Here is a 1153433-nt window from a genome sequence, read left to right as displayed (position 1 = left end):
TTATGTAATTAGTGAACAAAAGCAAAGATGTCCCAGGCAGAGATAATGTCATGGAGGCAGTAGTTAGTGAGCTGAATATAAAGCATGGTAGGTAGGTTTACTGATCTTAGCCATAGGAAGTCATTAAATATTCTTGAGGGAAAAGTAGGTGATGGAACTGCTATTTGAGAAATATTGTGGTATTTTTTTATATGATGGATTGAAGCAAGGAAGAAAGAGTCAAATATATCCATAAGCTTTACCACCAAAGAATGTCAGAATGTCACCTTCCAATATTTCTCATTTTTCTACCTCTCACTCTCCTTGTGACTGTCTCCAAGACTAATTATATGTCTCCCTAGTTTAGGTTCTTTCTCCTTCAGTCTATGCTATACTTTACCACTAGACTTCTCTCCCTAAATTTCAGTTACTTTTCTCCCATTCATCTAATAAGAAATCTCCAGCTGTTCTCCACTTCCTAATGCATCACGTGAAAACCTTGAATCTGCTATAAAAGGCTGTCAATATGATGCAGTGAAAAAGGTTCTATATTGGAGTCAGGATAAAAAAAAGTTCAGGTTTTCAGAATCAGCTACTTTTTAATGAATTTCTTCAACCAAATGTCAAACTAGACAGTTCTTAATGGCCTTTCTAACTTAGCATTTTATATTTTGTTTGATCTTATCTTTGAGGATATTCTTTAGCACACTAAACCAGTGCTTCTCAAATTTTCCTTTATATATGAATCACCTTGGAACCTTGTTAAAATGTAGACTCTCATTCAATGAGACTGAAGTTACTCTGAGGCTTCTGGTCCGTGGACCACACTTTGAGTAGCAATATCCTAAATTATAGCTCTGATGTAGAACTTCATGTTGGCAAAAAAACCCCACAAAAAGTATCTTATTTTTTTCCCAAATTTTCCTGAATCTATCAATCAACTTAAAATGTCCCCCGGTCCATGCACATTCACTGGTCAGAAACTGTCTCTTCTTTCATTATTTATCTCATTCCAGCTAGAATATGGTCATCTCAGTAAAGCTTTTCTTAATCCAATCCCTTATCCACAGGGGAAGCCATCTTGTTTTCTCTGATTTCCCCCAGATCAGTGGTTCTCAACCTTCCTAATGCCGAGACCCTTTAATACAGTTCCTGATGTTATGGTGACCCCCAACCACAAAATTATTTTCGTTGCTACTTCATAACTGTAATTTTGCTACTGTTATGAATCGTAATGTAAATATCTGATATGTAGGATGTATTTTCATTGTGACAAATTGAACATAATTAAAGCATAGTGATTAATCACAAAAACAATATGTAATTATATATGTGTTTTCCTATGGTCTTAGGCGACCCCTGTGAAAGGGTCGTTCGGCCTCCAAAGGGGTCGCGACCCACAGGTTGAGAACCGCTGCCCTAGATCTTTGTGTGTTTCTTCTAGCATCATGAAAACCTTGAGTTACAGTTATTTGCATGTTTTGTCTCTCTTCTCTAGCTTGTAAGCCTCCTGAACTTATAAGTGATAGCTGCCACTTTTTTTTAATTAAATCTTTAATTGTTCAGATTATTACATTTGTTCCTCTTTTTTCCCCCCACAACTCCCCTCCTTCCAGTTCCCACCCCACCCTCCGCCCTCACTCCCCACCCACTGTGTTCATCCATAGGTGTATGATTTTTGTCCAGTCTCTTCCCGCACCCCCCACACCCCTTTTCCCCCCAAGAATAGTCAGTCCATTCCCTTTCTATGTCCCTGATTCTATTATAATCACCAGTTCATTCTGTACATCAGGTTATTTATTTACTTGATTCTTAGATTCATTTGTTGATAGATGCATATTTGTTGTTCATAATTTGTATCTTTACCTTTTTCTTCTTCTTCCTCTTCTTAAAGGATACCTTTCAGCATTTCATATAATACTGGTTTGGTGGTGATGAACTCCTTTAGCTTTTCCTTATCTGTGAAGCTCTTTATCTGACCTTCAATTCTGAATGATAGCTTTGCTGGATAAAGTAATCTTGGTTGTAGGTTCTTGCTATTCATCACTTTGAATATTTCTTGCCACTCCCTTCTGGCCTGCAAAGTTTCTGTTGAGAAATCAGCTGACAGTCGTATGGGTATTCCCTTGTAGGTAACTGAGTTTCTTTCTCTTGCTGCTTTTAAGATTCTCTCTTTGTCTTTTGCTCTTGGCATTTTAATTATGATGTTTCTTGGTGTGGTCCTCTTTGGATTCCTTTTGTTTGGGGTTCTCTGCGCTTCCTGGACCTGTAAGTCTATTTCTTTCACCAGGTAGGGGAAGTTTTCTGTCATTATTTCTTCAAATAGGTTTTCAATATCTTGCTCTCTCTCATATTCTGGTACCCCTATAATTCTGATGTTGGTACGTTTGAAGCTGTCCCAGAGGCTCCTTACACTATCTTCGTATTTTTGGGTTCTTTTTTCATTTTGCTTTTCTGGTTGGGTGTTTCTCGCTTCTTCGCATTTCAAATCTTTGACTTGATTCTTGCGCTCCTCTGGTTTGCTGTTGGGAGTCTGTATAATATTCTTTATTTCAGTCAGTGTATGCTTACTTTCTAGATGGTCCTTTATCACACCATCGAGGGTCTCATTAGATTTCCTGTACATCTCATCAAGTTTATCAACAGACTCTAGAAGCCTCTTGAGAGACCTCAAAAGTGTGGTTCTGAACTCAATATCCTCCCTTGATAGTTTTGTCCTGTTTCTTTGTCTCCGAATTTTTTACGCTTTCTTGGTACACCCCCAAGTGGTCTTTGTGCGCAGTCTTGTTGTAGTTAAGCCTTGATTGTTGTAGTTAATACTAGAGGGATTTGACCTCCAGGCCGACTGGCTGTGATAATCAGCTGTGTCTGCAGTGGAAGAACTTGTGTCCTCTAGGGAGGTGCTAATCTAGCCTTTGCCTGAGGCTATCCGGCAAATGGCTCTGTGCAGGGCTTGGGAGGGGCAGGTCCCACGGGATCAACAGGGCAGAGGAGGGAGCAGTTATGGCTGCTCTCAGTCCATCCCCAGGGGCTCTGCCTCTCTGTCCCAGCAACAGCTGCAAACCTTGGAGGGACCGTAGCCAGACAGTCCTGCTTCTCCCTTTTGAGTCTGGGTCCCTAGAGACTAGCCCGGATCTGGAGCTCTGAGTCTGAGGCTCCCTCCGGATTGAAACAGACAACCACACCCTCAGCCACCAGCCCGCGCCGCGCGCACCCCGCACCTTAGTATTTTACTTCAGCACTGCGCCTCCTCTGATTCTGGGTTCCTCCTAGTTGTATAACTTCCATTCAGCCAGCCTTCCTGTGGTTCTGGATGATGTCCGTTCCGCCTTTTAGTTGTATTTTTGAAGTGGTTGTTCGAGGCAGCAAACTCCGGCATTAACCTATGCCGCCATCTTGGTTTCTCCCTGACTTTTTTTTTTTTTTATTTGCATTCTATAAAAGAAAAATGTAAGTATAGTGTTTTTCTGAGTTCTGTGAGTCATTCTAGTGAATGATAAAATCTGAGGGCATCATTGGAATCTCTGAATGTGTAGACAATTTTTCAGAAGTTGGGTGGCCTGTGTTAGGTTGCCGAAGGAGGAACGCATGAGGCCAAAGTGGTGAGGGATACGAATTTATTTGATCATCCACACACCAGGTGGCTGAGCCTGTATCGATAGCTGCCACTTTTGACTAAGGAGTAGGAGGAATATATTCTGAAGGAAGGGGACATGGTCACACTAGTGTCAGGGAAGTTCAAACTGAGTACATCTGACCCCAACACTTTTACTTCTACTACACCCGGCAGGCACTATAATATGTACCAGAAGAGAGAGCCTGGTACATTGCTGGGTTTCCATAATTGCTTATTGTTTGGCAATGGAGACAGAGTAGAGTAGAAGTGACAGCCCTGTTTTTGCATGCTTAACTTTCAGATGTTGGCAAATAATCCAGTAGAGAAGTTCTCTGTGCATCTGAAACTTGAGAGGAGACTAATCCAGAGCAGGGCAGCTGGGAGCAGTCCATTTGCAAAATAAGTTGCCTCATTCCACCTGTAGAGCTGCAAAATTATGTACTTACCCTCATTGGCTCAGAACATTTTTATTTCTTGTAACACAAGTGCAGTAACACAATATATAAAAATGCCCTTTTAAATTGCTGAGTCCAAGCCTCTTCAATTTGGCATATTACATAAAGGCAAGAGGCAATTTGATGTATTTTTTTAGGATGATGCCAGTTACATTTAAAACACCAGTCAGGGCAATATGATGTTTTACAAATCATGAAAAAATGTATTGCATTTGTAACCTGACTTTACTCCATGATCTCTTGCTTTTGCAATATATTTTATTGCTTGGGATTTACAGCATCATTTTTCTGCATGGCTTATGCAACAACACACATCAATGTGTCTGCCTTCAATCATCAAAGGGCAGAAATTCAGGTCAGACATCAGTTGTTTGCTAAGCTCATCTGGATTAATGAAGGTCTAGAGCTTGCATTCAGCATACACAGAGAGCAATGTAAGGTATGTCTGTAAGTAATGTCAACTTACTTCTGAACTTGTAATGCCCAGATTTATGTCTGCCATGTTCTTAAATCAAAACAATATTGACTATTGTGATAAAAAATAAATCCTTTCCACTTGGAGCTGTCGTTCCAACTATAGCCCTGGTAGTTTTACAGAATAATCAACCAATAAACTGCCTCATAAATCTTATTCATTAATTCCTGATTTGGGTCTGAGGTGGGGCTTCTTTGGGTGACATTGAATGGAGTAAATATGCTCTTAAGTGAAAGTGAGTCTTGCTGTCTCTGTTGGTTCCATCCTACACACGGAAAACGGAAAGCTGTTGAAAGGCTGCAGAGGGACTGCCCAGTGAAGTAAAAGCACTGTACAGGAAAGCTCTTTGCACTTTTCCCCAAAGCACATAGTGTAGAACATTTAATTTTCACAATCACCTCGTGAGGTCAGCAGAGCAAGTGACACTAGGTCTAATCAACACATATGCCAACTGAGCCCCTGTGATTTGGTGTAAAAGATTAGAAGCCACTAAACAAAGGCAATGCAGGTTTCTATTATTATAAACATGTGCCCTCTACATACCACGCTTTTCATTTTTTATTTTTTAAAATATATTTTTATTGATTTCAGAGAGGAAGGGAAGAGAAAGAGACAGAAACGTCAATGATAAGAGAGATTATTGATCGGCTGCCTGTTGCACTCCCCACACTAGGAATGGAACCGCAACCCAAGCATATGCCCTGACTAGGACTTGAACCATCAGCTCCTGGTTCATAGGTCAATGCTCAACCACTGAGCCACACCAGCCGGGCCATACTATACTTTTTAAAGATAATATAGGCCAGAAAGGAGTAAGTGAATGGTAACTTAAAGATTAAGAATGAGCCCCAAAATTCCAAAAGGATTAAATTCTCATTGAGGAATAGACTTTTCTTAGCTGGTGAGATAATTGTAGAAATGGGTTAATGAATAAACATTATTCTACATCCTTACTGAAAACAAACAAGAAAAAGAATGATTAGGATCATCAAATCCTCAATGAGTGCCTAGAAATTAAGTTCACCTCCCCAGTTTTATTAATCATCTCAGAAGCTTCTAATAAGGAACTTGAGGTGAAAAAATACCCAGAATTGGTAGTTAATGAAAATATATTCAGGTAATGTTGATCTCCAAGTGAATCATTCTTTAAATGTTTACTCAAGTGATGACTACATTGGTACCTTATAGAAACAAAAGCAATATATAAGAGGCAACATATCAAAGAGCATAAATGTATAGATTTACTTTTTAGAAAGATATTCAAACTCTCTAGGTGTAAAATTTCAGATCTATAAAATGGAGCTGGTATGAGATTTAAAAAAATTATTGCACATATACTTTTCTGTTTTGTCTGGCTGACAGTCAGTATGCTATGAATGTTAACCATGGAGTCTTGTACCTCTGACTTTCTTACACATGTCCCTGGAACTGAATCAGTGCTATCTATCTTATGGCACAACACGGAGAAAAGAAAACCAGATTTCAGTGAGTGCTTTCCCTTCTCTACTGCTGGAGAACTGTTTGATAAGCAGCACTATCAAACTAAAGCTCCTTTGTATGGCTTTTTTCCAGAAGAAGTTAGAAGCAGAGTCCCAGGGTAATCAGCAGTATAAATGAAATCTTGAATGGTGTCCAAAAAAGGAAAGGCATTTGCCATAACTATTCATTAGAAATAGTGGTGTCCTGCAGGAACCCCTTTTAATTAAATTCACTTTAATTAAAACCATTTCAAATTGATTCTAGAACCAAATTGAAAGAGAAAGAGAAGGCAGGGAAAAGGGGAGGGAAGGGAAGAGAAGGAAGAGAAAAGAAAGAAAAAGAAACAGGGTAAATTTGGAAAATTAAACAGAATTTCATTGATTCTTTTAGGACAAGAGCAGTAAATTTTCCAAGAGAAGTTCAGACAAAGCCAGAAAACAAAAACAAACCATACAAACAAGGGATATGAAAGGGAAAATGTATTCATAACATTCTTTCAAACCTATTTTGTCAGTTCTTTTCTACTGACTCTAATAAAGTAGCAACAAAAACAAATAACACTCTAGGGCCAACTACTTCCTCCTGTGATGTGGTCAAGGCTTTTAGCCACACATAGACCACCTGTTCTACTGAGGTAGTTAGCACTAGTGTTGGCAGGTGAGGGCCATCTCATTTGGCTGTGAAGGATGGAGAAAAGTTAGAGCTCCTTGCTTGATATGGAATTTCATTCTATTTTAAAAATATTTTTATTGATTTCAGAGAGGGAGAGAGAAATAGAAACACCAATGCTGAGAATCGTTGATCAGCTGCCTCCTGCACGCCCCCTACTGGGGATTAGCCTGCAACCCAGGCATGTGCCCTGACCAGAATTGAGCTGGGAGCCCTTCAGTCTGCAGGCTGACGCTCTATCGACTGAGCCAGACCATCTAGGGCTGGAATTTCATTCTTGAATGACTGGTTTGGGGATTCTGTGTGGCTTTTTGCATGATGTGTGCATAGTCTGCTCTTCCTTTAGAGCAGCGGTTCTCAACCTGTGGGTCTCGACCCCTTTGGCGGTAGAACGACCCTTTCACAGGGGTCGCCTAAGACCATCCTGCATATCAGATATTTACATTATGATTCATAACAGTAGCAACAATACAGTTATGAAGGAGCAATGAAAACAATTTTATGGTTGGGTCACAACATGAGGAACTGTATTTAAAGGGCCAGAAGGTTGAGAACCACTGCTTTAGAGACTTGAGTCTCTTTGACATGTTTTTGAAACCATCTCATGCCATTACAAAGTAGAAAGAGGTAAATGGAATTTGGAGCCAGGGCCATGAAGAATTCTTTTTGAAGACCAGGAGATTGTGATTATTTGCGATGTGCTTTTTGAGCTAGGAATGCTTTTATTAAAGAGGTTTGATGAACGTGGCTCCTCTTCCTAATGTCCTTTTGTTTAGGCTGTCATAGGAAGGATGCAGCAAACAGGTGCTTATGTTTCTGGAGCCCACATATGGCACTATAGCAGAATGTTTTCTAGGGTTTGGAAAATTGAAATAATTATTTAATGCTCTATTAACCAGGGCCCATCCATAGTAATAAGGATGATAATGATGGTGATGATGATGAAATAGCATTTACTGGTGGCTTATATCATTTTCAGGACTTTTTATGCAATGTATCATTTAACCCTCATAAAAACCCAATGACATGATCTTATTAACTTCATATTAATAACTCCATGTTGATAGAGATGAGAAAATAGAGCAAGGAATCATAATGCAAACATGGCATAGGTCTTTGCCATGGTAGAAGTACTACCATCAAAGTAAGGTAGTAAGGCAGAAGTACTAACAGAAAGATAGACAAAAAAATGGTCCACTGTACAATGGTCCACTTCACAGCTTAATCCTCAAGGGTGTTTTTGGTGTGGCATGAGTATGAGAATACATCAAGAGTTGAAATTGAGGCTGTAAATGAACCTGGACAACCTGCTCAAAGACGTACCACCCATGACAACAGTGGTGTTTTTGCCAGATAATCACGATGATGATACTAACAAAAATATTAAAATAAGATTTACTATTACCAGAATATAATTTTTCCTTTCCTCTCTCTTCTTTCTCTTATAATCCTTTTATTTTCCTTTTTTTATTTACAACCATATGTTAATTATTTTTATGAGTTCATTTGCATCTAGACAATTAAAATTTTCTGAGTTATCTTTTAAACATATTTTTATTGATTTCAGAGGAGTTAAGGAGAGGGAGAGAGCGACAGAAACATCCATGATGAGAGAGCATCATTGATCAGCTGCTTCCTGCACACCCCCTACTGGGGATCAACGTGGGCATATGCCCTGACCAGAATCAAACTGTGACCTCCTGGTTCAGAGGTTGACACTCAGTCTCTGAGGCACACCAGCCGGGCTCTGAGTTATTTTTTGAAATGGGTCCTAGAGAGTTTAATTATTTTACCTGAGTTCACACTTAGTAAGTAAGGGAACATGTATTTGAATCAAGGCTATCTTATTTGCACTAGATAAACTTCTTTCCTCCAAAAAAGATCTGAATTTTATGTGCTATAATTGGAATATAAAGGAAGTTCCAACTGAGAAAAATGGTGGCAAGCATTGGCCCCAGGACAGCAAAATTAGTTTCATTCTTTCTCTCTCCCTCTCTCTCTTTCTCTCTTTCACTTTATGTGACACCCCTTTTGTGATCCTTATTCCATTTCAAGGATTCCTTTGGTATTTGTTTCAGAAAAATTCTGCAAAGACAAATATGTTCATAAAATAGAGGGTGAACTTTTAATAGCGAAGGACAGCAACAATTCCCATAATGTGCAGGAGTGCTGATTACTTTTTTCCATTCACATACATATTCCTGGTGACCTCTCAATCAATGTCAGAGAACATTCCACAAAATAAAAAATTGCCAAGATACTTCCAGGTGAAGCAGGAATAAGAAGGAAACTTGTGGGAAGGCAGATAAATCAGCATGGGGGTTGACTTGATGTTTATCTACAAGGCTGAACAGAAAGTTTAAAAATCCACCAGGTAATGGTCAACACTGGGTCAAGTTAGAATAAAATGTTTACCCTAGACCAGTGGTCAGCAAACTCATTAGTCAACAGAGCCAAATATCAACAGTACAACAATTGAAATTTCTTTTGAGAGCCAAATTTTTTAAACTTAAATTATATAGGTAGATATATTGTTATTAACTTAATTAGGGTACTCCTAAGCTGGCCTTTGCTAAAAACGTCCTCAATCTGATTGAGGTACGTTCACTGAGGTCGACTCCTTCCAACTTTCCCATCGTGGATGGGAGAGGTGGAAGGGTCGACCTCAGCGAACATACCACAAAACAATGAACCTCCTCCGCAATGCGTATCCTGCGGCCCGCCTGTGCCTCGTCTCCCATCGTCCGACCGACACCCCCCACTTCTTTTTTTTTTTTAAATTTCTTTATTGGTTAAGGTATTACAAATGTGTCCTCATTTCCCATTAACCCTCAACCTCCCCACTCTCCCACCCCCTTCATGCTCTCATCCCCCTGTTGTCCGTGTCCATTGGTTTGGCTTATATGCATACATACAAGTCCTTTGGTTGATCTCTCCCTCTTACCCCCACCCTCCCCTACTTTCCCTCTGGGGATTAATAGTCTGATCGCAGTTTCTCTGTCTTTGGATCTGTCCCTGCTCATCAGTCTATGTTGTTCTCTATAATCCACAAATGAGTGAGATCATGTGGTATTTATCTTTCTCTGACTGGCTTATCTCACTTAGCATAATGCTCTCCAGTTCCATCCATGCTGTTGCAAATGGCAATAATTCCTTTTTTTTTACCACACCCCCCACTTCTTCTAAAGCCACTTTTTTTAAAAATATATTTTATTGATTTTTTACAGAGAGGAAGGGAGAGAGATAGAGAGTTAGAAACATCGATGAGAGAGAAACATCAATCAGCTGCCTCCTGCACACCCCCTACTGGGGATGTGCCCGCAACCCAAGTACATGCCCTTGACCTGAATCGAACCTGGGACCTTTCAGTCCACAGGCCGACGCTCTATCCACAGAGCCAAACTGGTTTCGGCAGAAAGCCACTTCTTCAAAATAGACTCTCCCAGGCCAAAAACTGACTTCTGCTCACGGGCCACAAAATTTCAATCGAACTGTACTGCGCGCCCGCACGTGGTATTTTGTGGAAGAGCCACACTCAAGGAGCCAAAGAGCCGCATGTGGCTTGCAAGCCGCGGTTTGCCGACCACTGCCCTAGACTTTGCAATTAAACATGCTTTTAGAGAAACCTAATTCAACTCCTTATATAATTCTTTTCTTTAGCCAAATATCATCCCTTTTAAAACTAATTTGATAATAGCCTAAGTAAATATGGCAGGGCACTCAGGATCTTCCAAAAAGTGTGATTTAAACTTTCTTTTATTTAAAATTAAGAGTGAATAAATTAATCCCATGAATTAATGACAGAGCTGGAAATGGAATTTAGGTCTTCGGAATTACAACTTGCCACAGCTCTCCTTGTGACTCTCTCAGTATATCTCAGCTTTCTGAACACCACCCTGATGTTTGGTCAGCCCATGTTCTGGGACCTCTACCTATGGGGTCCTTCTAGTGCTCAGTTCTATTCTTACTGGAGGCCTCTTCTTTTTTTAAAAAAAATATATTTTATTGCTTTTTTACAGATAGGAAGGGAGAGGGATAGAGAGTTAGAAACATCGATGAGAGAAACACCAATCAGCTGACTCCTGCACACTCCCCACTGGGGATGTGCCTGCAACCAAGGTACATGCCCTTGACCGGAATCGAACCTGGGACCCTTGAGTCCACAGGCTGACGCTCTATCCACTGAGCCAAACTGGTTAGGGCTGGAGGCCTCTTCTTAACTGACATGTCTCTCTCTTCTGATTTGTCCTCACCCACTAAGGTCTTGGATGCTTACATGGCCATGTCCTTTTGAGTATTAGGTACATTTACTAGCATCTTCAAGATTAACACAATAATTACAAATGGACTTATTGTTATACTGCCCCGAGGATTAGCACAGCAAGGTCCACATTCTGCACCTGCAATAGAAAATTTTCTGAGGTCTAGGATAGCAAGATTTCAAGAAAGATATTTTTATGACCTCTGGTTTTTCAAAATTACATAATCAATTACAAATACTAATATAAGTATTAGTTCTATTAAAAAGACATATTCCTTCTCTTCAGAAAGATACCTAACTGTAGTTACACCGAGAAACAAAAAGCCCAGCCTAAAGTGTGCTAAATGTTCTGCAACTATTAGTCTGCCCATTCAACTCTAAATCAATGAGGGGTTTGTGGGTGAGACATGAAACCATAAAGAGCTTTTAATTCACTCATAGGTGTATGAGCTCAATCTGGCTGTCTGAAAGTCAAATTAGGCAACAAAATCACAGAAAATTACATATACAACACACAGAATCAGATATCAAATTTCTTCTTTAAAAGGCCTGCCAACACTGGGTTCGCAGTCCCACAAAGCTACCAGTTTGTAGTAGCTGACGTATTTTGGTAAAGTCTGGGCTTCGGAGTATGCCACAGGCTATACCACTCCCAACTGTCTTAAATTCACTGGTTTGAGGAACCTGCCTAACCCAGAGAGCCATTAAGTGTGGGACCTTGTCACTGTTTATATATGTATAGTGTGTGTATATAGGATATATTTTTTATTCCAAACTATAGTTAGTTATTCTAACGTTTGCCAGTTTTGCTGTTTATGCCTCCACAGCCTAACTACCCCTCCTTTGTACTCAAAATACTTCACTCCTTCGGCTTTGTGCTCAACCTGAACAACAGCAAATTCAGTACTTTAAAGGAGTGAGCAGGGAAAGGGTCAAGTGCGCCTGAAGCAGCCCACGGCTGTTTATGCTGGCATCGTTTCTCCCTGAAGATTTTTCCTACTACTTTCTGGAATCGTTCTAACGTAAAGCATTTTTCTGGTTTTCAGATTCAAACACATTCTAGCCTAACCACCTGTGTATGCAATTGATTTGGTTTTAACTTTGAGCTTCATCCCTGAACCAGACCTGGCACCTGCGGAAGAAAATACCGGGGGCTAAAATAGAGCAAGTGAGGCCACAAAATAGTGTAATATCCTCCCACTGTGGTTCATAGGGGATGCTGTTTCTGGGTGTGCATTTCATCTCACGAGACTCCAGACAACAGAAGAACTAGACAAAAGGAAAACATGTGATGGAGCACTATTTATACTGCAATCTTTCCAACATTTCAGAAGGGAATGGTTTACAGATGTATAGCCTCCAATGACATTTACACATCTATTGTTTTCTTAACCTCCTTCCCCATCCTATTACAAGATTCTTTTGGTGAAAAAGATTACACACTTCCCCGTGCTTTTCTATGATAAAGAACACATTTCCTCCTGATTACAAGGGAAGATGTGATGAGCTATATGATAGGCTGAGTGTTAATGTACAATCAGCTTCAGAAAATGGAATACTTTTATGATTACTTCAGCATTTGTATTTCATGCCATAAATTCTTCCCTGTCTGAAACAGACCACTTACCCCAGTCTTAGAACATCAAGCTGCTAATTTACACAGTATTCTGACAGGAAACCATCTACAGCAATGAGTGCACGGTAGGGGATTTTAACAGAAGCCCATCTGGACTTTTAGCTATTGAAGGCAATTTCTTCTTTAAAATCTATTAAAGAAAGACGCTGTAAAGATGAGTTACCATCTATTGGCCATAAATTTCTGAAGAGACTTTATGAAGAGCCTCTTCTTTCTTTCTTCTTTTTTTTCCACCTATTTTCAATGACTTAATTCATCAACATTTAATTTAGTGTCTTTCTGCCTTATTATGAATCTCAAAGATTTTAAGGTGCTGTTAAGGTCATAGTTGTGGCTTTTGGTAAGGGATATCTGTCTTGGACACGTGTTTTCTATTAATTTAGGCCTCTGGATTCCTTTATGATGAAATATATCTTTGAAAAATCAGATTTCAGAGTTGTGGGGTGTTTAATTTTCATTTCAAGATTTTTTTTTCAAAATAATCCTTTTCTAGTCAGCCAATACTCAAATAATACAAATGAAAGTCTGATTATTTGGCAAACTTGGAATTTTTGGTGTTGAGAGAGATTACTGTAAATAACTAAAAAATATGAGCATCTGAAGGCTTCTTTCTTTCCTCTTGCCTCATTCACATCTTTGTTAGAAACACCATCTCAGAAAGGCCTTCCTTGATATACCCTACTTTATATTATAATTTTGTCCCACCCCCAGCTCTACTGAGTCCTCTCCCCACTTCATTTCATTCTGAAATACTATGTATTTAATTATTAATTTAAAGTCATGTTTTTGCACCTGTTGGAATGAGAGCTCCATGAGAAGAGAGGTTTTTTCCATTGATTCCCCCACTTCTGTGTCCCTAGACTAGAACAGTGCATGACACACAGTAGGTGTTGAAAAGCATTTGTTAATAAGGGAATAGATAAGAGAAGATGACTAGTTTGGCAAATAAAACAAAACATAATAGTGATGACAGAATTAGAGCAAGAATGGTGCATGACACATAGTAGGTGCCAAATAAATTTTTGTTAAGTGAGTGATAATTGGATGCAAGAATAATAAAAATTTAGGGGAAAAACACAGCTAAAGAACTAAAGTGAATGAGTGGAATAATTACACTTCCCATTGCTCAAAAGCAGCTATTTGAGATAACTAAGATGGCGTTTTTAACACTGGGGTTTTCTTTCAAGAGCAAATCTGCTAAGAAAGAAATGGAGAAAAATAGAAAATCAAATGGAAGAAATGTTTTAATGTTAAAATAGTGTTTCAAAGCTGTTTAAAATATGTTAAATATGATTGCCAAAAAAAGTCTACTCACCACCATAGCCAGTTTGGCTCAGTGGATAGAGCTTTGGCCTGGTGATTGAAGGGTCCCAGGTTCAATTCTGGTCAAGGGCACATGCCTGAGTTTCAGGCTCAATCCCCAGTATGGGGCATGCAGGAGGCAGCTGATTAATGATTCTCATCATTGATGTTTCTATCTCTCCCTCTTCCTTCCTCTCTGAAATCAATAAAGATATATTTTTTTAAAAGTCTACTCACTTGGAGAGATCGAAGATGGCGGCATAGGTAAACACCGGAGATTGCCGCCGTAAACAACCACTTCAAAAATACAACTAAAAGTCGGAACGGACATCAACCAGAACCACAGGAAGGCTGGCTGAGGAGAGACTCTTCAACTAGAAGCAAAAACAACAGCATTCCGACGCTCAGAGGAGGCGTAGTGTGGAAAATTTAAAGGTACGGTGGTGCGCGCGCAAAGCGGGCTGGCGGCTGAGGGCGCGGTTGTCGTTTTCAATCAGGAGTGAGTCTCAGACTCTGGGCTACAGATCCAGGCGAGTCTCTAGGGACCCAGACTCAAACGGGAGAAGTGGGACTGTCTGGCTACGGCCCCTCCGAGCTTTGCAGCGGTTGCTGGGACAGAGAGGCAGAACCCCTGGGGACGGACTGAGAGCGGCCATAGCGGCTCCCTCCCCGCGCCCTGTTGATCCCGCCCGCCCAAGCCCTGCGCACAGCCATTTGCCGATCGCCTCAGGCAAAGGCTGGATTAGCGCCTCCCCAGAAGACAGACGTTTTCCGCACAGCTGATTCCTACAGCCAGTCGGCCTGGTGGTCAAATCCCTCTAGTGTTAACTACAACAATTAAGGCTTGGCTAGAACAAGACTGCGCACAGAGACCACAAGGGGGTGCACCAAGAAAGCATAAAAGATGCGGAGACAAAAAAACATGACAGAAATGGAGGATATGGAGCTAAGAATCGCAATTTTGAGGGCTTGCCATAAATTTGTGCAGAGCCTCATGAAAACTAATGAGACCCTCGATGCTACGATAAAGAAATTAGAAAGTAAGCATACACGGACTGAAATAAAGAATATTATACCCAATAGCAGACCAGAGGAGCTCAAGAATCAAACCAAAGATTCGACAAAAAACACCCAATTGGAAAAGCAAAATGAAAAAAGAATCCGAAAGTGTGAAGATAGTGTAAGGAGCCTCTGGGACAGCTTTAAGCGGTCTAATATCAGAATTATTGGAGTGCCAGAAGATGAGAGACAGCAAGATATTGAAAACCTATTTCAAGAAATAATGGCAGAAAACTTCCCCCACCTGGAGAAAGAAATGGACTTACAGGTTCAAGAAGCGCAGAGAACCCCAAACAAAAGGAATCCAAAGAGGACCACACCAAGACACATCATCATTAAAATGCCAAGAGCAAAAGACAAAGAGAAAATCTTAAAAGCAGCAAGAGAAAGAGGCTCAATTACCTACAAGGGAATACCCATACGACTGTCAGCTGATTTCTCAACAGAAACTTTGCAGGCCCGAAGGGAATGGCAAGAAATATTCAAAGTGCTGAATACCAAGAACCTACAACCAAGATTACTTTATCCAGCAAAGCTATCATTCAGAATTGAAGGTCAGATAAAGAGCTTCACAGATAAGGAAAGGCTAAAGGAGTTCACCACTGCCAAACCAGTATTATATGAAATGCTGAAAGGTATCCTTTAAGAAGAGGAAGAAGAAGAAAAAGGTAAAGATACAAATTATGAACAACAAATATGCATCTATCAACAAATGAATCTAAGAATCAAGTGAATAAATAACCTGATGTACAGAATGAACTGGTGATTATAATAGAATCAGGGACATAGAAAGGGAATGGACTAACTATTCTTGGGGGGAAAAGGGGTGTGGGAGATGCGGGAAGTGACTGGACAAAAATCATGCACCTATGGATGAACACAGTGGGTGGGGAGGGAGGGTGGAGGGTGGGGTGGGAGCTGGAAGCAGGGGAGTTATGGGGGGAAAAAAGAGGAACAAATGTAATAATCTGAACAATAAAGATTTTAAAAAAAAATAAATAAAAGTCTACTCACTTAAAATGGTTAAGACTGTACAATCAGTGCTGCTTAATTATGGGGACATACTCCAAGAAATGCGTCCTTAGGCAATTTTGTTGTGAGATCAACATAGAATGCACTTGCACAAACCCAGATGATATAGCCTACTACACACCTAGGTTATCTGTCAGAGCGCATTGCTCCTAGGATACAAGCCTGTACAGCATGTTACTATATAAAACAACATGAGATTAAATCAAGAACAAGGGAAAATGATGTAATCAAGATATATAGTAAACACAAGATGTATGAGGATGCTGTAGGCATAATGCAGCATACTATGTTAAGGCACACTTTATTTTTTATAAGTAGAAAGAGTACACTCTAAAATAAGGATTAAAAGTCTAATAAACACATAAACCAGGAATGTAATCATTATCTTTATCAAGTATTATAGAACCAGGAAATACAGAAGGTAATTGTATATGCTACACTTTTATATGATTGGCAGCTCAGTAGGTTTGTTTACACCAGCATCACCACAAACACATCAGTAATGTGTTGCCCTACAATGTTCTGACACCGCTAGGTGACAGGACTTTTTCAGTTCCATTACAATCTTATTGGACCACCCTTGGATATTTGGTCTGTCTTGACTGAAACTTCATTATGGGGGACATGACTCTATATAAATGACCAAAAAAGAAAAAAAAAAGGAAATAAAATCACCTATAGCTACATCCTTTAAATTCTAGCACTGTAAGTATTTGGGTATACCAAATATATGTCTGGTATTTTTCTATGAAGTTACAAATTTTAATAAATAGGCAGTAAAAAGTTCATCTGCTGTGATGGTTAATTTTATATGTCAACTTGACTGGACTAAGAAATGCTCAGATAGCTGATAAAACGTTATTTGTGGGTGTGTCTGTGAAGGTGTTCTAGATTAAATTAGTATTTGAATCAGTAGACTGAGTAAAGATAACCCTCACCAATGAGGGTGGACATCATCCAACCAATTTGAATGCCTGAAAATAACAGAAAAGGTGGAGAAATGGTGAATTCTCTCTCTTTGCTGGAGGTGAGACATCCATCTCCTCATGCCCTCAAACATCAATGCTCCTGGTTCTAGGGCTTTCAGATTTAGATGGTCCACAATTCTCAGGCCCTCAGAACTCATACTGAGTATACTTCTGTATTTCCTGGTTCCAAAGATTGTACTTGGCAGGTAGTGGGCCTAGTTGGCCTCCACAACAACATGACATCTATATCTACATCTACATCTACATCTACATCTATATCTATATCTATATCTATACCTACATCTACATCTATATCTATATATCTATATCATCTATATCATCTATATCTATATCTATCAATACCTATACCTATACCTATATCTATACCTATCTATTCTATTAGTTATGATTGCCTGGATATCCCTGAATAATACATATGCATGTCAATATGTCTTTTTCCTTACAAGGCAATATGTTATGGTCTTAGGATAGTCTTCCATGCATCCTATCAACTAACTTTTTGCTATTCCTTTCGGCATTGGTGCACCTTAATTTTTCTAGGCAGTTTATCTTATTAAATACAGTAGTCCCCCCTTATTTGTGGAGAATTCATTCCAAGACCCCCAGTGGATTTGTGAAACTGTGGACAGTACCTAATCCTATATATTCATGTACATACCTTTTCACTTAAAAGAATCACTGCATGGCTTCTCTCTGGCATATCCAAATCGCCAGCATCACTACTCTTCCTTTGGGGTCATTATTAAGTAAAATAATAATGGTTACTGGAACACCATTATGTCAATGCCATGACAGCTGATCTGATAACCAAGAAGGCTAATAAGTGCTACGAGGCATGTAGTGTACACAGTGTGGATATGCTGGACAAAGGGATGATTCCAGGTGGGACATTGGTGAACAACATGAGAGTTTATCATGCTACTCAAACTAGCATGTAATTGAACACTTATAAATTGTTTATTTCTGGAATTTTCCATTTAAAATTTTTTGACTGTGTTATGATTATTCTTCTAGACCAGCTATTTTCAACCTTTTTTTTTTAATCTCATGGAAACATAAACTAGTTATTAAAATTCTGCCTCACACATTTTTTGCCAATCTGACATCAAAAAATAGGTGTCATTTTTATTCATTCGCACCAGACAGCTATAGTTGTGTTGGTTGTTATTTTCTTATTTGACAATCTAAGGGAAAAGAGGCCAGTGCCCCTGGCTAAGTAGTTTGTATCCCATGCCACATCATACTGGTTGAAAATCACTGTTGTAGACAATTCTTTGTCCATATCTGTTATAGTTTCCTTAAATTCTTATAAATAAAACATAAAATATATTTAAATTTTTGACACAAATTGCTATGCTTCCTCCAAAAATACTGAACCAATTTGAACTTCCATTTGCAATGTTTGAGAATGCCCAGTTTCTTGCTATTTTTAAATCATCATTTAAATATATATCCTATCTAATAAAAAGATAATATGCAAATTAACTGTCACCCTGTCACAAAGATGGCGGCACCCATAGCCACAAGATGGCAGTGCCCAGTCCTCTCAGCCCTGCTGGAGTCACCCAGTCCCGGGGGGGCGGACGCTGAGAGTGGGGAGTGTGAGCGGCCTGGCGGAACGCTTGCTTCGTCGCCATGGCGACAAGGCAAGCGTTTCCACCCCGGCCGCGGAGGGCCTCTGTGCAGTGGGCATGGAGCAGCGAGGTGGGGGACACTTGTGTCATCACCCCAGCGACGAGGCAAGCATTCCGTGCCCAGCCTCGGATGGGCCTCCGTCCAGGCCAGGGTGCGGATGGGCCTCTGGGCTACGGAGAGCCTCTGGGCAGCAGGCACAGAGCGGCCAGGCCCCACAGAGATCTACTGGCGCACGGATTCATGCACAGGGCTACTAGTGTGTGTGTGTGTGTGTGTGTATAATATATATATATTATATATACATAATATATATATAATATATATATTTATGTATATACTTGCCATTTTGATAGATGAAAAATAAAATAGAAATTTGGTTACAGCATGGTGGTGGAGAAATGGATATTCATGGAGACAAAACAACACAATTTGGAATGAAATTCCACAACAGTACATTTACTTTGCACTGTTGATGTGGTTACTTTATATCTTAAATATACCATCAATGTTAGCAGCCCCTCTAGACTGATTTGCAATCATAAACTATGTCAACTGTCCTATCAGTGTCTTGTGCATATATAGATATTTTATGTAACAAATAGTCCTCTACTTTTCTCCAGATCATCTGGGCCATTTAGAAACATTAATTCAATCTCACGCTTCCCTGTTTTAAAACCTCTCTGCAGAAGGACAGAGGAAATGCAAGAGTGTGAGCATGCTAGGCCAGAAGAGAGTCAAATGTAATAGATCTATATATATTCTATATTTAAGATAACCTCCAATCTTAACAGCAAATGGAATCTGCAAACAGAGGATAGATTTATTTTTTAGTATATTATGATGATATTCTTGATATTTAAGAAATTTGCTATGATTATTGGTAATGAACAATTTAATGTAATAAAATTTGACTCATGATAATCATTTACCTGTTGGTGAGTTACTTTTCCTCCAAGAGTAAAACTTATCTCTCTTTGTATTACATTTCTACTTCTCTTTAATTGTAGGGTCCCCTAAGGCCATGTTCTTGAAACTGGACCAGTAACATCAATATCAATTGGAAATAGAAGAATAGACTCTCAGAAACTACCCCAGAACTACAAATCAGAATTCATATTTTCACCTGATCCACAGTGATTGATATGCATATTGAATATTGAAAAGCATGGAGCATTAATTTCTATTGGGAATGGAGTGCAGACATGGTCAAACAGCCAGGCCCTAGCACATTGCTATGTATGCCACATATGCTTAGATGCCAAGGGAGTCCATCTTTAGAAGGTGAAGAACAGAAAAAAAAATAAGATTTGCAAAAAATGATCTCAGAAATAATTTCATAAGGAAAACTGCCAAGCAATTTTTTTTTCTGAAAATAAGAATAGCCCTGATTTGGAGGGTCCATAAACTTATCATTAAATTTTTTCTAGATATTTTGGATAAAAATATTAATTTGAAACTACATCCTAAAATTGTTTCTCCAAGTTAGTGATAGCATAAGTGACCACTGGTTATTTTTCTCCAGCCTTTCCACAAAATGAAACTATTTCACTGAGGTTTTTGTCCACTTTGTTGCTGGGTAACAAACCATTCCAAAACATAGTGGCTTAAACTACAATTCATTATTATCTTTTATGATTCCATGTGTTGACAGGGCTCAGCTGGGACACTGTTATTTGAGGCCTCCCAGGCAGCTGTGGTCAGGTGGCCAATATGGCTGCAGTCATCCCAGTTACACATCTAAGATGCCTGACCCTCATGGCCGGGAGTTGCTGTGGGCTGGTGTTGACAGCGGGGAAGTTTGACAAGAGTACCCATGCATGGGCTGCACATGGGGCTTGGTCTTCCAAAAGTGTGGCAGCTGCATTGGAGAAGGAGGGTCCCGAGAGAAAATATTCTAAGAGACCCAGGTGAAGGACACAAGGCTTCTTACGTCTGAGCCTCAGAAACTTCAAGCATACCTTCTGCAATGTTCTACTGGGCCAGCAAGTCTTTAAGTCCAGCCAACATTCAAAGGGGAAAGGACATCAGTACCACCTCACAATAGGAGGAACAGTACATTTTTTTAAGTCATCTTTAACCCACCACAAGATTTCTAAGTTAGAATGATTTTGACAAGCTCCATTTTCTGCCTGCCACAGCACACCCAGATCCACCACCCATGTAGAGACCACTGAAAAGTTGCAAGGAGTCGGAACCTTAGTCCTATATAGTCCACTTCCAAAAGTATCACTCCTCATCCCATGTTAGATGAAGTAGGCCTTTGTCTATATATTGATACCTGAAAACTCAGAAGTGTCCTTAAAAGATTTTTCCCTTTGGGATGACGATCTTCAATTTCACTCTTCCCCAAGATCCATTCTCCACACTCCTCTGATTGACTCTGTCAGCTGGGCTGCAGATTTTACCATCTGGGCTCCTTTGCTCTTGTTCTGCTAATTGCCTTTGACCAATGGCAGGCACTTGCCTATCATTTATCCCCCTCTCCCTCCCACTTTCATCAATTTTCATCATGCATTTCTAGCAGCGACCGCACACTCTACTCATATCCCAGCCTTTCCTTCACGTTCCGCTTCTGACTGGACTTGTGAATTCTCTTTATTTCTCTTTATTCAGCTCTAGGGGTGATCATGACTTTCTAGTATTACTAGATTCCCACCATCCAGATTTTAGAACTTTTGAATTTTAAAAAAATATTTCTTCTCAAAAAATATTTTTCTGGTCACCTAAGAGTCAAATATTAAAGAGAAAAGTGTGATATTTGATTAATCTGAAACTTTTGGTGCTTGGAGAAAATTTAAAATTTTATGCCAGTAAAATCTCATCCCTTAAGAGAGAAGACCAGAAAAATCACTGGAGACTCTCTTCAGTTCTGTGACTAACAGGCTCTGAGTTTTGCTACAGGATATTCAAAGAGAAGCATTTCCTTCTGAATATTGTGACAGAACCCATTAGTGGCTCTCAGAGGCCCAAAATTGCCACGACTAGCAAATTGGTTCATTCATCTATTTGACCAGTTATGTTGCTAGACTCTTTAGTAATAACGGGATTTAACACTCTATTTTCTAGACTACCTCACAGATAGATAGATGATCCTGTAATAAAATGAACACTAAAGAGTGTCGTTAGCAACATGATGAAACAGGAGGTTCCTCTTCATATTGCCCCTCAGCAACAATAATGCGACAGCCACCCATGGACAAGAGTGCCTTTGTGAAAGCTTTAAATTCCAGGGAGGAGACTGTGAAACCCCAATGGAGCCTAAGACCAAGGAGCTGTACTAAATAAAGCTCATGTTTTGTGGTCTCTCCTGCAGATGTGGGTCAGCTTTCTGCACATGTTCAACAGCCTTCTGCCAAAGCTGGGAGCACACACAGGTGCAGGGGAAGATGTTGGTGAGGGAAGTGGAGTGTTAAGGTCCTGTGGGCACACTGGGGTATCCATGGGCAAGGTGTCCTCAGGCTTGCTAGAGGGCTTCTTGATGGAGTCTGAGACCTAGTTAGTAGGATCTGTGTCCCTGCAAGAGTCTCATCTGCCACTTTCCCAGCCTCTTCCCCCACCTCAGTCATGCAGCTAGCTACTCAGTACTCTGGAAGGGATGAGAGAGAAATGAGCCTCTTTGGCAGAATCCCACACAGCTGTGGGCTCACTCACATGCTCTCACTTACTCCCTGTGGAGGAAATCGCCAGCCAAGATGGTTTCTCTTGGCCCTGAGCAGTGCTACCTTGGGGGAGGGGTGATATAGGTTAAGTCAAACTGTTCCTCCTGCTCTCTCTAAGATATATAACTCATATACATTTTTTTTTTCTTTCACTCCAGTGGTATACTGGAACTTCTTCCCTGGAAACCTGGAATTCCACAAAGGCTCTCTCATCCACTGAGGATGGTCTGAGACAGTTGTACCCCAGGGGCTGAGGGCCTGGCGCTGGTTCACAGGCCTGGATTGAGATCTGTATGCCTATTAAACAAAGCACTGGTGGCTGGGACTTCACCTAGGTCCCCTGCATATGGTACTGGATCCCACAAAGGCATGTTTTTTTGTCCATGGATGGATGCCAAATTGTTGTTGGTGAGGAGGGGAATATGAATGAGCGACATCTTCTTCAGCATCTTGCTGACTGATGTCAATCCCAGGTAAAAGTGGGATGTTTCTAAGTCTATTCCTCTGTGAGTTGGTAATGGTGATACCACTTCTGTAGGGTTGCTCTGAAGATCACTGTGTAGGATTCTAGGGAAGGCTAGGGGAAAGCAGAGACACTCTGCTGAGGTAAAGCCTGGAGTTCTGAGTTAGCATTTAGAGAAAGGCCATTCAGTAAGTAGAGCTACATGTGCCACATGATACTATGATGTGAGAATGAAATACTGTTTATTCCAATAGCCACTGTAAGGTGAGAATTGTTTGTTATAGCAAGTATCATTAATAACACAGAAAAAATATTTTTTTTTCATTTTATATCATGCTTGCTGTCTATATTTCTATCTAGGGAAATAATTAAATTAAAGATGAATGAAATACAATGCATCGACCCAATTATTTTAATTTAGGAGTCAAAATCAACCTGGAAATATTTTCTAAAAAGCAGTTTATTTACTTTTCTCTTCATTGCAAGGAACTGTGCATATAGTGAAGCATACTTATAAGGCGTATTGTACACACTTTAAAATATCACCATCTCACCTGTTTATATTTAACTTTAAATGATATGTAAAATACCTGAGCTCAAGAATTTTCAGGCTCTCTAATCATGTCCCTCTGTTTGGATTTGAAAAGATACGATGAAAATTGTGAGTAGAAATTATTCCTCCTACAAGTCCTCCCTCTCCTTGCCGCAGATTATTTCAAGTACTTCTTGACTAAATTCAATCAATAGTTATTATTTTTTAAGCCATCATTTTTTAAAAAGCTATTATTTTTTATAATTCATATTTAACATTAATGGAATGAGCTTTAATTATATTGGTAAGCCCTTAATATTCTCACTATTAAATACTATATAGAAGATATGCACAGCCCTGGCCAGTGTTGCTCAGTGGTTGGAGTATTGGCCCACTCACTGAAGGGTTGTGCGTTTTATTCCCAGTCAAGGGCACATACCTGGGTTGCAGGTTTGAACCCCCTCCCTGATTGGGGTGCATGGGGGAGGCAACCAATACATGATTCTTTCTCACATTGATGTTTTTCTCTCTTTCCCTCCCTCTCTCTGTTCCACTCTCTCTAAAAAGCAATGGAAAAATATTCTCGGGTGAGGATTAACAAACAAACAAACAAAAAGACATGCAGAGTAAATAATCATCATACTCATAACTATCATTATTATTATTCCTTGTTCAGATTATGTTCTAAGAATCTGTTTCAGTTATGGTATACAAAATGAAACCACAGAAGTGTTTATGCTTTAATCACAGAAGAAAATAGTATATAGAAGACAGGGCAATTATAATTAATGCTATGTTTAAAAATATATTTTGTGGTTAAATAACCTCAATATTTTGTCCATTTTAATATGGAAATTAAAAAAAACACAATAAATTTCTCACTCATTTTTCTTTGGCATATTCTATATTCACAGATGGTACAGATATTCAGGCATTCTAAACTAAAGCATCTCTATGTATGATTTTGTCTTGGAAGTCTCTTTCATGGTTAGACCACATTTTGTATACTTCCGATGATGAACATATGAGCTGAGCTAGCCAAAGCATGGAGTAGGCCACATGAAACATAATCAAGGGTGCAAGCTACTGCCGCCAAGAAGTTGGAAAAGACAGTTTTACAGGTCATGAAGAAAATTGGGACCCAGCTTAACCAACAAAGTACTCAGTGAATAGAAAAATTAGTATGTGACGCTCATACAGAACCAATATCTGGCTCAAGAGAAACTTATTTACATGGAATAGCAGGTTAGGGATTTCATGCTTAAACTATTTTTACCAAGAGGAGAATAAGAGGGTTAGGAAAGAATTAACCCGTTTTGTTTTGTTTTGTTTTGTTTTGTTTTGTTTTGTTTTGGGGGGGGATTAAAAAATAAATTTACAATTTCATTAAATGGCAATTTATTTGCATAACATTGCCAAAATTCTACAGTTTCCCCTCCTTTAAAGATATTCCCCCTTGCACCAAGAACAAATACCTTGTTTTAAAAGCATAGAAGATGATAAATTTTCATTTTTTATCTTTAAATATTTGAGTTGCAAGTTTATACATGGATTTGATGAAATTCTTGAGTCACAAATTGAAATTATTCACCAAGACAAAAAAAATCCACATCTTATTATACAGATGTAGACATTCTTAGAAAATTTGCACTGATATGGAAAATAGAAGCATTAAGAAATTCACTAATTCTGACACAACTTACAAGTTAATCTTGGTTAATACAAATTCTTCTGGGAAGAACTTAATACAGAAATCACTAGTTACAATGCAGAGATTTCCACCTTGCCATGTTAGAGTCACCAGAACTGAACTTGTCCTCCTTATAAAAACAACTAGAATATTGGACAATATATATAAAACAGTGTTTTTGGACACTAACTAGTCGTGCAACTAGCCATGCAAGACTAATTAGCCGTGCAAGACTGTGATATAAGGTAGAGGGGAAAACATATGAGATGAGCCCTACAATCCATGTTTAGATGTTTTTTTCTGAAGACATGCCACAGACTGTGACACAGCGAAGGAGAGTTGAAGCAGAGCTAGAAGGTTCCACTGAGAAGAAAAAGCAGAGATCAGATTTAGAAATATGAAGGTAGCTTAATTTTATGGGCATAATACTACAGATGAAGGAGCTGTGCTGAGAAAGAGTCCCAGAGATCAATATGTAGGATCTTTTTTAGCCTGTTTCTAATTACTAAGACCCAAATAAACAAGGTGAAATGTACTAATGCTGGGCAAAGAATCCTCAGGAAGATTTAGCTGAGCAATTTCAATGGTGTGGACAAGGCTGGAGGACATTAAAATTCTACCCAGCACAAGTGCAGTGACCTCAATGAATACAGGAAACATTCAGTAGAGAGCCTAGAACGGTTAACCTTAGTAGTAGACTAGAGTAGCACTATGATAAATGATAGTATAAACATGCTCTCTAACAAAAGTCAAAAACAAGTATGGAGAGGAGTGAACTGACTTACAAGTGATTTACCTTCCTGCCAAAACATAGTTCAACATTTTCAAAGAAAACAACAAAAATCAGATTCAAAATAATTATATTCACAAAGTATATGATTGAATAAAAAAATGATGAAACATATAAAGAAACAGGAAACTATAATATATAACCAAAGAAAAATCTGTTAATAGAAATACTAAAAACAAAGATGATAGTATTCAGAGACAAAGATTTTAAAAGGGCTATTATAAATAAGCTAAAAAACCTAAAGAAAAACATGAATATCAGGTTGAAAGATACAGAAGAAATGAAAACAAACCAAATGAAACTTCTGAAAATGGCCATTTTTCAAAAATCACAAGGTGGGTTTAACAGAAATTAGATGCTGCAAAAGAAAAGTGAACTTTAAGCCATAGAAGCCATCTAACAAAACACAGAGTAAAAACAACAAAATAGAACAGAGCCTCAGTGACCTATGAGACAATTTCAAGCACTCTAACGTACATATAATTGGAGTCCTACTCATTTATTATTGTTGCTGTAAAAAATAAAATGAAGTGTCTTAACAGTTATTATCTTAGAGTTTTAGAGGTCAGAAGTCAGAAATGGGTGTTATGGGCCAAAAGCAAGGTAGGTGCAGAGCCGCATTCCTATTTGAGACTAGAGAAGAATCCACTTCCTTGAATTTTCCAGCGTCTGGAGACCACCTGCATTCCATGGCTTTTGTCCAATCTTCTATTTTCAAAGCATATCCCTCCACCTCCTGCTCCCATCATCACATCACCTTTTCACTCTGACCCTTCTTTCTCCCTCTTACAGGAATCCTTGTTATTACACTAGACCTATCCAGATAATTCAGAGCCATTTCCCATTTTAAAATCCTTAACCTAATCACATCTGGGAATGTGAGGTTAAATGTTACCTTTTACCATGTACGGTAACTTATACCAAGTTCTGAATATTAGAGCTTGGGCATCCTTAGGGGGGTAAGGAGTGGGGGCATTAAGCAGCCTACCATAGAGTTCAGGAAAAATAAAAGAAAGTGAACAGATAGGGGGAAAAAATAGCCAACAATTTTCTAAATTTGATAAAAAAAATATAAACTCACAAATCCTACAAGATCCGTAAACCAAACATCAAGAAACATCAAAATCAAAATTCTGAAAACCAGTGACAGGAGGAAATCTTAAAAGCAAGCAGAGGTTCGGGGAGTGGGTAAGGAGGGAAAGCACATTTCTTATAGGGAAACAAAGATTAGAATTTCCATCTTTCTGTCAGAAATAATGCAAGCCAGAACACAAAGGAATCTTTAAAATGTTGGGGGGGGGGGGGAGAAGTTTCTACTATGTAAAAACCTTTACTCCTTGCAAGTGTCTCTTTAAAATAAAAATAAAGTTGGTTTCAACATATAAATACTGAGAAGTTTATACATGTTTCTATTTTGCAGTTTTTTATTTTACAGCAAAACTGCATGATAAAAAATATTAAAGGAAATTCTTCAGCCAGAAATAAAATCACATCAGATAGAATCTCAAATCCAGTCAAAGAAATAAAGTGAGCAAAAACAGTAAATGTTTTTCTTTGTGCTTTAATGTCAATAAGACTGAATTGAATGTTTAAAGCAAAGGTCAGCAAACTATGGCCCACAGGCCAAATATTCACCCTGCCTCTTTTTGTCAATAAAGTTTTATTGAAACACAGCCATACTTATTTTTTTATGTATTGTCTATGACAGCTTTCATACCACCTTGGCAGAATTCAGTAGTTTTGAAATTCTTCTAGGGACATTATGGCCTGCAGTGCCTAAAATATTTACTATCTAGCTCTTTAGTGGGGGAAAAAAGGCTGACCCCCTAGTTTAAGGAAAAGTAATAACAATCCATTGTGGAGTTTATAATATTGTAGAATTAAAATATTCGTCAAATTACACAAAGAACAGGAGAGGAGACATATATTATACTCTTTGTAATGCTTTAAACAATAAAACAATTTAAAAAAAGAGAGGAGAAATGAAAGTATTTATAAGGTTCTTACATTACACTGGAAGTCATATAATGTTATCTGAATGTAGACTTAGGTAATAATGCATATTGTACACTCTAAAAAACCATTACTCAAAAACAGAACAAAGATGCATAGCAAATAAGCCAATAATGGAAATAAAATGGAATAAGAAACATACTCATTAAGCTAAAATAAGGCAGGACCTGAAGTTCATGTACACAATTACTGAGCTTCAAATGCTTGAAGCAAGAATTAATAGAACTAAAAGAAAAGAAAATTAACCCATGAATATTAATAATTGTCAGGAATAAAGTATACAGAAAATGGTAAGAATATTGTTGATATGAACAACATTTGCAACTAATGTAACTAAATTGATATTTAGAGAATATTTCACCCAACAAGAATATGAAATTTTTCAAGTGTAAATGGGACATTAATGAAGATAGACCATATGCTGGGTCAGAGACCAGTCTCAACACATTTGAAAGAATTGAAATCATGTAGAATATAGCCTTTTTTTTTAAACTGTTGATACTATTAAAATGTCCCCCTGTCCCCCACCCCTTTAACACCTCCACCCAGCCCCACCACCCCACTCCCCGGCCTTCACCTTGTCTGTGTCCATTGGCTATGCATATATGTTCTTTGGCTAATCTCTTCACCTTCTTTTATCCAGTCTCCACACCCCTCCTCTCTGACATCTGTCAGTCTGTCCCATATGTCCGTGCCTCTGGTTCTATTTTTTCCATTAATTTATTTTGTTAATTAGATTCCACATATTAGTGAGATCATGTGGTATTTGACTTTCTCTGACTGACTTATTTCACCTAGCATAATAATCTCCAGGTCCCTCCATGCTATCTCAAAGGGTAAGAGATCCATCCTTTTTATAGCTGCACAGTATTCCACTGTGTAAATGTACAACAGCTTTATTATTTCTTCATCTACTGATGGGTACTTGGGCTATTTCCAGGTCTTGGCTATAGTAAATTGTGCTGCCATGAACATAGGGGTGCATACATTCTTTCTGATTGTTGGTTTGGGATTCTTAGGATATATTCCAAGAAGTAGGATCACTGGGTCAAAAGACAGTTCCATTTTCAATTTACTGAGGAAGCAAATATACTCTTATATACCCAGTGAAAGATCACTTTTAAAACAAATTTATTAAAGTATGCAACCAGCCCTAACCGGTTTGGCTCAGTGGATAGAGCGTCAGCCTGTGGACTGAAAGGTCCCAGGTTCGATTCCGGCCAAGGGCATGTACCTTGGTTGCGGGCACATCCCCAGTAGGAGGTGTGCAGGAGGCAGCTGATCGCTGTTTCTAACTCTCTATCCCTCTCCCTTCCTCTCTGTGAAAAATCAATAAAATATATTTTTTTAAAAAAAGTATGCAACCATTAAAATAAGTTCTAGATAATAAATACCCTATTGGGTTTGGAGAGTTTTTCTGGGGGGGGACACTAAATATTTAGCCCTTAAAATTTATCTTAACTAATAATCTCCATTCATTTAATTAATAAGTGTTTATAATATTAAGTAGAAGTACTTAATTCATGTTTAAAAGCCTGGAAGTATGTAAGTTATTTTAAGTTTGCTCTTTATTTTGACCAACTGGTAGAGATGTGTCCTTGGTAAACTGCCTCCTGATACAGCAAAAACACTCAAGTCCCCAGCCAGCAGCTTGCATTTTCGCCAGATGTGATACAGCCTAAATGTATTTATTATAAAGACAGACAGCACTACTGCCACCAATTGCAGTTCAATTATTTTACAATGTACAGACATTGCCACAAATGCAGTTGGATCTTGAGAACCATATTATTCTGTCAGGAACTATGTCATGTGGAGAAAAGAAGCCCATCAACAAATTACTCACATGTGTTCTCTCCCTCCCCCTCTGTGTCTCTCTCTGTATGTGCATATGTTTGTGTGTGTATATAAGGTTTATAACACATGTATGTGTATATGTGTGTATATGTGTAATTTCACAAAAATAAAGATATTTGGGGTAAATTAAAACATTTTTTTAATTCTAAATGGAAAAGTCATAGGGAGTCTAAGGGAGTTTAGGGAATTGCAAAGTTTAAAGAAAGAAAATAAAATAGAGTAGTATTTCTGGTCCACAAGTGTAAGTAGACATAAACTAGTGAGAAAGAAAGTAGGATCCAGCCTCAAACCTGAACATTCTGAGATGGCATCAATTAAAAAAGCCCCAAAGTTAGAATTAATGCTAATGAAGTATCTTATCCACCTCTCTCTCAAGAAGTGGTCATGTCCAAACCTAACTGAAAGAAGTTGTACCAGCCTTAACAATGAACTTAAGTTCTAGGACTTGCTGATGTGGATTCAAGCAATCATTCTTAAGGAAATTTAAAAATGTCCTCTTGTTTTATGTTTTCTTATTTATAGAAACTAATAGTCCTGCACACGAATCCATGCATCAGTAGCTCACCAGTAGCTCGCTGCCGTCCTCCAGTAGCTCCCTCCACCCCCCACGTCCCCCACAGCTTTCTGCCCTGCCCCCTTTTGTAGCTCTCCGCTGCCCGCTTGTAGCTCGCTGCCCCACCCTCCTGCTGATCCGTGATCTGGTCGTTACATGGTCGGTCCTTACACTTCATGGCATAATGACCATTTGCATACTACATCTTTATTACATAGGATTAGATGTAAGACCATTTGTCCAACTTCCTCTTCAAACCTGCCACACTTTCACCAATGTGCCATCTGGGTTGCTCAACTTTTATGAGAATTATGGTCCCCACAGCTGTTCAGGTATGCCATTAACCAGCATGGCCTAGGGGTGGAGAACATGAACTGCCTGGGTTCAAATCTCAGCTCTGCCACTTGTTAGCTGTGTGGCCTTAAGCCCTATGTTTTTGGTAATGCAGCATCATTTCTGCTGTTCTCTATAGACATAAACACTCACAGCCCACAAGACTCACTAGAACAGTGGTTTTCAACCTTCCTAATGCTGCGACACTTTAATACAGTTCCTCATGTTGTGGTGACCCCCAACCATAAAATTATTTTCGTTGCTACTTCATAACTGTAATTTTGCTACTGTTATGAATCGTAATGTAAATATCTGATATGCAGGATGTATTTTCATTGTGACAAATTGAACATAATTAAAGCATAGTGATTAATCACAAAAACAATATGTAATTATATATGTGTTTTCCGATGGTCTTAGGCAACCCCTGTGAAAGGGTCATTCGACCCCCAAAGGGGTCTCGACCCACAGGTTGAGAACCACTGTACTAGAAGGAGCCATGTAGCACATTCTGAATGAGAAGAATGTAAAAAGAATGGTAACCACACCGTAAAACAAATTCTCCTAGTTACAGAGAAAATAAAAAATATCTAAAGCTGAGCAAAATTCAAATAAAAATGCAAGGATTAAGAAACAATACAGAAAACAGTACAAATGATGTACATACCCCCACACTTAGAATTATTGCCAATGAGTAGTACAGACAATAAATTTTTCACAAGGTCTAGAGGAGGGGTGCGGAACCCTTTTTCTGCCAAGGGCCATTTGGATATTTATAACATCATTCAAGGGCCATACAAAATTATCAATTTTAAAATTAGCCTGCTATATTTGGTCAAATATTTAATTAACTCACCCCTAATGTCTGGGCAGGGCCAGACCAAATGATTTCTCGGGCCTTATATGGCCCCCAAGGGCTGGATGTTCCCCAATCCTGGTCTAAAGGGATAAACCAGAGGAAAGGTAAAGCATGGCTTCCAAAAAACCATTTACCAGTTTTATAAAAGCCAAGGTAGAGAACTATAGGGAAATCCTTTATTTCTCTCAAACTTTAAAGGAGCATGTCATTCAAGGTAGATACAAATCTACTACTAGGTGAATTCTGAACTCTAGGAGGCCAGTTCTGTCTACCTAATCTCTACGCAATTACATCTTCAGGAGCAGCCATCCGCACTGACTTCCTTCCTTAATATGAAGTTACCTTCTCTTTCTCCAGGTGTGCAGGAGAACACAGGGCCATCCGCTAGTCACATTTACACCTCTATTGCTTCCTCCTGGCTCATCCTCTACACTCTTGGTATTGGTTCTTCCTCATTCTTTCCTCCTCTCTCCTTCAACCAGCTCACACCTTGCCTTGTAGACCTTTCAGTTTGGGGCTTACATTGTGCTCTTAGCCTCAAATTCCAGTGGAATCTCTAAAGCAACTATTACATTTTTTGTAGGATGTGGTGAGTCCAGCAGTCTTTAGTTACCACTTGTAGCCCTCCAGACCTCTCTGTGGCGAGGGGAGGAGGAGCCTGGCCATTCTCTGCCTGGGACAAATGACTAAAGCAAGCACATGACCCAAATTAGCAAAGGAAGGAGCAGGGACACATGGAAAGAATTTCCTTCAAAGAAATAAATGGGTTTTTGGGGTTTTTTTTACTTTTCTTTTATGATTCAGCTCTTCTGTTGTTCAGCTAGAAGTTGAAATCATGGAAAAGAGAAACGGTTGGTGAGTAGGTGACAAAAACTTCAAAAACTGAACATGGTCACCTTTGTGTGAAGATATAAAATCAATGCGTATTCAAGAGACATTCACATAGGTTTATCATATCACTATACACAATCAAACCATCCTTGTGTTCCCTGTTTCATCTGGGTTTCTATTTTGGTTAATGCAGAAAGACTCATGTTTTTATTTTATGTGCAAAAAGAAGGCTCTGGTGTGCCCATTTGCCCTCTGTTTAACAACCACAAAGAAATGTAGCAATAAGCTTTGCTAGGAAGCAGCCTTCTACTAAATTACACACTGAGAAAAAAACTTTCAGATCTTAAAGCCGGCAAAACCACCACAATAAATTTGAAGTGGGTGATGGCTCAATTAAGATTCCTTTAGATTGAGGGATATCTGACAGGTGTCAATTGTTGGGAATAACTGTGAAGTAAGTTCCTGAATGGAAAGAAATGATTTCAAAAATTATCATATATTAAAGAAACTTAACAACATTCAGTCTATACCAGTGATGGCGAACCTATGACACTGGTGTCAGAGGTGACACGTGAACTCGTTTTTTTGGTTGATTTTTCTTTGTTAAATGGCATTTAAATATATAAAATAAATATCAAAAATATAAGTCTTTGTTTTACTATGGTTGCAAATATCAAAAAATTTCTATATGTGACACGGCACCAGAGTTAAGTTCGGATTTTTCAAAATGCTGACACGCCGAGCTCAAAAGGTTCGCCATCACTGGTCTATACTCAGCTCTTCGGAATCACACCCTCCCCACATAGAGACTCACATGTGTAAATTCTAATCCTTTACCACTGAAATCTTCTGTTTCTAATCCAAAAGTATTTCAACTCAATTCCTGGACCTTGAGAGTCTGTGTCTGGTGTCAGGGGTGGTAGTTAGCTGTGGCCCGCATGAGGCCAGGTGAAATAAAAGGGAAACATACCACTGTCTTCAACTCCATAGCCGTGTCTTTGGAGTTGTCTTACTTCCTCCTGATCGTTAAATAAACCACACTTATTTAAATGTTTAATCCTTTTGAAGAAGTGTTTCCTTGAATAAGAGCTCTCTGTTTCATTTAATATGAGGATACATAAGTTTTGTGCCTACCCTTTAACTTGAGAGGTAGGCACAAAATATCAGAAAACCCATGTGTTACATCTTGGCATGAACTGCCGATTTCTCTGTGTAGTGGCAAGCAAGGACAGCAAACACAGCTGAAGAAATCAACTGTACAACACCTCCCAATTAAATTGAGCAACAGGGAAGAGAAGCAGCCAAGCTCCAACAGAGAACCATAAGTGTCATGAAGAAAATGATCTCCAGAGGGGTTTCCATAATACATAAATTCAGGAGTGTTTATTACAGCTGAAGATGTTTCCTCTATTGGACATTGCTACACTGGTCCCTAAGGACAAATAAGACTCATAAGTTCTGAGAGCCATGAAAGCACATGGTACTCTTCTACCATGAGCACACTCAATTTTTCTCAAAGAGAAGAATAGTAGCATCGGTATCACCTGGTGGGAATCCTCACCACAGACTTATTCAGCAAGATTTCCAGGAGATCTGTGATCAGTATGCACATTAGAATTGGAGAAGCTCCGGTCTAAGAATGCCCTCCAAATCTGCTGTCCAGAGGTGGTGTAAAAAAAAATTCCCCACCTGCTGATTAAACAAAGGGTCTGCTCACCTGCAAACTGGAACAGACAGCATTACATAAACCTAGACCCCTGTTAATAGTCACTTTGGAAATTCCCAAACTATGAGTGGGATTAGTCCAGGAGCTGTGGTTACGAGGCAAGTCAAGGACCAAAACCGCCTCAGAGATTCCAAAATACATACTCTGTGTCAGAGTTTCAAAGCAAAGTTAGTAATATTTTAATCCCCTCACCACAAGGGTATGTCTAATATAGCTTGTCAGGAGGCCAGTGACTTAGAGAAAAGAACCTGGATTTTCCCTGTCATATCAGCGTTTTAATATTGAGAAACAAAAAATGTGGATCGGAACTGGTTGCAAATGAGAGCAGTTCAGATCGCAGGCCTGCCTCCAACACTAATGATAATTCAAGATCATTCCAAGGGTTTTAACATTAACCTTTCCAGATTGTTCACTTGATGATATCACCACATACTTTGAAAAGCCCTTGAAAAATTACCATTACATGGAAAAAGTAAACAGAGCTGAAAGTTATCCAGTGGATTTGAGGATTTCTAAACCCTGACTGGCCTCGGGTGCATTAGATACCATTGTTTCCCTGTGCCTCAGGATCAGGAAGATCAAAATTCTTCCCCGGAGACATTTCCCATTTTATCCATAAGAGCCTATATGAAGTCATTAATGATTGTGGCAAGACCTGATAGAGTGACAATGCCCAAGGTAAAGACAGAAGTCTAAATCATTGGTGGTGAGGAGAGACATTTGCTAATGTGGTTGCTTCCCAGTGCAGTACCCGAAATCAGGAACGCAGTACCTGATCAGCACCCATCAAACATGCCTGCCCTGTTTGCAGCTGGTCCTTGGGGTTGACTCACAAAGGGAGTACTGACTTGGGATTAAAGTCCTCATTGTACCTTACTTGAGCCTGATTATTCCGGCACTCCTCACGCTCAGATGAGAATGATTCTTTGATCACAAGTCAGAAGAGCTCCCTTTCATTGTCAGGTCTCCTTTCATGGAAACTGGTTCTGGCTTCCATCCTTAAAAGCTTTCCCATAATTTTTCCATAAGTATCACTAATGTGTCAACAATCAGTGGATTCAGTTTCTGAATCCACTCTCTAAAAACAAGCAGCTCATTGCCTTCAGTTTCTTGATACTGAATTTGGCCTGCGGCATTTCCATCCCGCCTAAGGTGACCAACTTGTCACGCTTAGCACTGAATGTCCCATGTCCCAAGAAACCCATCAGTCTCAGACAAACTGGGACTGTGGGTCATCTTCATTTCATCTTTCCTACTATCCCTGTTTTCTCCCATGTAGCACTAACTCCTACTAACAATGTGTGACACACTTTCTATTCGACATGATGTTCTCATTGTTTGATTCTGCTCTATTTCTCTTCCTCCCTCTGTTCCTCTTCATATCTTTCTTTTTCCTTTTCAATTTTGTTTCCATACCTTTCTCTATCCCTAAACAATGGATGGTGAGCAGAGTAAAGAGAGAGATATTAATTATCTAGGAATAGGGCAATGCCTAGAGTTAGGTAAAAGTTTAAAAGGAAGAGCTAATATGTGCTTTCTCCAATCAGAGTGGTGTATTTTGCACTGGATGAAATACAAATAATTTTGATGGAGAGAGGGCTGAAAGATTAGAGTAGAACATGTGAGCATGATTTTTGAAATACCTGGGTTAGGAGATCTTAATACATGCTTTCATTTTATCTCCAGATAGGAGAAGTAAGAAAGGTATGTATACAGGGGTGGGCAAAAGTAAGTTTACAGTTGTCCATATGGAAAAAGGTATGCAGGTTATGATTATTACAAAAGTTTTATTAACTCAAAAGAATGTCATAATGTAACTATAAATCTAATTTTGCCCACCACTGTACAAAATTTAGACATGGGGACTTTGAGCTGCAGAAAAATTAAGTAATCTACAATTTTTCTGATGACCATTAAGCTAAGTGACAAAATCAGAATTTTGGAATTAGATTATTAAAGTAATTACTACTTTTACTTAGAAAATAGAGGGAAGAGGACAAGAACAGCTATGAATATGGAAAATATTTAGTAAATTCTCAAAAAGATGAATCAGTTTCTTGAGACTAAATGCTATAGGGGAGATTGGTTTGCAGACCAGCAGGCAGAATGAAGGGCTGGAAGTTGTGACAGCCATGTCTGCATGAGTAGGTTGAGGTATAGTGGCCTGGAAATGTCTTGCTCAAAAGTGTGGACACACCCTGGATAGGAGCTGGTGAGATAAAGTGGCATTCTGTGTAGTAAGTCGCTGGACCAGTCATTGATGTGAATTGTCAGCATCTTTCTATCCAGGTTAAGGGACAGAGAAGTTAGACACAGCATCTTTCTTTTCTTTTTTTATTTATTTATTTTTTTTTTTATTTTTCGCTTAAAGTATTACAAAGGGTATTACATAAGTGTCCTTTTTTCCCCCCCGCCCTTGACAAACCCCTACCCTCCCTTACCCCCCAGTGTCTTATGTCCATTAGTTATGCTTATATGCATGCATACAAGTCCTTCGGTTGATCTCTTACTCCCCTCCCTCCTGCCCCCCAACTCTCTCTGGCCTTCCCACTGCAGTTTGACAATCAGTTTGAGGCAGCTCTGCCTCTGTATCTATTATTGTTCAAAAGTTTGTAATGGTCTTTATTATCCATGAATGAGTGAGATCATGTGGTATTTTTCCTTCATTGACTGGCTTGTTTCACTTAGCATAATGCTCTCCAGTTCCATCCATGATGTTGCAAATGGTAGGAGTTCCTTCTTTTTAACAGCAGCATAGTATTCCATCGTGTAGATGTACCACAGTTTTCTAATCCATTCATCTACTGATGGGCACTTAGGCTGTTTCCAGATCTTAGCTATGGTGAATTGTGCTGCTATGAACATCTGGGTGCATATATCCTTTCTGATTGGTGTTTCTGGTTTCTTGGGATATATTCCTAGAAGTGGGATCACAGGGTCAAATGGGAGTTCCATTTCCAATTTTTTGAGGAACCTCCATACTGCCTTCCATAGTGGCTGCACCAGTCTGCATTCCCACCAGCAGTGCACAAGTGTTCCTTTTTCTCCACATCCTCTCCAGCACTTGTCGTTTGTTGATTTGTTGATGATGGCCATTCTGACAGGTGTGAGATGGTACCTCATTGTTGTTTTGATTTGCATCTCTCGGATGATTAGTGACTTCGAGCATGTTTTCATATGTCTCTTGGCTTTCTGAATGTCCTCTTTTGAAAGGTGTCTATTTAGATCCTTTGCCCATTTTTTGATTGGATTGTTTATCTTCTTTTTGTTAAGTTGTATGAGTTCCCTATAAATTTTGGAGATTAAGCCCTTATCAGATATGACGTTGGCAAATATGTTTTCCCACGAGGTGGGTTTTCTTGTTGTTTTGTTGATGGTTTCTTTTGCTGTGCAGAAGCTTTTTATTTTGATGTAGTCCCATTTGTTCAGTTTCTCTTTAGTTTCAACTGCCCTAGGAGCTGTATCAGTGAAGAAATTGTTTTGGCATATGTCTGAGATTTTGTTGCCTTTGTATTCTTCTAGAATTTTTATGGTTTCCTGTCGTACATTTAAGCCCTTTATCCATTTTGAGTTTATTCTTGTGTATGGTGTAAGTTGGTGGTCTAGTTTCATTTTCTTGCATATGTCTGTCCAATTTTCCCAACACCATTTATTGAAGAGACTATCTTGGCTCCATTGTATGTTCATGCTTCCTTTGTCAAAAATTAATTGAGCATATTGGTTCGGGCTAATTTCTGGACTCTCTATTCTATTCCACTGATCTATATGTCTGTTCTTGTGCCAGTACCAGGCAGTTTTGAGAACAGTGGCTTTGTAATACAGCTTGATATCTGGCATTGAGATCCCACCTACTTTGTTCTTTCTCAGGATCGTTGCAGCTATTCGGGGTCTTTTTTTATTCCAGATGAATTTTTGGAGAGTTCGTTCTAGATCTTTGAAGAAGGCCATTGGTATTTTAATGGGAAGTGCATTGAATGTATAGATTGCTTTGGGTAGTATGGACATTTTAATGATGTTGATTCTACCAATCCAAGAACATGGTATGTTCTTCCATCTGTTTATGTCTTCCTCTATCTCTTTTTTCAACGTCCTGTAGTTTTCTGAGTAGAGGTCTTTAACCTCTTTAGTTAAGTTTATTCCTAGGTATCTTAATTTTTTTGGTGCGATGGTAAATGGGATTGTTTTTCTGATCTCCCTTTCTGAAAGTTCACTATTGGTGTATAGAAATGCCTCACATTTCTTGGGGTTAATTTTGTATCCTGCTACATTGCCAAATTCATGTATTAAGTCTAGTAGCTTTTTGATGGAGTCTCTAGGGTTTTGTATGTATAATATCATGTCATCTGCAAATAAGGACAGTTTTACTTCCTCTTTTCCAATTTGGATGCCTTTTATTTCTTCTTCTTGCCTAATTGCAATGGCTAATACTTCCAGTACTATGTTGAACAGGAGTGGTGAGAGTGGGCATCCCTGTCTTGTTCCTGTTCTTAGGGGAAATGGTGTTAGTTTTTGTCCATTGAGTATGATGTTGGCTGTGGGCCTGTCATATATGGCTTTTATTATGTTGAGGTATGATCCTTCTATTCCCACCTTTCTGAGAGTTTTTATCAAAAATGGGTGTTGGATTTTGTCGAATGCTTTTTCTGCATCAATTGATATGACCATGTGGTTTTTTTCTTTCAATTTGTTTATGTGATGTATCACATTTATTGATTTACGGATGTTGTACCATCCTTGCATCTCTGGGATAAATCCTACTTGGTCATGGTGTATGATCCTTCTGATGTACTGCAGACACAGCATCTTTCATTTTCTAGGAGCCCTGAAGAAGATAGAAGGAAAGGGAGGCTGTTGAGGTGCATTTGTTGGAGTTTGGCAAGTTAAATACATCTCTGGGGAAGTATTAAACATTACACTCGATTTATATTTAACTTTAATAAGAAAAATATTTGTGAAAACGTTAAAAATTAGGTGTGGCCATCTGAGCTAAAACCCAAATGAAATCTAAAGCATATCTCAAAAACCCAAATGAGGTATACCAAATTTTATTTTCTTAAATAGTGTCACCAAGTCTTAAATAATGTCATCTAAATGACATAGCAAAAAATATAATAAAATATAAGTTATTATCTGCTAAAAACCTTGCCAATGGTTTTAAGTGCATTATTTCACTTACCATTCATAATAGTTATAGAAAGGATGCCATTTTTCAAGGTGAGAAAATTTAGAAACAGAGAAGTTAATAATTGAGAAAGAAAGAATAACTTGTCCATGATAGACCCCTGCAACCTGGCCTCTCAGAAAGGAAACTTTCCTTCTGCATTGTTCTGTGGGAACCCTGCAATAGCTGGTGTTAAAGCCCATCAACGCTGGGTAACAGCAAGACCTAGACCCCTAACCCGCTTCCCCCAACCCTCAGTCTTGCCTGGGGGAGGGTCCATGCTTCACCCCCAAGAACACTGATATAGCTAAACATGCTCCAATTATAGGTCTTGGACTCCAGTTTCTTGATTATACCAGGGCAGGAGCTTGGGCCCCCTTCTACCCCTAGACACAGACCTGAACCAGCAGGAGAAAATCGGTACTAAGTTTCTGCCATATTTTACCATCATATCCTGGTCCCTGGTTATACAGGGAAGGGCCAGTGACTCTCTAATCATGTAGCATCAAAGCTCTACAACCCAAGGGTCAGAATACCTCTATTAAGCATCCCTATAGCCAGTGTTTTGAACTCTGCATCTAGTAGATTGCTCATCTCCATTTGTTTAGATCTTTTTCTGGAGTTTTGTTCTGTTCTTTCATTTGGGATGTGTTTCTTTATCTCCTCATTTTGGCAGCCTCCTTGTGTTTGTTCCTACACGTATGAGGTAAAATTGCTGTGTCTCTGGGGGTTTGGTAGAGTGGCTTTATGTAGTAGGCCTCCCTGTTCACCTAAACTGGCACTTCAGATGTGCACTCTCCTGTTGTAATTGAGTCTTGATTGCTGTTGACAAATCAATGGGAGCGATATACCCCCAGGCTGGTCGGCTGCAATGACTGGCTGCAGCCACCTTGGAAGATTAACATTGTGGGGACATACCCCATTGAGCAGGCCTTACTTCAGTGGGGCTCTGGTGCCCCCTGAGTGTGCCCCTTGAGTATGTTGCATGTGGAGGTGGTTGGGTGGTGCTTTGAAGTGGTTTGAAGCTGTCTACCTGGTGTGCTGGCTCTGGGGTCTCCTGGGAGGTGCAGGTCAAGATCAGTCACCACTTGTGTTCTACCTGGGACCTGCTGACATGAACTACAAAGTGATCTTCAGATGGCTGCTACTCATGCTGGGCTTGGAGGTGCCCAGGAGAGGTCAAGCTGTGAACCAAGGCCAGCTACCACTACTGCAGGGCCTGGGGTCACTCAGTAATAAGTGTGAGGCACACTGAGGCCAGAAGTCACTTGTTTGAGAGATTTTAGGAAAGTTTGAAGCATGAGCCAAGACAGGCCATTCATATGGAAAAGCCTCTGGAAACAGCTTGGGTGCTCCTACAAGTTGGGTGGGGTGGGGTCTCAGGGAATCACCAGGGCAGGGTAAACAGTGTGAGCCAAGTTGATGGAAATTCAAATATGGTGCCTGCCTACAGGCTCAGTGGGGAGAGGGTTCAGAAAAGGAGCAATGGCCTCTGCCAGCATGTCTGTCTGGGAGAAAGCTGGCCCTCTAGCCTTCACCCTGAAGCCAGGTGATTCAGTTCCTCCCTACATGTCCCTGGTGCCTTTTGAGCTGATGCTCCAGTGCTGGAGCTCAAAGGGAGTGAGTCCCAGTATATCCATGTGCAGGCCCTTTAAGAGGAATGCCTGGAACTCCAGCAGCTCTCCATCTTACTCAGCCACAATCCCCACTGATTTTTACAGCCAGAAGTTATTGGGACTTTTCCTCTCAGAACTAGAACCCTGGGCTGGAGGCACTGGTTCAGAGCTGGGACCCTCAGCTACTCAGTGGAGACATCCACAGCTCCCTCCCAATTTTTATATGCCACACATGGGTGTGGAATCAGCCCATTCTGCATCTCTGCCCCTCCTACCAGGATCCATGTAGCTTCTTCTTTATAGCCTTAGTTGTAGGACTTCTGTTCAGCTAGATTTCAGTTGGTTTTGAATGATGGTTGTTGTGTGATTTAGTGGTGGGAGGATTTGAGCACCACATTTACCTACACCGCTATCTTGACAGGCAGCCTTTTTCAATATGCTTTTACAAGTAGAATCTGTGATTTAAATATCTAAAACTGTAAAACTATGTCTGTGTAGAGTTGAGGGCTAAGATTATTTTATTTTTGAAAACATGGTTAGAACCCCAACAGCTCAATTTAATGCCAATTATATCCGCGGGACCTCTGCTGGGTTCAGCACTGCTGAACATGGGGCAACGATAACCAGGTAGACCTGACTTCATCGAGCTTATAATCTAGTGACAATCCTCAGATGACAAATACATGCTTCCAATCCGGGGTGCCAACTGCTATCAAAGGTATGGTTCTACTAATACTTCGGTAGATATATTTTAATAGAACTCCTCCCCTTTGCTTAGCTATTTTGTTTTATGCATTTAAACACTATTTTGTAAAGGGGTTAATAAGGATGACTAGATGCCAAATGGGTCCATGGTGCCAAAATGGGAAGAACCCCTGAGAGCTGGTCTCTGGCAGCTGGGTTAGTTTGTGGGGCTAGGGAGCCCATGGGGTTGCTGGAGGAGGTGGGGAAAAGGGAGACTGAGGAGGCAGGCTTCTATCCAGAGGAAATGAAGGTAGAGGGAACAGCACCTGCCACACTGGAGCAACATGCATTGGGAGAGATGAACAAATAGTCTGTCTGTCTACCCAAGAGGAGAGAAGAAGCATGGAGGGAAGAGATGCACTTAAGAGAGACAAGCATGCCGAAGCCGGTTTTGCTCAGTGGATAGAGCGTCGGCCTGCGGACTGAAAGGTCCCAGGTTCGATTCCGGTCAAGGGCATGTACCTAGGTTGCGGGCACATCCCCAGTAGGAGGCGTGCAGGAGGCAGCTGGTTGATGTTTCTCTCTCATCGATGTTTCTAACTCTCTATCTCTCTCCCTTCCTCTCTGTAAAAAAAATCAATAAAATATATTTTTTAAAAAAAAGAGAGAGACAAGCAGGTTAGAGGCCCTGGAATGTCTGCAGGAGCATTCAGAAGAATTTGACTTCATCCTAAGAGTCGTAGGTGATAAAAGTTTTCAAGCAAATTTTTCAACATTATTCATTCTGCAGTTTAAAAGAAGCTCTTCCCAAATAACATTTTATGTCTTGATTTTATTTTTTTAGTACTTGAAATGATCCTGTGGCATGGCGTCATAAATTTCCCTATACTATTTACAGATGGGCAATGTCAATAGAGCATTTTTTTTTCTGTATTGGTTTTATCTTTGTACAAGTTTAAGTACAAATTTCAAATTAAATATGACATAAAAGAATATCCCCTTCCGCCCTGGCCAGTGTGTCTAAGTGGTTCTAGTATGAGCCCACATAGGGAAGGGTCTCGGGTTTGAATGCTGGTCAAGGACACATACCTCAGTTTCAGGTTTGATCCCTGGCCCCTGTTGAGACATGTGCAGGAGGCAACCAATCAATATGTCTCTCTCACATCAATGTCTCTCTCACTCTCTCTATTTCTCCTCTTCTCTCCTCCCCCTCTTTCTAAAAGTCAATTCTCAGTTGAGAATTAACAACAAAAAAGAATATGACTTTGCCCTTTAATTTTATAGCTTCTTCTATCTATTTAGCCTGGCGCTCCACCTCCTTGCTCTCCTCTTCCCCACGATGGGGAAGCTCCCGGTGCCATAGTGACACTGAGGAGGGTGACACTGTTGAAGGGAAAGATCTTGTGATGCTGTCTGGATAGCCACAAACCACAATTAGCAACAGGTCTTATATCTTATCTTTTCACTGCTTGCCTGGTTAGCATCACTATGATATTTACTGTTTGTGATCCTGTGGTCTTATTTTCTCTGGTCTTAATCAGGGGAAGATGTTCCTTCCTGCTGAGTTAGTTCCTCCTTAGGTCTTGGCAACCCATATCTCCTTCCTCCCAGGTGTCTGACCTTATGACTACCCCATGCTAGCCAGGCCGGCAACCCTGAAACCCTCAGTTACAAAGGACCCTGTGCCTACAGCATGGTATTTTTTCTCTCCAGCTGCCATCAATAGCAACTTCCATCACATGATGGGACAAGTGGGAAATTTCAGAAGCACCATATCATGCTTGTCTACACATACACACACATGCAATCTGCTGAGTTAGCCAAAATGCACGTTTGCAATGTTGGCCTATTGTAAGAGCCAATGCTACCCAAAATCTCAAACAGAAAATGAGGAACTGAATCGTCTCTCATCCCTTTAAGTGATCTCAGATAAAACACCCTGCAGGATTTGAGACTGGACATTTAAAGGTGTAGCACATGGATCTGACCAGCTCCCTGCCTTCCTTATTGATTCTCTTTTCCTTCCCACAATCCACCCAGGCAGAAGGACTGAGATTCCCCATCCTATCCTGCTCTGACTGGTACTTTCCCTGTGTCATATCCTCCTTCCTACCTGCAACATTAAACCTCAATTTTTGTCCTACACAGTGAAACAACCTATGACATGAGTCTGCCAGGAATACATCTTGTACAGAATTACTCAGACATCCTAAAAACAGGAATATCAGAAAATGCAAATCCATTAGTTAATATTTTTTAAATAATACTCTCAGATCATCCTTTTTCTTTTTTTTAAATATATTTTATTGATTTTTTACAGAGAGGAGGGGAGAGGGATAGAGAGTTAGAAACATCAATGAGAGAGAAACATCAATCAGCTGCCTCTTGCACGCCCCCTACTGGGGATGTGCCCACAACTAAGGTGCATGCCCTTGACCGGAATCGAACCTGGGACCCTTGAGTCCACAGGCTGTCGCTCTATCTACTGAGCCAAACCGGTTAGGGCTCATCCTTTTTCTTTACAGACATTTCTTACAATGTCCTATTCAGAATGACCTTAGACTGAACTCACTCCCAACCATTGCTGCTGAAAGCCTCAAATTTGTTGGTGTCTCATCATGAGTAGAGGTTTCTGCACAAGGCATTGGTTTGATGTTCTAATCTGAGAGCAGACAGAATTTAAGCCGGCAGATTTTTATACTTTTATATTGCCCAATGCCAGATCCATAGCTGGCTTACTCTCTTTCCTCTCATTTTCTCTCTTTTCCTTTCCTTCTCTTTCCATCTCCCCGCTTCTCTTCCCTTCTCCCCTATTCAACCTAGTAGGTTCCCTAGTGCTTGTTCACACAGAAAACCCAGTTCTAGAAAACAGTACTCAGAGAGTCTTCAACTATAATGTATTACATGTGGTAATACAAAAAATTCTTAGAACAATTATGCTCTGTAAAATATGACTCCTATTCAATGCTTTGGTTTCCCTGCCTTTGTGCTTCAGGCTAAATATTACTCAGATTCCTGCAGGATTGAGTGCTTTCTCACCAATTATCTGAAAGGCCCAAAGAGCCGCACTAACATCAAAGCCGCCCCTAATGACAAAGGACACCTGGCCACTGCAAACACAGGCATCTCTCATCTCCTCACTCCATTTGGCAAAAAGCTATTTCCATCTCAGTCACAACGTAACAAAGGACTAATTGATGGAAGCATTTTTTTCCATCTTTCAAAAATAAATTGAGCCAACCCCACAAGCTCATCTAGAGGAATTAATTAGGGAATAGGAAATCTCCAAAGCCATCCTTAAATTGAGATTGAACAAAGCCCAGGGAACAGATGGCTTTTCATCTGAATTCTTTAAAACCTTTAACACTCTGCTAATTCCCCTACAGAAATGGGAAAAAAAAAAAAAAAGCGCTAAATGAATTTGAGCAAACCATTTCACCAGGTGTTCCATTCCCGTAAGGATCCTTTGGCTCTAGGAAAAAAGAAAAATACAAAACCAACAGGTATCCTCTCTACTGATATTATTATAATTTCATTGATGCATCTGAGTCCTTCCCCTGGGGCTCACTGTAAACCTCCCCAGCACTTCTGACTACCAAAGCTGGGGGGAGCGATTCCCTTCATTGATGCAGCTGATTAGAGACAACTGCTCAGACCACAAGGATTATGTCAACACACGCAAAACAAAGTCGAGAATCAGGTCATCGTTCAAGCAAAGTAGAAAAATAGGAAAAAAAATTTTTTTGTTATTCTGTAACAAATATCTGGAAATTTCTGGGGCAAGGGCTGGCAACAGCTGATTGCTTTATCCTAACAGGTGAGTAGATGTTTGCCCATACAGATTTAACATGTAGAAACACATCAAGGCAAAGGGGAACTGCCACTCATCTGCATGGTTCACAAGAAGCAACCCTACGGAGGACCCCAGAAGGGTGAACTGTTGGAATTTACACATTTTCTATTCCAAGGGTATTTCAATACTACCTCCCATGAGAATTTGGTATACATTTTTAAAATGGTGCTTTATGCATTCATTATTTACTTATGATTCACATTTTAAACTGAATAATTTTATGTAGAAATCTGATATTCCACTAGAATATCAGGACATTCTGATATCCATTTTTTAAAATAACAATTTACATTAAACATAATCTCTATCCATAGACTGAACCATGCCAGGGAAGAGCCCAATGGACCAAGGAAATGCCAGATAAATGCCAATTTTTGATACAGGTAAATTCTGAGACATGGATTTAAAATGGGATGGGGGTCATAAAGGGAAGCTGAACCCTAAAGCCAACAGCTGAAGCAGGTTAGCAAAGAGAAAGGGATTTAGGTTTCCAGTGTTTAACTCCAGCCCCAGAATACTCCACCAGCTGACCCAAAGACCAAGCCTTCATAGGCAAGAACTATCTGGGTCACTTCCTTCTCAACTGCCTGCCACCTGCCCATCACATCTACTATAAAAGTCCTTTTTCACTGTACACAGTGTGCCTGCTCTACTATTCCCTAGACAAAGTTCCAACCATACAGAGATCCACTTCTATCAAGGTGGATGTAAGAAGGATTTTAGTCCCAGAAGTCTTTGTTCTAGAGAGAAGGGCTGCTATGTGAAACATCTAGAAGCAGAAGTTATGCTAAAAATAAATTCAGTTACACACACAACCTATTGGTTTTAATACTCATTCACTCGATAAATAGTCAACAAACACTCTGCCAGGAGTTAAGAAAAAATTAGTAAGTAAAATAGAAATTATCCTTGTTCTTATAGAGTTCTGCATTCCTGTTGGGAAGACAGTCAAATTTCCCCACATGTATATAATTATAAACTATAATAAATGGTATGAAGGTTAAAGAAGTATACAAAAGTGGAAACAAGTCTAGGCAGGAATGTCAATCTACCCTAAAAAATAAAACACTGAATTAAAATCAGAAAAAAAATGAGTAGACATTAAGTGTTGTGAAGATGATAAAGGGTAGAAAGCGACCCGGGGAAGGGAAAACAGCATGGGCAAAGGCCCTGAGAGAGGACATGGCTGAGTGTATTTGAGACACTGAAATAGATCCAAGGGGCTGGAAGGAAGTGCAGTTAAGGCTCAGAGCGGCACAGGAGGATCTGGAGCTTGCAGGGTCTTGAGGGACAGTGGAAGACTCTTGTCTTTGTTTGGGGGCCCCAGAAGCAGCCCCTGAGACAAAGGTTCCAGTAGGAAGTGATCCCAGGAAGAGGAGACATAGCACAGAGAAGGGAAGGCACCAGATAAAGGATATTTGTAAGACAAATGACCACTGCAGCTTCATCCAGTTGCCAGGAAACTAGGAGACAGTGCAGAAATGTACCTCAGAAGCATCACAGCCAAGGGGCGAAGGAGCTAGTACTTTATTCACCAATTCTCATTAATTTTTGATTGAAGAGTGCGGGGGTTACATTAATTGTCCGGCACCTCAGGACCACAGTGCATGTTGTTGTGCACACTGTACTCAGAGCCCAGAGAGAAGCCCTCAGGAGTAGGAAGCCCAGAGAGAAAGCCCTCAGGAGTAAGAAGCTGGGCTATTGTGCCCCACAGTGGTGAGGCTAAAGGCACCTGGGCAGCTACCTCACCATGTTATCAGCTACCTCACCACAGATCTACACTTGTACACTTATTCCAGCTTCCAGAGTAGCACTAGTAACATCAGAAAGCAGAAAAACTTGTATCTTCATTTTTAATATTTTATTTCTACATTTAGGTAAGGATGTGGTACCTTTTGTGTGTGAGTAGTTGAGTCTTAAGTACTCATATGAGTTCTGCAGTAGGTAGAGGGTCTTGTTCCCACTTTTGTACTAAAAATTGGGGCTTACTAATTGTTCAAGGCTATATATATAAAGGAAGAGCATCTTCAATTCAATTTCAAGGCATCTATAAACCTGTTGTTTTAGGTTTTTTTAAATATATTTTAATTGATTTCAGAGAGGAAGGGAGAGGGGAGAGAGAGATAGAAACATCAATGATGAGACAGAATCATTGACTAGCTGCCTCCTGCATGCCCCACACTGGGGATCGAGCCCGCAACCTGGGCATGTGCCCTTGACTGGAATCGAACATGGGACCCTTTAGTCTACAGGCTGACACTCTATCCACTGAGCCAAACCAGCGAGGACTCTATAGATCTTTTTATTCCTGACATGCCATGATGGCAAAAGTGACATATGAGAGGGTAGTCTCCACATTTGATTAAAACTTAATCATACAATTGACCTCAAGATCCATAGGAGGGGGGGATAAAAAACAAATCCCTGTTATTTAACTTTGTCTACCTAATTCTAAAAATAACAGGATTCCATTTTGAATGATAATAAAAATCAGTCACAGGATAAAAATAAAAGTTATGAGTTCCCTCTCCAATAGTTCAATATTTAATATATTTTAAGAGATGAGCAAGAAGATTAATTATGGAAAACACTGTAAGGTAAAGAGATTGTCCAATATAACTGACTTGAGCACCATCTGAAAATCGAGGACAATTATATGAGCCCATTCTCTTAGAGTGAAGACAAAAGTCACAAGGAAGATATTTTTATACTTCTTTCAGTCCTAAATTCTGGTTCTTAAGCTTTACAGGTGAAGAGTAAATGAAACCGAATTGTAGAGAAGAATGGCTTTCTGAAAATCTGCCCCTGTATAAAAAGTTCATTTATTCTTCTCAGATCAATTTCTGAAACACACGTTTGAGCAGCAGAAAATGATTTCTCGTATGCAAGTATTGCAGGTCAAATGTTACCCTTGAGGGCATAGGTTGTGTTGTATAGATGCATGCTTCATTTAATGTGATTCTCATACTCTGCTTTATGATATCTCTTTTCAGAGTGAGTATTTCCACTCCATTGGTCAGGGTGCTGGTCCTCTTGTTGATTATGTGTTGAGTCTTGAACATCACCCCACATTCTATGAAAAATGAACCCTGCCAAGGCTTTTCACTACGCAATGTGATGAGAGCATAAAAAATAACCTGGTTCGAGAATGTCCACTATAAAAAAAAAAGGAAGAGGAGGAAATCTATAAGTAAAAAAGCAGATTTTTCCGAGTGTCTATGTTCTGGGGGAAATTTTGCTGACGGTGCAACCAAGCTCTGTAGTTCCCAACACACCTGACTCCATTTCCTGAAGTGCGCTGTTCTTAGATAATTGTTGTCCCATAAGGATGGGAAAGTATTTCTTATTTTTCTTCATGATGACAAAATATTACTTTCAGAGTAGATACGGCAATAATAAGAATTGTAGCAGGTTCTTACAAGGAGGTGTTTGGGATTGGGGGCATTCCTTAGCATGCTTTACTTATATTCACTCTAAGTTTTAAAGCACAATCCATTTTCAATGGCCTCTATACATCTGGTAGTGAAAGCAAATGTCATTGTGGTGAGAGAAATCTTATGCCATTGACAAATGTCAAAAGCCTCTCTTGGCCTCATAACAGTCTATACCAGTATTAGAAATTTTAGTTTCCTTTTAAAACAGTTTTACACTAATTTCACAAAAAGCTCATGCATGTAAAGACACCCAATAATGAAATTAAATATCTCAATCAAACCCAGATTGAGATTTTTAGAACCTGTATATACTGGGCCTATGAGAAACTCAGATGGAAGAATGCCATCTTGGAATTTATAGGCTACTTAACCCAAATCAACAGATTTTTGTTTATCTTGTCAAATATCAAATAGTTCCTTTTAGTGATTTCTTTTCCTACTGTGACTTTGACACAGTATTTGGTGAAAGGATATTTATTTTAACATGCCCCATATCAACAATGCATTGTGACTCCATATTTGTTTCCTTTAAAATTTACAGTAGGCATAATGTTTGGGGGTGGTTTCATTTTATTTTGATTGTACACAAATCTGTTCCATTTAGTTAAATGGAATGATAGCAGTGATACTCTGGGTGATACCAACAATTTACTTAACAAATTATATCCTGACATGCTATGTTGGTCTTAGGTCCTTGACTTACAAAAGATTAAAAGATTATTAAGAGATGTTATGTCCTACATCCTTGGCATCACTGGCAGAGGAGGATTCCCTCAGTGGTCCTGGGTGGTCTGTCTTCTCTTCTCCAACCCTTGTCTTTGCCACATGTAATAAAAGTGGACATCACACACAGACATTCATAAAGATAACAAAACAATGATGGATGCCCCACTTGGAAAAGAAAAAGCAGTGCCTGCTGATTTTCAATATCCTTTTACCTGTTTTGTGGGCAGATCTTTATACAATTATAGTTCTAGACATTTGCTGATATTGTAGGGTTTTGTCACTAGCCACAAACCCAAATTTAAAAAAAAAAAATGGAGACTTTTACTGTTGCTGATTTGGTGAGACTTTCAGCAAACAAATTGTTTCAGAATGTTGACGTCAGGACAGTGCACAGGATGATGAGACATTTCTCCTATAAAGGGCGCCTAGCATATTGCTCACTCTCCAGTCAGAGTTGATAAACACTTTTCCTATGCTTAGTAACAAAAAGACATACAAGTATTTTTTTTTAAATCAGGATGTTTAATATGCTTATTGACAATATGCTTATGTTCTCACTCACTGAATACTTTAATAAGAGAATATAAAATATTTTGACATTAGCAGATATAAAACTAAAGCCTATGTAAATAATTTCAAATCATATCCATTGAAAGAAAATTAAGTTTGTAGAATTATACTACTTTTCATTGAGCCCATAGTTATATATTAGAAAATAGTTTACCTTTCTTACTTAAAATATTCTAAATTCTACCTGTTTGTAAATGTGCTATTACTTCCATTTTACAAATAAGGATCCTAAATGCCAGATAAAGATATAATGTGTTCAAGTAATTATTTCTATATGCACATGAACATTGGAATCACCTAGAGGGCTTCAAAAAACACCACTGCCTCTCTCCCAACTCCAGAAATTGTAGTTTATTTGGTCGAGTGTGACCTAGGCTTTGTCATTTTAAAGAGATTCCTAGATGATTCAAATGTGAAGAAAAGTTTAAAAAATCCTTGGTGATAAGATGGAACCATGTATTCTTTTATGTTGGGGTTCTTGGAACTTACTAATTTTCTGCATTTTACTAAATATAACCTGGGCTATTAATTAGAGAATTCTAAAAATTGAGAATAAGTCTCTGGTATTCTCAATGTCACTCTTTTGCAAGGAAAGGTAGGGGCCTGAACAAAGAAACTTAAGACAAAACAGCTTCAAGGATGAATATTTTAAAGAAACAATCTCTTTTGGGATTGTTTCTTTGGCTTTGTGATCATCTCAATGCTAACTAGTACTGCTATTAGTATATGTGATAACTTCTTCTGTGTCAAGTCTGCCATATGCTGTAAGATAGCCTTTTACCCTTTTTAGAGGTGAGGAGTCAAGGCTCAGAGCACTGATGTAACTTGCTGAAGACCCCAGAGCCAATAGGTGGCAAAGACAAGATTTAGACCCAAATCTGCCAGAACCCATGGCTTACGCTCTTGACAACCACAATATCTAGTATGTCTCAAAATCTGTGGGTCACAATGATAAACTAATTATAAGTAGCGGTGAACTGCACAGTTAGTCAAATGCTCTTACCAAATTCATCCTTGAAGCCTTAAGTTTCTTTGTTCAGGCCCCTACCTTTCCTTCATTCTCCTCAAAAACCATAACAAGGTGTCTAATCTTATTTCTCTGTTTTTCAAAATACATGATGTCTCCATTTACCATTCACTCTTTCAACAATGAAAGAAAAATTGAAGGCTATTCCCTGAAATTGTTATTTAAGTTTTGTCACATAAATAATTTTTAAATTATGCATAGAATATAGAGTTAAATATAGACAAGAGTCAGTAAATACCAGGCAGGAAAACTTGATGAACAACTTTGGAAACTACACCCACAGATACACAGAGTAGCTGAGTAGAAAGGCAGTAGCCATCACATGAACTTCCCAATGGCACCCTGGATACCCACAGCTTTTCCACTATTTCCCATGGCCTATTAAATGCTTATATTTTAAAGAAACTATAAAAACTATAAACATTTTTCTCTTTGGAGATTGTTTATTTGATTGTTTTAGACCCAAATAATATCTAACAGAATGCATTTCCAATCACATATTGCATTATCATAGACTTGAGGCCTGGTGCATGAAATTCATGCATGGGTGTGGTCCCTAGGCCTGGCCAGCGATCAAGACATGAGCATCTAGCATGGAAAGGCAGGTCCCAGCAAACATCTGGGCCCTGGGCAGCACCTGGGCCCCCGGGCCTCCATGTGGCCCCCTCCACCTGAGTCACGGCACCCAAGTTCCCACACAAAGTGAGTGTGGCCAGACGCAGTGGGCTGGGGTGCAGTGTGGGCCTCTGGGCCTCCCAACAGCGCTGCACAGAAGCCGGACAGGCAGCGCACTCTCTCCCAGCCAGCCTCGCTGACCGGTTCCTGCGTGAACCCACAAGAAAGCCAATTGGCACCTGCTGTCCCAGCGGCTGTGGCCCAGCTCACCCAGAAGACGTGGTGTAGGTGTGGGGTGGGCTCCTTGCAGGCACCCAGCACCTGAGCACGGGGGCTTCCCTGGCATCCCAGGGGAAGGTAGCAGGGGGAGTGAGAGCAAGCTCGGGGGACACCCGCATTCTAATCACACCTCCGTCCCCGTCACCCCCACTGCCAGGTAGCCAGTGAGAGGTCACAGTGTCCGCACCATCCCCTTGGTGGTCAGTGCATGTCATAGCAAGCAGTCGAACTCCCGGTCTCCCGATCAAACTCCCAGTTGAATGACTGCCCAAGAGGACAATTTGCATATTAGGCTTTTAATATATAGAGTTAGCTGTATATATATATATATATATATATATATATATATATATATAAGCCTAAGCAATCATCCGACCATCCGACTGGTAGCTATGATGCGCACTGACCACCAGGGGGCAAACGCTCAACCTGGAGCTGCCAAGCTGCGGTGACTTGGCAGCTGCGGTTCTCAGGTGACACACCCAGAACCAGAGAGGAGGGAGCCCGATTCTGGAGTGTGTCACACGAGAACCGCTCTCTTGCAATCCAGGACCCCTTGGAGGATGTCGGAGAGCTGGTTTTGGCTCAATCCCCACAGGCCAGGCTTAGGGACCCCACCGGTGTGCAGATTTAGTACTCTATAATCGTACATGTGCAGAAAATTCAGTGATATGTGAAAAATACAGCAGCTTGATATACAGGATTCTTGAAAGGTCTGAGAACATGCATTATTCATGAAACAATTTTTCCTTAAGAAATCTCTGCCTTATTCCTAATCCAATCTGAAAGAATTTAAGTTTTATGAAAGGAAAGCCATATTAGGAATAATTTTTGCAGGTGAAAATGATCACCACAAAATTTTAAAAATCAATACAATAAAGAGTGGATGGTATTACACAGAATGCTGAAGGAGATATTTAGAAGGTGAAATCTAAAAATTCACCTGAAACTCAGAGGTAAAAGGATAAGTGGAGAAAGACCACAATCAAAGAACAGAAAAGCAAGGCATATAGAACCAAGAGGTTAAATAAGTATTAAGTAGAATTCTATAAAGCAAAAGGTGCAATAATAAAATTAATTTTAAAAATTTCTGAGCTGCAGAAAGTTTGAACATTTAGTCTAAGGGTCTAAGAATACCAGATATTAATAAAAATTAACCTACAATTAAACAATTATGATTTGTTTTTGTATTTCTTTGAGTGTAAATAGAATATTCTAAAAGCTTCTAGGCAGAAAAGACTAAAGTAGAACCTATGAAGATAGCATCAGACTTTTCTTCCACAACACTGCATGAAACACGGCAATGGGAAAGTATTTTCAGGGCTTCAGCAGGAAAGTTTGTGACCCAAGAATTCTAACCTAAGCCAAGTCACCATTAGTTAGTGAGGACAGAGGACCTTCTCAGACATGAAATGACTCAGGAAGTATGCTACTCAGTTATCTGTCCTGAAAAAATTACTCAAGGAAGTATTTCACCCAACCAAGAAATGAATCAAAACCAAGAAATTAACTCAATTTGAGGGCATGTGTGAATCAAAAGAAAAGGCAGTGAGTAATGAACTTAACATAGGGCTGGTGTCTGAGTAACTGCTATAAACATAGTTATGAAACTTGACAAATGTCAAAAGTAATCCTTGGATGAGAAAGAACATACCATTTAAAAATAAATTACTAAAAATACCTAGTTTCATTTCAACAGAAACAGGGTAGTGGCAGGACTGAGAAAGAGGGAAGAAATGAAGGAATTCTAAAATTCTTATTCAGATACGATAGTAAAACAATTCTGTTTTATTATCAATGTCTGTACATTTATTTATTCCTTTAGAAAATCCTTGTTCAGGATCTTCCATGTGCAAGGACCTGACTCAATGCTGATGTGGCAGAGATAAATGATCAGATCTGAGTCTCTACTTAACATTGTAACATTCTAATTAACAAAACAGATTATTTTAAATGTGGAAATAACCAAAGTGAATAAAATAGCATATGTAATTTAAAATCCTTTACGCAGAAAAGAATTAAAATCAAAAGATAGAAACAAAGATAATACAGAAAACAAGGAAGCAATAAATGTACATATCACAGAAAAAGTGAAATTCATGAAAAAGCTCAGTAAACTTTTTTTTTTTTTTAATATATTTTATTGATTTTTTACAGAGAGGAAGGGAGAGAGATAGAGAGTTAGAAACCTCGATGAGAGAGAAACATCGATCAGCCGCCTCCCGCACATCTCCTACTGGGGATGTGCCCGCAACCAAGGTACATGCCCTTGACCGGAATCGAACCTGGGACCTTTTAGTCCGCAGGCCGACACTCTATCCACTGAGCCAAACCGGTTTCGGCAAAGCTCAGTAAACTTATATAGATTTAACATCTATTAAAAGTGACTTACACTATCAAAATAGCAATGGCATTTTTCACAGAACTAGAACAAATAATCCAAAAATGTATATGGAATCACAAATGACCCCAAATATCCACTACAATCTTGAAAAAGAAGAAAAAGTTAGAGATATCACAATACCTGATACCAAACTATAATACAATAGTAATCAACACAGCATGGTACAGGTATAAAAACGGACACATAGATCAATGAAACAATAGAGAACCCTGAAATAAATGCACACCTGTATGGTCAATTAACATATGACAAAGAAGGCAAGAACATACAATGGGGTAAAGACAGTCTATTCAATAAAGTGTTGGGAAAATTGGACAAATACATGCAAAAAAATGAAACTAAACCACCTTCTTAAACTATATACAAGAATAAATTCAAAATGGATTAAAGACTTAAATGTAAGACTTGAAATCATAAAACTCCTAGAAGAAAACAGGCCATAAAATCTCAGACATTTCTCATAGCAATATTTTTTCTAATGTATCTCCCCAGGCAAGGGAAACAAAATAAAACATATAAACAAATGGAACTACATTAAACTACAAAGATTTTGCTCAGCAAAAGAAACCATCAACAAAATGAAAAGACGATCTACCAAGTGGGAGGAGATATTCACAAATGATACACACGATAAGGGATAAATATACAAAATTCTTAAAGAACTCATACAACTAAACACCAAAAAAAAAAAACCAAAGCCCAAAAACAATCCAGTGAAAAAAAAATGGGCAAAGGACCTAAATAGACACTTCTCCAAAGAACTTGCAGATTTCCAATAAACAAATGAAAAGATGCTCAATGTTGTTAATCATCAGAAAAATGCAAATTAAAAACACAATTCAAAATCACCTCACACCTGTCAAAATAGCTATTATCAATAAATCAACAAAAAAGTGATTTGTGGAAACTTTGAAGAAAAGGGAACCCTCATTCACTCTTGGTGGGAACACAGGTTAGTGCAGCCACTATGAAAACAGTATGAAGTTTCCTCAAATAATTAAAAATGGAACTGTATTAGAACCCAGCAATTCCACATCTGGGTATATATCCTAAGAAACCTATTCGAAAATATTTATGTACATATATATGTTCATGCAGCATTATTTACAATAGTCAAGATATGGAAACAACCAAAGTGCCCATCAACAGATGAGTGGATAAAAAAGTGGTGGTACCTATACACAGTGGAATATTACTTGGCCATAAATTAGAAAGAAATCTTACCATTTGTGATAGCCTGGATGGACCAAGACGGTAAGTGAGTAAGTCAGACAGAGAAAAACAAATATCATATGATTCCACTTATATGTGGAATCCAAAGAACAAAATAAACAAACAAAATAGAAACAGACTCATAGATGCAGAGAAAAGACTGATAGCTGCCAGAGGAGGGGGAGGTTCAGGGCTGGTTGAAAAAGGTGAAGGGATTAAGAAGTAAAGATTGGTAGTCACAAAATATTCATGGGGATATAGAAGCACAGCACTTGGAATACAATAAAAAAATACTGTAATAACTATATATGGTGCCAGATAGGTACTTGAAATATCGGGAAGATATTGTAATTGAAAAATAAAATTTAAAAAGTAAGTGATTTATAAATCACTTTAAAATGTATATTTAAAATATGAAGAAGAGACACTAATAAAATTTAATTACACACACACAAATTTTAAACTGTGACAGGAAACTATAGACAAACAGCAAAGATATTGATGAGAACAAAAGAGAAGTAGAATTCTAGGTAAAACTATTGCATTTTAAGAGAGGAGTATTTTATATTAATAAAGGTGTAATTCACAGAGAAAAACGTAATAGTCTTGAACTTTTAAGCATCAAATGACATTCAGAATATATGTAAAACACAAATGGTTAGACTGAAATAACATTAAAATTATAATGATACAAATTTAATTACAATGACTTGACATAGATCTACATTGTTAGAAAAGAAAGACAGAAATTATATTGCAAAGTCAGATATATTTAATGGTTTGAAAACTGAGCTCATTTCAGAGCAACATATGCTCACTATACACATGTTCATGGAACAAAAGTAAAAACAAATTCAATTGTAATTAAAAAATCATTCTTAATATGTTTGAAAGAACAGAACCTAAGCCATATACGCTGATGATACTGAAATAAAACTAGAACTTCATAACAAAGGAATAACATGTTAACAGTCAAACATTTGGAAAATGAAAAAAAAAATTTCCTAAGTAACCACTGGATAGTGATAATGGCAATTGTTAAGGTGTACATGTAAAAATTTATGGAAAGTTTTCTAAATCTATACTCAGAGGAAAAGAATATTTTTCATGATAACCAGTAATAAACAAAATAATCTAAGCATTAAATTCAAGAAGCTAGAAAAATATCAAAATCTGATATAGTGAAATACAGTACTTTTATAATCTGAACAAATAATAAATAATATATTTTTAAACTTATAAGTTTAGTCTCTGTAGATCACTAGCTGAAGCAGAATTGCCCATTTGTACAGTGTCTTTCATAACACCAAATTAAAAATGTGGTTATTTCTCAGTTCAGTGGCAATAAAATATTTTGTCTTTTCCTCAGATTTTTTAGGTTTATGGTTTTTTAATCAAACAAACTCCTCTTTAAATTTCAGGGTCAGTATATGGCTTACTTTAGTAAATTCCCCATTATCCTCAGGTTTATCATTTTATTTTGTATGAGGTTTAATTTTTAAACCAATTCCAAATGGAGTTACTGACATGACAGCGCCAGGCTGATAAATGTCTGACCATCAGTTCACAGTGGGAGGTGCGGGGAGAGAAGTCTGGAAAGAGGTGATGATTTATAGCATTTGCCACTTTCGATGGTGTAAAAAGTCTCACCATGTGTGCAATTTCAAGCTGCCACCTTGGGGGTCACTGAATGTGGAGCTGGGAAAAGATTCGCAGAATCAGCTCTCATTATCCAATGCCAGCTGGCTCCAAGCACACCACTCCAAAATACGTCATTAATGAGTCTATGATGGATGGATGGGTGGGTGGGTGCATGGATGGATGGATGGATGGATGGATGGATGGAGCAAGCAGATAAAATAGTGTTTGATTGAGATATCAAATTAATTAGTCAGCATATTTTTGTTGATTGGTTTATTTAATTATTAAGCTTTATTAAAACTTGATAGGACTCAAGAATGAGTGGGACTATCTATCTTTCAGTGCCATTTCTGAGCTAATATGATAACTTACAAAATTGTAAACAACCAATGGAGACTATGAAAGTACAGCTATCAGAAATACACAGAATAGGAATTTTGTTAAGATCAGCTATGGATTTAAAACAGATTTGGAAATTTCTGCTAACAGTTCTCATTAGTATTCTGCTCCTTCGCTCATCAACCTTAGTTCACTGGACTCTCACATTTCTTAATGAATATTTATGTGCTTGTGTAACCTCAGCTATTAAATTAGATGGTATAGCTGATAAGCTGCCCACAGTTTTTAAATGCTATGGTTCTACGATTAAAGTGAAGCTTCCTCCTTCATCATCTCATTCTCTACTTTCACTTACAACTTTTTTAAGGTCTAGCCCTGGAAATTAAAATATTTAATTAAGTGGTACATATTTTGCATTTTGTCCCCACTTTCTTCACAGGAAAACTGAAAGTTTGGAAGAGATATATTGTTTTTGATTCAAAATTGTGAGATGTGTAATCTAGTGTACATGCTTCATAAGTATTTTCAAACTGATTCTTATTAGTAAAGAAAATTATTCAGTCTATGTTATAGATATATTAAAATTAAGTTCATATATGACTATATATATATAAATCTTATACAATGTAAGCATTATAGGCTGTAATACTTACTTCATTTGTCAGGTCCTAATCCCAGTTTGAAATTTTAAAACAGTAAAATATATTGAGGTGTTCATATTGCTAAAATCTTTAAGTTCAACAAGGTAACAAAACTACGCTTTGACTGTAATATTGATTAATCTAATTCCTATTACATTATTAGCTCCTCTTAAATTTTTGTCCTCCAGATTTCCTGTCACTCTTAAGATATATCATCAAATGTGAAGAAAAGACATTCTACCATCCAAAAGACAAATCCCTAAAGCAGCAAAGTACACTACATCTTATTTTCATTTACATCTCCAGCTTCTAAATGGCCAATAGTTTGCCTGCTTTACAAGCCATGTGAAAATCTCCCAAACATGTAGAGGATTTATAGCAGCTGCACTGAATTTGCAAACTCTGAAAAGACATGGAGGAGGAGGTAAAACAGTTGCTTTGTTATTAAAATACTAGAAGCCCATTGCAGCAAGATTCCTGCAAGAATAGGGCTTCCTGCGGCTGGAGCAAAGCAGAGAAGGAAGCGAAACCCACTGAGGCGGGCTTCACTCCCACTTCCAGCTGCTGTGGCTGGGTTTCCCCTCCTGCCTGCCGCCTCCGCAGCCTTGGCTCCATTCCTGTCTCCACCGCCTCTACTTTGCTCCCTTCTGTAGCGCTTCGCTTCCATATTGTCTTCAGTTTTCGCTCCCAGCCGGTATATGCAAAGTAACCACCATCTTGGTTGGGTTAATTTGCATATAGCCGCTCTGATTGGCTGGTGGGCGTGGCTTAATGTGTAGCGAAAGTATGGTCAATTTGTATGTTTGTCTTTTATTAGTGTAGATACAGTACACTTGCTTAATCATGGCAAATCCTTGTGGTGACCTAGGCTTCAACCCTCCAGCCATATTGATGTCATCTGTTGTGTTGGACAGTTCCAGTCCCTTCCCACGTCTGGCACATTAGCTGTATCTGCTTTTCTGCATTGAAACTTTCTCCAAAGGCATAGCAGGCTTCTTTGCCTTTGCAGCCTACACATATAAGGAAGTTAACACCCATGGAAACAATCTTCAACCACTGGCTCCTGAGTTCCATCCCCCTCTTCTATGACAGGACAATTTTGAGGGGTGTGTTACACAACTCCTCAGAGGGTACCCAGCTGGATTGCTCCTCAGTTGCCCACAATGATACCCTGCTCAACAAGGCACCCCCTATGTCCCTGCCTCCCTTCTCCATCTTCCTCTCCTCACTTCCCTTCTTTCACCTACCATCTCTCAAGCTACCTCGTCTGAGTTTTCCCATTAGGGTCCACCTTCGAGAGAACTCAAACAAGACATTCTGCATGTGTTTTTCTGTTTCATTATTATAATTTTCAAACAGAAACAAAATTAGATAGAATTATAAAGCAAATGCCTATTTACTAGTAGTCATCAAGACTCAACAAGTAACAAGATTTTGCAATACTTGTTTAGTTGATCCATTTTCTGAGTATATTCTCAATAAGGTTTAGTCAGAAAGACAGAAGTATCAGAGTACCTCAAACTGAATCTTATTCATTCCTATTATAAAAGGAGGTACTTCTAATTACATTGATAGAATTTAATTACCAAATGAATATGACAATTTTCAGAAGCATTCAATAACCATTAACTGTTTTTTATTAAAATCTTCTAGGCAGAAGTAAATGGTCTGGTAAACAGATCATTTGAATAAAGCTCTAAATCCTTGAAGAAATCATCTGTAATTCAACAAATGTTTATTGAGTCTTGTCTGGTCTACGCACTGTGCTAGGTGCTAGAGATACCAAGGAAAACCTGGGTGCTGCCCGGTGAAGCCTTCAAGACAGAACCATAAATAAACAACAACCAATTCAGTAAATTAACAAGATTGTTATACATTCTCATTAATGCTAATAGAGAAAGAGAAGGTCCTGTGGAGAAGGTCTCTGGGGAGAAGGGAATGCTCAGGGGTCACTGAGGAGCCTAAATTTGTGCTGAGGCTTGAAGGATGAGAGTGAAGCAACTGTAGAAAAAGAAGGACTTAGCATGGTGGACTCATATGAGATGAGGTTGGAGAGTTTGGCAGGGCTTAGGACATGCAGAGGCTTGTAGACAAAGATAATGAATTAGAATGCTGTTCTTAAGCTGTGTAAAGTCCTTGAGAGACTTAAAATAGCAAAAACATAGGATATGGTTCTCATTTTTAAAAGGTTGCCTTTGCTGTTCAGGGCAGAACGGTTGCTGCTTTATCCCTGACCCACAAACTAAGCATTAAGGAGTATAAGCAGTTCCTTAGATTTCTCCTTTGCAAAATGTGTCTTTTAAAATCGAATGCCATGATCTGAATTCAGGCCCTCATTTCCATTTTTCTAAATAATTCTCAGAACCTCTTATCTGAATCCCCTTGCGCTTCTTTTTTACTGGTGAATATGGAACTTCTGATGAGAGAGAGAGAGAGAGAGAGAGAGAGAAACATCACACTCATCCACATTGGGCATGGAACCCACCACCTAGGTATGTGCCCTGACCTAGAATCAAACCAACTTTTGTGATAACCTTCCAACCAACTGAGCCATCAGGCCAAGGCTGCAGTTGATTTTTCTAACAAAACATCCTTCTAAAAGGTGTCAATGATTCTCTTCTATACAAAATGATACACAAATTCTTTAGAATCTTCCCCTAATGTGGCTTCTTGGGTTTTATCTCCAATTCTTTCCTTTCATGGTTTTTTGGGATATACTACCCAAATTGGACCTCTTACTAATACTTAACTGGATATACTAATGTTCAAATGAATATAGACATAGAATATGTATATATGAATGTATATACATATATACTAATATATATATATATATATAGAGAGAGAGAGAGAGAGAGAGAGAGAGATAAAATAAAAACCATATTGCAAATAACTAAAAACAACAAGTAGCTTAAAATAGGAATAAATAGGAAGTATGATGTAGCCTAAATCTACACTAATAAAAGAGAAACATGCAAATTGGTGTCACTCCACTACCCTTCCCATTGGCTAATCAGGGCGATATGCAAATTAACTGCCAGCCTGTTAATGAAGATGGCGGACAAGCAGCCAGGCAGCTTGAAGCAAACATGAGGCTTGCTTGCTTCAGTGACAGAGGACTCCAACGTTCCCCCCCTGCCACTGCCGGCCTCTGAGCTTGCAGTTTGAAACATTGTTACAAATATAGAAGCTAAACAAAACCCCAGAAACCTGCTTTTAGCCAGCTGGGATCACAGAGCTGGAGTTGAAACAGTGTTTCGATTATAGAACCCAAACAAATCAGATACCTGCTTTCAGCAGCCGAGGCCTAAGAGCTGGAGCCAAGCCTCAGAGCTAAAGCTGGCCCAGAATAAAAAAAAAAAAAAAAGAAAGAAAGGAGTGGTTGGGAGCTTCAGTCACTCGCCAGCCTGAAAACAGCCCTCAGCCCCTCACCCAGACTGGCCAGGCACCCCAGTGGGGACCCCCACCCTGAAGGCTGTGTGACCAGCTGCAAACAGCCCTCAGCCTCTCACCCAGGCTGGCCAGGCACCCAAGTGGGACCCCCACCCTGATCCGGGAAACCCTTCAGGGCAAACCAGCTGGCCCCAATCCATACGACCCGTACACCAGGCCTCTATCCTATATAGTAAAAGGGTAATATGCCTCCCAGCACTGGGATCAGCGGAGCCATGAGGCCTCCCAGCACTGGGATCAGCGGAACAGCGAGGTCTCCTGGCCCCTGGAGCAGCCTGACAGGGGGCAGTGCCCAAACCCCTGATAGCCCTGTGGCTCTGTGTGTGACAGGGGTCGGGGCCACAACCTCCCTATCCGCCCTGCTCTGTTTGTGACAGGGGAAGGCGCCTCAATTCCCTGATCATCCCTGCTCTGTGCCTGATAGGGGGGAGCTCCCCAACCCCCGATCGCCCTGCAGCTCTGTGTGTGACAGGGTGCAGCGCACCAACCCCCTGATCGGCCCTGCTCTGTGGGTGATAGAGGGCGGTGCCCCAACCCCCCGCCCCCCACGGGCCCTGCTCTGTGTGTGACGGGGTGGAGCCATAACCTCCCCATCGGCCCTGCCCTGAGTGTGACAGGGTGCGGTGCCCCAACCCCCTGATCCGCCCTGCTCTGTTTGTGACAAGGGGCGGTGCCCCAACTCCCCTATTGGCCCTACTCTGTGAGTGACGGGGGGAGCTCCTCAACCCCCTGATGGGCCTTGCTCTCTGCGTGACAGGGGGGAGCTCCCCAACCCTCTGATGGGCCCTGCTCTGTGCATGAGAGGGGGGAGCTCCCCAACCCCCTGATCAACCCTGCTCTGTGCATGACAGGGTATGGAGCCCCAACCCCCCTGATGGGCCCTGCTCTGTGAATGACAGGGGGCAGTGCCCCAACCCCCTGATTGGCCCTGCTCTATGCGTGACAGGGGGTGGCACCGCAACCTCCCCATCGACCCTGCCTTGAGTGTGACAGGAGGCGGTGCCCCAACCCCCCAATCGTCCCTACCCTGAGCGTGACTGAGGGTGGCATCGCAACCTCCCGATCCACCCTGCTCTGTGCATGACAGGGGGCAGTGCCCCAACTCCCCAATCAGTCCTGCTCTGAGCCCAACCAGGGGCTGCACCTAGGGATTGGGCCTGCCCTCTGCCACCCAGGAGCGGGCCTAAGCCAGCAGGTCGTTATCTCCCAAGGGGTCCCAGACTGCGAGAGGGCACAGGCTGGGCTGAGAAACCCCTCTCCCCCCTGAGTGCACAAATTTTTGTGCACGGGGCCTCTAGTATCAGTATAAAAATTTATTAATAACATGAGTTATCTTTGCCTCTTCTATGTATATCTATTCCATATACCAAGCATGAGCACAACTTGGTGACACTCTCCAATACAAAAATATAATCCAAATGTGACCACTTCCATGACTGTCACTTTCGTCTATGCTTTCCTCATCACCTACCTAGATTATTTCAATAGCATCTTACTTGATTTTTCTCCTTCCAAACTTGCAAGTTTCCATTCTATTCTCCTTAGAGCAGTTAGAATAATTTGTATATAACTAAAATAAGATAGAACTATTTCTCTGGTTAAAATAAATCATATTCAGAATTGAACACGTACTATGATCTAAAATGCCCTAGATGACATCTTCTTTCATTTATCTTTATGACCTCATCTCAACTATTATCTCCTTTTTTCTCTGCAATTCAGTCACATAAGCTTCCTCATGATTCCTTGAATGTACCAAAAATATTCTCTGCTTTCCATCTTTGTAACCATTATTCCCTCTTCTTGATATATTCCCCAAATATCTGTGGAGCTCACTGCCTCATTTTACTCCATTTCTGCCTAGATGTCACTTTATCAGAAACTCCTTTCCTGACTCCACAATCTAAAACAGATCAATCACTCTCTAGTTGAAGCATGTCAAATTTGCGGCCAGTGGGCCAAGGCATGCAGCCCACCGGCCTCAAGTTTGACATGCTTGCTCTATTTCCTTATTTTCTTTAAAGGACATACTAGCTGACATATGCTATGTCAATTGATCCATTACCTGCTTGCTCCCTCCTCCCAATAAGGATGTAAGCTAGATGATAGATGGAACTTTATATGCTTAGATTCACACCTATATCCCCAGAATCTGATACTTTAACTAAAGTTGATGCTCAACATACATTTGCTGAATGAAATAATAAGCAAGTGTATGTTCACATAATAGAAAACTATACAGCAATTAACATTAATGAAATCTATAAATGTTATCAGCATGGAAAAAAAAAACCCTAAAACCAAAATGTTGAGTTCAAAAAACAAGTTGAAGAATGTTATATTGAAGTTGAAGATCTTGAAGTAAAAGTCACCTATTTTGGAGACTCTTTATGACCCCTCTAGCCAAACATTCTAAATTTAAAATAATGCAAAGCAGGACTATTCTTATTTTCAAACTATGTCCCATAGAGTATTGTTGCTGTAAGTTACAGAGCCATAACTAGTGGAATGGGATAGGGATGGACAATGACCAATTTCCTGCCTCCTTTTTCCTTCCAACACTTGGAAAGTGCTAAAATCAACCTCCACCAACATACAACTTGAATGTGAGCTTTATGAGAGCTCCTCAATGAAAGCAGGACCACTACTATGCTTTATTTTCTTCTTTATCAGCATAACCATAAGTACACTGAGTATGAATATTATTCCAAAAATCTGAGTGCCTAGATGGTGAAAAACTCACTCAGTTCTTCCCTGTGCCTATCTTCATTCATACCAATGATCTATGAAGGGCTCAGGATTGGTACATAAAACAGAACATTCATGCAGGTCATCCTTGGGTAACACTGGTCACTACTGAATGGCTTACTGTCTAGGCTTGTACATTCTTTTCAGCTCCCACACTTGAGCAAAGCTCTGTACTCTGAGGAGCCTTAGAATGACTCAAGTCCCGCCCAGCCTGCGTGGCTTAGGCTCAGTAGATGAGTGTTGACCTATGAACCAGGAGGTCACAGTTCGATTACCAGTCAGGGCACATGCCCAGTTGTGGGCTCAATCCCCAATGGAGAGCATGTAGGCGGCAGCCGATCAATGATTCTCTCTCATCAGGATGCTTATGGCCCTCATTGTGGGCCTTCATGAACATTACATGTATGAACAAATGCCAAGCTACAGCTGAATGCTTAGCTTACAACTGATGTAAGCTAGGAATGAGCAGTTCACAATGCCAAGAGGCAATTTTGGAAGACCTCATGAGAAACTGTCAGGCAACAGAGACTTGAAGGATAAATTGGGGTTAAGAAGGCCCATGATGAGGGCCATAAGCATCCTGGGAGCAGGAAAAAAAGCCTTCACAATGGTACAAATTGGGAAGGGACATAGTGCACATGAATTGCTATCATATAGTAAGTGCTCAGTAAATGGACATTTTATAATAACAACTATTAATGTTATTATTAAAATACAGAGTGCTTGCCCAAACAGGGTATTTAGCTCAATTTAGAACAGAGACAGTTGGACAAGCAAAATATAAAAAGTACTGAAAACATCAAATATAGAAAGTAGAACGAGAAAGGACCAAAGCCATGCATGTAAGCCTGCCAGGTTTCACCTGGCTCTAAGGTAGGCAAAAGGCAGCATTCATGAGCAGCCAGATCAGACACAAAATATATGTGTTGTCTCTTCGAAAGCTGAGTATGTAAAGGAACGATAGGGAAAAAGAGGGATCCACGTGATAAGCTGCATTCTCACACATTTAGGATACAACCACCCTCTCAGCTCAACTTTTGGACTTCCATGAATTAGTTGGAAGGAAACTGCCACGTTTCTTCAATTCCTTAAGTTGGAGTTAAAAAGAAAAAATAGTGCTGTCTTATTTTTCTTATTATTATTATTTTTATTGCTTAAAGTATTACAGAGAGTATTACATATGTCTCCTTCCTACCCACCCCCTTGACATTCCCCCGGGCTCCCCTACCCCCAGTGGTTTGTGTCCATTGGTTACGTTTATATGCATGCATACAAGTCCTTTGGTTGATCTCTTACCCCCGCCCCCGTCCCAATCCCCAACCCTCCCTGGCCTTCCCGCTGTAGTCTGACAGTCAGTTCGATGCTGCTCTGCCTCTGTATCTATTTTTGTTCATCAGTTTGTAATGGTCTTTATTATCCATAAATGAATGAGATCATGTGGTATTTTTCTTTCACTGACTGGCTTATTTCACTTAGCATAATGCTCTCCAGTTCCATCCATGCTGTTGCAAATGGTAAGAATTCCTTCTTTTTACAGCAGCATAGTATTCCATTGTGTAAATATACCACAGTTTTCTAATCCATTCATCTGCTGATGGGCACTTAGGCTGTTTCTACATCTTCGCTATGGTAAATTGTGCTGCTATGAACATACGGGTGCACATATCCTTTCTGATTGGTGTTTCTGGTTTCTTGGGATATATTCCTAGCAGCGGGATCACTGGGTCAAATGGGAGTTCCATTTTTAACTTTTTGAGGAAACTCCATACTGTCATCCATAGTGGCTGCACCAGTCTGCATTCCCACCAGCAGTGCACGAGTGTACCCTTTTCTCCACATCCTCTCCAGCACTTGTCGTTTGTTGATTTGTTGATGATAGCCATTCTGACAGGTGTGAGATGATACCTCATTGTTGTTTTGATTTGCATCTCTTGGATGATTAGTGATTTTGAGCACGTTTTCATATGTCTCTTGGCTTTCTGAATGTCCTGTTTTGAAAAGTGTCTATTTAGGTCCTTTGCCCATTTTTTTATTGGATTGTTTATCTTCCTTTTGTTAAGTTGTATGAGTTACCTATATATGTTGGAGATTAGACCCTTATCGGTGATAACATTGGCAAATATGTTCTCCCATACAGTGGGCTTTCTTGTTGTTTTGTTGATGGTTTCTTTGGCTGTGCAGAAGGTTTTTATTTTGATGTAGTTCCATTTGTTTATTTTCTCTTTAGTTTCCAATGCCCTAGGCACAGTATCAGTGAAGAAATTGCTTCGGTATATGTCTGAGATTTTGTTGCCTTTGGATTCTTCTAGTATTTTTATGGTTTTCCTGTCTTACATTTAAGTCCTTTATCCATTTTGAGTTTATTTTTGTGTATGGTGTAAGTTGGTGGTCTAGTTTCATTTTTTTGCATGTATCTGTCCAATTTTCCCAACACCATTTATTGAAGAGAGTGTCTTGACTCCATTGTATGTTCTTGTCTCCTTTGTCAAATATTAATTGAGCATATTGGTTCGGGTCAATTTCTGGGTTCTCTATTCTATTCTATTCTATTCTATTGATCTATATGTCTGTTCTTGTGCCAGTACCAGGCAGTTTTGAGAACAGTGGCTTTGTAATACAGCTTGATATCAGGTGTTAAGATCCCACCTTCTTTCTCAGGATCGCTGCAGCTATTCGGGGTCTTTTTTTATTCCAGATGAATTTTTGGAGAGTTCGTTCTAGGTCTGTAAAATATGCTGTTGGTATTTTAATGGGAAGTGCGTTGAATTTATAGATTGCTTTGGGTAGTATGGACATTTTAATGATGTTGATTCTATCAATCCATGGACATGGTATGTTCTTCCATGTGTTTATGTCTTCCTCTATCTCTTTTTTCAACGTCCTGTAGTTTTCTGAGTAAAGGTCTTTTACCTCTTTAGTTAAGTTTATTCCTAAGTATCTTAATTTTTTTGGTGTGATGGTAAATGGGATTTTTTTTTTTTAGTCTTTCTATAAGTTCACTATTGGTGTATAGAAATGCCATAGATTTCTTGGCATTAATTTTGTATCCTGCTACATTGCCGAATTCATTTATCAAGTCTAATAGTTTTTTGATGGAGTCTTTAGGGTTTTTTATGTACAATATCATGTCATCTGCGAATAAGGAGAGTTTTACTTCTTCTTTTCCAATTTGGATTCCTTTTATTTATTCTTCTTGTCTAATTGCAATGGCTAGTACTTCCAGTACTATGTCAAACAGGAGTGGTGAGAGTGGGCATCCCTGTCTTGTTCCTGTTCTTAAGGGAAACGGTTTTAGTTTTTGCCCATTGAGTATGATGTTGGCTGTGGGTTTGTCATATGTGGCTTTTATTATGTTGAGGTTTGATCCTTCTATTCCCACCTTGCTGAGAGTTTTTATCAGAAATGGGTGTTGGATTTTGTCAAATGCTTTTTCTGCATCAATTGATATGACCATGTGGGTTTTTTCTCTCAATTTGTTTATGTGACGTGTCACGTTTATTGATTTGCAGATATTGTACCATCCTTGCTTCCCTGGGATAAATTCTACTTGATCATGGTGTATGATCTTTCTGATGTACTGCTGGATCCGATTTGCTAAGATTTTGTTGAGGATTTTGGCATCTATGTTCATGAGGGATACTGGCCTGTAATTCTCTTTCATTGTGTTGTCTTTATCTGATTTTGGTATGAGGGTGATGCTGGCTTCATAGAATGAGCTTGGAAGTGTTCTTTCCTCTTGAATTTTTCGAATAGTCTGAGGAGGATAGGTTTTAGCTCTTCCTTGAATGTTTGGTAAAACTCCCCTGTGAAGCCGTCTGGTCCTGGGCTTTTGTTTGCTGGAAGCTTTTTGATGACTGCTTCAATTTCTTCCACAGTTAATGGCCTATTGAGATTTTTAGATTCTTCCTGATTGAGTTTTGGAATGTTGTATTTTTCTAGGAATTTGTCCATTTCCTCCAGGTTGTCTAGTTTGTTGGAGTAGAGTTGTTCATAGTATTTTTTAACAATCATTTGTATTTCTGTGGGGTCTGTTGTTATTTCACCTCTGTCATTTCTGATTTTGTTTATTTGGGTGCTCTCTCTTTGCTTCTTGGTGAGCCTGGCTAGAGGTTTGTCAATCTTGTTTATCCTTTCAAAGAACCAGATCTTGGTTTCATTGATTTTCTGTATTGTTTTTTTGGTCTCCATGTCATTTATTTCTGCTCTGATCTTTATTATCACCTTCCTTCTGCTCACTCTGGGCTTTTCTTGTTGCTCTCTAATTCTCTGAGTTGTAGAGTAGGATTATTTACTACCATTTTTTCTTGTTTTTTGAGATAGGCCTGTAGAGCTATAAACTTCCCTCTCAGGACTGCTTTCATTGTGCCCCATAGGTTTGGGATTGTTGTGTTTTCATTGTCATTAGTTTCCAGGATGTTTTTAATTTCTTCTTTGATCTCATTGGTAACTCAATCAATATTTAATAACATGCTATTCAGCTTCCAAGTGTTTGAGTTTTTTGGGTTGTTTTTATTGTAGTTTATTTCTAATATTATGCCATTGTGGTTTGAAAAGATGCTTGGTATGATTTCAATCTTCTTGAATTAGGGGAGACTTTGCTTGTGACCCAATATGTGGTCTATTTTTGAAAATGTCCCATGTGCACTTGAGAAGAACGTATATTCTGCGGCTTTGGGGTGAAATGTTCTGAAGATGTCAAATAAGTCCATCTGATCTAGTGAATCATTTAGGATTGCTGTTTCCCTGCTGATTTTTTGTCTAGAGGATTTATCCAGGGATGTCAGTGGTGTATTAATACACCACTGTCTTATTTTTCTTGTTCAGTTAGTGTAGAAGTGTTGACTGACCAGTCTCCACTCAGTAATAGACCAAGCTGAGATATTTTAACTTTCTCTAATAAATACTATAAAATTTTCTCCCTTTTACCCCCAAACAACACCTACCACACCTTGAAAAATGCTAAAAATAACCTCCACCAAGATGCACCAAGGCGGGGGGGGGGGGGGGGGGGGGGACACACCACCTTATAATCACTAATTAATGGGACCTCAATCCATTCAAATAGAAAACAGTTTAGTGCTATAATTTGTAGTATAATCTGGTTAGTATAACTTTAAGTCTCCTTCTAATAGATATTTGGTTGCATTTAGGTACCCATTTGCTCTCCTGTTTGAAACTTATAGAGAATGGGGTGCAATTTCCCCATTTCCTTCTCTTGCACTCCCCTCCATTCCCTTCCCCCAAGCTTCTGCTCAGTTTCATGGCTGTGCCACATGCAACAGATGGAAGATACATTTTCAAGGGTAAATAGAAACTTTTTCATTGGTGATGTGACTCTTGCTTTCTGACTAGTTCCCTTAGATAGAACCAGAAAATGTACATTTTGACAATTCTCAAGTAACTGAAGTAGGTAACAATCTAAACACGTTAGTCTTTAAAATAGCAGTTACCATTTTGAAATGGTGTTCCTTTTGTTTCAGGACTCATATTGAATTAGATGAATTTTGCTCCGAGAATATAACTTCCCTGCCAATGGCTTCCAGCCTTCCTAAATGCTGCCTCAAGATAAAATCAAACCCCCAGATCCGGTAAAAGATCAGTATTTATATAAGATACAGCAGGGTATGTGTTTGCTCAGGATTTTTGTCTTAATTATTATTCAATCCCTGTCTCAGAAATTAGAAAACACAATTGAAATGCCACAAAGTACAAATTATTCTAAGCTTATTTGTGAAATGGTAGCTAAGGCCATAAAATTATACTGGGGCTATTACTAGATAATTTTCAAGGATATTATTTGAGAACATAAACAATGGACTAAAAAGCCATGGAATGTATTAATTTTATTAAACAAAAACAATTGTGTCATTTCTTCTAAAAGTGATATTATCATCAGATAACCCTCAATGATAACAGCAGATGGGTGGACTTTAAAAAACATATTTAAAACAAAAGGGTGGTTAACTTTGATTCAATATGAGATGTATTCAATAGTTTGAATCACTCCTATCCTTTGTCATGCCACCTATGTCTGCCACAAGAATGCTGCGAAGGAAGTAACACTGGCTACTCCCAGTGTCCTGGAATTTTGCCAAACTGTTTTTACAGAGCCATAATTCTAAGAGCTGATTCTTTGGAAAGTGATTACCATGCTACTTACTGAGTGACAACAGAGTTTATTTATAATTAAACTTGAAATAAAAATAGAAGCCTTTAAGGCAGTGGTTCTCAACCTGTGGGTCGCGACCCCTTTGGGGGTCGAACGACCCTTTCACAGACATCGCCTAAGACCATCGGGAAACACATATATAATTACGTATTGTTTTTGTGATTAATCACTATACTTTAATTATGTTCAATTTGTAACAATGAAATTGGGGGTCACCACAACATGAGGAACTATATTAAAGGGTCGCGGCATTAGGAAGGTTGAGAACCACTGTTTTAAGGGATTTCCAGTGAAAACTGGAAGTTGGGTCTAAGACACAGAAAATATATGATCACATCACCCAAAATATATATTTTAATAAATAATTTAGACATGTGATTCTACTACGTGATAAGTGCTAATCATACATTCACCCATTTCAATTCTAAATTCAACCCAAGACAAACAAAATCTTGCTTTTAAACATTAATAATTAATTTATTTGTTGACATTAACATTCAACTTAATTACTTCCTAAATTATGTTTGGATAGTTTTCAATGATTAAAAAAAATATAATAAGATTTTCCTTCCTAAAATACAAATAGAATTCCTTTGAGAAATACTGTATTACTTGAAAAAAATCAAGGTTACATAATAAGGGGAGAGGAGTGAGAAAGCAGAATTTGGGGAATATAGTGGAAGGAGGGAGATGTCTATTAAGTAGGCTGTAAGTGGTGAGGACTATAGGAGGGTTATAGAGATCGTCTAGAACTGAAATAAAAATATAACATTATCTTGGTCCAGCTGAAATCACATATTCTGTTGCTTTCTGGTTAGGAATGCTCCCTATTTGGTTCTCCAAAGGTGAATCAAAATTGAACTCTGTCATCCAATGAGTGGGATCCATCTTTATACTTGAATGCCACATATACTATGCCAGTAGCCCTGCGCACCAATCCTTGCACCAGTAGCTCCCTGCCACCCTCCTGTAGCTCTCCGCCCACTGCCCTGCCCTCCTGTAACTCCCCCACTCATAGCTTGCTGCCCTGCCCCCTCCTGTAGCTCCCCACTGCCCACTTATAGCTTGCTGTCCCACCTTCCTGCTGATCCATGATCTGGTCGTTACGTGGTCAGTCATGTAACAACCATTTGCATATTACATCTTCATTATATAGGATTGCATCAACTACACTTTTGACATATAAAATGTAATGCCTAATGTTTATGTAAATCTAATGATTACACACTTTTGTGTACTTTGTATTACATGATTATGACTTGACAGGAGTGGGTTAAAATTCTCCCACTACTAGAGTGCCATTTAATTTTTAATGTAAAAACAAAACAAAAAACAGTTTCCAGAATAAAACTGTCTGAGTTCAAATCCATACCTGTGTAATTTTAAACAAATTTCTTTAACACCAGTTACTTCCATATCTTCATATATAAAATTAGAATAAAAATTGATTAAATATACGGTTGCTGGAGAAAAATGCTTGGTTTTAATGCTGATGTTTCCTATTTATATTCTGTCTGACTGAAGGTCAGTTATCTAATTTCTCTGTACTTGAATTTTCTCACCTGTGAAATAGCAATAATAACAGTACCTAACCCAAATAGCTCCTGAATTGGATACAGTTTAACTTACATACTACAACAAACTTCCTTCCCAAAAAGATTATAATTTTTTATTAGTCTTAGGTATTATTTTTGATAATCTGATAGAAAAGAAATGGGATTTTTTAATAACCCTAACTAGGTGAACAACTTTTTATGTTTAATAGTCATTAATTGCTATTTAAATCCTTTGCAACTCTTTGTTGTTAGTTAACTTTTTCCTTGCAGTTTTTAGAAACTTGTTATATATTAAAAATAATCAGTCTTTTTCTGATTTATTGTTTATTCATTCAAGTTGTCATGATCTGACTTATTTTTTAGCAGGATTATTCTGTCTGCTATATTGAGCATAGACTACAGGGGTAAGGACAGAAGCAAGGAGACTAATTAAGAGTATATTTTTAAAAATATTTTAGCTAATTAATATTATACTTAGGACTTCTACCCAAAATGCTGTTCTAATTTTTGCCTCTACCTTGCTTGAAATTTTCTAGTGGTTTCTCACCAATCATAAAGTAGAACAAAGAATAAAAAATCACACTATTTTGTTTTTAAAAAAAGAGTTTATTATAAAATTCAGGCAAGAGATGACAGTGTTTTGGGTTATGGTAGTAGCAATGAAAATGCTAAAATAAAATATACTGTGGATATACAAATTGGATATAGATATACATACAGATTGGAGCAAAGAGAGCAATCAAGAATGACTCCAAGGATTTTTGCCTGAGCATTTAGAAAGGTATAGTTTACATTCACTTTGATGTTAAAGACTATGGGAGCCATGGATTTTAGGGGAATATGAATTTTGGATATGTTAAGATGCTTCTTAGATATCCAAATAGAAATGCTGTGTGGGAAGTTAGACATAAAACTAGTATTCAGGAGCAGCATCCAAGCTGGAGACTTACATGTGAGAGTCAACTGATATGACACTTAAGACATGATACCGGATGAGACCTCCAAAAAAGTGGGTGTTGACAAAGAAAAGATCTTGAAGACAGAGTCCTGGAGCCAGCCAACGTTAAAAGTCCAACATGATAAGGAAGAACAAGCAAAAATAATGGAGAAGGAGTGGCTAGTAAGTGAATTTGAAAACAAGTTAAGAAGTGTTTCAAGAAGAGAATGCCAATTGCTATTTAAAGGTCACATCAGTTGGGGACTGAGAACCAACAGTTGGGTTTTGTAAGACTGGAAGTCACAGTGACCTTGACAAGAGCAATTTCAGTGGAGTGGTAGAGGTAAAGGCTTGATTGGAAGGCATTTTAGAAAGAAAGGGGGAAAGAAGAATTGAGACAGTGGGTAGACAACCATTTCCAGAGGTTTTGCCATAATGAGGAGCAGAATTATGTTACAGTAGCTGGAGGTGGGTGAAGACACCTGATGATTTTTTTTTAAATGGGAGAAATTAGAGCATATGTGTTTTTTATGGAGAGTATCCAATAGAAAGGGAAAACTGAAGATGCAGAAGAGAGGTGGAAAAAAAGTTGGAGCTTTCCCTTTAGGGTATAATATAATCTACATAACTATAAGTAGAAATGTCTGTTTTGGATATGCAGACAGAAAAGTATTAGCAGTAGAAAGGTAAAAAGGTATGGCCTTTGATAGGTGGGTATTTGTGGAGGTGGGATATTCTGCAACATTTCATCTGATTCTTTATATTTTTCTAAGGAAATAGGAAGCAAAGCTTGTCAGCTGAACATGAGCCTAGAGCTTGAGAATAAAGGAAAAGTGATGATACATAGAGACCTGGGTGAGTGGGAGTGACCAATCTAAGAAAATGCAGAATGGCTCCTAAGCAAAATAAAGAAGTTAGTGGTCATGAATTAAAAGTAAAACCCATCAGTTTAGCTTGTTAGGGATTTTTCCCCTTCTACACAGTGTAGATGTGTAGAATGCAGAGAGATGGCTTTAGCACAAAACAGGCTTTTAAATAACAAAGCAAGAGAGTTCAAGGGGTTGAATGTGTACACAAGCATGTCATATCAGCTGTGGGGTTTATGTGGTATAGGAGGGAAGTGAGTGAGATTTTTAAAATGGTAAGACTGTAAGTTTTAGGTCCTAGTAGTAGTCAAAGAATGATTAGAGTTTGGACATCTTGCAGCTATAAACTGGAAAGAAATGTACGGATTAGAGAATATGTATACTAATACTCTATTCATGTGTAACAAACTGCCCTGAAACTTAGTTGTTTAAATCAACCATTTTATTATCATACTAGAGGCCCGGTGCACAAAAATTTGTGCACTCGGGTTGGGGGGGTCCCCCCCCAGCCCGGCCTGTGCCCTCTCGCAGTCTGGGACCCCTCGGGAGATAACAACCTGCTGACTTAGGCCTGCTTCCAGGTGGCAGAGGGCAGGCCCAATCCCTGGGTGCAGCCCCTGGTCAGGCTCAGAGCAGGGCCGACTGGGGAGTTGGGGCACCGCCCCGTCATGCACAGAGCAGGGCGGATCGGGAGGTTGCAATGCCACCCTCAGTCACGCTCAGGGTAGGGCCGATTGGGGGGTTGGGGCACCGCCCCGTCACACTTAAGGCAGGGTCAATGGGGAGGTTGCGGCACCACCCCTTGTCATGCACAGAGCAGGGCCGATTAGGGGGTTGGGGCACTGCCCCCTGTCATGCACAGAGCAGGGCCAATCAGGGGGTTGAGGAGCTCCCCCCTGTCACTCACAGAGTAGGGCCAATAGGGGAGTTGGGGCACCGCCCCCTGTCACACACAGAGCAGGGCAGATCAGGGGGTTGGGGTGCTGTACCCTGTCACACTCAGGGCAGGGCCAATGGGGAGGTTATGGCTCTACCCTGTCACACACAGAGCAAGGCCCGTGGAGGGGGGTTGGGGCAGCACCCTCTATCACCCACAGAGCAGGGCCGATCAGGGGTTTGGGGTGCTGCCACTGTCACACTCGGGGCAGGGCTGATGGAGAGGTTATGGCTCTACCCTGTCACACACAGAGCAGGGCCCGTGGGGGGGGGGGGGGGGGGGTTGGGGCGCTGCACCCTGTCACACACAGAGCAGGGCTGATCAGGGGGTTGGTGCGCTGCACCCTGTCAAACACAGAGCCGCAGGGCAATCAGGGGATTGGGGAGCTCCCCCCTATCAGGCACAGAGCAGGGCAGATAGGGAGGTTGTGGCCCTGCCCAGTCACACACAGAGCTGCAGGGCGATCAGGGGATTGGGGAGCTCCCCCCTGTCACACACAGAGCCGCAGGGCGATCAGGGGGCTTGGGTGCTGCCCCCTGTCACGCTGATCCTGGTGCCGGGAGGCCTCGCTGCTCCGCTGATCCCGGTGCCGGGAGGCATATTACCCTTTTACTATATAGGATAGAGGCCTGGTGCACGGGTGGGGGCTGGCTGGTTTGCCCTGAAGGGTGTCCTGGATCAGGGTGGGGGTCCCCACTGGGGTGCCTGGCCAGTCTGGGTGAGGGGCTGAGGGCTGTTTTCCGGAAGCGAGTGACTGAAGCTTCCAACCGCTCCTTGTTTTCTTTTTTTTTTTTTTTTATTCTGGGCCAGGTTTAGCTCTGAGGCCTCGCCTCTGAAAACATCAATACAATGTTGCTAAAGCCCGGCTGAATGAAAGCCGGTTTCTGGAGTTTTGTTTAGCTTCTTATTTGCAACATAGTACATAGTTGCAACTGAGAGGCTGGCAGCGGCAGGCGGGGAACGTTGGAGTCCGCAGTCACTGAAGCAAGCAAACCTCCCTGCTCACTTCAGTGCCTGGCTGCCAGCTGCCATCTTGGCTTACAGTTAATTTGCATATCCTCATTGATTAGCCAATGAAAAGGGTAGCGGTCGTACGCTAATTGCCATGTTTCTCTTTTATTAGTGTAGATCTTATGATCTTGTGGGTCAGAGCTTAGCTAGGTGATTCTATTACTCCATGTGCAGTCAACTGAGGTAACTTGACGGTGTTCAGATGATGGCTGATTTGGTCTCAATGGTCCAAGACTTCACTCACATGCCTGGTGCCGCAGGGGAGTGGGCTGCAAGGCTAGGCTCAACTGAACATTTCCCTTCTCCATGTAGTCTCAGGTCCTCTTCAAGTGGCCTCTACAGAAAGTTTGTGGCCATCTTGCATGGTAGCTCAGGGCTCCAAAGCAAATGTCCCAGGAAACATGAAGTGGAAGCTGCCAGTCTTTGAAGGGTTAGGGTTAGAGTTAGGGTTAGGGTTAGGGTTAGGGTTAGGGCAATATAATTTTGTGTGGCATAAGATCTATGGAGTTTAATCTATGGAGTTTCCTGCATATTAAAAATTATGCAGGAAAAGTTTCCTCAACCTTAGCATTATTGACATTTTTGGACCAGATCATTATTGTGGGTGGGTATCCTATGCATGGCACTGGTTTCTGTCCATTAAATGCCAGTATAATCCTTATCCAGTAGTTGTTATAATGAAAATATCTCCACATTTAGCCAAATGTCCCTAGTGTGGCAAGGGGGCAAATGTTCAGAGCCACTGGTATAGGAACAACGAATGGTAAATTTATGAAAAGAACACTGTCCACTGCCTTTCCCATACACAAAGGGATTACTGAAGTGTTTGACAGCACTATTTCCTCTTACGTCTGATTTGGCTCAGAAACTTTCTCAACAAGCACCGCAAGCAGCTACTATGAATTAATAGGAGTTGACATGTAAAACAAAATCTTATTGATATCCCTACTAGAGTTTACTTCTTCACTAGTGCCTGACTTTTCTAACTCCCAATTCTATGCACTATGCACTTCTGCTGAAACCAAACTTTGCCTTGGGCTTAAATTAGTCAAATTGGAAAAAAAAATATTCAGAATTTACTGATTCTCTAATAATTTGCTCATGACTCGTTCTGCTCCTCTCATATATTCAGGCAATAAATTGATCAGGAAAAAAATTACAAGATAGCAGGGAAGGTACAGCCAAGCTAACTGAAGCTCGAATGAATTTAACATAACGGGGCTTGAGTGCTAGGCAGTTTGAAAAGTTTGGCAATAGGGAATTAAAAAAAAAAAAGGGATAACCAAGAGAGGATAATTAAGAAAGGCTTCCAGGAGTAGTGATGGTAATGTTTTGGCAACAGAGTGCCATTTCTATTATTATGACCTTGTATTTCAAACTTTCAATCTATTATTCAAATCTATAATAGAAACCAGTAAAAACATGTATATCTCAGTTTCACAAAACTGCAAGATATCCATATATATGGCATATTCAGACATATATGTAATATACATGGTAGGGCAAAAGTAGGTTTACAGTTGGCTTTATTGTCATTATGATCAATGACTTAATAAAAACTTTTTTTAAAAAATCCTCACCTGAGGCTATGTGTGTGTGTGTTTTTAAATTTGAGAGAGAGAGAGAGAGAGAGAGAGAGAGAAAGCAAGAGAAAGATGAGAAAGAGAGAGAGAGAGAGAGAGAGAGAGAGAGAGAGATCAATTGGGTTGCTTTCTATACAGGCCTTGACCAGAAATCACATCTGCGACCTAGTTATGTGCCCTGACTGGGAATCAAAACCTCAACCTTTTGGTGCATGGGACAATGCTCCAACCAACTGAGTCACTTGGCCAGTGCTTGAAACTCTCATTTTTAATATTAAGTCAATCAATGATTTGCACAAATCATCTGAAAACTGACAAGTTGTAGGTTTTCCAAAAGCAGGATGCTTAGAAACCAGGCCATAATAAGCACTGTAAATCAATTATCACCCGTCACTGCCCAGAACCTGTGCCAGCTGTCCCTCTACACTGAGCAACAGACTGAAGGGCCAAGAGTCAACCCAGAACTGGGGGGAGAAGATGGTATGTCAATAGGTGATGGGGAGCCAGTTTCTTGTAATGCCTTCTGGCTTCTCACTAACCACTCCAGTCAAGAAGCCCTGCTGAGGCTTAATAATGGGGAAAATTGAAGAGGAAAATTGATAGAAGATGGGTTTATTTGCCATGTTACTATGCCTAGCACATCTATTATTGGTGAAAACCCTCCTGAGTGCTGATGTGAACATGTTTTAGAGAAGGCCCTCACTAATTAATTCCATTACCCAATCCATGCTAATGTATAGAGTTCTAGCTATATATTAAACTTGGCACTAGGTTCCATATCGATAGTGTAAAGAGAAAGACAATCATCTTGCCTTCATGGAAGTAAAACTTTTGTTAATTACACATTAGTGCACTGATATGTTATTATTTAAGACTCTAAGGGGAAAGATCATTTTTTCATATCACTTTATGTATGAAACTTTTAGGAAATAAATATGAAGGTCGAGGGACAACTGTCAGAACTGTTTCAAAGAACCCTAATGCATCAGTGTTCTCTAGTGTGTGTGCCATATGTCTTACCACCTGAGAGAGTCTTTGATTATGTCTTCCTGTTTGAAATACAGTTATCTTATTAGAGATGTAGATTACTAGAATAAATGAAGTAAGTAAACAAGAAAATGAAATAAAACATGTAGCATCAAAATAGAGTGCTGCAGATGGTGAGTAGAAAAATGTGACAAAGTGATAAGGAAGAAAAAGGAAAGTCTGAATAATCAATGAATGAGACATGGAACTCTATCCACAAAGAATGTATTTGATTCTAATGAGAAATAAAGGGATAATTTCCCAGCATTAGCTATTCGGCAGTGAAACAGCAGACCTCCTACAATAATCCACTTTATTCACACAGAGTCTATTTCCAAAGAATTGGGGGGGGAAAGTTGAGTGTTGACTTCTAAAATCTCAAATATCAAAATTATATTATTATAATAAAATTAAATAGAGAGACAAGGGGGAATTAGAATAATCATAAAATGTGGGAAAATTCACTATTGACCTTGAGTATGCAAAACTTTTTCTAGATTTTAACTTAATGTGGAATAGGAAATCAGACTTTTTAATCACTTTGCTCAATGATACAAATCCATGAAGATGGATGGTAAGTATAGAGGGTTCCCTGAAGTCAATTTTCTTAACAATTAATCTACATTAAATTTATTCCCTTGTGTAGAAAATGGCGGTCTATTGAAAAATACACAAATTTATGTTGTAATTAATGTATGAAAAAAAAGATGGACAATGATTAAGGCAATCAATGTGACTAGAATGTGAGGCATCTCATTAATCATAGTCCAGCCAGATTTCAACAAAACAAAATGCATCATCTTTAATTTCATAGTTACCATCCAATCCAAATAGAAAAAAACATACAATTAAGCCATTTAAAATAGTTGGATTAGGTCATTGTGTTTCTTGGTCAAACCCTTTCCTTTCAAAGACAATGGATTTCTTCATAGGAAACTCCTGTTGGCAGGCCTACTTTTGAATACTGCCCATTGATTTTTTGGGTCTTCCATATGGGAAAGAACCCAACTAGATGAAAAATAGACATTTCTTCTTGAGGTAGTACTATTAGATTATAAAATACAAGATTTCCTATTGTTCCTAAGCTCCCCGGGAAAGCTTTCAATAGCTCATCACAGCATGTTTGCTATTGGTTTTTTAAACATACACTTTATCAAATTAAGAAAGTTCCCTTTCATCCCTACCTTACTAAGAATTTCTTTCATATATAAATTTGAACTTAATTATACCTGTTTCCTCACCATATGATCATATGCTTTTTCCTTTCATCTGTTAATATGGAGAATTACATTCATTGATTTTAAAATCTGAAACCACCCTTGTGTTATTGATATGAACCCGATTTGGTGATAATGTTTTGTTTCCATAATTCAATAGATAGTGGGGATTTTTTAATCTTTTGTTTAGGATATTTTGAATCAGAGGGACTTTACTATAGATTTCCCTATGTGTATTTGTTTTCCATATCAGATATTGGTATCAAGATGATGCTGACCTCATGAAGAAAGTTGGGATGTGATGACTTTTTTCTAGATTGTTGGTGGGTTTTGCCCCCTTAATTATTTGGTAAAATTCACTGGTGAAATGTCACTATTGGGGGAAACTGGTGAATGATACACAGAACTCTAATATTTTTACAGTTTCCTATATGTGTAAATTATTTCAAAGTATTTTTTTAATTCACTAGTGACATTTCTAGCTTCCAGTTCTGCAAGTAAGGACATTGGAAACTTCCATTCCATCCTAACAAGAAGTAAAAAGTGAACAGACAACTGAAAAAAAAAAAAAAAAAAACCTCTTCTTGAATCCTTACGAGAGGGGGCATAGACCAGCCAGCATGGCTCAGTGGTTGAGTGTCTACCTATGAACCAGGAGGTCAAGGTTCTATTTCTGGTCAGGGCATATGCCCGGGTTGCCGGATTGATCCCCAGTGTGGTGTGTGCAGAAGGCAGCTGATCAATGATTCTCTTTCATCATTAATGTTTCTATATATCTCTCCCTCTCTCTTCCTCTCTGAAATCAATAAAAATAAATATTTTTTAAAAGAGAGGGGGCACACAGGGCAAACTTCTGCTCCCAAAACTGAAGTCAGCTGCATAGAGGATCATAACTTACCAGAACACAGACATCAGGGTCAAGTACAAAATAGGGAAACCTAAACTGTAATTGACAGATTGCTGGAGCCTCAGTGTAGACAATTTTGATAGTTAAAAACTCCAGAGAGACCAGTCATGGGGGCTGTTCAAGGGGACAATATTGTAAAATACACCTCCAGGAATCTGACCAGGTTCCCACAGTAAATATCAGTGAAAATTCCCCTCCTGCTTCTACCAGGTGGAGGGAAAAGTGAACCACTTTGAAATACACTAGAACAGTCTGCCCTTAGGGGAAACTAGCTAACCAGAGCCTAACTCACTAGAGTATTATCAGAGGCTAACTAACCTGGAGGAAGGGAAATATCCAATTCCAACTCACTTTAGCCAACCCACCGTATCTAAGAGACAGAAAAATATTAAAAGCACTTGTCAAGTCCACAGTCAAGAGGCATAGGCTCATTAAAAGTCTGAGGCCTAATCACAAAACTGTAGGACACTATCCCTCCCCCATAGTTCACCATCACATTACTAATTGTCTATTTACAGGAGTTCTTTTACTTTATACAGCATGTCTGACTAGCAAGAAAAAAATGCAAGGCATATCAAAAGGCAAAAAACACATTGGAAACCAGCGGTTCTCAACCTGTGGGTCGCGACCCCTGAAAATACATCCTGCATATCAGATATTTACATTACGATTCATAACAATAGCAAAATTACAGTTATGAAATAGCAACGAAATTAATTTTATGGTTGGGGGTCACCACAACATGAGGAACTGTATTAAAGGGTCGCGGCATTAGGAAGGTTGAGAACCACTGTTGGAAAGAGACAGAGCAAGCCTCAGAATCAAATATGGCAAGTATGTTGGAATTATCAGACCAGGAATTTGACACAACTATGATTAGTATGCTAAGGGCTCTAATGGATAACGCAGATAACATGCAACCACAGATGGGCAATATAAGCAGAAACATAGAAATGCTAAAACCCCAGGTGAAATATTAGTGATAAAACACACTGTAACACAAATGAAGGGCTCTGATGGGCTCATAAGTAGGCTGGGCATGGCTGAGAAAACAATCTGTGGAATAGAAGCTATCCTATATAATAAAAGACTAATATGCAAATCGACTGAACAGGGGATGACCTGTTGGCAGGGTCGGAGAGCAGGTGGCACCAGGCCAGCCAAGGTGCTTGCCAGCAGTCAGAAGGAGGGGATGATGATGGGCTGGGAGGGTGGCGGCAACCAGCGGCAGGGCGATGGGGGTCAGCGCCATCCCCTGATCGCCCGCCTGGTCGCCTCCCACAGAGGGAGGCCATGGGCAGCGGAAGCAGCGGGGTGATTCAGGGCAGGGCTGGCTGCTCACCGTCCCCAGATAGGCCTGCAGAGGGAGGCCAGACTGTGGCTTAGGCCCACTCCCCATGGACATCCCCTGGGGGCTCCCAGACTGCAAGAGGGCGCAGGCCAGACTAAGGGACCACCTCCCCACCCCGAGTGCACAAATGTGCACTGGGTTTCTAGAATAAATATAATCTTAGAAAACCCAAAAGAGAACAAAGATTGGAAAAACAGAACAGAATATCCAAGAACGGTGAGACATCTCAAAAAGGTAGAATATGCAGAAAGAAAATACCAGAAGTGAGAGAAAATGTTTAAAATAATAACTGAGAATTTCCCCAAATTAATGTCAGACATCAAACCACAGATATAAGAAGTTCAGAGGATACCAAGTAGAATATAAAAACAAAAATTATACATAGGCAAATCATTTTCAAACATAAAATAAAATAATAAATAAATAATCAAAGAATCAAAAGGGGGGTATAAAACCACCTTACCTACAGAGAAACAAAGATAAGAAATACATCAAACTTCTTAGAAATTATGAAAGCAAGAAAATACTGGAGTGAAAGATTTAAAGTATTGAGAGAGAAAAAAAAACAACCTGGAATTATGTGTCTTGTGAAATTATTCTTCAAAAGTGAAGGAAAAATAAAGACATTCTCAGACAAAAAAAAATTATGGAATTTGTTTCCAGAATACCAGCCTTGCAAGAAATATGAAAGGAAGTACTTTAGACAACAGAACCAATTACCGCACAATGTAGTATGATCACGTGATAATCACTGTTAGAACACCGAACAAGAGGTGACCCTTGGATTTAAATAGGTAGACTATAGTTATAAATATGTATTATTTATTTATGTTGGCTAAATCACTACCATGTTTTTTCCAATGTATGGTCTATTCACTAAAATTTGCTAAAAATAACAGTGAATTAATAACAACAACAACAAAAAACCTGTTAATTTAATTACAAATAAATCTTCGTTAAAAGCATTTTAAAATTAGCAGGGTGTTAATTTTCACATATAACATACAGATCAGAAATTTTGTCTGTTATATTCAAAGTCCATTAATGAAGCTATCAAGCCACCAAAAGACAAGGAAGCATCTTTAGTGAAAGAAGCCAATCTGGAAAGGATACGTCCTATATGATTCCAATTATGTATGCATCCTTGTGTCTGCATGTATATCAATTGCAGCCAATTTTTCAACACACGATCCAACTACTGGATTAGTAAGAGGGTATCAAATGTATAACCCCCTTTTCCTGAATGCTAATTTCTAAGGAAAAACCTACTGAGGAGGGTTAATATGTACTCCTACCCAATCAAATGGTTTCCAGCTAATAAAGAGTTGGGGTTGGACATTGGCCACCCCTAAATTTATTGCAGTGTGGCAGAGTTGCTTTCAAACAAAATAGATTTGAATGTGACTATTAATAAATCAGAGGCTGCCCAAAAATACTTTTGATATTTAAAAAATTTTAACTCAATTCTTTTTTTAAAAATTAAATCTTTATTGTTCAGATTATTACAGCTGTTCCTCTTTTTCCCCCCATAGCTCCCCTCCACCTGGTTCCCACCCCACCCTCTGCCAATACCCCCCCACTGTCCTCATCCATAGGTGTATGATTTTTGTTTAGTCTCTTCCCGCACCCCCCACACCCGTTTTCCCCCCGAGAATAGTCAGTCCACTCCCTTTCTATGCCCCTGATTCTATTATATTCACCAGTTTATTCTGTTCATCAGATTATTTATTCACTTGATTTTTAGATTCACTTGTTGATAGATGTGTATTTGTTGTTCATAATTTGTATCTTTACCTTTTTCTTCTTCTTCCTCTTCTTAAAGGATACCTTTCAGCATTTCATATAATACTGGTTTGGTGGTGATGAACTCCTTTAGCTTTTTTTTATCTGTGAGACTCTTTATATGACCTTCAATTCTGAATGATAGCTTTGCTGGGTAAAGTAATCTAAGTTGTAGGTTCTTGCTGTTCATCACTTTGAATATTTCTTGCCACTCCCTTCTGGCCTGCATAGTTTCTGTTGAGAAATCAGCTGACAGTCGTATGGGTACTCCCCTGTAAGTAACTGACTTTTTTTCTCTTGCTGCTTTTAAGATTCTCTCTTTGTCTTTTGCTCTTGGCATTTTAATTATGATGTGTCTTGGTGTGGTCCTCTTTGGATTCCTTTTGTTTGGGGTTCTCTGCGCCTCCTGGACTTGTAAGTCTATTTCTTTCACCAGGTGGGGGAAGTTTTCTGTCATTATTTCTCCAAATAGGTTTTCAATATCTTGCTCTCTCTCTTCTTCTGGCACCCCCATAATTCGGATGTTGGTACGCTTGAAGTTGTCCCAGAGGCTCCTTACACTATTTTCATATTTTGGGATTCTTTTTTCTTTTTGTTTTCCCGGTTCAGTGATTTTTGCTTCTTCGTATTTCAAATCTTTGACTTGATTCTTGCGATCATCTAATCTGCTGTTGGAATTCTGTATAATATTCTTTATTTCAGTCAGTGTATGCTTAATTTCTAGTTGGTCGTTGTTCATATCCTCGAGGGTCTCACTAGATTTCTTGAGGGTCTCACTAATTTTATTGGCAGTTTCCAGAAAATTATTGAAAAACCTTATAAGTTTGGTTTTGAACTCTATATCCAGTAGTTTGCTTTCCTCCATTTCTGTCATTTGTGACCTGTTTCTTTGTCTCCGCACTTTTTATGCTTCCCTGTGTTGATAGAGTGGCTTTCTGTGCTAGGTGTCCTATAGGGTCCAGTGGCTCAGCCTCCCCAATTACCTGAGGTGGATTGGTGCACCCCTTTGTGGGCTTTGTGCACAGTTTTGTTGTAGTTAATCTTTGATTGTTGTATGTATCACTAGGAGGAACTGATCTCCAGGCCAATTGGCTGTGAGAATCAGCTGTGTCTGCAGTGGGAGAACTTCTGTGCTGGAGACACCCTTCTGGGGCAAGACTTGCTTCAGTAGGGCTTTGGAGCTCACTGAGTGTGTCCCTTATGGATCTGAGGAGTTGTAATCTGGATGGTCCCACTCTGACCACTGGGTACACTGGCTCTTGGATCTCTAAGGAGGTGCTAATTTAGCCTCTGCCTGAGGCTACCCAGCAGGAGCTATGGAGAAATCTGTAGATTCCTCTTCTTTGTTTGGGATTTGGAGGTGTCCAGATCAGGTCTAGCTGTGAAGCAATGCAAGCTGCTGTGGGGCCTTGGGCCTTCTTTTGGAAGTTCTGGGTCTCTCTGACCCAGCTGCAGTTTGTTAGGTAATTTTCAGATTGCAAAGGGGCAGGCTTTTCATATGCAAAAGCCTCTGTGCACAGCTTGGGTGGAGCGGGGTCTCAGGGAATCAACAGGGTGGAGCAAACAGCTATGGCAGATCCTCAGTCTTACCCTAAGAGGCCCCGCATCTCAGTGTCCCGGTAATAGCTGCAAGCACCTCTGAGAGAAAGCCGCCCTCGAGTTCTGACCAATGCCAGACAGTCCAGTCTCTCTCCATATGAGTCTGGGTCCCCAGAGACTAGCCCGGAACTGGAGTTCAGAGCAGTCAGGAGCTTGAGACTCCCTCCCGATGGAAAAAGACAACCGCGTCCTCAGTTGCCAGCCCTTTCCACGCGCGCCTCCGTACCTCTGCACTTTACTTCTGCACCTCCTCTGAGTGTCAGTGTGCTTTTCTCTTTCCTTCTAGTTGTAGAATTTCCACTCAGCCAGCCTTCCTATGGTTCTGGATGATGTCCGTTTTGTCTTTCAGTTGTATTTTTGAAGTGGTTGTGCGAGGCAGCAATTTCCAGTGTTTACCTATGCCACCATCTTGGTTTCTCTTAACTCGATTCTTTTAGTGTCCTTTAATGTCATATTCTTCTCCCACTTCAAATTCTGATAGCTTTATATATTTCAGTAAAAAGGAGTTGAGCTAGCCATTTAAGAAAGGCATAAGTTTAGTTTATCCCTGTGTACCCACAAATAAATGTTATTAGAAACAATAACAATGAAACCACAACAGAATAAGAAAATCTTAAAGAACTATGATATAAACATGAGAAATAAAAGCTACAATTTGAAATAACCAATTGTTAAAATAAGACAAACATCATTATCCATATTCAATATGTTTAAATATGTCTTTGGGGGAAAAAAAAACACCCACAATTCATTGGACATCAAGAGATTGAAGTGATCTTTGTTGGGTTTTTTACTCTTTAATAAAACACTTTACTTCTCTTTGATTCCACTTAATTATCTACAAAATAGGATATGGTATATATGAGGTTTTAAAAATTCTTGAGCATAATTTTTAAATGCAGAAAAGATAATTTGGAGGTGTTGGCTTTTTTTAATACTTAACCAAGTAATGTTGAATTTGATGTTAAAGTTCAAGAACCTAGTTTGTCTATAATTTATTTTGTTTAGCTTGAAAATCCCATTCCCTAGCCAAGTCTAAGAATTGCTTTTAAGAGACCTTTGACTAATAGTGTTACCACAAACAAATTCATTAAATTATCTTAAACATTTTAACTGCATTAAATGTTCAGATTTTTTTATTTCACTTTTAAGTATATCAACTAGTTGAGCATCTAATCACTTTAATTCATATACATTTAAAATTTCAAATTAATTTTTTTGGAATGTATACTCTGAAACAATCCAATTCTATATATAAACTTAATTAAATAATTGCTCAACTTCAAATTTTAAAACTGGATATTTTCTTTATTCTAACAGTCTAAATATTCTTAAATATTACAGAATTATAAAATATAAACTAGTACAGATTTTTTTGTGAAATGACATTAATACTATTGTTTTGACTTTGGTAAATATTTTAAAACATCTTACACTTTGTACTTACAGTGGTTCTCAATCTTCCTAATGCCAAGACCCTTTAACCCCTAGAGTGCCGGGGAGCGCAATTGCACTCCTCCTGTCTTTCGCCAAAAGTGCCGGGAGCGCTATCAAAGCTTTGAAAAGGCATCCAGTTCTAAGTCTGCTTTTATTAGTGATGATGATATTGCTAAATATGTCAATGTAGTAAAGGTTTCCTTAAGTTTTTGAATATGTAACTTCATTTACTTGCAATTCATAATTTTTTTTCCTAAACTGCTGTAAAATCAGCAAAAATGCCTTGGCAATTTTAGCATAGTTCCTAGGATATTGGTTGGCACTCAAAGGGTTAATACAGCTCCTCATGCTGTGGTGACCCTCAATTTCATTGTTACAAATTGAACATAATTAAAGCATAGTGATTAATCACAAAAACAATATGTAATTATATATGTGTTTTCCAATGGTCTTAGGCGACCCCTGTGAAAGGGTCGTTTGACCCCCAAAGGGGTCGCGACCCACAGGTTGAGAACCACTGCTCTAGACATTATTGAAATTAAAAGATATCTAATCAGTGAGGAAAAGAACTCCCAGTCCAGTTAATTTAAGCTGTTTTCCACTAAAGATTGAGCCAAGCATAGTATTTGGAACATTATAAAATATTTCATCATGCTATATAATGTTGATTGTTGCCTCCCCAGTGTCTTAGAGGATAATAAGGATGGCAATTTTAGTCAAGGGTTTGCCTGGATATTTATTGTAGACATGAATTGGTGCTTTAAACTCTATTTATAGTTGCTATGTCAATTAACTCACAATTACAGAGAGAGAGGTCTTAGTCCAAGACATCACTGAATTCATAATATATGAAGAAGTCTACAACTCCAAACTGGGTGATTGATCTCTAGTTTAGATTTTTACCATTTCTTTGGCTCTCAAAAGATCTTCTGCTTGGCCATAAAAAAACTTTAAACTTAGCAGAGTCCAACATTCCTATCATCTTATCCTGGCACTGTGCAATCATTATAGATTTTAACTTAGAGCTTGTTAAAATCTGATTATTTTTCATGGCTTTATTTGACAATGCAGTGACAACTTCTGTGGTCATTCTAATAAGACTCAATCATCAGTATCATCCCCGCTATAGATATGCCCACCTGAATTTATTTCAGTGTAGATATTCATTAGTATGATTACATTTCTAATCATACTAATGAATGATTAGTAACTTTCAAAATCCCCCACTGAAATATCAAGATAAGAGCCAACTGCTTAATTTTCCTGCCTCACTCAACAAGTTTACACCTGAAACAAACTCAAATACGGTAGCCTAAATGCCGCTAATACTAAGAAAGTTTCCAATAGTCTCTATTTAGGCTTAACACTGGAAACCCTACACAGTGCCTTCAAGTATCCTAACTAAGGTGCATGATCTCCACACCTTACAGACAGAGGCTTATCTATGTTTCCTTGATTACGCAATAATGTATTTTATGATGATTTTCAAAGGAAATGAATTCTTGTTTAAATAAATACCCCTATTTTTATTATGGTAAAAACACACAAGATGAAATCAATCCTCTTAGCGTGTTAAGTACAGTATCGCTAACGATATGCACATTGGTGTACAGCAGGTCTCTAGAACCTTATTATCTTGCATGGCGGAAACTCTACAACCACCGAACAGCAAACTCCTTTCTCCCTTCCCCCAGCAACCACCATTCTACTTTCTCCTTCTATGAGATACCTCACACACGGAGAATCACGTAGTATTTGTCTTTCTGTGACTGATTTATTTAACTTAGCATGATGTCTGTCTCCAACGTTCATCCAAGTTGTAGCATATGACAGGATCTCTTTTTTTAAGGCTACTATTCAATTGCATGTATATATCATATTGTCTTTATCTGATCCTCCGTCATGGATATTTAGGTTGTATCAACCACTTCAGCATTATTTTTAAATATGCTTATAAGAATATACAATGAAAAATACAATGAATAGTGACAACAATGGTACCACTGGTGATGACAGTGGGTACTTGAAGCATCAAACTCAGTTGGGGGAGAAAGAGTATCATGTTCTCCGTAATTTTTAATCTGCTAAATTCTAGCAAAGCCAATGTTGTTGCCCTGCCCCACAACAATGGAAGCTGTAATTCCATTTTGTTGAAGAGCAGGTTCCTTGTTTATTTTAGGGGGCAAATGTATTTTTTAAAGCCCGATGCAGATTCTGAGGAAGCAGGGGTTCATCTGGTCTCAGTCTCCCTTACAGAACTGGGCATGCGTTTTCCCTCCCAAACAAATGGGCTTTAAGCATGAATCCAGTGTTTCTGTGGGCAGAACTTGTGGGTCATCTCCACGGCTGTTTCTGAGAAAGGAGGTGATGTGTGTTTGAGAACTGAAAACACAGGTCACACTGGACCCAAATTAAATACAAACCCTACAACAGTGAGCCTCTGTCTGAATGCAGGTCTCCTGGCTCCCACAGTGGCATTTTAGCCAGCCTGTTTTCTGTAGCTCTCCTGAGCTGCTGGGTCTGAGGCAAGGAAACAGAATTCACGCTCTTAGCTTTCAGCATAAGACACCCAGGCCAGGAGCCCAAGGCAGAAATACAGAAAACTGCTCTCTGTCTCTCTGTCTCTGTATCTGTCTCTGTCTCTATTGGTCTCTGTCCTGACACTAGCAGTATATATAAACAAACTGGTACTGGAAACTGGATCATGCCTGGGAGTCATGAGATAGTCCTGTCCTTTCCAATCAGCACACAAGGTAATTTACATTCTCACACTACCAGATAACCATTGTCAGGATTTCCAATTCTTTCTCTTGTTGAAGGAAATTATTCAAAATGTGAAACAGGCAAAAGGATAACTGTGTGTTCATGTTCACTGTTTAACAACCCAATGCAGGATGCTATCATTCTCTAGGTCAGGAGCAAAATTTTCCTGTAAAGGGTCAGACAGAACATATTGTAGGCTTTCGGGGCCACATAAGGCTCTCTGTCCCAACTATTCAGCTCTGCCTCTGAAGCACAAAAGAGCCATAGAGAACACAAACAAAATGGACATAGCTTTGTCCGTTTTGACAAAGAAACTTTATTTATATTTTAAAACTTATTTATAAAAACAGGTGGCCAGTGGCTTCTGGCCCTTGGTTTTGCCAAACTTTGCTCTAGTAAAGGAAAATGAGCCCTATCTGACTTGCTATTTGCACTTGATAAGGGCCCAGATAAGAAGTCAACTTGGTAGATAATGGTCCTATAGGGTTGTAAACTGTTCTTTTTTCTCATACCCAAATGGTTAGGGTATTTCCCAGGAGTACTTTAAACAGTTTTGACTCTAACTTCAAAAGCAAAATCTGATTTTAGTATGTCTTTCCTAATGGGCTATACATACCCTGGATGCTCAAAGGTTTGAACCAGCTGTGCCATCCTTCCTGCTTCCCTAATTAATGAGGTGTATACAATGAACTAGGGTTTATTCTATATGTATTTGAGGATCATGTTTTTTAACCATCTGAAATTCTGAGGTAAACATACCAGCATTCTTTCCTCGGCACCAAGGACAAGCAGCACAAATACTTAGGGGAGAAAAAGGCAATCGGTGTGCCAGGCCCTTCTCCTCATCACGCAGACAAGCTCATAAGCCTCCTGTTAGGTTACAGTGCACCTATCTAGATTCTTGGTGCCACCTCCAGCACTCCCTATAGCTTCAGAGTCGACTGACAAAACAACAGTCTTTTTCCGTCTGTACAATGAGACACTTTGCCAATATAAAACTCTAAGGTTTTTCCCAGCTCTACTATTCTATAATAACTACCTGCTTGTAGCAAAGATGATTGCTCAAAATCCTCCCCTCTCATCCACCCATCCACACATGAAGGAATATGGGTTTAATTAGGAAAGGCACATATGAAAATAGCCTGGAACTTTTTTTAACTTGAAAAATAAAATAATGTTAAATTGGCGATGACTGTTATATAAAAAGTAGCTCTACATTAGCTCTGACTTGTACATGCAATCAGGACCGGATCAGATTAATTTTAGGGAGCATTTCAAAGCTGCAACAGTACACATCTACCATGTCTTCAGGCATCATTTCTGTACAGATAACAGCGGTTCTCAACCTGTGGGTCGCGACCCCTTTGGGGGTTGAACGACCTTTTCACAGGGGTTGCTTAAGACCAGCGGAAAACAAATATATAATTACATATTGTTTTTGTGATTAATCACTATGCTTTCATTATGTTCAATTTGTAACAATGAAATTGGGGGTCACCACAACTTGAGGAACTATATTAAAGGGTCACGGCGTTAGGAAGGTTGAGGACCACTGAGATAGATAATGTCCCATCTCTATTTCCAGGCCATGCCATTCTTCAAAGCCCCAGTTCTCCATCTGCAAAGGCCTATGAACATCATCCTCCAAGCTTGCCCCTCTTTCTGACTTGCCCATTATGGTACTACCATCAGCTGGCCACCTTTGCTCAAAATCTTAGCAATGTTAACATGTCCCTCACTCTGACCACCACTTCTAGCATCCAATCAGTAGCTGAGATCTATCAGTGCTGCTGCACTCTCACTGACAGCTTCCTAGACAGGCCTTCATTAGCTCCATTACCTTTCACCTGCTCAAATGCATGGTCTGTTTGTTTTCTCTCTCTGAGCCCCTACCTACTCCATTATACTGTACACAATCACAGACTAATTTTCTTAAACACAGATTTTCCTGCGCCTCCCTTGTTCAGCCCTGATCAAAGCGTATTGACTATTTCCTATTATTGGGCAGATAAAAATCCAAACCCAAGATCCCATCTAACCTATATACCAACATTTCCATTATAGATTCATTTGAACTGCCTCTAAGACTTGTTCACCCCTTCATCTCTCCCTGAAATGCATTTTGACAAAGCCTTCGCTTAGATTGCTGTTTGCACCTGACCCAACCCTACCTCAAGGTCTTCCCAATTCCCCCAAAGAATCAATTTCCCCTCCTTTGACACTGATCACCTTTCCCTGTTCTATTCACATTCTTAAATTTATTAGGTGTTGGTAGGAAAGTGTCTGTTGATACAGTCTGACAGTTTTCAGTCTGTGCCCTACCACGGACATTTGTCACCTGTGTGACTTTTGTTAATTGACTAAATGGCCCCATGCCTTAATTTTTACATTATCTGTAAAAACTTCAGACAACAGCATTTACTTCTCCCGGATTTACTAGAAATAAATGAGTGACACTGGCCCGAGGTAAGAATCATTTGCATGGCTCTTAAACATTAGGTCTTGTATATCTGAGTGTGCCTTCTAGTTACAATTACTTAATGAGGGCCTAGGAGATTGTGCTTTGGCTGCCCAGCATCCTTCCACCTTCTTTCGGTAACTGCCTTCTGGGGGATTGTTTTCCCTCATTAGGTCCAGCCCTGAAGAGGCTATAAATCAAGGGGTCTGGCCTTCCCTGCCAAGCTTGCGGGCACGATACTGAAGCTGGACAAAGTGGACTTTCTAATTTGGGACTTTGGACCCTGAACTGAGTAATGCAAGGTTAAAAAAAGGATAATTGGAGTACTTTCCTTTCAACCTTAGATCTTCAACAAAACAGTTGTATAATTGATGTTACTGAGATCACTGGAATGACTGGTTTTGTCCATTCTAATTCTGATTTTTCTTCCTTTTATTCTTTTGTCTTTCCCTTTAGTCCTGTACCCACTCCAATTTCGTCCAATAAATTTTATTTCTGCTTGAGTTAGCAGAAATAAATTCTGTTGCTTGCAACTAAAGAACCCTAATATCTATCTTAAACCTCTAAGAGACAAAAACTAATGTCTAACATTTAAAGTCTTCAGTAAATGTAATATAAAAGAATGCTTCAGCCCATCCGGAGTGGCTCAGTTGGTTGAGTGTTTGTCTGGTGCACTGAAAGGTTACTGGTTCAATTCCCAGTCAGGTCACATGCCTGAGTTGTGAGTTCGGTTCCTGGTCAGGACAGGTACGGAAGGCAATGGATCAATGTTTCTCTTTCACATCTATGTTTCTCCCTCACCCTTCATCTCTCTAAGCATGACAGGTGTAGGGCATGCTTTAGTCCTCCAGTGAGGATTAAAAAAGTAAAAATTTTAAAAGAATGTTCAACTTCTGTTGACCTTATTTATGTACACTTTAATTTATATTTATTCTTTTAATTCCATTAAAATCAGAATTTTTGCATGCTTCATTTAACTTCTGTTCTAAAAATCCAAATATTAATACCCATATTGTTCCAAAAATAATTTAAGATAATTTCATTTACATTTACATAGAAAATTTAGACAATAGAGAAAATGTTAAGTAAAGGAGGTGGTCTTTTCTCACAAAGAAAGTTATAAAACAAATAAACTAAAAAATTAATTTTCTTGGCTATAAAATTAATTCCAAAAACTTTAGTCCAGTATGTTCTACCTTGGCTATCCGATAGACTCACTTGGACAATTTTTTTATATGCAGGTAACTAGCTCTCATCAAAGACCAATTTGATCTGAAGCACTAGGTGTGGGGCATGGGTGCAGTATTTTGTGCAGAATTTTTTACATGCCCCCACTTGATTCTGACACGCAATACAATTGACATATGAGACCCATGGAGCCAATCAATTATGCAAAACACTTAAATGGAATACTGATCTTCAAATGACACTTGTCCAGTACAGAAAACTTTGTGTAGATTTGAGAACAAAAATATGAGTATGAAGGATTCGGTAAAATAAACTCTCTTGAAAAACATTAATACTCTACAATTATTTTCCCATCAAAATAGAACAGTGCCAAGTACATGCCTCTTCCAAGTACCAAATCTTTAAAACCAAAGTGAAATTTTAAAACCACTTCTTCAAATAGCATCCTTCCGGTAGGCTGATGTCCTGTTTTAGTTCATTTCCCGTTTCTGCTTGGTAGAGTTCATGGGATATTTCAGGAATCAATGGGTAATTAGGAATTGGGTGCCAATTTAGGTATTTGATTTGGAAACTGAGTCTTTGAAAACCATCAAGTCCAAACACAGGGCAAGCTCTTCTTATTATGCTATCCCAGAAACTGGCAATAAGAAAATTCTAAAAACAGTTATAAATGCAGGAGCCGGGGGCTGCAGGTGGAGCATACACAGCTGCCAGGAAAAGTAAGACACCTGCTATGTCCTTGTGTACCCTTTGATGGCTGGGGAACGCAGAACAATACGGTCTGCTGTGTATAAGCCTGGGGAGTAGTTATAAATAAGTGTGATTAAGGAGCTCTGTTGGGAGGCTTTTTTTAAAGGGCATGCACAGTGGTCCCTGGTAGTAAGAAAGTAGCCATAGACAGCTTTTGTTAAATGCAAAAGACCACTGGAAAAGTTACACACCTGTCATAATCGGTCATTAACACCTTCGGAGACATTACTTCATCAGATACAGAATTAGCTGCCCGTTCTAGTCAGTTCGGCAGATGTCTATGAACACTGTGCTAGGCTGAGAGGCATCAGTCTCAACCCAGGTGTGAAAAAGGGTCACTAGAAAATCTTATTAAATGGCTTGGCTAGAATAAGGATTACACATGCTATCACATCATAAAACTGTTTAGAAATGTAGCTAACAAATAGTTTGAACTCTTTTTTCTTTCTTTTTTTTTTTTTTCAAGCAAAAGTTTATTTAGAAAGTCACAGAGGTAAAAGAAGTGAGCCATGGAAGAAGTGAGCCAATGGGCTGTGTGGGCTCAGAAAACACATTACAGAGGCAAAAAAAAAAGGGGGGGGGGGGCCCTTGGAGCTTAGGAAAAAGAAAGCAAAGGTACATGCCTTGAGGGAAGAAAAGGTGAAGGAAAGGCACTGTGTGCTCCAGAGAAAGAAAGAGACAGCCATGCTGGGTCCTCAGTCCTAAGAGCTTTATGTTGTAATTGTTGTTTTTGGCATTGAATGGTTTTTTTGGTTTTGTTTTTAATTTATTCATCTTTATTGTTGAAGGTATTAGAGAAGTCCTCCATTTTCCCCCCATTGCCCTGCTCCACCCTAGGCCTTCACCACACTATTGTCTGAGTCCATGGATTATGCATGCATACATATAAATTCTTTGGTTATTCTCTGCCCACCCCCCTTCCCTCTGCGATCCATCAGTCTGTGCCATGCTTCCATACCTCTGAGCCTATTTTGTTCATCAATTTATTTGTTCATTAGATTCCACATATGTGAGATCATGCGATACTTGTCTTTCTCTGAGCACAATACTCTCCAGGTCCCTCCATGGGCTTGTAAGGGCAGGGACTTTAGGAGAGGCCCCAGGGGAGGATATCAGTAGCTGAAATGGGAGCTAACATCATTTTCAGTCAAATCCCTTTTAAGCAGCTTCGATGGGCCAGGCACTTGGCAAGATGCTGGAATTATTACATGTACAAGATGAAGCATTCCTCACCATCTAGAATTGATAGTCAAGAAGAATATAGAAGCATGCTCACAAATCATTATCATGCTATAAGAAACACAACATGCAAGTAGTCTCTAATTTGGTCAGGATCCCATTGAGTTAGTTACCATTAGGGAGCGGCAAAGGCCATGACTGGTTTCTTTGCTACCACCCAACTCCAAGAGAAGTCATAAAAAGCTACTCTCTCTCTAGCTTCTCACCCCTATCTATTAGATATGGTTTCATCCTACATTATGTTTTGCCTACACTTAGATGCTTGAAGTTTTTATCATTCTTCCTATTATTAGCTGGTGTTTACATAGAACCTTTCTTCAAAGAGCTGCTACCACCGATGCATGTGATTACATTCCTGAGGGACTGAGAAGAGTCACTGCTGCCCTCACTTCATGGAGGGGATATGAGACGGAGAGACATTCATGTTTTCTCTCAGGGCAAAGACTCAAAACCAGAACTCTGACTGAGGGGCCCAGCACTCCACGTTCAGTTGTGTCGTACGAAGTAAAAGATATATACCACCAAGGAGCGCATGCCTTGCTCACCTCAAAGGACAAAAATTGGGAGCAAAAATAATAATAAATGAAACCTGAGGAGAAGTCTTCTTTTTCAGAGATTTTGCCTCTTCTTCTGAGAGAGGAACCTTGTCCTCTTGAGGGGGTCATCACAAACAAACTACTCTAAATAAGGATATAGATTTCAATGTTACCAACAGGATACAGCAGCTCCTACTACCTGGTTCCTGTTCCTGCCAAGAAATGTTTATCCTTACCCAATCGCCTCCCAAGTTTAACAAATGGTCTAGGCTGGACCACCCAGCTGCTGCTGCTGCTGAGAAGGAAGAAACAAGCTTTCACAGGATCCAGGCTTTTCAATGCTGACAATTTCAGGAAAGAATGAGAACTGTATGTTAAAATATCATGACTTTCCTCATTCAAAACAAATTGCATCCAGTCTTACAGCCTTCAGATTAGAAGGTGTAGAGAAGTTGGACAGAAAATCAATTGGTTGGGTTTTCCCTCTCAGATACTTTCATCTAGCAGCAAAACTATCCACTTGAATACACAGCTTACTCAGAATGAAAAAGTAAGGCCTGGGTCAAAGGCCCATCTGCCGGATGGAACTCATGTGAGGGAAATCCAAGCTTTCTCAGCTCTCAGTTTATCACCAAAAAAACAGCCTAAAATTTGGCATTTTAGCCCTGCCACCTAGAATACCTTCTTCCTAATTTGTTCATTTCTAAGAAATCCTATAAATATTTATAATCTGAGGGCACTGTGGAATAACACCTTCTAGATCAGTGGTTCTCAACCTTCCTAATGCCGAGACCCTTTAATTCCTCATGTTATGGTGACCCCCAACCATAAAATTATTTTCATTGCTACTACATAACTGTAATGTTGCTACTGTTATGAATCATAATGTAAATATCTGATATGCAGGATGTATTTTCATTGTTACAAATTGAACATAATTAAAGCATAGTGATTAATCACAAAAACAATATGTAATTATATATGTGGTTTCCGATGGTGTTAGGCGACCCCTGTGAAAAGGTCGTTCGACTCCCAAAGGGGTTGCAACCCACAGGTTGAGAACTGCTGTTCTAGATGCTCTCAGAAATTATGTCTGGTTTGATGTGACTATATCAACTTTATGGTCAAATACCATGAGAGACTCATAAAATCCAAAAACCAGAATAATTGGAAAGCTTGAAAAGAGAGTATAATGAAAGCCCAATTCCTGGGCAGTCCCGGTGTTCTACATGAATTTGCTTTTATTTAGCTATGATTACGGTAAACATTTTCTGACTTATGGTCATCCCACAGTTGAAGGAATTTTAGTATATCAGCAAACTTTCTAGATTTCTATACTATCTCCACTAAACAAAAACAAGGAATTATACCTCTGAAACCTGGCATAATCATAGGCAGCCAGCCAATACCTGCTTAAATAATCTCATAACCACAACTTTCTTGTTTATGTAATGTATAAACATTCACCAAATGCTATGAGGATCTCTGGCTAAACATCAACTTTACCCAAGTAACTCCCGACTGAAATTCTAACAAGGGAAACTGATAAAGACAACTGTCTTTTTCCTTAGATCTTCATCTGAATACCAATACCCAACCTAGAAGAGAGAAACCAAGGCATTGGGCATTGTGTCCTTTGGATCAAGATCCAGACTAATGCTCCAATATTCACAGAAGTCCGGGGGTACTCTGCAAAAGCAGGGCAATGGGTATTTTACTTCCCTGATCAGCAAATGTCACTCAGGGCCTTAGCAGTTACCCATGGCCACTGGGGGTGAGGCAATAAGTGAGAGAAAGGAAAGGCAGTTTGACCTTTAGCATCTTAGGAAATTGTATTGCTGTTATGATAGAGACATCAGGCTTACACATTCTTAGGAGGATGTATTACTTTACTCAAGGCTTCCTGGGAATAATAGGGATGGCCAAAAATTATCTCAGAAGAATATATTTCTAAGTAAAGCTGATGCAAATTACACACAAATATTTCTTCCATCACACCTATTCAAAACCCTTTCTTGGTTTTAGCCTCTCCTCTTCACCTTAATAAAAGAGGTGTTATCAGTATACCTGTAGATTAGAAAATTTCCCCCTTAATTCAGATAGCTTATAGTTGCAGGTCTTCACCAATGAGTAAGTTTTTAGCATTTTGTGACTTTAGTATTAACCCATTAGCTGAGAATGGACCTTCCTCCACATCTTGATTTTCAAGGTGTCTATGGTTCCCCACCCCCATCATGTCCCGCAAATAAATAGTATCTTATATAACCAATGGATTATGATACCAAGGAAAGGGGTTATTCTGGTGGAGTCTTGGTTTAAATAAAGAATTTGAACATAAAAGGGGTCTACAGCATTGTCTCACCTTGAAGAGCAAGATGTAAAAATACAAACCAGAGTAGCACTCCCTCCAGATTCTTTATTCCTATGCAAGATTCAGACTTGATTCCCCTTCCTGACTGAAGTTCACCATTTAGCCAAGAAGCTCATTTTACAATATTCTCCTCATACATATCACTGAGTGAGCTCCTTGTGTTTTCTCAACTGAAGGGTTTTCTACTAAACAGGAACAAAGGAGCTACTTCTAACACTCAACAATCCACTTGTTTTCTGGAGGCACTTAATTTTCTTAAGGGGACTCAGATGAAAATAGGAACAGTATCAAAGACCTATCTCAAAATGCAAGTGATAACCTCCAGCTCTTATTCCATCCAGTGACCAACAATTAGCTAACCCAGAATGATATTTCTTTTGATCCTGTTAAAACAAATGGTTCTCAAAACAGCCACACATTAAAATAAGCTAAGGGGATTTCAAAATTCATACCTATAACTCCTTGGACCATTTAAATAGGAATTTTGGGGGTAGGACTCAGGCTTCAGTGTTTTCTGAAGTCCCACTGGTGACTCCACTGTAATCCAGGATTAAAAACCAATGTCTTAAACTTGAGTGCTGAATTCAAACTTGAGTGCGTGTGTCAGAATCACTTGGAGGACATGTTAAAATACAGACCTATGGACCTCAACTCCAGAGTTTCTGATTAAGTAGGTTAGGGATGGAACCCAAGAATTTGCATTTCCAACAAGTTTCCAAGTGCCCCTGAAGCTGATGCTTTTAAGTGTGGGGACCACACCTTGAGAACCAATGTCTTACAGGAGTATGTTAATCTGTTATGCAGAAGAAATAATGCTCATTTGTTCACATTTTAGAGAACCTGGTTTAATACAAACAGCTGTTTTGAATAGCATTATATGATCTTTAATTTGACAAACTAATGGAAATACTAGTGACAGTGCCAAAGAGCAAGTCTTAATGGCTTCATTTCCTTCATTTTCCTCCCAATTATAGAAGAAATCCAACTCATAAAATATAACTGAGATGTTTAAACAAACCACTTATGTGGTACTTAGGTGAAATTGTAACCCTTGTAAAATAGCTCAGATTATAATCAAGTTCATGAAGTATCTGGTTTGTTTCACCAGCTTACTCGAAAATTTGAGCAGCTGAGCATCACAGAAAGAGAATTGTGCAACTTCACCTTGATTGGCAAAATGATAATAATTCAAGAAATTTATCTAGTTCATAATGCTTTTCTCATTCCTAAGGAAATAACTTCCTTACAATTTTTGGAAAAACCCCAAAATTTCTGACCTCTATACCTGAGGGACATCAAACTAATTCCTTCACGTGACAATCCTATGTCTTGGTATCATTGTATCAAATTCATTTCTCCCTCTTTGGGGTTTTGATTTTTACTAATGCCCTTAGAAATAATTTTCAAGGGACTTGTAGGCAAATGTTCACATCATCAGCTTTATTCATAATAGGAAAAAAAACAACAGAGAAGAACATAAATGTTCATCAATAATCAAGTGATAAATGATGACATATTTATACAATAAAGCATTTACAACAATAAAAAATTAATTAGTGTATCACATAACAACATGATGAATCCCACAGATGCAATAGTAGCAAAAGAAGCCAGTCATAAAATAATTCATATTTTATGATCAATTTATATGAAGTTCAAGAATAAGCAAAACTAACAGCCATAAAATTCAGAAGAGTAGTTGCCTTTGAGGGGAGTATTGGCTGGTAGGGGATATAAAAAAGTTTTCTGTAACACTGAAATACTCTATATCTTATTCTAGGTAGTAAAGTGCATACATGCATATGCAAATATTAATTGACCCTATGATATATGCACTTTATATGATATAACTTAATTGACCGTTTTAATTTCCAAATTGCATTAATATAAGAAACTAGAGGCTGCCGAAACCGGTTTGGCTCAGTGGATAGAGCGTCGGCCTGTGGACTGAAGGGTCCCAGGTTCGATTCCGGTCAAGGGCATGTACCTAGGTTGCGGGCACATCCCCAATAGGGGATGTGCAGGAGGCAGCTGATGGATGTTTCTCTCTCATCGATGTTTCTAACTCTCTATCTCTCTCCCTTCCTCTCTGTAAAAAATCAATAAAATATATTTAAAAAAAAAAAAAAAAGAAACTAGAGGCACGGTACTTGGAATTCGTGCATGGAGGGCGGGTGTCCCTCAGCCCAGCCTGCACCCTCTCCAACCTGGGACCCCTCGGGGGATGTCTGACTGCCGGTTTAGGCCCGATCCCACAGGGGACTGTTGGCTCCCAACTGGTCACCTGCCTGCCTGCCTGATTGCCCCTAACCGCTTCAACCTGCCAGCCTGATCACCCCCTAACTACCCCCCTGCCAGCCTGATCGACGTCTAACTGCTCCCCTGCTGGCCCAATCGCCCCCAACTGCCCTCCCCTGTCGGCCCAGTTGCTCCTAACTGCCCTCCCCTGCAGGCCTGGTCCCCCCCAACTGCCTTCCCCTGCAGGCCTGGTTGCCCCCAACTGCCTCCCCTGCTGGCCTGATTGCCCACAACTGCCCTCCCCTGCTGGCCATCTTGTGGCTATGGGCGCCACCATCTTTGAGGGTGGGGCAGTCAATTAGCATATTCCCTCCTTATTGGCTGCGGGCGCCACCATCTTTATGACTGTGTGAGGGTAATTAGCATATTCCCCTCTTTATTAGATAGTATTACTTTTTGTGAAATATTCCTTACACCCCAATTCAAAATCTGCTTACATGCTGGAACTTAACCCCTTGAGTGCCGGGAGCGCTATCAAAGTTTCGAAATGGCGTCCAGTTCTAAGTCTGCTTTTATTAGTGATAATGATATTGCTAAATATGTCAATGTAGTAAAGGTTTCCTTAAGTTTTTGAATATGTAACTTCATTTACTTGCGATTCATAATTTTTTTCCTAAACTGCTGTAAAATCAGCAAAAATGCCTTGGCAATTTTAGCATAGTTCCTAGGATATTGGTTGGCACTCAAAGGGTTAATCATTGTTAATGGTGGGTCTAATATAAAAAAGAGCCTGAAAGATTTGCTTATAAAGCCAAATGTGAAAGACTTCCATCTAAACAGTCTTTTCTCTTCTTCAATTAATTTTTAAAGATTATTTCCTCTTTTTTTGGTGGGACTTCTTTTAAATTATCACCAAAATAAAAGTAAGGTATAAAATGCTATAATTCAAAGACAAAGAGAATAGGGACGATAGAGTCTTTATCAGCAGACAAAAAATTACAACAGGTTTTAGAAAGTAGAAAGCAAATGAAAGAAGATAACTGAGTTAGCAATGCAGAAAAAAATGCAGCCTAAGATCACTGTAAAAAAAAAATAGGGAGTATGGAAAATGGAAGGGATGATTTTCACTGAAGAACCAGAGCACTCAGAGGCACTATATATGATGGTCAAAATAGACAGAAAAGACAAGATGTGAGCTTAAAAATAAAGGAGGTTATTACCTGAAAGTCTATATACAAAATGCTGGAGACCAAACTTCCAGTTCCCATACAATTGATAAAAACTTTCTTCTCTGAAGCAACTAAGTTGCCTAATATTAATAATAATAATAATAACAGTAATATAAAAAATACTTCTTGCATACTATGAGTCCCCCAATTAAATGTCTGCTTACAACCTAAATAATCACCCTAATGTAAATTCCACTCATAAGCCCTACCAAACACATATAGCTGCCAATAAGTTTTAGTGCCTCACTCTTAAATGAAAGATAACAAAGGACCACCAAATACTGTAATATGCTCCCAACATAAAAAGAAGAAAAAGATGAAAATGAGCAGGAAGAAAATAGAACCTCCAGAAAACATCAAGCAAAACTTCTTAAAAAATGCTAATTGGTGTGCAAAAATGAAAAGTGGGAAATTATTATACTTACAAAATAAGAAAAACATTTTTTTAAATATATATCTTTATTGATTTCAGAGAGGAAGGGAGAGAGAAAGACAGATAGAAACATCAATGATGAGAGAGAATCATTGATTGGCTGCCTCCTGCACGTCCCCCACTGGAGACCAAGCCCACAACCCAGGCATGTGCTCTTGACTGGAATTGAACCTGGGACCCTTCAGTCGGCAGGCTGATGCTCTATCCACTGAGCCAAGCCAGCTAGGGCAGAAAAACATTTTTTTAATAATAGAGAATAAACAATTTTTGGAAATTAAAAACATTATAATCAAAATAGAAAACTCAAAAATTAAGAAATAATGTCAAGGAAACATCTAGAAAGTATAAAAAAGAACAGAGAAATAACAAGACGTTTGGAAAATTAACATGGGAAGAAGGCATGCTAGATGGAGAAAAAAGGAAGAAAGAGGGAATGGAATTCATTAAAAAATCATATGAAAGATATTACCAGAAGTAATAGCCAAGTATTTCTTAATTAGAAAAGCTCAGGACAATAAAGGATAATTAAATAAAAATGGCATACCAATGCACATCTTCATGAAGTTTAAGAACCCAGAAATAGATAGGCTTATGGAATGGCAGAGTGAAGATGTCCAAGAACCTGCTCTCCTACCAAATCAATGAAAATACTGGTAAAACAATTAAAACTAATTAATGTTAGAACTCTTGAAATTAACCAAAACCACTGAACTGAAAAACTTGTCTGTTCAAGAGGAATGACTGACATATCTCATTAAAACAGTAGGGCTGGTGGCATTTAACTTGAGGCTATTTTAACTTTGCTCGCCCTCACCAGCTCAGTGTAGCCAGGAAAAGCCAGCAGCTGCACAGCTGAAGGAAAAGATTGGTATCTTTTGTAGCTCTGTTAAAAGCCTCATGCTCAGAGCAGTCAATATTTTGTCCAAACTGGTAGCTTCCTAGAAAATCTGCATTTCCAAGTCTGTGTTGTTCTTTGATTTGAGTCACAGCTCAGCTGAGCAAAAACAAAAGCCCTATCCCCAGGGGATTACTAGTATTTTGGTGTAAACCAAGCATGTCAAACTCAAAGGCTAACACGGGCCAAGTAAACAAGGTTTAAGTTTATGTGGGCCACAAAAAAAAAAAAGCTTCAATAAACATAGGTTTCTTTCGATAGAGACACGCTGAATACAAAGGGCTTAAATAAATGAGTAATCGTTAACATAAAATAATAGAACATTATAATAAAAATGAATATTTCGTCTTGAACATTAACTTACCACTGAATAACTGCACAAATTAATAAACATAATGCAAATAAACCTATTTTTCTTATTCTCTGAAAGCGAAATATTTCCTTTTGTGCACACCAAACAAGTCAGTCCAAGACTAATGACATGGCAATCAGCTGCTAAAATATTCTCTGCTAGTATTAGTGGAGAGAAATGGTGTGCCTTGCATAAGGCGCGTAAAGGAAATGAATGCAACATGATTATAGTAATCAGTCATTAACTAATGTTGTAGTTCATTAATAATTATGTATAACAGGATATTGTAAAAATTAAGATACAAAATTTTTATTAAAATATTTCTTACATACCGTTATATTGGCTGGGCCACAAAAATATTCTTTGTGGGCCGCAAGTTTGAAATGCTTGGTGTAAACCATAACAATCTTCTAGCACAAGCATGTCAAACTCGTGGCCTGCAGGCTGCGTGCCTCATTTATTTGGCCCGTGTTAGCCTTTGAGTTTGACATGCTTGTATCTAGCAACACTGCAGATCCTACGACTATGATTGAGTTAGGAAAAAGCTAGATCCTAGACAAAAATTTAAAAGGAAGTCCTAGAAAACTATTGAACCAAAAGAACTTTGAAAAGCTCCAACCTATTTCTGGGGATCTAAAAGACTTCTCCCATGCACAAAACTATGAGTATGCCCAGGAAAAACCTGGGAAAGTATAAGACCTCAGTCATTCACCTCCAGCTGACCTTGAGACCTTGCACAAACAGAAAGTGAAACCTAAACCGGTCTTATAAATTTGCTGGAATTTGAAGGTAGGCTTTCACACACAAATCCTCTTGACAGAAAAAGATACACAGCATAAAGGGATGGTGTTTAAGGAAATATTTTGACTGATCATTTGCTTACTACTAAATTGTACTGACCAAGTAACAACCTCTAGGAAGCCAAGACTAGTATCTGCACTTGGCTGGATTAGTCATGAATGATTTTGTAAGCTACATGAGGACAGGTACTTTGTTTTGTTTACCACAGCATTCCCTTGAATCAACATTTAATTAATATCAAGTAATAACTTTGAATTGCTATCATTTTGTAAAAAGAAAAGCAAACTAATCTTTATATTTGATACTTTTGATCATTGTTTGATGCTTTGAGATAGGAGATGGCAGAAAAAAACACATACTGATGGGTTAGAAAGTTAAGTTTTATTTAAAACAGAGTGAGGTAGTGTGGTGTAACCTGTGACGTCCAAGTTTCCCTTCGGGGATGAAGGACTTAGCCCTCCACTGGCTGGGACTGCTATGAGAAGATGCCCTCCATCCAGCTGAAGAAACTGCTTTGTCCAAGATTGCTTCCTTGCAGGGAAGCCTACATCCAAGGAGATCAAAAAGGAATGCTAGAAATACAGCCCCTCACCCTACTGGGTCAACTCTATAGGGCACTCTTAGCCCTAGGCCCACCCTGCTTCATTGGAACTGCATTCTCCCTCCGACCAACCCTGCTTCTTTTGCCTCATTTCCACAGTGTCCATCATGAGAGCATCCCTAATAAATGGATGCTGCATGAATCTCTATCATGGAGAACTAGGAGTCAAGTCTCCTATCAATCTCTTCTATTTTATAAAGCTGCCTCATGCATGAGCCCATGCATAAAGGTGCGTCTTATTATTTTAACTAGAGGCCTGTTGCACGAAGAGATTCGTGCAATAGGCCTTCCTTTCCCCTGACTGCTGGCACCGGTTTTTCTCCAGCACCCAGCACCCAGGCCTTCTCTCTGGCCGGGCTCCGGCCTGAGCTGGCCCAGGAGCCATGAGGCTTCACTGCGCCACCGGCCCCAGGGCCGTGAGGCTTCGCTCCACCTCTTGGAGCCTGCGTATGCAAATTAACCGCCATCTTTGTTGGGTTAATTTGCATAGTCTCCTGATTGGCTGGTCAGCATAACGAAGGTATAGTCAATTTACATGTTTGTCTATTATTAGGTAAGATTCTAGCATAAAGTAAGAGTTCGCCTACAGTAATACGTACTTGCTCCCTGGTCTTCCATTACTTGATATGGTTTAATAAAAATTAATATGTCTGTCCTTCTCTCAAGCCTTGGATAGAGGATTAACATGCTCTCATAAAAATATAAAGAATTGGTTCATTATAGATGTACTATGTCTATCTTCATTATTTGCTTTTAGAGATTGGTGAGTCCAGTCATGATTACCCACATTAACAAATCAGTCCCCAACTCCTCTGGCAGGTTTCTGAGCAACCTTGCTTAGAAACACCTGGTAAAACATTTTTTATTCAATTTCAGGCAACTCAAAAGCAGCTGAACATCACTTAAGTGGAAACCCAACTATGATGCTGCTTTTCAAATCAAAAGCAAGATCTCAGCTCCGCAGGATGTGGCCGATTGCCAGGTGTTTAATATTCGAGGGGCAAGTACACTGTTGGGAGCTTCTTTACATAATTGACAAACCAAAACCCAAAATACTGAGGTTAACAATTCGCTTCTCTTTGACCACAGAACTGGCACTGGGATATTCCTTCCCTGCGTATAAATCACCTTCATAGAGCTATTGGAGGGCTGTTTTCAGTCCCTAGAAGACTAGCAGTGAGCCTCTGGGTAGCAGAGCAATGTCAGAACAAGGTACAAGGTGGGTTTAGGGTCACTTTGCAGCCACCATCATTTTTCTTCCTTCTGGCTCCTGAATCTGCCAAATGATTTTGGCCCAAGGGCTGCGTATTTGAATTCTGTGCAGACAATAGTCCAGGCACGTGGTTTTCTGTGCACGGTCTTTGATGGATTGGATCAGCACATCAAACATCAGCATATCTCCAGATGTTGCAAAAAGCTTTGCAGAGACTTTGCAGCTCATGTTCTGCCAACCATCTGGGCTATGACACAGACACAGCAGACAGGGGATGTCATATGAGCTGACCAGCATTTTCACCAATCACTGGTGTCAGAGGTGGAGGTGCCTTGCGTTTCCCTGTGTGTGTGCCACGGGCACACCTGTGATCTTTTATTAGAGGAGTGATAGAATAGGAAAGCAATTCAAAAATGGATAATGCAGACTACACAACATTTCTGAAGGAAAGATTAAATTGTGAGCTGTTTTATATTATTTTGCTCCCTTTCCTTTGAAAGAAGAAAAGAAAGGGTAAATTGACATTTCTGAATGCCTAAGATGTGCCAGCGACCTCACATAATATGTGTGCCTCATTTAATTTTCACAATACATTATGAAAGGATGAGGAAAATGAAATCCTTAGAAAGTCCATAATCTGCCTAAGTTTACACAAATAATAAAGTGAAAATATGAGGATTTGAATGCAGGTTGTAGTAACTTCAAAATGTATGATATTCCCACTCTAATCCCCATTCCTACATGAGTTGTGACCCAAGCCCTAAGTGAAGATTCAAATTTGTTCTCTTTGATGGTCTGCTCAACTTCTTTCTATTTAATTGAGAAATTCTGATTCAACAGATTTTTAATTGCAGGACTTTTCAGAACATTTAATATACAGATAACTATTATGAATCTGAATAAACAAATGGGCTTTTTACTTAATTTTGCTACCTTGATCACCTATTAGCACCTCATTGTAGGCAGGAGGTAAGTGGCTGGATTGATGGCCATTTTTTTTTAAATCTCATAAAACAAGTAAAAAATGTGTTCTATTCAGTTCACATTTTTCCTACCTTTCTTCTCAATGGTGAACTTCTTGGTAGGGCTTTTTATTCATAAAATTTGCCACAGTATTTTCAATATTCTATTGGTCTGCAGGTGGGGAACAAACAGCCTGAGGGCCTTATTAAGTCTGCAAAATCATTTGGTCTGGCCCTGCCAAGGCATTAGGGGTGAGTTAATGAAATGTTTGACCAAATATAGCAGGGTGATTTTTAAGTTGATAATGTTGTATGGCCTGAGAATGATGTTATAAATATCCAAATGGCCCTTGGCAGAAAAAAGGTTCCCCACCCCTGAAAGCATAGCTGGTTATATTGAGATATAGCAGACAATGACCCTACCTTTCATTTGTGCTTAGCATGGGGCATTGTACACAAATACCTATCATCGAGAGAAAAAGCTTCATGCACATTTCAGCCAGGCTCTAAAGGATTAATTGAGAGAGGGAAAGAACATTCTAAGTAAAAGGAACATTGTGGACAATCATAGTGTGAGTACAGGAATAAATAATAATTCAAGATTACCAGGACAGAGGTTGTATGTTGTATGGAATAAATTGTAAAAAAAAAAAAAAAAAAAAAAAAAAAAAATATAAGATATTATGACCATGGCATACTGTTTCATAAAGGTTAAAACAAGAAGTCTAGGAAAGAGGAGTGTTAATGATTGAAAAGATTATCTCAATTCTTTTAAAAAAATGTTTTTATTGATTTCAGAGAGGAAAGGAGAGGGAGCGATAGAAACATCACTGATGAGAGAGAATCATTGATTGGCTGTCTCCTGCACGCCTCCTACTGGTGATCGAGCCAGCAACCAGAGCATGTGCCCTGACTTGGAGCCAAACTGTGACCTCCTGGTTCATAGGCTGATGCTCAAGAACTGAGCCACGCTGGCCGGGCAGATTATCTCAATTCTTCACCCCTCTTTGTATCCACACCATCTGTCAGGTAAGCTGAGCTCTCCACTTGCTGGGGATGTGATGACCTTCTCTCTCTCTTGACTAGGGTTCAGCCATGTGACTTTACTAAGCCAATGGGAGATTAGCAGGAGTGATACAAACAGCAACTGTAAATGGGCTTACTCATCAGGGTTTGCTTTACATGCCTCTGTCACTGCCATGAGAAAATGCCTTGAGGTAGTTTGTTGGAGGATGAGGCCTTTGAAGCACAGCCAGGGGCTCCAGCTGCCACAGTCACCCAGCCAAGCAGTCTAGATCAGCTGACAACCAGGCGTCCCCAGACATGAAAGTCCAGGACAGTTCAGCAGAGCCACCCAGACGTCCCCCAGATGAAACCAGACATGTGAGCAATAAACTCAAATTTTCACATGACACCAAAGATCTGTTGTTGGTTATACAATAGATAATACATACAACTGGCATAAGAAGTGATAAGAAAAGAGACAGGTAAGTGATACAGGGAGTGTTGAAAATTTGTGAGAACACCTACCATGGTCCATACAGATGGTATAGGCAGGATTTTTAAAAAAAACTATCTCAACAACCTGACCCTCAAATCTAGTAGTATGACAATGGGGATCCTGAGGGGGAATTTGTCAGTGATCCCTCCACACTGTCACAGCCTCCAAATTGAACCCTGATGCTCAGCAGACTTTTACTCAGCCTGCAGTGTGCTGACTTTGCCCCTCTGTGCCGTTCCTTCATTTCGTCCCTTACAGTACTTCTCTTTGTGCCTATTTTTACCTAAGAGAAATGAGTATCTTTAAAGGTAGACATTTTGCTTTTCTCCACTTTGTACCTCTTGAGGTGCCTAGAATAGATTTTCTAAATGGAAGATAAGTAAGTCTTTTTAAAACACAAAGGGAAATTGGAGGCAACAATTTCTTATCTTTAATTCCAAAATCCCAAAGGTTTTGAAAACTCATTCACAACAAAGCTCACCTGAACTGATAGGATACTTTTTATAATATTTAAAATGCAGAAGCATAGTGGCACCCCCTATGTGTGAAGAGCCAGGAAATGTTTTCATTCTGGCTTCATGGCCAGATGATTAAACTCCTCATTTCAATTGTTTCCTTGTCATCTGACAAACATTGCATGGGAAAACTTAAACTGCCTTTTCTGGGTGGCTCAGTTGGTTGGAGAATCATCCCTTACACCATAAGGTTGTGGGTTTGATTGCTGGTCAAGGCACATACCTGGGTTGTGGGTTCAATCCCCAGTTGGGGCACCTATGGGAGGCAATTGATAGATGTTTCTCTCTCACATCATGTTCCTCTATTAACAGATCCTTGGGTGAGGAGGAAAAAAGAAAGAAAACTTAAACTGGTGGTTTGCAAACTTAACTGGGATTTATAATTATCAGAAGAACCAATTTAATATGCACATTACTGGTCCTTGTCCTAGAAATCCTGAATTTTGTAGGTATGGGGTGGAGGCAAGGAATCAATCTTTTATTACAAGCTTTCTTGTGATTCTGATGTAGGCGATCCATGAGCCATATTTTGAGAAACACTGACCTAAAACAAATCAAGGACTTTTGGATATGCATTGATATGACAGACTTTTACTAGGCTTGAGATTATTTTTTCAAATCCTCTGAATTAATCTATTGTTCTTTTTTTTTTTCCTACTCAGGAATATTCCTTTCCTCTGAGAATAACACTCTAGGGAATAATTTTCTCTATCTTTTTCAGTCATGGAGTTAGAGCCTTCCAATTATAAATAATTCCTCGAGGCAGAGTTGATTAGCCTGAAGTTTAATATGTGGCAGCACATGGTCCAATCAAGAGTCCTTAACTAGGAATTTTCAATCTGGACACAAAGAGATGAGGAAAAGTCTCTCCCCCTAGTTGCAGACCTTTAACATACACCTTCAGAGACTTATCTGCCATATAGGTGGTTCACAGTGAGAGAAATGAAAGTTAAGGTGCAGGAGGGAAGCAGACTGGGGGAAAATACTTGCAAAAGATACATCTGATAAAGATCTATTATCTAAGATGTACAAAGAATTCTTAAAACTCAACATTAAGAAAACTAGCAACAGAAGCATGGTACAGAATGAGGAATCTCAGAAGGAAGGCAGAGATAGGGGGTGGGGGGTGGGGAGTGGAGATGAACCTGGGAACTTATACGCATATATGCATAGCCCATGGACACAGACAATAGTGTGGTGAAGGCCTGGAGAAAGGGGGAAAAAGGAGAAAGAAGGGAAACAACTGTAATACTTTCAACAATAAAGATAAATTAAAACAAAAAAGGAAAACTAACAACAATATTTTTAAATGGGCAAAAGACCTATTAGAACAGCCAAATCCAGGGCACTGACAATACCAAATGCTGAGAGAATGTGGTGAGAATGCAAAACGGTAACCACTTTGGAAGACAAATTGGCAGTTTCTTACAAAACTAAAGATACTCTTAACATTCAATTGAGCAATGACACCCCATGATATTTGCCCAAATGAGTTAAAATATATATCCACACAAAAACTTGCACATGGATGGTTATAGCAATTTTATTAGTAATTTCCAAAACATTAAAGCACCCAAGATGTCCTTCAGTATGTGAGTGGATAAACTCTGGTACATCCAGACAATTCAGTGCTAAAAAAAAAAGAAAATGAACTATCAACCCATGAAAAGACATGGAGGAACCCTAGATACATATGCAAGAAGCCAATCTGAAAAGGCTACATACTATATGATTGTGAAGAAGTTAAAATTATGAAGATTCTAAAAGAAGCAGTGATTCCAAGTAATGTAGGAGGGAGAAATGAGTAGATAGAGCAGAGATTTTTAGGGCAGTGAAACTACTCTGGAGCATACTATAGTGATAGACATATGTCATGATGTATTTGTCAAAGCCTATAGAACATATAACACTAAGAGTGGACCATAATGCAAACTATGAACTTTGGTGATAATGATGTGTCAATGCAGATTCATCAATTATAGTTAGGACTCCTGTGGAGGATTCTGATAGTGGGGAAGCTGTGCATATAGAGGGGTAAGGGGATATATGGGAAATCTCTGTATCTTCTACTCAATTTTGCTGTGAATCTAAAACTGCTCTAAAAAATAATGTGTTTTTTTTTAAATAACAACAAACAGAAGAACATCTGTCCTTTAAATAAATAAATAAATAAATAAATAAATAAAGTCCCACTGGGTGATACAAATGTGGTTGGTGGTATACTTGTTTTTCAGCTGGTTCCTCCCAATAGACCCCCCAAATGCTCCCATTTTCCTTACACCCAAATTGGGCTTCCTGATGCTGGATGGGAAACAAATTTTCCATTAACTGCATGGCTGGACTCTGACTTGAATCCCAAGTGTCCATGGATTATCATAGTCAGTGTCAGTCTGCTGAACTGGATGATTCAGTTCATCCTGAACCTCACATGAAACAATAATTGCTTCCACCTCTTTCTTCTCCTGAATGTTTTGCCAAAACTAATAACAAATCACAAGGATTCTACTCCTTTCTTGGTAAGATGTTAGGGAACCTGGGTATCAATTACCATAATTTCTGAAGGCCTAACTTACGCCCATCTTCTAAAAGAGACATAACTGCTAACATTTGTTGAGCAATTTGTATATGCCAGACACTGCACTAAGTAATTTACCTTACCACATAATTTCCTAGAAACATTTTGAGGTTCATATTAATATTCTTATTTTATAGATAAAGAAACTGCAGTTCAGAAGAGTTATATCACTCCCCCAGGTCACACTGTGTGGTATTAGTGGTTTCTAATTTCAAAACCCATTCTCTGGATATAATGCACTAAGAGAGACCCTGGATTACTTCTGTGGATTCCTGAAAGGAGTCTGATTATGAGGAAATGCCATGCCTAAATTAAGGGGACATTGCCAGGTGATTGTTCTATACTCTCCAGGGATGTTGGGGCCATGGAAGACCAGGAATGACTTGAAATGATTCCAAATGAGCTATCACCAGAAAGACAGGACAGTGAAGAATCTTGACTTTGATCCTAGGCCAGAAAAATAACATTGGGGGGAATTGGCAAGACCTAAAGTGGTCTGTAGATTAGATAATATTATTGTGCACATGTTGATTTCCCAGATTTTGATAATTGTACTGTGCGTATATCAGAGAATGCCCTTGTGCTTAGGAAACACACATTGAAATAATTAGAAGTAAGTGAAAATCATGTCTACAACTTACTCCCAAACATTTCATAAAATAAACATTAGTATAAATACACACAAAAGGGCCTTGTATCTTCATCCTTATCTTTGAAGGATCCTAAAACAAAAAGCAATACTAATTTTAATCTCCAAGTTAAAGTCCTTAAATGTGGCAAATGAGGAACAAAGAGACAGGGAAGTCATTCTAAAAGAGAAAGGATCCATTTTGTTTCACTTAGTTTAATACTTATTAAGTGCCTTTCAGTATAATATTAAAAGCCCCCCAAAAAATCAAATCCATGACTCCTACCCTTGAGGGACATACATAGTGTTTCAATTTTAACTGATTATGGCCTGAAATATAGCTTAGGTTTTGTCTAAACTAAATGATTTTATAAACCTCAAATAGAATTACATTACTATAAAAGATTGAAATAAGAAAATAACGCAATTCTAATTTGACCATTGTATTCATAAATAAACCAATATTTAGACTGACATCATATAAATTAACACTTTACTAATGAATGCTTATGGTGATGTCATTAAGATCAGTCATTAGAGACAACTAACTTATAGCAGCCATTCTCATATTTAAGTCAAGACCAACCTATGTGTTCAATGCTATTTCCCTAATACTTATATTAGAACCCAAGATATAGATGTTTTATGGAAACGTTCTGAATAAAGAAAGGTTGTGACAGGTGAGATCTTGTCAGAGCATCAAAGCAGACACAAGGCTTAATGCTTCTGATCACGGAAGCCAACTTGCATTCATTACATTTCAGTGGCAGACTATCCTTATTTCTGGCCTTCTGAGGTCATCCTTTGATAAGTGATGTGGGAGAAATGCAGCATTTCTCCATGTGCTGCATAGGCCAAGCTTAATTGGCACCCACCCCCCAACACTGGGCTCCACAACTGTCCGGTGACATGACACTCACATAGCATTTGGTTTAATTTGCTTTCTGAGACAAGACTGCATTCATTTTGATCCTGAATGAATGGCTTCCATTTCAGGTGTGAGCGTTGCCTCCGCTATCTTGTAGGATGGAATATAAATTCTGTTTTTCATATTTCTGCTTTTTCTGAAATCCCTTTTCTCAATGAATTGGGCATGGTTGCACTGAGGTTTCATCAATCGTCAGACTCTGCGTAAATGTGGCTAGGCTCTTGCACAGTAACCACATTAAGGAATCACTCCATCGGGTCTAGTTTCTCGATCTTCATGTAAGTAATAGGTGGCATCACCTAGCATTTCAGATAATAAATGTTATGTGACTCCTGGTGCTAGGAGGAGGTTTGGAAGCAACTGTGTAAATCCTGTTAGTCATGTGTTTCTATGGTTTTTTATAAATATTATGACCATTCTTAGTCAATATATGATGATTACAAATTATTCTTCTTTAATTGCCAGGAGCTATTTTCTTCCAGAGGTCATTTAGAAGGGCTTTCAAATTCATTAGACTCTGATGAATGTAACTTACCCAGACAGAAAATATTAACAAGGCCAAAATTTGGGTAATTAGGATGAGATTCAGACTCCACGTTACTGTGATGAACAAAAAAATAATGAATAAAAGCAGAAAGGCCTCCTCGGTTGATTATGTCTTTGAGGAGGTACTTATTTACAAGCATGGGGAAAATAACTCTCATGAGAAAATTATCTATGTATTGTAGATCAAGAGGAGATCTGTTGACTTTTGTAGACCTAAAGCTACATAAGACAGAATTTTTAAGTTTCTTATATTCTCACAGACTACATCATTGTCAAAGCTGACTATACATCCTCAGTAAAGAGTAATACTGGGTCAAATAATGGTAAGAGAACTAAGCAATGTGTGCTGAGGAATTCAGCGGGTGCTTTATGTAGAATATGCAAAGTGCTCTTTGAACCACTCACTGGCCAAGCTCAAGTTAGATCAAGGATCTTAGAACACATCTTGGAGCTAACAATGCTAAATGAATGACTAAGTAAGTATTGGAGTAAAAGCCTTAGAAGCTAGGCTTGTTTGTTCCATAAACATAAAGCAGAAAAGAAATAATTCAGTCAAAATTGAATCACATAGTGAAAAGACTCTCATGTCTATTCCCTACATATCTATTTTTGTAAATAACCCTGTTGTTGCTAATTATAACAGGTGCAACCACACTCAGTATTAACAACTTTAATAAGATGCTCTTATAAATAACTGCAATGACAATGAAACTTTTTAAGATCACAGTTGTTGCTTTTGCACATGAAGAGTTTTGACGCATTTCTTGATTGGTTGGTTGGTGAATGTTCTGACATGTTTTCCAGTAGGTTTCTCTCTTTCTTTCTTTCTCTCTCTCTCGCTCTTTCTCCCCACCCCCCCACCCCCAAGAAAATGGCCACAAAACACAAGGACTAATTAACTCTAAATTAGCCTCTTTTACCAGTTAGCCCTTACCAGCGGTTCTCAACCTGTGGGTCGCGACCCCTTTGGTGGTCTAACGACCCTTTCACAGGGGTCGCCTAAGACCATCCTGCATATCAGATATTTACATTATAATTCATAACAGTAGCAACATTACAGTTATGAAGTAGCAATGAAAATAATTTTATGGTTGGGTCACAACATGAGGAACTGTATTTAAAGGGCCAGAAGGTTGAGAACCACTGCAGCCTATATGTCTATCTATCTATCTATCTATCTATCATTTATCTATCTATCATCTATATATCTATCCATATTCTGCTGCTGAAGAAACTACAGCTCAAAAATGTTTTAATTCTTCCAATTTGGATTTGAAAGTACTAGGATTTTTAACCCATGTCTTAATATGAACTTTAACCATGTTTTTTCTATTATACCAGGCGCTAAGTTAAGGATATAATTATTATTAGAGTCACACAAATATTTTACTTAATTATATTTAATTTTAATATATTTTTTAAAAATTTAATTTAAACTCTAATTATGTCCATGAGTCTGTTGTTGTTTTTTAATATATATGGCACTGTAACCAAAAGTGAATCACTTTAAATAAATGAAGTTACACCAATACTTTTGGGAAAAATTGAATTTAGGATGTGTTTTGGATGCCATGCAGGACTAGTAAGAAGGGTTCATTTTTGACACAGAGATCTCAGGAGCAGAGTGGTGGACCACAAATTCCTCTGAGAAAATGCCAGCAAAAGAATATCTGTCACTACTAATCTTAAATCCATTCCAATCAGCAGGTACTATACAAAAAAAAATGACATTTTTTTTCTTCAGCTAAACTCTCTAAGAGTTATGCATCCAATCAAGAATTATGTTCAAAGTAGCCACTTTTGAAGACATTACTCTATATCATGTGATCCTGCTATGGTCAAAAATATATTTGGATCTCCCACTGGTCAAGGCCTGAGCCCACCTATGTAACCATGCATGCGACAAGGACCTATCAAGTGCCTGTTATGAGCCAGCACTGTGTAGGGGCTGGGGATCCCACAAAAAAAGTAAAAGATCCTGTCTTCTGAGAACTCAGATACAAATGGGAGAGGCTTATTATTCACAATTAAATACATTAATAAACAGATAGTAACTTAGTAATGCTAAAGCCACAAGAAAAATTAACAGGATATCACGGTACAGAACGAGAGAAAGGTCCAGTTTTAACAGGGTGGTCATGGTAACACCATTATGATGAAGTGAAATGTAAGCTGAGGGACTGCCATAGTGAGATCTGATCCATTGCGGGTAGGAGGAATATTCCAGGGAGAGGAGAAGCAGAAAAAGGCCTTGTGGCCTAAATAAATAGATGTGTTTTGAGGCTTAAAAGGAAGGTAGGCCTACATATTTCAAAAGAGAGAGCAGTAGCTGGAGATGCAAAGGAGAATGAACCAGTTCATGCAGGCGTTTATAGTCCATGGATAGGAGCACAGTCTTTATTCTAACGATGGGTTTAAGCAGACAATAAACATGAATTTATAAAAGATCCCTCTGGCTGTGATGTGAACAACATATTGTAGGAACAAGAGTGGAATGAAGAAACGAATCTGCAGACTATTGCAGAAGTCTACGTAAAACATGATGGTGATTTCAAGAGAGTGGGAGTTCTCAAGATTGAGAAGAATAGATGGGGATGAGGTATATTTTGGAGAGAGAATTGACAGGACTTGCTGATGAACTGGATGTGGGGATGAGGGGAAGAGAGGAGTCAAGAAGACTCTCAGGCTTCTGGTTTTGGTAACTGGGTCGATGACGGTTCCATTGACAGAGATGGAAAGGCTGAGGAGAGCCGGGCTCGAGGGGGAAGTTAAGGGCTCTGCTTTGGCCATATTGAGCTGGAGATGCCTATGAGAGATTCAAGTAGAAATGCCAAATGGGTAACTGATGCTTGAGTCTCAGGTGTATAGGAAATGCATAGCCAGGAGATAGAAAGTGGAATACTCTTGACTATAGAAGGGTTTAATGTGGGAGAGAATGTACATATATCTTCCCCAAACTATCTCCACACTTAATGCTTTCCATTTGCACTCAGATTCTAAGATGTTGCATCACTGACCTCTCAACTCTGGGCGATTCCCCTGTCCAAAATCATGTCTTATAAAAATATTCTACTTGTCCCTTCAAGCTGACCAGAAAACAAATACAGGCCCTTCTCATTTTGTTGTTTTTAACTATAGAGTGTGTGTGCCGGGAAGGGGGGGGGGGGGGGAGGGGAGGGGGGGGACTCCCCTGCAAACAACAATAAAGACACTAAGGGTGATTTTCAGTGGAAACTGAAAGGTTTATTTTTCTTATTGTAAAAGGCACTACTCCTGAGACTGATATGTACTTGGTGCTTAGAGAGAAGGTTTATTTATCCTTCATCCATAGCTCTATCATTCCTGTGAGAGTTCTAAGAGTCTTTTGATGATGGATTTCATACTGACTCAGAATTCCAGACACTGATATCTGGACAAGTCCTCAAAGACTAGTCCAACATGTTCACATTGCATGTGAGAAAACAAAAATCTTAAGTTTGGGTGACCAAAATGGTGACTCTAGTATATATTTTATATCCTCTAACTTATGTATTATCTGTGATAACTACAGCTGACCCTTGAACAATGCTTGGGTTAGGGGCAGTCAAAAAATGCATATAGCTTTTGACTTCCCAAAAACTTAACAAATTGCCTACTGTTGATGAGAAGCCTCTTCAATAACACAGTTGATTAACATATTTTGTATGTTATATGTATTATATATTATATCTTTACAATAAAGTAAGCGAGCAAAAAGAAAATGTTATTAAGAAAATCACAAGGAAGAGAAAAAATACATTTACAGTACTGTACATATTTACTGAAAAATAATCCACATATACTAGTAAGTGAGCTGCAAGTTCAAACCCATGTTGTTCAAGGGTCAATTGTGTATATACATTTTTTCATGTTTTTTTTAAATACATTTTTATTCCATTCAAAGAGAAAGGGAGAGGGAGAGAGAGATAGAAACACCAATGATGAGAGAGAATCATTGATTGGCTGCCTCTTGCACTCCCCCTACTGGGGATCAATCCCACAACCTAGCATGTTCTAAGACTGGAATTGAACCTGGGTCCTTTCAAGTTAAAGGCTATCCACTGAGCCAAACCAGCTAGGGCTAGTTTTTATTGTTGCTGAGTAAATTGTCCTTTCCTCTATCCAGGACTAGATGAATGCAGCTGATTCACTTCACCTTGTGAGTTCTTGGTCAAGGAATGACTGCAATTTGACTTCTAATACATTTTTTTAAAATATATATATTTTTTATTTATTTCAGAGAGGAAGGGAAAGGGAGAAATATCAAAGATGACAGAGAATCATTGATTGGCTGCCTCCTACACGCCCCCTACTAGAGATCGAGCCCACAGCCTGGATATGTGCTCTTGACTGGAATCAAACCTGGGACCCTTCAGTCCACAGGCCAATGCTCTATCCACTGAGCAAACCAGCTAGGGATCTAAGATACTTTTTAAAGCTATAGAGATCTGCCTGCAAGTTCACTTATTCCAGGCACCAGAGTTATCTCTAATTCAAGCTTGTCTCTTCTCTTACATATTCACAGAGATTTCACATAAGAGGACTTCCATCACACAGCTTCATCTCATTACTTTACTGTGGGAGATCTTGTCCAACAGGAAAGTGCATAAGATAATGTATATAATAGGCTTTAAAATCTTATCATATTATACATAATTGGGATCTACAATATTTTCTCCCACTTCACTCTTGTTCTTTTTAATGATTAAATCCATACGTGCTCAACTAAGAGTTTTGGAAATGTTGAAAAGTATGAAGAAAACAAAAATATAATTCCACAAGCCTTAAGTAATCACAGTTTATATTTTACTATATTTCCTTCCAGACCTTATTTTATGCATATAGGTTTGCATTTGTTTTATGTATGTGTCTATGTAGTGTTTGCATATATTCATAAATGTATATACAGGGTGTCCCAAAAAATGTATACACACTTTAACAGCTGATAGCTCAATTTTGAAAATGAAATGTATTTAATTTAATAAACATTGCCTTTGTAATTATCCAAAGTGTGTATATACATTTTTGGGGATATTCTATTTATATATATGAAGCCTAAGTGACCATTATGACTGGCCAACCTCCTGCAGTCCCTCCCACTGGCCAGCCGGGTGGTCAGTGCACTCCCACAGCCAACCTCCTGCAGCTGGCCAACCTCTCACAGTCCCTCCCCCCAGCTGGCCAGCCCCATCAGCCCCGATCCGGTCAGCCCCAACCTCCCATCGTCCCTCCCCTGGACGGCCAACCTCCCGTAGTCCCGCCTCCCGGCCAGAGGGCCCCAATTGGGACTGGGCAAGACAGCCCTGATTGGTCCCAATAGCCAGCCAGGCCAAGAGACCCCATGCAGGCATGAATTCATGCATCGGGCCTCTACTATGTTATATATGTATGTATATTCATATATATACATATATACATATATTTACATATAGACACAGATACATACAAATATATATAATATTTCTATGCATTTTTAAATTATTTATATTCTCTAATTTTTCTCCAAATATATATACACACATATATATGTATATGTATGTGTGTGCATGTGTGTGTGTGTGTGTGTGTATAAATGGCACATTATAAGTGCCCAATAAGTGTTGGCTCTGTTAGTATTATAATTAAAGATACAGAGTGAGTGTTGAAAGAGGTTAGGAGTGTTCTTTGGCCAAGGCTCTAGAATTTACTCACAGAGGAGTCAAGGCCAGCAGACTTTATGACTCTCACAATCTTGTGCTGGAACTGGCAGAGAATGGCCATAATGACTGATGTTTACATCACCAAAACCCCTGAACCAAGACCAGGAATGACAACAAACCCAATTATGTTCATATATTCCTGCTTTGAGAATGATTAGTAGTATAGAAAATGCTTGAGGGATGGCAAATCCATCACAATTTTAATTCCCATTCTCAAGGCTTTAGAATAATAAAACCAATGACTTTTTTCCTAACAACTACCATCTTCCTCCAAATATCCATTTTGCTATTAATCCCTACAGGTCTAGGTTTTGCATTCTAGAAATGGTAAGTGTTGTTCTAGAGACATAAAGGGAGTTTATTGAGGTGGGGAAGAAAGAACATTAGCCAGTGAGTTCAGGAACCTACTTTCTCATGTGATTTTTGACTGCTGGTTAAACTCCTTTCCCAGTTATAAAGCTTTGTTTTACAAAACATAAGTATAGTTAGCATCACTAAGAAAGGTCAAAATTGATATGTCAGGGAAAGCAAACGAACCTTAGATTATTTTGTAAACCAGAAGGGACAAAGGTGAAAGGTGACTAATCACCATAATTATATGGTAGCCAATTTTTTTTTTTTTTTCCTTTTCTCTACTGGGACAAAATAGTGAGGCTGACTTAGCCTCAGACTTCAGAAGTTTGACACAAAGAAGAATTCGTTAATAAGGGAGAGTTGATTGACACAAGAACGAATGGCTGAGTTTATGAAATATTCTCCATAGAGCTCTCAGAACAGGCATGGTTCTCATCTGTCTTTGGTTGACTGTGTAGATCCCACTTTTCACGGGAAAGGTTGGATTCACCAGTTGACCAGGGCTCATCCAGTCCTCTGACTCGATGAAGCAAACATCGGTCTATGGACACTGGAAACACTCAATGACGTCTTGTGATTACATGCCTCCCAAGAGTCACATTTGGAGCCAACATTGTGACAAATACCTAGCATTGTCCAGATTGTGAATATAAGCTCATAAATGTTGCTCTTTCCAATACTACATGTGAACATGTGCTTACAGATCATCTGGTGGGAATTCTCAAAGTATGATCGATGTATGGTATACCCAAATTCCCTGGAAACACTTCACTATTGTAAACACTTCACTATGTAAAAGCTTTGGGGATATGAGTCTTTATTTCCATTTCTCTTCCTTTGTTTGAAGGAATATACATATACATTAATTTACATACCATAGTACAATCAGATATTTTTGGCATTTAACAGCTATAAGTAACTTTGAGTGAGGGTGATGTATTTCTTGATATCCCAGACCATTACTGTGATTTAAAAAAAAAAAAAAAAAAAAAAAAAAAAAACAAGAAAATAACCTAACCAGTTTGGCTCAGTGGATAGAGCATTGGCCTGCGGACTCAAGGGTCCCAGGTTCGATTCCGGTCAAGGGCATGTACCTTGGTTGAGGGCACATCCCCAGTGGGGAGTGTGCCGGAGGCAGCTGATCGATGTCTCTCTCTCATCGATGTTTCTAACTCTCTCTCCCTCTCCCTTCCTCTCTGTGAAAAATCAATAAAATATATTTTTAAAAAAACAAACAAGAAAATAAAATAAATAAAAACTAAAAAGCCTCAATGTTGTCTTTTCCTATTTTTATTTCATGGCCCTCCTCATCTGTCAATTAATTCACTGGAAATAAAAGCCTGCCTTTGACACTAAAATCACACCTGACTTAAAGAGTTGTGCAGCAGATGCTTTCTTCACATTGAGTTATTTGCCATTGTTTTATTGTTTACTAGAAGCCCAGTGCACAAAAATTCACCCTCTAGCAGTCTAGGACCCCTCAGGGGATGTCCACCTACCTGCTTAGGCCTGCTCCAGGGGGGTTTGGGCCTAAGCTGACAGTCAGACATTCCTCTGGCAGCCCGGGTGTCCTCAGGGAATGTCTGACTGACAGCCAGCCATCAACCCGGCTTGTGGCTGAGCGGGGCTCCCCCTGTGGGAGCGCAATGACCACCAGGGGGCAGCTCCTGCATTGAGCATCTGCTCCCTGGTGGTCAGTGCACATCATAGTGACCGGTCATTCTGCTGTTAGGGTCAATTTGCATATTACCCTTTTATTATATAGGATTTTTCTACCTGTATGTCCTGATAAAAAAAAGTATGTAATTAGGCTTCCTATTTAATTAATGTGCAGTATCAAGTGATATTTGGTATAGAAAAGTAGAATGTAATAAGATTGAAGGCTAAATATTATCTCAAAGACAAAATGCTATTAAAAGTAATATTAAAATTTGCCTATTATACAGTAGCCACAATGCCTATTCCAATTTGGAATTTAATTTTTAAAAAATTGTATCTGCGTTCCTCTCCACTAGACTATAACTTCCATGAAGGCAGGAATCCCCAGTTTGTTCAATGCTGAATATTACCAACCACCTATAATAACTCATTAGAATGACAGTATATAACTCAGCTGAAGAAAGCATCTACTAATATATAACTTTCAATTCAGAGAGATAGGAACCTCAGAGAAAGATCTTTAATTACCAGTGAATTAATGAACAGGTGAGGAGGGCCACGAAATTAAAAAAAAAAAAATGTAAGAGTAGACTTCAGTAGACTGGCTGAGAAGAGTCCTGGGAAATCAATTACTGTTACTTGAGGAAATGATGAAACTGAGACTTAGGGAATTTAACTTTCCAAGTTCATACAAACAGCAAGTGACAGGGCATACATTGGCTCCTCAACAACTGTTGGATAAATGAATGAGATCATACATTCACAAGAAAAGTTGCCCTCATGTTGTTGGGCTATTCTACATATAATAATGTTCTTTTCTTTTTAACAATGTTGCTTTCCCAAAATTTAATATGTCAGTCCTAATTTTGTATTTATGAAACTCCAAAAAATTGATTCACTCTTCCCCTTGATATCTCTTCAATTCATTATTTCATTCATTTAACCAAGATTTATTGACTGTAGCAAATGTCAAATGCTATTCTAAGAACACAATAAAGACATCATGTCTGCCCTTATGGCGCTTAATGGGGACAGACTAATAGCAAATCATCTTATAAATGTGAAATCACCTCAGTGAAATTACTACATAATTCACAGGAGAGAAGCTGTGGGAGTTTATAATCGGGGGTTTGACCGCAAAAGGGAGATCAGAAGGATGAAAGATATTATTTTAGCTAGTCAAAGAGAGAAGAGAATGCATTCCAGCAGAGGCAAAGGCATGCGCCCTGTGATAGGAAGCACAATGTGTGTGGACGATTGAAAAGGTCCACCTGGTAGAATCAAAGAAAGTGAAGAGTGCAATGTATGAGTTAAACTGGAGATACTGGTAGTAGCCAATCCACCCGTGCAAGGCCACATCATGCAACTCTAAGAATTCTAAGAACAAAGAGGATTATCATGGAGATTTAAGTCAGAAAACAATGTTATCAGATTTGCATTTGTAAAAGATTGCTCTGACAGGTGTTCAGAGAATATAGGGGCAAAGAGTAGCAGCAGAGATAAAGAGATACTACTGCCAGCAAAATGTGATGATGGCTTGAATAGAAAGGCACTGGAGATAGAAAATGAACCAATTTAATATACTCTTGGGAAGTAAACTGAATAGGACTTGCTGATGGTTTGGGTGAAAAGGAAAGAAAAGGAAAATGACCTTTACAGGATCATTTTCTGCTAATTTCCTATCCCAACATCTACTTCCCCCTTCCTTCTTAACAGAACCTTAAATTTCTCTGGTGTTGCCAAGAGTCCTGGAAAAGATTTACATTTTTGTATATCACTTTCAGTTATATATGATTATTATATATCCCGCTAAACATTGGCTAACAAGATATAAGAGGAAGTGTTGGGAGCTTTTGAGATGTTTCCTTAAAAGATAGATGTCATGGCCTTACTCTTCTCCACATAAACCTTAATTGTCTGGAACTCAGATGTGAGGTAGTAATTTCGGCAGTCAATTTGGCCCAGGAAGACAAGAGGCAAACATTAAAGAGGGCAGGTACTCACATACCAACCACTCCTCCACCCCTCCAAGCTTCCTTTTCATGATAAAATGAAACTTTTTATGTCTAAATCACCTAGAGCCCAAAGAATAAACAGCATAATCCACTGCTTAAATAGCAGTGACATTAACCTAGAGGTGGAAAGGTGGATGAAGTTCAGGTGATGAGGAGAAACGCCAAGACTAGTGGTAAGTTTGAGATACCTCAGAGGTGACCAAGTGGGCATTTACATATATGCAAGTCTATAATTTCTAACATGTTTGGATTAAGTTTAGATATTTGAGATTCCTTGCCATATTTCAGGCATTTGCAATAACAAAGTAAAGTGGACTGATAGATTCAATGCCTATCAAAATTTCGGATTTTTTTTGTTTTTGCAGAAATTGAAATGCAGAACCAAAAAATTCATATGGAATTGCAAGGAACCCAGCATAGCTAAAGAATCTTGAAAAAGAACAAAGTGGGGGGGACTCACACTTTTCAATCCTAAAATTTACTACAAAGCATAATCAGGACAGCATAAAATGATATATTAATCAACAGAACAGTATTGCGAGTCCCAAAGTAAACCTTTACATTTGTGGTCCATTGATTTTGATGGGGTGCTGAGAAAACTCAATGGGGAAAGAAAAGTTATTTGGTTGTTTTTTTAATGGTGCTGAGACAACAAGATAACCACATGCAAAATAATGAAATCGAATGCCTACCTCACACCATGCACAGCGCTGTGTCCCCTGTAAATTCCAGTCCAGTCGGTGGCCCGATCTATCTCCTAGGCAGACTGAAGTCAGGGACGGATCCCCGGAGCCTGGATGCTGAGTCATACATCAGGCGCATGCGCAGTTCGCTCAGCGCAGCTTCCCTCCAGGCATCGGGCCCTCCTGGCCCGTTAGATAGGGCCTGTCGTTGCCCACCCCGTCATCGTCCATGGCCCAGCAGGTCCCCAAACTGCACCACTGATGAGAATATTTGAATACTGATTACTGCCAGATCTCATAAGGCTCTGCTTTCCTTACGGAACTCCGGGCCTGTCTGGCAATCGTGATTCCCAGGTGCCTTTCCTCCCGTAGGGCTTCCGAGATCCCGCGAGATCTGGCACCAGAGGAATTGGCAGCTCTGTTCTCGTGCAGGATGGACCTGGCAGCAGGATGTGCTCCCCCGAGGTCCCCACCTGGCGCCCGGCCTGTCCCCACGTGAGGACCCGGGGACCCAGGACAGGGATCCTAACTTGTGCAAAGGCATTTCAGGCACATGCGCAGTTCGCTACCCGCGCACCTGCAGTTCGTCTTGCAGGACCTCAGCCTGCGAGGATGGAGGCTGCCCCTGCCAAGCAGGCCATCTTCCTGGGGCCACCGCTTCACACGCACTGCACTCCTGAGATGGAGCAGGGAAAACCTTTTGTGCCAGACCTCGTGGGCCCTGTATAGGGAAAATACACAGATCCTCGGTGGGAGTCACCTCTCCCTGTGGACTCCCTGGCACTGCCCGGATGGATGGTAAATCTAAGGAGTTCCCATAGATCTGTCTTTGGGGAACCAGCATCTCTTTCAGAGCGCGCTGGACGTCGGCAATGCGATGCATTCCCCGGAAATCCCAGCTGGTAGCCCATCTGTCCCTGCAAGGCGGGTACTCAGGGACCTATCCCTGGGAGCCCATTTGCTGATCCATGGGACAAGCCCTGCACAGTTTGCTCCCACACACCTGCCCTCAGTCATCAGGCCCACCTGACTTGTTGGATAGGGCCTGCCCTTGCCCATCAAGCTATCATCCTGAGGCTCCCAGCTGTGCCATTGTTGCGGGGGTTTGCATAGATAGTGAAGATCAAATTGTACTTCACCAATTAAAATCATTTAGCTGGACAAGTGACTTATACCCAGATTATGGAAAAACTACTAGACCTCAGTTATAAAAAAAATAAAATAAAATAAAATAAAAGGAGGGGGGGGCGGGTATATGAATGGACTTTTCTCCAAGGAAGACATACAAATGGCCAAAAAGCACAGAAAAATATCATTAGTCATTAGGAAAATGCAAATCAAAACCACAATGAGATACCACTTCACACAAGAATGGCTACAATCAAAACAACATTCAATAATATCTTTTGGCAGAAAGTGAAGAAATTGGAACCTTCATACATTAGTAGTGAGACTGTAAATAATGCAGCCAATGTTTTTTGAATACAGTTTCTCAAATGATTAAACATAGAGTTACCATATGATCCAGCAATCCCACCCAAGAGAAATGAAAACATATGTTCACAAAAAATTGTTCATAAATATTTATAGCAAACATGATTCATAATAGCTGAATAGGAGAAACAACTCAAATATCCTTCGGCTGATGAATGGATTAATCTGTTATATCCATACAATGGCATATTATTTGGCAATAAAAAGTAATGAAGTAATAATATATTCTGTAACATGCATGAACATTGAAAACATGCAAAGTGAAAAAAGCCAGACACAAAATAAGGCAAAGGACATATATCATATGATTCCACTTATATGAAAAGTCCAGAATGGGCAAATCTATAGAAGCATAAAGCAGATTAGTGTTTGCCTAGAGCTGGGAGTGGTAAATGTCGGAATAAATGAGTAGTGTCTGTTAAAGGGTACAGGACTTTCTTTGTGGGATGATACAATGTTCCAAAAGTAGAGTGGAGATGGTTGCACAACTCTGTGACTATACTGAAAAACACTGAATTGTACACATGAAATGGGTGAATTTTATGGCATGTGAATTAAATCTCAATAAAGTGGTTAAAAAATCAAAAGAGAAGCTGACTTTTCTTTGCCCATCAGAGTGAAAAATCACACAGTCATATTCATTGGCTTGTAGATCCCAAGTGTTCAATTCCTTGCTGTCTCTGTCTGGAAGCTCCCTGCCTATTTACATTGTTGGCCATGGTTGATTCTTTGTATCTGACAGTATCCTTTGCCTGGTTCTCAGAGGCCCCAACATCTTTACCGTCTCTTTTCTTGCCTTTTATTCCCACCAAATTGTGAGCAGCTGCACAGAAGTGATGAGTGTTTAATATCAAGATTTCCAGAAAATTGATCCAGATTTCTGTTTTAAATATACTTCGTTATTTGTAAAACAATAATTTTTAAAATCAAAATAATTAATTATTTTATATACTATAAAATACCTATATTGGAATAATCATTTGCTCTCTAGTTCATTTCTTTTTTCATACAGAAATTTAAATACATCTCCTCCTGCCTCTCTCTTAGATATGTGAAAAATTCTAAATGAGCTATTAGCTATTAACAAGAATTATACTACACTAGGGCTTCTAGAGTGATGTTTTATGTCATTCCTGGCCTATGCATATCTATTTAAGTGCATTGTCCCAGTGTCTTGCCATCTGGCTCAGCACCTTTTAAACGAACTGCATCAGAGTTACACAGGCAGCTTGTTGAAGCACTGACCGCTGGAGCCTACACCCCTGGGTTCTGATTCAGTGGTCTCCAGCTAATCAGATTTTGCATTTCTGAGTAGCTCCCAGGCAATGTTAATGTTGCTATACACAGACCACTCTTGGAAGATCAAGGAGGGAGAACACCAGTATCTGTGTGTTATACTTAAACCCCAGCCAAGGCTTAGGAGTGTCCCTCAGAGGAGGCATCTGCCAGAGTAGTCGTTCAATAATAATTTCACAAACATTTAAAAAGAAAAACAAAAACACAAAATAGAAACAGACTCATACATACAGAGAAAAGCCTGATGGTTGCCAGAGGGGACAGGGTTTGAGAGGCTGAGTGAAAAAGGTGAAGAGATTAAGAAGTACAAATTGGTAGGAACAAAATAGTCATGGGGATGTAAGTACAGCATAGGGGATACTATAGTCAATAATATTGTAATAATTATGCCTGGTGCCAGGTGGGTACTTGAAATATCAAGGGAATCACTTGTAAAGTATATGATTGTCTAACCACTATGCTGTACACCTTAAACTAATACAAAATAATACTGAATGTAAACTGTAAGTGAAAAATAAAAATTTTAAAAATGGTTAAAGTAAAAACATTTGCATATAACAGTCTATAATTTTTAATTATTGTATATTGCCACTTATATGAAAAGTTTGGACTCTTTATTTTCTAACTTTCATAGTTACATCAAAGAATATAAATAATTATGATATATATTGTTTTTAATTTATAATAAAATAATTTCCTAATAATTTATTTTAGGGCTTCTAGTTTAAAGATAATCCTTTCACTATAAAACAGGGGTGGGGAACCTTTTTTCTGCCAAGGTCCATTTGTATATTTATAACATCATTCACAGGCCATACAAAATTATCAACTTAAAAATTAGCCCGCTGTATTTGGTCAAACTCACCCCTAATTCCTTAGCATGGCCAGACCAAATGATTTCACAGGCCTTATACAGCCCACAGGCTGGATGTTCCCCACCCCTGCGGTAAAACGAGGTTTAAAATATAAGTCAACATTATAATTATTATTCTTTGTGATTGAAAACTTCTTGATACTGCCCAACCAAAAAATATAAATAAATTGAATGCTAAAACATTTAATACATTGAATGTTATAACTGCCAACCATGAAAGCTAATAACCAATTTTGTGCTTATCACTACCATCCTATTGTTCTTATTTTTCAAGTAATTATTTTTTATTTGAATTTAGAAAGGAAATTATACTAATAAAATGTTATTTTTAAACATGTACAACAGGCAACTGAAACACATGATAAGACTAAGTTGAACATCAATATGGTAGGGAGACATCACAGGTAGGAGATAGGAGGAAGTTAATATTTCTGAACAATAATGTAATCTACCTCAGTTTTTAACATATGTTTAACTCATAGATGATGGTTGGTTGAAGACACAAAGCAAAGAAACGTTAATTACTATACAATGATCGCATAAATTATAGTAATTATATATTCTTTTCTCAATATGACCAGCACCAAATCAGCACATTTTAATCTGATTAAAATTCCTGCAGATCAGCCCAACCAGCGTGGCTCAGTTGGTTGAGCATCAACCTATGAGCCAGGAGGTCATGGTTCAATTCCTGGTCAAGGCACATGCCTGGGTTATAGGCTCAATCCCCAGGATGGGGTGTTCAGAAGGCAGCCTATCAATGATTCTCTCTCATCATTGATGTTTCTATCTATCTAACTCTCCTTATCCCTCTCTGAAATAAAAAAATATATATATTAAAATTTTAAAAAAAATTCCTCACCCCTAATTCCTTGGCATGGCCAGACCAAATGGCCAGATCAAATCAGCATATCTTTAGATCCCCTAAAATGAGTGATTAAAAAGAGAAAATACAGAAGTGGTTATATGCAATTTGCTTTTTCATTAACATGAGTGAAGAAGTTCCAGAGATGCCTCCTGTTTGAAAATGGAATAACAAGCACATCTTTTAGAAAAATAGGCCAGCTGATTGCTAATCCAAAATGGTAATATTCTAAACATAAGATCGCAATAGCAGTCTTAATTTTTATGATATAAAACATAAAACTAAATTTTAAAATATATGTAATGAACATCCATTCTGTAACAAAATATGATATATAACATGCCATTTTTAATGTATTTGTCAAAAAATCAGATTTTTTCTTTTATAATTTGATGTATATTTTTATAATTTTACTTCTATAAGTAAATAGCCTTTGTTCCCAATTGAAGTGGTAACCCATTTATACATTGTCTGTGTATATTAAAGATTCAATTTAAATAATATTATTAAATGGGATAAGTAACCAAATTATTATTTTTTAAAAGTATGTTACCATCTATCATGCAAATATTCCACAATGATTTTTTGAATAAATAAAGGTGACTACAAGTTTATATGTAGATTACTATGCTCAATTCTAGGGCTGCTGTAACAAACTGCCAAAAAGTTGGTGGTTTAAAGCAATAGCAATGTATTGCCTCTCAGTTTTGGAATCCAGAAGTGCAAAGGTGTCACCTGGTTGTTTCTTTCTGCAGGCTCTGAGGTGGAATCCATTCACATACCTCTCTCCTAGGTTCGGGTGGTTACTGGCAATCCTTGGTGCTCCTTGGCTTGTACACACATCACTGCAATCTCCCTCCATCATCACATGACTTTCTCTGTGTGTCTCCATATGTCTTCTTTTTGTTTAATATCCACCATTGGATTTAGGGCTCATCTTAATCCAAGATTATCTTATTTGGAGATTCTTAATTACATAAGTAAACACTCTTGTTCCAAATAAGTCATATTTTGAAGTTTTGCATAGACATATTTTTGAGAGCCACAATTCAGCTTACTATAATTGTGAAAGAAGTTTGAGAATTAAAAATAATTGGTAAAGTAGCAGCAATCCATTGTTTACCATTCCACCCATACATTGCTTCCTTCACCTATACATTTATTTTGTACAGTGATTGATTGCCTACTGTGTGCCAGGCACTGAGTTCTACCCTTGGAAGATAAGTTCCCAAAACAATTATTACCTCTGAGGAAACAGTCATATGTTGGTTTTCACACAGGTCCATGACCAAGTTTTCATCCCTGAGATAAAATAAAATACATTAAAAAAAATTAAATTTACTTCATTTAAATAAATTTTTTATTTCTACAGTATGCTCTGTTTATTTTTTTGTGTGCAGACACTTGTGTTCTATAAGTAAAAATGAATGAATGAATAGAAGATGATAATTGTACTTTGTAATATTCTTTCTTGAACTTCATAATATTCTTTCTTCAAGGAAATGAAAGATATGAACATTTTAGCCCTGTTGCACCAATGTCCTTTCTGTCTCTGCATAGAACCAAAGATAACTTGTACTCATGGAGGTCTCCATGGGGAATATCCCCACTCTAACATTTCAAAGATTAGTTATTCTCCTAGACTCAGCAGAGAGAGATTTTGATGAGAATTGGGATGGGAAAGGGATGGAGGTAGAACCTAAATTAATGTGGTCAAGAACACTGACATTTGTTTTTATAATATAAAGCATTTAATTGGTGTTTATTATTAATAATAAATATTCATATCCATAGGCTGGTAAAAATCATGGTACTGGAATGTGTACAACAAGCAGACAGAAGATTTATCTTAGAGGAGAAGATTCTTAATAAGAAAAGCTGAGAAGTAACATTTGCCCTTACAGGTGTCTTTTAGAGAGGGCTGAATTTCAGGAATATATTAATTCTGGGATAAAGTATTATGTTGATACACGTGAGGCAGAAAATGGTGAAAACTTTTCCTGAACTTTTATTTATTGTTTACAGCCTGTGTGCAAGAAAGGGTTAACTCCGCAGGCCTGAGCTGCTCAATTCCTCACGTTCCAAAGAAAGGCCTGTCTTGAGACTGGCCCTTGACAGGATCCTGAGTGATAATCGCTAAACCTTTAAAATATCCTGCTTGGGAGGGAGGGGAGTAAGAGATCAACCGAAGGACTTGTATGCATGCATATGAGCATAACCAATGGACATAAGACACTGGGGGGTAGGGGAAGCTGGGGTATTGTCAAGGGCGGGGAAAAAAAGGACACATATGTAATACCCTTTGTAATGCTTTAAGCAATAAAAAATAAAATTAAAAAATAAATAAATAAAATAAAATAAAATATCCTGCTTGATAGGAGTGTTTTTATATGCCTGAGGTCTTGGACCATGCTATGTAAGTTTGATCTCTGGGGAGGTACAGTCTATGTAGCTAAGGTCAGTGACATGGGCACTGCATTCCTACATGACTGACCAACAATAAAACCCTGGACTCATAAAGTGAGTAAGCTTCTTGGGGGAAAAATAAATATCAATTCAAAAGAAGGCACAGAAGAAGGAGGAGAAATTTTTTTCAAGCTGGAAAAATACAAAGTATAAAAAGTGATTTAAATGCCCAAACAACTCACATTATATTATGTATAAAAGGACTAAATGTTTAAAGAGGTTCATATTGGCCAAATTTGATATGATTTGAGCACCAGAAAGAATCCTGTCTATAATTTGAATACTTTGAAATGTAAAAATTCATGAGTACATAATGATTCTTTTAATGATAAAATGAAAGAGAAGACCATACCACTTCAATAATTATCTAGCATAGCAATTCCTTGCTGTGAAAATAGTAAAGAAAAGATGCACATATTAATTCTGCCTTATACATTTAGAATTGTTAACTTTCGTGTGATTGAACCTCTTTATAATAAAGTCTATTATATTTGATACTTGTATAACTATATCATTTTCTCTTGGTTTATATTTTCATGATCAATCTTTCCCCTCTATCCATTCAACCTTTTTACATATATGTTTTAGGTGGGTCTTTTATAAACAATATAGATTTTTTTTTTTAATAGAACAACTAATCAAATGTAAATGGGAGAAAAAAATAGCACAATAAACATCCTAACACCCACCAAGAAAATCATCATTTGTTAACATTTGCTGTTAAAGGATTATCTTTAAGAGGAAAAAGAAAAAAACATTAAAATATGAATAATAAAATGGCAATAAATGATATCTATCAACAATTGAATCTAAGACATAAAACTAATGAAAAAACAGAACAGAAACAGACTCATAGATACAGAGAACATCCTGACAGTTGCCAAATAGAAGGGGGGTTGGGGTGATGGGTGAAAAAGGTGAAGGAATTAAAAAGTACAAATTGGTAGTTACAGAATAGTCATGGGGATGTAAAGTACACCATAGAGAATATAGTCAATAATATTCTGATAATTATGTATGGTGTCAAATGGGTACGAAATGTATCAAGATGATCACTTAGTAAGTTATAAAATGTCTAATGAGTAATGTCTAATGATACAGCTGAAAGTAATATAATATTATATATGTCAACTGTAATTCAAAAATTAAAAATTATTTAAAGTCCAATAAAATAAAATTAGAAAGAAACCTTTTCAATTTGATATGGGAAATTAATAAAAAAAGAGCTATAGCAAACATTATATTTAATAATACAATATTGAAATTATATCAGGGAAAAGATAAAGACGACCTCTTTTACCATTTCTATTCAATTTTTCACTGTAATATCCAGTGAGGGAAGGAAGGAAAAAAGGAGGGAAGCAAGAGTGGGAAAGGAGGAAGGAAGGAAGGAAGGAAGGAAGGAAGGAAGGAAGGAAGGAAGGAAGGAAGGAAGGGAGGGAGGGAGGGAGGGAGGGAGGGAAGGAGGGAGGGAGGAAGGAAGGAAGGAAGGAAGGAAGGAAGGAAGGAAGGAAGGAAGATGGGAGGAAGGGAAGGAAAGAAGGGTGGAAGGAATGTAAGGAAGGAAGGAAGAGCAACTGGGATTGAAAAAAATTCTACCCAAATATATGAGAGAATTTAGGATTGTTGTTGAATGCATATTAATATACAAAGTGAACTTATATTCTGTTTACAAAGAACAAACAGAAAAGTAAAATTTTAAAAGAAATACTTCCAATTACAAATACTAAAACAGAAATGTAACATCAGATGGACAATATTTTTAGAAAAAAATGGTAAAAATTTATATTCAGAGATGTTAAAGAAGATCTACATAATAATGAAAGCTATAATATGCTCATGGATTGGAAAGTTCAATACTGTGAAGGTGCCTACCATCCCCAAGACAATCTATAGATTCAATACAATCATGATCAAAATTCCAACAGAGTAGTGCACGTATATATGTGAGCATTGTGCATAGGTGTATGTATGTGTTTGGATTGATAAGCTTATTCTAACGTTTATAAGAAAATGCAATGCAATGTAGCCAAAAAAAAAAAAAAAAAATCCTGAAGAAGAAACATAATGCTATGGAACATGAAGCACCAGATAGCAAGACTTCTTATAAAGATACCAAAACTAGACAGCAGGGTTTTGGTGCAAAAATAAACAAATAGGTCAATGGAACAGAACAGAGAGTCTATACTAGCTACCCATTAAAGGACAAAGGAAAGGATCTAGGCAAGAGTGAGTAGCTAAATATTCAAGGAAGAAAAGAGCTAAATAGTTAAAGTTAAGCAGATGAAAAAAAATAAAATAAAGGTAAGCAGATGGCTGGGATACAAAAGCTGGTGGAGGCACAGGACCTAAACAGGAGGTCCTATCTGAGACTAAAGAGAAGAGGTGTTGGACAATGGAGAAGAGGGAAAAAAGTTTGAAATGGTCATCAGGGAGAGTAACACTGAGCTGATCACAAACTGTAACAGCATAACCAAGCATATGGAAGAACTATTGAGACTCACGGCTAGGAATATGTAACTCAGAAAATAGCAAAATATGTCTGCAATGTTTACCGGTTCAAGTACAAGCCAAGAGAAGGTAAATGCATGGGGTCAATAAGGATTGTGATATTACTAGGTAATTATAGGTAAAAGAAGAGCAAGTAAGTATTGGCAAGGACATTATTGAAATGGCAAACTTTGGAATATACGCTTAAATGGAGAGAAAAGAAAGAAAAAAATGGATATCCTGAGGATCTCTGTGATCGTTTTTCTAACTTTGGTTGGCATTATCCTGTTACCTCGCCACCCAAGGATGTTGTGTTCTTTCTTGGCTTGAGTACAGAAATCAGGTTGCCCACTAAATATTCCCCATCGTGCCATCCACATAGTAATTCCAGTGAAATTGATTCTAATGATTTTAAATCCTTCCACTGAATTCAATAGAAAAATAAAATGAGTATAATAAAAGCAGAGTCCAAACAGAGGGCAAAAAGAAACCTAGGACCTGCTCTGACTTATAGAACTAGTAGAATATCTCCCTGAAAGGTTTGTTTTAACAAAATACCAAAACCCTGAATTCTTTTGCACAGCTTGTAAGCAAATGTTAGCATGTGAATTAGATTTACATCTTACAGAGAAAAAGAAAGGGTTGTGAGGCTGATGAGAAGGCATAACAAAGGTTTATTTTGTAGCAATGGAATCACAACTGCCTGGTTAGACATGAACTTGACTGATGGGTTTTCCATGGTAGCTTCCCAGCACTTAATCTTAGCCAAATATTAACGTGCTGAATTTATTACATGTGAGCTCTGAATTAAAAGTGACCATCTGTGGCACATGTGTGTGGTACATAGAACAGTGATATATTGTGGACTAGCAAGGGATACTGTGATTGTGACATGGCAGGCAAACCCACTCACACACCAAGAAAGCTAAATGAATCTGATGGACACTGGTGTCATTCCTCTCTGCAGGTATCTGCTTTCTGAAACAACACGTAATACATAGGTGATATAGTATTATATTCCCTTCATGCATCTCTAAACCTGAAAATGCAATTACTCCAGGGAAACAGAATAATCAACTGAACAAAAGCAAATTCTAGAGAAGAAATATCACAAGTGTCACAGAAAAGAAATACAAAAGAAAAAATTTTCCTTTTTCTAGTGAACAAGACTACAATGAAGGTCAGTATTGCAAAGTTTGTTTACTGGGATTTTCAGACAGATATTAGGGTCAAAATTGGGAGATAGATGGTGACCAAATGAAAAACAATTAGCATTTCACCAGGGAAAAGAATATATATAAAATTAACTTATACTACAAATAAAAGACAATAGGATTTCTATCACAAGGTTAATAAAAAACTAATTATTTGTAAATTTTATAGAGGACACCCTTATAGAAAAAAATGGTGCCATTTGCCAAGCAGTGGGAACAATAGAGCATGAATAAAATTATTTATGTTGAATGAATATTTATTCACGCTTTGAACTGTCTACACCCTGAGGATAGAAAACAATTAGGTTAAAGTTAATTCTTGGAAGGCAGCTATGCTCACCACTATACCACCAACGCCGACAAAAGTTAATTCTTGGAATGCCATGCTATCACTATCAGAGCAGTGATCGGGTTATTCTTTCTGTGGCTTTGAGTTGTGCATACATGATTGAGTTTAGTTGGTTTCACAGGTGAAATTCATAGCTAGATAAAATGTGCTGTGTATCAAGATTCTAAAGAATTGGTGATTTAATGATGGTTTAACAACCATAGACTCTAGAATTCTGTCGAGTTGGTCACGTGGCCCTCCTTGACTGGTTCTTGAGGATATTCTACCAAAGGAAAATTATCAGTGTTGGAATCAAAATATTATTAGCTGTTTATTATTAGCTGTTCAAAAGCTTTAATGTTCTCAAATTCAGTGATTTTGGCACTTCTAGGACATTGCAGAGGAAAGAGAGAGGAACAGAGATCCAGAGCTAAAGAGAACACTCCCTGTCTACAGAACAAGTAGAATTTACATACTATTTTACATTACTCAGGACCCTGTCAATGATAAATAACAGAAATTCAACTTCAGTTGAGAAAAGAATATTCATAGGCCATTAAAAATATAAATGGCCAATACACCAATGAAAGTATTTTACCTTTCTAGTATAAATTAAAACAGTGAGCAATAAGATCTTTTTGTCTCTAAAATTGTTAGGCTGTTGATAAAGTTAGAGAGAAAGGTCATTTGGATCCAGTGTAGTATGACATCTTTCAGGCGATTGATTGGGCTAGAAAATGACAAAGCTTAAAAATGTGCCTTAGCACATTTAATAGATAAATCCATTCACTAAACCAATAATTTATTAAGTACCTATTATGTGATTGTGATCTAAAAGACATGGTAGACATTACAAAAGTAAGCATACTAAGAAAGTAAACAATAGAAAACTACAATTGTGACAAATTACAATTATACAAATCTGAAAAGGATTTCTATAAAATTAGAAAAGCCTACAATAAGGGTAAGTGGAACAGTCCCAGAATTCTGGCAACATTTCCTAGAGTGCCCTTTGCTATAAAGAATTGCCAGAGGTCAGAGTGGGACCATCCAGTTTGCAGCTCCGTGGAACCATAAAAGACACACTCAGGGGGCAGACTCAGTGAGCACCAAAGCCCCATCGAAGCAAGTCTAGCCCCAGAGGGGTGGTTCCAGCACAGATGTTCTCCCACTGCAGACACAGCTGATTCTCACAGCCAATTGGCCTGGAGGTCAATTCCTCCCAGTGATAACTACAACAATCAAGGCTTAATTACAACAAGACTGTGCACAAAGCCCACAAGGGGGTGCACCAAGAGTGTCTACCTCAGGTAATTGGGACACTTAGCACAGAAAGGCACTCTATCAACACAGCGAAGCATAAAAAATGCCGAGACAAAGAAACAGGACACAAACGACAGAATTGGAGGAAAGCAAACTGCTGGATATAGAGTTCAAAACCACACTTTTAAGGTCTTTAAAGAACTATCTAGAAGCCGCCGATAAATGTAGTGAGATCTTCAAGAAGACTGGTGAAACCCTCGATGTTGTGATAAAGAACCAACTAGAAATTAAGCATACACTGACTGAAATAAAGAATATTATACAGACTCCCAACAGCAGACCAGAGGATTGCAAGAATCAAGTCAAAGATTTGAAATATGAAGAAGCAAAAAACACCCAACCAGAAAAGCAAAATGAAAAAAGAATCCAAAAATACGAAGATAGTGTAAGGAGCCTCTGGGACAGCTTCAAGCGTACCAACATCCGAATTATAGGGGTGCCAGAAGAAGAGAGAGAGCAAGATATTGAAAACCTATTTGAAGAAATAATGACAGAAAACTTCCCCTACCTGGTGAAAGAAATAGACTTACAAGTCCAGGAAGCGCATAGGACCCCTAACAAAAGGAATCCAAAGAGGACCACACCAAGACACATCATAATTAAAATGCCAAGAGCAAAAGACAAAGAGAGAATCCTAAAAGCAGCAAGAGAAAGAAAATCAGTTACCTACAAGGGAGTACCCATACGACTGTCAGCTGATTTCTCAACAGAAACTTTGCAGGCCAGAAGGGAGTGGCAAGAAATAGTCAAAGTGATTAATACCAAGAACCTACAACCAAGACTACTTTATCCAGCAAAGCTATCATTCAGAGGTGAAGGCCAGATAAAGAGCTTCACAGATAAGAAAAAGCTAAAGGAGTTCATCACCACCAAACCAGTATTATATGAAATGCTGAAAGGTATCCTTTATGAAGAGGAAGAAGAAGAAAAAGGTAAAGATACAAATTATGAACAACAAATACACATCTATCAACAAGTGAATCTAAAAATCAAGTGAATAAATAATCTGATGAACAGTATGAACTGGTGATTGTAATAGAATCAGGGACATAGAATGGGAATGGACTGACTATTCTTGCGGGGGGGAAAGGAATGAGGGGGGTGAGGGAAGAGATTGGACAATAATCGTGCACCTATGGATTAGGACAGTGGGTGGGGAGTGAGGGCGGAGGGTGGGGTGGGAACTGGGTGGAGGGGAGTTATGGTGGGAAAAAAGAGTAACTAATGTAATAATCTGAACAATAAAGATTTAATTTAAAAAAAAGAATTAGTGAATGTTTACTAGCTAAGGAAGAAAGTACCAGGCAAATACAATAACATCCCTAAATAGCATAGATTTATTTCTCACTCACATTTCATAGTCATTAAGAAATCCAAGTTCTCCAATCAGCTCTGGTCCTTGCTCTTCTCACTCAGGTCACTAGCTGGAATATTAGTTACCAATCACCACTGTAAGGAGAAAAAGGCTAAAAGGCTATAAGTAGTCACATGACCTCAGCCAACCACAAAAGGATCCTGGGAATTCTCTCCAGATGTCAAAATGGCCAAAATACTTAAAGAACACACTGCTCTCATGTCCAGTGTGGCTGGAGCTGAGCGAGATGGAAATATGAGCCAGAGTAAGAAAACCTGTCTTCATCCTATTAGCAATAGTCACTGAAGGCTTTACACTTTGAGGAATTTTTCCTAAGAAGAAAAATCATGTGGTTGCATTAAAGCTTAATCTACAGGCTTCTATGCCACAGTGGTGTTTATTAACATTTTTTAAACGATAGATAAACCTAAAAATTCAACAGCCAGTTCCTATTCAAAAACAGGAGGTTCATTGCATCTTTATGATGAAATACCATATAACCAGTGGAACCAAAAAATACTTAGAAAAATGTGGCATTAAAGTATATTAAGAGATAAACGTATGTGTAAGACATAGCACAAAATGAAATCTACCCATTTTTTAAAATAACCTATGTTTAGTAGTATAAAAACTCTTATATATAAATTCGGTAGACCCTTAAACACCATGGGGGTTAGAGGCCCCAACTCCTGATCAGTCAAAAATCAACATATAACTTTTGAGTCCTCCAAAACTTCACTACAGTTGTCCCTAAGTATCCATAGGGTTATTGATTTCAGGACCCCACAAAGATACCAAAATCCGCAGATACACAAGTCACCAATATAAAATGGCTTAGAAGAATGACTACAATTGGCCCTCTGCAACCATGAATCCCAACCACAGCTTGAAAATACTGAATATATATATATATATATATATATATATATATATATTTATATTTCAGAGAGGAAGGGAGAGGGAGGGAGAGATAGAAACATCAAGGATGAGAGAGTATCATCGACTGGCTGTCTCCTGCATGCCTCACACTGGGGATTGAGCCCACAACCCAGGCATGTGTCCTGTCCAGGATTTGAACCGTGACCTCCTGGTTCATAGACCAATGCTCAACCACTGATTCATGCTGGCTGGGCAGAAAATACTGTTTTCAATCTGAGAATGGTTGAATCTGTGGATATAAAACCAGGGGATACAGAAGGCCAACCATATATTTATTGGGGGGAAAAAATCCAGGTAGCCCAAGCCAGTTTGGCTCAGTGGAAAGAGCATCGGCCTGTGGACTGAAGAGTCCCAGGTTCAATTCCTGTCAAGGACACATGCCCAGGTTGTGGGTGTGACCCTCAGTAGGGGGTGTGTAGGAGGCAGCCAATTAATTATTCTCTCTCATCATTGATGTTTCTATCTCTTTCCCTCTCTCCCTTCCTCTCTGAAATCAATAAAAATATATTTTTTAAAAATCCAGGTATATGAAGACCTAAGCAGTTCAAACTCGTGTTGTACTGGGTCAACTGTAATCAGTTCTTATTTAATCTAGGATTATGGTTTGCTTGTTCTTTACTTTATTGTTTTCTTTATTATGTATGCTTTATTCATGTGATAATTTTCTGCAAAGAAGATTATTCTTTTTCAGCCGAATTTTTACAACTGGTGAGGACTTTATTGACCACTGTTCAAAAATAAATATATTTTCCTTTTAACATTAGTAAACATGACTGGATTTCCTACTAATCTCCTGTAAAGTATGGAAAAGTTAATGTTTTTTGTTGTTGTTTCAATTCACCTGAACATTCTGGAAACTGTGTTTACCTTACCACTAGTTCAAAACCTGTTTCTAGTTAGACAAAGTTCAACACTTGTTCTCTTCTTTTCAGTTCCCTCTTACCATGAGCAGCCCCAGAACTCAAGTTCTGGATCCATAACCACATGCCCCGAGGAAATGAAATGGCAAATTCTTACTGAGTCCAAAGTCACCAAATATTTTTCAGGTAGCAATTCAGGAGTCCAGTCGAGCACCCCCAACTTATTGAGCAATGATGACCTCATGAGAACCTGCTCTGCATCCACTTGTTTTGACATTCTTTTGGCTATGGCGATTGAATGGCCATAACTGCCAGTAAAAGATCAAGAATATTGCCTTATATGTATGACTGATGCCATAATAAGAACTTGTATAGCGCGGAAGAACAGGCTGCCTTATTTTACTTTCTTACTCCGTCACTAGACATTTTATCACAGTAAATTCTCTGATTTTTTTTCAAGAAAAAAAAAATTGGCACAAAAACTCAAACCGTATTTCATCTCTCCTTCACCTTCCAACAAAATAAATAATCTATTTGACCAGACTTTGCAGACATCGGCCAAATGTTGGCCTGAACTCTGAGCTTATACCTGGATTGGGTTGATACATCTGACACAATTGGGTTACCACAAACTGGGCCTTACATGAAAGGCCTGAAAATCAGGCCTTTAAAATCAGCCCCGGCTGGAAACGGTCCACTGGGAAGTGCGTTGGTGAAGGAGCAGATTTACATTTCTTGTAGGAATTGTTTTGTTGCTTTGTTGTAAGTTAGTTTCTTTTGTTTTTAAGGGGGAAATAGTTAAGCTGTGAGATAAGAGTCTTATTACCATTCTTGAAAACCAGCATTTTATCTATTCAAATTGCCATTTCTGAATGCCCACCCCAGCGGCCATTAGTATTTGCCCTTTTGGCTCTCTTGACTCTTCACAGCATTTTGGATACCAAGAGGCAATTCTGTTTCAGCTAATATTTCATGATGAAAATAATTTGATTTTGTTTTTTAATGGGAAGCTATAGCTGGTGCTTCTTTTTGCAGAGAGGTCTCCTATTTTGAATAAAAGTTGGATTTAAAAGAAAATTAAAGTCGAAATAGAAAGAGTATTTGCTAGACAGCGGCAGATTGCATTTTTAAAATAAGATCTTTGAAAATACTATCTGAATCTTCTTAGGAGGGTACTAAATAGGTCTTTACTTAGTCCTGCAACAGTAAAACAATGGGCATTCATGCATATATTTAAAAAAAAAACAAACTACTAATCAGTGTGAAAGGAGATAATGAAAGTTTGAGCCAATGGGAAAATAATAGCTGGAAAAGAGAAGTCTTCCAATTTCTATTTTCTTGCATCATAAGAATAAAGAAAAAGAATGAGAAAAACACCAAGAAAAGATCAAGGTATGGTTCACTCTATCAAATTTTTGCAGTTACTTAGAGGCTGGCTCTCCCTAAAGAGACAAGTGTAGAAGCTTCAATTGTTTGAGCTTGTCAGTTACATGCCTGTCTTATTACTGTTTCTCTGCTGCCTAAGCAAGCTAAAATCTATTGTTTTATCATACTGTTTTAAAGCCTCATTTGTATTTTATATTCATATTTTCCAAGATATTACTTGGGAGAACTTAAAATTTTAGTTGTGTATGTCTCAAAATATCCAGTGTATGTGTATACACAAACTAAAACTTCTTTGTGATAACAGCAATGAATAATTTCAAGAGACTCCAGCTATCAACCCCAAATTTTTATGGGAACATTAAAATCCTATTTACCTTAAAATCTTACCACATAGTCAATAAGATTCGTAAAGTCAGGGACTTGAAGTTGGAAGTTAAGAGGCTATCTGTGGCAGGTTTTAAAAATGTCCACACACTTTGCACACTCTTTCCATCAAAAGTGGGATCTTTGTCACCCTCTCATGTACCTACATAGGTTTCTGTCTCACTTGCAAATAGTCACAGTCCAGGAAAAGTGAGGTTTTATGATTTCTAAGGCTGCATGATAAGGGGCAATGCAGCTTTTGCCTGGTGCTCTGGGACATGTGCTTTTATATCCCGGAGCCATCAGGAACGATCAACTACCCCGAAGTAACTATGCTGTTAGGCAGTCAAGAACACAGTAAGAGGCCACATTTATGTGCTCCAATTGGCAGCCCCAGCTGAGCTCTCAGCCAACAGCCAGCGAATCCTGCCAACCAGGTGAATGACCCACCTTGAGTATCCAACCCAGTAAAGCCTCCATATGATTCCAGTCAGTACCTAACCTCTTATGGAGGCAGTCAGTATATACTGGAACCCATGAGAAACCCCAAGCAAGATCTGCCTAGGCAAGCAAGCCCTTCTGAGTTCCTGACCCACAAGAGGATGAGAAAATAAAATTGCTGTTCTACCCCTCTGAGTTTTGGAGTAATTTGTTATGCAGTGACAAATAACTGGTATACCATCTGATCCCAAATCTCCACTCTGGAATGAAGCTTTTGGATTAAATGACTCTAGTAATAGGTATCGCCCCTTTACATGTATGTTAACCATGTTTTGAATAACTCTATTTTTGTTCTTCATATTGGGCCAAATCTTCATCTCTCTAACTTCGAACTAAGATTCTAGATTTTTTATAATATATTTTGATTGGTTTCAGAGAGGAAGGGAGAGGGAGAGATAGAAACATCAGTGTTAGAGAATTATTGATTGGCTGCCTCCTCTGATCATATACTCCGGCATGCCTCCCACTGGGGATAGAGCCCACAACCTAGGCATGCACCCTGACCAGAAATCGAATCATGACATCCTGATTCATAGGTCAATGCTCAACCACTGAGCTATGCCAGCCGGACTAATATTCTAGATCAGTGGTTCTCAACCTTCCTAATGCCGCTACCCTTTAATACAGTTCCTCATGTTGTGGTGACCCCCAATTTCATTGTTACAAATTGAACATAATTAAAGCATAGTGATTAATCACAAAAACAATATGTAATATGTGTTATCTGATGGTCTTAGGCAACCTCTGTGAAAGGGTCGTTTGACCCCCAAAGGGGTCGCGACCTACAGGTTGGGAACCGCTGTTCTAGATTAACCTTCTAGTTCAGTATAAAGCAAATCTCAGATTTCTTAATCATGAAAGCTTGCCACGTAGACAAAAGCACTCTGCCAATATCTCCCTGGTCTTTTCTCCTGCAGGAAAGCAATACCCCTTCTTTCAGACTTTCTCAAAAGACATGATTTTCAGAATTTCCTGTGCCTTCCTCTGATCATACTCCCTTGGAGAAGTCTGTCTTACAATATAATGCAGGAAGTGTGATGCTTTGTTCCCTGAGTGATCTCACTAGAATGGAATTTGGCGTAATTCTTTTTTTTTCTATTGCTTTTATTGTGTTAGATACAATATTTCATTAATGCAACTTACAACTGTGCTAGTCTATTTGTCTAACAGCTTCATCATACTATTGCCTTATTTTATGGTTGTCATAAAAAAATAGAAGTCCCAGAACTTTGCCATCTATACTGTAGTCAAGCCAGCTCACTCTCATACAGCTGACTTTCTGAAGCTAAACAGAACTTGAAATTTGTTTCTGCTTAATTTCATTTTATTGGTTTGGGGCCAATATGTCTCTGTCAGTTGACATCATTTTTATCCTTGGTTTTGTCACCTATAGTTTTAGCTATGCATCCTGCCTATGCCTCATCACTTCTAAACTCTATCAAAAATATCTAGATAAATATGGAGCCAACAGCACTAAGCGTATAGTCAAATTCCATTAGAAAAATACAGAACTACGTACTAGCACACAGTAGGCATATGTTTAAAAGGCACTAATTATCAACAGCTTTAATATTCAATGCACTTTCTCGTCATGATGTTCAGGTAAAAGGGTGGATGGCTCAGTTGGTTGGAGTATCATTCTGTACACCAAAAGGTTGGTTGCAGGCTCGGTCACTGGTTGTGTGTTCATGTAATTGAACTGCATTTTATATAAGAAGTTTTCTGTTCCCAAGAGATTCTAACAAAATGGGGAAGTCATGTGAATTTAGCATAATTTATACTCAGTGAACAATTTGTGCTACCTCCTAGAGGTTATCTATAGTATCTTCCAAAGATTATAAACTACATGATGGTAATCCATTCTACAATATAGTATTAAACTAAAAAAGAAAAGGGAATAATCCCCGTAATAAAACTTTATCACCTTTTTTAAGCCCAAGATATAAAGTTCCTAGTTCAGACTTTTATCAAAAATCATATTTTCTGATCTTTTTAAAAAATTAGAATGTAACTGAATTACATTAACAGCTAATATTTATTAAATTAATTAACTAATTAATAAATGAATTAAAAGATATTAATTATTCCATTTATGTGTTTTTCTTTTCTTCATAAAACATCACTCTGAAATTATTGTGTTAATTTATTATTCCCTTCATTTATAGTTCTGTCTACCCGCTACCTAGACAAGAGTGCAGGTCTTGTCTGCCTTTCTCAGTATTGTATTCACAGTACCAAAATACTGCCCCAGGCATAACAGCCCACTGCACAGAGGCATGCTGAAAGAAGGAATAACATTTAGTCAACTGGGGGGCCTTAGGTCTCAAACTCACTCAATATTACAGTATTCCATTTACTCCTCCCAGTTAGAGAAACCTTTTCCTTTTCTTTGAAGAAGAGTGATACACATTAGGAGTTCCGTTTTCTTTCTGTCACCTATTAACGTAGTTCTAAGAAAAGCCAAATTTGTTGTTATTCTTATGCCTAATATTTATTCAAAACTAAGTGTTTTGATTTAGGTTCTCCCAGAAGCCATGTTCTAATACAAGGAGTTTACTGTGGAGGTGACCTCATGAAATACTGGGAGGGGAGGTGGAGAAGTAGCAGGCAAAGAAAGAATGAGAAGTTCAACTCTCCCATCTATCACATTGAAGAATGCATCCTGGAATCTTTGTAATTGAAACAGTCATTCAAATTGACCTTCAGAGCTTGGTGGAGTGACACATGTCTCAGTGATTCCATATTTCTAGCATTTTCCATACTTTCCCAAACAAAGTCATGTTCTCTCCTTCAGGAGACTGACTTTCCCTAGTCAGAGCAACAGGGTGACATGGATTTACATGGAACATCTGTATACTCGACTTTTATATTTATTATTTTCCCCATTTTGCCCGAAGATTTGTTAAAAAAGTAATAGACATGCTTCTGGAATTAGAATATTAGAACTGTGTGTCCTTCTACAGGAGAAGAAGGATGTCTCACTTTACACATCATCAGAGAAACTCCATATGTTTACCTGCATAGGCATTTATAGGGGGGAAATGCTCTATGTACTAGCAATTCTCAAAACTTAGCATGCTTATGAATTACCTGGGGATTTGGTTAAAATACAATTCTGAATCTATGGTGGGAACTGAGATTCTGGATTTCTCAGAAGTTCCCAGGAGAAGTGGATGTCTCTAGTCTAGGATCTAAATATTATAGAAAAGTAAGAATAATGACTACAAAGCACTTTCATCTGCCCCCTTTGATCTCAGGCTTGTCTGCAGGATTAAAATCCCCCCTTTTTCCCCTCACCCTTCTTTTTTACTGACATAGTCTATAATATTCAGAGAATTCTATTATTCTTATACTTTCAATTTCATCTGCTTTTGTTATTGAAAAAGTCCACTGAACATCTTTATGTTACAAGATTATAGATCATTTTGTGAGAGAACTGATAGGAAACAAATTAATATTATAATAAAATGTGTTCTGTTTCTAGCAAGTATTACTACATTCACTGTTGCAATTAGTCACACCAACACTCAATCCCTTCTCTTCACTCTTTGAGAAGGGGGTAAAAGTCCCACAAAATAAAATTAAATTGTTTTTACCACTCAGACTAAATATTGCACAAATATGTATTCTCTCAGAATTGTTATCATACAACACACAGGCCATAATACTTACAATACCAACATGATTCATGCCTAGTGGTATTGTGGTTACTTGTTAGTCAGGAGCACATTGAGCTGTGTTTCTTTACTTTATCCCATTAGCCAATTTATTATTCAGGTCTTTAGGACACAAGAAAAAATATGTTCATTTGAAACATAGTACCTCTTAACTTTGGGTGAAAAAAAATCTATCTGGATTCTAGTTAGCTATAATCAGAGGAATTGTTCTCATAATGTTACTATTTTTTTGAAGCACCCTTTGGCATTGTAAGTCCTTGGCCATTCCAGTGTATTATCTTCCATTGTAAACACAATGAAAAGATCTTTTTTACCTTCTCCTATAAAATAATGTCTGTTCAATGTAAAAATTACTAACATTTTGAATAATCATTTCCCTGGGCTAATAAAAAGACAGTGAATAATATTATGGCTTTATTTCATCTTTCATAATTATAGAGAAAAAAATCCACCAAAAAAGAAAGAATAAAATATTGAAAACAGCTCAAAACACACAGAATTCTGGCTACTCACTACAATCAAGTCAAGCTTTTACAAATTCTAGTTTTATTAACAAGACCCTTTTAACTTCATAAGAGGCACCAACCAAATATGGTTCAATATCAAACAAATTCTGTTGTTCTTAAAACTGTGTTATTTTAGCATTACTCCAAGCTGTTTCCAATTAATATCTCTTTAATTGATTCACATTTGGGCACAAAGGGAAAATTTACCCCAAAATTTTTATAAAAGTAGTATTGTACACATGGTTCCATTCTGGAAGAAAAAAATACTGTTTCTTTTTTCTTTTGCCTCCATGGTATCAGCCAGTCTAATAAAACAATACTTCCAAACTCCAACCCAACCCAGAATGAATAAATGTATGAAATGACATCGCAACTTGGAAGCCCAGTATTCACAAGTAGCTGACTCCTTCATTGGAGTCACCCTTACCACAATCTTTACTTTGGAAATTACATCTGAAGTGGCTGGATCAATCTATTCAAGCCACATATGTTGAAATTTTAGTCTAATGTCATGGTAACCATAGCAATGTCTATTTCATTACTAACTTTATAAGGAACATAAAGAACTTTAGACATAAATATTTGGCAGCAATAAAGAAATTGCCTAGCTCTAGTGGCTCTTCTGTTGGCTCCATGGAGAGCGTAGTGAAATATAGAGAACAAGTGACTATGTCCTCAATTAGACTCCATAGTTAAACTATGGTTTAATGAGGGTGATTTCCATTTGCCTTAAAGTTAGATGTAGATTTCTGCCCCACTTTGTCACTGGTCTATTGTTTGAATTTGAATAAGACAATCAATCAATCAATCAGAGAAATGGTTTATTTAGGTATCTCTGAAGTGCCTTTCATCAATAAAAAATATAAAATTTTAGTATATTTTAAAAGTGAAAGAAAAAAAATGTGTGCTTTGTCCATTGCCCTCTCCAAGAATTTTATCCTTGATCTAAATACTGAAGCTTTTTAGAAAATTTCAGCAACTATCTCTGAATAATTAATTAAGCTCCTGGCTGCCTGTCTCAGGCAAAGGAAATTACACCAGCCTACCAAAGTGGCAGACTAACGATTAGCCAGCAAACATTTCCTGAGAATCCACCAGAGACCGAGCGCTACATCAAGTTGATTAGTATTAGGCCCTCATTGAGAACCACCTATGGTGGAAGTGGTTGGTTGTCCCCTTTGTAAGTGGAAATATTATTAGACAGGGAAGCCCACAGGTCATGGGTCAAAGAAGAAGAGATAGGCCGAGTCATTTAAAGAGGCAGAGTCACCCCCCATCTAAACTTGGCTAGTCACCAGATGGATGGCATCTGATAAAGAAAAGTGTCTGCACCCTGGCTGGTGTGGCTCAGTGGATTGAACGTCATCCCAGGCACCAACAGGTCACAGGTTCAATATTCAGTCAGGGCACATGTCTAGTTTTCAAGCTTGTTCCATCCCCAGTAGGTGGTGTGCATGAGGTAGCCAATCAATGTTCCCTCTCCCTTCCTCTCTCTCTAAAATCAATAAAAACATTTTAAAAAAAAAGAAAAAGGTGTCTGTCAGGAACAGCATTAGTGAGCCTTGGAAATTCAGAGATATGACCTTGAGAACCTGTCTGTAGGACAATTCAGATGTACAAGCACCCCTTGGGAGAGATTCTCAAGAATAAAAGAAATAACTATCAGGCTAAACTGTAGCCAACATTTAGTTCTAACTAATCCCACTTTTACCATATCCATGTCCACTAAACTACCTTCCTATTCAAATTTAACTTCCCATGCATCTGTCACTATCAAATGAAAAATTTGTTCCCACTCCAGAATTAAAGTAATGTATATTTCTGACCGAGATTGACAGCTCTTGATGCACTAATAAATCCCATTTTTGAGCTTCTCTGCGTGTTCTAGAGAAGAGGGGCCACCTATAATAAATTTGTTAGGCTAATGACAGACTTTCCCAAGGGACACAACCTATCACAACCACCTTCTTTTCCCTCACATTTCACCACACTTATTCTTGCTCTCTGTCCTTCTCGTTCTTATCCTCCTCGTCTCCTCCAGCAAAGATAATGAACTGACACGGGTCTGGGTTTTAAGAATGTTTGGAGTTAGGCAGCTGTTAGAAAAGGACATTTTAAAGAAAGGTATGATTAATTTGGGTTGGAGGATTAAGTAGACCAGCCCAGTCAATTTAAAAAGGAATGCTAATGTCAGGTGAGATGAGACTAGAAACTTAAGCTGGATTCAGATCAGGAAGATTATCAAAGGGCAATAAGACACCTGGTCCTAAACAGTTGCCTATGGGATATTTTAAGGCTTCTTGAAGGGTGGTGACCTAGGTAAATTTGAATATTAGGAAGATTGTGCATGCTGTATATAATCATACATGAGGGAATCACACTATAAACTATACTTAACTAAAAGTATATAGGTTGGTACTTTGAACTTCAAAGAGATCACACATTTCTCCTTGGTACATGTTGGAAAGACACTTGCAGGAAAATGACTAAGACATTTACTCACAGAGACAACTGGGGTGGGGGAGGGGAAGGATGTGGGCCTGTCCATGAGTAATGAAAGGAGGAAGGGAAAGAAAGAATGGAGATCTCTCTAATTTACTCAGTACCTTTCCTCAGGGGTAGAGTTTGTCTTCCAACATGACCAGCAAGTCAACACTGGCAGCAACTCATCCACCAGAGTAATATCCAGGAAGCTACTGGAACCACAGAAGACTGTGAAACACATGAGTCTGGGTTTCACTGTTATTCCCAAGAAATGTCTGCAGTCTTCCTCCAACACCTCCCTCTGTGAGGAATGGAAACTAGAGTGACACATGGCAAGAAGAGACAACTGGACACACCAGCTGAATCATAGCATGTGGTGGTGACTTTTCTGCTATCACAGAACCTGAGATGCTAATAGTCATTCCAGCTTCCAAGAGTAGCTTTTCCTACAGGAAGGTACAAGAGCCTCCATGTTTCAGGTCAGGGAGAACTGTGTCTGTGTGAGAGAGAAAGGAAATGTGTGTGTGTGTGTGTGTGTGTGTGTGTGTGTGTGTGTGTTTTCAAAGCAGAGCATGAACACGAAATCACATAGCCCTCTGGTGTGATGGCTTCAGTGATGCAGTTTGGCACCAAAGCCTTCATCTGAGCTGAGGTTCCCTCCCTCTCTCTTTTGCTTCAGCTCAGTGTTTTGCTTGAATCTGAGTCATAAGCTCCTTAAGCTGGCAGGAAGCGGATAGTCGGTCTGGCAGCTCCCTCTCCCCCAAACAGAGGGAGTGTCTTGGCTGACACCTAAGCAACCTTTTCCATCCCCAGACTCAGGAACAGAACCAATGAACATTAGCAGAACGGAAGGCTGGGCTACACTCACAGAGCAGGGGAAAGAAGAAACTGTCCTAGAGAAATCCATTAGCTCAAGCCATGTGGTTTTTTTTTTCTAATGGTTTTATGGAATTACCTCAGCCACTCACTCAGGCCCTTCAAATGTTTTGCATTTATCCCCCGAAGCTAGCCTATAGACACTCTCCAATCTGGCCCCCACCCCAACCTCCCAGGCCTTCTTTCTCCATCAAGTTTCTGTTTGAGTCTTTCCCCTAGCAATCTCCATCTTTCCCTCTATTTCTCCTAAATCACAGCTACTCTAACAGCTACGTTCATACTCTCAGGGTTGGCCCTTACTCATGAGCAAAACAGTAATCTTAAGAAATCAAGGAACTGCCTCTTTCCTGCCCAATTTCACTGGAATTCCCTATTTACCGTGTTAGGAAGAATACAAATGTGACTACAGAGGGCGGAAACTATGAGACAATATTGGTCACTGACATCAGTTGTCAAATTCATTCCCGTGAGGATCAAGGATATGAACAAAGAAGGAACCAGATTTGGGGAGGCAGAAAAACTGAGAAGAAACATTTGGAGTAGGCAGGTTGTCCAATGATTGCTACAATGTTGGTGACTCTGCATGCTGTAGTTCAGGGGAAGGGAGTGGGAGGGTCTGAACACCTGGATGGAGAGAATCTGCCAAAAGAGCTACAGGGTGTTGAAAAGTAATGGCAGAATGTTGGAAACAACCCCTACCTCCTTCATAGTTTTCCCTTCAATCAACCTGGTTTCTTAAGTTTAGAACTAAGCCTTGGCAGGTTTTTCTGCATGCAGACCCCAACAAAAAAGTCTGTCTTGCCCTATACAGTTCCAACATTCTGCATGCCTGCCTCCCAATGCCTCTGTCTCCCTCACAACCTCCCTCCATCATTTGTCTCCCTGGCTCGCATCCACTGCATCTTCAGCTCCCTCACACCCTACTTCTGACATGTGGCAAGACTCCCAGGCCCAGGGCCCTGGCCTGTTTTCTACCCGATGGTCCTCTGTTTCTTCCTGTCTGCACCTTTGCCTGATGCCTTCTGGTTGCTCAGACCAGAGCTCAGCTGTCAATCAAGCACTTGCCCTCCAGAAGGCAATCTTCGGCCATCCAATTTAAGGAAAGGGAAAACAAAACAGAACCAAAAAAAATCCCTAAAATATTTGAAATAGGTTCTGTTTGGAAAATTAAAACTGGTAAATGCTGAGTGTATAAAATAACATCTCCCACTGTCCTAGAAAGAACTTTGCAAAGCAGATAGATTTCCCATATTAGAAATATATGCGATTTTGTTATGAATCGAGCTCTTTCTTTTCACAGACACTAGCTCTTTGTTTATTTCAGATATGAGCAGCTACACAGCTGCTCCCAGCTCAATATTTGCAGCATATTAGTTATGAGAGATAACATTGAATTATTAATATAAATAATGTGTTAATACTGCCCCACCTGTATGTGTAAGAGGTCTTGGAAAATAGTCTTCATGGCTAGTTGAAAATGACTTTCAGGACCAAATTTTCATAGAGGAAAAGAGGGCACACTCGTAACCACCAGGCTCAAGTAAGTTCACTTCTCCCTTTCCAATTGGTCCAAGAAAGATGTGCCCCTCAATCTGTTTCCATGTGTTCATTCTGAACATCTGAATGCTAGCCATCCTGGAGACAGGTCCATCTTAGAGCAACACAACCACGTTAAAGACTTTGGGATTTGAGCCTTACAGACCTTACCTGACAGCTTTGGCTAAGGAATCGAAAGAGATGGAAGCAGTCAGTCATGCAGCCAAGAGCTTAATGAGAAAGTCTAATTAAGTGGAAGTGGAAGACACTGCAAGAAAACTTCATGAATTCACAGAGTCGAGAAAAGACCAATCTCATGAAATGAGGCTTACAGAAAAAAGAGTGTCAATGAGAATCCCCTGACACTCTAGATTTTTATAATTCTGTGTCTGAGATGTGTCACTTGAAGCATGATTAAATGTTTTCTAAAGTCTTGTAATATGGAAACTCTAAGTTCCAATAAAACAGTGAGGACTAGAGGTTTTGCAACATCCTATGATAGATTATTTTACAAACAAAAATAAGAACTATTAAAAAATACCCTAAATTCTTTTTTTTTTCATTTTTTTAAAACTCTTTAATGTGGACAGAGAGTAGCCAGTAATACTTTAAGGAAAAAAATCCACTTTTTTTTTTTTTTTTGCTTCATCCACATGGAAGTCACTCCCACCCAAGGAACTTTCTTTAAAATGGCAAGAGCGTAATCCTCTCTAGGCCTCCTCCAGACAATTACTCCTAATCCCCCAATTCATCACTATATCATGACAACTGATTGACTCCTCTCGGCATTCAGGTCCTGTTCCCCTACACTCAGGCCCTGATCGTTACAAATGCCAGAAGGACTGGGCAGACCCTCCTCAGATGGCAGAAGTGAAGGCTCCAAAGTCCTCGTTAGCCTCCAGGGGCTGAGGGAGCCTGAACATGCCCAGAGGAATGGTTCTTATCCATCACCGTGATAGGTTCTGCATGCTCTTATGTAGAAACGATCTAAAAAATATGTCATGTGTACCAAAGGCTTTCCAGATATAAGTCATAAACTGTGAGGAGTGACGGTGAAGAACTGTACACGGAAGCAGACGATACTGCATTTGATGAAAATCATCGCACTCGAGCTAGATGCAGCCATGTGCGTGATTCCCACACATACATTCCGTTCTCCTCCAGTGCTCTGTCCTCTTAACACCTTGGTCTCCCCAGACTTTAGCTCTGTCTCTTCTTTTCAGATTGTTCATCAAGCTCTGCCTGGGTTCTCTCTCCATGAATTGCAATCATAGGCTCCCCACTCTTGTTTTCTATCTCTCAGGTACCATTGGCCTGCTTTACCTGATGGATAATGCTTTAAAAAACTAATTTTTCATATATTTGGTATGAATTTTTGGTTATTCTAGGCAAGCAGGTAAATATAGTTCCTCTTACTCCATCTTAACTAGAAGAAGAAATCCCATCAGCCATGAGTATATAGAAACCCAGGCTGTATTTGGTGAATTCAATTGCTGAAGGTCCACAGCTTCATACTCATACTGCCCCTTCTGCCACCAAAACCAGATCTCAAAAAAGATCCACTATACCTCATTATGCTTTGTACATTTACAACACTATATGGCCACTCCCAGGATGCATTAGCTTCACCAAGGCTGCTGTAACCAATTACAATAAACATGGTGCTTAAGAGAAATTTATTCTCTCACAGTTTGGAGGCCAAAATTTCAAAATCAAGGCTCAATTTGTAATTATCTTGAGAGCAAAAACAGGGTCTTTATTTTATTCTAACCCACAGCACCCAGCTTTGCAATTTGTCTCTAAAATAAGATCTCTAGTGTTTACATAAAGTTTAATTCTATTGTAATGGTCAAGAGGCCTTTTTATGAAAGTAATTTCAGGCACCAATTTTTTATGCAGGGATTTCTAAAGATAGTTTCAGGTAGGAAATTCCAATATGCCTATAAGTGACACCTGGCTCAGGGACAAAAAGTAATTTTTCCGCTTATGCAGAAGTTACTAGAATGCCAAACTGGAAAGATTTCACTATTTTTATACACCACAAAAAAAGACAAAATGTACCCTAACTGGTTTGGCTCAGTGGATAGAGCGATAGCCCTGGGACTGAAAGGTCCCAAGTTTGATTCTGGTCAAGGGCATGTACCTTCGTTGCTGGCATATCCCCAGTAGGAGGTGTGCAGGAGGCAGCTGATCGATGTTTCTCTTTCATCGATGTTTCTAACTCTCTATCCCTCTTCCTTCCTCTTTGTAAAATATATATTTTTTAAAAAGACAAAATGCTCTCTTAAAACTATCCACCAATTCTAAACTACCATCAGTTACAAAATGCATCCCTGATTCCCTATATAATTAAGATGTAAGAGACATTTGTATAAATAAAATATGTACAGCATAAGCATGTCTTTTGTATGTGAGCAAATATAAACATATGTATGTGCAATAAATACATCATGGGATCTCTGTCCTGAAAGTTGCCATTTAACCTGTCCAAAAAATTCCCCCAGCTTTCTACACTACGGGATTTGCCCAGCCCCTAACCCCTCCGCCCCCACACATTCAGCCACACTACAACTCACTGATCCAGGCTGGCTTGGCCAATCATATTTGAAATTTAAAACAGAAGTACCAGAGGGCACGGAATCTTTGTAGCCAAGTCACATTAAGGGCAATCATCTGACATATGGTGGAGGGATGTCTCGTAACTTTCCTTTAACCCACCCTTTCCAAAGACTAAGGGATTTAATCCTGCTTTAATTCCGCAAAATACCCCAGCATCCTTCCAGTAAATTCTTTTTTGTGGCTTAAGTCAGCCGGAGTTTATTTTTGTGGCCTGAAACCAAAAGAACCTTCACAAATGCAATGCCCTGAGAACATTTGGGAAAGATACGTAAGAAATGAACACTAATGACCTCTGAGAAATGAATGGGACTGTGGATCCTGAAGGTGTAGCGGGGAACTTCCATTGTTTCCTTTTCAGACCCTCTACCATTGAACGTTGTGTTATTGTGGTTTACTTTAGTTGGATTTGCTGTGTTCATTTTTCATCATGAGCCTGTTACATGCATGCTTTTTTAAGCTAGTTTTTTTTCTTATTGCCATATTTGAAAAGGGATAATAGGATACTAGCTTTCTAATTTTTCACAGCTCACTTTTATCTCTATCCAACCCCCCTCATTTCAGGGTTTTACATACCGAGCCTTAGTTACGACATGGCCAACCATTCTCAGGGATCAGAACCATGAAGTCACTATTTTAGACCAGCCCTTTATTATTCTATCTTGTTAGAGGACAAATGATAATTTTATTTTTGGGGGCGGGGGGCAGTAGAAAGTAATTGATTAAACATATTTCTGTTCACCTATGTTATGTTTTTTCTTTCTGTTTAACACTCCAGATTTACTAAATTTGAGATGCTTTCTGGTTAATAATCTATTTTGAAAAGAATATCAAGGTTAGATGGGTTGGTTACTGATCATTTCACACTTCAATGTGAATTGTCTTAATCAGGTTAAATATATCCAGACACTTGGGGGAAAAAAATCACTCACAGAATGAGTTGGAAGTTCTGATGCAACTGCGATGAATTTAGAGTATTAGAAGTTTCATGCAATGTTGCTAACCCTCTCCTCCACCTTTCCCCACCTATGACTACTTAAAAAAATTAATATTGTCAGAAAAATCTCACCCCCCGGAGAGGAAATTAGCACGAGTCAAGACAAATGGACCAAATTAGCCATCTGTGGAAATAACCCATCCTGGGAGGTGACCTGTAAATGCCTTGTCGTTGGGAGCAAAGAGTTTCCAGTCCGGAGAGGGAGCCGGAAAGCCGGACTGACATGTCATAATTATAAAGCAGAAAACAGCAGTTGTATTTTACCTTGCTTAGGATGATGTCATGGTGCTTCGGCGACTGGTTTTAAAATAAGAATCAGAGAGTAGGAATGTGTCAGTGTTTGTCCAGAACTGTTGTGAAAATCAGCGCCCTCCCCGGAATCAGGCTGACTCTCCGTGAGGGATCACAGGGCTGCAGACGTGGAGCAGGTGTTTCCTAGACTGAGCTGCAGGGAAACGGGGTCACAAAGAAGGAGAGAAAGGAGGGAGGGGGGGAGTGCAGGGAGGGACACCTGGCGGGAGGGAAGAAGGGACAGAAAGGGAAAGGACTGGAGGCAAAGCAAAGGAACCCAGGAGGGGGAGGCCCCCTTCTCCAAAAACAAGCAGAACTTGGTCACTGGGTGTGTTAGAATGCTCACTGGGTGAGGGCAGCTGGAGCCCCGTCGCACTCCAGGCTGGTCTATTGAAACAGCATTTGAACTGATTTTCCTGATACAAATTTACATTGTTGCGGAGTGAGATCTAAAACACCGAAGCACGTGGCTCTCCCCTGCTGAAAATGTAGGACTGTGCCTCTGCCTCCCTCAGTGTCAGCTGATTTATCAGCTAGGTCTGCGTCTCCTGTCCCAGGAGCGTCACCTCCCAGCCACAGCCCTCCCCAGAGCCCTGGCTTTTCTGTTGAGAGTTGCAGTCCCCATAAATATGCTTTGCTTTTTCACACCCTTGAGCCTTTTCATATTCTATTCCCTCTAGCTAGAATGGAAAGTTTGCTTTTTAACCTCCAGCCATCACCTACCTCTCTTTAACTGGCTGGTGAGCTTTCCATCCAGCAAGACTGCTCAAACAGGATTTCTTCTGTGGAGCCACGCATGCCCTTCCCTAGGAGAATGATTCATTAAGATTCTATTGGCGTTTATCAAACAAACTCTAGTTATCTGAGTACATCTCTCCCCTCCATCTAAATTGCTAGCTCCTAGAGAACATACACCTTCTCATGTTCACCTGCGTATACCAGTCTCTAATACGAGCTCATAACAGATCCTGAAAAGTACTCCAATTAATGAGTGAAGCAATAAAAACTCTTGTCAGGAAAATGTATCCAAGACTTGGAAATGATTTTTAATTACTTCTTGGCTATTTTAAAATTCTTTAGGGGTGGCTATTAAACCTGTAGGAAATGAATAACAATGTGAATGATTCCTGCTCATAGCAGCACAAATGAATTATATGAATCCCAGTAAGTCAAATTCTCATTTTGGCCTGTTTTAGTATCTCACTGGTCTCCTCATTTATTAATGAGCTAAATAATATCTTTGGCATACCTTCATTTTTATATTTGTATGAATCATGATTTCACTTTTTTGAAAATTTTACTTTAACACTATAACAGAATATCTTCATTTAATGTGCTTGTGCATAAACTACCAAATAGCATAGGGTGTGTGTGTGTGTGTGTGTGTGTGTGTGTGTGTGTTGGTGGGATATAGAGAATGTTTTGTATTAAACAGCTTAACATAATAGTTGCAAGGCAATATGAAAGTGAAATGAATATATCTGTTAAAATAATAGCACTAAATGAAAACACCAACAGCATAATACAATAGAGCCCTTTAAAGCAGATGGTTGCCTCGTATATATACTCATATAATATAGACACATATGCATGTACATGTGTTTAAATGTAACTGATATACTGTAGCCATGTATTTTCCATACAGTAATTCTGAGTTTATAGGTTTCTGCATCACAAGTATGTATCACACTCTATTAAACATGTGGTCATAAGGGCACAATGTTAACTGTGTTGCTTAACTGTTTTAATCACTCTTACTCACCCTTGCCTGCTATTTGCTTTTCCATCATTCTCCCTCACTAAAGCATATGTATCATCCTTTGCCTCCCCCACTCCACAGACATGGTCCCACTCATTAAAGAGGAAATAGCATTTTGTCCATAAAGGCAGTTGAGCAGACCATGGTAAGCAAAAAAATCTAATGGCCCATTAGTCATAGTCAACTGATGATCCATTGAAATGACTGACCAGGTAACTGGGTCAACTGGCTCAAGGGAAGGGTTTACTAAGCCAGTAAAGCATTTCAGGGGACCAGTCAAGAAGCCCTTCCCCAGCCTACCCCAAACATGCACAACCAGAAGATGCCTGCATTTAGTAGGACTGTCATTCCATTCCCTAGAATGGGAACAGCTCTCACTTTCCTAAACACAGTTATCCCTGGTTCAGCCTCCATCCACAAAGGCTGTAGCCCCAGGAGCCATGTGGCTCTTGGCTCCGTAGTATGAGTTTCTCATGGAGATATATGCACTTCAAAAGAAGGATAGTACACCCTCTTTTTTCCTAAGACTGACGTTCAGGTTCCCGCTAAGACAGTGGTTCTCAACCTTGGCTGCACATTAGAATCACCTGGGAATCTTTCTAAAATCCTGATTTCTGGGCCTCATCCTCCAGAAATTGTTTCTTTGTTACTAATGTTGTGGCCCCACCCCATAACAAAGAAACAGAATTTCCAGAGGATGAGGCCCAGAAATCAGGATTTTAAAAAGATTCCCAGGTGATTCTAATGTGCAGCCAAAGCTGAGAACCACTGCTCTAAGAGAAAGGCATTGCAACATCACCAGGTTAAAAAGTAAAAAGAGATACCATGTAACTTAAGATACATATTACATCTGATTAGAACTATATTCTATTTTTCTCCTTCTCTAAGCTGGCATTCCTTGGGAGTGGAAAAAAAATCAAAGGCATTCTCACACAAAATTCCACAATGAAGTATGTTTAAGGACCAGATTAAAACTAACAAAGGACAGGAAACAGAGTTAAGACCTTACCCAGTCCTGAACTCACCCTATTGTGCCTAGGTACCAAGGGGTCAGGAAAACACTTCTAGGTTCCGAATTAGCTGCTTCTGTTTCCTTTCACTGCTGAGATATTAAACTTCAAAATATATTAAATGGACAAGAAATCCCCAAGCGCCCATAACCCATTCAGGGTGGTAATCTGTGCATATCTCTAGCTTTGAAAGGCATGCTTTCGCCTTATACTTTTTCAAAATTAGAAAAACATCTGTTCCCTTTGGTAAGTTCCCTTTCCTATGTATCTGCTTTCTGGCTTCCCAAAGCCCTTTTCCTTTCACTAAATAAATAAATAATAAATAAATAAATAGATAAATAAATAAATAAATAAATAAGGAAAAGAAAAGATGCCAGGAGTAGGAAAAAGCAGGGATTTCTTATCAGACAATTACCAGCAACTTGTTTATTTTTCATACAACCAGACTTAGTTTTCTGATCCAGGATGCCCTCCAATACCAGGTATGAATGAGTCTGATTCCTCCTGGTCATTTTTTACATATGTCCTTTAGTAATCATTTTAAAATGTCTACGGCTTGTCTCCTCTACAAAGATAGACTGCTCTTGGGAACTGTCCCATGTTTGCCTAGAGCAGTGATGGTGAACCTATGACACGTGTGTCAGAGGTGACATGCGAACTCATTTTTTTGGTTGATTTTTCTTTGTTAAATGGCATTTAAATATATAAAATAAATATCAAAAATATAAATCTTTGTTTTACTATGGTTGCAAATATCAAAAAATTTCTATATGTGACACGGCACCAGAGTTATGTTAGGGTTTTTCAAAATGCTGACACACCGAGCTCAAAAGGTTCGCCAACACTGGCCTAGAGTTTCTTCACCCCATTGCTGGGACAAAACTGCTCAGGTATGAATGTGAGTCAGTTATGTGCAACTGCAAGCACAGTTTCTGTTTTGTATAAGGATCAATCATAGTTAGCTTCCACGATCAGTAATGCTGCTGAGGAAATTAGCAGGACTTAAGAATATTCCAAGCACCACGTGTAACAACAGGCTTATTTGGGGAGACGTCATGTTCTAATAACTCGGGGTCCTGAACCTCTTCTCCTTGGATGCTCTGCATGCTCTGTGACTTGAGACAGACCTTCCACTAGTAGATTTGTCTCTCCAGGTGGGAGAAACTGCAGATGCCTGAGGGTTCCTGCCAGGACACACCTCGAGGGTGAATTTGCAGAGCAAGTCTGAGCCTGTCATGCAAGAGGGAAGGGGACCAACTCTCCTTTCCCACCACTATGTCTATCAATGTATCGCCCTTTTCAACCCCCAAAAGAAGGGAGCAAATCACCTCTCTTCCTTGGGTCACAACCCCCTTCTTTCCATTTACCAACATTAGGAGCAATGTGGGGTAAAGGGATCAACATTGGGACAATCACAAAGTTTAAGTAAGATGTTAACTAGTGCCCTATCTCCCTCAGTGGGGTAAAGGTTTAAAATTGCTTCCTGCTTGCTAGTTAACACCTCCCTCTTCCCACATGCAAACACACATCTTTCATTTTCGCTTATGTCTCATAAGAGGCAAGCTGAGGCACTGAGGAGAATGCTATGTGTTAGTCTTTTAAAGAAACAGCTCCGTACTTTCAGAAAGTGATAAAGGCCACAAACAGGAAATAGTTAAAGGCATAGAGAGCGATCATGTAGTTTACCATCCAAACTGGTTTAGATTTGAGAGTGGAAAGGGGTGGGACTAAGGCTAACTGGATTGAGGCTTAAGTGGGACAATTTCAGGCAAACGTGGATGTCTCCCTATAGGAAAAGTTGTAAAGGTGTGTGGAGTCACTTTCAGGCATTTGTATTTAGAGAGGCGGTACAGAGAATGAGAATCTTGAGCCAGAGAGTGCCTGGTTGAACTGAGTTTAGAAAGAGCCTTACAGAATTCAGACAGGATGGATTTGAGGAGCCACAGGGAACAGATATATATTTAGATTCTTACATAAGACCTATGAAAAGTAATTAAAGTTATATGAGATATAATTAATGTAAAATGCATAGACTTCTGCAACTTATCAGATGTGGGAAACCTAAAATTGGGTGAATCAGAGACAATTTTTCTAGAAAACTGAGTGATGCCATTAGCAGAAATTTGGGTGAAACTAGGTCAAAAGGGTAAGGAATATGCACAAGTTTACCAACTAATAGCCACATGGCCTTCAGGTCTACCCTGCAGTAAAATATAACTACATTTCAATGTGATAAGGGATATGTACAGCAGACTCTCAGATCATAGGAATTGCCTCTATTTTTGCAAGACACGGTAAGACCCTAGACTTTACATCTGAATATGTCCCTTGAGTTTTGTTCATTTAATCTCTACCTTTATTACCTTTGGCAAATACTTGTTCTTCGATGGCACTCAGTTACAGCTTTTGAATCTCTGAAAGAGTCACACTGTTTCATTACTAAGTACCTTAGTACGTGCAGCTCTTCCTAACAGAATGCCCTTCCATCATGTCCAAGCAGAAATCTGTTGAAATGGAGATCAGGAAAACTTTTATTTCTTTGGCAAAATGGACCGCTGACCTGCCCTTTTGTTCTTTCCCCCTCCTTCTTCAAACTACCTTGAACACCATTATGACTTAGGAGATTGAGCCATCTTGTAACCATGTAGTTACCAAGAAGAGAATGAAAGCCAACAGATTAAGCAGTAGGCATGGAAGATGGGACAAGTGGGCCACTACCAGCCCTGTGCCTAATTTTACCTTCCTGTTATATAAGACAAATAAATGCCTACTTTCTAAAACTCTCTGATCAAGGGTTTTCTTACTTCAAAGCAAAAGCAAACATAACTGACATACCCTCTCTCAGCTAGCTATTGCTGGTTAACAAACAACCCCATACATACAGGTCAGCTGGCCCATTCTGCTGATCTGTGCCAGGCTCTGTAGCCATTGGCTGGCCTGCTTTTCTAGGGCAGCTCCAGCTGGGAAAACTGTTCTCAGCTTCATGTCATAGCCCACCCTCCACCTGGCTAGCCAAGACTTTTGCACATAGGAGCAGCAGGGTTTGAGAAACAGTAGAGCTTGCAGGTCTCGAGCATATTCTGTTGACCAAAAACAAGTTACAAGGCCAGCCCAGACGGAAGGGGAGGAGTGGAGAACTGGAGCCATTCCTCACTAAATCTATCTTACAATCATAGAGTGTGAGAGTTCCAGGGCTGGGATTGTGACATTATTTGTAACTCCCATATAGGAAGGCTTCCCCAAATTTATTTTTAGCCAAATGTTTGCTCTGCTTAACTCACAGGTCTGTTGAAAGAACCCTTTGTTTCTAACTCCACAGTAGATTAAAGGGGAGGCCTTTGGAGAGTCAAAGAAACAAACACTTCACCACACACTGAATTGCTGGTGGTATAATTAGATCTCTGCACACACACACTTGCAGGGCACGATTTTTCACTCATCATAGGGACTCTGGAAGGTGGAAAGGAAGGAAACCAATTGACAGAAGAGCTTCAGTTCCAAGTTGATGTTTGAAAGTTGAGTTAACACAGAGCAGCCCTTAACTTTGCCAACTAGTAATGACCACTTATTACCAGTGGGCAGCATGCTGTACTTCAATCACATAGTTGAGAGAACACTCATCTGCCTGCAACGACAACTTCCCACCTGATCCATATAGGACCTTCCAGAACCATCTTAAGAAAATTTTCCTGCTTGGAAAGCTTGTGAGATGTTCTTTAAAGTTTGGACTAGACACCAGTGTGTCCACTGTTTCAAAAAATCAAAGAACCCTCTACCCCTGATGCATTATATGTCAGAGACTGGCTAGATGCTCATTCACCAAAGAATTTCCTCTCCTTGGGCACACAGCCAAACTACATCCCTCTGATACCCTGTACCTAGGTGGGGACATGCACCTAGTTCTTGCCAATGGAATGTGGAATGGAAAACACCCCTTTTAGTTCCATGCAGGAGTCAGCAAACTATAGTCTATCGGCCAAAGGTGGATCACCACCTATCTTTTTAAATAAAGATTTTTTGGAACACTGCCACCTCCATTCATTTACATGTTGTCTACAGTTGTTCTCACAGTGTAACAGCAGAACTGAGTTGTTGTAACAGGTAGTATGTGTCCTGAAGAGCCTAGAATATGACCTGTTTGATCCTTTACAGAAAAATTCTGCAAACACTTGATTTAAGGCATCTTAAGGATGAATGCCTATTCTACTCTCTCTTTTCCTTGTCTGCTATATAGAAGATGTTAGGGCAATTTTGAAGCTATGATTGGACTTTGCAGAGGCCCGTCATGAAAAAAATGGGTCTCTGGATGACTGTATGAAGCAGAGACCACTGTCCAAGCAATCAGCGCAGTCCACTCTTTTGGGACCCAGACTGGACCATGATATGTGTAAAAATTAAAATTTTAGTATGTTATGGCACTGAGATTTGGGTCTTATTTTTCACAGCAGCCAACACTATTTACCTAAAATGGGGGAAAACAGAATCCTATGCAATTAAGATATTATAAGTTTGGATAAGCTCAACACAGAAAAATAAAATCATTGGTCCAAGGCCTACTGGTATATCAAAGCTTGGAAGAAACAGGAGTGGTACTATTTCCCCAATGAGATGAGTTTAATTGGCAGAGAATCACCAGTGACCAATTCCCAGTTATAACCTTAAGGTTTTTCCCATGTACAGTGACTTGAGGAAAACTGGAGGTTCAAGGCCAAAATATAATCTCCCTGATGTATTTTCACAAACGCCTGCCTAATTCCTTTTTTAAAAAAAAAATTATTTTTATTGAATTTTTACAGAAAAGAAGGGAGAAGGATAGAGAGTTAGAAACATTGATGAGAGAGAAACATCAATCAGCTGCCTCCTGCACACCCCCTACCAGGGATGTGCCTGCAACCAAGGTACATGCCCTTGACCGGAATCGAACCTGGGACCCTTCAGTCCGCAGGCCGACGCTCTATCCACTGAGCCAAACCAGTTAGGGCTGATTCCTTTTTATTATTAGAAGCTGCCTGGGTCAGCCAGTGTGGCTTACTGGTTGAACGTCAACCCATGAACCAGGAGGTCACCAGTTGGATTCCCAGACAGGGCACATGCCCAGGTTGTGGGTACTAGAAGGGGCAGCTAATCGATGTTTCTCTCTCATTAATGTTTCTATCTCTCTCTCCCTCTCTCTTCCTTTCTCTAAAATAAATATAGATATATTTATTTTAAAAAAGGTTGCCTCACTTTTAGTTGAAATGTGAACATCCCAGAGAAGAGCATATCAAAAATCACCAGTTACTCCATATTAAGAAGAATGTTATTATATCCATTTAAAAGGAAATCTAGATATACAAGCCAGAAATACATTTTTATGATCTCAGGGAGAATTAAAATCCTCAACACTGGAAGACAAGGCTATGAAAAGAAATGTAGGTGCATCTGGGAAAATGGAAAGTTGCCTAACTTTGCCCTCTTCATGGGTAAAGCATGGCTCTGGACTCTGATATACTGTGAACAGGTATCAGGAACCTAGCAATGGCCTTGAACTCAGAGGTCAAGCTTCTTTCCCCACCTCCAGTGTCCTTGTTCTTCACCTGCCTTGTCACCTCCCCTTCATCAGGAGTCACTTCCAGTGGGAATTCTTCACTGGCCACTCCAGATATATCCTTCTTTTGTTTTCTGCCACCCCTGCAACTAATAGATGCCTCAGGAAGCATTAATTATACCACATTACATGTATCATTTAGATCTCTCTCTCTCTCTCCTGCTGGGTATCAGGCTGGGGGACCATTTTCTGGCATACTGTCTGGAATACAGAATATACTCAAGAAATATTTGTTGGAGTAATGAAAAACTGTTTCCTAGGAGAATGGGTCTCCATATCTATTTAAGAATGGGAGAATCGAAGATGGCGGCATAGGTAAAACACCGGAGACTGCCGCCGTGGACAACCACTTCAAAAATACAACTAAAAGTCGGAGCGGACATCAACCAGAATCACGGGAAGGCTGGCTGAGGAGAGTCTCTTCAACTAGAAGCAAAAACAACAGCATTCCGACGCTCAGCGGAGGCGCAGTGTGGAAAATTTAAAGGTACGGAGGTGCGGTGGTGAGGGTGCGCGCGCAAAGCGGGCTGGCGGCTGAGGGCGCGATTGTCGTTTTCAATCAGGAGCGAATCTCAGACTCTGGGCTACAGATCCGGGCGAGTCTCTAGGGACCCAGACTCAAACGGGAGAAGCGGGACTGTCTGGCTACGGCCCCTCCGAGGTTTGCAGCGATTGCTGGGACAGAGAGGCAGAGCCCCTGGGGACGGACTGAGAGCGGCCATAGCTGCTCCCTCCCCCACGCCCTGTTGAGCCCGCCCCGCCCAAACCCTGAGCACAACCATTTGCCGACCGCCTCAGGCAAGGGCTGGACTAGCACCTCCCCTGAGGACTGAAGTTTTCCAACAGCTGATTTCCACCGCCAGTCGGCCTGATGGTCAAATCCCTCTAGTGTTAACTACAACAATTAAGGCTTGGCTAGAACAAGACTGCGCACAGAGACCACAAGGGGGTGCACCAAGAAAGCATAAAAGATGCGGAGACAAAAAAACATGACAGAAATGGAGGATATGGAGCTAAGAATCGCAATTTTGAGGGCTTGCCATAAATTTGTGCAGAGCCTCACGAAAACTAATGAGACCCTCGATGCTACGATAAAGAAATTAGAAAGTAAGCATACACGGACTGAAATAAAGAATATTATACCCAATAGCAGACCAGAGGAGTGCAAGAATCAAACCAAAGATTCGACAAAAAACACCCAATTGGAAAAGCATAATGAAAAAAGAATCCGAAAGTGTGAAGATAGTGTAAGGAGCCTCTGGGACAGCTTTAAGTGGACTAATATCAGAGTCATTGGAGTCCCAGAAGATGAGAGACAGCAAGATATTGAAAACCTATTTCAAGAAATAATGGCAGAAAACTTCCCCCACCTAGTGAAAGAAATGGACTTACAGGTCCAAGAAGCGAAGAGAACCCCAAACAAAAGGAATCCAAAGAGGACCACACCAAGACACATCATCATTAAAATGCCAAGAGCAAAAGACAAAGAGAAAATCTTAAAAGCAGCAAGAGAAAGAGGCTCAATTACCTACAAGGGAATACCCATACGACTGTCAGCTGATTTCTCAACAGAAACTTTGCAGGCCAGAAGGGAATGGCAAGAAATATTCAAAGTGCTGAATACCAAGAAACTACAACCAAGATTACTTTATCCAGCAAAGCTATCATTCAGAATTGAAGGTCAGATAAAGAGCTTCACAGACAAGGAAAAGCTAAAGGAGTTCATCACCGCCAAACCAGTATTATATGAAATGCTGAAAGGTATCCTTTAAGAAGAGGAAGAAGAAAAAGGTAAAGATACAAATTGTGAACAACAAACATGCATCTATCAACAAATGAATCTAAGAATCAAGTGAATAAATAACCTGATGTACAGAATGAACTGGTGACTATAATGAATCAGGGACATAGAAAGGGAATGGACTGACTATTCTTGGGGGGGAAAGGGGAATGGGAGATTCGGGAAGAGACTGGACAAAAATCATGCACCTATGGATGAACTCAGTGGGTGGGGAGTGAGGGTGGAGGGTGGGGTGGGAGCTGGAAGGAGGGGAGTTATGGGGGGAAAAAAGAGGAACAAATGTAATAATCTGAACAATAAAGATTTAAAAAAAAAAAAAAAAAAAGAATGGTTCAGTGGTTGAGCATCAACCTATGAAGCAGGAGATCACGGTTCGATTCCTGGTCAGGGCGCATGCTCCAGTTACAGGCTCAATCCCCAGTAGGGGGTGTGCAGGAGGCAGCCAATCTGTGATTTCCTCTCCTCATTGATGTTTCCATTTCTCCCTCTCCCTTCCTTTCTGAAATCAATAAAAAAATATATTTTTAAAAATTAACATCACTTGGGCAACACATAAAAATGTGGATTCTCAAACCTATGGAATCAGAATATCCAGGGGTAAGACCACAAAACTGTATTTTCCAAAAGTGATTGTGGGACATTGATTTATATGCTCCAGTCCTTCTAACCAGGGAATCTTTTAATCCCAGGAATCTAGTCAAACTGTAGAACTTTACTTGGTGATTCTGCCAGGGCTTTATATTATAGCAGTGAGCTGGAGACCAGCATTCAGTCCATCACTCTGTCAGTCACAGTTACTGAGTGTCTACTATGCATTGAGCATTATTCTAGGCTTTAAGAATATGATAGGGTGTAAAATGGACAATACTCCCTGCCCTCATGGAGTTTATACTCTGGAAAATTAGGGAGAATGATAAGTAAGATAAGTATAGATTATAATATGTTTGTAATAAGTGCTGAAAGGAGACATTAAACCAGGAAAGGGATAGGAAGGGATTAGAGAAGAGCTCAGTTTTATGTAGAGCTGCCAAGGAAGGCCACAGTGAGGTGACATTGAGAAATATCTGCAGGAAATGAGAAGGAAAATGGTGTCTGGGCAAGGAGCATTCAGGGAAAACAGAACTCGAATCAATCCCAAGGAAGGAGCATTCCTGAGAACTCTGAGAGAGAGGCAGGTGACCATGACTGAGTGAGAGGATGAGTGACACAAAACAGAGTTCCCAGACTACAAGCGCCTCATCACACATGGCTCAGCAGGCCACTGCAAGGTGTTTGCTCTTTTTCAGTGTAAGATGGAGAGCCTTTAGAGCAGTGGTTCTCAAACTTCTGGCCCTTTAATACAGTTCCTCATGTTGTGACCCAACCATAAAATTATTTTCATTGCTACTTCATAACTGTAATGTTGCTACTGTTATGAATCGTAATGTAAATATCTGATATGCAGGATGGTCTTAGGCGACCCCTGTAAAAGGGTCATTCGACTGCCAAAGGGATTATGACCCACAGGTTGAGAGCCGCTGCGCTAGAGGGTTCTGGGCAAAGGAGTGACAAGGTCTGATGTACATTTCAACAGCTTTACTATGGCTACTTGCTGAGATTAGAAGGAAGTGGGGACAAGGGTTGAAAGGGAAAACTGTTTCCAAATTCATGCAAGAGACGATGGTGGTCAGACCAAGGTATTCCAAGGGAAGTGGTAAGAAGTGGTCAGCTTCTGAATATGTTTTGAAGGAAGATCCAATAGGTTTTGGATCAGAAGATTAAGAAAGAGGGGTCAAGGACAACTCCAAAGTTTGGGAGATGAGAACTGAAAGGATGACATTGCCATCTACTGAGAGAGAGGAGACAGAAAATTGAGCTAATTGGGAGGGACATCAGAAGCTCAGTTTGGAATTTGTTAAATTTAAACACCCAAGTGGAGATCTAAATGAAGCTAAAGGTCTTCATTATTCTATGTGTTTCTTCTTCACCAATCTCTGGCTTGGACCTTCAGTGCTCTAACTCAAATCTCCATTTCTAAGAAGAAGGATAATTACATATGTTTGTAAAATTGTTTCTTGAAATCACAAAGTACTATAAAGTGAACGTTATTACTGTTTATACATGGAAATCCCAGTATGATGTCATCAATCCCAAAAAGGGCCTTTTATTTGGTCTTTGGAAAACCAGGCTATAGGAAATACAAGAGTCCATAATCCCTCAGGGTTTGGGGACCAGGGGAGTACAGGCTGGGTTATTTGCAAGCAAACATAGTGCCCTTTCTGGAAATCTTCACAGTTTGCTAAGCTTTTGGAAAATTAAACACCCACCGTTAAATCATAACCTGAGGGTACGTGAAGTAACAACTAACCATGCACACCCACCTCCTCTTGCCCAGGAAGGAAAAGCATTATGTGCAACTAGAGTAAATATGAGTTCAATTGAGACCATCTCAAACCCATGGATTTCCTTTTTAAAGAAACCATAGTCCATTCTTTCAATCCATCTCCCGTATCCATCCCATCTTGCAACCACCAGCTCTGCCCTCGCTCCCACCCGTCAACTCTTGGTAGAAACAGCTGTCACCACAAAAGTCATAGCTGGGCCAGGACAGCCAGCTGGCTCTGTGATTCACAAACAAATTAACCTTGGGATTTTATTTTGAGCAAAGGGGCTTCCTATCCTATGTTCTTAGCGGCCATCCATATTTTTGCTCTTGGAGAAACAAACACCAACTCAAATGTCACACAAGGCTGAGCCATAATGTGGGCTTTTAGGGACATTACCAGCCACTGCTTTTTAAAAATGTTCCTTCTTAATCTAAAGCTTTTATCTCTTGACAACTTTTCCAGTAAAAGTGTATAACCTGTTTCAGTGACCTGCTCCCTGCCTGGAGTTTCACTTCTCAAAGAGGGAAGGGTGTGAACATCATTGCTCTATTAACAATTTAACAATCATTTTGCAAAGTATAGGCATCAGGCATAGAATTAACAGATGACATAATATATTTAAAAGTTCTAAGAAACCAGCAAATATATGTGTTGCAGCACAGCACCATCTACTGATCAGATAGAGAAAGAATGAGGGAGGAAGGAAGAAGGGGAAATGGGAAGACAGGGTGAGAGCAAGAAGGTGAGAAGAAAAGAGAAGACTAGAGAGAAAGGGAGAAAAGGAAAAGAAAGGGGGGAGAAAGGGAAGGGAAAAGGAGGGTAAAAAGGTAAGGGAAGAAAAGGAAAGAACTTTATACTTCTACTAATTCAAGTTTGCCTTCTATAGATAAAGAAACTGAGCTTAGAAAGTTGCCTTGAATTCACAAGGTACAAAAGACTTCTCAGGTCATCTACTTATAAGAAAAATCACTTCCACATATTCAAAGATTAAAAAACAATTAACAAAGTGAAAACCATTAACAGTGATTATTACATCACCTTTATTTCCTGCTAACACGCATACATATTTACGTCCCATTTTATACTACTTTTATATTACAGTCTGCTAAGATAAAATGCAATACTTAAATCTATAATATGAAATGATTATTAAATAAATTGTGATTGGCACTCTAAAGCTATAAGAGGAGCTTACTTTTTCTAATATGAAAGCATTGCCTACTAATTAAAAACAAAAATTGACAAAAATTTCTACCACTTTTTACTAGACATTAAAAAGCCCCTTCCCCTTATAAATAGCTTATATAAGCAGTAACAAAACAAATATATAAAAGCAAAGTAAGTCTTCATAATTGTTTTAATTATCACCCCATATTTTTCCCAAATATCTAAATGTCTTCTTCCCCCTCTTTTATCTCTCTTTTAAGGATAACCATATTCATTTCCTTCATATAAAAGGGAAAGTGAAGAACTCATCATATTGAAGTTCTTTTGTTAACTGAGTCAGAGTAAAGGTATTTCTTAAAATAAAAAGATAAAAAAGTTTTAAAAAAATAAAACACCATGCTGTGGTATTGGAGAATGAATAGACATATCCAAAGGAATAAAATAAAGAATCCAAAAATAGAAAAACACATTAAATCTACTATTAATTGCCAAGTTAATTTATAGAGAAATTATGATTTTCTCAATAAATTATGTGGGAACAATTATACAAAACATATGCATTCTCAACCCATACCTCTCTCCTTACATAAAAATTAACTGAATATGGATCATAAATCTAAATAATAATCATAAAATTATAACATTTCCAAAAAGACACATAGAAGAAAATCTTTGTGACCTTGGGTTGGGTAAAGAAATTTTAGATATAGTACCAAAAACACAATCATTAAAGAAAGAAATTATGAACTGGACACTATTAAAAATTAATAATTTCTGTTTTTTGACACTTACTAGAGAATAAAAAGACAAACCATAGACAGGAAAACATATTTTAAAATCACATGCCTGATAAAGAACTTGTACCCAGAATACATAGTGAACTTTGAAAACACATAAGAAAGCAAAGGACTAAGCTCAAAACTGTTCAGAACACTTGGATAGATAAAATGCTCAACATCAGTACTCAAAAGGGAAATTAAAACCACAGTGAGATGCCACTGAGAAGAGGTATCTGAAAATGTTATAAGAATGTCTTAAATTTTTAAGTGACTGATAATACCAAGGAATGTAAAGAGATGGGAACTTGTTTATATTACTGGTGGGAATAAAAAATGGCACTTCATCTATAATAATAAAAGCATAATATGCTAATTAGACCGGACAGCTGAACGACCTTCTGGATGTCCTTCCCGACAAAGCCGCAGTGGGGGGGGGTGGGGGGGGCTGAGGCAGAGGCAGTTAGGGAAAATCAGACAGGCAGGCAGAGGGGTTAAGGGTGATCAGACAGGCAGGCAGAGGCAGTTAGGGGCAATCAGGCAGGCAGGTGAGCAGTTAGGAGACAGTGGTCCCAGGATCGGGCCTAAACTGGCAGTTGGACATCCCCTGAGGGGTCCCAGATTGCGAGAGAGTACAGGCCAGGCTGAGGGACACCCCCCCCCCCCCATGCACAAATTTCATGCAGTGGGCCTCTAATCTCATATAATAAAACCCTAATATGCAAATCAACTGAATGGCAGAATGACTGGCAGAACAACTGGTCGCTATGACACACACTGACCACCAGGGGGCAGACGCTCAATGCAGACGCTGCCCCCAGTTGGGGCAGGTCCTGCGTTGAGCATCTGCCCCCTAAGAGGGAGGCAACCAGCAGCAGTGATCAAGGGAGGGGGCCGACCAGTGGGCAGTGCTAGGCCACCAGCCAAGGTAGGTACCAGTGGGGGTCCCCCGATTGCCCTGCCCACCAGTCACCCTGCAGAGGGGATTGCCCTGCCCACCAGTCACCCTGCAGAGGGAAGTGACTGGTGGTGGCAGCAGTGGGCAGGGCCAGCCAGCGTAAGGCTCCAGCCTGCCAGCCAAAATGGGTGCCAGCAGGGGCCCCCTGAGCACCCCACCCACCGATCTCCCCACAGATGTCCCTGATGGCCAGCCAGGCCTAGGGACCCTACCTTATATATTGGGAACAGTCTCTTAGATTTAAAAATTAAAATCTGGCAAGGCTACTCTAACTCTGAAAAAAACAGGATGATGTAGTGATGACATGCATGGACTCTGGCTTGCACATTTGGTGGTCAGCCCTGATTCTGACACTTATAACTGTGTGACAAAGCCAATAGTTAACTCTTCTCTGCTTCAGTTTTTCCACCTATAAGATGGGGAAAATGGTATTATTGCCTCAGAAGAATCATGTTATGTACTACTTTTTATAATCAGGGCAAAAAAATGTAGCTGCCCATACAACAGCAAGATGCCTTTCACCTGTATGGAAAGTGTGGTCACTGGTGCATGCAATGTCCTGGATTATGAGAGGGATGTCCGACTGCTGGTTTAGGCCCGACATCCCCTGAGGGGTCCCAGATTTCGAGAGGACACAGGCAAGGCTGAGGGACTCTCTCACTCCCCGATGCATGAATTCCATGCACCGGGACTCTAGTTTTAAAAATAAGTTGGCAAGTTTTTTTAAGTAGCTAAATATATATTTTCCGTATAACACAAAATTCTACAAGGTATTACCCAAGCGACATGAAAATGTATGTTTAAAATAAAAGCTGTAAAAATGTTGATAGCATCTTTATTTATCATTACCAAAACTTGAAGCAAATACAAATGTTACTCAATAGGTAAATTGGTAAGCAAACTGTGATATAACAGAATGTTACCCAGCAATAAAAGGAAAGTAACTCATAAATGAAGCAGGAACACTAAAAGGGTTATAAAACCCACCGTATATACAATAAATACCAAGAGTGAACCTAATGTAAACTATGGACTGTGGGTAATTATGATGTGTCAGTGTAGGTTCATCATTTATAATAAACATACCACACTAGTGGGGGTGTTGATAACTGGGGAGGCTAAGCATGTTGAGACAAGGGGTATATGGGATACCTCTGTATCTTTCTTTCAATTTTGCTATGAAACTAAAACCACTCTTTAAAAAATATCTTTAAAAATAATAGAAGAAAATTCCTATAGAATTATTCAAAACATGCAATAGCCTGGGGGCAGGGGGAATGAAGAAGTCACTGTTTCACCTAACAATATGGATAAATCTCAAATTAATTGTTAAGTGAAATAAGCCAGTCTCAAAGAGCTACATACAGCATTCTGTATTCTATTTAATGACATTCTGGAAAAATTAAAACTACAGGGCCAGAAAATGTATCAGTGATTGCTAGAGTGGGAGGTGAGGGTGACTACAAAGATGCATAAGGGAGTTTGAGGGGTGAGTAAACTGTTTTTCATCTTGATTGAAGGGTTGATTACATAACCTTATGCATTTGTCAAAACTCTCAGAACTGTACATTAGAAAGAGTGGATTTTACTGTATGTAAATTATCTATATATATATATAAAGAGGTAATATGCAAATTAGCTGGGACACCATAGTGGGTCATGACCGGACCATTAGCATATTAGCTCTTTATTAGCTCCTATGCGCACCGCAGGGCATTGCTCCAGAGATGAGGCAAAGGCGGGGAGGTGCCAAGAGAAGGCAGGACCAGCCTGAGGCAACTCAAGGGTGGGCGGTGCCACAGGAGAAGGCAGAAGGGAGAAGATGAGAAGGCCAGTGCCATGCAGAAGCAGGCGGAAGGGAGAGGTGAAGAGGCCAGTGCAGTGGGAGAAGGGATAAAGTGAGAAGGCTGGGAGAAGGAAGAAGGTGAAAATGCCAGCATCGTGCACAAGAAGGCAGAAGGGAGAAGGCAGTGCCCCAGGAGAAGGCAGAAGGGAGAAGGCAGAAGAAAGAAGACAGAAGAGAGAAGGTGGCAGTTAGACAGGGTGATCAGGCCAGGAGAGGAGAGCAGATAGGCAGTTAGGGGGATCAGGCTAGGAGGGGAGAGCAGTTAGGCAGTTTGGGGGATCAGGCCATAAGGGGAGAGCAGTTAGGCAGTTAGGGCAATCAGACCGGCAGGGGAGAGCAGTTAGGGGCATCAGGCAGGCAGGCAGGTGAATAGTTAGGAGCCAGTGGTTCCAGATTACGAGAGGGATCCTGGATTGGAGAGGGTGCAGGCTGGGCTGAGGGACACCTCCTCCCATACACGAATTTTGTGCACTGGGCCTCTAGTACCTTAATAAAAATTGTAAAATATAATTAACCTGAAGTCCAATATGTCATTTATGTTAAAAAAGAAAAGATGGAATTAAAAGTATTTTCTACCCTCACACACTATTTGTTTAAACTAATCAACCTATTCTTAAAAGAAAGCACTTGCTAAATGAAAACAAATCCTGCCCTGTTGCTCTGTGGTTAAAGCTCCAGTCCCCATACCCAAAGGGTCATGGGTTCAATTCCTGGCCAAGGGCATATACCTGGGTTGCAGGTTCCATCCTCAGCCCTGGTTGGGGTGTGTGCAGGAGACAACCAATCAATGTGTCTCTCTTACATCGATGTTTCGCTCTCTGTCCCTCTCACCCTCCTTTCCTCCCTTCTACTCTCTAAATATCAATGGGAAAAATATCCTTAGATGAGAATTAACAAAACAACAAAACAAAACAAAACAAAATCCTAGCTCCTGTCTAAAATATTCTACATTTAAAAATTGTAAAATCTGAATTGGCAAGATTTTAGAGTAACATGAGCAGTTACATCATCCATACTTTAATGATCAAAGTTTATTATAAAATGGATTGTACTGACAGTTGATATAATCTGTGAGTATACTTTTAACTTGAATGTTTATCTGCATGAAATGCCTTTAGACATTCTGACAGCTTACATTACACAAACACATGAATAGACAGTTTTGAATGCTGTCCCTTTCTTTTCAAGCTCCAAATTACAGTTTATCTACCTTCTGTAGCCATACATCTGCTCTTATAACCCAAGTGACTTCTCAGCCCCAATAGCCACCTATAGGCAAAAGCTTTATTGTATTGGATTTATAATGCCAGGAGTAAGCATCAACCAAAGGTGTGGGATGAAGACTATTAAAAACCCTTATAGGCCCTAACCGGTTTGGCTCAGTGGATAGAGCATCAGCCTGCGGACTAAAGGGTCCCAGGTTCGATTCCGGTCAAGGGCATGTAACTTGGTTGTGGGCACATCCCCAGTAGGGGATATGCAGGATGCAGTTGATCGATGTTTCTCTCTCATCGATGTTTCTAACTCTCTATCCCTCTTCCTTCCTCTCTGTAAAAAAAAAAAATCAATAAAATATATATTTTTAAAAATGAAATAAAAACCCTTACAGGCCCAGCCAGTGTGGTTGGGCATCAATGGTTGAGCATCAACCTATGAACCAGGAGGTCACAGTTTGATTCCTGGCCAGGGCATATGCCCAGGTTGCAGGCATATAGGAGGCAGCCAATCAATGATACTCTCTCATCATTGATGTTTCTATCTCTCTCTCCCTCTCCTTCCTTTCTGAAATCAATAAAAATATTTTTTTAATAATAAAATAAAAACCCTTACAGTATCGAAGGCCATTTACCACCTTACCATCTACCTCATAAGTGGTTTGTTCACTGCTTCTCTTTTAATTCACTAATATGCTTCTTGAGTTCTAGAAAATTCATTTACTTAACAATTATTTTTTGTATTCTGTTATGTAGGCTATGGGGCTAAAAAGAAACCCTGAATATAGTGGCAGCAGAAAGACAAAGGACCTGTCCTCAGGTAGCTCAGCATCTTTGGGAGAGAGGCTATAGGTTCAGAAAGTTGAAAGTGATGGCACAATAGAACCAGAGTTATGATGGGATCGGAGGACTGCAGGGAGGAAGGCAGATTTCTCAACCAGGGAGGCATGCTTAGTAAGAAAAAAAAATGAGGGTATGGGCATTACTTATTTGATGCCTACTTACCATCCATAACCAGGGTGACTGGGGAATACGGGCAGGAAAAAAACATAAACATACGAGCAGAGCCCTAAAGCTTTAGAAGTCTGTAGCTTTATATAAGCATGCAATGAAGACTTTACCACGGGGGTGGGGGTGGGGCGGAGTTTAGGAAATATAAAGACAATACTACTTTGTAAAAATCCCATTCTATTTGACTGATTTGTAGATATATCACTGAAGGGAGCCAATGGATGCTAAGTGGAAACATAGGGAGCAAATCTAATTTGGAAAAATTCTATCCCCAAATAATATAATTAATTTGTCTTTAATTGGGGAAATATTTGGGCATCAGAGTGACTTATGCTAGGCAACTAAATTCTCACAGAATGCTGCCAATTGAGTAAGAAGCAAAGTTCATTAAAAAGCCACTATAAACCTTTCATGTTCTGAAACTGTGCACTTCGAGGGAGGTTCTGGCCAGACTGGTTTGTGATAGATGTCCTTTTAGAAATGAAGAATAATCTCTTACTTTTTATGCACTTTAGCAAGAGAGATATCTTGCACATTTAGTCTTGATATTTCTTTGCATAGAAGCTTAGTCTTCATAGGAAACCATTCATTCAACAAATTTTTATCTAGTGTCTAAAACGTGCCATGACCCAAAACCCTCATTTGTGTTATGCACTTGAGTAATGGCTCTCATCAGTCATATAAAGGTTTGAAGATACAGGCAAAATTACTTAACCAGTAGCTTAAATGCTTAGGTAAGCTCTCCCTCAAACCTCAAACCCTATAATAAAACGAGGGCTAAAATGTCACAAACCTAGCCATATTTTTTATCTGAGCCATTTTTTAAGATAGAGTTTCAATAAATATTATTCCTTTAGCATGCCATAAATTCACTTCTATAGCTTCAAAAGCTTGCTCATAGTTTTATGGTTCTCAATTTTAGTGAATTTGTCCATACTCCACCATCAGTCTTTCGCCTTCCAAAATATTCATAATAAATAATTCAGAAATAGCATCCCCTCTATTTTTCCCAGATAATGTTTTTATTTATTATTATTTTTCCTCTTCCTTACTTCAGATCTCATTCTCCCCCATTATCCAAAGAACATTCTGATGTTTAATAATGATGGTAACTTAGAAAAAAAACTGAGGCGACATTTTTGAAAGTTTAAACTCATGACCCAACAGTAACCTGGCTGACATTTGGAAAGAGTTTAAGAATCACCAAGACCCCAGCACCTTGATTGTTTTTTCAACTAACTAAGCAATGATAGAGAAAAGATTTCTCTTGTGTGCCTGTAATATTCTGCCAGATACGTTTATAGATATTTACTTGGAAGCCATTTCTAGAGTCCCTGTTTCTCCGAAGCAGCGATACAAGGTGGGCTGTCTAAGACATCCTCTCGGTGGATAATGCATTGCTTCGGGCAGAAGGAAGCTCCTATAATAAATCCTCTGGGTGAGCTTGGTCCATGAGGGTTTCGAATACCCGAGGGAAACAATGCAAGGACCAAGTTTGAAATTTGAGGCAATTGTCACTGCCAACACATTATGGTAAAATCACTCACACCATTTACCTGCCCATGTTAGTAAATTGACCAATTTGTCACTCTCATTTTTATAAGCCAAAAGAGGGACACAAGAAAAAAAGTCTCCCTTTTATGTTTATAACCCAAGAAAGGGATGCAAGAAAAAAGGTTTATTTTACAGATTATTCATTATTTACTGTATGCAGTTATTGTTAACTCTTAGAAGTTAAATCGAAAGGATGATGGGATTTCACCAATCCTGGGCCCTGGGGGAGAATGTGACCTATGTCTTCACCACAGATATTCCCGTGCACCTTCAGAGTTAGACCTCACAGCATCATGGAAGAGAGCAACACATTTGAGGAGACTCACTTATTTACAACCTACTCTTATGGCATCTATATATATAAAAGCGTAAGCAACCATTACGACCAAATGACCAGAATGACAGGAGGGACCAGTTGCTATAATGTGCACTGACCAGCGGGGGCAGACGCTTAATGCAGGAGCTACCCCCTTGTGGTCAGTGCGCTCCCGCAGCCAATCTCCCCCAGCCAGCCAACCTCCCGTGGTTCCTCCCCCTCGCCAGCCAGCAGGTCCAGATCGCCTGATCAGGGCCGGGCCCTGGACTGGGACAGGGAACTGGGGGTGGGTGGTGGTGGATGCTTCCCCTTTCCCGGGGGGCCGAGGGCCAGCTCCCTCCTCAGGGCCTGCGACCAACCTCCCATGCCCAGTCCCTCCCCTGGGCTGGCAGGCCCCGACTGGCCTGCCGCCTGCCTGCCCGCCATGGTGGCGGCACAGAGGCAAGGGAAGGAGGAGGGGGGGAGACAGGGAACCACGTGGTGGCGGCATTGGCATCAGGCGTCCGTTCCTTCTGTGCCCAGCCTGGTGACCATCGCCTCCTCTCCCAACCCCACCAGGGCCTTTGGGGCCTGATTGGCCTGGCCCTGATCACAGGCCAGGCCTAAGGACCCCCACTCGTGCAAGAATTTTGTGCACCAGGCCTCTAGTCTATAGATATTTTGTTCAAGGCCACTCTGTTAATTTTTAATTTATGGATTGGTACCATATTTCCTTTAAATATTCTCTTAATAAGCCTGTTTGTAAGTATTGACTAGTGCTGAACCTACAAGCCATGTAAGTCCCACTACATATAAGAACTTTATGTATGGGGGAGATAAATAACTTACCTGAAATTCCTGCCCTCAACCCCACATCTAAAATAATCTCAACCAATACTTAGTTGTTGCTTAGAGAACTGGTTACAGGAGGTGGCTGCTGTAGGGGACATGGCTTCATCCAATACCCTTACACTCCCTGTGCCATGTCTGTGTGCCCTTTGGTGGGCCTTGTTTCATGTGGCCTTCACCTGTGACTCCCATCAGAAGGCTGAACTTGGACTGCTGAAGCAACTTTGCTGCTCAGAGAAGCCAGAAATGCCTGGGAAATTACATCCTTCAAGGCTGACCGATCAGCCCAGTTTGCATGAAAATGAAGAGTTTCTCAAGATGTGGGATTTTCAGTGCTAAAAGCAGGAGAGGCCCAGGCAAACTGAGATGGTTGTTCATCCAATGCACCCCCAATACCACTAGTGGGCAGTCCTGAGCCAATATCAGACCCGTGCAGGAGTATGAAAGCCCAGTTCCTTTGCCTCGAGTTGGGACCAACGTTCAGGTACAATTATGCTCCAGATCTCCTTGCAGGGTTCCACTGAGGCGGGAACTTCTCTTACTTGGCATCTTCCCTCCTGTATCTGGTTCCCTGGAAGCACTTCCTTCATAAACACTTCCAATCCATCCCCATCTTAGTGCCACAGTCTGACCTCCCCACTGAAGCTATCTACATTCCCCGAGTGTTAGAAAATCATAGGCTGTGTCTGTCATGGAGATCCACAAGGCAGTTACAGATTTCATCTTAGCCACTTCTCTTGGCTTCCTCTCCCGAACAAAACCTTGTAATAGAGATATCAGCAGGTGGAAAAGTCCTCGTGTTTCCTCTTCTTGGGTCAACTTGGTCAGGATAAAGATGGCAGAAATGGCAGCAGAGGCTAATGGGGGCTCTGATGGGGGGAAAAAAAACCCCACAAAAAAACAAACAGTTAAAGAAGAGATGCAGAATATAAATAATGAACCCTGGGTCGTTAAGATTTGATTAGTTCTTGTAGAGTGGGGCTCAAGGGGTGTTTCTCCTGAAATAAAACTAAAATCTCTAGTACATTTTAAGAAAACAATTTCTCAACTATGATATTAGTAGAGTTTCGTAATGATATTTTTATGTGCCGTTCCAGATATTTTTCTGAAACTGTAACTCAATAAAATATGAACCTGATCTGGAACTGTCCATTTTTTATATATGAAAGCTCTCCATTACTAACTTGCTTTCTCTCTTTGAACCACTGACGTTACTACATGATGAGGAGCAAATTGCAATAATTTACCAAATACTACTACTAATAATAATAAGGTAGCATTACATCTCGTGTGTTTGATTTAAGGAAAAGGGTTTCCCTTTCAGGACCCCATGAATGTACAAGGTTCAAACAAAGTGCGGGCACTAATGAGCAGACTGTTTTCCCGTGCAGGGCCCCGAACAGAATGACTTCATTCAGGGCTACTGCTCGCGCATGGAAAGTGTTGGTAAGAAATCCCACAGAGTTCAGACGACCTTTTCCTAACTTTCGTTTTTTTTTCCCCTGTTTGTCTTTCGGGTCTAAGCCAGGGATAACATAAATATTCATCAGCTGATATTTGCAGTAGCTGTGAAGTTATGAATGAGGCCATGCGGCTCCCCGCCTGTCCCATCTACGGAATGGCAGCCTCTCCTTCCAGCTCCTGGCCAAACGACACTTTCCGAAATCCCCAAAGTGGACTAGTAGGCTTTTCAAATTCAGTATTTTTTTTTTTTTCCTTTAATGCTCAAAGCAGAAATGCTGTCTGCTTAATGTTTACCCTGGGATTACAGAAGAAGAAAAAGAAAAACATTCCCCTGCCAAGCTTGAAGCCTTCAGATGCCTTGACACAGCAGGCAAATGTGTTAGTAGCTCAACATATTGGTAGCATATATCAATGTTATGATCGTTGCAGGTTTCCTTTTTATATTACATACGAGACAGATACCTGAGGCATTTATTGTGTGAAGAACAGGGAAAATAGCCACAGCTTGGATCTGTTTCTGCTGTTTTGTTACTCACCTGGGCAGGTGTTGGAGAGAGATGTTGGAAAACACTTTTGAATAAGACAACTTCAAGTAGGTCCTCGATGTTGAGACATAAAAACATGAAAATTGTGCCTGTCTTAAGGCCTGGAATGGAGCTGGTCTTCCTGTAATCCAGATTTCCAACAAATCAGCACTTTAGAGTCTGGAATTTTTTTTTTAATCTTCCAGGGCCTCTCGTACAAATAAAAACTAAATACAAGGTGTGTTGTAAATGGAAACAAGAGACTGTGTGGTGACAATGTCAATCAATGAATCAATCCACAGTAGTTGATAAACATAAATAAAACACATTTTTATAGATACAGGATAAATATTGTCAACGGGAAATATTCTCCTTTTTAAGTTTGCTCATCAGTGCGTTTTATTCAAAACCCAACATTTGGTCTGTCCTTGTCTCTGTAGAAATGTTACAAGTTATCTGGGTAATTCTAGGACCCGAGGATCATTTTTTAAGAAGTGTTCCTCCAAATGCCATACTTGGAAGAATAAGTCTTAGGAATGTTCCGTGTTTCTGAATTTTAAATAACAATTGCAAATCAACATCTCCTCTAATCACTGCTCTGTATTTTGGGGGGTTTTGGCCATCTTACTCACATCTGATAGTGGAAATAATTGTCTAAACCACCAAACCATACGGAAGAACAAGCCCTCAGGTATTCAAATAAGGACCAGATCCCAGGCCGGTGAGAAATCTGACTGGAACAGATACTCATGGCTGGATGCCTGTCTCTGTCTTCATCCCAGAGTCTAGCTCTGACAGGGCTAAAGGGAAGCCAGAGGCGAGTGTTCAACTGTATTCTCCCTGGCTCCAGCCCTCTCCAGAATAAGACCTGGTGAACTCCTGTTGGAGGGAGTCAAAGGCAATGACCTTTTGTAGGAAAAAAAACAGACATTAATAGCAATGATGGATTGTCACACACACCCTAGAGACACTTGGGAGGCCAGATGAGTTAGAGCAGCCAGGAAAGTATTTCTTCTCCCTCTCATCCCTTCTCAATACTGAGCATTCTGTCTGATCCGAAGTAGCAGAGAGGAGAATTATGTGATGAGCCTTCTCTATGAAATTATGTTTTTCAAAGTACATCAGATCACAATGTCAAAAAGAATTCCAATTAGATATTCATTACACTTATATTATCGGGGAAGAAAGTAACCTGATTCAACAGTGGCTTGTAAAATCTTATGTGCAAGTGATTGTATGTTTTGATGTTGAGCACAAACAAGGAAAAATGTTTCATGTATTTTTTTAATTGATTTCAGAGAGAGAGGAAGGGAGAGAGGGAGAGAGACAGAAACATCAATGATGAGAGAGAATCATCAATGGGCTGCCTCCCACATGCCCCACCACTGTGAATAGAGCCCTCAACCCAGGCATGTGCCCTGACCAGGACTCGAACCGAGACCTCCTGGTTCACGGGTCAATGCCCAACCACCGAACCACACCAGTCAGGCCAGAAATATTGTTTTTAATTTTTTTATTTCCTTTGTACTTGAAGGACTATTTACATATTAAAGACCACTTCCTGTGGTTTAGCCTTTTTTCTTTCCTCCGGCTTCTCCAGAAACACTGTATTTTCCGCATCTCATCTTTTCAAATACACAGCTAGAATTTTCAACAGGACAAGACACTTTATTCAGATAAGTTGAGGCATATCACAAGTGCTAGTATATATATCATGTTCCATCAAAGTGGGCCATCTACACTAATAAAAGAGAAACATGGTAATTGGCATACTATCGCTACCCTTTTCATTGGCTAATCAGTGAGTACATGCAAATTAACTGTCAGCCAAGATGGCGGCGGCAGCCAGGCCGGGATCAGCGGAGCCGAGAGGCCTCCGGGCCCTGGGATCAGCGGAGCCAAGCGGCCTCCCGCCCCGGGATCAGCGGAGCCGAGAGGCCTCCCAGCCCCGGGATCAGCGGAGCCGAGAGGCCTCCCGGCCCCGGGATCAGCGGATCCGAGAGGCCTCCGGGTCCCTGGATCAGGGGAGCCGAGAGGCCTCCTGGCCCCGGGATCAGCGGAGCCGAGAGGCCTCCTGGCCGCCTGGATCAGGGGAGCCAAGAGGCCTCCCGGTCCCTGGATCAGGGGAGCCGAGAGGCCTCCCGGTCCCTGGATCAGGGGAGCCGAGAGGCCTCCCGGCCGCCTGGATCAGCGGAGCCGAGAGGCCTCTGGGCCCCAGGATCAGTGGAGCCGAGAGGCCTCCTGCCCCGGGATCAGTGGAGCCGAGAGACCTCCTGGCCCCGGGATCAACGGAGCCGAGAGGCCTCCCGGCCGCCTGGATCAGCGGAGCCAAAAGGCCTCCCGCCCCGGGATCAGCGGAGCCTGATGGAAGCCCTGTGTGTTTATGCACCCTGGGGGTGCAGAGGTCCTGTCCTAGGCAGAGGCCTATGGCGAAAATTTCGACTCTGAGAAGCAGCCTATGGGCTGGAAGGCGGCTCCTCTGACCTCAGTGCTGGAGAAGACCATTAAGCAGAAAACTAAAGAAACCGATTTTACATCATTTCCCAGGTGGAGAACAGTTGGCATGTAAGCCCCTGACCAGTGCCCAGCCTCTCCTCTGTCAGTCTATCTCACTCTTAGGTACCATGTTCTTTGTTCTGTCTTAACTTCAACTCATTTTTAAACTAGATTGCTTTTAAAAGAAGACTAAATAAAGTTTCCCTTAAGTTATTTAGGTGGTGTTGGGGCTGCTGGGGCTGCTGGGGGTCTGATAGAAGACACAAACAGGCAATGGGGGGCCTGTACCCAGCAGCCCCAAGGCCCGCCACCTTAGTGCTGGGGCTGCTGGGGGTATCAGAGACACAAACCCGCAGGCCCGGCACCCAGCAGACCCAAGGCCTTCGTGGCAGAACTAAGGAGCAGCAAGGCAAGCCGTAGGAAGCAGCAAGCAGGTGGGCAGTAACAAGGGAGGGGTCCCGGACTGCAAGAGGGCACATGCTGGGCTAAGGGACCCCCCACCCATCCCCAGTGCACGAATTTCGTGCACCGGGCCTCTAGTGTAATTTATAATTCAAATTGAGAAACTTTGGAAGTAAATGGGGCATTTACTCTGGGAGAAAGAGCATTAAATTGAGACTATTGTGGGCAAACTGAAGCATATGATCCCTTCCTCTCATTCTGAATCAGTCTTCTAGCTGATTCTCTCTACTTTTATCTTCAGTTAAAGATAAAAGTTCACTTTTGTTCTCTGGATAATGCGTTGCTTTCCTTTTTTAAAATTTTATTTTATTGTTTAAAGTATTACAGTTAGTAGCACATATGTCTCCTTTTTTCCCCCCATTGACCTTCCCCCGGCCTCCCCTACCACCCAGCACATGCCCTCACCCCCCCGCCTCCAGTGTCTTGTGTCCATTGGTTATGCTTATATGCATGCATACAAGTCCTTTGGTTTATCTCTTACCTCCCCCCTCGCAACACTCCCCAGCCTTCCCACTATAATTTGACAGTCTGTTCCATGCTTCTCTGTCTCTGTATCTATCTTTTTGTTCATCAGGTTATAATGTTCTTTATTATCCATTAATGAGTGAGATCATGTGGTGTTTTTCTTTCACTTCCTGGCTTATTTCACTTAGCATAATGCTCTCCAGTTCCATCCATGCTGCTGCAAATGGTAAGAATTCCTTATTTTTTTATAGCAGCGTAGTATTCCATTGTGTAGATGTACCATAGTTTTCTAATCCACTCATCTGCTGATGGGCACTTAGGCTGTTCAAAATCTTGGCTATTGTAAATTGTGCCGCTATGAACATAGGGGTGCATATATCCTTTCTGATTGGTGTTTCTGTTTTCTTGGGATATATTCCTAGAAGTGGGATCACTGGGTCAAATGGCAGTTCCATTTTTAAATTTTTGAGGAAACGCCATACTGTTTTCCACAATGGCTGCACCAATCTGCATTCCCACCAGCTTTCTTTTAGGAAATTTAATGCCACTTTATTTGAGTGCTATACCAAATTATCATCAATACCTATTACTCATTCTGCATCCTCCCAAGTGCTTTGGAAGATGTTATCTACCTCTTGTCTTCCCTTTGATGATGTCAATGATCTCTAAAATATAGCATGCAAACAACCGTATGCTATGCCTATATGTAGAGCCAGTACTATCTCAAGGAAAATAGAAAATTAGATTGTTTTTTCCTTTGCTTGGTAGTCTGAGATACAACTGTTGATTCTCTATACTAAAGAATGCTCAGCTCCCAATGGCAGGATCAAGATAATTAACAAGATACAAAAGGACCTCAGACTACTTCCGTGGGGTCAGTGTCAACAGATGTGAGGGAAGAGCACCTTGATAGAATGGCAACTTCAACCCATTGGTTTTGACTGGAGGCCTCCATGATGCCAGCTGATTTCTTCCTCAGTAAATTTTCTTTGCTGTTTGGTAATCTTGAGGAGCCACTGTACCTCTCTTGCTTTGTACAGTTCCTTCAGTATTGTTATGTGGAAGATAAAGCTGTACCACTTCAAAGTTTATAATTTTTTCTTTTTTTAAATTTATCTTTATTGTTGAAAGTAATACAGATGTCCCCTTTTTTCTTCCTTGACCCCTTCTAGCCCATACCAGTCCCCAGCCCCAGGCCTTCACCCTATTTTGTCTGTGTCCATGGGTCATGCATATATGCATACAAGTTCTTTGGTTGATCTCTTCCCACCCATCCATCCTCCCCCACCTTCCCTCTGAGATTCCTCAGTCTGTTCCATGCTTCAATGTTTCTGGATCTATTTTGTTCATCAATTTATTTTGTTAGTTAGATTCCACATATGAATGATATCAAGTTATACTTGTCTTTCTCTGGCTGGCTTATTTCACTAAGCATAATACTCTCCAGGTCCCTCCATGCTGTCTCAAGGGGAAGAGACATAAATTTTGAAGTACTAATCACCTGAAGTCTACAGATATTATTAAACTGATGAGGAACAGTCTGACAGGGATTTGTACTAAACATGGATTGTTATTTTTTACCATTAAACTTTAATTTGTTATTTAAACTTTATCAATTATCTCCAGCTCTGTTACCATTATTTGACTGACCTTGGATGAATCATAATCCTCCGAGTGCATTTTCTAAACTAAAGATGAAAGGGCTGTGTTTTTAGAATTTCTCATACTGCATTACACAGAATTTTAGTTTTTATTACATTAATTATAGGCATATACAAAGTATTTATGGAAAATACCTGGTTTAACACAGTTAATTAGATTCCTTTAATATAAGACTTGAGATCAATTAATAGGCAGATGTGTCTCATCAAACCATAAGACTTAACTTTAAATGTATGTGATTAATTTATGCACTTCAACCATAAAACAATCAAGAAGTTAAATTTGCAGGAGTGAACACACTAGCTTTGAAATAATATGTGAAACTTAACATCAAACATTCTGTGGTCTTAAGCTGACAGTTTGGTCCTGGGTCACTGATGTGTGGTCAAGCAAACAAAGTAAGACACTACCCACAGAGGGATCCCAGGCAATTCTCTGGCCAGCATCAAATTTCCCAGTTACCAAGTGATGCCGTACCCTTCAGGTGTTACAAGGTTATGATCAAAGAACTCATATGTTTTTATATGAATATATGACCAGACGACATTAATTTGTAAAGAGACCCACAAGTTTAGTACACACACACACACACACACACACACACATACACACACACAAAATACAAAGTGCCAAGTTAAATTTAAATATCAGATAAACAACAAATAATATTTTAGGTTAACTATGTCCCAAACATCACCTGGTATATACTTATACTAAAAAAGCATTTATTATTTCCACAGGGAACACATTGTTTTGTTTCCAGTAAGATTTCCTTACTCTGGAAAGAGTAGCACCCTTTGTCTTCCCTCTTCTACGCACAACATTTAGGATTCACAGTAGCCCCACAATCATATTGTACCTTTTATCTCTGACCATGTTTGATTGGTCAAGGGGTGCAAAAGTGACTCAAGTAGAGTTCTGCTCTCTGATAATCTTGAAGTGAAGGTGGAACAAGAGCATGAATTCTTCCTGGTTGTAGAACAAGGAGATGTGAACCTAGGGACCTGTAGGTAGCCATGTAACCCACTAAGTTGAGCATGCTGGTCTGCAGTGAGAAAGTAATAAAGTCAACATTCTGGGAGAACCAAAGGGAAGAAAAACAAAATGAGTCCTTTTTGCTTTTACAGTCCCTAGACCCAAGTTTCTAAAGGCTCAGCTGCCTTCATGTTCTTCCTGTGGCTTGGTGGTTCAACACTTCTTATGATATAGTAATATACTAAAAACCCCTCCTTCTGTTTTATTGTTGCAAGTTATAAAATCTCAATGGGACATTGTTGAGGATGCCTAAACAAAAAAAAAATATATTCTCAGAAGAACTGAAGGAATATTAATGACTCACCACATTTTAGAAACTAATTATTGCATAATTGAGATGGGGCACATCCACATCACCCAACTTGTGGGGCCATGAACCCATTAATCAGAGAGCAGATCAGAGGCCTTGCAATTGAGTAACATTCGACTACATCATCCAACATATTCCAAGAACTCTAAAATTCTATGCCTTTGTGACATTTAATAATTTATCAATCTCAGTTTGGTAGTTATTTGTTATAAAAACATCAAATAAATGTTTAAATGATGAGACCTATTCTTAAGAACATTGTACTATTTAATATTAATATCCCTTATTTTTGTTCTTAAAAACAAAGAAAATTTCCCAATAGCAATTTATGAGCATAAAATACTCATATATAAAATCAGTGTTCTGAGAATTTTTTGTTAAATATTGTGATTTTAAATTTTCTTAATTGAAATCCTTAGGCATTTGCTATATTTGATGCCAACCATAGAATGTCAGAGTTGGTTCTAAAAAAAAAATTCTAATATCCCTGACAAATGTTCACTGATTAGTTTATCAAGTATTTATTGAATAACTACTTTTTTTGTGTGTATAAGGTGCTGGTAATACAGTATAAAACAAGACAGATTCTCTGCCTTCATGAACATTAATAGGCATTACAATCCAGCATTTAGTACTATTTCCTCATACTTTTTCCTTATTTGTATTTGTTTTGTTCTTGCACATTATACACTTTTATGAATATGTTTACCTAACACATGTAAGAAAGTAAATCACTTGTTATCCAGGCATCTTTACCATATTGCTTGCTTTCCCTTAATTATGGCCAAAACTGGAAACAGTGCTACATGTGTAGACAGAACACAATGAGGGACACTCTTTCTATTGTTCTTGACACTATATTTTTGTTAATATAGTAGAGGATTCCTAAGTTTTACAGTTAGTGATAATAGAACCCAGTCCTCCCTGAGATAAGCATTGGAAGCACCAAAAAGAAGAGCAGAAAGCAGTGTGCCATAACAGAAGGAGATCCCTATCAGGAGCAGAAAAAAAATCTGGATGGCAGCTCCTACTCAGTATTCATTGTGGCATGACCTCAATGCTCATAAATATCTAATGGCATCTAGGCATCCTCTAGAAAATTAAAGGTCTTGTGCACAAAATTCTACTCCCCTACTCCTTTGTACCATCCATGTGAAACTGGTCAAAACTTGTTTAAAAATAGTATATTGTCCAGTAGCTGATATGTTATCATGCGATAGTTGGTGGCAAACATAACCACTCATTTTGCTGAACTTCTTCATTAGTGCAGACAAGGTCTGATTATGAGCATTTTTAAACAGGGTCTGCTGTTTCTCAGTTTCACCTTAACGCTTAGTTCAGTCGGAGCAAAAATATAAATGAATCTAGACTAAGGAAACCATGTTGGCTCTTACATTGAATTGGACTTCTGAGAGTACCAGACTTATACTTTGCTTCTGAATGAGAGTCAAAAACTCAGAAGGGACAGCAGTACATCAAATAAATTGAAGCTGCCGTGAAGAGTTGTGTTCTTGCACCACGTGAGCCTTATTTTGTTGTTGTTCTCGTTGTTGTTGTTCTTGTTGCAGTTCTATCACCTCTCATTCCCCTCTGTTGGACAAAGTAAAAAATACTGGAGGACCTTGTGAACCTTCATCATGTGCAAAGTTTGGATAAGCCACAGGAATGTCAACATTAATGAAAATTAGTAGAGACTAAATAATTGTAATTACTTCATCATGTATCATTTTCAATTAATTCTAAAAATATGCTTTGCTACTTCTTACTTACCTAAAGCTTTGAAGACCTTTGGAAGTAAGAGCGTTAGTGGAGGGGATATTTAGTAGAGGAGGGAGAGACTCTCATTCCTGAAATCTTGGGAGGAGGCATCTCAGATGGGGCAGCAGTTTGGGCATCGACCTCCGGTGCCCTTTTCACCACTTCCTTCCTGAGAAAGGGCCAATGACTGTGTGAGTGTCTTGCTTTCCAAAGACCGTTCTTTCTGTGTTTATTTGCCCGCACTTGCATCATTTTCTCAATTGTGTACCTGCCCAATAAAGGATGGACAAGAGATGGCAAAAGAGTTGAAATCCATCAAATCATTCTGGATAAATTGTTAGCAGACCTGGAATAAGATTAGCCAAGAAACATAAGCAAAAAAAAAATATTTTCTGGAGAAATCTGTGGATTTCATTTAGATTGTGTTTCCATGACAATAAAGCATCTGGTCGATTTAATGGAAAGTAGGCAAATTGTTTATGCAGTTGTGTAGATAAAACCATCAGTTGATCCAATAATTGCATTTTCAAATTAATGGGTTCTGGCTTTCATTTACACTGCCTTGTCCATAATCATGAATATTTAATAGTTGCACAAGTTCAATTTTTTATTTTTATTTTTGGTAGATTAACAGTTTACTATTGCCTAAATCTTCAAATATTTTTGTTGGTCTGTCAGGTGTTTTTCTCAGAGATATGTATATGTGTGGTTGGGAGTATTGCAAACAGAGATTTTTGAGACAGATTATTGAGACATTTTTTTTAAAAGAGTTTCGTCCTGACTGCTTTTTTTAGTGACTTTAAAAAATGCACTACTTGTGCTAGCTAGTTTGGCTCAGTGGATAAAGCGTCAGCTGCGGACCAATGGGTTCTGGGTTCGATTCCAGTCAAGGGCATGTACCTTGGTTGCAGGCTCCTCCCTGGCCCAGGCCCAGGAGGCAACCGATTGATGTGTTTCTCTCACATTGACGTTTCTCTCTGTCTTTCCCTCTCTCTTCTGCTCTCCCTAAAAACCAATGGAAAAATATCCTCGGGTGAGGAATAACAACAACAAAAAATGCACTACTTAAAACAGGGATGTTCATATCATGACACATATTATATTAAATTACTATAATTCAGAAAGTCTCAAAAAAGTCAGAGTAATAGTATTCATTAATATTTGAACTAAATAGCATGGTTATAATATCAACTAATATTTGAATACAAAAATACATTTTTACTAAGGCAAAACTATTTTCTACTTTATTGAGAATTTTTTCAAAAAATATGAGCGATTAGCATGTTAATATTAAAACCAGATAATATGGTATCATGCATAAAGGAAAGTCAGAACCAAAAGTGTATTCTTGACTCAAGCTCTTGGTTCAAAGAGGTGCCAAAGTTCCAGAGAGAAAGACCCTATTGGTACCAATTTGCTATTTAGGATACAGGGTTCAGGGTTCTGTCTAACTCTACACGACATGTTTCACTATGTCTAACAGACTTTGCTTCTGCTTCTACACTACATGCCATATGTTCTTTTTTTTTTAATCCTCACCCAAGGATATGTTTTTATTGATTTTAGAGAGAGGAAGGAGAGAGAGAGAAAGAGAGAGAGAGAGAGAGAGAGAGAGAGAGAGAGAGAAGACATGGATGTGAGAGAAAGATCAATTGGTTGCCACCCACACCTGCCCAACTGGGGATCATACCCACAACTTAGGTATGTTCCCAGACTGGAAATAGAACCCGCAACCTCTCAGTGCATGGGACAATATTCCAACCCACTGAGCCATCCCACCAGGGCCAGATATCCTTATTACTGTCATTTTTAGAATAGCTTACACATATCATTTCTTCTAGTTTAAAAGGGCATTACTATTCATTATTACATACATTAGTGATACACCATTCCACCTAAAGGATGAAAATTTGTATTCACAATTATTTTTTCAAGATGATGTGCTCACTAAGTAGCTGGACTGGGCCATAAACTCAAGAGTTTAGACAAAATTTTTGGAATCTTCTCCATAAACCATAACTGAAAAGATTAATAACTAAAAATCAAAGCTAGTATCAATGTAGTATTTATTTTCCAAGTAATTTAAAACATTATTTCATTTATTACTTTAATTGATGTTCCTGCCATACAGGTAAGAGCTACTACAACATTTTATGTTTTAAATTGGAAAGCTACATTGAACAGACTTTATGTGACTTGCCCATGGTAACCATTTAGCAAGGTTAGTCTTGAATCTATTCAATAAAGTTTACTCAGTGCCTAAGGTTGTTCTGAACATCTAGATCTGTGCCATCCATACAGTACACATGAGACTAAATAAATTTAAATTAATTAATAACATGAAACATTCAAAGTAGGCACATTTCAACTGCACAGTAGCCACATATAGCTAGTGGCTATGATCTTGGAGAGCACAGATATAAAACATTTTCATCATCACAAAAAATGTATGGGGCAGCATTGATCTGGATAATAGGAATCTTTAAATGTTTGTTTTAATAGAAAAAAAGTCCCAAAATTTATAATAACCACTGATATTACTATTGTTATAGCATTGCTGGTAAGGCTAACAAAGAAAAATAGAGGACAATGTAAAAGCATATGTTAATGATTGATATGAGACATATGCTGATAAAGCTTTTTTTTTCTTATATTTAAATGAAAAATAAAATAATGTGGTAGGCATAGTTTTGTTTTAAAATTGTGAATCATGTGATATTTGGTGTTATTTCAACTAAGGATATTGAAATTAAAAGATAAATAATTTTTCATGAATTCAAAGATAAAGAAATAATTTTTCAAACATCATGGTGGATAGGAGTCAGTTAACAGCAGGAGATGAAAGCAGGCAGGTCTCAATTTCTCCACATCCAAGGCAATGCCAGATGACAATCCAAAATGTCTCCAAAAAGTGTGACCCAAAAATATCATACTCATCTAACCTATCATTCAAATACAAAGCATCAGGCAGATTTTAAACACACACAAACTCAAGGAATACAACTATTCTTGAAAATACAATTTGCAATGAAATCCAGGGAACCAAGAAGAAGGGAATAAAAGTTCACTGGGGAATGGAGAAGCTTATAGTAAGTAGTGAACCCATTTCAATGGAAATTAATAATAAATGATTTTAGAAGTTATTGTTACAGAAGAGAATGTTTTATACTTTGATGATATTAAAATCAAAACATATTAACAAAATTTGGACAGAAGAGGAGGAAAGAGGAAGGAAGAGGAAGTGTAAGGCTAATTTATTTATTTTTCTAACAATGAGTGAACTGATACTGTCTAAAATTGAAACATGTATATGCCAGAAACAAAAAAAAATACTCTAACCACTGATCTGTAATACTTTCAACAATAAAGATAAATTTAAAATATATATAAAATAAATAAATAAACTCAACTACTTGTTAAAGAAAAATAAATAAATAAATACAATGTGCAGGTACTTTTAAGCTATATTTCTTTTTCAAAGAAGCATTTACCTTAATTTTAAGAATTTCTTCAATTTTACTTTATCTTCTACTAAATTCAAGTAAAACTAAATTGCATATTTTACTTAAATGTAACATTTATTGTATAGTTTATTTCAGTAAAGCCATTTCTATCTATATATACAACTGCTATTTATTACACACATGTAGCAATATCGGAAATCATATTCACCTGATACAAATAACAATGATCTCTATGTAGTAAAATCTGTGGTGATTTTTGTTTTTATTCTGTGAATTGCTTGAATTTTTTTAAATCTTCATTGCTGAAAGTATTACACATTTCCCCCTTTTTCTCCCTTTGACCCCTTATAGCCTGGCCCCGGTCCCCACCGCAGGCCTCCACCACCCTGTTATCTGAGTCCATGGGTTATGCATATATGCATTAAAGTTCTTTGGTGGATCTCTTCCCACCCACCACCCTCCTCCACCTTCCCTCTGAGATTCCTCATTCTATTCCATGCTTCTATGTCTCTGGATCTATTTTGTTCATCAGTTTATTTTCTTAAATAAGTACTGTAAAAAAAAGTACATAGTGGAACTTGTTATACTATCTCTCCTGATAATAATTCTTTGAATAAGACTTTAAATGTTGATGTATAATTCACGATATATTCTTACATATTTCACTATGCTATGTCCTCATTTCAGAGCTGAGAATCTGAGGGTCATAAGGGGAAATAATGGTTCACCCAGCTAGTCACTCAGATCTTCAGAAACCTAACCCAATGCTTTCAGGAAGATTGGCCTTCACTTCTCTTTAGTGAGGTAGTAAGGGAGGACATTATCATAAATGACTCAATAAGAAGTTCCCACTGTTAGAAACAGACTAAAGACTGCGACCATAATGGGGGGGGGGGGGGGGGGGATGGGAGGTAGGGTTAAACAGCTTTAAAGGTAGATGATCTAACCAGAAAATAAAGGCAGGAAACCAAGCCAGAATCTTTTCCCCAATGATGCTGAATCAAAGGAACAAACAAAATCAAATTTATTGCTCACTTGAATTCCAGCCCTTGTTTTGGCATTATTCAGGGTCACACAACTCTTCGTGCTCAGAAGCTCCTGGAAAATTTTCAACTGAACCTATGCTCATTACCTAAAATAATCTTCAGAAAAATTTCAGTAGAGAAACTGAAAACTGAATAAAAAGAAGCATTCTTTATTTCTCCAACCACATTAGGGAGGAAAGAAGATAAGTGTTGCTCAAGTTAGATTTGAATAAGGGCAGGAAATTGCATCTTTTAAAACAGATAAGAGCTTCCATCCGATAAGTACATAATAATAGCTTCTATCATTTGAGTTAACATTTATATTATTTAAAATAAATTCTCATCCTGGTGTCGTTCTATAATTGGCGTGTGACAGAGTACACTTTGAAGCAAATGGAAGTTCAGAAAGCATCTTCTGTCTTTATGTTATAAGCAACCTTCAGACTTTCCTAAACAGACAAACTTTGTTCTGTTGCTATGCAACTGATATGCAATACAGTCAATCAGACAGTAAATAAATTATACATTTGACAATGAAAAGTCTTTTCTCCCTGTTTGAGAGTAAGCCACAACTTCCTTTCATGTTATACTAACCACCACAGCCCTCTAAAGCTATGTCACAATTGCCAATATTTTGACAAGATAAACACATGAATGACTAAAACAGCAATGACACAGATGCAGTCAATACCATTTAATTCATTCCTGCAGGCCTGGGAACATGGGCACCCCAAACCTGGTGGAAAGAAGCAAGTTTATCTCACACCCACATTCTTCCTGGTAGCAGAATATAAGCAAATATACACAAAAGAGATTCTGGCAAATGCCGTTGGCAGTCACCCATCACTGCTAGGTCTCAGGCATGCTTCTAGGTAAGTGCATAAGAGTGATTTTAGCCATGAGAGAAACACCTGTGAGGATAAGATGTTATAAGCCTGGGGAACTTGTGACTCATGGGCTAGACGTGGACAACAACCATGTTTAACATGACCTGCTCAATATTGACAACATTATTCTCCAACATTGCAAATCTTTATTTCTATTTTGTTTGTTTATTTTGCTCATTAGATTCCACATGTGAGTGAAATCGCATGGTATTTGTCTTTCCTTACTGGCTTACTTCACTTAGCATAACACTCTCCACATCTATCCATGCTGTCACAAAAGGTAAGATTTTCTTCTTTTTTACAGTTGAGCAGTAAGTATTCCATTGTGTCAATGGACCACAGCTTTTTATATTTTCAGGGATCATTTCTATAGCTCATTACTAGCAAATCTGATCTGATGCTCCTTACTCTAGGCTAGACCAGTGGTTCTCAAAGTATGATGCCCAGACAAGCAGTATCAGCCTCACCTGGGACCATGTCAGGCCCCACTCCATACCTGCTCAATCAGAATCTATAGGAGGGGCCCAGAAATCTGCTTCAACATGCCCCCCAGTGACTATAATGAGTCCACGGGCTGAAAAACACTACTCTGGAGCACTACACATGTTGAACGACATACAAGAAAAGCAGACTTGGCCTGCATTAACTGTCCCGGCCCTACAACCCCTCCCTCAACCTATTTCAACAAACTAAAACACAGGAAAATCGGATGGCTTTCTCAAAGCATTTCTATCAACTTCAAGTAAAAAAAATCCCCAGAAATGATGTGCAACTCACACATGCCATCCCTGTTTTAGCTACCAGATAGTTTCGGATTTAGCATTGCTACAACTGGACGGGAAACACTCCCCAAAAAGGTAAAGACAACTTTACATCAGTTTGACTATGGAAACAATACAGATTACAAAACATTCAGTTATATTGCAACTCTGATGAAAAAAAAAAAGGAAATCTACATTCCAGGAGGGAGCATGGCTCTCAGAGGGCCATAAAAGCATCTAGAAATTCACAAATTAAGACCATTAATCCTATTTTCATGTAACTTGCATAAAATTTACTTAAAAGACCATATGTGGAGCTCCATTTGCTGGGAAGTTACCAGCTTTTTAGCACGTCACCATCCAACCACATACTCCAGTGTAACTAGAGTGAGTGTTCTTTGCCAACAGAAAAGTCGTTTCTAAATCCAGTTGGGGAAATCAGAGGTGCTTATTACATACCTATTAATTTATTAATATTACTTCAAAAAACATGAAATAGTTACATGATATGACAGGGATATTCCTTCTTTCTGCTTGAGCAAAACATGAAGAGGTAACTATTTCTTTTTAGAAGATTAAACAATTCTATTTTATCATATTTAAATATAATTTCAGAACAAAAGATCAATGTTTGTGTCCATCATAGTATTTATGAAATTTCTAGCATTTAAAGAAAGAGAGACAAAGAAAGTGAGATCCTTAATAATCCTATATAATAAAAGCCCAGCGACCGAATGGCGGAATGACCAGAACGACCAGTCGCTATGATGTGCACTGACCACCAAGAGGCAGATACTCAGTGCAGGAACTGCCCCCTGGTGGTCAGTGTGCTCCCACAGTGGGAGCGCTGCTGGGCTGACCGGGATGAGCAGTGCTCCCACAGCAGGCCGATCCCCACAGGCCACCCCCACAACAGTGCACGAATCCCATGCACCAGGTCTCTAGTAAAACAATAAGACATAATATAATGATCTTATTTTAAGGCAGTATTTTTCTCATTTGTTTCACTCAGTACTTCACAGTGGTGGAACAACCAGGGGATGGTGAAAAATCAATCTCAAAATTACACTGACTACCAAGTCCACCTATAATCCATCATATGACTGGTTTGGGGATAAATCTAAAAGTCACGTGACCAGGCCTCTGTGGGCAACCCGTGAAGCTGCACAGGACTCCACACTAAAAAAGGGGCCTCATGCCTGGGTTTAATGTTCTGTGGCTGTTGGCTTAAAATTCTTAATAATTTCATCTTTGAGTTCATTTTTTATAATGAACCAAAGAGATAAGCTGGGGACCTGGAGCCTAGGTTCACAATTGTCTCATCTCCCACCATCTCCTCACCTCCCCTGAATGAGTCCTTGGCTTCTTTCTCACCCAGTGACAAAGCCACCCTCTACCTCAAGGGTCCTGGACCTGTACTGAGAAGAGTTGGGGCAGGTCACAGGATCGTGTCCCAGGCACCTGTGAGGGTCTGCACTCGCCCTGTGCATATCCCCGTGCCCAAGGAAATGTGGCATTAAATGGCAAATAAAAGATACCATGACAGATTAAGAGAAAAACTGTAGAAGAAAGAAAAAGCTTTTTCTTACTTTTTAACAAGGGACTGACATTTTCATTGGGCATGATCCTCACAAATAATGTAGCTGGGTTTGCACACGGTTGTGATGGAAAGAAGCGAGAGAATAAAGAAGAGGAACTAGACGGTATGAGAAATAATGCAGCATGCATGGAGGAATAGGGAACCAATTAGCATTAAGAAAGTAAAATGGTTAAATTCCATATTGTTGCAAATGGACCAGATATAGTCTTTTCAAAATAATATTTTATTTCTTTCTGGTTAGAAAGCAATGTATATCACAAAATATTCAGATATATTCAGACACTGAGGATGGGAATGAAAATCTACATTCAAAGAAGTAGCCCAGCTCAGGGTATTAAAAAAGTATCTAGAAAATCACAAATTACCACCCACTCATCCCAATTCTATCAAGTGCTACCTCGTCAGTATTGTGAATCCAAGACTCCCAGGCATGTTGAACCTTTGGAACCTAAGCTTATAATTTAAAAACAGAGTTTTAAGGATATCTAAACACAATGCAGGCTAATAAACAGTGTGATCATTATCTTTTCACCTCAGCATTAGCTACCTTCAAGTTTACCAAAGGATATCTTTTGTTTTTCAGCACGTTAGCCTGCCAAGGGATGACGTTGTCTAAACACATTTTCAATGTTTTCTTTTTAACAGTTAATATATTTCCAGGATGCAGGTCCATTTCTTTCTAAAAGGTTCCTAGGACACCCATTGAAAAGTCAAAAGCAATGAACTAAAAGGGATTGCTATTTTGTTGGAGAAGAACGACACCCTTTGTATCGAAGTGGGGAATTACAGACTGTGGTCACCCTCTGCACAGTGTCTCTTTGTCAAGTAATACATGCTGGAAAAAAAAATAATACAGATGGGAAAATATTGTGCACTGTCAGATCTTGGAAAGGGCCAAAGGATTTTTCCTCACCAATGTCTTGTCGATGGCTTTCGCATTCTGGCACCCTGAAAAAATAATGCATACATTTAATATGAAATGAATGCAATAATAATCAGGCAGGTAATCGTTTTCCCAAGGAATGTAAAACTTGACAAATGTAAGGTTTATGATTCAAGGTAGCCTTGCCAAATCTTATGTGGCATGAGACCATTTTTATTACCTAAACAGTCCTTAACACAAAATGACTGGCACATATTTTTATTAACACAAAGAGTATATTCTTTCTGCCACATTTAATAAAGAGCCAGTGGCTGAAAGCTCTCTTTTAGGATGTGTCTGTAGCAAATTAAAATGCAGAATGAGGATTCACAGAATGGCATTCTTCTCACTGAGGCTGTGTCCACACAGGCTCAGCACAGTAGTGAGTAGACCATTGATCTTGGGGAGTCTGTCTACATAGACAATCAGGGTGATATGGATCACAGAAAAGGAAGCCCTCATTACCTTCAAAAGTTGGGGAGTTGATAATTAACTCAAGGTCATTCTTTGCATGTAGAGGTCCATCTGAGTCAAATCCAAAACAGTTTCTAGTAATAATGCTGCTTTTTTATTTATTCATTCATTCTGCAAATATTGTTTATGTGCCAGGCACTGCTCTACACACTAGAAATACTGCAGTAAAGACTATAGACAAAGATCGCTGCCTTGTGTTTCTTACATTCTAGAGAGGAAAGAAATGCTACATAATGCATATAACTTAAAAAATAAATCATAAGATAAATGATCTATAGAAGGTGATAGGTGCTATGATAAAATAATGAAAGAATGATAGGGAAAGAAAACTGGAAGCTGAGTGGGTGGGCAGAGAGCAAGTTGCCATTTTAAATAGGGTGGTCAGGATGGGGCCCTTTGAGAAAGTGCAGTGTAAGTGTGACTTGAAGGGTGTGAAGGAATCAACCATGTAAATATCTGGGGGAAGAGCCCTAAGGCTGAAACATGTCTGGCATAGCCAAGGAACAGCCGGGAGATAAACGAACCCTGGGCAGAATAAGCAATGGTGACAGTAGCAGGAGTTGAGGTCAGAGAGGTGAGAGAGGTCAAACCGCATAGGGCTTTATACACCATTGGCCTTTACTCTGAATAAACCCGGAACAGGTGGGCATTCTGTTGAGAAGAGTGACATGATTTGAAATAATCTGACTACTGTGATCAGAATGGGCTTGGAGGAAGATGTAGGCAAGGATAGACAGACAGACATGTAAGTCGCAAGGGGAGAGGAATTATGGGAAGGATACACAGAGAGACTATCGGAATATCCACGGTGAAGAGAGATGATGAAGGCTCTGGCCGGAGTGATGGCAGTGGAGGTGGTAGGTGAGGTCAGATTCTGATTACATTTTTCAGATGGAGCCTCTGCAGATGTAGGGGTGTGAGGCAAAAGAAAAGTCAAGAATGACTTGAGATTTTTCATCTGAGCACCTGAAACAATGGTGATAATGCGACCTGAGATTGGAGAGTCTGCAGGTGAAGCAAGTTTTAATAGGAAAAGTTAGCAGTTTAGTTTTGAACAGGTAGAGTCTGAGACGCCACTTAGACATCCAAGTACAGGTGTTGCCTCACCAGTTAGATTTATTGTTCATGTGCTATGAAGTGAGGAAGAGTATGATGTAGCATTCACCCTGAATGTACTCATCATTACCCAAATATCCCGAAAAGACTTTCATAGAGGCTAAGTGAGTGTTACAGACTGTGCACTCTGCAGAGTTCCTTAGTTCAGAGGGTGCATGGCACTAGAGCTATAAATATGGAGCTGACTTAAATTTAATTACAGCCCAAAATAATTCCATCTCCTTACCCCTCAAATTCACTTCTCCCCACCAAGGAGCCTTGCCTTAATGACCACTGGAAGAAAAGAAAGTTGTAGCCCAACCAGTGTAGCTCAGTGATTGAGTGTTGACCTATGAACCAGGAAGTCACAGTTCAATTTCCGGTCAGGACACATGCCCGGGTTGCGGGCTCGTTCCCCAATGTGGGATGTGCAGGAGGCAGCCAATCAATGATTCTCTCTCATCATTGATGTTTCTATCTCTCTCTCCCCCTCCCTTTCTCTCTGAAATCGACAAAAAGATACTTATAAAAAAAAAAGGTTGTAAATTGCAAATACAAATCTTACCACTCAGAGCCATGGCCAACCGGAATTCTTCCTTTAGTATCTCAAGGACATCTTGAACACCTTTCTCTCCCTAAGCAAGGAAGAGATACAGATCTTTTGGATAAGTCATTCTGGCTTGTTTCATGTACTTATTTCACTGTTGAGTTATCCTGTTTTATGTATTTATTTATTTGTCCTCCAATTACCTCGGAAGCCAAACCCCAAATGATTGGTCTCCCCACAAACACAGCCTTGGCTCCCAGGGCCAGAGCTTTCAGAACATCAGTGCCTTTCCGGACACCCCCATCCAGGAAGACTTCCACCTTCCCTTCAATGGCCTCCACGATTTCGGGCAGAGCATCAATCTGTGGAAAGAAGAGGTCAATTATGAGACAATACTCTGCATGATGCACTGTTTCCCCACTCAACACCCACAGCCCACTGACCATCTGACTAGGGCTCAGAGTAAAAGAAGCTAAGTAGATTTGGAATCAACAGTAAAGTCCCCCTGAAATAAAAGTGGTGCAAATGCTAGTAACTAAAACAAATAAACAACAAACAAAAACACAACAACAACAAACTACATTTGGAATTGGGTAGCTTCTTTTCTGTCAGAAACCACAATATTTTTTCTGTTCCTGATATTCAAATTCAAAGATCACGATTTTATTTTATTTTTTTATTGATTTTTATAGAGAGAAAAGAAGGGAGAGAGAGAGAAATCAATTTTTGCTGTTCCACCTATTTATGCATGCATCAGTATATTCTTGTATGTGCCCTGACTGGGATCAAACCCAAAACGTTGGAGTATTGGAATGATGCTCTAACCAACTGGGCTACTTGTTCAGGGCCAAAAATCATGATTTTTAAAAATATAAACCTAATTTTATTTTATTATTATTTTAAAATGTATTTTTATTGATTTCAGAGAGGAAGGGAAAGGGAGAGAGATATAGAAACATCAATGATGAGAGAGAACCACTGACCAGCCACCCCCACCCTCCTGCACACCCCACACTGGGGCCTGAGCCCCACAACTCTGGTATGTGCCCCGACTGGGCACCAAACTGTGACCTCCCAGTTCATAGGTCTCCATGAAAAAATAAATAAGTAAATAAATAAATTACATATATATATATTAGAGGCCCAGTGCACAAATCCCTCAGCCTGGCCTGCACCCTTCAATCCAGGACCCCTCAGGGGATGTCAGAAACTGGCAGTCCGACATCCCCCAAGGGATGTAGTAGTGCACGAAGTGGCAGGCAGCTGGGGAGGACCCCGAGCCCAGGCCAGGCAATCCTGGCCCCGCTGCACCTGCTGCTGCTGCTCAGTAGTGCTGTCATGGAGGTGGGAGAGGCTTGTGCCATCGCAGCTGTGCTTGCCAGCCGTGAGCCTGGCGTCTGACACCTGGCGGTCAGCTGAGCAGCACTCCCACTGTGGGAGCGCACTGATCACCAGGGGGCAGCTCCTGCATTGAGCGTCTGCCCCCTGGTGGTCAGTGTGTGTCATAGTGACCAGTCTTTTGGTCGTTTGGTTGTTCAATTGCTTAGACTTTTATATATACTAGAGGCCCAGTGCACGAAATTTGTGCACAGGTAGGGTCCCTAGGCCTGGCCTGCAATCAGGGCCCATCAGGTTCTCTGCCTCCCCACCTCCCCATCTCCTCCTCCCCTCGCCACCCGCACACTGCCACCACGTGGTTCCCCCCACCTCCCCACCTCCTCGCCTCCTCCTACCCTCGCTCCCTCAGCGCCCTGCTGCCGCTGATTGCCCGCCATGTTCTGCGCCACACCCTGGTGGTCAGCCTTTTATATATATATAGAAGATAGATATGTGTGTGTGTGTGTGTGTGTGTGTGTGTGTGTATTTAATTCTCACCCTAGGATATTTTTCAATTGATTTTTAGAAAGAGTAGAAGGGAGAGGGAGAGACAGAGAGAGAAGCATTGATGTGGCAGAGACACATCGATTGGTTGCCTCCCACATGCGCCCCGACCAGGGCCTGGGATTGATCCTGCAACCAAGGTATGTGCCCTTGATGAGAATCAAATCTGGGATCCTTCAGTTCGTAGGCAGACGCTTTATCCACTAAGCTAATTGGCTTGGGTGAAAATATCTTTCTTGCTTTTAAAGGGATATGACCACATGCACCTTGAAGGTTCTCATCTTGATTGGCAATTGATAATGAGCTTATATCATCACTAGAGAACACAAGATCCTCATAGAGGTTGATCTGGTAAATTGCATCATTGTTCCGGATCTTTCACACCACTCTGAACTCACTTATTTTTCAAGGCAACTTTGCAATTTCCCACTAAAAAGAAAAAACTAATTCAGTGCACTTGCCCAGTCCTTGATGTTGGCCTTGGACTTGCAACCTTCTTTGACAAATAGCATGTAAGGTGGAGAGTGTCATTTCTGGGCATAGGCCTTAAACACCCTCGTGGGTCTCAACTTTCTCTTGCACCTGTGCCATTTGCCATGAGAGGAGAATCCCCTGGTCACTCCTTCCCCCTTAGGCCCCAGGATAAATATTCAGGAAGCAGGGCTAGCCCAGCCAAACTCAACTGGACCTGAAACTGGGAGCATAGTCACCTAACCAGTACCCAGTCCATATCAGCAGAGCTGCAGTTCACACAGAGTTTCATGGGAATAAATTACTGTTGGTTTAAAACACTGAATTTGGAATCTTGTTTTATAGCATCACGTGCCAATAGTGAATATAGTTGGCTAATCGCCAATATAGCTCATAGCTAATAGCTGACACTGTCAGCTACTTTGATCTAAATCTTTGCACTTGGGAATGGAAACAATTCCCAAGGTGACCTGCAGGTCAAAATCTATAGAGATTATTCACATTCATACCAGCATATTTAAATCTAAAGTTAAATCCAAACCCTATTTAAAATGCATGCTGAAAAAGCTACCATGCATTCAAGTGCAGTTTTTTCTCAAAATAATTGTGCTGAAATCACTCAGAAGTTTTTCCCACTTCACCCCTAAAATTTTAGAGGCAAAACTTAAAAAGAGTTTTATGTAAAAGGCTGAAGACCAAACCCGGCAACAGATTTGGAGGAAGTGAAGGCAGCATTTGGCGTGCGGCCCCTAAATGTTTGGCAAGGACTGTGATTTTCCTCTTTTCCCTTTTGGCTTCTCTGCCTTGCCAAACATGCTTTGGATCCATTTACATATGCCCCTTTACCTATACATAGTCCTCCTTTTACAGTCAGGCAAGTTACATCAACATAGAAATGCTACAATTTCCAAGGGATGATGCAAGCTATAATTAAGCATATTTCCCCATTTGAAACCAGAACCAAAGAATAATATTAGCTAGCTCGGGTTCAATACACATTTTCAAAGTCACGCAACTCAAGTCTCTTTAGGTTATTTCCAATGCCCGGCCTGGCCTAAAAGGAAACTGTTACGGATAATTTAAATGTGAATCCTGGGTTATAAAAAGGAACCCCGATTGGTGTTGCATGTGTCTGTGGACAAGTCTGTTCTATTCGTTTGCTGAGGATTTCTATCCTCCTCCTCCCTTTTTTCCCCTTTATTGCAATTTTACTGAGTATTTCAGAGAATAATTCTGATCAGGGGAGATTAAATAAATAAATATCGTAGACAAATCCACTATTTTATGACTCTGTTATGTTTCCTTCTTTTCGGCTTGCTACACATCTAAGAGACCATTCATTTCAGCTTTTCTTTCCTTAGTGATTCTTTAGACAACTAGTTGTGGCCTTAACTCCAGTGGGTTTAATATACAGAAAAAAATATGGTAAATCCCAATGTACTATTGCTCATTCACCCATCCATTCATCTACTTATCAAACACTTTATTGAGGACCTGGTATATTCAAGTCACTATGCCGGGTGGCTTAAAGAGTCTGAAAAGAAAATCTCAGAGATGCAAGAAGAATCCCACATGGATCCAAAGGACAGGGACACCTCTTTGCCGTTCCCACTCAAGCCACACTCTCCCAAGGATGCTCCTGCTCCTCCAGAACTCCCACTCACGGGGAGCTCTCGCCTTTCTCCCTTCCTGTTGCCTCCATTAATATAGCCCTAATTTCTGACATTTTAGGGTTGGAACCCTTTAAAGGTTTTAAACCAAAGCAATTGAACATAAACAAAAGCAAGCAAAACCAGAGTTGAAAAACAAAGGAGTCCAGGCCACTGCCCACAAATTCTTCCCTGACTCTCTGGCTTGCCCATCACACTGTGTCAGGCATCCCTGGGGAGTTTCTATTAAGTCCACTTAGAAAATCATTGGCCCACATAGGCAAGCCCTGCTTACTTGCAATTGCAAAAATGTCTTCGTTTCCTTGCAATGTGACATTTCAGCTCCTCCCATCACAGGGGAGAAATATGACCAGAAGAGTTTCCTCACCCCTTGAGTTTAAACTAGCCTTTGTGACCAACAGAATAGGAGAGAAGCGACAATATGTCTGTTCTAAGCCTAGGTCCCAAGAGGCCTTGCGTGCTTGCACTTACTCTCAGATGTCTGCCACCTCATGAGAACTGGCTCAGCTAATGTGCTAGATGTTAGACAATTAAAAGCTGTTCCTGCTGATGTCAGCCTACACCAGCCTGTCCAAGTAGACCCAGCAGCTGACCACAGATGCATAGGAGTGAGCCCAGCCAACACCAGAATAACCTCCCAGACCAGTGGTTCTCAACCTGTGGCTCGCGACCCCTTTGGCGGTCGAACGACCCTTTCACAGGGGTCGCCTAAGACCATCCTGAATATCAGATATTTACATTACGATTCATAACAGTAGCAACATTACAGTTATGAAGTAGCAATGGAAATAATGTTATGGTTGGGTCACAACATGAGGAACTGTATTTAAAGGGCCAGAAGGTTGAGAACCACTGTCCCAGACAATCTCAGATTGAATTGCCAACTCACAAAATTGTGACATAAGTAAATGGCTATTGAATTTTGGCCAGTAAGTTACACAGCAAAAGCTAACTAATACATCAACTGTTTCTCAAAGATAGAATTGCATGAATCTCTTTTAAAAGGAAAATAAAATATTTTAGATCTCATAGAAGAGCCCAAGGAATCAAGAAACACTTGACTTAACAACCCAAATACTTATTTTAAGAAAATCTTCTGGAGTTTAAAATTTTCACTAGAAAAGAATGGCATATTCATAAGTTTAAATTTGGGTCCCGTTAGCATCAAAACAAAAATTGAAAAGAAATATGCTGCTATGGTTCAATGACTCGAGAGAATCTACCTTTAAACCCCAATTTGCGATGTTCAGTACTATAGAATTTGGAAATTGATTTGATTCTGTCATATTGTTCTCTAATTACTTCAAGATCAGTTGTGGTCACATTATTACCTTGCAGGTAAGGACCTCGACATGAGCTTACTTTTTAATGCCTTTTGGGTATAGCAGAGATCTGGCAGGGGTTCTCAATAGTGTGATATTAAACTGAATGAAGTAAGATTCTTAGTGATAAGAATTTCCCATCCAAGGGAACTTGGTGATTTATAGAAATGTAGAAATCATATAGTCCAGCTGCTTCCTTTTTGCAATCAACACAAAACGCTGAAGAAGCTCAAGCTGAAAAGTTTAAGCAACTTGCTCACCCAGGTCACACCCCTGAGAAAAGGCAAGACAAGGACTTGAAACTATGACTCTAGACTCCTATTTCGTTGCTTCCCCCCATGACGTCACTCTGCCTCTTTAGCTCTGACTTATGATGTCACATAATCTGCAGGACAGCAAGTCCTTCTGTGTATCTACTGAAAAGTCTTACACCACAGCCTCCTCTAAGCCTTTTGCCACTTACCTCAAAACCCACATACGGAGGGAAAAACATCTTCCTGTAAACCGAATCCTTTCTCATATTTCTCTCACCATCATGGGCCTTCAATTCACTCTATGAGGCAAAACTCAAGCAAGCACTCCTCTCTCATGCACAGCATGCAAAGGGGAGGGTCACTGTTTTTCTTAGAAGTCTCTGAGACCACAGCTCAAAAAGCCCTTTTAGATAAGTTTCCATATCCCCTCAGCCAGAGGGAAAGAAACCACACCATTTAGATATTTTTTCCCTTAAAATCTAGTTAGATTTGATTTCAGCAGATTTAGATTTTATTTTTAGAAAACAAACTTAATTTGGCCCGCACACTAAGTCAGTGTCTCCATACATAAGAGAGGCATAAATCTGCAAAAAAGCCAGGAGCTGTGACCAGCTTCTCCTCCCTCCCCAGAGGAGGCTCTCCGCCTCTATTTACCTGCAGGCAACATTTAAAATCACCTAAAAATACGGCTCCCTGATAAGTAAGGCTGAATCAGAAAGAGCTGAAAACAAGGTTGAGGGTGGGGTGGGGTGGGGGTGAGGAGAGATTAACCAAAGAATTTACATGCATATATGCATAACCTATGGACACAGACAATAGTGAGGTGAAGGCCTAGGGGCGGAGACGTGGGGGTGGGGTGGAGGGGGGTCAATGGGGAACAAAAAGGGGACATCTGTAATACTTTCAACAATAAAAATAAATTTAAATAAATAAATAATAACATAAAGTGATGAACAAAATAGAACCAGAGGCATGGATACATGGAACAGACTGACAGCTGTCAGAGGGGAGGGGAGTGGAGGAGACTTGAGATAAAAGGTGAAGAGATTAGCCAAAGGACATATATGCATAATCCATAGACCCAGACAGTGGTGAGGTGAAGGCCAGAGGGAAGGGGGTGGAGGGCTGGGGCTGGGTGGAGTTGGCTAAGGGGCAGGGGGGGAATGGGAACATCTGTAACAGTGTCAACAATAAAAATAAAGTTAAAAGAAAAGAAAGTCTTGACAGTGTAATCCTGCAGTGTGCAAAGACTTGGTTTGTTTCTATCACTAGTGTTTGAGGGAAAACTGTGAGTACAGATATGTGTACCCAATATCCCTTCTAGTCATTTAGTCTGCTCTAAGGCCTATGGATTTAATTAAATCAAACCTGCTAGTTCAATAAAACAATAACCCACTTCCACTTGACTAAATTACTCATTCTATTCTACTTCCAGTTGTTTGAATCAACTGGTCATCCCAATGAAAGGCTTTCATTATAGCAACTATGACTGAATGATTCTGACAAAAGGGGGAAAATACATATGGTGGTCCAGATCAGAGATGGTGGTCTGAAAAGTCCATCCAAATGGTTTGGTAAACATATTTTTTTAGTTTTGTTACATAATCTTAGCTTACTTTGCCTATAATAAATCAGATTTTAGGATAAAAGGTGAAGAGATTAGCCAAAGAAGTATAGTCACGAAAGAAATAATGTAATGATGTTTAAACTTTAACAAATGAGAAAAACTAAGGTTTAGAATAGAAATTGATGCCCTCTGCCCTGTTGTAATTCGGGCCCTTCTCTCTTCCCTTGGCCACCTAACTGATCTTCCTGCCTCCTGTCGTGCCAAAATCCAATTTCTAAGATTCATTGCTGCTAAATCAAGGCGCTTCTATTGTATATCCAATGACTCCTCATATGGAAGAAAATCCTCCTCCCTGACCTGTCCACACCAACCAGACACTGCAAACAAAATGGATTACTTGAAATTCCCCAAACATAGCCCATTCCACATTTAGGCTCACACCTCTAAAAGCAGGGGTCCACATGGAGACAGAGCAGAGGTGCAAGGCAACAGCAAAACCATTGCCTCATCTAAAAGAATTGTGGCCGAGTTCCCACAAATGGACAACATGGAAGATAACTACTTTTAAATACCACACCCACTCTAGCTCCTGACCCCATTCTGGATATGGATCCATGAAATTCACTCCAGGATATGTGTCTATCTTCATGACTTTTTACCTATTTCTGGGCCCCTAATTCTTGATCTCAAAATCTGCCCCAGTGCCTCTATTGATCTTGGGGTTAACTGCTCTCCTTTATAGTTTTAACTCAGTACCACACTTTTCCAGCCAATTTGGTTTACTTTTATATCTAGACTAGAGGTCTGGTGCACAAAATTCGTGCACAGAGGGAGGCTGTCCCTCAGCCCAGCCTGTACCATCTCCAATCTGGGATCCCCTTCACAATCCAGGATCTCTGGCTCCTAACCACTCGCCTGCTGCCAGCCTGATTGCCCCTAACCACCTGTGCCAGCCTGACTGATCACCCTGATCACCACCTAACTGCCCTCCCTTGCCGGCCTGATTGACCCCAACTGCCCTCCCTGCCAGGCTGATCACCTCCAACTGCCCTCCCCTGGCAGCCTAATCACCCCCTAACTACTTGCTCCCCCACACCAGCCTGATCTCACCCCTAATTGCTTACTCCCCTGTGCCGGCCTGATCTCGCCTCTAACTGCTTGCTCCCCTGCCAGCCTGATCACTCCTAACCACCTCTGCCTCGGCCCCCACCACCGTGGCTTTGTCCGGAAGGAATTCGGACATCCGGGAGATGTCTGGTCGACCCGGTTTAATTAGCGTATTACCCTTTTATTGGCATACATTTTGGACGCTAATTTGCCTAGCACAGAGTATACAGTGTATAAAAACCACAGATGCACATTGGAATCTCCTGGGTAGCTTTAAATATTACTGGTGCCTCTGCTCCCCATCCCTAGAGATTCTGATGATTGATCTGGGTTGCAGCCTACCTCCCCTCACCTGGGCCATAGGATTTCATCTCCTTTCCCAACCACCTACCATTTCTCTACAGCTTTGAACCCCTATATCCACAAGAAAATGCAGTCTTTCCCTACTTCTGACTTCTTGTCATAGTTATACCAATGATCTCAAATTCCACCAAAGCCTTTTGCAAATACCGCAACTATCTGTTAGCTCCTCTTCTTTGGACTTTTATGTTATAACTAGAGGCCTAGTACATGAAATTCGTGCACTGGAGGAGGGGGGGTGGTCCTCTCAGCCCACCCTGCACCCTCTCCAATCCAGGACCCCTTGGGGGATATTCAACTGCTGGTTTAGGCCTGATCCCGGGGATCGGCCCTAAACCAGCAGTTGGACATCCCTCTCACAATCCTGGACCGCTGGCTCCTAATTGCTCACCTGCCTGCCAACCTGATCGCCCCTCACTGCCTCTGCATGCTGGCCTGATCGCCCCCAACTGCCCCCTCCCTGCCTGCCTAGCCACTTCTAACTGCTCCCCCTGCTGACCTGGTTGCCCCTCATGGACCCCCTGCCGGTCTGGTTGCTCCACACAGCCTGCTGTTCAGTCATTTGGTCATCCCTCTCTAATCACCCTGCCGGCCTGGTTGCCCCAAGCAGCCTGCTGTTCAGTCATTTGGTCGCCCCTCACTAACCCCCCTGCCGGCCTGATCATCCCATGCAGCCTGCTTGTTCTGTCGTTTGGTCGTCCCTCACTTACACCCTTGCCGGCCTGGTCGTAGGCAGCCATCTTGTGAGGGCATGGGGGTTAACTTGCATATTACCTCTTTATTATATAGGATAATTTCTTTTGCACTTTCATTTATATTATACCTATCAGTATACCTATGAATACAAGAGTAATCCCTGACCACAAATGATTTATAATTTAACTTTTTTTAGTTTGCAAATAAGCATATTGGACTAATTATCTAATTTAGGTAATTATGTACCCCTAACTTAAAATCTGATATCTCCTATATTTACATATATTTTATCTTGACTGTTCAAAAACATATACAGTGAGGAGGTAGACACAGAGATGATCAAAATTTTGATGGAAATGAGAAACCCGAAAATAAATCTCAGCATTTGCTCTAACTCACAGTGGCTGGCACCCCATCAAGCTGTCGAGCTCCATGATTCGACACCAAGATCCCATCCAAACCATGTTTAACTGCCTCCCTGGCATCATCTCCTAGAAAGAGCAAGACAATCATAATAAGAAAAGACTACTTAACAGAAGGCTTAGGTTTAGAGGTCAAAGCATCAAAATCAAAGGGAACCTGATCTCACACATATATACCTTGCTAGGAACCCGTAGCACAGACATACTAAGGGTTAGATCTAGAATAGCAGATCTATCTTGGTCAAAAAAAGTTAGCAGTCATAACAATTTAATTATAAAATAAAATTATCAATAGACTGTAAATTGACATGCACCTAAATTTATTTATCCTCATAAGGAAGTATTCCTGCTAAGTATGTTTTATTATTAATAAGATCAAACCATTTAGCAGTTAGCAGAATTACTCCTCTACAATTTGTGTGTTTTTTTTTCAATCTTTATTGTTGAAAGTATTACATATGTCCCCTTTTTTCCCCTACAATTTGGATAGCATAAAAGAATGTATAGATCTAGGCTGTTTGGCTCAGTGGATAGAGCATCAGCCTGCACACTGAAGGGTCCTGGGTTTGATTCCGGCAAGGGTACAGGCCCAGGTTGCAGGCTCAATCCCCAGTAGGGGGCAAGCAGGGGTAGCCAATCAATGATTCTCTCTTATCATTGATGTTTCTATCTCTTTCTCCCTTTCCCTTCCTCTCTGAAATTAATAAAAGTTAAAAAATTTTTAAAAAGAATATTTAATTGGCAAGCACTTTAACAGGTAATGAACAACTCTAATTCAAAAACATTATTTAATACAAAGTTATAACTTCAATACTTATTTTAATTTATAACTTCAATACTTATTTTAATTTATAACTTCAATAATTATTTTCATTCTATAATTAAGTGTATTGTACCCATTGAATTACATAAGAATCTAATATTAAAATTTATGTTTCTTCTCTAATTATGCTTCAAAATAGATTGATTTCTAAAAATACAATTTTAAAAGAGATTAACATTCTCTTAAATCAACTTCCAAAATATATTTTATATTTCATATTTGTTATTGTTTTTACAGTTTTGCACCTTATTTTATACATTAGGATTAAAGGAGATGACATAAGGGGGTTACATGAAATCCATTTGTGGTAGATTAGGAGGAAGGAGAAAGCAAAGTGAGCAAATCTCTGGGATTGAATAAAAAGTAGAACAAATAAACACATAATTTTATATTGGTGGGCACAGAATAGTTAACAGTTAACAATTAACATCTATAATAATAAAAGCGTAATATGCTAATTAGACCGGACATCCCTTCCAGACGTCCTTCTGGAAGATCTTCCAGATTAAGCCCGGGCTGCGAGGGAAGCCAGTGCCGGCAGCTGGGGGAAGGAAGGCCTACTCTTGCACGAATTTTGTGCATCGGGTCTCTAGTGATAACAATAATAATGAGGGGTTCTGTGGTCTCCTGCTCTGGTAGGTCTGGAAAAAGCAAATTACCCTGACATTACAAAGATATGTTATCATATATGCAAAAAGTCAACAGACAGGCCCTAGCCAGTTTGGCTCAATGGACAAACCCTTGACCTGCAGACTGAAGGTCTCAGGTTTCTATTCTGGTCAAGGACACTACATACCTAGGTTGCAGGTTCCTTCCTGGCGGGGCTCTGGTCAGGGGGTGTGCAGCAGGCAACCAATTGATGTGTTTCTCTCACACTGATATTTCTCTCTGTTTTCCCTCTCTCTTCTACTCTCTAAAAATCAATGGAAAATATCCTTGGGTGAGGATTAAAAAAAAAAAAAAAGACAACAGACAGGCTCAATTACGGTAAAGATGGACCTTCTTAAAGGAAGATACTGGCCTAGGACATGACTACCCACCATGACTTGCTTTTAGTCAGGAAGTTTAATTTCAGCCCAACCTATGTGGTTACCTTAGGTCTCTGAATTTGTAAGGCCCATCATGCAGGCCTCCTCTGAGCTTGTCAATTTTAGCATGTAGCTCCTTTTCCTCCACACATTTCCCTTTTGGTAATAAATTAATCCAAAAGATGCACTGATGACCAACCATTGATTTGGATAGTGTGGTCCACTGTGCTAGGAAGGCTCATTTCTGAGAAGTTAGCATTTGTCTTGCCGAACAATAGACCACTGAAAATTGGTCAAGACCATAACCTTGGATGGAAGTCAAGGCCAAATTTTTCTCAAAAGTGAAAAGCAGGTAAATGGGAGGCCATCAGGTCTTATGTGCCTTCACTAAGAAAAACACTCTGCATCACTTCTAACCAATATTTTGCTGTTTGTCTCACTTCTCTGTATTTTGCATCTAGTGTAACATTGACTTATAGCTTGAGGGCACACCATATACCTCTTCAGTTTTCATAATCTGACCAACTATATTTTATATTTTAAACTATTATTCTCAGCATGTTCCCAATAACAAACCATTTGCTAACAGAATAATGAAAGTAATGCTAGTTCTCAAGTTTACAAAAATAGTTGGTTCAAGGTTGTAATGAAAATAATAATTTGGGAACTTAAGCAGATGGGTACAGAAAATTGTATATATTTATTAATTCCCAATGGAGATCAAGGGGAGACCTGATTGAGAATAATAAGAAAGATTCACAGGAGAACCTGGAATTCTGATTGTTTTCAAATATTATGCTTAAACACCATTTCCACTCTGTTTCACAGAATACTAGATTTTAAATATTTCCATATTTTAAAGTGATACTAGTATTATTTTTCTTCTAAAGTTATAGGTATATGAAAATGTTAAACCCATGTTTTATGGACTGAATGTGTGCATCCCCCCAAAAGCCCTGGGTTGCAGCCCTAACTTCCAAAGTGATAGTCTTTGGGGAATATTTAAGGTTAGATGAAGTCATGAAGGTGGGGCTCTCTTGATGGTATTAGTACCCTTATAAGAAGAAACCAGAGAACCTGCTCCCCAACCCTTCTATGTCTCCACAAAGAAGAGGTCATGTGAGCACACAGTGAAAAGGGGGCCTCTGAACCCAAGGAGAAAGCCTGCACCAGAGAATAAGCCTGGTGGAACCCTAATCTCAGAGTTCCAGCCTCCTACATTGTAAGAAAATAAATTTCTATTGTTTAGGCCATCCAGTCTGTAGCATTTTGTTATGGCAGCCAAGCTGACTAAGACATCATGTCATCATGTCCTTGTTGCTCTTATCAGATCCAACTTTAATGCTGATGTCAGATCCTTTAATGCTATGACAAACCCTAAAAGGCAATGAAATAGTATGAAAGGTGTTCTGATATATAAGTATCAGTGTTTAGCAACTACTTTCTATGTTATCTATTTGCCTTTAAGCCCGGGTTATTATGTATTTATTATATACTAATAAATCATTGATATTCTACATTTTTTTCATATTAAATATGAAACCTAATGTTTCTAGGAGACTGTTTTGGCTGTTTTATTCCAAGCATGCATTTCATCTTGTGAGATCTTACTGGCAATTTTTGAGTCACTCATAAGGAAAAGGCCCTAGCTTCAAGATTGAAAGATGATGGTTTTCCCAACCCTAATGACTAATTCATATTTTACATTTTTGATGTTGCTTTATATTTGGACCATATGTGTTTTATTACAGCTCTTTCTTTTCCTAGATTTCTAATTGCCTTCCTTTCCTTTTTTTCTCCATTTATCATGAGACTTAAAAAAAATATTTATTGTTGAAAGTATTACAGATGTCCCCCTTTACTCCCCATTGACCCCTTCACCCTGCACACACCCCCAGACCTTCACCAAACTATTGTCTGTGTCCATGGGTTATGCATATATGCATATAATTTCTTTGGTTAATCTCTCCCTACCCCTGACCCATCTTCCCTCTGAGATTCATCAGAGTTTAGAGCAGCAGTTCTCAACCTGTGGGTCACGACACCTTTGGGGGTCGAACGACCCTTTCACAGGGGTCGTCTAAGACCATCGGAAAACACATATATAATTACATATTGTTTTTGTGATTAATCACTATGCTTTAATTATGTTCAATTTGTAACAATGAAATTGGGGGTCACCACAACATGAGGAACTGTATTAAAAGGTCACGGCATTAGGAAAGTTGAGAACCACTGCTTTAAAGTATCCTCAAGTCCTTCAAACCTTTAACTTACTCTAACCTACTTAAAGCACCTTATTTTCCCTCTGAAGACACCTCCCCTCCCCTCTGGCCTTCCTACTCTATCCTGTTCTGATTACTCTGCCTACTGCCACCTCATCCTATAGATTGCTCCTACTCTCTCCGAGTTGCATCTCTTATAGTCAAGTTTATGCATTCATTTGGTTTATGGTCTCCCTTGTTACAGTACATTCCTTTGTAACTTTCTAAACAGAAGAAGCTAAATGTACAGGTCACTTAAATGACTTCTCTTGTGTCTAAATAATTGGATTAGATCCAATATTCTACACTGAAAAATCCTTTTACTTAGGTTCTTAAAGACATTACTCCTTTGTCTTCAAGTGCCCATTGTTGTTGACAAGCAGATTGAAGCAAGTTTGATTCCCATTCCTCTGTAAGTAACGCGTTTTATGTTTCTTCTCTCTCTTTACACACATTTCCCCCTTGAAATTTCATGAGATGTAATAAGCAGTGTTTGTTCTTTCATTGTAGTGGCCTATGTCTCTAGCGTTCAGGCAAGTTTGTCTTTACTAATTTCTTCCCTGTCTCCTTCTTTTACTTTTTTATCTGAAGACCTTGTCAATTGAACACTGGACATTTAAAGGGTTTCCAAGCCTCTCCTTCATTTAATCATATTTTGTTTCTATTTGCCTTGTTGCTGTCTGACATTTTGGGAAATGTCATTAAACCTATTATTCAATTCAAAATTTCATTTTTAATTCAAGAAATTATATTTTTAAAATATTTGGTAGATTCTTTTTATATTCTGGTTTTCTTTTCATGGCAGGCTTTTCTTTATTAGGTATATTTTCAGCTTCTTTTAGTCCATCATTTGGAACTTTTAAATTTATTTTTCTTGTTTTTACAGTGGTTCTCAACCTTCCTAATGCCGCGACCCTTTAATACAGTTCCTCATGTTGTGGTGACCCCCAACCATAAAATTATTTTCATTGCTACTTCATAACTGTAATTTTGCTACTGTTATGAATCATAATGTAAATATCTGATATGCAGGATGTATTTTCATTGTTACAAATTGAACATAATTAAAGCATAGTGATTAATCACAAAAATAATACGTGATTATATATGTGTTTTCCGATGGTCTTAGGCGACCCCTGTGAAAGGGTCGTTCGACCCCCAAAGGGATCGCGACCCACAGGTTGAGAACCGCTGCTCTAGAGTCAACTTTTCTCTAGACTTATCTTGGTCTTTTATGTTTTGACTTTTCTGATATGCCTTATAATGCTAAATCCTCCATTTTTATTTAAGGGAGAAAGGTTGGGGAGTTACTATAGCCTCCTGGGCTATTTTGAAAATCACATTAATTTTTGCCGAGTCTTTGCCTAGAGTAGAAATTCTTTCTTGGAGAATCATGTGGGACAAGGCAAGGAATATTAACTAAGGGACCATTGGACTATGAATTCTTTAAGTGTCAGAATGAGGATAACATCTGTCATACTGTAAATGTTATCCACCCATAGGGTATCCCAGAACCCCAATACATGAACATTTGAAAAATGGCGCTCTAAAGATACAGCCTTACTACAGTGCTATCCAGTAGAACTTTCTCTGATGTCAATTTTCCAGCTCTGCCCAGTTCCACACAGCAGCTACTAGCCACATGTAGCTCTTAAGTAACTGGAATGGTGCAGTGTGACTGAGGAACTGGAACTTTACTTTTATTTAACTTTAATTAACTTAGCCACATTTGGCAAGTGGCTGCCATATCGGACAGATCAGCTTTAATGTGTGCCTGATTTTGCTTAGTCTAATAAAGAGGATTTAAAAAGACTAGGTGTATATATAAATCACCTTAACAAACAATATAAAATATACTTAGAACTGTTGTGGTTTGCTCTGGTTATCTGGTTTTGTGTATGAGTCTCAAGCATCAAATCAAAAGTAAAAACAAAAAGTAAAAATATATGAACTATAATATTTTATGAACCCCATCATTGAGGATGTATGCAGTCCTCCAATTTATACTCAGATGTCTGCCACCATGTAGTTGCAACCTGTGTTTTGAAAAAATTAATATTATCAATAAACAGATCCTCTACAGTATAAAGAAGTGATGAACTGCTTAGGCTTAGTTGTCAGACCACATGGATTTAAATCCCATATCTGCTTGTTATGTAAGTGGCAAGTTATTTCACTTCTCTGCACATCAGTGTTCTGACCCATAAAACAGGGATAGTAATCCACATAAGATTGGTTTGTGGATTAAGTTAATTGAATGATTATTTAGAGTAACATCAGGTAAATATTAACTATTATTATCTTCATCCTCTGGTATGGGAAGCATAAATTTAAATGACAGATAGGTAAAGGAAGATTTATTTGCTGGATGCTTTGGCAAGCCTGAGTTTTATTTATAGCAACAAAATCTTCATTTTAGTAAGGATTAAGATTACAAACAGCCTTTCATTTAAAGAAAGTGCTATTTAAGTAACAGTTTGTTATCTTCTATCATTTCAAGTAACTCCCCATGTTTTTCTAGGCAGTGCTGGGAATGTAGGAAATGGCTTGCTGGGAAGATAGGATCATGAATATCTAGGAAAGAAAGAAGAGAGAGAGAGAGAGAGAGAGAGAGAGAGAGAGAGAGAGAGAGAAAGGAAAGAAGAAGGGAGGGAGGGAGGGAAGGAGGGAGGGAGGGAGGGAGGGAGGGAGGGAGGGAAAGGAAGGAAGATTTCAGTGGACACGAGCCTCTTTTGTTAGCAACTTAAACACTGTCCACAGTTTTACATTTTATGTTAACCTAGAGAGAAAACAATGTTGCCTTAATGAGAGGGTCAAAATGTTCTGATTCAGGAAAATGTTCCTGAGGCTTTGATATTTCCATCAATCCTTAGAGCTTACTACTATGGCATTCCATATTTGTTCATTTGTCAGTCACTACCTTAATTGGGTGCGAACACAGTGGTCAATAGGGAATAGCAGTGTTTGCTATCTTATTAGTGCATTCTTTCTATATGGAATCTAAAATACCAAAGTGAAATGTAAATACTCAAGATTTACCCTCAAGCCCTTGGAGCTTTGGGCGCAGGCCTCTGCGCTACCTTACAGGAGCTTAGTAAGTAAATTCTAGACACAAGGCAGCGTCTGAAACACAATCAGGAGCATGGGAGTGAATGTCCTTGGAGGCTGTCTTTAAAAACGGCACATAGAAAAAAGGCTGGTTAGAGCACAGTTTCTGCAAAACAAAAAGCCATTTTGGAAGTGACAACCTAGTTTTAAAAAGATTTTTAATTAAAAAAACAAACCCTTTAAAACGCATTATGTTTTTGCTCATAAAGGCATTTGCTCATTAGCATGCGTTCTGGCGAAGACCAAGTCCTGTCTCAAATACATGTTTGGAGTTTGTGTTGAAGTTTTCCAAGGGCAGAGTTTAACCACAGCAAGAGATTACATCTTCTCCTCCAAGTTGCTTTCGTTAAAAATGCCATTCTTAAAATGGTGGCAAGGGGAATGTTTTATTGATATCTTTCCAGTTGCCTGTGATTTCACGTGCCCGCGAACATAACCTGTGTCTTTCTGGTAAAAGGTCAATCCCTGGGACTTCTGGATGAAAATCTGTGGAAGAATGAACACTAGAGTTCCCAGAGCCTGCACTGCTGCCCCTGGGTCCCTTCCCCCATACCAAACTGAGCATATGCAGTGTTGTCATAGAAATGATTCTTGTTTGTTAATTAAATGAAATAAGTAGCTACAGAGAAACCAGACAATGTAAACCATACATGCATGAATAAGTTATTTCCTTTCAAATGCCAAATGTCCCAACTCTCTCTTGCTTTTGAGCTCTCTCTAAAGCAATAGGCTCATAGAGTTTTCATAGATTACTCATATAGTTTTTTGTTTGTTTGTTTGTTTTTAATTTTATTTTATTGTTTAAAGTATTAGAAATAGTAGTACATATGTCTCTCTTTTTTTCCCCCATTGACCTTCCCCCGGCCTACCCCCCCCCCCGCCGGCACATGCCCTCATCCCACCCCTCCCAGTGTCTAGTGTCCATTGGTTATGCTTATAAGCATGCATACAAGTCCTTCAGTTGATCTCTTGCCTCCCCCCCTCAACACTCCCCAGCCTTCCCACTGTAATTTGACAGTATGTTCAATGCTTCTCTGCCTCTGTATCTATATAGTTTTCACTGAAGATTTTATTAAATCAACATTTGAGCTATCTACTATGTACAAGACATTATGAAAATGTGTGGAAGCAAATCACATGATCCATGTGGATGAGAATCAATGGTGGTGGTAGTTCTAGGTAAGATGACTGCAGAATGAAGTTCTAGAAGCCAAAATATTTTTTCACATAACACGTGATAGAAAGTCTAAGTCAATAGATTTCCATCATCTCCTAGAGGGCAAAGTTGTAGAAAATGATATATATTTGGGACCTTAAGTTGAAAAGTTAAAAAATTAAATAGCCTCATTCATCTCATTCTTATATTTGTTCCCTATTTTACATGGAAAAATGTGGGACTATACTAAATTTTATTCTTTCTTAGTGTTTTCAAGCCAGTTACCCTAGGCCACCTCTATGATGAGAGTAAATTAAACGCTGGAAACTACACCAATTTTCTAATTCAATTATACCCTCTTACTTATTTCAGGTCAGCCACAGTTACCTCCTGCCTGAGCAACAACAGTTTCTCAAATGTGCTCTGTGATTCCCAGTTTTGCCACATCCATCCACTAGATCCATTACATAAAATGTGATTTTTCTAAAATGCTAATCTGATGAGATTGCTTCCCTGATCAACACTCTTAGCAGTTCTCAAACATCGTAAAGTCTACATTCTCCAATACGGCTTACATGTTTTAAAATTAGTACTCATAGCTGCTTTCTTCTGCCATTATTTTAGTCTAAGAGTCATTTGACCTGATATCATAGCAAAACTCAAGTACCATCTTTCATTCTGAAATGAAACCTTCCTTAGCCCACTCTTATAATTGTTTACACTGTATTTTAAACTCAACCTTATACTGCATAGATTTCTACCTCTGCACTTCTTATTGCACCCAAATTCTGTCTCTCCTACAAGAATAGGGTCAAGGACCTCAGATGATTATTATTTTTTTAATTTTAGCATAATAAATATTTATGTAATGAATGACTAAGTGAATAAATAAGTGAATGGATGAATGGATGAATGAATGAATGAATGAATGAGGCAGAACCTTCAGGGTAATGTTCTTAGGACCTAGACTTGAATGTAGTTACAGGAAGTAGCATTAATAATCGTGGATGACAATATGAATGGGAGTAAGTAAGTGAACCTTGTTTAAAAGTGTCGGTAACACCAGGATAAACTCACTGAAGTTTAATTCTCAGAAACTGAACTAGAACAATGATCAACAGGAAAGAGTATAACAATATTTTGTAAAGCACAGATTAAGACAGATCTGGATTTAAACATATTCCCTCTACTTGAAAGTTTCATTAGGCCCATTCTTTTACTTTTATTAACTTCATTTCTGCATACCTAAGATTAAAAAGATAAAGTCAGTGGTGTGCCTGGAGCTTTATAAATAGGGGCCATGTGACTCACACTTATTCAAATAAAACCTGTAAAAAGGTTTTGATTCTAAATCATTGTTAAGCCTGAGGTAAGTTAATAGAATCTCTCATCCCAGAGCCACTTCCTTAAACATTTCCTTTTAAAATAATATGTTTTTGTCAGTTATCTATTTAGCCATACTGAAAGAAATGTTTTCAAAGGCAAGAAAACATTTTTGCGGGTGAACACATTTACACTCCAAATTATTACAGTCACTGTATCTCCCTGTGGGATTGAATACATGTGGAGACAGGGGAAGTAGTCAACTTCCTTAATACTCAAGGCTTGATAATTAAGGATTTTAATATCTTAGTCAATCATTCTTGTTTTTTTTAAATATATATATTTTTTATTTCAGAGAGGAAGGGAGAGGGAGAGAGAAATAGAAACATCAATGATGAGAGAGAGTCATTGATTGGCTGTCTCCTGCACGCCCCTTACTGGGGATCGAGCCCACAACCAGGGCATGTGCCCTGACCAGGAATCGAACTGGTGACCTCTTGGTTTCTGGGTCAACACTCAACCACTGAGCCACACCAGCCGGGCTTAGTCAATCATTCTTTATAGGGAGGTGACATGGGATTCACCACACTCTGAAATCAGTTCTCGTCATTGTTACTTGGAAGGAACAAGAGAAAAATATTAAGAGGCTCTTAAAACAGGTCTGGTTATTAGAATATCATCCTTGGGGCCCGGCCAGTGTACTCAGTGGTTGAGCATGGACCTATGAACCAGGAGGTCATGGTTCAATTCCCGGTCAGGGCACATGTCCAGTAGGAGGCATGCAGGAGGCAGCTGTCAGTGATTCTCTCTCATCATTGGTGTTCCTATCTCTCTCTCCCTCTTGCTTCCTCTCTGAAATCAAATATATATATACATATATTTTTTTTAAATGTCCTCCTTGGGGCTTCTCATTGGCCTAAGAGCAACTGTTGCAGCTTACAGCCAAAGCAAGACCTTCTGTCTAGAGCTTGTCAAGCTCCATGACTTGATGACAGCTCCAAAAAAAAGAAAAAAACAAAACAAAAAAGGCAACAGTATCCTAATGCTTTAAAATGGGTGACTTCTTGCTTCATGGGAGTCCTGCTCCCTTTCGGTGCATTACCTAAGAATTTGGACATTAGTTACTCACTAACATCAAAAGGGAGAATTGAGAGATGGAATATCTCTTTTGTTGCCCATGTTAATTTTTCCTGATTATTTTCCCTTAAAAATGTCATGATCAGATCCACAAAGGATCATAAAATCAGTGTGACGTCAAGTGGAGAAATAAACAAACCTCTCAAAATTCCTTTGGCAACAATCGGCAGCGACGTCAGCCCCCTCAGCCATTTGATGTCCTCCCAGCTGATGGATGGGTCGATAGCTTTTGCCACGTATGCAGCAAGGCCACTGTTGTCGCCAAAGTGTTCCTTTGGAGAAAATGCTAAATCATTGCTTTCAAAATTTTTCATCCTGAAATAAAGAGAGATATAAAATGAGAAACTCCTCAAAGATATCGTTACAATGGCTCACTCAAAAGAAAAAGAAAAGTTACCCTTTTCACACCCATTGCTTGCTGACTCCTCAACCATCTAGAGCAGTGATTTTCAACCTTTTTCATTCCGTGGCACACATAAGCTAATTACTGACATTCTGTGGCACACCAAAAAATATATTTTTATTGATCTGACAAGAGAAAGTTGGTGTAATTTTGATTCATTCACACTGAACAGCTATTGTTGTGCTGGCTGTTGTCATTTTTTTAAATTTGACAATCTAAGGGAAAAAAGGTCAGTGCCTCTGACTAAATAAATAGTCAGGTATTGCATGTTTTAAAAATTGCCCACTGGTTGAAAATCGCTCATCTATAGGTTGGTTGCAATCATATTTTCCTTTTTTAAATATAGTTTTATTGATTTCAGAGAGGAAGGGAAAGGGAGAGAGAGAGAATCATTGATGGCTGCTTCCTGCAAGCCCCCCGCTGGAGATCGAGCACACAACCCTGCTAGCCAAACTTTTTTTTGGGTAAAAACATAGCTGTACATTGACCTCGGACTTAGTCATAACTCTTTCTTCCCTTGGGCTAGCTCTGCCATTGAATATAGAAAGGATCTTGGGGCCATAACTATAACAATTTTATATAAACCTAGAATTACATAGGCACACTATTTTAAAATTATTTTTAAGAGGATCATAAGATTTCCTTTAATATAAAACTAAGCTTAGTGCTTTTTACATTTTAGTGTACTTTCAGCTAAAATAACTGGTTGAGTAGCTTGGGTGGCATATACTATCAAAGAATATGAACATTCACATCCCACATAACTCTACTCAAGCCATTGGCAAAGTTTTCACGATAAGTATTAAACAGTAAGCTCTATAGTTTCATGGACTTAGGAGGCCCTTATACATCATTGAAAATTCTAGCTCCATCAGAGTCAGACTGGTATCCATCTATTTGTTGAGCCTTGGTATGGATTTTAATACTCGAACATGTCTTTTGTAATCAAACCACTAAAGGTCGTACATTTTATCACAGACTTTGGTCTTCCATTGTCATTCTAACTTGAATTAAGCTAATCTTCTGGTCAAGAAATATATCCGTATTATGGAGAGCTATTCCATTACTTAGAAATGATATTACGTGATATTAAATCCCAAACTTATAAGTAACATTGGTAATAAGTGAAAGGTCTGGTCTGTCACTCCCATAGCAAGACCAGAGGGGGAAAAAAAGAAAAACATCTGTATGTGTATATACTCTGCACAGCACCCACACCCCTCCCAAACAGGCTACAGTGTTTCAGCAGAGGCGGGGTGAAAGGGTGAAATGGATAGGAAAAAACAGAAACATGGATAAAATTATATAAATAACTGTTGTTATTCTTGGACGGTGCAATGCAGATCAACACTTGAATGAATGTTGCCTTACAGAAATTTCAGTGCACAATGAAGCCTTGTTGTTACTCTCAAACGTTGTTCAAAGCCAGAAGCCAAGAAAAAGTTTTCAGATATCTTGACAGGGACCCGCGATGGAGTGTTTTACCAATGGCTCTGAAGAAAACCTCCGTGAATGCTATTTTTATTTGAATTATGACATATACACAAGAAACACTTAAAGCGGCTTCTGATAACCAAAGTATTCCATTTCGCAAGGAAGGAAGGGGGCAACATCCAAATAATAACATGATTACTTATGACTTAATTCTCGAATCCCAATCTATTTAATGACCCAAAGGCAAGGGATAGAATTTCTTCTTTGTAAGGAACTCGTTGTGCCTTGAATGTTCCTCAAATATACTTTTTAATCTAATATAGAAATTATTTTAGCTTTTAGTAAGTTAGCATCATAAAAACAGTAACAACTACTAAAAGAAAGTTAAACATTATTAAATCACCAATGGTAACACCAGCAATAAATATTTTAGAGAAATATGTGATATTATTTTATTATAGTTATTGATAATATGCCATTAAAGATAAAGCTACATGTTCCATAGTGGGAAATAAAATAAAAAATAACAATCAGTAGAGCCTATGATATCAACTCAATATGAGAGAGACAGAGATTCATAATACATACAGGAATTGGTACATGGACCCCTAGCCTTTAATTTTGTGGTTAGGGAAACACTTATATTGAGAATATAGCCCTGCTAATCTCTTCCTCAATGTGGCTGGGCAGTTAAAAGAAAGTTTGAAGGAATGGGTTTTAAGTTTGAGTGCAATCCTTTGCTCAACTTCTTACTAGTCATGTTTTATTGGGTAAATCTCATATGATCGAATACAGTTCTATTTATTGATTCAGCATTACTTATTGAGCACCTACTGTGTGCTAGTGTTTTAGATGTTTAGGGTAGACCAATAAATAAAACAGTCAAAAATCCCTGGCCACATTGAGTTGATATTCTAGCAAGAAGAGACAGAAAATAAAAAATAAATATAATCAATAAGTAATTTATGGAGCAAGTTAGATTATAAGTGCTATAAAAAAATAAATGAAAAGGCCCTAGCAGGGTGGCTCAGTTGGAGAGTTGGAGCATTGTCTCATACACCAAAAGGTTATGGGTTCGATCTCCTGTCAGGGTGTGCAACTGATCAATCTCTCTCTCTCTCTCTCTCTCTCTCTCTCTCTCTCTCTCTTTCTCTCTCTCAATTTCTCCCCCTCCTAAAACTCAATTTTTAAAAAATCTCTGCTGAAGATTTAAATAAATGAATAAATACATTTTAAAAAGTACTGCAGAATAAGAGGTAAGTGAGCAGGTAGAGGGTTGACTTGAAAATAAAATATGGTAATCAAATTTAGCCTCATTGAGAAGCTACCTTGTAGAAGAAATAAGCAGATCGGTGTTATTGGGTATGCTACTTGTTGATGCTATAGCAAAAGATCACAAGCCTAGAGGCTTTAAAATGACACAAACTTATTATATTACAGGTGTGGAGGCCAGACGTCCAGAATGACTCCCACTAGACTATATTCAAGGTGTGGATAGGGCCGTTCTCCTTCCAGCGGCTCTGGGAGAGAATCCCTTTCCTTGCCTGTTCCAGTTTCTAGAGATCACCTATGTTCCCTAACTCCAGATGACATCACTCCAACCTCTGCTTCCATCATCACCTCACCTTCTCTGACTCGGACACTCCTGCCTCCCCCTCATGAAGACCCCTTCGCTGCATTAAGTCTGTGAGATAACCCAGAATAATCTTCCCATCTCAGAGTCAATTTTGCCATGTACATAACATCTTCACAGGTTCCAAGGATTAGGACATGGACATCTTTGGGAGGTCCTCATTCCGTGTAACACAGTTATATTGTGAATGTTCTTCTAACCAAAGAATTCAGAGGCTATTGAGCCATATACCTAGTCCACCTTCACAAATATTTCTCCCCAAATCCTCTCCAAGATCCCCACACATACTGGGTCTCTATTCTGATCTCTACTGTTTATTTTTATTTTGCTTTCCCAATATAAAGACACGTAGACCCATCCCTGATATAAAAACATAGGAAACGTGAAGAAGTGAGCGGTGCGTTGATTTGGGGGAAGGCTATTACAGGCAGAGGGAAGAATCAATTCTGAGGCCCTAAGGCACTAGCACGCCTGGTGTGTTGAAGGAAGAGTAGGGTTGCTAATGTGGCTCAGTGAGTAAAGGGTAGGTGTCATGATTTACCTTGAACATAGTCAATGATTGGAAGCTCCTTTTCTTCTCTTTCATCTGCCCTGGCATTACACCAAAGAGCCAGATCTTTACCCAGAAAAAATGAACTGTCCCCTGGGGTGTGGAGACAGAAAAGGCCCTGCATCAGAGCCTCTGGCACCAGCCTAGGGAACTGGCTTCATTCCTGGGTTCTTCCAAGAGCAGATGAGTATTCTCCTAAACCCGCCTCCCCCCCTCACTTTCAGGAACCTCCGTGCCATGCAGAATGCACACACATGCATGTGTTTTGCATATAGACCAAGCAGAGATTACCAAACTCCTGAACTCTGGCTGGTCCCAGATGCCAAGAGTCAGAACCCTCCCCCACCGTGGCAGAGGAAGTAGCAAGGGCTGGAAGGAGCCACTGCTTTACAGACTCATTCTCCTCTGGATTTCCTGCCTCCCTCGCCTGCCAAACCTCACTCTGCAAAGCCCGGCTTCACCTTCTATGAGTCAGGTCAGCTGCGGAAAGAAACCTGATTTCATATCAGGCTGGAACAGAGGAGCTTTTCGGTTGTATGTGGCCTCAGGCGGAAGCCTGGGCCTCCCATGAGTGGGCTCTGCCTTCGACTGCTGAGTGTGGGCCGCGGGGAAGCCAACCAGAGGAGCTGGCCCGCCTGCAGTCCACCAGGACCAGCAAGGCCAGAGGGCGCTCTGGGGGTGCGGCACCCAGCCCTGGGGTGTTTCCTGCGTTCTCAGTGATCTGGGCGTATTGCTCATTATTTGATCATCTGTAGACAGGAGGTGTGACAAGCCACTCCTGTGCACATGGACAGCTGAAAAGAGCCTCTGTCTCATGGTCTGGTGGGTCATCTGGGTGGGAGCCCGGGAGCAAAGGAAAAAGGGGGAAAGCAAATCCCGCTCCTGACTGAGTAGCGTGGCACCGAAGGAGCAAGACATAGCAGCCAGAAGCAGCAACTGTGTCATCTCCCACGTCTAAGTACCTGCCACTGTGAACACCTTTTGTCATCCAGAGTGAGAAAGTGCTTCCGAAGCTGCAGAAATAACCCTACTGTTGTTGTTATTATTGTTGTTAGTCATATTCACAGGAGGAGGGGAAAAGCAGCAAACTCCTTTTGAAATGGCAAAAGGAAAATAATGAGGAATGTTTCCTGTTAGAAGCCTTGAGTGGCATACTAATTTTAGAAAGTCAAAGGTAATCAAAACAGAGAAATAATGTGAATACAGATCTCATCGTAGGGAAATTTGAAGCCATCTACTTTCTGATGAATTTGGCAAAATGTAGGAATATGTCAGGGGCCTTTTACTTTTATTTTCTTAGAAAGACAGGGTGTCTGGGTAACCCTGATCTGGGAAACAGGAGACAGGTCTGATGGGAGAGCATTTTCTCCTTCTGTCATTGGCCACTGAAGGTACCACAAGCAGAAATAATATCCTAAACCTGCTGGAGGTTGAGAACATTGCACAGCTACTTTACATAGGGCTCAGCAGCAAGATTTGATGCACAATTGTTTATACCCAGTTAGGTACGTACTCAGCAGAGCTATAGGACAGTTGTGTGACACCCAGGACTGCATATGGACTTATGTGCTGGATGTGATATAGCCTATTCTATAACATATGTGGCTTCCAACAGTCTTCGTGACCTTCTATGGAATGCTGATTTGATTTTGAATCTTTCAGATTTGGGAGCTTTTAGAAGGGTTAACGTTACATGTAGCCAGAGTAAGCAACAGCCCATGTAAAATGAGGTCTAGGATCCAAAGAAGGCATCCCTCGCTGTTTCCTATCCTCCCAGGGAGGCTTTGAAATCCCATCATCAAAATGTCTTCCAAGCCCTGACTGGGTTGGCTCAGTGGATGGAGCGTCGGCCTGCGGACTGAAGGGTCACAGGTTTGATTCCGTTCAAGGGCATGTACCCTGGTTGCGGGCACATCCCCAGTAGGAGGCGTGCAGGAGGCAGCTGATCAATGTTTCTCTCTCATCGATGTTTCTAGCTCTCTATCCCTCTCCCTTCCTCTCTGTAAAAATCAATAAAATATACTTTTTAAAAAATGTCTTCCATTACAACTAATATGTTGATTCCTGTTCAAATGCATTTAGCCCTGAGGGTTATCAGTCACACATTGCTATGAACAATCCTTAGAGCAGATTTTGGTGGGAACTGGGGAAGGATAAAATAAAAGGGAAAAGAGATCTGTAGCTTAGGGAGGTTGGGGTCTTTCTTAGTAAACTCCACTGAAGTCCCAGCTTTACTAAAGATTATCCTAATTCTAAATTATTATAGGAAAAAGGACAATTCCCTGCTACTGCACAAGCTGACTGACCTAATGAAAACATCATTGTTCAGCCATAGATTACTAGACACATTGTTTATGCTAATATGAGTGAGTGAATGAATGAATGAACCTGGGAATATATGAATTAATGTTCACCTATGATTATATAGGGATATTTCAGCCCTGGCCAGGTAAGCTCAGTTGGTTAGAGCATCGTCCTGATACACCAAGGTTGCAGGTTCGGTCCCCAATCAAGGCATCTACAAGAGTCAACCAATGAATGCATAAATGGGTGGAACAACAATCAATCTCTCTCTCTCATTCAAATCAATAAATAAATTTAAAAAGAGGGCTATTGCTCAAAGAAGTAGTTGATGAGTGATCAAGCCTGTGGCTTCTTTTGTCTCCACTCTTTAAGTTTTCTTCAATCTTCCTAGCTCAGATACAATGAAAAATAAAAGTTACTAGGTGGTTCTGTGATTTCAACAAGACCTAGGATATTGGGATCACAATAAAATTGTATCCTGGGCTATATTAAGTATCTTCTATCTATATGGCAATTCATATTTCTCCAAGCCCTTAACGTACTCTGATACATAACTGTATTTGACTTTTATAAGTATATGGGCAATTTCTATCCTTCTTTTATAGCTCAAGCATGTGACACCCACTAAATTGGTATGATCTGCTGGAAATTATGGGGATATTTGGCAAGGACACTATCCCTAGAATCCAGACCCTATCAGCCCTAGACAAGATCCCTTTCAACCATACTTGTGGTGCAACATTCTATGAAGAACCAATTCCCTAAGCCACTCACTTGGAAACTAGAGAAAACTTTTGGAACTGGCTCATGACAAGAGCAAAGAGAATTAGAATATCTCAGGGGCCTAGGAGACCAGAGACCGATGGTTACCTGAGTTGTGGTGGCAGCTTGAACCTGTTTCGCACGTCATCAAAGCGGTTGCCCAAATAAGGGGTGTCCACTGTCACAAATATGGCCTTGTAGCCCATCCGCTCGGCCCGCCGCACGAGCTGCTTGGTGACTTCACGGTCCTTGTAGATGTACAGCTGCAGCCAGCGAAGCGCCTCGCCACCGGCCTCTGCCACTTCTTCAATGGAGGAGGTGGCCCAGGAACTCAGCATCATGCCGGTTCCCAGTGACCTGCAGGCTGAGAAAAAAAGAAAGAAAGGAGAAGATCAAGGCAAGCCTAGTATTTTCCCACTCCAAATACTTTAGTTGTAGTTTAAGGGGTAAAGAATCTACAAGGGCAATTTGGCAAAAAGAAGTCAAATCTTTTAAAAGTTAGAAATAAGCATTTTTTCCCACACTCTGTGAATTTATCTTGAAGACAAAAATGAGTCATTTAGCCAAAGGTGTGACAAATATAAGGTAAAAAAGTTGGGGACAATCTGACATCTAACCTTAGGGGGTTGGATATAAAATAGTTCATATTTAAAATGAAATGTACACTCCATTAAAGGTAATATTTTTGTGATCATTAATTTGGTGTCAACTTGCTTAGGCTATGGTAGCCAGATATTGGCTCAAGCATGTCTGGATGTTGCTGTGAAGTTGGTTTTTTTAGATGAGATTCACATTTAAATCAATAAACTTTGAGTAAGGCAAATTACTCTCCATGTGTGGATGGGCCTCATCTAATCAGTCGAAGGCCTTAAGGAAAGGACTGACCTTCCCTGAGGAAGAGGAAATTCTGCCAGCAGTCTTTCGTCAGACTCAAATTGCAACATCAACTTGTCTCTGGATCTCTTTCCTGCCAGCTTACCTTAAAGATTTTAGACTTGCCAGCCTTCACAAGTATATGAGGCAATTTCTTAAACTGTCAGATAGATAGATATTTCTCTCTCTCTCTCTGTATATATATATACATATATATATATATAATTTTAAACTTTTTAAAATGTATCTTTAAAAATTTTTTTAAATTTTGTTAAAGGTATATTCTACCATTTATGTTGCCTTTTAAAATTTTATAAAATACATATACTAGACACTCCAAGTAGAAATAGTTTCCTCACATCCCTTTGGGCAAGATATCAAAAAATGAGCAAATAAATGAAACATTAGATAGATTACTCTAACTATTTATCTCAGAGAACTTGAAAGAACATAGGTAATAATCCTTGCTCTAAAAATAGGTAGTAAAATTGGGGTCAGCTTTAATGGAGGAGAAACTGACATAATGTTTATATGTCATATGCCAAACTTGCCAAGAGACAAATAATAAACATATAAAACTGACTATATGACCCTGAGTCATTCGACTTCTCTGTGTGCCCACCACAGACTCAATGAGAATAAAAGTAGTTGTGCAAGTGACACAGAGGGTGATGATGAGAATCAGGTGACCTGCTGCTTATAAAGCAACTTTAAGAGGTTATAAAGTCTCCATGCTTCTCAAACTTTACTGGACAACCCCCCCGGAGTGTTTGCAAAAACACAGATTGTAAAACCTGCCCCCAGCGATTCTGATTCAGTAGGTCTGAAGTGGGGCCCAAGTACCTGCCTTTGTAACCAGCACCAGGGATGCTGATGTTGCTGGTCCCGGACCACATTTTGATACTGAAGTAGCTGCATTATCATTTGGTGGTAAAATGCTACATTCAAATGATAATAAAATGGATTTTGTTTTCAATACATGTTACTTTTTCTGTGCCTTTTATGGTGTTTCTTATCCCATTCTTCAGATCATAGGCCAGATAATGAAGACCTGCACTGAGGATTATATTGTCTATGTATCACTAATCTGTTCGCTCCAAGTGTTGCTTTGATAATTTCTCTCAGAAGGACTCATGGCTGCAAATGTTGTCCAACAACCCACATCTTATTGGGTAATAAAATATATGACCATCTAGACCAGTGGTTCTCAACCTTCTGGCCCTTTAAATACAGTTCCTCATGTTGTGACCCAGCCATAAAATTATTTTCGTTGCTACTTCATAACTGTAATGTTGCTACTGTTATGAATCATAATGCAAATATCTGATATGCAGCATGGTCTTAGGCGACCACTGTGAAAGGGTCGTTCAACCGCCAAAGGGTTCACGACCCACAGGTTGAGAACCGCTGATCTAGACCATTGTCTGATCTTTACTAAGATTTGTAAATATGGAGAAGCTCAGACCATCACTCCTATTTGGAAGGAACACCAGGGGACATTGATTTCTTGGGTCAGAATCCCCTAACCATCAATCTCCCACCAAGAAATTATGTCCTGAAGAGGATGTGACCTAACAAAGGTCACACGTAGGTGGGCAGCAGAGCGGGAGAAGAACACAGCATGTCTGGCCACTCCCCAATGGGATCTTCCTAGAACTCCCAAGTGCCCAAAAGACTCCCCTGGAATCAAGCATAGATCAATGCGCCTCCAATCCTTCAGGGCCGTGGACAACCAAGAAAGCAGGTTTGCCACATGCCTGAGAGACACTACCAAGCTGCCAACTCTGGGAAAGCATGGAGACTCGGAAAACAGTAGGTAAGGCCTACCACACTGTAAGAGCAGAGTGAGAGTGTGGCTACAGCTAATGGACCATCAAATGTTAGGGCACCGCTTTGTAGTTTACACAAAGGCATCAGCAGCTCAGCCAATAAAGATCAAAAACACTCAAAAGGAGCCTGACCAGCGTGGCTCAGTGTTTGCACATTGACCTATGAACCAGGAGGTCCTGGTTTGATTCCCGGTCAGGCACATGCCTGGGTTGTGGACTCGACCCCCAGTGTGGGGCATGCAGGAGGCAGCTGATTGATGATTCTCGCTCATCATTGTTGTTTCTATCTCTCTCTCCCTCTCCCTTCTTCTCTGAAATCAATAAAAAAAATTTTTTTTAACTCAAAAGGATAATATATATATATTCTATACAGACCATTAAAATCCTACAAACCAATGCATCAAAAATATTTACATCCCCTAAACCATCACACTTGCATGTCAGCGCTCACAAACATTTTGCCCAACATCCTTTGGCATATATGTCCAGAGAAAAGCAAGGCCAGTCCATGCCATCTATTTACCGAGTCTCTCGGCTCCAATACTAATGGCTCCTGATGTTACTGGTGCTAAGTATTTATTTTCCAATTACTTAAATCATAGGAGCTGAAACTTTGAGTCAGGGTCCCCTAAAATTCTAAGTTACCTTGTTTCCAGTTGTAGGCAGTCAGTAAATATTTCGTGACTTGATGAATTTAGTGAGACGTCTTCCTAGATGCCGGGGGAACATCAGAGTCTATGCTGACAATTTAGAAGCTGAGGTTAAGATATTACTCCCAGGGGAGAATAGCAGCAAAACTTAGAAGGATCCATGCTCCCTGGAGCATGTATTACTGAGCACTATGATCCCATTCACTTGTGATTATTTGCTGTGATAAAGTAAAATTACTGATGAATTACATCTATTGTTTTCAACGCAGCTTTATGTTAGAATGAGATCAGGGATCCTGAAATTTGGCAGGAACCATTCGAGAAACTATCATAAATTTGCCTGGTTCCACTAAGGACAGATCTCAGATTAAGTTGGTATGTACCAGAATAGCCATTCTGCTTATTAAAATACTGAAATACTTCCATTCAAATTGGTAAATAACCGCGGCTTTAAAGTAAATAATCCTGCCTCCAGCGTCTCTTCAATGTGCCTGCACTCCAGTCTCTTCCCAAGGAATCCCTGGCATCCTATCCCCAACCCAGCAATTTAAAGGTTAAAACCTAGCAGAGCTGGGGGCATCCAGAGCCCTGTGAGAACACTAGAGAAGCATCTGAAGTTCTCTTCTTTCTTTTTCTTTTTCTTTTTTTTTTTTTAAATATATGTTTATTGATTTCAGAGAGGAAGGGAGAGGGAGAAAGATAGAAATAACAATGATGAGAGAGAATCATTGATCGGCTGCCTCCTGCATACTCCACACTGGGATTGAGCCCACAACCCAGGCATGTGCCCTGACCTGGAATCGAACCATGTCCTACTGGTTCATAAGTCAATGCTCAACCACTGAGCGACACTGGCTGAGCCTGAGGTTCTCTTCTTATTGGTCAGAGCTCTTTGCTGTACTAGTTGCTAAATATTTCAAATGATCACCTTTGCCTAAGATATACGGATATACCCTTCTAGTTGACATTACTCTTTAGGGGCCAAAAATTACAAGCTTTTCAATTTTATGAATGACTTAGCATAGTCAGACTTTGTTAAGAAATTCTAATTAGAGCTATGATAGCTTAGTGCTTGAAAACACACATGTTTTTGAAGTCTGTTTCTCTCCCTATTCATTTCCACAATGAAACTCTGACCTGCTGTTCTGAAAAGCAGCCACTGTCAGATTTTATTTGACAAAGGACAGGGGTCAGCTTGCATTGAGTCCTGTTCCCAATGTGAGGGGCACTCTGCTGCAAGTGGCACTTTGGCAACTCCTGGCAAAACAGAGACCATGTCTGAGGTGACGTTACTAGAAAGGCAAGGCCTGGCTCTTGGGCATGATGAGGTCTCTAATGTTGACCCAAGTCTAAAAATCTTGGCTAACACATCCCGGAGGCTACACCATTAAGTAAACATTGATCCCATATGTCACGACTCCATTTCCTTATTTTCCTTACTTCCACTCACCCTTCTTTTATCATCCCTAACATATATCTTTAAGGGTAGACACCTACATTTTTAATGCTTTAGGTCAGCAACTTTCAAACTTTTTCATCTCATGGCATGCGTACACTAATTGCTAAAATTCTGTGGCACACCAAAAAACATGTTATATTTTTTGCCGATCTGACCAAAAAAAAGGTATAATTTTGATTCGTTTGTACAGGGAAGCTATTGTGCTGCTGGCTGTTGTCATTTTTTATTTGACAATCTAAGGGAAAAGAGGTCAGTGCCCCTGACTAAATAGTCAGGTATTACACATTTAAACATTTTTGTGGCACACCGGTTGAAAATCGCTGCTTTTGATGATATATTCAAATGGTTCATATTTGACATTTCTTTCTCTTCTTTTTTTAGAGTTAACAGTAATACATTATGCCATTGCTATAGGAAAATGCTTCAACACACTCACTAAAAGAGACACTAGTAAGGCATTGAAGCATCAAAGACAAGAACAAGAACATCGAAGATTTTTTATATATAAAACCTAGGAAATAACATCTATATTTTAACATCTATAGAGAGACAACAGGACATAATGGATTGAGAGTCAGAGGCCTGGGCTACAGTCCCAGCCTTGCCATCCACAAGACACATGTCATCTGCAAAATAGCTATGACCGTAGCTGCTGCCCTGTCCTCTCATAGGATTGCTGGAGAGTCCACTGAGACAATGTCTATGGACATTTTCTGTGTAAACTCTAAAGCCATGCATTGTTAAGGGTTACCGAGAAAATGCCTAACACTGTTTGGGAAAAGAAGTCCTACATAGCTTTTAAAATTTTCCTCATTTTGCCAAGGACCTGGATTTCTCAACATCATTATTCAACTTCTCCACACTCAGCTTTCCTCTGTGATGATTTCCATGCTCAAGACACCCAATCCTCTTGTCTCTTGCACATATGGTATCAAAGGCTCACCAACCTAAGGAAGAACACTCTTAAAAGACAGGAGTCTTCTCCAGGCCAAGGGGCTACCTCCTAGGTCCTATGTAGGGAGAGAATGTCAAAGGAGATAATTCCTGCATTCCCAGGGTGCGCATCACTTTGAAAAGCCAGGGACAAAACAACTGCAAGTAATACTGAGGGGCAGCAGAATCAGGCTTCCCCCCACCCCACCCCTACTTCTTATCTGTCTATGGACTTCCATGGCGGGAACTGCAGAGTAGAGCTAAAGGGCTGTAGTGTTTGCATAGTCCAGCCATCAAACAATAATACCTGGAAGGATTTTTTTTTTTAAATTTTCACTACATTCTTCTGTTTCTCTGCTTTCATTTCCCAGGTGTTTGGTGATGGTGACACTGGGGAGCCTGCAACCAAAGTACGTGCCCTTGACCAGAATCGAACCCATGACCCTTCAGTCTGCAGACCGATGCTCTAACCACTGAGAAAACCCAGCTAGGGCTGTACTCTGTTTTCTTATTTGTTCTTTTTCCTTTCATTTTACTTTGAAAACTAAACCCTATGAGGAGAGCCCAAAATTAAGCGAGAGAGAAAGAGAGAATAAAAATGAGAACCCCAGGTCAGAAAGCACTCAAATGGTTACTGGGGAAGAGCAGAGAATAAGTTAGCCATAGGCACGAGTCTACAGGGCTGGGTGGGCTGCTGAGGACAGGAGATTATGGACATCACTCATTCATAGGGTTGCCAGGAGTCAGAGTCCACTCAATAGCACATAACACACACTCTTTCATTTGCAATGCAATTGTAAGTATAATTATATGGAAATAAATGTGGTTAATGTCATTATTATATATAATGTCATTGGAAAATATTGGTGCATTCTGTTTAACAGAATAAAAGTTACCCTCAGACCTGCTCACAATCAAGTTTCTTGTTAGAGTTACGTTACATGCCCTAGGGTGGGGAAATGCTGTAAGGGTCTACAATGAGTTGGCATAAGACTGAGTGCAGCTCAGCCTCCCCAAACCACGGGTAAATAGAGTTAACGCAATTTCCTATGTTATGGAACCTGTAATTCACTACAGAGGTTTATATCAACTCATATTAGATATAAATGCAGTCACCTCTGGGTTGGTACAAATCCTAAACTCCAATGTACAGTGATTTTAATGGGCTCGAGCTTTGCAAAACATCATGAACTGGCAGAATCCTCCCTATGGCTATGAAATGCAATGTGCTTCTAGATTTTGGCAGGGTTTTGCTTTACCTCAGGCCTTAATGAAAATGTTTATTTCTGATCCCAGTCATCTGGATGTGGAGGTGAGAAGATAAGAACTTAAGTTTTGGGGGCTGGACACTAAGTCTACTGCCCTGGTTCTTTGATTAAAAACCACTTTGTACACATCTCCCTCATTTCTCTAGAGTCTGCTTCTGACTTCCTGCTGCATTTTGGGCAGTTCTCCTGAAATCAGCTGCCTCTCAGAAGAAGATCTTAGAAGGTCTTTAATGAGAATGCTATTCATGCCACATCTAACACTGTTTCATCTTGAGGATCTGAACTATGCCTTTGGTTGGGATGCAACAGGAACTACCATTCTAGACTTTCCAGTGCTTCTCAAGCTTTGATGTGCATAGGAATCATGTGGGAATGTTGATAAAATTCAGATTCTGACCCAGTAGGTCTTGGATGGAACTTGAGATTCTGCATTTCTAACAAGCTCACCAATGATACTAATGCTTTTGTTCATGAAGGATACTTTAAAAACAAGGTAGACATTTTCATTCACAAGGACTCATCCAAGTTAATAGGAGATATCCGATGGCTCGAGTGAAGATAGACCTTATAGAAAATTGTAGTGCATGGTTTCCAATTGCCAGTCACATTCTGCTGATGGATCTGTCTTTCCTCTCCACAGGTGTCCCTCTGGAAAGAAGCACAGGTATATCTGCCACATTTTCTCATGCATTCATCTCTTACTAGTTTTAAAGTCAAGGTATTAAATTGCATTTTAGTAACACCCTTCAGCACACTTCACCCTCATCTGATGTATTTTATAAGCTTGCTGATCTAGGATTTGCCCAGTTTCCTAGATTTTAGATTAGAAGCAAAAACAAATGCCAAACTAAAAGTAAAATGACAGAAGATGAGGAAGAAGAGGGAGAGGTTACTCAAAGCTGAGAAGGCACAATTTACCAATTGTAGAATTGCTTCCAAATGTTTAATGTCAGGTCCAACAGTCTTACACATATACACTGAGTGGCCAGATTACTATGACCACCTGACGTTTGTAGGCAAATTAGCTATAATTTTGCACTGAAGTTGCTAAAGGGCCAGACCATTATAAATAGGGAAGCAGGTTGTTTACCATGACAGTAGAAGTACTTTTTTTCTGAGGATATGGGTAAACAACTCGATTTAACAGCCTTTGAATATGGGAGATATATATATATATATATATATAGAGAGAGAGAGAGAGAGAGAGAGAGAGAGAGAGAGAGAGAGAGGCCAGATTATTTATTATGACCACCCCATCAGTACTTTGTTGTGCCACCTTTTGCCTTCAGTACTGCAGCAATTCTTCTTGGCATTGACTCCACCAGATGTTGAAAGGTGATGCAAGGAATCTGACACCATGCCTGATGAATAGCACTGTCCAGTTCTGTGAGATTTGATGGTTGTGGAACCAGCTGCCTGATGGCTCTTTTAACTTCATCCCACAAATGCTCAATTGGATTGAGATCTGGTGATTGTGGGGGCCACCTAAGCAAGGTAAAGTCTCCCTCATGTTCTTGAAACCACTCCTGCACACATAATACGAGCACCGTGGCATGAAGCATTGTCTTGTTGGAAGAAGCCATCTCCATTGGGATACGCCATCAACATGATAGGATGAACCTGATCAGCAACGATATTTAGGTATGTTGTGCTATTCAGACATTGTTACACACGAATTAAAGGGCCCAAATCATGCCAGGAAAACATGCCCCAAACCATAACACTGCTCCCACCAGCTTGAAAAGTTGTACTCATGCATGTGGGGTGCATGCTTTCATGCTGTTTCCACCAAATTCTCACTCTGCCACCTGCATGATATAACTGGAAACATGATTCATCGGACCACATGACTTTTTTCCAATGCTCGACTGTCCAATCCTTGTGTTCCTGTGCGAATTGGAGACGTTTTCTATTGGTAACTGCAGACAGCAAAGGTGTTCGAACAGGCCTTTGGCTTCCATATCCCATACAATGCAGTGTACGGCTAATTTGCCTACAAATGTCAGGTGGTCTGGCCACTCAGTGTAAGTAAGATGCTGAATCATCAGGTAAAACTAAAGTTCATTATGCTAGGATTGACAAGGAAGGGGGTTATAATACATTTGAGGATGATGTTCATCCACAACCACTATCACAATAAACAGAGGAAAATATAAGATATGAAAGAAAATGTCTGTAATGTGGAACATAGACTCATGTGGGACAATCACATGCCCAGGTTAGAGCAGAACAATGAAGCAATGTGCTACTTTGGGTCCAAATGATTCCTTTGAAAATAGCTCTGCTTTATGGGAAAGATGAGTTGGTTTCCAAAATTATGTGTTTGAAGGAAAAGGGGTAATATGTTCAAAGAGCCTAACGTGCTTTTTTTAGGTACCTTTGATTAAAACCCTCCTGCAAAACTTAGTCATCAAAACAGCTGTGCTGAAATTTTCTTAAGAAAACGTGTTTTGTCATCTGCACCGGAAGTCATTACCGAATGGGGAAAATATGCAATGACAAAGTACCAAGCAGTTGTGCGGTTCTAACACACAGAAATGTTTGCATAAATGTGCACCCTCACATCCAGTGAGTGTGTCAGCCTTTCTTTGCACAGGAACTACCAGTACACGGGTTTGTTAGAGACACAATTGACAATGTTCTATGACTGCCTAAAATTACCATTGCGATTACTCAGAAAAGGAATGTTCTAAAGTCAGTAATCCAAGAGAAGAACAAAACTTCCACTACAATTATACTGGAAATACTTAGAAGTGGTCAAACAAATCTTAATTTACTATTTAGGGAACATAATCAATTTAAACTCTGCCAAGAAAGGCCAGGAAACCAGACTTCATCTTTCCTGTGATTTCATGATGGTCCATTGTCTGAATTTGTGCAGTAAAAGAATGAGTGATCGCCCTGCCACTACACCCTGAGAAGTCTTGTTCACGGTATGGAAATATTATTGAGGAACAGTTAGTCCCAATGACATCTTAGCCCTCCCTTCCTTGCTTCCACTTTATCTCTGGGGCAGAACTCTGCAACAGACTAAAACATTAGCTGTACTGTAATGATTCCCAGGTTCTTATTCTGTCATTTTACTGAGTTGTGAGGTCTGGGCATAACTGGCAGATTGTATGTGGTCCATACCACAGTAAGATGCCTTTTAAAACAGTTTCAAAGAATATCAAGTTTGGACACGACGACTTCTATCAGCCTCAGTTTAACAACCTCAGGGTTGGTTATATACGTGTGGGCCTCTGACTTTGCACTGTTACACTTCACCATCAGACACACTAATAACTCGAGAAGAAGAAATTTTATCCTCTCAAGAAAGCTACCCAATAGCTTAATTTATGGTGCAAAAGTCCTAGAAATTATACCATTTGACATTGGTCTTGAACATAGCTAAAGTTTAATTTTTAATAGCTATTTAAACATGGAATATCAGTTTTGAAAAATTTTAGATGTGAATTATACACTTTACATATATAATATATATTTATGCCTATATATATAAAAGAGGTCCATAATCTTTTCATCTATATGCATGTATATGGACATGTACAGTACATATATGTGTTTATGTATATGTAATGTGTTTATGAAGAAAGACCATGTCCCACTGACTTTTGATTGTTGGCAACAAAGGTTCAAAACATAAATCAGTTGAAGAAGATTAAAAATAAAGATGGTAAAATATAATTTGATTTTTTTTTACTACAATGATGCAAAGAAAGTATTCCTTTCCAAATGTTTAACTGATGTACTTTGGACAAAGTTAAAGTGAACTCTCCTCTCTCCATTAGTCTTTCCTACTTTTGTTTCTTCCTAGTAAAAACGGATAAAAATCATGAACAATGACAAATAACTGGGTCAGACTGGAGTGGAACAGATCAAACCCCATCCTAACCACTGACCAGCTCTAGACCTTGGTCAAGGGCATGATTTTCTTCCACGTCGGTGAGGAGAATGATAAATGATAATCACCTCACAGGTCTACTTTGAGGATTAATGATAGGAATGTAAGGTCCAAACTTCTGGTGCATAAATGACACTCGCTTCAGAAAGAGTCAAAGTTTCCTTTAAAGCCAATCTGGTGCTTTTCCTGGATTTGGGTAAATTGAGAATAACGGGGACATTTTCCTCGTAGCTATGCTGAAATGTATATCTACTCGGTCACCTAGTACAACACATAAATATATAAATCAATAAAGCTTTCAAAAATACATCGTTTGGGTCTGGAGCAAAGGAAATGACAATTTTTCTTGCTGAATGGTCTTTCACTCACTGTTAGGGTTGATCACTTAATCTCGGAAAAATCCAGAAAATTCAACAGCTAAAGCTCTCACCTACACCCTAATTCAGTTCGCTGGGATCTGTATGGCTCTTTGTGTCCCTCTGCAATCTGTTCCACCTGCACCTTAATAGGTGGTCAAGTCATAGCTGGTCCCAAAACTTCACTCTGGAATGTTCTGGCCTTTTAGGCTCAAAAAGAAAGTGTTTAGATTTAATGGTTTTATGGCCCATCAAATCCTGTGTGGTAGCCTCTAATTGCATCCAGGGGCAGACATTTCTTTTAAAATCTTTTTTTTTTCTTCTTCTTTTGACAGTTTAATAAGAATTTGCTAATATGCTGAGCATTCCTGGAACACATTAGATGGGTCTGCATGGTTCTCCATTTGAGGTGCCAGCACTCCCTCATGTGGCACCTGTCCATATGACAAGTCAGAAGCAAAGGGATACATGGCTGCTGAATCCCCTTTTTTCTCTTTCTTTGTGACTTCCATGTTTAAACGGAGCAAAAAGAGCTAATGTAAAGGGTGATCTAAAATTTATTGCAGCCACTGCGCATAAAAGCAGAGAGATTTCCATGATAATGTCCCAAAAGCTGCAGTGATTAGTAAGCATTTTATTAATGGGCTCTTTGAAAATCAGAGATGCTCTGCTTATCTTGCAAGATGGAAAGGTAACCTAATGAGACCACCCCTTTTATAGGCTACTAGCATTTATGTTTATTATTGCTATTTCCTTCAATATGTTAATTATTTGTAGAAATGATTTGATAATCATCCCTGAAGTTTATATGAATGATAAAACTTTAAACATCAAAATCCAGTCTTATAAGTTTCAGATGAATGTGCCTTGATGAGTAGAAGCCTTTCTATGACTGCCTAAATGTAACAATTGTCAGTTATCAAAATGCTGACTAAGTCATCTACTGCAGCAAATCTCTGCATCATCGCACAATGCATGGCAACTGCTCTCCACTCAGGGTTTCCCAGCTGTTTTCCTTCTATCTTAAGAGTTTAAATTTTTCTTTGTTTAAGATTCAAGGCCCTTTATTTTATGTTTCTGAATTTTGTACAAGCTCATACTTTCTAACGAGTTTCATAGTCTTTGGCTTGTTCCATGCTTTCAAAACTAAAGGGATAAATCTATGAAAACAGGATGTTTGCAGTTCATATTTCAAGACTATGGCAGAGAGCTTGCCTTCGGCTTCTTGCTGCAGTTAACGACATTTGGAAATATCAGTAACTGACCAGGATATTATCGACAGCATTGCCTATGTGATCAATAAGCTTGAGCAAAGTATTGAACCTTTGCAAGCCTCAGTGTCCACATCCACAGACTGTTGGAGAAACATCCTGGCAGTTTGGGGCTCACACATTTTCAGATGGTGGTCAGGGAGAGACGAGTTAATAAATTCACCTTGCCTGACACATATTCATTGCTATCATCTTTGGCCACAGCCTTTGAAGTACAGCTTTTAAAATGTGCGTAGCATTTATTAAACACCTATGAGTTTTCAGGAAGATCCAGAGATAAATGCCTATCGGCTTGCTCTCCTCTAGTCCAAGAATACAGCTGTGAGAACTGAAAACCAGAGGCACACAGTGCCCTCTCCACCATCTGTGTTCTCTGGGCTGGCATGGGAGATAGAAGGCAGAGGATAGTGGTGGGACATCAGAAATATAAGGAAGGCCGGTTCTCTAATTTGAATGGCCTCTCTTTTTGCATGTGATAAAATTTTAAATGAGCACAAAACTATTACATACTGAAAAAAATTAGAAAGATCACCCACTGTTGGGAATTTTCTGATTTTGTTTTTGAGTTTTCTCTTTGTGGAGGTTTTTTTTCCTTTGCGTTTGTCTTAGCAGCAGAACTTCTTTAAAGCACTGTTCTTTTGAACTGCAACGTGCAACGTAAGTGGCCTAGCTTCCCTGAGATCCTTGGGGACAAGCCCAGCCTCCTTCAGACGCCATGTGCAAACCCCTGATCTTGCTTAAGCAGCTCACTCTATCACTGAGGTAACATAATCCTAGAGAGTGAAAAGGACCTGCCACAAGAAGTGAAACTAGTTAGCGGTGAATTTCCACATAAATCAGATGTCCCAGCCGGGCAGCCCATGGGACAGTTGTAGCCCACAAAAGTATTTGCTTTGGCCCACACATTGTTGCCCCAAACAGTGTTTTAGAGAGTTTTGATTTATCTGCCAACATAAAAAAAAACCAGGAGATTGCACATAAAAATCAAGGCTTCTCTTAAAATTTCTGAAGATTGGTAACTCCACATCCTCACTCCCTCGGGGCAACAGTTGGCTAGCACCAGGCTAGGGCTGCCCCCTTCTGATAGAACCTGCAATCTCAGGTTTGCTGGTCTCCACCCCGGAGCTTACATTGTTGTTTTCTTACCCTCGCCCCTCTTGGGATATTTACATGATCAGGTGGGCCCTTAAAGCCATTTTTTGAGGTTCCTGCATAAAGCTTAACAAACAAAAATATCTTTAGCTAAGTAAAAAGAGCTACTTTCATTCCCACTAAGGTGTCAACGGAGTGTACTTTTCTGAAAGTGTTTTTCATGTGCAGAAGAGAAAGATTTGAGAGACTCTGGACTCTGAGGGGCAAATAAAAAGTGCACCACTTTTTGGGAAGCTTTCCCTGGCATTGATCTTATGTAATCCTCACAAGAACCCCTAAAGCAGTGGTTCTCAACCTTCTGGCCCTTTAAATACAGTTCCTCATGTTGTGACCCAACCATAAAATTATTTTCGTTGCTACTTCATAACTGTAATGTTGCTACTGTTATGAATCGTAATGTAAATATCTGATATGCAGGATGGTCTTAGGCGACCCCTGTGAAAGGGTCGTTTGACCGTCAAAGGGGTCATGACCCACAGGTTGAGAACCACTGCAAAAGATAAGAACTGTTACTCAACTAGGGCTGCCAGATACAGCAAATAAACATACAGGACACCCGATCATAAATGATTTGTTGTTTATCTGAAATTTACATAGTCATTGCCATTTTGAAAATGACAAAAAGAGTAGCTTCTTCATTGGTCACTCTATACCCACACAGCCAGGTAAGAAAGTAGAGCCCTATTCTTAGGCCCAGCTTATACTGGGCAAGTGCCCTACAGTGGTGAGAAGAAAGGCCAAAAGCCCTTAAGCAGGGCTCTGTGAAGAAGTCTGAAGAGCCAACTGGGGAGATGAGACTGTGGTACCATGGCTACTTCCAGAACTTTCTGGAAGCCCATTTTAATTATTCAGGCCGGGCCATTTTCTGGGGATTTGAATGAACCTCGCCTACACTTACTGACCAGGCTGTAGGGGATCCTTTCTCCAGAGAGAGTTGCTTACTAACCCATGTCCCTTGAACTTGGCCCCAACTTCTTCTAGCGAGAGGGGCCAAGGCCTTGGAAACAGGAAAACTTGATTTGGAGTCAGATCATTAAGAGGGCGGGGAAAAAAGAAGTCCTCTAAATAACTTGCACAGGTTCCACACTCTCCCCAAGGATCAGGCTTGCTCGAGAAGATTTCTATATTTTGAAACAATTGAGTAAATCAAATATCAGCTGAATCAATTTTCAGAGTTTTGAGAAAAGAAAGTAATTTCTACCAAATATGCATGTTCTTACACTCTTACTTAACTTTGCTTGAGGCTATATATAATCTCCAGTTAGCCTCTGTCTTGGTTTGCATCCTTCCAGAAGCCAACAATGAGACAAATATGTGAGTACAGAGTCTTTTTTCTGGGAATAATCCCAAGTGAGTTGATGGAGTAGGAAAACAGAGAGGGACCGGAAGATAGTAAATGAATGGGATATTAGTGAGCAGGTAACTTCTGAGAGCAACTGGGGCTCAATACCATAGGGGAGCCCTGGGCAACAATATTAGAAAATGTGTCAGGTACTCTAATCAAGCAAAGATGGGGTATTTCTGTAACTCCTCTGCATCATTGGCTGAGGGGTCCCTCCCACTCGCCCACCCATGCTGACATTTCTCATTTTGCTGCCAGAGAAAATGGCAGGCGAAAAGTTGCAGGTTCTGACACAAACAGTAACTAACAAGGAAATAGATCCCAGGCACCAAGGGCATCTGCTCCAGGTGCACATCCCTTCCTCCCAAGGCACCTATCCATCTCACAACCCAAACATACCAACCAAGGAACACTCTTTGTTATGAGCTGATCTCTATTGGCTAAGCGTGCCCCCCCGCCCCCAAACCCAGCCTAGAGAGTGAGGTACTTGATAGACATCAGGATAAGGTGGAGCAGGCAGAACAAAGGTGTGCTGACATGAGAACTCAGAAGAACTGGCAATGAAGGTTACACACGGTGCCCTGGAGAATCTAAGACCCTTTAACGTTTAAACTAAACATTAAAGAGACCATCAACCCATAGGTGGTAAGTGGAATATAGAAGAAAACTGTGTGAATGTTTAAATACTCAAGGGAGGGTTCTATTATAAATCTGGAAGATAAACCGTGATATCACTGCGCAGATATCACTGATCCAGGGTCTTAGATTCTCCAGGGCACCGTGTGTAACCTTCATTGCCAATTCTTCTGAGTTCTCATGTCAGCACACCTTTGTTCTGCCTGCTCCACCTTATCCTGATGTCTATCAAGTACCTCACTCTCTAGGCTGGGTTTGGGGGCGGGGGGGCACGCTTAGCATGTACTTAAAGTTTAGGAGACTATAATTGACAAATAAGTGGGCTTCCCCTCATGACATTTTATGGTTTTTTTTCTGGAAATTAAAGGTAGCACATGTAATCAGGAGCCCAGATTCAAACCAAATTGCCGGGGTCTGAGTCCATCTTTATCATTTATTAGTTGTGTGTGATCCTGGGCAAGTTATTCATCTGCTGTGTAAAATGGGCTTAATAATAGAACTACCACTTTGGGCTGCTCCAAGGATTCAATGCTTTAATACTTGTACTTAGAATAGTGCCTGGAATGTGCTCATTGCTTGATAGGTGTCTGATAAAGAAATATAAAGGAATCCTACAATAGATATTTAATAATGCCTCATGATTAGTGCCAGGAGGAAATAGTGTTGGATAAAATAGTCCTACCTACATTATCAAATTATAGTTCCAAAGTAAGCTTTTTTCTCATTTTTCTTTCCACACCACCAAAAATAAGAAGCACGAATCTTGAACCCATTAGAAATGAGGTGGAGGATAAGTCTTGTCACGGACTAGCTATGAAAACCTGCTTTCTCTGGGACTCTAGCTGTTCGCTCACACCTTGGGGACAGTGACCCTGTCAAGTATCAAATAAAGTAACTCATCTATAAAACTCTAATATGCAAATAGACCAAACGGCGGAACAACCGAACAACTGGTCGCTATGGCGTGCACTGACCACCAAGGGGCGCATGCAGAACATGGCAGGCGTTAGCAGCAGGCAGCAGAGTGTAAAACATGGTGGGTGTCGGCCATGGGGGGATGGTGGAGCAGGTGAGCAGGGGCTCCAGACCAAGGCAGGGCACTGGTCGCTGTCCTCGGGGCGAGCCTCTGGTGGTTACTAAAAATTCTTGTTCCCACGCACTGTAGTCCTGCCCAGCTCTCATACCTACTGCCAGTGCCAGGCCCACTCACACCCACTACCAGTACCAGAGCCACTACTCACACCCGCTGCTGGCGACTGGCGCTGGCCTTGATCGCTCAGCACCATCAGCGGGTGAGAGCAGCAGCTGCCAGACCCTATCACTCCTTAGGCTTCTCCACCTCCACCTGCTCCTGAGGGGTGATCGGGGCTGGCAGCCATTGCTCACACCGCTGCCGATGCTGGCCCCAATTGCTCTGTGCCATCAGGGTGTGTGAGCAGGGCTGGCTCTATCAACTCACGGGAGTGGCGGTGAGAGTGGGGCTGCCAGCAGACAGGGGACCAGGGGCCGCAGCGGGAGAGGCCAGGAGGGGGCACAGAGGATGGGCTGAGACCTCCCCCTGTGCCCACCTCAGCCTCACAGCCCACAGTTCCTTTCAAGGTGCACATATTCATGCACTGGGAACCTAGTAGATAAATAACTTGCAGGCCCTTAGGTGTTTTACGAAGTGAGCTCTGCTTACTGCTTTCTTTTACTTCTCTTGCTTCTTTTCTATTTTCTTCATGATTCCTAATCCATTTTTCTTTCATTTTTATCATTCCCCTCTTACAAAATAATCCAAAGGAAATGTTTTAGACCAAAACTAAGAGGACTATAAAGTCAGTAATAATCTTATCAGCCATAGGTAAACTCTTGTAAAGAGTAGTCAGCCTTCTTAGTCTTTAAATATGAATGTATTTTAGGCCCTTACTATTGTTTGTAGCTGCATTTTAAAATTTCTTATAGTGTCACATTTTTTATTCCACTACACTCTATGATATGACTTAAAAAAAATTATCCTATTTTTAATGCACCCTCTTTTTTGCAACCTATTTCCAATTATGGGACATTTGGGTGTTTTTCTCCAAATTTTCTCCTATCCTATCTAATAATAGAGAAACATGGTAATTAACCGTAACTTTGCTACCCTTCCCATTGGCTAATCAGCAGGGTATGCAAATTAACTGCCAACAAAGATGGCGGCCGGCAGCCACACAGCTGAAGCGAGCAGGAGGTTTGCTTGCTCCAGGGATGGAGGAAGCCAAGGTTCCCCGCCTGCCTCAACCCAGCTCTGAGCTCTGGATGCAACAATGTTGCAATTATAGAAGCTAAACAAACTCAGATGCCTGCTTTCAACCAGCCGTGGTCTCAGAGCTGGAGCCGGCTCTCAGCTCCAGTGACAGCTATAGAAGGTAAATAAATCCCAGAAAAAAAAAAAAAAAAAAAGAGGCTGGGAGCTTCAATCACCTGCCAGCCTGAAAATGGCCCTCAGCCCCTCACCCAGACTGGCCAGGCACCCCAGTGGGGACCCCCAACCTGAAAGGGGTGTGGCCAGCTGCAAACAGCCATCAGCCCATCATCCAGGCTGGCCAGGCACCCCAGTGGGGACCCCAACCCTGAAGGGGGTGTGACCAGCTGCAAACAGCCATCAGCCCTCACCCAGGCCGGCCAGGCACCCCAGCAGGACCCCCACCCTGATCCTGGACACCCTTCAGAGCAAATCAGCTGGCCCCCTCCCGTGCACCAGGCCTCAATCCTATATAGTCAAAGGATAATATGCAAACTGACCCTAACAGCAGAAAGACTGGGAATGACTGGTCACTATGACACACACTGACCACCAGGGGGCAGATGCTCAATGCAGGAGCTTCCCTCTGGTGGTCAGTGAGCTCCCACATGGAGGAGCTCTGCTCAGCCACAAGCCAAGCTGACGGCTGCCAGTACAGCAGTGGTGGTGGGAGCCTCTCCTGCCTCCTCAGCAGCGCTAAGGATGTCTGACTGCAGCTTAGGTCTGCTCCCCGCTGGCAAGTGGACATCCTCCGAGGGCTGCCGGGCTGCCAGAGGGATGTCTGATTGCCATCTTAGGCCCAATCCCCCGGGGAGCAGGCCTAAGCCAGCAAGTGGTCACCTCCGAGGGGTCCCAGACTGCGAAAGGGCACAGGCCGGGCTGAGGGACCCCCTATTCCCGAGTGCACAAATTTTTGTGCACCGGGCCTCTAGTTAAAAATAATAGGGCATGAACATCCTTGGAGAAATGTCTTTCCTCAAAATCATTACTATTTCCTTGGATTTCTAGGAAGAGAATTGACAACATCACATATAATTTATATTTCTTAAATTCTGATACACTGTGCCAAATTATTTTCTAGAATGATGACTTCACTTTACCCTCTTTTCAACAGTATTTGAAAATGCACATTTTCTTTCTAATCTCATCAAAAATTATACTCTTAAAATAACAATTTGATATTCAGAAAATAAGATAGGTTGTTATAATTTACATTTATTTATTTGTGAAATTAAAAATTTTTCATATGTTTATTGGCCATTTTTATGTCTCTGTTTGTGAATTTCCTATTTATATCTTTTTCTATTTATATCATTTCACCTATTTTGTGCTAGATATTATTTTGCTTTTTCAAATATAAGGGCCCTTTACACAGAAAGGACATTAACTCTTTGCAGTGTCAGATATTTTTTTTTTAAGTTTGCCATTTGTTTTCATTTTTATAGAAATTTTAGAGCATGGGAGTTTCAGTTTTTTATGTGGCTTTGTTTGCTTTGATTTTAATGATTGGTGTCTATGGCATGCTTGGGAAGGCCTCTGCTATCCCAACTTTAAATAGACAGATATCCACTTAGTATTTACCATTCCCACCCCACCTCCCTTTTTTTCTTCTCCCTGCCCATATTTCAGAATTGCCATAGACAAATGGCTGGGCCCCCAAAGCCACTTATCTGTGTGTGGTCCTAGCTCCAGGCTCAGACCTAAGTGTGTCCAGTACAACCTCACTGTGTCATGCTGATATCCCTGGCAGAATCCTGTGGAAGACATTCCAAGGAGGGAAATGAATCCACAAGATCTTTGATTCTTAGAACTAAAATGCTTTAAAATAGCGTTTTGTTCCTACTCTTCAGACCTGAATTACCTGCCCTGCTTAACATAAAAAAAAGTCAGATAGAATTCATTACCAACTTTATATGAGTTTCTGAAGCACAATGTGGGGAGATTAATTGTTTTGCATATCTTCTCAAATGTTCATAGTTGTTGTAAAACTGGGAAGTTAATAAATTAGCCCTAATAAGAAATGTCTTTACATCATACTTGAATCTCTCATTACTCCCTCCTCCTAAGGCAGTTGGAAATACTCTATTGGGAATATAACCCATTGACAAAAAAACAACCATGGTCCAAAATCATAGCAGAAAACAACCAATCAGGTCACTGCATTTGCTCTTTCATTGTGAGAATCTCACGGGTTTGGGAAAAGCAGTAAGAGCTTTGAAAAAAAGGTAGCCAGGAAGTTGAATCTCATCTCTGCCACTACCTAACTGTATGACCCACGGTGAGTCAATTTCTCAGACCTCCATTTTCTGGTATGTTGATATTAGTCCTCATAATACTAGTAACTAAGAGAAATTGAGCCACTACTCCATGCCAGGCATTTTAATCACTTTACATGTGTAACCCAGGGAGGCAGGTACTATTTTCATCCCCATGTTACACCTGATAAAACCAAAGCACAAAGAGCATGTTGCCCAGAGTCATACAGTTAGAAAGTAGAGGAGCACGATGTGCAAGGTCAGGCATTTGATGGCAGAGTGGGTGAGCTCAATGTTTGTGACTGTAAAAGTATTCAAGAAGTATTTGCTCGGTGCATACAGAGACGAGAGTCACTAAAGGTTAGTCTTCTTCTGGCCCTTTAGTAGGACCTTCTTCCTACCTCGCACAGTTGCAAGCTCCCCATCCACGTGAGCCATGCACTGCATGGCCGTAGCCCCCACGCATATTGGCATGCTGACCCGTTGTCCTAAAACAGAAGTTGACAGGTCTATTTCAGCAACATTCCGGAGCATTCGTGGATACAGCTTCCATCTAGAATTAAGAGAGAAAAAGTTTTAGAATTTCAAAAGCATAACTAGAGCTTTGACATTACATGTTACTTAAAAAGAACATTTTCTTCTATTGAAGTAAATTACAGAGCTAAAGGAAAAGGGACAATTGAAATGTCTGTTAAGATGGAAAGTTAGCAATAAAATAATAACAAATTCCTCAAGCCATTGTTCCCAGTGAGGTATATTTGACACACGGTAGAATTTGCCCATTTGAGTGTAAAGTTTTGTGAGCTTTGACAAATGCATAGTCATATAACTGCAAAAGCAATTAAGATTTACAACAGTCTACCATTCTGAAAAATTTCCCCATTTCCTTTTGTAGTGAAATCCTCCCCTTACCCATCCCTTAACAACGACCAATCTTTTTTTTGTCCCTATAGTTTTACTTTGCAAGAATCTACACTAATAAAAGAGAAACATGCAAATTGGTGTCACTTCGCTACGCTTACCAGACAATCAGAGTGACTATGCAAATTAACCCGACAAAGATGGCAGTTAATTTGCATATGCAGGCACAGAGAGAAGACTGAAGGCTCCGGCCAGAGTGAAGACTGAAGACTGAAGACTGAAGACTGAAGAGGCTTGGCTTCTCTGCTGTGGCCGCAGTGGAGAAGCCAAGCCTCACTGTGGCTGGACCAAAGACCTGGGTCCTAAGTGCCGGAGGAAAACCAGTGCCAGCAGCCAGGGGAAGGAAGACCTATTTTGCGAATCTTTGTGCAATGGGCTTCTAGTCTAATCTAATAAAAGAGAAACATGCAAATTGACTGCACCTCTGCTATGCCCCAAGCCATGCCCACAAGCCAATCAGAGCGATTATATGCAAATTAACCAAACCAAGATGGCGGCCAGCAGCCACGGAGCTGGAGCAAGCAGGAGGTTTGGTTGCCCCAGCGATGGAGGAAGCCAAGCTTCCCTCCTGCCCTGGCTGGCTGTGGCCTCCGCTCAAGGCAACAAAGTTTCAATTATAGAAGATAAATAAATCCCAGATACCTGCTTCCAGCCAGCCTCCACTAGGAGCTTGGGTGGCTGGGGGCTGTCGCCAGCCTGCAAACAGCCATCAGCCCCTCACCCAGGATGGCCACACTCTCATGGGGTGAGGGTCCCGACTGGGGGGCTTGGCCAGCCTGCAAACAGCCATCAGCCCCACACCCAGGCTGGCCAGGCACTCCACCGGGGACCCCCACCCTGAAGGGGGTGTGGCTAGTCTGAAAATGGCCCTCAGCCCCTCACCCAGGCTGGCCAGGCACCCCAGCAGGACCCCCACCCTGATCCGGGACACCTTTCAGGGCAAACCAGCCAGCACCCACCCATGCACCAGGCGTCTATCCTATATAATAAAAGGGTAATATGCAAATTGACCCTAACAGCAGAACGACTGGGAATGACTGGTCACTATGACACACACTGACCGCCAGGAGGCAGACGCTCAATGCAGGAGCTTCCCCCTGGGTGTCAGTGCGCTCCCACAGGGGGCGCTCTGCTCAGCCACAAGCCAGGCTGATGGCTGCCAGTACAGCGGTGGTGGTGGGAGCCTCTCCTGCCTCCTCAGCAGCACTAAGGATGTCCGACTGCAGCTTAGGCCTGCTCCCCGCAGGCAAGTGGACATCCCCTGAGGGCTCCCGGGCTGCCAGAGGGATATCTGACTGCCAGCTTATGCCCAATCCCCCAGGGAGCGGGCCTAAGCCAGCAGGTGGTCACCCCCGAGGGGTCCCAGACTGGGAGAGGGCACAGGCCGGGCTGAGGGACACGCCCCCCCACCCCGAGTGCACAAATTTTTGTGCACCAGGCCTCTAGTAGTATATAAATAGAATCATACAGCGTGTAGGCTGTGAGCCTGGCTTTTGTGACTTAGCATAATGCATCTGAGATTCAGCCATGTTGCTATAGGCATCAGTAGATTGTTCCTTTTGGTTGGTGAATAATATTCTGTGGTAAGAAGGTTGCACAGTTTGTTTATCCATTCTCTTGATAAAAGACATTTAGGATGTTTCAAATTTGGTGCAATTATAAATAAAGTCACAATGAACATTCACTTAAATTTTTTGGGTGAACATAGCTTTCATTTCACTTCCTCCAAGTCATCTGAAGATGGTACAGGAAGGCATGGAAGTCAGATTATAGCTTAAGAAGATGTGCTGTGGCTACTCTGTCATACACAATGTGTGGAGGTTTTTCCAAAATCTTTTTTTTTTAAACATATGTGTTTATTGATATCAGAGAGAGCTAGAGAGAGGGAGAGACAGATAGAAACATCAATGATGACAGAGAATCATTGATTGGCTGCCTCCTGCATACCCCCTACTGGGGATCAAGCTGGCAACCCAGGCACATGCCCTGACCAGGAATTGAACCGAGACCTCCTGGTTCATACGTTGAGGCTCAGCCACTGAGCCACACAAGCCAGGCTTTTTTCAAAATCTATAAGCTGAATTCTGTATCCACTGAAGTATGCTGATGAGGGAAAATTGGAAAAAATTTTTCAGTTTAAAATTGAGTATTTTCTTCAAAAATGTCATGTGGCAGAGACTGGAGTTTTTGACTTTAAGAAATTTTGACTACAGAACATTATGTTAAATGCCTTTTTCTGTGATTGTTTTGTGTTGCAATAAAAATACCAACAACCAAGAACCAAAACTTCACTAGTGAAATTTACAGGAGCGGTACTTGTCTTTCCTCTTGACAAAATTTATATCTCACATTTGTTCAAGATTATTTTATTTCTCATTAGTAACTGATTTCAAAGGAAGAAAACAATAGTGTGAATGCACAGGCATCCATACCTACCAGCGCTTACCTTTCATTACCTAGATCTACCTCTGCTCCCAGGGAGATCAAGGTTTTTAGTCAATAAAGTGAAGTGTGATTTAGTAATGGGGTAACCAAAATAAATCGAACCTCCATGGTTCTTAAGTGAAGCCTACTTCCTATAGTGGAAGGAGAAATTCCGCCTTCATGTTGCTTTGAAAAATAGCTAACCGGTCTGTAATCCAATCCTCCAACCCCCCTCGCCTAATGAAGCAAAAACATCCAGACCCTGCAAAGCATAATAAAGAAGTTTTACTGTGCGATTTCTCTGCAATCCCTTTGAACATCGTTATTTTCCGTCACAACCACATGCACGGCTGCTGGAAGCCTTTTCTTCTCCACTGACCCTCTCAGCACGATTCTTTGATCTCAGTTTTGAAGGGGTGGGGGGAGACAGAAGCCTTGAAGAGAGTTTTTATTACCCATCTTCTCTATGTGTATTATTAGAAGGAGAGAAAAGGATTTTAATAGCAGCCACTGCAGTGCAGGCCATGGGAGGCATTAATATTTACTTAGAGCTGAGGGAACAATGGGAGCTTTTATGAAGTGCACACATAGAGCTACGGGGCATCAGGTGTGTGTGTGTGTGTGTGTGTGTGTGCATGCATGTGCGTACGTGCATGTCTGTGTGTGTGTGTGTGTGTGTGTGTCTGCCTATCTATAGGCAGAGGGGCATTTTCAACTGTCCAATTCTCCCTTGTAAGGCAAGGTTCAATTCTATCTCAGGCAGCAGCTTTACCCTTGTCCACATGGTGGCGCAGTCACTTTAATAACTGTGTATTCCTGCTTCCCTCCACATTATTTTTCTTTTCTGAGAATGACATTAGAGAGACTTGTCAACCAAGGCACCAAATGCAATTCTTAGACAAAATGAGATTAAAAGGCAATGGAGTGGGAAAATGTATGCTCTCAAAGAAGTCCTCCACATTTTGATATTTCCCAAAGAGCAATTTCAATTAACTTTGTCAGTTTCAGTAACTTTGCAAGCCACCAACCCCCACCCCCAATTGAAGTGATTTCCCGCCCCCCCCCCCCTCCAAATCTTACATAAAATAGGAGTTGACTTTAACCTTGGGCTGTGCTCTTCTGAGACCTTCACTTTGAAAAAAGGATATGAATATTGGCAAAACAATTGAACAAACTGAATAATAAACCTTTTTTATTAAGGATGTAAAAAAGATGCCTGAGTAAAGGAAGTAAGGTAAAGGTGAGGGATCCTTTAACAGGGCTTTTGATCCACATTTCACATCCAACAAGGGCCTCAAATTTACCAAAAAATCAGCTGACATACACACAACCCAAAGGGGTGACTCTCTTGAAGGAAGACAGCTGTGTGCTGTTACTGAATCCGACCAACTGGATGGAGTGAATTAATCTTTTATAAATCCTGTAAGATGGTCCTATTGCATTCTAATTTCTACTCTAAGCATTTAAAACATAATATCCTATATAATAAAAGGCTAATATGCAAATTGACCCTAACTGTGGAATGACCGGGAATGATTGATCACTATAATGCTCACTGACCATCAGGGGGCAGACGCTCAATGCAAGAGCTGCCCCCTGGTGGTCAGTGTGCTCCCACAGGGGAGCTCTGCTCAGCCACAAGCTGGGTTGACAGCTGCAAGCGTAGCTACAGTGGCAGGAGCCTCTCCTGCCTCCTCAGAAGCACTAAGGATGTCTGACTGGGGACTCCTGGGCTGCCAGAGGGATGTCTGCTCCTTGGGGAGTAGGCCTAAGATGGCAGGTGGACACCCCCCCCCCGAGGGGTCCCAGACTGCGAGAGGGCACAGGCTGGGCTGAGGGACCCCCCAAGTCATGAATTTTCATGCACTGGGCCTCTAGTCCTATCTAATAATAGACAAACATGGTAATTGACCATACCTTCACTATGCCTCCCATTGGCTAATCAGCACGATATGCAAATTAACCGCCAACTAAGATGGCGGCTAATTTGCATACTGCAGGCAGGGCGGGACAGCACGAACTGCCAGCACGCCACCATCCAGGGCAGGCCAGCCACCCGGGACCCGATTGACAGGTCCCAGGGTGGCAAACCATGCCCACCCCAGAAGCCCCAGCAGCCAGCCGTGCCTTGCCCCAGAAGCCCCAGAAGCCGCCTTATATGGTAGTAACTCTATCAGTAAGCACTCTGAAAGTCAGTGGCATAAATGTACCAATTAAAAGACAGATTATGAGGGTGGATCAAAAGCAAAACCCACTTTAAATATAAAGACACATATAGATTAAAAGTAAATGAATTAAGCTGCAGCCTGTTTTGCTCAGTGGATAGAGCATTATCCCGTGGACTGAAGGGTCCCAGGTTTGATTCCAGTCAAGGGCATGTACCTCAGTTGCTGGCTTGATCCCCAGTCCCTATCAGAGCATGTGCAGGAGGCAACCAATCAATGTGTCTCTCCCTTTCCCTTCACTCTCTCTAAAATTCAATGGAAAAATATCCTTGAGTGAAGATTAACAAAAAACAAAGTAAATGGATTAAGTAACATTAAAGAGATTATAAGAAAAATATATTCCAAATTTTGTTAGTTGTATAATGGTTATGTTTAAATTATTAACACCTAAGAAATTGGGTGAAGGGTACATATAATATACTGAAGTATTTTATAGTTTTTTACATGTATGAGATTATTTCAAATTAAAATATTAAAAAATTAAAAATTAATAAAATATTAATTGAAATGTGCCGAAACCGATTTGGCTCAGTGGATAGAGTGTCGGCCTGCGGACTGAAAGGTCCCAGGTTCGATTCCGGTCAAGGGCATGTATCTTGGTTGTGGGCACATCCCCAGTGGGAGATGTGCAGGAGGCAGCTGATTGATGTTTCTAACTCTCTATCTCTCTCCCTTCCTCTCTGTAAAAAATCAATAAAATATATTTAAAAAAAAAAAAAAGAAATGTATCTGCATTACATGAAAAATCTCCTAATTGCTTCTAGCATAATTTATTAAATTGTGCTAAAATTTACAAGGGTTCAATTAAAAAATATCTTAATTCTAAATGATATAATAGAAAATATATAATAGTGCAGTTATAAGCACTTATCTGAAAATAAAAATTTAAAGAAGGGATTAGCCAAAGAAAATATATGAACAACCCATGGACACAGACAACAGTATGGTGATGGCCAGAGAGAAGTGGGGAGCAAGAGCTGGGTAGAGGGGGCAAAAGGGGGGAAATAGGGACATCCTATATAATAATTATAAAAAGCTAATATGCACATTGACTGAACAGAAGAATGACCGGTTGCTATGATGCGCACTGGCCACCAGGGGGCAGACACTCAATGCAGGAGCACTGCTCAGCCAGAAGCTGGGCTCACGGCTGTGAGCACAGTGATGGTAGCAGAAGCCTCTCCTGCCTCCATGGCAGCACTAAGGATGTCCAACTGATGACTTAAGCCGGCAGTCAGACATCTCCTGAGGGCTCCCGGACTATGAGAGGATGCAGGCCAGGCTGAGCGACCCCCCTCAGGGGTCCCTCTAGTATATATTTAGGGGCCTCTAGTCCTATTTAATAAAGAGGGAATGTGCTAATTGACCTTCATGCCGTTGCAAAGATGGTGGCGCCCACAGCCAATAAGGAGGGAATATGCTACTTGGCTGTGGGCACTGCCTCAAAGATGGCAGTGCCCACAGCCACAAGATGGCAGCACCCAGTCCCACCAGGGCAGCAGGCATGTGGCAGGGCTGGGCCCGCCCCCAAGTGGCCCAGCTGCTCTGCATGCCTGCTTCTGGAGTCCCCCAGTCCTCTCAGCCCCCAAGCTGCCCCGGGCCAACCTGAGGTGCAGGAAAGCCTCAGATGTTGGCTGCCCAGCCACCCAGGGTCAGCCCGAAGCACAGGCAAGCCTCGGATGGTAGCTGCCTAGCTGCCCAGGGCTGTCTGAAGCTCAGGTAACCAAGGCCGGCTGAGGTTTGCGCTGCTGGCAGTGGCAGCAGCAGAGGTGTGATGGGGCGTCACCTTCCCTCAATCGCCAGGTCGCCTCCCACCCCTGAGGACTCCCGGACTGTGAGACGGGGCAGGCCGGGCTAAGGGAACCCCCCCTCCAATGCATGAATTTTCAAATTATCACAATTTTTATAATGTTATTGTTTACCATTCATTCTTTTTAATAGTTTCTGAAGTTCCTGAACCGCCTGCAATTGGTGCATGGTGTGTGTGTGTGTGTGTGTGTGTGTGTGTGTGCATGTGCTTGTCAACACTTATCTGGATTAAAAAACAACAGCTTTGGGGTAGAGGGGGGAAGTAGAAGGGAGGGGGGAGGAGAAGGGGGGGACGGGGGAGAAAATAGAGTTGGGATATGAAATCTCTTGCCATGTGAATCCTCAAAAACAAGAGACAATTAGCTGCTTTTCATCATGCAAGAGCAAAAAGCAACATACCCAGTTTTACAAGCTATCTAAATGATTCTGTGACATTTATGCCTTATGAAAAAATACTGAAAATGCCACTGGTAAGTTTATGTTGCTGCTCAAGTATTAAAGAGAGAATGATACCACTTTTACCATCTGTTATTTTAAAGTGTCAATAAGTGATGCAAAAAGAATGAGAATAGTTTCCTTTTCTAACATCATGAAACTTCTAAATGCCCAAATTATAGAATTATTTTCCACCCGTGTTAATTTCACAAGAAGACACAAAATATGTGCAGATCATGGTTAAGAAGGATACACTGAGTTAATGTGTAGAAGAATCAAATTACCGTCCTTTTTAACATTAACTCCAATGGGGTCAGACCATGTAGGATGCAGCAAGCTGACATCTGCTCTGTTCTTGTCATGTTTGCAATAGAAAACACTGTTTTGAGTGGTTCTATCTATTTGACTTTATTTGTCCTTTTTTGGGGGGGTAGAGAGGCACAATAATATTAGAGTCACAAGTCTTACCCAGAAATTTCTCCAAGCAACTGCTGGGTCACATAAGTGGCACATGTCCCTGGATCTCCAAAATGTGGTTGTCAGAGCTAAGTTCAGAGAGATAAAAGCTGTCGCTGAGAATGACCCTTTATTGTACTTGTGGGAGAGGGAGGTGTATAAATGCCTTTAAAATACCCTGCTATTGTGTCACAACAGGCTATGTGAGGTCTGGTTGTTTTGTAGTCTTCATTTAAATGAGAATGAGAGATTTCAAATTGATTCCCTTCATCCCATGAACACCAAAGCCACCACAACCCCGGCAGAAAATCTATTCTTAATTTCACGTGATCAGCTCAATACAGGGTGAGGGATTAAGGGTCAGCCATTCAGTTACACAGCAAAAGAGGAACTGAGATGTTAGATAGGCAATGGTCTCCAACGTTCGTTGCCGTAAAAACTCAAGTGGTTGATAATAAAACAGCATGTGCCACCCTCCACAGAAGTGGAATATATATATATATATATATCCATGTTTTCCCTTTTAAAGCTGAACAGAAGAGAACGGTCCAGGTTTGTGGGAAAGGTAGCAGAGCAAACTCATTCCCAGTATCTGTGTCCTGTTTAGGACACTCAGCACACACACAGGCTGGGAAGACTCATGGGAACAGAGCACCACGTGGCTCACACACACTGTGAGGTCCAGTTCACAGCTTGGAAGCACCACACGCAGCCTTCTATGGTTCACACAGTTTCTGGAATTCCTAGGGCTGCAGAGGTGGTCCGTCTGCTTGCACACCTTGGCTCCCTCTCGGAGGCCTCCATGGGGCCAATTGTTTTGGGTCAGTTTTACATCAGTGCAACCCACTAGCATTATGGAGGCCAGGCCCATGTGTGTCCATTGGAATGTAAGTTCCCCTGGACAGGAACTTTCTCTGTCTGGCTCATCGATCTGTCCTCAGCATGTAATACAGTCTAGCCCATCGACGTCCCTAATAAGTGTTGGTAGTTTAATTAACTAGCATGGATTGAGTGGAAATAAAGGGAGAGGAAGGCTGTACATAAATGGAATAGGTGGTCACCTGAGCATTGTGCCTTAAGAAATGCTAATAGGCACCACCTCCATAGGCCTAACAAGGGCCTGACATTTCCTTGGTTAAAGTGACCTATTTGGGTTAAGGTGTTGTGTTCAGGAGACTACCAATAGGCAAACCACATTACCTGCTGAACAGAGTTGGCATGGGCCCAGGAAGGGGCATCTTCCAAGAGCAGAAAACTGAAAGGGTCAAAGTACTAATGACTGAAAAAGATGCAGAATTGTAAGCCCCTCCTCTACTCTTAGCCAACTTTTCCCTTCCCTCAGCTCTTCCAGCATTTTTTTTTCCAAGCTCATTTGGTTTCCAGAGAAGATCTGAGACAAAGTCAAGGCTGCCAGAGGTTTGGGGGAGGCCCCAATGTTCACCCCATTCTCAGGCCCCTGCACTGATTTGCAGGTGACTCTGTGCTGCTTGCTAGGGAACACCTCGGTTAGAATGGTGTCATTTCTCCTAATTTATACACGGAAAAGTGATTCTGAGTGATTTTGCTCTAGACTAAAGAAAAAAAAATCAAGAAGAAAGGCAGGTTCTTTCCCCTGGGTATTTTCTGCCTTTTTCTGTTCAATTTCTCACCATCAATAAGCACCCAAGATACTCATTGGCTTTACGAAAGGCTATCATATAAAATGGATGAGCCTGAAAGACTGTAGTGTATTCAGGGCTCCTCTCCCCTACTCGAGCACATAAAGCATATTTGTAACTGCTGAGAGATAAAATGCTCCTTTAAAGTTATTTTCCTTTCTGTTTTTATTACAAGCAGAAAACATAAACCATGACACTCACCATCCTGTGCTTTGAAATATGAAAGTGAAGGGAAAACTGACTTGGGAAGAGAGAGATGAGGTTCTTTGGAGCAGAGATGAAACAGCAGAGTTGAAAGATTAATGCTCTATAGACAAATTGAAATCTAAAGTGAAAGTTTAGAATAGACGACAGTCATCAAAATGAATGATAAGGGGCAAGCCAGCAGAATGGGAACATTTGAGGCAACAATCTGTTCTGGCTCAAGCAGAGATGATTATCTCACATTTAATGTCTTTCCGACACCGTGAGCAGACTCACTGTCCTACTCAGAGAAAAAGACAATGGGGCGATCACAATTTAGCACTGTCTTTTTACACATAGTTAAATTAGTTATCCATATAATTCCAAGCAGGGAAACTTAAAGTTGGCTTTTTCAGTCAATTGTTCAATATCCCCAGGCTTAGAATAGTTTAAAATAATGTAAAAGCCCAAGGTTTCTCCCAATCCCAAGGGTTTCCCCTTCTCTATTAAGCATATAGTTAGCCAAATAATTCCACATCATCGACACTGAAACTAGGAGAACTTATTTTGGTAGAATGTCTTTGTGTAATTTTAAAACATGATTTAAAAATAAACATGTTTTCTTACCTGGAAAATGCCACCATATTATCAGCCAGGGTTTCCTGATCGTTTGCTCCAGACCTATAATAGTCATATATAGACTTCGGAAGAATTGACTTAGCATGTTGTTCATAATCGCTGATACAAACTAGCCGGGTGAACATTTTCACTGGTTATTGCAAGCCCAGGTTGGTTTCATTTATTTTTTTTTTCTGTGTTGCCTTCTACATCTTGACGATTCTGTTATTTGTCAATTATTAATAGACTTTTTCCAAAGTTCAGATTTAGTTCTCTGGTGTTACAATAAGTGAGCAAACATGTGCTTAGACTTTGAAATTCCATTTGAAACTATCAGCCAAAGAAGAGCAACACCTGTCCTAAGCCACGAGAACTGGGGTCGGAGAGGCAGCCATTTCTGTCACATTAAAAAGGCAGACGAATGCGTTAAAAATCAACAAGGTAGAGGAGTACTTGCATGAAACTGCGCTTGGCGTGGCTCAGTTCTGCCTAAGGGAGCTTCTTCCGCACAGTGTGTGCCTTTGCTCCTCACTTGGTACCCAGAATAGGCGGCCATTCATTTCCCTTCACATGTGGACCATGCACATACCATGTGACAAAGAGCTTATGCATCCAGTAAACACAGATGTCTACACAATCTGAGACTTGGCTGATTATAAACATTTGGCTTGAAGAAGGAACATTAAGGTCAAACACATAGCTAATTCTTATAAAACCTTATCTGGCTCTGGAGCGGTTGTAAGGAGGTGCCATTCCTAAGGACCCGGTGGTTTCAGTCTAGCATTTCAGTCAGTCATGGAACACCTGGAGAACTCTCGCACTGGTCAGACATGACTCACACAGCAATGGCTTTGACACCAGTCAGTCCTGGGTCTCAATCTAGGAGCCTCCACTGAAAGCTGGTAGTTCAGCAGCTGCAGTCCATCTGCAGGCAAACTGAACCCTGGCAACGCAAGAAACGTTCAAACCTGTAGAGCAGTGGTTTCTAACCTTGGCTGCACATCAGAATCACCTGGGAATCTTTTTAAAATCCTGATTCCTGGGCCCCATCCTCTGGAAATTCTGTTTCTTTGTTACTAATGTTGTGGCCTCACCCCATAACAAAGAAACAGAATTTCCGGAGGATGAGGCCCAGAAATCAGGATTTTAAAAAGATTCCCAAGTGATTCTAATGTGCAGCCAAGGTTGAGAACCACTGCTGTAGATAATTTTTATGAGTTTCACTGAGCCAAACTGACGACAATCACTAGGAAGCAAAATCTCATTGGATTGAGAAAATGCTACAGAGAATGGTAGTTTTGCACCTTATTTTATACATTACAACCAAAGGAAGAGGCCTGAAGAGGTTTATATGAAATCCATTGGTGATAAATTAGGGAGGCGGGAGAAAGAAAAGCAGGGAAAACTCTGGGATCGGATAAAAAGTAAAATGGAGAGCATTCTTTTACATTGGTGGGTACAGGAAAGTTAACAACTAACATTTACAGCGCAAAAAAACAAGATAACGAAAGGTTCCCTGGTCTTTCCCTTTGGTGGGAGATTGTGCCCTGAGGAGTCTAGAAAAAAAAGGATTATTCAGACATTCCAAAGGTATGTTATCTTAGATGCAAAAAAAGACAATAGAGGGGCTCAGTTAAGGTAAAGATTGACCTTTGTCAAGGAACGTGCCTGCCTAGGACATGACTACCCACCATGACTCCCTTTTAGTTAAGTAGTTTTCATTTCAGACCATCCTATGTGGTTACTTCAGGTCTCTGAGTGTGTAAGGCTCCCCATGCAGGCCTCCCCTGAGTTTGTCAGGGTTAGTAGGTGGCCCCTTTTTCATCCACACCCCTTTAGTCCAACAACACTTTGGCAAAGGAGGTTTTTTTGTGTTTTTTTTTAAGAGGCCTGGATTTTAAAACTAAATGATTTCCACTCACCTCTGTTTACTGCAATCCAACAGGTGATTTGGATGGAGTACCACATTAAGGATACACTAACATATAGTTCCCACATTGCTTAATTAACCTCTCAGTGGAGAGAACTAAAAGCAGCGGTTGGAATTTAGAACTCTTTTTGTTAATTGCACATGTAAACACCTCTCATTGTTTCAGAAACAATACCTTCAGCGAAACTCCTCTCTAGGCCTCAGTGAAGTTGAAACCGCAGAACCAGCTCAGCATGGTCCTAAGCTGTTTCGAACAAGATACCGAGTTGCCTTTCAGAGACAACGGACCAAAACCGCCCGCCGTGCAACCAGAGCATGCGCAGAGGAGAGAACTTGGACCCCAAGCTGCACTCGGAACCAAAATGGCACCTCCCACTCCCCAGAACCAAAGGACCAGGACAGGACCCGAACTTGAACACGGGAAACCTTTCAAAGGAAAGGGTCCCTTGTGCAGGAAGATCAGGGGCTGAAGCCCTTTAGCATATTTTACCTTAAAGGGCCAATTTCCAAGCTTCTCCAGTCAAAACCTGCACCGCCAGCGCATCTGCATACCAGCCGGTTCCCCCAACCGCTAACCCTCAATCTTGGCCTTTAAAAACCCCTGATTCGCCCTAGCTGGTTTGGCTCGGTGGATAGAGCATCGGCCTGCGGACTGTAGGGTCCCGGGCTCCATTCCTGTCAAGGGCACATGCTCAGGTTGTGAGCTTGATCCCTAGTAGGGGGTGCGCAGGATGCAGCCAATCAATGATTTTCTTGCATCATTGATGTTTCTATCTCTCTCTCCCTCTACCTTCCTCTCTGAAATATATTTAAAAACCAACCAAACAAAACCCTTGATTCAATGACTTTGGGGAGTTTGGATTTGAAGTGACAGCTTCCTGTTCTCCTTGGTTGGTGCCCTGCAAATGTGCACGGGCTGGGAAGACCTTCATTCGGTTTGGTTCGGCTCAATAACAAAATGAGATGCGGTGGACATAACAAGTCCAGGCCTCCTTCAAGCCACTCAAGTCTGCATTTGCCAGTCCCCGCCCCCTCCCTCCGCCCCACCGCAGCCCCTCCATCCACCAATTTCGGAAGCAGGATGTCTGAGAATGCCAATGCAGCCGATGCAATGGCATCTGCTGGATTTGAGCACTCCCCTTCCCAGCGGCCAAAAGAACAGGGATTGTTTTACACAAGACTTAATAAAACCCTAATTCATGCCCAATCCTACCTAATATCCCAATAAGATGCTTCACCATATGCACATCCTTCGGATATTTTTTAAACCACGTAACTCTTCCCCTGCCTTCATCCTAAGGGAAACTCAAGTGTGAGCCAGAATGAAGCAGTGACAACTCCCCATCCTTAACGGACCTTCACTCTCATTTGTCTTAAGATGTAATTCGGAATAGCACTCAGAGAAGGTCTTCTTTTCTGTTTTGATCCTTTTCAGAGGCTTTTCTTTTTCAATGAGATGTAGTGTTGGTAGAATCTTAGTCATCTCCACCATTCTAGGCACTAGAAGGGGCTGTTTACAACATGGCAAGCACCGATGTCTAAACCAGTGGTCGGCAAACTCATTAGTCAACAGAGCCAAATATCAACAGTACAACGATTGAAATTTCTTTTGAGAGCCAAATTTTTTAAACTTAAATTATATAGGTAGGTACATTGTTATTAACTTAATTAGGGTACTCCTAAGGCTTAGGAAGAGCCACACTCAAGGGGCCAAAGAGCCGCACGTGGCTCGCAAGCCACAGTTTGCCGACCACTGGTCTAAACCACCAGGATATCCCAGACAGCCACAGAGAGCGCCTCTTACAGGGGAAAATTTATTTCACTGTGGCTTTACTTTTCACTTTCCTGATAACTAATGACTTTGATCACCTTTTAATATGTTTACTGGTCTTTTAATTTTCCACTTTTTGAAATGCTTGCTCATGTCCTGGGCCATTTTTTGTATTTGATTTTTTGTTGTTACTGACTGGCAGAGTTGTGATTTTTTTTTACAGATACTTTGTGGTTATATATGTATGAGGCACATTTTTACTAACTTCTTGACTTTTGCTCACATAGAAATAATGCCAATGTCAGCCTCAAAGCTGCAGGATTAAAAGCCTGTGGTTAGATATTCTCCATTTTCTTTTCTTTCTTTTCCTTCCTTCCTCAGTCTCTTTCTTCTTCTCTCCCTCCCTCTCTCCCTTCCTTTCTTTCTCTTTGTTTTTATCTTTAATTTAGTTTCCTTTTCCTTGGTCGTCTTCTCCTTTCCTTTTCTTTCCTTTTCCTTCTCCTCCTCTTATTTTCCCTCTTTTCTTCCCCCTCCTGTTCTAAGTAGAACCAAGGCCTGGCCAGCAAGTTGCCTCTCGCTAGGGGGATTTTTTTTTTTTGCTGGTTCACCCACTGAATGTGTCGGAGGCCCCCCCCCCCACCCCCACCCCCTCCCCAAGCTCTTGGCTTTAGGCTGGGATGAAAGGGTCTGCAAGTGTTACAGACTTCTGAAAGGCCCCATCTTTCATGCTGTGCCACAGGGCAGGATTTTGCAAGCAATCTCCTGGGAGTGTCCTGAAGATGTTGATGAGGGGTGCAAGGAGTTTACTTGTGTTTCCCCAGGATCTTCAGTTAACATCCTTTTGGGGATCCCCCTTGAAAGTGATATGGTTTGCCTTCTGTTCCCCCCAAGGCCCCCGGGGCTATTAAAATAGAGTTCCAATACAGTGTGCAGAACATGCCCTTTTGGGGGGCAGGAACTTTAGGACTCTGCCTACTGCTCTGCTCTCCTGCTCTCCCCTGGTATTTGGCCTGTTTATTCCATACTGTTTTAGGAACATTTTGATGCCTTTTGAAATATACTGTATGTATTATACTTAAAATAACTATAAACTACTTCAGCAGGATGATTTGAATTGATGTATTTTAGATTACTCAGTATGAATATAGGTGACTAATCACTGGACCACTAACGACTGGTCATGAATTAGTGATTCAGTTTTGTTTTATCCTACTACCCCAGACTCAGTATGTGGCAATAGGGATTTTCCTTGCAGAAAGGTATACTTTCTCCCACTGTCCTTTCACTAGTCATGTGGTCCTTCAGGTTCCTATCCTATATAATAAAGAGGTAATATGCAAATTAACCCTCACACCCTCACAAGATGGCTGACTATGACCAGGCCAGCAGGGGGGTTAGTGAGGGACAACCGAATGACTGAACAAGCAGGCTGCGTGGGGTGACCAGGCCAGCAGAGGAGGGCCATTAGGGGTGACCAGGCCAGCAGGGGGGGGGGGGCGCATTTAGGGGCAATCAGGCAGGCAAGCAGGTGAGTGATTAGGAGCCAGCAGTCCAGGATTTTAAAAGGGATGTCTGACTGCCGGTTTAGGCCCAATCTCCAGCAGTCGGACATCCCCCAAGGGGTCCCAGATTGGAGAGGGTGCAGGCTGGGCTGAGGGGACCTTGCCCGCCCCCCCCCCCCCCCCCCCCCAGTGCACAAATTTCATGCACCGGGCCTCTAGTCTTTATATAGGAGTCCCTAAGGCTTTGTCGCCTCACCCCATGTAGCTATAAACTCCAAAACTCTCAGGGGACAGGGCTTAGTAAATGTCCTTTGGACAACCTTTGGCTTCAGGATCATTTACCAGCTGCTGGGCTTTTGCTTGGTTTTTAAGTTTCTTGTGGGTTTTTTTTTTGGGGGGGGGGGGAGGTTGGTGTGTTTATTTATTTACCTATTTGGCTTTCTTGTGAATAGCCATTAGTTTCTTACGCATTTCAGCAACACATTATAAAATATGCCTTTCAAATTTTATCTCTCATCTGTAGGTGTTTTGTGACATTTTTTAGTAAACCTAATCCACAGTATTTTCAAAAACTGAAGTCTATGCTTTTTCTTTCATCATGGGTCTTCTGTCCTACGGAAATTAAATTTTATAATGGAGTCAAATTTATCAGTAGTTTTAGCGATCACTTGGGCTCTTTCGTCTTATTTAGGAAATCCTCCAAAGGTCACAAAGGCATTCTCCATCTGGAACTGATCTGCGTGCCCTGCGGTAGTCATTATTGCTCTTCAGCAAAGAGGTCTCTTTGTCTTCCAGACCGGCCTTAGGATTGTGTGCCTGATTTGCTTGTGGTAAGATTGGGGCATGAGACCTGTTCTGGCCAGAGAATCATGGGTGGAAGTTAATGTGTCACTTCTGGGACAGAGAACTTAATTGCAGACTGAGACTGTCTGGGGCTCTCTCTTCCTCTCCAACAATAACTAGCAACATTCCAAATGGTGGCTCCTCCGTCAGCCTGAGTTCCAAACATGGGCATGAGCCTCGAGCCAGTTCAAAGTGAGCCTCGAGCCAGTTCAAAATGGCTCAGTAGTATAAGCAAGAAAAAACCTTCGTCCTTTTAAGACAGTTGAAATTTTGAAGATTGTATTACTGCAAAATAATCCAGCCTACCCTAACTTTAAAAAATTATATTAGAGAAGAAAAAAATGTTGGGTGTTTTTGTTAGGGGGTAAGTGGTAAGAAAACTTTTGTCAAAGGCAAGAAGGATGAAAATTCATGCCTTGCAGTGGCAAAACCATTGCTATTCATGTCACTTGCAATAACGTGGAAGGCAGATCATGTACTTAATGAACATGTAGCCCTAAGGGAAGGAACTTGAAAGCAAAATATGTAGCATGAGTCGGCTACCATTTGCTACATTGGGTGAATTATTACAAGAAAAATATATAAGGTTATAAAGACTTGGTTTATAGAGAGGAAAAAAAATATTCCCTAAAGAGAAAGTCCAGAAATTTGAGGACTTGAAATGCTTATAGAGACTACTGGTTCTCAAATCCTATCAATAAAATATGAATTTTAAAAGGTGTTTGAATGATAAAGAACATTTCAAACTCAGTTCTTTGCAAGGATCAAATCTAGGGCACCGCACTCACACTCCTTGTTAACACAAGTAAATAAAGTAAGCCATCTCAGAGCAAAGTCCAGATAAGAATGTGCTGCTAAATAAATCCTTTCAACTGGACAAGATGGATTGGAGAAAAGAGTAAAATAATGTGGCTGATATACCCAAGGTGTGCTATTCTAGTTAGTCAATGCTGTATGGCAAATCATCCCAAATTTAGTGGCATAAAGTAACATCCATTTCATTATACTCATGGATTTTGTAGATAAGGAATTTGGACAAGGCAAGCAAGAATGACTTGACTGTATTCTGTGATGTGGGGCCTCAGATGATATGACATGAGTGGATCAGGGCTAGAATCATCTACAGGCTAATGGTTCACATATCTGGCACCTGGCTGGGATGTCTCAAGGGCTACGGTCAGCTGGGCCTGTCACCCAGAGCACCTACTACCGGAAGTTTCTTCATATCACTGGGACTCCACAGAGTGGAGATCCTGGATGCTGAACAGAATGCAATTATTAAATGGAATTTTTTGTTCTTCTGCCTTAGGAATGGAATAGTTTTATTTTGCTTCAGGAGAAAAATTAGATCAATATTTAGTTCAACAAATATATCCAGCCTGTCCCTTCAAGGCACATGAAAACATGTGCATGCTCTGATTTCTTTGTGGAGGGGCCCTGCTCATTCTGGGCTTTTAGGTTCTGATACCCAATTCCAATGTGTGGAGGGGGGCTTCCCCAGACACTACCAAGCAATTCTCAGAACGCCAGCTGGGTATCGTACAATTCAACTCAACACAATTCTGGCAATATTTACTCAGAGATAGCATCAGCTTCCACAGATGTAGGGCTCAGTCCCACAAGACTTCCCTCCAATTCAGAAGCCAAGTGCAAACCCAAGTTATTACCTATGCTTGTGACCAACTGGCTATAAATAAGAGGCTCCGCAAGCTCCACTTTGGGTCTGATTAATTTGCTAGAGCAGCTCAGAGAACTCAGAAGATCCATTTACTCACTAGATTATCTGTTTATTACAAAGGATATTAAAGACCTGGCATGCATGGCTCAGTGGTTGAGCATCAATTTATGAACCAGGAGGTCACGATTCTATTGCTGGTCAGGGCACGTGCCCGGGTTTCCCACTCAATCCCAAATGTGGGCCATGCAGGAGGTAGCCGATTAATAATTCTCTCTCATCATTGATGTTTCTATCTCTCACTACCTCTCCCTCTCTGAAGTTAATAAAAATATATTTTAAAAAATACAAAGGATATTAAAGGATACAAATCAACAGTCAGATGAAGAAATACAAAGGGAAAGGTCCCAAACAAAGGCGATTCTGCACTTGCAGAGTTTGGGGCTGGCATGGTGGCACGTGTAAGCATTCTACTTCCTCAACCTGGAAGCTCTTGAACCCCCTCCTTTTGGGTTTTTATGGAGACTTCATTACACAGGCATGACTAATGAAATCATTGACATTTGATGATTTAGTCAACCTCTAACCCTTCTTTCCTCCCTTGAAATAGGTGGGACTGAAATTTCTACCCCCCTGGTTTCCTTGGCAACCAGCTGCCCTCCTTAGGTGCTTTTCAAAAGTCACCTCATTTATATAAATCCAGGTGGTGGAAACAACCTTGTTATGAATAACAAGACACCCATTTCAGCTTTATAGCATTGAGACATTTTCAGGAATGGAGGAGACCAAATATTATAGCAAAAGATGCTCCTATTGCTGTTATCACTCAGAAAATTCTAAGAGTTTTGGAAGCTGTGAGCCAGGAACTGTGGACCATGACCAGATACATATGAGAAATATATTTTCTCAGCAAAATGAACAAAAATATATTTCTTATAAAGAACAATATTGCAAGGGCCATGTGACTAGTTCCAGCCAATGAATAGTTAGTGGAAGTGATGACTGTCAATTTGGCATTAGAACATTTCATTGCCAATGCACGACTCTTGCTATTTCTCTTTTCCTTGGCACAGCAACCAACTATGTTCTAACTGTAACTGCTTTGTCATCCTGGGCCAGGGACTGAAGGTGAAGTGAAGAGTCCCAGGCAACACATGATGAGCACATAGTGTGATCGAAATGATAACTTTGTTGTTCTAAGTTGCATTTAGTATCCCAATCTTACTGAGATATATATATATATATATATACTAGAGGCCCAGTACACAAAATTTGTGCACTCAGAGGGGTCTCTCAGCCTGGCCTGCACCCTCTCGCAGTCCAGGAGCCCTCGGAGGATGTCCAACTGATGGCTTAGGCCTTCTCCACACAAGCAGGCCTAAGCCATCAGTCGGACATCCTTAGTGCTGCCACAGAGGTAGGAGAAGCTCCTGCCATTGCCACTGTGCTCACCAGCCATGAGCTGGGCTTCTGGCTAAGCAACACTGTTCTTATGGGAGTGCACTGACCACCAGGGGGCAGCTCCTGTATTGAGCATCTGCCCCATGATGGTCAATGCGCATCATAGCAACCGGTCGTTCTGCCGTTTGGTAGATTTGCATATTAGTCTTTTATTATACAGGATGTTTTATATATATATATATATGTAAGATTGATATATATAAGGTAAAAATTTATTTATTTTTTAAATAAATAACTGATTATCTCACCATCAGTTATTGAATAGCCTATCTTTTAATAGCCATTCATTTGATACTATTCTTTAAGACAAAATATTTCATACTGTTAATGGTGGATGGCACCAGATGCTACTGACAAAGTTAGACCTTGGTCCTTGTGTTTGGCTAAGAAAAAATTCAGAGCCAAGAACTCAAATACAAGTAAAAGTGTATTTATAAAATCACAGAGGTAGAAGTGAGTTGTAGAAGTGAGCCAACTGGGCTGATTTTAGGGGAGGTCTATGGGGAGGACCTCATTAAAATGTTCATCATCTTTCCAGGGATGTCCTTTCAGGGTCAAGATCTCTACTGATTGGTTGGCGCTAGGGTAGGGGGTCATACAGCTGGTCCTAATGTCCGCCACGGAGTCACTTTTCTGTTTTTTGCTACTTTTCTGGGCCTTGTGCTAAAACACAGCTGAGGCCCAGATATTATCTCTAGTTTGACTAAAACTCTCTCTGTGGTCAACAGACCTGGGGCTTTGTTCCTAAGATTATTTGATGTGGGTCAGAACTTCATTGCCCTGAGGGCTTAATGCTTAAGGAAGTGGTATTCCAAGAACTTATATGGGAGTCATATAAGCTATTCTCTGCACCCCCTTTGTTACTCCTTTAAAGGGGTCTGCCACATGACTAGTGGCATGCCAGGAGAGGAATGCTCAGGGGAGGGTCCCAACCATATGGCCAGCGATATGAAAGGTCAGCGGTCTAAAATGCAAGACCAGCAATATGCTAGGGGAGAAAAGGTCACCATGGGGGTGAGATCGCACCTTACAATACTTGTTTTTTTTTTCCAATTTTGCCTGCTGCTAGGCACCTGGGGTTTTTGGCCCCTGGTGACCTTCTGTACCTGGGCCTATCATTTCTGCTCTGCTTATGTCTGTCTAACTGCATACTATATCAATGCTATGCATATAATTAATAGAACCTAAAACTTGTCCTTTTGATGAACAAAAAACTAAGTTTATGCCACAGTATTTCCTATGTAGACATAAAGATATTCCCAAAATAATGATGAAAAAAGATGGGTAATAAATCCTAGAAATTATGCTCTATGCAATAGACAGAAAGGTATACCAGTAACCTCCAGTAGGGATTAAAAAATAGCTGGCCTTGGAACACATGAGCAAGAGTAAACTGGCCAATAATGAGCTATCACACTCTCTGATTTTAGAGATTAAGAATCAGAATCGAAATGACCTCAAATAATGCAGTTTTGCTTAGAATCTAGCCTTCCATTAGGAGGAAAAGCTCTTGACATTTAAAATGAGATGCAATTCTTCATGTATATATTTGAAGCTGGACAGGAAAGATAGCATTATCTAAACGGCGACATTGAAAGGAAATCACTGCTCTTGGATGCACATCCTGGAATAGATTCTCATCCTACAAGCACCTTGTCTTAGCAGGCGAGACAGAGATGAATGTTGTCTCCCTACATGTGTTCAACTATTTGACACTTATAAATGTAACTAGAGGCCCAGTGCACTAATTCATGCACGGATGGAGTCCCTAGGCCTGGCCGGCGATCAGGCCAGCTGGGGAGAGGGACTGCGGGAGGTTGGCCACTGGCCCCATCGGGGCAATTAGGGTGATTGGGTCCAGCCGACCCAGGGGAGGGACCACAGGAGATTGGCTGGCACAGGAGGTTGGCTGTGGGAGCACACTGACCACCAGGGGGCAGCTCCTGTGTTGAGCATATATACCCCCTGGTGGTCAGTGCGCATCATAGTGACCGGTTGACTGGTCGTTCCGGTCATTCCGATCGTAATGATCACTTAGGCTTTTATATATATAGATGGTATTTTAATACAGAACAGTGATGGCGAACCTTTTGAGCTTGGCATGTCAGCATTTTGAAAAACCCTAACTTAACTCTGGTTCCATGTCACATACAGAAATTTTTTTATATTTGCAACCATAGTAAAACAAAGATTTATATTTTTGATATTTATTTTATATATTTAAATGCCATTTAACAAAGAAAAATCAACCAAAAAAATGAGTTCGCGTGTCACCTCTGACACGCGTGTCATAGGTTCGCCATCACTGATATAGAATATCATGACAAGCTCATTGATAAAAACTTATACAGATCTTAGGCTAATGAAAAATTGGAAAACATTAATTATTACTTATGAAAGGCAATTTCTTTGTGGTAGTCACTTCTTTAGAAACATTAGGTCCAAGTGGGATGAGGGTGGATGGAAATTAATAAGGAGTCCAGTTTTCAGTAGTGCAAAACCAGAACTACCACCATAGTCTGTTCTCCACTGGCAATTTCAATATTACTATATTAGCAAGTATTATTTTTTAAAAGTTAATATTATATATAGGTATCAACTACTTATCTCTTTCTTATCAAATTTTACATTGTCAGGTTCTAGGAAACAGAAACAATAGTTAAATTTCATAGTAGGACACTATGCTGCCCAGGTGGTATATGATTTATGTGTTAGATAAAAAAGTAAAAACCGCCCAGCCTGCATGGCTCAGTGGTTGAATGTGGTTGATCTGTGAACCAGGAGGTCATGGTTCAATTCCTGATCAGGGCATATGCCCAGGTTGCTGGCTCTATCCCCAGTGTGGACATGCAGGAGGCAGCCAATCTCTCATCATTGATGTTTCTCTCCTCTCCCTTCCCCTCTGAAATCAATACAAATATATTTTAGAATGAAAACAAAAACCTACCTTTTACCTCTCACCTTCCCCATGTCCCTCCTCCCTAAATACCCTTTCATGGGTGCTGACTCAGCGGGCAGGTCCACTCTTTGCCTTTCCCATCTTTATTCCTCTTCATGCTTAGAAGCACAAAGCTCCGATAGTCATCTTGGGACAAGGAGGTGACCCGAGGATGGAGACCAGAGGTAAAGGTAGCAGGGCAGAAAAAGACAAGAAGCTGGGATCCTGAGGCCCATAAAGCTGTGATCCAAGACCAGAGCACCTGTTTTCCGTTATATAATGGAACATAACCCTTTATCTTATTTAAATTCTTCACATTTGGGATGTCTTTTGCTAGCATCCAAACATAGCTCCTCAATGAACCAGACCTCAGTCCATTGGAATGCTGGGAAAGGATAATAATAATAATATGTACATGTATTATATATACATGTATGCACACATCTATGCTATACATGCACACTATATTTGTATAAATGCAAATATGAAATTGAACTTTATTGTACTTAATAAGATTACCTGTAATTTATTTATAGCTAAGTGAGAATTAAATGTAACTTAATACGGTAACTATAAAGTAGAGACATTAGAAGTCATTGGAATGAGTCTCATTCAGCACAATCCCAGAAAAAGTCATTAAAGTGTTAGTTCTTATCGTTTTGTTTTATTTTCTACAAATTTATGGAACTGAGCATGGGTTTGAGTATGTGTGTGTGTGTGTGTGTGTGTGTGTGTGTGTTCTGTGATTCTGACACTCAACATTTAAAAAAAATTCAATTTAAAGAATCTGTTTTGGTTCTTATCAGCTGAAATTTTTCAATATAATCAAACACTATCCCTGGGGCAAGACAGAAACTGTGAGGATACTGACAGCATTCAACTGTATAGCTTCTAATGCTACAACAGTAGAATGATTGATTCCTCTCTGGTTTCTTTATAAACTACTATTTTAAAGTTATGTGCCCGCAAACTGGAGGACCTCATGGTTTCTTATTGGAAATAAGAAAATATCTAATCAATCACCACAAACCAGGTCACTTGGCTTTTTAAAATTCCATCAGAAGAAATGTTCTGTTCTGTACAAGAAGATAGATAAAAGACAAACATTCTGACCCTGAACCCAGCACCCCAGGTGGACATTAACCTCACAGCTGAGGCAGGGTAGCATTGCTGTGATTTTGTCCTGAGTGATTGCCCTTTTTTTTCCTTAACGAACCCATCCAGCAGCTGCCAAGCTCAAAGAAAGACTCTTTCAATCTATTGAATGAGACCTTTACTAGTCCAGCTCTCTCCTCAATAATAAACAAAACCAGAATGCCCCCAAGTTTCTGTACGCTACTATAAATTTACCTCATGCCGATAGCCTCATTATAAGCAGAAAAACAAAGGCTGCTTTTCGTCTTCCATGCAGACCTGACTGAAGGCTACCAATCAGCTCATTATAGCAAATAAAAGCAGACAGTTCTTTACATCTCTGTAAAGCTCTAGTGATGAGCAGCCCCGTAGGTGAAAGACAAATCGCAGGCTTTTCATGTCTGCCTTTCTTTCCGCACTAGAATGAGATAATGTTATAATAAAAACCTTGTAGCTCTTTTCTTTTCTAAGCCAGGCTTTACCCTCTGTGGAGTAACTCCTGGAAGTTAAATACATGTGTGTTTAAGAATCTTATTGTATTTCTTGTCTAAGAGAGAAAAATCACAAAAAAGAGAAGAATCATTGAAAAGAATATGGCAAATCTGCAGCAGAATGACAAATTGGGAAAATATACCGTAGCATTCTCTATATCATGCGGCTTTCAAAAATTGTCTCCTCTGAGCTCTTATGTCACTCCTGAAAACAATAACAATATATTAGCCACTGGTGCTCTCACAAGTCTTCAGCACACGGCCTCTACCTTTTTCTCCTCTTAGCATTCACATACATCTCTTCAGTCAGACAACATTAGGAACCAGGCCAGCTCCATAATTCTCAGCCCTTTTATCTTAATAGGATTTTCCAGAAATCATGTGGAAATGGTTCATACGAATTATGCTGCTCATCAGCTCTCAGTAGCAGGAAAGTGTCTGGTAATGAGATTTCAGTATTGATAGACACCAGCATTTTCCAGAAAGGAGATGGCATCACTTTCAATGTGCAGGAAACAATTTCTCAAAGGATAACCTCGTTTAAAAAGCACAGGAAATATAAAATGACTGACTTAATATTATGGTTATATGGGCAGGTTATTTATTTTTGGCCAATATTTCTCAGCAGAAATAGACTGTGTTTTATTATTCTTCCAGTCTGGAGTTATATCTACTACTCCAAAAATCAACATTTGATGACATTAAATAATTCCTGCCCACAGAGGATACGTAAGTTCTCACAATGTTTGGATACATATCAAATGAGCAGTACCTGGAATTCAAGTTCCACTAAAAGACACAATCTATTTTATATCTGCCTCTTTTTTCTCCCCACCATTTCCCTTGAATGACATACATTCCAGAAAGGCAGCAGCTTCTAAAGTCATTTCCCAAAGTGGTTTCCATGGGTCACTGATAGATAATCCTTGACAGAAATATATACAGAAAAAAAAGTATGTGCTTCAGTGAAAAACTATGATTGTTTAGGTGACAACCTTCCATGTTGTCTAATTTTTGTCTCTCATTGTCTTTGAACTATTTTAGAGCTAAGTTGTAGACATATAATGGAAATGCAAAATAATTCTTGTCTGTAGGCAAGTGAAGTCAGTGCTGTCCTGTACAAGATCAATAGACTTCCCTTCCCTTCTTGTAGAAACTTCCCCTGAACATTCGTTTTAATACTCCTGATCCAGAAATGTGTCGTTCTTAAATCTGTTCTATCTGGTTCTCTCATTGATTATGTGGTAAATAAAATCTTGACTATATATTCACTTTCATATCTGCACTAGAAGCCCCATACATGAAGATTCGTGCAAGAATGGGCCTTCCTTCCCCTGGCTGCTGGCACCGCCTTTGCTCTGGCCCAGAGCTGCCTTTCTGCCTTCCTTCCAGCCCGGAGTCACCTTTCTGCCTTCCCACACTGCCCAGAGGCCCAGAGTGGCTGGGGCGTTTTGCCCCACCACAGCCGCTCCGGGCCTGCATATGCAAATTAGCCCACCATCTTTGTTGGTTAATTTGCATATCCACTCCTGATTGGCTGGTGGGCATCATGAAGGTATGGTCAATTTGCATCTTTCTCTCTTATTAGTGTAGATGTGAGTCATCCTATCTAATAATAGACAAACATGGTAATTGACCTTACCTTCGCTACACCTCCCATTGGCTAATCAACACGATATGCAAATTAACTGCCAACAAAGATGGCAGCAGGGCGATCTCTAGCCATTGGCCGCCCCAGCGCGAGATCCTGGCCTGCCATGTACGGTCCAGGGCGGGCAGCAGCGCAATCCGGAGCCTCCACCCGCCCCAGCGCGCGCGGGATCCGGGCCTGTGGTGTGTGGGGCGGGGTGGGCGGGGCAGGCGGCAGTGCAATCCTGAACCAGCTCGGGATCTGGGCCTGCCATCTGCAACCAGGGGAGTGGGCCTAAGCCAGCAGGTAGTTATCTCCCGAGGGGTCCCAGACTGTGAGAGAGCACAGGTTGGGCTGAGGGACCCCCCCCCGCCAGTGCACAAATTTTTGTGCACCGGGCTTCTAGTTTTACATATATATCTTAAAGATTATACAAGTTTGGAAAAGGTTGGTAAAGAGAACAGGGCACTAAGCTGAGACCTGAGTTCTTTTTCAGACTAGTTTTTATTATGGAAAATGTCAAACAATCAAAGTAAGAGAAAAGTACAGTGACCTTCCCTCCAGTTAACCATTATCTAGTTTCCACAGTTGCCGGCTCACAGCCAAGCTTATTTCCTCCACCCTCACTCCACAGTTCCCATGGGATTATTTTTAAGCAAATTCTAGACATCATATCAATTCATGTCTCTCACAAAGATAAAGGCTTTTACAATAAAAGAAAATAGCCATGTATAATTATCATACCTAAAATTTAACAAAAAATTATTTAAATCATTAACTATTCAGCTTTCATTCAAATTGCAACTTATTGACGAGTCATTTCCTGGCTCTGAACAGCACTTTTTGTTGAAAGAGGCAAAATATCTAGAACCCCATTCATCTGAAGATGTATCTTCAGGGATATCTTGCTTTTATGCAGTGGTTGCCCTTCTAAAATAGTGAGCTTGGTCTGACATTTTAGAAATCAAACACTTGTTCAAATGTGCCACAATGAATTACTACTTTAAAAAAACCAGCAGCAAATAATTTTGATGAGCGTCTCACATTTATGTGTTTGTATATCTAGAGTTTAGGTGTCAGCTTTCCTAAAATGAGCCACTCCTTCACTATTGATCTGCTTCAAGAAGTCTTAGGAAATAGCTATACTTCAAAAGCACCAGCAATAACTAAAATTGGAGTTTCTAAATTTCTCTTCAATGTCAGGAAGCTAAGAGGCATTCATTTAATATGCTTAGATTTACTTCTGACATATACTAGTAAGCCAATAGAAAGTAATCTGGAATTGGGAGATGGAATTACCTTCACTATTAATGATTGAGAGCTGTCTTAAATCAGCCCATGCTAACAAGAATGTGGCCCTCTGGAGAAACTTTTATGTATAAAATTAAATTCATACAGAAAAACGAACAAACAAATATTAATCATTGCATACTCTTGTTCTGATGACATGGAGGGAAGAAGAAGGACGGAGAGAAAATTCTTCCCATGGTGGAGCAGTAAATGTGAGATTTTTTTTTTCTCTCTACACCCTTAAGGCTACTTTACTTCTGGGCAAACAGAAAGAATTGAATTAATATCACTAACTTGAGAACTAATTATAACATCTTTCAGTGAAATGTAAAACTTGCTGGAAGAAAGAAAACCATTTCATTTCTAGTTTTAGATTAAAGACTCAAAGTGTCAAACTCAGAGAGAAAAAAGGGGGACATGGAAAAGGAGGTGGTGAGCAAAAATATAGAGGCAACAAATTATATGGTCTGTGATTTATTATTTCATTTTAATGTGACAGAGACAATATATTAATTTATGAGTATTTGATGATCTCTCCCCCCCACCCCCCAACCCTCGGCAAGGAATAGCATAGCTGTATCCCATTTATTTCTTTGCCCTCCTCCTTACCTTAGATCTTATTATGTGAATTCAGGAAGTCAGGTGGAGAGGAGGGAAAATAAAGTAAAAGATAAAAAGATTTGTAGCAGAGAAGGATGAGATTTATTTGTGACAGGAGAAAAAAACATGGCATGGAAGAAAAAGGAAGGAGAATAAAAAGAGTATTCGGAGAGGGGGACAGTTTGTGTGGGAAGAGAATGGAGAATGACAAAGAGGTGAAGGTTGAAGGGTAACCCCATGCACCCATGTAAGAGATAGTAGAAGGATAAAAGAAATCAAGCGTGGCTTTTAAGAAATATTAGTCTGGAAAATGAACTGGGCTTTCCTTAGTATCTTTCTAGAACTAGAATTAATAATTTATGTTTCTGGTTCCTGGGCTGAGTTGTGTTGGTTAGAAAGACTGAACCACGTGGAGCCTCTGCATTTAGCTGGGTCACTTTTGGGGAGTGAATCTCTAAGTCTTAGAATTTGTCATGTGACATCCAATTGCACCTTGAATTAAATTATCACCTGAGTTAAGAGTGCAATTTGGTATGAAGGCCAGACTCTTGGAACAATGAAATAAAGAGTGGGTTCTTGAATTGACTCCAGAAAATCAGAGCCATGTAGTCGAGACTTTGCTGAAGTGAAAACTGTAATTGGAAGGAGAAGGAAAAATAGTTCCAATTTGGGAATCAGACTGATGAAGTAACTATAATATATTCACTAGCAATTGCCTTTAAAAGAAAAAAATTGCCTTGTGAAATTGCAAAATGCACATTAATTTTAAGACAGATTCCATGGCCATCAAACTTCTTTGTAAATCCCTTTGTCAACAGAATGAGCAGGCCTGTCAAGCCTGCTTGGAGAAGTCAAAGTTGCTGCCTTGCTCCTCTGTTGGGAACAGATTCATTCCAGGGGATCTGGCTGGTGCCGTGAAATCAACAAGAAGCAGACATTGGAAACACTGGAACAGGATAATTGCTCCCAGAAACTTGAGAAAGGTGTGGTAAATACCATGCCAAAGAAAGGCCAAATAAAAAAATCCTGAGTTGTGATTTAAACATTGCCCATACAAACAAATAAAAAGATACCAGCATCTAACATACTACACCAGGGGTCACTTATGAAGTCAAAGCTAGAAAAGGTGTCATTAATGTTATGGTCTTGAGAGCATGTGTCCATGAGAAGTAGGTGGCTGGAAGAATTTCTAAGGTGAACTGTCTACCAAGGGTGATGAGTCTTGGCAAATCTATTGGTTGGAGCAGGTAGGTGAGTGAATCAAGATTTGCTGGGTTTTAATCCTGAAGCAAGAGCTTCCTGAAATTCCACTATTGATTAAAAAAGATCTAGGCTGAGATGGATAAAGAATGGATTGTAAGGGACTTAGGACCAGTTAATGGGGCTCACACCAGAGGTATTGAGCAGATTTAGGAAACTAGAAGTGATAGCAAGGATACTCTGCTGGGGTTCTTGTCCCAGCATCTAGAAGGGTTCAGGAAATCTGGAGAAGGCTGTGTGTAGATTAAATAGGAATCCAGAGACAAAGCATAATTTTGAAAGGCATTTGGGGGTCAGAGGAGCTTAGCTAAAGGAGCTAAATTCTAAGATCTTAAGTCTAAGGTCTTAAAGTCTCCTGGTCCCAGGACCCCATGCTTTTTATTAACACAACTTGTCCTGAGGTGAGGCAGAGATATACACTTCAAAGGGTTTACACAAGCATTGTCAGAATGGGGGAATTAGCCTATGGCTGTTCAGGTGTTTGGCCAGTAGGAGGCAATAACATGTAGATTAAGATGCCTTTTAGCTGTCTGGCAGCCAAGCAATAATCCCTTTTCAGGTTTGGGGAAATGCCTTCAGCCATTCCCAGATGCAGCCCTGCTGTCATGCTGGAATTGGTTTCCGGCATACTCCATTTTAATGAAGTCTTTTTCTCAGATAAGCAAAAATAGCATCCAAATTTTAGAGAGTCCAAGAGACAGCTCTTCTTGCAGATTGGGCACCAGTTTGCTTCTAATTCAGGGAGGTTTCCTGTGATGAGAGGAGATTTGAAAGAACCCAGGATGGCTGAGTCCACGGAGGGATAACCTTGGCTGCCCAGTCAGACTTGGAGGCTGGGACATGGCCAATGTTGGCTCCTGTTGTGGAGAAGAGGAGGATCTGGTGGTAGCCTCTACCTCAAAGGTGTCTGTCAGATGTCATCTTTCATTACAGAAGGATGGGGACTGGAGGAGAGGAGTGGCTATTCTTAGCAGGGGCACGGATTAAATACTAAATCTGACATGTTGGCCATTGGGGAGTTTTCCCGTTCTCTGTCTCCAGTGTTTGTGGAAAGGACAATGATGAGTTGTGGCAGAGGCAGCTGCACCTGACGGGGATTTTGATCTGCCCAGAATAAACTACAAAAGTTGGGGGCAGCAGATGGAAAGTGTAATAGGCACATCGGCACAATTTCTTTGACATCTGGGTATTCATGGCCTCTCTCTCACCTCACCTCTCAATCAAGGAGGATTATGGCAATGTCACTGTGGTATGTACTCCTTTCCTGGAGCTCTGTGGCATAGCTGTGCAGCGAGAAGAACCTTACAAGCCGAGATGGGGAATCTGTATCAGAAAGGATTTTTCTCCAGGAAGGGTAAAAGCAGAGAGCTGGCAGGTAAGAGGAAACTAGAGGGGGAAACAGAGCAATTAATGCTCACACTTTGGGACTACTAAAGAGAGTATTTCAGGGATAGACTAAAGAATAAATGGGGGGATAATGCTGGCTTGATGAAGGGATGGCATTAGCACTAAAAGAGGCTGAGAATGAAAGGAATACAAGGAAAATAATGTTTCCTTTTGATTGTTAGATTATGGTCCTTTGAATGCAACAATCCATTAAGACAGGGCTATAGAAGCTCCAAGATTTATTTAGACCACAGAATCCTACCTCATAGCAAAGTAAAAAAATCAAGAGAACCCACCACTCAATTTAAGAACTCAATTTCCTCAACTCTCATTACCAAGTTACTTCCTTCCAGCATTTATGCTTGCTCCCAGGATCACATCATCCTGTTTCTAGAAGCTGGGTAGACTGAGGCTGAGCTATGGGGGCTGGTTACTTATGGCTCATCCTGTGGGTCCTATCAGAGATCCAACTCAACCAACGAGTTTTCACATGCCCTCCCATCCTTAGCCAATCCTTGTCCCTTCAGCCAAAGCTCTCAAAAGCATCACTCAGGCTCTGTAACACACTGCCCACCCCTCCTCCTAGAAACATCAGATGCCTTCAGGAGAAAGGCAGCCCCAAACACCAGGACCACATTCCTGATCTTTCCAATTCTAGATCCTGGCCTGGGCACCTGGGCATCCATTATCTTTTCAGCTCTGATGCCTTTAAGAACTTCATTAATGGATGTGAGTTTCCCTTACTACTACTCCCACTGTAAAGATGAGTCACAGAGAAGTTAGGTACCTTGACTAACTTACCACTGACAAATGGTAGACCCGGGATTCAATCCCAGGAAGACCTGGGCTATATCTGTTTCGTAAGCATCTTCCCTTTGTAAGGGTGATCTATGTTTCTCTCTGGTGATGCAAGTACAAATCTTGGAAAATCCTAAGGAACATATTTCTAACATTTCAGGATTTCCTCCAAATATTATTATTAGTAAAGTAGTCCTTGGAAAGTCTCATAATCAGAGGATTTAAAGGGCTAGCCAAGAACTGGAAACACTCTACATGTCTGTCAATTCATTCTGTAGAGTGAATAAACAATGTGATAAATATTCATTAAATGAAATTCTACACACCATTAGAAAGGATTGAACTATGATTCATGCAGCATGGAAGTACCTGAAACACATTATTGTGAGGAAAGAAGTACCTTATTTTATTGTGTTTTATGTTCCCTCTTTCATGGTTTTAATACATTTTAAGTTTAAAGCTTTTATCTGACAATATTATTCCAAAGTGTGGGGCAAGTCTAATCTTGCTCTCTGATGGATAGTTTCTGTAATTGGTGACTTTGGATTGCGAGTTCATCTTAGTGGGGCTTTATAGGAATTTTTATGCCAGATTGACGGTGTTTTCAATAGCAGGTAGTTTTGTGCTTGCCTCTGCTAATATTTCCCCATCCTCTGTTAGCATTTTTATGAGTATTTCTTCGTTTGGAGGCAATGAAGCTAGTGTGCATTCAAACTTCCATTTGTGTAAGGTCAGGCCCATATGATTTCTCAGGGAAGTCTCCTATTATTCAACACAAAGACCAGGCCAAGACAGAGGAGCTTTCCTGTAATTTCCATGTGCTAGTAAGGCATTTTTTGTTTGTTTGTTTCACTAAGGATGTAGCCGGGAATTTTACGCAATTTCAGCTCCATTCTCCCACCTTGTTACAGTCAAGACTTTGCATCCTACACCTATGTGGCAGATAAAACATACACTCCCTGGTTCCCTAGGGCAGCAGCTCTCCACCACTTCTACTAGAAGGCCCAGGACCAGGGGCTCTTTACTGGCCTCGTGGTTGTTGGCTCCTGTGGATTTTTTTCTTTTAAGGTCAGCTCTGCCTTAAAAAAAAAGTGTCAGTTACACTTTAGCCAACATTTCTAGTGTTTGCAGTGGGAGGGTTTCAATTTTTCTGCTCCACAATATTTGTTGTTAAATAAGTTTTAGAAATGCTAAAGCCTTCCTTGAAGGTTCATATCATTAGCCTACTAAAAGGCCAACAATTTAACCCTTGTTGGAACAATGTACATTGAGATCTCTCCTGACTTGGATTTACCCTAAATCACTATTTTGTTTGCATATTATGAATTAGGCAGTTCTTGCTCAAGAATAGTCAGGAGTTTAGCTGTTTCCTGAAGCCCCTCCTTTAACCTGTCGCTAGGACTGTGTTGTATTCACAGGACAGGGGGCTTATCTTTCTGCTACAGCCTAAGAGTAGACCTTCATTTTTAAAACAAATGCCAATACTATTCATATATGTTAAAAAGCATAGAAGGAAAAGAAATCACCCTATTTTGTGCCACTTAAAAGGACATTTGCTCTTTTAGGAGGTAACACTTACTTTTCTAGTCAGTAGAATAAACACTCTGAAGGAGGGTCAAATGACTTGGTGCTATAGTTTAATCATGTGGCTTTGCCCATAGCTGTTTTCTATTCATGAAGTAGTCAACAACTTGAAATCTTAGAATACTCTGTATAATATTATTAGACAAAATAGTTAACAGTCAATGGTCAACCCATAACATGCTGGTTTCTAATGCTATTTATTAGATTGAGATTCATGCTTAGAATTTACTGCACAGAGAGCTAGAGTTTGAAGAACAATCCCATAGCATGACAACTCCACAATTTAGTGAGCCTAGGAGTTGGTCCTTTTGGGGCACAAATGTGCTCTGTGTTTATCCTATTGTCTCTACTCCAGTAACTAATTATAATAAATAATTTTAGGAATTATATGCCCTGCCAGTCACAGAACACAAAGAATTCTGATGGCATAAATTTTTCCAAAGGGTAATTTTTAGACTAACATGATTAATCAGATGTCTATTAACTAGAATCACACTTAGGGAGATTTATGGAGCCTATCAATTACTGACTTCAATAAATGCTGATTTCAAAGATATTAAAATAGGAGGTAGAGCTCATGCAAAGATTAATTGGAAACTATGCCTCCATCACTCCCCTCTACAAAAGGAAAATGAAGTTCAGAATCTACCCTAATGGCTCCACAAAGAATCTTCCATTGAGATGAATGCTAGTCCTATTTCTCTAGGTGTGCATCTGAGGGATCCCAATTCCATCTCTGCCTCCTCAATTCCTAATCTTGCCCTCTGGTCATGTTACCACCAAACCCTCAGTCTAGCTCAGGTTTCTTTTTTATAAACTCACACCGCATCTCTTAAGTTTTCCAGTTGGAACTCTTATCCCACTTATTAATGTCCATCTTTTCAAGTAAAATATAAATTCTATGGGAGCATATCATTCACAATTGAAAACTCTGGTATCCTGCACACCAGTAATGGTCTAGTAGTCCACGTGGGCATTTGTACCGCTATTTCTCAGGAGCTTACCCTTGTGAGGCAGTCGGGTTACAAAGGTAGGGAAGATGAAGTCACTGTGGCTGAGATGGCATATCCCGGCCTCTCTTTCAGTTAGCTGTGACCCTGTGACTAAGTCCTCTCATGGGAAATGTGACCAGAAATGGTGCGTGTATGCCTCTTGTCAGCCTGCCCTTGACATCTCCGAGTGCTTCTCCATGCACTCTCCCCTTCTGACTGGTTGGGATGAAGGTGACCAGTCACCTTAGATACCAGAGAACAGAGCCTCCCTTGGCCTGGATCCTAGAAAAACCTGCCTGAAGCATAGCCACTACCCCCTGGGATGCCTGAGGTGGGCTAGGTGACACAGTAATACAATTCTTGTTCTTAAAGGCCCTGAGATTTGGGGGTCTGTTAACACAGCCTACACTAGCCTAATACAGTATCAACCTTGGGTTCACATGTTCTAAGAAAGAACTCCAGTTACTGTGGAATATGTTCCAAAGAGCCTTCAAGACTGGGATAAAGCCGGGAGTTGCATTGTAACTCCATGTCATTGGCTTCAAAAGCTACAGATTTTGCTCCCACCAAGGATGTGTGGACAAAGTTCAGGTAGGCTGCGACACTGCAAAATGGATATTTTTTCACTATATAGGCCAGTATGTATTCTGAGCCAGCTTCTCTGGGGGAGGGAAACTCAGTGGTATGAAAATTTAATCATGTTCTTTGTATTATACATCCTTCCATTGTTTTTCAAAAGTGAGCATTTTAATCTCCATTGTTTTAGTCCCCAGGGGTTTGTAAGTGTCACCTCTCCTCCTTTGTGTTTCCCACTGCCATAGTGCCAGGAAGCTTGGGGTGCAGACCAATCATCTCACTGCCATCTGCTCCAGCCTGGCCACCCCCAGACCTCAGGACAGAGGGAGCTCCGAGAGGCGAGTGCGGTGAGATGCTATAGACAACACAATGGCTGTGACCAGGAGCCCTTTGATGGCTCCTCCTTCGTTTTGTGCACTTTCCAGAGCAGCTAAAGGCACGTGGTGTGGGTTTCACCAAGTCAAGGAGAAGAGGATAAAGAGGAAAAATGATCAGACTGGATGGGGATGGATGCAGAGGAGAAAATGTTTAACACAGTAATCTTTCTTTACTGCCTAGGAAAACAACTCTTGTGAAAACAGTTACATGAAAAGCAATAGATGGTTTTGTTTTTACTTGGCACTATCATAGGTTTTGAGGCAAATGGAAATTTACATATAATGAAAACACACAGGATCAAGGATTATGTACAATTCTGTGATTAAGGTGCTTTGCAATTCAGGCAACGTTCTGCTAGAAACTTCTATCTTGGTTCCAGTTGCTGCAGATACTATTTGAGGAGGCAAAGAATAAATACATGGATGAAGAGGAAAATAATTAAGTACCGTGGACTAAATAATCAAGACTATTACAAGGAATATAAATAATAAATTTATAATGTATTGCAATACAAATAAGAAGTATTTTCAGTATAAAAATTGCATTTGCACAAAGAAGCTATTTAGTAACAAATACAATTACACTATATTGGAAACACGTCAAAGGTGTACCTAGTATGTCTCACATATACTAGTACAATGTCACAGTACACATGAAACTTTACTGAGAATAAGCCACCTGAAGGCCAAGTCCTGGTCTGAAGCTGTCACAGGCCTTTCAACAGAACTTCCTGGTTCAGGAAAGCTGTTCACAAGCTGTTGGAGGTTCATCAGACTTGATGACTCCACGTTGGTTGCAAGACAAGCTGTAACCTCAGGAGAACCAAAACGTAGGACTGAGGTAAAGAGATACTAAGCAAGGAACTTTTCTGTTGGCACAAAGGATGTGAATACTTTCCAAAATGTTGTTATATTTAACAGGATGGGTCTACCACACATTTATAACACTGGCAGAAATAACACTTCGACACGGAGATAAAGGACAGACATTAGCAAAAGCACCAATATCCTTTCTCTCACTTCAAGCCAATTTAAGGAGCTGAAATCTCAGGTGTACCCTGGCTTGTCTACCTTTTATTAACTCTTTAATGTTTCCCATCCTTCACTCTTGACTCAGTAATACAGTAACAGTAAATACTTCCCCTGAAAGATATTTTTATCATATACTCCGAAGGTGTTACAGGATGCAGGCTTACATATGCCCAAATCATGTAACAACACCAGAGCTATCAACAGATTTGGGCCATAAATAAATAAAAATGTGGCTTTCTCCAGTGTCAAAAGCCAACCTGGCTAACGCTTGTTTGCTACCTCAATATAAGATTGCTAAGCAAGTTGGGTAGTGTAACAGACCTAGCAAGAGATGTAATAAAGGAAACTAAGAAAAAGCTAGGTAGAAGGTGCCTCATTGATGAAAAGGCACCTGCTCCAACTACTCAGTTACTTTTAATTCACCTGATTTTGATTTATACAAAATACTATTGTGTAAGTAAATAACTGTTACTACAATATAGGAAAGCATGGCTAAAGTTTACTTTTAAAATGAAAATCATGTTTCCATGCACTTGACTCCTGGAATAAATATAAGAAATATCCTTAAAATCCCACTGAAATGTTAATTTCAAATTATTTTAGGTTGACTTTTTGCCTTTAGTTTTACATTCAGTCAGTACTGAAAACAACCTAAAGGCCTCAGGTGGAAAGAAATGAAATTAGTTGAGTATTTATCAGACCACTTGGTAAAAACCCCATCTTTTGCCAGGATATTGAAAAACAGGAAAAACAGGGGGGAAAAATGGTTTGCATAGCCAGACTTTTAAACTTCTAATGAATTTTCTTCTCCAAGATGTTTTTCTTTGCTCACTCCATTTTTTTAAAGTATTGCTGAGAAATATATATATATATATAAATAAAATTTGGGGTCCAACTGGAAATTGGCCTTACATTTCTAAAAAGTCAAAGTAGATTTCATTCCCTCCTCTTTAGTCACATATTCCACTTTAAAAAAAATGATGTTATTACAAAGGAGGGGAGCTTATACATACAGAAAAGCCAAACTGAATCCTTTCTTAGTCTGTAGCTCTGAACTTGAGCTTAATGATCTTTGAAAACTCAATTCAGCTGATTGTAAGAGAAAGCAATCCAGTGCCGAGAGGGCACGCCCAGCTCAGCAATGATTCAGAAAAGCTTCCCGGGATCAGGGAGATGGAGCCACCACCATCAGAACAACTGCATTTTGGGTTAAGATGTATCAGAGACCTACCTTACGGAAGGAAAGAAAATGAGCAAATTCAAGATTTTCTTAGCCTCTCAGTTCTCTGATGGCCTCTAACTTGAGGTTGTGTTGCTGTCTGAAGAGAAAAACTATTATTGGTGACTCTTTTTTGGGGGGTGCAGGGGGGGTTGTCAAACCATCTTATTGAGGATCTTTGGGGAAGGGTTGAAGGGCTGGGAGGACAATGAGATCCGATGTCCTTGGTCTGGTCAGGATCTCCCCAGCTTCATAGCTGCCAAAAGTTGGTGACTCTTTCTTATTTTGGGGGCTAACCCTCACCCGAGGATATTTTTCTATTGACTTTTAGAAAGAGTGGGGAGGAGGAGAGACAGAGAGAAACACATCCATGTGAGAGACACATCAATTGGTTGCCTCCCGAAAGAGCTCTGACTAGGGAGCCTACAACTGAGGTACAGGCCCTAGACAAGAATTGAACCTGTGACCCTTCAGTCTGTGGGCTGACACCCTATCCACTGAGCCAAACCAGCTAGGGCAAAAAATCTGTTGACTCTCATGCTGCAGGATGAGGCTGTCAGGTAACTGAACTGGAAAGATGAAAAATAACCATCTCTAAAAATTAGATTCTGGCAGAATAAAAACCCCTTTTGTGTAAATTTGCAATAGGCTCATTCAAGCACAGAAAGACAGCAAGTTTCAGAACCGCTCCCTCCTGCCAATGATCCCGTGTTCAAAGTTAATGGAAGAAAAGGGTTATCTAAACAGCCAGATAAGAGTACACTGCATATTTCTTTCTTAAAATGACAGAAACTTTTAAATTTCATAAGCCTGCACTACTTATTATTCTGTCTGGACCCAAGGGGTGTAGAATCAACTTTAGTCATCTTTCATAAGGTTTGGAATCTAATTTTATGAATTTATTCTAAAACATAAATCAGCTAAGGCAGAAGTAGATGGATGGATTTTTTAAAAGAAATTGGGCCTCCTGGGTACTTTTAGTAGATTGAGCACTGAGAGATTTACAGGGATAAAATTCTTCACAAGATTAAGAAAGAAGGAAATGAAACCAAATCTTTCATTTCCAGATACTCACTTTCATTAATTCTTTCACCAAAAGCACATCACTGAAGGAGAACCAGAAATGTTCAGTTATTATTAAAGTGGTTCAAGGCCAGGGAACCCCTTGAGATGAAAACAAAACACAGTATTCAAGTTTTCTTCACAAGACTACCTTGTACTGGCAAGACTTAGGGAACTTCTGGGTTGGGAAAGAATATTGCTGAAGGGACTTTTTGCAAAAAAAAAAAAAAAAAAAAAAAAAAATTACTCCATTTTGGCAAAAACAACAAAATTGTCTCCTGTAAAATCCCTACTCCTTTTTGAATCCCCAAAGGTTACAATACTGCATTGGAGCTGCTTGGCAGTCCGGCTTCATGGGCTGTGGTTTTTGATTAACTAAACCCTTAAATCCACTAAACGCAGCTTATGTCTCACTAGGAAGCATTGTGAAGTGTGGGGAGCCTGCAGGCTGTTGGCAGGACAGCTGGAAATGGGACAGGTAAGAAATAAGACATAACAATGGAGATTTAAAGTCAAGACAACTGCCAAGCTCTTTTCTACAATAAGCCAGGGCCCGCTCCATTTCTCTCTAAAAAAAGTGACCCAGTACTATGGTGCCTGATGTTTCTTATAGTTTGACAAAAGTAACTTCTTAACACAGGAGAAGCAAGACTTCTGCTACACATGAGGATGCACAGGCTGCTTTGCTTTCACTTTATGGGGCCTGCAGCCTTGTCAATGAACAGTCCTCACGAGGGCTGGGCATCGCTACCTCTGGTCAAAACTCTCTCGCCCCAAGTAGATGCATGTGTGCCCATCCCAAATCCTCAAGCATATCCTAATACCACGCATCTGATTGTCATGCCTGAAGGAATCTCATTAATATACATTAGGCTTAATGCCGAGACTACATGACTAAGGTGGATTTTTAAGAGAAGCTTGCTCGGGAAACAAGGAGGATTTTGGTTTAGACTGCAGGCAGAGGGAAGCCGGCACACTCCTCTGCTCTATGTTCTTGAAAATAGTCTGTGAACCTAAGGTCCCTTATCAGCATGCTGACTTTTGCGCTGCCTCAATGTGTCTTCCGTGTCAGATGGACGGGGCTGCCCAGGGGCATCTTCCTCAGTCTCATTGGGTTCTCTTTCCTCCAGGGGCTCCCTCGGGGGCCCCTGGTCCTGGGTGTCACTCGTTTCCTCATCCGCACCAGCAGCCAGGTTGTCCTCCTCCTCTTCTTCCTCTGGTTCATCCTCATCACCAAAGTCTTCTTTCTCTTCCTCGTCGTCTACAAGGCTGTCCTTGTTTTCTTCTTCGTTTGAGTCATCTTTTTCGTCCTCTGCATCCAGCAACTGTTCAGCCCTATGAGCCTCCTCTGACTTCCGACTCTGCTCTGTGGAGGGAAGAGGGGAACGGCCTCTGAATAAACAATGGACACTCAGCAATCAAACTGACTGTGGAATAAAGCAAGGGGGGCACACGACAGTCTTCTCCACCTTGAAGCTGTTATTACCCAGGACAGATCTCTGGTTGGCGTCCTAGCCCAGCCCAGGAGGGCAAAGGTTCCCTCAGGCTTTGTATTTTGTACCTTGTAGAACCTGGCTCAGTGACTTACTCACTAGCCGTGGTAACTGATTCATCATATGACAAGCTGAGCCAATCAGAGTGCTCCCCAGCAGTTTCTGCCAGAGCACGGAGGAAAAGCTCTCACTTTGTACAGTGATTGCTACTGCTTTTGACAGCCACTGAAATCAGTCACATGGGAGCACAATCTAACATCCCTGGGCTGTGCTTGAAGCTAGAACAACCCTGGGATTTCAGTTGTGTGCGTTAAATACATTTTCCTTTTTCCCCAAATTGCTTTAAATTGGCTTTCTGTTACTTCTAAGAATTCTAAAGAACATAATATACCTTCTAATTATAGTCATGTGCAGCATTGCAATGTTTCAATCAAGGACATATTGCATATACCACAGCAGTCCCATCTAAATATACTAGAGGCCCGGTGCACAAAAATTTGTGCACTGGGGGTGGGGGGGGGTGTCCCTCAGCCCGACCTATGCTCTCTTGCAGTCTGGGACCCCTCAGAGGATGTCCACCTGCTGGCTTAGGCCTGCTCCCTGGGGGATCGGGCCCAAGCTGGCAGTCAGACATCCCTCTGGCAGCCCGGGAGCCCTCGGGGGATGTCCACTTACCAGCAGGGAGCAGACCTAAGCTGCAGTTGGACATCCTTAGTGCTGCTGAGGAGGTGGGAGAGGCTCCCGCCACCACCGCTGTGCTGGCAGCCATCAGCCTGCCTTGTGGCTGAGCAGAGCTCCCCCTGTGGGAGCGCACTGACCACCAGAGGGCAGCTCCTGCATTGAGCATCTGTCTCCTGGTGGTCAGTGTGTGTCATAGTGACCAGTCATTCCCAGTCATTCTGCTGTTAGGGTCCATTTGCATATTACCCTTTTATTATATAGGATAGAGGCCTGGTGCTCGGGTGGGGGCCGGCTGGTTTGCCCTGAAGGGTGTCCTGGATCAGGGTGGGGGTTCCGCTGGGGTGCCTGGCCAGGCTGGGTGAGGGGCTGATGGCTGTTTGCAGGCTGTTAAGCCCCCCCCCAGTGGGGACCCTGACCCCATGGAGGTTTGGCCAGCCTGGGTGAGGGGCTGATGGCTGTTTTCAGGCTGGCCACACCCCCTTTAGGGTGGGGGGTCCCCACTGGGGTGCCTGGCAAGTCTGGGTGAGGGGCTGAGGGCCATTTTCAGGCTGGCCAAGCCCCCCGGCGATGGAAGCTCCCAGTCTCTCCTTTTTTTCTTTTCTTTTTTTTATTCTGGGGTTTATTTAGCTTCTATAATTGAAACTTTGTTGCCTTCAGTGGAGCTCAGAGCCGGCTGCAGCAGGTGGGAAGCTTGGCTTCCTCCATCACTGGGGCAACCAAGCCTCCTACTCGCTCCAGCTCCGTGGCTGCTGGCTGCCATCTTGGTTGGGTTAATTTGCATATAGTTGCTCTGATTGGCTGGTGGGTGTGGTTTAAGGTGTAGCAAAGGTATGGTCAATTTGTATGTTTGTCTTTTATTAGTGTAGATAAAAGCCCAGTGACCAGAACGGTGGAATGACCAGAACAACCAGTGGCTATGACACGCTCTGTGGCAGCCAACCAGCCTGATCTGGGAACTGATTGGCTCCCCTCCCCCTACACCCCCACCCTTAATCGGCCCCCAACATCCCAATTGGGGGCAGGGCCAGCCCAGCAACCACCCACAGCCCCTCCCCCCACCAGCCTGGGCTGATGGGCCCCCATTAGGGCAGGCTGGCCAGACCCCACCCATGCACAAATTCATGCACCAAGCCGCTGGTAAGACTATAATGAGGCTAAAAAATTCCTATTGTAGTCATCTTGTAGCAGAGCAAGGTAATTCTCGTGTGTTTGTGGTGATGCTGGTTTAAATGCCTACTCTGCTGTCAGCTGTATAAAGTAAGACTGTATCATCTGTGTGTGTGCATGTGCATCCTGTGATGTTGCAAAAAAGACCAAATCACACCTAATGATGCATTTCTCATAACGTATCCCTATCTCATAGCGCATGACTTTATCTATGGAAGTCCCAAAGCATTGAAAACTTCAAAAATTAAAAAGAAATATAGCTTATTTAAACTCTAACATAAAATTCAACAAAGTCTTATAAAAAGTCTTTATGCAAAGTTTTAAAAAATAGAATTAAAAACATTCAAATCCAGGGCTATTTGATCTCAGAAACAGTGTGAAACAGTACAAAGATTTGGGGAAACTTCTTTTTTTTAATTAAACATTTTTTTAAATTGATTTCAGAGAGAGCAACGGAGAGGGTGGTATAGAAACACCAAGGATGAAAGAGAATCATCAATTGGGTGCCTCCTGCACACCCCGTACTGGGTACTTAGCCTGCAACCCAGGCATGTGCCCTGACCACTGGGAATGGAACCATGACTTCCTGTTTCATAGATGGATGCTCACCAATGAACAAGACCGGCCAGGCAGGGAGACTTCTTACAAAGCACTTGGAATAATTATAGGCACACAATAAAGTCCTAATAAATGTGAGTTCCCTCCCTCCCTTTTCATTCCAGTTTGAATGAAGAAAAAGGTATCAATTGATTAATGAAGGGCATACACTTAAAGGGAAAAAGAAATTGCCAAGATGAAATATTCCTTAGTTTAAGAGAGAAGAAAGAGAATTTTGTTAAGTCTATATAGAGAACATATTTTAAGGAATTTAGTGGTGGTGGTTTGGTAACCTAGCACATCAGGGGGAAATCTACCACCTATATGAGCACGAAAGGGCACAACACAGAATTCCAAAAATACTCTATTTACATGAGTTTATCACACTTACCGGGATGTTCAGATACATGCCTTGGAAATGGCAAATAGAAACATTCTGATATTAACACCAAGACCTGGAGGGGGAAAAGGTGATTTTATAGTGAGTACATAGGACATTTATTTTCAAATAACCTTTAAAATTAAGCCTTCTACAACCAGATATTCATAGATAAATAATTAGCAGTTGGTCAAAAGTCCTCAAAACAGAAAAAGGTATACTTAAGAATTTTCTATTTTTTTAAATGTGACACAATATAGGGAGATGCTAATATTTGAAAACAGGGGTCCACACAGTCAAATGCCTAAGAGAGCCCACTAAAAATAGATGAATCAAGCGGGTATAAGAAAACACACGCTATCAGCCAAGTCTAAACTGGCCTTTAAAAAACACTCTTCTGAACAAACCGAACTGGTCGGTACATGGGCTGCCCCGCACCATAAATAGTAATAGTACTTCCTACACCAATGTCTTAAAGGTATTCTAAAATTTTAAAGAACTCAAAATCATAGTCCTTTTGACTCAATTTTATAAATGTCAAATGAGTATCCTACATTTTGTTCAGAATTATTACCATCTGATTTTCATTTATTAATTTATTTAATATTTGGTTCATTAACATCTGGGGGCAAGATTCAAAAAGAGAAAAAAATGGCAGTTTAATTATAAATCAATAAAGAACAATTGAGTTTCATAAGAAAAATGAATAAAGCACTTCGATAGATGCTTAAGAGATACAGAGATTATAACCATTGGGAAGGATTAAGAATGATGCATTTGAAGAAGGCACATTTAAGGCCCTGGGCACAGCCAGGAAGAGCTGGGTGGCAGCAGAGGTCTAGCTCCTTTAAGCTACACCAAATTGGGTCATGGGGGCATTAGGTCCAGAGAAAGCTCTGAATGCCAGTCTGAGGAGACCCAACTTCTTATAAAGGAATAACATTTTATGTCACTTAATCACTTGAACAGTCTTAAATCAACTCTCTTCTTTCTTTGGGTCAAGCTTCTAATAACCTTCCTACACTGATTATTTAAATCTGTTTCCAAATGAACTTAGGACATAGGCACATCTGACATGATTTCTTGGGTTTAAAGTAAACCTCAAAGATAAAACTCTAAAACTTTATGCTGAGAAGACTTTCCAACGGTCTTGCATTAGGCTCACAATCAACCTACATTCTCCACAGCTCTACCTTAGTCTTCAGGGATCTCATATTGTTCTCTCTACAAGAACCTCATGCTCCTGTGGCTCTAGAATATACTACCAGAAAAATCTAGAACCAGATGGTAGATGGGAGAAGTACATTTACATCCAAGGTCAAATTTATATCCAAAGTCAAATCCTTTTAGACCAGACCATTAGGGACATGTTAATAGCAGTATGATTAGTACATCAGAATGGGAACACACCTAGGACCTAATGAATGATGTATCTAAGTTCTATCCCTACCTGTGAGGTTAACATTTAGTCAAATCTCAAATATAAACCATAGTATGAAGGAAGCATGCTCATGGCATATACAATGGGCTCCCTGGAATAGGACTTTGTTGTACTAACTTATGACTTGCTATAAAACAACTGCTAATATTTGAAGCTTATTATAAAAAGATTTTGCTAGCCCTGGTCAGGGCACATACCTAGGTTGTGGGTTCAATCCCCCGTCGGGCACATATAGGAGGCAACTAATTGATGTTTCTCTCTTCCTTACTCTGTTTAAAAATTAATAAAAGCAGCCCTAACCAGTTTGGCTCACTGGATAGAGCATCGGCCTGCGGACTGAAGGGTCCCAGGTTCAATTTCGGTAAAGGGATGTACCTTGGTTGTGGGCACATCCCCAGTGGTGGGGGGGGTGCAGGAGGCAGCTGATCGATGTTTCTCTCTCATCGATGTTTCTAACTCTCTATCCCTCTCCCTTCCTCTCTGTAAAAAATCAATAAAATATATGAAAAAAAAAAAGCATATCCTGAGGTGAGGATTAAAAAAAAAAGACTTTGCTAAAGAGCCACAATTTATTATAAAGTGTAAGGACAGACTTTTAAAATAATCTTAACTAAAAGTTTGTCTCTTTTATATAAACTTTTAGTAATCATCACTTATTCCTATCATATAGTAGTTAGGAGCTATGTGGTTCATATATAGTATAAGGGCGTTTAAGAATTTGTTTTAATTAGTTTAAAGCTCAATCAAATGGATCAGTGAAAGCTTAACAAATTATATCAAAGAATAAAGCATGCCACAATACTTATAGTTGCCTACATAGTTAAATAAATAAATTTATTATTCCAACTCTTACCTAAAATATCTAGGGAGAAAATACACAAATACCTACTAGATATGTAAGCACTAGATGTGCTTTGCATCTGATTTTTTTTTTCACAATATTGACTGTGTTTTCTAGTCCCTTCTTTCAACATTATCTTATAAAATCTACCTCAGACTAAAGAGAGTGTATGTGTAAGCAGCTGGCCAGGATTAGACGTTTAATTGGAGGATATGAACAAGAAAAGAATCATCTCATTCACTGAGGAACAGATCCACAGCATTGGCCTTATCACCACAGAGTTCTAATCAAGTAGGCAATGTGTGAAATCACTGCAGATGGGGTTGTCTTGCAAACTATCAATTCAAGTATGATCTCAACTTTTCTCTTCATCACTGCCTATATTTTGGGCAGCACAGATCTTCAGAAAATATAAAGGCTAGAATTAAAAGATAATGATTTAATGAATTTTCCATTATTTCTCAAATTAGCATTGTAAGCAGTATCAAATAAGCAAATGCTACTTAACTGCTTAGATTACACACAAAATAATGTTAATGTGTTTTTTCTTCCTTGGCTGCTTTGTAGTTTTGCATAAAGCCCATTAGGCTTTAAGAAAAGGAAAGAAGATTGGCATTATCTCTTACCAGACCCATGAGAAGGCCAAAAATCAAGGTGGCAACGACGAAAAGGACATAAGAACACCAAGCAGGCATTCCAACGGTCACTGTGAAATAGTTGTGAAGATGCTGTAATTAAAAGAAAAATTATTTATAATGAGGACCAAAAATGTTTAAATCTAGCTCTCCAGCTATCACTCAAGTCTGCAAATTGTTTCCACAAAGAGTAGCACCCACAAGGTCATCCAGTGGTTTGATTCCTCAGAACAAGTCAAGCTTTACAATAGCAGGAACCTGAGAGTATACTCAAGGTTATATCTGGTAAGAGTTCTCATTCTTTGGAGTTCATAATCTGACAGAACTCTGATAGAATTGTTTTTCTAGTCCCTTCATCCACAATAATAGATTTTTTTTGGTCACTCTCTGCTAATAATTATATATACCTCAATATTTACTTGTAATATGGAATCCATAAAAATTAAACTTCTTGAGTCTTGACCAATTGTTAAGTAGAACTAAATACTACTTAGAGAACATCAATCAGTTTAAACGTCTCCATACTTCCTCCTTCTAGTCATTTCTCTACCTCTACCCATCCTTAACAGCTTTCCTAAATCACCATAAAACCTAAAATGTAATATTAGACAGAAGGTTTTCCCAGTTAATTCATTATGAGGAAATGAGATTTCATGAGGTTTTGAGTAGAGTGCACATTCTTTTTTTACTATCCCCTAGAACTCTATTTGATACAGAAGAGAGAGATACAATCTGAACTGGAAATTATTTCCATGCTAAAATCACACAGAAATTACAGATATGAAGTGGTAGTTTGGAGTCAACACCCACTTAGATGGGGAATTGCAGGAGCCATGCTTCCTCATGAAGGTTTAGTGGTTGTAGGTTTCAGGCCATTATAGCTTCAAGAACAGCCATTCGAAATTTACTGGGCACACGATAAAATGGCTCCAAGCTAAATGTCATCAGCAGGCAGAGATAACAAGTGAAAAACTTGCTTAGAACAGATGTAGTAACTAAAAACGAGTCCAAGTTTCCATTTTAATGTTTCTCAAAATCTAAATTACTCAAGTCATTGGTTTCTGTTTATAAATGTCAATACAATTAAATAATATACTTCATTTTGGCTTAAATCTAAATGATAAACAAACAAAAAAGCTTGTTCAACTAATCTAGAAAAATCTGAGATCTCTTCTCTCCAATCTCTTACTCAGCTGAAGAGATAGATATAAAGATTCAGCAAATACTTTAAACTCTGATCCATGTAAAAAATATTTGTTAGGTAAGTTATAGGTACTGGCAAATCCTTAAAGTATTCATAGGAAATGCAAATAATCTGGATTTGTAACACTGTCATCTGTAACTGTTGTCTACACTGGTCATTATTCTGTCTTCAGCCAAAGCAATTGTTTATTCAGAATAATCCAGCATTCTGGAACCCAGTAGGCAAAAGTATTGGGATTTCAAATGTTGTTTTAGTCAAATCCTTTTCAATGGAAGTTCTAAATACTGCACAGGTTCCTACTTTAGAAAACTCTATGTACTGAACATAGTTAATGCTTTTCTTGGTGACTCAGTGAGGTGATCAGGATTAATCCCTGAAATGTGCCAAGGAATTAGAAGATAGAGAAAGCCAGTCTGCCTTTGAGCTGACCTATGGACGTAAGTATTCTGGAACTTGCTCTATAAAAAATATCTGCCCATTTGCCTTACTCATATGGTTGGAATGAGCTATGTGCAGTTATAAATCCTTCTAGACAGCATCGTATGCCCTTTCTGCAAAATAAATGATTAAAGTAACCCTCAGAACCTTTCTATTTTCTAGAATGCAGTAAATCATTTGCCTTTGTGTCACTGCATTCTGAGTCACACATTTCTTAGCACATTCAAAATACCTACTTATTTTAATAAGCTCCACTTCAATGTTCTTGTATCTGCTGATACTTTGGAGGATTTATTTGAGCTTCTTAGAGAAATCCTGACAGAGCGCTGGTAGAATGTGGTCTTTTAGGTGATTACTACTAAAGTCTCATTAATCAAGTTTTGTTTTCACAGCTGCAGACATAAACCTTTATCTGTTTACATTATCTGTCACCACAATGGTTTTAGAGTACCTGAGTGTTAGGGTACTTGGTTCTAGTTACTTGAAGTCTTTATATGTATATACTAGAGGCCCAGTGCACAAATTCATGCACCAGTGGGGTCCCTTGGCCTGGCCTGCAGGATTGGGCCGAAACCAGTTGAAGTCCCCCGAGGTGTTCCAGATTGTGAGAGGGCACAGGCCAGGCCAAGGGACCCCACTGGTTCATAATCAGGGCCGGGGAGGGCTCCAGGGCATGTCCAGCCCATCTCGCTCAGTCCCAATTGGCTGGACCCCAGCAGCAAGCTAACTTACCAGTCAGAGCATCTGCCCCCTGGTGGTCAGTGCACATCATAGTGACCAGTTGAGCAGCCTTAGCATATCATAACATATTACACTTTGATTGGTTGAACAGCCAACTAGACAGCAGGACACTTGGCATATTAGGCTTCTATTATACAGAACTAGAGGCCCAGTGCACGAAATTCATGCATGGAGGGGATGGTCCCTCAGCCTGGCCTGCACCCTCTCCAATCTCGGATCCCTCTCACAATCCAGAAACACTAGCTCTAAGTGCTCACCTGCCTGCCTGCTTGATGTCCCTAACTGCTCTCCTGCCTTCCTGATGCCCCTCACTGCTCTCCCTTCCTGGCCTGATCCCCCTAACTGCCTATCTGCTCTCTCCTCTTGGCCTGATCCCCCTAACTGCCCATCTGCTCTCCCTTCCTCTGTGCCTTCAGACCCCGGCACTGGAGTGCTGAGAGCTCTCCGCCAAGCCCCCACCCCTGTCCTGATGCTCCCCTGCGCGGGCCTGCGCACGCCTCCGCTGGGGGGACCACCCTGTCCTGAGGCCTCTGGTGGCAGCCTCATGTCCCAGTGGTGCAAGTCCCCGCCCCCGTCCCTGCCCACCAGCTCCTGTGCACGCACAACCTGTTGAACGATCATGACTGGGATACCGTTAGGACCAATTAGTTAGTAATTAGTATATTACCTCTTTATATATATAGATGTTTCCAGGCAATTACTGATTAAAATTTATCAAATTCAATTTTAAATTTCTGTGTTTCTGTTTCTTTAACTACCAGCCAATGATAGTTTTCACTTAAGGAAAACACTGATTCTTGTTGTGTGTGTTCATTACAAGGAAGCATTCTACTATTTCCTTAAAATACACAAACATGTTGTCTAATGGGCATGACACCTTATTATTAATGACTGATTTAGAGCCAATTTTGGGTAACATGTAGTTTTGAGTAAGAAGACTGAATGAAGATACCATTAGAGTAGAATATATAAAAACATTCCAACCAGTGGCCAGATGAATTTAAGCAATGGAGCCAGGCTAACACATTCACAGATCAGAGGCAGAGCCCTTCCTCCCCAAGGAGGCCAGCACTCCCTCTGGGACCTGAACTACTGCAGGTGAGATCAGATGCTTCCCAGGGGCACCCACCCACCCAGCCCAGTGTTGCACAGTCTCATTCAGGGCTGGGCTGGCCCAGAAGGACAGAGAGCCTTTTGTATTTATATTCTACCTATGTCACAGAATACACTCTGAGGAGTTTGGGGACAGGCCCTACATCCCCTCTATCCTTCTTAGACACAAGTAAGAATCCTCAAATATATTCCCTGAATGGAGCAGCTCAGAAAAACTTCTCCAGTGACAGCCAAGGTTTTACTGCTTCCCCTTCCATGTCATACCCTCTGCAACAAGACACAACCTTGCAGGCCCCTGCAGACATTAAGATATATATCCTGTGGATGTGCACCATCTCATTGTAATATTGTTCTAGATATTAGGTGCAAGAAAATAAAAGTAAGAGAAGATATGCCACTATAAAAAACACAGTGGATATTTCACAGTTTTAAAGTACACTCTTACTATTCTCCAGTCTAAATACTCATGGTCTTTACTTCTCATCACGTGACATTTACAAAGCATTAAACCTTCTCCATCACATGGATTATCCTCCCAAAGATGCAGCACACTTATAGTGGCTAAATTTTGCCATATGCCTGCGTAACTACAGTAACGTTGAGAAGAGGGAAGTTACTGTATTAGCTTAGTGAGCAGCACAAATTCACTATATCAAATCTATAATAATAAAAGCGTAATATGCTAATTAGACCAGACGACCTTCCGGATGAAGCCGGGTCTGCAGCCCCAGGATCGAGGAAGCCGCTGCGGCTGCAAAGGCCTACGCTTGCACTAATTTTGTGCATCAGGCCTCTAGTCAAATAATATTTAAGTACACTCAAATGCTAAACTTAGCGAGCAAATACACATTATACAACTGCCATAAAACCTTATTTTAATCCTGCCATCAGAGTTTGTTAAGAAATAAATGAATAGAAACAAAACATTTTTGTTTCCTAATCAGAGGGGAAAAGCAAAATAATGACAACAATAATTAATGAATAGAACAAAAACAGTTATCAAGTATGTACTTGGTGTGGGTTCTATGCGAAGCATTCAAAGAATTCTAGTAACAATAGTTACAAGAGGAAAAGCAATGGGTTCAGAGACATATACACAAGGTGGAGAATAATGGTTTGTCCTCTGGAAAAGAGATAACGCCTCCCTGCATCATTGTAGCCAACTGTGACGAGAGATAAGACAAAGACTGACAGTCTTGCCAAACACTTGTTACAGACAGAATCTCAGCCCCAGGATTCCTAACCCTGCCTAAGGCACCCCTTCTGGTCCATCTCACAAGGCAGAAAATAAAACACAACTTAAAAACTGGGACACAAAATGTTGCTCTTAAATTTCCCTCAACATATCTAGATGTGCATGAGAAACACAGAGTCTTCTTGAGTTGCTTGAATATTAAGTTCCAAAATGACACCGTGACCTACACAAAACTTAGACAAATATAGGAACTCATTTTGAAGACGTAGAATACTTTAAGAATATATATTTAATTCCACAGCAATTGTGCTAAATTTGGTAGGATTTAGCTCACTCTACACATAAAGGGGAGCACAAGGTTTTGTGACACATTCAAAATTATATAATTGTCCAAACTTTTAACTAAATAATAGTTTGAATTCACCGAAATGACTCAGTGAAATGATACAATCACATATAGCAAGAGTGGCTGAACTTTTTCCTGAAGGGGCAGAGAGCAAATATTTTAGGCTTGTGGGCCACATGGTCTCTGTCACAGCTACTCAACTTTACCACTTAGAGTGAAAGCAACAGGTAATGAATGAACATGTCTATGTTTCAAAAACAGGTGGCCAGCCCACAAGCTATAGTTTGCTGATTCCTGACATACAAATTCACTTTTGGGCTTAATCTTTGATCTGTAGATTATGACAATGGGAATATAAAATGAAGTAAAACCACATGAGCCTGATTCAGCTTTGATAAAGAGATTCATCTCTGATCTAAGAAAGTATGACTTTGACACAACAGTTACTGGTCATTGTTCAATTTATGCCTTTCTAGACAAAGACACATTTCCATTGGGGACCCTTGTGAGAGTAGTTGTGTGGCTTAATAAGAAAAGTGAAATTATAAAAGTATTCACAATGTTTATTTTCCTATGGTTTAAAAGTTACATTCTTACTCTTTAAAAACCCTCTGCAAAGCCCTAACCGGTTTGGCTCAGTGGATAGAGCGTCGGCCTGTGGACTGAAGGGTCTCGGGTTCGATTCCAGTCAAGGGCATGTACCTTGGTTGCGGGTGCATCCCCAGTAGGGGGTGTGCAGGAGGCAGCTGGTCGATGTTTCTCTCTCATCGATGTTTCTAACTCTCTATACCTCTCCCTTCCTCTCTGTAAAAAATCAATAAAATATATTTTTTAAAAAACCCTCTGCAAAGGGTATATTTAAGATTACTTACCCAAATCTTGCCAGAGATGCTAAAAAGGCCAGCCATTCCAGACATCCTAAAAAACAGAGAGGAGGAGAACCATTGGTGATGCATACTATGAAAAAACAAAAACTCAGGTCACAAGGATTTGCCCTTCCACTCTGCAATACATTGTCCTCTCTCCTGGATTTACTTGTGTTCATATAGAGCTTTAGCTCCACAGCCATCATTTCAGTCACTGCTGTAAATACATTCAAATCCCCTGGCCCCTTCTCCCTCCACTGTACATACCTGGCAAAACCCCAACTGTGGGCAGCTGCGTCTCTGGGGACAAATCAGCTGACTGCTCTTCCTTCAGTCACAAACCTGTTTGTGCCTCAGTACTGCACTTTCAGGCTCTACCTGCCAGGACAGCTCTTGTGCTTTTCCCTTTCTTCACACCTTTCCACCCTCCTCTCCCCATTCACTCTCAGCTAACACACACTCCTCACATGTCACTGCGAAATCAGAAGCCATTATGTGATCTCTCTTATCTTCTCACCACCCAATCTGAGCCTGGGGTTCACCTGCATGCACCTTCTCTTGTTTCCACAGAGAAAGTCTATCTGCCCTCCTCCTCTTGGCCTTGGATCCCATCCCTTTGGCTTATTAATGTCTTGGTTCTTTTTGCCAGCCCCTCTGCCTGCATCAGCAACTTCTTCCTTTCTGCTGGGTCATTCTCACGGGAATGAAAACATGCTCTACCTTCTCCATCTTTTAAAAAGAGCGTCCTTGGACCCTCCAGCTTCTCTTCTCCAAAGAGTAGGCCACACTTGTTTCTTCTTCCTTACTGTAGCCTTAACCCATTCAAATCTGCTCCTGCCCTCACTACTGCAGTATCACTAGTTGTGAAAGCCACAATGACCTTGCAATTGCTTCATTCAACGCCCATGTCTCAGACTTGATCTTCTTTCACCTCTTGGTAACACAGGACACAGGCCTACTCTACATTCTTGAGCACCTAATTTACTTGGCTTCTGGGAAACCCCATAACCCTGCTTGTCCTCCTGACTCACTGGTACTCATTTTCAGTTTCTTGACTCCTTTTGCTGACTCCTTCTCTTCTTAATTGTGGGTGTCTTGTGGCTAGGCCCCAAGCACTTTTCTCTCAATCTTTAGGTGATCTCCTCCCTCCCAAGGCTTTGAATACCATCTATATGTTTTGTATTTGTGTTCCTGAATTCTCCAAGGACCCATCTCCATACATCCAACTTGACAGCTCTACAAAGAAATCTGCATCTCAAACTTAACACATTTAACACTGAACCCTTGCTTTTCTCTTGCTCAAACCAGTAAGATTCAAACCAGAAACCCAAGAGATTTTTTGTAAATCTTCCCTCTCCTTCACCTTAGCCAAGTCTACCCGCAAAGTATTTTAAATCCACCCATTCTCTCCATCCCACTGCTGCCACCCTGCTATGCACTAGCACCATCCCTAGGCTAGACAGGGCAACAGCCTCCTAGCTGCCTGACGTCATCCATTCTTGCCCTCCCCAGTCTCTTCTCCGAAAAGCCACCATGTCATTGCATGCACTGATAGCATCCATGCTCCTCAATGTGGTCAAAGGCCTGTATGAGCTGGCTCCTGCCTGCCCCCCTTTCTCAGCTTATATATATATTACTCTCCCCACCAATCACTGTCTTGACCCCGGCACCTTTCTGCTCTCAGCATACCAAGCTCTTCCAAATTGGGGCCTATCCCCATGTCACACCCGTTCCTGGGAATATTCCTCCCCTGCTCTTCACGCAACTCAGTTGTTCTATCCTTCAGGTCTCACTATTGTCCTTCCCTCAGAGCGACTTCTCCTAGTCCCTCATCCAACCGAGGTCCCTGCCCCACACTTATTCCCTGCCTTAGTAAACATTGTTTTTGTTTGTTTTGTTTTGTTTTAAACAGCCTACAATTCTTTATATCTCTATTTTTTTTTTCTCAATCTGTTTTACTTTCAGCTACCTGAGGGGAGCAGTGGTACATGCCCATTTTTTCACTTTTGAATATCTAGCAGCTGGAACAGTATCTGGCATAAACTCATCTCCAAAACTGGTAGAATGAAAGCTTTTACAGTAGACTAAGTTACGTATTTCCAGAGTATTACATAAGTGCTATTTACATGATGTATTCCTGAAATATTACATCATTTAATCCTTTTTCAGCAAGGATATTCCTTATACTTGTATATACTAACAAAATTAATTACAAATATGATAACTCATTCAAAACTAAAACCAACTATGGGAAAAGTTATTATGGATTGGCCCTATCTACCTCACCAATAATTATGTAGTTCACCCTCATGGCTGTAAGTTACCCAGCAATATTCCGCTAGGCAGTTAAAGACACCATAGGTTTTATTTTCCACATTGATACAAGAGTAATTCCTTCATAAACTATAATTCAAGAAAGAGCCATTTCCATATCTTATCAATAATTTAAAAGGAAGAAAGAATGATAACTGTGTTCAATACCATATTTTCTAAAAAGAAAAAAAGTTGGCCCTGACTGGTTTGGCTCAGTGGATAGAGCGTCGGCCTGCGGACTGAAGGGTCCCAGGTTCGATTCCGGTCAAGGGCATGTACCTCGGTTGCGGGCACATCCACAGTGAGGAGTGTGCAGGAGGCAGCTGATTGATGTTTCTCTCTCATCGATGTTTCTAACTTTCTATCCCTTTCCCTTCTTCTCTGTAAAAAATCAATAAAATATATATTCAAAAAAGAGAGAGAGAAAACAGTTGGTTGGTGTGGCTTAGTGAAAAAGTTAGGGGTGACTTTCTGCAACCCACCTGAAGCTGGACACTTACTTCCCAGTATACTCACAACTAGCTGAAACACATGTGGGCCATAAAACCCAAAACACACATGGTCTAAGCATGGTCATATGTAGCCTGGGTAATCAGAAGTGAATATGAAGAAAAACGGAGACTTTCAAGGTCCATGAACTGTTCACTTGATACCGCTTGTTTCATTAATAGACCCCATTAGATAAAAATTACAAGTTACGTTAAAGAAGCCGGGTATTTCCAGCCAGTCAGAGGCTCAACTGATTGCCACTTCTTCTCTAAGATATAATTCTGCAGGTCTTCGTAGATTCCTGGGCCACGGTAACGACGGAATATCCCATCCTTTGCACTATAAATTATAAAAACAAATAGAAAACACACAGATTAAATAACAAGTGTTGCAGATAATAAAAATAACTATTGGTTTTACATGTGAACTACACTCTGAATTTTAACTTGGCTTAAATAGAGAAAAAATTATAGCTAGGCATAAATAAGAAAGCATGCATAAGTATTAATCTATTACAAATGAGAAACTGAGAAAGCATTAAACATTCTAATTTATCACTGCAAAATTCACGAGCATAAACAAAGTTCTTGCTAAGTTACTTTTTATTATTTTTGCTACCAAGTATTTCAATGTTTCTCTTATAACAGCAAAACAGCCGTTGTTATTAAGTTTTAAAAACTGTCTCTACATTTCCAAATTTTGTCACTTAAGTCCCTCCTTGAAAATGAACAAAACACCTCCATTTCACATGCCCCTTTAGTCTTCCCCCGCTCCTGCTTTCTCCCCAGTCAAGCTTCCTAAGAGCAGAGTCTACATTCACCATTTTCTCCTCAGATATTACTCATTCACAATCCGTGCGACTTAGGGTTATGCTTCCACGACTCCATGGAAACTGCTCATATGGGGGAGAGTCCCCAGTGACTCTGAAGCGCCACATCCAGGCAACACTTTTCTTGTGTCTGTCACTGGCACTGCCCACAACTGAACACGCCTTCCTCCCTCTTTCCCTTGGCCTTTGAGCTCTCTGGACTTCTTCCTCCTATTCTGATCACTCCTCCTCGTTCCTTACTCCCTGTCCTAAGGCTGGTCAACTCCAAGTTTTATCCATGACCTACTTCTATTCCTGTTGCATACATTCTCTCTAAATATATTTTAACTCTTATCTTGATTCTGGGAAATTCCCAATATGTATTTCCAGTCTAAATCTTTTGAGCTTTAGATCCTCAAATCAGACTATCACCTAAACTTTTCTATTTGAAATTAGCATAGTCACTTTACACTATCTTCTCCATTTTGGCCTCTATCTTCCAAACCTCATCTTATTCTAATAGCTCCTCAATAGCTTTTACTAGTGACACATGGCCTATTGGTTGTCATCACAGGCTTTTCCTTCCTTATGGCTAATTGGTCACCAAGTCCCAATGATCCCACCTCCTAAGCATCTCCGAACCCACCCCTTCCTTTCTCTTCCCCCTCTCACTACCTGAGCCTCCCTAACATCACATCACCCAGGATGATCCAGACAGAACTCATGACAGTTCTCAGAAGGTAGCTCATTTTCTTCTGGGCTTTTCCATGGCATCTCCTGTATCTGGAAAGGTCTCTCTACGTTGTCTATTTAACCAATTCCGACATATCCTTTAAGAATCATCCCACCTTTTATGTCATCAGAAAAATCTTCTTTGACCCCACGCCCACCCCCCACCTTCAATTAGCTGCCTGCAGCACTCTGAGCATCCCTCTCTTCTAATAGCTATCATTCCCACAGAGCTGTCTTTCTCCTCCAAATGTTAAGCTGAATGTGTAATGGTTATGGAAATCAACTTAGAATTCTTGGTACACATCTACTGATTTACAAGTCCAGAAAATTATTTCAACTTACTGAAAAAATGCTGGGAGAGTGGTGACAAAGAAGCGGCCACTCAAACCTACAAGAAGCATAAACAAAAAAAGTTACAAGTCAAACTCCGACTAACCCAAGCATCTAACTTAATTTATAAGAACAAGCAACCTAGGCTGACGTGCGTGCGTGCGTGTGTGTGTGTGTGTGTGTGTGTGTGTATTTCAGAGAGGAAGGGAGAGGGAGACAGAGATAGAAACATCAATGATGAGAAACAATAATTGGCTACCTCCTGCACTGGGGATTGAGCCTGCAACCTTGGCATGTGCCCTGACTAAGAATTGAACCATGACCTCCTGGTTGATAGGTCAGTGCTCAACCACCACCCACTGAGCCATGCTGGCCAGGTGAGCTTGCTTTTATATCACAGAATTAAGTCACATACACTATTTATTTTTTTTGACTTAAAGAAATTTCATTTTTACCCATTTTCATTACCTAATACATTCCAGTCAGTGACATACAGCTTGCTTATTCTGATGTTACATAGGAGTTTTCTGGCTTGTGTATCACTTAGAATTTTATGATGGCTGACAGAACAGGTTATAGTCATGTAATGACTATATGACCTGAGATAAATTACTTAACCTTTCTGACCTTAGATAAACTGCTTAACTTTTCTAATCTCAGTGACCTCATCTAGAAAATGGGTATATTAAAGCCTAACTGAATTGTTCTGAAGTTAGACTAGCTCAGTATATTAAGTACTTACTAGTAGCACATAGTAAAGGATTCAAATAAATTACAGGTATTATTAGATCAGATGTAGGTTTTAAAATAATAAAGAATCTGAAATAATAATATCATGTTTAATCTTTGCACATTTATAAAATTTGCAAGTACTGTCCAGGGACAGTACATTAAACAGATTTTCTCAAATTTTCAGTAAAGCAAACCTTTACTGAACATTAACTAGACATTGAACGCTATGCGAAGCACATGTGAAAACAAAGACAAATAAAATCCTTAATAAGTCAGCAAATCTTTACTAATTACCTTCTTTGTTCCAGGGACTGTGATAACTGCTCAAGACACAAAGATAAGTAAAAACATGTCCAGTCTTTGTTCTCACAGAGCTTACAGCCTGGTTAGTGGCAGAGGGAAAGACCTTGATACTTACCATCATAACTCTAAACAGATAGATGATATCAAGAAAGGGGCATGCAACAAAAGTCTGAATGAGACTAGGAGTAAAGAACAAATCCCTGCTCTTTACATGTTTACAAATAAAAACATTTCCGTGGGCACCAAGAATGAGCAAGCCTGGTACTGGCAGAGAGAAGGAGAGGGAAAGGATGTTCCTGGCCAGCATGGGGAAATGACAGAGACATGATTTTCACATTTCTCATCACTTCTGACTTTCCCACTGAAGAACAATTTGGACAAAATCAAAATCTATTCAAATAAAGTAGATTAAATGTCACATCTTTGTGGTTATTTGAAACGCTGAAGGTTTACTTTCAATAACACACAAAAGTTGCTTATACCCATTGTATAAATTAAATTTTATTCAGCATGATAATTTATTGATTAGTGATGAGTCTTCCCAAAGAAGAAATTGCTTTTCCCCCCCCTCATATCAAACCAAGCAGACTCTAAAAAAGCCCTATGTCACTTAAAAGAAAACACAGTACTATGAAGGCAGTAAAAGTCAATGTTACAAAAAGAAACATTTACTACATACATTTATCATTGTACATCTTTTTAAAGGTTGTACTGGCAGTAACACCACCACAAGTGACCTGAGAAGTCAATTGAGACTGTTAACAAGCATGTCTAATCTGCAGGGCATTTTCACCTCTAACACTGCTTGGAATTCCATGCTAGCAGGGAACATGGGTATCTTTTCGTTTATTTTCAACTCTAAACTGCCAGGGGAAAAAGTGTTGGTAATCCTAAGGGCTTAAAAATTACTATATGCTTAAAATAATTATTATAAACAATTTCACAGCTCACTTCTTTACTAGCTAGAGATTCCTATGACCACCCAAGTTTCTATGTAAGAAAAGTGACAATGTTAGTGTATTATGCTTTATTTAGATGATCTTTTAAAATGGAATGAACAAATAGCATGTCACCACTTCTTCAAGTTTCTATTTAGGTCTTACATTTATTAAAATACATAGATAGGATTTCTAATAAATGTTATCAGTGAAGACAATATTTTTAACCTTTCTTTAAAATCCTGCAAATGTTCTTGGTCATCACTGGCCATGGCAATAAGTTAAAAAGTAAACAATAAATACATAAAATATTTCATAAAACACAGTAAATTATATAATATATGAAATAATATTTTCAGTGTCACAGGCCAGCTTGCCTGGAGTCAAACCCTACTTCTGCCTCTTATTTGATTTTAACCAAAGACATTAAATCTGTCTGGCCTTAGGTTTTCTTATCATAAATAAGCATCATGATTTCTCATACTATTTTAGTATTAAATAATTTTACATTTATAAAGAACATAAAAAACAGTACCTGATATATAAGTACTAAATAAATACTAGTTATTATTTCATATTTTTAAATCTCTGATTCAAAGTTGAAGTAAAATGAAAGGCAATAACAAACACAAACTAATTTATTGTTAAGTGCTTTGGAAATTGTACATTATTTTGGATAATATAACATATTTTCACTAATAAATGTGCTAATGGAAATCAATGAGTACAGAGAAAATAAGAGAAACACAGTGACAGATGGTCTCAGATTTTTGTTTTAGGCTAGAAGGTATAGGATGCATGTTCCCAAAATTGCTAGGTTAAAGGGTATAAAAATGTTTTGGCTTTTAATATGAATTGCTATGTTGTTTTTTTGTAATGATGATGTCAATATACAAAACTGCTAATTAAGGTTCATTGAAAATAATGACCATTATTAACAAATGGTTGCACCTCAAGATTGCTTTATGTTTGTTAACATTTTTTCAAATGACAACCCATGTGGGACAGTAACAAGTTTACAACATCTAACTCAGATATGAGTTGTTTGCTGTCTGGAATAACATATTGTCACTGAAGATGTATTCAGTAAAATCACTGAAGATGTATTCAGTAAAATCAATAACAAAATCTAGAGCAACCAAAGTAGTCCTTGGATTATGACAACTACTAAGCCCTTAAATATCTGACACCATAGAAAACTGATCTCAAATAAATGTCACTTCTGAGAGGCTGAAAGATGTCAGAAAGCTCTGAGTCTCATGCCAGCGCTCCAAAAATGTCTTCTAACCTTTAACACTGATGTTATGAAGTTTCAAGGGAGACATTCATTACCTTAAAAGTTAAAACATGATCAACAGAGAAGCACAATCTTAGGTTGTGGCCTCAGGGTTTAAAAACAAGTTAAATGTGCATCTTAAGGAATATAACAACATGGGGGCAGCTCCTTTTAAGGTCTGCGTGATGATTCACTGCAACAAACATCAGTAAGCGGGGAAGAAACAAGCGCACTCAAACCTTCAAGTAAGAGAGAACGTTTGACCACAAGGCCTTCCAAAATTCCTACAGGCCTGCCCTTTTTACTTTAAGGGCCAACTACCATCTTAAAATGAAGACTATACTCCAACATAAAAGAGGCATTAATCCAAAATGCAGAAAAAAACTTTTTATTAGCAACTTTATCTTAAACATTTAGCAAAATAAAAAGAAGTGTTAAAAGACTAGAGAGAAAATTATGAGAGGGAACTATATTTTGATAGGCAAAAGCACAATAGAAATTACTTGAGTTCTAGATTAAGAAAATGGGGATAGCTACTGGCTTGTGCTTCACCATTTATTAGCTGTTTTACCTTGGACATGTGACTTAACTTCTCTGAGCCTTAGTTTTTTAAAGAGTATAGAGAGAAACAGTCTGTTCTTCCTAGGGCTGTTATGAGCCTGAAATGTATATAAGTGCTTAACACACTTAGAGGCTGAAGTAAATGTTTAAGTATTTTTTAAAAAATATATTTTATTGATTTTTCACAGAGAGGAAGGGAGAAGGATAGAGAGTTAGAAACATTGATGAGAGAGAAACATCGATCAGCTGCCTCTTGCATACCCCCGACTGGGGATGTGCCCGCAACCAAGGCACATGCCCTTGGCCGGAATCGAACCCGGGACCCTTCAGCCCGCAGGGCGACACTGTATCCACTGAGCCAAACCGGTCAGGGCTAAGTATTAATTAGCACTAAAGAAAGAAGCAAAGGGAAAGCAATAAATAAAAAGTAGATCAAACCTTATCTTTGAGGGCAATAAATAGAATAAAAAAGAGTCAGTTTTATAATTTTAAAATATTAACACTAACTGAAGTACAATAAACTAAATTGGCTTCTGAAATTAATGGTTTTAATCATAAAGCTTACTCTTTCTTGGCTGTTGCAGGGGTCTAGTTTACCTCTAATCTAGTGACATAGCCATCATCCATGGGTGCTCTATGAGCAGCTACTATTTTCCTGTCTTTGACAACTAAGTTCATCTGGATGGAACAGAAGGTTCAAGTATATATTCGTACGGAGTAAATTTAATTTCCCAAAGTCAACAACTGAAACATCATCTGGTCTTTGCAATATTAAACAGGCAATGTAATGTTGTCTAATCTAAGGTCTGTCCTTCCCGTGACTTCTACAGCTCAACTGTAAAAATATAATGTATTTCTAATTCCCAGTCTTTATAATTCTGAAATCCTAAAAAAAATTCTTATTAAATATACCAATGGAATAGTTACAGGAATAACTAAAGAATTATGCATGAATACTTCAAAAATTCTTCCTTTCCCTTCTTTTTAAATTTTGCAGAGAAAAAAAAAAAGAAATTATCCCTTATTAGCAGCCCTGATGAAAGAATATACTAATAGAGACCTATAACCAAATATAAATCTGTACACATCAATATCTAATAAAGTGCTCAAGTGTGAGAAAAATAGTAACATTTCAATGGCTTCCCACTGCTTGTTCAGGACATTAAATTCTGTAAAAATAAAATAAATAATCAAATAGCTTCCAAAAATAGGGATAGGCACCCTAGAGGCTTGACAGTGAATTAATACTACATAAGACCAAAGACCTTTTGTTCCTTCTTCGTTGATAAATATTTCAAATATATATTGCTTATATTTACATAAATAGCATGAGTCAATAATAAATTTCTTTTTAAAATATTTCATCATAATTTGTTACCTCTTTATGAAAAATGCACAAATCAATCCACAATAGAAAAAATAAGTCAACATATTAGATGAAAATACTATATTCAATTAGACTTTAGATTTGTGAATCTATCACAAAGCTGTTAAATTCTTTCATTTCAAATCATGTTGTAAATTCACAGCAGCTATACTAAATGACTAAAACGTGTATAGGCCAGCTGTATTTTCAAGAAACTCCTCAAAAAATGTGTCTGATGCCCACTAATGAATAAGACTTACACCTGACTTCTGGAATCAAACTACTAAAAGATGAAAACAAGTGTACAGCAAAAGTGTAATTGCAATGATTTGACCTCTAAACAGAATAATCCATTATAATAGCCAAAACCATAAACTAATAACTATAATTTTCCATCTCTAAATAGCAGATGTGCAAAAGTGGCTTTGATTCCAATGCTTAAAAAGGTGGATGGAGGCCTGAGGACTAACGGCTTTTAATAGAAACCTCTCTACCTGGGTTTGCCAACACAAGGATCTTAACAGACATGGTCAATTTTGTTGTCCAAGTAACTACTAATTCAATACTGTCTTTTTTTTTTAATTCTTTATTGTTTTAAGTATTACATGAGTCTCCTTTTCCCCCCATTGACGTCTCCTGGCCCACCCCCACCCCCCAGCACAGGCCCTCACCCCCTACTGTCTGTGTCCATTGGTTATGCTTATATGCATGCATACAAATCCTTTGGTTGACCTCTTACCCCCCCACTTCCCCACCCCTACCCTTACCCTCCCTCTAAGGTCTTTTTTGAACTCACAATTATTACAGAGAGGTAATAGCTACATTTCCATACCTACTTTCTTTTTATCTGTGTAAAGGAACACAATAGAAAATAAATGTAAATAGGAAAAAATGCCTAATAAAGTTTGAAAATAGTCAAATTTGAAACTGGAATCATAAACACCCAACTTTTATTTACAGTTATTTTTAAACTACAAATACAAATTGTGTGTATCTTTTAAGAATTTAAAAGATTCCTCTAGCCTCCTCCTCTTTCTTTTTAAAATTACACCATTTAACAGATAATAAATATAGCTGACACAACAGAATTTGAAATTCATCATTCTGGAACTCACAATGAAATATTTTATTCAGGTAAGATCATAATTTTCTCAAAACCCCAAAGTATCACCCCACAGATTACCTGCCAATCACAAAGTGGGATCTTTTCTTTATAATTGAGATGTGTAGTGTCCCTACTTTAACCAAGTGCTCAAACTGAACATCACTAACAGTGACAGTACATGTCTTCTGATGGCATCTATACTAATAAAAGGGTAATATGCTAATTAGACCGGACATCTTCCAGACATCCTTCCAGACAAAGCCACAGTGGTGGGGGCCAAGACAGAGGCGGGTAGGGGTGATCAGGCTGGCAGGGGAGGGCAGTTAGGGGCGACCAGGCAGGAAGGCAGAGTGGATAGGGATGATCAGGCAGGCAGGCAGGTTAGCTGTTAGAAGCCAGCGGTCCCGGATTGCGAGGGGTCCTGGATTGAAGAGGGTGCAGGCCGGACTGAGGGACTCCTACCCTTCCCTCTGTGCATGGATTTCGTGCACTGGGCCTCTAGTCTATATATATAAAAGGCTAAGCAACCATCCAACCATCCAACCGGCCAGTAGGTATGACATGCACTGACCACCAGAGGGCAGATGCTCAATGCAGGAGCTGCTGAGCTGCGGTGACTTGGCAGTGGAGGTTCCTGGGTGATGTGCCCTGGAACCAGAGAGGAGGAAGCCCAATCCCCACAGGCCAGGCCAAGGGACCCCACCTGCCGGAGGGACCCTTTGAGATGCCCTTCGAGCCCTGGCACCACCCCAGGTGCAGCTGGCTGGGGAGGAACTGCGGGAGGTTGGCTCCAGGGTGTTTCTAGCCCAGCCGTGGGCAAACTACGGCCCGTGGGCCGGATCCGGCCCATTTGAAATGAATAAAACTAAAAAAAAAAAAGACCGTACCCTTTTATGTAATGATGTTTACTTTGAATTTATATTAGTTCACACAAACACTCCATCCATGCTTTTGTTCTGGCCCTCCGGTCCAGTTTAAGAACTCATTGTGGCCCTCGAGTCAAAAAGTTTGCCCACCCCTGGTCTAGCCCATCTTGCCCAGTCCCACCTCACAGGCCACCTTCTAATTCATTCCCTTTCTATATGCATGAATCTGTGCACCTGGCCTCTAATAAATTATGAAGCACAGTATCACCTATGAAATATTCTTGCCATACATGTCCAACCTGAATCATGCCTCTAGAGCAGGGGTTCTCAAACTACCGCCCACAGGCCACATGCAAATACAAATATTGTATTTGTTCCCGTTTTGTTTTTTTACTTCAAAATAAGATATGTGCAGTGTGCATAGGAATTTGTTCATAGTTTTTTTTTTAAACTATAGTCCGGACCTCCAACGGTCTGAGGGACAGTGAACTGGCCCCCTATTTAAAAAGTTTGAGGACCCCTGCTCTAGAGTCTAGGCTGAACTTCAAGTTTACAGAAAATATAAGAAAACACCTAGGCACACCTCTGGCCTATTCTCTTCAGAATATCAGAGGACTATTCTAACTAAGGGCGACTGAAAACACTTAACAACCAAATGCAAATGGTGAACCTTGATTAGATCCTGGTTCCAAAAACTATTAAAAGACACGTGGGAAGTAATTAGGGAAATTTTAATATGCCAAAGTATTGAAGGTAAAATCATGATGTCTGCAACTTATTTTCAAATGACTCAGCAAAAGAAAATAATTTTAAAAATATTAACGTATATGTGTAAACACATACATACATAGACAGACCCAGATATGCCAAAATGTTATCTGTTGATTCTAGATGGTCAGTTTATGAGTATCACAACTTTTCTATATATTTGAAAAAAATTCAAACTAAAAAGTAACAAACATTTGCCTTTAATGTTCAACATTTACAGTACCTGGTTCTTGAATGACATCTACCTTCCCCACACTGATATGAAGGAGTTCACCATTCTTTGCAAATGTCTCCCATTCCGAATCAGTCTGCTGGCAGGATGGACACCAAGGGGCATAACTATAAAAGAAGAATAGCTAATCAATATAAAAATATGGAAAACATCTGTAAAACAGACAAATGATCTAATTTTAAAAAATAAATATCTGTCTAAAAGGAAGTACAAAATCAAGCTTTTCCAAAGTCATTTGATATAGAAAAACAAAAACATATTTCCCTAGAATTTAATGTATGAAGAGTAATTCACCAGGAAGAAATTAGCCAAAGTTTGAGAAGATTTTCACAAACTACTGTAATACATAAAATACTTTATTTCAATGTTTTTCTTACAATCAACCCAAATTTTGTCACTTTCTAGGTAGCTTCTGATTTTTGAGGGAGAATACTATTTTGACTGCACACTAAAGGAGGATAATTTTCATAAGGACATCCCTAAACTAGCCAAACCAGTTCCAGGTCCATCATAACTACAGAGCTGATGAGCAGAGACCAGAACATCTGTTACTAGTGGGTTCCCAAATATTTATGCAAGTCATTTCCAAAGATCTGCGGCAGTTCTGAACCAGTCCATGAAAGAAAGTAGAAGCTATGGGCTAAACCAGCTTTATCCAACACTTTCTTAAATAGAAGAGGAGTTAGAAATAAGTGGGACTTCGATCAGAACCCTGGTTTTTACATTTATTTATTTTATTCGATAAACCTGAATTGCACACAATGCTGAAGCTGAGGCTACAACTGTGAACAAGACAGATGTGGTACCCCCCTCCCTCTCCTTGTAGATACAATCCAGAGGTGAACACTGGCCAGCACAGGGATAATTAACAAGGCTGGTGGCAAATGGCATGACTAAGAGTATGGGACAGGTGCTGTGTAGACTCTCAGGAGCTGGGTGGTCTCAGAAGGGCCCACAGAGGAAAATGCTTCTGTGCTAAGTTCTAAAGTAGGGGCATAAGCAGAGAGGGGTCAAAGAATGTTCACTTCTAAGTAAAGAGAACAATGTGAATGAAGCTCAGAGTAATGAGAGAGGAGGGTGAAGACATCATCCACAACCTTTGAAAAAACTGTATAAAGAGTTAGGATTGTATTTGAAGCTCCATGGTAAACCCTAAAGAGTAAGAGAATTATGATTAGATTTCTATTTTTAAAAAATAACTGGGCGGCTTGTGAATAATGGGTCAGGGAAGTTTAAGGTGGAAGTCAAGGGAAGAACTGGGAGCCTGGGCCATCCTCCTGGCAAGATGCTATGGTCTTACAATGCTTTCCCACATCCTGGAGAATATCACAAACACTCACACCACAAAGCTCTAAAGTGGTCCAGGATTTCACCTGCAGATATAAAATGGAAATCCAGAGAAATTTGCTGTTTAGAAAGTATAGTGGATCGAATAGTATCCTCTAAAACAGTGGTTCTCAACCTTCCTAATGCCGCGACCCTTTAATACAGTTCCTCATGTTGTGGTGACCCCCAATTTCATTGTTACAAATTGAACATAATTAAAGCATAGTGATTAATCACAAAAACAATATGTAATTATATATGTGTTTTCCGATGGTCTTAGGCGACCCCTGTGAAAGGGTCGTTCCACCCCCAAAGGGATCGCGACCCACAGGTTGAGAACCGCTGCTCTAAAAAAGATACATAAGTACAAGTACCAGTGAACATCACCTAATTCGGCTTAGGAGACCAAGTGTGGGTCATGGAGCAAGAGAGAAACAGGGGTCAAGAAGGAAGCGAGAAAGAACTCTTTGGGGACTTTAAACTTCCAAGATTCCAGGCACTTGCAGTGGCTCCACCCTCCTAGTCAAATCACTGTTCCCCAGGCTAGACTGACAGGCAAGTACTTTCCCTAAGGTCAGTGGGCTGCACTGCACACACGCCCATCCCCCCTTTGTTTGATCCCTTTCCCCAGTGATGTGGGGGGAATGGGTCCATGGTTCCCTGGGGAGCTTAAAGTTGGAGCTGCCCAGATGAACATGCTTATAAAGTCTGGTCTCCCCTTTGCTCTCTTCCTATTATTAATATAATAAACTAGCTAATTACAAGGTTACATTTGGGCAGGTTAATAATCACTCCATGCCTCAGTTTCTTCAACTGTAAAATGAAATAATAGCAGCTATCTTTTAAGGTCATTGGGAGATAAGATGACACATATAAAGCAGGCACATATCAAGAACAATCATGAATACAAATTATGTTTGTAATATACTACTTGGTTTCTGTTTTTTTACAAAATTCAACTGAGTAAATTTAGAGATCTACTTTGCTTTATTAAGCTATTCATGAATTGGGCAGCACCCCATCTACCAATAAGAAGGGTGCTCTGTGGGTTGTACAAAATGAAAGTTTCTATAACAAGGAGGGTGGGACAAAGGAGCTATTAACAAAAGAAAAGAAAGGATGATTTTTTAAACCAGGATATCTTGTTTTTGAGGAAAGAGAACCTGAGTGAGTTGGAAGGGTTTTTAATCCTGCAGGTTGCCTCTTCTTGGAGGGACAGGCAGGTATTGGACAGATTACCTTAAACATACTTGACTAGAAAGTTCCAGACTGGTTGATTGAGATTATGTTTCTGGGAGAGGCTGAAACTGCAATTAGGTCAGGTATTAAAGCTAAGTGGGTGTCATGGGCCTTTAGTGACAGTGATGCCACTTTGTTCCTGTGGTTTTCTCTTTAACATCTTCAAGGCACTTTTCTGATACATCAGCTCATCTGAACCTTACAGTATTGCTGACAGACAAGACAAGTTTAGAGAGACTTAAGGTCACCTAAAACCACACAGAACAAAAACCCAGATGGAGGTATTTATGTGATAAAAATCTCCAAGGAAAATAATACCTAATATCAACAGAGACAGAAAAGGAGGGGGAGAGGAAGAAGGAGAGAATAGGGGACAGGAAGAGGGACAGAGGGAGAGAAAGAAGGAGGAGAGAAAGAATAAAAAAAAAAAGAAATCTTGAAGTGCAGTTCAATGAACTCTAGATCTCTAGATCCTCTTTGCTTTGTTTCCCTGAACCCCTACTTTTGCATGTAACTCGTGGACACATTTGCTACCTCAGTAATTATTAAATCATGCAAATTTCATCATTTAAAAAGAATCCCAGTCCCTAATCTCTAGACAGGCTACTACATATAAATTGGGGTTTTTTTTGTAATATTGACCCTCAGATATACAAATGCCATTGAAGTAATTTTAGATATTCCATTTTCTATGTAGCTGCTACCCACTGGTCTGCAGCACTGTTAATGCCATTCTCTCTGAGATTTAATCTGAGCTTATTGTAAATCCACCAATATCATTCATTCACTTAGTGTGTTCTTTTGGTGGAGATAAGCCAGCTTCAAGTCTCAGGTGTGGAAATCGGTCTTTTGTTATAGAAGCATTTTGAATTATTAGTATTCTTCCATATTTAAAGGACATTTAGGCAGTAATTAGAACTACTATACATAAAATACCTCCAGGGGCCAGAGGGAAGTCATGTATGTCATGTATGTGACTTTCATTCTCTTCTTTCTCTCTCTCTGTAACACATGTATACATGTAATTTATTTATGTACATATGCATGAATAAAATTCATCAGAAAGGACTGAATGCAATATTCATTTATATTACTTAAAGCTAGTTCCAAGTGGCAGTCTTCTCCTAATTATGATAAAGAACAGATTTTTCCAACTTTTTCTTTTACATATAAAGTAACCTTCCTTTAATCTAAGAACCTCCAAGAGAAATTAGTACCTTTATATTCATGAACACTTAAAAAGTATCTTTCTATTTAAAGTTTTTTGCAGATGACAATGGTATATAAAGTTAGTAAGCTTCATAAAGTCATTTGAAACATATTCCAGATAGCCAAAACACTGTTAAATTATAACTTGGGCCCTATCCAGTTTGGCTCAATGGACAGAGCGTGGAGAGTCGGCCTGCGAACTAAAGGGTCCAGGTTTCGATTCCAGTCAAGGGCACATGCCTGGGTTGTGGGCTCGATCCCCAATAGGGGGCGTGCAGGAGGCAGCCAATCAATAATTCTCTCTAGTCATTGATGTTTCAATCTCTCTCTCCCTCTGCCTTCCTCTCTCTGAAATCAATAAAAATATATTTTAAAAAGTTATAACCTGGATATCAGTCCACTGTTAATAACCATTTCTGGAAAACAAAATTCAACAACATGCTTTTGTTATCCATTAGAATTCATGTACAAATTACATTTAAGCTCTGCTGTATGGAAGAATAGTTGAAAGCCCTCAATTCTTGAATTGCATAACACAATTTGGTATGAGATTTCATTAAGTGTATTAAACACTTCAGGGAAGGAGTGAATTATATTTCCTTGAAATAAAATTTTACTAAAAATATTATTTTTATTCTCCAATAATGGAAAATTTTTCTTCTGTCTTGGTGTGAATGTCACGTATTTCCCAGCACATTCTCTTTTCTTATCCTTGCAGAAGTGAGATGGGCAATGACAGATACAATTAATATTCACTTAGAACTTACTGTGACCAAAATGCTCAGAAAAATCTGTAACAATGAAGATGAAAGAGGTATATTAGATTCATTGTTCTATGCCAACAAGTGATGCCTTCACTACATCAAATGCTATGCTTCATTTTGGAAAATCTGGAAAATGTCTTAATGATCCAAGAGTTGAAAATCTGAGATCAACCAAAGAACTTATGTGCATAACCCATGGACACAGACAATGGCGATGAAGGCCTGAGGATGGAATGGGAGTGGGGAAGTAGGGAAAAAAGGGGGGACATCTATAATACTTTCAACAATAAAGATACATTTTTTAAAAATTGTATGCTCAAATATATTTCTTTAGATCATTTCTAGGAAATGTTCTCAAAAATGCAGAGGAAAAATAATCAGTGACACCTCTACGAAAACCATTCTACTTGCAAGAGAAAATGGAATTCACTACTTTTACTGGAATTTACTACTTTTTCTTCACTCCATTAAGGTGGTGACTGGTGCATTGTTTGTACTTAAACAGAACCTGGCAGACCCTACATCATAATAAATGTTTATTACATCAATGAACAAATGGTAGATGAGAGTGATTATTCTTAGTATTTAAAAAAATATATACAGGTGTTTCCTTCAGTGATATATTTGAGGAAGCTCTTTACTAGAGGAACAAATAAAGTTTACTACTTATACATTCACTTAGTCAAAAAGTATTTATTGAACACACCCAGTACTTGATAGTTATCAAGGCTCTTGAGATAAACAGGAAGAAGAAAAACTTAGTTCCTTTTCTTAAAAGCTTATCATCCATAGGAGGACTCAGACAAAAACTCAGTACCAAAGCATATAAACTAACTTATAATTACAAGTTGTGATATGGGCCCTGCTAGATAACACAAGACACAGTGAAAAAGAATTTTCCCAGGGAGTTGGGAAGTCAGAGAACCTGTATGAGTGCTCAGGTGTGTCAGGAATGAGCATCCTATATAATAAAAGGGTAATATGCAAATCGACTGAACAGTAGAACGACTGGTCACTATTACGCACACTGACCACCGGGGGGAGACGCTCAGCCACAAGCCGGGCTGATGGCTGGTAAGATGAAAATGAATGAGTCACATTCCTCCCTCACTACCCAGCTGGCCCACCTCTGCAGCAGCGCTAAGGTGTCCAACTGACAGCTTAGGCCAAGCAGGCCTAAGCTGTTAGTTGGACATCCCGCAAGGGCTCCCAGACTGTGAAAGGGTGCAGGCCAGATTGAGGGACGTTCCCCACTTGAGTGCACGAATGTCGTGCACCGGGCCTCTAGTATAGCAATAAAAATCTTCATTTGCAGAAACTAGAAAGATGGTAAGACCATTGATAGGCCACTGAATCCCATAGGGAAAAGGCCTCCCCTTATGTGGGCCTAGGTGCTGGCAGCTGCGAGCCTAAGCACAAATCAGCCTGACTCTGTGCCTCCCCTTCAGGTTCCCCCACTACCCAGCTACTCTCCCTGGCCTGATCAAAGACTGCCAAGCTCAGGTCTGCATTCTAGTTCTGGCCTTGCCCACAACTTACTAAAGATCCAGCCTTGGTCAAAGCTTTAATCTTCCCAGTTTCCGTCTCCTCCAGTGAATGAGACTGAGAATGATAATTCTGTATCTAATTGCTGGATGATCGAATAAGAGTATTAAGAAACTGTGATGTAAACAACATAACTGTTCACTATGATGGAAATGACAATGACAATAATGATGTGGATGAATACCCTTTGTGGAAACATTCTGAAATCAAATACTTCTTTGTTAGTTTATGAATTCGTCTTTTGCATGTTTTTAAATAACCGTAACAGTAACTAGGGCAGTGGTTTTCTCTCAGAGACATTTGGACATGTGCACAGGGGATGGAGGTTGTTAAATTATTTTGATGTCACTTCATTACTAGAATGTAATAACCAGGGATACCAAAGGTTCTGCCATGTGTGAACCATCCCCACACATCAAAGAACTGTCCAATCCAAAATGCTCTGGTAAGAACCATTGCTAGATGCTTGACAGGTAAGAAATATTTAGCAAATATTTTCTAAATAAATGAATGCTACATATAATATTTATTTTCTTGAGGGCACAGTACACTGCCAGTCCGTTGAAATCAAGGAATGTGACTCATTCATTTTCATCTTACCAGATCCCCAACTTGGAAGCTGACACATGATAAGCAACGACTCTCTCAAAAACACAATCATCAAATCAAAACAATCTATTACATTGCAGAAAACTATAACTATTTGATATGGGTAAGGTAAGGCAATAATGTTATAATAAGGATATGGAGGAAACAATACTAAAACCTATATGTCCCAGGGAAGTAAATGAGGCTTTCCTCCACCACCAGATGACTAATTGCAATTCTGAAACATGATCAACCCAAGAACGAAGTCAGGAAGAGTAGTGCTTTATAAAGATCTGCATGCTTTCCTGAGGAATTTTAACCCAAAGACATACGTTTTCTCTGTATACCAGTTTAAAGGTCAATGCGTCACTCTTAAAGCTATTTGGATATCTTCATGTTTCTTTTGGAGGAAACGGGTACCAGAACAGTATACAGAATGTATTAAATTGCATACTTTTGTTTCAAAAGAACAAAAGTCATTTTCTCAAAGACTGAATAATGGGAGCCAAGAAAGTGTTTAAAATAGCACAAGGTTATGAAGCAGCTGAGTAAAAGATAGTATGAAACAATGGAAATAACACATCAGAAGGCATTTTAAAGATTAGGTCATCTTTCCTAACCTTGAGAAAGAGCAAATTTTCCATCAGCAGTTGATGAAAAAGCACAGAAAGCCAATTATAGAGATATGGGAGAAATGGGGGTAGAAATCATAGAACCATATATGAAGGCAAAAAGTAAGATAAAAATAGAATATATAAGTTCACAGCATTAAAGAAAATGTAAATATGTAGTAATGGACAAATTTCTCAGATCTTGAAAAAGGTTCTAGAATTGTGAATATTTTTTAACCGATATTTCTCCTCAGCAAAGAGTGCTTTTTAAAAACTGATATTCAATTGCAAGGATCCAAAAAAAATTGGCTGAAAGTAGTACTAATTAAATTTTATAGTAAAAGCTTTTCATGTCTTAGAGCAGACACTGTTAGATCCTTTAAAAAATAAATTATTGATACCAATATAACCAGGAATTGCATTATAGCTTTGTATAAAGTGGAATGTAAAAGAAAAAAATTCCCAGAAGAACGGAAGCATATAAGCAAATGAACAAATAAAGAACTGTCATTCAAAGTAATGTTAGATTTTTAATACTGTCAGAAAGCCTAACTTGATTCTTTAAAGAAGTTAAATACACCATCTAACCATGTGAATGTCTAACAAGTTCCATTTATTATGACCAGTTCAGCTGAACAAAGTGTTAACATGAAAACTAGTATTAACACATTTTGTTTTTCTCTGTTGTATATAGGGTGTCCAAAAACATGTATACGTACACTTTGAAAATTATAAAGGCAGTGTTTGTTAAAATACATTTCATTTTCAAAATGGAGCTATCAGCTACTAAAGTGTATATACATTTTGGGGGGACACCCTGTATATCATGAAAAAAGTTTAACTTATTGGCTGTTAGAATGAATTCTTAGAAATTCTTAATAGGCCTATAGAGGTAGTAAGAACATAATGAATTTTACATTTTTGAGAAGGAGTGTCACAATATTTCTTCAGTCAAGCACCTTGGCTCAGTATGTAGAAAGTTGGAAGCAGTGGTTGAAATCCTCTTTGAGCCTTGTTCCTATTCTGAAGAGAACTACCAAAATGATCTTGTGTCTACATAGCTTACTTCCGGGTTACAAGTCTCACCATGCATCACACAGCCCAAATGCATTCCATGCAAAGGACACATGACAAGTGCAGAGCAGCCGATTGCTACATCTAGGCTTGTACATTTATTAACAAGTAAAATTTGAACTGTCAACATGGCCAGGCATAGGAGCTATTGGCTGTTGCCTCTCTATAAGTTTAAGTTGGCTTACACTTACCTCAGCTTTAGTGTTCTTAGTAATTTTGCTTTAAAAAAAAGCACTGTTTCAAAAGTAACTATAAAATAGTTGAGGCCTTTCTGCTTTGACTTTCATATCATACACAAACTCAGTTTTAATCGGAAAACAGACATCTAGAAAAACTCCGTTGTGTAAGGACTTCCTGAAAAGAACTGCCTATACTGCTTTCTGACCAAATGCAGCCTCTGACACTCCTCCACCTGAGTCAAGTTCCACTTTGCTTCCAAGTTTCTCTCTTAAAAGGAAAATGATCTCCTCACCTCCATTCAAAGTTAGGGGGTTTATTTTAATAAAAGCTTCATGTCAACAGATCTCTTTAATAATTTCATTGATTTCTCATGATACCAAAGGCACTCACTTTGAGGTCTAAAGGGTAAATTTATGTTTGAGGGGTAATGCGCATTCTGTTCTTTGAACAACATAATCTGCTAAGTGACATAACTTTTGGCCCTGATCTCACAGGGACTTTTTCATTTCACAGGCTTCTGCTTGCATCTAAACAGATTTAAAATTTAGTCTGGGACAAATAAAGGAAAGATCCAATTATGTGAGTGTATATGGCCTCAATTAGGTGAATAGTAATGATCAAGTATGTATATTGCTGAAACCACAGGTCAATGAGATGTGATCTCAGTGATCTTTCCTCCATCCTTCATTTTCTCGGCAGGCTCACCATGAATGGTCTCTCAAGACTATCCAAACATCTACCCCTGTCTACCTGAAATCTTTCTTCCTAGTATAAATTAACTGAATCTATGATAAACAGTCCCTTGCCTGCTCCTAACCCAAAACTATATTTTGCCATCAAGTAAAGGCACTAACCATGATTTACTTTCTATTTTTCAAAGGGGGGCAATTTATTAATATCCTTTTCTTTATGACACTAGCACAATTAAGTTACAATTACCCAGAAAGTCCTACCCCTGAAAATTACAAATACCAACATTTGATTTTAAAATTTCAAAATCTGTTTTATTTTTTCACACCTCGGATTTTCAAAATGAATACTAAGATAGTGTAGAGACAAACTGGCCTGCCCTCTCGGTGCTGCAACTATTCATTCAACGAATGCATTGCCTAGCACAAGCTACGTATTTGTTTTGCACGTTAAGTGTCATTGAATGACCGCCCTTTCTCCTCGACCTACACACTTACATCAAAAGCACGCTATTTTCTGGCAGATTTTCTCCGTTGCCCCTCCCCAGGACCTCTCCGTGGGAAGCTGCTCCGCTACCCCACCCCTAAAACACTTTTCCCTAAAGTAGGGGGCAAGCAAGGCGAGGGAGCGGAGGGGCTCGCGCTTCCCCCTCGGCTGTCACCGCGGAGGGCCGGCGCATGCGCAGCGCGAGCAGCCGGGGGTAGCGCAGCTCGCCGGGGGCCCGAGGTCCAGCCCCCGGGGGGTGCGGCATCGGGGTCGGCCCGCGGGGCGCCGGGAGGGCGGACGGTGTGGCGTGCGGGTCGGGCGGGCACACTCACAATTTCAGCATCCACTCGCCCTCCATCACCAGCGTCCAGTTGGAGGCAGTCATGGGCAGCACCATGCTCTGCTCGGCCGGCAGCGCAGCGTGCTCGGGCCCGGCCTCCTCCGCCTCGTCCGCGGCCGCCGCCACCGCCACCCAGGCGGCCAGGAGCGCCGTGAGCAGCGGGCCGCAGCGCCCGCCCGCCATAGTGGGGCGCGGGGCGAAAGGAGAGGCGGATCCGCGGCCTTGCTCGCTGCGCCCTGGACCTTCCCGGGCGGTCGGAGGGGACGCCGGCTGCCTGGCCTGCACCGGGCCGCGCGCACAGGCCCGGCTGGAGGCGGGGGCGGGCACCGCCTCTTAACCGCCTCGGCGCGCGGAGGCCACGCCCCCTCCCCCTGCGTGGCCGGGGGGTGTCGGTTGCTAGGCGATGGCTTCCCTTTCTTCCTGACCACCAAGCTGAACCGAAACAGATGACTGGCTGTTGCATAAGGAAGAACAGGCAGCAACAGGCACCCCGTGTGCCCAGGCTACCCAGGAAGGGCGGTTGGCGCGTGTGGGTTTTTCTAAAGAGAAACATGGCCACTAATTTAAAAAACGCATCCCCTCCTCGAAGGGTCGCAAAGAGAACAATGGGCTGCAAAGTAAACCTGTGTAATGAAAAATGGAGGGGCATGGTGGGCGACTCCGGCTGAAAGGGCAAGGAAAATTCAAGTACTCTGCGTGTGTGTGTTGCCTAATTGGAGGTAATTGTGAAACTAGACTATGTGGTTGTAGTTTTTTACAAAAACAATTTTAATGTTATAAAAACGTGGGTACTAATAGATCAAATGAGTCAGTTGATAAGACTATTGCCAGTTGCAATGAAATGCACCTCATTTTTTTTTTTTTGGTCAGATGTAAATGAAAGTAGCCTTAAATATTTCCAAATTTCTTTCCAGATACACGGCATCTGTACCTAGAGGCCACCACACTCTTGGGTGTGACTGAAATACCATTAGAGGGTGGTGAGCTTCTTGAAGTGTGCTTTATAAGAATCATTAGGTGTTCAAAGGATGAAACTGAGTAACCTGATGTGAACCCGGAGGAGAATGAAGACACTAAGAAGTTGGCTAATGGGCTAAAGTTAAAAAACAACAACAAATAATAACAATAATAATAAGCCTGGCAGCCATTTCTACACAAGGGCTTCTCCACGTCAGGGAGAAGCTTAAACTGAACTACCTGCCTGCATTGTGCTGCTGCTGTCTGCATCAGCTTTTATAAAGCAGTTCCTGGAATCCTACTTTAACCAATAGGACTGAAGCTTTCCCCATCTAGTCAGAGCTTTGCATCTGCAAACAACCAGAGTGGCTCTATTCTGACCAATCAGGACAGTGCCTTTGGGGCCAATCAAACTTTGAAGATTTGGAGTCCCATTTGCATGAGGCCAGACCAATCAGGGGCCAAGGGCAGCTATTCTGTCTATATAAGCCAGCTCCCTTCAGGCTCTGAGAGTGCACTGTCCCTTTCCAAGGAAGGCTGAGGCCTGTGTTTCCCCAGTTTGGCCGCTGAGCTAGAGAAGGGCCTGGCCCCAGGGCTGTTCCACAGCCATGCCGTATCCCAATTGAGCTGTTTTGTACTGAATAAAGTTTCCTTCTTCACTGCACCCCAAATTGGGGATTCCTGTTGGCATTGAATTGGCACCAGTGACCATCAGATGACAGTAATCAACATATCCTGAGAACAATGTGATTTCTGAACACACAGATAAGTATACAACGATGATTATTACAGGACATATGACATGAATCTACAATCCCTACTTATAGGAAAGAAAGGTTAATTTGCCTCCAGAGAAGGTCTTACCTGCATTAGGTGTTGATATGTAGTAGCTAATTTCTATGTGGACCCTGCCCTTATCAAAATATGACTCAAGTTTAAACTATGACAAATTTGGAAAATGTTTCTGCAATAAATGTTACTAAAAGTCACTGTTATTGTATGCTGATTATTCTCAAAATCAAGGGTTTTGAAGCTTGGGTGCTCTATTCAAGAAAGTTGTTGCAAGGCAGTTTTATTTACTTTGCATATGAACTTACATCCAAAGCCTAAGGGAAGCTTAGCCATTGCTTATTAACACCATGTGGTCAATTACATATTGATTCTTCTTTCAAAATGACTAGTGACACTCACTTATCAGGTTGGGTTCCTGTCAAGCTCATCTTGTTACAGCTGCATCTGCAGAATACTGTGCTGCATTTTAAAATTCAGCAACAATAGCATTTAGTCAGATCTGCCCAGACCTTGAGACATTTGTCCTTTCTAACGAGATCAATCCTATAAACTCAGGTGAAAACATTTTATTTTACTTATTGAAAAATAAGGACTTATGTGAATCCTACCATTCTATTCAGTGCAGCTTTTGTGTATGTTATTTGTTAAAAAAGAAAAAAATGTTCTTAAAAATAGAACCTCATATGGAGGCATTACTGTTAATTTATTGGGTTTAATAATGGTGTTATGACTAAATATTTTTAAATTTTGATTGGTTACAGATAGTGAAATATTTATGGTTAAAATACTATGCTGTATTAGAATTCACTTTTTAATACTCCAGAAGTAAAATTTGAAGGATGGAGGGAAGATGAATAAAGCCAAAGTGGCACAATATCAATTAATATTCAAGCTAAGCTCATTTTTGCTCTTCTATTTTTGTGTATGTTGGAAATTTCTTCAAAATGATAAAGAGAGAGCATATCTGAGACCACAAAAGAAATCATTGCTTATCACGGCATAGGTGGGCCTAGGGCAGTGGTTCTCAACCTTCTGGCCCTTTAAAGACAGTTCCTCATGTTGTGACCCAACCATAAAATTATTTTCATTGCTACTTCATAACTGTAATGTTGCTACTGTTATGAATCATAATGTAAATATCTGATATGCAGGATGGTCTTAGGCGACCCCTGTGAAAGGGTCGTTCAACTGCCAAAGGGGTCTTGACCCACAGGTTGAGAACCACTGGCCAAGGGGGTATTATGCTCAGTGAAATAAGTCAATCAGAGAAAGACAAATATCATATGGTTTCCCTTACATGTGGAATCTAAAGGACAAAATAAATAAACAAACAAAATTGAAACAGATTTATAGATACAGAGAGAGAACTGGGTGTTGCACTGGGTGAAAGAGGTGAAGGGATTAAGAAGTACAAATTGGTAGTTACAAAATAGTCATGGGGAAGTAGGTAAAGCATAGAAAAGGTAGTCAATAACATAGTGATAACTATGTATAGAGCCATTTGGGGTACTGGAAATATCAAGGGAACGCTATGTAAATTATATGATTGTCTAACCACTAAGCTGTACACCCGAAACCAATACATAATAAAAAAATTTTTTTAAAAAGAAAAACCACTGCTGAAGTTTTTCCTATATCTAACACAAAATGTAGGTTCAAAAATTGCATTTCTTGGCCTTCCAACTAAGGTGAGTAGGAAAGAATATAGCAAGAATGTGCGGGAACATGTGTGTGGTGGGGTGGCACAGACCAGGGTCAGGGAAGCAATTGCTGTCAAACCATGATTGACATCTCGCTGACGACACTTCCTACCAATGTGACTTGGGGCTAAAACTACTTGACTCCCATGTTTTATTTAAATGCTGCTAATAATAGAACATACTGCGTATGATGGCTGTGAAGACTGAGTGAGATAAATATAATGCCTAACTCATAGTATGATTCAATAAAGGTTATGTATTGCCATTTGGAGGCAGTGGACGGCAAGCTATAATGCTTCTAGGGCTCTCTATTTTTCTTAAAGTCGAATTCACTTGTAGTTCACAAAGTCCTTCACAATCTAGCTTCAGTTTTGCCCAATTTACGGTCCACCATTCCAACAATGCCCAATGCTCCAGTAACACAAAGTTACTCCTTATTCCCCAAACACATGAGAAATGGAGGCCGCAGTCCAACAGCTCTGAAAACCTGAATCCTGTGAACAACCACAAAAGTAACCTAGATGCAGATCATTCCTCCACTCCTGAGGTGACTGAGCCTTCCTTAAGAGTGATCTAGAGCCAGAGGGTAAACCTTAATTAGGTCCTCTAACCAACAGAAACTGTGAAACAATAAATGTTGCTTTAAGCCACTAAGATTTGGGGTAATTTGTTATGCAGCAATAGGTAAATAGGTCAGGGCTCAATCCTTTATGTGTTTAAAGAATGGAAAGCATTTAAAGAATGAAACGCATTTAAAGAAGGGAATTATAGTTCTAAGAAGATTGATACCTGGTACTGGGAGAAAGAGCTTTTGTCCCTAGAGTATGTAGTTTCCACTGGTAGCACTGTGGGGCAGCTATGGTTACACAAAGATACATGGCTCCAAGTCAGAAAAAGAATACCTTGTTCTCTGATGAGCTGACGCACTGATAGGAAAGAGAGGACGAATGTGGTGGATGTATATTTAATTCTCTTCTCTTTCCCCGCTGCAGAGCAGTATGCTTCCACACCCTCTTTGAAGTTAGGCCTACCATTGTAACAGTTCTAGCCAATCGTCAGCAAGTAAGAGGGATGTGAATGTATCACTTGTACTAATGTTCCCTTCTCCTGCTGTGGAACTTTTAGAGGCAGGATCATGATCTAGGAGTCTACAAGACCAGAGAAGCCTGAATTTTTGAGATGGGTCATGAACAACCCTTACATATAAGTTCTTTTCTTTTTCTTTCTTTTTTTGCATATAAATTCTTTGGTTAATCTCCACTTCCCAGCCCCATTCCCAGCCCCAACCCCTGCCTTCTCTCTGAGATTTGTCAGTCTATTGCATGCTTCTGTATCTCTGGACCTATTTTGTTCATCAATTTATTTTGTTCATCAGATTCCACATATGAGTGAGATCATGTGACTTCGTCTTTCTCTGACTGGCTTATTTCCTTAGCATAATACTCTCCAGGTCCCTCCATGCTGTCTCAAATGGTGAGAGATCCTTCTTTTTTTGCAATTACATTCTTAATGAACTGTATTCTTTTTATGAAAAAAAATCATTATTCTTAATGAACTCTGAATTGGCAAGAAATAAATTTTCATTATGATAAGCTTATTTAGGTTAGCTATTGCTTCATAGATAACCACCCCAATATCATAGCTCATGGTTCTGGGAGTTGATAGTCTCAGCTGGGCTGTTTTCCCCTGGATTCCTTCATAGGGTGTCAGACACTTGAAGCTAAGACTAGAGTTATCTGAAGTCTTTTGTGCTCACATGTCTAGCACCTGATACAGGATGGCTGGAACAGCTGGGCACTGATGAAACACCTCTCTTATCCAAGCAGCCTCTCCATGTGGCTACTTGGGCTTCCTTCAGTATGGCAGTTGGAGGGCTGTCAGACTTCCTTTCTCTTGAGCAAGAATTCCCAAGAGGCCCTGAGGGAAGCTGCAATGTTTCTTAAGATCTTGCTTCAGAAATCTAAGAATGTCACTTCTACCACATTCTATTGGTCAAATCACTAATGGCCAGTCCAGATTAAAGGGACAGGGAATTAGACTTCAGTCCTTAACAAGAAGCAGCAAAATAAATCATATCCATCTTTCATCTATAAAAAGCCACTCTGAAAAGTTGGAATTCTTTGCCACTGAAGCATGACCTACACTGTTCTGATTAACTCACTACCTTCCTTGGATGACTTAGTCAAGAGTAAGTTGGGGGGGTTGTGGGTATGAGTGATATTTCCAGAAAGCAGAGTAGGAACTACCTCTCCCCTTTTACCTTTTGTGGGTAGTCCCCCATGAGGTGCCTGTTTGGCCAAAATGTATTGGAAAGAATGGTTTTCAAGCCTTTGGGCAGCCACTTGCTTGGCACTATGGTATTTTGGGACTCTTAGGACTTCACAGGATTTTTGTTAAACTTCTTCCAAAAAGACCCCAAAGAATATGATAATATTTATATAAATAGACTCAAATATACAAAATATCTGTCTTTTGAATCCTGAACCCTTTTTAAGAATTGAATAATGGATGTAAGAAAATGATTTGCCAAGCAAGATAAGAACATATATTTCCATGGTAGAAACTTTTAATATAGTAACAAAAATAGACCTTGATAAAATTGGGACTTGATAGTAAGAGGATAATCAATGAGAGATAAGACGATTGTATTAAGATTACAAACTCCATAATAATAGAGTATAGAAATAATAAACAGCTGTTTTCCTATTGAGGATGGTGAAAGTGATATGGAAATGTTAAATAAGCTACACAATGCTTTAAATTAGTTCACAAAGTAATAATAGTACAGGAATTTAATTACACAAACAGATTTGCTAAATGCCTTACAGGAACAAAAGATGGAGAGGGAATTTAAATAGGACATTTTCTAGAACAGACGGTAGAAGAAACCATAAGGATGAAAATGCACTGAATTGTCTCGTGCTAGTGACTAGAAACAAATCCAGAAGGAGCCTTGATCAGCTTCTAGGAAACAGCAGCCCTATTGCTGGAGTCCAATCCCAGCGGGTCCAGGGGTCCCCAAAGGTGTGGACGGAGTCGGCTAAGAAGGAATGACACGGAGACAGCTTCAGTTGATCAGCAGCCTAGTCAGGACCTCTAGCCAGGATCTCCAGCCAAAGTTCTGGTCGGAGTTCTGGTTAGGAACTGGTTAGGAACTGATGAGGATCTGATGAGGATCTGATGTTTATTGTCTTGTTACATCCGTATTTATACCAGCCGATTTTAATCCTGTCAATTTCTATTACAAAGTTTAGGGCGTTTCTTATCTCCATTCCAGGGAGTAAAGATTATGTAGCTTAACTACCCGCCTGGCACTTAATTAAGGGGTTGTATCCCCTCCCTAACCTCAGGGAAAAATCCCCACCTGGGGAAACAACCTTTCTCAGAGAGGTGACCTTGGTTAAAACACATGGCACTAAGGAGAGCAAACATATTAAGAACAATATGCTATATATGCCAGGTCCCTTCAAGCATATGCTGTGCAGATGTTTCTTTCCTGCAGCGACTGTGTCAAGCAGCAAGGATGGACCGGCTTCCGGCACCCTATGACCACCTCTTGGTTAAAGAGAATCACTAATTTTTTCTCAAAACTAATAAGTGAGCTCAGGAAAAGCTGAATATAAGAAAAATATATACAATTCTCTTCCTATATATCAGTAAGAATTAATTTAAAAAATGTAATGTGGGCAAATATCTCATCAAGAGCAGCAAAACCTATTTTTTTTTAAAAAAAAACCCTAAAGAAACAAGCAAAACATATGAAAAAAACAACAGCTAAAAGACTTTATGTGATAGATATATCAATTTTCCTGAATTAATCTACAAATCCAATGCAATATGATTTAAAATTCAAGCAAAGTTGAATTTTATAGAATTCCAAAAATCTATCTTAAAAAGTAATGCTTAAGACAAGATGAGCCAACAGATACAGAGAACAGACTGACAGCTGTCAGAGAGGAGGGGTTGGCAGGAGGGTGAGAGGATTGAAGGGATTGAGCAAAGAAAAAAAACAAAGACTCTTTGACACAGACAACAATATGGTGATTGCCAGAGGGAAGGGAGGTGGGGGGAGGTAGAAGAAAGTAAAGAGGGGATAAATGATGATGGAAGGAGACTTGACTTGGTAAACACACAAGACAATATACAGATAATGTATTGTAGAACTGTATATCTGAAACCTGTATCATTTTTTTAACAAATGTCACCCTTATAAATTCAAATTAAAAAAAAAAAAGACCAGCCAACCAGATTTTGAAAAAGAACATTGATATAGGTCTTGGCCTCTCAAATATTAAACTCTGCTATCAAGTTACAATAAAATGAGTATTCATGTAAGAAGCAAATAGATAAATGGATTATTTACCTATGTCAAAGGTGGTAGATGTGTTAGGGTAAAGTAGACTTAGGCTGCAGTTAAACAGCCCACAAAATCTCAGAGGTCTGACTCATAGAGCTCAGTTCTTGCATGCAACAGCCACCTTGGATCTCAGAGACTCTCCAGGGAGCTGAGAGTGGGGCAGGAGCTTCACAATACAGCTGCTTCAATCCTGTAGCTCTGCCAGCTCAATGTGAAGCCTCCTCCACCATCATCGCAGGGAAGGAGAAAGTAAAATGCTGCCAGGAGCTTTAGCTTTCTTAGTCCAGAAGCAGCACACACTGTTCAGCTCATAGTCCACTAGCTAGAACTAATCATAAGTCTGCCTAACTTATAGGAAGGGTGTTTGTCCACGGGAACTTAATTCTGATGTACAGTAAGAGCATCCATGATGGTATGTCAAGTCAGTGAGAAAAATTGCGCTAATTCATGGTAACGTTAGGGCAATTTCCTTTATATCAAGAAAAAATATATCTACATATACTTCTATTTCTAAGTAAAGCCAAGTCCAGAAAAATGATCTGAAATATACACAAGACAAAGGTTTAATATGTCTGAAATTCAAAAACTCCTACAAATAATTAATAAATAGACATTCAACCCATTAGGAAAATAGAAAAGATTATAAATAACCAGAGAAGAAGAAATACAAATGGCAGCAGAATATGAAAAGCTGCTTGTGCACACTGCTGATCAACAAAGTACTTTCTAGTGGTTGGACAATAATATACTTTACAAAGTGCTCTTCTGATATTTCCAGTATCTGACTAGCACCATACTTAGTTATTACAATACTAGAAGCCTGGTGCATGAAATTCGTGCATGGGTAGGGTCCCTAGGCCTGGCCATTGATCAGGGCCGATGGGCTCTTCTGGCTGCCAGCCGGGGCCTTCCTTCATTTTGCATTGCCCCCTGGTGGTCAGCATACGTCAGAGCGAATGATCAAACTCTGGGTCTCTCGGTCGAACTCCAGAGGGGACAATTTGCATATTAGGCTTTTATATAGATAGATTATTGACTATATTTCTTATGTTGTATTTTACACCCCATGACTATTTTATAACTACCAATCCATACTTCTCAATTCCTTCGCCTTTTCCAATCAGTCTCCCAACCCTCTGCTCCTCTATGTTATATACCTGAAACTAATAAAAAATAATATTGAATGTAAACTGTAATTGAAAAAATTGAAAAATAAAAGCAAGGAAATAATTTTAAAGAAAGGAGAAAATATATTTTATAGTTGCTAATATGGTAGTCCCTCCAATGCTGTAGTTTGCTCTCTTCAGTTACGTGAAGTCAGGCACAATCTGAAAATATTAAATGGAAAAATCCAGAAATAAACAATTCATAACAATTAAATTGCAAGTCCTTCTGAGTAGCATGATGAAATCTCGCAGGGCCCTTTGTCCAGCATTTCCACATTGTATATACTCCTCCACCTGTTAGTTACTTAGTAGCCATCTTGGTTATTAAATAGAGTATTGCAGTATCATATCTTGGAACATATCTCCCATAGATAAGGGGGGATACTGGATACTGTACAGTTAATTTGATGATTTCCTGTGTTTAACCAACCATTATTAGACAAGTTACCCCAATATTACAAAACCCTCAAGTTCCCCTTTTTGGCCCTACTGCTTTTTTATTATACTCTCTGATGACATGATATTTGGGAACCTTGCCTTTGTGCATCACTTTTAAAATAGAATTAAATGGAAATTGGAAATGAGGGAGTAGCAAATTCTATTCTATAACAATTGTGTGTCTCAAATCTGGCAAATTGTGCATAAAGAAGAGAAAAAATACTTCAATGAATCCACGTATAAAAATTGCCTTTAATGTTTGGTGATCTCTAGTAAATACCAGGCCCTGGATAGTTGAGCATACCAGCTGGTGTCTTCACTTTCTTCAGCACATTTTATAGAGCCTACTCTCTATAGTGTGTGCAGACCTTGTCTTGGGTTCTGTAGAGCCACAGAGGCATGGGTATCTGTTCTTCATGAGCAAGGCATTAATTGACAATTGCGTTAAATAATAAAAGTTAAGTGATGGTCAAGAGCATTTCAGAATATGGAGACTGAGAGTATGCCATGGAAAATATTGAACTTTAGATCAACTCTGACATGAAGGTAGGAAAGAACAAATGAAGAAGAGGGACAGAGAAAATTCCAGACAAAGTGACAAGATAACATGAAACTATAAGAATCTCTAAGTGTAGCTCTCAACCTTAAAACAACAATGAAACTACGTTTATTATTAACAAGTATTTGTTGTCTTTTGGCATTTAAAGGACGGAAATTCAGGAACTGTTGTTGTGCACTTAATACATTTAATCAAGATTATTTTTTTTGTAGAGAAGAAACCGGAAAGGTACAAAGATGTCCACTGAGTTTACCGCTCTGCTCCAAGGAAATAAAACAAGTAACTAAATTATCAGTTCTACAGAGGAACTTACAGAGTTCATTTTAGTAAATATTCTTGATATTTGAGCCAAATATTTCTCGAGATACTTGCACCATGCACTAAAATTGTTTTGTTTACATTTCAGTGAAAGTAGAAAACAATTTTCACTCATAAAAATTTAAATTTATAAAAGTTATAAATATAAAATTTAAGACACTTAAGTATAATCTTTGTCCTTATTTCAAGCTTCTCTCCCTTTGTCATCAAAGAAAACTTTGAAATCCTGCTCTGGCCGGTGTGGCTCAGTTGGTTGTGGGTCATCCCATGCACCGAAAGGTCACCAATTCGATTCCGGGTCAGGATGCATATCCAGGTTGCCAGGTTGCAGGTTCAATAGGATGTATCTCTATCTCAGTGATTCCCAAAGTGGGCGCTACCACCCCCTGGTAGGCGCTGCAGCGATCCAGGGGGGCGGTGATGGCCACAGGTGCATTTGGGGGCAATGAGTAACTGCTATTAAAATTTTTTAAAAAATTAATTTCCAAACGGCCCCCGTGAGGTAGGGACGACCCCGGTGAGGTTGAAACGGCCCCCGTGAGGTAGGGACAACCCCGGTGAGGTTGAAACGGCCCCGGTGAGGTAGGGACGACCCCGGTGAGGTTGAAACGGCCCTGGTGAGGCTCATACGGCCCTGGTGAGGTTGAGACTACTTCAGTGAGGTTGGGACAAATAAAGGGGACCAGTATGGACTGATGATCAGGGGTAGATACAGAAGCAGAGCAACATTGAACAGAATGTTAAACTACAGTGGGAAGCCTGGGGAGGGTTGGGGGGGGATTAAGAGACCAACTGAAGGACTTATATGCATGCATCTAAGATTAACCAATGGACACAAGACACAGGGCGGGGGGGGGGGCGGGGGGTAGGGGCCGGGAGAATGTCAAGGGGGGAAAAAAAAGGAGACATATGTAATACTCTTTGTAATACTTTAAGAAATAAAATAAAAATAAAAAAAAAGAAAGAAAGAAAGCATAAAAGATGCGGAGACAAAAAAACATGACAGAAATGGAGGATATGGAGCTAAGAATCGCAATTTTGAGGGCTTGCTATAAACTTGAGCAGAGCCTCACGAAAACTAATGAGACCCTCGATGCTATGATAAAGAAATTAGAAAGTAAGCATACACGGACTGAAATAAAGAATATTATACCAAATAGCAGACCAGAGGAGCACAAGAATCAAACCAAAGATTCGACAAAAAACACCCAACTGGAAAAGCAAAATGAAAAAAGAATCCGAAAGTGTGAAGATAGTGTAAGGAGCCTCTGGGACAGCTTCAAGCGCACTAATTTCAGAATAATAGGGGTGCCAGAAGATGAGAGACAGCAAGATATTGAAAACCTATTTGAAGAAATAATGGCAGAAAACTTCCCCCACCTGGTGAAAGAAATGGACTTACAGGTCCAAGAAGCGAAGAGAACCCCAAACAAAAGGAATCCAAAGAGGACCACACCAAGACACATCATCATTAAAATGCCAAGAGCAAAAGACAAAGAGAGAATCTTAAAAGCAGCAAGAGAAAGAGACTCAATTATCTACAAAGGAATACCCATACGACTGTCAGCTGATTTCTCAACAGAAACTTTGCAGGCCAGAAGGGAATGGCAAGAAATATTCAAAGTGCTGAATACCAAGAACCTACAACCAAGATTACTTTATCCAGCAAAGCTATCATTCAGAATTGAAGGTCAGATAAAGAGCTTCACAGATAAGGAAAAGCTAAAGGACTTCATCACCACTAAACCAGTATTATACGAAATGCTGAAAGGTATCCTTTAAGAAGAGGAAGAAGAAAAAGGTAAAGATACAAATTGTAAACAACAAACATGCATCTATCAACAAGTGAGTCTAAGAATCAAATGAATAAATAATCTGATGTACAGAATGAACTGGTGATTACAATGAATCAGGGACATAGAAGGGGAATGGACTGACTATTCTTGGGGGGGGGGAAGGGGAATGGGAGATGTGGGAAGAGAATGGACAAAAATCGTGCACCTATGGATGAGGACAGTGGGTGGGGAGTGACGGCGGAGGGTGGGGCGGGAACTGGGAGAAGGGGAGTTATGGGAAAAAAGGAGGAACAAATGTAATCAGAACAATAAAGATTTAATTAAAAAAAATTAATTTCCAGGGGCTGAGCAATATTTTTTCTGGAAAGGGGGCAGTAGGCCAAATAAGTTTGGGAACCACTGCTCTATCTCATCAATATTTCTATTTCTCTCTCTCCTCTCTAAAATCAATTTAAAAAACATATTTTTTTAAAAAAAGAAAATTTTAAAATCCAAAATTAGATACAGAGAAGCATTAAAATATTAGATAATGCAGGCCAAGAATTCAACATCTTGCATTTTACCTAAGAAAATACTTTAGGATAATTGCCTGCCTGGAAGTTTTATGTTCCCTGATAGAAGCTGAGAGAACAGTTGAGGTATGTTCTGTAGGAGAAAACATAACTAAAATGTAACCAAAACACAATCCATAGTCCACATAAATCAGTCGTACAATTGGCTACTAAAGCATAAAATAATAATTGAAAAATATAAATGTAGTAAGATAGATTGTATGTAACACCAGGTCACCCAACAATCAGCAGCATACTGGTAAATGTTTAACAACCCACATCTCTGAGGCCAAGAATTCTGATTTGTTGAGTTTGTTTGATTTCTGTGCTTTAAGTAATCCCACCACATCTGATTTCGAACTACCAACTTGATGTCCACAAACTAGCCAGATTCCTGAAAATTTATAAATTGGCTCTTACAATCTGGTGCAAGATGACTCCAGCATCACACTGCAAGCACTGATAATACTATACCACCACTTATAATATGCTCACTCTTACTTATTATTCTAAATACTAAACAAGTGGATTTAAAACCTCTAAGCCCTGGCCAGTGTGGCTCAGTTGGTTGGAGCATCATCCCTTGCACCGAAAGATTTCAGGTTCAATTCCTGGTCAGGGCACATACCCAGATTGCCCCAGTCAGGGCACGTTTGGGAGACAACCAATTGATGATCTCTCTCTCTCTCTCTCAAATCGATAAAAACATCTAAAAAACCCTCCAAAATACTTTAAAAACTATATGAATATATGTATGTGTGTATATCTGCTTTGCATCTTAATAAAGTTAAAATGCTTACTTAATACAATCCTATGCTTTTAGGCATTAATTTAATTTCTTTCAAAGTTTTTTTTTAAACGATGACCAAAGAAAACATATGTTTTTAAGTGCATTTTTACATGTAAATGTAACTGGTGTTGAGTTACTGCTTGTGTCTGTGGGTGAGTGCACGTGCGTAGGCGCACACATGCACACACCCTTGAGTTTTTAAGTGACTCCATTTAGTACAGGTGGCTGGGCTGTGGCAATCCTCCTCTTTCCAACATAACTAAATGACACTTTTCCTATATCCCATGACAGATTTATGACACTGCCTAAAACCTAATGAATTACGACATTAATTTCTTTCTCAAAATGCACTTAAAATAACATAGTTTAAAACACCTGTGTAACACAAAGCATGCACTGTGTTGTCAAGTTTTCACCTTCTATCATTTTTTTAACCAGTAAAAATGAAAATAAGTCTAAGTAATACTTTATAAACAGTAGTTTTTCCCATATATGGGGCCAGAAATATTAGCCTCATTTCATTTTCCAATGTTTAATTTGAAAGAATGAGCGCTTTCTCCATTAACCTTATTCTGTGCCACACAAAAGAGTTTTCATCACATCCTTGAAGATAATTTAAAAGTCCTCTCTAAAAAATGCTGTCCCCTGAAACTCGCACAGGATAAAGAAACTAGAATATAGAAGCAATCTCAAACTCAGGATTAGGATGAGCAACAGAAAACATTCCTCATTACAAAGGTACTCACCATTTTTTACTTATGTTAAAAAGGTGGTAGGTTCAAGTGAAAATCTGGTGGCCATCGTGAAAATGTAACCACCATTCTTGTAATAGTGGCTATTTTCATTAGAAAATTACTGTATCAGTGGTTCTTATTTTCTTTTTCTTTATTGATTAAGGTATTACATATGTGTCCTTATCCCCCATTGCCCTCCCACCTCCACCCCCCGCTCATGCCCTCACCCCTGCCCCAGTGTCTTGCGTCCATTGGTTATCAGTGGTTCTTGATGGAGGATGGGGGGTGACTTTGTTCTCCAGGTGACATTTGGCAATGTCTGGAGACATTTTGGTCCTCACTGCTTGGGAGGATATTACTCGCATCTAGTGGGTAGAGATCAGGGATGCTGCTAAATCTACATGCACAGGCCAGCCTCCCATGATAAACACCCCAAATGTCCATAGAAACCTTTCACTAGACCCAAACATTTATATACACGTAAATGCACACAGGTGAGGAAATGGAACATCGCCAGCACCACTGAAGCCCCCAACATGCCCATCCCCAATCATGACACCCCAAACCCCTCCAGTGGTAACTTCTATCTCAACTTATGTGGCATTTATTTTCTTGTCTAGCATTATTGTTTTCCTATCTACATATGTATCACTAAACATTAGAGATGAGTTTGGCCTGTTTTAAGTTTTATAGTATAGGAATACAATTTTTATATGAATTTTGTACCTTCATTAGGTATTCTTTTACATTCTACTTCTCTTATCTAACATTATGTCTGTGAAGTTTATGCATTTTGTGTAATGTAGCTGTGGTCTCTTCCTTTAACTTGCTGCATACTAGTACATTGTATGAATAAAACATGACTTAATTAGCCAACTTAATGTAGGTCAGTATTTCCATTGTTCTAGCTTGAGACTACCCCAGGCAATGCTGCTATGAGCAATCTTGTACATTACCTTCTGGTCACATGTCTACCAGATTATCTAAGCAGAGGTTTTAATACCAAATCTAAGGGTATGTGTATTTTTGAATTTACTAGATAATACTAAATTCTTTTTCAAAATGGCTGTAAAAATTTTTATTTCTATTAGCAGTTTATGAAAGTCCCTGTTGGATGACATCTTCTCCAATATTTGCCATTGCTTTTTAAAAACATTTGTTTTTTATTGTTGACTCTATTACAGATGTCCGCCATTCACTCCCTTGCCCACCTACTCCCAGCCCCTGTGCACCCCCTCCCCTGGCCTTCACCACACTGTTGTCTGTGACCATGGGCTATGCATGATTGTTATTTGGCTAATCTCTTCAGCTTCTTTTACTCAGTCCCTCCCTCCCTCCTCCCCTCTGACATCCTTCAATCTGTTCTAATGCTCCATGTTTCAGATTCTATTTTCCTTGTCAGTTTATTTTGCTCATTAAATCCTACATCTACTGTAAGTGAGATTATATAGTATTTGTCTTTCTCTGACTGGCTTATTTATCCTATCTAATAATAAAAAAACATGGTAATTAACCATACCTCCACTACGCTTCCCATTGGCTAATCAGCAGGATATGAAAATTAACTGCCAACAAAGATGGCGGCCGGCAGCCATGCAGCTGAAGTGAGCAAGAGGTTTGCTTGCTTCAGTGATGGAGGAAGCCAAGGTTCCCCGCCTGCTGCGGCCCAGTTCTGAGCTCCAGATGCAACAATGTTGCAATTATAGAAGCTAAACAAACCCCAGATACCTGCTTTCAGCCAGCCACGGCCTCAGAGCTGGAGCCGGCTCTCAGCTCCAGTGACAGCTATAGAAGGTAAATAAATCCCAGAATAAAAAAAAAAAAAGAAAAAAAAAGAGGCTGGGAGCTTCAGTCGCCCGCCAGCCTGAAAACGGCCCTCAGCCCTTCACCCAGACTGGCCAGGCATCCCAGTGGGGACCCCCACCCTGAAGGGGGTGTGACCAGCTGCAAACAGCCATCAGCCCGTCATCCAGGCTGGCCAGGCACCCAAGCGGGACCCCCACCCTGATCCGGGACACCCTTCAGAGCAAACCAGCTGGCCCCCTCCCATGCACCAGGCCTCTATCCTATATAGTAAAAGGGTAATATGCAAACTGACCCTATCAGCAGAAAGACTGGGAATGACTGGTCACTATGACACACACTGACCACCAGGGGGCAGATGCTCAATGCAGGAGCTGCCCTCTGGTGGTCAGGGCGCTCTCACAGGGGGGAGCTCTGCTCAGCCACAAGCCAGGCTCCCAGTGGTGGTGGGAGCCTCTCCTGCCTCCTCAGCAGCGCTAAGGATGTCCTACTGCAGCTTAGGTCTGCTCCCCGATGGCAAGTGAACATCCCCCAAGGGCTCCCGGGCTGCCAGAGGGATGTCTGATTGCCATCTTAGGCCCAATCCCCCGGGGAGCAGGCCTAAGCAAGCAAGTGGTCACCCCTGAGGGGTCCCAGACTGCGAAAGGGCACAGGCCGGGCTGAGGGACCCCTTACCCCAGAGTGCACAAATTTTTGTGCACCGGGCCTCTAGTCTTAGCATAATAATCTCCAGATCCATCCATGCTGCTTCAATGGGTAAGTGTTCCTTCTTTTCCACAGCTGCATAGTATTGCACTGTGTAAATGTACCACAGCTTTTTTATCCACTCTGCTACTGATGGGCACTTGGCTGCTTCCAGATCTTAGCTATTGTAAATAACATTGCTACGAACATAGAGGTGCATATATTCTTTCTGATTGGTATTTCCAGAGTCTTAGGATCTATTCCCAGAAGTGGGTCAAAGGGCAGTTCCATTTTCAACTTTTTGAGGAAACACCATACTGTTTTTCCACAGTTGCTGCACCGGTCTGCATTCCCACCAACAGTGCATGAAGGTTCCCTTTACTCCACATCCTCACCAGGACTTGTTGTTTGTTGTGTTATTGCATTTAGTTCTGCCAATCTGATGAGTATATAATAATATCTCATTGAGATTTTAATTTGTATTTATCTGATCACTTACAAAATTGAGAACCTTTACAAATATTTGTTGGTCAACTTTTCCTTTTTAATTAAGGTCCAATGCAGGATTTTTGCTCATTTTCACCCTACTGGGTGGTCTAATATATTCTTATTGATTTGTAGAAGTTCTTTATATATTCTGGAGATTAGTCACTTGCCAGCTACATGTAGCTTGTTTTTCACTAGTTTTACTGTATCATTTTGACAATAAAATTTTTTAAAGCTTAAAGAAGTTGCATTTACCTACATCTTCTCCTAATGTAAGGCCACAAATCTATTTTCTCTATATTATCCTCTAAACATTTTTCAGTTATGTCTTTAATTAAACACTCTAATGTTAAAGCAACCTTTCATTCTGGGGGAGAGGATGGGAGGGAAACAATTTAATTATGGCGCTGTACTGTTTTATAAATTTCTGGATTCAATTTGCCGACATTTGGTCTAGAATTTTTGCATCTATTTGATGCGTGAGAATGATCCTGGATTTTCACTTGTCTGTCTTCTCTGTGCTTTGACATAAAAAATATGCAAGAATATGCTTTGCACTGAGTTCCCTGAAAGCATTGTGTGAGATTGCAAGATTCCCCCCCTTGATTGTGTTTTAGAACCGAGTGGTAAAATATCTACAGCTGAAGTACCGCTGAAGCATCGGCTACAGTACACAGTCTTCAGGTTGTCAGAATAAATATATTAAGGATGCTAACACTTAGAAACACTCAAATATAGCAAGCTACACTGGTTTTCTTGGTTGATTACTGTTGCAGAAACATATCTGAAGAAATCGAATGAGATCCTAAAGCAGTGCTCTGTGAACTTACTTGACCACTGAACATTTCTTTCATTTTAATTTGTGAAATAATATGTATTTTGTTCATTTAAAAGTTCTTTCACTCAGGATCCGAGAGAAAGAATTCACTTAGAATAGTGTTTTATCTACACCAACTCCTGAATGATATGGCAAATACATGCTGAATTTAAATGTTGAGTTTGCATAGTTCAGTTGTTAATGCTACTTAAGTACTAAAACTCAGATGTTGAATTCATGATGCATTAAAAGGCATATACCCTGTGGTTCTGTTATGAAGCAAGAGCACATTATCACACCCAAAAGTAATGTCAAAATATCCCTGCTTGTATTTCTCAAGTCTTATGAAAGGGACACTTAAGCCACAAAGAGCTTCTTAAAAATAAAGTAAAATACGATTTCTTCTTCTACCTAATTCCTCACACATCAAAGCTCCTCTGAAGTCTGTCTCTGACATGCACACACCACCCCCCCACAAAAAAATATATCACCTTTTTTTAAAAAAATATATTTTATTGATTTTTTACAGAGAGGAAGGGAGAGGGATAGAGAGTTAGAAACATCAATGAGAGAGAAACATCGACCAGCTGCCTCCTGCACATCTCCTACTGGGGGTGTGCCCGCAACCAACGTACATGCCCTTGTCCGGAATCGAACCCGGGACCTTTCAGTCCGCAGGCGGACGCTCTATCCACTGAGCCAAACCAGTTTCGGCTATATCACCTTTTTTAATACTTTGGCCTCCTGTTCTCCTCCTTCAACAAGAGCCCCTTAAGTTATAGACTCACTCAATGATGGGGGAGAAAGAAGAGACTGGAGGAAGGCAAGGCTCACTTCACTTCAAAGACAAGGAGAAAACTGAGAAGTCTTTGATGAAGCCAGGAGCTCCATGGGCTTCCTGGTACACATTGATAGACCATACAACTCATAAAGGCCAATTATGACATGCTAGCAAGAGTGACTGTGTACATATTTGCTAATTTTTACTTATATTTGTGAAGATTTTCTAAAAAAAATATTTTATGTTTGATTTCTTTTCTTCTGATAGATACCTATCAATTTCCATGGAATACTAAATTTCTAAGAAACACAATTTTCACAGATTTTACTGATTTTTAAAGCATCATTTAGTACTTAAATGTATTTCTTAGTCATTTCTTTCAAATTGCCATCTTATTTTTTTAATCCTCACCCTAGGATATACTTATTGATTTTAGGGGTGGGGGGGGGGGGGGCGTGCAGAGAGAGAGAGAGAGAAACACTGATGTGAAAGAGAACATCTATTGGTTGCCTTTCCCACACTCCTCTACTAGAGGTCAAAACCCACAACCTAGGTATGTGCCCTGACCAGGAATTGAATCCACAACCATTCATTGTACTGGATGACACTTCAAATAACCAAGCCACATAGGCCAGGGCTCAACTGACCATCTTTAAGGTGCCTTACAAATGCCCTTGTTGAAAGTGGACTAAACAATAAAATTGTTAGTTGTAGTATATAGCATATACTGTATGTCAACCATATAAAAGATACTTAATTCATTAGATTTATCACTTTTAGCCAAGTAAGTTTATATGAATAGTTTCAGCTTCACATGTAACATATCAAACACACTTCACAAGATCACATTTGTAAATGACCAGCTGATGTTTTAGTATGAAGGGCACTGTAACATAAGTTTCAGTTGATTCATTGTTAGAAATTAAAGTAATAACTGGTCCTATGTTGCTAATGGAAAATATTTTGCTATTGTTAAAGTACAAAATTTGTAATACACATAGAATGCTTCCATTTCTTAAAATGAGATTTTATTCAAAAAGGACTGGTTTTGAACTCACCAAGTCAGGAGAGAGTAGGTGAAGATTGCCAAAGGCATTTTGTCACTTTATTGGTGTTCTGAAGTGGGTTTGTTCACTTTGTGATAGCTCATTGAGCTAGATCCTTATAGTTTGTATGTTTTTTTACATGTGTGTAACTCTACCTAAACCATTTGAAAATTTCATCTCCTTGAAGTTATTTAACATAAGAAAATGTTGATCATGTTGGAAACTATAATAAATTAGATAGGTTTTGAAATAACACATGCAGTATACCATATTGGAAAATACATGTGTTCACGCAGACACAAAAAACATGGAATATGTACACCAACAATTTCCTAGCAGTTAATATTGTAGTGTGCAGCTATAACTAATACTAGTGACCCAGTGCACGAAATTCATGCACATTAAAAGGGAATTAATTAGAGGAAATATTTTAATATTGCTACTTGCCCTTTATAATAGAAGTGTCGGAGACAAAAGAAAATTAGTAAAATGTATATGAAAATCTCCCTCCCGTCAGAGTCTGGGGCGCGCCATGGGACCCAGAGTCAAGTCCCTGCCCACCCATGTGCACTTTGAAATTGCACGAGACCCAGACCCGGCTGGCTCCACCCTTGTCAAGCCCCGCAGGGCGGGGCCACAGCCTCAGGTCCCCTGGTTTGACACCAGGTGGGGGGCACAGCTTCAGGTCCCCTCGCCCAGCACTGGAGCAGGAGGCGTGGCCTCAGGTCCCCCAGCCCCAGCACAAGGGTGTAAGGACACAAGGGCGTGATGACAATTTGCATATTAGCTCTTTATTATATAGGATAGTTATAGATAATGCCATATCTATATATATAAAACTTATTTTTTTACAGCTTCCACATTTATGCATAGTTCATCAGTTTTATCTTGATGGTATTTAGGTTATTTCTAAACTTACTCTCCTAAATAGTGTTGCACTGAATAATCTTGTACACACAACATACTACGTATGTGCAAGTACATCTGCAGAATAGTTTCCTGGGAGTAGAATTGTTGACTTAAAGGAAATATACATTTGTTATATTGGCACCCATGGCCAAATGGTCCTTCATAGATACTGTCTCAATTTATGCTCCCATAAGCAATATACAAAAGTATCTATTTCCACATAAAACCTCAGTGCAGCTTGTATTTATTCCATTATACCCCAAAACTTGCTTACTTCAGAAAATGTAAAAACCACACAACAAACCAATATTTTTGGTGGCATTATAAATGATCCCCTCCTCTTTTGTTGTTGTTGTTGTTTTTCTGTGTTTTTAAAAAGATTTTTAATTAACAGGAAAAAGCCATGTTGCAGAACAGTGTGTATAATATACTAACTACCATGGTATAAAAAATGGTGGGAAAAAATAGAGGTATGTAGTTAGTTATAAGCATAGAAGTTCTTTAAAAGTTTAGATAACACACACACATACACAATCCATGAATCAGAGAGATATTTCCCAGTTTCAAACTTTATTAAAAATGGCAAGGGGCTACACCATCAAAATACTCAGATGATGCAGGGAGGTCTGTGATGTCATGGGGCTCCCTCCCTCACCCATCATCTAGAGATGTTTTCTGTAAGTGCAATGCACAAGATCACCACCCACATTTTATGATGAAGATTCTCCATTTTATAGAACATAACCTACTTGACATCTCCCCTGAGGCCCACCAAAGCTTCTGGTTCTATTTACTATAGGCTATCTTTAGCCAGGGACTACCTAAGGGCCTCTCAGAAACAAAGACTCTTCCTCCTAAACAATTGTCAGTCCATTCTGAGGCCCAGATGAAGAAGTTAGAACAGGTTCCCTTGGGGGCATGTTCCCTCTAAAGGAAGTGAGTAGATCTCAGGCGGCTAATTGGCTCCTTCTTCCCAGCAAGAACACAACAGTCTCTCAGGGAAGTTAGAGGCTGGGAATGGGGTAAGATAGAGCTTTTAAATGGATTATCCCTTTGGTTCATGTAAATGTCTTACCTATTAAAAATGATTATATAAATACAAATAGCAAAAGTAATAAATGAGAAACATGCAGTTTATAACCAATGGAACCTGATATTTCTGGATTCCTATGTTATCCACGATCAGAGAAAATGCTTCTATGCTATAGTTAAACATTGCCAATTTAATTTTGGTAATGGAATATTTGGCACAGGGAAGGTTGGGAGCAAGGAAGAGAAAATAACAAGATTAAAATCCTTTGGCTAAGAACAGTACTGATCCTTGTGTTTGGTTTTGGAGCTCTGCCTAACAACAGCCTATTTTTCTCCTAAAATATATTAGTGGATTTTATGTGCTTTCTGAATATATTAATGACATTTCCATTTTTAAGTTTGAGCATTGAAGTTTGTGTTTTCTGAAGTAATATCTAGGCTTCAGGACATTATCATACTAGGCTGTCTTTGTCAGTTTATTGGCTTAACAAGACATAACTATTTTGCCTCAGGTACCGAGATGAGATATTACAGATCTAGGACTTGGGTTGAATTCGGCCTGCCACTTGCTATTTATGTGACTTCAGAGTTACTCAACTTCTCAATTTCACTAATATCACTCCCATCCGTAAAATGGGATATTAATGTCAACTGTTTTAGCCTAGGTTCCTGGGAAAACAGAGCCTGAGGCCAGATTGAAAGCACTGATACTTAATTTAAGTGAGTACATGAGTGTGTGTGTGTGTGTGTGTGTGTGTGTGTGTGTGTGGTGTACACGTGTGCGCACGAAGGAGTAAGGGAAAGAAGGAAAGTGAGGCACAAGGAGGTACAGAGCCAGAGTAATCAGCAGATATGTGTCTTCCTGGCACATGGATCAGACCAGTCCATTGGAGGGAGGAAAACAAGGAAAGATATTGGCTGGCCTTCCCCACAGGTCAAAGTTTGCATCGATGGAATGTAACCCTTCTGTGGTGCCAAGTGGCTTCATTTGGCCCCTTCAGCTGCCTCTTGGGATGCCATATCCCAGGCCCTGTGACATGATAGTTCATCAAAATCCTCAAGTGTTTTGGAGGAGTCAGAACTAATGGGCCTGCCTGACTGCTTTAGTGGTGGCCTTGAGAAAGGTGCCAGCCTTCATGGGACAAGTGACTGCCAGCCCAGGCTGTGTTCGTGAGCTGCAGCGGAGCTGACCCGCATGGAAGGTGGCTGGTGTCCAGAGAAGTGAGGATGTGCATAATAACGTCTGCATCCAGGATCCCTACTTTTCCTCTGTGTGTGTGAGAGATGGTGAAATAAAATAAACTGTGTTTCAGGCCTGATGCATTGAAGCGTTCAACAATACCAATTCCCTCAAGTGGTTGTAACAACTATTATTTATCTCCTTCAGATATCGTTACAGTTAAGGACATGTTAGATATGTTTACCGGTATCCTTGGAACACTCAAAAGAATCTTTTGAAAGTTGCTAACAGTGTAGATTCTAAAAGTTCTCATCACAAAGAAAAAACGTTTTTTCCTTTTTTTTGAATTTATATGAAATAATGGATGTTGACTAAACTTATTGTGGTAATCTTTTCACAATATATAAAAGTCAAATCATCATGCTGTTCACCTTAAACTTATACCATGCTATATGTCTATTCTGTCTCAATAAAATTGAAAAATTCCTTTTAACTTCAACAATTAGTAATATTTTACCAATATTGCCTTGTTAATATCTCCCTACACAAATTTTAAAGCAAATCCTTGGTGTGATAATATTTTAGCCACAAAAGCATCAAATTTTTATCACTAACAAAGAAGAACTTTAAAAAGTACATTGTTATCATATCTGACAAAATGAACAAAATTGCTTAATACCATCTAATACACAGTCTGTTCAAATTCTCCCAATTTCTTGACTGCCTTTTAACTGTTAATGTGATTAGGTTACAGAACTAAGTCAACACATTGCATTTGGTTGATAAGTCCTCACGTTTCTTTTATAACATTTACGTTTTGAAGAAACCTATTCATTTGCCCTGTAGTAGTTCCCCATTTGTAATTAGGATGAGTTAATCAAATCTACCCCTATCCTTAACCTCTGGTAACTAGATAACCTCTGATCTGTTATTGGTCCATAGAATGTTGTATTTGCCAATATGTTGTCAAATGGAATCAGAGCATGAAGCCTTTTTATTGTCACTTGTTTCACATAACATACTGTGTTTGAAATTCTGTCATGTTGCTGTATCAAAACTTTTATTTTCTATTGCTGAGTGTATTCCATTGTTACTATATCTTTTTCTAATTAAGGGCCATTTGAGTTATTCCCAGTTTGGGGCAATGATGAATAAAAGTAATATATACATTAGCATATACGTTTTGGTGAGAACTTAGGTAGGTTTTCATTTGATTTGAATAGGATTTCTGGGTCAAATAGTGAGGGTATGTTTAACTTTATAGGAAACTGCCAAACTGTTTTCCCTAGTGGCAACACCATGTTGCATTCTCATGATCAGCGTACAAAAATTTGAGTTGCTGCATATCCTCACCAGCACTTGGAATTGGCAGAGTTCTTGTTTGTTTGTTTAGTATTTTAGTCATTCTAATAGTTATGTAGTGGTAACTCATTGTTCTAATTTGCATTTCCCTAAAATGTTGAGCACATTTTCATTTGTTTATTTGCCACCTATATATCTTCTTTGGTGAAGTATTTATTCAAGTCTTTGCCAAATTTTATTGGGTTATTTTGTTTTCTTATTGTTGAGTTCTTTATATATTTTGGATATGTCATTTTTTAGACATGGAGTTAGCAAATGCGTTTTTATCAATTTGTGGCTCATCTTTTCATTCTCATCACAGTTTCTTTCACAATGGAAAGCTTTTAATTTTGATGAAATCAAATCTATAATTTTTCTTTTACAGATTATGTTTTTGGTGTTGCATCTAAGAACTATTTACCTAGCTCAAGGACACCAACATTTTCTCCTATGTTTTCCTCTAAAAGTTTTATTAAGTTAATTTTTTTTGTATAGGGTGTGAAGTATAAATCAAGGTTCATTTTATTCCTTATGGACATCAAACTACTTCAGCATTATTTGTTGAAAAGACTAACAAATTATTTGTATTAAATTGCCATTGCATCCTTATAAAAATCAATTAACCATATCTGTGTAGGTCTATTTCTGGGTTCGCTATTCAGTTCCATTGGTCCAGGTGCCTATCCTTTCCCCAATACCTCGTGAACATAGAAGGGATGGTGCTGTTTCTCCATGAAGTTGGCCATCTAGCAGGCTCCTGCTGTCTTTCCATCCTGTCATCCTCAGGATGTGACTTCAATCCTTACAGGTATAGAGAGGCTCCCTGGACAGCAGGTTCACTGCAGGCAAGGAGAAGGGTCACGGGCCAAGGTCCTTTTTTCAGGAGAAAAATAGCACTTTATTTTGTTAAGTCACTGAAGTGGTGCTTCCTGTTAAACATTAACCCAATTCTTCGGATGCTTTATTACTTTCATCATGTATATCAAACTGCATTGTTATGATTCATTTCCTTCTTAAACCCTCAAAGTACACGCAGAGCCTACCAGCCCAGCCTAACATCTCAGCATGTACCGTGGCTGGGCACATAGTGTGCTTGAGGAAAAGCAAAAACCGCAGGTTCCTGGAGGTGAATAAGCAAGAGGGAGGGTGGTAGGAGGTAATGTCAGAAACTTGTTCTGAGGACAGCCTGCGAGTGAAGCTTTGTAGGCCAGCAGAATGAGTTAGCTTTTACTCTGGGACAAATGGTGAGCTATTGCAGGGTTTTGAGCAAATGAATGTCATCACCTTGTCATGATGTAACAGGGTTGCTCTGACAGTAATTCCATAATTGACTCTAGCAGTGGCTCCCAAAGGTTAGACTTATCTGAAAGGCTCATAAAATTCACAGATTGCTGGCTTCCATCCCCAGAGTTTCTGATCCAAGAGGGATGGGATGGAGCCTGAGAAGCCGCATTTCTAACACATATCCAGGGATACTGATGCTACTGGTCTGGGTGCCACATTTGGAGAACCGCTGCACTGTAGGGAGTAAGTGTGGCAGCAGGAAGGCCTTTACACTCCTTCTTTCACTCTAATAAATATGGTTACATGGCACTTTAAAAAGTCAAACAGAAAACAGCTTTCTTCTTATCTGCGGTCATTCTTTTCTTGACTTTTCTCACAGTGGAAAAACTGCAAAAGAGTGAATTGAACATTGTTGTGCCACTTCATAGCAACAATCTGATTTTATTCTCTTCGGGTTACTGCCAAAACTTTAATTAGCTACATTATCCAGGGTCATTAATAGTTTGCCTACTTACTCCGGGGGACAATGGGTTTTTGAAAGCTGCTTCTGAGAATCAACTGAAGCGCCCTTGTGCCCTCTGTGGGAGCAGGCATTGTTGCTAAGACTCTAGATACATGAACTTGGATGTTACCAGAAAAGACTGATGGACTCTACCCTGGAATGACCTCGCTGTGACAGCATCCAGAGCCAAGGTTCAATTGGGGAAATATATGAGGAAATCTTGATATAGTCTACACTGTATATAAATGTTATTTATTGTTATTGTTATGATAAAATAAGGCTGAGTCCGTGGAACAGTTTGCATCATTAGTAGTGTGATGATTTTGTGTGTGTGTGTGGGGGGGGGGGTGCATGTGTGTGCATGTGCATGTGCGTGTGTGTATATGTGATGCTAGCTGGCTTTAGGACAAGAGAACTCTGATACAATTTCTTCACTAGTTTTTAAAAACACTGTGTCATTAGTATATTCAACAGTATTAACATTTTGAACGAGATTTTAAAAAAATATATACCTTTATTGATTTCAGAGAGGAAGGGAGAGGGAAAGAGAGAAAGAAACATCAATGATGAGAGAGAATCATTGATTGACTGCCTCTTGCATGTCCCCTAATGGGGATCAAGTCCACAACCCAGGCATGTGCCCTTGACCGGAATCAAACCTGGGATCCTTCAGTCTGCGGGCTGATGCTCTATCCACTGAGCCAAAGCAGCTAGACGAACCAGATGATTTTTTGGGGGGGTTGTCCTATGCATTGTAGGAAGCTTAGCAGCATCCCTGGCCCCTACCCACTAGATGCTGGTACCTGGTACCACCACTTCAGTTCTAACAATCAAAATTACTTTTAAACCTTGTCAAACATTCCCCGGGGGCAAAATTGCTGCCCCCACAGCCCATGGAGACCACTGTTTATACATAGTTACTTATGTCTTGCTTAAGTTATAACAAAGAAAAATAGTATTCAACAGAAGTGCTCTCATTGTCACCTAATCGGACAATTGCCCTTGAGAGATTCTTAACTACTGGAGAGCAAGGGAGTTATATATAGTGCAGTTGTAAATAGCAGAACACCTAACAGCAAACAAGTTGAGTTATCCACTAAGGTGACTGGGTGAAGATTTTCCCACTCCCTGAAGGCCTCTGTTTTCTCTCCATCTCTAGTTCCACTTTCTTGGCCCTGTTCCTCTCCCTACATAGCCACTGACACAAAAGCACAGCCACCATAGATACACTACTCTGGGAAAAGAAGGGAGTTTGCCCCTAGAGTAAATAAGCAAACTTTTAATGGCTCTGGATAATGTATATAATTAAATTTTTGACAGTAACCAAGAGAATCAAATTAGGTTGTTGCTTTTAGGGAGAGATGGGCAGTGTCTTTATTTTTATTTTTTTCAATCAGTCTGAAAAACTGATTGAACATCTTAGTTCTCTGGTGTGGCCAAGAAAACATGGCACACATTTATAGATAATATAGATTTAGAATGTCTCGTGTCTGGTTGCTGTTGTTATTTTTAAAGTACAAATGTGGAGTTCAGCTTAAGGTGCATGAAAAACTGGGGAAACTTCTCTTACTTATTTGTAAGAAAAGAGCTAACATCAGCATAGGTTGTAACTCCAAGAAAGATAAAACTATTGTTGAATACATATGTATGTATAAAATAAATGTATAGGTATATAATAAAAACTTACATATGTATATGTGTATAAACAACTTGAAATAGTTTAGACTTACAGAAGAATAGTAAAAACAACACAGATAGTTCCTATTTGCCCCATACCCAGGTTCTCCTACTGTTAACATCTTACAATTAGCAAAACCAGGAAAGCAACATTGGTACAGCATTATTAACCAAGCTGCCTTATTTGAAATTCACTAGCTTTTCCACTAATGTCCATTGTCCTGTTTCAGGATCAAACTCAAGATTCTGCGTTGCATTTAGTTGAGATGTCTGCGTGGTTTCTTCCCATTCCTAATAGTTTCTCAGTCTTTCCTTGTATTTCTTTTGACCTTGGCAGGTAGAATATTCCTCACTTGCATTGGTGTAATGTTTTCTCAAGTTTAGATTGAGGTTCTGCATTTTGGGCAAGAAAACACCACATGCTGTGACCTTCTCAGAGCATCCTATCAGGGCATTTGAGATGAAAATGTGTCTTATGATCAATTACTTTTATCCTTATTCACATTGTTAAGGTGGTATCGGCCAGGTTTCTTCTCTATCAAGTTACTGAGGTTTTTTGTTTTTTTCTTCCATAATTAACTAGAGGCCCAGTGCACGAAATTCTAGCACAGGTAGGGCCCCTAGGCCTGGCCAGTGATCAGGGCCTATCAGGGCCTTCTGGCTGCCAGCCACTGTCTTCCTTTGTTCCGCAATGCCCCTTGGTGGTCAGCACACATCATAGCGAGCAATCGGTCTCCCGGTCGAACTCCCGTGGGGACAATTTGCATATAGGCTTTTATATGTATAGATTAATATCTTGAGGAAGACACTTTGAGACTATGCAAAGATTGTGCCTGTAACAACTATTTCTCTGGTGTTTGCCTTGTCTTCTAGTCCCTCATTCCTTCTACATTTATTAATTAGAAGTCTTCTCTAGATAGAGCTTTCCATTCTCTCCCACTTATTTATTCATTCAGCTATTTATTCTATAAGCATGAATGCATAGAGATTCTTTTGTTCCATAATCCAATACAATCGTTATTTATCTAGTTGCTGAAACTGACCTAGCTTTGGCTAATGGTTTTTTTTTCTTTTTTTAAAAATATCCTTGGGTGAGGATTTTAAAAAAATATATATTTTATTGATTTTTCACAGAGAGGAAGGAAGAGGGATAGAGAGTTAGAAACATCGGTGAGAGAGAAACATTGATCAGCTGCCTCCTGCACACTCCCTACTGGGTATGTGCCCGCAACCAAGGTACATGCCCTTGGCCGGAATAGAACCCGGGACCCTTGAGTCCACAGGCCGACTCTCTATCCACTGAGCCAAACGGTTAGGGCTGGGGTTTTTTTTCAAGTCAGTGCCTGTGTCCTTATGGCATGCCCACATCCTTTTCTGAGCATTTCCTTATTTTTTTGGCACACAAGAGATTGTAGGCTCATTTTGTATTTTAAAAGTGTATCTCCTTTTTTTCTCATTTTAAAATGTAAGGTGAAAAGGACATTTCATACAGTTAAAAAGTAACTAAAATCTAAAAAAGCCAAATAAGGATCCCAAAATTAAAAAAATATTTATATATCTAAAGTGGAGTGAGAAGAGTGAGATGGTAGAATTTAAGAGAAAATATGGAAGGAACATATAGAAGAGCACTGCAAATGACACATGAAGAAACAAGTGAGCTTGAGAAGAGAAATAAAGTTAGTGGGACCAGAGAGAAAGGTATATTTTAAAAAATTAAATAACTAAAACATAATAAATGAAAAAAGAAAAATCACTGAAAAAAAGAAATGCAATAAAAATGTAAACAAAAGTAATTTACATTTGAGTTTATATAACATTGGGCACTATGTAATATTAAATTAAATACATTATTTGCATTATGATAATATTTATAAAAATTGGGCAAATATAAAAAAATTCCAATCTTTTACTGCTCAGGTTCTTCTAGTTTTAGAATTTGTGAAATTTATGAATGACTCCCTTCTCTGAGATAAAAGATAATTTGATTATTTTTTCTTTTTAATTTTTTTTTAATGTGGAAAAAAATGGCCACAGGATTTCCTAAGGCATTCTTTCAACTATTATTATCTGTTGCAAGACTAAGCATTGCTGAGCCACCATCCATGCTTCTCTTGGTTCTCTCCCTGAAGGTAATAATCTGAAATTCTAGTTTTGGGCTCTAGAGCTGGTGTCAATTCCTCAATCCTTGGGAATTGATGGCTTTGCCTTCCCAGGTTTGTGTCTGCTACTTCTTTGTTCTAATCTAGACTTCTCCCCTGGGCAGGAACACTGGGCTCTAGGTGAAATTCACTTTCTTTTTTTCTTTTTAATATATTTTATTGATTTTTTACAGAGAGAAAGGGAGAGAGACAGAGAGTTAGAAACGTCGATGAGAGAGAAACATCGATCAGCTGCCTCCTGCACATCTCCCAGTGGGGATGTGCCCGCAACCCAGGTACATGCCCTTGACCGGAATCGAACCCGGGACATTTCAGTCCGCAGGCCGACGCTCTATCCACTGAGCCAAACCGGTTTCGGCGTGAAATTCACTTTCATCTTCCTTCTGCATCACTTGGAATATAAAAGGATGGTTCATCTCTACTGAGAGAGAGAAAAAAAAATGTATGTAAAGGAACCAAACTAGCAAGACCTGCTGGCCTCTTCCCCAATCCAATCCTGGGCATGCAAGACCAATAGACCTGAAATATTAACCTCAAATCTCAGAAATTCCTAAAATAGACAAAGTTTATTCGTTGTTTTTTGGCGCGTGCCAACACCTGTTTGTTATTGCTCACAAGTGTGTGGATCAACCAAGAAGTTCTGCATTCCTTTGCTGGTCAGCTGGGTCAGCTACCATTGCCTCATCACATATCTGGCCAGTGGTGCTGGCTGTTAGTGGGACAATGGGGTGCCTGGGCCAAATGCTTCTCATCATCCAGCAGGCTTCTAAATTAATTATCTGGGGGAAAATAATAAAAATGCCCAAATTAGCACAAATAATTTAAAAAATCGTCACTAAGAAGCACTAAGAATGCTCCATGACTCTCAGGTGAGTTGTACACATTTTGAGTAAAGAATTAATCTCTGTTTTAAAATGAAACCCTATTAATATTTTTAAATGTTTGTTCTTTTTGACTTACTCTCAAATCCTAAAGCAGTTCCAATAAAAAACCCCACAGGATATTTTAAGATACTGAAAACTTATTCTTAAATTTATGATAAAAGAAATGGTTGTATTGATTTTGAAAAAAAAGAAGAGATAAGAGGGAGGACATGCCAAACCAGCCATGTGAATGCTGCTTCAAAAGGGTCTCTGTTCTAGATAAGAATTCTCTGGAGGGAAAGAACTCTAGTCTCTAGGTGAAATCCCATTTCACCAGGAAGAAAGACATGCAACAAAGCCATAGTAATAAGAACAAAGTTCTGGGACCATATAGAGAGCTAATTTAAAAAAAAAAATTCAAGTGTATATGGAAACTTAGTATTAGGAGTGACACTTCTAATCATTAGGGAAATGATGACTTGTTTACTAGAACATGTAGTGTTAAGGAAACTAGATAAAAGTGGGAATAAGGTGGGATCCCTTCCTCACACTATATCTTCATTGAGTTAGGAGTGGGGAAGAGCTTAAGAAATACTCAAAAAAGCACAAACCATTAGGTAAAAATATAGATGTATTTGCCTTAAAAAGTAATGAAGAGTTCCTGTTCAATGTAGTACATCATTGACAAAGTTTAGAAGTTAAATGCTCTGTCAAAAATCTCACTCATAAACAGAATAAATCTAATGAACAAAATAAGCTGATTAACAAAATAGATCCAGAGACATAGATGCATGGAACAGACTGCGGAATCTCAGAGGGAAGGTGGGTCTTTGCATAATGCATGGACACAGACAATAGGGTGGTGAAGGCCTGGAGCGTGGGCAGAGGTGGGGTAGGAGAGGTCAATGGGGAAAAATGAGGACATATGTAATACGTTCAACAATAAAGATTTTTTAAAGTCCTATAAGATATTAATACCAATAATATGCAAGCGCATAAAGTAAAGAAAGAGTGGACACCCAATAGGAAAATAGCCAAAATATCTGAATAAGCCATTTATGGTAGAGACAAAAACAGCTAGCAAGGATATGAGGAGATACCTTGCCATAGTAGAAATCAGATTAATAGAATGCAACAATAATGATCATATCTTTTTGGCAAAAAAGAAATAACATTAAATTTAAAACCCAGTGATATTATTTCAAGTGTTAACAAGGATATGAGGAGTGGAAGCCCTCGTGCACTCCAAGTGCAAGTTTGAACAGTGCAGTATTCAGAAAAGAAATAATTCATTATTTTATGAAATTATATTTGTAAAATCACCCCTGACGATATAAATAATAGAAATTCCTGCATAAGGGTCATATGCAAAAATGCTTATCTAAGTGTTACTTGTGTTACCAAGAGTAAGGAACAATCTGGTCGTCTATCACTAGAAAAAAAAAGGAAACAAAAAGTAATGGACACTGTGTGGTTATTAGACACCAAGAACTAGAAGTAGAAACAGTAAAGGGAGGATTCTAAAAAGAGTTTGGGGTGACAATAAGAAACTCAGTGAGATCTAGGGCAAAACATTGGTGGTGGAAGTGAGGGTGAAAAACTAAGATAAAATAAGTGAGGGGCTTTGCAGGAAGTACTGATAGTATCCCAAGAATTATGTGCCTGTTTGCTTTAACTCTGCACCCAGCTGAACAAAAGTAAACACTGGCATTTTTCTCCACTGCAGATATGTAGCCTGTCTTACTTAGAATGTCCTTTATCCGACATCCACATGATAGATGAAAATTAAAGTCAGGGCGAAAACAAGTTTCCATCCTATATATGTCCTGTTTTTATAGTCAACAACATTTTTTAAAAATCATTTTTATTAGTATAATTATAACACACATGCTTATAATTTTAACATGAATCAGGAAACCCAAGTAGAAACATACTTGCTCACTCAGGCATATGGCCTTTCTCCCAAGGTTGAGTTATGGGTCTTCCAAAGCTTAATTGGTGTGTCTTAATATAATGCCAAAATAATTTATTTTTATCTTATCTTTTAGGTTGGTGATTTTCACTGAATCTGATGATCATTCTAATTGCTATCAAAATCAGGAAAAAAAAGCTCAGAAAAAAATGTCCTATAACTTCAAATAGTTTAAATAAAAATGAAAAGTTAAATAGTTTAAATAAAATTTATTGATAATTTTTATATTTTTATTTAAAAGAAAATATTATGTCTAAAGCAACAAATACCCTTTATTTGTTAAGAGGAAGATGAAGTGCTCGCTTCGGCAGCACATATACTAAAATTGGAACGATACAGAGAAGATTAGCATGGCCCCTGCGCAAGGATGACACGCAAATTCGTGAAGCATTCCATATTTAAAAAAAAAAAAAAGAGGAAGATGAAAATTTTTCCTGAAATGATAACAGGGTTTTTTTTTTTTTTTAACGAAGTGAAATGATACACAAGCAAGTTTTGTATTCTATTAACATGGTTTCCTTCCACTCTTTTTTAAAATCTAAATAAGGAAGCCTATAACTAATATGTGAACAGCCCAAATCACTCACTCTACTGTATACTGACCAAAAACAAAGAGAGAAAATTGCATCCTATGACCAAAAACAAAGAGAGAAAATTGCATTCTATGGCATTTGGTTCCTGAGGATGAATGAACCTGAAGGCTCCCTTGTAGGCCAGGTTCTAAAATTGTTCTGATTGGTTCAAGCTGATTTTTAGGATTTGTGCCACTAGATGGCAGTAGAGTTTATAACTACACAGTCAATTCAAGCAGGCTGTGGGATCTTTTCATTGCTATACTATTCGTTAATTTGATTTCTTTATTTTAAATTATTCTTTACTAGAGGCCCGATGCACAAAATTTGTGCAAGAGTAGGACTTCCATCCCCCGGCTGCCGGCACTGGCTTCCCTCCGGCACCTGGGACCTGGGCTTCCCTAGCAGCCCTGGCTTGGTCCGGAAGGTCGTCCAGAAGGACCTCTGGTCTAATTAGCATATTACGCTTTTATTATTATAGATTATACAAACGTAATTATTACTCAGAATTTCACCTAGGTACTATTAACTTTTAGAGTCTTGTCTCTATTTCTTTGTGTAATCTTTAATACCTCACATAAGCATTACATATTTTTAAAATGATATGTAATGCTACATATATTACATATACATATAAAATATAAGGTAAAGGTAAGCGTTAAATAGCAATACATGCACCTTTGCTCACTGTCTTATAAATCACGTTTAATTCCAGGACTTGCTGACCTTCACACATGAATAGCAATTTTTTGTTCACCCATTTAAGTAGTTTGACAAACAGCACAACTTAATATATGTGAAATAATCTCACCTTCTCCTTAATTCTACTTATGCAAATGATAATCATTTCAAAAATATGCAATTTCTTCAAAATGACTATTGAACTTGACAATGGTAACGGTATCAAACTCAGTTATTACACTGAATTGAATCTTTGTTGCATTTACTAAAATAATCATATTCCTACACTTGTTTTAAAAGTTTCCCTGTCATCATCATCAAACACACAGGGAGATGGAAAAAAACTATACCTTACTCCAGTGTCTAAAATCAGATGAAGCTGCAATGGATTATGTGATTATAAATGAGAGATAGAGTGAATATCACATCCCCCTGGTTCTTGTGACTTCCTGTTTTCTAACTTGGAAAAGTCACTCAACGTCACTTAATAGCCATGTAACGAAAGAGGCCCACTTAATTATGTGAGGGATGCATACAATGTTTAGTCAATGACTCTATTTTTTCTATATTGTCCTCTCCTTCCCAGAGAGCTGGCCATCTCTGACCCAGGCCTGAGTTTTGGAGCGAACTTGAATATGTACCCAAGTTCTCACTCTATGTGGTCCATGCTCTGAGCCCGGAGACACCAGCACCTGCTGCCATGCTCCCACTCAGAGGTCTGGGTGCCCGGCCCCGGGGCCCCTCATCCAAGCCCACTGGCCAGTACCCCCCTGCAGAGGTCTGAGGTTCAGCTCCACAGTGTCTCTTTTTAATTTCTTATTTTTATTAGTCCGGCACTTTCCTTTTTACTCCCTTAGCTTTGGGGCTGCTAAATTACTTCCTGCAGTTGCTAATTCGGTGATACTTCTTTCTTTTCTTTTTCATTTTACTTATTCAGTGCTGGTTTAACAGTTCTTTATATTGAATTTCTCACTGTCAACTAAACCGGCATGGTTTCTGTCCGCTGAGTAGACACTGACTGATAAACCCTTCCCTTTGCCTGAAATGCTCTTCCAATCTTCTGTTGAAATCTTGGTAAATGTTTCATCCAAGATAGTAAGAAGTGAACTGATACATAGTCAACATTTATCTTTCTTCTGAAATTAAAATAAGAGAGACTCCAAATGACAGGATAGAAAAACACAAGGGAACATTGAGCAAACATGCTAAGTTATTTTGACAAAGTATATATCTTGATTTGATAGTGAAAACTGTATCGTCATGACTGTTATTACTTAAGCTGGGTGGAAAAATACAGCTCGACCACTTGGAAAATGGGAAGGCACTTTGACCCTGAAACTGGAAGCATCAAGTGTCCCATAAAACAGTGAAAGCAAGCTGGCCATGTCTGAGTTGTTCTGTTACATTGTCCATAAAGTTAGCCACGGCCCCTTGTGTTTCATGTAATTTCTTGCCTCTCAGAGACCAAGGCAACCATTTGGATCATTTCATTCTTATTCAACAGCATGTCTTTCTCAAAGAGTAGCCACTGTTTAGTTGGGAACAAGTTGTCAGAGGAAAATTAAATTAACTGGGATAAAGATTCAAGTATTAAGATTTCTTATCTGTTTTGATAGCTTCTGTTTATCTGTACTATTTCCCAGACAATGAACTAGAATAAATGGCTCAGTTTTATTGTGTTTTGTTTAATGAAATGCCCTAGCTTGTTTTTCTTATTATAGCATATGTTACCATGGCTACTATATTTTTGAAGATTCCGTTTTTGTCTCATGATAAACATACCTGCTTTTTTTAAATGAGCTTTCCCCCCAAAATTACATAAATAATACTTGCTTTTCTAAAAAGAAAATCAGAAGATATATCAGATTACATGGAAGAGAGTAAAGACCACCTGAAATGGCATCACCCTACCTCATTATGCATTCACATTAATTTACATACTTTTATGTAAAATATCTGATAGAAACTTTTTTTTTTTAGAACCAGGCTAATGTAATTTATTCTCCAACAGATGGTTAAATAACCCATCCAACTTCTCCCACCCCTCGAGACAATAGATATGGGCTCCAGGTGGGGGCCTTGGAGTTTGGACTACAAGTTCATGGGTCTTCTTATCTTTCTCAGTTGAAATTCATAATGAAACATTTTCACCTTACAATGGGTTGTGATTACAGTGCCTGACCTTATGCCTTAGTACTGAGATTAGCAATGAGAGACTAAATGTTTTAGACTTTGTGGGCCATACTCTCTCTGTTGCATCTATTGCTGGTATCATAAAGTTGAAACTAGCCATAGACAATATATAAATGAGTTCTAATAAAACTTTATTTGTATAAACACGTGGAAGACAAGATTGGGACCATAGGGCCATAGTGTGACATCTGCTCTGTGAGGTAGATCACACCCACCTTTGGATGGAAGAGGGAGATTGCTTAGTTCTTTTGTGTTTCATGGTCAGGTGCTTATGCTCTATCTTTCCAACTTTTCAAACGGAGATTATTCTCTGATAAGGAAGCTATAACCTTACTAGTATTTTAGAAATGCACTACATCTCTCTGATGTAGGCCATCAAGAGACTCCACACAGAAAATGTATCTATCCCATATACATCTGGCACTATGGGGTCTGCTGTGTTATGTGGCCTAAGTGGCGGGACAGCTGCAACCATACCCTGTACCTGCAGGAGAGTCCTCTCTTTCCCTGAACCCTATTAAAAATAGTCTTCCAGGTATCCTCCAACATAGAGCAGTGTTCCCAAATGCGATATATGCTGCCTTCAAAACCCAAATTATCCCAGCAAGCACTGAGTCTCCTGGTCAGTGGTGGGAGGTGGGAAATTCAACCTGTTCTTTACCTCAGAGGAGACGATCTGGTATCCCATAGACTGCTGAATCCCCCACACCTGCCAAAGTGACTGGATCCTGATTTTTCATTGGAGGTAACTCTTACTGTATGAAATACATGTAACTAATTAAGGAATATAAGATAATTGTAGTTCATGGTTATTGGATTTGATTAATATGATATCATCAACATAGCAAGCTTGCTTATTGTTTTGTGGAAAATCTTTTCTCTTTCAAAACTCATCATGAGGTCATAGCTCTGTTTAAAGATTCAACCAGTTTTGATGGGCTCTATCTGGTCTAATTTATCTATTTTTTTAGATGCTCAGCTTTTCATTATTTATCCTGTGGGAATATTTTCAGCTGGCTTCTTTGAATTTTTAGCATGCAAACATAATGAAAAGAAGTTTGTTGGTTCTTTTTCATGTATAATATGCTCAGCTTGTAGCAGATTTTAAAAAAGACAACAGCAATGGAAAAGATTCCTTATTTCTTCAAGGTAATTCCCCCAAATCTCAACTGCCTATACCATAAACTTCCAAGACAGTTCTTCAACATGTTATTTGAACCTTCTGAAATAAATTTTTTTTTAAAATATATTTTATTTATTTTTTACAGAGAGGAAGGGAGAGAGATAGAGAGCCAGAAACATCAATGAGAGAGAAACATCGATCAGCTGCCTCCCGCACATCCCCCACTGGGGATGTGCCCGCAACCAAGGTACATGACCTTGACCGGAATCGAACCTGGGACCTCTCAGTCCGCAGGCCGACGCTCCATCCACTGAGCCAAACCAGCCTCGGCTGAAATAAAATTTGATATAAAGATCCAATGCACTGCATGCACTATTCTTGTAATGATGCCAAGGGTCCAGACATCCCTAACCATCCCAATGACATGTAACCAAACCTCAATTCAGATTGTTTCCCAATCCAGTTTCAGAATCTTATCCAACTTGACCATGGAAGGATATCTCCTTTGGTCCAACACAATGAAGCCCTTGATTGAAGATTAATTTCCAATGTGACCTGCTCAATGTCTCTGAGTTGGCTAATTCTGCCTTATTTGTCCCTAAAACTCTCCATGCTCTCTGAAAATAGCTAGATGTTCTGGCCCTAGAAACTTTTTTTATGCCACTTTGCCCATCAGCATGGTTGAACCTGAGAACATAATTTTGAAGGAAAAAAAAATGCAGGTTGCAAAAGAACACATATAACTCCATTTTTTTATGAAGATGATAAATAAGTAAAACTCAGGTTTGTTTAGGGATATGTAGTTAATCTATGAAAAAAAGCAAGGGAATGACAAAACACCATAATCTTTTCCTTTCTGTCACCTCTACCTCCCCAACCCCAGTCTCATATTTCCACTCTCTACCAGAATCTTGGCACATGTGCAGACGTGGGGGATTCAGTAGTCTATCTTGAATCTCCCTTCAAGAAAGAACTTGGCAGTCAGTTGAAAGCCTCCATTGACTAGGAGCAGTGTTGGCGAACCTTTTGAGCTCGGCGTGTCAGCATTTTGAAAAACCCTAACTTAACTCTGGTGCCATGTCACATATAGAAATTTTTTGATATTTGCAACCATAGCAAAACAAAGATTTATATTTTTGATATTTATTTTATATATTTAAATGCCATTTAACAAAGAAAAATCAACCAAAAAAATGAGTTTGCGTGTCACCTCTGACACGCGTGTCATAGGTTCGCCATCACTGGACTAGGGTCTAAAGCAGCGGTTCTCAACCTGTGGATCGCGACCCCTTTGGGGGTTGAAAGTCCCTTTCACAGGGGTAGTCTAAGACCATCGGAAAACACATATATAATTACATATTGTTTTTGTGATTAATCACTATGCTTTAATTATGTTCAATTTGTAACAATGAAATTGGGGGTCACCACAACATGAGGAACTGTATTAAAGGGTCGCGGCATTAGGAAGGTTGAGAACCACTGGCTAAAGGCTTCACCCTACTGTTAAGTTGCTGCTGTATTTTTTGGGGGGAGACCCCAGCCAAAGACTGACCATTGCACACGATGTGGGACTCCTCCACTGGGCAATCTTAGCTCCAGTGCTTCCCACTGGGTTGGCCAAGACTTTGACAGAGCTGAATTATGATCTATGGCTCCCTCTAGTCTCTCTCCTCTCCCTCACAGGTGTGAGCCCCCTACAAACATCTTGCACTCTGAAGCCCATCTCAACATCTGCTTCCCAAAGGACCCAACTGAAACACCTACTTTCTCCAATTGTTCTAATTGTAATCCAAAGACGTGCATTAGAAGGTTTAGCATCGTTTACATTACAAAAGAATGTAAATTGTTTCATGATCTCGCATATATTTCTATTTACTATTTACTTGTCACTGAAGATAGTGGGGCTATGGCTCCAAGTCCACCTTAGAGATCTCACGCATTATCTTCATGGCTGCATAACTTCCATAACGTCCAACGGCATTGATGTCCCTCAGTGTGTCAGTTCCCCCACTGATGGGAATTTTTGTTTTCAATCTTTTTGCATTTCAAACAATGCTGCAGTAAACACACTTGTATATATATTCTCGTGTACCTGAAATTTTATTTCAATGAGATAGATTTTCAAAAGTAGGATTTCAAGAGCTATGCATATGTGTATTTTAAATCTGAATAAATATTGGCAGATTTCATTCCAAAAAGCCCTAAACAGTACACATCCACATCAGCTAAGTGAGAGGGTACTGTTTCTCCCACATCCCTGCCAGTAGCAGATGTAATCACACATATTTTTTCCAATCTGCGAGTTATAAAGTGAAGCCACTGTTATTTACATTTCTTCTAGAATTTCATGCATGGGTAAGGTCCCTAGTGGCTGCCGGCTGCTGGCCAGGGCCTTTTTTCATTCTGCGCCACCCCCTGATGGTCAGCCCGTGTCATAGTGAGTGATCGAACTCCCAGTCGCTTGAACTCTGGAGGGGACATTTTGCATATTAGGCTTTTATACATATAGACTAGAGGCCCAATGCATGAAATTTGTTCGAGGGAGGTGTTCCCTCAGCCTGGCTTGTGGCCTCTTGCAATCCAGGACCCCTCACTCCTAACCGCCCACCTGCTTGCTCCTTACCGCTTGGCTTGCCGCTCCTTAGCACTGCTATGGAGGCGGAAGAGCACTGCCACTGCACTTGCCAGCTGTGAGCCAGCTTCTGGCTGTGTGGCGCTCCTGCGTTGAGCATCTGCCCCCTGGTTGTCAGTGCGTGTCATAGCAACCAGTCGTTCTGGTCATTCTGCTGTAATGGTCGCTGCGCTTTAATTATACAGACAATCCTCGGGTTACATCAAACTTGATGTACATCGTTTCGTGATTACATTGCCATCTCCCATTCATTTATTAAAAAAAAAAGTTCCATTATTTTGACGTATGTACATATGTGCTTTATGTTTTTTATTATTTATTTACCACAAGTAAAGGTCAGGAATTGTTATCTTTCTTTTAATTTTTTTTACTGTATCACTTCATTACTGTTGTGTACGTGCTCCATGTGAGTGACGTAGGTGCTTATGTAGGTGAAAATCACATCATGTTGCGCCATAAGAATGGATCTCCAACGTAACCCAAGGACCTACTGTAAATTGTAAGAGCTCTTTGAATATTATATAGTGTAACTGCATACATTTTAAATTTGTGTATAGTCAAATATGTTTATCTGTTCTTCTTTGGCTTCTTGAGTTTCTTATCTTGGTTAAAAATGTTTCTATAACTCCAGTTTTAATTTTTTGCAAATTGTTGTCTAAACTTCTTTCCATGATACATATTATTTTGTGTTTTCTTTTAAAATTTCTGCATTTAATCCAACTGGAATTGAATTGGTTCCATGATGTGCAGCTGGAGTCTAGACTGTTATTTTTCAGATATCCCATGATCGTCTCTAAAATGCACCTTGTTTCCCCCTTTTTTCAATACCTCTTTGTCATCTATCAAATTCTTACATACATAGTGATGTATTGGGGGAAATTTCCAGGTTTACCTATTCTGCATTTTGTTTTTATTATAGCGGCTTTAGAGTAAGTTTATTATTTGAGAAATCAAGTTCTGAATCATTGTTTTTCTTTTTCATAGTTGCCCATCTGGTTATAAATGTTCTATTTACTTATTTTATATTTCTCAATATAATTTTATACTTTTATTTACATAAGTCATTTACCTTTCTTTGCAAAATTATTCACAAGTATTTTGTAGGCTTTGCCTCTACTATGAAGTTAGTAATTTTCTACTTTCTATTTCTACTTGGCTATTTCTATTATTATAAAATTATCTTCTAATTAGCTACCTAAATTTCTTAGAAATTATGTTAATTTTAATAGGATCTCTTTTGGTTTTTTGGTGAGAAGAAATAATTGCACATGTTTTTAAGTATTTTATTTCCTTGATTTTTTAATTAACTAGAATTTCTAAAGTAATAGTGAACAATTATATCAGGAAACACTCTATCTTATTGTTTATTTTAATGGGGATGATTTAGTGCTTCATTAGTCAGAATGGTGGCCATTAGGTTTCCTTCGTTTTGTTGTTGTTGTTGTTGTTGTTTAAGATGTATTGTTTTATTTTATAAATAGAGCTAAGAATTTATTATTTTTTAAAATTTCCTAGATTAAAACAAAATTTTAATACTTTTTATTTTTCAATTACATTTGACATACAGAATTATATTAGTTTTAGGTGAACAACCCAGTGATTAGACATTTATATAACTGACAAAGTGTTCACTCCGAAAAATTTGTACCCATGTCACACCATACATAGTTATTATATTATTGATTATATTCCCTATGTTGTCTTTTATACCCCTCGTGACTATTCTGTAACTACTAATTTGTACTTCTTAATACTTTCCACCCAGCCCCCCAAAGTCCCTCCCATCTGAAAACCATCAAAATGTTCTCTATATCTATGAGTCTGTTTCTGTTCTGCTTGCTTGTTTATTATTTATTTTAGATTCCACATATAAGTGAAATCATCTGGCATTTATCTTTGTGTGACTTATTTCACTCAGCCCAACACCTTCTAGGTCCATCTATGTTGTTAATGATGGCAGGATTTCATTCTTTTCTTATGGCTGAGTCATATTTCATTCATCTATTGATGTACTCTGAGGTTGCTTCCATATCTTGACTATTGTAAACAACATTGCAATGAACATATGGATGCTTATGTCTTTTTGATTTAGTATAGTCTTGGGTTTCTTCAGATAAATACCCAGAAGTGGAATTGCTGGGTTCTTCTTTGTCTCTTATTATAGCCTTTGTTTTAAAGTTTATCTTGACTAGTATAGTATTGCCACCCCAGCTTTTCTTGTTCGTTTGTATTTCCATGAAATATATTTCCCACACCTTTATTTTCAGTCTGTGTGTGCCTGTTGATCTGAAGTGAATCTCTTTTAGGCAGGATATCTAAGGGTCTTGTTTTCCTATCCATTCTGTGTGGCTATCAGTTTTCAATGTTTGAGAATATTAGCTTCCTATTCTCCCTATTTTACTTAAATTTTTATTGTCAGTTGTTACTGAATTTTTTCAAGCGGTTACTGATTTTTTTTAAATATCTATGTGATACATTTTTGCTTTCTCTCTAATTTGTTGACTTAAAATAATAAATGGAGAGATTTTCCTGATATTGTGCTGAGTATTCCTGAATTCCAACCAACTTTTTTACAATGTATTTGTTTTGAAATGTTAACTGCATATAGAGTGAGAATTTTCCAAGCATATTCCTCTATTAATGAGTAACAATAAAATTATCTATTCTGAAAAATAGCATTGATATGGTGTTAGGTCTGATCAAATAATTGAATCAATACCCCCTCCCCTGGGAACTGACCTTTAGGCCACTTCACAATGGACATTCCACTTGCTTAGACCACATTCCACTTGCTAAGACCATTCTCTCTCCCCTTCGGAGTTTCCCAGAATCCGCACCTGCACAGAGAATTCTCCGCCCAGAAAAAGCCCGCCTGGAGTCCTTTAAAAACCTCTGACTCTCTGCCTTTGGCTGCTGGCACCATTTTGGGGCTCAGTCCATCTGTGTATCCAGATGACCTAATAAATGTATAATCCCTTACCACTTTGGCCTCATGTGTTCCTCCTTTGGTGACCCTAACATATGGTTTTAGTGCACCATTTTCATGTTTTTTAAAGAATATTTATGTCTTCAAGGTCATGTGATACTTGTCTTTCTCTGACTGGCTTATTTCACTTAGCATAATACTCTCCAGTTCCCTCCATGTTGTCACAAAGGGTAAGAGATCCCTCTTTTTACAGCTGCATAGTATCCCATTGTATAAATTTACCACAGTTTTTTAATCCACTCATCTACTAATGGGCAGTTGGGCTGTTTCTAGTTATTAGCTTTTGGAAATGATGCTATATGAACATGGGGCGGGAGGCATATATCCTTTCTGATTGGTGTTTCAGGCTTCTTAGGATATATTCCTAGAAGTGGGATCACTGGGTCAAATGGCAGTTCCATTTTTAATTTTTGAAGAAACTCCACACTGTTTCCCACAGTGGCTGCACCAGTCTGCATTCCCACCAGCAGTGCACGAGTGTTCCTTTTTCTCCACATCCTCGCCAGCACTTGTTGTTTGTTGATTTATTGATGGTAGACATTCTAGCAGGCGTGCGGTGGTGCCTCATTGTCATTTTAATTTGCTTCTCTCTGATAATTAATATTTTCTTCCTTTCTTAAGTCTGGAATAAAATCCTATTTATTCTTGAAGTTCAGGAGTTTTACCAGAATATGCCATGTCTCATTTATCAGCCCTGTGAGAAACTCAGTCAGTCCTTCAACTATGAAGAGTTTATCTTTCCTCCACTCAGAGTAAATTTCTTCCATTATTTAATTATTAGCTCTCCTCCATCTTTTCCTTTATCTCTACTTGGAATTAACTCTCCTCCATCTTTTCCTTTATCTCTACTTGGAGGTTTTTTACAAATATTTATTTATTTATTTATTTATTTATTTATTTAAGAGAGAGAGAGAGAGAGAGAGAGAGATTTGTTTTCTATTTATTTAAGCATTCATTGATTGAATCTTGTATGTGACCTGACCAAGGACAGAACTTGCAACCTTGGCATATCCAGACAATGCTCTAACCAGCTCAGCTGCCAGGTAAGGGCTTGAAGTTTTTACTAACCACATATTAGAATAACAGAAGTTAAACTCCAAATGGCTTTTGATTTACCTCATGATTTCCAAATATTTGTAATTTTGTGTTGTATTTAGAGATATTAATTACCCAGGGTCTTTCTGCCTGATTTATCTAGTCTCAGCAGTGTCTGCTCTCCCTCTGAATATCTCATCTGAATCATAAAATTTGAAAAGTATTTGTTTTTGTTTCCAAATGACCTTTATGATTTATAGTAAAATCTCTTTACATCCTTTCATTTATTTACTTAGTCAGTCACAATTGCCATCTGTTCCCTACAGTAGTTGTTTCTGTAGGTTTTTTTTGAATCCTCACTGGAGGATAGGTTCATTGATTTTTAGAGAGAGAGGAGGGAGGGAGAGAGAGACAGAAAGAGACAGAGAGAAAAAGAGAGATAAAGAAACATCGATTGGCCACCCCCAGTACAAGCCCCTATCCTGGGATTGAACCGCAGCTTTTTATTATATGGGATGCTCCCACCAAATGAGCAACCTGGCCAGGGCTACAGTAGTAAGGCTACAATAATTCTTTTTTTTTTTTCAATCTTCACCAGAGGATATTTTCTTCATCATTTTTTAGAGAGAATGGAAGGGGGGGGGGGGGGAGGGAGAGAGAGAGAGAGAGAGAGAGAGAGAGAGATCGAGGTGAGAGACACATGGATTGGTTGCCTCCTGCATGCAACCTAACTGGGCCAGGATTTGCCCTTGGCTGGGAATTGAACCTGAGACCCTTCAGTGTGCAAGCTGACACTCTACCATTGAGCCACACTGGCCAAGGCCAGTTCTTTTTTTGACAGAAATCACCTATTTGGGGTAAGTAGACTTGGTATCTACCAGAAACTCCTAGCAAATGTCATAAATTATTGGTGAAATATAAAAGGAATTTCTATTAAAGTGTTTCTTTTATAATTATATATTTTTATTAAATTTATTGGGGTGACATTGGTTAATAAAATTATACAGGTTTCAAGTATACAACTCCACAATATATCATTTATATATTGTAATATGTGTTCACCCCACTAAGTCAAGTCTTTTGTCATCATTCATCCCTCCATACTCTCTTTTACTTCCCCCACCCCTCTTTTTCTCTGGTAATCACTATACAGCTGTCTGTCTATGAGGGTTTTTTTTTTTTCTTGCTTAATCCCTTCACTCCTTTCACCTAGCCCTGAAACCCCCTGCCCTTCTGACCGCTGTCAGTCTGTTCTCTGTATCTATGAAAGTCTTAAACAAGAGCTGTTGTCATGGTCACTGTGCTGTAGATCATAGCCAATGTAATAAAACAAGAAAAAAATTAAATACATTAATTAGAAAAGAAGTAATAAAACTGGCATTATTTACAGATGTTATCTGCACGGAAAATCTAGGAGTATTGACCAAAACAGTATTAGAACAAACCAGATAATTTATCAAGGGGATAAGATATAAGATTAATGTAGAAATCTCAGATACCATTCATAAGCAGTAACACATTTTCTAAAATATCTAGAAATAAACCTGTTAGAAGGTAAGTATAAGATATATAAGAAGAAAGCTCTAGAAGAGGAAAAAACACACACAAGAGTATATAAAACAACATAAAATATTTAGATGAGAAAATTCAATGTTGTAAATATTTCATTTTCCCAAACATTACTCCTTAAATTTAATCCAATAACAAATAAATTTCATAATGAAATTTTTTATAAACTTTAGAAAATATATTTAAATTTCATCTGAAAATGGGAAAAAGAACAAATATACAAACAAAAGAATAACCAATATACTTTCTTAAAAAAAAAAAAGATGTAACTTACCTGGCCTGAAACAGCTTATTCTAAATTTATAGAATGAAAACATTGTGGCAAAATTTTTAGAAAATGATATTAGAGGAGTCAAATAGATGGAATAGACCAATAGCCGACCTATTTTCAATGGGAAATTCAGCTTACAATAAAGGAAACATTTTAAATCAAAACGATTAATTGTTTAGTAAAAGGTACTGAGATAGTGAATTCTGCATTTGGAAGAAAAATAAATTCAGTTAACGACTTCAAATTTATTGCATATCGGGTTTCCCAGGAAGTAGTTTTTGAGACAAATTTGTCGGAGGGGAGTTTATTGGGGATTTGCTTTCTGGATTGTTTTCTGAGGGGGATGCGAAGGAAGCAAGCAATGGGCAGAGGGAGAAATTGAGTTGCAGTTGTGTCTCAGTGCCTTACCCAACTCTAAGTGGAGGTCTGAAGCTGGGGTGCATTACATTTAGTTTTCAGCCCTGGGATCAGGGAGCCTACACGTTATAGTCCCACGTGAATCACTAGTTGGATGTGGGCTGCCCCTAAGGAGGGGGTGTGACCTAGAATGAGGCAGCTCTCCTCAGCTGAGGGCAATTTTCCAGAGAGGGTTGACACTGTAACAATATTCACAAAATTAATTCCAGATGTCTCTAAAAACTAACCATAGGAAACTAAAATATCAGATGTGAATTTTTTAAAAAGTAGAATCTATATATATATATATATATATATATATATATATATATATATATAAAAGCCTAAGCGACAATTCGACCATTTGACTGGTATCTATGATGTGCACTGAACACGAGGGGGCAGACACTCAATGCACAGGCATGGAAACATGGAATAGACTGATGAATCTCAGCGGGAAGGGGGGAGGGTGGGAAGAGATTAACCAAAGATCTCATATGCATACTAGTGGCCCAGTGCATGGATTCATACTCCAGTGGGGTCCCTCGGCCTGGCTTGTGGGGATTGGGCTGAATCCATGCACCGGGCCTCCAACATCCCCTGAGGGGTCCCAGATTGTGAGAGGGTGCAGGCCAGGCCGAGGGACCCCACCAGTGCACAAATCTGTGCACCCGGCTTCTAGTATATTTATAATCTTAGGGTAAGAAGTTCCTTCTAATAATAGATAAATTTGATAACTTGGAGTTTACAATGCCTATAAACATATTATTTTATAAAGAAAGCCAAAGAACAGACTGGGGAAAAAATATCTACAATGTGTTTGAACCAATGCATGATGTATGGGATGTAACGAAATATAACTTTACTTTTGTCTCCCAAAGGACATCCTAAAAATTATTTCGTTAGAATCTTCAGTAGGCCCCATGACTTTTCTGTACTATGTTCATGTTAAGTAAAAAATACACTCTCATTTCAGTCCAAGATATTAATCAACACTTCCTACTTCGTTCTAAGATAAGATTTCTCCTCCTCCTCTCCAGCTCTGTGGGGCCCCAGGCTTTGAGGAAGGGGATTTGGTTGGCTTCCGAGTTTTTCTTTATCTCTTCTCACCTCATACCCTCTGGCTGGCTGTGGTTTAGACCCTGCCTGGTGGTAAAGGTAAAGGAGAAGGAAGGAGAGGTAAAAGGAAAGAGCAGAAAACTTCCTGCTTAGCTGGGGGTGGCCTAAAAACAGTCACATAGATCAATGGAACAGAACAGAGAGCCCAGAAAGTCACACAGTGTCACTTCTGCTCTACTGTAGCCATCAAAGCAGCCACCGGAGGAGGGGACACAGACCTCCCACCTTTTAATGGGAATAGTGTCAAAGAATTTATACTATTTTTTATAACCACCAGAATATCATTGATCTCTTTGGAGAGCCTCACCAGTTAAATAGGTTTCTAACATCACGTCATAATGTTGCTTTTACACAGTATCTTACTAGCTTTCCAATTTATCTTCTCTAACTCTAGTCTGAAGCAGATTTCTATTAGTTAAAACTAAAAGGGCTCTAAGCATTAAGGGTTGTATTTTGAAAACTATCAACTACGTTGAACCCCTCAGTATGTTGTGTTGGTAATAAGCAGGAAGGTCTTCAACAAAACTGCCCTTTCTTAGGGAAAAGGCTGTGACCTTCACTTCCTCTTACTCATGTCACCAAATCAAGGCAACATGTAACACCTGCCGCTCAGAGGGAACCTTGAGCCACAGCACCTCGTTGCATACATCACCACATATTGCAGGAAGAAAAACAAGAGTGAGGTTCTTTTAACAAAAATGAGAATGTAGTTTTCAACCAAGAACACATTTTAAAATAAGGTCTATTGATATATGACTCACAAAGAGTAAAATCCACCCTTTTTTTGGTATGCCATTCTGAGTTTTGACAAAATATAGTATATGGTCATAGTCATTTAGCCACCACCACAATTAAGGTATAGAACAATTACTTCAAATGATTCCCTACTGTGCTTTTATAGTCAACTAGAGGCCCGGTGCACAAAATTCGTGCACTGGAGGGGGGTTGGTCCCTCAGCCTAGCCTGTGCCCTCTCGCAGTCTAGGACCCCCCCCGGGGATCGGGTCTAAGCTGGCATTCAGACATCCCTCTCACAGTCCAAGGCTTTCACAGTCCAGGACCCCCTTGCTCCTTACCACCCACCTGTTGCAGAGGTGGGAGAGGCTCCTGCCACCTCCGCTGTGCTCACCAGCTGTGAGACCTGCTTCTGAGCGGGGGGGGGGGGGGGGGGGGGGGGTTGGGGGGGGGGAGGGAAGGAGATAAGGGGGCAGGGGAGTGCCACTCAACCACAAGCCAGGCTTGCTGCTCCTTAGCACTGGCCCCGCCTCCTGCCCATTGGTCTTTCCGGAAGGTCATCCAGAATGTTGCCTGGAAGGTCATTCAGCTGTCTGGTCTAATTAGCATATTACGCTTTATTATTATAGATTCTCTTTACCCATTCGCAGCCTTTGGCAACTATAGATCTCATTTTTTTTTCTTCTTGTTTAACATTTTTCAGGTCATAGATATGGAATCATAACATGTGCAGCTTTTTTAATTGCCTTAATGTTTTTGAAGATCATTGAGGTTGCTGAAGTTATCAATAGCTCATTTTCTTTTGTAGCTGAGTAATATTCCACTGTAAGGATATGCCACTTTTTTGTGTGTCCACTCACCCAAAGAGGGAAATTAGAGTTGATTTCAACACATAACATTTTAAAAATAGCAAGAAAATAAAATGGCTAAAATGAATTTTGTCATAGAGTTTTTCATTTCTTAACTACCTTCATATTTTCTGGTCATTTTGAGTTATTACTAGCAAAAGTTAGAAATCATCCATCTGATGGGAATCATGCAAGGTTTGGGGGAGCGATGGTCTCTTTCTAATTAATTATTTTCCCACTGAGTTCCTTCTGGTTTGATGCAATTGCTCCTGTTTATCAACTAGTATGTTTATGGAAAGTGTTGAAAGAGGATTATGTTCCAATGGGTAACAGCTGGCCTCATAGCAATTGGATGACAAAAGGATCGTCCAAGTGCATAACTTGCAAAAATTGGGCCAGGAGCTGAGTGAGAAGATGGAACAACCTCTTTGGCTGACTTTTAAGGCTCAGCTTCTCAATGATGCTTCCCATTAGGCAATCATGGGCTTCCTGCAGGGTAGAGAGTGAACAGACAGGGACAGTGGGGGAGCCCCATAGAGAAAGAACATGGATATTATTGCTTTCTCCATTTTCCAGCTCCCTCTCTGCAAGAACTCAGAGCCAGTCATCTCACATGCTATGCAAGATTTCAGTAGGTTAGAAACTAATTTTAAATTCATTAAAAAAACGAGCTCATGTCAGCATTGTCTCCATGAACCCTTGCCTTTAAACGACTGAGAACAATGCTGCCTCGCTGATTTTCTCATGCTGTTACATCATTTGCATAAAACAGGTGTGCCACAGACGGTTCACTGCCAACTCAACATAATGCGCCCGCACCGCTATCTAATTTCACTGTCAGTGCAGTAATCTTTCTCCTTTGTTAAAAGGCTCTCAAAATCACTGTAAGCAATGTCGATGCATACTGGGTTTAAGTCAAATAATACATTTGCCTTTGCCGCTACCTTTGAATCTTGAAAAAGCCAGCTCTGAAAAATTAGAGATGGGTCCCCGAGTGAGTCACTCAATACTACATTTCTCTGGTTTCCTAACAGCCAATATTTCAAAAAACAAGAACAATAATAGGAAAAGTTCTCCATCATTCGTGAAGCCTCGAGTTACATGTTTTATTTTATTTTTTATTTTCCCTCCTGTTTGCTTCATAATAGTCCTTTCCTTGAAGGAGTTTCCATCGAAAAATGAAATGAGTATCAGCTTGAGTTACATGTCGACTGTCTGCTTCCCTTTACCTCCCCCTACTGCTGCTTCCTTAGTGACTCTCATGAGTAGTGTCCCGGTGATACAGGACTAGACACTTAGAGATTTATTCACAGGTATTTCACCTAGGTTCCCAAATACACACTTATTTGTCTACACTGTTCATGTGCTACAATGATTGGGAATGAAAACAGATTCTATTATTTTCATCAGCCATTAGTGTATAAATAAATAAATAATTACATAAAGATATGCCTATGTTTATGAAATGTGTATCTAATAAGACACAGATACATATAGACATATAGACATATGTAATTATAATGTGTGTATAACCTTTTAAAAAATATTTTTATTGATTTCAGAGAGGAAGGGAGAGGGAGAGAGAGATAAAAACATCCATGATGAGAGAGAATCATTGATCAGTTGCCTCCTGCACACCTCACACTGGGGATTGAGCCTGTAACCTGGGCATGTGCCCTCACCTGGAATCAAACTGTGACCTCCTAATTCAGAGGTCGATGCTCAACCACTGAGCAATGATGGTGTGATGGTGGGCTAATGTGTGTATGACTTTTACAATGAAAGTGGGCTCATGGAATTTTCATTATTGAACCCCAGTGACTTCCTGCCCATGGCCCTACCTGCCCCAGCTCCTGCACTCCTTCCATCACATCCCTTCCTTTGCTTACTTCACTCTGACCCCACAGGTCTCTTAGTTTCTTAAAGATACCAAACTAATTCCTACATCCTGGTCTTTGTCCTAAATGTACCATTGGCCCCAGAAAGCGTTTCTCCTGATGTGAGCAGAACCAAGTCCCTCTCGTCTTGCATATCTCAGCTTAACATCACACACTCAGAATGCCATTTGTTGGCCAATTTAACATAGCTGCCCAACTGTTCCAATTCTCTTAGGGATTTCTTAGCTTTTTGTTTGTTCCTCACTGGCATACTGTCTGTCCCTCGGTGGGTACCTCTCTAATTGCCCTCTTTCCCTACCTTCGCTCTCAATCCTCTGGTTCCTACTCTAAGCACCTTATCCTCTCTGCCTGGGGGCTTCTTCTGGTCACAGAAGCATGCTCAGCCTGCACCGGGAGGCAGGCCAAAGCACCAGCCAGTTTATGTCCCAGAAGCATCCCCAAACCAAATGGATGAAAGTTGATGAACCCTTGGGCAGGACAACCCTGAGATCCACTGTAGCATTGAGTTATATTTGCCCATAGCAATTGCAATGAGCACACTTTCATAATCGTCCTTCTCTCCCCTGCTTTCCTTTCCCTCTCCCTTATCTCTATCCTCTCCAAGCAAACCATTTGTACACATATACTTGTTTCAGGGTAGCTTCTGAGAGAGTCTAACCTAAGGCACTCCTTCAACTAACAGGGGTCCTCAAACTACGGCCCGCGGGCAACATGCAAATACAAATATTGTATTTGTTCCCGTTTTGTTTTTTTACTTCAAAATAAGATATGTGCAGTGTGCATAGGAATTTGTTCATAGTTTCTTTTTAAACTATAGTCCGACCCTCCAGCGGTCTGAGGGACAGTGAACTGGCCCCCTGTTTAAAAAGTTTGAGGACCCCTGAACTAGAATGTAAGTTCCACTGAAAGCAGGAAACATCTGGCCTCTTCATCATTACATACCTGTCATTCCAGTGCTGGGCACACATTAGGCACATGATAGATATTTGTTGAATGACTAAGTGGTCACATATGAATGCATATATACATGGGAGGACATAATTTGGGTATCTTTAAGAGGTCCTTCTCTGGCTCCTAAGACCTACCCATCTCCCAATATAGAAAGCTCTTTTTTTTGCCTTGGGGCCCAAATATCGAAGAGAAAACACAAAAGCATATGGAAGAAGTGAAAAGACAATTTGGGATTTGGGGGGTTCTAAATTGATGTTTAAAACTGTGTCTAAGCGTTGAACATTTGATTTCTGAGAGAGAGAGGGAGGGAGGCTGTTTGAACATACCCATCATGAGAGAGTCATATGTTAATATCATTTAATAAAAAATAATTATCATAGACCTGTTAATTATTGACCATTTGCAAGGCGAGAAGGGTCCTGCATTCAATTGCAGGGAGTGAGGGTGATGGTTCAAGGACTTCCCTCCCTGCAACTCTCAGGCAGTATTTCTCCCCTGACCTTTCCCTGCTTAAACCAAGCAGAACCAAGGGACAGGTGGATTTACTGAGGTTGTTGGTGCTTTAATAAAGTTATATGTTAATATCACTGAATGAAAAATAATCATGATAGACCTGTTATATATTTTCAGGAACAGTTTCAATTAATACCATGAATCAAACAGCACAAAGCTCCTGCCCTGACGAAGCTTATGTTTGAGTGCACAGAGGCAGTTCAAGGAGTAAATTTTAAAATGGTACAAACGATAATATCAGTGGTGAACATTAAGTAAGGTAAGGACGTGGAGAGAAATGCTGCTGTTTTACATGTGGTGATGACATTTGAGCAGAGGCATAAAGGAAATGAGGAAGCAAGCTCTGCAGATATCTCTGAAGGGAGAGCATTTGAAGCAGATAAAATAGCTGAGGGCAGGCCCATGCTGGGCATGTTTGAGCAGCTGCAAGGAGACTCTGAGGCTGGCTGGGTCGGGGAGAGAGAGCAAGATCGGGGGGTGGGACTGGGGACAGAAAGATAACCCTCTGGTGTGGAGTTTAAACTGCTTTATTTCACATCGTCTCTATTTGATCTCAAGTCAATTAATCTGACACTTGGATATTAATGGAAGAGTTCATCTATGATAGAGTTGCTTCATGGTCACAAGATGGCTGCTGTCTTCCACAGCCTCAGGCCACCATGAAAGGAAAAACAGCAAATGTTTATTTCTCCATGTAAAATTCTGATTGAAGAATAACATGCATATTGGAAAATGCAAAAGCACAAATGTGCAGCACGATGAATTTTTCACAAGCTGAACATATTCATATAACCGACATCCAGATCCAAAGTTAGTCTACCTCTCAAGAGTAATCACTATTCTAACTTCTACCACCACATAGTATTTGCCTTTTTTTGAACTCTACATAAATGGAACCAAATAGTACGTATCCCTTTGCATCTGACAATCTTTGGGAAACATTATGTTTATGAGCTACATCTATGCTGTTATATGTAATTGTATTTTGTTAATTCCCTTTGCTGTGTGTTAATTATTTTGGGTGAATATACTATAATTTCTTTATCCATTCTGATATTGGTGGGCATTAGTATTTTTCAGTTTGGGCTACTATAAATAGTGTTGCTAGGAATATCCTCGTCCATATCATTTGGTGCACATTTTTTTGGTGGGTATTTAACTAGGAGATAAATAACTGGGTTAAAGAATATGCCTCTTTTTCGATTTAGTAGGTTCTGCCAAACAGTATTCCAGAATGACTGACCAATTTTTTTTTCCCCTTCAGAAGTGTATTAGAGTTTCAAATGGTCCATATCAGACAACTGGTATTGGTTGTCTTTTTCATTTTAGGTATTCTATGTGGAAGTATTGAATTGTTGTTTTAATTTTTCTTCCCTTCATGATTAACAAAGTTCAGAGCTTTATTTTTTACTGAAAATCAAGTGTTTATATTTTAAAAGCAGTTTACAAGTCAGTCCAAAGTAGTTATGGGAATTATAAATGAGGATATTTGCCGGGGTTCTTGTCCCAGCATCAAGAAGGGTTCAGGAATCTGGAAAAGGCTGTGCGTAGATGACATAGGAATCCAGAGACTAATAAAGAGTCCATAGATGAGATATAATTTTGAAAGGCACTGGGGGTCAGAGGAGCTTAGCTAAAGGAGCTAAGTTCTAAGATCTTAAGTCTAAGCGGTTCTCAACCTGTGGGTCGCGAACAATGAAAATACATCCTGGATATCAGGTATTTACATTACGATTCATAACAGTAGCAAAATTACAGTTATGAAGTAGCAACAAAAATAATTTTATGGTTGGGGGTCACCACAACATGAGGAACTGTATTAGAGGGTCGCGGCATTAGGAAGGTTGAGAACCTTACTAAGGCCTTAGGTTCTCCCTTCGTCCCCAGGACCCCATGCTTTTTAGTAACACAACTTGTCCTGAGGCAAGGTGGAGATATACACTTCAAAGGGTCAGGGTTTGGTACAGAGTCCATTGTCAGAATGGGGGGATTAGCCTACGGCTGTACAGGTGTTTGGCCAGTAGGAGGCAATAACATGTAGATTAAGATGCCTTTTAGCTGTCTGGCAGCCACAATCTATTTAATGTATCCTATTCAGGTTTGGGGAAATTCCTTTAGCCATTCCCAACAGGTGACTACATGTGTGACTCAACCCTGTTGAGTCCCCAAGTCTCATCAACCTTTTGATGAAACTCTTGAAATTATGACATGCTGGAATTGGTCACCAGCAGATATTAATAGCCCCCACATCACAGAGTGGGAGATAATTCCATGAAAGGATCCATTTACAAATACTCAATATGACACCTGGCAGATAGTAAGCACACAATTAATAGCATGCATTATTATCATTATTTTATGTGTTAAACAAAGAATAGCCTAAAATCTTTGCTACTAAATGTTCCTTTTGAAGATAAAATCCAGAAACACTGCCGAGAGAAAAGGAAGAAAAGATGAATTACTTTCATAGAGCCAGTAGAAACAAAAGGGCACTGGAACAGCAATAAGCTAATCAGAATAACATCAGAGGCTGCCCTAGATTCATTTCAATGATAAATACAGTCTTAAATGTCGAAGTGAGGGCCAAAATAGTAACATTAAAAAGCCTCATATTTAACAGCTTGTATATACTTTATGTTTGATTATTGGCATATCAATTGAGCTAAATATTTTCATCTTTGGCCTGTGAGTTAATGTTCTTTGAAGATCTATAAAATGCACTTAGTCATCTTCAGTACCATTCATCTAAGGCTTATATTTACAACTGTTACCATTAGGTATCAGCTGAGTCATGAAGTGAAGTCTGGACTGAATTAGAGTCAACCTAATGCTTGGAAGAAACAGAAATCAACATGGAGGAATGTTAATACTGAACTAGCATTTGATCTTAACCTTAAAGAATGAGTAAGATTTATTGAAGACAAAGGCAAGAAGGACACATCAGCCATTAAAATAATAACAACTAGGCCTGGCCAGTGTGGCTGCATGTTTAGAGCATCAGCCCGCACACCAAAGGGTAGGGGGTTCAATTCCCACTCAAGGGCACATAAGTGGATTGCCATTTGCTCCCCACCCCAGGTCCGGGCATGTGTGGGAGGCAAGCTGTGTATCTCTCACCTCTCTCTTTCTCTCTCTCTCTCTCTCTCTCCCTCTGTTTCTCCCTCTGTCTCTCTTGCTCTCTCCCCCCTCTTTATTTCCTTTCCATCTCTCTGAAAAGCAATGGAAAAATGTCTTCAAATGAGGATTAACAAAATAATAATAATAAATAAATAAATAAATAAACAAAAAAAACCAAATAAATAAAATAATAGCAACTAAAGAACTGACAAAATATTTACATGTAATGCTCAGAGGATAATGAGATCTGGAAACACAGAATATGCAATAGATAAGCAGAGGTTGCAACCATTTTGATGGATCTTTATCATGCTGAATTTGGTTCTTTAGCCTTTAGGAAATTGTGAAATGATTCTGAATTGAGACGTAGTGTGCCTATATTCTGGAAAGGTAACCTTGAAAAAAATGAATGAAGTGACATTAGGTTTGGGAGCAACAAACCTAATGTCATATGATGTTACATAATGAAAGCCTGACCATAGGTAGTAACAGAGACAAGGCAAAAGTCGTGATTAATTAGAAACGTATTTTTGTAACAAGCTTGATTAAACTCAACCTGTTGGGTGAAGAGAATTGATGAATGGTCTAAGATGACATTGAGAATTCTAGGTTAGTGTTAGTACGTTTTAATTCTAGAAAGTATTAATAGGACTGGATTGAAACCAAATTTGGGGAAAGGATAATGAGTTTAGCTTGGGACTTTTGATGTTGATAATTTATTTTCTTTTGATTTGTCAACATAATGGAAATAATAATTAAAACTAATGGAAAAATCAAAGGTGAAACATTTGAGGGGAAAAAGATAAATTAGAGAAAGGAATAAAAAGATAAACATTAACAACTATGGGGTAAATTTATGAGACAAATAAGTTTGGACAATCAAACAAATTGAGATTCTATATGGATGACATAATCCTATATAATAAAGAGGTAATATGCAAATTAACCCTCATGCTCTCATAAGATGGCTGCCTATGACCAGGGTTAGTGAGGGATGACCAAACGACTGAAAAAGCAGGCTGCGTGGGGGGACCAGGCTGGCAGGGGTCAGTTGGGGGCGACCAGGCTGTCAGGGGGGCCAGTTAGGGGTGATCAGGCTGGCACACAGAGGCAGTGAGGGGTGATCAGGCTGGCAGGGGGGGTCAGTTAGGGGCGACCAGGCAGGCAGGCAGGTGAGCAATTAGGAGCCAGCAATCCAAGATTGTGAGAGAGATGTCCAACTGTTGGTTTAGGCCCAATCCCCGAGATCAGGCCAAAACCAGCAGTCAGACATCCCCCAAGGGGTCCCGGATTGGAGACGGTGCAGGCTGGGCTGATGGGACACCCCCCGCCCCCCTGCATGAATTTCATGTATCGGGCCTCTAGTTTATGATAAAAGTCTAAAACATAACAGATTTCTCTGTAAATACATACATTCTCCTTCTTGGGATCTTCATTCCAACCTAATCCAAATCATGAGTAATCAGCATCATAATAAGAAAGTAATTAAGAGAAGTCATAGTAATTAACTTCCATATTTTTTAATACTCTTAAAATTGCAAAAGAGATCTTCCAAATGGATTATTTTTAAAGTTGTATTACTATAATTCATTTATTCAAACATGTTTTTTAAATGTCTTATTTTGTTTTATGCACTATCTTAAGTACTAGGATATAGCAGCGCATGCAATCAATTCTAAATCTGTCTTCCTTGATAAATTTTTAATGGTTATTCAGACAGTAATTTTCCTCTATAAAAATTCACAACCATTTTTTCTCTATTTATTTACCCTTCCCCCCTCATCAAAGGCCACTATAGCCAAACATATGCGTGATTGTAATATATAACATGCACTAGACTTGACAATTGCGATGGGCCAAGTAATGTCTGCCTAATAGAGATGAGTGGGTATTGTGATTTCAGCAGGACTATGCTAACTATAAAATGCTAAATAAATATTTAATACACATCCTGTAATTCAGTAAGGATAGCCAGTATTTCATGAATAGATGTTAATCTACATTCACGACTGTTCTAATTTTTCACATTGTGAGAGCTTTTGACATTGCACAGTTCATTTTCTCAGAAAGGACACCAAGTCCTTAAAATAATTATTTAACCTCTGAGTGAACTAGTTCTGCTGTCATTGCGAAAATTTGGGTGTACTCATTGTATTAACAGGCTTTGGCTCATTTCTGCTTCTACTTCCATCTTTTAAGAACAAATCTTATTCTCAGTGGTCTGTATTGTGAACAGATAAAAGGCATATTTTAAACAAACCTTACCATTGATTTTTACTATTATTTCCCCTTAGAATTTGATTCTGGAATCCCACATAGTTAAATCATCCTTGTGAGAAATTCCCCTATATAATGTTGGCTCACACTCTTAAAATGGCTGATATTTTATCTTTGTCCAGAATAGTTCCTAGGATTTGAAAGTAAATATATACTTTCCTCAATTGTCATTACAAATAAAAGTGTTCACTATTGACATGTTAGCAAATACTTATTTTAAATCCTATTTTGACATGTTTTTATCCTATTTAAACTATGACCTATGTGTATATCAGTCTTGCTTTGAAAAGTCATTAGTATTGTTACTTTTTTTGCTGCATTGATTAACATAACTCAAAACTCACAAATGTACAAGATGCCTGAAATACTAAAATTTCACTAAAACAAAGTAAAACATTCTGCACAGTAATGTCCTGTTCCATTGTATGTATAGCTTTTACAGGGGCCTTGAAATATGCTTTTCCTCTGAAGGAATATGAAGAAAGCTAAATATCTACAGGAACTCCTAAGAAAGTATGTTTTAAATAAAACTATTTATGCAAAGGGGAAAAAATAACTTGAATAGATTGTTATTTTTCTCAACACTGACTAGTTTCTCTTGAAAATATTCCAGTAAGGGAAGTCATAAAATAAAATTATAAATAAGGCAGCTTGCTAAAATTATTATGCATGAAAAACTTCCTCTATAGTGTATTCCAAGATAAAAGGAATTTCTATTCATGTTTCAATGTTAGTCATACATTCATTATATAATATGTTCCATTTCATTATGTATTCCACAATCTTCAGATTAAATCTTGAGTCTTTTTGTACATTACACCTCCAAGATTTTATTTGGAGTATTGGCTTACATTTTCAAAACATACAATTAAGATGGTTTGTATACACTTTTGTTTCTAATACAATACTGTATATATCTTTATAGGCTTACCAGCTCTATTTGTGTTAGTTGCATGAAACATACTGATTAAAGGAATGACACACAAAGTTTCTCACTTTACTGTAGGTCAAAGTTTATTTCTCACTTTCCTGAATTTCAAAGTTAATTTTTTACTTTGCTAAAGTTCTGAATTTACTTCTCACTTTCCTGAAAACTGAATGATATAAACAAATCTTTAAAAAAATAAACTACAAAGAGTTCAGTGGAGTTGAGCAGCCCTGTGGTTTTTTTTTGAGCCAAAGTCAATCATGTGACTAGAGCTTCCACAGTCTTTAAAAACAAATTGATTGTACTTTTGTTTAAAATATCTAAAAAAAATACTGAGGCACATGCCTTTTGACCATGCCTTTTGTTTGTTTGTTTGTTTGTTTAAATATATTTTATTAATTCTGTACAGAGAGGAAGGGAGAGGGATAGAGAGCTAGAAACATCGATGAGAGAAAAACATTGGTCAGCTGCCTCCTGCACACCTCCTACTGGGGATGTGCCCGAAACAAAGGTACATGCCCTTGACCGGAATCGAACCTGGAACCTTTCAGTCCACAGACCGATGCTCTATCCATTGAGCCAAACCAATTAGGGCGCCTTTGGTTTTTAAAGTGAGCTAAAACCGTCCTAGTCATCTATAAACCGTCACATTGGTTGACTAAGCTACTGGGTAGGGGTTCATAGTTTATGGGTCCCGAGAAGCCACCTTATTATGAGGCAGCAGCACTTAGGTCAGTGGCAACTCAGTTTTTTGTTTCCACAGCTCACATGGTTGGAGAAGGTCACAAGCTTTCAGCTGGGTGTGGAAGGATGTAGGTGTGTGTGGGAGGAGTTTTATATCACTCTTCTGAGACCTATAACTTCACGCTTTCAACTGCAAAAGACAGAAACCTTCAGGCTTGCTTTTTTATTTATTTTTTAATCCTCACACGAGGATATTTTTCCATTGATTTTGAGAGAGAGTGGAAGGGAGGAAGAGGAGAGACAGAGAGGGAGAAACATTGATGTGCGAGAGACACATCAATTGGTTGCCTCCGGCATGAGCCCCACCCGAGGCAGGGGATCAAGCCTGCAACCCAGATACATGCCCTGACCGGAATCAAACCTGGGTTCCTTCAGTCTTTGGGCCAACACTCTAACTACTGAGCCCAAATAGTTAGGGCCAGACCTACTTTTTACCAGAGTTAGAAACCCAAGTAAGAAAGCCATTAAACGATATTGTAACTAAATAGAAATGACTTTGGAGTGAAATACTTTATTCCATTAAGATGTAAAATTTTAGAAGAAATAATCAAATTTAAGTATAAAGAAAACATTTTCCATTTTTAACTGACTACATAAACTACAGCAAATAGTTACACAGGTATTATTCTAAAATAATGTTTTAAATAAATAATGCCTAGCTTGACAATATATTTGTGCATTCTTAATTTGTAAAAACTCTTATTTTTTCAAAAGTTTGTAATGCATACAAACTTTTTAACAATAATAGATACAGAGGCAGAGCTGCCTCAAACTGATTGTCAAACTGCAGTGGGAAGGCCAGGGAGGGTTGGGGGGCAGGAGGGAGGGAGTAAGAGATCAACCGAAGGACTTGTATGCATGCATATGAGCATAACCAATGGACATAAGACACTGGGGGGTAAGGGAGGGCAGAAGATTGTCAAGGGCAGGGGGAAAAAAAAAGGACACTTATGTAATACCCTTTGTAATACTTTTAGCAAAAAAAAAAAAAAGAAAAGCCTGAAAAAAAAAGTTTGTAATGCATTGTTCATTTTATATTGACTTCCTTCTTATTTTCTAAGGCCCTAACTCTTTTTTATAAAATTAAGGGCAAGTAAATTTGTAATCTTTCTATGTTAAACTTTAGGAACGAGATCTTTTCTTTACTTATAGTAGGAGAAGCAAAATGTTTTTGGATGCCCACTAAATGCTAGATACTGGGATGTAGAAGTATATACCAAAATGTAAGAAAATGGGTGCATAAATCTGTAAATATTATTACAAAGTAGGATATGGTTATTGAAAATAGCTGGAACACAATGCGTACTATGCATATTTAATGGAGATGGATTTCTTGAGGTCAAACAGAAAAAGTTTTATGGGAGGAAGGAACTGAATAAAAAATAATTAAAATAGGTTGTGATAATTTTATGTGATAGAGGTACATATAAGAGTTTCGAGGAGAGAAGAAAAGTGGCTGAATAAAGGTCAATTTGTGGTATTTCTAAAAAAAAAAAAAAAAAAAGAGTTTCGATATCACCGTTAAGGGAGGTCTTGCAGGATGAAGTTTTGAGTGAACCACATTACTTCTCATTTGTACTTACTCTAGGGCACCGTAAGCGAGACTGAACTGTAGAGCAGATGCCATCAATGCCCTGCCTATAATCCTCAGGTTTAATCACTTCTGTACCTACTGGCCTACTTTCAACTGCGAGCTCTGCATCACTGTGCTAGAGGGCTTTCTCCAACGCTACTGATGTCCTTACTATTCACTGCCCATACCCATGAAGGCTGGAAATGACAAGGAATTAGCACCCAGTGGGAGCAGCCCTTAACTGATAACTGGAGGAATTATATATTGCAGCAATTTTCAACCTCTTTCACCTCGTGGCACACATAAACTAATTACTAAAATTCTGCACCACACCAAAAAAAAATACATTTTTTTGCAGATCTGACAAAAAATAGGTATGATTTTGATTCATCACATTGGACGATTATTGTTGTGTTGGCTATTGTCATTTTTTATTTGACAATATAAGAGAAAAGAAGTCAGTGCCCCTGACTAAATAGTCAGGTATTGCATGTTTTGAAAATGTTTGTGCACACCACACCATTGTGCCTCTTGTGGCACACCATTATACCATGGCACACTGGTTGAAAATTGCTGATACAGTGGGATAACCCTTAGGTATATGTTCTACACTATCTTCTGGAGTTCTCTAGCAAGATTGAGCTCAAATAAAGTCACAGTGATGACTTATTATCTGGCTAATACACGCTTTTTTTTTCTTCTTTATTGATTAAGGTATTACGTATGTGTCCTTATCCTCCCATTGCCCTGCTGCCCTCTCCCCCCCACTCATGCCCTCACTGCCCTGGTGTCTGTGTCCATTGGTTAGGCTTATATGTATGCATACAAGTCCTTTGGTTGATCTCTCCCTCTTACCCCCACCCTCCCCTCCCTTCCCTGTGAGGTTTGACCGTCTGATTGATGCTTCTCTGTCTCTGAATCTGTTTTTGTTCATCAGTTTATGTTGTTCATTATATTCCACAAATGATTGAGATCATGTGATATTTATCTTTCTCTGACTGGCTAATTTCGCTTAGCATAATGCTCTCCGGTTCCATCCGTGCTGTTGCAAATGGCAAGAATTCCTTCTTTTTCACCACATTGTAGTACTCCATTGTGTAGATGTACCACAGTTTTTTAATCCAGTCATCTGCTGATGGGCACTTAGGCTGTTTCCAGATCTTAGCTATGGTAAATTGTGCTGCTATGAACATAGGGGTGCATATATCCTTTCTGATTGCTGTTTCTAGTTTCTTGGGATATACTCCTAGAAGTGAGATCACTGGGTCAAATGGGAGTTCCATTTTTAGTTTTTTGAGGAAACTCCATACTGTTCTCCATAGTGGCTGCATCAGTCTGTATTCCCACCAGCAGTGCACGAGGGTTCCTTTTTCTCCACATCCTCTCCAGCACTTGTCATTTGTTGATTTGTTGATAATGGCCATCCTGACAGGTGGGAGATGACAAGCACACTCTTTATTGGCTTCTTTCTCTTGTCTCACTTCCCTGCTCCACTACTGATACTTCCTGGATCACCTACCAAATAAACTTCTTGCAGTCAAATTTTTATCTTAGTCTGCTGTAGGAAACCAATTGAGACAGATGAGATGTGTTTAATAGACTTAGTGGTAGCCAATGGAGTCACGTTTGAGTAGCACTGAAAACTATGTATGTGTGTATGTATAAATGATAGGAATGACTAGAGAACTGTCTACTGAAGTGCAAAAGGCCTACTGACTCACACCTTTATCATTTTTCTCTCTTAAGATGCTTAGGGTTCTGCTTGAGTGTAATCAATAGAATTAGAATAATATTATGCTTTATGGTCAATGATATTACATTTTAGCTCATTTTCATAAAATCGAAGTAATACTAAAAGAGTTTTACAATGTATAAAGATGTTTTCTGAAAACAAAACATAGAACAGTTCACTTTATATTGCTTTTGTTGTCCAGGCATTACCAAGCTTAAGATGGGATATGAGACTAAAGGATATATATTCAATAATTGGTGATGAGAGAGCCATTAGCATAACTGAAAGGTCATTTTCTATACATTTGACTGTTTTTTTTTAGTCTTTCTCTTTCAGCCAGTATATTTACAGAGAATCACAAATTTTATTTTATAAGAATGATGTCAGACCTCACTTAGTAAAACTATAGTTGTTATTATTATTGGTTTTGGTGAAATGATAGTAATCCCTTCATCTCATGTTAAAAATAAGAGAAAGGAAATGAAAGTAAAGACAGAAGCTATTACAAGGGCAGATATGAGAGGGTATATTCATCAATCATAGTTAATTATAACCTGTGGATTCTAGACTAACTGGTAGAAAATGGACTTTTTGTCCAAGAATTAACCCCATTAATTATATGCCCTAATTATATTTACTTACCAAACAAAGCTCCCATTCCTTTCAAATCACTTTATTACCAGCAATTTGCAGCTTCCTGAACACAAGCACACATAAAAATTATGTATAATGAGCAGACCTACTAAGTGCTGGAAACTGGACCACTCAATACAATGACTAAAATGAATACATTTGCAATTCATTCACACTGAACGATAATTGTGGTGTTGGTTGTTGTCATTTTTTATTTGACAATATCAGGGAAAAGAGGTCGGTGCCCCTGACTTCCTTCTTATCACTGGAACATCAAGAGTACTCCAGTCAAAAATTGGATTGGTGTCCTCCCTAGCTGTAAATGTAATGCTTATATCAAAGAAACAATTAGCGAATATTAGTAATTCTTATATAGCAAAGCTTAATTAACTAAATGACCTTTGGAAGTGAACAGTGCCTGTCACAGGTCCAATTTTTATAGTTGCTATAACTGGGTTCATTTTACAAAAACGAAAATGGAGAAGTTAAGAAACTCTCTCAAAGTCTCAAAGCTGGTAAGTCTGGATCTAGACACTGTCCTTTTACCATTATGCTATAACTAAAAAGAAACAGAATCCAGGACAAATGTGGCATAAGATCTGTTAATTTGAAAAAGTGGAGGTTGGGAACATAAGGTACTACCCTCATAGGTCGTTGCAACTCTTTCAAATAGAGAGAACAGAGAAGAAACCAGTCTTACTTTTATTACATTATTCACAATTTATGTACTTTTTTTTCAAATTTATGAAAAGGATAAAAATTTCAAAACAGACATTGTTATTAACCTTTGAAAATGTAATGAATATTTTTATATCATTTGTTGTGCCTTTGTTCTGTGGCCAATTTCATATATTTTCTTGGGAAACACAAACAAGTGAGGGAAATCTCATTCCAGAAACTCTCTGTTCAGTTATTTTTCAACCTTTCATCATTTAAGGTCAATCTTTAAAGCAAAATATCATCAAATCATATGGAAGTTTCCACAATAATGAATTGACCGTGATAATATCTAACTAGTCATCAAAAGGGACAGTAGTTCATACTTTTCTTTAGTTCCATTATTTTTTTTTGCTTCCATTGTTTACTTGATTATATCTTTGAAAGACAAATAACTGAGAAGAAACATAAGTCACAAATGCATTCTAAATCTTTTAGTGATATTATTTAGTTTCTATAAAGAGCAACAGACTGTAGTCAAGTTGTGCCAAATCTCCTGATTAAGCCTTGTCAAAATTTTAATAAATTCAGGTAACTTTGTTTATCTGTACACTCATCAAAGAATGAAAACTATTAAAGTAATTAAAGTAGGGCCCTAGCCAGTTTTGCTCAGTGGATAGAGCATCGGCCTGCAGACTGAAGGCTCCTGGGTTTGATTCCGGTCAAGGGCATATGCCCAGGTTGCAGGCTCCATTCCCAGTAGGGGACCTGCAGGGGGCAGCCGATCAATGATTCTCTGTCATCATTGTTGTTTCTATCTCTCTCTCTCTCTCTCTTCTCTCTGAAATCAATAAAAATATATTTAAAAAAAATAAAGTAGAAACAATTTTGTAGGCTTTTCCTCCTGGTACCCTTCTCACTCCTAGTGACGAGAAGCCTAGTCATAAAGTCCTTGTATCACTGCCCTGATCAAGAGTACATCTCAGATTAAGCCATGGTATCAACAAATGAGAGTACCATGAGCACTGAGACTATTGGACACTGAAACTGATTCTTATTAGTTAACTAGTGGCCCAGTGCACAGATTTGTGCACGTTGAAAGGAAATTAATTAGAAGAAATATTTTAATATCGCTATTCACCCTTTCTCTAAAATAGAAGTGTTGGAGGTGAAAGAAAATTAGTAAAATGTACATGAAAATAATATATACATTAACTAATAAATAAACAATAATAACATGATATAACAACAACAAAGACATGATATGAAAACAAAAACATGACATAAAAACAACAAAAAGATGATATACAAGCAACAGAACATGATATAAAAACATTGATACAATGACTGATAAATTGATTAAACTAATATCTCCCTGTATACCACCTTAAGAGTAAAAACACTTTCAGAATGCTTGGCCAATTTCCCTTGTGATGAAGTATTTACAACTTTAACTTTAACACCGCATGCTCTTCAAACTCGAGAGAAAGCAACATGTAACTGATCATGTCTGAAAACGGGTGCAGGTAGGAATATTCTTACTCTTTCTAGAGTTTGTCCTTGTGATTTATTAATAGTCATTGAAAATGCTGGCATCACGGGAAATTGTCTTTGAATTAATTTAAATGGGAGACTGGTGCCAGACAGGAACAAATCAATTTGTTAATCATTAATTTTTAAAATATATATATATTTTTATTAATTTTTTACAGAGAGGAAGGGAGAGGGACAGAGAGTTAGAAACATCGATGAGAGAGAAACATCAATCAGCTGCCTCCTGCACACCCCCCACTGGGGATGTGCCCACAACCAAGGTACATGCCCTTGACCAGAATCGAACCCGGGACCCTTCAGTCCACAGGCCGACGCTCTATCCACTCTGCCAAACTGGCTAGGGCTCATTAATTTTTTAAAAAATATGCTGGGTATTCTGGAAAATTTATATCATTTGGAGAAACTTTGCCTCAAGTAAATTTTCCATCAGATGGTTTTTCATTGGAGAAATTTAGGGATAGGCAAAATTGACATGTAACAGTCATTCCACCTCAACTGTGTTCAATACTTGCATCCTCAGTTACCTCATTTTCGCTATTAAAGCAGTTACTACCAGTATTTGTAGTACTTGTTGATGATTGTTCTTCAGACATATTCTGTTGACAACATTGCTTTCTTTCAGCCTCAGAGGTACTGTTATGCCAATAGTTGGTCTTCAGATACATTCTGTCGATGCTGCCAGCTTCTTTCGGCTTCAGAGGTACATTTTGACAATAGTTGGTCTTCAGACATATTCTGTCAACAATTTCAGCTTCAGAATGTCAAACAAAAATGTGACGTCATTACCGGGCACCCACAGCCACCGTTTCCGGGCTGGGCTGGGCTGTGGGCCACATTTTGCCCCATGGGGTCTCGGCAGCATAGGTTGTGATTTGGTGGGGTGTCGCTCCGGGGTGGTGGCACTTGGGGGAAGCCGAGTGTTGCTTTGTGGGTGCCAGTTCTGCTGTACCGTTTCTCTGTGCACATCACAGAAGCTCCTGCATTGAGCGTCTGCCCCCTGGTGGTCAGTGCGCAACATAGTGACTGGTCAGACGGTTGGACACTTAGCATATTAATCTTTTATATATATAGATGACATGACATATTATATGTTGTCTTAGATTGTCTTCCCCAGAAGCAACCCTAAGACCAGGGTCCTTATGCAAATGTTTTATTAAGTAGGTGTTTCCAGGAAAGCCAGTAAGAAAGGAATAGAATAGGGAAGGAGGAAGCTAAACAAAAATATGACTTCAAGTAAACTTCCATACTTGGCCTGATCCCCGGGGAGCTCTGGAGCATAAATCACATACTGGAGTTGGTCTCTGCTCATGACAAAGGGTGTGGCTTCTATACTCCTGTGCCAGTCAGTCATTGGTTACAGATTGTCTCTGGGGAAACATGAAAACCCAATAACTTCTGACTCTCCAAGAATCTGATGAAATAGGCTAAGAGTGGTCCTTTGAGGAAAATTGTAAGTGAGTTGTTAGGAATAAAATGCATACAGTGAGAGGCATAGACACACAGAAGTAGTACAGGGAATCTGAGGGCTTAGAAGTGAGGAGAGTGACAACTCCTACTATATATACTAGTGTGTAGTTCCAGCACATTAGACATGATACTACTTGTCACTGTGTCCATTCATATTTGGGATGAGTTGTGCTACATTAGCCAGCTGTCTTGGTTAAATAAGAAACCAAGTTTGGTTATCTTATTTTAGCAAGGGCTGGATTTTGCTCACGCTCCAGGCGACAGTTTGCTAATCACTGATCAAGGATAATGGTATAAAGTAAACTTTCTGCACTGGCACCATCATTAATCCTGAACATTAGGATTTTCTGTTTAAGCTGAAAAAGGCAAATCTCCTACTTTACCCCCATGGCTGGGGTGTTGTCCATAGCATCCATCCATAAGGTTAAAGAAATCCTTTTATTTATTTTTAAAATTTCCTGTTCCTATTAACTCTGCATTTACTTGCACTCTCAACAGGACACTTTGCAAGAGAATGAAACAGCTTTGGGATCAAACTAGATAGGGAAATGGAATTAAACACACATGCTTCTACTGTAGGACTTTCAAGCACTATTAAATGTAAATCCCCAAGAAAGCTAATACTAAATATGAAATTGTCATACTGAAATAGCTGTGTAATCCTTATTGTGTGGGGCATCTTATGAATGATTAATATAGAAAATTTACGGATCTATTTGGCTCATGCTTATAGATTCAAATATTCTAAACAAAATGTGTGCAAATTGAATCAGTGTATTAAAATGATAATATGCCTTGACTAAGATGAATTTAACTTATGACAATATGTAAATATATTTCATCACATTAAGGGAAAAAATCTAATCATTTTAATAGTTGTAGAATAAGCATTTGCAAAACATATACCCATTAATGATTTTTGAGAAAAAAAAAACATACACACACACACACACAACCCAATAAAGTAAGAGTGGGAGGAAATTTTAAGTTCTACCAAAAATTTAAAAAATCCTAAATTAGATCAAACATCATTCTAAATGGAGGAGCATTTAATGTGTCCTCTTTAAAATTAATTACAAGGATCGTTATCAATTGTATTAGAGGTCATGGTTAGTGTAGTAAGAGGGGAAAAAATGAGACACATAACGATTTGAAAGTAAGAATTACACCTGTGATTATTTGCATGGGATGTTTGTTGACATTGAACAAAAGACTTCAAAAAAATTATTAGATGTAACAGAGTTTATTAAGATGGTTAGTTATAAGATGAATAATCACATCATTTGCATATTTATACAACAGTGCAAACACCTAGAAAACATAATTAAAGAAAAATATACCATATACAATAATATCAGACACCTGACCCACAGTTAGCCCCATTGTAGATGTGTTTCCATTATTTCCACACATAAACCTCAGTTCATACTACATTCACTAAAGCTTCATGAGACATAGTCCTATATAATAAAGAGTTAATGTGCTAATTAGACCAAACAGCCAAACGACCTTTTGGATGACCTTCTGGACGAGCCAGGTCTGCAAGGGCTGAGCTCCTTGCAAAAATTTCGTGCATCAGGCCTCTAGTAATACATATACATGGATATATATGAATACTACATATTCAGCATTAATGCATTCATGGACAACCCTTTGCTCAGTATCTACCTTGCGCGAGGCACAATGCCAAGTACCAAGACAGGAAAACAAGCATGACGTGATTATTGTTCTTGAGTCCTGAACAATTTTTAGGCAGGAAGGATGAAAAAAAATGATAATTTTTCCATGGATGTATTGTTTCTAATTTTACACAAATATAAACACACATTGTTCATTATCAGAGCTCAGAGTAAGAAAGATAATTTGCCTGCCATTCACAAAACTAACACACTTTGTAGGCCTGTAGGGAGTCTTTAAATAAAAGTCTCAGGACAGAATTTATCAGAAGCAGGCCTCTTGCATACTTGGAAGAGATTACCAAGGTTAGTCAACTCCTGGCTTTTCCTTTTGATATAACTCAGATGACTCTGATTTTGCCAAAGTTCTAAATAGCCAACAGGCTTTTAATTCACGTTTTCTTTGTCATGAATTGTAAGTTTATATCTTCTACTTTGGTAAATTTTATAAATTCTACTGGAAGCAGCCATTTTGGAGAAAAGGCATGGAGCCAAGTTTAGCAGTGATGCCTGCCTCTTTGGATCCTCACTGATTGGGCCTTTCCTATTTTTGTAAATTCTTCACATACATAATTATTAATGAGTAAAGTGTCCTTTCAGCTGATGTCTGCATTCAGAATCAAAATAATAATAATAATTAAACCTCTCCCCCTTTTTTTCCCATTAATGATTTTACGTTGAACCAGGCTTGACAACTGTAGAAACATTGGACATTAGCACATCATTTCACTTTCAATAATATGAAACATAGGGTGATACCAATTTCTGTGACTCATGCTTAGACCTAAAATAAAAGAGAAAGAGAGAAAGAGAGAGAGTGAGAGAGAATGAAGGAATGCATTTTCTATCTAGATTCAAAGGTAGACAGGGGTTTAATAACTTGATGATATTAAAAAGAAATATTTTTTCCCCACTCACTAGTGACCCTTCATATGGAAAGAATCCATTGCCATTATTTTATTTTATTTTGTAAAATATATTTTATTGATGTTTTACAGAGAGGAAGAGGGAAGGATAGAGAGTTAGAAACATCAATGAGAGAGAAATATCGATCAGCTGCCTCCTGCATACCTCCTACTGGGGATGTGCCCGTAACCAAGGTACATGCCCTTGACCGGAATTGAACCTGGGACCTTTCAGTCCGCAGGCCAACACTCTATCCTCTGAGCCAAACCGATTAGGGCCATTGCCATTTTTTAAAAAATATACAACAGTGTACTTAAATGCATATACCTAACACTGTTAGAAAGCATGGATCATTACAAAATAATGCAAATTGTAAACCATAATCATTTTTTAACATTTAAGAAATTGATTTCAAACCTTCAAGAAATTAGGAACTGATATAAATCAATTCTTAATAACTGATAATGCACTTGGCAAAAAATAATTAAAGAAACAACAACAAAGTCACTGGCAACTTTTTACGGTCAGGAAGAGCAATAACTTTTAGGATGCTTAATAATAGATCTGGCCTACATTTTTAGAGGAATTTTGAACACATGGTTTGATATTTCATGTGGAAGTCTTTAAAAATGAACATGGTAATTTTCCAAGATGAAGAAATTAAGATCATCACTGACTATTTTTATATGTTTATTCTGGCAAGCAATAGGAATATTGGAATTGAGTTGTTATGCAGCTTATTTTTTGTCAATGAATTTTTGTTATCAAAAAGTCATTCCTTTATTATAAAAAGATTTTCAAAATAAATCTTCAATGGAAAGGATGGCATTCTAAGTCCATTTCTGAAAATCGTCCATTTTCTCATTAGTTACTGGGCAGGGTGTGTTCTGCTGGAGGCCACCGGTCATGAGCCCCCTTTGGCTCTCAGAGAGGCCAAGCAGCTGCATTCCTGTGTCTGTCTCACTCCAGAAAATCGCTGACAGCAGTCAGAATCATGAACGTTATCAACAACCTTAAACATTGAGGCAAGAAAAAAACCTGATGCTACGAGAACCCACATCTTTCCTGCTTTCTGGCAATGCCTGTCTGATCTCCCATGGGCATGCCTGGGAGGAAAATGAGCAAAAATTTTAAAATTTGTTTAGTAGGAGTAGTGGTATAAATTAATTACTATTTATATATCCCCTATAGCTTTTAAATTAATTTAACTTATTTTTGTACTATGGATTAATACATGGATTCTATTGCCAAATTTTGTGTATAAAATAGTAACTAAAATGAAAACACTATTTTGTTTTAAATGTTTTTACTTGTTTCAGAGAGGAAGGGAGAGGGGAAGAGAGAGATAGAAACATCAATGATGAGAGAGAATTACTGGCTGGTTGCCTCTTGCACACCCCCTACTTGGTTCCAGCCAGCAACCCAGGCATATGCCCTGACTGGGAATTGAACTGTGACCTCCTGGTTCATAGGTCAATGCTTAACCACTGAGACACACTGGTTGGCCTGAAAGTACTTGAAAGAGCCATCAATCCCAGCTTCTCCACAGTGTATCCTTTCTTCCCTTCCCCTATGCATGTATATAGGTGTGCGAGGGTATGTGGATGCATTCATCTATATATATAAAAGCCTAAGCAACTGTCAGGACCAAATGACCAGAACGACCAGAATGACCGGTCGACCTGTCACTATGATGTGCACTGACCACCAGGGGGCAGATGCTCAAAGCAGGAGCTGCCCTCTGGTGGTCAGTGTGCTCCCACAGTGGGAGCGCTGCTCAGCTGACTGACTGGTTTGAGCGGTCCACCAGCCCAGTGGCAGTCACTCCCTCCCTCAGTAGTCCTGCAAGTCCAATCTCTGGAGAACAGGCCAGGCAGCGACAGAGCAGCGCCTCCAGCATGATCCTGGCATGCCTTGGGCACCGCAGCCACTTCCCCTCCCTAGACACTCTGCAAGGAAGAAAGGATATAAAAGTGGCTGCCAGGTGGCTCCTGACAACTGGTGTGAACGTAAGCGGGATGGAACCAGATCCCGAGCTGGCAAGGGCACCCCACTGCCCACTTGGAGGGCCTATTGCATCCTGGCCCCCCACATGCACAAATTTGTGCACCGGGCCTCTAGTTTACTTATAAAACTATAGGTAATAAGTGTACTCGAATGCATTTTCCATATAGTTATGGGCCATTTGCATTTCTCCCTCTGCATTTCCTATCTAGAAAATTAAAATGACTTACTTATCAATATATATAAAAGCCTAAGTGACCAGATGACGAGACAACCAGACTACCCGACAACTGGCCGGTAGCTATGATGTGCACTGACCACCAGGGGGCAGACGCACAATGCAGGAGCTGTCCCCTGGTGGTCAGTGCGTTCCCACAGTGGGAGTGCCACTCAGCTGACAGACAGGCACCAGACACTGGGCTGACAGTTAGCAAGTGCAGCTGTGGCAGTGTAAGCCTCTCCCGCAGACACTCCACTCCCCCTGTGTGCCCGAACTGTGGCTGTGGGGCCAGGATGAGCAGGAGCAGCGAAGTGCCCAGCCAGGGCTCAGGCTCCTCCCTGGCCACCTGCTGCTTCACGCAGTACTTCGTGCTGTGCGGGATCGATGCGGACAGTAGGCTGAAACTCGAAGAGCTGGCGGGTAAGGCTGGGCTGTGGTGGCACGAGGGTTCACTGATCCCCACAGGCCAGGCCGAGGGACCCCACCGGTGCATGCATTCGTGCACCAGGCCTCCAATAGAAACATAAAACTACAGGGATTTTTGATATATGAATTGTTTCACTGTACAAGTCACTTAGAAATGTTTCAGAGATCTTTCCTTGTCAGAACATAGAGAACTACTAATTTCTTTCTAACTGCTGTGTATAGCTATTCCATAGCAGGGATTGAAAATTTTTATTTTACCATTCCCTGGTATGTGACTCTCTGCACACATGTCAAATTTTCCCAGCATAAGCAGAAGCAGAATTGTTTAGTCAAAAGGGACACATATTTGCCAAGACCGGTTTGGCTCAGTGGATAGAGCGTCGGCCTGCGGACTGAAAGGTCCCAGGTTCGATTCCGGTCAAGGGCATGTACCTTGGTTGCAGGCACATCCCCAGTGGGAGGTGTGCAGGAGGCAGCTGGTCGATGTTTCTCTCTCATTGATGTTTCTGACTCTCTATCTCTCTCCCTTTCTCTCTGTAAAAAATCAATAAAAATATATTTTTTTAACAAAAAAAAAAAAAAAAAAAAGGGACACATATTTTAATTTTTAAGAAATTCTCCTCCAAAATGGCTGTGCCAAATTACTCTCACCAGTCATGCATGAAAGTTGATGTATCTCCCACTTTGCCAACACAAGGTTAACGTTTTAATTTTTTCCAAGCCGATACAAATCATTGCATCCACTTTGTTTAAATTTTCAGTTCCCTGGGTAACAAGTGCAATTGCACATATATATTTTTTAATATATACATATTTTTATTGCTTTTAGAGAGGAAGGGAGAAGGAGAGAGAGATAGAAACATCAACAATGAGAATCATTGATTGGCTGCTTCCTGCATGCCCCCTACTGGGGATTAAGCCCATGACCCGGGCACATGCCCTTGACTGGAATTGAACCTGGGATCCTTCAGTCTGCAGGCTGATGCTCTATCCACTGAGCAAAACCGGCTAGGGCTGCACATATTTTTAATATAGTTATTAGTCATTTGCATTTTCTCCCTTTGAATTTTTATTATGACATTTAAACAAGAAATGCAACCATTCTATTCAAGTATATTATAATAACTTTATAACTTAGCTATATTTTGTGGAAGTATTTTCTTGTTGAATTAAACAGTTATTTATATTATCTTGGATATATATTTAATTGTATTATAAGTGCTTTTCCCTATTTTATGACTCACAACTGTAATAATGATATATTTTATAATTTTTTAGTAATTAACTTTGAAATTACATGATTAAATTTTATTAAACATTTTTAGGACTTGCCTAAAGCCATAAACATATTCTTTCATTTATGTTAATGTTGTATTTTTTAAATATATTTTATTGATTTTTTACAGAGAGGAAGGGAGAGGGAGAGTTAGAGACATCGATGAGAGAGAAACATCAATCAGCTGCCTCCTGCACACTCCTCACTGGGAATGTGCCCGCAACCAAGGTACATGCCCTTGACCGGAATTGAACCCAGGACCCTTGAGTCCCCAGGCCAATGCTCTATCCACTGAGCCAAACCGGTTAGGGCTATGTTAATGTTTTGTTTACATGTTTAGATTTTAATCCATCTGGAATTGATTTTTCTGCATGGTAGGTGAGAGAGAGGGTTTGAACTTCGTTTTCCAGGTGAAACATCTGTTGTTCCAATATGATTTAGTGACCACTTCATTTCCTCTCTGGTAGAAAGTGGCCACCTAATTTATATGACATTCTTGTAAACACCCATGTGTTTTTGACTCTGTAATTTGTCACATATAGATTTTTAAAATTATGACACTTCCAAATGTCAGGAATTTAACTATTATTGGCAACAATTATGATCTTTATTTATTTAACAATGTTTATTGAGTGCCTATTATGTGCCAGTCATACTATTCTAAGCCCTGGGGGAAAGCAGTGAACCAAGCAGGCCAAGTACCTGCACTCATGGCTGTGACATTCCCTAGTGGGGATGAGGGGTGTTGAGAACATCACACAACCAATGGGTATGATACGGCCGACCGGCAAGACATCAAGCTTAAACATTTTTTACCTTCTTCTTTGTAATGTTAAAGAATATAGATCCGTTTTAGCTACACCCAAGTCTATATGACGCAGTGTTTGTTTTGCTTGTTTTAGCCGACCCATTTCTAAACTTCACATCAGAGGTAATCATATGCAAAACGATAGAAAACTCTGAAATTATAGAAAAATTTAAAATCTATCTGGAGAGAGGAGACATACATAATCAAAGATATAATATAAACAGACAGATACAATAATACATGGGAGGCTTCAAGATAGCACAGCTTTAATTTTCAAATTAATAGGAAACAACAGGCCCGTTGGAGGGACCAGATCACGGTGATGTGGAAAGATTGATCCAGACTGTCAGTTTTATTGAAATGGAAAAAAAGGAGCATGTATCCATTAGAAAATAGGCTGAAAAGGCATTATGGAGAGAGCTTTCCAGAAGGATTTAAATAACTAAGAAGTTTTGGTTGTATGTTATACCTATCAAGGGAAATAAAATTAAAAAAAATTTTAAGCAGAAGGACATGGTCAGTATGTCGTTTCAAAGAAATGACACTCCCGGAAACATGGAAAACAGGACTGACTAGACAAAAGTCTGTTTGCTGTACTTCAACTTTTTTGTAGAGTCCCCTCGACTCCCCAAAGTGCTCAGGGTCATTGGGCTGACCTTTTCTTCAGTGATCATGACCTTTTGTATTTCTGACCTTCCTGAAATACTAACTCTTCTCTAAATTTCAGCCCCAAAGAAAAATTAAATAGTGTCTGTCACACGTATAATGAGTCTAAAGACGATACTCCTGGATTATCACAGCTGCCCCTGAGTATAGCTCTCCTGGGAAATACATTTGCATTTAACAATTTGCTGAGGTGGATCAGGAGATGGAAAACTCCTAAGAAAGTATGTGGAAATGTGAGATTCTCAGGCAGCCTGGAAGGAGAGCTGCTTTTGTTCCAGGGAAGTTTCAGATTCTGTGGTAGCTTCTAAAATGGACCCCAGCTGCCCTGCCAGCTTGGCTCAGTGTTTCAGCGTCAACCTATGGGCCATGGGGTCATGGTTCTATTCCCAGTCAGGGCACATGCCTGGGTTGGGGGCTCGATCTGCAGTGTGGGGTGTGCAGGAGGCAACGGATCAGTTATTCTCTCTCATCATTGATGTTTCTCTCTCTCTCCTTCTCCCTTCTTCTCTGAAATCAATAAAAATATATTTAAAATTTTTAAATTAAAAATAAGTAAATAAATAAAATGGGCCCTAATGATCCCCCCTCTGGGTTTGTATACCCTTATGTAATCCTTTTCCTGAGTGTGTGCTGGACTTAATGAATTGCTTCCTGCAAACCTGATATGGCAAAAATGATGGAATATCATTTCTGAGATTGTTATGAAAGATTGGCTTTCATCTTGCTAATTTTCTCTGGATCTCTGTCTCTTTCTTGTTCACTTTAATGCAAGCCAATGTTACCTTGTAAACTGCCCAAGGGAAAGGCCCACATGACAGAAAACTCAAGGACTCAATTCAACAGGCTGTGAGGAACTGAATCTTTCAATCACCTCACGAACAGATTCTTCCTGAGCGGAGCCCTAATACTGCCATTGTGGTCTGTGAGAAGCCTTGAGACAGGAAACTCAGGTAAGTCACCTCCAGATTCCTGACCCTCAGAATGTGTGAGATAACAAATGTTTGTTGCCTTAAGCCACCACATTGTGGTTAATTTGTTATGCAACACAGATGACTAATTCAGGCCACCTCAAAAACAGAACATTTTGTGGGTGTTGTAAGGAATCACAGAATCTTAGAATTGGAGGGGACTTTAAAAATCAGCTTTAAGACTCTCATAATGTTTCTGCTAATGATGGTCAAGTCACACTCAGACACCTACCATGTTCTGAACATTTTAATATAATTTTCAATTGGGCTTGGAAATTTCCCATGTAATAGTCACCAGGTAATGATAAACTTGCATTGTTTCTGTGATCAACCGTCATTGATGCTGGTTTTTCATTTGGGATCAGGGACATTATATTATTGGTTAAGACTGATAGAAAAGAAAAAGCATGCTATCTCGGAGAAGGTCATGCACGTATGGCCTAATAAGTCTTTCTATAATCAAGTTTCCTGTGTAAAACATGTCATCTCAGGAAATTGAAATGGAAAATGCCAATTTAACAGTGCTGTGAAACCATAATAAAGAGTGAAAAATGAATTATTACCGGAGTTGGAATAAAACCCACAACAATTTTCTTAAAAGAAAAAATGCATGTGACAAATTTGCCTAGACACGGCAATGATTTGGCTTCTTTGGGAAGAAAACCTGTACAATGGTAATCCAGCTCATAAAATTTCTTTATTAACTCCTCTTCATTAAGAACAAGCATGGGACAGCTGCTGTGCATCTTGGCATCCCACAGCATTTCCCAACGACACTGCTAACAAATTGAAGTCATACACCCAAATGTGGTGAAGCAATTCATTCAATAGCAGCTGTGAAAAACTGGTCAGCTTAAACAGACTCTAAAGATAATTTAACTGGCAAGGACATTTGAAAAAAAGCCTGCATTCTTGCATGATTTATGTAGCCAAGATGATTGAAAGTCTGCTTTTATTCCCTTGGGACTCACCCCTACACTATCAAGGTTGCTTACTGCAAACACCTGCTGCTTGCTGCCTCTGAGCTTTAATTTTGGCCTGGGCTCATGGCAAACTGGAAATGCCAGAGGATGGGAAAGGTTCTGGATGCAAACTCCAACCAATGTTGGAGCAGAGGTTCGAAGACAGTACGAAATCTCCCTTGCCACTCTGTTGGCATAATTCTAATGCATGTTCTACATTGTCTCCCAGTATCCTCCAGCCTCATTTAAGCAGCAGTTGCGCACAGTGGTAACTTACTTGATAATGTAACCTTTGTTGCATGATCCTGCATTGAGCGTCTGCCCCCTGGTGGTCACTGCGTCATATGACAAGTCATTCTGCCCTTTGGTCAATTTGCATATTAGCCTTTTGTTATATAGGATTAACCAATTCACTACCACGCGTACAAAACCGAAACCATCCCCACATGCCACGATATTTTGAATTTAATTTAAAAAAATCAATTTGCAATGAATATTATAAAAATAAATATATTATTCACAATTCGGGTGTTATTGAATATTTTCAGCTGAAAATTCTCACAAAAAATGATTTTAAAGTTGGCCAGGGCTGCCACTTAGGGAAAACATTTTTTTTTTATAGACACACCTGGCAATGTGGGGAAGGTCTGCCGCTTGCATCTACAGACGCTTATGGCGCATGATGGGTTAAATGCTTAACAATTGAGCACTCAAAATGCAGTAGGTTTTCTTGATTTATGAGTCAAAACCAGACTTGAGACCTCACCCTCATGTATCTTATGAATAACTGTTACATTTTCTCTTTCCTATCTTTCATTTTAAAATGCTACCAGGAATCCATCTGCTTTTATTACAACAGGGATTTCCAATCCCTGCTTTTATTACAACAGGGATTTCCAACATAGTCTCAAAACCTTCATGAAACAGAGGGTAAAATGTAGTATTCCTCAACCCAAGAAGACTATCATTCACAAAGAAAGGCTCACAACACAATAACCAGAGCTAGTGAATACTTATTATGGGTCAGGAAGTGTGCTAAGTGTTTTATATGTATTTCCCATTCTATGTTCAAAATAACCTTAAATTTTAGGTATTGTTCATATTATATTTTTTGTCTTTTTGTAGCAAACTTATTGTTGACATAAAAACTGCACATATTTACAGTATACAATTTTATGTCTAAATATATATGTATATATCCACGAAACCATTACCACCATCAAGATAGTGAACATATCCATAACCCTCAGAAATTTCTTTAATTATATTTTATAATTCATTTCCATTCCTCACCTCTTCTCCCTGCCTCCTCAGGCAACTGTCACTATAGATTAGTTTGTTTCCTAGCATCTTACATAAATTAAATAATACAGAATTGTTTTTCATGGTCTGTCTTCTTTCATTAATAATTACTTTGAAATGCAGCCATATCATTGTATATATCCATGATTCCTTCCTTTTTATTGCTGAGTTTATTCATTGCATGTACATTATACAATTTGTTTGTATACTCATATGTTGAAGATATTTGGGTTCTCCCCAGCTTTTAGTTATTAAATGTGAACATTCATGTACAAGATCTTATATGGGTATATGCTTTCATTTCTCATGGATAGACCCTCAGGAGTGGATTGTACAGTAAGTGTACATGTTACATTATAAGAAATGGCCGTTGTATCATTTTATATTTCATCAGCTATGTAGGAGGATTTCAGTTTTTCCACATCCTTACCAGCACTTGTTATCATTAGGCTTTTTATTTTTAGCAATTCTTACATGTGTGTGGTGTTATCTCATTATAGCTTTAATTTGCCTTTCTCTAATGACTACTTATATTGAGCATCTTTTCATGTACTTATTGAGCTTCATATCTTTTTGGTGAAGTGTCTGCTCAAAAAATTTGCCCATTTTTATTTGGTTGGGTGTTTTCTTATTATTTGGGTTTGAGAGATATTTACTTATTCTAGATTTAAGTCCTTTATCAAGTATGTGATCAGCAAATATTTTCTTAGAGTATGTTGTTTGTCTTTTTGTCCTCTTGATACTATCTATTGAAGAGGAAAATTTTCAATTTGATGAAATACAATTTTTCAATGTTCTTTTATGGATTATGCTTTAGGTATTTTATCTCAGAACTCTTTACCTAAACCTAAGATCACAAAGATTTTCTTTTGTTTTCTTCTAGAAGTTTTAAAGTTCTTTTAAAATATATTTTTATTTATTTCAGAGAGGAAGGGAGAGAGAGAGATATAGAAACATCAATGATGAGAGAGAATAATTGATTGGCTGCCTTCTGCATCTCCCACACTGGGGATAGTGTCTACAAACCGGGCATGAGCCCTGATCAGGAATCAAACCATGAACTCCTGGTTAATAGATCGATGCTCAACCACTGAGCCACGCCAGCCAAGCAAAGTTTTGAAGTTTTAAATTTACCATTTGAGATCTGTGGTTCATTTTGTTTTAATTTTTATATGTGTTAAGAAATATGGATGAAAGTTTTTGTTTTTTTAACTTGGATATCTAAATGAACCAGCACAATTTAGTGAAAAGACTCTCCTTTCTCCACTGATTTGTTTTTGCACTTGTTCGTAAGATCAGTTGTCAATATATGTGTGGGTCTAGTTAAGGATTTTCTATTCTGATCTATTGACCTATTTGTCTATCTTAACACAAATACAAGATAGTGTCTTTATTTTATAATTTTTTAAGTGTTAAAATAGTGTTAGTCCTCCAAGTTTGCTCTTGTGTTTCAAAGTTATTTTGGCTATTTTATGTCTTTGCATTTCCATATGAATTTTAAAATTGCCTTGTCAATTTTTACAAAAGGAATCTTACTGAGATTTTGATTGGGACTGCATTGAGTCTACTCATTAAATTGGGAAGAATTACTATCTTAGCAATACTGAGTCTTCTGATGCATAAACTTGGGATATCTTTCCATTTATTTAGGCTTCTTTAATTTCTAGTTGATTTGGGATATATTGTAGTTAAAACCATAGTTTCTAATGATTAAGTCCTCCACATATTTTCTCAGTCTTACCCCTAAGTAGTTCATATTTTTGATGTTATTGGAAATGGTGTTCTTTCATTTCAATTTCTGATTACTCATTATTAGCATATAAAGATAAAAATTAATTTTTGTATATTGATTCTATCCTGCAACCTTGTTCAACTTAGTTCTAAAAGCTTTTTTAGTAGATTTTTTCAGATTTTCAACATAAGTTATATGGTATTCTTTGAATGAAGACAGTTTTATTTTTTCCTGTCAAATTTGGATGATATAAATTTCTCTAGGAGATAAAAGGCTATTCAGCTTATCTATACCTTCATGCAGGAGCTTTCAAATTACTTGTACATTTAATCTAAGTTGTTGAATCTATTGGCATAGAGTTATTTATAATACTTCCTTATTTCCTCTTTACTGTATGTATATGTTTGGAATTTATAATGATGTCACCTCTCTCATTCCTAATACTAGTAATTAGTAATTGATGTCTTGTCTTTTTTTTTTCCGTCTGTCTGACAAGCAATTAATCAGCTTTAATAATCTTCTAAAAAAACAACAACTTTTGGTGTCATTGTTTTTTCTCTATCCTTTTTCTGTCTCCTATTTATTTCCACAATGATTTGTATTATTTGCTTTTTTCTGTGTACTTTGAGTTCAATCTGTTCTATGTTTTCTAGTTTCTTAAGGCGGAAGTTAAAGTCATGATTTGAGACCTTTCTTTTGTAAAAACTCTCTAAGTGCTATTAAAATTCCCACTTTTAAAATTACCAGCATTAAAGTAACGCTTGAGGTGCATCTCACAGATGCTGAGATGTTTTGTTTTCATTTTAATTCAGTCTAAAATTTCTAATTTCTATTTTAGTTTATTTTTTAGCCTATAGAATAGATTATTAGAGGTATGCTATTATCAAATATTTGTAGATTTTTCAGAGATATTTTATACTATTGATTCCTATTTTTACTCCATTGTTGAAAGATAATATATTTTGTACTGTATTATTTCATTTTAGTTTTGAGACTGGTTTTTATGGCCCTAAATATTGTCTATCTTGGTAAGTGTTCTATATGCACTTGACAAGAGTGTGTATTCTCCTTTTGTTGGATGAGGACACCTAGATCAATTAAATTGGGTGGTTGTGTTATTCAAATCCGTCTACTGCATATTCTTACTATCTTTCTGTTTACTTGTTCTATTATTTTCTTAGAGAAACCTTTGACTATAATTATAAATTTGTCATTTCTCCCATAGTTCTAATAGTTTTCATTCATGTATTTTCAAATTGCTATCAGATGAATAATTACATTATTGTGTTCTCTTGATGAAATTACCCCTTTATTACTATGAAGTGATTATCTTTATACTTGAAATACTATTTATTCTGAAATCTCCTTTAATATTAATATAGCCTCTCCAGTTTTTGTTTGTTTGTTTGTTTTTTGTTTGTTTGTTTGTTTTTTTGCTTAGGATTACCATGGCATATTTTTTTCATCCTTTTACTTTGAACTTGGTATTTCACATTAAATTATATTTTGTTTCTTGTGACAACATATAGTTGTCTTTTTTTTTTACCTCCAGCTCAGTGCCATTCCTGAGACTTAGTTTGGTAAAGAAGAGTAGAAGCTTCATTCTTTGATCCAGGAATGGAGCAGGGTGAGTTCATGCTCCAATGGCACCTTCTCCCCAAGTGGGAAGGAGCCTTCAATATTTGTAGGTTATGGAGGGCGTGATGAAATTCTTTTAGGCATGCCTAGTTATTCTTCTATTGCACTTGGCTCTGTGGCACATGTCCCTTTTTGCTCACAATGCCCCATCCCTATCTTGGCTTTTGCCCTGGGCACCTTGATTTTTGTGGTGGGGTGAGGAATTCTTTTCAGTTCCTGTACGCAAACATAGCTCCTAACATAATTTAGGTATTGAAAAAGATTGGCGTCTTTTCAGTGATAATCTGGTGACATTTGTCTTTTAATTAGCGTGCTTGAATTATTTACATCTAATGTGATTACTATTATGTGTTTTTCATTTGCCTCTTCTATTCATTGTTCTCTTTTTCCTTTATCCTTTGTTTGGATCAATTGAATATTTAAACATTTTTATTTAATCTCCTTTATTGGCTTATTAGTTATAACTTTTTGTTTTGTTTGTTTAATAGACCCTTTTGGGTTTATAGCATGAATCTGCAACTTATCACATTCAACTGTCAATGATTATTATACCACTTAATATATAGTTTAAGAATCTTACAAGAGTATGCTTCCATTTCTCTTTCAGATTTTGTTTGTTGCCTCACATGTTTACTTATACATATGTTATAATGCCTACTTACATTGTAATTATTTTTTCTTGAGCAGTAAACTATCTTCCAGATAAATATAAATAAGAAAAACGATTCCCCTATATTTACACATGCACTTTATATTTCCAATGACTGCATTCCTTTGTGTAGATTTCTATTTCTGTCTGTGTCATTTTTCATTTGCCCCAAAGAATTTCATTCAGATTTCTATGGTATGGGTCTGTTGGAGGTGAATTATTTCAGGTTTTACATATCTGAAAAAAGATGTCACAATTTTACCTTCTCTGTATACAGAATTCTAGGTTGACCGGATTTTTCTTTTGAGGGGCTGGGGAGAGAAAGATTTCAGTATTTTTGAGATGTTGGTTAATTATCTTCCCTCTTGCAGTGTTTCTGACAAAAAGTCCATGGTGGTGTTTTTGTTGTTTCTCTACACAAAACATATCTTTTCCTCCCTCTTGCTGCTTGTTAGATTTTTCTCCTAATTACAATTTTGAGCAATTTGATTATGCTGCACCAAGCTATACTTTTTCATGTTTCTTGAACTTGGTGTTCACTGAGCTTCTTGGATCTTTCGTTTTTTAGTATTTATCAAGTTGGGGGAAATGTCAACCTTTGTTTTTAAGTAACCCTTCATTTGGAATCTCTATCTACATGTGTGAGTAGGGCACTTGATGTTGTTCCATAGCTCGCTGATGCTATTACCAGTGTTTATTTTTCTCTTGGTAGTTTATTGTGTATATTACCCTATCATTGCCGAAAGAGGAATTAATGAATAAGTAATTATTTACTGTAATTTAACAAATGAGTAACTGAAACAAAGGGAATAACTTGCTCAGGTGGTTAAGTCAGAATTCAAACATAGGTTTTCAGATTCCAGAGCATTAATCATTGACTACTACTCTCTACAATGTATGTAGATAATATTTCAGCCCTTGATATGTAGGTAACACTAAAAATATTCCTTATTTTTAAAAAGTAACAAATAAACTATTAGACTGAAATTAAAAATTTAAATGGAACTGGAAATATTTTTTCTAAGAATTAGATTACTTATATACAGGTAAGGCACTCTAGATCTTATTAACTACTTACCTGAAATGCATTGACAAAAGTAATTCAAGTATAGACATTAAAGAGTTGTTTTCAAATAGCTAAAATTTACCATAAAAAATAGATCTGAATCCTAACACAGTAGATTCAGATTAAACGTTAAGAAGTTCTTATTTATAAACACTTAAAACCTATTACAAAGGCTGTGAATCAGATACATGTATGTGTATCTGATTCACATATTAAGGGTTTTCTCCAATGAGTACTTCCATAAAGCCACCGACTTAAACCTTATTAGGACTGATTCATAGAAATTGGCCTAAAATTTCTAATTAGCTCAGTTTCTGGAGATATACCAATAAAAAGACCATAGGATCATGTATCAGAATTAAGGCGAAAAATAGACCTTACCAAAAGAGAAGTTCCATGGGGGATACATTCCAAGATACCCAGTGGATCCCTGAAATGACTGATAGTACCAAACCCAATATATGACATGTTTTTTCTATACATACATATCTATGATACCACTTAATTTATAGATTAGGCACAGTAAGAGATTGTCAACGATAATTAATGACAAAATTGAACAGTTATAACAGTATGCTGTTATAAAACTTATGTGACTGTGATATCCCTCTCTCTCCCTTTTCTCTTTCTCATAACCAATCTGACATCCAGATGGCTACTCAGTGACTAATGGTAGGTAGCATATACAGCATGAATATACTCAACAAAAGGATGATTCATGTTCCTGGCAGGATAGAGAAGGTCAGAGAGGAACAGTGCGAGCCTTCATCACACTACTTAGAATGGCGCAAGATTTAAAATTTATGAATTATTTACTTCTGGAATTTTCCATTTAATATTTTCAGACTGTGGCTGATCATGGGAAATTGAAACCTTGGAAAGTAAAACTGTGGATAAGGGGACTACTGAAGTTTATTGTAACTTTTTTTTTTATTTTTGAATAGGGAGCATCTCTCTCATTTCGTTTCTGATGCACATATACAAGTATGTACTGAATTAGCATATATATGTATATTTACCAATCCACAAAAGGCTGATAAACCTAGAAGTGACATCTTACCATCTCTTTCAGCCCTGTGACTCTATGTAATTAATTCTAACCATTTCTCATGGATTGCAGTAGCTGGCAGGTAATACTCTGCCTTTGGCAGCTGAGAAAATAACGTTTATTGCAAACCTTGAGGTGGGAAAATAATGCTGAAATAGTTTCACCTTTTCCTCCCTATCTGCCTCCTTACAGCTAGAGATGCTGGCATAATGCCTAGTAGAGAGTAGGTGCTTAATAACTGGCACCCATGTTTTTATAAAAGAAAACTTTTGGGGGATAAAAATATTACTGGGAAAGAATAATGTGGAATTCCAGAGAAAGGAGAGGATATAATGAGGAAGGAGAGTGTGGCATGGCACTAAAAATAGTTTTACATCCACTCAGAAATAGGATTGTTGATAAATCAGGCTTGGATGACAAATGCCTCTCCCACCATAATCTTCCCCATGTTTGGTAATTCCATGCTGACTCTAGTAGCTTTATTCTAATATACTTAGTAATGCTTACAAGTTTTAAAAGTGTTTTTTCTATTTAACATTATTGAAACAGAAATTGAGTATATAAAATACTACAAATGTTTACTGGAACATTTATATAGTTTATCCATTTTATATAGAGAATATAAACATACTATTACTTTTTACTTTATTTTTTATTTATTTATTAAATATATTTTATTTATTTTTTACAGAGAGGAAGGGAGAGGGATAGAGAGTTAGAAACATCGATGAGAGAGAACATCGATCAGCTGCTTCTTGCACACTATTCGCCTTTGGGGATGTGCCTGCAACCAAAGTACATGCCCTTGACTGGAATCGAACCTGGGACCCTTCAGTCCACAGGCCGACACCCTATTCACTGAGCCAAACCAGTCAGGGCAATTACTTTTTACTTTAAAAACCTACCTCAAATGTCTCATAATCATCATCTCCCATGAACATTTTCAGCTGAGATTAGTTCTTTTCTTTTGCAATTTATTACTAGTTTTGTTTCCAAGCTCACTGTACTGAGTCGATTTTCACTCACATCCGTAGTCCTCTCAGGTTTTCTTCCTCACCTTTTCAGACAATAGAAATATGAATATTAGAGGCAATGGGTTGTTATCTGCAACTCCCAGAAGACACAATCCCTTAGATATTCCAAGTATTTCATCATAAGCTCCAGCAATTTACATTTAGGAATGAACTAGAAGGAATTAAATGTCCACTTGTGAAAGATATTTCTGTGGCTGCAAAATTTTTTCTGGAGAAATTACATTTTTCATCCTCCTTCTTATCACTTAATAGCATGCTTTGAAGTGTGTGTACTTTTGGGGGAGATGTGCTCTCTGTCCAATGAGGTTATTAGTAAGAGAGAGTCCCCAGTGACCCTTTCTATCAAACCCAAATTGATCCTTTTCCTAGACCAAGTTTTTTTTGTCACGTACGTATTTAGCTCTGATTTGGGAAAATAACTGCTATCCAGGTCTGAGTGCCGTAACAAATGATGCGTGGAAATTGTATAACCATCTCCCCTCTTGAATTGTCTCACAACATTGGTTTAATGAGATAGAGACAATAATGAGCCTTTTCCAATTATCATCTTTCTAATTTAACGTTCAGTTACTAAGTGTTAGAGAGAGGGCCACAAATCATTTAAGGGCCAACAATTTAATGCTGTGACCACAGTTTTAATGATCTCACTTTCTCTTTTTAAGATAGATTTTGATAATCCTTTAATGTGCCTCCTTCCATTTCTAAATGTTAGGCCTGCAGGCAGTGCCTCTCCTTTGTTCCAAAACACAGAGGAAAAATATCTTTGTGAAATCTGAGGGCTTCAAAGCACTTCTTTATCTAGATGGGAAGAACCATGGTCTAAGAACATGGCCTTTGGAAATCAAGAGAAACTGGATCTGAATCTCAGCTCTTTTCTTCCTACATGTGGGATATTAAGCAAATTGCATAGTCCATGGAAGTACTATTAGCTACTTTTACAGAGCAAAATGAGGGTCACATAAATTAACCTATGTAAAGTAACTGACAAAGCAATTCCTTCTGTTTTCATGGTACAACAGAACACTGTGAGTTCAAATCTTGTTAACTGCCAATGATAGAAGAATCAGGGAAGTATTAATATGTACCGGCCAGGACTCATGGTTTGCGTTGACATATGAGCCAATTTAACATTTAAGAATAAGGAATCTTGTCCTCTCAAAGCATATATTTTCCCCAAGGAACTTGCATAATTCATCTTAGCATTTCTTTACCTATTACAGTCCCAAAGGCAACTAACTTCTGTGGGACATATAGAAAAACTGAAGAAGACCTGCTGGCTTACCTGTAGCCCAGCAGACTCTGACTCTGCTAGTCCACCCTAGAGGCATGGTCTGATTCAACTCTACTTTAAGTTTCTGGATGCCCTAAAATGACAACTTATCCTCTAAATCTGTAATACCCAACATGTGAATCTTTAAGAGCTCATCAGTAAAAATAAGTTGTATATACCATCTTTAAAATACATTTTTTTTCTAAATGTTAGGTATGCATTCTATACTAATGCAGTTCACGCATTTTTAAACAGATAAAAACAAATACAACTGGAAGTTCCAATATTTTCTTGCCATGTTCTAATAGGTCACTTTGCAATTCTTTGCTGTGTATTCCCTTTGAGACTGAATGTTTTTCCTGTTGAAACTTGTGTGATGGTGGGGAATCAATGGGGTAGATTAGTTGATGCTAGAGACTAGCATTGCTTTGTGTTGGCCATATTGGCAGATTCTCCTGATCTCCTTTTATAGGGAGCTAAGCCAGGTTCCTTTACTTTGCCAACAAGGACTGGAAGATATTGAACTCTTGGCTGAGTGCCAGCCAACTCTTTTGCTATCTTTATGCTTTTATAACCAAACATTACAGCATGTCCTTTGATATTTACAAAATTGGCTTAAATCCCCATCCTGAGTCCTACACAAATTTTCTTTCTCTCTCTAAGATTTCCACAAGTTCAAGGAGTTTTATATCCTCATGGTTATATTTCTCTCCACTTTCTTATTCTTTTTTTTAATTAAATCTTTATTGTTCAGATTACATTTGTTCCTCTTCCCCCCCCCCCCATAACTCCCCTCCTCCCAGTTCCCGCCCCACCCTCCGCCCTCACTCCCCACCCACTGTCCTCATCCATAGGTGCACGATTTTTGTCCAGTCTCTTCCCGCATCTCCCATTCCCCTTCCCCCCCACGAATAGTCAGTCCATTCCCTTTCATTGACCCTGATTCATTGTAATCACCAGTTCATTCTGTACATCAGATTATTTATTCACTTGATTCTTAGATTCACTTGTTGATAGATGCATGTTTGTTGTTCACAATTTGTATCTATACCTTTTTCTTCTTCCTCTTCTTAAAGGATACCGTTCAGCATTTCGTATAATACTGGTTTAGTGGTGATGAACTCCTTTAGCTTTTCCTTATCTGTGAAGCTCTTTATCTGACCTTCAATTCTGAATGATAGCTTTGCTGGATAAAGTAATCTTGGTTGTAGGTTCTTGGCATTCATCACTTTGAATATTTCTTGCCATTCCCTTCTGGCCTGCAAAGTTTCTGTTGAGAAATCAGCTGACAGTCGTATGGGTATTCCCTTGTAGGTAACTGAGTCTCTTTCTCTTGCTGCTTTTAAGATTCTCTTTGTCTTTCGCTCTTGGCATTTTAATTATGATGTGTCTTGGTGTGGTCCTCTTTGGATTCCTTTTGTTTGGGGTTCTCTGCGCTTCTTGGACCTGTAAGTCCATTTCTTTCACCAGGTGGGGGAAGTTTTCTGCCATTATTTCTTCAAATAGGTTTTCAATATCTTGCTGTCTCTCATCTTCTGGCACCCCTATGATTCTGATATTAGTGCGCTTGAAGCTGTCCCAGAGGCTTCTTACACTATCTTCGTATTTTCGTATTCTTTTTTCATTTTGCTTTTCCGGTTGGGTGTTTTTTGCTTCTTCGCATTTCAAATCTTTGACTTGATTCTTGCGCTCCTCTGGTCTGCTATTGGGTATAACATTCTTTATTTCAGTCAGTGTATGCTTAATTTCTAGTTGGTTCTTTATCATAGCATCGAGGGTCTCATTAGTTTTCATGAGGCTCTCATCAAGTTTATTGCAAGCCCTCAAAATTGCGTTTTTTAGCTCTATATCCTCCAGTTCTGTCATGTTTTTTTGTCTCCGCATTTTTTATGCTTTCTTGGTGCACCCCTTTGTTGTCTTTGTGCACAGTCTTGTTCTAGTTAACCCTTGATTGTTGTAGTTAATACTAGAGGGATTTGACCACCAGGCCGACTGGCTGTGAGAATTAGCTGTGTCTGCCCGGGAAAACTTCTGTCCTCTGGGGAGGTGCTAATCTAGCCTTTGCCTGAGGTGATCCAGCAAATGGCTCTGCGCGGGGCTTGGGCGGGGCGGGATCAACAGGGCGGGTGGAGGAAGCAGTTATGGCTGCTCTCAGTTGCGTTCCCAGAGGCTCTGCTTCTCAGAACCCCGGCAACCGCTGCAAACCTCGGAGAGAAAGCTGCCCTCACGTTCCAACTGATGCTAGACGATCCCGCTTCTCCTGTTTGAGTCTGAGTCCCTAGAGACTCGCCCGGATCTGGAGCTCAGAGTCTGAGACTCCCTCCTGATTGAAAACGACAACTGCGCCCTCAGCCACCAGCCCGCTTTGCGCGCGCACCCCCGCACCTTTAAATTTTCCACACTGCGCCTCCTCTGAGCCTCAGTATGCTGTTGTCTTTCCTTCTAGTTGAAGAGTCTCTCCTCAGCCAGCCTTCCTGTGGTCCTGGGTGATGTCCGTTCCGTCTTTTAGTTGTATTTTTGAAGTGGTTGTTTGCGGCAGCAGTCTCCGGTGTTTACCTATGCCGCCATCTTGGTGGTTCCACTTTCTTATTCTTGTGAAAATCACTATCTTGTTTATCCTTACCACCCTGCAGGGTGTATCCTATATGTGAACATCAGCCATCATTAAGGCTATATAGCAGGGAAATGTTGTGTCCCTTATTTAGGCCAATGGGTTTCCAATATGGGGCCCATACCCAAAGCAAGGAGCAAGGATGATTCAGAGGGGCAAAAGAAAATCTTGCAATTTATAATTATGTTTATTTTTACGTCATACTTAAAAATTTACATTTTGAACATTTGTAATGTGCACAAGCAGAAGTCTTAAAACATGGCCATAAGTTCTTTGATACTTCTCTCATGAAGAGATAGTCCTTTCTTGTCCCTTGCTCTTAGGAGAGTATGACAGACAGAACACTTTGTGCCTTCCCAGGCTAAGCCATAAAAGGCCATGCAGCCTTCGTTTTGTTTGCTGAAGCACATGCCCTTGCAACCCTGAGCCATCATGTAAAAAATCCAGATAGCCTGAGACCACCATGCTGATAGCCTGAGACCACCATGCTGTGAGGGAAATAAAGCTACAACACACCTTGATTCTTCAAAAGTACTGGTTGAGACCAGCCTAGGCACCAGGCATGTGAGTAAAGAAGCTTTCAGATGACTCCAGCCCTCAGTCATTTGAGTCACTCCCAGCTATTTGAGACTTCCCAATTGAAGCTCTAGGAATCATGGAGCAAAGACAAACCTTCTTCTGTCCAGATTCCTGACCCACATGAACCTAAAAATATCTCTGTTGTTTTATATTATTACTAGAGACCCAGTGAACTAAATTTGTGTAAGAGTAGGCCTTCCTTCCCCAGCTCCTGGCATCGGCCTCCCTCTGGCACCTGGGACCTGGGCTTCCCTGGCAGCCCCAGCTTCGTCCAGAAGGTCGTCTGGAAGGACATCCGGTCTAATTAACATATTACGCTTTACTTATTATAGATTAGGTTTTATGATGTTTTTAATGCAACAATAGATAAGCTGACAACATAATACATAATTAGAAGTAATTTATAGATAGATCTACATTGTGATGATGTGTGAAAGAAATCATTTTTGCTGGTGGAGTGTAAGGTCAAGAAATTTGGAGACTACTGAGTTGCACATTAGATAGTGATCATAGGGCAAACAGAAACTAATGATAAGGATAAGAAGTTTGCATAACAGGATAGGCTGGTATGAAATAAGCAGAGCTGAACAGCAGAGATAAAATACAGTATATTGGCCAAGCAAGTGGCCAGAAATCAAACTGGAGAAATGCAAGAATCAAAGACTTTGTAGAAATTAGGTAAAACAAATTCAACTGCATAGGTGAAGTAGAAAAACACCTTAAATACTTTGAGGTGACCTAAAGACCTAGAGCAAAATTTCAAGCCCATCAAGAGCTCTCATGCACTTTTTACTGGGGTAGAAAGAAACTTCAGGCCAATGAAGCAGGGAAAACAAGCAAAAGCATGCACCAAACCAGAAAGGACTGAGGGGGCAGCATACTGAGGAGAATCCTGCAAGTTAGGGTTTTCTTGAAGGACTTTGCACATTTCTTCAAAGTATTGAGATTTAATTCATATACTATAAAACTTAGCCATTAAAAGTGTACAATTCTGTGGTTTTCCGTACATTCATAAAGTTATACAACTATCATCACTATCAAATTTCAGTATATTTTCATAATAACAAAAAATAAAACCTTTGAAAAAGAATAAAGTGGGAGGAATTGGCCTGTTTGATTTCAAGAGTTTTTATAGAACTACTAGAGGCCCAGTGCATGAAATTCTTGCGTGGGTAGGGTCTCTAGCATCTGCCAGCTGCTGGCCAGGACCTCCCTTCCCCAGCTGCTGGTTGCTGGCTGGGGCCTTCCTTCATTCCACACCACCCCCTGGTGGTCAGCACACATCATAGCAAGCGATCGAATTCCCGGTTGGTCGAACTCCCAAGGAGACACTTTGCACATTAGGCTTTTATATATATAGACATTAGTCAAGACTTTTTTTTTTTTATTTAAATCTTTATTGTTCAGATTATTACATTAGTTACTCTTTTTTCCCACCATAACTCCCCTCCACCCAGTTCCCACCCCACCCACCACCCTCACTCCCCACCCAGTGTCCTAATCCATAGGTGCACGATTATTGTCCAATCTCTTCCCTCACCTCCCACATCCCCCCTGCCCCAAGAATAGTCAGTCCATTTCCATTCTATGTCCCTGATTCTATTACAATCACCAGTTCATACTGTTCATCAGATTATTTATTCATTTGATTTTTAGATTCACTTGTTGATAGATGTGTATTTGTTGTTCATAATTTGTATCTTTACCTTTTTCTTCTTCTTCCTCTTCTTAAAGGATACCTTTCAGCATTTCATATAATACTGGTTTGGTGGTGATGAACTCCTTTAGCTTTTTCTTATCTGTGAAGCTCTTTATCTGGCCTTCACTTCTGAATGATAGCTTTGCTGGATAAAGTAATCTTGGTTGTAGGTTCTTGGTATTCATCACTTTGAATATTTCTTGCCACTCCTTTCTGGCCTGCAAAGTTTCTGTTGAGAAATCAGCTGACAGTCGTATGGGTACTCCCTTGTAGGTAACTGATTTTCTTTCTCTTGCTGCTTTTAAGATTCTCTCTTTGTCTTTTGCTCTTGGCATTTTAATTATGATGTGTCTTGGTGTGGTCCTCTTTGGGTTCCTTTTGTTTGGGGTCCTATGCGCTTCTTGGACTTGGAAGTCTATTTCTTTCACCAGATAGGGGAAGTTTTCTGTCATTATTTCTTCAAATAGGTTTTCAATATCTTGCTCGCTCTCTTCTTCTGGCACCCCTATAATTCGGATGTTGCTATGCTTGAAGCTGTCCCAGAGGCTCCTGACACTATCTTCGAATTTTTGGATTCTTTTTTCATTTTGCTTTTCCAGTTGGGTGTTTTTTGCTTTTTCGTATTTCAAATCTTTGACTTGATTCTTGTGATCCTCTGGTCTGCTGTTGGGAGTCTGTATAATATTCTTTATTTCAGTCAGTGTATGCTTAATTTCTAGTTGGTTCTTTATCACAACATCGAGGGTTTCACCAGTCTTCTTGAAGATCTCACTACATTTATCGGCGGCTTCTAGACAGTTCTTTAAAGACCTTAAAAGTGTGGTTTTGAACTCTATATCCAGCAGTTTGCTTTCCTCCAATTCTGTCGTTTGTGTTCTATTTCTTTGTCTCAGCATTTTTTATGCTTCGCTGTGTCGATAGAGTGCCTTTCTGTGCTAAGTGTCCCAATTACCTGAGGTAGACACTCTTGGTGCACCCCCTTGTGGGCTTTGTGCACAGTTTTGTTGTGGGTAAGCCTTGATTGTTGTAGTTATCACTGTGAGGAATTGACCTCCAGGCCAATTGGCTGTGGGAATCAGCTGTGTCTGCAGTGGGAGAACTTCTGTGCTGGAGACACCCCTCTGGGGCTAGACTTGCTTCGATGGGGCTTTTGTGCTCACTGAGTCTGCCCCCTGAGTGTGTCTTTTATGGTTCCACGGAGCTGCAAGCTGGATGGTCCCACTCTGACCTCTGGGCTTCCTGGCTCCTGGATCTCTAGGGAGGTGCTAATCTAGCCTTTGCCTGAGGCTATCCAGCAAAAGCCTCCCTGCAGGGCTTGGGCGGGGCAGGTCCCATGGGATCAACAGGGCGGGATTAGCAATTATGGCTGCTCTCAGTCTTGCCCTCAGAGGCTCTGCTTCTCAGTGTCCCAGTAGTCGCTGCAAGCCCCATGGAGAGAAAGCTGCCCTAGGGTTCTGAGCAATGCCAGACAGTCCCGCTTCTCCCGTATGAGTGTGGGTCCTTAGAGACTCGCCCGGAACTGGAGCTCAGAGGCTGAGATTCCCTCCCGATTGAAAACGACAACCGCGCCCTCAGCCTCCAGCCCGCTCCACATGCACTCCGCACCTTAGTATTTTACTTCAGCACTGCGCCTCCTCTGAGCCTCGGTATGCTTTTCTCTTTCCTCCTAGTTGTAGAACTTCCACTCAGCCAGCTTTCTTGTGGTTCTGGATGATGTCCGTTCCGTCTTTTAGTTGTATTTTTGAAGTGGTTGTTCGAGGCAGCAAACTCCTGTGTTTACCTATGCCGCCATCTTGGTTTCTCAGTCAAGACTCTTTTATTGACAGAGGAATAGACACATAGCTCAATTGAACAAAATAGAGAACAAAAAGATTGATCTACACAAATATCCCCAACTGAATTTTGACAATTTTGCAAAAGTGATGCAATAAAGGAAAAATAGCCTTTTCAACAAATGGTGCTGAAGCAATAGGTAAAACACCCACAAAATAAAAGAAAAATAAAATAAATATTGTATCATAAACTTGACTTCACCAAATTTAAAGACTTGGTGAAGAATTTTGTGAAGAGGATGAAAACACGAGCTACAGAATGGAAGAAATATTTGCAGAACAGATTAGTGGTTGCCAGGGTTAAGTGGACAGGGCTCAGAAAGACAGCCTGAAAGATTATTGTGGTGATCGAACTGTTCTTATCCTCACTGTATCATTGTCAATGTCTTGGTTGTGATATTGCATTTTTATTTCCAAGATGTTACCTTTAGGGTAAATTGGATAAAGCGTATACAGGCTCTTTCTATATTATTTCTTTTTTAAAATATATTTTGTATTGATTTCAGAGAGAAAAGGAGAGGGAGAGAGAGATAGAAACATCAATGATGAGAGAAAATCATTGATAAGCTGCCTCCTGGATCAAGCCTGAAGCCCAGGCATGTGCCCTGATCAGGAATCAAACCATGACCTCCTGGTTCATAGGTCAATGCTCAACCACTGAGCCACACTGGCCAGGTTATGTTATCTATATATATAAAAAGCCAGTGACTGTAATGCTGTAATGATCGGAATGACCAGTCTCTATGACACCCACTACAACCAGCGAACTTGCCCGATCGGGGGGTGGGGCTGGCCAAACTTCACCCTCCCCCATTACCCCTCCCCCAGCCAGCCCTGCTGCTGATCATCCCCCCCCTACCCTGATCTGCTTCGACTGGGGCCCCGGGCTGGCCGGACCCCACCCATACATGAATTTGTGCACTGGGCTTCTAGTTTCTTATAAGTGGATGTGAACCTACAATTATCACACATTCAATGGTGATGGCTTCAAGATGACATGATGCTGTTAATTGGTTACTACAGAACAATCCATAGCAACAGAGGAAAGAGAACTAAGCTTCCAACAAGGCAGGTGTGTAGTTGGTAAACAGTAGCCTCACAGGTGCAAGGCTTTTTGGCAAACAAAATGAACTTTTTTTTCTGAAGACACAACCTGCTGGACACACAGCTTGGAAAGGGGAGAATGGAGTAGATTTCAGCCCCCAGCGACTAAACACAAGAGCAAAACACAGGTCCATCTGATCTTAAATGACAGGGATCATATGCAGACAAAAAAAAAGGGGTCATTTTCAGTCCAAGAGGATGGGCAGTCAGAAAAGCATTGCAAAGGAAACAGGAAATGTCAGGGAGATCCATCAGTTCGCTGCTGGTTGGAGACACTTTACAAAGGCAGCTGATCTGGCCCACATGCTGAAAGCTGCGTCACTAGCTGTGCACACAAGCTGCTGGGAATTTGTTTTCCTTTCATGAATCTTTCATTTTTAGGTTGGAATTCAGTGGAGAAAATTATACAGCGTTTTTGCTGCATTCACACAGCAAATACTCCTGTGGTATTCATATCTTGTTTTTACTATTTTAGTGGACTTACTTCTAAGCCTGGTTGTTGTTATCTGTAAAACAGCTACCACAGAAAGTTATTGGAAAAGTGGAATATGCACAAATTCCCCTTTACAAGTGACGGACCCCTGGCAAGTTAGAACTTTCAAGAGATCTTCTCTATTTCTGTTCTTATCATACATATTCAGTAATGTTTTGAGTTATTCTCTGTGAAATAATTTTCTACAATTATTTGAGACAAGTATATTATGTGACTGGGGTATTAAGTGTATCTTTTAAACCTGTGTTGTGTTAGTTGCAAACTCACAAACTGATGATAGAATTTGAAATTTGTTATTAGCTCAAAAAACTAGTTATGTCTGACTTACTTGCCTACTGTATTCTAGGAAGCAACATAACTTTGGGGAAAAGACTTTTTAGTAGCCTTTTCAATTAAATGTTCCCATTCCATTATAACACATGGCATTTCTGGTGTTCCCAGTAACTACCATAGTCATGCATAGTTAGGTAAGATACATCACCCCTGACTGTTTTTTTTTGTATTTCTTCATTAGGCATTATTTTTTAAATTTATTGGGGTGACATTGGTTCACAGAACCATATAGGTTCCAAGGGTACAACTCAACAAACATCATCTCCGCACTGCATTGTGGGCCCATCACCCTAAGCAAAGTCTCTTTCCATCTCCATTTTCCCCCTCTATCCCCACCTCCACCTGCCCCGAACTCCCTTTATCCCTGCTATTACCACACTACTATCTGTGTCTATGTGATGTGATATGATGTGTGTGTGTGTGTGTGTGTGGGGGGGGTGTTTTGCTTAATTCCTTTACCTTCTTTCATCCAGCCCTCCAACGGCCCTTTCATCTGACAGCTGTCAGTCTGTTCCATACATACATGCTGTTTCTATTTTGTCAGTTTATTTTGTTCATTAGATTCCAAATATAAAAGTTTCAATTAAAATGAGAAACAGATAACCAATATTTAAAATTATTTTTGTTTCTTATGAAAGTAATATGTACATATTGAAACAAAAGTTCAAATAAAATGGAACAGTACAAATGAAAAGTAATTGTCTCCTTCCTGCTTATAGCCCAGCCCAATTCTCAGAGAGAACCATTTAACTATTTTATTAGTTTTCCCTAATTTTAAGTAATTATGTTAATTTTTAAATTTCCTTTGTTAAACTTTAATTTACCTTATTCTACCTATTTACTTCATTTCTTTTCAACTTTTGTTAGTTTTTTTTAATTATTAATTATTTCACTGGTTATCTCATGATTTTAAATAATATACTTATTTCTGGTTGTTATTATTTCCTTGCTTCCAATGTCCTCAACATATTTGAATTTCCTCTGTATTTGGCTGAGGAACATTTTCAAGTAGAATTTTCAGAAAATCTATTTGAATCTTTTCATGTCAGAAACCATCTTTTATTTTCCCATTTTCCCCTTACACTTTCTTGATTGGTAGTCGGACTGAGTTGGAATTCTCAGTTCAAAATAACTTTTTATGCATACTTGGAAGTTATTATTATATATCTTCTGGCACCTATTGTGACCTGATGTCATTCTTTCTAAAATTTCTTGGGAAATACCGTATCGGTGTTTTTCCTCTTTGAAAGCTTATGGGCTCTTATAGTTGTTATTCTGTAATTGATTTCAGAAATGGATTTTTCCATTTATCCAAATCTCAGGGAGCCTTTCAGACAGAAGAATTATTTCTAATTTGCCAATGGGGAATTTATTGCTATGATTTCTGTGATTATTTCCATCAGTCTCCAAACCCATATCTGGAACTTCTATTATGTGGATACCATATCCCCTAAACTGGCCCTTGATGATTTTAACTATTCTTTAAAATAATTTTCCTCTAGCCGAAACCGGTTTGGCTCAGTGGATAGAGCGTCGGCCTGCAGACTGAAGGGTCTTGGGTTCGATTCCGGTCAAGGGCATGTACCTGGGTTGTGGGCACATCCCCAGTGGGAGATGTGCAGGAGGCAGCTGATCGATGTTTCTCTCTCATCGATGTTTCTAACTCTCTATCTCTCTCCTTTCCTCTCTGTAAAAAATCAATAAAATATATTTAAAAAATAAAATAAAATAAAATAAAATAATTTTCCTCTTAAAAATATATACCTTTTTACTGAGAGGAAGGGAGATGAAGAGAGAGAGAAACATCAATAATGACAGAGAATCATTGATCAGCTGCCTCCTGCATGCCCCCTAAGGGAATTAAACCATGACCTCCTGGTTCATAGGTCAATGCTCAACCACTGATCTGTACCACCAGGCAATGATTTTCTCCTTTTTATTTATATTTGTGTTTTTAATCTTGGCCATTCATAACCTCTTCCCAAATAGTAGCTAGAGTGAGCAGATTATGACATTCTGACTCAAAGACATCGCAGTGACTTCCCATTTCTCTGAGAGTGAAACAAAGTCCACTAAACCCTACATGACCTTCCTCTGGTACTTCTGTGGCTTCATCTTCCACTATTCCCACCCTCACTCATTCCAAACCAGCCACACAGCCTCTTGGCTCTGCCTCTTTCTTCCCAGGCACACTCTGCTTTAGAGACTTTGTGTAAGCTGTTCCCTCTCTTTGGAATTCCGTATTCCCTCAAATACTCACTTGACCCACTGCCCACCTCTCCCAAGCCTTTGCTTATATATTAATGTCACAGTCAGGCTGGCCCTAATGGTCCCATTTAAATTCCAAGACCTGTCCTCTTGTCCAGTAATCCAGTCTGTTTCATGCTCCCTTGTTTGTTGCCTAAAACTCTGATGTTCAACTGTTTATTGTGTTTCTATTGATTGTCTGTCTCCAGCAGCTGGAAGGTCAGCTCTGAAGGACAGAAGCCTGAGTCTGGATCCACTAGTATAACTCTAGCACTTAGTACAGTGGTCGGCAAACTGCGGCTCGCGAGCCACATGCGGCTCTTTGGCCCCTTGAGTGTGGCTCTTCCTAAGCCTTAGGAGTACCCTAATTAAATTAATAACAATATACCTACCTATATAGTTTAAGTTTAAAAAATTTGGCTCTCAAAAGAAATTTCAATCGTTGTGTTGTAGATATTTGGCTCTGTTGACTAATGAGTTTGCCAACCACTGACCTAGTACATAGTATCAGACCCAGGCACAAGGCAAGTATTTAACTAATAGTCATTGACTGAATGAATCATTTTATGTCCTAGAAAATTAATGATTTTTTTTTCATTCTAGCTCTTCAATCAGACATTTTATTCAGTAATTATACTTCAAATTACACGGATCTTTTTTTCTCATTCCATGATCATAGCTTCCTGTTTTTGTCTTACAGTGGCAAAATCATCTTATATTGCTCTGAAAAGAGTAATTACGATATATTTCCAAGTTTTTTTTCCTCGAATTTTTATTTTATTTTCTTGTTTAAAGTATTACAAATAGTAGTACATATGTCTTTTCCTCGAATTTTTTTAAGAGAAAAAGTGAATCCTAATTTCCAATTCATTCAGTCATTTTTATTTTAAGTTACACGACAATCTGCAACAATCAAGACTTGATTGTCAGTGCCAGATACTTAACTCAAATTAGTTTAAGCGAAGTAAGGATTTATTTCTTTTTCTGCTGATGTAACTGAAAACCCCATGGGTATGTCTGTCTTAATTTATAGGTGGGTCACCTATCTCACTCATCTTTTGGATGGGCTCTTTCCTCCTGGTGGACAAGGCATCCGTTCTGTCAGGTTGCCAACCTCAGTGATACATTAGGAGTCTTTCCAATCAGTTGCAGCAAAATAGTTTCAGTGAGGGTTCTGATTGGCGTGCCTTGGGTCATGTGACTAATCCTAAGCCAAACCTTGTGGCCAGGTGTGTGGGATTCTCTGATTTTTCATACCGGGGTCACATGTTCCCAAGATGGAAAGATGTAAAAATGAGCAGTCTCACCTAAACTACATAATGTTCCCCCAAATAAAGATGCTTATTGCTGTAAGAAGGGGGAGACAAAAATTGTGCGTCCAACATAATATCTGCATGTTTTGAGGAAAACATTGATGCTTATTTTTTTAATTAGATAGTTTCAGTGAGAAGGTTAGAGAAAGATATAGAAGATCATTTATATTCAGGGAAGGCACCTGAGTGCAAGCAGTAAACTATTTTATTAATTACTTTTTAAACTAGTTGGAGAAGTATTTTCAAACTCCTATCTGGGCAGAATTGTTTATGGCTCAATGGAATGAACAGGATTCCATTGCCACTGTGACTTAGTTTTTATAGTCTATCGTAAATACCACTTGTTGAATATGAGATTAAATTCATAGATTAGATGTTCAAGGTATTTATTCCTATTTCTTTAAACTCATGCTAGGCAAACATTTTCCTGGAGAGGAGTAATACCTAAGTTGCTGATAATGCCATAGAAGAACGGACCCTATAATTAATTCATTTTAACAGGGTAAGCAATAAAGCAAGTAACATAATATAATAATAACATGATAGTGATACTTCCACTAATAACTTTATTGTTGCATATTCTTAAGTAAGTCAAAATATTTTCACCTGTATCATCTAATGACTTGTTTTCTCATCTTGTAAATCGACAGAACAAGTACCATTGTGCTCATTTACCAAACAAGAAAATAAAGCTCTCATATAGCTTTTATCATATTGTATTAGAGGTCTTTATTTATGTCTCTACCTCTCCTGTTAAGATTATGAGCTACGTGAGAGTGGTATCTTGTATTATTTATTTTTGCATTCCTAGGTCCTAACCAGTGGCTGGAATATATCAGATGAAAAAAAAAGAAAACATTAAAATAAAATTTAATTGCCTGTGGTCACAAAGTTAAGTCATGTATGGCAGGGATGAAAACCAAGTTCTTATGGTTTTCAATGCAGTGAGTAGTCTGCTCATTAAAATGCAATCAATGAGTCACATGTGCTTATAAATAAATGAACACAATAACCTTGAGTGGGTCTAGAGAGATGCCATCCAACAAAATATGTGTCAGGAGTCCAAGTAGAAAGCAGATGACACAATCAGTCTGGGTAATTGAAGAAAGTTAATAAAGGTACTATTATAAAGGGTAAGGAGGAAAACAAGGGATAGTGCAGGACCCTGGGACTAGCAATAACACAGGGAGTTGCGACTATTCTTAGACTAGAAGAAATAAAAAGCAGTAGTTCCAAGAACCCATGGAGAGAGCTGTAAGTCCAACTTGATTGGAGCTGGGGTCCTAACTTAAAGAGATACAGCAGGCAGGGAGCCAGGACAATTGCTACCCTGATTTTACCCCCCTTCCTTTCTCTCATCCATCCTGGTGGACCCTGTGGCTGAAGCCAACTCAAAAACAGAGAGCATGATATTCCTGATGATAAGTCCATCCAGGTTAGTTAGCATCCTAGGGGCCAGAGCAGGAAGTAGGATGGAGAAGGCTAGAGAGTGGATCTGGGAGGATCAACAGAAGACATTTAACATGGAGAGCTTGCTACCCCAAATCTGAAGTGATAGAAATGAAAACTCACTTGAGTACTTAGCCTATGCTTGGCAGGAGACTGCGGAAGCATCTCGTGTACTGACAGAGCTATTGCCAATCTTTGGAAGAGTAACTTGTTCTTGTCAAGGAGCATTCACAGACGGGGTTCATGGTTTAACTCACCACTTACACTGTGTACAGCTGTCAGTTGTGGCTTCATTCCTGGGTTTCAGAGAGTCACAGGCTGTCATTTGCATCCAAGATATTCTAGAGGACAAATAGCATACCCTTTGCACAGTAAATACAGGCTCAATCTAGCCACACTGTTAGTATCAAAGGATATTCTTCATTAATTGAATGTGACAGTGCAGTTACCCCTCCTTTTTTAGAGAACAAAATACCGATTCAAAGATTGTTCTGAGTATGAACTCCAGGCAACACCCCCAATAGAAGCCAATGAATCAATTTGGTCTGTTTCTTCATGAATAGGGTCTTCTGTGCCATGTGTCTGAGGGAGTCCTAACTTGCAAAGTCTCAAAACTGCTGGGCCTGGCTAAGCCAGCAGGAGTCTCCCTTTTAACTTACTTGGTATGGCCTTTCCTCTTGGGCCATGATGATCTCAGCTGTGTTGGTGCACAACTTGTACTCACAGAATATTAAAGAAATGCCCTGAATAAATCTCTTTCAAGCAAAGAGCTTCTGTTTTTGGTGTCTAAAATCTGGGATGAACCACATCTGGTTCCATCATTTTATGACTCTGGTGAACTCATTAACCTCTCTAAACTTTGGCATTTCCATCTATGCAAAGAGACATTTGAATTCCCTTCCTACATCCTCAGGGTTTTGAAATCTCTGAAGAGCTATCTAATTATATGATATTATAAACACATAGTATAGGGTGTCCCCAAAATGTACATACACACTTTGAATAATTATAAAGGTAGTGTTCATTAAAGTACATTACTTTTTCAAATTTGAGCTATCAGCTGTTAAAGTGTTTATACATTTTTTGGGGGACACCCTGTATATAGCTATTGAACAAAATCATTAATCTTCAATACTTGAAAGTGTTTACATTGTCTTTTGTTTTCTCCAGAATAGTTCATCATGAAGTAGCATATCTTAATTGAATTAGAGGGAAGGTGCTTTTATTTCAATGTTTCATGAAAAGTTGCATAAGAATAGAAAAGTCACATGGGTTTTAAGATTCAGATTTCCTGCATGAGAAATGAGGATGAAAAGAGTACTTCCTTCCTGAATAGTCTCTGGAACTGAAAGAATATCACTTACAGAAAACTCAAGTGTCATAAAAATGAAAGTTACTCCTCAGGCTAGTGTAGATGATGAGTCATAACATTTGATACGTCAATTTATCTTCATGTTACGTAAATAGTGTTTTGTTACTATTGACTAACAGTGGAGTCAGAATTCTAATCTGTGACAATGGAATATTTTAGGATTTCTAGAAAGAAAATATGAAAGTCATGACCTGAATGACTTTGGTCAAGTGGAAGAAACCCTGGATTTTCAGAGAAAGGACACAAAATAACCAATTTTTTAAAAAGTCTTCTATTAACTTAGTAGGATTTTGATATAACTGCTAGGGCTATCCATACTCGTATCATTTATCTATTGCTGCTACACCCAACAACCTAGTGGATTAAAACAGCAGACATTTATGATTGCTTATGAGTCTGTGGGTAAGCTGGACACGACTTTTCATATTGGCTGGACACACTTATGTCTGCAGTCTGCTATGGATTGGGAGGTAACCTCGTTGACCTTTGCTGGGTCCTATCACATGTTTGAGAGCAGGCTGGCCCTAGGATGGGTTCAGCTGGAATACCTAAGCCTTTCTTCATTGGTTTCTCGCATCCCTCCAGCAGGCAAGCCAGGGCTTATTCTCACAGCGTCTGGGCATGGTTGAGACTTAGAGCCTCAGAACTGGCATATTGCCACTCTTGTACCATTTTTCTGGGCAAACTGAGTCACAACACCAACTCAGATTTGAGTAGTAGGCAACGTCTCTACTGCTGCATGGGAGAAGCTGCAAAATCACATTGCAAAGTATATGGAGACAGGGAGAGGTAGGGGATGGGGTCATTTTTGCATTTAGTCTCCCACATTACACTACTTGAATTTTCTTATGAGAAATAGTAAAGGGCTTATAAACATCTGCAAAGCTTTAAAAACTTGGATACGGCTACGCCAGCATGCCAGTATGACAAGCAGCCTGCACCGAGCAAGCCAACTTTGTACTTAGCGGGATCTGTAAGACATGCCAACTATTTTTATGAATGCACAAGTTTGGCTGACATACCTTTGCTAATATCTGAAACATCCCATTTGTGCTACTTGAACAATTAAATCAGATGCAGTAACTGGTGGTGTGACACCCTTCTCAGCCACTCTTACTTATAACAGGATCATTTGTAAGCTGTTATTTATTTTACATGTTGGATTTAACTTAGAGAATAAACATATGTCATGGTCTGAAAACGTCCATCACACTTGCTTGTATTTTTAGAGGGGGAAGTTGTCTTTAATTATATTTGGAAATCTGGGTCTTAATGCAAAGGGCAGTTTTATAGGGTATTTACTTGTTTCTCCAACCACTGAAAAGTGTATGTGTGGTGGAGAGGGGGGGTTTAAGTATTTACAATTCTTTGCTTCTGCAACTGTGGGCTATTTTTTCATTAAAACATGAAACTTCAAGGAGGAATTTAGATCAATGACCATAATATTTTTCCTTGGCCTTTGTTAATAACATTTTTTTCTTATATAAACATTGAATATGGAGAAAAGAGAATTAAAAGGTATTACTGGAAAAGTAAAACCAGATAGTTACAATGAAATTACTTAAGTCACTACAGAAAATGTAAGATTAGATAATTAAGACATTATCTAAATTAGGTAATGTCTTATCTAATTGGTAGTTTTAGATATTTCAGAAACAGCAGAGGCAGCTGCCCGGTCATGGTAAAGCCTAAGAGAAAGTTAGAAATTACAACATGTAGTACTAATGCATTTAGAGGAATTGCAGCTTTCAAAGTGTATTCAGGTTTATATAGTAATAACAATTAAATATGAAATACAGAGATAACTAAAATTAAGATAAATCTGTATCTATATTGAGATAATGAGGATAAGGGAAAGAATGTAAATTACTCATCTTCTCTATTGACAAGTCAACAGATAGTGAACAGAGTGAATCAGTAAGTAGTAATATAAATATATTGTTTAATGACATGGAGCTAAATGCCAAAAGAATCAGGTAAAATCATTGAAAGTATTTATGTCTTAAGAGAGACAAATTTGGTGGCATTGGGACAGAAGGCTGCTTCTACTTAGAAGTTTTACAGATTTAGTTGTCACTTAAAAAATGTTTTATAATTTGATAAAAATAAAATTTAAATGTTAAAAGCAATGTATCTATGACACTGCTATTATTGGTTCAATGTTTTTGAAAAATGAAAATAAATATTTCCCAAATTAAGCAGGTTTGTGAGAGCTTTTCAACATGAACACACACTCACACACTGATGGTATCACCATCACCAAGCAACTGTTTCCAAGATGTGAAGCATATCTTCCCCTTCTGAGTCCTGCAGTTCTTTGTTTAACTTTTACCTGTAGATTGAATCTCACTCACATTCTTGAGAACCTGTCAAGCAACTTTACCTCTAAGGCTAGTCAACAAGAAAGCAGTGACCAACCTTCTACTTATGCCTCTTCTGGAATAAAAAAAGAAAGAAAGAAAGAAAGAGAGAGAGAGAGAGAGAGAGAGAGAGAGAGAGAGAGAGAGAGAGAGAAAGAAAGAAAGAAAGAAAGAAAGAAAGAAAGAAAGAAAGAAAGAAAGAAAGAAAGGGAGAAAGAGCAAGTACAGTCATGCACTGAACAACAACATTTTGGTCAATGAGGGACTGCATATGTGACAGTGGTCCCAAAAGATTACAAGGGAGCAAAATTTTCCTATTTCCAGGGACTGATAGCTGTCCTAGAGACATCAAGCAATGCATTCCTCATGTGTTTGTGGTGATGCTGGTGTAAACACACTTGTTGCGCTGCCAGTTGTATAAAAATTTAGCACATACAGTTATGTACAGTACATAGCACTTGATAATAGATGACTCTGGTTTATGTACTTGCTATGCTATACTTTTATGGTTATTTTAAAGTGTACTCTTCCACTTTATATAAGAATTGTTATGCCACAGCAGCCTCACACATCTCATGTTCACCATCTCTTTCTTGCATATTTTCTTGTGCTTGATTTAATCTTATGTTGTTTTGTACAGTAACATGTTTATAGGATTGTAGCCTATAAACAATTTGTCTACAGTATAAATGTGTAAATATAGAATATATTTTATTACTAAAAGATATATGCTTCCAAAAATGGAAAAGACAATCATTGGTCTCATCAAAATGTATAAACATATTTGACTAAATGAGGGATTAAAAATTAAAAACATACAATGGGGACAAATAATCATGTCAATAGATAATCTCAATATTAAAAAATTCAAGTAGCTGATAATAGCAACTTAGAATCAAGTAGCATTGGTCATTGTGCTAAGAGAACAAAAATCAATTTTCTTAACATTCAGGAATACAAAAGAGGGAAGGCATTTAGATGAATTCTCTGAGTATAGAATTTTATTTTAATTTTAAAAAATTTGATTTCAGAGAGGAAGGAAGACAGAGATAGAAACATCAGTAGGGCCCTCCTGCATGCCCCGCCCCCCCCCCAATGGAGATCAAGCCCCCAATCCAGGGCCTAAAATTAAACCATGATCTCCTGGTTCATAGATAGATGCCCAACCACTGTGCAACACTGGCCAGGCACTTAGCCATCTTTATTGAAAGCTAGGTTATTATCTATCTACTAGAGGCCTAGTGCACAGATTCATGCACCAGTAGGGTCCTTCAGCCTGGCCTATGCCTTCTAGCAATCCAGGACCCCTTGGGGGATGTCAGACTGCCAGTTTTGGCCTGATCCCCAAAGGCCAGGCTGAGGGACCTCACTGGTGCACAAATTAGTGCATCGGGCCTCTAGTATGCATATAAGATTTTTGGTTAATCTCTTGCCGCCCTCCTCGTCTCCACGTCCCTCTGAGATTCATCAGTCTGTTCCATGTTTCCATGCCTGTGCATTGAGCGTCTGCCCCCTGGTGGTCAGTGAGCATCATAGCTACCAGTAGAATGGTCCAATGGTCGAACAGTCAAACGGTCGCTTAGGCTTTCATATATATAGATGCTTGGTACAGTTTTATATTTCATTTATACAAATAATACTAATGAGAAGTGCTATTTTAATAACTGCATTTCTCATATATTTGCAGGAAAGATTAATTTGAATAGTTATAAATTAGATACAATAAAAATTATTTATGGGGAGCAAGTATTTTGCTAGGTGATTTCCTTAGACTTTTCTTTATTGTGGGTTTTGCTCTTTCCAGGTTGTTTTTGTTGCTATGGAGTTGTTTCAGACCAAAATTTTGTATTCACTTACATTTATCTAGTTCAGACAGTTGCCTTTCTTCATATATAAAAATATCTGCTTCAGATATGCTGTATTATGTGGGTTTATTTTTTTATAGTGTATTAGTAGAATTAATTAAAGTTACACTTTCCAAGCCACAGAAAAATAAAGAAATGATATACTTATGAGGCAATATATGCCCTATTAATATAAGTTAAAGGTTCCAGAAATATTAAACTTATTTCTTCCTAAAGAAAACAGGAGTTTGCAAACTGTAGCCTATAGGCCAAAACAGGGGTTTGCAAACTGTAGCCTATAGCCTGTCACTTGTTTTTGTAAATAAAGTTTTATTGGAACACAGACACACCCTTTCATTTATATAAGATCTGTGGCTGTTTTCCATTGACAATGGTGGAATTGAGTAGTTGTGATAGAGTCCATTAGGCCTACAAGCCTAAAATATTTACTCTCTAATCTTTACTTAAAATGTCTGTCCATCCCTGCTACACAGTTAAAGATTATATTTCATCTAATAAATTAATCTGAATAGGTAGCATATGGTATGATTAGAATTAGAATGTAGGATCATTGCAAATCTTACATTGCTTCATTGGTTGGAAGGTGCAGTGGCAACATAGCTCAAATAACAGAATATAATACATTGGAGCTTGGAAGTTCTCTTCATTGTCTTTATTGCAACTTCATTTTTCCTTTTGTAACTACCCCATAAAACAAAAGTTACTACTGGTTTTTAGAGCATTTTTATTTTTTTTCTCTGTAGTCAAGCAAAGGGGGTGTCTTTTCCATCTTCATATGAATGATCTTAAAAAATTTTACTACAATTTTAAGTAAATCATTTTCCAAGTTATTTTTTTTTACTTTGTAAAATAGTCACTGCCATCTGTTGCTTGGCTTAGCTGTTCTTTGTGCTCTTTGCTCATGTTTGTATTGGGAATTGGACATGCAATATGTACCAATGGGACTATATAGTAGGGAAAGGCATATATGTTTATAAACTATCCATAATTAACCAACATATATGTGTACAAATTGATTCAAATTTTGATTTGCCCTAAAGTGCTAACCTGTGTACTCTTTTTGTGAATGTAGAAACCAGCTCAATGTTATTTTTTATCTATTTGACTCAGTTTGGCATCACTAAGCTGGGGCCACAATGATATGGGATTATTTATTTATTTCAGTCTTTGAAATCTGGACACTAAAATATATTTCTCCCCTCTGAGTCATGCTATTTAGTTAGATGAAGAATGAAATCGTCCAAACCCTTGTTCTGTCAATTCCCTAGTATATTATCATGTCAGCATTAAAGTAAAAGATGGTATTCAAGTGAGGAAAAGCAAAACTTCCCGTCTCTTTAAACCATCATTGACTGATATACACGGCGAAATCTATTTCTAATTATTTAGCTGCTATGGTAGCATTGGGACTTCTTTTTATTAAAATGCACCACTGTGCTAGCTCCCTCATGACTTACCCTCCGCATATTTTATGTACAATTCCTTTCCGGGAAAACCAGTGTTTCTATACTGATTCTGAATAGGTGGAATGACTGAGAGCCAGCAATTCCTTCAGGGAACTACATGGCACAGAGCATTGAAAGTCATTAGAGAACAGACGTGGAACAAAACAATAGGACTAGAAGTCACCTGAGTGTTGGGTGTTTGTCTTTATATCAGTTAAGGTTAGTTGTGGCTACATAGGTTGAAAACTCCCAAATGATAGGGGTTTAAATAAGATAGGAGCTTTTTTTCCCCTACTTATCTCTTTTAAAATGTAAGGGTTCAGGGTGGCGTGATGGTTGGGAGATCCAAAGACTTTCATCTTTCTGCTCCACCAGCCGAGCTCCTGGCTTCCATTCTTAAGTTCCCCTCATGCAGGAACTTCAGCCATCAAGTGAGAGTTCCCTGGATCAAGAAGGAGTGAGGAGGGAAGGTGAACAAAGCACACTGCTGTTCCAAATTAAATTGTGGTCTGTTGAAGGAGGTCATCCAGAGGACGTGACCTCTGGTTTGCCCTGCACACTGAACCCGGGCAATCGGAGGCTCCTTAAGCCAACTCCTGTCCTTGAGATGTATGTATGTATGTGCCACCCACTCAGCCATGTGTTGTTGAGACCATTGGGACTGGATATGTAATTGAACCTCATTAATATCTAAACTTTTAAGGTTCTGGTGGACAGGTGTGGAGATGTACCTGCCGAGAGAAGCCTAATATAAAAGGTTTATTTCTTGTTAAAACAACCACCTACCACTCTAGAGTGGGATACCTCCTTCGTTGTTCTCTTTCTGCTGTCTATATAAGGTGGCCAGTTCGGAATTTCCCCCAAGGAACTTCTGAGGTTTTGAACCAACAGAGCCTACTGCTCAAGGACCCTGGGAGAATGGAGACTGAATAGACAACTAGAACCTCTAGAACAGAGTCTTTCTTAAAAGCAGTGTTCCCACATTGCCTTTTTTAATAATGGGAAGAGCTGTGACTAGATCCCTAAGGTGGGGCAAGTAAGTAAAATGAGATAATGCCAGAAAAAAGAAGTCTTGATCTGAAACAAAGTCATGCTCTTGTTTGTTAAAAGCCCTTGGAATAATAACAATTAAAAAAGAGATAGTTATCCATTTTTTATAACTGTTACGATACTAGTAAACGGTGATTGACTTTTTTTGCATAGGAAGAAGAGGTACAAAATTGTAGACGTTAATTTCAGTTTAATTAGGAAGAGGAATAGTACCTGAAACCAGTCAATAGGCCAGAAGGTTTTTTGTAACATGTGAGTCCATTCATAGTGTTCCAAAGCTCGAAAATAAAAGGAAATTTCTTTTAAATCCTGTTGAGAAATTACTAGAGACACAAAGCTTGGTGGTTAATTTGAAGCGAAAGAGAATTGGGGGTGTGTAGACATTTATTTTTATATAACAGGAGAGGTATAAGTCTGGAGGATGAACTGACTCAAGAAGATTATATCTTGACACGTGTGCATCTCAGTCTCTGTGTTGGAGAGTCTGGAGATGGTGGGAGGCCATTCTTCAATGCTTATTATTAGTCCCGAGGCACTGTTTCCAGGGTCCTCACTCCCCAGCACCTGCATTTCCTGTGAAATCCAGATTCTGCTGGGAGTGTCTGACCTGAAACATTTTTTGGACTTGGATTTCCAAATTCTTTTTTCCAAAATAGTGTTTAAGGCGATTAGTCAGGTTTCAATGAAAGAGTTTGCTTCACACGAAGGGTAAAATAGAGCTTAAATGACTACCAGTTCATTTTTTTTCTTGTTTTTCAAGAAGAAAAAAATCCCGCCACTTTTGTAATGTAAGTGAAGCAACCTGAAAGCTTTTTTCTTTTGTGTGTTAGGATTTGGAGGAAATGCATTGTGCTATTGAGAAAGGGTTTAAGTAAGAGCCTCCAGGGAAGGAAAAGTATAGCTCTTCTCCATGTGCCGGTGGTAATTTTTAGTTGTCTTCTTTTGAATCTCTGCCTATTTCAGTGTTTTACTTGATAACAGATCTCACTGAGTCAGAACTTGGCAATTTAATCACGACGCATGTTCTTATTTTACATCTAAGATGTATCAATCTTATTTCTTACATTGATGAGAAGTGTAACGATGATAATAATGATGCTAATGACATGTATTTCTCAGCATAAACACTCCAAAAGTGTATTTCTTCTTCATGAACTGCACTGGTGAACAAGGGATCAAGGTGACCTTCACCTGCAGTCATTCATGGACTCAGGCTAACGGAGCCTCTGCCTTTTTCTACACATGACTCCCAGATCACCATTGGGATCATTTTCATCTCACACAACCAGGGAGGGAAGGAGTATGGACAGCACATGTGGAGGGTGTGATGTGCCAAAGACTATTTAATGTAACCCAGATGTAGTTATAACGAAGCTGGTTGTAGGAAGTGTTTCTCCAAATCTCTCTGTTATTTCAAAAAGGATAGAGTTAGAGGAAGTCTGATGCCTACATGCAATTAGAAGTTGTTTATTCATCATGGAAAAGTACTTTTGAAATCTAGAAATTTAGAGATGAAAATGGATATGATTAAAGTTTATAGACTCAGTGCAGGCAAAGAAGTTGACTAAATCACAGACCACAGAATTAGGATGCTGCCTTAAATGTTGCACATAAAAATGTTATTCTAGGGCACACAAAGGCAATATAGTGCAATTTTAGAATAATTATAAATCCATTCACTACTACCGATTAGCACTCTATGACAGAGACTTACATGATTTCATTTGATCTTTACAATAATTCTTCCAGATAGTGTAGTGTGGTGATTAATGCATTAAAAGTATAAAATCCTTAGAACAGTGGATGGCACATAATAAGCTTTCATAAGCATTATTATTTATCCATTAACACATTAGGCTATTGTATTTCAGAATAGGTAAGAGACTTTCCCAATGCCACATAGCTAATAATGGGTATAAATGGCTATCAGAAAGTATGTCTGCTCAAATCAGAGAACCTGTCCTTCCCACCCTGGTAGACCTGAAGTGAGTTAAGAACTGACAAGAGCCCAGCTGGTGTGGTTCAGTGATTGAGCTTTGACCTATAAACTAGGACAGTGGGTCTCAACCTTGGCTGCACATTAGAATCACCTGGGAATCTTTTTAAAATCCTATTTCTGGGCCTCATCCTCCAGAAATTCTGTTTCTTTGTTATGGGGTGGGGCCGCAACATTAGTAGCAAAGAAACAGAATTTCCGGAGGATGAGGCCCAGAAATCAGGATTTTAAAAAGATTCCCAGGTGATTTTAATGTGCAGCCAAGGTTGAGACCCACTGAACTAGGAGGTCACCATATGCCTGGGTTGCAGGCTTGATCCCCATTAGGGGGCATGCAGGAGGCAACTGATCAATGATTCTCTCTCATCATTGATGTTTCTCTCTCTCCCCCTCCCTTCCTCTCTGAAATCAATAAAAATATTTTAAAAAGAAAGAACTGACAACAGACTGGGCTATATACCACACATTCAGCTTTCTAGGAGAATTGGGAATATTTATATTATGTTGTGATTAAACTACTCAAATCTGATTTGTAAGTTCTAGAAGTGCCTAGCATCGTGATTAAGAGACAAATTGTTTTTTTAAAAAAATATAGTTTATAACTTTCAGTGAGGAAGGGAGAGGGAGATATATATAAACATCAATGATGAGAGAGAATCATCGATCAGGTACTCCCCCCACTGGGTATTAAGCCCAGAACCTGGGCAGGTGCTTTGACCTGGAATGGAACTGTGACCTCATAGTTCATAGTTGACACTCAACCACTGAGCAACACCAGCCAGGCAAGAGACAAATTCTAAAGTCAGAGTTCCAAGACCTGAATTGTATGACCTTGAACAAACAATTCGCCTTTCCATATCAGTTTTATAATTAGTAAAACGGGGGATAATAATATTGTCCACCAGATCAGTGGAGAGTAACAATAAGGCATAAGTAATAAACACATTTATTGCTTCATTTATCAGGAAGTCTAGAGGTGGTTCAGAAGGTTAACAGTCTTATGAAGAGACTCTTTGCATCTTTCTACTTGGCTATCTTCTTTACACACACACACACACAAAGAGACAGAGACAGAGAGACAGAGAGAGAGAGAGAGAGAGAGAGAATTTCCTTGAAGCCCCATCTTCTTTAATCCATTGGCTAGATGAGGGTCCCCTAACTACTTCCTAAACCAATCAAAGACAAAAGAGAAAGGGATTCTATAATACAGTGGGGCCTTGACTTACGAGTTTAATTCGTTCCGAGACCGAGCTCGTTAAGGAGCTCGTTAACTCAAATTACTCTATCAACTCAATGCAAAAATCGGCGGAGAGATAGCTGGTATCTCAAAAAACTCATTATTTGGGACACTGGTAAGTCAAGGCCCCACTGTAATTGGTTTTAGACCAATAAATAGACCAGCAGTTTTCAACTGGTGTGCAGCAAGAACTTTTAAAACATGCAATACCTGACTAGTCAGAGGCACTGACCTCTTTTCCCTTAGATTGTCAAATAAAAAATGACAACAGCCAACGCAACAATAGCCATCTAGTGTGAATGCTCTGTCTTGAACTATACATATATAGGTCACATAATACTAGTAGAGTTGCATTTTATTGGTCACGTCGTATAAGGTTGTGTCTGATTGGTTAATTCTTGGTACCAGAAATCTTTATATACAAGGAGAGGCACTTGATTTTCTTAAAAAGCCAATTTGGAGCAAAAAGGGTAATATTTTTTTTTTGAAAAATCCATCTAAATTATACCTAATTTTTTGTCAGATTGGAAAAATATATATGTTTTGCTGTGCCACAGAATTTTAGTAATTAGTTTATGCATGCCATGAGATGAAAAAGGTTGAAAAGAAGGCGCCACCTTCCCTATGCACCATTGCCACCTGAACCAAATCAGGGTTTGCTTACAAGAAAACGAGGGTGGGAAATTGCAGTTGAATAGTAAGAGTTATGCTACTGAATGTCTGGGAAGTGCTTCGCTTAGTGCTCTGGCTTAGTGAGTACTCAATAAAGCTTGGCTTTGCCAACTCCCCGAGGCTGACATTCCAGAGGGCAATTCTGCGCTCTCACAAAAAACAGACCTTTCTATTGTTTTGAAAACAGAACAGAGCATTGAATTTGATGGATCATAGGCCTGGCTCCCAGAACTTTGGTGTTCCTACATGTCCCTTTGTATGGCCAAAATCCCCGCACTTTAAAAATGTTTCTTTCTTGGATCCTTAATCAGAGGTGTGGAAAATGAGGGAGTTGAACCAAGCTGCCTCGAGCCTCATCCTACATCTTGAAAGAGTTTATCTTGCAGTCATCCTGGATCAAACTGCATCCTCTTGCTGGCAGAAGGAGCTCGCGCAGCCCCTGTTTGTCTGGAAGAGAAACACTGTTGAGAATTATACAGCTTTAGCCTCCTTCTTTCTATGCACGTTCACAGCAACAGCTGGGAAGAATCAAGAATACTAGATGAATGACTCAACCAGCTCTTGCCACAATAATGGTATGTTGAACAAATGACCCCACAGCTCAGTGTTATTCAACAATGAGTATTTATTGTCATGCTCGTAAGTCTTCAGGTTGGCTGGGTTCTGGCAGATCTAGGATAGGTTCTGTTGGATTTGCCTGCAAACTGCAGATTGGACCTAGGTCTGCATCATATCGCTCCCTAAGATACGTTTATGTCACAGCAACGACAAGAAACCCAAGAAGGTGTGCTGAACTGCACAAGCGTATTTCAAGCCTTTGCCCATGACACATTTTCTAACATCTCATTGGCCAAAGCAAATCCTATTGCCCAACATCAATGGAGTGGTTAAGCACACAGGTTGTGTAGTTGAAAAGTGCAAGGTCACATGGAAAAGGAACAGAGAACAATGAGGCAATAAGCCCCCAGGAAGAGATTCAATCTGCCTTCTCATTTAGCTAGAGCCCATTTCTAATCCTCCAAATTCCTCTTCTAGAGGGCACATCCGTTGTCTGTTTTGCTTTCCTAAGCCACTACGGTGGGTAATACCTATATTTGACCAATAATCTTTCCAGTAGATAACTGAGAAGTTGTGGGGGAAAGAAAGACAGAAAGGAAAAGAGAAAAGAATACTTCTGGTAGGATCAGTTTTAAGAACAATTGGGAAGGCCAGGACCCCCTGGAAGTAGAGTTTTGTTGCAGTCCTCTAAAGTAAAGAAAATCAATGTGAGAATGTGACTGGTGCCTTCTGTGAGGGCAGCCAAGGCCTCTGGTTAGGTCTGTGGGCAGTATACTCAGTTTTAAGTTTAGGAACATGTGACCAAATTAAACAAGTCAGTTCCTACAGAGATTCTTTGTAGCTGGTGGCTTCCAAGGACAAGGCAAGGCCCCCAAAGGAGCAGGAGTCAGGGGTTGTGTTCACTGGGCTGTCCATGTAGTTATCAGCCAGTTGGTGATCAAGAAATGTTTTTTGAATGCATTAAAATATTTACTAGCCACTTTCCCCATCGGCTTTTTGGTAATATTTTGACTGAGTAGATAAACATTGGGTTTTAGAAGCCCCAGAGTAGAAGACAGGAAGAACATATACATACTAGTGAGAGAAAGGAATGTTTCATTCTTTCTTTATTCATTTTGTTTCTTCTTTTAAAAAAATCAACTTTATTGAGATATAATTTACTTACAATAAAATTCATTACTCTTAGACAGACAGTTCCTTAAGTTTTGATACATAATAAAGATAATTTCTATCACCCCTAAAAGTTCTCTGGTGCCCTTTCCCGGTCAATCCCTGCCCACTCCTGGCCTCAGGCAACCATGGATGTGCTTTAGTCAACATAGACTAGTTTGCCTATTTTAGAATTCTTCTAATGGAATCATGCAGTATGTAGTCTATTTTGTCCAGCTTCTTTCACTAGGTAGCATGTCCATTTTTTAATTGCTGAATAGTATTCCATTGTTTGGGCATACCGCAATTATTCATTCATCTGTTGATTGATATTTGTGATTTCCAGTTTTGACTATTATGGGGAAAGCTATGCCCATTGCTGCACAAGTCGGGATAAACATAGGCTTTCATTTCTCTTGGATAAATACTTAGGGATGGAAGTTCTGGGTTTTATCATAAGTAAATGTTTAACTTTAAAAGACACCGTTCTCCAAGGTGGCTTTATCATGTTATACTCTCTCCATCAATGGATGGGATTTCCAGTTACTCCACCTCCTCTCAAACACTGGTATTATCAGTCTTTTAAATTTTATCCATTCTGATGGGGTTATCCCTTTCTTTTAGAAAAAAAAGAAATGAGAAATGTTTGTTGAATGAGTGAAGACAAACATTCTTAGACCTATGTTCCTAAATGAACAAGTTTCTATTGGTAAAACACTCTCTCTCTCTCTGCCACTCTCTCCCCCCTCCCCCACACTTACACACACACACACACACACACACACACACACACACAGACACACACACGATGGGGCCTTGTGTCTCCCTGGGAAATAAAACCATAGCTTCTCTGAGGACAGGAATTACTATCTCAAAAGCACGACTTAACCGCATGCCAGGGCTTCAAAACCAGCGCGCTGCAAACTCTCAGGGGCGGAGAGGTTTCCCCAAAGAGCTCTCACTCCAAGCCTCTCAATCGCTCTCTTCTCTTCTGATAAATAATAACTGTCTTTTCAAAAAGAGGGTTTGCGGCTGCTGCTGGAGAGCTCCAGCTAGAGAGGAAAGCTGCGGTTTGCCTCTCTGATCCCTCACGCAGGCTCCCTTTCCCATTCAGTTTAGATCCAAAGACACTCGCAGACTCCCGCTCAAGTTCCCCAGAAAACCCTAGGGACCTTAGGGCTCCAGGACACCCCCGGGTGTCGCTGCCACTAGGCAGCGAGCAGTTCAGAGTGCGTGCGGGAGGCGCAGGCTTCGGCTGCAGTGCGGCCCAGGAGCCGACAGGTGCCGCTGCGGCCCCGCTTCCCGCCGCCTGACCCTGCGCGCAAAGTTGTGCTGGAAGCCGCCAGGGGAAGGAGGGACCAAGCGCGCGCGGGTGGCGGGGCGGAGGGAGGAGGGAAGGGAGCAGGGCGGTGGGGAGGGGGGGGCGCGGAGCGTGTGTCACTCGCTCTCTCCCTCTGTATATAGAGGATGTGCTGAATGGTGCGCTCGGAGGCGGCGGCGGCCGAGGAGCAGTATCCGGCGGCGGCAGGCAGCCTGCGCTGCCCAGCTCGGCTTCTCCTCGCCCTCGGAAGCTCCGCAGCCACCGCGGGTGCCCGACCCCGCGTCCCGCCCGGAGCATGGCCGGGCGCCTGGCCCCCGCGTGCCCCGCTTGCTGAGCGGCGCCGGACGAGGTGTGGAGGCCGGGAGGCCGGCGGGGGGACAGAGTCGAGAGCCCCTGGAGCGGAGCGAGGAGCCCGTGCCCAGCGCCCCGTCCCTGCCGCGATCGCCCGGGCCGCCCGGAGCCCCGATGAGCCCAGATGGCTGGGGCTCAGCCCGGAGTGCACGCTTTGCAACTCAAGCCCGTGTGTGTGTCCGACAGCCTCAAGAAGGGCACCAAATTCGTCAAGTGGGATGATGTAAGTATTGGGGGATCGGGCTGGGGCGCTGGCGGGGGCACTGGGCAGGGCGGTGGGGTGGGCGGGGTGGGGGTGGGGCGAGGGGCGCGTTATGCAATGGGCGCCCGGGGAGCCTGCGGGGGCGGCCTCGGGGGCACGCGTTGACGGCTGCCGAGGCGGGGAGCAAAGGGCAGGGGCTTTGCGCGCGCTCCTGGGTTCTAGGGGCTCAGGACCTGCCATCCGAACTGTGTCTGGCCAGCACCCCAGTGGAACAGGAGGGGCAAGCTTTGCCTCGTGGCGGGTCCTGAGAGTTTGAAAAGTGGGCAGTGTGAAGTTGGGAGCGGCTGGGCAGCGCCGGGGCGTGAACTGGACGCGCCGTTCTCCGGCCGTAGACGCACCGCTGTTCCCTCCTTGCCCTCTTGCCATAAAGGAACAGCCTCGACGTCCGAAACTGTCCAGTGACCGCTAACCTCCCAGCGCTTCCCTGGGAGCCCACAAGGCACGGGACACCGCGGTCCAGCCGACAGGTGGTCGCTGATGCCAAACTTCAGCTCCTGGCTCCCGAGTGAGGGGTCTGAGAAGGGCTGGGGAGGACGCACCTGGGGAGGGGTAGAGAGCAGAGCAGGGGCACTGAGGGAGGGGTCCAGCCGGCTCGGAGGGCCTGCGGCGATAGGGAGGGCTAGTGTTTGAGAATGGAACTGGCTGCAGTCCTTATCTTGAAACGCATCTGTCAAGACACCCCCCCACAGTTTACCTACATCTTTTACCAGCTTGGGCAGAGCTGAGCCGCAGCCTCCTATCCGATCTGCAGTGTTTCACATGAGCCTTGGACCCTAGGATTTCAAGTTATCGCACCACCACCCAATTGCCTTCAAGCATTTAAATGAATTTTGCTGAAAACACGGGAATCTTCAGATGGGGGACCTTACAGTATCAATTTGGTGTCCTGGGTGTCATTCAAGAGCTTTGACAAGAACACAAACCTAGCTTCCAGAATCTAAGGAAATTTAGGTCCAAATGACTAAGACATCTCTTTAAACAGGAAGAATTATAGGAAAATGAGGCGTATTTCTTGTTGAAAATCTTTCCCACCTAGTAAATTATAGCCTATTATCCTCCAGGGTATTTTTCTTTAATCTTCTTAAACCATTTCCCAGTGTCTGAAAACAATTTAAATATTACAGGTAGCGAATCCAATTACTTAGCTGAGTGGGTCTGTGTGTCTATTTTGTCCAGTTGGAAGTGCAAATGGAACTTGGAGTCGGAGCCACAGCTTCCTTGAAAGCTCATGCCAATTACAGACGTCTGTGCACCAGGATGTAAACATGCATCCTTTCACTGCGGGCTTTACACTTTTCTCTTTCTGGTCCAGTCTAATGACCGGATGTTTTGTAAATGGAATAGAATCTAAACAAGTTTAGTCTCAGAGTAAATGCTTTGTGTCAGGGGAAGACAGCAAAAAAGAAAATTCAATAACAAAACAGTCTCTAGTCCATCTTGCCATCTTCAGATAGAGAGTTAATGTGATGATGGATTTACTGAAAAAGAATGAAGGGCAGAAAGAAGAGATAGACAGTACAGAATAAAAAAGGTATTCCAGCATCGTCTCAGGGATTTATTCACGATGATAATTTTAAGCTATATTTTAAATAATTCTCCATTGTGGGGAGCCGGCAAGGCCATGCCAGCTCAGCCTGGTTCAGTGACCCTGAGTGGGGGCGATGAAAGGCTTAGAAAAGGCAGACAAGAGAATGAAAGCCGGGTCTCGGTGGGACGCTGCCCCTCTGATGGACAGCGCCAGCGCCCACAAGCCATTTCTTTATTTTATAGCAGATGCCAGGAGGCAAAGTAGGGGCGTGATCAAGATGTTTACAACATTCTCGTTGGTTTCAATCCTACTCAACTACATGCACCTGAACTCTATCACTCAGGCACGTGGGGCCACGTGTTTGGACCACAGGTTCAAGCTTACAACTACAGCTGTTGGCTATAATTGTGCTGGGAGGGCTCTGCCCTCCAAGCTGGGACTTGCACGTGGCAATGAGAGAACTGTGCCCTCTCCTCGGTCCAAGGCTTGAACCTGCCCCAAACACAGTATCCATGCCCCACACTCCAGAATGTCTTATTTGGAAGAAAATATCCAGTGTCACTTTGAAAATGAAGGTCTTCTATGGAAACATATTTTGATAGGTCCAGGTAGATTATTATTTTCATTCCTGTCACATATATTTGTTCTTCACCTACTGATGCCAGGCCCTGCATTAGATTCTGGGGGTGGTGAGGAAAGTGGACAATTTCCCAGCTGATACAGTCCTTACAGGCTAGTTATAGGAGACAGAAAATTATCCATAACACCAGTGATATAGAGGTGTAGTGAGTAATGGAGAGGTCACTAGTCAAACCCCACCTGAAGGTGAGACCTCCCTCTGAGCAGTAGAATCTCTGGCCTTTTATAGGGAAGAACCCAGACTGCACCCAGAAGTCAAATGATCTGGAATATGATGAATTATCCTGCACGTTTCTTGCCTCTGTTGGCCTCCATGGTGATCTGTGGACTGAGAGGGACCCAGGCTTTCCTAGGTGGCCTGTATTCTCCCCAGGGGTCACCCCTTTCCTCTTCCCAGTCCATATTTGCCCCTCTAGAACCAAGCCAGTTTAGGTGACCTGGGTAATTATATTGCATCTTAGCGAGTCTGTGTAGAAGACAAAAGAGAGTCGAAAGGCCAGGGTTAACCTACTGGTTCTTTTGTCAGTCAGCTGTGTGACTTTAGGTTAATCAGTTAACTTCTCTGAATCTTTGCTGCCTCTTGTGCAAACGGAGAATGCCACATTTCCTACCTATTTCATCTAATAGTTGGGAGTAGCCGATAGGATAAAGCACTTCTAACACTTGGATGTGCATCAGAGACATCTGGAGCGCTTGGGAAGAGTCAGATTGCTGAGTCCCACCCTCAGTGTCTGATTCAGGAGGTTGGAGGTGGGACCTGGGGATCTGCTTTTCTCACTAGGTTTTGAGTGAGGCTGCTGCTGCTGGCTTGAGGAACCACACTTTGAAACCACTGAGATAAGATTTTTGAAAGAATTTGAAAAGTGCGATGCACAGCGCAATGTTGTTGGCCTGTGTACATTTTCGCTGGTTTGGGAATTTTATTTTATCTCTGTGTTTGCATTTTGAGAAAGTCATTCAGTTGCTACCTAAGAGGTAGAAAGACCTCAGTGACATAATCCTGGACAATCCTATCTCTGATGCTCAGGCTGGCTTACTTCACCTTTATACATTTCTTTTGAATTTCTTATGTGCAATGAAAAATTTTCAGCATTTTCACCTGCCTCTAGTGGGGGTGTAAGAAAGGGAAAGAAAGGAAGATTTTTGGGAGGCGGTGTAGTCTGATTTCCTGTCTAGTCTGCAGGGGAGGCCTTTTGACCCTGACTTTGGAAAATACCTGCTACCGGGGTATCTCTGCACCTGTTTGTCTAGAAGAAAAGTAAATGCTGGAAACAGCTTTAAAAACTCTCAAATATCTCATCTCACAAAAATGTAGTACCCTGCTCTCTGTTCTTTAACAGGAAGGCTGAGCAAACTCATTAAGCAGATTCTCAATAGTCCATTAGAATGCATCATGGTACATTTGAACATGATGAGTTTGGAGCCATTTAGTATTGTAAAGAGATTATCTCTTGTTCCTTGGGTGATTAAAGCACTATAATTACCAGTCAGTCCCATTGTCCTGAACACCCTATGGGATGGAAGATGTCACCCAGACTTGCAGTGCCCTGCATAATCTGTTGGCTATCTACCAATGTCATGGTGAGGCTCTGGACTCTCAAGATTGGTAGTCAGAAGCTTTGCCATAGGAACTAGCCCATCACAACAAACAGCAGGTGGGTGGTGAAGCTGGAGCAGGGTTCTGAAGGTACCGTGTTGCACCATTGCAAGGCATTAACTTTGCTTTTGCCTGATCCATGGAGAGGTCAGGGGGCCCCCAGATTCTGTGGGGGCATATGGAAGTATTTCAGTGTCTGAATAGCAAGGCCAAACCTTGAACTCCAGAACTTGGTCAGTCGATAAAGGACTGACGTATTATGGCTACCTGTTCCACTGGTGATTTCAAAGGATGCCACTTGATTCTTGCTTTTATTTTGCATTTGCGTATTAACAAGCTCTGGAGGTCAGAGGTGTGTGTAAAGGTCGGTGACCACTATGGGAAATGGACAATAGAAAGGCTTACTTTCTCCAAATCAGTTTAGGGAGCTTGGGAGTGTGGCCCCCTCTAGTTTCTGGTGTTTGGCCTTGCTCTGTATTGGAGAGGACGTGGAGGGCAAGAGGAAGGACAGAAACCATACAGTGGCTGCCCAACCCTTGATTCGCCCTATTTAACATCTGAGAATGCTGTCTCTTTGTTCCAACCTCTGGAGCTTGGGAGGCTTCTCCTCTGTCTGTTCTTTCTTTTTCTCCACTCTCACCCTCCAAATTCAGATCTCACTGTGGCAAGTTACTAAATGCATCACAACCTCGCTTTCCTCATCGGTAATGCGAGCATTGTAATATTTCCTGCTGCACAAAACAGCTGTTAAGGTCAAGTGAGGGAAGGCTTATACATGGCTTTGTCTAATGTCTGACATACAGGAAGCCCTCAATAAAACACGTTTTAAGAAGTTATTGTCTCCCCTGTAGTTATAGGGCCATGAGTTTTATCTCAAAGTGGTCAGCATGTGTTAGGGAACTCTTCTGTTCTGTAAGTAGGAGACCCAGACCTTCCTTCCATTTCCTTTAAGGTATGCTTTGATTTTCATATTTTGTATTTAAAAAAGAACAATTCCTTCTTTTTAAAAAAAATCCAGGTGTTTGAGAGAAAAGTGAATCCAAAAAAAGCAGTTAGTTTACAAAGCATCCAAAAGTTTTATTTCCACTTAATAAAATAACATATATATGTACACACACACACACACACACACAAACAGCAAGTACACAAGTATGATTCCTGTAAGGATGAAACGAAAACTCTTGTAATTTAGCAAGCATTAATGTATATATATTAATCTTACATCGTACAACCTGCCTTGCAAGCATAATCTAACATTCAAAACATAATTGCTAGCCTGGCTCATTTGCATTGATGCCTTGTGGATTTAAAACAAGTAACTCCCTCCTCCCTCTCAACCACTCCCCCTTCCCACCTCCCCACAGCTAAAACAGGTGATAATAATACTAAAAGCATGCTAGTCTAGTGCATATTTCCCAGCATCCTACACAAAAGCATAGGTAGAACTTTTGTATTGCATAGAACCTGCAGTTACGGTTTCCAACATGATGATGACAAGATTGCTGAGGAGGCAGAGGGGAAGGGTTTATGAGTTGGGCATTCAGCAGCGTTCTCTTTGAAAAGGTTTTGTGAAGCAGGGAAGAAGCAGCTCTGGTTGGCAAGTGCTGGATCCGGATGGGGCCCCCACAGGTTTTTAGACGGAAAAGCTGGCAGGTGCCCTCAAAATGCCGCTTGAATATGCCCAGATAGTCCATTTTTCTTTTCCAAAGAGATGTAGTGACTTTCTCATTGGCAGTAATATCTGTCACCTAAATGTGAGAATATTATTCTTCCAAATAAAGCTCTTTTAAGCTTCTATCAGAGTGTAACATGTGTTCAGGAAAACACACAAATCTTGTGTCCAGCTGAATCTATTTTCACAAAACAAATTCATCTGGAAGCAGCTACAGAGCAAGGAACAGCAGTGCCAGCCCCTCATGTCCCTGGGTGCTTTGTTTCAGTCCCTACACCCCCCTCACCACCTTGGGTAACAATTATCCCAACTTACAACTCCATAGATCAAGTTTTGCCTGTTTTTTATCGAATAAAGCTATTTTTATTTTCAGAGAAAACAAACCCTCTTTAGCCTAAAGCATTTTAGCTATTGCTGGATGAACCCTCTTGAACAATATCAACAAAACTGACTTATTTTCTGTTTAGAAGGCACTTGAATTGGTCCTTATTTGTCCTAAGATGAAGTCTGAGAGGTGAGGCAGGTGTAATGAATGCCCCAAAGAAGGAAAGAGTTAAAGCTCTAGTAATTTAGTAAGGAAATGTAGTGCAGGTAGACTGTTATGGGCACAGACAAGCAGACTATTTGAGGGCTGTTTCTGCACTGCATTTTTCTCTCATAAGTTTCTCTGTTATCTTGCCTGACTTTGCTATCCCCATCTGCGGTGCATTAGGATAATTTGCTCTGCCTATTAGCATATCGCTAATACTTGCCTTGAAAGTTTAACCTATCAATAAGTAGTTTCAAATTATGTTTACCTGCCATGACATTTAAATGGGACAGCGACATTTTGCTTTTTTTTATGTTGCACTTAGTAACCTGTAGTTAAATATTGCTTTATCGGGATCGTTTCATGTTATCACGAACAAGGAATGCCAGCAGAAAATGGAGTGGCATTGATTGTGAATTGCTGGCTAACGCTATGGATCTCTCATAAATAACAAATCCTTGGTAACTGAAAACGTTAGTTTTCCTGCTGCCCGAGCTAATATTAGGTTCACGCAGCCTTTTCAGATCATGTCATAAATTCCATCTGCTCAGACAGATTTCATAACGCTCCCTTTCTCCATCTACGCCAGGTCTGACCCCCCCAAGCAGAGCCATGTGTCCCGATGTATCAGTAGGGAAAGGAACACACGTGAGACACATTTTTGAGATCAGTCATATGTGAGATCCTAAGGAAGCCATCAGTTTCTGTAAAAACGAACTGAAACAGCATAAGGAAAAGGCTAGACTCCTTAAGGATCTTTCTGATTCCCCTCTGAGCTCTATAAGTTTTGTTATTTGATTTTATTATCTTCCTCACATCTTAATTTCAATTTTTGGAAATTATAAAACTCTGTATTGAACAAACTCTTATGTATATAGGTATATGTATTAATTGAGGTCAACTAAATCTATACATTTATCAAGAAACTCAATTATTGTGAATGGGGAAACAGATGATCACATAAAATAAAAATACTTACTACTAAAACAGAATGAAAAGCATCCTACATATGTTTTTAATTTCAAGGGCTTTTTTAGTTAACAATATTGGCTTAATGTCTTGTTTCTTTTCACTGCATTGAAATTTTATGAGCAAGTTCAGGGAGAATGGATTACCTAGTAAAGAAAACACTTTTCCCTGAACTAGTCATGGTGGATATCAATGTATAACATTAATACCTAAGAGATTAGTTTTCCGTTAAAAGCTTCTGATTTTAGGAACTTGTTTATGAGTTAGGTAAGGAAAAGTTAATTTGAGTAATTTTATAGAAGAGGCCATAGGAGCTCAAAAAGGAGATGGAAGACCACAGAGCAAGTCAGCTAGTGGTCTAGTCAATTTAAAAAAGAAAAATGAAGGGTGTTAACCATGATGTTTTCTTAGGTGTGCTGTCTAGGAGATGGTTGAGTCTTACGTAGCATCCATTCCCACATCCTGTTAGTGGGACTTTATGTAACACAGAGTCTGGAAATCTAAAGCTACACTTGCTAGACTTCCTTGAGGCATGCAATATTTTGGCTGCCAATTAAGTTCCATCAGTATTCAGTGCACTCATGTGAGATTTGGAAGGCAGAAATGTGAATGAGGCTACCTTTCAGCATCCTTTGGGTTATTTCTGCAGATGAGTGAGATATTGAAGAAGTGTTATCTTCTGTAATCTTCCATGAGTAGAGAGAGCCAATGGTGATAGTGGCTGCCCCCTACTTTCAGATTACTTTCCCTTTGTCTTTAACTAAGATGGTGTGGTTTTGACTCCAGGGGTTCCTTCTTGACCTCTCACCTTTCTGAGTGTGGTGGAGGCAAATAGCTCTCCTCAACTGTGGTGCTCTAGGCTCATTCATGGAGGTCCAATCTGAGCCCACTTCTCCAGACCTTCAAGGGATTCTGTCAAGAGCTTACTTGTCTGGAATTAAATTCCTTTATGTTCACAGACCTCTAGATAGGTTTTTGTTTCCTTCCTAACGCCTGCTCAATATGGTCTCTCATGGGTCTAGGTTTTCATGATTCTTAGCCCTAATGTGAAATAGCAATATAGACATTCTCTATAATTTTCTCTTCCAATATTACTCTTGAGTAAAATAGAGTTTTGCTATAATGCTGCCTCTAGAATTCAATAAGAGTGATACACACACACACACACACACACACACACACAAACAGGAACTTACACTTCTGAAGCACTATTATTTATTTACATTTACCCCCATGCAGTCATTAAGAGCACCTGAGTGGTAGGAAAAAAGCAAGTATTATTATTCTTATTTTGCATAAGAACAAACTATGAGGCTAGTGACTCGACTTGCCCAAGGACTCAAAACTAGTTACGTTGCTTCTGGAAATTAGTCTCTTCCATGGGGTTGTGAGGAAAGCATTCCAAGGACCCATGCACAGGAGATTGTGGTGTGGCAAGATTTATTTGTGATGCAAAATCAAAGGAGTTCCCCTCCTGGGTTCCCAATGTTCCGTCTCTGTCTGTCCTGCCATGGAAAAAGTCCAATCTGGCCTTCATCAAGGCCAAAACAAAGGCCAGTGTCCAGAGTTTCTGTTTCATATTAAAGCTTAGTTCTTTGTGGCCCCAGCAATTCGCCACGAGGGCGAGTGTGGGTCACAGAAAGAGAGAGAGAGAGCTCTTTGTTCCTCCAGGGTTATGACCAGGAGCTTTTTCAAAATAACCAATCAGCCTCGCTAGCATGGCTCAGTGGTTGAGTGTGGACCTATGAACCAGGAGGTCACAGTTCGATTACCAGTCGGGGCCCAGGCCCAGGCCCAGGTTGTGGGCTTGATTTTTAATAGGGGGTGTGCAGGAGACAGCCAATCAATGATTCTCTCTCATCACTGATGTTTCCATCTTTTTGAAGGTTTCTAGAAGATTCTTGGGTAACCTTATAACCATCGTTCTGAACTCTATATCCAGTAGTTGGCTTTCTTCCATTTTTTTCATTTGTGACATGTTTCTTTGTCTCTGCATTTTGGCTGCTTCCCTGTGTTTGTTTCTATGTATTTGGTAGAGCTGCTATGTCTCCTTGAGTTGGTCTTGTGTAGTAGGTGTTCTATAGGACCCAGTGGCTCAGCCTCCTCAGTCACCTGAGCTGGGAGCTCTAGGTGCACCCCTTTGTGGGCTGTGAACACAGTTTTGTTATAGTTGACATTTGATTGCTGTTGGTGTCACTGGGAGGAATTGACCTCCAGGCTAATTGGCTGTGGAGAACAGCTGGGACTACAGTGGGAGAGCTGCTGTGCATCAGACACCCTATGGAGCAGGACTTGCTTCAGTGGGGCTTTGGTGCTCACTGAGTCTGCCCCTTCAGTGTGTCACTTATGGATGTGTAGATTTGTAACCTGGTATGGTCTGACACTGACCATTGGGTACACTGGCTCTTGGGTCTCCAGGGAGGTGCAAAGTCAGCCACTGCCTGGGGCCACCCAACAGGAGCTACAGAGAGATCTGAAAATTCCTTCTCTTTGCATGAGGTTTGGAAGTACCCTGATGAGGCCCAGATATGAAGCAAGGCAGGCTGGTGCTGGTGCTGCGTCTTGGATCTTTTATTGATAGGTTTGGAGATCTTTGACCCAGCTGCAGCTTGTTTGAAAGATTTTACCCTGAGCAAGGAAAGGTCATTCATATGCAAAAGCTGCTGCACACAGCTTTGGTGGGGTTGTAAATTGGATGAGGCAGGGTCTTAGGGAATCACCAGGGTGGAGCAAACAGAAATGACGGCCAGTTCGCCCTGAAACTCAGGAGGTCCCAGAATAGAAACAATGATCCCTGCAAGTACCTCTCTCTGGGAGAAAGCCACCTCCGAGTTTATGCCCAGATGCCAGACAATCCAGTTCCTACTCGTATGTGTCTGTGTTCCCCAGAGCCTCACCCTGGCACGGGAGCTCAGAGGAATCAGGACCTTGTAAGTTCAGTTTGTGGTGCTGGCCTTTTAAGAGGAACAGCTGGGTCTCCAGCAGCCTGTGTGTCATATTGCCCTAATCCGCACTAGTTTTTATAGCCTGTAGTTCTTACTGCCCTAGGGACTTCTTTTCCCAGCTTTGGGACCCTAGCCAGGGGTCTGGTGTGAGGCTGGGACCCCTTGCTCCTCCTGGCAGCCTCCACAGAGAATCTCCCTCCCAATTAAAAAAGAGGCACACGCGGGTGCCAGAGCAGCTTGTTCTGTGCTTCCACACCTCCTACCAGTCTCAGTGTGCTTTTGTGGGGAGCCAGCACGGCCATGGCATACTAAATGCCAGCTCAGCCTGGTTCAGTGACCCTGAGTGGGGGCGATGAAAGGCTTAGAAAAGACAGACAAGAGAATGAAAGCTCGGTCTCGGTGGGACGCTGCTCCTCTGATGGACAGCGCCAGCGCCCACAAGCTGTGTCTTTATTTTATAGCAGATGCCAGGAGGCAAAGTAAGGGCGTGATCAAGATGTTTACAACATTCTCTCGGGTTTCAATCCTACTCAACTACATGCACCTGAACTCTACCAAGCCCACACCACTCAGGCACGTGGGGCCACATGTTCGGACCATAGGTTCAAGCTTACAACTACAGCTGTTGGCTATAATTGTGCTGGGAGGGCTCTGCCCTCCAAGCTGGGACTTGCACGTGACAATGACAGGACTGTGCCCTCTCCTCAGTCCAAGGCTTGAACCTGTCCAAAACACTGTAGCCGCTCCCCATATGCTTTGTTCTTTACTTTTCTAGTTGTAGGGCTTCCATTCAGCCAGCTTTCCAGCGGTTCTAGATGATGATTCTGTATTTTATTTGCAATTTTGATGTGGTTGTGGGATGTGGTGAGTACAGGCATTTACCTACGTTGCCATCTTCAAATCCTCTGCCTGCTTTTTATATCCTGTATTAAAGGGATTTATTTTACTTAGTTTTACAGTTCATCTTTTTTGATATATAATTTCATATAACTTTACATTCGAATATACAATTGATTCATGACAGCACATTGATGAGGAAACCATGGTAATGATAGGTCTTTGTAATGTTAATGTTGATTTCAATGACTCTTTCCTTTGCTGAAACGTTTCTCTTTCTTGTGGATGTTGGGGTTTGTAGCAGTCCTTTACTTTGTTCCTTGACTGTCCTTTTTCTTTGCCCTAAAGACCTTTTGGGGAATTCATGTAAGTTACAAAACAGCACACTGCAAAACCTTTTGTATCATTATATTAGTCTTCACTATTGATGAGGTAGGAATGAGAGTAAAATGGTTTCTTTCAAATAGAGAGGAGTAAATGGACATACATCATCCACTATTACTAACTTAAAACAGGTATATACATATTAGTGTTCTCTTTTTCAAGGTGGATGTTTATTGGGAAAATATCTTATTACTTTAAATAAGCAAATGAAAGTTGCCTTCTTTGTTAGAGCATGTATTTGCTTACATTTTAAGCTCACTGTGCTCCACAGGCCGCCACCTCACAGTGTTCCTGATCCAAAGCCTCACCCATTGTAGGCCTTGGCCAATGGATCTCAAAGAGTAGTCCCTGGACCAGCATAGCAGTCTCAGCACTGAGAGCTTATTTGAGATGCAGATTCTCAGGCTCCTTCCCAGACCTGTTAAATGAGAAACCCTGAGAGAAGGGCCCGGCAATCTGTGTTCTAACAAACCCTACTGGTAAAATCTGATGCTTTCACAAGTTTGAAAACCACCATGTAATGGAACATACGTCTCATAGGTATTGACAGAGAGAGAGAAAGTGAACAATGGATCGTCTGAAAGTTGTCTCCATTTTCTGTAGTAAAATGTTGCAAGAGTCCTAATCCATCTGCAGTTACCTGGGAAATGAAGTATTTCAAACTCCAAACTAGAGCACATGTTGTGACAATTAAGAATAATTGAGATCTGGATTGAGTGGCTACTTTGGTCTGGGGAGAATATAGAAACTTGCAGCTATGTGGGAGGTGGGGGAAAAAGCAGGTGGCATTGAAAATGGATATTCGTGTATTTCTGTGTCAAATCCGGCCTTGCATGGTAAGAATGCCAAGTTCCAGCTGATCTTGGAATGTTAGAGGTGATTATGGAGGAAGCAGGCAGGGAGCCGAGATAAATGATCATTTAACAGAGGATCTGTGGCCGGAAGAGTGGGGTCAAGAAAATATTGAACAAAGGAGCTTTAATTTTGAAGGAGGACAAGGAATAACTTAAAAATAACAGTATCTGAAACAGCGAGGCAGCCTATGATGTTCCAGAAATTTTGAGTAGTTTTACTCTCCTAATTTTAATATGTGATTGTCTGATTCCTGCAGTGAATTGTCACCAAGATTTTGATTAGAATCTTGTCAGACACTGATAAAAAAAGGAAGTGACCCGAGAATAAGTTACACTTCCAGGTGAATCCCAGATTCAGCTGGAAGTGGGGATGTGTGCTGTGTGCAGCCTGTTGGAAACATATTTTGCCTGAATCTACAAGTGCAGATGATGAAACAGAAGTGATAATATTGCTATGATTTATTGGAAATATTGCTCTGAACTCTTAATGGGTAATCTCATAGGAGAAACTGAAAATAGTTTAAAAATTATTCTTTCATTATAATATCAAATTTGTTTCCAAAATGTCTTTTTGGTTATTTAAAAGTAATTTTGAAATTTTAAAATTCCAGATGAAGTTCTATGCAACAGCACAATCCTTGTAAAAGATATATTTCAAACTGCATGTAAAAAGTGAATTTTAAGAATATTAGGATAAAACAGAATGGCATTTCCTTAAAAAATTAAATATAGAACTATCATATGCTCCTGCTCTAGATATATACTGAAAACAGTTGAAAGCAGGGACACAAACTGATATTTGTAGACCCATGTTCACAGCAGCATTATTGCAATAGCCCAAAGGTGGAGACAAAAATATCCATTGATGAATGAATGGGTAAACAAAATGTGATATATGCATACAATAGAATATTATTCAGCCTTAAAATAGAGGGGACTTCTGACTCGTGCTACAACATGGATGAACCTTGAACACATTATACTAAGGGAAATCAGCCAGACACAAAAGGACAAATATTGTATGATTCTACTTATTTGAGGCACGGAAAGTAGTCAAATTCTTAGAGGTAGGACATAGAATGGTGATTGCCAGGGGCAGGGTGGGGTGTGGGGTGGGGAGGAGGGAATGGAGAGTTAGTGTTTGAGAAGTATGGAGTTTCAGTTTGGGAAGATGAGATTTCTGGAGATGGGGGTGGTAGTGATGAATGCGGTTAATGCTACTAAACTTGACATTTTAAAATGGTAAGTTTTATGTCATATATGTCTGTCAAAGTAAAAAAGGAATGCCATGATAAACTTTCATTTAATATATTTTTAATAAATCAGTTTGTAAACATAGTTCCCCATAACCATAGTACACATTTTTATCTACCAAACATTGTTCCAGGTGCTTTACCCAAATTATCCTATTTAATTCTCACAAAACCATTCTGAGGTGGGTATTATTATTATTATCTCATTTTCTTTTCAGTTGTGGTTGTGTAGAATGGGGCACCAAAATGGGACCGGCAGAAATTTGAACCCCAGAGCCTCTATAACCTGGCTCTTCCAATAAAATTTTACCATTTGGACCAAAACCATCAATGTATTTTATCCCACCTGGAAAAGAATCCCAAATTCCCAAATTATCTCTGCATGTTCCAATTTTCATTACAAGTCCTTTTGATCAGATAAAGAATATAACATATCACAGTTATAATGCATATGCACAAATTTGAAATAAACTGGTAATTTATGTCTCTTTTAAAAAAATGCAGTTCCTGTATTTCAGTATAAAAATCCATATCCAATGACATGTGTTTTCTTGTGCAGATGGTATGCCTTTCTGAAAATTGCTAAAAGGAAAGAACACAGATTTTAGAAATGTTTAATATTATAATTACAGAGCATGCAGATTTTGCTTTACAATATGCATGCTTTACATTTGTCTGTGATGTTTTCTTTTATCATGGCAAATTTAGATTTGTAACAATTTTGTGTATAACCTTATGAATATGTAGAAGATGGCCTTATTAACTGTTATCTTGGAAACGGCAATGCCCAAATGCTATGTTTACTCTCTTGAGCACAATTAAAAATAGTTTTACAATACAAATGTATTTTAAAATATGATCTTAAGCATTGATTTTAATTAATTGTATTCATATAAAATATACTAGAGGCCCAGTGCATGGATTCATGCACCAGTGGGTTTCCCTTGATCTTGCCTGTGCCCTCTCGCAATCTGGGACCCCTTGGCAGATGTCAGACTGCCAGTTTCGGCCTGATCCCCACAGGCCAGGCCAAAGGACCCCACCGCTGCACAAATTCGTGCACTGGGCCTCTAGTAGGCATATAAGATCTTTGGTTAATCTCTTCCTGCCCTCCCTCTCCCCTTATCCCTCTGAGATTCATTAGTCTGTTTCATGTGTCCATGCCTGTGCATTAAGCATCTGCCCCCTGGTGGTCAGTGCACGTCATAGATACCGGTCGAACAGTCGAAAGGTTGGCTGATCGCTTAGGCTTTTATATATATAGATAATGATATGTAGTGTTAAAATTATTTGGAAAACTAAATATAGCTTTTTAAAAAATTATTTATTTTTATTGTTGAGGGTATTACAGATGTCCCCCATTTCCCTCTCTTTGCCCAGCTCCTCTTGGTTCCAGCCCTACCCCAAGCCTTTACCACACTGTTGTCTGTATCCATGAATTATGCATATATACATATAAGTTCTTTGGACATTCTCTACCTGTCCCCCACCCCCCTCCCTTAAGATCTGTCAGTCTGTGCAGCTTTTTAATAGAAAACATACCAATGCCTTAAAAAAAAATCTGTCTTAATAAATAAACATATGCATTACTGGACTTTTCCTTTACACGTAATATCCAAATATTCCAATCATTACTAAAGTACTAGTACCTCAGTTATGTAACTAATCATTCTATGACATTAAAGATGTCATGTCTATTTTTTTTGAAATTTTTATTAATAATTGATGACCTTGAAGAAACTCTTAATAATTATTACCTTGTAAGTAACTTCTGGGTAGGATTTTCTACAGGCATATATATTGATATACATGTATTTTCTTACATTTCTAGGACTCCACTGCTGTCACTCCAATTATTTTGAGGTCTGACCCTCAGGGATTTTTCTTTTACTGGACAGATCAAAACAAGGTAAGAAGTAATATTTGTCTTTCTTACATTATCCAGTTGGTTGCTGATTCGCAAGGTATTTCTTTTATCTGCATAAGTATACCTATTTCGCCGAAACCGGTTTGGCTCAGTGGATAGAGCGTCGGCCTGCGGACTGAAAGGTCCCAGGTTCGATTCCGGTCAAGGGCATGTACCTGGGTTGCGGGCACATCCCCCGTAGGAGATGTGCAGGAGGCAGCTGATCGATGTTTCTCTCTCATCGATGTTTCTAACTCTCTATCTCTCTCCCTTCCTCTCTGTAAAAAATCAATGAAATATATTTTAAAAAAAAAAAAAGTATACCTATTTCATAGATGACCCTTGTAACTTATTTAAAGATTCTACTTCAAAAGTATATCTAGTATCGGAATGTTTTAGGATTTTCCAAGGACTCTAGTCTGACACATTAGATGTTCTAAATCCTAGAACAATTGGTAGTTTTCAGGAAAAGAACATGGGAATGTGAATTACATTTGTTGTAGAAGAAAATTAGCCAATATTACTGATTTAAGTCCCTTCTCCAACTCTACCCATAAAGAATGAAGAAAAATGATGAGAAAACACTTTTGATCTTAGTGTCTATAACTTCAGCTTTTTCTTTCTCTTCCCTCTCTTCTTTGCTGCTTATTAAGGGTTCTCCTAGTCTCAGCGGAATGTGGCCTTGATCATTTGTTCAGAAAACCAAGAATAAGATTCCTTTAGCCTACCTGTTTAATTTTTCAGGAATTTCTTCCCACATTAGCTTTCTGTTCACCATATCATAAATTTAAAATCTCATTTATTATGAAACCAATTGAGACGATTTCATATTGAATTATTAAAAGTGGAGTGTCTGGAGATTATAATATTTACTTGGCATTTAATGGGCAGTTAGACCAGAATATTCATAGAAAGTGGTTATTATTTCAAGAGACGATGCTACGGTTCTGTACTTGAACCTTTGAGACCATAGATCGTAGGATATTTTGGCTCTCTAAATTCTGATATTTGGAGATGGGATCAGCTTTATGGAGAGTGCTAAATACATATTGACTCCAATAGCGTACCGGGCACCAAATTATGAGCTGCTATGAGCCTTTTCACATCCTTACATTAGGTCCTTATACCCATAGTTTGTCTGTCTCACCTTCTGCTTTCTGGACAACCTGGATTTCACCTGTGAGCAGCAGTATGGAACTGGCCCTGTGCTGTGGTGTGTTTGGGGTCAGGGCTGAGTCTGGGTGAAACTCTTAGGGTGCTGGTCTCCAAGGCCAGTCCTGAAATGGCCTTTTTAACTATCACCCTAAGGCAGATTTTAGCCTGGTGGCCCTGCAGTTTCCTTTTGAGTATGGGTTCCCTGGAATCATCTGTGGCCACAGATGTTGGGGGGCTAAGTCATAGACCCCAAGCTAATGTCAAAAAATGTATTCGAGTAAGATTTCCTATTTAATGTTCACGCTTATTACTGAGTGTGTTAATCACGTTGGCTTTGACGTGCTGTTTGGTTTCCTGCTGTTATGTATAAAACAATGGCTTGAAAGAGTTGTGTTTTTCTTTTTCCCCCTAAAGGTTATTTTTAGGAGTGTTGAAACTGTATTCAGGAAAGATACGTTTATAATGCCTAGAGCATTTTAAAAGTTTGGGTATTTGTATGAGAGGCTAAACTGTCAGTTTGATTTTTCAACTGGTAAATCAAGCTTCTATAAAAGCAATGGAAGGTATTTGGGATTTTTAAATAATTCATGGCAAGTCAGCTAAGCTGCCCTCTAAGACCAATCATAAATATTTCTTTGCTTAAGAAAGAGAAAGGTTTTAGGGCCTAAGTCTCTTTGATGCATTTCTATTGTTCCTGTATTTTGACTCATACGTATTTTCATATGTAGGGAAATATGAAAAGGTTATCTACTAACCTTTCTTTTTTCTTGGTTGCCGTACTGTTTATGAACAATGAAAACAAATAATGAGGTAGCAATTTCCTTTATCTATTTATTGCCTTTCTTTTCATGGATATTAATCTTACAGTTCTAGCCAAGAGATGGCAAATTTTATTTTTTACTTTTTAAGTACCCAACTCATCCTTCAGTCATCTATATTAGAGGTTGGAGGTTTATTTTTTTTGTTGGTGATTATATATCACTAACCCCAAAATGAGAGGATTTAAGAACAAAAATTAAACTTTCCATGCTTCCAAGGTTACCATGTTCTTCTGCTTTAAGCCCAGCCCTGAAACCAGAGGCGTGCTACATCCCCTTCTAGAGATGAACTCCTCTGAGTGGCGCAGAGTAAATGGATGTTAGAAGAAAGAAGTGGTGCTCACAGATGATGGCACGCCAAGCTTTTAGTCCATGTATTTTGCATAAGATCATTAGAAGTTGAATGGTATAATCACCATGTTATTTAGAGGCCCACTTTCTTTAAAATACTTTTTGCTGACAATTACTGCTAGTGATGTGAATCTCTCACGTGTATTGTAGGGATGATATATCAGAGAAAAAAAGAGGTTTGAAGTTTATCCCTTGATTTTATTTTATTTTATTATTTTTAAATATATTTTTATTGATTTCAGAGAGGAAAGGAGAGAGAGAGAGACAGACAGAGAGAGAGAGAGAGAGAAAGAGAGAGAATATCAATGATCAGCCTCCTACACACCCCACACTGGGGATTGAGCCAACAACCCAGGCATGTGCCCTGACTGGGAATGGAACTGTGACCTCTTGATTCATAGGTTGATGCTCAACCACTGAGCCATGCCGGCCAGGCTATCTCTTCATTTTACACACTGTGTTCTCCATTCATTTGGAAGCTTGTACTGGTGCTTAGCATATTATACCTCCCTTCTGGCTTCTTCCCAAAGCCTTTCCCCTTTGTCCATGAAGCCTGTACTGAAATGCTTTGATTAGTAAACACTGGATGCCTAGTCTGCTGGGAGGCGAGCTGAGTGGCTTTAAGAAGCTCTTGGTAAAGCATATTGTTACAAGATCTTTCTTGTTATAGCACTGGAGGAAAATCCGAACATTTTACACAGTATCTTACCCACGTCCTCTCTCCCATCATGGCTGCCTTATACCATTGAGTAGAGCCACCCATTCATTCTAAGCCACTGATTTCATCCTCAGGGACAATGGCATGCTCCTTTCCCTAACCCCCTCCTTTGGTTTGTCACCATACAAATGATCGGTGGCAAAGAAGACAGTTAGCTCAGATGATAGATTTAGGGATTCAAAGCCAGAGCTAGCCAGTGATTTTTAGGTAGCTTTGGTGAAACATTGAGAGCATGTTTGGGATGGGTAGAAGCAGATAAATACGCACACCATCTTACGGGATACCTGCTTATACTTTGTTCCCACTATACACTTAATTATCATTATTCTTTCCTTTTTTATTGTTAGCTCTGTAAATCTTATTGGCTGTAGTGAGCAAGAACAAGTTTCTGAATGTGATGTTTTAAGCCTGGTGTTTTTTTCTTGGGTCCATGTGTATTATGTGAAGGGGATCAGTTTATTTGTAACCCTGGGTGAGAAGGGGCTCCCGCCCAGCCCGAGCACTTATTAGGCTGTGCCTTTTCTTTGGAGCTATGCCATCCATATTGGGACCAGAAACCAACACAAGAAGGGTCAGCCATCACAACCATGTGACCCACAAGGAGAATCTGCGTCACAATATTGGAAGACAAGCTGGAGAAGGAAAGAAAGGGGTCAATGTTAAAGAGCTAATAAAAACCTATCCTGCTAGAATACGAAACAAAGTAGACCTTTGCCTTGCAACTCGATGCCCTGCTTCGGTGCCAAGGTTGGTGTAAAAATAAAACTAGTCACTACGTAGTTCAGATCCAGGAAGTTCAATATAGTTGAGTAAACTCTTCCTTGTATCCCTGAAGCAGGAGTTCCGAGAGGGGCAGAACACATCATTAAATTAAAGAGAAATGGGAGGAACAATACACACTTTAAATGAACGACTCCAACTACTTCCTCTCTCTTTTTCTTGTTACAGATTTTATTGGTTTTCAGTTTTGCAGGTAATATCCAAACATGTTCTTTGTGCAAGAGAGTAGAGCAGTCTATATGTCCTTCACCCTGCCCACCATTGACCCCAATCCCAGTCCTCTCTCCACAGTCAATACTGGTAACAGCTTCATGCTCTCTTTCCAGGGGTCTTTTACATGAAGCTGCACATGCATTAACTATGGAAATATTTCATTTTGTTCTGCTTGTGTCCACAAACTTGCTTTTCACTTTACAGATGTCTTAGAGAACTGTTCATGTAAGTACATGTGTATCTACCCCATTCTTTTAAATTGCTCTATCATATACCATGGGATGGGTTACCAACGTCTGTTTAACAGAAAACATTTCTCATTGTTGGAGTGTTGGTGTTTGTTTCTAATTTGGGGCTGTAGATAACAATCCTATAAGAACACCCAGCCCTGGGTACCCCTCTCTGGATATGTGGGCCAGGGTTTCCCGGAGGTAAATTCTCAGAAGTACAATTGCTGATTGAAGGCTCTACATATCCTAAATTTTATTTCATAGTTGTGTCATTTTATAATCCTGCCAGTCTTATGTGAGAGGAACTGTTTCCTTAAATCCCATCAATGCTATGAAGAATCATTTTAATTTTTGCCAATCTGCTACACCCGTTGTACCTCTGTTTTAATTTACTATTGCCTGATTTGCTAGTAAGCTGTGTATGTTTTCATACATTTGTGGGCCATTTCTCTTTTTTCTTATATGAATTACTTACTATATCCCTTGCCTGTGCTGGGAGTTCTCTATGTATTCTAGAAGCTATTCCTTCAGCTGTTATAAATGTTGCAAATACTTTCTTCCTGTCTGTGGCTTGTCTTTGAATTTCTTAACTTTTCATTTAGGCATGACAAAAGATTTCTTGACATTTTCAACTTTGATATATTCACATTTTAACCTTTTTCTCTTTTGGCTTTATTTAGGTCTTTCTTATGCATCATCCCCATTATATCATTATTAATTTGGGCTTTTAATCCATGTATAATTAACTTAGTCCATTTGGGCTGTTATAACAAAATACTACAGACTGGGTAGCTTATAAACAACAGATGCTTATTTCTCACAGTTCTGGAGGGTGCAAGTCTAAGAGCAGAGTGCCAGTAGGGTCCAGTGAGGGCCATCTTCTGATGCAGACCTCTCCTTGCATCCTCACCTGGTGGGAGGGGTTAGGAATCTCTCAGGAGATGCATTTGTAAAGGCACGATTTCCATTGGTAAGGACTCTCCCCTTGGGACCCAATCACCTCCTCAAAGCCCCACCTCTTAATGCCATCCTTGGGCATTAGGTTTTCAGCATATGAATGGGGGTGGTGGGCAAACATTCAGACAATGGCAATCACATAGTGTATTTGGGGGACTGTTCTGAGGTGAGGCTCTAAATTTGATTTCTTTAAATGGGTAGCCCTGTGGTTGGTGGCTCCCTTCTTTCTGGTTAGATCCAGCTATGATAGCACCCTCTCCTGTGTCTTTCTTCTAGCTCAGGGTGTGGTGGGTATGGGACATAGGAGCTGAGATGGCAGGTTGACCTCAGTTATGCTCCCATCTCGCTCTTAATGCTGATACCTGCACCGCTTGGTCTGCTGGCCCATAGGTTCGCTCCTATGTCTTAATGCCTTTGAGCACTGATGTCATTTCCTATTTCATTTTGATTCCATTTATCTTCTGCCTTTCATACTTTTTGATTCAACAAGTGCAACCCTTAAGTTTACCCATGATTATAGCTTGTAGACTTCAATTTACACCTGCATATTCCGTCATTTCTGGGAAATCAGGACAGGTGCCATGGGCTCTACCATCTGCTGCGTCTGCCATCTTGTTCTGGCCTGTGCTTTGACATGAGACACCATTTGGGATCCTTGTACAGAGCAATGACTAAGTTTCTATTAATAGCGACTATTGACTGCCTTCTATTATGCCTGCATTTTTTTTTATAGAGTTCAAAAGCAGAGTTTAAAAATGAAATATTTACATAAGCCATCCTGACATATTTCAGCATAGGAGTCCAGAGTTCAATAATATTCTGAATAATGCATTATATACTTCTATGGGAAAATCTAGGAATATCCTATGAGACAACTCTTCTGGCTTCCCTAGAGAACCACCTGGCACCACCCCTTCCATTAATCATTGTTTAACAATGGTGCTTCCTCTTCTGGACACTCTTTTTTAGTAGATCCCCAAAACATCAATGTTGACATTCGTTGTGTGTGGTGAATGGGGTAGGGCACTGAACAGTCGCTTGAGTGTAATGGTGGGGTTATAAATTAAGATGAACTCTATTCATTTTTATTTGGTAGCTTCCCTGAAAGCGTAAAACGATAACTAAAATTACCTTAGAAAAAAGCAAAATGCATGTGAGGACTGCTTTTGGAGAACTGGGATTGTTGCTTGGCTTGCAACATACACCAATCATTGCCAACTAACCAGTAGCATCTAAGACCTAAGTCTTTTCCTTTCCCTTCCTTGAGTCTTTGAAGAAATTAACAGCTAGAGCAGACACAGCATGCAATCCACACTGAAGTCTCTGGTACTCAAGAGGCCATAAGTAGGAACCTAGTGGCCAGCATTCATTCCTGTGCCTTTTCAGGCCACTTGGAGCTCATTTTACCATCCACGTCTCCACTGGGAAGTTCCTGGACATTAACACCCAACCTGACTCAAGGGGTTTGATGAGTAAATACCACAGCTCCCTCACCTCTTGGGTGGGAAAATTCAAAAGTACATGGGTTATGTCTTTTCCTAGCTCTCTCTAGTGGGAAAAGTGGTAACTGGCTTGAAAACATACCTTTTATGGGTTTCCTTCCCTTCCGGTCTTGACTCCCCACTCCTGATGGATCCGGAAGCAACCTTTAAAATAAACAAATTTTACTAGAGTCCATGCGTAGGTACTTAATGCTTGACAAGCTAATACAGATGTCCCCATATGAGGGTATAAGAAGGATTTATTAGTAAAGAGGTACTGGAACCTGGAGAATCTCTTCAACAGTGTAAGCTTCGGTTTCCTCATCAGTAAAGTGAGGAATTACTCTTTAGACTTGTTGCTAAATGTGATACATAAAGTGTCTAGCCTGGCAATTTGTAAACTCTCAGCCCTTTGTGGTGGCTTTAAAAATTGATAATTTAATTTAATTTTTAAAATTTCATGTGTATTGAGATTTAATTGACAAATGAAACTATAAGATATTTAAAGTGTACAGATTTGATATGGCTATACATTGTGAAAGGATTCCCCTCACCCTGTCTCGTAAACACATCCATCACCTCACATATGTATTATTGTTTTTGTGTGAGAACATATAATGCTGTGTTATCAGTTACAGACACTATGTTATACCCTTAGATTCTCAGACCTTATTCATCTTATAACAAAGTTTGTATCCTTTTACCAAAACTGCAATCCCCTGCACTCCTTTCTGTTTCTGGCAACCACTTTTCTACTTTTCTATTTTCTGTTTCCATGAGTAGATTTTTTTTTTCTCCGTCTGGCACATTTCACCTAGCATAATGCCCTCACGGTCCATTGAGGTGGCTTTTATTATTGGTATGTAATAAACAATTTGTCTCTGACTAAACAATTAGTCCCTAGCTAATTGTTAGGGACCTCAGATGTGCTGTTTTGAAAGCTAACTGACCATCTGTTTGCGTATACTTTTAAACCTATTTTTTTCTTCTTAAGGTAATAGTGACTTGTTTTCTATGTAGCCTGCACTTTGATTTAAAGCATTGAAGCTTAGGTCTGTTTGGGCAGATATGATCTTTATGTTTTTCCTAATGTTTTGGGAACAGAGCCATGGAAGGCAAAAAGAAGGGATTTATTATTTAGAAGACTTTTCTTCTTAGGATAACTCTCTATTAAATACTCCATCATAGGTGAAAGATTTTTGGACTCTTGGGAATTTGAAGAATCTTTTAGAATAACCTGTAAGATGATTTAAAGGTCTTGGAGGAGAAAATGACATTATTCACAGGAAGGATTGGACTCTACCTTGGTTGTCTGTATCTTTTTTCCTAAGATAACACTTCAGGGTTATCACAGCCATATTGTCATCCTTCTCCTTCACACGTACCAGATCCTTAGAGATTAAACTTTTAGTGTTTTGTTGTGTAATTGAGATGGTCTGTAGTCTGTCAAATTGCTGAGCAACAAATCTTTCCCCATCAAATCCACTTACCGTTTAAGCTCCATTTATTCTTAACCCGACCTTCTTTTCACTGGCATAGGCCCCAAAGTTTTTGCCTGAAAACTCCAGCTCTTGTAGGAAAACCAAATGTTACGATTGCTTAGGTTACATAGATGCAGCATAACAACGAATGTTATTAAACTGAAATCTTTCACAAGTTCTTCTTGGAGGTTGGGATTCATGGTTTTTTAGTAGAATTTTTTACTGAAGTATAACCTTTTGGAATGTATTATGAAATGGCATCATTGCAGTTTCTTTGGAATAATTTATAGGGTATAAGTGCATTGATACGATTTTCATGTCACCATCACAGCACTTCGCCATGTGAACAACAGCAAAGCTCATATGAATACATTGTAAGCAGAGCTGAGAAATGTATAATACCCTGGCTTTAATTCAAAATTGATTACTGCTAATATAGATTGGGCAAAAGTAGGTTTATAGTTATGAGCATGCACAACACAGAGTTAAAGCTGTTGTAATAGCCTTTTTCCATAAGAACATGTCTTTTTTTCATAGGAACAACTGTAAACCTACTCACCCCTGTGTAATTACAAAATTATGCCTCAGTTTTTTAAGGTGCTTACATTTAGCTATTTCCAGTTTTATGGGAGAAATTATATTAAATGCTTTCCATGCTATGGAGCTGTCATAATGGGATATTTGTACCTTTGATACAAAATTTAGTTTGAGACAGTGGATTGGAGGAGTGTGTCCAGGAAATACATTTTGCCATGTTCATAATTTGATTTCCTATTATGTGGAAAACCCAGTTGCTTTGTTGTGAATAAAATTCCCAGATACTTGGTATTGACACAGTGTCATGCTCCTTTGTTTGAATTACAGATGTAGATAGAGTGAGCATGTTTGTTTTTTTCTTCAGTTCATTTTCTTGCCAATCCAAGATTGTTTGACCCTACTGATGGGGTCTTTGTCAAGCTCTTTCTATATTCAATCAGCAAGATAAGTCTCTTTTTCTCTTCTGGTTAGTACAAATTTCCAGTTGTAAAAACAGTCACGGGATGTAAAGTACAGCATAGGGAATATAGTTAATATTATTGTAATAACTGTGGATGGTATCAGATGGGTACTAGATTTATTGGGTTGATTACTTTGTATAAATGTCTAATCACTGGGTTGTACACCTGAAACCAATATAATATTGTATGTCAACTATATTGAAAAAATAACAATATTTAAAAACAAAAATAAAAAACAAAGAAAGCTTTTATAAACAAAAAAAATTGGATGGACAGTTGAGTAATTTACACTTTTATCACAATAAAAAAGTAACAAAAAGATTAGTCCATTTTTCATATTTTATTATTGTTTAAAATTAAAAAGGGAAAAACACAAACTTTGAACATGCTCTAATTCAATTTGCACATACCTTTAAATTGTTTTTATTATTAACATAATCACCAATAATAGCAAGTACACATATGGTGTTTTCTGCATGCCAGGCACTGTTCTAATACAGATGTACTCACTCACTCACTCACTCACTCACATAATCACTTCCATAAGCCTATGAGGACAGGGCTGTTATCCACATTTACAGGTGAGCACATTGACGCGCACATAGAAGTAATGAATCCTGGTCAGCCAGTTGGTTAATATCAGAGGCAGGAGTAGAACCCAGGCAGTCTGGCTGAGTGTCCTGGTTCTTCACTTTTTGCTTTTTAAAGAACCCGTTTGATGTGTAAAGTTAAATTTCCCTGCGAGTTATTTCCCTGCTAGTTTTCTGAAAAGAATCCTCAGTCGACAGTACTTTTGTGAGGAAGAGGCAAGCAGTGTGAAGTGATTCTCAGCTTGGGCTGCACATTGAGATCACCTGGAGAGCTTAAAACAGTGCTCGTGCCTGGGCCCAGCCCCGGGGGGAATCAGATTTAATTGCTCTGTGGTGTGGTCAGGACCTTGCACTTTTTTTTGAAAGCTTCTCTCATTGGATTCTAATGTGCAGCCAAGGTGAACACTAATAGAAAGCAAGCTGACATCACAAATTAATTCAGTAAACTTCCTGAGAGGATGTGCTCTCTCTGCCTTTCCTGTTTGTGGCCTCATTTCTATCAGGAGTAATTCTCAGCTTGAGCACCCAGAGGTCCAGCAAGATGCTGAATTATCTGGCTACGATAAATAATAGTCCCTATACTGGATGTAGGAAGGCAGGAAATTGCTAGCTTTTTAAGGAAGATTCTCAATGTCTAAGATCGAATCAAAATAGATACTTTTGTTATTCAGTTAATGAAAATATATTTGATTTCTATTCCATGAATGTTCTGCGTATTAGCTCTTTGTTATATCCTCACTGAACATGTCCTCAGCATTCAAGGCCTATTTACTAACCTCTATGTTTATGTTTTTCTAGATCCTCAATTAGACGAAGTTGCTATTTGAATTCCATATTTAATTAAATGAGCTGCGTTGTTGTTGAATAAGCAAATGTGGTTTTAGAGACAATTTTATATAATTTTATTTGATATCTTAAATTTGTATTATGAATACAGAAGCAGATTATCATCTTGCTAAATGACAACATCATCTCATTTCTTATTAATTTGTAGGAATCCTTCCTTTATTAACACATACACCACAGGGAAATGAGAACGAGCCAGATCCTATACAGGCGCGACAGGAAGCTGGTTATAATCATTCTACGCAATACATATGAAAGTAGTAAAATTCACGTTTGTCCCATTAGAATTTTCGGTTTTCAACCCTGTCTTCTATAGGGAGCGTGGCCTGTGAGGAGAGTGCTTTTGCGTGAGATTTCTTTGTCACTGTGCAGCACCCCCCACTGAGGCTCCAGGGCCCGGAAATCGCCGTGCAGCATGGCGAGCAGTGCACCTGCTGGAAGTGAATGCCTCAATGAAAGTTTTATGGGCCAGAACTAGTTGCTATGCTAAGAAATTAACTGTCATGCTGGTATCATAATGGATTCTATTTTTAGATAAACATTTGTTTCTGTAGCATGGCTTCATCATGGCAAGGGCGGCTGTCTCAGCACTATGTTGTGAATATTGAGCCATCAGAATGCCAGAGTAGCTGGGACTTTAGATGATGTGAATCTTTTATGTAGTGTAGCCCTGACATATTTCATGCCTTACTGAAGGGAAACAATACAAAACAAAACGGACAAAATACTAAAGCGGTTTCAGGTTGATGGTGTTTGTAGGATGGATTCTGCCAGCAGCTGACCCCAGGGCGAGGATTCAAACTCAAGGAGCTTATTTGGAAGGTGACTCCAGGAAGCGTGGACAGGGCAGTGGGGAAGCAAGACAGGCAAGGGGAATGCAGCCAGCACAGTGCGAATTATCCAATGGCTTATGCTCTGGGCAACTGAAGTTCCAGCCTGCTGGGAGCCCTGGGAGACCAGCGTGAAACATACCTCAGAATTATCCCAACTGAGGGCGAGAGCACTGTGGTATTTACCCACAAGGTCCCACCTGTCAGTGTTGGAGGGCGGCTTTCTCCAGGGCTGTTAGGTCCTTAGCACATCTGCCAGCCCCGCAGTGGTTGAGGGGCTCCAGACCAGTAGGATGAGAAAGCCCTCAGCCCTGGTTGCAATTGGAAGCTGTCAGTTGGCATCCTGGGTACACATGGGCACCAGCACCAGCAACTACTCTGAGGCTTTAATTTTCAGGACAGACTCTATAACTCTATACCACACGGTGCAGACTAGAGGCCAAACCCTTTCGCAGACAGATCTTGCTTAGCCTGCATAAAAACTTACAATATAAGCTCGAGTGGCCAGCATTTAAAAATCTGGGGAGTTCATATACAAATGTGGATTCCTCAGAAAATCAGAAGGCATGGCAACACTGGTGGACATAGCCTTCTGGTCACATTTGGCTGCCTGCTTTAGACAGGGCATGTGGTACCCAATCGGTCACATTCCCCACCAGGCCAGCTTACCTCATCTCATTTACATGACCTATTTGTCTCATTTAGACTTTTGAGGGTAAAATATTGGGTCTCTCTGGTAAAATCCTTTCCTAGAAGCTTCAATAAGCTAATCATTCTGAAGCTTCGTGTGGAATGAAATTGGTTCTGTCACATTGGGCTTATTGAATGCGGTGGCATAAAGGCTGAACTTCACAGTGGAAAAGTGGTTGAAGGTCAGCGTATCCAGGCCCTGGTCATAAAAGCCATAAGCAAATAATTGATGCCCCAAGCCCATTTCGTCTCGGTGAAATATGCATCTGAAGTATGTGAGCCCCTAGGTCACTCTGAGCTTTAAATGGCTATTATTCCAGCGTGACTTTCATGTGGCATTGTGCTAGGTAAGATTTATAAAAATGACCCCCTGGCAAAAGCTTTCATGCTGAATTGGGCTGTTAATCTCTGGGAAATAAAAATGGTGGGTCTGAAACACCAGGCAGAATGACTTCTTTTGGGGAATGAATGAGATTAACTTTATCCCCAGTTCAAGGCAGTGGGTACTGAGTAGTTTGACCAAACAGTAGCCTCTAGCCTGTGGTCGGCAAACCGTGGCTCTCGAGCCACATGCGGCTCTTTGGCCCCATGAGTGTGGCTCTTCCACAAAATACCACGTGCAGGCGCCCATGTACAGTGCGATTGAAACTTCGTGGCCCATGCGCAGAAGTCAGTATTTTGTGGAAGAGCCACACTGAAGGGGCCAAAGAGCTGCATGTGGCTCGCAAGCTGCAGTTTGCCAAGCCGCAGTTTGCCGACCACTGCTCTAGACACATATTGACTTTTACATTTAAATTTTAATTAAAAAATATTTCCTCAGCCACATTAGCTGCATTTCAAGTGCTCAGTAGCCATCTGAGGACAGGTACAGTTAAAGGACATTTCTATCACTGAAAGACGTTTGGATGTCATTGCTTAGAGATTGGATCAACAATGGTCTATTCAGAGCCAATGAAAAATAAAACGAGGGAAAGTGTCCTTGACTTATAGCCAAAGACCCTTTCTCTCATTTGCTGCAACATGAGTTGCAAGGATGTTATATGGACCTGATTTTATTTTTCTCCCATCAGTGAAGATGTTGGGATTCAGATACCACTTTGGGAGCCTAATGATTAGGTTAACCCTGCAGAAGCTAAACCAGGGCAAACCAAGTCCTTGGTGACATCATTTGAGATGCCAGATCAGGCCACTTCAATTAATGAGCTAATCAGTTCACATCATTGTCGAAGCTGTTTTAAGATGAGGTGTTGTCCCTTTGGGATCCAGATTGCTAACTGATACATTGAACATTTATTTATTGAAAAAATAATCAATGACTCATATCTAGGATCCTGCTGCATCTAGCCCATAAACATAAAAGGGAAGTAAATGAAGGGATATAATGTGTGAAATCTTTATGTACGCAGTGGCTATAATTCCCTATGCAAGACATTATTGTTAGTTGTTTCATATATTTTTCTGCATTGGACTTTAGCTATCAAGGATAGTTTTAATGGGTGCTGGCCATCGTTGGGGAAGACTGTGTCCTGGGAAACATGGGGGAAAGTGGAAATTTGTGCATAAAATGGAAATTTATGGCAACTTTATATATTAGCCTAATAGTCTGAGTTGTACCAGGAAGCTTTCTAGGGAAGGAAAGTTGAATGTATTGATAAACTTTTGTGTTGTAAACATCATGCCAAGGTGCTTTGTGTATACTATCTTATTAATTAATCAATTGGATGATTTCCCCTACTTCCCACTGGGGGAACTGAAGCTGTAGCTTAGTTTATTTTCCTGGAAGGCTGTTTTTAACCTGGCCAGGCTAGCATACCTCAAGGTTTCCTTCACCTTCGCACTTTTAATCCTGTGCCAATTTTGTCTAACTCATTTTACTGCCCATTAGATGATGTGTCTTTGAATTCAAGATCTTTATCCCATGTTTAGCATTTCTAATACACTGCTAGTATACAGTAATTGCTCAGTCAGTGCTGGTCAAATGAACAAGACTTAGCAAAGCTGTGTGTCCCTTGTAAGATTACAGGCCTGTCAGGATACAAATCCATTGACTTTTCCTGTTACTCATTCATTAGCACCTTCTCCTTCTGTAAATCTCCAGTTGCCTCAACCTTAGCAGTTTATGTGACCTATTTCTAGAGGAAAGAGAGGACACTGGAGGACAGGCATCCCCACTTACTTTCTGCCACCAGCCCAGAGGCCCACCTTTGTCTTTAGCTGCTCTCTCTTCCTGCTTTCCCAGGCCATCCCTACCTCTTTGACCTTGAACTCTGACTTTCAATACTTTTACATGGACATTTATCTCATCTATTTCTTGTGTTATCAATATTTCCCTTTAATAAGATCCATACAATAATAGTAACCATGACAAGCCTCTCCCTTCTTAAAAGAAAACCTTATACCCTCTCTAGACCCAAACTGGCTGCTTTCCTTTCTTTCTCCTTTGTTTTTAGAGCAAACATCTTTAAAAAAACCTGGTTATACTCTCTGCCCCCTTCACACCTTCCACCAACTCCTCAATCCATATCAGCCAGAATCCTGTACCATCGCTGCTCCAAACTATTCTTTCTAAAGGCACCAAAAAGCCATATGGCCATTTTTAGCTCTCTTGGTGCTTGATCTTTTATTAGATTTTACATTGTTAATTGCCCCATTTCCCCTGCAACATTTTTTGTTTTCTTGACTTCTTTGCTCTGATACTTTTCCCCTTCACCCCAACCACTCAGTTTACTTTGCTAACTATAGCTTACAGTCTCTCTCCACTCGCCAGAGTCTCATCTTCAATTATAGCTTCATTTACCATCTGGACAGAGTGGCTCCCAGTTTTACATCATCATCCAGTGTCCCTGAGATCCCTGAAACCTAACATTTCTAAGATTGGCATCCTTCTCTTTCTCCCTTCACCTCTGACCTGGTCCTGCTGCCTTAGTAATGGCACCGCCCTTCACAGAGTTGCACCATCTGAACCCTGGAAGTCTCTCTTCATACCTCCTCCATTTCCCTTTCAAGCTCTTGGCCCCTCACTTTTTGTGCTTCCGCCACACTAGCCTTCTTCCATTGTCAGATGTAGTGTATTCCTTTCTGCTTGAGGTCTTCACAGTCCTTCCTCTCTGCTTGGAATATGTGTGGTCTCCCTTCCCTGCTTAGCCACCACACTTCTTCACAGTTGGAATCAAATTCTTTGTACAGTTATGTAATGTCGAGCTTCCCTGTTAGAATGTTGACTCAATGAGAGGAGTCCAGTGTTGTCCCAGTAAATGTTTAACAACTGGATCGCCCGGAGGGGAAAGTGATTTGTAGCATTTGCCGATTTCCATGTGTAAGTACTTCCGCTGTGTCCAGTTTCAAGCTACCAACACCTAGTCACTGAACACAGATTTGGGAAGAGAAGGACCCAGTTGGTTCTCCTAAGCATAGAAGAATGTTCTAGCCCACCTCTAGGGCACATCTGTCCTCTCCACTGCTATATCTTTAGGACTTGGGATGGAGCTTGGCACATTGAAAATAGTGACTGTTAGTTGGAGGGATAAATGCAGTGTTTTTAATTCCATTGTAGAAATATAGTGGTAAAAAATGCTAAATGTTTCAGGCAAAAATGACATAAAAATCCTTCCTTTTAGATTTGGATCAGGCATTAAAGGTAGTCACATCCAGTTCCTTCATTTTTCTTCCTTAGAATTGAGGAATAGGGAATGTGACATGCCACAGTTGCATAGCTAGCTGGTGAAAGAGCCCAAGTTACCAGATCTTCTCTTAGTTATCAACCAACATTCCTTCTACTATATCAAATTGACATTTCAAAGGAAAAAAAAGTAAAACAATTAATTCAAGTGATTTATTCAGGTTATATTACTATACAGGGGTGTAGTTGAACATATCTTAAACAAATCTACTTTACAAGAGAACAAGTAATGTTTGCTCATCCTTTATTAAATTTTAAGTTGTCTGTTGAGAGGAATTTTCCCTTTATCATTTTCCCCTTAATTATCTGCTGTGGTTATTTATAAGATAAATACATGGTATCCAGGTATATGTACTTTGAATGATTGTAAAGTCAGTATTTATTAACATACAGTTTATTTTCAAAATTTAAAATAATCTACAGAGATGAATAACTTTTTTTTTTTTGTCAAAGCCTGTTTTCAAACTGATGACCATTCTGGTCCAGGCACTGTTGATAACTGCAAGCAATGGAATTACAAATATCAAGAATCATTTTGTTTGGTATTTGTATGCCCTCAATTCGACAACTGTTGCAGTTTTATACCATACATTTATCTTTTATATATCCCCATAAAAAAAATCTAGTGACACTTTAGGATAAATTTTTCTTTGTTCAAAGCTCAGTTTGGCTTCATCCATCATTTCAAATCAGTTAAATCTGAAACGGAGTGAAAATTAAATGAGTCATCAGCTCTTAAAATGTGTATACATGTTTTGGGGACACCCAACACAGCTTTTACTATGTTGCAAACCACCTCAAATCTTAGCGCCTAAAACAGCAATCATTTATTTTAGATCATTGCTGTATGGGTTGACAATCTAGTGTGGTCTCAGGTGGTCATTTTTCTGCTTCAGCTGGGTTCCTCTGGCATCTGCAGTTAGTTGTGGGATGGACGTGTGGCTCTGCTGATCAGGGCTGGCTTCTTCTGTCTGAGAGAGAGAGAGAAACATTACCTATTATTCCACTTATTTATGCATTCATTGGTTGCTTCTTACATATGCCTTAGTAGAATCCACAATCTTGGTATATTCCCAAGATGTTCCAACCAATTGAGCTATCTGGGGCCAGGGCAATAGCTCTTAAAATCATAGGGTGTTTTCTAGAATGTGGCTGGGTGGGGGCAATGCAACAAGAGAAGGACCTCAATTAATCTTCAAGACTAGGAGTTTACTGTTATCAATCTCACTTTCTTGTGCTATTTTTCTCTTCTTAAATGACTTTGAAGTGATTTTTTCTGTGCCAGATACAGCCTTTTTTTCTTAAAAATATTCTTGTGTTGGGAACATGGAAATAATTCCAAATCTGTAAGAACACTGGGAAAGTGGAAATTAAACCTCAGAATTCTTCATTGTTGGAAAATGATCATGGGGAACTCTCCATAGTAGAGAAGTGGAAATTATTTCCAATCTTTTCTCTGAGACTGGGCCACAACATGCATTTTTCTGGGATGAGAAACACATGAGTGTGACTGAGGAAGAGTTTGGTAGGTATTGTCACTGAAGCATGGGAAGGGATCAGTCCTTATTCTGAGCTCATCTTTTTTAAAGCTGAGTGTGCTCTGGGAAGATGCAGGCATCAGCAGATTTATATCTGACCGAGGCAACAGACCATGCAGTGAAAGGGAAGGCAGGCCATTATCTGGTGAAAGTATATTGGGTGGGGAACACTGAGGTTAAATCATTTAGTTTTTTGCCATCTCTTTGTTGGTGCTTTATAGAATTTGATCACGACTTCCATAATTGTTCTTTTCTTAAGAGAATCTGTATAAGATCATGAACTCTAAAATACAACTCCCTGGATTCAAACTGTGGCCCAGATTCTGTAGGTGTCTCTGGGGAAGTCATTCTACCAAGCTCTGAGCTTCAGTGTTCTCTTCTGCAAAATGGGAATAATGCATCCACTTTAGTGGAATCTGTGAGGATTAAATGAGATAAATCATCTGGCACTTGGCACAGCACACAGAGTTAATGCTCCACCCTGCTAGCTATTTTTAGTAGAAGTTTTAGTAAATTTGAATAAATAAGTCTAGGTGTGTGTGTGTGTGTGTGTGTGTGTGTGTGTGTGTGAATTTGAACAATGACAGGTGTTCAGGTACTTATGGTTCATATTTTAAATCTTTTTGCACCCAATTTACTTGAAAGTTGGGGTCTCCAAGGAATGCCAATGTCTCAGGTTGCTGATGTACATCTGAGTGAGTGTAGATTGGTAGCTATCAAAATGAGCGTATCCACTACACTCCCAGGGTTCTGGGGTGCTGATCCAAGTAGAATCTGAACTCAGAGAGAACCTGGGGCCTGGGAGCTATGTCAGTGAACCTCAGGAGTGGAAGGCTGAGTGGGAGAAGACTGTCATCCAAACCAAAGTTATGGACAAGCCTGCCGGTCCTGCTTGCCAGGTTGGCACTGCAAAATGAGAATAAATGTTCTACCTTTTTGAAATCAAAAGCCATGTGCGATTTCTGTGTCTTTGTCAGCTTTCAGGGAGGCTGCTTATATTAAAAGAATGATATTAAGGCCTCAACTAAGATGATCTGAGTGTCAGTCAGAGGGGCACTGATTTAGTTCCTCTGCTGGTGATTGTCTGTTATGTTCCACTGAGGTTCCTTGGTACCTATTTTTCCATCCATTTTGAGTGCATGATATGCTCTTCCCTGTTGTATCTGAGGACTCTAGCTAGGGCAGCCTGCTCCAATTAATAAAATTTATATATATATATACCTCAAAGTCTAAAGTAGCTACACTTGGATATTTGCAGAACACATGTAATAAACTCTATTTTAAAATAGAGGTAAGATACATCACTCTGTTCCATGCCTCAACACCTCTGGACCTATTTTGTTTGTCACTTTATTATGTTCATTAGATTCTACATATGAGTGAGATCATATGATATTTGTCTTTCTCTGACTGGCCTATTTCACTCAGCATAATACTTTCCAGGTCCATCTATACTGTTGCAAAGGGTAAGAAATCCTTCTTTTTTACAGCTGCATAGTAATGCATCGGAGGCATAGAGGCATGGAACAGAATGACATATTTCAGAGGGGAGAGGGGAGGGAGGTGGGAAGAAATTAACCATAGAACTTAATAGACATATATTCATAACCAATGGATGCAGACAATAGTGTGGTGAAGGCCTGAAGTGGGGCAGGGGCTGGAAGGAGGCGGGAAAAGGGCAGGGGGGAGATTGAGGCACATTTGTAATACTGTCAACAATAAAATGGAAAATAAAATAAAAAGAAAGATAAATTCCGCAGCTATCAAGATAAAAACAAAATAGAGGTAAGAAAGAGGAAGCATATGAAATTAGAACTTTGGAATAAATCAGAGTTTTATTCAAATATAAGTGGAGAAATTGAAATAGGAAATAATGCCATTTGCAGATTTATTTTAAATGATTTAAATTTTTAGTTTTGCAAGGTCTGGGTGGAAAGAAAGACTGTAATTGCTTAGAACTTCTTAAGAAAACAAATCAATTCAGCAGTAGGGAATAGTCTGTGCTGTGGGCATTAGCATGGTTTCTGCTTTCTGACCTGGAAGAAGCATATTATATTAAAAGGGTGTTTCCATACCTAGACTCGAGGTGACCTTTAATCTCTGACTTTATGAAAACATAAAAACCATGAATACAAAAGACTGATTTCAAGAAAAGTAAAAAATTGAGCCTTGAATCTATTAGGTTGAGCCATTTGAAACTGGAGGTCAAAATGGTCAAACACACAAGCACTTTGATGTAGTTCAGCAATATAGTCATCCAGAAACAGCAAATGTTACTTCTGCTAAATTCGCTTTCTAATGATGACAGCATAGAACCTGACATTGGTGTGGCAAACATGAGTTAACTTCCTCTATTGTTAGTGGATAAAATTTTATTCTAATACATGGTATTCTAATACATGATATAACACTTCATAAATACCGAGAGAAAATATGATACTTTTTTTAAATCCTTACCTGAGGATATTTTTTCCATTGCTTTTTTTTAGAGAGTGGAAGGGAGGGAAGGAGGGTAAGGAAAGAAAGAGAGAGAGAAACATTGATGTGAGAGAGATACATCAATTGGTTGCCTCCTACACACACCCTACTGATACTGGGGATTGAAACTGCAACTGAGGTAAGTACCCTTGACAGGGAATTGAACCCATGACCCTTTGGTTAGCGAGCTGACACTCTAACTACCTGGCAACACCAGACAGAGCAAGAATATGCTACTTTTCAGACTCTATTCCAATTCTTCCTATTTAATTACATGCATTTAATTGAGTACAAGTATAACTTTTGTGTAAGAAGTTAGCTTCAAATTGAAGTTTGAGGAAAAGAATTGAAATTAGTAATTTGTTATTTAGTATTTATCATTTTATTTGCTCATGAGTTGTGTTCTTTTTTGGTTGTGTAGGAGAGGAACTCATTTAAGTCACTTTTTTCTTTTTTGCAGTATAGGGTAGTAGTTAAAAGTATAGACTCAGAAAACCATGTGCCTGAGTTTGAATCCTAGTTCTAGAATTTGTGAGCTGTGTGACTTTGGGCAAGTGACTTAATCTCCCTGTACTTCAATTTTCACACATATAAAAAAGTAATAGCACTTCCTTAAAAGGTGTTGTGCGGATTACATTAATTAATAAACATGTTTAAATCAGTGCTTATCATCTTGAAAGCACCTTGTTAGTATTTATCATTGTAGCGTTCTGTCTGAAACTCGTGTACAAGGTTTGTCTGGAGAATGACTGCTTGTCTTGCAGTGAGAAGCTGTACGAATTCCTTTGTAGTACCAGAAATTCATCTAGGGGGAGTGTCGCTTTGTTAATATAAAGTCCACACAAACTAGGGGAATCTACAGGGTGGAGCTTCCTTAATCAGTTTACATTTAGCGAGGACAGGTTGGTGGGAATAAACTGCCTCCGAGTGTTCCCTTGGCTGGGAACTACCCCACCTGCTCTTGCTTTTTGTATGTTCTTTTCAGGTGTGTTCTTTCCCACAAAGCAGTTGGGTGTAACTCTTCCTAAACCATGGAAGATGTTTAGGTCTATGTATATGAATGTGTATCCTGTTATTCATTCATTTATTCAACGCAATTTTATTGAGCACCTAATAAGTGCCAGGCACTCTTCTAGACATAATACACAACTGCCTACGTGCTTAGTAAGTCAGTTGGCATGCTGTGGAGAGTGATAAGAGTGATGGGAAGAAATGAAAGGGTGGTAGTGGCCAAGCAGGTACTCAGGGAAGGCACCTCTGAAAAGCTGTTTTTTTAGCAGAGTTATAAAGGAGCTGGAGGATGTGCTCTTTGGAGGGAGAACATTCCAGGCAAAAGGATTAGTAAGTGTGAAGGTGCATGACTTCTGGGATAGTTTGGTGAACAGAAAAGTGGCCATTTGACTGGAGCAGAAGAAAGGGGGGATTGGAGCAACAATAGGAGACAAGGTCAGAGAGGTCACTGAGGCAAGGGCCAATTTTATTGGGTTTTTAGATCATTTTAAAGACTGGCTTTTTTTCTGAATGAAATCAGAAACTGTTGTAACGTTTAGAACAAAGGCATGATTTACAAAAAGTTCACCTAGACTTCCGGGCTGGAGAAGATGGTATAGATTCATATCTCCTCACTTTTCTCCACTTGATACTGTTGTAAATCCTAGAAATAATACAAAGGCAACCAACAGACAACTCTGTAAGGTGCTTGGAGTGAGGCACACTGGTGTGTGACATCAGGATGAGAGAAACAGCACAGTGGCAGGGCATCTTATGTTTTCTCCAATCACCTGAAGAAGGTGGCCCCGCCCAGCACTTACCCCTGACCCAGCACTTACCCCTGACCCAGAGACAGAAGATGTGTAACAGGAGTTCTTCCAGTGTCCCCAGGAGAGCCCAGTACCACTGGCAAAGGGGATCAGTTGGGATTGATCAGCAAATAATAAGTGACCAGGAAAAGTGCTGCCCTTCCTACTAGGCCTGAAACTTCTCTCCACTACGACACCCAACGTGGGGAGAGCTGGGTGGCACCAGCAAAGGGGATCCCACCACCTGGGATGGAGACTTCTTTCTCATGCCCAGAGACACTGGGCCTGCGGGTGTCACCAGTAAGAGGGATTGCTCTGCAGCAAGTACTTAGCCTAGGACAGTGATGGCGAACCTATGACACGCGTGTCAGAGGTGACACATGAACTCATTTTTTTGGTTGATTTTTCTCTGTTAAATGGCATTTAAATATATAAAATAAATATCAAAAATATAAGTCTTTGTTTTACTATGGTTGCAAACATCAAAACATTTCTATATGTGACACGGCACCAGAGTTAAGTTAGGGTTTTTCAAAATGCTGACACGCCGAGCTCAAAAGGTTCGCTATCACTGGCCTAGGACATCTATTTGCTCCCACAGACCTAAAACTCTCCTGCCTCACCCAGAGACCCTGGGGACCTTAACTGAGGAAACCCCGTCTGTCCCCTCAGGACCTGTGCGATCAAAATACCATAGCAAAGGCTCTGAATATTAACCGTTATTGGAACCCCAGCCCACAGAAGTGCACCAGGACCCACATGATAAGCTGAATTGGGTGATGGCTTGATAAAACAAAAGATTTAAATAGGATTCAGAATCTTCTAATGTTGTAGACAAAATATACAGGATACAATTGTATAAAGAATATTTTCATGCCATGGCACTCAGTGTAAAATTAAACCAGGCATGTTTTGATATCCCGATATCAAATTTGAAATTAGCTAGAGAAGAACACTTTTGTTTTTTCATTTTTGTAAATATGGCTTACAGAAGAGGTCTTAAGTAAAATAAAGCAAAAACAATCTTTGGCTTATTCAAGGCAGTGTTTCCCTTTAGAATGTCAACTACAGCTGTCAGTCTCCAGGCATATCAGGCCATGACCCTCATGCACTCTTGAAGTAAAATTTGCATATTCTCATCGGGTAATGTCATGTGCAAAGAGAATTAATTATAAATTGTCTCAATTTAAATACATTTGCACCTTTTTGTTTCACAGCCCACAGATCCCTGTATGGTTTTGAAATACAGGAAAGAATTTTTCAAATAAAATCTCATCAACATTCAGAGTTGCTTTATTTGTAGCCAAAGAGATAAAAGTTGACTCTTGATATCTTTAACTAGGTTATTATTAGAATAACCAGAAATGTTACTCTTTTATATCTTTCCAAGAAAAGAAAATGGTTTTCTGGATTTGGCTGTAGATTGCATTCTTTGTTTATATCATCTTGACAATTCTGAATATTCCTAGTTTTAAATAATAGTTTTTTGTAATAGTGGTTTTATAATAATTACTATAAAATTTGAAGTAATGAAGAAATTATAAGTAAGTGCAATAAAAATTTCACCCGATAACTTTACTCAGAAATGTACATGGGCCCATGCATTTATACATATAGAAAGATAAAGACATTTAGAATAACTGGAATGTAAGGTGCATATTAATTCAGCTTACATTTTATATTTAATTTTATTTGAAATTAAGCATAAAAAAGAAGGTGAGTATAATCTAAAGAGCTGAACTCCAGATCACAATTTCACTACAGAATAAATTGTTTCTAAAGTTAAGAGAAAATAATGACTATAAAGAACCTGATTTTCAAGTCATTACTTATGTAACTAAAATTTTGCCCTTTAACCATACCTAATTCTACCTGCAAAAGATGAAGAAATGAGATTATGTGTGCTTCTTTTTTACTTTACTATCTCAGCCCCTAAATGCATTTGTTTTAATATTATTTTTATACTTTTAAGGCTTCTGCCATGCCATGATACTGTGTGGTAATAATTCCCAAGTTTGTTTAAAATGAATTCTGTCAGAAAATCAGCAACCCAATGAAAACGGAAAATGTAAGAACTGTTTGGGTATGAAAAAGGAACCCCAAACTCATTCATAATATAGAAATGCAAATTATAACCACACTGAATTTCTATTTCTTACCTGTCAGATTTTCAACAATCTAAAAGTCTGACAAGGATTTTCCTAATGGCGAGGTTGTGGGGAAATAGGCCTTCTCATGCATTGCTGGGAAAGGTGCAATTAAGCACCACTCTTATGAAGGGTAATTTAGTAATGTCTACCAGAACTATAAATGCATTTATCTCTTGACCCAGTAACTTCTCTTCTGAGTGTTTATCTTTCTCTATATATCTGCACACGTACAAATGGCATATGTAAAAGGTTATTCATCTCCGAGTTACTTAGAAAAGCCTATCTTAGAAACAACCTAAATGCTCATCAATAGGGGACTGTTTGAATAAATTTGAGAACGTTCATACAATGAAATATTTTGCAGCTGAGGAGGAACGGGGGAAAGGAAGGGAAAGGAGAAAGAAGAGTTTTTTGTATTGATGTAGAAAGAACTCTAAGATATATTTATGAGTAAAATGTTCCTGTCCAGAATATGTATAATAAAGGAAATTAATAAGAATATACTTGCCGAAACCGGTTTGGCTCAGTGGATAGAACGTCGGCCTGCGGACTGAAAGGTCTCAGGTTCGATTCCAGTCAAGGGCATGTACCTGGGTTACGGACACATCCCCAGTGGGAGATGTGCAGGAGGCGGCTGATCGATGTTTCTCTCTCATCCATGTTTCTGACTCTCTCTCGCTCTCCCTTCCTCTCTGTGAAAAATCAATAAAATATATTTAAAAAAAAAAGAATATACTTGTCTGTATTTGTGTATAGACCAATATACCATGTTTTTCCATGTATAAGATGCTATTTTTTTCTAAAATCGTCAGACTGAAAATCAAGGGGGGGTCTTATACACAGAAGTCAGCTGAGGGTGTGAAGCTGCCCATACCTTGTCAAAGAGGCTTCCTCCAATCACAAGCCTTATTGTTACTGACGTCAGCTGATGCCATAATTGGAGGTGGAGGTGGAGAGTGCACAGATGCAACAAGGAATAGCGTTCTGAGTCCATAAAGATGTCAAAAAATAAAAAGATGAATACTGGTAAGCGATTGTCTTACTCTGAAAAATTCAAACTGAATGTAATCAGCTATGCAAAAGAGCACGGAAACAGAGCTGCAGAGAGACAATTTGGACCTCCTCCCACTGAGTGTATGATTAGACAGTGGAGAAAACAGGAAGAACATCTCCTTAATATGCCAAAAAAAGAAGGCCTTAAGAGGAAAACCAGCAAAATGTTTAAAATATTGATTTCTTAATTTTGGGTTGGAAAAGTGGGGGGTATCTTATACATGGGGGTATCTTATACATGGAAAAATATGATATATGACATGAATGAAAGTGCTTACCTGGTGTGGGAGGGAATAGGACAGAAGGGGGCACTGGTAGACTGGTCCCTCTAGCTCTTTAAATTATTTTGATTAATCAATAGCCATTATTTGTTACAGAAAGAAAATTACAGCATGATTTAAATGGTTTCGGTGCTCAACAGCACTTCTTTGTCTCAGGCGCTCCATTCATGACTTCTTTAATTTGATTCATTTTTTGGTTAGCTGGATTTTGTCATCCAGCTAATTTAAAAGGAAGATTCATGAGTGTTCTGTGCCCCAAGTTGCTGCATGAATAAGAATATCTGTCTATCACAAGTTTGTTTAGAATACTCCCTTGAAAACCTTTAAAATCCTTTGGTCACACTTATTTCTACCTCAAAACTTTGTTAGCATCATTTCGCTTTCTTCTAGAATGGGATAATGGCATTTTCATCCAAGTGGAGTTTTTCTCCCTTTAATTTTCTTTTTTGGTTGTAGTTCTGGTGATTTCTTTTAAGGGGGAGCAGATCCCTAAAAATGGTTTATACTCAGTCCTCTTACCTAGAATTTGGATTTCTTTTGAGATTATCTTTTAATCTTATATTACTTTGTGGATGTTAGCTTTATCTTTAACTTTCTATTTTGGAATATGTTCAGGGAGCAAATTTAGCTCTTGAGAGATTTAATTCCAAGTTTTCTTTGTGAAATTATTCATATATTCTCCATGAATATGTGAATGAAATATAAGAATAATCTGAAGTTTTTTATTTGTTTGAACTGCATTTAAATTCATGAAACTGATGTCAGTTTTTTTTACTATATTGTTTAGGTTTTGAATTGCATGAGCGCTGTTTATAGGGAGATAGGCTACTTAATAGCTTTATTCCTGACCCTTGGTGCCATTTGGACTGTGATTGAAGTGCTATAGAATAAATTATCTCTTGTGCAGAAGGTAGAAAATGTCTTCCAAACTTCTGTGGGTTTTCCTCTGTGATGCTAAAACAATCTGATTGAAACAAGGAGGGGAGAAATGCCATCCAGTTAACTCTATAGGGTTAGGCATAAGTAGGGTTACAGTTGTGTGCATGGAAAATAATACAATAATTAGTAAGTAATAATACAAGAATAAACTCTGTGTTTCATGTACTTGCAACTATAAACCGACTTTTGCCCCACCCTGTGTGTTCTTGTGATTCTCTGAGAAGCAGATGCTGAGATGGGGTTTTATTAGGGGAAACACCTGTGTGAGTGAAAATCGGGAGCCGAGAGAGACTGGGGAGCCTTCTGACTGTGGTAAAAGTTTGACCTCGAGTGACAGAGAGAGGGAGAAGGGATTGGTTGAAAGTGTCCTAGACTGGCATGCATTTTAAGGAAAGTACAATAAACCTGAAAGAGAATCCTTGAATCAAAGTCTACTGTCAGAGGAGTCCCATGTCTCCTAGGAATGGGTCCGCCTTAACTCTCTGTTGGGATTAGTTATTGGCTGGGAGCACCAGTAGGGGCCATGTCCTCAGCATAAGCATAGTGATGGCTTTTGGAGATGGGCAGGCTGAACCCCTGGGCATCTTTCCAAGGCTTACACTGGAACTCTTTGTATTTGTTCTTGACTGATCTCCTCTACTCCTAGTGTGTAGACTGTAACTTAGTCTCAGCCTATAGTCCTGATCATAAGGAACCTATTTTCCAATTGTCTTCTGTCCATCTCGACTCTGCTGCTCTGCAGACCTCCAAACTCAAATCCCCACAGTGAGCTCTTGATCCTTCATGATCTATCCTTCAGGATCTACGGCCTTGTCTTAGTTCTATCCCTGTCGTAGTTCTCCACATCATCTTCCATCCTCTTCCGAACTTAAAAACCTTGGTGCCATCTTTACCTATTTTTCCACCTTCACCTCAAATATCCAATCAGCCACCCTGTCCTTTGCTTGGGTCTAAAATTCTAGATTCTGGTTCTTCCTCCCATTTCTATTGTGACATCCATAATTTAGTCCAGAGGTTTTTCTTAATGATTAAATATATTTAATTTGATTACTTTAATTAGATTCACTTTTTGTTTAGCTAGACTTTTTTCACCTAGCTAATTTTAAAGGAAGATTGGCGAGTTTTCTATTTCCCAAATTGCTGCATGAATGGAATGGAATGGAATGGATGGGGCCAGTCTAAGTCCACTCTCCATTTCTCAATAGTAGTGACTGCCAGGTGTCTCTCCTCTTCCTAGAATTCTCATTGCTGATCTTTTCTGCAGTTCCTTGCACTTGTAATTATAGAAATGGTCAATATCTGCAATGATGGATATTAGCAGAGTACTGGCAATTTTTCCACCTCTACAATTTTTCATAATACCATCACATGAATATGTATGTGTGAATAACATATGTGTGTGTGTATCTGTGCTAAAAACTTACATAATTGTTTACTGTATCAGTCAGTTATTTGTGTGACAAATAACCATAGAATCTCTGCGGCATACCACGCTGATCAATATTTCTAGCTCTCTTGTCTATAGGTTGACTTGGGGTTGGTTGATCTGGGCTGGCTTATCTGAACTTGATATCAAGCTGTGTGCTAGACTTGGTCTGCTCCAGGCTCTGGCTGTAGATTACGTTCTGGTGTTCCCCACATTTGTTTATTGGAGAGCCAGGCTTAAGAGCCAATGGCAAGTCTAAAAAGGCTCTTCTTCTGGTGATGGCAGAAGTGCTAGGAAGTAAGACCAGCTGCACAAGTACAGTTGAAGTCTTTGCTTATTATGTCATATCCACTGACATATTTTTTTGGCCAAAGCAGGTTACATAGCCAAGCCCAGTCTCAAAGGGTCTAGTGGGAGGAAATGCAAAGGAAGCAGACACAGGGAGGGGTGAAGTCCTGGGAACAATAATGCAGTGTAACACAATTACCATGATTGCTTTCCATAAAAAGAAAACAAATATTAAAAAAAAACCTGGGCTCTGCTGTGTGTTTAGCCTTTCATGCTGCATTTTTAATCTTATTCAGACGGGAGATGTATTTCCTTGTTAAAATTGGAATCTAAAAGGTCAATATGGATTTCAAGACAAAAGGAGATTTATGTCATTATTACATGATAATCTTTTGATAGGAATAGCCATGAACTTATAAACAGCATTCATAGTTCTTTTGGAAGCTTCTTGGGAATTGTCCATTTTCATTCACATATGTAATTCCTGACCCATTCAAAGTATAGTGTGATTTTTTTTTTTTACTTTTCAAAATCTAGTCTTATCTGTATTAGGGTCTTATATAATGAGCTAAATCTCCAGACAAGAACACCTAAGCATTGACTGTATCAGGAAATAGATTCCCAGAAGGTGAATTTATAACTCTTAAAGTATTGTGTAGTTGACTGCTATAATTAGTAAATAATTGGTGCTATTGTAATTCAATAGGTAATTAAAATATTTCAATTGTTTCAGAAGAGAATTTTGTAAAGCAAATGATTTAGAAATAGAAATGAGGTGTCCAAAGAGGCAAGTAATTGTAATATTTAAAAATAATGTTGCCTGAGTAAACATGATAGAAGTTTTCTCTTATTAGAATTAGGAAGACTTTTATTGTATAGATAGACAAAAGGCATTTCCATTTGAATTTTATAAAAAGCAAAGATATCACACAGAAAAACAGGTCTTTTACTTCTGGACCGGAAATGTTGGCATGTGTTTTATGCAGTCAGAGGAAACACAAATGAACCTGTGGTTAAATGTGCTAGAATTTTCTATCAAATTGTAAAATTTGTCAAAACTACAATATGTTATCATCCATATCTTCTTAAGAAACATGGATATGATAATGTATTCAATTTTCAGTCATTCAAATTTTCTATGTTCATATTATTCATGTTGGAATTTATTCAACAACTCTCTGTTTGAAGTTGGAAAGCTTTAAGAACTGACAGCTTCCCCGCCCTTTGATATCTGTCATCCTCAGATTCCCTTAGAAACCTCAATACCTAACCATTTACAATGCTTTAAGGCAGTGGTTCTCAACCTGTGGGTCGCGACCCCTTTGGGGGTTGAACGACCCTTTCACAGGGCTCGCCTAAGACCATCGGAAAACACATATATCTAATCTAATAAAAGAGAAACAAATTGACCATACCTTTGCTATGCCCCAAGCCATGCCCACCAGCCAATCAGAGCGACTATATGCAAATTAACCCAACCAAGATGGCAGCTGGCAGCCACGGAGCTGGAGCAAGCAGGAGACTTGGTTGCCCTGGCGATGGAGGAAGCCAAGCTTCTTGCCTGCCCTGGCTGGCTGTGGCCTCCGCTAAAGGCAACAAAGTTTCAATTTTGTTGAAGATAAATAAATCCCAGATACCTGCTTCCAGCCAGCTTCCACTGGGAGCTTGCGTGGCTGGGGGCTGTGGACAGCCTGCAAACAGCCATCAGCCCCTCACCCAGGCTGGCCAGGCACCCCAGCGGGGACCCCCACCCTGAAGGGGCTGTGGCCAGCCTGCAAACAGTCATCAGCCCCTCACCCAGGCTATCCAGGCACCCCAGGGGACCCCCACCCTGAAGGGGCTGTGGCCAGCCTGAAAAACAGCCATCAGCCCCTTACCCCAGGCTGGCCAGACACCCCAGCCGGACCCCCACCCTGATCCTGGACACCCTTCAGGGAAAACCAGCCAGCCCCCACCCATGCACCAGGCAATAAAAAAGGGTAATATGCAAATTGGCCCTAACAGCAGAACAACTGGGAATGACTGGTCACTATGACACACACTGACCACCAGGGAGCAAACGCTCAATGCAGGAGCTGCCCCCTGGTGGTCAGTGCGCTCCCACAGGGGGAGCTCTGCTCAGCCACAAGCCAGGCTGACGGCTGCCAGCACAGCAGTAATGGCAGGAGCCTCTCCCGCCTCCTCAGCAGCACTAAGGATGTCCAACTGAAGCTTAGGCCTGGTCCCCACTGGCAAGTGGACATCCCCTGAGGGCTCCTGGGCTGCCAGAGGGATGTCTGACTGCCAGCTTAGGCCCGATCCCCCATGGAGTGGGCCTAAGCTAGCAGGTGGACATCCCCTGAGGGGTCCCAGACTGCGAGAGGGCACAGGCCGGGCTGAGGGACCCTGCCAGGTGCACAAATTTTTGTGCACCGGGCCTCTAGTAATTACATATTTTTTGTGTGATTAATCACTATGCTTTAATTATGTTCAATTTGCAACAATGAAAATACATCCTATATATCAGATATTTACATTACGATTCATAACAGTAGCAAAATTACAGTTATGAAGTAGCAATGAAAATAATTTTATTGTTGGGGGTCACCCCAACCATAAAAACATGAGGAACTGTAATAAAGGGTCGAGGCATTAAGAAGGTTGAGAACCATTGCTTTAAGGGAATGTTTTGCTGGGGAAAGAAAATTTGCATAGTGTGGGAAAGGAGAAAACTATAATTTTACAGAATATTCAAGAAAACATTGTGATGTGAAAACTAGATAACATGTTCCTAGCATGTCCTGAATTACAGTGACCATGCAGCTTCACTAATTTTCTTTCTCCAATATTCTGATAGATGAGAAACAGAGATTTCATGCCAAGCACTCAAGTCAGAGTTCTTACATAAGTTATTTTTTGAAAAACAAAATTCTAAATGGCAGGTGACACCAACATCAGTGTGTCACTGAAGTACGGTCTGCATTCCCTATTTTGTTCATAGCATACATTCCTAATCCCCTTTTTGTGAAGCCTGGTTAATCATTAAGCAGGTCAGAGTGTATACCACCTGAAATTCTCAGATAACTACCTTCTTAATTTCTCTTTTTGTACTTAGCATTTAAAAATTTAACATTACTTTTGCTTTATCATGTTAAATTGCTCCCTTTTACAAGTTTATTTTCAAAGTAATTGTTCCTAAGTACCAGTACTGTGATTTTGAAATACCTTAACCTTCCAGGACATGGACAAATGATGTTTTGTAGTTAGTGAGCTCCATACCCTCATACAGCTCTGGGTTGATGGCAGCACAGCAAAGTGAAGATTTTAGACAATGATTTTGATAGGCAGGCCTCCAGATCGGCTGGCTGCTGTGTTTATAGGCAAAGCAAGCTGGGTGTTGGGCTGTCTACAGATAACCTGTTAAGTACATAATGCTCCAATTGCTTTCCATTCTCAGTGCTCAGGCTGGTGCAAGTTGGGCATTTAAGAGCAAGCATTAACTCTCGTGGGTCACCAGGGAACCATTTAATAAGTAACTAGTGGCCCGGAGATGTTCATGTATTCACCTAAATGCCCTGGTTTTGTTACGGGTGCAGTTCACTGAAGGTCAAGCCACAGTTTCAAATGTTTAATGTCCTTTCCCAAGTGAGTGAGCCAGGTCTGGCTGATTCCTTATTTGTTGCCAGCTACTACATAGTAAACTAATCAAGTTCATAATTATTACACTCTGGCAAGGAAAAACTGATCAACAGATGTAATAGGAGTTCCAAGAGGCAAAATAAATCTGAGTTATGATAAAAAACAATCGCATTAGATGAGTGTATGTATGCACAAGGATTTTGAGCTAAATACCTGTGTGGCTATTTTTTGGGTAACTTTTCATTTTGATATATTTTAAACTTACAGAAAATTTGCAAGACTAAAACAAGGAACAGCTATATATCCTTCACACATACTTACTGATTGTTTATAATTTTCCTTGTTTTTTTCATCAGTATCTCTATCTACCAAACTGTCAATCCATGTACATTTTATTTTTCCTGAAACATTTTGGAGTAAGCTGTGGACATGATGCCCTTTGACTCTAAGTAATTCAGTGTATGTATATTCTAAGAACAAGGACATTTTCAGAATAACCAGTGTATAATGATCAAAGTTAGGATATTTAAGAATGGTACATGCTATTACCTAATCATGGGTGGTTTTTCTTTTTGATAAATTTTATTACATAGATAGAAGAAAATGAAAGCGAATGACTTCAATTCCAAAATGCCATCATAAGAGCTGCACTGGAGAAATTGTTATGCTATGTCACTGTGAAATACAGCTGACTGAACTATTTAATGGTCATGTGTTAGGGTAAATTTCAGTTAATACAGTTGCTAGATGATCTGAAAGTCAAATAAATGAGGGTCACTTAGTAAACAACTCCTTTGCATATTTTGCATACTTCAGTCACTTTGAAGATTTCTTCCCCCACCTACCCTACTGTCTTACCAATAAAATGATTATTGGCATTTACTCAAGTCCGATTTTCACACTGCATTTCTAAAGAAAGTTTGAATTAAAGATGCAGGGAAGGTTGACTTTGGCTTAAATATTCATCCATAACTGAACCTTTTTGGAGCTGAATATTGAGATAAATTTCAATGCTGGCATCCTTGAACTTGATCACCGTTATATTGGATTTCTGGTTTTAAGTATAGAATATAGTGCAAATATAATTAAGATACAGTAAAAAGCTGACAAATTTATTTAAATCTATAACTCTGCTAAGACATTTGCTCATCCACATCTTACCACAGAGAGTCCATCTGGGAATTTCAAAATTTATGACACATATATAATAGGATGCAATAAGAGGCTGACAGAGGACCTCCAGAATAAAGAGGACTGTTAACTTGACAAACATTTTCTAGGAGAGGTTGTGGGAAAATAGGCATGTTCACATGTTGCTGGTGGGAGTGTAAATATTACAACATTCATGGAAAACAACTTGGCAATATCTATCAAAATTGCAAGTATGCCATTTGCCCTCAAAGTCCAGCTTTTATAATTTTTCTTACAGATTCACTTATGCACCATGCAAAATAACTTATGTGCACTGTTTGTAACAGAAAAAGGTTGAAATCCAAATAGAATGTTTAAAAAATGGGGACTGGTCAAATGCATCCTGCTATATCCAGCCATGGAATATTATGTAGCTGTGAAAGAAACATAAAAAGAATGAAGAATGAAGACATGCTCTGTGTACTGATTTGGAAATGGCTCCTAAAGGAAAGACAAATATAATCTCATTTGCATGTAGTTGTATAAATAAACTAGAAGGAGACATAAAAAAATGAGTAAGAGTGTTGTGTGGTGGGTGGAAACGGAGATGGATACAGGGGTGGATATGAAAGTCTCCACTGTATAAATTTTTTTATACTTTAAAATTTTTGAACTATGTTTATATACTAGTTAATGAAAAAAATTAAAAAGCGCTGCTGCATACTTATAGGAATGTCAGAGACTGTTAATTTTCCACCCCAACATCTATTCTCCTAATTGTTTTGATTTTAAACCAAAACATTGTCCTCTAGGCTTAAAATAATATTTTCCCAGCTTCTCTTGCAGCTAGGTGTGGCTCTGAGGCGAATGAGATATGATGAGAAGTGTTGTGTGAGACATCTGGTTACTTTTTTATGGATCTATTCATCCATGAAGGCCTTGCCTTCTTCTTAAATATGGATTTGATGTTGAGGGCCTCAGTAGACATCTTGGACAATGAAATGAAATGACCTTAATATTGGAAACTGTGTGCTAAGGTAACAGAGCAGGAAGATAGAAACACGAGTCTCTGATGACACTATAAAGCCAACATACAGGCTGCTTCCTGGTTTCTCTTTAATATTTTTTTTTTTAAAATATATTTTTATTGATTTTTTACAGAGAGGAAAGGAGAGAAATAGAGAGTTAGAAACATCGATGAGAGAGAAACATCGATCAGCTGCCTCCTGCACAGCTCCCACTGGGGATGTGCCCGCAACCCAAGTACATGCCCTTGACCGGAATCGAACCCGGGACCCTTCAGTCCGCAGGCCGACGCTCTATCCACTGAGCCAAACCGGTTTTGGCTGGTTTCTCTTTATGTAGAAAACAAACAAACAAAAATCCTAGCCCTTCTCTTGTGTACACCACTCTTATTTTTCTTTTTATGTTAATTGATTAGACTTTGGAATTTAATCCAGTATTTACACTCAATATAGAAGAATTATGTTTTGTTTAAGGTCTTTTCTTTTGTGATTTTTGCTAGGGCATTCTAAACCTCTAATCATATTTAAAATCTAGTCCCTCTTTGGGTTGATATAATGTGGCTTGTGATAAGTGTTTCTGGAGAATCATGAGATATGACTACCAACTGTCTGTGTATTTTGCAGTCTAAAGTGCTGATGTTGAACAAAATTCCCATTAAGTGCACCATGCCATTTTTCTTAATGTAGATATGCAACTGAATTTTTAATATTTAATATGCAGCTAAAATAACCATATTTGCTATGTCAAAGTGAATGTTGTTCAGCTTCTCAATCATGGACTTAAGGATGTGGAAATATATTAATTTTAGGAAAGGTACATGGCTGTGTTGTTGCCATAGTTATAATGCAGGCAAAGAAGTATGATGAGTAATAAAGAAATGGACATGAAGACATGGATGAAATTTATGTTTTAGATTCATAGGATATTTACTGAAGAGGTAGTGGGAAGGGCTGATGTGTTTTCAGCCGAGACTCTGTTAACGTGATATAATAAACCAGGGGTCCTCAAACTACGGCCCGCGGGCCACATGCAAATACAAATGTTGTATTTGTTCCCGTTTTGTTTTTTACTTCAAAATAAGATATGTGCAGTGTGCATAGGAATTTGTTCATAGTTTTTTTTTTAAACTATAGTCCGGCCCTCCAACGGTCTGAGGGACAGTGAACTGGCCCCCTGTTTTAAAAGTTTGAGGACCCCTGTAATAAACCATATATACTAAGTAAACATTAACCTTTTAAAAAAAGATTTGAAAGCAATAGACATATCTCATTGCTAGAAGACTCACATTTTTTCATATTAGAAGGGGAAGGGAATGTTTTCAGTGGTCACACAGTATCACCAGTCTAAACCAACATTTTGTTCTCTAAAAAGTGATGTAATAACCCCACTAAAGAGCAACTTTTTTTGTTTGTTTGTTTTTTGTTTTTTAAATATATTTTTTATTGATTTTTTACAGAGAGGAAGGGAGAGGGACAGAGAGTTAGAAACATAGATGAGAGAGAAACATCCATCAGCTGCCTCCTGCACACCTCCCACTGGGGATGTGCCCGCAACCAAGGTACATGCCCTTGACCGGTATCGAACCTGGGACCTTTCAGTCCGCAGGCCGACGTTCTATCCACTAAGCCAAACCGGTTACGGCTAAAGAGCAACTTTAATAGACTGAAGAAACAAATTTAATTGGTCTTTCATAATATCTAATTTCTTCTAGACTGGGATGACTTCTTCTGAGCCCCTTCTACTGATTCTTATTTGCATAACTTATTTAATAGCCTTTTCTCTGCCTTACATAGAAAAAAATATTGTAAAACACATTTCACATAATTATTCTACATTATGGAGATGGGCTTTCCCATATGGTATTAAGTAGAAAATCTTTTAGAAAAAGTAAAGAGAAAAACTATGCAAAAAGAAAATTTTTGCAATAAGATATAGCAATAATTTGTCTTTATGTTATTCAAAATATATAGAACAACTATAGGCCCGGTGCACGAATTCGTGCACAGGTGGGGTCCCTCTGCCTGGCTGGCAATTTGGGCTGATCGGGGCCAATTGGGGCTGGCTGGGGGTGAGAGGAGGATCCACGGGAGGTTGGCAAGCCACGGGAGGTTGGCTGTGGGAGTGCACTGACTACCAGGGGGCAGCTCCTGCATTGAGCGTATGCCCCCTGGTGGTCAGTGAGCATCATAGCGACTGGTTGACCGGTTCTTCCAGTCATTCCATCGTAAAGGTCACTTAGGTTTTTTACTTCACCATAGTATAATTCATTGACTATGAATACACAGCAATATTATGATTTTTAAAGGCTGAACAATATCCATTTCTGTGGATGATTTATATTGGCTTTAATTGCTCTCATATTGATGGAAATGTTACCATTGTCAAGAGTGTTGCAGTGGACGTCTGTATGTTGATTTTGCCCAGATGTTTTCCTTTGGGTAAAAGTCTAGAGTTGGAATTAATAATTCAAGTATATAAACATTTGAGTCTTTGGCTGCATTCAGTTAATTTATTTCCAGAATAAGACTTTCAATTTTAATTCTCACCAAGAATGTATAAAAGTCTCCATTTCCATAAAAGTTTACCAAAATAAGAAATTTTCAACAATACAGAAATAACTCGCTGTTGTCTCAGTTTTATTTCTTTGGTTATTTTGAAGTTGGTACCTGCTTGCATATGTTATTCCTTTTTTATTTCATTATTTTTGGTAATGTGTTATAGTTTAATTTTCAATTAGGATTCATCTCTTATTCTTATTTTTAGTATATTAAGCATATTAATAATTTTCAGTTATATTGCAGATAATTCTTCTTGTTTACAACTTATCTTTTACTTTAATAATTACTTTAATATTATTTATGAAATAATTGAAAACATAACATAGTGGACATATTTGTACCTGTATGTCATATTTATTTATTTTATTTTTTAATTTTTATTGTTAAAGTTGTATCTCATATTTAATATGTAGTAATGAAACAAATACTTATGATTCCTGTGATGGGTTCTGCTTTAAGAACTTACACATATTAGCTTATTTGATCCTCATAAAAATTATTTAAAGTAGGTCCTTTTATTGTCCCATTCTACAAATGGGCATACTCAGGCACATAGATGTTACCACTGCATTTTATTATTGATTACAAAAATATCTATTCTGGATATTAATTCTTTGTCAAATCATTTGTATTGAAAATAGCTTTTCCCATTTGGAAGTCTCTCTTTTAATTTTGTTAATGCTATCCTTTGACATACTGAACTATGTCATAACCATTATATGACCATAATAATTAGGTCACTTTTATCAGTCTTCTTTTTTTTTGGTGGGCTATGCTTTTTTGTAATATGCTTAAGAAATCCAATCCAACTTATATTTTAAAGTTAGTCTTCAGTACTTCCTTCCAAACTGTCAAATTTTTATTTTTAACATTTAGAGCCTTAATACACATGAAATTAACTTTCATGTTTGGTATGAAATAGGAACATAATTATTATATATGTTATTAAAGAAAGCTTATAGTCTCAACAATACATATTAATATAATTTTTTATAAAGGCCTTGGACCTCATATTTTATTTATTTTTAAGTTCTTTTAAAGTTTAGTTGTTACAGAGAATGATGTAATTTTGTTTGCAATCTTTTCAAATTGGATAATCTAGTGTATAGATATGCCATTAGCTCTTACAATATTGATCTAGTAAGCATTAATCTTGATCAACTATCTTTTGCATTCAAATTGTTTTTCTGAAGATTCTCTTGGATTTTCTAATGTAGGAAAGTAGTAAGTATATAATCTACACGTAGTCACATTTTTTTTTTCCAAACCTTTTTACCATTTAATTTTTTCCTGTCATCTTGTCATCTAGGCCCTCTGGCACAATACTGAATAAAGGCTGTCTGGATCTGTGTATTTTCTCTGATCTTGGAAGGAAAGCTTCTTACGTTTTACTATTGGGCATAATGTCTGCTTTATATTTTTAAAAGATGCTCCTTAACAAGTTAAGGAAGTATACCTGACTTGCTAAGGGCTTTAGAACTGAAATGAGGGGTTCAGGGTGCAGACTTCTCTTCCATGGGTTCTTGTCCGACCAAGTTAAAGAATAAATTCGTGCACTAACATATTTATTTAATAAAATGTAGAAGTTTATTAGAAGCATATATAAACTCCACTGGGCAATGGGAAAAGGATGCTCTCTCTGTCTATAATGGGAAAAAATAAATCCAAAATCTGAATCTTCTGAGTCTCTTTGTCTCTGGGTTTATAAAGGCTGTAGCTCTTTGTCTGAACATGACCTTTTCGAATTGGACCCTTTCCTTAATCTGGGACCCCTGTGCTTTCCTCATTGGTCACTTTGCTACATAGAATTAGTTTCAAAGCTCAAAGCCCATGTGGTGTCTCCTCTTTCTCTCCCCCTTATCTTGAATGGTTGGAGTTGCTTTTGATCTCCCTTATGGCTCTCTCTCAGTTGTCCTGGCCAGAGATGGTTTATTACCTCTATGGCTCTCCCAGCTGCTCAGGTCAGGGCTGCTTTAATTGCTCAGACTAGAGATACCTCTGTCCTTGGTTTATGGTTGTTTTAATTGCTTAGGCCAGAAATGCCTTCATCCTTCCTGGATGCCCCCTTCCTATCTGCCTGATTAAGCTAGCTAGCTAACCCTTATCAGAGCAATCATAAATAGGTGTTAAATTTTGTCAAATGACTTCTCTGCATTTATTGAAATGAGCTTTTCTTTTCATGTGTTAGGATAACCCCTATTTGCTACTTGCTGATATTTTATTTTAATAGCTTTTATATTCACAAGTGAGACAGAACTACAAGTATTCTTTCTTGTATTTTTCTTGTGAAACCTCAAGATAATATAGCTTCATAAAATAATTTGGAAAAATTTTCCTATTTGTTTCTTTATTAACTAATAACTAATAATTTAATTTTTAAAAATGTTTCATAATCCTCTCAGTGATTTTTCTGGTCTTACCAGTCTGGTGTGTTCTACTTGGTAGGAAAAGGCTCCCCTGCCAACATTATAAAAATAGTCACCTCTCTTTTCCTTCTATTTCAGATATTGTATTTTATTCTGTTAGCCTTTAAATCTTAAATAGACAACTTAGTGTTTGCTCTGCCGCATACATGACCAAGATGGGGATATGCAATTCTTATTTTAAAACCAGAGAAAAAAATCTAAAGCCGTTTTTAGCAGAATCCTCCAATATATTCTTCATGGTACCAGCTGGGGTGCCTAAGAGAATTGCTATAGGTTTCAGGCTTATCATAAATCCAAGTCTCTACCTAATTCAACAATATGATTCTGTACTTAATGCTGAAGTAAGCCTTCGTCGCGAAATATAACTGGAGACGAAGATTTACTTTGGGAATCTTTCCAACTCATATAGACTATTACTCAGCCAGAGCGAAAGATTTATTTTAGCAAACATTTGGAATTCCCAAGCATACAGAGCAAGATGAATAGCTTGGGGGAAAATGTGAGATTTTGCACCTCTGGAGCAAAATTTTCTTTTTCAGAATTGCAATCAATGATGGTGATTTTATATTAATGTTGAATAAACTTAAAAGGAAATGATAACCTTTTTTTAAACAAGCAGAGGCATGAAGAATATAGTTTACCTACAACATGAATGAAGACAGAGAGTTTTTGCCTCTGTCGGGGTTTGTAGGTTCTTCTTAATTTTTGCCGACATTCAGTACATCTGTTAGAATGAAAGTTTCCAACATGGTTATTTGTAATATTAATTTTACTCCTGAGTCAGTGTATTCAGGAAGGCAGTAGTATTTGGTATTTTGTTCTTTTCTTTTTGGCATTGGCTTACTTTTTACCTCTTGTTAATGTCAATGTTACTAGTATGTTCTTTGGAACTTCAGCTATTGTATGTATTGTGTATGCATGCATGTGCTCACACTTACTCCATAGATAACTGTCTATCTGTGGATACTTAGGACAGATACACAGAAATTGAAATGAAGAGGACATTCAAGCATTTGTTGGATTAGATAATTCTGATTTCAGACATGGGAGGTTGCTTGTTTGTTTAATGTAGTGATATATCTTGAAATTACATTGTTTGCTAGGCATTTAATTGTGTTCTGGAGTTCCACATACAGAAAAAACAAAAAACTTAGTGAGAGGGAGAGTATCTATGAAAGTACCTACAACAGTCACATCACATAATACAATGATTGATATTCTAGTATCATGAATAATGTGTAAGGAAGCAGAGGGAAAGAATATGTTTATCAGAGGGTTGGGGGTGGATGTGGGAACAGGGATGAGGAAGGATACACAGAGAAGTAGGATTTGGTCTATTCCTTGAAGGAAGGTGTATTTCAGGTAAAAGGGGCCCATGCACTGAATCATGGGTATGCTTTGCCTCTTTGGGGAATTCTATACAATAAAAGCCTAATATGCTAAGTGTCCAGTTAACTGGTCAGCCATTCAACCAATCAAAGTGTAATATGCTAATGATATGCTAAGGCCGCTCAACCGCTCACTATGACATGCACTGACCACCAGGGGGCAGATGCTCTTACTGGTAAGTTAGCTTGCTGCTGGGGTCCGGCCGATCGGGATTGAGCAAGATGGGCCGGACACCCCTGGAGCCCTCCCATGGTCCCTCTCTGTCTGGCCAACTTCCCGCATCCCTCCCTGGCCCTGATAGTGCACTGGTAGGGTCCCTTGGTCTGGCCTGTGCCCTCTTGCAATCCGGGACACCCTGGGGAATGTCAGAGAGCTGGTTTCGGCCCGATCACACAGGCCAGGCTGAGGGACCCCCACTGGTGCACGAATTTGTGCACCAGGCCTCTAGTGATAAATAATGTGGGAGCAGTGAACGATGATTATGGAACAGGAAAGGTTGGGTTGGATGGATATATATATATCTATATATATATATATATATATAGATAGATATATATATCTATATATATATGTCTATATATATATATAGATATATATATACACACACATATGTGTGTGTGTGTATTTTATTGAGTAATCTGGCAGTTGTATGGAGGATCATTTGCAATATGAAGAAAGTAAAGATAACTACAGAGTTGATAATGCAATTCAGAGGCTGAATATTGGTAATAGGAAGAGGAATGGGGAGAGAGATGGAATTAATGACAAATTTAATATGGAGAATAAAGAGGAGAAAAGCAAAAATGATGTAGAGGGGTCTAGTTTGAGTAACTAGACAGAAGGTGATGTCATAAATGGAATGGGGATTTAAGAAGAAGAAATTGTTTTATTTTATTTGCAGTTATTTCCAATGTGGTGATAAAGATAAAAACAAACAGTGAATTTGAACCTACTGAGTTCAGGATCCTGCCTAACTATTTCAGTGGTTCTCAACCTTCTGGCCCTTTAAAACAGTTCCTCATGTTGTGACCCCCAACCATAAAATCATTTTTGTTGCTACTTCATAACTGTAATTTTGCTACTGTTATGAATCATAATGTAAATATCTGATATGCAGGATGGTCTTGGGCGACCCCTGTGAAAGGGTCGTTCGACCGCCAAAGGGGTCGCGACCCACAGGTGATTTAGATGGAGATGTCAGTATACAGTAGGGACAATAAGTTTGGATCTTGGGAGAGTGAGAAGTATGTACTATCAGGACATGTGTGGTGGCTGTAGACAAGAGAAAGGGTGAGCTTATACAGAGAAATACACAGAAAAACCAGGTTCAGCAATAGAAACTTTTAAGGAGTATGATGGGAAAGGCTTGCCTCTGGCTGAAGAAAATTCCGTTCAAGGTGGAAGAAAAGTTGGAGAGTATTTTCTTGAAAGCTGAAGGACAAGTGTTTCTAAAGGGAAGAGCCAACAAGAATATAGATGGGAGTTTTTAAAGAAATTTCCTAACTTCTTGTTCAGTTGGTACAAACCTGAAGTAAGTTCCACACAATCTTCTGGAATTTGCGTGCAGAATTCAGCCCACTTCCCACAGGGAGTAACTTGTTCATTAGAGCACCCTTCATCGCCTCTACTGCCTTCCCTGTTTACCTTCTCAACTCCGCTCTGAACACTTCCTGGGGTCACCTCGGGATAACCAACTTGCAAGCAAATCGTTCAATTGATATATTTCTGGGGATGAAACAAACCACAAACAAACAAAATGTAAATTAGCTTTTTTTCTTCCTGAAAATGAAAGCCTGGAATAGGTTAGAAGGAAGATAAACTGTGCAGAGAGAACTTGGATGTGGTGAGGTGAGAAACAATTAATAATCTGAAGAGCCCTAGCTGGTTCGGCTCAGTGGATAGAGCATTGACCTGCAGACTGAAGGATCCTGGGTTCGATTCTGGTCAAGGGCACATGCCTGGGGTTGCGGGCTGGATCCCCAGTGGGGGGGTGTGCAGGAGGCAGCCAGTCAATGATTCTCTCTCATCATTGATGTTTCTATCTCTCTCTCCCTCGCCCTTCCTCTCTGAAACCAATTAAGATATATTTAAAAAAAAATAGAAGAATGAGAGGAAGGTCAGGGGCTCTTTATCCCCTGAACCACAAAGGAAGAGATTGGAATGAGTACTTTTGGACGTGTGATCATTCTTGATCATTCATCCTGTCATTTTGTACAGAGGGAGACAGTTGTTTGTTGAACACACCCCTGGGATAGTGCATTCATCCTAAGTCTGTTGTCATTTTTCATTCAACAAATTTTATGAAGCACATACTATTACACTTCCGGTTTTCTGTCTTAACAAAGGGTCCCCTTCCATCTTTTTTTCCCTGTTACTTATTTGACAACACTGGTTGCTTGTACTTTTCTGACATTGAGTTCAGTTAACCCTACTCTGCTTTTGCCATCTATGATAATAAATTATTTTCTTAGAAATATGTTTTGAATTTAAATTGAATACCTACTTTGAAGTTACGTTAAATTCTCTGTAGTAAAATCCATTGATAAAATCAATAGGGAAAGACAAAGTTAAAAAAATCAAATTATTTAAAACAGTTGATTTAACCCTAGCTGTTTTAGCTCAGTGGATAGAGCATTGGCCCATAGACTGAAGGGTTCCATTCCGGTCACAGACTTGATCCCTGGCCCTGGTCAGGGTTCATGCGGGAGATAACCCATGGATGTGTCTCTCTCACATCAATGTTTCTGTCTGTCTGTCTCTCCCCCCTCCCTTCCACTCTCTCTCTTAAAATCAATGGAAAAAATATCCTCGGGTGAGGATTAACAGCAACAACAAAAAAAGTTGATTTAATAATGTTGCTGTGAAATATAGGAGGACTAAGAGCTGGTAATAAATGTTCTAAAACTTGCAGAAATAGAGCAAAATAAATCAGTAATTGGATCTAGAGACTTCATAATGTCAGGTTGTGTTTGGGGTTTTGTTTGCTTTTCCAAAACTACTTCATAGGTGGTATATTAACAAGACTTTTGATTACATAAATGTAATAAGTGCATGCTAACAAACTTAGAAGCCAGAAAAGAACCAGATTAGAGAGTAAGACAAGAAAACATATGACTAGTTCATGTTGGATACAATGGGAACTATAGATACTAAAGAAACAGGAAACTCTTCAGGATAACCAACCTGGTTTAGTCAACAAATAAATTGCAAGAAAAAATTAAGACACAATGGAAAACTATGGTTTAAAATACCAGTTATTTTAACCAACTGTAATGCATATACTTTATTTAGATTGTGGTTAAAAAAAGAATTTGGCCCTGGTCAGGTAGCTCAGTTGGTTAGAGTGTCATCTCCATGCACCAAGGTTGAGGGTTTGATCCCAGTCAGGGCACATATAAGGATCAACCAATGAAAAGATAAAAAAAATGTAACAACAAATGGATGTTTCGCTCTCTTTTTTTCTCCCCCTTCCTCTCTCCATAAATCAATAAGTAAATTTTAAAAAATTTTGAAATTTATAAGATAATGTGAACACTGAGTTTTTGATGATATTTAGAAATTAATGTATTTTTTATTTTAATGTATTTTTGTTATGTTAAAAGAATACACACCTTTAAATATGCATTCTGAATTACTTACAGGTGCATTGATAAGATATCTGGGATTTAATTAAATAAAATAGAGGAGTGGGGGAAAAGGATGAGCTATGGATGGAGTAGATGGGTGTCATGGGTGAATGAAATTTGAGGGTGGTTGTTCCTGGGTGTTTATTATACTGTCTTGTTTACTATTTTTATGTTGAACAGTATCCATGGTAAAAAATGAAAATTAAATTAATGATATATAGATAGGTCATCTGCAGTATATGAATACAATACGGTTTATGTTTATATTAAAACTAGAGGCCTGTTGCACAAAATTTGTGCATGGGTGGGATCCCCAAGTCTTGCCGGTGATCAGGGCCTATTGGGCCGTCTTGCCTGGTCCTGATCAGGGTCGGACCAGCCAGGGCCTGCCGGCTGCTGGATGGGGCCTGCTGGATGTGGGGAGCGATCTGGGGGGTTTGGCTGGCCGTGGGAGGTTGGCTATGGGAGCACACTGACCATCAGGGGACAGCTCCTGTGTTGAGCATCTGCCCCCTGGTGGTCAGTGCACATCATAGCAACTGGTCAACTGGTCCTTTGGTTGTAAGGTCACTTAAGCTTTTATATATGTGTGTGTGTGTGTGTGTGTGTGTGTGTGTGTATGTGTATATATATATATATATCATCATGGTTTCTTAAATTCTTCTACTTGATAGAAATAGGTTGAACAAGTTCAAGAATCAATTAAAATCCTCCTACATTAAGTTTCTTTGCAAATCCAGCTTTGACCTTTGTTCACAGAAGAGAATATGAAAAGAACACATTTGTGAATGTTTATTTTATTACCCATGACTTGTATAGATATTAGCGCAGGACTTTTTTGTTCACCTTGCTCCTATTACCCTATTATATTTTTAAAACATCTTAATTATTAATATATTTATTGCCAATATTTTGGAAGGCAGCTATGCTCACCACTATACCACCAACGCAACTTGCCAATATTTTGAATAAAATCTCTAAGACTTTTACTGCCCTGCAATAAATTTGCTTAGTTTAGAGCTGCAGAATTCAATAAAATGAGATAGGAATGATAAGTAATTTGATAATGATGTATGATGGTATTGTCATAGTTACTGTGTTTTCAAAGAAAATGTCCTTAGTCTGACTTGGAAATCTACAGTCTCTTGTATAATATAGTGATTGGTAAAATTAATAAAATTCAGTTTTGGAGTTTTATCTAGATTTTACTTCTGCTTAAAATATAACATACAAAATAAATAATACCTTGTACTGTGTTTAACTAACACACAACGTTTTTAATAGTTTTATTCCCAAGAATGGGAAACATTAAGAATTATCAAAATTGCTATGCTGAATTATGTAAATGTATGCCAAGAAATTATTTCAAAAGAAGAAAAAATGTAAATTTGCACAAAAATAGTCACTATATTATTATAAGGACTAAAATAAAATTAGGCATTATTTGAATGACAAAATGTTGCAAAAAGTAAAAGTAAAGGCAGAATGAATTATTTAACCACTTTGAGAAATAAATTTTAAAAAAGAGGCAACATGGAAACATTTAGATGTAAAATTAGGGAAAAATAAAAGCAGAAAAAATTAATGCTTTCACTCTGAAATCTGTATGTAACATATGTTTATAAATAAAGACTAGAAGAGGATATTAAAAAATGAAGCCAGCTGTTACATTATAATGGTGGTGTTAAAAATGATTTATTTATTTTTTAATTTCCTTTAGTTATAATGGTATTTGTAAAACATTTAAAAAGTGCAGAAATCATCCATGAAAAGATCTATATTGAAAACACAATCCTAAAGGGAAGAAAATGGAAGATTATTTTAAGTTAAGACTAAGAAATATAATGAAGAAGTTGTAATGAACTGCCACATATTTTAAAGTCTAGTTTGTATTATAAGAGACTATACATTGCATCTCATGATTCTGTCCTTAGAAAGGGAAATTGGCACCATAAGTCCTGCACTCCTAGTGAATCATTGCATCACTGAGAAGATGTTTGATCTGTTTTACTCATCAATGGCCCATTGTCCAGCACAGTGCCTGGCTCGGGTGTATGAAGCCTAAAGGGATGCTGTCAAGGGCTTTTATCCCATATTCAGTGCTTTCTAGGAGCAGTACTTTCTTTGACAGTGTCACATTTTGACAGTTTCTCTTTAATTGTGAATTCCTTTTTAAAAAAATAATTGCCTTTCTTCTCCACCTGTATGACAGCTTTGAAATTGTAGATAAATATTTTCAAGTGCTAACATTGAGTCTCACTCTTCCTACATTTTTCAGAAAAAAATTATTTATTATGTACTAGAGGCCCAGTGCATGAAATTCACTGATGCCTGCACCATCTCGCAGTCTAGGAGCCCTCGGGGGATGTCTGACTGATGGCTTAGGCCCGCTTCCTGCAGGGAGCGGGCCTAAGCCATCAGTCAGACATCCTTAGTGCTTCCATGGAGGTGGGAGAAGCTCCCGCCTCTGCCGCTGCACTTGTCAGCTGTGAGCCTGGCTTCTGGCTGAGCGGTGCTCCCCCTGGTGGTCAGTGCACATCATAGCGACTGGTTGTTCTGCTGTTTGGTCGATTTGCATATTAGCCTTTTATTATATAGGATTGGTTTCAGGTGTACTGCTTAGTGGTTAGACAATCATATACTTTATGTAGCATTGCCCTCAATATTTCCAGTACCCTAATCAGTTCCATACATAGTTTTCACAATATTATTGACTATATTTCCAATGTTTTACTTACTTCCCTATGACTATTTTATAAGGACTAATTTGTATTTCTTAGTCCCTTTACCTCTTTCTTCCAGTGCCCCAACTTCCCCCACCCTCTCTGGCAATCACTAAATCTGTCTCTGTATCTGTGAGTCTGTTTAAATTTTGTTTGTTCACTTATTTTGTTCTTTAGATTCCACATATAAGTGAAAGCATATGCTATTTGTTTTTCTCTGACTGGTTTATGCTCAGTGAATAGGTCAGTCTTCCTATATTCTTGAGGGATATTTATATGCTGGTGGAAGGAGGAGGTTGGGGAGGGAGTTGGCTTTTTGTTAGGGGTTGTTGCACTGGGGGGCATTTTCAGAACATCTGGGTGTACCCATTGTCAGAGTCCCAAAACATAGACAGGTATTTGAACCAAACTATAGGTAACACTCTCTCTCTCTCTCTCTCTCTCTCTCTCTCTCTCTTTCTCTCTCTCTCCACTGTCGGTCCTTTTCTAAGGTCCCAGTGATTTGTTCCATAGATTTAAACAAATTCTCAGTATTTGGGATTAGTAGGCAAAATCCTGTAACTGGAGGAAGTGTTTCTTTAGCTAATTCCTTTTTATTCTACAACTAAGTTAAAATAAAAACTCTGCACAGCTGGCTGCTTTTTAAAAGGAGATTATGGATACACCTGTTGATAAGGGCTGGCAATGGGAAGGGAAGGTTATTTTTCTATGTATTAGTAACCATGACATGCCTGGTTCATTCCATTACTAGGCATTGCTGCTGGGAAACAAATATTACCCTGTCTCTTGTTTATGTAGTGCATTTTTTCAAGTTAATTAAAGGGCTTACCGGGCATTATCTCCCTAAACACACAGAAGTCTTAATAGAATGTAGACAGACCTATGCTAACATCACATTACATCTGTTTTATAGTGCTCATGGACTATAAAAATATGGTCCCTGTCCCAAAGAGTTTATATGTACTTTCTGATGCACATGTTCTATAGATATCAAATGTGAGGAAATGGGCAAAGCGAATGAGAAATGAGGACTGAGGGCTGTTTTTCATTTATTTCATGCGATTATTGAAAATAACAAAAAATGAGAATACTGTTTTAGATAAACCGGTGTGCAAAATAAGCATTTTATTGATGAATTTAATTTGTTTAAGAAAGTCACAGATCAATTTATGTAACATAAAGAATGGAAGGAATTTTGGTCCTGAATAATGTGAACATCTTCCTCAGATTTTCCCTTCGCTTTTCAGGGAAGATTATGATCAGGTAATCAAGGTTGAATTAATGTCTTTGTTTCTAAAAATGCTTTGCTGGCAAGTTATCTTCGGACAAGATGATTAATGGTACAGATAGCATCAAAGAAGAACAAGTTGTCTGGATTTTACAGATGGTCTTTAAGGGGCAGCTGCCCTGACCATAGGAACTCTGATTTCATTAAACTTTAGGGCTGAAGAAACTTAAAAAAAAAAAAGTCTTGAGGTTGCACAATGTGTTTAACCTTGAGGTTTGTCAACAGTTGTAGAATAAAATGAACACTTTACCGGAACAAATCAGTATGCAGTTTTTCAGGTCAACCACCAAATGACTTTTCCATTGTTAGTGAAACTAGGAAGTAAGTTTTCTTGGCAAATGTAGCATTTGCTCTCAGAGGAGTTAGTTATTGTCTTAAAACAATGGGTATATGTAAAATGTAACAGGATAAGAAGGAAGGTGTAATCTTATGTTAATTTTACTGTGGTGTTATATTGTGTTACTTTTCTGGGCTTAAAAAACATGTTTTTTGTCCTTTTTTAATATTAAATGACAAAATTAGCACTTGCTTACTGAAAGTATTTGATGATTTCCAACCTCCAAAGTCATATCCCTGTTGGAAAAGAAAAACCAAATGTATCTGCATTAGAAGTATGTGAAATAAAAAGTATAGCTCTTTCTTCATTTCCTGACCCACCCAGAAATCATAACTGGGATTAGTGTGATGTAGTGCCATGCAGAATATTTTATTCTAGGTGAGAATAGTGTTTTATTAGCATTTTATTCTAAGTAAGAGGAAAACGTACATACACATATGAAGATAATATCTAACATTCATAAGTGTTTATTCCAGCCCTTCCTCTATATTAGTGCTTTTGCACACATACACCATTAAAATTTACAACCCTCTATAACTTTGTGCTATTGTCAATCTCCACTTTATAGATGAGGAAACAAGAGAGGGAGAGCTTAGAAACAATTTGTGCAAGATGACACAGTAAAAGGTTGAGCTGGGATTCGAACCTAGGTGTCCATAATGTAAGTCAAAATGTTTATCTCACATAACCGTAAGTAAATAAACTGGGTTTCTCTGTATGTCCAGATGTATAATTTTTGTTTATTTGTAAAAATAGGATCACTGTACATCTTGTGCATTTTCCTTTATTTAGCAATAAACCAAGCCCATCTTTTCATGTCTGTGACTATAGCTCTATTTTATTGCTACTAAAAGGTTCACTAAATGACTTTGAATAATCCCATAGTTTGTGTTTTTCTCTTACTCCTATGAAAACGGTGATGGGCATTCTTTTACACACATCTTGTGCTCACATGGAGGTATTGCTGCAAGTACAGATTCTCAGAAGTGAAGTTGGTTCAGAAACTGTGTTGACTTGAAATTGTGAAAGGTATCGCTCAATACTCTACCAGTTTACACTCCCACCCAAAGGATGGTTTATAAGACAGGATGACCCAAGAAAAAGATAATCATGTATTCAATAAGTTATTGAGTTCTATATATGCTTTCAGGAATTCCATCAAAAAAGACAAAACAGGCTCCTTTCCCTTTCTGGCAGCTTCTGACTCATTTATGTAGGCCAGAAATACACGGTCAAATGGACACAGGCAATTTCCACACTAAAGCAAGTCCATAGTTAATGATATTTCATGGTTTCTTAACTTTGACCTCCTTCTCTTAGGGTCACACATTCATCATGGGTAGCAGAGGCTCGAACTCTACTTAGCCTGATCTTTTAGAACACAACCCAAACGAATGTTTAGCTAATGTACCCTGGGAATAATTTTGAAAATGTATGTAACCCTTCAGAAATGTTTACATTAACCTCTACATTTTTTTCCATGTGAAGTTTTGATAGCCACAAAAGATGCAAATTCTGTTTATATTATAAGTAGGACCATTAAGAAAAACTACTTTATCACCCTAATGTATCATTGAATCTATACACCACAACTATTTCATGCCAACATTTATGCAATTAGAAAACACAAAAAGTTATCTTTCAATAAGAGATTTATGATTGTTTTTGCTTTAACTTGGAATTCTACACTATTTCTATCATGAGATTTTGATATCTATATATACTACAAACCATTACAACTGAATGACCGAAACAACCTGTCAACCAGTCACTATGATGCACACTGACCACCAGGGGGCAGATGCTCAATGCAGGAGCTGCCCCCTGGCGGTCAGTGTGCTCCCACAGAGAGAACGCCGCTCAGCCAGAAGCTGAGCTCACAGCTGAGAAGCACAGCTGCGGAGGCGGGAGGCAACTCAGCAGCAGCACTACCAAGTGGGGAGTGGCCCCAGCAGGTACAGTGGGCTGGGATGAGCATGAGCAGTGCGGTACCTGGCCCTGTTTTGGGCTCCTCCCTGGCCACCTGCCACCTGCCACCTGGCGCACTGCTACATCTCCCAAAAGGTCCCGGATTGTGAGAGGGCGCAGGCCGGGCTGAGGGACCCCCCCCAATGAATTTCATGCACCGGGCTTCTAGTGACAATATATTTGTGCTTGACATTCTTGTACTAATTATTTTAGCATAAGCTTCTGCAGTAAAAGTATATATATATATATGTGTGTGTTTAAATGTGAACTTAAAATTTTTTTTCTGTGACTATAAGTCACTAAGTATTAAAAACATTATTCTGGATGGCATATTTCAATTATTAGTTTCTTGATAAATAATTATTAAAAATCTTAAAATTTACATATTATAATAGTTTTTAATATAAAAGTGAAACATTATTGGAAATATATCTCTTAAAGAGACAAATAATGCTATCTTTTAAAAATTCACGTGTCCTGCCTGGCTGGTGTGGCTCAGTTGGTTGAGTATTGTCCCATGCACCAAAAGTTCACCAGTTTGATTCCTGGTCAGAGCACAGGTTGGGATTGCAGGATTGATCCCTAATAAGGGTTGTGCCAGGATGCAGCCAACTGATGTTTCTCTCTTCCTCTCCCTTCCTCCCTCTCTAAAAAAATAAAATAAAATAAAATAATCATGTGTTCAGGGTGAAAATTATAATTACAAAAATGAAATAAGCTTCAATATCATCTTCCTTTTATGCTTGCTCAGAAGTATGCTCAGATTAATAAATGGATGGAAATGAGAGTATTTTTTTGTCGTAATGCCCTGTAAGTCTTGGGACTCTTAATTTATATACCAAAGAAAATCATCACTGATCTAACACCAAAAGTCATTTTATTAATTAGCTGGGAACTTAGCTAGACTGTTCTTCAGTTTTGTTAAATCTAAATAATTGGGAACTACCTGGCTTGTAAAATGATTTGTTTACAGTATTGAAGTCTTTTACTTTCTCAATTTCTGGGAAACTCATCAAGAGATCATTCTCTGTATCAGTTAGTCTTTCACACAGGGGCAGCATGTGTAACTTAGAATGGTTTCAGAAAATCAGAATATTGGTAATTTCAGTACACTTTGACCAGTTAATATTTTCTTTTGATAAAAGCTCTTCCCATAATTTTATGTCTATCCAAACCTTGGAGTTATAGATTTAGCTCATTCAATTCCTGGGAAATGTTCACCAGGTATATAATCCAACTGGGAAACCTAACAACCCTTGTTGTCAGAAAAAGGCTGATTTCATTTTTTAAATTCAAATTCAAATAAACATGTAAATGTGTACTGCCATGATCTTCACCTCTTTCTGAATGCTAATGGAGGGTGGGAAGAGGAGGAAGCTTTGCTGCGAGTTTTTTGCCCGTCAAAGTAACACGCCGCTGCTGTCCAGATGTTTTCCCACTGTTCCCATTTGTTCCCATGGGGCTCTTCCTCAGGGTAGGTGCTTTCATTCTCAATAGTAGGTGATGGACAGGCAAGTGTATTAAATGAAAATGGTTAGCCCTCCCACTACCTTACTCTGCAATATATTTGAACTCAGAATATTGATATACTCAGGGCTGACCCATTAACACCATTGCATGATTATTCCCAGATGATTATACCCATTGATATAATGACCTTAGTATGATTATGGTTGGCTGAGGGGGCCTGGCTTTGCAACTAGTGAGGAGAATGCCAGTGAAAGGGTGGGTGAGAATGGCATGGCAGCATTATTATGGGTGTCTTCTTGGGCTAATCAGATTTAAGGACTTTGAAAACTTGCTGGAATCTCCCTTAAAATGCTCCATGCCCATGTTCTGCTTGGAAATTGTTGGTGTGCTATCATATCTCCCTTTGAACAACTGCATTCTAGATCATTTAATTGGTGCTATATTTTGTAGCCTTGCTCCCCCACCCCCTCTGGTCTAATGTCTTTTGTTTCAAGGACTGATGTGGCCTCATTCCTTTTTCATATGATAATATCTTCTGATGTGGCCTTTGAGTTGCCCATTAAGCAAATCCTGGGTTTGGTATGGGTGGTGCTTTTAAGAAAAATGCTAGTGATGAGCAGTGACAAATTTTACTGAATTTGAACTTTTTAGATTCTCTACCTATAATTATAATCAAATAAAACTCTAGGTGGGTGTGGATTAGTCTATAAGAGTCTTCTAAAAAAAGTTGCAAGAGGAGAGGAGATATATATATATATATATGATCAGTTGCTTCCTGTGGGAATGGAACCTGCGACCCTTCCATGTGCAGGCCAAAGCTGTAACCACTGAGTGACACCGGCCAGGAACCATATTGTTTTTGCTTGTTTAAATTATTTAAGATTTTCTTAATTTTCTTTTTACAGTGGAAGACATGTTTTTCTAATTTCAGTTAAAATCTATTTTAATTCTTCTGTGACATATAGTTTGGAAAAAAAATCTGTTGGTATATCAACTTCCCTAAAATAAATTATCCAAAGCAGTTCACTATCTATAATTTTATCCTGAGTTAAAAAGAAAATCTGCTTTCTAGGTCAATCTTCATTAAGCTATTAATATCCTTTTCATATTATAAGACTTCTTAATTTCTTTTATTAGCAACTGCAAGCAGCTGAAATATGAGTGTCATTACTTAGAGTATTTATTGATATTTAAATTCTCTTCAGCAGTTTTGCCCTGATGTCAGCAACCTTCTTTCTAGTAAAAAGGTATACTGTCCATATTTATTGAACCATATTTATGTTTTTATTTTGCATCTGCTGATAGCTCTGCCTCTTTTCTATAATTTCATATTAGCGAATTCAAGAATTGTCACAGGGACACTTGGTTATTGGTGAATCTGGAAAAGCCTGAATTTTATTGTGCTGTATTATCAAGAGCATAAAAACCTTTTGAGAATAAATAAATGAGAAGTCAACTTACAAAGTTCAGAACAGTTTCTTGAAAAACAACTAAACATTTTATTCTGGATAAAATACACATCCAGGAAATATGATTGATAGAAAGAACATTGGAGTAAGAGTCTGGCAATATGATTTTCCTTTCTGCTCTGTGACCTTTGCCAAATAAGCCTGTCTTTGAGTCTCCTTGTTCTAATTTATAGAATGAAATGGTTGAATCACAGGGATTGTGTTTATTCCACGCTCTGAATTTTAGGGCCTCATGGAGTCGTAACTTTAGTTGTTATTGTGTTTTAGGATTATAAATGATATAAAAGAGAAAACATAAACTGTATAGACATACATCACACAAAAGTCAAACTGTCTCTGCCATTTCCAACCTTGGCTAAAGGCACTATTCACTATTTGCTGATGGCTGGATGATATGTCCTTGCATAAGCATATTATTACTTATTTACCTATTGAAGGACATTGGAGTACTTTCAAGTTTCAGACACAGCCACATGCAGAGAGTCCCAGAGAATATTCTTGTATATATTTTTTGAGTTCTTATATGAAAATGCTTCAACGAAGTATGGGAAAATTTAAAATCGATATAAAAATGGACATTATGGATTTTTTATTTCTTCGCAAACCTGGACATTGGAAAACAAGGTCTCTCCTTTCTTGAGTTCCTTCCTCCACCTGTTAAAGCCTTTCCAGGTGTCCTTTTGATTATACATTTGTTTCTTGCTAGAAGACTCTATTGTCTAAAAGCTTGATGATGACATAAAGTATACTCACTAGTTTACCTAAGAATTTATTGGGCCCAGTATTGAGTGGAGGCCAAGGCTACAGTAGTGAACAAACGCCAACTCTTCTGTAGTTGCTTTCATGGAGTGCAGAGTCCAGGTGGTCAGGGTCAACAATAAGGGCAGGAATGAATGTATGTTTCCCAGCTGAGGAGAGAAACCTGTGAATACAGAAGGACATGTCTCAATCTGATGGTGGTGGCTGGCAGGGAAGGGCTCACTGGGTAGTGATCAGAAGATGAGATGAGCTAATTGCTCCATCTGGTGGGGGCAGTAGTGAGCGGGGAAGAAGAGCTTTGTAATCAGAGGAGACTAAACATGCCAAGGCTCTGTGGCCAGAGGTAGCAAAACAAGTGTGAGAAACTGAAAGGAAGCCATTGGCTGAACCCAGAACCGAAGGTGAAGGTTGGAGAAAATTAAAGCCAGAACAGGGACTTGAATAAATCCTGCCCAGTTGGCCTGGTTTGATTGCATCTTAAGTGAGATAGGAGGAATAAAGCAAAGGGGGAAGTAGAAGTGGTAATGGTGAGTGAGTGTGTGTGTGTGTGTGTGTGTTTGACAAAGAAACATCCAAACCTGTAGAGAAGAGAATTTTTATGAGTTTATTTGAGCCAAACTGATGGCAATTGCCAGGAAGCAAATTCTCAAGATATTAAGGAAAATGCTCCAGAGAATGGCAGTTTTGCTGCTTACTTTGTACATTAGTATCAGAGATTAAGGAGGGTTACATGAAATCCATTGGTGGTAGATTAGGGAGGTGGGTGAAAGCAAAGTGGGGGAATCTCTCTATTAGCTAAAAAGTAAAACTGTTGTAGGCAGCAGGAATGGCACCAGGTGTCTGACCTGTGGTGTCAGACTGGACCTGGGTTCAGCAACCTCGTTACTTGGGTTCTGGCTAGGAAAGAATTCAGAGCAAGACCCAAACTGTAAGAGAATATTTATTTGGTAAATTACAGAGGTAGAAAAATTAATTTTTATTAAGAAATGGACTTAGGAAACAAGTTATGGAGGTAAAGGAAGGGCCCTTGGGGCTTGGGAGTGAGGAAGTTAGTAGTAATGTGCCTGGGGCATGGAGTGGGAGTAGAAGGGGGAAGGAAAATGCACTTGAGTGCTTCTGGGAGGGAGAGTCCACTGGGTCCTCCATCTTAGGGGTTTTAAGGATGGAGATTTTAGGGGAGGTCACAAGAGAAAATCTTACTAGAAAATTCAGCAGTTTTCCAGGTGTGTCCTTTCAAGGTTGTGGTCTCCACTGATTGATTGGCCGGCACCAGGGCAGGGTCATTACTCAATGCAGCTGGTCCTGAGGCTGGTTGTGTAGCTTATCTGGGCCTGGAGCTGAAATACAACTGAGTCCTAGATGTTATCTCTAGGGAGGAAAGGTCAAGGGGTCCAAACCCTATGACTAGGGATATGCTAGGGGAAGAAAAGTCACCCTGGGGGCGAGGTCCCTCCCTACAACTGATTGTCCATTGCTAGTCACCCAGGGCCTTCCACCCTGGTGTCCTCCTGTACCTGGCCCATCATCCTTGCTCTGCTCAGGTCTGTCTAACTTCCTATAACAAAACAGAGACACATACTTTTTTTTTTATATTGGTAAGTACAGGATAGTTAGTAATTAATATTTATAGCACATGGTGATGATCTGCAGGGAGGAAAATAACAATGGGGTTCTGTGGTCTGTGCTCTGGTGCAGACAGTTGTGCCTTGAGGCATCTGGGAAAGAAAATTACTGTGACATTTCAAAGGTGTGCTCTTAGATGCAAACAGACAATAGATAAGCTCACTTAAGGTAAACATTGACCTTTGTCAAGGAAGCTATAGGCCTAGGGTGTGACTACCCACCATGACCCCCATTTAGTTATTTGTTTGTTTGTTTATGATTATTTTTAATATATATTTTTTATTGATTTCAGAGAGGAAGGGATAGGGAGAGAGAATAGAAAGATCAATGAAGAGAGAGAATCATTGATCCGCTGCCTCCTGGATGCCCTCCACTGGGGATTGAATCTGCAACCCAGGCATGTGCCCATGACCGGAATCAAACCCAGGACCCTTCATTCCGCAGGCTGTCACCCTATCCACTGAGCCAAACCGGCTAGGGTTCACCATGACCCTCTTTTAGTTAGGAACTTTTATGTTTTTTATGTTCAGGCCATCCTCTGAGGTCTCTGAGTTTGTAAGCCCTGCCATGCAGCCTCCCCTGAGCTAGTCAGGATTAATATGTGGCCCCTTTTTCATCCACAGTGTCCTCAGGCAAATAACATACTTAAATATGCATTAACATAAATTGTAATAAAATATGAAGAGAATGTTTGGACTTTAAAACGTTAGGATCTTGCTCTGGCCCGTGGATCAGCTGATTGGAGCATCATCCCTTACACCAAAAGATTGTGGGTTCGATTCCCAGTCAGGGCAGATACAGATACCTAGGTGGCAGATTTGATCCCAGGTCAGGGTGCATTCAGGAGGCAGCTTCTCTCTCTCTCTCTCTCTCTCTCTCTCTCTCTCTCTCAATAGATACGTCATCAGGTGAGGATTAAAACAAAAAACAAAAGTAGCCTGGCTAGTGTTGCTCAGTGGTTGAGCATCAATTTATGAACCAGGAGGTTATGGTTTGATTCCCTGTCAGGGCACATGCCCGGATTGTAAGCTCAATTCCCAGAGTAGGGTGTGCAGGGAGCAGCAAAACAATGATTCTCTCTCATCATTAATGTCTGTATCTCTTTTTTCCTTTCCCTTCCTCTCTGAAATCAATAAAAATGTATTTTGAAAAAAGTTAAGATCTTGCTTATCTTGTGCTAGTTTCTCATGTAAACAGATAGTTCATAATTCTTTCGGAAGTAGTTCTCTTCACAATGCAGTTATTTCCCCGAGTTCAGCGAGGTAACACTAATAATGTCATTTTCCTGCTGGGCAGAGAGTCCCCATCCAATTTAGCATTCACAACAAACAGTGTCCATATAATGTGATCCTGAACTACTGGACCAAAGAAAGGACAACAGTATATGTGTTTTTAAAGTCCTGATTCAGGCTGCTTAAAAAGCAAAAGTTAAACAAAGGCAGTTGTAGTAAAGAGCAATTTTAGATGTAATGTTTCAGCTTTTGGGATGATGTACAAATAATGACTTAGCAGAAATGGATCCAATGTGTACTGATGAAAGCAGCTGCGTCTTCATTCATGAAAAAGCTGCTGAAATGTGCCTAGTACTACATTTTGTAGCCTTGCTCCCCATCCCTTTCTGGCCTAATGTCTTTTGTTTCAAGGACTGATGTGGCCTCATTCCTTTTTCATGTGATAATATCCTCTGACGTGGGCTTTGAGTTGCCCATTAAGCAATCCAGGGATTTGGGATGGAGGTTGGTTTTGTGGATAATGTGCTGTTTAATTTTCTCTTTTTCCTTTCAAATACATGAAGTGCCCAGTACCCCTCCTGAATTATTGGGGAGACTGTTTGCACTTTCTTGCTTGAGGGCTGTATCTGTGGAGCTGCTAAGCGTATAGAAAAACAAAACCAATCCAAACCAAGCTAACTTGAAAGTGGTGCAGTTATTGCTAAAATATGTCTCCCGCCATCTAATTCTTTTGTGTGTAACTAGCTAAGGATGTCTTTGTTCCTTCCCAACTCCACCCCAGCTTCTCCAGGACTAAGGTCCGTTTAGATAGCTGGGCCTGGTGCCGAAGCTATGTGTTTACCTTATGAGTTTGGGGCCATTGGAAGATTATTTTGTTTTTCTAATCTCAGGATCTCCTGAAAGTTCCCTTCAGCCTTTTCTTCTCCCACCTAAAACCACATGATAAATACAAGACAACTCACAGGCATCCACACGAATGTATCCCCTTCTTATATTTCTGAATCAATTTTTTAGTTTCAAAAGCCCATAGTAACAGGAAAGCTTAAATAGCCGACAGAGGGGGGAAAAAAAAAGGTAAACCAATTTCTGGATGACTCTGAAGCTGCAGTGTTTGGGGAACATCTTTGTTATTTGTTGAGGGATTAGAGATTCAAGAAAGTCTTATTGCAGAGCAGGACACCGGGTAGTTGTGAATTACAACCAATCAGGAGCCATAATCTGTTTGTTGTTGTTTTTTGTTAATCTTCAACCAAGGATATTTTTCCATTGATTTTTAGAGTGGAAGGGAGAGGGAGAGACAGAGAGAAACATCAATGTGAGAGAGACACATGGGTTGGTTGCCTCCTGCATACATCCTGACTAGGGCCAGGGAACCTGCCACCTAGGTGCAAGCCCTTGACTGGAATCAAACCCGGGACCCTTTAGTCTGCAGGCCAATGCTCTGTCCTCGGAGCCAAACCAGCTAGGGCCTTAATCTGTTTTTATAAAGTGGAGAAGGGCAGTTTTTGCCCTTCACTAGCTGGTAGTTCCTTGCCCTACCCCCACCCCCTTGGAGCACTACAGCCCTAGATTATGCAATATGTTTGGAATTCTCCCTCAAAAGTCTAGTTTGCGGCTAAACTGGGTTGTGAACATTAAGAGCTTTTGGTTTCTTTGACAAACTTGAACTCATTGGATGCTCTGTGACCAGCAGCATTATCTTGGTTACATAGACCAAGGGCTCTGGGCTCAGATCCAAAACTTGCACAAAATGATCAACCTGGAATACTGCCTGCATATCTTTGAAAAGTACTTACATGGAAAAAATAGTAGATAATCTACTATATTTAAATTTTTATATGTATATATATATTTACTTATAAATTGTTTTTTAATTCACAGAAGGGAACAGTACTCATCCCATGAAAAAGAGAGATAATTAATGATACTCTAACCACTCAATAATCCAGTGTTGGTCTTCTTTACTTTTTAAGATTCTTTTCATTTGAAAGCTATTTATATGATTTTGGGGAGTTTGTTAAAATTAGCTGATATTTTAAGATCCTTTTGACATTTTACATGATTATAGGACATGGGGACATAAGTTCAGAAAAGCTGGAAGGCTCTCAAAGTTGAAGAGCTGCCATATTTGGGAGTTCTTGGCAAAGTTTTATATAAACTGTATGTTTTTCACTTAGGGAGTCTTTATAATGGAATTAAAAGTACCCACCATACTTCGTACATAGACTTCTGGTTACAGAAGAAATACAGCAAAGCTATTGAGCAATATGGAATTTGAAGTTAGAGAAAGAATCAGAGTGGATCTCAGATTGGGCCCTAAGCTACAGGGTTTGCTCCTGCAAGTGGAAACATTCAGGAATCTTGGGACTGATGTTTCCTTCCAAGGAGGCAACGCAGTTTGTTGTGTTCTCTTTTGGCCTCCACAGTGTGAGAAGGACTTCTAAAACAGGGGCAGAATTCAGAGATACATTTGAGTTTAAAAATACAATTGTGGCCCTAGCCGGTTTGGCTCAGTGGATAGAGCGTCGGCCTGCAGACTGAAGGGTCCCAGGTTCGATTCCAGTCAAGGGCCCATGCCCCGGTTGTGGGCTCGATCCCCAGTGGGGGGCGTGCAAGAGGCAGCCAATCAATGATTTTCTCACATCATTGATGTTTCTTTCTCTTTTCCCCTCTCCCTTCCTTTCTGAAATCAATAAAAGAAATATACTTAAAAAAATAAAATTGTGAGTGAAGATAGAAAGTGGGTATAATTAAGTAGAAATAGAAATCTGATGAAGGTTTACAGTCTCCAGGTATAAGGTAGTTTCCTGGGAAGTGGAAAATCCTTGCCCCAAATGAGAAAGGGCCTCACAAATGCTCATATTTAACCATAAATTACAGGGCCACACACAAAAATGATAAAAGTGTAAGAGAGAAATTCAGACCATTTCCCTTCCTATACATGATACTAACATCTGTGGCTATACAGAAACCTAAGTATTTAGAGCTCTAAGTCTGTTAATGGAACATTCAGAAGCCCGAACAACAAAAAATAGTAATGGCAACCCATTTCCATAACATGACACAATTAGTAGGAGAACCCCAGCCTCCTGCCTCCCCAGACATTCTCTCAAATGTGCCCTCTACACATGATTCTTCACTGAAGTACTTTGATTCACTCCCATTTCCTATATAATTTCAATCTACCTGAGGGTGAGTGGCTGCAGTGAAGCCTTGGTGTACCTCTCCCCAAACTAGTTTTAAATCCACTTTACTGAAGGTGATGTTATTCCCATTCACCCCTAGCACACACCCCTTATCCACATATATATATTTTTAAAGCAGTTGGAACCTTGACACAGAAGCCAAAGTGTGTTATGTAATTCCTAGTGAAGACCCCTTCAGATATGAGGGGTCAGGGTTAGTGTCTGGGTAGGGTCTCCATGGCAAGTTGGGGTAAGGAGACTGTGTCAGAGTGTTGGAAGATGGTAGAGTTGAAGAAAAGATAAGCTGATTGATAAGATGATGAAGAAGACAAAATTTTAATTCACTTGTATTCATCCAGCCATTCAAAAATATTTAGATTGCTCTTTATTATATGCCTGAGGCTCTCTTAGGGTAGGTGAGGTCCTTTTTTCCATCAGTAGGGGATGTATTGTGGTACCTCGCTATTCAGGTGTAATGCATAGGTGGGCAGCTTCTGGATCCCTTGGGAGAATGTTGAAGATGAACATCTCTAAGTACATTAAAAGTTAGAAACATTGGTACAAGTTAGAGTGTTGATTCTAGAACCGTAGGATCTGGGTTCACATCCCAGCTTTCACCTCTGTGGTCTTGGGCAAGTTTTTAAATCTCTGTTTCCTCTTATGTAAGCTGGGAATAATAATAATACCTACTTCATGAAGTTGTTTTAAAGAATAAATGAGTTAACATTATAAAAGTCTTAACACATAGTAAACATTACATAAGTATTGATAAATGAAGTAGGCAGTTAGACAAAATCCAGAACGTAATAGAAAACAGAGAGTATGGACTAGTGAGTTTCAAAGCGGATAGTACCTGCCCCTTCCGAGAATACATTGTCCCCCCTGGTCCATTGTTTTGCTTTCCACAGTTGCAGTTACCTGTGCTCAACTGTGGTCTGAAAATATTAAATGGGAAATTCCAGGAATAAACAATTCACATGTTTTAAATTGTGCATCATTCTCGGTGGCATGATGATATCTCGCGTGACCCGCCTCAGACGTGAATCCTCCCTTTGTCCAGCGCCACCACGCCCCATGTGCCAGTCTTAGCAGCCATCTTGACAATCAGAAATGTCTTGGTATCACAGTGCTTTGATTCAAGTAACTCTTATTTTACTTAATAATGTCCCCAAAATACAAGAAGAGTGATGCTAGCAATTCGTTTATGCCAGAGAGAAGTGGTACAGTGCCTCCTTTAAGTGAAATGGTGAATACAGTACACTAAGATACATTATTTTGAGAGAAAAAGAAAGAGACTGATTCACATAACTTTAGTATATTGTTATAATTATTCTGCTTTATTATTAGTTATTGTTGTTTCTAATTTGTGCATTAAACTTTGTCATAGCTATATATGTCCAGGAAGAAACATAATATATGTATGGTTAGGTACTATCTGCCATTTCAACATCTACTGGGGGGCCTTGGAACGAATCCCCTCCATGCTTTAGAATTTTGTGGCAGTTTGGTTCTTCCATTGATTGGGAAATGCTGTAGGAGAGTGTAGTATATCCTGCCTAAGTTTCAAATTTCCTAGCAGGTGAAAATGTTCTGATGCTCCATATAACTTTATTATACATGTAGTTGCAAGAGTTATGAGTTTCAGAGTTTTATTCACTTAACTTTTCAGGGCTGCAACTGCCATGTAATGAACAATAATTGTATTTTGTTTTGTTCAGAACATCACCATTTCATAGTGTCACTAATGCAACACCAATCCCAACACACGAGTGCTCATGCAATGCATTTCCATCAGCACATGGCTCTCACTGTGGTTCTCCTTATTTGTACAAGAGTCCAGAGACTTCCCCTGTTTTCTAGTGAAACTCTGGCGAAGCGCTGATATATGGAAATGCATGCGCTTTTAGAGTAAGTTACTTTCCTTTTGTTTCTTTGTATTACAATTAGGACATTATTTTGGTGCTAAGACACCAGTGGATGGATAGATTACATTATCAATGAATTTCATTTTATTACAAACTAGAAGTCCGGTGCACAAATTCATGCACAGGTGGGGTCCCTCGGCCTGTCCGGTGATCGGGGCCAATTGGAGTCATCTCACCCAGTCCCAATCAGTGCTGATCAGGGTGGCTGGCCAGGGGGAGGGACTGCAGGAGGTTGGCTGTGGGAGTGCACAGTCCACCAGGGGCAGCTCCTGTGTTGAGTATCTGCCCCCTGGTGGTCAATGCACATCATAGCTACCGGCTGGTTGTCTGGTTGTCCAGCTGTAATGGTTGCTTGGCTTTTATATATATAGCTATTTGTTAAGACAGTGGCAGAATTGGGACTAAGATGGGCAGGAACCACTGGAAAAAGCAAATATCCTGGGACAGTATCAGTCAGAGGGGGTGGTTGGAGGTTGGACAATGAGCTGTGCATGAGGAAGGTACTTGGTAAATGGGCACAGATTGTTCCATGAAGGAGTTAGTGTGGTCTTAGCTAGCCAAACTCTGTTTACTCATGTTAGATATCAACAGTTCTCTTTAAACCTTTATAAACAAGGTAGAAGTTAATGTCTTTCTAGTGGAGAGCAGTCACTACACCCAAACTAACATCGAGTCTATGCCCAGACTCGTTCACATACTCACATACTTCTGGAGTTCAGTCAGCTGCTAATTTGAGAGTGTTTATTCCTTGTCCTCTTCATTCTGCACTAATGCCACACCAATAAGAGTGACATTACTAGAGGGAGAGATAAGAATTTGAAATAAGTTTTATGTTATAAATTTACCCTTTCACAATTTGGTACACTGTTATTTCTAACAATGTGAGGATTACACAAGTGATTTTCTTCTAGGTTTCAAACTATTTGAAGACAGGGTATTAATTCTGAATACCTTTGTGTCATTGGTAACTAAAAGAAGGCCTGGCATAGAATAAGTACACAATATATCTTGAATGAACAAACGCCTGTATGGGGAGATGTTGGGTTTGGGATAATAAACTGAGTTGTAGTCATGCACTCTAGTTCTACTCCCAGATTTGTCACAGAACTGAGTTTTGAATTCACCTAAGTGACTTAAATTCTTGGTTTCATCATCCAAAATCTGAGGTTAATGAATCTTGCCCAGATAATGTATAATATTTTTCTTACAATCAAGAGAAAGAAGTCAGATAAAACCGCTAGAAAACCACAAAGCTCAGACCAAATGCAAGCTTTAATAGTTTCCCCAAAAGTGTATAATCAGATTTGGGTTAATCAGAGTGGAATGGTACATTAAGGAGGATGTTGTGGGCTGAATAATGTATCCTCCAAAATTCATGTCCACCTGGAACTTCATAATTTACCAGTCTTTAGAAAAAGTTTTTTACAGATATATCAGCTAAGATGAGGTCAAAATGGATTAGGATGGGCCCTAACTCCAATGACTGGTGTTCTTATAAAAAAGGAGAAGACACACAGAGACTCAGGGAGGAAGGCTATGTGAAGATGGAGGCAGAGATTTGCATGATGTGGCTACAAGCCAAGGACCCCAAGGATTGCAAGGGGCCACCAGAAGCTATGAAGAGGCAACCCAGGCTGCTTCCCTAGCACCTTCAGAGGAGCATTGCCCACTAGCTTCCAGAACTGAGAGAGAATGAACTTCTGTTATTTACAGTTACCCAGTGTGTAGCACTTTGTGACAGCAGCCCTAGGAAACTAATACAAGGAATAATTGCTTTTTCTTCTTGTGGAGAAAGGGACAGGATTAGAGGTAAAATAATACTTGTGAAATTTTTCCTGGTGTCCTGTCATCCTTTCCATCGGCCAGATCTTCTTTATGGAAATAGAAGTAGGTAGCAAAGATTTAAAAGCATGGCTTTAGAGACAGACATAGGTGGGATCCTCATCCCACTATTGGCAACACTCTGGGACTTAGGCTCACTTCACTTGGTGATAATAGCTTCTTTCCCCTTCACTGATCTGAAGAGCAAATGAGGAAATATATGTAGCTTGGAATATATGTGTACATGTAATGTGGAATAATAACTTCTAAAGGTTACTGGTTATTACTGTAGACTAGAGAGACCAAGTGACTGGGGCAACCAGAATTCAATTCTAGGTAGTTCTACTTTACCAGCCTCTAACCAAAGAACATAAAAAAAAAAAATGACATTTTCTATTTTGATTCAGGATCCTTGATCACTTCTTCCCCAAAGCATCTGAATTCACTTTTGTCATGATAACAATAATCAGAACTGGTTAATTAATATCACTTGGCTGACTTCCATTACAATTGTAGATATCTTTCATATATATTTTTAAGAAACTGCAGTGTTTTGCCACTATTTAATAAGAAGCCAGAATGGAAAGTTATGAGGAGTCTGAAAAAGTTTTTGAACCTTGCAATTGCTTTGTAGACTTGGTTTATGTTTCAAAATAAAGGCAAGGTTTTAAATGTCAGTTGTCATGGGAAGGCTCCAGACTTGCTGTGTGCCTGTGTGTTTGATTGAGTGATGAGTAGGCCAGGCCATCATCACACAGTATCCCTGCCTTTGTGAGCTCGGGGCAGGGCTCTGCTGTCCCTTCCTGATCAATGAATGGTTCTTCATTCTGTTTAAAATCTCAAATAACAACCCAAATGCATCAACAAAATAGATATTATGAAAAACTGTCAGAGAAATTCAAGGTCCAAGTTAAAATTTCAAAGATTTTCAGTATTTAAGGAGACCTGAAAATTCCATATTCCATAGGCCTGTATAGTTAATTATATTTCCCAGATATCTGCTTGCATATTTTATTAAATCAAATTGAAGCAAAAAGATAAAATATCTGGACATTTAGGCATAGGTTTCCATTATTTTTCCAAGAGTTTATTATGAAAAATTTCAAAACAGCATGACTACTGTATCACATCATATAGAATCATGCAAACATATAGGGCCATTTACCTTGTTCTTGGTTCCATAATGGTTGTATGTTAATTACATTTATAAACATTATGAACCCCACACGACAGTGTCATGATTTTGCTTTAAATAGTTTTATGTATTGTAAAGAAACTAAGAGGAAAACCATATTCAAATTTTTTTTTTAAATATATTTTATTGATTTTTTACAGAGAGGAAGGGAGAGAGATAGAGAGTTAGAAACATCGATGAAAGAGAAACATCGATCAGCTGCCTCCTGCACATCTCCTACTGGGGATGTGCCCGCAACCCAGGTACATGCCCTTGACCGGAATCGAACCTGGGACCCTTCAGTCCACAGGCCGACGCTCTATCCACTGAGCCAAACCGGTTTCGGCCATATTCAAATTTTTTTATTTATTACTTACATATATTTACCCACGTCTAGTGCATTTTATTCATTCCTGAAGATTCAGTCTTCCATCTTGTATCACTTCCTTTCAGTCGGAAGAGTTTGCTTTAGGATCGTGTGGGAAAGGTTTGCTAGAGAAAAATACTTTTTTGTTTAATGCTTTGAAAATGTCCCTATTTTAACTTTATTCTCAAATGATTTTTTTTTCTGGATATGGAATTTTAGGATGACATATTTTTATTCCTTTCAACACTTTAATAGTGTTTGCTCATTTCTTGTCCCCATTGCAGTCATTCAAATAATTATTTATCTTTTGGTAATACCTTGTTTTACTCTACCAGTTTTCAAAATTGTTTTTCTTTATCTTTAGTTTTTAGCACCTATATAAGGTGAATTTTAAGGTATATTTTTCTTTGTATTTGCTCTAGTTGGGTTTTGCTTAGCTGCTTCAATCTATAAATTCATATCTTTCACCAAACCATTTGGCTATTATTCTTTAAATATCTTCTGTATCACTCTCTTCTCTTCTTCTGGGTCCCCAATGACTTGTATGGTAGACATTTTTTTAATTGCCGCATTCTACATTATTTTTAATAATTTATTCAACATGCACTGAGTGGCCAGATTATTATGACTGGCCAGATTATTATGACCACCCCATCAGTACTTCGTTGGGCCACTTTTTGCCTTCAATACTGCGGCGATTCTTCTTGGCATTGACTCCACGAGATGTTGAAAGGTGATGCGAGGAATCTGACACCATTCCTGATGAATAGCACTGTCCAGTTCTGTGAGATTTGATGGTTGTGGAACCAGCTGCCTGATGGCTCTTTTAAATTCGTCCCACAAATGCTCAATTGGATTGAGATTTGGTGATTGTGGGGGCCACCAAAGCAAGGTAAAGTCTCCCTCATGTTCTTGAAACCACTCGTGCACAATGTGAGCACCATGGCATGGCGCATTGTCTTGTTGGAAGAAACCATCTCCATTGGGATATGCCATCAACATGATAGGATGAATTTGATCAGCAACGATACTTAGGTATGTTGTGCTATTCAGACGTTTATAATGGTTTGGCCCTCTAGCAACTCCAGCGCAAAATTATAGCTAATTTGCCTACAAACATCAGGTGGTCATAATAATCTAGCCACTCAGTGTATATCTTCAATGTTGTTTTCAGATACAAATAAATTGGCTTTCTCAACCTTGGTTACTTTAGCATTCTCTAGGAAAGAAACCCAATCCTTTCACTGTAGTCTTTTAATATGGGCTATTTGTTTGTTTTAAAAAATACTGTTCAGCTATCCAACAAGTATGTGTGATCATAGGTAAATCCACCATGGCTATTGTGTTTGATTAGCTAAAGCACCATTTTACTTGTGAGCAATGTACATATCTCAATATTTATTGACTATTCCAAACCAAACACCTTTGTCCAGTTCCAGTGATCTAGCTTCCACTGATAGGCAAATATTCCAATCGTTCTGTGGCTCTGAGCAGTGCTTCTTTTAAATCGAATTCTCTTCTGCTCCAGCATCAGTAAGCTTTTTATTGATGTTCCTTCTAAGGACTTGGTTGCATTTCTACTATAGAAACCATAGTGCAGTTCTAAGTAGTCTTGCCCTTTTAGAAAATTTGTTCTTCAAATATATTGCCAAAACCCAGGCCTTCTTTGAACATTTATATGGTCTTACAGCTCTATTTAGAACAGGCTGTAAGACCTCTGTGTCTTGAGCAAGACTTAAGGACTCATTCTTACCATCACATTGGCAAATACCTGGAAGCCAGCCATTTGGAGGAACCCAAGTTGAACTATCAAGCCTGAAGGCTTGGTAGAGTCCCAACACTGACCTTTTAGTCTCTCTTTCTTTCTTTTCTTTGTCTTAAGAAAATAAGAGAAGACTGCTTACTATTGATTGTAATGTGTATCAGTTTTTGAAATTCAGCAGCTGAGCATTAAAGTTGTTTCACTGAGCATTTGCTTTTGTTGAATTAAGTCCAGGTCTCCTCATTTCCCAGAGCATAAAATCTTGGTTAAATTCCATGGGAAAGGATTATATTCCGGGTATATAAACATCCAGCCAAATACTTGTAGAATTCAGAGAGATCATACATTCTTAACAGTGACTCAATTCAGACACATGCATGTAGATTAAACCTATTCTTCAAGGAGGCATAGTGTTAATAGTTTTGAAAATGACTTTTCCCAGCCTGATTCAAAGAACTCCCATTCTTCAGGATAAAATACACCTTAAATTCAGGTGGAATAATTAGCATCATCCCTAAAGAAATGGCTTAGAGAGAGGCAATTAAGCTCTAAAGAGCCCAAGAGGAATAGAATCAGTAGGTAAATTATGTGAGATTTGGCATGTGTGAGGTTAATGGAATTTTTTAGAAGTAAACTGTTGCTTACAATCTCAAATTGCTTTCATTTTGAGTTATTTTGGTTAAAAACAGAAACCAAAATTTAAACAAACAGTCTGCTTAATGTAGAATAAACATGTAACATAATTTGCACATTTGTTGGATGCTTGTTTTGGAAATCATTGTGGTGAAATGGAAATAGTCACATGGGCTTCTGAGCCAGGTTGATGTGGGTTTGCATGCTGGTTAGCTCTGTGGCTTTGGCCAAGTCACTTAACTCATTGAGCCACAAGTTCCTTTCCTATAAATTAGAAATGATAGTATCTCTCTTTTAGGATGGGTTAGGGGTTAGAGATTCAACCAGCACCCAGTGTGTCTTTGATAGTGCTATTATTATTGGGAATAGACAAGACCAGGAAATGCAAGCATTATTAGTTTATGCCAAATAATTTCTAGGCTATGTTTTCATATTGCTGGATTGAGACAATGGAGGCTATATTTTAAAATCTTGTTCTTGATAAATATGTACCATACATACCATGCATAAGTCATAAAGGTATATGTTAATGAATTTAGTAGTAACCATCACTCAATATATTGACTTTAAAAGAACTTGTAAAAACTTTTTGTAAATGGAGTTATAACATACATATAGAAAATTATACAAGTGTATGATCAAAATAATTTTCACGAATTGAAGAAACTGTTGTAACCATTTTACAGATCAAGAAATAGTACATTCTTGTCTAGCTTCGCAGTTTGATTCTTGGTAGGGGGAAATGGCCAGGTTGTTGGCTCAATCCCACATGGGGGGCATGCAGGAAGCTGCCAATTGTTGATTGTCTCTCATCATTGATGTTTCTGTCTCTCTCTTCCTCTCCCTTCCTCTCTGAAATCAATAAAAGTATATTTTAAAAAAGAAATATGTTATTCCTAAATTATATAAATATCTAATCACTGTGTTGTACACCTGAGACTAATATATTATACATAAAATGTAACTGAAAAATAAAAAAAAAATAATTAAAAAATAGGACATTGCCAGCTCCAACAAAAATCTACGTGCTCCCTCCATTCATGATCTGTCCTCACAAAGGGTAACCACTCTCCTGACTTCTCATATATTTGATTGGTTATACATGTTTTCTAAACTTAATATACATGGAAACATACAGTATGTACTTTATTATGTCTCACTTCTTCAGCTCAGTATCATATTTGTGATCTTCCTTTTAAAAATGTATTCATTATGGAAAATTTCAAATGTACACAAAGAAAGAGGAAGTACAATGAGCCCTTAATGTATCCTCCACCTGTTTAAAGCCATCCTAACTCATAAATACTTTCTTTCATCAAAATACCCACCTAATTCTCTGCTTCCCCCAAAGCACTGGGTGATTTTCACCAAATATGCTATCATTCCACCCATAAATATTTCAGTATGTATCTCTTCTTTTGTCACAACTAAAAATTTAACAGTAATTACATAATAGCAATAACCTGTCAGGAATCTACATTTCCCCATTGTCTCAGAAGTGAATTTTTTCCAGTTGGATTGTTCACAATAGTCTCTGAATAAAGTATTACAAACCTTCTTTTAAATGTTGAGTAAAGTTGAGGACTGAGCTCTACTTATATATGGTAAATTGGAGTGGGAGTGTGGTTCTTTGTGACACACGTGGAGAGAGCAAAGGTCTGCATATTTTCAAAGTAGAAGTTGTTGGGGTTTAAAATACCTTAAAATTCTGCTTTAGCCAGTTTGGCTCAGTGGATAGAGTGTTGGCCTGCGGACTAAAGGGTCCCAGGTTCAATCCCAGTCAAGGGCATGTACCTTGGTTGCAGGCTTGAACCCTGGCTCTGGTCCGGTTGCCTGTGAAAGACAACCAATCAGTGTGTCTCTCTCACATTGATGTTTCTCTCTCTGTGACTCTCCCTCTCCCTCTACTCTCTCTAAAAATCAATGGAAAAATATCCTCAAGTGAGGATTAACAAAATACAAACAGACAAATAAATAAAATGCCTTAAAATCCTAAAAATTGAGATAATCTTTTTAATTTCCTGACATTTTGTGGGTTGGTGTAGTTCAAATCCCCTTTTGCAGGCTGGAGATGAACTTTTAGCCTGATCTATCTTTTTGCTGTTCTATTCCTTTGATTTACCTGCAAAGTGACAAGCTGGATGGGCTACCTTAGCTCAGTGTGTTTGAAGAAATTCATCATGGAGGCATGAGCATGTTTCTTGAAAGGAGCTATATAGATAAAGCCAAAGTTTCCTCACCCTCAAGTTCTCACTTCTGTCAGTGGTGCTGGAGAGAGTGACTTTAAGAATAAAATAATAACAATCAGGTGTTTGTTCAAATGATTTTTCTTTTCGATTTTATCTTATTTTGAAGATGCTAATGTTCCTGATTCCAGAAAACATTTAATTGACATGTCAATTAAATATCTCTACGTATTTTCCATTTTAAAGCTTCAGGTGACTATTGTTTTCATAAGTTTCTGCTTCCTTACCTGTGGCCTCTGCAAGTTTTGCTTTTTGTCCTTTCCATCACAAGATGGCGCCTGGGAGCACGAGGAGGGGCTTCTGGTTCTGCCAGTGGTCATGGTTGATTGTGGGCTCTGAGCTTGTTTGATGTCAAGCCATGTCTTCTGTGGTCACTACGGATTCGTTGTCTTTTGGAGGTCACCCTAGCACCCCTTTTGGTGACCTTTAGCACTGTCTCTAGTGCAAGCTTTCCACCCACTGAGAGCTCTTTGTCCCAATCCCAGACCTTCAGTCCAATTATCCTGGAACTTGCTTTGGAACACGTGCACTCCTGGCTGCTTTCTGTTCACCTTCTGTGGTATGCTTCTCTGTGAGGCCATCCTTAAGCCTGGTTACCTCTCTCAACCTTGCCATTGTACTGTGCCTGGGTCATACTGAGCACACGTCAAGGTGATGGCCGAGCTCAGACTACACACATGCACAGAAGTAGGGACCAGATGGTTTTGAAATCTTTGATCTACCTGAGGTCCGATGCACGAAATTCGTGCAAGGGGCTCGGCCCTCACAGCCCCGGCTTCATCCGGAAGGTCATCTGGAAGGACTTCCAGAAGGTCGTTCGGCTGTTCTGTCTAATTAGCATATTAGCTCTTATATAGGATAGTTGAGGGCTTTTTTTCTGGGGTAGGGTGGTGGTGACCAGGACTCTTAGAGCTCTTTCCTCCCTATCTCCTTTCCATCATAACTTCCTATTGCTTTCTACATGGCTTGTTGCAAAACTCTGTGCTTTTCCAGTGTTTCAGGATTGCTTCAGTGCCTTCCTTTATATTACATGGGTAATGTTGAACATTCTAGTTGCCACATTATGGAAAAATACTAAGAAAGAAACAAGATTAATCTAAAATATTTTTATTTAAGCCAATCCATCTAAAATATTTCAACATGTCATCTTTATATTTTACTTTTTGGGGGTTATTGATTCTTTGAATTCTGGTGTATATATTTTACACTTAAACACATCTCAATTTGATCCAGCCTTATTTCATGACTAGTGGCCACCACTGGGAAGTGCGGGTCGAGGCAAGCCAATATTCCAGATGTAAGGGAAAGCCTCGGGATCTTTTTGAAAGAAAACCAAACCAATAAACAAATAAAATTCTTTGAGTGGTGCAGTTTTGGTTGCTTACCTTAACTTGTATTCTTAGTGAGTACATTTTAGTTATTTAATAGCACATCCCCAATTCTTCCTACCCACTTTCTCAACACACACAAAATTTCCAGTTGCTATGTAGTTTAAGGTCTCAATAAAAGTGATAACAATAAGACTCAAATGAAGCATGCCCCAAAGATTTGGGAGTGACTCAGAAATGGTCACTTTGACTAATGACACTCAAAAAAATTAAAATAACATTTGGGCTTAGTACACTTCCTGAAACAACCCACTCAACAGGATGACATCAGTGGAAGGATGAGGCAAGAGTGACTCCAAATCTTATCTAAAAAAACATGTCCATAACGTTATATCACAATTACATATGAAAGTGATAATTCTAAGTAAACGTATTCTAATATTTTGAACAAATCTAAGTAAGTCTGCCATCTTCCTAATGAGTGAGGTGTTATTCTAATGACAAACTGCTGGAGATTTAGAAAAATAAAAGAACAGGTGAATCACAGTTGGCCCATATTTTTGTCTCAGCAAGAGGATGATGAGTTTAATAACCAGGATTAATTACTAATGCAAGCAATTATTCTCTCTACCCACACATGCATTCAGTTACCAGATCTTGTGGATTATTAGCTGTCACCACTGTCCACCTGGGTTGTCAGAATGGATTCCTAGAATGTCTGCTTACTACTTGGATCCCTAATGCCACATGATTCTTCTAGACAGTGCTTCACAAATGCTAGGTGCAGAAGATCAGATTTTTCCCCTCAGCTCATTATAGACTAACTAGAGGCCTGGTGCACGAAATTTGTGCAGGGGGGAGCAGCCCTCAGCCTGGCCTGCAATGATGCCAGCATCCCACTCCCTAGCTGGCCTCTGGCCAGAGGCCCACCTGCCCACCCATCCTCCGCAGGCTGGGGTGTGCAGGACACTGGGGCTTGTCGCCTGAGGGCAGATCCAGCCACACCATTTGGCCGCTGCTCCCCCCCTCCGTCATTGTGATGGAGTGATGGTTAATTTGCATATTACCCTTTTATTAGGTAGGATATATATATTTTTTATTAAATCTTTATTGTTCAGATTATTACATTTGTTCCTCTTTTCCCCCCCATAACTCCCCTCCACCCAGTTCCCACCCCACCCTCCTCCCTCACTCCCCACCCACTGTCCTCATCCATAGGTGCACGATTTTTGTCCAGTCTCTTCCCGCATCTCCCACACCCCTTTCCCCCACAAGAATAGTCAGTCCACTCCCTTCCTATGCCCCTGATTCAATTTTACTCACCAGTTCATTCTGTTCATCAGATTATTCACTTGATTTTCAGATTCACTTGTTGATAGATGTGTATTTGTTGTTCAAAATTTGTATCTTTACCTTTTTCTTCTTCTTCCTCTTCTTAAAGGATACCTTTCAGCATTTCATATACTGGTTTGGTGGTGATGAACTCCTTTAGCTTTTTCTTATCTGTGAAGCTCTTTATCTGACCTTCAATTCTGAATGATAGCTTTGCTGGATAAAGTAATCTTGGTTGTAGGTTCTTGGCATTCATCATTTTGAATATTTCTTGCCACTCCCTTCTGGCCTGCAAAGTTTCTGTTGAGAAATCAGCTGACAGTTGTATGGATACTCCCTTATAGGTAACTGAGTTTCTTTCTCTTGCTGCTTTTAAGATTCTCTCTTTGTCTTTTGCTCTTGGCATTTTAATTATGATGTGTCTTGGTGTGGTCCTCTTTGGATTCCTTTTGTTTGGGGTTCTCTGTGCTTCCTGGACCTGTAAGTCTATTTCTTTCACCAGGTAGGGGAAGTTTTCTGTCATTATTTCTTCAAATAGGTTTTCAATATCTTGCTCTCTCTCTTCTTCTGGCACCCCTATAATTCGGATGTTGGTACACTTGAAGCTGTCCCAGAGGCTCCTTACACTACCTTCATATTTTCGGATTCTTTTTTCATTTTGCTTTTCTGGTTGGGTGTTTTTTGCTTCTTCATATTTCAAATCGTTGACTTGATTCTTGCAATCTTCTATTCTGCTGTTGGGAGTCTGTATAACATTCTTTATTTCAGTCAGTACATGCTTAATTTCTAGTTGGTCCTTTATCACAACATCGAGGGTCTCATTAGATTTCTTGTAGATCTCATTAAGCTTATCGGCAGTTTCTAGAAAATTCTTGAAAAACCTTAAAAGTGTGGTTTTGAACTCTATATCCAGAAGTTTGCTTTCTTCCATTTCTGTCATTTGTGTCCTTTTTCTTTGTCTCCGAATTTTTTTATGCTTCCCTGTGTTGATACAGTGGTTTTCTGTGCTAAGTGTCCTCTAGGGCCCAGTGGTTCAGCCTTCCCAATTACCTGAGAAAGACACTCTTGGTGCACCCCCTTGTGGTCTTTGTGCACAGTCTTGTTGTAGTTAATCCTTGATTGTTGTAGGTATCACTGGGAGGAATTGGCCTCCAGGCCAATTGGCTGTGAGAATCAGCTGTGTCTGCAGTGGGAGAACTTCTGTGCTGGAGACACCCCTCTGGGGCAAGACTGGCTTCAATGGGGCTTTGGTGCTCACTGGGTCTGCCCCCTGAGTGTGTCCTTTATGTTTCCACAGAGCTGCAAACTGGATGGTCCCACTCTGACCTCTGGGCTTCCTGGCTCCTGGATCTCTAGGGAGGTGCTAATCTAGCCTTTGCCTGAGGCTATCCAGCAAAAACCTCCCTGCAGGGCTTGGGTGGGGCGGGTCCCACGGGATCAACAGGGCGGGGCTAGCAGTTATGGCTGCTCTCAGTCCTGCCCTCAGAGGTTTTGCTTCTCAGTGTCCCCATAATCGCTGCAAGCCCCTCGGAGAGAAAGCTGCCCTCGAGTTCCGACCGATGCCAGACAGTCCCGCTTCTCCGGTATGAGTCTGGGTCCCTAGAGACTCGCCTGGAACTGGAGCTCAGAGCCTGAGACTCCCTCCTGATTGAAAATGACAACCGCGCCCTCAGCCACTAGCCCACTCCACACCTTAGTATGTTACTTCCACACTGCGCCTCTTCTGAGTCTCGGTATGCTTTTCTCTTTCCTTCTAGTTGTAGAATTTGCACTCAGCCAGCCTTCCTGTGTTTCTGGATGATGTCCGTTCCGTCTTTTAGTTGTATTTTTGAAGTGGTTGTGCGAGGCAGCAATCTCCGGTGTTTACCTATGCCGCCATCTTGGTTTCTCTTGTCCTGTTCCTTACGTTGCCTTTTTTATTTTGTCTCTAGATAGGATATTTTAATGAAACATAATACAAATGAATTACTAGAAAAATTAAATGGGGAAAAAAAACACACAACCAGACGAGAAAAATATGAGTCCATTTAAAAACATTTATTAGTTTAAATAGACCTGAAATTGCTCTCTCAACTTGTTATGAAAATTTCTGAATGTTATTCTTATTTCTGTACTTCCTTTGGACTGGTAAAACAACCTAATGTACTTTGCTTAGCTATGCTCTGGATTTGTACTATCCAGATGGCTTTTAAAATTTAAATCTCAATCAGTTGAATTTAAATGGATTAGAAATTCACTCTCATTTTCCACATTTTAGGTGCTCAGTGGTCACCTGAGACTGGTGGTGACTGCATTGACATTGCAGAAATAGGGTATTTCCAGCGTTGTAGAAAGTTCTGTTTGCAATGTCTGCTGTGTATTTTTGGTTCTCAAAGTGTGGTTCCTGTACCAGGAACACTGGTTTCACATGGGAACTTGTGACAAATGTACAGTCTTAGGCTCAAATCTGTTGGAAGAGAACCTGCATTTTAGTAAGTTTCTGGGTGTTCCATATGCACTTCAAACTTAGAAGCCCTACTCCAAGGTATTTACAGGGTCACCTAAAATCCACCACTCTAATCTCCCCATACCTGTCTAGACCAACTCTGTCCAAAATGGTAAGCACTAACTACATATGTCTATTTACATTAACTTTAATTAAATTAAATAGAAAATTATTTCCTCAGTTCCACTAGCCACATTTCAAGTATTTAATAGCTGCATGTGGCTAGTGGCTACTGTATGGGGCAGCAGATGTAGAACATTTTTTTTTTTAAATTGAGAACAGTTTGATTGGACAATGCTGATCTAGACTCCAGCTTAGCATCCAGAGTTCAGCATCATCTAGCCTGTGCCTCCTTCTCAAACTTCAAATCCCATAGTACCTCAGGCTGAACCTTTTCTCTAACTGGAATGATCATTTAATTTAGAACCTGTGTGCCTTCACACCTGCTGTCTCTTTGTCTTAAACACAAATGGTTCCCTTCTCCCTTCCCTGATCACTTCCCCATATTCTTCTACTAATCTGTAGGTCAAATTTCATCTGTGGGTCAGCTGCTCCAAGAAGCTTTTCTAGAAACTTTCCATACCCTCCCTGGCTAGACACACACACAATTTAGATTGCCCCTTTTCATTATTTAGGTAGAAGCTCATATGTGCATGTATTATACTCTTTATTATTGTTGATTTATTCTCTCCCTCTAGGTCAGCTTTTCTCAGTCTCAGCCCTCTTGACATTTTTGACCAGGTAATACTTTGTTAGGAAAGCAGGTAGCTGTAATGTACATTGTAGGATATTTAGCAATATTTTTTACCTCTACTCACTGGATGCCAGTAACACTCTTAGTTGTGACTACCAAAAATATACCCAGAAATTGCCGAATGTCCCCTGGGGGACAAAATCACCAATGGTTGAAAAACAACTACTTTAGATCAACATACTCTATAAGGGAAGTGTCTCAAGGTCTCTGAGACACATTGAGTCCATAGCACTTTAAAGAGTTTCTGCATACAGTTGGTCCTGTGTTGGCTCAAATATTGAATGAATGATTGTTTGGAAACACTGTCATCATCAGCCGCTTTCTTTCTTTGCTTCCTTCCTTTGTTCCTTCTTTCTTTCACTTTACTCTTTTGCACAGTAAGCAACACATTCTCATGTCTAATTTGATTTCCTCAGTGAACCCACTGACTGGGGGAGAGTGCACCACAGAGAGGACAATCACTGGTAAGATGTGTCTCTCAGTTGGTTTGGTTGGCTGATCTACGGTAGATGGATGCACAAAATCATCAACCTCCTAAACTGAGAACTGGGGTTTGGAGTGAATCGGAGGTGACACCTCCCTGTAATGCTCAGTTTTAGTATTTTCACTATGAGCCAGAGTTGCCAAATCTATCAGCTTTTCAAGTAGCTCTCAGAAAGGTGTCTTAGAATTTGTAGGAAACCTAAGATATGATGCATTCCATTTTAACTTTTGTTAGATCCTACGTCAGTCTTCATTAGCATGGTGAAAGAACATACCAACTTAGGGCTCCATTTGCAGCCAATCAAATGCAGACTTCTAGAGATGTGAAGCTCGTGATCTGAAAGCCCTCAGCTCTGTAGTGTGCTGCTCTTTGCTGCCCACCAGGAGCTCCCCTGGCATGAAAGCAATGCTATGAGATGGTGGCCCAGTTTAGCTCGACAGTACTCCTCCAGCCAACTATAAAGACCCCAGAAGTTACATGCCAGGTCTGCAGCAGCTTTGGGGTGTGCTTTTCTGCTTTGCTCTTCCTAGAATCCTCTCAAAGGACTCATCCCTACTGTCCACTTTCTGAAAACCTGGACCTCATAACATCGTTTATGCTACGCAGAGGTTTCCCATGTGTCTGTGCCAAGCTCTCATTGTCAAGCTATTGCCATGCTCTTGTTTTGGACTGGCATTAAGATGGTGAAGTCTTTCCCCTGTCTCATTTTTGCCACTGCCTTCCAAGAGCTTGATCCATCTTTGATTCCAGCAGGCATGGTCGGATAACCTTCCAGAAGCTTATGTTAGCATCCCACTGTGAAACTGCCACAATGCCGTGATTTAGGCTCCTAAAAGAAATGTATATACATTTCTTTGTTGTGTGTTTGTTAAAATACACGTAACATAACATTTGCTGTCTTTACCGTAAGTTCTGTGGTATTAAGTGCATTCACATTGTTGTGCAACCATCACCACCACCCATCTTCAAGACCCTTTCATCTCGCAGAACTGAAATTCTGAATGCATTGAACAGTAACCCCCAAGACCCTCTCCGACCAATCCCTGGCCACCACCATTCTACTTCTTTTTTAAAAAAATCTTTATTTTTTTCTCACTCTACAGCCTCTGGTAACTGCTATTCTATTCTGTTTCTATTGGGTTGGCTTTGTTTTTGTTTTAGATGCCACATATAAATGAGATCATGCAATATTTGTATTTCTGTATCTAGCTTATTTCATTTCCTTGTCACAAATGGCAAAATTTCCTTCTTTTTTTAAAATACTTTTGTGTGTGTTTGTGCATAAAACATTTTCTTAACCACTCATCTATCAATGGACATTTAGGTTGTTTTCACATCTTGGTTATTTTGAAAAATGTTGGAGTGAACATGGGATGTAGGTTTTGCTTCAAGATCTAAAGGGAATAAAATAGCTATCTTGAGGAAATATGCCTACATTTCTTCACTGCAAAAGGTGAGTTCCCTCTCCCATTCCGGGAGATGCCTGCCTCAGCTCTGCATACTCTTGGTCCTGGCCATCTGCTTTTAACATTCTCTGTAACAAAGCCTCGTGGTCAGTTAGATGGACTGAGAGAATGACCGCCAAGTCACCCGGGACCCTGACAATCACAGAGTCATGGCACTTTGTTACAAATTTTCATTCAATGCCATCAAATATTCATCAAGTACCCACTCTGTTCTAGCCCCTGTGGATACAATTAAGATGTTGTCATGTGCTTCCAGCTGCTGGTCATCTTGAGGGAATGGAAATAAAGCAAAAACATCATTAAGTACAGTAGGGAATGAATATACAAAGTGATATGATAACACAAATGAGGGGTGAGTCAGAGAATGATGAGAAGGATACATACTTTTTTGTCAGGGTGTGCTTTCTGCCAGTGGCCATGCTGGTCATTTTTATATAGTTTACATGTCTTTAAAGTTTCTCAGTCATTTGGTTAGGTAGACAGGTATCTGAGATAGGGAAACCCCTTTTAGAAATTGATGCCTGGCTGTACTTTGTATTTTTTTGTTTTGTTTTAAGTGTTTATTGATATATAAAATCCAGTGAGAAAAGTACAGTTCCTGAGTGTATAGCTCAGTGAATTTACACAACCATGTAACCAGTACTTTGATGCTCAGATTAAGAAACAGAACAGTTCCAGCAAGCCAGAGGTCCTCGCCCCTCCTCCCAACTTTTTTATCCCCCCACAGCCCTGCTCCCTGCCAGATGCTGCTGCCCCTCCCTGCAAGGGAAATCTGACTTTAACAGCATAGCTATCTGTGCCGTTTTGTGCTTTAAAATAAGACTCATCCATACAGTCATGTGCTTCATAACATTCTATTGTGTGAACATCCAACATTCATTTATCCATTTTACTGTTATGGGCATTTGGACAGTTTCCAGTTTGGATCTATTATCAATAGCTTGGTGTGGATTTTCTAGTGCACATCTATGTTGCACATATGAGAGCATGTCTGCTGGGCATGCATCTCAGAGTGAAATTACTGAGCAATTATAAGCAGGCATGTGCTTGAACGCTGAGTGGAGCAGAGCTGAATACAATTGGCTCATGAGCTGTTGGGAGCTAGCTTGGCACATGGCTGGTTATAAGCAGTGCACATGTCCCACTCTAATAGATACCACCAATCAGTTTTCCAAAGTGGTTTCACTCAGTGGTGTGTGTCAAGGAGCAAAGAAGAGTAAACAGAGGGTTAAAAAAAAAAAAAAAAAAGCAAGCAGGAAAGAGTTCCAGAAATATGCAGTGTCTGATTGTCAAAAGTAGTTGTTACGGGTTTAGCCATGTGCATGAATTTGAAATCCTGCCATGGGTTCGCCTTGCTTATTCTTGCCTGAAATTTCCAGCCACTAATGGAATGTAACACTTCACCCTTTTTGAACTTCTTCCTTCTCAACATAGTACCACATTAAAGGTCAACTGTAAAATTTCCACATCCTATTAAATACTGTTCTTGGAGCCGGATATAATACTTCCAAATGCTACTCTAGTTCAGAGACATACATGTACTTGGCAGAGGAGGATCCAGTGAACATGATATTTTTTTTCTTTAAAAATCCAGATTATTATTATTTTTTGGCCTCAGTTGTCTTTGTTTTGACTTTGTTGATCTGGCAACAATTGATACATTGTTTTGGAATAGAGGATAAGATTTGGAATCGAATAAAAACAGTATTTTACTAAAAATAGACCTCTTGGCTGATTACCATTGTCTCAAGAGACAATGTGAGTGAGTGTCTCTTTCGATTTACCATAGTGTTAAGTATTATCCAGAACATGATGCTGACTGGATTTACCGTTTTTGTTTATGATACTATGGTTTGAATTCATTTTCTGCTTTGTCAGGATCTACATTTGGAGGGCTCAGAATCACATAGTGAATGTGCTGGATGAGTAGTGAGTCCAGAAATTGTCACTTAGCAAGGTCATTGCCCCTAAAGCAGTGGTTCTCAACCTTCTGGCCCTTTAAATACAGTTCCTCATGTTGTGACCCAACCATAAAATTATTGATACCTGGCTGTACTTTATATTTTTTTGTTTTGTTTTAAGTGTTTATTGATATATAAAATCCAGAGGTCCTCGCCCCTCCTCCCAACTTTTTCCTCCCCCCACAGCCCTGCTCCCTGCCAGATGCTGGGTTGCTACTTCATAACTGTGATGTTGCTACTGTTATGAATCGTAATGTAAATATCTGATATGCAGGATGGTCTTAGGTGACCCCTGTGAAAGCGTCGTTCGACTGCCAAAGGGGTCACGACCCATAGGTTGAGAACCACTGCCCTAAAGCGTCTCACAGGAGTGCCTTTTTGCTGAGCCCAATTTGGTTAACTTCTTTTTGAGTTAAGCAATTCTTTATTAGACATTTTTGAATATGTTTTATAGATAATTTTTATGGAAAATATTACCTAAGATACTTTTATAGCCTTTGTTCCAACCATGTAAAAATATATGTGAAGTTCTGAGAAAATGAAAATATTATATTCAACTAGTGGCCTGGTGCACAAAATTTGTGCACATTAAAAGGGGATTGATTAGAGGAAATATTTTAATATTGCTCTTTGCCCTTTCTCTATAATAGAAGTATCAGAGATGAAAGAAAATTAGTAAAATGTATATGAAAATCTTCCTCCTGTCAGAGTCCGGTGCATGCTGAGGGACCCAGAGTCAAGTCCCTGCACACCCACGGCGCCTCAAAATAGTGTGAGACCCAGACCCGGCTGGCCCCACCCTTGTCAAGCCCCACTGGTGGGGGGCGCAGCCTCAGGTCCCCTGGCCCAGCGCCAGGCTGGGAGAACAGCCTCAGGTCCCGCATCAAGCCCCACCGGGTAGGGGGCGCAGCCTTAGGGCTCTTGTCAAGCCCCTCAGGGTGGGGAGCACAGCCTCAGGTCCCCCAGTGCACCCTCAGGTCCCCCAGCCTGGGCTGGGGGGTGCACCTTGAGGTCTCCTGGCCCAGACCAGGGGGCGTGGCCTGAGGTCCCCCATCAAGACCCGCCAGACAGTGGGTGCAGCCTCAGGTCCCCTGGCCTGGCGCCGGGGCGGGGTGCATTACCTGAGGTCCCCTGGCCCGGGCCAGGGCAGGGGGCATGCCTTGAGGTCCCCATCAAGCCCTGTTGGGCAGAGGGTGTGGCCTCAGGTCCCCTGGCCCAGTGCCGGGGCCAGGGGCACGCCTGAGGTCTTCAAGCCTGGGCCAGGGTGGGAGGTGCACTTTGAGGTCCCCCGTTAAACCCCTCCAGGTGGGGGACATGGTATGAGATCCTCCATCATGCCCCACTGGGCTGGGGACACAGCCTCAGGTCCCCCATCAAGCCCTGCCAGGCGGGGTGTGTGGCCTCAGGTCCCCTGGCCTGGTGCTGGGATGGGGGGCACAGCCTGAGGTCTCTTGTCAAGCCCTGCCTGGTGAGGGGGCGTGGCCTGAGGTCACCCGGCCTGGCACCAGGAGGGAGGGAGCGGCCTGAGGTCCCCTGTCCAGCTCCATAGGGGGTGTTGGGGGGGGGGGTGCAGCCTCAGGTCCCTGCTGATTGCTCTTTAAGGCTCATTACGGGAACTTGGCCTCTGCTGTGGATGCAGCCATCTTGTGTTATGGAAACCTTGTCTCTGCTGTGGGTGCAGCCATCTTTGTGGCTGAGTGATATTCAATTTGCATATTCCCTCTTTATTATATAGGAGGATATGTTAATTCATATGATAGTTTCCATTTATAAGCCATGCTGCAGAATTACTCAGTTGGGTGAATAATACTGAAGGTATCTATAGCTAAAATCTAGCGGTATAATAAGCGGTATAATAAAAGTATGACATAATAAACTAGAGATTAATTCTGAAATTTAAGAATATTCTAATATTAGAAAACTTATTAAATATATTTACTACCTCAAGAGATAAAAGGAGGAAAACTACATGATCATACTGATAAAGTGACAAAAAGATGTGAAAAATTTAACATCTATTTCTAATAATTTTTAAAAAATTTTACAAATTAAGGTATAGTAAGATATTATCTCAAAAAAACAATCAACATCATACATAGTAGTAATATTCTGGGGGGATTCCTATTAAATTGAGAAGGAGCCAAGGTTTTTCACTGTCATTCGTATTAGTGACCACTATTCAATAAAATTAAATAAGCACTATAAATATTAAAAAAGAGAAGCCATTTTATAATTGTACTAGTATATGGCATGATTGTTTATCCTAAAAATATAAGATCAACTAAAAAATTAAACCTCTTATAAGTTCAATAAGGAGACTATTTCCAAAATAAATTTATGAAATAGGAAGTTTCCTTATGTTTAGTTATGAAACATCTGTGAAAATGACATTTAAAACAGCAACCTACAATATAAACTAACTACATTTTTAAAAACCTTATGAAGTGTATAATCCTCTATAATAAAAGGGTAATATGCAAATTGACACTAACAGTGGAAAAACTGGAATGACCAGTCACTATGACATGCACTGACCACCAGGGGGAAGACGCTCAACTCAGAAGCTGCCCCCTGGAGGTCAGTGTGCTTCCACAGGGGGAGTGCAGCACAGCCAGAAGCCAGCTCAGGGCTTGCCAGCACAGCAGCGGTGGCAGCGCTAAGGATGTCTGACTAATGGCTTTGGCCAGCTCCCCACCATTAGTCGGCCGTTAGTTGGACATCTCCTGGGCTGCCAGAGGGATGTCTGACTGCCAGCTTAGGCCTGATCCCCCAAGGAGCAGGCCTAAGCCAGCAGGTAGACATCCCCCGAAGGGTCCTGGACTGCGAGAGGGTGCAGGCCAGGCTGAGGAACCCCCCCCCCCCACACCCTGAGTGCACAAATTTTCATGCACCAGGCCTCTAGTGTTTATATGTCTTTAAAAATTTGAAACTTTCTCAAGGCTATCAAAATAGTTATAAATAAATGGAATATTTTAAACATACACTTTATACCCAAATTAAATTAATGCAAATTCAGTCAAAGTTAGAAACTTATTTTCTAATTTGGGAAATAATTTAAATTAATCTGAAATTTTTTGAAGTACTTGAGAAACACCAAGAGGGAATTTTGCCAATCAAAATTTCAATTGTAATATAAGACAATACAAGTATTTTATCAACATGGAAAGCAGCTTTTTGGCAAAATAAGACAAAAAGTTCATGGACACACCTAATTACTATAAAAAATTATCTAGTAAAGGCTCAAAGTCACTAATCATCCAAGAGATGCAAATCAAAACAACAATGAGGTACCATCTCACACCTGTCAGAATGGCCATCATCAACAAATCAACAAACGACAAGTGCTGGAGAGGATGTGGAGAAAAAGGAACACTTGTGCACTGCTGGTGGGAATGCAGACTGGTGCAGCCACTATGGAAGGCAGTATGGAGGTTCCTCAAAAAATTGGAAATGGAACTCCCATTTGACCCTGTGATCCCACTTCTAGGAATATATCCCAAGAAACCAGAAACACCAATCAGAAAGGATATATGTACCCAGATGTTCATAGCAGCACAATTCACCATAGCTAAGATCTGGAAACAGCCTAAGTGCCCATCAGTAGATGAATGGATTAGAAAACTGTGGTACATCTACATGATGGAATACTATGCTGCTGTTAAAAAGAAGGAACTCCTACCATTTGCAACAGCATGGATCGAACTGGAGAGCATTATGCTAAGTGAAACAAGCCAGTCAATGAAAGAAAAATACCACATGATCTCACTCTTTCATGGATAATTAAGACCATTACAAACTTTTGAACAATAATAAATACAGTGGCAGAGCTGCCTCAAACTGATTGTCGGACTGCAGTGGGAAGGCCAGGGAGGGTTGGGGGACAGGAGGGAGGGGAGTAAGAGATCAACCGAAGGACTTGTATGCACCCATATAACCATAACTAATGGACATAAGACACTGGGGGGTAAGGGAGGGCAGGGGCTTGTCAAGGGCGGGGGGGAAAAAAGGACACTTATGTAATACCCTTTGTAATACTTTAAGCGGAAAAAAAAAAAAGGTACTAAATTCTTTGGGTTAGAGTGGATTATTTGATAAGAGGCAGAATCTATGAAAGGAAAGTAAAAATAAAATTTACAGCATTATTAAGACATCTTTCACATAAAGCAACTCACAAATTCAAAAACAAAATCCAAAGGCAAAACAAAACAAAGCCAAGTAGGAATAGTTTGATTGTTTTTTGCAAATTAGATGACATTTAGAAGCTTTAAGTCCTTATTCTGAAACTAGAATATAAGAGAAACAGAAAAATATGCAAAGACTATCAATGGGCAATTAACAACAAAGAAACAGAAAGAATGAAAAGAAATCCTATCCTATCCTATATAATAAAGAGCTAATAAGCTAAATAGACTGAACAGCAGAATGACCGTCCAGGCATCCTTCCAGACAACCGTCCGGAAGATCGTCTGGACGAGGCCGGGGCTGTGAGGGTTGGCCAAGGCAGCCAGGGCTGCGAGGGCCTGCAAGGGCTGGCTGAGGCTGTGAGGGCTGGCCGAGGTTGTGAGGGGCTGCCATGGCCGGCTGAGGGCAAGCCAGGGCTGCGAGGGCCGAGTTCCTTGCATGAATTTCGTGCATCGGGCCTCTAGTACAAATATAAGAAAATAATTAACTTCACTAGTAACCAAAGACAAATTTTAAAAGTAATTATTTTCACCCATAAAATTGCACTTTTTCTAAAGCTAAGAGATCCGGTGGTTGGCAATGGTGAGAGTAAATGCCACTCTAAACTGTTTTACAGAGAGTTTAAATTGTTATTAATTCAGCTTTTCTGAGTAGCTTTTGGCATATTTAGTAAAAGCAAATAAGTCCTCAAGTTTTTGATCTATCAGTTTCACTTTTAAAGCATTATTCTAAAGAAATTATGAAAGTGGGCAGAAATTACAAAGTTCATCAGGTTCTACTGATCAAGAGTATAACAAATTGGAAAATAAACTAAGTATTAAAACAATAGGAAACTAGTTAAATATTTATGATATTTTCTATAATAATAAAAGCATAATATGCTAATTAGACCGGACAGCCAGACATCCTTCTGGAGGAAGCCATGGCGGCAGGCAGAGGCAGAGGCTGTTAGGGTTGATCAGGCAGGCAGGCAAGGTGGTTAGGGGCGATCAGGCAGGCAGGTGAGCAGTTAGGGGAGATCAGGGAGGCAGGCAAAGTGGTTAGAGGCGATGAGGCCAGCATTTAGGAGCCAGTGGTCCTGGATTGCGAGAGGGATGTCTGACTGCTGGTTTAGGCCTGATCCTGAACTGGTAGTCGGACATCCCCTGAGGGGTGCAGGCCAGGCTGAGGGACACCACTTCTCCCTCTCCCCGACACGAATTTTGTGCACTGGGCCTCTAGTATGTCTATAATAGAACCTTAAGCAAGCATTAAAAATGATCTTGCCAAATTAAACAAAACATAATAATGTTCATGCTCCTCTGTCAACAGAAATATGCAGACTACAAAGGAAAGTGAACAAAATCTCATTGTTTTAAAAAAGAGATAATGCCTAGAAGCTGTATGGATAAGCACCAAAATAACAGTGGTTTCTCTGACTGGTGGGATTATGAATGATTTTAATTTTCTTACTTGTATTTGCCTCATATTTGCAATTTTTTATGCAGAGGCCACATACAATTATTATAATTTATCATAATAAAATCATATTATGTTTAATTTTATAAGATGTATTTTGTTTTTTAAAAACAGAAATCAGAAATTGAATGATTAGAACTATTTATCAATTACGTTTGAAAATCTTTATTCAGTGGTTTCTCTATTACTACTTAATTGGATAATCTAGGTTTTCAGAAACTCCCATGTAGACACAAATAGAATCCACCAACCATGGGATTAACTAGCTAACTATTCCCATAATGAGATTTCAGTTAAAACAATCATACTTATGCAAATAATGTTCTTTTCTTTGCAAAACCAGGGAAGTATTAACTTTTAAAGTTAATCCTCTTAACTTGTTAAAAGCTTGTGTAATGTTACAAGGAAAGATTAGAATATACAAGTTAAATATGACCTTTATAAGATGGACAGATTTGAATTTGATATTTACCTCTTCTTTAAGGATTTAAATTATTCTAAAAAAAGAAAATGAAGGAGTTATGCAATCAGGGTGGCTCCTCTAGGATTAAGCAGAGATTTTCAACTTTTTTGTCTCATTCATGGCACAAATAAACTAATTACTAAAATTATGTGGCACAGCAAGTGGCTATATATACATATAGCCAATATGACAAAAAATAGGCATAATTTTGATTCATTCACACTGGATGGCTATTGTTATGTTGGCTGTTGTCATTTTTCAAAAATTTGAAATATAAGTGAAAAGAGGTCAGTGCCCCTAACTAAATGGTCAGGCATTGCATGTTTTGAAAATTCTTGCAACACATTGGTTGAAAATCACTGGATTAGAAAAAAGAACAAGTGATGATTTGTACTCTTAGGAAACTTATTAGAAGACTAGAGGACTGGTGCACAACATTTGTGCACTGGGGAGGGAGGGGAGTCCCTCAGCCTGGCCTGTGCCCTCTTGCACTCCGGGACCCTGTAAGGGTCTTTATAGTGCTGCCTGGTAGGTGGGAGAGTCTCCCGCCACTGCTGCTGTGCTTGCCAGCCATGAGCCCAGCTTCTGGCTGAGTGGCGCTCACCTTGTGGGAGTGTAGTGACCACCAAGGGGCAGCTCCTGCATTGAGTGTCTGCCACCTGGTGGTTAGTGCACGTCATAGCGACTGGTCGTTCTGTCGATTTGCATATTTGCCTTTTATTATATAGGATAAGGTAGCGTGGAGAGTGTTGGTGGGAATGGGGAAAAGTAAGACTGTGATTTTAGGTAGGCTGATTTGAAGAGCTAACATTACCCAGGTGGAAATAACTGGCAGGTATTTGGGACTATGGAATTGGTCCTCGAATCCGACATATCAGTGGCGATACTGGTGTGTGTCAAAAGTGACAGTGGAAGCACTGTGAAAGCATGTATTCCAGGTGAATTCAGAGTCCCCTTGTCATAAAACTCCAACTCCAGGGAAGGCTCTTCTCACTCTACTCCTGGAGTTGTGCTTCAGGGCAAATCAATCAATAAACTACACTGAGAACAATGCTCCTTGCACCTCTCCATCATGCAAGGTGGTCTAGACTAGATGAGTTCACTAGCACAGCGAGGCAGAGGAGGTACAGGATTCACATTTATATGTGCAAAGTGAGGAAGAAAGCAGATATACAAGGACTCACATATACATGTAAAAGTGGGAAGGGAGGAATAGGAGTCAGTGAACTGGTGAAAAGAGGAAGAATGATAAGGGGCAAAATCCATGCTGCCAAATGTTATAGATCACCCTAAGGCATTGAGAATTGAGACAGGCCACTGGGCCTAAAAGTATAACAAAATGGGTAAATCTTGCAGATCGTGGAGTCCACTGACTTAAAGGGGAAGAGTAAGATATAAAGGTGCCTGGAAGCAGAAGCTAGTGCCTGGGGAGGAATGGAAAACTCCAGGTTCATTGATTGAAGAACTTCTGTTTCTATTTAGAGAAACCTGGGCATGTTTCTATAGAGAGCAAAAGGAGTAAGAGGAGACGAGGAGATTGGAGGTACAAGAAAAAGAGGGAATGATTAATTAAACAAAGTGCTGAGGAAGGCAGAATGAGATTGGGTCAATTATGAAGGCCAGGCTTGGCCCTAGAAATGAGAAGATTGGCCCATTTCTCAAAGAGAGGATGAGACTGAGTGAACAAGGAACTACCTCCTTCCAGAAGAGAAATGGTTTAAGTCAGGGGTCCTCAAACTATGGCCCGCCGGCCACATGCAAATACAAATATTGTATTTGTTCCCATTTTGTTTTTTTACTTCAAAATAAGATATGTGCAGTGTGCATAGGAATTTGTTCATAGTTTTTTTAAACTATAGTCCGGCCCTCCAATGGTCTGAGGGACAGTGAACTGGCCCCCTGTTTAAAAAGTTTGAGGACCCCTGGGTTAAGTCATAGAATCCAATATAAAATTGGGTTGGAATGTGAAATAAAGGGAGAGGCCCAAAGTCATCAACAAGCCCTCTCAGGAGCTTGTAGAGCCCTTTCACATGCTTATTCTCATTAACTTTTCTGTGGAAGCCGTAGAAATAATTTTAAGTCATCTTATGCAAGGCAACACTCATAATATGCCTTAATAATAAAGTCATCATGTGATGTAAGGAATAGGGGAACAACTTAGAGATTTTTGCAAATAGGCAATGGTGGGTGTGGGTAAGTTAGATATAGTGCCACATGCTGTTTGCAGAAGTGTTAGTTCTTGTTTTTAGTAAATTGTATTTAGTTTTACCAAATAATGCTTCATTGTTTTCTGTAACTGTTTTCTTATGCCTGAAAAAAAGAAAGATTAAGTCAGACCAGGTATATTCTGTGATAACTTTTGTTTTAGGTAAATAAAATTTAATTTCCTTCAAACTTCTATAATTTTCTGTTTCATCTTGTTTTATTATTTAACATTTTATTTCACATCCTGGCACAACCACACATTTATACTTTAAAGCCATTAACTCTTCTTTGCTCTTAGAATCCTATGTAATAAAAGCATAATATGCAAATCAACTGAATGGCAGAACGATCGGTCGCTATGATTGCAGTGACCACCAGGGGGCAGATGCTCAACACTGGATCTGCCCTCTGATGGTCAGTGCACTCAAACAGGGGGAGTGCTGCTCAGTCAGAAGCTGGGCTCACAGCTGGCAAGTGCATCAGTGGTGGTGGGAGCATCTCCTGCCTCCGTTGCAGGCGGTGGTAAGGAGCGAGGGGTCCCAGTCTGTGAGAGCCCCGGACCGTGAGAGGGATGTCTGACTGCGAGAGGGTGCAGGCTGGGCTGAGGGACCACCCCCCAGTGCATGAATCTCATGCACCGGGCCTCTAGTATAAATATAAAAAAACCCATTATTTTACATATACATTTGTATTTCCTTGCCACCAATGTATTTAGAGAGTTTCAACCACTCATATTAATTGCAACTTTTAACCAATGTAATTGCTATAGATTGAATGCTTGTACTTCTTCAAAATTCACATGTTGAAACTTAACTCCCAGTGTGATGGTATTTGGAGGTAAAGGCTTTGGGAGGTGATTAGGTCACAAGGGTGGAACCCTTATAAATGGGATTAGTGCCATTATTAAAAGAGACTCCAAAGAGCTCCTGCACCCCTTCCTTCATGTGAGGACACATCTATAAAATAGGAGGCAGGTTTCACCACACACTGATATGTAGGCACCTTGATCTTGGGCTTCCCAGCCTCCAAAACTATGGAAACAATGTCTGTTGTTTATATGCTACCCCATTTATAATATTTTTGTTATAGCAGCTCAAATAAACTAACACAGTAACTTATTTCCTCACTAGTATAGAAAAAAATAAGTTGATAGTTGAAAAATTTTGTCACACACAAGCATCTCAGAAAATCAGCAATAAGCACACATTTTATGATTATCTATAGTAATACATGTTCCTTTTTATGTTTTCTAAAGAGACCAAAATAAATATGTGTTTTATCATGCTCTAAAGATAGCTAAAGACTCTATCAAACTGTTATCTGGTAGCCATTCTATAATATATAAAAACAGGAAGCAAATTAAAACTATGCCTGATAAATGTGTTTGCATTCTGTCATATTAAAAATTGTCTAGGTATTCAAATATTTTTTCATTAATTATCAATTTAGTATTAGTCCAAGGTCTTAAAGTTAACAAGGATATTGGAAAGTATGTTTTAGATAACACATTACAGACCAACACAATTACTGTTGATAACAAAAACATTTGTCAGAAATAAAATTCAATAGTTGAGCACATAATTTTACATTTTTAATAATGTTAGATATGCAGAAGTAACACTAGCTCATCTAACCAGTGAAACCAGTAGAGGAAGTTTATTAAGCCCAGATTAACTAGTTTTTCTATGTGAAAACAAAGTATTCTGTGATAACTCTTGAGAAAAGAATATTGAATGGGATACTAAGTTTATTAATTAACACTTTAGAAAAATATATACCTCATGGCAGATCCTTTTGTTAAAAGGTTAGCATTTTTTTTCTAAATGTATTTTTATTGATTTCAGAGAGGAAGGAAGAAGGAGAGAGAGATAGAAACATCAATGATGAGAGAGAATCATTGATCTGCTGCCTCCTGCACTCCCCTCACTGGGGATTGAGCCAGCAACCAGGGCATGTGCCCTGACCGGGAATCAAACTGTGACCTCCTGGTTCATAGGTTGATACTCAATCACTGAGTCACACTGGCAAAGCTCAAGGAATAGCATTTTAATCTATGCTTTAGAATTTGTGGTCAAATTGACAACAACAGTATACTTTAAGCTCTTTTGGTTCAAAAGAGCTACCACTGTGGCCACTAATGCACTGTAAAATGAGTTCTTTGTTGATGCTGATTTGGAAACTACGATAAATATGCTGCCCACAGCTCTAAGGATTTGGCTAGAAATCTATAAAGCTGTTTCACATTTCCTTTTGAGATGATAGGTAATTCCCAATGATTTGCTTATAAATCAGATCTGTTTTTACAAAATAGTAGACTAAGAGGTATTTGTTAGGTTCAGATATATTATTAGATTTAAGTCAAGATTTCCTAATAATAAATCATTCATACTTGCCCAAGAAACATAAAACTGGGAAAGAACTTAATAATCTAGATGATGACTCTAATTAAAAAAAAAATAATTATAATTACATTTGCAACATGTCAATACCTTCTATGTGTAAAACTGAAAACAATGCTAAAAAGGTCAGTGTTCCCATCACCACTTCTGAGTCTCCCAAACAAGCACCCAGGTTAACTATGTTGTCAGTTTGCTGTGCAACCTTCCAAACTTTTTATGAAAATTAATATATAAATGTACATATCTGCAGAAAATATGCAGTATTGTTTAATGTCTATTTAATAAATAACACCAAGTTTTATGTAACTTGCTTTTTCTAATTTATGTCTTAGAGATCTTTGCATATTAGTAGAGATAGAGCTACTCTAAATATTTTATTTAATGCAGAATATTTCATCATATGAATGCCCCATAGTTTATTTCATGCCATTCTGTTTTCATGGACATTTAGCTAGTTTCAAAATTTTCCCTATTACAAATAATACTGGAATGAACACTTCCTTGTTCTGGCTATTTTGGTTGTTGTTCTGGCTTTCTTTAGGAAACTTAGAGAAGGGAAAGGCTATGCCAGAAGGTATATGCAATTTACATTATAATAGGCATTGCCAACTTACTCCCTAAAAGGACTGTACTAATTTTCTCTCCCACCAGCAATCTTTTTTTTTTGAATGAGGAATTTGAAACACTGAGTTTATATAGCTTACTGAATAGCATGAAAATCTAAGGAATAGAAATCAGATATTCTGCCTCCCTGATAGATTTCTAATGCCTATGCCAAATTTCTTCAAATTTATAAAAAAATACATTAAACTAGCCTTCTTGAAACATTGCCTTATATTTTTCCTATTCCTACTAACCTCAGTTCTGATTGGTCATTTAAATTAACAATTAGAAGAATAGTTATCAATATAGGGGTTATGGGAAATGATTATAAACACAAGATTCTTAACTTGTCTGATTCTGTAATCTTCCATCTGCTAAAATTTTTATAGTTACACTATTTTCTAATATAATTGAAAGTCTTCTGGTTTAGAAATTTTGTTTTCATAAACTTATCAACAGACTCATCTTTCTTCATTTGATGTATTTTCAAATGGAAGAAAATATTCAGAGTGAATTGATAAAACAAATAAGAAAACCAAGTAATATATTTGAAAGATCAAGCCTTTACTTTCTAGAAAATATAATTTTAATGGAGTTTTGCTACACTCTCTCTGAGTCCTTCCGCATCCTTGGGTCAGGTTGGGTCATAAACATCTGGCCCAGGCTAGGCATATCTTTAACCTCAGTTGGGTTCTCTGCCCCTCTTGATCACATCACTTGAACTCTTCCATATTTGAAGACACTTGGGCCCACATCATATGTATTTTTGAATAACTGCTATGTCTTTGTAGCCACCGTGTGTCAGCTTGATGTTAAATCAAAATTCTGTGGGAATAAAAAAATACAAGGAATGCCATGAACTACTCAGTGGTCACTGAGCAGAAGCAAGGAACTGGGTTAAGCGTTTTCATGTGTGCAATCTAAGGTAGGCTCACAAGACGTTCACGTGGCAATTTTATTTTAGTCAATTTCCATACCAGAAGATGGAGACAGAGAGCGGAGGGTTATACAGAGTGAATACAGAGGTTCCCAAGCCTTTCCTTCTTCTTTCCACCACCCTGCCTCTCCCCTTGGCAGAAATCAGTGAAGGCTGGAGCAAAGAGAGCATCTTAGAAGAAGTAGAGTTTGAGCTAAGTCCAAAAAGGTGGTCAAGAGTTAGATGAAGAGAGAGTGAGGGTGCTGTTTAAGGAGGGGGAGGCGTGTGTACAAAGACACAGAGATGAAGATAGGCAAGGTGCTCAAATGCAGTTTACTCAGATTTAACTACAAGGAACAGAACCCTGTCCAAATGGCTTTGGTCAGTGTACTTTTGGAGGTAAAAGGGCTTTGGCAAGAAATACATTGGACCCTCATGAAGAAGATCAGCCAGAAATCAGGAGTCAGAGGCTAAGATGACTCCTTCTGTCTCTCCAGAGAACTTAATTTCTATTCCCTACATCTTTTGATATTCATGACATTTTTTTTTATCTCTTTGCAGAATGGTTTGTTCGCAGTGTGTGGCCACCTGCTACAGCAGAGATGGCCTAGGGCAGTGGTCGGCAAACTCATTAGTCAACAGAGCCAAATATCAACAGTACAACGATTGAAATTTCTTTTGAGAGCCAAATTTTTTAAACTTAAACTATATAGGTAGGTACATTGTTATTAACTTAATTAGGGTACTCCTAAGGCTTAGGAAGAGCCACACTCAAGGGGCCAAAGAGCCGCATGTGGGTCGCGAGCCGCAGTTTGCTGACCACGGCCCTAGGGTCCCTGAGCCTCCATGCCAGATTCCAAGGGCTAGATGTCCATCCCTTTCTAGTCAGATGTGATGAAGATAAATGGTTTCAAGTGCTCACTTACCTTGACCTGGGAGCAGGGTCTTTGATAGTGTGGCACAGGCAGCTCCTCTCAGAAAGAGATGATTTGAACCACAAGGAGCAAGAGAAGTGGGAGGTCAGTATGGTCAGACTTGCTATGGAGTATCTTGAAGGCCAGTGCAAACACACACTTGATTCTCTAATTGAAAGGGAAAGATTTGAGAAGTGAAAGGGGTTTAGTGCAGGGAAATATGAAAGGGTGGAGTGTCTGAGACACAGAGGTGAGGTAAGAGATAATGGCATAGGGCCTAATAAGTAGACTTAGAGAGTTGGGAGAGGAATGACAATTGCAGAGGAGACAATAGATATTTTAAAGGAAGGAGAAGCACGATTTTTTGTTATAAAGAAAAGGCAGATTTTAGCTCCAGGAATAGAGACAAGGTTGTGTGAGAGAAAGGAAGGTGATGGAAAAGGAACCTGGTTTTCAGAAGAGAGAGAATGTGTCTGTTTGGTGAATGTTGTCTCAGGTTCAACTGTGGTATGTAAATACTGGCCATTAAAGTGGGGTGTGCAAAGTGAAGTGGGTAGATGTGAAGCCAGGTCATTTGAAGCTAAGGAGATAGGATGGGGGATGGGCTTTGGAGGAAAATGGGGAATCAGTGGCCAATTGCCTTCCACCCACATTTGCATCATTGTGAGAATGCTATGTCTGGGTTGGTGACAGGATTTCACTGAACTTCCTAGAGGGTAGGTCAGGTGATGAGGTGGTGATTCAAGACTGAAACACCTGAAAAATATCATAACCTGCCGAACCGGTTTGGCTCAGTGGATAGAGCATTGGCTTGCGGACTGAGGGGTCCCAGGTTCGTTTCCTGTCAAGGGCATGTACCTTGGTTGTGGGCACATCCCCAGTGCGGGCAGTGCAGGAGGCAGCTGATTGATCTCTCTCATCGATGTTTCTAACTCTCTATCCCTCTCCCTTCTTCTCTGTAAAAAATCAATAAAATATATTTTAAAAAAATGTATCCAGGATTTTTAAAAAAATCAAAAAAAAATCATAACCTAATATTGTGCTGAAATACTGTAAAATACTGTGATAAGAGATAGGGTCCTTCCCAGGGGGAAACTCTAGAAGCAAGCCTAATGTTGACTGTGGATAAGACAGTGGATGGAACCTGCTTTAAGTTCTAAAGCATGTGCTAGGCTGATGGCCAGTGATCCCTAAAGTGTGCCTTAGATCACAGGTGCAACCAGGAAAAGGTTAACTATTCAAACACAGGAATCATATTTCTTCCTCATGTACTAATGGGACCTAGCCATTCCCTAATGCAGACAATATTGGTCTGAAAGAATAGCTGCATTTTAGCCAAGCCTCGAACTCCTTTTTGAGACTCTGCCAGTTCCTGGTGGAAGCCAGGAAATATATTTTTAGGCCTCTGTAACTTGGGCTCAGAGAACCATGCACTGCCTAGTGGTTGTCATCCAATGGGTATAAATAGAAATTTTAAGGAGACAGCCATATGCTTTGCAGTGGTTACATTATTTAACCATAGATCTGATTTCCAATCACTTTAATTTCTAAAAACCACTCATTTTATTCATGAAGACTATGCATTACACATAGGAATGCTTTGTAACTTGACTACAGACTCAGAAACCAAGAATACTTTCCTTCCCAAAACTTAACAATAAGGTCAAATACTAACGGCTAATCATAATTGTTTTTAGCTATTGTCTTAGAATTGAAAGCAAATGTAATCTAGTACTAAAAAAGTAGTGTACTGTTAATAGTGTATTTGTACAGTATAATTTAAATTTCCTAATTATTTTATGCATTGCCTCAAAATTAAATGATGCAAATGCTTTCATTCTCTAATATTTGAAGAATTGAAAGAACAGGTTTTTACTAATTAAGATCAAATTTATATATTTTATATTGGAGAATTTTTACTGTAAAATTAAATACAGAAAATTTATAATGACATATACTTTAAACCAAGGTAAAGATAAGCTGCATGCCCAGCAGAATGATAAAAACTAAAAAGACAGACAGCACCAAGTTTTGCTTAGATGTAGGTAACTGGAACTCTTATGCATTGCTGGTGGGAGTATAAATTGGTTATAACACTTTGGAAAACTTTTTATTAGTATTTATTAGAATAATACATGTGTCTACCATAAAAGCCTAAGAGAAATGAACATATTTTTTTCTTCAGAAAACAGTTATAAAAATTTCATTAACATTTTTCTGTGTAATGTACCCAAACTGCAAACAACCCAATTGTCTATCGACAAAAGACAAATGGAACAGTTGATAGATGCTACAATATGGATGGAGTTTCATAAACATCATATTCAATGAAAGAAGCCAGGTACAAAAGATACATATGATTCATTTTGAATGAAGTTTAAGAAAAGGCAAAACAGTGATAGAGATCATAATAGTACCCCACTTTCCTTCCGGGGAGGGTAGTGTAGGAAAGTGGCACCTGGGAATTTTGGGGTGATATGGAAATGTTCTACATCTCAGTCTGGATGGTGGTACCATGGGTGTATACACAAGTAAACATCCATGCAACTGTGCCAAGTTAGAGTTCTTTACCATGTGTACATTGTACCTTAGTAAACATATGAAATAAGTGTTGTAGGCCTCAGAATGATGAACAGAAAATTGTTTTCTTCTTTCCAATTCCACAGAAATGGGAGAGGCTTATTTTAGTTGAAAAGGTTGAATCTGGGCCAAACTGGTGAAAGAGATGGATGCAGTTTAAGTATTGAATCAAATACAAGGGGTCTTTAGCTACCCTGAGGTTATTGCAAAGAGATAAATTAGTTCTAATGTGCCCTCGCTGGTTTGGCTCAGTGGATAGAGCGTCTGCCTCTGGACCAAGGGGTCCCAGGTTCGATTCTGGTCAAGGGCACATGCCTGAGGTTGTGGGCTTGATCCCCAGTGGGGGTCATGCAGGAGGCAGCCAATCAATGATTCTCTCTCATCATTGATGTTTCTATCTCTCTCTCTCCCCCTCCCTTCCTCTCTGAAATCAATAAAAATATATTTTAAAAAACCCTTAAAAAACATTAGTTCTACTGTGAAAATAGTAAAATGGTCTGGCTTAGGAGAATTATTACTTTTTTGGCCTGTAGAACAAGTAGTAATATTTTTATATTTTCTATCACATCATGTCAGATACATTGAAAAAGAGAAAAAAATAATCTCAATTTTAAGCAATGTTACTTTAAAATGTAAAATTTTAAATATAAAGATATATAGACTTGTCTTGGGATGGTGAACACATAATAAGATATACAGATGCTGTATTATAGAATTGTACATTTGAAACCTATATAATTTTATTCATTCTTACTCCAATAAACTTAATAAAAAAAACTATTTGTAGGATAAATAGGACAGGACAATATGGTAAAAATGCAGATTGAGTACAGTAGATCCTTGAACAACATGGGGTTTGAACACTAACTCCCATGTAGTTGAGAATCTGTTATAACTTATTTGACAGTATAACTGCCCTTCTCATCCATGTATTTAGCCATTGCAGATTGAAAAAAATTCTTTATCTATATTTTTACATAACCATTTCTTGTCGGGTTTTCTAGTGCCGTTTTTTGGGGGGAGATGCTCTCCCTGTTTCATCTTCCTATTTCACTTCTCCTCTTATTGCCACAACCTACTGTGTGTCTTACATAATTTTTTCAAGCTCACACAATACGGCACAATTATATAGACATAGATAGTAATTTGTGTGGGTATATAAGTATAGGTATACTCCCACACACACATTCATAGATAAGTACAGATGTCTTTGTCTTTGTGCTATAAAAATTGTATTATATCATACACACTTTCCTGCATCTTGCTTTAATCCTCCCAATAAAACTGAATGAAAACCCCTTCAGGTCAATTGGTATGTCATGGTGGCCTCATAATCCATTGGATGAATAGACCATACTTTACTCAGCCAATGTTTTGTGCATGGGATTTGGTTGGGCAGGTCTTTAGTGCACTTCAGTGAGAGAGTTTTGGACTCTGAAACAGCAACTGAGGTTCTATCTCTTATATTGTCTGAGCTCATATCTCCTCGTCTATCAAAGGGAGATACATTTATACCTGTCCACCCACACTGTAGGGAAGCTATAAGAACCAAAAAGATGGTATGTAGCAGTATACATGTTTGGTATGATGGGAAGAGCTTTGCAATTGTTAACCATTACAGCTTGCTTATGTTTAGTGCTGACTGTATGTGAGGCACTTTTCTAAGGGCTTTTAGCATATTTATTTAATTTTCACAATAATAAAATGACATGCTGTATGTTACTATTTTTTGCAGTTTTCCAGATGAGAAAAGTTGAGGTAACTTACACAAGGTCAGCAGGAGATCTCAGATTCAAATCCTGCATGTCCCACTTGAGAACCTATGATTTTAAATATGATGTGATGTTGCCTTTCAAATCTGATTTCACTGGACATGAGTATTCATAGGTAACATAGAAATAATTGTTCTCAAGCAAATGATATAACTACATTGTCAATCATAAAGAGTATTAGAATTTAAAAACAAAGGAGGAGATGTGTGCCAGATAGCTATTTAGATGTAAGAAAACACCCCAAATGTAGTGGCTTCAAACAACAACCATGTATGTAGGTTATGATTTTATGAGTCTGGGCTCAGCTGGGATATTTTTCTGGTTCCATCTGGGCCCCCACAAGCATCTATGGTTAGCTGCTGCATCAGCTAGGCAGTGCTACTGTGGAGGTTTCCTGACTGAACTACAATGATAGTGGGGGCAACTGGCCATGGTACTCTCAAGTTTTGTCAGGCTTATACAAATAGTGGTCATATGGTTTTAAGAGGGAGAATGGAAACATACAAGAATTCTTGAGGCCTATACTTAGAACTGGCACACCATGGCTTCTACCACATTCTTTGAGTCGAAGCAAGTCACAAGGCTAACCCAGATTCAACCACTTGATGCTTGATGTGAATTATCGCCAACTCTCATGGCAGAAAGGCAAAACTATATATTGATGGATAATAATTATCTTATTCCTCATGGATAGAAAAAAAATATTACTTCTTTCATCCTGTAGAGCCCAGGCACTGATTTCTTATTAGTATTGTGTGTGTGTGTGTGTGTGTGTGTGTGTATGTTTTCTGCTGATAATTCCTCCTTTATTTTTATTCTTAAGTTTGCAAACAGCTAGTGTTCTTTTGTGGGGAAATTTCTTTCTGAGATAGTGGCTCTGAATGTCTAAATTGAATCAAATCCCTTTACACATTAGAGCCATCCTAATGTTCTTGAAGTTCCTCAGTCTTATATAATTTTAATTTCTATTTCTCAGACAGAGGACATGGCATTATGTTGTGGCTTTTCAAAGGAACAAGACTATTTGCCTATATATAATCAATGTGTCAAAACCAAATTCTCTAACTCAGATGGCTTGGAATGTTGTACATTTCCCAAGGAACACTGTCATACTTTCTTTCCAAGACAGGAACCCTTCCTGAACTGTTAGCATCCTCTCTTAGTACTCTCAGTTCCCAGAATCCTTGCTCCATCATGCTAAAGAAGGACACACATTTAGCAAATGAGTAAACTGAGGCGCAGGAAAATACCTCTAGGTTTCACACAGGGTTCATGGACTGAGATACAAGTTTTGTTTGTTTGTTTTGTTTTAATTTCTTGACCCTTGACCATATACATTTTCTGGCCTGATTTTCAGTTTGTTCCAGGTTTTTCTAGGAACCATATCTATTTTTCTTTTGAAGTCTTAAAATGTTATTTTTATTAACTCAGCCTTTCAACATGACATTTCTTCTAGGGGGATTAGATGCAAAGAAATGATGGCATAAGGAACCTTAGAAAATTATGTTCAGTTGCTTGTTTAGGGAATGTTTCGTTTTTGTTTTTAGTCATATGGCATCCTATATAATAAAAGGCTAATATGCAAATAGGCCAGATGGCAAATGACCAGTCATTATGATGTGCACTGACCACCAGGGAGCAGATGCTCAATGCAGGAGCTGCCTCCTGGTGGTCAGTGCACTCCCATAGGGGGCGTGCCACTCAGCCAGAAGCCTTAAGCCAGGCTGATGGCTGGCGAGTGCAGTGGCAGTGGCAGGAGTCTCTCCCACCTCCGTGGAAGTCAGATATCCCTCTAGGGCTCCTGGACTGTGAGAGGGTGCAGGCCGGGCTGAGGGACTCCCCCGAGTGCACGAATTTCGTGCACTGGGTCTCTACTAGTAGTAGATAAAAGAATTGATTCAGGAATTGGTCAGACTGATATTCATATTCCAGCTCTAGCACATATGTATAACCTTAGGCAGTATAACACACATCCATACACACACACTCTCTCTCAACCTCTATTTTTTTTAAAAATGTTTTTATTGATTTTAGAGAGAGAGAGGAAGGGAGAGGGAGGAAGAGAGAGAAACATCTATGAGAGAGAACCCATCAGTAGGCTGCCTCCTGTATACCCCATGCCAGGAATTGCGCTCACAACCTAGGCATGTGCCCTGACCTCTCAGTGCATGGGACGAAGCGCAACTAACTGAGCCACACTGGCCAGGGCTCTCTCAACCTCTTGTTCCCAAGTCCTATTGCACAGCAGTGAGATTTTATATATATTAGGCTGCCACTTTGTAGTTAAAATTCAATGACTATTTATTATTACTCTTTTTTATTGAGGTATAATTGAACTATAGAATATTAATTTCTGATGTACAACATGATGATTCAGTATTTGTATATATTGTGAAATGATTGCCAGGACAAGTCTAGTTAATATTTATCACTGTACATAGTTATAATTTTTTTTCTTGTGATGAGAACTTTTAAGATCTACTCTCTTAGCAACTTTCAATTATGCAATGCATTGTTATTAAGTATTTTCACCATGCTGTACATTACACATTACATCCTATGACTTATTTATTTTATAACTGGAAATCTGTACCTTTTTACCTCCTTCACTCATTTCATACTCCATCCCACCTTTTGCTTCTGGCAACCACAAATCTGTTTTTTTGTATCTATGAGCTTGTGTTTTTTGTTGTTGTTTGTTTTTTATTCCTAATACAGTGGGGCCTTAACTTACAAGTGTCCTGCTAACGAGTTTTTCGAGATACGAGCCCTCTCTCGGCCGATTTTTTGCTTTGAGTTGCGAGCTAAAATTCGGGTTATGAGCCAGCTTCAGATACCCCACCGCTAGTTGACGCAGCGAACGTCACAGTGAAGGCCACAACATCAGCCCAGCATCCCGTGTCTCACTCATTCACTTTTTGATTTGACATACGAGTAATTTGAGTTACGAGCTCCGTCACAGAACGAATTAAACCAGTAAGTCAAGGCCCCACTGTATAAGTGAAATAATATTGTATTTATCTCCCTCTATCTGGCTTATTTCACTCAGCATAATGCATTCAAGGTCTATCATTCTTTTTTATGACTGAATAATATTCCATAGTATATATACAACATTAAAAAATCCATTCATTCATATAAAATTTTTTATATGTACAAGGAAACCTAGGTTACTTTCATATCTTGGGTATTGTAAATAATGTTGCAATGAACATGGGGAGGTGCACATATTTTTTGAGTTAATGTGTTTTTTAAATATAAATACACAGAAATGGATTTGCTGAATCATATGGTAGTTCTATTTTTAATCTTATTTTTTTGAGAAACCTCTGCTGTTTTTTATAGTGGCTGTAACCGTTTGCATTCTCACGAACAGCGAACAAGGGTTCCCTTTTTTCCACATTCTCACCAACAGTTGCTATTTCTTGTCTTTTCAGCAGTGGCCAATTCTAATAGGTGTGAGGTGATATCTCACTGGGTTTTTTTGTTAATCCTCACTGAGGTCATTTTCCATTGATTTTCTTTTCGAGGAGTGGAAGGGAGAGGGAAAGACAGAGAGAGAGAAACATCAATGTGAGATAGACACATTGATTGGTTGCCTCTCACTCGCACCCAGACCAGGGCTGGGGATCGAGCCTGCAGCCAAGGTACATGCCCTTGACTGGAATCGAATTCAGGACCCTTCAGTCCGTGGGCCAATGCTCAAACCAGCTTGGGCTCATTGTAGTTTTGATTTGCATTTCCCAGATAACTAGTGATGTTGAGCATCTCTTCATGCACCTGTTGGCCATTTGTATGCCTTTATTTTTATTACTCTTGAAAACAAGGGGCAGAATGGAAAAATGCCCTTCTTACGAAAGAAGTGAGGATGAGGGACAGAGGATCCTTGTGCCTACATCCTTATGTTTCTCCTTCTTAGCTTTAGAGTTGTTGTTGTTGTTGTTTTAAATTGCTCAGATGATTCATGCATTACTCTTGAGTAAGATCCAATGAGTTAATACATGTAATGTGCTTAGTGCAGGGTCTGGAAAGAATAATGCTGTATAAATAAAGAAATACTACTTTTTTTCCCTTTTTACTCCTTCTCCTCTGGCGACTGCCCTCTGTCTTAGTTTGGAGTCCCCAGAAGCAGGTTGTGTGCATTAGGGAAGGATCCAAGGAGAGAAGCACCAAAGAGTGGTGGGAGCAGGCCAGAGATAGGAAAGAAGTAAAATAAAGGTTCCATTTTTGGGGAAATCCCAGCCTCAGCATGATCCTCTGGGATGCTCTGGAGCATAAATGCACCTCAGAATATATCCTGCCTTGAGGCAGGGAGGTTTCCTTGAATACTTCTGCACCAGTCTGTCACTGACTATGGGCCATCCTGGTGGGATGTAACTTCCCAAGCATTTCCAGCTCTCCATACTGATTGGACAGCTCCAATGGCCCAAGAACACTCCCTCCCAGCCCCCCCCCCCCCCAGCCCCCTCCGCCAGGAAGGCTGTGTGTGCAAGCAGTTGGTAACAAAGCATGTAGAAACGGGGTGGATGCCCAGATCTGCAGAATGGATGGAGGTGGCAGCAGATCTGGGTGGGCAACAACAATATCTGCTTCACCCTCTCAGAGTTTATGGGGACCAGGTTAACACACTTTTGTTAAGGGTTTGCCTTCTGGTGGGAATGGGAAGGCCACCTTAGGTCAAAGTCACACATCATATTTGCGAGCAGCTATTATAGAAATTCAACCGAAAAAAACAAGTCTCTTTGTGAAGATCAAACACCCAGGAAATCTGTGTCAAGCTTTAGTCTTGACTGTCCATCTAGGATACAGTCTGCACGTGGTTATGGGTATTTGATTAGAGCACTGATGATGAAGAATCAGCTTTGCTGAATCCCTTGTAAGAGGGATCACCGGGTGATTAATTTTCAGGCCATATAGGACTATTCCTCCTAAAAGAATGGTTAACCTGAGAGATTTACTTCTGAAAGGGTATAATCTTTTTGTTTTAACAAGAGCGTCTAAGAATAAGCAGATTAGAAAAAAAAAACAAAGCAAGGACAGTTTCAGGAAATTTTCAGACTCCAGAAAAAATTTTGAAATTTCTCTTCAGAAGTGTAATACTAAGAGTTTCAGGAATATTCATCAAAATCAAAATCAAATATTCTGGATTCACAAATATTTAAATATAGTCTTTTAGTTGAGGAAATGTAATAATGAAAAAAATCTGAGAGTTTGATATAAATAGGAAATAGTTCTTAGAAATAAAATTTTTCCAAAAAGTTCTAAATGGTCTTTGACATATGAAAAAAGGCACTTGTATTTGTGAAAAAAATGAACTATTGTAAGACGTAATTGTTTTTAATGTTCCTCTTTTTGGGGTATCATGAGAAATTAAGAATTACTTATGAATAACTTTGAGTATTTTGAAGGTCAGTTAGTAAAATCACTTAATCTGTGATTTATGGTTTTTCATTCTTATTACAATCTATGGGTTAAGGAACTGTCCTCACTGGAAACAATTGGAAGGAAAACTTTGCCTGAAGCTGAATGAGAACTGGAACCAGAATCATGAATGGGGAAGGTTAGCAAGATTTCAAACTTACTTATGAAGGTGATTGAAATGATGTGGCATCTTCTAACCTGTTTTGATTGGCAGGAAGTATCCTAGATGGACAGCTCCTTTTCCTTTTGTTCTGTGCTTCTCTGTCATTTTAAGTGGCATCCACTCTGAAATGTGAGCCTCCATGTATGTAAGTTTGAAGCAGCAAAGACGAGGCAGCCTGTACTGGTACATGAGTCCCATAACCAGAGGCCTTAAACTACAATTTGTTTCTTTTGAATATGTGCAGATTGCTGTCTGTGCTAGCTCTTTGATGTGCTTTTTTAAAGCATATTAGCTACTTATTCATGCTACCAGTGTTATCCACTAAAAATTTATGACCATAAGGACAGTGGATTAGAAGCTTGAGGAACCGAGGCTTAACTCTATCTGTGCTAGAGATTTACTGTGTTTGTCTTAGGTGCAAATTATTAATAGGCAGGCCAAGTCACTTCAGTTCTTGGCTTAGTGCACTGAGTGTAGAATTATCTGGGAATGAGTACATATATCTGAAATAGTTGGAAAACCATGCACAGGGAGCTGTTGCAAACTGGGATTTAAGCTTAAGGTTATCAGTCCGTATCTGATGGCCCACACCCCATATCTGAAAATCTGATGCTGGTATGTACAATGCAGGTTTAGATGCTTGCAAGTTGTGTGTCAAAGACAGTCTTATTCATTTAATGGCCCTGATTTAAAACTGTGCAAATTTTCATTAGTAGATTAAAGAGAAAATCATGTACTAATCACACAGCATAGATAACCACTATGATCTTCTGTTTGTGTTAAACTATCTCATTTATTTTACTTTATTGTTTGTGAGCTGTTGGCTTCTGTGACCTTGTGCTTAAAATTAATTTGTGTCTGTAAGGTAGTTGGTAATTAGATACTCTTTATCATATCTTTTAAGCCTTTTTTTTAAAATCCCTGAATATACAGTCTAATCAAAGTAGAAAACACAGTAACATATTTTTACAGAAGTTCTATTTTAAACTTTCAGTAAACTGTTGCATTTAATCTTCTTTTCTGTATGCCAGTCAACAAATATTTATTGAGCCCAACAGCTTACCAGGGACATTGCTGGCTGCAGGTCAGGGGGGCAAGAGCACTGATACATCTCATCTTACTTGGAGGCTGTCAGTCCACAAACATTTATTGAGTCCTAACAATATGGCAGGGACTTTGCTAGCTGCTAGGGATTCAGAGCTAAAAAGACATAGTTCCTTTACTCACAGAATTTATAGAAGAGACACAAATAAGAACAATTTTGTAGACATCAGGCATGTCCTCTGATGAAGGGCTAGGCCAACTTCAGTGAAATCCTTAGGTAGGAAGTCTTTATATCTGCCCAGGAAGAGTAGGGAAGGCAGCCTTGGAACATGGAGAGGAGCTGGCCAGGTGGATAAAAGCTTGGAGAGGCCTTCAAGGCAGGGGGGACAATTCGGTCAAAAGCACAAAAGCCTGCCAGAGCTCCCAAAATTTACCAGTGACTTTGTTTTTATTGAAGAGCAAAATGTAAGGCAAGGAGTAGCTGCATCTGAAAGGCATGTCTGGACGGAGGTCAAGTCCTAAAGAGCTGTATATGCTCTTTAAAGTGGTCATATCTTACTTGCCTGCCTTTGCCAGAAGGATATGCGCCCTGCTAAGAGTCATCTATTATGGTTAAGAGAACAGGGAAGAGGATTTCCTAACCACACACATTACATATTTGCGGGTGAAACTGGATCTCAGGTTTTCTTGCCTCCCAAACTTTTAGAGTTGGAGCAGATTTTATGATGATAAAGTTCAAGGTGATTTGTTTTCTACAGTAAAGATGATTGGAATTGAAATTGGCTATGAATGAAAGATACTTACTGCCCTAGACTTAGGGATTTAGGTATGAGTATTTTCTCATTGATGGGTCAACACTGACAGCTGCCCTACGCAAGATCCTTAAAGAGACAAACAGTTCTGAAGGGCCTGGATGGTGTTAACTGAGGGCTCAGTCAGAACTCCAGATATTCAAGACTGGGAAGGTAGACAGTAAGAAAATATGGACAATGGGAGAATGTGATTGGAGTGGTACATTTATCATATACTGGAAAGGAAAAAGTGAAATTCTGAGAGAAACTTGGGGCTCCCAGATACCACTGCTTGAGTAAATATGAAGATACTGTCCTCGCCAAGCTGACTTCCAAAAGGTGTTTCTAGGCATTGGACAGGTGCTGGTCTCAGTCTCCAGTGGGGGCAGAGCTCTTCCTGTTTGTATGAACAATCACTCAGGTCTCTCAGGTGGTGTGACACTGCTGGCTACACTGGGGAAACTATGTCTACATTTTTGTGACTCCTGTGTGGGACCACTAAGCACCCAGAAAATCTTATATGGCACCTTCTTTCTATTAAGCATCCGTAGTGTTGGGATGGAGGAAAAAAGGATGAAAAAAGCAGGTCCTGTAAATTGGTAATGACTAATTCTGGTCCAGAGATATCATATAACATTAAAATGAATGTGAGCTTCATTTTGGAGAAATTTTGATGTTATTAAATAGCTGTTTTATGCATAAGCAATACAGCTGGCCCACAGTGTTTCTAAGATTGCTTTTAATAATACCTCATTAGCACACCAAGGCAAATTGAGTCCTCACTTGATTAACACTCTTCCTCTTCATTTTCTTCTGTAGTATAGAGCACTGAGTATAGAATTTCACTGGTTAGTCGATCTACCATTTGATAGAGAAGTGAATGGAGGGAACAACCTTTATTTATACCAGGTCAGTGGTTCTCAATCTTCCTAATGCCGCGACCCTTTAATACAGTTCCTCATGTTGTGGTGACCCCCAACCATAAAATTATTTTCGTTGCTACTTCATAACTGTAATTTTGCTACTGTTATGAATCGCAATGTAAATATCTGATATGCAGGATGTATTTTCATTGTTACAAACTGAACATAATTAAAGTATAGTGATTACTTACAAAAAAATATGTAATTATATATGTGTTTTCCGATGGTCTTAAGTGACCCCTGTGAAAGGGTCATATGACCCCAAATGGGTTGCGACCCACAGGTTAAAAACCGCTGTACCAGGTCTTCTTCTCAAGCCTAAAATTAGTATAGATTCAATTGGCTTGAGATAAAACAGTATCTAAGATGACATTATACTTTTGCTTTGCTTATATTTAGGTGACCTCATGTTTAAGTTTATCTAGGACAGTCCCCTTTAAGTGGCTTTATATGTGTGGGTCTATCTATTGACTCTTCTGATCCATTTATCTACCCTTACACCAATACCAGACTGCCAGGATTTTCCCTAGGTGACCATAATTTGCCATCAGGTTTGAGCATCACCAGTTTAGGCAAATTAGGATTCATTATAGGGGCTGAGTGCATTGCTGATCTTAAATGAAAGAAAAAGGGATGAGTATTGAGTTGAGTATAGTGTCTGCTATATATTACTAATACTAGAGGCCTGGTGCACGGATTCGTGCACCAGTGGGGTCTCTCGGCCTGGCCTGTGGGGATCGGGCCAAAACCAATCTCTGGGTCCTAATTGCCGGTGAAGGAGATTTGGGGCTGACAGTGCCCCAGCAGCAACCTAACCCCAAGCTGACTCTGCGAGGAATCGGGCTCCCTCCTCCTCCCTCTTCTCTGGGTCTGGGGTGTGGGTGAAGCAGATTCCGGGCTACAGTGCCCCAGCAGCAACCTAAGCCATGGTCAATTCCGCCAGAAATGGGGTTCCCTCCTCTACTGGTCAGAGCATCTGCCCCCTGGTGGTCATTGCGTGTCATAGCTACCAGGCCAATAGTTGAACAGTCAGATGGTCACTTAGGCATATATATATATATATATATATATGAATAGTCCTTTGTCCTACTTAATTTCATGGAATTTAATTTCTTGTGTTCTGTTTTTTTACCAAAATTACATGAGACTTTGGACCCATTGCCTTTGTTATCACTGGGGCATCTTTGGGAGACATCTAACAACGTTTTCTAGAACAAATCTTACCCATTTTGACTTACTAGTACGTTGTTTGAGATGCTGCAATTTTAGAAACCCTGGATGATAAAACCATTAGAAATTTTAGGCCAAGCCAAGAATATAATTTGCATAAATTAAGATAGTGTTTTTCCCATTAAGCCAGAATGTATTAGGGATTGATCTGTGAAATCACTTGCTGTATTGATTTTTAAAGTAGCCCTGAAGAGACCCATTTAAAGTACATACAACATTTGCAATTGTGAGGTCATACGCACCTGGGAGTGATTCTTAAATCTGTGTCAAAAAATATATTATATATATATATTACTTTATGTTTTGCTAGTTCTGTTTAAATAAACCTCTAAAAGTATCCAAAATAGGATTAATTGAGGTAATTTCAGACAAAAGTCTAATTTCAAATTATAGTTCTATTCAAAATAAAGTAACATTAGCCCTCGCTGGTGTTGCTCAGTTGGTTGGGCATCATCCTATGCACCAAAAGGTTGCTGGTTTGATTCCAGGTCAGGGCACATACCTGCATTGCTGGCTTGAGGCCCAGTAGGGGGCATGCAGGAGACAGCTGATCATTGTTCTGCTCTCACTTCGAGGTTTCTCTCTCTGTCTCCCTCTCCTTCTCTCTAAAAATCCATAAAACAAAGCAAAATACAGGAACATTAGTGACTTTGTTAGAACTTGACTATAATTCAGGCCCCTCTTTTTGGAGGGATACTTATCAAGAAAAAAAGAATGCAGTTATATAGAGCTTATATAATTGTTTTCTACATATCCTTGCTTTTGTAGCTTCTTTTGACCATAGTTCAAAGTGGTAAATTTTAAACAGTTGGACAACTGCTGTCTAACATGGGTGACTTACTTTATATGGCTATGAGAAGCATTGGGGTTCAAATAGTGTGTGCCTTTTCTGGAAGATCCCTGCAAATCACACATTCAAAACTAATTGTGTTACCAGGACCTGGGAAACTGGTGTAATGTATCTTCCTTGCTGAAGGTTCACTTTATCTTAAATAATAAAATTATAGATCTACCTGGAATTGAACTTAATTGCACAATATTGTGTTTCCTTTGCCAATTAACCCACTGGAGGTTTGAGGCAATATGTATGAAAAATGCTTTGTAATCACAAAAACATTAGGCAGTTGTTAATTGTTGTCATTACTATATTGGAAAAACTACCTGTGGCCACATAGAAGGGAGAAAAAGTCTTAACTGTGAGCAAAGAACAACTCAACCCTTAGGCAAGTACTCTATCATCAAAACATTTTCCAATGACTGTGATTTATAGCAGATGAAAACTAACTCTTAAGCCAGTGTTTTCCAAGCTAGAGGTCTTGACCCATGAGTAGGTTATGAAATCAGTTTAGTGGTTAGAGACCAGCATTTAAAAAAAACAGTAGAATATAATACAACAGAATATAATAGACAATACTGGAGATAGTAGTGATAAATATTGTTTCAAGAAGATTTCCAGTAATACACACACACATGCACACATACATTTACACGAATACTAGATGGAAATATAAAGTGTTCTTATCATGAATCACTGCTCAAAAACAAAACAAAACAAATCCAATGACAATAAATGTCACTTCCCTAATCCTTGTTTAAACTTTTTAAGAACATTATACTTGCCCTAAGATTTAATAATTATATACTAAATTTAAATTTTATACATCATATATTTACTATTCCTGAATCCAGACAGAGCCTTAAGGATTTTCTATCAATATTCTTCTCATAAAACATTGAGTTATTAAAGACAACCAGATATCCAGTTTAATTCAACACATTTATTGAGAATTAGGAACATATTAAAAATATATCAAGGAAAATAAATTAAGATTATATAATTATACTTTATGTTAAATGACAATGTGGCTCTAGCTGGGGTGGCTCAGTGGTTGAGTGTTGTCTTATGCACTGAAAGATTGCTGGTTCCATTCTTGATCAGGGCACATGCCCAAGTTGCATGTTTGATCCCTGGTCAGGGTGCCTACAGGAGGCAATTGATGGATGTTTCTCTCTCTCCCCCTCTCTTACCCTCTCTCTAAAATACATAAAAAACCATACTTTAAAAGTTATTTAAATGACAATGTACTTTTTTCTTGGGGTATAATTATTACATGGATAGTCAATTTTTTAAAGTCTGATACAAATTTTTAAATATTATTTGAATTATTTTTACATGTATTTCTCTTAAGAGATACTGTATCAACTATTGCTGCATAAAAAAATCCATCCCAAGATATAGTGACTTAACAGCAGCCATTTATTTAGTGCCAATTCTGTGAATCAGTAATTTAAGCTGGGCTACTCTGGGTTGTTCTCCTGTTCTTATCTAGCTTCCTTGTGTGTGGGGTTAGCCATGAGTCTGCTAAACCGCTCTGGTTCTAAGAGTTGTTTGGCTGTTGGCTGGGGTACTTCAGCTCTTCCCTACCCCAATCATCTCTTATCCTCAAAAGATTAGTCTGTTTGGACTTTGAGTAACAAAGACAAAGAGAGAGGGAGGGAGAAAGGTGGACAGAGAGACAGAGAGAGACAGAGACAGAGAGTAGAAGACATTGTTCGGGCCTAAATTGGAGCCAGCACAGTGTCACTTTGGCTGTATTCTGCTGACTAAAGCAAATCATACGTCAGCTGGGTTTAAGAAGAGGGGAAATAGACTCTCCCACTTGGTAGGAGAAATGAAAAAGTTGTCACAGGGCAAAGTACAGAGATACAAGGAGGCAATTACTTGGGGCCATCAATGCAATCAACCTAACAGTTGCTTTTTTCTACCCTGTACTATTCCTTTGGTCAGTATAAAAGAATCCTTCCAAAAATGTCCATAAAGACCCTATTTTCTGCTTCTGTCTGAGCTTCTAGTAAAAAAAGAAGATTAATATGGAAATTAATCTAATCCATGCATTAATCAATAGAACTTTTACTTAAACTGGTCAATTTTCTCTTTCAATTTGGTTATAATAAATAATATGCTTTAAAACTCGAATATTACTAACAGAAGGCTTTTGTTTGCTCTGAGAATACTACGAAGCATGACTTATTAAATAAATGCTTTCTTAAAATGTATGGATAGCCGAAACCGGTTTGGCTCAGTGGATAGAGCGTCGGCCTGTGGACCGAAAGGTCCCAGGTTCGATTCCGGTCAAGGGCATGTACCTGGGTTGCGGGCACATCTCCAGTGGGAGATGTGCAGGAGGCAGCTGGTCGATGTTTCTAGCTCTCTATCTCTCTCCCTTCCTCTCTGTAAAAAATCAATAAAATATATTAAAAAGAAATGTATGGATAAACAGAGGAGTTGTATCTCAAACCAGAGTTGTATATTGAGTCTAAAATTTAAACAGATCTTTTGCCTTTATTCTCTTTCCATAGATATCTCTAAAAGTCCTAGTTTTTAGATGGAGCATTCCCCAAAGTGACCTTCACCTGTAGAACATAATTGCTATATTTAGCCTAAAACTTGGGACCGAAAGGCTAACATGTCATTTAAAACTTGCAGATAAAATGAATATAATCTGCTGAGAATAGTTTCATCAACTAAGTCTAGAAATAACCAGGTACTCGAGTGATTTTTACATAATCATTTGTTTCAGCTTGAACAAATTAGAAAGAAAATTTAAAAGGATAGTGCAAAATATCTCATATGGCAATACTTTTATAAGGAAAAATTGAGCAAAGTATGGCATTTGTGTCTATCTGCCTTACCTATGACTGTTGTAGTCTTGTAATATAAGCAGCAAGATAATATTGGGACGTACTTAGGATAACTGATTCCAAAGACAAACCGGGTTTGAATTTAATTTCCATCATGTATTATCTGTGAGCCACATTATCTCACTCGGTTGCATGGGGATGATAATGGTACCTACTTCATAAGTTGTTGTGAGGGTTCAATAAGACAGTATGTGTGCAATATATAGGTAGTGACCATACATGGTTAACACCAATAAATGTTAATCCTCACTATCAATGCTTAGAGTTGGTTTTTATTTGAACTTTTAGGCATTTTCACTGATTCATTCCAGATTGGTTTGGACGTATATGTTGTGCACCTGTGCCTGGGGCCTGGGCAATAGAGAGACAAAAGATAAAGTCATTGCCTCCAAGTATCTTGATAATTGCCGCCGCCGCCCTCTCCCCACCCACCCAGACACACAGATGTACACGTGGTGATGTCACCCATAAAGGAGATCTCAGGCTTGAAGGTCATTTAGAATGCACATGATTTCACATATATACAATTCTCTGAATGAAGGTACATGCATTTAGCCTTTTGATAGTGTATTGAATTAGCTGGATTTACTCAAGTTTATACTCAGTTTCTATATTTTATTATATTCTAATAATATAATAAAAATTATATTATTAAATTATGCCTGGCCAGTGTTGCTCAGTGGTTCAGCTTCAACCTATGAACCAAGAAGTCCCTGGTTTGATTCCTGGTCAGGGCACATGCCTGGGTTGCAGGCTGGATCCCAAGTAGAGAGCATGCAGGAGGCAGCTGATCGAAGTCTCTCTCTCATTGATGTTTCTATCTCTCTCCCTTCCTCTCTCTCTAAAATCAATAAAAACATTAAAAATACATATATTAAGTTGTTACACAGAAGCTCCCCAATATTATGTAAAGCATGCTTTTGAAATAGAGTATATTAAAACTTAGGGAAGTGGTACATTCTCCACTCGAAGTATTTAAGCATTTTAATCTTCATTTGGCTGTTTCTAGTTGTCCCCTGGAAAACATCCCTTTGTGCTAACCTTAATATTGACTGAACTTTGCCTCAAAGCAAAGGAAGTGATTTTAACTCTCTTACTAGATCTGTGAATACCACGAAAAGCATTGATTGGTTGTGGAGTTGCTTGGAGAACAAACTGTGTCAGAAACAGAAAATCTTTACTACTGACTTAGTTACTCTTGATTCGGTTCCATCCCTTTCCCTGCCATGGATTTGCATCGCCTTTGAAAATGGTGAGCAATGTAGTAGGAGAAAGTGTGATGTATGAATTTCATTGGCTCATTGCAGAAATGGGTCTTGAGTTCAACCTTTTCCTGCCAAATGCCAGGCCCTGTATCAGTACCAGAAATGTAATCTACAAAGCCATTCTGTAACTGCATGTCTATAGAGAATCAGAAAAAGTTTGGCTTAGTTTGACTTTTATATGCTGCTGGGTCATTAGTACAGCTCCAGTACATGCAATCTGTGAGTGACTTCCTTGTAAAAGAATCAGTGGGACCTATTGAAACAGGTATTTAGTTAAGATTGATTTTTTTGGAGAGCTACTTTAAACGTGTTTTCAACAAATACCAATCTGATCTGCATGGATTAGATTTCAGTAATTATGAAGAGTAGTTCATCATCGATTAAAAATTTTTAAGGAGAAAATATTTTGACATTTCTCTTAGAATTAAAGATTCTGATCCAATCAAATAAAAAATTTTGCAGGGACTTTTAAAGTTATCAACAAATATATTATTTATGTTTTTGACTTTACATAATGTTATTTTGGGCTTATGTAACAATGGGTTTATTGTGAGGCCAGGTATAATTTTTTAAACTCTAGGTATAATTTGCATACAGTAAAATTTACTTCTATGTCTATAGTTTTGTAAATTTTATTAAAAGTATACAGTTTTGTAACCATCACCACAATCTAGATATTGACAGTTCTATATCCCCCAAATTCCCTTGTCCCCTTTTGTTATCAAACCTGGCACTGACTTATTTTCTTTCCCTATAATTTTTCCTTATCCAGAGTGTGATGAAAACAGAATAATAATACATTTGAGATTCACTGGTGTTGCTGCATTGACAGTAGTTCATTCCTTTATGTTGCTGAGTAGTATTTCATTGTATGTATACACCAAACTTTGTTTATCTACTCCCCAGTTGAGAAATGTTTATTTCTAGTTTTTGGTAATTACAAGTATAATCACTTCATTATGTTTTTACTGGTTTTGAAAAATGTCAAATAAGATGTACTTTGTGAGTGTGTACAAATGGGGATAGGTGTTGGACTAAGTATTGATTGGTTGTGGAGCTAGCTTGGAGAACAAGTATCTACTGTCAACTGGTATAACCAGGCACATCAGTAGTTCTCAAACTATGTTCCCAACATTCACCACTTCTCTGTTGTTGCTTAAATCCAAGGTTTTCAAGTTTTTGGAATGCATTTTTTCCCAATATTTCACAATTAGGTTAACTCACATTGCACTTTCAAATATTAAGTTTTTCTTCTAATAAACTGTTTGAAATGTTTTGTTATTTCACAGAGCTTACAATAGTACCTACTTTGGCACAAAATCATTACATTGATTTTCCTGAAGTTGAATCTAGTAATGGGATGTACCATATAACTGTGTAACTTTCAGGTGCACCATCCATTAAAACAGTATGCCATATGGAAATTATTCTAAATTAATATATCAGAATTTTAAAATAGGACTCTTCATGTACCAGTTGTAGCCAAGGCATGAAGATAATAGGTGCTATATTTCTTCATGAAGACCACCATCACCAAGCATGACTTGGAGAGGCTGAGAAAGTGGGGAATAGAGCTTGATGGAGGACTTTTGGGGAGAGCTGATAATGTTCTCTGATTCCCATCACATACCTAAAGTGTAGTGAAACAGGTTCAGTAGGACCATTTTTAGACTAGCTTATAACCAGCATGGACTCTTAGATTCTTTCCAAGGGGCTACTAAGAGGGAGCAGAATCTACCATAGAAAAGCTAGGATTATCTGTGCATAGTGATGAAAGGGGAATGAAAAATGAGTTACAGCAAAATGCATTGTGCCATCAAAATAATTGCAGGCAAAAGGGCTCTAGTCTAAGAAATGGGTTTAGCAGATGCTGTTGATACTCTTCTTTACCTGAGGAGGTGCATCCATCTTCAAACTATTGTGGGTATCTGATGCTAGCAATTCACAGTTGTCCCCATTCTCTGGAGGACTGACCTTGGCTGACAGGAGCCCCCTTGCCCAGTGATGCCTTGTAGTTTATGCCTCGCACCAAGCTGGAGGCTGCCCATGGCCAGTGCCTGAACATTGCAGAGGATAAAAGCTCAGCCCCCTCTCCTCAGGCCCAACAACCCGAGTGTTGCAACACCTTCCACAGCTCTCCATGGGATCAGGCGGAGACTGAACTTCAGTTGAGACATCTTTGCCAAACTCCTTCCTCTCCTGTCCCATCCTGCTTCTCTCGGTCTCTTAGAGATTTTTTTTTTTCTGAGAGCTTTCCCTCAGAAATCATTTACACAAGAATCCCTGCCTCAGGCTCTGCTACATTAGGGCACCCTAAGATATGGGTCTTTAAAAAATCCACAAAAGCATGAGAGAGAAAGGGAAAATGAGAGAGAGACAGAGACAGAACACATTTAAACACCTGCCAAGCTTACAGTATAATTTCATCTTACGACTACAGCAATCAAGTAAGAAGTTTTAGGCTTCCACTTAACTCTTCACTTACTTGTCTAAATGTCACACTGTTTGCAGAGTAGGGAGCTGTCTAACCAAGGTATTTAGTGAAGGAGAGCTTAAGTCACCCCTTTCTTCCCTGTAGGATAAGAGCCTAGCTCTGTTGTCAGCCTTGAGCCTTATGAGGAGAAGCCTTGACATGGAACCAACATGGTAATGTCCATGGTATGAGACATTAGTTACTGGCTGGGAGATCCGGGAGAGTATAAACAGAAAATTCATGGAGCCTGCCTGAGTTTTCTTCTAGGAGCCAGAAAATCACCAACCCACCCTATCCACTTAAGGAGATAGTGGGGAAAAGTGCTTGGTGATTATATTTCATGAGTCTTGCCTGTTTGGTTACTTGCTACTCTAGAATTAATGAAAGGACAAAAATATGCTAAAATACTGGATCCTGAAATATAAAGACAGAAAATTTGCCTCCCTTCATATGTAGAGGTAAAAATTATTCTAACTAATATCGAAATTCATTCTTGGTGAGATACATTCTATCAAACAAATGTTGGCCATCCTGACAGCCCCACAGGTATCTCTGACTGGGAACTCTTTCTTTTTCTAACTTTGAGGAATAATGGACAAATATAGATGCATGTATTTAAATATACAACATGATGATTTGATTTACCTACACATTATGGGCTGGTTACCAAGATCAAGATTATGAACACATCCACCACCTCACATTGTTAAACCTTTTTTGTGGGTGTGGTGGGAATGCTTAAGATTTACTCTCAGCAACTTTCAAGTACACAATGCTGTGTTATAACTACTAGCGGTCTGGTGTACGAAATTTATGCACTGGTGGTGCGGGGGGGGTCCTCAGCCTGGCCTGTGCCCTCTCGCAGTCCGGGAGCCCTCGGGGGGATGTCCACCTGACATCCCCATGGGGAGCAGGCCTAAGGTGTCAGTCGGATATCCTTAGCCCTGCCTCCACCGCTGCTGTGCTTGCCAGCCATCAGCTTGGCTTCTGGCTGAGTGGCGCTCCCCCTGTGGGAGTGCACTGACCACCAGGGGGGCAGCTCCTATATTGAGTGGTCAGTGTGCGTCATAGCGACTGGTTGTACCATAGTCAATCGGTTTGCATATTAGCCTTTTATTATATAGATAGTCCCTGATAAGCACTCAGAATTGCTTTCTTCCCTTCTTAGCATAAGAAATACCAAGACACGCGGAGGAAAGGAAGAGTGGGGAATTATAATCCATAATGTCCTTGTTTTATGAAAACTCTGATGACAGAAGAGAAACAAGAAGACACAACTTAGAGTGCTGGACTAAGTAGAACAAAATCAAATTTAGAATTGCCTTCAGTTATTGGAAAACCCTCAGCATGTCTGTCTCATTTAAATACCTAAATGCCCAGTTTTATTTTTGAATATCTATCATTCCCCAAAATGTGTGGTTCTACTGCAGTATAGAGGGAATTGAGTAATTGTTATACACTGGCTGCCTGGGTGATCTTGAGGGATTTACTTAACTTCTCTAAGCCTCGGTTCCCTCATCTGTTAAATGGGGAAGAATTAATGTCTACAACATCTAAAAATGTGTCTGACACATAGTAAATATTCAATAACTGTTAATCATTAGCTTAGACAAACTGGAGTTGTTGAATGAGAAACCAAAATTACTTCATTAATACGGATAAGCTGAACATCATAATGTCAACCAAAATTTCAGTGGTCTAATATTTAAAATTGTGACATTAAGTGATTCTTGGTTTCAAGTGCTAAGGTTATTTTTCATCTTTGACCTCAGTTGAATCAATTTAATTGAGTAGAAATTTGAGTGTCTATTTTATGCAACAGAAAAGTCAAGAATTTCAATTTTCATTTTATACTAGTATATACATATATATGATATATGTATATACATATATATGAAATATATATATATATATATATATATATATATATATATATATTTCATGCTTGATTAGGATTCTTCATTACTGTGATATAATAGGCTAGTGCTCACTATTTATTGGTATGAAAGGGTGTTTTTACCTTAGTAAGGGTTAGATGTGAAGTTTCATTCTAAGGATTTTTGATGTTTTCTTCCTATTGCCCTAGAGACATTTAGCAATTCTGCTTAAGTCTCCAACATGCATGATTGGGGATGCATTATGGGAGGGGAAGATGATAATGAGAAAGTCTTGAGAGCTGAACCGGGATTCTCCAGCTCTTATCTCAGAGAGGAAATTCCTCATAAGTCAAGGACCTCGCCATGTTGAGAATAATTTGTCATTTGCCTGACATTGTGTATAATTCTAAATGTTTAGGAGCATAGGCTTTGGTAGTGGAAATACTTGGGTTTAATCCTAGCTCTGTCAGTCCTACTAGAGTGACTTTGCATAGTGTCAATTTTCTCATCCATACAATGGGTATAGTAGTATTTATTCCACAAGACAGTTGTGAGGATTAAGTGAACAAATGCATATAAAACATTTGGTCCTGAATCTGGCACATGATAGTACTGGGGTACTTATTGTAGGAATTTTCTGATTCAGAACCATTTCATTTTACCATGAAATGATGAAATACCATTTAAGTTTTGCCAAAGGGTGGAGGAACTATTTAATATCCAAACAATGATATCACTGGTAATTTCTAACTAAGTTGAGGTCATTACACATTTTTTTGCTAGAAGGGTACTTTGATGGAATATAGAAGCCAGAACTTGGACAAGAATTTTTCATCCTTTCATTTATGCTTTTTAAAAATGTTTTTGGAGCACTTACTATTATGGCTAGCTAGGTAGATCACAAGTTTACATCTTACTGTTGTCTTGTACTTAACCTTGATTTTGATCTAGAACTTTATGTACTTTAGTCATTTCTAAAACTGACAATTGTAGAACATAAATACATTTCACATTTCCAATCGATTTTGCTAAATTATTACAATATTATTAAAAAACAACACAAAAAAACCCTATTATTTTCACTGGCAAAGTTACTTAACATTATGAGCCCAGACAGCAGGTACAGTGTTTAGTGATTTTTGAACTATTGTTTCATTCTTTTTATTTTTCCACAATCACCATTAGAAAATTGTTCAAGTGTCATGGTAGAAATAAATAATTGGAGTAAGGTGGAGTGTGGAGAGCGGCTACCGTGTTTGGACAGGTTCAAGCTTCGGACTAATGAGAGGGCACACAGTCCTCTGGTGGCAAAGGCACATGCAAGTCCCAGCACAATTATAGCCAAAGGCTATAGTTGTAAGCTTGACCTTATGATCTGAACCTGTGGTCCCACGTGGCTGAATGATATGGGCTGTGGGAGATGCAGCATGTAAACAAAGCTTGATCAGGTGCATGTAACTGAGTAAATTTGAAATCCGCAAGAACATTGTAAACATCTTGACCACACCCTTACTTTGCCTCATGGAATCTGGCTATAAAATAAAGACGCGTCAAGCTGTGGCAGTCTCTCTAATCAGAGGGCAGCGTCCCAACTAGCGCCAGATTTATTCTCTTGTCTCTTTTGTAATCCTTCACCACCCCCCTCAGGTTCACCCATGGCCATGCTGGCGTGGTACAGTGTAGAATTATTTTTTTATTATAAAAACTAGTGGCCCAGTGCATGGATTCATGCACATTGAAAGGAAATTATTTAGAAGGTGGCTGGTGGGGCGGGACTGGATGAGATGGGCCAGACATGCCCTGGAGCCAACATCCCATGGTCCCTCCCTGGCTGGCCACACCAGGGGCAGTGCTGCAGCTCAAAGGGTGTCTGTGGTGTGAGCAGGGTCCCTCTGGCAGGTGGGGTCCCTCGGCCTGGCCTGCAGGGATCGGGGCCAAAACTGGTTCTCTGACATCCCTCGAGGGGTCCTGGAGTGCGAGAGGGCACTCTGCAAAGTTGCTGTCGTACAGGGTGTGGAAGGCAAAAGCAAGCATGCAGTAAACCAGATTAGGGGCCAACAGTGCCCCAGGAACAACATAACACACAGCCGAAGGTGGAGTCACATGGCCCCATGAGGAATCGGGATCCCTGTGAGGAATTGGGCTCCCTCCTCTCTGGTTCTGGGATGCATCACCCAAGAACCACCCCTGCCAAGTCACCACAGCTCAGCAGCTCCTGCATTGAGTGTCTGCCCCCTGGTGGTCTGTGCGCGTCATACCTACTGGCTGGTCAGACAGTCGAATGGTCAGATGGTCACTTAGCCTAACTGTATTGATATGAATGCTTATGTAGAGTCTAAGTAAGATTGTCTAACTTCTTTTTTAAAAACATTTTCAAAAATATGTTTTTATTGACTTCAGAGAGAGGAAGGGAAAGGAAGAGAGAGAGCTTGAAACATCAATGATGAGAATCATTGATAGGCTGCCTCCTATATGCCCCTATTGGGAATGGAGCTCATAACCCAGGCATGTGCCATGACCTGGAATTCAACCGTGACCTCCTCGTTCATATGTCAGTGCTCAACCACTGAGCCACACTGGCTGGGCGATTGCCTAACTTCTTGAGTCCCTTATTTATCAAATTGTATTAACATGATGTTGAATCTCCAGATTCTTCGTGATCAGCCAGTACCAATGCTGAGGCTTTGTGTGTTGGCAACTTTGAGTTTGTGTATCAGTGGACTATTGCCACAATAATGTTGTACCAGTATAATAAACCACCCCAAAACCTTCACAGATCAAAACAGCAATCACTTATTGTTTCTTGCAATATGGTTATAAAGGTTCTACTGATCCGAGCATGTCTCAGCAGGGCTCCCTCACATGTCTGCAGTCAGTTGTGGGCTAGATAGGTGGTGTCATGGAACTGGCTGAGCTCTCCAATGCCTGTGGTCTCTTCTGAGAGAGGACTGGGCTCTGGTCTCCATGGCACCTCATCCTCCAACAGGCTCCTTGCAGCTCTTTCTCAGGCCAGTGTCCAGGTGGCAACCACACAGCAGCAAAAGAGGAAGTAGGGATGCTCAGGATTGGCTCTGTCACTGGTCCTGAGAATTTAAGTAGATCCTTTAATTTGAATCTCAATATCCTCATATGCAAAATGGAAATAATGCTTCCTATTGTGAGAGATTATGTTGAGAATTAAATTAAATGCAATAATGCATGTCAAAAAGCTTTTCTAAGGGGATACAGAGATGTTATTTTTATTTGTAGATTGCCAATAAAATTGACTAGCAGAGTAATAAAGAAAACTGATTTTCTGTTTACTATTTTTTTTTTTTTAGAAAATGGATTTTATTGCTTACTATTTTTTAAGAAAACTGATTTTATTACTTACTACTTATCATTTGGTTGAAATTGAAACATAAGTTTTGTATCTCTTTCCAGAGGATGACCTTAAGACAGGCTTTTGGCTTTCATTATATTAGCTCAGTAAGATAAAGGACTGTTCACTTCATTTTAAGAGTATATTTTGACTTCCTCTTCTAAATGCTTCTTCAAGCATATGGCAAAATAAACTTTCAAAATCAGTAAGCTTTGAGGAATAAATATTTATTAAATATTCATTGTTAAATGTAGAAAATTTTCCTTGAGGAAAACTCTGCTAATTTTATTTAATGCTACTGAACCATAGCAATTCTTGAAATATCATCATTCGCAAATTGTAGACTTAAGGGGAAAATGATACTTTTCTTGGTACCACATCAATGGTAAAATTTACCTGTGTTTTCTGTCATTCAGATTTAAATAAAAAATAATGCTCTTTAGGACTGTGGCCAGAATAATTAGTAAACAATCTTCACCAAAACAACCATTTCTTCTTAATGAAAATCATAAGTTGCTGGGGATTTTACAAAGCAAAGAGAACCAGAGTTCTTATGCTCAGGCACCACCGTGCACTGATTCCCTCGGGCAAGCTCTTCTGATCACATCGCATTGACTTCTTTTTTTTTTCATCCCTTTACGTGCTGAAATAGTGTATTTCCTTCCTTGAAGAGTATTTTTGTGTTCAGAAACATTTTCTTCAGGAATTTGAAAAATTCAAGGGGAGGGAGAAATGTTAGTCTAATCAGATTCCAATGAAGACTGGTGTTGGTTATGTTGTAATGGTGGGTGTGTAATAGATGGGAATGAAAATCTCCAAGATTGTTGATAGTGGCCGATGTTTGGAGAATTTTGGACACAGATATTAACATATGTTACTGCACCTTCATTTAATGAGAAGAAATATGTATTTGATTGGTCAAGCAACAGATTAATTAATCTGAGGAAAAATAAAAGAGGATAAAATTTTGCAAACAAAATCTAATAATGAGAACTATTTCAATGAACATTCCTAAATCCCTCTTTCCTTCACATTTGCCTCTGGTATGTGCCAATCCTGATGTCTGTGAAAAATAAAGGGGAGGGGGCATCTCTAATAGTCTCAAGAATAAAAATCCAATTTTTGCTCTTTTACTTTTGAAACTGAAAACTGGTGGAAGATTCTTGTTTCTCTGTCAATAATGTTTGGAATAAGTGATCTGTCTTTTGATTAAATGCCTCTGTCATATAACTGCACTTAAAAATCATAGACCAAAAATAGTTCCAGAGACATAGAAGCATCAAACAAACCATCAAACCTCAGAGGAAAGATAGGGGAGGTTGGGGAGGGGGAGTAAGAGATCAACCAAATGATTTGTATGCATGCATATAAGCATAACCTATGGACACAGACAGTAGTGGGGTAAGGCATGTGCTGGGGGGTGGGGGTGGCTGAGAAAAAGTATCATAGACCTGCTGTTATATAATTGTTCTCAGTCCCATCTTGTACCCCTTCTGCTGATCTAGCAAAACAAACCTACGCAAATATGGGAGAAATTATCCACAGCAGATACCAACCCCCTGCCACACAGTAGAATCCATTGTTGTGTCTAAACTCAAGATTTAAATACTGAACATTCTTTCACCAGGGCCCTGTGTTAATTGCCATACCATTGTGTTTCTTTTTTTTTTCTATTAAAAATGTTTAAATAATAAGTTTCACTGAAAGTGGTAGGCATCATTCCCTTTGAAGTTTTTGGTTTTCTCTGAAGAAATGAGAGCTTCTTCCCATTTTTCTTCTGGGGTTTAATCTATTTCCTTGTTGTTGATTTTAGAAGATTGGCATTTAAGACATTCAGCGGTAGGTTATATGATTAAAACTGCTGGTCATTTGACTATTTTATCTGTGCTTTCATGAAGCTTTTGTGTATGCCCACCCCCCAGTAAAATCACAAAATCCCATTATTTCATTTGCACCTTTGATAGAATTAAAAGTCCATGTTCTAAAAGTAACAAAAACTTGAAAATCAGATTAAATCTCTTTTAAGGAAAATAATTAATATTCTTTCAAATTTATGGTTATTCTTGGTTCCCTATACTGTTATTACTTTCTGGCTCTCTTTTGCTCAAATGTAGAGAAATTTCTCCATAAGAAGTGCAGCATATATGATAGCCGGAGGATAAAGGAGTTTGACTTATACATTGTTTGGTTGATAGAAAAAGAGGAAAGGCAGAGGGTCTTTTATTCAAAGATAAAGTTGTCCTTAAAAGTGTAAAATTAGAACCAAATGTCTTGGAATCAAACAAGACAGAAATAAAGTTAATATTTAGGTAGGTATACAGGCTTAAGCATCCTACAACCCAATTATATAACAGGGACAAAATAAGGTAACCCTGGTATAACATCTTGTAAAACAAGAAGTGATGTTATATAATTAGACTGCATTTATCAAGTGGCACATTCCACCTACACAGGCTCTGAAGAAAGAGGAAGGGCGTGGGCAGGGAAGGATTTCTAAGGAATCATGACAAAGAACAGTTTGATATATGCTTTGGTATCATCTTTTCAAACTCTTTTTTAAGTACCATGCATAATATCACTCAGGTGCCTAGTTCTGCAGTTTTATTTTTAAAAAGACTTGATCAAGCCAGTGTTTAAGTCAAAAATAAGAGCTCATTGCTTTGGGAAATAGCCAATGCTTACCCTTTAAGAACTGAGTCTAAGGAAAGAAGGCAAGAACCACTAACTTCATAGTTCATGTTTATTTGAATAGATTGTTTGCAGTAGTACTAAATAGAGTTGTTAGTACGTATATAGAGAGCATATCTTTTGTGCCTTAAGATGTGTAAACTAAAAAAGTGGATTAATGTAATATTATTAGTGTTACAGGTAATGCATGCAGGTAATGCAGTATCTTTTGTTAGTTCATTGGTATCATGCCAAGGTACAAAAGAGAAAGAAAATGAAAGATGACAATAGGGGTTTTGTTATGTTAATCAATGGTTATGGTAGGGCAACCAATATAGCAGGATCATTCCAACCGCCATGATTAATTATAGTTGTTTCTATTTCTCTTATTCAACAATCTATATATATATATATATATATATAAAAGCCTAATATGCAAATTGTCCCCTCGGGAGTTTAACCGGGAGACCAGGAGCTCGCTCACTCTCTATGATGTGTGCTGACAACCAGGGGGTGGCGCGGAATGAAGGAAGGCCCCAGCCAGCAGCCGGAAGGCCCCGATTGGCCCTGATTGCCTGTCAGGACTAGGGACCCTACCTGTGAATGAATTTTGTGCACCAGGCCTCCAGTAGACTTAATAAAACTTTTCACTCTTGTGATATTAAATCTGAAAGTACAGTAATTTCTGATGAAGAACTGTATTTTTCTGTCCTTCAGTACATCCAAATTGGAAAATTAAACTCTGCACTGATTTTCCAGATTGTTTCCTACTCTTTCTTCCAATGGTGGAATTTGTTGATGGTATAGAACCAGCTAGGAATATATCCCCATACCAATCCTATCAGACAACAGAAATTTAGTGCCTTTTGCTTGTTTCAAATTTGGGGTGACAACTTTTAGTTGAAGAAAAAATAATTAAAGTCCCTGCTAAATTAAGTGTAATTTTTGAAACTGCTGAAATTGTGATCAAAATAAAGCTACTGGGCTACCATTTGCATTTATGCTCTCTCTGAATGCCAAACATCTGGTGATGGAGAGATAATGCATGTGACTTACCCATTTTCAATGGAATTATTTATTCAGTGATAGAATTTTGAAACTAAAAGGAGAACAAATAAGAGTTAAGGAGTGATAATAAACTTGTAACACCAGTTTCTGAAACATGGGCTGATCCCAGTTAAAGAAGTAGCCATGAATAGAAAACAAAGATTGTCCAACAGATGAGAAAAATTTCCCTGAATTTCACCCTTTTGAAATTACCATTGTTAATATTGGGTGAACAAACTTATAACAAGAAAGGTAGGCAAATAACCAAATCCAAAGACATTTGTTGGCTAATTCAATCACTTCATAGTGTTTATTTCTCATTTTATGATTTGGCTTTTTGTTTCATTAATATTAGCCAACAACTTACTTTTGGATCTGATGGACTTAAATCTGAATGTTTCAAAAATTTAAATTTGCAAGAGTGAATTGCGTTTTAAAATTATTTCTGATTGTTAATTGTACTTGCTGTAAAGTAGAGACCATATTTTACATAGATGTCATTTAGCAACAGTAATTTGCTTCTAAACTTTTATGGTGGAAAATAAATCACTAATTTGGCGGTAACCTCAGTGGGCACTAAGTCAGTGAAATGCTACCAATTTGCTGCTTCAGAGCATCCCTTCTGAGAGCTTTTATGAGCAGACAACCTTCCCTTTGGCGGAACTGAGGTGAAGAACTACCTGCCAGGTGCTTGCTTATACTAGTATATGAATTTTTCAAAGCTCCTTTAAAATATTGGATTTCAGAGTAATAAGAGTTTTCCTTTATTTCAAGAAGTAGATTCACAGTATACTTCAAAGGTATTACTTTTCTACATGGATTAATTTTAGAATATGGAGTAAGAAAATAAATTGTTTCCAATATGGGATGCTGTAAATACTATGGACCACTGGCATGAGATGGATCTGGATTCTTGTCTCACCTTTTCTGTTTAAGGTGTACTTGGGCAAAGATGTTTACTGATCTGATCTGTAATGTTCAGATAACGATTGTTCATAGAGGTGACAACGTAGAAGATGCAAATATATCTCCATATATAAACACTGTTGAATACAACAGAAAGGGCAATACAAGAGAAAAATCATCATATTGATATTAATAGATGTGCTGAGTGAGGACAAGAGAAACTGATTGAGACTTTCAGTATAAGAACTTAACATTTAAATGATGAATTACCATATTAGCAACTTTCCATATTTGCTTTTAGTCTTTTTTAAAACATCACATTGTTTGTAACACGCACACACACACACACACACACACACACGTTTGTATGTCAGCTAATGAAAAAGCACAAAAAGGAAAGCTTAAAAACATCACCTGAAATTCTACCACTCAGAAATAACTATCATTAACATTGGGTTAATGTCATTTCAAGTATACTTATAGACACATATTCAGATAGAAATGTAGATGGAAGGATTAAAGGTAGCTTTATAAAAGTAGGATAATTCTGTAGAATACTATTTTAAAATTTCAACTATGTATTGACTGCTTCTCTATGAAGTATATCTTTTCCTTTCCACTTGCCTTTGTCTCCATTTTAATTACTGGTGTTAGTATTTTTACAATTGCATACTTAAAATATTCACATTGTCCTAATACTAATGAAGTCAGCAATCTCCATCCTCCATCTACCATGGCTTTTCATTCCTAAAATATCTCGCTTTCCCTTTATATTGGCTGTTTCATTGTCAAGGTCTATTTAAAAAGTATTTTTAGGAAAGGTTCACGATGTGTGTATTTCACAAAGTCCTCAGCGTTTGCAATGCCGCTTGTTTGCCTTTAACATGAATAATACGTTGGGTCACATTTGTAGCCATTTCTCCGTGGTCTTCTAGCATGGCATGTTTCTGGACAGAAGTCTTGGGAGAACCTGATCTTTTCCTCTCATGGGCTATTTGCTTTTGATGCTTTAAAAATTATTTTCTTTATTATTCTCTAGGCTGGGATATTTTGCATAGTTGCTTTGCCCTTTTTGTATCTTGCTTGAATGGCTCTTTTCAAACATTGTCTTTTCCAGTAAAGCATTGGGGACTTCTTGACTTTATTCCTTTATATGAGATCAGAGTGTTTTTTCGCTATGGTTTGAGAGCTGAGTGATATGAGTTCTTTCTGTTTCTCTTTAGAAGGAAGGTTGGAGGGAGTACAGATACCATGTACATTCTTTCTTGGAATACCGGGTGTCTTTTCTCTTCTGACATTTTTAAGTGTCCTATACCAGGTTTACCAGGTTTATATCACTGTGTTATGGTGTGTGTGTGTGTGTGTGTGTTTAGGGGAAAAGGGGTGCCTCCTATCCCCATAGCTTTTTCAATTCATTCTAAAGCACAGGATAAATTTGCCTCTTCAAAGACAATCATTGTTTCCCATTTTCCTCATTGAAAGGCATTTCTGCTATTCCTAAGACAAGGAAAATTATAACCACACCTATTCAACTTGTTTCTCTCTCAATGTGTGGTTATGGACGAGAAATCTCAGCAAGCTTGGACACAACCTTTGGCTTGGGGAGGAATCTGTGTGTGGAGACAAACAGTAGCTCCTGGCAACTCTCTGCCCCCAAGAACTTCTGTTATTTTCTTAGCTGTCAGAATTATTGCACTGGGTCAGGCTTCATTTCTTTTTTGTTGAAATTTTGTTTTATGTTGTGTTTAACTCTTTTTGCTTTTTTTAAAGTGTGCTCTGAGAGGCAGTTGTCATTCTCCATCGTAACCTGAAAAGCAGTACAGGATTTTAACCTAAGCCTGGAAAGTTGCTCCTCTGACCTTTGGAGATGGCGTGTTGACCCTGTGGGAAGCTTTCTGGAAGTGTAGAACCTTCTGTGTGAGCTGAGCCTATGGAAGGATATTTAACTGAACCAGATGCCTTTTATTTTTTGCTATTAGAACTTGACAATGCCAATGGTCCCATACTTTTCTTATTTATTTATTGTTTGTTTGTTTGTTTGTTATTTAAAAGCTGAAAAAGAAAGATGATTCACACCTCACTGGCTTTATTATTGATAAATTCTTATTTTTTCTCTTGATTTATTATTTTTTTTTCTGAGACTTACAAAACTAAAGGGAGAGGGGAACATTCAGATAAGGCACACTATTAATATTGTTTTAAACTCCCAGTATCTTTAATGTTTTTTTTTCTGTTGTTGTTGCTAATCCTCACCCAACGATATTTTTCCATTGATTTTTAGAGAAAATTGGGGCAAGGGGAGACAGAAAAATATCAGTGTGAGAGAGACAAATTGATTGGTTGCCTCCTGCATGCACCCTAAGCAAGATAATGCATAACATTAAATGTATGTAAGTTCATTTATATGACAAAATAAGTAAAACTACATTAGAGAGTATAGAGATGAAAATGAGTGATTAAAGCAAAAAAAAAAAAAAAAAAACCAACAAAAAACACACTGAAGGAACTACCACAGAAGGCAGGTTGGTGGTTATGTTAGCAAGAGGGTTAAGGATTAGAAGGGCAAATGCTAGCTCTTCTGGGGTGCTGGCCGTGTTCTATTTCTTTATCCAGGCATTCACTGTAGAGTGATTTGTTTTGGTGTACATTTTAAATGGATTTTTTCTGTATGTGTTATATTTCACAATGCATGTTTTAAAAATAATAAAAGTGATTATGTGGTGAGAATTGTAGTGGGAGAACAGGATGGAGTAGACATGATTCTCTTCATCTTATATGATTTGTACCTGATTGTTTTAACTATGAGATTATTACATTTAATTTTTAAAATTTGAAATATATACCAGTAAGCAATCAAATGGCCTGGACTTGATAGCTTCAAAAAAGATGTTGATTTTACATATTCAACCTATGTAGCCTTCCAGAAAATGTCAAGACTGGAAAATAGACTTTATCTACACTAATAAAAGACAAACATGCAAATTGACCATACCTTCACTACACCTTAAGCCACGTCCACCAGCCAATCAGAGCGACTATATGCAAATTAACCCAACCAAGATGGCAGGCAGCAGCCACAAAGCTGGAGCGAGCAGGAGGCTTGGTAGCCCCAAGGATGGAGGAAGCCAAGCTTCCCGGCCAGCTGCTGCCTCCTTTCAAAGCAACAAAGTTTCAATTATAGAAGGTAAATAAACCCCAGATACCTGCTTCCAGTTGCCATGGCCACGGAGCTGGAGCGAATAAAAACAAAAACAAAAACAAAAAAGAAAAGGCTGGGAGCGTTGGTCACCGGGGGGGTTGGTCAGTCTGAAAACAGCCATCAGCCCCTCACTTAGGCTGTCCAGTTATCCCAGTGGGGACCCCCACCCTGAAAGGGGTGTGGGCAGCCTGAAAAATATATATAACACCCCAGGCACCCCAGCAAGGACCCCTACCCTGAAGGGGGTGTGGCCAGCCTGAAAACAGCCATCAGCCCCTCACCCAGGCTGACCAGGCACCCCAGCGGGACCCCCACCCTGATCCAAGACACCCTTCAGGGCAAACCAGTCAGCACCCACCCATGCACCAGGCCTCTATCCTATATAATAAAAGCGTAATATGCAAATTGACCCTAACAGCAGAATGACTGGGAATGACTGGTCACTATGACACACACTGACCACCAGGGGGCAGATGCTTAATGCAGGAGCTGTCCCCTGGTGGTCAGTGCGCTCCCACAGGGAGAGCCCTGCTCAGCCACAAGCCAGGCTGATGGATGCCAGTATAGTGGTGGTGGTGGGAGCCTCTCCTGCCTCCTCAGCAACACTAAGGATGTCCGACTACAGCTTAGGTCTGCTCCCCGCTGGCAAGTGGACATCCCCCGAGGGCTCCTGGGCTGCCAGAGGGATGTCTGACTGACAGCTTGGGCCCGATCACTCAGGGATCAGGCCTAAACCAGCAGGTGGACATCCTCCGAGGGGTCCCAGACTGCAAGAGGGCATAGGCCGGGCTGAGGGATGCCCCCCTGAGTGCACAAATTTTTGTGCACCAGGCCTCTAGTATAAAATATAAAAACAAATATCTTAAATATAAGTATTAAATTTGATTTAACTTCAAAATTCAACATTCTGTGTTATATTCCATTTTGAAAACCTACTTTTTGACCTACATCCTTAAACAACAGCCATTTAGTTATTACACATGAAAAAGAAAAATATTAAGGAAAATAGATCTATTTGTTCCATGTTTAGACAGAAAACTGCTTGGGTAAGGCCTGAATCAAGGTAGCTATTCACCCCATAGAGGAGCCTTGCAGCCACATTCACTTCCTTGTTTAGATCACACATTAGATTCAGGAATAAAGCCATTTCCCCACAGAGGGTCTGGAGGCACTGGTGTGCAAGCAGATCGAGCTTGCATATGAAAATTATCCTCTGTTGCTCTTGGCCTGTTGGGCAGCTACTTCTTCCCTGGTCTCTGTGCCTTGTTCAGGTGTCCCTCTTCATTACTACACAAAAATTCACAATTCCTACTAAAAGCAAAATGTTATTTTGGGGTAAGATTGTAAGCAGAATAAAAATTAGGGTAAGCCATAGCAGCTTGTTCTTTTCAAAACCATGCATTTAGCTCTCAAAGCAGTCTTTTTAAAAAAATATGTTTTTATTGATTTCACAGAGGAAGGGAGAGGGAGAGAGAGATAGAAACATCAATGATGAGAGAGAATCATTGATCGGCTGCCTCCTACAGGATTGAATTATGACCTCCTTGTTAATAGGTTGATTCTCATCTACTGAACCACTGCAGCCAGGCTCAAAGCAGCATCTTTTGGGAATCTATACAAGAGTTTATCAAACATAGTCAAGTTAGGAAAAGGTATGTTTTAGGAACTCATGCTTTATATTTGGGCATTCATTATTCACTGAAAATCACAGGGACTTTTTATGTGTATAAAACTGTTTTTTTCCTCTTGTGCTATTCACTTAGTCAAATTATTTTATTTATTTATTCTAAATTATTGACACCATGAACTCTATTCAATAAATAACTCAGCAGCAAGGATCAGATATTTTAAAATGCATGGAAAATGAAGATGTTTGTTTACTAAATCCCTTTAAGCTTTCAGACTCATTTTAGCAATAAATCTTTGAATACCAAAGAACAAAGACCTACACAAATAGTTCAGTCTGGTACCCTTTCTCTCTTTTCACTAGTTCATTTCCAAATTGACTGTGACTTTGGCCTGAAAACATTCTCAAAAGTATAGGAGGACTTTATGTGAAGGTGTTTCCTAGTATTATTTTCTTAGTGTGCTAACTAATATAAACATTTTCCAAAATTATTGCCTTTTACTTTTTCTTTTAAATTAACAAATAATAACTGATAGGCTTATCATTCAACAAATATGTATTTTCATTTAGAAGTCTACCTTACTTTAACTTTTACAGTTCTGGTCTTGGAGGTTACAGGATACCTACAATAGTCAGGCTTTTAAGTGCTGTCTACACAGTAATTCATAAATTTAGGGGTGTTTGATTTTTTTTTTTTATTCTTGTACATTCCTAGTATATTTTGCAGCTAGTTATTACTTTCATTAAAGGGAAAACTTTGGATAAACTATTAGGAAAATTTGATCTGGAACATTAAAATGTTTTAAAAATTTAAAGATATTTTAAAAGATATATATATATATATCACAATATAGAAATATATATAACATTAAAATGCTCAAGGGACAGTTTCATATTTCATAACTCTAATTATGATATACATTGGTTTGTATCTAATGCAGTCACAATGATATATTAGAATGTACTGTTTCTAGGAAGCTCAGTTTCTCTCACAGCATGGGGATCAGCTCTATGTCAAGCATTAGTGTTCTACTTACTTCTGGTTTTAGTTTTTATTGAAAAGAGGAAGAGCACATGTTGGAGCAGAAGCAATCTCAAGTGCATAAATTGTGCTTTCTTCCCTTCTGATCCTAATCTTGACTTTTATTGCCTTGTTGGGGGACAAGTTTATATAGACCCACACTGTTAGGTTGCTGGCCATGTTGAGTGAAAGACAGTTTTTTGCTATCTGCTTTGAAGTCATCGGATGTTTTAAATTTGCATTTGGAGGCAGTAAAGGAACATAACCAACATTCCCTATTTCTCTATATTTTTAGAAGAAAGCTGTTTTAAATCAACTCTTTGTTCATATTTTTGGTCGATAATGAAACTATCTCTATTTGGTGTGCTACCTAGCAGAGAAAATTACAGCAGCAATATGGAGTCAGGAAGTAAATAGGTTGTATTGCCTCAAATCCGCTTGTTTAAAAAATAAACAAGCAAAATTAGAAAAAAGAATCAAAAGGGTTATAGTTTTTTGTTGTTGTTTTTTACTTTGTTCCTCCAAGTTGGGTCTTGTTCTAAGTGCTTTCATTTAAACCACTACCTTTTTTTTTTTAATACTATTTTTGTCCAATAAAGTTAATGATATCAAGGTTGAAATTTTGGAAAATGTTTATATTAGTTGGCATATGAGTCTATTTACTATAACAAAGACCCAAGTGTGTTATGAATAGAGTTTTCTTTCTATCCCACATTAACCCATGATAGAGAGTTGATAGCTGACTTGGTACTCCATGGATTTGAGGACCTGGACTTCTTCCATGTTATTATGCTGCCATCCTCAAACATTGCTTTCACCTCATGGTCTAATATGGGTGCTTCAACTCCAGCCTTCACTATCACCTTCCAACAAGAAGCAGAAAAGAGAAAATGGAATGTTCTTGGGGTGTTCTGACATTCCATGAACTCTTATACATCATTACCATTTAAATTCCTTTGTCTGTGCTTTGTCACGCAAAGGGGACTGAAAATTTTAAATTTTAGTCTTCCTTCTAGATATGTGGCCAGGTGAAATCAGGGGTACTATTACTATAGGAAGAAAGGAAGGCTGTATATTGGGGTAAAGCTGACAATCTTTGTCACAATACATAAAGGCGTAAAGAGAAAATAAGTATCACCACTTAAAGGTAATCTCACCTTTATCTTACAGCATATTTCCTTTTATTACTTTAATTCATTCAGTATTTCAAAATAGCATTGCATTATATGCTATAATATGCTGTTCTTATAATAATACTAGTGGCCTGGTGCACAAAATTCGTGCACATTAAAAGGGAATTAATTAGAGGAAATATTTTAATATTGCTATTTGCCCTTTCTCTATAATAGAAGTGTCAGAGATGAAAGAAAATTAGTAAAATGTATATGAAAATCTTCCTCCTGTCAAAGTCTGGGGCACATCATGGGACCCAGAGTCAAGTCCCCACCCACCCATGTATGCCTCGAAATCACACAAGACCTAGACCTGGCCGGCCCCACCCCCATTGGGCTAGATTCAGACCCAGCTGGTCCCACCCTTGTCAAGCCCTGCCGGGAGGGGTTGCAGCCTCAGGTCCCCTGGCCCGGCACCGGGCAGGGGGCACAGCCTGAGGTCCTCTGTCAAGCCCCGCCAGGCAGGGGGCATGGCCTGAGGTGACACGCGAACTCATTTTTTTGCTTGATTTTTCTTTGTTAAATTGCATTTAAGTATCCTATCTAATAAAAGACAAAAAGGGTAATTAATCATACCTCCGCTACGCTTCCCATTGGCTAATCAGCGAGATACGCAAATTAACTGCCAACAAAGATGGCGGCTGGCAGCCATGCAGCTGAAGCGAGCAGAAGGTTTGCTTGCTCCAGTGATGGAGGAAGCCAAGATTCCCCACCTACCGCGGCCTGCTCTAAGCTCCGAAAGCAACAGCTCCAAAAGCAACAAAGTTTCAATTATAGAAACCAAACAAACCCCAGATACCTGCTTTCAGCCAGCCGTGGCCTCAGAGCTGGGAGCACCAGTGAAGGCAACAGAGTTTCAATTATAGAAGGTAAATAAATCCCAGAATAAAAAAAAAGAAAAAAAGAGGCTGGGAGCTTCAGTCACAGGCCAGCCTGAAAACAGCCCCCAGCCCCTTACCCAGACTGGCCAGGCACCCCAGTGGGGACCCCCACCCTGAAGGGGGTGTGGCCAGCCTGAAAACAGCCATCAGCCCCTCACCCAGGCTGGCCAGGCACCCAAGCGGGATCCCCACCCTGATCTGGGACACCCTTCAGAGAAAACCAGTCGGCCCCCACCCATGCAACAGGCCTCTATCCTATATAGTAAAAGGGTAATATGCAAACTGACCCTAACAGCACAAGGACTGGGAATGACTGGGCACTATGACACACACTGACCACCAGGGGAAGACACTGAATGCAGGAGCTACCCTCTGGTGGTCAGTGTGCTCCCACATGGGGGAGCTCTGCTCAGCCACAAGCCAGGCTGATGGCTGTCAGTACAGCGGTGGTGGTGGAAGCCTCTCCTGCCTCTTCAGCAGCGCTAAGGATGTCCGACTGCAGCTTAGGTCTGCTCCCCACTGGCAAGTGGACATCCCCCGAGGGCTGCCGGGCTGCCAGAGGGATGTCTGATTGCCAGCTTAGGCCCAATCCCCCAGGGAGCAGGCCTAAGCCAGCAGGTGGTTATCCCCCGAAGGGTCCCAGACTGCGAGAGGGCACAGTCCGAGCTGAGGGACAACCCACCCCCCCCCGAGTGCCTGAGGTCCCCCATCAAGCCCCATGGGTGGGGGGTTGGGGGGGGTCATAGCCTCAAGTCCCTGCTGATTGCTCATTAAGGCTCATTATGGGGACTCGGCCTCCACTGTGGGTGAAGCCATCTTATGTTATGGAAACCGCCCCTCCACCCCCCGCCCCTTGTGGGCGCCACCATCTTTTTTTTTTTTTTAGGTCATAAAATCGACTTTAATGTCTCCCTCTTACAACATGATAGACTTCTCAAGCTGGAACTAGCATACAGCTCCCAAGACTGGCTTCCTATGGGGAATGAAGCTGGCATGTCCCTGGCTGCTGTGCAGTTGGAGAAGCCCCAGGCACTCAGCTTCTCAGTACAAACTCTGGAGTCCAAATACTCTCATCTGCTGCAGTTCACCAATTTGGGAGTTCTGGAACTGGAAGTGTAGATTCTGTGAATCCCAAGTATACCAGACACTGCTCCCTCCCTTCCCCTTCAATATTGCTGTTCTCAGCTCTGTGAGGTACTAAAGAACACCTTGGTTTTGCAGGGCTTAAATCTCCCATCATCACAGGTTTAAATCCTCTGCTTCGTATTTGCTTAAAACATCCTGGAAGTGTGACCCATGCTAACATGACTTTCCCTGTCCAGAGGACTCCTGGAAGTCATATTTTCCAAGTTTCTTACTAGCTGATTGCTCCCTTCTTTTCCCACCACAATAAGGTGATTCCAAAGAACTGCATTCAGGAATGAAGAGAGACAGGAGTCAGAACTTTGTCCCAGACTGCGAGAGGGCACAGGCCTGGCTGAGGGACACCCTGCCCCCCCGAGTGCACAAATTTTTGTGCACCGGGCCTCTAGTATAAAATAAATATAAAAAATATAGTCTTTGTTTTACTGTCGTTGCAAATATCAAAAAATTTCTATATGTGACATGGCACCAGAGTTAAGTTAGGGTTTTTCAAAATGCTGACATGCTGAGCTCAAAAGATTCGCCATCACTGGACTAGAGTATAAATTTTAGAGATACTTTTGAGAAAGATTTTATATTAATGAATATGCTTGATGTGCTCATGCATATCAAAATCTTCTCTATTGATTTTACCCAAGTGTCATCTCTGACACTTGTATGATTGCATAAAACCCTTCTTTCAGCCATTTTCCTTCAAGATTGTAGACCTTCTTCCCCTTCTACTGGCATGTGATAGGAGGGTGAGAGTAGCTGGATTTTTATTTCTTTGTAAGAGATTGTCAGTGTTTTTGTTTTATCTTCCTGAAAGCTCTAGGGTGTTTTTTTTTCTGTCCTAGAAATATTTAAAAATAATTCTGCTCATTATAACATGTGTAGGCATTGATAATGTTTCATAATTTTAGCGTGGGATCTCAGGACTTATGTTAAATAGACCGATTTAGAAATGTGTCCTTCCACTCAGCCCTTGCTTCTTATTCCTCTTAGGTCTGTCTGGCTTTATCATCTGGAGCATCAGTTTGCATTTTGGGATTTACTTTTTATATTAGTATATTATCTTCTTTCTCATTGTTTTTATTTCTTTTTTCTTTGTTTTGGGAATTTTTAAAAGGTTTTTTTTTATGCACCGGTGGTTTGATTTTACTGTTCTGACAAATAATGTGTCCTATTTCTAATAAAGATTTTACTGTTACTATGTTATTTTTCTTTCTTGACATTGCCTTCTTAGCCTGCCCATCGCTTGTTTTGTTCCCGCCCATGTTTTAGCTCCTGTTTTATCTCATTCTCTGGCCTTATCTTAATGTTATTTTTATAGTTCTTGTTTCTAGGAATTTTATTGATCCTATAAAGCAGATGCTTCTTTTGTGTTTACTCCAGTAAACATTTCCCCCAAAATATGTTCCTCCTCCTCGCTTTGATTTTTCCTTAAATATATATATGGTGTAGTATCTTTAGGGCTAAAGCTTTTAAAACTTTCTAATTCCTATTAATATTTATTCATCCTTGAATAAAGAGTAATCTATGATGTAGACTTGACATTTGCCCATAAGCATGAAATAATAGTAGTTGATTCTTGGATTCTTTTATCTCTATATAGTTAGAAAATATTGTTGTTGTTTTTTTTTTATATTTTATTGATTTTTTACAGAGAGGAAGGGAGAGAGATAGAGAGTTAGAAACATCGATGAGAGAGAAACATCGACCAGCTGCCTCCTGCACATCTCCCGCTGGAGATGTGCCCGCAACCCAGGTACATGCCCTTGACCGGAATCGAACCTGGGACCCTTCAGTCCGCAGGCCGACGCTCTATCCACTGAGCCAAACCGGTTTCGGCAGAAAATATTGTTTTTTAGGAATCCTTTTCTGGATGTTATATTCATATGTTTATACTGCTACTTCAGTGACATAGGTGCCTTAGACTGCTTGGCTACCCTACCTTGTTAACATAGGTGCAAGAAGGATGTGGCAGTTTTCTGTATTTAATTGTTTTTTTGGGGGGGCCTTGCCACCTTACCAGGTACACTGTACATGACCTTCTTCTACCCGCTGCATCACTGAAATACACTTCAAGTCAGAAAGATCAGAACTTTGTTGAGGTAGCTGCTTCCTAAGACCCGAGCCTCTGCCCTCGGGCAGGCTCCTCCTTGCCTGTACCTACCAACTATCGGGGAGGGTCTCCTAGGATCCTGCAAGAATCGCCTTCAATCATGTTCTATTTCTCAAAGTGGAGGTGTGCAAGGTAGCCCTTGGTGTTTCCTTTCAATCAGTTTCCCTCCTCCTTAATATGTAGCAGAAGTTGATGTTGAATATTATAGGTATTGTTTCAGGGCTGAGCTTTAATTCCCTACATGTAATAGTAAGTCCTTTAGTCATTTTAGAATGTATCTGAGAGGCATAGCATAAGATGGTGAGATATATTTTCTCAGGCTGCCATTTTACGTGTAAGTGCCAAGTTTATATTAATGCCATTAACTTAGACAATCTGTGCTGTTCTGATCCCAAAGTAGGTTTATAATTGAGAGTACACAAAACACAGTTTATTGTTATTTATTAATTATTGTATTATTTTCCATACGAATAACTGTAAACCTACTTTTGCCCCTCCCTGTGTATAATGGTCATATTTCCATATTATTTGGTATTTTAGCAAAAATCATTTTAAGACTTCTTTCTAGCCCATGGAAGTATCATACATTATTTTTCTACTTCCTCTTGTTGTTTGGTCTCCTCCCACTCATAATAGTAAGAGTCAATGAGCCTGGCTGGTGTTGCTCAGTGGTTGAACGTCCACATGTTTCTATTCCAGGTCGGGGCACATGCCCAGGTTGCAGCTCAATCCCTAGTGTGGGGAGTGCAGGAGGCAGCCAATCAATGATTCTCTCTTATCATTGATGTTTCCATCTCTCTCTCCCTCTCCCTTCCTCTCTGAAATCAATAAAAATTTTAAAAAAAGAGTCAGTGATTTGCTGAGATTGGCCCCAGAATAGACCTGTAGGTTTCCAGCTGAGGTAGCTCATTTGGATAAAGGCAATTTTTAGAGGGGGCAACTATGAGCTGTTACAGCCAACACTCTCAGGAGCTAGAGGGTGGGCATCAGGCAGGACGCCCACAGCGGGCAGTGCATGAACCCCGAGCAGCATTGCCTTCCCTGTGAACTGAGTGTGTGCGCTCCTTGCCCATTTCCCTTGTTAATTAATTGTTAGTTACTGAATAAATAGCTAGCTATTGAGTGAATATTTTATGTCAGAGCTCTGGAATATTTCTAAGAGATTTCTTTCAATGAAACCCCAGAGATTCATTTGCTAGAACTCTTTATATTTAAGAAAGACCTTCTTTATAATAAGGCCATTATCCTTTTATCTATTATATTTGTAATAAAAATCACTTCCCAGTTTCCTTCTATTTCTGTAACTATCTATGTATGATGGTTTTGGCCTGGAGAAGTTTCTTTACCCTATACTGCAAGGGATCACACCTCAAATATATGTGTATATTTAATATAAATATATATTTATGTATACATATATTTGTATAACATTACATGAAATACTGTTATATAATAATATGATATACTGTTATATATTACATATGATAATATTACTTGATATAATATGAATATAAATCAATATACTTGTATTTAGCACAGTGGTTTAAATATCAGGGATATTTAATAATTTAAAATTTGTGAATAAAGAAGGAGACAAGATGTCATCATCTTATTGATGAGAACTGCCACCCAAAAAACTTCATTATGTTTCCAGGAGTCTTGCTGGGCAAGTGGGGGAGGGATAGAGAGCCAGATGGAGCCTATGGTTTCATGTTGATGATTCCTACAGGGATGGAAAGCAATTACTCAGTACAGGTCCCCTGGGAGGCTGTTGACAAGGCAAGCATATTCTCTGCATTCATCTCTACAAGGTGTAATAATTAAGCCAACAGAATCATAGCATCTGTCTGGTAGATGTACAAAGACTCAGCATGGGCCCACTTGGCTTGTTCATCACCTACATAGACTAGTAATTGCTCAAGGAATTTATGGCATTTACATGTGATGATGACCTTTGTTTCATTGCTGCCTCAGAAACCTAAAGCACATTGGGCAGTTATAAACCTGTTTATCACTAGTGAAGCTTAAGCATTGAGAGTTTATATCACATTTACTGATTATCACCCTTACAAAAGATTGTACATGTTTCCATCAAGATTGTACATGTGTTGGATTTGGCCACTTAATGCTTCTAGTTGGCAGCAGCTTATTAAGTCCGCTGTAAACGAGAGGATTTCTCTACTCGAGCTGTAACTATCAATTGTGTGTCTCTCAAGCTAGTGGCCAGTAAGCCAGACAGCAAGGGAGTTCCCCACCAGAACACAAATTCATGGCAATCTTGAAGTCAGTGCTTTAGGTGTGTCCTCCACTCTTGCATCCCCATCAGGAGGCTGACAACAATGGAAATGGGCTCTTTGCTACCTTGCTTCCTCTCCTGAAGGGGTTGGAGGTTACAAAGAAATGTGAGGGGGCTGCCCATTAGACAGCTAGAACTCTGGCCCTGGGATGCTGGCAGGGAAAGAAAATTCTGGAGAGAAAAGTTAGTCTTCTGACAGGTTACTTAAAAGCAGAACCAGGGATGGGGATTTTCATGCAAGTGATTTCTTGAGGGAATGCTTTCAGGAGAAACTGAGGGAGGGGGGAATCATTAGGATAGAGTAGGGCTGCAAGGTAAGCAGAGGTGGAGCATGAGAGGTCTCACCTCAGCCCGGTCCCACAGGAAACTCTGGAGTAGGAATTGTACCCCATGGACTCCAGAGCATCCTGGCTAGCAGCAGCTTCCTCCTCCCAGGGATTGGTGCGTTCACTTCCAGCCACAGGCAATTCTCCCCAGAAGAGTGCAGGTGGGAGCAGTTAGCCAGCACCAGCCCAGGGGAGGGGACCTGAGTAGGCACTGAAGCATCGACTCCTGTTACCAACTTTGCCTTCATCTCCCAGCCCCCAGCAGTCGTTCATTCTATTACTCTCTTACTCTCTCTTACTCTCTCTATTACTCTGTTTTATATAGTCACTAGAGGCCCAATGCATGAAATTCATGCAAGAGTAGGCCTTCCTTCTCCCGGCTGCCGGCACTGGCTTCCCTCTGGCACCTGGGACCCGGGCTTCCCGCCAGCCGCCAGCACGCATCCAGGACCCAGGCAGCCCCAGCTTTGTCCAGAAGGTTGTCTGGAAGGATGTCTGGTCTAATTAGCATATTATGCTTTTGTTATTGTAGATAGAGGTAGGATGGCTACGAGGTCCTTGGGGGACCATCAGACATCTAGGTAGTACCCAGCTGTAGTGGGCATTGTCAATGCCCTGTTCAGATTGTCACCATCCTGGCTTTTTGGTCCTGGTCCCCCTCCCCCAGCTTCTTCATGCTTCACTCCTAACACCTGTTCCCTTCTTCAGAAGACAGTCCTGGGGCTCCTCTCTTAAGGAACAGGATTGTCTGCGAGTTTCCTCAGGGGGAGGTCTTAGCCAGTGATTGACTGGGGTGTGATTATGAATATATAACTCTCATGTCTTAAGGCTGGAAACGCAGATGTAATTTATGCTCCAGTGTTCTCTATAGGACCCGGCTGAGACTAGGGCTCTGCCTGAGATCAAAACTTGCTTGGCTTATCACATGCTTATGTACCTTCCCTCAAGGGTCTGCTTGTGGGAAATCGGATCTGTGACTCCATCTAGGTCCATGGGAAAGACATGAATCAAGTAACTACAAAACCACATATACAAGTATGACTGTGGCTTATGCCACAAAAGAAAAAGGACTTTTCTGGGGAAGTGGCACATTAGCTGAGATAATAATAATAGCTAAAAATTGATGGGGCACTTTCAGCCTATCAGTTCTGCTTTAAGCCCTTGACGCCTTCGAGGTCAGTGCTTCTCAGGCTTGAATGTGTGCACAGATCCCCGAGCATCCTGTTTAAATGCGGACTGAAATCAGTGAGTCTGGTGTAGGGCCCAGGAACTACACTTCTATCTGGCTCCCTCTCCTACCACACCCCCCACCAGGAATGGTGATGTGCTGGTCTCTAGAGTTAGTAAGGGGCTAATTCATTATTCCTCATAACAGCTGTCTGATATAAATTCTGTTCTTACTTGCATTTTACATATGGGGAAAGTGAAGTACATATAAGTTAAGTACTTGACTTAATATTGCACAGCTGGTTACAGGTGGAGCCAGAATTTGAACCCAGGCAGCCTGGCTCCCAAATCTGCCATCTTAAATGCTATGAAGGAAGGTTTCTGCAGAAAAGTGAAATGACAAATGGGGCTGATCAGGCCAGGAAACAAAAACCTTGCATCACTGTGGTTGATCTCAAGATGAGTGAGTCCTGAATACTACCCCAGGACGCGTAGAGAGTCACTGAGTACGTGTGCTCGAGTTCTCCGAGAGACTATTCTGCCATCAGTTTCTCTTTCTTCCAGGCTCCCATGACTTCCAACCAGTAGGCGAAAGTGATCTGACAGTATCTCCCAACTGCTTAAAAGTAACGAATGAGTTAGTGCTAGTGCCTAATAGAAGTGAATGGCAGCAGTCATAATTTTTCACGATCATTTTATTTGTCTTTGATGATTTTGTAACATGTAAAGCAACAGGAAACTAGAGATTTATAACCTGATCCACTCTAATTGATTTCTTGGCTTCCTGGCATCTAATTAATTTTCTCTGTGTACCCTGAAATGGTCTAGTTGGCTTTCTAAAAGCTGTTAAAAGGCAGCTTTATCACAGTTTATGAGAAATTCAGACTTGGCTTTTATCTGGTAGGTAAATAGAAATTGATTTTGCCGTTGAGGTCCTAATAGGTAGAAGGAAAATTGACTCCAGATCTCAAAAGAGCACCCTGAATTACTCTGTCTTGGTTTGGGTTCCCGCAGGAGAAGACTCTGAGACAAGGATTTCTGTGCAAGTCGTTATTTGGACGGTGGTGCCAGGAAAGCCCTGAAAGAATGGGAAGTGAGACAGGGAAGGAAGAGTCAGTAACACTAATGCACTATCCAACTAGGTACCTCTTCACCGGGAGACAGTCTTGCACTTCAGAGTAATTCCAACCGAGGAACATGTCAGCTGGGGTATTTATTTACCACCATCATCAGTCACAGGTGGAGGGCTGCTCCTTGTGGGGGGAGGGCACTAACCCCCACCACTTCTGGGCATAGGCTGTGGCAGCCAGAGAAAACCCTCCATCAAAGAAGTGCTTGTGTTGGAGCACTACATGGGAATGGTCAATGCCAAGGGGATTTTGGCAAAGCACCAGAGTACCTGCTACAGTGTCCACGTATAAGTTGTGTTGCTTTGATCTTCTTTCATATTCCAGCAACTTTTCCCCATTTCCCAGCATTTTGCACCCAACCTTGCATAGGACCTAATCATGTTGCTCAACTGACTTGGAGAAGACATTCAACTAAGACAGTTATCCTCAGTTATCCATCTTATAGTTTATAACACTGTACCCAAGTTAGAAGGGTGTAAATTAAATTAAAAGTACTGATGTCAGTGCTTTGGGATCTTGTTCATCATTTTATTTGGAATGACCATCATGGGGACGTGGCTTGGAGTGAACCCTCAATAGCAATGAAAAAAAACCCACACCCAGTGAAACTGGAAATTGAATGGAAGCCTCGGTGTTGCAGTAATTTTTAATGGGTTCAAAAATTAATCTTGAAGACGTATGTTTAGTGCTGTCAGAATGGAAGGAGGAATAACTACATGCATTCCAGGCCAATCGGCACTAAATTTGGCTCCTTCTCAGGATCCGCTGCCTCTTTGGTGTCATTGCCTAGTTCCTCTGACTGGCACCACACAGGCTGTCTTCCTACCTCCCAGACACAGCTGCTCTTTGCTCACCTGTGTGTTTCCTTCCTGCCCGTAGGAAGGAAAATAAAGCAGAAACATTGTGGTCATTGACTCCATGCTCAAGGTTCAAGTAAGGCTTTCCTGCCTGGTTCAGTTGTACCAATTGTAAAGCAACTCACAGAGGCCCAGGAGCAACTAGTTATTAACCTGTACTGCTCAACTACTTCCTTGGGAGTAATGTGATTTTATAGACTTTAAAGATCAGAAGGGTTTCAAGATGTACAACCATGTTGGTGCGGTTCATTATGTAACTCATTGACACATTTTCATTTTATTTTATTTTATTTTATTTTATTTTATTTTATTTTATTTTATTTTATTTTTAATGTATTTTATTGATTTTTTACAGAGAGGAAGGGAGAGGGATAGAAAGTTAGAAACATCGATCAGCTGCCTCCTGCACACTCCCTACTCGGGATGTGCCCACAACCAAGGTACATGCACTTGACCGGAATCGAACCTGGGACCCTTGAGTCCGCGGGCTGACGCTCTATCCACTGAGCCAAACCGGTTAGGGCCATTTTCATTTTATTTTAATTTACAAAGCATAATGTTCACCATGTGCCAGACAATATCCTAAGCACTTGGCAAATCAACCTCATTTAGTCCTCATATCTTCAACATGAGGTAGGTGCTGTTTTATTCATTTTACAGCCATGGAAGGTGAAGCCCTAATTTATCATGGTGATATGCTCATGAAAATATTAAGATAGATAAAATGTATATATTAATTAATTTTGACTCCTACATTAATCCTTCTCTCCCTCCTTGTTCCTATCCCAGGTGGCCTTGGGAATGTTTTTTAATACATGTCAGAGGGATTCTTTTCTGTGTTCTCTTTGAATTATTAAAAGCAAAATGCTGTACTGGTTTTGTTATAGTGAAGGGTGGTTGTAACCTCAGCGCATAAGGGAGAAAATGCCACAGAGTCAAAATTATTCTTGAAAATACTTTCAAACACATCAAAGACCTACTACATGATTTTATGTATACAGCAAACATAATGTGACATGGGAAGAATGGCTACTTTAGTTCAAAACTCAAATAATCATGTAAATGCTTGTGTACACTGCATAACTAACACTTCTGCATACTTCCCATTTTTGCCATACAGAATATTTAAAAAAAAATGCCCTTAAGAGTCAAGGTTTACGAAAATTGATATTTTCTACTGTTTTAAGGACACTCTTAAGTGAGTGTGTGAGAATGACGCATCTGATGTCTTCCGGTACACGACGAACTTGGTGTCATCATCTGGATGTCAGTGTAGGCACCAGCAGTTTTATTCACCATTGCTTTTGTACAAAGTGCAAATGTCAACATAGCGGAAAAAGCAATAACCTCTTAGTATTATTATGAAGTCATTTTGCCCTTGGGGAAATGCTGAAAGGGTTTTAGAGAAACCCAGTGATCTGTGGACCATCTTGTGAAAATGAGAATCACTGAGCTATAGAAACACTCAGTAGGCCAAACTGGCAGTCTCTGTGGTTAATGAATGAAGAGATGAAAGGTTTAGCAGAATCAAAGAGGACTACGATTTCCATTGTGGAGGAGGGGGAGACTAGAGAATGTGTAAGTGTGGAGTACAAAAGATTATACTCCACACTTACATGTATATGTATGTATATATGTATATCAATATGTACATATAGCAGTACATATAAGATGAAAGATTAGATGACTCTGATATAGAGCTATATTACTTGAGATTTTTCCCCCCTCATATTGAAAACTATCAAAAAAAAGAAAACTATCTGCCTTTTCCCTAATCTGCAGGAAAGACGAATTTAAATGTGGAAAAGGTGATTAGTCATATTTGTGGCAATAATGTTCAATATCTAGAGATTAGCTGAGTACATTGATGTCTGAAATAGTCAACACCAAAGGAGTATAGGAAAAAGCCACTAAATAACATGTTTTCTTTAATTGTTTATTGATGAAAATTTCTAAGGGGAACAGGAGAAAATGGGAAAGGGCAATTTAGTGCCAGGCAATAATAATTATAGCCACTGAGGGATGGCTGGAAGTAGATGCTATTGATTAGCAAAAGAAAGCTTTCTTGGGAATCTGAGGAAGTTGGTATCATTAATTCACAACCATTGTGAAGGATTTTAAAAGGTGAGGTATAGACACCGCTGTGAGAAATAAAAGCAAGACATTTTTCAGGAAGGTTCGTGGCAGCCCATTCAGTCAGGAGCTATTAATTCCTGCCCATCTGACATGAGCAGCACCCCAGAGCGGCCACTTTCAATCCTAAGCCTCATCCTTCATTTGCTGTCTCACCAGCTTAGTAACTTTCTCTCCCGTGTTGTGATCAGAAACTCCCCTGCATGATTTTACAGCCTCACATGCTTCTCATTTGCCATTTCAAATTACGGCCCCGCCGAATGCCTGTGCTCTCTAGTAAGGTGAAGCAAGAATATGAATCAAGACCATAAAGCTCAACACTCAGAGGAATCATTGATAAAGTTTACATTCTCCTTTCAGGAGCCCTTATGACTTACAGGTGCTCAGGGAAAAACCAACATATCGTGCATTCCTGTTCCTCAAACTATTTATGATTGTTAGAAATCTTACCTTGGCCATATCTCTAATATTTACTTTTAAACTGGTATACTCTAAGTAAGTGTACAGAAAAAGGTTTTACTCCCTGACTAAACAAAGAGTTCTGTTTAGAAGTGTGGAATCTGGGCTTTTATTTTTTTCTTGCCATGGAGTGAGCCAGTGTGAACTGCTGATTCTTTATGTATTTGAGTATTTGAACCTTCTTTTGCTTTTGTGTTTTTGTTTCTATGTGTGTTTTTTTGCTCAGAAAAAAAATAAGTAATTGCATGTAAAAAACACCTATTTTTTAAGTTCAGAAATATTTATTCATCACTTTTTGTATGCAGAGCTCTGCTGTTATTACACAACACACGGGGATTTAAATGCAGTGGAGCATTCAAAACAGCCAAACAGATGTACGGGGCATGTGGGATACTAATAGAAAAAGTCTGAAGTGCCACTCTAACTAAAAACATGCTTCATTATAGGGGAGAGGGGAGATTGGGAAGAGAGAGAGAGAGAGAGAGAGAGAGAGAGAGAGAGAGAGAAAGAGAAAGAGAGAGAGAGAGAGGAGGGGGGAGAGAGAAGTAATATGCATTCATTTATTTATCTTACTGAAGAAGTAACAAAAGGGAGACTGTCAAACTTCCTAAAATCCTCTTCAGGCAAAGTCCCACTCATTGGCTCAGCCATTCTTCCATGCTTCACCCCCCACTACTGTTTTCTAGATCTTTCTTCTTTCATATCTCTTCTGATGGAAATCAATTAAGACTCTTTTCTTTGACTTTTCTCCTTTTTGACTATTGTACCTGGTATCCTGATCAACATATAAAGGCTTAGGACCCAAGCAACCCAATAATGATGCCTTTAAACAGTTTTTGAGTTTTTTGTTTCTGGGGAAGTCACAATAAAACTTTACTTTATCATGTACCTCAGCATACCAATAAGCGCGTGCGCGCGCGCGCACACACACACACACACACACACACACAGTTTTTAGGCCCAGGCCCTTTTCCATTCTCAGTCAACATTCTTGCTAAGGTCATATCTTTCAATTCATGGATGGAGATATATCTCTTGTCCACTCCCAAATGCATATCACCATTCCTCCACATTCCCATTTTGTTTTTCAGGCATCAAGACTTAAGGTCTCTCATGCACCCTGAATCCTCATCTGCAACTGAATTCTCCATTTCACATACTCCTGAACTGCCCCTCCTCCATCCTTCCATTTCAATAAATTCCACAATTATCTACTTAGTTTCCCAAACTGGATACCTAGGCGCCATCCCTAGGTTTCTCTTAGACCTCCTTTCCTTGTTATTTAATCTATCACAATATCCTGTTGACTGTATGTCCAACATACATTTAGAACCCACTCACTTCTCTCTATTTTCACTTTCTTTGATGGCTTATGGGCCTTCCTGGCTTTACTTAGATTCTTCCTCCTCATAAAGGATTCTTCCTATATAAGTAAAGGTGACTCAGCTTTAATGTCACCTTATGTATCAGTTATCTTGTGCCATACTAATGCTGTGTAACAACCACAAAATTTCATTGCCATGCAATACAGCAGTAGGTATTTGCTGTTCACAAATTTAGGGGGTGAGGTTCACCTTGACAACTCTGCAGAACTTGGCTGAACTCACTCACATAAATGGTGCTCAGTGACCTGTTATGGGTCTAGGATGGCTTCACCTGGGAAGACACAGATGACTAGTTTCTGCTCCATGTCTCATCCTATAGCAGGCTAGCTGGAGAATATTCTCATGGTGGATGGCAGATGCAAGAACACAAGTTGATAAACCAGTGACTTTTCAATGGTCTACTACGTTACATCTTCTAACATCATATTGGCTGAAGCAAATCACATTTCTGTACTTGGGATCAAGAGGCAGGGTATTAACACATTGCTTTGTGAGTGGAAGATCTGCAGATTACATGGTGAGTGGCATGGATAGAGAGAGGATGATGAATTGGGGCCATTAAAACAATCAGTCTACCACACTAGGTCAGGGAAGCCCTTCCCCGCAAATCAGAATCTCACCTTCCCCATTTATCATCTCTCAAAGCACCTTTTTAATTGGTAGTGATGATTTCTGTGATAAGGACTTTCTATTATTTATTCATTTGGATCCTAACATAATGCCTGTTTCACTGTAAGTTTTTTATAAATGTAGAATGTATAACAGGAAACATTCAGCAGTAGGGGTCTCAAGGTGTCCCAGTCTAGTGTGCTATTTCCATTTGTAGGTAGAGATAAAGAACTTCAGTCAATGAATTGGCCCTTCCACCATGAAGCTCCTGATATCATGAGTCTTTTGAGTGATGTTCCCAAGGTGGTGTCTGTGTGTGCCTCTCTCCCAGAGTTGGGGGCGGCCATTAGTAGTACAATGTCATTTTCAGAAGAGCCTTCCTTGCGGGTCTCTGGTCTCTGCTTGTTAAACTAATGTCTGGAATCACAGGAACCAGTCAAAGGAGATAGAGAAACCCTACCCACTTCCTGGGGATTCAGCTCTCTTTCTAGGAATATAATCGCAAGCAATGTATATCCTCCTAATGGCATACGAGGTAGTATCATCTTCCATTCCAAGGGCAGCATTGTTGTTAATAAAACTTACTTGCAGTTTAAAGAAAACAGGCCCCTTTCAAAGTGCTGAGTTTGATACCCATCAATCTAATAGTCAAGTCATTCTCTCTATCTTAATACTTTTTTCTACCAAATAATGAATGTAAATCCTTTGAGAAAGTAGGCAGCCAGAATACTGATAAGTGAGCCCTCACTCACTGCTCTATCAAGACCTGCCATGCTGCATCCTCTCCCATCCTCCACACACCAGACAGGTCAAGCTCCCACTGCTGCTGGATCCTGATCCCCATCACCCTGCTGCTCATGCTGCTTCAACCATCTGGGGTATCCTCTCCCACTACTGCTATCCAGAGTCTACTCAACATCTAGGCCAGCCGTGGGCAAACTATGGCCCGCGGGCCGGATCCGACCCATTTGAAATGAATAAAATTAAAAAAAAAAAGACCGTACCCTTTTATGTAATGATGTTTACTTTGAATTTATATTAGTTCACACAAACACTCCATCCATGCTTTTGTTCCGGCCCTCCGGTCCAGTTTAAGAACCCATTGTGGCCCTCGAGTCAAAAAGTTTGCCCACCCCTGATCTAGGCATTAGGTATTATCGAAATTGAAAATGTGCATACACTTTGACTCAGTAAATTTGTTTTGAAGGATTTATTCTAAGGGTATAAATTGGAGCTGCACTTTGAGATCTCATGGCAATACTTAAGAACATTAACAGTATTTATGTCAGTGATGGCGAACCAATGACTCGTGTGTCAGAGGTGACACACAAACTCATTTTTTGGTTAATTTTTCTTTGTTAAATGGCATTTGAATATATAAAATAAATATCAAAAATATAAATCTTTGTTTTACTATGGTTGCGGATATCAAAAAATTTCTATATGTGACACGGCACCAGAGTTAAGTTAGGGTTTTTCAAAATGCTGTCACGCCAAGCTCAAAAGGTTTGCCATCACTGATTTATGTCATCTCCAGGAATTGGGATTTGGCAATCATGAATGTGGCTTTGGCATCAGGGTGCTTGGATCAAATCATCTGCTGGCTGAATGACCTCAGCCAAATCACTAACCTTTATTGCCCCGATTGTCTCATACATAAAATGAAGTTAATATTTGCAAGTACCTCTTAGAATTGTTGGGAAGATTAAAAGTCTCATTAGACTTGATGTACATTGAACAGTGCCTAGCGCCTCGTAAGAATTCAGTACATGTAAACATTTACTGTTTTCACTATTTGTGGATTTTTCTTCTTTGTCTTGCTGTAGTTGCTTCTAATAGCAGAGTCAGACCCTTCTCTTTGTATTCTGTGCAGCCTTTTCCTGGTGCTTTAGCTACCATAGATGTTCCATGAACAGTTGTTAATATGTCAGGAGAAATAATGAAGATTCTTAATCTAAACTGATTTTTAGAGGAACACATGCCGACTCTAATTTGGGGAGCTCTCCTCTTCTACGAGAGCATCTGCAGATGTCATGCCAGTTATTCAGGACCCTGGCAACTTGATAATATGGCCCAGCTACGTGGCCAATTTAAGTTGCTATGAGTCCAATTAAAACAGGCTCTATTGGGTCAAAATTAGCCTTTTAATTATACTTTATCTAACATCAGGAGTCAGTGTTGTGCTTTAGCTATTTAAAACTTTGGCTTTCGATTAGAAGTTTAATAGCAATTCATAGCATCTTCTCCATGTGTGCTCAGAATGTAACTAGCTAGCTACAGAGAATTCTAGTCACTGCTGCTGATAGAAGTTGCTAATTGCACTTTCAAGTTTTAACTTTTATTTTTGAACATGCCTATTCATATACAAAGCGTATTAGAAAGCACATTATTTATCTTCCTTTTTTCAAGTAAAAACTAGAGTCTTTTTATTTTTCAGAGAACAATATCATTTATCAAAAATATTGTATCATTAATATTGCATCTGGACATTGTGATGGAGAATTGAAGATGGGAGGTAGTCTTGCTATTACAAGATCCGAAAGGTATACAGACAACTAGAATTATATCCCAGTTCCATTGGCTGAGGTGCTATGTTGTGAGATAGAGGATCTGTTGAGAGCTTGGTGTACTTGGAGAGAGTTGGTGCTCTCTATTAGAGAACAGATGGAGGTGAGGAATAGCTTTTCCTATTAACCAGGATTGACTCCATCTTAATCCCTCTGTGTGTTTCTGAGATAGAAGGTCTGTTCCCATGAGCAGCTCCTGGAGCATCTGGGCTGAACAAAGGTTTCCTCTCCTCTCCTTGGTACCTTACTCTTTAAGCAGATTTGGGGTTTCAGAGTAAAGGTCAAGTTTTATTTCCTGTGTGTGTGTTTTGTTCCTGGGTCCCTTTCTGGCAAGGGGCACTACTAGTTCTTGACACTCGCAGAAATCTGTATTTACCCTCCTGAGCAGATGGAAGCTAGAAGAATGCCACAAAGATGGATATAGATTTTATTATCAGTTTGGGAAAGAAACAAGGGAAAATCATGGGTCATAAATCATTAACTTTTTACTGTTCTTTTTATACACGGTCCATTACTTCTTGCATAAGAGGACTAGAGAAGCACGATTTGAGGAGGGTAATTTTTAAATCTCCACAGAATGAATTTATTTTTTCAAATTGGACTTTTATGTCCAGTACTAGATAGACTTTTTTTTTCCCCTGGCAAAATCAGCAGGAACTTCCAGGTGGCTGAAATACACCCTGTGCATTGTTGCTGAGAACATTTATAGCACATTGTTCAGAAAAGAATAGCCGAGGACGACAGGGGGCTCTTCAAGTGGGCCTCATGGAGCCCCAAATTGGAGACATGTTTTTGTCATTTCAAAGTTTTGACAGGAGGGTATAGGATTCAAAGCAAATACCAACTCCTGCTGAACACAAGCCTTCTTTAATTCCCAGCAGATGAGCGATTGCCAATAAGCCATGAATTAAAATGGAATCCTACACGAAAGGCCCAGTTCTCCTCTCAGTTGAATAGCATTTATTGCTGTTTTCTGGAAAGAGATCAGACTGAGAGGTGAGCAAGCTCTCATACCAGCTCTCTGACTGTAAGGTTGAGTGGTCAAAAAGCAGTAAGTTCTGGTCCATTAGAAAATGGAGACCAAATCTGATGGATTCAAAGACGTTTTTCAGTGCCCCCAACACTAATAGCTGTGATATTTATGGAGCCTCTATTTACCTGGTCCCATTATTTCTCCTATCATCATTAAACCTTGGTCCTGGGAGGTACATAAAGGCCAGCCATTCCCATCACTCAGTTGATGCTTGAAGGGGCCAATTCTGTCAAAGGTCTGTCCACGTGATGCTTGAACTCCTGTGGCCAGATACTCCTTCCCTTCGGAGCAGCCTGTTTCATCTCTGAGCGGCGCAGCCAGTTTCCAATTTTTCTTAAAATTGAGCCAAAAGGAATCCCCTGCAGCTGTGGCCCATTGAGGCTGATTTATCTCTGAGGACCAACCACACTGAATCAAAAGCCTTTTTGTGCTTGCTAACTTTTTTTTTTTTAACCTTGGGAGGATATGTTTTCATTGATTTTTTTTTAGAGAGAGGGGAAGGAAGAGAGAAACATTGTTGCGAGAGAGAAACATCAGTTAGTTGCCTCCCATATGTGCCCCAACCTGGGTTCAAATCTGCAACCTAGGTATGTGCTCCTCCCGGAAATCCATCCCACCCCTTTCTGGTGCACACTGTATGCTCCAACCAACTGAGCTTCTGGGCCAGGTCTGTGCTTGATAACTATTTAATAAAAGGTGCAAGCATTTTGAAGGGCCTTCTTCTTGAGGGGCTACTTCTTTGGACATAACATCTGAGTCTTTCGCATATACTTCATTAGGCTTGATGTGTGTGTGTGTGTGTGTGTGTGTGTGTGTGTTGTGTGTTGTCTTGGTCTTGTATAAATGATAATAATTATTATAATCATAAATAGCCAGTATGTATAGAGTGCTTACAAGGGACCAGGCAGTGATATGACTCTCATAACAACTGTATGAATTAGTTACTAGGATTATCCCATTTTATAGATGAGAAAAAATGAGGCATAGAGAGGCTACTAGTAAATAACTTGCCCACCAGGATTTGAATTCAGAATTCACACTCCTAATCATGACATTTTAAGGCTTCTCAGTCCTTATTTATCTATTTCAACCATACCTGTCTGGAAGACAGGAGCCATTTTCAATTTCCTGTGGGAAACTCTCATGTCTAACATTTACTCCACATTGGATATGTGCTGCTAACTTTAGGTGTGTTGTCCTGACTAAGCCTCTTAGCATTCAGTAATAGTACCAGCCCTGTTTTCTTGGTAAGAAATGGGCTCTAAGTGGTTAAACATAACAGAAAGAAGCAGGGGCAGGGTTTTACCTTGCACTTCTGAGTCAAAACTATGGAATTCCCATTCTACCAACACCTCAAGGTCCATAACTAATTGAGGCTCTCAATGAATGGGCAGCCAACTTCCTGCAATCTCTGACTAGAGCCCTCTAGTGGTATCAGAGGGGTAAGGTGAGTTCTTGTTTATGGTTTGACATCAGCCATTCAGAGGCAAAATCACCAGGAAGTTAGTTCCCTGAACCCCCACAAGCCTTTCTATTTATCTCTTCCTCAATTCTGAGGTGCTCACCTCACATCTGCTGCAATATAGATTCAGACTTCAGCAACTGTTAGAATCATTTACTGAAAAGCTCATTTCTGTGCCAATGCAGTGATTAGCTTTGATTTTTATAGAGCTGCATGCAGAGGAGAGAATCTGAAAGTGGGAAGCGTGATTTGTGGGCTGCTAACATAAATTAGGTCCATGCATGTGGCACCCTAATGATCAGGGGGCAGAATTGGAGGGTGGGCAGGATGCTACCTGGAATGACCACCAGGAGCATAAATGGGGGCTTATTCTTTTATGCCTACCACCACAGGGATATTTAAGGATTTGTTGAGATTAATTCATTCCTCTTAAGTTTAAACACTCTCAAAGGATGTGAAGGTGGTGGACAATGCACACTGTAGAATGAATTGCTTCATTGGGTTGCAGTTTGCAGAGATTGGCTGTAGGGAATAAGTGATTTGTTTAGAAAGGGGAAACAATAAAGGTGGGAAGGTCAAAGGCTCAATGTCTCAGACATGTCTTCTCTTGGCTTCCTCCAACTCTTTCCTTTCCATCTGAGTTATTAATTCATTATAACTGGGATGTCCCTGTGGAATTTCTGGAAACATTTAGAAGGAATTACCCAGAAATACCACCAGCAGTTCACTGATCTTGTCAAACTGTGGAATCTTCTGTACATGTCAAGAAAAAAAGTTATGACTTTTTGGTCAAATTCTCTCAAGTTTTGGATTGACTCCTAGGTCAGCTTCTCACTTTGGACAAATTCCTTAATATTTGAAATCCTCAGTGGTTTCATCTAAAAGTGGGGCTAATAATATATTTTGAGTCTCTCTTAGGGACTGAGTGTGATAATGTCTCACATTATCAGACAACAGACCAATGCTGACACACAATAGATGCTTAATAAAATATAATAACATTAAACTTATTGTTTTTTTATTAGGTTGTGGATTTATTGAAAAGCAAATGAAGAACTTTCCCCTTATATAATTTTATTTTTTATGGAAACATAAAAAATACTTTATTTGGAAACAGAGCATTTTAAAAGTCTTACCATGAAATGTTACCATCATGGAAAGACTGCATGAACCAAATTCCCAAGAATTAAACTAGAATCAAGGACACATTTAACAAGGCAGTTTAGTATTTTCAGAAACATCTTTTCTTCTTAAGCTCATTTGCAAATAGTTATCTCTGATTTAAATCATTCAAATGACTTCAGAAATACAATGGAAGCAGAGCAGAACTAAGTGTTTCCAACTGTCAGATCTGAAGAGGGATGATGTAAAATGGGACATTAGTGGTATCCGGCATGGTCTCTAAATAGAATCAACAAAAGCATTCACATGTTAGTGGCTAAAAATAGTATTTATTGTAAAGGCATCATGCTGGAGACCTAATGGGTGGGGTTGGGTGCTGGTGAGTATGGGTGAAAGTGCTTGCAGGCAGGGATACTTTGAGGGGTCAATTAAAAGTTTCCTAATCTCTGGAGTCAACTTTAATTGGATCCATAAAAATGAAGCAAAAAATGACCTTTCTTCTCTCTCTGGTGTCATCTTGAAATGAATTACAGACCGAATGAATCTGTAGAGGTAAAACTAATTGAAGAAATGTACAGTCCATTGATTTATTACAGATTATTCACTGGAATAGTCATTCTAAGACCTGGCTGTTCTTCTTTAGGCTTTGACAGTATTTTGATGTTAATAAGTTGGGTTTCTTTTTTTGTGTATTTTGTGGGTTTTTGTTGTTTTGTTTTGTTTTTTTGTACAGCAGTTTTCCCTCCCTGGCCCGTTAATCATTAATCATGTTCTTGCTTAAGAACACATGAACCTGACTCATGATGGCTTATTCCTTTGCTACAAATTACACAGTAGAGCATTTATTGTCTGTAGGGAACTGAATATCAAGATGGTTAATCCAGAAACTTTTTACTTGGGTTGACCAAGCAAAATGCATCACTGCTTTGTGCACAGAACCTTTCAGTAAGGGGACAGATTTTCATAGCCAACAATTAAAAACCACATCAAATAGGAAGACTGCACCCAAATTCTTTCTAAGCAGACCACTTGTTCTTAATTAGTTACATAGTGCATGCATACATAGCACTTACCATCTGTCTGATAATCTAGATTATCCTATATAATTAAGAGCTAATATGCTAATTGGACCAGAAGGCGGAATGACCTTTCGGGATGACCAGTGGGCCGAGGGTGGGGGGGGAGCAGCACCTCGAGGCAGCTGAGGCTGCTGCAAGGGCTGAGGCAGCAGCTGGGGCTGCTGCAAGGGCCAAGCCCCTTGCACGAATTTCGTGCATCGGGCCTCTAGTTTACAAATATTAACCTAAACCTCCAATTCTATGAAGGAAGTACTATGAGTTTTCTCATTTTACAGATGATAAAACTCAAATACACAGTGAACTTGAGGAACTTGACCAAGTTTGCATAGCTGATAAGTGGAAGGAAGAGGTGGAGTTTGAAGCCAGGTAGTGTGTGTGTGTGAACTTAATCAGTACCTATCAGTATTTTTGTTCATACCTCTTAAGTGTAATAAAATCTAATAATAATAAAGCCTGCCAATATCAGTATGATAACTCTTTTGCTGTTATAGTTCATTTTGACTCACAGATAGGAATTCTCATAGGTTCTTTAAATTATTAAAAATAGACTCAATTGGATTTAAAATTAAAATCCAAATGGAAAAATTTAAACATGTGGGCCTAGAATTGTGTATTATTAGGAGAAAACATTTTGTTCAAGTAAGGAATATGGTCCATGGGATCAACTGTTAGAACTGGGAAGCTCAGTGTTTTCTTTCCCCTTTATATTTGGAGATGAAAAACCTGAGTGGGGAAGGAAGGGTGCCTGGAACAAGGACAGAGGTCCCACCACTGACAATACTCTACCTGGACACATGGCTCCCAGCTCCAACTCCATTCTTTCTCGTGAGCTAATTTCCTGAAATACTATCACACATCAGAGTCCAGAAGCCCGGCCAAGGACATGCTGTAGTCTGAAGGCCACAGATGTCCTTGGTCTTATCTGTATTCCCCAATCAGCTTGTTTTTCTATAGGACCTAGAGCAATGTGGGTGCAAGGGCTGAAGGATTCTTTGACAGGAAGGAACCAGCTAGCTATCATTAAAAAAAAAAAGGATGGTTGATGGATATCACCTGGGCTAGTGTCTTGTAACTGATAATTATTAATTTTTTAAGGTAAACCAATCTTAGCTCCCTCACCTATAAATGACAGTGTTGGGTGAACTTCTAGAATGAGCCTAACTGGTGTTTGATTTTGAAAAACCAAAGGGAGGGCACCCTTAGATGGAACACAAATAGCATGGGCCTCTTGCCAGTTTTCAGAAGTGGGAAAGGCCATTGCAGGACTGGGGACTCCACTGCTCTGCTGGCTCATTGTGGGATGTCACATTGCCTTGGCTGCTGGGAGTCTTTAATTTCAAGCGACCATGGCCTTGCTAGTTGTCCAGGCATTCCTCCTATCTGTCTTGGGCCGGGGAGTTGGAGGCACAGAGAATCTTATGAGTATCATAGGCTATGATTACAGTTCTCCACATGGAATGGGTTAACTAGATGGTGGGAGGCATGGAGAGATATTCAGAGAGGGATGTAGTCACTTAACCTGGATAGTTTATGAATGCTGGGCTGATTGTGGATGGTGGGAGGCAACTCAAGGGTCAGTTTGGTGCTGGTTTAGTTTATTTCCTGTTAGGAGATAAGGGTTCTTAACCTCTTTTGAGTTATTAATCCCTTTGTCTGGTAAAGCCTATATATATATATATATATATATATATGTCTGGTAAAGCCTATATATATGAATTTACCTCAATAAAGTACTGAAGACAATATTGTCTTCAGTACTTTATTGAGGTAAATTCACATATAGTAAAATGAACACATCTTATGTACATGTTAGTTGTGGCAAATGTATACATAGTCATCATCATCAAGACCAAAATGAGAACACTTTTTCAACCTAGAAAGTTTCCTCATTCTTTTCCCAATCAACCCTCCCTACCCTAGAGGCAACCACTGTTGGTATCTACTACTATAGATAGTTTTGAACTTCATATAGTAGAACATCCTGCAGATATGCTTTGTGTGTAGTTTCTTTCCCTCCTAATAGTGTTTTTTACTTTAATCATGTTATTATGAGTATTAGTTTTTTTATTAACACATACTTGAATAAAGTTGTTAAATATATAATTATATACATACAAAAGAAACTAATTATTTTCAAATACAGTTCTTAACATATTTTAGAAAACATTTATTATATAGTTCAGTATGTGTACCTTTTTTTTTTCTAATCCTTATTCTAGGATATGTCTCTATTGATTTGTAGAGAGAGAGAAAGAGAGCAAGAGAAAGAGAGAGAGAGAGAGAGAGAGAGAGAGAGAGAGAGACCTGGATGTGAGAGAGAAACATCAGTCAGTTGCCTCCTGTATGTGACCTAACTGGACACCGAAGCAATCTAGGTAGTATGTGCCCTGACCAGGACTTGAACCTGCAACCTTTGGTGCACAGGATGACACTCCAACCAACATACTGTCAGGGCACTAATTCATGCCTCTTTATTAGTTCATTAATAACAAGCTCTAGAGTGGGTCTAATAGTTTACTAACTACTGTAACTTTGATGTAGCAATTAGCATATGTGAGGGATATTTTCCACATTGGTAATGTCATATGGAAACACTGGTCATTTTTTTCTTGGTGGCAACATAATATTACCAGTGTTAATGTAGTTTGTTATCTACATCTTTAATTTTTAAAAACAGTTAGCTAGAAGCTAGTAAAAACAAAGGTATTTTGTCATCCAACTGCATGGAGTCCCTGCATCCTGTGAATGCCATGTTGTAAACCCTTGTAATATATGGTTGCTACATGGGATGGTTCTCCTGACTGCATAGTTCCTGTCTTCTCCCTCACATCTCACATTTTTTGGCCTTTGAAATCTCTTAATATAGTCTCTGTGGGCTGGACATCTGGTTCCACTTACCTTCTCTCTTGTATGTGGGATGGGAGCTATTAGCCAAAAGGTCTTATTAAATCTCTGATTTTATACAATAGTATTAGTAAGTTGCTGTGGCTATATCTCTTAGTGGACTGGGAGAGGCAGTTGGGATAAGAGGACTTCTGTGAACAGTAAGGTATGGTTTTCTATGAACACTTTGATTCGTCATTTGGAAATATACTTCCATGAGATGTTAAGACAGAAATTCTCTCTGTCCCCAGAAAAATACACAAATCCTTACTAGACCACACGGGTCATGAAAATAGAACCAAGGACAAGAGAATTCCTAGGCTCAGGTAACGGCTAACATAGAAAAGCATTTATTTTAATGTTTGAATAAGAAAATATAACATTTTTAAAAGTTCTACAAATACATTCCTTTGAACTGGAAATAATAACACAAATAATGTCACACATTGACGTCGGTATTCTACTTGGCTGGGTTTTGTTAGCTGGGTTTACAGGTGAGAAATAGAGACCCCATGATGATCTAGTCTACTGAAGTGTCAGGTTTAAGTCTCCTAGTTGAGAATGAAAGGGAGCCACAGGGTGAGAGGCAGTTGTGTCCTAATCCTGTTGACAGCACTTTCCTTTAGGCTTTGATTCATAACTCCTCTGCTCCCTGCAGATTGCCCTGAGCACAGTAAGGCCATGCCAGTTTCCCTGGTGCTGATTTGCATACCAAACCAGGACTTGTATTTTTGTTTGTCTCACACGTTTCCAGTGCTAAGTGTTCTTCTAAGAAAGGGATTAGCATGCTAGCCAATTAAGAGATTTTGCCAGAAATAAAGCACCCAGGGAATTATTCATCAGGCTACTAGTATATTGCTGTTGCCTGTGCCTAAGAACCAACAGCGTGGTTGGTTGGTTTTCTTAGCCAGCACTGAGTCTCAACATAAAACGTCTACAGTGAGGTCTGTAGTGGTCTCTTCTTCTTCCCCTCGCCCCCTTACCATATCTTTTAAGCCATTTGCAAATACTTAATTTATTTTTTGTGCTTTTACTATGGAGCATGAATGAATTTTTGTGAGGTTAGCTTTGGAGATTTTGTTTCTGTTGCTGAGGGTCTCTTGAGTGGGAAAAATTTTGCCACATTCACTTAGAAATATTTTCATAAAAAGACATCATATTTTATAGAAAAATTTCAAATGACCTAAATCAGCATTTTTAATCAGCTTTAATCGTCGGAATCTAGAAAATGTTTGGTTTTAAAATTTCTCCACTGACTATGACTTAGCAACACAAAGGAATGAAGGACCCATAAGACCACATGGATGAATCTCAAAAACATGATGCTGAATGCCCTGGCCAGTGTGGCTCAGTTGGTTGCAACATTGTCCTGTACACGGAAGGGTGGTGGGTTTGATTCTCAGTCATTCAGGGCACATGCTCAGGTTCTGGGTTCAATCCCCTGTTGGGGCATGTAGGAGAAGCAACCAATCAATATTTCTCTCTCACAGAGATGTTTCTCTCTCTCCCCCTTCCTCTCTCTAAAATCAATTTTTAAAATCCCATGAATTTGTGCATTTCACCTTATAAAATTTACCTCCAAAGAATACAAAATTTATTCATTACAAACTCTAGGGTTATTGTGTCAGATACTTAGGAAAACTAGACATTGAGAAAAAGTGATATGATTAGTGGCAGTATAATCCGCAGTATTTGGAACTTATGTGTGGCTATGTTCATTCTGTTACTTCAAATATTTACCCGATTCTCTAGATCCCTGTGGAAAGGTGTCTACTTACAGCAATAACTGCCTTGATTTTTATGTGGTCAGCAATGACTGCTTGAATTGGAAAGTAGATCATGTCTGATGATTCAGAAAGTTGGCTTGCTGAAAAGCTACCATACTTCAAGTGATTTTTTTGCCTTTCCCAAATGCTTTGACTTTTTTAAGTTGTCACTTGAACTTGGTTAGGAAGCTGAGAAGGTGGTAGATGAGGTAGTTGAATCTTGTGAAAGGTTGTTCTGAATTCCTGCCCTGAAGTTATGGTCGGTCCATATTACACAATTGGCAGAAATACACATGTATAGATGTGGGCTTAGAATATGAGTGATAGCATAAATGTTAAGTAATGTCTACAAGAGAAGAATGAGTTCTTGATCTCCACCTGCTTTGTGGATTTTCTTTTCTGTTAATGCCCCTTCTCTCCTCTCATCACTCAACCTCAGAGTTCATGCTGCTGTGTATATGACATTGTGAGCTGTAGAAGGTATGGTAGGCAGCCCACCCAGATCCCCTATACCCAGCTCTGCAACTAGAGCCCAGCTGCTGTGATGAATGGTTTCTAAGGCTCACAGCTGCCTCCCCTCCCAGAAATTACCCTTGGATGATGAAAGCTGTCTAGTCAGGGCGGTTACAGATCCACCCCCCGACACACACACACACACACAACAAACACACACAACACACAATTCTCCCCTTTGTCCCCAGCCAACAGGCCTGCCCTATTGCTACAAGTAGGTACAGTTCTATGGTGTAATTCATGCTGCAGAGCTCCCTGTGTGATCAGGCCAAATACTGGTCTTCCTATTTATCTTCCCCAGGAAAATGGCAAAGATCCTCAGCAGAACTTCAAAGGGACCAAAATGCCCACCTTAAGACAGGATCAGTGATGGCCAGTAGGATGAATTTCCCTGTGGGTTTTTGGGTACATGTAATTAAGTATTGGCTATTTTCCTGTTTTTCCTACTCTGAAACCAACTGCATGTTGTTCTTAGGGAGTGCACCTCTTCTTATATGAAAACAGAACCAAGGGTAATTGCCCTCCCACATATTAAGATGGGAGGGGAAAACAGGACAAGCATTTTTTTGGCATTTTACTCCTCTTGCTTCCTTACTCAAACTGAAAGGGCATAATTTATACTCACTCCATCTGTAGAACTTTCAACAGCAGGGACACATACAGATGAAATATAAAACCTAAAATAGAGTCATTAGAACATGCCAGAGACTATAGCTCCTGGCAGCCAATAGCCTCCATGTTTCTCTCTTGGGGGAAGGGGTGGTGGTGGTGGTGGTGGTGGTGATGGTGAGGGGATAGCTGAACCTTTGTTCTGCTCTCCTGTGTTTGAAAGTGTCACTATTGGTTACAGAGTGACTATTCTCTTCAAAATAATTGGGATTATAGAGCCATAGAAAAAGTATAACTATTTACTCTGCTTATTTGCTTACATTGAAAATGATGTTTATGTATTTAATGAAATGTGAAAGAAAGGGAAAACCACTTTTTTTCTCTTTAAAGTAAAAATTTGGTGCCCTGTATGGCTTCTCAGCCTGCCTACAGCATGAATTTCGTTTAAAGCAGAAAACACCGGCAGTCTTTATTTTTTATTTTATTTTAATAAGGGGAAGCAGAACTATCAGTTACCTACTCACAAAATAGTGCTGTGACAAGCTTCCTCAAATTAAATTAGTTAAATTAGCTCAGAAGTCTGGTTCATCATTAGAGACTTACCTAGAAGTTCTTCTGGTCCTGGCTGGGCTTGCTCATGTACCTGGTGGTCAAGTGGCTATTGTTTGGGAGCTAAGGGGACAACTGAGCCAGCTCTCTCTCATTCTCCAGCAGCCTGGCCTGAACATATTCTCATGATGGAAGCAGAAAAGCAAGAATGAGAGCAAGCAACTTCATTTACCCCAAGCTTTTCAAGCCTCTGCTTGTTTTACTTTTGCTAAGATCCCACTGGCATGCCATATAGTCGAGTCTAAGGTCAATATAGGAGAATACTATAGGATTAATGATTCAAGGTGTGAATACTGGGAGGACAAAGTGTTAGAGACATTGAGGCATTTACGTTACACAATTAAGCATAAAATCTTCTAAAATATGGAAGAAAGTAGTAGTGATATTTATAGAAGGGAAGCTGTGATAATGCCAAAATATTATAAAATATCTGAGAAACCAAACATTCAAGGAACACCTTTTTATAAGAGACAGCTAACAGTGGGGCCTTCAGTCAACCAACCAGACTTTAAATTCTGGTTCTTCTGATTTCTAACTCCATGCCCTTAGGGAAACTATATAACCTTTGTTTGCCTGAGTTTCCTCATATGCTAAAAAATGGCACCATATGACACAAAATGCTTAGTGTTATTCTTGGTCCAGTGGTTCTCAACCTTCCTAATGCCACGACCCTTTAATACAGTTCCTCATGTTGTGGTGACCCCCAACCATAAAAGTATTTTCGTTGCTACTTCATAACTGTAATTTTGCTACTGTTATGAATCGTAATGTAAATATCTGATATGCAGGATGTATTTTCATTGTTCGTGACCCACAGCTTGAAAACCACTGGATAGTGACCACTCAAGAAATACTAGCTACTATTTTATTATTAAGCAGTAATAAAAATTACAAAAACATACTTTTACACTGAAAATAAATATAATTCCTGAATATGGAAATCTTAGATGGTGATTGGTGATGAGAGAATGGAAGGTTAGTGACCTTGGATCTAACTGTGGGGTGAACCATTCTCAGGATACCAGGAACCACTCTGAGCAATGATTCTATCAGCTATGGGCACCTAGTTGCAGTCAAGTCCAATTTAACTTGGAGTACCACTAATAAGGATTTGTTACAGGGATTTGACCTTACCCAGTTGTGGGAGCTATTACATAGTCTTTCTAAATCTGTTGTTTTCACATCTGAAGCTGAAGTTTGAAACCTGCAGGAAAGGGAAGAGGGCATAAAGAGGTAGAGAGAAGGGACAAACTGGAACTCATGAGCATGAGTTGGACTCAAACCGATTGGGCGCATGTCAGATCTCACTTCCTCCCACCTTGACAAAGCAGGTTTCCTGCAGGAGAAGCTTCATCAGGGAGCTGAGCACGAGTGACCAAGGAGGTGGAGAATGTGAGAGAGCAGGAAAAGGTGGGCGATTGCATGCCCAATAATTGATCCATCAACTCAGTGAAAATGATCATGCATTACAAAGCACTGTGTGACTTTCTGAGTGTGATGAACAGCAAGACAGCTGCTTCCCTTCCTTCTTCAAGGTGTGGGAACCACCTAGGGTTGGAACTACCCACTCACTCTTGGATGGTGAGGAGTCGAGTTTCTTTTCTATTTATAAAAGAAACTTTTACAAAACATCTCTCATGGCCCACCCTAATCACAAACATACAGGGAAAGAAACCGTGATATTTTGTTCAGCCCAGCTAAGCTGATACATTTCAAAGTCACCCCACACTCCTAGTGACCATGTGCTCCAACAGAAAGAGAACTGGCTTTCATATCTGGAGATCTGGCTGTGTGAATTTGGGCATAGCCCCTTAACCTTTCTCTCTGGGTTTCAGGTATTGATATTCTCATGTAGAACAGGGACCATGGCATGGACTTTTTCAATCTTAAAGTCCCTTCTTGCTCTCAGTCTGTACTTCCGTCATCTTATTTCCTACCTCCATTAAGTTTCTTGTGTCTGCCAGTCTTGCTTATGTATTTTCTGTGATTCTGTCACAAGGCAGTCAGCTAAGCCAATATGAGCATGAAGCAAGTAAAAGGAGGCCTGCATGTTTGTCTAAGCTCTCAAAGCTGCCGAAGTAAATGCTGGGAGCAAAGGGCAATTGTAAGTGATGGAATTAAATATTTACCGTGTTAACCATGACCACTCGTGGATTTCAGAGAAAGCTGACCATATTGACTGAAATGTTTCACTCCAGTTTTTCTAATGATATGCAATCTTGACTAAATTTGTCAGCTCTCAGGGGACTGAATACTATTCAGCAACATTAATTTCTTTGCCTACTTCCAGTTACAAGCAATTATAATCTTGGCAGTTTTACTCTCTTTGAATAAGCACTTGTACACATTATTGATATCTGGCAAGGCTGACTCCCTTCATGCAAAGACTCACTTGTGCTTTTGATGCTAACTCTACAAAGTGCTTGGACCACTGACCCAACATTGCTGGGTGTTCTGGGGGAAGATGTTATCCTGGAATACTTGGGAACAGATGATTCTAAGAAAGCTGAAGGGGATTGTTTTTTGTGTGTTCTTATCCACATCTTCCCCCCTCTCCCCAGTTGGTGAATTAACCAGTCCTGGTAAGGCACTAGCTTAGCCTTAGGTTCACAGTCCCTTGTAGACAATTTCCTTTCTGGGAATTGACATTGACTAGAGAAAGCTATCTTGCCTGTAGTCATGCCCCCTTCTTGCAGCACATGTCCAGTGTTCCAGTGAGTGTTGATTCCAGTATATAAGACCCAGCCTTTTACCCCAGTTTAGGACAACTTTGTAGGGCCACGTCAATTCAGAGCTCAAGTGGTGGCTGAGACTTCTTCAGTGACTGTATCACAGCCTAACTTCTCTTTCACCCTGAACTGCTCCATTCCCCTCTCCTCCCCTCCCCTTCCCTTCTCTTCCCTTTGCTTCCCATCCCTTTCCTGTCCTGCCCTCCACTAGGCGTTGATTCCATAAGCATTCTCTAAGTGCTTGTAAAGAAATCTCTATCTCAGTGTCTACTTTCCAGGGAACCAAAGCTGCAACTGTAGTGACATGGAGTGAGATTAAGGGTGGGAACTACCCACTCACTCTTGGGTGGTGAGGAGTTGAGTTTCTTTTCATTTATAAAATGTTTGGGGGCAGGGAGAGGGAGAATTAAAGGAAGTTCAGTTACTACAGATCTCCATTCCCTGTGGGGAACATAAACACTCTTTATCCCTTCTCAGCATTTATCACCTTATTTTCTATCCTGAACAAGTTGCCCTTTTATGTTTTATGTTTTTCTGCTTACTTTCTGTTCACCCTCCCTCTTGTCCACATACCCACAAAGGAGAATGAAAACCTTACAAGGACAAGGTCTTTCTTTTATTTACTAATGTTTTACAAACAAATAGCAGGTGTCAAGAAATCCTAAATTAATAAGTGAATGAAAAGACCAGTTGAAAGGCTGTGACTATATAATGCAGGTGAGGGACATGGAGGCTGAATGACATGAAATAATGGAAATGAGAAGAAATGGATAGATTCTAAGGGTTTGGGGAAGTGCCTAACTGCCCCCGCCCCAAAGCTCTCAAACCTGAAGGTGCATCAGATTCCCATGGAGGGGTTGTTAAAACATAGATTCCTGGGCCCTTTCTGGAGGTCAGAGGTGGAACCTGATGATTTGCATTTCTAACAAGTTCCTAGGTGATATTCCTGAGTTGAATTTGGGGTTCACACTGGCTTAGAAGAACCTACCTCTGGTTCCCCTTTCCCCCAGGTTTTCAAGCCTTGTCCTCTGTCATCGTCCCCACCCCCCATACCCACCCTGCTCCCTTCTCAAAGGTCTCTTTCCAGATCCTCATACTCATCAAGTTCTCTTGGAATTAGACATTTGGCACATGCATGTCTTCCTCTGCCTTTGAGATCTTCATACCGTTGAGATTTCAGCTCATTTGACAAGACCTTGGGGAAGCCTTCCTGGGCCTCTCAGAGTAGTGTAAGAATCCCTGTGAGTCATTGCAATAAGCATTCTTCAATCAAAGCTTCATTTGGGCAATTATTTATTTAAGGGATATCCACCATCATAGATTGAGAGCTCCATGGTGGCAGGGGCTGCATCAATCTTATCACACCTGCTATCTCCCAGCAGCTACTGGAGTGCTTGATACAAGTGTGTGTTCTGAGAGTATTTATTGAATGAACACTTTTACCCACCCCCCCCCAAAAAAAAACCCATGCAATTATGTGAAATTGGGAAACTTGCAAACCCTTAGTATTGAAAGGAAAATGCCCCTCCAAAGGCATTCCTATGCCCAATTGTGACCAGATTTAATATGTAAAGATGAGTCCAACACCCAGGCAGATTATTATGAAAGCTGTTCACTGCAAGAGGATCTTCAGCCTCTTTTGGTCTCTGGTTTTACTATTTTGGTTCAGTTTAATGAGGTTTTTTTTATTTTGTTTATTATAGAGGTTAAGAGGACAATGTTAGTATTCCCCTGGTAATAATAAACTTCATACTTTTAAAGGCAATTATGAAATAACCCATTCATCTGCCCTCTTTTAGTTTACTTCTAACTCTCATTATTTATTATTTTCTCTGGGACACTGTTGGCATTATTTTCTGTTTATGAGAGTACCTTAATGCTGGGGTCCAACCCCAGCGGGTCCAGGGGTCCCCAAAGGTGTGGACGGAGTCGGCGATGAAGGAATGACACGGAGGCAGCATTCAGTTGATCAGCATGGTTGGGTTCTCTCGCGTGGTTCTATCCAGGATCTCCAGCCAGGTTCTGTGTCCATGTTCTCTTGCCATGTTCTCTGGCTAGGTTTTGGTTAGGATCTGACCGAGGGTCTGCTGAGGAGCTGATGAGGAGCTGATGTGGAGCTGATGTGGAGCTGATGTGGATCTGATGTTTATTGTCTTGTTACATCCGTATTTATACCAGCCGATTTTAATCCTGTCAATTTCTATTACAAAGGTTAGGGCATTTCTTATCTCCATTCCAGGGAGTAAAGATTATGTAGCTCAAGCATGATTGTTTGTAGTTAAAGTGATTAACTACCCACCTGGCACTTAGTTAAGGAGTTTTATCCCCTCCCTAACTTCAGGGGAAAATCCCTACCTGGGAAAACCACCTTTCTCGGAGAGGTGACCTTGGTTAAAACACATAGCGCCAAGAAGGTGAGCAAACATATTAAGAACAATATGCCATATATGCCAGGTCCCTTGAAACAGCAAGGATGGACCGGCTCCCGGCACCTTAAGTGTTATTTCTTTTTGTTTTCTTTTTTTAAAAAAACATCTAGCATCTCAACTTCTATATTAGAATGCAGACACCAACACTAAGCTTGGCATTTGTAAACAAAATGGGAGTTATAATCAGACATTAGAGCAGGGGTGGGCAAACTTTTTGACTCGAGGGTCACAATGGGTTCTTAAACTGGACCGGAGGGCCGGAACAAAAGCATGGATGGAGTGTTTGTGTGAACTAATATAAATTCAAAGTAAACATCATTACATAAAAGGGTACGGTCTTTTTTTTTTTTAGTTTTATTCATTTCAAACGGGCCGGATCCGGCCCGCGGGCCGTCGTTTGCCCACGGCTGAATTAGAGCCTTATCTCTGCAACACAGCCTAGTGTTCATACTAGGTTTTTCATAAAAACAAAACAAAACACAAAACATTTTGTGAACTTTTATAGCATTTATATGGCCTTCAAAAAAACATATTTTTTTTGCTGATCTGACCAAAGAATTGGTATAAAATATTTTGATTCATTCATACCAGACAGCTATTGTTGTGTTGGCTATTATCATCTTTTTATTTGACAATCTAAGAGAAAAGAGGTGAGTGCCCCTGACTAAATAGTCAGGTATTGCATGTTTTAAAAATTCTTGTGGCACACTGGTTGGAAATCGCAGACCTAAGCCATTGTTCCCCAGCAGCTGCTTCAGTAGGACTTCCATATGTGGTCATTTGTAGTGCTCTGGCTGCCTTCCATTAAGCCAACTCTTATGGAAAATGAAGCCTGACTTGCATATCATTCCATGGCCATTTTTTATCCTACTCTGGCTTTGTCCTGACACCCACTCAGTGCATAACTTTCCTTTGCCATCCATTCAACAAATTATCAAGGAATAAAAAATAGTTTTAATGAAAAATAGTTTTTTTTCCAGCTTTATTGAGATATGACTGACAAATATTGAATATACTAGTATTTACAGTGTACACATGTTTTGATGTACATATACTATGAAGTGGTTACCACAATCAAGCTAATTAACAAATTCATCACCTTACATAGTTACCTTTGGTAATGGTGAAAGCATTTGAAATCTACAGATTTCAGGTATACATACACTAGAGGCCCGGTGCACGAAATTCGTGCACTCGGGTGGGGGCGGGGAGGAATCACTCAGCCCAGCCTGTGCCCTCTACCAGTCTGGGAGTCCTTGGGGGATGTCTAACTGATGGCTTATGCCATCAGTTGGACATCCTTAGTGCTGCTGCTGCCATGGAGGCGGGAGAGGCTCCTGCCACTGCCGCTGCACTCGCCAGCCATGAGCCCAGCTCAGGGCTTCTGGCTGAACAGTGCTCCCCCTGTGGGAGTGCACTGACCACCAGGGGGCAGTTCCTGCATTGAGCGTCTTCCCCCTGGTGGTCAGTGCATGTCCTAGTGACTGGTCGTTTCGCAGTTCAGTCGATTTGCATATTAGCCTTTTATTATATAGGATTATTATTGAATCTAGTCTCCATGTTGTACACTACATTTCTAGAATTTATTCGTCTTATAACTGACCATGTGTACCCTTTGATAATATTCCTCTGGTAACCACCATTTTAAAGAAATAAGTAATGCAGTAGGGAGAAAAGGAAGGAAGAGAAAAATAAAAGAAAAGGGAAGGAAAGGTAAGAAAAGAAGAGAAAAGAAAAGAAAAGAAAGCAAGCATAAGGGGTTGCAGTATTTTTCTATTATTCTTTAGCCTTGGCTCATGCACCCATCACTCTGCACACCTAATTGAAATAAATTATCTAGATAGTGAGCTAATTTTGTAATGCTCAAAAGAAGATGGTACACAATACTAGAAACTTGCAATAGTATTCTCCTTGGTGTTTTTTACTGGTACGGGGATGGCCTTGATCCCTTTTATAGTGAAATGTAAATACATGTGAGAAAAATTCTGATTCAAAATAGGTTTTAAACCAGGAAGCCCTTTGCCTGCTCCTAATTACTATTCTTCAAACCCCTTATTGCGGTTCTCCAAGTCTTTCATACATTTGTTTTTCAGCCCCCTGTTTCTTCATATAAACTCCCATGTTTTTCTGCCTATGTGTTTGGTGCATGTTATGAAAACTGACTTTGTAAATAAACATTCTTGCTGCCATGGAGGTTAGGAGACACTTTGAAGAAACTGGAGAAGTGATAGGGGGTCCTGGGATGGGAACAGTAGGCTTCTGATAACAAGCCAAAGAGGGCAAAAGTTCCTTTAAATATTTGATCAGTACTCTGTAGTTCTCAAAAATCCCATGTAAAAAAAGTCCATTGGTATGGGACCAGCATCAAAGTTAGACTGGCTTTGATAATATAGCACATGGTCTAAAACTTGGTGTTACCAAGTCACCAAGATGTTGCCAAATAAGTAAATGTCCCCAGTTGAAGACCACTATCTGATCTACCCCATGTGTGGGGTGTGGGAGGACCTCGGCCACTATAGCCATCATGCAGGCCCCTCCATGCTCACTTGGCATCTAGTGTCTGCTCCTAGCTTCTTGTTGCAAGCACCTGTGACATTCTGCCTATGGGATCTCGTTGGCCTATGGAATATTCTCTGCTGTGTGCTGGGCAGGCTAGAAGTGTCAGGGAATTAAAGCCCCTGGACACAGCATGCCACTGATTAGAGATAGGATTTAGGAGAAAAATACCCAATGTCCCTCAGCTTGCAGTTGGGACAGATCTGAAATATCTCCACCCCTCTCCGCCCCCCAGCAGGGTCGAGCCCCATTGCCAGCAACAGTTATCTGTTTATTACTATACAATTTTTAGTTTCTTTTATCTGGGGTCACTTTTCCTAGATAACTCTTTGCACTCTAGCCCTGATCTCAGGATCTGTTTTGGGGAGTACCCTATTAAAGACATCTACCATATATCCCAAAAATTAGATTACTGAAGTCATCCTAATTATTTTCTTATTTTTTTTCTGTGCTTTTGTATGTCAACCCTTCTCCATTTCTCCTTTTCTCTGCATTCCAAGGTCACATAGCCCTATCCCACAAAGTATGGTTTTTTGGAATAATGTGTAAGGAATATCACCATTAGCTAAGGGATAATGTGTAAAATAAGGAAGTAGATAGATATAACAGTGGAATCTTAATAACTCTTTGGATGGTGTCCTTCAGAAAAAAACAATAACACCTCATTAAATTCCAAGAGAAAATATGTTTATAAAAATGGAATAAGTCCTGGCAGGTGTGGCTCAGTTGGTTGTAGCATAGTCTCAGTTGGAAAGTCGTCTCAGTTCCTTGGAGTGTAGTTCCCTGCACTGAAGGGTCATGGGTTCTATTTCAGTCAGATTACATAACAGGTTAAGGGTTTGATTCCTGGTCAGGGTACGTAAGGGAGGCAACCAATTGATGTTTCTCTCTCAACATCGGTGTTTCTCATGTTCTCTCTCTCTCTCTCGCTCCCTCTCTCCCTCCCTCCCTCTCTCCCTCCCCCCCCCCCCTCCCTCCCTCCCTCCTTCCATCCCTTCCTCTCTGTCTCAAATTTATGAAACAATATCCTTGGATGAGGATTGAAAAATAAAGGATAAAAAGATAGGAGATATTCAGCAAGAATTTCTTAAGTTAGCTTTTTTAAGAGCCTTAGAACATCGTACATAAAGTAGAAAAACACTGATCCAAATCAACACAAACCATTTCTCAGAAAATAGAAGAACCCAAAAGTGTACATCCAAAGTTTTGAATTAAAAATGACAGTCAGAGGCATAAATCTGGAAAAGTTTCCTTAGAATCATCCTTTACTGGCTTGAGTGGGAGCTTACTTAGGCTGTCAGAGGAAAGGAAGTAGATGTCACTGGCCAGACATGCGTTGAATTGTTTGGGGCTGTACTGCATGTCAAGGTTTGGCAGACCTGACAGAGAAAATATACTTCACATTGTGTTGGAATGGAAAGGAGCTGCTCGTGTTCATTATAGAGGCAGAGCTCTTCAGAAACGCGGCCTGCTGCACTCAGATCCCCATCCCACAGAGTGGAAGGGTTTCATTCAAACCAGTTCACTGATTGCTTTGCAAACACAGCCCCGAGAGAGATTTGATGCCGGAATGGATTTTATTACACACACAATTGCAGAAGTTAGCCATTCTTTTATTTCTGAGGTTTTTTAATAAACTTTCTAAAATAGAGCCTTGGGTACTTCAAATATTAGGTCTGTAGATAAAATGTATTTACAAAGTACATAGTGTTCCAGTTCTCAATTGCTGGGTAACATGCTACCCCGATCTTAGTGATATAAAGTAGCAGCAATTGTTATTACTATCTGTTATGATTCTGAGGGTCCACTTGGTCCAGCTCAGTTGACCACTTGGAGGCTGTCATGAGTCCACACTCAGAGGGTCCCTGGGGCTACAGTTATCTCAAGGGCTTCCTTTCCCACTCACACACCTGTTGTCTGGCTGGGGAGACAAAACAGTTGGAGTCTGGAACAACTGGGGCTCCTTGGCTTTGGTCTCTGCCTCTGTCTACTCTCTCCATGTGGTCTCCACAGTAAGGTGGGTTCAGGAAAGCTAAGCTTCTCACTTGGTGGCTCAAGGCTCCAAAGAGGCATGTCTCGAGATAGAACCAGGCAGCGGTTAGAAGCAAGTCACTTACGCAGCCAATATTCAAGGAGGGGTGTACACTCCAGTCCTTGATGGAAGTACCACCAAACAATGTGCACACTTTTTTGTCTTAAACCAGTACCCTAAATAATGATCCTTTTCATCATTTCAGAGCCTTCTCCATGTTTGTAAGCCCGCTGTATCTAGCCTAATAACCATGCTCAGTCATTGCTGGAAAAAAAAAATAGAGGCTAACTTAGTATATCAAAATTATAATACTTTTGCTATTCAGTTGTGCCTTTAAATTTATCTGTAGGAAGGGTTAACAGAGAGAACTATAGATTCAAAAATAAGATGACAACTTCTAAATCAAGAAAAAATATGTATTATTGCTTTTTGCATTGAATTCAACTGATATATATATTCACTTGCTGTAAGTATAACACTGTGCTAGGCTGCTGCGATGAATACAGCTAGGATTCAAACCCTGCCTGTCTTTAAGAGTCCATGCTTTTGAACATATGTGAGGCTCCATCTATGGCTGTTCTCAGGAATTCCTAGTAAGTTGGGAGCAGGGTGGGCAAACACAGTATTATGGGATAAGTGGTGTAGCAGGATGTTCAGGAAGTGCTAGAGAGCACAGAAGATGAAAGGCTGGGCTCTCCCTGGGGGACTTGAAAGCTCCACAGAAGACAGTACCCTTGACCTGAATTGGAAAGAGCACAGCCCATTGAAAAGCTGTTGTTTCCAGGAACCAAGATATTTTAGAATATTTTGAAAATCTGTATGAAGTTACAAGTACTTCTACCTACCCACCTTTCTAATTTAATTAAGAGTAATTAAAAGTTTATTCTTTTAAAAGAGATTTATCCTTTAGGGTTGCCTAAGTAAACATTTTGCTCTCTGTTAAGTGTTCCTACTTGGAAGAAGTATAAATATCTACTGATGTGTTTACATGAGTCTCTCTAACTTCATAGAAGTTTCTAACCTGTTTTTTTTTCCAACTCTTGATATTAAGTAATAATTCTCCGGGAAAATATAGAGTGATGGATTGACCTCTACAGAATAGATTTTAATACAAAGAAAATTATGGGGTTTTAGTTTTGTATTGCTGCTCATTTATCTAGCTTTTAAGGGTTCACCCATGCTCTGAGCCTAAGCCTAGCAGAATGATGCTGAAAGCCAGAGTAGGCCATTTTCAGTTGTTTTAAAGCTTTCTAGGAATGATAGGTTATGATTTCCCTTGGCCTATGATTTAACCGGTTTTAAAACATACATTTCTTTCTGACTTAGAAAATTGTTCTTGGTGTAGGCTATCTACTTATTCAAAGTTTTGCTGGTGACTTAGTTCAACTATTAACACATGAAATTTTGTAACCACAAAGTACCTATTACTAATTGTTTCTTCTGTCCTTACTGCTTCCTCTGTCCAAGTAACCCTCACCATCTTTTCCTATAAAAAAATTAAAAAAAGAAAAGAAAATCAGAGTCAGGTTGTATATTATTTGTTATTTTACTTTCATGGCCTTCCAAAGGTTTTAAAAAAATATACCTGGCTATCAAGATAGAAATACAACACTGAAACAAAAGCTGACATTTGCCAGAATGTTGGCATGGCTACTTTCCCCGGGCCTAAACAAAAGATCTAAACAAGATGGAAGATTTATTCCTTTTTCGCTCTATTCCTGAACCAGTGGGCAGCTTCAGGTGGCCCTACTCCACATTGTTGTTTGGGTATCCTGGTTTCCACTCTATGCTAGGGTATTTATATGGTTGATCGTAGGTCACAACCTGGATCTCATTCTAGCTGTGGGAGGGAAGAGGAAAGTGGGGGGCAGCAGTTTCCTTTTAAAGACATGATGTGGAATGCTAATACATCATTAATGCTTAAGTTCTATTGGCCAGAACTGAGTCAGTTGACTGAGCTTAGCTGCAAGGGAAGATGGGAAATGTAGTCTCTAACTCAGAGGTTGCTGTTATTAGAAGGAAGAAAGGTAGCATGGACAGTTAGCAGTCTCTGCCATAGAGGACCTGCTTATTACAGATCAGTTCAGGGTCTTCCTAATTTTACTTTATGCTCAGTTCTCTTGATAACTTGTGGTTCAATTCAGCCCACAGGCATTCTTCTGATGCTGTTATGGATGGAATATGTATGCGCATGAACATATCTATGAAAACATGACTAGGGGTAATTTTGCTTATATTGTTCACCAAATCTTTTTTTCTCTTATTTCTCTTGCTAAATTCCTTTGTCACAGCTTAAATTTGAATTCTGCTGCTCTGCAGAGTGTTCAAAATGGAAAGAAGAGGCAGAGGCAAGAGTTGCTGATGTATGTAGCCAGCTTCCTTTGCCATTGCGTTGACTTTTCTCATCTTCATTTTTAAGCATATGACTAGTGGGGTTTTGGTGCATTCCCCAGTGGTGGTCCCAACCACTCCATTGTAATTTTAATTCTGCGTCATTTCTTCTGGGATATTCTATTTGTTATTACTTGATTCTTGGAGGACTTATAAATATTTATTTTATGCATTGTTATGCCAGAGAAATATAATTTTATGAATTAAATAAGTATATATGCATATGAAACAATAACTTATTACTTCTCTTTATGCTACTCTGGGCATATTAAAGTTAGTGCTATTTTGATATGCTCTGTGATAGATGCCCCCAAATAAAATACCTTATTTTTTTAAAAAATACATTTCTTTATTGATTTCAGAGAGGAAGGGAGAGGGAGAGAGAGAGAGAAACATCAATGATGAGAAAGAATCATTGATTGGCTGCCTCCTGCACGCCCCCTACTGGGGATCGAGCCCGCAACCCAGATATGTGCCCTTGGCTGGAATAGAACCTGGGACCCTTCAGTCCGCAGGCCAACGCTCTATCCACTGAGCCAAACAGGCGAGGGCAAAATATCTTAGAAATGTCTTGCTGCTCCAGTGTTCCTAGAAGACTCTCAGGTGTGTGTGTGTGTGTTGGGTGGGGTGTGTGTGTGTGTATGTGTAGAGGCAGGTTGCTCGGAAAGAAAAATGAACCATAAATTAAATTTTATATTATGGCCATCTAATCATGGACATCCAGTCAACTGACTAACCACTGGGTGCAAAATCAAGGAAAAACTTTCAACCTTGAGCAGCCCCAATATTTTCACAATCTGGTGTCAAACCAGGAATACAAGATTCAATTGATGATTCTAACTTATTGCTATTCCTCAATCGGTTAGCTTGGGGAGATCTTAAATAACAATATTTAATTCTGTACTCCGGTATTCATATCCAGTATTTTATAAAAGGAGTTTGGTGAAACAGTTTTGCATGTGTCCATATTAATGCCAGCCTCTTCCAGAGAAGACTTGGAAACTGCCTACTTGCTTTTCTCCTGGATGTGTTTAGAAATGGTTGAAAGTCTCTCAGCATGAGCTGCCAGATCTTTGAGCATAGGCAGTGTTTTGTTTTGTTCTTTTTTTGTCTTATCAGCCTAATATGAAGACGCATTTTTATTCACCACACTTGCAGCCATTGTTTCATTTTTACCCTTGTGTGCAGAGAACTGGGCCATTTCCTTTCAGCTGCCAGAAATGTCAGTGACCAGTTTCTTTTCAAAATGCTTCCATATGTTGTCACGTGTGCAATGATAATGCCACCAATGGCAGTGCATCTTCTTCTGCTAGTGGAGCCCAAAGCCAGATTGACAACGAGGCTGTTAAGCATTATTCCCTTATTAAAATCATTTGATTTGGGCTGTAGCTCCCATATCGAGTTTGCTTCAGAGTCCACCTATGTGATACTCAGCTATGCTCACGACAGCACAATTTCATGAAGACCCTGCCTTATGCATTTTGGGAAATCTCCTACACAGCAGAAATGTGCATTAAAATAAGTATTACTTAACTCTTTGTAAAGGAGCTATATTTCAGTTTTCCCTCTCGTTAGTAAAGGCTGACATTTTGCATTTGAAGATCAAAAAACAGGTAGGTAACAAGCAGGTGTTAAGGAATAATTCTTTTCTTGGGCAAAAAATATTTAGTTAAAGATGCCCCCTCTCCCTACCCTTCTCCTGCTATAAAAATGTAGGGTACAACTATGGGACCTTAGAATGAATGGAAATGATGATATTGAATCAATAATAATAGCTATTATTTATTCATTATCATGAGCTGGGCCCTGAACTTAGGTCTTTATATTGTATTAATTATTAAAACAACCAAAGGGGACAGATATTACTCTCATTTTCTTTTTTAGCTGGGGAGCTGAAGCACAGAAAGATTAAGTAACCTGCACCACGTCTCACAGCTGTAACTATAAAGCTAAGATTTGAATCCAGGCCATCTGGTTCCAGAGCCTAAATGCTTAACTATTGTAACAAGGACACAGTTCTTCCAAGTTCTGTATGTAAATGCTCAATAAACTGCATTTTATAACCATAGGAGAGCCATGCCACATTAATAGAGTATTCCTTAGAAGGCTGTCAAATGTTGCTCTAGCTTACGGGGTCGGTTACATTTCACTGGCCCAATTGCGTTCATACCTCGTATCCAGCAACCAGTTCTGTAATTCTCGTGAATATATGTCACTCTATGGAGCTTTCTTGTTTCTGTAGGAGAGACTGTTTTAGGATTTCTATCTTCTTTATAGCATTCACAGTTTCCTGCACAGTCAGCAGAGTGTTTCCCAAGTCTATTTTAAGGACAAACTTGTTGGCATGTATTGTGATTCTGAAAGATCATGTCTGGGCATTTTGTTAATGGTTGAGTTGAGGAATAATATTTGGATCTATGACAACAGCATCTTGGTTCCTTTGCTCTGTCACAAAAGATGGATGTAAAATAGAATAAAGTATGAAGGAGAGAAGTAGGAAGTATGATGTCATACACTCTCAGGCATAGAGTTTTGAGAGTACATTGCATATTTAATATACATTAGGTACTTCTGAAGTATATGAGGTTGAACCCTATAAAATAGACATTTTGTAGGTCAAAACAGTTAACTAACAGAAATTATATCCCTACCCATGCACAGATAATACACAGATTCACTGTACATACATATCTGAAGATATTTATACTGCCAACTCAGTCAATAAAACAAGTAAACAAAGCTCAAAATCACCCAGTGGGATTTTGCTTGACCTGAAGATGATAGTGAATCTCGCATAACTGATGTTTGGAGGTGGTCCGAGAACCCATTCCTAGGGTTCTGTCAGAGAAGAATGTTCTGAAGACAGACACTTGCTTTTGGAATATTATGCCCACTGTGATATTTGAAGGCAGCATTAGAAATAATGAGACTAAGTCCATGTGATTTTTTTTCCATGTTAAAATCAGTAGATGTGTGTTACCCAAAGCTGACATTTTGAGATTTAAAAGAACACAAACACACACACAAATCTTCTGAAGGGAAGCCTCTTCCCTTGGCAGGCTGCTGCCTTTCGCTGGGTTTTGTTGTTGGGGCATGTCAGTGCTGCAGTGATGGGAGTGGTTGTCTATGCCCATCATTTTGACAGAAGTTACTAGAAGTTACTGAGGTGTAGTGTCCGCTTCCATCAGACCATTTCATCTTCAGTTATTATGCACCCAACTGAAAGAGGGAATTTAGAATATTTTGATCCTCAACAAAGAGCTTGTTGATGGAGTAAAGTGATCATTTTTTTTTGTTTTCTTTTTCTAATTAACGAAAAAGCCCAAATGCTCACAGAAGGTGGGACACATACTTAGTTTGGGGGATTTATCATATAAAGTTGAAGAGGTGTTTGTGTGTGGTAAAAATTGACGGCTTCCAAAACAATACTCTGTAGATTTTTGCGTTCGCCTTACGTGGCTTAGTAGCACACCACTCTGTAGAATTAGTGATATAAACTAACACACATATGAAAGCAGCACAGATAAGACATGAACAAACATGTCTTTGAGACTTCTGTCTCCTATTTAACCACTAACCTTGCTGGGTCTTTATCTCCTCATCTATAAAACAAGATGATTGGAAACCAAGAACCGGATGGCCAGGATGGGAGCTGTATTTCTATTCTTGGTCATAGAGTTTCTGGCCCTTGACCTGGCAGAACACACAAAGCATTTGACCTTGCTTCCGTCTTTCATGTTGCTCCATGCTGCCCTTGGTATTTAAATGAACATCATTCTGGTGACTTGCTGTCAGTGGGGCTTGCGCTCTGGCTACTTTCCAGCAGTGGGGATGGATTTATGCTGATTCATTGACACTTGCTTTCCCAGATGCCTTCTCTCCCAGTTTCTACTATAGAATTGAGCAAATCTGCTGACGTCAGTGAGAGTTTATTTGTTCTTCGTAAATAAGCTAACATAAAAAAAAACCTAAATAGACCCCAAAATTGAGAGAACTTAAGTGAGATGTATATTAGCCAGAACATTTTGTAAATGTAGAGATCGTGTCTTAGCTATCTCTTATGGCAAAATATCAGTGGTCAAAATTTATTGAACATTGTTTTAAGTACTTTCCATGTATCATTTCATTTAAACTTGATCACTACCTTATAGTAGAATAACTATGGATATCGACAGATGTGAAAATGGGGGCTCTGAGAGACTAAATTTCTTATTTAATGTCACAAGCAACCCCTCAGTGGCAAAGCCACGACTTGACCAAGTCAGATTCCAGAGACAGTGCTTATAACATTGCCTCTCTCTTTAGCTAGGTAGGGGCACTCCCTCATCTTCTAAGTATTTGGAACCATGGATATGAGCACTGTTAGTTCATTTTTTAAATATATTTTTATTGATTTCAGAGAGGAAGGGAGAGGGAGAGAGAGGTAGAAACATCAATGATGAGAGAGAATCATTGATCGACTGCTTGCTGCACACCCCACACTGGGGATCAAGCCCTCAACCAGGGCAAGTGCCCTGACTGAGAATCGAACAATGATCTCCTGGTTCAGAGGTTGACGCTCAACCACTGGCTGGGGGAGCACCATTACTTTAGAGATGCTGCCCCACCCCTACTTTACTAGAGTCCTGTTTACCAGGTACATTACTCAGGACACATATTCTTGACAATAGCACTTTTGTTTCTCAGGTAGCATGTTGTGGTAGAATACACATTGTGTGCACCCTACACTTGATAGTCATCCTCTTTTGCTTCAGAAATGAATATTTAGTTCTGTGCAATTAATGTCATTACAAGACATTAATGTCTTTGCATCTCCAGTAATTTGAATCAATGCAGAAAAAAAGCTTTATTATAATTTACATAACTTAAGGACAACTTTCTTCAATGACTTTTTAAATGGCATTTTAAAATGAAGATGTCTTGTCATTAGTCAAGAAGAAAGCATTCTGGAGAGCAACTGATTGCTTGTAATAGTGCCGGTTAGAGAGCACTGGGCTCTGATACCACTTCTAAGAGACCTGTTGACAGCATGGAGGAATCAGAGGATGAGGGAAGGGTGGTAGAACAGCAGGAGCCAATGTGAACATGTGCAGCCTTTAGCCTGGAGAAGAGAAGTCTAAGGAGAGGCAGGAAGCTGCTTTCAGCTCTCTAAGGAAAAATTAATAAAATTCATCCTGAATTTTCCAGCTGACAGCACTAACACTAAAGGGTAAATAAAAAGTAGTCACAGTAAGGAATTCAAACAACATTGGAGATTTGTGTATGGTAAAAATTGGATCACTTTACTTCATCAAACATTTAAAAATTCTTTACTCGTGTCAACAATTGTGTGTTATTCTTCCAGAAGTATTTCTATGAAAACCAAAACCTATGTATAAATAAATATATACACATTTTATATCATGCATATTTTTTAAAAAAATGGGATCATGGTGTGTATATTTTTCTTACGTACTTAGGAGGCAAATTTGAACTCCATATAATGAAGAGATGCTAAAAATTGAGAATTTCTAACAATGGAATAGTGGTCTCATGAGTAGTGAGCCTGCGTAGTATAAGTAATTCAAAATAGTATGGGCCGCCCTGACCGGTTTGGCTCAGTGGATAGAGCGTCGGCCTGCGGACTGAGAGGTCCCAGGTTCGATTCCGGTCAAGGGCATGTACCTTGGTTGCAGGCACATCCCCAGTGGGAGGTGTGCAGGAGGCAGCTGATCGATGTTTCTCTCTCATTGATGTTTCTAACTCTCTATCCCTTTCCCTTCCTCTCTGTAAAAAAAAAAAAAAAATCAATAAAATATATTAAAAAAAAATAGTATGGGCCAGCCTGTCTCCAACATGCAATGTAGATTCTGATTCATTAGGTCTGAGGTGGGCTGTGAGAGTCTGAATTTTTAATAAAGCTCCTAGGTGATGCCAGTCCTGGGATGCTTAGAATGGTTGCCTGTCTTGGGTTGGGATAAAATACTTTTAAGTTCCCTCATAACTTGAAGGTTTTATTTTATCTTGATTACATATACATCTATTGAAGCATATGTTGATTACATATAGGTGTTTCTCTTTTTCTTTCACTAATAAGGTCGGTCTGCGACACTATGATGATAACTGTGGTTATAACCTTTCTTATTTGAACATTCAAACCAAACATGGTCCTTAACTTCTACTGGTTTCTTATTTCTTTATTTAGAAAAATATGTATCTATAAATTTTGGGATAATTTCTATCTGTCTAAGTTTCCATAGTAATAGAGGCATTATATTTAAATGATGTTCTTTGTAATTCTCACAGAAGGAACCAGAATAAAAATAATAATAAATAACAATGGCTAAGAACAATTTAAGCATGGCTTACAGGCTAAGCACTGCTTTATGGGTTTTATATGCATTAAATGATTTAATATAAAGTAGAAACCTATGAAATAATCATTATTATTATTATCCAATTAGAGGCCCAGTGCATGAAATTCATGCACTGGGGGCAGGGGGTCCCCTCAGCCCAGCCTGCGCCCTCTTGCAGTATGGGAGCCCTCGAGGGATATCCAACTGATGGCTTAGGGGAGTGGGCGTAAGCCATCAGTCGGACATCCTTAGTGCTTCTGTGGAGGTGGGAGAGGGTCCCACCACTGCCCGTGAGCCCTGCTCAGGGCTTCTGGCTGAGTGGCACTCCCCCTGTGGGAGCACACTGACCACCAGGGCCAGCTCTTGCATTGAGCATCTGCTCACTGATGGTCAGTGCGCATCATAGTGACTGGTTGTTCTGTTGTTCGGTCTATTTGCATATTAGACTTTTATTATATAGGATTTTATAAAAAAAGAAAGTAAAGTACAAGAAAATTAAGTTATTTGACTAAGGTCACCCAGCTGGTAAATGACAGAATTGGTATTTGAACCCAGGTTTCTGCCTCCCAAGTTGGCAATTTCATCTATTGTAACCACGATGGGAAATTTTATTTGGATAATGCTGAATAAGATAGCAACTTAAACTTATATTAAAGTGTGGGTTTTCATTTTGTTATCATTAGAGTACCTTTTTCCTGTTAGGTGATGGCTTAGTCTTGAAAATATTCCTTTCTTAGCCTTTGAGAGCATCCATGCTGAGTTTTGGAAATTCCAACTTATCTGTGGAATTGTTTTTGAAACATGGAATCTGTTGGAATCTCCAATGTCATGAAATAAAACTTAAAGTATCATTTGGAAGATGCATTTGAGACTTTTAAAAGCTAATAACTATAATTTTATGACACTTGCTAAAACTAAAGGATACTTGAGTTTCAATATTAGTTTGAGTAATTAAATTTTTTTGGAAAATTATACCTAATGCCTGAAGTATTCCATATTATCCTTAAGAGGGAAGTTAATGCAGATATGTAATTTCTTTTCCAAAGAGGCTTATTTTCTTAGTCAGTAAACTATGCTTAAGATTTAGTATTTCCTCTTCAAGTTTTTTGTTTTTTTTCTGTCAGCAAGATGAAAAAGAGTAATTAAGAATAAGAGTGAGTTTCTGACACCGCAAATCACAAAACCGTTCCTAAGGTGTAGACCTGCCAGTTTCAGCACATTGTGGCCATTTCTAGGAGTTGGGCAGAAGGTGAGCAGTGAAATAGCGGAGCCAATGCCTGATAAGGCACCTGTGACCAAGCTCCTAGTGCCCAAGATCTAGGGACACCCGTGTCAGTGATGGGGCCATCCTTCTGGAGTGAGTCACAATTCTAAGAAATAACAGGGGCTGTTGGTTTCTATCTTCAAATATCTAAATTTATTAAATTTTAATAGTAGAAGATACATTTACAGGACTCAAAAGATGTAAAAGGCAGAATTTTAACAATGAGAGACATGTTAATTATTCATGGAGCTCAGCCCATCATAGGAAGCTCAAGCACTGTCCTGTTTCTCTGTGGGAGGACATCCTGCCCATGGAGCCAGCATCATAATGATTTTGTTAAGGTTAATGACATATGCCTTTTTATTGTCAAGATCTTTCAGGGAGAAAGCAGTAAAGTGGTGCAGTGCTAGGATAACTGTTGAGTACTAAAAAGCGCAGCTCTGCTGTGAGTTCTCTGTCTCTCTCTTTTTTAAATTGATTTCAGAGAGAGGAAGGAGTGGGAGAGATAAAAACATCAGTGGTGAGAAGAGAACCATTGATCAGCTGCCTCCTGCATGCCCCCTACTGGGGATTGAGCCCGCAACCCAGGCATGGGCCCTGACCAAGAAGTGAGCTGTGACCTCCTGGTTTATAGGTGGACACTCAACCACCACGCCACACTGGCTGGGCTGAGTTCTCTGTTTTGCTGAATATCTTTACATTTTGTGGTGTGTGCTGAAGTTCAAGAGCCTAATTAGCAGAGCTGTGACAAAGTGATAAACGTAAAAGTCATCAATCAAGAGACTTACTTTACCCCGAGATCAGGACAAATATTATTTTTTAAAGTTTTATTTTAAACATTAGTGGCTCTTTTTTGAGATGTAATTTATACACAGTAAAATGTACAGACCTCAAATATATCACTGAATGAATTTTGACAGATCTATATAGCTATGTAACCATAGTGTAGATCAAGATAGAATATTATGGTCCTAGACCCTGGCCTGGTTGCTCAGTTGGTTGGAGCATCATCCTGATACGCTAGGGTTGTGGGTTTGATCCCTGGTCAGAATGAATGCGGGAATCAACCAATGAATGCATACATAAGTGGAACAACAAAATGATGTTTCTTTTGCTCTTTTCTCTCTCTCTCAAAATCAATTAAAAATATTAGGGTCTTAGACGGTTCTCTTTTTCCCCCTTCTGGGTGATACCTCTCCCCTCCGACCTCTGCAGATGGCTGGTATCCTAGCACCCAGCTTAGTTTTACCTATTCTTGCCCTTCACTAAGTGAAATTACACGGCATATTATTGTGTGTTTATTATTAATGTTTTTGAGATTCATCCATGTTGCTCCATGTTGTGAAGTATTCTTTTGTGTGAGTTTACTATAATTTATTTGTTAATTCTCCAATGAATGGATGTTTGGGTTATTTTTAGTTTGGAGCTATTATGACTAAAGTTGCTATGAACAATATCGAGCAGGTCTTTTTTGTGGACATATGTTTTTATTTGTCTTGGGTAATTAGCTAGGATTAGATTTGAATCATAGGGTGGGTATCTATGTAACTTTATTAGAAACTCCAAAACAGTTTCCCAAAGTGTCTGTGTCACTTCACACTCTTACCAGCGGAGTATGAGATAAAAGAGATGGTCTTGATCGCAGTGATAAGCTGTCACTGCTTCTTTTGTGGACTGCTCCTCAGTTTTATTTATCACTGAGCTGGAGCAAGTAGGAGAGAGCGTTCGTCTGGGATGGGAGGCAATGCAATTATTGAGTCAGTGCACTGAGAGGTAATTCATCCTCCCCCTTCCAGCAGGACGATCTCATTTGCTCCCAGATCTCCACCTCAGCCCAGTGATGCCTGCCAACCTTCCATTAAGAGTACACCATCGGCAGATTGGCTGTGTTACAGAATTAATTCTGGGCCTGGCTTTCAGCCCACCTGCACCTTGACCTCCTCTCTGCTTGTTCTCTCTCCATACCCACACTGCGTTCATCCAGCTTCACAAATTCTCTATCCTGTTTTGGTGATTTACTTGTTTGGCTCTCATATCACTGAAGCTTTGTCATGGCTTCTCAGTAATAAGTGCATGAGTGACTCTGGGCAAGTTACTTAGCATCTCCTAGCTTCTGTTTCTTTGTCTGTAAAATGGGGGTGAGAAAGCTATGAGCATTACATTGTTAATACTTTAAAGGGGCTCTGCGTGGGGTCTGGTGCACATAGCACATGCTCAGTCAATGCTGACTGTTCTATACCCAGTATGGCCCCTCCTGCTGAACTTCTTACATATTGTCTCTCCCTGCCTCTGTGTCTACTTAATTGATAGTTCTAGTTAAAGACCCTCTTTGGAACTGCCTTAGGGATTCTTGTCAAGGTCCCTTCCCTTTCCAAGGCTCAGCCACAAACTGGCACTCTGACAAATAGTTAAGATGACATGGGAACCATTTCTGCTGAAGACTTTAAAGTTCCTGCCAGGTTGTTCTGTGCCCTTTGGATTTCCAAGTCCATGTTTTCCAGGATAAGAATTAAGTTTTAAGGATTATATACTAAATATAGATCTCCATCCTGCATTTTCACAGATTTTAATATATTATTAACCTCTAGTTTTGACATGCAGAAGAGTATCTTGTCTTTAAAAATGAATTGTCAGCATATGCCAAGCCCCCAAACATCATTGTTCTTCATGCCGGAAGTTTCTATGATCTCATGTGTGTCTAAGGTGCCTTTCCCATTCACAACAGTGAGTCCTGGAAACAGGAAGGTCGCTGTTTTCATGTTGAGCGATGTCATCTAATAGCTGCTCACTTTCTTTCAAGCTCTTCACCTTGCAGCATCTGGCAGGACTCAGGGAAGCAGTCTGGCTGTTCACACACATCCCCTGCTGCCTCTCCCGTTATGCTTGGACCTCCCTCCTTGCCCCGTCCCACCGTGATCCCTGCCCTGGCACATATCTCTGGGTGCTTCCCTTCTCGCCTTTACTCATGTTACTTCCTTTTACTAACAATAAATCATGATCAACTACACATTCCCAGATTGTGTTGCTCCCCATCATGGCAAAACTCTTTTAGAGAATGGTCTTCACTTAGAGCCCCTGCCTGCCCCCTCTCCATTCTCACCTCAACACACTGCTGAAAAAGTTCTTACCACAGAGACCAATGTCCAACATCCCGTCAGCAGTTTTCATTGCACTTGGCCCCTTAACATCACTTCACATGGCTGATGGGCTGCTTCTTCCTTGAAATTCTGTCTTCCTGTAGTCCCTAAAGTGTCATATTTGCTGCCTTTTGCTTTTGACTTCTTACTCGCAGATCAGCATGGCAACGATACTGCTTCTTCTTATGTATGTAACCTGCTCAAAGAGGCCTTCCCATCCTGGTCCTGAACTGCTGAACTCTCCTCACCAAAGTCACTTCCTTTACCCCTTCATCTCAGCACTCATCCATACCTGACATTCTCATTTATTGATATACATGTTAACATTTCATGCGGTAGTTTGCAGCTCTCAAATGACACCTCGGCAATGATAGTTGACATTTATTGATGACCTGCTACGTGCTCGTTAGTACACTAAGCACTTTGCATACATGAGCTCATTTAATATTCATGATAACTTCATAAAGTAGGAACTGCTGTTGTCTTTATTTTATGTAGGTAAAAACTGCAGTGCGGCGAAGTTCAATAACTTGCACTTGGTCCCAAAGCTGTAGGTTACAGAGTGAGGATTCAGACCTGGCTATTCTGACTCCAGGGCCTGTGATAAAAGTCACTGAGGCAACCGCTGCTGAATTTTGCTGCTTCCCCAGGCTTTCAGAGAGTACACTGAAAGATGGGGGACAGAACATCTCCAAGGACACCAGCTAGAGAGAACTAGCATTTTGTGTTACCTGTCGAGCCCTGAGAATTTCAAGGTTTGGCTTTGTGGTGAGTCAAGAAGTAATGGGTCACACACAGTGACATATTCATCTCATTTGCATTGAGTTTTCATTCAGTAACGAAGTGCACTGTAAATCTTGTAGTGAGAATATACATTTCTAAGCCTTGCTTACAGATACGAGACAGACTAGTTACAAGACATGCTAGTTTACTGGTTAATGAACCAGTGATCTAGGATGAACTGGAAATAGTTCCCAATTAAAACAAAATAAGGAAGAAGCTCAGCTGGTCTGTATTTTCTTTCCTTTGCCTCTCCACTTAATTATTAAAGCGGGTTATTGGCGAGGGAAATCAGGCTGGAACGCGTAGTGCACATTTTGCAGCTCGAGAGAACAGGTGTTTCCCACCTGTTGGCTTCCATCTCCCAGGCTGAACTTTGCTTCTTTACAGGAATCCACAGCGCTCTCTCCCAGCCTGTCAGTGCTCCCATGACTTTTGACCTGTTGCTGCCAACCTGCTTAGCCCTGAGCCAGAGCCTCCCTGCCAAGAAACCCTGCACTGCATCTAACCTGTTCCCAGCAAATCCCAGCTCTGTCTTTCTGGCTCCCATGGCAACCTCAGCTCCAGCCTGCTGCTTCCTAAGAGACCCAAAATTCATTGAAAGTGTTATATTAACAACTTCCTATATAACCCCTCCCCAAAATGTTTGCATTTGGGGAAGAGGACACTTAGAGAGGCCGATGTGGAGCCCTACAGTAGGAATGTCTTTATTATTCAGCTACCTTTGATCCTGGGGACCCTGAAATCCCAATAAGCCAGGAAATCCAGTCCACGTGGTATATCTGAGGGGTAGTTTGATACAACTGGATTATAAGCGGTGTCAGAGCCGTGCATTTACCTCCCCATCCCACAGAGACTCCCTTATTTAGAATCTTACTATTTATCTCCTACTCCAGCTTCTCTAATGTACCAAGCACCTGGCCCCTGGACAATACATGGATTCTGACTCAATAGGTCTGGGGTGGGGCCTGAGATCTGCATTTCTAACCAGCCCCGGGGGAGGGCAGGTGTCCCTGGTCCACGAGATCACACTTTGCAAAACAAGATCAGGTCAGTAGTTCTCAGACCAAAGTCTGCATCAGAACCCCCCAAGGGCTTGTTCAAACACAAGGTTTGGGGCTCCACTGCAGACATTCTGATTCAGTAGGTCTCTGATGGCACCTAGGAATTTGCATTTCTAATAAGTTCCCAGGTGCTGCTGCTGCTGTTGGACTGGGACCCACACTTTGAGAACCACTCTGCTAGGTCACTGTGGGAGCCCCTGACTTGTGCTCCCTCTACTCTGTTATTTCCCTACCACTGGAACCATCCTCAGGTTATTTATAAAACCACTAATGATTCCAAATGGGCCATTTAACACGCTCCTTAGACTCTTTGGTATGCTGTAACAGTTAGAAATAAGCATCCCTAATACAGGAATTTTCTCTCTGGTTATTTAATGGCAGCTATGAGATATAGCCCTCCCAGTGCACATCTCTTCATTATTTATCAGTGTCTTAAGCGATTCATTATTTCTGGGACTTAGGCAGACAACAAAAGCATTTGTTCAGAATGAAGAAGCATACACTGTAGAAGGATATCTACAAACATTTTAGTAATCCATAACTAAGACTTTGTACTAACTATGAACTCATTCTACTATACAACAGAATTTTTCAGCCAACCCCCAAGTCCAATGTCTTGAGAAACTGACCAGTGACAGCAAGAGAAACTGCACCTTTCTCTTCTGTCCTGAACTTCTCTTTGCTCTGCCATAGTTTTGCTAATTCCCTCCTGTGAGATTCATGTCATTTCTTTCCCAGCCTGCTAGATGCAAGGGTGATTCATTGCTGCTGATATTTGTTTTGTTGTGGGGCTCTTGGTCCAAATTCTTTTTCTTTGAATCTGTAAATACTCTGAGTTCAGTCCATAAAGAGGCTTGACTTGCCTCCAGAAGGCACTGCCAGATGCTGGCTTCGAGCTTACTCACCAACCAGAGGGATGGATTTTGTGGGTGTGTTTGGTCGCGTAGTTTAGGCCAATTGGGCACCCTGTGCTTAGTACCATTCTTCTTTGCTCACAACTACCAAAGGGAACATTTTATTCCCGTCTCATGGGTGGGAATAGTCACTCTCTTTATGGGATCTGAGCTGAAGTTTGATTTCGTCATTGCATGATGCTCTGGCTTTCTCTGTGTAGTTTATCTCCTTTATTATTTTGCCCTTTCACACCCAAGTTCTTCTACTTCTGATGGCATTTGCACCCTTTGTGGCCTCCTCTTCCTTTCCAGCTTCAGCTCCTGGCATTGTGGTGCCTCTATTCCAGCCAACCCCGAGGAAGTCATTCATCAACTCTTTCACCCCCTATCTCTCTGCGCATTTGGTTCCCTTTCCCATGTCCTCTACAGTGTCTCCTCTCTTGGTCCCCACCCCAACTTGGTAAGTCCACAAGGCAGGCCTACCCAGAGCTTAAACTGAATCTTGTTAAGCCCCATAAAAACCAGGTGGTGTGTCCTTAAAAGGCAATTGTCTCTAACTCCTCGCAGTTTTCCTTTTGTGTGGTTTTTATAGGAATGCATGTGTGAGGGAGGGAGGAGGTATTTGCTGCAGGCAAAGTTTGAACATTAGGCAGAGTTCAGGGGAGATGTAAGGGTTGGTAAATGTGGGCACAGTTGATGCAGATTTGGTATTCTGAAAGGAATTTTTGTCCCTTAATGATCTCTCCTTTTTTCTTGTAAGACGGAGGCAATTAAAAGCAGAAAACTACTCTCAGCACACTGATGTTTATTTTTTAGTATCCTTGGTACACTGTATACTCACTCTCCATAGTTTTAGAGTTTTTGACAAGTAAAGAAGCTTTAGAGCTGTCAAGGTCAACTCTTCCTTCGATTTTCACTACACGTTAGGAAAAAAGGAATGGACTGGGTGTTTGCTTTGGGGCTCTGTATGCCTTGACATGCATTTGAAGGATTTGAAATGGATTACCGTTTGAAACTTGAGTTCCTTTCGCTCTTTATTTTCCTTTGTGTTTTCACCCATTGGTACCCGGGTTGGCATTATAAATTGTTCATGTCAGGGGATAAACCACAGGTTTAGAACTTTTATATTCTTAGTGAATATTGTGGAATGTCCCTACATATAAAAGGAAGCTAAAAATTCATCATGCCTGGGTTGCTGGCTGGATCCCCAGTAGGGTGTGCAGAAGGTAGCCCATCAATGATTCTCTCTCATCATTGATGTTTCTCTCCCTTCCTCTCTGAAATCAATAAAAATATATTTTTAAAAAAATTTTAAAAGAGACTAGAGATATTCTTCAAAACAAAGACTACATTCTTTTCATAATATAGCCATTTCCCTTCCCTGCTACTCTAGTCAAACTTTTATAGTGAAGTCTTCCTCAGGCATCTAAAAGAGCAGAAGAGAGAAGATGACATGGTTTCTACTCTGAAGAGTCCAGTGAAGTTAAGAATGGCCCTGGTGTAAAGTCAGGAGGCCAAGGATATTCATGTTTGATATTAGAATATGGCAGGATCAAAATTTTAAAAGGGAGTTAAAAGTGTCCCAGACTTCTGTTACCTTTTTAAAAGAAAGTAACAGTGGATATCACTGCCTGACATTATAAAGATAAAGACAGCAAAACTATTCAAAATGTATCTACAAATCTGGGACCCAATTTTAATCTTTTTCTCTTGACAAAAGTCACTCTTCCATGCACTTCCTTAATTTTGCCTGCCTATGCAACTCAGTCCTTCCTGTTTATCCAGGATTGTCTACATTTGATGTAGACAATCAAGCAAATCTTATTTTCAAGGTTTGAATAATGAATACCTATGACTTTGACATTTTAAGAATGTTATGTTGACCTTGTTCTTTGCTCATTGATCAGAATGAAATGTAAGACATGTGCACCAGAGTAGGGCCCTTGGTGTAATAAAGAATTAGTTTATAATGTTTCCTAATGCTCTCTTCTTTTTAATTTACTCAGCCCACATTGCTCCTTTCCCCAAAGTGATCATTAGTTATTTGAACTATTAAACACACACTTCCTTAATCTTGTATTATGTTGTTACATTAATCAAAGCAGTGACAAGCAAAACATTGTCCCAGAACTCTTAACCTGCTTTAAAATAAAACCAATGTTCACTTTTAATTGAGCCATTCAATAAAGCCATGGCCTTTTGGAGTGAAAAGCATGTCCTTGTCCCAGGAGCTCAACTTGCACTTGACAGTTGCCTGTGGAAGGTAACTAGGAGTGTGCTCCTTTCCACAAAGAAAGGAGCAACAGTGGGAGTTGTGTCCCTGGAAGATTCCTTCAGGTTCCAAGGGAAATTTCCTTCCTCTCTAGAAAGAAACCAAAAAGGTAGGACAGGAATACTCTGGAAGATCACTCAAGAATAAAATGCATAGCTAAGTAGAAACTAGCTCACTGGAGAGATAGATAGAGGATACAAAACTGGGAGAGAAAGGGAATTTTAGTGTTGGAGGAGTCGGGGGTGAGAGTTGACTGTAAACAAAGCCAAATGTTAAATATAGAAACTGGGAATAAATAGCCCATGCTCCCTGGATGGCCACAGCTTTGATGTTAAGCAGCAAAGCAGCTCCAGAAGGGATCTTCTGTAAGGCTATGAACAGGAAAGGATTAATAATATGCTGATTAAGAGAAACAAACATGTTTTACCTGTGGGATTTTGCTCTTTATGAAAAAAAAAGGCAAGAATGTCAGAGCAAGCACTTTGTATAATTAAAATTCTAGAGTGTATAGAGGGGAAAAGACATACAGTCTGTTGTCTAATAAATAATATCTTGAGATTTGTTGCAAGGGAGCTTTGAAAGGGTCAGTGCCTTTTTCTAATTATGCTTGCTAACTAGTGAGCAAACCATGAGAAGACATGGCGTGGGTTCTGATCAGCAGGACTGAAACCAAACCAGAAGGCAGAAGAGGGGATGAAGGGATACGCCAACTGCAGCTAGATGATGTGTGTAAGGTACACTTCATGTGTGATTTCCTTTTTCATTCCTTGGATTGTTTTTTATGGAAATTTTTATTAGTTGGGTCACACTGCTAACCAGGTGGTAAGATGGTGAATCATTCCACAGGAGAAAAAGATTAAGGGTTTTTTTGGGGGGAGATGTGATTGTAGACACATTGCACATTTCTGTTCAAGAAGAGGTGTTTGCAGTCATGACTGAAAGAGAATATTCTAGAGCAGGCAATCCCAAAGAGAGGGAACATTACTCATACAGTAACTCCATTTTCTTTCAGCAAATGCTGGGAAGAGGAAGCCTGTGAGCAACTGACCTAGTATCCATTCTCTCCTTATACTTTCCAACAACCCTTGAACCTAAGTGTGCCTGTGAGAGTAAATTCTGGCCCCAAAGTGTAAACAGAAGTCTGTGAAACTTCTGGAATAGTTTCTTAAGAGCATGTGCTACTTCAGCTTTCTGTCTTTCTGGCAGGGAAAGATGTAGCCAATATGAATTTTGTTTGAGCAGCCATCTCTACTCTGAGGTAGATGCTACATGCTGAGGACTGAGAAACTGTCAGAAAAAGAGCTGGAACTCAAACAACCTTGTGATACAACCCTGCCAAGCCTGCGATCTGCCTCTAGGCTTCTTTTATCGGAGAGAGAAATAAGCCTCTATCCTCTCTAAGCTACTGTTACTTTAGCCTTTGTTTTTTACAACTGAGTACAAATTTAACTGATACATATTCACTATGATTGTAAGTAGGATTAAAAGATCTTTAAATCATATTTAGAAATTTATATTATCCTCTCCAGTTCATGCTAAAACTAGCTCAAGGTCTTTGCTTAAAAAAGGTATCAATCAATCAAATGTAATTAATTGTATACATATTGCAAAAAGTATGAAATGGAATTTTGGCCTTCAAGCAATTTTCTTTAAAGTGAAAAAGCATTAAAAATGTGCAGACACACATATATGTCTATATGCACATATATGCATACATATGTACAAAACATCCCATTGTGTAACAGTTTAATCCAATAGAACCATGGTGCAACTAGCACAAGATGAGGCAGGCAATGAAATCTTAAGTAGTTCAGCTAGAAGGGACTAGGGAGTTTGGGTAGAGGACTCAGTTTTGAAGATTAGAAGGAAGGATTAGAACAGTGACAAGACAGGGAAATGGGATACAATGAATACATTGTCAAGAACATGAAATAACTTTAGGTTGTTATCTTAATCTGACATATATGCAGTGGAAGTTCTGGTTCAAGGATCTTTGGCTAATGCTCAGTTCTTTCGGCTGGTCCTAATGAAATGCATAAGCAGCCAGGGCTGACCACACAGTTCCACCGGTGGCATTTTCAGGAAGACTGTGCAATTAGTGTCTGAACTTTTTCCTACGCAGAACTTTACTGTTTACATTTCAATTGGCTGTTCTGTGGTCAAAGAGATGAGTGAATGATTGCAGTGTGGTAATCGTGTCTGGAAAGGAGAAAAGTACAACAGAGCACTTTGGTTGTTGCTGGCAGCATTGCCAGTGGAAATTGGAAAGTTAGGGCATTTGAAAAGGTGAAATGAGAGGAGCTAAGTAAGACAGAGAAATGTGACAACGAGGTTGGATAGAACCAGTTGGAAGGTCAATACTCTGAGAAGGAAAAATATGGGGGTTGGAATGGGCTGCAGAAAAGGTACCAAACATGGTTCAGTTGAGGAGGAAGAAAATCAGTGAATTGAAAAGAAAAAATACACAAGTGAAATGAAGAAATAAAACTGTCTTTACTCATAGATGATATATTTTATGTAGGAAACCCCAAAAAATCTGTAAAAACAAATCTACCTGGAATAAGTAAGGGAGTCCAGCAAGATCACAGGATACGAGGTTCATGTATAAAAGTCAATTCTTTCCTATATTCCAGCAATGAACATTTATAATTTGAAACATAAAAAATTACCATCCATAATCGCACCAAAATTTGAAATACTTAAGGCTAAGTCTAAAAAAATCTATCACTGATCTGCATGTGAAAAACTGCAAGACACTGATGAAAGATGTCAAAGAAGACTTAAATCAATCACATGATATTTCTTGCTCATGGATGGAAAGATTCAATTTCGGAAAGATCCTAGTTCTTCCCAACTGAACTATAGAATCAATGCAGTTCCAATTAACTTCTCAGAAATGTTTTTTTAATATATATTTTATTGATTTTTAGAGAGAGGAAGGGAAGGGAAAGGGATAGAGAGATGAAACATCTATGAGAGAGAAACAACGATGGGCTGCCTCCTGCACACATACACCCCCCACCCCCCACTGGGTTTTGAACCGGAAACCTGGGCATGTGCCCTGACTGGGAATCAAACCCTGACCTCCTGGTTCATGGGCCAATGCTCAACCACCAAGCTACACTGACCGGGTTCAGAAACATTTTTAAAAGATATCAGCACACTTAAAAATTATATGGAAATGCAAAGAACTGAGAAAAGGCAACACACTATTGTACAGGAAGGACAAAGTTGGAGGACTCACACTATCTGATTTCTGCCTGACTATAAAGCTATCGTAATCAAGACACTTAGTGATTTCTTGCTGTAACTTCATGAGATTTTTGTCTATCAAGGGAAAGAAGTGGGTTAAGTCAAGTGTGTTGAGGTATCTGGGGTATTTGCATCCACAATCTTCTACAGATCTCAGTTTCACCATCTTAAAAATAGTTTTTCACTTATAATGCCCCGCCCCCATTTTTAACATGCCATGTATGTATTAGAATTCTTCAGAGATATATATAAAGAAGTGGCTCATTCAGTTATGGAGGCTGAGAAGTCCCACAATCTGCTATCCAAGCCCAAAGGCCTGAGATCCAAGGAAGCCAATGGTGTGAGTGCAGGAGAAGACTGATGCCCCAGCTCAACCTGTCAGACACACCTGCATTGGGAGGGCAATCTGCTTTTCTGAGTCTACGGATTAAAATACTAACCTCACCCAGAAACACCCTCACAGATACATGCAGAAAAAAATGTTTGTCCAGTTACCTGGGTACACTGTGGCCCGGTCAAGTTGACCTATGATGTTTTATGATATGAGATAGTGGAATCTGTCCTTTTAAAAAAGGTCATGTAAGCCCTATATTAACTAAATTTCCTGTTATAAAAGGTAAACTCTAGAATTTTAATGACTTAACACAATTATTTCTCATTCATTTAAGAGTCCAGGGTGGGTGTTTCTGATCTGAAGATGGCTTTCTTCTACCTGGTGATTCAGAGACATATTCTCTGTTCAATCTAGTGGCCCCAGTGCCTTTTAGGGTCCCCTTGACTACTGTGAAAAGGAAGGAGAAAGAAAAACACTTGGAAGTGACCCTTATCTCTTTCATTCACGTGCCCTTTGTGTGAACTAGTCATATGATCCTCCAAACAGGAAAGGAGTGTGTGAAATGTGGCTTATGCTTAGGCAGTGATTTTCTAGCAGTTCTCTGCACTGTGTAAGGCAAGGTGCAATTCTGGTGGAGAGTTAGCCTCCTCGGCCTTAAGGACTGCTGAACTGCACAGACCCACTCAGCTGTGTAGAGAGAGAAGAGCCAAACCATTATAATACAGTAATCTCTGAGCATAACAGTGACACTTAGCCCTTTAGCTTTCTATGCCCTTTAAACGGATTAGTAATAATTCCATCAGGAAATGTTTTTAAAAGCACTTGGGAATGCTTATATATAACAAAGTGCTGTTTTTTTTCTTCTTCTTCTTAACTTTAAAAGTAGACTTGCAGAATAGATATGATATAAAGTAAGACTCCATTGTGTCTGGGATTTATTTATTTATTTTGTATAAATAATTTACTTATTTTGTATCTGATATTCTCATTCATTCTCTCTCTCTCTCTCTCTCTCTCTCTCTCTCTCTCTTTCTCTCTCCTCCTGGCATCTCAGGTTTCAGTTATGCACATATTTTGTTTAAAAGTAGCATATAAGCATCATAAACACCAAGAATTTTCTTTAAATAAAAATACATACTGCCCTGACCGGTTTGGCTCAGTGGCTAGAGCGTTGGCCTGCGGACTGAAGGGTCCTGGGTTCGATTCCAGTCAAGGGCATGTACCTTGGTTGTGGGCACATACCCAGTGGGAAGTGTTCAGGAGGCAGCTGGTCGATGTTTCTCTCTCATCGATGTTTCTAACTCTCTATCCCTCTCCCTTCCTCTCTGTAAAAAAATCAGTAAAATATATTTAAAAAAATACATACTTTGTTCTTTGTGCTTTAACATAAATACAAGTCTTTATAAGTAAAGGAGTATTAAGAACTAGAAAGTTTATAAGTAAGGGCATTATTAAGCACAGATATCAACGTGCTATTTGTTACCAATATTTAAGTGTCCATTCTCATGGTTCTCAAACTTGGGAGTGTGTCAGAATTTCCTGGAAGGTTTGTTATAACACATATTGCTGGATCCCACCCCTCAGTGTTTCCAGTTCAGTAGGTCTGGTGTGGGGCCCAGGAATTTGTATTTCTAGTAAGTTCCCAGGTGATGCTGACACTATTACTCCAGGTTCCATACTTTGAAGACCACTGATCATTCTAAAAGACTATACCAAAAGAGAGAAAGGGAAAGGTCTTAAATCTAGGCAATTTCTTGAAGATTGCTTTTGTACTAAAAAAATAATGCCGAAAGACATACAGTGCTTAAGACTCAGGTTAATTTAATTCCATAATCATAAGCAGAATAACGCCAATTTTGGTACATGGAGTCTTCTGTACTTAATTTTGACTGACCCACATAGAGCAAATGTGATTCATCTGACTTAAAATTGAAAACCCAAATAACCTAGGTTGTGAAACACAATAGGTTTTTTTGTGGTGGGGCCTAAAGGGAGACAAATGGGTTATTCAAGTAATAGCACAGATTAGGGAATAAGTTGCTCAGACATGAAGAAAAACAAGGAGAAAATCACAAAAACTTTATGGAAAATCAAGGTAGACTATTTTCACTAAACACAAGTCCAGGTCTGAACTATATAGATTTAAACATTTTTGTCCGGAGTATTTAGTTTCTTAATACTACAGGGTAAATAATTCTGAGGAAGATTATTTTTAGAGTTTACTTTCATCTAAGCAAGAAGAAATATATTGTGCAATAATGAAAATATGATCTGTCCTCTGGGTGTTCAATGCCTATGTTAAGGATTCATGAGTTATTTACTTAGGAAAATTAGATACCCAGGGATAGTGACCTTGGTCAAAATTTAGACTTCATAAAAGATTATGAAATTCAGTTGTTCTAGACTCTAGAGAATAAAGCAATTAATCAAAACATGGAAAAAGTTACAGTGGGTCCATTTTTGAAAAGTATGGAGCCTTCCTGGAATCGTATAGGACTCACTTTGAAAGGTGAACAATGATATTAATAAAAAATGTGATTCTGGAGAGCAGATTCCAAGATGGTGGTGGATTAAGTGGAACTACACTAACATTCTCCCAGGATTAAACTGGAATTACAACTCATACTAGAAAAATCATCCCCAAAAACCAATTGAAGACTAGCTGTAGAGAATTCTTATAACCAAGGACATAAAATGGAGACAGCATAGAGACTAGTAGGAAGTACAGAGACATGAGAGGGCTGGCCGGGTTCCCACAGGCAGCAGCTTAAGCTCAGGAGGGATATATCTCAGCTGCTGGAAGGTTCCTGGGATCTAGACCCAAAGCTGGGCTCTCCATCCCAGAACTGAGAAAGGTGCCCACATAACATAAGGCTGTGAAAGGCTGCGGGGTTTGTGTCAACCTGGGAGAGATGGCTGAAAACGTTGGTACCCTCTTATAGGGCCTACACACAAAATTTCGTGGGTAGCCACTCACATTGGGCTCTGTCAGAGTGGGCTGGAGCTGTGTGAGGAGAATCAGGATTCAGTGTCTCTGGGATTAGAGTTTGGAGGGAAGCCACCTGGATTGCTGTGTTGAGTCATTCCCTCATCCTGTAGAGGACATCTTTCTCAGGCAGACCTTTACCATCCACCTTCCATCATACACAAGAATAAACTCAAAATGGATAGAAGACTTAAACATAAGTCCTAAAACCACCAAATCTTGGAAGAAAACATAAGCAGCAAAATATTAGACATCTCACAAAGCAGAATTTTCATAGATACATTACCTAGGGCATGATAAAGGAAATATAAACAAGTGGGATTACTAGTACATCAAACTGAAAAGCTTCTGAACAGCAAGATAAACCAGTATCGAAGTGAAAAGGGAACCCACTGTATGGGAGAACATATTTGCCAATGGTACATCTGATAAGGGGTTAATTTCCAAAAGATATAAAGTACTCATACAACTCAACAAAGGAAGACAAACAATCCAATTAAAAATGGGCAAAGGACCTAAATAGACACTTCTCCAAAGTGGATATGCAGATGGCCAAGAGACATGAAAAAAATGCCCAAAGTCATTGATCATCAGAGAGATGCAAATTAAAATGACAGTGAGGTACCACCTTACACCTGCCAGAATGGCTACCATCAATAAATCAATGAACAACAAGTGCTGGCAAGAATGTGGAGAAAAAGGGACCCTAGGAGACTGTTGGTGGAATGCAGACTGGTGCAGCCACCTTGAAAAACAACGTGGAGTTTCCTCAAAAAATTAAAAATGGAACTGCCATTTGACCCAGTGATCCCACTTTGAGGAATATATTCTACAAATCCAAAACATCAATCAGAAACACACACACACACACACACACATACACACACACACACACACATATATATGTTCATAGCAGCATTATTTACAATAGGTAAGATCTGGAAACAGCTCAAGTGTCCGTCAGTAGATGAATGGCTTAAAACACACACACACACCTGTGGTACAATGGAATACTATCTAGGTGTCAAAAAAAGGATCTCTTACCCTTTGAGATAGCATGGAGATTTCTGAAGGGTATTATGCTTAAGTGAAATAAGCCAGTCAGAGAAAGACAGGTATCACATGATCTCACTCATATGTGGAATCTAATGAATAAAATAAACAGATGATCAAAATCTATTCAGAGACATGTAAACATGGAACAGACTGATGAATCTCAGAGGGAATAGGGAAGGGGGTGGGCAGGAAGAGATTAACCAAAGAACTTATATTCATAACCGCTGGACACAAATAGTAGTGGTGGAGGGGAGGGTGGAGGTGTGGGGTAGAGGGGGTCATACTGGAGAAAGGAGGGGGCATATGTAATACTTTAAACAATAAAGGTAATTTTTTAAAAATGTGATTCTCTGAGAACATGATCTGGAACAAGCAGATATCTCACACACCAGAAGGTAATATTGAAGTGGCCATGGAAATTAATGACTATTTCTTATGACTGTTTTGCCCTTGATGAAAAATTCTAATACAATTATATTTTTCCTTAAATATACTTACAAAGGACACACTAAAATGTAGAATGTTCTCATTGGAAGGATGGAGAGCACGCAAAGAAATTGTGTCCTGCATTCTACCAATGACAATTTTATCTGGGAGTAATTAAAAAAATTTTTTTTTTAAAGAAGGGAAGCTGGATTAGGTGGTTGAAAATGAAATAAATCTTCACCAAAAAAAAGTGACCTAAAATATAGTGGATATGAACATATTTCTTTTTTAGCTCTAAATATGATAAAAATGAACTCTGGGAAATTAGGTAAGCTGATGATTGTCATAACTTATAAGTTTTTTCAGTAAGAAATAATCCTTCTTTAAAAGCAGTCATTGTGTAGATTATGATTTGGATCACAAAGCTGAAGAGACAACTATTTGCACATTAGAGTAGATGATATGTACTCATACGGCTATTTCCCAGGAAATGCTAAAAATCATTTAAAATCTGTTTAAGGATGATATGGGATAAAATACCATGTACAGTGATTGAGAACTCATTCTCAAAGAATGTTTATTTATTGGATATATTATAATGCTTAAAGCTGTTTTCAAAGAAAATTTAAAAAGAATTCAAAAAATATACAGAAATATATGAAAAGCCAGAGACAATAATTAATATAAAAATTTGATTTTAAAAGTAGTCTATGTATGATTCAGGATACTTTTAAGTTTAACATTATATTCTAAGTTGATTATTGCAAATGATAGCTGTTTTCAATCCTGTCCTCTGAACAGACCCAAGTGTAAATGGTTGTATGCAAGAGATTTATTAACGTAGGGGTCCAGGAGACAATGTCAGAGAGTCGGGGAAACAGGACGGTAAAGGGAAAGAAGCCAACCATTTCAGAGAGGAAGGGAGAGGGAGAGAGAGATAGAAGCATTAATTATGAGAGAAAATGATTGATCGGCTGCCTTGCAAGCCCCAAACTGGTGAATGAGTGTGGAACCAGGGCATGTGCCCTGACTGGGAATTAAACTGTGACCTCCTGGTTCACAGGTCGACACTCAACTACTGAGCCAGGCCACCCGAGTGACTCATTTATCGTTCTTGATATACATTGTGTGTATTTGCGTTATGTGTAAAGGTTAATCAACAGTTGAAAAGGGGTTTACTTTTGGTGAATATACAGCACATAGGCAGGGCATTGAGAATGATTTGTTGATTGACCCAGTGAATATGCTTCTCCAGAAAATTCATTGAGTACCATACTCCCCATAGACACAGCCAGTCCTTATTCCTATAAATGAGCATTGGAAAAAGGACAATTGTATTCCTATTGCCTTACCAGTAAGCCAAAAATGATCTTAAGAAGCAAGTCTTCTTTGAAGAGAAAAGAAAAAAACATTCGTGCACATTTGTCAACTTAAAATATCTAATTTTGGAAGATAGCTTAATTCCTTGTATGTTCAGGATTTTAAGTGAGGTTAAAAGGTCACCAGAATTCTGGGGTTGCTGCTTTTGCTGCATCCCATAAGTTCTGGTATATTGTTTCTCTTTTTTTTTTTTGTCTTCATATTTTCTAATTTCCCTTTTGATTTCTTCTTTGACTCATTGGTCATTCAAAAGTGTGTTGTTTCATTTCCATAAGTCACAGGTTTTAAAAGAAAAAAGCCTTAGAATGTCCTTGAAGCATTAGTATTTTTTTTAATCCTGTGTTTGCTAGAACACAGGCAGTGCCACGGCAGAACAAAATTCAAACCTTTGGGTAGAAAAATTTGCGATACATGTTTGAGTAAATAGGAGAAGGAGAAACATGAGACTATCTGAACGGATATTACAAAGTGGTTATTAGGGAAGGGAAGGATAAATCCCATTTTTGTATACCTCAGAAAATCTTGAAGTCACCAGACACGTCATGATTGGGTGATTAAAAAGAAAGGGAAACACATCAGTTATCAGCTCAGGTGTCTCAAACATAGAGGTTGAATCAGGACGTTTGGAAATAGCCCGAAGAATCTTTGGAATCTCTCCTTGACTTGGTCTATCCTCCTGGGCCCCATGTGAAATAGCTGCTTCAGTTTACAGTGATATTGATGCTGTTGACAAACAAAGTAGTCTGAAGAAGACTTTTCACCAACTGTCTTACTGTCAGTTCTCTAATTGCTTTCAGGACTCTGATTTAGTTATTTCTTGAATGATCTAGGCGGCTTATCTGATGTCCTACAACAAATTCTAGCCCTGGTGAATCAGCCTTCTTCATGGGCAGCTGTTGTCTTCATTTAATATCTAGGACACAGGTTCTAAAATTTAAGATTACATGTGAATCACTTCAGGTCTTAATTGAAATAGATTTCTGGGTCCTACCAGAGATTCTGATTTAGTAGGCCTACGGTAGGGCCTGAGAATTTGCATTTTTCACATGTTCCTATGTGATGTTGATGCTGATGCTATTGGTTCAGGGACCACAAATTGAGAACCACTAGTCTTGAGAAATTAAAGAATTTAAGTCATGTAGGCAGATAAATGGTATGCTCAAATATTGCATTAAGGTCAAGATTAAGGAGTTAGAAGCAGATTGTGCTACCAGCTATAAAACCTTGGCTGGCTATTCAGCCATAGTAAAGTCAGTATAGTCCAGGGATAATATTTTTAGATGACTTAAAGGGAAAAACTTGCTAAGTTTAAATCATCTAGTCTTTTCAAGTGGAAATAGCTTATTTGCCTGATTAATCGATATAATTTCCATGTTTCTTTTCAAGAGACCTTTTATGGAAATCGAATTCTGTGCTCATCCAGTTTTCAGCACTTATGAAACTATTCGTCAAATGATGGATGCTGTTTCTAGCTAATCTGATTAGCCTGAAATGAGGACTTTTGCTGAGTACAGACTTATAGAAAACTGTGGCAATGCATTCTTTATCATTACAGTTACAATAAAAAAAACACACCTCTGAAACCTTAACCAATACAATGTCATTATTTATTCATAAAAATGCAGTGAATCCCTCCATAAGTTGCCTGTTAATAAATAACAACTAAAAAACTAGGAAAATAAAGCATATTGGTTATAATATCCAATATATTCATGATATCTGTCTTCTTTAGATATATATATTTTAGTCTTCGTTAGTATGTATCTGACTTCTTTAGTATATATATTTTCCATGGTGATTATGAAGCCTTTTTTCTCAGTTTTTATGTCAACCAAATAAGGTTAAAGTACAGCCAATTACTATCATTTTAAATTTCACATGCTTTTCATTCATCATTTTTTAAAAACTGCAAGAAGCTATTTTCAGATATAATATACTCCAGGACTTTGGAAGTTGTGTGGTGTGTTCTCACCATAGTCATAGATGCATCAGGTTATACACATAAATGCTATTACAATTGTTTTATTCTATATCTTAATAAAGCTTTGATGCTATGGATATAATTTTATGCTTAGCTACATTAACTTTCAACTTAAGCAACTTTCATTCTTAGATGAATATATAAAAGTTTCTCAGGGAGCTAGAGAAGAAGGTTAAGAAGGAGGAAATTTGGCTATTGCATAACCAGAGGTTGAACTATCTTTCTGATTATCTACAAAGAAAAAAATTAACTAGAAATTTGCCAATACAATTTATATTGCTTTTTGGAGACACAGTCTTTGGAAGCTAGCATTGCATTCTATTTATCCGGATGGCTTTTCTTTTATATGAACAAAGACATGTGCTCCTTCTTTCATTTGTATTACTAAGTTAATACTCCTGCTATTTTATCAATACTAAAAAATAATCTTTTAGGGCAAAAAATACATTTGGGAGTAAATGGATTCTTTTTCTATTCTCTACCCAGTTTCAGTGATTTGGGGCAATTGATATATTTTCTCTGGCACTCAATTTCCTCATCCGAAATATTTTTCAATTCCGAAATTCTATGATTCATTTATAATAATTGTTTCATGTTGGCTGTGTTTAAGAAAGATAGCAGCATTGCAGTCATTTTTATGCTGGGTTAGAGTGCCAAGATATATAAATTCATCCCCATTCCTTTCTAATTAAATACGTTAGCACTTGGAAACAACTGGGGCCCTGTATATCTATTGCTGCAGAACAAGGTACCACAAACTTAATGGCTTAAAACAACACACATTTATTATCTTACAGTTTGAATGAGGCAGGGTTTCACCTGCTTAGGGTCCCCCAAGGCTGCATGAAAGGTGTCTGCAAGGCTGCTTTTCATCTGCAGTTGGAGTTCTTCCAACCTCCTTCAGGTTGTTGCAACCATTCAGTCCTTTGTCATTGTAAGACTGAGGCCCTTAGCTCATAGAGGCCTTCCCTTTTCATAGGCAATAAACAACGTAGTCACCAGGCCAGCATCGCCACAGCTTCAAATCTCCCACTTCTAGATCTTCTCTGAAAGTCTCATCTCTCTTGAGGTTGAATTTAAGCCATCTGATTGGATCCTTCAATTACACCTGCAACATCCCTTCACATTTGCCATAAAGCAGTGGTTCTCAACCTTGGCTGCACATTAGAATCATCTGGGAATCTTTTTAAAATCCTGATTTCTGGGCCTCATCCTCCAGAAATTCTGTTTCTTAGTTACTAATGTTGTGGCCCCACCCCATAACAAAGAAACAGAATTTCTGGAGGATGAGGCCCAGAAATCAGGATTTTAAAAAGATTCCTAGGTGATTCTAATGTGCAGCCTAGGTTGAGAACCACTGCCATTAAGGGTAACATACTCATGGCAGTGAGAGCCCATCATCTCTGCCATATTCAATTAGTTAGATTCTTCACCTACCTGTTTTTGGCTTTTCTACTAGCTAGGATCTTTTCTCTCTCACTTGGAATTGGAAATATCATAAGCCTAACAATGTATCCATCTGCAGTTCTCCCTGCTTGCTAAGTGGAGATGTTAGTTTAATATCTCAGTTGACTTAACAGCAGCCCAAGGAGGAAGGTGTTGCTGGCATCTGCATCTCTCTTTGACAAACAAGCATAGAAGGCACAGACATCTGTAGTAACTTAATAATGCGTAGATTCCAAATGACAATTCCCAATTAAGTTTTCTGCCTCCATGTTTGATGAAATTCACACTACACTTATGCTAGGTTTGTTTAAAGAAATTCACATGTGCCGCTGTTCTCTTTTCTCCGCTGTGGTTGTTATTGATGATCTGTGCATCTCATTTCCATTGGTGTTTCCTACACTGAGACTCTAGTGCAGATTCTGGAGGAGAAGATGGAAATTAAGGCAAGGGAACAAAGGAAACCAGACCAAGTGAAGCAGAGCGCAGGGATTTTTTATTTGGAAAAGTACCTACACATATGTTTCACTCCCTCAGAGGAGGGCTAAAGCTAAGAACAATGAGTTGTCTATGCCATCTGCTTCTCTTTAAATTAAATCCCCCCATTTTAAGGACTATAAGATAGTGTTTTTCAATATTGAGCATTTTAGGGAGGTTGAACTGTCAGTGAAACATATTACTGTCTGCTACTTTTGGTAAATGGAGATTGAACAACTTACTGAGTATACCCCATGTGAAGGTACACATAATCACCCCTCCCCCTCAAACACACACCCAGCCATTAATATCTTCCTTGTGAAATGTTTATGACTGTAATTGCTGCTCTGATTATATATTGTGTGAACTTGAAGCACGTTATTATACTGGGCAGCTAATGAAATTTAGCACAGAACTAGCTATTCTGGAAAAGACTTGAGTTTTGAATTGTATTCTTCCCTGAGTTTGCAGTGCATTTCATGGCTCATCTACCTCACAGTGTGCTTACAGCTGATGGATTAAAATCTTTCTGCTGAATAGTAAACAGCAGAGTCAATTTAGTCGTTCCTTAGCTTGCTTATCTCAGTTCTCTCATCACTCATTCAAAATGTCAAAAATAAACTCTTGATTACTGTTGATTCACCTTTATGAGTACTGAGAAAGGGGGAAGTTTTTCATGTGTCAACACTTCAATTGGATGTATTTGGGGGGCTAGGAGTGTGATCTCCTAAGGGGGGGCATTGTGTACCTTGAAAATGAAGGGGGCCTGTTAGTACATTGTTCTTTTATTAGTCCAGGAAGCCCACAGGCCTTTGTGGACCCCAAGACCCTTTCCACTGTGGGGTGAGCTTTGAAGTGAGAGAACCAAAATTTTCCTTCTTGCCCTGACCGGTTTGGCTCAGCGGAGAGAGCGTCAGCCTGCAGACTGAAGGGTCCCAGATTCGATTCTGGTCAAGGGCATGTACCTTGGTTGCGGGCACATCCCCGGGGTGGGGGGAGGTGTGCAGGAGGCAGCTGATCGATGTTTCTCTCTCATCGATGCTTCTAACTCTCTATCCTTTCCCTTCCTCTCTGTAAAAAATTCAATAAAATATATTTAAAAAATTTTTTCCTTCTTTTGCTTTTCTAAAGATGTTATAAAGTAGAATGTAAAGGTTAGATAGTATAGCGTTTTCAGCAAACAAAATGACTTCAGTGGTTGCTTACATTTCTGAATAACTAGAGACCTTTTACTTGTATAGGGTACAAGTTGATGCTAAGGACATTTTATTAGGAGTTGGTGGCTCTTGTTTTTCTTCAATTAAATCAAATTAAACTGAAATTGGGCATACTTTTATATTTAGTAGGTGTGATATTTCTATTTGACAGTTCAATTATATACAAATAGATGACCATTATAGAGTCTTCATACAACATACAATAACATACAAGTAGCATCAGCATCACCTGAGAGCTTATTCGAGATGCAGGTTCGAAGGCTGCCCCCGTCCCGTTGAAACAGAAACTGGTGGATGGCGCCAGCCAATGTGTATTTTAAGTCTTCCAGAGGACTGTCACGCAGGCTAAGGTTTGAGAAGTATGATCGGACTCATGTTATAGATGATAAAACTGATGCTGGGCATGGTATGGCGACTGGCTGAATACATAACTGGGTAATCTTAGGGCCCTTATTCAGACCCCTATTTTCCCTTAAAGTCACATGACCTCTGTTTCTTAAAGGAAAACAGTAATTTGTAAATAAATTGAAAAAGGGACCACTCCCCTGCTTTCTAATAGCGAGAGTGGTTTGTTTAAACTGTTAGCACAAGAAAATTAACCTAGAAAAAGTTTTAGTGACAAAAGGAACAGTTTTGTGGTCCTGTGCATTGGGTTCCTCATTTTCTTTTTAGTGGAGGAGAGAATAGGATGCAGTGAAACCCCCGAGGGGTGGCTGCTGCATGTTAATAGAAGTGGGAGACACTATTTTAATCATCACTTTCTTGCCCAATGAGTCCATGGGCAGATTTCCCACCCGGGTCTTTCCCATGCTACATTACCCACATCGATAGAGCCCCGTGGAGGTTTTCCTGCACGCACAGTGTTATACGCTGGCGAGTTTCTCAGTCTTTGTGATGTTGAAATGAATCCCTCGGGCAGCTGGCATTAACTACCCCTCTGTGACTTGGGGAATGAGCATTTCCTCTTGAGCAGAAAGTAGAAAACAGCGTTCATTATGTGTAGTATAAAAGACTGTATAATGATGCCTGCTAAGATCTAGTTCCATGTGAACTCAATTTGGGCTTTGTGTGTATAAACAAACAAGTAAAATTTACATCTATTGTTTGTTCAACTGGGAATCATTTTCCTGAATAGAAAATGTTGCTATAAAATTGGAAAAATGCCTTGTGTATGTGTGTGGGTTTTTTTTTCTTTGCCTATATGTAAAACATCATGCAACATATATGAAAAGTGCATTAAACATAAACGTCAGCATTTTATGAATAATTATAAAGAGAACACACAGTTAACAACTGCTGAGTCTAGGAGTGATTGTGCTAACTCTCTAGGCACCTCTGCTGTGTATCCTGAGTGACTTGTAACCTCTCTGCATTTGCACCTGCTCTTTCCTCTCCCTGGACATCCCCACCCCCAAACACACAGAATTGTAAGGCTGCAAAATTTCTTCCTAATTCTTATAAATTGGCTGAAAAGATGCCATAACCCTTCATGTCCTATGTCTGCAGGGCACTTTGAGATGTCTCCTTTAGAGTATAAGAATTGGTTTTTTGCATGGGCATCTCAACACAGGTATCAGTTCTTTGTGGTTGTGTGTGTATGAGTGTGTGTGTGTGTGTGTGTGTGTGAGAGAGAGAGAGAGAGAGAGAGAGAGAGATTTCTCAGTACCTAGTCTGCACCTAACATACTGCAGCATTCAGTTGGTTTGAGGGACTCAAACCAACATCTCCATAATGCACTATCATCTTGCCCAAAGTTTTAAGTCCCAGTGAGGAAGATGGAAATCCCAGAGTTGTTTATAACTCCTCTATTTTCTTCTGTTAGTGCTACTTCCATACTATCACTCTCATCTTTCTTCCAAATACCTCTGCCTTTGGGCTCTCTCCTTTCTCAGATTTCCACTCAGTGTGGTCTTCAAGCTTAGTTCTTGTTTCTCCTCTTCCAACAAATGTTTTGGTTGATGTCGCTGTAGAGGTAAAGAACCTGGGCCAGAAGCACCACTTCCTCATGTCTGAGGACTTTATTATACACTAGGGGCCCAGTGCACAAATTCATGCACCTTGAAAGGAACTGTGGGCTGCGAGACTGCAGTGGGCATGGAGCGGGTCTTGGCCCATCCTCTGTGTCCCCACCCAGCCCCTCCCGCCGTGGCTCCTGCCACCGCTCCCACAAGCTGATGGCGCCCACTCTCGCACCCACTGTGTCTGCCCCCTGGTGGTCAGTGCACATCATAGCAAGCAGTTGAGCAGCCTTAGCATATCATTAGCATATTATGCTTTGATTCGTTGAATGGCTGACTGGCTGACCGGACACTTAGCATATTAGGCTTTTATTATATGGGATTTGCTTAAGTGAAACGTTGAGTCCTGTCGTTGATACTCTTGTTTTCTAACATTTATAAGGTGATCTTTAATATTGTGGATGGTGTGGCCTAGAGGAACCATGGCACCAGTTACTTTATTCTGCAAATTCCTTGCTGGCTTGTTGCCTGTCACACCTCAGGGTTTGGGAGGATTCCCACAGAATCACACACAACTGGGAATGGGTTAAAGAATTAAAAAATGGGGAAAAGCAAACTAGATCAAGATGAGCAAAAGAAGAGAGGGCACTAGTTCTTGTCCTTCCTTCAGCCCACTGAGTCGTATGCTGTAGCATCTTTCTGTGTCATCTCCTATGACTTTTCTTCACATGTTCAGGGCCCCAGCAATGGAATACTGAATGTTGCCCAGGCCAGTCCCATTTTGTGATGCCATTATGCCTTTCCTCTTACTGTTTCTTACTCCTGGATGTCTCTCGGTTTTTCTCCTCCTCCCTATCCCTTTCTCCTGCAGTGTTCTCCTTCTCTAAGTGTTTAAAGGTCATGAATACCTCAAGGTTCCACTTAAACTTCTGGTGCTTTCTTTTCTGGATCTTTGCTGATGTTGTACCCTCCAACTGAGATAAGCCCCCTCCCTCCCCACCTCCCTTCTCCATGCTCAGTCACTCCTCCAGGGACTTTTCTCTGAGCCAATAGGGGAAAGCTCTCTTTGCTCTGCCGACCTCCATAGCAGTTAACTTTAAATTTGACATTGACACTTTCTCCTTGATCCTCAGTAAATGCATTTCTTAGTCTTCTATTTGATGGCAAGTCCATCCAGAGAAGCAATCATATATTATGTCTTGTACTTTAGAGTAACTTGCATATTATAGGTCTTCAAAAATGTATAATAAATAAAGGAAAAGATCAAGGTATAATGTATGTATGCAAAAGGCTTGTGTTGGGGTGGCTAGGGGAGGCAGATTCATCTCGTTTACCATGGCCAGGTGAGCTGGGTATTCTGTGAGCTGTTGGGAGGAGCATCATCTTCTACCCTTTCCCCCTCATCCCTCACCCCACTCACATGGCCTCACTTACACCCAGAGTGACTCTTAAGATTATTTTTCAACAGGAAAACAAGAAGGCCGGATTCATCAGGACTTAGGAATGCCTTGTACAATAGAGCAGGGGCCCACGCCACACATCATTATAACCACAATTAGACTATATAGAGAATATATATATTAACCTGAGTAGTTAAAAGTTTGCTATCTTTTTTTGTTCCCATTACAATTCAATAAATTATTAGTATAAAAGGAAAAATATCCTAACTTCTGAGAAAACTTCAGGCAGGTCTCAAGATATTATTTTTTTTAAAGTGATGTAAATGAAAAGAGATCAAACAAAGAAAAGAAAACAAAGAGGTCTATGTGGATGCTTAACAGTTTCACATTTTGCCTTCCAGGAGACGGAGCTGTTAGATCTCAGCCTTGTCAAGGATGCCAGATGTGGGAAACACGCCAAAGCTCCCAAGGTAGGAAGCGGAGCATTGTGCCCGCACCAGATGCTGCCTTGATTATTTAGCTGTGTCATAGCGTCAATTAATTGCCCCAATTAAAAGTTTCTCTGTTGTAGATGTTGTAAAACACAATAAAGCAGCCGATCGTTCCAGAAGCCATTGCCTCAACACTTGCACTTTTGTTAAAAGACAGAAACCTTGAGCAAATATATAGGCAGTTGGATATAGGGGCTTGCTTTATTTTTGTTGGAATAAAATAACAATGCCAAACTTACTGAGCAGTTCTACATAGCTAAAATGTGTTTGAAATTACCTGCAAAATTTCTTGAACCTCATAAGCATAAGTAATAGTATCTTTGACACACGATTAACAAGACCTGATATCTCAAATGCTTTGCAGTTGAAATCATTCCATCTGTGAAGCCCAAAGGACGTAAGAGTTCTTTCTGCACAGTTACTAGTGAAGACCAGCAGACCTGGGACCAGTGGTGTGGGATATCAGTTTGTTTTGGTCTGAAAAACTTACTGAAGAAATATTTAACGCAGTGTTTGCACTTTCATTTTTTGAAGATTGTTTAAGCATGCTGAGTAAGATACAAAACATTTTTTTTAACACAGATTATCTGGTAGGGTTTAGCATGATATGTTGACTCACCATCAAAGTGGGAAATTAATTAATTAATTGGCGTGACACTGGTTAACAAAATTATACAGGTTTTGGGTGCACAGTACTGCAACACGTCATCTTTACACTGTATTGTGTGTTCACCACCCCAAGTACAGCTTCCATCCATCACCACTTATCCCCCCTAAACCCAATTTTAGTTCTTTAAATACTTCCTTTCTAGCACAGAGAGTATTGGCAAATAGGGAAGTATAGGTGCCATTCAGTAGCTTTTGCCTCTTTCATGGAAATTGACATAAAACTAGCAATTTTCTATTTGAGTATCTGCCTGCAACTTTTGTCTTATTCTTTAAAAGTCTAAATAATTTCTTTGAAATCAAAGAGTATCATTATTTTATCTCTGGCAATGCAGGAAGACAAAAAAGTCACCTGTAATTATTCTTCAGATATATAACAGCACAGCCATTGCTTGCAAATTTTGCCATAGAGTAAGAACCCAAATACTGCTTTCATTACAAAAAGGGGTTAACAATTATCTACAGGGAAATGTGAGAAAGAAAAAGAAGGAAAAATCAGTTATTTTCAAGAAAGTTGCTATCGGTGTTTCCTGTGGAAACAGTATATTACTTACATTCATCTCAGTAATATTATGGAATTTCAGTAGTTTAGTTTTTCAACTTTGTAACATTAATGGTTTGTTGATGATTCAAAATTGTTCACAGTTTGTAGTGTAGGAAAGAATATTTTTTTCTTCTCCCAACAATATTTCAGCCAAGTTTCTTATAAGCCTGCTAGAGCTATATTGGTAACATTGTAATAAAGTTTGCCTTTTAATTCAAGTTTATTGGCCTGACTTGAAATTTCATTCTCAGTATTTGTTAAAGACAGTTGCCTACACTTTATCTCCCTCCCCATAGCCCCAGGCATCATGAGTCCAAGTCAGTTCCTCAGCCACACGGAGCGTTTCTCAGGCTTCATTTCAATCTTTCTAATTGCAGCCCCCAACCTGCCTACCTACCGGTTGTGCTTCATGTATGGATGCGGTTTGATAAATGGCTATGGAATGATGACAAATGAACCGAGCTGTGCTCAGCTGATAAACCGCTATTAGATCCTAAAATGCATCTCTTGAGGACAATCTTAGACACTAGGAATACTCTGGGTTTTGCTGCTTTTCCACCAAAGACTGCTTTCTCTGTGGATTTTCCATGTTCTTCGCTCTTCCCCCTTTCGATTTCTTGCTGGTTTTCAAGAACCTCAATCAACTGTCATATTTTCAAAGCTGGGGTTCTGTGGCATATTATGTGTGACCTTCCTGAGACTCAGAGTTCTTCCTCATTGGTTAAGTCATGATATTATTACTAGTAATAATGATGATGATGATGATAGATGAGTATTTTATATCATTGCTATAAGGATTGAATGAAGTAATTCACTAGCAAAGCTTTAACAGAGGAGTTCTTAAATTTATCTGCCCCTGGAACGATCTGGAAAACTTTTTAAAAAAATGCTAATGCCTGTTCTCCACCCCCAGACATTCTGGTGGTGGAAGAATTTAATTGATATAAGTGTGGCATGCACATCAGTTTTGAAAAGTAAATTTGCAGCAGAATTTGAGCACCACTGCCTTAACTTATTGCTACTATATAATAAATCCCCGCTAAATAATAACCACTCTTGTTGGTATTATTGTCATTATTTTTGTATATATTATTATTAAAAGCTTCATGTTGGATTTGCATTTTGCTCACTTAACTTGGAAAAGTTTCTTATAAAGAGAAATTGAATCAGGGGCTTGACTGAAAGGGGTTTTGTGGATTGACAGGGAAGAAATAAGCTAATCATATCAGTTTAAAAATCTTTAAGTTGTAAAAGAAAACCCAAGCTCAATTGGATAAATAAAAACAGAATTTATTAAAAATGATTGGAATGTATTGAAAATTTCAGTGGGAGTGCTGGATTTAGGTGACGTCTCATTTAGCTGCTCAAAACATGTCATGGCCCTGACTGGTTTGGCTCAGTGGATAGAGCATCGGCCTGCGGACTGAAGGGTCCCAGGTTCGATTCCAGTCAAGGGCATGTATCATGTGGTGGGCACATTCCCAGTGGGGGGTGTGCAGGAAGCGGCTTATTGATGTTTCTCTCTCATCGATGTTTCTAACTCTCTATCCCTCTCCTTTCCTCTCTGTAAAAAATCAATAAAAATATATTATAAAACAACAACATGTCATGAAGGTAGACTTGACCAAGCTGGCATCCAAGGTGCTGGAAGGGATGCCTTCTAGCCTGGGGACCCTCATAAGGGGGCATCTTCTGCAGGCCACTCTGACAGATCCTGGCTTCCCCAGCAGCATTTCTATAAGGCAGGGACCAAAGAGAGAGGAGCTCCCTCTGGAGTATTCCAGAATGATTACAGAATAACCACCTCGCAGAAGGAGGTGCAAGGCTCAGAGGAGGAAAACTAAATAAGAAAAGACCATGGAGTTGACTAGAAGGAAAGCAGCGGGACTAGCAGTGGAAGAGAGAAAGTGTAAAGGCATCAGTATGGCGTGAGAAAAGCTTAGAATCTTAGGGCGGAAAGTAATGCAAAGGAAGACAGATTGCCTAGAAGACTTTCTGTGGGGGCTCACAGACCATAAAAGAAGAACATTTGTGGAGCAGAAATTATTTATCAAAAGACCCAGGCACCTCACAAATATTTATCTACGCATTCATAGTATTTCTGTTTTTCACAGCTTCTTCTTATATAAAAATCCATGATCTAGTTGAGATGAACTGTTTTCTATGCCTGCTGTGATTTGAAATAACATTTGTAAGAAATGGAAAAGCTTCTATGCGTTACTCAGTTAATGGATTTTAAATGTCAACTCCCAACACAATACATACAACTCCAGATAGGATTTTCTGCATGCGGCCTTTGTTCATGTTACCAATTTTGAAAATTTTCAAATTAAAAAAAGATTGGTTGGGAGATTTTTATCCAAAGGTAAAAGCTAAATGTTAAAGACATCTATCTTGTTCTTTGAAATCTAGCATGTATTTTTTGTGTTTCCTTTCATGCTCTCACTCTTTCTCCCTCCCTCTCAGGCTGGTGAGGGACAGGTAGAGGTCAAGGTGCTATTGTAATACATCTCGTCTATGCTATAGACCAGCAATTTTCAACCTTTTTCATCTCCTGACACACATAAACTAACTACCAAAATTCTGAAGCACACCCAATAATATCTTATATTTTTTACCAATCTGAAAAAATGTATAATTTTGATTCATTCACACCACACAGCTATTGCTATATTGGCTGTTGTCATTTTTTTTATTTGACAATCTAAGGGAAAAGAGCTCAGTGACCCTGACTAAATAGTCAGCTATTGCATGTTTTAAAAATTCATGTGGTTAGAAATCACTGCTGTAAACACATGCTCTCTAGATCTTCATTTCAAAAGGATCTTTGGTGTTTAAGAAGAGAATTTATCACTATGGTTTCTGATCTACTAGTGGTTCCTAACCCTTCAGATCAATTCAGTGGCTCATGAGCAGAACTAATCAAATGGAATATGCCTGACTAGAATGAAAAACGTCAGTGTCTTATGCAGAGCAAGGTATTTTGTGAAACTTTTTTTCATGCACTTGAGTGTGTGTTCTGGGTCACAGCACAAAGTGTATGGTTTTGCTATCGGCCATGTCAGAAAGGTTTCAGAAATGATGCTGGCAAAGGTAGTTTCTTTATCCTCGGGATTCTGAGGAAGTATTTCAACCCGAGATGTATTGAACAGTAAATGGGAATGGAAAAGGCTAGATAGGGGCTCGGTGTCAGCTCTGCCATTAAGGAGCTTAAGAAAGTTGTTCTTTCATTTTGTGCTTCTACTTCCTCATCTATGAAGTTGGGGGTGAGAATACACGATGGTAGGTATATGCGTTCTGTCGATCCTTGGTTCCAACTAAAATGAGAAGTTAATCAAGTGAAGGCACTCTGTCTTACAGATTGTAAAATCCATGTCCAGCAGGTTTGTCTTGGTCATAGCAAAGCAGGTGAACTTAAAAAACCAGGTCACAGTCTAAGCAAGGTAAGGAGCTATGCAAACAAAAAGAAAAGAAAGGACAAAGGCTTCTTGAAAGCAATTCTAGGTTGGCTTAGCGGCTCTTCCAGTTTTTAGTACATGAAACTCAACGCTGCCAACATTCAGCTCTCCATGCTTGCAGCAATATCATTGAAGGATAGTTCTGTAGTTTTACTTTCAAACTGTGTTTGGGCAAAGAAAACTGCTCCATATGCTGAGCTGACAATTAACCAGTGCATTCTGTTGGTAAAGGACAGTTTCTTTCAGGTGTGTGATATTCCTTTGAATACGGATTCCTTGTAAATATCCATGTCGCAGTTAAATTCGAAGTGGCATATAGTGTCACCAGAATCACATAAGATAGGTCTGAATAAAATGAAATCTTAAAAATTCATCAGGTTCTGTTTTCCTAAGTCCTATACAGAAATGATGGCTGTTCATTCTTTATTGATCTGACAAAGGGTCATTGAGTGCCTGTTTTTGCCAGGCACTGTTCTGGGCACTGGGAAAATAGCAATGAACAAAAAAGACACACAACTCTGCTCTCATATAACATCCTATTTTGAAGTGGGGGTGTGCTGGTAAACTGGGTTTCAAAAGGAAAGAAAGAAAGAAAGAAAGAAAGAAAGAAAGAAAGAAAGAAAGAAAGAAAGAAAGAGAGAGAGAGAGAGAGAGGGAGGGAGGGAGGGAGGGAGGGAGGGAGGGAGGGAGGGAGGAAGGAAGGAAGGAAGGAAGGAAGGAAGGAAGGAAGGAAGGAGAGGAAGGGAAGGAAGGAAGGAAGGAAGGAAGGAAGGAAGGGAGGGAGGGAGGGAGGAAGGGAGGAAGGAAGGAAGGAAGGAAGGAAGGAAGGAAGGAAGGAAGGAAGGAAGGAAGGAAATAATTCACTGATTTGTTGTGTTCCCTAATTTCCTTTGGGTAAATATTCTTAACCACAACCTGACGTCACCGAACACAGAGTTGGAAAGCAGTGTATACCACAGCTTCTACCATGTGAACAGGCTCTGGCACCCCTTGGGGGGCGGTGGGGGGCAGATAACAGATAAGTCCACTGAGAGGAATAAAGCAGGACAGACAGGATTGACCATGAATTGTGAAGAGGCTTGCTGTTTTGTAGAGCCACCTGGAGTAAGTTCTTTTGGTGAGGTGAGGTCATGTAAGTAGAAATAAGAATTAAGGGAAGGAGGGGCATTCCAGGAAGAAGGCATTGTAAGAGCAAAAGATCTGAGGTAGGAATATGCCTGGCATATTTGAGGAATAGCAAGGAGGCCAGTGTGGCTACAGTGGAGTTCAAGACAGAAAGAATGATAACGTCAGAGATGGGGCCAGGGGCCGCATTGTTTTGGGCTTCATAAGCCATGCTAATGATTTGGGCTTTTCTCTAGGGAAATGGGAAGGAAATTGAAGTTTCTGAGCAGATGAGAAACAAGATCTGACTTTAGCTTTTAAAAGCATCACTGGCCAGTGTTGAGGGTAGACCACAGAGGACAAAGGAAGCATCAGAGAGACCAACTAAATGGCTTTTGCAAATATCCTGGGCAGTGTTGATGATGACCAAGAGGTGTAGAGACACATGTGAGAATCTGAATATGGTTTGAGGGTTGAACCACAGGCTTTGTTAATGCACTGGATGTGAGGCATGAGAAAAAGTAAGGATTCAGGGACAACTCACAGTGTTTTGACCTGGGAAAGTGGAAAAATTGAGTTGCCATGTCCTGAGACGAGAAGGAAGAAGCACCCTTACACAGAAAAATCAAGTTTGGTTTTTCAATATTTAAAGTTTGAGATGCCTAATTAAACTTGACCTGATGATGTCATATTTGGACGTACAAGTCTGAAACTCAGGGGAAATATTGGCCATGAAGTTATAACTTTGATTATTTAAAGCTCAAAGCCAAGTGAGGTCTCCTAAGGAATATAGGTACAAAAGAAAGAGGTCTGATGTCTGAGCCCTGGCACCTCCATTTAGACTTTGAGGAGATGAGGAGGAATCAGTAAAAGAGTTTGAGAATGGAATATTCCCGAAGACTTGGAAGCAGGGACCTCAAACAGATACTTGTGGTACACCAGTATTCATAGCACATTACTCAGAATAGCTAAAAGGTACCAACAACTCAAACACTCATCATTAATGAATGGATATACAAAATATACCATATGCATACAATGGATCAGCCTTAAAATTGAAATGAAATGTTGATGCAAGCTATAATATGGATAAACTTTGAAGACAGTATTCAAGAGAAATAAACTACACACAAAATGACAAATATTCTACAATTCCACTTATATGAGATACCTAGAAGAGTAAATTCATGGAGCCAGAAAATAGAATGGCAGATTCCATGGGGCTGGGGAGGGAGAATGGGGAGTTATTCTTTGATAGGTGCAGACTTTCAGGTAGACAGGATTAAAAAGTTATGGAGATGAAAGATGGTGATGGTTGCACAACACAAAAAGGTAAATTCAACTAATGTCACTAAACTGTACACTTGACGATCATTGAAACGGTCAGTTTTATGGCATGTATATTTTACCACAATTAAAAAGAAGGAAGCAAGTGAGAATGAGTAGCTGATGAGGATGAATACGAAGCAGGAGAGAGCATATCCTGGTCACCTGAAAAAAGAATTTCAAGAAGGAGGGAATAGTCATTTTGATTAAAAAGGTGGAATTTCCTTCCTGCCTTTTTTTTCTTCTTTTCACTTTGGCATTCTTGTAATTTTACTGATGATACCATTTTATATATGCTTTAAATTTTCCCCATATATCCTCAGCATTTCCTGCTAATATTCAAAATGGGTTATTTATTTAAGGGTTGTCAAATCTCAAATGGCTCCTCATAGAGTCTGGATGCCAATATATAAATCTCATAATGAGCTGTTATTTGGATGTTATACAACAGCGGTTTCAATTAATCATCCATGAGGCCTAGAGTTGAAATGAGTGCTTTATTTATTGTCCCCTTTTCTGATCAGACGCTGTCTCCCTGATTTTGAACACATTTCACCATTGTGGGAAGCTGCAGTCATAAAATTTGATGTAGATGTTTGAGATTTAGGAAAGAAGAAGAAAACCCTTTACACAGCAAAATAAAGGTTTCTATATTTTTCACTCAATTGCTGAAGAGATCTGCCTTTGGTCTACATTGTTGGTTCCAACTAGTTCTTAATTTACCTGATATGGTGCAATAGTTACCTTTTGGGTCTTTTTTAATTTTTAATTTTGTCATTTCAAATGTGTATTTATTTACATCTTTGCTAAATGGAGACAAATAGGGCTAAAAAAATCACAGAATTATCTGTGTGTGTGTAATGGTTTTGACAGCTAGCTGTTCACATTTATCTCCAGATGTAAATTATATGGCATAGTTCTTTTTTTATGTTCCTTGAATTCCATAGATGTCAGTGGTTTCCTTGGAAACAAAAACCCTTATACAACTAGTCAGAGATTTGATAGCAGAAATATCAGGTTGTGGAGGGGGCAAGGAATGGTTCCCTTGGATATTTGCCTTTAAAACTCTTCTGCCTTATCTACCTGCCCCTAACCCTCTTGGCCATTCACTAGTGGACAAGAGAAAAATTTTAAAGATACCATTTAAATATAGCAAATTTTCTCTAATGGTTAAAAGCTTTTTACCTTTTTAAAGCAATCAAGAATAGGCTACATCTTTTTGTGATGCTAGTATACATTCTCAGATTTGAGAAGAGATTGATATGTCTCTTATCAACAATTAAATTGGAGCAGTTGCTCAGTGTATAAGTGTGCCCATCTGTAAAAGACAAGGAACTGAACACATGCATGTCTGTCTAAAGACTCTATGCTTTGTATAATAGCAAGCATCTGTCTTAGTACCTTACTTGACCAAAGAATTCAAAAGGCCCCTGAAGGGTAGTGGAGAGGGAATGGGGGGCCCTCAGTTCTGTCAAGGGGGAATAGTGGGTGAAAGACCCGGCGGCCAAGAGCATTCTCATTGTTGGCCAGAGTGGACCCCTTGTTGAAGACAGGATTAGAAGGTTGTGGCTCATGTTATCAGTGCTTCTGTCTAATATAACGTGCATCTAAATCTGATTCTACATGCAATGGTACCCAGTTGCATTTTGGAAACATTTTGCAATTAATTCTTTGAAATGCAATAACATGCCACCTTGTGGATATATCTGATATTCATCTCTTAGATTAATTTTACCTAGTGGACTGCTCTCTAAGCCAGGGTTTTCAATCTTGGGTTCTATGTAACATAGAGGAATGAGAAGCACTTGGGGAGCTTTTAAAATCTCGATGTCCAGACCACACCCAGATCCATTAAATCAAAACATCTAGTGTGGGGCTCAAGCACCAATATTTTCTTTAAAGCTCCCCAGAGAGCCCTGTAGTCAGCCAAATTTGAGAACCATTATTCTAAGTAAAGGGAGCACCACTTAAATGGAGGCTGGAAGTCTGAGATCAGGGCACCAGCAGGGTTCCCCGGAGGCCTCTCTTTTTGGCTTGTGCACGGTCATCTTCTCCCTTTGTTTCCACATATTCCTCCTTCTGTACCTATCAGTGTCCTAATTTCCTCTTCGTATGAGGGCATCTGTTACATTGGATTAGAGCCTATTCCAATGACCTCCTTTTAAATTAATTACCACTTTAAAGTCCTTGTCCCCAAATACAGTCACATTCTGAAGGACTCGGGATTAGGGCTTCAACGAATGAATTTAGAGGACAAACATCGAGTCCAAAACAGTATTTCCTCATTACATTATAAAACCAAGCTTAGGGTTTACTTTTCTAAACGAATAGCATTGTAGGATTGTTTCACAATTGATGTAATATAGATACGTTGACTTTTTCTTTATTTTATAATCAATATGATTGTCAAAGTGGGCAGACATGTGTGGGGATCGTTTCAGGAGTAAACATTATTGTTTTATTCAGAGTGCCTCTATTGCAGAAAGGTGGGTTTTTTTCTCTTATTATCAGCACATCCATACTACTCCGGAGCACCCAATATATGTCTTTATGCATTTTAAGTGCCTAAGGGCTTATAGACATCAAGTACACAAGTTCTTGGGTCAGGTTGCCAGCCTCAAAGCCAATAACTGGCTCTATAACTCAGTTATTCCACATCTCTCAGACAGTTTCCCATCTGCCTTATGAAAATAATCTCCATGGTTGTTTTATCTGGTTGCTCTAAGGACTCAATGATAAAATGCATGTAGTTCTGATATTTAAAACTACCGGAGGAAATCTATTCTTTATGTATTAACTGGAGAAAAATAAACTTGAAGCACATTGATCTTTGCAGCCAGATACCTGCCTCAGAGGACCATTCTAGCAACCCATTCTACTGAGACTTACAGAGCTTATTTAGAAAACTGTCCAGATTTGCAGTTGAGTACATTTCCCCCACAATCAAAATAATTTTAGAGCAACTTACTTTTAGTAAGGAAGCTTGGCATCTTTTTCTGCACCCTGAGCTGTTGAAGCCAAAATCTGAAGCTCTAGTTTGAAATGCAAGAACAGGTTTTGGGATCGAAGAGATCCAGATCGAATCCCAGTGAACAAATTACCTGAGAGATCACAGGAAGGTTTCTTGGTTTCTCTGTGGGAGTGATAACACCTTCTGGATAGGGTTGTCCGCTGAACAGGTTTATGGTTGGTAACAAGACAGATCGTAACATTGGACACGCTTTGGGACCTCACTCCTTGCTACTTAGCTCCCTGCCTACCTTAGGTTCACTTTTCATGTAAGCTTTTTAGCACTCAATGAATCTGATAATTAAGCATCTATGTTACTTGAACTGCTTTCTTTTTGCAGTTTAGGTTCGAAAGTAATTTGGCATATAATTTGACGTATGGTCCAATTGGGGGGAAACTAGAATGTAATTTGACACAAGGTGTAAACGGAGGAAAAGTCTGGGGACTTAAGGTAATATTCATGTCTACCCTGGAGTTACTGTGAAAATGAAATAATGTACCTACCTGAAATGGGTTAGCCAACCATAATGTGTGATAGAGTAATGCTAATGTGTGGGGCTGCTTGCTATAGTGGACAGATTTAAGAGTAAGTACTAGTTTATTCTGAGAAATTCACTTTTATCATCTTAGAATGGAAAATAGCTAAATTTTTCTAAATTCCTTCTGTTGACCATAAAACATGAAATCCTAAACAGTGGACTTTGGATGTGATGCCCAACACACAGTAGGTACTTGTAAGAATGAACGAATACTTTCACCATAGTTTTCTCTCTTTCCAGAAGGTAAATTCTGTTAACATTCTTAGCTATTTACTAGTAAATGTGAAATCTCAAGAACCCAAATAAATATTATTGATCTTATGTAAACAGTAGCAATGAAAAGTCAAAATAATGTAATAAAGTATTTGCCACTTGACAGATCTTTGTTAATGGCAGAAACAAGGTTTTTTTAAGACAACGGAAATTAATGTCCATAGAGATTTCTAGGAGATGAAAAACCGCACTTTATTTGTTGGTATTTAACTATGAAACATGATCACTGGGTCTAACAAGTCAGAAAATTCACCTTTTAGTTTCACACACCAGGATGTTTTCTCTGACCTTCATCATCCAGATGTTTCTTGACATTTTAATTTGTACCCCCAAATTACTGACTTCAGGTAAGACCAGTGGGGCTGGAAGAATTTCTTATCACTGTTGGCCATAAATGGGAGTAACACTGTGAAGAGTCACATTATTTAGTCTCAGGGGCAGGGAATGCTTTTTTAGAAACAATCAACTCATTCCTGCCAACATAGTTCCTTAGAATACTAGTACGTGCTATGAGATTGAGAGAAGTTTGGGAGATACTGGGGGTCGTTGTTATAGGAATTCTAAGAGTCTTTCTTGTGTTGGACATGGATTAGGATCATTTTGCATTCTTTTTTGATGATGGGCCTTTTTGTCAAGAGCATCTCAAAGGATTAATGTTCTGCTGAATTTACTTTGGTAAATGTTTCTATAGTCTATACTTAAGAAAAATTAATTTTACACTCCACATTGTGGCTGGAACACCAGTTTACGAGTGAGGCTTATTCCCACAATAGTGCAAATGTCTAATTAAAGTTGTTTAAAGACCAAGTTCTTGGGTAATCTAAACTAGAAAAGTCTTCTTTTTTCTTAAAAATCACTTGATAATATACAGGTGAATTTTATCTTATATTATATCGATTTATTTTTAATTTTAAACTCTATTAGCATTAGTCTCACTTATTTTTTCCCAGATTTAGTCCTTGGCTACGACAGAAAACCATCAGCATTGCCAATATATCATTCAAGACACAAGAATTTTATAACTTCCACAGTAGCTGGAATGCAGTGTGACCTTTAGGCCAGCATTATGCATGGTGCACAACCACTAGGATCAGACTCCTGTGACAGTTCTCTCTGGAGATCCCTTTCCCGTGGTTTACATCTTATCACTTGTCTGAAATTGATGTCACTTGGGTTCCTGGAAGGATCTGAAGTTAAGATAAAGTTTGAATTGAGGTTAATTTAAAAGGGAGCAGTCATTTGTAAAAGCCATGGATAACTTCTTCCTGGTTCCCCTATAGGAGTGTGTGTGTTCGTGTTTGCGTGTGTGTGCATGTGCATGTGCGTATGCGTGTGTGTGTGTGTGTGTGTGTGTGTGTGTGTGAGAGAGAGAGAGAGAGAGAGAGAGAGAGAGAGAGAGAGAGAGAGAGATATGCTATGCCTTGCAGTCTAGGCTTTCACTTTGGCCATAGTCATTTACCTAACTTCGGCATATCTTGATTTCTTCAATCATAAAATGAAGTTCATAATACAATTTCCCGGGGTTGTTAGGAGGGTTAAAGGCCATAAGATGTATTTTATAGTCTGCACTTTGTAACTGGTAGCTATTGTTATCCCTAAAACTAAAGGTGATTATGCAGATGTTTAATAGACTTGAAGTCTAGATCCTTTGACAAATTAGACTCTTGGCTATATCAGCTGTAGTCTCCACTTCTTCCCTTAGGTATTTACATTTGCTACCGATATTAGGCAGGCATTTCACTCTCTGTCAAAGTTTTCTTTTTTCATCATACCTTGACCACTTTTTAAAAAAGCTTTCTTATTATTTACTAGAGGCCAGGTGCACGAAATTCATGCACGGGCTGGGGGGCAGGGGGAGGTGTCCCTCAGCCCGGCCTGCGCCCTCTCGCAATCCTGGACCCCTCGGGTAGGGTCCCTAGGCCTGGCCGGTTATCAGGGCCTATCAGGGCTTTCCTTCCCCTGGCTGCTGGCAGCTGGCCCCGCCCCCACTGCTGCCACTGCTTGCCATCTGTGCGGCACTGTCACCCCGCCCCCCACCCCCGCCATTGGTCATCTACCTCTGCAGACAACAGGCATAGGGTGCAATCGCTTGGCTGTCCTGGGCCTCCCTCTGCAGGGTGATCGCTGGCCGGCCCCCACACACCCACCACAGCGTTGCTGGCCAGTGGCCTGGGCCTTCCTCTGTGGGGCCCCCAGATCAATTGCTCTGCAGAGGGAGGCCCCACCAATCCGCCACAGCATTGCCAGCAGGGTGGCCTGGCCCTCCCTTTGTGGGGCTATCAATCATAGGGATCTGCGATCAATGGCTCCACAGAGGGAGGCCCCGCTCACCCACTGCAGCGCCGCCAGCCGGGTAGCCTGGGCCTCCCTCTTTGGGGCGATTGTGGAGCCCCCCCCCGCCCCCCCCCCCCCCGCCTCAATCAATCACCCTGATGACCGGTGGCCTGGGCCTCTCTCTGTGGAGCAATCGTGGGGCAATCACATCGCACCTTCCTTGGCTGGCCTGGTGCCAGTGCCTGTCATAGCGTGGTCATCCAAAAGGTTGTCCAGACACTTGTCCGGGTCATTTGGTTGATTTGCATATTACACTTTTATTATTATAGATATTTTGAAAATACTAGGTAATATTTCCATTTTTACATTGAACATTTCTTTACTAGGGGTTTTAGGATTGGTAATAGCTGGTTTAAATTGTTTGCCAACATAACTTTTCTTCTTACAAATGTTAATTAAATATTACATTTCATGTCTTTAGTTGAAATTAAATGTCGTTTTTTTATCTGTGTATGAATTACATTTGCTTTTACCCTTACAGTGTCTTAGTGTAAATTTAGTGAGTTAGAAAAGAAGTCTCACGGGTTGGGATATATACAAATAATTTGGGAAATTAAATATAGGCTTGATTATTTTTACCATTTGGTAAATATCTACTTTATAAAATAGGAGTTAATGAGAAAGATTTATTTGGGGGACTCTGAAAACATATTTCTGTTGTAATCAGTTTACACTCATGCAGTATTGTTTGAAGATTAAAGATTCTTTTGAAGGCATTGTCTACATTTTTTTTTACTTACAAAGATGGATACCAGATGAAAATCTAAAAATATTGATTTAAGATGTAGTATTAATATTACATGTACCTAAGCATATGGAATACCTGAATAATGATAATAAAATTTTGTTTAAACATTGTTAAAGTGCGTATTGCTGTCAAATAAATTATCAGTGCATAATATTGAAAAAGAGTTATTCTTACAGAACTTAAACTAAAAATAGATCACTGAGATATTTCATATGACTTAGTGGTTGATAGAATTTTTGGAAAGTATATTAAAAAATAAATTGTGTTAGCAATAACACTCAATATTTAATTTTATGGCCAACTGCTCAAACTTTCATGGTTACAGTTGATCGTTCTTAAGTCAGATAATTTATTTAAAGGATGCTGTAGAGCACTTGAAGTACCATGGAAGTATAGCTAGTCTTCTTATTTTTCCATTAAAAAGATAAAATTATTCTTGTGCACAAAATACAAAAAGTCACAATATGTCAATTCTTAGCTCTGTAAATAATTTCTTCCTGATTCTTAACTGTTCTACATTATTCTAAAATCTTTAAGTAAATTCTTAAAATGTTCCAAATAACTTGAAAATCATCGTTTCTCCTAATCATGTTCGTAAACATTCTGCTTTTAATTTACCTATATTCATGCCCAATTCAAGATTATGAATCAAGAAACTATGAGGTTGTAAAAGAAAAATAATATGTTGAGCTGAACCATGCTTTGCCTTTGTAAGTTGATCTAGTTTCTCTGGCAACAAAATGTTAGACAATAAATCATGTGGAATCTATGTAATCAAAACCATATAGTTGCAGAGGCAGTGGGAGCTGGAGGTTCAGGAGTGTCATCGGACTGTGCTGGTGGCATCTTCGCTGCAATAAATAAGGTGTGGCCTTGTTAACTCAAGACATAAGTTCAAGCTGTGGTGAATCCATGCACATTAAAAATATTGTGTTTAATCCTAACAAAACATATTGTTTTATGGGCATTAGTTAGTATTAGTTGCACGTGGCAAAACTTTCATCCACAATTAATTCTAGCACTACATTAGAACACTAGAATTATGCTTCCTTGTCTCTAAGTAAATCCTTTTGATTGTATGACCGAGATGACAAAACCTATTATTTTAGGGGCCAGTCTGAATTATTGCCTTAATAAAGGCCCAGTTACCAAAGCTGAGGGCTTGCATAAACAATCACTTATGATCAAGATGGGAGAGCGATGGAAAGGATATCTGTCTTTAATTTTGTCACCCTCTGAAGCTACTACAAAAAACTTCTTATATGTGGAATCTATGAAAGCAAAACAATTGAACAAACAAAACAAAACAAAAACAGAAACTTAGAGGCCAAAGGGATGGTTGCCAGAGGGGAGAGGAATGGTGGATGGGTGAAATAAGTGGAAGGGAATATAGTCAATAATATTGTGATAAGTTTGTACAGTGACAAATGATTACTAGAATTAATAAGGTGATCACATTGTAAGGTATGAAAATGTTAAATTACTATATTGTACACATGAAATTAATTTAACTAATATTATATACTGACTATACTTTAAAAATAATTAAATGGTAAATCTTATGTCAGCTATATTTTACTACAATAAAAAATCAAAATGATTGAAAAAATCTTTGAAAAAAATGGAAAGTAAATAAATTGCCTTGCAGTGGTTCTCAACCTTCTGGCCCTTTAAATACAATTCCTCATGTTGTGACCCAACCACAAAATTATTTTCGTTGCTACTTCATAACTGTAATGTTGCTACTGTTATGAATCATAATGTAAATATCTGATATGCAGGATGGTCTTAGGCGACCCCTGTGAAAGGGTCATTCAATGGCCAAAGGGGTCGCAACCCACAGGTTGAGAACCACTGGCTTAGAGCTTGCATTATTTCAGATATAAAAAAAAGTCATGACTTTATTTCCCAAAAGATCTGTGGTCACTTATTAATTTGCGTAAATGACATTAAGTCATTCACTTAACATGATGTCTTAAGCATAGCCATGATGCTAAATATATTTATCAATTTATCATTCAAAAATAATCTATTGATTTAAAATTATATTAATTATTTGCCATCCATTTACTTTTGAATAGTCACACAATTTCCATTTTATTTTTGTTACTATAAGTAATTCTGAAGCAAATATCTGTCTTCATTTAGCATTTTAATTATATTTTTCTTTCTTTAAAATGTAGTTTGAACAGCTATTACCTGTCCAAATCAACCTGATTTATCACATTATCATAGGGTCCTCATTTTCTCTCCTTCCATGTATGTATTTCTCTTTTCTCATAGTGACCCTTCTGATTCCTTACTGCATTAATATATTTACTTCTTTGTTGCATTCTATACAAATACTTTCAGAATAAAAATACTAGTGCCACTAGTAACAAATCTGATAGAGAAAATTCGACATTTCTTTGAAGTTTCTTTGTTTCTTAGAATATTTCTCACTAAAATAATAGGTTCCAAATTTATTGAAATTAATTGTTTTCTTAGAGTTATAATTTGCTATACAATAAGATTCATTTATTTATAGTTATTCAATTTCAGAAAATACTAATCTTCAAATCCTTTTAATTAAATTTATATTTTAAAAATGTAAAATATTTTTGTGGTTCAGTATTCAATATATATATATATATACATACACACACACACACACACTCAGAGAAGGCTCACTTCCATCCATATCCCTTTTACTCCATTAATATCCATCTTATATTTTTTCCTCCCCATTTCTTTGTTTGGAAAAACAAGGAAGAACATACACACAGTTAGCTGGTCCCTCATATCATTTAATAGAAAGTTCGTCTGTTCTCAGTGATTTAAGTTGCTACTCTTTCAAAATATATATAAAACATCCCTATTTTTCTTGCACAAAATGTAGCATTTTATCTGCACTTTTACAGCTTGCCTTTTTAACTTAATGTAACCTCAAAAGCATTTCAAATTGCTCCTGGGGTTCTTTTTCATTCTTTTATACATATTTTCCACTGCATGGTGGACTATACTTTATTATATCAGTCTCCTGCGGACGAGCATTTAGGTTGCTGTGTGTATGAGGCTAAAATGAACAAAATGAAATGAAACAACAAAACAAAATAACTATGTATGGCCTTGGCTGACAAGTGCAGAGGGTGAGGGCAAATGCCTAGGATTGTTTATTTTGCTAACCTCTTCTTCATATTTTTTTTTTGCTTTGTTTTGTTTTTACCGTTTTCTGTTCCTCCTCCAATGTATTAAGGTGATGTTTGTTTTCTTACCTTCAGTCTTACCACAAGTTATATTGTCAGGTTTTTAAAATGGTTTTGCCAATTCGGTAAGAAATGCTATTAATATAGTTTTAACATGCATTGCTCTTACCCTACAGGAGATTAAGCATCCTTTCATATGTTTAAGAGCCATCCTATATAATAAAAGGCTAATATACAAATTGACCGAACAGCAGAACAACTGGTTACTATGATGCACGCTGACCACCAGCAGGCAGACACTCAACACAGGAGCTGCTCCCTGGTGGTCAGTGTGCTTCCACAGGGGAACGCCGCTCAGCCAAAAGCCCTGAGCTGGGCTCATGTCTGGCAAGCACAGCGGTAGTGGTGGGAGCCTCTCCCACCTCTGCAGCAGCACTAAGGATGTCCGACATCCCCCAAGAGGTCCTGGACTGTGAGAAGGCACAGGCTGGACTGAGGGACTCCCTCCCCAGAGTGCACAAATTTTGTGCACTAGGCCTCTAGTATGTATATATTTCTCTATGAATTTCTCTTCATGTGTATTTTGTACATTTTTCTGCCTGCTGTTTGGCCTTACTTTCCTCCTTAGTTTTTTTAGAGCTCTAGAATTAGCTCTTTATCATTGATAAATGCTATCCCATTTTGTCTTTTGCCTCTTGAATTTACCATGTAAGTTTTCACTTGTATTTTTATATAAGCAACTTATTAATATTCTCTTTTATTTCTTTTTGATTTGGAGTCACAGAAAATCATTTTCATATCTAGTCTATAAAGAAATTTACCCATAGTTTTTCTAGTATGGTTTCATGCTTTTATTTTTGAATCTTTGATCATCTAGGACTTTTCTATGTTGTATCTTGTAAGGTATAGATCTAATTTTATCTTTTTCTAACTTTATATCCTTTTGTCACAACACTTCCTTTAAAGTCCTTCTTTTGCCCTAATCTGGTATCTAGGTGTTCTAATATCATTTAAGAATCCAATTGTACCCATTTTCCTACTTGCTATCTAGTTATGTGTCAACACCATTTATTAAAAAGTCCAACTTTAGTACCATTTATTTAAAAGTCCAATTTTTGCCCTAGTGAATTGAGATGTTATCTCTTTCATATACAGTATTTCCATATACACCTACATCTACTGCTGGGCTGTTTATTTTATTCTACTGTTCAGTCTGACTATTGATGCATACTGGAATACTTTAAACTCAAGTTCTATGAGAGAAGGTTCTTATTCCATAATAACAAAATAAATAGGAAGCTATATATATTTTTATCAATCCATTATAACTACTAAATTTTGCTCTCAATACTATTCTTTCCTATTAATAGCTTTCCCCCATGGAAAAAATTATTTTTCCTGAGACAATTTGTTTATTTCATATATTATATGTAGCTACAGCAAGCCATTTTCTAACTTTTAAAAATACTTTTAAATGTTTATTTTTAAATATCCCTAGGAAATAAGAAACAAAACCATTATCAGTTAGGCAATTGGCATTATCATGTAAATTAACCACAAGGTCCAGGAAAAAAAGAAAGAAGAAAAGAACATTTATGGCTACTCTGTCTTATATATTCAACTTTTAGAAATCTATGCCACCATTGAGTTGTTTATTCTATAATTTCTGAGCATATTTTATGTAAAAAATAACTCATGTGCATTATTCATGTTGACAGTCTCTTTAAAATGCTGTAAAACACGAGGGAGCAAGTGAATGCTGCATCTACTCTGTGCTTTTTAAGCCTATCTGTTGTGTAGGATAGAAATCTTGCATAATATCAGAAATTTTCTTACATTCTTGACTACTTGTGGTGGAATAGGAAGCACCTTAGCTGCATTATGTAGGTGAAAACGTCACATTATCTGATTGTACTTTTATCTAAGGATGGTGAGAACTGTCAGGTTCACTTCCTCACTGTTAGAGATGTCCCAAGTTGAGTCTTTTCTTTTACATGAATGACAGGAGCAGCAACTGTCTGCGACTCGTCCATACTCCTCTTCGAGCCAGAACTTTTCTTGACAGTGGTTACCAGGAACATAACCATTCTTGCCATTTATGACCTTTGGCACATGCAAATCAAATGATATTACCCATTCGAGTAGCAGTGGAATAGGCCTGATTGAATGTATTTAAATTGTTTCTATTTTTTGAAAATGTAATTCACACATCTACGAAAAACTAAATTCTAACAGTGTTAAAGGTTATCATTAAAACATATACTCCATTCTCACAGCCTCATTTTTTTCAGTTCCCTTCCCAGGGGCAACAATTCATGGTCGTTTCCTGTTTTTGTTTCCCAAGAAATTATGCACAAACCTGCCCTTTTTCAAAACATTTTAAAATTGTACATAAATGGTGGCATGCTATTGTTAATGGAGAACTGAATTTCTCTGTCACTAGTGGGAGTGGGATTCTTGGGCCGCCACCTGGAATGAGCACTTCCAGAGACCCCATGAGAGGATGTGTTGTGGTAAAAGGCTTTATCTTCGTGGAGTTACATTTCTGGGCTATCAAGTCCCATGCCTCTTAGCCCAGTCCTGAAAAATATGTAGCTGGCCTTTAGTAGAGCTAAAAGGGAAGCCAGTGTCCAGAGTTTCCGTTCCATGGTGGAACTGAGTCCGGTTCGGCATTGGGCTAATCACAGTCCATAAGTCTATTATGTGGGTCCCACAGGACCATGAGCCCAGTGGGCTGAGAGCTTGGATAGAAGGTATGAGGGTAGATTGGCAGGGCTTTACAGAGAAGGTAGCATGTAAATGGGATTTTGATAAAGGTGCAGAAATGAAACAGGAAGTGCATTGCGTATGTGGTCATTCCAGACCCCAATGTTGAAGCTTAATTTTATTCAGCACCTAGAATAAATATTTCTAGGGACATTCAATATTGTTTGCAGACTGCACTTATGTGGGAATGGGGTATTAGTAACTCATTTGCATGTGTCTTAATTTGAAATTTGATTGCCTGTTTTTTTGAAAGTTAGGACCAATTCTTTCTCATGAATTGAGAACTGGGGGTTGTCTATAATTTCATTTATTATTCAGAATCTATCCGAGACTTTGTGCCCATAAATGAGTCTTTTTGGGGCTCGTAAGTGTTTATGTGCAGATAGAAATTGTCTACATTTTATACCTGTTTTTAATAAGTGAAAAATGTGACATTAATTTTGTTGAAGAATAAAACTATTTTATCTTTGCAGACAAGCTTTAATTTAAGAAATATTGCCAGTCAACTTTCATTATAATAAATTAGTTTTGTTGATGTAAAGAATATTCTCTGCTGAGAGTTAACTGACCTAAGTTTTGTTTCAGGGTTTTGGCCATATATCTGTATATCTGTGGGTCCAAAGCCAGTTGTCCTCAGTTTCCAATTGCGTACAATTAAAAACAAAATTTGTAGGCTCTGCCCTAGCCAGTTGCTCAGTGGTTAGAACATCAGCCTGCAGACTAAAAGAATTCCAGGTTTGATTGTGGTCAAGGGCATGTACCGGGTTTGTGGACTTCATCCCCAGTAGGGGTTATGCAGGAGGCAGCCGAACAGTGATTCTCTCTCATCATTGATGTTTCTATCTCTCTCTCCGTCTCCTTTCCTCTCTGAAATCAATAAAAATATATTTTAAAAAATTCGCAGGTTCTTTCTGTTCTGAGACTGGCTTTAACCAATCCCAATTTTTCCCTGTAATGTCAAATGCTTTTCATTTGTCTGTGTAAAGCACATCTCCTGGTGCTGACCTAAAAATAAGAGTTTAAAAAAGTACGTAGCACAGAAAATAAAATGGAAAATTACCAAGCTTCGTCTGCATTTCCTTTCTTCTTTCCTTTCCTCCTTACTCTTCTGAGAAGCAGCATATCAAGTTCCTTGGAAAACTCTAAAATTCCATGATGGTTTTTATACTTTAGGTTTATTATATGCATCAGGGCTTTCTTCACAGCACCTGTTTCTCTTGATGACAAAGTCTCCTTCATTTTATCCCAGCTAGAGATGTACTTTGGGTTTCTCCAGAAAGACACCCGAGCAAGACTGGATACGAATCCACAAAGATTCAATCATGGAAGGACCTTGAGTATTCCAGAATTTTGCCTTTAGATATTTGAATTTTTTTCTACCACACTTTTTATTTCAAAGCTTAAGCTATCTATAATCTTCCTTGTGATATATTAAGATTCCTTATCACGTATTTCACTGTCCTTTTGAATCTACTGCAGAATAAGAAAATATGTATTATATAAATAAGGTCATATGAGTCATACTCTTCAAAATACTGCATTAAAGAGGAATGGATGAAATATTTTCCTGGCTGTTATATCATTTTTACCACTAACGAGGGAAAATGGTGTATTTTGTGACAGTGAAGCCATTTGATTCTGTACTTTGGTGGTAATCTCTGATATGGTGGCTAGGGTAGCATTCTGTGATTTGAAGAGTCTTGATTTAAAAATATAAAGATCCTTTTCATTATCCTTCTCCAGAAATATTAGTATTGACTAATGGTATTTTTTTTTAAAGCGCGTCTCGATTGTTTCCAAGAGATATTCAATATTAAGTCCATAAAACATAGAATATTTTGGAAATATGATTCTAACACTTAAAAATGGCAAAATTTGTCCTAGCTGGTTTTGCTCAGTGGATAGAGTATTGGCCCAAGGACTGAAGGATTCTAGGTTTGAGTCTGGTGAAGGGCATGTACCTCGGTTGCAGGCTGGATCCCCAGCCCTGTTCTGTCGGAGAATGTGTGGTAAGCAACCGATCTATGTATCTCTCTCACATCAGTGTTTCTGTCTGTCTCCTTATGCCTTAAATAATAAAAATAAAATTTTTAACTTTCCTAAAAAAAGAAAATAAATTATTTTAAAAATCAATGGAAAATACCCTCGGGTAGGGATTAAATTTTTTTTTTTAAAGGCAGAATTCTTGTTGATTATGGCTAGAGAACTAGAGTTTGGACTCTAAATAAAATGCCAAAGTGCAATTCTTGAAGTCATGTATGTCCAGATTAGCAAAAAGAACACACACACTCTCTCTCTCTCTCAGTCCCTAACTCCTCATTGCCAGACCAGTTTTCTCTGATAATTTCAGAAGTACTTTCTTCAGCAACTATTTAAATGGTGATTTTTTTATTTTATTTTTTTTGCTTAGTTCTTAAACAGTAGACAGAAATCAGACTTACTGTCAAAATTCCAGATCCTAAGATAATAAACATATTATTGCTAATGAGTCTGCAGGCCAGATCTGTGGTTCTTCTTAGGCTGGGTTCACTTATGTGTCTGTGGTCAGCTGTGGCTTGGTGACGTGGCTCTGCTCATTTTGGCTGGGGCCTCTCACATGCTTTGGAGTTTCCCGGCTCTTGGCTGATCTGGGCTGGCCTCTACCCTTCTCTGTGTGTCTTGCATACCACTTCCTCAAAGACAGTCTAGCCTGGACGTGTTCTCATGTTGGAGCCAGGGCTACAAGAGCAGGCGAGCCTGGGAGTATTCTCGAGGTCAAAGCAGAGGAGTGAGGGACTAGCCACAAAAGGCCTCTTGAGATCTAGACTTCAAACAGGCATCCTGTCAATTATTGCACATTATTTAACCAAGTCTCAAGGTCAGCAGATTGAAGGCTGGGGAAACAGACTACCTCATAACGTAAGAAACTTCAGAGTCACAATGCAAACTGGTGTGGACAATTTTAGCCAGTTTTGCAATCAGTCTACCCCCACTTTCTTTCCCAGAAGCTGATTGCTCAATGACATCATTTTGGTTGCTCGAAATTGGCCATGGAAGTATTTACACCACTGAAATTGGCAAACATTAGTAAATCAGGGCTCTTTTTTTTTTTTTTTGATGCTGCTTGTTAACATCTACCAGCACATCACTGCCGAGAAGTGAGATGGAGAATTTGGAAGATCCAGTCAAGTCAGTCCTGCGACTTGTTGCATGAATTACAGATTCACCTTATTTATTCTTTTTTTTTTTAAAGTGAGTTATAATTGATATCCAGCATTATATTAGTTTCAAGTATACAATGTAATAATTTATATTTGTTTATATTGCAAAATGATCACAATATATACTTGAAATCCATCATCATACAGATTTACATAATTTTTTCTTGCTATGAGAACTTTTAAGTTCCACTATTTTAGCCACTTTCAAATATGCAATACAAAATTTTTAACTATAGTCACCATGCTGTACATTACATCCCCATGACTTCTTTATTCTCTACCTGGAAGTTTGTACCTTTTGACTTCTTTTATCTCCTGCCTCTGGCCATCACTAATCTGTTCTCTGTCTCTGTGATGTCAGTGTGTGTGTGTGTGTGTGTGTGTGTGCGCGCGTGTGTGTGTGTGTGTGTAATTTCTGTTTGTTTGTTTTAAATTTTATATATAAGTGAGATCATTCAGTATTTGTCTTTCTGTGTTCTACTTATTTCATTTAGCATAATGCCCTCAAAGCCCATCCATATTAATGCAAAATGACCTTATTTATTCTTATTTGTTCTATTGCTTTGGTTTGAGAAGGAAAAGATCTGGAGCCTGTCTAGTAGAGGGCCTTTCTGAAAGAAAACTCACAGAGGAAGCACTAGAAAATGGATAAATGCAAACAATAATAAAGCTACTTAAATTTCATTCTTCAGTTGTACCAACTTCATAATGAATTCTCAGAAAAAGCAAGAATTGTAGCAGTTCCATGTGAGGAATCTTTATTTTTAAACTGCATTTATTAGGGGTATTTTGTTGAATTCTTGGAATATAGTTAAACTGCATTTGTTAGGGGTATTTTGTTGACTTGCTGTAATATGGTGGAAACTTAGGATAAATGATGTGATGTTTCAGAGTGGGAAAAATTAGACTGGTAACCAAGTAAAGAATCAGGATTCTATTTCTAAGGCTCTGATAGCTCTAAGAAAGTTGTATTCTTAACTTTTAATCCATAGCCTCCTCATATTTATATTATTACAAATAGCCAAAGGGTGAAAGCTGGAATGAGTCATGTGATACTAGAATTAAACAGTGTGAACCCATGTTTAGCTTAATATAGGTATATATAGATGGATGAATAGATAAATAATTATAGATATGTGTACATACACAGATTAGTATATGCATATGTATTCTCAAGCACTGCCCACTAACAGAACCTAGAAGCAATAGCATACTCAGTTCCCAGATCTTGGTTTGTAATATAATTCTCCAATAAAAAGAACCAGGGCTTGTAATATCATTCTCCAATAAAAAGAGAAATGGCTGATTCTAGGGCTGCGACAGAGAATTTACGATGACCCTGGTCCATCTTATAGTTCCAGAAAGTAAGTAAGAAAGTACAGTTGACCCTTTAATAAAATGGGTTTGATCTGTATGGATCCACTTGTATGTGGATCTTTTCCAATAAATATTTTCTCTTCCAGATTAGCCAAAGAACATATATACATAGTACAGGGATACAGAAAACAGTGTGGTGATGACCAGAAGGAGGGAGGGTGGCGGTTGGGTGGAGGTGGGTAAATGGGGGATGGGAAATGGGGGACATCTGTAATAGTGTCAACAATTTAAAAAAAAATGTTCTCTTGTGATTTTCTTAATAATATTTTTCTGTAGATAACTTTATTGAGAATATAGTATATAATATATCTAACATACCAAATATGTTAATCAAGTATTTATGTTATCAGTAAGGCTTCTGTTCAACAGCAGGTTATTAGTAATAAAGGTTTTGGGAAATCAAATGTCATATGTTGATTTTGAACATGCCCTGTCAATAGGGTGGAGAACAACTCCAGTTTTCCAGTGTGGGCTTCTCATAGTGCCTGCCATGCAAAGAGAGGCGTATCCAAGGGTGAGAAAGATGAACTTTATAGTAGGAAAACCTGACAAACATAACCTCAGTAGGTAAGAATATCAGTATTAAGTCATGTGGATGGTATGTATCCTTTATAAGGTCATGATGATGACACATTAGCTTGTGGTCTTCCTCCTTAAAACTGCTCATTTAAGTTCAGCCATGAGGAAAACATCAAACAAAACCAAGTTAAGGGATATTTTTGAAAAATGCCTAAAGAATACTTCTCTAAAAGGTCAAAGTCATATAAAACAGTGGAAGGATAAGAAACACTCAAAGTCTGGAGTACCTAGGAGACCTAACCACTAAATGTAATATAGTATCCAAGATGGAATCCTACAACCAAAAATGACATTAGGTAAAATCTGCAGAAGTATTAATAAGGTATAAATATTAGTTAAAGTAATGTATCAATATTGATTCTTCAGTTGTAATAAATACATAGTATTAATGTAAAGTAATAATAACCAGGAAAACTGGATGTAGGTGTAGAGCATACTCTCTACTATCTTTGCAATTTTTTTTGAAATTCTGTTGACACAAATCTACTATAGTTGCTGTAAAAATGTTAAAAATTGGAAATTAATTTTTAATTATTTTTATTTTTATTGAGACACTAGAGGCCTGGTGTACAAAATTCCTGCACGGGTGCAGTCCCTAGGCCTGGCCAGCAATCAAAGTGTGAGTGTCTGGTTTGAAGGGCAGGTCCCAGCTGACCTCTGAGCCCTGGGCAGCACATGGGCTTCTGGGCCCCCGCCCACCCCCCTCCTCCTGAGTCACAGCACCGGAGTCCCCAGGCAGAGATGTGGTGAGCGCAGCCAGACGCCGCTGTCAGGGGCACAGCATGGGCTTCCCTGGTGTACCAGCCCTGACATCCTGGGGGATGGTGGCAGGGGAGGTGAGAGTGAGCTTGGCAGACACCCTGCATTCTCACTGCACTTCTGTCCCCGTAATCCCTGCCCCCAGGTAGCTGGTGAGAGGTTGCAGCCCCCCCACCCAGGTGCTGCGGGAGGTCAGTTGCCGCCACCCACTCCCAGTGCCCTGTCCCAGCCCAGGACCCAACTCTGATCAGGCAATCAGGGCCTGCTGGCCGCTGGTTGCCGTCTGCGGGGCAATCGGTGGGGCGATCGGGACCCTGCTAACATCCGCCTTGGCCTGGTGCCTCCCGCTCACCTGCTCCACCATCCCGCTGCAGTCCCACTGTCGTCATGGCCCATCGGGACCAGCAGCGCCTCCACTGCTGCCCACTGCCAGTGCTGCGTCGACGATGCTCCCTATATTCCACACCACCCCTGGTGGTCAGCTCACGTCATAGCAAGCGATCAAATTCCCAGTCAAACTTCTGTTCGAGGGGACAATTTGCATATTAGGCTTTTATTATATAGAATAATTTACATATTCATTTCAGGTATGTAGTATAATGATTTGAAATTGGTATAATAGTGAAGGAAATTTATTTTTAAAAAAGATTACAATGACAAATATTAGACTTCCCTTACCAAATTTTCTTATAATTTACAGAAGGTGCTGGGATATATTATGGTGTTTGGTTTTAAAATTAAGTGTCTGTAGTGTAAATTTGTAGGTAGTAGATTGCAGCACATGCTGAGAACAATTATTCTTAATTTTGGAAAGCTTTACACCTTTAAGCATATTAGCATTTTTATCTAAGTAGCTGAAATCACACTGTAAAAAACAACAACTATGTTAGAGTCTATTTCTAGCTACACCACTACCTTGTGTGGCAACTGAGACAAATTACTTCATCTCACACTCATTATACTTTCTGCCCATGTCACACACCATATCTCTACTTGCTCAGGACATTTGGGAGCCATGCATATATGGTAAAAGTAATAATAATAATTTTTCAATTGCTGATAACCATGCAATTTCCTTACTAATATTAATTCTTCATGTTTGGACTATAGAATCCAAATTACAGTTGATTTTTCATCAAACAAATCTAATTATCACTATTTTATATAGGGTTGAACTCTGAAATTAAATTTTTTCAGAAATAAGTAGCTTTTAGCATTGACCCATGCATAATCTGTTTTAATTTTGATAGTTTATTCGTTATTTTTTGTTGTTGTAGTTGGTTGAACAGTAATTCCAAAAATGATTTGTCTATGTCTTAAGTCCCAGAAACCGTGAACGTTACCTTAGTTGGGAAAAGGATCTTCACAGTCGTTCTTAAGTATCTTGAGATTAAAGATCATTCTGGATTATTCAGGTGGGTCATAAATTCCATGGCAAGCATGGGCCTCCCTTGTAAGAGTCACGCGGGAGAAATTTGCTATAGATACAAGAGGAGGAGGCAGTGTGGAAACAGGCAGAGATTAGAGTGATGCAGCCACAAGCCAAGGAATACTCGGAACCACCAGAAACTGGAAGAGGCAAGGAACAGAATGTCCCCTAGAGCCTTCAGGGAAGTATGACCCTGCTGAAATCTTAATTTTGGATTTCTAGGTGGCTGAACTATGGTAGAGTAAACTTCTGTTCTTTGAAGCCACCAAGTGTGTGGCAATTTGTTATTTCAGCCACAAGAAATGACTACATTATCATAAACAATTTGTGACATTCTCTAAAACTGCACCATCCAATATGGTAACCAGTAGCCATATTTGAAATGTGGCTAGTCCAAATTGGATGAAGTGTACATATCAAATACAAAATGAACTTTGAAAACTTAGTGTGAAAAACACTATGCAAAGTACTTTATTATTAGCTTCTTATATTAATAATACACTGAGATAATTTTCAGATATATTGGGGTAAAGTAAAGTATATTATTAAAATTAATGTCACCTTTTAATTTTTAACTTTTTAAAAAATGTGGTTACCAGAAAATGTACAAGAACACATATGGTGCACATTATGGTTTTACTGGGTAGAGCTAGTCAGAAACAACAGTGAAAACATTTAGAGGTCTGTCTCTAAGAATTACAATCTAGCTGCTGCCAGTTCATCATAAAATCATCCTTTTACTCTTTATTCACTCTATAAAAGAATAAAGATTCTTATTGTGTTGCTATTTTCAAGTTCTGCTGGAAAGATTATTTAGGGTACAAATTCAGTCATCTTGTGTTCCATTTCCGTAGTTAATCTGGGCAATGCAGAATCCTTTTAACACAAGAGCCTGTGGATTTGTTACCTGACAAAATGAGGCATTTTCCTTCATAACTTTGTCAAGTAGAAAAATCGATTTTCTCATTAAAATTTTGAAAAATTTAACAAAAATACTATGGATCAGCTTACCCTAGTTATTGCATGCTAATGAACGCATTGCAAGGTATATTCAGTTATTTCTGCAATAAACTGCATTTAAAAAACCACCGATGTAATCGTTTAGAAAACATGCATTTATTTTCTAGTTCAGGGATGTGTAGTCAGCTGCGTTATGCTGTGCTACGTTGTGTGATGGCTCAGATCTCAAATTGGGTTTGGATTTTCTCTTCTGGTCTTTATAATCTCCTTGAGGCAGCACCTGCCTGACGCTGTTCTTCCATTGCAGTGCCAGGAAGTAAAAACGATGAGCAAAGTCCTTTCTGCTTCTTAAGGCCACAAGCCATATATGGCACAGTCCTACTCCCCCCACATTCTATTGGTGGAAATCAATCACAGGGACAAACCCTAAGTCAGTGGGGAAGGGATGTACTGAAACCCTCTGCCTACTGAAACCCACTGTGGGCTCCCAGTATTGAGGAAGATAAGAACTGAGAACAATGATCCCATCTACCCACAAGAAAACACTGTTCTCCTCTTCTAAGTGATTTTCATTTCAGTAACAAGTTTATATTTATTGACTATCTAATATATGACCATATTCTGCAGTAGAGGATGTAGGAAGTCAGAGATGAATACATAGCCAGGCCTTGCCTTGTAGGATTTTATAGTCTAACAAAATACAGGCCCATATCTAACACCTTGTGCTTCCTCATCTGTAAAGCAGAGATAACACTACTGCCTGCCTTATGCTGTTATCATGAAGATGCATGAGGTAACACACATGAAGGGCAAGCACAACACCTGGGTATAAAGATTATAAAGGTTATAGCTGTTGATTGTAATATCTATCTAGTTGCCCATTTAACCAGTCACTTTGACCTTAATTTTTAAAATTGAAGCACACCTATATTTATATGTCCTTCGCAAAGAAAAACAACATGGAGGAAACACCCTAGCATATTAAATACTATATTTGGGTTATGGTATAATGGAGGATTTTTTCTTTTTTATGCATTAAAATGTCCACAGTGACATCTGTAACTTAAAAAAAAATCAAGCTTCTACCAAAGGATGTGTATACATATATGCATAACCCATGTACACAGACAATAGTGTGGTAAAGCCTCAGGTGGGGTGAGGTCAGTGGAGAAAAAAGGAGACATATGTAATGCTTTCAACAATAATGATTTTTAAAAAATCAATATATATTTTAAAAGGTAATTTACCCAATGTGTTGCATCAAATTAGGAAATTCTGGCTCCAATATTTTTTGCTAAAGACTTCCAACAAATTATGTAGATAATGATGCAAAGATAAAAGTTTATTGTGTGTTCATAAATATAGTTTAGAATTTTCTAGAAATGTTTTACTTTTATGTGTCTATGAATTTGATTTCTAAAAAACTGATAAAAATTTTAAGTTACTATTATTATATATGTTTAAACTCTGTAACCAGTAAAATCATCCATTTGTTTCTTACCTTACTCTATTGTTATTTAGAATTGTCAAATATTACTTGATTTCTTCTCATGGACAAAGATAGGGTGTTCTGCCATAAAAAACCCTCATTAAATGGAGGGTCTCCCAGGTTTATTTTAATTGTTAAAACTTGAAAGAGTGAGGAATCTGTGTTCTTGTTTCTTCCAGCTGTCAGGGTAAATAAGTAAAAGCATTTTAAGATATAAGGATCTGCTTTCTCTAGCAGTCTTGATTCTAAATATGCCGAATATTCTGCTGAATTTGCTACAGATCTTGGAGTTGAGTCTATCACTAATTACTACTTTCAGACACCCTTTCAAAATACTTTAGCTGAGTAAAACGGGACTAACATCAGAAGGCTCCTATCACTGCTGTTTGACCACATGTGAAAAGGACACACAATGGAGAGTATAATTCCAGATCCTTCTCTACTTGCAGTATCAGAATCATTTTAACATGTTGTGAATCTTTTAATTTTTGCAACTTTCCCTGTCTCAAATTAGATTTCAAAACTCAAGCACTAGAATGATCCATCTTTAGTGCCTTCCACAGACGTGTTGCCTAGAGTATATTCTCTCATCAACTGTAGTTTATAAACTTAATTGCATTGAATTATAATCAAGCAATTCATGCTGCATTTGAGCATTGGATGCATGTTTTTTCTTCCTAGAAAAGTTATCTAACAGCCAATCCTGATTTCCTGAGACTCTAACAGATTAACTGAGAAATAAGCAAGTATATTTCTGAAGTATTTTCAGCTTTTAGGAAGATAAATTGCTACATAAGTCAATAAAAATTACAATTTTTTATGAAAAGATGGATTGGGAGAGTGTTATCAGGACAAAAAACAGAAATCTGTTGTTGTTGTTTTTGTGTGTGTGTGTGTGTGTGTGTGTGTGTGTGTGTGTGTGTTTAATTTTTATAGAAGTACCTGGTTTTCTCAATCTTGTCACTGAGATGAGTGATTTCTGTACATGCTTTTATTTTGGTTTAGAACATTGAGAAAGATGATTGCTATAGCTAGTATTCTAAGAGGACTTTGAAGCTATATCAAATTTAGTGCATTTGCCCCAAATTATCTCTCTGACTGAATATAATTATTTACCAAATCTCCAAATTTCAGACCAGAAATAAGGATAGTTGTGGAGGGTACATTGTCTTGGTGACCTATGGCGTTTCAACCAAGTCTTTTAGAAGAAACGTATCTATAAGATGCCTTAGGTCCCCGTCCCCATCTAAGAATCCTTATGAAAGTGTAAGAGAAGTAAAAACTCCACAAATATAGCATGGGATATTGGGGAACAGTGGGGAATAGGGAACTTAGAACAGAAAGAGCTAAAGAGTGAAAAATCAAAGTAAAATATCTGAGAAGATGTTTTCAATGTTTAAAGCAACTCTATCCAATTGAGTGTACTGCTGGCAGTGTTCCGTATCTGCCCTATCCAATATGGTAGCCAACAGCCACCTGTGGCTATTGAGCACCTAAAAACTGTCTAGTATGATTGAGGAAGTGGAATTTTTAATGTAATTTTAAATAACCACATCTGGCTGTCTAATGGGACAGCACAGGTTCACCAGCAGAATCAACATCATCCATTCCCAGTCAGGGCATATGCCTAGGTTGCAGGCTCAATTCCCAAACAATGATTCTTTCTCATCATTGATGTTTCTATCTCTCTCTCTCTTTCTCCCTTCCTCTCTGAAATCAATAAAAAATATTTTTAAAAATGTTTAAAGCAAGGAAATAGGAGTTAGAATTGGAGAACGATGTTGATAAAAGTAAAGCATTTTGCCTCTTACCATATGCCTTAATTTTCCCCAAATCTTCATCGAGATAAAATCTTGGGAACAAGAAGTCTATTGTACAGTGATCCCAAGAACCACAATGAGTGGAGTGGAGAGACTGAAGGAGGGAGTGAATAAAGGTCCATTGCTGAATAAGTTATAGATATGGGCAATTGGGGCACAATTGGCCTCTTGGGGGGGCATTTGAGAGACTGTGGGTTTTGGAGGAGAAAATGTATAATGGGAACTGTCCACCCAGTCTTCAGGTGAAATTTTTAAGTGGTGGATATGGTGTGGGGCACCAGCTGGGTTTTCTATACTATAATAGAAATTGCTTACATAATAGGATACTACCGTGCAGAAAGATATCCAGGGCTATTGGGGAGTAAGAACTAAGGACCAGGATATCTGATTCTAAGCTGGGTTTCCAGTTGTTTAATTACTTGGCTAAGGTAAATTGCTCTGGGCAACAGAGTACAGTGGAGGCACTAGACTTTATAATCAGAGATTGTAGCCTGCTCTAATGTCAATATTCTTCTGAACTCTTCCTCACCAGTATCTTTACTATACTGAAATTTGCCCTTTCTCTCTCTTTTCATATTCCTTGAGAGAACAGCAAGAATACTGTAGGCCAATAATATTCAAAACACAGGTACTATTTGTTTGAAATTCTATTTGGCCCATATGTGTTTAGCTACTTCTAAGTAAGGTATTGTGTATATCTGAATTCAGAACCAAGAGACTGAGAATGCATGGTATGACAAAAGAGATTTTCTGTTCTTTATATCCATTTATGTTTATGTCAATAATGATTTAAAATAGCTTACATAATTATGTAGTATAATTTATTCTTGGTGGAGAGAAAATTATTCCAAGTATGTACAGGAAAAGTCTTTTAGATGTAAAAATATTACATTAAGTCATATTTAGTTATATATTATCCAGTTAACTTTTTACATAAAAAGCCTTGTATCTAAAGGCTCTAGTGTACATCAGCTAAAACACCTGTTCACATTAACTGTGGAAGATGAAAAGTTATGTTCACTTACTTCAAGCATGTCCCTTTGGGAGATAAAGTATGTCCCAAGAACAGCTTATAAGGGAGCACATTTTACATACAATCATGTGAGGAAAACTGGAAGGAGATTCTATGAATATTTTGGAAAATGTGTGTGTGAAAGAACAGAGAAGTCACTGCACTGTAAATTAGCATGGTCAGGAAGGGCTTTTTTAGTGACGGAAACATTTAATCCAAGACAAAGAATAAAAGGTAGTTGTAGAAACTTCTCGGGAAATTATGCAAATAGAGTTGAGCATGATGGTGCTGGGTTTAAGGGACCATGTATAGATTGACCAAAGACTATTTGGCAGATAAGAGAAGATACAGTTGCAAATACCAGGGAGAAACATAAGGACCAGGGATATGATTTTAGTGGCATAATCCTTGGTGTTTCTTTTGCAGAATAATAGACTAGATTATATATAATTGCAAAGCAGAATTGATCATGGCATAGGACTTTAATGCCCCAATAGTTTAATTTTTTTGTTCCATATAAAAACAGTCCTTTGTGCTTATTCATTAATGAATTCATACATTTATTTACTTTTGTTGAGTGCCTTATACTAGAACTACAACATTGAGAAGAGCTCTCCCTACAGGTAGACAAATGGTTTTAATTCAATGCAATCAATTTTAATAAAAGTGTCCATATACAGTCTAATCAGATTCTTTCATCAGTTTTGTTATTTAATTCTCATTTTCAATGGAGTCCCATATACTTTGTAACAAGACAGAATGTCTGAGAAGACAATTTCATGAGAGAAAATCCAATTTAAAATATCAGAAGCCCATTTTTATTCATGAATAATATTTCAGTCTAGCAGGATGTTCTGGTGCACACTGAAACGGGCCTACAGATCCATCTCTAGGAAAGCCAGGCTGAGGTCGCTCTCAAGCATTAGACACAGGGTGTCATTGATCTGCAGTCACCTGGCTGGAATGGGGCAGCAACCTGCAGCTCCTGAGTTCTGAATGGATCTCTAACATAAGGACAAGGCTCAAGGGTAGTTCCTTGGTGATGGCTACCAGTGTCTTCCGCAGGCCAACTAAATTGTAGTGGTTGGTGAGAATCAGACATAGGTTCCAGTTTGCCCTCACTCTCTCCCACTTATCCAGCTTTCTTTTCAACTGCCAGCCCTGACCTACCCTTGTGTCCTACCAGTACGTGCAGTGGCAGCAATTGTCCAAAGACTTTTTCACCAGCTCCCACAGTTCTGTAAGATGGACTCACCCTCATAAGCCCTGATTCCCTGTGACGATGTGTCAGCTGCATTAGTGCCTGCTAGCTCTGCCCCATCCACCAGGCCTCCTCCAAGCATCAATCACTATATGTGTGTATCTGGGTTTGAATATCTTCACAACATGCAGATCATGGCTTTCTGTTCACCTGCCCTAAAGAGGCCTCAGAAATGAACACACCACTGTGTGTAAATTCTCATTTTGTTGAAATCTGCAGTAATGACTGGCAGTCCCTTATCTACCAGCTTAGCACTTTCTTTGTTCTCTCTTTGTGTTTACGTTTTCAAAAGTGATCTTGGGTTTTGCAAAAGTGTGTTATAATGAAAAATATCAAAATCTTTACATTTTAAGAACGAGGATAACTATCCTGTCTATGAATGTCTTATCTAATAATAGTCGAATTTTCATGCAGTCATTAAGTACTCTAGATGCTTGGGTTGGCTCAACCACACTGGTGACTTTGTTTATCCTAACCCAGCCATCCTGGAGAAAGAGGCTGGTCCTTCTGGATGAAATGAGGACCTGTCCCCAATGCCTCTGGAGCCCTCTGCTTCCACAGAAGGGCGGGGCAACACTGAGATTGCTCAGAGTCCCAAGAGAACCATTTTTAAACTCAGTCTGTATAAAACATGTCTTGTATGTTTCTGCCAAAGCCCAATAATGCAATTTTCACATGATTATTGCAGCTAATGATTATATGAGCATCTCTGATCATGTGAAAAATTAAGGATGTTAAATTAAAATATTAACCTGATATTTGTAAGTAATGGTGGCTTAATAAGATGTCTAGGTATTGAGAGCATTTTTTTTTTTACTTTATCTTTGAAAAATTATAGTTGACATATCTTTGGTGTATAAATTAAACAAACATATGACATTTATTTTGAACTTCATACAGTGCTTAACAACTTCTGTAGTTTTTTGAGGCTTCTGCAGTTGTCATGGGAAAGGTATTTTACTGAATCAGCTTATATTTTCAGAACCATGACTTTAGTTATCAGCCTGGGATAGTGCTTGACCAATAAAAAACATCCAAAAATGTTAGCGATTCTTAGGATAATTTCACATGGAAGAAAGAGTAGGAAATGGAACTATTTGTTCAAAAGCAAAGTTTATCTGTAACTCAGATAGTCATGTGTCCAATTTTGTTATAATGCTTGTAATTTTTAAGGTAACTATGTCAGTTACAACACTGTGCTAGTTTTGTCATTGTCCTTGATTTGTAGACTTCAAATATCTGTATGGACAGCAATTTATACCATATTAGAAGTGAGCCTGTCAAAGTTCCATTATTAAATAAGGTCACGGTTGTAACTGTGATTAATGGAGCTGATTCTTGACAGTTCTGAGGATATTTCCAAGGCATTAATAAATATATACTTCCATAAGAGAAAATGCCTTTAATTTCCTTACCTATAAAGTATGGGTAATAATATCTGCCCTGTGGGTCATAATGAGTATGAGAGAGTTTCCTGAATTATCGAAATTATTCAAGCAGGGCTGAGATATGGATGCTGGGTAGTCAGTCACTTTCACTTACCTAAGCAACCTGTTCCTGCCTATGATCCTTGCAGGGAACAGGACACAAATTTCTATTTTTAAATATTCTGAAAACCCCCAGGTTTGATAGGGATTATTTGAAGCCATTAATACTAAAGTTAGAGTGACAGGATTCTACTGAATAGCTAGAGCAGCATTTTTTTGTTATATTTTTCAATGAATACAATTTTGAAAGCTTCAGCCTGCGCATTAGATCCATGATCTTGAGTCGCTAAAGCAAGAATATCATAACATGATGCAATACTGTACTTCAAAAATGCCAAGTGTATCCATGAGACTAACTGAAAGATCCAAATGAGAAAGAAGAAATTGACGTCATTGAGAATTTCTTAAGCTTACTGGCAGTATGTATTTATAAAGTTTGCTTTTGTTTTAAATATCCCGAGGGAATAGACCAGCTTGACAATCTGAAAATAAATGTAAAAAAATCAGAGCTCTTAGACAAATATTGTGTCCCTAGCAAGGGACACACAGAGGGAATGCTATAACTGGGAGAAGTAAGACACAGGACTCAGCTTTCCCATTTAAAGCTAGTGAGACAAATGACAGAACTGTTAAAATGTGGGGGGAAATGAACCCTGTGATCTTGTAATTATTTGTGAAACTCATGGATGTAGTGAATTTGCTTGCATACTTTATATGTCATACCAGTTTTATATGTACCCACTTCTCATCCGTAGGCAATACATTGCCAATAATGTACAGACTTGGCCTTCTTGCTATGAAGTTTGTGGACCCTGTCATTGTAGAAAGACAGAAGCAAAAACAAGGAGTACAAAACAACGGAAAACTTTTTTCTTTCTTTCTTTCTTTCTTTCTTTCTTTCTTTCTTTCTTTCTTTCTTTCTTTCTTTCTTTCTTTCTTTCTTCATTTATTTAAGGCACTCAAACCCCTGTGCAAGCTCCCTTGGAAAGAATAGAAGTTGGAGTTCAGGAAGGATAGCCAAGGTCCTTCCGCCCTGTAGGATGGGCACTGGACCATCAGTGCTCTGCAGAATAGTGATTCAGGATCTCATTAACTTGGGAAGCCCCTTCTACCATATTTCTTGCTGGAGAGGAACAATGGACAGTAGCATGTTAAAGATTCTGCTGAGGACCAGATTAAAGGAACCATTTCCATTTTAATCAAGTGACTCCCAAATTGATTTGATCAGGGATCCCTTTTATGCATTAAAACCTTTGCACACTAGGATATTTTTATTTTATTTATTTATTTATTTTTAAAAAATATTTTTATTGATTTCAGAGAGGGAGAGAGAGATAGAAACATCAATGATGAGAGAGAGTCATTGATCGGCTGCCTCCTGCACGCCCCCTACTGAGGTTTAAGCCCTCAACTGGGGCATGTGTCCTCGACAGGAATCGAACCTGGGACCCTTCAGTCTGCAGTCCGACTCTCTATCCACTGAGCCAAACCAGCTAGGGCAGAACATTTTTATTTCATCCAAATTTGAATTTGTCCTCAGTATTATGATCCAGGGACTGGCAGCATCAGCATCATCCAGGGCTTATGAGAAATTCAGAGTCTCGGGCCCAGACCCAGACCTACTGAATCAGAACCTGCATTTCAACAAGTGGTTCATAGGCAAGCTTAAGTTTGAGAAGCACATATCTAGCATTCATATTAACTTACCAGCTTCACTTCCATGAAGTTAGGGGCCTGTGGAGAAATTATCTCATGCACAGAATTTAAATAATTTGGGAACTGCAGGGAAGTCGTTGAACCCAAGTAGTGTCTGCATGTGCCTCCTCTGTAGTTTCTATGATGCTGGGAGATGTTTTCAGAGTCCTCAGTGAGCCCCTGCAACCTGCTCCATGTACTTAGTTACTTTTGAGTGACGAACCTCAAGATTCAGTAGACAAACAGCAGGCAAGCAGCAGACAGATGAGCCTGTGCCATGGCCCAGGCAGTGTCAGCTGGTGGAGTTTTCAAAGCAGATGTATTTAACAGAAATCAGAGCATGACTAACACTTCAAGAAGAGGATTTGCATGTGCACAAAAAGAGCGGGGCGGTACAGAATTACAGCTTACTCTCAAAAATTGTGATTGATTCTACAGCTTTCAAATATGATTATTGGTTTGTTCTGACAGGTGAAACATTTATGAGAAATTGACACACTGCTCATGTGCAAAATGCCCACAGATGTAGCTCTATCAGCAACAACTAAAATGCATACAATTGACTGAGAAGGGGCAGAAAGGGACCTTCTGGGATGATGGAAATGTTCTTTATCTTGATAAAAGTTACATGAATATAGGTACTTGTCAGCTTCAGTGAATTGTTTGCTTAAGATCTATCTATTTTACTATATATTAATCATACCTCAATAAAAATGTTAAGTGCTTTTTCCTGTAAAAATTGAGTACAGTTGATATTAGATGCAGCAATGTGGTCTCTCAGGGATACTTTGATGAAAACATGCATTTGGAAATGCCCTTCACTTGGTATATGGAAAGTATTTTATCAGCGGTCATAGCCATGTGCATTGTGTTGGCTGGTTAGCATTGACCTCATAGGCAGGCCAATCAGTGATGCCAGTATTCCAGAGAAACTGTGCAGAGAGGGTGCAATTCTGGCTCTAGTCTGCCTGCAATCCAGGCCATGTGACCTGACCTTTCTTAGCTTTTTTTTTATCTGAAAAATTGCAATAATAAAAATATTTTTTTGTTGAGATCTTTTGAAGACTGACTGATTTAATGTTTATAAAGAACGTGGAATAGTCTTAGTTCATAGCAAACACTCTATATCTGTTTATTAGATACTAGAGGCCCGGTGCACAAAATTTGTGCAGGGGGGCTGGGGGTCCCCTCAGCCCAGCATGCACCCTCTCCAATCTGGGACCCTATGGGAGATGTCCAACTGCCGGTTTAGGCCTAGGATCAGGCTTAAACCAGCAGTTGGACATCCCTCTCACAATCCAGGACCACTGGCTCCTAACTGCTCACCTGCCTGCCTGATGGCCCCTAACTGGCACCCCTGCCAGCCTGATTGCCCCATGCAGCCTGCTGCTCAGTCCTTTGGTCATCCCTCACTAATGCCCCTGCTGGCCTGGTCGCCCCATGCAGCCTGCTGCTCAGTCGTCCCTCACTAATGCCCCTGCCTACCTGGTTGCCCCACTCAGCCTGTTCGGTCATTCGTTGGTTGTTTCAGATGTGATGGCCCCTGGCTCTTTATATATATATAGATAGATTAGATAAGTAAAATGGATAATAAAGTAGCTACAACCACCATTGCTATCAGCTTAGCCATTTTTATTTCCTTAACCACACTTATCTCTATTTAAAATGATCTTATTGTGATTGTTTCGCATGTTCCTTGTCAGTTACACACACACCTACTTCATGAGCCCCAAGATATAAGGAAATGTTCTGTTTCCCTCATCACTGTCCACCCCCCACCACATTAGTAAATGATCAATAACATATTGAGTGAATGAATAAGTCAACAAAGTTTATTTTTATTATTTTTAAAAATCCTCACTCTAGGATATGTTTATTGATTTTTAGAGAAAGAGAGATTTATAGAGAGAAAAACATCAATGTGTGAGAGAAACATTGACGATTGCCTCCCATATGTCTTCCAACTGGGGATGGATCCCAAAACGTAGGTATGTGCCCTGATTGGGAATCAAACCAGCAACCTTTCAGTGCATGGGACAATGCTCCAACCAACTGAGCCACCCGGCCAGTGCTAAATGGACAGAGTTTAAAGAAAATCAGTTCTTAAAGAAGTGAATCCCGAGATATAATCTCATTTTCTTAACTACTAAATAAATTATTATGTACCTATCATTTGCACTTAATGATGACCGAAGAGCTTACTGGAGCTAAGGTGTATAGTATGCTAGGATCAAGAAAGTCCCTTGAATACTGAGAAAGCGTCAGTAATTAGAAAAACCAAGAGATGAGCATTTCCACGTAGAGGGAACTGCCACTGCAAAACCCCAGAATCAAATTGTCTGTAGCATGTCCCAGAAGCCGGGAAGGCACATATAGCAACATAATCACTAAGATTTTACTTGTCTCCAAAGAATCAAAAACTTATGTTTTTAAAAATGCCTGAAAGTTTAGCTAAGAACTTTATTATACCATCGCATTATGCTGGATTTGCCTATTTTCCCTACGGCTGACAGGAAGCAATTTGTATGACGATTGGGAGTAAAGCCAAGTTACCAACAGAAAAGTTTTGACCTTCAAATTTGGCAAATGCTTTATTTCCATTAACTCCTGCACCTGGCTGCAAACTCTAAGAGGTGGGAACTTAATTACATTCATCTCTGTGTCTCTTAGAAGCTTTCCAGAGTACTTTGCATTTAACAAGCACAATTAATGTATAATCCAGTCAAATGAATTGAATTTGAAAATGTAGGACACATTCTCAGCATCTCCAGGCCCAGGATTTAAAGAAAGGCTTAATGTTTTACAAAGGCTGATGGTTGGAAGGACAGGAGGGTCACCCAAGAAGAACGGCAATGGCGCCTACTACTTATATCTCACGGTTTTCTTATCGACCTTGCTTGGCCTGCAGTTTATCGCCTTGTCCCCCAAAGCCACCAACACGTATTAATGAATAATGGATTTGCTTCCAGTGCCATGAATTACAAGATAAGCTGCTTCGACAAGAGTTTACAGCACTGCAAAATGCGTTGTGGTGAAGATTCATGTTGGAGTCATAGGACAGAAATAAAATGTTTATGTTTGAGACGCTCAGATGACATACATTTACATTCTAATAACAACAGGGTATTTGTTCAATAACGCAGTCAGTATTTATTATTTTGTTGAGACTAACATTGTCTGATTCCCACCATGCAGCTCTGTTTTAACACAGAGGGGCTCATTTTATCATTTGCAAAACTTTTTAGTGGAAACTATTTGATAGATCAAATGAGTGTCACTTTCTTTCAGTTATCTCCCATGACCTGCACTTCTGAATTTTTTCTAGCATAAGGATACATTAGCCCTCTGGGCTGCCTTCTGTTTTCCCAAACATCATTTCCATAGCCTGAATTGAGCACAAATGGTCCAGCATTTAGCAGAATGGTTCCATGTCAACACTTACCTATGCCAAGAGACCCAGCAATTCATCTGGAACAGTGCTTCTCAAACTGCAATATGCAGCCCTAGCTGGTTTGGCTCGGTGGATAGAGTGTCGGCCTGTGGACTGAAGGGCCCCAGGTTCGATTCTGGTCAAGAGCATATGCCCGGGTTGTGGGCTCCATCCCCAGTGGTGGGGAGGGGAGGGTGCAGGAGGCAGTCAATCAATTGTTCTCTCTCATCATTGATGTTTCTATCTCTCCCTCTTCCTTCCTCTCTGAAATCAATAAAAAATATATATTTTAAAAAAAAACACCAAAACTACAATATGCATCCAGATACCCTGGAACTTTTTAAAAAATATATCTTTATTGTTGAAAGTATTACAGATGCCACCTTTGTCCCCCTCATTGACCCCTTCCACCTGGTTCCTGCTCTACCCCCCAGCCCCGGCCTTCACCGTACTATTGTCTGTGTCCATGGGTTATGCATATATACATACTAGAGGCCCAGTGCACGACCTTCACACACTGGGGGGACCGGGGGGAGGGAATCCCTCAGCCTAGCCTGTGCCCTTTCACAGTCCAGCAGTCCTTGGGGGATGTCCAACTGACGGCTTAGGCCCATTCCCTGTGGGGAGTGAGCTTAAGCTGCATCGAACAGCCTTAGCGCTGCTGGCTTGTGGCTGAGCCATGCTCCCCCTGTGGGAGTGCACTGGCCACCAGGGGGCAGCTCCTGCATTGAGCGTCTGTCCCTGGTGGTCAATGCACGTCATTGGGACCAGTCTTTCCACTGTTTGGTTGATTTGAATATTATCCTTTTATTATATAGGATAAGTCTTTGGTTAATCTCTTCCCGTCCCCCTTCCCTTGCTTCTGAGATTTGACAGTCTGTTTCATGCATCCATGTCTTTGGATCTATTTTGTTTGTCAGTTTATTTTGTTCATGAGATTTCACATATAAGTGAGATCATGTGAAACTTATCTTTCTCTGACTGGCTTATTTAGTTTAGTGTAATGCTCTCCAGGTCCCTCCATGCTTTCCCAAAGGGTAAGAGATCCTTCTTTTTTTATAGCTGCATAGTGTTCCAGCTCTGATTCAGCAGTTCTGGGTAAGACCTGAAATTCTGCATCTCTAACAAGGCCCCAGGTGATGCGATGGGCCACACTCTTGAGTAGAAATGTATTTGTCTTCCGGAACTGAATCCCCTTTTGTTTTGTTTTTTTTCTGTCCTCTTTGTTTTAAAGAAATCTTTCCATTCTTAAAACATAATTTCATTGAATCTATAGATTGCATTAGGTAGTATGGAGATCTTAATGATATTGATTCTACCAATCTAATGAACAAAATAAACTGATGGATAACATAGAACCAGAGACATAGAAGCATGGAATAGACTGACGAATTTCAGAGGGAAGGCAGGAAAGGGGGTTGGGAGGGGAGTGATTAACCGGGGAACTTAATAGGCATATATGCAGAACCCGTGGACACAGACAATAGGGTGGTGAAGTCCTGCAAGGGGTGAGCGCAGGGTGGAGGGGTCAATGGGAAAACAAAAAACAGGACATCTGTAATACATTTAACAATAAAAATAAATTTAAAAAATAATTGCATATCCTTTGCCTCTGAAATGAATGGATATAAACCTGCTAGACTTGTATCACACAGTGACCACGGCAGAGTCCACTATAATTGAGGCCTTATTTCTGGACTTTCCCTTGCAGCAAGTCGGCACGTTATGCGTACACTGCATTCAATTTTAGGGGGGAAACGTTTTTGAAACTTTCCTTCCGGAGAGGGAATTTGTGTGCTGTTTTTAAAACTTCTTTCTAATTTCTCGGGTATCGTACAGCAGGCAGTGGGGAAGCCTACTTCAGCTCACCCCTGGTGCACTTCAAGCTTTATGGCGATGCTGCTCAGGCACCATCGTCAGCAGATCCTGCTTTTTTGCGACGTTGACGTTGAAAGGACCTCGGGAAGCACTGCTTCATTTCTGTCTGGAAAAGCCAGGGACTCGCTGACAATGTGATTTCTCTCCCTGAATCATGGAAGGATAATTGGCGAAAAATGAAACATAGCACAGTGATCCTTCTTCACTGGGGGCCAAGGCCATGAGCAATGTGGTACTTTTACTCTCAGTAGTTTCTAGACACAGCCTAAAATAAATCATAACCCGAAGGGAGGAAAAGTTCTGTTTCTTTCTAAGGGTATTTGAGAAAATGGGAAACCCATTACAATTTGATTTTCACTTCATTCATGGAAAACCAAACTAGCCAACTAGTTTTGTTTACTTCCTTGCACACACGTGTGCATGCATAGGCACACACACACATGCACTCCTTTGAAGTTCAGAATAAAAAATTGATGAGCAAAATAGAATTTAAATCTAAGCCTTTCTTTTGCAGTATAATCTCTAAACCCTCACGTAGGCTAAGAAGTTCAGACTCAGCGGTAAAAAATGAACTAGATGAGAATGAAAAAGAGCCCAAAAGTAGAAGATTATTGGAACAAGATAATTTTAGTAAAATGAAGACTGGGAATCTGGCCATACCCACGTTTGTAGTTTAGATTCCTGGAAGACAAAAGTCCATTTTTCATTCCCAACCAGAGAGTCTAAATGGAAACCTGGCTTCTGAGCATTGGCAGATTTAAACCTTGAATTTTGATTCTCTAAGCAGATTGATCTTAGCTAAGTTGGAAAATGCAGGGGTCAGATGGTGCTTGAATGGAGGGTAGGATTGCACATGGAGCTGTTGGGTGAGGGAGACAGTTAAAAAGACTGTGTTTGAATAAACCTGGACACAGAGGATAAACCAAGGGTGAGCCAGACAATTCAGAATCTCATAAGCTAAAGCTTCCATGACCTGAGCCTTAAAAAAGAATCTGAGGACAATTCTAAGGTGTATTTTTCTTGTGGCTATGTTTATATTTTAAAAAAGAAAGAAAATTGAATAGAAAAGTATATAGTGTCAATAGAATGGGCACAATTATTCACTTCTGCATTTTCCATCACATAAAACACTATTAAATGCAATGTCATCCCAAGCTTTGTGAAGAAATAAGTGTGACAGCCCAAGTAAGAAAGCACCTTGTTGTTTAAAATGAGTTCAGATATCATCAGGATGTCGGTGATGCAGACTCAGGTAGCACAGACTGTCTCTGGGTTATGATGGGAAACAAAAATGATATCAGAAGTTAAGAGCTTCTGTGACTTTCCTTTACAGCTTTGTCAAATACTTCTCAGGAACCTTAGAATGGAGGGGAGAGAAAGTTTAGATGCTGTCTTATGGCAAATAATAGGAAGCTTACTTTGGATAGTGGATTAGTGAGTGATTCGGTGTCCATTGATGCTTCCTAAAATAGGGGCTTCTTAAAAGCCTCTGGGAATCCAATATGATGCCCAGAAAGAGAAGAGCCGGTTCCAGTGCCTACCCAAACACTGTGTATGGCTCCTTTTACTTGCTTCTGTCTTATCCCCTTCTACCCTGGAGTCATGCTGCAGCTAGGAGAGACCTGGTCACAGCTTTTTGCTCTTCTTGGATATTTTTGGCACATGTCAGGGCCACCAGAGTGGCTGCCACATGTACCTCCTCATTGGAATTTGATTTCTAGAGTAGGAACAACTAGCTTGGTTTTTTAAAATAATTTATTTAACTCTTTGGTAATTAAATGAAATGTCATGGTGGGAAGACAAGAGAATTCTCTAGTAGATCTTTTGAACATGAGCTCATAGATTTCAGTGTCATTGTGGCTAAGGTGATAAAATGACATTATCAGTGTTTTTCAAGTGGGCACCCATTTGTGGGTGATAAATTCAATTTGTGGATTGGGACTTACAACTAAAAAGTGGAATAGAATATGATAGAGACGAGTACAATACAATAGCAACTGAATGTATCACTGCTAATAGAGTTAAATGTTGGTTTGTGAAATGCATGTTTCAGTGATATACACATGTATGTATGAATGTGCTGAGTGATGATGCAAAGTACATTTCTACTGAGGAACATGATCAGAAAAGTGTAAAACCACTGATCAACATCAGAGTATTTCTGTTCAGAAGAGTCTTAAGTGAACAGTTTGAGGATTTACTTTGCACAGGCATTTTAATCCTTTCAACCTCCAATTGAAGTAGGCATTATGTTTTACTGTGTTTATGTACTAACCCTCAATAGCTTCAAAAGGTGAATTAACTAACTTAAGCCTTCCCAGTTGCTTATAAATGTCAAAGGCTGAATTTGACCATGGATCTGCTTTAGCCATAATAAGTATGTATGTTTGTCAGAGTTCAAGGTCAGGCAACAGAAGGCCAGGTAATCAGCAAAGACCTAGGAGACAGGGGAAAGGCTGCAGGTGGAGAAAGTAGAAATTTAACTTATCTTTTTCCATTGTTTATCCTTATTGATTTGAACTATAAAAAGAGTTTATAGTACATTATTATTATATACTATGTATTAATATATAATGATATTGATTTTATATATATATATATATATATATATATATATATATATATATATATAAAGTCTAAGTGACTGTTACAACCGAATGACCAGCTGGTAGCTATGACATGCACTAACCACCAGGGGGCAGACGCTCAATGCAGGAGCTGACTCCTGGTGGTCAGTGTGCTCCCATAGCCAACCTCCCGCAGCTGGCCAACCTCCCATGGTCCCTCCCCGTGGCCAGCCGGGTGGTTAATGCACTCCCACAGTCAACCTCTCATGGCTGGCCAACCTCCTTCGGCCCCTCCCCCTGGTTGGCCGTCCCCAATTGGCCCAGTTCAGGACTAGATGAGAGGGCCCCAATCGGCCTCGATTGCTGGCCAGGCCGAGGGACCCCACCCATGCACGAATTCGTGCACCAGGCCTCTAGTACATTAATAAAGTTATATTGCTCTCTGTTTCAGTTAATTCTAAGCTCCATATGAGGTAGAAAAGAAAACAAAAAACTACAGGGCTTCAAGATGTTCTATGTGAATGAACAAAAGCTCTACGTTTAACATCAAGAGGCTATTTTCACTGTCCCTGGTGGACATGAGGTATAGATAATGAATACAAATGAAATAGCCAAGTTATAATAGAAGGATGGTTACTTGAATGGAAAATTCACCCTTTAAGTGTTTTGAAACAGAAACAGAAGAGAAGCAGAGGGAAAGGAAGAAGGGAAGAAGAATTATTTCCAATAAACTGCAACATGTGATTTAAATTCTATAAATTATTTCTTGATAATTTTTTTGTGGTAAAACTTATCAAGAAATAATTTATATAATTTAATACATATGTTAATATATAATGGTGTTGATTTAATATTAATAATAAATACATTTATAAAGTTATATTGCTATCTGTTTCAATTAATTCTAAGTTCCATATGACATAGAAAAGAAAACCAAAACCAAAAAAATAAAACTACACAGCTTCAACCAGATTTGTGGTTTTCAGAGGTTTTAGGATTTCCAATTATGGGTTTGTAGACCAGTATTTAGTAAGTACAGGGTTTGGGGACTTGAGCATTCATTCTGAGAATCCACATCTCTGGGTTTCTTTTTGAGTAAGCACATTCTAGACATTGGTGTAAAGTTCTTTGGGTAATTAGCAATGTCAATGGAGATTACATTGGAGTCTGAATTTTCACGTGAGGGTCTTGGAAAGAACAAATATTAGCTGAAATTTAATTTAAAAATTTGAGTTGAAAGAGTGTGGATGCTATATTAGTCTGCTTGGGCTGCCATAACAAAATATCATAGACAGAGTGGCTCAGACAACAGAAATTTATTTCTCACAGTTCTGGAAGCTGGGAAGTCCAAGATCAAGGTACCAGCAAGGAAAGTTGCTTCCTTTGGCTTGTAGACTGCTGCCATGTTCCTGTGTGTGCACATTTGACCTCTTCTTTCTGTGCCAGAGGAGAGAGAGGGGCAGAGACAGACAAAACTCTCGGTATCCGTTCTTTAAAGGTCACTAATATCATCATATCAGGACCCCACCCTTAAGACTATTAGATTTTAATTGCCTCCTTATAGGCCCTATCTTCAAATATGGTCACCTTGGGAATTAGGGCTGCAACTTATGATCTTGGCAGTGGCAGACAATTCAGTTCAGAGCAGCTGCTAAAATCCAGAACTGATTTTCACTGCTTTACCAGGTGATAAGGTGCTATGGTTTGTGGCAGGTGTTTTTTAAACTCTATTTTATTTCAATTTGATGTTTGTTTATTTTCTTAGAAACAAACATCAGATGTGTTTGATGTTCCGACGTGATCAAAGAGACAGGCACCTAGCAGTGGCATTTGAAGTTGCCAACATTGGATCTTTGCTCTATTGATCCTAGTTGTCAGCAAAACAAGGAACAGAGATGTCACTCATCCATGTAAATTCACAACTCAGAGGTACAGAAATTCAGCTGGCATGGAAAGCATTTCCTGTCCTGAGTTAAATTTAGCAGTGAACTCCCTACACCTGGATGATTTCTTCAGGTGGTGTCCATGGGGACAAGAAGGTGTGACCCCCTCTGCCTTTGTTATCTGTAGATCTCCCCTTCACACACTCTCCAGCCCTGGCTAGAACCAGTTTCCTAGAGTGAACAGTTTCAGCATCATGGGCATAATCCCTGAGATTAACCAATCTTCTAATTAGGCCCAAGATGGTATATTAATACAGTTAGCTTTAGGGAGGACAATTACAGCAGGAAACCAATTTCTTACACCATCCTGTCCTTTTTTTGTTAGTTGATCAGGAGAGAAAGCCTCAGACCTCAGAATCAGGAATATAATTGTAAATATCTGGGAAATGAACTTCCTAGTAACTGGGGAGCAAGAATGGATTGTAGAAAAATCTCTGGGAAATTGTTAACGAAGTGATGAGGTTTTAATATGGTTATCTTGATTTGTAGCATGGAAGCCATTTCGCCATGTTTTCTGAAGATCTCCTGTAATGAGGGGACCTATTAATTGCTAGGTTAAGTGCAGGCTGTGAAGTGAAATTGCTGGTGTCATATTTCATTTCCGTGACTTTTCCCAAGTTCCCTAATTGCCTGTGCCTCAGTTTCCTGAGCTATAAATGGAAGTAATAAAAGCAGTTACCTCACAGGATTGTTGCAAGGATTAAGTGAAAAAATACATAAGGAATGTAAAAGGGAAGCTGGCACCAAGCGAGTGTTCAGAAAATGCTGGGTACCATCACCACCACCACCACCATCACCACCATCACCACCACCACCACCACCACCACCACCACCATCATCGTGATAAATTTGTTTGATTAGATGATAATGGTTGTATCTATCTGACAGTGTTCCACTGCTAATTGCCCTGGGAGTGATATGAATGAAATCTGTTTGTATGTGGATGCTGAAAGTTTTTAATTCTAATAGTATGACATCTACAGTACTCATGGATAGCACTAGGGGGTAAGCTATTTCTCTAGAAAAATTCTACACAATTTTTTATTGAAAAAGCATGAATTAGTCTACCCATTGTATATTTTTTTGCCTTTATTACTGGAAAATTATAAGGTGATTTTCAATCACAGTGTCTATTATTTCCTGTGACTAACACTTTTTTTCCCCTTCTTATGAATTTGATTTTCTATTCTTAAGCTAAAAAAGCATGACAGGTATGTTTGTGCATTCCACTTTTTAGAATGAAGCAAGAAGTTCATTGACAATTGTTTAGTTCATATAGTCATTCCAGTTAATGCCTACACTTTTTCTGGAATTTAAACATTTTTAAAGCATGGTCTATATCATATTATATTTCATTTTTCATTAATATAAAATTTTATTGAATGCCTAAATATTTTCAACACACTAGACACTAAGGTTTCAGATTTGAATAAGATCTGGTCTCTATCTTTAATGGTCTGAGCATGTAGCAGAGACACAATTATAAACTAATAATAATAATCTAGTATGTATAAAACTTGTGAGATCAGGAGTATGGAAATTTTTTTTCTGTCTTATTCACTGCTTTATTCCTACTCCAAACACAGTGCCTGGAACAGATTAGATGCTCAATTAATATTTCCTCAATAAATTATTATTACTGGCATTTTACATATATTAAAATATTATACCTAATATTTATTGAGCAACTCATCAATATGTCAAGCACTTTACTGAATTTTTCAAGGACACTATAAATTTGAAACAGTTATTAATGTTATAAACAGAAGTGAGCACTAAGGTCTAGAGAGCTTACATAATTTTCCCTTGGTCACACCTAGTAAGAGCCAGACAGACTCTTAACCAATATCTCAACCCATTACACTGTCTACCCTAATATCACAGGAGTGTAGGGATAGTTCCCCCACTTCATGGATAATGAAACTGAGATTTCCTAAGGCAAGGCCCGCTTAGTGGGAGGCATATTCAAACTGGTGCTCTCAGAACGTGAAAGTACGTACTCTTTTCACTATAGCACTCAGCCTCTTAGGCACATAGACAATTAGGCATATGAATGTTATATAGAAGCCTATACACATTGTACTGAGACCTTGCCATGTAGCTACAGTCCATGATTCCATGACATGCCTCATCATAAATAGTAAATAAATAATATAATCACAAATATAATATATAGATTGATATATTTCATACATTTTATATATTTATAAATATACAAATAATCACACATGAATGTGTTTTATGCATATTATATATTTATAAATGTTTTTACTTATTATATTTAAACCAGAGGCCCAGTGCACGAATTTGTGAACTAGTGGGGTTCCTCGGCCTGGCCTACGGGATCAGGCCAAAACTGGCTCTCCGACATCCCCCGAGGGGTCCCAGATTGCGAAAGGGTGCAGGCCAGGTTGAGGGACCCCAATGGTGCATGATCGGGCTTGGGGAGGGACGCAGGAGGTTGGCCAGACAGGGAGGGACCGCAGGAGGGCTCCAGTGTGTGTATGGCCTGTCTTGCTCAAACCCCAATCAGTCAGACCCCAGCAGCAAGCTAACCTCTCAGTAAGACCATCTACCCCCTGGTGGTCAGTGCACATCTGTTGACCAAGCAGTTGAGCGGCCTTAGCATATCATTAGCATATTACACTTTGATTGGTTGAACAGACAACTGGATGACTGGACACTTAGCATATTAGGCTTTTATTATATAGGATATTTATATCATTATTTTATTTTATATACTTTATATGTATACATTTTTTATTTTGAATGTTTTATATATTTGTACATTATTTCACATAGGTTTATTTTTGGTAATTATGTATCAGTTATAAGAGATGTTTCTAATTAACTGGCAAATGGTATCTTCTGTAAGGGTACTGGGGCAATGGATGTCCATGTGTAACCTAAGTAATTTTGGCAACCTAGTTTACATCATACAAACAAACAATTCCAGATGGAATAAATATCTAAAACCCTGAGGCAAGTCGAAAGTTACTAGAATATGTGAAAAGTGCTTTTTATAACTGTGGAGTGGGAGAAGACATTTCTAGACCTGATATAAAACCCACAAACCAGAAAGAAAAACATAAGCATTTTGTCAGCTTACCACTCTTAAATGTCTGATTGGCAAAAAACACAATGAAGAGACAAATGTAAAAGAGAAGTTACAGGTTGTAAGAAAACAGCAGATAATAAGAAAGGAATAAAATATAATGTCATTACTAACACACAAATGGCTCCTGGGAACCTATAAGGAAAGGAAGTTCTCAGGCGTCTCTGGATGCCAGCATCTGGTGCTCCTTATGCACCTGGCCCCTGGATGAAGGAAGCCAACCAAGCATGCTGCTCTTCCTTGGCGATTTGGAGTACTCCTAGCCTTGCTGTGCCTTCTAGGCACTGCCTGTGTGCTCCTGATGGTTGAATTGGGAAGAAGGGAGAGTCAGGAACCTGTCCCTAGAAGGCCATCTTCTCTGTAGTTATTTTTAAGCATCTCTTGAGAGCCTTCTACACTATAACATCCTCTTCATCTACCTATATATCCCCTGTGCTTCTCACAGAGTGGGCACTCGGTAAGTATTTTGGCAAGAGTAAGCAAATGATTTAATAGTCAACAAAGAGCAGATTGCTGATTCTCTCAATCTTTCCCATCCACAGGGTTCAGGGCCAATGGCTGAAGTAGTTGTAGTAAAGACGCCAACCTTTGAGACAGCCAGTGGGCATTAGCACACTGAAGCTTTGCTTATGACTGAGAAATTCTTTCATTGGCCCCTTTTCAAACACTACCTAAAATAGAAACCTCTTCTTTTAAAGGCTTCAAGAGATGACAGGATGTGTTTTCTCCTGAAATCCATAAATACAAATAGCATATACTGTCAATATTTCGTAAGAAAAGCTAAGCTACAGAAATACTCAGACACTTAACCAAGAGAGCTAGATTTTCTATTAAAGGTTTTGAAGGCTTAGATGGCTTATACTCTTCAGAACACATCCCAAACAGGCATTTATAAATCTTTAAAATTATGTGATATTTGTATATTGAGATTTGTGATATTTAGATATTTAGATAGATGGTATATGGATAGCAGGTAAGCAAAAAAAAAAAATTTGGATATTTTCTAATATGCTTCTACTGTGTTTTCTGTCTTATATTTAATTTTTTCCCCTTATTTTTGGCTTATTCTCCCTGGATTATTGGCCATTTTTACAGGCATAAAAATTCCTCTTAACATGTACCAAAGTTCCTAAATTTTTAAAAATGTCCTTTAATTATTATGATCTCTACTTTTTATTTTATTTTATTTAACAATATTTTAAAGATCCTCAGAGTTAGTTTTGGGTTCATATGTGTTATCTTATTAAGTGTATAGAAGTGAGTCTTTCAAAAGATTGTTAGTTTCAAAGAATCTTGAACTAAAGGAATGATAAGAATCCTAAATCTGAGAATTTCACATATTCAGAATTTCTTTCATAAGAGCATTTGAATTGCAAGCTGATCACATTAAGGCCTCCATGAAATGGACTGATTTAGGTTGCTGTGTTTGGACAGAAATATCTTCTAACTTGAGAGCCAGCAATCAATCATCGGCTGGAAAACATATATCTAAGGTTGGAAAATCATTTTAATGGACTCCAATATTCTGATGATAAAAAAAGGTTTAAATATTTATGAATTTCATGGCTAATATTGATACAGGTGATGGGAAATAAGGATATATTCCTTTTCTTGTTCATTGAGCATATATTGTTAGCTCTACAGAATTTGAGTGAGAATTTACCCATGTGATTCTGTTTAATAAAAAATATAAATCAAGAATTTCATGGTTATAGTTGAAATTTAGGTGAAAGTATCAAGCATGATAACAAAGGCCATCTGCCAAAGGCTTCATGAATATGATATGAATTTTTTAAAGATAGAGTGATTTGCTACAAGAGAGCATTGCTTTGCATTCATTTCCCATTCAAGGTTTTTGACACCTTGAAATTTACTAGTTGCAAGATAATCTGGTCACAAAATAAGAAATTTGATCATTGTAATTCAAACTCATGTCAATAGGAAATAATAAATACTACTTATTCTGGAGGTTTGCTGAGTGACTTAATATTTATCCAAATACAGTTGGTTTTGCATGAACACTGGGGACTGAGTGAAACATTGTTTGTTTACTAATGAACCAGGCAGATATGAAATGAGCAGTGACTGGCCACAATAGAAGAAATTTCTGAATTATTCATGCTTCCAGTAGAAATAAGAATTCCTATGGGGAGATGGGGTGGGTGAGGAGAAAGGATTTTTTTCAAATCTCCATTAGGAATGATGACCATCCAGCCTGGCTTGTTCAACTATGAAGCTCTTTGTATTGGAATATTTCCTTAAACCATTTTAAATATCAATCCAGATGGATTAACAGAGCATCAACAAAAAGGCACCTTATCATAGCACTGTTGCATAATTAATATAAAGGAGCATTGTATTAAGATAAATGAATATAGGAAACAAGGATTTGGTTTTCAAGAAGTATACTTTGTTCTAGTTCTGGTTTCAGATAAAAGCAGAAACACTGAATATAATTGAATCCAGAATATTTGTAGAAATAAAGTAACTACTTTTCGTTTGTGCGTGAGCGCATGAGTGTGCCTTTGTGTGTGTGTGTGTGTGTGTGTGTGTGTGTACAAGATATAGTAGAATGATTTTGTAGTCAGTCATTTCTTATGTTTATTTTGAAAAGTTTCTAGAAAAAAATTTGTGTTTTTAGTACATAATTTTTCCTCTTTGCTTTTTACAGAATTTTCCTGGGTTGTTTTTTTTTTCTTTTTTTAAATTTAAAGCCCAGTTCAATGAATATCTATATTAAAAGTTTAGTGAAAGCCCCAAACCAAAATCATCTTCTTTTACAAGTAATTCAAATGGATTTTTCTTAACATAAATTATCAAGACTTACAGAACTATTTATTCAATTCTTCTTCATGTTATTGGTGAAAACCAAGAGATTGAAATACTGTTGCCATGCTGCATAAATCAGTGAAACAGCCATGCTTGAATAACCAAGCATGCTGGGATAATACTATTTAATTAGGAAAAAGCTGCTGAGTTGCCTTGATTCTCCTGAACACTAGTGCATCTCAGAAAAACTCAGCAAAGCCCAGTTTTCTGGAGAGTAGAAAAGTTGCAGTTTATATATTGAGTATATTATGATGTTTACTGCAAATAGCACTTGACTGTGGGTTCTGAACTTGGATTATATTTTCCTCAAAAGTACAATTATTGGCTGGTATGGAAGCTGTCAGTTTCTCCATTTTGGTGGTATGAGACCCCTGATTTTTATGTGGTAATGGAAGAGTATACCATTCAATATCAATTTAAAAATATTTTTTACCAAGTTGAAAAGGGAATTGGCAGGGAGCCTATTGATGATTATCCATACTGGAGAAGGGATAGGTGCTCATTTTCTCTATTTGCTATCTCCCTCCAAATCCCACCCTCATCCAGTCTCCATCATTGTCTTATCTGCTCTGTACCCTAAGAAGGTAGGCCAATGGACAGTTTGGGTGTGGCCAATGGGAGGCACCGTTAGGCTCTTGGAGGGCGAGGGAGATGATATTTATCCCGTCCGCTTCAGCACCATACTTCTGGTAGTGGCTAACTATGTCCCCACCTACAGCTCTCACCAGTTGCAGTAATTCTATTTTCATCACACCCCATCCTCATACTGTACCCCATCTCTTCAGGCCCAGGGGCAAGCATAGCTCCCTGCAATGACTAATCAAATTCCCTTGTGGCTTCTCCAAACCTGCCCACACCTCTAAGATCTCCCTTCATTAAAGTCTCATCACATAGTTTATCTGATTAAAAATTTTTTACCTGGTGTTTTAACTGACACAAGAATTTTAAGTCCTAGGTTTGGGAACACTCAAGAAAGACTAAGGTGTGCATTAGGCATCAGCATGATTAGATTGCTTAGACAAGCACATTAATATCTCTATGTACGGTCATCTCCAATGAATGGGTGTTTATGATGGATTATATCTGCGTTTCATTCTTCCTCTCTTTCTAAGTTATTTTTATTAAGAAATCTTATGAAGTCATCATGGACGATGTTTTCAAATTGTATTTGATGTATCATTTAGAGATATTGTTAATTTATTGACTAGTAACATCAAGATTCAAAGAGGTTTCATGATCGGGAGTCCTGGACATATAGAAGTGGCATTTTTATTGATATTGCACGCAAATTACAAAGATGCATGTATGAATGTGCATACATTGAGCGATTTCCTTTGATCAGAAATTCAGCCAAAAATTGTGCTTTGGCTGCTTCGAAATATTCCTTACAGTTTAGGCATCTTTCAAAGGAAACAAAGGCCAATTAATACTCTGCACCAGCCAGACCACACGTGGAGATGTGCTTCCAGTTGGGGCGCCACCACGAGCAGGGAAACAACCAGGAGAGCTGTGGCCAAAGGCTTCCCAGCACAGGGTTTTGAGTGCGGGGTTTTAGCAGCCAGGGTTTTGCTCCCTGCGTTCCTCATCTCTGATGTCAGATCCTGAGGCTTTGGGAGTATTCATTAATAGAATGTACTTAAAGAGTCACCCGGCACATTATAAATACGCTGCAATCAATACTTAGAATACTTCTACTAATTACCAGGGTGTGACTGGTCTGGAAAGCAGGTTCCATGAGCAACAGTCCAGGGAACTGGGGACGATTCAGTTTGTGGAGAGAAGATGTGCTGAGCAACAGCACAGGCTTCTTTAGAAATGTGAAAGGTTGTCCAGTAGGAAGGGAATTGCCCTAGGGCAGTGGTCGGCAAACTGCGGCTCGCGAGCCACATGCGGCTCTTTGGCCCCTTGAGTGTGGCTCTTCTACAAAATACCGACTTCAGCGCGTGGGCCACGAAGTTTCAATCGCACTGTACGTGCGTGCCCGCACGTGGTATTTTGTGGAATAGCCACACTCAAGGGGCCAAAGAGTCGCATGTGGCTCTCAAGCCGCAGTTTGCCGACCACTGCCCTAGGACGTTAGAAGGAGACGCTGAATGAAAATTACAGGAAAATATAATTCAGCCCAACGTCAGAAATAACTTTTTGTTTCTCAATCTGTCCAGCCAGGGAACAGGCTAATGAGCAATGTCTTTTTGACTCATTTGTCAACATAAGCAGGGTAGTTACTGTGCAGAATATGCTTTTAGCAGGAACTCCTACAAGGAGAGCTAGAGTGGAGGAAGGGCAGGCAGAGGGGAAAGGTGACAGCATGACCTTCCATTTCCCTTTGAGGCTCTACAGTTGTGGCTCCTGTGTATGTTGGACAGAATATTAGGAAAACGTCTGCAACTTTTGTTTGTGTTCACGTTGCCCTCTTCCAAATCAGCATCTTGGCAGTAGCCCGGAGACATGTTGTCCCAATCCGGTGTGAACAATCCCACCTATATTTTCTGGCTCAGATTATTTTTCCTGCCAGAGACTCCTTGGGTGGCACACAATGGTTTCTGTGTGACCAGCCTTCTAGACTTCAAGAAACTGTGTTTTGGTGTAGGGACTTACTAACTGGACCGAATCGTTTTAAAAGGTACTGGTATATTTTCCTTTTATTTTTTTTCCCACCAGAATGAAAATATATTGAGCTGTGGAAGAAACCTCACAGTGTTGGTGTGGGTTTTTATTTTTTTCTCCCTGCTAGGTATTTGTTCCCTAATTGAGCAGCCACTGGAAACCTTTCCAGCACACCAGACTTGCCCCTATTTCTGCTAGTCCCACTAGTAGTTGACAATTACAGATTTTCAAAGAAACTCAGCACATGCCATGTTTTTGGCAGGAGGGGACTCTTTATGTAGAAAAGTGGCTGATATACTTCTGTGTAAATCTGAGGAAGCATCATGTTGAGAAGGCAGCGGAAGAAGACGGAGCCAGCAGAGTAATGGCTATGGTAGGGCGCCACTGAAGACAAATAGTGTGTCCAAGACTGTGAAAATCTTGTCTTATAAAAACTTGTTTCAACATCAGGGCTCCCACTGGGATGGAAATAGCAATGTCTACCATTTCTGAGCGAATCTGGAGAAAATGTCAATGTTATATCTCAGGGATAATTCATTTTTTAAAAATGAGCATTCTTTCTACTGACTGCTTCTTTTTTGGAGAGATGTTTTCAGTTTTTTTGAACTGTGCTTTCCTCTCCTGCCTGGATTTTAGCTGTTTGTATGAGGGGCAATGACATAAAAATAGAGAAATGGATCTCACACAAATCAGTCTCAGTTGCTTAAGGTCAGCAAGGAGCTTTCTAGGTAAGAGACAAAATTGCATCTGCTGAAAGACATACCACAGGGGATTGAATGGGATGAACATGGAGGTCCCTTCCAGTTGTAAGGTTTTATGATTCCATGAGCACAGCAACTACCAGTGAAAGTGACATTTCATAACTCACCAATTGGCTCTTTCAAATGCCAGCTAAAGTGACAAGGGAATGGAATATTTCTCTATACAAATTCAGTGTAAAGACTAGCAGAAATTGGATATATGTCTTTGGTTTGGTTAGCATTTATGCTGATTAAAAAAAATATTTAGAAATATTTATTTTAAAAAAATGAAACCCTGGCTGGGTTGCTCAGTTGGTAGGAGTGTCAGTTGGTGCATCAAAAAGTTGCAGGTTTGATGCCAGGTCAGGACACATACCTAGGTTGTGGGTTTGATTTGAACCCCAGTCAGCAGGCATATAGGAGGCAACTTGTTTCTCTCTTCTCTTCTCTTCTCTTCTCTTCTCTTCTCTTCTCTTCTCTTCTCTTCTCTTCTCTTCTCTTCTCTTCTCTTCTCTTCTCTTCCTTTCCCTTCCCTTCCCTTCCCTTCCCTTCCCTTCCCTTCCCTTCCCTTCCCTTCCCTTCCCTTCCCTTCTCTCTCTCTCTCTCTCTCTCTCTCTCTCTCTCTCCCCTTTCTCGTCTCTCAAAAGAAAATCAATAAAATTATATCCTCAGGTGAGGATTAAAGAAAAACAATTTCTTTTTATTGAATGCTTATTAAAGGCCAGGTCTTCTATGAGGCCTTTTGTATGCATTATGGATTCCATTATTATCACCATTTTATGGATGAGAAAACTGAGGACTGTAAATAATATGAAGTAGTGTTCGTGAAACTGACACTAAAAAAGCACTCTCTTAGCTACTATATCATTCTGCTTCTCTATAGCAGATGTTTGCAATTCTCCATGTAGTGCATCCCTTTGTCTACTAGATATCAGAGCAAGTGCCATAGACAGTCCCTTGTCTATTGGCAGTACCTCACTTCACTTGCATAGTTAAGAAAAATTGTAAGACCTCTCTGTGGGCAGGTGAGACACAGAAGATAGGGAAATTAACATCCTTGAGGGACAGCCTTCAACCAATGGGATGAGAGGGGGTGGTTTCTCAGTAAGTATACAACCTCTCTGTCCCCCAAAGGAAACAGTTCTGAGCCAGAGTTCTACAGAGTGCCCCCAACAGGACTGAGGCCCCCTCAGTGCAAAGTAGTGACAACCTCACTTCTGTTATCTGTTAATAACTCTTGCTCGGCCTGCATGGCTCAGCAGTTGAACATCGACCTATGAATCAGGAGGTCATAGTTCAATTCCTGGCCAGGGCGTATGCCAGGTTGCAGGTTTGATCCCTCCGTGTGGGGTGTACAAAAGGCAGCCGATCAATGATTCTCATCATTGATGTTTCTATCTCTCCCTTCCTCTCTGAAATCAAAATATATTTTAAAAATAATAATAACTCTTCCTTCTCTATCTCATTGTCCACATTCCCCTTTTCTGCTTCTGGGGTTATCTCTCAAATAAACTTCATGCACTTATGTCCTCATCTACGATGCTATTTTGGGAGGAGGCCAAACTAAGACACTCCCTAAGAATATGTAACTACTATATTTGTTACAGAAGTCTTACTAATAGACTTCAATGTCCACCTCACTATGAGGTTATCTATCACAAACCTAAGTTTATTGGGGAATATTTCTGTGGCATCAAATCTCTAATTATATAATGAGAGTTAATGATAATATGTTGAAGTTTGCTCTTTGGATTTCAGTAATTCAATAAAAAAGAATCTCCACCATGCATTAGCATGATTCCTTTGAAATCTTCAAAAAGCCTAATGCTTTAGCATGAAACTTTCAAGATCATTTTCCTAGGCTTCCTCCAAGCCCACTCCCGGAAGTATCTGCTATTAATTTCCTTCGTGGTCTTAGATGAGTCAAAAATTATAGATGAAATGATTATCTTCTTATTTCTTTTGAAATATTTCACTCCAAATCCCTTTCCGTCTACTCCAAACCTAACATTTAGCTCAAATGGATTAAAACAGAGAGAGTTTTATTAAATGCAGTAAAAAAACAAAAACACACCGTGTACATTTCTCTTTCTATTTCTTGTGAATCTCTGAAATTTATGGCCTGGTAGAAGGATACGTTAGTTGGGATGATTCTTAGGGGTTATTCTACATGTGAGAATAGCAATTCTAGAGTGATAGACTTGCCCGTAGTTTTCATGTCAGAATTCTATCAATGTTCTCCTGTCTTCTTCTCATCTCTGCTTTCTTCAATCTCTGATCCTTAAATATCTGGTGGCTTTGCTTCATACCTCAACTATCATCCTTGATTATGTATATACTAGAGGCCCGGTGCACGAAATTTGTGCACTGGGGATGAGTGGGGGGGTCCCTTAGCCCAGCATGTGCCCTCTTGCAGTCCGGGACCCCTCCGTTGTTACTGCCCAGCTGCTTGCTGATTCCTACCACTTGGCTTGCTGCTCCTTAGTGCTGCCACAAAGGCCTCGGGTCTGCTGGGTGCCAGGCCTGCCGGTTTGTGTCTCTGATACCTCCAGCAGCCCCAGCACCAAGGTGGCCGGCCTTGGAGCTGCTGGGTACAGGCCACCTGTTGCGTGTTTGTGTCTTCTATCAGACCCCCAGCAGCCCCAGCACCACCTAAATAACTTAAGGGAAACTTTATTTAGTCTTCTTTTAAAAGCAATCTAGTTTAAAAATGAGTTGCAGTTAAGACAGAACAAAGAACATGGTACCTAAGAGTGAGATAGACTGACAGAGGAGAGGCTGGGCACTGGTCAGGGGCTTACATGCCAACTGTTCTCCACCTGGGAAATGATGTAAAATTGGTTTCTTTAGTTTTCTGCTTAATCATCTTCTCCAGCACTGAGGTCAGAGGAGCTGCCTTCCAGCCCATAGGCTGCTTCTCAGAGTCGAAAATTTCGCCATAGGCCTCTGCCTAGGACAGGACCTCTGCACCCCCAGGGTGCATAAACACACAGGGCTTCCATCAGGCTCCGCTGATATCGGGGGCGGGAGGCCTCACTGCTCTGCTGATCCCTGGGCTGGGAGGCCTCTCGGCTCTGCTGATCCCCTGGCAGTGAGGCCTCTCTGCTCTGCGGCTTCAGGGCTGTTTGGCTTTGCTCTACCGCTTGGAGCCTGAGTTTGCAGATTAACCACCATCTTTTAGCTTCTACTTGAAACATTGTATCTTTTGGAGCTGTTGCTTCAGGAGCTCAGAGCCCGGAAGCTGCAGGCGGGAACTTTGGTTTTCTCTATCGCTGGGGCAACCAAGCATCCTGTTCTCAGCCGCCATCTTGGCTGACAGTTAATTTGCATATACTCACTGATTAGCCAATGAAAAGGGTAGCGGTCGTACGCCAATTACCATGTTTCTCTTTTATTAGTGTAGATTCTTTTCTTTAGCCTTAGAGCAGCGGTTCTCAACATGTGGGTCGCGACCCCTTTGGGGGTCGAATGACCCTTTCACAGGGGTCGCCTAAGACCATCAGAAAACACATATATAATTACATATTGTTTTTGTGATTAATCACTATGCTTTAATTATGTTCAATTTGTAACAATGAAAATACATCCTGCATATCAGATATTTACATTACGATTCATAACAGTAGCAAAATTACAGTTATGAAGTAGCAACAAAAATAATCTTATGGTTGGGGGTCACCACAACATGAGGGACTGTATTAAAGGGTCACAGCATTAGGAAGGTTGAGAACCACTGCCTTAGAGAAAGCAAGATCCTTTCTTAAGGACTCTGTTTTTAATGGAGTAGTACCAGAGATTCCATACTTAGTACAACCAGTAGCCTCGCGGGATGATTTTATTTGAGCAATCCTACCATCTGCCATTCATGACATATGACCAACTCAATAAAATTGGGTGGAAAATAAGAACTGGTTCCTGGAAGCTAGTGCTGCTTTGGACGGTTCACAAAAATTTTGTGAAAGGACTGTGGAGTTAGAAGAAATACCAACTAATAGATGTCTCCACACTAGACCTCATCCCTCTGCGGCTGAGGTGTAAAGAGTGGGCTTGTACCTGATGAAAACACGTGGCAAATTTGTATGCAATGCCAGTGGGAGATATGCACCAAATGGCAAGACAAGATTCTCATGGTTGCCATGCTCAAGAACTATACCATCAGTGAGATGAATGCTAGGGTTTTACAGTAATATGGAAACTCTATGCTTGTTTTTCATCAGTGATGACACATTTTTCATTTTTGCAATACATTTTGAAGCATTCATCGATTCTATATTCAGCTATGCCTAGGTATGTCCATGTCAGTTATTTTCCTATTAAAAATTAACTCGATCCTTGTAATAAGAAAAAAATAGTTCAAAGAAAAAATTGACAATTTGTATAGACATTTTAAATGGACCTGTTTATTCCTGACTCAACTTGTGAACCTGTTACAGCTTGCCTTCTTTAAAAAAGACATTTAAAAATGACTTTTATGAGCAATTTATTTTCTTCTTTCCTTTTGTTCTTCCTTCTACTCTTCTCCCCTCACTGTTTCTTCCTTTCCTTTGTTTGTTTCCTTCTCTATCCCTCCTTCCCTTTTTCCTTATTTTTTTTCTTTTCTCCTTTCCTTCTTTCATCCATCTACAAATTGTAATATAGGTGCTTAAGGGAATTATTGTAGTTTTGATGTCCACTGCAAGGTTCCCTGGAACCCAGTCCTGGAATGCTATCCTATTTTAAAAGTGCTATAATAAGATATCTAGAAAAAATTGAAACAATGTTAGTTGCATTTTGTTAAATCATAATATTCAAGAGACAGCTGTACTTAAGATGATTTTCAGTTTGTAAAATGTCATTCTTTTTTAATTTTTAACTCCATTCTGATGCCCCTTCTAGGGAATAAATGTTTTCTGGTAAAGAGGTATTATCCCTTTTTTGCTTTTTTCTCCATTTTTACTTCCTCTCCTACTCTTTGTGCCAAAGCCAGAACCTCAAGAGAAAGGTGAGCAAGGCATTCCTGGGAGTGCGTTAGCCAAGTGAGAACATATGTAAAATGGCTTGAAGAGATGCAACTAGGTCTACTGGAAAGACATTGCAATTTTAAGGAGAAGAATTAGATTCGTATTCCAGCTCTGCCATTAGTTAATTGTCTTGGGCAAGCATCAAAATCTTTATTTGAAATTAGAAGTGCAATTTCCAAACAATTATTGTGTTCTTTCAAAGTGCTAAGTATGTGCTGGTGTGCTGGAGATGCAAGATGGATGACATAAAGGTAGTGTCTTTGAGGAATATTATAGAAGAGAGAGTGAGCTATAACAAATAATGATCTGTGTGCTAGAGTAGAGCCAGTTTCTACAGTGGCAGGCTCTATTAATATTGCTCAGTGGACACTAGAAAAGAAGCATTGGTTTTTGTCCAAAGAGATCAGGGACAGAACAAGCCAAAAGGAAGAAATTATATTTTATTTCAATTTTGAAACATGAGTAGGATTTTACCAGATGACTACTTTGTCGGAAAGCATCCTGGTAAGTATAATATGCATTAAGTAACTGTAGGATTTATGGAAGTTCTGTGAGTAGAGTATCTGAGATGGAAAATTCATTGGCCTAATGATGATCTCTGGTCAACAATGCTGCATTTGCTTGCCACCATTAAAAGTCCCTGAGTGCACCAGCTGGCCTGGACACCAGGATTCCAGCTATGAGAATTTTCCTCTACTCATTTCTCAGCTAGGTACATATCTACTCACCTGAACCCTGCTTGACTTTGCTTCATGGTTTATTCTCCTTATCTACTCCTTTGTCAGTGTGATAACCCAACATGTAATGCTTACTCAGTTTTTGGCATAGCATTCTTCCTAAGGTTCTTCTCCCTGCAGTTACCCATCAGCTCTAATCCTTGGGCAGGAACAACCCTGTCCTGAGTACTAGTATTCCCCTCAACACAGCACAGTGCCCTGTGGGTTCTAAGAGAAGCTAAACAATAATAATAGCTCTTGAAGCCATGTTGTGGGACTGTTGTGAAGAATAGAGATGATAAAACATGGAACATGTGTTCAGTCTGAAGGAAACATACTTGGATTTAAATCCTGTTCTAACTGAGTGAGCCAAGGTAAATGATTTAGCTTCTCTGAGCCTTCTTTTCTTATCTGTATGATCGGGCTGATAGGACCACCTTGGTGGAATAGCTGTGAAAATTTCATTCAACAAATATAGATTGAACACTTGCTCTATAATGGGTACTATTCTAGAGACTGTGGTTACAATAGAGCACAAAGCCACCTGAGTCACCCCTGGAATTTGGACAGGAAACAGTAATGTTATATCAGAAATTGGAGGGGGACTGGAAGCTGAAAGAAGAATAAAAAAGGGTACAGGAAGAGAGAGTGAGAAACAGAGTGAGGGTAGTGATATTGCAAAGGGAAATCCGTGAAGGCCTCATACCCCCATGAAGTGAAGGAGCAAACCATGCAGAAATCTGGAAGAGAGCATTTTGGAAGAAGAGCAGCAAGTGCAAAGGATCTGTGATGAACTAAATTGTGACCTTCCCTCCACCACCACCAGTTCAAACCCTAACTTTCAATGTGGTTGTATTTGGAGATAGAGCCTCTAAGAAGGTAATCTTCTATGTATATAAAATGCAAGCGACCAGAATGCCATAACGACCAGAACGACTGGTCGCTATGATGCCCACTGCAGCCAGCAAACCTACCCGTTTGTGGGTGGGGCCTGCCAGCCAACCTCCCACAGCCCCTCCCTCCAGCCATTCCCACCCTCAATAGGCCCCCCCCCCACCCCAATCAGGGGCAGGGCTGGCTGGCCAACCACCCGTGGCCCCTCCCCCAGGCTGGCCCCACCCCTGATTAGCCCCCACTACCCCAATCGGCCTGCAGCCCCTCCCCCCAGCCAGCTCTGCCCCCATCAGCCCACCCCACTTTGGTCAGGGGCAAGGTTGGCAGCTACTGCCTGCAGACCTTCCCTCCAGCTGGCCCCACCCCCAATCTCCCCCCCACCCTGTCACCAATCCCGGGTGGGGCCGGCCAGCCAATCACCCTCGGCCCCTTCCCCGCAACCGACCTAGCCTGGATTGGGCCCCAATTTGGGCGGGCCGGCTGGTCAACCTCCCGCCATCTCCTTCTCCAGACAGGCCTGGCCCCAATCCTCCCTGATGGGGTGCTGGACCAGACCCCACCCATGCACAAATTCATGCACTGGGCCTCTAGTTAATAATAAATGATGTCATAAGAGTAGAACTCTAATCCAGTGCTCTCATGTCCTTGTAAGAAGGGAAAGAGGTACCAGACATCTCTCTCTCCCTCTCTACACACTCACAAAGGAAAGGCTATGTGAAGACACAGTGAGAATGTGGCCATCTACAAGCCAGGAAGAGAGGTGTCACCAGAAACCAACCCTGATGACACTTGATCATGGACTTCCAGCCTGCAGAACTGCGAGGAAATAGATTCTATTGTTTAAGGCGCTCAGCCTATGGCATTGTTATGGCAGCCTGAGCAGACTGAAGCAGGCTCTGAGGCTGAACCAACTTTGGCATGCCACAGAGTAACAGATGGGAGACAGTGCTGGGAAATTAGGCGGAGAAATAGTCAGGGTCCTGGACACCTATGCCATGATGAGGACTTAGGATTTTATGTCAAAGGTAATGGATGTTCTTGGAAGATATGCTTTGGGAAATGAAAGAATATAATGTATGTTTTTAAAAGATTATTTTGGCTATAGAGAATTGACTCTGGGCTTGAAGAAACTTGACCTTGGAGACAGCAGTTAGGTGGACCAGGGTGTGAGCCTACAGTACAGGTGGTAAGATGTGGGCAACTGGGTGAGGGATGGTGACTGTGTGGAGATTGCTGGTCTCATGTTCACACTGTTCCTGTAGCTCCAGCATGGCCCAATCCTCCCTTGCATCTTTTCACTCATCTGTCACCGGTGCATCCAGCCTTCCCTGACCAGACTATTTAGAATCATGCTGTCTCTCCCAGTTCCCTTTCATGCTTTACTTTTACCTATAGCATTTATCCCCATCTAAGATGCTTTATCTTTTACTTACTAATTTTGTTTTTTGTTTGCTAGGATGTACACTTTATGAGAGCATGTATTTTTATTGGTTTTGTTAACTGAGTTTTGGTTCATTGTGCTTAGAACAGTGTTTGGCGCATAACAAGTGATCCATAAATATTATTGAATATATTGATATATGAATGAATGAATGAATGAATGAATGAGTAAATGAATGGATGAAGTCTAGGGAATGGGGAATAAATAATTCTATTAATATCCCTTCTAAGCAGCCATGCAGAAACAGCTAGTAGATTATTGGCTATGTAATTAAATGAGATAAGCCATTTACGGAGACTGGTATCTTGCCTACCTCTTGTTAATGATTATTATTATTACAAGTATTATTTTATTTCTAAGCCCACTGTATCTACCTCTTTCTCTACATTTTTGAAATTGTCTAAGGCCTGTAATTCTTAGTTCTGTGGCTCTGTGACTGGAAGAAAGTGACAAGGGAAGTGGCTACAGCTCAATTTTGTCCTTTTGTAGCCACTCATTCAGCATGATTACACAAATGGATGCTTATGCAAATTTCCTGCTTCCTTCATGGGCTCTCATCTCTGTGCTGAGTATTAATACCCTTCTGTGTGTGAGGACAGTAATCAAGCAGGGGTAGTAATCAAATGATGTGTACAGCAGAATCAAAGCTATTTGCATCAAAATCAAACCCACAAAGTAAATTATAGGAATACATGGCCTGCTTTAATCAATGGCTCTAATCTTTCTTACAAGATTGACGCAGAAAGAATCAAAGATTTGGTTTAAAGGTGGTCAAAAGGAACATATAAATTTATTTCATAAAATTTAGCATGTTACGACTTATTTTTTAAGTAGTAAGTTTTTGCTATATGTCTCATCATGTAACTGTTCTTTTTTGGCACATGAGAACAAAAAATAAACAAAACAACTTTTAGTATTTATCTTTATATAGTGCCTTACTGAACAATATAGTGCCTTCAAAAAGTTTTTTTTTTCATTTTTTCTTTTATTTATTTTGTTAATCCTTACCCAAGGATATTTTTCCATTGAATCTTAGGGAGAGTAGAAGAGAGGGGTAAAGACAGAGAGAAACATCAACAAGAGAGAATCACATCGGTTGGTTGCCTTCTGCATGAGCCCTGACCAGGGCCCAGCTCAGAGAGGACCCTGCAACCGAGGTACATGCCCTTGAGTGGAATTGAACCTGGGACCCTTTAGTCCACAGACTGACCCTCTATTCACTGAGCCAAAAAGTGTTTTTTTTTTTTCCAAGTGAGGTGATGTAGGCATGAGAAAAAATAGCTAATGTGCTTGTACCCAACAGTGGTAAGTAGATTCCTGTCTTTACTTGAATTATGAGTGAGCCAAAGGTTTGGGATGCTTATTTTTTATTTCTCTGAGAAGTAAAATAATTTTTAGCTTGTTTGGTGATTTTTAAAAACATTTTCTAAAATTACAGAGTTATTTTACCTGCCCCCCACCATCCTTAGTAAATAGCAGTCAAGGAGTAGTTTATCTTTTAAGGGATGTATTTTCTGCTTTCAACAAGCCCACAAGTTATGGAAGAAAAAGCAAATACATTTTAATATAAAAGAAAAGAATTAACAGATATAGAAGCAAAAACTCCTTTAACCTTATTCACCTAAGATGCATTTCATCTAAAATTATCTTCCCTGCACTTCTGTAGAGGCAGTTAGATTTTTTAGCCTATCACTCTTTTTATATAAGAATATATTTTCATGTGCAATACTGTCTACCTACAAAATGGCCTCCTAATGAGGTTACCCTTCGTTGCAAATGTACTAAGAGGGTTCAAGCTGAGGGACAGTTTCAGTTGTGGAGCCCTGTCTACTATTATTCAGTGTCTGTGTCTACCTGGGGATATGGCATGTTAAATAAGAATAACATGAATTTTCTAGGTGTCATCTTGACCTTGTATCCCACCTCCATCACTTATCAGCTCTTGTTAGTTGTTGTGGTTTACTTCCTAACTTGTTCTTCTTCATGAACATGCCACCCATAAACTTGAAATGGTGCTCAGTTCTTCTCATGCCTTAACCTCACATCATGTCAGTTGTGTGTTGTTAACATAGACATCATCTCTCTTTTTCATTTTTTCCTATTCCTACTGCCCATGTTTAGATCTTCAGCATCTTTCATCTAGACCACAGAGATGATTTCTGAACTAGACTCCCTTCATAAATTGCCTACCACCCAGCCATCTTCCATCCTGTTGCCACAGTAGCTTTTCAAAAATCTAAGTTAAATCCCATTGGCCTCCTATTTAACTTATTTCACTGTTGTCCATAACTAGAGGATAAACTTATAGATTTGCAAGTTTGTCATTTAATGTCCTTCAGGATCTTCCTGAGCTCTATGTTCAAAGGCATCAAGTATAAACACACATACACACATATGCACACAACCCTGCTCTCTAGGCACACTCATCCACTGGTGCTATCTTTGGCATGACAACCTTTACATAATTTTCAGTGCCATTGCTCATTGTAAAATTTTTAAAATCCCCCTCTCCATCCTCTTACTTGATCACTTTTTAAAATTGGTTTTAATATATGCTGCTTGTGAAAATGAATGAGACCACCCAAATGAGAAAAAACAGAGGCTATTTATTTACACCTTACAAGGGAGTCAGCCACCATCACTTCCATTTGTCACAAACTCGAAGACAGGCAGAGGAGGAGTAGGAAACATTCAGAGTAAAACAAGGGAAGTCTCCATGTGAACTCTGATTGGAGGTTGATGTCATGGGAGAGCCAGAATTGGGCGAACTGGAAATGGGCATCTGGTGTAGTTGATTGGAAAACATATTTGTCTTTCTCTGGTTAGTCCTGAGTTGGAAGGTGTGTGGTTGACAAAAATAGGGAAGGTGGAAATCATTGACCAAATCATGACTGATTTGGACCAATTGCTGTAGAGGTTATGGTTTTGCTTTCTGTTCTGGTTGCTGAAGGGATTGTGGTTTGGCTTCTGGCTGGTTATCACAGAGGTTGTGGTCAGAGTTCTGTTGTCATATATGGTCTGGCCATCATCCATGTGTGTATTCAGTCTCTCATGACCAATCAATATTTGTTGAATGAGTAAATGAATATTTCATCTTACTAAGTGTCTATTCCTTCCTCTTCCACTTCAGTAAAACAATTCTAATATCCAAGCTTCTTTATAGCTCAAGAAATTATGTTCCTTTCTTAATATATGGAAAAGGGATATTCCGCACAGGTCTAGATGTACAATTTCAAAAGAAAGTAAATTTCTGTGCCCCAAGAAATCTCCCCAACCTTTACCCGTAAACACGATGTTATACCATCACCTTAATTGAAACAGAAACTTGGGAACCTGTGTTCTCCCATTTTCCACAGTTGGGCCTTTTATAACTTAACCTGCTTACCTTATTTACATTATATGTCTGGGATGAAAATCATTTGAAGCTGTAATTTTGGACACTTATGAAAGTTCTTCCTTTACACATAAAAAATCTGTCAATCCAAGCTAACCTTTTCTACTTAAAGCAATAGTAATATACCATCCACTCTAGAGAGGAGATCATACAAATGAATGAAATGACATTTATACAGAGCTTGACACCCTACCGAATATTCTAAAATAATGTGGTGTATACTCTATAAAATATTTAGATTCTACTTCAATAGAATTAAAAATCAGTGTAGGATACAATGTGAATGTCTTGTCATGCTCTTACATGAAAGAATAAGGCTATGATGATGCTTTTCGACAATTTAAAAACTGGACTCTAGCAAAGTTTCTGAAGAATGTGATTGGTTTGGAGGGGGAGGTGATGGTGATATTTATTCATATCTATCTTTGTAGAAAAACAATGGGCCAACAAAACAATGTATGCCAAGAAAACAATATGCAGCCAAATCACAGAAGTCTGTGTATTCATCGCCCAGAGAAAGTTTCGGCTAAGCAAGTTAATTTTGTCTTTAGCCATTTGCATAGTAATTGTATTGGATCTAAATGTGGATCTGCATGAAAATCATTCCTTTTCTTTCAATTATGTGCTTGGACTGGGATTAATATAGTTCCTGACGAGTCATTAAAAAATAAATTAGTGATGTTGAATGCTTAATTCCTTTTGTGTGGGTCTTTTATAATTTGATGCTTGAGACCCTAGTCTGCAATGTGTTGCTGCTGCTTTTATTGTTACCAGATAACAGTCACTTGAGTTTTCTCTATGGACTTAGTTTCAAGGTACTAATGAATGCCCTCATATAGTGTAAAGTTTCACATACACTTGCTATAAAGAGGCAGGTGATATTGTTTAAACTAACATTTTTAAGGTGACTATTATGATGCTCATGAAAATATGACCATGTATATTATCTAATGGGATTTTTCCAGGAACCTCAGATTACCTCCCATCATTGAATCCATCACATGTCATGATCAGCCATGGAGGCCAAAGCATTTTTCATTTCCCCACTGTATACAAGATCATTTCACATATCACCACTTTACATGGCACAACCATCAGGTTTCTAGAAATTGTCTGGGGTTGATGAATGAGGGTGTGTTAACCAATAGGATTTCCCAGAATTAGTGTAGTCAAGTTACTGTATAATATGAAATGATGAATGTCAATATGAGACAGCTGAATATGTGCTTATATTATGCCAATTTCCGTGGCAATATTTAACTCAGAAATAGTTTGTGGACTAACGTTTTGTCTTCCTGAGCCAATTTTGTCTGTATGGATAGAAAAGTCTTATTTGAGCAGATCTCTTCTTTTCTTTGTTAATTGAAAAATGGTAGAAATGATTCAACTACAGTAAAGATTGAAATGTGGCAGTATTGGAGGTATTAACAGGGCGATTTCTGTTTTCTGATACTTTCTTGAATCCTTTTTAGTAATTTATAACATTTTTCTAGACTTCTTGGCTACAATTACATATTAACATCATTTAGTGTCAATCAAAAGGGCCTCAGACTATTTTCCTGGCATTCACCTAACATTTAGGAAGTCATCTTCTACTGCATGGTTTAGAATATCATTTTTAGATGCATGACCATGTGAGTGCCAACATTCAGTGCAGCCGCCTTCCCTGTATCCCACTCAGAGCTCAGTGCATCCTCTTGGGTAGTTCTGCCTGCCCAAGGTTTACTGGAAACACTCCCTCTTCCCAAACAGCGATCAAGAATGGAGGTGAATGCGTTGTCAGCACTCACCACTGGAGAAGACTCTGTCCAAAAGAAGTGTTTACTTTAACATGTGCGAAGTGTCTGTTGGCACATGGGTCATTTTTATTTGATGACAATTATCTTTATTGATCTTTTCGTGTTTTTTCTGAATGCAGAGTTCTCTATATTCTGTAAATGTTCCTCACTGTTGCCATCACCCACCCACCAGCCCACATACTTTACTTGATTGTGAGCATTTGGAGAAAGTTCTTGAAGCTTCTCTCTAAAGCTCCCCTGTGGATCACTGGGGATCTTGTTATTGTTCTGGCTCAATAGGTCTAGGTTGGAGCCTGACATTCTTCATTTCTAACTAGCCTTCAAGTACTGAAAACACACTTTGAAGAGCAAAGCTCTAAAACAGTGCTTTCTAATAGGACTTCCTTTGATGATGGAAATGGTCCACATCTGCATCTCCCAAAGCAGTGGCCATTTGCCACATCTGGCACTGGAATGTGGCTAGTGTGAATGAGGAACTGAAAGTTAATGTTCTCAAAGGTTAATTAACTTAAATAGCTACCTACTACATTTAACTATGCTAGAGGACTTAATATAAGTCTTTAGAGTTCATCAGCTTTCCCCAGTCTCAAGAAGGGCCATCTCAAAGTCAAGGGCTCCTTACTTACCTCTGAGTTTCCAGAATCTTGCACAGGGCCAGCCAAGAACATTATGTGTGCATAGTAAATGGCATTTCTATTAAGAGATCTAGTTTACAGTTATGGGAGCAGATTCATAGAATTGTGGTATAATGAAAAGATTGGACTTTAAAGCTATAAGACTTGGTGTGTAGGTAGTTCTGCCTCCACCAATTACAGGATAATTTCTGACAAGTCTCTTAATCTCTCTGATTATCAATGTCCCCATCTCAAAATTGATTGATTATGGTAATGCCCACTGCACAGAGTTGCTGAGGTTATCACAGGAAATTTTTTTTAAATATATTTTATTGATTTTTTACAGAGAGGAAGGGAGAAAGATAGATAGTTAGAAACATCGATGGGAGAGAAACATTGACCAGCTGCCTCCTGCACATCTCCCACGGGGGATGTGCCCGAAACCCAGGTACATGCCCTTGACCGGAATCGAGCCCGGGACCTTTCAGTCCGCAGGCCGACGCTCTATCCACTGAGCCAAACCGGTTTTGGCAACAGGAAATTTTTAAAAATATTTTTATTGCCGAAACTGGGTTGGCTCAGTGGATAGAGCGTCGGCCTGCGGACTGAAGGTCCCAGGTTTGATTCCGGTCAAGGGCATGTACCTGGGTTGCGGGCACATCCCCAGTAAGAGATGTGCAGGAGGCAGCTAATCGATGTTTCTCTCTCATCGATGTTTCTAACTCTATCTCTCTCCCTTCCTCTCTGTGAAAAATCAATACAATATATTTTATAAAAATATTTTTATTGATTTCAGAGAGGAAAGGAGAAGGAGAAAGAGATAGAAACATCAATGATGAGAGAGAATTAAATGATTGGCTGCCTCCTGCATACCTCCCAATGAGGATCAAGCCTGCAACCTGGGCATGTGCTCTGACTGGGAATGGAATCATGACCTCCTGGTTCATAGGTCGATGCTCAACCGCTGAGCCACGCCAGTGGGGCACACAGGAAATTTTTACCAAATGACTTCTTCAAGTTTTTGTTTTTGTTTTGTGTTTTTTTTTTTTTGCTATGAAAATGCTAGTTTTGTTCTTGTGTCAGCATGTGTTCTTTTCTTCCCTTAAATATTTATATTTGGGGTAAGAAAATATAGAAAGATGCCTTATATGGACACTTTTGTGGTCTAATTGGGAGGCTGAATAATAACACAAAACCATGGGCAGTTTTGTATCTTTCCTCCTGTGGAGAAAACAGTTCTGATGTCCAAAGAGGAGGGCTTTAACAAGTTTCTTTTATTTCATTGCATTGCACTGCATTTTATGTGGAACTAACCATAATCTTTTTGGTCTGGGATTTTGTGTTTGATTTAATTTCCTCATAAAAATGTCATAAATGTTTTGCTGAGTCTGATTGGAATTGTATGAATCCATCTCATCTTAAAAATACCACATTCCAACTTGCTTGAAACCAAATTTCCCCCTTATTTGTAGTGTTAAAACAAATAAAAGGCATATTTTTTCTTCTTCTTTCTTGAGCAGATTTTTCTTTGAGATTGTCTTTTTGTTTTCATTGTTCATGCCATATATATCACAAACAGTGCCTACTTCATGAACATAACAAAAACCACAATAGCTAATACTTAGTAAGTGTGCAAAGCCCTATTCTAGACACATGAATTGGCATTGAAGCTGAATAAACATTTAAGCTCCTTTACAATCTGCTGATGTGTTGAGTTCTGAAAGTATTGATAGTCTTCTTATTACTGATGATGGCGCGGAGCAGCCATCTAATGACCTTTGTACAATCATGCTTTATAAATGGATTGAACTGGGAGCCTCACCAGAATGATTTAAGAATGATTGATTAAGACAAATCAAGGCATTTTTTTAAGAGGACAGATTGATTTTGTTTCTTAGTGAAAGTGTCTACAGTTTGTAATGCTGCTGTTTGCTTTTATAGATTCTTAAACAAGCTTCCTAGACCTTATTAAATTATTTAAGTGTTTTTAAAACTTGATAGTGCAGTAAATTCGGCTTTTTATTTGCATTTATCAATGCTTTTTTATAGATACTTTCCCTTCTTTCTAGATTACATTTTATTTTTATTTTATTTTATTTTTTAAAATATATTTTATTGATTTTTTACAGAGAAGAAGGAAGAGGGACAGAGAGTTAGAAACATCAATGAGAGAGATCGATCAGCTGCCTCCTGCACGCCCCCCACTGGGGATGTGCCAGCAACCAAGGTACATGCCCCTGTCCGGAATCGAACCTGGGACCCTTGAGTCCGCAGGCCGACGCTCCATCCACTGAGCCAAACCGGTTCGGCTCTAGATTACATTTTAAAATTAATCCACTAATCTACATGCAAGTAGAAGCCGACATGCTATGTTAACAATGCCTTGAAACTGTATGAGTTCTGAGTTTCTGTGGCAGGAAAATAGATCAGAGTTTAGACCAGTGGTTCTCAACCTTGGCTGCACATTAGAATCACCTAGGAATCTTTTTAAAATCCTGATTTCTGGGCCCCATCCTCCAGAAATTCTGTTTCTTTGTTACTAATGTTGTGGCCCCACTCCATAGCAAAGAAACGGAATTTCTGGAGGATGAGGCCCAGAAATCAGGATTTTAAAAAGATTCCCAGGTGATTCTAATGTGCAGCCAAGGTTGAGAACCACTGGTTTAGATGGACCCTCTGGACATCCCCTGCCTGCTTTCTCCCCTGCCTCCCTCCACAGTTTGGCTTAGATGCAAAACACTTTGTTTTCCTAATCCCCTCTCAGGTGTGTTTGGCCAGGGACCCTGCCCTGGCCACTCAGCAGAAAACTGCTAGGGAAAACATTTTTTTTTATGAATAACGATGCAAATAACACCATTTGGTTTTTATTCTATCCTTGAAGAGGACTGGAGGTGTGGTAGCCATCCTTTGGCCAAGGAGACAAAATCCAGAGGCTAAAAGTGTCAGAGAATAAAGGCACAAAAGCCCAGAGCCCTAACAGCCTCCACAGCCCTACATACTGGCAGAGCCCTCTATGTGTGAAAAAGAAATCCCTGCATGGACTGTTAGTTGGGTTTCTGTTATTTGACCCCAACATCCACAACCAGTAGTTTCACAATTGAAGGAGAAATGAGATAATCGGAGGCAAATGTGGAAATATGGTGTGCATCATGACCATATCGGTATAAAAAAATGGCCTGAGCATAGTTCTAGTGGACCTCTGAGAACGTGGTCTCCCTACCAGTGGTCGACAAACTCATTAGTCAACAGAGCCAAATATCAACAGTACAAGGATTGAAATTTCTTTTGAGAGCCAAATTTTTTAAACTTAAACTATATAGGTAGGTACATTGTTATTAACTTAATTAGGGTACTCCTAAGCTTAGGAAGAGCCACACTCAAGGGGCCAAAGAGCCACATATGGCTCGCGAGCCGCAGTTTGCCGACCACTGCCCTAGACCATGAAGTATAAAGTGACCCAGATAGAATGTTTTATAATATCTGAGGATCTGTTTAAATAGTTATCGAACACCCGAATCCTCATAGAAGCCAAAGACTGCCAGGTTCTGAGTTGCCAAATTTTATCTTTGGACTATGGCTGAGAAAAAAGGCAAAAATGTGTTCCACGTAATGAAGTTGAATCTGTGTGCTTCCCTAAATTTCCATGGATTGTTAATCATTTTTTCCTTTGGATCCATCTAAGCAGTCAGCCATATAAGAGATGCCCAAATACTTGAAGACTATGAACTTCTCCATTATCTTGTGGAAAAACCCCAGTTTGTTTGTTTATTTCTTATGCATTCAGGTTTTTAGGTACCTCACTGTCCTGATTTTGTTTTGTTTTGTTTTTTTCAGATTACATTCACTTGTCTTGTTAAAGTAGGGTTTCTGCAAATGAATACTTTCCTCTAAGAGCAATCTGACCTGTCACAGATGCAATATGGGGGGGGGGGGGAGGGCATACTTTTATATTTTTATTATTATTTTTTAATCCTACCCTGAGAATATGTTTTATTGATTTTTTTAGAGATTGACTTTTTCAGAGAGAAAAGAAGGGAGGGAGAGAAAAAAAAAGGAAGGAAGGGGGGAGAGAAAGAGAGAGAGATAGAGAAAGAGAGAGAGAAACATCAATTGTTTGCCTGCCATATGCACCCCAATCAGGATCAAACCACCAAGCTAGGTATGTGTCCTGACTGGGAATCAAACCCACAACCTTTTGGTGTATGGGATGATACTCCAACTAACTGAGCCACCTGGCCAGGGCTTCATGCATACTTTTATTTGTGTATTGAATATATTTATAATATGTGTAAAAAATAGCAAGAATAACAATAAAATGAGCATGTGTATAACTCCCACCAGCTTGCAATAACTTAGAAAACCTCTGTATACCCCTCCCTGATCTCTCCCTTTTCTTCTCCACCAAATTAACCTCTGTTTCGAATTTGTGCTTATTTTTCTCTTCTCTTTGTACTTGTACTTTATACCAAAGTGTTCTAAAAATATATTATTTAACTTTAAATGTTTTAGAATCCCTTAAAAAAGAATCATACCTAGTATAAATGGGATTATCTTGTATGCATTGTTATGAAATTTGATTAATGCGACTTGAAATTTCTATATGTTGAAGCAGTTAATTATGGTCATTCATTTTTCACTGCTCTATATTTGTCTTAGTTTTGCCAGGTTGAATTTTTCTCTCCTTTCCCTGTTGAACTAGTGAGAAATGATATACTGTACTCTTTTTTCCTAATCTCGTGGTTACCCCAGAAGCGGTAACATGTACACTTCATTTTTATTTAATCAGAATCATATGCTTCTATTGAGTAATAAACTATGTTAAGTATTTAGGCTTCAGCTATTATTGTCCAGAATATCAGTAAGCATTGATGGTATTAAAAATGTATACTTTGTGTGGTTATAGAAGACAAAATTAAATGCTGTTTCAGGAGAGAAGGACGGAGGAGAGGTCAGAGTAATCTTCCGGTTCCTGCACTTTTCTCAGACTCCTTCCGTTTAAAATATTCAGTGTGCCAGGGTGTAATATTTGGGGGTATTGAGTTCTGAGCTCCATCACTAGTTAGGAAGATATCATATGCAGCCTACATATTGGTTTCAGTATCGTGATTAATCCATATCCTCTATTCTATATTTAATATCAACATTTCTTCATTTGTTCCATTGAATGTTCATAGGTTTTATACAAAAAGAGATTGTGGCATAATATGCCTGGAGAACCTTAAACTCAATCTGTGGAAGGCCTTGTCATAACCAAAGGGCTTCCTTGAGCCTTTAATATGTAAATGAGCATTGCAAACCTTCAGGAGGTGGCCTGACTTGAATCTGAAACCCTTTTACTTCTCAGAATAATCTTCTTTTGAGAGTTGTGTTCTATAGAACACACTGGAGAAGCATTGATTTACGACATTAATTTCCCTAAAAGAAAGTCTTGCCATAGAGAGCTCTGATTGTGACAATAGGACAGGCATGAAGGCCAGTTGGAGAAGCAGCAACTGGTAAATTGCCTGTTGCCAAGTCAGAATTAATATTGGAAGGAGCTTGACATTTTACCCAATGAAAATTAATATTAATTAAATAGAAAGGAAAAAAATCTCAGAAGATTTGAGATAGTTTGTAATTCCTCTCAGGGAGCTGGCATGTTTACTTTTCACTGGCGTCCCTAATGGACCACCTGCTAGGTGACTTGGATTTTGTAGGCTTGCTTTGTTAGACATTTCAAAAAGCTCTAAATTTGACACCTGCTGCTCTTTAAGGTGCAAGCTTTGAATAGCCCTCTCTTTATGGGTTGTGTTCTGGCTGGGTAAGCTTCTTTATCTCTATTGAATCAGAACAATGCCTTCCTCAATGCAGCGTTTTAATTCTGGAAACCTTCTCATTTATGCAATATTTTGGCAAATTTGATATTTTCTAATAAATTTGTAGGCAGCGGAACTATGTCTGAAAATAGGAATTGAGAGTTTAGTTGTTCCTGGCTCTCTTACTGCCCTCTCCACAACCACAAAAAAAAAAAAAAAAAAAAAAAAAAGCTTTTGCCGGTTCCCTTTACTTCAAATTGGAGATATAAGATATTTTGAAACTAGTTCATGTTCATAATACATGCAAAAGTGATAATTTTTTTAAAAAAAAATCCCCTAAGGACACTAACAATGCATTTTATTAAGAAATTTAGCTCTTATTTATATTTATTTATTTTGGCCAAGTAGTTGAACTTTTGTTTCAAGGCAAATTAAGAATAGATGTCTTGATTATAAAGATATTATTGTTTGCAAACCTTTGTGGAATTTATTTTGTGCCAAATTAAACCACAATATAACTCAAAAAAGGGGTCCTTTTTCATTGCTATTTTATTTTAATTATTTTATTATTATTATTTTAACCACAGTACCAGTGATGGGATTCTGGGGATTATTTGCTTTTATTGTTAAGTGGGGGGCAGATGATGATGCATAAGCCAGCCTCTGATAGAATAGTTAAAGTCATCTCAAGCAGCTAAACTGATGTGGTTAAACTTAGTCTGAATCCAGATATACCATCACTATACAGAGTGACTCCAGAACAGAAAAGTTCTCTTCATTATGGAGATCTCCTAGTGATCTCTTGTGTATTTTGGAGATTTGAAGAATAGATTACAAAGACAGAATATAAGAAAGGAATGGGGGGGAGTCCTTTCTGGTACTGGATGTGATACTAGTAAAAGATAACCCCAAATCTCAGTAGATTAATATTGTATAGAAGCTTATTTTGTTTTTGACAACAATGCTCCTTCTGGTAGACTCTTCCCTTTAAGACCCAGGATCTTTCAATGATATAGGCTCCTTATCTTCAAATGGAGACTTCTAATTTACTCTGCTTGGCTACATCCAGCCAGAAGGGAAAGGGGCAAAGAGCATGGAGGATCACCGATGGAACATACACTTGTAGAAGTCAGTCACACAGCTGCATCTTACTAATGGGACTTGGAGTCCAGCCATATGCCCCATGGAGGAAATGGGTTGTTCTGATATGCAGCTATCTGGGCTGCATATATCTGGATATTGGCTCTTTTATATTTATGATGGTGGAATTAACCTGAGAAATAACATGGAGTTGATTATCTCTAAAGGACACAAAATTACACATGCACAATAATTATACATTTGAATACCAGCCTAATAATTAACATATCAGTATTTTACATAATTTCCTTAAAGAGTTCTTTTAAATTAAAGATGTCTTGGGCATTCCTGGGAGGCAGATTTCATTGAGCAAAGGATCTGTTCTCGATTTCAAAACAAATAACCAGCTCGTATTTGTCTCTCCAAAATCTCCTCGTGACATCAGACTGGACAGCTAAGCACCACACAATGCTAGAAAGCAGATTTTGACAGTTTAGCTTTGTTAGTTATCATTTCCACAGGTACCATCAGCCTGAAGATGGAGCTGCCTGCCCTATCTCTAGTATGCTAATGAAAAGTAAATATTCAGCCAAGTGGCTGGCCTCCTTTTTGAAATGAAAGATGACATCATATAATTGGTTTTGTCTGAACTGCTCAGTGGGTGAAAATATGATTTTCATGAGTTAGGGCATGATGTCCTTATTCCCAGAGCGGGCTCCCAGGGAGGCTGGGCACTCCGCAGCCTGACTCTTGGAGCCAGCAGCAGCAGTGCGTCAACCCAGTGTGGAACTCTGGTCTCATTTGTACAATATAGTAACTGTATTCTCACATGAAAACCTGGTTGTTTTAAAAAACAGGGAATGATCAAGTGATCGTTTGATCAGAATATCACTGATACTTATAAGAGATTATTTTTCTAATCCTCACCTGAGGATATGTTTTTATTGATTTCAGAGAAATAGAGAGGTGGATGTGAGAAACATCCCGTAGGCACCCCAACCATGGATGGAACCCACAACCGAGGCCTGTGTCCTGACCCCGGGAATCAAATTCACAATCTTTTGATGTGCTGAATGACATTCCAACTGACTGAGCCACCTGCCCAGCGCCTTGAGGGCAGTTTTTGAATTATTGAATTGTCTGCTATGGTCTTGACTCTCACTGGTTTACCACATGCTAATCTCATTGGTATGTGGTGTAGATTAGGCAGGAATGTCATTACAACCTTCAGCTCATTCATTCCCAATCCCAAGTGGCAAAGAGGGGCAGGACTTGGAGAGAATATTTTATTTATTTATTTATTTATTTATTTATTTAATTTACTTATTTAGTAAATGCCGACTACCTGCTATATGCCTGGTTGTGATCTAGGTGCTGAAGATGTAGCCATGAATAAAACAAAATCTCTCTTCTTATAGACAATATATAGAGCAAAATGTCATGAAGAAAGATAAAGCAGGTTGAAGTACTAGAGAGGCATGGGGCCATGGCATGGCATGGCATGGAAAGGGTGGTCTGAGAATATTTTACTTGAGCAGACACCTGAGTGAAGTGAGGAAGAAAATCAGGTGGAAATCTGGGGGAAGGAGATTACACGTGGAAAGAACAGCAGGGGGAAAGGCACGCTGGGTGAGAAGCATGCTTGCTGCAGGGCCCTGCTGTGGACCATCACAGGGATTGTCTGCAGAACCACAAAGCCACCTTACTTAAGGCTTCTCTTTCCTGCTTGAGCCCCAGGATGAATGATGCTTTTAGTCTTTGGGCTCTGCACTTCTTTTTTATCAGAATGCTTAAATAATTTCAGTGATAAAATAGTTCTCCTTCATCATCCCTTAATTATCCTTTGTTTACAATACTGCTTTCACCTGGAGGTAGCCAGACACAAACACTTACTAAAACAAAACCTCCAGGTATCTATTAGCAATGTATAATTGTTAAAAAAGAACACTATATGTGTGCATGTGTGTACTAGTATACACATAGAAACACATATGCATACATATACACACATACATATACATTCTGAAGCATATTTGGCAAGGATATATCATGAGTATATGAATTTTAAATGAATAGTATATTTGGAATGAAAGATCCTACATGAAAAATGTTGAATTATTAAGGTAAAGGAACTGATATTACTCAGTAGCTATGATGTGCCAGGAAGGTTCTGTTCATAATTTTACTCCTTTATTTAAAAACGACTTCCTGGGTCATACTCTATACTGCTAAACTATAAGGAAGAATAAAAGGGATACACGAAACCACAAGTGTGGCACGACTATTTAAATTTTACAAAACAAGAAAACTGAGACATGGCAAAGTTCAACTGGTACTCAAAGCCACACAGCTGGCAAGAAAGCACTGGAATTCAAGTGTAATTTTTTCTATTCCTTGTCTCTTGTTTGAAAAAATAAAGTTCAGATATTGGTATGCACTATATAAATAGTTTATGAAAACAGTTAATAAGATAACCCAATGCATGCTACAATCTGGTAACAGAACTAATTAATACTGGAAAAACTGGGGAAGGATATGTGATCTTTTCTTTTTTTAAATATGTGTTTATTGACTTTTGAGAGAGGGATAGAAACCACAATGATGAGAGAGAATTGATTGGCTGCCTCCTGCACACCCCTACTGGGGTTAGAGCCCTCAGCTGGGGCATGTGCCCTGACAGGTAATCAAACCATGACCTCCTGGTTCATAGGTGGAAAGTCAATCACTGAGACACACAGGCTGGGCTATGATCTCTGTAAGAGCAAGTCTTCATCCCACCCCTGGTACCTTCTATCAATGACTTACTGTGACTTACTGTCATGCATACGGCAGCTTCTCCACATGTGCTCTACAGGGGCAACCTCTAACACAATGTCACATACCACTGCTTCTCAAGTTTTAAGCTGCATGTGATTCTCTTGAGGATCTTGTTAAACTGAAGATTCTGATTCACAGATCTAGGGCAGGGCCTGAGATTCTGCCTTTCTAACAAGCTCCAGGTGATGCAAATGCTGCTGGTCTGTGGGCCACACACTGAGTTTCAGGCTGCTGCAGCCCATTCTGGCACCAGCCAGAGACTGTGTGCTGGGCCACATCCCTACCATTGGTTACTTTTGCCTCAGTGTTTTCTGCAGAGACCTTCCAGCAAAATAGCTTACTGGATTTGAAGAAGGTATAGAGTGATGGTAGCAGGAATAAGGGGGAAAAATCAAAGTGTTACAATGTATTCTGTACCTCATTCCTAAAGAAACCACAAACCAATCATTTACTCTTGTTCAAGTGCATCAGCCTGACTCAGCACAGCTCTTTGGCACACACACACCCTCACATAGCAAAGCTATTGGTTACCTTGAGGAATGAGCATTTTTCTCTTTGGTGTAACCTCAGTTTTACCTTTCTTTAACAAAACAAAAAGAAGTCAACAGTATAGCTCTCCATATTATTCATACTGGCTGGATGCTAACATTAATTTTCTTAAGTATTTGGCCACTATATTAAAATTATCCCTTTTATCAAATGTTCCAATGTGGATATTTTGAAAACATGCAAGAGAATTTCTTTATTAGATTATGCTTCTGAAATTTTAATGAGCACACATATCACCTTAGAACAGGGGTGGGCAACCTTTTTGTGAGTGTGTGCCAAAACCAGCAAAATCTCTGACTCAAAATTCTTCTGCGTGCCAACCCTAATGTTTTGAGAACATGTTACGCCTACTTGATATCTCTTAAGGTGTACGTATGTGAAGAACCTTCAAGAAATAACAAAATTCATTCGAGCGACAAAAACACAGTATATGATGATGAAAAATACATTTATTTTTTAATGTATACATGTACACTGATATTCCGACAGAAAACTTTATGACTCCATTTGATATTATCAGTGGGACTTTTGCTGCCGCATCACTGATGACAGAGGTTTTATATCAGGTTTATATTTCGTGACCTTCAGAGATAGATATGCACTAGCTACTACTTTCATCCGTCAGACTACTCCATTATGAGACTTAACAAAATTCATCACTGAGAACAAAGATTCACAAGCGTATGTGGATGAAACCAAAACACTGGTCGGATCTAGGAAGGCAGGGAGAGTTAAGGAAGAGGTATAGATATTACTCTTCCCCTCTCTTGTCAATCCATGTCTATGGTCTTTAAGATAACTTGTTATGTAAAATTATTTATTTATCTAAGTTGCACCTACACTGAATTTATCTGAAAAATAAAAAAGTTGATATTAAGAAAAAAATTATAAATGGTAGATTATAAGAGAGGGTTTTGCATGCCAGCAAAAGTTACTGGAGTGCCATGTTTGGCACGCGTGCCAGGGGTTGCCCACCCCTACCTTAGAACCTTACTATAAATATAAATTTTGATTAGGTGGGTCAGAGGTGGGAAGTGAAATTTTGCAGTTCTTAAAAGCATCTAGGTGAGGAGACCCATGGGTCACTTAGGCCTTACTTAGAATATTTGATCTTACCTTAAATCAGCGATTCTCAACCTGTGGGTCACGACCCCTTTGGGGGTCGAATGACCCTTTCACAGGGGTCTCCTAAGACCATTGGAAAACACATATATAATTACATATTGTTTTTGTGATTAATCACTATGCTTTAATTATGTTCAATTTGTAACAATGAAATTGGGGGGTCACCACAACACGAGGTGTATTAAAGGGTTGCGGCATTAGGAAGGTTGAGAACCACTGCCTTAAATGAAGATGGCATTGTGTGTGTGTGTGTGTATGTGTGTGTGTGTGTGTGTGTGTTATTCAAAGTGGTGAGAAAGTTATATATTGACAAATAGCTTGAAATGATGGAAAGAAAACATTTGCCTCATTACATAGGCCAGTGATCAAAGATTCCACAATCACATTATTTTCTGACTGTGAAGAACTATTCAAGCCTCAGCTATATAAAAAGAATTTTTGTCAGTAAAATGATGATCCATTTCAGCTATTCTAAAATCAGGCTCTATTTTAGATCAATCAGCAGGTTCAATGAACATAGATGTTCAGGGCCCAACCCAGGCCAATCGAATCAATATATTTGGGCATGCCTCATGAGTAATGAGTAATCTACAGACCAGCAGACTCAGCAGAACCTGCAAGCTTATTAGACATATAGACTTTTAGGCCCCATCCAAACCTACTGAAACACAATCTGCATTTTAAAAAAGACCCTCAAGCCATTCCTATGTGTGTTCAATTCCAAGAGATATTAAGTGGAAGACACACCTGGCTGGTTTCCAGAGCAACTTGATTATAAGATACTAGAGGCCCGGTGCACAACATTCACGCACTGGGAGGTGTGGGGCGTCCCTCAGCCTGACCTGCACCCTCTCCAATCTGGGAGCCCTCAGGGGAGCCATCTCCAATCCAGGAGTTTCTGTCTGTCTTTGCAATCATATGAGCAAATTGTCTGAGACCCCAAACTCAGTTTGGTTTGTTGCTCACAGAATAATAGAGGCATTTTTTTCTTTGCTTCATTGGTGGAGATTTCCTGGAAGTTTTAGGATATCTTCCCTTTAATTTTTCCTAGACACTCTGATTTTACTTATGTCTCTCACCTTTGCTTTCCCTCTATCCCTCACCCACAACAGTAAGTTGCTCCAGGCTCACTTTGCTCTAGTGCAGTGGTTCTCAACCTTCTGGCCCTTTAAATACAGTTCCTCATGTTGTGACCCAACCATAGAATTATTTTCATTGCTACTTCATAACTGTAATGTTGCTACTCTTATGAATCGTAATGTAAATATCTGATATGCAGGATGGTCTTAGGCAACCCCTGTGAAAGAGTCGTTCAACCACCAAAGGGGTCGTGACCCACAGGTTGAGAACCGCTGCTCTAGTGTCTAAGAGATCCGTCTGCCACCAGAACAATGATTCCCAGCATTCCTGGTACTTCCCGTGCTCTGGGCTTCTGCTTCCGGTCCTGGGGCTGCCACCAAAACTACTATTCCCAGAATTCCTGGTGCTCCCCGTGATCTTGGTTTCCCCTTCCTGGTCTGTCTCAGTCCCATGGCCACTCTGCCAAGCTCTCCCTCTCTGCTCTCCATCTGGTGGCTCGGGGAGCCAATTTCCCCAAGCTGCTCCACTGTCTGCCGGCTCTCCCGCTCTGCTCTCCGCTCAGTGTCTGTGTACGCAAATTAACCTGCCATCTTTGGCGGGTTAATTTGCATACTCACTCCTGATTGGCTGGTGAACGTAGTGGAGGCACGGTCAATTTACATGTTTTTCTTTTATTATATAGGATTAATTGCCTCCTTTCCTTTCTAGTAGTTTGACCCTCTACCTGATATTAGCACCAAAAGAAGACAAACAGCCCTAGTGGGGTTTTTTTGCTCAGTGGTTAGAGCATCGGACCGTGGACTAAAGGGTCGTAGGTTCCATTCTGGTCAAGGGCACTTACTGGTGTGTTGACTGAATCTGATGCATCTGGGTGGTGTAACATAACAGGGAAGACACAGAAAGTGCATCTAGTTCCATGTCACTAGAGCCTGACATCAGCAGTCCCCTCTATCTTGAGCTCCTCTTTATCATGGTTTTTCCTCAACTTTCTCCCGGAAAGTCTCACTAGTTGTTTCCAGCTTGAAATCTCTTGAGTTAAAATTTACCTGCAAGAAAGTGAATCAATAATTTAAGTCTGAAATCACGACCATAGAGACAGCTGTGTTCATATTCTTGCTATTTTTTGTGATGCATTTCCTATCACTGGGCTAAAATTCAAACAAGGAAGGAAGGATCAAGTATTTATTGAGAAACTACTTTGTAAGTACCATTTTGGTAAAGATGACAGTGACCAACATAAAGGGTTAGTTGTTGGAAGCAAGATGCATGCATTTAACTCAAATGATATGAAATACTATGTTACGTTCTGAAATAGTGAAAAAGCATAAAGAAAAGGCTTAGCAGTGGGGCATAGATAGTCTAAAAAATATTAGAGAAGGGAGATGTCAGTTTAGAGGAAGGCTTCGCAGGGCTACCAGATCTTGAGTTTAGCAGGTATAAGATATGGGACATTTATTCCATTTAGAGCCAACAACTTAAACACTTAACAAAGGTAAAACAAGTAAGTGGTGTGAAGATGACAGGGAATAAATAATACGGGAATTTACTGTTAAGCCTGTAATGCGATTTTATAGCTTATATTTTAAATTTGGGGCATAAAAATTTACACATGTTGGGAAAATTGTAGCCGTTTTTCTAATTCTTATTAAGGAAGGTAGTTTGTTTTGAAAATAAACATATTTTACATAGTTATTTTCATTATAATTTTCCTCAAGGGTATGGATTATGGTGTTTCCTGGTAATTTTTGCTAACTTCAAAATGTAAAGCATAAAGGTTTTATGAAATATTAATTATGAAAAAATGCTTTCCTGCTAGAAGTTGTTTTAAAACTACAAAGTGTTCATTTGAGCAGGTTCTTTCTATAAATTAAAAATGTTAAAAATTGCTCGGACGTTATGTACTGATGCTTCATGAACTTCATTCAATTATGTGTAGTATATAGAGCCAATTTTGCAGTCTGGCAGCCATGCTTAATTCTTTAGATAAATCCTATTTGGAATTTCTGTTATCTTTAACTCTTCAATGTGGGAAAATGGATTTATAACTCTAATTTAAATAAGTATTCTCTATGTTTGGATAATATTAATGTTTTAATAAGAAGTGATGTATTCAAAATATATGCACAATAAATTCACATATTTGTTTAATATCTTTACTTTTTATTATCAACTGTACTTGTTTATTTTACCCTATCTGCTTTAGAATGCTAATTAATGTGTATTCTTAACATTCAGGTAGTGTTGGAATGTACTTCAGAAGGTATATTTCTAAAACTCAGAAGAACTTGTAAAACACTAGCTGCCATGGAGTGATTTCCATGCTGTCTGAGCTTTGGTATTATAAAATCTATGGCTATTCACTGACACTGGAAAGTTGGAGGAGGAGCATGACTGTGTGCAGTTTCTCTGCTTTCACTAATAGAAAGTATCATAGAACATACAAGTCTTACTAGACTGCAGACTCATTCAACCCAGCTATGTATTACAGCATGACCTCAATTAACATAGTTTCCTTCAGCACCATTTCGCTATAATGTTGATGAGATGCCATAGGAACTTAACTCTTGTTTATGTAAGCCTACGGTAGTTTCACTTAAAGTTGCAGAATCTATCGCCATTAACTTAGGACTTAACTGCAGTCTCTTTCATATCTCTAGCAGCTCTCTAGGTAGTGTTACCTACTCACAATTCTTCTTTTGCTCTCCATCTTTGCTATGGTTCACTCTGGGTGGAGAAAACAGTAACAGACCCAATAATACTATAGGTCCTACAGACACCAGTCTATATCCACAAAGCATATGCCATACTGTCATGTTTTAGTTCTGGGATTGCTGGGTACAGGCGTCACCCGAGCTGAACTCTAGCATTTGATGGTGGTGGTGGAATATCTAGACATTTGTTCTAGAGGTTTCCTGAGTAGTGGGACAGTAGCCAAGAAAGACAGGAGGAATTGGCTAGGCCAGCAGCCTTCTCCAACTCGGGTCTCCAAGTAGTAGTTCAAAGTAGTTCAGAGATACAAAGGTGCAGCATTGGGATATGGCTCTCAGGCCAGCCAGGACAAGTGCTACCAAAAGATTCTGTAAGCCTGACTTGGTTCCTGAGTGGGTAGCAAGCCACGGTCTCTGTCCCAGCTTGGGCAGAGGACAAACCCTGGGGTGTGATTCAACTTAAATCCGGCAGTACAGAATGAACAGGAAAACACCAAGTTTGTTTGGCAATCGGGATGAATAAAAGGGACAGCAAACATACTTGAAGATGTCAGTCCTGAAACTGAGGTGAGGGAGAGAGAGTAGAGAGGAGTTGTTGCAAAGGAGATCACTTAGAAAGGGTATTTATCCTTGAATAGGTGTTCTGGGATCTGATTGAAAGTTTTTGGTATTTTGGTGTGGACAGATGATAGCCTGTTGTGTGGCCTGTGTCACAAAGGGGAAGAGTTCGGTGTCTACTTGTAACTGCCATAGAAGGGTGGGTTTCCAGTTAAGTCCTCCAAATTCTAACCAAATGACACCAGGGAATATGACAGTGCCTGGATTTCGGAAGCTAGAGTAGTGCACAGTTTGAAAACCACGGTATAGACTAGTTAAGTTGGCTTAAACAAAAGTAAAATAGGAGATTTAGAAAACTGCTTCTCTGTTTTGGGAATAGGAACTGAAAGTTTACATTATGCACAGAAAAAATAAACATGCATTTGTTATTTAAGAAGTTAAATTGGAGTATATTAACCTTTAGTCATAAGTTTTATACTATGTTATCACCAGATAACAATAATCCCCACAGTTACCACTTTCAAAGTGTCCTGTGGCCTCTTCTGATTTAATTGCTAACAAGTTCTTAGTTAAATAGCACTAATTTAAAAATACCAATTATTGTGAAATTTTGGATGACTTCTGATACAGATATTTTATTCTGAGAATATCGTGTGTGTTTTTTCTCTAACAATAATAACATTCACCATCCATTTTATTTTTCCTTTTATGTGGTTATTGTGTGCTGTTTGTCCTATACTTAGAAGGGAGTGCATTAGCAAGCCCAGTTCCTACCAGTTGGCGGTTGTATTTAGTTTTGCCAAAGTGAATGCATAATAAACATTTTATATTCGTTCTTTATTGGCTGTACATTTAATTTAGTTCATTTTAGTTAATTTTCTCAGAACTAATCATAGACTACTTATATAACAGTCTTTAATTACTGTTTTAGAAGGAACTATTTTTATGTACTAGTTGTTTTTTCCCACCACACGATTGTGTGTGCCTTCTGTATCTCTCACCTTGATAATATCACACTGAACATCATGTAATAGGCAATAGACAAGTTAATAATTTGAATTGGTTCTTTGACCTGAAATTCATGGATAATGAAAGCAACTGAAAGTCATTGCTTTTGTGAGAAATGATTTTGTTTCTTACAAAGTGGTAGAGGTGGTGTCTACTTAAATATTCCTTTTTTATGAAAGAGGAAAACTTAAATATGAGGAAAACTTTCAGGCTTAGAATAAAAAACCACTTAATAGTAGTGTGAACCTATATGAACATCCATGGCTTAAAGAATTATTTCATTATGTCATTTATTCATATTTTAATAAAATCTGTGCTTTTCTACAGCTCAATTTATTTTGCATTTGAAGGAAATTATTTTAAAACTGTGATTCTGTAAGCCCAGGATGAAATTTGTACCTTCTGTTCAGCTCCACAAAGTGGCACACCCATCAACTTAGAGCAGTGAATAAAAAGAATATTCTTCAAAAAATATGTATTTATAAAACATCCTATTATATGCCCCCCTTATTGAGAGCAATATTTTTTAAATTATTTAACTGTCCTGTAAACCCCGTACAATCTCAATTCTAGGAAAATATGTTCCTTTTCTGAAAAGCTGCTTGCAGTCCTTTATTTTCACTCAGAAAAATAAAAAGCAATTTAATTACAAAGAACTCGACTTTATATTTATACTGCTTGCCAAGTGGGGCTGTGTAAAATAAAGTGATATTTGGAAATTTATGCTGAAAACATAATCAGAAAGACAGTGTGAGGCTGTTATTAATAGAAAATAATGTTTGGCAGATGTAAACAGGGCAGGCAGTCCTACTTTCTTTTTTTGCCTCTTTTTCTAAAGGTCCTTTACTGAATTGAGGGGAGGTTTTTTTTGGGGGGGGGGAACACATATTTTCAAAGTTTTATTAACCACATGCCACATGCTAACATACCAACTTCACATTGTTTTATCAAATGCTATTTTCATTAGTGGATGTGAAGTTGGTTCTCAAAAGTCAATATATGGAATGCATTTTTTAAAGTGATTTATTGTTCAAGAATATGCTCCTAAATGTAAGCCAAGTGACTTGCCTCATTAGCCCTTCTCAAGCTCAAGTCATAAGTACTTGAACAAATAATTCTTCCTTGGGGTCCTTCTAATTAAAAGTATTGATTTAATAAGCATGTTTAAGGCATTGATTTGAGTTCAGGTTAGAACAATACTGTTCAACAGAAATATAATGTTAACCACATATGTAATTTAAAGTTATCTGAGTAAACAATGTTGCAGAATGCTATATAGCATTGCAAAAATCAATACTATCTTCTTAAAACCATTTCATTCTTTTGACTGTCTTGCTTCATTCCATAAAGGATCGAAGACAACTGACACAGAGCATATACAATAAAATAATGGTAAAATAAGAATAGGAACTAAAACAGTAGAAATAAATTAGAAAGCCAAAAGCAAGGGAAACAGAACACAAATGCACAGACCTAATAGCTAATCTGCCTTACACCTTCAGGCCTTTGCACTTGCTCTTCCCCAATCTTGAACCCAAATCTTTTGAAAGCTTCCTCTCTCTTGTCATGGGTGTCTTTTTTGAGATGTCACTTTCTCAGAGACACTCTCGCTGACCACCTTGGTCGAACTAGTTTTCCAGTCACTCTTGCCATCTCCTTTGGCTTTGTTTTCTTCTGAGCATTTATCAAAATCAAGTTGTTTCTTGTTCATTTAGGTATCTATGCTTTGTTATCTCTCTTCCCCAACTCAAATACCACCTCCAGGAGACCAAAGGTTTTGTTGACTTTGTTCACTGCTGCATCTCCCCGTTTTGAAAACGATACCCAGTACAAGAAGGCTCTCTATCAATAGTTGTATATGAATACCTGTTATCATGATTTTACATGGCCCTAAGCTTTTAAGAGTCAAAATGAAAAGAGAGGAATTAGGGAGGAGAATGCTTAGTGTTTCACGTGGAAGAAAGCTTTGAAAAACCAGAGCTGAACTATAACAGACTTGCATTGCACTGGACCTCATTCAGTGGGTAATGATGGATGAAATGAGCAAGGCCCCATATAGTCTTTTAGCAAACTTGAAAACACAAACCTTCCAGCTGTTTCTTAAGATAAAAAAAGAAAGTGAAAGGCATAATAGTAAAATAAAACATCATATGGAAGGCAAACTTACCAGTATGTGGTCCATATCTGGATCTTACTCTTAGAGTGGGTTCATCCAAACATAAAACTTAAAAAAAAAACAACCCACACAAACAAACATAGAACCTAAATTAAAGGAGTCGATAATTGCAGATTCCTCAGTCAATCCTCCGCAGATTTTTTTTCATCAAATAATGATCTTTTAATTGCTTTTATTTTTTTAAATCATTTTTTATTTTTCAATTATAGTTGTCATACAATATTATATTAGTTTCAGGTCTATATCCCAGTGATTAGAAATTATAAAACTTACTAAGTGGTCAACCTCCACAATTTCATACCCACCTGACACCATACCTAGTCATTCAAATATTATTGACTATATTCCCTATGCTGTACTGTGCACCCCCATGACTATACTCTTAACTACTAATTTGTACTTCTGCATCCCGCCAGCTGTTTCACCCATGCCCCCAACCCAATCTGGCAACTGTCAAAATGTCCTCGGTATCTATGAGTCTGTTTCTGTTCTGCTTGTTCATTTATTTTGATTTTTAGATTCACTTGTTGATAGATATGCACATTTGTACTTATTGACATTTTATTGTTCATATTTTTCTTCTTTTTCTTAAAGAAGGGTCTGTAACATTACATGTAATGCTGGTTTGGCGGTGATGAACTCCTTTAGCTTTTTCTTGTCTGTAAAGCTCTTTATCTGACCTTTAATTCTAAATGATAGCTTTGCTGGGTAGAATAATCTATTGAGTTTTGATAAGACCTGGAATAAATACCCAGCATGTTTGAAAATATTTTTTTCTTAAAGCTTCCCTTTGTTCTTGCATTCCTGAATAAGTTTAACTCCTAAAATAAATCATAAGCTACTTAAGGGCAGAAATTATAGCATGCTTAACTATTTCTTCATATTCCTAGTACATAGATGATCCCTGTGTGTGTCAAGTGTTCACTAAGAATCAGGGTTTGCTGATGGTAATGCTCTTATATGGGTTCATGAGTCACATAGAAGTCCATTGTGTGCATAAACAAAATTTATTTCTATTTGGATTTATAACAGGCACAGGAAAAATTTAAATGACAGATAAAATAATGTTTCATTGTTGTGTTAAGAAATGAAAATTATGTTACAGTAGCTATTTTAGGATGGTTTTTTTGGTTGTCATTATAGCAAAAAAAATGTTATATGGTTATGAGGAAGGAAATTTTAAAAGTTAAATTTTACTGAACTGAATGCAAATGTCAACATGCTTAATGTTTATTTTGTAAGTGTCAAGTGGAAAAATAAACTGGGTGGAGTTAGAAAATTAATTTCAGTGTAGGCACTCAAATTTCTGGAACATTTTATACTGAAAACAAAATAGCTAAAGCATTTCCAGGCCAATGAGAATTTCATTGCTGTGAGCACTTGTTTTCTATATTACCGGTTCCTCAACTGCACCTTAAACCTATACTTTCAGAGTTTTTGCAGGCTTGAATAACACCCTATTGTACTCTTGCAAGGTATTTTTAACTCAGCAAAAGGGTTCTATTAGGGATTGTTTCCCCTATGCCATTGCAATTTAGGTAATTGAAAAGTAGTTCACTTTTCTCACACTTGAATCTCATCAGATTAGTCATCTGTAATGGGGAGGTTTTTATTTTGATTTTTGTTGTTGATATTTCAGTTCTTTCCTTAAGGACATAATTTAGAGCACTCTTAAATTCCCGATTAAGTACCTGACTCACCACTTTCATACCTCTCCTGTCTTTAGCTTCAGGTGACTTGTATGGTACAATGTTGTTTTATGTTGACTGGTAATGGTTTTGTAATTGGCAGAGGCTCACTGTGCGGTTTTGAGATTAAAAACCAGATAGGGAGCATTGAAGTGGGCAATTTATGTGGGTAAAACCAAAACAGTCAGTCTTTCCACTGGAAATGCAATTAGTTGTAGACTGTTATAAGAAGTTTCCATGTACTGTTATTTATTTCTTAAAAGTGGCTGTTACAAGTGCTATTTCCAAATGTCCACCATTTGGAAATAAATGACATTGTATTATTTTGAAACACAGCTGGCTTTTTAAAAATGAGAACATATGACTTGATTTAAGAAGTGTCAGTATGAACTGACTCACTATGAAATAGGTGCCAAATACAGTAAGAGCTTAACTGTTCAAGCTTGAATTATTGCTATTATCTGTGACAAATCTACTAGTATTTTCTGTAATTGGCCTCCCTTTATTACCCAAACATTTTATATCACCATCCCCATCAGTTACTTGTAATAAACAATTAAACTAATAACTTTTCACTTGAATAGCATAAACTAATTATCTTCTTGATAGACATACAGTTCTCTCCCAAGCAGATGGTAACAGACTAGATCACATCTGATTGGCTGATCAAACCCAGTGCCATGAGGGCTTGGAAGGCAACTTGATTATGTTTTTTTACAGTCCTATTCAAGACCTTCCATTGGAAATATTCAAGGAACTATTGGTTTTTAATTCTGAAGTTTGTCAATACAGCATAGTTTGAAGGACCTTTCTTTGGGTGAATGATAAAAGTGAAACTTCAATTCTTCATAGGAACAAATAAAAGAGAACTCACTTGGTGGTGTTTATATGCCCATTATTTAGAGTTTCTCAATGGTTTTCTAAGAACAAAGGCAGTTTGTTATGAAATTAAGTACTATCTTCTACCTATTTTGAACAAAGCACTGTAGTGTGCACTCAGTAAAAGCAGGAGTTCCCTGTGGTAGCTCCAGAACCTAAACCAATTCCTGGCACTTTATAAGTGCTCGGTACCTATTGGATAAGTAAATGGAACTCAATGTTGTAGTGGTGGCAGAATTTGGGCATTAGTATTCTGACTATATAATTTATCTGCCACATAAGAAAGCATGCAAACATGAGTAAGTTGTCCTGGCCCACTAAGTTAAAAGAATCCTAATCTATTCAGGTCAGATAAAGCTGAAGCAAAGGCAAACTTCAATCAATGGAGTATCTCAGATATCTGTGATTTCAGCTGTATAAATTTGTCAAATGCCACAGTTAATTTCCCAAATTAGGCTTTCAATTTAAAAAAAAAAATTGAAACTCAGAAAGATAAAATAATCAGCCATGTATTAAATGCAATTTCCATTTTTTCCTCAATTGCTTTTGTTCCCAAATCATCTGACACTTCCACATGTATGGAATAGAGAAACTGTGCTTGTTCATTGACGTGCTCTATCTAACTGCCTTCTAAGTAATTTTGTATTCCTGACATGAGTAATAGAAACATATCATTAAATCCTAATCATGAGGGGGTGCAGAAGATATAAGATTTGCTATTTTCTGAGGTCCTAGCCCTTTAAATTCCACCATGGAAAGGAACTTGGTTAGATATGCAATGATCAAGGTCTTGACAGAAATGTGAACATTCAATTGCTTTATGTTCATAAATTATTTCTAATGTTTTTTGTATGACGAACTATGAGCCATATGACTAAGTACACGTGTGTGTGTGTGTGTGTGTGTGTGTGTGTGTGAGAGAGAGAGAGAGAGAGAGAGAGAGAGAGAGAAAGAGAGAGAGAGAGTTCTAAGTTGCCTAGTTATAAGATAGAATCAGAAAATGGAGTCCTTATTCATTCTCAGGTCATTCTTTGCCTTATTTTTTACATTTAAGTAAAAACACGTTTGCAAAACATGTTGGAGGCATTTTGTGAATAAATCATATAATTTGAAAAATCAGTCACACACAATATTTTTTCCCCTTTGGGTACTGGTTTGGCCATCCATGGTTAGATTTCTGAAAGAAAGATGTGGAGGTTTCCCAGCTACGCCTGTATTAGTGTTTCCAGAGGATGTAGAAATGACTCCAAATTCTCATAAGAGGCCTTTATCCCGGAGATCAGCCCTTGCCTGGCAATAATCATCTGTGATGACTACCCAGATGTAGAAGAGTTTGCAAGGACTATTTTATAATGTGGGACTGGCTTTCCCCTACTTCCCCTGGGATGAATGGGATATACCAGAAAAAGCACCACATCTTTCTTAATTGGTTTGAGTCAGATGGGAATGGCACGAGGGAACATTTGGAGTTTCTGGGTCTTATCTGTTCTTAAGCCCCTCAGAGAGCTTCTACAGCGACCCAAGTCTATCTGTTTAGATAACAGGCGATTCAGTGAAATTATCCATAACATAACCCACATTAGAGGTTGGCCTGAAAAAAGGTGAAGCTTTTTTTTTTAAAGATAACCATTTATTTTTAACAGCTTTATTAATGTAGAATTTATATACTTTTTGTGATACATTTGAGGGGTGAATGTAAAATACATGTTCATTGTAGAAAATTTAAAAACTACAAACAAATTTAAACATAATTCTCAGTTAATTCCCTCTTTAAATTTTGCTCATTTTCCACCAATTTCCCCCCTCTCCAGACTCTATATACACTAAATATAATTGGGATACTATTTTACATAGATTTTTACAATTTAAGTTTTCACTTACTATTACATGAAAATTTTAACATTTCATCCATCATAAATTCTTCAAAAATCTTATAATACTTTTATGACACAAACTATATGATGTTTGATATTTAATTCAAAATATTAGGGAGAGGGAGTGATACCAATGAAAGAGGTATAGTTAGAACAATGTAGCACTTAGTTGATATTTTTTCAAGTTGAGTATTGAGTACTTATGAGATCATCTTCTTCTATATACTTCAATATACTTTCATATGTTTGATATTTTCTATAATGAATTTAAAGCCTTCTTTTTACTAGTTACATTATATTTCAGTTTAGATGTTTATTAGAGATTTAGATTATTGATAGTTCTTACTGTTGTGAACAGGTTGCAATTACTTACCATTTTAAACTGTGACAAACAGAGGGTGGGTAGGGTTTTTTGTATAGCAGATGGGATGGTGCCGCGCCCATATCGCTTTCACTAGGCTGGTACACCCAGCCCTCAGCTGCTATGTGTGTTGGCTGTTATGATTCACCCTTGAGATGCCTGGTATGTTATGTTACATCCCACCCAGGGGTGGCACCACAGTCAATGACTGACTTACATAAGGATGTGCATGTGCGACTCAACTGCCTCTAGGTTGGATTTTTGCCCCAAATCTTCCCAAGGATCAGGCTAAGTTAGATTCCAGATCTTTGCCTAGATTTCCCCCCTTCCCTTTCCTGCTTTACTCACTTTCTTACAGGTTTCTCCAGAGAGCCCTCCCTCAATAATTCATAGGCACAAGAATCTCTGTCTCTGTCTCAGATTCTAGAGAACACAACCAAGAAAAAATAACTAATGTGCAAGTATCAGACGTCTGAATACAGCCATGGCTGCCTCTCGACTCTAAGGCTCATGCTTAAAATCACCTGAAAATGCCAGAATTACCTTTTTTTTTTTTTTTTGACTAATTAAAATTTCTCTAAGGAAGCTTTAACTCACTTTAGGAATGTGTTAGCATTCCTAGACTCACCCCGATAATTTATAACTTAATTGCTCTGTAAGTGACTAATGAGCATTTTAAGAATTTTTCAGTCTTCTCATGAAAGCATAATATCAAAATTTACTGACCTGCATTCATAACTATATTTTTGCTATGAGCACAGAAAACTCCAAATAGAGAAATTCAATGAGTCTATGTAAATTTCCTAGATTTAATGACTCTGTTCTGGATAATGTTGTCATAGAGATCAACATTTAATTGCTAGCTTATATTATGAAAAATGTAACATGGTGAAGCTTCATAGCCCTGTTTAATCTCAGCAGTGGCATGTTAAAAAGACAAATGGAGATTAGAAAACATTTTTTTCTAAATAAAATACCTCATTTTATGTGGTACTGATAAGCACTGTTTATATCATTAAATAATTTAGTCTTGCCCAGCTGGTGTGGCTCAGAGGTTGAGGGTAGGCCTATGAACCAGGAAGTCCTGGTTCAATTCCTGATCAGGGCACATTCCTGGCTTGTGGACTCGATCCCCAATAGGGGGTTTGCAGGGTACAGGCTATCAATGGTTCTCTTTCATTGATGTTTCAATCTCTCTCTCCCTCTCCTTCTCTGAAATCAATAAAAACTATATTTTTTAAAATTTAGTCTTCCTACATTGATTGAATACCTTAAAAGTATATGCAGCTTTGCTTGGGGCTGGGAACCCATAGTAGTGGAATATGAATCCTACTCCCAGGAGGATACCACTATCTATTGTGGGAAGGGGACAGGAGTGTTGAGGAGCTTAGACATGTAAATAACCTGTAAGTAAAAACTGTACACCAGACTTGTCCACAGCATGGTAGGACACAGGATTCAATGTTAGCAATGGAATGAGCAACGAAGAAGGGAATTCAAGGAAGCTCCGCTGAGAGCTGAGTATCATTTTTTTCATTAAAGGTGAGTGTTACATAACTAAAATATTTCAGCTGAATGACCTAGAGGTAAACAATCATAAGAAATGAAAATGTCTTCGTATCTTTATATAACAGCTCACTTTGTAAAAAAAGTCACTTGGCTGCACAGCTTTTCTTTTTTTCTCCTTCCTCTTCTCAATTCTTGAAGTCTGAAAAGTAGCTTTGATTTAGTAGGCTTTCAACATGTTTATGTTGTAGCAGGCTCTGGGTTGGGTCAAGCAGGTGATGAAAATCGTACCTGCCACCAGAAGTCAAGAGGGTCCAAGCCATGGAAGCACCACAAGGCTTGGCAGAGCCAGTGACCTAAGGTCGGCCAGAGTGCACATGCAACCCAGCCAATCATTCGTACCAGGAAAGTTTTCAAAAGCTCTTACTTTTTAGAAGAACTGTTTTTGAAAGGGTTCTTTTAGCTTGATCCTGTTCATCATGTTCAGTCATTCCTGGAGGCAAGAAAGAAGGAATCTAAGTAGAACATTAAAGAAAATGTCTTGAGCCAAGCAAGAGAGGACTCTAGTACTGTGGTAGGTTGTATTATTGTCAAAATATTTGTTCCCCATTCCCATCTGTCCTTCGTTACTGAGCCCCTCTCTTCTAAATGATTATACTTCCTGCCCCGTTGCTGTAAGGTTGGTGCATGTGTCTTGCTTTGAACAATGAAGCATAAGAAAAGCAACATAACCCATTTCCCAACAAACATTTTTTGTTTTGTTTTTAATATATTTTATTGATTTTTTACAGCAAGAAGGAAGAGAGATAGAGAGTCAGAAACATCGATGAGAGAGAAACATGGATCAGCTGCCTCCTGCACACCCCCTACTGGGGATGTGCCCGCAACCAAAGTACATGAATGGAACCCAGGACCCTTCAATCCACAGGCCGATGCTCTATCCACTGAGCCAAACCAGCTAGGGCCCAACAAACGTTTTAAGAGACATTGAGTAGCTTGGCCAGGCAATATTCCAGGCCATTCAGCCAGAGTTTTAGAGTCATTTTGTCAATTTTTACAAAGAATTTGGGATTTTGATTGGAATTGTATAGAACCTATACATGAATTTGGAGAATATTCACAGTTTAAAAAATATTGAGTTATCTGACTCATGTATATGGTATATCTCTTCATTTATTTAGTTCTTTAATTTTGCAGTGATGTTTTGTAGTTTTCAGTGTACATCTTTCACATTTGTTTTACAGATTTACCCCTAAACATTCCATAATTTATTACATTTCAATTTAGCTATTTGTTGCCAGAGTGTAAAAATAATATTGATTTTACACTGATTTTGAATCTGATGAATTTGCTCAGATTGCTTCTTATAATAGATTTTTGTAGGTTCCACAGGATTTTCAACAAAGCAAACATTTCTTTTTTCTAATCTAGTTACCTTGCCTTAATTACACTGGCTAGAACTTCCAGGACAATGTTGAATAGCAGTGGTAAGAGTGATTACACTTGTTGTTTTCCTGATATTGAAGGGAAAGCATTTTAATTTTGATTACTAAACATATTAGCTCTAGGCTTTTTATACATGCCCTTTATCTACTTGAGAAAGTTCCTACTTTGCTGAGAGTTTTTGGCAAAAATATATGTTGGATTTTGTTGATTTTCTTGGCATCTATCAAGATGCTTGTATTTTTTATTTTTATTTTGTTATAATGATGAATTACATTTATTAATTTTCTAAAGGCAAAATCACCCTTGCATTCCTAGGATAAAATTCTCTATTGGTGGTGTATATTCTATGCATATATTATTGGGTTCAGTTTGTATATGTATATTCTATGCATATATTATTGGGTTCAGTTTGCTAAAACTTTGATACCAAATTAACATTTATATTGATAAAGGATATTGATTGGTGGTTTTTTGCTCTTGAGTTTTTCCGATTTTGACAGTGAGGTAAAACTGGTCTTGTAAGATGAGTTGGGATGTTCAATTTTCTTTAAGAGTTTGTAAGTAATTGGCATTCTTTCTTTGAAAATTGGGTAGTATCCATCAGTGAAACCAGCTGGGCTTGGAGTGTCCTTTGTGGGAAGATGTTTCATCTCCCATATTGTAATTTTTACTGATGGGCTCTTTCCAATATCCTTTATGTCTCTACTCAACTTTTTGTTCACATGTAGTTCAGTTGTGCAAACTGTTTTAATGTCTTCGTATGCTAATTCTAACACCTGTATCTGTTCTGGGTCAGATTCCATTAATTGATTTTTTCCTCTGTATGTATTAAATTTTCTTACTTATTTGAATGGATACCAGACATTGTGAATTTTACATTGTCATGTACTGCATATTTTCTATTTCGATATTTTTGGTTTTGTTCTGGACACAGATTACTAAAAAACTGTTTAGTCTTTCTGGATCTTGCCTTTAAGAATTTTTTAGACCACAGCATTGATCAGCCTACTGTTAATTATTCTCCATTACTGAGACCAAAGTAAAAGCCTTTTTAAATTTTTTTCTACCCAATATCTCAGGGATGACTGTTTCCAGTCTGGCTAGTGGGAACAGGTACTATTCCAACCTCCAGCCTTCAGTGGAGGTTGGCCATCATTGCCTCTCATTCTCATAGGTTGTTCGTTCCCCGGCCTCGGGTAGTTTTCTTACATGAATGATCTGATTAGTACCCAGGTGAATACTCAGTAGAGGCCCTGTACAAATCTGCAGAGTTCTGTCTCTGGAGACTCAGGGAATCACTGGCATCTGCCTGGGTTCCTTCTCTCTGCCCCATGGACTACCAACTCTCTCTACACGATAAGTTGGTTATACATAGGACTCATCTCACTATCCTTCGTTGTTTGATGTTCCGTGTCTTGAAAACAGTGGCTTCATATACTTTGGCTGTTATTTCAGGTATGAGGGCAGTTCTGATCCCTGTTACTCCATTTTGCTTAGATATAGAAATAACTAATTTGATTTAGAAATCAGTGTCTATTCTTGGTTCAGGCATTCTGTGTTAAAGAAGTTGTCTCCAAATTGTGTTATATATCTTGGCCACATAATTTACTAGCAAACAGGCTCATTTTTATTTTTTAAATATATTTTATTGATTTTTTACAGAGAGGAAGGGAGAGGGATAGAGAGTCAGAAACATCGATGAGAGAGAAACACCGATCAGCTGCCTCCTGCACACCCGCCACTGGGGATGTGCCTGCAACCAAGGTACATGCCCTTGACCAGAATTGAACCTGGGATCTTTCAGTCCGCAGGCTGACACTCTGTCCACTGAGCCAAACCGGCCAGGGCCATGATCATTTTTTTAAAAAATATTTTTATTTATTCCAGAGAGGAAGGAAGAGGGAGAGAGAGATAGAAACATCCATGATGAGAGAAATCATTGATTGGCTGCCTCCTGCACGCCCCCCACTGGGGTTCAAGCCCACAACCTGGGCATGTGCCCCTGACTGGAATCGAACCTGGGGCCTTTCAGTCCGAAGGCCGATGCTCTATCCACCGAGCCAAACCAGCTAGGGCACCATGCTCATTTTTAATGAATGATTGCTTTCCCAACCATTTTTTCCAACCAGTCCCATTGTTAAAAAAAAAAAGTTTCCCACTTCCTATTGACTTATGTAGAGTTCCCTATTTAGGCTTCTGAAAATAGCCTTTCTGACATGTAAGGAACTTACTTGACTGTAAATATGAGTCACTCACTCTTATGTAGATTGAGTAGTTTACTGCATCTTCCAGATGGAATTCCGGTCTTTAGTAAGTTCCTGTCAAAGAAAGTTTTATGGAAATGTTTGACATAATAAAATATCTTTTCTTCCCTTTTTAAAAATACCGTTGCATAATGCAAAATAAGTTAAGCAGGAAATGTTTGTTTTTGTTGAATCATATTTCCTCCTGTACCTATGTTAGGGAGTAAATTAGTAGCTTATAAGTTTCACTGTGATAAGATGTGAAAAAATAATACATTTCCTCTGTGCCCAAATAAAGATGTAGACATAAGTCAGGAACTGAGTATTTTTGCCTTGGATATAATAGGATTAAATCTAAGCACAACTATTTCCAGAGGAATATTTTTCATGTATTGATTGTCTTGAATTTAGAAATTTGTTTTCATGCCTGTTTCTATAATGAAAAGAGTACTTTGTATATGTTGATTTTTTCTAAATATTTCTTGAATTATTGTTATTTTTACTTTAAAAATAAAATATTATTATTATATTTTTATTGATTTTTAGAGAGAGAGGAAGAAAGAGGGATAGAGCGATAGAAACATTGATTTGAGATGAAGTTTTCCATTGTCTGCCTTCTGCATTGCCCCACTGGGGATCTAGCCCACAACTGATTGAGGCTAAACCTCAGAACCACAACAGCCGGGCTTGAATTACTTTTTAATCACTTAAGTGCATGAGTAATAATAGCATTATTATTGTAAAGAAGTCAAACAATTCAGATAAAATGAAATCCCCCTGGTATCACCTTCTTATATCTAATCTTTTTCTGTACAAGGAGGGAATCATTGAAATGAGTTTCATGTGAGTACCTGCCACTGAAGGCCCTGTGATCCCCTGTGTCCCCCACACCTGCCCCCTTTGAGGTTTGAATGCTGGTGGGCAGATATCTGCTTTTGTGAAATTTACCTCTGCATTATGATTTTCTGTTTCAATCTTTTCTGTGTGGAACCATCTTTCACTGATTTCTCAGTTTCTGGTCATCCAGGGTCCCACTTACGCTATCATTTGGATGAGAAATAGGTACAAAATGAACACTGATTTTTGAAAACACCTTTTTTTCCAAAAATAATTTCTGAATTAAGAACAACAACAAAAAATCATTGGTTAAGTGTTTTTTTGTGTTGTGTGTGTGTGTGTTTTGTTTTTTGTCTAAGCTATGCAATGAATTAATTTTCTTCTAATTCCAAGACTGTGATTATACATCATTAGATTTTAACTGGTGGTTTGATTTTATGGCAGGTCCCAAAAGTAGTACTAATTAGGGTAAACAAACGGCTTTAGTTTTCTCTGGGTCTCTGGAAAAGTTATTAATTTCCATATAACTTTCAGAACCTAACAAATGGTAAAATTGTGATATTTCATTCCTCATAAAGTTTTCAGAGTGCAGTATGCCTTAGCACGATTCAAAGGTGAGCCTTAGGTAGTCCTCCCCTTGCATCTAAGAGTTTGAATTTTCATCTTAGAAGATTCTGAAAAGGAATGAATAAGTAATGTCCTGAGCATTTGATAAACCAGAAGAGTATAGAAAAACACTTTGGAATATTATTTTTCCTTCTGCTTTTAAAAGTTTATATTTTTCTCTAAAGTTTTTGTAGATGTTCAGGTTGAATCATTGTGTATTTAAGGAATTCTCTAAGACAAAAGTTACCAGGAAATTAACTCAAATTGCATAAGAATGTGTTCTAGACAAGCTAGGCCTTATGATGTTGTAGTGGGGAAAATACAATGATCCATCACAATATTTTAAAATTAGTAATGTACTTTAAATACTTGAACATTTTCTTTCATTTCAGAAGCTAGCTTGCTCTTAAATCAGAAAACAAAAGCCAGCTGCCAGAGTTAATGAAGTACTTTAGGAGCTAAAAGAAGAGAGAAAATAGGCTTCTCTCAGTCTGTAATTCTGGGTGTTCTTTAAATGTGTCAAAATGTTCCCCTTGTCAGTTTTTTAAAAATAAAATTTTACTTCTTTCCATATTGCTCAGAAAGTTCTATAATTTTTTCTCCTCCGAAAACAGTTAAGTCACTTAACCCTCCCTCCTCCTTTCCTCCCTTCCTTCCTCCTCGCCTCCCTCCCTCCTTCTCTCCTTCCCTGACTTTCTTCCTTACTTTTTCTCTACCACCTCTGGTTTACATACTAGCTCTAACACTGGATGTTTGGGGCACCTTGGATGGTAACTGAACTTTCAGTCTTACAGATGATGCTTATCCATTTCACTGAGCTGTTATGATTATGATTGAGCCACAATAAGTAAAAAGGCCAAAGGTCACGCCTAGTACCTTCATATTCAATAAATATTTTTCTTTTTTTATTCTCTCTTTTTTGTTTTACTCTGAGGTTTTTTCCCCCTATTCTGAGATTTGGTTCAACATCTCTTTTAAAAATCTTGAAGGGATGAAAGAAGAATCCATAAGCAGAAGGAGAATAACACCATAAACAATAACATTAGTAAGCTGATAGTGTAAACATTGATTGAGCACTTCTTACAACTAGTAGTCATTTTAAGCCCTTCACTGTCATAAATTTATTTTTATCACAATCCTATGAAATAAGTGCTATCATTATGTATATTTTACATGTAAGGAAGCACATTCTTAGATTAAGCCAACATTGCACAGCCAGTATATAATGGGATCAGAGCATACACCTCAACCGTTTGACTTCAGACCCTATACTCTTAGTTCAGCTGGTGTTTGGAGCAGGGCTGACATACATAAAATGTAACTCTGGCTCTAGTTGATCTTGCCTGACCTATTTTATTTTTAATCAATCATGGCATTGATCTGCATTAGCTCAATAGCAAATCTCTTTCCTACTTCAGGGTCTTTGTATATGCTATTCCATACTCTGCAATTTTTTCAGATTATCCCAGTTTAGCAAAATGTCATTTCCCCCAAAAGGCTTCTGTGATCATTCTATTCAAAGTAATCGAGTCCCTTACCACACAACATTCTTATGTTTTCATGGTTTCCTTAACACAATAGGATATTATTATCTATATTTACTAGGTTTTCTTCCTTGTTTTCTGTCTGACCTTGAAGGATATAAATTGTGACAGAGCATGGGGCATTGCCTTTTTATTTGCTCCTTTATCATCAGTGCCTCGTATTATTCCTGGCACATAATGAACATTCAATGTGCATGACTGAATGAGAGGCTTATATTTCATACCGTGGTGAAGGTAGGTTCCAGATTTATAGCATATAAAGAAAACTTACTCTCCAAAAGTGTGGGACAATGTATATGTAGCTCAACTTTGCAATGGTTACTAATAGAGCTTTTCTCAATTCTCTCTTTCTTGTGGGCCTCTTAAGGAAATGGTGATGGACAAGGTCAACAGACCACACCTTAAAATCTACTGATGAAGGTAGATTTTCTTCACAGGGTATCTTTTGGTACAGAGTTGGCTAAGGGCCTTCTTAAATGCTTTCTACCATTGGTGTAACTTGTACCGTAAATCAGTCAGGGAAAGATTGTGGCAGGTGGACCCTAGTCAAGACATGAATCAAGCTGACCTGTGTCCCACAAAAGATAGTCTTGTGTTTAGTGGTATATGTAAAACCTTCATATTTCTATTGATCCTTTAGTAATTAGCCTTCATACTTATTTTTATAATGATGCTGAAGGTTAGGCAAAAGATACTATCTATAGGTGGAAGAACTGAGTCAAATAAGTAAGTGATTACATAAATAAATACTAGTCTAGACTGGGACTCTATGTACTAGGTCTGAACTACTTTGAATATATTAGAAGCTTACTTGACATAAAATTTTAAAGGACTATTATGATTATAGTGAATATTATATGTATGTGTATCTGAGGAATCAATCATGCATTATATATGCTAATGAACTTAATTGCTTAGAAATTAATTTTAAAAATCTACAAAATTTTTATTTAGGCTCATGCATTTTATGTAAAAAAACATTGAAATTTGGAAATAAACACCAAATCTGCATCTTATTTTGTGTATAACTGCTGCCATATATTCTACTAGCAAGTGTTTAGAGTTTTTTAATTTATTAAATGCATTGTTGAATATTTGAAATACCCATCTGATATTTGTTACTGAACTTTAAAATGATATATGAGATTTTAGGTAAATATCATCTGTCTAAAGTAATTTTGAAAAGTAATTTAGAAGATAATATTTGAACACAATTTTACATATTTTATAATTGCTATCAATTCTGCCAGCAATTATTAAATATGTTTTGAGGAGAAAATTATCAAAATTACCCATCCTATCATTGGCATTTTCTGAAAAACAAGACAATTTTTTTTTTTTTTTTAGTTTTTGGAGGCTGCTCACAACAATTACAAGACAATTAATTTTAAAAGATTTAACTACCCACTTAACCATAAAATGTATTGTTTGTGATTGCTGAATTATAGTTTTAGACTATTTCACGTAGATCCAAACATTACTTTGACTTACTGATGATTACAATGATTATCTGTGTGAATGATAAAAAACAAGATTAATAATATTTTTTGATAAATGTACAGGCTATGTTTGAATAAATAAGATATGGAAAATATCTGAACTCATGAATTTTAAAAATCAATTAATAAATAGTAAACAGGGAAAAGCTCATTGACTAAAGAAAGTTAGCCTTGTTTTTTAGGCAGTTTTGTATGTTTTTTAATCACTGCATTTATTTTCTAGGGTAGTGCATAATATTTTTCACAAGTGCTTCATATCCACATTTGTCTTTTATGTGATAATGACTTTCTGATTTTTTAAAAAATTTCTTGGCCACTATTTATCTTTTAGAGGGATAATAAAGCAAATAACAAAAATCTATTCCTATTTTAGCTTCTTTAATATGGTATTAATAGCCATATATTTTTCTGAAAATTAATTTTTTCACATCTTTCAATTGACAAGACAGATGGTCATGTTTACAGTTTGAAATATTTTATTATATTATTTGCAGAGTTATTTATATACACCTATCCTTGTTTGGAAGACATGAAATGCTTATTTATTTTCCGCTACATTGATTTGCATTTAATTAGGTAAAGTATTTTCATACCTACGTGCATTTATCCATTGAACATTTTCAACTTCTAGTTATTCTTTGAACAACTGCATTTTCATAGATGGAGAAAATTTCCAAAGTTTTACTGATTGGTTAGTAGTAACTCCATTGCTGATTCTAAGTCGTTTTCCATGTGCTAGTCTCCAACCCATGGAGAAAATATTTTATGCATCTTTTCAGAGTTCTTACATTATTTGCTGGTAGAATAGTTGTATAAAACCCAAATCCTAAACTATATTTTTACCATTTGGCTGGTAATTCTTATATTGAATACATTTGCAAACTTAGCTTAATTTTATTCTACTTCCTATATCTCATGTTTTCCCATCTCATTCCCCAGGCAGAAAATCCATAAGCCTCAGGCAGATTTAGTCTTCCTTTCTATTCTATTCCGGCTAATCAGATTTCTTCAACAATGCAGGGCTCAGCTGAAGGGAGTGTGTGAGTCTTCCACTGACCAGCTATGTGCTGTGGATCTTAGCACCTTAGTTTACCAGGGCAATGGCAAAATGAGACCCACCTTAGAGGTTAATATGAAGGTCAACTTAGTTTATAGAGGGGAAGGCACTTTGGATAGTGAACTACAGAAGGCACTGGTAGTAATAGAATACTAGGAAGTAATCTTTCTAACCACCAATCTGAATACGCGTTTCCTCTAGCACAGCTCCAACAGCACAATGTGTCCAAGCTTATTAAAATTACATTCAGATCTCTAACTAAAACTGGTGGCTGCTTGGACTGGTATTTTCTCTCTATTTCTTAAAGACACTGCACATGGTTTTTTCTTCCCCTGGGGTTCCTGACAGGATGCCTCTGCCCTCCTCCTACACAGAATTCAACATCACCTCCTCTTTGACATTGCCTCTTTCTGCAACTCATTCCCCTTCTCTCTTACCTGAAGGGTTAGCAGTCACCTTTCTATCTGTTACATGAGTGTACACGAGCGTACAGAGTAAATCTTGGAAAAATACCAGTACTTGTTTTTATTTTCTTTACTATTGAATCCTATATGCAGGCCCATGGACAATCTATTGCATGAATATGGAGGAAAAAGGAAGTTACTTTATTTCTGATCTCACAAACTTTTAATGAACTCCTATCCATTTATATTCCTCTTTCTCTGAAATACCACAATGAATTCGATAACACATATTTACAAATATTGTAAATATAAAAAAGGATATTTAAAAGTATGACAGTATACATAGCATGATGCCATTAAAATAAAAGACATTATATATGTATATATATATATATATATATATATATATATATATGTGTGTGTGTGTGTGTGTGTATATATATATATATATACACATATATATACACATTTGTATTTTTGTACATTCATCTAAATAATTTCTGGGAGCATACATTAGTGTAAAAAACTAAAGTTTAGGAATTGGGGGTTAGGACCTGGTTGATAGGATCAGGGGTTACTTTGGCTTTACTTTTTGAATTTTGAAGCATGGCAGTACATTTCTCATTTAAATATTAAGTAACTGAAACATTTCATATAAACTTTTTAAATTCTATGAAAGTTGAATTTAAAAGTTTTATTTACTCAACTAACTTGTAAATTACCTCACTAATAAGCTTGCAGGGGAGAAAATAATGTGACCAGCTGTGTCACTGTTTCCAATCTGTCTTTCTCTTTTCCTTACATTACCCAGTATGATGCCGTTTTCCTCTCTAGGCTTGGAGCAGGGATAGATAGAGTCAAGGGGCATCAGGATTTTACATGAAAGGCATAGTTTTAATTGGGTTTTGCCAAAAACCTTTATACAATATGGATATTTCTCGATCAAGCTTCATTGTACAGCGGTCCCCTCCTATCCACTAGAGATGTGTTTGCAAGACACACTGGGGGATGCCTGAAAATACAGATGGTACCAAACCCTACATAAACTGTATTTCTTCCTGTACATACATACCTGTGGTAAACTTTAATTTATGAACTAGGCACAGTAAGATGAACAGCAGTAATTTATAACAAAAGAGAATAAGTATAACAACATACTGTCATAAAAGTTACATGTGGCGAATGCGGTCTCCTTCTCCTTCCTTCCCTCCCTCCTAGCTGGTCTGGTTACCAATTTGGCTACTAAGAGACTAACAGGAGGTTAGCACATAAAGTGTGGATATGCTGGACGAAGGGATGATTCATCCCACAAGCAGGACAGAGCAGTTGTGCTCTGTATCTTCTCCCTGAGGCCCATGTGATGGAGCAGCCACCATTGGTTGTGTTGCCAGTTGCTATGGCAGAAGAAAAGAGCAAGTGACCAATCACATCCTGATTCTTCCAGTGTCTTCCTAGAAGTGACACAGGCCACTTCTGCTGACATGTCCTTGTCAAAGCAAGCCACACCTAACTTATATGTGGGTGGACACAGGCAAAGCTCCCATGTGTCTGGAAATACCAAAAATAATGGCAAGTAGCACTGAAAATTGCTTTCTGATAAATAAAAGTCAAAAGTGGGGTTCCTTATGTTTTAATTTAGTTGTAACCTGGGCCACAAGATGTTTTGCGGTTATGCCTGAAATTCACATAATTAGAAAACAATGAAACAATGAGTATGCCTTAGCCCCCTACCCTTTCTCCTCTTTTTCCTGCCCCTGTTTTCTTCCTCTCCTATTTCTCATATGTTTTTTTCTGATCTCACCTTAAAAACACAGTTTAGCCACCAGAAAAACAAAACAAAGCAAAATAAAAACACCTGGGTGCCCTCTAAAATATTTATTCTCCAAAAAGCATTGAAAGTAGGGTTCCGCTGAATTGTCTGGTATTGCTAAGGTGGCAGTGAGAAGTGGCTCTTTTGTATCTTTTCTCTCAAAAAGGAGGACATTGGGTAGTTCTCACTGTGATAAAGAAAGAAGCTATTCTCAAGGCGGGCCAATGGCAATTCTTCTTGCCCCAGGCTTCTGACAATGGTTCCCAGTCCATTGCACTTTCTTCAGTCTGTTGTCTCCTCTCTGAGCAAAGAGCACACTTGAGACACAGCAGCTTGCTCTATGTCAACCCCCCGTGACTAGTAGGGAAACAGGCTTGAATGGAGGAATGGAAATTGGTTTAGTTACCCATCCAGAGACATTTTGAATTAATGCAATCAGTGAATAAAGCAGCAATCAAATGTTTATGTTCTTCTCCAATTACTGGAGGGAAGGCGTAGAAAGAATTAAAGAAATGGCACCTGCTAGTCTATTTGGTGTTTGTTTCTAATACAGATGTAAAAACTTCTGAAATCTTTGCATTGACAAATATCTCATTCCTGTGATAGCAAGTGAAATGTTTCATAAAATATATCCTGTTTTGTTAGATGTGATGGGGACAAGTTGCTGAAATTGTCAAATTGCCCAATGAGATGAACTCTCCTCCAAGAGCTCACTGGAAATGTTAGCATCTAAGAGAGCGAGGAGGGAAAATACAGTTGTCTCAGTTGAAAGGAATCGCTTTGGAGGTGATAATTATGTCACATCTGTTTGGAGAAACTAGTTGGTCTTTAAGGGAGTGAATGGGGTAACAATTTAATTAAAGATGGCTTAGATTACATGGAAATCGCTTGCCATTATTATTGGAGGAATCTGTCAAATGGACAACTGGGAGAATGCTGTTTTCCATGTTTCTTGAGGGAATAACTTGGTGAAGCTAGAGAATTTAACTTGCTGTTTTGAATGTCAAGCTTTAACTCATATGTGGACGGAAATATTTGCACTGGGTCTGTGTGTTTCCCTGCTTTCTCTTTCCTTGTTCCTTTCTTACTCCTCAGCTACTGGACATTCATAACTTGGTTAATATAACACTGGAGCCAATAAGTCATTATCTGATTTTTGGTTGCCTTCTTGGTTTGCAAGAATTTTAGAAAAAATCATTTACCTTAAAATTTTGATTTTTAAAAATTCCTTGTTAATATCTGGACAGTATTTCTAACCTAGTATTTTTAGCTCTGTGGACTTGAACCTTATCTCAACTGAACTTCCTTATCTCATATACATTGTTTTCTCTCCACAAAATTGTTTTTGACACACTAGAAGATTTTCTTTAAGCAAACCCTTTTTTTTCTATGTAAAATTATCTATGTCAACATTTTTATGGTATTCTCTATATTAAACATGAAGATTCCACATTTTCACATGTCAAACATCTAACAAAGAACTTCTCCATGAATAATGAACTTGAAAATGATACATTTTAATAAGCCAAAGCACATATCAGGAAAAATCTGAGGTTTAATGAAGCTACAATTATAGACGTTTTTAAAAGGCCAATTGGCCCATAGTAAGTGAATTTCCATGTGTTGGCTGGCTATTTATAAGGTGAATTGCCAACAAAGATAGAATTCAAATAATCAATCCATCTAACTAACCACAACTAATCTAAAAATGCTTTCTTTAAGCCAAAGGAAATTATGAAAAGAGTAACCCTTTACCTCATTTTATCTGTTGTAACTTCAGATGACATCTGGTGTCCAGTTTTTTATTGGCCCCGGGTTTTTTATTTTTAATAACATATTATTATCAGAATTTTATTTCAAAAAATAGTTTTAATAGACTATTGTATAGGTATAATTATATAATAAAACCAATATCTTAGTCAAAAACTCCCAATCTCACAAATTTCATGGTTTCAAAAATAAATTGTAAGATGACAATGGCCACACTAGGTAAAAAATGGTTGATATCAATAAATTGGCAGTTACTTCAGGATTATTGGGATATGAGAAAGTAACAGTAACTGAGAAAGTAACTGGGAAGTAAGAGTTGCCAAAGATCACTGCAAGTAATACATTACAAACCCTTTAGGATAATGAAAGTTTTAAGGAGTATGATTTCCCAGGTGCCACAATCAGCAGTAAGCAAGAATCAAAGACCAGGTAGAAAGGAAATAACAGAGGTTAGTATCCATCAAGAGCCAAGAATCCATCAACTTAAGATTCAAGCCAAGAAGCAGGACTCAGTGGATATATGGGAAATAGTAGATTTGGAATGCAGGGCAAACACAGTTTGCTACAAGTACGTTGTAAGCTGGAGCTGTTCATTAGGGTAGACGTGAGGATATTTATATATAGCCTACCAAGGAAGGGACTGGAGAGATTGGTGATAAGAGGTGGAAAGAGAATTTAATGCAGCCATTATAAAGAGGTTAAGAATGCAGTACTTGAAAATAAATGGTTTAATGATATACATCGATAAATATAATACAAAAGGAATGGAATAAGAAATATACCATTATCAAATATTCTTTCTTGAGTATTAGAAATTTATTTCTATCCATTTTTATTTTTATTTTGAGATCTGCACATTCAAAGTAGATCCATGCAGCATCTAACACCCTTTATCCTATAGCTGCTATACTAGCCACTGTATTATTTTATCACAATTTATTTCCAAAGGAGAGGATTACAGTTATGCCAGGCATCTTTTGATAGCTGTGTACACTGTGGTGTCTAAGATAAATTTCAAGTTTTTCAATTAGTTTAACTTAAAAATATTGCAGACAGGAGAATTAAAAATATTGCAGACAGGAGAATGAATCAGAAAGTTATAGAATTAACAAGAAACAAATTTCTACATAATTTAAAGACTTGTATCCAAAATCTGTTAGTGGGGCTAACATAGATTTATGGAGCCAAACTTACTGAATACTAGGATAATTTTGAATGTGTTATGGGGATTTGAATTCAAATAGCAACCCAAAATACAACAAATATATTCAGATATATACTAAAAGTTTGGCTTACCCACAAACATGTAACACCTAAAGTCCATGCTTTCCCTGCTTTAAATTTTAAACACAGATAAATTACCAAGTGGTCACAGCAAGTGACAGACTAGAAGTGGTTCAAGTTTTGTTTCTTCATTTTGACCATCATTGTACAATCTTTGCTTATGTCTAGTCAACTGTTTAAATTCTGGCGTAATGCCACAGAAGCTGGAGACCTGGCCTTTGACCAAAATGAGTGATTTCAAACCAAACAGTTACGTGCTTTTTGTCCTGAAAACAAATGTGTGGTGTTGAGTCTGTTTATGTCTATGTGCTGGAGATCACCTGTAAGTAAGAGTTCCCCAAAAGGACTTCCAGATAGAAGGCAACGGTTATTAAAACATTAAATAATAAAAATATGTTCATTTAAAAAATAGGTATGTAAGTATACATATAAATATATATTTAATTATATAGAAATAAACATCATTTTAAAACATAAATGTATATATTTATATATTATATACTAAAGGCCCTTTGCACGAAGAGATTCGTGCAATAGGCCTTCCCTTCCCCTGGATGCCAGCACCGGTTTTCCTCCAGCTCCCGGGACCCAGGCCTTCGCTCCGCCGGAGCCTTCAGTCCAGTCTTCGCTCTGCCACTTCGCGCCTATGTATGCAAATTAGCCGCCATCTTTGTTGGGTTAATTTGCATACTCTCCTGATTGGCTGGTGATCGTAGTGGAAGGACAGTCAATTTACATGTTTGTCTATTTTTTTTTTAAATATATTTTATTGATTTTTTACAGAGAGAAAGGGAGAGAGATAGAGAGTTAGAAACATCGATGAGAGAGAAACATCGATCAGCTGCCTCCTGCACATCTCCCACTGGGGATGTGCCTGCAACCCAGGTACATGCCCTTGACCAAAATCGAACCTGGGACCTTTCAGTCCGCAGGCCGACGCTCTATCCACTGAGCCAAACCGGTTTCGGCATGTTTGTCTATTATTAGGTAAGACTAGAGGCCTGGTGCACAAAAATTTGTGCACTTGCGGGGGAGAGGGGGTCCCTCAGCCCATCCTGTGCCCTCTCGCAGTCTGGGACCCCTCAGGAGATAATGACCTGCTGGCTTAGGCCTGCTCCCGGGTAGCAGAGGGCAGGCCCAATCCCTAGGTGCAGACCCTGGTTGGGCTCAAAGCAGGCTGATATGGGAGTTGGGGCGCTGACCCCTGTCATGCACAGAGCAAGGTGGATTTGGAGGTTGCGATGCCACCCTCAGTCACGCTCAGGGTAGGGCCGATTGGGGGGTTGGGGCACCGCCCCCTGTCACACTCAAGGCAGGGTCGATAGGGAAGTTTCGGTGCCACCCCCAGTCACGCACAGAGCAGGGCCGATCAGGGGGTTGGGGCGCCGCCCTCTAGCACCCACAGAGCAGGGCCAATCAGGGGGTTGGGGCACCGCCACTGTCACACTCAGGGCAGGGCCAATGGGGAGGTTATGGCTCTACCCCGTCACACACAGAGCAGGGCCCGTGGGGGAAGGGGGATTGGGGCACCGCACCCTGTCACACACACAGCAGGGCCGATCAGGGGGTTGGGGCGCCGCCACTGTCACACTCAGGGCAGGGCCGATCAGGGGGTTAGGGCGCTGCACCCTGTCACACACAGAACCGCAGGGCGATCAGGGGGTTGGGGAGCTCCCCCCTATCAGGCACAGAGCAGGGCTGATCAGGGGGTTGGGGTGCCTTCCCCTGTCATGAACAGAGCAGGGCAGATAGGGAGGTTGTGGCCCCACCCCTTGTCACACACAGAGCCGCAGGGCGATCAGGGGGTTTGGGCGCTGCCCCCTGTCACGCTGATCCCGGTGCTGGGAGGCCTCGCGGCTCCGCTGATCCCGGTGCTGGGAGGTATATTACCCTTTTACTACGTAGAATAGAGGCCTGGTGCACAGGTGGGGTCCGGCTGGTTTGCCCTGAAGGGTGTCCTGGATCAGGGTGGGGGTCCCCAATGGGGTGCCTAGCTAGCCTGGGAAAGGGGATGATGGCTGTTTGCAGCTGGTCACACCCCCTTCAGGGTGGGGTCCCCACTGGGGTGCCTGGCCAGTCTGGCTGAGGGTCTGAGGGCTGTTTTCAGGCTGGCAGGTGACTGAAGCTCCCAACCGCTCCTTCTTTTCTTTTTTCTTTTTTATTCTGGGCCAGCTTTAGCTCTGAGGCCTCGGCTGCTGAAAGCAGGTTTCTGGCCTTCGTTTACCTTCTGTATTTGATACAATGTTGTGGTCCGGCTGGCTGAAGCCCGGCTGACTAAAGCAGGTTTCTGGGGTTTTGTTTAGCTTCTATATTTGCAACATAGTTGCTTAGAGTTGCAGCTGAGAGGCCGGCAAGTCAAGTGGGGAACCTTTGAGTCCGCCATCACTGGAGCAAGCAAGCCTCCCTGTTCGCTTCAGTGCATGGCTCCTGGCCGCCGTCTTGGCTGGCAGTTAATTTGCATATCACTCTGATTAGCCAATGGGAAGGGTAGTGGATGTATGGCTAATTACCATGTTTATCTTTTATTAGATAGTATTACAGTATATAAATGTATAGGTATACATAATTTAATATATACTTATATATAAATAAATTATGTTTATATAATTTAAATGTATATAAATACATTATATATATATGTGTGTGTGTGTGTATATATATATTCTATTTTATTTTTATTTTTTGCATGTGCAGCAGTAACTCAGAAAATAGTTGAAAAGTAAAACCAACAAATATACATATTTTTTGAGGGGTGATATTTTAGTACTGACATATTAAGAATTGCCAGGAAAGGATGATATAAAAACAACCAACTTACAGTTATAATTTTTTTAGAAAATCTTTTGGCTACTGTATTCCCTTGTTACCTGCACCTGGGGCAAACAACTCTCTCTTCCTCACCTTTGTATACATTGCTGCCTTATATTTGAATTATATTTTTCCTTAATGTCAATAAAAAACTATAACCCATTGGCCATCAAGGCCTAACCTTTTTGCAGTAGTAGCAGTTCAATGGTGAAACTTCACTGGTATCCAATCCTCTTGTTTGGGTCTTCCTGTTATACTGCTGCAGAGAGAAATCACCTGCCCCTGCCGGTGTCCAGCCGGGCAATAGAAATGGTGCCCTGGTTCACGATGCTTCCAAAACTCATTTCACATGAGAGAGCAGTGATCTTTCTAAGACGACTTGGGAATGAAGTGATCATTTTGTACCGAAGAGATTATTGAACCTATTTTTCAGGTGCATTGGAAATAAACACAAATTCAAATGAAAAATCTTTCAATGAGATTCAATCAGTCTGAGGTAGAAAGCAGAGGCAATCTATGTTTCCCGTTCTGTTTGTATACTAAAAGAAATCTAGTTAATGTTATCCATCAAACTATATTATTCTTTATGCTTGTAAAATACAATGAAAAGAAATTGAAGAGAGAGTAAATATATCAGCTAATTAACCTAACACTGTTTAGACAACTGCACCCTCTAGGAAAGGCAGTGCCTGAAAAAAGCCATTAAAGATAGGAGAAAATACATATATTTTGGCAATAATTAAAACAGTGACATTGATTTCAATTTAGGCTTTTTTTTTTATGAAGACTCAGGAATATTTGTTACTTTCCAAGAAGCTACTCCATCTGATATTACCCCATTAGGCCTTTTAAGGACTTGTGTAGGCACAGAAAAACATTGTTTCTTTTGTCCTTGCTTATATTTCTGCTTTCTTTTGAGGGACTACATTCTGGAACCCTTTTTCACTATCGTTTCTGGCAACGATTATAATTTATGACCCACAGTTGAGGACTGCGTAATGCCTTAATTGACTGATTAATGTAGATTTTGTGGATAAAAAGGGGCAAAGAGCCTGAGAAGATTTTCTAGGGATGTGCAAGTCATGATTTTGTCTGCTAGGGATGAGTCCCAAAGATTATTGTACAGATAATATATTAGAATGAATCGGGTGTCAAATATAATGAGGAGCTTGTTTATTCTGTCAACCAAATGATTTCAGAACTGGGGATAGGTTACTTCCATGTTAGAAAATTTCCACCAGCCAAATCTAATCCTGTGTATTTGCAACATAATTAATTGTCTGCATTATTTTTTAAGGATAATAACATTCTTTTTAAAACTATCATTTGAAAATTTATTGTTGTTACAGAAGTGAATTTATTTTTAATTACTGTTCTACAGAAGCTATTAAGCTGCAACAGGACTATTCCTAAAGCAGAGGGTTTTTATCATGTAGTCACCTAACCTAGGACAACCATATTTTAAATAGAAGCAGGGAATAAAAGGTGTGTATTCTAAAATTTTAGTCCATATGGTTACCATATTTATTAGATTTGGGATTTAAATGATCAGCGCTTTTGGAATTAAAACAGTGATGAAGTTTTAGTTACAAATCTATGAATGAATTAAGTGTGCAATCATCATTTTTAGTACATTTCTGATTCCCTGAGATAGTGAAATGAAAATTTATGAAAACTTATGTAAATGAGTTATAAATAAGTCAGTATTTCAATATAAAAAATCAATTTAAACATAGATGTTATATTTACAATTCTTGTTATTTTAATTTATTTTTAAAAAATATCATAGTTTAAAACATATGACAGTTTAAAACATTCATTTTTACTAAATATTTAATCCCCTTTTTCTATGTGGTTTGCTTGAGGGAGGTACTGAAGCTTTGTAAATATAAACCTACTAAAACTTATCCAAAATATTTTTTTACATAAACTATTTTTAGACCTTGGAGAACTCATGTGATGTTAACTTTTCCTTCCTTTTTCTTAACTGTGGGTTTTTTAGTATTAAAGAAAAAGATTCAATTTATACTCGAGACACAGACAAGTACTTACTGTATTGTTCCATGTATATGACATGAAGAACAGGAAATATTAATCAAAGAGAAGAGATAAGAGGAAACCTTCAGGGGTAATGGACATATTCTTTTATGTTGGAAGAGGTCACACAGGGGTACAGCTCTGAACAATTCCATTAAGCTGTGCGCTCAGTATTAGAGCCCTTGGCTGCATAGATGTATGTTATGCAGTAATTCAGGGCACAAGTATACACTTAATCATTTACACACAAAATAGGTAATCTATTAAGTGACATCAGAGAACAGAATGAACACTCTCTTCATAGTAAGATGTGGTAAGACAAGTTACATTTTCTTACAGCATAGTAAATAGTTACCAGTTACCTTCATTTAAATCAACAAGTATATGGGAATTCATTGGACAGTTAAAAATGAAGACATACAAAATATGAAACAGGTGCTGATACCAAGAGTTACATTCCCATTAAAGTCTTGTAAGAATTCTATTTCCTTTCTGCCAGTTGCTATCGTTAAATAACCTCTGAAATAAGATAGCATGCTCTAAACCTCCTGGATGAGGATGGAGCCAAAATACTTTCAAAGGAATTGATAAAGCGTTATCAGAGCTGAAGAAACAAAAGCATTTAAACTTTATCGTTAAGAAGAAAGATGATCTATCATAATAAAAACATCCAATCCTTAAACAATATTGTGTCCCACAGAGTAAATCCCTTTCTATTCTCTTATAATGTTGCTACTGCCCTAACAATAAAAATGTTGGCTAAAGGTTAGAGTGATATGTTTCAGTTAGCCTCATGATATAGCCTGTTTGATATTATGAACGAATATTCTTATATTAGTATCTTTTGCTTTATATGTAAAGTGAGCCCTTAGAAATGATATTTTAGAGAAGTGCTTCTCAAATTTTAACATTTATACAAATTACCTGAGGATCTTGTGGGAACATATCCTTCCACAGTAGTGCAGGGGTGGGCTGCGGTCCTGGGTTTCTAACAAGTACCCATAGACCACATTGTGAGTAATAGCACTTTAATTCAGTTATATAGGGATGCCTCCTGAGTTTTTCATAGAATTTTGGATATTAGCTTATAATATAGTTTCCTTTTTAAATATTATTGAATATATTTGGGTGACATTGGTTAATAAAATTATATAGGTTTCAGATGTATAATTCTTTAGTACATCATCTGTTCATTGTATTGTGTATTCACTACTGAAAGTCAAGCCACCTTTCATAAACATTTATCTCTTTATACCCTCTTCTAGTGCCCCGTCCCTTTTCCTCTGGCAGCCACCATACTGTTATCTGCCTCTGAATGTTTTGGAGGTTTTTTTTGTTTTGTTTTGTGTGTGTGTGTGTGTGTGTGTGTGTGTTTTAATCCCTTCACCTTTTTCACCCAGCTTCCAAACTCCTCCTCTCTGACAGTTGTCAGTCTATTCTCTGTATTTATGATTCTGTTTCTGTTTTGTTGGTTAGTTTATTTTGTTGGTTAGTTCAATAGAATCCACATCTTCTTTATCATATGAAGGAACTGTCTTTCAGAGCAGTGTTTTGCATACTTTGATTGCTTGCATTTTGATTCCGTGTGGACCTTGCTACAATCAGGTTCTGATTCTGCAGTTCTGGGTGGGTGCCTGAGATTTGACATTTCTAGCAAACTCCCAGTTCCGCTGCTGTCTGACAGGCCACACTGCACTAACAAGGTCTCAGGTTAAAAGACATCTATATTCACTGACAGTGATCAGTTCATAAGAGTCAAGATGGGGCGGGAGAGAATGGAAGGCAAAATGGAAGGCAAAAAAATATTGCCATCTAGGAAACAATAGAAGTTTCTATGTACAGTATTCTGTCCTAGAGGATAGCCCACACTTTTAATTTGCTGTTCCTGTTTTAAAGTGACAATAATGATGGCCCTTCCACTAGAGAGCTGTTTCAGCAATAACATCGGCTTCATGAAGATAGTGGTTTCATTAAACAAATGACTGTTAGCATGAAGTCAGCGTTACTGCAAGTTACATTTGTAATTCTGACACTAAACATACTCGGGTTGTATACAAATATTAGAAGTTTTATCTTGATCATTTACCTCTCCCCTGACTTTCTTCCTGTCATATACACAGCTCAGTGAAATTTGTGTCCAGGTATGTAAGCTTTCCTATTTGGTGTTTTCCTGTATCCCATACAGTTACTCAAATTGATGCATGATCTGTCTAGAAACTTGTGTTACCAACTCAGAGAGTAGTTAATTAGAACTTTCTTCCCAGTCTCCACTCCCCACAGTCTGGGTCAGTTCAGTGTTCAGTGCCTCAATCAGAAATAATTTGCATGGCTTTGAGGGAGGCACAATATAAAGTTCCCATAAAATATGTACACATTAAAAAGCACACAAATATTGATGCATAAAAGACACCCTATAGTGCAGTGGCTTAAACCAAAAAAAAAAAAAAAGATATTATATTTCCTGTCATGTCAGCTGGGGGAGGTTGTCTAGACTCATCTCAGCTTTGTGGACTAGGTGAGGTGGCTCTGCTTCATAGGGACCTCATGTCCCTCCTCCGAGCCATGCTGTCCTCCTACTGATGGTCCATGCCTATGAGAGCACTTTCAACCATGGAAGCACATGTCAAGCTTCTGCTGCATCATATCTGCTAATATTAATTTTGTCAAAGTCCATCACACAGTTGAGCCCAATGTCTAATCAATCTGTTCATGATGAAGCCAAGGCAAGTCACATGACCAAGCCTAGCTCACATGGAGCAAAGGGGTGTTGTCTTCCCACGAGTATGAAGCAGAATGAGTGATCCTTCCAGGATAACAGTCTAACCCACCACAGGAAGTTTCCTTGTACACATGTAAGTACAAGTAATATCTAAAATCTGTGAGTCGGTTACTTCCCTAACATTCAAATAGCGATAGCTGTATTTAGCCAGATTAGAAACTAGAAACATCGGGACTGCTTTGGATCTTGATCAATCTCGGATTTAAAAAAAGAAGGATCTCAGCTTTTTATAGCAAGTGAGACATTATGACCCTGAAATTCACGTAGGTGTTATTTTTTTTTTTCAGTTTGCTTCTATATACTATTAGTCACATGTAAAGGTTTTAAATTCCAAAACATCTAGTGACTAAAGTCTTAGACAAAATAGATATAGTAGTTGAATCATGGTCAAAGTGGCCAGGCATTCATTCAATCAAAAAACCACTCATCAAAGATTTTTCATGTTGTGAGTGCATTTAGTACGACAGAGGAAGGAACCTATGGGAGGGAAAGGTAAGGAAAATCTTCTCTAATGAAGGGACTTTGAGCTGAGATCTGAAAGAAGAGTAAAAGTAAAGTAGATGAACCCACAAGGGAAAGAGGGAGTAGGAAGTACAAAATATAAAAGAAAATATAAAATACATCAATAGCAACAAAGACCTCTTTGTCCTTTGTAACTCCCTCTATACCCAATGATGATTAAAATTTTTGGTAAGAGAGTTGCTCTTAGGGGTCTGGATATCTTTGTATAATTGCTTCCATGTTGTATAATTACTTAGTTTTATTAGAGCAAATAAAAGCAGTTAACACCCTAGAAGCTGAATATAGACTTCTGCAACCCCAGAAACCCACCAAAACGATATACAAATATTATTAGACTAGGGGCCCAGTGCACAAATTTGTGCACCTTGAAAGGAACTATGGGCCCCAAGGGTGCAGTGGGCACAGGGGCGGGTCTCATCCCATCCTCTGCACCGCCACCAGGCCCCTCCTGCCGCGGCCCCCATCCCTTGTCTGCCAGCAGCCGCCACTCCCACACGCTGATGGCTCCGGCCCCACTTACACCCGCTGATGGCGCTGAGCAATTGGGGCCGGTGCTGTCAGTGGGTGTGAGCAGCAGCTGCTGCCCTGATCGCCCCTCAGGAGCAGGGGGAGGTGGGGAAGCCCTCGGGTGATGGGGGCCGGCAGCTGCCTCTCACACCTGCTGACGGTGCTGAACGATTGGGGCCGGTGCTGGGTGTGAGCAGGGCTGGAGCCGGCAGTGGGTGTGAGCAGGGCTGGCGCCAGCAGCAGGTGCAAGCACCCGGCAGGACTGTGGCATGTGGGAGCAAAGAATTTTCAGTAACCATAAGAGGCTTGCCCCGATGACAGCGACCAGCGCTCCATCTTGGCCTGGCGCCCCAGCTCACCTGCTCCACCATCCTGCCGAGGCTGATGCCCACCATGTTCCACACTCTATCACCTACTGCCAACACCTGCTATGTTCCGCGCATGCCCCCTGGTGGTCAGCGCATGTCATAGAAACTGGTTGTTCAGTTGTTCCATTGTTAAGCCGTTCAGTCTATTTGCATATTAGGATTTTATATATATAGATAGTCTTCCTTTTTTCCATAAAACCCCATATGAAAACTATTTTTTTATATCTGTACTCTCATTTGCTCAATAGTTTCAAGGCTCTATTAAGACATCATTCATTAAATCATGGAAAACATTTAGCTTTCAGATTCCCCATTGGATATGTCCTGATCCATTATGTGTAAAAGAATGTGATACTTGTCCAGAGCAACCACTTTATATATCTCTGTATCATAAGACAGCTTAACTCAATTACTTATTATGTAAGTTTTGGAGTTCATGTTTTAGTCAAGAGGGAATTCAGGTTTTCTCAAGTCTGGCAGGCACAGGGAAAAGCTACTTAGAAAATCAGCCATAGGTGATAGAGTGATGTCTAGTCCCTGTAGTGATTATTAGCACTTTGCTGAAGAACTGTTGGTGGAGCTTCTGACCATTTTAACTTACAGAGGCAACACTGTTGAAAAATTCTTGTAGAGACCAAGACTTAGTGAAAGAGAAGTTTATTCTGGAATTTCATTTTAGGAGTTTCAGGATACCCATTGGTTAATTTAAAGTTAGCATCCAATTTGTAAAGATAGCAGATTGTTATTGCAATTTCTACCATAATCAGTATCTAAAGTCTATACTGGGTGATGGGGCAAAGATTGGGGTTTGGATAAATAATATAAATATGTAATACTTTTATCTAACCACTCTTTAATTTATAATCACCTTTTTTTCTGTGTTAACCTCCTCCCTAAAGTTGAATCCAAGATCTAAATAACAATCTATGCTTTTTTTTGGCTAATAATACTTCATTAAGATATAATTTACCTTCAGTAAAATGCACATGTATTGAGTGTTCAGCTCAAAGAACTTTGGCATATGTACAAACTCTTTTGAAAATAACCCAGATCAAGAGATGAAGCATCACCACGTATGTTTCATCTTGACCTTTCCCGGTTAACCATCCCCTATAGTTCCATTTGTATGACCATAAATTACTTCTGTTTGTTCTTGAACTTCATATCAATAGAATCATACAATACATAGACACTTGGGTCAGCTTCTTTTATTCAAAACTAGAGGCCCAATGTACGAAATTCATACAAGAGTAGGCCTTCCTTCCCCTGGCGGCCAGCACTGGCTTTCCCCTGGCACCTAGGACCTGGGCTTCCCTCGAAGCCCTGGCTTCATCCAGAAGGACATCTGGTCTAATTAGCATATTACACTTATATTATTATAGGTATGTGCATTTTGAGGATTTCTGAAAAGTTAGGAATAGCCTAGGGATTCTGTAAACATAAAATGGATACAAAATTTCATCTAAGTAAATAAGAATTAAGCTAATACAGTTGAACACTATAGAAGAAAAACTATCCTGAAACAAATTGAAAGTTGTGATAAAATTGCAGGCAACAGAAGATATGTCTAACCTTCTTACAAACAAGCTCATCCTAAGTACTTTTCAAGTATAAAAATAAAAGGCTAAATTATTCTTATCCATTTATTAAGACTGCTGCCATAAGGACCAATATACTAGGCAATGCTTCAATAACCTTGTATCAGTTACTTGTTCTTGAATTTCAAAAATTATTTTTTAATAATTTTTATTAGTTCCATCAGAAATTTTCATTAATTCAGGCAGTTTCCTATTTACTTGTAAAATTAGTGGGGTGTCCATTTAAGTGTGTAATTCTGCAGATTCATCTTAAGACTTAATAAGACAAGGAAGATAAATAGAAAAAGTAAATGTGCTGAGGGCCTACTATGTGCTCGTGGCCCAAGGTACTATCTCCTACATTAATAAATTAAATCCTTCTAATAAATTGTGACGCATGGAATACAATACTTCCAGTGGAGTACTAGTTCAAATATGTTGGTACTTGAGCATGGGGTACATCAGGGGTCCTCAAACTTTTTAAACAGGGGGCCAGTTCACTGTCCCTCAAAAACTATGAACAAATTCCTATGCACACTGCACATGTCTTATTTTGCAGTAAAAAACAAAACGGGAACAAATACAATATTTGTATTTGCATGTGGCCCGCGGGCCGTAGTTTGAGGACCCCTGGGCTACATTCTAAAAGCCCACTGCAAAGCCAATATTTCACCATTAAAATGCTAATGCTAATGCTACATAAGCAAATGCTACATTTCTAAAATGTTTCATACACCCTATTTTGTGTATAATATGCCATGTTTTATCAAATCTAAGGAGCTATTGACTATAAAAGGCACCCCTATTTATGTAACCAGTACTAAAGGGGAAAAAATTGCCAATTATTATGGTGTATTACATTTTAATTTCTGAGATGTTAAAATGTGGGGAGAAAACGTGTCTTAGAATTAATGAAACCATATTTGTGTAGAACTGGAAGCAATCACATTGTAATTTATACAAATATAGAACAACTATAGTATTCACTTGAAACTCATATAACCAATATAATATTGTACACCAACTATGCTTAAATAAAAAAAAAAAAGTGTTTTGTTTTTTTTTAAGTACAGACTCAGAAAATCAAAATGAATATAGCCAAGAATCAGAGTTGTGAGAAGAATCAAGAGCTCAGAGCAATTACAATATTAACTCAAGAGCACTCGCAGCAGAAAATAAAGAGATGCTGGGAGACTCACCGGCCCTGGACCAACAATAATAACAACCAAAAAGAAGATGAAACACAAAAACCTACAGCAAAGAGTGAAATTGTATTGAAACCACACAGAAACCAAGCAGAGTTCAGGGTTGCAAAATATATCCTTTTTCTTTTTAACACAATACCTCTCCATCATAGCAAATGTGGTTGGTACTCAATCAAAATCACCCAGCTTCTAGTAGTTGCTAGTGCTAAACCTCTAACTAGCAAACACCTCTGGAAGATGGTTCTTAAGCAATTGGATTCACCTTAGCAGCCATGGTGGAGAGTTCCCCAATGTCCTGCACCTCCTAAATCTTACCAGCAAAGAATATGCCATCCGATCCTGTGGTATGAAAACCCAGCCCCCTTGCTTCAAGACTGGGCAGATTCTAAGATGCAGTTCACACTTCAGAGATCTTCCTGGGACCAGATTAGGACTATTCGGCACCTGAACCCACATCTTCACTTGGCTTTTTATGAAGCCCTATCCTGCTTTCCTCAATCTCTTACAGATTCCTCCTGCTAGCCCCGCCACCCCAGTAATTCACGTTATGAGCATCCCTGTCTCAGGCTCTGCTCTTGGGGAACTGATCCTAAGGCACCCACCTCACCTGTGCTGTCCTTGTGCTGCCGGCTGCTACACCAGCATTTTTCTTCTCCCAGAGTCCAGACCAGGGGGGCAAAAGCCATTCTGTATGGACCAATAAAACCTAAAGCTATTCTTATCCCACTCTCTCATTCTCCATACTTCCTCTTCTACTGAATACACACAATCAAAGCAAAATGCAATGCCTTTTGGGGGGGACCAGGAAAAGGCTACATAAAGACATTGATTTTGCAATGGTAAAGTAGTCTTCTGTGCCCTTTCAAGTACAAGTAATTTAAAGCAAGGAATTAAATAGTCTTTACCAAAGTAGACAATGCCCTTTTAAGTACAAGTAATTTAAAAGCAAGGAATTAAATATTCTTTACCATAGTAAATATGAGTTTGATAAAAACAAATGCTCTAAACCTCAAAAAAGGCAATAAAACATTTGTGCCTGTACATTATTCTAAATATAGGAGGATAAGTAAGATAATATTGAGTGAAGGCTTAAACAGGGCTAGCAAAAGTGGGTTTACAGTTGAGTATGTGAAACAGTTTATTCTAGTATTATTATTACTTATTCTTGTATTTTTCATATTAATGACTGTAGACCTACTTTTCCCCACCCCTGTGTTCATTTGACACAGATCTACCGTGGCAAGAAAGATAGGAGGATGCCTCTGTTTCTCAAATGACAAAGTCTCAAATTAAAGCATGGCCAGATCAAGCTGGTGCTTTTTGTCAAACCAGCTGAAATGCGCAGGCCAAGCTTCTAAGTGAAAATGCATGTCCTGACAATCTAATCAGGACATGGTGGGGAAGAGGATGGATAAAGTCCAGGATGCTCCTTATTTGGGGGAATTCAGAATACCACCCCAAAGACCAAAGAAAAAGGGGAGGGGGGAGAAAAGCAGTGGTCATCAACAAATAGAATGGAACTATGTGAGGATGTCATGGAAAGTCTAGTGTGAGTTTGAGCTAATGTTTGGCTAATAGTGATCGTATCAGTGAATATCATTTAAGTTATTAAGCCATAGTTTTAGGTCCACTGAAGGGCAAATGAAATTTATTCATCATCTGGTGGATCAAGATGGCTTTCAGATGAATGTGGACTGAGAGGGAAGGAGGTGCTTATGGGAGTTTGTGGTGAGACCTGGAGACCCTGAGTGCCTGAGAGCTGCCCAGTGATACGCAGAAGAAGCAAGTCTTAAACTTCTCCCAGAAGCCAGCATGCTGAGCAAATATGACATGGAATAAGGCAGGGCAGTGTTAAGACTCAAGATTTTGCAGTAGTTAATTTTAAAAGACAAAAAAAAAAATAAATAAAGCCTTCCAACATACATTTCAGTGTTTCGTTAAAAGTTGAAAAATACGACAACAGCAACAAAAAAAAAAATATAAAAGCCCCCATTCATTTCAATGTCACATATTCAAAGCCTTCGTAGCCCCAAAGTATAAAGATCGTTATATTCATATACTCCAGTCACAACTGTAATATTCTGTAATCTAATATCACAGGAGACATTTGAAGAAAAGCAAATATTTAAATACAACTTTATTACTGTGGCAATTTGGAAAATTCAATAAGTCATGAGAAAAATTAATCTTTCTGAGATTTTATGGGCGGGACAGAAATAACACTTTTTTTTTTAAAGTTTCCCAAGCTACCTAAGTCTGAGTCAACTTTTTAATAACTCAATTTTGCTAATCAATTGTGGCACCTTTTCCTAAATGCAAATGAGGATCAGAGTAACATTGTTAGTGTGTCTTTGTCTTTCAAGGTCATGTTTGGCCAAGAGGAGCAGCCAGGGTTTCTTTTTCCTGTATAAGCAGGCAGTAGCGATCTGATTAAATATTTATAAATCGGGTTGGGTGAAGCTAAATGGAGCAGAAGATGTAATTAAGAAGTAAAGCCAAGTTTCACACTGCAGGGTCTACTTAAATGATACAAAACATTGAAGTCATAAAACTTTTGTGGAGCCGTATTTATGAGCCAGAGTTGGGTGTTTGGTATAAGTGAACAGTGCTTTTGAAGATTTGTTAAATGATGTTCAGAAAGCATCTAAAAATACGACTGGATAATTCACTCCCTCTCCATCTTCTCCAGAAATAGCTTCCCTCTTCCCCAGTAGGGGTGGGATGCAGAAGAGGGAGCTAGTGGCTGTGATGGTTTACTGCCCAGCTTTGAGCATCACAGCCCCCCATCCTAGAGTGCCTTTGGGGCTTGCTGAGAATATTTGGAGAGGTGTGAACAGAAGTTAAATATTCAACCACTTGCTTTCAGAAAAATAAATAAATAAGTGAACAAAAACGTTGACAAATCAGGATTAGCAATATGTGTCCCTTCAGTTGCTTTGACACAGCCTGCCAGTGTCCAGAGGAGGCTACTGACAAAACAAAACAAACAAACATCTATGAGGGAAAAACAATAATTCGAAGGTTGGAAGATGGAGAGAACATACATTCATTATAAAATATCCTCTTATCCTGTATGTAGATAGCGAAAAACAAGGAGCCAACACAGACCAATTATGGAAAGAGCTTAATCTTTGCAGAAATGCACACTCTTTGATTATAGTTAGCATACTGTTTGTATTCATAAGCGTGTTCAGGGTTTGCGTTTATTTTGGGTTGAAATGTCATAAGTATTTGCATGATAATATTCTAGTTAATTTGATTATAATTTTGACAAGACCAATCAGTTAATCAATATCAATTAGGCTGATTACTTACCTACTAAAAAACTGAACCAAGGGGACACAAGTCATTCCAACTCTGATTGTGTAATGTATGCCTTTAGGCACCCGGAGAGCTTAAAAAGCAGACCTCAGGGAAATCACTCCATAGTGACACTGGAAAAGCGAACTCAGTTCTCATGTCTTAACCACAGTTAGTCGTGTTGCTGCCATATGATAAAAAACTTCAAAGCAAAATCAATTCTGTGTTATCCATGAATAGCACCTGTATTAAGTGAATAAAAAATGAGGGGAAAATGAACTTTTATTTTTGCTTGGGGGCTGGAGGAGGATGTCAGATTTTCTTGCAGCAACTCTATACTGCTAAATTGTTATGGCACTTGTTCAACTCTTCTAATGTTAATTGGAATTGGATCACAATTGTCATATTTTTTTCTAATGCATCAGTATGTTGACTGAAATATTGCATTACTATGAATAGTCACCTTAAGGTGAAAGGTAGAATAGTGGTTACTTGCGGAGGCGGGTATTAACAAGGATGGGGCAATGTGGGTGGCTCCTGGGACACAGTATATGTTCTGTAAAATAATGTGGGTGGCAGTTCCCTGTGTTAACTTTGTGAAACTTCATTGACTTGGGTACTTAAGATCTACTCACACACAATTGTACCTCTTTTGTAATCCAAAAATATTTAAAAGGAATTTTTTAAAACTTAGTTGGGCTCCTATATGCATTCCTATAAATCAAGTTGTCACGAAGACCTGGCATTTTATTTAAGGACTGGCTCCATCATTTTCTGTGATGATAACAAGTTTCCTGGATGCCTGAATTTTAACAAAATTTTCTTTGATTATTTTTTTCTGGAACCTCGTTTCTGTGATGCAAAACCCTTTTTGTACTTTCTAATCCATTATGCAAATTACTCTCTTCTTCCCGGTTGGGATTGGAAAATCACTTGGATGGCAGTGCCCCTGGCTTCTAGCTGCCTACAGATGTACACCCTGGGGTTGACTTACCTTCCCATTATTCTCTCCTGGGCAGTGAACAGCCTTGTCCCCCAACAGGGTAAAATGTTCAGTGTAAGAATTGAATTTCCTCACAATGGATTTTTTGAACCCATGCTGTTTTTCTAGCATTGGCTACTTAGTTCATTATATCCTATGTAATTTTGTATACTGATGTCTTGGGGTTAATAATTGCATTTTAATGAGAAAAAATGACCTCAATTATAACAGTAATATGGCCAGCTATGGGATGCAATGTTAATATACACCTACTGTTTCAATTTTCTAGTAACATTGATAATGACTGAAGAACATGGTTAGTTCAGAATGCCTGGCAATCGCATCTGTCCTCAAGTTGGCTTTTTGAGCCTTCATCTCTAGCAGCTTGCCTTTAGCTTTTATTAGAAAGTAGAGAAAAGCAGGGCCGCTACTTGCTTAGATATTTCCTCTGGTGATTGATCATTTGCAATTACAAAATACTATTTTCCAGTAATAGGTAAAGCATGACCTGTGATATCAGACACAGCTGGATATGCATTCTTGCTGAGTTACAAACTAGCCTTGTGAGATAGGCAAGTTAATCCCAACTCTTAGCCTCAGATATATTATCCAGAAAATGGATACAATTATATGTTTTTTAAAGGGTTATTTAAAGATTAAATGAGATGATCGATGCAAATTCTTTAGGTAGCACCTGGTGTGCACTCTTAAGCTTAACAAATGGTGAAAATTGCTTTTATTAAATGTTCCATCAAAATAAAAAATTAAGATTGGCCTTGAATTAAAGCTCTATTTTGCTTTTTAAATCTTGCATATGAGGATAAGTAAGTATAAACTGCATGATTCTGTTTGTTATGCCCAGATTTCAAGATCCCCACATACCAACAGGGAGCCATGTTCGATGCAAAAGCAAAAGGTCCTTTTATTGAGCTAGCCAGCCCGACTCCGCTCCAGGCCAGCGCAGCAACCTGAAGCAGAGTGCCCCCGCCTGGGAAAAACCGGGTTTTAATAGGGGGTGGAGTGAGGGGACTGTGGGCCCTGCCGATTGGCCAGGCACAAGCCGGAAAATCCTGGGCGTGGCCAGCAGAGGTCTGGGCTCCTGGGAAGAAAGTGCTTTCCGAGCACATGTTTGCCCCAAAATGGAGGACACGGTAAGATGGAGGGCGTGGTCCTCGCCCTTTCACTGTTTATATGAAGTATAAACAAAGGTACAATTATTTTGGGATCAATATCAGAATAGTAGGTTTCTCTGTGAGGCCTGATATAGTCTGGGAGAGGCACAAGGGTGTATAAGATGTTGAAAATGTTCTATTTCTTGATGTTGGCCATATGTATGGAGTTTACATATGTAAAATTCATCGAGCTGTACACTTAATATCCAATGCATCTTAAAATTCAATAAAATAGAGAAGGGGCTTTAAAATAATAATTGCTCTCAAATTTACTGAGGAAGTAGAAATTGCTACATACTTTTAGAAAATTATGAAGTCATGACAATACTCAGTAACCCTGCCCCTATTATCTCAATTAAATATTGCAGCAGCAGAAGTATTTTGGTAACAGAAAACTATTATTTTTACAAAGGTGTTCATTGTAGCATTTTGTATTTTTTTAAAAAGTAACATTAAAACAATATAAATTAAATGTCCAATAATCTGCAAAAATACAGAATTAATTATGTATCAATTTCAGAATTATGTAGTCATAAAAAATAATTATGCAAATGCTTCAGCCATTTTAGAGGGTGTTAGGTTAGGTGGCTCAGGAGGTGGCGTAGGAAATAAAGAGTCGAGTGAATCAGAAAAAGGAAGAAAAGGAAAGGTTTATTGCGTCCCCGGGAGACCCACGGACCCCAAAGACAGGGCAGGTGGATTCACGCCAACAGAGAGAGGGGGGCGCTTTTTTTATACTGTGGTTGGGTGAGGGGTGGGGACATGAGCTGAGGTATTCAGCTGAGGAAGTTTCCGCTGCAGGGGGTCAGCAGGTGTATTCAGGAAGGAGTCTGTATCTGTGTGGGGGTCGTGTTGATTCAGGGAGAAGCCAGTATCTGTGTCTGGCCCACTGATCTGTTAGAAATGCCAGGGAGGGTCCATTATCTCATCACACGTCTGCATGTGTCTGATCCTGGGCTCTCTCCGACCTAACGGAGGGCTCCTTAGCAGAATTTTATAAAGTTAAATATACATCAGCCACAAGATCTGGCAATTCAATTTCTGGGTTTTTATGCAACAAAATGAAGACATATGGGTTCACTCAAAGACTTGTACATGAATGTTCATAGCAGCCTTATTTATAATACCCACACTGGAAACAATTCAAACATCCATCTATAGGAGAATGGATGAAGATATGGTGGTATATTTATACAATGCAATATTACTCAACAACTACAACATGAATGAATATCAACATAAATTCAAAAATGTTGAATGAATGAAGCCAGACATAAATTATTACATATTGTGTGGTTCCATTTATATGTGGTTCCAGAATGGGCAAAATTAGCTTATTAATGTAGTCTATATCTGTTAGATATTAGAAGAATGGTTGCCTCTTGTAAGGAAGGTAGGGAATTGCCTGGTGATGGATATAGTCTTTAGTTTGTTTGGCAGCATCTGCAGCAGCCATCGTGACCTTAAGAGTCTGCCCAGTAGAACTGAAAAGATATCAGACCTAAGCTTGTTGAGCTGCCGAATCAATGCCAGGACCCATATACTTTCATACTTCTATGTAAAAGAAGGTGAAGTCCTATTTGAATTGTGTTCTCATCAAGCATCCTATAAGAAAAGATTCAAAAAAATGCTGCTCTGATTTGTGTCCACATAGAAAGGTGTGGATCCTGGGGCTGTGGGAATTCCAGAAGTCTGGGCACTCACTCTGGCATTATAGAATGAGAGGCTTGGAAGGGAGAGTAGCATCTATACAAAAATGACATTAATGCTCAGAGAGGTTATGTTTCTTGCCCGAGGACACTCGCAGCCAAGATTAGATCAGATGTATCCAATTCTCAGTCTCTTTGTGAGAGAAAAGAGGTTAAAAGGGCTGTGACAATTCCCAGAGAAATCAAAAGGGTATTTCCTGCACAATCTTAAAGGAGCTCAGCACCTGAGGTAAGAAAGCCTGAGGAGAAGCTGCTGAAGATGTAATGCTTCTGAAGTGAAGATACAGTTCCACACAGAGCCTTCCCGCGGTTTCTCACTGTGGGTGTGCGGGCGGTTTGCACTCCAGCCTCTTCAATATCACATGCTTATCATACAAGCTCACACATCTGATGTTTTTACTGAATTGTTTACTTGTTTGTTCTTATTCTATTTCAAGATGTGTTGATGATAAATTTTGAATTGTGTTCTCATCAAGAGATTTATGAAAATCTGCAGAAATTTCATGACTATTTTAATTATGTATCCACTTATTATTTTCCAAAAGATTTAAATATGTACAAAAATGACCTTGTGTTCCTTGTGGCACTGTCTCCAGTTTTATATATCTATGAGAAAAAGAAAATTGTAATTTCCTCCATGTGATCGTAAATGTATTTTACTCCTCCTTCTTCAAGAGTGTATGAGCAGCGAGGCTTGCCTCAGGGTTTCCAACACATGCCCCAAGGACATTTGTAGTGGTTGAAATAGCCCTATCACTTCTTATATTCTTTTACAAATGAAGTCCCATTTCTTTTTAAGGAAGTGCTTTTTTGTGACATTCCACTAATCACTGACACATCTTTGGTTCAGTCTCTTGACAGAATCCTAATGAATGGGAACTGGATGGCTGTGTTGATTGTTTTAGTCATTGTGTTTATTTTATCAGTAGTTAATATAAACATTATATTGCATTAGCAACATTTAAAAAGAGCAGATAAATGATGAATGACAAGACCAGTCTCTCTTTCATCCTTCTCCAGCCATCCTGTTCCCTTCCCTGGAAGTAACATTTTCATAACCTTCAACATAGAAATTGTGTAAGATGCTAAATAGTGAAAGGCCCTCTTCTTTGTTTCCTGTCCACCCTGCTTACTTCACCTTTAACAATGCTCTGAATTTTGCATATACTTTAAACTATATTATTTTGAACTTACATACATATTTAAATATATATTCTTCATCCTATCGTTATATAAATGTTGACATATAATGCACAATTTTTAAACTTTTTTTTTTATTTAACAATGTCTTCAAGGTCTTTATGTATTAATTCATGAGCAATCTTTTGTATAGCTCCATTGGAATAATTCCATTGCAGGAATAATTCCTATCTTATTCTGCCAATCCATTAGTGAACGAGTTTAGAATGTTTCTAGCATTGTATTATTATAAATAGTTCTGCAGTGAATAACCCTGACTACAAATTATTGTGCCTGTGTGGGATTATTTTTGCAGTATTCATTCTTATAAGGGTATGCGATTTGGCAATTTTAGTAGATATGGTCAACTTGACCTCTGTAGAACAAGTTTATGGTAATGAAGAATGTCACCAGAACCCTAGACACTCCATATAGGCCCCTCCCAAGCCCATCCCTGACACTTCTATCACTATACTACATTTTATTTATGATCCCTTTTTTCACTTTATACTTCTACCACTTCTACATATGTATATATTCCTAAATAGAACAATTATATATAAATATATAGATTCCTAAATACCATATTATTTTATACTAGAGGACCGGTGCATGGATTTGTGCACCGGTGGGGTCTCTCAGCCTGGCCTGCAGGGGTTGGGCTGAAACCAGCAGTCTGACATCCCCTGAGGGATCCCAGATTGTGAGAGGGTGCGGACCAGGCTGAGGGACCCCACCAGTGCACGAATCTGTGCACTGGGCCTGTAGTATGCATATAAGATCTTTGGTTAATCTCAATGTCCTCCAATGTACATGTTTTCAAAAGTTCTGTAACTCTTACAGTGTAGTTAGGACTCAAATTTCTACATCATGTCCTATGGGTATTTTCAATGTAGCTACATAATTATTAACTTTTTCAAACAGGTAGTATAATTTATCTTACCATCAGGAGTGGGTGAGAGTTATTGTTGCTCCATATATTTGCTAATACTTAGGGTCAAGCTTTGCAATCAAGTGAGTGTAAAATCACATTTCACTACTAGAGGCCCATTGCATTAAATTGTGCACAGGTGGGGTCCCTTGGCCTGGCCGGTGATTGGGGCCGATTGGGGCCCATTGGCCAGGGGGAAGGATCGCGGGAGGTTGGCCAGCCGCGGGAGGTTGGCTGTGGGAGCACATTGACCACCAGAGGGCAGCTCCTGCTCTGAGCATCTTCCCTCTGGTGGTCAGTGCACATCATAGCTACCAGTCAGTCATCTGGTTGTCCGGTCATCTGGTCTTAATGGTCACTTAGGCTTTTATATATAGAGAGAGAGACTAGAGGCCTGGTGCATGAAATTCATGTCGGGGGGCGGGGGGAGTTGTCCCCTCAGCCCAGCCTGCACCCTCTCCAATCTGGGACCCCTCGGGGGATGTCCGACTGCCAGTTTAGGCCCTACCAGGGGATTAGGCCTAAACTGGCAGTCAGATGTCCCTCTCACAATCCTGGACCACTGGCTCCTAATTGCTCATCTGACTGCTGCCTGATCACCCCTAACTGCCCCTCTGCTGGCCTGATTGCCCCTAACTGCCCCCCCTGCCAGCCTGGTTGCCCCTAACTGCCCCCCACTGCCGGCCAAGTTGCCCCCAACTACCCCCTCTCTGCTAGCCTGGTTGCTCCTAACTGCCCCCCCCTGCCGGCCTGGTTGCCCCATACAGCCTGCTTGTTCAGTCGTTTGGTCATCCCTCTCTAACCCCCCTGCTGGCCTGGTCGTAGGCAGCCATCTTGTGGGGGTGTGAGGGTTAATGTGCATATTACCTCTTTATTATATAGGATGGTTAAATATTCATGTTCTGTATACTAATAAAATTGACCATCTTTTCGCATGGTTATTCAGGTTTCACTTCTGAGAACTATCTCTTCAGTATTCTGCCCATTATTTTTATTTCTATTGAGTTGTTTGTAATTTTATTTCTAATTGATTCATAAAATATTCCTTATACACTTAGATATTTTTAGTTATATATTTTTTCAATTTCTAAATTGAATGCAGCACTCTAATTTCAAACCTATCTTATCCTCTAATGTAAATATTTAATTTCTTCTAAGGTATTATTTTAACTTCATCTTACAAACTTTGATGCATAGCATGGGGGCTATCATTCATGTCTTGACATAGTCATATTTCCATTATGATTTCTACTTTGACCCATTAATTGTTTAGAAGTGTGTTTCTGTATTTATTTAAAAATGGGGTATTTGTTGCAATTTTTGATTGCTTATTTAAATTAAATTTCATTGGAATCAGAATGTGTTCAATTTGACACCAATACAATGAAATTTAATAACATTAAATTTATTGCTAAGATGTGGTCAAATTTTATAAATCCCCACATGTGCTTGAACATAATGTATATTCCCTACTAAATCAAAATTGTAAGTTGCATTTTTCAACTATTCTTTGTCTTAACTTTTCAATCCATCAGTTACAAAAGTTTTATCTGCCTATTATTCACATAACTAATGTTTTCAGCTTTTCTATTTAAACATTGGGTTTTTTTATATCAACAATGTGAGGTAGGGTTCCATTTTTTTTTTTTTGGATCCCAGTTATAATGACAGCTTTTATTGATAATTATCTTTCTCATTACATACTTATGTCACCATTATTATATGACAGATTGTTGTATTTTTTGTTTACTTGTGGGTTTCCATTCCATTGATTTGTCATTTCACATAGGATGGGACTTTTTGCTTAGATGACAATCAGTAATGGAAATTAAACTGGGCCCTGATGTAAAGAAGGGCCCAAGTCAGAAAAGCAAAGCAAGGACTTTTGAAAGATAACTAGGTCATGGTCTTTTGCTAAAGAAGAGTGTGCAAATAATGAATAAAATAAAAGTCTCAATAGAGGGACATGCACATGGGCAGCAGTTATTTAAACCTATGTAAAAAAGGACTCTGTAACTCTTTGCTCTGTAAAAGGCATCATATTATGGAGATAAACATCACACCTAATCCTGCTTGCAGTATTTACTCATGTCTCCAGAGAAACAGGTGAATAAAGTTGACACATGTTTTATGGTGTTTTGACTCTACTTTAAACAACTAGATTAAAGAAATTTACTTTTTGAACAAAAATGGCACAACATAATGATTGCAATTAGAATGTGATGTTAAAGTTAATATGTAAATATATTCCTCATACCTAAAATACTCCCTACTAGTAAATTAAGGCAATGTTCTGTTTGTACTTATAAGCCACTTTGTATGTGGTGCTCATACAATTTAATGCTCATGCACAAAATTTCAGCAATATTTTTTCCACCTCTAGATCTCCCCTCCTCATGCATTTAAAAAGTAATCCTGACCATCCTGGGAGGTTGTGAGTAGAAGGGAAAGACAATAGACAAAAGAGTTCATGAAGATTTTAAATAGCTCACCAAAACTCTTCCAGATTAAAAAAAATACAGATCTTGAAAATGTTTTGATAATATTATGTCAAAAACAAAATTGTTAACCACTCCATCAGAATTTTAGAGCCCATGAATTTGTTAATGCAGAAGTTATTTTGTTTTATAGCTTTTAGTTCTATTTCGCTTGGCTATAATTTAAAAACTAGAAATGAAAAATAATATATATCTATAACAATATAAAAATAACAGTGAATTTTATGGTGAAACCTGATCTACAAAGTTCTGCTTAGCCTGCTACCAAAGCCCAGATAATAAGAAAACTTGGATATAAAGAGGCCTATTACCTTCTTTGTGATATTAGTATTTTGTTTCCTACTTTAGTCTAGAAAGTGCCTTATTTGTTGATCTAATATGTTATACAAACTAATTCTTTGTTGCCTGCATTTTGAGAATGTTTCTATTTAAATAACACAAAAGGAGCATTTAAACTGGAAACCTTTCGAGTTTTTCTGAGCTCTTGGTAATATCAGATCCTTCAGCAACAAAGCTGTTTTATCAATTACTAAGTACACAGGCACAACATAATCGTGCCCATTGAAAGCCCGGTCATGTACACATTTTGTTTGCTAGGCAGCTGGTAGGAAAGCAATCCCTCCAGGCCTGTGGCTCATGCCACCTGCATTTCACACCAACCTCCCCAAACTTCCCGGGGAGTTTCTAGAGAGGTTCTTATGCTCCTTTCTTTGTTTTTCATTTTCCTGCCGTAAATGCCCCATTTATGTCAGCTTTTATCAGGGACATGTTTGGGAAGTAAATATGGTAGACTTTTATTAACTGATTCTGAAGATTCACATTAAACAGAAATAGAGTAAAACCATAAAGCCATTTGTAGAATTTGAGTGTAGATGAGAATAGATTAAGTTTAAAAGACAATCCATGTTATACTTCCATTTTCATGAAATTTGGTAAAAACTTCTGAGGAAGAAGGGGGAGAAATGGAACAGTGTGAGGGAGGAAAGAAAGGGAGGAAGAAAGGGACTTGGAAGGAAGGAAGGAAGGAAGGAAGGAAGGAAGGAAGGAAGGAAGGAAGGAAGGAAGAAGGAAATGCTCTTCTTATCACTTTGAGAAATGCCATATGTGAATGTGAACTGTTGTGGAATATTCCTTGTGTGACAGGCTTTAAGCTCTCGTACCTGGACTCTGTCAACTCCTCCAGCAGGTACACCTGCCCTTCTAGTTGTTTAGAGCTCTGATCATACCTGGAGCAGGAGTGGAGTGAAGAAGTCAGTGCTGTCGTAAGGGCTAATGAACGCCTTAAAGCAAAGCTTGTGGGGCTTGCCCTCTGACAGGGATCTGCCCTCCTCCTTTAAAATGTGGCGCTGGAGTGAAACTGCATGAGTCAGTGTTTCCAGCCATCTGGGAAAGAGGGCCACGGTTGAGAGCTTCCCTCCAGAGAGGAGATGTTCGCAGTAGGCATCAGAGAACAATATGCCTTCTTTTTCTATTCTATTCCTGACACCAAGCAACTGAGATCTTTGGTTATCTTTGGGTGGGGAGGGATTGTGGGGATTTTTAGTGATAGCAAGGGGAAAAGGGCTGCAGTTAATGGTGCATCCTGACGGGTGTGAACAGAGGCTGGGAAGCCTGGTCTGTCTTTCCTATCCATGAAACAACCAGAGCAGGAAGCCTAGGTTTTCCCATCCTAGAAGTCGGTTATGTCGAAACAGGTTTGCCATTTGCTTTCTGAATTCAAATACAGACTTTTCCCTGTGAAGGGCTAAACCAAGCAGATGGTAAGAAAAACAACACACTAGAATAGCATCTTTAAGTCCTTTCTCTAGGTTGATGGAAATAGAGACATTCTTTTCCAAAATATAATTTTTTAGAATTTTTTTTTTTTAAAAAGGAAAGAGTCAATCTAGAACTTTTTTTGCTGACCATTCTATGGAAGGGTAGATTCTCGGAGAATAATGAAAGTTTATTAGCAAAATACATGGCTTTAATTATAATATCCTAAGTATATTATATAGTTTAAATATACAGTACTGCCCTGACTGGTTTGCCTCAGTGGATAGAGCGTCGGCCTGCAGACTGAAGGGTCCTGGGTTCGATTCCGGTCAAGGGCATGTACCTTGGTTGCGGCACATCCCCAGTAGGGAGTGTGCAGGAGGCAGCTGATCGATGTTTCTCTCTCATCGATGTTTCTAACTCTCTATCCCTTTCCCTTCCTCTCTGTAAAAAATCAATAAAATATATTTTAAAAAAATATATACAGTGCTATTTTTATAATTAAGTATAATATTTAATTATAATTTTTAAATACCTCTACATCTATGGTATAATGTGTTGCCCTATATTTCAGGTAACTATAAGTCTTTAGGAGAAGGAATTTTGGCAGTATACATCGAAAGCCATGCCAATGCCATTCTCTTTAACAGAATAATTCTATTTCTAAGAGTTTAACTTGGGGAAAAGTTAAACGTTGAATAAAATCATGTTCATGAAATATGTCTCAGTTGTAATGGTAAAAAAGAAAATAATTTAAGTAACCACAGTAAGGTATTTATTCGGGCAATGGCTCTCAAGGGGAGGGCTAATTTTGCCCCTTAGGAGGAGTCATTTGGTAAAGCACAGGACAATTCCCACAATAAAGAATGATCTAAACGCAAATGTCAATAGTTCCAAGGTTCGAAAACTCTGCATTAGGGCAATTAGAGTACCCTGCCTCAAAAGAAAATTATGCAACTGTTAAAACTCTTATTATAAAGGCTGGACTTCAACATGGAAAATCACTTTGATACAATATGAGAAAATAACAGCGTGCAAGTGTATATATGCATTACAGCCAACAGTGGTTTACCGTGAAGCTGGTGAAACTTAGGTTACAGGGCCTCTCACTTACACAGGCCTCCAAGAGCTCTTAGAGCTGGCAGCAATGTGTTTCATATGATGGTAGACTTTTGTAAAAAAGAATATTTTAAGTAATGTTATTTTAATTTCACAAGTTTCAGGCACCACTAAAACTAGATCCACCTTTGGCTATAATTTTAATGAAGTCAAACATAATTCATATGACCAAGGGGCGGGGGGAGGGGGGCGGGACTGATGGGAAATGAACAAATAGCTAACTACCGTAATATAAGGAGGGGGAATGTTTTTCTCGCCTCCAGTTTCCAAATGTTTTGCAAAGCTGTTATGTTAGCTTATAATGAAATAAATTATTTTCAAGAAAAAGGAAGTTTATAGATTTGCAAGAAGCAATGTGCAGGGAAACCACCAGTTTACGCCCCTTGTTAGTGTGTGTGTGTGTGTGTGTGTGTGTGTGTGTATTCGCGCGCGCCTGTGTGTTTGAAATCTTGATCTTATGCTGCCCTGTCTGGTGTGTAGTCACCCTGATCTCCCAGTTCTCTGTGGCTCATACTAGTATTCAACTGTTTCACTAGGATGGGCATGTTCCAGTTGTCCATTGCTATACAGCAAGCCACCCCACAACCTAATGGGCTAACAGGCCTTTGTGGGGTGTTTTTCATTTGGGGCGTCTCACATTGTTGCCGTAAAATGGTAGTTAGAACTGAAGTTATCTGAAAGCTCACGTGGGCTAGGCATCCCAGATGATCCTCATGCACATGCCTGGGTCTCAGTGCTCCCACTGTGGCCTCTTTCCACAGCAATGTAGCCTGGCCTCCCTATATGGCAACTTAGCACTCCAAGAAGCAAGAAACAGAAAGTACCAGACCTCTTATAAACTAGACCCAGAGCTGGGAGAGCATCACTTTTACCATATGCTATGGTTCAACACAGCCACCAGCCAGCCCAGACTGTAAAGGCTGGAAGTATAGACGCCTTCTCTCCATGTGGGGTGTCTTGCACATACAGAGAAGGAACGGCTTGATGGCAGCCATCTTTGAACACAATACACAGGAAGGGCATTTGATTTCTGGAATTATCACAAGATAGGTAGGAGCTACAATATAGAGCACACATCTTTTCTACAAATATGGATGTGATGAAAATTCATACCATATGGTTATATCCATATGTCCATGAACTGCGAGTGTCTGAAGTTCAAATCCTCTCTTCCTTAAGTCCAGGGACATTTCTTAAGAAAAGCCCTCAGGATTGGGAATAACCTCAACAGATTTCAGACTTCCTTTCTTACTTCTCAATAAATTTAGATGGTCTGCATTCTAATATATCACTGACTTCAGCAATCCTAAGCATGCCCACTTCTCCTTTCTCAAAGTAAGGCCCTTAGCACTAGTAAATGACTTCCGCAGCTGGTCACAGTGGACCCTTCTACTCATGGCAGTGGGGTTGACTCTTCTCTTAAACTTGTGTTGTACTTTCAACACTTATGAGAAAAATCTTTGAAAGTTAATGGGTCTATGAGAAAGAAAAATAGGAGAGTCTTGCATAGAAATGCACAGTCCTCCTTTCCCCAAGTGTTTAGTAAAGCAATAGTGTGAGGAATTTTGACTGATTGGGTGTTACAGAGTCACTTGGGCCTGCAGCATGAATAATTATTGTGGAATTAAATTGCTTTCTGAAAAAAAAAAACACAGTATGAAGACATATCTACACCTTTGACATGCAGAACATCTGGATAAAGAGTGAATATGTCTAACAATCAGCTATAGAAAGTAAAAGCTCTTAAGTAGCATTTTGCCAAGTAGATGTTCCAAAAAAGGATCTTCCTAAAATCCTCCAGTATACTTTTTTATTATGGGAATTGATCCCAAAAGTGCAGTGATATCTAGATGTAATTTCTAAATATTTATAAGTAATAGCATTTAATGTATTTTTAAATAGACAGTAATTATATTTGGATTGGAACTTTTAAAAAAAGAAAAGATACTAATAACTTTCTACTGTAGAAAGGTGTCTCGAGCTATGAAGACTACCTTTCCATGACTGTGGAGTGCTCGGTAGAGTAATTAAGGAAGTGAAACACTAAAGGCCACCTGAGTTAGTATTAAATTAATCAGAATCATGGACTAGTGTCTCTCTTTGCTGGGTGACAAAATTCTTGTACTGTTTTTAGATGTACCAATAAGTGACCAGAGCTGTTATTTGCATTGGGGGATTGATATTCCATGGAGTCAGTCAAACTTCCTTATCATTAATGAGCAAATTGTCAAGATTGTAAAATACATGTACATATGAAATAAAGACATTTGTAAGCATCAACATAGAAGGACAGACTCAATCCCCTTATTAGAAGCACGCTGAAGCATACTGCAAATTAACCAGCATTTAGCATTATTTTACATTCTTTGTCTCTCATTTCTGTCATGTTACATGGTGCATCTGACATTTATTCAAAGATGGCAAACAATCCTATTTCCTTTTTTTTACATTTTTTATTTTTAACTTACAGTTTATATTTAATATTTTTATTAGTTTCAGTTGTACAGCATAGTGAACAATCCTGTTTCTTGATATCAAAGTGCAATGCCTCAGATCTGTGACTAGAAAAATAAACTAAAACTAACTTACATTTTCTGTTCCCATTTTATTTTTACAACCAATTTCTTAACCACCTCTACCTAAAAAAGGTCATCAAATATTTTCACAATGCTCTTAATTCTCATTTTTAGTTTATCACAGTTGTAATAGAGATGCCACTTTCTTCATTTATTTATATGGAAAATGGAACTATTTGTAAGGAAACTAGGATCTGATTTCATGAAGACTCTAAAGTAAAGAAATGCTCTGGGGGAAATAATTTAAAGCTGTTTGTCTCTGATTTGGGATGCATTTTCAAACCAACTTGTCTGATACCTTTTCCCAGCCTGTAACATACCCATTTATATTCATTTATTCAAGGACTAAATCAGTCACCAAGTCCACACATTTTTAGTGACTGTTCTAGATGCAGTGCTAATACTGGGACTATAGAATTAAAGATGATTAATAAGTTATAGTCTCTCCCTTAAAGGACAGGGAAGGACGCCCCTATCTTGCTTGATGTATATCTCCAGGGCCAGATTATGTTTGGAACATAATTTACTCAATCCTTCCTCCCTCCCTCCGTTCCTTCCTTCCTTCCTTCCTCCCTCCCTCCCTCCCTCCCTCCCTCCCTCCCTTCCTCCCTTCCTCCTATCCTTTCTTCCTCTTCCCCCTCTTTCTTTCCTCTGTTTGTCCTTTTTCTCTTTTCTGTTGTTTACATGAGTAATATTTTAAAAACACAAACACTGTTGAAAAAAACAAAAGATCCTAAAATGATTAGCACATTAGGATTTGTCCAAAATTCTTCCATATCTTAGCAGCCCTCCCCTCATGAGGGTAGAGGTTATGTGAATCTTATTTCCCACTGAACCTCCAGCATTAGCCAGTGACTTGACAATAGAATTAATCAATTAATAATTGATATCAAAATAAGTGATTCAGTATATTTTCCACATAGAACAACATAGTCAGTGAAGCTCATAAGAATGGTATCAATTTGTCAAGAAAATGGTAAATGATGCTGTTTATACTCTACTGGAGAAAACAGGTTTGCAGCCCTTTTCCTCTTTCCTTTATCTGCAAAATTCATTTATACAGAAGTCCCATTTAGCTTTGGTGACTGATGCATGAGCAATCACTTGAAATTCTCTTGCTTTGTCATAACCATCACATCTAGAAAGCAGGATGGGACTTCCATCTCTAGCTTTCCATCTCTAGCTTTGGCATTGTTTGCCATCTCTAGCTTTCTTGACCTGGTGAAACTTCTGTCAAAACACGGTCTCTCGCTGGTAACACACTGTGCAGTCTGCAGAGACCCACTGGTGGAGGAAACCTAACCCAGTTGTAAATCACAACATGGAAAAAGTCTTGCATAATTTAGAGGACAGGAAAAAAATAGCTTGTCAGCCAGCAATCAGAAGCACATTATATCAGAAAGACTGCCCCTTGTACCTGTCAAGCTGAACGGGTCCTTTTACACAAAACTTCTTTCCAATTCATTTGGAGCCTGCCGACAGCTCCCTCCCTTCCCTTTCAAATTACCCCAAAGTCTTGGTTTTCCTTTGAAATGTTTCCAAACCACTGAAGCACACCTCATCATAGACCCTCACTGATGAAATGTAGGATGGAGGTTGTGTCAGATATAACTAATGACTCAAATTATTCCCACCTTCTCCCTGTTGTTGACAGACAGCTAATAAAGGCAACATTGTCATGCCTGCAATTGATCTGTTGAAGCTAGGAGTTGTTTTTTACTTATAAAAATAGAACCTATTTCCAGGGCTGTTCTAAACCAATGATTTAGAGCCCTGATTTCCTATATTTATTTTTTAAATAATTCTCGCACTGCTCATGTAATGAGGCATATTATTATTATTATTATTATTACCACCACCTGGTTCTGCACAGTGCACGTTGTGTCATACATACTGACACATGGAAAGAAAAGGTATACAGATCTCTCTTTACGATTGAGAAGGAAAAGACACCCTAATTGTTTTCCACTGTCTTTTCTATTTTAAGTAGTAAGGATCTTACCTTGCTTAGGCATTTCTGTATTAAACATAGACTGTATGGGAGGCTAGATACGTATAAATGAGGAATTAAGGCTTTAGAGCCAACTTCATCTGGGTTGGTATTTGGGCTCCAATATTTGGTTGTGCTGTAAACCACTAACCCGTTTCAAACATTGAAGGAGGTTTTGATGCCATTCCAAGATGTTTAGATTTTCTACCACAGGCAGCAGAGAGCCTTTGAAGGTCATGGAGCAGAGGAGTAACATGGTAGGAGAAAAGCTTCAAAATAACTTGCAAAGGGGATGGATCAATGGCAAGGGTCGCTCAGCTCCATTCCCTCCGGACACACAGAAGTTCTCTGTGTCGGGCACTGCTGATTCCTCTAGTCTTCCAAACAGTGCTGTAAACGACCATGACGATTGAATGATTGACCGATAAACCCAGGTAAAGGAAGAAATATGATGAAATGGAGACATGTTGACTGACCCCGGAGGGTTCAGGACAGGGTGTACAATATTATTTTCAATAAATATATATTTATATTTTGAAGATTAGTTGAATAAAATTCGAAATTTGCTCCATGCCTTATGTAATGGTTTTATTTTATTATTATTTTCTTAATTATAGCCTCCATTCTGACTTTATTAAGTTTTGCTTTTACAACACTTTGTAGGGTAAGCGTTCCCCAGCTAGAGAGAATATCTTTTCTCATAAAACATTCAAGTAAAGAATACACAGTTATTTGCATAAGCTGGTTTAAACATTCCAACTTTCATAATCCTATCAACCCTTTCATTGGGAGAACACACTTTATGTTCTTTCCATCTAATTGTACCCCATGCCAGGGTCTCACCATGGATTTCGGTGCCACAGTTAATGGGGTTCCTATGTGAAGGAGTCCAGAAACTTATCTTCTCCACCTCCCGACCATTTACCCACTTTGGTGGAAGGTTCAGTGAGGTGTCCAGTCAAAGGCCCCTGGTCCTTTTGTTAGTCTTCACCTTGGTTCACCTCCCTAACCATTGCTTGAAGCAATTGCAGGTCAGATTTCTCGTTATAACGTTTGAATCTTGACTTTCAAAATGTATCCTATTCAGGGTAAATAAAGCAGACTTGTTTGGGGCTCTTTAAGCCTGGGAGTCAGTAGGGGGTCCTTTTGGCCTACACTACACTACCTGGGTTATTCTGTATTAGACCTTTGTTCAATCCCCATCAATGTCCATTTTATTCATACCTAACCATCGATAGTATGGTGTTCAGGTGCAGGGCCAGGGCTGCTGTGGTTGGGGTCCCAACTTTGGCTCCTTCTCTGGGGGGCTTGGTGGCATGGATTCTGGGCATCTCCATCAGCTGAGATTAGCACAGGCAAAGACTCAGGGAGTCCTTAGTGGCAAAAGCTTTGGCTATCCCTGAGAGTCACGGAGGATGCTTGAGTCCTTGGTGGTGAAAGCTGTTGAGGCCTTCTGTTCTTCTTTTCCTCCAAAGGGGGAGGTCACAGCCTAAGGGATCCCTTATGGCAGCAAGCTGTGCGGGACTGGGGGATGGGCTGACACAGGTAAAATGCTGCCTGTACTTTCCTATGTAGCCCTCTTTTGATTTTTGTGCTCCACTGGGTTACTGGAGTTCCCTCATTGTCCTCCAGAGCTCTCTCAGAGCAGTTTTCATCAGTAAGCAGCTGTTGATCATTGTTTTTCTGAAGTTGCAAGTGATGGACCTCCTAGTCCACCAATCTTGCTGATGTCATGCTCCTAAATGTTTGCTGATTCTTTTATGTGTGTAAGAAATAAAGATGGTCCTTGGGGGACGGGGATTGTTACATGGTAATGACTTTAGCTTTCATGGTGCTCAGTTCAGTTGGGACAAGCGAGGACAGGAACACCAGCTGGCTCTGCTTTCTCCAAAGGTGCCCATGACTGTCCTTGATACTGAAAGTTGGCTCAGGAGCCTCAGAGGACAGAAATTTGAGGCAATGTTGAAAGGTAGAGGAATTTCTTCTTATAGAAAAAGATAACCTTCTCTGTATAGTTCCAATTTTAGTATATCTGCTGCTGAAGCAAGCACTCAAGTGATGGTTTAATAACTAAGTATTGTATCAACTCTGACCTCCAAGCAATGTCTCAGATCTGGCAGGCAGGAAGAGTTTTGAGTTATCACTTTCTTTTCAAATTTCCCTTTCGACATTTGCATGAAATTTGGAAATAGAGGACAATTAAGATCAGGTAAAGAGGAGTGAGGTGGCTTCCGTTAGCTGCAGAACACAGATGTGACTTCATTACCCAGCTGTGAGTACTTTTCCTCCTGCAGAGGGAGGATTTGGTATAGACAGAAAGCACTTTCTATAGTAAGAGCACTGGGCCTGAGAGGTTCTATCTACACAAGAACTCACTTATTTAACCCATATATAAATGCTTCAGACGGACATGGGTCCTCTTCTCTCTCTAATGCTATCTGTGCTCTCTCTGAATGACCAAGTAGACAGTCCCTGAAGTGAATGGTTCCCAGGCTTCTGTGTTTCCATGACCTGTTCTTTCACAGACATGGACTTGGCCATGTGACAATCTACTCATGCCCTAGGTATCCCCAGAGTCTTTGCCTAAACAGAAAGGGCACACCTTCTTGAACCCCAACCAATGAAACACAAAAGCAGTGGTAAGATTAGCAATGGGCTGGGGAAACCAGCAGCCATTTTTGGTCATTTTAAGCAATATGTGTGTTCCTCCCACATTCTCCACATTAGCAAGGTTTCTCTTGTTAAAAGTCTCACTGGGTTTTATGTGGATTTGCCTAAGATTCCTCGTGGCCATCAATATGTCTGGGTCCTCTCTTTCCCTATGGAAGCCTCAGCAGACAACAGTTCTGAAATCACATTGCTGAAAGCTCTTGACTGGAAATTGTTGAGAGCAGGCAGAAAAACAGCACTTAAGGAAAAAAAATAGAAGAGCTTCTGTGACATTTGCAAAATTGCCTTTCTTTCCGATTTGGTTGGGAGAGTTATTTTTCAGATGCGAGGGAATTACTGTTTCTCACACACTTCTTGGAATAATATGCTTTGAGCCAGGAAGGACTCAGAGGTGATGTTCAGTGCCCTTTGTGCAGATCAGGAAATTGAGGCCCAAAGATAACTAACCTGCCCACAGTTGCAGCTGCAAAGTAAGTCCGTGAAAACAGAAACTCAGTAAGCTATGCTTCATTTGCTGTGTTTAAAATTCATCCATTCATGTACTCATTTGGCCGTCAACTGCTTATTGAAAAGCTACTACGTGGGAGGCAATCTCAGGACACTGAGAACACAGTGGTAAACAAAACAGACCAGTCTCTGCCCTTATTCTGGGGACAAATGTCCGCGCTTCTTGTTAGTCAAATTGTGTCAGCATTATCTAGGAGCTTGTTAGAAATGCCAAATCTCAGGCCCCACTTCACATCTATGGCATCAAAATATCCTTTTAAAGAATGTCCTCTGTGGTCTCTTATGAATATTCAAGTTGAGAAGGTGTAGAGAAAATAATGTAAAGGAGAGTAGGGAGTGAGGTAAAAGGGTCATGTGAAGGCAGAGTGCCCAGGTCTGTGTGGGCCATTTGGAGAACGTGGTCTTTTGTTCTGAGTGGGCAGGGCATCCTAGAGAGGGCTTAGAGCAAAGTCTGGAGGGATCGGACTTAAATACAAATAATATGGAGCATAGCTTTCAATGTTAGGCAGACAGAGAGGAGGTCAGTGGTGGCTCTTAGTGGGGGATGGGCTGCTATGGGATGCAAGGCACTTCTGAGGGTGCTGGAAATATTCTAATTTTTAAAAAATTTTTATTGTTCAAAGTATTACAGATGTCCACCCTATTGTCTATGCCTAGGGATTATGCTTTGGTTGCTCTCTTCCCACTCACCCACCCACCCCCACCTTCCCTCTGAGATTTGACCTTCTGCTCCATGCTTCTATGTCACTGGATCAATTTTGTTCATCAGTTTATTTTGTTCATTATATTCCACATATGAGTGAGATCATGTGACTGTAATAAGAATACACCAATATATATCCATTTGTCCAAACCCATCTAATGGTGCCCTCAGAATGAGTGCATTCTACTATATGCAAATTATCTCAAAAACTAGAAAGGAATAAAAACTGTTAGGCACATCATAAACAGGATAGAACTTAAATTATGTGAAAGAAAAAAAGCAGGTGAGAGTAAAGCTGTTGCAAAGTATAACAGCTGAAACCAAACTTCTCTCCAAACTAGCAGAGAAAGGGAAGGTGCGGCATAAACAAGACTGTATACTATAAAAGAGCATTCCAGGACCCTAGAAAGCTTGGGAGTTGGCTGAATAAAATAGTGGAGAATCCAAAGTGATACTGAAAGGAAGAAACACACAGTCAGCATTTAGGAAACAGATTCAATTCTGCTTCCACTTCTATTACTTCCTAGCTTTGTGACCTTGGGAAAGTCACTTATTCTTCTTGGGAAGGAAATTTTCTCCTCTTTCAAGTAGTGATCAGGGTACTTGTTTCTGCTTTCTATTTAAGGGTCATGTGCAACAAGAGCTGGGAAGTTGCTTTGGAAATTAGAAGGTGCTGTATACGTGGAAGTGGTTGCTAAAATTTTCATGTTGTATTCCTATCAGTGTGACAAGAAGCTGGAAAGAACTCGAATCACCAGGCATTATGGACACTGACCCCATTAGAGCAGGATCAGTGTTTGCAGATGTTCCATGCAAAATACTCTTTATTACATGAAATGTTTCCAAAACAGGTATAGCATGTGCACTTCAAATGTATCCATCAGGTAGAGTCTTCTTCTCAATAAAAGACAAAATGGTGAGCCCGGCTGGCATTGCTTAGTGGTTGAAAGTCAATCCATGAACCAGGTGGTCAGTGGTCACTGTTCAATTCCTGGTCAGAGCATATGCCTGGGTTGCAGGCTCTATCCAAGTACGGGGTGTGCAGGAGGCAACCAATCAATTATTCTCTCTCATCATTGATGTTTCTATCTCCTTTCCCTTCCTCTTTCTGAAATCAATAAAACAAAATATATTTAAAAAGACTAAATAGTTGAAAGGCAAAAACATGTTTCATAGAGTGAGGGCCTGGGTAACAAAGTTAAAAGTCACAAAATAGATTTGATACATACTTTTACATTCAGGTACCCATTAATGTTCTCTTGAGCAAGACATGGAAGGTTATACAACATGAATAAAACACAGTCTTCATTGTCAAGGAGATGGCAATCTGGAAAGATGAATAATGTATATCTAAAAATTATTTGAATGCAAAACCATATTGTGGAAAATATTGTAAAAAAATGTTTAGTGCAATGGAGTTAGAAAAAGGAATAAACACTTGCCCTTTGGAAGTGAGAGAGGTGGTATATGGAGTGAGCATTAAGGAATGAGTAGGGATATGCTGAGGACAAGAAAGGCATCCCAGGTGGAAGAATAGATTGAGCCAAGTCATGGAATCGGGAAAATACAAGGCATTTCTGGAATGATATACTGGTCAGTTTGGCTGGGAGGGAGTTTACATTGGGGGCACTAATGTGGGAGATCAGGCTGAAGAAGGTGAAGTGAGGATAAGCCCGTGGAAGGATTTATGTGCCAGGCTTTCCTGGATGGATATGAAAAACCACTGTTGGTTTCTGAGCAGGGCCGGGGTATGACTCAAAGTGTGTCAGTGGAAGGTGAATCTGGCAGCTCTGTTGTATGTGCACTCATACTTGGAGAGGAGTGCGAGGGAGGCCAGCTAGAAAGCAGATGCAATGGTCAAGGGGAGAAAAAAATAAGGATTTGAACTAGTATAGTATGTGTAGGGATAGGGCGGTAAATATAAATACGAGTTATATTTGTATATTTGTTCTGGCTGTTTCTTATTTAAGTTGCATGTTTGTAGGAAATGACTAGTATCATACACCTTCGTGACAATACATTGGTATTAAAAAACGGCTGGACTATAAAACCTGTTGGATTGGGGTGGTGGGAAGGAAGAAGGTATCCCAAAAAGACGCACATTTCCATCCAAAATGAAAAACCTTGGAAGAGTGCATTGAGTAAACAATAGTGGACTTACTTTTAAAACATATTGATTTAGTATTGCTAGTGGAACAGCTAATGTTATTGGTTATTTCTTCTATACTGTACATGTTCATGTGTATCATCCTATTTAATTTTCAAAATGATTTTGTGAGAAGAGTAAGAGCATACCAGTTTTTACAGATAGAGAGATTGAAGCTCAAGAAGTAAAGTAACCTGCCTCAGTTGGCAAAATCTTCATTCAAGAAGAAATCTAAATATTGTATTATTTTTATGTCACCATTGCAAAACAAATTTGTCAGACAGCTGTAAATGGAATCCATGTGATAGCTTTATCTGAAGTGATTGAAAAAATGAATTTCTTCCCCTCCCTGACATGTTGCAGAGCATTAAAAAATCTATTCAACATGACTGCATAGCCGTATAAACTCTAGAAAGCAGGGATAATCTCCTAGTCCAGTGATCAATTACACTGGACACCAGTGGTTCATTCCAATGAATGTTTTAGTATTTTGTTAACATGATCCATTCACAAATTACTTTCTAAGCTGTGTTTTGGGAATAAGTCATGATTCAGAATTTTTTTTAAAAAAATATTGTCAAGAAAGCCACTGATTCTACATGGAAACCTGTATGCTATACTTAAGTTCTGGGAGAAAATTAGTGTAATGCCACCTGTGTTTCAAAGCTCAGTCACCTCCTAAATAGACCTTTCTACAAAAATAAGTATATTCAGAACACGGCCGACAGATCTCAAGTCTGTGGCTGAAACTCACAGTTGATGACATTATTATAAACAACATGACCATTGTTGTGTTCTGGCTGTTTCTTATTTAAGCTGTATGTTTGTAGGAAATGACTAGTGTCATAAACCCTCATGACAAAAATAAAATGTCTATTTTTCAAATAAGAGGGTTTTTTATGCCATAAAAAAATGAGTTCTTTTGAATTCAGCTGTGCTTTTCTAAATATTATTTTCTGTCAATGGCTTTGCCTTATCTCTACTCTGCTGTTTCCAGATAGCATAATTTGCTCTATGTATCTGAAGATTTATAATTGCACCTCCTAGGCAGAAATCAAGGATGGGCATTAATTAACAGTTATGGGTGCAATGGCCCACTGATAAAGCAAATGCATACATTCCTACAATAATAACCTCAATTCCTCTCTGAAATATCTGAAATGGCAGGCTGTCACTTCACAGAACTTTCTCATTTCCCCAAACTTGTAATAAAACCAGCTTATTGTTTCTTCAGGCTACTGAGCATCAAGTAGTTTATTGTCTGTGCTCATTCTGTCTGCTCATGGCTCGCTCTTGTGTTCACTGAAGCCCTACAGCTGACTCCAGGATTATTTTTTAAAGTAAACAACTATGATACTTTTGGATGTGGATATTATCAAAAGAAGGATCTAATTGCCCATCTCATATTTGGATCTAGCAGTTATTCCTTATAAAACCTGGAGACACAGGAAATTAGTTTTGCATGGAGACGTGTCACATGCATTATAAAAGCAGCACCTCCTTGGTTTAAATGGTGACACCTTTATTGATCCAGCTTTACAAGCTGGGAACTTAGGAGTCGTTATTTGTACTTTTCTCTTCCAACCCATTTTCACCTGACTCTAGATCAGCCGTGAGCAAACTCTGGCCCTCGGGCCAGATCCGGCCCGTTTGAAATGAATAAAACTAAAAAAAAAAAAAAAAAAGACCGTACCCTTTTATGTAATGATGTTTACTTTGAATTTATATTAGTTCACACAAACACTCCATCCATGCTTTTGTTCCGGCCCTCCGGTCCAGTTTAAGAACCCATTGTGGCCCTCGAGTCAAAAAGTTTGCCCACCCCTGGTCTAGATTCTGAAGTACCATTTCTAGAATCCACCGCAGAATGTCCTCATGCATTCATTTCTCTCCTTTTTTACCTCCCTACTTAGTCCACCTTGATGTTTTCCCTCGTCTCCTAACCCCACATTCACCTGTGCTCCTCTCCAGCCTTGTCTCCATGCTGCACTGAAAGTGTTTTCACATTAACTAGAACATCAAGTGAGCCCCAGGTTTAACATCCTTCAATAGCTTTCATTGCTCTGAATAGCAAGACCAAAACCCTTGAAGGGCCTGCATGTTCTGGCTCCACTTATTTCTCTAGATCATTTGTTACCGTTTTCCTGTTCTCTGAGAGGAAGAGACCCCCTCCATCGAGACTGATCCTTCTCTTCCATTTCTTCTCTTGGTTAAGCTTTTCATCTGCCATTAGGTCTCAGTGCAAATGCCAGTTCCTCAGAGAAGACTTCCCACTACCCCACAACCCTGCCTCCAGGATCAATTTTTATCTATCTAGTTACATCTATCTATCTATCTATCTATCTATCTATCTATCTATCTATCTATCTATCTATCTATACATATTCTATAGGACTGAATCTCTGTACTTCAGACCACTTATTTCCTATTGTTCATTTATATTTACTTGAGTCCAGTTTTCACCACTAGACTGTAAACACCATGAGAACAGTGGCTGTATCTGGTATTGCTTAGCTTTATAGGCTCAACACCTAATTCAATGTCTTGGCTCGTATAGATATTAGTAGAGTAAGTTGATAGGTTTTGCCGAGCTCTGAATGTTGATCAAGAAGTAACCACTGGCAAAATATTAGATTCCAAGAAAAGGAGGTATTTTAACATTTCTCACCAAGTGGTTTTCAGTGAAGCAGGGAGGGAAGGAAGATATAATTTCTGAAGACCAAGAGATGTTAAAAGGGGAATGAGCAGGCCAATGAAGCACATGAAGTGAACCTCTTCCCTTAGCTACTGTTATTTATGTTGGAAACAGATAAAGTAGAATTGAAGAAGAATGTCTAGGCCCAGGTTGGCAGTGCTTGCTTTTAAGTTCTCTCACTTTTGTAGCCAATTACTAATGAAGAAGCAGAGGACCTATTCAGGACCCACGGTCCAGATGGCCAAGGGACTGTACGATATTTGATGTTGATTACTAAGCCAGGCCCTGACTCATACTCCATCCCCACTGCCCCAAAACCTCCCTTCATTCTCTGGACCATCAGGGTATTTTGAGTATATTCTTAGAATCAAACTTTAAACCAGTGCTTTCCCTGTAAGTTTTTTTTCTATGATTTCTTGTGTGCCTTACATACAGTTCATCATGCATAATAAATTAAAAGAACTAAGTGGATGGAGAATCCCAGCTGATGGCTCATTCTCTCTGTCTTTATCTCTAGCTCTATATCAACTTGTATCTCTATTTCTCTGTGTCAGAATACTGAGTATTTTACCAGGATCAGATAAAAAGAAATACCCATCAGTTTGGAAGTTTAGATATTATAATAGGGAATGACATGTAGAATGGATACAGCACACACATTAACAAGTTGCACAGAATAAAGTCTGTGATAACCGGAATAATTGAATCACGTGTAATTTCTTAAAATATTAGTGACTGCATTTCACCATGAATCACTCACAAATTTCTCCCTTGCAAAATTGTGGGTTTTCAATTTAGTATAACTAAAGAGTAAGAATTTTACCTTCAGGTCGACTGTAACTGATAACGTGGGAAAAAAATCTCTTTCTCCTAGAAGCGATCTGTTAGGTCTCATTCATTGAAAGATCAGAGCAGCACAGACTGGTTTGGAGAGAGTAAATATCCTCAGACATTTTTTCTAATTTATGAGGAACGGTTTTTATGTTTGTGGAAGTTTATTCTCCTTCTTGGCTTCAGCCAAAATATATACTCAACTTGCCTTTTTGATGGTCATCATTTCTTCTAAAGGTGTAAGAGAGGTGTTTTATTTCGAGGGTGTGACCCTTTAGTTCCTGCACACACCTGCTATCTTCCAGCCCTTGTACCTGGGTCCTTCTGCCTGAGGGCTGGGAAGTGAGCACTCCCAGAAACAGCTCTCAGACAATAACCCATAGGAGTTACTGGGTAGATATCCACCTTCTCACTCCTGAGGTTCCCATTCCTGAATGATGAAACCCCAGTTGCCCACAGTAGTAACTGCTTAGCAATGTAGCTTTCATTGTCTCCCTTCCATTCCCTTCTCTTCCCTTTCTCATTGTCCCATTCCCCTAAAAGTATTTTTCTGAGATCAACACCCAGATGAACTACTAATACTAGAATCCTTGTTGCAGGCTTTAGATTTTTCAGTAAAAGAAAATACTTTGGGGTTTCTGTAAGAGTGTCTGCTTCTGAGGGGGAGAGTAGGAGACCCAAACTGAGAGGGAGAGCCTTGGCATTCATGAAAGCCTATCATTAAAAGGAGATTTGATCCTTAAGCCAGGTTATGAACCAATTATTATAACCTGTTATTTCTAACCAATTATATAAATATCAAAATCCTTTTATGCCAGTTAGTAAATACCTGCTTCCCAAACTCTCGGGAGGGCATGACCACTGCCCTGGTCACCAGTCCCTCCCCATGATTCAGCAACTAGTAGTTAATATTGGCAATAACAGGAAGCTCTCAAGGATCTCATCCGGTGTAGGCACCAACTTTCCTGAATGATTAGTGTGTTTGTTATATGGGCAATGCTTTTAATATTATTCGTGGTTAATTTGGCATCTTCCATACCCGGGTTTAAAGTAGAGCTCTTTCTTTGATGACTGCATAGAGAAGGCCTTGATGTTCTATTCTAATTCAGTTTTTGTCATTTCTCTGCAAAGACGTCTTTCAGCTTTTGGAGTGCTGGAGTTTTAGTGAAGTGGATAGATGAAGGAGAAGAAGGAGTAGAGAGATCAATACCTGATGGATTTCTGGGAAGTTCTGTCAGCATTGCAATTTGAGTTGGCCCTACACACAGAACAGTTCCTATATGGCACTAGCCCCACTGCATTTACAAACAATGCAGTGCCTAGGAGAGTGCAATGGATTGGACTTCCCTGTGATTATACTTAACATTCCTGCCTCTGCCTTTTATCTTGATTCAAAATGTTCACAGGAAAGAGATAGAAGACTGAACCCATCTCTCTCTCTTTCTCTCTCTTCTCTCTCTCTCTCTCTCTCTCTCTCTCTCTCTCTCTCTCTCTCACACACACACACACACACACACACACAATTTTATGTTGGATATTTGCTATTTGGCATATATGTGTGGTGGATTGAATTTCAGGCCCAAAGCCAGGTGCCAGAGCCATTACCCTCCCTGCCTTCCCCAGGCTTCATACATTTAACATCTGGTCCTGCACTCCCAGCTCCCCACCCCGGTTGTAAGTTTTATAGCTTTTAAAGCAGTTTAAGCTGATTTCATGGTGATTACGTGTTAATCACTGCAGGGAGATATTGAGAATTCAGAATAAACTTCGGTTGGTGAACAAAGAGGCGAGGTGTCCAAACGACAGCTATTCCTGAGCTGCATCCTTCATCGATTTGAGGACCCCTGAAAACAGTCTGATTTACATCCAAAATGTATCTGAGGAGCAGGGCCGAATCTTTAGAAGCCACTTTGTCTCAACATGCCCATGAGTAGGCCACAGATAAATCAGTTATCAGAATCAGGGGGATGTTGTAGCCTGAGTGCCTCTTACAGTTTCTTGTGACACAGTAGTTACAAAACTCAGAAGGCACACTCCTAAAAGTGTGAAAAAGGCAATTTGGGGGTTGCTTTTGGTTTCTGCTATTGCAAGGCAGGATTTAGATGTAGTTCTCACTGTTTACATTTGCTATTGAAGTTTTAATGAAATTCCAAAACCTTCAGTGAACAAGTGTCAGTAAATAATGTCAAGTTGGAATAATCTCTCGAAATAAAGCAACAATTCTGTGCCCAGAAATCTTGTTTTATGATCTACAAAGTTCTCAGTCCTTGAAGGTTCTTTATTTTTTTAAAAGCAGATTCTTATATATGTAAGACTACAACTTTTAGCCTATGTGCCTGTTTCTGTGAAAATTATTTTTTATTCTTTTTAATCTTGTCTGTAACTGCTGATAGCATTTGGGGAATGGAAATGTTCAAAGATCAAAAAATAAAGAAAAAGATAAGCAAATGAGCCCAGAAAAACAAAATAGGAGCCTTAATAAAATCATTTAATAATCCCCCAAAAGCTATTCTACAACTATATACTCATTAAAATGACTAAAATAAAAAAAAAAATACTAATAAAACCAAGTGTTTACAAAAATTTAGAATAACTGAACTCTCAGGTAATGGTGACATAAAATGTAACATTCTTAGGAAAAATTTTTGGTAGTTTCTAATAATGTTCAAGAGACACCCACCTATCCTCTGACCCAGAAATCCTAGGTATTTACCCAGAAAAGGTAAAACATATTAATATAACCATTTATAAAAGAATATTCATAACACCTTCATTTATAATAGTCTAAAAATGGAAACCACCCAAGTGTCCATTGACTGGTGAACAACAAATTGTGGTATATCATATAATGGAACTACTCGTGTAAAAATAGGAATGAGATACTGATCCATTCCACAAAATTGAAAATCATGTTTTCTAGGAGAGTTGAAGAGACCCAAAAGAGAACATACTCCATAATTCCATTTGGAGAACTTTCTAGAGAGGTGAAATGTTTCATACCTTGATCTAGGTGATTTCATGGTTATATGCAATTGCCAAAGTTAGCTTTGCATTATCTATGTAAAACTTATACCTCAATAAGGTACTATTAACATTAGCAAAAGCTATTGTTTAGCTTCTGAATTCTTGTTTGACAATATTGATATTATCTGTTGTTTTTCCGTATTAGCTCAGAAGCTAAATTCAAATTCAGCATACGGCAGTATCTCCTTCATGTGAAATCGCTGAGACATGTATTGTTGCATTAAGTAAACTCTTCCTCTTCGATTGACAAGCCTTAAAAACAGTCTCGTGGCAAAGTCTCTTGTGATTGCGTCTTTCTTTTGGTGGCGTCTCATATTGGCCATTTTCTCATGTGGCATTGACAGAAATTTCCCCCACATATTTAATATCCTTTCGGAGTAGCTGAACAAGTATTTTCTAAACATTTGGACATTTCATACTTTGGAAAGATTGCACTGTGTGGAATGTACCACAATTCCCTTTTGCTTGTCTTTTTCCAGCCCTTTTGCATAATATCAACCAACCAGTAGAAGTCTTTGGGATTTGGGTAAAGCAAAATAATTAAACTGGGGGAGAAGACACAAATGTGATCATAGGATCAGGTTGAAGAAAGCTGAAGGACACCTGAGTGATTGGACCCATTAGCTTTGAAAGAATTTTCTACTCCAGCATTAACCTAGATGTTTAGATTATTTCTAGGTAAACCTTTGATCATGCAAAGGTGGGTTTTCGAGCATATCAACAGACATTCATGGTCAGTCATTAAATTTCTTTCCATTTATAAAATCGTGCTATGACTCACTGTGTCTTAAATACAATGATTTTTTAAAAATTCTTTCTGAAAATATATACTTATTTTGATGGAATAGAGAAAATTTCATTTTTATTGTTAAGAATTGTCTTAGTTGTCAGTGACTGATTATTTGGGGCAGAAATGGAAATTATAGTCTGTTTCTTTCCAACTGAAGTAATTTTCTGACGCTTTGGATGAAGCCCTGGCAATCAAATAGCTCCTGTAACATTTATGATAAGATCATATGCCATATTCTACCCTGACATGTGCAGCGGCCCTATCTTATCATTAAAACAAAAGGTTTATACTTGTTTTTCATTTGTCACATTGGAAAGAAACGCTTAATAAGAATTGAAAGCTATCAACTTACAGAAAGTGTGACTACATGACCTTCCCGGAGAATACATAAGACCAACCAGGAGGGAGAAAGTGTGCCCTTGAAGGTGCTGCCTCTAAAAACTCAAGCCAAGGTCCCATCCAACTCACATCTTGAGTCTCATCTTTGTACAGCAGTGGTTCTCAACCTTGGCTGCTCATTGCAATTACCAGGGGTACCTTAAAAATTCCAAAGTGCAATCCCTACTGCTCAGGCCCCACTCTAGGATTCGGGTGTACTTGTGCTGGGGTGCAATGTGGGCATGGGGAATTGAAAAGCTGCCCAGTGACTCCAATGTGCGGCTACCTTTGAAAGCTGCTGCGTGACGGGAAGCAATGCTTTACCTGTAGCCAGGTAAAGCAAGGATGTCCCTGGGGACTTTGGGGATGGGAAAAGTACATAAGTCTCAATAAGAACCAAAAGCAGGCTAAGTGTCCCTGGCTCTTCAATCCATTTCTCCCTCTTGTTCCAAATTTAGGTAGTAACTGTGCCAAGGCAATCTTGTTTGCTCTGGCCGCATGCTAATAATGTGTGCATGAAGCCAGCCCGCCTAACAGAATGGTGTGTAGTCTTTTTGCCAAACAGTACACTGACTCCTCTGTGGACATGAAATTGATCTTTCAAAAAAAATGGGTGGCATTTTTAATAAGCATAACCCCAATTTAAATATAACCGCTGAAATCCTAAGCAATTAGGCAGTGTGGCTTCACATGGGGGCAATCTTAGCATTAATAATACCTGAAATGAAATAACTTCTAGCATATTTCTAATATCAGATTCCTACCTTTGGTAACATTTTGGGTGATACACTATTTTTACTAACTAGAATAAGTTTTAAACCAGGAAAAGTACATATTGAGGTCTGGCTTTATGAAGTAAACAGTCTTTTGGCTTTATGAGATACATGTTGCTGACTAATCTGTGGGCCATTAATGGCATTACCTCTACCACTTGCATGAAATTATACCTTCTTAGTGGCTTGGATTGCACAAACCAAAGGGACCTATAAGACTTGTAGCTAAAAAATAAAAAAAGGAAAGAAAAAGGAGTGTACATGTTATATTAAATAACAGGGTAGGAAGGTAACCAATTTATAAGTAATGCTTAAAGGGAAGAGTCCTTGTGTCAATTGGTAAATAAAACTTGCATTTATTCATACAAGAAATTAAAAAGCTTGCTTACAAATTAGAAAGCAATTCTAATTTTCTTAAAATGGTATGGGGGAGTAGTAAGTAGCATAACAAATCAAGTTAAAAGGTCTCATTTGAAAAATAATTTAGTTCCACCTTTCAATTTCCTGTTGGTTAATTTCATGGTCCAAACTCAAAGTGAAGCCAGAGGTTGAATGAAGGTTGACTGAGGTCTGTCCCCTGGGCACAGAGGTCTGTCCCCTAAGGCACATAACAGGGTGGGGAAAGTTGGAAACTGGGTCAGAATGGCCAAATGGAAAATATACAGTATATTTGCTCAGCCAATAGCCTTTCCCCTTTTTTTTGCTTCAGCAACATATCCCATTTTTACTCCTTGTGGCAATGTAATCAGCTAAGAGAATGGGTTTGGCCATGTGACTAATTTCTGACCAGTGTGATATAAGCAAAAGTTGTATGGTGAAACTTTAAGGGAGATTTTTTGCAAGAGAGTATAGATAGGAGGTCTTATCTTTTATCTTCCTCCCCTTCCTCCTTACTGGTGCCTGCAATGCAGAGGTAAAGGTTGATGCTCCATCTGCCATTTTGGACCATGAAGCAGCCTTGCAGTTGAAAGTTGTCGCTAAGCATGATAGAGCAGAAACTTACAAAGGGCTTGAGTTCCCAGTGATGGAAGCCACCACGCCAGCCCTCGATCCCTATTCTTAGCTTGTTCTACAAGAAAGAGTATAAACCTTATCTATCAAAAATAAATAAATAAATAAAACTAAACAGTTAAAAAGTTTCATCTTATTATTTATTTGCTTCCAGTTATATAATTAAAAATGATGTAGGTGTTTTTAAATAATTATTTCTTTTTTATGTATTTTTGTTGTTGAAAGTATTACAGATTTCCTCCCCTCCCCCATTGACTTCCTCTATCCTGCTCCTAGCCCTCCCCATTAAATTATTATTTCCTAATTTTTTAAATTAGTTTTAGGCCACCAACCTGTTTGTAATTTTACATAGTATAGTTGACTGCCTTACAGTAGGCCACTGTCTGTTATTGAGCTATATTCACTTGAGATGAAGCTTGTGCCTTATCAATTGATGGAAACATCATTAAATATAAATATTGTCTGCTTAATGTATCAACTGAATGAATGAACCAAGCACCCCAGCTTATCTTGGTGTTTCAGCATGTGAACTAAATGCACACTCATCAAAGCGTTGCTTTTTTTAATAAACATGACAGTAGGTATTCCAGAACCTTTCAGGTGGAACAAGGTTAGGTAATGATGCATGATTCCTCTTGGAAATTTAAAAGAAAACAATTCTTAGAAATCTCATGAATATGAATGAGATGATGATCGTTATTTAAATATCATCAAATAAACATTATATTTCCGTTGTCCACCTGTTAAGCAGTTGTATTTTCCATGGAATATATTTTAGCTCTGTTTTGCTTGGTTGGTAATTACTACACTGGATTTAATAAATAGACATTACTGAATTTTCTTGGAATGTTACTGATGATGTAACATAAATTTAGTGCATAATTGGCTATGAAGCATAACTATCTACCATAGTACTTCAAGGCGATGAAGCCTGCTGTAGATTTTCTAGGCCTAGGCCTCACTTACCTAGCTTGAACAGTAGAATATAAATCGCTTCTGAGTTTTAAAAACCACACACTCAGGAAATATAGCATCTATATAGAAGACTCCTTTGATCCTACCAACATAAGAATATGTTGATATTGTAATTTTACTGGCATCATTTGTGCTTGAGGGGGGTTGTACTTACATTGGTATGCAGTAGACAATTAATCTAGAATTTCTAGGTGGAGAAAACAAGCATGAACTTGCAATTCTGGCCCTGCACGAGTTAGCTGTGTAACTTGATTAACTTCATTTAGTCTTTCTCAATGAGGGTACCATTGGCATTTTGGCATTAAGTGAGATTGACCTGAGCATTGGTTCCATAAACACTGGAGAGAACTTTCAGGCAATTAATGACTAGTGCCTTCCTGGGTAGCTTCTTGATTTGTTGTTTTTAACCTTGACCTCCACAGAGGATGGGTCAAGACTGGGAGCAAACAGTGGGAGTTTGGAAAGGGTATTACAGTTAAAGTAAAGGAGGAGGACTCTGATACAGGTCTGTGGTGATTTGATTTCATCTCAACACCTCTCTTGAACCCTTTCACTCAATTACATTAACAGCTTTCAGCCTAAATTATCCAGACACCCAGATCTCCACTTCATTTTGCCCTTGAAGATAGCCTGACTTTTGAGGGCATGTTTTTAAATAGAATATTCTACAATAACATTAAGATCTTGGTGGAACCCTAACCGGTTTGGCTCAGTGGATAGAGCGTCGGCCTGCAGACTGAAAGGTCCCAGGTTCGATTCTGGTCAAGGGCATGTACCTGGGTTGCGGGCACATCCCCAGTAGGAAATGTGCAGGAGGCAGCTGATCGATGTTTCTCTCTCATTGATGTTTCTAACTCTGTATCTCTCTCCCCTCCTCTCTGTAAAAAATCAATAAAATATATTTTTTTAAAAAAGATTCCTAACAGTTAAAAAAAAAAAAAAAAAGATCTTGGTGGAAGATCTCTCTAAACTGTGGTGGCAAAATCTTCCTTCCAAATTCAAAACATTTTGAATTTACATCATGATGCCCATAAAATTGTAACATCACTGGTATATATCAGAAATATATATTTATTTAAAATAGGTTAAGCAATAATCATTATTAGTAGGTGGTATATGCTCCTATTCTGCTTAAAAGCCACTAACATTGAAATACCCATTTGAAGTTGTTAAAACTTTTTAAAGACACTCTGTAGCAGTTGTGACTTAGCAGCCAAAGCTGTGGCTTTGAAGCAAATTTATACTTGAAAGGCAATTTATGATCAGTTGAGTTTTGGATCTCACCAAAATTGGAAATCTAGAGTTAGAAGTTCTAAAATGCAGCATTTGCAAAGACATGCATATAAAACTGTGATATTGTTTTAACAACAGACTTTTCTTTCAAAGAAGAACTTCTTCTTAGGTTATCAATCTTCAGAATGGGAGGTCATATATACTGGGAAAACAGGCTGTTCAGGCAATCTATAAAACGCCACCTAACCTCCACATGAACTTCAAACAGCCCAAAGCAAATATACGCGGGATACAGTGTATTGTGGTTGTTGGAAAACTTTAAAATACGAAAAGTTCCCATTACTCTTGGTATTTTACCTCTGAGAATTTTCTAGCCAAAATTCTGTTTGAACTGAGGTCAAAAATCAGTTACTGTGTGGGCTTTTCTTAGGGGATAAATTTCATGAAAGGGCCTAGTTATTGCAACATATGCTGCCTTCATTTCAAAAGATTTCCTTAAAGCATGGTGATTAAAGCCTAGGGAGAAATAAATTTGTACTTCTCAAAGCTCAAACAAGTCCCCACGGAAAAAAAACACAACTAAGTTCTGAAGCCACATATATAACAAAGAAATACTTCTTCCAGCTTAAAAATTATAGCAAATCATTAGTTATTTTTGCTCCTTTTTCTTGAAAGTAATTTAAGAATTTTAAAAGGTTCGTGTACATTGGACAAAATACTTCTATTTTTTTCCAAAGGAAAGTTAAACGCTTTATTTTGATGATTTTTTTTTTACAGAGTAGGGAAGATTTCAAATGTTCGATGATTATTTTTTAAAGCCTAAGTTGTTACTCTACAGTAAGTCTCATTTGATGGGTCTCTTAAATTGGATTCCCTAGAACAGTGGTTCTCAACCTTTCTTATGCCACGACCCTTTAATACAGTTCCTCGTGTTGTGGTGACCCCCAATTTCATTGTTACAAATTGAACATAAGTAAAGCATAGTGATTAATCACAAAAACAATATGTAATTTTATATGTGTTTTCCGATGGTCTTAGGCAACCCCTGTGAAAGGTTGAGAACCGCTGCCCTAGAGACAGGTTTGGGTACAGAATAATTCTACATTATTTGGAAGGTGATGTCAACATGCATCAGTACAGGAGTGGAGATTGATGCAGGGAAAGGAAGACAGACAACATTATGTGAGTCATCAAACAAATTGCCACTGTGGACAACTGGAACTTAATCCACTGGATGAGAATGTAAAACACAAACCTAGTGTCATCTCACATGAGGGGTCAGGGAGCTGGGGTATCGTTCTTTGATTGATGGATGCTTCTGGGTTTTGAGGGGGGACTTTTGACTTAACCACTTCCTGCTCATCCCATACTTGGGCCCAGTGTGCACCAGCAACAAAGTCCTCAAACAGAGAACTTAAGGTATTTACTGAGAAAGTTACTGACCGGCATACACAGGAATGATGAGAACCCAGTAGATAGTGCTAGGACACTGACAGCATCCGCCACAAGCTGGCTATAAATTCCAACTAAAAAGTGACAGATAGTTCCCAAAAGAATTAATGTCAGTAATAAAATACAGATCAGAAATTATCCAACCCCTCCAGTCATCAGAGAGATGCAAATTAAAACCTAATGTGAAACCAATTATTGGTGTATTAAGTTGATAATCTTTTCAAATCTAAAATGTGTTTACCTACCTTGTTCCAAAAACTATTCTAGATACTGCAAACGCAACATTCATGAAACAGATGAAGTCCCTAATCTCATGGAACTGACATCTCAGTGGGAGAAGATTGGCAATAAATAAACAAAGAAATAAGAAAAATTATGTGAATAAATTAAAGCAGGATACTTGTTAAAGTATAAGATAGATTTTTTGGGGGGTTGGGGCGGAGTGATTAGGAAAGGACTCTTTGAGGAGGGAACACTTAAGCTGAGATCTATATGAAAATATAGAAGATCCCCACTCCCTCCCCCCACACACACACTAGGTAAAGAGCATGCCAAGAAGAAGGCCCATTAGTACAAAAATCTTAAAGGTCCAGGTAATCCTGGGATTCTGGGAAAACCACAAAAAAAGCCTGTGAGACAGAGACTAGGGGTATGAAAGACAGAGTGGACTAAGAAGAGTTTGGAGGGGTACATAGATATCAGGTCATATAGAAGTTTGGAAACCAAGGTAGGAGTTTGAGTTTCATGCAAAGAAGAGTGATTCACATTGGAGTACATTTTGTAGGAAACAGCAAGTATCTATTCACATCTTTAAAAGATCTCTTTATGGGCTGTTTATAAAATAGATTATGGAAAGATAACAGGAATCCAGTTAACAAAGAGCTGCACTAGTCCAGGCAAGAGATGGTAGTGATTTGAAATGCAAGGGTAATGGTAGATGGAGAGGAGTGAACAACCTGGGGATATGCTTTGTGGAGGTAATGCTATAAGTCACACTGAGGGAGGAAATAGAGAATAAAGGCTAACTCGAATTTTTATTTTACTTGTGTAACTGGTGGTTTTATAGGCTGTGACTAAAACTAGGGGAGGTGATTTGGAAATAAAGGGAGCAGGGGGAGTGAGAATACTTTATGAAACTTAAAGTTTGAGATGTCTTTTAGTCAGCCATGCAGTTGCACAGGACCCCACATCCATGAGGCTGGTCCTGAATTCATGTGGAAATATCTAGGAAGTAGATATTTGAGCCTAGTGTTTTCAGGAAGGATCATTGTTGGAGACTTAGACTTAGGAATCATTAGGATTTATATCATTAGGATTTAAACTAGAGGCCCGATGCACAAAAATTTGTGCAAGAGTAGACCTTCCTTCCCTCGGCTTCCCTCAAGCACCCGGAGCCCAGGCTGGCTTCCCTGGGGCCCCCGCAGGCACCCAGGACCCAGGCTGGCTTCCATCCACCCCGGCTTCGTCAGGAAGGACGTCCGGAATGATGTCCCGAAGACAACCGGTCTAATTAGCTTATTACCCTTTTATTATTATAGATATTTAAGGCAATAAGCAACTGAGGGTGAAATATGCAAATGGAGAAAATGACTCAGGAAAGAATCCTTGACACATCCCAACATAAAAGGGAATGGACCAGCAAAGTATATTGAGAAAGAATGTTCATTATAGTAGGAGGAAAGTGCAAAAACCTAAAAACCATCAGAAGATAACATTTTCAGTTGAGAGGCATGGCCACTTCTATTGAAAACTGCTAAGCAGCTAAGATAAGATAAGACAGTAACATCATTATTAGATTTAGCAACATGGAGGTCATCGGTGATCTTGATGGACGCAGTCTCTTTGGTGTAATGAGGACAGCTGTTCAACTGAACACTCAGGAGATGATGTCCCATGAGAAAAGAGACAGCAATGTAGACAGCGTTTTCAAGGCCTTTTCCTAGGAAAAGGAACTGAGCAATGGGGCCGTATTTGCAGGACAATGGGCTATTAAGAGAGTGTTATTAATGTGTATGGCTGAAGTTCCTTTTAATGCTGTACATTATCCCATTCTGTGAACCTACTGAAAGTTTTATAGATCCTTTCTAAGTGATTGGACATTTGGACTATTTCTAAGTATATTTTGTATTTTAAAACAATACTTTTATAAATTTTCATAAACATCTATTTTCCAAAGTGGTTGTATCAATTTACACTGCCATCAACAGAGAAAAGAGTTCTCAATTATTCACATCCTAATTCATGGACATGAGACTCTGGCCAAATAATCCTCCTGACCCCTATATAAGAAGCCCAAGTTCCAAGTGGTCTCACTTTGAGTTTCACTTTGATATCTGCTAGTCAAGCTTTACTCTGAGCTCCCCAGGGCATAAAGAACTTTTCAAATGTTTGTTTGTTGTTTCTCTCTGAGCAAGACTCTCAATTATCAGTGGGTGATTAGAGCAATAGTTTCCTTCATGGCTTTCAGACCATGATCAAATGAAAACAAAACCAATTCCAAGAATGCCCTGCCTCTTTAAGCCTGTGATTGCAGGGTAATTGAGCATTTACATTTTGCAGTCTGTGGTTGATGAACATCATTTCATGGGCAAAAAAGGAATAAGATAAATGGGGATCTTTTTAGAATTTCCTCTAAGACTTTGTTTTTAAAGTCTGATTTGTGTTTGAAACATATAGATTAGATCTCAGAAGTCCTTCACAGTTAGTTTACCCAGCAAAAGAGACGGAATCCAGAGCCAGAGAGCACTCTGTTAAAAATGCTAAGGCTAAGACTAGGGACTCCTAAGGTCATAGAATATTAGAGTCATTAGAAAAAAAACAATAAATATGTATGATTCTTAATACTTTTCACCACAAAACCCTTGATGGTAGGAGGTATCTCAGTGCAAGTTGCCTAGAGGCAAGAATTTGAATGAAAGTAGTTTATCTTGAAAGATGTCCCAGGAAATAGTGTTAGAGGTGTGGGGAAGTTAGAGGTGTGGGGACCTGAGACAGGGAAGGAATGTAGTCAACAAAGGAAGTGTTATCACACCAGTTACCACTGTGTCACCCAGAATCCATCCCACTGGAAACTTGGGGTACAGGGTCAAATATAAGCTTTAGAGTTTTTTCCACTTGAGCTGCAAGGAAGTTGGGATATTTATCCACCAATCCTTCCGGGTGACATTTACCTGTAGCACTTGCAACTTGCTAAGCACTGAGCAGGCTCTGAAGACAGAAAAATCATCCCAGCCAAAAAGGTACCGAGGCTGGCAGTTAGAAGTCCAAGTCCAAGTGCAATGAAATGGTAAGGGAAACATGAGTAAGACACCAACAGAGGCTTGGGATAGGGAGATACAATAGCAGTTAAACAGAGTTCCTCACTACTTCTATCTGATACTACGCCACATGGGGAAATGCACATATGCACAAATGCAATAGAAAAATCAGCATCTTATATTCTTGTATTAATATATGCAACTGATGAACGCCAATAAATTGTGCTTCTTCAAATACTTAGACAAGAAGAAATAGCTTTGTTGGGCATTCTAGTAAAGCATTTCAAAACACTAAGCTTATACTTAGTCCCAACCAGACTCAGAACAGGCAGGGACACTAGACTAGACAATATCTAGGATCCCAACAAGAGTTTTCCTTTTGCCATGGAAGCTGACTATTGTGTCCACAGAATATGTCAATGGATAGAGTCCGTGTGCCTCCTTTGTTTCTATCTTGACTCAGGCATGAACTTGGCAAAGGCAAGTCATGGGATGTGGGTAGAACATTCTTTTTGTTCTTTGAACTACATCAGGATTAAGCGATGACCCAATCTTAGCACATCATCTGGAGATAAATTCTCCTGTTCCAAGGTTTTTTCATCCATTTGTTGGACAGGCTTAACTCACCATGAATGAGAAAAGTTCTAGCTTTTCTCTACTTGGCCGAGTGCTAACAAAGGGATTCACACTGATCTGACTTGCTTACATGGTAAGCTGGGTCAGACTTCAAAGTGGAATGTGGACCTGTAATTGTCTTGATTTGCTTTCCCTTTGGCCCAACATCACGTAAGAGTTGATACCCACCTCACCTCCAGAGATTGTGGTCTATGCTGCCTGTTTCTGTCCCTCTATTTTGTAATGAAAACAACCATAAGACTTATTTCAGTCACCATTCTAAACTGTCTGATCAAATTGATGGAGAAACAAACCTCCCAGCCTCATGGAGGACCCCCCATTCTTAAATCATTTGCATATTAATTAAGGCATAAATATCAAAGACTAATTAATACAGTACAATAAAAAATACTCCGTTAAAATCTCACATACTTTCATAAATTCAGGTGCAGTATGCTTTTTAAAAATGGTTTAGAAATATAATTTCTTTAATTTTATACTTCACTGTTGATCCAATTCGTATGTAAAAAACATCTGATAGTTGGTGGGCATTTTTGCCCTATTTTCATTAAAGGCAGTGGGTTAACCTGTCCTCTTGAAGCACTTAACCTGATTTCATATCTTAATAAAAGAATGCCATTAAGGAGTTGAGAGGCTGTGCTATGCTGTTCAAGGCATTCCTAAGGGCCCATCTTTGTTATTGATGAAATTCCTCCAGCCTGGGTCGATTAAAGTGTAAAGCAATAAATAAAAGGCCAAGGAGAATAAAAGAACTCTCTCTGACCAGACATTTCTAATTCTAAATATAGTTTAAGAATCTTTTTTTTTTTCAGTTTTACCAAAAGATTTGGAGATAACACCTAACACTGACATACTTCCAGATAGTATTTCAAGATGATAATTTAAAATTATATTTTCTAATTGTTAATAGAAGTACGTGTGTGTGTGTTTGTGTGTGTGTGTGTGTGTGTGTGTGTGTGTGTACTTAAATGTTGCAAGCTGATTTTAGAAATATTTGGGTAATATGTATCTATAAAGAATATAAAAACAATTCATTACTCATCTCTCCTGGTAGTATTTTTAAGCATTCATGTGTTTTATATTTTATCTAGCTAAAGTTCAACATGGGAATGTATTTTCTACTGCTCTTGTTTTAATTTTTTAAGTTATAGACATCAATGAATAACTATATGTCATAGTTAATAACCATCTACCTCACCTAAATTTCCATCTGAGATTTGAAAAGCTATGTGGATGGTGAACAAGACCTGTAGTGAAATGAGGAGCAAACAGAGCACTGAGGGAAGTAAAGAGAAATATGAAGAACAATTCTGTAGAACCAGGTCATGGAAAGGGAAGAGAGAACCCCAAAAGAGGAGGTGGGGTGAAAGACTGAACGTTGATAACAAACACTATTAAGGAATTACACAAAAATCAAATCATGTATTATCTGCAGACATATCAGAGATAAATATTTTTCAGAATCTTGAAAACAACCCTGTTGAGGCACAAGGCAGCTTTAAATATTCTTTGAGACCTAACAATCTTAACCTGACAAAAGGAAAAAAAAATTAAAAAATCCCTCATGATATGATGTCCTATTTTATTTTATGAGCCTTAGTAACAAAGGGATCTGATGAGAACTGACATTTAAAAATTTTTTTTTAAAACTAAATGGCTAAAAGTAAATGCATGGACAATAAACCATACTAATTCTCTTCTCTTAGCTAATTTATAGATTGTCAGTTACTTTAGCTTTCCTCCATCTGTCTTCCCTCTTTGATTTTTGTTTTTATAGTTAAAATGAAAAGGAGCTCATTACTGCTTACTGTTTTCAGTTGTCCTGTGCAAACCATTTGTGCTTTCATGTATACCAGATTCTCCTTAGATCTGGCCCATGCAGTGTGTGGGCTGTGGGGTCCTCCGCCTTTGGGGACATGCCTTTAAAAACTGCTCCAGTAACTAATAAACCTGACCCCTTCAGCCTATGGGGATCTCTTTCATCTCTGTATTCTAATAAAGCCTACTCACAATTAACTCATAATCTGAACCTTTGTAAGCCATTGTAAGTTATTTTTGGTATACTCATTTCTTTGTCTTCACTGATTAATAGCTTAGTTAGGGCAAGGACAATACATACTTGGTGTGTATGTGTGTGTGTGTGTGTGTGTGTGTGTGTGTTTTCTAGACCCCAATCCAGTGGTTGACACATATTATATCTACCATTAATATTTTTGCTGAACAGTCCAACTTCCTTTGGGTAACATGAGATAGCCATTTCTATGTAATAAATCCTCTCGAGGGAGATTAAAGTGATATTCCAGTGTGTGAAGTCACAAATGATCAGATCTGAGCAGCCCTTGATCTGTTGAAGCACAGTGAGAGAAAGGAACAAAACTGTTGACCCCTCAAAATTACTAAAAAATATCATCTCCTAAATAAGAAATGGGATACAAATAAAAAGCTTTGATTGGTCACAAGTGCCACAATTAGATGTTATAATGGAAAACACACCTACATGTTTTGTAAGAGAAGGAAATATATTACCTATAGAAAGTTCTATGCAAATGTATTTTCATCTAATATTGTTTAAAAGACTATCCAGACTACAGAAATTACACTGAATTCTTTGGAGAAACTTCCTTCCTTGTTCCCAGTTATTTCTGCGTTTTTTTTAAACACTATTCTTTTGTTCTTCACCTATTGCCACTGAGGGTTATCATAAAAGAAACCAACCATGACCTGGATTCTGAGAAATAAATCACACTGTTTCTTATTATTTTCCAAGGTAACTTAAAGAAATGATTTAAACTCTTCTTTAAGCTTATCCTACATAATCACAATCGAGGAGATCAAGAATAAAATGGATATTCATATATAGATCTGAGGAAATTTCTTCTAGCAATCACATTTCCATAGGAACAAATATTAGCTCTATAGAAATAATTTAATAAATGTAAATCTGGATTCCCAGGCATTATGACAAATGATAGGATATTATTCAAGTTTTTCAGAGCACCTGTTTTCCTGAAGGTATACTTGCTGGTATTTGTTAGAAGATTGATTACCTTACTGGTACGAGTTCTTCACCACTACCACCCTCCTGTAATCATGCCCTTAGACATGTAACTTTATAATTGCCCTCCACTCTGGCCTTGGCTCAGAATGTGACTCACATTGGGAAATAAGATGTTGGCGGGTTTGACAATCACAGAGGTGTGGATTTCAGTACAACTGGGCTTGTTCTTAAGAGTTGTCTTGGACACTGCCATGAGAAGGATGTGCCTAGGGCCTAGGCTAACCTGCCAGGAAAGGAAACACATGGAGCGGAACTGAGTACCCACAGTTGCCTCAGCTGAGGCCATCCTAGGTCAGCCAGCAGCCCACTCCTTGCATGCATGTGAACAGGCTTGGTCAACACCAGCAGAACCACACAAACAATCCACAGAAGTGTAAGTTAAGTAGCTGCCTATAGTTTTAAGCCCTTATGTCAGGGGTCCTCAAACTTTTTAAATAGGGGGCCAGTTCACTGTCCCTCAGACCGTTGGAGGGCCAGACTATAGTTTAAAAAAAAACTATGAACAAATTCCTATGCACACTGCACATATCTTATTTTGAAGTAAAAAAACAAAACGGGAACAAATACAATATTTGTATTTGCATGTGGCCCGCGGGCCGTAGTTTGAGGACCCCTGCCTTATGTGCTGGGGGTGTTTGTTATTTGGCATTGATATGACAATACCTGACTAATGCATCTTAATTTCTCAATATTCACATATATGATTAATCATTTCTAATTAATCATAAGTATAGAAGTATGTGGATAATAAATAGTAATACCTTGAATATGTTCATAATTATATTTTGAGGCTATGGTAGCAAAATAAATTAAGTATACAATAGATTTTTTTTCCTACAAAATTCTGAGAAAGTTTGAACTATGATCTCTTCATTTTTCCCCATAACAAAGAATTGAGCAACTAGAGGACTCCAGCTGGCCTGTATCTTGAGATCTGTACAATTATATAAAATTTTTTCCCACTGATTGTATGACAATAGACTTTATTAATGCTCTGAAAGATGCATGGAAGAGAATGGAACAATAAATATTTATTATTTCTCACTATCCTGTGGGCTGACTAGGCAGATCTGGTCTGGGTGGCTCAGCAGCAGCCAAGGATGGCCTCACTCAGTGTCTGGGGCCTCATTTAGACTAGCTGAGGCCTCCCTCCAAGAAATCTTGTATCTTCCAGTAGGCTGGCTGGAGCTTATTTACATGGTAGGAGGAAGGCTCTCAGCTGCAAGACAGGGTAAGCCCCAGTGGGCAAGAACTTTACAAACCTCTGTTGGCATTACATCCACTATTTTCTCTTTGGTCAAACCCAGAGCAACGGGGGTTGGGGGGTCACCTTGTAAGGACATAAGTACAGAGAGCGGAATCATGGCAGCCCTTTCACAAACAGTTCTGGGTTGGTTGGCTTGCATATGAACCTCTAACTTGAGTTGTTTACTATTCTAGGAATCAGCTAGCCCTGGGAAGAGAAGTCTTTCCAAGGTCAGCGAGGCCCCAGGCATCAAAGTGCTAGAACAACAGAAAATAAAAAGGCATGATTAATACAACCCCACTTCAAAATTACATTCCTGAGGCAATAATAGATTACTGTTCTAAGAGAGAGGAGTGCAGGGAGTCCAAACTTTGCATCATACAACCACGCAATTTGGCCCTGTTGATGATACGATGACCACAACAATCTCAAAGTATTTTTGAGAGGCTTTCTGAGTCCTCTCTGAGGTTTACACATCATTAACTTCTTGGTATATTGTCCCCCTTTTTAGGATTTTCTTTCCATTGTCCAACATTAATGTAGGACCATCTTAGCATTCTGTAAAGTGTTCATGCTAAATGTGTGTGAAAAATATGGCACGTTCTCTGAATTTTTTTCAGGGGAAGCAATATGAGATAAGTAAGTAGAAAGCAGTGTCAACTTAGTGCACTTTAATAGTGATTTTTGGACACCTACTATGTGTCAGGCACTCTGATAGGTGCTGGGGGTTTTTAATCAAGTGTCATTTAAGCTCTTACGGGGCTCATCATTCAGTGAGCATAAATTATAGGGGGAAATAATGGAGCTACAGTTGGAACTCTGTTGAAATGAGTTATAGACAACTTTAAAGAGGAGATCTTCAAGACAGGACTTCAAGGATGAGTTTGATATGTGGCTGTATGTAGCATTTCAGCAGAGGGAACTGTATGTGCAAAGGCATAGAGGTCAAAATTAACATGTCACAAGATACTGCAAACGCTTCCTGGATGACCAACCTGGATGTCTGTAGGAAGATAGTGAGAAATTAGGCTAAGCAGGAAAGTAGGTCATGATCAAGGAGGCTATTAAATGCTATACTAAGGAGTTGGACCTTTACCCCACCAATGATCAGGAATGATTTATGAGCTTTTAAGCAGAAACTAATATGAACAACCTGCATCTTTATTTATTTTTTTAAAATATATTTTATTGATTTCTTACAGAGAGGACAGGAGAGGTATAGAGAGTTAGAAACATTGATGAGAGAGAAACATCGATCAGCTGCCTCCTACACACCCGCTACTGGGGGTGTGCCCACAACCAAGGTACATGCCCTTGACCGGAATCGAACCTGGGACCTTTCAGTCTGCAGTCAGACGCTCTATCCACTGAGCCAAACCAGTTAGGGCCAACCTGCATCTTTAAAAGGTTATTCAGGCTCTTCTGTGGAGGACTGTACCTCTGTGAGGGTAGGGGTCTTATCTGTCTTTTTCAGATCTTTGTCAGCACTTAACAAAGGGTCCAGCCCATAGTCGGCATTTATGTAGCTGAGATCACTGTGCTAGTTAAATGCCCCATATTCTTCTCTATATTACCCAGGTCTTCTTGCTGTTAAATTGGAAAACTGTGACTAGTTCTGGCCAATGGCTGTAAACAAAAGTGACTGGGTGACCATTTAGTTACGGGAGGTGAAAATGAAAGAGGAAATTAGGATGACTTTCAAAATCTTCCTTGGTTGGAGCAGAAATGGTTATAATGATTAAGTTTTGGAAGAAAGGTAATTAGTTAAATTTTTTATATCCTGAATTCAAAATGACTGAGATTAAGTTTTGATTGGAATACTATGATATATGATACAGACAACAGTTTACTATGAACAGCCGGGGAGGGGGATGAAGTCTTAAAACAAGTAGCACTTCATTAGGTCTGCTGGAGAGTGACTCATAGGCCAGGTTTGCTGGGGATAGAGGAGATTCCTGGGATGCAAAAGGGTCTTTCAGGGCCCAAACTGAGATAGTACCAGGCAAGCCAGGATGGGTGGTTACCCTAGGTCTGCTGCATCCTACCACCCACAGAGAATAGCTATTGAATATTTGTCCTCTGAACTCTGAATGTGGACTAGAGAGATCTGGACTCCTCTTCTGCAAACTTCGGTATCTCAACTATCATTCAGTTATGTTGACAGCGAAACTTTATTTGCAAGGGTAGACAAGAAACTGCGGGTGCTATAAGAAAGTGTTATTCCGGAACCAATTCATCTCAGCTCGCAAAAGCTGATTTTGCTCATTGTTTCTCAACTCCACTTTAGTGAATCACACTGACATTGCAATTGGCCATGTTGCCAGAATGAAGGACCTCAGCAAATACTATACATCAGGGCTTCTCTCCCCCACCCCAAAGCCAGAGCTGGTTATTAATCATTTTCCAGCACACCACTGCCGTAAGCTGAGTTGAAAAAGTTTGGCAGACATTTCATTGTAGGGCAAGCCCAGGGTTGATTCAGTTGGTGCCCACTCCAACCCTTTACTCAGACAGTGGGTCTATCCTGTGTGTGTCAGCTACTAACAACTCAGAGCCCCTTTTCTGAGAATTACCCTCAGTGAACAGGTGCTTCCTTGCCAAGATATTCCTGCGAGGTAATAATACTCTACACCTAGGGCTGGCCTGTAGCCAGTGACTGGCTCAGAGTGGCATCACAGTTACCTTTGATACTTTTACCTAAGTTTGGGAACTCTGTGGTACCTTGAATACCTCAGAACGCCCCTTGGGGTCAGGCTAGGTCTAGTCATCAGCTGAAACCACATCCTTGCCAACCTGCTTTCCCTACCCCATCTGGCTTTGTTCATTCCCACACATGTTCCCCGTAAAGGCCTCCCTCCATAAAGCACTGGCTTAGGAATCACCAACATGGTCTCTGCTTCTAGGAAATGTGACCTAACATACCTGGCCAAGGAGAAGTTCCATAGAATTAACATATGCTCTCCAGGATACCTTACGTGCTAAACAAACAAACTTTAATGATCCTTGTGCTTCCTTTGAACAAAGAGCATCCCTTCCATTCTTGAGCTTGCTGGAATATCATAATGTAATTCCTGCTCATTTCCTACTATATTCCTAGAGGTAAACCTGAAATGCTTTGAAGGTGATTTTTCAATTTTGGATTTTGAACTTTGGACCCTTCTTTATTTAACTAAGTTAAGAAAAATGGAATTCCAGTATATTAACATGACATTTAAGGTACAGAAATTTAGTGGGACTGGGAAATCATGTGGAGCAGCCATTTAGGACTGAATTATACCATTTGTAGCTACTTAACATGCTGAACCATTCCTCTCTGTCTGGCAGAATCATAAAAAGGGGTCCGTCAGCACTCTGAGTCACTGCTAAGAAGCTTATGCATCCTCACACCTGCATTCAAATGAGTGTTTCCAGGGCACAAATATAAGGGCCTTAGAGAAATGAAATGAAGCACTCGAGCAGAGAAAAACAATATTGGTTTCCATCTGCATGTGTAAACTGCCTGCAGGAAGAAGACTTCTGAGATTGGTTTATTAATAATCATTTTAAATACCTTTTTTCTTTTACTTCAAGTTTTTTAAAAACGATGCAAGTTCATATAAAAGGATTATAATCAAGTGGCAAAACTTGATGAATCAAAACTGTGAAGGCATAGCAACTGGTCTGGTGCCCTGGGTCAAGTGGAAATCCCATAAATGTGTGTTGAATACCTAAATCAGGTCCACGGTAGTATGCAGAACCAGAATTGTGAATCACTTATCTTTAGTTTCTTCTTTCTTAAATTTTACTTTTTATTTAGGTATAACTTTCATACAGTAGAGAATGTAAGTCTTAGGCGTGTACATCTGAATAAACTTACATACACACACACACACACACACGCACACACACTCATGGGATTACTACCAATATTAAGGCAGAGCATTTTTAGTACACTAGGAAAAGCTTCCTCAATTACCTCTTCACCAAAAGGTAACCGCATTCTGATCTTAACAAAATAGATCTTCCTGGATTTTCATGTTTCCGTGGAAGAATTGTTTTCCTGGATATCAGCAGGATTAATCTAGTGATAGCACCCCTTCCTTCCTATTTTAAGCATCTCTTTAGCCTCCTATGATTCCCAAGAAATCATTAGTCTTTTGATATTTCTACTCAGAAGAGCTCGCCCTTCCATTGCCCCCACTGCTTACTCTTACCCATGCTATGGCCATGTTCCCAATGTGATCGTTGGGCCTTTTGTTCACTTTCTGGGGCCAAGATGCTTCCAAGGCTCTCAGCGCTGCTCTTCTGGGTGCATATCTAAGTGGGTGTTCTAAGACCTCCATCTAGATCCTTTCAGATGCCCCTCACATGCTGGTGCTACATGAACAGTTTACTAATCTGGAAGTGTGCACAGCTCAAGTGTCACAGTTTGGCTCCTCCTTACACTAGCCTCTTCCAGAATTGCTCTAGATGTGAGGGAGTTGAGAAAAATTACAATCTCTTCACTTTGCAGGATGCTCTACACACATTTCACTCCATTAATAATGAGCAGTTTCTAGTTCATGGTATAGCAGGTTGGTTCATGTCTCCCTGACCATATTATTACCTCATTTTCATACTATCAAGTTCTTCCTTTCTTTCTTTTTAATATATATTTTTTATTGATTTTTTTACAGAGAGAAAGGGAGAGGGATAGAGATCCAGAAACATTGATGAGAGAGAAACATCAATTCAGCTGCCTCCTGCACACTCTCCACTGGGGATGTGCCCGCAACCAAGGCACACGCCCCCGACCGGAATCAAACCTGGGACCCCTCAGTCCGCAGGCCGACGCTCCATCCACTGAGCCAAACCAGCTAGGGCAAATTCTTGCTTTCTTGACCTGGGTGCTTTTTTTTTCTCTCAAGTCTCAGGTAAGCTGTCACATACAAGAATCCCAAGTTCAGCTGAGTCCCTCTCCTCTGAGTCCCAATGCTGATATGCTTCTGTAGAGGCACATTACTTCCACTGTGCCCTAAATTTGATGTGGCCCCTGATCCTTACAATCTCCAGGTGTCCAAATAGTATTTATTCTTATTTTTATTCTTCTCTCTCTTTAAATTCAAATTTGCACACCGTCTCCATGAAATCGTTCCAGCTCCTAGAGAATGCAGGTTATTGCTTCCTCTCTACACAAATTTGACAGTTTGATAATACCTTTCAACACCAGATTGTAATCCACTTCAGCACCCAACTCAGGACCTCAGCTTCCATAACTGGTTGCTGAATGAATGCATGCAGACCTTGAGTGAATAAGCAAGGCTTATTGACTAATCACATCAGTTAAACCTGGTCATAGACATTTATTATATTGGTTTTGTTATCTGACTTTTTGAAATGCAATATGACCTATAGAGTTGACATGCCCTTGATAGCACACAAAAACAATTGTCTCAAGAATCATCTTTCTGGCCTGGGTGGTGTGGTTCAGTGGTTGAGTGTTGACCTATGAAGCAGGAGGGTCACAGTTCAATTCCTGGTCAGGGCACATGCCTGTATTGTGGGCTGGATCCCCAGTAAGGAGCATGCAGGAGACAACAAATCAATGATTCTCTCTCATCATCTCTCTTTCCCTTCTCCTTCTCCTTTGAAATCAATAAAAATATACTTTAAGAAAAAGAATCATCTTTCTGGATCACTTAACCAACACTAGCTAGCCTTTGGCTTTCTTCCCAGGCATATTTTTCACAAAGAAACAAAGTTGCTTAATGGTGGTAGCAGATTTAGTATCAACATGATGAGGAGTAGAGAAAAACGAATTCTCATTTAAAAGCAGATACTGGGCCGGTGACTGGGCCAGGTTTGCTCATTGCCTTGCTCCCTTATGGCCTTATACAGTCTGAGGATATTCACAAGGACAAATCCCAATGTGCCCTAGGCCCTAGTGGCCACTCACAACAAAACTTGGAATATTAAATGTAGAAATTCAAGGGTCTCCTCTGCACACTTTCTGCAAAATTCATTTTGATGTAAATTAGATTAAGGACAATTTAAGATTCCCATTGATGTATACCAGAGTCTGGAAAAGCAGTGCTGCTCTCAGCTCCGCTACACCATTTTGTTCAGGTTCACAAATTTTAATTTCAAAATACAGAACTGTCATAGTAACTTAAAAGTTTGAGCTATAAAAGCCAGAACCTTCAGGTAAGTACAGTGTGGAATCTGTAGATGCCAGCCTAAGCTGGTGTGTGTGTGTGTGTGTGTGTGTGTATGTGTGTGTGTATGTGTGTGTGTGTGTGTTTGGGAGCCTGTGAAAGGGTAGAGGATGAGCTTTTGGTCTAAGTTATATAACCGTATTCTTATTAAATGTGCAGGCCTAAAAATATCTTTTAATTGATGTAAGTTATTTTACTTACCATGAGTGTCATTTAGTTTGTAAAATTATGCCAAAGTTTTAAGAACAAAAAATGATCTGCTTCCTTTGCTAATGGTGAGAACTAACACCGGAGCTATCAAATATAAAAACCATTTAGAATTCAAAGGGGGATGATGTAGGATCTACTTAGCTTTGAGCGGCGGCAATAGAGAATTCTCCCAGGGCTTATACTAAATGAGTTGGGTTATTATTAATTAGTAGAGATTAAAACAATTATCAGATCATGTACAGCACTGTTTGAACGTAGCCTGCCTTAGGGACCCTCTTAGGAGGGGGTGTGTCAGTTTGATTCTCTTTCTTATATAATATCATAATGGCGCAAACAAGGGAATCCCAACAGGAATAATACCAGCCCATCCTAAGAGGCCTCTGTGGCATTCCAAAGAGTTATGGAAGACATCACAAACCTTTTGTTTTTGTATTTTTTTCTGTTTTTTTCTTTCTATTTTCAAGAGCACTTAAAGTCATCCCTGCAGGATTGCATAGGGAAGAAATCACATAATTACACATGTGTGGCCAATGCAGCAAAGCTTATAACTCTCTCACCTGACATCATAAAGTTTTCAAATTAGCGGTGTATTAATTCAAGTTGCTTAGACTGAGATTTGTGTGTGTAACATCATTAAAAAGGTTCAAGAGACAAGTAGCATATGAAGTCAAAAGTCCTCGGTTCCAGTTTTTCCTAGCTAAATGGTCATGGACTAATTATTAAATATTGCTGGATATTCCAGACCAAGTCTGTAAAATGGAAATGTTGAATGAGGTGACCACTTAGACACTTCCAATTTTGAAATTGTAAGATTTTACATAATCTTCCCCAACCTCCACCAAAATAAAAATTCTGAGACTAGGTTTTCCTAGATGATCCCATATTGGAAATGACCCTCTGGTGTTGCAGTGAAGAACAATAGCTGTCTGTATCAAAATAGTTGAGACTGTGTAAGATATGATTCAATACATGGTGGTTCATGTACTAGTAAGCTTCTGCACTGGGAATTGTAGAGAAGTTCAAATACATTTAAAGCAGAGCTCCGGGCATGGTACCTGCCTGAAGAGGCCTCCAGAGGAGGGGGGCAGGGAGGGATGAAGAAATAGCTATCAAAGTTATTTGCGGGGGATGTTGGCAGGGACACCATAGTAGTGATCTGTCTTTCCGTCCAGCGATGCTTATAAATTGCCTTGGTGTTTGTTTCTTACTTGATTATTTTTAAAATCTGTATGGAACCAGGACTCATGTTTTATTATGTACATGGTTGATGTTATGCACTGAACTGTGTCCCCCAGAAGTGTATACGTTGAAGCCCCAACCCCCAATGGGACTGTATTTTGAGATAGGGCCTTTACAGAGGTAATGAAGGTTAAATGAGGTCATAGTGGTGGGGCCCTAATCCAAGAGGACTGCTGTCCTTATGAGAGGAAGAAGACAGAGCAGGGATGTATGGGCACAGAGGAAAGGCCCCGTGAGGACACAGCAAGAAGTCACCCATCTGCAAGTGAAGGAGAAAGGCCTCTGGAGAAATTAAACCTGCTTATGCTGTGATTTGGACTTCCTGTCACTGTAAGTGTAAGAAAACACATTTCTACTGCATAAGCAACCAAGTGTGTTATTTTGTTAAGTAAGTCTTAGCTGCCTAGCAGCTGATTTCATGAACTTCCACGTTTTCAGTACTGTTGTCTTTCTGAGGTTTATAACCCCCACCCCTCCACCACCAGCACCACCTCTTTCCGGTCAGGTAACTGGAATATGTATTTGGGGAAAGGACCCGTATCTCCACCTCTTGTCCCCCATCAGCAACACCCTGACAGAGGTATCTTCCAGAACGACCCACATGGATTTGCGTCTTGGGACTGATGTTAGGCTTCATGACAGATCAACACGGGGAAACCACTGGCCTCCAGAGCACTCAGGGCAGGTTCTAAGGGCATTCATGCTGGACCACATGGTGCTCTGCACAGATCCCTTTGAGATCAGGACTTTTCAAATGTTCATGTGCATACAAGTCCCCTGGGGTTCTTCTGAAGATGCAGATCTTGACTGAGTAGGTCTGGGCCTGAGATTCTGCATTCCTACCTGCATCCCAGGGATGCAATGCCAATGGCCCACAAGCTGCACTTTGAATGGCAACTGGTGCCTGCTAACTACAGTGAGCTTTCTGAGAGTGCTGTTGCCTCTTTACTCCTTTTAGTTGCCTTTTTGTACCTTGCTTTTCAAGAATCCCTAGTATGTCTTTGAGGGAATAAAAAATAACAGTTTTTAGACAATTACATCAGTAAGATCTCAGTGCTTTAAGTGAATTTTATAACTAGAACAGCAAATAAATTACCTCTTTTAGAATAGAATACTTAACCCAGTATGTCTTGCATCTATTAAATATTAAGCCTATGTCTGGTTCTTTCTTAGAAAACAAAGTTCCTCACTGAAATTGGGTGCTTAAACATGCATTTTTATAGGAATGAATTTTTATCTTAACCTTTGATTTGTTATTCTATAGCCCATATTCTATCTAGCAGGTGGGTACCATTTTTAGGATGTGTCTGTGAATTTTCATTCAAGGGTATGTATTGACCTCTTAGGTGCAAAATAAAAACACAGATTTTTTTTAAAAGCACAGTTAATAAGCCTGTGAGAAATGCAAGGAGAAAAAGATGACTTTTAACGAGATTAAAACTAACCTAACAAAACAAAGAAGTAAAGAGAAAATAGAGAAAACTGATTTTGTTTTTAATTTATTTCCCAGAGTTGTGACCAACATGAAAAGGTATATATAGTACAACTTTTAAAATAATAATGGTAGCCCTAACCGCTTTGGCTCAGTGGATAGAGCGTCGGCCTGTGGACTGAAAGGTCCCAGGTTCGATTCCGGTCAAGGGCATGTACCTTGGTTGCGGGCACATCCCCAGGAGGGGGTGTGTAAGAGGCAGCTGATCGATGTTTCTCTCTCATCGATGTTTCTAACTCTCTATTCCTCTCCCTTCCTCTCTGTAAAAAATCAATAAAATATATATTTTAAAAAATAATAAAATAAAATAATAATGGTAATGGCAGCAATGTTAGAGAACTCACAACCGGACAGATGTTAAAGCAGTGAAAACAGGTTTTATTCAGGAACTATTGCAATCGCAGAAAGGGGATGTCAGTATAGACCTGAGCTCAATTCTGAATATAGCAAGGACAAGTGGGGATTTATACTTACGGGGCAGGGTGGGGTCACTGGATGGAAAATTGCTTGGAGGAAATATGGAGGGTAAGGGGGAATGGTGGCCAAAGTGGATTGAAATGATTCTTTCTCAAGATAGGCCAGGGTGAACTGATGCCAGGGTTAGGGGATAAGGAATTTGATCAGATATTCAAGGTGATTAGGTATTAAGGTGTGGGGAGTGCTCTCTAAACTGACTAGCAAAACCCTTGCTACCATTAGGCAATACAAGCTCGACAAAAAGACACCAAGGTCAAGGTCTAGAGGGCTTAGGGTTAGGCAAGGAGGGTGTCTTGTTAAAAGCAATGTTAAAAAAATAACACTTATTGAGCACTTCCTTTGCACTGATATGTGCTAATCTTTATGCTAACTGAGCAAAATCTCTGAGGTAAGAGTTCGCTGACCCCCTTGTACAGATGAGGAAATGGAGAAGTTGAATCACTGTCCCCACTCACATGGCTGGTAAGTGACAAAGCCAGACCCACCAGTTGTTCATCCCTAAACTAGAATGCCTCTGAGCACGTTTTCTTTGGACCTGAGTAAGGTGGGGGGATTCATTTTGTTGGAAAGCTTTTAGACATTGATGGGGAGCCAGATTGAAATATAAAATTCATCTAAACCTCTGGATGTGAACTCGCATGACCTCCCTTGCTTTTAGACAAGGCTGGTCCTGGAAGCATCATAGCTGTTTACTTTCAGAGTCCACCCACATTCCCCCTTCCCAGCCACTACCTCCACCGCGGCCACAACTTCATCCCCTAAGACTGTCTGAGTTCCAGGCTTAAGGATATTTGATGTCACTGAATGTCACTGAACACATCTTTCCTTGGAGGCACCCTGTTTTAGCCTTAGATCAGATAAGAAACAAAGTTGTCTGATGTGACTAGAATGCTCTATACAGCGGTTCTCAACCTGTGGGTCACGACCTCTTTAGGGGTCGAATGACCCTTTCACAGGGGTTGCCTAAGACCATCGGAAAACACATATATAATTACATATTGTTTTTGTGACTAATCGCTATGCTTTAATTATGTTCAATTTGTAACAATGAAAACACATCCTGCATATCAGATATTTACATTACAATTCATAACAGTAGCAAAATTACAGTTATGAAGTAGCAACGAAAACAATTTTATGGTTGGGGGGTCACCACAACATGAGGAACTGTGTTAAAGGGTCGTGGCATTAGGAAGGTTGAGAACCAATGCTCTATATAAAGGAGAATGTTGGACGCCAAGTATTTATTTATTTATTCAAATGAAAGGGAAGGTTGATTCTTGGAAATCCCAGAAGATGGGCTCTTCTAGCAGACCTTAAACTGCCTTAATTTACAGCTGGCATGGAAAATGGAAACTGGTATTTAAAGAGGTGTGGAGATATTAATTAAAATGGGCTTACTGAAATGCCAGGGATATCATCACTGAAAATGGAGTGGAACGATGAATGTCAACGATGAATTAACATGAACAGACTTATCTATCCTTGCCCAAATGTATTTTATCCACAAAATGTGTAACATACCGCAATTAACCAGAGGTTATAGATTCTAGCTGAAACCCCATCAGAGTCTTCAGAATTCTAATGGACTGTATTCAGGTCAGAGAATATTACAGAAAAGCTTCCTTTGCTGAAAGGGCAAGCAGAGTGAGCTTTTGAAAGAAGGGTTTGGAATTATGCTAATTGTCTCTTCTTGATTCATTGTTCTTAACATTTACAAAGCCTGTGTGCTACAAGTTAGACTACTTTAATTGAGGTCGTGTCAAATATGTCGGCCTTTCTTGAAAACAAAGAGTTAAATTTCTGTGGCTTATAAAAGTTAGAGAAACTGTAAGCACAGTTAAAAGCTGACATCTTCGTTGAGAACTTCTCCTGTGCTCCCCGAGCAATAGAATTTTTCTGATGGAGAGCTGCCTGATGGAGTGCTGAGGTCCAAAGGCAATTGAAACTCTTATGTTAGGGAGTATCCAGCATTTTTGTTGTTGTTTGTTTGTGTTTTTTTGTCCTCAGCACATCTTGCTTTCAAAAAGCCCCAGAAACATAAAATTCTCTGTTCAAGTACGACACTGTATAGTAGGACCATTTGCACTATATTAAGGATTCTGAAACTATAGAGAATGAAAGACGATCTATTGTCTGTGAAAAACAGGATAAATGCTCTAGCAAAAATAAATTTGATTTTCACCTAAGGGTTAACCTCTGAATGCACTTGTTATGTAAAGAAATGGAATGCTCCGGATGTTTTGTTTGTTTGTTTTGCTCATTGACCTTTTTTTAGTGTGTACTGTATGCATTTATTTATATAATATCCTAGAAAATTCAAACTGATGTATAGTGATAAAAAACAGATTGGTGATTTTCTGGTGGATAAGAAGATAGAGAAGTACAAGAAGAAGGAATTACAAAAGGGCACAAAGAAACCTTGGGGTGGTAGATATTTAAACTATCGTGATTGTGGTAATGATTTTCTGTATATATATATATATTTTAAAAAATGCAAAATTTGTACACGGGGAAGGGGAGGGGAGAATGGGGTCCCGGGTCCCTCAGCCCGACCTGCACCCTCTCCAATCCAGGAGCCCTCAGGGGATGTCCTACTGACGGCTTAGGCCCGCTTCCCATAGTTCTCTGCTCTCTGCAGGGCCTGCCTGCTCCACACCAAGGCGATGGGCAAGCAGGCCCTCCTGGGTGCTGACTGTGGGCCGTGCTTGCCTGCTTGGGGGTCCCCGCAGCAATCCATCAGCAGGCCCTACTAGGCGCTGTCTACGGGCCATGCTTGCCTGCTCAAGGATCGCCACGGCGACCCACATGCCCGGCGACCTACCAGGAGGCCCTGCTGGGCGCTGCCTGCAGGCCGGCTTGCCTGCACAGGGGTCCCCGCGGCAACCCGCCAGCAGGCCCTGCTGGGTGCTTGCCTGCTCTGGTTTGCCACAGCAATGCCTGCTGGGCTCATGTTGCCAGGGTGACGCTGCCAGCGTCCTGCCCTGGCTGCTATGGGCGCCGCCATCTTTGTCACGAAGTGATAGATAATTTGCATATTACTATTTTATTAGATAGGAGGATATATATATATAACTTATCAAAATTGTGACCTTAAATCACCTGTTATTTATTGTAAGTCAAATATACAGCAATCAAAATTAAGGTTAAAAAATAAATATCAGTTATTAAAACAATCAGTGTTAAGCATTACTCATACTGTGCCTAGCCTCCTGACTCTTTGAAGCTGAGATTCTTGTCATCATAATAGTTCAGGCCCAGAAATTGGTGGTTCTTTTGTGGAGTTTGGCCTGTTCTCTTATAGCTAAATTTTTACAAGCCATCCAAGGTGATAGGAAGGGTGGGGCCACAGTGTTGAGCTTTTGTATTTCTTTCTTCAAGACAGAACTTAAAGACCCTTGGGTCTTCCATGCTCATTGACTTTAAATCCACATGAATCAAGTCCCCTTCTTTTGTATACAACCCTCTAAATCTATGGCTAAGCCCAATGTTTAAGGTTTCAAAGGGGCTTCAATCCAAATCGAGTTAACATTTGCACTTTCCCTGAAGTGAGGCTTGGAAATGTAGTTCAAACAAATTTTGGGGTAATCCCCACTGATGGGCTTTAGCCTCACCAGCTGCCTCCAAATGAGCCAGTCGCTTTCTCTACAAAGAGCCAGAGGATTTAAACACAGAGTCAAAGCTTGTCATTCAGCTGTCTCTGAGTTTATAGATCAGTAGTTACCCAAGTGTGGTCCTCAGACCAGCAACATCAACATCCAGTAGGAACTTGTTTGAAATGCACATTCCCGGGTTCCACCCTGCTGAATCAACACCTCTGGGGTGGGGCCCAGCAATGTGTGACTTAACAAGCCTACACATGATGCTGATACTAAAGTTTGAGAATCACTTTTGTAGATACTTTTTTTAAAGCTAATACTAACATTTTCACTATTTAGAATTAGCAGGTTTATTGTTATAATCATTTATGTTAGATAGATAAGAGTGAACAATTTTCACTGCTTAGAGCACCACGCTTTATTTTGGGATGCTGAAATGTTTTGGAACTAAATGGAGGTGGTTGCTGCTCAACATTGTGAATGCACACTAAATGCCACTGAATTCTTCACTTTAAAAAATGGTCAATTTTGTGTTACATGAATTTTTAAAAAAATTTTAAAGGAAGGTATAATGTAAATGAAAGACCTTTGAAACTCAAGTGCTTTAGACTTGCCAGTCTAGAGTATAAACCTACAGATTGAAAGATTCCCCAACCCTTAATAATTTGATTTTCAGGACACACTGATTTTCATTTTGTTCTAGATACATATGATGATGTGATATATTTTAATTACACAATTACTGAAGTTTCGTAAGTATACATGGATAATACACTATGTATTAAATTGTGATTCCCGTGATGGTCATGGAAAGTTTCTTATTAGAATACCTTGATGAGTCAAACAATAGTTTTAACTGCAAACAGAACAAGGGACATCATTATGTATTGCCTATCATAGTTAGAGTAAGGATTATAAACGAGGCAGAAAGAATAAAAATCAGCCTTTTAAAATTAAATATTAGAAAATGTCTTATAGCATCCCAATTATCAGTGGCATGACTTGAGAGGGTCCATTCATATATATTCCATGTGTAGAGATTTATTCCTTATGGAATATAATATAGAATTTTATATTTTATAATATGACCTGAAGAGGCCCTCCACAGTTGTGCAACACAACAGTCTTTGGGTATTGTGCTTTGTGGGTAGAGGGTTTATTAGCTACTGAACATATTTATTAGCAATTTCACTGGGAAGTTATTTTTTAGTAAATATACCAAAAAGAAAAAAAAGATCCTATGAAGATTTATTAAATGTGGAAAACAACAATTTAAAAAAAATACATTTTTATTGATTTGAGAGAGAAGGAAAGGAATAGAGAGAAATATTGATCATTCACACCCCAACCAGGAATCTAACCCACAACCTGAGTATGTGCCCTGACTGGGAATCGAACCCTGGCTCAACCAACTGAGCTACACCGGCCAGGGCAAAAACAGTAATTGGTTAAGGCTTTAGATAACATTTTATTTTATTATATAATCCTATAACCTCCTTTTCTTACTATAGACATAATGTATCACAGTATAGAATATTGGAAAACATTTTAAAAATATTAAAAGAAAATGATTTTCTTGCATCCTTACAACTAAATATTGATATCTGTTGTATGCTGTGAGTGTATGTCTGTATGTGAACACCTATCACACATTTGTGCATAGATTAGTGCTACAATTTATACTATTTCATTATTATTACCTTCTCCAACTCAATGTGCTATTATTTTTTAAGGGTATTTACATTTATATTCGTAGGTGAGATGGTCTGTGCTTATGTTAGCTTTGTCAGACTTTGAATGAGGGACTTGATAATTTTATAAAATTAAAAAGTTCTGCATCTTATTATTTCTGTTATTAAATGTAAAATTTATCTTCACCATGATAAACTGACAGAATTCCTCCGAAATACATATGAACTCTGAACCTATTTTAAGACAAGACTTTGAAAATAATTTCCTTAATTTTTGATCTGTTAAAAATTTTCTCTTCTCTTGGATCAGTTTTGATAAAAATGAAATTTTTCTAGGATGAATTGGGAATATGCCAGAAGGTAGACACCATTAAGGATGCTGTTCTAACAGTCTAGGCAGGAGATGATGGTCCCCAATCCTGAACCCATCCCTTCCCCAATAATCTCATGCTCTATAAATGGCAATACCACCTTCCCTGTTGGCAAAATGAACACCTGAGTGCCTTGCTTAATTGCCCCCTTTCCCTCTGCACCATCTACCACCATCCCCAACAAGGCCTATTGCCTCTACATCCAAATTACAGCTAGGACGTACACCTCTCTCTATCTCCATTGATTGCACATTTGTCCAACCACCATAATAGATTTTTGAAATAATCTCCCAATTGGCCTCGCGGCCTTTAAATTTGCACATGACACACAAAGTGAACTTCCAGAAATATAAATCAAATCATGTGAGTCTCCTACATTAAACCTAATGGCTTTCCTCTGTGTTCAAATAGAAATCCAAACTTCATCCAATAAGAGCCCAGTGACTTGGCCCTGCGTTGGCCTCCCCATCACATTATCACAGGTCACTGTCCCTATCATTCCCTATACACCAGCTTCCCTGTTCTCTATGTTCTTTGGACAGCCAATGAATTCCCACCTCAGGGCCTAGGACCTTCTTCTTCAAACTTTTGTGTGACTCCTCCTTCTGTTTAACTGGTTTATGTTATGTGGGTCCCTCTCTCACGACACCTACACCCAAGCCATTCACTATTTCACCTTCTTGCATTTTCTTTTCTTCACTAACAACTTCCTGAAATTTTCTTCTTCAATATTATGTATTGCTCATCTACAATGGAAGCATTATATGTGTTATTCACATGTGCCTACTGCATGTTAGTCTTTATTAGATATGCATTGAAGAAATGAATTAGTGAATGAATGAATGGATGTGTGGACGCAGTCAGGGTGATAAAAGGAAAGGATGGATGTGAGAGATTAAGGAGTGGGAATTTTTAAGAGTTAGATATAAAGTGTCTAGAATATATGCACATGAAGCTGTACCCTTAAAATGCATGCATTCTATGCTCTTTAACACATGTATGTATCCCTTAATAAAATAAGTCCATAAATATGTGTTCAAAATAACTAGAGAGAGCACAAAGCTTAAAAAATAATATGCCTAACTCAGAAGCTTCCATTTTCACATAGGCTAGGACCAAATATCATATGCAAATTAAAAATTGCCTTGAAAATGAGCTTTGGGATTCTCTGAAGATTTGGGGCTCTAGCACATGGTTGATAAATAAACTTGCTCTCTTTACTCAAGGTATTAAGTGGACCTTAAAATGAGCTGGTAATCATCTTTTGCTTAAAAGAAAAGGGTATGCCCACAAGGGAAATTTATTTCAGCTCAAAAGACACTTTATCATGCTCACCTAAATTATATAGCTTTTCATTACCATGGACATTTGTTAAATATCCAAATAAGAAAATATTTCCTGATGTTTAGAAAATGATACTGAGATTTACAGGGTGGTTTCTTGCATAATAAACTTTCATTAAAAGTTTCATAAATGCATTTTATAAAAACACAAATTTGAGTTAATTGGCACAGTGATATGCACAATGTAGAAACTCTAACATTTTCTTAATAAAGAAATGAATGAATGAGGATAAAAAATAAAAATATTAGAGGTAATTATTTAGGGTTTCAGAAAAACCTTTATTTTATATATAGATTGTAATATTTGAAAGGATTCCATGTTTACTCTATCATAATTCAAAGATTGCAATGATTGCCGAAACCGGTTTAGCTCAGTGGATAGAGTGTCGGCCTGCGGACTGAAAGGTCCCAGGTTCGATTCCGGTCAAGGGCATGTACCTGGGTTGCGGGCACATCCCCAGTAGATGTGCAGGAGGCAGCTGATCAATGTTTCTCTCTCATCGATGTTTCTAACTCTCTATCCCTCTCCCTTCCTCTATGTAAGAAATCAATAAAATATTAAAAAAAAAAAGATTGCAATGATTATCAATTAACTAGGGGCCCAATGCACGAATTTGTGCACCTTCAAAGGAACTGTGGTAGGCACAGGGGCGAGTATTGGCCCATCCTCCGTGCCCCCGCCCGGCCCCTCCCCCGCGGCCCCCGGTCCCCATGGTCCCCTGTCTGCCGGCAGCCCTGCTCACACCGCTACCGCCACTCCCATACACTGATGGCACAGAGTGGTTGAGGCAGGCACCAGCAGCGGGTGCAAGCAGGGCCAGCGCCAGCAGCAGATACAAGCACCAGGCGGGACCGCAGCACACCGGAGCAAAGAATTTTCAGTAACCACCAGAGGCTCACCCTGATGACAGTGTCCAGCGCCTCACCTTGGTCTGGTGCCCCCATTCACCTGCTCCACCATCCCGCTGCTGCCGACACCTGCCATGCTCTATACACACCGCCTGGTGGTCAATGCACATCATAGCAAACGGTTGTTCCACTGTCGTTCGGTCTATTTGCATATTAGCCTCTTATTATATAGGATTGTACAATGATGATGGGCTGTATAATTCAGTACTATTAGCTCCTAAAATGTTTTGAGACATATAAATATAGACACCCTAACATTTCAAATATACCCTAAAAAACTGGCCCCAGAATTCCTGGGATTCTTGAGTTTGGGGGAAGTTAAATATCTTTTCTTATTCCCTGCCAACGTAAGGAAAATGTTATTGATTAGAAAGTATTACTTTCCTCCAACTTGTTTCCCACTCATTTTCACTCATTCACACAGCAAGCAGATCAGCAGAGCCAACACAGTGTTGGTTACTGGGGATTAGGTTACTGATTTTATACTTATGCTATAACTATACATTTCCCAAAGAAGCTAGACCTGGTTCAAACATTTATATTTGAGACTTAGAGCATAAAAATTAGATTAAAGTTTGGAAACTCCCCAACATTGGAAGAAGTGAGTATGGTGAGGTTCAGCCAAAGAAAGTTAAGAATAAAGTCATGGGGGGGAGGGGGGGAGGGGAACATCTGTAATATTTTCAAAAATAAAAGATAAATTTTAAAATAAAATTTATAAATAAAATTAAATTTTAAAATAAAAAATAAAAATAAAGATAAAATTTTTTAAAAAATTAAAAGTCATTGCTCCAGGGTAATGCATCCTTGAAAAGTTGTGCATGTTATAAATGCTGACTCCAACGCATCTACCTAGTCAGCCTCTACTACTTTAAGCATCTTGTTTCCTTTCAATTTAACACCTATCATTAGGCCAGGAAAACTTAATCACTCATCAAGAGTAAAAATATTTTGAAGTTTTCTCCCAAAACACTGAATTCTATGATTCACCCATGTCTTCTGTCTGAGGCATAGAACAACTTATTTCACAGCATGGAGACGCCACCCTAGTACTTTAGGGGGTACATGGATAAACGTCCATATTCACACACAATAAATTAACCCTTCCAAACTATACAGTTCAATGATTTTTAGTACATTCAGAGTTTTTACAACCATGACCACAGTGTAATTTCAGAATATTTCCATCACTCTTAAAAAGAAATCCTGTACTCATTAACAGTCACTTCCTTTTCTACACCCTCCTCCCTGCCCCCTGCCAGACCCTGGTAACCAGTAATCTACTTTCTGTCACTGTAGATTTGACTATCTTAGATATTTCATGTAAAGGGACTCATACAACAAATGGTCCTTAGTGAATGTCTTTTTTTAACTTAGTGTAACCTTTTCAAGACTCATTCATTTGTAGCATGTAACAGTACTTTATTGTTTTTAACTGCTGTATAATACTCTGCTGTAGAGCTTTCATAAATTTGGCTGATTTGAATGATGCTGCTATGAACTTCCAGATGAACTCTCCTAGTGTTTCTGCTAGTATTTTGAGAACATTTACTTTGCACTATTCATGCATTTTCAAACTCCTAAGAGGTATAGTCACCTCATATTTACTCTGTTGAAAGGTCAACCAGCTTTATAGCTCTGCCCTTTTAATTTTCTTAAACACAATTTGGTGGTCTTCTGTGCTCCATGCACAGGTTTTGTTTGGACATGTTTTCATTTCTCTTGGGCATATACCTAGGAGAGGGATGGCTGGGCCTTTGGTAACTCTATGTTTCACATCTTAAGAAAGTGTGAATCTGTTTTCCAAAGTGGCTGTACCATTTTACACCCCCCAAGCAGCGTATCTTTTAAGTTGTTTATCAGGTAGGATTTACAAATATTTTCTCTTATTCTGTCAGTTGTCTTTTTACTTTCTTGATAGTATCTTTTGAAGTACAAAGTTTTTAGTTTTGATGAAGTCCAATTTACCTATTTTTGTCGTTGCTTTGCTCTTGATGGGTAATAAACCATTGCCTAACTCAAGGTCACAAAGGTTTACACTTGTTTTTTACTAAGATCTTTGTATTAGCTTTTACATTCAGGGCTCTGATTTATTTTGAGTTGATATTTTCACATAGTGCAAGGTTTGGATTCAAATTCATTATGCTAAGGATAAGTTTCATTTGAAGTAAATTTACTTTAAGAAATTGCCAATTTAAAGAAAAAACTGAATGCTAAACTATAAGTATCTATGAAATATGGCATTTTCCCCTCAGGCTTTCTAGAAACATCAATCTATATTCCATATTACTGAGGAAATTTACACTTAAATTTTTATGATTGTTTATTTTAATTTTAATTTATAGACATTAAGGATGGAATACAGGAGTGGTATAAAGGTTGATACCCATATACTAGTACCTATATGAGCCAAGCACTATGTGAATGTAAAAATTTATTTTAAAATAAATGCCCTGGTGTTTTCAAGGTTAAGAAAACATGTATGCAAATGTGCCCATTGGGCACCATTTTCCTGAATTCTTAGTTATGAAATACAGGGAAGTACTTTAGTTTTGATAAGGTTAAGCTTATTGTAAAAGTTCTTTATATAAGGTTAAATTTAAAAATACATCAGTATATTTTTTCATTTTTTAATTTAAAATATTTAATGCTGACACTATTCTAGATGGCTCCCTTTTCCCCCCTTTGCCCACCTCCACCCACCTCTACATCCCCCTTCTTTGGCCTTCACCACACTATTGTACTTGTCCATGGGGAATGCATATATGTTCTTTAGATAATCCTTTAACTTTCTTTACCCAGTACCTTTTAACAGAGGGATCACCAAGAAAGTTTTGACCTGGAGTCAGTTCAGTCACATCAAGTTACCTAGCTGTCCGCCTGCCCCGACTATCTTAGAAGCCTCTATTAAGACTTTATTTGAGTAATAAGAAAATTATGAGTTCCTTAATCCCTGAAAATATGACTTCCATATGTTTTTCACTTCTAGAACCTATAGAAACAACTTCTTCATGAGGGCTAGAATAACCAGGAGGGCCAATAACAGGGACTAAAACATTTTTATTGGCCAAATACAGTTTATGGAGTTTTATTGGCTGAGTGTGTAGGAAACACTTAACAACTCTTTGATCAGCACTCCCAGTGTATCTGCTAGTATTTTGAGAACAATTAAGGGGCACTATTCATGGGTTTTCAAACTCTTAACAGGCATACTCACCTCACATTTACTCTGTTGAATGATCAATCAGCTTTGTAGCTCCCCCCTTTTAACTTCCTTAAACACAATTAGGTGGGCTTCTTCTGTGCTTCAAAAGCACTTTTCCCATTACACTCAAAGGAACTAAGTACTTTTCTTCTCTCTCAGAAAATTAGAATCTCAAGAACATAGTCTCTCCCTCATTTATAAACATAATCCTAGCACAGATACGGGTAATGGAAATAAAAGAATACATGTGTTGAATGGAGGAAAACACAAAGAACACCTGAAAAGTATTTCTCTTAAAGAAAAAAGGAGACATTTAAAGGCTCTTCAGACTGTACCAAATACTGTCTAACACTGTTCTGCACTTGTAATTTCCTCTGTGCCTTCATTTTAGAGCCATGTGTCACACACAGCCTAGACAGCAATCATGTAAAATGACACCAATGGCCCCATTAATTAGGGTATTTTTAATTGAGATGGTAGGACATGACTATTGCAGAGCCATTTCAAGGTCTTCTAGGAGTGATAAGTTCAATAATGAGCCTGTGGATACTGACTTCGCAGACATTAGCTGTGTCCATTAAGCATACCTTTGATTACTGTAATAACCTTACAAGGGGAAATTCAGAACACAGCTAGTAGCTGTGCCAGGGTGTAACCTCAGTCAGTGTTGTAAGTTTCTCTTATGAAGTCTAGTATTTGTATATCCTCATCTATAGACTGAAAAGTAACTATTAGCACATGTTCTCATTTAAACAAAGACTTGATTCTTAGTAGTTTTTTAAATGATTACCTTCTTGTATTTTCTCCATATTACAATAATGTATATGGTCTTGGTAAACATTTGCAAAGTATAATAAAGGATGAAGAGAAAATAGACTCTTATAACCTGAATATTCCTATAATGTCAAGATAAGGAAGGCCATCCACAAATGACAATCGATCAGAAAAAATAATAATTTCAAAGATCGATAGATTTGAATTTAATTATTTTAATTTCAATAGGAAAAAATCTATCATGATGAATATTAAGAAAAATGACACATTTGTGGAAAAGTATTACAACATATTTCCAGGCAAAGGGTTAATAATACAGTTTTGCTGTAAATCAGTAAGACAAAGAGAAATATCCTACTAGAATAGGGATAACAGCATGAAAAAACAATTCACACATAAAAGACACGTGAATGCCAGTAAATAAGAAGAGGTACTTAGCATAAATAGTAATTTTTAAAACACAAATTAAAACAATTTTCAGTAGACCGTTAAAGATGGAAAAAAGTATCAAGATGTAATCATTGTTAGCTCATATGGTTTTTGTGGGGCTGTAAACTAGTAAAGACTCTTTACAGAGCATCCAGCAGTATGTGTCACAAGTTAGATATGAGCACCCTTAAACCCTGCAGTTCCAAACTTGGGAATGTATCCCAAGTATATCATCAGTCAAGTACCTGAAAGTAAACAATATATTCAAAAAGATGTTCACTGAAGCATTGTTTATAACAGTAAATGAAGAGAGCTGTGAAACAAATTATGGTGCATTCATATACTAGAATACTGCAGAATCAATGAAAAAAAGAATCATAGGCTTGTGTTTATTAACATTTCATCTATATATTTATAAGTGGGCAAGTAACAAAGGAATATGTGTAGTTTGATCCTAATTGTAAAATATTATTTGTGTGTGTGTGTTTATGTAGAGAAATGTTCATAAAGCAAATATTTCAATTAATTATTTAGAGAACTCAAGAAATGGAATAATTTGAATTAGTCATTGACAGTAGGATGATTTGAGTTACCTTGATATGAAACTGGGTGGTAGACATTACAATTCATTCTAAAACATTTCTTGCATTAAATGTTGTCTTCTTAGGGATATGTAAATACTTCTGATTTGCCAAATTCCAAAGGATTTATAAAATCCCCTGTGGAAAATTTTGGTAGTGGAGAGAAAAGATGACTGAGTAAAGTGGGAAGGAGAGAAAAAGGTAAAGAGAAGGTAAATGCTATTTGAGAACAAAGGTAAAAAACAATTGCCTAATTAATTAGAGCAAGCCAGCAATTAAAATGCAAAGAAATGGTTAATAATTTCCTGGGAATACTTAACTATTTTCTATACAATTTTTGCAAAATTAAGAGCGCTTCAGACTCCTTGAGTTCCTTTTCCATACCTGTTTGGAATTATGCTAACAATGTCATTGATAGTGTTATGGCATGATGATATCATTAACCTACCTAATCTTACTGAATAGACACAACTCTCAAGGTTAATTTTTTTATTGAAAGTTGAGGTCATAAAAATGACAACTATGTCTTCAAGTAGAATGTTGGATTATTTTGATGGATGGATAGTAAAAAATTTTAGAAGACATTTTCTTACTTTTAAAGAGAAGCACACGCATAAAAAGGCATATTTAAGGCAGGGCTTACTTAGATGCACTAGTTATTTCTTAAAAAATAAACATCAGACCTCCTCCGCACTTTGAATTATACAGAGCTTCATATCCCTGTGTTTCTGAAGGAATAGCACATTATCGATTGTTATGCATTATGGAATAGAGTTAACTTGTTTATCTAGAGTAATGGAAAATAAAGAATGTAATTAAAATAGCAAGGTAAATAGGAAAATTAAATAATATTTACTCTTGAAATATTTCGAGAGTCTTCAGCAAACACAAAGTCACATCTCTATTCAGATATTTACAGATAAATTATCCATTTACTTCAGACTCCTGAAGTTATTTGTAGCAAATTGACAGGAAAATTTCTCTCTACTTTAAACTCCTACAACACTTTATAATTTTAATAAGAAAAAGATGAACAGCTAAGAATTTTTTCACTCCATTTTTTCGTGTCATATTTAAAATAAGTTTTAATGATGTTAGTCATCACAAAAACATATGAATTCTTTCTGTACATGTCACATGGCACAGTTTGTGGATTTTTAAATTTATTTTTAAATATTTTTATTGATTTCAGAGAGTAAGGGAGAGAAAGAAAGAGATGGAAACATCAATGATGAGAGGGAATCATTGATTGGCTGCCTCCTGCGGGACCCCTACTGGGGATTGAGCCTACAACCTAGGCATGTGCCCTTGACCAGAATCGAGCCTGGGACTCTTCAGTCCACAGGCTGATGCTCTATCCACTGAGCCAAACCAGCTGGGGCAGTTTGTGGATTTAATGGTGATCATCACACGAATGCTTTAAGGGGAACAGACATTGTCATCATCCTCATTGAGTGGAAACTAAACTGTGGCTCAGAGAAAACAAGCTGCCTAGTTTTCAAAACTAGTTAAATGCAGGAGCAAGAAACATAAGATTTCTAAAAATGATTTGTCCTTAAATTATGCTTCCATCACACAGTGAATTAAGGAAAATGTAAAATTAAAATGCATGCACTTAGAATATAGTCAGTCATACACACACACACACACACACACACAAACCATATATACATAAATTTAAATACAGGGGTGGGCAAAAGTAGATTTACAGTTCATATGGAAAATAATACACTAATAAATAATACAGGAATAAACACTGTGTTATTCATATCATAACTGTAAACCTACTTTTTCCACTCCCTATAGAAATATGTCTTACTTGGCAAGTAACAAAGAAGGTAAATATATATATATATATATTCACATATATTGAATTGTTCTGGTGCCTATAAGAGATTAAATTATTTGGTCTTTCATTTTCAAGCTATTGATTTTATTTTTCAAGTACTCACAGCTTGTTATATGCTGCCCTGAGGACTTAACATAGTATTAATCATTTATTCCTATAACAACATTTTTAAAGAGGATTGTACTATTATCGTCATCCAACAGATGAAAATACTAGAAGGGTCAAGAAAACTTAATGATGTCACATTGCTTTTAGCTGGCAGAGCCCAAACTCAAAAGTCAGATGGGCCTGGTCTGTGTGACTCAGTGGTTGAGCATCTACCTATGAACCACAGGAGGTCAAGGTTCACTTCCAGGTCAGGGCACATGCCTGGGTTATGGGCTCAGTCCCCACTAGGTGGTGTGTAAGAGACAGCTGATCAATGATTCTTTTCATTGATGTTTCTATACCTCTCTCCCTCTCTCTTCCTCTCTCTGAAGTAAAAAAAAAAAAATAAAAGTCAGACGGAAGGACACAATTTCTACTGTCTATCTCCCAGTGCCAAAACCCTTAGTGCAGATGCATGGATTTTCCAGAAACTGCAAAGGGAGCATTGTTTGTGTTTGTCATTATTAAGGAATTGTTGGGCCTTCTTTTTGGGGAGAGGGGCTATGGGGCTGGGTGAAAAAAAATGAAGATATTAAGAAGTACAAATTGGTAGTTATAGAATAGTCACAGGGATCTGAAGTTCAGCATAGGGAATGTAGTCAATAATATAATAACTATTTGTGGTGCCATGTGGGTACTAGAATTATCGGAGGGATCATTTTGTAAATTATATAAATGTCTAATCACTATGCTGTACACCTGAAACTAATATAAAACAATATTGAATATCAAGTGTAGTTGAAATTTTTTTAAAGGAAAAAAAAGATATGCTTGGTTTTAACGTAGGTTCTAAGGTACCAGAATCTCCTTTGGTGCCATCTGAATGTATCCAAATTCCATGTAAGGAGGCAGGCACCACAACAAAATAGGAAAAAACAAAACACAACACTCATCCATAAAGGACTCACTGTCCAGGGAGAACTTAGTCAATGTAACAAACTGGCCTCATTATTCTTCTAAATCTTGGCCACAGCAATATTGAAACTTACCTAGAAGCACTGCCCCCACCCCTGAAAGTTAAAGGGGCATAGAATACCTTGCACTCTCTCTGTGGGATTTTAAACAGGAAGGGACCTATGACTTCTAATTGCCTTCCGTGTGCCCACCACTACCCCTGCGGCCTGTGGACTCTCATGCATGGAAGGGTAATGGCTGAGCGTGTGAATGTTGCTGGTTTTTAGGTAGTTATATGTCAAAGAAGGCGGGGGTGGAGGGATGGGGATGGAGGGCTTCGTAGTGTTTGATACATGAGTGACAAGCTATCTATATTTAAGAATTTTTAAGTTTGACAAATACTAGATGATGATGAGGAAGCTAATTAGTTTTCCAATGACTTGTTTTTTAACTTATACACTTCATGCACTTTTACTTTCAGTAAGAATGATTGTACAAATGATGGTTAAACTTGATGGTTTAGTTTCCATTCTTTTCTGGGAAGGCAAGTGAGTGGTGCCATTAGGCCATATTTCCTTCCTATCTTAATTTCACATTTGGGTTAGTTTATATTTTAATGAAGTGTCTAAAATCTGAGATGACTTAGTAGATAGATGCTGATTTATTTCAGTTTATGCCACCAGCTGAACCACTCGCACTATTTTTATAGAAACTCAGTCAAATTGGATATGCTGTGTAACACAGTTGGGATATGGAGAGGGCTTAGACTTTACAGTCAGATGTATTTGGAGTCAATTGTCCCTTTTTCCCCCTTTTGATAAAACTGGGCTAATTATCTCCTGAAACCTCAGAGTTCTCATTTGCAAATTGGATAGAAAAAACATAGCTACTTCTCAGTGTTACTATGCAAATTAAATGGAGAAAAATAAGGAACAGCTAGGATGGTGCTTGACGCGTGTTTACTGATTAGAACTTATTATAGTTATAGTTACTATTTTTATAAAGAACTGACCCATTCAGAATCTAAATTTCTTCAAATGTGGGTCCTATAAAATACACGGAGGTTAATCAACATCGGGGAAATGTCACGCCCTCAGCTCCTTAGCAGACATTTTCAGAGCACGCCGTCCCCTGCCTGTCCCCCAGAGGTTGCCCGTGCGGAGTTCCTATGTCCTGAGAATATGATCTGGTCTTGGATATGCAAGGGCATTGGCGTCCCAGGAGACTCTTCACCAATGACAGATCGGAGTAAACAGATCAATATTCTAGCTTCCAGGCTCCGTGGGGACATTCTGGGGTGTGTTTTTCATACTGTCCTGGAGTGGCTCTGATTGGATTGAGCCTAAGTTCCCCAAAGTGGCAAACCGCTCACTAACACGCTACTCATCGGCTTTCTTTCCTCCTTGTCTCACTTTCCCACTCCCTCCTTGTGCATCCTGTGATCGCCTCTGAAATAACCTTCCAGTCCCCAGATCTCAGCCTCTGGAGCCTCAAGACAAGCATTCTATACGCCAAGCACATGTACTGCAGCCCAGAGATCTTGCTTAAATAATGCAACTTCTTGAAATGGACAGCAGTTGTCCAGCTTGAAAATGTCTTTTCCTGGGACATCTCTGCATCCTGGGAGTCACTTAGTTGTTCCCAGAAGTCTGAGCATTAAATTCCAATTCCGTTTTTCTGTGTTTTGTTTTTTTGTTGCTGTCGTTTTCTGAGTATCACCCTGCCTGAACTCCTCCAGCACCCTTACCTGTCTATTCCCTTCTTTTCTAGCTTTTGGAACTACATTAAACTACACCTTGACCTCATTCCTGGAGGGAGGAAAACCTTGAGTACTTAAATTTTTAATTCACAACTAGAAAGCTAGAGACACTCCTTGAATTTTATTTATCCCTTTTCTGTGGCCAACACCAGTCATAACAAAATTATTAGTTTGCCTTTACATTTGTTATACTTGTAAATGTTTCCCCCTTTTAGCTCAATCAATTCATGCATGCTACTGTTAGATTGAATAGTTAATTTTTCGTCTCCACCAGTTTCTTTACTTGTACACTGAGGCTCCCTGTGGAATGGAGACTGAATATACAAATTAATTACTACTTCATCTGAAACAAATATGAAAGATCGTGTTCTGATAATACCATTGTGAGATATGAAGGAAAATACTCTACCAGCTCTTATTTTCCTAGTATTTTCCCATAGTTGCATATGTTTGCCATAGTCAGACTGTTCTTCATTCACTCCCTCCATCAAAAGAAATAGCTGAAGAACATTCAAGCCTCCCACCACATCTGTCATTTACAGAAAAAATAAAATAAAATAAAAGCCTAAACAGCATCCTCCAAGTCTTCTCCTTTGTAGGAGAATGCTCATGGCACCATATTTTGGTGTCATATTTGGTGCAAATGAAGAGTTTTATCTTTTAAAATCTTGCTAGCTGTGTGAGATGCCTAAGCTACTGCTATATACTGGAGGAGAAAATGGTATTCCTCATCACAATCATAAAAAAGAGAAACTTTTAAGTGTTGATTCCAAGGGAATTTGCTAATCTGTATTTTATTTTTATTTTTTGAGAGGCAGTTTTTAATTCAGGGTCTCAATGGAGAATCTTCCTGGACATAAGTTTTTATCTTTCCTTTACAATGAAATTTGAATAAAACTATAAAAAAAAGTCTGCTCAGCTTTCAAAGAGGCAGCTTTATCCCTGCAAAGCTGGAGCATATGAACGTCACTTAAGTATAACAAGGAACCATTGCTTTTATTTCTGACTGTTGTAGTGACTATGGGAGACTTTCATATACCTGATCCTTTATGCATGATAGATTAAAGTAATATCCATATAACTAACTTGGATTGAGAAGATTGCATTGAGTGCTGGGAATAAAATTAACCCAACATACAAGTTGTTCAATAAACCTAAATCCAGTAAAGATCTATTTCATGGGGGTGAAAGATAAGTAAGGCATATTTTCTGCATCAAAAAATGAAACCTAGAAGTTTTAAAAAGATCTTTTATTTTTTGGATATCTGATATATTAAGGAGCCCTAGCTGGTTTCTCTGTCTCCCCCACTCCCTTCTACTCTCTCTAAAAAGGACTTGAATGCATGCATATAAGCCTAACCAATGGACACAGACACCAGGGAGGTGAGAGGCAATGGGGGGATAAGGACACATATGTAATACCTTAATCAATAAAGAAAAATTAATTAATTAATTAATTAATTTTAAAAATAAAATAAATAAATAAAATCAATGGAAAAATCCTCAGGTGAGGATTAACAACAATAACAACAAAAGTCATATTAAGGAATGAAGGTTGACACTGGCCTTTAACTCTTAAAACTTATCCTTTAGCTTGTGTTCATTCCATCCATGAGTCTATACTATTTTGAATGTCATATTATAATTACAGCCACACAGGCTGTAGTGGAGTCCTTGTGTCTTTGTGTGGCAGAGTCTGTTTTCTTCAGTGGCCTATTACCTCCACCTGGGAATCATTAACTTGAGCACCTTGACTTTCTTTGCAACAGACATGAAGTAACTTAATCACAAATCCTGGTGCTTGAGAGAAAGTGAGCTTATTTATTAGTCAGAGTCTCTATTTTGTAACTCTTGTGGGAGTAGAGATTATCTAGGACAGCGTTTCTCAACTGGTGGGTTGAGACCCCTTTGGGGGTCGAACGACCCTTTCACAGGGGTCGCCTAAGACCATCGGAAAACACACATATAATTACATATTGTTTTTGTGATTAATCACTATGCTTTAATTATGTTCAATTTGTAACAATGAAAATACATCCTGCATATCAGATATTTACATTATGATTTATAACAGTAGCAACATTACAGTTACGAAGTAGCAACGAAAATAATTTTATGGTTGGGGGTCACCACACATGAGGAACTGTATTGAAGGCATTAGGAAGGTTGAGAACCACTGATCTAGGACTTAACTTTTAAAAGTGCTGTTAAACTAGAGCTGCCAGGGTTCCTCGCTGGTCTGATAAATTCCAGCAGTGGGGACATATTCAGGGTAGTCTACAGGGAAAGCAAGTTTTGCATGACAGCTTAGTGAAAATTGCAATGTCAAGTTCTCCTCATTTTTCTGAGCTATATTGTTTAGTGTTTTCCAACAGAGAAGTTGAACAGAGTTATGCAAATAGTTTGTTTTCTTTATTAAAATATCCAGGAATTTATATAAATTTCAGGAACCAAGAAATGTACTTAAGTCTAGTAGTAACCTGCGTAAGTAAACCCTCTGAAAACTGATCAGGAGGTTCCATCAATAAGAAATGCTCAGATATAAAATCCCTTAAAAGAACAGGTTTGGGGAGGAGGTGGTTTTCATCCAAATTGTCTGTAGGTTTTTGTTGTTACTTTTTAAATTTTGTTTGTTTGATTTTTAAGTGCACTCACTCATATCCCCACCTGAGAGTGATGTACCCTCAGAACAACCATTTCTTTGGAATCTCTTTCCATTAAGTTTCTTCCCCCATAAGGTCCTCCCAAAACGTGGTGCCTTTGCTGTTAATCCTCCTAGATAATCCCCTCCTGCCTCCTCTCTGAGGGTCCCCCTGCTGAAAACAATTGAGTGCAACTTCTGTAACTTGAAAGAAGAAGTATCTTTTCCAGTAGACCCGCTCCTCTATCAATATGCTCAATAATGAGGAATAGGGTTTGAAGCCATCGTGTCAGCTTGGGTTGCTGTGTTCAAAATGAAAGAACTGAGAAGTACAGGTAAAAAGAAAAGTGAAGTCATTTCTAAAGGGAAAGAATTCTAATATTGCCAAATCAGGTGTTGTTAAAAAAGAAATAAATGAAGAAAATGTGTAATTTTAAGGAAAAATAAAATGATTAGTGGTGGAAGAGAAAAACAATATAGTTTAAAAGTTAGTATGATCCATCACCAAAGAAGTACATTAGTAAGGAACTTGCTATGGTATACTTTAAAGGATTTCTCTGTTTACTTCCAGAAATACATAATTTAAAAAAAATTGTTCAAATCTAAGTGTTTCTTCATTTCATACTCAATAATGTTTTATTATCTGTTGTATAAATATTAACCATCTCAGATTCAGAGAGACTTACATATTGAATCCTCAAATACCTATTTCTCAGATTCAATCATCATCATAATCAATTTGGTAGCTTGCTTTATTTTACCAATTCCAGACATCACTTTTCAACACTTCATTAAAATTTTTTCATTACATAAAGCCAATAGTTTTTAAAAATATATATAAACAACCATTAGTGGGAAATTTTTCTAGAAATGACATAAAGTATTGGTCACCTTTCTTATAAATCCCTGGTAACTGTACCTAACAATATTGTTCTGGACATAAGAATTCCAGAAGCCCTTTTTCAGAATTATTTTTTATTCTGGTCACCTTCTCTGGGTTTCTGTACTTGCCTTGAGTTCCTATAGCTCAAGGACAACTCAAGTGAACTCCCTGACACCCACACCTAGTCCCTGCAGTTCTGAAAGGTGGCACTCTTTAATCAATTAACTACTTAATAGGTGGGTAAGAGTGTTTTGAATGGACATGAGAATTAGGTAGTAAAGTTGCATAGACTGGACAGAAAATGCTTGGGAAAGGAAAAAACTAGGGAGTCATGTGGCTCTCCAAAGTTTAAAGTCCATTCATTCACCAAAATGTTCCCATTAAATGTTATAGAAGTGAAGATACTGATGGATTCTGTAATCAATTATTTAAAGGTTGTGATTTATAATTACAAGTTTTAGGTGGTTTCTGAGGATTCTTTTTCTCTTACAAGTATACAAAAAAAAAATTTTTTTTAAGTACTGGTCAACTATATTTTCTCTTCTTACCTGCCTCAATGGTGTTCAAATACTGTGATGCAATTAGTCATTTCACAGAGCAGCTAATGTCATTCTTTTTTATTTTTTTAATTCTCACCCGAGGATATTTTTTCCATTAATTTCTAGAGAGAGTGGAATGGAAGGAGGAATGGTAGAGATAGAGAGAAACATTGATTGGTTGCCTCCCACATGCCTTACTAGGGCTGGGGAACCTGCAACCGAGGCACCTTCCCTTGACCAGGAATCGAACCCTCATCCCCGTGGTCCCTGGGCTGATGCTGTAACCACTGAGTCAAACTGGCCAGAGCTTTTGTGTGTGTGTGTGTGTGTGTGTGTGTGTGTGATTCTTTAATTAGCCTTCAAAACATCCCTTCTTCTTGAGCATTCTTTTCTAATCTTTCATTAATGCTAGAATGCTAAAAATGTCCCCTCATTGCTATTATTGTTTATTTATCTGATAAGTTTTTCACTGTATTCCTCTCCTTTCCTAGGTCATGCAAATTGATGGGGTTTTTGTATGTGTGTGATAGCATTTGATCTTTCTAGGTGGCCTGATATACTTGATAAAGTTTCAACTGGTTAGTCAAGTTGAAGTTTCAGTTATAATTGGAAACAGCTGTGAAATGGGATTTTTCTCTCTTGTAACTTACCTGAAAATGTTCCTCTTCAGACAGCCAAGTCAAGAAGAAAGTTTTATTAACTAAAGAGAGAAGTAAAGGCACCAAATAGCACAGCTGGAAAGATTTTGTTTTCTTTCTCTTTTTTTTTAAGTTCGCCTTTTCTTTGTATGGGTGCTGCATGTAAAAACCTCAGAAGGCAGATCAGAATAACCAGCCTAAGTAATCCAGTCCTGTTGGCCTAGCATTTGACTAAATAAATGAGAATTCAAGTTAATTCTTTCCTCAGAAGCTGGCTGCCAATTTGCCAAGTGATTGATTGGATGCTAATTTTCTTCCTGGACCTCTCATTTCCTTTAAGGCCTGCCCTATGAAAGGAAAATAAATTCAGCAAAGCTCACTGAATCAGGTCTTATTTTGAATTCAGAAGGTTTGGAAAATTCCTTCTCCCAACAGGACTATATCTTTAAGGAACCCTCATTTAGGATGTTCTAAAGAATGCAACGTGCTCTGAAAAGACTATAGAACAGTGGTTCTCAACCTTGACTGCACATTAGAATCACCTGGGAATCTTTTTAAAATCCTGATTTCTGGGCCTCATCCTCCAGAGGTTGAGAACCACTGCTATAGAGTTTCCTACGTCCAAATGCCAGTGTGCTCTGTTTCTGTGAGTTAGGCTTTTTAAGCATCCACATATAAGTGCTATCATATAGCATCTGTTTTCCATTTAGCATAATTCACTAAGGGCAATAGGCCTTGGGCCAGAAATTCTTTCTCCACAACCTTTGGACATGTTAGTTCACTTCTCTGGGCTCTACTGGGAGTGGAGGGACTTCTACTCATCCCATTTTTGTAATAAGAACAAAAGTCAACTTTGCTTTGAAGGCATTCTAGCTCAAATTTTTTGGAAACTATGCTACCATGTTGGAACCTCCAGTTATAAACTAACTTTTTTCAACATTTATTATCCAGGACCCCAAATTACGGGAACTTTTGGATGTGGGGAACATCGGACGCCTGGAACATCGCATGATAACAGTGGTGTATGGGCCTGACTTAGTGAACATCTCCTATTTGAACCTCGTGGCTTTCCAAGAAGAAGTAGCCAAGGTATGATGCATAGAAACTTTGAAGCTGTCACCTTGATCCGAATTCTTATGATACTGTACCGGTGCCTATGAAAGACTTTGAGTTTCTGTCATATTTAAGGGGTTAAAATTCCATCTAAAAATAATTCAGCTGCCCAGTAGAAGTATAATCAAACACTTTAAAGTAGTGGCAGCTACTTAGGATTATGGATATTTTTCATAAGGCATTTGATACAATACATTTGCAAAAGAAAATATAGGTAAAACCACACTCCATTAATTAAGCTACAGAGTATGTTTTGCCTTCCCTGGCTGTGGTATTCTATAGGGTATTTTCCCCCACTAAAATTGCTCAGGCAGAAGGTTAAAATATTCAAACATCATTTTATTCTGAAAACGTATTCCCCATCCTTTTAATTCTCAGTATTGTCTCATAACATCACACCTTTAATCCCCAGGGCCAGTGTACATGATGCCTTGTGTAGTGTCAGCTACCGGTAAACAAGGAGACAGCTTCTCTCATTATGTAGAACTCCCAAGAGTAACCTGATCTTTTCTGAAAGTCAAATTTCTCCAGAAGAAATTGTTTAGAAAGGGAGTCTGGCTCATTAGTTCATTCAACACACATTTATTATATGCCTTCCCTGTGCCAGCCACAATTCCAGAGTTAGGGATACACCATTTTAAAATACCGAAAGCCAGCATTCTGGAGGAAATGCACGGATAAGCACACAGAAGTAAATGGAACGTGGGTCAGATGGAGATCCGTGTGAGAGAATAACGCAGGAATGGAACGAGAGAAAGAGGGGGAGAAGGAAATTACTTCTTCATGGGATGCTCTGAGAAGGTAAAAAGCTGAAAGAAATTGCTCAATTAAAACAATTTCAGAGATTTATGAGAAATCTTGGGTCAATCAAATTTTTTAAATCAGAACCAGGACTTAAAAATATTATTCCTAAAAATATTATTTCAGGTTTGAATGCTTTCTTTCTTACCTAAATCACTTGAAATTGAAGTTTTATTTATTCTTTAAGGCAAGTGACTCCTTTAAAATACGGACTTGGGGAGAAAAACTGTGTCTTTTAATTTTTCTCTTGGTAGCAGGACTAAAAACATCTTATATCTTGCAATTAAACAACAGTCCTACCTCTGGTTACACAGCATGATTTTCCAGCCCCTCTGAACCCTAAGGATCAGCTTCCCCTGCTCCCTTGGCGCACCTCTTTAATAGACCTGGGAAAAGGTGGTTTTTCACATCTGCCCTCTGAGTCAGAGAGAAGAAAGTGATCAACTGGGTTAAATACTGCCATAGACGTGTAAGACGAAGACCAGGAACTAAGCACTGGATTGAATGCTATAGAGATCACTGGTACTTTGATTAGAGCAACTTCACTGGAGTGCTGGGGCCAAAAGCCTATTGGAGTAGGCTCTGGAAAATGTTGGCAGAAACAAAATAAGAAGCCAAAGGTGATTGCTCTTTTGAGAATTTTTTATGAAAGGGAACTAGAGCAATGAAAAGACTGCTGGAAGGGGGAAGTGTGTGAGGTTAAGAAAGAAGCAACAATGATAGACATGTATGCTGGTTGGAATGATCTTATAGAAGGAAAACTGTGCTGATGTAAGAGAGCATGAGAATTGCTGGAACATGCCCTTGAGTAGGTGAGGGCAGTAAAATCCGGTTCAGGGCTCAGTAAACTACATCCCAGGAGCCAGGTCTGGCCCTCCACTTCTTTTTATATATAAAGTTTTATTGGCACACCACACTCATTTATTTACATATTGTCCATGGCTACTTTCACTAGACATAGTTGAGAAGTTATTACATAGACCATATGACACACAAAGCCTACAATGTTAACTATATGGTCCTTAATGAAACTATGATTCTGTCATAATTCACAAACAGATGGTCTGAGCTCAGACAGGAGCAAGGGCATTTCATCTAGAAGAGGAGAAAGAGTAGAGTACATCAGTAGAGATGCCCATGAGTGGTATATGCGGTGGAGGGAATTGTACAAGTTTTCTGGTTGCCTCTATTTTCTCAGTGACAAAGGAGAGACAGAGTCAGTAAGCAGCTGAGAGTAAGGACTGAATTCTCAAGCTTTTTTCAGCACCAGTTGGTGAATTTCTTTAAAGATCTATCTTGCTGGTAAGATTAACATGGACTACAAAAGACAGAGCCTTTACATCAACCAAAAAAAAAAAAATGCCATTTTGAGCAAGTTAACAGATTTAACAGATCAATTCAAATGTATCCATTTGTCAAGGAGTCTGAAGATAAATTAATTATTTTTTTTCCTGCCAATTCTAACCTCTGTTTCCAGTTGTTCCGTTTTTCTTTGAGGTTGGGGACTACATAGAAAGAGACTCCTACTTGTGTACATTGCTCCCTGCAGTCATGCAGCCTAAACAGCATGGTGTGGGGTGGAAAACAGATTGCTCTGAGCCAGGGCAGGGCTTCACAGGATTGTCATATGCCAGAGTTTACCTTCAGGTCTGAGGGAGCCTGAGTAACGGATGGGAAACTACTTCATCTGGAGTATCTCAGCAAGGAATGAACTTTGTCTCATAGTGAGCGAAACGGAATACCAGTCTCAAAGGCAGCAGAAGTGAAGTCTTCCTTGTTTAGTTTTGGAAAACTAAAATTATTTTCAGCATGTCTTCCCCTGCATTGAGGTCCATGGCTGGGTCCCTGGAAATTCATCCCCTCAACCAGCCCCTCAGGCCCTGTCCTCGATCCTTGTTCAATGCGTTATATTGCTGAGCTGGCCTGTCACTTTTAGAGACAGGACTTGCCATTCCGGCTCTGCTATTCAGTCCTAAATACTTCAACACTCTAACAAGCTCCCTGGGTGGAAACATTGCGGAACCACTTGCCCAGTTTGGCAAATTTCAACCCAGATGCTGCTCAGGTGTGTTAAAATGCAGCCGATTGAAACAGCGAGGATCCAGTAGGCTAAGATTGAGATGCCTAATGGCAGAGGCCTGCAGGGGAAATTTTGTGTTCACTTCTCTGCCAAAGGATTGACAGATGCCATTGCTTCCAATCCTTAATTCTACGCGCACTAAATTCTCTTAAGCATTTATACATTGGAAAAGAAAAAGAAACAACTTCATTTGTCTAGGTTCGCCATGCTACTAGCAGGAACTCAGCTGGATGTTTTAACACTTTTGATTGAAATATAATATACACAGAAAAGTGCACAGATCCATCAAGTTGATATGGGCTTACACAGCACCCATGTCAAAAACAGAGCATCACCAACACACCAGGAGTCTATCCTACTATCACATGCCTATCTTGGCCTCCACAATTATCGGTTAGTTTTACCTGCTTGTAAGTTTTCTGTAAATAGGAATCCTACAATATGTTTTCTTTTTGGTCTGACATCTATTACTCAACTATATATAATTCTTCTGTATTTTGCATTTTGGTGTAGTTTGTTTATTCTCTTTGCTAAATAGTATACAGTAGTCCCCCTTATCCACGGTTTTGTTTTCCATAGTTTCAGTTAACTGAAGTCAACCACATTTCAAAGTACCAAATGGAAAATTACATAAATAAACACTTATTTCTGTGTAAGTTACACATCATTTTGAGCAGCATAATGAAATCCCAGGCCGTCCAGCTCATGTCCAGTATGGCTGGAAGGGAGCCATGAGTCAGAGAGGTTGGAGGAGGAGTGATGACTCACCCAAATAGTGATAGATGACCACTATAAAAATTTGGCTTTCCTCCCACTGACATGCATAACTATTGCATCATTTTGAGCAAGGGATTGATTTGGTGTGATATTGTAGTAGGATTACCCTGGCTGCAACTTTAAAAGCCATAAAAGGAGGTGCAGAAACAGAAATACACAGATGAAAATGCTTGGGGTAGAGGTAGTGAGAAATGGTTGATTCTGGAGATATTTTGAATTTAAGCCAAAAAAAAATGCTATAGGTGAGATATATGCCATGATAGAAAGAGGCTGCTAAGGATGATCTCAGGGCTTTTTGGAATTGCATTTTTTTATATGGAGAGCTAGTTAGGGAGGGGAAATCAGAAATTTGGTTTGGATATAAAATTAAAAATAGTATTTGACCAACATAGCAGAATGCACACAGGTATGACTTCTTATCTCTCTTGAGACACTATGAAAATGATGGTAAAGAAAACATAAATACCCAACGATGCAGAGAATAAGACAGGTCACTAGGAGATGACATATTTCAATAAGTTTTCAGAAGAAGAAATGGAGCAAGGGGAATGCCTGATGAAGTGAAGAAAACCACAGTCCAACCCATATATAGGGCTATAGCCAAGGAAATCACTGGCCTGCTCAGAAGCAACTGACAGAGGCTCCAGCAGATTGTGGAGTAAGTACTAAAGGTTAAGTCTATGTCAGTTAAAGGGATAAGCACAAAACTGTCAGACACTCTACTCCCTCTCCCTGCTCTGCATGTAGAGCAATTGATAACCAAACTTCTCATGTCAAAAGGGTGAGGGTTTGCCATTTGCGGAACTGAGCAAATGATTTGAAAAGAATTATGGTAGCAAGCACTGGAGTTAAGGACCCAGAGTAAAGCTCTTCCCATTCTAGCAAAATATCACACCGTAGCAGCTGGCACCCACATGCTTACCCTAAACAGAAGTCAGCAAGCCAATAAATTCCACTTATAGACTCAGAGATCCCTGTCAGCCCTTCACTGTCCCAGTCTAAAATGTCAACTAAAAACACAATATCCACAGGCTATTGAGAAAGACTACAGCACTGAATGATAAGGAGGCCAAGATAAGCAAACAGTGAAACGGTAATATAAGATAAAGAGATAATTCAAGGAGCAAATCATTTTTTTTTAAAGAAGTATCTTCAGAGAGATTTTCAAATATATTATATCTAGGAGATAAGGACAGGATGCTATGAAAAAAAAGTAACAACAATAATTAAGTTTTCTCAGAAATAAAAAATAAGATAATAAAATGAAAATACAAATTCTTCAGAACTGTTGTAAGAGAGTATGAAGTCAGTCTCCCAGAATGTGGAACCATACAACAACAACGAAGGCAGCAAACAACCAAAAAGTAATGGGCAAACAGTGGCAATAAGAGAGAAAAGATAAGAGATACATGCATAGTCACTCTATAGAGTTCAGTAGCCAATGAAAAGGATAAAACATGAGAGGAAAATATGAAGGACATAATAGAAGAAAATATGTGAAAGCTAAAGCGAGGTCTTAAAGTTGAAATAGCAAGTATAGAAGTGCAATTGGTTCAGGCATTGTGAATAGGAAGCTAGAGGAGATTAGATAAATGAGAAAAGGTCTTGTTTCTCCGCCACCCCCCACCCCCAAAAAAAAAGAAAACCAAAGAAGAAGGAGGGATAAATATATAGGAAATGCATTATCTAAATATAAGCCATACTAGAGCATGCAGGATTTTCAACAACTAGGGGAGCAGCCAAAAAAGATTGATATTATTTGGGATTAGGATAGTTCCCTTTTGAAAGCCATGTGGTTTATGGTGTTGAAACTGTAGCAAGTACGATCATCATAGCCCTGCAGGAAATTGTATTTGCACTTTTGTAATCAAGTGCATTTTTATTGTCTCAGTTTTAAAATTATAAAGTCAATTTCATGCAAATATTTGAAGTCAACTGTGGATACTGGACAAGATAAAAACATTTCAACTTTGAAAGTTTAAGAAGTAAATTTAAGGTAACAAGAGTTGGAGGTAAAAGGATCGGTGGGTAAATGGCCTCCTCTCACAAACAGAGAAGCCAAGGGAGACTATCTTTTATTGGTGGATGAAGAAATGGTCTAAGTGTGTTGCCTGAGGTTGTAGAAGTGACCAGGAAAAGAATGAGAGTGATACAGTTCCATCAGGGGGAAGGACGGAGGGTGATAGGAGATGGGATAAAAGTTTTAAAGCCTCATCAGTCAGAGCTGGGTAGCAATAGTTAAACGAAGAAAACAGTACAAATATATTCTTGAGAAATATAGAAGTACTCCCAGAAATGTAAGAATAGAAATGCTGAACATAGTTGTCAAGAAGCAAACTAGCCCCACCAATGAAGTTCAGTGGTTGAGCGCTGACCTATGAACCAGGAGGTCATGGTTCAATTCCAGGTCAGGGCACATGCCTGGATTGCAGGCTCCATCCCTAGTAGGAAGTGTGCGGGAGGCAGCCGATCAAGTGATTCTCTCTCATCATTGATATTTTTATGTCTCTCTCCCTCTCCCTTCCTCTCAGAAATCAATAAAAATATATTTTTAAAAAATGTTTTAAGAAGCAGAACTAGGTTTAAGCTGCCATAAGCAATCATGGACTCTTGTTATAATTCCTTGGGACAATGTTTTAAAAACTATGTATGTACTTCTTTGATAAATAATATATTTTTAGATGGCTACCATTTACCAAGAATTTATAGTGGCTGCCACTGGTCAAAGTATTTAACATGAATTACCTCCCTTAATTCTCACAACAGCTCTATGAAGTAAATACTGTTATTAGCTTTAATTTATAAAACAAATGAATTTTGGACAGGTTATTTAAAAAAAGGAAAAGCTTGTCCAAGATGATTCTACCAGGCAGGGGTTACATTTGGCCTTCCATAAGAGAAAATTAAACCAAATAGTGGCTTAGACTAGTCAAGAAATGGAGGATTTTCTATTTGTTTGCATTTATTTCTTCATGCAGCAGGAAGCCTGAAGGTGAGTGGGTGGCATTGAGTTAGTGGCTCAAGGATAACAGGTTCAGACCCTGTGATTGGCATGGCCTTTTGCTCTCAGATCAAGATGCCTCTGCAGCTCCCCTCATTCCATCTGTGTTCCCAACAACAACAAGAAATGAGCACCCGCATCAGGAAACCACATTTTCCCAGAGCCTTGCAGCAGACTCCTGCTAACATATAATTTACCAGGTGTCATGTTGCCACCCCAGCTACTTGGGAAGTTGAAAATGTATTTTTCACTTAGATATATCACTAGACTGAATAATGTCAGGTTTCTGTTAGGAGAGGAGAAATGGATATTAGCTAGTACTTAGCAGTGAGTCCCACATCTAGGGAGTGGCAGAGTGGGATTCTGACATCCAATAAAGTATATTTTTAAACAAACTAGAAAAAAGTATCAAGAATAGAAGGGTCAGTCAGAAGCATTAAATTAACTGATACCAGTATTTTAATTTTAAAGTAGAAGACAAGCATGAATTGTGGCTTTTTAAAAATATTTTTTTATTGATTTCAGAGAGGAAATGAGAGGGAGGGAGATAGAAGCATCAATGATGAGAGATTGATCGGCTGCCTCCTACAAGCCCCACACTGGAGATGGAGCCCACAACCCTAGCATGTGAAACCATGACCTCTGGTTCATAGGTCAATGCTCAACCAATGAGCCATGCTGGCCGGGCACAAATTGTTTTTAAGAGTCCCTCTTCTGTAGCCTCCATAGGCAGCAAGCATTGCCAAATCGAGGTAATCAGAGCCAAAGCAAGGAATAGTTGTCATAGTAGAGGAAGGGACTAACAGTATCGATATTCACTTACCAAGAGCCAAAGGGCCCCTTCATTTGAATGGGAAGAATCTAGATTGCAAAAAGGTCTAAAGTTATCATAGGAGGCATTCTTAAATGTAATTTAAAACAAAAGGATTTCCAAATGAGAAAAAAATATATTTTAGCAAAATTCCATATGTTAGGTTATAAGTTAGTGAAGAAGTACCTATATGTAGTTTACTAATTAATTTTCAAGGAATACAGTTTTAATTTTTCAGGCACATTTTATTTAATGAATAAGCAGCACCATTTAACTCCCAAGAAATTGTGATTGCTCCTTTTTTGCCACTTGAGATATATCTTACTAAAGAAATGAACTGGGGTTTTTTTCTTTTAAAATCTTTTTTTCATCTGATCTCTTCAAATAGAATTCATTTAAAACAAACAAACAATGGTAATAATTATAATTGCAGAGCCTGCGTACATACACTTATTTTCTATAGTACACAGCACTGTGGCAGATTCCGCCAAAGTAATAATTAGCATTGACACTGCTAGTCTCAGAAGACATCATAGCAAGTGTTTTCACAAAAGAGACACGAGGCTTTTGGAAAGAACCATTTCAAGAATATAGCAGATTGACATGAAAGCCACAGAAATGAACCTTTGGGGTTTCATATGTGGGCACTGAATTTACAGTTTCTCAGATGTACAAATGAGCAGCTACTCAGCAAACTAGCTGGAGGGAGAGAAGGGTGTCTCCTCAGCTGATGCTCAAAATACACCTGAGACTCACAATGATGTAGCTGATAACCTCTCATCATGAAAACTTAGCCAAAGCAGAACATCTTTCTCTTTCACCATGAAAAAATGCTTTACTGTGCGATGAAGATGAATGCTGGGCAAGATGAATTCTGATGCTTGGCAGTAGGTGAGAGGAATGTGCTCAGCCGGGCACTGCAACTCGGGATGAGCCGCAGTGTTCTTCCTACTCCATTCCCAAATGGCTACCCACTTATGAGTAGACGTCATGGAAGCAACACCATTACCGGAGACAGCAATAGAGGTTTACAGATAAATAAGAAATAAATTAGAAAATGATTCATTGCTAGGAGCAACATATGTCTCAGATATTAAAATAACATGTTTTAAATTCTGATTTATTCCAGGAATCTGTTAAAAATTAATTAAGCACAATAAATTGAGGTTTCCTAATAAGGCACTTTGGAAATAACCTGCTCTTAGATGATCATTTGCCACTCTTTTTACTTCATTTGGGTAACAATTGACTCATCATTATTTATATAATTACTAGAGGCCCGGTGCACAAAATTCATTCATGGGGGTGGGGGGGTGGGGGGTGGGAGGGATGTCCCTCAGCCCAGCCTGCACCCTCTCCAATCTGGGATCCCTCTCACAATCCAGGACTGCTGGCTCCCAACCACTCACCTGCCTGCCTGCCTGATTGCCCCTAACAGCTCCTGCCTGCCAGCCTGATCACCACCTAACCACGCCCCTGCCAGCCTGATTGACTCCTAACTGCTCCCCTGCTGGCCCGATTGCCCCTAACTGCACTCCCCTGCTGGCCTGGTCACCCCTAACTGCCCTCCCTTGCCGGCCTGGTCACCCCTAACTTCCCTCCCTTGCCAGCCCAGTTGCCCCTAACTGCCATCCCCTGCCAACCTAGTCACCCCCAACTGCCCTCCTCTACTGGCCTGGTCACCCCTAATGGATCTCCCCTGCAGGCCTGGTTGCCAGCTGCCCTCCCCTGCAGGCCTGGTGCCCCCCAACTGCCCTCCCCTGCAGGTCTGGTTCCCCCACCAACTGCCCTCCCCTGCAGGTCTGGTCACCACTAACTGCCCTCCCCTACCCCCCAGATTGCCCCTAACTTCCCTCCCCAGTCAGCCTGGTCGCCCCCAACTGCCCTCCCCTGCAGGCCTGATTGCCCATAACTGCCCTCCCCTGCAGACCATCTTGTGTTCACATGGGGGTGGCCATCTTTGACCACATGGGGGCGGCCATCTTGTGTGTTAGAGTGATGGTCAATTTGCATATTACTCTTTTATTAGATAGGATATGGTATAATTATAACTATTTACACATGTATAGAGAGAGAGGGGGAGACAGAGAGAGATTCAGTATTCCTTTTAGAGCGTTTTGTTTCCTCAAAGACTCCTCTGAATGAACGCATGTTTTTGAGAGCAGAGGTCACACTCTGTCTTTTCTCTGTAACTCCACATGCTTGCTGTCAGTCATGCCATGGCCCCGGCTCCTTGATGCCACGATGCCATGGGTGCCTTTTACAACGCACAGCCTTGGTGTGGCACTTTCCTATCAGTAGGACTGATACTGACCACTGACCTGTGTTTGAGCTCAAACTTCAAACAAACAAACAAAAACCCTCCCCTTTTAAAGACAATGAGCACAATACCCTAAAATAAAAAAGAGTCAAGAATGTAAACAAAGTCCAGTTAGTGTGGCTCAGGGGTTGAGCGTCGACTTATGAATCAGGAGGTCATAGTTCCATTCCTGGTCAGGGCACATGCCCGGGTTGTGGGCTCCATCCCCAGTAGGGGGCATGCAGGAGGCAGCCGATCAATGATTCACATCATTGATGTCTCTCTCTATCTCTCTCTCTCTCCCCCCTCCCTTCCTTTCTGAAATCAATAAAAATACACATATTTTTTAAAGAATGTGAACAGAAAATTTACAAAAGTGGAACAGCCCCAACATATATAAAATGATGCTCAACCACGCTGGTAAACTAGAGATGCCAATTGAGACCTCGCAAAAATTTTCTGGAAATCAGATAATAGCAAGTTTTGGAGAGCATGGGAAAATAAAAGCTCACTGCCAATAGTAAGAAAGCACAGTGCCCTGTCTACTTTGGTGAGCAAGTAGCAGCATCTGATACTAGAAAGTTGCATGAATTCTAAGAATTCATCAGGATATTCATCCTAGAGAATCTCTTAGATGTGGCCAAGGCTACAGGAAGTATGTTTGTGCAAAGAAACATTTCTGAAGGAAAAGACAAAAAATGTTAATCAATAAAAATATAGAGTAATAAATTATACATCCCTACAGTGGGATAGTGTAGTAATTAAAATTAATTAAATAGATCCAACTGCAGAAGCAAGGATGCAGTTTAAAGACATCATGTTGGTTGCAAGTATCCATTAGCCAAAGGATACTAGTACATACAATATGGTATAATTTATGTAGTATTTTAAACATACAGGTTCCCATACCAATGAGTGGCAAACTTTTTTCTGTAAAAGTCCAGATAGTAAATATTTGGCATTTCTGGAGTCTCTGTTGCTGCTACTCAACTCTGCCATTGTAGCATGAAAGCAGCCATAGACAGCACATACATGAATGAGCATGTTGGTGTCCCAATAAAACTTTATTCATGAAAACAGGCAGCAGACTGGATTTAGCCCTTAGCCCTTAGTTTGCTGAACCCTGATCTATATACCCTTCTCCTCATAATTCTATATGAAAATAGATGATATTGATATCTACCTTTCAAAATAGAGCTTGCTTCTGGGGAGAGGGAGAAGAATGGAGTCAGAGAGAACCACAGCATAGAATTAATCTGCACCACAGTATCTCTTGTACATATATTTTTTTAAAGTATGAAAACAAATATGGCAAAACATTGACATTTGTTAAACTTAGGTCTGTTTGTTACACTACTCTCTGTATTTTTATGCATACCAGATGTATGTAACACTGAAAAAAGGGAAGGATAAAGTCATCATATTAAAATATTAAAGATAACATGAACCAGCACAATGGGAAACGGAAAAGGTCTGCAAGAATGGTATTTCTTCCAGAAGACCCTGTCTTCGTTTGTGTACCATTTACAGTCATAAGTTAGGACAAAGTTAAGAGGTGTGAATTGCCAATGGAGAAAGGTCTGTTCTCAGAACTAGGAATAGTGTTGAACTGCTGCATGATAAGTATTTGGATCTGGGGGAAATGTGAAATGTGTTATAATTGAATCCGTCTTTACAAAACCTGCATTTAAATCTCTCTTTACAAGACCCCCTCTGTCCATCTTATCATCTCCCCTGACATTTCTCCTCTACCATTTGTAAAACGGGGTGGTAATAATAGACTATATCTCAGAGGGTGCTTGTGAGGATTAAATGAGTTCATTATTTTAAAAATGCTTAGAGCAGTGCCTAGCCCATAGTAAATGCTAAATCAGTGTTTTAGCGTTTAGAAAACAATTAAGTGGATTTACTTATCTTTTTATCTTATTGAATTATATGTATCAGCAACCCTAAAATTCTCCAGGACAAAATGACTGAGAGCACAGTATCTAAGAGCATAAATTTTGGAGCCCATGAAACAAGTGATCTAATCCCAAACCATGACTTTTATTAGCTCTGAGGACATATGTTTTAGAAGTGCTATGAAACTGAATCCTCATCGGTAAAATGAGGCTAAGAACAGTACCTACCTCCTAGAGAATTGTTGTAAGAATTAATTATGATCTTGGATGCAAAGAACTTAGCTCAGTGCAGAGCAAATTCTCCAACAATACCTAGGAGGGTAATAGAGAATTGTGAAATAATTGTTAGTAGTATTAAGCAAACACATATTTCCCGTGCCAAGTATGACGGAATTTAAATAGCTTTAGAAATAAATGTTCATTAACTTTGTGACATAGTAGGAAAACCTGATCTCTCTTAAGGTGAAGAGACTGACAGCTCATTGATGGCACCAGCACGGGGGCGGGGGGGTTGAGGGGCGCAGGAATTTCAGAAATAATCTCACATGTAATATACAAACATGCCCATTTCAACTCCAGGTGAAACTCCATGCAAGTTCATTCTTAGTTTTCTCTAGTTTGGGTCTCTGCTATCCGTTTTATGAGAAGAGATGGACCATAAGGCAGAAAATATCACTTAAGGCACTTCAAGGGTTTAAATAGCAGGGGCTGAACCAAGTTTGGTGTCAAATCATCAAAACTAAGTCTCTGCAGGTAGAAAACAAGTCCTCCTGATTAAATAAGAAGCTGCCAAACTAACCAGGGCCCAGCACTGGACTGATGGGGGTCCTGCCAGGGTCAAATCTGTCTACACTGCAGGAAAGCATGTCATCATTTCAAGATGAACAGAGGCTCCTTTAAGCTGCTCTGGCTGCATCTCCTTAGCCACGTTGTGCTTAATGCAGCCCTGAGGGCTTTGGGTTATTCTAAAACTAATAACCAAAGTCATTTCTTTATTTGCCTGCAAAATGAGTAGACAAAGCTTAGAGCAATGCTTCCTAGACCAGGTCCTGGGACACATTGTTATTCAAAATGTTGTCCCTGGCCCAGCAGTATGCTCAAACTTTAATACGCATAAAAATATAAGGATTTTATGAAAAAGAAAAAAAAGCAAATCTGAGTCAGAAGGTCTGGTGTGGAGCCTAAAGTCCTACATTTCTAACAGTCAGTCGGTCAGTGCTGCAAGTCGACTCTAGAATTTTGCTTCTCCGTGATATGCTATAGCATAGACCTCACTTGGAAGCTTGTAGGAAATACAGATCCTCTATACCAGTGGGCGGCAAACTCATTAGCCAACAGAGCCAAATATCAACAGTACAACGATTGAAATTTCTTTTGAGAGCCAAATTTTTTAAACTTAAACTGTATAGGTAGGTACATTGTTATTAACCTAATTAGGGTACTTCTAAGGCTTCGGAAGTGCCACACTCAACGGGCCAAAAAGCCGCATGTGGCTCTTGAGCCGCAGTTTGCAGACCATGGCTCTATACCCTCCCCAGATGTCCTGAATCAGCATTTATATTTCAACAAGACCCCAGTGATTTGTTTGCACATGGAAGTTTGGAAAGCGCTGCCCTGGAACGTATGCATGTAATCCAATTTTCCCAAGGTTTTGGCTACTGCTGGCACTCAAAAGTCTAGAAATAAGCAGTGCTCTGTGCATATCCCCTCTGATTCCTTTGCCATTCTCACACGTTACACCTCGGTAGACTTTCACTCCCAACAACTAGCACCCGTGTCTCTGTTGGCAGTTCCCTCTGGATGCTGGAACCCCGTTTTTGCCTGCTTTCAAGGAAATCGGGGAGTACCTGGGGATTTCCATCCCCTCCAGCAGCCTTAACCAAGAATAACAGGCACAGGCTTCACCATACTCCAGGTCCCTAGCCCCTGATCAGAAAACTCACCTTTGAGGTGTGGTCTACCCAGGAAAGAATTAGGCCAAACTTACCATCTGCCTGAATTTGCTTGGTATCTCACCATTCTGCCTTCTTCCCATCCCAGCTCTGCTCATGTTCCCATAATGTTGCAGGGAACACTTTGTAATAAACCAATTCCTCATAAATCCTTGTCTCAGGGTCTGCTACTCGGGAATCCAAAGTAGGACACATACCGTTTAGCCCAGTGACCATCACCAAGCCAAGAGTTGGATTATTTCTAAAGTTCTCTTGGTCATTGCTTCCCCACCCCGCCCCTCACCCCCCAATCTTTGACTCAGCCTAGATGAGATATCTTGTGTATCTCAAAAGATTGCAGGAGGCCACTGGATTGTAGGGATTCCACACTTGGAAATTTAGATGGTCACCTTCTGAGAATGCGATGAAACAAATTATGCTTTACTGTCGTAATGAGCTAACTGTGGCTGTGCAGTGAAGGTGATGATGAAGCTCTCCTACAGCTGGCTTCATAAAGGATCCATAAAAAGAGCAAAGGATCCAGGAGACCTGCACTGGCCAATGTGGCAGCCACAGCCACCAGCCACCTGTGTGGCTATTGAGCACTTGAAAGATTGCCAATGCAATTGAGGTGAGCAATAAGTGCAAAATGCATACCTCATTTCAAAGACTGAGCACATTAAAAAATGTAAAGTATATCAGTAATTTTATGTTGATCACATGATTAATAATATTTTTTAAAATATTGGGTTAAATAAAATGTATTATTAAAATTAGTCTCCCTGGTTTTGTTGGGGTTTTTTGTTTTGCTTTTTTTTTTCTTTTTTAAATGTGGCTACTAGAAAGTTAAATGTTGTTCACATTATGGGGTGAAGCAAAAGTGGGTTTACAGTTATTCCGATGGAAAATACAATAATAAATAAATAATAATACAAGAATAAACTCTGTGTTTAGTGTACTCACAAGTGTAAACCTTCTTTTGTCCCACCCTTAGTTTTCTTTTTTTTTTTTTTTAAATATATTTTATTGATTTTTTACAGAGAGGAAGGGAGGAGAGATAGAGAGTTAGAAACATCGATGAGAGAGAAACATCGATCGGCTGCCTCCTGCACATCCCCCACTGGGGATGTGCCCGCAACCCAGGTACATGCCCTTGACCGGAATCGAACCCGGGACCCCCCAGTCCGCAGGCCGACGCTCTATCCACTGAGCCAAACCGGCTTCGGCATCCACCCTTAGTTTTCAACCAGAAGATCAGAAACAGTTAAATTTCCCCCACTCTTTATAATGCCCTCACTGTACGTATTTCTGGTGTGGGATTGGCCCCAGTAAGTATACAAAGTAGTCCATTGCCATCAATTATAAATATTTTCACTAATGTATAAAGTTGCCAGGGAGCTAGCAATACCTAAAATTTGATCCTTAGCCCAGAAAATATTAAACCAGAACCATATTTTAAAAATCAGTGCCAGTCATTATTACTCTTAGTTTCAGATTTGCTTTGAAGAAGCTATATTTTAAAGCTTTTAAAAAGTTATTTCTATTGTTTTCTGTGAATACATCAAGCTTGGTGGTCAGTTATTTGGCTTCACTCACAGTTGTTCTATTCTGTTTTTCCCAAGTCCTCCACCTACAGTATGGAGTTCAAAGTGGCTGTGCTTCTCACCTGGACTATTAAACTTCCTAAATGAGTTTCCCCTATTTGGTTTCTCAGCCTCAAATCCATCTTTGACAAGGCTGCCAGATAGTCTCCCCAACACATAGTCTAGGCCAGGGGTGGGCAAACTTTTTGACTTGAGGGCCACAATGGGTTCTTAAACTGGACCGGAGGGCCGGAACAAAAGCATGGATGGAGCGTTTGTGTGAACTAATATAAATTCAAAGTAAACATCATTACATAAAAGGGTATGGTCTTTTTTTTTTTTTTAGTTTTATTCATTTCAAACGGGCCGGATTCGGCCCGCGGGCCATAGTTTGCCCACGGCTGGTCTAGGCCATAGTCCCCTCACTTAACACCCTAAAACACACACACACACACACACACACACACACACACACACACACACAAAGCCTTTGGTGATATTACATTCTTTTGCTAAATTATCTTCAGATACCTGAGTAGACATTAAATGTTGTTTGTACTCTGGCCTCAATTTTACTTTTTTGTTGTTGCAACTCCCCCTTTCTTTTCAAATTTATATTAGACTATTCCCCATTCCCTCTAAATACTGCCCTGTTTGCTTGCCTCTGTTCTCCCCACCCCCCAATTGTCTCTGCTTACAATGCCCTGCTCCTATTCCATCACTCTCTGCCCCCATTCCTGAAGTCACCCTCAAATGTTACTTTATTACATGACTAGAGGCCCGGTGCATGACATTCATGCAGTGGTGGGGGAGGGTCCCTCAGCCCAGCCTGCATCCTCTAACAGTCCAGGAGCCCTCAGGGGATGTCCAATTGCTAAGGAGGTGGGAAAGGCTCCATTCTTCTGTTCGGTTGATTTACATATTAGCCTTTTATTATATAGGATGGCATATTATTAGTGTCTTAAGTCAGGAGACAAAAAACAAAAGACCAAGAAACAACAGTAGAAATAACAAACTTAGGTACAAAAACCATTGAACTAAAAAACATGATTTCATTGAAGAGAAAGCCACGCCAACAATAACATTGGGTAATTAGGCTACTTAGATCTTATGTCACCTCTTAGAGACATTTCTTTTCTGGACTAGAATGTTAATTGTGTATTCAAAATTGTCATCCAGAATAGAACTTCAACTTTATTTGCAAGTTTGCTCTTTTTCATTTTCATGAAAACCAATGAATGATCACCAGTGAATGATGTGAGGTAGGGATTAAGATTAGGACGAAGTGAAGAACTGACAGAGTTGGGGGCAGAAGAGTACTGGATACTGTATGACATTGCAACTGAAACTGGTTTAAAGAACTTCTAGAACCGTAATTAGCATTTAAATATTCCTGGGAAGCTGCTTTGGCTTGAATTGTAAAGTGGGAAGACTACATTTATAGGTGTGTTGAAAATATATTTGTCTATATTTTAAACTTTTCTATAACTCTGTATCTGTTGATAATGAAAGAAAACTAGGAAAAAGTATTATTATAAATGGCAACATACCAGATTCCTATCAGTAGAGTTTTTAAAAGCAGTAAAAATTTTGTTTACGTGTAAAGAACATTTCCTTAGGTTTTGAATTTTAAAAAAAGAAAAAGAAAAAAGCCCCTTAGGCATACAAATTGAATGAATTTGTCTTCCTGGTAGCCTAGTTAAACATGTGTCTAATGACTGTACAGTATTTAAGCTAATGCAAGTGTGATTTACATTTTCCAGGAATGGACAAATGAGGTTTTCAATTTGGCAACAAACCTGCTGGCCCAAAACATGTCCAGGGACGCATTTCTGGAAAAAGCGTAAGTAACTCTAATTCTGTTGCCAAGGGTGTTGTTTCTTCTGAGTCAGTTTCCTTTCTCCTTTGCGAGTCCTTTGTTATGCTGCACTGGCTCCTCACATTGATAAACATAAATTTCCCTTTGGGATTTGTTAGAGAACTGATTCCTCCTCCGTTTGCAATTGGAAGACTTCCAAGAAAGATCGCCCTTTTCTTTGAACTGCACATCCCTGAGCGCCCCTGAATGTCAGTGCCTTTGACACACAATAAGGAGACACTTCCAAATCCTGGCATCTGTGCTCAGAACCAAATATTATTAATTTCAGATCGTCATCTGCTTCTGCATCTGCCTGTGTCATAGCAATTATTAATCTGAGGAAGAGAATGAACAACAGATGGTACTCATTTCTCCAGATTATTAGCTCTGATAGATGCTACAATAACTTCTCTCACAACTTAAATCAATAGGCTGATGCCCTGATCCCTGCCCTTGCAGACAATCACAGCAAGTGTTAGTAAGAAAAGAGAAAGAGAAGGGAAAGAGTGGAATTAAAAGGAGAAGGAAAGAAAAGCAAATCGGGATTATCCAGTCATTCTTGTGTTACAATATTATTTGACGGGAAAACAACGATTTCTGCCAGACAAGCAGCAATGAATTGGTGTGTTCACTTCATAAGCTGTGGATGTTCAGGAGATTGGGAGCCTTGAACATCAAAACCACAAGTGGAAATATTTCCATGTGGCCCTCTATTTTATTTAACAACTTTCTCACTCCCCTCTTCTTCTGTAAGGCATACCCATCATTTCAGACCTAAGCTTCAGACCACATTTCTCTCCGACTTTTCTATGAATTTCTTTTAGTTTGAGTCACTCCAGGTCTTCACTTAAATCAGTGGTTCTCAACCTTCCTAATGCCATGACCCTTTAATACAGTTCCTCATGTTGTGGTGACCCCCAATTTCATTGTTACAAATTGAACATAATTAAAGCATAGTGATTAATCACAAAAACAATATGTAATTATATATGTGTTTTCCAATGGTCTTAGGTGACCCCTGTGAAAGGGTCATTCGACCCCCAAAGGGGTCGCGGCCCACAGGTTGAGAACCGCTGACTTAAATGCTTTCTCATCATCTCATCATCTCATCTCATCATCTCATCTCCTTAGTTGTCACCTTGAGCTTGACCCTTCATACACCCCCTCCTCTACCCCTTTCTTTTTACCTTTTCTTTTTACCATCTAATGGACATTTATCTAATAGACATTTTTGAACATCTTTTGTGCCAAGCAATGTTAGTGGGCCATGACACAGAGATAAATGTTTTATCTGAAACACAGCATGTTATAGCTGGTAAAAACATCTATTTAGCTAATCATTTATTATCTATTGCAAATGTCTGTTCCGGATAGATGTCTCCCTACGAATAGCTGCTATGGACATTATAGACCATGTGTTTTGATGAACATGTTATGAGCATTTCTGTTGCATGTACTACTAGATATGAGACTGCTGGATCATACCATGTGCAGTTTCTTAAAGTAGTGGTCCCAAATTCTGTTGCTTCATCTCTGTAGCCACATGTCCAGAAGCAGGTGAAGAGATAAATACAGGTGCTACATTCACACAATGAAATACTATACAGAAATGAGAATGAATGCTTTCCAACTATAAGCAAAAGCATGGATGGATCTTAAAAACAGCATTGAGTGAAAGAAGCCAGACATAAAATAATGTGATTCCATTTACATACAGTACAAAAACAGGAAAAAATTGTCTATGTTGGTTAAAGTCAGGATTATGGTTCCCTTTTGGGGAATAGATTCTGGAAGGGGGTGTGAGAGGGGCTGCTGGGATGCTACAGTGTGATAATATTCTATTTCTTGATCTGGGTACCAACTGCAGAGACGTGGACAGCTTGTGAAATTTCATTGAACTGTGCATATGCATGAGCCCTTTTCCAATGTAAAGTATTTGCTTTTTAAAAATTAAACACTTGTTTTTCTGCTTCCCCAACAGCTATACTAAACTTAAGCTGCAAGTCACTCCAGAAGGGCGCATTCCTCTCAAAAAGTAAGTTGCGTGAGCATTTCTCATTCTTCGTTTTGTTTTTCCCAAAGATTTGAGTCCATGCCATGACTCTGTTTTGTTTCTCCTCTGGCCCAAGTGGGAGCATGGGAATGCATGGTCACTCCATCCTCCCTCACATGCCTGTTCACATCAGTGCAGCTGTTTTCCACAGAGGGTCCCATGGCTTCTTCCCCTTTCTGTGGCCTCATTTTCAAGAAACACCAAAGCAAGAAAGGGTGGAGGGGGCAGGGGGAATCTTGATGATATTCCAAAAGATTATCTGAGATTAAGAATTAAGAACTATTCTAGGATGGTAATTGGGTGACCATGGTGTTTTTTTATACCACAATGACACTAACCTGAAAGCAGGGGTTTCAAACTCAAAGGTCAACAGAAGCCAGGTGGGAAAAGAAAAGATGAAGCAGTGCAGCATCAGGAAGAAAAATTGAAGAGTGAAATCCCCCATCTAAACAGGACAATGACAACTCAACCCCATCATATTCCTGTGGGACTAGTGGGCCCCAAGTACTAGATTTTCTAATGTTGCAATAGCATCGTTAAATCCAAATTATTATCTATATATATATAAAAGCCTAAGCAACCATTCAACTCTCTGACCAGTAGCTATGACTCACAATGACCACCAGGGGGCAGGCGCTCCTATTGGTAGCTATGACATGCACTGACCACCAGGGGGCAGACATTCAACACAGGAGCCAGAGAGGAGGGAGCCCGATTCCAGGGTGCATCACCCAAGAACTGCCCTCTCACAATCCAGGACCCCTCTAGGGATGTCAGAGAGCCAGTTTTGGCCCAATCCCTACAGGCCAGGCCAAGGGACCCCCACCAGTATTAAATATAGTATTAAATATAGCAGTACTTAAGTTATATTTTAAAAGCCAAATTACTGACAAAAAAAAAGCACATCTTTAGACCATATTTAGCTAAACGTCTTTAACCATTGGCTTACTAGGTACTAATGGGCTTCTGTTAATGTAAAAGTTAAATCATTAATTATTTTTAATAACTAGAGGCCCAGTGCATGGATTCATGCACTGGGGTCCCTCAGCCTGCCCTGCGGGAATCCGGCAGAAACCAGCTCTCCGCCATCCCCTGAGGTGTCCCGGATTGCGACAGGGTGGTTCTTGGGTGACGCACCCTGGAATCGGGCTCCCTCCTCTCTGGTTCCGGGTATGTCACCCAAGAACCACAGCTGCCAAATCATCACAGCTTGGCAGCTCCTGCGTTGAGCCCCTGCCCCCTGGTGGTCAGTGTGCGTCATAACTACTGGTCAGAGTGTCTGCCCCCTGGTGGTCATTGCACGTCATAGCTACCAGCCAGTTGGCGGGTCGCTTAGGCTTTTATATATATAGACTAGAGGACTGATGCAAGAAATTTGTGCAAAGGGCTCAGCCCCCACTGCCACCACGGCAGCCGGGGGCCTCTGCCTCTGCCTGCTGCCGCAGCTTTGTCCAGAAGGTCATCTGGAAGGACATCCGGTCTAATTAGCATATTACACTTTTATTATTATAGATATTAACAATGTACACCTTTAGAGCAATGGGTAGCAGCAAGGGGACAAAATTAGCAAAGATATTTATTTTAGTGCTTAATATTAGAGAGTATTTAGTGCAATGCCTTTTAATTGAGTGATCACCATTGTCTCAAAATATTGATTTTATATTAGGCACTTTGATTATAAAAAGCACATGCATCAATCTTTCAGAACACATGTGCATATGCATGGTATGATGGGAAGTTTTTAATGCTTTAAAACTGAATGCCAAAGAGGTTGATTCAGTGGAATGTTTTCGTTTGGCATCACCTACAAGTGCTGGGATCCATCTGCCTTTCAAACACCTCTCACTTGTTGTGCTTTCACTTGCAGCATATACCGCTTGTTTTCAGCAGACCGGAAACGAGTTGAAACTGCTTTAGAGGCTTGTAGTCTTCCATCATCAAGGGTGAGCATGTTTGCCTATCTAAAATTAGCTCTACTAAATAGCTTTGAGCAATCATAAAAAAGTGTAGGTTGCCCCAAATGCTACCCAAACATCAAACCATAGGAGCTTTGGCTGGGTAGCTCAGTGGTTAGAGAGCTGGCCCACCCACCAACGGGTCACGGATTTGATTTCCAGTCAATGGCTCATACCTGGGTTGCAGATTAGATTCGATTTCCAGCCTGGTCAGGGAAGGTGAAGGAGGCAGCCAATCCACATCAATGTTTTTCTCTCTCTCTCCCTCACTCCACCTCTCCTTCCCTCCATTCTCTCTAAAAATCAATGGAAAAATTATTTTCCAGTGAGAATTAACAAACAAAAAAAAACCATAGGACTTATTTGTTAATATTTACAATATGTGAGGTCACTGTAATTATATTTTCTTTCACTCTCCTTATTCCAACATTTTAATCTAGAAAGACCTTTGTTCTTTATCAATAAAAATTAAAAACTGATATAAAATGTATTGGCCAAAAATATTAACATTATCAAGAATTTAAACTTCTTGATATTTGGTGTCCCTTGAGATATTAGCTAATCATTATAGATTATGATTAGGAAGATATTTGAAATATGAATGTCATCTTAACTCACTCTTAAAATTTCTAGTTCTAAGAGTTATAAGTTACTAAGCAATTAATATAGCAGTACATGTTTATAAAGAAATATATATACATGCTCTGCAGGGCTGTGCTCAAAGTTTTTGCTGACAGGGAAGCAGATCAGCAGTTTGGAGACTGCTACTTTGCTCAGATGGTGGAAAGGTACATGGGAAGACAAGGTTGTAGTATGCTCTTTTTCATGCCAAACATATTCAAGGCACTCAATATGTGTTAATCACTGAAACTCAATGAATTTGCCTTCATTTCAATACATTTCTACATGCCTGGCTCTAAAATGATTTTTTTACCATTGTTTCTGAGAGAAATGGGTCTATTGCAGAACGCCTTTTTCTCTGCTCTATGCAGAACTCTCCTTTCTGTGGCAAAGTATTTTTATCCTGGTATCTAGGCAACAAGTAAGCACTTTCCCAAGGACACTCCTTATGCTATAGGGAGAACCTTTGAGCCTCTAAAACCCACTGGCAATGCTCAAGTTGCAGAGAACGAAGTTGAGGAGCTATTCTTAAGCGTATGGTTAAAGGTGAAAAAAGTATGAGTGCCATTATTAGATTCACCGGTCAGTTCTTGTTGGGAATACTTTTCAGAAAAAAAATTAAGTTTAACAATGACTTTGGTAGGTAGAAGAAAACAAGGAAAAACAAGAGTGCCCTTCCACCACCAGCTTCCTGCTACAGGTGGAAACAGATGCAGATGCTCCAACACGAGGGCAGAGCAGTGGGGAAGCTCCCAAACATTTTAACCTTCACTTTAATAAGCAAAATGAAATGATCAAACTTGCTTATTAGTGCTCTCCCAGTAGATGCTTTGGAGTAAGAAAGAAATAACTAAGGTCGATAATTAAATAAATATTTCTTGAATTCTTTCTGGGTGCCCGGAAGCCCCGAGAATATGGTAGTGAACACAATGAAGTCCCAGGGTTCCAGGATCAGAGTCTGGGGATGCTGGTCAAACACCTCGACTGACATGTGTAATTTGTGGGGAATTCTAGGAACAAAAGGAGTGGAGGGCTGCCAGTGAGAATGAGAGAAGCTCATGCCAGAAAAATTAAACAATGTGTGCAAGGCCCTGAGGCCGGAAAGACTAGGCCCAAATGAGAACTGCATTTAAGCACAAAAAAAGAAAGTGGGAGAGATTAATTTAGAAAGATGGGCATCAAGTGTTTTTCCTCTGTAACTGCTCCAGATTTTACCTTTACTGGATAACATTTGTGACATATAATGATCAAAAATTTAAGTTATTATTATTATTAATATCTAGCTAAGGAAAAGGAGTAAAAAATGAAACTGCATAGAAAGTCAAACCCATCAATCAATTCTCTGTAAATTGCAATTTTCTAAACAATTGGATTCTGAAAATTCAGTCAATAAATATAAATTGAGTTTTTACAATCCACTATGTCTATTATAGGTTCACGCTTTCAGACCAAAGTCAACTGGAGACATTTGAAAAGGAAAATGAGATTCAAATAACAGGAGTCATGTTTAAATTGAAAAACATATTTATCTTTAGTAAATTAAATGTTATGACAGTTTTCTGAAAACAAATTGGAGATTTTTTAAAAATATGATCAACCTCCATCATAAAGTTTTGAAAGATCATTATTCTTAGTAAAGTACACTTTACTTGAAGAGTTGTAGAAATTGAATGCTTTAAAAGATTTAAAAAGCAGAGACAGTTTCAGAGCTTGGAAATAAAAGCTTCTGCAAACTGACTATGTTAGAAATCCTCATTGTAATTTCATATCTACAGAACAGTGTCTCTAGAAAATATCTACTAATTAGCAAAAAGATTCGGGATATACTAACAAGAAGTGTTTTAAATACTACACAGAAGAAAAGTTATGTAAATGGTAGATAATCCTGCATGTCTGGAGCCTCGTTCCATAGCCGGTGGTCATTCCAACTAGATTTAATTGTGTTCTGTAAATAGGCACATTACCAGAAACACAGTGGATATCCTGTTGAGATTTTTTAAACATTGTCTTTGTGCACATTGTTAGGGATAATTAATGCACTTGAACTTGTGTCCCAGCCAACGTGATCCATTGGAATAACACATTCCTTTAAAGGGTACTCCTTCAGAGATTACAGTCGCTTGTCCAAATTACCTTAATTGTTAAAAAGTAGTACTACAGCAAAAAAGAGAGACAAAGCAATTACTGTAGTTCTATTAATAATCCAAACACATTTTCCAGTGAAACCTTTGAAGACCTTTGCATATTCAGAAAATTACCACTTTACCCACAAACTTTCTGAGCACTGAAAATAGTTTACTTGAATCAAATTACCTTTGATTTAAGTCTTATTAACTTGAGAACAGCTCAGGGTCATTTGGAATGGTATAGTAGTCTCGATACGGCATTGGCTTATGTGTTTGCATTTTAATGAAGAAGATAAGGAATAAATCTATGTGTTTCTTTTGAATAATGAAGTTTATTATCGTTATATTTTGGTCTTGGCATAGCGTTGGCACATGTATTTCCATTTAATGATGAAAATAAGGAGTAAACCCATGTGTTTATTTTAAATAACAAAGTTTACTATATTTAGGAACATATAGTATATGCAATACTGAGGGAGATAGTGTTTTCTGGATTAAAAGAACACCTTAAATTTTACTAAAGAATATTATGAATAAAAATTATTTTTACAGGATAACTGTTAGATTTGCCTTTTTCCTGTGTCTTACATCCTAAAGATAAATCAGAAATATAATCATTTTTGTAGCTGTGATTCTTAAAATAACTGATACAAAAAATGTAAAGCCTCATTGAAGCCTTGGCTGGGTAGCTCAGTTGATTACAGTGTTATATCGATAAACCAAGGTAAATGGAACATCAAGTCCATGTCTCTCTCTCTCTCTCTCTCTCTCTCCTTTCTCTCTGAAATTAACAAATGAAAAATTAACAAAAACATTTGGAGATTGATTATGAGTAGCTTACTTGTGAGTATTTCATGTACATTATGGCTAACTCAACTTTTGATTTATAGCTTTAGAAAAAACATATTGTGAATAGGTTAAAATACTGAATTTATTGAGAAATAATCCATTGTTTTGTTGAGATGAAATCTGTATGGGAACTCTTGAGTTATTAGAGTCTACTTCAATAAATTAACATATTTTCAAATAACATTTTCTGAATGTTAAATACCTATTTCTTACAAAATTACTCCCCTATACTCTTTCACTTTAGCTTTCAATAATACACATTTAAAATATATTTTTATTGATTTAAGAGAGGAAAAGAAGATAGAGAGAGAGAGAGAGAGAGAGACATCAATGATGAGAGAGAATCATTGATTGGCTGCCTCCTGCATGCCGCCTATTGGGGATTGATCCCTCAACCCAGGTATGTGCCATTGACTGGAATGGAACCCAGGATCCTTTAGTCTGCAGGCCGACGCTCTATCCACTGAGCCAAACCAGCTAGGACCCAATGATGCACATTTTAACAAAAAAAATTTTTTCTCTCACCCACTGACTCCAAAGGCTTGCTCAAGTTGGACAAGAGAAAAATGAGACAAGGAAAATCAGCTGTATTGAAATGTTTTTTTTTTTTCTATGTTCTAACATCCAACTGGTGATGACAATAAATTGTGTTTATTCATATTATCTTAATTAATCTGTTTCCCTTTATAGGAAGTTCTAATTCACAGCTGGTAAATAAACAGTGGTTAGAGTTTTACTAAAGCATATTGTTCTATGGAGTTATGTGTCTGGAATCTTATATAAATGACTTTAGCTAAAACTGCTATTCAAAGGGAAACATACAGCACATAAGTCCTTGCTATCAACTTCTACCTTTCTCATAAATTACATTCATTCATTTAGTAAGTATTTAGTGTGCACCTGCAGTATGTTACACACTGGAGATAGAGCAGTTAACAAGCAAAATGCAGGTCCTAGCTTGTGCAGATCTGCAGGCTGGAAAGTAATAGAACTGTACAGCTGGGAGCAGAATCCTGTTAAATGAGTGTTGAAATATGAGACAAGCAAGGTGTGATGGTATCACAGAATGGAAGGCAAAACCCTGTCTCGGAGAAAGGAAAGGCTCCCAGAGGAAGAGATTTTAGCTAAGACAAGAAGGGAGGGAGAAAAGGGGTCAGGAAGGGAAAGAAAACAATTATTGATGTTCTTAGATAAAATCCATATATGTGTGTGCTGGGTAAGGTTGGGGTGGGGCAAGGGGTGAACTCCAAATAGTAACTAAATAGTAGAGAGAATGGGAGAACACGCTTGGGGTTCACAGAGCTATTCAGTATTTCTTTACTACTATTGATATTTAAATATTTACCTTCCCTGTGTCTCTCAGCCAGAAAGTAGAATAGAGAAGGTCATTTCCAGCTATTTACACAGCTACTTAAGGAGATGTGGGTGCTTAAGTCACAGAAAGGGGGCAATGGAAAATGTACAACTTCTAGGCAAAGGGTTTCTTCCATCTTGTGAATAGAACAGGACTTTGGAAGCCAGTTTACAGGTTATACTTGTCCCCATTTTATGAGTGGCAAAACACCAATAAAACAATCCATGGATACTTCCCATTGTTCTTGGATTTGGCCACTTGTGCTCAAGATTTCAAAACTGGTGTCCAGGTATTTAAGCTTAATGGTGTAATGCATCTTGCTATGTATAATGTTTGTTTGTCTCAAAATTCTGTTTTTAAAAATAATTTTTTGCACTCTATAAATGGGTTTAGTAAAAAAATATATTCTTTTATTTGTTTAGTCCACAAATATGGGAGTGAGCTAAGTGGTGAGCTAAGTTTTCTTACCTGTTAGCAAGGAGTGTACGATTTTAGACAATAATTTTTAGAAACTTTTATAAAAGTACATTTCAAAACCTATGAATATGGTAAAAGGAAGGGTGTTTTCTTTGGTTTAAGGGCTTGAAAATAAAAACACCCATATAAACACTTACCTGAAATAGGAAAACGGCATAAAGAATGTCCTTCCTGTTAACAAAGGCTTGAATACATGTTTCCGGTTTCCATGGCAGCCCGACTACACAGAAAAATAAGTCATAAAAGTGATTTTTTATGTCAGTGACTTGCTTCCCAAACAATAGGACCAGGAGGAGTCAGTGAGAAAGAACGGTTCCTGTCTAATGAAAACACTAGAGGCCTGGTGCACGAAATTTGTGCAGGGTAGGGTCCCTAGGGCTGGCCTTCCCGCCTCCCCACCTCCCTGCCTCCTCCTTCCCTCACTACCCCAGTGCCCCACCACCACCACTGGTCACCCGCCATGTTCTGCACCACCCCCTGGCAGTCAGTGCATGTCATAGGGAGTGATCAAACTCCTGCTCTCCCAGTCAGACTCCCAAGCAAACAATTTGCATATTCGCCTTTATATATTGAGATTTTACAGTTTATCGGATTATTTAAACTGGAAAGAGCATTATTTGGGAAAAAAGACACAAAATCAGTTCTTTACATTTTTTTAACAAATGTGAATGTTCTTTATGTCACTGATCACTTAAAAATGGTCAAAATGGTAAATTTTTTATGTTGCATAAATGTTATCACAATAAAAAAGATTAAAACCAAAACAAAAAGCAAACTTTAAAAATATGCTAAAGAGACCCTCTTTTTACTAAGTCTAACTTCACTTTAGAAATGTACTTAAGAAATTCCCTGAACATCTCTTTAGAAGAAAACTCTTACACTTAAATTATAATGAAAACACAAGAGAGAATAAAGTTTTTGATATCTCAAAGCCAGTGTTCAAATGGAGCCCACAGCTGGGCTTGTGAATGTCTTCTGAATATTTACCCTGAACGCATGGAAGAAAAGAGGGAATGAAGGTTGGGAGGGAAGGAATTGAGGAAAGCAGGGAGGGATGAAGATAGGGAAAGAAAATGACCATTCACTGACTGTGTTGTTTTATTTCCCAGAATGATTCGATACCTCAAGAAGATTTCACTCCAGAAGTGTACAGAGTTTTCCTGAACCATCTTTGCCCTCGACCTGAAATTGATAACATCTTTTCTGAATTGTAAGAACATCCATTTTAACCCACTATCTCCCGGCTTCCGTGGTCCTCGGGCTGGCTAGTGCAGGAATTTGAGCAATAGAGGGAGAGGAAGACCCTCTTGTGCACTATGTCTAATAGCAGTGCTTCTGTGTAGTTACTGGAGATAATCATGCATTCCTGCCCCTGAGGTGCAACCAGGGCTTTTAATGAGTGGAAGTTGCTATGATTTGTTGCTGGGTGTAGCTGTTTTAGTAACCTCAGGGGGCTCTGTGTGGTTTGAAGTTTATGGCTAGAACAGAGGCAGCTTAGCTGAGGCAGACTCATGTTTAAGAAAGAACTCTGAACTGGGAACTAGCCATCTTACCTCCCTGAGCTGCATTAGTGAAATGACAAGTGTGGATTACTAAGAACCCTCCCAGCTGAAAATTATATGTTGGAAATTATATAGGCATTAAGTTTTTAAATAAATGAAAAATAAGGAGAAAGAAACCAAAACACAAAGGCAAATGTGGGGAAGTAGCAGTTTACTCTTTTGATATGCTGAAATCTACATGATGACAGAAAATCAATCCAAAATTGATAAATACAATAAGGATTCCTTCATATGGAAGACAGACAAACAGTGCTGCCGAGAATGATGCTGAATATACTCACGTGCTGATGTTCATTGCCATCAACTATTTATTGAACATGTGCAATATTTGTACCATTGAACTTGACTTTTGGCTGTCAACAGGATTAAAATGTGAAGTTTGAATCTCACTCTATAGAAGAGTTATAGACTCTGGTTGAAATGTAACTTTAATGAAAAGAAAAATGTGTTTAAACATATTGTTTACTTTTTTATTACATCTTTGAATGATTAAGTGGGATATGGGGATTTGATGAACAAAATAGATCCAGAAACATAGAAGCATAGAACAGACTGTCAGCTCTCAGAGGGAAGACAGGGTGGATGGGTGGGTGGGTAGGAAGAGATTAAAAGAGATTAACTAAAGAATTTATGTGCATATAAGCATGACCCATGGACATAGGCAATAGTGTGGTGAAGGCCTGGGGTTTGGAGTAGGTGCAGACTAGAAGGGGTCTAAAAATGGGGTAAAAAAAAGGGACATCTCTAGTACTTTCAGCGATAAAGATACATTAAAAAAAAAGTTTAGTGTCATAATAAAAAAACAACCCATACCTCTGTGATCAGTTTAGAGTGGTTTATCTTTACAGACAAGATGCAATGTTTTCCTACTGTGGATTTTCTCATTCATTGGGTAGTATTCAAAGGCATTGGGACTTAGCGGCAGTGATTGGAAAACTTATTTGTAGCCCATGGAGGTGCAGCAGTTGTGGTGGAGCAGCACGGTGTCTTTAGGGCAAGATAGGAATTTCAGAATAACATGCTCTTACCAGGAATGACAGGATTTGGTTTCTCTGTAGCTAAAGGCAAATATCTGAATGAGACTTGGTGGAAAATATTCTAACTTATGGTTTTTAATTGTCTGTAGTGGTGCCAAAAGCAGGCCATACCTTACTGTTGATCAGATGATGGATTTTATCAACATTAAGCAGCGGGATCCCCGGCTAAATGAAATACTTTACCCACCTTTAAAGCAAGAGCAAGTGCAAGTATTGATTGAGAAATATGAACCCAACACTAGCCTCGCCACAAAAGGTCAGTCTACTTTGTCCCTCACCATAGGGAAGCTCTGCTTTCTGCTTGTGAATGGATCACCTGCTTTCCTTTCTGTCTTAAGTTACTGGTGGTTCAATCCAAAGTAGATTTTTTTACTTTGATGTGTGATTTTTGTTGTAGTTATATATATGCATGTGACATTTTTTAGATGTCTAATCATTTGTTTTATTTTAAATTTACTCAGTGACTAAATGCTTCTTTCTCAGACAGAAAATTCACAGTCTTACAGGTTGCCCTTTAGGGCCTGTTTTTAGATGTTCTGAGAAGAGATCCACAGATTTTTCTAAATCTCTAAAACTGAAAAGATTGGACCCTTATCCTATTCTAGTTTACATTATTGACAAATTTGTCCATTTGGGAAAATATTATAAAATTTTGATTTCTTTATGTAAAAAAAATTAGTATTTATAGGAAAAAATCAGTCTAAAAACTGATATCAGGAAGAGAGATCTAAGTTGCCTGGAAATTATTAAGAAACTTATGTTTTTATTTGGAAGAAATTAATTGCCAAAATAAGATCATGATGATTTAATTGCCAAGAATTTTCAATTATTTGTAGCATCATTGTCCCTGAAAAGGATTTCCAGCTATGTCTTTACCACTAAGCCCAAGCCTCATCTGGATTGTGATATCTTCACTGAGAGAATGGGTGTGTCATCACTGATGCTATTGCAAATGCCTAGATATTCCATGGGGAGGGAAAAAGAAGTACAATTAACCAATTATTAAGAAAAAATAAATTGCATGTTAATATGCAGGTAATTTGTAAGTAACGAACATCTCTAGCAAGCTGAATAGACATTACTAAGAATGGTTATCATAAAAGTAGATTTAAAAGTTTTTCAACCCATTGTATTTATTCTGAAACTGGTCCTCTAAATGAAAAATGAAAGTATTTATTAAATATTAATTAAAATCTTATAATTAATTTTATACTTCATGCTATTAGTTAGGAATTTATAGATGACATTGTTTAGTATTTATTTTCTTGGTCAAGCACTTTACCTTTGCTGTTGTCTTCATTCTTATTGTTGCCAAGGTCAGTTGAAGGGAACAACTGAGGCAACGGTATACGCTGGCATTGCCATCCTGCCCCTCTGATCTGACTTCCCTGGTGTCACAAGCACAGCATTTCTCCTTATCATTTAACAGAGTGCAAGTCCTTGGAAATTTCTCCCAAATAATTTGACAGTTCCTTTCTGAAATCCAAACTTCACCAAAAAATAACTAGCAGTATTATATAGCAGATCAAACAAGACTTGTAAAAATACATTAGCTTAAAATGCTAGAAAAACAAAAAGCTTTTGTGAAACCAATGACACACTTCAGAACCTAAACTTTGCCCTTTTCCCCTCCCTTCACAGCACACTGCTGGCAGCCCATGTTTCAGGTGGCATCGGATCCCCATACATCAACTCTGATGCCTTCGAAAAGTAGAGGATACAAAGGAAAAAATTACAATAGGTTATTGAAAAATCTAGAATCCTGCAAGAACCAATTTTGATCTAAGGAAAGTTAAGATTCTGTCTCTTAGCATTTGCAAGAGTATTTAGTGCCATCTTATAGTTGTACCAGGTATGAATTCTATAGTCACAAACACACACAATTCAGGTACATTTAAAATAGCAGCACGATTTTTCTCAAGCTATGTGATTCATCATGGAGCTTCCATGTTCATTTTGGTGTGATTTTTTTAAATCACAGAATTTATTTCACAACCCAAAAACTCCAATAAGAAAATGAACTTGAGATATTTCACACCAGGTCATCTTGTTTGCTGCTTTGGCTCTGTTTATTTGAATAAAGAGGATTAGAGAAGACTCTTTATTCATATTGAATAGGAGAACAATTTTTAAATCCCTCTTTGTAGGAATAAGACATTGTTAGGTTAAAGGTTAATTCTTTAGTAACTAAGAGTTTGAGATTTTTTTTCCCAAAAATGAAAATTTATTTTTTAATTTAATTTTGCAGTTTGACTTTAAGATATTTTCAGGAACCCTTTTTTTGTGTGTCTTAAATCTAACAAAGTATAATTTCAGGAAATATTATTTGACTTCAATGCGGTGAATGATGAGTAAGGACATTAGCTTTCTTTATTATGTAACTTTTTAATATGTACATTATTATTTTGCAAAGAAGCAAATCAAGGCTTTGACATCAAAAGATTTACCTAAGGTATAAAACCAAGATGTTCTTCAAGAATCATCTGATTAATACACTTTAATCAATAAACACATAAAAAAATAAGTAAGGACATTTAACATTACATTATAATATATATATATACTCTCTGATATCAAGAAACATATTTTAAAGTAGTTGTTAAAGAAATACTACACAAAGTTGACTTGTGCTAATATTTAGTTCTTATATGCATTTTATATAAAAGGTAGCCTAAAATGAAATGAAAAATTTTCAGTCTGGCCAAAAGCCTAAATGCTAAAAATGAGCACTGGTTAGCTGACTACACCTGTACCACATGGAAGTGGGAAATGAGCCCAGAAGAGATAGTGGACTTTGATGCTTTGTGGACCTGTGGCCATTAGCATGTGTGCCACATTTCCATCCTGGATCACTGTGGACCAAAAGATGGAATGTAATAATTGGACAGAGTTAGGCCACATGACTCTCCCTAGAGCTGACGAGGAATTAACTGCCTAAACCACAGGGACTACCACTGGGAAAGAAGTGGTTGGGTTCCCTGAAATGCAAATAGGGTGTGCTACCCTTACGAAGGAGCACACTGGGCAGATAAAAACAGCAGAACCCACTATAACTGGGTCAGAAATCAACAATTCATCATTACTGTTTACCTAATCTTAAGAAAACATTTGACCTATTTAATCAGTTCTACCCCCTACTTTTTTAAGATTGTGTATATTAGTTTTTGCCCACTAAACCTTGGTTGACCTGAACTAATGAAAAGTGATAATTGGCATTTACACCAAATAATTTCAAACCATTAATTGGTCTAGAAGTGAGATTCAGAACATTGGTCCTAGACATTCTTACTCTTTATCACTTAATTTTCCAAGTAGATTTTTAAAAATCATTATTTTCTCAGCACCATGTCTCTTCATTAAGTAGATATCATAAATAATAATGACTTTTCATTAATGTCTATTATGCATCCATAATTTTTAAAAATGCTGGCATAGTATGATGCTTAAGCCAGTTAATCTCAGGCAGGTGACTTGACCTGCTTGACATTCAGGTTCCTCCTCTATAAAGTGGGATGATAACAACACTAGCAGATCTGGGTGTTCTTCCCATATCTCTTGGCACTCGTTATTCCAACATGGTTAGCAGCAGCCTCTGCAATTCTCCAGGACCTTCTCTCAGCCCAGCACAGGCGACCTACATGTGCCCAGGACTCCATGGCCCCAGGAGTGGTTTTCATTCAGGAAGCAGTACATCTTCCTTGCCCCTTGTGTGGGACATTTTCTATGCATTTTCTCCACTTTCTCCTGGAGTTCCTCAGTGCAATTTAGCCTTAATTGCCCACAACTGTATCCTGATTGATCATGTTCCTTTCATTAGCTCTTTCCTTCCCTTTCCATTTCTCCACTCCCCTACAGTTACTTTTTTAGAGTAACCTCTGAAATAAACTATGTTTAGTCAAATTTTTGTCTCAAAACCTACTTTTACAAGAAACCAAACAAAGACAAGCACTTTTATAAATGGCCCTCACAAAATCAAAAGTGAAAGATGGGTCAGGTCCCCGAAGCTGAGCATTGAGAGAACAAATGTAAAGAATAAATGCCCACAGCTCATCCCTTCTGACCTATCACGTAACTGCCTTGTTGGCACTTTGCATCCCTGGCTGGTGGCCTCAAATCATGGGATCTCCAGTCCATAAGGGTCTTAGCTATTTAGCCCAAACTCAGGTCACAGAAGAGGCCGCATTTTTCGTGTCCCATTGTACAGTCCTCCCCACTACTCCAGACTTCTGCTTGGGCCCCTCCACCAGGACTTGCTGAGAAAAGAGATGCAAGGCCAGATATTTAGAAGATAGCAGTTGGCATCCATAGCAGTGGTTTTTAGTCTTGTCCTTGACATAGCATCCTTGTATTTGTGTTTGTTTCTTCCAACAAAGTCTCACAAGAAAGGCCAATGTGTAGGAAAAATCTTTAGGAACTCTCTATTAGTTTAACACAGGGAGCCTGGAGTGTAGCTGCTGATGGCTGCCCTTCCTGTCTCCTCTCCTGCCCCGCCCCATTCTCTGCAGGAACTTCTGCTACAACCCCCAGGATTCAGGATGCACAGCTTAAAAACCACTCAACTAGAGGAAATATTGACTGGTTCAAAGGTCTGCCTCACAATTAAGGTGGCATCCATTTAAATAGTTTTAAATAGATTCCCTGCAAAAAATAAAAGAACTAAAATGAATGAACGAAGTAAACTTAAATGCAATAGATTTTCTTCCTAATAGACAAAGACAGATGAAAACTGTATGAGGAAGGCAATTCTCTTTGTGCATTAATTGAGTTACTACACTAAGAAAGCTGCCGAAAAGCCACTTGAGTATTTTATTGATTAAGATCCCATTTAAAATCTACCTATTGACTTTGTAGTTTCTGTGGAAAGTCACAGAAGAATGACATTATCACCTGTGACTATATTTCAAGCTACTCTTAACTCTGTGTTTCATATGTTTGGAGATTTTTCTGAAGTATGAGAGATCAGCCAAAATGAAAAAAAAAAAAAAAAACATTTTTTTTTCAAGATAGCTATTATGAATCCACTGATCATTAATTGACTTGGTAACTCCCTTCACTTTCCCTCCTTGATTGCATTTCCTCCTTTCCCAAGAAGCAGGAATTGATCTGAGGAGATGCAAATGCCTGGCCCAGAAGTCTTGTTTACTTCATTCCTCTAGCCTTTTTCTTCAGTCATCTCAAAGTCAGGACCATGTCCATTCACAGCCAAAATGGCCTCTTTCATAAAACAACCAACCAGGAAAAATATAAATTGTAAAAAAATAAAGTCAAATGCCAGTCCCAAGAGGTAGGGAAGTGAGCCTGGTAGCCTAATCCACCCCAGTATACTGAGTTTGGTGACAGCTTTTTATGGCATCAGCGTATACCTTCCTGAGATACCTTGCCCTTTGTGTGAGAGCTATTGGACAAAGCAGATAATGGCTATGTTTTCCTAGCTGCAACCTTCCATAGGAGCATAGCATTAATAATCTCTGGCTATTATACTTTTCCCCTTCCAAGTGTTAGGTGGGACTATGGCTCAGATAAAATAAATAGCTTGCAGATTGCACTGTGCTGGAGAAAGGCTACAAAGCCACAGCCATTTGGCCTCCTAACATCTGCGTTACCCAGAATCTAGTTTTGTTAGCAGTTTATTTTATAGCAAATAACTGGTAGGGAAACAGATGAAATACAGAAAGAATCAAGTTCATGGAAAACAATGACCACAAGAAAACCAGGTGAGGGGAGGTGTGGACTGTCCAACCCTGGCACTTAACAAGAAAGCTGAAAAATGTGCCATGGCAATGGGTGAAATAATGTCAGGAAGCTGAGAATGACCAATTAAGACATTAATTCATTATAGATATTTTAGGAGCTCTGCCTTAATTCTGAACCACTAGAATCTGTAGGACTCCAGTTGTGAAAGCAAAATTATCTACAGAGTAAAAATAGCATTATTTGAAGAGGAAGTCTTAACTAAGGATGATTGACAGAATTAACCTTCTCACCTAGCACTCTACATTAACACATAGAAAATGAATCAAAAATACTTCTTATTAACATTGCAATTGGTTTTTGTTTGGGTTCCCCCTGAAGCCTACCCTGGGAGAAGAACCCAAGCATGAGAAGTTTATTGAAGAGGTGATCCCGGGTAGGACAATTCAGGAAGTGCGAATGAAAAAAGGAAGGCAGCCATAAAGGTGGTGTCATCGCACAAGTTAGTGTGTGCATGACTGGATCTCAATCCTGGGGCAAACTCCAGGAGCCCATGTAGAAAGGATTTTTTCCAAGAATCTCCATCATATCAAAGGAGAGATCCTCCAAGGTACCTGATGCTCATTGCACTCTTTTCTTTATTGTAATACACAACCGAAGCAGTTGCATGGGCATTTTAATTAATAAGCATGTATTGCCCACCTAACTTAAGAACTACAAAGAAGAGGAACAAAATCGAGATAAAGTCTTCATCCTCAAGGAGACTATAATTCAGACAGGTGATATATACAAATATATCAGTATACAAATTACTATACTACAAGGTAGAATGTGGTACACCACCATTCAGCAAGTATCTATTTAGTGTCCTTTATGTGCCAGGGAAAGGGGATGTTTTATTTATTGAGGTTCTAGGGAGTGTCACGAATCACTTCAAGCTCTTTACCAGCCAATTATCTTGTATAAACCTCAGGGCAAATCTTTGAGTGTATTGTTACCTCCAATTTACAATGAGGGAATTGGGTCTTTGTTTATTTTTTAAATATATTTTCTTGCTTTCAGAGTGGAAGGGAGAGGGAAAGAGAGATAGAAACATCAATGGCGAGAGAAAAGTCGTTGACTGGCTGCCCGCTGCATGCCCCACACTGGGGACTGAGCCTGCAACCTGGGCATGTGCCCTGACCAGGAATTGAACCATGATCTCCTGGTTCAGAGGTTGAGCCATGCCGACCGGATGGAAATTGAGGTTTTGAACGGTCAAGTAACTTTTATCAGTTTGTCTGAGAAGGAAGTAAATGAGAAGGGAAGCTAAAAGGACATGTAGGCCTTGATGCTAATCTTGGCTCATTCATTCAGTCAACACACATTTTTGGAGCCCTACTGCCTGTGTCCACCCTTGTACTAGGCAATAAATAGGTGCCATTCTTCTCCGCATGGAGCAGTCAGTGTAGCAGAACTCCTCTGCGAGGAAGGATGAAGGCTTTTGAAGAGGAGAGTGGCATTCGCGCTGTATTTCAGGAATGCTGCAGTGTAGGGGGCTAGATGAGGGGCAGATTAATGTCAGGTGGCATTTCAGGCACGAAGTGATAACATGTTCAAGTAGCTACAGAAAGCACTAATGAGCACATATTGTGGACTTGCCTTTATGCTAGACACTGGGAGAGATGAAAACAAAGAGAAGGTCATGTTCCTTGACGTTAGAAAGCCAATGTCCAGCTTGACCAAAGAACATGACATTCTAGTTAAGGATCTAGAATATTTTTGCCTCCTGTGCGTTATGGCTCAGGAACCATTGTGAAGGGTCTCTTCTGATAGAGGGATGTGATAATGGCCACTAGATGGCTACGTGTACTAATAAAATGCAGTGAACTTCTTCACTACCCTCTGAGAACCTCTAACCCTAAATGACCAATTAGTTCTTTCACAAATCTAGTGGAAAGACTCCAAGCTATGGAGGGTTCTAATCTGGTTTCTGTGTTCATGTAGCCATGTCAATTTAAAGGGATTGTGTAACCTCATTGGGTCAACATTTATATTCGCATTAAATAATAAAACTTCGTCTTACCTACCAAACAGAACAGTGAGGAGTAAATAAATTGCAGATGTGAGAATATTTTGAAAAGGGGAAAGTGCTCAATCAAAGGTAGGTGTTATCATTAAGAACTTTCACACAAAACCACATTAACAAGTTCAATTATTTTTAATATGGGAGAACTCAAGAACACAGAAAGGCATGGTAGCTGGGTAATGGAGTTAATCTGTAAAGGCTTTTGAGAAGAGCACATAGCCATTTAGTGGCCATTATCACACAGTATCTTGGGCTTGTATTTGTACATAGTTATGGTAATAAAACAGGTTTAGCAATCAAGATGGAATAAGAATGTCTGACACTTCTCAACCTAAAATAAGAATACATGAGAACATGTATAGAACATACACTGACTTCAGGGTTGGAAAAAAATTGATAAAATAGGTAAAGAAACAAGCAGAGTTCATATCCTGTACAAAAACACAGTTAGTTGGCAAATGTAATAGGAAAGTTTGTGCCCAAGCAAAGATAAGTGAAAACGGAACATTTAATAGACAATTTCTGAAAGCAGGCAAAGGGATTTTGGTGAGCCATGGGATATTAAAGCCACCTGCACTTACTTTCTCTGAGCTGCTCTAGCAGAATTCACATAAGGGTCACAGCACTAGGAATTTTCATGAGCCAAGGAAATAGCTTCTCAGTGCTGTGCATGGAAGGGACTTAGAAGGTGCTAAGTAATCCATTGGACCAGTAGCCTTCCAACATGCGCTGGTATCATTACATTAAGAGTGGGGCTTGAATGATGATGAATGGATTCTCAACCACCCAGTTCCAGTGACATCCAAACATTTGAGAGCCAGAGCCTGACTAATTGGCATTTGGCTCAACAGAACAAGGCTGGTGGCCATGCTAACTGGCACACATGTTGTCCAGCTTGCCCATCTCAAATGTGTGATGACTCTGTGGATTTATAGGCCATCTGTCTTGCAAGGCAGAATTTGTAGAGAATTCTCTGGGTTTCCGGGCTTTGAAAGATGTTATTTGCTTGTACGGGGCTATTTTTATTTCTTTAAGCTAACTTGCATATTTTTTGCAAGACCTACAGAACAGTGTCACATCTTCCGTTTAGCATTTCTCTTGCCCTCACACTGACATAACAAGTTTTCTGTTGTATTTTATTTTTCTTCCTAAAAGTTAGATTCATGGGTTAGGGAATAAAAATGCTAGCGGATGCCTTTAAATTACTTGCCAAAGCTAGAATGCAAACTCGGGCTGGAAAAGAATTTTACACTGTGGTAGACAAATCCTAATCAAAGAGCTAATCCTCACGCCTCTGCCAGATGGGTCATTTGTCCTTCCCGAGCCCAGCTTATTTCAACGGAGAGATTAAAGTAGCACGTTTTAGTGTGATAAGTAAATCACAGGGGGGAAAAAACTCTTCTTTGGTCACATTCAGGACTATTTTAGGACTCCTTCAGGGTGCCCTGATTGAAGCCAATTGCCACAGAGGCAAGACCCTTTCCTTTCCATCATCCGTGTCCTCAGCCAGGCGAGTGCTGGGAAAGCTATCAGTCCCACTCACCACTGTCTCCTTCTGTTGCCCTGGCATGCATTCCAGGTCCAACTCTCACATGAAGTACCCCTGTAACCCCAGAAAAGTTGCTTACCTCTCTAAGCCTCAGTTGTTCAACTGAAAATGGGAGTTTAAAAATACATCTCTCATAGGATTTCTGTGCCTGGCACATTGTTGGTGCTCAAATAATGTAGCTCTTCCTCCTCGTATGATTTACCTTCTCCTATTACTAGATTATAGGCAGTGTCTTCTGCAGCAGCATAATGTAGTGGTTAATGGCATAGAACAGAGAGCTTGACTACCGAGGCTCAAAACCCAACTTATCCACTTACAAGCTGTGTGATGTTAAGCAAGCTACTTGCCTTCCATTTCTCACCTATAAAATAAGTATCAAAGCAGTATCCACTTCATAGAGTTATTATGAGGATGAAATGAGTTAATATTTGCATATAGCAAGCAATATATAAATGTTTGTTAAACATTACACTGGAAATAGATTAAATTCATGAAGCTCTTCAAACACTGGCTTCCTCTCTTTCTTCCTTTCCTATCCTGCTCGCACTTATACCATATATTTCCTTTAAAGTCAGAATCCATTACACACACACACACACGAGACTATGTTTGTAAACACAGCCAGCCACATGTCTTTCCTTGAACCTCCACAGCATTATTTTTTCTTTAGCACTCTGCTGCTGCTGCCTCACATCTGCTTTTAGGACTAGCTCAGGAGCACTTCCATGTCGGCACTTTGATGCCATGATGGAGTGATCCCCAAGGTAACCCTCCCATTAAAAAACACACTGAGCAGGGAAGAGCTGGACTTCAATGTGCCTGAGTAATGTGCCCATGAATCCTACCTAGAGCTTTTGATCATGTTGTATTGCTTTTGATCATGCTGTACTGTTTCCCTCCCTGGATCACTGAGCTCGTGTAAAGAATCAGGAGAGAGCCTGGCCTGTGTGGCTCAATGGTTGAGCGTCGACCTATGACTCAGGAGGTCACAGTTCCATTACTCGTCAGGGCACTTGCCCAGGTTGTTAGTTCAATCCCCAGTGGGGGGACATGCAGGAGGCAGCTGACCAATTACTTTCCTCATTGATGCTTCTACCTATCTCTCCAGCTCCCTTTCTCTCTGAAATAAATTTTAAAAATATATTTTAAAAAATAAGACTTTTGCCATGGTATTTTTTTAAGTTCTTGAAGGTCAGGACTCTGTTGGGCACATCCTTGGTTATTCTCTACCTCTGGCATCTCCCTAAAAATATGTTTATTAATAACCACCGAAAAGGAGTGCCTTAGCTCCAGGGTAAGTAAGTTCATGATATCTTGTTCTTCCCTGAGAGACTTGAGCTGAAACATCATTCTCAGATGCCCAGAACAGAATGGGCAAGCTGAAAAGTCCTGTTGGAAGTCAGCTTCTAGATATCAGTCAATAAAGGAGTCAGAACCTGAGAGGATGGGAGAACCAGTCCACAACACTCCTTAGACCATTCTTCTGTTCTATTCTTCAAAGTTTCCTTGTTTGGACACAAAGCCTCCTCACTCTTGGTTGTTCCTGAGGCCCATGGGCTGGCCTCAGATTTAGATAAGATATCGGAGTAGCTCGTACCCTAATAAATTATTCAAGGGCCTTCGCATGCACTTGTAAGCATGAAATACATCCAGTTGAGTGGCAGTGGATACATTGCATTGTTTTAGAGCATCCCTGAGTGCTCTCATTTTTGTCACAGCAGAATTTCGAATTTCTGTCTTCCTGACATGTTCAGGAGGCCATCGGTGGAGCCTCAGTCATTATCTACCCCAGGGGAGGGAAACGGGCAGAAGGAGAAAGAGGTACAGTTGCTGGCCATGGCATCTGTGCAAACCCATGTGACACTTGAGAGTTCTTTGCAGCAAGGATATTGCTGAAGTATGAGGAGTCATATCAGTGGCCATTGGGGGCCATCATTTTGTCACTTTCCTCCTATGTCTCTTTGGAGATTGTTCCTCCCCATAAAAGTCAGATCTCTTCACTTTGGCATCATCAGTTCACTTTTTTGTTGAACACCAGAACTTCTTTTGAATGGAAAAGCTTTATACAGCTGTTGTTGTTTTTCATTCCTTGAGGGATTTAAATTTTTTTCTATTTTGACTCTGTCAGCAGTTTTCAACCAGCATGTCACTAGAATTTTTGTTTGTTGTTTGTTTTGTTTTGTTTTGTTTTTAATCACAAGAATTTTTAAAACATGTGATACCTGACTATTTAGTCAGGGCAGTGACTAAATAGATTGTCAAATTTTAAAAAATGACAACAGCTAACACAACAATAGCCATCTGGTATGAATGAATCAAAAGTATACCTTTTTTGTGTCAGATAGGTAAAAAATACATTTTTGCTGTGCTGCAGAATTTTAGTAATTAGCCTATGGTGTATGAGATGAAAAGGTTGAAAACCGCTGTTCCAAGTGGTTCAAAGAGTATATTATGCTTCATTATACTGGTATGAGTGACACACTCAATTGAAAGCATACAAATGTTTTATTAAGAAAATATATAGGGGGCTCTGCTTTTAGCCTTTGTCAGCTGGCCTTATCCTTCTGAACTTAACTTCCTTCACTGTTGATTTTATTCCAGAAAATTGTAGCATTGCTCCTAATTGTGGTTTGATGTTTTATAATCTCATTCTATTATGGGACATTTTGTTTTAATTGAGGTAGTAATCATCCCCATTATATTAAACCACTTGAACTCATTGAATTTTAGAGCTAGAAGAGACTTATGAGTCTGTAGAATTGACTCATCCTATGGTTGTGGAATTTGTCCCTGATCAGTTACTGCTCGCAAGAATGGATTTCTTGTGCTCTCACTAATTTGTTTAGAATATCAATGTTTTCGTATCTTAACTCTCAATGTTTTCCATTCATCTATGCTCCTCAGTAGACCAGAAAAATAATGTAAGCAGTTTTGCAAAAATAGTGCAAGGTTAGTGCAAAAAGACTTACGCATTTAAGTTAACAGCAAATGCAAATACTCTAACTGTAGGTTATATGCAACAAAGGGAAATTCAGTAAGACTCCGTTTTCTGTCTCAAAGCCTTTACTAGTCAGAACTATTTGGGGGCTAATTTATTATGCCAGTACCGTCTGCATTTTTGCAAATGAACTCCAGACCCCTTAGCTGACACTTTGCAACTTATAAACTGACCACTCCTTATCCTTACTTTTTCATTGGCTCTTCTGGACTTTGGTATATCTGTGCTTAGTCATTTGGTGCATCAAAATCTTCACATTTGTTCCTTTAGTTAGCAAGGCAAAGCTTTGGGGTTGAAAGGGGGTTCCCAGGGTTTGCTCACCTAGTCTATAATCATAATCTAAACTGTGCTCTAATCTCATTCATCATTCTTATTCCAGGTTAGGTAAATTCATCACTGGGGAATTTAACATTATTTAGTATGATTAATGATAAATAACCCTCTCAAACACCAATTCACCTAATTCTTGTTTTTTACTGACTAAAATTTTCAATTTCTATGAAATAATAAAGGTAGAGATGATAATGCAAAAAAAAAAATGCTAAATTGAATACAGAGCTGGTTATATCCTATTGACTAATAGGACAGGTTTTGGGGTTGTTGTTTTTCTCTGTTTGGGGAATTTGCTGACACACACATCCATGTATCAGAGTCTCATAGAGTCCTTTGAAATGACCTTGTCATATTCCTGGTTTCCTCATTAATGGATTAAATAGAACTTTGACACATGCTTCCTGGCATATTGTAGAGTATAAACTTGACTTTAATTATAATATCCTCATTTGAGAATGACAAATATATCTTGTATACCCCCACTTTTCTGTCCTGTACCCATGCTGATATCAAAATTAATCAAAAGTTCACTTCAGAATCTTTCTCAACACAAGTGCCCAGAAGGCACTAGAGGCAATAAATGGGAATCGATGCTAAAGTTAAAATTAATTTTTCATCACCGCCATATTGGCACATGTTTTATTTTAATTGCTTTTAAAATTTGCTGATTAGACCAAAGGTATTTTTTCCTGTAAGATAACAGACACAAGCTGACAGCCTCAGGATTAAATCCAGCACCATAAAGATAGTGTGGTTGGGTACACAATACTTTACTGCTGCCATCTGCATGTTTTTAGAGGTATACACTTGTGAGTTTTCCTCACCCCACAGCGACTTGGTGCACACACTAGCCCAGCAGTCACCTTACTTTCCTTTGCTGGACCCTAAGGATACTTGCAGTTACTGCAGGTCCACTGAGGAATACGGGTAGGGAGAGACTAGGTTGTATCAAGTTGTCAGGTTGCATAATGCCAAATACTAGCAATTTCACATGATCCAACTAATCAGGAAAAAGAATCAGTTATGCTGTCCTTCATGATCGTCCAGGTTTAAAGCAACTTATTTTCTATTTTAAATCACTGATCATCAAAAAGAAGTGCCGATTGCACACCTATCTGCACAAAGCCTTGTGGCAGATTCCAGGGCTGACAGACATAAATGCACACCCTGCTTTGGAGGAGCTCACATCTCCTTTTCAAGGTGTGAACTGTCTTATTTTCTCTTAGATTATGAGCTCTTTGAAGGCAGCGGCTGTGCTTTCATTAAATAATTATACACACACCTTTTTCTTCTGGAAGCACACACACACACACACACGATTTTAATGGTAGTTAGCTCTGAAAGAAGAATTAGAACTGTTCAGAAAAGGTTTTCTTTTTCCCCTCTGCTTATCTCAATTCCTAATTTTCTTCAGTGAACGTATACCACTTTTATATTAATGTGACACCGTTTCAACAAGAAAACAATGCTACCCTCTAACATGTACTAGCAAGGTCTTTACCACCCACAAATGTGCTGGGGTTTTTTCAGGCTTTGATGGTTAAGGTCAAAGAAACAAACTATGGTGATGAATCAAAGAATTAAGATAGCTTTCTCTATGTATTGTATAAAGATTAGTATGATTTTTTATGATAACAATAAAGAATTAATTCAATATTTAGCATTAGTCACCTCAGAAAGGTTACAAGAAAAGAACAGAATCTGAGTAAACCAAATAAAGTGTGAATCATACTTCTTCCATTTGAAATAAAATCATTCTAAATAAGAAATTTAAAGACCTCTTTTTTATCATTTGATTTCCACCATCCCCCCACCCCCACCCCAGGAGAGATTCATTTGTGGTCATCTTTATTATTTAAAAAAAGATTATTTTTGAAAATATTTTCACTTCATTTTAAATAATAAAACCACTTGCAATTAACTTTTTTATTATAAAAGTAGCATGTATTTATAATGGAAAATTTAGAAATTCACCTCTAATTCTATTAGCCACAAATAAGCACTAATAACTTTTGTATCTATCCATAAGGTTGATAACCATTATTATTTAAAAACAGCAGGTTGCCGTGGCCCGTGTTGCTCTGTGACCAGAGCTTTCTGGGCAGGAAAAGTAAAATCACATGATACCAGCCACCCATGAAAAGAATACGCTCACACTCTTCTTCACTCTGCATTGCCTCCAGGACAGATCTCAGTGGACGGGTTTATGCGCTACCTGAGTGGAGAAGAAAACGGAGTCGTTTCACCTGAGAAACTGGATTTGAATGAAGATATGTCTCAGCCCCTTTCTCACTATTTCATTAATTCCTCGCACAACACCTACCTCACAGGTACGACTTGGTAATTCTTTAACAGTTTTTGAGCCAGTCTCACCAAATCTCACCATCCTCTGCTTCCGTTCCTATAAGTGAAGGTACATTTGCTTTTGTTTCCTGTGAAATCACTCTGAGAACTGGGGTCATGACCAGAGGCTCCAGAGGTAAGCAGTCATGTCCTTATGTTTATGACACAATATCATTTCTTCACATGTATCTCCATCTAAGTTTCCAAGCCTTCTAAAAGGTGTCTGTGTGTGGCATCTTCAAACCAATGGAAATTTTGTGTAACTGAGCTCATTCTTCAGTGGACTTAAAGCCATTTACAATCCTACTTGTTATCTGCAGGTCTTTTATCTACAGAAAAATTCTGAAGGCATTAATAAATTCTGCACAAAGCAAATTGCCAGTTTGCTCAAGGTATAACAGGGTTTTAGATATGAAAAAAATTGACCTGTGAATGACAACCTATATTTTTTATAAATATTACAATGAAGGAGTAAAAACAAGTATTTCCCAATTTGTCCTAAATTGAGTATTGTCGTGGTTTTTAGTAGATCACTAAATCAAAAAATATTAAAACATATATATGCACACATAATACACATATGTTATCTCAACATAGTTTTAAGTTAAAATCTATAACATACAGATTTCAGTAAGCAGAAATGTTTTTACAATCAAAATACATTTCCAGGAGAATACTTTCTGTATAGCAGATCTCTAATCACAGGCATTGAAAAGAATCTGTGGAAAATCTACTGGTTAATAAAAAAAGAAAAACAAGTTTTTTTGTTTGTTTTTGTTTTTAATTTTGTTTTATTGCTTAAAAATATTACAAAGAGTAGTACATAGGTCTCCTTTTTATTTTCCCCCCTTGATCTTCCCCCGGCCTCCCCTACCCCCCAGTGTCTTGTGTCCATTGGTTATGCTTATATGCATGCATACAAGTCCTTTGGTTGATCTCTTACCCCACCCCCGCAACCCTTCCCGGCCTTCCTGCTATAGTTTGGCAGTCTGTTCGATGCTGCTCTGCCTCTGTATCTATTTTTGTTCATTAGTTTATAATGGTCTTTATTATCCATAAATGAGTGAGATCATGTGGTATTTTTCTTTCATTGACTGGTTTTAAAAGCCATGTCACTCTCCTGCTTCACACAATTCATTTCCAAATGAGTATAAGATAAGAGAGACCTGAAGACCCACAGTGCAACCAAAGTCTGGGGTGTCATTTAGACTCTATGCCTTGTAAATGTTCCCCATGCCTTGGGGGAGGTTTTGATGTGCTCATGGCTCATTGCACGGGGGGGTGTGATTTGCTTGGTGGAGTAGACCAGTAACACTACCTGTGGCATGACCAGGGAGACCCAGGCACTGGGGACTTCTCCAAGAGAGTCGCACAGGGTTCGGCCATCTGGCACCTAAGCAGTTCTTTCTTCCCAATTCCTTAAAGAGGCCTAGTCCTCCTGGTTCAAATGCAGTTGGAGTTGGTATCAGGTTCTGCACTGGCCTGGCATCCCACACTCCATGAAAAATAGTTTAGAATAGAAATGACATGGATAGAAATGTAGCCTTGAGACAGTTGGAATGGGCTGTCAGGTTGATCCTGTGTAATCAGAGACCATCTATTCTGAGTCATATCATCTGAGTTCCATAGTCATTTGAACTGCAACTCACATGATCTTTAGGAAAATTAGATTGGCCTTCAGGCTACTTGTGGTCTATTTTCTTTTTCAACTGACATTATCTACTAAGAGAGATTCATGCCATAAAACGATGTTTGGCCCATCCAAACCCTATTCTCGTCACCCCTTTCTGCATTAACAAATCACTCCAAAACTCATAAAACAGCCACTATTTATGTTTTGGATCCATATTCTTTATGTCAGGAATTCAGGCAGGACACAGAGGGGATGGCTTATATCTGCTCCCTGGTGTCTTGGGCCTCAGCTGGGAAGTGAATGGCTCAGGGTAACACAAACACCTTGGGAGTTGGGATCATCTGGAAGCTTCTCCTCCAACGTGTCTGGCACTTGGGCTGGGACCATACAACAGCTGGGCCCCATTAGGACTGCTGACCTAATGGCCAGCAGGAGGCCTCGCCATGTAGTGTGGGCTTCCTCACAGCATGGCAGCCCCAGGGTAGAGATACTACCTACATGGCGGCTCACAGCTACGAAAACGAGTGTCTCAAAGAACAAGGAAGAACATTAATTGCCTTTTTGCCTTTAACCTCTGAAGTTCTGTATTGCCACTTCCTTCTTTATTTGTCCAAACAGTCACAGTCCTATCCAGATTCAAAGGGAGGGGACATAGACCAGAGCTCTGGGTTGGAGGGGTGTCAAGATATCTTTAGCCCTGTTTTAAAACCACTAACTGTAAGAGAAGAGTGTCCATTCAGCCCACTTCCCTGGATTCAGTTTTTTAGGCCTATTTCAAAGGTTTTGCAGCGCCCACTTAAATTTCTAAGCCTTTATAAAGGGCTTTTCCCTTCTCAAGCCTCTTTAATCTTATTTGGTACCATTGTCCTATTGGGAAGTCTGATGAAGTCTAGGAACCGTTCTGGTGATCAAAGTATAAAATAAAGTACGTACATAGGATTAAAGAGGAAATAAATTCTATTGAAATGTTTCTATCAAATACTAAAAATCAAATCTGTGGTCAAGTAATACATATTTTATTAATACAATAAATTTTTTGCGTAAATAGCATGTTGTGATATCTGCTACAATTAGAATATGATATGAGACTATCTGGGATTTCCACTCGTGACAAAGTCATAGGTCCTGTTAGCACTGCTGTGATTTGTGACCTGCATTCATAAATGAAGAGAACCTTAAATTTTACATAAAGGTTAAAATTAAAGATGTGATCTTTTTTCTCATTTAAGTTTGAGGAGAGAGATCAATAAAACCTCAAGTTAAGAGTGTAGAGCTTTGATTTGATAGGATCATAGAAATACAACTTCAAAGACCTTGGCCCGTGAGAGAACTTTGCATTTCTTGTATACTCAGGATGACATGATTCTTAAATGCATCTCCAGTTAAATTTTGAACACTGGTTTCATCTACCTGGAAAGTCACAATATGCAGTAATTATGCCAATAGTCCTTTTAAATCCTCAAATGCTTTCAACTGATCTATTTAATACAGTTTTTCTATTATTTGTCATGTTATTAATAAATGAGTCAATGATACCAAAATGATTGAATGACAAGTCTGCCTGGATATACACTCTGTTCTTTATAACTTCTTTCAAAATATATTAATTTTTCTCTTTCTGTATATCATTATGGACCTATGGTTTTCAGATTTTTATGTTTGTTCCTTCAAACAAAGCCACTTTTGATGCTCAAACTGCCTCAGCCTTTGTTGGCAACATATTTTAGGCTGGTTTCTATGTCTTTTTGGCATCACCCATTGATCTTTGAAAATGTCTTTGCTTTCTGGTACATGAAGATCTTCCAGGCTCACCTTGTTTATTTCTACGAAACACATGGAACCAGACTTTTCCCCAATGATTCCTCGTTCCTTTTAGTGGGAAAGAAATTGTATGAGTAATAGCAATTTGGATCCTGCCCTGCCTTATAAAACGATGTTTCTAGACCTTTTTCATGAACAAAACAAACTAAAAACTTTATTTTATTTTTTCTTGTTAAGGCACAAGTTTCACATACATATTTTCATTTTTACCTCCCAATTAAAATTGATTCTATAGCTGTGCATCCTTTATTAATCTTCATACCTAACAAATTATACATAATTAGTTATTCACTTTACTGACAACACAATGATAGCTCTAAAATTGTTCAAGATTAATACAAACTACAGAATACTGTTCAAATTTTTCTCTGCAGTTCTTTTTTTTTTTAAACTGCATTTCCTGAGGATTTCAATCCAATTAATTTCTCCCAGAATCACTGATTTTCCCTCCCTCTGAATAGCTTGGTAAGCACAGATGTAGTACAGAATTTGGCTCCATTTGTTAGCTTGTTTAAGGTGTTAGCATATTAATGGAAAACAGTTCTCAAAAGGAAGAACTTTCAGCTACTAGGAAAGAGTCCACTCCTTTTTTGATGAAAGAAGAACTCAAATAACTGTCTCTAAATTTTTGTACAGTGGTTTCATATTACCACCATCTGATTCATATGTATGATTTCTGAACAAGTAAACCAATTCTCTCTCCAATTATTTAATATGTAATAGTAGAATTAGCATATTTTCAAATATTTAATTTTTTAAACTGTTTCTTATGTTATTTTTTTTTAAATCTTTATTGTTCAGATTATTACATTTGTTCCTCTTTTTTCCCCCCATAACTCCCCTCCTTCCAGCTCCCACCCCACCCTCCACCCTCACTCCCCACCCACTGAGTTCATCCATAGGTGCATGATTTTTGTCCAGTCACTTCCCGCATCTCCCACACCCCTTTCCCCCCAAGAATAGTCAGTCCATTCCCTTTCTATGTCCCTGATTCATTATAGTCACCAGTTCATTCTGTACATCAGGTTATTTATTCACTTGATTCTTAGATTCATTTGTTGATAGATGCATATTTGTTGTTCATAATTTGTATCTTTACCTTTTTCTTCTTCTTCCTCTTCTTAAAGGATACCTTTCAGCATTTCATATAATACTGGTTTGGCGGTGATGAACTCCTTTAGTTTTTCCTTATCTGTGAAGCTCTTTATCTGACCTTCAATTCTGAATGATAGCTTTGCTGGATAAAGTAATCTTGGTTGTAGGTTCTTGGTATTCAGCACTTTGAATATTTCTTGCCATTCCCTTCTGGCCTGCAAAGTTTCTGGTGTTAACTACAACAATTAAGGCTTGGCTAGAACAAGACTGCGCACAGAGACCACAAGGGGGTGCACCAAGAAAGCATAAAAGATGCGGAGACAAAAAAACATGACAGAAATGGAGGATATGGAGCTAAGAATCGCAATTTTGAGGGCTTGCCATAAATTTGTGCAGAGCCTCACGAAAACTAATGAGACCCTCGATGCTACGATAAAGAAATTAGAAAGTAAGCATACACGGACTGAAATAAAGAATATTATACCCAATAGCAGACCAGAGGAGCACAAGAATCAAACCAAAGATTAGACAAAAAACACCCAATTGGAAAAGCAAAATGAAAAAAGAATCCGAAAGTGTGAAGATAGTGTAAGGAGCCTCTGGGACAGCTTTAAGCGGACTAATATCAGAGTCATTGGAGTACCAGAAGATGAGAGACAGCAAGATATTGAAAACCTATTTCAAGAAATAATGGCAGAAAACTTCCCCCACCTGGAGAAAGAAATGGACTTACAGGTCCAAGAAGCGCAGAGAACCCCAAACAAAAGGAATCCAAAGAGGACCACACCAAGACACATCATCATTAAAATGCCAAGAGCAAAAGACAAAGAGAAAATCTTAAAAGCAGCAAGAGAAAGAGGCTCAATTACCTACAAGGGAATACCCATACGACTGTCAGCTGATTTCTTATGTTAAATGATGTTCTGATTTTTAAGTTTTTAAAAATTTATCTTGTTCACTTTTCTGAGTTATGTATTAGTATACCAAAGTTTGCATTATAAAATCCACATTTTAATAATATTACCTTGCCCCAGTATCAAAGTCTTTCCTTTTCCTACAGGGAAATTAAGGAGGATTCCATATAATTAGCCAAAAATAATTATATATAAGTAATAATACAGGCTCTTGAAGCTTTACCTAAAATCCTCTTTTGACTTACAGCTAAAATCTGATTTTGCTTTATACAATACTAGAGGCCCGGTGCGCAACATTTGTGCACTGGAGGGGGAGGGGCGGTCGCTCAGCCCAGCCTGTACCCTTTTGCAGTCCAGGAGCCCTCGAGGGATGTCCGACTGATGGACATCCTTAGTGTTGCTGTGGAGGTGAGCCGCTGCACTCGCCATCCGTGAGCCCTGCTTCTGACTGAGCAGCACTCCCCTTGTGGGAGTGCACTGACCACCAGGGGCAACTCCTGCATTGAGCATCTGCCCCCTGGTAATCAGTGCACATCATAGCAACCGGTCCTTCCCCCATTTGGTTGATTTGCATGTTACCCTTTTATTATATAGGATTAGTAGTATCATTGTTTTACTTATAGATAAACTAAATGTAGAACCCATATACCTTTGGGTAAATATAAAAATCAATGATACAGAAATTCAAACTTCCCAAGCCCAATTAAGAATATTATAATAAATAGTATAATAAATAAAAATATAACCAATGAATGTATAACTTAATAAAATCCAATCAAATGTTAAAAATCAATATTAAGAAAATGAGTTTGATTGTATACTTTACAGCTATTTATAGAACAAGTGGAAACTTTTTATATAAAAACAATATTTTATATAAAGGCTATTTGGGAGCAAAAGGAAAGCTTTCCTATTCAAATAGGTTTGAAAAATGTTAGGTACAAACAAAATTGGCACAATTTTAATTGTTTTTAATATAGAAATGAAGGCTTACAGATTCACATTATTAAGGTTATGACCAACCCTCCTCTTCCCATCACCATCCTACTTATTTTCTTAGAGCATTTTAGGAACTGGTATACCTGAGAAATGACAGTCCAAATTCAAACAAGGAGAATTTTGATATTTAGAATGTTTTCTTTTGAGCACTCAAATGGACTATAAAAATTAAATCTACACTATGAAACCAATCAGTTTAGCAATGCATTATTATTATGATGTCTATTTCTCTCCTCATTATTGCCCCTTTGTTAACTATCAAGATACCCAAGAGGAAAAATAAAATCAGATGATTGAGAGGAATATTTGCACAGAACGAGTTGATTTTTAATTATGATGGTCATTTTCTAGGGTTTGGATAGTCTTGGCAGTACATCAAGTAGTGCTTATGTTTTAAATTATTGTTTTTCCTTGAGAAATCTGCCCTTATGATTCAGAACAAAAGTCTCTCCAGATAGAACAGTATGCACTCATTTCAACCTGTAGTTTTTCAGCTCTTCATAAATCTTCCCATATTATAAATCATTTGGGAGATAATGGCTTCATATACACCAGCAAGGCAAAGTGGTATAACTGAATAATTAACATCCTTGTTCAACTTAAAAAGGAAAACATTAGTTTAGGTTTCAGTTATTCCTCTTACAAATTATATTATCTGATTGAATGAATCAAATAATCATTCAACTCCTCTCTCTCATATATGTTCTTAGCTACAAAAAAGTTCTAGAAGTGACTCAATATATAGTTTTACCCTTGTCAGTCTTCCACTGCCAACCCTTTCACATCTCTCCCACTCATTTAGCTTCCAGCATATGCAACCTGTTGTTTTTGGTTTAAATCACAGACAGGCCTATGAAAGTTGGGTGATAGAATGGAAAGAAGATGAACTGAGCAAATAAATAGAGCACATTTAAATTTGCCTCTAAGTAAAATACATGTCAGAGTATTTGGGGCTATAAGTAACATAATAATATTACTTTTTCAAATTTTATTTTGCAATTACAGTTTATAGCCAATACTATTTTGTATTAGTTTCAGGTGGATAGCATAGTGGTTAGATAATCAATCATAAACTTGACAAAGTGTTCCCCCCAATATTTCAAGTACTCACCTGGCACCATACATAGTTATTACAGTATCACTGACTATGTTCCCTGTGCTGTACTGTAGATCCTGGTGACTATTTTTTAAGTACCAATTTGTACTTTCTTAATCCCTTAACCCTTTTCACCCTTTCTCACAACCCCCCATTCCTCTGGCACCCATCATTTTGTTCTCTGTATCTATAAGTCTGTTTCCATTTTGTTTGTTCATTTATTTTGTTCTTTAGATTCCACATATAAGTGAGATCATACGGTATTTGTCTTACTTTGGCTGGTTTATTTAAGATACTATTACTTAATGGCTTAACTATTAGGGAATTTATTACCTCACATAACAAAAGGTCCAGAAGCAGGCTGGTTGACCATTGATTAAATCAGATATTTATTGATGTCATGGGAGGCCCAGATGCTTTCCATCTTTTTGCTCCCTTATGATTTCAATATGACTGTGCACCCTGCATATTGTCTCCCTGTGAAATAAGGTCCACATGTGGCACAGGGCAAGTCCCTGTCTTGTGAGCCTTTGTAAGAATGAAGTCCCCTCACCAAGTAGACTTTCCTTCATGTCCTATTAGATATAGCCCAGATATAACACCACACAGCAATGCCCACTTGAACCACTAACATGGCCACAGAACTTCTGCGACTGGCTGAGAAGAATTAATACTTACCCCAGGTCTGGGGAGGGGAACCTGAAGCACAATAGAACCTAAATAGAAAATTCTATTGGCAAAGGGAAAGAGGAAGAAGAGAAAGAAAGGACAACCAGAGTTTAGGGTGAGTTGAAACACGCTGGCACATAAGAAACTTCTTTATTTGTGCTTGCCTCCCTACCTAGATGGTGAAGGTAGGGAGTATGCCTCATGTCATTTTATATCCCCAGTATTTTGTATCCCACCGAGAATGTATGTGGGAATATGCACAGACTCTAATAATTAGTAAGGCACATATTTAAAGGTGTTTTCCCACTTTCCTACCTAAGCCATCTTATGACAGTTGGATCTATGCTCAAGAGAGTTTCATAGTCTCCCTGAGGCTGCAGACAGACACTATAGAAAAGATCAGATCAGACTGGTGCCCCTAGAGACAGTTGAGATGAACAAAACCTGCTTTGTATTTTAGACACTTCTCTCAAGGGTAGGTGGGATTACAGGGTGGGGCAAAAAGAGGTTTGTAAGTAGGAGAAACACAGACTTTATTCTTATACTATTCGTTATTAACTACTGTATTATTTTTCCATCAGAACAACTCTAAACCTACTTTTGCCCCACCCTGAATGGCTCTGACTGCCTTGAAAGCAAAGGGAAATAGTCCCCATTTCCATTTATTAAAGGAGACAATGCCTATTAAAGGAGGTCACTTAATTAACAAATGAATCACACTCTGGAATCTTCTTCCACTGGAGATTGATAGGAAGACAATAAAAAATGTTCAATATAAATATACACAATCATCACCCTTTGCAAGAGGAGAAATTCCTCAGAAGCCTGTGTTAATAGAGGGATTGTTATTTTCAATTTTCTGGTCTCTTCCATCCTGCATGCCTTGGGTAATCTGAGACAAAGCTCAAGTGAGTGTAGCCAGCTGCCCAGAATGAATGCACTCAAGTGAGAAGTTGCAGAGCTCTGACTTGGGGCAACATTAGGGGTTAATCTCAATGGAGCTTCAGCTCCTAAATTCCATCATGGGCATGGAATGTACTCCAGGGGGTGCTCACAGCCAAGCAGATGATGTCAGATACTAGTTTCAGAAATCACAAGGGTTGAGTGACTCAGGACATATTATTAATCCCCACCCCTGGCAATCCTCTGGCCCCAGAAGCTCTATTTATTGGATCTAATCAAATGAAAATATAACAGGACATGGGATCTAAGAATGAGGAGTTAGGAACTAGAGGGGAAAAAAAATAAACCAGCTTTGAGGCTTTAGGCTGAAAAGGAGAGAATAATGGAGAATATTAATATACAGATTTGGAAAAAATCTCCATAAATGAAGGAAAAACATATAAGGAACCTAATATGCATTCCAAGGAAGAGGACAATTTTGGAAATATGTGAGTTTTCTCAAAATATGCTTTTGTTGGGAGACTTCCATGTCTAAAAAGATTACTCATTGTAAGAATGAACAACTTTACTTTGGAGGGATTCTGTTGGGTTTAGGTGTTAGACAATAAACACAACACACACCCACACACCTCCCATTCTTTAGGTTTTTTGTGTTGTTGTTTTTTCAGATTCCTTTGCATCTCACAAGCCCATGCCTTACTATGTCTTTCAAAACATTAACTGACCAACATTTTTAAAGTACATTAAATTCCTTCTATTTGTTCTTTGAATGAAATTGCAAGTAGCCCTCCCTTAAGTTTACCAACTGTCTTTTCCATTTCACTTCCACTAACCCCTTTCCCTTTACGCAGCAAAGACCTTTACTACCACAAACTTTGAGGCAATTATAAATGGCAAATTGATTATCTAGCACCAGGAACTTTCTAGATTATCTGGTCAGCATTTCTGCTTTTGCAAGCACATTTGTGTGTTTCGAGAGCCCTATTTTTTACAACAGTGTGGTGAGGATCTCGTGGAGGGGAGGGCGTGGGGCCTGGCTGGAGGTGGGCAAAGGGAGGGGGGAAGGGGGACATCTGTAATAGTGTCAACAATAAAATTTTTAAATTTAATAAAAGAGATAAATTGCCCTGTTTTTCCAGTAGAGAAAAGTGATTGTGCAAACCTACTCAATCACCTTTCAGTGCATTTACTAGGGCCCTTCGGAACTCAAGAGTGCCACCCTTTTGTTATGCTGGTAATTGGGTGTAGTGACATCCATTTTCTTTGTTCCCTGTCTCCACCAGGCATATCTTGTCCATCTCAACATCATTTTAACAGTTTTCATCAATGTCATCTTTAAACTCACTATTTTAAAAGATGATGGAGGCTTACAGAGTATAAATCAGAGAAAATCTTTAATGTGGAAAACTAGACTTCCATTTGTGTATTGGTGGTGGGCTTGTCTTGAAAGTTATTTATTATTAATCTTACAAAAATAATTTGTCAAGAAATTGGTGACTTCTTAAGTGAAACAGGAATAGTTGGGCTTTCATTCCTGCTAGGACTTCTCAGGTGCCTTGATTATTACAATTCTCATCACTTCACAGGACTATTTCAGTTCTGTTCGCAAAGATTTTTAATTTGGCTGAAGTTTACCTATTTATTTTGCTGTTGTTGCTTGTGCTTTTGGTCTCTTATCTACAAAACCACTGCTAAATCCAGGTCACAAAGATTTACCCGATGTTTTAAGAGTTTTCTACATTTTTTAAAGCTATATGAGCATAGTTTTTATTAAAAACTTACATTTAGAAGCTTAATCCATCTCAAGTTTTTGTATATGATGTCAGATAGGTGTCTAATATCATTATTTCACATGTGGCTAACCAGTTGCCTCAGCACCATTTGTTTATTTAAAGAATGATTCTCTCTGCAAGGTCTTGTCTTGGCACCCTTGTTATAAGTTAATTGACCATGAACATGAGGGTTTATTTCTGGACTCTCAGTTCTATTCCAGTGTTCCATATGTCTATCCTTATGCCAGTACTCTGTCTTGATTACTATAGCTTCACAGTTAAGTTTTGAAATTGGGCAGTGTGAGCCCTCCAACTTTGTTCTTATTTTTTAAAGACCGTTTTGGATATTTGGGGCTCTTTACATTTTCATACTAATTTTAGGACCAGCTTGTCAATTTGTGCCAAAAAGCCAGCTAGGATTTTGATGAAAATTGTCAATAGATATTCCAGAAGACCCTTCTGGCAGGCAAAAGAAAGATTCATCTATGGCTTACAGGGAGAGGTAGCCTTCAGCATAGACCAAAAGTACATTCTGAAGAGGAAGGGGTAGGGCACAGGACTTAAGTGCATTTGGCACAGTGAGCTGACCTTTAAGGGGATTGGTTGGAGCAAGTATCAAAACAGTGAATATGTGCAAGGAGAATAGAGATTGGCAGGTAGAGTCATGAGATATGGCCAAGATTGGAGTCATAAAACATGATCGTCAGGAGGCAGGTCACAAGGCATGCTCAGTAGGGGTAGTCACAAGGCATGAGCCAATACCTCAGTTTACCTTCAAGTGTGCAAAATAAACTGATATAATAAGTTTTGTGATTAAAGAGACAGTGCAGGGAATGCAGGTCCTCATGTAAATAGTCAGAATTCAAATTGCAGAACTGTTTAGTCATTCAAGCAAGGCCAGAGATCAAATTGCAGGAAGGTCTAGATATTTGCTCGCAAAATTATATTAGAATCTTCAGGATTGAACTTTTGGGTCAATTTGGAGAGTAGTACTATCTTAATACTAAGTCTCCCACTCCATGAATATGGGATGTCTTTTTATATATTTAGGTTGTCTTTAATTTTTAAACAATGATTTGTAATTATTTGAGTATAAGTTTTTCACTTCTTTTGTCAACTTTAAAGTTATTCCTATAAAAGAGCACTTTTTGAGATGAGAATGTTTAGCTTTTCTAAGCATTTGTGACTTGCACAAGCATGACAGAGGGGGTGACTTATATAATAATAACCTGTCAACAGTACTCCTTCATAGAAAGACAGAATTATATTGAAATTATAATCCTGGGTCTTCCATTTACTAGCTTCAGAAATTTGGGTAAATGAATTCCTCTATGCCATTTTCATTATCTGAAAATAAGCTTGTTTGTTTGTTTTTAAAGTTAGTAAGCCCAAGAAATCTTTGTAACAAATGTAGTAATACATGTAGGGTTCAAAAAACTATAATTGGCACATGGTAAGAAGTTAATAAAAATGAGTTATTGCTATTGTTACAATGTTTTCTTTCTTATATTTTTTCTTCCCCAAAACCACTGCTAGGGAGTCACAACTGCATTAAGGATTGTCCCATTACCTTCTGGTATGTTGAGGCAGAAGAAAGGCTGAGAACAATTATTCCATCTCTTAGACACTGTGGTTTTCTTATTGTTGAAGAGCTTGTCTAGGAAGCCACCAATGTCTGCTCTGCTTCATGCGATTCTGGGGTTCATTTTGTTGGTGTTTTACAGCTGGCCAGCTGGCTGGAAACTCCTCCGTCGAGATGTACCGTCAAGTGCTCCTGTCTGGTTGTCGCTGTGTGGAGTTGGACTGCTGGAAAGGACGGACTGCAGAGGAGGAACCAGTCATCACCCATGGGTTCACCATGACAACTGAAATATCCTTCAAGGTAGAGGGAATGATTATTGCTAAGAGAAGCAACTGGGGGTTGGGGGGAAAGCCGCCTAAAGTAGAAAGTCCTAGTGGTTACAGTTAAGTTCATAGGCCTTTAATCATCTCTGCCATTTCAGAGGTGACAGTTTAGCAGTTTATTCATGGGTAGTGGGCACCACGTGAATTGACTCTTACTAACCAAACTAAGCTGTTTTATGAAAAGAAATGCCAATTTATTTGTCTATTTAGCACTCTTATTCTTTTATTCTTGCATTTTAACATTGTGAAATGTAAGATAAAAATACATACAACTTATTTGTGCATATTAATGAATGGATATAAAGTTTACGGCATGTAACCTAAACCAATAAATATAAACTGATTGGTATCCCAGAAACACCTTATGTACCCATTTCCATCGGAATGACCTCTTTACCCCAGGGAAGACCACCAGACCACCTTCCTGACCCCTACAGTGATCACCCTTTGCTTTTCTTTAGAGCTGTTCTAGTTTATGTACAGCTCTAAACAACATAGTGTCACCACTTCTTAAACTTGATGTAAGTGGACTCATACTCTAGTGTGCATTATTCTGTTTCTTGCTTCTTTCACTCTGCATCATTGGGAGATTTCACCAATAATACTGCATGTATCTCTAGCTTTTTGCTTTCTAGATGATGATAATGACGATGATATTAATGCCTACTATTAATTATCATACACTATTTTATTCTGAGATGCCAGAATGGAATATTGACTATTACATGCCAGTTTGTAGCACATTGGTACCTAGGGTGTCAAAGACCCTAAGAACACACCTGTAAGTTAAAGTTGGGTTTATTGGCTTATGCAACAAGGAAGCACACACGTCATGGGGTACTGTGGTGTCTCAGTACAAATGTGTTAAAGAAGACCTACAGGATTTGGGCATGCAGTAGGTTATTTCAGGGGGCAGGGCTCAAAGAAGCAGGGTTTTTCTGTGGATTTCTGTCAGGAAGCAGAGACAATTGTATGATTAGGTATCTTATCTTACCTAGAAGGCAGGACTAAAGCTGTAATTTATAAGAAACATCAGCCATTCTTATTAGCCTGGAATAGCCATTTCCCTTCTTTCCATTTATGGCTCCATCCTATCCATCCTACAACATTCATGCATTTAGACACCGAAATTTATCTCTCCTGCAAAGAACCATTCTCAGCAGCTTAGGGACACTTGGATGGGAGTTTCTGGGGTCCTGGGTACCTAGAAAGTGACCTAGAAAGGGGATATGTGACTTTACACGTTTTCTTGGCTCTCTCAGGTTTCTCACATCTTTGGAAGTGAATTAGCAGAGAAGGGCCAGAGGACAACCCCTATAGCTCAGGTTCCATCATGTGAGCCCCATTGCCAGGGTTGCCTGGTTCTCAGGGCAGAACTGACTCTAGGTCACTGACTCTTGCCCTAAGCAACCAAAAAACAGAACCCAGGTATTTGGGGAACTAAGGTAGAGTGGCAACAGGGCCATTGAAAATGGGGACGGTGGAGCGTTGAGAGGCTAGAATATTGGATGAGTTTGATGTTTATGTCACCAAGATTAGACACAAAGCTTTGGATGAAGAAGAAAAGGACAGTGAGCCACTTGCCAAAGTCCTTGTTGAATGAGGGGGAGCTCAGTAGATAGCAGATGTGAGGACATGGTAAAAACTGGCTTGGCTGCTTCATGAGAACTGGGTTTTTGTTTCATTTTAAAATAAGATTGGGAAGTTATGTTTCAGAAGTAGCATTAGGAGCAACACATTCCCAGTCTCCAGCTTTTAGGCCTCGGGCACTTGCAATGTGATAAACAGCTACCACTTCAGAGAGCAGCAAAAAAGATAAAAGATTTTAAAGAACAGACAGGTTTCAGTTGGGGTAAATGGTGTCCTGATCAAAGGTACTAAGTTTGACAGCAATAAAAAATGTGTTCAGAAGTAATATCACTAGCACCTTAAAATGTATTAAGTATGTTGTGTCTAGGAAATCTAAGTTTTCATGATTTCTTAAACTGAAGCTGCAGTACAATAATTAGAGAGAAAAAATTGCACCCTTCACTAAATTTTACAACAAAGCTTAATATGGGGTTATCTTAATTCTGATCAAAATCTTCAAAAGTTGTATCTGCTCCTAAAATTGACCACTCTGAAGATCTTTTTGTTTTATTTAATGGAAAATCAAAGGTTTTTTGTTTCATTTTCATAGTCTCCCACCCTCCCAGTTCCTGCCAATGTCTTTTGTCAGACATCTGAGATACCAACCCCAATCTGCTCGGACCCTTTTTTTAAAAAAAATCCTCACCCCAGGAGTGAGGATATATTTTCCCCCATTGATTTTTTTTAAGAGAGTGGAAGGGAGTAGGGAAGGGGAGAGAGAGAGAAATATCGACGTGAGAGAGACACATTAATTGGTTGCCACCTGCTCAAACTCCGACCAGGGCCAGGGATTGACCTGCAACCAAGATACGTGCCCATGATTGGGAATTGAACCCGTGACCCTTCAGTTATGGGCCAATCTTTAACCACTGAGAAAAACTATCCAGGGCTGGTTGAACTCTTTAAGAAAAAGTAGAGGACAGATGACCCTGGTGTGGGGTGAGCAATTTGGGCTCATCTGTCTGTTGATGGATGGAGATGATCCTGATGGAACCATTATGGAGCTAAGGGACTGATGGCCTTGTGCACTGACCCCTTTCCAGGACAGTCCACCCACCCCCTTGCCCCTTGCTCATGTGAATTCATTAATTTTTTTATTAAGGAAATACCTTTCTTAAAAATGTACACTCCTCAAGGTTCTTTGAATTCCTTCTAAGGCATATTTGTTTTATGTGGAGCATTGACTTTTTGGCCTCGGCCATCAAGTTGGCTTAGAGTGACTCTCCCTGTGCACTCGACCGTACAAGTGGTTCTTCAATCTTATCTGTGATCTCAGAGCCACAGGCTGATTGAATGTCTATTCCCCAGCTCCAGAGGCACAACTTCTCAACCACATCCACACGCTTGTTGACAGATTCAGAGACTAAAGGCTAAATCTAGCCCAGAATACGTTCTCTCCCTGCTGGAGCTGGGAGAATTGGGTGGCCAAAGAGAACAGCAAACCCATATCCCCTGATGGTTGGTTTGCCCAGCCATGCTTATTGCTGATATGCTTTTGCAGGATAGATCATTCTTGCAAAGATATGGGCAGTGGTGGTGGACAAGGATAAATGTGGGGTGTAGAAATGCCTGTTTTGTGGACAAATCTACAGAGCAGGAATTATCTACAACAGGACTGGCACTAGGGTGAGGCACCTCCAATGCAAAATTTAATGTCATGTAAATGCAGAGCTGACACCTGAGGATGAGTCTCTTTAAATTTCCCTTTTGGACACCTCACTTGCCTCTCCCTGGTCCCAGCCCAGGTCTGCATGATTACCAGCATGGGGTCTGCTTTCCAGAAACCACTGTGTGCAGTGACTTTGTAAGAAAGGGTAAGAAGAGAAATGAGGGACAAGGCCCTAGGTGATCGATCTTACCCCCCCGCCCCTTATCATTGTCCCTCTCACTCATTCAGCCACAACTTCACTGGCCTCCTTCCTGTTCCTTGATCATGGTCAGCAGGTCCCACCTCACAGCCTGTGCACTGGCTGTTCCCGCTGCCTGGAATGCTCTTCCCCCAGGTGTCTGCACAGTTCACCTCTTACCTCCTTGAAGCCTTTCTCAAATGCCACCTTCTCAGTGGGGCTACTGGGAGCACTCTGTAATACTGTAACAGCCTTCATGCCCACTCCCACAAGCCTGATACACTCCCCACCTCCTCTTTATTTTTTCTACTTATCAACTGGCATTTATCACCTTCTACCACTCTGCTTAGTTTACTTAATTATTATGTTCCTTATTGATTGAGGTATTACATATGTGTCCTTATCCCCTCATTGCCCCCACCCCCATCTGCTCATGCCCTCACCCCCCTGATGTCTGTGTCCATTGGTTAGGCTTATATGCATGCATAAAAGTCCTTTGGTTGATCTCTCCCCCTAACCCCCACCCTCCCCTACCTTCCGTCTGAGGTTTGAGCATCTGATCGATGTTTCTCTGTCTCTAGATCTGTTTTTGTTCATCAGTTTATGTTGTTCATTATATTCCACAAATGAGTGAGTGAATACTATGCTGCTTCCTTTTTATAGCAGTGTAGTATTCCATTGTGTAGATGTACCACAGTTTTTTAATCCACTCATCTGCTGATGGGCACTTAGGCTGTTTCCAAATCTTAGCTATTGTAAATTGTGCTGCTATGAACATAGGGGTGCATATATCCTTTCTGATTGGTGTTCCTAGTTTCTTGAGATATATTCCCAGAAGTGGGATCACTGGGTCAAATGAGAGTTCCATTTTTAGTTTCTTGAGGAAACTCCATACTGTTCTCCACAGTGGCTGCACCAGTCTGCATTCCCACCAGCAGTGCACGAGGGTTCCTTTTTCTCCACATCCTCGCCAGCACTTGTCATTTGTTGATTTGTTGATGATAGCCATTCTGACGGGTGTGAAATGGTACCTCATTATCGTTTTGATTTGCATCTCTTGGATGATTAGTGACTTTGAGTATGTTTTAATGTGTCTCTTTGCCTTCCTTATGTCCTCTTTCAAAAAGTATCTATTTAGGTCTGTTGCCCATTTTTTGATTGGGTTATTTTCCTTTTGTTAAATTGTATGAGTTCCCTGTAAATGTTGGAAATTAAACCCTTGTCAGAGATAACATTGGCAAATATGTTCTCCCATGCAGTGGGCTATCTTGTTGTTTTGTGCACTCCCCATTAAAAGTCCAATGGCATATTTTACAGACCTAGAATGAACTCTCCAAAAATTCATCTGGAATAAAAAAAAAAAAAAAACACAAAAAACTCAAATAGCTGCAGCCATCCTGAGAAAGAAGAACAAAGTAGAAGGGATCTCAATGCCAGATATCAAGCTGTATTACAAAGCCACTGTTCTCAAAACTGCCTGATACTGGCACAAGAAGAGACATATAGATCAATGGAATAGAATAGAGAACCCAGAAATCGACCCAAACCACTATGCTCAATTAATATTTGACAAAGGAGGCAAGAGTATACAATGAGTCAAGACAGTCTCTTCAATAAATGGTGTTGGGAAAGTTGGACAGATAACATGCAAAAAAATGAAACTAGACCATCAACTTACACCATTCACAAAAATAAACTCAAAATGGATAAAGGACTTAAACGTAAGACAGGAAACCATAAACATCTTAGAGGAATCCTTGTTTATTGTCTGTCTCCTTTTACCAGCATGTGACCTCTATAAAGACAGGATCTTTGTTTTGTTCCCTAATCTGTCCCAAGCACTTTGAAAAGAATCTGGTGTATAGTAGGCCCTCAATAAACATGTGTTTTAAAATGAAGTTTCCCATTCTAAAGCGAAAATAAAGATAGATTACAGCATAGCTTTCATTTTTAGTCTTTCTAGCCTCTGTTGATCAGATAAATGAACTTTGTCTTTCTCTGTTTTCCCATGTGAAATTCCAAGTATAATATATTGGAGGGTAGTCTAAAGATTCTCCCGATGTTTGCCAGTGTGGTCTTCGCTAAGTATTTGGACATGACCTTCACAGTCTAATTAGACTATATAGCCACAGCATGTTTTGCAGCAGCTACATAAACTGATTGTTGAAGTTTGTCATTTTTATGTCACACAGTTTATCTGCTCTCAACCTGTGTAATCAGGAAAGCTTCTGGGCGATATATCCCCCAAAGCGAGCGTCCCTACTTGCAGTTGCCTATTTATTGTTTGGGCCAAATAAAAGGTTATGTTCTGGAAAGTGGGGCAGGCTGTAATTCACTCTCTTTCTGGAGACCCTTTTATTTTGCACGAGGGATTTATTTATTATTTACCCCATTTATCTGCCCTTCTGTTTCTCTGCCTCATTGACTTAGCCTTTCTGATGGTCATGACATAGTAATTCGCCACTTGGTCTTGATACTCTCTGCTCCCTCTCAGTCTCCTTCCTCCCCACAGGGGACACCCACCCACCCACCCACCCCCTCCCCAAGCTGCTCCTTTTTCTCCCTCCTTGGACAGCTACTTTGTAAGCAGCAATTGCACAAGATGGAAAACTGGGTAATGTGATAACATATATGATGAAAACATATTAAATTTGAGGATGAGATTAAATGGAGCATTTCTGAAAATAAAGCTTCATTCTATGAGAGAAATAATAATTTAGGATGCAATGTAACGGCTACATAAATGCTCACATAAAATGGTTATCAAATGCACCCTGCTGTTGCCTGTCAAGGATAAAGGATTTCAAGGGCAGATTTTCCCCTGGAGGATAGTAATTGAGCCATATGGTTTATAGATTATTGAACCCAATGTTAGCAGTTTCTGAAAAATGGTTTGGGCTTAATAAGGAGCAGTTGGGCAGTGAGGTACTTTCACATTCCATTGTCCGCTAATGATGGTTTATATGAAGGAATGAAACCTTAAAACTGTAACTATTTTTCTTATCCAGTGTGATCTTGTGCACTATGCAAAATATCTCAAAGGCATAAAAAACCACCAAGTCCAACAGTGGAACATCTGGAGTTCTCAGGAGCTCCCAATTAAAATCATTAGATGAAATTCAGTAAATGTTTGCTTTGGTTTTAAAGGTTCGAAAAGGTTTCCTAAGCTGGTGGCTAAACTTATGGGAGAGATGGGGAGAGATGGACAGAGGGAAGAGGGAAGAGGGAAGAGGGAAGTGGGAGAGGATAGGAGGAAAAGAGAGAAAGGAAACCGTGGGAGATAAGAATGCAGCTCTGGAGCTGATGCCAGGGTCCCAATACCCACTCTTCCACTTACTGGAGAAGCACCCCAAGCAGCACCAGCCTCTTCTGATGAGCACAGTGGAGATGATGCTAGTGCTCACCTCTTAGGGTTGCTGTCAGCAGTCAAGGATGCTACTTCCCATGCGGATATTGCTCAGAACAGCACATGGCCTGCAGGAAGTACTCTATAAATATTAGCTACTGATATTATAATTGAAATGTAAGAAGTCATGCTTTAGCTTTCTTTCTTTAAATGCAGTGGTTGTGGTATGATTTATGCAAAGAGTCATTAAGTCAGGGTGAGGCGGAGGTTGAATTAAGTCATTTGTAAGGCTGCCATGGTAGAGGCTCTAGGTGCCCTGACCTCCACCCCACTCTAGGAAGAGGTCAAAGCCCAATCTATGTGGCAACTGAAACATAGCCCAGCCCTGGTTAGACCCCCAGTGGGAGCTGAGAAGGACATGGCAGGTGAGCTTGGGAGATCCATTGCAAACACGGGTGCTAAGTCAGTGATGGCGAACCTTTTGAGCTTGGAGTGTCAGCATTTTGAAAAACCCTAACTTAACTCTGGTGCCGTGTCACATATAGAAATTTTTGGATATTTGCAACCATAGTAAAACAAAGATTTATATTTTTTGCTGGGGTCCAGCCCCAGCGGGTCCAGGGGTTCCCAAAAGTGTGGACGGAGTCGGCGAAGACTGTTTTACACGGAGACAGTGTTCAGAACTCTCTAGCTTTCCTTAGTCTCCGTGGATCTTCCTGTGCCTGGCTGAGGCCACAGAGAGAGATCCCAAGGCACGCTGAGCCTTTATTTTATAGTGAAAGGTAAACAAGGTAGTGGTTTCTAGAGTTACACAGTTCTTGTGAGTTTCACTTGTTTTGACCATAGTTACACTTCCTGCACTTCCCTCAGCCCATTAGCTTCCCAGATAAGATCTAGAGAGCCTCATAAGGTCAAGCCTAATTATGCTAAGAGGACTGTGCCCTCTAAGCTGGGAATTGTTTATGACTTTGCCCACAGGTCAGTCTGAGGCTTAACCCTATATCAGCTCCCCACAATTTTTGATATTTATTTTATATATTTAAATGCCATTTAACAAAGAAAAATCAACCAAAAAAATGAGTTCGCGTGTCACCTCTGACACGCGTGTCATAGGTTCGCCATCACTGTGCTAAGTCAAGTGCACAAGGCTAGAAGTTCACAACACCAGAGGCAGGAAAAGGTAGCAGGAGACACAGGTAGGAAGATCTAGGAAGCCCAAGTCCAGCTGCACTTCAGGTCACACCAGCATCTCTACTGTGGGGAGAGAACCAGACCTAGGGATCTAGGAAGACAGAGAGGCATGAATTCCCTACACGTCTGAGAGCAGACCCAGAAAAACACTCACAGTCCATTGGCCAAAGATAAAGAGACAGACCCTGGGCCTGGGGCAAAACATCCACTTTCTAAGGGAGAAGGTGCAGGGTTCTCACTCACCTGTAGCTGGAGCAGTTATCAAACAGCCAAAGACAGCAATCATCAGAAAGTGACCAGTCTAATGGCACTTACACTTCCATCTACATTTGAAAGTCTTTTTTTCCCACCAATGTAAGACCCACCCTTAAATGGAAATTTCAGCCATGAAAGTGTTAAACTTAACCAGGCGGTTGCGTATGGAATCAACATTCAAGCTTTCATAATACAATATTACATTTACCTTTAGTTACAATCAGGTGTTAAGCTTTGCTTAAGCCAATGAGCTCACTAGTCCAGAGGTTGACAAACTATATTCTTCAGGCATACCACCTGTTTTTAGAAATTAAGTTTTGTTGGAACATAGCCACATCCATGTGTTTGCTCATTATCTGAGGCTGTTTGGGAGCTACAAAGGGAAAGTCAGATAGTTTCCATAGAAACCATACGGCCAGCAAAGTCTGAAATATTTACTCTCTGGTCCTTGATGGAAAAAGTGTGTGACCTCTGAAATAGTCGATAGAAGAATAAAGGGGAGCACAAGTAGATAAATATTTCTCTTCTATTAAGAATGTTAAGAGTTCATTTATTTGCTTGGAAATATTTAGTGAGCATCTGGAATGTGCCTTAGCACTTCCTAAGCCCCGGGGACAGAGCAGTGGAGAAAACTGAGTGCTTGCCTTCAGGAAGCTTACAGTCTAGTGGGGAGAAGTTGACCAAAATAAACACAATATGACGCACAGAGATATGCCTTTGAAGGCGACATAAGTTTTGAAGGAAAAGAGGGGCTAGCGTTGTGGTGGGAGAAGGACTTTGATTATGTGACATTTGAACGAGACCATCCTCATCCATTATGGAAGTAAGCCTTGCTTTCAGGTAAGAATATTCCTGACAAAAGCAACAAAGATAAACAAAGAAATGAAACTGTGTTTGGTGTATTCAAGGAAAACTAAGAGAAGGTCAGTGGACTGTATCAGGGTAAGCAACAGTGAACAGGAAAAGAAGACACATTTAGAAAGATAGCAGGTGTCAGATCTGATAAAGAATTTGGATTTCACTCTGTTACATGGAAAGCTAATGAAAAAGTTTTATCCCAAAGTAGTGAAATCATCTGATTCTTGTTTAAGAGCAATCACTCTGGCTGTGGTATGTAATGTAGGGGTCAAACGTAGAAGCTAGGAAAGCAGTTAAAAGGCTCTATCAAACATAGAAGTCAAGAAAGTAGTTCAAAGTCAGCCTCTGCTAGGTTTTGCTGCAAAAGAAACTGTAGAATCTCAGTGATTTAGAACCACAAAAGTTTATTTCTGGCTCATTGGATGTTAACTATTGCTCTGATTGATATTATCTGCAATCCATATAGAAAGACTAGCCCCAATCTATAACATCACGGGGCTCATGGCACGTGGATGAGAAATGACATAACTACATGATGGCTCTTGCTCAACAGCAGCACATGTCATTTGTATACATATTTCACTGGCCAAAACACACAAATGGGCATGCCTATTATCAACATGTCTCACAGGAAGGGGTAGTGAAATGCGGGGATGATGATAAAAACCTAGCTAGCAGTTATGACAAAGATTTTTGGATCAAGATGACTGAGGTAGAGGGACTGAGATGTGGCTTTGTTCTAAATATATTTTAGACAGGATTGCTGATGAATCAAAAGCTGTGAGAGAAACAGAAGTCAAGAATGGCTCTAATGCAGTGGTTCTCAACCTGTGGGTCGTGACCCTTTGGGCCCAGGGGTCCTCAAACTTTTTAAACAGGGGGCCAGTTCACTGTCCCTCAGACGGTTGGAGGGCCGGACTATAGTTTTAAAAAAAAACTATGAACAAATTCCTATGCACACTGCACATATCTTATTTTGAATTAAAAAAAAAAATGGGAACAAATACAATATTTGTATTTGCATGTGGCCCGTATTTTAAGGACCCCTGCTTGGCAGTCGAACAACCCTTTCACAGGGGTCGCCTAAGACCATCCTGCATACCAGATATTTACATTACGATTCATAACAGTAGCAACATTACAGTTATGAAGTAGCAACGAAAATAATTTTATGGTTGGGTCAGAACATGAGGAACTGTATTTAAAGGACCAGAAGGTTGAGAACCACTGCAATGTGTTTTGCCTTCAGCTGATATAATAGGACCAAATTTATGAAATAAACGGAATCTAGCTCCCCCTTCCCCTTTTTGGCACTTACCACTCACTTCCTTTATATCTACTCTCAATTCCTTTAAGGCAGCGGTTCTCAACCTGTGGGTCGAGACCCCTTTGGCAGTCGAACGACCCTTTCACAGGGGTCGCCTAAGACCATCTTGCATATCAGATATTTACATTACAATTCATAACAGTAGCAACATTACAGTTATGAAGTAGCAACAAAAATAATTGTATGGTTGGGTCACAACATGAGGAACTGTATTTAAAAGGCCAGAAGGTTGAGAACCACTGCTTTAAGGGCTCTGTCTTAAGTGGTTAAGCTCATTAGCTGCAGGACAGTTACTGCAAAGGTTAAGAGCATAAGCTCTAGAGCAGTGATGGCGAACCTATGACACCTCCGACACGCGAACTCATTTTTTTGGTTGATTTTTCTTTGTTAAATGGCACTTAAATATATAAAATAAATATCAAAAATATAAATCTTTGTTTTACTATGGTTTCAAATATCAAAGAATTTCTATATGTGACACGGCACCAGAGTTAAGTTAGGGTTTTTCAAAATGCTGACACGCCGAGCTCAAAAGGTTCGCCATCACTGCTCTAGAGTCAGATAGACTTTCCTGGGGTTTCTTGGCTTCTCCTCTCTGTGACCTTGGGCAAATTGGTAAATATCTCTGAGTTTCCATTGTACAATCTTTAAAATGGTGGGTATCATTTTACTTACAGAATGTTTCTAGCATGAGATAAGATATGTGTCTACAACATAATAAATGCTTATTTAATGGCACCTCTTGTTAGTCAGAGTCTAAAAGGGAAGATTTAGGGTAAGTGGGGAGGGAGGCAGCAGTGAGGTAAGTAACCTAAGTTGACTTGGGAACATGTGCCCATTATAAGCTGGGTTCTCTACCTTCCCTTGATGCACTTTCACCCACAGGCTTGATGAGTGAAGCTTGTCACCCCCACTTTACAGATTAGTAAACCAATACACAGAGGTATTATGTGATTTTTTCCAAGGTCACACAGCTTGGAAGGCAAAGAAGTAGGACTAACACACAAGTGTGTTTGAATCCCAGGCCTGTGCTCAAATAAATCAAATAACGAATTTAAAATGTTGGTGTAGCTTGCTATTTATAATGCACTTATTTTCGATGGCATCAACTATCATAAAAGTTTAAACTGATCATGTATGAAAGGCAATCTGTGAATTCACTTCTAGGAAATGGTGTGAGCGATTATTTCGCTCCATGCAGGCACATCCTTCTCAGAGGATATATGCAAATGTAGTACAGAATTAGAAAGTCTTATTTATAGTCTGGGGCCAGGGAAATAGCTTTCTGGCTTGAATATAAAGGAAGGTAGAAGAGATAGTGGAAAGGCCCAGGCATAAGGAGTGAGAGTGGAAATCCCCACTTGAAAAGAGAATATGAAAAGAATAAATGCAGCTAAAAACAAACATATGCGTATGTAAAACCACAGTAGCATTGAGAGCAACATAATTAAAAATAAGTGAGATCTCACTTTAATACCAGTTCAGTGATAAAAATATTTTGAAAAAGTAATGCCGAAAGCTGGTGGCTATGCATTGAAAGCTGGTCCTTCATACATTGCTCTGGGCAATTGAAGATGAAAAGCAATTTGGAGAAACACAGGAGACTTTAAAAGTATTCATATTCTTTGATTCAATAATTCCCCTTCTGAGAATTATTGAATAATTCTCAGAATAATTCAAACTACTAGGAAAAAAATGAAGATGTTCTTTGTAGAATTATTTGAATGATAGCTCTTAAAATGTTGGTTCCACAACTGGGTAATGGTTAAATCAATTATGTTACTGCTACTCCCTAGAATTTTATACAGACTTTGAAGCTTATGACATACACCCTTAAAAAGAAATACAGACTGAGCAATGAATTACTGATACATGTTACAGCATGGATGAATGAAATCATGCTAACTGAAAGATGCCAGATGTAAAACACCACATATATGTGATTCCATTTATATGAAGTGTTTGGAATAGGCATATCTGTGGAGACAGAAGTAGAATAGTGGTTGCCTAGGGCTGGGTGTATGGGGAGGGGGTGAAGGAAGGGGGAGTGACTGATAATGGAAACAGATTTCTTTTGGGGGGTGATAATAATGTCCTAACTTAGATTGGGATGATGGGTGCACAACTGGTGAATATACTGAAAATCATGTCATTGTATACTTTAAATGGGTGAATTATATCTCATAACAATGTTAAAAAATACAAATAGAGTATTTTCCATAATTAAAACTGAATTATACTAATATTTAAAAAACAAACTAGTATATAACCAAATGCCAGCAGTGGTTTCGTTCAAAGCGTGAATTTATGGGTGAAAATATTTGCCTTCTCTTGTGTAAGTTTGTTGCAATATGATTAGAGTTGTTTTTTATTATTAAAAAAACCAAGTAGATGTAATGAGAAAATAGAACCATTCTCCTTCACCAAAATAGTTTTTTGGGTGTGTTCCTTTTTGTTTTTGTTTTTAACCTTGCTAAGAGTCAGAAAATTTAGAGTGCAGCAGCCTTCACAATCCCTTCTGGCCATTTCAAGCCGCTTGATACTATTTTACAAATGGAAACTATAGCCATATTAATGAGTATAACCCCAACGAAAAATAGACACATTAAAATTCTGGTATATTGACCATATATGTGTTCTCATTTTTAGGAAGTGATAGAAGCAATCGCTGAGTGTGCATTTAAGACTTCACCTTTCCCAATTCTCCTTTCATTTGAGAATCATGTGGACTCGTAAGTATTGAACACATGCAGTAAGAAGTCTTTTTCCAAAATAGGGCATGTTTAATAATTGTTCGTCTGATGTAAGATTATTTGACATTATTAATGGTGTTCTTTGATTATGTTATGTATTAGGTGGCATGTTTTCATCTGTGTGAAATAGAATTCATTCATTTAAATTTCATTTATGTTAACATAATCCATTGGATTTATGAAATCTATTTCCATGCCATAGTAGGATTCTTACAAGGCAGTGGAGCACATTGCCTTACATAATATGAGTCTCTATTTCAGGGGGCACTTTTACGATCCTCCTCCATTAGCTCCTTCTATTGCATGCAAATTGATGGTCAGTTTAGCCATTCCACAATGGAGAGTTCCATATACATGGGAGCTGGTGCAGGGACAGCTATAGATTCTATTCTGCCACTTTGCACGTATATAGAACACAGACCCCCAGATGTTCCCTCTATCCTCTTCCCATTGGTGTCCCCTGTTTGTTAGTATTGGCAAACATTTTCCTATTTCAAAATAGCCTGCACTTATTTCTGAGCTACACAAAGAAAAGGAAGTTTCACTTTTACTGTTTTATATTCATTTATGACAAAGGACCAGTGTTAAGACACGTTTATTTCAAACACGTGGGTATTAGTGTATCATGCACTTCATTTCAAGAGCTTCAAAATGAAAAAGTCTAATCTGCATTGAACCAAAATTCAAGCAACTGAAATTCTTGACCATGGAATTAACATCTAAAGATGATGACGGAGCAGTGGCCATCATTGCTCACACCAGCATTTGGGAAGTCGTCCTCTTTCATTTCAAGGACCTCGCCAGTTTTCTCTACCAGCCAGCAGCACCTGTCCTGATCACAAGGTCCTTTCTCCTTGCTCATTGAAAGTCCTTTCCAGGTCACTAATTCCTTCTGCCCAACTAGTTTCCACACAGGCTCCACTTCAGTAAGTCTTAGGGAAGCAGGTTGGTCATGAGCAAATTTCAGCTTCAGGAAATTCCTAAGCAGTTAAATGGGATCATCTGTTAACGTGTGTGTGGCGAGAGCCCTTACTTCTAGTTTGTCCTCGGGAAACCTGTGTTACGTTTACCAGCTCATGATTCTGTTTCATTTGGAAACAGTCACCCAATGGATGATGTAATCATTGGGTCCATAATTTTTTAACACTTCTTCTGCGGGTCGACTGAAGAGAAAATACATTCTTCCCTTACATTGCTTTTTCTGTTCCAACAAAAGGGAGCAGCGCCCCTTCAGTTGCTGCATTTCTTACCTCATTTGCTGCGACAGCTCTGATTTACAGCTGACTTTCCTGGAGCCTTCTCTCATCTCTGCCCACCCATGTGTAACGGGGCTCTCACAGTGTTTTAGCATCTTTCTTCCAGGCACTATAATTCCCAGACTTGTTGATGGTTATTTCCTTTGTGGAAGAATCTCTAAATCTCGCACCTTTATTTTCTTCAAGAAATATTTCTGTCAATGAGACAAAGTGAAAAGCTGTTTGCAAAATGTACAAATCCATTCTTTTTTTTTTTTTTTCAATATATTTTATTGATTTTTTACAGAGAGAAAGGGAGAGGGATAGAGAGTTAGAAACATCAATGAGAGAGAAACATCAATCAGCTGCCTCCTGCACACCCCCTGCTGGGGATGTGCCCGCAACCAAGATACATGCCCTTGACCGGAATCGAACCTGGGACCTTTCAGTCTGCAGGCCGACGCTCTATCCACTGAGCCAAACCGGTTAGGGCACAAATCCGTTCTTGATGATCACACCCACTTTGTTGAGTTCTCCTATAAGGTAGCCAGAGAGGTATCAACAACCAAAACCACCACACACATAATAACAGCCAAGATTCATTATGTCCTGAGCAGGGTTCCAAGCATAAGCCCATATAACCCTCACCACAAATCCAGGTGCTCCTAAGAATACATATTATGATTATGATTGTCCCTATTTGACAGATGAAGAAACTAAGTCCCAAAGACAGTAACTTTCCCAAGGCCGTTCAGCTAAACCGTGACAGAGCTGAGACTCAAATTCAGCTAGTCTGGCTTCAAACATGGGTTAACCACCACCATCCCCACGCCTAAGCAGAGGTTCATGAACCTTGAAAACATCAAATGAAGACCATGAGAGCATCCACAAGGCACCTGCCTGCAAATGTTCACATTTCTGTAGTTGTACCCTTAACCACAGGACATTTTTTGCCATCTTTTAACATCCGTCATACGGAGAGCCCAAACGGCATGAAAGCTAAGCCTGTGTTGCACACAAAAGCAAAAACGATAATGCCATAATACTGTTCTTTCTGGTTTAAAACATGAGAAATTTAGCTATTGAAAGTTTATGAATAATTCACGCGTAACAAAAGAAAACAGGAAAACAACCTCTGGATGTCCTGCTGTTTATCTCCAACCATTGAGATAATCTAATGGCCTTGAAATACGAAGATACTGACTTCTGTTGTGGGAGGAAGTTGTTTGCTTCATAACCCTGTTGTCCTTGAGCTGCACATAGCAAAATTGCTCAACCACAGTCCTTTCCTGGGAGGACTGTCATGCACCCTAAGAAATCTGATAAGCTTTCCCTTTGCTGGTAAAACCTTCTGCTTGACACGTGGGCCACCTCACCTCATTGCTAAACCGGGAGCCAGACATCATTCATCAGCTGCAGCATGAGTTCCCACTAAATGTAACCTCAGAATCCTTCTCAACACAGAGGCCCAGGGACACAGCCACCAAAGACGTCTGAGGTCTATGTGCTGTCTCTACTGAACCATGTTACCCTCCTGCAGGTAACAGGCTGCGGATCTCTGGTCCCAGCTCCTGTGAGCCAAAGCAAACTTACTGGGAAAAATAAAACTCATGGAATGTTCTGGTTTTCTCTCCAAATATCTGCAATCACCTATTCACAGATGGCAGAGGGGAATCTGCCACCAATTGCTGGCAACTTCTCCTGGTCCACCTGCTACCTTCAGAAACCCACAAAATGCAGATTCCTGAGCCACACCCCCATTCCTGACTTCAAATTTCTAGAAATAAGACTTGGAAAAGTCCTAGTTCACTCCGCCTAATTTGTGAGCTAGCACTTTCACAAGAAGAATTCTACACTGAAATCTAAGGAAGTAACGTCTAGCCATGGTTCAGCCACGGGCAGTGGGAGCTTTGGTCCGGGCTTTTAATTCCCATGCATTGTCAATGCCTCATCTACAGAGAAGGAGCTGGTTTAGTTCAATGTAGAGGACTGACCCCATGAAATGAGGCACGTTTCTCGGTCAGAAAACTGACCACTTCGCCAGGTGCCTACACTTTATTAAAACACTGCAGGTATTTTAACATGTCTAGATGGTCTGAAGCTCAAAAATGTGTATGTGAATATTTTCCACTTACTTCATCTCCATGGTAGCCACTGTCGATACTCTCAATGCTATTTCTGCAGTTCCGACCCGCAATTAAAGCTGGTTTGTTTTCCACGGTCCTTTTCTATTCAGTTTGCCCTCTGTTCTGCTTCAGTTTCCTGTCAGGTGGGCACGTGAGCTTGTGAATTGCCTGGTTACCAAATAGGGCGATTTACTTTTTTCTTGGATACCTACCTCTTGTTCTCTCCTTATCTGTTGATTTTGAGGCAGGCTTGTAAAAAGTCTAGGTCAGACGTAAATCTTTGCTATACAAAGTGCGGTCGATCCGTGGACCAGCACCGTAGGCATCACTGGGAGCTTGATTGAAATGCAGTCTCAGGCCCCACCCCAGACTCTGACTTCTAACCCTCATTTTCTTAAGGCCTCCCATGATTTGAGTGAAGCCTGAGCTCTCTGCTCTAAGCGCTGCAGCCTGTTAACCACCTGCCTTGGAATGACCTGCAGACGTGTTACAAATGCAGGTTTCAGGCCTCCACTCCCAGCCCAGTGAGTCAGGGGACTGGAGACTACGCCTGCCACCTGCAGCTTTAACAGCTTCTGGTGACTCTTTAGTGCAGTGGTTCTCAACCTTGGCTGCACATTAGAATCACCTGGGAATCTTTTTTAAAACCCTGATTTCTGGGCCTCATCCTCCGGAAATTCTGTTTCTTTGTTATGGGGTGGGGCCACAACATGAGTAACAAAGCAACAGAATTTCCGAAGGATGAGGCCCAGAAATCAGGATTTAAAAAGATTCCCAGGTGATTCTAATGTGCAGCCAAGGTTGAGAACCACTGCTTTAGTGGAATCGGGTGTAAGATTGTGCTCCAGAAAATCCCTTCTCTGGGCCTGGAGGACTATTTTACAGAGCACAGGAATCTGCCTGTCACCTGCAAGGGACACCTGGAACATCTCCCTCTGCTGGTGAGACTATTGTTCCCTGAGAAATCCTGAAAGCAGGGCATTCGGGTGAAACCCTTTTCCCTCCAGATCTCTGATCAAAGGAACTTGGGGCTGCAAATTCCAAAACTCAAGAAAAATATCATCTACTTCAGCACCTGTTCACTTATTTTAATCAATCGTAGTATTTGAGTTTTTTGTGTTTTTTTTTTTAATTAATCCTCACCATCGATTTTTAGACAGAGTGGAAGGGAGAGGGGGAGACAGAGAGTGAAACATCGATGTGAGAGAGATACATCTATTGATTACCTCCCACACATGCCTCAACCACCGCTGGGGATCAAGTCTGCAACCAAGGTACATGTCCTTGATCAGGACTTGAACCCGGCACCCTTCAGTCTGCAGGCTGATGGTCCAACCACTGAGCCAAATTGGCTAGGGCAATCAAAGCTGGTTTAAACTTGAGCGTGCTTTAGAATGATCTAGAAGCCTTGTTCAGACACAGACCTTGGGCCGTACTTCCTCAGAGATTCTGATTCAGAATCTGCCTTGAAGGCCTTGAACCTGCATTTCTAACCAGCTCCAAGGGCTGTTGATGGTGCTGGGCCATGGACCACACTTGGGTAGCAAAGCTCTGTGATGTTTAGTAGCTTCATTCTGTGAAATGGAGGGTTTGGACAGTTTCTTTTGTGCAATCTGGACCATGCAGGCCCCCCACAGCTGGACGTGCTTGTGCTACAGGCACAGAGCTGGCTGGCTTGGTTGAGCCTCAGGGTCAGTTATCCTTTGAGCAAAAGTGTCTGAACTGAGGATTCCTGGACTGCCTGCCAGATGGGCCGCATCTCTGCTTGCTCCCCAACTTCTCAGACGTTGCACCCCCGGTGCTTTTCAGGACGCTGCTCTGACTGGCAGTTTTCCTCTCTGTGTAACTGTGGAGGAATGCCACAGTCTATGCTCAGGGCTGCCTGGCCATGCAGTCCCATGCAGTCATATGCCTCCAGGAAGGCGGGTTGAGTCGTTGGGAGGCTGCTATGTAGGGATTTGCAAGTTCTGTGAATATCTTCTTTGCCTCTCCCTGCAGTTCCACAGAAAACTCACTTGCACCCCAAAATATATGCTTTTTTACAAAAGGGGGACATAAGGAGTGCTTTTCCCTGTGAGCCATGACGATATGATTTGAACCCCCAAAGTGACCCCCCTTCCAGGAAAAAGCAGTCCATGATCCAGGCTTAACAGTTATATCTTCCAAGAGGGAAGGAAAATAATCGCATTTAAAATCAACTGGAATTGTATAAAGAAGGCTTTTTATCACTTACTTTTTCTTGCTTCAGTCCCAGTTCTGCTAAAGGTGTTCACATCGCAGCACGTAGAGAGGACTCTTGGAAATCGAGTTTGGCGGCCTGTAGATCAAAATCACAGTCCACAAAGCCCGATGGAATTGGATGCCTTTGTAATGATATTTAACATTCTACAGAATGAGAAAAATGTTATTGCTTTGCAAAAGGTCAAAGGAAGCAGGAGTGTTGAAAGACTACGGATGTTCCCTCATAGGAATGGTGTTTCTATGTTCGCAGGCTCACAAGTTGTCTAGTCTGACTGCAATCATCTTATCTTTGCCCTGGTCTTTAACGCTGAAAAGGCGTTTGCATCCATTGCTTCATCTTCTCAGCAGTGTTGTTCCTTTCCAGGAGTAGTTATTATTCTCTCCATTACACATCAAGAACGGTTGAGAGCCTGGAGTCTCCAACCTTTTCCCATCAGACCAGATGCCTGCAGGCCCATAGTCAGGCTGACAGACCTTTGTTTCCCTACTATGCACATAAGAGTTGCAGACACCTTTCTCCAAGGTGCCTGCTGCTTTGTCTTTCCTCTAGGACCTCTCCCCAAGGCTTCTGCCCATCTGTCCTTTCGTCTACATTTTGAGATATATTCTCTCTCTCTCCCTCTTTCCCTCTCTCCCTCTCTCTCTTTCCCTCCCTCCCTGTCTCCTTCCTCTCTGTCCAAATCTCTCCTTTCCTCCCTCTCCTCTCTTACCTCCTTATAAACCTCCTTTGCAGTCTAGGTTTCTCTGTTGGTTGAACAAATTTCACACAAGAATTCACATGAAATCATGAACAAATTCCACCCCCAAGTGTCTTGCATTTGACTTGGAATCAGGAAATTAAATCAAAGAGATTGATTCCCTAACTCTGGGACATTCTAGAATACTGCTGGAGTGTGGTATTCAGATTCTCAGAGGGCAGGTAGTACACAAGGGATTTTACATGATAAACATGAATCCAGTAAGGGCATTGCCTCTTTCTGTGATTAATAACACAGTAAGCCTCCTGTCCAGCCTCTGGAGTAAGCCTCCTTGCCCCCCGCCCCCCTCCTTCTCTCTCTCTCCTTTCCCGCAGCCCGAAGCAGCAGGCCAAGATGGCAGAGTATTGTCGGCTGATCTTCGGGGATGCCCTTCTCATGGAGCCCCTGGAAAAATACCCAGTAAGCATTTTTGATGTTTACCCCTGAGGGGACGCACGTATTATTTATGAGTGGAGGTAGGGGGACACTTCCTTACATGCCTTTCATGTTTACCTTTCTTGGTAAGATTATGTCCTTGACAATGAACTTTTGGACTGGGAGGAGACGGGTAGTGTGTGCCACTGAGGGTGGGAGACATCATCCTCTTCCTCTGCCCACAGTCCTCCTCCCTCTCCCTCACTGCCAGACGTGACCCACTCAGGACTGCAGGGCTCCCACAGGCAATCACAGGCCACAGAGGCCGTCTGAGGGACAGGGCTCCATTCCCAGGGAACCACATCACACCCCTTTGAGAGAAAAGGGTTGGCAAAATGGGACCTCGCAGGTGGCACAGTGACATCTGGGTCTGTCCCTGCTGGCCGCTGCTCACTTCCCAGAACGTTCCTCTTGGGGTGGTAGAACTCAGGCGTCCTGTAGCCATGGCAACACCCCTGCTTTGGGAGGGGAAGCAGCAGAAACAGCCTCTGGTAGCCTCTTCCCTCTCCCCCCCTCTCTCCAAGTCTCCCCACATCCTTACACGATTTTTCATACCAGTGCCCAGGCTCATTGAAAGCAAAGAACACAGGACGGGCTTATATGGGAGTTTATGGGAGTTTCTAAAAATAGGCCCTCTGGGGGCTTGCACAGGTGCTCCTGATGCAGCATCTAATAACCCTCGCAGGGGAAACTGATTTCCCCACTAGAGGTGCAAGCTTGAAACACCGGAAGTAAGCCTTGCAAACAAGGGTGGCTTGAACCTCAGGGCGGCAAGGAAATCTGAAGCCACCTGCTCTGCTTCTGCCCATGCCAAGGAGGCTGCAGCTAAACTACCTGGCGCCAGGAAGGGGCTTTTGCTGTTTTGAAACTGCACTGAAAAGTGGATTCTACGGTGCCTGTCTTTCCCAACTCTGCCTGGCAGATGCCACACTCTTAACTGACTTCCTCCTTGGACAGTCCAGGCCAGGCCTCCTTTTCTGTCCTAAATCAAAGCGGTTGGATTTATATGGTCCTGTGGACACTCATGGCACTTCGTGTTCGCACACCAAAGCTACTAGTGTATTTCTGTGATCTGATGCATGTGGATTCGCTGGGGGGAAATAAGAATGGTAATTATAATGTGCCTGCTATGGGAAAAAGCCAAGAGCCCTGAGCCAGCCCCGCTCAACACACACTTCGTTTATCTTTATCTTATCTTATCGGGAGTAAAGGATAACCTGGAAGCTCTTGGAATCCAGAGCTGTCCTGGGGGCTTGGGGAGAGAATCTGAAAGGAAAGGGGAGGGTTTTTAAAGAATGTTCTTTCTTTTAAAAAAAATAGCTGGAATCTGGAGTTCCTCTTCCAAGCCCTATGGATTTAATGTACAAAATTTTGGTGAAAAATAAGAAGAAATCACACAAGTCGTCGGAAGGAAGCAGCAAAAAGAAACTCTCAGAACAAGTCTCAAACACGTGTAGTGACTCCTCCAGCGTGTTCGAGCCCTCGTCTCCCGGAGCCGGTGAGGGGCTGGGGGCCCAGGGGCTGGCAGGTGAGGGGCTGGGGGGTGAGGGGCAGGCACACTCTCTGTCTCCTATTATGCATGGGTTTAAGAACTGCTCCTTGTTATGCCCAGATTTCAAGATCCCCAAGAAACCACATCAGGGAGCCAGCCAGTCCGATGCAAAAGCATAAGAGTCTGTATTTCAAGCTAGCTTGAGCTCCCCGTCCACCAGACTCACCAACACAATGGCAAGCCAAGTGGCCCAGAGAGAGAACCCCACGTAGAGACGGGTTTTATAGCAGGGGTTGGAGTAAGGGGAGGAGAAAGGACTGTGCTCTGCCAATTGGCCAGGCGCAAGTCGATGTCTTGTTCCTGGGTGTGGCTAGCAGAGTCCAAGCATGTGGCCAAGGTAAGATGGAGGACATAGCCCTTACCCTGGGGCAAGTTGGAGGGCCTAACCCTCGCCCTTTCACTCCTCTAACACTAGCTAGAAATACTTCTTACATTTCCATTTGGGCTCAGCTCTCAATGTTATTGGCTTTCCTTTGCTGCTATAACGAGGTGGCATAAAACTACACAAATGTCTTATTCCCCAGTTCCGGTCAGAAGGTCCATGCGGTGTCACTGGGCTAAGCTGCAGGTGGCTGCAGGGCTGCATTCTTTTCTGGAGAGTCTAGGAAATCCTAGTCCATGCTTTTTCCAACTTTCAGAGGCCACCCACATTCATTGGCTAGTGGCCCCATTCCTTCAACATCAAAGCCAGCAATATCGCTCTCATTGACCCTTCTGTCATCTGCCTCTGACCACAGCCAAGAAAGGTCTGCGGTTTTGAATAACTCATGTCTTTACACCAGACCCAACAGGATAATCCAGGACATAGGACATACTCACAGGCCATGAACATTTTGGGGAGGCCATGATTCTGGCTACCACAGAAGTCAGATAACCTTTGGAGTGACCTCATGGTTTTAAGCTTCTTTAGGGCAGGGATCCCTTGGCATGAATGATAGGATTGGGCACAAGATGTTCACTGCATGTGTTCTCATTGATGATGCTGAGACTTCTGGGCAATTCAGTATACCTCTATTTTAAAGAGCTCTATTAAAATGTGATAGGGCAAAGTTACTTAAATTATCTATCAAAGCTCCTAGGTCACCGGTTCTCAACCTGTGGGTCACTACCCCTTTGGCGGTTGAACGACCCTTTCACAGGGGCCGCCTAAGACCATGCTGCATATCAGATATTTACATTACAATTCATAACAGTAGCAACATTACAGTTATGAAGTAGCAAGGAAAATAATTTTATGGTTGGGTCACAACATGAGGAACTGTATTTAAAGGGCCAGAAGGTTGAGAACCACTGTGCTAGGTGATGCTTAACATTAATAATTCTCCTTTTTAACTGAATTTGAAATAGATTTTTGTGGTTGATGAGAAAAGAATTCTAAGTGGTCACCCATTTTCTCTGAATTATTTGTGACTTAGTCTAATTTATTTTCCAAGTTTAGTTAAAATAACCTTGGCGATCTGAAAAGTGTATTGTGAAGACCTCCTGGGTGGAGGGTGGGCAAGTGGAGGAAACTTTAGGCTTGAATCTAGGAAGTTCTCCAATGAAATGTTTAACTGTTATTGGAAAACTGTTGGGCAATATCTACAAAAGCTGAATGGAGGCACCCCTATACCCCAGGAATTCCACCCCTAGGTCTGAGCCCAAGAGAAGTGCACACAAACCTTCACCGAGGGGCAGGGACAGGAAGTGCTTAGAACAGCACTATTCAGAACAGCCACAGCGGAAAACCAACCAAACGCTCACCAACAGAGAAACACACTGTGGTACATTCACATCGTGGAGTAATATGCAGTAATTATGAGCTACAACTGCTCACATTAATATGAATGAATCTCAAAAACATAATGTTGAGCAAAAGAAGTCAAATTTTAAAAAGTATGGCACAATTCCGTTTATATAAAGTACCAAATTGGGCAGGACTAACCTATGTCATTGGAAGTCAGGAAATGGTTATTATTGGTGAAGAAGTGACTAGGAGGAGCCCCAGGGAGCTTCAGGTCATATTTTATTTCTTGATCTGAGTACTAGTCACTCAGGCAGGTTTATGTTGGTTAAATTCATTGCACTGCATTCATATGCTCTCTATACTTCTCTGTATACTTACATATGGCAATTAAGAGATTTTAAAATAATTTTTAAAAATTAAAATATAAACTCAATGGCAATAGGGGGAAAAAGAACATTGGCCAACTCTCTGATTTATCTTTTCTTCTAATTTTCCATGCCAATTGTCCATTCCTTTTCTTTAGATAAAAATCCTTATCAACAGACATGATGTAATTCTTTGAAAGTCTTTTTTTTTAAGTTCTTGAATGTTTATTTCAAACATTATTACGCAATTCTGACTCTTCTTTTCAAAAACAGCTTTTGTTCTCAGTAAGAATGTTCTTTGTGAAGTTTTGGGATGAATGTCATTAACAGCCCACCTATTCCTTAGCACAGTTCCAGCCCCTGGGGCTGGCGAGTAACCTGCATCTTCTTAGGATGTGGGTGCTTGGCTTCCATCTGCCTTCCTCACTCCCAGCTCCCTGCCTCTTATTCACTGCATGCATAACACAAATAGCGATTTTCACAGGCACCGAATATTATTGCTTAATACAGAGAAAGAACAGCAATCTGTTAGTAATTCGGTAGTTCCTAAATTAGCCCCATAGTCTGTTGAGCAATCCTTATTTATTCCGGTGGAAAATTTTAGACATTGTAATATGCAGGTAGGCCCCTGAATAAGGAGGACTGCTAATTGACCAAATTTGGTTTATGGATGTTATTGGTATTGTGAAGTCAAGGAACTTGAAAAATCATGAAATGGTTCTTATTTCAGAACTAATTTGCTTCTTGTGGCCGTGGTTGGCTAGGTGCCTCTTCCAGGATTCAGCCCTTTGCCAGGATACTTATCTTAAAAAACTAGGGTAAAATAAGATTTTTTTCCATGGTCCAACAAGATTGCTTCAAGGTCCCTCCAAAGACATAAGGAAAAATCAGGTCCCTGCTCAGAGAGTAAAAGAAGATAAATCCTCCCTCTCCCCCTCCCCCGCCCATGCAACCAAATTCTGACCCGATGGAGTATTTGGAATGACTGCTATATTGTGCCCCATGCAGCATTGTGCAGGAGGCTCTGTCAATCGACTTTTTAAATTAGTTGACAAAAAAGAATCCCCTCTCTGATTAAAAAGCAAAACATAGTTATTTGGGGCAACAAATTTGATTAGAAAAAAAATGTGTTAGCCTCCTAAAAGAATGTGTCTTTAGTAGAATATGTTTTCTATCTAAAATATAATGGACTTGCCCTGGCCGGTTTGGCTCAGTGGATAGAGCGTTGGCCTGCGCGAAAGGTCCCAGGTTCGATTCCAGCCAAGGGCACATGCCCAGGTTGTGGGCTCCATCCCCTGTGGGGAACGTGCAGTAGGCAGCCAATCCATGATTCTCTCTCATCATGGATCTTTCTATCTCTCTCTCCCTCTCCCTTCCTCTCTGAAATCAATAAAAATATAAAAATAAAAAATAATTAAAATAAAATAAAATATAATGGACTTACCTTATTAACTAACCCAACATAGGCATCATAAAGTGGTTGTATGTGACTTTCTTTAATAAATAAACCATAAATAATAAGGCTTGCTGGAGCCAAAATTCTGTTTCCACTAAAGATAGTTCATGAATGTTTTGCTCACTGCAATCATTCAGTAATCGATTCAACTTCATCAGCCAAATGAAAACAGTTCTAAGCTTCTTGGAAGACAGTGCTGTGGGTACTGTCATTTATATAGCGTGGGTATGGCAGCTAACTTAGAAGGCAGGAGGGACTGGCCAATCCAGTTGCATCATTTTTGAGCCAATATTGCCATCTATGGGGATCATCATGCTGTTGCACTGTGTGAAACCTGCCGTAGTCAACTCAACCAATTTAGAACTACGCCTTCTTTACATTGTACTTGGAACTCTATTTACATAAGTGTTATTACTGGGTCTGATGGGAGCCCAGAGATGTGGAAGAATGTAATGCCTCATATTAGTGAGAGTATTTTTTAAACTTTCATTAGCATTTATTTCATATTCAATTTACTCCCAGGCCATACGCTTTTGTTTCTTCAGTTTCTTCTGGGATATCATTTTCTTCTGTGCAGCCTCCTCTTCTGGTTTAGGAAAGGCTGCTCTTTTTCAGCAGGATCCTGTCAGTGAGGCAGGGAGAGCTCCTGTGGGTTAACCCGCCCAGGAGCTCTGTGCTGCATCTTGGGAGCTTGTTCACCTGGATGTGCTCGATGACCAGAGACTCTAGGTCTGCACCCACACGTTCAGCATCACTCTGCATTTTTAAGCACGTGCAGCAAAAATTCAGCACTTTTTGGGGGATCACTGACCCTGTGTCCACCCCCACATTTGTGGCCAGGGCACACCATTGTAACGACAGAATGGCACACATCACTTCTGCAGACACTTGGTGGCCTGGGCAGGTTCACGAGTGTTCTTAAAGTGACCACCAAGATTTGAACCTCTTGATTGGCATAATTTTGTGGGGTTATCTGGGTCAAGTGAATAAGGAACCATTTTCAGAGGTCACTTCAGGCCACTGAAGGGCAGAGCACTGGTGATATTATTTAACCTGGCAGAATCATCCACCAAATCTGCAGAGAGAAAAACGAGCCATTGGGAATGACTGCATATTGGCAAAATGTGAAGCTGAGATAGATTTCCATAATGCGGAATTATTTAAGTATTTACTTAGTTTACCCTACCTTCCCTCTTAAACAGGATTTCATCATTTTCCAAGTTAATCTAAGAATGCATTCATCAAATAAGCCTGCAGGCAAATCATAGGATACCATTGGACCTTAGAGTGGTTGCATGGTTAGGTGTGGTACCACAGCCCCACCTGCACCAGCCCCTAACCCCTTCACAGAGCACAAGCCAAGCACCACATTGAAGAGTCGGGGCTGAAAAAAAAGATGGAAAGTGATAATTTGTCTGTTTTAGGGTGATGCAGATCCTTAAAGAGAATGCACACATCAAGATAGGACACATGTGCCATTGGAAACTAACTGTGTGTGATGTCATTTTTTTAAACATAGATTAAAATGTTTAGCATTTGTTATAGAGTGTATAAATTTCAAATGGTGTTCACAAAACAAATTTACCAAAAAAGTCCATATTCAAAATGTTAGGATAATTCTCATGATTAATAAAATTTAACTATCCAAAAGAATCATTATAAAGCAAACCGTGAAAGGCCAATTTTCAAGGAAATTTTTGGTAATACACATCGCATGTGTGCTTCAAACCTGCAAATGTTTGTTCGCTTCATGATCTGTTATTGAAATTTGACAGGGGAAGCTGATACGGAGAGTGACGATGATGACGATGATGATGACTGTAAAAAGTCTTCAATGGATGAGGTGGGTGTCCAGGGTTTGCCCTCTGGTCACAGAGGCATCCAGCGAATCTGCCAGGGTAGTCAGCTCCCTCTTGACAGTCCATGGTCACCTTCTGCCATCTAGTGGTGAAAAATGTCACCATTCACTTTAAAACTTTTTCCCTACCCTTTGGAACCTGAAGATGCAAACTTGGGTCAGTAAAGGAGTAAGTGGGGCATTGAAAAAGTTCTCTAAAATGAACATGCTGTTGAGATTTGCCTTCCATCAAATTGGGTATCGAGAGGGTGAATTCAAAATCTGTGACTCGCACCTTCCTGCTTCAGTGTTTGAGGCAATTAAATGGCTTGCTAAATGGTCCAAGGTTCAGAAAAGACATGAGGTTTGGAGAAATATCCAGAAATATGACATTCATTCCATTGTTGTATTTTGAAAACACTAGAGAGCTATGAGCTCAAGCACCCCACATAACTTCATGAGATCAGAAATATTAATTGCAGAGAACCTAGAAGTGAGCCGGAGCTAGGTGAATTGGAATTTTAACTTTGTTTTAGCAGGAGTTCTGGTTAAAAAATTGTACTGAATCTGCTTTTAAATATGTTAAAAAGTACCTGTCTCAGTACTTGTATCTTTGCAATTCAGTTCAGGATAAATAACAAGTAATAAGCTGTTCTTCTCTGATATTATTCCTCTTTGAATCATTTTGTTTAATGTATTGGACATTTCTTATTATGTTCCCCTACTAAATTGCAACTTAATATTCAGGAGAAAAAATTGTTATAGTGTCTAGTAAAGTATTTCTGCCTGAGAATTATTTTAATTGTTGATAAATTCTTATCAATAATTTTTAATAATTTAAAAAGTATCTTTCTAATTTGATGATTTGTTTCCAAACCAGTATTTTCCAATTAGTAATTAACCTAAATATTGCTACAGGAGTTTTCAAAAGAATTCTTGTCTCCATGTATCTCTCATCTAAAAATGGTAGAAAATGTAAGATCAACCTGTAGAGTTCTATCCATGCCAATACTCAGTATTAGTTTTTTGTTTAAAACGTTATCAAAATAACATATAATAGTTAATAGTAGTTAAAATAACAGGATGTTTTACTGTGTGCCAAGCACTATTCTGAACTCTTTCCCATAAATGGACTCATTCAATAATCACAAAAACCGTATATGCTATCAGAACTAATTTCACCCTAATTTTGATAAGTCAACTGAAGCACAGAGCAATTAAATAACTTGCCCAAGATTGCACAGCTTCTAAGTGTAGGCTTGGATTTTAAATCAGACACTCTGGCTTAAGAACCCCCCACTATACTGTACTGCTTGCCTAAAAGGCGCACAGGAACCAAGAAGGGAGGGAAGGAGGAATGTTTACATAAAGTTGCCCTCCCCAACCCACTTCCACAAGGTAATCTTCGTTTTTTTAATAACTTCAGTTCATCTGGGCGTTACCCACATACTCATTTTCTAGTTGTACAGTGAGTTCTTGATGTATTAACTTTAGATGTCCTGCTATGGCAATGAGATGTATAGCTCAGTGCTTCTCGAACTTTCATGTGATTTGAATCACTGTAGTAAAATGAGGATTCTGGTTTGCTGCACGTCTAAGGGTCTCCTGCGGAGGCTGGTGCCGCAGCCCCTAACCCTCCCTGCGCCCACTCCACATGTGGGTAATGAGAAGCTTGGCCTTTTCTTCCCCCTGGAATGAATTTTCTACTGATGATAAGCATCTGCAGAAGAGGAGGGATGATTTTCTGTGCTCCTGGGTCACATGAGCATTGCCCTGGGAAAATAACCCTGGGCAATATAATGTTGATTCTGGGAATGTTATTTTTATTCCTGCTTCCAGGGGACTGCTGGGAGCGAGGCCATGGCCACAGAAGAGATGTCTAACCTGGTGAACTATATTCAGCCAGTCAAGTTTGAGTCATTTGAAATTTCAAAAAGTAAGTTTTCCAGGAGCAAAAACCCTAATGTGACATATAATAAGTGTATTTTAAACAGAAGGCAATTAGACAAAAAAAAAAACTGTTACTGTTAATATAACTATTACTTTTTGCTGGTGGAGTCTATAATATATGCCTGGGTTGTCTATGTGATATATATGTTATATATATATTACAATAACCATATGAGAAAGTATCCCATGATGTTTCTCCAAAATACGTACTAGGTCTACAGACGTTGGACAGAATACAGCTAATTGAGAGTTTTACATTTGGGTTTCGTTTGCAACCATTGTGTAAGTGACAGTGATGAAATAAACCACCTTCCCAGAGAGGAAGCAGCCAGTGACTGGTCAGCCCTGATAGCTGGAAATAGAACCAAATCAACCAATTTATCCACATTCCATTCGTCCAGCCTGTTTTGTGTGTCACGGAGAACATGTGACTAGCCTCCTATCACTTTGTGTTTTTTTTCCTTTATCCAAGCACGCATTCACAGTGGATGCAAAGGAAAATATCATCTTTCCTCCATCTAGAGAAAAGAGTCCTTTTATGAAACTGCCCTCTATCGTTGCATAAAATGTAAGATGCTATCAGGTCAAAAGGTCAGCAGCCTCTTATAAATGATAGATTTACAGATCTATCAAAATCTAAGTTTCTAAATAACACACAGGTGTAACTGTATAGTTTTGCCCAAAGAGTCTTAACTTAGTGGCGTATGGTATCTAAGTCTCTACAATAAAGAATTTAATTTCCAACACAGCTTAAGTATAAAGGTTTCAACATTTTCTTGGAAGCTACAATTACTGATGCTGCTGACCACAAGTTGTCCACTTCGAAATGTCCTATTTATATTACTGTGACATGAGGGAAAACCTTCTAGTCAAGTAGCCAAGTTGAGAAGGAGATGATGCATTTAAGTTCTTCAGAACTTGGTAACAAGAGCATCAGCCCAAGATGGACAAACCGGCTCTTTTCTCTTTGTATTTTAGATTATTTTATCACTTTTAAAAAACAATATTCACACATAGTTTACAAAGCACCTATTAAATTGACTTAATTTCAATTAATAGTCATACTTAAAGTAATTTGTCATATGAAAGGAGACTTTTGATGGTAAAAATAAGAGAAGAGTTTACAGATTATTGGACTGGGGAAGGTGAGGAGATGGGTAAAGGAGTGGGGAAGGCATAGGAAGAAGAATGAGGCTTTAAGGATGCAAAGCATATAACACTGATTTTTCCTTGGGAGGAAGGCAGAAGCTCCTAGGCTCTTAGCCTCTCCAAACGAAGATAGCTTTGTTTTGCTTCTCTCATCCTAATTAGAAGCTTGGATTTCACTTTCAAAATGTTGCTCTGTGTTCGAGGACATTGAGACCTCTAGTACATTCACCTCCCAACCTTGTTATCTAATCTGAAAATGAGGCCATCAGACTGGGAAATTTCCAAGGATCCTTCTGCTTTGAAGTAACACAATTCTAATGTCACATTAGCCGTTTGAACCAAAAAATATAAGGACATATACAAACTGAGGCCCTGACAGTGCGGGTATAAAAGGGGTGGCCTCTAATAAACACACCCCCTGGTCTCTTTCGTGAATCCCAGAAATGGCCCCAAAAAGTCAGTCTGAATGGATTTCGAACAAGAGATTTCCTCAGGGCCTGTGCCCTTTTGACAAAATAGCTGTCATTGCCACACTACCCGAGACGAAAATCAATTTCCCCACCCTAATGCCACCTGGTCCCTGACTTGTGCAACCATAAGCATAAGTGGCCCAGGTGGTAAATACTAGAAGAGACAACGAACAAGACTCAGCTTTTGTAGCAGATAAATAGTAAATAGTTCCCTGAAAAAAATACATATGAAAGTTACATTGAAAATTAATCGCTGTAAATTCACTGAACATTTGCCTACTTCTCATGTTATAATTTATAACTCTGAATTGTATTACTTACTTTTTTGTTGTGTTTGTCATTAACTCAGAAAGAAACAGAAGTTTTGAAATGTCTTCCTTCGTGGAAACCAAAGGTCTTGAGCAGCTGACGAAGTCTCCGGTGGAATTTGTAGAGTATCCTTGATTTGACGAATATCAACTGAATAGGCACAACTGAAGTCATGGGTTATTTAATTTTTGCTTTAAATAAGCAAAAGGATGCATGCAATGGCTTCAGTCTGTCACCTGGGTGTGATAAATAGTTTCAGGTTTCATTGGCACTGCTGGGTAGGGCAGCCTGGTGTACGGAAAAGAGAACTGGCCTTGGAGTCAAGCATTTCAAGAGTATTGTTTCACCATCCAGCTCTTTGTCCTTTGTCAGTTTGCTTGACCTTCCTGAACTTTCTCACCTATAAAACATAAATAATGATACCAGCTTTATGGCTCTCTGTTCGGGTTAGGGACAACATATGTAAGATATAATACAAGTATAGCATGTATATATGTAAGCCTAACTTGGCATCTTGCATCTTTGAACATTTAATAAATGGCCAATAAAAAGTAGTTGGGCCTGGCCGGTGTGGTTCAGTGCTTGAGTGTCAACCCATGAACCAAGAGGTCCCTGGTTCGATAACTGGTCAGGACACAGGCCTGGGTTGCAGGTCAGTTCCCAGTAGGGGGTGTGTAGGAGGCAGCCTATCTATGTCTCTCTCATTGGTATTTCTATCTCTCTATCCCTCTCCCTTCCTCTCTAAAATCAATAAAAACATGTTTTAAAAAAAATAGCTGGAATAATGATATGAGAATATAAATATATATTATTACTAAAGGCTTTGTTGATACTTCTGACAACAAAAACTACTTATTATTATCCATGACCCAAAATAAAATGAAACAGGTCTTTACATATTTTTCATAAAAGTAATATTAAATGTGTCAATGAGCTCAATTTCACGAAGCAAGTCCTAGAATTTAAAAAAAAAAATCACCTTTAAAACTCATCAATAGGAGAGAGAACAGATGTAAAGTCCATATATAGTCACACTATAAAAATCATGATCATTAGTGTTCATTAAGTACTATCTATGAGATTGACCTTCCATTATGTCTTACCTCATTTAATCCTTACAATTGCCCTGTGATGTAGGAATTATTCAATCTATTTTATAGATGAGAAAACGAGGCTCAGCAAAGTGAAATAATTTGCCATAGATTATACACAGCCTGTAGCTTTCAGAATTAAGGTGCAAACTTAATGGTCCAACACCCCAGCCCAAGATCAGAAACAACTGACCTCTACCTAACTTGGTAATAGGAATAGTCAATCATGTTTTAAACATGTGGTTATTGTTCAATAACTAAAAGGTTCTCAGGGTGGAAAACTGATGACGGTAGGACCCAAAATACAAAACAAGGTCAAAACCTTCTGTGCTATATTTACCTTGTTATCAATCATAGAAAGTACCCCAGTCTTGGCAAATAGCATTCCCAGAGAAGGCTGAGAAAATGAGCAGAAAGCATTTCAAAAATAGCCATGCAGTTCTTTTATCTGCTTCAGCCAAACACAGTATCATCCTCTCACATGATCTGATGCCCTTGAGCTTCCTCATGTGTCTTTAATCAATAGGCCTATCCTTAATAATCTCTACAAAATCATGTTGACCTTGACTCAGCCATGTTTGCTACCTATTAGTTTTCACCTACAAGGGGCTGCAAAGGTAATGCTACATTTATATTATAAACACTTATTCTGTTTGTTCAGCAAGGTTTTTACATACTTTGCCCCCTAGCCCAATGAGATCATCCATATTTATTTCATTTCCCCAGTGGAGAAAGATGGAAGGTGGCTTCTCAGGTGATATTCTTGGCTAATTATTTTTATAATTGTATTCACTACTTAACATGATGGTCCAGATATAACAAAATGCAGCTTAGCAGGATATATCCAAAAGGAACACGTGTAGATTCATCCAACTATATGCCTCAGCTCTTCTGGAATGCAGGCTGTCAAATGGTTGCCCTTAATTTCCAAACAGTGGGTAAGTAGCACAGTTTCTGCTCATCTCCATTGTTATAGGACCCAAAACCCATTTCGAAGGATAAAAAATTGCCAGACTTGACTGAAACTAGTAAAAGTAAATTTTAATAAAGGAAATACCAATGTAAAAAAAGTAAATTTTGAAAATTGAGAAATTGTCTTCAATAGTTTATAAATGAGTGTTTCTTTCTACTGGTCTTGCATTATTTTCAAACAAAAACCTTTATACTTTTTAAAGTAATATGTATTTATTATAGAAAAAGTTAGAAAATCCAAAGATGTATAAAGAAAAAATAAAACTCAGGAATGCTACCACTCAGAGATTCAAAACTCAACTTTATTATTTGTTATCTATAAGGTTTTTTGACTATGTATGTATATGCTTTTTCACTTAATTCCACACATGTTTAAATGTTATACAGAAACATGAATTTTAGTATCTGTATATTAAGCACATTTCACAATTCACTAAAACCCATTTCCTATCACTGAACACTAGAGAATTTTTTCTACTATAAATAATGCTCTGAGAATAGTCTTGATATAAATTTTCAAGTCTATCTACTGATGTTCTTTGGGCAAAGTTACTAAAACCAAATTACTCTGTCAAAAGATGTGAGGTTTTAAGAAACTTTGTACCAAAGTTTTTGCCACACTTTTCATCAAAAAATGTTGCCCCAGAATTTTTCTCCATCAGCAATGTATGGCGGGAAGTGTTCCTGCTCATCTGAGATCTTGGTTAAGTGTTATCCTTAAACAATAATAATACAATTTGAGACAAAATATTGTCATTTCGTTATTGTTTTAATTTCATTTTTTTTATTATTGAGGTTGAACATTTAAATATGTGGGTTTAAAACTGTTTATATTTCTGCTTTTATGAATCGCCTATTCAGGCCTGTTGTCACTTACAGTGCTTTTTATATAAAGGGCATGTTGTCTTATTTTGTGAAATAGATGAGATCAGATTGTTAATGGTGTGGTTTTTTTTTATGGAGTCTTGGATTAGTTTAATGATTGCAGCTTCCCCTGGATCAGATTCATATTTACTTTCATTTCTCTCATATTTTAATATTTCTAATTTCACCCTTTCATCTATCCAAAAATTAATTTTTATATATAACCTCAGTAAGATATCAATCCTTTTTTATACTGACCTGAAATTACAGCTTAATAGGTATACCCTTTTCTGTTATTGTTAACTCGGATCCATTTTTTTTCTATTTATATTCTTCTCCATTAATAAGTTTGTCTGCTTTCTGCAACCCATAACACACTGTTATTATTGTAGTGTTTAATAAATGGCTTAATACCTGGAAGTGGAAATTCTCCTTCCTGGCTATTTTCAGTTATTTTCTTGCCATTGCCAGTAGGATTTCTGGTTTCCAATAAATTTAGTTTAATTATTATCATGTTTCTTTCCCCCCACCCCTGGGGGAAAAAAAGAGGTTTTTATTAAAATCACGTTAACTTTACATTAGGTTAATTGTTATGTATTCCTCTGCCCCACTGGGAAAAAAAATGAGATTTATATTAAATCACATAAAATTTATAAATTCATCTGAAGAATGTATCCTTAATTTTTTTTTTTATCACTGAGAGAATGTTTTTCTCTTCAATTTAAAAATTATATTAAGTCCCTCAGCAGAATCACTTGTCGTTATTAGAGGTCTAGTTTCTTTAAATGAAATCTCTTTTTTGACATTATATTTTTAACAGATTGTTTCTAGAAATTAATCTACACTAATAAAAGAGAAACATGGTAATTAGCGTACGACCGCTACCCTTTTCATTGGCTAATCAGTGAGTATATGCAAATTAACTGTCAGCCAAGATGGCGGGTAATTTGCATATGTTGGCTCCAAGCCACAGACTGAGGCTTTAGGCCTGGGTAAGGGAGGAGCCAGCCAGCGATCGTTGAGCCAGCGATTGTTGATGGCGGCAATGGCGGGGGGAACCGGGTTGGAGCCAGCCAGCGATCATAGATGGCGGCAGCGGCGGCGCTGCGAGCTGGGGGTGCCCCAGCCCAGGCCTAAAACCTCACCTGAGGCTTTAGGCTTAGGCTGGGGAGGAGCCAGCCAGTGATCTTCCGCAGCGGGAGCTGGGGGTGCTCCAGCCTAGGCCTAAAGCCTCGGCCAGAGGCTTTAGGCTTGGGCCTGGGAGGAGCCAGCCAGTGATTGTTGATGGTGGCGGAGGTGGGGAACCAGGGTGGAGCCAGCCAGCAATCATTGATGGCAGCGGCGGGCAGCTGGGGGTGCCCCGCCCAGGCCTAAAACCTCGGCCAGAGGCTTTAGGCTTGGGCCGGGGAGGAGCCAGCCAGTGATCTTTGATGGCCACGGTGGCTTGGAGCTGAGGGTGCCCTGGCCCAGGGCTAATGCCTCACCAGAGGCGTTAGGCCTGGGCAGGGGCCAAACCAGCAATTGGTGTGAACTACAGAGGAAACACCTTTTCTGACTGCTGATTGGTTAAGCTCTCTGTATGCCACTGGTAATATTCTTAGTAACTTGGGTAATAAGAGTCCAAAAAGTGATCTAGGGTTTTTTTTTACCACACTTCTGGAGAAAAAAATGAAGGTCTGCTGCTGGAGGGTTAAGAAATGTCATATCCTGTCCTAGCCAGTTTGGCTCAGTGGATAATGCCTCGGCCTGCCCACCGCAGATTCTGGGTTCAATTCTGACCAAGGGCATGTACCTAGGTTGCAGGTTCCTCCCTAGCTCCGGCCCAGGTCAGGGCTCATGCAGGAGGCAACCAATCAAAGTGTTCCTCTCACTTTGATGTTTCTCTCTGTCTTTCCCTTTCTCTTCCACATTCTCTAAAAATCAATGGAAACATATCCCCAGGTGAGGATAAAGAAAGAAAGAAATGTCATATCCTATGAAAGACACTTCTTGAAAATGCCTAAAGAGAGTTGTCATTTTTTCATGGTAAAGGGACTGGAGTCCATGTTGATGAAAACACCTTGGTGGCTGCGGTGACTGGCAGTGGCTGCAGCAGCGGGGTGATGGGGCTGGTGCCTTCCCCTGATCAGCCCGGTCGCCTTCCACAAAGGGAGGCCAGACTGCGGCTTAGGCCCGCTCCCCAAGGGGAGCAGGGAGCAGGTAGTAGGACACCCCCTAGGGCTCCCAGTATGTGATGGGGGCAAGCTGGGCTGAGGGAACCCCCTCCCCAGTGCACAAATTTTTGTGCACCGGGCCCCTAGTATTTATATATTTCCATAATAAGTAAATTTAGTTTATAAATGATAATCTTCCTAAACTCTTATAATTTCCCTTTTGCCAATAGATTCTATTCAGTTTTTCAGATATACAATCACAATAATTTAATCACATCTGCTTTTCCCCCTTTCTTAGGATTTGGACTAATTGTTCTAGAATAATATTAAATAGCAGTGGTGTGCATCTTTCTCTTCACCCTGACACCATTGGCAATTTCACCATTGTGATACCATTGAGTAGATGTTGGCTGTGACTTTAAGACAGATATTCTTTCACATATTAAAAGAGTATACACTTGTCCTAATGACCAGCAGTATATTATGAATTTATGTTAAATGTTATTAAATATCACGGACTTCTATGTTATGGGATGATTGTGTTCATTTCTTCTTTTGTGAGAAAATGTGATAAGTTATATTAATAGATCTCCTAATATGTAATTATCCTTGTGTTCCTGTGATAAATTCTACTTATTTTTTGGGTATTATTTCTTAAAGCATATGATTTGCTAATATAATTTGTAGGCTTTTGGAGTTAATTTTTTTCAAGTATGGTAAGTCAATCATTTTCACTTTTTTTTTTACTTTGTCCAATTTTAGTATCACAATTATACTAGCTTAATAACATGAGAGAAAAAATTTCACTTATTTTCCCTGATCTAAAAGTTCTTTTTTTCATGGAACTATGAAATATGTCTACCATCACCTTTTTTATTGTCCAGCCCAAAAGAGATGAGTTTCAGCTCAGATAATCTGGGATAAATGACAGCTTCTCAGATTTCTTAGGACTTTAAAATGTGTTGTTGATTTTAACCCCAGTAATTGCAATTAGTGTGGACATTCATTTCATACAGAGTGTTAGGGGAACTTTGAGCAGTAATCTTTGTCCATTAGAAACAGGTCAACATGCAATTCAATATTGGTGGTAAGTAATCAAAGAAATGCAAAATTTAAAAGGAAACTTTTCCCCATAAATTAAAAAAGAAAAATTATAGCAGCTGCTGTTGGTGAGGTGTGGGGAGGTTCTTCCTTAGAAACATGGATTAGAGGTTTAAAGTGGTTTAAGCTTTCTGAAGGGTATGTAGATGAATGGATTAGAAAGCTGTGGTACATCTACACGATGGAATACTATGCGGCTGTAAAAAAGAAGGAACTCTTACCATTTGCAACAGCATGGATGGAACTGGAGAGCATTATGCTAAGTGAAACAAGCCAGTCAATGAAGGAAAAATACCACATGATCTCACTCATTCATGGATAATAAAGACCATTAAAAACTTTTGAACAATAATAGGTACAGAGGCAGAGCTGCCTCAAACTGATTGTCAAACTGCAGTGGGAAGGCCAGGGAGGGTTGGGGGACAGGAGGGAGGGGAGTAAGAGATCAACCGAAGGACTTGTATGCATCTATATAAGCATAACTAATGGACATAAGACACTGGGGGGTAAGGGAGGGCAGGGGTTTGTCAAGGGAGGGGGGGAAAAAGGGCACTTATGTAATACCCTTTGTAATACTTTTAGCAAAAAAAAAAAAAAAAAATTAAGATTTATCTAAAATCTTTCTCAAAGTGCATATCTTTTAATCCAGAAATTTCACTTCTAAGAATACCGTTAATCATATCCTCAAAGAGTTCACCACTATGATGTTCATCAAAACATTATATGTAATGGTGACAATTTAGAAGAGACTCATAAATGTGCGCTTAAAGGGGCCTGGATGAGTACATTGATTCAAATATATCTATTCAGCAGAATTTTTTATAGCTGTTAAAATTAAAGCAGGCAAATATTTAATGGGATAAACATACTGCATATTTAAAATATACAGGGTATCCCAAAATGTATACACATTATAAAGGCAGTGTTTAGAGAAATTATTTCATTTTCAAAATGTAATATAATATACATAATATATTATGTAATATAATATAATTTAATGTCAGCTATTAAAGTGTGTATACATTTTTGGGACACTCTGTATTTGAAGTAGAAAAACAAAATATACACCAATCTGTTGGTGGTAGCTTATCTCTGGATTTGGAGATTTTAGCTCAATTTTTTTTGTATGTGTTTCCTACATTTCTACAATGAATACATATTTCTTTTTAAAAAGGGAACAAAAGTGGACCATAATACAATCTTACTTTCTTTCTACGAAGATAATAGAGTCACAGTAAGGTTTGTGTCTTTGGTATGCAGACCTGGCTATGCAGATCAATATGGGGATGTATGAATACAATGGGAAGAGTGGCTACAGATTAAAGCCAGAGTTTATGAGGCGACCTGACAAGCATTTTGATCCATTCACCGAAGGCATCGTAGATGGGATAGTGGCCAACACTTTGTCTGTTAAGGTATGTACGTCTCTTTTATAAAACTGTCCCCATCAAAAGTCTTGGACATTACCTATTTTGTGTAAAAAGGTAGTTGAGTCATTAAAAGTGTAGTTGCTAGCACAGTCTCCACTTCCTTCAGACATTTTTTTTTTTAAGGCCTGAATCCAAATTAGAAATTCTGAGACAGTAAGTGCAGGAAATAAAGGGACTCGGCTGCACATTCAACAAGATAAGAATTGGACCATAAGTCAACAAAACAAGTTGGTGAGACACACCATGGCCAACCCTTTCTTTTGGTGTAAATGTCCCACAGTAAAATTTACACTAAAATTACTGGAGAAATCTTCTGATTTTTTCTAGAGAAATATCCACACTGAGAAAAATCAGAGAAAAAAAGGAATCCCCAATAAATTGTCAAAATGGAATAAAAGCTCTGAACTTACCATAGCATGGATTTAAAAATCTATCAGAGTATTCGGGGATTTAAAACAGATATCAAACTAAATATTGCTTTATTAAATATTTATCTGACCCTAACAATGAATTTCAAATGATTGCCACAATCTTTGAAATCGATGTTTCAGTAGATATACCTTTTTTTTCTAGCTGTGAGAATTAATACCATGAATGGCAAATCCTTTTTATAAAGAACTTTTTACATGAATTCTATAAGCTCTGGGTTATTTTAGCTAAATTTCATTTTACATTTTAAAGTCTTATTTTTTTTCCTCTTTAATTAGATTATTGTTAACTAAGAAACATTTTTTATTGGATATAAATTCAATTTTCAGATTGATCCAAAACCAAAGGCATATGAAAAACTATAATTAAAAAGGCTCTATAACAGTTTCACTAATTTATATCTACCTTAAGCTGGTTGAGCCTATTTTTTTTAATTTTAAAATTTGTTACTTTAGCAAGGATTAAAAATAAAATTTCAGTGAAGTCTCTCACAATTATATCCTTTGAAATTATTTCACAGCATATATCTAAAGAGCAGAGTTGGCAGAATTAGAGCTTCAAGATTATATTTATTTTTAGGAAATTGTTTTCAGCAAAGGATGTGTAATTTCTGTCATTTGATTAAAATAAACTCTTAAGCATAACTGATAAAATGGTATTTTTAGAATCTTTGTCAATTGTTATAGTTGGGTCAAACTAATAATATTTTCTTTGCTGATTCACCTTGTTTTGTACATGTTGGCTTGTTCATTTATTTTTTTCTTGAAAATTCCTCTGTGACAGTGCAAACAACTATAAAACAATGGCATAGAGACAGGAAAGTAAGTTGAGGGGAAACAGTTGAGTCTTAGGAAAATGTACTTCTGCCCGAGTCCAGAATGGAGACCCTGTTCTGGAGCTGTCAGTATCCTGTGAATGGATGGCCGTGCTGCATTGGAGTCCTGCTTTTAACCTGCAGCTAGAACCAAGATGAGCTCACCTCTGTCCAGTGGTGCTTGCGTTTTGATCTGTGACATAGACTTCATAGTGCCAGAATGGACTTGTGCACTTAAATGGTTTTGGCCATTGTCTTTCACTCATGAGAATGTGAGAGTAGTGCCACTGAGTTAAGAACTTCTGCTTTCATCAGTCATCATAAGTTCACAAGAACATTGAGGGAAAATTCAGACAGCCTCTTCCTCGTGACTTTCTACCTAACTTGTTTGGATTTTTTTACTACAGCAGCATGTAGCTGACTTGGGCCTCACTTGGCCACTTGGCCACTGATGGCCATTCTCAAGCCACCATTGTGTTTGATTTCTGGCCCAGTCATAGTCTTGGAAATGTTGTCCCCTTTCACTGACTTGAGCTCAGAAAGGTCTTGGCCAGCAGGCAGCCTGTCAACCAGGCAACCCAGATTTGCCAGGTTTGCTCTGTCAGCACTTGCTTACCACTGCTCCCCTCAGGTGATAAAGCAGAAGACAATAGTCCTATGAAGGCCTGGTGAGGGGGGAGAGAGGGGAGGAGGGGTCAGTGAGAGGAAAAAAGGGATATCAGTAATACTTTCAACAATACAGATAATTTTTTTTTAAAAGACACATTTGCGATACCTGAAGAATCACTCGGGTTTTAAAAATTGGGTGAGAAGAAGAGGCAGATGTGAGAGACATTTTATGACTATGTGATTTAGAAATCTCTTTTAACTCTACAGTATCTGATAATTTCACAGCTAGGCAGAGGATACCCATAATTGTGTGGATTGCTAAGCAGATGAGGTTAGAAGGAATAATGAACTGGGTTTAATGGTTTAAAGTCGATATTTATTGTTTTTGTCTTTTCAATCATCATTGTGACTTTTTATTTAAAGTGTAACAACTTTGAGAATTAGTATACCATGGGATTAAAAACACTCAAGTTAAATTTCATGAACAACAGGAAATTTTTTTAAATGCTAGAGTTTCTACTATGTTCGGTTTTAAATTTGTAATCTTAAATTACCTTTTAGTTTCATTGACAATTATGCTAAAATGAGAAGTTTCCTCTTGTAATATTTTTAAGTATTAGGAAAATCTTAATATTCAGTTGCCTCTGAAGACCAATCTTCCATTTAATATATGTATCTTAAGTACATAAGACAAACATTTCATCAAACTTTTGTTCATTTATTTCCTCCTATACAACTTTGTCTTTTTGACTCCTCTAACCCCAGCATTTTCAATAGTCCCCCACTAATTCTTTAGCCAAAAGCGGAATTATATTTGTACTCTTGCTTCTATTTATCATTCAACATTCACCATCAGCATTTGTACCTCCCTGAAACATTTTCTTTTATCATTGTTATTCATTTATGACGTTACTTTTTTATTGTTTTCTAGATCATTTCAGGTCAGTTTCTTTCTGATAAGAAAGTCGGGACTTATGTGGAAGTGGATATGTTTGGTTTGCCTGTGGACACGAGGAGGAAAGCATTTAAGACCAAGACATCCCAAGGAAATGCTGTAAATCCCGTCTGGGAGGAAGAACCCATTGTGTTCAAAAAGGTTGGTCTTGTGTGCTTGGCATGATATGGAACTGCACACTCTAGGTGTTTTACACTGAGAATACAATGAAAAGAAGAATATTTTTTTGGCCTAATTGGGGAACTTACACAGTAATAAAGCAATGGCATTTTGAAAGCTATCTTGAAAACAAGTCAAGATCTCTGTGAATCACTTGTTCGGGGTTTCAGAGATGTATTGTAAATCAGTTAATTTTAGCATACCTCATTTGGAAGGCCAGAATAACATATACATCTAATTCACATTCTCTCATAATACAGTGGTAAGCGATATACTTTCATTATGACTCAAATGAAGTAGAGGGGGGGAATAAGGAATAATATGATAGTTGAGAGAAAGGCAGATCATACTTCTTTATAAAAGAACTAGAGGCCCCGGTGCATGAAATTCGTGCACTCAGAGGGGGTCCCTCAGCCTGGCCTGCACCCTCTTGCAGTCCAGGAGCCCTCAGGAGATGTCCAACAGATGGCTTAGGCCTTTAGGGGAGCGGGCCTAAGCCAGCAGTCAGACATCAGCAGAGGCAGGAGAGGCTACCGCCACTGCTGCTGCACTCGCCAGCCGTGAGCCCGGCTTCTGGCTGAGTGACATTCCCCTGTGGGAGCTCACTGACCATAAGGGGCAGCTCCTATGTTGAGTGTCTGCCCCCTGGTGGTCAGTGCATGTCATAGCAACCGGTCATTCTGCCATTTGGTCTATTTGCATATTAGCCTTTTATTATATAGGATATTAATTAAATTCCCTAGACTCTCTAGCCACTGCAGCTGGTCATTTGATCTTGTCAGGGTTCTGTCTGATAGAGTTAAAACCTTTTGCATTCACCTGGGCCTTCTCTCTGCCTTCACCAAAAAGCAAATCTTCATGTTTATCACACAAAGGATGACAGTAAGTCCAATAGAAACTAGCATAGGCTTTCTTACCATACCCTTTGCTTTTATCTGGCCAAAATATCCACAAAGGAAATCTTCTGCAAAGAGAATGTCTATATTAAAGGACTCTGTGCCCCATCATTTCTTATGTTAATTAGGTCTAGTAATAGTGTCTACTTCATAGAGTTAGTATAAATATCTCCTACCACACTGAAAGCATTTAGAAAATTTCGGCACATTGAAAATAGTCAATAGACATTAGTTTGCTCTTGCTGGCAAAAATACATTTTTTAAGGATGCATTGGCCTAATGATCTCTACATGGGATATAACTGTGTACTCTGCATGTATTACATTGAGGGTGAAAATGAGCAATTTTTCTGGTGCCTCAGTTGGGAATTTACAAATTTATAAAGGAATCTCATTTTGAAAACTATTCTGAAAGATATTTTTTGGTTTTGTTTTGAAAATATACAAGTGGTTTGCTTTGAAAATATAGTAGTAAATGCTCAAATAATGATAAGACCACTAACTCTTTGGATTTAAACATAACTTTTGTCATTTCCGCGCTGAGAATGTTCATGTTAAAAGCAGATGTCCTGTGTGTTGAACAAATTCCTAGTTAGGACACAGTGATAAAACATAAAATGGTATCTCTGGTAACCCTTCTCCTTTTGAAAATCTAAATTGTAGAGCAACAACTTAACTTTTTATCATCTTGCTAAGTAGAAGCTTCTAGTTGGATCTGGAAAAGCAGGACCCATATGAATAATATCTCTCTAATTCTTTTCTGTTTTCTGGAGTTGCTCCTTCTTGTAACCACGTGTGTCCTAATGTCTCTGAAGGTGGTTCTTCCTTCACTCGCCTGTCTGAGGATAGCAGCTTATGAAGAAGGAGGAAAATTTATTGGTCACCGGATCTTGCCAGTACAAGCAATTCGGCCAGGTATGGATGGTGTGGTGAGAAGCTTTATACCAAAGTTGTAAAGAAATTCATCCCTGTCGTACATGATTATTAAAGAATGATTTAGGAAGCTGTTTGCTGCTTTGGTGTTTTGTTCTACAACAAGGGCTCTAAGACTATTTCAATCTGGCAGCTTCATGTGTTTGTGGCATGCTATGATGTATGAATCAACTCTTGCCACAATAATTGTGTATAACAAACTACCTGAAAACTCAATGGCTTATAAATATTTATCTTCATATGCACCAGTCTGTGGGTTGGCAGGGTTTGCTGGGCTCAGTGATATAGCTGTGCTCCAGGCTGTGGGCTGGGTTAGGCCTATTCCACATGTGCTCATGCAGGGGCCCAGGCTGAAGGAGCAGCACACGCACAGTAGGACTTCTCAGGGTACCCACTGGAATGCATAAAGGCAAGCCGGACGATACGAGTGCATTGTAAGCCTCTGCTTGCACCACATCACTGAGGTCCCATTGTCCAAAGCAGAGCATCTGATAAAACCCCAAGTGAAGGAATCATGGACGAGGGACAAATTTGGGGCAGTAATTTAATCTATGACAAATGCCACTGAATTCTCTTCCTTGGGGGAAAAATGTGGTTGGAAAGAAAAAAATCAAAATCAACATTGTTTTTCCATCTGGTGAGAAAAATAATACTTTCTCACTTAAAACTATGCAATTAAAGTGAGAAAAGTGACCTGTTTGTCATCCAAAGTCCCCTAAAATAAACACTTCTATCACATAGATGTTCCTGTGTGCTAACGAACATTGTGAAGAAAATATGTGATGAACAGTATTATTGTCGCCCTCCAGGCTATCACTACATCTGTCTGAGGAATGAGAGGAACCAGCCTCTGATGCTGCCAGCTGTCTTTGTCTACATAGAGGTGAAAGACTATGTTCCAGACACCTATGCAGGTAAACAGCCTAATCAAACGGCTCATCCATATTTTTGTGGAAAAAAAGATAGGAGGTCCTGGCCTCAGAGTCACCTCTATTTTATATTTATGTCTAGAAAGTAAATTGCTCAAGCCTTTATGAACAAGTGTTAATTTAATTTAATTCAAGTTTCAATAAACTATTGAGCCTATTTATCCACTGGTAGTAGTAGTCTCATGGGCCCAACACTTTCTAACCCATGCTGCCTGGTACTACAGCAGTCTGTACAGATCTGTGTAATTATTTTTGCCTTGCCAGTTTTAGAACCCTGATTCTTTTCATGCGTGGAACCCTAAGTTTAGAGAAGTTAACTTATGATGTCAACAAGGGATTATAAGTTTAAATACAGTGCTAAGTGGCCTAGGTATAATATACTAAGGAGTAGTAAAGACTGTGGTATGCCCTAGCTGGTTTTTCTCAGTGGTTAGAGCATTGGCCCACAGACTGAAGGGTTGGGGGTTCCATTCCTGTCAAGGGCACGTACCTCCATTGCAGGCTGGATCCCCACCCTGGTCGGAGTGCATGAGGGAGGCAACCAATTGATGTGTCTCTCTCACATTGATGTTTCCCTCTCTCTGTCTCTCCCCCTCCCTTCCACTGTCTTTAAAATCAATGGGGGGAAAATATCATCAGTTGAAGATTAATAAAAAAATAAAAAGATAGTGGCAAACTTGAAGCATGTGCCCCACCCAAAGATGGCAGCCACATTCACTCCAGCTAGACCCACATTGGCAAATCTTTTGGTTGTTTCAACCACCTGGAAAACAGGCTTTTTATGTGAAATGTCTCCACTTATGAAACATCATTTGGGCCAAACTCAGGTCCCTGGAATGGATGGAATTGAAATTAAACTGAATAATATGGAGCATTGAGACATCCTGATTTGGAGCCTGTCATGTTTGGCTCTCAGAGCTGCCCTCCATTGAGGGCTCTCTTTCTGGAGTTTCAGCAAAGGGTCTTAACTCTTGTTCATTTTTAAAATGTTGGATGAATGAGTGGGTAGTTATACTGGTAGATGGAAGAATGGAAAATGAATGATGAATTGGTAGGTGGATGGGTGAGTAGATGGATAGATGGATGCATGGATGGATGGTGGATAATCAATACTTCCAAGATCTTTTATCTAAAACGTCTCTTCCCTATTTAGATGTGATTGAAGCTTTGTCAAATCCAATTCGATATGTGAATCTGATGGAGCAGAGAGCTAAGCAACTGGCTGCTTTGACACTGGAAGATGAAGAAGACGTAAAGAAAGAGGTGAGAGAGAGTGCTAATCTTATGCATGACATTAAGGGTGATTTCCACACCTCATTGCTGGCTTTACCTATGTAACACCACACATCAGGAGAAGAAATCAACACATTGGGAAAACATCTTGATGGAGTTCATCATCATCTCACAAAACAACCAGATGATTAAATGAATTTTTCATATTTCATTCTCTTCTGGTATCCTGTGGCTACCACCAGTGTCTTATTTTGTGACCCATGAAACAGTACACATCTTGCTGCTTCATATGAAAATTTCTAGATGATTTCATGTTAATTAAAGATGATTAAGGCACTTATAAAAGAAGATGATTATCAAGTCATTTAGTACTTTCTTTTGTCTTCAATTTCAAGTACAGGATTTTCAAAGTGCTTTTGTGATTTATTATAATACATAAGGTACTTAAAACAATACCTGGTGTGTAGTATGGGCCATAAGGTGTTTGCTATTATTATTACATTGTATATTTATGTGTTAAAATATGTATTCCTAAAACAGTTGGTATATTATTCTAAGTTACATATCACCATGTAAAGAATAATTAAGGAAGGGTTTAGAAATATTAGAAGTGAAGTTTAAAAATATCAAGCCTCTATGTAGACTGGAGATCCTTTGGTTTTTAAAAAAGTGAAATATTATTTAATGATTATTGGAGATAGCCTCAATATTAAAAATAGTGATAAAAATAGCTATTTTCATATTTTATTTGAATATTCAGATAATAAATTCAGGGGAAAAAGATAAGAAAAATGGATAACTATGCGTGTGGGGGGAAACCTTGAAAACTGTTTAGGTAACTATAACTAATAGCAAATCCACTTAAGTTGATATTATCTATTAAGTAGCCCTTTTCTTATTCTAAAGGAAGCATAGGTTTATCATAGAAAAAATTAAAAATAAAAAGGAGAAAAGAAAGTCTGAAAGATATCACCTATAATTCAAATGTCCAAGCCACCCAGCCGTAACACTAAATATGGGATCCCATACAGCTAGTTTTTATGTACAATTATACTCGTTCATAAAATGGGATAGTACTCACAATCCGTGTTTTATTTTCACTTAATGCAAATATTTCCATGTTATTAAATATTCTATGGTATGACTTTTAGTAACTTCGTGGTCTTCTATCATGTAACTATACCATGATTTATATTTCCATTCCCCTCTTATTGGGTATTTGGAATGCTTCTCTATTTTAAACAGATCTTCCATGACTATCATGTAAATTTTTAGCACATTTATGATTATTTCCTTGGTTTTGTATAGAATTTCAGAAATTTTAAATCTAAGATGTTGAGTTAACTGAACATGAGAAAAATGAAATGAAAGGAACATATTTCACATATGAGTAATATTTTCCAGTCTCTCGTTTACATTGCAGGACCAATAGATACATCATCCTCTGGGATGAAATTTCAGGTTAGACTGGGAAGTTTCATAAATAATGCTGTATGCAGTTTGCAATAAATGGGGTTGTAGGGACTTTATACTGTCAGGAAATGATAACTAATGGCAGACATGAATATACTTCCAAGTTGCTGTTCCTCTGACATCTAGGCTTACCATTTGCAGAGGGAAACCTAGAAACAAACAAACAAAAAACACCTGAGGCCCCTGCTTGAATTTTGAGGGCTTGGTGTAAGCAATCACTGCTATGCAGGCCCATTGGAGAAGGTGTCTTTGCAAGCTCCAAGCAGATGCTGTTGGTGGCCTGCCCACATCTCCTTTGCAGGGCTGCTGCAGCTGTGGGCGGCAAACCCACACAGCTCCAGGCTTCTCCAGAGGACTGGCCTGGGCTGATGGGAGCCACCTTCTCTGGAGATGCCTGGAAAGTTATTCCTGGAATAGAGTGGTCCATGCCCAGAGACTGAAAGATCCTGGAGAATAACTCAGGTGCCTTGCTATTGAGTGGGCAACTTCTGTGTTGCAATTCGCACTCCCAAACTGCTCCCGCCCGCACTCCCCCACCCCCCCCACCCGCCACACACACACACACCTTTGTTGGATCAGGCTAAGGCTGAGACCACATTTTAACTTATCTTCTCTCCCTGTTTACCCTGCCTTCCTCACTTCCTGACAGTTTTCTCCTGAGCGCATACTCTCAACAAATCATTTACTCAAAGATCCCCTGCGTGCAGTTCTGCTTATAGAGAACCCAGCGAGGCTAAATAGCTTCTGTTTACCATTAAATTATAAGTTGAATGTTTTGCTTGGGAACTAGAATTTAAATGTTTGCCAATAGTTACATCTTTAATCTGGGTGTTTCTTCAGAGATAAGAGTGTGTTATTTTTCTTTCCAATGGCCTTTGAAAAGATTAAGTAAGACTACAGAATGTCTTGCTTTGCTCATCTATACACCAGTATGAAATTAGACGCTCTCCTTAGAAATCCACCAGAAGCTCTGAAACTTTTCTCTCTTACCTTCTTGTGCTTACTACCATACTTAATAAAATTTAGTTCAAGGCAAGTACAGTTAATATAGATATAAGTCAATTACTATTCATAGCATCCTTCTCTGATTAGAAAACAGGAGTCTCTTTACTCAATTAGATATATTTTATTTTCTAAGAAATAGAAGTTGGAATGAAACATTTTCAAGTAAAATTACACATTTTGTCACTATTTAGAAACAAGACTTTTTATATCATCAACTTCTACCTCTTTGTTAGCCAGGTTCTCCAAGGAGTAAGCTCTTCCTTGAGGAGAACTTTTCAAGACACCAGCCTCTTCGGCGTATGTAGTGCAGCATTTGGGGTAAAGGTCTCATAATGGGACATTTTGCTGATGGTGCCTCTGAGAGACCCTTTCTCTATTTTTTCTTTCTTTTTATTTTTTATATATTTTTTAAATTTTATTTTATTGTTTAAAGTATTACAAATAGTAGTACATATGTCTCCTTTTTTCTCCATTGACCTCCCCCCGGCCTCCCCTGCCCCCCCCCCCGACACACACACACACATGCCCTTCCCCCCCCCCCCCCCCCACACACACACCCCGCAGTGTCTTGTGTCCATTGGTTATGCTTATATGCATACATACAAGTCCTTCCGTTGATCTCTTAACCCCTCTCTCCCCAAATTGCAAGGAAATGTCACTTAGAAATGGAGACGTGGGGCCCTTGAGATTGCAGGGGTCCTTTCACGTTGCTGTCCTTTCAAAGTCTTATCTTTGCAAGACATCGCCTGACAAAAGGATATTTGGGGAAAATAAAACAGCCCTGGATATAAAAATGCAGTAGAAGTTTAGGTCAACTTTATTTTTGTTTCTCCTCTAAAAAAAATGGTGACCAGAAAGGATTTTCAATAAATGTATAATGTTGGTTAAACTTAGAGAAAACTTGGACCTTTTCAGTTTTGGAAATAATTTAAAGACATTGAATCAGATAGATTCCATATGGTTTAACAGAAAAAAAAATACAAATTTTTCCTTTGGAATGTCTAAACCCATAATTGCCGTCATTTTTGAAATTCAAGAAAAAAGTCATTTGCCCTTACCATGGAACAGTAGGGAAGAAAAGTCATTTCCCACCTCTGGGCACCAGTGTGCCCTTCATCTTGTCTTGCAGTAATGCACGGTCCTTTGAATGAGGCCACTGAACATAAGGAGCTGTGGTTTTCTCGGAAGAAAATTTTATCTAGGACATGGCAGGCACTGGAGACACTATTTTAGCAGCGAAGATGTTTTTAGTAGAATCCTTTTAACTTGTACCTATAAAGGTCATATCTATTTGAAAATTAAAGACTTCATTGCACTGCAAAATATTCCCACATTTGTAATAGTCTAATAAGTTATCTTCATAGAGTAATTTGCAAACCAAATAACTAGGAAAATTGAAAATTCCTCCATGCTTTGGACCAGAGGTCCTCAAACTTTTTAAACAGGGGGCCAGTTCACTGTCCCTCAGGCATTCCACACATGTGCACTGCGGGCCCGGGACGAGTCGGCTGCTAAGCAGGACAGGCAGCGGCGGCAAAACCACCCGGCGGGCCGGATAAATGTTTTTGGTGGGCCGCATGTAGCCCGCGGGCCGTAGTTTGAGGACTTCTGCTTGGACAATAGATATTTATTTCATATCATGTGAAAAAATATCTATAATAATAAAAGGGTAGTATGCTAATTAGACCAGACGTCTTCCGGACATCATTCCAGGCGTCCTTCCTGATGAAGCCGGGGCCAGAGGGAAGCCAGCCGGGTCCCAGGTGCCTGCAGGCAGATGGAGGAGGGAAGCAGCCCAGGTCCCAGGTGCTGGAGGGAAGCCAGTGCTGGCAGCCAGGGGAAGGAAGGCCTAGTCTTGCATGAATTTTTGTGCATTGGGCCTCTAGTGTATATATATATATATATATATATATATATATATATATACATATATATATATATATATATATATATATATATATATAAATTCAACATATGTATGTTGGAAGTTAATGGATAATAGAGATTATAGAGATTATAGTTGCTGGGTTTATTTTAAAGTTGTTATTCAGGGTAGTGGGTTAGTAAAGTTGTAGAAAGTTGCCTAATCTGAATAACAAAGGCTTTATAATATGTTTAACTATTTCTCTAAATAAAAAGTCATTTAAAAATAATAAACAAAAGACACAGAAGACCCAGTAATTTTGCAGATACAGTTAAAATTTTTGTTGTATATCCTGCTAGCATGTTTTCTACCATGCTTTTTACCAAGATTTTTTTAATTTCTAAAAATGTTTCACAGCCCTAATACTTTAACATGGTTATAGAGATGCCTAATGAGACATCAGTAACACTTTTTAAATTTTATTTTATTTTTTTTAAATATATATTTTATTGATTTTTTACAGAGAGGAAGGGAGAAGGAGAGGGATAGAGAGTTAGAAACATCGATGAGAGAGAGACATCGATTCAGCTGCCTCCTACACACCCCCTACTTGGGATATGCCTGCAACCAAGGTACATGCCCTTGACCGGAATCGAACCTGGGACCCTTCAGTCCACAGGCCGACGCTCTAACCACTAAGCGAAACCGGTCAGGGCTAAATTTTATTTTTTAAATATGCCTGTAAAGAGACAAAAGTCACTATCCAGTGTATCTATTACAAAATATTATTTGGTAATAATTTCCAAATGCAATATTTGCTAAAACATGTCCAGATGTGGAGAATAAAAGCAAATATTTACTGAGTGCTTACTATGTTCCTGGTACTGTTCTAAGCCCTTTAATGTCACAACATATTTAAGTCTTTAAAAATCCATGTGTCTTAAGTACGACTATTCCCATTTAACAGATGGGAAAAGTGAGGCAGTGAGAGGTTAACTTCATCACCCAGTGCCGCACAGCTGGCAAAGAGCAGAGTCGGGATTGAAATGTAAGCAATCTGGCTCCAGAACTCATGTTCTACACCACCACTTCTCGAAGTTTAATGATAAAATGCTGATCCTGACTCAGTGGGTCTGGAGTGGGCCTGGGCTCAGAAACTAACAGGCCCAAGTGATGGGAGAATGCTGTTCCAGAGCACTCCGTACAGAGTAGCAAAGGTCTGTACTGCACCACATTGCACCATGCACCTCAGTAACAAAACCAGCTTTCTAGTCACCTTCAGTAAGGACTAGCCCTCCATTCACTTCCTGTCCCCTGCAGCAGGTTACCTGGATGACTGAGCACAGACTACAAGACCTTTACCTTTGATAGTGATATCTTTTGAACTGAACTTTTTGTTGAGTCAAATGTCAAGATTTCCCCCTTTAAGTCACTGGGTATTATAAAAACTGGTTTTTCAATAAGTTAGGTTTCTGTATACAGATTCTATTTGATCAGATTATACACTGGCTGTTGGCCAAAATACACATACATATCTCCCAACTCTAAACTTCCAAGCCACAAAGGCTACATTCAGTCACCAAGCATCCATTTCCACCCTTGGGGGAAGTTATGGTCTAAGACAGAGTACAGGCATTCCTCGGAGGTATGTTGATTTGGTTCCAGACCACCACAAAGTGAGTATCGCAGTAAAGAAGGTCATAATTTTTTTTGCTGGCAAAAGATCTTGCCTTCAGTTTGTAAAAAAACACATCTGTGAAACATAGTAAAGCGAAGGTAAAAATTGAGGTATGCCTGTACCTGACATCCCAACCTTACTCAGCCCTCAAGGCCAACGTTTCTGTTCTCGGGAGTTCCCTCTATTGTCTGTGTGTATGATAGCAGTGCAGGTGTGTGAGTGATCTCCACATTTTTGTGCCGGAAAGGGAGAGTTGTTTGATAATACTAACATTTCATTTATTTTAAGAGGCCTAGTTTTTAAGTTGTCAGACTTAAAAAGTTGTTCTTATCAGTGAGCTTATAGTTTATTTCCTAATTCAGTGTATGGCACCTTGGGGATACCTTCGAAGGAATTTGATTATTTGAAAAGAAAAGGTCCTATGGTGCAAAAATCCAAGGTGATTACCTCATAAGGGCACAGCAATGAACTCAGGAAGGCCTTGTTGGCCATTTAATTTTTCCAGCAAATAAGCTGAGTCTCGTCCATGGTTCAAGAACTTGGTGATAAAATCAAAGATGAGGTTTATTGGTCATTTTTTTGTTCTCCTTAAATGAAAATCTCCCTCCTCCAATAATAATGTAGCTGAATACTAATTTATAGAAACAATAGCTTCTCCCAGCCCCTGAACTTGAAAGCATCCAATAAAAGTAGGAAGAGAGAGTTTGCCTTTTAGGAGCTGGCCTTTAGGTAACAACACTGTCCCTTTCATTTCTGTGTGGCTTTGGAGATTACAAGGCACTTTCATTGGATGCCCTGGATAAATCTGGACCCCCATCAGGACAAATATACAGTCTTCATTTTTAAAATTTCAGTCTACTCTCAAGAGTGGCTTCCGGTTCCTCTGTCTAAAACAGCGATGGATGCAGACACTTGAATGTTGCCATCCATGCTGTGCCCAATGGCATAGAGATTATAAAAGTGTGACTCTCAAGGACAAAGTTTTCCACTCTGCTTTAGACCAGGGCTTCTCGAATTTTAAACTGGGGATCTTGTTACACTGCAGATGCAAATATATTAGGTCTGGAGCAGGGCACACAATTCTGCATTTCCAACAAGCTTCCAGGTGATGGCGATGCTGCTGCTCTGTGGAGCATATTTTGAGTAGCAAGGTTTTCAGACTTTCTCATGTAGCAGAATCACCTGGATGACTTCTGAAAGCACAGATGGCTGGGCCCCACCTTCAGTTTCCTATTCAGTAGGTCTGGGGTAGACCCAAGAATGGCATCTCTAACAAGTATTTGCCAAATGATTTGGCTTACTTACTATGACACACTCATTCTCACGAGATGAATGCAAAAGGCGGTGTTGGTCTCCGTTCTCTTTGAAGGAATCCATAACTTCTGCCTAACTGCCAATAGTTTATTTCTGCTGAATTCTTTGGAGACCATAACAGTATTTCTAATAAATTAAAGTTGGCTGGAACAGAAACATATATAAGATATATGAAATATTCAGCAGAGCTATGGCCTTTAATCTTTAATCTCCTCCTAAATAAACAACTGCAATTATGAGTAAAGCAGTATCTTTATTTTTCATTCATTGATTCATTTATTTAAGGAAAAATTTTTTCTTATTTTAACATAACATTTAGATGGTTTTTAGTTACAGGATTTTGTCATTAGCAATATATCTATTGATTATATGTGAGCAGGAAAATGTGGATTTATTAATTCACTTATTTATTCAATACAATTTTTTAATACAACTGAGTGTCAGTCACCATGCTGGGCACTATGAACATATATTAGAAGAAAAATTGGATGTTCTCATAGACCTGACTGACAGTTTGGAGGGAGAGACTGACATTAATACAAATTCAAACATATTTATATAAACTACAACTGTCACTAATGTTTCAACAAAGTGAGACTGGGTGAATGCTGATTATTTCTTTAAATTGTGACATGGCTCATGCTGTGTAAAGAATCAGTTGGCTCCATGTTCCAATTGGCTCCAGTTACCGCTGGAGGAACACGCTGGGTACTAATTGCAATAAAAGCCAGAATCATTTTACTTGGTAAATCAAGAAGCTTCAAATGCTGAAGTCAAGAGATGGATTTATTTATCTGCTTAAAGCTGTCTTTTGCTTCTAACTCCTCCTGATAGGCTTCAAAACATAAAAGTTGTGCTATATTTTATTAGGAAAATGTTCAAACATACACAAACCTGGAAAGAATTGTATACTGAACATCAAATAGCAATTGCCTAGATTCTATACTTAAAAATTAAATGCATTTGTTTATCACATATATATTCATCTATCCATCCCTCTATCCACTCATTATTTCATGGGTTTTTGTTGTTGTTGTTAATCCTCACCCAAGGATATTTTTTCCATTGAATTTTAGAGAGAGTGGAAGGGAGGGGGAGAGATAGAGAGCAAGAAACATCCATGTGAAAGAGATATATTGATTGGTTGCCTCCCACATGCGCCCTGACCCGGGCCAGGGATTGAGTCTGCAACCTAGGTATTGCCCTTGACCAAAATCAAAACCGAGACCCTTCAGTCCTCAGGCCCACACTCTAACCACTGGGAAAAACTGGCTAGGGCTATTTCATTTTATATTGATGCATTTCAAAGAAGGTTGCAAATACTGGCATATTTCATCCCTAAACACTTCAAAATGAATGTATCAGGATGTAGTTTTTAGAAATGAACCAAATCTCTTAGAAATTTGGGGCAGATACATTATCTTATTTTATTCAGCTAATAGAAATTGAAGGTACAAATTATATATGTCTTTGAAGAAGCTCTTTCTTGAGGGAAAGACAAAGCCAAAAGACAAAGCCACACTCACTTCTCACACTTATTCCAATAGACTAGATTTCTGCATGATGAAACCCAGAAAAACCGGTGGCCTTGCCCCTTACCCATCTGATGTCCAAATAGAGATGCTGTTATCCTAACCACTACATGGAGGGACTACAGTTTTTAGATGACTTTGGCAAGGACAGCATGACCCAGAATCTCCAACAACCCAGTCACACATTTGGTATTTGCAAGACCCTTTACTTACCATACTAACCACTCAATTAAGTTCTGTAAATTTTAGTGTTCTATAGTGCTGTAAAGTTTTGTTTTGATTTTATTGAATTTATTGGGGTAAAATTGGTTAACAAATTATGCAGGTTCTAGGTATACACTTCTACAATATATCATCTTTTATTGTATTGTGTGCTTATTTTTTTATTGCTTGATCATCACATTCAATTTTCAAAGGGCAGGATGTAGACTTATTCAATTAGCATTTCAAATAGCATCTCTTCCTCTGTAAAACTTGTGAAAATGGCTTTTCCAGTTATCCTTTTATTATTACACTTACAACATATTTTAAAGTCACTTCTGTTCAATTTTTAAATAGGAATAATATAAATATTACTCTAAAATAAAATTTTGGTTTAAAAAAGTCTACTTGTGAAGAAAAATGTTGTAATACTTTAGTTGGCCACTAGAGGGCAGGAGCCCCCTTCTGCTGTAGTTAATTTTGCACATTTTTCTCTACTTGTCTAAGCCAAATTCAGTGCAACTGAAATACTAGCTTCTGAACTTTCTTTCCTAGAAATTTGTTTACTTGGATCCTAAGAGTCTCTCCATTAAATTGATAAAATTGACATTTCTAGTTCTTTGGTTTCTGTCATAATTTCCAGTGTTATGTGAAAGGATTCCGTGCTTATTTTACTCAACTCATAAGAAAGAATATTTGGAAAAAAGGCTAGGGAGAAATAAAGTCACAAGAACTGACTTCCACTGATTCCTTGAAGTGAGACAAGGAATTTCTTTTTTTAATTTCAGCTCAAATACAATGCTATCAAATAGTTTAAGAAAGTAATAACAAAACAGTAAGAAATATGGGAAATGAAAGGATGTTTACCATTTTAGCCTGATCCTGGGGAAACATCGTCAGAAGCTCTGAGTGAAGCCGGGACGACTCCAGCAGAAAATGGAGTAAATCACACTACATCCCTGGCACCCAAACCTCCCTCCCAGGCCATCCACAGCCAACCTGCTCCAGGTAAAACCTCAGAAAAGAGAGCTGTAAAACTTGACAAACAGCCTCTAATTTGTTCGTGCCACAAAGGAGGTAGCATGATGCAGTTTCCTACAGTATCATGTGAGCAAGGGCACATGGACTTAGAAGGATCCAGAAATGTGTGATAAAGGAATGAATGAATGAGTGAATGAATGAATAAATGAGTGAACAAATGAAATAATGAATGAATGAATGAGTGAGTGAATGCCAAGAAAGACACCTAAGTGCTCATCTGGCTCTGCTGAGGACTTATGAAGCCACAACAAAATATCACCCAGGTTTCTGGTGTCTTTATTTAGTGGTGGATTATGTCTGCTGGCAGTCTAAAAAGATTTAGACTCAAGGGCCAAAGGTTGTTTTACAGGAAGAATAAAATGCATAAAGTTAAAAGTGGCTGTTTTACAAACTTCTTGTAAGCAGCTATGCTTTAGAAGCTCATTCTTAGCTCTTCCTCACCAAGTCAAGGCTCCAACTTACTTTTCAATAACCTTGAGCTCTCCTCAGGTGCCCAGCACTCTGCTAAACCCTTCATGTGGATTATCTCATTGAACTCTTAGTCTCTGCCTAGCAGTGTAGATTCCATGATTGCCCCATTGTCCGGGTGACTAAACTGCAGTTCTGGGGTGACAAGGTGCTTCTCGAAGGTCATATCGCCAGGGAAGGGTGATGTCCAGAATGGCACAGTCCCCTATGATCCTAAAATACTTGCTTTCAACTTCTGTGCTCCTACCAAAGCTACACTCATGTCTCACTTCTCAGGAAAATCCTTTGATTTCTATGCAACTAACTTCAACGTGTTGTCTGAGACTGCTTTAGGCAACTACAATGGTACACATGTCCTATTTCCCCAGGATATGGTAGGGTTCCCAGGTTAGGCTACAGTTTGATGTTTCCTTTGCAAAGAGCCTGGGAATAGCATGTACTTAATAACTTTTTGTTGAGTTGGTCAATAAACTGAATAAAGGGAGAGGGATTTTCTTCCATGAAAGTGTGGCCTCATGTCTCCTCCTTTCCTCCTCATGCCAGTGCATGCCACCAATGCGCCCAGACTCTTTATTTGGGAGGGGAGGAGTATTTCTCATGGGGGAGAATGAGGTTTTGAAAAGAACAAGTCATATTAGATGTGTATGAGATATGACTGGGCCTATGCTTTCAAGAAAGTTGTTGAGATCAGTGACAGTGAGACGACTTGGTCAGGAACAAGAAGTGATATTTTCAAATGAAGATTTTTATATGGCAAATACAAAGTTTTGAGTGCTTCTGGAATATAAGTAAGTCATTTAAATATGTGAGTGATAATAGCCTTGTGCTTTTCTTTTTTAAAATTTTGTTTTATTGCTTAAAGTATTACAAAGAGTGTTACATATGTCTCCTTTTTTTCCTTTTCTCCCTTGACCTTCCCCTGGCCTCCCCTACTCCCCAGTTGTGCTTTGCTTTTGATAGTAGAAGAGCATTTAGACTTTTTTTTTGGGGGGGGGTTGATTTCATGTTTTGAAAAAATTTGACATACAGAATAATTTTTTTTAAATGGAACAGACAGCATTACAAAAATGATTTGCACTTCTCTGATGTTAACATCTGTCAGAATCATCGTATGACTCCCAGGCCAGGAAATCAACCTTGGCTCAGCACCCTGAACTGAACGACAGACCTTGTTTGAACTTCACCCGCTTCCCACTAATGTCTTTATATTACCATCCCAGGTTCCAACTCAGGATCCCACACTGCGTTTAATGGTCATGTCTCCTTATTTTCCTTTAACCTATGATGGTCCCTCAGTCTGTCCTGTCTTTCATGACCTTGACACTATTGAAGAGTACTGGTCAGGTATTTTGCAGAATAGCCCTCCATTTGGACCAGCCTGATGTTTTCTCATGATTAGGTTGAAGTACTACATGTTTGTCAAGGACATCACAGATGTGATGTCATGCCGTTCTCAGTGCAGCATGTCGGGGGAACCTGGTATTGATGTGTCTCCTCACTGGTGGTGTTGGAGCACTTGGTTAAGGTGATGACTACCAGGTTTCTCCACTGAAAGCTATGGTTTTCTCTTTCATAGTTAACAGCTATATTGGGGGAGATACTTTTAGATGATGCAGCTACCCTGTTTCTCCTTAAACATTTACCCAGTGATCTTGGCATCCACCAATAGAACTTGTCTGCAACAATGATTAGTGCCAACTTGTCAGCATTTGATTTTTAAAAGAACCCTTGTCATTCTTGATTTTGCCAAAAGGTGGCAGTAGCATTGCCTAAATTGAATTTGTTGCTGGTTTTTATTTCAAGTGGAGGGATATACTTTTTCTCTATAAATGGAACATATAGATTCACATTTAATTATGTTTGCCTCAAAGGAACAAAAGGAGAACATTTCTTACAAGTTTTTGGAATAATTTTCTCCCCAAATTTGTAATTTCTCCACAAAGAGATTTCGACTCAAGGGCCAATCGTTGTTTTACAAGAAGAATAAAATGTAAAAAGTTAAAAATGCCTATTTATTTTATCTTTTTATTTCAGGCCCTGGAAAGGCACCTGCCAAAACAGAAGATCTTATTCATAGTGTTTTAACAGGTAAATACCACCCTTTACCCGGAGGAATTAGGCAGCTGAATATGATAGAGTGTAAGTATTTAGAGCAGTGGTTCTCAACCTTCTGGCCCTTTAAATACAGTTCCTCATGTTGTGACCCAACCATAAAATTATTTTTGTTGCTACTTCATAACTGTAATGTTGCTACTGTTATGAATCATAATGTAAATATCTGATATGCAGGATGGTCTTAGGCGACCCCTGTGAAAGGTTGTTCGATTGCCAAAGGGGTCGCGACCCACAGGTTGAGAACCGCTGATTTAGAGGAAAGAAGGCTTCCCTCCATCTCTGAAGATTAACATTATTCATATTTCTTCTCTAAAAATACTTACAGATACACAGCCCTAGTTGAGGCCACACTACATGATGTGATCACAGAAAAGTGACCATCCTTGGGCGATAGGATCCTATTGATATAAAAATAATATAATTTCACAAGATATCCATTTTAGAATCTAAAAATTGTTTCATCCTGGAAAATGTGGCCCAGCTAATAGGAAGGCATATCCTCCCAAAGTAACAACAGTAAACCATCGTTTAGAAATACAGAATATGATCCATTGGTGACCACAGAATACACAGTGTTGGAGGACTGTGATTCAGTTGGGAAATATTTTATATTTGGTTAATTTCATAAACTAGTGGAATTGGCACAAGCTTTCTTTAATACAGTTAGCCATACTTAATAAAATCTGAAAAATGTTTTATACTCGGCCTAATATACAACAGAAATGCTCACCAAAAACAGCACTCTTGGGAAGAGCCCCAAACTGCGTATAGCCCAATGTCCGTAAACAGTCGGGTGGATCCACACATTGTGTTACAGTCACAGACTAAACCTGGCTTCAACTCTCGGAATAAATAAACCACAGTCACACACAACATGCATAAAATTCACAAGGACTGTGTTGAAGAAAAGAGGCCAGACACGAATGAGCACATTCTTTATGATTCCATCTATATAAAGTTCAAAAACAAGCAAAACTAACTCATGCTGTTGGAAACACGGATTGGATTATATTTGATGGGGAGCAGGAACCAAAAAGAGGGCCTCTGGCATCTGATGATATTCTGATGCTGTTCTGAGTAATGGCTGTTGAAGCTTGCTCACTTTGTGAAACTGTATAGGCCTTTATCTTTACGATTTATATATTTTTAGGCATGTATTTATGTTTCACCAAAATAATACATAAAATATTCATAGAAAAAATTACTTCAAGAATTTTTTTAAATATATATGTTTATTTACTTCAGAGAGGAAGGGAGAGAGAGAGAGAGATAGGAACATCAATAATGAGAGAGAATCATTGATCAGCTACCTCCTCCTCCACACCCCTAGTGGGGATGGAGCCCACAACCAGGGCATGTGCCCTGACTGGGAATGGAACCGAGACCTCCTGGTTCATAGGTTGATGCTGAACCACTGAGCCACGCTAGTCAGGCAACAATGTATTTTTAAAAACATGTTTTAAAGATTTAGTTCCCTGGGTAACAAGTTGACACATACAACAAGAGATAGAAGTGTAAATAGAGCATGATTCCAGTGTTATTTAAAAATAAATGCATAGAAGAAAGGCCAAGGGTCTGTACAATAAACTAACAGTGATTATCTCTGGATGGCTTGTTTATGAGTGATATTTGACTCTTTATATAAATGAACATTATCTGTATACTTAAGAGCATATTCAAATTACAACCTTTCATACACAGACTTTTTAAAAAGTATTTTCTCTGGAATTTTTTTAAACACAGGTTGGAACATCTTGAACCCTGTTGCTACTTGCCATAGCTGATGTGCTACACACTGTTCTTAAAGAAATGGGATTGAATCTGTCACCAAAAATGCAGCAATTCCTTGGGACTATAAATTATTAATATAATAAATTACTATGCAATCCTAATGAGTCTATTTGGGCCTGAGGGAAACCATTAAATAAATGTACCTGATTTTCTCACTAGCCTCTTTATCCAAAGGAATCTAATGTCAGGAGACTAGACACATTATAAGAAAGGGAAGCATATTTCAATTGCTTAAAGACCTCAGCATTTAGGAACATCAATTTGTATTCTGATTTCAACATTAATTCACTAGCTATCTCATCTTCTACTCAGGTCTGTTGTTATTCATGGCATAGGTATTCTATTTCTGAATCTTTTGACAGTTCTATTTGATAACTTTTTTTCTCCTCTCAGAAGCAGAAAGTTCAAATCAAAGAAAGCATGGAAACGTGAACTATGACTTAATCTAGGTCCAAAGAGGTGGCAATTCATTGCAGTTAGGACATCGTCAACGTTAAGGCACTCGCTATTCATGGATGGCTGAGATAAAAATTGCTGGCACACTGTTATACTCCGTTGACTATAAGATCCATCTTAATTTCAGAAATGTTAACATATTTTTAAATGCATTTTCTAGAGTTGACCAGATATGTCAATGAAATTCAGAATGTCTTAAGGTCAAGTTCTTTCACAGTAAATGAATTCCCAGCAGTGGATAAAATATGTAGCCATGTAATGGTGCCACTGGGAAAATCACATTAATGGGCTTTCCTTCACTTCATTGCTTTATACTGGAACACTGATAAATGTGCAAGCCTACCACGTCTGTACTGTGGATAGTGCCTTTTACAGAGGCTGCTCTAGAACCTGAACAATCATTAGTGAAGCGTCTACAGGCACACTGCCAGAAACTGTGCTAAACACTTGGCAGCAATTCTTCTATTTCACCAGCACAGTAATCCTGAAAAGTAGGGAAGCCTTGTGATCCTTAAGGTGGATGCTATTGGTGACCCGCACAGATCCCCTTTACCCGCCGGCGGACCCACCCTCAAGCTGCAGTGAGCGATGGCTGACAACAGCTCAGAGCTTTCCCTGCTCTTAAAAATTGCTCTCAGCCGAAAGGAAGCTTCCGCTCTAGTAGGCTCTGCCTCCCCCCACGGACTATCGCAAATATGCAAAATGCTGACCCCCTTGCCTCAAGGTGAGGCCGACTCCGTGGTACAATTCACACTCCAGAGCGCCCAGTTGGGTCAGGCAGGAGCCAGCCTCCATCGCTCACATCACCTTTAACTGCTTCCCCTTCCCTGTCTGCTGCCCTCACTCCCCTCCTCCTGAGAGCCTGCCTCTGGGAAACACATGCACCGGCTTGCTCCTCTTGGGCTCTGTTTCTAGGGAGCCCAGACTTTAAAAAAAGTTACAAGTGAATAAATTGAGTCTTTGAGAAATTTGGTAACATTGTCACAAAGTTAGCAAGTGATGGAGCCACCCTGAAACCCACTTAAGCTCGACATCAAAGCTCTGCTCTTAAGCTCGGGTCGGCTAGGATCAGACACACAAGTTGCTACTCCTCTCTACGTCTGTCTTTTCAGTCCTTCCATGTCTGTTAGCTTTTCTGATCTTTCGTTGCAGAAGTGGAAGCGCAGACTATTGAAGAGCTAAAGCAACAGAAGTCGTTTGTAAAACTTCAAAAGAAGCACTACAAAGAAATGAAAGAGCTGGTTAAGAGACACCACAAGAAAACCACGGACCTTATCAAGGAGCACACTACGAAGTATAATGAAATTCAGAATGATTACCTAAGGAGGAGAGCGGCTTTGGAAAAGACAGCCAGAAAGGACAGTAAGAAAAAGTAAGTTGAATGAGTACGATTTGTTTGATGGCATGAGGAAGAGAGACATTTATGTGGATTTTTTTTCCTGTTTTGTACTGTATTTTGCACCTCAACCACTGCAAGATGGAAAGCCACCCCATTCCTTCCATTATGCATCTCTTCTGTCACCTCAGCTCAGTTTTGCTTGTGGACTGAATTTCTTGATGTGACTAAATTCTGAGAATAGATATGCAGGGAGTCCTATCCATGAGTCCTAGCCTATGAGCCCAATATCAACTGGCTGACTTCCCATAATACAGCGGCCAACCTAGTGGGTATGAAATTTTTCCATGTACCTAGACCCTAGTTCAGTGATGGCGAACCTTTTGAGCTCGGCGTGTCAGCATTTTGAAAACCCTAACTTAACTCTGGTGCCGTGTCACTTATAGAAACTTTTTGATATTTGCAACCATAGTAAAACAAAGATTTATATTTTTGATATTTATTTTATATATTTAAATGCCATTTAACAAAGAAAAATCAACCAAAAAAATGAGTTCGCGTGTCACCTCTGACACACGTGTCATAGGTTCGCCATCACTGCCCTAGTTGAAGAGACAGTTTGTCATACAGAAAGAAGTTTCACCTGTTCTTTGCTGCCCCATCGTTAACCCACAAAGCCCTGCACAGGTAACCCTAGTGTTTGGATCCAGAGGTCCAAACGGCTCCAGGCACCCAGACTTGACGTGGAGAGGCATCTCACACATTTATTCAACCAGTGTTTATTGAGCACCAGCTGTATGCCTGGAGGACACAGCAGTTAACATGACCTACATAATTCTCACATACAGTAACTGATGTGGTCATGTGGGAACCATGTGAGCATGTAAGCTACCTGTCGGTGAGAGTTGGAGGGCTGTTCTACATCCTCCCTTCCACTTCTTTACTGAGTAATCTTATCTTGATGCCAGGTTATAGAGAGAGGTAAGGTGCCTATTTTGGATCCATATTGTGAAAACAAGATTTAACATGTGATTAACTTAAAAGCACAATCAAAACCCTGTACTAGGGTTTTAAAAAGCAGCAAAACCTTTATTTCTAAGAACTGGAGCTGCCGCACAAGCCATCTGGGTGAACTTTTGTCCCTTCTTCAAGGAAGAAGCTGAAAGCTAATGGCATTAATATTTACCTGCAGTTACATAAACAGTTCCAGTAAAGCTTGGCCTAAAACTTCTCCTAAATTCCTATTTTAGTGATATGTATGTAATCATTTATTTATTCACATATTTATTTACTTATGTCTTATTCTGCAAACTTCCAATAGAGCGTTGAAGTTATTTACAGAAGACGGGTGTAAAAATCTTACAAAAAGCAGAGAAAGAAAAACAACATACACACATAGATACACACAGACTGAGTGATTACCAGTTTTTTAGGCCTGCTCTCCAACACGGGAGTCATTAGCCACAAGTGGCTATTGAGCCCTTGGAAAGTGGCTCATAGAATTTGAAATGTGCTGTAAGTATAATATAAATACCAGATTTCAAAGACTTTATTTAAAAAGAAAAGAATATGAAATAACTCATTTCTATATGAACCTACCACATTGATTTTCTTTTAATTGCATGTTGAAGTGCTAACATTGGGAATGTATTAGGTTATATAAAATATATTATTAAAATTAATTTCACTCATTTCTTTTTACTCTTTAAGGTAGCTACTAAAAATTTTAGATCACATATATAGAAAAAAATTAACTGTGGCTCATGTTGTATTTCTACTGGATAGCACCAACCATTTAATGCAATTTCAGTCCTTAAACATTGAATATAGCTCTTAGCTTCTGAGAAAAGGAAATATGGGTTAGACAATTCTCCTCATCTGATTAAAGGAAACTTGCTTGCTTTTCCAAGAGAGACAAACATTTTCCTGGTAGTAAATTATAGAATTCATCTCATGGATCTTAAACAGGCAACATTAGGCAACAGGGGATATTTTCAACTTTGCTTTTACAAAAGATGCAGAAACCTTGTTCCCTTGTTTATTTTCTAATACTTCCCCTCAACACACAGATGGAAGTCCCTAAGCATCTAGCATCAAAGGGCACAGTCAGGAAAGCTCCTTTTAAAAGGCAAAGCCACTGAAGCCTGATCATGTCTGCCACCTCCAAGCCTCCTTCATACACCTTAAACTTCTGAAAATAACTCAGCAATGAATGGATGTAATGTTCGTTAGATTTGTTTTTTATTCATATATCCATCATCTCAACTGAGCTTTCCACATAATGTGTCGAGCAGATCATATATGGGTAGTTTCTGTCCAGATACTGGCATGCATGGTTCTGTGCTGTAATTGTCTGTTTTTTATAAGCCTCACCTGAGGATATTATTTTTATTGATATTTAGAGCGTAGAATGGAGAAAGAGCGAGAGAAAAAAAAAATTGTTGTGAGAGAGAGACACTGTTTGGTTGCCTCCCCACCTGGGGCCAGGGATCGAACCTGCAAATGAGGTACATGCTCTTGACCTGGAATCAAACCCATGACCCTTTGGTCTAAGGGCCAATGCTCTAACCACTGAGCAACCAACCAGGATTCTTTGCTGTACTTAAGACCTTGCTTTCCCCCAGGTGTCTGTCCTCAGGTGAGCAGCATTGCAGTACCCTCCCCTTGCAGTATCCTTAGGCACAGTGTCTCAGTGAACCTTGGCTTCCTCAGATGTTAACTGGAGATAGTCATTCTCCTCGTTGCATTGTTGTGAAAGCCTTTTGTAGTGTAGAAAGTGCCTGGCACATATTGAGCGGTCACAAATGTCTTGTCCTCGGCACTTCAGCCTGTACTTGAGGTGGATTATTGAAATATTTATTTCCAAACACAGTGCTCTCTGTAGGAGGAACCCTGGTGAACCACCTACCCTCCACCATACTGTGACCTGCATGTTATGTGAGTTAAGCTCTGTTTCTCCACAGATCAGAACCCAGCAGCCCTGACCACGGCTCATCAACCATTGAGCAAGATCTGGCTGCCCTGGATGCCGAAATGACCCAGAAATTAATAGACTTGAAGGACAAGCAACAACAGCAACTGCTTAATCTTCGACAAGAACAGTATTATAGTGAAAAATACCAGAAGCGAGAACATATTAAACTGGTAAGCCCAAGAAACGTGGTTTATGTTTGTATGGCCGGAACCCTATTTTCTTTAGAAAACTTTTGATGAAAACTTTGAATAAATTAAAGTTAGACTGTGGCAGATGTGGCTGCGCCTTCCTGCTGCTTCCTTCCCCAATAATATTATTTTGATGCCAGGTTATTGAGAGAGGTAAGATATGTTTTTCCAGGTTATAGAGAGAGGTAAGATATGTTTTTCAGATCCATATTATGACATGATTTAACACATGATTAACTTACAAACAATAAAAACCCAGAACCTGGGTTTTTTAAAGCTGAAAATCATCATTTCTTAGAACTGGACATGTCTAGTGTTCACCACACTAATATTTTATAATTCCCTTCTTCCAGCATCTTTACCAAGCTCCTCTCTGCTCCTGAATGAGGCTATGTTTTATTGCTTTTATTTTCACTGACTTATTTGGGGGTTATAATATTTTTTTGAGAGTTTTGAAATCTCACAAGGAACTGGAAAACACTTTTAAAAGATTAAGACCATGCTGCTAATAAATGTTCACTTTTATTGTATCTCTGGGCTTCTCAAGAACTAAAAACAATTATACAGCCTACTAAATGGTAAGCATGGAGTGTTGTCTACCCAATTGCTCAGGCTCCCAATGAAATAAAATGCCATCATCTCTGTTAATGATCAGTTTTATCTTCCAAAATGTTTTCTCGTGAATTGTGACATTTCCTCCATTGTTGTTGTTGCCTTGACACATAGTAGGGACATGAAAAATATTTGGTGATAGGTAAATTAAATGAATCAATCAATAAACTAGCCTTGAAAACAAGCTTGTGCCCCAAACAAAACAAATGAGTTAGCTTCATAGAAATTAGTGTCCCCGGAGGAAATGGGTTCTGAGAGGTGTTTGTATGACCTGTCCATTTCCTGGTTGAAGGTGGGTCCATGTAAGAGAGTTCTGAGGCAGTTTCTGCTGGCAGGTTGGCTATCTGTGGGTGGTGTAGCTGGATTAAAGTGCAATTCTGTTGTTTGATTACTGATTCCCAATGACAATATGCCAGTGAGTCGGTCTAAATTGCAGGAGGAGCTAATCAAAATCAGATTCCACTTGGTCAATTATTGTCAACTTCAGCCTGCGTCAGAATTACCTAGAGCAGTGGTCAGCAAACTGCGGCTCGTAACTGGTGCGGCTCTTTGGCCCCTTGAGTGTGGCTCTTCCACAGAATACCGGCTCTTCCACAAAATACCGACTTCTGTGCATGGGCCACGAAGTTTCAATCGCACTGCACATGCATGCCCACACGTGGTATTTTGTGGAAGAGCCACGCTGAAGGGGCCAAAGAGCCGCATGTGGCTCGTGAGCCATGGTTTGCTGACCATGGAACTAGAGGGCTTGTTAGAGCAGATCGCTGGGTCCCAGCCTGAGTTCCCAATTCCACAGATCGGAACTCTCAGAAGGCCTCTGATGCTGACGCTCCTGGTCTAGGGACCACACTTGGAGATGCAGGATTTGTCTTTTATGAGCTCCACATGATGGGCCCCCTTGTTTATGAACTGTTAAGCTAAGACCTGAACCATGGTGCAGCAGTTGAGTTTGATGTAGGGAAGGGATTGCCTGGGACAGAACCCGAGAAAGTCAAAGTGAAGTTTAATGGGAGATAGTGGCTTTGGGACCCACTGCAAACACTACCATCTGGCTTTCTCTAGTGCAGCATCCCTAGTACTCCAGAAAATAGTAATAACATAATTACTGTGTATTGAGCACCCACCATGGGGCTATGCACTGTGCTAAGCCATTTACAGGAACTGCCCAATTTAACCCTCATTGTAACCACTGGGTTTTGGTACTGTTGTAAGCCCATTTAGCAGATTAAAAATCGTACCGAGAAATGTAGTGACTTTCCCAAGGTTTCACAACTAGAAAGTGGTGCAGTTGGGATTTGAACCTTGATCTGCTGACTCTAGACTAGAACTCCTGCTTTAAACCATAGTTCAGGTGCTTCCACTAATTCAGATGCCAAGCCAACGTTATGATAATGACCTCGAATCTATGTATCGACTTGTGAGTACACGGCCAACTCCTTCATTAGGATGATTGGATACTGTGCCACTCTCTCTTTTTCTCTTCTTTTAAAAAGATATTTTATATTTTATTTTTAGAGAGAGAGGAGCAGAGAGGGAGAGAGAGAGAAATATTGATGTAAGAGCAAAACATTGATTGGCTGCCTCCTGCATGCCCCATTCAGGGGATTGAGCTGCAACCTGGGCATGTGCCCTGAACGGGAATCAAACTGGCAACCTTTCAATGCATGGATGACACCCAACCAACTGAGCCCACTGGCCAGGGCTCTCTTTTTTATTTAACAGATTTATTTCACATACCATGCAATTCACTCATTTAAAGTGTACAGTTCAATGGTTTTTAAATTGTGGATTTGGAGCTCAGATAAAGCCCCAAACACTGTGGGGCTTTGGACACACACATATGGGCCTTTGTTAAGAGGGCTCAGCCCAAAGACCATGGATTTAGAACCAAAGTTTATTTGAGAGCTATTGGGGAGCATCCGCAATATACACGATATGCCTTCTAGCTGATGTGTGTATCAGAACTTTCGGTCAACTCCATTTCTGCTGGAAAATCTTTTTAGTGAAAGGCACGCAGAACTGTCGGTTCTATCTTTGGTTGTGGTTCTGAATTATGAATAGGCCTTTTAGGCTAAATTAGACAAATGGAAGTGTAATTAAAAAGTCAGTAGGCCCCAGGTAAAAAGGAGTATTTGGGTGATGAGAAAAATTAAAACAAGATATTTTATCTTCCAAAATTGCTTTGGGAATTAAATACACATGTATCTTTGTTAAGGCTTTTCAAATGCCAGCATCCACAGTTCAAGGATCTAGAAAGAAACCATGGCATCGGTAAGCTACCTGCTAAATATTCATAAAAGAGTAAATGTTTACAAAAGCTCTGGTAGACACTGGAGATAAAGATGAAGACATGGTCACCACACACTGAGAGAACATATGTTACAAACAATTATATTACCAGGTGAATAAATGAAATAATAAAGGTCTCAACAAATTGATATGAAAATACACTTGTGAGAACAGTTTGTCTAACTGTGTACACTGATAAACACCAGGGGACTATTTTAAGGAATTGTTCATATTATCAGGGAGGTGTAAAATGCGCACCAAGTGACATAGACTATACCTTCAGAGGATTTTTTTATACATGCCCACATAAGGATCTTCATCTTTAAAATTCTATATCCAAATAGCTCTGCAGTCTGGTTCCTTCAAGTGAATTCCCACCCCCCCCACCACCACTCATGTGGCCCCACCTGCTAAATCACAATTTGCATTTTGAGAGGAGTCCCAGGTGACCTGTTACACATTCAAGTTGAAGAAGCGCAGTTTTAGAGCTATCTACCCTTACCTTTGCTCAACAAGACTAGAATGAGCCTAAAATTCCATTTAGTTGAAATGGGAAAAAGAACTGCTGACTACTGACAGCTGATCATCAAGCTGGATGAGTATCTATTGGTGCCCAAGTCGCAGATCCTATGGAAATCGCTCCTGTGATTTCCGGCCTAAATTCATAATAAAAGAAAAGGTTACTTTCAGGTGGAGGTGAGTGAAAATGAAGACATAAGTTTCTCAACCTTATTTAAGTTCCTGTGCTTCCTAAAATCTTTCCACAGAAATAATGAGGATCTGTGGACCCGAATTAAGGACCCCTGTACCAAAGAAGAGCTACACACTTGAGGAATTGGCTGTAATTTGTTTATCTGTTTTCATCAACTGCCAAAGGTTGACCCTGAGTTTTTCCCATTCAGTTAGGGTTAGATTTTAATTTTGAAGTGACTTTGCTAAGTGGAGAAAATTCTGAGGGGATCTCCCTGAGGATTTCTCCATCACTCTCAATCAGCCACAGCATCAGAATTCAAGGCTTGACACCCTCAGCATAGTGAGAGGGGCTTTTGTGGTGATGTCCATGGGCCGCTCCTCTGTCTCAGCAGTGCCTGGCCTGACATTTTGTTTTCTCATTTCTTCCTTCTTGGTAGCTTTAAGAAAATATTTCCTTGCTTTCTCTCAGTCACCACTCTCTATTCGGTGCAGAGGCTTGTTTAGTTTTGCTTTGCATCCCACCTTTTCTCCTCTGTTGTATTTTAAGTCTCCCACATGTTCTAATCCCATTCATGTCTTCCTTCCTTCCTTCACATCAGCATTAATGGCCCATGTTCTTCTTATACATCCTCCTGCCTGTCCCAGCAGCAATCATTTGTGGCTCCAAACCCACACTAGTGCCCATCCACCTGAGTTCCCCAGTTTCTCAGTCCGGGTGTTTCACAGTGAAAGCTCTGGGTGAATATTGATCAGCTGTGAATAGATGACCCATAGGGTTGGAAGTGGTGATGAGTGCAGGTCTTGTCTCAAATCTCATCATTTCTGGCCAGTGCTCCCCCACTGGGTAGCTGTACTTCCTCATTTGTCCATTGAAGATAAAAATAATTCTTACTTCATTAAACTATAAGAAGGAATAATGAGGTAATGTACAGAAAACATTGCTTTAAGTGCAAGCCCCCCCCCCCCCAACTCCCACAATACATGGATTGGCTAAGAGACCTTGAGTTCAAACATAAATGTGTATTGCATTTTCTGACATCCTGCTACAGCCTGAGGGGTCTCATCCTCTTCCTTTTAATGATTTCTATCAGCACCATTTGCTGTTGCTGCCTGTCTGGGAGCCAATCTTGAATTATTTCCCTTCTGTGGCTGCCCGGCTGAGGTCTATGAACCAGGAGGAATTGCAGTGTCAGGAAGTGTCGCTACTGTAGTTGTGCTAGTGTTTTCTGTCTTCCTCCAACAGTCTGACTTGAACATAAGGTCATTTGTTTTGAGAAATCACAATATAATTTCCCCCAAAACTTCACATTCTCTGCCAAGGAGGAAATGACAAATAAATAAAAGATTTTATTAATGAAATAAGGAATGAAATAATTGTCAAAATGTATTCTTATGTGTCAGTTTTCCTGATCATCATTGGGTAACCCTAATGGAGTTGCTATTTTTCTTTTCACGTCTGTGTATATGTATTTGCACACACACACATATGTATATGTATATGTATATAGCAACATATATGTAGATTGTATATATCTACAGTATATATTTACACACATACACATATATGTATGTATATGTATATGTTTACATATACACATATTTCTAACTGTATATATAGTTAGAAATGGTATTTATATACATATAAATTATAGTTAGAAATTATATTAATCTTCACTTGCATTCCTTTAATTATGAGCAAAAATAAGCATATATATATATGTATATATATATATATATATATACACATACATACATATAAGTGTGGGCAAAGGTAGGTTTACAGTTGTCAGTATGCAAAACACAGTTTATACTTGTATTATTTATTAATTGCTGTATTATTTTTCATATAATCTACTGCAAACCTACTTTTGTCCACTCCTATACATACAAATGTATGCATATATATATATAGTTCTCGCTATGTATATTTACATAAAATATATATTTATATATACGTATATTACATATATACATATATTTCATATATGTTAAAAATTATATATTACATTATGTTATATATAATATTCATATATTACTTATATTATACTAGAGGCCCAGTGCATAAAATTCATGCCCAGGGCTGGGGTGGGGGGTCCTTCAGATCAGTCTGCACCCTTTACAATCCGAGACATCCCTCTCGCAATCCAGGATTGCTGGCTCCTAACTGCTCACCTGCCTGCCTGCCTGATCGCCCCTAACCGCTTCTGCCTCAGCCCCCCCGCCACCGTGGCTTTGTCCAGAAGGACATCTGGAAGATGTCTGGAAGACGTCTGGTCTATCCGGTCTAATTAGCATATTACCCCTTTATTAGTATACTAGAAGCCTGTTGCACGAAGATTCATGCAATAGGCCTTCCTTCCTCTGGCTGCTGACACCGGTTTTCCTCTGGCACCCAGGACCCAGGCCTTTGGTCCAGCTGCAGTGAGACTTAGCTTTTCCCCTGCAGCCGCAGCGAGGCTTGGCTTCTCGGCTGCAGCCGCAGCGGAGAAGCCAAGCCTCTTCAGTCTTCAGTCTTCAGTCTTCAGTCTTCGCTCCAGCTGGAGCCTTCAGTCTTTGCTCTGCCTGTGTATGCAAAGTAACTGCCATCTTTGTTGGCTGGTAGGAATAGCGGAGTGACACAAATTTGCATGTTTCTCTTTTATTAGTGTAGACAGTATACAAATATTACATGTATAGTTAAAAATGATAAATACATGGTTATAAATTGTATTCATTTTAAATCATATTGCTTTAATTATGAGAAAAAATAAGCATATTTATGTGTGTTTATTGGCCATTTGTATTCCTTTCTCCCACAAACTGCCTGTTCACATCCATTGTCTATTTTTCTGTTGGATTGTCTCCTGTTTTTTTCACCCACAGAGTTCATACTGTATCTTTTTATTTATTACTAGAGGCCCGGTGCACGAAATTCATGCACTGGGGATGGGTGGGGTGTTCCTTATCCCAGCATGTGCCCTCTTGCAGTCCGGGACCCCTCCCTTGTTACTGCCCACCTGCTTGCTGCTTCCACCGCTTGGCTTGCTGTTCCTTAGTGCTGCCACGAAGGCCTTGGGTCTGCTGGATGCCGGGCCTGTGGGTTTGTGTCTCTGATACCCCCAGCAGCCCCAGCACTAAGGTGGCGGGCCTTGGGGCTGCTGGGTACAGGACCCCCGTTGCGTGTTTGTGTCTTCTATCAGGCCCCCAGCAGCCCCAGCAGCCCCAGCACCACCTAAATAACTTAAGGGAAACTTTATTTAGTCTTCTTTTAAAAGCAATCTAGTTTAAAAATGAGTTGCAGTTAAGACAGAACAAAGAACATGGTACCTAAGAGTGAGATAGACTGACAGGGGAGAGGCTGGGCACTGGTCAGGGGCTTACATGCCAACTGTTCTCCACCTGGGAAATGATGTAAAATCGGTTTCTTTAGTTTTCTGCTTAATGGTCTTCTCCAGCACTGAGGTCAGAGGAGCCGCCTTCCAGCCCGTAGGCTGCTTCTCAGAGTCGAAAATTTCACCATAGGCCTCTGCCTAGGACAGGACCTCTGAACCCCCAGGGTGCATAAACACACAGGGCTTCCATCAGGCTCCGCTGATCCCAGGCCAGGAGGCCTCTCAGCTCCGCTGATCCCCGGGCCTGGAGGCCTCTTGGCTCCGCTGATCCCGGGGCGGGGAGGCCTCTTGGCTCCGCTGATCCAGGCGACCAGGAGGCCTCTCGGCTCCCCTGATCCCGGGGCGGGGAGGCCTCTTGGCTCCGCTGATCCAGGCAACTGGGAGGCCTCTCGGCTTCGCTGATTCTGGGGGCCAGGAGGCCTCTTGGTTCCGCTGAAACCCGGGCCGGGAGGCCTCTCAGCTCCGCTGATCCCTGGGCCAGGAGGCTTCATGGCTCCGCTGATCCCGGGGCCGGGGAGGCCTCTCGGCTCCTCTGATCCCCGGGCCTGGAGGCCCCTTGGCTCCGTTGATCCCTGGGCCTGGAGGCCTTTCGGCTCCACTGATCCCGGGGGCCGGGAGGCCTCTTGACTCCGCTGAAACCCAGGCTGGGAGGCCTCTCAGCTCCGCTGATCCCGGGGCCAGAGACCTCCGGGCTCTGCTGATCCCCGGGCAGTGAGGCCTCTCTGTTCTGCAGCTTCAGGACTGTTTGGCTTCTCTCTATCGCTTGGAGCCTGAGTATGCAGATTAACTGCCATGTTTTAGCTTCTATAATTAAAACATTGTATCTTTTGGAGCTGTTGCTTCAGGAGCTCAGAGCCCCGCAGCTGCAGGCGGGAACCTTGGTTTCCTCTATCGCTGGGGCAACCAAGCATCCTGTTCTCAGCTGCCTGGCTGCCTGCCGCCATCTTGGCTGACAGTTAATTTGCATATACTCACTGATTAGCCAATGAAAAGGGTAGCGGTCGTATGCTAATTACCATGTTTCTCTTTTATTAGTGTAGATTTTAGGAAATTGTGCAAGTTAGAAAGTATAAAGTATCTACACTAATAAAAGAGAAACATGGTAATTGGTGTACGACCGCTACCCTTCCCATTGGCTAATCAGCGTATCCTTATGCAAATTAACTGTCAGCCAAGATGGCGGCCGGCAGCCATGCACTGAAGTGAGCAGGGAGGCTTGCTTCCTCCAGGAACTGCAGACTCCAACGTTCCCCGCCTGCCGCTGCCTGCCTCTCAACTGCAACTCTAAGCAACTATTACTATGTTGCAAATAAGAAGCTAAACAAAACTGGCTTTCAGTCAGCCCCGGACCGCAACATTGTGTCCATGTTTTCAGCAGCGAGGCCTCAGAGCTAAAGCTGGCCCAAAATTAAAAAAAAAAAAAAAGAAAAAGAAAACAAGGAGCGGTTGGGAGCTTTTAGTCAACTGCCAGCGGGAAAACAGCCCTCAGCCCCTCAGCCAGCCTGGCCAGGCACCCCAGTGGGGACCCCCACCCTGATCCAGGACACCCTTCAGGGCAAACCAGCCGGCCCCCACCCATGCACCAGGCCTCTATCCTATATAGTAAAAGAGTAATATGCCTCCCGGCACCGGGATCAGCGGAGCAATGAGGCATCCCGGCACCGGAATCAGCGTGACAGGGGGCAGCGCCCAAACCCCCTGATCAGCCCTGCTCTGTGCCTGATAAGGGGGGAGCTCCCCAATCCCCCGATTGCCCTGCAGCTCTGTGTGTGACAGGGTGCAGCGCCCCAACCCCCTGATTGGCCCTGTTCTGTGGGTGATAGAGGGTGGCGCCCCAACCCCCCTCCACGGGCCTTGCTCTGTGTGTGACAGGGTAGAGCCATAACCTCCCCATTGGCCCTGCCCTGAGTGTGACAGGGTGCAGCGCCCCAACCCCCTGATCCGCCCTGCTCTGTGTGTGACAGGGGGCGGCGCCCCAACCCCCCTATCGGCCCTACTCTGTGAGTGACAGGGGGCAGTGCCCCAACCCCCCTGATGGACCCTGCTCTGTGAGTGACAGGGGGAAGCGCCCCAACCCCCTGATCGGCCCTGCTCTGTGCGTGACGGGGGTGGCACCACAACCTCCCCATCAACCCTGCCTTGAGTGTAACAGGGGGCAGTGCCCCAACCCCTCAATCAGTCTACCCTGAGCGTGACTGAGGGTGGCATTGCAACCTCCCAATCCGCCCTGCTCTGTGCATGACGGGGCGGCGCCCCAACTCCCCAATCGGCCCTGCTCTGAGCCTGACCAGGGGCTGCACCTAGGGATTGGGCCTGCCCTCTGCCACCCTGGAGCAGGCCTAAGCCAGCAGGTCATTATCTCCCGAGAGGTCCCAGACTGGGAGAGGGCACAGGCCGGGCTGGGGGACCCCCCCCCCCCTGAGTGCACAAATTTTTGTGCACTGGGCCTCTAGTGCTTATATAATTCACTCACCCATTTAAAATTATTGAAGGTCTACTCTGGTCCTCATACTGATGAAGGGATTCTGTGTGGACCGAATGTCCTAAATGTGCTCCTGCCAAGGGGCTTACAGTGGTTAGGAGTACAATTTGTGGACTGAAACCTACTTTATACCCAGATTTATCAGTCACTATTGTTGCATAAGAAACACCTTAAAATTTATTGGCTTAAAACAGTAACCATTTTCAGGGGTGTGGAACGTCCAGCTCAAGGGCCATATAAGGTCCACAAAATCATTTGTGCTGGCCCTGTCAGGGCATTAGGGGTGAGTTAATTAAATGTTTGACCAAATATAGCAGGCTAATTTTTAAGTTGATAAATGTTTGTATGGTCCAGGAATAATGTTATAAATATCCAAATGGCCCTTGGCAGAAAAAAAGGTTCCCCACCCCTGAAGCTCTTGATTCTGTGCAGCAATTGAAGTTTAACTCAACTGGACGGTTCTTCTGGTGTTGGCTGAGCTCACTTATGTGTCTTTGGTTCAGCTGTCAGTCACTTAGGGGCTCTACTTCTGGAGGTTGGCTGACCACCAGCTGGGTCAGCACAGATGCCTGATCCACATCTCTCATCATCCCACAGGAAGGCATCCAGCTGAGACGAGTGGAAGAGAGCGAGGTCTCTAAAGAGGTCTTGTTTCTTCTTCCTTTTTTGACCAAAACAAGTCATAGGACTTGCCCACATCCAAGAGATAGGCAAATCTCTCATTTAGGGGACCTGCAAGTTATATTGCAAAGAACATAGATACAGAGAGCAGTGGAGAATCAGGGCCTTTTAAAAAAAATTATTCATCTACACACAGCCCTCATCATTTGGAAATGAGATTCAGCCCTAACCGGTTTGGCTCAGCGGATATAGCGTCGGCCTGCGGACACAAGGGTCCCAGGTTCCATTCCGGTCAAGGGCACGTACCTTGGTTGCGGGCACATCCCCAGTAGGGGGCGTGCAAGAGGCAGCTGATCGATGTTTCTCTCTCATCAATGTTCCTAACTCTCTATCCCACTTCCCTCCTCTCTGTAATAAATCAATAAAATATATTTAAAAAAAATAAATCGGAAATGAGATTCAATAAAACCATCCATGGAAACTTAACACAGGGCCTGGGACATGGTCAGCATTCCCTACCAAAGGACACTTCGCACAGGAGTTAGAGTGAGTAGACATAACTTCCATTTTTAATTATGAAACTTTAGCTAAAACTGTTCACTTAGGTGTCTGCATTCTCATTTGTAAAATAAAAAATTCTATACAACAGTGTCTGTAAAGTTTTCCTCTGACTGTCATGCTAGTTTTACTTAAATCATTGAACCCAGAAATGATCCAGATCTCTGACCTTTCGAAATAATAATTAGGGATTTCAGCTTAAAGCAATAAACATTTCAACTTGGGTTTTTCTCTTGTGTGTGTGCACAATATAAATCTTAATATATTTTTATTTGCTAATTGTTGACTATTTAGGTGAGATTAAAGGGGAAAAGGTCAGTAAACAGAACCATCCCCAAAGGCTAAGGAAATAATAGTTTTGACTTGTATCGACTTACAGAAGGCTTAGGGAACGGAAGAGATTCTGCTGAAAGGAAAATTCCAAAATAGAAGCCACAAGTCAGATAATTTAGTTTGTGCCCTCTGGAACTACAGCCCTCACTGCATCCCATCTGGCAAGAGGAGGGTGCTGAAATGATATATTTTGCATTAAGGAAAAAATAGCTGGCATGCTGTGGCATTTATCTTCATGGGCAGCTCTTCTGGGTCTAGCTTCCAAATGGACTGTTGAAATATTAAACCCATGATTTATTGCTTTTTTAGTTATAAGCCACAGGATAAATCATGTATCTTTTAGCCATGTCTCCTGTCATGATTATTTGAAAAGCTCCCATTTGAGTACTATTGCCACTTTCCCATCTGACTGGTGGGTAATAATTACTATTTTACTCATTCTCAATTAAATGGCCTTGGCATCTTTTAGAATTCTGAAGGTTTATCCTAAAATTTTAGTGGTTTGTGTTTTCTTCAATTGATTTAATGAGATATAACAATCTCATGGGGCTTGATCAGATGCAAACACTTTCTCATTTTCTTCTATTTTAATCAAGAAATCTATAATTGCGCCCTGGCTAGTGTGGCTCAGTTGTTTGGGCATTGGCCCATGCACAGAGAGGTTGCCAGTTCTATTCCTGGTCAGGGTACATGCCTGGGTTGTAGGCCCAATTCCCTGTAGGAGGGAGGAGGTGTGCAGAAGGCAGCTAATTGATATTTTGTTCTCACATCAATGTTTCTTACTCCCTCTCCCTTCCTCTCTCTCAAAAAATCAATACAATTTTTTTAAAAAAAAAAAAAAATCTATAATTGCACTGTTTATGACAAAACACCAACTTTTCAATAACTCTTGCAAGTACCTTCATTAGTATTTAGATTTATAAAGGGATAATACTTTGCTCTATTCTAAATTTTTACTTAAAACTATGAAAGAATTATTTTCAGTGTAAGTACTTTTATCATAAAAGTTGCCTTTATCAATAAAATAAATATCTCATGGCCATAAATACTTACTTTTTATCATTTCAGGATATCTTAAACCATTATTGAATTCTAAAAACATTTATAGCCATAGAATAATATAATTTTACAACTAATTAAAGGAATTTTAGTGCTGAGTTAGATGTTATATTTTACTGATGAGGAAATTCAGAGAATTGAGATGGCAAAACCCAAGCATCATCTAGGCTGATAAAATGAGATGAAACAACCAGAACTCTTTTTATCAAATTTCTTGATTTTTAAAAAACATTTGAAGATATTTCCAGTTGATAGCCTTGTAAAAGAATATCAAAAATATCATTCAATGGAGTATGTTACATTGGTCCATTTATATTTCTCAGAAAACGAAAAAAGCTGACATTTACCTTGGCAAAATTTAAATGTGAAAAGTAATTTTAAATGTTATACATGCATTGAGCCAATTTATTGACATTGACTAGGAGTCTTTTTCATTTTATTTCTTTGCACAGCGAGAATAAGAAAATTCAAGGATCTTTGAAATACTTAGGTTCAAATAAGCTATAAATTTTGTTTAGCTATAGAAATAAAAAAATTCATTACGTATGAAAGAATATCTCAGAGAATGATTAAGATAATTGCCCTTTTGATCTAAGAATTTCTCTTCCTCCTGAAAAGAGAAGAGAGAATGCCAGCTCCACGTGGACAGGGCCTGTCTGTGGCTTCAAAGTTGGACCATCCACCCTAGTCCAGTGTCTAGTGCTGCCTAGGTGCTCAGTAAACACTCATTGATGAATGAATATTTCTCAATTTAAATGGCCAGGATATACCCCAGTATAAACATCTGCTTTGTTTTTAAATTGTCAGTAATACATTTATTTATAGATCATTACTTAGTTTAAAAGAATCATAAATTCTTTGTAGAAGAAAAACAAACAATTTATAGTGAAAATTCAGCACTTGGTAAATGAGTGCTTTGACTAGGAAAAAAAGAAGATAGATTCTCTAGAGAGTAGAAGAACAGGAAGGAAGATTGAGTTGTGTCTGAAGTGTGGACATTTGATACTTGACTTTTTGCCCATTTTCCAAAATTATCCTTCTTAGAAGAGACTTCAAAGATTCCAATTTCTGTCCACATTTCTTTTATCCCTTTTGAGCTAGAGTCAAGAAATTACTTTCCCTCCATCGAAACCATTCTCTCACCATCAAATGACCAAACCAAGCGAAATTCAGCGTGGATTGGAGAATAAACATGAAATTATATTCCCCTGTGGATTTTCTTTTTCATTCCTTAAAAGGTTTGGAACATTTAAGTAGGAGAGTTGTTATGAATGGTAAATAAACAAGCAAAATTACTGAAATGTGTCTACCTCTTTGGGCCAGGAAAAAATCGTATTAAAAGTTAAAATTAGATATTGTTTACTACATTTCAGTTTACCATGTTCCCTCTTATTTTCTTAGGAATTTTAAACTAATTTTTTCTCTTTTCTATCTTCAGTGAGTTTGTTGGCTAACATATGATGGACAGAGTCTTTGAGTAGAGCCTGTCTGTTAATAAATGCACCAAAAGTGAGAGTACTCCTAAGTTAGTTAAAAAGCATTTTAGTTATTATATGAAAAATTCCTCTTCTGGGTCCTATTTTCACATTTCATACAATACAAACTCTGAGCACAAAACTCAGAGGTTCCTTCACCTTATTTGGGGATTTAAGTAGTGAAATTTTTTATTTTTGTTTTTCTTTTTTTCTTTTCTTTTTGGTCAGGGCTCTCTTGGTTGCAATTGACAGAAACTTGTGTTAGATTAAGTCCCAAGAAAGGGCCAATAAGTTAGTAATGGAAAAGGTTTTGTAATCTTAAAGCAGAACCAGGTGAGTTCTGGAGACTGGAGTGAGTGAGATAGTGGGATTGAAGAGCATGGGGTGGAGCATTGAAGCTTTGGAAGCAGCAATTACTCTTCCGTTTTAGGGGTAGAAATGAAAGAAAGTTCAGAGATGGAACAAAATTTCAGGGTTCTGGGAGGATGAGGAAAAGATAATGTGATTTTTTAAAAAATATATTTTATTGATTTTTTACAAAGAGGAAGAAAGAGGGATAGAGAGTTAGAAACATCGATGAGAGAGAAACAATCAGCCGCCTCCTGCACACTCCCTACTGGGGATATGCCCGCAACTAAGGTACATGCCCTGACCAGAACTGAACCCGGGACCCTTCAGTCCGCAGGCCGACGCTCTATCCACTGAGCCAAACCAGTTAGGGCAAGATAATATGTTTTAATGCAAAGGGAATGCGTCTTGTGCAGAAGAAAGGTTGAGAGGAGAAAATGAAATGGCAGATTAGGTCTGGCCATAGGTGGGAGAAAACAGGATGGAAAATACAGGCAAGAATCTTTCTCTTGGAAGGAAGGGTGAGGAAACCAAGTTAAGAATCGACGATGTAGTCTATTGGGCTTGCACGTGTGTGTTCCCACTCAGCTTTCACAGCAACCCCAGGAGGGAAACATTGTCTCTGTGTCACAAGTGAGGAAGCTGAGTTTGGGGCAATGAAGAGAATGAAAGTCAAGTTCCAAAGACCTTTTGAGGCAGAAAAGAGGGAACTTGAGAAGGGTGTCTTAGTTAGGGCTGTTAAAACAAATCACTGTAGACTGAGTGGCTTAAACAACAGAGAATTATTTCTCACAGTTCTGAAGGCTGGAAGTCCAAGATTAAGGCACCTGCACATTTGGTGTCTCGTGAGAGCCACTTCCTGGTTCATAGATGGCTGTCTTCTCACAGTGTCCTCACATGGCTGAAGGGGCTAGGGAGCTCTCTGGGGTCTCTTTTATAAGAGTGCTATTCCCATTCATGAGGGCTCCACCTTCATGACCTAATTACCACCCAAAGTCCCCATCTCCTAATACCACTACATTGGAGGTGAGGATTTCAATATGAAAGTGGGAGGGGGGGGACACCAGGATTCAGTCCATAACAGAGGGCTTCTTCTAAATCGTCTCCATCGTCCTCAATAATCTTCTAGACAGTACTTCTCAACCTGTACCTTGCAGGAGTATCTCCTGGGAATCTTGTTAAGATACAGATTTTAATTTCAAGTTGACCTGGGGTAGGGCCTGAGAATTTACATTTCTAACGTGACCGTTGGCAACTCCAATGGTGCTGGTCCATGGACCCCAGTTTGAGTAGCAAGACCTAGAAAGCCAGGACATTGCCTCACAGTCTCCAGGATGGTGCCTGAGGTTTAGTAAGCACTTGGTAAATGTTGGATTGTGGCTAAATTGAATAGTTTAGCCTAAAGTGTGTGTTCTGGGAGCAAGAGAAGTGGGAACTAGTTCTGAGAAGAACAAAGAGCAGTGTGATAATCTGGAGGGAGGGGCAAAGAGGAAGGCCACGGGATACCCGAGATGGGGAACTGCTGTGGAGCCTTGAGGGGGTGCGGTGCTGGCAGTTGTGTGGCGGCTAAAACCAAATCAAAATAAAAGGCTGAACTGAGTGGGCAGAGGACTGTAAGATCTCAGGCTCAGTGGTTGTGTTGACTGGTCACCGAATTTGTTATGGCAAGAGGTGGGAGGGAATGTGAGCAGACGCTGGCAGAATCAAGAAGATAGAATACATTGGAGTCAAATGAATGATAGAGATGGCAACATGGCAACAGAAGTGTGAAACCACAGAATTCAAAAGCACTGCTGGGAGCTCTGCAACAGTCTGTAGAATGTGGACAAGGCCACGCAAACCCCCCAAATCTGGCAAAGTGTCCAAATCATCAGAGGACATTTTGAAAACATTGATTCCTCCCCCCAGACATTTGGCGTCCATAAGCCTAGGAACAGGCTCTGGAATCTGTATTTTTGTTTTAATATTTTATTGATTTTTTTACTGAGAGGAAGGGAGAGGGATAGAGAGTTAGAAACATCGATGAGAGAGAAACATCGATCAGCTGCCCCCTGCACACCCCCCACTGGGGATGTGCCCGTAACCAAGGTACATGCCCTTGACCGGAATCGAACCTGGGACCCTTCAGTCCTCAGGCCGACGCTCCATCCACAGAGCCAAACCGGTTTCGGCTGGAATCTGTATTTTTAAGAAGTTGCCCAAGTTTTCTGATGTTGCAGCCATGGTTGGGGATCCCTGGGTGATGCTCTGTAATTCCTTGGGGAGAATGGGAGACAAGAAAGGTCCCTGGGGAAGGAGACGTGCTGAGTCTTCACCCTCAGCTAGAATAGCAGCATCGCAGGAATCCTCAAGGAAATTTCCAGAGTCATTGCACACCAATTTAACATCTAGACAACTTGATAAATGGCACCACAGCACCGCAGTATTTCACGATATCTTTAATCGTGACAGTCATGATCCGACAATGTCTTCTGGATGATCAGATAGATTTTCCACTGGCCCAAGCCCCAGTGAGTATTTGTTCAGACTTAATCCACTTCACAGATGGGTGCGTCACATTTTGTGGTCATGTTAAGGCGTTTGTTTTTTTTATTGTAGTCCTATAAGAGACTTTCTCCCTTGGCTTCTTGTATTCTCTTAGATAAAAAGGAGTCTTTCAAAACAATTTCTACAGTCGGTAGAAAAGGTGGTGTGGGAAAGTGGTGAAGGCTACAGCCTGATTGTCTGGGTTTGTACCCAGCTCCGTGGCTTACTGCCTCTTTGGCCCTAAACCAGACACTAGAGCACCTGGGGTCCGTGTTTTCATATTTAAAAGGAAGATAACAGCACCAACTTCTTGCCAATAGGTCAACTCTTAGAATTGAATAAGTTACTGCATTTAAAACTCTTCAAACTGTTCCCAGCAGCTTGTATACATTATCAATGAAAGTGAACTGGCATTATGATTATATTGCCTTATCACTGTTGTAGCTGCAGCTTATATAAAACTGTTCAGCTCACCCTGCTGCATCTGAGAACTTCAGCTCTGGGGAACAGCGGTGGGACCTTTTGCAAGAAGCCCACACCATCTATTTGGTGTCCAGTAACAAGGGTTGGGTCCAATTGCCACTGTGCCTGAGCAATGGCAGAAGGTTGTTTATGGTATTCATCCTATATAATAAAAGCCTAATATGCTAAGTGTCCGGTCATTTGTTCAACCAATCAAAGCATAATATGCTAATGATATGCTAAGGCCTCTCTACTGCTTGCTATGATGTGCACTGACCACCAAGGGGCAGACAGTAGACTGGCCGACCAGTCACTATGATCACCAGGGGGCAGACACTGCGACTGGTAGGTTAGCTTGCCACTGGGATCCAGCCCATCAGGACTGAGCTAGATGGGCCAGACATGCCCTGGAGCTCTCCTGCGGTCCCTCCCCAGCCCTGATCATGCACTGGTGGGGTCCCTTGGCCTGGCCTGTGCCCTCTCATAATCTGGGACTCCTCAGGGGATATTGGAGAGCCGGTTTCGGCCCGATCCCGCAGGCCAGGCTGAGGGACCCCACTGGTGCATGAATTCGTGCACCGAGCCTCTAGTATAGAATAAAGACAGAGAAGGGATTGGAAGGCAAAATGATGCTCATATAATTGGCAAGCTTTTATTGAACAACTACTGAATGCTAGGAATTGTGCGGAGGGCTGAGGATATGAAAACACAGTCGCTATTCTCTCCAAGCTTGGTTTGATAAGAAAAATACACTCAAGGCAATACAATAATTAATTTTGTGGTAATATATTAAAAATTCCGTGATAGCACAGAAGAGAATTTATTATGTTCTTTGGAAGTCACCCACAAAAGGACAATATCATCGATTTCTAAGATGGGTAACTCATGTTATCCATGAAGCAATTAAACAATGAATAATCCCTGGAAACCTAGAATCATAATTCACAGTTAATTATAACTCACATTTGTATCATATTCATTTTATTTTAAGCTTCACAGTACCTCCAAAAGATAAAAGCATTCATAATTTTATTTACAACTAAGAAAACATAGGTTTTCTTGGCCAAATCATCCTTTTAATAGGTCACACATAAAGTGGGGATTGAAATCTGGGTCCTCACTGTTTGTTGTCTTTGCACTGGGTCAAGCTACAGTAACCAGCACAGTAACCGAAGGAGTCCTGTTTAATTAAAAAGAGATAAGAAGCCCGGCTTGCATGGCTCAGTGGTTGAGCATCGACCTATGAACCAGGAGGTCACAGTTCAATTCCTGGTCAAGGTACATGCCTGGGTTGTGGGCTTGATCCCCAGTAGTGGTTGTGCAGGAGGCAGCTGATCAATGATTCTCTTTCATCATTGATGTTTCTATCTCTCCCTCCCCCTTTCTCTCTTTAATATATATATTAAAGAGATCAGAAGAATTTTGTATTCAAACCAAGATAATATGATGGTTTTAAATTATGTCCTCATTACCTGTCATAGATATTTGATAATTCCAACTTGTTAAATATCAATGAGAGATTTTTTAACTACAGATACTATTGTTTGAGGGAGAGGATGCTTTGTTTATGGTAACATAATATAGCAAACTGGCATTTTCTTTCCCCAGCTTATCCAAAAATTGACGGATGTTGCTGAAGAATGTCAGAACAATCAGTTAAAGAAGCTCAAAGAAATCTGTGAGAAGTAAGCCTCCGTTCTCATTATAATGAACTTGTGTATATACATGTATTCAGTACAAACTGCCATTTCACTTGCCTTTTTTCCCTTTTACTTTCATTTTGACTTCAGAGAGAAGAAGGAATTAAAGAAGAAAATGGATAAAAAGAGACAGGAGAAGATCACAGAAGCTAAATCCAAAGACAAAAGCCAGATGGAAGAGTAAGGAGAAGGAACCCTTCTTCCCCACCTTTTACCTGGGGATTATTTTATTCTTAACCATGAAGACCCATCTGTGAAATTTCTCCTCTAATTAACCTTTCCAAAGATCTCTGTAAGGTTTTCAACCGGAAACTCAAAGAGCAGTTCAGAAAAGGACCTTGAAGATAAAGGCTGAGTAAAGAGTGTCCCTTAGGAAAAGGTTGAATACTCACTCCTAATAATGTCAGGCAGTCTTCCCAGCATTTAATGAAAACAAAGTCTGCCCTTGGGGGGACCTGACCTTTGTCCAGAGTTGGTGCATTGTACCTTCCTGGAAGCAGGAATAAGAAGGTTGAGAGTTCTGTCAGTTTTCATTGAGGAGTCCAAGATTCTCCTGTTTTCTGATGCCGGATGTGCTCATATAATGATTTCTTTGTCCTTTTCTTTTAGGGAAAAGACAGAGATGATCCGGTCATACATCCAGGAGGTGGTGCAGTACATCAAGAGGGTATGTTGGTTGTTAAAGAACAAAAGTTCAATCACGTAGATTTAAAGGCCTAATTGGTTCTAGCAGTTCATGAACCAGGCAGTATCCCATTTAGTAAACAGAGTTCCTCTGAGCAGCTGTATAGAGAAGAAGGTTTCATAGGCGGAGAGATGATGGGACGAGAAAGTTATTACAGGCAAGGTCACCTTTGCTCAGGGGAAGGCAGGGGGCTTTATCAGGCAGATGACATCACTAAGGTTGAAGCTCCAGGCAGACTGGGAGAGACTGAAACTGCAGTTAGGTTAGTATTCATTCTTGGTGGGGTGAAGGAAAAGTGACTCCATTTTGAGCCCATTGTTTCTTTTTAATGGGGCTAATCCCTGCCTCCTTTGCAAACTATGTGTGAATGTTTGACAAGCACAGTGTGAGCCTCCATAGGGAAACAACAAGCCTAGTTGCATCTATTTACCGCTCTTCACAGCACAGGCTCCCTAGTCAATGTCCCTGCAAGTTTAATTGCAAACCTGTGTACAAAAAGGCTCGCATTAAGACAGATGTGAAGAATCACTTCCAAGTCAGGAGCCCTGAAACATGTTGTAAATGGGAGATTCCCCCAAAAGAATCCTTAGTTGTCACCCTGGTAGAGAAGATGACAAGCTCCAGAGGCCATTATATATTTTTTTTCAAATTAAAAAAAAAAAGTTACTATGGAAATTTTCAAATATTAAGAAAATGTAAGGATAGTATAACTGTTGATCACGCCACCCTCATTCCTGTGTACCTTCAACGCTTACCAACAGTCTCCTATACCTGTAAGGGCAGTTCTTGACCAGGGAATGAAGTAATTCAATGCATTTAATTTGTAATATTTTTCTGAAAACAGTCACTAGAACTTTTAGGTAAGAATGACTTTCTTTGTAACTTTCTTATAGTTAGAAGAGGCACAAAGTAAAAGGCAAGAAAAACTCGTAGAGAAACACAAGGAGATACGTCAGCAGATCCTGGACGAAAAGCCCAAGGTAAACTGAACTGAATAGCAGCACTCAATAATTTCACTCCCTTTCCATTCCATTAGAATAAGACCTCCCTAGCTCATGTGTCTTGCACACAATCTCAGATCACATCTCGCATGGGAAATGTTTGTATCTTTTTCAATCATGGTAAAAAAAATCTTTATGGCAGTATTCAAGAAGTCTTTATCATCACCTTTTGAGGTTTAAAAACTGCAAATGCATGGAACTCAGCTCTGGAGATTGGCTTTTAATTGGCCTGGGGTGTGGCTGAGACATAAGTATTTTTAAAGGACCCTGCCCTCTTCCCTGCCAAGATAGAATTAAGAGAAATGAATTAGCTAAGTCTCTTCAGCTTTAAATAACTGATATTGTAATGACAGACTCTGTCCAGCAGAGGGTTCCTGTACCAATAGCTTCCTGGTTTTCTTCTAACAAAATATTCTCATAAACCAGAAAAATATAAATCTTTTTCCCTATAATAACAATTTATTGGTGCTCCACTTTAAAATTACCTGTGCTTATTATTTGGTCAAAACCAATGTTTCATGAATATTAACTTAAAGCAAACTGAATATTTATAAATCAAATATTTTAGGGAAAAAGTATCGCAGCTTTAGAACATTCATCTGTTTTGATTCATCAAGGAATATTTTTCTCTTTGTGAAAAATGTACTTTTCAGTTATTCTGTTCTTCAATCTGCAGCTTAAAATATCTACTCTAAAAGGTACTGGTATTTCATAAAAGTACTTTTTAAATCTGCAAAGCTGAAAAATGTTAGTTTTGTTTCACTATATAGTCCATTCACAAATTTACTTCTTATAGATTTCTTGTGGTTGATTCTAAATAATTTTATTCCCTATGACATTGATTTAATATGTGTGACTCCTAAAGTTTTAGGTTGGGCAATATAGATTCTCAAGCAGTAATGAAAATCCAAGAATTAATAATTACTGAGATATGCTGCTAATTTTTATGATTTTTGTTAATCAATAATTTAAATATTCTTAATCACCCTTTCACATTTATTATGCATTAGTAAAGTAGAATAAATTTTTAAAATCACTATGCTTTTCATTTAGAAATAATCTTTAAAAAATGCTCAAATATTTGGAGCAAAAGACCCAGGTTCAACAGAAAATTAAAAAAACACCTTCACAATGATCAATTCCAGGTGATATATGCAAATACATGCATTTTCAATCCATGCTGTCTGAATTCATATTTGTCATTACTTTGTATACTGACATAATACCCTTCACTTATGGTTGATACCTCATTAGCCACTTTTTGCATTTCTAAAAAAAATCTTTCTTGGAAAATATTGTTATTCCCACAGAGTTTTATTTTGCTTTGTTTTGGTTTTGGTCCAAAAATTTCAACAACTTTACTCATAGATAAAATGTATACTACTACCATATTTATAGCCATTTTAAAATTTCTTTTTTTGGCCCTTTGGAAAGAGATCTGAAGTGTTTCTGTGAATTTTTACTTGTTCTATTATTTGGTTTTTTTTTTTACTGTAAATAGGGACCAATATGATTTCTCTTTGCTTTCCATCCAGGAAATTGTTCTTATGGCCATCTTACTTTGTCTAGGTTTGAAGGTTGCCCTTGACGATTGTTGGTTCCTTGTCAAACTAAAGCATTTATTGAGAGGTGCTCTTAAGGGCTTAAAAATGTTGTGCTTTGGAACCATGACTTTGATAATAAAATAAGAATGATGACTGTTAATATTGTAGGACACAATAGCTAATAAAGGGAAATGACCGTGACAAGAAGAGCAATAATTAATACTGGAGTAAAACAATAAGGTCAAGTGTAGGACATGTGGAGAAAGATCAAAGCACAGGACAGCAAATGTAAGACCAGGCTAGCATAGTGTCCAGCCACACTCTTATAATTGTTGGGTGTTGACCAGAAATAAAATAGCACTGACTTTGAGATAATCCCTCTTCATGTTCAGTATTGGCTTGCCAAAGCTTGACATAGATATGAGGGAAATCAACAAAAGGGGAAACATGAAAGAAAAAGGAGCAACTCAAGAAAATGAACCTGACCAACTGTATCTACAACTGAGTCAGTTCCATTCAGTCAAGAAGATGTGAAGGCCGAGTGGTTTTCTGACATCTTGAAATTTATGAATAGTTCCACCACTCAATGTTGTGCAAGGAAATTGAGTTGATACTATAGTAGGTAATATTAAAGATAATTGCAACCTTCTTTTTAAGAGGAAAGCATGCTGAATTTTGCCAGAGGTTGCTGAGGGGAATAGAGTTCCTCCTTCAAATATTTTACAGATGGCATAAGCAATTTCCTAACTAGAAAACAATAATGGCTAATATTTTGCTACATGGCATCATATTTCTTCCCATTTGTCAGTTTCTTTCTCCATATTGTCAAATATTATGAACTAACTTCTTCATCATCCACTTATTTAACTAATGGAACAATGTGTTCTGTGTTCCTAACTTCCACCTGAACAGGGAAGACGCACTTTTTACATTCCTAATTTCTCCTATTACTTTCTGAGCTTGCCTGGACCCCAATCACAATCTGTATAAATTCCCAAGCCTTTGGTAACCAAACCACTCCTTTAAAAGTAAAAAAAACAAATATAAAAAAATGTTTAACAACAAAAATTTGAAATGCCAATGCAGAAAAATAACAGTTTTATAGTGGCAAGGAATGTGGCTTGATTTAGAGCAAGATCCATATGAAGATTAATTCGAAATGTAACTTTCTAACATTTCACTCAACCATGCACTTATGATCTGGAAAGATCAACTCAAGCTCCCAACATTTTAATCATCCTGCAATAGAACGGTGCTCTTCAATCAAAACCATTTCATTTCCATGTGGACCAAGAACTTCTGTCCTTCTGGTCCCTATTCGGTGGGAGACCAAATTTGGCCAGCCACAATGTGAAAGTTTATTTTAGAATGTTCCATTTTGTGACATGCACCAGGACTTTGTCATATGTATAATGTTTTATTTCCCATTAAAAACTGAGACTCAATGAGTCTATTTTTTTTGTATTCATAGGGTGTCCCAAAATTCACACAAGATTTGAATTTTGCGTGAGCATTAACAACAACAACAAAAATAAAAGCCTAATTTTACTTGTTTTATTGAATCAGATTCTAATATCAGTTGTCCTTTGATTTCAATCCCTTCAATTTGATAAGCATTACCAAGTACCAATTATGGCCCAGGAGCAGGGACAATGAATACCAATGAAGACCACGGCTTTGCGTATGTGCCAGCAAAGCCATGGAGGCCATTTACCCGATGTGCTATTCCATACATAACCCTATACTGTATACTTTCTGAATCAATAAAAAATTTACAATTTTTAATTTTAAACCTGTGTTTTCTATCAAATTTACTTCTTGAATGAATTTTGGGACACCCTATACATTTTGAGGACATTGTGGAAAATGGAAGGTGATGATCACTAGAGGTAAAATATACAAGAGATACATATTTTGGCCCCCAATTTGACATAAAATTGCATTGTGCATTCCTGTCCATAAAGTCCCATTGAAATGTATTAAGTTATAAATTCTCTTAAAAGAGAATACTCAGCTCTTTTTTAGTAGAGTTCTAAATTATGGAGAGATGTTCAGCTGCCTGTTCCCTAGCAGTGAAATATTGGATTCAGTCCCGGAGTGTATGCTTTTTTCAGTTTTGTTCAAGGTGCGTCTTCTTATGAAATCTATAGCTTCAGAGTTCTAAAGATGGATACAGTCTTTCAACTCAGTGACATAATGGGTTTCCTTGGGATTTCCATACCTAGGTTTGCCAAAATCAGTAGTAAAGGGTTTATATGTATGAAAGGTGGTAGCAACAACTCAAGAACCCAACTGCCAGTGGAAAGAAGCCACACTTTCTGTGGTTGTGCTAGACTCTGAGTTGATTCATTATAAAAAGGACATTCTGCCTTTTTTCTTTACATTTCAAAGAGATTTATCCTAACATGGTGAAGCATCGTTAATCAGGAGTTGCCCTGAATCTGCTGTGAATATTCCATTATAAATTGATTGCTTTGCAGCTACAGGCCTGGTTACAAGAAGAATCATCTTTTGAGGGGACTTTTTAATGAACAGTCTGCATAACCTCATAAAACAGTCAATAAATATGTAATTTACTTTTCCTCTGACATTTAATTTGTCTTTGATGCTTCTTAAAACACGGGTTATCTGTTTTAATTTAGCTCATTAGCAAGAGAGAATGCCAGGAAGTTTTAAGGCATTTTCATTTATAGCCAAAGAGCATTTCATCACCCTGGCCCTTTTGTTTTTTCCCCTCCACCAGGGGAATATAGTGTGATTTCCCTCATTTCCTCTCTGACATCTTTGTAACAGGGTGCATAACTAATCTCTCTGGGTGAGGTTACTCTTGTCAGACCTACCTTTGGGCCCTGTGACAGAACACTAAATACAGCTATTTCAATCCTGCCTTCCCAGTTTTCAGGGAAAAAGAAACTAACTTGGGCATTTAAGTAAAAGCGTCTTTCTTACATGATTTATTCGCCCCTCCTCTAATCTTTTGTTACTTGATGGGGAAATATGAATTCTCCCTGATAGCACCCAATGGACCTTCTCATAAAAGCTAGACCACAAAGTATAAACTGGCTGTTGATTACATTTTGCTCATTGTCAAGTCCTTGTTGGCCCATCATGTGGTTTATTTTTGTTTTCTCTGTGTAAGAAATTTCCTTTTGATATCTGTCAATGTGAATAATTGCCTTTTAAAAATATGTAGTGGTTCTTCATTTTCTTAAAAATAAACTTAGACATGTTTTCTTTCCTTCTGGGCAATACTAGAATATCAGAAATGCTATAGCTCTATTTGTCTCCTCTCCATTTATTCTTGAAATTGATTTTCATTCTACAGATTTCTAAACCCATATGACATTACTATTTTGTGTTATACAGTCAGTGCTCATTTAGATTTATACATATTCACAAGCTTTTTGGGTGTACATTCCTTCTTGTGTCTCAGACTATTCATTTGGGATCATTATTTTCTACATCCTCTAGCAGTTCCTTTGATATAGACTACTGGTGGTAAACTCTTTGGGGGTTTTTGTTATAATTTCTGTCTGAAAATGTCTTTATTTTACCTTTCTGAAATGATACTTTAACCGGATATAAAAATTTTAGGTTGGCAGTTATATTTTTTAGTATGGAAGATAACATTTTAATGTCCTCTGACTTCTTGTTGAGAAGTTAACTATTTATCTTAGTGTAGTTCTTTTGATGATAATATATTTTCCACTCTTTGCCTGCAGTTAGGATTTTTTCTTATGTTTTATATTGTTTTCTTGTAATGTGTTTAAGTATGTGTTTGAGGTGACTACGTGGTTAACTTTCATTAGTTCAGAAAAAAGCTCTCAGCTATTGGCTTCCATCACATTTTCCAAAAATTTCCTTTCATAGCGTTATTTATGTATAAAATGACCTTCTTACTCCATCTTTTCTATCTCTTAACTCTTTTCAGTATTTTCCATCTTTTTGTCTCTCTGTGTTACCCTTTGCACAATTTTTTTTTCTTACTCTTTTTCGAATTCACTAATTTTTGGTGGTACTGCTATTTAACTCATTCACTGGGCCTTTAATTTTTGCTTTTGTATCTTATTTTACTTCCAAAAATTCTATTTCATTTATTTTCAGATCTACAATTTGTATGCCTCACTTATTATAGAGAACGTTTTCTGTGAGATTCCTCATTCTGGACAGGCCATGGACTTTGGGTTTTGGCCTCACCCTACAAGGCTGTCAAAAAATGAATTCAAAACGTCCAGCATTAGCAAAAGCCCCTCAGAACTAAAGCAGCTTTCTTGCTTATTACCTGTCTAGGTTTGATGTCCCTGCAGTTTGGGCCTGATCATTCTTTAAATGTTTGTGATTCTTATGTTTTTTAAAGAAGATATTTTTAATATAAAATCCAACTTTTTTAGTTGTTTTCAGTGGGAAGGATGGTTCAAATAACTCAACCAGCCATTACCAGAAATAGAAATTTTTCACATGTTTCTAAAATATTTGAATTAAACATCTGTTCTAGTCAGGTTCCACTATAGAAGCAGAACCAGTAAGAGATTGTTTGTGTTACAGGGAATTGGCTCCTGCAATTGCAGGGGCTGGCTTTGTAGTCTCCACAAGGCTATCTCCCTATCTAATGCTGATCCTGGCATTCATGCAGGCAGTCTGGAAGGGAGAATCATGAGTAAGCTTGGTGACTAGAATAATCTTCAGAAGTTAGGACTCTTTGTCACAGAGCTGAACACACACAAACACACACACACACTAGCCCAGTAGTGGAGTCAGAAGATATTACAGGTCCAATTGCTGCTTCACCCTAAAAGGGTGAGTCAGTAGATCAGCAGTAATACCTGTGCATTAAACAGTGGCTGCCATCCCCTCATCAGCACTCCAGCTCTAGAGAGAGGCTCTTCTATAGCCCATTCTAACTGGAAACATATAGCAAGGGAACTCTGGGAAATGTAGTTCAGCTAGCCAAGTTGGCAAGTCACAAAACCACCCCACTGATATGTAAAAGTTGAAAATGTTCTTATTTAAAGAAACATGATTTCTCTTGAAAATTAGATCATATTATTAGATTGAGCCAACATGGAAACAAATCTCTATAGCTGAGAAGTGGCTGCCCCTTAGTCCTACTTGGCATTGCCTAAATAGATTCATGGGTTTCTATTTTCTGGCACCTGCAACGCAAGTGAGTTTGAGATTTCAACACAATTACAACTGAGATTCCCATGAATGGCATTGATTCCTTCCCCTTTTTTTTACTCCATTAGCATTCTTTCCCTTCCCTTATCTATTTCTTTCCTATGGATGAAAAATGTGGGAGTTTGGTGATTGGTCTATTGAATGGAGGGAAAGAGATCCAAAGAGAATATTCACCAAGTATGAAAGGATTAAGGAGTGTGTGTGTTGGTGGGGTTCAGGGTCTTTTCCATAAGGACTGAGTTTAAGATCAGGAATAGGATGAGACAAACTTTAATCCCATTGACTTTATCTGTCAACCTACCAAAAACAAAACAAAACAAAAAAGTACCCACAACCATGAATGTCCCCCAAAACCTTTTGGGCTTACTTCTACTTTTACTCCTGTACCTGTCATTGTGCATGACTTATATGAACTTTGCCAATACTAGTTAGATGTTTTATTCCCAATGTATCTCCAGTTTGTTTTTAAAGCCCTGCTTTGGCATGACAAGGATAATGAAAATAGTCCAACACACATACCCTAAACACTTTCCAAAGCAGAGAATGTGAAGTTTTAATTGATATAAGGGAACCACTGCCTGATTTTACTATGACTTTCAACATTGTTAGGGAAGGATGACCAAACTCAAACTGAGAGAAATATTTAGCTGCAGAATACCCAACTAGGAAGTATATTAGGTGCTTTGAAATATTTGATGAAGCATTATGTGGACATCAAAGAAGAGTCTATTATAAAAGGGCAAATGTAGGACTACTGGGCTGAAAAAATAAAAACTGTCCAAGTTTCAACTCAGGCAGACTGCTTCTAAGAGTAAGAGTCACATTCTCTATTTCCCATGTATTATGTCTAAGGCCAAATTAATGTGCCCGGCCAGCATGGCTCAGTGGTTGAGTATCAAGCTATAACCCTGGAGGTCACGGTTCAATTCCTGGTCAGGGCACATTCCTGGGTTGCAGGCTTGATCCCAAATGGGGGACGAATGTGCAGGAGGCAGCTGATCAATGATTTTCTCTCGTTATTGATGTTTCTATCTCTCTCTCCCTCTCCCTTTGTATTATATATACAAATTAATGTAACAAATCTATCACGTAGAGTCCTACCTATCCATTTTCTGTCAACAAAAATCAGTTGATGCACATCTGCATTTATTAATAATCATTGGCTGAGAATAGTCTTTGAATTTAACAAAAAAAGGTCTTTGAATTTGTAGCAGAAACCAAGGCTCAAATAATATTTTCATATTTCAAAGACTCTTATCAGATCTGTGATAGAAGAGTAAACAGTTCATAATGTTTCTGATGGTTTGGATGAATTCTTCCATAAATCCTCTGTGACCATCATACACATGTGCACACACACATTTATACACAATAAACTTTACATAATTGGAGGAAAGACTGGGATGTTTAATCATGTAGGCATCAAAATGCATTTTGCCCTAGCTAATATGCTAGTTATGTAAATTCATGTCTACGAGGGCAGCCAGCAGCATGTCCATGTTTCCAGTGACATATAAAGAATAGGAAATGTATTATGCTCTAGCTTCAGATTTCACCCTTTTCTTTTTCTTTGCATCTTATTATTTTAAAAAAAATTCTTAGGTTTGGGGAAATAGATAATGAGCTGTCACAATTCTTAAATTTATTATTAGGTTTTCCTGTTAAATGAAACAAAAAAGCCCCAAACTTGCAAATTATTATAAATAAGGTAACACATCTTTATAATTGTTAATGTGTCAACCGTGGCACACACCCCCCCTAGCCAAGGTCACTGCCATCTCTCACCTGGATTTCTAAATAGCCTCCTAACTGGTATTCTTGCTTCCACATGCCCTGCTCATAATCTGGGCCCAACACAGTAGCCAGAGTCATCCTTTCAGAACATAAATCAGCTCACTCCTCTGTTCAATGCCCTTGCATGGTTCCTGTCATCCTATATAATAAAGAGGTAATATGCAAATTGACCATCATGCCATCACAAGATGGCAGCACCCACAGTGGGGGCAGGGCCACCTGCTCCATGCACCTGCCCCCAGAGTCCCCTCAGCCCTGCCCCAGTCCCCTCAGTCCTCCTGCAACCGCCACTACCTAACAGCTTGCCCAGGCTCCTCCAAAGAGCTGCCCATCCTCTCTTCCTCCCTCCCCCAAAGCTGAAGACTGACTGTGGTGTCCAAAAAATTGGAAGTTATAACTCATGTCATTGAGAGTATCCTCCATTCCTCAGCCGCTCTGTGCGCCTGCCGCTGGAGTCCCCTCAGCCCCACTGGGGGCCTCAGGTCCTCCTGCACCCCCCACTGACTGAGGCTTAGACAAGCAGGGCCGGCTGAGGCGCAGGCAAACCTTGGATGGCGGCTGCCCAGCCACCCAGGGCTGGCCCGAGGCTCAGGTAACCGGGGGGGCTGAGGTTTGCACTGCCGGCAGTGGCAGCCACAGAAGTGTGATGGGGGCGTCGCCTTTCCCTGATTGCCTGGTTGTCTCCTGCCCCTGAGGGCTCCAGGATTGTGAGAGGGGCAGGCCGGGCTGAGGGAACCCCTCCTCCAGTGCATGAATTTTCATGCACCGGGCCTCTAGTCTCAGAATAAAAGTCTACAAGGTCCAGTATAATTGGATTTCACTGTGCTGCATCCTCTCTTCATTTCCTTATTGACCTACCCTCTGTTCCGGACATCCTGGGCTCCTTGCTGGGCCCCAACTAGGCAAGCCATTCCTTGGGCTTGCGTGGACTATTTCCTCTACCCAGAATGCTCATCTCCCAGGTATCTTCTTGGGCAACTCTCTCCTGACTTTCAGGTCTTTGTTCAAATCTGACTTCTCAAAGAGGCTGTCAATGACCACTTTACTTAAATTTGCAACCATCCGTCCACCACTCTTTCATCCCTGGCATCTCCTTTCTCTTTTCTGTTTTTCATAGCATTTATTACCTTGTAGTTCATTCACTTCCCCCTTAAGTGTTTACTCATTATTGGTCCCTCCCCTTTAAAATGCAATTTCCATAAAGGCAGAGGCTTTGTTATTTTGTTCAGTGATGCTCTTGAGTTCTAGGTACACAAGAATACTTAGTTGGTGCTTAGTACATAGTTTTGAATAAATGACTTAGGTAGAGGACTAACAGAATTGACTTTGTTTATTAAAAAAAAAGTTATTTCTCTTTGAGAGGAAAAAGTACACTATGGCATTAAGCGCAAACTCATTGGGCTACATTGTTCAACTGCTGTCAGTAATTCAATATAATCTCAGGTTTCTTGACAGTAGTGGAATTTTGTGGAGAATTTCTCAATAGTAATAGCTGCAATCATCTTTAACATCTAATCCCTACAGAGGGTAGGGAAGGACCAAGGAGAATTCAATTGCCAGTTCCATTGCATTTGTGGTAGAAAGTGTTGGACAAGATAAAGGAGTTGGAGGTTTTAAATCTCTATTCTAGAAGGCGTTCCAAGAAAGCTCCCAGACAAATAATTTGAAGTAACAAATGACTTAGAAATCCAGTTCAATGCCACCAAAATGACAGCCTCCCTTTTTTTCCCACACAGGGGGACGGTTCCTCCTCATTCTTGTCGGAAACTTGCCATGAGGATCCCTCTGTTCCCCCCAACTTTACTCCCCCCAACCCTCAAGCTCTCAAGTGGTGACCACCGTCCTTCCGGCCAGGTAGGACTGGATGGGAGGGTTTGCTTTAGAGAGAAGGGTGGCGTGTGGCCATCAGGTTCACAGGCATCATGGACTTGCTCCTTTGTTCTTCACCCTCCCTTTCTCTACATTCCCATTGTTTTCCTGCTCCAGTTCCCAGCCACACCATGATGCACTCCACATCTTCACTGTCTTCCTCTGGTATTTATTTCTTCATCATTGTTCTCTCTCTTTCTGTCATAAATTCCATTCTTACATATTGTCTTCTTCCCTTTTGTTTCTCAACTTGTAAAATCAGCTTCCCTTTTGACCTTGATTTTTCTCTCTCACACCCACTATTATTTCCCCTTTTGAAACATTTAAGTTCCTACTTCTCAAAGCACTGATTTCTCACAATCTTAATATCTTAAAATCTAATGGGGTTAAATTAGTTTTCAGGGAGTCTTCTTGACCCATTCTACTCAAATGTATGACATGGTCCTTTTAAAAATCAAACAAAAAGCAGGTACCCCCACATGGTATTTTGATTTAAGAGGATATCTCAGGATTTTCTGATTCTCTGATATCAAAAGCCCTTAAAATTGCCTCACTATTAGGGGTGTTTGTGTCAATGGCTGCTGGTTGGAACAAAATGAAGCTTGAAATTTAGAGAGATTTTAGCTTGCTAGAGGAGAATCATCATGACATCTATTGTATTCCTTCAGATAATAAAAACTGGCCAAAGCCGTTCTAATGATGGAGAAAAGAAGCATTACTGTGACTATAAAGAAAGCAAACTTCTATTCTGATGTATTGAAAATAGAGTTTTACAGTGAGGCTTAGTGTTTTTGTCTTAAAGTCCTTGTTGATCTGTAAAGCAGTGCAGTTTAGGAACATCAAAGAATTAGTGAAAAAACAAATTTTACTAAGCAAAAAGGTGTAAGTTTTTCCTTTGTCTATATCAGTTGCTACAAACAATGAGCTTTTCACACTTTAATGACTATATGATCCAATGAAAATGTAGATTCTGATGCTGGAGGTCTGGTGGGCCCTGAGATCTGCACCCCTCACTGGTTTTCAGGGGATGCTCTTGCTGCCACATTTCCATGGACCGCATTTGACCAGCAAGGATGGAGTACTGGTATCTATCCCCCGGCTGGAAGGAGAAGCTTTAAGCCACCTTCATGCTGTTTTGTTGTGTTTTAATTTTTTGGCTTAATCACAAGCCTGACCTTTTGGTATCTTCTTATTTTCTGCTTCTGACTGCAACACTAGTAAGAGAGAGGCAGAGAATGTCATTTGAGAGCAAAGCCATAGCCTGAATCCTGTCCATATCCTCCCAATGGATCTTGCTTCTGTGGTGACCTTGTGATCAAGCCCACATTGGAAGTTGGGGTGTAGGAGAGGCGAGTGATACTGATTTATTCAAGAAGACATCAGGGAGACCTTGAAAATGTTTTCTTTTACATTTGGCTATAAATGTTTAGGGTGTATCTTAAATCATCAGTTATAAGCATCATTGGATTTTGTTGTTGTTGTTGTTGCTGCACTTGTTTCTGTCTTGGAATTTTTGAGAGTTATTGTGAAACATTTAATATCACAGGTAGACAATTACATTCTGTCAGAGGAGGTAAATGAGAGTGGGGGTCAGAACACAGGAGTTGGGTGTTGTTTCTAAAACAAATGCAATAGGGATGTAAATGTTACATTTTTGTCCTCTGCTCTATCAGGCTTACAATGGCTGGTTCACAGCCTGTATTCCTTTCAGAATGTCAGCTGTGCTTCCTGCTTAGCAAAAAATATTTATTTTCAAAAGAGATAGATATTCCCACAATGCCTAGACTTTAAAAAAATCTTCACTCACATCGTTTGGTTCCTTTAGCTTTCCACAGATAAAAGGCAACATAACAATAAACCAATTTCACACTTTCCATGGAAACATACGCCTCATTGCAAAAACAGAAAAAAAGCAATACTATTTTATCTTTGAAAAAGAACAAGAAGTTCTTCTTTCATAGCAGTATATGAAAAGTGCATTTTGTACAAAGTTTAGTATTTCCTCACCTTTGTTCCTCACCTTAAAAATCTCTATTGATAGTCTACAACTGAAAACAAAATGAATGAATGAAAAGGCATCACATATTTCAGAGGGAAGGCTGGGGTGCGGGTATAGCGGCGGGGGGGCGGGGGGAGATTAACCTGGGAACTTATATGCATATATGCATAGCCTATGGACACAGACAATAGTGTGGTGAAGGCCTGGGAGGGACAGGTGCAGGGTAGAGGTGGTCAATGGGGAGGGGGACGACAAAGGGGACATCTGTAATACTTTCAACAATAAAGATAAATTTTAAAAAATGACTTTTTTTTTACTATAATATTGGTCCCAGAATACTCATCACATTAATACTTGAAATTTAACATTTTAAATTAGTGAATGCAAATCTCATTAGTGAAAAATATAGTCCTAATTCAGCTAGAGATTAATAGGTGAAGCTAAACAGGCTATTCATACCTTTAACCCAGGTAACTTTTAAAAAAAATAAATACAAATCACTGTAGAGAAAGATGAAAACAAACAAAAAGCATGTTTGCTCATTTTGTGTATGTATGAACCTTTATGTAAAGAGCTATAGAATGACCAATTTCTAAAAAATACTGATGCTATAGCATTGGGAACTATAAATTTATGACAAGTATAGTTAAGTGTCTGCTTTATTCTCAGCTATGCCAATTTCAATAAGAACAAAAGAGCAAAAACACAGTCCCTACATGCTACAAAATATAGAGCAATTCCAGTCCTTGAAAAGGGATTAAACTTTTATTCCCTGACACTTAAATAAGAAAACAATAACATCAAGCATTTATTAAGCATGTACTATGTTGTGAAGCACCTTCGGAGCATATCACATGTATTATCTTATTCTTGCCATTGTGCACGTGAGGAAACTAAAGTTCAAAAAGATTAATGAACTCTACTAAGGTCAGACAAGAAGTGTCAAACCTTGGGGACCCGCATATTGTGTCCTTTGATTTTCTTAGTAAACATCTGAAGCCATGATTTTATGATCTAGGTTTCAGGGGTGTGATCGCTCTTCCTCACATTTCATGGCGAGGCAAGCCCTAAGGGTACACCCTCTGATCCTCAGTATACTCATCTATAAAATGGACAGACTAGCAGCCTCTCTGTTAAAGGAAGCAGAACTCTCCGTGTGGTGACTAGGGACAAACTCCAGTCCCATATACCAAACGCTATTTTATTTGCTGGTGGCCTACCCCAGCCTCCATAATATCACAACCAAGTCATGCCAGGGCTTTAGCCCCTCAAATGGTCACAACAGCAAGAGGAATTAAACATCATAGGCGAGATATTCAAGTTTTTCAAAACCAGTTTTTTTTGTGTGTTTTTTTTTAAATATATTTTATTGATTTTTTACAGAGAAGAAGGGAGAGGGATAGAGAGCCAGAAACATCGATGAGAGAGATCGATCAGCTGCCTCCTGCACGCCCCCCAGTGGGGACGTGCCCGCAACCAAGGCACATGCCCTTGACCGGAATCGAACCTGGGACCCCTGAGTCCGCAGGCCGACGCTCTATCCACTGAGCCAAACCGGTTCGGCAAAACCAGTTGTTTTTAACCAATGTCTTGGAGAAGAACATCTCCCAGGACTAGATGTCAGGAAATGCGCAGCCCTCTGAACACAGGACTTACCTCTGGGAAGCTATGACTCGCAGCGAGCAGCTCCTATCACTGGGGGGCAGGCAGCTATTTTCTGTGTCCATCACATCAGCGGGAAGGCAGTGGCATGCAGAGAGGGGGACTGTGAGGCACAGTGTAGCCTGACATACACCCTCACCTCCTCCCAACCTTGACTTTTGTCCTCCCTCCCTTGTTCTCCACTCACATGCCATCCAGCTTTTATGTGTTGGTGCTGAGTTCAAGCCAGAGATGAAATGGGTTTGCTTCCCATGAGAGCCTTTTCCCTCCCCCATCCACACTCTCCTCCTAAGCCCATCTCTTCCCCCAGCCCTAGAACAGAATCATTATTAACTACAACCTTCTTCTTCCACTTGAAAAGGTGGGGACTGAATTATATGAGAAAAGAGTTAGGGTACACATTGGGGTTTGTACCAGGGTCTATTATTTTGTTGTTGTTAAGCAATTATTTTTAAGGTTTCTGTTTATTCGTTCCAATACTATTTACTCAGCCCTAGAATTTACCCCTGAGGTTATTAGGAAATCTAGAGGAACATATTGGAAGAGAAACATCTCTTTTTATTATTTTTTAAAATATATTTTTAACTTATCATTGTTCCCTAGCCAGTGTATTTTAACAACTGTTTACAAAGCGTCTACCTTGTATTAGGTATTTGAAGTAACCTACAGATGAGTTAAAGTATATGGGAGATGTGCGTAGGTTCTAGGCAAATACTATGCTATTTTCCGTAGGTTCTAGGCAAATGCTATGCTATCATCCGCAGATTCTATTATCTGTGGGGACGGGGGTGAGGGCCTTCTGGAAAAATCCCCAGAGGACACTGTGAGTCTCTTGAAGATCTGGAAGTGTAGCAACGAAGAGGCTGTCTGCACGCAGAGAGTTGTGTAAGACTGAGTGACCTTTTTATGATCTCCTCTGAGTCCATGAAGAATACGGTTAATTAAACTCAGAATTTTGCCACTAAAATAATAGGTATGAGATCCAGAGAATTCAAGGTGTTGGAGGACTCATTAAATAGGGTTGCATAAATATCATGCTGAAAGATTTAATGAGTCCATGGGGTCACTTACAGAACAACAGAGCAGAGATGACCTAGAAAAATAAATTAAAATCGATATTATGCTTCCGAATTAACAACTATAGATTGCTATATTAACACCTGAGAGATGAAGTCTATAATTGTATTCTAATGATGGATGTTGGTGTTCTCATCCCAGGGGAAATGAAAATTGCTCATTTTTAGTTTTCCGCTTGTCAATAACAAAAATAAATTTAGGTATGTGTGTTTGTTTCTGTAGTCTCCAGGAACCCTGAATGCTATAAGTAGTTACCACTAGGGAAATAGTGTTAATTTTTTCTTTTATTAATTCAATACTTATTGAATGCTTACTGTATACAGACACTAGACTAAGTGCTTAGAAAATAACATTATGTAAAGAGATGCAAGCTCCCCCCCTCACCTCAGATTGTCCGGCGGAGCTTTCTACAGAGATGGAAATGCCCCGTGTCTGAGAGCCCACTAGCTGCGGGTGCTCAGTAAGTGCTTGAAATGTGGCTAATGCACCTGAGGAATTGACGTTTTAATTTTATTTAAATTTAAATAAATGTAAATGTGGCTAGTGGCTAACAAATAGGCAGCTTAGGTAGATAGCTGTCTATCTTAATTTCTCGTGTATAATCTACCTTTCTACAGAGAATATGTGTTGGAACAAAATACTGTGATCATCATTATAATAGAGCTGTTTGTAGGGAAAGAAGGGCTGGTTATTTAACATATTCTTGGTTAAAATGAGGAGAACTTCCCAGAGGTGATAACCCTTGACCTATAGGGTTTAGTAGACGTTGATCAAGCAGAGGAGCAGACAGGAAGGAATTTCTCATGATACTGTGATAAAGCCTGTGGTATTTAGAAAGTAAATTATGTAAACTTACAATTAAACAAATTATGTTAAAAACAAAGATAACAAATACCCACAACTCATGACTTGCTAATTATTTGACACTAGAGGGCCAATGCACAAAATTCATGCAAGGGGTTTGGCCCCGCCTCCACAGCCTCTGCCTTGGCCCCTGCCACCATGGCTTTGTCTGGAAGGGTATCCAGTCTAATTAGCATATTATGCTTTTATTATTATAGATGTTTGACTATTGTCTGGGATCTTGAGGTAATCTACAACTATTGTATCTCTATGGTCACTAAAATGGAGTGTTACTTGCACCTCTTCCTAACTCTTGGTGCAAGGTCCTCACTCAGGTAGCTTGACATTGGCCATATTGGGAATAGTTACACCAGGGCAATCAGCAAACACTATAGAGGAGGCTCTTTCTCCCCTTGAGAGCCACCTATTAAATGTGTATTAGCACACTGCTGCCACAAACCTTACTGTTTTATGGCATAGAGTTTTCCCAGGTTTAATGCAGAGTTCCTATTGCAACTTACCAGAGTGGAAAACTTCCAATCCTTCATAAACAAAACAGAACTTTTTGTTGAAATACAATTTATTACTTTTTTAAACCTTTTATCCCATGTTTCCTCTACAGAAAGGTGTAGTGCTGCCCCACTGACTTATGAACTCCCAGGACCTATATGTAGAATATTTTGAGAACAACCAAAAAGTCCCCTGAAACACAAACCCACATAGCAGGACATTTTCCTAACCCACTCAGCAGTCCTCCCTGAAAAAGGTCTCAGCTGTAACATCACATTCCTCCCACTGTTAATACTACCCACTGTGAGTACTGCCCACAGCTAATACTAAGTAATCGCTTGCCTCATTCATTTTAATGAGGGCACTTTTTTCCCTACTAAAAGTTTTAAGTGGCAATAAATGAAATTGAATAGAAAACTGACTGCTGGGGTAAATAACAGTTTTCATGTTGTTTTATTTTCTGTAGGAAACATTTCTTTCCAATTTTTCCCTTTTTATACCACTTCCAAACAAGTAAGGAGGCGCTAAGACTCTGAACCTGAAATGCCATTTGGCAGAATTCACATTTAACCTTTCATTACAAAGACAATCAGGTCACCTCTGCGGCCTCTACCGTCTGAAGCCCAGAGGTGAGAGTGAGTTGTCTAAGGTCACACAGTGACTGAGGAGCCGCACTCGGTTTCCGTCCAGGGCTTTCCCTTCCAATTGACACCACCCTTCAGCTTGCCTTTGACTGGAACCCTGTGTGTCTATGGTGCCTTTTATCATCTTTATTTCCTATGAGGCTGTCATGGGAGTGATTATAGAAGCAGAAATTTCTAGAAGTAGAAAAACAGAAGCAATTGAAAGTGTTTACCCTTTCTCCAGGTGTAAGTTACATGCCAAAAGATTTAAAAATCATGAATCTAGATTGAATTTATTTTATAAATATGTTCTTATTGATTTTAGAGAGAGAGGAGGGGGGGGGGGCTAGAGAGATTGAAACATCCATGAGAGAAAATCATCCATGGGCTGCCTCCTGCAGTCCCCCTACTGGGATCAAGCTCCAACCCAGGCACGTGTCCTGATAGGTGAGCTCTGGGTTCATGAGTTGATACTCAACTTCTTGAACCACACAGGCTGAGCTGAAAAACATGAGTCTAGATGGAATTTAAGCATAGGATGGATAAAATGTTTGGTAGGGAGGGGAATAGAGGAGGATCCCAGGACTTAGTTCCTGATAACTCTTCGTTCTAAGAGGTCTGATAGAGATGGAAAAGCTTGGAAAAGACAGAAAAGGGTCAGCTTGTGAGGTGGGAGAAAAACCAGGAATGCCAGACAAGCCAAAAGGGGGAAAAAAGCCCCCAATATGAAGGGAGGGACCCACAGTGTCCACACTATCTGAGTGGTACAGAAAGGTGTCCTTTGACTTTAGTGATCAGGAGGTCATTGGTGCCCTTGGTATTAGTGATGGGTCAGTGGAAAGGTGGGAGGGGAGCCAGATAAGATTGGGATGAAGAGGAGGCAAGGAATAGGCTCTTCTGGAAAGCCACTCTTGAAGGGGAGCAGACATCTGTAATAGCATCAGGAACATAGGCAGTAAAGGGGAGTCCTTTTGAGCAGAGATTAATGAGTACTCATGGGTGGTCCTGTCTAGTTTATCTTGAGAATCCTATATAAAAGGATTGCCACTGAAGAATAGGGAGAAACAGATTCACTCTTAATGGTTGGCAGAGTTGTGTTTTCCAGTGATTAATGTTCAGTGGAAGAACAATATGTTAATGAGTGTGCAACATAAACTATCAACAATAAAGGGTTTCCCTAGACACTGTTTAAATGTTAGGTTGTTTTCTCTTGCTATTTAGTACATTGACAATGATACTCATACAACTTCCACAGTGATCGTCAGAGCTCAGCCAGGAATGCACCAAGTCTGCATGGCGGCTGCACTCATGCATCTGCAGATGAAGAGGCTTCCACCTTTACCACCCCGCAATTAGAATCCACTCTGCCCTGTGCAGCAGTGAAACGCTTTTGCACATAATAAATTGAAATGTGTACATTCCCCTTTAAGGGTCCTCCTTCCTTCCAGGCTGAGTCAGGACTCCAGGAAAGGAAAGGATGGGACTCCCCAAAGGAGACGATCCTTATTAGTGAGGCAGAAATCTTGAAAAATAGATTTCAAGACAGGAAGGGATTTCTCCAAATTCCTTTAGCTTCTTTTACCCAGAAGCCAGGCCCAAGGAACTAGAAGTTCACTATATACTCCACAAGAACAGCACTCAGAATATGCCCATAGAGAAAGAGGGAAGCCTACCCCTTCTGATCCCAGGAAATGTGGGAAGAGGGAGGGGAGAGAGAACAGAGCAGGAACTGAGATTTGCATGTTACTCTCTGGCTTCCACTCTTTGGGCCACAATCTGGAAGGTTCTGAACGGGGCTCATGGCTCCCCAGATTGTGTGTGTCTTGGAAGGGACAGCGATGGCAAATGGTGGGTGTTGAGGGGATTGGTAGAAACCTAAGAATAAGACAAAGAGACTCCCTCAGGTCAAGAGGACCAGACCGTGGACTCAAACAGTGGCTGCAATTCAGTCACTCCCAGTGGCCAACAGCTATTAGTTCATGGAGAAATGTAGGCCAGCCACTTCATAGCAGAGACCTGCGAGGATATAGAGGGAAGTCTAATAGATCTCAGTCTGCTGCCTTCTCTTTTCCCACTTAGAAGACACACCGAGTTCCGTGATAGAGTCAGCCACCATTGGGGGCAGCTAAAAAATGGGAAGGGCATCTTTGAAAGACTGAACTTTACCCAAAGAGCTTAATTTGTGTAAGAAACTTCATTTTTAGTATGTTTTTATTGAAGAGAGAGAGAGAGAGAGAGAGAGAGAGAGAGAGAAACATTGATGAGAGAGAAATACCAACATTGAATGGCTGCCTCCTGCATGCCCCCTACTAGGGATCTAGCCCACCGTCTGGGCATGTGCCCTGCCTGGTAATCGAACCAGTGGCCTCTTGGTGCATGGGTTGACACTCAGCCACTGAGCCACACTGGCCTAGCACAGGCAAGAAACTTTTAAAATCACATCCTAGAGGAAGTGGAATTTTGAATCAACTCTAAAGAAATTGTCTATTTCCTTCAATAGTCAGAAGGCTAGGACAGCTTCCCTTTCGGTCATTGGAAATGCAGCTCCTACACCTCCGGGGAGAGTGGTTTGAGGGAGTGTTTCTGCTGTGGCTTAGATGACAACATTGCATAGGCAGGCAGCTCAGAGCTGTCTGTGGCCGGCAGTGCCAGCCACTCTGCGTCAGCTGAAAGGGGATGGGTCACCTGGGAGTTTTCTAACCTGATTACAGGTTTCCTGGACACCTTGTCCTCTCCCGACCCAACACCTGCTGTGACAGAGAGATGTTTGTAATGAGGTGAATAACAAACAGTTTCCTGCAGGCTGGGTCACACGGGAACAAAAGGCACACTCACCTAGGAGGAACCGGCCTTTTCCTGTTTGCTCTTACAATTTCTCTACCAAATTGAACTCTTGACAAAAGCTTTGGCGAGATTTTGTCAAAGGCTTTCAATTCACGGTTTCGGACGAAGAAACATTTGCTGTTTCTTGGCTGAAAACTATGCTCAGTTCTGCTGAGCTATAACCAGAAATTTGTGTGTTTTTTTAATGTCTGTTTTATATGGAATGGCTGAGGATATCCTTCTATTAAGTTCAACTCTAAAAGAAAATATTCCTAATAGACAAATTAATTAGACTGGCCCTTGGCGGCACTTTACTGGTGATATTTCCACAGGTTTGGCCTATGGAAGCATTCATAGGTGGAATGTATGCCCTGCATACAGTCAGCAAAGCTTCCCATGTGGTCTGTAAGTCTTCTCTCTGCTCTGATATTGATCATCAGACTAGAACTCAGCTGAGGTGGGGCGGGTTTAGAAATAACTTTTTCCTTGTCTTTAAACCTTGTGCCTAAATCTATTCTTTGGCATGTTGGTCAGTTTAATCTCCATCATTTGCATTTTTACAGTTCCTCCATTTTTAAGTCTTACTGACAAATTAAAATGTGAAAAACCCTGTCTGGTGAGATTTTACAGGAGCCCAAGATGATCAGTAAAGACCCCTACGGTGGACATCACTGCCATTGTTTTTCCAGGAGCCTGGCCTCTAGCAACATTCTATCTAAAAATGAAAGTGAATTTAGTTAGAAAACATAGAAATTACTCATTGAGAAATATTTTATTCCCTAGATTTCTAATCTTAGAATTAGAGTACTTATCAAGGAGTAGAATAGAAAATGGGTTGTTTAAAAACAAACAAACAACATATTTTATCTCTTGAAATTGAGGGCGATGGATTTGAAAGTAGCGCCCCATCCCTCTGTCTGTCCATTCATCCATCCATCCATTCATCCGTGATACATACTGGCATTAGTATATATATATATATATTTATAGCCTGTGTTGGTACTTAAGAACTTGTTGTCACTAAAACTGTTTTATAATGCAATATAGGGAGGGGATGAATGCCCCTGAATAGACTCTTTTTTTAAAAAGATATTTTATTGATTTTTTTACAGAGAGGAAAGGAGAAGGATAGAGAATTAGAAACATCGATGAGAGAGAAACATTGACCAGCTGCCTCCTGCACGCCTCCTACTGGGGATGTGCCCGCAACCAAGGTACATGCCCTTGACTGGAATCGAACCCGAGACCTTTCAGTCCGCAGGCCAACGCTCTATCCACTGAGCCAAACCAGTCAGGGCCTGAATAGACTCTTGTAATTCTAATTTTATAGCATGTGTATCACCTGTCACTTAAATTTGTTAATCCATTAATTTTTTGGCAAAACACATATAAATATTATTAAGCCCAACCTTATACTATGACACCAGCAAGCAGATTCCCAAGCAAGCACACCTCGCTGTGTCTTGCTGAACAGCTGTCTGCACACCAGCTATCCAGGTCTCTTGTCCATTATTTTAAAAGTGCAGGCCCCTTTGATTTCAGAGCCCCGTGCCTTCCTTCTCTGCTGTGCAGATGTCAGGTAAATGTAATCTCAATGTAATCTCTGCTCTATTGCATTGTTTTTCCGGTCTTCGTTCCTCTGTGTTCCTTTGTTTTCAGCTGCTATTAATTTATACACAAGTAAAGGGAGAAAAAGGCATATTAATTACATAACCCTGAGGACTTTGCTTTCATTACCGCCAGTGTCCAGGCATGGCATTTCCCCAGGTTTGTCCTCCTTTACTTAATAGAGGATTTTCCCCACTTCTGACAGCTTGTGTTCACACTATAGTGCCACGCTCTGCTGTTTGCATTATTCACACAAAAAATACGTTGATGGGCCAGGAGCACATTACATTTATAGTCATCAAAGGTGGGACAAAGAGCTATTACTAACCTTGGCAAACTAAGATAGAGAATTTAAAAAATTACATAGACAAACAGATGTAAAGGGTTTTAAAATAAGCCAAACTGACACCTTCATTTAGCAAATGTGAGAAGAGGCCTGAGAGATCCACTTAAAAGTCGGTGATAAGACCAGGCCAGATACGGAGTGTTCAGCCTTCTTCCTTTGTTCTCCCAACCTTACCCTCTTCTCCCAACACATTTCATCTTAGTGAATTACAGTGCGACAGAAGGAAAGAAACGACTTATAATTACATGAACATTAAAAAAATTCTGCCGCTTATAAGGCAATTGAAAATGTATCATTAAAAAGAATTTCATTAGGCACTGGATGCAATTAAATTTTAAAGTCAACAGTTTTCGTCCTGGCAGGTATGACTCAGTGGGTGAAGCTTCGTCCTGTGCACTGAAAGGTAGGCGGTTCTCGGTCAGGGCACATGCCCAGGTTTGGGGCTCAATACTAGGTTGGAGTGTGTGTAGGGGCCAGCCAATCAATAATTCTCTCTCTCTGAAACCAATAGAAGCATATTTAAATTTTTTTTCAAATCTACAGTTTTTCTCTATAGCAGCAATAATTCTCTCTCCTTCTCTCTCATATATATATATATATATATATATATATAGACACACACACAAATTTATATAGGTATGCTCATCTTTAAATATCTAAAATATATTTACATGTAATATATTTACATGTAATTGTGTATAATATAAAACACAGAACCCATAAAATATGAAACACATATTTATATAAACTATATATAAATATTTTTAAGGAGTCTTGTAATTTTTGTGGGACAGATTATTGAAATTATATTTAAGTGGTTTCTCATAAAATAATAAAAAAGAAAGAACAGAGTCAAAGAATACAAAAGAGGAGATAAACTGTGTATAGAAAATGTATATATAATTAGAAAATGGAAGGCAAATGGATTTGATTTTGCAGAAAAAATAAGGGCAAAAGCTTAGTTCTCAGAACACTGGACCCCAACTGAGAGGGATACCAAAAAGATAAAATCGAGGGAAGCAAATTATCAGAGATATATGACAAGAAATCTTTTCACAACTGAAGAACTTTAGTTACCAGGCTAAAGGGCCAGACTAATTGCCCAGCAACAGGAAAGATGCTCCACAGTAAGGCCCAAAGCTAGAAGAGAGCTGGGAACCTCATATTGAGAATAGGCTGTCCTCCAGTTGTTAGGAGCAGGGGCGTAAAAAGGTCAGAGTAAAATCGAGAACTAAGCAATTTGGAGATCAATTTCCCAAAGAGCTGGGGATGGGATTCTGGATATGTCTTTTCTCTAATCCTATAGTGATGCCTGCAGACAGCATGGGGATTAAAGGATGAGAATACCAGCAGTAAGAAAAGCGTTAGGACACAGCCAATCTTTGCACCAATGTCAGAGTTTCCACCAGCAAGCAAATTAAAAGGCAGCAAAACATGAGTCTCTGGCTCAGTTTCTTAAACAGTGGTCCTACATCAACCCAAATACTCCCTCAGAGATGGCATTGAAAACCTCAATTGGGAAAATTATCTGTTGGAATAAAATTCAGAAGTGAGCCCAGGAGAACAGAGAAATCTCTTTAATATTCCCTGATACAGTATTACATTAGCTTCCTAGTTAATTAATATATATACTTCACCCAGTTTTATACCATACTGAGACATTAATATTTGATTTGCAGCATTTAAGGTCATTTTAAACCAATTATGTCTTGAGATGGAGGAACCCGCACCAACTACATCCTTGTTTCTGTGGGATGCTCTGATTCACTTGGTATCATTTTACTCATACCTTGTCTGTAACATAGAGCAGGCTCAGGGCAGGGCGGCCTTTTACTCAGGGGTACATTCAGTCTCCAGTATCTCTCTTAGATAGTTCAGAAGGCCCTTGAGGAACTTGTCCATTGTAAATACCCTGGGACACTTTTGGCCACTCCATAAAGTCAGCACAATAGTCTACTAGTCACAGTTGTTCCTTAGGTGCCTAAACGTGTACTCCTGGTTCTCAGTGACACCAACCACACATCTCATCCCACGGCCTTAGGGAATCGGTTTAATACCTTATCTCCTTGCTTGTTGGAACGGAGGCACCAGCATTCAGACTGTTCATCCTGCATATAAGACAACCAACAAACCAAACTGCATTTCTAACACCAAAGCTCAGTATATTTGTTGAGTATTAAACGGCAGGCTGTTGGGCCTGTAAGTAGGTCACACTGTGTTAAGTGATCCAGCTCTGTCCTTTGCCATCTGGCTACATGAATCATTGTCAGATGGATGCAAATATATCTCTGCAAAGAGACCTTGGCAAACAGTTTTATACAACAAGCACAGACCCCGGGACAGTTACCTGCTCCCTAAAGAATGTTTTCAAGGTAAATCCAAAGACATCGCAGCACAGGTTTAAACCAGTTATATGATGTCACTGTCTATTATTTTCATTGGAAACTAGAGTCTTAATGGGCCATATCTCTGCTTCATGTATCTTAATTTTATTGTATGCCCAGAATATCAGGGGAATTCAGGAACGGCAGGGAGTGGATGAGGAACAGTGCATCATAGAAACTACAAGTAGCTTCCAGGGCAATAAATAATAATAATGATAATACTGAGACAATGAGGCTTGTGTATCCAGCTGGCTACTAGATTGTCACATAGCCACTGGAATTGCTTCCCAACTTGGACTTTAGAGCTTTCATGGTACAATAAAATTAGGATTAGTCACTATAATGACAAATGTTATTTATTTAAAGACAGGTATGTTCACAAGAAGATCAAACAGATCGAATGCAGAATAGAATGATGGACGTTAATAATAAGTGGAGTAAATGAGATAAGAGGGAAATAAGAATAGAAATGTAATGTGGAGGCATGACAGAGTAAGTTAGTAACCGATACAAAACACACTGCCCAATAGCCTGTATATACCTGGTATTGGGCCACAGAGTCTAAAGGTCAAAACTAGCCACAGAGGAGAAATATCCTTGGAGTAGCTTGGGTTTGCAAGGAGTAGTTGGCACTATATACTTTCCCATTCCCCAGATGTCTCCACATGCTCACACTATACCCAGATCATTGTTGTTGACTCATTTCTGCATTCAGACATTTCTTGAATGTATTCAGTGTGCCAGCACCATGCCATGCTCTGGGGAAACCCTGGTTTATAAAAGTCAGCATGGTCCCTGATCTAGAGAATTTTACAGAGCAGTGAGAGAGGTGAGCAGTAAACAAACGATCATTTAAAGGAATGTGTTCATACAAAATGAGACCTTTTCTGTAAAGGAAAGAAACATGATTCCAAGAAGAACTGATTACAGAAAAACCTGGACTTGTCTGGATGGAGGAGGTACAGAAGAGGAAAGATCAGGCAGGGCTTCTTGGAGCAAGTGATGTTGGAACTGAGGGCTGAAGCTGAGTAAGAATTAACTCAGTAGATGACGGGGCGCTCAATGGAGTGAGGAGGAGTGTAAGAATGGAGGGAAACTTTCCTCGAGAGAGAAATTACTACATGAAAAGGCCCAGGGAACTTGGGAACTAAAAGGCTGTGGTAGAAAAGGCACAGAGAGCAGGAAGAGAACACAAAACAGGGCCAGAATGATAGATACAAGTGAAACCCATATAGTCTCTATTGCTGCATTAACAATTGTGTGTAGGTTATTTTTATTTCTAACCAGACTTAACCCTTGGTGGAGGTAGTACTATGACCAGATATAGGTTTTGAAAAGATTTCTATTGATTAAAGTGAAGAACAACTGAAGGATGCAAAGGACAAGCAGGATACAAAAGGTTAGTTAGGGTTATTATATTAGTGCAGGCAAGGGACATTGGCAGTGTGGACTTGGTGTGTGACCACGGAAATGGAGAGAAGTGGAAGAATGTGAGGTGTAGGACTGGCTTGTCTGTAAGATAGAGGGAAAGGGAAAAGTCCAGGAATTACCTAGTGTTGTAGTTGGTGCCACTGGGCGGATGTTGGTGCCTGTCATTGGCCTAAGGAATTGCTGAAGACAGCCAGGCTGGGAATGATGGGAGCCGTGCAGGTGCTGTTGGAAAGGGCATGATGTCTTTGAGGCATGTAGGTAGAAAAGTCATGTAGATGGTGAAATATAGCAATTTGGAACTGAGAGGAGTCTTAGTTGAAGATAAGAGATGTGTGAATTATACTAGCATATACAGGGTGGGGCAAAAGTAGGTTTGCAGGAGTGAGTTTACTCTTGTATTATTATTTATTAACTAGAGGCCCAGTGCATGAAATTCGTGCACTGGGGGGGTATCCCTCAGCCCAGCCTTCACCCTCTCCAATCTGGGACCCCCTGGGGGATGTCCGACTGCCAGTTTAAGCCCGATTCCTGTGGAATTGGGCCTAAACCGGCAGTCGGACATCCCTCTCACAATCTGGCACTGCTGGCTCCTAACCACTCACCTGCCTGCCTGTCTCATTGCCCCTAAGTGCTTCTGCCTGCCAGCCTGATCACCTCCTAATGGCTCTCCTGCTGGCCTGATTGTCACCCAACTGCTCCCCTGCCAGCCCAATAACCCCCAACTGCCCTCCCCTGCAAACCTGGTCCCCCCCTCAAATGCCCTCCCCTGCCGGCCATCTTATGAAAATGTGGGGGCAGCCATCTTGTGATGACATGGGGGGTGACCATCTTGTGACGCAAGGTTGTGAGGGTCAATTTGCTTATTACCTCTTTATTATGTAGGATTACTGGATTATTATAGGTGCTGTCCATAAACGCTCTGAGATTTTGTTTGAGATGACCTTAGGTTTCTGTGCTGTCAGTTACTTAAAAATGATCACTTTGCATATTTTAGAAGATGATATCCCTTGAGTCAGTTTTGCAAGTTTATTATTGAAAGCTATATCTAAAAGAAGTATAGAATTTTATAATAGACAATTGAGGAAACCAACTGAAATTTTAAGTTCTTATTATACAAAAGTTTTCATTGTATACTATTTTGTCTTCAGAGTAAACATTGAGTATGAGGGAAGGGTCCTTACTGATTGGCATGGTTTTTTTTCCATGATTTTGGTCATTGACTGTGGTAGTGATGACATTACAATGAAGGGTTGAACTATGTTCGTGTATGTTCATGCATGTGTACACTGTGAGTATATGTATGTACTCTCTGTGTTTGTTGAGTTTACTAAGTAATTAAAACCAAGACATTGACTTTGGTCTTCCCAAAAGGAACATCAACTATATAACTTAGGCAGTAAGTGGAAGAATTATTTTTTTGTTTCACTTAATCTAGTAAGCAATAGAGAAGAATGTTCTTTCAAGTAAATGTGAAAGAAGCTTATGTCCAGCGTGATAGTCAAAGGACCACAAGTGGCAACTCAAATTTAAACTAATTAAAAGTAATTCAATTAAAGATGAAGTTCTTCTGTCACACTAGCCACATTTCAGTGGTACCATGTAGCTAGTGTCTACAGCAAGCTTGTCAAACTCACGGCCTGTAGGCCACATGCAGCCACAACAAATATTTTTGCAGCCCACCCAATATAACGGTATGTAAGAAACGTTTTAATAAAAATTGCATACTTAATTTTTACTATATCCTGTTATACATAATTATTAATAACAAACTACAATGTTCGCTAATGACCGATTACTATAATCATGTTGCATTCATTTCCCTTACCCATCTTACACGCAGGCGCACCATTTCTCTCCACTAATATTAACAGCGAATATTTTAGCAGTCGATCGCCATGTTATTAGTCTTGTACTGACTTGTTTGGTGTGCGCAATAGGAAATATTTTGCTTTCAGAGAACAAGAAAAATAGGTTTATTTGCATTATGCTTATTAATTTGTGCAGTTATTCAGTGTCTGGTAAGTTAATGTTCAAGAAAAATATTAATTTTTATTAAAATATTCTATTATTTTATGTTAATGATTACTCATTTATTTCAGCCCTTTGTATTCAGCATGTCTCAATCGAAATAAACCTACCCTTCTATGAAAATTGAAGCTTTTGTTTTTTTGTGGCCCACATAAACTTAAACCTTGTTTATTTGGCCCGTGTTAGCCTTTGAGTTTGACATGCTTGGTCTACAGGATTGGACTGTGTCAACATACAACTTTTCCATCACCATGGAAAGTTCTATTGGCTGGCTATGAACTAGAGCAGGGATCAAATCCAGGCTGCTGGCAGCTTTTGCACAGCCCATGAGCTACAAATGATTTGACACTTTGAAATGATTGAAAAACAATCAAAAGGAGAACAATAATTTAGGACATATGAAGATCATTTGAAATTTAAATTTGAGTGTCCCTAAATAAATGTTTACTGAGCACAGCCTCTCCCTTTCCTTTATGTATTACACATGACCATTTTCTCACTGCAACAGCTGACTTAAGTAGCTATGACAGAAACTCCATAGCCTAAAAAGTCTAAAATATTTAAAAGTTTACTACTGTTGAGTGAAAGGAGGGACAGCAGCAGTGTCAGAAATCGTTTTAATAGACTATTCTGAGTTGTTTGGAGGAAGGGAACATGTCTCCCTGCTCTAGAGCTCATACCCTGATTGATGTATAGACCCTGCATTTTAGGATTTGATGGTGGACTCTGGGAAGGCTCCAGAAATGCCAGCAGGAGCCTTTAATGTAAACCCAGAAAGCTTCATCAAACGCTCAGATTTCTCAGTGTTTTTTTTGTAATTTTTAAAAGATACTGTATAAAGCTCAGTTCTTCCTATAATCCACTCTCCTTCCCATTGTCAGAAGGCAAATTGAGTTCTCTCAAAGGTTTGATAATATGAAACAAGAAAATTCACTTATCCTCTTGAGAGCAATGCCAATTATCTCCTTAACCCTCTCTCAGGCGAATGCCTGAGACAACGAGAAATCATTTTGTAAGGAGACCTGAGCCCACTTGGCACCAATCTGCTCTCATTATTATCGCCTCTCCCCATCTGCTGAGAATGGGCTCACTAATAAGAATGTGCCATCTCTATTGAGCCAGGCTTAAATATGTGCAAGAAGCTGACTAAGCCATTCCCTACCAGAAATGCCACAAGGCTATTCAGAATTCCTACGGAACACTAGGATTGTGTCTTCTGTACCTATGAGTGGACCTGTGCCATGACAAAGCACCCTAGGAAGTCCAGCCAACCCCTTTGATAATGTTGATGAACAGGATGGTATCTGGGGAGAAGAAAATCATCAAGAAATGCATTTCTTATAAGTACCCCGAGCTAACCAATTGCACCACTGGAGCTCCAAGAAATGCATTTCTTGTTTAAGCCTCTAATTCCTCAGCATTAGCCTTTAGCCTAACTGACCTCAAAAGATTAAATCATCAGGGAAAGTCTATGACTGAAAGGAATGCTGTCCAGCTTTTCTTGGACATGGCTCCTGTCCAGGCACAAATGCAAGTCTCACCTCAGTAGTGTGTGCCCACTGACCTCCCATGCCAATTCTGCTCACTGGGTACCAGGGTAAAATTAACATCCTGATGCAATGTAAAGAATGTGAGCTCTTATATTCTCCATCTCTAAAATTTATGAGCCTGATCCCTATGCGCCCACTTTAGCTTGTACTGCCTTTGTTTAGATCCAAAACAGGTGCTTTGGGAATATTCTGTAAGTTCATTGGAGGATATATAATTGATTCAATGTAGAATGCCATGTTGATACATGTCTAGAAGGCATTATTGGCACAATACTTCCATAGTAAAGGGAGTTAAAATCAGACCTTTGACATTTAGATGTCTCACTGACATGTGCCTGATTTATTTAATTCAATTAAAGAATGGGGAGGGTAGAACAAACTGCTTAAGAATCTATGAACCATTTTGTTTTTAAACTGAAAAAAAAAGATAGAGTAAAAATTGGCATTACTGAAAAGGTTCTGAAATTATTATTGAGATCCCTGAAGTATGCAGCAGCAGTTTTGGAAGTGATGTGTATATATATGCACATAGAGTATCTATTGCCAGATAGATGGTTTTGTCAGAAAAAAAAAATCATGAAACCAACCTGTCTTGCTTCAGATTGTTGATACATATATTGTAAGTTTATATATTTTTTTCCTCACCAGAGGATATGTTTTTATTGATTTTAGAAAGAGTAGAAGAGAGAAAGAAACATTGATTAAGTGCTTTCCAGACATAACCTGACTGGAGATCAAACACATAACCTTTTGGTATATGGGACAATGGTCCAACCAACTGAACCACCCAGGCAGGGCCTAAGTCTCTTTTAAACACCTTCTTATCAGTAGTCTTTGCTTTATAACCACTGGACCAAAAAATGGCCCCTCAACAATAAAAGAGTCTTAGCTTCACCATGCATCATTTCTGAAATATGTGAGATCCAATGAATGACAAATGTGTGAGTAGGAATGAGAACTCTAGAAGTTGTGGGAGGGGGTTTCAGTCAGAGGGAACAGCAGGTGTGGCTGCCAGAGGCAAAAGGACCATTGGAGGAAATGAAAGAAGTCCATTATAATAGAAAGAGATGAGGCTGAGGAAGAAAATGGGACTAGAACAGGCAGACCACTGCAAGGAGCAATAAAGGCTTGGAGCTTTATCAGAGGGCAATAGCAACCCCTGAAGACACATGGTTCAATTTCTGTTTTTGTATAATCTCTCTGTGATGTGGAGAGTGAATTAGAAAGGGGAATCAGGACAATTAGAAGACTATTTCTATAATCCTATTATATTATGTCTTTGACAAGAAAGCACAGCTAAGGATCACCCAATACATGTTTGGTAGAATAAGAATATTTCCGAACCAACGATTAAGGAAGATAAATAAAGCAGTTAGGACCACTTGCCCGTTGCCTCCATTTTCTTTATGTTTTAGGTCAAGTACTCTGAACTTTGTAGTTGTCTTTAAAAAATATTTATGATTTGCATGAGACCTTACTGAATGAGAGGTCATTACTAATGAGTTCAGGATGTGCCTTAGATATGGGGATGTTGAATAAGATCCCACCAGTTCATTTTATTATAATGCACCTATTTTTCTTAAAAGGTAAACCCCCAAATAAAAAAATTTAAATGTTAATTTGTTTTTTGATAAATTAATCTTTAAAAATAAATTTCACAAATACTTTCCCATTTTCCAGTTAAAATTTAATGTCCAATGGTTTTTAAAAGTCAGGTTAAGACTTATGAATTCACCAAGTAAGTATTATTTGCCATTTGTATATGACATTTTCATAGAGATTTTATTGACCTAAGGATGATAAGGACAGAGACTCAAGTGGTTCTATTTCTAACAGTGAAAAGAAATTATTACTGGCTGTAATAAAAGTTAGAGGTCTTAAAATTTAAATAGAACGGTTGTTTATACTTACTCAGGGAAATGGAGAATTATATAGGATACTTAAATTGTGGAACACTTGGTCCTGAAAAGTACCCATTATAACAATTTATAAAACATTAACTTTAAAAGTTTCTGTCAGGGGAAGGTGAAATTAGAGTCATGGAATATAGAAGTTAGCACCAGGAAAGATAGCCAGCGATTCTGAACTTGGATGCCTTCGCATGTCCTCAAGGGGTGTGATTGTTTAAAAGATGATCTTGATGACCACCGACACTTTATAAACTTGAGTGCAAAGTGCAATGTATTCCTTTTCCACACCATAGCTCATGATCCCGATTATAAGAATCCCTGTCATAAGATTATGAGAAATGAGAGGAAAGAATGAGGATTGAGAGCCTGACCCACAGATGACTCCCTTATTTAAAGAAAAGGTTTGATCTTGCTTTCAGCGAGTGGCTTCCTGAGCAAATATCTTTACTATAATAAGTAATTGTTTAAACTTTACCACATGAATTAATCTGAGTCCTTAGGGAAACCAAAGAGGATTAGTTACTTGATGACAAAGGCTCATGCCCCTTAAAAGCACCCCACGTTAGCAGCTGGACAACACTATCAAGAATTGTCACTGTGGAATCATAACAAACTTTAATTTTTCTATCAAAACTATAGTGGGTTGAGTGGTGGTCCCCCCAAATTATGTCCATGTTCTAACTAGAGGCCCGATGCATAAAATTCATGAAAGAGTAGGCCTTCACAGCCCAAGTTCGTCTGGAAGTCATCCGGAAAGGTGTCCAGCCCCAGTCATTCCACTGTTTGGTCTTTCAGTTGATTTGCATATTATGCTTTTATTATTATAGATTCCCTAAACCCATGAATATTACCTTATTTGGAAAAGGGGCCTTTGAAGATGTAATTAAGTTAAGGACTTGTGATGAGGAGAGCATCCTGAATTTTCCACATGGACTCTAAATCCAATGGTACACGTCTTTATAAGAAGGAGATTTGACACAGATGGGGAGGAGGAGGCAATGTGACCACAGAGGCACAAATTGGAGTGGTGAAGGCCCAAGTCAAAGGATGCTGGCAGCCACCAGAAGCTGGAAGAGAGAAGGAACCAGTCCTCCTCAAGAGCCTTTGGTGGGTGTAAGGCCCCGCCAACACCTTGGTTTCAGACTTCTGACCTCCAGAACTGTGAGGGCATAAATGTTGTTTTAAGCCACACAATTTATAATTTGTTACAACAGCCACAAGAAACTAATATCCTAACAATAGATTAGGTTCCCTCCCTAATGTCTGCTTTTCTGCTTTGCATGCTCCTGCACATCCTTCTGGAATATTCTCTGTAACAGTAGAATAAACCACAACCACCACCTTTCTTAGAGATTTTATGTGTAAAATCTATAGAACTCAAAGAACATATTTTATCAAAAGCAACATTTGAACTAATGAATTTCTTTCTTCTCAAGCTCATTCATTCAACAAATATATTTTGAGCATCCTAGGAGCTGGGGATACAATGGGGAAGAAAATGGACAAAAACCCCTGCTTTTTTGAAGTTTTTAAAGGCAAGCAAGAAGTAAAATATATAGTATGTTGGATGGAAACAAAAACTACAGAGAAAATTGAAGAAATAGGGAGGGGTGTGAATGGAATTTCTGTTTTTAAAGGGATAGTCAGGGAAGGCTTTACTGAGAAGATGGCCTTAAAAAGTAGGTTCTCTAGCCTGGCCAGTGTGCTCAGTGGTTAAACATGGACCTATGAACCAGGAAGTCATGGTTCAATTCCTGGTCAGGGCTCATGCGTGGGTTATGGGCTCGATCCCCAGCGTGGGGCATGCAAGAGGCAGCTGATCAATGATTCTCTCTCATCATTGATGTTCCTATCTCTCTCTCCCTCCCCTTTCATCTCTGATATCAATAGACATATATTTTTAAAAAGTTGGTTCTCTAGAGAAACAGAACCAATATAAAATATCTTTTAAAAACTTATTATAAGGAATTGGTTCACGTGATTATGGAGGCTGGCAAGTCCAAATCTGTAGAGCTGGTGTTCCAGTTATAGTCCAAGAGCCTGAAGCTGTTGTAGAACCAAGAAGATGCTTCAGTTCAAAAGGCATTAGGCAGGAGAATTCTCTTACTTGGAGGAGGGGTTAGCCTTTTGTTCTATTCAGACCTCCAACTGATTAGATGATCCAGCAGATCCAATGGTGTCTGGGTTTAATATTATGTTCCCAATAAACCAGGGAAATAGATGTTAACACACACACATACTCACACCCTTACAAATGAAGGAACACAGCTCAAAACAGTTAAGTGACTAGTCTCACAACACACAGGTAATAGAACTAGATATCAGCCATGACTATGGCAGACTAAAGCCTACTTTCTTTTTTTATTAGACTTTTTTTTTTCAATGCTTCAAAAAAAAAAGTCTTTGAGCTCTGGACTCCAAAATATTAAAGGCTGATCTCTGCATTATTTTTAAACACATTTTCCCCAGTGTTTTGGTCAAATTTCATAGAACCCCTGAGAATTCACCAGCATTTGCAGAGCTGCTCTGGGAGCCTGTAAGGGCCTCACAGACTTTCACTGAAGCAGCATTAAGGGGGTCTCCTCCTATATGAGCCCAGGCACAGCCTGGCACCTTCGTCAGCCAATCCAAAAATAGTGTGAGCTTCTAAAGATGAAAGGACATGGCCCCTGTTTTAAATTCATTGGTAATCTCATTAGGGTGATATAACCAAGTGAAATAATGAGATGAGATAAGGGCTAGGCTGTGCGTCATTCACCATAGGTAGAAGGGACCTTGAAACAAAAACAAAAAAAATAGAGTGATTGGTCTGTGAAGGCTACACAGGGAAAAGCACCTTGTAGGCTGAGTGGGAAAGGACATCGCAAGAGGCCCAGGGAAGGTGGGAAGTTTGCAAATGAACCAACTGGCTTCATCAAATTATTTCCAAGCAAAATGTGGATGCCCTCTTTTAAAGTTCTAAGCTTTCCTAACTTCCCAACAACTTCAGCTGGTATGCTGTTTTGGGGGGAGGGGGAGACAATAAATCCACAAATACTCTAAGAGCAAATTTAACATGTAACCCTCTGTTGATTTCCTTTTCTTTTTTAATTTGGTAGAGACCCTTTCCGAGGGGATCTCATCAAGAATAAAGTGACCTCAGCCACCCATTGTCCTGAATAATGACCTCTCTCTATTTAAATTTGAAATCAGTTTTAATTTTATATGCAGGCATAACATCCCACCAAAATTTTAAGTAAAAATAAATAAATAAATAAATAACTTTCTACCAGCATTTTCTATTATTGCTATCTATACACAGAAGTTCCTTGGTGTTATCTCACAAGGCAGTTTCCTTAAAATGTGTGAGTAATGCCTATTATGTCATTCTATGGAGTCGTTTATAAAATAATACATTTGTCATGGTCCCCTTAACTACCTTTAGCTGGGGCCATATTTTAACCAACAGGTCACTTATCACGACTGTTATAAATACAGACAAATTATTTTTCCCTTGTGGGAGTCATGAGGCTTATGTGTTTGCCTTTTTCATTCTAAAACAGATTTTTATTAAAAGGAAATCTGCACAATCCTAGTCGTTGAGATGAACAGTTCTCTGAATTCTGTGTTCAGCTGAACCCTGGGGTTTTCCTGCCTGCCCAGCTCTCTCCTTCCTTAAGACAAATCCTTTTGCCGGGAGAGGCTGTGTCGCATGTTTATTGGTAAACGTGTGCATGCAGCTCCTGATTTATCATCTCTGCTCTCACGCTTGTACTGATTGATAGTAAAATCAGAATCCCAGGGTAAATGCCAAGAGAGGAAATAAATTCTAAACCATGTAGGCCGTGATTTCTGACGGTTGTATGCATGTGCATGGGGCTATCAGGCTCTGTACTTCCAAGTTCAAGTTCTCCACTGACTCTGAGCTCATGTGCTTGAATGTGTGATTCGTGCATGTGGTAGCATCTTGGAGTCATAGGGATTTGAATGTGTTTGGAGAGGTTTTAACTTGATTCTTTAGCTTTGTACGAAGAGTTAGATATTTGATGGGGTCTGTTCTGGAGTAATAATGGAGTGAATGTAAATTAGACATTAGCATTGTCCAACCTGTATCCTAGTTAGAATTAATACCCTCTGTTTTCAAAGCATCTTGGCTCATGTGACCACTGTTGCAAACTGTAATAAAATTGAAATAAAGCAAGGAAATGATGCCATCAGTGTAAAATAGAATGAAATATGACCACTGCAAATATCACGCTTTACAACATTCTGAGAGCCAGGAGGGAATGGTCAGGCAAAACCAGCTGCTCAGGCCCAGGAACAAACAAACAATCAGTAAAAATGCTTACATAGAAAGCAGATGATGATATTTTTCGTATTAGGATCAATTTTGGTGTTTTTTGTTTTCCTTGTATCAAATAAACCTCAGAGCTATTTGTTGTCGGTTCTTGCTAATGACTCTGGCTGAATATTTGTAGGTCTAGTCTGGCAATGTATTTGGAAGTGTGGTTCTGAACCACACAAAGTGCTCTGTGGCAATGCAAAGTCTTCTACTGAAGTGTTCCGTATTACTTCACATTGCACTAAAGAGATTCTGTGGATTCATTACTTAACAGGTGTAATTATGGATCGACAGTAAAATTATTTCAATATAACAACAGACTAAAATATGAAATAAAAGAATTAGACATTCTCAATATATATTCTTTAATTGATTTTATCTTGCACATTGAGTTTTAAACTATCAGAAAACACGCAAAATGTACTGAAATGAAACCATGAGTGTTTGAACTTGGAGAATGGCAGTACTTCACCCTTTTGTGCTTTGCCAAGTTGTGAAGAAATCCTGACCTGATAGCATCATCCAGACAGAAACGTTGAGACACATTTACACTATAAAAATACAGATTTCCACTCTAAGACCCACTTTGGAAAAATTTTATTTTTTGAAAATTAGACATTGGCTTTTTCCTTTCCTGCTGGAATAAAATTAACTATCAGGCCAGTAGTTTAGGGCAATGTCATACAAACGTTTTGTTGTTGTTGTTGTTGTTTTGTTTTTATTTCATGCCCCTAAAAACTGAGTACTCACTCCCAACTTAGGCTTACTTATTTATTTATTTATTCATTCATTCATTCATTTATACACTCATTATAAATGAATGTATGTTTAATATATAAATATATTTTAAATTATAATGAAATAACAATGAAAAAGGATGAGATTAAGATGAAATTTATTTTATTTTATTTTATTTATTAATGATCCAAAATACCTATTTGCTTTCAAAGGGAAAGCACCTGTGGTTTAACACTTTGATTCAGAAATTTAAAGTGCTGGCTCTTTGATTCCAAGTTTAGTTATTTTTCAATACTTGGTTTTCATGACTCATTGCTGGGAGTGGAGGGGAGAATCCTCACATAGAATTGAAGATTGAAATAGAAGAAGTGCATCTTTTGTTGTGGTTATTACATCATTTTACCCCTTTCATTCAGTCCTTTCCTCCTATTCACTTTATGATGGGTGCTTAATTTTTAAGTGTCTGCTAATCACGTTAGCTTTGCCCTTTTATTAATGTTATACACTTAAGGCAAGGTTTGTGCAAGCAATGGAAGAAGTAATTCCATATTGCAAAGTGCATTAATAATATTTTTTAAACTGATTCTCCAGTGATACCTGATTGTTTTTACAGGTGTCACTGGAGAATCGGTTTTAAAATATTATTAAGGAGGCACTTTGAAATATGAATTTACTTTGGGTTGATGATTGCATGGAAAATGTCAACTCCCTCAGTTTCTTTCTTTTTTTTTTTTTACCACTCACGTAATTGCTAATATGGTCCATCTCTCTTTCAGTTTCTTAGTTACACTAGCTACATTTCAGGTAAAATGCGTTTAATCCATTCCGTGAGTGTTTGGTTGGGTAAAATAGGTAACTTAGCCTGTAAATCTGTTTAACCTTTGTGAACTGAACGTGTTGCTCAGAGCTGAAAGTGAATGTATAAGCAAGGGCAGTTCTGTCCAACCCTGAAAGGTGTGCACCCCCCTCTTCCCTCAGAAGGCCATTAGCACTATGTGGCGCTCATAACCATCTGACAAAAACAAATGTGGCACCAGTGGCAGGCTTTACGATAGATATACATAAAGCGAAATGTCCTTGCAAGTGCAAGTGCTAGTACTCATTCCCCATATTGCAGTGGGCCATTCTCTAGCTATCCTCCCAGCATACACACGCTTCCTTGGAGGCCACAGGCTTAGGACACTAGAGCTCCTTTTTCATGAGGTCTTTTGGTGACTAGAGACTTCTGGAATTTTGGAGGCAGGAAAGATCCTGAAAGTGCCCATGTTGGAATCATTATTTCTCTGAATGTGTCTAAGCATGTTAGATCTTTTAATTTTTGCTTTATGTAGTTTGAAGGTATAATTGTTGGGTGCACATCTATTCAGCACTAAAGGCCTGGTGCACGAAATTCATGCACTCAGGGAGTGGGGGGTGCGGTATCCCTCAGCCCAGCCTGTGCCCTCTCTCAGTCCAGGAGCTCTTGGGGGATGTCTGACTGCCGTGGAGGCGGGAGGGGCTCCCGCCACCACCGCTGAGCTTGCCAGCCATGAGCCCGGCTTCTGGCTGAGCGGTACTCTCCCTATGGGAGCGCACTGACCATCAGGGAGCATCTCCTGCATTGAGCATCTGCCCCCTGGTGGTCAGTGAACATCGTAGTAACCTGTCGTTCTGCTGTTTGGTCGATTTGCTTATTAGCCTTTTATTATATAGGACTGTTATGGTTCACTATTAAATTGACCCTTTTATTCATATAAAATGCCCCCTTTTACTTTTTCCTGACTTAAAATAATGTTGTTTGATACAGTAGCCACTAGCCATGTGGGCCTATTTAAATTTAAATTAATTAAAGATTAACACATTTAAGAATTCCATTTCTTACTTGCACTAATAACATTTCAACTGTTCAATAGCCACTTGGCTACTGGTGGCTACCCTACAGGATAGCACAAAGAACATTTCCCTTACTTCAGAATGTTCTATGGTACAGGGCTGATTAAAGCTACTTTATATGATATTAAAACAACTCCACTAGGTTTTTCTTGGTTGATGATTGCAGTGAGAATTGCACAGATCCATAAATATAGATGGAGATTTTAACACATCCTTCTCTGTTAGTAAAAGAGCAAGTGGGGGGAGGGAGGGAATCAATGAGGATATTCAGGATTTGAGTAGCACAGTGGCCAACATGATCTAATACATTACAACCAAAAACAGTACAATTCATATCATTTTAAGCATACATTGGAAACCTCAAATTATTGAAATTATGTGCAGTATATTCTTTGACCATGGCAGAATTAAGCTAGAAATTGATAACAGAAAGATAACTAGGAAATCCTCAGATATTTAGAAAATACTCAACACACTTATAAATAACCCAGGGGTCAACGAAGAAATCAAAATTAAAACAAGAACATGTTTTGAACTGAACATGCAACACACTAAACCATGTAGAAGCTTTGTGGTATTTGGAGGGAAGCGCGTAGCTCTGAATGTATATATTAGAAAAGAAGAAAGGATGACACTCATCTTTCTAAGCTTCGCTCTAAGCTTCCATCTCAAGAAACTAGAATGGAAACAGCATATTAGACCTAAAGAAAGTAGAAGCTAGCAAATACTAAAAATGAGGACAGAAATTATAAAAGCGAAAATAGGCAATAATAGAGAAAATCCAGAAGGCTTAAAGTTTGGTTTTACAGTGGTTCTCAACCTGTGGGTCGCGACCCCTTTGGCGGTCCAATGACCCTTTCACAGGGGTCGCCTAAGACCATCCTGCATATCAGATATTTATATTACGATTCATAACAGTAGCAACATTACAGTTATGAAGTAGCAACGAAAATAATTTTATGGTTGGGTCACAACATGAGGAACTGTATTTAAAGGGCCAGGAGGTTGAGAACCACTGGTCTAAAATGATTAATAAAACTGATACCCCACCCTGCCCCCCTCCCGCAAGACTGATTGTTCTCTAATAAACTTAATTGCATTTGTTGCCCAGATAAAAAGAAGTTTACTTTGAAGATGTAATTTGCTAAACTTTCATCCAACTCAATTCTCTTCCCATTAGGACAGAGAAAGCCTGCTTTTCATCAGTTAAGAAGTTGAATTATAAGGATAAGAGCATAAGCAGGATAACAAGTGCTGAGGGAAAGCACATCTGTGAACATGTTGAGAGCAGGGGACGTGACATTTAAAATGAACCTTTCTAAGGGCCTCAATGGACATTGTGGAGACAGAAGGACAATGAAATATTAACTTAAAAAAAGAGAAAAAGAGCTTCTCTACTCTTTCACCTTTCAAAAAGGCAGGAGAAAAGGACCGACATAACGGAGAGATCGGTGCACTTGGATGCCAAGTCTCCATAAGGCAGTGGTTCTCAACCTTGGCTGCACATTAGAATCACCTGGGAATCTTTTTAAAATCCTGATTTCTGGGCCTCATCCTCCGGAAATTCTGTGTCTTTGTTATGGGGTGGGGCCACAACATTAGTAACAAAGAAACAGAATTTCCGGAGGATGAGGCCCAGAAATCAGGATTTTAAAAAGATTCCCAGGTGATTCTAATGTGCAGCCAAAGTTGAGAACCACTGCCATCAGGAGAGGCGCTTACTGAAGACACACGTCAGAGGTATGGAACTCCATCATCAGGCAGCTCAGTGAATCTGGTCGCACACAAAGGAATCACACCTGTGGTTGGGGTTTTGTTAGCACCGTACTGGCACCACTTGCTAATCAGTGATGCTGAAGCTTTAATACGCATGCAAATCTTCTGGGGATCCTATTAAAATGCAGGTGCTAATTCCGTAGGTCTGGGTGGATTTGTAACAAATGCATCTCTATAGTCCGACTTTACAGCAGCTCCCAGGCGATGCTGACACTGTTGGTCCGAGGACCACACTGAGCAGGAAGATTCCAACTCAGAAGCCAAGCGATAGCCCCAACACCAAATCGTGACAGTGGTTTCCCCTCGCTCCTATCACAGTGTTGATCCACGCGGTGTGGAATTAGCTACTGACCTTGACAATGTGAGAAATGTCATATAAGCACCTGACGCTTCCCTTGAAAACGGAAGAGCTGGACGGAGCGGGCCTTCTTCCGTACAGAGCAGCAGTCAGCTGGGGAGGAGAGGCGGCCACTTTGGGAAGGCCATGATGTACCCTCTGCCAAGCCCCAGTTCCATCACTCTGACTCCTTGCCCACGAGCTTTCCACGTGTTCATCTGCCTTCCTAATCCCATCAGGCCAGGGCTCGTCCTCGGCTAAATATTGGTATCACCTGGGAGTTTTGAGCAATACTGATTCCTGGGTCTCACCCCCCAAAATCTTCATATCATTGGTTTGGAGTGAGGCTTGGTATTTTATTTTTAATCATCACCTGCGGATATGTTATTGACTTTTAGAGAGAGAGGAGGGGAGAGCAAAACATCGACGTGAGAGGGCAACATTGATCAGTTGCCTCCAGTACAAACCCCGACCCGGCATCAAACTCAAAACATAGGTATGTGCCCTGACTGGAAATCGAATCCAGCATCTTATGGTACATGGGATGACACTCCAACCAACTGAGCCACCTGGCCAGGGCTAAGCTTGGGCGTTTTAAAAGCTCCCAGGTGATTCCAATGTTCAGCCAAGGTGGAGAATTGCTGTTTAAATCAATTTTGTGACCACCCCAGTCCGAGCTGCTGTAAAGTCGGACTATAGAGATGCATTTGTTACAAATCCACTCAGACCTACTGAATGAGCACCTGCATTTTGATAGGACCCCCAGATGATCTGCATGCATATTACAGTTACAGATTCTCAGGGACCATCCTCAGAGATTCTGATTCAGGAAAGGTCAGGACCACCCACATCCTAATATTTATAGGACCTGAGAGGCAAAAAGAAACCTGCCAGCTCCTAGCCTTCCCCCTTCTCTTCCTCCCTCCACCCCTTCCCTATTCTGTCTTGTAACACAAAGGATCTTCTGGCGCACATACCTAGACCTGTACTTACTCTTCTTCAAATGTCCACCCGTTGGTGATCCCTTAGATTTACTGTTAAGTGTATGAAAAATGACTGCAAGGTCTGCTCTTAGGGGGACTGACTAAGAGAAACTTTGAGGATGGGAAAGGGGGCATGAGGCCAGTTGGGAAGGGAATTCTGGTATCCCAGTGGGGTGTTTTCTGACACCGATCAATTTTTTGAGACCAGTTGGGTGTCATACAACTCAAGTCAATTCAATTCTGACATTACCCATAGTTAGCACAGAGCTACAGCTTTAAGGTTCAGTCCCACAATTCTGCCCCCACTTGAGATGCTAGCTGAAAGTATCAGGCCACCCATACTTCTAACCAGCCCCTATAAATTGGGGGTTCCCACAACCCCCTCTTCAGGTTAGAGAATTCTCTAGAATGGCTCACAGGGCTTAGGAAGGCATCTAAGTTTACCGGTTTATTATAAAGGATAAAAATGAACAGTGGTTGAAGAGGTAAGTAGGCCGAGGCCTGGAGGGTCCTGAATGCCAGAGCTTCTGTCCCTGGCGTTGGGGTGGGCCACCCTCTCAGCAAGATGTATTCAACACAAAAACATTGACCACTATTGTTCAAGAGTGTTTGTAACTCTCCAATTACACCCTCCATCCCTGGAGGGGCCCTACCATAGTCACCTTAGTAGCATAGACTCAGATGTGATGAAAGGGATTTATTATAAACTAGAGGCCCGGTGCACAAAAATTTGTGCACTCGGGGGGAGGGGGAGGAGGGTCCCCCAGCCTGGCCTGTGCCTTCTCGCAGTCTGGGACCCCTCGGGAGATAACAACCTGCTAGCTTAGGCCTGCTCCCGGGTGGCAGAGGGCAGGCCCAATCCCTAAGTGCAGCCCCTGGTCAGGCTCAGAGCAGGGCCAATTGGGGAGTTGGGGCGCCGCCCCGTCATGCACAGAGCAGGGTGGATAGGGAGGTTGCGATGCCACCCTCAGTCACGCTGAGGGTAGGGCTGATTGGGGGGTTGGGGCACCGCCCCCTGTCACACTCAAGGCAGGGTCGATGGGGAGGTTGCGGCGCCACCCCCTGTCACGCACAGAGCAGGGCCCATCAGGAGGTTGGGGCGCTGCCCCCTGTCACACACAGAGCAGGGCCCATCAGGGGGGTTGGGGCTCTGTACCCTGTCACACACAGAGCAGGGTCAATCAGGGGGTTGAGGAGCTCCCCCCTGTCACACACAGAGCAGGGCTGATCAGGGGGTTGGGCGCCTTCCCCTGTCATGAACAGAGCAGGGCGGATAGGGAGGTTGTGGCCCGGACCCCTGTCATACACAGAGCCGCAGGGCGATCAGGGGGTTTGGGCGCTGCCCCCTGTCACGCTGATCTCGGTGCCGGCAGCCTCACTGCTCCGCTGATCCCGGTGCCGGGAGGCATATTACCCTTTTACTATATAGAATAGAGGCCTGGTACATGGGTGGGGGCCAGCTGGTTTGCCCTGAAGGGTGTCCTGGATCAGGGTGGGGGTCCCCACTGGGGTGCCTGGCCAGTCTGGGTGAGGGGCTGAAGGCTGTTTTCCGGAAGCGAGTGACTGAAGCTTCCAACTGCTCCTTGTTTTCTTTTTTTTTTTTTATTCTGGGCCAGCTTTAGCTCTGAGGCCTCGCTGCTGAAAACATCGATACAATGTTGCTAAAGCCCGGCTGAATGAAAGCGGTTTCTGGTGTTTTGTTTATCTTCTTATTTGCAACATAATACATAGTTTCTTAGAGTTGTAGCTCAGAGGCCGGCTAGTGAGGTGGGGGAACGTTGGAGTCTGCAGTCACTGGAGCAAGCAAGCCTCATGTTCACTTCCAGCTGCCTGGCTGCCGGCCGCCATCTTGGCTGACAGTTAATTTGCATATACTCACTGATTAGCCAATGAAAAGGGTAGCGGTCGTACGCTAATTACCATGTTTCTCTTTTATTAGTGTAGATAACACAGAACACTCCTATCTCTAAGGAAAGTCCAAGGGTTTGGAGAGCTCTTTGCCAAGAACCAGAGACAAAGACCCAATGTATTTTTTATGAAACCCAACCTGGGTACCCTGGCATTGGGGAGGCCATGTTTTCAGATGAGCTTGCCCGTGAGGACTGCATGGGTGAAGGAGGGCTGCCCAAAGAGGCCATGATGGCCCAAGGAATGGGCCCCTTTGCCCGGACCTAAGAATGTTCTCAGAGGAGGTCTGGGATGGCCTGAGAGTCTCACTCACAGTCTCCCCTGCTGATTCTGAGGCAGATGGTCCACAGGGTACAGAGGCTCCTATGGCTTATCTAGGCTGCCCCGAAAGGCTGCAATGATTGGTTAGTGATGCCTGCCACGGCCACCACGCTGCTGCTATCCATCAGAAGCCACCATCCATCTCTATGCTTCCATCTCCTTTATTTTGTGTTTCTTCTCTGCCTCTTAATTAATCCATCATTTCAGCCACATCTGAGATAACTAAGTGTCATTTCTGCACTGTAGCTACTGACATTGGTGACTACCTTCATGTTAGATCTCCCCAAAAGAAAGGTTGATTATTTTTCTAAAACCTAATTTTAGAACTTAAGAAAGTCTTCCCTTTCAGTGTTCCTCTCCATCAACAACAGAGCCAAACTCCAAAACAGAGGCAAGGAAGCCCCATTCTCTCTCACCAAGGGAGAGTCTAAGGCTGCCCTTCAGGTCTCCCCCCCGACCCCTGCCCCAGTGAGAATAGCTCTCTACCCACTTTCTTCAGTTACCTTGTCCTCCTTGCTCTGGAACTGACATCAGGGCCCTGGGAGATCCTAACACACGCAGGACCCACTGGCTGTGTCCTGGTGATTCTGTGTCCTCGGGATGGACCCGTGGTTCTGGGAAATGACACTCTTCTCCTTTCCCTTGTTCTCTGAAATCCTATCAGCAGAGGGTCAGTCCCAGACTAAGAGGCACTTGCTTTTTCTGGGGTTGATTGATTAATTGTGAGAAAGGTCACATTTACATCCTAAGATTGGAACGTTCCAGAGGTCACCACAAACCTCCAAAAGCATGTTTTGCTCTCTGATTTCCTCCACTCTTTCCCCTCTATCTGGCGTTTATTGTTTTTTTAATACTAGGAACCAGCCTTTTTTACCTGCCAGGTACTACATACTACAGGCAATGGAACCTTGGTACAGCAGCATCACATCCAAACAGCCCCTGGACGGCCCCCACGTATTCTGGAAGTGAACTCTGATTTTGTCACTGCCCTGGGTGGTGGCCAGAAATTATATGGTATCATTTATAGTGCACCATCCAGTCCATATGGCCAGTGGAGAGACTAGGGCCAGGGAGGCAGGGGAGCTTCACCCAGCTAGTGAGTGGAAATATCCCTAATAACTTCTACCACTGGCATGAATTTAAAGGCAAAATGGAAACATATACACATATCGAAGTTTCTGAAAAGTGGCTTATTCCAGAAAAAAAAAGAGCATTTAGCAAAGGAGTGATAGGTATATAAGAAATAAAGTAGGTTATTAGTCTATTGGTGAAAGCCTCAGAAAAAATTAAATGCCCAAGTCATAAGGGCAGAGCTTGACAATTTTTTCAAGCCTTATAATTGCCACCTACATCAAGATACAAAACATTATTAGCACCCAAGAGGCTTCCCTCGTGCTCCAGTGCAATTAGTACCACCTCCATCTTTAACTACCATTCTGACTTCAGTCTAGATATCAGTTTCTCTAGACGTTCTTGAACTTTATATTAATGAAGTCACACAGTCTGCCATCTTCTGCATCTGGCTTCATTTATTTGTTGCATGTAGCCATGGTTGTTATTTTTCCCTGATATATAGTATTTGAATACATCACCATTTATTTACCCTTTCCACTGTTGATGGATACTTGGTTTCCCCCCCAGCTTTTAACTAGCATAAGGAGTGCTGCTATGAACACTTCTGTAGAGAATACATCCCAGTCCCCCAGTGGATGCCTGAAGCTGCAGATAGTACCGAACCCTAAATATACTATGTTTCTTCATATACATACAGACCTATGACAAAGTTTAACTTGTAAGTTAGGCACAGTAAGAGATTAACAATAATTACTAAAATAAAATAGAACAATTATAACAATATTCTATATAATAAAAGGGTAATATGCAAATTGTCCCCTCAACCGGGAGTTCTACTGTAGTTCGACCAGGGGTGGGGGGGCAGCCCACCAACTGCCTGGGACCCCTCCCCCCACCAACCCCACCCTCAATTGGCCCCCCATGCCCCAATCAGGGCTGGCCGGCCGGACCCCACCCTTGCATGAATTCATGCACCGGGCTTCTAGTGCTATAATAAAGTCAGATGAATGTGGTTTATTTTTCTCTCTCTGATCACCTAGAGGGTGACTAAGTGACTAACGGGAGTGCATACAGCATGAAGACACTGGGCAAAGGGACGGCTTATGTCCTGGATGTGATGGAGTGGAACAGTTGGAGATTTCACCATGCTACTCAGAAGGGCATGCAATTTAAAACTTAGAAATTGTTTATTTCTATCTTTTGCCATTTAATGTTTTCAGGCTGTGGTTGACTGTAGGTAACTGAAATGGCTGAAGCAAAACCATAAATAAGGGGGACCTATTGTACCACAAAGAAAAATGTAAAGATTTAACGATAACAACCTCTAAAGTATAAATTCAATGTAATTGAAAAAAAGAAAACATTTCCCTAGAAAGATTCTCTTACTTCTATGAGAATCTCTTAAACCAGGGGTCCTTAAACTACGACCCGTGGGCCACATGCAAATACAAATATTGTATTTGTTCCCGTTTTATTTTTTTTACTTCAAAATAAGATATGTGCAGTGTGCATAGGAATTTGTTCATATTTTTTTTTTAAACTATAGTCCGGCCCTCCAACGGTCTGAGGGACAGTGAACTGGCCCCCTGTTTAAAAAGTTTGAGGGCCCCTGTAACAATGAAACTCAGAATGGGATGCTTTCTGCCCCTTCAATAACCTCCTGTGCTGAGATGTTTTGTGTGATTGTGTGCGTTCTGGCCAAAGCATTTATTCTACAAAGAAAATGCTCCCCCACGAGCTCTAAACATTTACTCCTGAGTCTAGTACATTAATTCACCGTTCCACCACTAGAGGGCAATTACGACTCCACAATACTTGGCTTTTCCAGACCTGAGTCAACATGATTAATCATCCTGAGGCAAAAACAAGAAGCCAGACAGAAAAGGGGAAGAGCACACAGAGGCAAAATAAACATCCATAAACTTAAACGTTCTTGGGTGGAGAGGGCATGAAAAATGTCACCCTTAAGTCACTTTACAACTTTTTACCTGTCTTTCTCTTTCCAGATTTTAAAAATCAATTCCATGGTCCTCAATTTCTGAAATGACTACCTTACCTTAATACGCTGGCACTGGGTCAGACCGATCTCAGAGGGCATTTTTCAGCACAGCCCAGAGCTTTGATTAGGGAAGGAGGGACGCTTACAAACCCCCAAACCCTAGGGTTCTGAGCAAGCAACTGGGCGTCATTGCACCTCGTCTTCCTTCCAAGTAAAATTCCTTCTGATAAAACCAGTGTTCACTAAAATCAAGGCACTGGTGGTAAGTAAGACTGGTAGCTGTGGCACCTCTCCTCTGGCCCCCTCCCTCGCCATCCCCATTCCACTCCCACAAAGTTAAGCAAGATGACAGAGATGTGTTGTTTTTGCAGGGGGAGGAGGAGCAGGGAAATTCATTATGAAGCTGAGTTGCCTTTAGACTATTTATAATAAATTTCTACTAGAAAAGGACATTTGGCTGACAACCGTTTTCTTCTGCCTCGGCATGACCAAATACAGTAAGAATTCAAAATGAAAACGGAAAAGCCAGGAAGAAGAGCCTACAGCCGGAGCAGTCTGTTTTTGCATCCCAGGCTAGGGGATGACAAACTTGGGCAGGAGCCTCCTGTGGATTCCTGTCCCCATTCTCTCCTCTCGCTTCTCTGAAGGGCTAAGAAGCCTTCACTGTTAGCCAAGACTCCTTCGTGCTGCAGCTTAATTTTCGTGGCATAATTTTAAATACAGATCATGTCTACAGTGCAGCAATTAATGGATAGCCTAAAGACTTATTATTTCAAACTAATTGATATGTAGGAAAAGTTTAAATAACACAACAGGGATCGGAGAAATTTTAAATGATGTGTGCATCGTGAATTTAGAATTTCTCTGTTGTGGAAGTAGCAAAAATATCTGAGTACTGAGGGGATGTGACCAAAATGTAGAGCTGACGTGGAAACCTTTCCCTGTTGATATTCTTGAGCACATGATTGAAAGGGAGAGAGATTCAGACATTTCAGAAATGGGGGGTGGGGGTGGGGGTGAGGGGAGGTCCCCTCCCACACCCACTCTCACCAGTTCTAGGAGATTGTCTCATAGAGAAATGAAGGCTGAGTAGATTTTGAGTTGTTTCCTTAGATGAGCAATAAGAAATGGGAAAACGATGCCAGCATTTTCCATTGTAATTCTGTGGACAAATCCCCCTCTTGATTTAAAGTCAAGAGGGAAGGCTATAAAGGCCAAGTTCCCCTGGCTGCCTTATTCCAAATCACCAGCACCTCCCAACCCAGTATTCCCTCCATCTTCTAAGAAATGTAAGAAATGTGCTGCAATTAATGACATTACTGGCAAAACAGAATAAAGCAAAGCAACCCACCCTTCTAATTCCCCCATTCTGCATTCTAGCATTTATCTGAAGAAAAAATACTCTTCAATTAGGAGAAAGCAGGAGCATTTTATTTGAAGGAGCAATTGAGACCTATGATGCTAAACAGTTTATTGCTTATTATAAGCAGATTTCTGCACATATCCCCTAGTATAAAAACTCAGCTTAAGAGGTTTTTTTGGTTGCAGACTTCTTACTATTAGTAAGATCGGTATAAGATGTTATCACATTGTGGTCTTTATTTGTCTTCCCCTGATCAAAAAAGAGAATGATCATCCTTACATTTTGCTTATTTGTAGTGGCTTTGGTTTTGGCCACATGTATTTCTTAAGTAAAATACTTATTTGTATCTTTTGCTCATTTTTAAATTGGGTAATTTTTCTTGTCTTATTGCTTTATAGCAATTCTTTTTTCTTGATACTACGCTTTTGTCAGATGTGTGTTTTGTGAACATCTTTGTCTAGTTCATAACTTATTTCTCACTTTACAAAGGTATCATTTGATTAACAGATTTTTAAATTTCAAGTGTTTAATTTTTGTTTCAATGTTTATTGTTAGCTATTGAGGCTTTTTAAAGCAATCTTTATCTAACCCAAGGTCTTTAATATATTTAGTTATTAAAAATTTAAAGTTTTAGTTTTGGCTTTTATTTATCTGGAGTTTATCTTTGTGCATGGTATGTATTGAGGGAAGGTCTATTTTCATATTTATTTTTATAAATAACCATCTTTTCAAGCTTTATCTATTAAATAATAACTCTTTTTTCCCACTGATCCACAATGCCATTGTGTTCCTATATCAAAGTTACATACATGCATGGGCCACTTTTGGGGCTACCTATAGGCTACGCTGTCTATTCTAGTGTCTGCACCGATCTCTTGATTACTGTAACTCCACAACACAAGCTGTATCTATATAAGATTCATCTCCCTATTGTTAATTGGTTCATCCATTTATATTAGTGAAATGATCAAGATATAGGAACTGTTAGTAAAGGACAATGCACTTACTGTGTTTCTTTGAGATAGAAGCATAGGATAATTCACTAATTGGTGAGATAGATCATATTCTTAGAGACAGAGCACTTGGTTTAAAGGCAGACTAATAAGAAAAAATTAACTTTTGATTTATTTGAAAAATATACATTTTGATGGTTAGATATTACATATTTGTTTTAAAGCAGAAGACTTTTCCTTTTATACATACATTACATCTCTGGATTGTTATTCAATTATTATTTTAATGCAAAAGCCCTTTCTCAAAGATATCATTATATTTCTGTCATTAAACCCACATGTATTCTTGTGGAATACATGTGTCCGCCTTTTGATGGATCAACTGCTTTTGAATATGCTCACTGTATCATACATTATTCATCTCAATGTTTAGCATAATTTTTCTTTGATAGCCTTTCTTTCCCTTACACGTTATATAACAAAAACTCCAGAGCCAACTGGCATTTGAGTTTATTCCTCTGTTCCACATGCTCCTGGATGAAGAGGGAAGACAGTGTGCATCATCACTGTGCTGGGCACGTTTCAAGCACAGACTGTCTTTTCTCCTGTGCATCAATTTCTCTTCTCCACGGAAATAATTCCACAGCAGTTTAGACTCCTGTTGCATTATATATGACCACTGAGATTAAGGGGTCTATAAGGTAGGGACGAAAAGATATCCAAATTCAAATTTACTTGAACTGCTGCTTGAATTTAATTTAATGGCCTTTTCAAGGACAGTTAGACCTGTGTAGATTCAGAAAGGAATGGGGGTTTATAAATCCAAATATTAGTGTTGGATGATTTATGATAGGTCTTCAGCTCAAATAGTTTATCAGCAAGCTAAATAATATCAACATGCATTAGATCCTAGGGCACATCTGTGGTGAAGCACGGGATTTAGTTGGTTGGAAAGTCTATAAGGAGGATTCTCTGAAAGGTCAGAGGCCTCTAGGGGAACCTTGCCAAAGGCGGCAGACCCTGTCTTGACTTTTCCAAACATGTCTGAGCCCCCAGGTGTTTTACTGGAATCTTTATGTTTAGACTTCAAAACATCCTTGTTTTAAAGACACTACAGATATATGTATTTTCTCAAGGATACTTACCCTGCTGAGAGTATCTAAAGGTTAATTTTAGTTCAACTAAAATAATAATTTTTTACCCTGCTGAGAGTATCTAAAGGTTGCTACAATAAAAGCCTAAGGAGGCAGGTGAACAGGGCTGTCTACAATAAAAGCCTAAGGAGGCAGGTGAACAGGGCTGTCTGGTTCCTTTAGCCAGGCAGTCCCTTAGCCCTCTCTTTCACAGAAACGTGTGTCAGAGTAATCATTCATCCATTGCTCAGTGTCTGCTGGTCAGTCCCAGCACACATCAATCCAAAAACGATAAGGAAACCCCCTGTAATTTTTACACTTAATGTATGCCAGCTAACAAACTCAAACTAAGTTAATGTCTTAGACAGGTAAGTTTTCTGCCTGGGATCTTATATAGAACTATTAAAATTAGGCATGTAATAAGGTTTTTCATTATTGCTAGGTCACTGAACTCTGCTATATCAAAAGATATTTCCAACCTTTACAGTGTTTTATCCTAGTTAGTATACAATTAGACAAAATCATCCTGTTTTTCAAAAAAACAATTCAGAGTTCTTATATTTTTCCTTTTCAGTTATTTTGGAATATAAGTAGATGTGCTGCAGAGAGCAAGGCAGAATGGCATGGATAGGTCCCTGATTAAGTTAAGTGGCAGGCACCTTAACTTAAGGAGCAGATTAACTGGAGTGTAATAATGGCCAGTGCTTCTGGTCTTAGGTAATGCCTATTCTGTGACTCCAAGGAGAGGTAGTCCTGTCCTCCTTGGCGCTACTGTTGTACGTTGCTTATAACTTTACCTTAGTACTTATGTCAGCATATCAAATTATTGTTTTGTGTTTCACATTCTCCTATTGGTCTGGGGAATCCATGAAACCAGGGCTGTTTCTCATTCACGTCTCCCTGCCTAACATTAGTCACAGCACCGGGATATAGAAGGGCACTCAATGAATTTTAAATAATGAATGAATACCCTAGCCAGTTTCACTCAATGGATAGAGCAGTGGCCTGCAGACTGAAGGGTCCTGGGTTTGATTCCAGTCAAGGACACATGCCCTGGTTGTGGGCTCGATCCCCAGTGAGGGACATGCAGGAGACATCTAATCAATGATACTCTCTCATCATTGATGTATCTATCTCTTTCTCCCTCAACCTTCCTCTCTGATATTAAAAAGATATCATTTAAAAAATGAATCAATAAATCAATGAATGTATGAGGGATAGAAGGCAAAAAAGTGAGAAAATGTAGAGAATGAGCCATGAATTAGTGGCATTTTTTTGTAATTTATTTTTTTCTTCACCCAAGGATATGTTTTTATTGATTTTAGAGAGATACCGTGAGAGAGAAACATTGATTGTTGCCTCTCATATACACCCCGAATGGAGATCGAGCCTGCCCTCAGGCATGTGCCCTGACCAGGAATAGAACCTGCCTTTTGGCATATGCGACCACGCTCAAACCAACTGAGCCACCCAGTTAGGGCTCTAATTAGTGGCATTTGCTATGTAGTTCAGTACTGCAACTGTTGAGATACGTTCCACAATTTTGGATTAAGATGGCTCTCTGGCTGGCAAGGCCAACTGAGAACCAGAATAGACTTGGTAGACCTAGTAGACTTTCTGTCACCAGTAGCTTTCCCTAAAGCCATCATTCTATGTATAAGTAAGAATGCCTGTGATCTATCAGAAGGGTTTTATTCCCCTAGATTGGGTGATTGGAAGAAATCACCCAAGTTTTTGGAAGCAAACCCAGGGTTATACAGGGGTGAGAAAAAAAATAGGTTTACAGTTGTGAGTACGCAAAACACGAGTTTATTCTTGTATTATTATTTATTAATTATTGTTTTATTTATTTGTAAAACACCTGCCCACTCTGTATGCCGTGAGATAGTTAGTTGATGGCAGATAGAAGCAGAAGAAAGCTCTGCCTTGTTATCAAAGCAGAGGAAAAAGGAATATCTTAAAATTGATTTGCAATAATAATTGTTATCACCCATTCCTGTTCTTTCAAGGGTAACTTCATTAGAGCCATACACTATAGATTCTGTATATACTTTGATCCAGTTATAGCAATGGAAGAAAAGGGATTTTTTTTCCTTTCTGCATTTTCCTTGTAAAAGAGAAATAGTTCAAGATTGATGGAAAGTCATAATGCCCCAGGGTTTCATAACACCAGCTCTTTTTCTCTTACAGCTATAAAGTAGCTATAAAGCACTCGAGATTTATTGTTAAGATTATTCTCTAACTCTATATCTAGAATAACCAAATAGGTCCCAAGCAACTTTGAGGCCATCTTTATGGTATAAAAATTGGTTAATAAAGATGAATCATAAATAGGAGAAACACTCCTGATGTCTACATGTATAGTCATTATTCCCCTAACTTTAATGTAAATCCTGCAACACAGATTGTATGTGTGAGAATGTATTGTAAAGATAATACTAACTTCTGTAACAAGCAACAGCACAATGTCATTGATTTCATACAATAGAATTCTATTTATTTTTCATATAACAGTTCATTGTTGGCGTTTCTGCTTGATGGAGAGCATGGGTCTTAAGTAATTCCTATTCTGTGACTCCAAGGAGAGGTAGTCATTCAGAAATTCAGAAAACCAAGTTCTTTCCATAATGGGGCTCTATCTTCTCCCAGGACCTTTCTGGAAAATAGAAAGAGATGGTAGAGATGCCCCATATGCCTCCGAAAGCCCTGCACTGACATTTCATTGGCAAGAACTGGCCAAATGGCCAGCCCTGCGTGCAGTGAGGATGGTTGTAAAGCATTGCCCTTGTCTAGGCAGTTGCTATCCAGGCACAGCAGACACCATGAAAGGGTGAATGCAAATTTTGGGGATAACTAGTCATTTTCTGCAATGTAGGCCAACATAATGGCATTTAAATTTGCTATATCCGTGGTACTGTAAAGTTAGTATCAGGTACTCTAAATTAACTCCCCCTCACATAGGACCCCAAAGATAAAGTCAGTAGAGTAAACCTTTTGTGTTTCAAGTCACCTCTGTTGACCTCTTGGAGAAACGGGATCTGCCATCAGAAGGGTCTGCCTAGAGCCGTGGTCAGCAAACTGCGGCTCGAGAGCCACATGTGGATCTTTGGCCCCTTGAGTGTGGCCACGAAGTTTCAATCGCACTATACGTGCGCGCCTGCACGTGGTATTTTGTGGAAGAGCCACACTCAAGGGGCCGCAGTTTGCCGACCACTGGCCTAGAAGACTATAAAGGAGCACTTCAGGAAAAGCACCCTGCGGTGAGGTTTACCCGACTTCTCATTCCAATCCCTGTGGGTCAGTGTGCTCACATCGCCACACCTTGATAAATGAGGAAATGGGAAAATAGGAAGACATTCTGAATTGTTTAGCAAGTGCCTTCCAGAGGAGCTGCCTAGAAGAGGGTCAGGAGCTTATCCCCGGTTTATGTAAAGTTCTGCCTCCTTCCCAGGGATGAGTTCATGCCTTGCCAAAGATTCAGGACACGAGCACAATGTGGTAATGTCTCCATTCAGGCAGCAACGAAGATGGAGTCCAGTCCCTGAGTGGGGAGACCTTTTGTGTAGGTATCTATCAAGTCCGAAGACAAACCCATGGCACACATTACTGAGGTATTTCAGAAGTTGCAAATCAACTGCCTGGTGTTTTCATTTTTATTTATTTACTTGTGCATTTATTTACTTATTTATTTATTCATCTATTTATTTATTTATTTAAATCCTCACCTGAGGATATGTTTTACTGATTTTAGAGAGAAGAGAAGGAAGAGAGAGAGAGAGAAAGAGTGAAGAGAGAGCGAGAGAGAAAGAGAGAAAGAGAAAAATCAACATAGGAGAGAAACATCTATCAGTTGCCTCCCATATACGCCCCACCGGCGTTTGAACCCTCAACCTAGCTCTGAGTCCTGACAGGGAATCTCAACCTTCCCGTGCACAGGACAACACTCCAACCAACTGAGCCACTCCAGCCAGGGCCTGGTGTCTATTTTTAATTTCTAATGTAGATGACATCACTGACAAACCAGAAGGTTTAACATGAGAATCCATATTGCTAGCTTTTAAAAAAATCAGAATAGGTGGCAACCTGGACATACATGTGGCAGCAATCTAGTTGGCAGGACTGGGTGTCTGCTCTCAGTAACAGAGAAACGCCCTCTGCAAGCAGTACCGTTCCCGTCTGGTCCCAGTCATGCATGCATTTACCTTTCCACCTGGCCCTGTTTCAGTTTGCTCTCTCTGAAAACCTCTATCCTAGTGCCCAACTTCCCCTTGGGTGGAGAATTCGGGCATGGCAATCAGACTTCACAAAACCCTTAAGGCCAAGAGAACCATTGTCTACTTGCCTCTCAGATCATGTTGTAAATGGCCAGCCAAAAACCACAGCAATTTAAGCAGAAGACTAAACATCATATTTAGAAGGAGTGACTATGTAATTAGGAAATTCTCACTCCCTAAGCATCAAAATCAATTATCTTGATAAAGTCCGAGCACAGCTAACCACTCTTGAAATATACATTTATAAAAAGAGAAAGAAAAACCAAAACTAATTTTAGGTGGCCAGGAGAAGGGCGTTCTCCAGGGACAGGGCTGAGTTCATTCTAGGACATTTTTCAGCCTGTCTCTTGTGTTTTAAATGTGATTCAAAGGCTTTAAGTCAAGAAAGAGCTGTTGTTGCTTGAGCTCAAGTTGGGTAATTACGAATGCTTGGGAAGTCTTAAAGGAGTTAGGGCAAAGGTGTGTGCAGATGAGGAGACTCTGATTTGAAAGGACACCCACGCAAGGGAGGAACCCCATGGAATAAGTCTTTATAAACCACTCCTGGCATATGTTAAAGCAGCGGTTCTCAACCTGTGGGTCGAGACCCCTTTGGCAGTCAAATGACCCTTTCACAGGGGTCGCCTAAGACCATCCTGCATATCAGATATTTACATTACGATTCATAACAGTAGCAACATTACAGTTATGAAGTAGCAACGAAAATAATTTTATGGTTGGGTCACAACATGAGGAACTGTATTTAAAGGGCCAGAAGGTTGAGAACCACTGGATTAAAGGATCCCAGCTGACTTCCCAAGGAGGATGTTCCACTGGGACTCCCATTTATCTGAGACGCTTTTAGGCACCATCTGCACTATAGACATTTTCTTCTAATATGACTCAGTATAGAAATTGAATTCATAATGTAAGTTCATGCTTCCCTGCTGGTGGCATTCCACTTGACTAAAAAGAAATACACACTTTACCTAAAAATAATTTTGAATGACCTTTTATTTCAGTTGGCTTGAGGCTTTTTATTGATTTGTTTAGGGTTTATGTGGCTGAGAGAATGGGATTCTCCTGGTGTTGTCTGTCTTAGCCTCTCCCCAGTGGACAGAAATTGCCCTTTGCTTTCATGTCCTTGCTCCCCACAGTGCAACTAAATCCGGAGCCTCAAACTGGTGACTTGCAGGCTAAATTGAGCCTTTTATTTGACTCTTGGTACATGTTAACATTTTGGAATTTGAGTGTTTTAAACATGAAATACAATTCCAACTGGCTACAGTTCTCAGTATTTCTCTATTGCCTAATAGCAAACCTAATTTGCAGATTTATGTTGTTTCTTGGGCCCCATGGGTATTTCCATTTAGAGATTCTGAAATTAATGCCCATATATTAAATTGGTTAATACATGAAAAGTCCTAAGAACAGTGCCTGCCACATTGTAAGCACTCAGTAAACTGTAATTATTACCCTCATTCTATCACCGTCATTAATTTTATGGTTTTATATTTCCCTGCAATTTTGTAGCAATATTTACTAGATTGGTTCTAGCCCAAGAGATTTTTATTTTCTCTTTTAAATTAGGATATTTTCCTTTCTCCAGTTTTCCATTTACTTATCCTTTCTTATAGTATGATTCTTTACAGAAATGATCTGAATAAATTGGACTACATTTAATGGCAAACAGGAAAACAGCCAGCTGACCAAATAAACCAATCCTAGACTAAATTACGTAGGGAACATTGAAGAGCCAGTGTCTTCCAAGCATGACAGAAGCAAATAGAAAAAGTCCAGTGAAGGCTGAGAAATAGACCAGGCTAATTGCAGCTGGGCGAACATCATTGTTTTCCACGGGCCTGTACTTGATTGTTAAAGGGCGCGTATGTCATTAAGACCCTATGCCAGCGGTTCTCAACCTGTGGGTCGAGACCCCTTTGGCGGTCGAACGACCCTTTCACAGGGGTCACCTAAGACCATCCTGCATATCAGATATTTACATTATGATTCATTAAAGTAGCAACATTACAGATATGAAGTAGCAACGAAAATAATCTTATGGTTGGGTCACAACATGAGGAACTGTATTTAAAGGGCAAGAAAGTTGAGAACCACTGCCTATGCCAGGGAACCCCTCCTCATCACTTTGTGAAAGCAACTTGGAAATCCTAGACAGGCAAGAAAAATACACTGGAGTTGTTATTCTTCTCTCAACGCACAGATGAATATTGGATTACCGGATCTTCACCAATCCTATTTTTACAGAGTGAGGGGTTGGCCTGAAATGGTGAGAACGGGGCCTTGGCTTAGGAGGCAAGAGTATGGTGGTCAGGTCTTGATCCTGCACTTGAGTGCTAGGCTTTCATTTCTGTATTTAAAGAATGGTGGTTAATAATGTACTGATGGTTAATAATTCACTCAAGGTTATAAAACAAGTCTTACTTTCCTTAGTTCCCAGAACCTATGTCTTCAAAATTTTTACTATCTTTTCAAGTACAATAGTAACTTTCAGATTGACTAGGTGTCTCTGAACTATGAGTAATCATTTTGGTAAATCTAAATTATTTTCCTCATTCACAATCACTTTTATTCCCAGCTATCATAGGCCCCAGCTGACTCTTCCTACAGAAAGCACCTAACTAAAAATAAAATCCCCTAGGCCTTAAAAGAAGACACCTATAGGGGGAGAGGACTTCAGTGCTGACACAAAAATTTCAAGGCCTGGGACATGCACATTAGCTGGGATAAAGTGGGTTATCAAGTAGCATCATTATTGCCTTACATCCTAGTATAATTTGCTTTTAAATGCTGAATGGTTATGTATATAAGGCATCAAGAGTCTGGCTCCTGGGATGTCACAAGTTCATTCCATGTCAAGGCCACAGAATTTCATGCACACTTTTGAGAGAAATTATGGGAGTCATGGGGGAAATGCTACAAGAACACTGCAAAACCAACACAAACTTCATTGGCGTAAAACAAGTAATAAATCTTTATTTAGTTCACCAGTTTGCAGGGTTCAGCTGATCTAGGCTGATCTTAGCCAGGCTTGTTCACACATCTATGGTTAGTTATAGGTCAGGTTGATGACTCTACCAATCTCGGCTGGACTTGCTTACATCTCTGGGTGCCAGCCAGCTGCTGGTTGATCTTGGATGATTTGGGCTGTGTGACTGAGATGATTGGGGTGACTTGGCTTTGTTCCATGAACCTTGTCCTCTACCAGACTAGCCCAGTGGTCAGCAAACCTAGGCTCTCGAGCCACATGTAGCTCTTTGGCCCCTTGAGTGTGGTTCTTCCACAAAATACCACGTGTGGGCACGCACGTACAGTGCGATTGAAACTTTGTGGCCCATGTGCAGAAGTCGGTTTTCGGCCTGGGCGAGTCTATTTTGAAGAAGTGGCGTTAGAAGAAGTGGGGGGTATCGGTCGGTCGGGCGACGGGAGACAGGGGGCGCAGGCGGGCCGCACGATACGCAGCACGGGGGAGGCGCTCACGATTCATGCACGAGTTGAGTGTGGATGGGAGAGTTGGAAGGGGTCGACCTCAGCGAACGTACCTCAATCAGATTGAGGACGTTTTTAGCAAAGGCCAGCTTAGGAGTACCCTAATTAAGTTAATAACAATGTACCTACCCATATAGTTTAAGTTTAAAAAATTTGGCTCTCCAAAGAAATTTCAACCGTTATACTGTTGATATTTGGCTCTGTTGACTAATGAGTTTGCCAACCACTGGACTAGCCCATCCAGGGATGTTCCCATGAGCATGGAAGAATAACAGAAGTGAAAGCTGAGGTGTACAATTGCTTTATCAAGCCTCTGCATAGGCTATGTGTGCTAACATTCTATTGGTCAGAGTGAGTCATAGGACCACTTCATATTCAAGAGATAGAAAGATAAATTCTGTCTCTTTAATAAGAGGAAGTCATAAGGCAAAGGCTGTAGATACAGAGGGAGGTGAAGTATTGGGGCCATTAATTCAGTCTGTTGCAGAGGAGAATCAACTGGGATCTGATCCTAGTTTTGCTACTAATGAGCTGTAGCCTTAAGAAAGCCACTTCTTTAGCTACAGGTTTATACTAAGTAAAAGGAAAAGGTTTGACTATATAATTTCTAAAATCTCTTTTCAAAACTACTGACTTTTGGAGGGGTTGACTATTTGAGATACATTTTAAGAATCACAGTAGGTATAAATTATGGGTTAAGTGAGGAAATTGAAGCATTTCAAGAGAGGTGTATTAGGGAAAGGACATGGGGATGGAGCTAGGGAGAAAGTCACAGGAATCTATGTTTTTTGTTGAATTAAGAGCAAATTTCCTCTATAGGTAGTTTCCTGGAGAATATGGATGTAAAGAGGAGTTTACACATAAGAGATATGTCAGAATGCATTTGGCTTTTGACCTGAAATAAAATTTTAAAAGCATGTTCTTGTCACCCTGGAGGATTTTACGTTTTTCATTCTCCACAGCATCAAACATCAGGCCTTGCACATATCAGGGTGTTCAAAGATAATGTATGTCGGTAAATACTTCAAAATTGCCAACAATCCAGAATGTAGGCCGCAAAGAGAGATCTAACAAGTACCATAATTGTGTTGCATTGACCAAATAACAACTCAAATGACATAATTGGAAAGAACGAAGCCCATTTAATAGACAAAGTTCCAGATGTTTTCAGCTGCAAATTCTTTTTCCCCTCTCTTTAGAAACAAAGTTTTAAAAATTAATTAATAAGCAAGCACAGTATGCTGATTACTTAATATGCATGACCTCATTTGAACAACAACTAGTGGAAACTGGCATTATTATCCCCATTTTACATATGAGGTGATTTAAATTCCAAGGGGTTAAACAAGCTGCCAAGGTCAAAGTTGGTAAAATACAAATACCCTGTGTAGAGAGAGAATCGTACCTACCCCTCAATGAATTATCCACTTGTGTAAATCTGTGGCAACAGTTTAATTTGTGATTGCATTGCTAGCCATTTGCAACAGGCTAATTAGTATTTATTTTAAAAATGAAAATTAATTTTAATATCATTTTCAAGCAAATATATTTATTTAGGAAAAGTCTGCCAAAAATATAGGCATACCCCATACTCTAGCACTTGATTAAAAGTATCAGGAATGTAATCCATTATTTTTCTACATTGGCCGAACTTCCATAACTTATTTCTGTTTAGGTCTGAAGTATTTTTTATTTTGACCTAGAAATTCACTGATCACCATTTTCTTTATATTTCTGTTGCCATTGGCAACCTTGAATCACAAGGTTGAACAAATGCTGCATTTTACTTAAGTGGTTTGTAATTTTGAACTTCGAGTTCATATTCAGTGGGAATTGTTTATCTATAGGGTTCACCGCAGGCTGCCTTAGGTTATAGTGAATGCCGACAGTCTGAATTTGCTGTACCTCTGCTGGGACTCTATGAGTTTTATTAATTTTTAATCAGCGTTTGATTTATTGACACTGGACACCCATTCACAAGGGTAAAGTGAATTGGAAACTGCACTCGTTTGTGGTGCTGGTTCTGCTTTCTGATCCCTGGTTGCTGACACGTTTCCTCCCAGCAGCCCTATGAATCTCTAGGTTCCTCGCCTTGTCCCCAAGATTATGGACTGAGATTTCCAGTCCCCATTTCCGCAGGGCCTTCAGGCTCAGCACTCCAGCACTCAAACTCCTTAGGCCTTCCCCCACCCTTTTAGAACATTAACAGCCAGCTCACCAAAGAGAATCTACTTGCTATCCCTGGGCCTTTTAACTCTGCATTCCTTTGTCATTCCTGTGACTCAGGGATTTCTTCTTCTCACATTAAAACTCAGCTATAAATTTAAATAAGTATATATGTTCTGTCTTATTCAGCATTTCCTTGTGTTTGGAGTAGAAGACAAAATTTGCCACTCTGCCATTTTGACTCAAACTCACATTGCAGTTTGTTCTAAGAAAGCTTAGAAGAAAATAAATAAAACCTGGAATGGTTGGGATATATAATGTAGTCCCATTTTCCCACGTGCTATTTTCCAACAATCCTCTGGTAACTTGACCAATCTAATTCTGTGATTTTTATATGATCTTGTTATTTCTGTTCTTGGTTGAAATACAAATTCTCCAAATTATTCTAAAAATAAGTCGAGGCTTTGCAAGGTTGCTCAGGCTAATGTTGAAACCACCCATTCTATATATGTACTTTTAAAAATATATATTTTTATTGATTTCAGAGAGGGAGAGAGAGATAGAAAAATCAATGATGAGAGAGAATCTATTGATTGGCTTCCTCCTGCAGGCCCCCTTACTGGGGACTGAGCCCACAACCTGGGCCTGTGCCCCTGACCAGAATTGAACCTGGGACCCTTCAGTCTGCAGGCCGACACCCTATCCACTGAGCCAAACCAGCTAGGGCTCTATATATGTACTTTTTAATGCTTTTTCCATTGTTATTAATAGCCTCTTAACTAATTGATGATGTTGAGGTTAAAATACCATAGTCCTTGCAGTAATTTTTCATAATTGGGGGTGGGGAGTATCTAGTCTACATTCAGTGTTTTGCAGTTAAAATATATATATTTTAGATTTTGTTTTATTTTAGAATACTATTTTCATGATAAAAATAAAATAACTACATTACCAATAATTACATTACCATCAAAACAAGTTAAGAAATTAAAGCACTCATAATTCCAAAACAGTTTGTATCTTAATATTTCCTTTCAAATTAATTCTGTATTCTTAGAAAATATTTTCATAGTTATAATCATGGTACATACACAACTGTATGTAGATTCTTAATTTACCACAGCAATATAATCATTTTTCCCTGTTTTCATAGCCATTTTTTGGTTTACATTTAGTGACACATTGTATTTCATTAAGTGGAAGCCTTGTGTTTTATTTTACAGAAACTCTAAATTTTATTGATGTTTTTGTTGTTGTTTATTTGTTAGCCTTATTATTTTCCCCGATCTTTAGCAGTAAATTTAAACATATTTGAGCAAGATAATTATAGTACCATTTACCGTCCCCATTTCCCAAGGGCCAGAGAGATATCTGTAAAAGAGTTAAGAGACTGTGAGGAATTAAATATTAAAAATACAAGAGGCTCCCAGAGAAGAAAATAAGTGAAATAATATAAAATGTTTAATGAGAAAACAAACGGAAACAAATGACCCTATGTGTATATTAAAGATAACAACTACACAAAGAATATAATTCTAGTGAGTCTTCGCAGAGTAATATCATTGTGCATCCTTAGTGAGATATATTCTGTTGGCGGGGAGGGGAAAGAACCTGTAAAGAGCCTTAAGCTTCACATGGTTATTTTATTGGTAGGTTATAACATTAAAACTGTTCTGTATATTGCCAGGTAAAGCAAATGAGTATGTTAATGTTATTAGAAACCAAATATACAAAATTAATTACAAAATAAAAAAGATACACAAATATAAAATCAAGGAAGTGAAGAGAAAGATTTATACAGTGACATTTAAATTTGAAAAAGTAATATGCTAATATTTTTCAAAATATACGTCCTAACTGTCCACTGAGATGGTCCAAGTGCACTGACAGGCCGGTGGCAGTGAGCGCCTTCAGCTCCCAGAGCTTGGCTTGTGAAGCTTTCTCCATGGAAGCCTCTTTGGAAAAGAACCTGATTCCAGGTTTGAGGCAGGGAAAGCACCAGAGGATGTGAGGAATCTTGTTCTACCGAGGAAAGCAAGCAGGGGCTGAAAAATGAACAGGGAGGAAGCATGTCAAAGGACCCATAAGCCCGCCTGAGAGAGCTCCTGCTGACCACACCTGGGAACATTTGACCTCAAAAAAGAATAGCAGCTGTAAAAAGGAATAAATCAAAATCAAAATCTATTTCCTGTAGTTATTTTCAGAGAAAGAGGAAAAAAAAAAAAGAAAGAAAACGCATTGGCCATCTTTTAAAATAATTATTGCCCCAAGTCCTTACTCAGAAAACGTGTAATTAAAGGAAAATAATTAAATGCTTATTATTCTCTGGTTTCAATTTGTTTCCTTAGAGAAGTGGCTTTGATTATATCTCTTTGGTGACTCAGTAACCTGCCTTATTTTGTATTTATGCCACATGTACATTATACTGAGCTGCTCCTTTTTTCCTGTTTGTAAACTAACCTTCAGGAGTCACTTTGTTTTCTCCTTCAACTTCACTTATATTTCTCCCTCTAAAAACCTTGCTTAACTAAATCAAATATCTGCTTTACTTCTGAAGGCAGTTGAAAAAATGTCAGAGGCAGAGTAACATCTCAAGTATAAAAATCTTTGACAATATAGTCATGCAGGCCTGAACACATTTGAACTTGCTTTTCCTTCTTATCTAATAGAGTTTACGGTAGCAATGAGTGGCAACATCTTTTGAAAATCAAGTTGACTAAGATAACTTAGAAATTGAGTGTAGCTAGTAAAATTGGAGAACTCTGCCTATAATAAAGTGAACTCTGGAAATGCTCTTGTTTATTAATATCTGAGTATAATAAAACAATCCGTCTTGAAAATAGACTTTAGACTGTTCTTCCTTCCCTTTTTGTTTGTTTTTAAATATATCTTATAAACTTAAGATCAAGCAAGCTCCTGGGTGCTAATTTAGAAAAGCTCCAGGGCATATCCTACAAAATAAATTTCTCCTAAAGATCTATTTGTTCTATGGTGATTTCCCCTCAAAAATGTATTTTGAGGTCACAGCAATGAAAAGATGGGGGCAGCTGGATTTGGTTATAAGTACTTTATGAAGCTGGACTATTATGATATGTCTTTGAATTCTCCCACTATATCAGTTAGTATTGCCACATACTGCTGCCTAACAAACAATCCCAAACTCAGTGATACAAAACAATAAGCATTTACTAAGCTCTTGAGTCTATGACCTGGGGGGCAGTTCTTCCATTCGGGGCCAGGCTCAGCTGATCTCAGTAGCCATGCTTGGCCTTGTGTTTAGCTAGTGGGTTTGACTTTCATGTCTGATTGTCAGTTGAATTGATAGAGAGAAGAACTTCTTCACATGATGCCAAGTAAGCTTCCAACAGTGAGAGCAGAAGCACACAAGCCTCTGGAGGTCTAGGCTCAGAGCTGCAGACCGTCACTACATTCAACTGAACAAAGCAAATCACAAGGCCTCCCCAGATTCTAGGAGATGAACAATACACTCCACTCTTCTTTAAAAAATATTTTTGTTGATTTCAGAGAGGAAGGGAGAGAGAGGAAGAGATAGAAACATCAATGATGAGAGGGAGTCATTGATCGGCTGCCTCCTGCACACCTCCTACCAAGGATGGAGCCCGAAACCCAGGCATGTGCCCTGACCAGGAATTGAACCTTGACCTTCTGGCTTATAGGTTAACACTCAACCACTGAATCCAATCAAGGTGGGCTACATTCCACTCTTGATTGGAGAAACTGCAAAGGCCATGACTATAAGGAGGGGTGAAGAATTGCTGTCACTTATGCAATCTATCTACCATTCCCACAGGGCCTGAAGCTTGAGATGCACAGTGTAGAAACTCAAGTTTGAGTACATGAACTAGAATATAGTAGTAGTTCAATGAGATGACTCTGAACTCCAGCAGAGGGATGATTAAGAGCAAGCCCTGATGTCCAGTGGACCCTCTGAAGTTCAGGATTGTGAGGAGGGAAAATTAGGAGGAATCCAAACTAAAATTCCACAGTTGGACCCACTTTCTTGAGTCCTCTGATCTAAGCCTGTTAGGAGACAAGTTAGACATTCTACACAAGCCCAATTGGACTCATGAGTGTGGATTGAATTGATTGCCAAAAATTTTACAAATCAGGAGATCTTACAAGAAAATTTGGATTTCTGACTTCTCTTGAAAAACAAAAATCTTTCAGGCATCAACTGCAGCTGAGCTTTAGGCACCCTCTTAGACAGAGCATGTCCTCACCAATCCTACTTCCTTGTACACAGCCTGTTCCTCTTTTTTTCATGACTTGCCTTTCCCCATATCTGTTTGCAACGCGTGGGCTGGAATAACCCTAGATTCCTGATAGCTGAGCTTTTGTGGAATAGAGCCAGACTTTGCTCAGCATACTTTTCATGTTTTCTTACAATGAGTAAGAATTTTATGTATAAGAAGAAAAATAAGTAAAAAAGCAGAGCTGGAACTTGAAAATTAATAATAAATGCAATTTTGTAATTAGCTCATTAATAAATGAGTTTTTTTAAAGAGTAAAACATGGCATTTAGTATATTAAATTAATTTAGTTAATACATTAAAATATTTTAATTTATTAAAAGTTTAGAGTCCAATAAAATCTACTAATCCATGATAATGAAAGAGTCCATTGAAGTTATAATTTAGCTACAGCTTAAGTCAGTTCTAAAAAAATTATTTAAAATAATTACTAAAATTAAATTATTATTATTATTTTGATACTGTTCTTTATAATAAGGAATATATATTTGCTCTTTTCCCAAGTTCCTGGTATAAAACTCCTCCTAAAACCCTTGGGATTTCATAAGTGATGATCAAGATTAAAGTGTCTTTTGTTATGTTAATGAGATGACTATTGTAAAGCACTAGCCATGGGGGTTGTCTGGTTGCCATGGGACCCAACCACATGATGAGAGGGTTGGAATTTTAAGTCCCACATTCAGACCTGGGAGAGGAGAAGGCCTGGAGGTTTTGTTCAAAAGCCAATGGCTTATTTCACTTAGCATAATACACTCTAGGTCCATCCATGTTGTTGTAAATGTTAAGGTTCATTCCTTTTTATGGCCAAGTAATGTTCCATTGTATATCTGTACCCCACCTTCTTTATCCAATTTTCTATTGGTGGGCATTTGGTTGCTGCCATATTTGGCTATTGTAAATAATGCTGCAATGAACATAGGGGTGCATATATTCTTTGGAATTGGTGTTTCAGGTTTTTCCAGACATATACCCAGAAGTGAAATTGCTGGGTCATAAGGAGTTCTATTTTTAATTTTTTGAAGGACCTCCATACTGTTTTCCATAGTGACTGCATCAATTTGCAATGCCACCAATGGTGCACGAGGGGTCCCTTTTCTTCACATCCTTGCCAGCACTTGTTATTTGTTGATTTATTGATGATAGCCATTCTGACAGGTGTGAGGTGGTATCTCACTGTGGCTTTAACTAAATAAATAAGTCACAAAAAGATAAATACCATCCTATTTCACTTATATGTGGAAATAAAGAACAAAATAAACAAACAAACAAAACAGAAAAAGACTGATAGATACAGAGAATAAACTGTTGGTTGCCAGAGGGAGGAGGTTGGGAGGGCTGGGTGAAAAAGGAGCAGGGATTAAGAAATACCAAATTGGTAATGACAAAATAGTTATGGGGATATAAAGTACAGCATAGGGAATATAGTCAATAATATCGTAATAACTATGTATGGTGCCAGGTGGGTACTAGGATTATCAGAAGGGGATCACTTTGTAAGTTATATAATCATCTAACCACTATGCTGTACACCTGAAATTAATAAAATAATATTGAATATCATCTGCAATTGAAAATAAAAATAAAAGTCAGCAAGTTAAAAAAAATCAATTCAGTTTTAGACAGTGGGTTCATGCTTTCAGTAATCAAAGCCTATATCTGACTTCTCTGAAAAGGAAATAACCACAATGCTTTTGTTGAATGCAACATCACTGAACTATAATTATTTCTAGCACAGAGGGCTGCACCAGGAAGCATTTTGTAAAGTATATTCAATAGAGTAGTAATTCATCAAATAGTCCAAGATTTTGCTAGCTTATTGTGATGGTTAGTTTTATATGCCAACTTGGCTAGGCCACAGTACCCAGATATTTAGTAATCAAACATTATTCTTGATGTTTCTATAAAGGCATACTTTTTGGATGAGATTAACATTTAAATCAGAAAACTTTGAGTAAAGCAGATTCCCCTCCATAATGTAGGTAAGCTTTATCCAATCAGTTTATATATATGCTATTGGTTCTGTTTCTCTAGAGAACCCTAACACAGATATTAAGAATATTCTGTATCGTTCTTATTTTACTAATAAAATCTCATTCTCGTTTTAAAAAAATGCCAATGGCCAATAATGTAATCAATAGTGCCTTTGTAATGACAGCTCCGTAAAAACCTCACCTTCCCCATACTTTGCTCTATGCATCTCTTTCATCTGGCTGCTCCTGAGTTATATCCTTTTATAATAAACCAGTGATCTGGTAAATAAAATGTTTCTCTGGGTTCTGTGAACTGCTCTATCAAATGAATGGAACTCCTAACTATAGCCAGTCAGGCAGAAGCACAAGTGACAAATGAGACTTCCCAATGGGTGGGGGTGGAGGGCAGTCCTGTAGGACTGAACCCTTAAACTGTGGAATCTAATGCTACCGCCAGGTAGATAGGGTCAGAATAGAGTTCAATTGTAGGACATCCCTCTGGAATCATAGAGAATTGCTATTGGTTCTCAGAGGAAAAATCCACACATTGAAATTGGGTGCAGAACTGTAATGACCAGAATTATAGTATTAAAAAGTTATTAGAAAATGTTAATTTAAGTATGTGTAATTTTCTCACATTTCATGTTAAATTTTTTATATAAATTAAGCAAAGAAACAGCATTATCAAGCAACATGGAATCTTGTCCATCAATGACCTAAGAGGAATTGACTTCTAGGTCAGGAGAATATATCTATAGGTGAAGATCCCCCAGTCTAATCCAAGTGAAAACAGAAATCTGCTGTTCCCTGAACCCAGAGCTCCATCCTTTTCTCCCTTTCCTTACATTTTTTGAAAATGAAATTTTAAAGGTACATGTTACTGAATTAAAATTGAGGTGAAATGACGATGAAGTCGGGATAGTAGTAAATGGAAAGTGCCAAACACCAGGCTGAGATCTTATTCACACAAAAGAGTGTGACAGTGTAAAAGCTTGACCTTCTTCTAAATGGTTGGGCACCTGGGAGAGAATTGGCCATCCTCTTCCTGTACGTGAAGATCCTGGGCTTCCCCTGACTCTGACACTGAGGGTGGGGATGTGTATGAAGGTGCCTTTGCTCACCTCAGCAATGTGACTCTCAGAGCCCTGGGGATACCTTTTTTTAAAAAAAAAAATTTATCTTTATTGTTGAAAGTATTACAGATGTCCCCTATTTCCCCCACCACCCCAAGCCTTTCACCACCCTATTGTGTGTGTCCAGGGTTTATGCATAAGCATGTAAATTCTTTGCTTAATCTCTTCCCACCCACCCACCCCTGACTTTCTTTGGCAGATACTCTTCTCACAGTATGTTTCCACCTTGGCTATTAGAATTCAGATTCTAGCACAACATATTAATGCCCCTCATTTTTTTACTTGGGAAGAGTAGGTGATTTTAAATACTCTGGTCAAGTTATTTTTATCAGTCATTTTTGGAAAAAAAAATTATTCAAATAGATTCACAATACATTATCTGAAACTCTTAATGCCCGTTATATTTCAGAATACATAAATTTTATGATTTTTAGAAAGGTGATATGATACATATACCATAGGAATAATATTTCAGGGAGTTCTGGGTCACCTTCATAATCAAACAGATTCTATCTATAGTACCGTGCATGAATATTCACATAAAGTGGGATAATTAAGGATTACAAATAGCCCTATATCAGTTAATGTCAATGAGTTTGCTATAAATTTACCAAAAAAAAAGACAAACTTCTGGATTTTTGGACTTTGGGGATTTTAGAATTGCAGATAAGGGATTATGAATCTATATGACATAACTGAGCTTTGGCAAAACTTCCCTGGCATAGAAGCAAGAGTATAAAGGAGTTGAACTAGAGGATGTTCTCAAGCTGCAGGCACCATCCAAAATGGAATGAATAAAGGCAATCAAGACACCAAGGGCAGATGCCCTGATCACTGTCTTCACCCTAGGGCTCAGGGGTCAGGGGCCAGGGGCCTAGGGGCTGCACTGAAGCTGCAGATGAAGGACATGCAGCCAGGATCAAGACAAAAAGTAAAACTGGGAGCTTAGACAGAACGATAATCAGAGTGTCCAGTGAGAACCAACAGCATTGACATCACCTGGGAGCCCTGAGAAATGCAAGATCTTGGGCCCCACCCAGATCTCCTGAATCAGAATAAAAAATTAAGACTCCAAGTGATTTGGGTGCACCTTAAAGTTTGAGAAGCAGGAAAATAAGTTCCTTAAAGGTTTCAAGGACACATCTTAAGAAAAGCTGCTTCATTGCTCCTCAGAAGAAAAAAAGCACTTAGTCTTACACGTCATTTCTAAGATTATGGTCCCCCACTAACCATTCAATAAGCAACAAGAATTTTATTTAACAGTCTGGGTTTAGATTTGGCTCTGCTGTGCAGAGTGACACCCACCTCTGGCCCTGCCCTTCACTTCACTTCTCTGAAGACCGGCTTTTGCTTGCTTTATGACTAGGGCCACCTGTAAGACTGCATTTAAAGAAAGTGTTCTGTGACTTTTAAAAGTCTGGAAAGCCTCCTGAGCATTAAACATGTAAATTAAAAGACAGTTTACACGGTAGCTAAAACAGTTTATGAGGCAAATAGAAATTAGGTTGAAAAGGAAAAAAATGAAGATAAGATAAAAGAAGTCAAAATAGAAGTTAAAGTAGGTTACAGGAATATGTTTGGTGTATAAAAATGCATCCAGTTCTTCTTTACAAGCTTGGCTTCCCAACCTCTGAGTGAGGCCACACTTCTTAAAGCCCTCACCTTGATCCTCTCTCCGTTGCAGTCCGATTCTTCATTGTTCTTCCCAGCTTGATTCATGGCTGACCTTGGCACTCCCAGCTATCAGTAGCTTCCAACCCCTACATTTAAGAACTTCAGATCATTGTTTATTACTTTTTAATATATATATATATATATATATATATATATATATATATATATATCTACACTAATAAAAGAGAAACATAGTAATTAGCATACGACCGCTACCCTTCCCATTGGCTAATCAGCATATCCTTATGCAAATTAACTGTCAGCCAAGATGGCGGCCAGCAGCCATGCACTGAAGCGTACAGGGAGGCTTGCTTGCTCCAGTGATGGCGAACTCCAGCGTTCCCCGCCTGACTTGCTGGCCTCTCAGCTGCAACTCTCAGCAACTATGTTGCAAATATAGAAGCTAAACAAAACCTTAGAAACCGGCTTTCAGTCAGCCGGGCATCAGCCAGCCGGACTGCAACATTGTATCAAATACAGAAGGTAAAGGCCAGAAACCTGCTTTCAGCAGCGAGGCCTCAGAGCTAAAGCTGGCCCAGAATAGAAAAAGAAAAAAGAAAAAAAGGAGCAGTTGGGAGCTTCAGTCACCCGCCAGCCTGAAAACGGCCCTCAGCCCCTCAGCCAGACTGGCCAGGCACCCCAGTGGGGACCCCCATCCTGATCCAGGACACCCTTCAGGGCAAACGAGCTGGCCCCCACCCGTGCACCAGGCCTCTGTTCTATATAGTAAAAGGGTAATATGCCTCCCGGCACTGGGATCAGCGTGACAGGGGGCAGCGCTCAAACCCCCTGATCACCCTGCAGCTCTGTGTGTGACAGGGGGCGGGGCCACAACCTCCCTATCCGCCCTGCTCTGTTCGTGACAGGGGAAGGCGCCCCAACCCCCTGATCACCCTGCAGCTCTGTGTTTGACAGGGTGCGGCGCACCAACCCCCTGATCGGCCCTGCTCTGTGTGTGACAGGGTGCGGCGCCCCAAACTGCCCCCCCCCCCCCAACGGGCCCCTGCTCTGTGTGTGACAGGGTAGAGCCATAACCTCTCCATCGGCTCTGCCCTGAATGTGACAGTGGCAGTGCCCCAACCCCCTGATCGGCCCTGCTCTGTGGGTGATAGAGGGTGGCGCCCCAATCCCCCTCCACGGGCCTTGCTCTGTGTGTGACAGGGTAGAGCCATAACCTCCCTATTGGCCCTGCCCTGAGTGTGACAGGGTGCAGCGCCCCAACCCCCTGATCCGCCCTGCTCTGTGTGTGACAGGGGGCGGTGCCCCAGCTCCCCTATCGGCCCTATTCTGTGAGTGACAGGGGGGAGCTCCTCAACCCCCTGATCAGCCCTGCTCTGTGCATGACAGGGGGGAGCTCCTCAACCCCCTGATGGGCCCTGCTCTGTGCGTGACAGGGGGGAGCTCCCCAACCCCCTGATCGACCCTGCTCTGTGTGTGACAGGGGGCAGCGCCCTGACCCCCTGATCGGCTCTGCTCTGTGAGTGACAGGGGGCAGCGACCCAACCCCCTGATCGGCCCTGCTCTGTGCATGACAGGGGGTGGCGCTGCAACCTCCCCATCGACCCTGCCTTGAGTGTGACAGGGGGCGGTGCCCCAACCCCCCAATCAGTCTACCCTGAGCGTGACTGAGGGTGGCATCGAAACCTCCCGATCCATCCTGCTCTGTGCATGACAGGGTGCGGCGCCCCAACTCCCCAATCGGCCCTGCTCTGAGCCTGACCAGGGGCTGCACCTAGGGATTGGGCCTGCCCTCTGCCACCCGGGAGCAGGCCTAAGCCAGCAGGTCGTTATCTCCCGAGGGGTCCCAGACTGCGAGAGGGCACAGGCCGGGCTGGGGGACCCCGCTCCCCCACCCCTGAGTGCACAAATTTTTGTGCACCAGGCCTCTAGTATATATATATATATATATATATATATATATATATATATATATATATATATATATATATATATTTCAGAGAGGAAGGGAGAGGGAGAGATAGAAACATCAATGATGAGAGAGAATCATCCATCGGCTGCCTCCTGCACTCCCCCTACAGGGAATTGAGCCCACAGCCCAGGCATGTGCCCTGAACGAAAATTGAACCATGACCTCCTGGTTCATAGGTCGATGCTCAACCACTGAGCCATGCTGGCTGGGCTGCTTCTCTAAAACTTTTTCAAAAGATTCATCTGTGTGTATGTGTGTATTTATATCACTGCAGGTAGCCCTCTTCTGCCACACATAACCTGAACTGACTTTCAGCTATGGAAAAATGGCATGTTGAGCTAAACTCTGTTTTATATCTTTTCAATAGGTAACCTCTGGATGATATTAAAATTAATATATCCCTCCCCCACCTTTGCACATGTCGTTCAAGAAGTTTCTACATGGGTGGTTATAGAAACCTGAATGATGTAACATCACCCTTCTCTCTTGGTGTCTCCCAGCTGCAGGTGGAGCTGGAGCAAGAGTACCAAGACAAGTTCAAAAGACTGCCCCTGGAGATTCTGGAGTTCGTACAGGACGCCATGAAAGGGAAGATCAGTGAGGACAGCAATCACAGCTCTGCCCCTTCCTCCCTGGCCTCCGACGCTGGAAAACTGAACCACAGGCCTCCCTCCAGTGAGGAGCTGGAAGGAGAGCGCCCGGGAAAAGAGTTTGACACTCCTCTGTGAGTGTTCCTGCCAGGCCTTTGGAACATGCATGGCCTCTCAAGCTCCATCGGACTCTCTCTTATTACAAAGATCACTGCCCAGAGCATCTTCCCAAGAAGCATCCCTTAGCCCAAAATCCACACCAAAATGAGAGTTCCAGAAGGATCCACGCAGACGTCCCCAGGCCCAGGCGCCATGTGCAATGTGGAAACAAATGCAGGTCTACTAGTGGAGAGTGCATGTATGTGGGATTTTTGTTTTCTTTCCAATAGTAAACTCAAAGCAGGCAACTTCCAGGCTGCATGGACCATCTAATGAAGGACTGTGTCTTCTTTGAAGAAAATCAAGCTCATGTTTTTATTTGAAGCTCTGGTATAAAATAGTTGCAAAGTAATAGAAATAGTTTGAGAAATGCATATCATTATTTAACACTATTGAACAACCCACTTTGAATATTGTTTTCCTACCTGCCACTCAACTACCGTATCTTCAATTTAACGTGCATTTTTTATTGTTTCGTCCTTTGCTTTGCAAGCACTGGTGGCTTGCAGTCTGCTAATTTATTTATCATAGAGGCCTCAGTGTATTTGTTGCTGACATGGCTTTCTCAGATATCATAGTGATTCAAATAAGCTGGTTTTCTTTCCTGAAAAAAAAATTACGTGATTGTATCTTTGCCCAGTGAAGTTATTCCCAGACTTGGCAGTATGGTTCATACATCTGGCTGCATGAGCAGGTTGGCCACACTCCTCCAGCCAGTGGGCTATCCGAGTTGACTATTTGCACTCAAAGTCTGGGTATTCATTAGTCATTGGCCTGAAATGTATAAATAACTACATAGAATATGTTCAGTTGAATAAAAATATTTGAGCCAATATATGTTGAGCAGAGATTCAATCAGACTAAACAGGTCCCAGTGGTTCTTAATGTCTGACATTATTTTATGGTTCCTTTGTTTTTAATAGTGATAAAGACTGAATATTTATCTAAAGAATACACAGACCCATATATAAATGATATATATTATCTCTATGTATATATGTACACACTCAGCCATATAAATACAGACACATGCACTACACACACACACACACACTCACACACACACATTCATTTGATTGTTGATGTGTGACAATGACCCAAAACTCTTCCACAAGACTTAAAACCAAATTTAGGGATAAGTGGATAGAGATGAAAATGATCAAACATCTAGATTTCATGGGTAAATCATTTATATTTTAAGAAACAATTGATGGAGTTATTGATGCAAGTTAAATTAGATTTAGAATTTAGAATGTGAATTTGATATATATTTTGCAGGATCAAAACTGGATTTTAAACCTGTTTCAATAATCAGAATAGACAAAAATATATATGACAGAAATATGGGAATGTATTAGTATCTTCCATAATTATTAAATCTGAGAGATTTCATTTTTACTATAACATAAAAAATACTTCATTTATATATTTATTATATACATTTAATTCATTTAACTGTGTCTTTTTGTTAAGTTCTTATATTAGGTGGCATGAGAAAAACAAAGCATATCAAGGTAAAACTGATCAAAAACATTATTGAAAAGTCTTAAATAAGAGAGAATAATTATATAAAGGAAAATATAGTTTAGAGAGTAACACAAAGAACATTGAAGTTAAAGCCCTGAAGCAAGATGCTCACAGCTTTAGCTTAAAATAAACCTGCCTGATTGTAGCTTAGCAAAACATTTTAAAACACAAAGCCAGTTGTGTCCTAAAAATTATTTCAAGAATTTAATATTTTTATGGAAATCACTTTATTTAACTTTAAGCAATAACTAAGGATCACAATTAAGTTTTAATCAAAATGAAGGCTTAGTTCAAACATTAGGAAAAAGTTGTTTGATTAAAAACACACATCTAGTGAGACACAAGGAGGAAAATCCCATCCTCTTTGGAAATGATAGTATTTTGATCTGAAAGATTTGGGGTGTTAATTAGACACTTAATACAACTTAACTTCCATTGAAAGAGATATCTTTTGTAAATCATTCTACTTTTGCACTTTGAAAGAAAGGCATTAATCATAAGGAAGTAAGAACGGTCAAAATCGAATGCTGCATTTTTATAAACAAAATTACAGACTGTCTAAAATTGCAGAAGCGTGAACTAATAATAGCATTCATAACCAAACGCAATAGTGATTATTTACCGCATATTGTATTACATTTAGTCCCAGAGATAGACTAAGGTTGAATAATCTTGACTTACACAAAACTGTTTTGGTAGTTGCATTTCATTATATTAGTGACTCTAATATGTTTGTATTTGGCCATTGATTGTAATCACATTTTTATATCTGTGCAATGACACTTTTGCAGTTGTGGGGTAGTGTGTAACACTGTCCATCTTGCATCATCGAAATCACTACAGTGATATTATCATTTAACAATATTAATATTACTTGAAATAGACAAAGGGAAGGAAAAGGGGTCTATATGATGTGCAGTTTTGTGCCTTTATGTATTTGCCTTGTTCTCTGTTGAATGTGTGAAATTCTGTACTGTGGTTTTTCCTATAATAGAGAGTAGAGCTGTGTATTAAATTAGCCTGTGCCCCTCTGGCACCTGTACACTACTGAGAATAGCGTGGTTTTGGCCGTGTAAACCCATTTTCAAAGTCCTGATGACATGCCATGTGATTTGGTTTTTAACATTTCACTTTAACATTGCCATATCACCATGCATCAATTACTATTCCTGTAGTAGTTAAGCAGTCATTAAATAATTCCGAAAGAAAGGGCCATTGCTTGCATTACTTTGAACTTAATGTTGTGCTTGGCACTGTATAAATATTGCTTGTGATGGATTAGATATCGTGACCTTTGCCTTTTCAGAAGAAGAAAAAAGGACAAAGTATTTGAAGCTCTTAAAATGTACATATTTTGGTTCTCCTATCTCAAATTGTTTAAAAAGCATAATTCACATTTTTGTAATAATTCTATGCAATTTTGTGGCATGATGTTTCTTCCACTTGTAATTTTATGTGCTTTCATCACAAATCCAAAGGAAATAATAAAACTTTCTTAACACAACCCAGCTGTTATTTCTTGGTGTCAGGACCAACCTTCTTTTGATGGGCAGGATGGTGGGAGCAGGCACAATGCCAGTCTTCAAAGATGTAATGCCCATGTCCGTGCCTGTGCACAGACTCGAGATCCTGCAATGCTTGTGACCAGAGGGCACACCTGTCATTATTCCAAGATTCTGCCGTCCCTCTCTATTTTTCCAATAGTCCTCCCTCCCTCCCTTCTTTGATCAAAGCTAAGGAAGGCAACACAGTCAAAGGTTTTTTGACAAATAGTGGAAGTGACAAGAACTGACAGAGTACTTTGTGGAGAGTGGCTACAGTGTCTGGACAGGTTCAAGCCTCAGACTAATGAGAGGGCACAGTCCTCTCATGGCCACGTGCAAGTCCCAGCTTGGAGGGCAGAGCCCTCCCAGCACAATTATAGCCAACAGCTGTAGTTGTAAGCTTGAACCTATGGTCCGAACACGTGGCCCCACGTGCCTGAGTGATGTGGGCTTGATAGAGTTCAGGTGCATGTAATTGAGTAGGATTGAAACCCATGAGAATGTAAACATCGTGACCACACCCTTACTTTGCCTCATGGAATCTGCTATAAAATAAAGACATGGCTTGTGGTCCGTGGCACGGTCTCTCTCCATCAGAGAGGGCAGCGTCCTACCGAGACCCAGCTTTCTTCTCTTATCTGTCTTTTCTCCATCCTTCACCGCCCCCACTCGGGCTCACCAAACCTGGCTGAGCTGGCGCAGCACATAAGGCGCCCTGGGGCTGAGTATGCCATGGCCGTGCCAGCCCGCCACAGTACTTAAGTAAGTTTTCTTATAAAACAGATGAAAGAGTCTGCAACATTGATTTAGAAAATGAAATATACGTGTGAGTTAGGAGAATGTCTCATAGGCATCTCAAATGCAATATATTAGTTATTGCTCTGTTACATGTTACTACAAAACCTAGATGTTTGAAGCAATAAGAATTATCTCTCATATTCTTTGTGGGTCAAGAATTCAGACAGAGTAGAGTAGAGATGGCACGTGTCTGGGCCTCGGCTTGGAGATTGGAAGTCTCGGGGCTGGAGACCAGCTTATTCATATATGTGGTGGTGGATGGTATGTCTGTCAGCAGACTAGCTGGGGCTCTGAGCTGGAACACCACAGGTGTGTGTCTTCTAGATGTAGCCTGGGCTTTCTCACAATATGGTGCCTGGATGCCAAGGGTGAGCCTCCTGAGAGAGAGCCAGGCAGAAGTTGTGTCAAATTGATAGGACCAAGCCTTGAAGTTGCATACTGTCACTTATGCTGAGCCCATTCGTTGGTGCTGGCACAAGCCCTTTCCCAGATTCAAGGGGAGGAAATATAGTTGCCATCTCAACTTGGAGCAGAGGTGGTCACATTCTGAAGAAGGTAAGGGATGGAAGAAATACGTGGGTGGGGGGGGGTTTGGGAGGAGGGGTAGGTTTACAGTTGTTTTTATTGAAAATAATACAATAACTAATAACAATACAAGAATAAACTCTGTTTTGCGTATTCCCAACTGTAAACATACTTTTTCCCACCCTTTATACTGGCATGACCGTCTTTGGAAAATATGGCCTGCTACATACAGTGTGCACCAAACTTCATTTACAGTTACCCTCAGACCTGCTCTACCTCTTTTTTTCTACATTCATAAACAAAACTATTACCAATTCAGTGGCCCTAGCCAAAACATTGGCATTATCTTTGACAGCTGCCTCTCCTTCCTCCCCTTTCCAGTAGATCCCCAAGCTGAGTCAATTCTGACGCTGTGGGAGTCCTCAGAACTGTTCACTTTCTGTGCCTTTTGCAAGTACCCAAGTTCAGGCTCCCATCCCTTGCCACCTGCCACGGGTCTTCTAAATGGTTTCCATGACTCTAATCTAGTGCTAAATCATGTAACCACTCCCCCACACTGTAGCTAGACTGACCATACAAAAGCAAAAATGGGATTATAATCCTTTAATTGACCCCAACTATCCTCAGGATATAGTCTAAACCCCTTAGTAAACGTTTGCAGTTTTACATGATTTGGTTCCTAAATAACTCTCTCAGTCATTTTCTCACATACCACACTCCAGCTTTATGGGTAATCTCACCTCCTTGGCTTTTTAAATACTATTCTTCAACTACTTCCTCTTTTTTTCTCTTTTCCTTAAATCCCTCCCCAATGCATACACACACACACACACACACACACACACTCAGTCAGGTTCTTTCTTTGCCCTGGCTAACACCTAAAGATGAATCTTTAGGTTTATAGCATGTGTTGCTTCTTCTAGGAAGCCTTCTTTGATCCACCCAAGCTCCCCCACATCTGTGTTCCCGTTGCATTCTATATTAGTTATCTATTGCTATATAATGAACACCACCAACACTTCGTATTATAAACAATCATTTTCTACTGGTTGTGATTCTATAGCTAGGTGGTAGACTCTGCTGATCTGGCCTAGGCTACGCTGATCTATACATCTGCAATCAGCTGAGTTGGCTGGTCCTGGCTGGACCCATTCAAGTCTCTGGAGCCTTGGCTGGAACAAATGAGCTGACTTGGCTCTGCACTTTATGATTTCTAACCCTCCAGCAGGCTAGCAATGGGTTTTCACTTGTCAGAGGCAGGATCGAAGAGCAAGCAAGTGTTCAAGACCCCTTGAAGTCAAAACTTGCACTGGCACACCATTACTTTTACCACATTCTATTGAAGTCATGAGACCAGCCCTGGTAAAGAATAAAAGGAAACTATAATATTATAGGGAAAGGATATAAACACAGGGTGGTTACCATTAATGCAAGCAATGCACCAAACACCTGGTACTTTCTTCCAGATGTAAAATGTATACCATCTCTGCTATAATGGCCCTCTGACTTAAATACATCCTCCACGGACACTTCTGATACCAGGTGTCATGTCTCATTCACCATTGAATACCCAAATCCACCATACTGTGATCATTGAATGAATATGGCAAAAATGGTGAATAAATTTATTTGCTCATCTAGCTATAAGTGCTGAGGTAGAGAAAAATTGTGCCACGCCAGCACGACCAAGGGTGATCTCAAGAGGCGGGGGTGAAAGGATTAAGGAAAGACAGACAAGAGAATAATAGCTGGGTCTCGGTGGGACGCTGCCTCCCTGATGAGGAGACAATGACAGCGCCTACAAACCATGTCTTTATTTTATAGCAGATGCCACGAGGCAAAGTAGGGGCGTGATCACGTTGTTTACAGCATTCTCGTGAGTTTCAATTTCACTTAACTACGTGCACCCGAACTCTATCACAAGGCACTTGGGGCTAAGTGTTTGGACCATAGGTTCAAGCTTACAACCACAGCCGTTGGCTATAATTGTGCTGGGAGGGCCCGGCCCTCCAGCTGGGACTTGCACGTGGCAATGAGAGGACCCTGTCCTTTCATTAGTCTGAGGCTTAAACCTGGCCAAAACACTGTAACTGTGCCCCACAAAAAATAATCAATAGATACCTAAATAATAACTCAAAGATACAGTATTTTAGGCTCCCCCGGAGTCAGCAACACTTAATAGCAAGTCTAGACCCCACAGGAGCCACTTTGCCTTTCACTGATGGCACCAACCCCCACACACAAAACAGCTAGTGTGGGATGAAAGTAGGTCAGTCACCAAATATTAAGTTCCAGAACATAAGTGAAAAGGCTAGGCCCACCTTAAATCCCAGGAGTACCAATAGCCTCTTTTGGCCCACAAGAGAGAACTCAGGAGCCATTCTTGCCCTGGCGTGCATACATAGTCCAATTATCTCTTTGAGCATTCTGCATATATTTTCAATAGCAATTTTATTAAGTTACACTTCTACTTGCAATAAAATTCATTCTTTTAAAATACACATTTCTGTGGGTTTCAGTAAAGATCAATCACTGCTCTAATTCCAGCACATTTTTATCTCCTGAAAAAGAAACCCCAAACTCAATAGCAATCACTTCCCATTCCCTCTTTCCCCCACCTCGTCTTCCCAACCATTGGAAACCTTTAATCTATCTCTGCCTCTGTGGATTTGTCGATTCTGAACATTTTGTATGATTTGATTTATATATGGCCTTTTATGTCCGGCTTTTTCAATTAGTATAAAATTTGCAAGGTTCATCCCTGTTAGAGCATCTATCAGGAATTCATTCCATTTAATGGTTGAATAGTATGCTATGGTATACACATTTTATTTATTCATCACTTGATGGACATTTGGACTACCTTGAATAATACTGCTATAAACACTTATGTACAATTTTTTGCAAAGAAATATGCATTCGGTTCTCTTGGGTATATACCTAGGGGTGGAATTGTTGGTTCACAAGGTAACTCTATGTTTAACTTTTTAAGGGACTGCCAAACCATTTTCCAAAGTGGCTGCACCATTTTACATTCCCAGAAACATATGAAGTTTCCGATCTCTCCACATCCTTGCCAACATCTTTTCGTTATAGCCATCCTAGTGGTTGTGAAGTAGTATCTCATTGTGGTTTTGATTTGCATGTCCCTAATGGTGTTGTGTATTTTGACCATATTTATATCTTCTTTGGAGAAATGTCTATTCAAACCCTTTGCCCATTTTTTAATTGGGGGGATATTTATTTTAAAATCTGGGTTCCCTTCCTTGGCCTTTGTCCTTCAGTCCCTTTTGTGCCTGTCCAACCCAAATCTCTGTCTTAGGAAGGGTCTCCCAGTGATCATTCTTCCCAGGCCACCGGATAGCTGGAGGTTATTTGGAAACTGGTGCTATTTATTTTCTATGTGAATCCAAAAAGTCATTTGTCTGCTTTTTAAAAACTAAATGTCAAATATTTGTTTATTTTTCCAGATTTCTCTTTTTTTCTTAAAAAGAGGGTGCAAAGTACGTCTCATAAATGTGGATTGAATTCACTGGAATCCAGTGAATTTCCTATGGGAGGAAATGCATTAAGGACAAGTGAAAGTTTGAATGTTGACATGGAAATATTTGCTGCATAGCCTTTAAAAGTTGAGGTGAACTACATAACATATCCAACTTGTGCTGTCAGAAAATAGAATAAGTCAATAACAAATGTACTGATAACAAAGAAAAAATCTTTCCAATTAAACTATGACTCCCCATCAGACAACCATGGTGAAGTCACAGCTCCCTTTGAGATTCTCATGTTAACCATCCGTTCTTTTCTCACTGCTTGAGACATTGGGGATGTCTCATTTAATCCAAAAAATTTCCCTTCTCTTCTTTAATACCTGGCTCTACCTGAATGTTCACATTAATATTTTTGATTCCACACTCTACCTTTTCTATTCTAATGGCCCATGATGATCTTTAGTTCGATATATTGGAGTAGTCTGTCTTATCATGTGCTGGATCCTGATTCTGAGGATATAAGACAATGTTCTGTGGTTTCTGTTTTTATATTTACTACCTGTCTAAATCCTATATTATCCAAAGGGAGATTGGATAGCCACATGGCTTACATTAGCTATCCATCCCTTCACACATCCGCTCTGCTTTTCCCAAGTTCCGTCCTGACCTATCCAGCACATTGATTTTATAATGGCCTCTGAGAAAACTATCATTTCAAGTAATAATTCTAGTTCTCAATTCTTTTTACCTCTCTTTCAATCCATTGATCCTCTCGTGTCAGCTGCATCTCATCTGTAGTTAAGCCTGTCTATTGAGTTGTTTGTTATTTCAGCTAATACTATATAAAACATCTAGTTTCTAGATGTTTTATATAGTACTTTTTTAAAACTGCTAGGTCACGTTTTATAGTGTCTGTTCTCTGAAGATTATTTCTACTTGTCTTTTATCCTTTATGTATAATAGGTTGCTCTGTATGTGTCAATTCCACAGTTTGGTTTCTGCTGATTCTTGCTTATTTTTTGTGTGATTAATTAAATTTTACTGTATAATGTTTCTTTTTCTTGAAAACTTATTTATGGGCAATCTCTGAGAACAAGCATGGAGATGTCTCTGACAGAAAGAATTGGTGTTCATTTCTGCCTAGTGCCCAGGGAAGTGTCCAAACCACATATGTTTAGTGGTATGTGTTTTATAATGTTTTTGGACCCATAATGTATGCAATGGTCCATTTTAAGGATGAAAATTCTTATGAGACTATTTTGCAGATACATCCTTGTGGAGAGCGGCTACAGTGTTTGGACAGGTTCAAGCCTCGGACTAATGAGAGGGCACAGTCCTCTCATTGCCACGTGCAAGTCCCAGCTTGTAGGGCAGAGCCCTCCCAGCACAATTATAGCCAACAGCTAGAGTTGTAAGCTTGAACCTATGGTCCGAACACGTGGCCCCACGTGCCTGAGTGATGTGGGCTTGATAGAGTTCAGGTGCATGTAATTGAGTAGGATCAAAGCCCACGAGAATGTTGTAAACATCGTGACCACGCCCTTACTTTGCCTCGTGGAATCTGCTATAAAATAAAGACATGGCTTGTAGGCCGTGGCGCTGTCTCTCTCCATCAGAGAGGGCAGCGTCCCACCGAGACCCAGCTTTCTTCTCTTGTCTGTCTTTTCTCCATCCTTCACGGCCCCCACTCGGGCTCACCGAACCTGGCTGAGCTGGCGCAGCACATAAGGCACCCTGGGGTTGAGTATGCCATGGCCGTGCCAGCTCGCCACACATCCTCATTAGGACTATTTTACCTCCAGCTGAGAATCCAAAAAATAATTCGCTCTATAATAAATATAGCATTAGAATTACTTCTAGCTTTCTTTTATTTTAACATTAAACTCTCTAACTTGAATGGACTTTTAGACTTTAATTTTAATATGCCTCATCCAGTGAGCCCATCAAAACTGAAGTTCACATTTGCCTAAATAGATAGATATTCTCAGGGTAAAATTGGCCTCGGCGCTCTGCTTATTTCCCTGGATTCCAGCTTTCCCTTAGATTTTGGTGCGGTAATTACTCACTATCTACTCATCTCTTCATTACCTTTAAGAAAAAAAAAAATTGGTTTCTATTTTATCTGGTATTTTAGTTGTTCTCTGCAGGAAAGTTATTCAATTTCCAATGAGTATACTGTGAAAATTTAAAGCCATTTTCCTGCCCTGGCCAGTGTGGCTTAGTTGGTTGACCAGGTCCCGTGCACTGGAAAGTAACCAGTTCAATTCCCAGTGAGGACACATGCCCTGGTTTCGGACTCAGTCCCCTGTCAGGGTGCATTCAGGAGGCAGACCAATTGATGTTTCTCTCTCAGATCCATGTTTCTCTCTTTCTCTTTCTCTCTCCTACCCTCTCTCAAGTCAATAAAAAAAAATACCATAATTAAAACTGTTTTCCTAAAGAAACCTTTTGATGCTGCCTAGACTCAGTCCTGTATCTGGACAACATAAAAATATTACTATCAATAACATGAAAAAGTAGTCAATCGAAGCCTAAAAATTAAGTGGCTTATTTGTTATTTGGGAACACTCACATATCTCAGCTGAAATAGCAATTAGATAGAAAAATATCAGATTGCAAGGGCAAATACTCTCCCCATTATCTAAAGACCTTCAGGTTGTCAAATGTATGTATGATATCCTTGTAAGCTAAAATTAGCATTTGAGCTCCAATTTCTCTCTGACATGTGTAAAAACTCATCTAGCCTGACAGTTCCCTATTGACCAGACCTCTGAGAAGTCAATTATTCTCACCCAAGCCAATTTTAATTTATGCACATAAAGTTATTCCTGAATTTCTTATGTGATTTTTTTATAGCAGTTGTAATATCAAGTTAAAGGACTAATGGCTTCAGGATAATGATGTAAAACCTGATCCCGAGTTACAAAATTGCCAGAGAAACAGATGTTTTGGTTATGTGATAGCTTTCACTGAGAAAGAAATAGGTTTATTTTTATTCTTGTATCCCCAGTGCTTATTGAGCACTGGGCCAGAAACAAGGGATGATAATCAATAAAGGTTGAATGAATTAACCTGTGGTAGATTTTTAAATGACACTCACTCTTCACAGCCTCTATATTTTTGTAATATGACTATAGATCCTTCCATCAAGAGGGATGTCTCTTTCCCACCCTTGAATCTGGGCTGGCCTCATGAAGGGCCTTGGCTGATAGAGTGAGATGGCTCCGTTTTCCCAGTTCCTAAACCTCTATCTTTTGGAACCTTGGCATCACAATAAAAATAGGGCTGTGCTACCCTGCTGGGAGATGAGATGCCTCATTAAGCAGAGTTGCTTCCTTTCTCAGCTGAAGCACCATTTGTGTGATGGAGCCCAACCAAGACTAGCTTAGCTACTTAGCCAATTAGCAGCTGACCTCGGATGCGTGACTGAGCCCAGCCCAGGTGGTAGAGCTGGACCAAAGCAGCAGAACCACCCAGCCAACCTGCAATGTCAGCCTTAGCAAATGGGTTTTGTGTGGAGCCACTCCATTTGTTGGGTGGTTTGTTACACAGCTGTAGCCAACTGAAGCGCGATTTGTGTTACGAGCCTTCCTGGGGACGTTTCAGAGGAGAGGACGCCAGGTTGGGAATGAGAAAGCCTCAGTTCCAGTTCAGTCTCTGCCATGAGCTTGCTGATCTCGCATCATAAAACTCTCCTTTCAGTGCCTCAGATTAGAGATTCCTTTAAATTCTAATTTAAATGTTGTGTGGGATCCTCCAAAATGCTTTAGTCTGTGTCCCTACCATCCCTAAATGGTGAGAAAAATGGACTTTTAAAAATAGTTGAGCATTTATTGAGTCTACAAAGAATTTTCTCATTCCTCAAGCATTGGAAATTATAGAAAACTGAACTGAATGCGTTTTTACTCTAAGCCACCCCTGAAAGTATATTTTTGGTAGAAATCCTTATTGAATTTTCTTGTGATTTTTGTTTTCTTTTGTTTTTTTCTGTTCTATTCTCAAAGTAGCAGTGAAACAAATCTATTAAAATAACTACTTTTAATCCAGGTTTTGGTACACTTTATACTTTACCATCATACCAAAGAGAGACACAAAACAGGTTTAGCAATGGAACAAAATTACCATTCTAATATCTATCTGGTTTTTACTGATTGGTTTTATTACTGGAGTAGAGATATGTGGATAATTGGACCTCACAGTCCTCAATTCTGTAAAATATAATGGACTCAAATATACAAATGGACTCAAACACATAGACTCATGTTTGTATAAGAGAAGTCCATGTGACAATGATTTGTAATTAATATGTGGGGATTAGGGAGCTCTGATATGATTAAAACTAGGAACCCATGAGTCAGAAAAGTACACATATGTACACACTCACATAGTCGACTTGTTTGTGCTTTTTGCCTCCTCAGCACCTTCTAAACACTGTTCTTATGCTTGAGGCTTTTTTTGCCTTTTTAATCTGCGTATTCTGAAGGAGACACTAGAAATTCACTGTCCACAGTTATAAACACAGCCCCCGACACATGGCCTAGGATCAACCATCCCGGTAAACATGCACAAGACATTGGGAAGCAACCACTGCAGAGGTCCCTTCTGGCTGGGATAGAGGCAAAGACACAGGTTTCAGGAACAGTGGAGGACAAAGGTTCTGGCACATCGTGCTCCATGGCAGCTGGGTGAGGTACAGTGACTCTGTCCTACAGGCAGCAGGGTCTTCCCTGCAGCAGTTGACTTTGGGGTGGCTTCTTGCTGCCAAGCCTGATTCTCAGACCCTTTCAGGGTTGCCAGGAGCTATCTATCTAATGTCCTTAGTAAATTCTTAATTTATTTATGCAACAGAGAACTCTGACTGATGCACAACTAAAAAAACAGATTTTGTACAGAATTCCAAGTGTTTGTAAGGCCTTCTGAAGACCATTCATGGGTTGGCCCTCTTAGAATACATAGGTGGTCCCATTTTATGTTATTAGATTAGGGAGGTAAAAAATAATAGGATTGAGAATGGAGGCAGATGGGGCTTCTTAGAATAGGAGAGTAAACATTGGGTGGAATAAGCAGATGTGGCTCATCTCCTCTTTGCTACTAACCACCTAGGCATTCAGCACTAGATGGTATCTGGGCAGCATTGTGACTGAGAGAATGAGATGGCAGTGATGCTGCATGACTTTCAAAGCCAGGTCAAACAAGGTGACACAGTTTCTGACTTGTATCCTGGGACTTGCTGAGCCACCATATGTCTAATTACCAGAGGCCACCATGCTGTGAGCAAACCCAGACCATATGGAGAGGCCAAGTACTCCTGTGGTTCCAGCTGAAAGCCAGTATCTGCCAGATAAGACCATATTGTTTCTTCATGCAAATTGATAAATTAGCTTAAGACAATGGGCATCAACCAAGACTGCCCTGGGCAAAACTGATGTATAGTCATCCTACTGAGCATCTACTCTGAGCTAAGCACGTGGGCCTTTCTTTAAAATAGGGAGATGGTTGTGAGTTAGTAGATGTTACAAATCTCAGTGCCTACAAGAATAGGGCAAGTAACAAAAACAGATGAGGCAGCAGAAAATGAGTAATAGAACATGGCAAAAAACTTCAGCAAACTGAAAAGTACACACTCATTCCAGAGAGAACCAATATTCAGCTCCTGTATTTATTCTCAAATAGAAATGGGGGCTCAATATTTTCTGACATTCTGAGTTTTCTTTCAAGAGAAGCTGAACATCTTAAGATCTAAGATAAATTTGTCAACTTAAATGTAACATATAAGTTAAAAATCTCAACCTAAATTAAACACTTGTTAGACATTTTTTTTAAAGGTAGTATCTGTGCACTAGAGGATTTCAGTGAACTCTTCAGGCTATGGGAGAAAATTAATTTAAATACCCTTCTGCCACTCAGGTATCTGCTAATTCTGACTCTCCTCAGGCTCATCTTGGGGGAAGCTGTCGTCTTTGTTAGCAGTTAACACACAAATCACTCTTTTCAATTGTCTCAGAATTCCAGATTGAACCTGATTGAAGCTCTCTTTCTATACCTTTGTGTAAAATGAGTTTTAACCCTATCATGTCAGTTTATATATATGTCCACCCATGCAGGAAAAAAAAGTACAAGTCTTTAACTCCATGTAGTAGTCAGCTATTACAATAATGCTATGTAACAAATATCCAAATAGCTGACAACACTAAGCATTAATATCACAATCACAGGGGTTGGCTAATGTAGGCTGGGCTCAGCTGGACGTCTCTGCTTAGCTAGGCTGTAGATTGCATTCAGGTTTGCTTTTCTAGGGGCAGCAAATACTAGGCAGAAGCTCCTTTCACTACTGACCCAGAGTGAAAGAGCCAAGCTGACCCACACAAGTTCAGTTAAGGCTTCTGTCTGCCTCATGTATGAGAATATTTCATTGGCCAAAGCAAGTCACATGGCCAACCCCAACCTCAAAAGGTCCAGGGAGTACTCTCTACCCACCATGGGAAGGGGAAAAAAGTGAATACTGACCAAAATAGAATCCAAAATCTAATAACCAAGATGTCTTTTTAAAAAAGCTGGTTTCCTTTCTAAATAATCCTCCAAACAGCCTCTCTCCCAGGCCTTGTTGAGCTGCTGGGCTCTGGGACTTCACCACATGTGACCTTTGGCCTGCTGCGAATCACTTGCTGGGTGGTGGCAGATGCTGAAGACTTGGAACCTCTCAGGACAAGTGCTCTATATTAGGAACAAAGCATTCCTTGGGCCATGTCAAACTTTAAAAATAAAGCCTTTGCCCCATACACAGCTAATGACCTTGGTGACGACATTCAAAATGCCTCATTTAAGATGTTCAAGTAATGACTTGTGAGCAGTTACCATAAGGTTTTTCCATCCCATCTGTGCCCTGCCTCAATTTATCTTTGTTGTCTTGGGCACCTGCTCCCATGCAGGCTGTTCTGCACAGAACACCATCCTTGGTCCAGATCTGCAGTTGTGATCTGTGCACAGGAACTTATAGGCACATTCACAGACATAGACCTAATATAAGAAATTGGCAGTAGGTGGTAACTTGGGGTTTCTTTGGTATAAATATTGCTTCTTACTCAGTTGTTTGATGCCTTATAAGAAAAAAAGTCAATCACTGTCGTGGTAAGTTATTTTTTCAAGGGACCAGGGAATAGGGCAAAAATCCTTGAAAATATTATTTCTGAAGAAACCATAGAGCAACGTGACCCTGTTGTCTTGTAGCCAAACCTGGAACCTAGAGGTATGGAATGCAGGGAAGTAAATAATAGAAGTAAACTGATAGATAGGGTTGAAATCCTCAGGAGCTTTGAGTCCTTATTTGCTGTAGATCCCAGAGATAATTGGGCCACCTCATGACCAATCTTGGTACATGATCACATTCCAGAGAAATACAAGTTCTTCATTAAAGAAAGTAAATTAATTTTAAAATCTTCCAAGAAGACTCAAAGAGGTATCAAAGGTAGAGATAAATTTTATCACATAATATGACACCCTTGTCTTCCTCATCTAGCTCCTTGAGCTCCTACATAGCCCTGTATATCACAGCAACTATTTAACCAAATTGGTTTCTTCCAATTCTTCCTATCTGCTTCTTCAAAAATCACAAAAAAAGACCTGGAATCTAAGCAGGCAAACAATGGATGCTTTGAAACTGGGAGAGGCAATATGTATATATCAATAAAATTGATTCCCTCGTCACATTTGCTTTGCTCAATTTCCACATTTTGGATAGGTTTTGGCTCTTATGCTGGGTCTAGAACTCTCCTGGTCAAGTATTATATTCAAAGCCACACTGTGTGATTAAGAAAACAGAACTAGTCATCAAGACCTGGGTGTAAATCTCAGTCCCATAATTTAACAGGCTGTTTGAATTTGGATAAGTTACTTTGTTTTTATTAAACCATTTCCTCAACTATAAAACAGGAACAAGATGTCCTACTTCCCAGTATCACTGTCAATATTAAATGAGACAATGAAAATGAAATCTGGAGACAAGTCAGTACCCAACCAGCCTGTGCCAATTCTTAAAGGCAGTCATGGTTGGAAAGGACACAGATCATCTAGATAAGCCATTTTCCAAATTTGTTTTTTCATTTATGTTCTGTCCCCTGGACAAATATGAAAGCTTCCTGACTCAGCTAGTGCCAGTCCACCGAAGTGGTCTTGGGAAATGGTGTAGTTTCTATAGGCAAGACATAGAGTGTTGGGGATTTCTTTCCCATGTACCCTGAGTGCAAATTAGGGTTATAAACATGACAGAGGCTGAGCTGGGCCACCCTAAATCATCCTCTCTCAGGAATGAGTGGCAAATTCCGAGGAACCAGGTATCAGCTCTTGGAAACATGCTCTTCACCCCTCGGTCTCATTGTAGGTTTGCTGTGCTGGTGGCTGTTATAAGCTTAATTGAGCTTCAGTTAGTCTCTTCCTACTTTATTGATTAGCTAAATAGTGCCTGAAATGTCTGGTCCCCTGAGAGCATTAACCAACTATCTGGAGTGCAGAACAGATTGCCATTTATCCAACTTGGTGTGCAATACAGGGGAAAGATATCTAAATTGAGGAGATTTCGGATTTCTACATGGGCTTGTGCAGTCTGTGCCCCCTCCCAACAGAGTAATGGAGGATGAAATTAAGCCCTGAGTCACAACACAGGGCTACAGCTCGGCAGAAGGGATGTTGTCTTTGTAACTCAATTGCCTAGAGAAGGTACTTTTGTTGTTGTTACTTTCACAAGGCTTCTATAGGTGGGACCACAGTTTTGAGGAGTTTGATAAACCTTCTGGTTATTGATCTGAGAATATTCGAGGAAGACAGAAACTTGCCAGGGATTCATTAGGGAAAACATGCTATTATGGGGACAAAATCTGTAGTTGCTTTCAAGACTTTCCACAGCAGCCATTGCCCACGCAAGAGAGTAAAAACATAGCTAATGGCCACAGACCAGACTCACATAGTGAGTGGAGGGCCTCAGAAGGAGAGAAAGAAGGACACTGTTTAAAAAGAAAAGTCAGTTTTCACAAGAGATTCCTGGCAGGTTGCCAAATTGGTGGCTTCATTTCGGTTACTTAAGCTGTTTCACATAACAGGAATTCTGACTTCTCAGTGTTAGACAGTCTCCTCTATCAAGAAAGCAGCCATCTGTTGGAGTCATATGCTTGCCAGGACAAGAATTCTTTCTCATTTTTCACCTGCATTGTTGAAAGCTCCAATAATAAGTTCGCAAACAGAAATGTCTTCTAGAGCTTGATAATGAGTCAAGACTCTTCCTTGAAAGAATTTCAGTAAAGATGCCTATTATAAATTGCCACATTATTCAGAAATGTATGTTTGTCTCTTGTTCTAGACTCTGAATCATTATACCTCATCCCAGGGTAGGGACATTATCTTGTTCCTCTTCCAATGCCTGAGATACAATCAATAGACACAGGATAAGTACTTCTTGATTTAATGAATGAAGGACCTAAAGTGTGTGGTTACTTTACATACCTTTCTTTTCAAAGGTCAAATAATGTGAAATTTGTTCTACATTATTCTAGTGAGGAAGTATAAATAGTATATTCTTGCTGAATGAATAATGTTTTATATATACATATATGTATATATAAAATGTTTGTGTGTGTGTGTGTGTGTGTGTGTGTATATATATATATATAAAGCAAGCAACCAGAACGCTGTAACGACCAGAACAACTAGTCACTATGATGCCCACTGTGGCCAGTGAACCGCCCAATCGGGCAGTGGGGCCAGCTGGCCAACCTCCCGAAGCCCTTCCCCCCTGGCCAGCCTTGCCCTGATCGGCCACCCCACCCTGATCGGCTCGCAGCCCCTCCCCCAGGCTGCCCTGCCCCTGATCACATAAATATAATAAAAAATATCTTCCATTTTTTTACCAGCATCCATAACAAATGGCCTTACCTAGCCACAACTAAGCATAAAGAAGTAGATAGCATTTGTCATTGCTTCCAGTTGATGAACTACAAATTCTCAAGTATCCCCTTTCTCATCCAGGTAGATGTAAACCCACACATTCTAACACAATAAGGATGTTTCGCTAGACCCTTTATATGTAAGTGTGGTCTGTAAATATTATCTGTGGGCTAGTTAGCAACATAGACTGTTTTCTCTACCCAGATCTACTGAGTCAGAATCTGCATTTTAACAAGATTTTGGACTAGAAGACCATGGTTAAACCAAAGTTTACAGGCCCCTGTGGTGGACTGCTCAACTCTACCTGAAGAGTAACCAATGCCTAAGACAAGAAGTTCAACTTCTAACAAAGAGGAACTGCCCATCAGTCTCTCCAAGCCCCTGCCTTTTCTCCTTTGTTTTGAAATAGATTGGAAACCAGCCATTTCCAAACCCATTCCATTCTCTCAGAACTGTTGTCTGGGCCAAAATAAGTACTTTGGATAGAATGGGTAAAAAAATATTGACTTCATTAATTTGAGAAATTATTTCATCCTGTGCTTTGTTTTTGGGTCTCTTCTTAGAATGAAGTAACTACTTAGCTAACTCTATACCTGACCTTTCACAGAGCACTTAGGAAAATTTAGGTTTTTAGTGTTTTCTAAAGATGATGGCAATAATGATAATGACAGTAATGGTAATGTTATGCCAAGAGTGCTTCAAATGCTTCCTCCTAATCATTCTCGCTAATCTGCTCAGAATTCTAAGCAGCCAGTGACTTTCAAACCAAGTTCTGTGGAGCCCTCTGATTAATGGTAACACAGGGAGGGGAGGAGAGGAGGGGAGGCAGTTCAGTGGTAAGCCCACATGGGTTACAGTTAATATCCAGAGGAAGGATGACACAAGATGAGCTTCTTTGCTTTGATCATTTTTATATATTAAAGTCTGATAATTTTTTTATATATTCTTTTTGTAAACAAGATTCTCCTATTAAAGCAGCATGGTCTAGATTATTGCTGTGGCCTTGAAGTTAGTAGATCCTGGAATATTTAGTATTAAAATATTTCTGAAACAGAAAGAGAAACATTTAAGGCAATGAAAAACTATATTTGGTTTGAAGTATATTTTTCAGTCCATGGGGGTTGATAAAAATTTTTTTGCTTACTTCAGATTCAGACCTAGATTTCAGCAATACCATGAGATCTTATGACAAGGGAACTACCAATACTGATAATATTAAAAATATTTTAAGGTCCTGAATTCTTTGGAAAACACAACCAAGAGATTTCATAGAGGAGTCTCCTTGTATGGGTAAGTTCTGGGAAAGTTGATTAGCAAATAATAATCTCCTTGGAATGCATTAAATTCAATTTTGTCTGAAGTCAAAGGAATGTGCCTGGTACACTACAGTAATTCTATGATTCTGAGTTTACCTTTTTATTCCTGGGAAAGAAAGTCATTTCAGTTCAGAATCACAAACCTCATAAGTTAGATTGCACTGATTCTTAGAAACACACCAAAATAAGAAGAAAGAGGAATTATATCTATTTTTGAATTGTTTCTGTGTGTGTGTGTGTGTGTGTGTGTGTGTGTGTGTGTGGCAGATTATATTGTCCAAAGATGGCCAGCCACTCCCATTTCAGATGTTCTTCTTACGGTGTGACCATGACATTCATCACATCGGGTGACAGAACTATGTCCTCTCCCCTTGAACCTCTGCAGACCTTTTGTGACCATCTTGACCAACAGAGTATGAAGGAAGTGACAACATGAGACTTCCAAGAATGGTTTACAAAAATTATATTTACCTCTGTTTTGGTCTCTTGGGATATTTATTCTTGAAATCTAGTTGCCATACTGTGAGGAAGACCATGCCATATGGGAAGACCACATGTAGGTGTTCCAGCTGACAAGGCCAGTTGCACTCCAGGCCACCAGCATCATATGCCCCAGGGAACCCTCCGATTACTCCAGCCCCCACCACACTCTGACAGTAACCCTATGAGACATCCTCCCACACTGAACCCAGTTAACCCTCAGAACCAGGAGAGAGAATAAGAAAATGCTTATGGTTGTTTCCAGACACTAATGTTAGGGTTACTTATTACACAGCAACAGATGAACTACTCAACACCCTGTGTTTACTAGAACAGCAGACCCTGTGATCCTGAGTGATCGACTGAATTTTCTACCCTAAACAATTTATTCATCATTAGGGGTGATGTTATTAATTTTAGGCTATACTGTAATAGCTTTCATTTTCTTAAGGTGCAGTTGTTTTTGCGTATAAACCAAACACATCATTCTACCTTTGTAAGTCATTTGACAGATTTCTCTATTTTCATTATGAGTAACTATTCTTTTTTAAATATATTTTTATTGATTTCAGAGAGAAAGGGAGAGGGAGAGAGAGATAGAAACATCAATGATGAGAGAGAATCATTGATTGGCTGCCTCCTGCACACACCCCGCCCCCCCAACTGGGGATCGAGCCTACAACCTGGGCATATGCCCTTGGTCAGAATTGAACCTGGGACCCTTCAGTCTGCAGGCCGACGCTTTATCCACTGAGCCAAACCAGCCAGGGCCATTATGAGTAACTATTCTGATATCAAGGTCTTCTGATGCTTTATAGTTTTGATGCTTTCTTAATTCCCTTGTAATAAAATTTTTCTATCAACCTTTAGTCTCTTAATCTCCAGCCTCTACACTCAAGTCATTCTATTGCCCCACCCACCCCCAATATTTCCTCTACTTAACCTAAAGCTGCAAACTAGTATGCTGGTAGAGGCCAGTCAGGTCATGCTAATGAGTAAATTAGGCCAGGTAGAAGACCATAGGGAGCTCTGGGAATTGTCGCAAATTGGATTTTACAGTGCTCATCTAAGAGAGGTAGAGTCACTCAAGTCCAATTGTTGTCAAGTAGGAATATAGGCCCAGTATTTTTACATCTTGTGGATTTTTAAAAAGAGAATACATCTTTCCAGATTTCTGTGACAAATCACCAGTTATTTAATTTATTTTAATTTAATTTCATTTAAGTGGCTTAAAGCCAATATTAAAACAATATTTTACTTATTGACAATTCTGCAGATCAGTGACGTGGGACGGGTTCATCTGGGTAGTGTGACTCACAGAATCTTATCTGCCATCTTCCTGCCCAATTCACCTCCAAAGCCAGTTCATAGATGGGCACACAAACCAAACCATTCTAGTAAGAATACTTCTCCAGGGTTTTTATCATTGGAATGGATGATAAAGAGCTACTTTTCTCCTTCCTTGTTCTTGGACTAAGCCCAGTTCTGCCATTGCCCTTGTGCCTAGCCAAGCGAAGAAGCCTGCCTTCAGCAGGAAAGAATGCAACTAACCTCAGAGAAAAGCAGAAAGGAAAGACCAAGAGAGTCCTAATAGTGTTCAGGTCATGGCTTCAGCTTCCTTCCCACAGCTAAGGTATATAAACAATGAACCTCTCTTCTGTCCCTTATGCCAGTTGAGTGTCCTTCAGAATCCAGCACTAGGCCCACTGATGTTATTTAATAAATACATGTTAAATTCAAATAGAAAAGAAGAACATGAGATACTCCAAAACCCAAAAGAGTAACTAAATTTTAAAAAGACAATACTCATGTTGACAAAGATGTGGAGCAATTGGGACTCTCAAACACTGCTGGTGAGAATGAAAATTAATACAATGATTTTGGAAACTTCTTTAGCCGTGTCAGGTAAATTTGACTATATATATATATATATATATCCTAGGACCATCAATTTTAACTCTAAATGTAGACACAATAGAAATGCAAATTATATGTTAAATAATCCACAAGTGTAAGACAATACTATTCATAGTAGCCCCAAACTAGAAGCAACTCAATGTCCATCAACAGTAAGATAGATAAATAAGTTGTAGTATATTCTTACAATGAAGTATTATACAGCAAAGAAGATGAATGAGCTTGAGTTAATGTAACAGTATAGATGTAAACCTCATAAACATGATGTTGAACAGAAGAAGACAAATGCAGAAGTATACATAGTGCATGATTTCATTTATAATATACAAAACAGGAGAAACCAGCTTTCACTGTTAGAAATCAGGTCAGTACCTTCCTGACTGGAATGGCACATAGGCATTCTGTATTGTCTCCATGGTGTATACTCTCATGGTTTGAGCACTCATAAACTTTTATGAGGAATTTATATAAAGAAATTAGAGTGGAGAGGGTTTTATGGTTCTCTGGACAGTTGTATATTGGTCAGGCTCTCATCTCCCTCTGAGTGGTATGCCAGGGACACTCTTTCTGTGTAGTAGAGGGGGAAGGAGGTGAGAACTGTGAGAAGCACAGCCATATCCATAAAGGAGCAAAGCCTTCAGGAGAAAACACTTCTGTCACAGGGAAAAACATGTTCCCCGACTTGTCCCATCTGTCACACCATATGTAGCAGCATCTATCAACACCCAATTTGCTGTATATAGTTAGGACATTCCTTCTATGAAGGAGAATAACTTACCCCAATTAGGTCTGAAGATTAAAATGTTTTGAGGCTTGATGTTCTGTGAATCAAATCAGTATCAATTTTAAGCAGCCTCAACTTAACAGAAGGTGCATCTGGGATTTTTCAAAACCCAGAATCCACACCTAAAACCTTAAATTCCAATAACCCTATCTCAGTCCACAATCTTTCAACTTTCTTTTCTTTCTCCTCATTTTTTTGTAGTGATGGTTACACAATTTTGTGTACTTCATTTAGACCTTGACTCATAGGCCATTTTACTTTGGGGAAGTTATATGAGCACCTTCTATGCATGGCAATTTCCCTAACCTATTCTCAAGGATCTAGTAATTCTAATTAATTTAACTATTAACTTTTATTTGGTTGTTCTTTTGATATTCAATAACATTTGCCTAGAAAAACCTCATTCCTACCATTCTAGCTCTTTTAAGACCTATAACTAGTCTTTGAGATCCAATAGTGAAAAATCACAACCATATTGCTACAAAATCATGGTCTCTGACCAATGCCAGACTTTCATCCCTGTTGAGTAATGCGCATTCAAGTCCAAATATCCACCTATCCTCTCACTTCAACTATTCTACTACCTACTCACACTTTCTATTTCTATGAGAAAATCCATCTGGTGAACTTTCCCTCCTGCAGTGCCACCTTCATAGGTGTGTGGCCTGTGTAGTCACTTAGGGACCCATGCTTGGTTTAATGCTGTTTTCACTGTCTTGAGATTCTTAAATTTTGTTAACACAGGGCCCCACATTGTGATTTTCATTGGGTCTTCCAAATGGTGTAGCCAGTGCTAACCCCCTGCCAAGTGGTAACATGGCATTCGTATTCTTCCCGAGGCAGGTGTTCCTGCCTCAGAGATTATGAGATCTCTCCTCCCCCTCAAGGTGCATTTCCTTTTTCTTGTTAATTATTTTTTTGAAAATTGAGATGTAATTCACACACCATACAATTCACCTTTAAAGGTATGTAATTCAGTGATTTTTAGTATATTCACAAAATTGTGTAACCATCACTACTATCTAATTTCAAAACACAAAAACTAACAATCATTCAAAACCATTAAGATTACCCCTCCCCCACACCTCCCCTCCCACAGCCCATGATAATCACTAATCTATTTTTGCCTTTATGGATTTGCCTATCCCAAACATTTTGTATAAATAGAATAATACAACTTAATATGTGGCTTTTGGGGTCTGGCTTCTTTCACTTAGTGTGATGTCTTCAAGGCCGAGGTGAATTCTTATACCCCTTCTTTCAACCAGCCCCTCCTCCCTCCTTATAACCTTTGCCTCAAAGTTAATTCCACTGCCTGTCATTTCTTCCAGGGTCTCTTCTCTGTGAGCCAGTGTCTTTAAATTCCTTCCTATCTTCACAACAAAACTTATTCATTCCATCCCACAACTTCTCCCACAAGTCCTTCCTCTCTGCTTGCCTTCCTAGCCAAGCTCCTTAGCTCTCTTTGCTTCCTCATCTCCCATTTATGCCTCTACCTTCTCCAGTCTGACTTCTCCCCCAGACCAAAAAAAAATGAAAAGCAAATCGTTTCTAGTCTCATGAGACCAACAAAAATGCTCCTGAACAATCCACAGTACCAGTGGATGAGTTACTTAACCCATGATGTTCCTGCCCTTGGATTTCTTGACTTGGCTGCACGGTTTGACGTGGCCTGCCACTCCCTTGTTGATATCTCCTTTTCCACTGGCCTCTTGGTCCTCTCCCCGCAGATCCCTTTGACTATCCTGCTCACTATTTTCCCCCAGAATCTTTCTGTTTCCCTCCATCTCTAAATTTCAGCACTCCTCAGAACTCTCCACTTGTTTTTTTTCTTATTCTCACTCTATAATTTTCACTGGGTCCTTTATCCAAACTAAACTATCACACACCTGTGAACCATCACACACCTGTTAAGGATTCCCAAGTCTCTGTTTCTAGGTCTGCCTTGTCTCCTGGGTTCCAGACCCATATTCAAATGTCTACTGAATATCTCTCCATCTGGTTATCCACTGGCTCCTCAGCCTCCTTAAATTATTTATAAAAACATTCAAAATGCTTTCCAAATTTATTTAAGTGAATGAGACTTTGGTCTATTATCCAAACTATTCCCCCACAGAAACATGGACTTAAAACTTCCTAATATTAAATGGCAGATGTAGGGAAACCATTGTCTCAATTAGCTTTATAGAAACTGTAGATCAAAGGAGAGTGGAGGAAGCTTCTTTGGTGTAGATTCAAGTCTTAAAGTCCCAGTCCTGTTAAAGTGTGCCGTCAACCTCCTCTGCAATAGGTTCCCCAAATAGTCACATAAATCTTGCAGACCAGATACCTCCTGAAACATCTCTGATCCAGTAATGATAGTAGTGGTTTTAAAACATAAATTTTGGGGGATTCTTCCCATCAAAAGGTGGGTTCTTTGCCCTTCCACTTGAAACAGCCAATCCTGATGACTTCCTTGTAATCAATAGAATGCAGCAGAAATGACACTGTTTCCAAAGCCAGGCAGACAAGAAAAAGGCCATGCAGAATGCCCAGGCAGCTTCTGCTGATTCTCCTGGGTATTGTTCTGGGAAAGCCAGTTATCACATAAGAATCACAACTACCCTGAGACCCCCACACCAGAAAGCCATGTCAAGGTGCCCCATCAGCAGCCCAGATGAGCCCCTGGTGCATAGCCAGCAATCACTGTCAGCCGTGTCAGCCACTGTGGACAACCAGCCAGTCAAGCCATTGGAGGACTCTAGCCTGGCCAATGACTTCAACCATATGAGAGACCCCCAGGGATCCCTTCCAAATTTCTGACTCAGCAAAAACTAAGTGGCTGTTTTAGGCTGCAACATTTTATGGTAATTTGTTACTGACCTATTGAGACAAAACAAAGTTGTTATGGCGAATGAGTTAATAGTAACAGGAAAAACCTGTGAGCTCTATTAGGCTAAAACCACAGCCATCATAGACTCAGGGTCAGGCCTATAGTTGGCACCCAAAGAGTCAATAAACAAACAGGGCCCCATAAGAAATGTGGAAAATATTTTATCCCCTTTGTACTTTTAAATATATTAGCTTTATTATTTTTTTAAAATATATTTTATTGATTTTCCACAGAGAGGAAGGGAGAGAGACAGAGAGTTAGAAACATCGATGAGAGAGAAACATCGATCAGCCGCCTCTTGCACATCCCCCACCGGGGATGTGCCCACAACTCAGGTACATGCCCTTGACTGGAATCGAACCCGGGACCTCTCAGTCCGCAGGCCGACGCTCTATCCACTGAGCCAAACCGGTTTCGGCACATTAGCTTTATTATTATTATTTTTTACATCACAGAAATAAATCTTGATTGGCTTCTGGTGGTAATGTTTTCTGGTTAAAGCTCAAAACAAACACCGTAAGTCAGGGCTCTTTCTAAGGGCAGAAACCTTAGAACATAAATGTATATGTAAGAGTAAACTGGCGAGTTTCTTAGACGCAGAAGCTGTGCTCCCGTAGCAAATCCACTGATCAGAGTCATGTTTACCCATCCGCTGTCAGCTTCAGTCATTTGTTTATTTGGAAGGCACATCCCCTTTGGCTCAGATTTAAGGGGCACAGTCAGTGTGTGACTCCTCACATCTCAATTTGGGACACACATACACACACACACACAACTAAAATTTGCCTCTACACTTACAAAATGGCCTGAAGCAGTTTGTAAAAATGAAAGAAATTGTCAAATAGCATAATTGGAAGGGCAGAAACCACTTAAAGGGAGCGAAGCCGATTGCTACCTTGGAGCAAGGACTTGGTCCTGAGGTCACTGGCATTTGAGACAAAGAGGAAAGCATTTCCAGTGTATGACCTGACACCAGTTGTCTCTTCAGGCAAAAGTCTTCCCAAGAACCAAATTCTACCATTATCTGGGTATTTGTGGAGTAGACAATGTCTCCAGCCACCGAGTTGGACAAGACATAGGGATGTATAGTTCAGATGGGCTATTCTTGCTCAGTCATTTAGAATCGCTGAGGATTTGGCCCATGATCCAGACTCCAGAGAAGTGAGGGCAGGGAGGGTCTCTTAAGTGGTGCTGCTGTGATCCTGCCCGATGGGTGGTGTCCAAATGCTGACTTCCTGGAGGGCACCCGTGAAGATGGGGACCTCATTAGACACACCTCATCTTCAGCCCCCCAGGGGATATGTACTGTAAAGCTCCCGTGGCCATCTCTCTGCCTCCCTAGTGATTGGGGTAACAGAAAGATGGCTCCAGATCGTACTCCATTGTACAACTGGCCCACCTAGAAACTCCAGAACCTTCCCTGTGTCCAGGTGGAGGTGTGGCTGCTCCTCTTCCCCTCCCATCTCTCACCAATTGCTGGAACCTGCTCAAAAGGCCCAGCGAGCTGAACAAGTGCGCAGAGAGTGCAGCACAGAGCGTGAGTCCCTCTGTCTTCAGGTGACCAGTCTTGCCAGGCCTTCTCACTTGGCTGGGAGGAAGGAAGAGTGTCCCCTTCCCCATCATCTACAGAAAGGAGTGGCTTTCTAGCTGGAAGCTCAATCCCAAAGTCTCCAGCCAATTCTACTGTTCCCTTTCTATAAGCTGGCAGTCGAGGAGGGATGAGAAGGTGGTTGGAGGAGCAAAGCTGGTCCTTTAGTTGCTGTGTAGTATTCATCTTCTGTCCATCATTCAAAGACAGCCGGAAAGGTCCTTGATAACATTCTGCTTATTGCACGTGTCCCAGTTACTCTCCATATTGGCCTAATCATCCGCCTTCTCTTCCAATCTGAGACCTCCTTAAAGGCAGACATTGTGTCTTACCATCTAGCATCCAGCCTATCGATAAAAATTTCCGTGAGCAGACAATTCAAGAATGGGCTTTTCATTTACCTTGACATCTTTACTGCCAGCTTTCGTTTTAGCAGAGTTTTTGTGATGCAGGTTCTTAGAAGAACTAATTACGCAGGTGTTTCTGAACTTGTTGAAAAGCTGGAGTGGGAGAAATATGTCCTCGGGAAAATCACAGGCTCACTGTGTGGCCCTGATGGAATCAGAGAAGATAGCCTCATCTGACCGCTTCCAAAGTCCTGGGCCAGGGGCTGGGGGACCAAAGGGATTGACTGCCACAGCCTGAAGGAAGAAGCTCACTTCCCAATAGGTCTGTCTCCTTTTCTCCTTGTGGAATGAGATCAATAACAACCTCAGAGGGAGCAGAAATGAGTCTGTCTGTCTGTGGGGACTTGGATGTAAGTGGTCCCACAGCCACTGCTGTGTCACCCTCATGGCTTAGAACGGCCAGATGGAGATCAGTAAACGGAAAAGCAGCTGTGGGCCTTCTTTGCAGAAACAGGCTCAAAAAGTATTCAGGCAGTCCCTTTAAATCCTCATAGTACGTGTCTCTAAAGAATTTGACAGCTGTTACCAAGAGCCTAAAAACATACACTTTAGACCCAGCAATGCCAGTTCTAGGAATTGTTTCTAAAGAAATCAGGAATGAAACACATATGTATATAAAGGGATGTTCATCTAAGTGTGCTAATGAAATAACTACATGGAATATTATGTAGTTAGAAGTCACATTATAGTTAATAAAACACAGGAGTGTTCATGTACAAAATAGACATATGGTATGATCTAATTGCATGGAGGATGGATGTGTGGAAGAAGATAGGAAAGAAATGCTAACAGTGGTTATCTTTGGGCAGCAGATGATTTTAGTTCATTTCCCATACTTTCCTGTTTTCCCTTTTTTCAGTACATGTATACTGTTTTATACAATCAAAAGAAAACAATAAATGATATTTTAAATAAATAAAAATAAAATCCAAATGAGCAATTAATTCATCATTTATATCTGAAGATAGTAAATGAGAGGGGTTTGGCACAGAAGGGATTTGTTTGGGGAGAAAGGGATTACCAAAAGGAATTACTTTGCTTTGATAAGGACATTCTTTAGGTTGTAATCTAGAGGTAGGTCAAGTAACATTCTAATTCTGTGTGTGTGTTCACAGGAGAATTATGAAACAAAGAAGAAGATAAATTTGGTAGGGTTTAACAGAGCAATAATATAAATAGGTAAGGTTTCAGGTTGGCTTTGCAGCTAACTCAAGTTAGAGTATTACCAGCCAATATTTACCCATGTATCCTGGTGGTTATGAGCTTGGGCTCTTGATTGAGTTTAAATGACAGCACTTTTACTCATCAGCCATGTAACCTTGGCAAATTGATTTATCTCTCTCAATTGCCACCTCAGTAAAATGGAGATAACAGTGAAAAAATAGGAGGGGGGTTGAGGGATGAGTAAAAAAGGGGAAGGGATTAAGAAGTACAAATTTCCAGTTACAAAAACAGTCACAGGGATAACATTGTGAAAACTCCGTATGGTGTCAGATAGGTACTAGACTTATTGAAGTGATCTCTTTGTAAGATATTTAAATGTCTACTCACTATGTTGTACACCTAAAACTAATATAATATTGTGTGTCAAATGTAACTGCAAAATTATAAAAAATAATGATGATGATAACACCCACTACTTGTAAATTAACATGTGAAGCACTGAGAGCACAGTCTAGCATATAATAAAAACCTAGTAAAAGTTACCTATTACTGTTATTGTTGTTGCAAATAAATTTTCTGTAGCAGAAGAAAAGCGAAAAGTCAAGCCTGGTAATCAGAAAGCCTGAGATCGAGCACAGACCCCATCACTGAATAGAAATGTGGACTGAACAAGCACTTATCATCTCAGGAACCCCTTCTCAAAGATAGTGATAGCAGCTCCTTCTCTCCTTCATCATACTGTCATGGGGGTCAAATGAGGTACAATTTCTTAAAATCCTAATGAATAGAAACAGACTGGAGAGCTCCCACCCCTCTTCATATGTGGGTATAGGTTTTCAAGATTCCCCTGTGTAGAGGATTGTGGCCTAGGGAGGTTAGGATGAGTCTCAGCTCTGGGATAATAATCAGGTGTGTCTATTATAATAGCTTTTCAATTCTGCCTCGGGCATGGTAGAAGAATCTGATGCAGTTAGCAGTAGCTCATCTGTAAGAATCTGTTGTGGAAATATGATACCTGCCACTTTCTCCTTTGTTTATAAGCATGACAAATCAGAAAACATCTAGCTGCTCAACAAAAAGCCTTGGTCAAATAAATTTCTGTCCATATGTACAATGGGATATTTTGTTGGGAATGAAAGTAATATTTTAGACATAAACTTAATGGAAAGAGAAATTTCCCATTGTATATTGTAACAAAACATGCACAGAAAGACACGCCTTTATAAATTACACAGTGGAGTCTGTAAAGAAAAAAAGAGGTGGTCAAGTTCTACCAAGCAGGAAGATGTTCCATTGGAAGCCAGGGTGTGTGGAATGATATTTTGGGGATGGACTATAAATCAAGACCATTCACCCACCCAACTAAAGGCTATTAGGGAAATTAAGTGAAGTAAGAAAACCTTCGTAACGAAACCCAGAATAGGTAGAAGCAAACAGGGCCAGAGCAATTGGTTCACTTAAAAAAAAAAGTCATAGTGATATTACCAGAAGGATTACAAATCCTACAGACAGACCAGGTGGGGATTTCAAAAGGAAATCAGCCTTGCAATGTGGGGTATGTTTTATTTCAAAAGAGTCCGGAGAGAACAAACAAGAGCCCAGAGTGAAAGCCCCTCCTGTCTCTCATCCATACCATGGCTTCAGACTTCACCTAACCCCATCTCAGTCTTCAGAGCCAGCGTAAAGGTCAGGAAGTGAGCATGGCCCATGAGAACACCCAGGGTGTACCCGCCATACCTGAGACGGTGCCCCCTGTGGAGGACAAGAAGAGCTTCGTAGCTGACCTAGATCTCTATGCTTATGGATTTTTTTCCTGTCCCTCTAAATATAGAAATGCTTAAACCTTACTTAGAGACAAGAGAGTGAATTCCCTTTCACTGGGGGAAAGGGAAGGGTGAGAAACACATGGGTAATCTATTCGTTTGGGACATTTGGTCAGTAGGGGACCGTCTCTAGTTAGAAAGCAGCCCTTCTCCACTGAGAGGTGTTCATGCCCCTTTCCCTTTTCCAGGGGGTAGCTAGAGATTCATCCTATGGGATAGGAGAGAAAGAGGCTAAAATAAGTTGATAAGATTAGTTCCAGAGGAATTGTTAAGTGGATCCCAGGCTTTAATATGCCCCAATGCATCTCAGCTTGAACTAAAATTTATTGATTACTGTGGAAGACTGAACGTGTTAATGGCCCAATTATTTTCCCTCTCTATATCCATGTCCTTCGCTGTGACTTTGTAATTCCTTCTACTAAAGAGACAAAAGCCAATTCCCCCAGTCCTTAAATCTGGACTAGGCTGAGTGACTTGCTTCGGTTAACAGAATGCAATAGAAGTGATGGTCTGCTACTTCCAAACCTTGGCTTCAGAGAATTTATGTGTTTCCACTGCTCTCTTGGGCATCTGTTATCCCCAATACAACATTTTCAGGCTAATGGATGAGACATAAATGGAGCAGAGCTTAATCATCCAGTCATCCCTGCCAAGGCCAGTCTAGATCAGCTGACACTAAGAGTAACCCCAGATATGTAAATGAGTCCAGTCAAAATCAGTAGAGCTGCCAGCTGAAACCAACTGTAAGAGCTATCAATTTATTGTTGCATATCCCTGCAGTTGTGTGGCTATAGGTTACAGTGTTGTGTATTGTTGCAACCACAGATAGCTAATAGAATTATCTACCTTTTCAGCACTCAATTCATTACTATCTAAACCTTCCAATCACCTGGGAGAGATATCTCACTATTTCACTCTGTAGATGAGGAAATTGAGACGTTGTGAGATGAAATTATTTCTCAAAAGTCAAATTGAGTAAGTGAGGGAGTTTTCATATTCCAAGTGCAAGGCTCTTTTAATGCACTGCAGATGAATCAGGAGAAAACAGAATATACATAAATATATAATATTTATTTTTAATAAATGTGAATGTAGACTGATTGCCTGGGTTAAAATCTTGGCCCTCCCATTTAGTAGCTTTAGAAATTTTGCAGGTTTCTCCTCCTTTCTAAGTCACAGTATTCCCTTCTGTAAATTTGGGATTATGTCATCTGTCTTGAAGGTAATTAATTTCACAAACATTTATTGAGTGATGACTATGTCCCAAATTTTAAGTGCTGGGAATCCCTAACTGATCAAAAGTGCAAAGGTTTGGAGGCAGTTATATACACCTTGCATATCTGAGGAATAGTCTATACTTCTGGGGGCGGGGGGAAGGAGGAAGATTTGGGTTTAGAGAAAACATGTTGGTCAGAAAGAAAGATTTTTCTTGTTAAGATTTCTAGCTAACCTCCTCCATTTGAAGTTAGAATTAGGAGAGTAGTGCTTGAGAGAGACATGGGATCTCAGAGAGAAGGGGAACAGCACCCTACTGCCTCAATACCTCTTTTCTAGAGGATTCATTTGTAGTAAGATGTAGAAAAATTTGCATGCTCTGAGAATAGAAATAGCTAGAGCTGAAGGAAAGGTTCCTGTCCTGCTCCTCAACATCTCAGTAATTAGATCTAGAACTGACATCAATTCTGGGAAGGGAAAACCTTAAAGACCTCCAGGTAAATGGTCCTGCTGCAGGATAGAGCTTCAAAATGCTAATGTTTCAGGTAATAGGAAATAAAATTATATATTTTCTTGCACACACAATTTTGAAGCCTTAGATTCTCATAATTTACTTATAATCCAAAAGTGTTCCTGTAAAATAAGATGCAATGTATTATCCAACACAGACTGTATAGCTCTCCATGAAACTGTGTGCTCCCTACTCTGTGATATGGTGCTTAACTGGAAAGCCCAGCAAGAGACTACATTTCCCAGAACCCCTTGCATCTAGGCAGGACCATGTGATTAGTTCCCACCCACTGAATATAAGTGATGTGTGTTTTTCCAGACAGAAGTGCTTCTCTATTTCCTCTGTCCATATTGGCCATCTAAATTGCAAAGGACACTGAGGATTCAGGGAGGCAAAAACACAAAATGAAAGAAAATCAAGCTCCTGAATGTCACCTGGAAGGCCCAACCTCTATGGTAGGTAGACTGTCATGTGAGCAAGGAATAAATGTCTTTGGTGTTCAACCACTGATAGTTTAGGGCTTATTTGTTACAGCAGTTAATATTACCCCAATTAATAAAAATTGCCCCCAAGATTAAAAAGGGATCAAAGCAAGAAACAATGTCCGGGTTTTAATAAACTAACTTCTAAAGGAATGAATTCACCTTGTGGCAACATGTAGAGTTGATGCTGGATTAATTAAAAGTTGCTGGGGTAAAATTCTTCTTAAAATAGCACTGCATAGAGGTGTGTGTTAAGGAGTCTAAAGACACTGGGGTGGTGGTGGGGTTGAGGGAATGTACCAGGGAGTAGGGGAGGTCAATGGGTGGGGGGGGGGGGGGAAGGAGACATGTGCACTACTATTTGTAATACTTTAAACAATAATAAATAAATAAATAAATAAATAAATAAATAAAGTGCAGCACTCAGGGGAAAAAAAGAATCATGTGGAAAGAATCATTAGGTTTGATACAAAATCCCCAAGTTTCATACAAAAGAACAGTCAGGAGGAGGTCTAAGTTGTGGCCAGACATCACAGTCTGTTCCTGCCCTAAACCCTTGTTGATATCAGATCTCCTTTGTTTATTGCAGTCATCATTGCTGTTGGAAAGTGTTAATGATCTTGCTTTTTTTCAAACGGGTGTGAATTGCATGCATTTTATTTCCTAATATGAGTCTATTGTCACTTGATATTTTCACATAAAGAGAGTTGCCTCAAGACGGCTTCTGAAACTAACATGAATTTACCTTTACAAGCCCACAAAACTGCAAACTATAATTCAAAAATTTGATTTGGATGTTCCTGTTAAATCTCACAAGTTCAACGATTTCCTTAGCTCAATGTTTTCCTTACCATACATTTACCCTCAACAGGAACACATTTTTAGAAGAGTATTTTAATTAATACTGATGTTCAAATGACTTCAAATGATTCACCCAGGGTCATTATCATGGTAGAAATAGAAGCAACTCTGCATTTTTTGGCCAATAAAAAGATTCATCAAAGACAGTGATTGCCATTCAATGTGTCTTCATAGTGGGAGATCTTCAATGACATCATAGTAAGCACTTAATCCAAAAAAGCTACCGCATTAGATGCTCAAGCTCTTCAGTGGAATGATTCCAACTAGAGCTGCAAATTCTTCATTAAGCTGAATAAAATATTATAAGTCAATTGAGACCATCAGTAGAAGAATGGATAAAAAATTATGGTACTGGCATAATGGAATGCTATACTTCGATGAGAATGAATAAACTTCAAGTACATCTAACCACATGCACAAATACCACAACCATGATATTAAGCAAAAGAAGCCAAAAAAAAAAAAACAATACATGATTCTCTTTATACAAATTTTCAAGCAGGCCAACTTAATCTATAGTATAGTGATAGAAGTTAGAATGGTGGTCACCTTTGAAGGTTGGGTAGTGTCTAGAAGAAGGTACAAGGGGACTGCTGGAAATGTTCTGTTTTCAGACCTGGGCTCTCATTCCCCAGGTATTTCTACTTGTAAAAAGTTCACCAATCCATGCTTAGTGCACTTTTCTGCACTATATATTATAATTCAATAAAATGTTTACTTAAAGATCAAATAAAAACACTTGAAGACTCCTGTAGAGATCCCTCAATATTTCCAGATGTTTAAAGTGGTGGTTAGGGTTCAGGTGTGGTCTGTGCTTCATAGATAATGTATGGAAATAGAACCAGAACTTGCCTGACAATGTTAAGCAGTCATGGTTATATGTCCAAGAGATTCAGTGCTGCACTTGAAACATTATCTCCACATCCCAATGGAAATGGGAGGCAACCAAGGCTTCGATCTCCATCCATTGCTTCCATTATGCTTCTCATTTGATTCTGCCCCAGTAATACCAATAAGTCACTATCAATATATGTAAATCCAACATTTAAAAGCTGTGTTGATTCACCAGCACCATCAACAAGTTTACCAACTACCCTGGTATTGTTACATTAATAATCACTTGCTATTACTATAGGTTTTGCTTGTTTTTGCTGGCAGTATTGCTACATAACAAATTATCCTCTAAACATCACAACTTCGGATTTTTTTTGTTGGTTTTGTGGGTTAGAAATTGGGAAATGGACCAACATAGCAATTATCTCAGGGTGTCTCATGCAGTTGCAATCAGGTGTTGGCTGGGCTACAGACATCTGAAGGCTCAACCTGGCTGGGCATTCAAGATGTTCACTCAGCTGGCTGGCAGGTGGTGCCGGCTGTCAGCTGGGTCCAGCTGGGGCTGATGACTGGACAACTGACAATTACTTCCCCAGCATGGTAGGGAGTCTCAGCTGGTTTTCTTACATGGTGCCTAACTTCTAGCTTCCCCACAGCGAGTTCCCTGAGAATCCAGAGGAACTGATGTTGCCTCAGGAGTCCCGTGGCATTGCTTCTACTGCATTCTGTTGATTACAAAAGAGACACAAGCCCACCCAAATTCAAGGGGAGGAAATTAGATTTCACCTCTCAACCAGAGGAATATCAAAGAATTTTCAACCATTTAAAAAAAACCTACCTCACTGTGTGACCAGTGCAATAGCCAAAGTAAATTTCATTGTCTGCCTTTTACTGATGTTCTCTGGGGTCTTCACCCAGAATGTTACAAGCAGTCATGGAAATGCAAATCGGCCAATCAAATTCGTCCACTACATGTATTATCAACGAAGTCATTAGATGCTCCCATTTAATGAGAGGAGAATTCGGCTTATAATTCTGTAGCAGAAGCCTTGTAGTCCACCTGTTCTGTCTGAAGAAACTGAAACCTAGAAGGGCTCCCAGTCACCTAGCTAGCTGTCAGGTCGCCAGGCTAAAGTCTGAATTTATGTTTTCTGCCTCTAAGACAAATATTTACAACTATGACTCTGAGATTTTGAGGTTAAATGAGTTTCAGTCATTTCTATGACGTATTCTGCATCAAGTACCTGGATGTTTTGGAGAGGTATATGTCTTACATCTTAGCACTGTATCCTGGGATATTCTGGCCTATTTGTTTAAGCTGGCATTGCACTAGTGCCAACTGAGTGAAGTATTTGCTGCTCTTTTGAAGAAAGAAAATGTAATAAACAATTTTTAGATTCATAGGAGTGTGGCAGAGCCATGCACCCAGGAGGGAAGGAAATTTTATTCTGAGCCTAGAATATCTTTATCAGTTTCCCAAATGAAAGAACTGAGGATTAATAAGGATTAAAAAAGCAAGCAAAACAAAACTAGATGGAGTTGCTAAGGGCTCAAGAAACCAGACTAAAATTCACTATGATCCTGGACAAATTTAAAAGATAGCTTGTTAGAAGTGAGATAAAATAAAATGGAAACAAATGTAAGATGGGCTCATCTCAATGAGAATCCACATAGATGCAAAGTTGGGTAAGGCTGGCCAGACACAACCATCAATGAGTCCATGTGATGGGAGGCAGTCAGCAATATTAATTTCAGCTGTGGAGCTCATGGGAGAGACTAGAAAGTATTACCTCAATATGTAGCGGCTTTTTCTTACCCCCACCCCTTTGAATATGTAGCAATGCATATTCAAAGTTCCTTTATCTTTCTTGTTTTTGTTTTTGTTTTTGAAGAAAATCTTTATTATCCTTTATCTTTTCTTTAATGGCCTTTATCACTATTGTAATTTTTGGTGTGATTATTTGATTGATATTGTCTTCCCACTAAAGGGGAAGCAAGGTCTGGATATGTTTCCATCATACACGCAGTGCCCACCACAATACCCATTATATAGCTGGTATCTTCTCAATGTTTATAGAATGAGTACATACATATCAGAAAGACAATAATGTAAATCAGAAGTTGGCAAACTGTGGCTCATGTATCAAATGTGTCCTGCCACCTGTTTTTGTATGGCTGTGAGCTAAGAATGGTTTTCATATTGTTAAGTAGTTGAATAAAATGAAAATAAGAATAGTATTTTGTAACATGAAGACTATATAAAATTTAAGTTTCAGTGTCTGTAAAAAGGCTTTATTGGAACACAGCCATGCTCACTAACTTATATATTGTCTATGTGACGTGTAGCTTTTCTGCTTTGGGGATTTCACACTAAAATGACAGAACTGAGTAGTTGTAACAGATACCAGGTGGCCCACAATATCTAAAATATTTACTATCCAGTCCTTTCCAAAAAATGTTTTCTGACCCCATGATATAGACAATCTGACTTCTCTCATCCTTGGGGACCCATCCATAGAGGCATAGCTGAAACGTAATACTTAAACTGATTTTTGTGGTCCCCACATTGAAACATAGAAGTAGTCAAGCTTATTTTCTAATAAGATAAAGGTTATAAATAAGAAACTGCTCAGGCCCTACCCGGTTTGGCTCAGTGGATAGAGCGTCTGCCTGCGGACTGTAGGTCCTAGGTTCGATTCCAGTCAAGGGCGCATGCCCCGGTTGATGGCTCAATCCCCAGTGGGGGGCATGCAGGAGGCAGCCAATCAATGATTCTCATCATTGATGTTTCTATCTCTCTATCCCTCTCCCTTCCTCTCTGAAATATATATATATATATATATATATATATATATATATATATATATATATATTCAGAAACTGCTCAGGTGTCTGGAATTGAAGGAATAGTTACTGAAGAAATAAATTAACATTACAATGAAAATAATATAGACTAGTTATGTGGACCCGAGTTTACATCCTCTAGACATATTATCTTAGGCAAAATACTTTTCTAAGCCTCAACTAACCTATCTGTAAAATAGGAATAGAAATGTTTTCCCCATAGAATGCTGTAGTGATTGTGCTAGATATAATAGACACCTTTTGGGAATGCTTGACCATCTGAAAATCCTTTCTCTGGCTAAAGTCTAGCCAGTGTGTAGCTCAGTGGTTGAGTGTCGACCCAAGAACCAAGAGGTTGCCGGTTCAATTCCCAGTGCAGGCACTTGCCTGGGTTTGGGCTCAGGTTCAATCCCCAGTAGGGGGAGGGGGATTGCAGAAGGCAGCAGATCCATGATGTTTTTCTCTCATCAATGTTTCTATCTCTCTACTCCTCTCCCTCTCTCTCTAAAACTCAATAAAAACATGTTTTTAAAAAATAAATTGAAATCCTTTCTCTGAGAACTGTTCCCCCAACTCCAGGGGCAACCTGTGCAGCCCTTTTCATCTCTTCTCCTTTGGTCACAATTTACTGGACAAAGCACGGACACCTGATGCAAAGTCTGTCCTGGGCCAACTGCATCTTTTCCCCTAACACATTGACAACAGAACACAGAGACTCTAGATCAGTGATTCTCAATCGTCTGGCCCTTTAAATACAGTTCCTCATGTTGTGACCCAACCATAAAATTATTTTTGTTGCTACTTCATAACTGTAATGTTGCTACTGTTATGAATCGTAATGTAAATATCTGATATGCAGGATGGACTTAGGCGACCCCTGTGAAAGGGTTGTTTGACCGCCAAAGGGGTCATAACCCACAGGTTGAGAACCGCTGCTAGCTCGTCCATTTAAGGCACTTGGATTAGAGCCACCTGTTTGGACCACAAGAAAGCATAAAAGAAACTGATTTGCAGGCTGAGTAGAATGATATCTGTGTAGAGAGAACAGCAGTAGTCCCTTCCTGTTGGGATAGAGCCCACTTGAACCTGTTCTGTGTTGCAGCTGGTTCTTGGCTCATGGGTACAGGTCTAAGGTCATAAGTTCTGCCTGTGGAGCCATCTCCACCTCCACCTGCATCTCCATTTCCAAGCTGCATTCACCTCTAAGTATCTCAAGGATCCACACTCTCTTATGGGAACCACAGAAATAGGGTAGATAGAGTCTCTTGTATTTCACTATTTGCTGCAGCCCTCTTTAAATGGAATTCCCCAGCATCAGAGGGATGAGATTGGGAAAGAAAACAACCACACAGAAAGATGGAGTTCCCAATCCCACAAAACAACTCTAAGGAATGGTGTTGTAACAGCATATTGTTAAAAAGTGAGCTTCGGAAGCAAATTGACCTAATGACTCTCTGACTGCCTACCTCAGAGGTCTCAGCCCCTCCAGCAGCTACACAGGAGTAGGATATACATGGTAATTTAAAAGATAGAACAGCAACAAGGGGGACAGAGGTTTCTCTTGCTACCGATTTGTCAAAGATACACATGGCAGCTTGGGAAGACCCTAATGTTAACAATTTCCTTTTCCTACTTTCATTCCCTTGGGTTCAACCTGACCACCTTTTTTTAATCTTGATTCAGGGAGATATTTATGCAGAAATCCGGCTTTCAAAACTAGTACTGGTTGCCCTGGCTGGTTTGGCTCAGTGGATAGAGTGTCAGCCTGTGGACTGAAGGGTCCCAGGTTCCATTCCAGTCAAGAGCACGTACCTTGGTTTCGGGCACATCCCCAGTGGGAAGTGTGCAGGAGGCAGCTGATTGATGTTTCTCTTTCATCTATGTTTCTAACTCTCTATCCCTCTCCCTTCCACTCTGTAAAAAAATCAATAAAATATATTTTTTAAAAAACTAATACTGGTGGACTTCAGCTTCTTGTCATAAGTATGGCCTTACTGAAATAATATGCAAATTTCCTGGTGCATGATCATTGTTCAGCAATGTAATGGTTGTCATTATTTGTTTTTAATTATTATTGTTTTGGAAGCCTATGGTCATGGTTTTTACAGATGCATACTGCACTATATAGGCATAAACTGGCCTATCTTGGATTTGCTTCAGAATAATTTTACAATAAAACTTATAAAAAGTAGAAAGAAATAAAGAACACAAGTTTAGCAAAATCTTGGTAATTATTGAATGTGAGTGATGGGTAGACGGGAGCTCATAGTACTATTCATTCTACTTTGTGTATATTAGAAAATTCCATAAGAAAAATTATATTAAAATTAGATTAAATTTTAACCATATTAAGTTCTTAGACAAAGAATCTAAAAAGCCAGTTCATCGTGCATTTTTGCAAGAAAGTTGTAGAACACTTTAATATTTCAAAAATATATATATTTATCTTGGATGATGTACATTGGCTGGAGACAGAAAAATGGACCAAATGACCTTTGAAGATGTCCCCTCAGTGTGCTCATACACACACACACACATACATTCAGCTCTCCTATACACATCGAATTGTTTCTCTCAAAACAAAAGCCAAGGTATTTTCTTCCCTGAGAATTCTTAGAAAACCATCAATAACCCAGGATGTGTGAGAGAATTGCGCTATTTCCTTAAATCTCAAGGTGAGGGGAGAGAATCACATTATTGATTTCTTCTTTTTCCACTGCAGGATGCCAATGGAAGTGGGTGATTTGATGTCTATGCCTCAAATGTTCTGATCTATGGAAGATAAATCAGCCCCTGGAAATGTACTGCACTGCCCTGGCTGGGCTTTTCCATAAAGCAACCAACTGCATGCAAGTCTTAATGAAGCCCAAATGCTCAATAAGCTGGGGTTTCCCAGTTTGGATAAATGGAAAAAATAAAGAGCAGATATGGTCTAGACTACTCCAGAGAGCATCACTTTTCAGCTGCAAATTTGAGGTTGAGAAAAAGAACTATGGGAAAGAAGAAGCAGAAAACAAAGATAGCAGCAAAGTAAACATAGAAATCTAGGGCTCACGTGCTCTCTTCCCAGGAGAAGGAACTGTTTGCTCATTCCTGAGAGGAAGAAGCTGCCCAAGGTGAACAGAAATGGTGAGCAGAGGATGGGAGGAGAGACTGCAGTGCTTCCTGGAACTTTTTACTCCACCATCTGAAGGGCATGGCCTGAAACTCCAAATTCCTGTCCAGTCCAGCTGGAAGAATTGAGAAGTGGGCTTTCTACTTGAAGAAAAGATGGTTCCTGGAGGCATGTGAAGAGAACTGAGTTACTGAAAGGCACCCTCAAGAAAGGAGCAAGGCAGCATCTGGCCCAGAACCTGGCCCGTGGGAGATTCTCCATAAATTCATTCATTCATTTTTTCATTCATTAGAGAAAATGCTGACTGGGTGTCTACTATGTGCTCTGTGTTAGGAAAGCCAGACCTGTACTAAATAGACATAAAGTCTGTTTATAGGACTGGTAGTTTTGCAGATAAATGTATAATTGTTGAGAGTGATAAGCAGAAGAGGGTTGATCTAGAGGAACTCTGGAATGATTTAAGTATTTTGTGCCCAGAAAGAACCGATAGCAGGATGGTATGCTAACTAGGAGTTCAGGTTCTAGAAAGAGACTCTGGATTCAAATCCCACTTCAACAACTTCCTACCTGGTGGGCCCTAGGCGGGTTATTTAGCCTCTCTGCTTCTCTGCCAAACAGTGATGATAACAATGAAGTGAATCTGAGATTCAGCCTAGCTCAGCTCTGTGTCCCAAGAAGCTGATCCCTAATGACCACCTGCTCCCTTGTCCTCTGACTTCTGTTGGATTTGACCAATGGGAAGCACATCCAGGAGCCTGGAAGACCAGAGCAGCTACCAAGTTCTCCTGTCTAGTGACCGTCTCCTAGAACCCGTACTAGCCCTAAAACCCCACCTCCTTCAAGGCAATACACGGTAAGGCTGTTGCTGGCAGGGCAACTTCCCCTGTAGGTTTCCCCAAATTGTCCTTTCACTACGCACCCTTCATCTACCCCTTTTGAGTCTACTATGTGCCTTTGCACTGGGACCCTAACCAGAACATGTTAACACAATGCCTGACCCTAGAGAAGCATTGATAAATAGAAGCGAATGTTATCCAAGTAAAACTTTGTTTTGGATTGAAGCCATGTCATAGAAAATAACTATGACCCCCATATTGAAAACATATTGAGGAGTGGGATCCCATCTCTTCCCCAATTCTCCGGGAATACATCAAAAAAAGATAAGAAATAGGACCCTGAAAAATGCTAACATAAAGTGGTGATACGTGTGTAAAACAATAATAATTTTGATCACTCCCAACCTTCACCTTGGGCCCAAAGGTCAGAGTGTTATTGTAAGAACCAATAATGCTGTAGCCCTTTGACAATGATGAGAAAGGGGAAATTTTCCAGCAAGAGAGCCCCAGCCAAATTTGAAGCTGTTATTCACCCACTTAAGACAGAAACGGTCCTCTCTGGGCTCCTCGTGATCTAATCCTTTAAATCTCCTGCTGGCACTGGAAACAATGTTAAGCTTCGGGATCAGGCCCTTTGGTTTTTATAATCCATGGGAATCTGAAGATGATAAATTTGTGGAAAGCCTGAAAGTTGGAGCCCAGGGGGGAAATCATTAGGATAGAGTCATGTAACTCCAGCAACTCTTGTCAAAGGCTCTGAATCATATATGTCCCTTGCTGCATCTTCTCTCCTTCACAGGCCCCATTTTGCCATGGAACAAGGAACAAGGCAGAGGCAATGAAAGACAGTGAAAAGAAAGATCTGTCCAGTGTGACTACTTATTAGCATCTGTTGTGAGAGGTCTGGTGGGGCGAGAATTCAAAATGATGATGCAAAGGAGAGGCAGGAATCGGCATTAGGTTGAACTCGCTCTGGCTTTCCTGGCTACCCACCCCCACCTTCAGTCATCCTTGCCAATGATAACTGACAGCTCCACAAAACAAAGAGCACATCTGACTTAATCTATTCATCAGATTGTGGGGCAGGCTAGTCCTAATTTATGGTGGTTTAGGCTTCAATATTTGAAGTCAGGGGATAAAGTTTCTTTCATTTCAGCTGTAACTGTCACTGTGAATAGGGTATCTACTCAGAGAATGAACTTTTGTGGGATGTTCAAGCAATGGCCATGACAGATTTGGCAAAACCTCAGAAAATGGATTTTATTTCTCCAATTGTCAGAGGCACTCACCTACATGTGCCGTCAAACTCATGCCAAGCAGAGAGCTTGGGAAGAGCTGGGTGAACACTGTTACCTACACTCTGAGGACCACTAAGGGGTCGTCAGTAGGAAGCAGCATTGGCTGATGATAGAACAGAGAAATACCCTCTACACTTTAGACCAGCCGTGGGCAAACTATGGCCCGTGGGCCAGATCCGGCCCGTTTGAAATGAATAAAACTAAAAAAAAAGAAAAAAAAAAAAAGACTGTACCCTTTTATTTAATGATGTTTACTTTGAATTTATATTAGTTCACACAAACACTCCATCCATGCTTTTGTTCCGGCCCTCCGGTCCAGTTTAAGAACCCATTGTGGCCCTCGAGTCAAAAAGTTTGCCCACCCCTCCTTTAGACCGTGCTTGCTTTCTGCATCATCTCCTCTCTTGCCTACAGTTAGATGAGACATTATCTGACTCATTGGTATTCCAACAGACTTTGTTAGGAGGCTACCCTGAGCCAAAAAGGAAAGATCATTGAGAGTCACCCCTGACTTTCAAGCCCAAGTAGCTCTGATTCATATCTGGCAGAGAGTGTGCGCTTAAGAAATGTTTGCCAGACTCAAAGGAAGTCAGTATGCAATGTTTTGTTGTGGAGCAGACCAAGGTATGCTGGTGGAGCTGTTGATTTTCTTAAGATAACCAGCATCCTGGTGGGCTTTTCAGTCAGAAGAACAGACTTGGCCATTAGTAAAGGTGAAACTGGTAGATTCAGATATATGATACAATCTAACGAATTGTTGGGGCCACCCTTTTATCAGGCCCTTGAAATTCCAATTTAGCAGATTACCTTTGCAGGAAAATCTTGCCTTCCCAAAAGGACTCCCACAGGGGGCAATCCCATAAAAGCTCATATTTTTATAGCTCTGTGGACTTATCTGTTTATTTTTTCATCCTTTACAATCCTGAATTCTTAAAATTGTCTTTTGATCTAGGTGGGACCTTTACTGCTAACCACCCCATACAGATTAGGAAATTGAGACCCTGCCATCTTGACTCTGAGGGAAATACCCTTTAGAGATTTGACTTGGGCTGACCAGGCAGGTCACATGTGCTGTGTGAACTATGTTTCGGAGCAATTTCATTCCTAACTGGAGAGGCTGAGCAGTGGGAGGTCTTGGCCCTCGTGTGTTGGCAGCCAGAAGTGGAATCCACTCAAGTGCTCCAAAAGAACTTCACACTTCTGCTTATGGTGGTGTTCTGAATGATTTAGAAAATTATTCTAAAATTTAAAACAGAGCCTACATGGCCGTCTATGGACTCTGACAAAAGTGCTTCAAATATAGCTTCCTTTTCAGCTAGTTGGCCACAGGTGCTTGTGTTTGCAATCTGATCGGGGAGACTCATTCTTGTACCTTCTGCTGGTGCTACCATTTTGCAGACAGACTGCAACTACTGGCTTGACTGACCCTTCTGATTGGAAAGTCTCCTGAAAGTTCCTGTGCAGAGCATATGGAAATCAGCTTCCTCGGCGAGTCTTGGAGTATGTGACTTCCAGGGGACAGGTCCCTGCTGACAGCCTCACAGACATCCCTCAGGACCCTATCCCTGAGACCATGGCTTATTCCACTCATCCTGACCCAAAGGCGCCCATTGGTTGGCACTTTAGCAGCCTGTGTGGCCCCTTGGATAACATAGACCAATGAGATGCGATTTGGGGGAATTTGGATTTGTAACCAGACTATGTAGTGAGCAGCAGGGTGGGCACTGAGAGGCTCGGCCCATGTTCTACATGGATAGACTCGGGGCTGTTATAGTGCGAGCCCAGTGGAACCCGCTTCATTGTTTAAATGTCTCGTAATGTTTTTACTCCACCTTTCCTGAGTGCATGACATATAGAAGAAATGTAATCAAAATTGCCTTTCTGCCATTCTTTCACAAAATGATCTACACTGCCCTGTGCCCTTTACTTTGTTTTTCTGGCTGGATTGTGTTTTTGGTGTGTGGGAAAGATGTGTTGCTTTGGGGGACAGGAATGTATCCAGAGCGCTCTTTGTTTCGGGAAAATGTTAGGCTGGCTTCGTAGGTGCTGATCCCCATCCTTGAAACCAAGGGAGAACAAGGTTAAACAAAAATCCAGATACCTAACTGTAAAGTAACAGAAATTTGGCCCCACTATTGAAGAAGAGGAAAGGCAGGCTGGATGTGGAAGAGCTCCCAGCCATGCCTCTCCCCGCAGAGACCTGCCTTTTGTTTCTTGTTTGTGCCAGGCAAAGAGATGCTAGAAGGGAGAGGCGGACAAAGAGAGGTGGGGTGCTGTCCCTTTATTTTTCTCTTTCGCTGGTGGCTTGAGACCCACTTTGCAGGTGGTAGAATATAAAGCCTAAATGTTCCCTCATCTGAAACACTGGGTATAAGAGTATTTTCCTTAGTTACATCCATTCTGTGTGTAATGAAATAATATCACAGCTGCTGTCTATCCCCCCCGCCCCCCCCCCCCCCCCCCCGCCTCCGCTTGGCCCCTCAGTCCATCACTGAGTCATGTGCAGCTGTGGTGGGAACAGTTGCTAATCATTCTATTAGCTCCCCACCTAGAGCACCTGCTTCTCTCCTTTTCTGTTTAAGGGCTTTCTCCAAAGCCTCAGAAGCTTGGTTCCAATTTCAATCTTGTTTTTTTAAGGATCAGCGAGGCCCTGGTTTCTGCCCTTGAATTCCAGTGAGAATTCCCACTGCATTCTGTCTGCCCTTAAGCAGAGCTTGAGGGTATGCTGGCCTTTAAAGCAGAAAGAGGAAAAGTCCCAAGTCACCCGTTTCAATTGCTGTGGATAAGGCAGGGCCCGAGGGGCCCATGGTGGAATCAGTAACTAGCTTTAAAATTTTTTACATGGAAGTTGATGAACTCTACAAAGGAAACCAGCTAAATAACTTAGATTAAATTTAACCATACCAACTAATTACATAACATACAATTCTTAACATAGAATAGATTTTTAACACTATTTTTTTATTAAAAATATTTATGTGAGGTCTTTGACAATAATGCTACGTAACAAACAATTCCAAAATCTCATTGGCTTAAAACAGCAAACATTTATTTTACTGCCACAGGTCTGCTGGTGGACTATGGATTGGCCCATTTTTGGCTGAGCTGAGTGGAGCTGGGCTGGAGCCCAAGTTGTGAATCAAGTTCTTATCTGCTCTACATTCTTTCCAGGAATCATGATTGAAGGAGCAGCAACTACCCAGGGTGTCCTCTCCTCACTGCAGAGGGTGGGAATGTAAGAGGCCAAGGCAAGCCATGCAAGCACATTTAAAGACCCTGCTTGGATACCCTATGTCAAGTCCACTCACATTCCATTGGTCAAAGAATGTCCTTGGGCCGAGTCCAAGATCTGAGGAGATGTACACTATGCCTAGTAGAGTGGGAGGAATGCACAAACAGCACAGGGCAGGCGCATTTAAATCTATTACTTCATGGATTTAAGAAGTGGAAATCTACCACGCTATGGAAATTTTTGAACATATCCAAAGTAAACAGAATGTCACAATAATCCCCAGTGTACCTATCATGTGGCTGCAGCAATCATCTCACTATTCATCTTGTTTTACTCCCTCTCACTCCCTCATTACTTTGAAGCAAATCCTGGATATTAGGGAGCAAATCTATATTTTTGTAGAACATAAGAGATTATGTAGACCTCAAAGAGTCTTCAAACCAATCAAAAGGATTTACGAGTAAGTCAACTGGATGTGAAATACGGCACAAGAACACATTCAACAACACTGAGAGTCAATTCCAAGACGCTGTCATGGGTCCTTTGCAATGAATGTTGGTAAGTTTTGTCTTTCCCTTTCTGGCCTAATGAAAGAATGAATACCACAAGCATTAAAAGTAAACACCTACTCTTCATCTAGTTTATTCAACCTAGTGACAGGAGAGGAGAAAGGCGAGAAAAAGAAAATTTGAAGTAATAGAATTTTAAGAGGCAAACCAAAGTTACTTATCTGTCGATGAGAATTATGCTGCATTTGGCCAAAGCCTCACTTCTTCAGGACACTTTACTTTCAACTATTAGAAATTTATTAAACAGGACAATTACAAAAATAAACTTCACATGAGTTACAAACATCAAAGAACAAGACTTTATAAAGTACAAAAATGGCCCTGGCTGGTGTAGCTAAGTGGTTGGAGTGTCAGGCTGTACACGGAAAGGTCACAGGTTTGATTCCCAGTCAAGGGCACGTACCTGGTTGCGGGATCACTCCCTGCCCCTGGTGCAGGCATGTCTCTCTCTCACAGTCATGTTTCTCTCTCTCTCCCTCCCTTTCTTCCACTCTCTCTGAAAAAGCAATGGAAAAAAATATCCTCTGGTGAGGATTTAAAAAATTTTGAAAAAGAGTACAAAAATGAGGACTATTTTAGAGCATCCTATATAATAAAAGGCTAAAATGTAAATAGACCGAATGGCAGAACAACCGGTCACTATGACGTGTGCTGACCACCAGGGGGCATGTGTGGAAAATGGCAGGCATTGGCCATGATGGGATGGTGGAGCAGGTGAGCGGGGCACTAGACCAAGGCAGGGTGCCGGTCACTGTCATCAGGGTGAGTCTCTGGTGGTTACTGAAAATTCTTTGCTCCCATATGCTGCGATCCTGCCCAACGCTTACACCCGCTGCCAGCACCAACCCTGCACGCACCTGCAGCTGGCGCCAAAGATGCTGCTCGCACCTGCTGCCAGTACCCGGTGCCGGTCCTGATCACTTGGTGCAGTGGTGGCGGCGGGAGGGGCCAGGTGGGTCATGGAGAATGGGCCAAGACCCACCCCTGTGCATACCACAGCCTCTCAGCACATAGTTCCTTTCAAGGTACACGAATTCAGGCACTGGGCCCCTAGTGTTTAATAAAAGAACTCACGAGATCAGTTTACTAAGATATAATGTCAAACTCATTTTAAATAATATCTCAATTTTTGAAGCAGCCAATGGAAATACATTTTTAAAGTCATGTGGATGATGACTGTATTAGTTTACTAGGGTAATAACAAAGGACCACCGATTGGATGGCTTCCACAACAGATATCCAATTTCTCACAGTTCTGGAGGCTAAGAGTCCAAGTTCAAGGTGTCAGCAGCCTTGGTTTCTCTTGAGGCCTCTCCCCTTGGTTTGTAAATTGACACCTCCTCACTGTGTCCTCACAGGGCCTTTTCTCTTTCTCCCTTTTCTTATTTGAGCACCAGTCATATTGCATTCGGATCTCACCCTCATAACATTACTTAACCTTAATCACCTTTTCAAGACCTTATTTCCACATACAGTTACATCTGCGGTTAGGGCTTCAACATATGACACATAATTTAGTCAGTGAGTTTTATTACAACCACTTAGAACAAACACCACATAAATAATAGCTAATGAGCTAGTAATATAACAATAGGTAATAGTTAACAGGTAGTAATATAGCATTCACTATGTGCCAAAAACTCATTTCTTACAAATATTAAGTTCTTTTTTTTAAAAAAAAAAAAAAGACCACACAATGCTATTATATAGGTACCGTTTCGCCCATTTTACAGATGAGAAAATTGTGACACTGAAAAGTTAAAGAAGCAGAGGTAGGGTTGCCAGTCAAAGGCAGGATGCCCAGTTAAATTTGAATTTCAAATTAACAACAAGTAACATTTTAGTATATCTGTGGTCCAAATATTGTGTATGACATGCTTATGGTAAAAAAAAAAAACAAAAAAGTACATGTTGTTGATCTGAAATTTAAATTTAACTAGGTGTCCTGAATTTTTATTTATATATCTTTTAATCCTAATTAGAGCAAGGTGTCTTTTCTGAAGCAGTGGGTTTTAAATTCCACTTAAGCAATCCCAGAACTTTCCAGAAATACATTAGGAAGTTGCTGAGAGGATAAAAGAGATGAACAGTCAGATCCCCTTTTTCAAATATAGCAACTTCTATTTTATCTCTTTTATGTACACTAAGATTTCCTATAAATGCTTATTTTGGGAAAAAATTATATTCCCTTGACTTAAAAAATAAGTTTGCAAAACCACTGTTTTTCTCATAAAACCAGCATAACTTTGGCACACGTGTGTGTGTGTGTGTGTGTGTGTGTGTGTGTGTTGTTTTTGTTTTGGGGTTTCACTTTTTTCCCAAAATTTTTACCTTTGTCTTCTCCAATCTTGATATTTTCTAACCCTCTCTCCCACAAAGACCCACCAACACTGGCTGTTTGCTTGGAGGGCTGTGAAATAATTATTTACAGCTATGGCCTCAGGCCTACAGACTGCCCCAGTTTTTATAAATAAAGCAAAAAACATCATCCTCTCCTTTAGGTATTATTCACAGCTGCTCTGGAACTACGAAGGTAGATTTCTATAGTTAAGACAGAAACCAAATGGCAAAGTCAAAATATTCACTATCAGGCCCTTTACAAAAAAAAGGTCGCCAACTCCAAATCTCTATGAATCTGCCTGTGATGGCTGCTGGCATGGTTTAGAAATAAGTTGTCCAGAAGATTGTTCTGAGTTTTGAAGAGGAAAGATTAACTGGAAGGATAGATTTTCTGTGATAATTTTTAATTACTTTATGTCACTTGGAAAAATTATCTCATAAAATAGCATAGCTATCAGATCAAGTATTTCTATTAAAGATTGAGTCACATGGATTGTTGCTGATAATAAGCTGCAATTCTGGAAAGGCAAAATAAAGATGAAGCTTTTACTGGGACAAAGTCTATCAATATTTTCTGTACAGTTTATGGCTCTTTTCAGAAGTGAACCATGAAATAAAAACCTGATAATTTATTTTTTTTTATTGAGGTGTCATTGGCATACACTATTGTATTAGTTTTGGGCATACAACCTAATAATTTGATATTTTTATGCATTACAAAATGATCACCACAGTAAGTCTAGTTAATATTCATCACCATACACGGTTACAGAATATTTTTTTCTTGTGGTAAGAACTTTTAAGATTTACTCTCTTAGCAACTTTCAAATAGACAATATATTATTACTAAGTATACTGTAGTCACCATGCTGTACATTCTAACCCCATGATTTATTTTATAACAGGAAGTTTGTACCTTTTGACCCCCTTCACCCATTTCATCCATCCTCCCTAACCCTTGACGCTGTAACCACAAATCTGTTCTCTGTATCTGTGAGCTTGGTTGTTTTTTGTTTTGTTTGTTTTGTTGTTGTTTGTCAGATTCTACATATAAATGAAATCATATGGTATTTTCCTTTCTCTGACTTACTTCACTTAGCATAATGCCCTTAAGCTCCATTCATTTTGTCACAAACAGCAAGATTTCATTCTTTTTTTTTAAATTAGAGTTTACATTCAATATTATTTTGTATTAGTGTCAGGTGTAAGGATTGCATTCTTTATTATAGCTAAATAAATGTACATCACGAATTCTTTATCTATTCCATATCTTGGCTTTTGTAAAACTTGCTGCAATGAACATGAGGGTAAATATATCTTTTTGAATTAGTGTTTTTGTTTTCTTCAGATAAATACATGGTATTTCTGGATTATATGGTGGTTCTATTTTTAATGTTTTGAGGAATCTGCATACTGTTTACATAGTAGCTACACCAATTTACATTCCCTTTTTTCCACATCCTTGCCAGCACTTACTATCTCTCTCTCTCTCTTTTTTTTTATGATAGCCATTCTAATAGGTATAAGGTGATCTGGCAGTTGCATTTACCTGATGATTAGTTGAGCATCTTTTCATGCTTATGGTCATTTAAATATCTTCTCCTGGGGGGTCCATTCATATCCTTCACCCATTTTTAATTGGGTTATTTGGGGGGGTTAATTTGTTTGTTTGTTTGTTTTGCCATTGAGTTGTGTGAGTTCTTTATAGTATATTTTGGATATTAACCACTTATAAGATATATTATTTGCAAATATTTCCTCCCATTCTTTAGGTTGCCTTTTCATTTTATTGATAGTTTCTTTTGCTTTTTAGTTTGATGTAGTCCCACTTGTTTATTTTTGCTTCTGTTGCCTTTGCATTTGGTGTCAAAGTAAAAAAATAAATAAATAACACCATGATGGACATAACAAAGCTTAACACTTATATCTTCTTCCAGGAGATTTATGGTTTCAGGTCTTGCATTTAAGTTTGTCATCCACTTTGAGTTAGTTTTTGTGTATGGTGTGAGGTAGTGGTCCGAAGAAACCTGATGTTTCTTCCCTAACTCCAGAGCACTCTCTGAGTTAGCTCTCTAACACATTACAATAATCAGCAACATTAGAATTCCAGACAGGGCATTCAAGTATGCTTACAATAATCTAAAGGGTTTAGGTTGATAATCCTAGGATTAGCATTGGAAATTTTAATAGGGTGGCCATGTCTTTGAAGTCACATCTTAGCAACACTGTAGTCCTCCTTCATGAAAAGTCTTCCGTAAACACGTTATCCACCACGTGACCCTGGAGAATCAGTTCATGATTTGCTGCTTCATTTAGCATTTTTAACAGATCTCCTCAGTAGCTTCCAAGATTCGTCCTGAATAACCACATAGCCATAATTATCTTAGGGCCAGGATGAAATCAGAGGCAGTAAAAACATATAGAAAAATGTTCCTCTCTGAAGCTGAATGCTATACTTAATACAGGTATCCCCTGCTTTCTGAAAGCTCCTGTTAGTCCCCCTTCACTGTTATGAAAGGCCTACATTAGTACCGATTGTCCCTAACTGGAGAGAAATCTGAAGAGGAGTCTTGCTTTTATGAAAAAAAGATGAAAATAATGTTTAGCATTTCTGTCGCAGCGATGGAGGCATGTGTGCTGTGAGCACTGAGAGAGGCCCATTCCCCAGGCACCACACTCAGCATCTCAGCATCAAGCCGCCACGGCTTTGAACTGTGCCTGTGAGCATCTGTGCTTTACCTCAATTTATTTTGGGCATTTTTCAGCAAGATGTGTCCTAAGATAATGGCTTCTTTGATTTATGCCACTTGGGCTTATAAAAGGTTTCATAGGAAAGCTCTACTTTTGAATTGTGGGGGTACTCTTACTATAAAAATCAGATGGTCGGTCTAGCTGGTATGTTTATCGATGATATTACTTTTTCTTGCTTTCTATTTATTTACATTTTCTTGTGATATGACTATTTGTGCTTAAAAGAAATTAGTGTCCAAACAAATTGAAAAATATTTTGAAGGAAATATGCTATGATATAATTTGAAATTTTTAAACTGCATGAAAAGACAGACATCTATCTATGTAAAAGCCTAAGTGACCGAACGACCATACAACCTGTCGATCAGTCGCTATGATGCACACTGACCACCAGGGGACAGACACTCAACTCACAGTATTGGGCTCCCTCCTGTCTGGATTGGGCCTGTAGGAATCGGGCTGAAACAGGCTATCTGACATCCCCCGAGGGGTCCTGGATTGCGAGAGGGTGCAGGCCAGGCCGAGGGACCCCACCGATGCACGTATTTGTGCACTGGGACTCTAATATAGCTATATTCACTGAAACAACATTGTTTGCACCATTGTCACAGTTTGGATTTCTTTCCCTTTGAAACTTTAAAGAGCTACATGAATAGATGTTTTTAATAGCATAGTTATTATAAACAAGAAGGCAATCCGTTTACATCATTTAAGATGTCCACAGAGATAGGTTATAAACCACCTCCCTAGGAATGAGATATGTTGGTCCAAAAAGGATTCTAGAGACTTTTTACATGTGCAGAAATGTTTACAACAGATGGGGTAGTTAGGGAACCAATGGGTGCCATCTTGTTCAATTGGTGCTACCTACAGTAACTTCCTTGTGTCTGCCTTGGTAATTCATTTGGGGTTGGCATTGGTCCTAAGATGCCTCCTCAGAATGAGGCAAATGGATCAATGTCCAGGGCCTAAAGGATAATTTCCCCCAAGGCTTACAGCAGATGAAGATAGATTTCCAGGTAGAAGTTGGGCAGAAGTTGCCTTAGGAGGCTGGGTGTTTTCCGACGGAATGAATCTCCACTTTCTTCCTCGAATAGACATGACGAGAAATAAGTGAGGGTTTGTGAGAATCCACACTGAAGCGAATGAATGGGGGAATCCAAACACCCAGACACAGTCCTAGAAAAGCCAGTAAACTACACTAAAGACAGAAGAAGTTGAAAAATCCTCCTAAGTATGCATGTGCAGAGTTGCTGCATACAGTTGTGTGTACTGCACCGTGGCACCCAGCCAAGGGAGGGTGGGCCTGGGCTGTTGCTTGCCAATAATGACAACCTTTTGCTAATTTACATACTACTTCAGAGCTCCTCTAACCCCCTGAAGTCAATCTAGAAATCCTCAGTTAAGAATCATTTGTTTGAATTGTAGTATTTGTGCCAGAGTAACTTTAAGAATTTTTTTTCTTTGTTCTTTATGGAAGAATAAGCCATTCATTCATTAAACAAGATGTGGATTCTGTGCCTTCTGTGTAGCAAAGTTCTGGGGATACCACATTGGGTGGATTGATTACATTAGAAGTCTCAATACTACAGCCTCCCTGGTGTCCACACCCTTTGCATACAAGCATACCTTGTTCTTTTGCACTTTATTGTGTTTTACTGCTTTATTGCCCTTCACAGATATTATGTTTATTGAAGGTTTGTGGCAGCCCTGCATCCAGCAAGTCTATTGGCACCATTTTTTCCCACCAGGCTTAACATTTTTAACAATAAAATATTTCTTATTAAGGTATGTATATTGCTTTTTAGACATGATGCTACTACACATTCAATAAAGCCCCTACTCCAGGTCTGATTGGTGTCTTTATAAGAAAAGGGAAAGAGACAAGAGACAGAGACACACAGGGGAGAATGCCATGAGGAATCAGAGGCAGAGGTTGGAGTTAAGCTGCAATAGCCAACAGACACCTGGGGCTACTGGGAACTGGAAGAAGCAAGGAAGGAAGCTCCCGCAGAGCATCCTCTGGAGGGCGCACAGCCCTGCCAACACCTTGATTGCAGAGCTGTAACCTCCAGAACTGTGAGAGAATACATTTCTGTTGTTTTAAGCCACTCAGTTTGTGGGCCTTTGTTACAGCAGCCCTGGGAAACTGATACAGTGGTTCTAGGAGACCTTGTTTGTTTAAGATGAAATAAACAAGAGGATGTTCCTGTGCTGAAGTGAATAATCTGGTGAAGAGGGAGAAATTGGAGATGCAGAAGAGAGAGGGGATGCCAATTCCTTAAGAAAGGGGAGAGGACATGGGACGCAGAGGACGCTGGGCCTCCTCAGGGACAGGAGGGGAGGCTGAGAATGTGGTGCCGGGGCCTTGCAGGTTTGGGAATAGTGAGATGTATGTGCGTTTGGAGGTGGAGAGAGCATTGGGGAAAGGTTTGAGGAGAGAGAAGATGTGGAGGCGTTATTTTGGAGATCAAGGAATGGAACATCCTAATAAAAGATTACAGACCCATCTGGGATTTGTGGCCTTAATTTAAAGTAAGACCAATCAGCATGGTTGTGCATTTTTTCGCACAAACATTCTGTGGTTCTGGTGCTGGTTTAATTATGCTTAAAGGTAGGTACTTAGCTTAAAAGGAGGTTCTATGTTGGGTTTTTAATTTTTTTCTTCCAGAGGAGTATAAAGAAACAGGAATTAAATAGCATATAAGGGAGTGACTTTATTTACCAGAGAGAATGGTTCACTTTGAAGATTTTGCTGAATGGCCCAATGGCTGCTGAAGTAGAGACCTGCAGTACTATTCCCAGGGATCCCTTTGTCCCAGGCCAAGCTACAGAGAAATTGCTGGAAGGAAACAATCTCATTCCTGATTTTTGTAAAGAGCAGGGGAGGGCACACCGAGGCAGATTCCTGGGGTTTAGGGTGGGCGGGGGGTAGGAAGACGGAAAACAGGGAAGAAATTACCCGAGAATGGGAGCTGATGAAGGTCTGGAGGCCCCCAGTTCTGAGTATCCAAGATGAAGCCTTGAGGAGGGGCAGAACCCCCAGGCATTCTCTAGGCCCTGTGGGCCTGGGCCTCATCAGAGAGAAGTCCCTGAGAGCAGTGTTTCTCAACCTTCCTAATGCCGAGACCCTTTAATACAGTTCCTCATGTTGTGGTGACCCCCAATTTCATTGTTACAAATTGAACATAATTAAAGCATAGTGATTAATCACAAAAACAATATGTAATTACATATGTGTTTTCCGATGGTCTTAGGCGACCACTGTGAAAGGGTCGTTTGACCCCCAAAGGGGTCTCGACCCACAGGTTGAGAACCGCTGCCCTGAGAGCATGATGAGCCCAGTAGTCTCAGTTTCCAGGCACCGTGAAGGCTCAATGGGCCAACCAGAGGTGAATGAGGGAAGGAGGGGCCTCCCCAAAGTTTCTGTGCCTGGTGGCCTCCCCGCCTCCCTACTCCAGGTTTGCCATGATCTTGTAGTTGAGGCTGAGTATGAGGACCCCAACATTGACTCAGATGAATGTGCTAGTCACAGGGGCTCAAGGTCAGGTAACTTGATTTTTAAGAAGATTAAGAAAGATGCCATCTGAATCTCAAAAACACTGTGCCAAGCGAAAGAAGCCGGGCATTTATATGAAATTCAAAAACAGGGAAATTTAATCAATGGTGATAAAGATCAGAACAGTGACTTCCTCTGGGGCTGGGGTGGGGGACAAGTTACTGGAAAGGGGTATGAGGGGACATTTTGGGGTGATAGAAATGTCCTCATGATTGCAGTAATGGTTATACCACCATCAAACAGAACCCAAGATTTGTCCACTTCACTGTATATAAATTGTAAAGTTTTGACTTGGAGCTCCCATGAAGGAAGGAGGAAAAATGAGAAATAGAAGGAGGAAAGAAGGAAATAAAGATGCCCTCAGTTGCTGACCCCTAGCTATCTTAGCTGTCTTAGCTGATTCATATTCATTGCACATTTGCCACCCATTTGGGCCACAAACTTTTATTGAGCACCTATCTTGGCCAAGTGACCAAAGATAAAAGAGTGAAAGCAAGTAGGTAAGTACACAGAGCTCAGATGAGTTCTGCCTTGGGCTGAGGAAGTGGGGCACGTGGACTGGAGGGACTGGGGGTTCTCTGAGGCCTGAATCTGCCTGTGCTTACGTTTCTCTTTCTCTTTAAAAACCTGAACACAAAACCGCAGTCTGGAAGCCCAGGACTTCCCTGCTCATTGCTGTGAAGGAGCTGGTGGCACACGCTGGTGCGATGCTGAGCCTGGGGAGCGATTCTCAGAGATACAGGCTACTCTGAGCCCTCCCCCGCAGCCCACTGGTCATTCTGACAGACTCCTATGCACAGGTTACTGAGTTTCCTGTTGTCCCTGGGAACTGGAGCAGAGGGAGAAGAAAACCCTCTCAGACACACTGTTCTTTTGAGGAAACAGAGCTGCCCTGAGGAGATGTGGGAAAGTGACATTTCCTCAGACTGGACCCATCTTGAGGTGACTTTCCAAAACACTGGGCTAAAGTGGCCTGATTGTTTATCTTCTTCAGCTCTCTTTAGGAAAAAACACGTCCCTCTGGATCCTGATATCAGTAAAGAGAGCATCTGAGACTTAGAAGCACTGATATACACTGGGGGGGGCGGGGGGGGGGCGTGGGGGCCAACAGAAACAGTAACACCCCTCATTGGAAACTGCAACACAGCCTTGCAGAGAGCCTCTTTCTGCACATTTCTCACAGCTGAATGACTCCTCAGCGCTCAGAGAAAGAGCTCAGGACCTGTCACTTCCTATGCGTTTAAATGAAACATCCCAGGAGGCCGTTCATCCTGAGTTTGGGAGAAAAAGTTAAAGGTGTTTGGTGAGGCAGCATTTGCTGACGCCCTATGACATGATGGCGAACCTTTGACACTCATGTCAGAGGTGACACGCGAACTCATTTTTTTTGGTTGATTTTTCTTTGTTAAATAGCATTTAAATATATAAAATAAATATCAAAAATATGTCTTTGTTTTACTATGATTGCAAATATCAAAAAATTTCTATATGTGACACGGCACCAGAGTTAAGTTAGGGTTTTTCAAAATGCTGACACGCCGAGCTCAAACGGTTCACTATCACTGCCCTGTGATCTGGTTGTGATACTGCTTTGTCCAGGGGCGAAGGTTTCTGTCCTTCTGCCCAAATGAACTGGAGATGTTCTGAGACATGGTTCTCCACGTGTGGGCCCTGGACCAGCAGCATCAGCATTGCCGGGACCCTTGTTAGGCAAATCATCTGACCCACCCCAGACTCACTTAATCAGAGACTCTGAGGGAACACCCAGAAATCTGTGTTTTAGCCATTCCCCAAAGCCTGCCGAAGCCTGAGAAATACTGCTTTGAGCAAAGCAGAAGCTAGGCTTTCTCTCTGGCATCATCAGTACAGAATTGAATTCCGCTCCTATTAAAGGCTTGCAAAACAACAGTGACTTAAACAAGGTAGGCATTCATTTCTCCAACATATAAAAGAAGTTCAGAGGTGGATATTCGGGGCAAGTATATAAGATGAAAGCCAGGTTCTTTCTGTTATTCTGCTCTGCCATCCTTAGTGTATGGTTTCCAATCTCAAGACGTCTTCATGGTTCCCAATGGCAGCTGGAGCTTGGACTATTACATCCCTGTTCCAGGTAAGGAGCAGGAGAAAGGGGAGGGAGTCGGTGTCCACTCTAGCTCTTTGTATCCTGCTAAAGGGATTTTTCCCAGAAGTGCTGCCCAAAAGTGCCCACCTATATTTTTTAGCCACCTAGTTTTTAGGGGAAGTTTAGGAATATAGTCTTTTCTTTGTCTTAAAATTACAGTTATTGATAGGAACCTATTTTCTCTGCCACCACAGTTTCATCACTTTTCGTTATAAATATACACAATTCCAGATATGAAACAAGGTCACACCCTTAGATCCCAAAGAAAGATCCAATATGATTATAACTGCACTTTTATGAATTTTATAAAGGAATCTTAAGTCATAGAGTTGGAATCTCACAGATGATCTTATTCAAACTTTCCATTTCACAGATGACTACACTATGGCCCCCCAACAGGTAGATTTTCATGTCCACAGAGGACAGAGCTGACCAGGATCAGACCTGGGGTACCAGAACCTGAGGGAGACTGGCATAGATCTATGATGGTTAATTTTATGTGTCAACCAGATATTTAGTTCAACATTATTCTGAGGTGTCTGAGGGTGTTTCTGGATGAGATTAAGACAGTAAAGCAGATTGCTCTCTGCCCAATGAAGGTGGGCCAGACTAGAATAGAAGGCTGAGTGAAAGAATCCTCACTCTTTGCCTGACTGTCTTCAAGCTGGGACATTGGTCTTCTCCTGCATTTGGGCTTGGATTTGCACTGAAATCATTGAATTTCCTGATTCGCAGGCCCTTGGACTCAGAATGGAACTATCAGCTCTCCTGGACTCCAGCTGCCAACTCAGATCCTGGATTTTTTTAGCAAATTCAACTGTAGAAGCCAACTCCATATAGTCCATATCTATCTACTAGTATCTGTTTATCTCCCATTGGTTCTGCTTCTATGGAGAACCCAGACTAATACATAGTCCAAGGCTTCCCAAAATATATCTAAGAGACTCCATTAAAAAAGAACTGCCTGGTCAAGTGTTATCAATCAGCATAGCAAAGAAACTGGAAATCACTATAATTTTTTAAAAAGGCTTTTCTTTCTAAAAAACTACCCTTAACAGACACACTGTTTATCCTTAGAGTGAGTTCTTGGAGCAATAAAAAATAAAATGGTTGCATTCGGAGTAAGTTTTATTGTAAATTCTCAGGAATTATTTCTGAACTCCTGGCGTCTTCTTAGACTATTTCAAGTTCCAGTCGTAGAACATGGACAACCAATTACGGTGCCTGCATTCTGAGCCTGGGAGAGTAGAAAGGGTGCGGAGATAAAAGCAGGGTGGGAAATAAGTGAAAAGGGTAAAGAAAAGCAGTGCGCCTGGCTGGAGACAATTTTAACCTCAGAGGCCCGATTAACGTATGCACTAATTAAAGCATTTCCAGAGTTTGCAGTCTGAAAGTAGGCCCTCTTCCCCAATGCCCAATCACTCAAAGTGATTGCAAGACTATTGCAATCTCCACCTCTACAGGCCACTCAACACTCAGGGTGCCTCTCTGAGTGGTAACTATAGTGATTGCCATTAGATGGTTTACTCCCTTCCTTACTGTGGATTCTTGCCAAGGCAGCTGCAGCTCTCTGGCAGCTGTTTAAATAATCAGCTAGAGCGATAAGACCGGGGCTGCCCTTTTGTTATTTCCTTGGGACTCTGTGTTCAGGAAAAAGCTTCCCTGGACTGATGGGTGTGGCCAGGGCAAGACCACATGGAAATCAAACGTGGGAAGGAAGGGCGCCACCTCGGGAACTTCACCTGAACGAGGTGACAAGTGAGCCAGGCATTGGGTCAAAACCACCAGGATCCTTTGAGAATTTTGTTTTCAAGAGCAGAAACAAATGGCTGTCCACAGCGCTCATGTCCAGCAACAATTTAGAAAAGAAAACAACATCAGTACATATTAAAGACATTAAATCCAACAAAGTACAACCTCTAAGTGGAAGAACAGCATTATGGGAATGTCAATTAGCTACCTTCATGGAGGCCATAGTGGGTACTGCTTTAGTCCACCTAGATCTCCTTACTGGAGTGCTAGGAGAATTGCTGCTAACAGAGAGAATCGCCCTGGGATGAACAGGAATCACATGACCCAGATACACCAGCCACTCGGGGAGCAGCCCCTAGGCAATAACTGGCTCACTTTGGAGTACAATGCCAGGACTCTGGCCTCAAAGTGAGACAACTCTGTGGCTTAATTCATGCTCTAGAGCAGCGGTTCTCAACCTGTGGGTCGCGACCCCTTTGGGGTTTGAAGGACCCTTTCACAGGGGTTGCCTAAGACCATCGGAAAACACATCTATAATTACATATTGTTTTTGTGATTAATCACTATGTTTTAATTATGTTCAATTTGTAACAATGAAAATACATCCTGCATATCAGATATTTACGTTACGATTCATAACAGTAGCAAAATTACAGTTATGAAGTAGCAACGAAAATAATGTTATGGTTGGGGGGTCACCACAACATGAGGAACTGTATTAAAGGGTCTCGGTGTTAGGAAGGTTGAGAACCACTGCTCTAGAGTTTCCTGTGAATCAGGCCATGCCTAGGCTTTCCTAAGGACACATCCTTGCTCAGCTCCCAGTTCCATCTTGCTTCTTTCACTCCCCTTCTCCCGAGAGGCCCCAAATCCCACACACCCAAATCCTTGTCTCCAGCTCTGATTCTAGGGAACACAATCTAAGATAGTCACTGAGTCCAGAAATCTTTTATGGAGCTATTCTAAATCCTGCCATATATATATATATATATATATATATATATATATATATATATTTATATATTTCATATATTTCAAATATATATATATATTTATATATTTCATATATTTCAAATATATATATATATATATATATATATTTCAGAGAAGAAGGAAGAGAGATAGAAACATTAAAGATGAGAGAGAATCATGCGCATTGGCTGCCTCTTGCACACCCCATATTTGGGGATTGAGCCCACAACCAGGGCATGTGCCCTGACCAGGAAACAAACCGTGACCTCCTGGTTCATAGTTTGATGCTCAACTACTGAGCCACACCGACCGGGCTAAACCCCACCTGCTTTAGTTGAAGACTTTGCATGATTTTTGTTTCTATTCTGTGGTCAGTACCCAGAGTCAAGAATTCAAAGAAAGGTCTTCTCTTCTAATCACATTTCTTCATCCCTGCATTTACCCTATTAACTGGAGCCTGTAATGGCCAGTGGCTTCCCTATTGAATCACTAACTTCCTGGCTCACTTTACATCTGCTTTTCAGTCCGCAGCCTGCACAAGATGCTGGAGATAGATGCAAAGCCATGGGGAATAAAGGAATGCTGTGTTTCCCTGAAGCCTCAATTTTATTTAAAGATTTTGCAAGAAAAAAGCAAACAATTTTATGTGAAAGTTAACATCACTATACCATGGAAAAGAGTGCAAAATGCACATGAATTTCTAAGGAGAAACAAGAGATTTGGAAGAAATGGTGGGCGTTTTATGAGCTGCTTTTGGTTCTGTCCAGAAAATCCCTGGACAGTATCCAAAGAGATCTAAGACATGTTCTTTCCAAATCATGGCCATAGGAGAGTTGCAAGAGAGGGAGACAAAAGCCTATATTTTGGAGTCAAAATAGTAAACAGTCCTAAGAGCTTGTTTTGGAAAGCTGAGCTTCTGACGTTGTGATGTGCATAGAAATCACCCCAGGGGTCCTGCTTCAGCAGGGCTGGGGTGGGTTCCAGCTTTCTGCATTTCTGACAAGCTCCTGGGTAATCCCAGGTTGATAATCCCAGATTACTCCTTGAGTAGCAAGAATCTAGAACCCAGCCTCCCACCTGTGTCCACTGGGTTTTAAATTATGGACTTTCCCAGCCTGCAGGAAGGGGATGAGGATGGAGGGAGATAAGCATCCTGCTCTAAAGTATCTGTCCTATGGCATCAGGCGCTGGAGGCTGCCAGGTGAGCACTAGTGCTAGCCCCGCCCCTCCCTAGGCACAGCCAGGCTGTAGCCACGCCCTCACATTGGATCATGGGTTTGCCAGGAAGAATTACTCTGGGACAAAGACTCCACTGGGCTAACACAAAGGTCAATCTTCTAATAGTCCCCTGTGGGTAGAACTGATGCTCAGGCCTACATCTCAGGAAGACTGTCCAGTTGTCATGATCTTGAAATGCTACCCTAGCAGGTGCTAAACAACCCCTGTCTGGCTCCCCACACTGCCCTTCATGGCTCAACTGCCCAGACCCCTCTGGTCCAGCCACAGAAGACCTGCCACCCTGAGCCTACTCCAGACTTTCTCTCCAGCACTACGGCTGGGATGCATTATGGTTGCTAAGTAGTTAGAACACCACCCCTTCCCCCAAGAAAAGGAGAGAAGGACTTTACCATTTCAGTCAGGCATACTTTAGTACATTGTTTTTCAAGTGAGGTAACATCCATGCAAAATAAAATTAACCATGTTAAAGTATACAAGTCAGTCGCCCTAACCGGTTTGGCTCAGTGGATAGAGTGTCAGCCTGCAGACTCAAGGGTTCCAGGTTTGATTCCGGTCAAGGGCATGTACCTTGGTTGCGGGCACATCCCCAGTAGGGTATGTGCAGGAGGCAGCTGATTGATGTTTCTCTCTCATCGATGTTTCTAACTCTCTATCCCTCTCCCTTCCTCTCTGTAAAAAATCAATAAAATATATTTTTTTAAAAAAGTACACAAGTCAGTGGCATTTGCAATATTATATGACCATCTAGTCCCAAGACATTTTTGTTACTCCAGCACCAAATACAATTTTCATAACCGAATACTCACAAATATTACCCTATTCTCACTTCCACCCACCCCCTGGCAATCACTAATCTGCTTTCTTTCTCTATAGATTTTTCTCATTCGAATGTTTTATATAAATAGAATCATACCATGTATGACCTTTTGTATCTGAGTTCGTTCACCTGACATAACATTTGCAAAGTTCATCCATGTTATAGCATGCACCAGTGTTCTTGTTTAGAGCTGAATAATAGTCCATTGTGTGCTTACCTATTCATCACTTGAGGGACATTTCTGTTGTTTACAGCTATGGCTGTTGTGAATTAGATAACACATACTTGGAATACTTGGAGATATTTTTGATCTAGAGGAGGAGAGAGTTCTGTCACCTTCCTGAATCCACCTACCTTTTTAAACTTGGCCTGAATGAGTTTTTGTCAGATTAAAACAATTTGCGTAATGCACAGGCATGGGAATTTCTGGCCATCTGAATAGAGTATTCTGTGGGTACTGAAGGCAGTTCAAAAAGAGGAGTTCCAAAAATGTTTGAGCAATGGCAGAGTTAGAGGGATACGTGGATAAGGAGACTGTATCTCAATGGATCTGCTTGGCCCTGGGTTTGTTACTCAATGAGCCCCTCTGCTGTCCACCATGCTTAAACGTCCACGATATGTCTTTATAGCCATATCTCATGCATGCCCACCGAAGCTGGGATCTCCCTAAGTCAAACCCTGGGACAAGAACCTGAGTGCAAATAGTTTACATGGGAGATGACTTTAACAAGCACAAGTGAGGGGTGGTGAATTGAGACAGGGAATGAAGGAAAGGTAATAAAGAATGCACTAATGAGCAGGTTACCCCTTGGACACCTGTGGCTCAATCCTTCTGGGAACACACCACAGAATAATCACCCTGAAGTGCTAGGAAAACAGGGTATCTATCCACTAACTCATGCCCTTCATTTGTTGCAGACTACTCCTGGGCTCATTAAATCCCTGGTCCATCCAAGCTGAGGACAGACATGCTGTGCACCCTTCTCTGGGCAAGGAAGACCTTTAGGCCAATAGTGTGGCAGGTGCCTGAGATAAGAGGACATGTGGGTGTATAGAAGGTGCTGGCCAAAGCTGCAGTGGGACTCGGGCAGGGCACCAACAGCATCTGTTTCAGTGCTAAGCAGTGGGGCACCGATGAGCTGGGAGAGATGAGCTGGGAGAGAGAGGCAGGCTGAACTTGGTCATCAGAGAAGTCTTGGAGGACTTCCTGGAAGAGGGGAGACCCCTGCTGGGCCTTAAGGGGTGAGGAAGAAGACAGAGGGTAATTCCAGGGGGAGCTGCGTGAAGTAAAAGCACCAAGGAAACAATTATGTTCCACTCAGGGCTCACCACCACTGTCCTAAAAATCAAGCTACAAAAGCAAACTGTTTGCCAGCAGAGATAATGATTCCATGTAGGGGCAGAAGAGAAAGTTCTTTGCACTCAACAGAGGCACCTTTGTGGGGTGAGTGGCAGGCTGGAAAGGAAAGGGAGTTGCTGTGTCTTGCCCCCAGGCTTTACTGAGGATCAGCAGTCTTCACTGGAAATGGGGAAGGGAATTTGATACTCCAGAATCATGGACTCCAAGCCCCTCCTTTTGTTTTGTCACTCTGGTCCTCTAACGTGACCCGGGAGATTTTTTTTCTAATTTTTTTTTTTATTGACTTGGTTCTATTGGATTTTTTTATATATATGTAAATTCAGTTACATAACTCACAATAGTTAATCGTTCCATTTCTATTTTTTAATTTAAATCAGGACTTATCACCCTGACTGGTTTGGCACAGTGGATAGAGCGTCGGCCTGCGCACTGAAAGGTCCCAGGTTCGATTCCGACTGGGGATGTGCAGGAGGCAGCTGATGGATGTTTCTCTCTCATTGATGCTTCTAACTCTCTATCCCTCTCCCTTCCTCTCTGTAAAAAATCAATAAAATATATTTTTAAAAAATCTTTAAAATAAATAAATAAATAAAAGAACTTATCCGCATGCTATTTATCAAGCAAAACCAGAGGCAGGGGTTCTAAACCCCGTGTTTGTGCCTTTGGACCCACTAGCAGTCTAAGGAAGCCTGTGAACCCCTATTCAGAATAACATTGTAGTTTTAACAGTTTTATTGAGGTGTAATTTCCATACCTTAAAGTCTGTGCATATAATTTCCATAACATAAAGTTTGTGCATTTAAAATGTACAATTCAATAGTTTTGAGTATATTTACAGAGTCATGCAATCATCATCAGAATCTAATCTTAAAGCGTTTTTATCATCCCCAAAAGGAACCTCATATCCATTAGCAGTCACTCCCATTCTCCCCCTCTCCCAGCCCCTGGCAACCACTAACTTGCTATCTCTATAGATTTGCTTATTCTGGATGTTTCCTATAAATGGAATCATACCATATAAGTTCCTTTAAGACTGGATTTTCATTTAATGAATGAATCAGTACTTCATTCAGAATAATGTTTTAAATACATAACAAAACATAGAATTCCAAAAGAAAACAACGTATTGAGACACAGTTAAAATAGTTTGAAAACCAATTTATGATTTGTATTTTAAACAACAACATGTAATTACTAAGTAGTCAAGAATGTAGACCATATTTACAAAGAGCAGCCATGACTTTCATGTGATAAGAAAGTAGCTGTGATGTCTCCAGATGGCAAAGTTACAGATCCTGCGAACACTGCTCTGGGTTATTGCCTACATTCACAATGGAAGGAAGTGCTACAATTCAGTTAAAATTACTACAAAATGGAATGTTTTTCCCATTCCTGTAAAAGGGCCCCCCTGGATTCTGTATGGACTTGCCAGGTGAGGAAGCCCTGATAAGATTAAGAGCTGGACTTCGAAGGCACACTAGGCACTCCACCTGGTTTGAAAGCTGCATCAGCCATCTCCCAGCTGTGTGACCTCCAAGTTGTTTAACCTCCCTGTGCTTCATCCCTCATTTGGGAAGTAGGAAAAATACAATGTGTGAGAAGGTTCAATGAGTTAGTGCAGCAGTTCTCAACCTGTGGGTCGCGACCCCTTTGGGGGTCGAACGACCCTTTCACAGGGGTCGCCTAAGACCATCGGAAAACACATATATAATTACATATTGTTTTTGTGATTAGTCACTATGCTTTAATTATGTTCAGTTTGTAACAATGAAATTGGGGGTCACCACAACATGAGGAACTGTATTAAAGGGTTGTGGCATTAGGAATGTTGAGAACCACCGAGTTAGTGTAACGTTCTTGGGATAATACGGGATCTGTAGTAAGTGCTCAATAAGTGTTTCTGGGAAATAGCAGGAAAATGTAGAGGATCCCTTTCTGGTCTGGGCCTGGTTTCTGGAACACATTTGAGAAAATTAGAGCCCACAGAGGCAGGATAACAGAAGCCCCTTGGATGGAGCCTCTTGGCCTCAAAGGGTAAAGCCCCCAATGACTGAACCGTTTCCAGCTGTGCTGAAGTGGAACTGCCACTTAATGAGCAGACATGACCACCATTCCTCAGCTCTGCAACTACCTTTCCAAATGCCACCCTTCCTTGGGGACAGCCACCTAGATGCTGCCATTGGAATGTTAAAGGCGAGAATTAGTATGTTGCACACCTGAAATTAACATAAAGCGTATGTCAACTATAATTGAAAAATAAATAAAAAGAACCAAACAGAAAAATGAAGGGGGCATCCACCACTTTGTGCAGTCTATCTGGTCCCCCACCCTATTTGCCCTGAAAATTTCACTGTAAAATGAATACTTGATCAACCATAAACATTACTGTGGCCACAGAGGCAGCGAGACTAACAGACAATGAGGAGTTGAGGTTTGGAAGGGAAAGTGTCTTGGTTTTATTTCCTTATCATCAGAGTCTGAGACACGGATTCGGGAACCTATGGTTTATGGAGGGACAGCTCTCAGGAAAAGGGGTTCTGAGGGTCATGGTATGGAGGAGAGGAGAGAGCTGAGCAAGGGTATGGACTCAGCTGGAATTCACCATCAGCCTGATCCCACAGGAGCTCTGGAGCGTGAACAGCATCACCGAGGCAAGGGGCTGGCCTCCTGTCTCCATGGGCCAGTCACTGTCACAGGCTGCAGGATATGCGAGTGGGCGGGGTGGGGCCACTCCTATCGGGCCCAGAGCAAAGCTCTAGAAAAGAGACAGCTGTGATCCATTGCCATGAGCTCTCACCGCAGCTGGGAGAGGGCACAAGGCCTGGTAATGGAGATACAGACAGAGCACCAATCACATCCAGTACTAGCTTCCAAACTTTGCAGGAGAGACACTGCCAGTGTGACGAGCTAATATGACCACCCTTTCTCATCTCTCAATAAAAATATATAGACACAAAACAGTGGTTATCTATGTGTCAGTTAGGGATCTGTGGTTATAAGCAACAGAAACCAACTCTTTATGATTCATTAAAAGAATAAACCATCTGAGTGATATAAGGAAGCTCACAGATTGTGCTGGACGCTGGAGAATGAGGCTGGGAAACAGCAACAATGGGCATGTAAGCAGCAAAACTACTCAATTACCTGGAACTATCAGTGGAATAAATGTGGGGTATTATTGTAGTTTTGATTTAGTGTTTTAGATTCTTACTATTCTCCACCAATTAGATCTATGCTCTGAAAGACTCAAGTTCTAAGAATATGTTTTGGAACCTTACATTACTGGTAGATGACCTTTGCTATGATTAGGTTGTATAACAAGCATCCCCCAAATCTCACTGGCCTTCAAAAGCAAACCTTTATTGCTCACCTGTGGGTCTGCAGATTTGCCATGGAGGTTTGCTCCAGGTTAAGAATAAAATACACATGTTCTGCCCTAGTCGGTTTGGTTCAGTGGATAGAGCATTGGCCTGCGGACTGAAGGATCCCAGGTTCAATTCCAGTCAAGGGCACATGTTCAGGTTGTGGGCTTGATCCCCAGTAGGAGGTGTGCAGGAGGCAGCCAATCAGTGATTCTCTCTCATCATTAATGTTTCAATTTCTCTCTCCCTCTCCTTTCCTCTCTGAAATCAATAAAAATACATTTTTAAAAAAATACACTTGTTCCATCTGTCTTTCCTTCTAGGCTAAAGGAGCTCTGACTACCTGGAGTATACTTTTTTTTTTTACAACAGAGGCAGCAGTGCAAGATGCCAAGCCATCTTGATTACAGAAGCTCATTTGAATGTGAATAATGTCATGTCTGTTTCTATTCCATTGGCCAAAGCAAGTCACACAAGACCAATGGGGTAGTAGAGTATACTCTCCATGGAAGGGGTAGGCGCTGGAGAGTATTTGCCAGACAATAATGCAATGGAACACTCAGGACTCCTCTGCAATGAGAAGGAGGCCAGGGCTCTGCCCCCCCACTCAGACCTCAGCCAAAGCAGTTTTATTTTGATTTGTTTTCTACCTTGGGTTTTAGTAATATTTTATTTGAAAGATGTATAAGAGTTTGGAAACGACTGATTGCAAGTCTCTTATTTTGCCAATATTCGTCAGAGGGTAAGTGCCTTGCTGATTTGTGTCTGTGCCAGGACCCAAGCTATAGGATTTGAAATCAATCAGATGTAGATTTTTTAAAATCCCAGCTCAATCATTACTTAGCAGAACACCTTGGACATCCTCCCATCATCACAAGCAAGGGGCTGTCCCGTGCCCTAAGTCAGAAGGCTCTCCCTTTGCTGACAAAACTGAAGGGACAAAGGAATGACTGGACCCTTCACTTGCATGATCTACACTCAGACTGGAGAAGGCTCTCTGTGCTCAACCTTGACCCTGGGGTGAAAGGTCAAAATGCACTGTTCTTGCTACTGATATTCCTATGTGTAATTCTGCTGAATAGCTGGGTTTCATACCTTGCCCTTCTCTCTGCCTTTCCCTGGTGACAGTCCTATCCGTGACTTAGGTACATACCTATCTCCGCAGTGGAGCACAGGCATTTTTGAAGATAAGGGTTACTCTCTTCCTGTTTATTTCTTTCCATGCTTACACCTCACACCTCTTTCCCACTCCATAACACAACCATCCTATCTTCACACAGCAGGGATTCTGAATGGTTATAAATTAAATAATGCCCTTTCTTCCCATGACACAAACAGTGTTTTAGAAAAGACATGATTTAAGGAATGATTTTCCAGAAATTTGAAAGGTCCTTAAAAATGAGATGAAAATCTTGTGCTATCTGCAAAACCTCCTTTGCAAAAACTGGCCCAACCCAAGTGTACAGAAACAAAGAAACACTTAGAGACTTTCAAAACCATTAGGGCCCTTGGCTCTGATGTCAAATAAGCAGAATAAACAAATTCCTGTCCAAGTAGGAACTGGTTCTGCTGTCCCCTTCTCTTAGGCTTCCCAAAGACAAGTTACAATGTTTGAATGTGTCAGAAATTTCCTTCTAATGGATTTCCTTTTATTGTTTGTTCCGGATGGCCCATGGAACCTAGAACAGTAAACAGACACGCCCATTTTTAATTTGTCTTAATTTGTTTAGCAATTTTCTGGCATTGCTTGTGCATATGGTAGGGGAGATAGTGTGTGGCTATTACATTATTCTGTAATCAATCCAGCTGTGTTTTACCCATATTATTACTCAAAATATTGTGACTTCTGGCTATACTAGGTTGCCAATAAGGGCAGTAGGTAGATGTATATGCAGGGTGGAGCAAAAGTAGGCTTACAGTTGTTCATATGGAAAATAATACAATAATTCTATAAAATAAAAGCCTAATACGCTAAGTGTCCGGTTGTCTGGTCGTCCATTCAACCAATCAAAGTGTAATATGCTAATGATATGCTAAGGCCACTCAACCGCTTGCTATGATGTGCACTGACCACCACGGGGAAGACGCTCCAACTGGTAGGTGAGCTTGCTGCTGGGATCCAGACGATTGGGACTGAGTGAGATGGGCCAGACACACCCTGGAGCCCTACTGCGGTCCCTCCCTGGCTGACCAACCCCCCTCATCCCTCCCTGGCCCTGATCATGCACCGGTGGGGTCCCTCAGCCTGGCCTGTGCCCTCTTGAAATCCAGGACCCCTCAGGGGATGTCCTAGAGCCAATTTCAGCCCAATCCCTCAGGCCAGGCCAAGAGACCCCACTGGTGCACGAATTCATGTACCAGACCTCTAGTTCTTAAATAATAATGCAAGAATAAAGTCTGTGTTTACACATAACTGTAAACTTGCTTTTGCCCCACCCTGGATATATGTACACATCTCCTCCTCATAACACACCAGGTAAGTAACCATATCTATCTTCCACCCTGAAATGCAACAACCTGCTGGGTAGGATGGATGCTTTGAGACAGAAATGAAAGATTCATGTCAAACACACTAGTTCTTAGAATTCAATGCTCATTTCACTTTTTCATACCCAGCAATCTTCTTCTTGTATTTGCTTTGCTAAGACCAAGATAGCTGATGAAACTACCTAATTATGAAAAAAGCTGTTCCCACTCTACAAGTTTAGATTTCACAATGTAAGCAAGAGAGTGATCAGATCATCAGCGGGTCTTTGTCAACTCAGGCTGCCTGACTCTTCACTGCAAAGGTAGAGGATGCTCAGATAACCTGTTCACAGTGGCCCTACACTGGACAATATGTGTTCCCTTCCAAGAATGCTTTGTCACTGAACAAACTTTGTACATATTTTTAAGAAGTCAAGGAAAGCCCGGCCGGTGTGGTTCAGTGGTTGAGTGTCAACCCATGAACCAGGAGGTCATGGTTCAATTCCAGGTCAGGGCACATGCCAGGGTTGTGGGCTTGATCCCCAGTAGGGGATGTGCAGGAGGCAGCCAATCAATTATTCTCTCTTATCATTGAAGTTTCTATCTCTCTCTCCCTCTCCTTTCGTCTTTCTGAAATCAATAAAAATATATATTTTTAAAAAGTCAAAGAAAAGGCCTAATTAATGGTGGTAAATTTCAAATACCTCAGCAATCAGGAAAGCAGAACACATATAAATGCCCATAACTTAGTCATTAACAGCTAAGCCAGCAGAAAACAGGAGCACACTGAATGACTGAGCCCTCTAATCCAACAGAAGAGGGTTATCCCTTGGCTATCTTTTACTGATTCAAGATGGTGAACCAAAGACCAATCTTTCAAGAAGACTCATCTTAGGAAAGCATTTCACCTCCAAACTTGGTCTTCAAATTCTAGCTCAGCTGCTCCCCTCATTCTGAAGTCTTTCTTGTCCTACCCTCCCCAGGTATAGCTAATTATTTTATCTATGTTATACCTATAAACCTTGTATATGCTTCCATTGCAGCATAAATTACATGGTATTGTCCTCTTTAATTTATACATCTGTATCTTCTACTAGCTTCTGATCTCCTCCTGGGCAAGGATAGTGACAACCTACCCAAAGAACTTAGTTCTATGCTTAATCCTTAGTATAAAATCCTGGGTCTTTCAAGTAACACATCATCTAGTGATAGTAGGTTATTTTTCCCCTCTGCAACAGGAATCAGCAATTGTAACCTCTTCTGGGGATTAGAATCACTTACAAAGTGAACAAAACTTATTAATGGTCAGTTCTATGGAACTGAGGTACTACTTTGCCTGCTTCTTCTTAGCTTTACCTAACTCCACCCTCTTCTCACCCCACCTTATAGCTATTGATGAAGGAATAGGCTCCTGATACTATGGCTACCATATATCCCTACTCCTCAGCTCATTGGGCTGGCATAGTCATTTAAGATGGGAAAATTGAATTATATGACAGGGTTTTGAATGAAGAAGCCTAGAAGCTGAGAATCACTTGGTAATAATCTCCATATCGAAGGTCATGTAGACTCAAGATAAAGCAGCCATTTACTACTTTATGGCAATGTGAAATGAAGAATGATTACTCAGAGATGCAGGACAATGAAGCAGGCACACAGACAGAAGCAGAAAATTATCTGTTTCATGTGTCTCCAGAGAGGAAGAACAACATTTATAAAGAGAGGCATATAGAAAGAGATAAATGTCTTTAGTTTTCTTTATTCCATTTTTTTCCCATGAGAAGCCTGCTATTCTTACTTTGAACTCCATGACCCACCTTCCCAACATATATTCAGTATTTATTTTAACTAACTTTTGTGGGTTTTAGTTTGTCCTGCATACTAAGTCATCCTACCAGACAATTCATCCTTGACCTCATATATCCATTAATTGGTATGTACCCATAAATTGGGGCTTAATTAATTACTCTCAGATCAGAAAAAAAAACTCTCTGAAGGGCTCACCCATGAATACTACCTCAATAACTAAATATAATTTATTCTGTATCATACTTTTTGAATGTAAAGGTCACAGATTTTTTTTAGTAAAACTAATATGAGTTCTTATCTAAGATCTGCTCAGTTAGTAACTAAATAAATCAAATTTAAAAAGTTAAATAACCTCACCCTGCCTAACTGTTGTTGTTTGTTTTTTTGTGGGTTTTTTTTGTTGTTTTTTTAGTATAGTTGGTATGCAATACTATATTAGTTATATTAGGTTCAGGTGTACAATATAGTGATTTGGCATTTTTATGCCTTAGAAAGTGATCACCCCACTAATTCTAATAAGCATCTATCACCATGCACACTTATCACAATATTATTGACTATATTCCCCTTTTATCCTTTTTACCCATCTTCCCACCCCCACTCCTCTGGTCACCAGCCCTTTGATCTCTGTTTCTATGAGTTTGCTTTTATTTTGTTTTGTTTGTTTTATTATTTGACTTCTACTATAGAAATTTTCAAACATGCCCCCAAAACAAAGAAATCAGTATAATAGAAACCTAGGTATACATCACCCAGCTTTAATAATTATCAAAATGACCTCAGTCTAATCATGAGAAAACATAAGTCAAAACCAACTTATAATCTACAAAACAACTGACCAGTACTCTTTAAATGTGTCAAGGAAATGAAAGACAGAACAGGCTAATGGGTTGTCATAGATTAAGAAAGACTAAGGTGACGTAACATATATAATGTGGAACTCTGAGTTGGATTCTGCAGTAGAAAAAGGACATTAGTGGAGGAGGAAGGGAAGAGGAGAAATTAGAATAGTGTCATATCATTGTTAATTTTCTGGTTTTGATCACTGTACCATAGTTATATAAGACTAGAGACCCGGTGTATGAAATTTGCACATGGGAGGGGGGGTCCCCTCAGCCCAGCCTGCACCCTCTCTAATCTGGGACCCCTCAGGGCTTGTCCAACTGCTGGTTTAGGCTCGATCCTGGCCTAAACTGGCAGTCGGACATCCCTCTCACAATCCTGGACTGCTGGCTCCTAATCACTCACCTGCCTGCCTGCCTGGCCACCCCTAACTGCCCCCCCTCTCTGCCAGCCTTGGCACCCCTAACTGCCCCCCCTGCCATCCTGGTCACCCCCAACTGTGCCCCCTGCTGGCCTGGTCATTCCTAACTGTCCCCCCAAACCAGTCTGGTTGCCTCTTACTGTCCCCCTGCTGGCCTGGTTGCCCCCAATTCCCCCCCCCCCGCCCCCCCCCCCCATCAGCCTCATCGCTCCACACAGCCTGCTTGTTCAGTCATTTGATTGTTTCTCACTAACCCCCCACCAGCCTGGTCGCCCCACGCAGCCTGCTTGTTCAGTCATTTGGTCATCCCTCACTAACCCCCCTGCCGGCTTGGGCATAGGCAGCCATCTTGTGAGGTCATGAGGGTTAATTTGCATATTACCTCTTTATTATATAGGATGTTATCATTAGGGGATGCAAGGCAATATGTATTCAGGACCTCTGTTCTAAAAATAGCACACATTTTCTCTAAAGCTAAACTTGTGTCATAATGAAGTTTTTAGAAGTAATATTTATCAACATTCTGTTGATAAATTATTGTTCCTTCTACTTTTCCCCTACCTCCACTTAAAAAAATTGTGGAGTATTTTAAAGCAAATGCTCACAGTTTATAATTTTAGTAATTGGTCTCTGACTGATAAGAACTCTATAGTATAATTACTATAACATTACCACAGCTAATAAAATTAGCAACATTTTTTTAAGAACTAATATTCAGCTCATGAACAATTTTAGCACATGACTAAAAAATATGTACTTATGGTGTGTGTGTGTGTGTGTGTGTGTAATCAAATTCCAAACAAGATCCTGGTATTGCATTTTTATTCAATCTGTCTCTTAAGTCTCTTTTCATCTGTGACAGTTCCTGCCCCTCCTCTTTTCATGCCATTTATTTGTTTAAGATTGAGGTCATTTTTCCTGTAGAATTTCCCACACTCTGCTTTGGATGGTTGTAAGCTTGTAGTTTAGTTTCTTGTTATTATAAAAAGGGAACAATAATTCTCTCCTCAGAGAGTTTTGTAAGGCTTAAATGAGAAAAATATATCAAAGAAAGCCCAGAGCATAATAAATGTTCATCTTCCAACTCTATTCAGCACTTCTTCCTCTAATCCTTTCTGAAGGTTTATCATTTATTTGGTTTGTATAGTCACCACTTATTCAACACTACATCTTTATGAGACTCACTCTCAATGCTCGCATAGGCTAATAGACTCTTTTTCATAAATGACGTATAATAAAGACCTCACCCTAGAAAGAGGCAAACAAGTGAAGTTCTATCCCACTTCTAAAAGTGACCATGTGACCACTACTCATAGTGTGGTCCAGGGACCAGCAGCAGCTCATCCCCACATACCCTGGGAACTTGTTAGAAATGCAGAATCTCAGGCCTACCTCAGACCTGCTCATTAGAATCTGCATATATTTTTTAAAAATTTTAGTACGTTTTTATTGATTTCAAAGAGAGGAAGGGAGAGGGAGAGAGAGATAGAAACATCAATGATGAGAGAATCACTGATCAGCTGCCCCCTGCACGCGCCCCACTGGGGATCGAGCCTGCAACTGGGGCATGTGCCATGACTGGGAATTAAACTCTGACCTCCTAGTTCATAGGTCGATGCACAAACATGGAGCCACACTGGCAGGGCTGGGCATTCCCTTTCTTTACCCTGACAGAGAAATTTCTCCCCTCAAACTGTGGAGGCCTTAGAACAGTGGTTCTCAACCTTCCTAATGCCGCGACCCTTTAATACAGTTCCTCATGTTGTGGTGACCCCCAATTTCATTGTTACAAATTGAACATATTTAAAGCATAGTGATTAATCACAAAACAATATGTAATTATATATGTGTTTTCCGATGGTCTTAGGCGACCCCTATGAAAGGGTCGTTTGACCCCCAAAGGGGTCGCGACCCACAGGTTGAGAACCGCTGCCTTAGAAGGTCTTGCCTCCTTTTCCTAACTCCCGCCTCTCTTTAAATTCCAGCCCGGAGCTGATCAGCTAGAGGAGTTTTGAGGGCAGCCAGCAGGAGGTGAGCCCTTTCTTTCCTTTCTTCCTCCACTGACTCTCCAAAAGGAGTATCAAAAAAGAAATGGGGATTCTTAGGGGCTGCAGGCAGCATTTGGGTGAATGAGCAGTGAATTCGCACATGCTCAGCTGTGCAAAAAAGGCCTTTCAAAAATACTCAGAAAAAAATAGCTCCCATTTTGCCTTTCGGTTTTGCTCATTTCAGAACTTCTAACCCCAAACCTGTAGGATAGAGATGACGTTGCTTTGTTTTGAAGAAATGCCTCCATATGGGACATTGTCAGGTGACCTTTAAAGGTTTGCAGGGAGCGTGGGCCATCCTGACCCCACAATGATGGTCTCCTTCCAGGAGAGGGATGGAGTGTTTCAATTATACCTGAGCTTGTCAGTCTGCATATACTTTTTATTTTACAAAAATTGCTTTTATTTCAACATAAAGTCATAGTAAACATATAAGGGGAATTTTAATCTTGCCTCAGACTTCAGAGTGAAACTGATATCTGACCTTAGAGCCAGGTCAAGTTAATGGCTCTGGGTATGAAAACTTTCATAAAAAAAAAACACACATAATTTTTAATTGCACAAATAGTTTGTGAATATACTTGAGGCATTTTAAAGTATATCTCAAACATCATATTTTTTCACCCATAATTACTTAAGTATGAATCTCTAACACATAAGGATATTTTAAACATAACCAAAATAATACTAGTAGTTTCATACCAAAAAGAATTCACAATAGTTGTTGTTACGCATTAATGCCAGTTCATGTTCAATTTCTCCCCCATTCTCTTGAATTTTTTTCTTTTTACAAGTGGTTCATAAATCAGGATCTAAAGTCCCATAGGTTACATTTGGTTATTATGTCTCTTAAGTCCCTTATTATATAATAGTCCCATGCATATTTTTATGCCATTTATTTATTAAAGAAACAGGGTCATTTGCCCTATAGGATTTTTCCAGATATCTTGTAACATATTTCTCTATCTCTGTGTTTCTTGTAAATGGCTAGTTAGGTATTATGTGGTTTTAAGTTAATATGAGGCAATGCAAAATTCTCATACTTAGGGACTGCCTGGACAGGGTGTGAGGATGTAAACATGGCTTTGAAGCTCAGCAGAACAGCTCCACCCAGGCTCTGTGAACTTGCGGCTGTCCCTTGAAGTCTGTCACACCATGATTTCTCATAGTATGCTCCTATTTCTCATAGGGAATAATGAGCATGCAAGAGATTGCTATGAAAGATATCTACAAAGCGCTGATGCAGCATACAGTTATATGGCTGGTGCCATACAAATGTTTATTTCTCCTTTCCTCTCTGAGCCTCACGCTTCTCAACAGCCAACTGAGATCATTGGACTGTTATGACCTAAGTTTTTTCTCCAGTTACAAAATTCCATGACCTCTGTTACATGTTATTATCAGAGACTGGGTCAGTTATATCAGCATAGAACAGTATCCACTGTTCCCTTAGGCTCCCTTTCTGAAATAAATGGCCTAAAAGCAAATTTTTTATTATTTCTTTCACTCAATAAATATTTCTTTGTCATAGACACTCCTCTGAGGAATACAAAGATAATCAAGACATAATTCTTTGCACATGCAGCCCATAGTGTGGGTGTGGGGAAGGGGTAAACATACAACGTGAAGAAGTTATGTCTGAGGGAAGTTCTTTCTCTAGAAGAGCCATAAAAATGACATCATTTTACATAATCAGCATTTTCTAAGCTGCACAAAGATAGCAAAGTCAGTGAAAACAAGTTCAGTTACATCAAGAGACATCTGACCTTGACAAGCAGTTTCCTGCTTTAAGGTCTTGCTCTCATTTTTGTTTGTAGATCATTGCTTCCCACACGCTGTATGACATAAATATACCTTCACACACCTACAAACACATAGAGTTTATATCCATACACACACACACACACACACACACACTGAGTATATATATATATATATACACACATTAAGGCTACTTAATATTATATTATATAGTACTAGAGGCCCAGTGCACAAAAATTTGTGCACTTGGGGGGGGGGGTCCCCCAGCCCGGCCTGTGCCCTCTCGCAGTCTGGGACCCCTCGGGAGACAACAACCTGCTGGCTTATGCCTGCTCCCGGGTGGCAGAGGGCAGGCCCAATCCCTAGGTGCAGCCCCTGGTCGGGCTCAGAGCAGGGCCGATTAGGGAGTTGGGGCGTCGCCCCCTGTCATGCACAGAGCAGGGCGGATCAGGAGTTTGTGATGCCACCCTCAGTCACGCTCAGGGTAGGGCCGATTGGGGCACCGCCCCCTGTCACACTCAAGGCAGGGTCGATGGGGAGGTTGCAGCGCCACCCCCTGTCACACACAGAGCAGGGCTTATCAGGGGGTTGGGGAGCTCCCCCCTGTCACACACAGAGTAGGGCCAATAGGGGAGTTAGGGCACCGCCCCCTGTCACACACAGAGGAGGGCAGATCAGGGGGTTGGGGCGCCACCCTCTATCACCCACAGAGCAGGGCCAATCAGGGGGTTGGGGCTCAGCCACTGTCACACTCAGGGCAGGGCCGATGGGGAGGTTATGGCTCTACCCTGTCACACACAGAGGCAGGGCCTGTGGGTGGGGGGGGGAGGTTGGGGGCGCTGCACCCTATCACACACAGAGCAGGGTGGATCAGGGGGTTGGGACGCCGCACCCTGTCACACACAGAGCCGCAGGGCGATTAGGGGATTGGGGAGCTCCCCCCTATCAGGCACAGAGCAGGGCTGATCAGGGGGTTGGGGCACCTTCCCCTGTCATGAACAGAGCAGGGCGGATAGGGAGGTTGTGGCCCCGCCCCCTGTCACACACAGAGCCACAGGGCGATCAGGGGGTTTGGGCGCTGCCCCCTGTCATGCTGATCTGGTGCCGGGAGGCCTCGTGGCGCCGCTGATCCCGGTGCTGGGAGGCATATTACCCTTTTACTATATAGGATAGAGGCCTGGGGGCCGGCTGGTTTGCCCTGAAGGGTGTCCTGGATCAGGGTGGGGGTCCCCACTGGGGTGCCTGGCCAGCCTGGATGAGGGGATGATGGCTGTTTGCAGCTGGTCACACACCCTTCAGGATGGGGGTCCCCACTGGGATGCCTGGCCAGTCTGGGTGAGGGCTGAGGGCTGCTTTCAGGCTGGTGGTTGTTGACTGAAGCTCCCAACCGCTCCTTTTTTTTCTTTTATTTTTATTTTATTCTGGGCCAGCTTTAGCTCTGGCTCTAGCTCTGAGGCTTCCACTGCTGATTGCGTTCTATAATCGAAACAATGTATAACTCCAGCTCTGAGATCTGAAAGCTGGTTTCTGGGGTTTTGTTTATCTTCTATATTTGTTACAAAGTTTCAAACTGCTGGCTCAGAGGCCGGCAAGTCAGGCGGGGAACGTTGGAGTCTGCAGTCACTAAAGCAAGCAAGCCTCATGTTCGCTTCCAGCTGCCTGGCTGCTGGCCGCCATCTTGGCTGACAGTTAATTTGCATAAGGATACGCTGATTAGCCAATGGGAAGGGTAGCGGTCGTACGCCAATTACCATGTTTCTCTTTTATTAGTGTAGATAATACTAATAGTGTGATAAATCTATATTTTAAAAGGCCTGTGGCCCTAATGCCATAACAACCAAAGACCGGCACAGGTGGGCGGGGCTGCGAGCGTGGGTGGGCTTCTAATATAATAATAAGTACACTAGAGCCATATGACTATGATATATAAGTGTTAGATAACATACATTATCAAGTAGATTAGAGTCTCAAGATTTCTTAAAATTCTTAAGTGTTTTCTACACTTTTTCAATCCTCTCAAGTACAATATTCAACAACTATTACAAATAACTTGAGACAAACACAAGCACACAGGGGCACCATAAGGAAGTCTGTTGCTGACTGTCCCTAATCTGAAAGAAAAGTCAGAATATAAAAGTGCCATGAAATAAAGGACAAATGGTAGGCCTCAAAATAGCCGCCTGCCCTCCTTCCACACAAGCACACCAAAGAACGCATTGGAAAGTACTTCTCGGTACTAAGTAGGAAATGTGAGCAAACTATCAGGAGAGCTTTTAAGAAAAAGAAAGAGAATTGCTTATTCCAAAGTCTATTTCAACGCTTGATACACTTTTGACATATCATTTAAGAAGGCATAATTGGATTTGAGATAATTTTATCAGAATGCAATGATAAATTTAACCAAGTTCCCCCATGACAATCAGCTAGGCTGTAAAGAACTTGGATTTATCCACTGAGAAATACAATTTCCTCCCCCTCAACCAATGGGTTGGGTCCCAAGTAGCCAAAGCAAAAATCAGGTCACTCAGCCTGGCCAGAGCAGCTCAGTTAATTGAGCATTGGATTGTGCACCGAAAGGCTGCAGGTTCCATTCCCAGTCAGCAAACTTGCCTTGGTTGTGGGTTTGATCCCAGTTGGGGCATGTATGGAAGGCAATCAACTAATGTTTCTCTCTCACATCAATATCTCTCTCTGTGTGTCTTTCTCTCTCCCTTCCACTCTCTAAGCATGTCCTTGGATGAGGATTTAAGAAAAAAATCAGATCACTCACATTATGGCATGAAAGTTATCCAAAATAACTACAACCCTCATCAACATAAAATGAACACTTAAGTGCACAGTCAGGAAGAAAGACAAAAGATTTAAGTAATGTAAGCATGCATTTAAATATTGGGAGGCCCTCTGAAGTGACATCCCACTTCCCTATATCTCCTGTATTAGGGGTAAAATTATATTTCATTTGAAAAGGACAGATATTTTTCAGTTTTGTAGGCCGTAGAGTCTCAGTTGATTGCAGCTACTCTAGTCAGCTCTTGTATTATGAAAGCAGCCATAGACAATATCTAAATAAATGAGCATACTGTGTCTTAATAAAACTTTGTTTACAAAGCAGGGAGATACCTGGATTTGGCCCACAGGCTGTAATTTGTTAATTAATCTGCTATGTAATTTCTTGTACTTTCCTGCCTAATTGAAACTGAATTTCTTCTTTATTTTTCTTTTAAATTTCTTCTTTAATATGCACATTCACACAAGAAAAATAAAAGCAAAAAGATAAGCAAAACTCAATAATTGTAATTGGTTTGAAATAAGCAGGTTCCTTGTTAATTATTTTTTTATTATTTTATTTGGGGGAATTTTAGAAACATGATTTCGTATGGACTCTAGTCCCTGTGTGTTAGCCACCTGCTGAAACTGGAATTCAACTTGATATCCCTTATTTTTGACTTATGTTGATGGAGAGCATTTCTATTTTGAACATTTGCGTTCTGTTCCTGACTTTGGATTTATAACACCGAATAGATGTAATTCTGAGTTAATGGAATCAAAGTCTATGTTTCAATGGAAACAATAAAGTATATGGCTTCATTGTTTGCATTTGATAGAATCAATTCATGAGATGACAAGTTTCTTGGATATTTGGTTCTGAAATAGTGGCCACCTGCATGATGGATTTGGCCCTAATATCAACCTGATAAAATTTGAGAGCAGATTTCTGACTTCACCTTCCATGGCGATATGAACAAACTCTCACAGGGTTAGGCACTATTATTTTGTGCAATGATGATACAGGATGTAATGCAAAGAAGCTGTCCCACCTTGCATTCATTCTTGTTTTAAAAGCCCAGTAAAGGAAATCCGAGTCAACCAGAGACCCACACATGCTGAGACTATGTGGTATTCAGTTTAGAACAATGGTTCTCATCTAGGGAGAGCCTGACCTCCAGGGGGCTTTTGGCCAAATATTCCAGACATTATCTGGAGACATTTTTGGTTATCACAACTGGGGTGCAACGGGCATCTAGTGTGTAAAGGTTGGGGATGCCACCACATATCCTATAATGCACAGGACAGCCCCACAACAAAGAATTATCTGTCCCCAAATGTCAACGTAAGAAGGTTGAGAAATGCTGTCTAAAACCACTCTTAGCCTTGGCCAACCCAAGCCCCTGTCCAGAGCCCCATGTGTCAGAGAGCCTACTCCAGCCTTCCTCCAATGGTTCTGTTCCCTAGGGAGCAAGAAGTCTAGGCCAAGAGGTCAGGCCTACGTAGAGCCCACATCTTGTGGACACACCCTGGGTACCAATACACACCTGCACAGAGCCTGTGTGGGCCTCTTCCTGAATCAGTCCTCCTTAGAGCAAACCTCTCTGGGAGTGTATGAATCGCTATGCTCAAGTGGCAAGCCAGTGGGGGAGGGGGGTGCATGCCCCCAAAGGCCCTTAACAGGTAGAAATAGCTTAATGGTGGTGTGTCTGTGTATATGTGTGTGTGTGTTGGGGGTGGGGGGGGAGATTTAAATTCCATTTGTTGTCTTGGCCCAACCATGCAATTGTTTGAAGTGGGCCTCATCATTTTATCCTGTAGAGGGCCTACAGCCGCAACTCACATCCCCATAGGCTTTGGGAGTCTAAATGCCAAAGTGCTTCCATGTTGATGTGTGTGCATGTGTATATTTGGTGGGTGAGGACAGCAGTAGCAGGCTGTGCCAGCCCAAATATTGTCTCAGGCCAAACTGGACCAATAGCAACCTACTGGGCAAGATTCTGAGTACCGCAGAAATCCCCAAATAGCCAAAAGCCACAGGGATCTGGCCCATGCTGATCTGGCTTCTCCTGTGATAGTTCTGGACATCCTAGAACAGGCTTAAGTTCAAGGGCAGCAATCTGCAGAAAGGAATCTGAAGACTCAGCGTCAGTAGGCTACGGGCCCAATTCCCAAGGCCAGGGTTCTGTTTTGGCCCTATTCTACATACCACTAAGGAGTCAGCATGCTCTATCTTTATGATGGGCAGTAGGCCACTGTTTATTACTTGCCAGTTTATATTCAAGCACGCACTTGCCAGTTATGAATGGGCCAGCCTGCAGGCAGGCCTTACTGAAAACAACAGGAATGTTCTGAAAACATGACTTGCAATGGACTGTTGTCAGTGGAATCCTATTTTGGTGCAAGCAGGGAGGTTACTATTTCAAGTTGAGTTACTTGTTGAATATCTTGGGCCCCTGGACTAATTTATCTAGTCTACATTTTCAAATACGATGTTTGCTTAAAGCAGGATCTAACAGGGTTGCATTAAGGATATTTAAAAAGCAAATTTGTATATTCTTCTACTGAATAAACCATAAGGATATTTATCTTTCTTGAAAGAAATGTATTAAATACACACGAACACATAGACACGTTATCTCCTATCCAGAGGCATTGTGCATCCTAAAGTAGCATTTTCAAGCTGAAAACACCTTTGAAGACCACCCTGATCTATAAAATGTTACCAAACTGCTCATTTTTTTGTTATTATACAATAGTATCTAATAATAGTTATTATCAAATAGATTGACAGGAAATTCATTCTATATGAAAATCATCTCTGATCTGTCCAAATGAACTTCCATAACACAAGTCAATTACACCCTGCCCCAGTCTGGCCCAAGGGAATCTCAAACCTAAGCAGGCATCAGAATTACCCAAAGGGTTTGTTAAGACACAGATTGTGGGCCCCACCCCAGATTCTTTTACTTTTAGTCTTTGTGCCCGGGATAGGGTTGGACACTTTTGCATTCTGACAAGTTCCTAGGTGATGCTGAGTCTGCTGGTCTGGGACCACCCTTTGAGAAATAAGGTTTTGGCTTTTAGCAGGGGTCAGCAAATGTTGTCTGAAATGGGCCACATAATAAATATTTTAGGTTTTGCAGGCCATATGGTCTCTGTCATCACTACTCAAATTTGCCCTTGTACCCTGAAAGCAGCCACAGACAATATGTAAATAAATGGATGTGGCTGTGTTCCAATAAACTTTTACTTACAAAAAAAAAAAAAGGCAAGGGCAGGATTTGGCCAGTGGACTGTGGTTTGCCAACCCCTGGCCTATGGAATAAAGGGTCTTAAAGTGAGATCTTTAATTTCATTTTCATTAGCATCCTCTACTGGGTACCAGCCACAACAGTCTCCATGCAGTTCCCAACAGGCCCATCTCTTTCACCAGGGAACCGGTGTGTAGTCTCACTAATGGTATCAACATCATTATTATGTAGTGGGTAGAAAAAAGGACAGATTAGTGAGAAAAGAAGAAAGAGAATTAGCAAGAAAGCATTTTAACAAACCAAGGTGAGTCCCCAAAGTAAAAAACGTAAAAAAAAGGTTGGAAAACATCTTTTAAATGTTCCCTCCATCCTCCAAATCCTTTCCAGGGTGTCAGTCTTTTGGGTTTTAGTGCATAGACACCTTCTTAAAGCTCCAGTTGCAAACCTCATGGAAAAGCTTATTCTGAGTTATATGCTGCTGCTGAAAACAGGAAGAAAAGTGGATCCAAAAATAAAACTAGACGAATATTTAATGGGAAGTAAAGGAAGGAGTTCCTATTACTGATGCTGTCATTGCAATATATCTGACACCCTTCAATGTTTCTGAGTTTCATCTCCCGACCTCTCAAGATAAAAGGTAATTTCAGGCCCTCCCTTGTCTTTATTATTCCATTCAAACAGACAAACCAGGAGTATTTAATAGATCATTGTATTTTTGTAACTCAAGGACACAATCCACAAGATAAAATATTGTATTTTAGTTTCCACAATCCCCTTGCAACTATAAAGGGAAGGGCAAGAATGAGATAACCAAAAAAATTATTCACTTATGTGACCACGGTCACTTACTTCAGTGCACTGTCTCCACATGTGTCACACATCAAAAATGTTAAATTATCATGAATGATGTCACTCTTTTCATTTAAATAAAAGCTAGAAAAACACCAGTGTTATCTTCCTATTAGGCAGCCAACTCAACAATAAAAGAAAGAGTAAAAAAGATTCATAAAAACATCTCAAGCTAAATACAACTTTGTGATTCCCTTTTTATGACACTTATTCATGTTAAATTACACATTCTACAAACAAATACATAGCATCTTCCCAGGGCTTCAGCCCAAAATCAATAATGATGTTCCCAGAGAAATATCTCTGCACAGCAGTCTCCTTCCCTTCTTTGATCTGGAATGCTGTGCATATTATTGAAAGCGTTTCCATTTCTCTGAATCTGACATACACTTTGATAATTCAGTTGCTGACATTAGTACCAGCAATTGAAACAAGTTCTGTGGCATTCAGTGCAGAGCCTTGAGTCATCAATATAGTTTTAGAACAAA

At 39.5% G+C, this 1153433-nt stretch overlaps 3 protein-coding genes and 1 non-coding gene across 8 annotated transcripts; 2 read left to right on the top strand and 2 right to left on the bottom strand.

Moving 5' to 3' along the window:
- Positions 1-194870: 194870 nt before the first annotated feature.
- Positions 194871-256483, bottom strand: HAO1 (hydroxyacid oxidase 1). Its single transcript, XM_070421445.1, has 8 exons — positions 256312-256483; positions 245975-246126; positions 225488-225743; positions 218433-218608; positions 207432-207523; positions 197908-198066; positions 197723-197792; positions 194871-195614 (listed from the first exon to the last, which is right to left on the bottom strand). The coding sequence occupies exons 1-8, from the start codon at positions 256446-256448 to the stop codon at positions 195544-195546; spliced, it is 1113 nt and encodes a 370-aa protein (XP_070277546.1). The 5' UTR covers positions 256449-256483; the 3' UTR covers positions 194871-195543.
- A 24266-nt stretch (positions 256484-280749) lies between these two features.
- Positions 280750-320136, bottom strand: TMX4 (thioredoxin related transmembrane protein 4). The gene is made up of 8 exons (XM_070419928.1): positions 319854-320136; positions 309801-309916; positions 301675-301720; positions 300003-300131; positions 296997-297042; positions 291079-291180; positions 288183-288246; positions 280750-285219 (listed from the first exon to the last, which is right to left on the bottom strand). Exons 1-8 carry the CDS (start codon positions 320042-320044, stop codon positions 284867-284869), a joined length of 1047 nt encoding a protein of 348 aa, XP_070276029.1. The 5' UTR covers positions 320045-320136; the 3' UTR covers positions 280750-284866.
- Positions 320137-352850: 32714 nt separating this feature from the next.
- On the top strand, positions 352851-352957 carry LOC139014830 (U6 spliceosomal RNA). The gene has a single exon (XR_011472356.1). It is a non-coding gene; the product is annotated as a U6 spliceosomal RNA (small nuclear RNA).
- Positions 352958-435232: 82275 nt separating this feature from the next.
- On the top strand, positions 435233-1073513 carry PLCB1 (phospholipase C beta 1). Of its 5 annotated transcripts, none has more exons than XM_070419927.1 (33): positions 435233-435668; positions 450746-450823; positions 655863-655931; positions 856837-856974; positions 873946-874025; positions 876022-876075; positions 877961-878036; positions 884585-884685; positions 886164-886330; positions 900897-901043; positions 913683-913840; positions 926966-927048; positions 933744-933828; positions 935164-935341; positions 940718-940785; positions 942619-942715; positions 944698-944782; positions 946562-946686; positions 952099-952253; positions 955052-955216; positions 956945-957044; positions 957872-957976; positions 959145-959254; positions 969167-969299; positions 971835-971888; positions 975315-975534; positions 978462-978642; positions 997098-997174; positions 997280-997369; positions 997799-997856; positions 998768-998854; positions 1009128-1009245; positions 1070240-1070323. In XM_070419927.1, the coding sequence occupies exons 1-32, from the start codon at positions 435570-435572 to the stop codon at positions 1009224-1009226; spliced, it is 3522 nt and encodes a 1173-aa protein (XP_070276028.1). In that variant the 5' UTR covers positions 435233-435569; the 3' UTR covers positions 1009227-1009245; positions 1070240-1070323. The 5 variants fall into 5 exon arrangements, with proteins under 5 accessions (XP_070276028.1, XP_070276026.1, XP_070276027.1 ...); XM_070419925.1 differs by having other exon boundaries at positions 935164-935371; XM_070419926.1 differs by lacking the exon at positions 1070240-1070323 and adding an exon at positions 1030882-1031255 and having other exon boundaries at positions 935164-935371.
- Positions 1073514-1153433: the final 79920 nt, after the last annotated feature.

This window comes from Myotis yumanensis, unplaced genomic scaffold, assembly GCF_028538775.1.
Source record: "Myotis yumanensis isolate MYYU_CA2020_CCGP unplaced genomic scaffold, mMyoYum1.0.hap1 SCAF_7, whole genome shotgun sequence".
Taxonomy (NCBI): Eukaryota; Metazoa; Chordata; class Mammalia; order Chiroptera; family Vespertilionidae; genus Myotis; species Myotis yumanensis.
This window is presented reverse-complemented; position numbering and strand designations above follow the sequence as displayed.

Excerpts from the sequence above, each read along its gene's own strand:
- HAO1 (XM_070421445.1), bottom strand. The coding sequence starts at position 256,448 with ATGTTCACCCGGCTAGTTTGTATCAGCGATTATGAACAACATGCTAAG. Across the intron at positions 225,744-245,974 it reads GGAGCTTGCAACTGTGCGAG|CCTGCAGGTCACTGGGAACC; the intron begins GTAGGAAGAAGG and ends TTTTTTTCTCAG. Across the intron at positions 207,524-218,432 it reads TGCCAAAGGAATTTTGAGAG|GAGATGATGCCAGGGAGGCA; the intron begins GTTTGTTTATTT and ends TGCTCTTTCTAG.
- TMX4 (XM_070419928.1), bottom strand. The coding sequence starts at position 320,044 with ATGGCGGGCGGGCGCTGCGGCCCGCTGCTCACGGCGCTCCTGGCCGCC. Across the intron at positions 301,721-309,800 it reads AGATGTCATTCAAGAACCAG|GTTTGAGTGGCCGCTTCTTT; the intron begins GTACTGTAAATG and ends TGCTTCTTGTAG. Across the intron at positions 297,043-300,002 it reads AAATACCCGGCTTCTTTAAC|GATGTCTGGAATGGCTGGCC; the intron begins GTAACTTGTAAT and ends TCTGTTTTTTAG.
- PLCB1 (XM_070419923.1), top strand. The coding sequence starts at position 435,570 with ATGGCTGGGGCTCAGCCCGGAGTGCACGCTTTGCAACTCAAGCCCGTG. Across the intron at positions 935,372-940,717 it reads GGGGGCCCAGGGGCTGGCAG|GGGAAGCTGATACGGAGAGT; the intron begins GTGAGGGGCTGG and ends GAAATTTGACAG. Across the intron at positions 957,045-957,871 it reads AGTACAAGCAATTCGGCCAG|GCTATCACTACATCTGTCTG; the intron begins GTATGGATGGTG and ends GTCGCCCTCCAG.